The sequence below is a fragment of the Moschus berezovskii genome, chromosome 15, assembly GCF_049115385.1.
Source record: "Moschus berezovskii isolate FMDL1 chromosome 15, NW_MosBer_1.0, whole genome shotgun sequence".
In the NCBI taxonomy this organism is placed as follows: Eukaryota; Metazoa; Chordata; class Mammalia; order Artiodactyla; family Moschidae; genus Moschus; species Moschus berezovskii.
In genome coordinates, this window is record NC_142474.1 from 45,083,788 (window position 1) to 46,237,220 (window position 1,153,433).

Sequence of the window (1,153,433 nt, forward strand, 5' to 3'; positions counted from 1 at the left end):
ACTTTGTGCCCCTTGGCATGTGAGGAAGGAAGCCGAAAAGGATGGAAGAACTCGTGGTCCAGAGCGGCCTGTCCCAGTGATGCCAGCCGTGCATGCGACTGAGAATTTTCTAACATATTTCACAACATAAGAGAAAGGTGGAATTAACGGCATTATTATTTTACCCAGCATATAAACAATAGTTTCACATGTAATCAATTTTAAAAAATTATAATAGAATGTTTTAATTTTTTTTTTAATGACACTAAGCCTTAGAAATCCAGTGTGTATTCTATATTCGCAGCATATTTCAACTCAGGACCTAAATTGTCATAGGCAATTCTTGTCCTGTATTTAGATTTCATAAAATGTATGATTAAAAATTGGATTGATACACCCAAACTGTTCCGACCATGCTACCTTTTCAAGTAGCCTTTTTTTTTTTTTTTCCAATTCTGATATCTTTTATTTCTTTTTCTTGTCCAGTTGCTCTATCTAAAGAAAATTGTGATTCTCAGACAAACATAAAATACACACATAAAAAAAATTTTAACTCATTCATTATGAAAGAATCACTAAGATGTTACCATGGGTTAAAAGAAGAATTTAAACAGCAGAAGGCAATCAGGAAAGCTGAAATGTGTTTATAAATAGATGTCTATTTACTGTATCTCCTGGCCATGTACCATGCATGTGTGTTTCTGTGGACAGGAATCCTTTTTATCACTGTCCATTTTCTGCACCTTACAGAGTTAACCTGGATGCATGTTTTTTTGTGTGTAATTTCCAAATGAACTGAATTAAAACTAAATATTCAGTTCAGTTCAGTCACTCAGTCGTGTCCGACTCTCTGCGACCCCATGAAGCACAGCACGCCAGGCCTCCCTGTCCATCACCAACTCCCGGAGTTCACTCAAACTCATGTCCATCGAGTCGGTGATGCCATCCAGCCATCTCATTCTCTGTCGTCCCCTTCTCCTCCCGCCCCCAACCTTTCCCAGCATCAGAGTCTTTTCCAGTAAGTCAACTCGTCACATGAGGTGGCCAAAGTATTGCAGTTTCAGCTTTCGCATCAGTCCTTCCAATGAACACCCAGGATTGATCTCCTCTAGAATGGACTGGTTGGATCTCCTTGCAGTACAAGGGACTCTCAAGAGTCTTCTCCAGCACCACAGTTCAAAAGCATCAATTCTTTGGCAATCAGCCTTCTTCATAGTCCAACTCTCACATCCATACATGACCACGGGAAAAACCATAGCCTTGACTAGACGGGCCTTGGTTGGCAAAGTAATGTCTCTGCTTTTTAATATACTATCTAGGTTGGTCATAACTTTCCTTCCAAGGAGTAAGCGTCTTTTAATTTCATGGCTGCAATCAGCATCTGCATTGATTTTGGAGCCCAAAAAAATAAAGTCTGACACTGTTTCCACTGTTTTTCCATCTATTTCCCATGAAGTGATGGGACCAGATGCCATGATCTTTGTTTTCTGAATGTTGAGCTTCAAGCCAACCTTTTCACTCTCCTCTTTCACTTTCATCAAGAGGCTTTTGAGTTCCTCTTCACTTTCTGCCATAAGGGTGGTGTCATCTGCATATCTGAGGTTATTGATATTTCTCCCAACAATCTTGATTCCAGCTTGTGCTTCTTCCAGCCCAGCGTTCCTCATGATGTACTCTGCATAGAATTTAAATAAGCAGGGTGACAATATACAACCTTGACGTACTCCTTTTCCTATTTGGAACCAGTCTGTTGTTCCATGTCCAGTTCTGACTGTTGCTTCCTGACCTGCATACAGGTTTCTCAAGAGGCAGGTCAGGTGGTCTGGTATTCCCATCTCTTTCAGAATTTTCCAGTTTATTGTGATTCACACAGTCAAAGGCTTTGGCATAGTCAATGAAGCAGAAATAGATGGTTTTCTGGAACTCTCTCGCTTTCTCCATGATCCAACGGATGTTGGCAATTTGATCTCTGGTGCCTCTGCCTTTTCTAAAACCTGCTTGAACATCTGGGAGTTCACGGTTCACATATTGCTGAAGCCTGGCTTGGAGAATTTTGAGCATGACTTTACTAGCGTGTGAGATGAGTGCAATTGTGCAGTAGTTTGAGCATTCTTTGGCATTCCCTTTCTTTGGGATTGGAATGAAGACTGATCTTTTCCAGTCCTGTGGCCATTGCTGAGTTTTCCAAATTTGCTGGCATATTGAGTGCAGCACTTTCACAGCATCCTCTTTCAAGATTTGAAATAGCTCAACTGGAATTCCATCACCTCCACTAGCTTTGTTCGTAGTGATGCTTTCTAAGGCCCACTTGACTTCACATTCCAAGATGTCTGGCTCTAGGTCATTGATCACGTTATCATGACTATCTTGGTCGTGAACATCTTTTTTGTACAGTTCTTCTGTGTATTCTTGCCACCTCTTCTTAATATCTTCTGCTTCTGTTAGGTCCATACCATTTCTGTCCTTTATCGAGCCCATCTTTGCATGAAATGTTCCCTTGGAATCTCTAATTTTCTTGAAGAGATCTCTTGTTTACTGAGCACCAAAGAAATAAGAGTACCCAAAGATCTCCTTTACACTTAAAATATATATTATATTACATCATATACGGGAAGATCCCTTGGAGGAGGAAATGGCAACCCACTCTAGTATTCTTGCTTGGAAAATTCCGTAAACAGAGAAGCCTGGCAGGCTACAGTCCACGGGGTTGCAAAGAGTTGTAATGGCTGAAGCAACTTAGCACACACACACATCATATATAGTAAATATGTTTTCAACATCTTAATGAAAATCATTGAAAAGTATTTTTTATTATAAGCTTCCATTTAGGGCACTACTGTCTCTTTGTAATGAAAGATATAATGATCTTTGTCATGCTCTTTGCCCCTTCTACCCTAGTCTCCTGATTATGTTGCTTGTAATGTTGTTCCTTTTCCGAACTTTCATATATACAGCTGTGTTACATCTATGCATCTCTCAGCTGCTTGATTTCTTCGGTCTGTAACTGAGTGGATATCATGCTCACTGCCACTTTTTGTCACAATTTCCTCATTCCATTCTTCATTTTGATTCACTTATGGCTTGGCTGGCTTTCATTATAGTATTTCCTTTTCCTTCTTTGCTTTGTTTTCCAGGGGCCCCATGGGGCTGGTCCTCTGTTTCCAGACCTCCTTAGTCTGTGAGATGCCTGATTAGAATATTGGCTGGATATTCATGGATTCCTGTGTTCTCTCCCTGCCAAGAACTTTGTAAACATCATTATTCCGTTGTTTTCCGGTGTTGAAAGTTTCTGGGGGAAAAGAGTAAGGCCAGCAGGATTTCTGTTTTCCCTTTTGCGGGTGACTTAGTTTTTGTACTGGAGTGGGATTAGTCAGGACACTTCCAGAAAGAAAACATTCTTAAAAGTGCATAAATTTTAAACCAACTTAAATATTTGACAATTTCAGCAGTTTAACACACACACACACACACACAAAACAGTAGTCAAAAGTTGAATCACTCCCACATAACCGGAGACAGCCTCTCTGGAAAAGTTTGGTAATTTCTTTAAAAACTATTGAGTTGGCCAAAAAGTTTGTTTGGGTTCTCCTTTAAAATGTTATGAAAAACCCAAAAGGACTTTTCAGTCAACCCAGTAAATATGCAATTACTATTTAGCCCAGCAGTTACACTCCTGGGCATTTATCCCAGAGAAGTGAAAATGTATGTATACACAAAAACCTGTACACAAATACTTAGTTCAGTTCAGTTCAGTCACTCAGTTGTGTCTGACTCTTTGCGATCCCATGGACTGCAGCACGCCAGGCTTCCCTGTCCATCACCATCTCCTGGAGCTTACTCAACCTCATGTCCATTGAGTCAGTGATGTCATCCAAGCATCTCAGCCTCTGTTGTCCCCTTCTCCTCCTGCCTTCAATCTTTCCCAGCATCAGGATCTTTTCAAATGAGTCAGTTCTTCGCATCAGGCAGTCAAAGTATTGGAGTTTCAGCTTCAGCATCAGTCCTTCCAATGAATATTCAGGACTTATTTCATTTAGGATGGACTGGTTGGATCTCCTTGCAGTCCAAGGGAATTGTCATGGTTTGCATCATTACATCATTGCCCCCACCATCACAGTAACTCTATTTAAAAAGTACAAAGTACATTAAATGCCTTGGAGCCCCACACTGACTTAGGCTTCTAGGATGTGCTATTATGGCTTTCCATTTCAGCGCATCCAATCTTATTTTTAACCTGCAGAAAAACACCATTCCTGTCCTGGCTGCACATTTTCCTATGTTACAGATGACTCAGAACTTCTCATTGATCATTTCACACTGTGTACTTCCTTTCTTTGCTTAGTTGGAAAAAAACCAACAAGTTTTTACCACATTTTATCACAAAACATCTTCCTGCTCACTAAGATGAAACACCATGTGCTCTTCTGTAAATAGTGCTGACCCAGGCTCTCATCCACCATGGCAACGCTCCACTGACGTTTAAACAAGCAAACAGCCTGGCGTTTCAGCCACTGTTGCTTTTTTTTTCCTTCAGGTCACGTGGAAAAGACGAAGTGCCCAGGAAATACGTATTTTGAGAAATCCTCGGCAATATATTTGACAATGAAACAGCTTGGTAGTTGCCTTCAGATAAAAAATTTCTTTTTTTTTTTTTTTATAAAATAACTGGGTTGGATAGATGCTTTCACTCCAGCCCTCCATGGAATCAATTACTTTTAGTTTTGCTAACTAGTTTGTACAAAAGCACTGTCCATTCATATGAAAAGCTGACAACAGGTTTCAATAAAACAAGGTGAGCAGCACACATGGGCTCCCTACCAGCGTCTTAAAATGAGAAGAAAAAAGCTTTAAAAAAAAATAAACTTTTAAAAGACATAAATCTATATGAGGGGCTTCCCCGGTGGCTCAGGGGTAAAGATCCACCTGCAGTGCTGGAGACGATGGATATGCGGCTTTCCTCTCTAGGTCTGGGAAGATCCCCTGGAGGAGGAAATGGCCATCCGCTCCAGTATTCTTGTCTAATCCCATGGACAGAGGAGCCCGTGGGGTCACAAAGAGTTGGATACACAGAGCGATTGAGCACCCCCTGCACCAAATCCATAAGAACGAAGAAAATGGAGGAGGAGACAACAGCCAGTGATAACAGGAAGCACAGTTATGGAAGCTGGTAAACTCATTCACCAACCAGAGACAGGCTGAGAGTTTAGCAACTGCTGGACAAAAAGCCAAGAGGCAGGCAGTGGATTCCCAGTGTAGAATCTGCTGAGGCCCAGGATTTGGACAAGGCTGGGTCGCCTGCAAGGAGAGGAATGCAGCTTTATCCCCAGAGCGGCACAGGAGCTGTGTTCCTGAGTTCTCAGCACACAGACAGCACAGGGTGAGGGTTAGACAGGGCTAGTCAAGGCTATGGTTTTTCCCGTGGTCATGTATGGGTGTGAGAGTTGGACTGTGAAGAAAGCTGATCGCCGAAGAATTGATGCTTTTGAACTGTGGTGCTGGAGAAGACTCTTGAGAGTCCCTTGGACTGCAAGGAGATCCAACCAGTCCATTCTAAAAGAGATCAGTCCTGGGTGTTCATTGGAAGGACTGATGCTAAAGCTGAAACTCCAGTACTTTGGCCACCTCATGCGACAAGTTGACTCACTGGAAAAGACTCCGATGCTGGGAGGGATTGGGGGCAGGAGGAGAAGGGGATGACAGAGAATGAGATGGCTGGATGGCATCACCGACTCGATGGACATGAGTTTGAGTGAACTCCGGGAGTTGGTGATGGACAGGGAGGCCTGGTGTGCTGTGATTCATGGGGTCGCAGAGAGTCGGACACGACTGAGCGACTGAACTGAACTGAGCTGAAGGAGGAGCAGTCATCCTGACCCTGCCCTCTGGAGGTCCCGGGGTGCTGGCAAGACTTGATCCCACCCTGCAACCTCCAGTAGGACACTGGAGAACTTGTCCTGGGGAATTTGCCTGACCCAGAAAGAAAAGTCCCACAGCTATTCACATTTTTCATCCCTCCAATGAAATGACCAGGTTGTGACATGGTCATTGGGAGGATCACCAGTTCACACACTGCCCGGTATCTGCAGCTCCCAACAAGCTTTGTGATGCTTTCCAGTTAATTATGAATAGCCAGTCAAAAGCCATGGAACATTTCAGTACAGCCTGTAACCCCAAAAACAATAAAACAGAAAAAGAGAGCTAGAATAAACAGATTAAAAAAAAAAAAAAAGATACTGAGGGCTTCCCTGGGGGCTCAGTGGTAACTAATCTGGCTCCTATGCAGGAGACATGGGTTCAACTCCTGATCCAGGAAGATCCCACATGCCACAGAGCAACTAAGCCTGTGAGCCACAACTACTGAGCCTGTGCTTTTGAGCCTGGAGTCACAACTAGTGAGCCCAGCTACTGAAGCCTGAGTGCCTAGAGCCTGTGCTCTGCAAGGAGAAGCCACCGCAATGAGAAGCCTGCATATAGAAACGAAGAGTAGCCCCTGCTCACCACAACTAGAGATAAGCTGGTGCAGAAACGGAGACCCGGCACAGCCAAAAATAAATAAATCTTTTTTTAAAAAAGAGCTTAAAAAAATAGGTGTGCAGTCTACTAGATCTGTTACAGAGGCAGGTTCATTTCCTCTATATGAAGCAAACCAAATGCTGGGAGATGGAGATTTGTCACAAAGGTTTATTCACAAGGCAGCCCCCATAAAACTCTCCCCCAATTCCCTTCTGGCCCTCTCAACTCCAGCCCCCGGGATTGGGGGAGAGGACTGGAACCACTGCTTCCTTATACAGCTGCAATTATTTGATGTTTTACACAATTCACTTCTTAATCACCAGATATATTTTAATTACATCTATCTTCCCTGTGTTTCAAAACTGAGGAGTAAAATGGACCCGTTGGTAACAGATTCTCGGAGAATGAAATACCTTTAAAAGAAAGTTGGCTATCCTTTCAGAAAACGAAAAAGCCCATAAACTTCCAACATCACGTGCAGACAGCGTGACTAATTATCCAGAGCACGTGATGATGTCCCTGCGCGCGCGTGCGCACATGCACGTGCACGCAGTGAGAGCAGCTGGCCCAGACAGAAAGAGCCTTCTGGCTCAGCGCCTGTTTGCCCTCACACAGTCGAGGTAAAAGACGACGCTGGGCAAAATTATTGAATTTGTCTTTCCCCCTACATTTCAGGTGTTTTTTCTTCCCCTATAAAAGCAGGAAGAATATATAAATAACCAAGAGGGTAATACTCATTTCCTGACATCTGCCTTTTAAGCCTTTTGTGATCATGCAGTTGATGTGAAGTGAGGTTATGCCTTTTTTTTTTTTTTCCCGTAAGCGTCACCAGCTGCTTTCCTCGAGTTTTTTAATAACAAGGCTTTCCAGGTGGCACAGTGATAAAAAATCCGCCTGCCAATGCATGAGATTAGGGTTCAATCCCTGGACTGGGAAGATCCCATGGTGTAAGAAATGGTAACCCACTCCAGTATTCTTGCCTGGAGAATCCCATGGATAGAGGAGCCCGGTGGGCTACAGTGCATGGGGTCGCAGAGTCGGACATGACTGACCAACTGAGCACACACACCAGCCTTTTCCTCCAGACTTGTAACAGCAGCAGCCTACATCTGTTTAATCATATCAGCTGCACAAATGTCCTCAATTCAAATATGCCTTGAACTAATACTTCTCAAACTGTAAAACATGCATTTGGTCATCTGGAATTTTGTTAAAATGTGTGTTCAGTTTCAGTAGGTCTGGGAGGGGCCTGAGACTCTGACCAGCACCTTGGAGATGCTGGGCTTGATCCTTCTATTGCATTTTCTGCAGCAAAAACTTCAATTATCTGTGAAATGAGATTCTGCATTCTGCCAAGTATGGTATTTCCATGTGCTTATAAAAAGCAGATGCTTTCCAATGTCCTAGCAAGTTCACGTGTGTTTATTTTTAATTGCTTAGAGAGACATGGGAAGTTTCTTGTTCTTTGCAATTTTTCATTCTTTCATTTCACTGTTGATGCATTTCTGTTCTGCTCTTAATTGTATGTCAATAGACTAGAGAAGCAGAGCAAAAAAGATAAAATTGACCAGCACTACAATCTGAGTCCACTCTCTCATAATCTGTAGAATTGGCAGCAAGTAGGAAGCAAGGACACTAGAGATAAGGAAAATCACATCAAATGACACCTGATTCTTCTTTCAAAAGCCTAATGTATTTCAGAGTAATCCAGTTAAATAATAGACATGCATATATAAATATCTAAATGAATATAAAAAATACAATTAAAAGAGGAAAAGCTATGGAAATGATCACTGCCAGTAGTTGCACTTTTCCTTATGTCATTCCTTCTGGGAAGCGCTGCTGCAGGCAACCTCAGGGGCAGACCTGGTTCCTCCTGGGAGGTCACTCTGGCTGCCCCTGCAATCTCCCTTCCTCTCTTGGCCCCACCTTGGCAATTGTCACCACTGGCCCTAAGCCCTGCTGATGCTCTTAGCCAGGAGGGAACGCTGGGAAAATCCTTCCAGTTCACACATGTATCCGCCATCACTGCCATCATCACCTCCATCATAAACAACAAGGCTAACGGAAGGCACCCACTTTAATTCTCCCATACTGGGCCTCCCACATACAAGTGCTCAGTGCTCAGTTGTATTCAACTCTCTGTGACCCCATGGACTGGAGCCCATCAGGTTTCTCTGTCCATGAAAGGATTTCCCAGGCAAGATTACTGGAGTTGGTTACCATTTTCTGGGGTTTTCCTGACTCAGGGATTGAACCAGCATCTCTTGTGTCTCTTGCATTGCACGAGGATTCTTTACGCCTGCGTCACCTGGGAACATGAACACTCTCTCTATGTGTGTGTCTATGTGTGTGTATGCTGTGCTTAGTTGCTCAGTCATGTCTGACTCTTTGCGACCCCCTCGACTCCAGCCCACCAGCCTCCTCTGTCCATGGAGACTCTCCAGGCAAGAATACTGGAGTGGGTTGCCATTTCCTTCTCCAGGAGATCTTCCCAACCCAGGGATTGAATCCATGTCTCCTGGGTCTCCTGCACTGAAAGTGGATTCTTTACCATCTGAGCCACCAGGGAAGTGTATACACACACACACATATACACATATATAAATATTAAACCTTTGGTACCTGTTACTGCCTTTCTTTTTTTCAAAAGAAAAATTGCCAGCAGATAGTAACACGGATGAGGAAGTAGAAATAACCAGTGGCAGTGGAAAATTTTCAAAGTTGATTATCTCATGATAATAGTAACTAATATTCACTGTGCTAGTGGAGAGCTGGGTACTAAGACTTCACATGGATTAATTCAGTGCCGTATGGCTCTCACAAGAGTTAAGAGGAAGATGCTGTTAGTTCCTCGGCTGGTAAGAACTGCCTCTTTGACAGTGTGCATGTTTGTGTGTTTTGTGGATAGATGCTCTGGACGTGATTGTATTTTATATGCATCGATAGCTACATTTTTTCAGCTTCTTAAATCATTCATAGTGAATTTGGTAGAACTATGCTTTCCAATGTTGCAGCCACGAGCCAATTTTGGCTCCTAAACATTTGACATCTGGCTAATAAGATGTGACATATGTGCCCAGTACACACAAGATTTTGAAGACAATGAAAAAAATGTAATTACATTACATATTAATGTAAAATATCTCTAAGATTTTAGATTAATTGTTGAACTATTATATTTGGGATATCATGGGTTAAATATAATAGATTACTAAAATAAAATAAATTATAATACTGCAATATAGTGCTATAGATTTCACCCATTTGTTTTTCTTTTGTCTTTAATGTGGCTACTAGAATACTGAAAATCACTTATGTGGCTTGCTTCCTATTTGTATGGAACAGCGCCATGTTACGAGCACATTTCCTATGGTCTTTTATTGAAATCAGGCAGATGAGACGAAGAACTTGTACTTAGGTGTTTGGGGCTGTAGACAAGGTCTTACCTCTCCCAGGTGCATGTCTCTCCTAAGACCTGTGTCTTGCTCTAGCCTGGTATTTCTCAGCCCCAGTGGAATCACCTTGGAAATTTCAGTAAAGGTTGCTGCCTGGATCTAGCGTGCAGAGATTCTGATGATCTGGACAGCTTGGCCATCGGGGTTTTAAAGGCCTGCAGGTGAGCTGAAGAAGCAGTGGAAGCCAGGAACCTGATGGGAAAGAACTGAGTCCTGGGGACAGAGGTGGGGGGAGCAGTGAGGGTGGGTGTTGGCAGAGGGCTTGACTCACTTGGCATCTCTCGTAGAACTAGATAAGCATGGCGTGGAAAGGCCCAGGGGAAAGGTCAGAGCCTGCCCAGCTCATTAGAAACTAAACTCCCCTCCCCTTCAGGGTCCTGGGGTGGGGAGGGGAGGAGTGGAACTCAATTGGGGTGCGGGAGGTGAGAATGCTTTCAGCTGTGTGAGGTGACACTTCCCCAGGGACCCCAGGGAGGGCTGGCTGCAGACATGTATGCCTCTCTCACCTCCAGGGGCCACGGGGGCTGAGAGATGCTACCCTGGAGGAAAGCACAGCACTGAGCTGAGCCTGGCCTTACCCCCCAGCCTTTGTCCACAGGCTCTGAGAATCCTCCTGTTCGCCGAGAGGCAGAGTCCAGGAGACACTGTAGCAAGTCTGTGTTTGGTCGAAGGAAATACTCAGATCCATTTATATGATATTCTAAATGTCTACTACGTACAGAATTTCAGAATTCAGGCAACTTCCAACTCCTGAAGGTTAGATTATTAGCATCGAGACAAGAAACTGCCCTCCCAAACCCCTGCTGACTTCAATCAAAGCTGCCCCGCTCCCCGCCTGCAGACTTGCCTGTTGAGCAGGGGTCTGGCTACCACTTTATTAAACATATTGGCCCAGACCTTTCTGAATAATTTTTTATATAACTTCCCCTTTATACCTTCCTGACAAAGTTACTGTCCCAAGGCGGGAGATGGTGCCACCTGCCACCCATCCTTCCATGCCGGAGCGAGACATCTTTTTCGAATAAGCACATGTTCTCTGAGACCAACCACCAACCACCAGATCTTCCTCCATCTATCTATTTTTCTACGATCTGTTTAGGATTCTGCCATGTTTTGTGAACTTTCCCCTATGTCCAAGTTGACCAGGGCTCATTAAATGAAGAACAACAACTTTTGCTCTCAAATTCACCATCATGAACACAACTTTGAAAATTATTACTTTTTAGGATTTTTACCATCACATACTGCCAGGCAATGAAAATAGCTGTGTCCATGTACGTAACCCTTCCTCTCAGAGGGGAAGTAAGTGGGCATTGCTGAAGACTATTAGAGCACTCTCTCATTTCCAGACTCTTAAAGATGAAGGGAAGAGCTGCCCAGTGGATGCGAAGCCGCATTTATGAATGAACGCATTCATGGCTGGGTTTCCTGCCTTCTGTGTTTCCTTACAGATCTAAAGTTGTAACTTCCACACAGTACTGAACTACATGAACAGCTTCTATTTCTATTCTCTGTCCCGCGAGGAGAGAATACTTGGCAGCACATGTAACCTTAAAAAAAAAAAATTCCTTTCCTCTGGCTGGCATTCAACTTTTATATTTTTAGATTTGGAAATACGTTTTCCTCTCCCTCCACCCAGTATGTATATTTTTATTCTCCTCTGACTCCTTCCAAACTGCAGCAAAATCTGTTTCCTGGCAATTTGAGAAGTGAGAGCTGTCAGAGTTGGGGGAAAAAAGTGAGGAGACATGTGATGCTCTCCTGTTAGCATGGAAACATTGCCCAAGGACAAAACCAGGGGCTGTCTTGTGATGTTTTCTTCTGCTCACACCAGCGTCCTATTTTGATCACACTGAAGTTTACTCCAGCTGTCCCCCATTCAGACATTGTGACCCGCGTGAAATCAGCAGTGTACCGACTTCTGAAGATAAGAAGAGCTGACGCTCTCACAACCATCAGGACCAAACTGTCACTTGGAATTCATTGTAAATATACAAAGCAGGCAGTCCGCTCAGCTATAGCTCTAATCTTAAAGTACCCATCCTACTGCTGGGTTAGAAACTGCATTCCTTCAACAAGGACTTATTGTGCCATTGCTCTCTGCCAGGTTTGGCTCCAAGCAGCAGGAACAGGGCAGCTTCTGCAACGCTGGTTTTGCAACAACCCTAAACTCTCAGCCTAGGCACTTTAGAAGTTACATAAGACCTGGGCGGCAGGGGTGAGGGAGAGAGGGAGCGGAGGGGAGAGAGGAGTGTCTGCAGGGCTCCCAGAAACACCAAATCCTTTCAGGTTAGAAGACCATCTTTTCCTTCTGCTGCTGGATTTTTGCCTCCTATCAGAACACGAGCTGGCTTAAAAAAGAAAACAACAACATAAACTTTTCTGTTTCCTGTCTGAGGATTATCTAACCACAGACACCAGTGTGGATTCCAGTTTTACATAACACTCTGGGGTACATTGTTACACTCCGCTTCTCAAAGAAAAAGAGACAATGTGAGGATATTGCAAGAATTATTTTCACACATGAATTATCGTACAGTATGACAAAGAGTTATGTGCAAAACTCCGTTAAAAATCATTTACAAAAGGAAGTACAACACAGTATGTGTTGAGGGTTCCAGATGTATAGCACAAGCTTGAAAAGGTACAAAGTAGAAAGCCAAACAAATCAGATGACTGGGCATCTTTACACAGTACAGTAACATATTTCCATAACTACCTGCATGACGCGAATACAAGAACTCATTCTCTGGGCAACCCCCCAACCCCCACCCAAACAGGTTTCATAAAACAGAAATTGAACTTCAACACACATTCCTACAACACAGACAGGCTTTTTTGGTGCATTGGCAAACTCCTTTCCAAACGGTATTTATTTAACTCAATGAAACTCACATTATGTGGTTTCTGCCCCCAAAGAATTTGATGCTGTTCGTTTTGATTTATGTGGAAAAGGGGGGAAAAAAAACTGTTGCTCTTAATTTTTTTTTTTCCCTCGTGGGGTTTTCAAAATTGCTTCCAAAAGCAAATAACATGGGACAGATTTTGCAAACCTCACTGCATATTTACAGTATTTTCAGCATAGGTGGTTCCTCCTATCTCCTTTTCCCACTTTCTTTAAGGAGCCTGAACCAGCAGGCTCCACTCCGTAGTCTTCTGTTAAGAGTCTGTATTTCCCTCTCAGTCTCTCTCTCTACATTCATTTCTCTCCTGATCCTCAGCATCACTTGGTGAAAACACAAAACAATGTGATAGCACTGAGCGTGAACAAGGTAACAACAGCACATCAGATTCTCAAAGGCATCCTGTGGCCAGTGTCAGAAATACACCGCTGTGAGAAACCCAGCAGCCTCTCCCCACAAAGTGGCCAGAACATCCAGTTACGGAGGAGAGACTTTTAAAATGCAATACTCTCAAATCCAGCAAGAGATTTCTTTTTTGCATCATTCAATGTTAAAATCACATGCATAATTATAGAATATCTTAAAAGTTACAAAAATATTTTAAAAACCAATCCTGACAGTTTACCTGCAACTGCTATAAAATCTTCTATGGAATATATAAAAACACAAAGGCTCTTTGTAAAAAAAAAAAAAAAAGAAGGAAGGAAGGAAGGGTGGATGAAGGCATCCACAGAACTGAGAGGTCCTTGATGCACTGCATCGGACAGTCTTGTCAAACGCCTGCTATTGAACTCGAGAGAAGAGCTGGTACTTAAATCTTTGTTCAGTACATATACACACACGTGAGCCAACCCAAAACCTGGCTGAGGGGTAGGCAGCAAGCCATCCGGAGACACTTGAACCACTGGATGCAACTCTCCACCTCTGAAGGACAGGTCCTCCTCTTTGCCGAACCTCAGCGAGCTTGCTGGGGAGTCGTGGTTAAAGATGCCCTTGGCCAAGTGGGCCTGTGGATGGCTCGGTCACGGGTATTCAAGGAGGTGACTGCACAAGCCCGTGGACGCCAGACGCCAGGTTCCTAAGTCTCCCTCTTTGGATGCACCACTGGGAAGCCTTGCGAGTCCCCTAGGAGGCACTGAGGTCTTCCTCCCCATTCTGGAAGATGATGCCATAAGGATCCTTCTTGATGCGCTTGTAGACGAAGTGGAAGACGTGGGGCTGTGGCCGGCTGTGCAGCTCGGCCTTGATCTTCTGCGGGTACGTGTCCTCTGCGAGCTGCTGCCACGTTTCGTCCACAAAGAGGAAGAGGCTGTACTCCTGGGGGTCGGCCACCTTGAACTTCTCGGCACAAAGCTGACACACGTCTTCAGTGGTGACGTACGGCCTCACGAGGAGTGTCTTTCCCGTGCAGCCACTGTTGACCTCCTGGAATGCAACCCGGAGGTAATTCTGCAGGGGGGTGGGGGAAGAGATTTGGGGGGACAGAGTCAGAAGAGGAAGAGAGACAGCACAGGTGAACCCTTGGGATGCCAAGGAGAGGTGGCAGGTGAGCCGCACCTGGACGTCCAGTGTCAGGACACGAGGCCTCCCAGGTAGGGAAGGGGGCTGATCCCAATCGGGACAGTGGAGAACACACTGTATGGTCTGGGTTGCTGCACTGCTGTTGTTTAGTCACTCAGTCATGTCCGACTCTTTGCAACCCTACGGACTGTAGCCCGCCAGGCTCCTCTGTCCATGCGATTCTCTAGGGCAGAATACTAGAGTGGGTTGCCATTCCCTTCTCCAGGGATCTTTCCAACCCAGGGATCATACCCATGTTTCCTGCACTGGCAGGCAGGTTCTTTACCAACGAGCCACCAGGGAAGCCCTGTAATTCATCTCAAATGTCAGAAGCAGGACGTCTGTTCAGCCCTGCTCTTTCAATCCCTTTCATAAAGCTGGGCTGAGAAATTCCTGGTAAAGAATGTCAACGTACTGCTACCCTGATCTTGTCCCTCTAGCCTCCAAAACTGTGAGAAATAAATTTCTGTTGTTCACAAGCCAAAAAAAAAAAAAAAAAAGAGTGTTAACTAGAACTGATGCCGGGTTTATTCCCAGCTTGAAAAAGAAACCAAAGGGCAGAAGAGCCTGAACCAGGACAGCAGGGCGAGACACATAACATGAGGACACAAGAGCACAGGCCCTGTTGGCTTTGGACTACCTTTTACAAAGCTTAAGCAGGGGCTGTGGTGTTACTGCGGACGGCTGACCATCCTACCCCTCCCCTAAGGGCAATTTCACACCACTGAAACCAATGCAAGGCTCCAGGTGGCTCTGAGTGCCCTGTGGAAAAGCTGGTGGTGGTAGTGGTGGGGGGAACACGGATTCTCTGGAAAGACTTGGGAGATGCGCTGACTGGGTGCAGGGTGCTGCCATGTGGAAATGGAAGGGGTTGGGCAGAGGGGGTGTTGGCAGGCCCCATGTCATAAGCAGTGCCTGGTGAGCGGCATCACAGGACGGACTAGGGTCCTGACCAGGGCCAGGGTGTCCCAACCTCCTGCCCAGTTCTCCCAGAGTCCGTGGCCCCGAATTATTCTTCAGTTCCACTTCTTCAGGAGCGGGGGTTACCAGGTAAAAGAGGGGAGGCCCTGTTACATCGGATTTTCAGACAGAAAATAAATACATCTTCCTTTTCAAAACATGGCCACCCTACTCAGGCGTGAAGGGGAGTGAAGCCCTTGCCTGCGTCCCATGAGATTCCCCTGAGGGTTTCCTGGGCTGACGGAAAAGAGAGCTCTCTCGGGAAGGACAGTGCGCTCCGCACATGAATGATAAAGTTGAGGCTCTGAACCGGAATGTTTCGGGGCACCTCTGAGTACACACCTCCCTGTTTTACTTACCCCTCCCCGCTCCTCCACCCCCAGCACACGTGGTCCACAGGCCCGCTGTGCACTCACTCACTGACTCCTGAAGAGGACTTTGTGGAGGAGGCCTACACTATCCCCATTTGACCAGGGAAGAAACTGGGGCACAGAGAGGCTAGGTAACTTGCCCCAGGCCACACAGCGGGCGAGTGGCGGGGCCAGCGTTCCAGCCTCTTGCCCATGAGGTGAGGCGCTGCCACTCCAGAGTGAGCAGACGCGTGTGTCTGTGAGCCTGACTTAGGTGTCCCGAGTGCAGCCTCGCTTCCTGGCTTTGCTCCTACAGCCAAGCTGAGTGCCGACAATCCCAGTCTTGGGCCTATTCTAAGAAGATGCCTGTCTGCAAGGTGAGTGAGGCCGGTGGGGAGGGGTGTGTGTAAGACAAGGGCTCCGTGGACTCCAGGGATCTCTGGCTGAGAAGCTCCAGATAGAGATGGGGGACTGGGGGATGGTGGGAATTGGAAGGACATGCATTTTTTCTCCTACCCTCTTTCCATGCTTCTCTTTAGAGGCTGGGTAGCCTCAGGAACCCCCTGCCTGGACGGCTGACAATCACTGCATCCCAAGGGCCCGTGAATGCTAAATCCCTTAAGACCTGGATGTTCTTCAACCATCCCAGGGTGGGTGGTGCACAGGATGCCTTCTTGCCCTTTAGATTTATGTGCTTGGAAAGGAAGTTTCTGGGAAAACGGCTATCCTCAAGAACACCTTGCGGACCCTGCCTTTCCACAACAGGCTCCTTTAAACCAAATGTACCTTTTGGGTGTTTTCAGAGCATTAAAAAGGCAAAAAGGGCAAGGAAAGTGAATTGGGACATGGAGACAAATCTGACCTGCTTGGGAATCCACCACATGGTACGTGAACGCAAAGCACAGTCCGGGTTCACAGATCTGCTGGAAGCTTTTGAAATAGTATTCGAAGACCTGTGCAGACTTGCTCATCATTTTACAGACTGTGAGCCCATGAAGCGATCCTGTGTTGGGTCAAGATTTCTACAGCCTCAACCCGCCTCTCCTCTCCAGGAAGCATGCTCCAAAGGAACCCCACCTTCCCAGCACCAGTTCATGGACAGAGAAAATTCTGGTTGGGGAATTCAGGCAAGATTGGGTTCAGATGCTCATGCTTCAGCTCTGGCCCTACCAGGCTGCCAGAGCTGACACTGTGATGAGACCCTAGGGTCTTCTGTTTTGGGGGGAGGGGGCGGGGAGAGGAAAAAGGAAGGGGGTCACTGCACCCCTCCATCTTCTCAGAGAGGCCAGGTCAAGCGCAGGGCCTTGCAGGGCTGTTTCCATAAGGCAGGTCACCTGTCTGCCACCTGTGCCAAAAGCATCCTTCCTGTAGACTTCCTGAGTGCCCAGTGCTCAGCATCCACGCTGAACCTTCAGGAGGAAATCCTGTCCTCATTTGACTATTTCCTTAAGGGCAGCAAAACTTGGGCCAAATCCACACACACACACACACACACACACACACACACACTCTCTCTCTCTCTAAGGAAAAGAGAGAAGTGAAACAACAAGGTCAGAAGGTGGTTTAAAATATCCCTTTTCCACTGGATGATCGGATGAAGCAGGGGCGGGGGGGCCTGAGCCGCGTGGGCCGTGAGGAAGCAGCTGGGCCCACCCCGGCTGCTGGCCACGCACCTGAAAGTCATCCACCGAGGGGACGGTCCGGTTGGTGGTCCTGCGCTTGTGCCACTGCCTCAGGGTGTCCCTGGCCTCGGAGCTGAGCAGCCGCGCCGCCTGCTCTTCCTGGAAGTTCTTTATCAGGGAGAGGGCCCCATAGGCGCTCGTCAGGTAATAGCCTCCTGGAAAGGGCAGACAGAGTGAGTTCTCCAGGGCTTCACCTCTGGGGACCATAGGAGGGTGACCACAGAGTCGGCGGTCAGGCTCCACCTTGCCCCTTCTCTTCCACATGCATTTTTTTGAGCAAGAGAATCCTCTTCTGTCCATTCCTGCATTCCACCCCATGGATGTGCAGCTAACCCAGGCCTGAGCCACTGCCTGGGGACTGAGGACCAGGTCCTGCTTTCACTGATGGAATTTCAATTCCAAAGCTGAGACTCACAGAATCAACCAAAGTGCAACTGTGAAAATGCTTTGCCAGAAAAGATCAGAGCGCTGGAGCCTGACATATTGAGGGGGAGGGGAGTGGTGGCTTGTGAGGGCGGCAGTGTCCACTGCTGAGGTCAGAACACTTTCTAGTAGGAACAGGAGTCCACACACCTCCCAGCAACACCTGCTTTGAAGCTTCTCATTTAAGAATTCATATGTTCTAAATTTTAAGTGAACTATACACTTTGAAAGAAATACACAATATACAAGTGTGCTTATGGGTTTTTCAAAAAAACCTCTCCCTTATGTTTCCCTTTCTTACCTTACATAGGGACTCACAGAACAGGACATTTAGGAAAAGGTTAATTTACAAGGAAAAGGAAGTAACGCCCCTTTTGCTGGTGCATTTGGGAATGATTTTCTATGTCTGTGCTGTGCTGAGTTGCTCAGTTGTGTCTAACTCTTGTGATCCCATGGGCTGTAGCCCACCAGCTCCTCTGTTCACGAGGATTCTCCAGGCAAGAATATTGGAGTGAGTAGCCTTTCCCTTCTCCAGGGGATCTTCCCAGCCCAGGAATCGAACCTGGGGTCTCCCACATTGCAAGCGGATTCTTTACCAGCTGAGCCACTAGGGAAGCCTCCTTATGTCTGAGGGAGTGTTAAAAACACTTACAATACTCTGAAAGGCACGTAAATGTGTTCACAGTTTGGTCCTAAACTATAGGGTTATCCAATAAGTTCATTCTGGTTTTCCTATAAGATGTTATAGGAAAACCGGAAAGAACTTTTTGGCTAACCCAATACGATGAGGTGCCTTTCTGGAACTTGTAAAGCTCTTCGCTGGAGAAACGCTAGAGGGCGCACTAGATGTTTATCACAAACTCCGCAACTGGACACTGCTCGTTGTGGACTGAGAGACATTCTTCGTCCAAACGCCTGCTGAATCTTCACCTTGAGCCAGGTACAGAGCCGGGCTGCGTTTGTAAAAATAAGAATCTGAGTCCCTGCTCCATAAATACATTAAAAGAAAACGGATATACTGGCGTGTTATTCATGCAGGGACCAGAAGTTAGCTGTGGTTAAATGAACTTTGTCTGCCAAGTGTCACTTCTATCACCAAAGTATTGAGTGTTAACACAAGACCCTAGAGAACTTTCTCTCTGGTCAACGAGTGGCAACACTCAAGACGGCAGGTGATCCACTATCTAGGAAATGAGTTGAACGCCCCCCTAAGTCACACTGGAAATGGAATCTGAGGAACAGTTTTGTGGTTTTCAGGTCACTGGCAGAGATTTGGGGGTCATTTCTTTTTATAAAGATTTTTTGATGTGGACCATTTTAAAAGTCTTTGCTAAGTTTGTTACAATATTGCTTCTGTTTTATGATTTGGTTTTTTGGCAGGGAGGCATGTAGGAGCTTAGCTCCCCGACCAGGGATCAAACTTGCATTCCTTGCATTAGAAGGTGAAGTCCTAACCACTGGACCACGAGGGACATCCCTGGAGGTTATCACTTACTGTAGCATTCTCTCGCCCACTCTGAGCAGCATACCTTTTATGCATCCATCGTAGTCAGCCTTTTGTTCAGAGTCATCTGACTAATTTAGCAGATTTACCACTCAGCTGTAAGCTTCCTAGGGCAGCCCCCACGGCACACAGTAGAGTTTCAAGTGGTTGAGTTTTACTAAATATTTTACCCATGAACAAATCACATGATTGAGTGGGAAACTCAGTAGTATGGAATTTAAATGTGACACAGAGGATTTCAGGAAAAACCAGTGTGGACCTAAGGACTCAAGAGGCTTGTGGAGGTGTCAGAATTGGAGCTTGGACTTGGAGGGACCATGACTGCTGAGTTGGGGAGCGGGGTGGTTTCCTTTGAATGTCAAATTTTTCACTCCATGGCTCAAAGTTCAGGCCACTGAGGAGAAAACTCCAAATGCTGGAAGCACAAAACTGACCACACTTGGAAACATGTGGATGCAATTAAAGTAAGGTTTAAATTTCAGCAAAACTAACCCTGCCACTTGGGCTGTGCGCGTCAAAGGGATTCTATGACGTCTTTTCCGTAAATGAAACTACCTGCTTAAACAGCAGAAAACTGATGTGGGCTGTGCTTTGGGCAGTGGGGCAGGATGCAGGGCAGGACCAGCCGTGCGTCTCCTCCTGGTCTGCCAGCCTGACAGGGCCACCCGGTTCTCCCAGCAAGGAGCCCAAGAAGCAGGACATAGCTGAGTGAAGGCGGCTCCAGTGAAGCCCCGAGTTGACTGACTGCTCTGTGTGTTTTCTAGCTGCGTCCTTGTCTTTCTCTGTGATTCCCGGAGGTGAGGACCTGCCCACCTGTCACTGACACAGTACCCTGGGCAGTGCCTCACTCTGGAAAAATGCTGGGAAAGGTGACAGGAAGTGGCTGTCTCCATCCTCAGGTCACAGGATGTAAGCACGTGTTTGTCCCAAGTACACACTGTCAGCAACAGAATGGTAATTTTCTGAGGGAAGCTGGCATGCCCTTTCCCCAAAGCCCCAAGAGTTCAGCACACTTATTACTAGAATTAAACATGACTGAAGCTCAAAAAAATCCTTGATGCACATACAATTATAATAATAATGCCGTGGAAGAAAGAAAATGTATGTTTCCTCCTGGTCCCTGGACAAAGCCACATGCTTCCTCCCTCCTGGGAATTCGAGGGCAGAGCCGGGGAGGAAGGCTCCAGGCAGGGTCTGGGCAGTTTATCTAGGAGGGTCCAGCCTCAGCATCAGTTTATATTAATGAGGGGAGATAAACTGGGAAGAGGTAAAGGGATGGATGAAAAGATACTCATCTCTGGTCCTGAGTCAGCGGGTCCCTGCAGGGGTGGAGGGGGAACCACAGGGCTCCCTGGAGGTCATACCCTCTGACCCAGAGCCAGGCCCTGGGGACCAAGGGAACTAATGCACACGTTTGGGGGGTGACAGTGCACTGCCGTCTCCTCCAGGAAAAATTCCAGGATGATACATTCCCTGGGGAATCCCATCGGCATGTGAATAGACCTTTTTACTCAAGCCCAGACTAAAACTCACTAGAGGAAAAAATATTAGGTGCCAATTCATCACTCAGAGTCCATGTGGGCTGAGATACATGAAATGAACTGTCAGGACACACAGGCCGAACAAGCTCCGATCTGCTCCCCTTTAAGACAAGCTCATTCAAGAGTCCTCATTATTTCGGGCCTGTGTACCATGGTGACAAACACGCTAATTATTTCCATGATAAAATACCTAACCCATGTGTAAGGAGAGGGATTCCTGTGAAGACGTGTTGGAATGAGGCAGACAGGAGAAGGATGACTGAACTGACAAAGTTGAAAGCAAATCGCCCAGATTTTTTTACTCCACTGTGGTTTTATGTTAATAATGAGCAGGTGCTATCTTTTTTTTTTAAGGAAAGGAAATCACTGATGCTATTTTCATCTTGAAAACCAAATTTAAAAAATAAAGATGAAAACAAAAGATAGGCCTTTGTCTGATTCATGACACAACAGTGGGCAGTTGTGCTGGCAGTGGAAATATTCTGCAGCAAACCTTTACAGCCTCCCTGTGAAATCAAAGAAACCATTTCTTTTAAAAAATGGTCCTGATTCTACTGAATGGTATTATTATTATTTTCTTTTTTACTGCAACTAAGCAATCTTGGTGAAGTGTAATTATGGCAGGGTTGCATTGTTTTGTGTGTTTTTCTGACTTTTCCAAATTTTCTGTGACCAACACTATGACTTCTGTAATCTGGAAAAAAGTCAGTACCTTCTCATAAATGAACAAAACTAAAACGGTCGTTAACCCTGGATATGTCAAGAAGCACCCATGTAAGTGCCAGGTGGATCTGAGGTTTTATTTGGGGGGATGAAAATGTTTTGGAGCTGAAAAGAGTTGAAGGATTGCCCCAAATTGCAACTGGACTAAACGCTACTGAATTGTCCACTTTAAAATAGTTAATTTTGGTTTAACCACGAATGTACTAAAGGCTATTGCACTGCTCATTTTCAAATGGTTATCTCATGTTCTGCGAACTCTGCCTCAATTTACAAAGAAAAGAAAATAAAACTGAAGCAAAGCACCCAGTTCCTCCCACTTCTCCAAAAGTCTGCTACCTTCTCCATGTAGCAGGGACGGATCCAGAAGTTCCATCATGTACTCGACCTCCGTGTCTAGCTCCAGCATGTCACACTGCGCTATGACATAGGTCAGGACTGGCAAAAAGTCATCTGCTCCGTACATCCTCCCTGGAGTAGGAAGAAAGCGGGGGACAGACAGGGTATTTTTAGCTGCATTTCTCCCTTTCATGTCCTACTTGCTGCTTTTATTAGCAAAGAGCCATGCAGGGGAAGTGAGGTGGGTGTTTCTGGAATCCTACAGTGGGGAGGGCTCCTCCCCACTGCCCTCATCAGAGGCCGACCCTAACTCACAATTTCAGGATGAATGTCCGAGTCAATGAACACAGGGGAGACTGTTTTCCCATTTCCATGATTTGCCTCAATGCAAGCAATAGAATGGGGTTTCTTTGGTAGTTCAGCGGTAAAGAACCTGCCTCAATGCAGGAGAGGCAGGTAGACACAGGCTTGATCCCAGGGTCAGGAAGATCCCCTGGATCTACTGGAGTGGGCAACCTACTCCAGCATTCTTGCCAGGGAAATCCCATGGACAAAGGAACCTATTGGGCTACAGTCCATAGGGTCGCAGAGTCGGACGTGACTGAGCACGCACACATGTGCAATAAAAGAGTCCTTTTTTTTTTTTCTTTAAAGGGTTTAACTTTTCAGCAAGTGACAAAATAAAACATTTGCGTAAGTGTCTACTTACTGTGCTTCTCCTTCGTGTCTTCCTTCCTATTGCTTTCTGTGCAAATTAACCAAAACATAGTGACCAAATCCAACTGGAGCAAGGAACACATGTCCTTCTCCGTCTTCAGTGTGACTTACATGTGCTCAATCGCTGTACACTGAATAAATACATCTGATTAACATCTGACCAAAAAAATGATCAGTCTGTACTGTTTTATTATGACAGAGATTCTCAACTAGCGGTGACTCTGTCTCCCAGGGAAGTCTGGCATTGTCTGGAGACATCTTTCATGCTCATGACTGGAGGGTGGGCGTGCAAATAGCATGCATCCGGATGCCGACAAACTTCCTAGAGGAAGTGGGATGTTCCCACAGCAAAGGACTAGCCAGCTCTAATGTTATTAGTGCTGAGGTTGAGAAACTGCCTGAGAACAGAATCCTGTGCAGATATAACGTGGGGTCTTCTTATAAATAATTTGACAGACTATAGAAAATACACTTCTTGGGACTTTCCTGGCCATCCAGGGGTTAAGACTCTGCACTTCCAAGGCAGAGGGCACAAGTTCAATTCCTGATTGGGGAACTAAGACCCCCATGCTGCTTGGCTCAGCCAAAAAATAAAAGAAAATAACATTTCTTGCATGTGAAGTATGCTTCAGAGGCAGTGTTCATCCACCAGCATCACCAGCCCGGGAGCTCACATGTTAACGTTTCTGCTCAACAATCTGCAAAGTGCATGCCCACAGTGACCTCCTCCAGCTGTGAGAAACAGAGCCTCTGTTTTCTCTCTGCTGCCTCTCCATGAAGTGATTTTTATCACTGGAAACACTGATCATCCAGGGAATTAAAAAGGCTCACCCAAGACCTGGGGTACCACAGGGCTCATCACTACCCATAAATCAGGGTCACTCTCGCATCTACATGCAGCAGCCCTGGGGAAACCCGAGGGCCGACACGTGTGAATTCCTATTGCACTGCATCAGCTCAGAACAAAGAAGGGATGGCCGATAAATGACTGTAATGAGAGCTGAACGCTCCAAGTTTCTGACAGATGCCATCACGGACACAGGCTCTCACTGGCCAGAATGCAGTAACAACAGGAATAATTGGAACTACCTCCACCACGCTTGGGGCTGTGCAAACATTGACCTGTCTAATGCCCACCTTAGGAGGAGGGCTAGGATCATATCCAAGACAAGAACAGAACTGCAACTTGGAAGGTTGATTACGGAGACCAAAGCCCCACAGTTAATGAACCCATTCCCAGAGCCAGGGTCTCAACTCAGACCCCAAGACTGAGTCTGTATCCACTGCCCTGGATTAAATCTTTTTTTTTTAGCTTAACATAATTTTTCTAAGGTTTTTTTTTTCTTTTTTGGATATGGACCAATTTTTAAAGTCTTTATTGAATTTGTTACAATATTGCTTCTATTTGTTTTGATGTTTTGGCCACAAGGCATGTGGGATCTTAGATCCCTGACCAGGTATCTAATTCTTGCTCTCTGTGTTGGAAGTGCAGAGTCTTAACCACTGAATTGCCAGGGCAGTTTCTGAACTAAGGCTTTTTATAAACTGGCATTGTAGAAAACTCTTGTTGCCCTGCCCTGGATTTTTGATGCTGTTAGTTTGTTGCATGTGGACTAATTTGCCAGATACCAGAGTAACACCTGCATTTTTGTGAGCCCCTTGGTGAAGTCAAGAAGCTGAAAGGAAGAGCAGTTGGGGATTGGAAAGCCCAACACGTCCCAGCCCATTGGAGGGCCAAGAGCCTGGATGGGGTGGTAGCCTCACCTGAGTTGTTCTCCATGACAGTATAGATGAGCTTGCAGACTCTCAGCAGCAGCATGACCTTCTTTTCTGGGGAATACATCTTCTGCATGGTCATGAACTTGACCTTGATTTTCTCCACATCCACAAAGTCAGGGGTTGGGGCGAAGACGCCCAGCTCCTGGGGATTCCTCTGCCGCACGAGCTGCAGGTTCTCCTTGAGTTGTTTCCATGAGCCATCGGCCACGTGGAAGTGCTTCAGCATAGCCTCGACGTGGCCCTTCAGGGGCTTCAGGATGCACTTGTGCATGGCTTTCTCCAGCACCACATCTGCCAAAGAAAGCGCAGCTACTGTGACCATTGTCTGAAGAAAGGAGAAACGTAAGGCCTGCTTTCTGGAAATGCACACCCGCAGCTCCGTGCATTGGTTATCAGGCAGACATGTCCCAACTGCACAGCCAATCAACCAAAATTTAGCCCCACATCATTTCCACACCGGACTTCCCTGGTGGCTCAGACAGTAAAAAATCCACCTGCAGTGTGGGAGACCTGGGTTCGATCCCTGGGTTGGGAGGATCCCCTGGAGAAGGAAATGGCAACCCACACTTCAGTGTTCTTGCCTGGAGAATCCCTATGGACAGAGGAGCCTGACTGGTTACAGGCCATGGAATTGCAAAGAGTCGGACACTGAGTGACTAAGCACAGCACACATGCATTCGCACACCAAACTTTTTTTTCTTCAGTAAAGCCATGAAGGGTGAATCTTCCCTAACAGTCTTATAGTCTCTCTTGCATGCAATCAATACAACTGAATATATTTGTTTTAACTATTTTTACACCTTCTCACCCAGAAGTACAGGTGAATATTCTAGAAGGTATGCTTTTGACCCAGTCTTTCCACTGAAGAGCCAGTGAACAGCTAAGCAAATGTGTTATGTTAAAAGAAGGATTTGCTAATAGCAAGGGTACCAGCTCCCTCAAAATATTTCCTGAGGGAAAAATTCAACTAAATACACACGGTATCTTGGATTGCATTCTGGACCAAAGAAATCTTTCTGTCATTTACCATAAAGGACATAGTGGGGCATTAGATGAGATCTGAATAAAGTCTGCAGATTAGATAATATCGTTAACAGTGAATCTGGCTTCTTTCACACAGACTGTATCTTGGAGACTCCGCCAGCTGTGTCTGGAGCAACAGTGTGCTCTTTTTCACAGAATGACTCTTCCGTGAAAGTTAATGAAAGTTAATGTTACTGCAGTTTTGTAACACAATGTCCCTATTTTTAGATAAATACCCACTAAGTATTTAGGCCAAAAGGGATACAATGCCTGCAATTAGCTCTCACGGTTTAGATAAAAGGAGGGGATGTGTGCATGTGTGTGTGTGTGTGTGTGTGTGTGCACGCATGGGTATCAACTGAAAAGCACTAACACGGGGAATCCGGGTGAAGGGCAGACATGATTTCTTCATTGACTTTTTGCAACTTTTTTGAATGTCTGAGCTGATTTCGAAATGAAAATTTAAAAATTCTTGAAGTGCGTTTCTGTTCAGAATTAGGTAATACCCTTAGGTGTGGGAGGCATTATTTCCCCCTCTTTCTTTGAATGGCCTGCCCAGTGGAGAAGCCTTCTTGGCTGACGGTACAGTAACCAGGGCCACCAAGCTGGGGCTCTGGTCTGAAGAGGGTCTGTGCCGAGAGAAGCTCTCTGCTTCTTCCACATCAGTTTTTCCATCTCAAATGTTTCATGTTCTCAACAAAGCTGCCTGGGTAGCAAGCACTCCTAGGATATGACAACTTGGGGATACAATTTCATCCTGGAACCCACAGAAATAGCCAAGTTATCTCTCTGGCCCTTGGCATTCCTGACAGACATCAGATGACAAGGACTCTAAATGATCACCTATTATTAGAAGATCAAGGACAAAGAGAAATCTAAGCAGGACATACCTATAGAAACCAAGGTTGAAGCAAAAGAGGTTATACAGTAAGAAGAAAAACAGAACAACATTTCTTCACATCTGGCATTAAAACAAATTACTATTTTAAAACAAATTAAAACCAAGTTTGCATTGGTTATGCTGTGTCAATAAACTAGAAAGTCATATAGCATCTCTGACTTCACTTCCAATGGCTACTAGGATGAAAAGTCAACAACAGTAATTAACATTGAGTGCCCAGTTGGGCTAGGCTTTATTTCATTATCTTGTCTAATTCTACAGTATCTCTATTATTTTTGCACAATATGAATATTAGGGCTTTTTATAGATAAGGAAACAGAGACTTGGAGATGTCTAATGGCTTGCTTGAGCCCATAAAACTGAACACCCTGCTTTTCAAAGTCAATGATTTCTTAGTTCTAAAGTTTATGGTGTTTCATAAACATTCACCACTTACTGCTCTATCCAAAGATACTGTAGCTACATTCCTGGTGACCCCTCCCTCTGCTGGAAGGAGGTCACCAAGCGGGGAGAAAGCCACGTCAATCATTAATTAGGACGCACATGAATGTTGGGAGCAGCGTTACTCATAAGGCCCAACCCAATGGCATGGATGCCAGGAGATATACACACACTGGAATTCAGAAAATGGAATGCAGACAATGGAAGATTCATTCCATGAAAAAGAGCACGCTGCTGCTCCGGACACAACTGGCTGAGTTTCCAAGATACAATCTGTGTGAAAAAAGCCAGAGTTCTCTCCTTTAGCACGATGCTTACACAAAGCTCAAGGACAGGCAAAACCAATCTATGATGACAGGTCAGGATGGCAGTCGCCCTGAGAAATAAACGGGGCTTCGGGGGACACTTCCAGGGGGTGGAGACGGTAGATGCCTATGGTGGCTACATGGACAAAGAATCGTCAAGCTGAGCATTTGAAATTTATACACTTCATGGGTATACGTTAAACCTCAATAGCCATGTGTATAAATCAAACCAACAGAAAGCACCTAGAGACCAGCCTGGGCTTTTCACCTTGAACCCCCAGGGCAACTTTTAAATTCCGAGCAAGTCTGATCATCTCAGGGCCAGAGTGTGCACACAAACCATCTCCAAAGGATCTATGCTGTTCCTGGGGCTGACAGCAGACAGCTCGTCACCAGCCAGCTGAGTGAGTCTCTTGAGCAACTCATCCTTGTCCCCAGGGAAGGGGTGCTGATACTGACCTTTGAGCCACAAACTCCACTCTTAGTAGGAAATGCAACAGGAAGAAATCTGCTAGGAGGGTCGATATCCAGGACCCATTGCCTTAAAATCCCCAAAGAAAGAAATTTTTAGAACATTTTTAAAAGCCTATAATTTAGAAATAAGAAAAACTGGTCTCTCTGCTTTCTTTTTCAGGTCTTCACTCCTAACCACCCCTCCCCATCCTCACAAATCTTTAATAAATACAATGAATAAGAAAAAAAGTCCAAATGACAAGGACCCAGTACCTGAATGAGTCTCTCCAATAGGAAAAGAAGGTCATGCTTATGAAGCAAGAGGGGAAAATGGTGGGAGGACCTCCCCTGGTGGGAGGACCATGATTTCTTTATTTTATAGCTGAGGAAACCCAGAGACATGGATGCCACATAGGTACTAAGGGGAGCCAGCATTCAAGCCCAAGAACTGGTTATGTCAGCTGTGTTTATCTACAAAGAAACTAAAAGATGCAGGAGAACTGTCTGCACTGCAACATTCTGAGTGTTAGAAACCGATTGCTAACTGGATAACCCACTGGAAACACAGTTTCTGAAAATATTCATAGAGATCCTATCAACTGGTTCTAAAGTTCATCCAATCAGGGAAGTAGTCAGGGGCATCCGCCTAGAGCTCCCTGCCTTAGTGAGACCTGCAAATGCAGTGATTTACAGGAAGCGCTAAACATGTCGGCCTCTAGAGCCATGACATGATTGCCCTGTCTTAGGAATGAGGACAGAAGCCTACAGTCTACTTCCCTCTGATCGGACGCATGGATTGCAGAGAAAGTCAGGCATGAGACGGGGACCCATCACAGGACAGGCTCACTCATTAGCTCGTCTGGACACTTTCTGCTCCCCCCCTGCTGCCAAAGAGGAAGCGAAAGTCCAGAAGCTAAGTTCAGCGAAGGCGCGTGTCTTAGAAAGAGTGAGAGGAGGTGGCCTGGCAGCCGGCCCAGTTGTGTCTTTCTAAGTGACTCTGGCCTCATCACCTCACCTCCCTGACTGTCACTGCCTGCAACTTCTGAACTGCCATCTACTCCTCACCCAGGGCAGGGAAGACAGAAGGAGCGCTCTGAACCTGGTTAAAACAAAATAATTCCCGGTATTCTCCAGGAATTCTAACCGAACCCAGAGTCTAAACAACATGATGTCCAAAAGGGGCAGGTTGCAACCTACATGACAAAGATCAAAGATGAAGTGAGGTCATATAGCCTCTTGGCTTATTCAAGTTCTAGCATTCTTTCAAGAAAGTAAAGTAGAAGAGATAGAAGCTAACATTTGATGACAAGAGGCAGACCTTTTTTGTGGGGAACTCAAACTGTGAAGTACAAACATGCACCATGGCGAATACTGATGGGGACATCTGTTTGAGCAATTCCTGGGACAAGGGGCAGTATGGAAGCCTGTGCTCTGTGCCGGCCCTTGCTTAGCCCCGTCACAATGAATGAGGGCCCTCTCCCTGAGGCACAGAGGTTAAATGACTTTCCCTGGATGGTGGAGAACCTGGTTGTTCCTACTGCAAAGAAGCCAGGAGATAGCATAGTGGCCCTCGCTCTGTTCAAGAAGGGCAAAAGGAGCTGGTTCTGTCTTTCGGTGCTAACATGGTCACCTTTGGCTGCACAGCTGCTGGATTAAAGATCAGGGCTGAACTGGATGGGTTACTCAGTGCTTTCCAAGCATTCTAAACACTTTTATGTACTTTACATGTATTTAAACTACCCTTTGACTGACATGAATACATAACTCCTATGTGTTTTCCTTTGGGTCTTCTAGAAGCCCACCCAGAGACAAAAGGATTAGAGTTGAGTGGTTCCCCTGGGAGAGGAGCCCAGGCAGCTCTGGTCCCCAAAGCAGGGAGGCAGCCAATGCCCTGTGTTTTGTTAGCCAGTTACCACTGGGAAGAGAGGTAGCACAGGGGTGCCTCAGTGCTAGCTCCCCCAGGGGAGGCAGCTAGGGCCTCACACACTTGCTCCCTCATTCTCTGCCTGAGGGTGGCTTCCCCAGAATGGGGCAAGCATTAATCCCCTCTCCAACCCCACCCTTTCCATCCAAGCTGGACTGGCTCAGGTGGGACAAGAAAGTGTCAGGAAAATGCCGCAGGTACTGGAAATTCAGGAGGGGAGTGAGTGTCGGTGGAGCAGTCACAGTGGTGTCTGGTAAGCCTGCAGCAGGTGAAGAACGGAGGCACAGAGAGGTTAAGACACATGACCAAGCACACACAGCTCAGCGGCAGCAGAGCTGGGACTTGAATCCACAGTCCAGTCTGAGCTATAGTCAGGAAAAGAGGGGCAGTCTTCTATCTATTTAAACTAATTTTCAAAAATAATATAGACGTGGTTTTCCTAGGCTGCAAGAGGTCGCTCTTTCTCCTGCTCTTTACCTTTTGATAATGTACTAAGAGATCCTCTCCTTTCAGTTGACAAGGACACAAGGACTAGATCAGAAGTCAGAATCAAGGTGGTTTAACTCTTAACTCTGCAACACTATGCCTCTCGGCCTACAACTTGCAGAATGACTCTGTCTAAAACAGTGCAGGTAACACAATAACTCAAGGGATTAAACCAAACTCTGAATTCAAAATTAAAAGCAAATCACACTAGATACTGAAGCTTGAGTTAGACTTACACATGCATGCTCAGGCGTATTCAACTCTTTGAGACCTCATGGACTATATGTAGCCAGCCAGGCTCCTCAGTCCAGAAGATTTCCCAGGCAAGAATATTGGAGTGTGTTGCCATTTCATCCTCCAGGGGATCTTCCCAACCCAAGGGATTGAACCCACTCTCCTGCATTGGCAGGCAAATTCTTTAGGACTGCATCACCTGGGAATCCCCAGGCTTGAATGCTCATTAAAAGAATGATATGAAGCAAGGCAGTTTTAATTGTTTAAAGCTCAAGGAATGACTTCAGACTTCTTTCTTACGCACACTATGCTCTCTGGTGTTTAACCACATTTCAGTATCATTTCTCTATAAAGAAAACAAAATACTCATGTAAGTAAATTGATGTTCTCTCTGAAATATGTGGGAATTGAGTTTCAGGCTACTTTTTCTTCAAATAATGGTAATACTCTTCAGAAAAAATACACATTTTGACAGCCACTAAAGAAAGCAAAACCATATCTTGTTTTTCATTATTGACTTTTAGAAATACAGTTGGCTTATCTATATCTTTGTTGAGTGTTTGTGTGCAATTTGAATGAAATAGAAAGTGGAGGATTACTAACATTTTTGGGAGTTGGAAAAATTTTGTTTTTCTTGAAACAAGACTTGAAAACAGAGGGATTTCCTTAAGATTAATATCAAATCAGAAGTAAAAAAATTCTTTTGCTTTAAGAAAATCAAAACTTAGTTCAGCCACTCAGTCGTGTCCGACTCTCCGTGACCCCATGAATCACAGCACGCCAGGCCTCCCTGTCCATCACCAACTCCCGGAGTACACTCAAACTCATGTCCACAGAGTCGGTGATGCCATCCAGCCATCTCATTCTCTGTCGTCCCCTTCTCCTCCCGCCCCCAACCTTTCCCAGCATCAGAGTCTTTTCCAGTGAGTCAACTCGTCGCATGAGGTGGCCAAAGTATTGCAGTTTCAGCTTTAGCATCAGTCCCTCCAATGAACATCCAGGATTGAACTCCTTTAGAATGGACTGGTTGGATCTCCTTGCAGTATAAGGGACTCTCAAGAGTCTTCTCCAACACCACAGTTCAAAAGCATCGATTCTTCGGCGATCAGCTTTCTTCACAGTCCAACTCTCACATCCATACATGACCACGGGAAAAACCATTGCCTTGACTAGACGGACCTTGGTTGGCAAAGTAATGTCTCTGCTTTTTAATATACTATCAAGGTTGGTCATAACTTTCCTTCCAAGGAGCAAGCGTCTTTTAATTTCATGGCTGCAATCAGCATCTGCATTGATTTTGGAGCCCAAAAAAATAAAGTCTGACACTGTTTCCACTGTTTTTCCATCAAAACAGTATCCACAAAAACGCAACAAGTTCTGCAAAGTGTAGATTTCACTACCAGAAAGTTGGGACTAAGTTCTCTCACTGGTTGAAAGAGATCCACCAATAAGGAGCATGTGTTGGGATAACAAATGATGTCACAGGGTCTATACCTTACTGGGCGGGGCACCCAGGAGTGAGTACACTTCACTCTGTCCATGAAGTTACCGATCCTGGGCTTTTGAGGAGGATGCCAAATGGTATACATGCTTTTGTTAAAGCAGTTGCTTGTCCCTCCACGTACCACTTTTGCAGAGTGGAGGGTAGAGAGCTTGCCACAAGGGAAACATGATATACGGCCCTGGAATCAAGAGGGAGCTGGGTCGAATGGGAACTTATTTCATCCTCCCGTCAGGAGAGCAAAGCTGATGTCAACCAACCAGCATCTGCTCAAGAACCTCTACACGGCAGGGTTTTGTGTGGCAGTGCTTTAAAGAGCAGTCTAAACAGAAGTCAAATTCTCCATGATAGGGCACCACCATTCAGGCTGGCAGTTTTACAGCTTTGAGACTGTTTATCACGTCATTCTCGCCTGGAAAGAGCTGACCTACAGGGCTATGGCAGGAGAACGTGGACAAAGCAGCAGCTGGGTGAGAGCTATTTGGTTTTTCATTGGCTTTTCTCTGTGCAACTGAGGAAGATTAGCACTGTATCCAAACACCAAATGAACATGCACTCACATGGCTCTTTTTCACATATGTGTGATGGAATTCTACGTGGGTTTTAGCACTGAAACACCTCCTTCAACGTCCTTAATTTCAGGATGGAATTCTGTAGATCTAGACTTTACATTCCCACCTCCTCATTCAGCACCCTCTCCACCAGAAGCTATGGGAAAGGAGGACAGGACTAGATTTCTTTTTGAAGAAGAGAAACCCAACTGGTATTCTTGAAAAGTCTTACAAGCATCAGTTGACACCGGTTCTGAAGAAATTTGAGGTTTGGAATCCTGGGGGTGGCATTTAAAGTGAAACCACTCAGAGTGAATTATAACCTCCCAGGAAGTGAAATTGGTGAAAATAAACAGATAAACAAGAGGAGACCATGGCTGAATCCAATCTCCCCGACCCACCAGAAGCATAACCCTCCACAAGTCACTTTATACATCTTGACCTCCGTTCCTGAATTTGCAGAACAAAATCTACACAAAGGTACCAACCGTGAGTTGATAACACAGCTCAAAGGAATCACTGTGTTAACAAGGTCTTAGTAAACTAGTGAGCCCTTCATTTAGGAATATGTAAAACAGATCACTGAGATTCCAATTTCTTGCCAGAGTCCGAATCTAAACTGGCACATTTAAGTAGTGAGCCCTTCAGTTAGGAATATGTAAAACAGATCACTGAGACTCCAATTTCTTGCCAGAGTCCGAATCTAAACTGGCACATTTAAGGGGATTGGTTTTCTAATCATTAGGATCACATCTTTCCTCACAACTGGGCACGTGATGAGTTTCTTAGGTCACCTTCTGCTTTAGCTCGCCTTCCTCTTAATTTCAAAAGCCCAGCACATTCTCTGCACTTTTCAAAACAGAATAATGGTTTCATTGATGAAGCAACAGATATGATGAAGCATCTGCTTTAATGCAAAAACTTAAACAAAACAAACCAATAAAAACTGTGGCAATGTGTTGTCTGGGTACACCCACACATCTGCAGACAGTGGCACTCTGAGCTGCCTCTACCAATGGTGAGCCTACTATTCTAATTCCCTTGAATTTACAAATTAAATGTTTAAGTTAATTTTCATTGAGATATAATTGACAAATATCGTATTCTATTAGGTGTATAACACAATTAAACAATGTTTTCCAATCTCCTTAGTTTCTTATGAGAAAATATGAACATAGGCACCAGCAGGGGAGAGGCTGCTGCTGCTGCTAAGAGGCATCAGTCGTGTCTGACTCTGTGTGACCCCAGAGATGGCAGCCCACCAGGCTCCGCCGTCCCTGGGATTCTCCAGGCAAGAACACTGGAGTGGCTTGCCATGTCCTTCTCCAATGCATGAAAGTGAAAAGTGAAAGTGAAGTCGCTCAGCCGTGTCCGACGCTTCGCGACCCCATGGACGGCAGCCTACTGGGCTCCTCCGTCCATGGGATTTTCCAGGCAAGAGTACTGGAGTGGGGTGCCATCACCTTCTCCAGCAGGGAAGAGGGGTAAGGTTCAAAACACAAGGTTAAAAAAAAATAAATTGGGGTGGGGGGCTTCCTTGGTGGCTCAGTGGTAAAGCATCTGCCTGCCAATGCAGGAGACATGGGTTTGATCCCTGGTCCAGGAAGATCCCACGTGCTGCTGGACAACTAAACCGTGTGCCACAACTACTGAGCCTGCACGCTAGAGCCTGTGCTCTGCAACAAAAGTTGTCACAACGAGAAGCACAACGAGAAGCCATGCACCGAAACTAGAGGGTAACCCCCTGCTTGCCACAACTAGAGAAGAACCTGTGCAGCAACAAAGACCCAGCACAGCCAAATAAACAAAGTAAAAAAATTTTTTTTAATTTATACGATTTTTTTTTAATGTGGACCATTTTTAAAGTCTTTATTGAATTTGTTGCATCTGTTTTATGTTTTGTGTTCCTGGCCACGAGGCACATGAGATCTTAGTTCCCCAACCAAGGGTTAAACTCACCTTCCCCGGTGGTCCAGTGGAAGGCAACCACTGGGCTACCAGGAAAGTCCCCTCAAAAAAACAGGCTCTGAATCCAAAGAAGAAAGTTCAGAAGCTGCACAGGCTAGGTCGGTATAGCCCTGGACACCTGGCTCCAGCTGGCAGAACCCAGCCGTGCTCCAGGGCGCACAGAAGCCTGCTTCACAGGGCTGAGGCCAAGACCTACTGCCATCGCTAGGACAGGCAGGCTGGATGTCAGCTTCCCTCCTCCTCAGGACCTTAGATTTTTAGATGGAAACCTCTATCTTTCCAGAGCAGCAAAGCGTTTGTGTCAAAGACTGCTGGCCACATTCAAATCTGTTTTTGGAAAAGATGAGATCCGGGGCTCCAACCAACAGCAATACCCTATCTAAACTGTCACCTTCCCCTGCCACCCCCCGGAAGGACTGGCAGCTTCGGTCTGTGCTCACAGCATTGGCGGGGAAGGAAGGCAAGGCCTGGATCCCCAGGGAGGAGCCTCATCTCCGTGGGCTGGCTGGCACTGCGGCCACATAGCCCAGCGCTGACATCAGCGCCCGCCTGGCTCTCCCGCCGGTGCGGGGTCTCAGCCGGTCTCCCCTGAGAGGCAGGCTCTGGCGGGGGCGGGGGGGGGGGGGACGGAGAGGGCCCGGGCAGCTCTTCCGTTGTCTCGAAGGCATGCATTTCCATCCCCAAGGCACATCCTGGGGCACATTCCTTTCAGCTTTCTCTCCAGCAGGCCAGCTCTAACCACGCCCCACCCACCCAGGCGCAAGCCACAGGAAAACAAACAAGGCTTTGATTCCTTTGTGAGAAAATCAAAAAGCTGCTGAAACTCACTTCAAGGAGAAGGGGAAAGAGAGAGGCAGGGAGACACCACCGGCAAACCACACGCTGTTTACTACTTTCCACAAACAGACCCAATCAGAAAGAAGCCGATTCCAGCTTTGCTTTATGAACGGCCTAGAAATGTTGGGTAGCTCTTTCTGATTGCTGCTGCCCAGTGAATGAGGTCTCTGAAATTTGTCCTTCAGAGTCAATCTTCTGAAGTTTTAAAAAAAAATCTCTTAAGACTCTAGCCCTGGAAAAAGAGACGTCTTGCCAAATTCAATCTTCCCTTGGCCAAAGTAACTATTAGCAATTCAGCTCTCCAATGAGGTTAGAAAGAAAGTTATTTCCCCTTGACTTTGGAGAAAACACCTTTCATGTGACCTCCAAAATTTGAAACTTATTTTTAAAGATACACAAAACAAACTTGTCCATTTGACTTTTTTGTTTTTTGCTTTTGCTTACTCCCAAACTTATTGAATTCTGCGATTAGGAGCCCTCAGGGCAGTTACCCTTTGGGGAGAAGGGGGACAGGGAGGGGTCCCTGGGGGCTTTGATGCTGTCATGTTCTGTTGCGCTGGTGCTTGCTCCCTATGGCAACTCACCCAGCTGCACACTGAGGGTAAAAGGGCACTTTCCAACCATTACAGCACAAACCCCCATGGCTTGCTGAGACACACCTTCAGGAGACCCTTAATGCCCACACAGGGCACAAAATCAGGCAGCCAACTGTAATGGTCCACCCCTGAAAAGAACCATCTGTGGCTCCCATTAGTCGCTCCCCCAAACGTGTCCGAGCCTGCTGCTCAGCCCCCAAGCCAGGTATGTAACATTAAGTCAACTTCAAGAAGCTGTGTCTCTAGTTCAGATCAGCCCAGGGGTTGGAGTGCGCTGCTGTTTTGAACTCTGGAGAAAACGCCACCCAAGAGAACTAACACAGGATACATTGTCCTGCCAGGCCACAGGCTACAAATATATATATATATTTGTCGTTTTATTGATGTATAGTTGATTTACAAAGTCCTATTAGATTCAGGTGTGTAGGAAACTGATTCAGATATATATACACAAACACATCCTGGAGGAGGAAACAGCAAGCCACTCCAGTATTCTTGCCTGGAGAATCCTATGGACAGAGGAGCCTGGTGAGCTAGTCTGTGGGGTTGCACAGAGTCGGACACAACTGAGCGACTGAGCACATATATACACACATATACAGATACACACATATGCATTCTTTTTCAGACCCCCCCCGTATAGGTTATTACAAACTATTAAGTATATAGGTCCATGTGCTATATAGTAGGTCCCTGTTGCTTACCTCTTTTATCTACACTGGGGTGTATCTGTTAGTCCCCAACTCCTCATCTATCCCTCCCTCCCCTTCCCCCTTTGATAACCATAAGTTTCTTTCTACGGCTGTGAATTTCTGTTTTTAAATCATTCCACTGGTATCTTTTCTCGACAGCACGTATAAGCGATTCTATACACACACACACACATGTATTTTAAAGGCAAGGTGGTGCTCACCTATCTGGTCTTCGGGGATCAGCGATTCGATGGGGGGGTCCAGCTCGGAGCTCTGGGACAGGTAGTTCTTCACCTGGGTCATGAACTGCCGGATGGTCTGCAGGAGGTCGGTGCTGGACACGTGGCACTCCTTGTTCTCCTGCAGGAAGCTCACGTAGTCCTGCACCAGGCAGCCGAAGTAGGTGCGCTTGTCGCGGGCCAGCTCGGCGATTCGGCGCACCATGCGCTTCTCCGGGGTCAGGAACGAGCTGAAGACGCCGCTCATCTTGCGGAGCTGGGACTTGACGAGCTTGGGCAGCACGAAGGAGCTGTTCCGCTTCTTCTTGGACTTGATGGGGGGGGCCATGGTCTCCTGGTCGCTCTCGCCGTCGTAGTCCTCCAGGCTGCTGTTGGTGTCCGCCTCGTAGCCAAAGAGGGGCATGCTGCGGTCCAGGTCCAGCGAGTCGGAGGAGGAAGTGGAAAGGCTCATGTCACTCAGCCGCTGGCGGCCCGCGCGCCACGGGGGCTGGGATGCCGAGGCCGAGGCGGCGGCGCGCCGGGCCCTTGCGCAATCCCCCGAGGCCAGGACCGCCTCCGCCTCCGTCTCCGCCGGGGCAGGGCCCCCCCCTGCGCCGCCCGCCGGGCCCGCCGCGGGCTCCGAGCGGGGCCGGCCGCCGGTCAAGGTCTTGGCGCCGCCCTCCGCCTCGAGGAAAGACGCCTGCTTCTTGAGCCGGGGTGGAGGCACGGGGGTGGGTTTCGCTCCAAGCCGCGCCGCGTCCGCGGGCTGGTGCAGGGCGACGGCTTCCGGCATGCCGGCCGGGGGCGCCACGGGCCCGGCCAGCTGGGGGCCGGCGGGCTGACTCTGAATAGCGGGCGGCGGGGGCCGGGGCGGCGGGGACCGAGGCCTCTCGGTGCCATCCGCGTCGGGAGTCCGGGTGCAGGGCCGCCGGGGGCCCCCGCCGAGGTCCTGGCTGTGCACTTTGAAGAACAGGGGATTAATAAAGCACAGGGCCCCGTTGGTCTGGCTGCACTCCAGTTCCGAGGGCGTCCTGGTTTTTATAGAATGCACTCCATTTATCAGGCAGAGCTGACGCGAGGAGGCCGGACCCACGCCGTCGTCGTCGCCGCCGCCGTCGGAGGAGGAGGGAGGCCTATGGGGAGGTGGAGGGTTTGGGGGTTTGTTGTCAGCTGGAGAGCTCCAAAAATCTGAAAGTCATTATCAGTGAACACAAAAATGTAAATACAGTGCACTCGGCCGGTCCATCACAAACAGCACACTTGCCTCGCAATGCATGGCTTTGGAGGGGAGGTGCTACGCTGGAGTGTGGTGTTCTCCTTTCTCTCTTTTTGCTTTTAACTGCATTCCTTTACTGGAAGGGCTGGAAATGCTGCCAGGCCCAGCTGCGGGCTCCCCGGAAGGCTCGGGAGGCTTTGGGCTTCAAGGCTCTTGAGAAATGGCTTGGCTGTTGCCCACAGAGGGCCCAGCCCTTCCCCAGGTGAGGAAAAAGGAACAGTGGGATCTGGGAGAAGGCTGGGCGGGGGCGCGGGGACCAGGGCGGGGGGTGTACGCGGGGGGATCTCCGGGATGAGGGGGGGGCGGCTTCCCACTTGCTCCACCAAGAGGGAGTTTGCCCGCCCAGTGGCAGCACCCTTTCTGTTGGATCCCCTTATCCTGGGGTGCCCTCCTCCGCCCCCTAGGGCCTGCAGTTCCCCTTTAATGGGCAGCAGGATGAGCAGCTGGGCCTGTGGACATTACACAATCTGCCTGGGGTTTTACACATTCAGCATTAAAACCCAAAAGGAGGAAAAATGCACTCATAGGGCCCATCAGCAAAAAAAAAAACCAAACAGGACAGCTGGGCTCAGGACAAGGATAAGTGCAAGTTCGACCATCTTTGTGGTTTGCTGCCCACTCTTCCCAAATCTTCCAGTCTCCGAGCCGTGGCCACTGCGGCTCAGCACACTCTGGAGTGGGGTACATCACTGTGACTGCAGCCACCCTGCCTGTGCGTCCTTGGACGAACAGGTCGGTCTCCCATGCAAATCGAGGCAGGCTGATAAATACCTGGTGTCATTTCCATCTGGAATAGGTTGCTCTCTCTACAGCTTTGCCTTGCTGTGTTTGCTGAAACTGTGTTTCTTTCCTAAGGGCCCAGAATGGCTGGTCACTGGGATCCTGGAGAGACGGTGAGGCTGGGAGCCCTGGGCCTGCCTTGTTCTTGCCATGCACACCCCTGACCTTGGCTCCTGTTGCCGGCTTTCTGTCGTCCTTCCTTCCTTCCCTCTCAGTTCAGTTCAGTTCAGTCGCTCAGTCGTGTCCGACTCTCCGCGACCCCATGAATCACAGCACGCCAGCCTAGGTCTGTGCTATCCCAACAGGGGAGCCAACAGCCACCTGTGGCCAGTGAGCACTTGAAATCCAGCTTGTGCAATGAGGGACTCAGCTTTCCATCTTATTTCATGCAAACCCATTTAAATGTAAAACTGCACAATTCCATTACTGGGAAACTCAAGTAGGTCTGGAACTGGGGTATGTGAAACTACTTCTTCAGTTGTAAATTTAATGGAATCTAAATACTGATCCATGTATTTTTGCTGAAAATTTAGTGCCTGAATAGAAGTGTGCTGTAAGGATATAATATATACTGGATTTCAAACACTTAGCAAGAAAAAAAGAAGGTGAAATATTTCGTTACTATTTTTAAAAATAGGGATGATATATTGAAATAGCATTTCACATAGTAAATAAATTATAAAAATTAATTGCACCTTTAATTCTCTTTCATGTGGCCACTAGGAAATTTAAAAAGTGCGCACTGGCTGGCCTTACATATTTTTATAGTGGCCAGTATAGGGCTGCTCTAGCTCGAAATTTAACCCTCCTTAAATTCCCACTGTCACCATTGTTAAGATTTTGCAAATATAGAATGTGTAGTTCCTGAGTATGTGTTGTTCCCATACAGACTATAAAGCTGAGGAGTGGGCAAGGGGGAGAGACCCTATGGATCCTTAAACCCTTGCTGTGGCTGCCATATAGCAGATCCTCCAGAAACACTTGTTGGATGAATAAATACATGAGGTACAGGGTTTTAAAAAGGGATGTCTCTTCACAAAATGTGCACAGTAACAATTACATGTTGAATATCTATGGGCTTCTCTGGTGGCTCAGGCGGGAAACAATCTGCCTGCAATGCAGGAGACTTGCGTTTGAGCCCTGGGTCGGGAAAAACCCCAGGAGAAAGGAAAGGCTACCCACTCCAGTATTCTTGACTGAAGACTTCCATGGATAGAGGAGCCCAGGAGCCTGGTGGGCTATAGTCCACAGGGTCACAGGGACTGGGACATGAATGAGCGATTAATACTTTTGCTTTTTAAAAAAATTTGCTTCTGGTGAGTGGCCACCAGAACAGTTTTGTTTTGTTTTTTTTTGCCTCAGCCTGTGCAGGGCGCAAGGGCTGCCCCCAGATACTCTAGTCCTTGAGCCCTGGCATGAAGCACACGTAGCAGGTGGACCACCCACCTAGGAGTCCCGTGGACAGAGGTCACCAGAGGAAACAGAGACCTGGAACACGTCCTCAGCAGGGCTAGAATCTAGGTGGTGATGTGACCTTAAACTCAGGAAATGCTTTGAACTCTCTCCAAGGTGTATAAAGCTCAGTGGCAGAGATGGCATGACTTTTCAGCAGGGACACTTATGTGGCCCTGGTATTTTTACCAGGACTCTGCTTCCTTGTCCTGCAACCCAGCTGCCCATCAGGCAGGCCTTGGACGCATGTGGCAATTCTTCTGAGGCAATCTAGGTTTCAGAGGGGAACATGACTCTTAACTCCAGGCTTCTCTGTGAATTCTGCAGGCTCCCCTGGCAATGGCACCCCCTTCAGAACAAATTCTTTAGAGTAAGGGGAAAACGTGCCCAAGGAAGGACATTTCTTATTTGCTGGGTCAAGTATCACAGTTTCTTAGGTTCTAAGAATCCTGGGACTTGTACTTCTGAATCCCAAACTCTCACTCAAATACCATGGCCTGGTTGTTCATCTATCTGAAGACTGGAGCCCTGAAATCTTAAGAGAATTCCCCTTTCCCATCAAGGAGGAAAACATTTGTGTGTGTGTGTGTGTCTGTGTGTGTGTGTGTGTGTGTGTGAAAGTCACATGCACACAGATTCCCTAGGGCAACAGGACCCAGAACTAACACTGGGGGAGTGGTGTGTCCTGAGCCCCTACCATCCACCGCCCAGCACGGGGCTGGGTTGAGGGGCACGAGGGGAAGTGAACATCTGGCTGGCCAGAGTGGGGATGCACGGCGGGGTGAAGGACGTGGCTGAGAACACCAGGGCCGGAACTGAGACAGATGTTCCCTGTGCAGTCAGATTCCTCAAAGCACAGAAGTGCCATCAACACTGTCTTCTAGAGTAAAACTCAAGCAGGGGAGGTGCCCGTGCTGGACTTCCCTGTCCATCAGGCATGGCCATTCCCCAGCAAGATGCCATAGAAAGGCAGGACCTATGACAGACACCCACCAGACATTTGGGGGAGCTCAAACTCATCAACGGGAGGTGCTGGGGAGAATTGTGGGAGCTCCCCAGGCAAACCCAGCACCTGCCTCTGAGAGATAGTTCAATGCCTGACTTAGAAAAAGACTCTCAAAAGGTGTGACTCAGGGCCTCCTGAAGTTCTGCCATGGAGGTGAGGGTTACATTCTGATGCAACAATGTATCACGGGGCCACTGGCTCTGCTCCGCGCATGCATGACAAGAGACTGGGCAAGGGCACCCACTTACTTAGTCCCAGCTGGGCGAGTTCTTCAAGTTGAGCCTCGGTCTTGGCTGTTGAAATGGCATAAGGCAACTTCAAAGTAAATGGCAGGACGTCCCTGATTTTTCAAAAGAGAGAATACACATGATTACACTCTTGTTTCTGTCTTTTGCTTTTATTTCCATCCTAGAAAGGTTTCTGCTGAAAGTATTTTATTTTCTTATAAGTATCATTGGTTTACACTGTTTCCGATATACAGCAAAGTGATTCAGTTTTATACACATATATAGTCTTTTTCCAGATTCTTTTCCATTATAGGTTATTACAAGATATTGAATACAGTGCCCTGTGCTGTGCAGTAGATCCCTGTTATTTATCTACAGCTTAAACTATTTCAACATCGCATCATATCCAACCGGACTTGTCTTGACTGGTGACCGGACTGGGGGGGTCATGACTCCTGCCCATGTTAACACATGCAGGACAGACTGAGTTCCTGGTTCCAGATCAGCAGTGAAGACTGAATTGCATTCCCGGGCAGCTAAACTGTATCTAGAGTTACTATTGGATTCATTGACTATGATGGTTGATCTGTCATCTAAATAAAACACTAGGTATCAATTTGCTACCTGCTCTGGATGTTGGACCCCGACTCCCTGGGTGGGAATGTGTGATCCTAAACTGAGATGTGTTACCCACTGCCTTTCCCACAGTAGGTTCTCAGTGAATGTCTGTTGATTTCACTTGTGAGGGGTTCCAGCTGGAGCCCAAATACTGTCCTTTGTATGCTGGTGGCAGACCTTCCTCTTGAGTCTTCAGGTAGTGTTTAACACATCTAACTGTGATGTGTGCCTGAATCCCTGGGGGTCTTGTGAGGCTGCGCTCTGGTTCAACAGGTGTGGGGGAGGCTGGAGGTTTGGCATTTCTGCCAAGCTCCCTGCCCCTGGATCACACTTTGAGCAGAAAAGCAAAACTAAAGGACCTCATGAGACAACCCTGCCCCTAAACAGTCTGGCGCCATGTGTGGACCAGGAAACACACGCACTGCAGCACTGTAGACCAGAAGACCCAAGAGGAAGGAGCTGGGCTTGCAAAAGGATCCTGCCATGGCCAGAGCACAGCATCACCACCATGACCTCCTGCTTTCTCCAAAAGGGCAAAGGCAGACGAGAAACATTTGCTCATCTTCAAACACAAGGATCTGGGCTTCCCTGGGGGCTCAGATGGTAAAGACTCCGCCTGCAATACTAGGAGACCTGGGTTCGATCCCTGGGTCAGGAAGATCCCCTGAAGAAGGAAATGGCAATCCACTTGAGTATTCTTGCCTGGAGAATCCCATGGACGGAGAAGCCTGGTGGGCTACAGTCCATGGGGTCACAGAATTGGACATGACTGAGAGACTAACACTTAGACACAAGGATTAGGGTCACGCTGTCAGCACTGGTGAAATCTAAACAGGGCTCAGCACACAACCTGGCCTGATACAGATGGGAGAGAGTGTGCTTCAAATAAATAGATGAATGAATGTGCAATGACAATAATGACTTCTCAGGAAAGGACTTTTTTCCCCCATTGATGGTATTGATCTTACAAAGAAAGAATTCATTCATTCATCCAGCAAAGTCTACGGTCATCCACAATGTGCCAGACACTGTTCTAGGTGCTTCGAACAAAACAAAGTCCACACCTGCATGAAGCGTCACTCCAGTGGATGCCAGCAAACAGAGAACAATAACACAATTCATAGAATCTATGAGAAGCGGATGTGCTCCATGGATAAAAATAAAACACAAAAGCAGAAAAATAAAGAGGGTTCAAGTGTGAGAGTTGGCCTCCCATTCCAGGCAGCGGGAACAGCAGGTGCAAAGGCCCTGGGGTGGGAGAGTGTCTGGCGTGTATGAAGAACAGCAAGGAGACCCCTCCCTACCCATGCCTGCGGTGAAGCGTGTGAGGGCAACGCTTGGAGTGTCTGTCTGGGTTCTGTCTGCCCAAGACGCTTTGGATATTCTACTGAAGAAAGTAACTACACCAAACAACTTGTCGTTTACAGTAAGATTGGGCAACACTCTGGGCTACAGCAGATTAAGTCTGGATGAGCGGAGAATCTTGGAGCCCTTGAGGCTGTTGACAATGAATAACAAATTAGTAAGGTCGACAAAAAGAGCAAAACATGAATAGAGTGTAACAGGGTCATGAGAGCTCAGATAAATATTAGCAGCTGGCAGTCAAGAGGCTCCTCTTTCCAGGGTGTCAAGCCAGGGTCACATCCTGCTTCCAGGAGACCCTTCTGCCCCTAGATGCTGTGATCACCTCCCTCTACTTGTCCCTGTGCATCTGTTCTGGATGAAGCAGGTGGAGTGTCAGGGGACACAGCATTTGTGTAAGAGCTGCTGCCTGACCCAGGAGAGGCCATGGCCCTGATGATGATCTTAAAGGAAGGCTAACGAGAACCAGAACTTTGTAATGCCAAAGCATCATGCAAATATACGTTTCCATGGCTTGCCCACTTCATAAAAACCTACTTTCTTTAGACGATCTGGGTGGAAAACCACGTATTGTCTGACTCAGGCGGGTTCTTTACCACGGAGTCACCTGGGAAACCCCAAACAAAAACCAACCTACGTTTATTTTAAGATTTTACTTTGCCCAGCACAGTACCTAGAGCCTAAAACATCACGTGATTGGTTTTGGTTTTCCTTAATGACAGAGATGGCAGGAAACCACACCTGTCATTCACTCATGGGTGGTTTTCGGCTTTGATCTACTAGAAAATTAGATGTTGTTTGTGCGTCCTCCTCCTCACATACACACACAAAAGAGGGCACCTCCTTCTCACCTGCACCCTGGCTCTAAAACTCTCATGACAGACCAAATAAAGCCACGTTTGTTAAAAATGTTTCATTCAAGAGTGTTAGTACATGCGTACTCATTTTATTTTTTAATTTTGTTTTTACTCCATACGTAGTTTTTCTAAAGAGGTGGAGGAGACTGGCTGTTAATCACAAAATGTCACCGGATGGGTCTGCCTGTGAGCACCTGTCTTGGCATCATGTGTATAGGTCACCAAGGCTTCTATGCACTCTGTTCCCTCCAGTCATCCAGTGGCCCCGGACAGTGGTACCCAGTCTACCAGGACCACTGATGGCAGAGATGATATCCTTCTCAAGCTGCCAAATCCTGTTTTCTGGGTGGGACGATCTTTTTTTTTTTAACTTATTTAGTTTTAATTAAAGAATAATTGCTTTACAGTATTGTGTTGTTTCTGCCATACATCAACATGACTCAGCCATAGGGACATATATGTCCCCTCCCTCTTGGACCTCCTCTTCCCACCTCCTACCCCATCCCACCCCTCTAGGTTGTCACAGAGCCTAGATGGGACTATCTTTCGTAACAACAGCAGGCCCATCAAGATGTGAACTATGACGTGCAAACACCAGTCAGCCTCGCCTCTGGCCTACATGCCAGGTTGACAGATGCTCTCGGGCTCATGCCACAGCAGGTGTGCATGCCTGGGGACGTGGGGGCTTCTGTACTGCCCTCCTCAATTGGGTGGATTCCTTCACACCCGGGCAGGTGGTGGCCCCTGCAGAGTACTCATGGGGTTCTAATCAGTCCCATTCAGGGGCGTAAAAGCCCTGTTTCTTCCCACTCTGAGAGCACCTCCCCCATCAGGCTGCTGACCGCGGCTTCAGCTGGCCTGGTCTGGGGACCTCTGCGAGTGGACAGCTTGGTGCCTCCTCTACCACCCCGCCCCCCAAGGGTCTAGTCCAACAGGTGCAACAAACACCTAACTCAGTTTTTGAGAAACAGCCCACATATTAAATTAACATAAAATAACCTGATGCCAAACAGACTTCTCAGCCACGGGTGGGACAGGGATGAGAAGTATCTTTTGCAAAAAATCCCAGGAACACACGCCCATCTCTGCTCTGTCAGCTGCAACAGATGCACAGAAAAACCCAGGAACCTGCCCCCCCACCCCCCCGGCCAGGCTACCTGAGAGGAAGCAATGTCAGCCTCTGCAGACAATGCGTTTCGATCCTGATTCACAGAAAGAATCCTTGATTTGAGAAACTGGAGTGTCTCACAAGAAAAGAAAGAAAGCAAGCCTTTCCCAATTTGTGCCCTCCTGACACTTGTTAACATCGGGGTTTGGGGCTTAGCTTCACGTAGACTGAAATAGTCCCTTTCGTTACAAAAAAGACAGGGGTACCCAGTGGGCCTAAAGGAGAGGGATGCAAGATTTAGGGGCTGAAGGCACCCACAATTCTAGACGAACTGCATCCACTGGGGAGTTTTCAGAAACATTAGGACCTTGATTTATTTTGAAGTAGAAAAGGATATATTGCTTTGCCAGGCAAAGGGGGACACAGAAGGCCCCTGCCTTGAAAATCTATGTGTTCCAATCCCAGAGGAGTTGTTTTTTTTTTTGGATTGGAGTACAGCCAATTAACAATGTTGTGATAGTTTCAGGTGAACAGTGAAGGGACTCAGCAGTACATACACATATATCCATTCTCACCCAAACTCCCGTCCCATCCAACCTGTCCCAAAACATTGTGCAGAGTTGCCTGTGCTATACAGAAGGTCCTTGTTGATTATCCAGTTTATTCTTTTTTTTTTTTAAATATTATTTATTTGGCTGTACTGGGTCTTTATTGCAGCATGTGGGATCTTGTTCCCCAGCCAGGGATCAAACCCAGGGTCCCTGAATTGGGAGCACAGAGTCTTAGCCCCTGGACCACTAGAGAAGTTCCCTATCCAGTTTAAATATAGCACTGTGTACATGTCCAACCTAAACTCACTAACTATCCCTTCCAGTCCCCCCTCCCCGCAGCAACCATAGGTTCCTTCTCTAAGTCTGTGAGTCTCTTTCTATTTTGTAAGTTCATTTGTATCATTTCTGTTTAGATTCCACATAGAAGGGTTGTCATACCATGTTTCTCCTTCTCTGACTTACTTCACTTACTTCACACTAAGTGTGACACTCTTAGTTCCATCCATGAGGAATATTAGGATCTTTAAACATTACAGGTTTGCATCACAGGTCCCTTTCTACGTGAGCGTGTGATTTTACATTTACAGGGGCCAGGGCAATCATTTTGATCTTAAGCCTGGCACAGGGGGGCCTGGGGACCCTTTTACCTCAGGGGCCAATCCTTCCAGGAACATCCAATAGCTAATAAGCCCTCCAGAGCCCCCTGCCCGGGGTGAATCAAGAAACCTGGGGGCTGGTGACAGTGTAGTCACCAAACAGCGCCTTGACATCAGGAGACAAAGGGAGCCTTACCTGCTGATGCAGTAGAAAGCAATGAGCCGGAATAAATCCGCAAAGCTGATTCCTGAGCCTTCCAGGGAAAAGGCTGGAAAAGAGAGAGTTCGGAAACCAGCTGAGTGTCCCCGAGTGCATCCTGGGAAAGGAAAGGCCCTCGATATTGCTGGCTGGGAGGGCAGGAGCATCTCCGAGCTCCCTGACCGACTCCCGCGTGCCTGATGGGAACCAGCTGCACGGAGGATGCATGGTCGCGGGAGATAGGCCAGGGGAGGGTGGGCGGCCTGCAAGTCCAGCCCTGACTCATTGGAGCACGTGCTCCAGTGCTTGGTAAACAGAGCAGCCCAGACTCAAATTACACAACTATCTTTTTTTTTAAGTTCAGGATACAAAACTGGGCGGAGTCAAGGGGTCAGACGGGCTGGAGCAAGAGGCCAGCAGGAGACAGGGCTTGGGGGGACACTGAGGCCCCCCCAGCCCTTGACCCTCCCAGGCCGGACCTCCTGGATCACAAATGCGCCATCTGTGGTTAAGACAAAAGGCAGAAGGAGGGTGAAGCCTGGAGGATAACACAGGTTCCCATACATCAGCTTGGGTTCAACTCTGCAGGAAAGATGCTAAAACTGATTTACTTCGAGAGCCCCCGCCCCACCCCATTGCCGCCTCTAAGCGTGCAACCTTCCAAGAAAGAAGTATTCTGGCAAGACGGTGTGCCATTTAGTAAATCTTCCAAATGATGGAACAGAGAGAGTGACTTGACTTCAAAAATTCATGTATTTGCCAACCACTCCTTACGCCGTCTTGGCTGAAATACCACCCCGGCAGCCTTCTTCCAGAAATTCTCCAAAGAGCTTCAGTTCTGTGACGATTCCCTAACTTCAGCAGTTTCTCTCCCTTCCACATCTTCATTTATTTTGCTTATTACTTGCTTATGTTGTATTATTTCGCTTACTTACTATTTCTTTAGTACCCCTACACATACACCCTGACTGACAGACACAGAAAGAGAAACACACCCATATATACCATAGTTTTGTGAGTGGAGTAAAAGGGAACGAACTTGGGTAGCTTAACATCTCTGGCCTCGGTTTTCTCATCTGTAAAATGGACAATAATTATATTTCCCTTGTCTCCCAGAAGGAGAGTAGTGGGTAATGCAATTTTTAAAAAATGGAGTAACTTCTGTGAAAACAGTTCTATGCAGATATGAGTTGGTACTTATTATGCAAAACACTGTCCAGATGTTATGATGAAATAGCTATGGGGTTTTGGGTTTTTTGGTTTTGCTTTTTATATTTATTTATTGGGCTGTGCTGGGTCTTAGTTGTGGGCACACAGGAGCTTTAGCTGAGGAATGTGACCTTTCAGTTGTAGCATGTGGGTTCTAGTTCCCTGACCAGGGATCACACCTGGGCCCCCTGCATTGGGAGCATGGAGTCAAAGCCACTAGACTGCCAGCAAAGTCCAAAAATACCTATGTTTTTCAGGCCAGCCCTTCCTTGCAAAGAAGGTAGACCTGCCTGGGAAGGGGTCATCATGGGAGGCCTGTGGTAAACAGTTATAGGCAGGTTAATGTTTTGCTCAGACTAGGCAGACTAGCTCTTTCAGCTACTTTAAAACCAGAGAAGTGATAAAGATTTTTGCAAAACAAGGAGGAAAATCATGCAGCCAGAGAGGGATCTCAGACGAACAACAAGAGAAATTTAAAATACAAAACACTAACTGTACTTATTGTAGGAGGGGAAAGTGGGTGGGATTTGCAAGCTGACTTATCACGGTAATCTGTGGGAATTGTTGTTCATTTGCTAAGTTGTCTGACTCTTTGTGACCCCATGGACTGCAGCACGCCAGGCTTCCATGTCCTTCACTATCCCCTGAAATTTGCTCAAATTTATGTCCACTGAGTTGCTGATGCCATCCAACCATCTTGTCCTTTCACCCTCAATCTTTCCCAGAATCAGGGTCTTTTCCTATGAGTCGGTTCTTTGCATCAGGTGGCCAGAGTATTGAAGCTTCAGCTTCAGCATCAGTGCTTCTAGTGAATATTCAAGGTTGATTTCCTTTAAGATTGATTGGTTGGCTCTCCTTTCAAGTCCAAGGGACTCTCAATAGACTTCTCCAGCACCACAGCTCAAAAGCATCAATTCTTTGGCGCTCAGTTTTCTTTATGGTCCAACTCTCACATCCGCACATGACTACTGGAAAAATCATAACTTTGACTAGACGGACCTTTGTCAGCAAAGTGATGTCTCTGCTTTTTAATACACTGTCTAGGTTTGTAATGGCTTTCCTTCCAAGGAGCAAGAGTTTTTAAATTTCATGGCTGCAATCACCGTCTGCAGTGATTTTGGAGTCCAAGAGAATAAAATCTGTCACTGTTTCCACTTTTTCCCCATCTATTTGCCATGAAGTGATGGGACTGGTTGCCATGATCTTAGTTTTTTGAATGTTGAGTTTTACGCCAGCTTTTTCAACTGTGGATATTAGAAGGGATCTAAAAACCACTTAGATTTATCACCTCTTGACTAGCTGACCTTAAAAAGTCAACTCAGCATTGCCCTTTTTTACTTAATATCTAATTCATTGTCTTTCAAAGGGCGGGTCTGAAATCTACCTTTGGATTCCCTCTTAATGTAAATAAACCGGCAGATCATTAGCCAAGCTTAGTGACTGCTCAGATGACTCTGCACGTGGGAGCTTTTCCCTGACGTCAGTGACCTTGGAAGAGGCCTGGGGATAAACATCATAGGACCCTATCTACAGCTGACCTGAGGCCAGTCGCAGATCACACAGAGGCTGGCAAGTTCCACTGGGGCCAGAAACATCTCCTCCAGGCCCAGTTAATAGATATTTGGCTCAGCAAGACTGAACTCCAGGCTGAGTGGAAGCCTGTATCTGCCCCCAAATCAGTCTCAGGACCTTCGGCTCCTTCAAATACAGGGACAGGGGCTGCTCAGCTTATAATGAGAATCTGGTCTACATGGGCATCCAAACTGGCCTTCACACCTGGGCTCACTCACCTGTGGCTGAGAGAGGCCTCCCCCTTGGGGCTGTAGGTCTGCCTTCTGATTGTCGCTGGGAGGCTCATAAGGCATCAGGATTGTGTGTTCCCCTTTTCCTTGAAAACTTGACCTCCCAAAGACTTCACGTTTCCAGGGACCACAGATCAGCAGAAAGAAATCAACACTTCTGATTCTCTCCTTCCAAAACTTTAGCCAGTCCATTTCTCCAAAGAGCTGGATTCAGCCTATGACCAGTTGCCCATGTAGAAGGATGGCCTAGAGAGGACAATCCCCTCTAGGGCTATTCAAGGGCTGTGCAGACACACACTTTGGCATGAGATCCCCAAAAAAGACTGTTGTGCAGCACGTCTTTCAGCTTAGCCATCAGCAAACCTGGGGACCACACCCGGCGTAACTGGGAAACTAGCCTCTGTGAGGCCCTGTCATGTGCCAGGCAATAGACTGAGAACCTTGCACACAGGCTGTTTAACTGAACTGTCAACAGCTCTCTGAGGTCATCACCATCCCATTATACAGATAAGAAAACCAAGGCTCCTGTGCTCAGTTATCTACAGGGGATAAGTGACAGCTCCGGGACTCAGACCCACGTCTGTCCATCTTCAAGTTGCAGACCCTCTCCCCTTCCACTTACTTAAAGACCTCACTTCACCGGGACCTCACCACCTGATGACCACTTACTGTATGTGCTTTCCTTTATGGCAAATTCCTTGAGTGGGACTTCAAATTCACAGGGCAGGCGAAGGCAGAGGACCTTCTTCTGCATTTTGGTGGATTTACGAACCAGGAAGATCTAGGGGAGGGAAAAGAAATGCAAGCTTAAGAGACATCTAGAAGGCGGGGGCCTGGGTGTGTCATTTCCTACACACGTAGGTTCCATGCATGGAACCCCTCTCGTAGCCAAACTACAGGGCTTCAGGTGCACACTGCTGCCACGGAAACTGATGAGCCAGCAGGCCACGGATGCCTGCCTCTGGTAACCAGTCTTAGGAGGATCCCACTTTCTCTTTGATGGAAACTTCTCCACGAGACTGAGAACCTCCTCAATCTGTGAAACATTTTCAGTTTGGTGACTATTTTACAGCTCATGATACATACTCTCCAGCCTATGTCTGATGAGGCATCCTGGTTGATGAACCCTAAATTCTGGACACAGGTAACAAGGCTCAGCCATTGGTGGAGAATTGGTAGTTCATTGGCTAATCTGGCTCATGCGTGTATTTAAGATAGAAACCTGAATTTGTTGCCAATAGTGTTGAAAAGCACAAGGTCTTTCACTTTACACATGAAAATCTGAGTGGCCAGCATCTCTTGGAAAACGGGATAATAAAGCAGGACCTGGTTTGACCACATCTGCTGGAGCTGAAAATGGGAAGTGCTCTGAGGTTCGTTCCAGCCAACACGCAGGCTGATGGGCCCTTTTTTTATACACTTTGCTTTACAACAACTCCCTCCGGTTCCAAATGGTATCTTTAGATGTATGTTTAAACCAGCCCAACCCCAGTGCTGATCTCGGGAGACCATCTAAGCATATGTTCCTGTAGAGCTGGGTATGCCACATGCAGCTGTGCACTGCAAAGCCTGGGGAGTGTCATCCACCCAGATGACAAAGGAAATGGTACTCCCTGGAGTTTGTGGTGTGGTGGTCGGGCTGCACGCTGTTTCCCCCCCATGACTCACGACCCTTCTCCAAGGAGACCATCCTGTCCTCTTTCTTCATTTCTCTTTCCTCGGTGTTTGGATATCTGCTCCTAGGTTTCTGCAGCCTTTTACTTTTCCACCTAATTGTCATGTCTTTCTTGATGTCCGGTCAATAGCTCCTAAGATACTTTTACAGGGGGAGAAGGAGTAATGGGAACTGGGTCTCTGTGGAAGACAGAAAGGTCATCTTCAGGGCTCTCTTTTTCCCCAGTGACCACAGAGAGATGGCCACAGAATGTGCCAACTGTGGGAGACAATGGTTCTGGGTCACCCTGAAGCAGAAGCAGGTGTTCCCACAATGCTCATGTGATGAGGAAAAGCCTCAAAGTACTGCTGGGAGGCAGCTGCTGGTTGGTGGAAAGAAGTATCTCTCCCTTTGGGAGGTGGAGGTCTCCTTGAGTCTTGAGGCTCAGGGAGGGTACAATCTCTGAGCCTTGTCTCCTGAACATCCAAAACCTTAGGTCAGCAGTTAGCAAAGCATGGCCTACAGACCAAACCCATCCTGCCACTTGCTTTCATAAATAAAGTTTTATTGATACACAGCCTTGCTGCTTGGTCTACATACTTTAACAGCTGCTGCTGCCCTATGATGGCAGAGTTGAGTGACTGTGACAGAGGCTCTATGGCCACAAAGCCCCAGATACTGACACTCTGACTCTTCACAGAAAGAGTTTGCCGATCCTCGTCTTAGTGCTATAGATGAATTACGGATGGTGGCACCCTAAGGACCAGATGCCACTAGGGTTGGTCTTTCAAACCTTTCTCTTTCACACATCTGCTCCTCCTTCTGTTCAGGATCCTTGCTTCTCCTGGTAAACTGTGGTCTCACCCCTCCTCACTCTGCCCTCAGCCCCATCCCATCAGGCAGGTCCTGCCCAGGTGGAGAACCTCCTGCCTGACTTGCTCCCCACCAGTTTCCAGCAGGAATGAACATGCCTGACTCCAGGTGCTGGGTGGGCAGGGAGAGGAAATGTTGCCTAGCAACACAGCAACCTCCCTCCTTAGAATTTTTTTTTTTTTTTTTTTTTGCAGAAACACAGGAGCAGACAACTCAACTTGCAAAAAGTGGGGTCCTCACAGAAAGGGGCCCTGATCATATAGACCAAAACCAGAGGCGACAACCCGGCGCACCGGCCAAGGAATTCTCTGTAAGGATGACCCAATACTGCGCCCGTCCTCCCAAACGTGTTCCAGCAGAGGATTTAGTCCTGTCTGCTTCCGTCAGATGAGGAACAAAGACGCACTTGTGAGTCAAAAAGTGACAACCGACAAGCTCTGGCTGATAGGAAACTGGAAAGTTTATTTTTGTGTCCAGCTGTTACAACATTCCTCAGCCAGCTACTGAAGGAATTTTCTCCCCGCCTCTCCATCTATTTCTTAGTTTCTATCTCTTGTGGTGTGTTGTTTTCAGTCTTATTTTATCTGTGATTTATTGTATCTACCCTTGTTTTAGAAGTGTACATTGTACACAGTCGCTGTCCCCAAGAACTTTCTATAATGGTGGAAATGTTCTATACTTTGCGCTGTCCATTCAATATGGTAGTCACCAGACATTGGGGATAGTGAGATCTTAAAATATGGCTAGTGCCACTGAGGAACCAAATGTTTTATTCTATTTTATTAATGTAATTTAAATAGCTACATGAGGCCAGTGGCCACCATGTCAGATAGCACAGAATATATCTACCTATCACCGAATAACATTTTCTAAGAAACTTCTATAGCATCATGGAGTAGGCTTGAGTTAGATGAGACTAGCCTTGGGTGAAAGTGAAAGTTGCTCAGTAGTGTCCGACTCTTTGCAACTCCATGGATTATACAGTCCATGGAATTCTCTAGGCCAGAATACTGGAGCGGGTAGCCCTTCCCTTCTCCAGGGGATCTTTCCAACCCAGGGATTGAACCCAGGTTTCCCGCACTGCAGGCAGATTCTTTACCAGCTGAGCCACATGGGAAGCCCTTGTGTAGCCTTGGGTAGGGGGGTGCTGAAGAAACCAAACTGGGCTTTGACTTGTTACTGAGACCACACGAGGGAAAGAGGATGACACTGGCAGCCAGAGTAGACAAGACTAGGGACGTGGACTTTTTGAAGGTTGGGTCCTGAATTGGATGGCTGGACCCAGGCCAGGGCTCCCGGGCTCATAATGAAAGGAAAACCACAGACTGAGGACCCCACAACCAGGGTCATCCTCCATGCCACATCTCAAGAAGTCAGGCCTGGGGCCCGAGGCCAGCAGGCCCTCCTCAGTACCCAGGTGCCCTATTATCCCTCAGCGTCTTGAGGTCCCAAGGTCACCGGGCAGATGAAGGGCTGTTTTGAGAGCTGTCTCCATGGTTTCCAGAATTTCTCTGCATTGTAATGAGACACACAAATTGGGAACCATGCTCCCTAGGGGCTGGGAAGAACTCTCTGGAACTTGCCCCTTTCTCTTTAGGGAAGTGATGGCCCTGCCCGCCTCCCCAGTTCCCCACTTAGAGTCTTACCCCCGGAGGCTGCGCCTGCAGGACTCCGGCCGCCTCCTCCTCGCTCAGGCTCAACTGCAGCCATACGGGGTGAGTGTGCAGGAGTCGGTCCAAGATGCTGAGCCTGTTGGAGAGGCTGTCGTAGCCCGAATCCCGGGGGCAGGTCTTGGTATCCGTTTCCTCAGAGTAGTGATCGTCCTTGTGTCTTACCATGCTAGGAGAGAGAATCAGCAGGGGTCAGACGGCTGCAGCGAGGTCTCCCTCATGAGGACAGCACTCTGCGGTCTCCTTGGCTGGCCCTATCCTGGCCGGGGGCCCCGTCCTTCATCACTACCTCTTCTGTCTTCCCCTCCAGACTGAAAGCTTTCCGGGGCAGACACTGGGTTCTATATCACTCTGTATGTCTAACATTGTAGCGAGTCCTCAGCACCCCTCAACACACTCAACCTTCTCCTTCTAACTCAGTTTTCACAGGGTTCTAAATATCCTAAATGCTGTTTACTCTGTTTTCTGCTATTGGGGCATGTCTTCACTTTGAGCAAAAAGAAACTCTAAGTGCTAAATTCCATACAATAACTATGAGGCCAAGAGTATGACTAGGCAAGCTCTGAAAACACAGACGAACATTCCTCAGGCACACTTATTTTATACCCATATGAACTGGATTTCATTTCCTTTCAGGCACTTTCACTATTAATATTATTTCTAATAGAACCCCACAGTGGAATGGTATTCCACTATTCATAAAACCATATGAATGTTATTCATTGTTGCCATAAAGTGTAAACAGTCCAAATCTCCATCAACTAAAGAAAGGATAAATAAAATGTGGTATATCCAGAAAATGGAATTTTATTCAGCCGTCATGGTCATTGATTCTTTTTATGACGGAGACATTGATCCACGCTACAAAATGGAAGCCTTTGAAGACCCCATGGAATGGAATGAAACCTTGAGGTTCCCACACTAAGTGAAAGAAACCAGGCACAATAGCTTACTGATCCCACTTACGCAAAATATCTGGGTTAGATAAAAACATGGAGACAGAAAGATTAGTGATTGCCAAGGACTGGGGAGGGGTTGGGGTAGGTCACGACCACTAAAGGGTTTGGAGGTTCTTTCCAGGTAACAAAAATATTCTGGAATGAGATGAGCTGATGGCTGTGGAATTTTGTGAAATACTGAAAAAAAGCAATGAACTTTATGGTATGTGAATGAAATCTCAGTACAAAAATATCACCTTGATGTATATCATCTCCTCTGCCTCCCAACCCTAACCCTATTTCTGAGTGCTGCTAAGTCGCTTTAGTCGTGTCCGACTCTGTGCAACCCCATAGACGGCAGCCCACCAGGCTCCCCGTCCCTGGGATTCTCCAGGCAAGAACACTGGAGTGGGTTGACATTTCCTTCTGAGTACTTAATCCCAATTTTACAAGTGAGGAAACTGAGGTTCAACAAGCTCCAGAGTAATAAACAGTCATGAAATGGCAAAGCCGGAAATCCCAGAAGTTTGGTGTTTCTCCAGATTTGCAGCTAACAGGTGAGATCACAAACACAATATGGCTGTAGCCAGGTGGTGTCTGCTGCTGCTGCTGCTGCTAAGTCACTTCAGTCGTGTCCGACTCTGTGTGACCCCATAGACGGAAGCCCACCAGGCTCCCCCTTCCCTGGGATTCTCCAGGCAAGAACACTGGAGTGGGTTGCCATTTCCTTCTCCAATGTGTGAAAGTGAAAAGTGAAAGTGAAGTTGCTCAGTCGTGTCTGACCCTTAGCGACCCTACGGACTGCAGCCACTACTGGCCAAACCTTCAGAAATACTCTCTTATCTGCTCCTCACAGTATCCCTGAAAGGAGATGCCAGGATCCTAGCTTTCAAAAAGAGGACCAGGAGGCTCAGGTTGAGGAACAGCGCTCTGCTGAGAGAGGGTGGAGGTCCCCGTCTAAGGCTGCCTAAGCTCTGGGGTGTCTTTCCTCTGCCACATTCAGAGTTCTCCATGCTGGTCATCCCTGTGGTCCCAGAACAGCCAGTGGGACCACCAGGCCTGACCACCCATGTCTGAACAGCTGAGTTCAGGTGGAGTACACACCATCTTCAAATGTCTGCACTCCAAGAGACCCATACATGTGGTTGGAGGAAGCCTTCAACAGTGAGGAAGACAGGTGATGGGGTCTGAATGTAAGGGGAGAGGAGAGAAGAGGTATGCCCTGTGGACCACTCTACTCTAAGAGATCACGTGGGGGCATGCAGACTTAGGAACCACACACCCCCGCCACCCCATGACAGCACATGGGCCACTAGAGACCGTACCCCACCTTCTCCCCTGCCATCTCTAGACCTGCTCCAGATCTAAAGACTCTCCAGATCTAAAGAATCTCGGGCTTCCATTCAATATTTACATTTCATCTGTTTTCAAGTAAGGAGTGTTTTCCTTTACTGCTGCTACAAGTTTCCATATGGGGCCATCTGTGCCCAGAAAGGGTAGTTCCTCATTCTGGAAATGCCATTCCAGAGCCTCCAGGTGTTCTGAAGAGAATCTCTGCAGTGCTCAGAACAAACTATTCACAATGAAGCTGGTGTAAACATTCCTTTCTCATGAGGTAAAGAAGGCAACTTTATAGCACTGGTTTCCACCCTTGGCTGCAAGTGAAAATTGCCTGGGGAGTATAAATTTTTGTGATGGCTAGACTGCATCCCCAGAACAAATAAATCATACACTCTGGGGGCAGAATGCAGACATCAGAATGGTTCAGCTTCCCCAGGTGGCCCCAGCCTGCACCCAAGTTTATAACCATTGCTTTGCATCAGCACTTGAGCCTGGGGGAGCAATCCCCTGGGGTTGTGAAGCCACACGCACTTCCTGGTTTCAGCCCCAGAGGTTTTGATTCTGCAGGTCTAGGGTGGGCCCAGGACTCTGCATTTCTAGCAAGCTCTGGGGGAATTCTGATGCTGCCAGCCCCAGAACTCAAGGAGTACAGGCTTGAGGCCTAAGAGCAAAATATGCACTTGAACTCAGACCCAATTAAGTGGTTGGTGTTTGTGTTTTGTTTGGGGCTGAGAGGATACAGGTAACATGCCATTGAAAGAGCTCTCAGGGGATTTCCCTGGTGGCCCAGTGGCAAAGACTCCATGCTCTCAATTCAGGGGTCCTGGGTTCGATCCCTGGTCAGGGAACTAGTTCCCACATGCCTCAGTTAAGACCCAGCAGAGCCAAATAAATAAATAATAATTCTAGGAAACCAAATAAAGACACATGTCAGCTCTGCCATCTCAAGTTGGAGATATTTTGGAAGTGAGAAAGTGAAAGTGTTAGTTGCTCAGTCGTGTCCGATTCTTTGCGACCCCATGGACTGTAGACCACCAGGCTTCTCAGTCCATGGGGTTCTCCAGGCAAGAATATTGGAATGGATTGCCATGCCCTCCTCCAGGGGTTCTTCTGACCCAGATCCAACCCAGGTCTCCTGCATTGCAGGCAGATTCTTTACCGTCTGAGCCACCAGGGAAGCCAAGAGATATTTTACCAAGACCAAATTCTCCTTCCCCCAACATGGTAGTCGGGACACGTGTACTGAGAGTGAATAGGTTGATACCTCTTCCTTAGAAGGGCCCAGCCTATGCGGTTAAGCAGCCTTGGTTGTTAAGCAGCTACAAAGCCTTTGTTCTGACAACTGATCTCACCTTCAAAAGCCAGGGCCCAGACAGGAAGGCGGTGAATAAGATTCATGGGGCCTCATAAAGGCGCAACCATAAATTAGACCTTGTCTTTGCAAATGACTAAGCTCACGCCTTTATGCAGCCGGCCGCCTGAGGTTTATAGCCTATGATTACAGGACAGATTGGCTTTTATGGGGACAAGCCTCAGGAAAGAACTAATGAGGGAAACACTGAAGCTGTAGTGGATGCTGTTGGCACCTTGCCTGCCAAGATCCCCTCGATCAAACTAGGCACCCGTGCCCTTGTTACTATGAGTGCTGGCTGCCAAAAGCCCACAGCTGCTTCCTTCCCTGGGCAACCCAGGAAGCTATGCCACCCCCACCCCCCGGGAGCAGATGCATGGCTCAGGACTCGGTAACACGGGTGGAGAAGAGGCTTTCTGGTTTCAAGGTGGGACAGGTCCAAGGTGGGTGCCAGTCAAACTTCAGAGCTCCCTGCAGGGTCAGGTGGAGGCTATACCCCAGCTGACCCCACGTCTCTGTCTGGTTTCCTCCCATCACATCCTGTAAGCCCTGTTTCAGGCTCTGCGTCTAGGGAATCCAATCCGAGAAAGAACCCGATGAGATAACACCATGATTTCTAAGACCGATGTAAGGAAGGACAAAGGAGGAGAGGCTTATTAAAGAAAAACCACTGGACAGGAGACACAGGACGTGGTCACAGTGGGGAGGCTGGCACCTGAGATCCGGCCAGCTCCCTTTTTAAGCTTTGTCTGAAAGTGGCAATTAGTATCTCCGCCACCGTGCAGAACTGATGAACGGCAGGCTCATGTATGGATGCTGACACAAGTAGGTGAAAAATCTAGGAAAAAGAACATTTATAGCCTTAAAATACCACCCCAAGTGTTCCTTATTCTGAAGAAGGAAATGTGCCCTGACAAGGGAGAAGCCACTTTGACCGAGTGACCGGGGTTGCCATCTCTACCACCTCACCTGCTGCCTCTGATGTGATGCTCTGAGAAGGTTATAGCATCACCTGGTCTTCCTGCCCCCAAATGCATATAACCTGAATCCCTATGGGAGGAAACAGAAAGACCCACATTCAGGGACTTCTGCAAAGCCACTGGCTGGAACTCTTCAAAAATGTCAGTGTGGTAAAAGATTAAAAACAAAAAAGGGCTTCCCTAGCGGCTCCATGGTAAAGAATCCACCTGTCAGGGCAGGGGACACGAGTTAGATCCCTGATCCGGGAAGATCCCACCTGCCGCAGGGCAATGAAGCCCATGTGTCACAACTACTGAAGCCCATGTGTGCTAGAGCCCACACTCGTAACGAGAGAAACCACCACAATTAGAAGACTGCACACTGAAATTACAGAGCAGGCCTTGCTCACCACAACTGGAAGAGGTCCTTGCACAGCAACGAAGACCCAGTGCAGCCATAAATAAATGAATCAATCTTAAATACACACACACACAAACTGTGATTTATCGTAGAGAAAAGGAGACTAAACAGATGCGATAATCTCACTGAGTGCACAGAACCAATCACATACGGCCTCAGAATAAAATGCAGCTAGAAAGAACACTATCTGAATGAGGAATATATACGAGACACTGCTGTGTTGATCTTTAATCTCCCGACTGTGATGGGAATCCCAGACCGCCTGACCTGCCTCCTGAGAGACCTGTGTGCAGGTCAGGAAGCAACAGTCAGAACTGGACACGGGACAACAGACTGGCTCCAAATAGGAAAAGGAGTGCGTCAAGGCTGTATATTGTCACCCTGCTTATTTAACTTATATGCAGAGTACATCATGAGGAACGCTGGGCTGGAAGAAGCACAAGCTGGAATCAAGATTGCCGGGAGAAATATCAATAACCTCAGATATGCAGATGACACCACCCTTACGGCAGAAAGTGAAGAGGAACTCAAAGCCTCTTGATGAAAGTGAAAGAGGAGAGTGAAAAGGTTGGCTTGAAGCTCAACATTCAGAAAACAAAGATCATGGCATCTGATCCCATCACTTCATGGGAAATAGATGGGGAAACAGTGGAAACAGTGTCAGACTTTATTTTTTTGGGCTCCAAAATCACTGCGGATGCTGATTGCAGCCATGAAATTAAAAGACGCTTACTCCTTGGAAGGAAAGTTATGACCAACTTAGATAGCATATTAAAAAGCAGAGACATTACTTTGCCAATAAAGGTCTGTCTAGTCAAGGCTATGGTTTTTCCCGTGGTCATGTATGGATGTGAGAGTTAGACTGTGAAGAAAGCTGATTGCCGAAGAATTGATGCTTTTGAACTGTGGTGTTGGAGAAGACTCTTGAGAGTCCCTTGGACTGTAAGGAGATCCAACCAGTCCATTCTAAGGGAGATCAATCCTGGGTGTTCATTGGAAGGACTGATGCTAAAGCTGAAACTCCAATACTCTGGTCACCTCACGCGAAGAGTTGACTCACTGGAAAAGACTCTGATGCTGGGAGGGATTGGGGGCGGGAGGAGAAGGGGACGACAGAGAATGAGATGGCTGGATGGCATCACCGACTCGATGCACATGAGTTTGAGTGAACTCTGGGAGTTGGTGATGGACAGGGAGGCTTGGCGTGCTGTGATTCATGGGGTTGCAAAGAGTCGGACACGACTGAGCGACTGAACTGAACTGTGATAATGTTATTACGATTCTGCAGGAAAATGTTCTTGCTCTTAAGAGAAGCATACTCAAAAATTCAGGGGCCAAGTGTGAAAATGTTGGACATTAAGTACCAAGTAGTTAGCCCCTCCTCGCCTCTCACCTCCTCAAAAAAAGTGAAGAATACAGAGGGAAGGAAAAGGAGGCGAAATCCCGACAACTGGTGAGCAGTTATAAATAGTACTCTTCTTGCAACTTTTCTGGAGCTTGAAATTTCTCAAGTATTAGGTTGGGGAAAATGAGATGGGAAAATACATAGCACCTCACTGATTTTTTTTGTTTTGACTGTGCCGCATGGCATGTGGAATCTTAATTCCCATACCCACAGCGTTGGAAGGACAAAGTCTTAATCATTGGATCACCAGGGAAGTCCTTCACTGGGTTTTTATGAGCAGAGGATCCATTCATTTATTCAACTATTAACAGTATTTCCAAATATCTAGGCTGCTTTCAGGGAGGGGGGAGATGAAGCTCAATTATGGATTCAGTGAGCCCCACACCTGCATGTGAAAATCCTGGGCAAATCAAAAATGCCCTACAGCCCTAAGATGGCTCTAGGGGCAGAGAACAAACACTGGAAAACTTGGACCCTGTCTGCTCTCATTCCAACCGGGTTTCAGGGCCCGGCAGCAGATGGCCGATGACCACACCTAGTCTGGGGGGCAGGGCTCTCCAACATTCTGGTCACATTCAATGCCAGGCTCTTCAGAGTGTGGGACAAGAGTGGCCTTTCCACTTGGCTGTATTCCTGTCATTCCTGGGACCAGGCGTTGGTAGCCTAGGCAGGTGCAAGAAGAAGCAATGGCAGGCAGTGCATTCTAATTCAGGACCAAGGCCTGCTTCTTCTATCACACATCACAGAATCAGACTCATCTCAGAGGAACCATGAACTTGCAGCAGTGTTCCCAAAGGATGCTCTCTGATCCTCGTCCAGAACCCCAGAGTACGGCACAATCCATCCAGGCAGCTACTAAGGTCCAGTGTCTAGACCAAGTGTGTTCAGTAAGGCTCCCTTGTCTTTCCAATACATCACTCCCTCCCAAGCTCCTATCCAAAACAACACATTACTTTACACTTCAGTCTTTCTTCAAATTAATGATGGGCAAATAAGCAAGCAACATTAATACACAGGGGCTTCCTTGGTGGTAAAAGGGTTATGAATCCACCTGCCAGTGCAGGGGACACAGGTTCAATACCTGGGCTGAGAAGATCCCACATGCCACAGAGCAACTAAGCCCATGTGCCACAACTACTAAAGTCTGAGTAACTGGAACCTGAGCTTCTCAACAGAAGCCACCGCAATAAGAAGCCCAAGCACTTCAACAAAGAGTAGCCCCCGCTCACTGCGACTAGAGAAAACCCGCACACAGCAATGAGAACACAGCAGAACCAAAAATAAACAAATCTTTTCTATTTTAAAAAGAAAGCAATACATAATAGACATGAAACTTTGATGTGAAGTTGTTTCAGTGCAGGGATACAGTTGGCAACATTCTGTGTAAAAGAATCTTAGTTCAGCTGTTGAGTATCAAAAATGAAGTTTAAAGGAACTACATACAAGCGAATACCAAACTGTTATGCTCAACAAGGGCACACAAGTCCATTTGGCCAATGGGTCTCAGAAAGAGTTCAGTGCTCCAAATGGCTCTGTCCTCAATCAGGACATGGAGACAAAAGTATAAACCTCAAAGAGAAAGTTCTCCACACCTATCCTATGTGCATTAGAAACACATCATTAAGGGACTTCCCTGGTGGTCCCGTCGCTAAGATTCTGTGCTCCCAAAGCAGTGGGCGGGGATTCGATCCCTGGTCAGGGAACAACTAGATACCTCACACGAACTAAAGATCCTGCATGCCACAACTAAGATCAAAGATCCTGAGTGCTGCAACTGAGACCCAGTGCAGCGAAATAAATAAATAAAATGTTAAAACTTCCTTTCCATTAAAAAAAATCATTAGGCCAAACAATTATACTTTTTAAATGGATAATTTATATCAACGCCTATGATAAGCTGTACTTGATTATTGTTCAAGGGCAAACACTCTTTCAACTAAATCGTTTAAATGTGCCAAGACTGCTCCTTTCTAGAGCAGAGTATTAGATCATAGTTCAAAGGAGAAAGGGATTGGTTTAGGTCATTAACAACTTTAGAAAACCTCTCCTAGAATGAATGGCAAGTGCTCTGAAGAATTATATCTGTATAATGATATATATAAGGTGGGTTCTCAAACCAGATTCTACAGCTCCCAGCTCCCTTCTGGGTGTTTGCATGGAGGAGGAACAGGCATCTTTACACAAACCCATCCCATCTGCCTTAGAATTTGGTACCTTTGTGATCCCCTTCACGGAAAAGCCATCCTTACACTTTAACCAAGTTTTTTGTCTTGCCTCTACTCAAAGAACTCTGTGAGTTAAGTCATCTGAGGACACTGGGATGACTGAGTCTGCAGGCATTTGGAGGAAGGGTTATTGCAACTCCCTAAAATGCACCTTGGCTTTTGGCCTTTGTCCCTTTTCTTCCCTACCTCCCAGCTCCCTGGCCCTACACACCACCTTTGGTCTCCTCTATCAGGTAGTTACTTTTCTTCTTCAAAGGGGAGTCTGCCCACTGTACCTGCTCCTTCCTGGCCAATCCTGGGTATGGGCTGTAGGACTGAGTAACTCACAAGGGCACTGGATTTAGGATCTGAACGGGTAAGAGGCAGGCTCCACCCAGGTTTTACCTTCCAGGCCCTCCCTGGATTTCCAGCAAATATAACTCAACTCTCAAGGAAGACTCAGAGTTCTTCCTGCAACGGAAGGGCTGGCCTTCCAGACCCTTAAGAAAACTAAGAGTTTGTCTTTGTTTACACTGTAAAGGCCTATTACACAGACAAAGAATGAATCAAGAGAATTGGATGGGGCTGAAGATTATCACTAAGATGCTAATGTTGACTCGCTGGAAAAGACTCTGATGCTGGGAGGGATTGGGGGCGGGAGGAGACTGGGACGACAGAGAATGAGATGGCTGGATGGCATCACCGACTCGATCGTCATGAGTTTGAGTGAACTCCGGGAGTTGGTGATGGACAGGGAGGCCTGGCGTGCTGTGATTCATGGGGTCGTGGAGAGTCAGACATGACTGAGCGACTGAACTGAACTGAATGCTGTCAATAAAACAAAATAAAAACAAACACACAAAAACAACAAAAGCAGAGCCCCGGGTTTCAAGTTGCTTTTGCTGAGGACTTAATTATGACTTCAGATTCATCTCCTTTTCTCTTTCCCTGACATAAAGAGCTGAGTCTGGCTACAAAACAAAGAACTCAAAACCAAACTCCACCTGGTAGGACAGAATAGATTACTTTTCATATTTTATAACTTTTCAGTGGTTTACTAAAAATTGTCAGCAATTCCCAGAGAGTGCTGGATATACTAAGATAGTATATGGAAGCATGGTTTTCATTTTAATGTCCAGCATTTAATAGCTATATGGATTTAGTGTAACTCCCCATTATGGTGGAGGTATTAATTGACTTTTCCCTCCATTTATTATTGTGGAAAAATACACATAATATAAAACTTACTATCCTCACCATTTTTAAGTGGTGTTGAATACATATGCATATTGTTACACAACCATCACTACTGTTAAAAAAGAAACGACAGGCCCCAAATGGAGTCACTTGGGCTGAGCCCACCAAAACTTCCTAACTAACCTAAGTATGGTTTCAACCTTCCTCAAGAATGTGACCTGTAAGCAGCCAACTTGAAATTTCCTGGTTAATATTAACAAGATGTACAGTCTAATAGGCCCCTGCTTTTCCTTAGGAGCGCGACCTTGCTAAAAACAATGAATTCTTTGCTAATAATTTCATTTTCCCATTTCCTCTCTGCCTTAAAAAGCCTTTCCTTTCCTGCAGCCCAAGGGAGCGCCTTTTTCCTCCCTAGATGGAATGCTGCCTGATTTGTGAAGTATAAATTCGTGAAGCCATTCACATCCAGACCTCTTTTCCTTTTGCAAATCTGAAACTACCTTTTAAACAGTAAATCCCATTCTTCCCTTCCCCCTAGTGTGTGGAAACCACCATCTACTTTCTGTCTCTACGAATCTGACGACTCTGAATCTCTCATTTAAGCAGAGTCATGTAGCATCTGTCTTTTCATGGCTGGCTTATTAAATTTATCTTAAATGTAACATGTAGCCAACTTAAAGAAAAATATCAGGTAAATGAATAGTAAAGATGGCACATGAATAAGTGAAAAACTGGGCGCAACGGATGATGGGCTAAGACAATTCGAGTAAGAAGACTATTTTCCCTGTATTAATCTTCACAAACCCTTCTCTCAGTTTCAGCAGGGAGATCATCCTGAGAAGAGCATCCACTGCCTCTTCTCAGTCCCTCCTTGGCCACGTTCACACTTTCCCCCCACTTCATTTCCTTTTATTTCCGTTTTTTAAAATTGGCATATAATTGCGTAACGATGTTGTGTGAGTTTCTGCTGTACAACAATGTGAATCACCTATACGTATATGTCAAAACTGCTCTTAAGAGTGTCTGTAACTGGCTGCAACCCACCTGTCAAAACCCAATACAGGGTCTTCCCTGGTGGTCCAGTGGCTAAGACTTTGTGCTCCCAATGCAGGGGGCCTGGGTTCCACCCTTGGTCAGGGAACTAGATCCCACATGCTGCCAGTAAGAGTTCACATGCTGCAACTAAGACCCAGAAGCAAAATAAACAATATATATATTTTTAAAAGTCTACCAAAAAGTCCCCACATTGAACTCTCCCCACCCCTATCTCTTGCAGCTGCAGTGAATTCCTTCAGCCACTGTTTATCCACCTCTGAGGCAGTCACCTGTCTTACTCTGCATTCCATGTGGCTCCTTCTAGCCTGGCTTCATCCCTTAGCTACACTCAGGCCTAACCCTGGGCAGATGTGGACATGATGTCTGCTCTGGACATGACAGGGACGATGGATGAGGCTGATTCCCTGTGAGTCAGGAAGGGAAGGAGCTCAGCAGGTGGAGAGAAGTGGGGGCCAGGGTCCCAATAACTTTTGTCTGGGCCCCCATTGCACAGCCTCTGACTCAGGCCTTTCCTTGGCCAGGCCCCAACAACAGAATCCATATGCTCAGTTCTGATCTCAGGAGACAAAGGGCCCTTCTCTCCACGTTTACCAGAAAATGGGTGGGGAGGGGAAGCTGAACATACCACCCTAGAAGATGCCACTTTGGCAAGTGGATTGTTTCAAGTTGAAGACTCGGTCCAAGGACTCAGGGAGACCCTCCTTCCCCTGAACTACCTGGAAGAATTCTGATAGAGGCCTGATCCAGGAAGGGAGCTTATGGCAAACGTGACCTTTCGTAACAGAAGACTTCTGGGCCCTGCAGACACCTGTTCACCAGCATCTGCTCCTCTGTCCTCCTGGTGAACTCTCCTCTCCTCCTGAAGTCCCTGACCCTGACCCCTTTCTTAGCTCAGAATGGCACAAGACTTGATTGCCTGACTGTCCTGGGTTTCATGCCTTTGGGGTCCCTGTATGTACGAAAGTTGGTTTTCTCCTGTTAATCTGTCTTATGTCAATTTAATTACTAGACCAACTAAAGAATTGACACTTTTGAATTGTAGTGCTAGAGAAGACTCTTGAGAGTCCCCTGGACTGCAAGGAGATCAAACCAGTCAATCTTAAAGGAAACCAACCTTGACTATTCAGGAAGGATGGATGCTGAAGCTCCAATACTTTGGCCACCTGACGTGAAGAGTCAAACTTGTTGGACAAAACCCTGATGCTGGGAAATATTGAGGGCAGGAGGAGAAGGGGATGAGAGAGGATGAGATAGTTGGACGGCATCATCGACACAACGGACATGAGTTTGAGCAAACTCTGGGAGAGAATGGAGGACAGACGAGCCTGGCATGCCCAGTCCATGGGGTCAAAAAGACTGAACAACAATAGTAATAATAAGCTTAAGAAGCTAGAAGGGTAGAAAAGAAAAGTTTCCCTCCCTACTGCAGCCAGCAAGAGCTCCCTGGCCTCTGGCCATCTCAGGGCCTGCGTTGAGTAGAGGAAGCAGCCCAGACCCTTCCAGGACAACAAATCCAAACTTAGAGCAGCCCCGATCTCACTGCTCATGAGTTTCCCTCAGGGACACCCTCTCCAGCCTCCCATGGAACAGCAAGGGGTGGGGGGTGGGGGTGGGGAGTGCTTAGGGTAAACATGTCATTGCTGAGTTTTGGTCTAGAACTGTACTTCTATACCCACCAGACAAAGGGCACCAGTGCCAAGCACTCCATTCAAGGTCCCCAAAGACAAAACACTGTCTCCACTGCTGGGACTGAGACTCAGAATTCCAACCAAAGTGGCCGGGTGCGCTCCAGCTGGTAGAATACAGGAGACAGAGAGACCCTCCCGACAGGAAAGCTGTCTTTGGTGGAGGAAGGTCTGGAAAAAACAAGGTGGGAATCTCATGCCCACACCCCCTGTGTGGGGCTCCACTGTTCAGTTATCAATGGATTCTTACTGACCCAGAACCAAACCCACCCACTTCCTGCCCAACATGTGAAAGCATCAATAGCAAGATGCTCTTGTTTATAAGGCATGTGGACCCGGATCCCAGGGTCCCTTGAACCTGACGATCTGGTTTCAGGGGAAGAGCATTCATAGTTAGACTTGAATCAAAGCCCCAGCTGACTCTATAACTGTGAGACTGGGTTCATTACTACGTGCCCTCCAGCCTCAGTTTCCCCATCAAACGAATCCCAAGACAGATTGTTACTGAGAAAAGGAATCTATTTCTAAAACAGACGAAGTCGGGAAAGAACTGAGTAGAAGAGCCGGGACACGTCCTGAGAACTACGAGTAGATTCTGTGCAGGAGTTTCCAGGGTGTCTCTCGGTGTCTTCTAATTTTTAGAAATTCAGAGAAAGAAACAAGGCAATGTTTTTTCATTCTAGACTATTCCAAGGCTATTCTATAAACAAATTCTGGAGTTTGTTTGATCAGCATTTCATGTGAATCTTCTTGGGAAATTCCCTGGCAGTTAGGTAGTTAGCACTCAGAACTTTCATTGCGGGGGACCCGGGGTCCCATTCCTGGTCAGAGAACTAAGATCCCACAAACTGTGCAGTGCAGCCAAAAAAAGTGAATCTTCTGGAGGAGGGCTCCTGGTGGGTACCTCTAGCTGGGGTGTTCTCCATCTGTCCTCAGGGATGAGTCCCAACCTGGACTCTGGTGCCTGCCACCCTCAACCTCCAGATGGAAAAGAGGTAAAGGTGGAAATCTTCTGGTGTCTTTGTGTTGAAATTCCCAGGAGTATCCTGCCTCTCTGGGACCCTCCCTGCCTTAATCTGCCCATGTAGGGCCTTCAGCTGCTCCCCAGCCTAACAAAGCCCCTTTCCCTGATGTTGCCTCAACCAGCTGCAATGGCAAGAAGGATGCAGCCTGCATAGCACTGCCAGAGGGCTCAGCCTCCAGCTATAAGAGGCCAGTGCGGGGCTGTCTTCAGAATTAAGATGCAGATGGAAGTCAGAGCAGCCTTGCTCTTGGAGCAGTAGATCCTGCCTTATGTATCGAAAGGACACCAAACACGTTCCAAGTACTAAACAGTGGCCAAGATGCTAGGATTGGTGGGAGATACATCAAGGGATCAATAGGTTCTGAGAAAAACATTAGTAGAAAAAGCTTCCTGGGACTTGTCCAGTGGTCCAGTGATCAAGAATCCACCTGCCCAGGCAGGGGACGCGGGTTCAATCCCTGGTTAAGGAACTAGATCCCACATGCTGCCACTAAGACACAGAGTGGCCAAATGAACAAACAAATAAATAAATAAACAAACGCTTAATTAAAAAAAAGAAAATGCCTCTTACGTAGAGAGACAGAGAAAAGACCAGCTCATCCCAAAGAGATACATCTAATAAAGATTTCTGGCAAAGAGACAATTCCAAATGTTGCTAAACACACATACACACATAGATATAGCAAACACAAATTTCCCAGAAAACCTTTCATTTCAGAGATACCTGGAAGCTGATGTACGATGATTTCCTAACACTCTCAGTCATGCAAAGACGTCTTTAGAATGTGTGAAGCCGAATAAAACCCACTGTGCAGCATTCCACTCTGGAGAAGGGGGCCCTAGTTCATTCTGGCTGTATGTGGCTCCTTTCTTGGTTTATAACAGAGAACTTGCCAGGTGAGCTGAGAAGACTCTGACCCACCACCATTTCTGATAGAAATGTGATGGGCAGAGACCTGGGAGGTGGCATGTTCTCATTAGGATCATGGCATGTCTACCTTCATTGAAGGGAAATTAGAGGCCATCTAGAGGAAACTACGGAGCAGGCGATGGCGCCCCACTCCAATGCTCTTGCCTGGAAACTCCCAGGGACAGGGAAGCCGGGTGGGCTGCAGTCCGTGGGGTAGCTGAGAGTCGGACACGGATGAGAGACTTCACTTTCACTTTTCACTTTCATGCACTGGAGAAGGAAATGGCAACCCACTCCAGTGCTCTTGCCTGGAGAATCCCAGGGACGGGGGAGCCTGGTTGGCTTCTGTCCATGGGGTCGTACAGAGTCAGACACGACTGAAGCGACTTAGCAGCAGCAGCAGCAGCAGCAGAGGAAACTAGAGGCCATCTCCTTCTTTGAGGTCAAACGCTAGAAACTGGTAGAACTGGGCCCAGTCCTGAATTGTGCAGTTTCCCTACACCACACAAATGGGTATTTTCATTCCCCAAGGCCTTTTTGTCCCCTTGAACTCTGCAAGGACAAAGATGAACAGTTTTGGGATGACGGGCTTTATCCACCCCTAGCCAAGGGTTGCTACTTGCTGGGGGAGGAGGGGAGGCCTTGACTTCCTCAAAAAGATTTATAAAAGCAGTGACAGGAGGAGTTTCACGAAAAGGCTCCATCTACTGAGGACCAGTTGGAGAGAACAGCACAGGAAAGGGAACATCAGGGGATGCAGCCCTGCCACTTGTAGGAGGAGAAGGGTTCGGTGACTTTTTTACTTATGAACTTCCTGCCACTGACTCGCCAGTGAGAGATGGAAAGGGCAGATAGGAGCCTGTGCTGGCAGGGTCTCTCCTCATTCCTGTAAAACTAAGAAAGGAACAAAGGACCTATTGTCCTGGGCACCCTTGAAGCTGAAAACAGGAGCAGGAGCCAGGCGGGCTGTGTCTCACCCGCTGATCCCGGAGCCCAGGCATCGGCCAATGTGAGGCTTCATGGAAAAGCAACTCTCCTTAGGGTCACACCACGGGTGTCTCAGAGCCAGACTCAGTCAGACCCTGCATCTAACCGACCCGATGTTCTGCAGCAAAGTCAACTACCAAACCAGCAGCCAGCCAAGGTCTGTAAAGACCAAGAGAGATCAGGGCCACCAGCCCCCCAACAAAACTGGAATCTACTTCTAGGACACACTATGCCTTTCCAGAATTCTCCAAAAACGTCCTTGTAAGTCAGTGAAAATCATGCATGATCTACCACTCAGATGCACAGGAAACACTGACAGGACGTGTGCCCAGGCAAAGAACGAAAATAACCAACAAGCAATCAGAAGGGACTCTATCTCAGGACGTGGGTTCGCGGTATTACTGATTTTTATTTTTTGCATTGTGCTTTTTCCACAATGTGCAGGTTTGCTTTTGCTGATCAAAAAAGAAATCTTACATGTTCTCTTTAAAAGCCTTCCCCAGGACTTCGCTGGTGGTCCAGTGGCTAAGACTGAGCTCCCAATGCAGGGCGCCTGGGTTCCATCCCAGGTTGAGGAACTGGATCACACATGCTACAGCTAAGACTTGGCACAGCCAAATAAATAAATAAAAATAAATGTTAAAAAAAAAACAACCTTCCCCAATATCACCAGTCAAAATGGGTAAAACTGTTTCGGGAACTGTTGATTTAGAGGTTGTCCTTTCACCTGCTCACCTCATTCTTTAAGGTTGAGTCTCATCTTTGCTGAAACTGCCTCCCACCTGGAATAACCCACATCCTCGCTAAGGTCCCCAGGACATCTGGCACAGTCCACTATTACGTCCTCTTCCCATTATATTTGTTGACAATTCTTTCTTCCTTAGGTTGTGTAACACTTTAGGCTCCTGTCTAGGAATGTTAGCAAATAGCACCCGCTCAAAACATATTTTCTGTAAATTGAACTTAATTGTTGCCGCTTTGGTAACAGTGTGAGAAAAGAGTTGGTCAGTCCACGTAGAATTCCTTGACACCATAATCCAAACACTTGCATAGTGGTTGGAAATCAGGAAACATCTTAAGGAACTGGGAGAAAACTGATCAGGCAAGCCATGGCAGAATATCCTCACGGGCATGATGGGTCACTGTCTTACTGCGAAACTATTTCTGCTTCTGATGAACCGAGCTCTGTCCCCCCAAAAGCACCCCACCATCCCGTTTCCAATGAAGCAAAGAGCAGCTGTGTCTATGGTGTCACTTGAGTGTTTCAGAGAAATGGGTCTTCAACCCAAGTCAAAGAGTTTCTCCATCCTGTTTGCCATCAGATAGTCTTCGAGAAAGAAGGTGTACAGGCGAGGACTGACAAATCAGAATTAGTGGAAATGTGCATGGGGCTTTCCTGGTGGCTCAGTGGTAAACAATCCACCTGCCAATACAGGAGATGTGGGTTCGGTCCCTGGGTTGGGAAGATCCCTGGGAGAAAGAAATGTCAACCCACTCCAGTTTTCTTGTCTAGGAAATCCCATGGACAGAGGAGCCTGGTGGGCTACAGGCCATGGGGGTCTCAAAGAGTCGACACAACTTAGTGACTATAACAACAACAGTTTAATAATTCTTAGACATAGACCATGTGTAAGATGAACACAAACTTTCATAACAGTAAGCATTTTTTTAAAGAAAGAATCTAAGATGCTACAAGATATAGCTAAGATTCTGTATCAAGCAATCATTGTGAGCTTCCTAGGAGGCAAACCAGCTTTTCTGACAGGTGTGGTTGGTTCTGGGCATGGCCTGCTCTCAGATTCTGTGGGACCTAAGGATGAGTCCCAGATCCTGAGGGGCAGACAGGTCTCCAAATATGGAAAAAGAGGAAAATATTGTTTTGCTGACTAACACTGCACATGACACAGACACTATGTAAGGAGACAAAATACAAAGTGATTTTGCATTTGACAACTTGAACTTGTTCCAAAAGACCTCATGAAAAGATCCTCCAAGACCTTCAGAAGACCAAAACTGGCTATAATCAATGGAGAATAGTCACTCTGCATGTGGTATTTCAAGAGGAAAAGATGGAAAGGAATAACACAAAGTGATGTTAAATTCTGTATTTAAAGTCACCGATGTTGAGGACATGTATTTATTAACTATGAGAAACTGTACTGGAGGCTAAAATGTATTCTGAGTTTAAATGAAGAATTTAAGCCCCCCACATAGCCAAAATAGCTCTACCAGATTTGGGTGCATATGTTTCTTAGTTAGGGATTCTCAGGCACTAGTGGTAAAGAACCCAGCTGTCAATGCAGGAGACATAAGAGACGCAGGTTTGATCCCTGGGTCTGGAAGATGCCCTGGAGAAGGGCATGGCAACCCACTCCAGTATTCATGCCTGGAGAATCCCATGGGCAGAGGAGTCTGGTGGGCTACAGTCCATAGGGCCGCAAAGAGTTGGACACAATCTAAGCGATATAGCATGCACGTACTCACTGAACCTTCCCTGGTGGCTCAGGCGGTAAAGCGTCTGCCTACAATACGGGAGACCCAGGTTCGATCCCTGAGTGGGGAAGGTCTCCTGGAGAAAGAAATGGCAACCCTTTCCAGTATTCTTGCCTAGAAAATCCCATGGACGGAGGAGCCTGGTAGGCTGCAGTCCACGGGGTCTCAATTAGTCGGACACGACTGAGCGACTTCACTTTCACTCACTGCAACTAAGAGTGTGCGTGCCACAACTAAAGATCCTGCACAGCCAAATAAATAAGTCAACATTAAAAAAAAAGTAGATGACAGCAAGTGTAGATAAGAACAGAGCATTCAGAGCTCTTCCACACTGTGGGTGGAAGTGCAAACTGGCATGACTTTGGAAAACTGTCGGCACCATTTACTAATGTTGACTATATAAGCATCCTATAACCCATCAGTTCATTCCTATGTCCCTAAATGAAGCTTGTCACATGTGTTCCCTCAAAAGACACCACAAGAATGTTCACAGCAGTGTTATTCAAAATAGCCCCACAGTGGAAACAATGCAAATATCCATCAACAGGAGAATACAACTTGTGCTGCATTCACAGAATGGAATACACACTGTATGATTCCAGTTGTATCAAGTCCCCAAACAGGCAAACCTGACTGATGGCAACAGAAGCCAGGAAAGTGTTTACCCCTGGGGTACGGAGATTGGAAGGGAGTACACTGGGGGGCCCTCCCCTGCTCTGGAGGAAGCTTAAGGCCTATCCCATATCTTCAACATTTTATTTCTTTACACATCAGACTTTTATTTCCTTGGGCTCGAAAATCACTGCAGATGATGACTGCAGCCATGAAATTAAAAGACACTTGCTCCTTGGAAGAAAAGCTATGACCAAACTAGACAGCATATTAAAAAGTAGAGACATTACTTCACCAACAAATGTCCATATAGTCAAAGCTATGATTTTTCCAGTAGTCATGTATGGGTGTGAGAATTGGACCATAAAGAAAGCTGAGTGCCAAAGAATTGATGCTTTTGAACTGTGGTGTTAGAGAAGACTCTTCAGAGTCCCTTGGACAGCAAGGAGATCCAACCGGTCAATTCTAAAGGAAATCAGCCCTGAATATTCATTGGAAGGACTGACGCTGAAGCTGAAATTCCAATACTTTGGCGACCTGATGCAAAGAGCTGACTCATTGGAAAAGACCCTGATGCTGGGAAAGATTGAAGGCAGGAGGAGAAGGGGACGGCAGAGGATGAGATGATTGGATAGCATCACTGACTCGATGGACATGAGTTTGAGCAAGCTCTGGGAGTTGGTGAAGGACAGGGAAGCCTGGCATGCTGCAGTCCATGGGGTCGTGAAGAGTTGGACACAACTGAGCGATTGAACTGAACTGAACTAAGGTCCCCTAATTGCTTTAAGAGCCTGGCATCTTGCTCCTCCAAGAGACTTCTGAAGTTTGAATATGTTCAGAATCGCAAAGGGGCTGGTGACTGTCATTTGTCCATTCATTGAATATTTACTAAGTATATGCTATCTGCCAGACACCATCCCACATATTGAAAAAAAAAACAGCACTGGGCACAGACCAAGTCCCTGTTCTCACACAGAGTACTTTTTAGTGCCGGGGGCAGAAGATATACACATAAGCCAGTGAGTCCATGTCAGGTCTGTACAAGTTCTACAAATTCGAATAAAGCCAGAGACTTCCCTGGTGGTCCAGGGGATAAGAATCTGCTTTGCAACGCAGAGGACACAGGTTCAGTCCCTGTGTTGGGGAACTAAGAGCCCCCACACAACTAGAGAGTCCATGAGCCTCAAATGAAGGTCCCTGCAAGATGTAATGAAGATCCCATATACCGCTGCAATGAAGACCCAATGCAGCCAAAGAAATAGATTAATATTAAAAAAATAATAATAACAGTTAGCTGAGGGGACAGGAGAAAGTAGGGTCCATGGGTGACTGCTTCCTGCAGGAAGGCCACTCCAGGCAGAAGGAATGGTAGGATAAAGTCTGGGAGATGGGAGCTTGCTTGGCCAGGAGCCCAGGGGCTGGAGAAGACAGACGGAGTAGGGGACACTGTCAGAAGAGATTTGGGGGGCGGATGGGGGGGTTGGATCCCCGTAGGACTGAGGGCCAAGGTGAAGATTTTGTTTTTAAATGGAAAACTATTAAAGGACTTTGAACACGAGGGACATGACTTGGATTCAGATGAACAAAGTCAGATCATCCTCTGACTTAGGTAAGAGTTCAGACGGACTTCCCTGGTGGTCCAGTGTTTAAGACTCCACCTTCCAATGCAGGGAGTATGGATTTGATCCCTGGTCTAGGAACTAAGGGCTTCCCTGGTGGCTCAGAGGGTAAAGTGTCTGCCTGCAATGAGGGAGACCTGGGTTCGATCCCTGGGTCGGGAAGATCCCCTGGAGAAGGAAAAGGCAACCCACTCCGGTACTCTTGCCTGGAAAATCCCATGGACAGAGAAGCCTGGTAGGCTACAGTTCATAGGGTCCCAAAGAGTTGGACACGACTGAGCGACTTCACTTTCACTTTCTAGGAACTAAAGTCCCACGTGCCATGGGAGCTGTGCCAAAAATTTAAAACAAAGAACAGTGCAGAGGTGGTAAATCGGTGAAGATAAAGCAGGGGCAGCAGGCAGGGTCTACTGCAGTGGGGTTGAGGAGTGGTCCCACCCTGGATCTATCTTACTGCCAGGAGATAGAGGGGAAGGCGGTTTTGAGATAACAGGTGTCAGGGCTGATGTGAGGTAGGTTTCCTGGGATGGGGACGACCAGGGAGGAAGCATGTTTGTGAAGGGAAACCAAGGGCTCAGTCCTGGTCTTTGTAAGTTTGAAATGCCAAGGGTCAGGCTGTGAACAGCTGGATGCAAACATGTGGCTCCAACAGAGGACCAGCCTAGGGATGGATACAAACTGGGAATGTTCTGAAGGTGGGAAAGCTTGTAACAATGGATGGATGAGATGGAGAGAGGTAAGAGGAAGTGGAACCAAAAAGATTCTATTTAACCTATAGTTGGATCACAAGGCACAAGCCTGGATGGGATCACACAGGAAGTTGCTTTAGAGATGTCTCTGTAAACAAGATACTGTGCTTACCACGTGCTGACACTGGGCCAAGTGCTTCACAGCTATTAACTCAGTCTTCCTAACAACTCAGACGTAAAGCTCCATTATTGTCCCCATTTTACTGATATGGACACTGAGGCTCCTATTCAGAAGGGAAAGGGGATGGTGCAGAGGCCGCTGGGGGCCCCAGGGTCAGGTGGGCAGGGGATGAGGAGGAAGCAGCCAGTGGCAGGCGAGGTGAGAGGAGACCAGGGAGCCTGGTGTCCCCGAAGCCCACGAGTGTCCCTGCAGGGGACAGAAGGTGGGAGCCAACCATGGATATAAAAAGGGACATCTTTACTTCCACTAACCTGCTTCCTTCTGAAATTAACTCCCTCCCAGTTTGAATGCAGGCAACACATCTCAGTAGTGCTCTCAGCCCCTGAGACCCTGTCACCACCAGCAGTCCCAGGCGTTCTCGGTGTCAGTGCAGTCCTGTGCTCCTCTCCGCTTTCAGATGAGCACGGCGCCTCAACCCACAGCCTGACCTGGCCTTTAATGTGTCAGTAAAGGAGCACCTACACTATGAAATCACATGTTAACAATTCTGATCCTCGTACCTCAATTGTTCCCAGCGCGACATATTTTATTTTATGCATTTAAAGTATTATCCAGAGGAGGGGCTCCATGACATCCGAAAAGGCTAAAGACCTCCAGCTCATCTCAATATTAACCACAGAGGAGCGACTGCAGGCAGGGAACCACATCCTAACCTGGGGAGTCAGCGGGTACTTCACCTCGCATCCACCCAGACACTTCCTGGTTACTGCCTGGGGCAGGTGAGGTTAGCCCACAGTGCCCAGGTACCCTTACCATGGGAAGGTGACTGGGATGCCTTCCTGCAGCCACCAGAAGGTGCCCTGCCCAGGTCCTGGGGTGGGGGTAGGGGGTGAGGGTGGGATGAGGTTGGGGTGTGTCTTCTCTCTACAAGGCTCTCATCTGACTGGGTTTTGCTCCCCTCAATCCCACTGCTTCCCAGTCGTCTACCCTTCAGGGCACTCTGTGCCAGGCTGACCCACTGTCTCCCTGTAACCACAGTTCTGCTCTGCCCTCATTTGCAAATAGCTCAGAGTCCTCCTCGCAGTACCTCTCCATCATTTGCCTCTCCTGACTTCTCCACTGGGCAAAATGGAGGGATTAAAACTAAGTCCCTGTTTCATGCTCCAAACAGTCAGTGAGAGATCCCAGCACAGAATCCAGAGGCTTCTCAGGTGGGCTTTTTTCCATGTCACATGGGTCCCAAATCAGCAGAACTAGGGTCACAATAGTTTCCTTCAAGGGTCATTAGGAGATTCAATGAGCTGGCAGCTGTAATGTACTTTCAACAGTGGTCCACATGTGGTAAACACCGTACACATTGTTAAAGATAATCTTGGAAACAGACATTACCATATATAAAATAGATACCCAAGGGGAATTTGCTGTAGGACTCAGGGAACTCAAACCAGGGCTCTGTAACAACCTAGAGGGAGGTGCCACGGCTATTTAAGTGGGAGGGGACATGGGTAAACCTGTGGCTGATTCATGTTGATGTTTGGTAGCAACCAACACAACATTGTAAAACAATTATCCTTCAATTAAAAAACAAATAAAAAAAATAATCTCAATTTTCCTGTTTCCCATTTTAAAAAAGCCTTTAAAATTCATAAATTCAGTATTAACCAGTGTAGCATTCACGAATAACTGACAACTGACACTAACATGAAAAAAAAAGTTTTCATGGAATGTTTATAGTCATTCTTAAATTTAAAAACCTTAAAGGAGATGTTCAAGGTGAAGAGAGAAAACCTGGCTAAAAGTTCCATGGAGTCTAGAACTACACTGAATACGGGGCAGAAAATCTCTGATTAAAAATCACTGTGCATTTGTCTAGTTTCTGGGGGAGGAAAATGAACCCATCAAAATTGTTCATACCAAAGTCAAGGGGAAGTCCCAGAATGCCAAGTGGAGGACCATCTGATCTACCCCCAGCATTTTTCTACAAAAGGAGAGGAAACAGCACAGAGTATTTGCACAGCTAAGCGGGGGATACATTCCTCCAGAGACTCAGGGTGTGGACGCACAGACTCTCAGCTGCAGGGTGGCAGGGTGCCTCCCTGGGTTGGCCAGTTCTCCCTCTTCTACAGCAGGAACAAGTCAGGCTGGTTTGAAACTTGCCCTGACAACCAGATTCACCTGGTTTGCCTGCCTCTGCAGGACTCCTCCTGCCCAGCTCAGGACTCCTCCTGCCCAGCTCAAGCAAAACCAACTCCAAAAATCTCACCCTCGCACTGTACCAGGGAGCCTCAACCCCACTTCCTGAGAAAAAGGGGAAGCTGCTAATGAATCTGGCCTCTGAGGCACCAAGTGTCCAAGGCATTTTCTACTGACTATGCCCTCCTGTCCTTGCAAAGAACTAGAGCTTCCAAGAACTGGAAGAGGTTTGGGGACTCTCCTCCAGCCTGCCTGCTCCCAACCTCTGTATCCTCATTCTGCAGAAAATGCCAGTCCTTAACTACCTACTTAGACCTGTGCGTTATGAACACAACATAACATAGGTAACCAGTGCCTTTCTTCATTGCTTACAACCAGATCCAATTTCCAATATGCTGGGTCACATTTCAGGCTAAGGGCCATGGAAGGTGCTGGGGTTTTTTCTGACCTGAGAATGCAAAACGAGTCCATCCTCTTTAGTGCTCCCTTTAAACCTTCTGGAGACAGACACGGGCTACACTGAATTCTGTTTTGCACACGGAGGCTCCTGCTGCGTTACTGTTTCCATCACTGTGAGAAGGTGGAGGTGGCAGACAGAACTTTAGGTTTCCGGGTTCTGATGCCAAGAGGAATGGAGAAGGTGGAAAGTTCAAGTGCCTTCGGAGGGATTAACGTGAACCCAGACAACTGGTTCCTAGGCCACTCCCACCTCCTACAGAAGATTCTTCTGGAGTGGCCACCACACCCCCAGTTTCCAAACCTGCCAGGCGACCGGAACAGCTATCCCCGTGGCTACCAGGGTCACGTCGCCCCCATCACGTCCCGGATGCCTAATCGCCTCGGTCACCTGTGGGCTTCGGTGGGTCCCAGGCCATTTTCCAGGCTGACATCTGTCTGCACCATCTCCTGTTTCAGTTCGCCGATTTCCGAGGCAATTGTGTCAATGAGCTATTCAAAGACAAAAATAGTATGACGTCAGGAAGTGGAAGAGGCGTGCCCAGAGCTGGGCAGCTTCAGCCACTTCAATAGGAGCACAGAGATGACCACTTTTCTTTTCTTTTTTTAAAAAAAAATCCTGGCTTTGTGAATTTCCTTTACCCAGAGAAGGGGGGAAATAGGGAGGGAGCAGCTTCTGAGAAAGAGGAAGAACTTGGGTTTCGGTATCGCCCTAAAATATGACATAAATAAAACAAAAAATATGACACCCAGTTTGCTTTCTCAACATGAACTACAAAGAGGAATAAACAAATCTTGGCAAAACCAGGCTTCAATATTCATATTGTCAAAGTGAACAGTCAAAATGGATGCCCTGGATTAAACTTTATACCATCCTTATTCTGGTTACAGAAAGATGTCTATTTCAAAGATACATACAGTTGGCAAATCAACTTCCAATGACTTGTTAGGGGAAAGGGAAGAGAGCGGGTAGGAGCGGGTGAGCAGGTAGTCAGGGAGTCACAGGGGAAGAGACGGGGAAACGTGTCTTCTTCTTGGAGAAGACTTCTGTGGTCTTACATGCCTTGCCTACATGCTTGGGAAGAAGCTACATTTGACCCTGAAGTTTGGTCTGAATTCTTGAGCCCCGCTTCCTCCTCACGTCCACTCATTCAAAAGAATCTTCATGATGCTAACCAGGATCTGTGGAACAGCTACTCAAAGTGTCACTGCTCACTCATTTAAAAAAAAATATATAGTAATCTTTTTATATGGGGCTTCCCAGGTGGCTGGTGGTAAAGACTCCACCTGCACTGCAAGAGACACAGGTTCAGTCTTTGAATTGGGAAGATCTCTTGGAAAAGGAAATTGCAACCCACTCCAGTATTCTTGCCTGGGAAGTCCCACGGACAGATGAGCCTGGCAGACTACAGTCCATAGGGTCACAAAAGAGTTGGACACAACTTAGCGGCTAAATTAACAGATGTTTTCATATAAATGTTACTTATGTCAACAAGAAACCAATTAATATCTTAAAATAAACATTTAAACTATTTCTTTCCTAACATAGCAGACATCTGTAGGTGTAACCCACACATCAAGCCCTCCATAATTTTTCACAGTGTAAAGGGGTCCCGGGGATAAAATGCTTGAGAATTGTTCTAGCTTAAAGATGTTGTCATCTTGCCTCAAGCAGCTTTTATCCCACCCAGACTCTGGAAGAAATCTCATTTTGAGTCTATCAGTTCAGTTCAGTTCAGTCGCTCAGTTGTGTCCGACTCTCCGCGACCCCATGAATCACAGCATGCCAGGCCTCCCTGTCCATCACCAACTCCCGGAGTACACTCAAACCCACGTCCACAGAGTCGGTGATGCCATCGAGCCATCTCATTCTCGGTCGTCCCCTTCTCCTCCCGCCCCCAACTGTACCAAAATGTTGACCCTCATCTATTCATCCATTCAGAATTTTATGGCTACTCACTTCATGCTAAGTGACACTTCTCATGGAGATGATACTCTATTTGGGACACAGACCACAGCACTGAGCATCGAGAAGTTACAGAATGAAAAGAGAACTGAGTGATGCTGTAGGCGGCAGCTAAAGGGTCACCCTAGCTATGGTGGGTGGTCAGGACAGGTCTTTGAGGAAGTGATGAAGCCCTGAATGACAGGGGAGCCAAGAAAAGATCAGGGGAGGAGCCCTCCACACAGAGAGTCCCAGAGGTGAGGGAGGTTTGTGGAAAACTGGTCTGCCTGCCACCAGACCTTGTCCACCCTCTAGATTACAGTACCCTTGGATTTGAGCTTTCAACTGAGAACCATTGGAGGGCTTCAGTAGGGGAATGGCCATTTGACTTGTTTTATGTTCTAAAAAGATCCCCTTGGCTGCCGGCTCCATGTGGTTTGTAAGGAGAAGCAGCCAAAGTAGTTAGGAGGCAACTGCAATGGTCCAGGCAAGAGACGACAGTGGTGTGGACCAGAGTGGTATCAGAGAGAAGGGGGGAAATCCAGGAATCACTGGACATGGAAACTGACAGAAGGATTGAATGTGGGTGTGGGGGGAGAGAAGTCTCAAGGCCACTCCTAAGTTGTTGGCTTGAGCAATTAGATAGATGTGCCTTTCACTGAGAAAAAATGGGGAAGGATCAGATTTGAGGAAGAAACCCAGCTGGACACTGCACAGGTTAAGTTTTAACTGAGTTGCGTGTTGGTCATCAATTAAATGTATTAAGTGACTTCTAATACTAAGAGTGGAACAACTTATACATTTGGAAGTCACTGGAACAGGTCACTGTGACAAGGAGAGACTACTACCTATGGGGATGGAGAAGGGGCCCCAGCAAACAGCTGTGGGCACTCTCAGCACTTAGAGGTCAGGGGCCGGCGGGCCGGCCAAGTCCATCCCATCCCCTTTGTGTGTGACTGGGGTACAGGCTGTAGGTGGAGCTTCTGGAAGCACTGGGGCCTTAGAAGAGGAGATAAGGGGATTTCCTTTGAGACACATTCCAGAGGTAAAAATTGAGAGTCTGACAGTGTCAAATCCTTGAGGACGTGGGAAAACAGGACCACTCACATGTTGCTGGAGGCATGTTTGGCGAGCATGCTAGAAAGCGGTGTGTGGCACCCTATAGAGACAGACTCCTGTGTGCACGCTCGAGAGAAGCCCATGCCCCCCAGTGAGATGAGAATGTTGGCCGCACTGCTGTTTGTAAGAAAACCAGATTATAAGCACCTAAATGTCCACCGACTGGAGACATTGGATAAATGGAGGTACAGAATACTTCACAGCAGTCAAAATGAATGAACGAGGACCTCCCTGGTGGTCTAGTGGTTAAGACTCTGCATTTCCACCGCAAAGAGCATAGGTTCAATCTTGGATTAGAGAAATAAAACCCCATAAGCCTGCCCAGCATAGCCGAAAAAAAAAAAAAGAAAGACAAGAACCAGATTACATACATCAACACATAGGCAAAAGCTCAAACAAGTTTTCATAAAAGCAAAAAAAGAAAAGTGAAACAGATTACACTCAGTGTATGAAGTTTAAAACTAAGCAAAATTGTACTGTTGATTGTTTGTGATTACATACATGAAAATAGATGACTCCAAGATGCAGGATAGGGTTAATCACCCTAGTTCTCAGGAAGAGAAGTGGATGGAGGTGTGCACAGGTGGACAGAGGTGTGCACAGGCCGGTGGAGGTACGCACAGGTGGATGGAGGTACGCACAGACAGAGCATCTCAGCCACCTGCAGCACTTCATTTCTTAAAGTGGCAAAATGATGATACTGGATGGAGCTAGTGATGCGTGTAATATCATGTGATTTTCTGTATGTTTAATTGACTTTGTCATCAAACTTATCAGGTATATAAGAAAAAGGGTGAATATGTAGGAAAATGGAAAAAGGAAGGACTAAAAAGGTGCAGCGTCTCTCGCGTCTGCGTGACCTGGGTGTTCATTGGAAGGACTGATGTTAAAGCTGAAGCTCCAATACTTTGGTCAGCTCATGCACCGAGCTGACTCACTGGAAAAGACTGATGCTGGGAAGGATTGGGGGCGGGAGGAGAAGGGGATGACAGAGAATGAGATGGCTGGATGGCATCACCGACTGTATGGACATGAGTTTGAGTGAACTCCGGGAGTTGGTGATGGACAGGGAGGCCTGGAGTGCTGTGATTCATGGGGTTGCAAAGAGTCGGACACAACTGAGCGACTGAACTGAACTGACTGAAAAAGGTGGGAGTGAGTAGGGTGAGCTGGGGGTGTCTGAGTGTCTGTGCAGGGGTCTCCCCTCCCCTTTCTAGGCCAGGAAGGTCACACATGGCCCATGAGGGAGCAAGCAGACCTGCCCTGGGGAGGCCCAACCTAGACCTCCAGTAAATCTCAAAGGAGATTCCCACCCCAGCACGTTCATCCTTTCTGCCCTCAGTCCCCTTCACAGCCATCATCATGAACTGAATGGCTTCCCCCGAGAGAAGCAGCTGACCCCTCCAGCCAGCTTTCTTTGTCCTGAACACACACTACAAACTGTGGTTGCTGTAAGGCCGGACCCTGGTGGCCATCTTGGCTTCTTCTTCTTCTCCTCTTCATTTCCCACCGGCGGGAAAAAGTCCCGACAAACCGCTGAAGAGTCTCTGACGCAACAGCTCTCGACCGAAATCAACCCTCCCTCCTAACCTCCAGAGCGACCAACCCGGTCTCGCCACCTCGACTAGCTGACCTATAAGAGACCGCCACTCCAGACCTCACCTTTTTTGGGAGGAATTACGCTGCTCCTTAGTGAGAGGCTATATAAGTCACTCTCTGCCTTTGTTCGATCGCGGACCTCTCCAACCTCACTCTGTTAGGTCTTGGGGTCCTGCCTGGGGGCGCCTAGTCAGTAAAGCCTGTTACATTATCTATTTGGTGTCTGGGTTCTTTTATTTAACATTATTGGGCCATCTCGACCTTACAGTTGCCACTCAGCAGCACCCAGATGGCAAACCACAGGTGACACCCCTTATCTGTAAAGCAGAAGGGAAGGGCCAGGACCCCAAGACATGAAGGTGGATGACCACAGAGATTGCCCTGGCTGGATGACTCTGGGACGCTCTGGCTGGATTGAGGGCATTTTTACCCCCTCCATTTCCCCTCTCCACCCATTTTGACCCCAACTCATCCATTGGATGGCACAGATTTACTTGATGGATGGACCAGAGGCTAGGGTTCCAGAGTCAGGGCTCCAGCAACAAGAGCCATCCTAAAATGTCTGCTGCTCCCTGAGGTCAGCCCAGAGGTCCCTGATGGGATGTAAGCTGCTCCCCACCACTGTTCCCAGATACAGGTGTGTTTGATTGGTTTTAATTCCAGCAGATGTTTGACCTCACCCCTTATGCTCTCATGTTCTTCCAGATTTCATTCTTTGAGGGCAAACAGGGATAACTCACCACCTACTGAAAGGGGAGCAAGTTTTAGCCTTTTCGACTGTGTTAAAGCCAACAGCAGTCAGGTTCAGTGTAGCTGCTTCATCAAAGTTTCTCCAAATCCACTCACACAACCTGACAGCCCAGCACACCCAGGTCTCTGTTAGAACTCCTCCAGGGGGGAAGGGGCTGCCTACGCATGTGCCAAGCTGGAAGCCAGTGTGGCTTTCCGCAACCCTGTTTGGCTGCCCTGGACGTGTGTGGACGCCCGAGGGGGTGACAACACAGCCAAACGGCTGTTACTCAGTGAATTGGCACCAGAGATGGGCCTCAGGTTTCAGGGCACAGAGAGATAGTAGCTCTTGTTCAAAACACAGTAGCTGTGTTCTCTCCAGAAAACCCCACAAGCAGCAACATGGTCAGGGCACAGAGAGCCTGCCCAGAGAAAGTCAGGGCATGGCCTGTGTTCTGTATACCCCTCTGGGCTGGTGTGCGGAGCAGGGAGATGGCTGCTGGTAGGACCAGTCACTTCTTCATCTGCCACAGGGGAAACAAACCTGGGGCTGGGTCTCTGCGTTCCCTTCCTTATTCTGCTCAAAAAGCCAGTGCCCCCGCCCTGGGCTCCAGAACAAAACATATTTCACTCTACCCTGCAGCCAGGCCAAGGGCAGGAGAATTCGGGAAGCCCCGGGCTCGACCTGGACAACCGTGGAACCTGTGCGGCTCCAGCCGGACCCAGGTGTCTACACTGATGTGGACCAATCTGTAATTATTCTGGGTGGGTCATGTCCCTGTCGGGGTACCCTCACCATTGGGGCCATACTTTCAGCAGCAGTGGGTACATTGTGTGAGGCAACCAGCTTTGCAGCCCCTACCTGACATAGAAATGAAGTGCTTCCTATCACATCAGTAAACAGTGGTGTCACAGTCATCAGGGATTTCAACCCTCCAGGGCACTCAGGAAGGAGGAAAAGTACCTGAGATCTAACACCCATCAGATTGCAACCACTCCCTTCAGTGAGCCCAAGGGAGCTCAGTTCAGTTCAGTCACTCAGTTGTGTCCGACTCTTTGTGACCGCATGGACTGCAGCACGCCAGGACTCCCTGTCCATCACCAACTCCCAGAGTTTATTCAAACTCATGTCCATCGAGTCAGTGATGCCATCCAACTATCTCATCCTCTGTCGTCCCCTTCTCCTGCCTTCAATCTTTCCCAGCATCAGGGTCTTTTCCAGTGAGTCAGTTTTTCGCATCAGGTGGCCAAAGTACTGGAGTTTCAGCTTCAGCATCAGTCCTTCCAATAAACATTCAGGACTGATTACCTTTAGGATGGACTGGTTGGAGCTCAGGATGTGAAAAAAAAAAACAAAAACACTCAGGACACTGGCCCCAGATAGATGAGATGCATATGAAAGGAATGATTTCAGTGAGCCCAGACTCCTGCATCTTCCCACATACAGAAAAGCGCTAAATTTCTTGCGATATCTGGTTCTCTTTAATTCACAAAAATACTTTTGATGTTCAGACTACCTGCCCTTTGTTGCAAAACTTGTATATAACCTGGCTCCTCACGACCCCCTCACCCACCTCCCCTGGAGCAATTCTCTCAAAGCTACTTGAGATGCTGCCTCCTGGGCTTAAGTCCTAAAAATTTCCTTCGAATAAAACATAACTCTTATCTTTTAGGTTGCAACTATTTTTTTTTTTAAGTCAAAAGAAAGGTGGTGAGGACCCCAGCTGTGACTCAGAAAGACCTACCTCCCAATCCTAGCCTGACCTTGTCAGCTGAGTCCTGAATCCCTCCGTACCCACTTATTCCTGAACCCCTGGTGCTAGGGCTGGGGTTTGCATGAGTACATAGGATGATGAGATGAAAACATCTTGGAGCCTGCCCCTAAATGCTCTCACATTTTCTTCCTAGTTCAGTCCTCTTTTTATATGAATGATGACCCACCAGGAAGCAGAGAGCTGATAAAGCTGACACTTAAAACAGACTCATACACCTCCCTGCCTGCAAAGAGGCTGTTTCATCCCCAGTGGATGGACCTACAAAAGACTCATGTTCCTGGACTCCAATCCTCCTTCTGCATGTCTGCCCAAGAGTCTCTAAGCTTGAGATCTGCCCACTAGACAACAATTTTCCCCAATGAACTGATGGACCAGGAGAGAAGTTGTCTGACACCCCTGCTTGCAGGGCAGACTGGAGGGAGGGGAAAAGGAGGGACTTAATCTTGCTTTCTTTATTTTTAGAGTTAGATAAGAGGAGAGAGATTCTTTTGAAGGTCACGTAAAAAAGAAAGTGCTTATAGAGCAAGTTCTGATACAGGAATTCCAGGACTAACTCAGGAATGTTATCAGCGGTTCTTGAAAGGATGTAAAACTGACAGATGAAGACTTGAATCCTAGGGTGTGGGAAAAGTCAAGTGCCTATCTCCCAGCCATGGAATTTCTATTCCCCAAGTGCATCAAGTTGGCCTTGGGATATGATGGGCCTTGACAATATTATCAGCTCTGTGGGCTTAGACCCACCTCCAGGTCACAAACAACCACTGACCCTCACAACTGCCTTTCCTGCCTGTTTCCGATGAGCTGGCGGAGCCTCCCAGGTCTAGTGGGCACACCCCATGCTGGAGTTTTCCTAAAGCAATCTGGAAGATAATTGGCTTCTTACAAATTTTCAGAAGATTTTTGCCCCCAGGAACTGTCACCACGGAAACAAAGAAGTAATGAAGGCTGCTTGCCTTCACTTGTAGAGGAGTGTCTGGGGAAGCATCTTGGAATCTGGCCCTTTTTTTGTTTTGCCTTTATGTGTTAGTCGCTCAGTCATGTCTGACTGTCTGCGACCCTGTGGACTGTAGTCCCCCAGGCTCCTCTGTCCTTGGGATTCTCCAGGCATGAATACTGGAGTGGGTTGCCATTTCTTTCTCCAGGGGATCGTCCTAACCCAATGATTAAACCTGAGTCTCCTGCATTTGCAGGCAGATTCTTAACCATCCTGGAGAAGGAAATGGCAACCCACTCCAGTATTCTTGCCTGGAAAATCCCATGGACCGAGGAGCCTGGTAGGCTACAGTCCACGGGGTCGCAAAGCGTTGGACACGACTGAGCGACTTCACTTCACTTTCTTTACCATCTGAGCTACCAGGTAAGCCCTCTCCCAAGAGTGTTTGCATTGATGTTTGTGAAATTATAATTCTAATTACAGACATAATACAAGAATATATTTCCATGAAATCATGGGTTATTTGTACTTTCCTGGTGGCCCAGTGCTTAAGACTCTGTGCTCCCAGGGCAGGGGTTGGGGATTCCGTGACTGCTCAGAGAACTAAGATCCTGATCCCCAAAGATTGCTGAAGCAGTGGATGAAGAGTGTCACCTGTCATGTCCGTAAATAAAGGCTGTCACGGCCACCAAGCCCTCAGCTACTGTAGCTCCCAGACTGTGCTCCTTGAGGGGATTCAGGGTGGAGAAAAACAGGACACTAAGGTAGACAGACTCTTGAGAGTCCCTTGGACTGCAAGGAGATCCAACCAGTCCATTCTAAAGGAGATCGATCCTGGGTGTTCATTGGAAGGACTGATGCTAAAGCTGAAACTCCAATACTTTGGCCACCTCATGCGACGAGTTGACTCACTGGAAAAGACTCTGATGCTGGGAGTGATTAGGGGTGGGAGGAGACGGGGACGACAGAGAATGAGATGGCTGGATGGCATCACCAACTCGATGGACATGAGTTTGGGTGAACTCCGGGAGTTGGTGATGGACAGGGAGGCCTGGCGTGCTATGATTCATGGGGTCGCAAAGAGTCGGACACGACCGAGCGACTGAACTGAACTGAACTGAAGGTAGACAGAAAGGTGCACACCCAGAAATGATCTCCAGGAGCCCAGACTCTTGCTTCTTTCCCATAGGAAAGTGCTAAATTCATCAACTAGAGATGCCTTTTTCTTTAATTAACAGTAATATTTTGATGTTCCAGCTACTTGTTTTTTGTTGTAAAAACTCCTGTGTATCCTGGCTCCTCCTTTACCTCTTTGGAATAGTCCTTCAGAGCTATCTGAGAGGCCATCTCCTGGGCTTAAGTCCTTGGTATGTCCGCTGAATAAAACATAATTCTCAACTTTTAGGTTGTGCATTTTTTTCAGTTGACGTAGTTAAAACTAATCCCCCTTGACTACTGCCTATAACCCCACCTCCTCAGAGGGAACCACAATGATCAGTTTTGTGTGTATCATTCTTTTTAAAAAATTTAATTAATTTTTGGCTGTGCTAGGTCTTCGTCGCTGAGGGCTTTTCGCTAGCTGTGGTGAGCAGGGGCTACTCTCAGCTGGGTGTACAGGCTTCTTGTTGCGGTGACTTCTCTTGTCTCAGAGTGTGGGCTATAGGGCCCATGGGCTTCAGGAGTTGAAGCTCCCAGGCTCTAGAGCTCAGGCTCAGTAGTTGTGATGCATGGGCCTAGCTGCTCTGCAGCATGTGCAATCTTCCCAGATCAGGGATCGAACCTACGTTTCCTGCACTGGGAGGCAGGGAAGCCCAGTTTTGCGTGTTTCAATCTTGAATGTAATCATTGTGCGCTTTTTCTACACAATGGAATTGTACTGAGGTACTGTCCCATAGCTCGCTCATACTCATTTCACCTAAGAAAATGTTGATACACGAATACTTGGTTAATTCTTTTTATTTTGTTTACTTTTATTTTTTCACCTGTGCCATACAGCATGTAGGCTTTGAGTTCCCCGACCACAGATTGAATCCTCCCTGCTCTGCATTTGAGTCTTAAAATCCAGAGTCTTAACCACTGGACCACTAGGAAAGTCCCACCCTTGGTTAATTCATTTCAAGTGGGAAGGTTTTCCACCAAAGGGATAAACCATGCAGGGATATACCTAGGAATACCCCATGTATCCATTCTATTTTGATAGATGCTTAGGTCGTTTCTAATATGTTGCTGTCACAATCATGACTGTGATGAGCAGCCTTGTGTACCATGTGAAAACGCAAGAGAAAATGCCAAATTGTAGGCACATAGGAGGTTATGAGGGGGTACCGTGGCTCTCCAGGGGTCTGTGCCCAGCTGCAGTGCCTCCACCTTCTTTGAAAACATCCACCTCACTTGTCAGCATTTACTGTGTGTTAGTTGCTCAGTCCTGTCTCTTTGTGATCCCATGGACTATATAGCTCGCCAGTCTTCTCTGTCCACAGGATTCTCCAGGCAAGAATACTGGGGTGGGTTGCCATGCCCTCCTTCAGGGGATCTTCCCAACCCAGGGACTGAACCCGTGTCTCCTGCATTGCAGGTGGATTCTTTACCATCTGAGCCACCAGGGAAGTATCCATTTTTTAAAGCTTTGGCTAATCTGATAAATGGCTTTTTATTATCTTAGTGCTTTGCAAAGATTATTTTTGTTGGGAAGGAAGAAATTTTTCTCTGCCCTTCTACACTCTTCTGGCTGGCCAAAGAATTAAAAAAAAAAAAAAAGGTGCGAACGGCCTTGGATGTCCAGTGGTTAACACTCTGAGCTTCTACTGGAAGGGGCGAGGACTCCATCTCTGTGGGGAACTAAGAGTCCACATGCCTGTATGGCAGGGCCAAAATAACTAAAATAAATTAAATTAGGATGAAACAGGTTAACAGCAGAAAGTCAAACAAAGTGTAATAACATGTACACATAGGGGAGAGCCAAAAGAACCAAAATGGCCAAAACCTTTAAATATCACCTTCAGCTAAAGACAAAAGAGAATGTTGGGACAGTGGTTTTGGGCTTCAAAGGGAAGGTTCTTAGGAGATGGACCAGCAGCTGTTTGGGAAACAAAGGTTTGCTGGGCCCTGCAGAGACAATGGGCCATGACTTCCTGTCCACTGCCTCATGTGAGTTAAGGCTTCTAGGCAATGGCTGCCTTCCTGGTACATGTCCTTTATCTGCATTTTTTTAGGCAGTTTAAGGGGAAGGTCAAAGGTTCTTCCTGAGTCTTCGGAGCTATTGTCTCCAGTTTCAAATAATCTGCATGCCAAAGAGATATTTTGGGGAGGCAAGTTTTTCTTCCCTTCATATTTTGGTCATCTAATTGTATTTCTTCTCAGAGGGATTGTCTGTTCATTTATTTGTTGCTGATTTTTCTTAAGTTGTGAATATGAATCCCTTGTCTCAAATACTGAAGATTTCCCCTCATCCTGTTTCTCTGACTTTTAAATTTCCTTAAATTAGGAAAAATATATCTTATTTATTTTGCCTGTGCTAGGTCTTAGATGCTCTTCATTGTAGCAGGCAAATTCTTAGTTCTGGCATGTGGGATCTAGTTCCCTGACCAGGAGTGGAACCTGGGCCCCCTGCTTTGGGAGCAGGGAGTCTTAACCACTGGACCACCTGGGAAGTCCCAAATTTCCTTAAACTTTGAATGTTGATAGAATCAAAATTTACTTAAGGCTCTTGCTGACTCTCTATTGTCTAGGAAAACACACCTTATCTGGAAGTAAGAGAGTCTTCCTGGTTTTCTCTAAGACACATGTCATTTTGCCTCTTTATGTATGATGTATTTGTTTCTTTGTAGGCCTGTCATCCGTCTGGATTTAATCCTGAGTGTGATGTGAAGTTGGGACAAGGAGGTGAGAGGTGACTGTGATAAGACCAGGGCTAGTTCTCCACTGGCCTAAACCCTGCTCCGAGGTACCTTCTGCAGGCCAAGGAATGTGCCCAGAAGGCTGCCTTTTCCCAGTTTGCCCAAAGGCTGGGGGTGGCTCAGGACATGTGAACTCTGTACTGGATTTTTCATTCCATACTGAGAGCCAGAGACACCAAAGTATTTATGCCAGAATCCCTACTGATCCCAAACAGCCCTTCAGCCACAATCAGAACTTTGAAAGAAAGTGAAAGTGTTAGTCCCTTAGTCATGTCCAACTCTTTGAGATCCCATGGACTGTAGCCCGCCAGGCTCCTCTACCCAAGGAGTTCTCCAGGCAAGAATACTGGAGTGGGTTGTGATTCCCTTCTCCAGGGGATCTTCCTGACCCAAGGATGGAACTCAGGTCTCCTGCATTGCAGGCAGATTCTTTACCATCTTGAGCCACCAGGGAAGCCAATCAGAACCTTCCTAGTTACCAAAAAACAAAACCCACTACCTTCTTATTCCACTTTCTCCTTTGGAGTTAAAAAAATACAGCCCACCTCCAACACACGTAGAGGTAAACTTAATAAGCAACCCACCCCTCTCCATCCTCTGTGTTAAGTCAATGGTTTGCCGTGAGTAATTTTCTGTTTTTAGCACAAAGTAGTAAATAGCAGTATTTAGAAGAAACAAACACGAGTGAATAATTGAATTATTTAAAAGCTGAATTTTGGCTAAAGGCCCGGCTTCAAATTCCTTTGGCTCTGTTGATTCAAGCAGTGCATTCCCTGAGGAAATCATTTGACCCCCTTACATTTTCTCATCCATGAACTGATGATGCGTTGAGGGCTATTTCTCAGGGCCGTTTAAGGGTCCAAGGAGGTGTTGAGGCCATGTCCACAATAGACAGGCCCCTTTATCGTTTGCTGGAGGGTGGGGGGTGGGCACAGTGGGGAGGTGGGTGTGGAGAGAGGGCTTTCAATTGCTACCACCCTCCTCGGAGGACAGCAATATGAGAAGCGTGGTTTAAGGTGTGCCATCAGAAGCTCCAGGTGGGGTTAAGGATGCTGGAAGTGCTGACTGATTGTATATGCTGGGGACGCAAGTCCTGCTGCAATACCCACAAGGGAGAGAGAGACCAGGATGTGCTGTTTCCCCCGAACACTTGAATTCCATGGAGCTAGTTGGGGGCCTGAGAAGCATGGAGATACTCTGAATGGGTCCCTTGGACTACAAGGAGATCAAACCAGTCAATCCTAAAGGAAATCAACCCTGAATATTCATTGGAAGGACTGATGCTGAAGCTGAAACGCCAATACTTTAGCCACCTGATGCGAAGAGCCGATTCATTAGAGAAGATCCTGATGCTGGGAAAGACTGAGGGCAGGAGGAAAAGGGGACGACAGAGGATGAGATGGTTGGATGGCATCACTGACTCCATAGACATGAGTTTGAGCAAGCTCCAGGAGTTGGTGATGGACAGGAATGGTGGTGTGCTGCAGTCCATGGGGTCACAGAGTCGGACGTGACTGAGCGACTGAACAACAACTTAGAATGGGTAGAAATGTTTGAAGGGCAAAAGCCCCATCGGTACTTGGTGTACCTTAGGTGTGATGGCCCCCGCTGCAGGACTCATCCAGGGACCAGGCTTCCGGACTTTTAGCCTCTTGTTGGACCTTCCTGGTATCTGAAAAGCCCTGCAAACGTCAGGTTGCACAGTGGTCTCGCTGACACTAGTGCTTCTGCCAGACATGCTGGGTGCTTCCCCAAGGCCGTCGGGGGACGGGAACCTGGCCTTCCATGGCCAGCCCCAAGTCCCCTGTCAGAGGACAGGAACTGCTTGGTCTTGTGCACAGAGACCCAGAAGGACCCTCAGAGTCAGTTCTGGACCACTGACTGATGGGCGCTGACTGTAAACGCTCCAGCTCCCTCACCTCTGGTCCTTGAAGACAGAGCCAGAGTTACCCTAAGGGACTCCCCTTGAACTTGGACCCTCGCTCACCCTCTCTGCCCCACTCCGCTATGGGTTTTTCTTGGGAGCACTTTCTGATAAGCCACTTTCATGAAAAATTTTAGCTCTGGGCTTGTTTCTGGAGACACTGTCCCAAGGTGCTCCCAACCTCCCCTGCTGCCTCCCTCCCCCCATTCACCACTTGAGGCTGATGGTCCTGTGTCTGGGACTATCGTGAAGCCAGAGGCTCTCCCCAGTGGCCCCCACCTGGACGCAAATTCTGCAGAGCAGGAATGGTGTCCTTGTGCTCTGTGGAGACCTCCAAGCTCAGGACAGTTCGGGGCACTTCCCTCTCCTGCCTTCCTCTTGGTAACTTCCCTATCCATTTCCGTCTAGACCAGGGATAAATCAGGACACGGGGAGGGTGGGGCTCCAGCCTGACCTCAGCTGGACACCACGGGGAAGTGGCTGACACTGTGGCAGCTGCTGCAAAGGCACAGCTCCAGAGTTTTCAGCTGTTCACCAGCGATCACACCAAGGGGGCTGTACATGCAGAATTCAGAGCTCTGAACCACTGTTCAGTTCTCACTGAGCAGAAGCCATTGGTTTGAATCCAAAGCCCCAGACTTCACTGGCAATCCAGTGGTTAAGAATCCGCTTGCCAATACAGGGGACATGGGTTCAATCCCTGATCTGTTCCAGAAGGATCCCACATGCGGAGGAGCAACTAAGTCCGTGCGCCACAATTACTGAGTTTGCACATCTAGAGTCTGTGCTCTGCAACAAGAGAAGTCACTTCAATGAGAAGCCCACGAGCACTGCAACTAGAGATGGCCCTCGAGCAGCAATGAAGACCCAGTGCAGCCAACATAAATAAATACATATGAAAAAATATAATAATGCGAAGAACTGACTCACTGGAAAAGACCCTGATCCTGGGAAAGATTGAGGGCAGGAGGAGAAAGGGGTGACAGAGGATGAGATGGTTGGATGGCATCATTGACTCAATGGACATGAGTTTGAGCAAACTCCAGGAGAGAGTAAAGGACAGGGAAGCCTGGCATGCTGCAGTCCGTGGGTTCGAAAACAGTCGGACTCAACTTAGCAACTGAATAACAACCTCTAATGACTAAACTGTAAGCTGCTTCTATCCAAGAGTAAGAGATCTCCACATTGGCTCTACCCTGCCGGACACTCACCTCCAAATATGGGGAGGTTGTGGAGGGCAGGGAGGCCTCTGCTGTCAAGCACGCCAAAGGCTCAAGTACAATTTGAAAAGGCCCAGTCCAGAGCTATTGGTTTAATTATATTCGATATGATCCTCCACAACAAACACTAATATAACTTTAAACTTAGTGCATCTTTGGGGAAAAATTATTTTTTAATATATTTATTTACTTATTTAAGGGGAAACATTTTTTTCATATAGTTATTTATTTATATTTGGCAGTACCCAGGTCTTCACTGCTGGATGTGGACTTTCTCCAATTGCAGTGAGTAGGGGCTACTCTCTAGGTGTGGTGCCTGGGCTTCTTATTGCAGTGGCATCTCTCGTTGAGGAGGACAGGCTCTAGGCACACAGGTTTCAGTAGTTGTGGCACACGGGCTTAGTTGCTCTATGGAATATGGAATCTTCCTGGACCAGGGATCAAACTCATGTCCCCTGCACTGACAGGCGGATTCGTACCCACTGTACCACCAGGGAAGTCCCGGACAAAAACAATTTTTTTATGATAAACAGAGTGTCTGTAGTTTAATATATAAAATATGGAAGCAGCCAGTGTGATGTGCCTTGAAACAGTCATTCTGCTGAGGTCCTGATTGACTCTGTCAGTTGTCTGAGGTCAACGTTGCGTTAGATTCTTCAATGAGTTCAGAAGTTACAGATACCTCTCTATCACTGCTCGTGGCTTTGAGTTTTAAGGTGAAATAACAAGATAACCGACAAGCACCATGAAGAGCAAAGCTCTTTCTAAGGCTCGGCACTAATGTTTCTACAGCCCTGGTTTTCGCATCTGTGTCTTAAGTTTTAATGTTGTATGTTTTTGAAAGATTTTTAAGAAATGGTTACAGTGGTGATCATTTTGCAATGCAGAGAAATTTTAAGTCACTATATTGTGCACCAGAAATTAACTCAGTCTTACAGACCAATTGTTTTTCCAATAGTCATGTACGGATGTGAGAGTTGGACTATAAAGAAAAGCTGAGCGCAGAAGAATTGATGCTTTTGAAGTGTGGTGTTGGAGAAGACTCTTGAGAGTCCCTTGGACTGCATGGAGATCCAACCAGTCCATCCTAAAGGAAATCAGTCCTGAATATTCATTGGAAGGACTGATGCTGAAGCTGAAACCAAAACTTTGGCCACCTGATACGAAGAACTGACTCACTGGAAAAGACCCTGATGCTGGAAAAGATTGAAGGCGGGAGGAGAAGGGGATGACAGAGGATGAGATGGTTGGATAGCATCACTGACTCAATAGACATGAGTTTGAGCAAGCTCTGGGAGTTGGTGATGGACAGGGAAACCTGGTGTGCTGCAGTCCATGGGGTCGCAGAGAGTCAGACATGACTGAGCGACTGAAATGAACTAAACAGACCAATTATACTTCAAAAACAAACTCATAGAAAAAGAGATCAGATTTGCAGTTATCAGAGGTGGGAGGTGAGGGTGCAGGGGAGGGGAAATTGGAGGAAGGTGGTCAAAATGTACAGACTTGTAGTTATAAAGAAGTACTGGGAATGTAATGTACAACAGGATTAACATAATTAACATTGTATGATATATATGCTAATCGTTAAGAGGGTAAATCCTAAGAGTTCTCATTACAAGGAAAGAAAATCTTTTTTCATTTCCATCAGTTCTGGGTTTTCAAAGCCCAAATGAACTTCTTGGCCAACCCGTTATGTGAAATGATGGATGTTCACTAAACTTACGGTAGGCATCATTTCGTGACGTATGCAAGTCAATTCAGTATGCTGTACATGGCTGCATGTCAATTATATCTCAGTCAAGCTGGGGGAAAATAAGAAAAGAAAAAAGAAGCGTGTACAGAGTACTTGAAAAACCTCAGACTCTAGGTCAACAACAGGAAAGATGCACAACATGCTCCATCAGATTTAAGATACTATCATTAAAAGACATGGTGTTACTTTGTATACCACCAAGAAGAAAAGAAAGCTGCCAGTAATAATTATAACATATCATTGATCATTGTAGTTGTTGTTCGGTCGCTAAGTCATGTCCAGCTCTTTGTGACTCCACGGACTGTGGCACACAGGCTCCTCTGTCTTGCTAACTCCCAGAGTTTGCTCAAATTCATGTCCATTGATTATAGGATACAAATAACTTCAGAGATGGTGGTAACTTTCGAAGCAGTATGTCTTAGAATTGAAATGCACTATCTACGTCTTCATGCAGATCAAGTGGAAGGGCCTGAGGTTGTGTTGGTTGATAGTCAGCGGCTTGTTTTGTTGTTTTGATACCAGCATCCTGGAACTTACAAAACAGTGGTGGGCAGATGACCAGCTGGCCTTCCAGCCTCCTGGGCTCCACCTGGCACTTCCTCCAGGTGTGACAGGCCTCGAGAGGGTGTTCCACCAAGCTGGAGACTGGAAGCCTGGTCAGAACATATTCCTGCACACCGAGCAGACTTCTCTGCCCAGGAACTGCAGTGTGGCTAAGTTCACCACTACAATCAACCTTGTCCACCCATTCATCGGTTCTGTCACAAAAACTGTTCCTAACGAAACTATACAAAAAAGTTCCCTCCAAAGTCAGAGCGGGGCACTGTCTAATAAGCCTGCCTAAGGGTCAGCTGGGATCTCATTTTGTTTGATTCTTTTTTTTTTGGCCACATCGTGAGGCTTTCACGATTTTAGTTCCCCAACCAGGGATTGAACCCAGGCCCCCAGCAGTCAAATCTCTGAGTTCTAACCAAGGCAGGGTCAGGGAAGTTCCCAACTCTTTTCTTTTACAGAAGGCTCAGACTCTGTAAAGTCAGATGCAGAACTTGTGGGAGAGTGATACATCACAAATGATGTTTGTTTGTCAGAACAGATATCTCCAAAGGCTTTCACTTTATTGCCCTGTCCATCTTAAGGCAGTTTTGTGTTAGTCTGCGCTATATAAAACTGCAGTATTAGAAGGTCAAAAAGTGGTTGCATATCAGTATCATCAAGCCCATATCTAACCTTGCAAAGTTAGATTCACAAAGCTGGCTGATGGTCGATGGTAAAGCTGGTTCAAGATAAACTTCTGCCCATTCTTTATTTACTAGCCTCTGCCATCTGTGACTGGCTCCAGTAACCTGCTGATTTTCTCCTTAATGAGTTAAACCAATCTGTGATGCACATTCACTATGCATTTGAGAATTATGTTTCTTACTTCCATTCATTCTAAGAGACTTGACAGAGTATGTATGGGGTGGGGTGGGGGTGAGGACTGTTTAACCTCTCTGGACTTCAGTTTCTTGAAGCATTAAATACATCATTGGACTTCTGACACCTCTTCTGGCTCAGACTCCTGATGACAACCAGCTGCCCTGCTTAGCCTTTCCGGAATGCAATGGCATACGTGTCTGTCACATTCACTTCCCTTTTATCACCTCCAGCTTCCTACCAAGCAGCTGCCTGCACTGGGCTTTCTACCAGCCCTGGTGAAGAAATAATGACTCACCCTTTCTGGAAGTCGATCTGAATGTATATATCCACAGCTCAGTATGCAAACTATCAAATTTGGCATTTCCAATTCTAGGAGATTCAAATAAACACTCAGGTATATGTAAAGAAAGGGTCTTGGGAGCATCATTTACAATAGTAAACAATGGAAAAAGGAGTATCTAATGACAGTGACCTCATTAAAAGTGCGGTACAGCAAGATGCTGGAATATTATACAGCCCTCAAAATGGTGACTCTATGTTTACTGATATGCCAATATATCAGCACAGAGATTTGTTATTCCGTTGAAAAACCTGCATATATTGCCCAAGCCCATTTAGGTAATATATTTATTATGGATTACCATAATGCAGTATAATTATAGACAGAAAGCAAAATTCTGGACTCAGGGACTTCCCTGGTGGTCCAGTGGTTAAGACTGAAGTTTCCAATGCAGGGGGTGCAGATTTGATCCATGGTTAGGAAGCTAAGATCCCACATGCCTTGAGGCCAGTAAAACCAAAACATGAAACAGAACCAATATTGTAACAAATTCAATAAAGACTTTAAAAAATGGTTCACATTTTTAAAAAAATATATAAAAAAAATTCTGGATTCATCAGCATCAAGATTCTCACAGGGCTCATTTCCAGGTAGAGCAATAAAAGATGGTAAAATATAGGTGACATTCTCTTTCTTCTTTACATTAACATTTTTTCTATAATAGCTTTTATTTTTCCCATAGAAAAAATAGCTATTTTCTTTGGGAAAAACAGAAGTAAAAGAATAGTTCAGCAGGTGGAATTCATACAGAGCCTAGAGTTAACATCATAGTTAGACAAATCTTCAGAGCTCCTGGGTTTGGCAATATAATACTCCAGTTTGGGCAATATGTGTGTGTGTGTGTGTGTGCTCAGCTGCTCAGTCACGTTCAACTGTCTGTCACCCCAGGCTCCTGTTTCCATGGAATTTTCCAGGCAATTATACTGGAGCAGGTTGCCATTTCCTACTCCAAGGGATATTCCAGATTCAGGGATCGAACCTGTGTCTCCTGCATTGGCTGGCTGATTCCTTACCATGGTGCTATCTGGTATAGCAGGTGAGTAAACTGTCAAATGGAAGTGCCAGTAATAAACCACTTGGTCAGTGTAGGCCTTGATAAAACTAAAGAAATGGGATGTTCTGCCAATTATCATGGTCTGATCTACTGAATTAAATTCCCTCTCTTGAGGCCAGATTGACACTCAAAAGAGTTATACCTCACCCACCCAGCCTACCTTTTTTTGGACAAATCTACTCAATTACACATCAGGGGTTGACTTCAATATCGAATCAGGGTTGCTTCTCATTCCAAAACATCAGTTACACATAAGGAAGTTTTCTCTTTCTTCTTTTTTCGAGTTACAAAAACCAGGGCAAACTCTAACCTGTACTTTTCCTGTGCCCACTGCCTCTACTCAGCCCCTACTGCCCACCTCCCACAGTGCTACCAGTTTTAAATAGTGACAGAGAATGTGTTTCTAATGGCATTTCCTCAGATGGTTTTCACTCAACACTAGCAGTGTGGGATGTAAACAGGCATGATTTTAAAAAAAAGATTTACTGCTCCAATAACACTGCAAATATCCAAGGAAACCGGGTTAAACATTCAATTAAACAAGGTCACGCGGACTCCTCAAAAGCATTTAAAACGCGGGTGTGAGTGAGGTTTCCAAGAAGAGAATGGAGTGTCCAAGATTCCACTATTCTCCTGATCTGTTTTTTTTGCTTGTTTGGTTGTTTTTTAGCTTTTATTTTATATTGGAGTTGTTGTTTAACCACTAAGTTGTGTCCAACTCTTTGCAACCACAGGGACTGTAGCCTGCCAGGCGCCTCTGTCCATAGGATTTCCCAGGCAAGAACACTGGAGTGGGCGGCCATTTCCTTCTTTAGGGGATCTTTCCTGATCCAGGGATTGAAACCGAGTCTCCTGTATTGCAGGCAGCTTCTTTACTACTTAGCCACCTAGGAAGCCCATATTGGAGTATAGTTGATTAAAAACATTGTGTTAGTTTCAGGTATAGAACAAAGTGATTCAGTAATATATATATACATGTATCCATTTTTTTTCAAACTCTTTTCTCATTTAGGTTATTATAGGATATTGGGCAGAGTTCCCTGAGCTATACAGTAGGTCCTTGTTGGTTGCTGCTGCTGCTAAGTCACTTCAGTCGTGTCCCACTCTGTGTGACCCCATAGACGGAAGCCCACCAGGCTCCCCCGTCCCTGGGATTCTCCAGGCAAGAACACTGGAGTGGGTTGCCATTTCCTTCTCCAATGTTTGAAAGTGAAAAGTGAAGTCGCTCAGTCGTGTCCGACCCCCAGCGACCCCACGGACTGCAGCCCACCAGGCTCCTCCATCCATGGGATTTTCTAGGCAATAGTACTGGAGTGGCTTGCCATTGCCTTCTCTCCTTGTTGGTTATCTATCTATTTTAAATAAAGAAGTGTGTACATGTCGATCCCAAACTCCCAATCTACCCTTCCCCTCCACCCTCTGCCTCAGTAACTATAACTTCATTCTCTAAGCCTAAGAGTCTGTTTCTGTTTTATAAATAAGTTCATATCTTAGTGTTATTGTTGGTTTTTTATATTCTGCATATAAGCCCCCCTCCCCCGATCTTTAAGACTCTGTTGAGGACAATTTTCAGGTTCCACAGAAACTCTTAAGGAAGTGATGACCTAAGGAGATGCTGACATGGTCCCTAGGAATAGCAACTGCATATGTGGAATTTCAATTTCATTTTATTTTTTAAAAAAGAGAAATAAAGGAGTAAGGAGTCAAAGGGAAAGTAACAGAAGAGCCATGAATCTACAACTTGCAACATTAAGTTGAAATTTTTGAAATTAATCATTAAAAATGTTTTTTCTGTAAATTGAGGATGACAACATCCTCTGAGAGCATATACTTAATTTAGGGAAGGAAGAAGGCAGAGGGATTCTGAAAAGGGAATTTGGGCTGTAAGAAAATGTAGAGTCTGGTCATTTTTAGTCTCGTGAAGATGATTAGCAACTTGGAGGTGATGAATCACAGAAGCACTAAAGCATACTAAAATGCAAAGGCTTAGTTCCTCATCAGGAACTAAAGCACCGATGTGGATGTCGGCGAACATCAGATGGGACACAAGCAGCAAGCACAGGCAGCGCCCACCCCTGCCTCCTGGGGTCGCCGCTCCCTCGGGTTCCACTGCAGACATCTGGAACCCCCTGCCTAAGGCTGTGGATGCTCTGAGGACATGTGCAGCGGGGGTGTGGGGGTGTGGTAGGGCTCTATGCACAGGTACCCTAGCTTCCTCCCACCCTGGAGGGACAACTCTGACCAAAAAAACATTTTGGAATGAGAGCCACAGTCAACTTGCATTTACAGAAGACCGGCCACCTTTGGGGCACCAGGCTAAATGGGCATCAGAAGTGTAAGACATTGTCCCCATCTCTAAACCTGTCACTAAAAAGCCTTACAATGTGACTGGAAGGTTAAAACAGAAAAGTAACAAGAAGCACACGCCTGGTGAGTGGCCACAGCCGGTAATAACTGGTACACCTTTGATTTAACCCAAAGTCACAGTCACGCCCCCCCTTGCCCTCACCAGCAGACAACAGGAGCCATGTTTTGCAAGAGACTCAGGCTTAACTTCAGTCCTAGCACACATCCCTCACCCTCTGACACATGCCGTTCTTACTCAGGGCAAGAGAACTATAAGACCTTTAGAAACAGAAGCCACCCCATTTCACAGCAGCATTACTCACGACAGCTAAAAGGCGGAAGCAGCCCAAATGCTCATTATGGATGAATGGATAGACAAGATGTAGATTACACATATAATTAGTATTCCACCTTAAAAAGGAAAGACATTCTGACACACGCTCCATCACGGATGAACCTTCAGGACATCATGCTGAGTGAAATAAGCCCATCACAATCGGACGCTGTATGATTCCACTGATACGAGGTTCCCGGAATGTAGTCAAGTTCATAGAGACCAACAGTAGCATGGTGGCTGTCAGGGGCTGAGGGAGGAAAGACCAGGAAGTCAGTGTTTAATGGGGATGGAGTTTCAGTTGGGGAAGGTATAAGACTTCTGAAATTGGTTGGCAGCAATGGATAACGTGAGCACATGTAATGCCACAGAACCGTACACTTAAAATGGTAAATTCTGTGTATGTTTCATCACAATTAAAACTCCAAATTCATAAAAGTCAGAAAGCAGGGTATCAAAGTTTTTTGTTTTGTCTTTTTTTTTTTTTTACAGATCTGTGCTATAAGGACCATTTTTGGAGGAAATAAGCTACAATAACCCAGTTCCAGCTTCTAAGCCCTGGGTTCCCCTAAGAAGGTAATGGTCATCTGAAGCGAAGCCCCAGAGGCTCCAAGATGTGAAGAGGTGTGACCTCTGGACAGCACATCCACGAATTCCACACCCGTGGACCCAAGGCCAACCCAGCTGGCACTCTGCAGGTGGTGCCTCTTGGCGCCGGGATAAAGTACAGTCCCTGCAGCCAGGGGTCCCCACACCTCTGCAACTTAAACACTCCAGATGGAGAACAGATGGATGCTCCACAACCAAGATAGTCAGGAGTGACCAGTCCAGCCTAGGAGGCCTGGAATCTTCCCAGTGCTGGACAGACTCCTGAAACCAGGGGGCCGAACCAAGATCCTCCAGGAGGGAAGAGCTGGCCTTACGACACGAGCATCCACCAGCAGGCCCGAGGCTGGGGCCAGAGCTGGAGAGCTGGGTACTAGCCCACAGGCCTTCCTTTTGTGCCCACGAAAAATGCCCCAAAGCTCTCACCTGGTCTGGGGTCTGAGCATTTTGGTTTAGATGAGACACCTGCTTATGGCCAGATGATTTCTGTGGGTATACAGAAGTCTCTTGAACTCATCTTGCAACTTTCTGAGGAAATGTGAAATTGTATCATATGAATACGTGATATTATATAACATGCACATATATGTCGCTACACAAGGAATCCTTTGTGCCATTTTTACAACTCTGCTATAAATTTGAAATGGTATCAGTCAAACGCCTCACTCCCGACTCCTGGGTGGGGTTGTAGAGGGGCGGGAAATTAATACAACATATTTAAGAATGAAAACCAGACTGCCAGCAGTCACTTCCCTCTTTCTCCCAGCTCATCTCCAGAGCTTATTTTGCACGTTCTTCTTGTTGGGAAATCTCCGCTTTGGAAAGTTCAGGCCACTCTGTTCCTTGTCCTCAAAATCTTTTTCCAAGCACCCTCGGAACCCAAGTCAGAGGAAGCGTGGCTGACACACCTCTTCCTGAACAGCCGCTGGGCTCCGAGGCCTGGTTGTGCCTTGTTCCCCGGGCACCCCGACCACACCCAGCCCCTGGGGCTAACACTTTGCCCCCTGGGGAGCCAAGGCTCAGGGGTCACCAGGAAGACCTGCCAAGCTCCCTGATAAGCCGCGGAACCACACAGCCCTGGTTGGAAGGCCAGTTTGAACTCCTGCCCCCTGGGTGACCTGTGAGGGAGACCATAAGTTCCCTGAGCCTCAGTCTTCTCATCTATAAAAGGGGCAATAATCACTTAGTCAGGGGGGATGAGTGGGAACTAGCCTAGGGGAGGTGCCCGGCCCCTCTGTGGCCATAAGAGCCCTGGCTAGTTCTGGGTGGGGCTGTGGAGCCCAGCACTCAGTTGTGAAAAGTTTCTAGGAGGGAAGCATTTTAATTTCATCATTAAATTTAATTCCATCATCAATTTAATTTCATCATTCAAAGTTAACTTCTGTGTCACAGAGGAAAAACAAAAAATTATTTTAAATTACGCACAAATGGTGGGGGGGGGGCACAATTCTTCAGGTTTTGCCCGTGTACTGCGACTGCTGAGCCCATGCATTGACAACACTTCAATGAACGGGCGTGGCCATGTCCCCACCACAAACACAGGTGCCAGCCGGCTCTCATTTGAAGGTGACAGCTGGCTAACTGCCCAGAGGGACTGTCCGGGTCCCTGGGTGGCCCCCCTCCAGTCTACTCTGCATATTTCAGGTAGAGGAGCTATTTCAAAGACCCTGGGGCGGGCCTGAGCAACAAATATAAACCAAGACCTTGCAATCTTCCTAAAGCAACAGTGGGCAGCTGGCTTTAGCCCAGCGTTTTCAAGACTGATTCTGAGAAAGTGCACAGGTGGAAAACACAAAGTCCATGGCTCCAGATGGGCTAAGATGATATGCACAACAAAGATGAGAAGGTGGAAGGCAAGACAGAGTGAACCAGAAGTGATGGGAAGACTTGATGGGGTTTTGACAGCAAGGAGAGGGGGCATTTCTGGAGGGGCAGCTGGGCACAGAGACATGGGTAGCTTGACCAGCAAGCTGAGCTGTACGGGGTTGGAGGCCTGTTCTGCATCCTTTGAAGGCCCCATCCTTAGAGTCTGATTCCAGAGATCTGCACTGGAATCCAAGAACCTGCATTTCTAAGATGTCTCCAGGTGAAGCTGAGACCAGAGCCACATTGAGAACCACTGGTCGAGGCTGCCTTGGTAACAAACTCTGGCCTATGAGAACGCTGCCCATCCATCAGAAGGCCACATTTCATGTGTTAATTACTTCCTAACACACAGGTAAATGCAAAGACACAGACTCAGGCATCTCACCTGGAGAGGCCTACCTAGTTCATCAGTGTCTTCTGGCCTCTCCACAAACAAGAATCACCAGGGCCCTTCTTAAGGCAAAGGGTTCCATTTCCTCTCTTGGAGGTTCTGATTTAGTGGATGTGAGAATCTGCATGTTAACAAGTGAAGTTGCTCAGTCATGTCCGACTCTTTGCAACCCCATGGACTGTAGCCTACCAGTCTCCTCTGTCCATGGAATTTTCCAGGCAAGAGTACTGGAGTGGGTTGCCATTAGAACGCACTGGAATTCTTATCTGTGACTGTTCAGGGAAGGAAATCCTCCCTATAGGAGACCTTTACTTAACAGCCAAGAGAATGGAACCAAGAAGGCAACACCTTCCCCCAGGGGGATGTCCTAAGATTCAATTCAGTTCCAACACCACCCAAAGTCAGCACACTTCACCTGCCCAAAGGAGAGGCCAGTCTCTACAAAAAAACCTGTGCCCCAAACAAAGCAGTCAAGTTCACAGCAGGATCCAGGGTGGCCAGGTGTGCAGCCTGGCGCTCAGGGACCCTGCAACCTCTGAACCTTGATGTGTTCCAGGTACATGGGGGTAATATCACTGAATTTGTGTAACAGCAGCCTTAGGAGGGAGGGAGCCTTAATCCTCAGTTTCCAGATGAGGCAACAGGTCCAGAGAATTGAGGGAAGTTGCTCAAAGTCTATGGGAAGTAGGTAACAAAACTGGGATAAGACCAGGTTTGTCTGCCTCCAGAGACCGACTCTCAACACTCCTGTCCAACCTGCACTATTGTGACATCATAAGGATACTATGTGAGGTCACAGTATATGGTGTCAGAATATGTGTCATCATAAGGGATATTTGACTCAGTTGAAAAGACCCTGAAGCTAGGAAAGATTGAAGGTGAAGGAGAAGGGGACAACAGAGGATGAGATGGTTGGATGGTGTCACTGACTCAATGGACATGAGTTTGAGTCAACTCCGGGAGTTGGGGATGGACAGGGAAGCCTGGCGTGCTGCAGTCCATGGGGGTCACAAAGAGTCAGACATGACTGAGCAACTGAACTGAACTGATAAGGAATATTTGGTCTTTGATCCAAACTCTTAGGGTCTCCTGAGAGGTAGAGGGAATCGGAGTGTCTTTAGTTAGTCACTGCAAACCACCTTCTATCGGGCCTGAGTTTAAATCACAGATGCCTGGTGGCTAGAAGCCCCTGGAAGGCTTCAGGATGCAGGCTGGTTGCCAGGGGGACCAGGCATGATTAGAAGGTTGGTATTTTCAGCCCTACTCCCACCCCACCACCAAGAACAGGGGCTGGGGGCTGAGCCAGTCACCAATGGTCAATGATTTAATCAACATGCCAACACAACATGGCTTCCCCGATGGCTCAGTGGGTAAAGAATCTGCCTGCAATATAGGAGACACAGGAGACTCGGGTTCAATCCTTGGGTCAGGAAGATCCTCTGGAGAAGGAAATGACAAACCACTCTGTTGTATTCTTGCCTGAAAAAATCCCATGGATAGAGCAGCCTGGTGGGCTACAGTCTGTGGGGTCGCAGAGAGTCGGATACAACTGAGCGACTAAGCACACACACACACACACACACACAGCACAATGGCCACCGTAAAAGCTCCATGGGGAGGGGTTTGGAGAGCTGCTGGTGGGAGAGGCTGAAGAGGGTGACACACCCAAACTCCCAGGGACAGATGCTCCTGTGCGTAGGTTCCTTCAACAGCTTGCCCTGGCTGTTCAACTGTATCCTTTATAACACACTGCTAACAGTAAATAAAGGAGAAGGACATGGCACCCCACTCCAGTACTCTTGCCTGGAAAATCCCATGGACGGAGGAGCCTGGTAGGCTGCAGTCCATGGGGTCGTTAGGAGTCGGACACGATTGAGCGACTTCACTTTCACTTTTCACTTTCATGCGTTGGAGAAGGAAATGGCAACCCACTCCAGTGTTCTTGCCTGGAGAATCCCAGGGACAGGGGAGTCTGGTGGGCTGCTGTCTATGGAGTCGCACAGAGTTGGACACGACTGAAGCGACTTAGCAGCAGCAGCAGCAACAACAGTAAATAAAGTGTTTCCCAGAGTTCTGTGACCATTGTAGCAAATTATAGGAAGATAAACACTTGCTTTATGGCACTCTGCTCCCCAGATACTGCACATTTTTACAAACTGAAAGTCTGTGGCAAACCCACATCAAGCGAGGCTATGGGCCATTTTTCTAACAGTTGCTCACTTAGCGTCTCTGGGTCACATTTTGATAATTCTCACAAAATTTCATACTTTTTCACTATTATGGTATTTGTGATGGTGATCTGTGATAGGTGATCTTCGGTGTTAGTACAACCAAATGATAATAACTTGCTGAAGGTTCAGATGATAACAAAATTTAGCAATAAAGTATTTTTAAATTAAAATGTGTACATGTTTTTTAGTCATAATGTTATTGCAAACTTAATAGACTATGTTGCTGTTCAGGCACTAAGTGGTGTCTGACTCTTTTGTGACCCCATGGACTGTAGCCCACCAGGCTCCTCTGTCTGTGGGATTTTCCAGACAAGAATATTGGAATAGGTTGCCATTTCCTTCTCCAGGGTATCCTCCCCATCCAGGATCGAACTTGCATCTCCTTCATTGACAGGCAGATTCTTTACCACTGAGCCACCAGGAAAGCCCCTTAATAAGGACTATAGGATATAGTAAACATGGCTTTTATATGCATTGGAAAAGCAAAATATTGGTGTGGTATCTGCTTTACTGTTGTATTCTGGAATGGAACCCACAATATCTATCTCCGAGGTCCCCTGTACTGAACTTAAGTACAAGCTGGAAAGAGTGTGGGTGACCACGAACCCCTACTTGTGATGGCATTTGACGTGGGGGGCAGTCCTGCAGGACTGAGTCTCTAACCTGGGAGGTCTGTGTAATGTTAGACTCTGTGTAGTGTTAGAATTGGAGAAGGAAATGGCAACCCACTCCAGTGTTTTTGCCTGGAGAATCCCAGGGACGGGGGAGCCTGGTGGGCTTCCGTCTATGGGGTCACAAAGAGTCGGACACGACTGAAGTGACTTAGCAGCAGTGTTAGAATTGAGTTGAACTCTAGGACATCTGCTGGTGTTCACAGAGAACTAAAGTGGTCAGTGCAGGAAAAGCCTACACATTTGGTGTCAGAAGAGCTGTGAGGAGCGAAATGGTTTTCTCTGAGCAGTGAAAGAAGATGTGGAACCACACGGCCTCTTCACTGACTACTTCCTGAGGCCCTCCCCACTCTGGGTGGACTGGTGCCCTGCTTGCTTAGCCCACTGACCGTGGGTCCCTGAGTCCTGTCCTCCCCTCAGAGATCCTAAGTTGCCTTTTTCCATCCCTTCTCCTCAACATTCATAAACTCAAGTTTCTTCTCTGGGCTGATCTCAGCTAACAGTTCAGAAAGTCCTCATTTATACTAAGTTGTGAATGACTTATGACATCATTTGACATTCTGTCAGGACGTGCTAAACTCAGGGGAACCTCCCGTCGGCGTTTCAGGAAGGCGGGGGAGGAATTTGGACAGGCCATGCTCCTCTTTCGATGGTAAGGCAAAGGAGAAAGGAGACTCCATCCCACACTAGTTCCTCCCTTGGCAGCTTTCTATCTGGGACAGTGGGCACCTGGTACCCCGAAAGTTAATGGCAAGAAGCTATTGCTAAAATTCTAGTTTATAATTCCTCTGTCATCCAAGGGTTGTTTATTAGAAAGTGTTGAAGTTTCCAGGCGGAAGACTCCTTTGTTTTGAGTACATCCTTTCATTGTCATGTTCTGGCACTGTTTCACTAGGTCACCTAAACACTAGTTATCTAAGGGTTGCATCTGTATTTGACTTTGCTCTGTGCTGTTAATGAAGGGCTCAGGCACTGTGAAGTTACATGTCTGCCTGGACATTTCTGTTCAGAAAAGAGAAAAGATTATCCCAAAGGTTACAGTTGTATTGCCCATGTAGGATTATCACCCATTTTGACTTTAACTTAGCAAACTTGTTACAAAATGACTCTTTTTTTTTTTGGCCATACTAGGTGGCATGTGGGATCTTAGTTCCCCAACCAGGGATCAAACCGGTGCCCCCTGCAGTGGAAGCACAGAGTCCAGGGCACTGAACTGCCAGGGAATTCCCAGAAAGACTTTTTAAGTCAACTACAAATACATCATTTGTCCAGGTATTCTATGAACCAGCTTTATACTGGTCTAGATTCATGCATGGTTTGAATAAAGCTTCAAAAGATGTTCACTTTATAATTGTATAAGATGTTCATTTTATATTGCATGATTTAACTTTTTGAAAATCATACAATGAAACAAGAGTCCTTCAAACCTACACCATCCTCCTGGGTACCCTCCTAGTTATGAAAACTCAGAGTTACAAGTAAGCCTGCAGACATGATGTGGTTGAGGGGGACTGGGAGAATCTTTTTCCTTCCTGATGTTCAAAAGGTGAAGTTCCCTGGAGCAAGTGAGAATGTGCTGAGGCCCAACCAGGCTACATTTAGTACCAGAAAGGGATGGCCAAAGTGTAATGGGAAAGCGATGTTATAAAACCATGAAGTCCACTGCATTTTTAAAACATGAATAGGAAACGCTGTCCAAAATGTTTGGGGCATTCCTAGAAAGTCCTTCCTGGGGAGGGAGAGGATGTTGATCTCTGTCCTGGAGGCATTTGGAGCAGATGGTGAAAGATATACTTGTGTATCCAAAAAAAGGGATAGGTCCTCCAAAGAGAGGACACTGTCCCCACGACCTCTCCAGATGGAGTTTCCTGGGGGAATCTCAGTGGAGAAGGGGGGAAGGGACCAGAGCAGAAGCCTCAGGAGGTATACACAGGTTGGGGGTGGGGCAGGGGGGCACATGAGAAACTCAGGCTGAGCCCCATTCCCACCACTGCTGTGAACCAACAACCAGCCCCTGGGGCTTCAGCCTCCCTGGACCTCAGCTTTCTTCTCTGTGAAAGGAGGAGGTTTACACTAGACAAAATGCAAGCCTTCACTCTCCAATCCTTAGCCACCAGCCACATGGGCTCCACCGCCCTTAAAATGCTGATAGTCTGTATCAAGACACACTCGGTGTAAAATACACACTGGGTTTCAAAGGCATGGTACCAATAAAAATGTAAAATATCTGATTAATAACTTTATCTTGATGACATGCTGACATGACAATATTTTAGATATACTGTTAGATAAAATATTAAAATCAATTTTACTCTTTTTTTAATGTGGCTGCTTGAACATTTAAAATGACATCTGCAGTTTACTATGTATTTCTATGGAGACAACACTGCTCTAAGGTCTCTCCAGATGTGAGCCTCTAGAAGCAAAGAAAAGACACACCGAATACAGATGTCAGGTATGCTTTGCGATATTATGAAGAATAATTAGCCATGTGTCAATTGCTCTGACCGAATCTCTAATCACTATTTTGTTTCCACTGCAAGGCACTTAGTCCTTTCCTGGTCAGAGTCAGTGGACAGAAGTCCACCATCCAGGGGACACATTGGGAGACAAATGCTCATGTCTGTGGCTTTCAAGCACCCACATATTCATGTAGGGATTTGATCCATGAAACTACTGAAATGTGATTTGGTATTCCATCCATTCCTTTTTTTGAAATTTTATTTTTAATTGGAGGATAATTACTTTACAGTATTGTGATGGTTTCTGCCATACATCAACATAAGCCTGTTAAACAAAGGGAATTAAATCTGAAAGGAAAGATAAATATTGTGTATTAATACATATGGGCTTCCCGGGTAGCTCAGCTGGTAAAGAATCTGCCTGCAATGCAAGAGAGCAAGTTCAACTCCTGAGTCAGGGATCTTCCCGAGAAGGGATAGGCTAACCACTTCAGTATTCTCGGGCTTCCCTGGTGGCTCAGATGGTAAAGAATCCACCTGCAATGCGACCCAGGGAGACCGGGGTTTGTTCCCTGGTTTGGGAGGATCCCCTGGAGAAGGGATAGGCTACCCACTCCAGTATTCTTGCCTGGAGAATTCCATGGACAGAGGAGCCTGGAGGGCTACAGTCCATGGGGTTCGCGAAGAGTCGAACATGACTGCGTGACTAACACACACATTAATGCATATATATGGAATCTAGAAAGATGGAACTGATGAATCTATCTACAGGCTATCTATTACTTTTTTTAGTCCAGCCATCTGTGACCACTGTTACACAATACTGACTTCTTGTCCTAGGCAATGCGTTCGGAGACATGACTTTCCACAAAGGATCATCTTAAAACTCAAATACTGGGAATCCCTGAGACCTGAGATGGGCAGGGGTGCCAGTTCTGGATGATTGAAAATGTGTCTGTAAAGTTTTCAAAACAGAGTAACTTTTCAAATGCCAAGGAGAGACCAGTCACTAAGGAAAGTTGGTTGGGTTGATGCAAACCATCACCCCCAGTTTATCTACTTTGCAGTCGGATTTTAGCAATTAGGTTTCTTCAAAGCCAGTCACATCTCTGTTCTTCATGGGGCCAGAGAGCACTTCCAAGCCTTGTCTGAACTCCAACCCCAGGCTTTATGTTTCTGAAAGACAAGCATCATGCACCTGCTATCCCAACTGTAAAATGACCAAAATGGGATTTCTCAAACAGAACCTCTGCTGCTGAACTGGGCCCTCAAACATCCCGATGATTTGTGAGTCCAGGCTCTGGGCATCTCCCTACAGGATGAATGAGGGCTTGGAGGCACAGGAGAGCAGGGGCCCTGTGGTCAAACACATTTTCTTCCCAATCAGTTAAGACCAGCCATTCCCCTGTCCCAGGAGTAAAGGAAGGAGAGGGATCAGCCATGCAGCAACAAAGAACCCTACCAAAATGTGGGCGGCCAAGGGCAGGCAGGCCTGGAAGCAAGTAGAACTGCCCGGCAGCAGTCACACTGGTTCTCTTCCAGCATCTTCACTGCGCTAAGAGGATCCCCCTCAGGGTCAGAAACATGGTAACACAAGACAGAACAAGTCCCTCGTGGCAGAGCTCAAGCTATGAATGGAGGGAGATGTCCTGGCACTAGGCTGGGGCCCAAGGCTGGGTCTATGTGACATTTCTATTACCAGGCAGACACCAGCTCAGCCCCCTGTTGTCAATGGAGAAAGGGGGTGGACGCCGGCCTGGAAGGGCAGCTAGGAACCTGATGGGGAGAAAGCAGAGGGTGGGGAAGAGGAAGGACATGGCAGTTTGGGCTACGGGAGCAGACCCAGGAGGACACAGGGGCAGGATGGGTGAAGGACGAGCTGGGAGGAGGTCTGGGCTACGGGAGCAGACCCAGGAGGACACAGGGGCAGGATGGGAGAAGGACGAGCTGGGCGGAGGTCTGAAAGTCCTCAGATGTCAAGGTGAGGAGTGCAGACCTGGTCCTGGATGTAGCAGAGAGCTGGGGTCTGCAAGCAGGCAACACGGATGGCTGGAATGATTGGGAAGAACCAACCAACCAACCATCTGCATTCAGAGGTGGTGCAGACTGATTCTGAGCATCACCTGTGGTGTCTACAAGGAAAGAACTAGAGCCTAGGTAGGGTGGAGGGTGCAGGGAAGGGGAGGAGGGGTGGAGCTTGAAGACCTGAGGGTGATCTGCCAGCACTGGCTGCCTGGATGGGGAAGGCGGGCGGTGGCTTGGAGAAGCTACGGATCCAGCAAAAGGAAGGATCCAAGATGACGAGGAGCTGCTCAGCCCTGGGCCAGGACCGCCAACAACTCTCCCAGCCCAGATGATGTCTTCCTTATACAGTCTCTTCCACACCACATGGCCTTGCAAGGTGACAGCTATCCGTGTCCACGTTGATGTAGGTGCAAATAGCTTTGCTGCCTCCCCCACGTAAGACCTTTCAGGGCAGGAAGATACTATTCTCACAGGTGGTTGAGGAACATTAGCAATGATGCTGCAAAGGGCTGTGGACCATGTGTTTGTTCAGCACAGGATTTCTGTGGCCAGGATTCCAGGATGAGATTTCACGAGCACCGTAACCCCAGGGTGTTCTCAATTACCCCCAGAATGTTCAGACCATCCACCTTACCCAGGACCTCATGTCCCGCAACTTAGCTGAGTCACTTCCAGGAGCTGGGATGGAGGCAAAGCCACAAATCGAGGCTCGCTGCTAGTGGTTAGCAACTCTAGCTTAAAAGCACAAACTGAGTAGGGAAGATGAGGCTGAAAAAGAGGTCTGGTGATTGCCTTTCAAGGATCCACGCTTTGCACAAAATCAGGCGAGCCCTAATAACCAAGAAAGGGATAATGACTGTGTGGAATTCAGCTGTGAGTCAAGAATGTAACCACGAACTCTCACATTTATGAAGTGGTCCTACCCAGATGTAAGGCAATGCGAGTCTGTGTGGAGGGTGGAAGGACGGTGGCACAAGAAAGTCACTCTGATCCCTAGATTCAACCTCAGCTCTAGGTCAGACACCACTTTCTAGGAAAGACTGTTCTGGGACCCATGTCGAGTTATCTGTCCTCAGAGTCCCTTTTACTTCTCTCACGAAGCACTGTTTTCTCCTATGATTATTATTATGGGTTTATTATTATACTGGATTAATATCCTGTTTTGGTACCAGACTGAAAGCTCCGTGAAGTCTGGGATGGCTTCTGGTTTTTCTCTCCCTGGTGCCTAGGACAGAGCCTGGCTGATCACAGATGCTTGGTCAATGTGAGTCAAAATGAAGCTTGAGAAATAAAGGAAGAGCTAGTGGGTTCTGGGCTGTGCTGAGGGACAGCCAATTTCAGCAGCTGAACACTACCCGGCATTTTCACAACAAACCCCCAAGGGGTCAATACTAAAGGTCCAAAGGGCAGCTGACTCCATCTTTGCAGGTAACCACATGGAAAAATTATGGAATAGTCGGACACGACTGAGCAACTGAACTGAACTGAACTGAATTAATATTACTTATCTAATAAAGAATCTGCCTGCAATGCGGGAGACCTGGGTTCAATCCCTGGGTCAGGAAGATCCCCTGGAGAAGGGAATGGTAATCTACTCCAGTATTCTTGCCTGGAGAATCCCATGGACAGAGGGGCCTGGAGGGCTACAGTCCATGGGGTCGCAAAGAGCTGGACACTACTGACTGACAAACACTTTCACTTTCAATACTATAAAAACAAATGATATTATTATTCCATGATAACTAAGTATGAAATAGCTATAGTAAAGAATAACAATGTCTATAAAAAAGAGGAGAGAAAGAAATATAAGGTAACTATCAACTTGGAGCATCTAACAAACAAACAAAACAATTTTTAAGCTCTGTGGTGGGGAAGAGGAGACAATACCAAGTTACAAAGTTCAGGCTGCTTGTCACATTTTCCTCAAGGGCATTTGACTCAGGAGAGAAAAAGCAGACCTGCCCTCAGTCTCTCACTTCCTATCTGATGGATTCTTTCATAGGATGTAACAAGTTAACTACTTTACCTGTTATTCAACTGAAAACACATTAAAACAAAAAAGATTTTCCCCAGGACTGCAGGAAAAACGGATTATGTTGAACTTAACAGTAGGTAGTATTGCTGCTACTGCTACTGCTACTGCTAAGTCACTTCAGTCGTGTCCGACTCTGTGTGACCCCATAGACGGCAGCCCACCAGGCTCCCCCGTCCCTGGGATTCTCCAGGCAAGAACACTGGAGTGGGTTGCCATTTCCTTCTCCAGGTAGTATTGGGTCCAATAAATTTCTTAGGAATTTTCAAAGGCAATTTGGACCCCATTTTCTCATTTTACCTGGACTTTAACTACTACATGAGATTCAGCTACTCTCTGCTTCCTGAGGCTAGGGTGGTGATCACGGACAAGCCTGAGGCTAGGGTGGTGATCACGGACAAGCCGACATTTAGGCTGATGTAGGCAATGCCTGGTGGCTTAGTGGTTAAAGTGTCTGCCTCCAATGCAGGAGACCCGGGTTCGATCCCTGGGTTGGGAAGATCCCCTGGAGAAGGAAAATGGTAACCCACTCCAGTATTCTTGCCTGGAGAATCCCATGGACGGAGAAGCCTGGTAGGCTACAGTCCACGGGGTCGCAAAGAGTCGGACACGACTGAGCGACTTCACTTACTTACTTACTTACTTAGGCAATGCCTCGGGGAGGGGGGTTTGGGTTCCCCCCTTCCAGCAAGATGAAATGAATATCTCAGCATAAGACAGAATCCAAGAACTGGAGATGGGTCAGGAGCCTAGCGGCTTAGCGCCTGGTCCACGGGACACTTGGGGGCCCCCTCTTGTACCTCTACTGGTGGATTTTACACAGGTTTGATTCAAATCGAGTATATGGTTTGTGGACTAAGACAGCTACATCGACAAAGCTCAACTCTCAGGACTGAGAATCGAGACCATCTGTGTCAACATGACTTGACTAGTTCTTCCAGGAAGTTATTGTAAACCAATAAATAAATCTGCTGTTCATGGCAGGAAATTCCTACAAAACAATCTGTCTTGGCACACTAGTTTGCTCACCTGGGAAAACAGCTTTGCTGATCAATGGTTTACTCTCAAAGACTCCCTTTAAGACTCTTGACATTGTGCATCCACCCATCCTGAACTGAATTATGTACTAAGTGACCACAGACTTTGCTGAAACCCAGTCAATTCTCTGCCTGAAAAAGCACAGCTTAAAGAGTCCGGGCATGGCCTCTAAACCCTGTAAAGACACCTCCTAACCCTCTTTGCCTAGACACTGACAGGTCCAGGCCCTGGCTGTATCTTCTTTTGACAGTCGCTTGAATGAACTTGGCTTTGCTTTACCAACAGGCTTTCCTGATGAAAATTTTGGAGCCCAGAACTGACACAGGAAATCAGGTTTGGTTTTCTTGGAAACAGGAAGCAGCTAAATGTGCATTACTCTATATCTGCAACCCACCACAGTGGGGTAATCAGTAAATATAGTCAGTTTTCCTCCAAAATAAGAAGGCCTCTATTTCATTCCCCCTTTGAGGAAAAGACCTGGTATTTGAACACCTGCTTGTGACACATTGCAAATGCACGTTTTACCTCCATGTCCCTCTGATTTTACATTTTCTGCATTTTCCAAATTTTCTACAATGAGTTTGCATTATTTGGAGGGTGAGTGAGAGGAAGCAAAGCAAACACCATAAAAAGAAAATTAATTCCCTCGTGTACATTAGAAACAATTGTCAGGTCTTAATTTAAAACATACACTCAAGAGTATATAAAATACCCACTTAGAAGCTCATCTCATTAACCCAGCAAGGTCCTCCACTGACATCAACAGGCATGTAGAAAAGTGGTCCAGCTTTCATCATGCTGCCTGGGTTCTGTCTTAAGAGACCTCTGGGGGTGTTTGATAAAATACACCAGCAAAAGCATTCAGTCAGTCTAGGGTAAGGCCCAGGGATCTGTGTGTCCTTCTCTACTTTTAATGAGCACTTAAATGATTCGCAGAATCAAGCCAAGAGTAAAGCACACTCAGATGCCGAGCCCAGAGTCCATCAAAAACCATCCAGATGAAAAAGGAGCAGGTGAGCAGTTGACAAGGGAAGGTTGCCTCACCTGTCTCATATAGGTGGCATTGCCCCGTGCCTGGGTGCTGAGCCTGTCTGGAAGCACGGACTCACGAAAGCCCCTGTCTCCCACCAAAGCCAGGAGGAGCTCGCAGCTGGGCTCAAGCTAGCTCCCCAGCCAGAGCTGGCTCAGGGAGCAGGCTTCCCCTGCCCCTCTCCGCAGTCCTGCAGCTCCCTGTGCAGCCCGGCACCAGGAGCCAGATGCCCGTCAGCAACCCCGATCGAGGCTCCCTTTTACCTTAAAGAAACTTCCTCGCTTGTCCAGACCGCAGGTGCCCATGGTCTGAGCTGACATGGCCCCCCAATGAGGCTCTCCTGCACGCCGGGGACTCCTGAAGGTAGAGACATGTGTGATGGTTAGTCCAGCCTGTAGGAAATTCCTTTCTAAGCCACAGAACACTCACAACAACCCTCCTGCCAAGATCTTTTTCCATCAACAACAAGAGTGCCGTTTTATTTCCCACCAAAGCCCTTCCATCTCCTTTCAGGCTGATTTCCTGCCGCCCATGGCTCAGACTCGGCCCCACCTTCGCCGTCCCCCTCCCGCTCCTCCAGCTGACGGCCGAGGCTCCCGGGGACTGCGGATAGCATAATGATTGCTCTGTGTGTTTGCTTGACCTCATGCTCAAGTCCTAGAGGGACAATGCTAGATGTCACTATAATCTGCTCCAAAGCTCACAGACTTAATGCGGCCGATCACAGAGGCCAGCGGAAGAGTGAGGCCCTGCGTGTCCCAGAAAATCCTGCAGGAATGGGATGAGGTCATTAACAGCTCTGCCAGCCCTCTCCCCCCAGGCAAGGTCAACACAAGGGCACCGGGAAGAAATCCCTCTCTTTTCTCCTAAGAAATCAAAGCTTCAGATGAAATCTTGTGTGCCCGCTGACAGAGATGAGTTTGTGTTAAGAAACAACATGTAAACAGCTCCAGGATAACACGAGGGGAGGCGAGGTGGACACTGGAAAGCAGAGGGGAGCTTAAGGGCATGATTGGGTTCTGAATCATAACTGCAGCTATTTGAGTCTGGAATTGCCCTCACTGGAGCGTCAAAACCCAATAATCTTGTCTCCCGGCTGCAACGCCTTCCACGTCCACTTATAAATAAAACACACATGCACACAGGCAGCTGGCCCCGCCCTGGTCAGTGTACGCTCAGGAAGCATCTCTGATTCGGCCTCCTGCACCAGGTACGATGATCAAACTGCTCTCTGGCTCTCAGAGGTAGCTGACCCTAACCTCGACCAGCCGAGTAGAAGGACCATAAAAGAAACATTAAATGAAAATCTATCTGGGGGATCTTAGAGGGGTTCAGTGGCAGGAGTGCGGTGGGAAGGCCCCAAAGACACAGGAGCTGCTGCCAGTTTTGCTGAGGCTCTTTCATCATGAACTTGGGGGGACAGAGACAGCAGCAACCCATAAACATGTCAACAAGTGGAAAAGTCGCAGAGAACTGCTTGCGTTAGGAAGTGATGACCTTTGGAGACAGGCACGTTTCTGCCCCAAGACCTGCCACTCCTTCACATCTGCAGGGGGCTGCAATGACCCGTGGTTTTCATCTCAGAAAATGAGAACACAGCGTGAACCCGTCCCTTCTTCTGAAGCTGTCACCTATTTTAGTTATGTCTCTGTGGCTCTGTCCCTTTAAAGGTTCAGAGCTGTCTTCCCTCTGATTCTTTCCACTCGGAATCCCTCTGGGATGAAGGTCAACCTTCCAAAAGCATCCTGAGAAGACTGGTGAGCTTTCCAGGGCAATTCTGTTGACTCTGAGATTCACGTTCACGGGCTCAGCTGCTGCAAGGAGCCCCAGTTCCAGGCCCTTTGAAGTTCATCACTTAATTAGCAAAGTAAAGGGACTGGAGTGCCCCCAAAAGGAAAACAGTGCTGTCTTCAGAGCACGGAGCAGAACCACAACCACAGTGGAATCTTGAGGGGCAAATGATTAACTGTTTCAGCCAAGAAGCACACAAATAAAAAAGTACACTTGAATCCAAGCCTAATGCCTGTAATTCTTTTCCTTCCAGATGCTTTCTCGGCAAGGAATTTGACATTGCACAGCAGTGAAGGAATGGCACATTGAGAGCCAAGACTTCATTCCTCATCTAGACCTAAGTCCCTTTGTTCTGTTCAGAAGTTTTCCGTATACAAACCCTTTCTGATGAGCCAGGACAGGCAGGGAATATTGTCTATAACCACTGAGCAGTCTGGATTCCTCAAGTTTACCAGCTTAATTAGCTTCCTGAAAACTGAACGTGAACACGTCCACCTCAAGCAGTCCTCAAGGAAATGACCAGTCTGGATTCTGTGTGGAATTGGCAGATGCATTACATTTCTTCCGGAGGATGCAGGTTCCATCTCCGCTTCTTCAAAAGGCTATGGGAGCAGGTGACAAAGACAGGCTGCCAAGGGCCACAGCATGTCCTTTGCAGAGAATGAAATGCAAGCGGAAAGTATATCCACATTATTCAAATTCTTACAAATAAAGCTCTCAAGGGTCCGGAAGAAGTTTGGGTGTCAGGTCTTTCCTATTGGAGCAGTAGTTTCCTTCCCAAACCATAGCCTCTGACACCCCAACTCAACATGGACAGAAATCTAATACAATTGATAAGGAGACTTTCTTTCCACTTGTGGTTCTCACCTGATTCCCACCTACCGTGGGGATCCCTCACCAACAATCTCATCCTAAAACCACCCCAGTACACAAACAGACTGAACCAACAAACAGAAAAGGCACGGTAGTTAGAGAGGCTGTCAAATTCCTCCAAACTTACACGATGGAAGCTTGCTCCTTTCCTGGTTTCCCTGAACAGTGGAGCAGAGTCTCCAAAAAGGAGCCCAGCGTGTCCAGTGGATCTTTCCAGATGCTAGCTGAACACTAGCAAAAAAGAGAGAGAGAGAAAACCCGAATGGGACCAAAGGACACTGCGAACCCTTTGGAAGGACACGGCCAAGCCCTTTCAATAACAGCACTGAAAGAATGTAAACAGAGCCGGCGCTGTGGTCCAACTACAGGACAAAGGCAGGAAGCGAGTATTCCCAACTCTTCCCCTATGCCAGGCTCGGCCACTTTGGAGGAAGCCTGGCGATGGCTTCCATGTGGCCCCAAGAGCGAGTGCCGAGGTGAAGTCTGTCCTGGGATTTCAGTGTCCAGGACTCACTGCGCCGTCCAATCGGGCTCCAGGTGGTGTGGGCTGTGCTGAGCAGAACCGCTCCCAGCCAGCCTTCCAGCCCCTTCCACTGGGAGCTGCTGGGGACAGTGCCGGGGTACCACCGCCTGACCTTGGGCTGCAGGGCTGTAACACCCGGCACTCGGGCTCCAGTTCACTGAGCCACGGAGCCAAGTCACTGGCAAGTTTCCAGCTATTGCTTAAAATTGCAGCTTGCCAGATCTTGGCAAGAGAGGCTGCATACGATTCGGACCCCAGCCGCCCCCCCTCCCTGATTTATTTAGCCAGCCTCTACCGTTCTAATCCGTTCGCCTCAGGTTCAAGTTTGAACCCCCAAAGCGGCAGCAGTAATACTGACTCTGGCGACCTCTACTCACAAGTCTGGTTTAAAAGACTCAGCTTCTTGGAATTTCTCATCGCCTGCTGCTGTGCAAGTCGGCCCTGAAAGCGTTCTAATCACTCCCGTCTTCCTTCTTCCTTCTAGCAGCTGAATGAAGCGAGGCAAAGTGGACTTTGGCTCTTGGTAAACAAGCTCTCATTATTATAATCATTTTACAGCCACACGAACTGAAGTAGAAGAAAGTGACTCACCCCCCTGGGGACCTGTCAGGTCGAGACCGGTCCTGGGACAGGCATGTCACCTTTCTGCCTGGTTCTTTGAGTGGCTCTGACGATGGCAGGTCCTCCCTCTTTTGAATGTTTTTTGTCTTTACTAAGAGGTAAGAGCCAGTGGGGCGGGTCTGCGTCTGGGTCCAGTGAAGGTCTCTGAATATTTCCGTAATTATCTTTGTATGACCAAGGATTTTACAAGTTGGATAGAAAACTCTCTATTCCAGCCCCTGGCTGGACGATTCAAGTTATTTAAATTTAAAATTTGTTCTTTGAGCATCTTGTCTCCCTGCCCAGCACTGATTTTTTTCTCTTAGTCGTTAAACTCTTTAAAGCATTTTGAAGATCATAAACATCTTTTGTTGAAAAGAAAAACTAATTTACGGGAAGTAAGAAACCAGAAGAGAAGAACTGTATTCCCAGGCTCTTGGTAACTATTTTTAAAGTGAAATAGAAACAATGCTCTGTGTCTTGACTTTCACAAGAGTAACCGAGGAGAATAAAAATAATCTTTTTTTTTTAGGAAGGTGTTCACAGTGAGACTGTACATTTCAGCCACTCACAGGATTGTCCTGTAACCAATTCCAGGGGAGGGCCTTCCCCTTGGAAAACGGGGTCTCACAGAGATGCTGCAGAAGCTTTGCCAATGCCTGCAAAGCAGGCGTGGATGCCTCCACCAAGGGCAGTGAATGTGCCCTGGACACAGGCAGGCAGCTTGGCTGCTACAAGCTCCTCCTCCCCACCGATGGGAAACTGCCCCCTCACCCCCCCCCGCTGCCCTCATCTGACCCCTCGGGCCATCTAAGAGTTACGGCCTGCCTCCTTCTCCCTGTCCCTTCTGAGTGACGCTCCTCGGACCTTGGGGCTGCTGCCTGGAATAGGGCTAAGAAGGGAGAAGGGTAGCCCCCAAGGTCATTCTCAGAAGCATGTGTCTTTTAAGCTCCTCACTTGAAAAGCGCCATGTAGTCGGTGGTCACAGCCAGCGCACGTGTGCAATGACCACACGTAAGTGAAGAAGCCCCGTAAGCCGCATCAGCCCTGAACCCAGAGGACACCATGGAGGGAAGTCACACCCTCCAGGCCTCCCTTGGGCTTACTGTCTACATGTGAGCACCTGTTTAGAGTTCTCCTTCCCTAAGTCCTCTGGCTACAATGGGGTGTGTGTGTGTGTGTGTCTACAATGGTGTGTGTGTATGTGTGTGTGCGTGTGCGCCCAACCATGTCTGACTCTTTGTGACCCCATGGACTGTGGCCCGCCAGTCTCCTCTGTCCTTGGGATTTCCCAGTCGAGAATACTGGAGTGGGTTGCATTTCCTTCTCCAAGGGATCTTCCCGACCCAGGGACAGAAACCGTGTCTCTTGCAGCATCTTCTATACTAGCAGGCGGATTCTTTACCACTTTGCCACCTGGGAAGCCCCAAAAGGGTCTACGCTGCTGGTTCATTTTAACTGAAAGTTTATAACCTGGCAGCACCTGGATGGAGTCCACACTGAAGATACAATAGATGAAGTAACACACTTTTAAAAAAAATTGAGTAAACTGTCTCCAGAGACCCTCAGTTAAGAATTCGTGTCCAAGTGGTTCATTAGAGGTGCCTTCATGAGGCACTGGTCAAGGAGAGGGTGTAACACAGGGGAGGAAGGGCAAAGTGCAGCATCAAGCAAGCAGCCAGGGGCGAGTGGACTGCAGCCCTCCAGGGTTGGGAGCTCTGAAAGCCAGTGTAGACTGGTCTTGGATGCCAACTGAGGGGTTAGGGAGCTGGGATATTTGTTCAACTTCCCCCAGGTAGCAGTGGGAAGCTGCCCCCAAGGGGCCTTGGGTCACCAGCTGCTCCCAAATACCCCTGGTATGGGTAGAGTGGACTTTTGGAACCAAAGAGAGCCCTCGGGCAAAGCTGGTAGTTGGAAATCAGGCCAGTGTGCCTGGAAACACCCAGTACCCAAAGGAGATGGGAAGGACTGAACAGTGTCCCCTACACCTGGTAATTCAAACCAGGACATTTTGCCTTAAGTGTGGGCGTCTTGCTTCTCTGTCGCAGCGAGCTGTCATCCTCCTACACTGCTGGTGGGGGTATAAATTGGTGCAGCCACTGTGGATAACAGTGTGGAGGTACCTTAAAAACTGAAAATACAGTTACCATATGACCCAGTAATCCCACTCCTGGGCATGTATCTGGAAAAGACAAAAACTCTCTAATTTTAAAAAATACATGCACCCCAATGTTCATTGCAGTACTATTTACAAAAGCCAAGACTTGGAAGAAACCTAAATGTTCATCAACAGAGGAATCAATAAGATGTGCTATGGATATTAATACAATGGAATACTACTCAGCCACAAAAAAGAATGAAATAATGCCACTTGCAGTAACATGGATGCTGATCATCTTACATCCTCAGATCATCACACTAAGTGAAGTAAGCCAGAGAAAGACAAATATCATATGATATCCTTTATACATGGAGTCTAAAATATGATACAGTGAACTTCTTTACAAAACAAACAGACTCCTCGCAGACGTAGAAAACAAACTTATGGTTATCAAAGAGGAAGCGGGGGAGGAATAAATTCACAAATTATCTGTGGATTGACAGTTATACCCTGCTATATGTAAAACAGATAACCAATAATAACCAATAAGGAGGACCTACTATTTAGCACAGGGAACTATACTCAGTATATTGTAATGACCTATAATGGAAAAGAATCTGAAGACGAATAAAGCTGAATCACTTTGCTGCACACCTGAAACTAACACAACATTATAAATCAACTATACTTGAGTTAAAAAAAAATAAAGACCTTGGAAAAAAATACATACTGATAAAGAAAAAGCCCCATCAAGCCAGGACAGAACTTGCGGATGTCACCTCTGGTGGGGGTTTCCTAGATGAATATAAGGAGCAGAGGCCTTTAGACCATCTGAAGGAAGATGCTTCAACTGAGGGTTGAGGAAGACAATCCAAAGACACATTTCCACCTCTTCTATCCCCATTCCAAAGGTGCAAGGGGGTCTGCTGCCTGTGCCTTTCCACACTTTCTGCTCCATCATTAGAATATTTATCCTCCCCTTTAATCAGTGATATGCTGGCAAATATTCAACAACTGACTTTCTGGGGATTAAAACCTCCAAGTTTTAGCATTTGCCAACTTTGAAGGGGAAATACTCTATCAGTTCAGTTTAGTCCAACTCCTTGTGACTCTGTGGAGCACAGCACGCCAGGCCATCACCAACTCCTGGAGCTTGCTCAAACTCATGTCCATAGACTTGGTGATGCCATCCAACCATCTCATCCTCTGTCATCACCTTCTCCTCCAGCCTTCAATCTTTCCCAGCATCAGGGTCTTTTTGCAAAAAATTTTGCCTTTTTGCATTTCTTTTTCTTGGGGATGGCCTTGATCCCTGCCTTCTGTACAATGTCACGAACCTCCATCCATAGTTCTTCAGGTACACGTCTATCACATCTAATCCTTTGAATCTATTTCTCACTTCCACTGTATAATCATAAGGAATTTGATTCTCCAAGCCAGACTTCAACAGTACATGAACCGTGAAATTCCAGACGTTCAAGTTGGATTTAGAAAAGGCAGAGGAACCAGAGATCAAATTGCCAACATCTGTTGGATCATTGAAAAAGCAAGAGAGTTCCAGAAAAACATCTAATTCTGCTTTATTGACTATGCCAATGCCTTTGACTGTGTGGATGACAAAAAAACTGTGGAAATTTCTTCAAGAGATGGGAATACCAGACCACCTGACTTGCCTCTTGAGAAACCTGTATGCAGGTCAGGAAGCAACAGTTAGAACTGGACATGGAATAACAGACAGGTTCCAAATCAGGAAAGGAGTATGTCAAGGCTGTATATTGTCACCCTGCTTATTTAACTTATATGCAGAGTACATCATGAGAAATGCTGGACTAGATGAAGCACAAGCTGGAATCAAGATTGCCAGGAGAAATATCAATAACCTCAGATATGCAGATGACATCACCCTTATGGCAGAATGCGAAGAAGAACTAAAGAGTCTCTTGATGAAAGTGAAAGAGGAGAGTGAAAAAGTTGGCTTAAAACTCAACATTCAGAAAACTAAGATCATGGCATCTGGCCCCATCACTTCATGGCCAATAGATGGGGAAACAATGGAAACAGTGGCAGACTTTATTTATTTATTTTTGGCTCCAAAATCATGGCAGATGGTGACTGCAGCCATGAAATTAAGACACTTGCTCCTTGGAAGAAATGTTACAACCAACCTAGACAGCATATTAAAAGGCAGAGACATTACTTTGCCAACAAAGGTCCATCTAGTCAAAGCTATGGTTTTTCCAGTAGTCATGTATGGATGTGAGAGTTGGACTATAAAGAAAGCTAAGTGCGAAGAATTGATGCTTTTGAACTGTGGTGTTGAAGAAGACTCTTGAGAGTCTCTTGGACAGCAAGGAGATCCAACCAGTCCATCCTAAAGGAAATCAGTCCTGAATATTCATTGGAAGGACTGATACTAAAGCTGAAACTCCAATACTTTGGCCACCTAATGCGAAGAACTGACTCATTTGAAAAGACCCTGATGCTGGGAAAGATTGAAGGCAGGAGAAGAAAGATGAGACTGTTGGATGGCATCACCGACTCAATGGACATGTGTTTAAGTAAGCTCTGGGAGTTGGTGATGGACAGGGAAGCCTGGTGTGTTGCAGTCAACGGGGCTGCAAATAGTTGGACATGACTGAGTGACTGAACTTAACTGAACTGAGGTTGGTCAATGTTTTTCTTCCAAGGAGCAAGCATCTTTTAATTTCATGGCTGCAATCACCATCTGCAGTGATTTTGGAGCCCAACAAAATAAAGCCTGTCACTGTTTCCACTGTTTCCCCATCTATTTGCCATGAAGTGAAGGGACTGGATGCCACGATCTTAGTTTTTTGAATGTTGAGTTTTATGTCAACTTTCTCACTCCCCTGTTTTACTTATAGTGGCCAATTTCAAACTACCAACATGCTATCAGTGAGCCTGCAGCATTCATGAAAATTTAAGTCAACTCTAGTGAGCAGAGCAAACTGACTCCAGCTCCCACTGCACCAACCTCACCCTTTCTCCACCACCCCTTCACCATCTGAAGAGGTTACTTTCACTTGATTCTTCACACGCCAAAGTCATACAGGACAGCAAAAGTAAGAAATAAAGTTCCCAGATGGAAACCAGTGCTTTATCCATGAAACCACATTATTTGTTCCTACTAAGACACGACCTATTTCTGGTTATCATCTTCACCAAGTTAAGCGGTAGCATCAAGCACACTGAAAGAGGCCATATGCTCAGTCTGCTGTTTTCAATTCCAAATGTTCCACATCCTTAGAGGTTGGAGAGAAGAAGAAAAAGAGCTTCCTTTACCTATCTGGACACAGGGGATCCACATGCCTTATTCACAGTGGTCTCCCCAGGACCTTTCATGGCGCCTGGCACTTATGTGCTGCATAAATGCATGTGAGACTTTACAGAGACATCATGGAATCTGGAAGCAAGGGTTTTTAGGGAATGACTTCATCCAAGAATAAGAATTCAGGAAGAACACAGCCTCAGAAAGAAGAGAAAGTTCGAATGCCAGGAACATGCACTGTTGACCCATGCATACTGGACAAATGCTCTTTACACCGCCCTGAAACACAAGGCTTTGGTTTATGGAGCCCATGTGTTCTCTGTGGCTGGATCTCTCCTGCAAAGTACATGATCTGAAAGCCTCTCCTTTCTCTATAACACACAGACCTGCTGTTGTCTCCACATCCTCAGCCACTCATACTTCTCAGATCTTTCATTTCTGCACAAATCACAATCCTTGAGAGGCCTCCAGGTATGTGTCCAAGCCAGAACAGCTTCGCTGGAGACCACAAAGCAAAATAAATCCACGAAAGCTGCCAAACACCCAATAAAATAAAACTGACTGAGCAAGTAGGCTTCTCTGGTCTGTGCATGTACCTGGATCATGTGTTACAGGGATTAGACCCTTAAAATTCCCATCCTTGCTCTTAGGAAGTGGGCTAGAGAATAGCTAAGCCTTCTCTGGAAATATCCTCCTGATTCTGCACATTCCATGTGGGGTGCTGAATAGAAGCACACCATCCATTATCAAAGTAATGAAACACTTCTACACAGAGTAAGTGCCCTATGAACAATGTATTTAATTCTATCTCACAGTCAGAATCGGTGTTATCAAAGGAGACACATATACAAATAAACAGTTGCTCTCCAAAATAATTTAATATTTTATGTTGGCTACCAAAGAGTCACAGAAGCCCACAGAGCTCAGTAAGGTTCTCAGTGATGTCTGCTGCCATCATCAAAAAGATGGGTTTTGTTTGAAATTGTGCCTCTGAAATTCAGGCATGTTTAAAAGTCTCTCTCAGCTGGCCAGGCACATCTGCAGTTTTGCTGGGAGAGATAAGCACATACAATTGGGGCTTTTCACAAATCCAGTTTCATATTCAGTATGACTGGGTTTGGCACAGGCTACAACTACCACAGAGTTTCTGCAGGCTCTCTTTGAAGCTTAGCGGTTTCCTCTCAAGGGTCTACCCCTTCCTTTCCTCTTGGGCAGTCTGACTGATGTGAGGGCAGGGAGGCCAAGCAGGCAGGCACAGTGAGTCTGGAGAACAGGGGAACCGGGGGGAGGCATAGCTGGATCACCCTTTTTCATCTGGAGCATTTGTGTGAGAGGACACATGTCAGAGGGAGAGAGCTTTGGGTCATAATGACAGCCTTGGGCTCAGACCTCTGGAAAAAGAAGAGCAAAGGCACTGAGGTCAATGGACCCATGGACGGAGGGTCTGAGTGGACAGTGCAGACAGCATGCCACTGCCCTTGTCTGGGCTCTCATTCCTCCAAGGGGATGCTGGGTGGATGCCAGTCCTTTCAGCACCTGGGATGAGAGGACAAATGGAGACTCATACTTTGTGTCTGAATTTTTTTAAGTTATACATCAAAACGATAAGACAAATTGTAAAACGTGTTCTATTCTCCTACCATGGCAGATGGACCGTGTAAGGACTTGGAAAGCCTGGCTGCGATTTAAAATTTTTCAGACTCTTCAGGGTTCTGTGTTGACTGTGGGGACACGGGGCCATCCTGAACCTACCTCCCCGGCTTGTCACCCTACTTTTCCCTGGGACAGCTCAGTGGACACCCTAGCCTTCCTATCTGAGTCCTGTCCATCTCTCTTTCCCTCCCAAACCCTGCAGCCTATGGAGATGTACTGATGTAGTTGGTGCAACTGAAGTACTAACTATATATCCAGAAGTGGAGCTACCCCTAGCGCAGAGGGACATGGGGGAGCCTGTGCACGAGGGTATGGGGCATGCGGACAGGGATTCTGAGGGCGGAGAATCTGGAGCCAGAGGTGGCGGGGGATGGGGTCTCTGGATAGGCATGCCTTTGGCCCTGCAGACTTCTTCCACAGGAGGGATGAGGTTAGAGGGGTACTAAGGTCACTACTGGAGGGCAGCTGGGTCATCCTAGGACCCCGGAAAGGATGGACATGGACACCGGTTCCACTACTGCTCTGGGGTTCTCCCACCCTCACTCAACCTTTTTTGTTTTGCAGGAGAGTAAGGCTTATCCCAAGTGACCAGGTTATACCCTTTGGAGAAAATGGACAGGCTTGGAGTCAATAGTTCTGAGGCCTCCTAATTCTCTTGAGCTTTTAATTCCAGTTTATGGGGCCAGGCTCGCTCCCTCACAGCAGCCCAGCTATGGCATTCCTTCTCTGCTTTCTCTCCTTCCCCCTCTATCCTGAAACTCTGCTGCCTCTTCACTATGGGTTCCCCCTCCTGAACTCTGCCCCTGATCCCCCAATCCTGCCTTCATCCTACACCAGCTGCCTCTGCCCTCCCAGCATCCTTCACGTGGCGGTCCAGTCAGCACTGACAAACACTCAACCCTGGGTCTGAGATCAAGGTCCCATACGCACTCTTGCTTTGCGGCTGGGGATATTTATGACCCTCGACAATCAGCTTCTATTGACCCCCAGTTACTGCAGATAACAGAACACTGGATAACGTGCCTAAGAATCCACCCAGGCTGGTTATCTTGGTAAGACAAGCCCTCCCTCTCTTTGGATGGTTGTATCAGGTCCCCCAAAAAGGGGAGGATTAGAGGTGAATTCTATTATCCTCCTGAGGACCTCACACTCTTGCTTTTGTCCAGAGAGTGAGAGTGTTTCCATCAAAGCCAGGGACATAGTTTATGTCTGCTTCAAAGCAGGGCCAAACCATCCTCCTCACAGTACCCTTTGTTGTTGTGTAGTTGTTAAGTAATGCTCAACTCTTTGCCACCCCACGGACTATAGCCCGCCAGGCTCCTCTGTCCATGGGGTTCCCCAGGCAAGAATACTGGAGTAGGTTGTCATTTCCTTCTCCAGGGAACCTTCCTGACCCATGTCTCCTGCATTGGCAGGCGGATTCCTTACCACTGAGCCACCAGGGAAGCCTTCACAGTCCCCATTGGCCTAACCCAAATTGGGGCCGGGGGTTTGACTATGACAAAGCTATCGCCCCGCTACTCTCGGAACAGGGCCCTAACCTGTCTGTGCTATTTTAATTGACAAAGGATTCTACCCACATATCCTCATCTCACCTGCCTGCTAGGGCATCAGGGGCTCCTCCACCTATATACACAAGGCTCCCCCGCAGCCCAAAGCTACTAGTTTAACCAAGCCTTCATCGCGGACTCTGTTCTCAGAGCTCGAGTGCTTCCTTTTCCTTCCTGCTCCTTGTCTTTGATTATTTTCAATCCCTCTATGATTCCACTAAGGTGCACAAAAGGAGTGGACAGAAGTCAAATCACTCAGCTGGCAGGCTCGTGTGTGACTTCTGGATCACAGCTCTTTGTTTTCTCTGCTTCCAATTTAGGGGGAACAAAAACAAAGCAAAAGCAAACCACAAAGTGTTTGTGGGGTCCTCTTCCCCTACCTCCCCACTCCGTTTGCCGAACTCGGAAAGATCTGTCTACAAAAAAGTACAAAAGGAAGCACTCTTTTTTGCTTTCTGTCTCTGAAATGCTGACTTTCCACGCAACATTCCTTTCCCCTGAAGTCCAGGCTCCCCTCTCTTAATGACAGCACCAGGCTTGAATCCCCACTTCACTCTACCCATCAATCACGCCCAGTCCTGCAGGGTCTTTCGTCCAAACCTCTGTCATCTCCCCCCACCACCCCCATCCTCCATGTGCACTCAGACCTTGGACCGCAGCACCCTTAATGGTTTCAGCATCTTGCTGCTGTCTGTGGTCCCCACTGTCTGTCTGCTCCTCTCCATTCCCAGAGGGATTGGTCCCTTCCAGCCTCCCGCTTCCTGTTGCTGCGCTGCATGGGGAAAAACCTGCTTTTAGGAGTCTAATGTCCACAGTCCCTGGGTGAGTACTCAGGGCCCTTTTCCCATCTGCTTTCAGTAGTGATGTGTGTGCAGACTGGCCCTGTCCCTTCCGGAATGGAGCTCCCACAATACTGGACACTGAGAACATTCCTGCTCAGCAGCCCCCTCCTCATGGTGTTTTCACACCTGACATTTGCACGCTGTCACTTCCAGCCACACAGCAAACCTGGGCCAGCAAGTTAATGAGTCCGAGGCTGGTAGCCGTGGGCAGGTGAGATGCTGAAGGTACATGACTCCCGGCTCCCTGACCACCCAGGTGGGAAAGCTCTCGGGGGCTGTCCTGTGCTGTCTCCCAGGGTCCCTGTGAGATGAGGCTCCAGTCGCCCCCAGGGAGCTGGTTTGATCACACAGCCTTTTCCCTCCCCCTCCTCATGACGGGCTCAGAGCTGGTGCAGAGATGTTGGCCGGGGTCTGGGTTGCTGCCTAAGCCTCAGCTCTCCCTCCTTGCGTGACCTCCTGGTGACAAGTGACCAAAGGTTCTCTTTGCTGTGAATTTCCACGGCAGCCATGGGAGATCTGAACTTCGGTTTCCTCTGACCAGCTGTAATAAGAATCAACCCAAACTCATGTCTGAGCCTCTCTGACTCTTTCTGGACTTTCCCTGCCCTTCTGCTAGGACGTTTGGCCACTGCCTGTCTCCGCTCTGTTCAATGGCTCCTTATTTGTACTCTGTGACATGCTGCGATATGCTGCTTTTATGTATCCAGAGAGGCCATTGCTGTAACTTCCAGAGTTTTCGATTCTTGCTCTAGTGGCATGGACAGAAGCGTCTATGACACCCACAGTAATGCATTGGGATGTCTCTGAGATATTAAAGTTTGGTCCATAAAAAACTCTCCCGTGCAAACTATCTGCACTTGAATCCTTATCTTGGGGTCTGCTTTTGGGGGCAGCCAAACCAAGACAATCACAGTCACACACATACACACACACACACTTTAATGGCTGCTCCCCTTTCCCTGTGTCCAGCCCCACTTACCTGAGATCACCTCCCAGACAACAACTTCTACAAGAATCCTTGTCTCAGACTCTGGTTCCCTATTTCTTCTAGGAATGCTGCTCACTTGGTACTGAATTCACAATTAATGCAAACACCTTTACCAACATAAAATCCACAAACATATTTTGAATAAACTTTCTCTGACCCTATAAATAACCACTACTCTTTGTGAACATAACTTACACTTTCCAGGTGAAAATGGAAGCAACAGACCCTATCTTGCAAACTGTTGCAAAAATTTGATTTACTTGAAAATGAGTTAAAATGTTACATTACTCAGTGCAACAAATGATCAACCTATTTTGAACTGAGGATGTAATTTTTATGACTAGAGAATCTTTTTTGGGGGGGTCCGTCATTTGCAAAATAAATTCAAAGATTAAGAAGCATCACTGGATGGTAAGTCCTCTCAGGATACCCACATACTGTGGTCCAGCTCTGCTCCCATGTGACCACAATTGGAGCTTTTAAGAAACTCCTCCGATTTTTCTCATTATAATCGCTTGCTTGTTTCCCCCACGGTAATGAGCAATTAATCCCACATTATAAATAGGCCCTTGGCTCAGTGAAGGGCTTTTATGTCGTAAGTAACAGAAAACCCAATTCTAATTGGCTTAAGAAGAAACAGTTATGTCTCCTTATAGATGGCTGATTAATTGCAAGAGGAATGAGGGTAATCTAACAGTGGAAAAACCAGACAATGCCAGGACCAGGTGAGTGAGATTAATACCTCACTGAGGCCAGAGAGACGGCGTGTTCCTCCAGGCCTGAGATGAACACAACATGAGTTACAGTGCATCCCAACAGGAGGCAGGGGACCTGAAACTTGTCATAAGGAAGCCACATATGCTCCACCTAAGGGACATTCGACAAAAAAACTGCCCTGGATTTTGCAAAAATATTGATGTCATGAAAGACAAGGAAGAATAGAAATCGTTCCAGATTAAAAGAGATTAAAGAGACCCAACCCTCCCAAAACTCATGATACTGGACTTAGAGAAAGAAACATGCTATAGAGGGTACTGGGCTTCCTAGGTGACTCAGTGGTAAAAGGATCCAGTCATCAATGCAGGAGACACAGATTTGATTACTGGGTCAGAAAGATCCCCTGGAGGAGGAAATGGCAACCCACTTGAGTATTCTTGCCTGGAAAACCCCATGGACAGACGATCCTGGCAGGCTACAATCATTGTGTCTCAGAGAGTCAGACACAACGGAGCGCGCACGCACACATACACACAGACACTTAATTAGAGGGTGTTACTGGGAAAATTGATTAAAATTGGTATCTGTGGCTTAAACAACTGTATCATACTCCTAAATCAAAGAGGACATTTCTTATATTTGCTCATTCTAGTTTATTTTTATTTAAAATCTTTTAGGTTAACTTTAAGCTTTTTAAAAGTTTTGAACATTGAGACACATTACTAATACTGTAGGAACTGGTGAGGCCTTGTCTTACCACTTTCTTTGTACTGTGATTTCTTTTTGGATGTATTTTGCTAAGTGAAACTTGTTAAAATCTTTTGTTATAGTACGTGTTCAGTCATGTCTGATTCTTTGTGATCCTATGGTCTGTAGTCCACCAGGCTCCTTGGTCCATGGGATTTTCCAGGCAAGAATACTCGAGTGGGTTGCCATTTTCTACTCCAGGGGATCTTACTGATTCAGGGATTGAACTTGTATCTCCTGCTTTGGCAGGTGGATCCTTTACCATGGTACCACCTTTGTTAACTAAGATTTTTTTCTTAAAAAGACTTCCTCACAATGAAAAAAAAAATAAGATTAAGCTGCAGTCCTGGATGACAGGATGTGAGAGAAGGTCCCTGTTCTGAAGAACATTTGGAAAAGCACATGCTCAAGGGGTATGATGTCCACTGCTCTCACTGGGCTCAGAGAGGATCCAACTGCAGGGGACAAAGTGATACAAATTGGCGAATCAGTATAAATGGAAAATAAGGGTTTTCTGAACTACTCTTGGAAACTTTTGGAAGTTTGAAAGTATTTATTTTTTAGGATATGAATTATTTATTTTTTTTTTATTTTATTGGAGGCAAATCCGCCCCAGGTGTACATGTGTTCCCTTTCTTGAACCCCCTTCCCACCTCCCTCTTCCCCATATCCTCCCTCCAAGTCATCCCCATGCACCAGCCCCAAGCATCCTGTATCATTTGTCAAACCTGGACTGATGATTCATTTCACATATGATAATATACATGCTACATTGCCATTCTCCCAAATCATCCCACCTTCACCCTCTCCCACAGAGTCCCAAAGATTGTTCTATATACCTATGTCTCTTTTGCAGCCTCGTATACAGGGTTAAGGTTACCATCTTTCTAAATTCCATATATATGCGTTAGTATACTGTATTGATGTTTTTCTTTCTGGCTTACTTCACTCTGTATAATAGGCACCAATTTCATCCACCTTATTAGAACTGATTCAAATGCATTCTTTTTGATGGCTGAAAAATACTCCATTGGGTATATGTACCAAAGCTTTCTTATCCATTCATCTTCAGATGGACATCTGGAAGTTTGAAAGTATTTTGAAATCAAAACTTAGAAAACAACTGAGCAATGAAAGTGATTAGGTGACCTGGACGGCCAAGCCAGTGGCTCCATGATTTCAGCAGGGCCGTACTTCCCTGGCTTTCTTCTATCTCCTGATTCTACCCTCCCAGGGTCAGTGGACCTGTCCTCAGAGTGACAGCTGGTGGACTGGCTGGGGGACCTCAGGCTTCACACCCTCTCATTAGGGGAAGTGAGGGCCTTCTTTCCCGAAACTCTTCCTTCACATTTGGAAACCTGCTCCATCACAGAGAATCTAATCAGGCCGCGCTGGCACTTAGGACATGAAGTCCCCTTACCCACCCACTAAAGCAGACACCCCAGGTCTCCTCCAGTTTCATGAAAACCTTCATTCCCATTTCCAGCTCCCCCACGAGCCCCCCATCATCTGCCACAACCCTGAATCTCTGCAACAAACCCTCTCTCTAAACTTGCCCCCTTCACCACTTGGTAAACACTTTCTGTTCCTCAAGACTTGACTCTCGATGCACCTCTTTTGTGTGACCTTCCAGGTTCCCCCAATGCAGAGCCTCCTCTTTCCTGGGGGTCTCGACCCTACAACAGCCTCTCGTGACATTATGAGGCCATATTTCTACTTATTGCCCACAGGCCCTGAGCTTCTGAAGGGCAAAGCTGGGCTACGGTCCAAGGTTCAGAAAGTGCCCACACCCCCACCACACGTGGACCTGGCATCACGTCTGCCCTGCCGACACCACGTGCTTCCTGCCCAGTAGAAACCTGTGGAATGAGTTTCATGAGTGAATCTGTGAAACTGCTTACAGCAGGGCTGGACCTGAAATAATTCACTGAAATAAAATGTTCTCCAATAAAATACATCTTAATTAGGTTGGGTATTTTACTCTGGGAAGGAAAATTACCCTGTTATTCAAGCCACATGGAACCACTGAGAAAGGCATCATTTAGCCCATACGTGGCAAGTGCATAAGTTCTAATTTCCTGTTTTTCTCCAAGAGGCTGCCATCCCAGCCTGGGTCGGGCAGTGCTTGATCCTAGCCCAGCCCTGGCTCAGGAGAAAGACTGTCTTCAAAATATGGGGAAAAGGGAATCTCAGAAAAGCCACAAATCACAAATACCACATCATCAAACAGGCGGGACAGCCACGGTCGGCGGCCATCCTGGCAGCCTGGCTGGGGGGTGTCGGCTCTTCACTCCTGGGGTGGGAGGCCATGCCAGACACGTGGATGTGATGGTTTTGCAGCCCCTGCTACCCAGTGGAGACCCTTTCCTGGGGCACAGAAGTGCATCACAGCTGAAAAAGCAGACGGGCTCATCAGCTAGATGACTTTTTCAGAGCGACTAGGGACCCATCCCCCTGAAAAGTCTAAACAATCCGTGTGCTTCATTCATCCTTCATTTTTAGTCAAATCATGGCTCTTAAAAACCTCCCACCGGAGGATATGGCCACAGTCACCCACACATCCCGAGACTGGACACCAAGGAGGACACAGTATCCTTTAGGGGGCCAAGAGCACATGACCCAAATTGCCTTGTCAGGTGCACTGGACACACCAAACTGAGGGGAGCTCTGCAAAAACCAGCCTGAGCCCTTCAGAAATATCAGAGTCTTAAAGACAAAAGCTGTAGACCCATTTCAGGTCGAGGGAGAAAGGACAGATTTAAATGCAACGCATGGTCCCGGACTGGATCTGAATCTAAAGAATAAAAAAGAAAATGGCTCTAAGTGGCATTCCAGAGATAACTGGTGAAACCAGAATATGGGCTAGATGTTAAAGAATTGGATCAACGTTAAGTTTCCTGCATTTGACAACTGTACTGTGGTGACATGAGAATGACCTTGTTCTTAAGAAGTACACACTGACATGTTAAAGTAGCACACTGACTCTCAGCTCACCTAGAAAAAGGACTGCAAGTGTATGTGTGTGTATGTGAGTGTGTGTAAGATAGATGGGATGAAAAACTGATGTGGGAATATGTTAAAAATGCATTAATCTGGGTAAATAAATGGCACTCTAGTATTCTTTCTACTATACCTGCAATGTGTATGAAGTTTGAAATCTTTTTAAAATGTGGAAGTGCATTCCACTGCCTCATTTTATAAAATAAAATAAATGAGATTCTTAGTGACAATGGTTTGAAACAGCTCACCATGAAACACTGGAAAATAGTTTATTAAGCAGAGAGGGTGGGAAACCTTTATTCTATCACTTATACAAAGAGAGAAGGCAATGGCACCCCCACTCCAGTACTCTTGCCTGGAAAATCCCATGGATGGAGGAGCCTGGTGGGCTGCAGTCCATGGGGTCACCACGAGTCGGACATGACTGAGCAACTTCACTTTCACTTTTCACTTCCATGCATTGGAGAAGGACGGCAACCCACTCCAGGGTTCTTCCCTGGAGAATCCCAGGGACAGGGAGCCTGGTGGGCTGCCCTCTATGGGGTCGCACAGAGTTGGACACGACTGAAGCGACTTAGCAGCAGCATACAAAATAACTTAGTCTGGCAGTACAATTTGATTGGTGAGTGACTTACAAAGATTTGACACTTGATGTAAAGTGTATTTGTGGGTGTGTTTTATTATTCATTGTGCAATTTGATTATGCCAAACCCTTTGACTGTGTGGATCACAATAAACTGGAAAATTCTGAAAGAGATGGGAATACTAGACCACCTGACCTGTCTCTTGAGAAACCTATATGCAGGTCAGGAAGCAACAGTTAGAACTGGACATGGAACAACAGACTGGTTTCAAATTGGGAAAGGAGAACATCAAGGCTGTATATTGTCACCCTGCTTATTTAGGCTTTTCAAAGAAGAATCAGGTGTCATTTGATGTGATTTTCCTTATCTCTAGTGTCCTTGCTTCCTGCTGCTGGAAAAACAATTGGTCTGTATGCAGGTCAGGAAGCAACAGTTAGAACTAGACATGGAACAGCAAACTGGTTCCAAATAGGAAAAGGAGTATGTCAAGGCTGTATATTGTCACCCTGCTTATTTAACTTATATGCAGAGTACATCATGAGAAATGCTGGGCTGGAAGAAGCACAAACTGAAATTAAGATTGCTGGAAGAAATATCAATAACCTCAGATACGCAGATGACACCACCCTTATGACAGAAAGTGAACTAAAGAGCCTCTTGATGAAAGTGAAAGAGGAGAGTGGAAAAGTTGGCTTAAAGCTCAACATTCAGAAAACTAAGATCATGGCATCTGGTCCCATCACTTTATGGGAAATAGATGGGGAAACAGTGAAAACAGTGCCTGATTTTATTTTTTTGGGCTCCAAAATCACTGCAAATGCTGATTGCAGCCATGAAATTGAAAGATGCTTATTCCTTGGAAGGAAAGTTATGACCAACCTAGACAGCATATTAAAAAGCAGAGACATTACTTTGCCAACAAAGGTCCATCTAGTCAAGGCTATGGTTTTTCCAGTAGTCATGTATGGATATGAGAGTTGGACTATAAAGAAACCTGAGTGCAGAAGAATTGATGCTTTTGAACTGTGGTGTTGGAGAAGACTCTTGAGAATCCCTTGGACTGCAAGGAGATCCAACCAGTCCATCATAAAGGAGATCAGTCCTGAGTGTTCATTGGAAGGACTGGTGTTGAAGCTGAAACTCCAATACTTTGGCCACCTGATGTTGAAAAGCTGACTCATTTGAAAAGACCCTGATGCCGAGAAAGATTGAAGGCAAGAGGAGAATGGGATTGAGATGGTTGGATGGCATCACCGACTCAATGGACATGAGTTTGGGTAAACTCCAAGAGTTGGTGATGGACAGGGAGGCCTGGCATGCTGCGGTTCATGGGGTCACAAAGAGTTGGACATGACTGAGCAACTGAACTGAACTGAATATTTAAGTGATACTAAAAGCTTTAAGATGGGACCATACACCTCACTGCCCACTAGCATTCCTTCCATCACGTCCTCGTCTCCCTTTCAGAAGTTAACAGAATTCTGCTGTGATTGCATGAGTTTATATCCTCACCAACAGTGTACAAGATGGAGGGTCTTCAAAAAGCTAAAAACAGAACTACCACATGACCCAGCAGTTCCACTCCTGGGTATACACTGCCCGAAATCCTCACTAATTCAAAAATATATATGCACTCCAATGTTCATAGTGGCATTATTTACAGTTGCCAACCAGTGTGTCCATCAACAGATGAATGGATAAAAAAGATATGATACACACACACATAATGGAATATTACTCACTCATTTCAAAAAAGAATGAAAATTTGCCACCTGCACCAACATGGAAAGATGAACACAAATGAACTTGGAGGGCACTGTGCTTAGTGAAATAAGTCAGACAGAGAAAGACAAATACTATATATTACTTATATGTAGAACCTAAAACATACAACAAACTAGTGAATATAACAAAAGAAACAGACTCACGGATATAAAGAATAAGGTAGTGGTTACCAGTGGGGAAAGGGAAGAAGGGGCAACATAGGGATTCAGAGGCACCAACAATTAAGTAGGCGTGCTGTGGTTCATGGGGTCGCAAAGAGTCGGACACGACTGAGCGACTGAACTGAACTGAACTGAAGCTACAAAGATACCTTGCACAACACAGGAAATATAGCCAATATGTCTTAATAACTATAATGGATTAAAGCCTTTAAAACAGCGAATCATTATACTGTACACCTGTGACATAGAATATCGTATCTCAACTGTACTTTCAAAAAAAAAGACAAAATAAAAAAAGAAATTACAAGAATTCTAAACTTAGTGTTCATCAGTCCCCTATATTACTTTACATGTTTGCTACATTTATGTGCATGTGTACATTTTGTCATTTTCTTTTTAAATATAACTTTTAAAAAGAAAGTTGAATTCAGTATGTGGAATCCCTGAGAGACCCTCAAGGAATATTACAGTTTCAGGGATTCTAATCTTAGAACCATTGGATGGGCTAATCTCTCAGGCTCTTCAGAGATAGTTACCTAATGACCACGATTTCACACTCCTGGCAAATAACTTGAACACCATGAAGTAGTCCATAAAACATGTGTCACAGCACACACACAGCAATGTCCTGGAACCAGAAAATACCAGTGAGCAGCAGTGACTTAGAAATCTCTTCCTCCCTTTGTCTTCAGTGCCTGCAACCACACCACATTATTAGGATGAAATTCACCGTGGCTGGAGTTTTATACCACAGACACAGGCAAGAGCTGTAGCAAGGGCTGTTGTAAACACAGCAAACCACTGAAGGCACCCAGTTCTAAGGCACCTTGGATGAAAAGGCGACAGTTTTTCAGCTACCCTTTCAGGTATTCAAAAGGAAAATGAAGAACTAAACTTTGTTAAAGATTAAGATTTCACAGCCCAGACAGACTAGTACAGAAAATGTTAAAGTGAATTCAGATGATAATTTAAGAAAACATTGTGCAAAATATCTGGATATAATCATCCAAAGTAATTTACAAATTACATTTTGTCCAGTAGAGAACAAGATTATCTCTTTAAGAATTCTTGCCCTGAGGAAATAACTCCTCCTATACCTTTAGACCAGAGCTCTCTGGATCACTTATCTAGACCATCTCTAATTCCCGAAACCAAAAAAAAAAAAAGGGAAGGAAGACTTAAAAAAAATTTTTTTTTGCCAACTGTTATTTACAATTACAGTTTTATATTGTGATATCTGACTCATAACTAAGTTTGGAAAACAAAACTATAAGATCTCTTGGGTCTGTATGGATATATGTATGTCCAAATACATACATATTGGGATTAGTTTGTAAATGAGCTCTAATGTAATTGGCCTAAAGGAAAATAAGCACTTACAAATCAAAAAGTTCTAAATACAAGAGAAAGTAACCTAAATGAATTTCAGGTTCACGTGAACTGGGAAATAATCAGTATTAAATACCTGGTTTTAATGTTTGTTTGTTGACCTAACTAATATAGACATGTCTAAGAGTCATTAACATTAAGCATAAATTTCTATTGCCCTAGGTTTAATATAAGTTAAATATTGTTATTTTGGCTTTCCTGGTGTCTTAGACAGGAAGGAATTCACCTGCAATGTGGGAGACCTGGGTTTGATCCTTGGGTTGGGAAGATCTCCTAGAGTAGGGCATGGCAACCCAATCCAGTATTTTTGCCTGGAGAATCTCATGGACAGAGGAGCCTGGTGGGCTACAGTTAATGGGGTCACAAAGAGTCAGACATGACTGAGTGACTAAGCATAGCACACGGCAGAGAACAACTCCAAAGGGTATGGGGTTTGATTGCCCTGCAGGACAGTAACTACTTTGGTCTCTTAAACTGTGAGCGTATTTTAGCAGCTTTGCTTTTAATTGATTATATATACATCAGTCTCCACTTTTTTATAGCTAACAAGTAGATTTATTTAGAGAGAAACTCATTCCACAGACAGAGTGTGGGCCATCTCAAAAGCTAAGAGTGGTGTCCTGTGAATTACCTTGGCCATCTTGCTGATGCTTTCTAAACCAGTGAAGTAAATCTTTAGGTCATGCATCTTCAATGTCTGCAAAAGTGATATATTTTAAAAACTCCTTAACGATCACACTTTGACAAAGGAGATACGGGCTGAAACTAAAGATTTCAGTCATTTTTCCTTCTTGTCAAATTCAGGGCTGTCAACCTAGAGGAGGAGAAACTTTGGACATGTGAGGAAGGAAAGATTCAAAAGGCACCGTGTTGAATGAGCTGGTTGCCTTATTCATCTGAGCCAAGCCTCGGAGTTCTCGAAATGTAACCGAGTCTGGTTAAAATAAGAACCGAAGAAAATCTTAACCACAAACAGATAGATGTTTTGCCAAAAAGCCTGGTGCCTCTCTGGGCAAACTTCACCAAAGAACTTTAGGGAAGTTCAGCTTTTCACTCCCAATTCCAGAAAAGAGGACACGAACCCTGCAAACTAAACAATGCCACCAAGATGGTCCACAGCCAGCGTAATGTCAATAGTAACAGTTCCTGCCTGTTAGAAGCTGGTGGGGTTCTGTTATTGTTGTTATTATCTGGCCCCCTCTTCCAGGAGTCTTTAGATGTTTTCCTATTGACTTCACTAATTTTTTTTTTCCCTTTTCCCCTTTTCTGGCCATACCATATGGCATGCAGGATCTTAGTTCCCAACCCAGGGATGGAACTCATGGCCCCTGCAGTGGAAGCCCGGTGTCCTAACCACTGGACCTCCAAGGAATTCCCTCATTAAATGTTAACACCACAGATAGACGGTATACTTATTTATATGTCAGATGTATTTCTGTGACTTATACACAAAAACAGTAGGATTTTGAGACGTCCCTGGTGGTCCAGTGGTTAAGACCCTACATTTCCAAGGCAGGGAACGTGGGTTTGATACCTGTTCGGGGAACTAGAACCCCACATGGCACACAGTGCAGCCAACAAGAAAAAAATATTTAAAGTAGGATTTTAAAAGTCCCCCCTCTGAATACCCCATTTATTGTGAAATGGGCTTCGTGAATTTGACAACTGCTGAGTTTGAGCTGTCAGTAGGGAAGTTCAGGAGTCAGGTGCCTCCACTGACCTGGCGCTTCATGGGCGGATGCACGTGGCAGTGGTCAGCACATACACGTGCCATGGGTTGAATTTTGCCCCCTGAATCCATATGTTGAAGCCCTAATCCCACGTACATCAGAAGGTGGCTGTATTTGGAGACATTTACAGAGGTAACTGGGCTAAAATGAGGTTGTTAGGTCAGCCCCAAGGCAGTACGTCTGGTGCCATTGTAAGAAGAGAGGGTTAGGATACACAGAGAGAGACACCAGGGATGCACACACAGAAAATAGTGGCAGGAGCGGCAGGAGGAGGGTGGCGTGTACACACACCAAGGAGAGATGTCTTGGAGGAATCCAATCCCACCGGTACCTTGATTCTGAACATCCAGCCCCCAGAACCGCAAGAAAAGGAATGCACGTTGCTTAAACCACTCAGTTCGTCTATGGCAGCCCTCGTCTATATATTATAACCAGACTCGGTTACATTTCGAGAACTCCGAGGCTTGGCTCAGATGAATAAGGCAACCAGCTCATTCAACATGGTGCCTTTTGAATCTTTCCTTCCTCACATGTCCAAAGTTTCTCCTCCTCTAGGTTGACAGCCCTGAATTTGACAAGAAGGAAAAATGACTGAAATCTTTAGTTTCAGCCCATATCTCCTTTGTCAACATGGCAGCTGTTGTCATGGAAATGAGAGATCTACGTGGGAGCCGAGCAATCTCAAGACTTTGGGACTGTTCAATGGAGCCAATGCTGCCAAGTGGGCAGAAAGGACAAGGCCTAGAAGCTTCTTGTTGGGTGTAGCAACAGGAAGGAGGAGCTAAGAAATGGGAGGGAAATGGAAAAGTCAGCCTTTTACACATATTATTCTACTTGACATTCTTGTCCATCTTGGGATGGAGGTACCATCTACAATTAATGACTGGTACAGCTATGACGGCTTCCCAGGTGGCGCTAGTGGTAGAGAACACACCAGCCAATGCAGAAGATGTAAGAGACGCGAGTTCAGCCCCTGGATCAGGAAGATCCCCTGAAGAAGGGCATGGCAATCCACTTTAGTATTCTTGCCTGGAGAATCCCACGGACAGAGGAGCCTGGTGGGCTACTGTCCATAGGGTCTCAAAGAGTTGGACACAACTGAAGCAACTTCGTATGCAAGCACAGAGCTATGATGGAAACCAGGTGTGCTTGACTCCCAAGAGTCCCCTCCTTCTATGGCGCCTTCTATTCTGTTCCTGAGGGTGAAGGCTCAAGGGTGTCAGTGTCTCTGCAGCCTCCGCTAGCTCAGCCCCCTGGAAAGTGAGTGGATACTTCATTTCCTGTTCCTGCCAGTTACTGTCCCCTAGGAGACTCAGCTCTATTTCACTTGTCCCAACATTCTAAGGATGAAACCCCTGGGAGGGCCTGGTGTGTGGCTGGACCACACTGACTCCCTCCTAAGCCCACAGTCGCACCCTCTCCCAGCTCCTGGTGACTGAGTTTCAGCCTCCTCACCAGGAATGCACCCAAGCCAACGGAGCACCCTGTCCACCTGCACCCTTGTGTCCATCTGATATGAAAACTGGAAGAGTGCCTTTTGCTGGACACAGATGGTGAAGGGCCATGAGACACCCGGGTGGCGGAAAACGCCTGGCTGCAGTCGATGTGGACACGCTTCTCACTTGATAGTCAAGATTCAGTTTTCCCCTTTGGCCACTTTGGTCCCACTGTCCCCTTTTGGCTGCCAGGAGGGCAGCTTCGAAGGCCTCCGGAGTACGTGTCCATTCAATCCTGCCTGCCTTTATGTAAGTTCCCCAGGAGAAGTTCCATAACTGCATTTTATGGAGCTGCCTGCTCCACTTCTCAGTCTCAGAAATCCCTCTTAGTTCAGAGTGTATTATTCCACATCTCCACCTCCCAGCACCTGGAGTGGAGGGGTGCTCCCACATCTCCCCAGGGTAGTCCTGCAGCTGCCACAGCCTCCAAGGATCCTCTCCCAGCTCTGGGGTCTGAACTCAGCGGCTTCGACCTGCTCTCGATCCACTTTGAGACACAGAATCGACAGCAGTGGTCCCGCCTTCTTCCTGCATGGCCTGTGGTTCTGCCAGCTTCCTCCTGGTTCTGCCCACAGCCTGGGCAGCTCCACCCCAGTTTTGCCAGAGTCTAATTATGAGAAGCAGACCTAAACATTCATCCTGGTCTGTAGGAAAACAGATGAGATCATGGAACTACTGACATTGATCTTTTTTTTAGGAAAATTTATGAAGAATAGGGAAGGAGTCAGCAGATTAGGATTGGGAAAATGTTATTTCAAGGGGAGATTTTATTTCCCGAATATGGTCAAGAAAGAAATATTAAGCTAGTGGGTTGTGCAGAACAGTGATGCCCAGGACACATGAGCGTGCTGCCCCTAAAACACGAACCTCTTGACGTTTTAGTGTCTCTCAGCAATAGGGCAGGGGCTATGTTTGACTTCATGAAGGAGTTTAACAAGCCTCTCAAAATATTCTAAGAGATACAGTGCGGGTGGGAAGGCAATATAGGCTGCTAACCTAACCACAAAGCCACTAGAATACATCTATTCTTTCAGGTCCTTGGACCAAAACCTAACAGTGTTGGGTCTCTTTCTGCTTCATTTCTGCCAATCAGCTGAATTCATCTTTGCAACTTAACCCCTGGACTACTTCCAGCCTCATGTAGATTCAGCTTGACCCAACTTTCATTCTCCCCTTGGAAGAAAATACATTGACTTCGGCATGCAACTGAATTGTCGAGAGAAATCAGAGAATGGCAATGACAGGCGGGCAGAGATTTTTTAATAGGATATGAAAAGCAAGTGCGTGCAACCATCTCCACAGAACATTTAAAAGGGGGAAACCATTAAAAAAGGGATAAACTAGACTTCATTTAAATGAAAAAATTTGAAAATTAAAAAAAATAAAAATTTGGTCCAATGAAACACATTATTAAAAAGCAAATATACAAAGAACTTATACTCAGAATACATTTTTTAAAAACCCTGAAAACCAGTAAGAAAAAAGACAAAATGAATTTTTTAAAGGAGCAAAAGATTTTAATATAACCCTTCATGAAAGAGACTATGCAAATCTAAAGCACATGAAAAGGTGTTCAATGCTATTACTCCTAAGGAAAATCAGAATTAAAACCATAATAAGATACATCCATGTAAGCAGTCGCATAGATAAAATTTAAAATCATATCAAGTGTTCCAACAATGAGGAGAAACTGGAAGTCTCCTACACTGCTGGAAGGAGTAAAATTTGGTCCAACCATGCTGGGAAACTGGATTATCTACTAATATTTATGCTCACTCTGTAACAAGGAGTTCTAGGTCTAGCTATACCTCTAGGATGGGGCTTCCCAGGTGGCACTAGTGGTAAAGAATCTGCCTGCCAATGCAGGAGACATAGAGCCTCGGGTTCAATCCCTAGGTTGGGAAGATCCCCTGGAGGAGGGCATGGCAACCCACTCCAGTATGGACAGAGGAGTCTGGTGGGCTATGGTCCATAGATCACAAAGAGTCATACAGGACTTAGCACGCGTGCATCTAGGATAAATGAGTGTACATGCCGACAAAAGGACGAGAATATCCATGGCAACCTAATTCACAGCAGTGCAAACTTCTAACAACTTAAATATCTAAGAACAGAAAAATGGATAAACAAATGATGTTCAGCTCAGTTCAGTTCAGTCGCTCAGTCGTGTCCGACTCTCTGCGACCCCATGAATCACAGCACGCCAGGCCTCCCTGTCCATCACCAACTCCCGGAGTTCACTCAAACTCATGTCCATCGAGTCGGTGATGCCATCCAGCCATCTCATTCTCTGTCGTCCCTGTCTCCTCCCACCCCCAATCCTTCCTAGCATCAGATTCTTTTCCAGTGAGTTAATGCGTCGCATGAGGTGGCCAAAGTATTGGAGTTTCAGCTTTAGCATCAGTCCTTCCAATGAACAACGAGGATTGATCTCCTCTAGAATGGATTCCCTTGCAGTCCAAGGGACTCTCAAGAGTCTTCTCCAGCACCACAGTTCAAAAGCACCAATTCTTCGGCGATCAGCTTTCTTCACAGTCCAACTCTCACATCCATACATGACCACGGGAAAAACCATAGCCTTGACTAGACGGACCCTGGTTGGCAAAGTAATGTCTCTGCTTTTTAATATGTTATCTAGGCTGGTCATAACTTTCCTTCCAAGGAGTAAGCGTCTTTTAATATCATGGCTGCAATCAGCATCTGCAGTGATTTTGGAGCCCAAAAAAATAAAGTCTGACACTGTTTCCACTGTTTCCCCATCTATTTCCCATGAAGTGATGGGACCAGATGCCATGATCTTCGTTTTCTGAATGTTGAGCTTCAAGTCAAACTTTTCACTCTTCTCTTTCACTTTCATCAAGAGGCTTTTGAGTTCCTCATCACTTTCTGCCATAAGGGTGGTGTCATCTGCATATCTTAGGTGACTGATATTTCTCCCAGCAATCTTGATTCCAGCTTGTGCTTCTTCCAGCCCAGCATTCCTCATGAAGCACTCTGCATATAAGTTAAATAAGCAAGGTGACAATATACAACCTTGACGTACTCCTTTTCCTATTTGGAACCAGTCTGTTGTTCCATGTCCAGTTCTAACTGTTGCTTCCTGACCTGCATACAGGTTTCTCAAGAGGCAGGTCAGGTCGTCTGGGATTCCCATCTCTTTCAGAATTTTCCATAGTTTATTGTGATCCACACAGTCAAAGGCTTTGGCATAGTCAATGAAGCAGAAATAGATGTTTTTTCTGGAACTCTCTAGCTTTCTCCATGATCCAGCGGATGTTGGCAATTTGATCTCTGGTTCCTCTGCCTTTTCTAAAACCTGCTTGAACATCTGGAAGTTCACGGTTCACATACTGCTGAAGCCTGGCTTGGAGAATTTTGAGCATGACTTTACTAGCATGTGAGATGAGTGCAATTGTGCGGTAGTTTGAGCATTCTTTGACATTCCCTTTCTTTGGGATTGGAACGAAGATTGACCTTTTCCAGTCCTGTGGCCACTGCCGAGTTTTCCAAATTTGCTGGCATATTGAGTGCAGCACTTTCACAGCATCATCTTTCAGGATTTGAAATAGCTCAATTGGAATTCCATCACCTCCACTAGCTTTGTTCGTAGTGATGCTCTCTAAGGCCCACTTGACTTCACATTCCAAGATGTCTGGTTCCAGGTAGTGATCACGCCATCGTGATTATCTTGGTCGTGAAGATCTTTTTTGTACAGTTCTTCTGTGTATTCTTGCCACCTCTTAATATCTTCTGCTTCTGTTAGGTCCATACCATTTCTGTCCTTTATCGAGCCCATCTTTGCATGAAATGTTCCCTTGATATCTCTAATTTTCTTGAAAAGATCTCTTGGTTTTCCTATTCTGTTGTTTTCCTCTATTTCTTTGCATTGATCGCTGAGGAAGGCTTTCTTATCTCTCCTTGCTATTCTTTGGAACTCTGCATTCAGATGCTTATATCTTTCCTTTTCTCCTTTGTTCTTCGCTTCTCTTCTTTTCACAGCTATTTGTAAGCCCTCCTCAGACAGCCATTTTGCTTTTTTGCATTTCTTTTCCATGGGGATGGTCTTGGTCCCTGTCTCCTGTACAATGTCACGAACCTCCGTCCAGAGTTCATCAGGCACTCTATCTATCAGATCTAGACCCTTAAATCTATTTCTTACTTCGACTGTATAATCATAAGGGATTTGATTTAGGTCATATCTGAATGGTCTAGTGGTTTTCCCTACTTTCTTCAATTTAAGTCTGAATTTGGCAATAAGGAGTTCATGATCTGAGCCACAGTCAGCTCCTGGTCTTGTTTTTGCTAACTGTATACAGCTTCTCCATCTTTGGCTGCAAAGAATATAATCAATCTGATTTCGGTGTTGACCATCTGGTGATGTCCATGTGTAGAGTCTTCTCTTGTGTTGTTGGAAGAGGGTGTTTGCTATGACCAGTGCGTGCTCTTGACAAAACTCTATTAGCCTTTGCCCTGCTTCATTCCGTACTCTAAGGCCAAATTTGCCTGTTACTCCAGGTGTTTCTTGACTTCCTACTTTTGCATTCCAGTCCCCTATAATGAAAAGGACATCTTTTTTGGGTGTTAGTTCTAAAAGGTCTTGTAGGTCTTCATAGAACCGTTCAACTTTGGCTTCTTCAGCATTACTGGTTGGGGCATAGACTTGAATTACTATAATATTGAATGGTTTGCCTTGGAAACAAACAGAAATCATTCTGTTGTTTTTAAGATTGCATCCAAGTACTGCATTTCGGACTCAAATTTTGTTGACCATGATGGCTACTCCATTTCTTCTAAGGGATGCGAGAGACGCCGGCCCCGGTGGCGCAGACGCAAGAGACATCGGCTCGGCGCAACCGACCACACGCAGAAGCTGGCCGAGAGGAGCTACCCCACGTCCAAGGTAAGGTACAGCGGCTGCGCTTTGCTGGAGCAGCTGTGAAGAGATATTCCATGACCAAGGTAAGAGAAACCCAAATAAAATGGTAGGTATTGCGAGAGGGCATCAGAGGGCAGACACACTGAAATCATAATCACAGAAAACTAGTTGATCTCATCACATGGACCACAGCCCTGTCTAACTCAATGAAACTAAGCCATGCCGTGTGGGGCCACCCAAGATGGACGGGTCATGGTGGAGAGGTCTGACAGAATGTAGTCCACTGGAGAAGGGAATGGCAAACCACTTCAGTATACTTGCCTTGAGAACCCCATGAACAGTATCAAAAGGCAAAATGATAGGATACTGAATGAGGAATTCCCCAGGTCGGTAGGTGCCCAGTATGCTACTGGAGATCAGTGGAGAAATAACTCCAGAAAGAATGAAGGGATGGAGCCAAAGCGAAACAAATACCCAGTTGTGGATGTGACTGGTGATAGAAGCAAGGTCCGATGCTGTAAAGAGCAATATTGCATAGGAACCTGGAATGTTAGGTCCATGAATCAAGGCAAATTGGAAGTGGCCAAACAGGAGATGATAAGAGTGAACGTCAACATTCTAGGAATCAGTGAACTAAAATGGACTGGAATAGGTGAATTTAACTCAGATGACCATTATATCTACTACTGTGGGCAGGAATCCCTTAGAAGAAATGGAGTAGCCATCATGGTCAACAAATGATGTTATATTCATACTAAGTATTCAGGGATTAAAAGGAACAGATTGCTGATATAGAGCAAAAGAAGCAAGTCACAACGGTGTATATACTTCAAGCCACAAATTAGGCAAAACCAAACTATGGTGACATCTATCAGAGTTTCGGCCACTCTTATTCAGGAATAATATTGACAAAAACCATCTGATATGATGGAGACATAAGAGATGTGGGTTCTCTTACATCTCTTGGTTCTCTTATATCTCTCACGTCTCCACAGCACTTTGTGGACTAAAACATCGAGGCTACAGGTGTGTGATGCGAAAAGTTCACTAAGTTGCATATATAAGATTTTTCTTTTATTGTATGAAAATTATGTCTCAATAAATATACATTTTTTTTTTAAATGAGGGCAGATAGAGGCTAAGATATTCCAGTAAAGGTCTCAAAAATACAAAAAGCAGCCTCTCTTCCTATTTCTTCTTTACTAGCCACCCTGCAGAGTCTAGAATCACTCCATTTGGGGTCCTAGACCCATTTCTTTTCTTTTTTTCTCATATCACCCCAAACTATGAATCTTTTATTCTAGCTCTAATAAATTTCTTGCCACTATACGAAATGTGAAAATACCATGAGTCCACCTTTTTTTCTTCTTACTGAGATTGCCTATATCTTTCAAAAATTTATTTTTAATTTAATATTGGAGTATAGTTGATTTACAATGCTGTGTTAGTTTCAGGTGTGCAGCAAAGCGGTTCAGTTATACATTCTTTCTCATATTACTATATCCATTATTTTTTGTATTCTTTTCTCATTTAGGTTATTACAGAATATCGAGTAGTATTCCCTATTTCTGTTGACCAATAACTGGAATGCTTCAATGGAGAAATACTAAATTTGACAGCCTCTAAGTCACCAGTGATCGCAGAAGGTCGATGGTTTCACACACTACCCAGTACGCTGAACACTGCCAATGAAATCATCACATCACACTTTCTTATCCTTTAGAATTTATTTCAATTTTATTGAAGAAGGTCTCAAGCCAGAAGGCTTATCTAGACATATGGTGCTATTATATATAATTTTTATGCATACATTAAAGAAAATAAGAATATAATTGGTTGATATAGTCCTAAAACTCCTTCATAGACCAAATCTGGTCTTTCAAGAGCATCACTGTGCAGGACCTTTTAAAAGAGTGCTCCCCACTCTAGTCTGTGGGAATCTCTTCCCAGCCTTTGCCACCAACAGCGCACATCCGATACTGGTATTTTCTTTATCTCATAGGAGGAATCAATGAGAGGTTTTCAGATAAAAACCTAGATTCTTATTCCTTCCTTGAATGGTCCTGAAATGCTATGTGGACTGAAATGCTGAGGCTCCAGGAGTCCACTCAGGCCCCCAAGAATAACAAGCAGGTTTGCACACAACCAGGAAAGGACAACCACTCCATGTTCACGTGGCCCTCAGGGACTACAAGATGCCCCCAACCTGTGATACCCACAATTTCAGAGACATAAATGAATATATAAAGTATCTCATCCTAAGTCATGGTCAGTGACTGACTGACTGGAGGGTTTTGCAAACACCTTAAATCTCAACAGGATGATCAGCCTGAGGTCACAGAGGAGTCATTTCACTTATATCTCTAAAACTACCATCCAGTTGTACCTAAAGAAAAAGTGGAGATTCAGAGTGACCTGAGCACAGGTTTCAAAAGGGTAGGACAAAAAATAAGTTGACCACACTACTCCCACCTAAAGGGAGGTGGCCTCCTGGTAGCTGTCATGGGTATTTTCCTGTAGAGGAGGTGGGCACCTTCAGCTACCAGACCTGTATCCTTCAAGTCATTCAGATCATCCCACCGTGCCCCTTGTCCCGTCTCCACGTTCATAAGCACAATTTGAATTATGACCTGGTGCTCTAAGTAGGTTTCCTAGAAGAAAAGGACACACTGAGTGGATGGTGAGAATTACCGATCCACAGCATATTCCTCTTTCTTACTGCAAATCCATCTGCTGGCACCTTGGTTCATGTGACAGCTGTGAGTTAGGTCAGTTAGTGGGAGTCCACGTGAGCTGCAGTCACCACATGTACACGCTGGCAGAAAGCAACAGGATCCAGCTATCCACCCCCCTCCAAGTCTTCATGCCTTTCTTCATCTGCACCCTCTGCGGGTCCCCCCAGGAGAGGCAGAGCATACTTCCCTGCCCCCATGACGCTGGGCTTGGTTGTGTGACATGCTTTGTCCAACAGGATCAGTGACGTGGGCGCCAGCTTCACAAGTACTTGGGCAGCAGGATTTGTGCCCTAATGTCTCTGTCCCCATACAAGGACCCATCTCAGACAGCCCAGGAGGCTGAGACACGTCTGCACCTGAACCAGCCCAGGCCTGGGAGCCACGCACAGACGAGCTCCAGCCAACTCACAGACGTGAGCGTGAGAAGGAAGGGCTTGTGGTCATGAGCCTCGCGTTTGGGGCGCTTTGTTAAGCAGCACCATTGAAGATGACAGCTGACTGACGCACATTTCCAGCCAGTCTCACTGAAGCTGTCACAGTGCCATCAGTGACGTGCAGTTATCCCACCTGGAGCTCTTGGGAGCCCAGGGCTCCCTGTCCCTCTGGGTCTAGGGCAGCTGGGTAGGCCTCCCTGGGGCTGGAACTTCTTCCAACCCTCTTAAGCTTTCCTTGTCTCCAAGTTTCACCTGTGTCTGGGACTCTGAAACTGCACTGAACCTCCCTGGGCCCAGTATCACCTCTCAGTATCTAGACCTCTTCTCCCAAACCCACCCTGTCTGCTTCAAGGGGGCTTTTCTCTCTGCCCCCTTGCTCCGCTGTCTTCTGCCCCTGCCCTGGTCCCCAGCTGGCTTGGAGGTCACTGTCAGAGTGCAGTGCCAATGGGATATACGTATAATGCTGCATAATGGGATATACGGAACCAGGGGCGAGCATTGGGTGAGAAAAGTGCAGGGAGCATCTTTGCTGAATTCAGGTCCCCCCACCCGACCTCCTAGTAGTCTGTGCTGCACTTTTAGCCACATCTAGGACTGTGTTGCTGCAAACAGAAGGCAAGATGACACGGTGGCCAGATGGCCTGTGAGAGCCATAGACTACATCACCCATGACCAGGTATGCTATGTCCCCCGTCCGGAATCCGGCCAGAGTCCACACTAATGAGATGTACAGCATTTCTCGTTACAAACCATCACCCTTAGGAGAAACGACAGCCCCCCCGGAGCCAGACGGACGTTCGGAGACAGTGAACAGCCCCACCTTCCTCAGGGGCCTCACTCGATTCTGTGCTGGGCAAAAGGAGGGCTGTGGGATGGGGCTAGACCTGCTTAGAAAAAGACATGGGGAAGGTCCTCGCAATATTAGCTTATGGGGAAGGTCATTGATGATGTGGGATTAAAGCAAATGTCAACAGCCTCTGTCCTTGGGCTCATTTTCCCAAGGGGCCTGGCTCACAGCTCCCCGGGGACGCCGTGTCCACAGCATGGCCACTTTCAGAGAACACTGAAATTTACTTTAATGAGAACAGTCACTTGTATAAAACCCAACACAGAGGCAGGAGGAGATGAAGGAAAAAGGGACTTGTTCCTTTCCGATAAATCACAAGGAACAAAGAGGGAAAACTTGGATCTCTAAAAAACTGTTTTGTTTTGTTTTTTTCCCCGAGCCTCATAGATGAAACTTCACATTTTCTGGAGGCCGCTGTTTTGCGGCATTAAGAGACTTGTATTTTAATATAAAAACCACACAACCCTTGCCTTTTCTGTGCTGTGCCATTATCTGACTCTTGGCAGACTTCAAATTCTTCCTTTTAAAATGATTTCCTTTTGGAGGTCAGCTGAAAGGCCGACTCAAGCACCACATTGATAGAACTGAGCTCTTAAAAGCAGCCATTATGGGTCCCAGTAGAAAAACACTCTGTGGTGCCAGCCTTCCGAGACATCAGGCCTCAAACGTGGCTTTGTGTCAACGCAGCTGGATCCACAGGCGAAAAGTTAAAAGACTGCTTTAAAAATGTTTCCACTTCTGGAGAGGGAGGCCCCTCTCCCTGCAACTGTGATGCCGAACACAAGAGAGCTGGGCTAGAAGGATGTTCCACCAGGGCAGCCGTGGACCGAACTTCCATGCCCAGAGCTTGACCTGTCTTCAAGGCTCTCTCCTTATATCCTGCTGGGCAGGCGGCACCCACAAGTGCCCTGAGAGCTGGTGAACATCACAGTCCAGAAGGAAAAGTCATACTTTTCTGACTGTTAATATTTCAATGACAAAATCTTAAAACCGTTTATTTATTCTGCAGGCAGGACGAGCTCATCGGGAACCAGAATTTTTTTTTTTAACCGGTAGGCAGCTTTACTACAGTGATTCATGGGGTCGCAAAGAGTCGGACACGACTGAGCGACTGAACTGAACTGAACTGAAGATTTTAATACCTGCTGAATTCTCTTAAAACTCCTCCCAGGAGCTTGACTTTTCTCGCTGCACGGGACTCCCTAAGGTAAGGACCGTTGTACAGAATGAATGGACTAAAGTAAGACAGGAGTCACAGATACTCAGGGCAAAAGCCAAATTATCTGGATGATTTAAATGGCTGACCACTGGTGAAGAACTGAAAAATTGGTTTCACTCTTGTTAATAGAGAAACGGAGGCATATCAACATGAGTAGGAGTTTACTGGAGCAAAAAGAGATTCAAATTGGGCAGCACCTAGTATGAAAGGTAGAAGGAGCTCCCAGGAGCCGTACAAAATGAAAGACTTCCCCAGGGAGAGGGAGTGGGATCCAGGAAGTTATACCAGGTGAAAAGGTGGGATGGTTACGGTAGAGTCATTTCCTTTGGGGGACAGCAGTGGTCTATCAGGCAGGCGACCTCACTACCCCTGATCACCTATTCCTGAGTGTGACTGGTTTAAGATTCCATTTCTGGGAGAGCTGAAACTGTCATGACCTCGGTTTGGTGAAGTGGGGCCTAGCATCAGCAACTGCACTTGGGGGCCGGTTGTCTTATTTTTAATACTCAACATGGGAAGAGGATTGTCACTGATTGGTAGGGACAGACCACACATCTTTGACTCTGTTTAAGTCAGCTCTTTAATATACATATGCAAAAATATGCCAATTATACACAGACAGCCTGATGAATTTCCAGAAAGTTGGCACACCTGTAAGCCAGCACGCAGACCAAGAAACAGAATGCCACCAGTCCCTCAGAGGAATCTTCATCCTCTCCTTCCCCCTGGCTTTTATCTTCTCAGGCAGACATCAGCAAATCCATCCCCAACTGTCTGTGTAAAAAAAAGTTTCACTGGAATACAACCACATCCATTCACTTACATATCATCTATATCACCATGAAAGACATGGTGAGTAGTTGCCAGCAAAATCCTACGGCCTGAGGAGCCTAAAATGTTTACTATCTGGACCTAGAAAAAGTTCAAAGACCATTGTTCTAGGGTGGCACTGTCCAGTAGAATATGTAATTTTAAGTTTTCTAGTAGCCAGATTAAAAAGTAAAAAGTGGCCAGAAGATCTCAGTCAACATTTCTCCAAAGAAGACATACAGATGACCAATGGGCCCATGAAAAGATGATCAACATCACTAATTATTAGAGAAATGCAAATCAAAACTATCAACCAATTAAGGAGGTATCACCTCACACTGGTCAGAATGGTCATCACCAAAAAGTCCACAAATAACAAAAGCTGCAGCACATGTGGAGAAGAGGGAATCCTCCTACACTGTTGGTAGGAATGTACAATGGTGCAGCCATGATGAAGTTTCCTTTTATGTTTGTTTTTGGTCATGCCATGCAGTCTGTGGGATTTTAGCTCACTGAGGAGGGATCAAACCTGGGCCATTGGCAGTGAAAGCACAGAGTTCTAAACGCTGGACCACCAGGGAATTCCCTGGAGGTTCCTTTAGAAAGTAAAAATAGAACTACCATATGATCCAGCAATCCCATTCCTGGCCATCTATCTGGAAAAGATGAAAACTCTAAAAGACATATGCACTTCAGTGTTCAATACCAGCACAAGCACAATTCACAATAGCCAAGACACGGAAGCATCCTAAATGTCCATCAACAGACGGATGGATTAAGAAGATGTGGTAAACATATACAATGGAATATTACTCTGCCATAAAAAAGAATGAAATAATGCCATTTGCAACTACATGGATGGACCTAGAGATTATCATGATGAATGAAGAGATAAGCTAGAGAAAGACAAATATTATATGATACTATTTATATGCAGAGTCTAAAAATGATACAAACACACTTATTTACAAAATAGAAATAGACTCACAGACAGAAACAAACTTAGGATTACCAAAGTGGAAGAGGAGGAATAAATAGGGAGTCTGGGATTAACAGATACACACTACTATATATAAACTAGATAAACCACAAGGATTTACTGTATAATATAGGGAACTATACTCAATATCTTGTAATATCTTATAATGGAAAAGAATCTGAAAAAATGTATAAGTGAATCACTTTGCTTTACCCTTGAAAGGAACACAATATGGTAGATCAACTACAGTTTAATAAAAAAGAAAAAAAGTAAAAAGAAATATGTAAAATTAATCTCCATTTATCCAACATATCTAAAATATTATCATTTTAGCATATAGTCAGTATGAACAACTGAGATATTTTCTCTCTTTCATACTGTTTCCAAGCCTGTGTGTGTTTCACAGATCAATTCACTGCAGCTACACTCAAGTGCTGGACAGTCTTATATGGCCAGGGCCCACTCATGTGGACAGCACAGTTCTGGAACACCTTCTGCTCTCGGAACCAGAACTCCAGGACTTATCCCCCCCCACCCTCTGGCTCAACCCCTGCCAGCCGCGTTCCTCCCCTTCAACTAACTGCATGTGCCATTCTGTATAAGCGTCCCTCATTCTTGAAAATATGAATGGAAAACAAACATTCAAAATCCTACAACTCTTAGTTTTAACACATCCCTAGGGCAAAGAAAGGTGAGAGAACTGCTTACAGCCCTTAGAGAAAGGGCAGAATGAGTTGGTGAGGAGAATCAGACCTCATCAGACCTTGTTGGGGGAAATGAGGCCAATAAACAAGCTAAAACAAACCAACACTAAAGATGGCAGAAGAACAGAAGGAAAAGAGAACCTGATGAGCATCCCTTCAGGTATCTTTTGCAATTCAACCATGTGATTATTCCACTGAGCCATGAAAGAATGTTGACTGCAGGACAAGACACGAATTTAATTTTGGTCTGCCTGATGTTACAGAAGCAAATGAGCAAAAGAAAAACTAACTAGCTGCCAATATTTAGGAATTAAGACATACCACTTACCAATGAATTTCTGGCATCTTTGGAAAAATGACAAGGGCCGGGAACAAAGCTTGGATGACAATAGTTGGCGGGATGGACTGGCAGGTGCCCCCGCCCAGAAGGCACATGTGCTTTCTAACCTGCCACAGTCACCTTCTTCCAAGTCATCAAACAACAGTTATGCACCTGTTTACATGGCTCCCTGGCTTTTAGTTTGTACTTCTGCAGTAGACATAACTTTGAGACATCAAGATAACTTTTTGAAATTATGACACGGTAATACTGAAAGCAATACAGTTACATCTACTGGCAATGGGGAAGTTTTTAGCCAGGGTAAAAACTATTATTTATCAGGTTTATAGTCTAGTGTGGTTTCAATCTGGAGGGGCTTTGATCCTTTAGCTTATATTGGTAGAATAGTTGGTCCCAAATTCAGAGGCTGGTGATTTTTCTTATCCTTTAATTATCTGAGCAGCTCCCAAGAGCACCCAACTGTGATCACAAACTCTTTCCAATCACACCGGCCAAAATGGAAAAACAGTCTGCCGACATCATTTCTAAAGTTATTGCCTCTTAAATTATTATGGCTTTGGAGCTGACACACTCAAGGGTTTAAATATGACAGTCAGGAAATGAACAGTTTCGTCTTTGGCATCCCCACTTCAGCTGCTTGTACCTTGAATTTTGTTCATTGACCTATGTCATGCTGTATTAAGTTACAAAGAGTTTATGAGCCATGGCACTGCATGTTTTATAGCCTATGAAATGTATTCTTTATAAAGTCAACATCTTTTATTTGAAAACATTTTGAGGACCAAAATTTACTTGGTCAGAATAATTTTCTACTTCTAACAAGAAGTTCCTCTCAAAAGAAACTCAAAGAAAGTGACTCTGTTCTTCCATGTGGCTTGCCATTTTGTTTTGGAACATCCTGGTAGCCTAAATCTGTCTTTATCAAGCTGGACAGTTTGCAAAGGAACAGCCTCACTGCTCTGAGCCTCAGTTTCCCTGTATTTAGTGTGGGGTAGAGACTGGCGTGGCCAATGTCAACATTACTTATTTATACCAGAATCCCTTTCTTCAATTTGTTTTTCTACGGCTGCACCACGCACAGCATGTGAGACCTTAGTTCGATCAGGGATTGAACTCCCATCCCCTGCCCTGGAAGCACAAAGTCTTAACCACTGGATCACCAGGGAAGTTCCCCCTTTCTTTGATTCACCAGAGAAGGGCAGAGCTGCCTTGTTGATGGGGGTGGGTGTTAGGGCCTCAACTGGGACACCACCCACTTACCCTCCTCACAGGCAGCCCTGGTTGGTCTGAACACAAATGCCCGAATGACTCGCTCATTCCTCTTCTAGGGTGCAGAGTTTCTGAACTAGTCGTTAAAATGGCCCAGGGCAGCAGGGGAGCCTCACAAAAGATTTCCCATCACCTCTATCAGGTGTCTCAACAACCCTGGACCATCCTGTGATCCACTGTCCCCCATGCCCTTCTGCTCTCTGACCCCCACCCATCTACAAGCCCCACCTCCCTCCAGAAAGCTCTCTCAAACACCTGGGGTGTCCTGCCCCCATCCTGCATGGAGCACTAAGATCACAGACACTAAGATCACAGACACCTCGACAGGACGGCAGCGCAGAGGAGGGGCTTGCCGAGGGCCACGCGGCCCCATACTGGTCCGCTGTTCTCCACGGTGAGTCCAGAGCCTCCCCCGATTTCTGACTGTGGTAGAGTCTCAAAGGCTTTGACCTTTGAGGAGGTCACCTTCATCACACAATACACCCCTTTACAATGACAGTACATCACTGTATTACTGGATCATTTTCCACAATGATAATTTTCAGAATAATTTTCTACTTCTAACAAGACGCACCTCTCGAAAGAAACTTAAAGAAAGTGACTCTATTCTCCCCCTTGGCTTGCCATTTTGTTCTGGAATGTGCTAGTGGGGTGTGGTAGCTGAAATCTGAATGAGAGTAGAGAAAGGAGAGGCCCTGACTCTCTGGGTCAGTTATTCATTACAACAGGGGCCTTTTCATTCCACTGGTTGGCAAACCCTGTGAGGCTGCAATGGTTACTCCCAGCTCTGAGTGAAGTTATAGATTTACTTCACTTCAACTGAACTGAGAGAACAAAGGCCAACCCATGTTCAAGGCAGCAATGCCAAACAATCCTAGTAAAGTCCTTTTTTGAAAAAGTTGTTATGCGGTATATACAAGGGACTGAATACAATCCATATGATCAAATGCACCCCAAAGCACAGACATCTTTTAGGGGATGACAGGAGCCAAAGCAGAAAGGAGAAAGTGGGGTTTAAACCCCATGTTGGAGATGATGGGAACACTCCTGAATCTCATTTATGTTTCAACAAAATACTTGCAGCAAATTTTAAGATTTCTAACCTGTGAGTTCCCAGAAAAATAAGGCGTCTGTTGCTTGACTGCTTTGGGGTAAGTCCAGGCACGAGGAGGTGCCCATGACAGGAGCTCTGGAAATGTGCATGGAGAAGGCCAGTGGAGCTCCAGGATCGTAGGGATTTGAAACTTGGTCCCTCACTGCCCATCCCAGACAAAGATGCTCTTCCAGCAATTCAGGGCTTGACTGGATGTGTAAAGACACCTCTGTAATGATCAGTAGTATTTCTGGGTTGGACTCAAGGGTGTGGAGACTCAGCCTTGAGAGGCCTATGAACAGGCTGTGTCAATGTTTATAAAACATTCCTGAAGACTGTGGGGAGGGGCTCGCTGTGGAAAGCAAATGATGATGAGTGTTTGTATGTTAAAAACAAAACTGCAGTGACCTGAACAGGAAGGAAACCTGAACAAGAGGGGATATATGTATATATATGGCCAATTCGTTTTGCCATATAATAGAAACTCACACAACACTGAAGTCACTATACTCCAATAAAAATTAATTTAAAAACCTAAATAAAATCAACAACTTAAAAACAGGAGTGTCTCCTTATTTTAATTTGTGTCTTTCTAGACGCCACCTGCTTCAAGTCACATAAGGGGAATCCAGGCACCTGATGGAGAACAGAGAAGCAACAACCCCCAAACTCTTGCCTAAGTTAAGTGCTGAGAAGCCTGACAACTCTCTCCCGGGCAGGCGCCAGGGGAGAGCCGTGACACCTGGATTCAGCTGGTTCCATCGTGTGACCTTGGACCAGGTATGTTCTGTATGAGTTTTGGTCTCTTTGTTCATAAAATTTGAGGTTGAAATTTCCAGTCCTGAAAAAACTAGCTTTTAGTACTTTTAACCCCTTGACTATAGGAAAAATACGTGCTCAGTGTAATAATACATGGCCCATTCAGAGGATGAGTGAAAATAGAAGACCCTGGGGAACACATGGCACCAGAGGTGGGGAGGGGCAGGCCCCCGGGGAAGCAGAGGTGCAAGAATGGAGCCCAGGGGAGCAGCCAGGGCCTAGGGGCTTGAAAGGAGCAAAGGGACCAGGGCTTTCTCGCCTCCGACAACACTCATGGCACAGCAGAGGAAAAGCACTGGGCCAGGAGCCAAGGGACATGTCTGGCTCCATCGTGGAACTGGTTTTGTGACTCGGGGTAGGTGACTGAGCCTCCCTGAGTTTCCATTTCCTCATCTGTAAACTGTAGGCAGTGGTTCCTACTTCAAAAGAATTTGCTCATGAAAGCTGCAGGCAAGCATGGAGCCTCTACACAGCAGGTCATTCCCACCCAGACAGAAAGGAGGCCTTTCCCTACCTCAGTCTGCACGGAGCTTGTCTCCCGGGGTCCTGTGTTCCTCCCAGAGGACCCGCGTAGTGGTGGAGCCAAGGTTACATAGAGCAGATCCAGGTGAGAACAAACCCCAGGGCACATCGACGGGGCAGCGAGCAGAGGCCAGCACAGGGTTGGACCCAGGCCCTCCACCCACAGTTCCTGCTGGAATCCTGCTAATAAACAGGTCAGTCCACCCACATACAGACTCAAAAGGACTGCAGAGGCCTGCCGAGCTGAGCGGCTGGCACTGTCAGGCCACCGGCAGGCATTCCAGGGACCAGCGGAGGCTTGAGTGAGGTCCTCAGGGATCCGTGTAAGGAGAGGGGTGGTACCCTGGTGTCACCCTACACCCAGAGCCACTACCCACACTGGAGAAACAGGCGCTGGCCGGTGGGTGTGCCAAGGTCTGCTGCGTCACCCAGTCCACTGTGGCCACAGACAGTCCCACACTTCCTCAACAGGCTCACCCAGGCCTTGGGATCAGATCTGACCACATCTGAGATGCTGATTTCCCCAGACAAGAAAGAGCTGTGAAAGGCCAGCCAGTAGCAAGACCCAAGGTGATGCCCAGTGGGGAAGGGTGTGCCGATAGCCACCATCTGCCCCAGGTGCCCCCTGCAACCACCCAGTGTTCCAAAGGCCCCACTCTATCTTCATCTCCTACCAGGGCTAAATTAAACAAAACCCCTCCACTGCTTATTTATCCAAGTTTTGCTCAAAACATCTTTTTTCTCCTGTTTTAAAAGATAATTGCATAAAATTATAATCATAAAACTGTGTTCACGGCCTTACAGAATATAAAGAGGTAACTGGCATGACAAAATTAGCACAAAGGAGAGGACACAGACGAGACAGAAGGGGGACTTCCCTAGTAGCCCAGCGGCTAAGACTCCATGATCCCAAAGCAGGGGGCATGGGTTCCATCCCTGATCAGGGAACTAGACCCGACATGTTGCAACTAAGACCCGGCACAGCCAAATAAATGAATAAGTATACATATATTTTGAAAAGAGTTACACAGAAGCAAACTTGTTGTTTTTGTTGTGATTTTTTTTTTTGTTTGTTTGTTTTTTTTCTGTCATGCCGCATGGCATGCAGGATCTGAGTTCCCCGACTAGGGATCAAATCCACGCCCCTTGCAGCACGTCATCCTAACTGCTAGACTGCCAGGGAAGTCCCAACATTATAACATGTTACCTAAATAACGCTGGGATTAAGCCAAACTTAACTGTTACAAATTAATATGCTAATTATAATCTTCAGCGCAACACTAAGAAAGTAACTAAAAAAGAAACATGAAAAGGGGATTAAAATGGTACACCAAAAAGTATCTATTTAATATAAAAGAAGTCAACACTGGAGGAACAAAGATGCAAAAAGGCATAAGACATACAGAAAATACACATCAAAGTGGCAGATATAAAGCATATATTACCAGTAATTAAATTAAATGTCAATGGATTAAACACTCCAGTAAAACAGACTTGGGCAGAAGAAAAGAATTTCTGATGATCTAACCATATGCTGTCTGTGATGGTTAATTTTGTAATTTTGTATGTAACTTGACTGGACTAAGGCATGCCCTGAAACCTGGTAAAATATCATTTCTGGGTCTGTCTGTACAGAGGTCTGCAGAAGAGATCAGCATTAGGATCTGTAGACTGAGAAAAGGCTGAGCGCTAAAGAACTGATATTTTCCAACTGTGGGCCTAGAAAAGACTCTTGAGAGTCCCTCGGACAGCAAGGAGATCAAACCAGTCAATCCTAAAGGAAATCAATCCTGACTATTCATTGGAAGGACTGACGCTGAAGCTGATGCTCTAATACTTTGGTCACTTGATGTGAAGAGCAGACTCACTGGAAAAGACCCTGATGCTGGGAGAGATTGAGGGCAGGAGGAGAAGGGGACGAAAGAGGATGAGATGGTTGGATGGCATCACTGACTCAATCGACATGAATCTGAGCAAATTCCGGGAGATAGGGGAGGACTGGGAAGCCTGGCGTGCTGCACCGGTTCATGGGGTTGCAAAGAGTTGGACATGACTTAGCGATTGAACAACAACAGCAGTGTAGACTGAATAAACAGCTTCACATGTGTGAGTAAACACCATCCAATCTGCTAACGTCTTGAACAGAATAAAAAGGTAGAGGAAGGGCAACTTTGGTCTCTCTGTTTGAGTTGAGACACTCATCTTCTGCTCTCAGACACTGCTGCTCCTGGTTCCTGGGACTTCAGACTCACACTAGTACTTCCACCCCCAGTCCCCACAACCTCCTGATACAGGGTCTTTGGATTTGGACTTAACGTCACCAACTCCCCAGATTCTCCGAGTTTTGGATCTGGACTGAACTGAACCCCTTGCTTTCCTGGTTCCCCAGCTTAAACTGCAGATTGTGAGACTTCTTGGTTTCCAAAATCATGTAAGCCAGTTCTTGCAATAAATCTCTTCATATGTCTAGCTCTATATTTATATCTATGTCTTACTGGTTCTGTTTTTCTGGAGATATGCTATCTACAAGAGATTCATTTTTTCTTCAAGGACACACAGATTGAAAATAAAAGAATGGAAAAGGTTATGCAAATAGTAACCAAAAGAGAGCTGATAGGGCTACCCTAATGTCAGACAAAGTGGACTTTAAGACAAGTTACTAGACAAAGAACATTTATCATGATCACAGGACCAATCCATCTAACAACAGAGCCTCCAAATACATGTCGCAAAAACCGACAGAATTAAAGGGAGAAATAGAAATTCAACAAAAACAGTTGCAGATTTCAATGCTCACTTTCAGTAATGAACAGAAGAATTAGAAGATGGACAAGGAAATAGAAGACTGACTGACACTCGGAACCAATAAGACCTGACAGATACCACAGAACACCCCACCCAACAGTCGCAGAAGACATTCTTCTTAAATGCACGTGAATATCTTCTGAGAAAGATCGTATCTTCGGCCATAAAACAAGTCTCAACACATTCAAAAGGATTAAAATCACAACAGCAGATGAAATTAGAAGTCAGCTGTAAGAGAATTAGGAAATTCTATATATGTGGAAATTAAACAATATACTCAAGTAACCAATTAATCAAAGAAGATATTATAAAGGAAATGAGAAAATAGTTCGAGATGAATGAAAACAAAAACACAACATGCCAAAATTTATGGGATGCAGCTAAGGCAGTGCTTAGAGGGAAATTTGTATTTATAAAATGGTTATATTTAAAATACATGAGGTTTCAAATCAAAAGCCTAACCTTTCACCGTAAGAAAGCAAACTAAACCTAAATCAAGCAGAAGAAAGGAAATAATAAAGATCAGAGGGGAAATAAATACATTAAAGAAGAGAAAATTGAGGAAGTTGTTTCTTTGAAAACACTGATAAACCTTTAGTTAGACTGAATTATAAAAAGAAAGGAAGACTCAAATTACTAACATCAGGAATGAAAGAGAAGACATGACTACCCACTTTACATAATTTAAAGAATAAAAAGAACTATGAGAATTTATATCAACAAACTTACTGTTGATATATAAAGAATACTACGAACAACTATATATCAACAAATTAAATAACTTAGATGAAAGGACAAATTCCTAGAAAGACACAAACTACTGAAACTGACTCAAAAAGAAATAGGAAATCTGACTAGATCTATAATGAAAAGGCAGAATTAGTTTTAAAACACCACCCTAAAATTCCTAACATAAGGAGTCCACAACTAGAATGACTTCACTCGTGAATCTCCCCCATTGTTAAAAAATTAACCAATACTTCACAAACTCTTCCAAAACATAGGAGAGATTGCTAGTGGCTGGGAGGAAGGAGGAGTTGGGGTGACTGCTAATGTTTTCTTCCTGGGGTGACAGAAATGTTCTGAAATTAGATGGTGGGTCATGGTTGCAACACTGTATATACTGAAGACCACATATGCTTTGAAAGGGTGAATTTTCAGGCATATGAATCATATCTCAACTTTTAAAAAGTTAAAAAAAAATGTAATGGTCTTATTAAAGTTAGGTACACTATTAAATTTAGTTGATTAAAGGAGTTAGTTAACCACAACATCTAGTCTGTTTGTTCAGAGCAGACCCTCGCTCCTCAAGACACAGAGCAAATGCCAGCTCATCTCACAATGACTAACCCTGTGTCATATGAGAAGACCTGTCTTAGACTAACGGTGCAGAATCTGTTTAAAAATAAGTTAGCGGTAACAACTAAAGTAACTTGATGTTGAAAGAACAAAATAGCCTCTCAAATGAGAAAAGATGTGCTTTTATTTTCAAGCTAAAAATCTCTGAAGACCTTTTGAATAAAAAAGAAAAAAAAGAGCTGATTATGAGAAGGAAATGGCAACCCACTCCAGAATTCTTGCCTGGAGAATCCCATGGACAAAGAAGCCTGGTGGGCTACAGTCCATGGGGTTGCAAAGAGTCGGACATGACTGAGCGACTAACACACACACATTATGAAGTGACTGTGTTACCCAGCTAAGTAAAGTACTTTCTTTTTCTTGTCCCTCAACTCAAAATGCATTTCAGGAGCATTACAGAATTGAAAAAAAATGAGTAATAAGACTAGATGAAAGAATAGGCATTCATCCATTTCATCTCTGGACGGGAAAGGTTATCAGCATATACCCCAATCCAAAAAAAAAAATAAAAAATAATAAAAAAGGAAAAGACTGATAAACTTAATTATATTTAAAAGTAATCGAAGTATTTGTACATTAACCACATCATAAACACAATTAAAAGGCAAAGTAAAAGGGTGGTTTAATATTTGCTAGGAATTTGACAAGAAATAATATAAATACTTATATAATTAATTCAAATAAGTCAATTAAAAAAAAACTACTTAAACTTCCCAATGGTGAAATTAGCAGAAGTTATGAATATAAAAAATAAAAACCCATGACAATACAGGATAGAAAAGATATGTGTTTAATCTGAATATGTTGAAACTTCTTAGGAATAAAAATGCGAATAAAACTGACAATGAAAGGCCATTTCTCACTTGAGGAAACAACCCAAATTATGAAGGAGACAAAGCTCAACAGTGTTGCTTCCTCAAAGCCTTTATTTTCCCTTGAGGTGTTTTCATTTCCTTTGAACAATTCCCCATGCTTATTGAGTTAAATTCAATCCCAATTATCTTCTTTTCTGCTATTAAATGTAAAGGCTTTCGACTCAGCCAGAGCTAGATTAAAAGCCAGCACTGTAACTTGTGGTGTGAACATGTGTGTGTGTTCTCTGTTCTGTGTTACTTCACCTCTCAGACTCAGTTTCCACATCCATAAAATGGGGACAAATAAGGCTTTAAGGGAAGTACCTGTACATGACAGGTGATAAGTGACAGTAATAACAATGGTGAGACAGCCACGCGACCCTGTCTTGAAACCCTCTAGTTCCTCTAAAATGAGCATCTGTTGCTTCCACAATTATGAGTCTGTTTCTATACTGTTGCTTTTGTTTTTATACTGATATGATTTATATACCTTAAAGTTGCACAAAAATCAACAAAAAATTTTTTTGAGGAAAGGGGTTCAGGAAAACTACAGGATCTTACCTATAAATGAAAAATCAATGGCAGTGCTCAATTTTAGTAACAGAAGAGAAACTCACTATCTTCTCCGATCATAATAGCTATAAAAATTAAATAGAAAAGAATCATGTAATTCAGTAAATATAAGAGCCATTTAAAATTAGGTAACCTTAATGGAGAAGGCAATGGCAAGCCACTCCAGTACTATTGCCTAGAAAATCCCATGGATGGAGGAGCCTGGTAGGCTGCAGTCCGTGGGGTCGCTAAGGGTCGGACACGACTGAGCGACTTCACTTTCACTTTTCACTTTCCACTTCCACACATTGGAGAAGGAAATGGCAACCCACTCCAGTGTTCTTGCCTGGAGAATCCCAGGGACGGGGGAGCCTGGTGGGCTTCCGTCTATGGGGTCACACAGAGTCGGACACGACTGAAGTGACTTAGCAGCAGCAGCAACCTTAATGGAAAAAATGAAGATCTAAATAATGGGGAGAGATATCACAGTCTCCTCGCTGGCAGTCTAGAAATACCCCAGATGACAACATTCCTTAATTTAATAGAGATTTAATGTAATTTCAATTAAAATACCAACATAACCCTGAGGAATGAGGCTTAACTAAATCAGCTGTTTTTCTGAAGAACAAGCCGGTGACACACAATGAGAATTACAAATCTCTTCATAGTGCAATTTTTAACTTGCTAATTTGAGTGTTGAGGATAAATCCTGTTAGCTTTGGTGTGATACTATAAGGAAACTGTCAGTCACAAATTCACTCTGATTTTCTTTAACTGAAACTAGAATTTACCTGGAAGAAACGGGGAAGGAGGGGAGGAAATCTATTATGCTCGGCAGTATCATGGTAAGGTATTAAATACGTTTATTCTTTTTTTTTAAATACCTATGGTCGACTTTATTGTGATTTTTAAATTAGGTCTAATTGACATAGGATGATAGTTTTAGTGGCTCAGACAGTAAAGAACCTGCCTGCAATGTAGGAGACCTGGGTTCGATCCCTGGATTGGGAAGATCCCCTGGAGGAAGGCATGGTAACCCACTCCAGTATTCTGGCCTGGAGAATTCCATGGACAGAGGAGCCTGGTGGGCTATAGTCCCTGGGGTCACAAAGAGTCGGACACGACTGAGCAACTAACACTCAAGGATTCACTATTCACTTTATATTGCAAAATGATCACAATAAGTCAACATCCACCACCATATATAGTCACAGAATTATTTCCTTGTAATGAGACCTTTTAAGACCTACTCTCTTAGCATCTTTCAAACCTGCAGTACAGTATTATTAACTACAGTCACTGTGCAATACAACATCCCATAACTTATTTCATAACTGGATGTTCACACCTTTTGACTGTCTTCACCCACTTCCCACACCCCAGACCCCACCTCCAGCCTCTGGGAACCACCCAAAGGTGGCTTCTGAGTTCGGTTTTTGTTTTAATTTCTCTATGTGAGACAGTGTAGCACTTGTCTTTCTCTCTGACTTATTTCACTCAGCACAATATCCTCAAGTTCCATCCATGTGGTTGGGAAGGCATTCGCAGTCACTCTTTAATCCACTTTGCCCAGTAGAGCACAGGACGGAGTGGGAGTTTGCAGAACAATAGCATCATGGAATGACATCACAGGAACAGGGAGTGGCCAAGTTTCAACCCATGGTCTGTCCTGAACATGCTTGGTGCAGAGCTCAGATCTCCCTCTGGGTGTGCAGGGTGAGGGGGCATGTCTGTCAGCCATCCAACACAACCCAGGCCTGCTGGTTCCCAGCACAGTGCTCAAGCAGTGACCAGTGATTGGCAAGGTGAGGACCACATGGTGGTCCAGGCACCAGGCCAGTCAGGAGGCAGGGGGATATGAGAAACCACCATTTCTAGAGTCTTTCCTGTGGTTTCCATGGGGAGATACGGGTGAGGAGGGTAGGTGGGCTGAGAATTGGCTACTTTGAGTAATTTCAGTGGGCTCTGGGAATAGTGGCTGTCCCTGGTGGTCCATCTACTTCCTGGCCCTTGGGTGGTCAGGGCTGGGAGAACAGTGGTCCAGAGTGGGAGAGGCCCATAGAGGAGGTGGTGGGGTTGTGGGCTCTGGATGGGTCAGTCTGCATTTCAAAGATGCTCTCACTGGGTGAGTGGCTTACTGTTTCTAGGATGTTACTCAATTCAGAGTCAGCAGGACTCCAGATGTTAACACATCAGAATGCAGAAAATAATAGGACACGGCTGATGTACAACCAAGCTTGACCATCCACAGCACTCTGAGCAGCCCAGGCAGCTTAATATCAGGAGGGTCCTGATCAATCCCCAGTCATGCCTCTGCTGCCCACCTGCCTTTCCCCACATCCCCGGGGCCCTAGGCACCAGGTTTCTTACCTCCGTTAAGCAGGACTCCCAGGAAAGCCCAGCCGTGCCCTCAAACACGATTCACTACACCGGGATCTTTCCTAAGATCTGGCCCCACCCAAACCAACCACACATCCCCTCCAGCACCGCTCTTCTCCATGCCTTCTGTCTTCAAGGGGCAGGTCCTAAACACCAGAGCTCTCTATAGAAGTGGGGCAGCACAGCAGGTCAAGTATAAGACCTCAAAGGAGAGCCACAGGAGAGGAGCCAGCTCTGCCTTTTAGCAGGTGTGCGCTGTGGGTGGAAGTAATAATACCGACCTACAAGGTGGTTGTGTGAATTAAACTGGATGAAGAGCTCCTGCACCATTGAGTTGTCATCATCAGTTATAAGCCCTAGATGCTGCCTTTCCAACTTATAACATTCAAGACCCAACCAGGAGCATCATCTTCTTAGATATTAGCTGTTGCCAGAGACACTGGTCAGAATTCCAGTTCAGCTCTGTGACCTTTCCAAGTTACAACCCTTGGTTTCCTCATCTGTAAAACGAAGATAAAAACAGTTCTGCTCACAGGACAGAGGTGTTAGTCCAGGTCCTCTGAGATGATATGCACATAGGATCCACTGTGCAAAGACTGTCTTAGAGGGGGAGGGAATGTCTTAGAGGGAGCTTCCTGCTGTGGGGGAGAGGAGGAGGAAGCATGAGGTGGGGAGGGTCATCCAGCCGGGATGCAGGTTTTCTCTGGTGAAGCAGAGAGGGATGGAAGGGAGGAGAGAGGTACACCCTAGGATGCTGTGAAGCCCAAGGAAGGCTGGAGAGGCCCCAAGGGCTGATGGAAGCAGTGATGACCATCACCAGGGGTTCCTTGTCTTTCAGCAATGGGCCTGACTCAGTATCCCTGCTGGGTCAGTCACTGGCTGGGACACTTGGTGACAGATTACAGAGCACACAGTGGTTGGCTCTGCAGTCAATCATGTCCCCTTTAGCTGGAAATCTGCAAGCCACCTTCTTGTGGCTGCACAAGTGTAAGGATGAAATGGATCAAAACAAGATGGAGAGAAGGATAAATATGTGATAAAATAACTATTGTAGAACGTTCATGATAGAATCTGGGCTTCCCAGATGGTGCAGTGCTAAAGAACCTTCTGCCAACGAAGGAGACGCCATAGACATAGGTTCAATCCCTGGGTTGGGAAGATCCCCTGGAGGAGGAAATAGCAAACTGCTCTAGTATTCTTGTGGGCTGGAAAATCCCACGGACAGAGGATCCTGGTGGGCTATAACTGAGCAACTAAGCACATGAACAATAACAGAATCTAGGCAGCGTGTATATGGGGGTTCACTGAAAAATTCTTTCAATATTGTTTTATTTTTTATTATGAAATGGTGGAAAAATAAGTATGCATAACTTTCCTAGGAAGGGCAGACTGGGAACCTTTTATGAATTTATTTCAAAGATAAGGTCAAGCCCAGCTGGTACTGAAGATCATATCAGTATAATTTCTCTGATGCTTTGAATTCGCTATTTATTCAGCAAACATTTATTGAACATGTACTGTGAGTTTGTATATACAGAAGATGTTCCAGGGAGGATAAAGAAATATAAGAGCTTTATCCTGCAGATGTTACAGTAGATAAAACAAATACATAAAGAAAGTTAAATGACAACATTTTATGTCATATTATCCAGGGCATACATTTTTAAACGTGTTTATTCGTTCTACTGTACAAACACCATGTCTGACAGTTGATAATTAATAATAGTAGCAGTCACTTAACACAAAGCTCCCCATATGCCTGGACCTGTTCCAGAGGTTCCAATATCTGAATGTCTGCCTCAAGACTCATGCTGAAAAGTTAATGCCCAAGGTGGTAGAGTTAGGAGGTGGAGCCCTTGGAAGGTGATCAGGTCATAAAAGCAGAGACCCCATGAATGGAATTAGTGCTCTTTGCAAAGAGGCCTCAGAGAGCCCTCTAGTCCCACCACATGAGGACAGGACAGAAATCTGTAACCAGGAAGACCCTCACCCATCCACGCAGCCCTGATCCGAGACTGCCAGCTTCTACAGTTGTGAACAGTAAATTCCTGTTGTTTGTCACCCACCCAGTCCCTGGCGTTTAGATGTGGCAGCTTAAAGGTATTGACATCTCACTACACTCCATCCTTTAAAAAATAAGTCCCCTCCTGAAGTGAACACCTGTCCTCCATGGATGCCCCAGAACTCTAACCATTCTCCTCACATCAATAACAACTTACAGAATAAAGGCAGTTTTTCCAATAGAGAATGAAAAAAATAAAACATCCAAACTCTCATTTCCTGGCTTCTGTGCTGCTGGGCTACAGTCGTGTGACTTGGGCTCTGACAAGCAGACGGGCTCCAGCGAGGCTTTGCTGGGAACAGAGGGATGCGGGGAAAGAGGCAGGATCCAGAACAGGGCAAAGCAGGTGTCGCCTGAGTGTCAGGGGAGAAGGATCCCCTGACTCACCAGCTTCCTGACCCTTGGCGGGCTGATTCTGATGTGTCCTTCAGGGAGTCACCTGGGAAGCCCAACCCACTTCTGAATCCATCCTAGGTTTCCGAGAACTCTGCTCCTCAACATGGCCTCCTGCATCAACCAGCTAGGGGTGATGCAGTGCATGCAGCATCTAAAAACCTGACCGCTACATTTCCTGATGCCCACAACAGTGGAGAGGGAACTGTGACCTCTTTTGGACCCAATCTATTTCGTTCCACCTTGTCTAGCATGCCTTTTGTTCTGCAGTCCTCCCCAACCAATCCCCATCTCATGCCCTACAACTCCGGGTCTCCAGACCTGTTTACCAGCTCTTCCTTCTTCCTAGTGTGTCAGGCATGATGCTGTCTGCCTACGTGCTCTTCCCAACCCTCTCTCCAGCGCTGCTTCTCAACCTCTGATGGGTAATTTCAACAACCCTTAGCGTTCATGGACCTCCCATTTGCAGACGTAACTATTCTGCATTGGAAGGACTAACGCTGAAGCTGAAGCTCCAGTACTTTGGCCATCTGATGCGAAGAGCTGACTCATTGGAAAAGATCCTGATGCTGGGAAAGACTGAAGGCAGCAGGAGAAGGGACGGCAGAGAATGAGATGGTTGGATGGCATCACTGACTGAACAGACATAAGTTTGAGCAAACTCCAGGAGATAATGAAAGACAGGGAAGCCTGGTCTGCTGCAGTCCATGGGGTCACAAAGAGGCTGACATGACTAAGGGACTGAACAACAAACCCAGATAATCTGAAACTTTGCGGAGGCACAAATCTAAATCACCAATGCACCAAGGTTGGTCAATTGCCTTGGTTTTTCTCTTCCTTCCATTCTAATACCCATCAGGGCTCACAATGGCTAAACCCAGCACAGACACAGTTAGCAAAGGGAGCCTGAGGCAATGCAGCTGGTTGGGCCAAGCTAGTTGCCAACCCAGTAGAATTAGGGAAAAGCAAAACCGGATCTGGGGCCATGGAGGATATGACAACTCAGCAAAAGCTCATGGAAGGCAGGGGGACCATAGGAATGAGGCTCTGGTTAGATTTCGACAAAGGGAGATGCCGTGCACCATGGTCTGTTCATAAGGAGTAGGTTTTTGTTTGGTTGGTTTGGAGAGTCAGTAAGCTGTCACCGTAAGTCAATAACAAATAACTCTATATGCATGTCTACCCCAGTTCTCACATGGGGAAAAAAATGGGGATGAACAGAGGAAAGTGATACAGTAATAGCAGGACATCACAGCCACTGCCAAACACCGGAAATGAGTCAGTAATGCTGCTACAGAAATCAGGAAGAAACATCGAAGACACAACTGGTGGGGAGTCAACTGTGCCCACCACAGTGTCACTATGATCAAAACTGCGCATGACACACCCTTGACAGATCCAGGCCTCAGAAGGTTGAGAAAGCAGTGGGAGGGGCTGCTAGTCTTGACTTATTTCCAATCAACGAGGAGGAAGTGCTGCGAGAAGTGGAAGTGATGGGTATTGAGAGAAGATGCCCACGTCATCTATATGCTCACAGCAGCCGGGAATGAGAAACCTAGTCCAGCTGAGAATCTGTAGTTCATGAGCAGAGATCTCAAAATGCTGAAAGGTGAGTTGACATCTAAACAAATATATATTTGTCCTCCTTCTCAATTAAGGTAAGCCATTCTTGAAAACGAGGTCTGACACCACAAACACAACTAAATAATTAGCAGAGATGTAGAAGAATCACAGCAAGCTGATGTGACCCCACAGACAACTCTGAAGTGAACTCAGAGCTAGAAGGGACAAGCTACGAGGAAAGGTTCTAAGTGAGGCAGAGACAGATGTAAGTGAATAACGTCTATAAACCTAAACCCCAAGAAAGGGTGTCTTGCAAATATAGCTAAAGAAAATCATCAAATAATTTTTTAAAGGTTCTTTTTCAAAACTAGAGAAGGCTGACCAGCAGCAGAACAAGAGAAAAACACACCTACTCCCTCCTGTCCAATGGAGTGTTTAATGCCCATGATGTGCATTTAGCTGCTCAGTCGTGTCTGACTCTTTGTGACCCCATAGACTGTAGCCCTCCAGGCACCTCTGTCCATGGGGATTCTCCAGGCAAGAATACTGGGGTGGGTTGCCACACCCTCCTCCAGGGGATCTTCCAAACCCAGGGTCTGAACCCAGGTCTTCTGCACGCAAGAGGATTCTTTAGCAGCTGAGCTGCCAGAGAAACCCTAATACCCATGATACGAACAAATAAAGAAATAAGACTTTGGGACTCAGAGGAGGAGACCAGCATTAACAAGGAGCACAAGGGATCCTCAAGGTCACAGCGCAGCTGTAAGAGGGTATCTGGGTGTTCCACTGGCACTTCCATTTCCCAGCCTGGAGGGAGCAGGTGCCAGGCTGTGATTAAAACTAAAATGCACATGAGATTATTTGTGATCATCGTCCAGCATTCACAGAGAACTGAAGAGGTGCTGGGGCAAGGCTGGTAGATAATGCGGGCCTTGGTTTCAAGACCAGAGAAGGAAGCTGACTCTTTCCTCTAAGATGTGAGCTTGGGGGCCATCTTGTGCATGACTCTAACTGGGATTACTGGCAAAATGGTCTATCTTTGGGCCGAAGTGCTCATCCCCAGGGTCTTTGATTTCCAAAGACAAGGTCTGTCACTCAGCTACACTCACTATGTTTTTGGTAGGGCTATTAGACTAGGAAATTAGTAAAATAAATAAATAAAATAAAAAATGAACCTATTAGCCATGGATCTGAATTTCAAAAAAGGAGCTGACAAATAATGACACCTTTTTAGCAAGATGGAACATTGTGCATAAGAGGATGACAAAACAATAGTTAACATGTCCACACGCCCAGAACCCCGGTTGACAAATCACTATCACACAGGAGCAGGCACCACACTTCTTTCCATGACCATTCTGTTTAGGATATTTACTAAAAAGTTAAACTGGAAAAAGGACTGCATCAAGGTTAAGTTTAAAGTAGAGAGAAGTGGTAAATCTTCTAAGCCAGTGTTTTCTAAATCTGTCTTGAGAGAAATGCCTTCATAATTCTTATCACTGTATACACGGATTTTCTTTGATTCATTTTCAACTTAAATTTATTTTTTTTAAAAAAGCTATGTATTTGATGTGTTAATTATATTTTATACTATAAATTAAGTTCATAAGAATTAAACAATGAAGTAAGTATAAAAATGCTCATCTGAGAACCACTGAAAAATCTTCTGGGCGGTCTCTAGCGGTGTCTGTAATATGCTTTGGAAAAAATGGAACCAGATGACATCACTGAGATACAAAATACAATTCAACTGGCTGAGACCACAGGCTCACAAAATGGTATTTGGGAAAAATCAATGTGAACTTCTGCGAGCAGGGGGAAAAATGCATTACCAGAGAGCATGCTAGAGAAGACAACGGAGGGCACACGTGAAAGGGACTCCGGGTTGAACTGACTCTTTCTGCAAGATGACGCAAGTGCCTGAGTCCCCAGTGCACATAGGCTCATGTCAGCCATTTCTAGGGCTTTCCAGGTGGTGCTGCTGGTAAAGAACATGCCTGCCAGTGCAGGAGACCTAAGAGATATGGGTTTGAACCCTAGGTTGGGAAGACCCTTTGGAGGAAGGCATGGCAACCCATTGTAGTATTCTTGCCTGGAGAATCCCACGGACAGAAGAGTCTGGTGGGTTACAGTCCACGGGGTCGCAAAGAGTCAGATGTGACTTAGCACGTACACACACAGAAGCCATTTCTTTGTTGCAGCAAGTCGTATTCCATGAGTCCCTGGCTCTCACAGAGAACATGGGGCTCAGTTCAGTGGGCACCTATGCGGGGATTCTGCCACATCAGACGAGGTGAGGAGAGAAACCAGGAGGTGAGAGAATAGAAGCCTGGCCACACAACGATCAGCTGACTGCCTGAGAAGGGTTTCCCAGGAAAGACTGGGAGGCGGGGAAGGATGGGGCAGGTGGGCCATCTTACAAATAGGTTCAATCTACTGGGCTCAGCCTAGGAAAGACCATCCGATGATCTGAGCTGTCCTGGAAGACCCAGAGCCAACTGCTAGAAGGTCAAGCACAGGCTGCTCAAACATTTGGAGATGAAAACGGCTTAGTCCTTAACGAGATTCCCCAGAAGTAGAGCCTGGGATGGGGATTCCGGTGCACACGGCTTGCTGGGAGTGTCTTGGGGGCGAGGAAGGCAGAGGGGGAAGGAAAAAGAGCCCAGCAAGCCTGTGCCCGCAGTTAAGTCTGACCTTGGCCTGACCCCACAGGAAGCTCTATAACATGAATGGAACCATATTTATCCCCCTGGAGGCAGGACCTGTCTTCTGTACCCACATCTGCCAGTCGATGACTGGCCTTTCCTGCAGGGTCTCCTAAGTGTCTCCGAGAACAGGTCTCCGGAGAAAGGGGCCACTGAGAGGCCATCAGAACCCGAGGCCCACCCCAGCCTGTGGGGAGACCTTGGTGGTTTAGGAGGATGGTCACTACATGGTTGTTTGCACCTGGAAATGATTGATGGGACCTGGGTTTTTGTAACTGATGTCTGAGTTCATTTTTTAAAAACCATAAAAGGCCATTTTTTCTTCTTCTTGGCTCCTACCGTGTCCCTGACAGCCAGAACTTGCAAAAATCTCTTTTCCTGAGCTCCTAAGAGGCTCCTGTAATTGTTACCAAGTCCATCAGCGACAGATCCAGGTTTTAGGGAGCCTGAGGCTATTCTATTTGGGAAGCCTCTGCTATGGGAAAGAATACAAAATTACTAATGCAGGGAATTCCTGGCAGTCCAGTCTTTAGGACTCAGCATTTTCACTGCCATTGACTGGGGTTCAATCTCTGGTCAGGGAACTAAGATCCTGCAATTCTGAAAATTGGCCCCATAGGGTGGCCAAAAAAAAAAGCTACTTTCTGCCCCCAGACATTCACATGATTACTGTTAAAATTGAGATCTGTGACCAGCACAATGGTGACAGAAGTAAAAGGTATGAAGTCTTCTGAGAAAGACCAGGATGGCTCTACAAAGATGGCAACCTCAGAGTTGAGCCCAGAAGGATGAGTAGACAGTGGAAGGGGTTCCTGTCAGAGAGAAGAGCATGAGAAACACCCTTCAGAAGTGAGGGGTGAGCAAGTGCTTTGGGGAGACCATAAAACCAATTTTTAAAAAAATTGGAATATAGTTGCTTTACAATGTTGTGTTAATTTCTGCCGTACAGCAAAGTGAACCGTTAAACACATACATATATACCATCTTTAGATTCTTCTTTTTCTTTTTTGGCCATGCTATGCAGCATGTGGGATCTTAGTTCTCTAACTGGGGATTGAACCCAGGCCCCCTCCAGGGAATGCAGAGTTTTAACCACTGGACCACCAGGGAAGTCCCTAAAAATTCAATCTATTGCTAGAGCACCTAGGGTTCTATGGAAGGGGTACTGGCTTTGCACAGAACAAACCATCTTGTAGGCCGTGCCAGCTAATGAGGATTTGACCATCTGGGTGATGATGAGACACCACTGAATACCTCTAAGCAGTAGGTGACATTCCCAGGGGGCCACCCAGGGTGGGAGGTGGAAGACTGATCCATGCATACAAAAGGGTGGGGCATTTGTGCTGTACGGCAGAAATTCTATTTAAAGGGTCAAGACTTGATACCTATGGGAGGTGGGAGGAGCAAAGGGAGTCCCAGGTACGTTTCAGGGTTAATGTGTAAGAAACTTGGATAGAAGGTGGTACAACTCACCAATACACAGCATCCAGAAAAACAGCAGGTACAGTGGGAAAAAGGAAACAGATGAATTTTAGCACAGCTAAATTTGAAGAGGCTGACCAAGAGAGGAGTGGAGGTGACCACCAAGGGTGGAGGTGACCAAGAGAGGCGGATGTGAATCTGGAGCTTGGGTGCATGGTCAAGGCTGGAGAGACAGCGTTGGCAGAGGCAGGATGACCAACAGATGGCAAGGATGAACTCTGAAGTTAAGCCTGAGGGTCCCTCTCAGGCATCTGCAGCCACGTTCTGGGACCAGCTCACAGCAGGTCCAATTAGTTCTCTAAATTAAGTCCTGCAAAACAGCTAAAATATGAAATAAAAGGCTAAAGAGAACAAACATTATGGAAATCACATTGACACCAACTGCTCTTTCCTGTACGAAGCACGAGTGATAACCACAGCTGAACATTCATGCCTACACTGTTAGTGGAATTGTAAGTTCACTATGGAGAACAGTATGGGGGTTCCTTAAAACACGAAAAATAGAGCTACCATATGATCCAGCAATTCCATTACTGGGCACATATCTGGAGAAAACTCTAACTTGAAAAGATACTGGTACCTCTATGTTCATAGCAGCCAAGACATGGAAGGAATCTAAGTGTCCATTGACAGAGCAGTGGATAAAGAAGACATGGTACATACATACAATGGAATATTACTCAGCCATAAAAAAGAATGAAATAACACCATTGCAGCAACAAGGATGGACCTAAAGATTATCATACTAAGGGAAGTAAGTCAGACAGAGAAAGATTGAAGAGTCATGGCTAAATCACTTTCTGGCCAGGGCTCAGGCTAGCTAGTGATTTATGATGTTAATAACAAGTAGGGCTTCTAGACTTGTCACAAGTCACACCTGAGGGAGCTGCTGGCCAAGGGGAGCTGAGAGCTTGCTGAACATGTGGATGGCAGGTACTGGGCGCCTCCTCTCTCCCTGACACTGCAGACACTGATACCAGCGGTGGTGCTATTTCCCAGTGGCGTCCCCAGCACCCTCTTCCACACAGCATCCTGCCCACCAGGTAGAGCGGCCCTACTCTGATTCCACCAGTGAAGAAGGTGAGACCCAGAGGCGGCTACCTATCCACCTGCATCAGAGCCAGGGTAGCACATGGCTCTCCTGAATGCCTCACCCACACGCTAACACTTAATTTCTAACTGGGCAGGAGGGTTACCATGTTCTAGATTCCCCAGGCTCCAGATGATCAACAGGACAGACAAAAGCGGAATCTCAGGATGAGAGCTCAGTCATTCCAGGGAAACAGAGCTGGTGATCCTTCTCACTGCGAAGGTTAAGAACTTGTACTTCCTGTACATTCATCTAATATTTGCTCAGGCTTTCTGTTTGTGTGACCCAGTTCTGACCACAGGGCCACCACACCCAGCCCTCTCCTGGGAGCACTGTTAGGGGTTGGTCTTTCTGTCTATTGCCACATATGCTAACAGGATGAAAGAAACAATCAGGTGCAAACACAGTTCCCCAAAGCCACCTGGGACTCAGACCAGAACATGATCTTCTGATACCTTGTTCAGTTTATCAAACTGCTTAACCATGGGTCCCTGCTCTTCAGTTGCTCTAGTCTCTTAAACTTGAAGAGGCTTCACTCAGAACAGGAAAATTAAAGAGTACTCCCAATTGTAGAGGTCACAGCCATGATACCCTTAGGTCAGGCTGTATTAAGTGGGGACTGGTAGTCAAGACTGTCAATCAATGTTGCTAAATGTAAGTTGAAACCCAGCAACAATTACTGATATAATTAAGGCATGACCTTGGGAATGTTTTTATAAGTCTGGCCTAGGAAGAAAAATCCTTGGCCTTGAAATTTTCTGAAATTAGACTCAAGTGAATTTGATAAAAAACATGTTGGACATAAATAAATCTGTTCCAAGTTTTTCAAAATTGCATCCATATATTAAAATTCAGCCCATCCACAAACACTATAAATGTGCCCCAGGGATGGGGCCCTGATCAAATCTGATGTCTGTTTCCTCAGGGCAGAAGGGCGCCTGAAAAGCTTCTGAACCAAATGAGACCTCTGTCTTTCTAACCTGACTGTGTGCTGTATTGTAGAGATGAATCCAAGGAGTGTGACAGGCCACAGAGACCACCCCCCCAAACTGAGGCCTTATTCCTTCCCCAAAGTAAGACGGTGCAGCAGTTTTCATCTGCCTCCTAAACGCATGGCTGTTAGAGCTAATACCGACGCAAGGTGCCTGGCTGGGCTGTGACTAATCCATTTCCCAGAGGACCTGGTGGTGTGCTGAACTCAGGAGGAAGTGGATGGCTATGAATCAGTGTCCAGGAGTGGAAAATACAATGTGATTCACATTAACTAAAGGAAAAGGTTGAGGGAGAAAAAACAACCATAAATTAAAACCACACGCACTCTTATGCATCAGCAAATGCCACACTGAGCATGTCACTGTGACTTCTGCTTTCAAAAGTCCAAGGAAGAAAAAAAAAAGGCAAATTTCAAAACAAAGCCTAATAAAACTAGTTACAGCAAAACTGAACTAGTACAGTACATAATGTGGTGATATAAAAACAAATGAGTTCTTTTTAGTGAAGCTGCTGCTACTGCTAAGTCACGTCAGTCGTGTCCAACTCTGTGCGACCCCATAGACAGCGGCCCACCAGGCTCCCGTCCCTGGGATTCTCCAGGCAAGAATACTAGAGTGGGTTGCCATTGCCTTCTCCAGCATGAAAGTGAAAAGTGAGTGAAGTCGCTCAGTCGTATCCAACTTTTCACGACCCCATGGACTGTAGCCTACCAGGCTCCTCCGTCCATGGGATTACCCAGGCAAGAGTATTGGAGTGGGTTGCCATTGCCTTCTCCGTTAGTGAAGCTGGTACTTGGTGTAAGAAAATAAGAAGCCAATACAATATTTGTCAATCTCAAATAGTCCTTTATATACCTTCATTAACTTTTGTTGAATAGTAGAAAACTTGTAATATTAACTTTCACTCAAAGTGCACTTTTTCTTTGCAGTGAGAATTCTTGCCTCATTTAAGCCTTCTCTCAAGCAGCATTATTTAATTTTCCAATAATGAGGGATCTAGAAATGTAAAACGAAGGAGTGACGGTGGGGCTCCTTAGAATCCAATCAACAAGGAAGTAAAAAACAAACAAACAAGAAACCTCAAAGCCACTGGGATCAATCACACTGAACCAACGGGAATCCCTGGAAACACTGAAATCACTGGTTCTGAAGAGAGACACAGAGCTCAGACTTAAAGGAAGAGCAATTAAGTATCCACACGAGGACTTCCCTGGTGGTCCTGTGGTTAGGACTCTGCACTTCCACTGCAGAGGGCGTGGGTTCAATCCCTGGTCAGGAAACTAAGATCCTGCATGCCGTAAGGGATGGCCAAGGAAAAAAACTCCCAAAACAAAACACTGAAATTGTAAACATAGAATCATAACATGACTAGAAAATACGTATTAAAAATATATTGTATCTAAGAATCTATGTGGGCACAGATTATGAATATATTGTATCTAAGAATCTATGTGGGCACAGATTATGAGTTTCTTTATTGGTGCTACACGGATAATTAAGAATTCAAACCTGGACAAGCTTGTGCGTGTAGGCTCAGTCGTGTTCGACTCTTTGCAACCTCATGGACCCCGCCAGGCTCCTCTGTCCCTGGGGCTCTCCATGCAAGAATGAGAGTGAGTTGCCATGTCCTTTTCCAGTGACCAAGCCTGCAAGCCATCAAATGAAGTTACTATTTGGACAGGATTTGATTTATTCCCAAGTGGATTTTAAAGTCAGGCTAGACCAGAAACGGATTGAATGACTTGACTGTGTGGGGTGGAAGGTTTTGGGGGAATGTTTTGAGTGGGAGTGTTGTGTGACCTAACGAGTTTCTTGAACAACTGAAATAATCAGTGAAGACGTTAGGAAATAAAGTGTCACTGTTTTTGGAAAGTGGCACCAATCAGTGAAATGGCAATGTCAGTTGTGTGGAAGCAGTGGGGAAGAAAAGAGAAGGAGCTAAGGAGAGAGGGCGGCACGGTCACCACCCCACTCCCATCGAACATGTCTGCGTGTTCCAGGGAGCTGAGCCCCAGGCAAAGAGTCTGGCTGAGGGCTGAAATGTTTTATTTTTGTCTAACTTTCCCAAGTCTGGAGTCTTCTTGGGCCGAGCTAACCCAATGACTGAAATCTGCACTGTATGATCTGTTGTGTGAGCTCCTAAACACACATCTGCAGCTCCCTTTGCCAGTGAAAACAAAGCAATATTAGAACCAGCATTTGGGGCTCAGATGGTTCAGTCTCTGCATCTTGCATTTAATGCTACTATTTTCTATCCTGACCAACTTAGCAAAATGTGTAATTTACCAAGACTTGAAGAGATCACTCATCATTCCAGGTTACCCATCAGAAAGGCATTTTATAAACATGTCTGGTTTTCCATAATTTATTGATCATATATTTCCAAACATCAAACTTTCTAAAACATGCAGAACCACATGACGGATAATAAAGACTAGGTATTATTTTCCAGTTGTTTTTGCAGTATTTTTGGTTATAAAATTATGATACAATGAATCATATGGACATTCAAATCTAATGCTTTTGGTAAGTTTGGAATAACTTTTTTTGCCAAAAAGAGCAATACAAATTTGTTATAGAGCAATTACAAAACAAATTACTAAAATAAATTGTTTAAACTATCGTTCTATTCGTTAATGCTCTGTAGTACATCCTTCCAGAAGCTTTATGAATGCGTCTCTACTTCCTTACTGGGTTTTATTTCATTTTGTAATGCTTATTATAACCTGCTATCTACTGTGTATTTATTTGTTCGATTATTTATTGTCTGTTTCTCCCACGTCTATGCATTTGTTCCTTCCTTTTAAGAGAACAGACAACTTCTTGGGGGAAAGCACTTTGCCCCTTTTGTTCACTACTAACCGCTCCCCCACCCCCAGACTCAAACAGTGCTTGATGCCTATTAGGAGTTATAAAGGCTTAGTGAATGAATGAAACAATGAACAGTTGATGCTCACTATTTGGAAAATTGAGAGCTGGTAAGTACAAGCCAACCTGGCCAACATCAAGGAGATGGCAAGTAGGTGAGAAGGTCTTCCTTCTCCTTCTCATCATCCTGATTCCCTCTGCTGTTGGCTAAATCAGACCATTAATTCTTGTTTGAATTCAGTATATGTAGCTACAGGCATGGATTTGGTTCATGTTCACAATGTCAGAAGTTACAGAAAGGAGACGTGAAGCAGAGGCGAGTCTACAATCAAGGTCAGTGTCAGAGGGCAAGAGCAGGGGCCTGCTGGACACAGGTGAGTCTGTGCTCTCAGTTCCAGAAAAGGGACCTCCCAGCCCTCCCAACCCTCTAGATCTGCCATGTGACCGGCCTGCCAGGGGCGGCCTGACGGTACCCAGAGTGGAAGGCTGAGGGGCTGGAGAAGCCTGTGCCTTAACTTAAGGAAGAGAGATACTAATAAGCTCTTTCAAGCTTTTGTTTATGCAACATCTGGACACATTTTAATCACCAATTTTCCATTAACAGAAAAAGCGGTCAAGAAAGTATGCCTTCATTTAATAAAGAGCCACTGTGTCGTGACCAGACGACTTTTTCTGGCAAAAAAATCAAAGTCTGATCTTGCCCTTTCCTTTGATTCTTTTAGCAAGCACGTCCACGCTGTGAGACGATTCCTGGGTGCACCACCCTGATGGGGTGTGGGGGCTAGCCTTTTTTTAACTTTTTATTTGGACATGATTTCAAACTTCCAGAAAACATGGCAGGAGTCCAGAACCCTTGCTAATTAATAAGGAGACAAAAGGACCCAAAATAAACATAAGAAAAGATCGGAAGAGACACACTGCCAAGAAGATAAGCCAATAGCTAATAAGCACATGAAGCCAATAGCTAATAAGCACATGAAAAGATGCTCGACATCCTTAGTTATGAGGAAATGCTAAATCCACAGTAAGATGAGACTACACATCTATCAGAATGGCGAACAACAAAAAAGCTGACCACATCAACAGTGAGAATGGAAATTAGTCTCCCATTGTTGGTGGGAATGCAGTAAAATGGAGCAGCCTCTCTGGAAAACAGGTTTGCAGTTTCTTAAAGAACCAAATACTCGTCCTATGATCTGTAAACTTCACTTGTAAGTACCTACCCAAGGAAAATAAAAATCTATGTCCACACAAAGGCTTAGTATGTGGATGTTCATAGTAGCATTATTCATAAAAATGGAACTGAAACCAATCCAAATGTCTATCAACTGTAGAATGGATAAACAAAACATGATATGTCCAATCAATTAAACACTATTCCACAGTAAAAAGGAAACAAACTATGGGCATGCTACAGTCATGGATGACTGAGTGAGAGCAGCCAGACACCATGATCGATTCCATTTGCGTAACATTTCTAGAAAACTGTCAAAGTTTACTAAAACGCCCATACTTGTACACTTAAAATGGGTTAATTTTATGATACATAAATTAGATCCCAATAACCTAATTTTGGGCTTCTCTGGTGGCTCAGTGGTAAAGAATCTGTCTGCAGTGCAGGAGATGCAGGTTCGATCCCTGGGTAGAGAAGATCCCCTGGAGAAGAAAATGGCAACCCACTCCAGTTTTCTTGCCTGGAGAATTCCATGGACAGAGGAGCCTGGCAGGCTACAGTCCATGAGGCTGCAAACAGTCAGACACAATTGAACGACTAAACAACATCAAAGCTATTTTTGTAAAGGGGAACATATTCTAAAGATTGCTCTGTATTGCGCTTTTTCTCTACTCAGAACTATAACTTGAAGACGGTTTCATATCATCACTGTAGTTCTCCCTTTTTTGAAAAAATGAAAATGTTAGTCACTCAGTCATGTCTGACTCTATGCGATCCCATGGACTGTAGCCCACCAAGCTCCCCTGTCTCTGGAATTCTCCAGGCAAGAATACTGGAGTGGGTAGCCATTCTTCAGGGGATCTTTCAAACCTGGGCCTCTTGCATTGCCGGCAGATTCTTTACTGTTTGAGCCACCAAGGATGCTCTCTGCCTTTATAAATGGTTGTTGGTGATGGACAGGGAGGCCTGGCGTGCTGTGATTCATGGGGTCGCGGAGAGTCGGACACGACTGAGCGACTGAACTGAACTGAACTGAACTGAATGTTTCACTGTATGACTGTGACGAAATTTAAATAAATAAATAGCCATGGACACACATGCGCACAAATGCTCTCCTTTCCGCATTCTGTCCTCAGGTCTCAGAGGGATTTCGCTTCCACTGTGCTCAGATTTAAAAGCTACAGGACCCCCTCCTTCCATTCCCCAAACTGCCCAGCACCCCCATATCAGATGCAAAGGTACCTCACCCATGTCCCCTTATCACTTGCCCTCCCATACATGCCACTTTTTGACTTAAAAAAAAAAATCAACATTACTTTTGTTTTGATTTTCTTTTTTAAATCACAAATTACCTACTCCCAAATATCCATCCTCTGGTACCTGTGGCTCTCTTTGATCTGAGGACAGACAGCAGGAGCATGTCTGGGTAGACCAGAAGGCCACGGAGCTATTGCCTTGCAACAATCCATGGCAATGATGAGTGGGAGTTGGTGGATGAATGCCCCGTGTCCTCACTCCCTGGGAGAAGTAATTCCAAGGGGAGATCAATGCCACTTCCCAGAGCTCCTGGGCAGGCTGGACCCCAGCTGCCCACAGTGGTCAGGTACTTGTGAACACAACTGCTCCCCTGCTGCATCTCACCTCTCCTCTCCCCCTGCATCCTTCCTACCCAGAAGGATGGTAGTGGTACTTTCTGCCTGATCCTTGTGCATTCACGAAGATGGAAATCAGCCATAACGTCCACGGGCACGTCAGCAGCATTCATAATGCGCATGCTGGCATGGATGAGTTAATTAGAAAGCTCTGTTGGGCCAAATAGGGTACCATTACAAAGACCCTAGAGCACAGTCTTGTTTGAAATCGGGTACCGCTGTGAAGACACTAGAGTACGGTCTTACTTGCTTGGCCAACACGCGAACACAGTATAAATAACTTAAGAGTGTTTGGAAACACATTTAATCATTCGAGGCTTAGGTTTCTGCCGCAGACCTCCACTATGGGGCCAAGAACACAACTGTCAAGCCACCCTTAGCAAATGCTTTATGACTTAGAACTCACAAAAAGCATCAGATGGCAAGTCTTTTCCATGCTCACTTGGAAAAAGCCCTGTAAATTTATGGCTGCTAATTCCAGCCAACATAAAAGTGTCGCCTTCTCTCCTTCCAGCTTCAACTGTATTCATGCCAGATGGGAAAGCCAAGGTACCAAGAGGCAAAGAAATGACATTTTCACCGAACTCAGAGCACTCTCCCCAATTTTAGGAAAGTATACACTTCAGTGTAATTGACAATTTAGTCATCCCACTGGCTGCTCTTATTTCATTCTGACGCACTTGAGCAACTGGTATGTGCTGATGCCAAGTAAAACCATTTCAGGCTGCTGCTGGGGAGGTAGTAGTTGTCACTGAGGGAGCCCAACAACCCCAGACGCCTCCTAAGTCCAGGAGGAGCAAAGCTGTGATACCAGAAGGGGCAGTAATTGCCTGCAAAGGGTTGAGCTCCCAGAGGTTTCCAGAACCTGGGGCTGTAGCTTCTAATAACCATATCATATGGCTTCCCTGATGGTTCAGTGGTAAAGAATCCACCTGCCAATACAGAAGATGAAGGTTTGCTCCCTGGGTGGGGAAGATCCCCTGGAGAAGGAAATGGCAACCCACTCCAGAATTCTTGCCTGGAGAATCCCATGGACAGAGGAACCTGGTGGGCTACAATCCATGGGATCACAAAGAGGCAGACACGACTTAGAAACTGAGCATGAGCACACAGAATATCACTGAAGACTTAGGGTTTTGCTCAGAGTTAGAACCAAAAGTGCCACTGGAAAAATCCTTTAAATTTCAGCTTGTCTTTGCCCAATTTGATAGAAGCAGAGGCCGCATAAGAGAGGGACTTCTGGGTTCTGACCAAGGCCAAGGCCAACAGAAGACACCCTGCACCCAGGACAGGTGGAGTTCACCACTCGGCCTCTTGATTCGGGCATGGCCATGTGACTCACGTTACCAATACAGTCACACAGGAGCACCAGTGAAGAAGTCTCTGCATTTCTGCCTGCACCCCGACCTCTCCCATGGTCATGAGAAGAGCTGCTTTTGGGCTGCCACTGCCCTCAAGCCTAGATTTAGAATGCAGTCAGGCGGAACAGGCTTGAGCCCAGACCTGAGCAAGGGGCCTTGCTGGATCAGGTTGGAAGCAGTGGTCCAGTCAAGCCCAGCCTTGATCAGTTATACCCCTCAACCCTCCCCACAAGGTCAGCAGAGTCACCCAGCTGAGTCCACCCTAGATCAGACCAGCTGTGGCCAACCTTTACAGAGTGTGCTGCATAAACACTTATTATGGGCTTCCTTGGTGGCTCAGATAGTAAAGAATCCGCCTGCAATACGGGAGACCTGGGTTCGATCCCTGGGTGGAGAAGATCCCCTGGAGGAGGGCACAGCAACCCACTCCAGTGTTCTTGCCTGAAGAATCCCATGAACAGAGGAGCCTGACAGGCTACAGTCCAGTTCAGTTCAGTTGCTCAGTCGTGTCCGACTCTGCGATCCCATGGACTGTAGCACACCAGGCTTCCCTGTCCATCAGCACTCCCAGAGTCTACTCAAGGGACTACTCGATGAGCCTACTCAAGGGGTTCCAAAGATCAGATACGACTGAACGACTAAGCACACAGCCTTGTTTCCACTGTGTCTGAAGGCAATTTGCTGCACAAGATGAACTAATGCAGAGAACAGAGGGAAGTCTAGGAAGCCAGGAGTCCTGCTTGATACATTCTCCTTCCTCCCTTCCCTGGACAAACGGGGCAACTTACAGGATATAATTGTGATGATCACACTGACTTCAAAAGGTCCCCACAATTTGTCTAGGAACACCCCAACTTCTGTGGCCCTGATTGGGACAATTCCTAGATACTCCCTATATGGTCTGTCACAGGTTCCCAGGGGGACTGAGCCCTGCTTACCCACAGCAGTCCCCTGTTCAGGGTCCCACCTTGAGCAGCCTCCCCACTTCCCCGCCACATCCCTCACTCCCTCACTCTGCCTCCATGCATCACTGCCCATAGGAACACCTGTACTGACTGTTCCGTGGTTAAGACTCCGAGTTCCCAAGGCGGGAGACACGGGTTTGACCCCTGGTCAGGGAACTAGATCCCACATATCGCAACTAAGAGTTCGCATGCTGCAACTAAGATCCAGCACAGCCAAATAAATAAAACAAATGCTTTTAAAAAGATCACTCCTGAAGAACTGAGATTTTGAATTTTCATTTTTTTAATTTATTTTAATTGGAGGCTAATTACTTTACAATATTGTATTGGTTTTGCCATACATTGACATGAATCTGCCCCGGGTGTACATGTGTTCCCCATCTTGAACCCCCCTCCCCCTTCCCTCCAAAAAGAAACGCTTGCACGTGAATGCTCGACTCAAGCTAACACATGACTCACTTTACGAATAACGGGAAGCACTTGGATGTGCCAGGCATCACGACACAGAGGTGACTTCACCTTTCTGTGCCTCAGTTTCCTCATCTGTAAAATGGGGTCAAGCCACTGCCCACCAGGGCTGCTGCGAGAAAAGAATGTGTAACGCGCCTCAAACAAGACCTGGCTCGTGGAAAACCTTCAATAAACGCTACTATTTTGAAGCAAGAATTGCTTCTCCTTGGGCTTTCCTTGTGGCTCAGCTGGTAAAGAATCCGCCTGCAATGCAGGAGACCTGGGTTCGACCCCTGGGTTGGGAAGATCCCTCAGAGAAGGGAAAAGACTACCCACTCCAGTATTCTGGCCTGAACTATACAGTCCATGGGGTTGCAAAGGGTCAGACAGGACTGAGTAACTTTCACTTTGCTTCTCCTTATTACTAATAGGCTGCATCCTCCTATTGGAAGGAATGGGCAGGATGAAGGAAAAGAAAGCCGGAAAAAAGAGGATGAAGAACAAGGAATATCTTCCATCCTCACGAAAGTGAAAACATTAGCTGATCAGTCATGACTGATTCTTTGGGACTGCATGGACTATAGCCCTGCCAGGTTCCTCTGTCCATGGGATTTTCCAGGCAAGAACACTAGAGTGGGTTGCCATTTCCTTCTCCAGAGGATCTTCCTGACCCAGGAATTGAACCCAGGTCTCCTGCATTGCAGGCAGATTCTTTACTGTCTGAGCCACTTAGGGGTTGGATGAGTTCCTCCCCATGAACCCACTTTAAATTCCTCCGCCAGCTGATGGCAGCACTTGCCTTTAACTAAAAGAGAGCAGGGCCAGCAGCAGGCATCCTCCATGGATTGTATTTGGTTCAGGACATTCTGCTTACTGAGAACCAGAGGCCATACAAGAGGGGTGTCCAGGTGAAGATGCAAGGCCACCGATCCCAGGAGCAAAGGCTGACGGAGAGGAGAGCACACACGACAGGTCACATTTCAACATTCAGACCGAAGCCAGTTCTCCAGTGTCGCACATCTGAAAATACTTTCCAGTTGAATAACAACCCACAGAGAAATAGCAACGCAGAGCCCCGCTGGTTCCTGTTATTGTTCAGTTTACTGTTGCATTCTCGTGGAAGCCGTTTATTTATATAAGTGAGACCCAAAGATGCTTCATCTCACAGGAAAAACAAAGGAAGTGACAAAGAAACCTTGACCTCAAAAGACAGCCCCTTAGTGCCAAGATAAGACTTCAGTGTTTATACTTGGAATTTTGCACTTCCTTATGTTACCATCTTCCTTCTCAAGAAAATTCATACTTCCTGCTCTTTGCTGTTGATTTAGTTTACATTTATCCACTGTCTGCTACAGATTAGAGCCTGTGCTAAAAAAAAATGAAGAACAGGAGGCACAGATCAGGCTCTGGCCTCATGGAGCCTGAAGTCAAACACTGGCAACACAGAAACATGAACATCACTCCACGTGCTATGAATCTCATGCAACAGGAGCAGAGACCATGAATCTAAGCTCTTGGGAGGGTGGCGGTGGGGGAAGAAGGCACTCTCATGAGAGGACTGTATGGTTAAGGCAGGACTCCAGGGTCTGGCTAAGGGCTTCCCAGGTGGTGCAGTGGTAAAGAATCTGCCTGTCAGTGCAGGAGATGCAAGAGACTCAGGTTTGATCCCTGGGTGGGGAAGATCTCCCGAAGGAGGAAATGGCAACCCACTCCAGTAGTCTTGCTCGGAAAATGCCATGGACAAAGGAGTCTGGTGGGCTATAGTCCATGGTGTTTCAAAGAGTCAGACACGACTCAGAAATTGAGCATGAGCAACGAGTTTATCTAGGATTCAAATTAAGAAAACAGAGTCACAGCAAACTACGTACATAAATCTAGTTCTCCAAAGCTGTGTTTGCTGGTCTGCTTGCTACAAATGGTCTGCCTTCTCTGAGCAGAGCTGTGTTTGAAGGGCAGCTCCTGGTCCAGAAGGAACGGGCACTGGGGTCAGAGTTCATCTCACAAGCTTGGCATCAGAGAGCCCTGGGTTCCCATCCCAGCTCGTCATCTGGCCTTGGGTGAGTCACTTCATCTGACTCGGCTTCCTTTCTCTTACTTGGAAATCTACGTAATGACATCTGCCTTAAACGATGCTGTGGTGGGTTTAAATGAGATGCTCAAAGCAGTGAGCTTACTCTGTCCCGAATCTGCTGTGGGGTCAGGGATTGGAGGGGACGGTTCACTTTGTCCCAGCTCCACCTGGCAGCTCAAGACTGGAGGCTGGAGCCACCTGAAGTCTCCCTCACATACCAGTGGGGCCTGGGGGGTGGCTATTGACTGGAAACCACCCCCCACAACACACACACACACACACGGGGCCTGGGCCACGTCACAACGTGGCAGCCGGTCTCACCAGCAAGCCTGCCCCGAGCCTGAGAGCCAGCCAGGAGCCACGTTGGTTCTGCTGCTCTCAGCTTCTGAGTCACCCGGTGTCACCTTTGCTGCCTTCTCTGTGAGTCCCCTCCCCACCCCCAGATTCCAGAAAGGAGAAAGCAGACTTCCCAGACTGAGGGGACCCAGGGAAACTGTGATCCCCCACAGTACCTACACAGATGTTCCTCTGATGTTCAGTCCCTTTTGTACAAAGATCTATGATTCCATGAAAAAAAAAAAAAAAAAGATGAAAAGTGGGGATGGGAAGACAAGCAAGTGGGGAATGTGCCTGAAAGAGGAAAAAGGCTTTTACGTTGGGACGGGGCCACCATCAGGATCGTCTGCTCTCAGTAATCAACCAGCTTCGGTGTTCTCATTTCTGAGATGAGAACAAAATGAATTAACCCATTGAAGGGCTGAGTCTGCCACACAGTTGGAGCTCTGTTACTCTGAGCACTTACAGTAAGCTGTCCTGACCTTGGTTTGGCCCTGCTGCTTACTGCATCATGACAGGATCCCTCAGGTACCTGAAAATAGGTAAGCATCATCCCTGACCCTTTCGGAGAGAGGTACCATCCACAGCAGCATACCACACTAGAGCACATAAGGTCCCCACGCACAGAAGAATTTGGAAAAGAGAACCCAGGGCCTCGGGGCACGAGGCTTTAGTTGTCACTTACCGTTCACGCCAGCATCTCTCAGTCCAGCCTCCACCTGCTCACCATCCTGAAAGGGCCTGAACAGGTATCTTCCCCAGCAGAAGGTCAGAAGTCCACAGGTCCTTTCTTCATCTGCAATACACGGAGTTGGCCATTTAATGCCTTGTATGCATTTTTTAAATGCCATGGGGCTTCCCTGGTGGCTCCGTGGTAAAGAATCCGCCTGCCAATGCAGGAGACACGGGTTCAGTTCCTGATCTGGGAAGGTCCCATGTGCTGCCACGCAAATAAGGCCATGTGCCGCAACAATTGAGCCTGTGCTGTCGAGCCCGGGAGCTGCAATTACTGAAGCCCACGAGCCCAAGAGCCCTAGCTCAGCAACAAGAGAAGTCATGGCAATGAGAAGCCTCCATATCGAAACCAGAGAAAAGCCCAAACAGCAACGAAGACCTAGTGGAGCCAAAAACAAACATAAAAAATGTTTCATATGCCACAAAACCACCCAGGGACTTGCCCATCACCTGGCTTGGAGAGGCTGCTGAGAGCCAAGGTACAGTCATCCACAGTGTCTGGGTGGGGGTGGGGGTGGGGTGGATCCAGGACCTGCAGATCCTAAAACCCACAGTGCCTAAGTCCCTTATTAAAAGGGTGCAGTAGTAGGTGCATGAAAGTGGCCCCGTACTGGTGGTTCTGTATCCACAGATCCAACTACCCGTAGACCCAAATTTTGCGAAACTAAATCCAAGGACGCAGAGGGCAGGCTTACAGGATGGAGGGCAGACTGTACGGTTAAGAGCCTTTCCTTCCTGTTTTGATCCCTTTTCCCACCTCCTGGTCAGGTTATGAACAGGGGACTTGCCTTACCAGAATGTTGTTTATATCCCTATGCCGATGCTCAGATTTCTAAAACTCCAAATAGTCTTCTGTGGTAAAAAATAAAAGTAACTATTAACGAGGATTCTGTCTTCTCCATCAATCAAGTGACAATTTGTTCCTTTACCCCTTGCATTGCATCCGTTCCAACGATTTAAAGAGTCCTGCAATCTGCAAGTGTAGGATTTGGAGATGAAACTAAGTGCAATATGAAATTCTCAAACGACCCCGTATCTTTGCTGTCCTGTCAACACCCTAGCCTTTACAGAATTACTCATGAATGCGGTCGTCTTGCTTACAAACAAACAGAAAACAAAACACAGACACTAAATCAAGGCTCAAGTTTCCTTTAGCAATCTAAATACCCACAGACAAACAAATGGATAAAGCAGATGTGGACTGTAGCCCACCAGGCTCCTCTGTCCATGGAATTTTCCAGGCAGGAATACTGGAGTGGGTTGCCACTGCCTTCTCCAAGGGTTCTTCCCGACCCAGAGATCAAACCCTGGTCTCCTGCATTCCAGGCAGATCCTTAACCATCTGAGTTACCAGGGAAGTCAAGGATATGGTACATACAGGCAATGGAATATTCAGTTCAGTTCAGTCGCTCAGTTGTACCTGACTCTCCGTGACCCCATGAATCACAGCACGCCAGGCCTCCCTGTCCATCACCAACTCCCGGAGTACACTCAAACTCATGTCCACAGAGTCGGTGATGCCATCCAGCCATCTCATTCTCCGTCGTCCCCTTCTCCTCCCGCCCCCAACCTTTCCCAGCATCAGAGTCTTTTCCAGTGAGTCAGCTCGTCGCATGACGTGGCCAAAGTATTGCAGTTTCAGCTTCAGCATCAGTCCTTCCAATGAACACCCAGGATCCATCTCCCTTAGAATGGACTGGTTGGATCTCCTTGCAGTCCAAGGGACTCTCAAGAGTCTTCTCCAACACCACAGTTCAAAAGCATCAATTCTTCGACGATCAGCTTTCTTCACAGTCCAACTCTCACATCCATACATGACTACGGGAAAAACCATAGCCTTGACTAGACGGACCTTGGTTGGCAAAGTAATGTCTCTGCTTTTTAATATATTATTAAGGTTGGTCATAACTTTCCTTCCAAGGAGTAAGCGTCTTTTAATTTCATGGCTCCAATCAGCATCTGCAGTGATTTTGGAGCCCAAAAAAATAAAGTCTGACACTGTTTCCACTGTTTCCCCATCTATTTCCCATGAAGTGATGGGACCAGATGCCATGATCTTTGTTTTCTGAATGTTGGGCTTCAAGCCAACCTTTTCACTCTCCTCTTTCACTTTCATCAAGAGGCTTTTGAGTTCCTCTTCACTTTCTGCCATAAGGGTAGTGTCATCTGCATATCTGAGATTATTGATATTTCTCCCAGCAATCTTGATTCCAGCTTGTGCTTCTTCCAGCCCAGCGTTCCTCATGATGTACTCTGCATAGAAGTTAAATAAGCAAGGTGACAATATACAGCCTTGACGTACTCCTTTTCCTATTTGGAACCAGTCTGTTGTTCCATGGCCAGTTCTGACTGTTGCTTCCTGACCTGCATACAGGTTTCTCAAGAGGCAGATCAGGTGGTCTGGGATTCCCATCTCTTTCAGAATGTTCCACAGTTTATTGTGATCCACACAGTCAAAGGCTTTGGCACATAGTCAATGAAGCAGAAATAGATGTTTTTCTGGAACTCTCTTGCTTTCTCCATGATCCAGCGGATGTTGGCAATTTGATCTCTGGTGCCTCTGCCTTTTCTAAAACCTGCTTGAACATCTGGGAGTTCACGGTTCACGTATTGCTGAAGCCTGGCTTGGAGAATTTTGAGCATGACTTTACTAGTGTGTGAGATGAGTGCAATTGTGCGGTACTTTGAGCATTCTTTGGCATTGCCTTTCTTTGGGATTGGAATGAAGACTGACCTTTTCCAGTCAGCCACAAAAAGAATGAATAATCTGCAGCAGCCTGGATGGACCTAGAGATTATTACACTAAGTGAAGTAAGTCAGACAGAAAGCCACCATCTGATACCACTTATATGTGAAGTCTGAAAACATAATATAAGTGAACTCACTCACAAAAGAGAAACAGACTCACAAATATAGAAAACAAACTAATGGTTACCAAAGGGGAAAGGAGGGGAAAGGGATAAAGTAGGAATTTGGGATTAGCAGGTACCCACTACCATATATAAAATAGATAAACCACAAGAACCTACTGCACAGCAGAGGGTATTATATCCAATACCTTGTAATAACCAACACTAGAAACGAATCTGAAAAAGAATATGTACAACTGAATCACTTTGCTGTATACCTGAAACTAACATAACATTGCAAATCACCTACACTTCAATCAAAAAAAAAAAAAAGAGTGTTACTTGAAATCTTAAAAAAAAAAAAAAAACCAGGTTGAAAAGAACAGGCTGCCAATGAATGGTGCCAATAGTAGTTAAGTGTCAAAAGAAAACATTGTTCCATAATCCTAGTAGATTGGGAAATGCGGAGTTACACAGAGTAAAACAGGTTACTTTGTTGCAAGATTTCTAGGGTCTCTCTGAATATGACCTGGAAGAGTTTAAATATGTTCCAGTGCGTCTCTTCCAAATTTTTCTGCCCAAAGAGCTTTTGTTCCTGAATACCTCAGGGTCAAGCCGGCTGTGAAAGATGGTGACCTGGCATATTTTTTCTTTCCTTTCTTCCCCTCCTTTTCTTTAATTGTCTTAGGGAAAGGCATTGCCATATCTCTCTCTAGAGGAAAGGCTAGAGAGGACGCTACAAAACAAACTGTGCTACGGCCATCAGAGTAAGAACCCCGGCGGCTGGGCCATCCAATAGAGCAGCCTCCAGCCCTGTGTGGCTGTGGATCACCCGAGCCGTGCAGAGTCCAAGTTGAGATGTATAGAAAATAGACACCAAGTTTTGAAGACTTAGTACAAAAAAGTAAAATACCTCATTAACAATTTTTTTACACATACCTCATGTTGAAATATTTGATACACTGAATTAATTAAATAAAATATATTATTAAAATTCATTTAACCTGTTTAACATTTTTTTAATATAACAACTAGAAAATTTAGAATGACATGTGGCTCCCACTACATTTCTATTGGACAGCATTTCTCTATGGAATAGCCCTCAAGGCCTTACTGGCTCCTGGTACACCAGAATACGGTTGGTATACTTGCTGTCTTCTGAATACACGCAGACACAAAGACACACATACACATACACATAGACACAGAGACACACACAAAGACACACACATGGAGGATGCTTAGCCTAAAACCCCTTGTTCTTTGATGCCAGCTCCTGCTACAATCCAAGCTTTCCTTTAAGCTCCACCTCAAAACGGAGCAGGTCACAGCTGGCATGTATGAAGAACTGACCACACGCCAGGCACTACACTATGTACTATCCCCCTGACTTTCTTAAGCCATCCCAGCAGCTGCATGAAGAGAGTAGCAACAGATTCTCAATTTACAGCAGGACAAAGCAAAGTGACCTGGTATTGTCGGATTGGGCTTCCCCAATAGCTCAGTTTGTAAAGAATCCACCTGCAATGCAGGAGACCCTGGTTAGATTCCTGGGTTGGGAAGATCTGCTGGAGAAGGGATAGACAACCCACTCTAGTATTCTTGGGCTTCCCTGTGGCTCAGCTGGTAAAGAATCTGCCTGCAAAGCAGGAGACGTAGGTTCGATCCCTGGGTTGGGAAGATTCCCCTGGAGAAGGGAAAGGCTACCCACTCCAGAATTTTGGCCTGGAGAATTCCACGGACTGCAAAATGCATGAGGCCGCAAAGAGTCGGACATGACTGATCAACTTTCACTTTCCTTTTCGCACCCTGAGCTGGTCATGGCAAAACCCAGACTTGTCATCACTGTCCCCACCTTTAGCCGCCTGGTGGTCCCCGCCCCCTCCCCACGTCTGCTCTGGGGTCCCGGGTATCACACTCCCTGACTCCTTTGAAGCATCACTGCACTTGGTTAATACATCTTAGTCTACACACATTTCCACAGTCTGAATTACTACGTTGTACTATTACAATCTCAATTTGGTCTGATCCACACGGATTTCTCTGAAGACCAGGATGAACTCTGCTCTTGCTTGAGTCTTCACAGAAAATGGCACTTTGGGACCTCCGTGACTGTTTGACGAATACACAGCGTATTATATATTATACTTGAATGTCCTCCTCTCACAACCTTTTACAGACTTTTGCTGGTGAAAGGGGAATAAGGGAAATTGATGTGGATGCCCACTGCTGACAAGTAGAATAAAATTAGGCGCAGGGCTTCCCTGGTGGTCCAGTGGTTAAGAATCCACCTGCCAATGCAAGGGACACTTGGGTTCGATCCCTGGTCAGAGACGATTCCATGGGCAGAACAACTAAGCTCACACACCTTGACTACCGAGCCTAAGCAACCTAGAGCTTGTGCTCTGCAACAAGAGAAGCCACTGTGATGAGAAGCCCACACACTGCAACCAGAGAGCAGCCCTTGCTTGCTGCAACCAGAGAAAGCCCATGTGCATCCGTGAAGACCCGGCACAGCCAAAAATAAATAAGAATCACAACCTGAAGTACTTCAAATCACTAAAAACTAGAAAGCAACGGGGGGCCAAAGAGAGCAGCTGGGTGTCTGTGGTTCCCTCTGGCAGGACCACCTCTAAACACCTTCGCAGTTTCTCTCTTTCAGCTCACGCTGTCCTTAACCTTGTCCCCAGAAGGCATCCTGTCCCCCACCTCCCTGACCACAGAAAACTGCCTCAGAAGAAACTGATGGGGGAGGGAAGGGAAAAAATGCAAGGAATTAGGAGAGTAATTACGGGTATTTCCAAAGCAAGAACATTTCTGGTAAGTTTAGAAGACTCTTCTTCCTTTAGCTATTTTGTTGTCAGAAATGGGCACCCCCCAAAAAAGTCAGAATGAAGATCCCCTACAAGTTACAATACCTATGAAAAATAAGGATTCAAATTTGTTATTTATTTTCTATTCCCTTTCCAAAGACTTTTGTGTAATGGAGAAATTTTAGATGTTTCCAATTGCTTTAAAACAGACTTACTGGTTAACTTTCCTTATGAGATGATCTCAGCTTTTCCCTCAGAAGCCAGCTTGCCATGACTTCATGAAATTTTTCTCACTTCTGTGGAAAAACATCCAAAGATGGGGCACACCTTCTCTTCTGTGGATCATTTTATTCTGATATGTATTCTTGCAAAGGATGAGCCAAGAATTCTGTTGCCCTTTGATGATGTAAACCTTCTCACTGTACTAACTCATTAAATTAGATTCTTTGATCTTTGCTTAAATATGTAAGATTAAATTAAATAAGATCAACAAGATTGTTTTGAATAATCTTCTCAAATAGGTTCATTGTTTTGGAAACATTCTCTCATCTTCAGAAATGACCACAGGTCTAGGAATGCTTATATATCCGTGATAATTCTGTAAGCATTTCTATTTCTGTCCTGCCAGTTGAGGAAAGGGGCCAGCAAGAACATTTGTTTACTCATTTTAACAAACATTTGCTGGATTTTGCTCAGGGTCTCAGCTGGACACTGCAGGGATAGCCACAGGGTCCTGTTTTTCAATGTGGGGGTCTCAAAGGGAGGCAGAAGATGAGGGTAGTTTCAATCAGGGGGCAGGAAGAGAGGCATTTTAGAGAAAACCACTTGGTCAAAAGCAGATGTGCCAAGGTCAAAGGATCCTCGTTGGCCCTGGGAGGACTGGGCATGGAAGCAGATAGGCAGCCCAGGAAAGGGCCTGGACCAAAGGGAGCGGGGGTGGAGGGGCTTCCATTGTACAATGTAAACATAGCAGAGCTACTGAAACCTGTTGCAGGGTGGGCTGCTGGAGGCAGAAGGGCCTCTTAAGACAAATAATGAAGACCTGAACTATGGACTACGACCTTGTACTAGACAAGATGGTACCAGACACTGAGAGCTGTTATGGAAGACTGCTGCTGTATATGAGGAAGCTCTAACAGGCCCCCAGAGAGGACAAGGAAGCCTCGAGAAGCAGCTGGTGTGGGCGGGTAGAGGATTAGTACACTTTTAGATAAGCTGAGTCTAAGTTGAAAAGTCCAGCGCTAGTTGAAACATTAAGAGGAGTAAATGTGTATTTCTGTTTCAGGACAGAAAGTCCCCTCTCCCCAAACCCACAGATACACATATCTGTGTATATCTCTACACACAAATAGACAGTGAAGGAAGAGTGGCCACAGCCGCCCTTGTGATCGACAAAGCCAGCGGTCAAGTTTCCTGTGTGGGAAGCAGGCATCCTGACCACTGGCCTTACTAAGACAAGAGGAATTGCCGGTGTGAGTGGGTGTTGGATTTTTTTTTTTAAATATAATTTTTTATTAGAGTATCAGTTCAGTTCAGTCACTCAGTCATGTCCAACTCTTTGCAGCCCCATGGACTGCAGCACACCAGGCCTCCCTGTCCATCACCAACTCCTGGAGTTCACTCAAACTCAAGTCCATTGAGATGGTGATGCCATCCAACCATCTCATTCTCTGTCATCCCCTTCTCCTCCTGCCTTCAATCTTTCCCAGCATCAGGGTCTTTTCAAATGAGTCAGTTCTTCGCACCAGGTGGCCAAAATATTGGAGTTTCAGCTTCAACATCAGTCCTTCCAGTGAATATCCAGGACTTATTTCCTTTCAGATTGACTGGTTTGATCTCCGTGCAGTCCAAAGGACTCTCAACAGTCTTCTCCAACACTATATAGTGGGTTCACAATGTAGTGATAATTTCTGGGTATACATATATCCCCTCTTTTTGGGATTTCCTTACCATTTAGGTCACCACAGAGCACTGAGTAGAGTTCCCTGTGCTATTCAGTTATCATTAGTTATTTATTTTCTGAACTGAATGTATATATGTCACTATCGCTCTTCCAGTTCACCCTGCCACACCCCCCCCACTTACCCCCTGGTATATTTGTTCTATGTCTGTGTCTCTGTTTCTGCTTTGTAAACAAGATTGTCTGTACTTAATTTTTTCAGATTCTATGTAAATGCATTAATATATTTGCTTTTCTCTTTCTGACTTACTTCACTCTGTATGACGGTCTCTAGGTCCATCCACGTCTCTGCAAATAGAACAATTTTGTTCCTTTTTGTGGCTGAGTAATATTCCATTTATATATGTACCACATCTTCTTTATCTATTTGTCTGGTGATGGATATTTAGGCTGTTTCCATGGGTCTGTGATTATTTCACTTTTGGATGATTTGGTCTGAGGTTCTGGAGGGCAAGGGGTGGATTCTAGAGCATGGTGACTGCACCATTAGGAATGAAATCTCACCCCAGCCCTCTCTTTGAAGTCACTTCTCTCTATTGCGACCCAGAATATTAGACAAGTTGTTCACCATGCAGCCAATGCAGGAGTCACCCAATCTTGGGCTTCATCAGAAAGCTGAAGACTGGTACCCATGTTCTCAGTTCCTGCATTTACAAGGGTTATTGCATTCAAGAACAAGGTAAACAATTCTCCCAAGAATTCTCATGTCACTTACTTTTGCAAAAAGCAGTAGATATTTAAAAATCTAAAACTACAAAGAAGAAAACCACCTGAGAATAACTCAGTTCTTTTCCAGTGGAAAGGTTAGCTTACAAGGTACATTTAAAGAGCAACCTAATTCTTCTTAAAAGAGACATGTTCTGGGCTATTAACGTCCTCTTCAAAAATCTTCCAAAACAAAACTACTGAAAAAGGTGCTAGTAGTAAAGAACCCACCTGTCAATGCAGGAGATGTAAGATTCGATCCCAGGGTTGAGAAGATCCCCTGGAGAAGGGAATGACAACCCACTTCAGTATTCTCTCCTGCAAAACTCCATGGACAGAGAAGTCTGGCGGGCTGCAGTCCATAGGATCGCAGAGTCGGATGCGACAGAGCAACAGAGCACGCACACACACACACGCACACACACACGCACACGCACACACACAAGGTATTAGGCTAGTTACTCCTCCTCTAACACAATCCTTTCTTCTGACACTCATTCATTCTGGATAACCATCACTACATAACAAATCACACAAGACTTGGTGGCTGAAACCAACCAGCATTTTATTATCTGGTTTCCGAGGGTCTGGAATTCAGGTAGGGCTTCGCTGAGTGGTTCTGGCTGAGAGTCCTGAATGGGACTGCAGCCAGAGAAGAAAGCAGCTGGAACAAAGCTGGGGTTGGAGGGAGGAATAGCTCGTACTTGTGGAGAGCAGCCAGGCACCTTTCTCTTACTTCCTGTAGGTTCAGATCATGCAGTCTCTTCCCCTGGATAGTTTGGGTTTCCTCACAGCATGGCAGTCTCAGAATATCCCGAGGAACAAGGTGGAGAAAGCACCTTTTCCAACTCATCCCCTAAGGTGTTATTGCTGCCACATTCTACTGGTTACAAGTGAGACTCAAACCTAGCCAGATGCAAAGGGAAGAGAGCAGAGTTCACCCCTGAATGGGGTGGGAGGACAAAGAGAACGGGCACAGTGGTGCTGATGGTGTGTCTGTCTACAGAAATACAGTCTCCCCCAGCCGAGAGTTAGCTTGTACAGCAGATGTCGCACTTAAGGAAGCCATGGACAGTCTCGTTTTCTAGGTATGTAAACCAGACAAAGCACTTCTAAGCTGCTTTTAACACAGAGGAAGGGAAGAAAACAGCAAATCTGTGTTGTTGTTGTTGTTTTTTAGCCCATATGCAACTTTAATTTAAGCTCCAGTACTTTGGTTGCCTGATACAAAGAGCTGACTCATTAGAAAAGACCATTATGCTGGGAAAGATTGAAGGAAGGAGGAGAAGGGGACGACAGAGGATGAGATGCTTGGATGGCATCACCGACTCAATGGACATGAGTTTTAGTAAACTCCTGGAGATGGTGAAGGACAGGGAAGCCTTGATGGCTGCAGTCCGTGAGGTCACAAAGAGTCGGACACAACTGAGCAACTGAACAACAATAGCAAATGCTGTTAAAGAATATAACACTTGGAAACCACTTTGTGAACTGTAAAATACAGCCTAACTTGTGGTCATTCTAAGCAATTTGGAAACGTCTCTGAAGTTCTATATCTCTGAAATTCTGACATATTATCAACGGAGATGACACTCTCCTTGGCAAGTTTTATCTACTTAACAAATACCACTTGAGCCACCCTAGGCAAGTATTTGGGTAATTCTTAGAGTCTTTTTTTAATAGAGAACTTGGAAAGTAAAAACCATCACCAAAACTAGCCTTATAAACTGTTTCTCCTTGGAAGAGGCAGTAAGTACAGCTGTGAGCAAGGAATGTTTGCCTTGGGCTGCGGTTTAGGAAAGAAAGTACAACAAAGTAGGTGCCCGGTGACCGGTCACTCTGCTGTCTCTGGAAGGGATGGTCCCATGGACAACACAAGTCCATTCATGGAAGCTGAAGTTTATTTCTTCTTCTAGAAATCAGCCAACTCTCATTTCACATCTTCCTGGGTTTTGTCCATTTTAGTTCTGATTTTCAAAAATATCTTCGATTCAAGGTTGACATATATAAACATATATGTGACAAATCTATATGTATGACAGCCTTGAATCAAGAATTTATAAAAAGAAAATGTTTATCTCAGGATATTTAATAATGTAGGAATGCTGTTTGCTATTATCTTCTGTTTTGGGGTGTGCAGATGTGTTCATGGAGAAGGAAATGGCAACCCACTCCACTGCCTGGAGAATCCCATGGACAGAGGAGCCTGGCAGGCTACGGTCCATGGGGTCGCAAGAGTCGAACACAACTTGGCGACTAAACCACCACCACCAGATGTGTTTAGAGAGGGGTGAACACTTATCCCCTGAAGTGTGTTGATCCCCAACTGTTTTGTTCTGATCGCAGCTCTGCGCGTGCATTGCCTGCCGCGTTCTATTCTATTTGCAATGGATTTTCTTTCCTGGACCAGCAGTGAGCAGATACAGACAAGGGCCTCCGGTGGCTAACGAGGTTTCTCGAGTCACATGCGCCCTCTGCTGTTGACTTGGAGAAGTGCACTTTCTTTATTGCACAGTTTCTGGGCGAGGGGGATTCTGCTATTACAATACTCTTCTTTTTTTTTTTTAATCTCTGCAGGACTCCTCCAATTTTACCCCATTCGCTGTACTTTCTATACATCATCTACAAGAGGCAATGCCCTTTCAGGGTTCCCTTCCTTCTGTTTTGAAACCTCAGCTCCCACATGCATTCCAATATTTCCACCCAGGAGAGGAATTGTCTTTCTAGGGGTGATGTTGTCTGGTTTGGGTCAGCCCACACTCCCGAGAGTCCTGTCCTTTGCTCCAGATTTTCTCTGCTGTCTCTGCCCAGTGCTCCTGACAGGGATGGGCTCAGAGACGCCTGGCAGGACTTGGGTGTTTATCTCATTACTCACAGGAAGTCCTCCCCCGGTTTTAAACCCCACTTATTAACTCTGTGACTTGGGACAAGCTCACTCAACTTCTCAGAGCCTGTGTTTACTTGCCTGTAAAATGGAATCAAGGCACTCATTTCACAACACTGTTCAGGGACCCTGAATGGAGTGACATCCATAAAGTTTCCAGCACAGTGGAACCTGTTTTTCTTTTAATCACAGTCTTTTCAAAAATTCTCATCAGGAAAGCTCTATTCAACTCAGACTTTTTTTTTTTTTTTTAATCATAACCACTCTTAGAAAAACCAAAAAAACAACAACTAGGAGCAAAACTATTTCTTTTCCTTCCCTGAATCCAGCTCCTCTGGGATCACTGCTTTTCTCAGGCTTTTTAAATGTAACATTGTCCTCTGTGATTTCAAGAGCAAAAGGAACAAGATGATGCTGTTTGGGTTTCTGTGTTTTTTTTTGTTGTTGTTGTTATTTAATTTGAAAAATTAGAAAAAGATCAGATTGAAATTACAGTAGCCAACAGACTAGAAGCAACAAACTTTCAAAACAAAACACCAAATGGCCAAAAATAAGTCAGTCTTAAAAGTACAATTTACAAAATGGCATATCTCATAAAAACAAAAAGACGAAATGCTTTTCCTTCTAGATTAGACTGCTTTCTCTCCAGAAAGAGGAGAAAAAAGCAACAAATGATGTGAGGTTAAAATAAAAAATAACTGTTATCCATCCCAGCAACGGGCTTCCCAGGTGGCTGCCTGCTGATGCAGGAGACTCAAGTTTGATCCCTGGATTGGGAAGATCCCCTGGAGGAGGAAATGGCAACCCACTCTAGTATTCTCCCCTGAGAAATCCTATAGACAGAGGAGCCTGGTCTGTAGTCCACAGAGTCCCAGGGGGTCAGACATCACTGAGCAACTGAGTGCACTCACACGCACCAGAGACATCTGAAGAAGTGTCCACAGGGCGTCACGTGGAGCGTGTGAGTGGTAACAACTTGGGCACATAACTTAACTTTTCCAGGACTCAGTTTCCCCTTCTGAAAGTTAGGTGCTATGAGTCAATAATTTGGGGGTCTTTTGCAATGCCAAAAAATGCTCAAACTACTGCACAATTACACTCATCTCACATGCTAGTAAAGTCATGCTCAAAATTCTCCAAGCCAGGCTTCAGCAATACGTGAACCGTGAACTTCCAGATGTTCAAGCTGGTTTTAGAAAAGGCAGAGGAACCAGAGATCAAATTGCCAACATCCGCTGGATCATGGAAAAAGCAAGAGAGTTCCAGAAAAACATCTATTTCTGCTTCATTGACTATGCCAAAGCCTTTGACTGTGTGGATCACAATAAACTGTGGAACATTCTGAAAGAGATGGGAATACCAGACCACCTGACCTGCCTCTTGAGAAACCTGTATGCAGGTCAGGAAGCAACAGTTAGAACTGGACATGGAACAACAGACTGGTTCCAAATAGGAAAAGGAGTACGTCAAGGCTGTATATTGTCACCCTGCTTATTTAACTTATATGCAGAGTACATCATGAGAAATGCTGGGCTGGAAGAAGCACAAGCTGGAATCAAGATTGCCGAGAGAAATATCAATAACCTCACATATGCAGATGATACCACCCTTATGGCAGAAAGTGAAGAGGAACTAAAGAACCTCTTGATGAAAGTGAAAGAGGAGAGTGAAAAAGTTGGCTTAAAGCTCAACATTTAGAAAACTAAGATCCTGGCATCTGGTCTCATCACTTCATGGGAAATAGATGGGGAAACAGTGGAAACAGTGTCAGACTTTATTTTTCTGGGCTCCAAGATCACTGCAGATGGTGACTGTAGCCACGAAATTAAAAGTCACTTATTCCTTGGAAGGAAAGTTATGACCAACCTAGAGAGCATATTAAAACGCAGAGACATTACTTTGCCAACCAAGGTCCGTCTAGTCAAGGCTATGGTTTTTCCAGTGGTCATGTATGGATGTGAGAGTTGGACAGTGAAGAAAGTTGAGTGCTGAAGAATTGATGCTTTTGAACTGTGGTGTTGGAGAAGACTCTTGCGAATCCCTTGGACTGCAAGGAGGTCCAACCAGTTCATCCTGAAGGAGATTAGTCCTGGGTGTTCATTGGAAGGACTGACTGATGCTAAAGCTGAAACTCCAATACTTTGACCACCTCATGCAAAGAGCCGACTCACTGGAAAAGACCCTAATGCTGGGAGGGATTGGGGGCAGGAGGAGAAGGGGATGACAGAGGATGAGATGGCTGGATGGCATCACCGACTCGATGGACATGAGTTTGAGTAGACTCTGGGAGTTGGTGATGGACAGGGAGGCCTGGTGTGCTGCGATTCATAAGGTCGCAAAGAGTCAGACACGACTGAGTGACTGAACTAAACTGAACTTGTCGGAATACCAATACTGCACCTGTTTTATAACACCTGTCAGGGAAGCGTGTTCATGTAGATAAGTTACAAATTTATAAATGCCCGGGGCAGTAATACTCCTTGCATTTCTAAAGTTGTCTCTTTAGGAGATAAAGTCTCAAAGGAGACTTCATTTTTCCTCCCCCAAAAATAAAAATCTACTCAGCAACACCTCAGAGACACAATTTTTTTCTTTTCATTGAAAATATAGCTTCTATAGTATTATTTGCCTTTCTGGGAATTTCATTCGATTTGGAAGAAAATAATACCCTGTAAGACTGGATTGTAGCACATGTCACTCGTAATCAGAGATTCCAAGCCTCCCAATATTCAATTATGTTTTTGTCTGTTTTTAAGAGTGAAATCTGACTTTCTAAAAAAAGTAAAAGCCTGGGGATGTCACAAAGCAAGGCTTTGCGCTCCTTGAGCATTTTCTTTGTTTATTCACAGTATTCTTAAGTCCATGTGGAATGACAACTGCGCCAGAGCCATGAAAGATTTCATGTGAATAGGAAATCCCCCATCACAAAGAAGGTTGATTCTCAGCTAGACACAAATGCAAAGTTAGAGAAAAATATTGGCAAATGTTCCTGCTGTGAGTCAAAATGTTGCAGTTTCATATCTAGCTGACAATTTATAAAAGCCTCTTTAATCCCTATAGTGTCATTTTAAGGTAACTGGAATGCAGGATTTAAAATTTCGTGTGCAGAAGAAAAAAACCTGTGAAGACAACAGAGCTCAGGTTTCAAACCACCTTTTCCTCGGTGACACTGGGCTACCGCACCCTGGCTCTGCACTGGGGCAGAGACCCAGCAGACAGGTGAGCAGAAAGCCACAGGCAGAAGGGGCCAGGTGAGGTGGGAATGGGGAAGAGCTCCCTGGGCTTAGAAGGGAAGCAGGTACGCAGACCTGGCCACCAGTGTAGGGGTCAGCCCCACTCCTGGAGGTACAGCTCAGTTAAAGCTCCAGCCTCCTCGTCATCAGCGTCCTTCTGTTACCAGCTTCAACAGGACTTCCACAGCCTCTGCCTGCATCCTTAGTCCTTTTATAGGCTCTATGTAAACAGAATAAATAAACAAAAAACCCCAAACCCTCTGCCATTAATGATGGAGAAATGAGGATTAAAAAGCACTCCCTCTTGTTTCTAAGATCAGAATTAAGGGTGCCCGTTTTCACCACTTTTTTTCAACACAGTACTGGAAGCCCTAGTCAAAGCAATCAGGCAAGGAAAAAAAATAAAAGGTATCCACTGGAAAGAAAACCTCTGTTCAGAGATCACAGAATCTTATGTTAGAAAATCCTGAATATTCTGCAAACAATTAGAACTAAGAAAGAATTCAGCAAAGTTGCAGTGTACAAAGTCAACACATTAAAATCAGCTGTGTTTCTATACATTTGAAATGAATATAAAAAGCAAATTAAGAAAATAATCCCACTTACAATCACATTAAAAAGAATATAATACGTATGAAAAAATTTAAATTTTGCCAAGGGGGGCAAAAGACATACTCTAAAAACTAGAAAATGTTGCTGAAAGGAATTAAGACACAAATAAAGGGAAAGACATCCAGTGTTTATGGACTGGGAGATTTCATATTGTTAAGACATTAATACTAACCAGATGAAATGTAATTCCTAAGAAAATACCAATGCCATTTTTTGGCAAAAATAGAAAAATTCATCCTAGAATTCATATAGAATCTCCAGAAACCCTGAATAGCCAAAACAACCTTAAAAAGAAGAACAAAGTTGGAAGACTCGCACTTCCTGATTTCAAAACTTACTATAAAGCTACAGCAATCAAAACAATGTGATACTGGCATAAAGACAGACATGAAGAACAACAGATTAGAGCAGAAAGCCCCAAAATAAACCCATGCATATATGGTGAAATAATTTTCAGTATGGGTGCCAAGATGGTTCAATGAGGAAAGTCCTTACAACAAAGACCTTTGACTTTTAGCACAAAGACTCAGTGCTAGGAAAACTGTATATCCACGTGCAAAAGAATGCAGTTGGCCCCTTAACTTATACTATATACAAAAATTAACTCAAAACAGTCAAAGACTGAAGTGTAAAAGCTACAATTATGAAACTCTTGGCAGAAAATATAGGAGAAAAACTTCAAGATACTGAGTCTGGCAATGATTTCTTGGTATGACACCAGAAGCACAGACAACAGGAAAAAAAAAAAAAGATAAATTGGACTACATCAAAATTAAAAACACGTGTGCCTGAAAGGACACAAGCAATTAAGTGAAAAAGCAACCCACAGAATGGGAGAACATATTTACAAAGCGTGTATCTGATAAAAGGATTAATATCCAGAATACAGAGAGAACTTCTACAACTCAATAACAAAAACAAACAACTAGGCTTAAAAATGGCAAAAGGCTTGAGTAAATATTTCTCCAAAGAAGATATACAAGTGGCTAACAAGCAAATAAAAAGATGCTCTATGTAACTAACCATTCAGTTCAGTCGCTCAGTCATGTCCAACTAACCATTAGACAAAGGCAAATCAAAACCACGAAGAGACACTATGTCATCTATTAGAATGACTATTATCCCCCCTCCCCCAAAAAACCCCACAAAAACAAAGTAACAAGTGTTAGCAAAGATATGGAAAAACTGGAACCCTTGTGAATCTTGGTGGGAATGCAAAATGGTGCAGCTGCTATGGAAAACAGTATGGCAGTTCCTCAAGAAATTAAAGAATTACCATAGAATTACCATATTATCTATGGTAATAGAATTACCATATTATCTAGCAATTCCACTTCTGGGTATACACCCCTGAAAACTGAAGACAAATATCTCTTAAAGAGATATTTGAACATGCATGTTCACCAATGCATTATTTACAATAGTCAAAAGGCAGAAGCAACCCAAGTGTCCAATGATAGATGAATGGATAAACAAAATATGGTATTACATACAATGGACTATTATTCAGCCTTTAAAAAGTAGGAAATTCTGACATATGCTACAATATGGTTGAACTTTGAGGACATCGTGCTAAGTGGAATAAGCCAGGATTTCATGTGGTAAATACACAGTGGTAATTGGCCTGGCGTGCTGTGATTCATGGGGTCGCGGAGAGTCAGACACGACTGAGCGACTGAACCGAACTGAACTGAACTGAATTATGCTACATGAAGTAGGCTGATAAACAGACAAATACTGCAGTATTCTACTCATATGCAGTACCCAGAGTTGTTAAGATCAGAGAAAGCAGAATGGTGAATGCCAGGTGCTGGAGTTATTGTTTATTGGGTATTTCAGTTTAGAAAGATGTGAAGAGTTCTGTGGATGGATGGTGGTGATGGCTGTACGATAATCTGAATGTACTTAATGCCTCTGAACCGTGCCCTTAAAATGGTTAGGATGGTAAATTCTGTTATATATACTGGAGTGGGTAGTTTTTCCCTTCTTCAGGGGATCTTCCCAACCCAGGGATCGAACCCAGGTTTCCTACATTGCAGGCGGATTCTTTACCAGCTGAGCCACCAGGGATACTGGATTGGGTAGCTTATCCCTTCTGCAGCAGATCTTCCTAACCCAGGAATCGAACTGGGGTCTCCTGAATTGAAGGCAGATTCTTTACCAACTGAGCTATAAGGGAAGCCAAAATTCTGTTATATTTCACAACGAAAAGAGAAGGAAAAAGCTATAACCAGTTTGTTAGCTGAAATTCTTTTTGTTAATTAAAGATGAGAATTTGGCAGTCCACCAGCAACCCAGCCTTACAAATAGAGAAGACAGTTAAAGGCAGGGTGGGGCCAGGGTGGGGCCCTCACCCCACGACTGCCTCCCTTTACTCCCTTTCCTGTTTCATCAACTCGCTGCAAAAAATTTAATGGTAGACTTTAGGGCACAGAAAGGATGGAGGCTTGAGGACACCTAGGAAACTGTTTAATGAACTATAAACATCAAAAAAATATGTGTGTATTTCTATTTCAGAGGGAAATTGTGCAACCAGATTTCCTGGGTATTTTTCTACAGCCATGGGGAGGGGGAGGATCAGACAACGGTGGGGGAGTCAGGGGTCAGAGGCTCCTGGAGGCACAGAGTCCCACACCCACCCACACCCTCCGTCATGAGACAGAAAGTTCCTCTGCCTGCTGACTCTTGAGAATCAGGCTCTGTCCATGGATGCACCTGGGGCCATGCTGTCCAGCCCTGATTAGGTTGACCTTGAGCAGGTCAGGTCACTGGTGCGGTCCAAGTCTCCATCTTCCCCATGTCAAACGGGTATAAGAAGACTACCCATCTTTAGGACTGGCAGGAGCAGACCTGATAAGACAGCACATGGGCTGTGCAGACTCAGTGAAGGTCAGTTCTCACCAGGACTCCCAGTATGGTCAGCCCTTAGGATTCTATTGACAGGCTCCTGCCAAAATCAAGTGGTTTCTTCAGTCTCAATGGAGAAGTTTTCAGCCTTTCTCCATCAGACTCAGAAACCCCGAACCCTGTGTTAGAGGGTGCCACATATGAAAGTCCTGAGTCCCAACTACCCAAGGGGCTCTGTCTGCTGGGAAGACAAGCAGCTAAGAGAAATGAACCAGCACCATCCGTTGAGCTGAAACATTTTCAACCTATGCACACGCTCTCATATATTTGTGACTGCACTCTGATGTGGTGCACGGGGGCTTCTGGGATCTTAGTTCCCTGACCAGGCATGAAATCTGCACCCTCTGCATTGGAAGGCAGATTCCCAACCACTGGACCGCCAAGGAAGACCCCCTCTCAGACACTTTCCGTCATCTCCGGATTACTTATGATAGCTAATGTAAGGGAAACAGTTGTAAACACAAGGTAGATGCTACAAAACAGTTGCTGTGTGCTAAGTCACTTCAGTTGTGTCCAACTCTTTACGATCCCATGGACTGTAGCCCACCAGGCTCCTCTGTCCATGGGATTTTCCAGGCAGGAATACTGGAGTGGGCTGCTATTTCCTTCTCCAGGGGATCTCTCCCACCCAGGGATTGAACCCAAACCTCTTACCGTCTTCTGCATTAGCTTGGCAGGCGGGTTCTTTACACTGGCACCACCTGGGAAGCCCAAATAGTTGCTGGTACACAGCAAATTCAAGTTCTTGGTTTGGGGGAGTTTCTGGAATTTTCTTTTTTTAAATGTTTTCGATCCACAGTTGGTTGAATCCACAAATGCAGAACCAGCAGATAGAAGGCAACAATAACATCCTCCTCCTCACAAGATATGAAGAGGACCTGGACTGGGGCAAGGAAGACTCAGAGAAACACAAAATGGGTGCCACACCTGCTCATTTCAGGGCCTGACCCATGGTACTCAACAACACTTTGAAAGAATGCAAGGGTTTCACTCCCTTCTAGCCTCTTTTCTAGGATAGGAATGCTTTTCTCCGGGCACTTCCAATTCCTTCACACACCTCGGTGGCAGCAGACCTAGGGGTGGGGGTCAGGTGGGTAATGGCTTTTTCCGTCTAAATATTCCTCTCCATCTTCTGCAATCTTGGGCTTCTTGATCTTTTCCCCACTCCTCTACTTGAAAAAATATCGCTTTTATCACATGTTGCTCCAAGAAAAATACAATGTGCCCAGAGCACATTCCTGTCTGACTTCCTCTGGAAACACAAGTCAGGGTTGGTTCCACTGACGGCGAGTGTTGTCATCCATCTTCTTGAACAATCCCAAGGCTCTCCCACTTCAGTGCCTGGCTCAGTGGGGCAGGGAAGGGCAAGGGATGCTGGAGTGGGTTCAGATGCAAGCTGAGTTCAGAAACCTGAGTTCTGCCACACCAGTCTTCGGCGGGGGGGGGGGGAAGAGTAGAGATCTGCAGAGATCCCCAACTCCTGCCCCAGCATGACAGCAGTGGTTCCACGGGACAGAACCCCAGGGTTCCAACAAAGGAACCGCCAAGGTCACGGTGTTGGTCAGGGGGAAAGCAAGGGCAGGTCCGTGAGTTTTCTACAAAGCTAAATTTTTATATTTTTAATAGGCTGTGATCAGCATCACTGCGCTATTTAGGATCTGAAAGTTTTACTACTTTCATTTCCCCAGTCAAGTCATTTAGTCTCTACCTATCCTGAATCAGCAGAATGAGAAGCTGGTGGTTCATTAAGGGTCAGCCCCTCCAGGGACCCAGCGCCACAGTGATCACTGAAACCACTGCGGTGGTTTAATGGACAGCACATCTCCAAACCAACAGTCAAGTCAGCAGTCCACGTGTCATTTCTTTAACACTTCGCCTCCCATTCTCAGCTTCCATCCACTGCTGGGAGGGTGCTGAGAACTCCCTGCCCTGAGAACAAGGCAGGAGGGTAGGAGAGAGGCGATTCCTATTGGGCACTTTGACCACAGAGTAACCACTCACCACTGAGACTACTCGTCTCTACTTCTGACCATGTGAGCTGGTCACACTTCCTGCTCATTTGATCAGTTTCCAGCTTTACATCCTGCTGTGGGTTGAATGATACCCCCCCAGAAAGATCAGTGAGAGACCTGATCCCCAACACCACACTGAACGGGCCACTTATTTGGAAATAGGGCCCATGCAGGTTTCATCAGGTTAAGATGAGGTCTTTGGATGGTCCCTAATCCAGTATGACTGGGGTCCTTATAAAAAAGGGAAACGTGAACACACATGCAAACAGAGGACCATGTGCAGACCTGGAGAAAGGACTCTGTGGGAGGATGGGAGCGGAGACTGCAGCCCTTTGTCTGCAGGCTGAGAACTGCCCGAGGCCACCAGAAGGCAGGAGAGGAATTCAGATTGTACCGTCCTTGGTACCTTCGGAGGGAGTCACAGCAGCCCCCAGAAATCTGATATACCTCAGTATTTTCACTAAAAGATGCTCTGGAGACATGATAGGATGCTGCTAAGAGCGTGCTGCTGCTGCTGCTAAGTTGCTTCAGTCGTGTCCGACTTTGTGCGACCCCATAGATGGAAGCCCACCAGGCTCCTCCGTCCCTGGGATTCTCCAGGCAAGAACACTGGAGTGGGTTGCCATTTCCTTCTCCAACGCATGAAAGTGAAAACTGAAAGTGAAGTCGCTCAGTCGTGTCCGACTCTTCGCGACCCCATGGATTGCAGCCCACCAGGCTCCTCCATTCATGGGATTTTCCAGGCAAGAGTACTGGAGTGGGGTGCCATTGCCTTCTCCGTGCTAAGAGCATAGGTCCTGACATTTGACAGACCTGGTTTGTATTTTGGCTTCTCCACTTTAGTGCTGTGTGACCACACACAAGTTACTTAACCTTTCTGTGCCTTGGGTCTATGATCTGAAAAAAGAGGGAAAATAAAACCACTTCCTGTGTCCCACAGGGACAATACATGAAGTAACCATCTCAAAGGCACTCGGTGACCCTGGCTGGTGTGACCGTCAGTTGGGATCTTGAAGCCCTTGTCAGTGGAAGCTCGTATCTCCCATAGCCCATGGCGTGCTCCGCGGTCACATGGCCCTGCATTCAGGAAGGCTCCACTCTTGGTTTAATGCTCTGCTGAAACCTTCTTGAAATTATTAATAATTTTTGACCAGGGGCCCCCATTTTCATTTTGCCTGGAGCCTCGCAAATTTTCTACCACTCCTGCCTGGCCCCTCCAGTCACATATGTGGGCTGAAAGCTTATGGTCCCCAGTGTGTGCAGGAGAGCTTCTTCTTCAGAAGTGAAGTGACTCTTCAGGGTTGGGAGCCTTTATTAGCTTTAAGCATCTTTATCCCTCAGCCCATCGTTCAAGTATTTCTGGAGGCTGCATTCAAATATCCCAATGTCTTTAAGTTCAGTCACTCAGTCATGTCTGATTCTTTGCAGCCCCATGGACTGCAGCATGCCAGGCTTTCCTGTCCATCACCAACTCCTGGAGTTTGCTCAAACTCATGTCCATTGAGTCGGTGATGCCATCCAACCATCTCGTCCTCTGTCATCCCCTTCTCCTCCTGCCTTCAATCTTTCCCAGCATCAGGGTCTTTTCAAATGAGTCAGTTCTTCTCATCAGGTGGCCAAAGTATTGGAGTTTCAGCTTCAGCATCAGTCCTTCCAATGAATATTCAGGACTGATTTCCTTTAGGATGTACTGGTTGGATCTCCTTGCAGTCCAAGGGACTCTCAAGACTCTTCTCCAACACCACAGCTCAAAAGCATCAATTGCTTCAGCCCTCAGCTTTCTTTATAGTCCAACTCTCACATCCATACATGACTACTGGAAAAACCATAGCTTTGACTAGATGGACCTTTGCTGGCAAAGTAATGTTTTTTTAATATGCTGTCTTTTTAATATGCTGTCTAGGTTAGTCATAGCTTTTCTTCCAAGGAGCAAGTGTCTTTTAATTTCATGGCTGCAGTCACCATCTGCAGTGATTTTTGGAGCCCAAGAAAGTCAAGTCTCTCACTGATTCTGTTGTTTCCCCATCTATTTGCCATGAAGTGATGGAACCAGATGTCATGATCTTAGTTTTCTGAATGTTGAGTTTTAAGCCAACTTTTACACTCTCCGCTTTCACTTTCATCAAGAGGCTTTTTAGTTTTTCTTCACTTTCTGCCATAAAGGTGGTGTCATGTGCATTTCTAAAGTTATTGATATTTCTCCCGGCAATCTTGATTCCAGCTTGTGCTTCATCCAGCCCAGCATCTGGCATGATGTACTCTGTATATAAGTTAAATAAGCAGGGTGACAATATACAGCCTTGACGTACTCCTTTTCCTATTTAAACCCAGTCTGTTGTTCCATGTCCAATTCTAACTGTTGCTTCTTGACTTGCATACAGGTTTCTCAGGAGGCAGGTCAGGTGGTCTGGTATTTCCATCTCTTGAAGAATTTCCCACAGTTTGTTGTGATTCACACAGTCAAAGGCTTTGGCGTAGTCAATAAAGCAGAAATAGATGTTTTCTGGAACTCTCTTTTTTGATGATCCAATTACTTAATCTCTATCTTAATTTGAGCATTACATGCACTTAAGAAAAAGAATCTCTCTTGCAGAAACTTGTTCCAGGTTTGAGGAAAAGAATGAAGAGAAAGCACTTTCATGGCTCATGTTCTTCCTGACTTCATGGCCTGAGCCCCAGCGCCCTGGGCTGGTGCTGCTGAGAGAGAGGTGGCTCCGACAGAAGCTGGCAGGCTGCCTCACAACAGGCAAGCTTTTATTTTTAGCTCAAAGGGATATTTGGCCTCTTTAGTCACCGTGCCCAAGCCTTCAAGAATCTCCATGCCTTAACTGTTTAAGTCAACAAAGTTGTATTAAGTACCTGCTAGAGACGAAGTGGAGAAAAGGGAGCCCTCCTATACTGCTGGTGAGAACGTGAATTGGAGAAAGCCCTATGGAGAACAGTTAAGGAGATTTCTCAAAAAACTAAAAATAAGAACTGTTGTATGTCCCACTCCTGGGCACATACTTATAGAAAAAAATGTAATTAAAAAAGACACATGTACCCCAATGTTCTTTGCAGCACTATTTATAACAGCCAGGACATGGAAGCAATCTATATGTCCACCAACAGATGAATGGATAAAGATGTGGCATATACACACAATGGAATATTACTCAGTCATAAAAAGGAATGAAACTGGGTCATCTGTAGAGATGTGGTTGGACCTAGAGTCTATCATACAAAGTAAGTCAGAGGGAGAAAAATAAATATCATATATTAGCGGATATGTCTGGAATCTAGAAAAAAAATGGTACAGTTCAGTTCAGTCGCTCAGTAGTGTCTGACTCTTTGCAACCCCATGAACCACAGCATGCCAGGCCTCCCTGTTCATCACCAACTCCCAGAGTTTACCCAAACTCATGCCCATTAAGTTGGTGATGCCATCCAACCATTTCATCCTCTGTCGTCCCCTTCTCCTCCTGCTTCAATCTTTCCCAGCATCAGGGTCTTTTCAAATGAGTCATCTCTTCACATGAGGTGGCCAAAGTATTGGAGTTTCAGCTTTAGCATCAGTCCTTCCAATGAACACTCAGGACTGATCCCCTTTAGGATGTACTGGTTGAATCTCCTCACAGTCCAAGGGACTCTCAAGTCTTCTCCAACATCACAGTTCAAAAGCATCAATTCTTCTGTGCTTAGCTTTCTTTATAGTCCAACTCTCACATCCGTACATGATTACTAGAAAAACCTTGACTAGACTAGCCTTGACTAGACGGAACTTCGTTGGCAAAGTAATGTCTCTGCTTTTTAATATGCTGTCTAGGTTGGTCATAACTTTCCAACAAGGAGTAAGCGTCTTTTAATTTCATGGCTGCAATCACCATTTGCAGTGATTTTGGAGCCCCCCAAAATAAAGTCAGCCACTGTTTCCTCATCTATTTCCCATGAAGTGATGGGACCAGATGCCATGATCTTCGTTTTCTGAATGTTGAGCTTCAAGCCAACTTTTTCACTCTCCTCTTACACTTTCATCAAGAGGCTCTTTAGTTCTTCTTTGCTTTCTGCTATAAGGGTGGTGTCATCTGCATATCTGAGGTTATTGATATTGCTCCCAGCAATCTTGATTCCAGCTTGTGCTTCTTCCAGCCCAGCATTTCTCACGATGTATTCTGCATATAAGTTAAATAAGTAGGGTGACAAAATATAGCCTCGATGTACTCCTTTTCCTATTTGGAACCAGTCTGATGTTCCATGTCCAGTTCTAACTGTTGCTTCTTGACCTGCATACAGATTTCTCAGGATTCAGGTCATGTGGTCTGGTATTCCAATCTCTGGAAGATTTTTCCACAGTTTGTTGTGATCCACACAGGCATAGTCAATAAAGCAGAAATAGATGTTTCTCTGGAACTCTCTTGCTTTTTCTTTGATCCAACGGATGTTGGCAATTTGATCTCTGTTTCCTCTGCCTTTTCTAAAACCAGCTTGAACATCTGGAAGTTGAGTTCACGTATTGCTGAAGCCTGGCTTGGAGAATTTTGAGCATGACTTTACTAGCGTGTGAGTTGAGTGCAATTGTGCAGTAGTTTGAGCATTCTTTGGCATTGCCTTTCTTTGGGATTGGAATGAAAACTGACCTTTTCCAGTCCTGTGGCCACAGTTGAGTTTTCCAAATTTGCTGGCATATTGAGTGCAGCACTTTCACAGCATCATCTTTTAGGATTTGAAATAGCTCAACTGGAATTCCATCACCTCCACTAGCTTTGTTCATAGTGATGCTTTCTAAGGCCCACTTGACTTCACATTCCAGGCTGGTTGGCTCTAGGTCAGTGATCACACCATCGTGATTATCTGGGTCGTGAAGATCTTTTTTGTACAGTTCTTCTGTGTAGTCTTTCCACCTCTTCTTAATATCTTCTGCTTCTGTTAGGTCCATACCCTTTCTGTCCTTTATTGAGCCCATCTTTGTATGAAATGTTCCCTTGGTATCTCTAATTTTCTTAAAGAGATCTCTAGTCTTTCCCATTCTATTGTTTTCCTTTATTTCTTTGCATTGATCGCTGAGGAAGGCTTTCTTATCTCTCCTTGCTATTCTTTGGAACTCTGCATTCAAATGGGTATATCCTTCCTTTTCTCCTTTGCTTTTTTTTTGCTTCTTTTCACAGCTATTTGTAAGGCCTCCCCAGACAGCCAATTTGCTGTTTTGCATTTCTTTTTCTTGGGGATGGTCTTGATTCCCGTACAATGTCACGAACCTCCATCCATAGTTCATCAGGCACTCTGTCTATCAGATCTAGTCCCTTAAATCTATTTCTCACTTCCACTGTATAATCATAAGGGATTTGATTTAGGTCATATCTGAATGGTCTAGTGGTTTTCCCCACTTTCTTCAATTTAAGTCTGAATTTGGCAATAACGAGTTCATGATCTGAGTCACAGTCAATTCCCGGTCTTGTTTTTGCTAACTGTATACAGCTTCTCCATCTTTGGCTGCAAAGAATATAATCAATCTGATTTCAGTGTTGACCATCTGGTGAAGTTCATGTGTAGAGTCTTCTCTTGTGTTTTTGGAAGAGGGTGTTTGCTATGACCAGTGCGTTCTCTTGGTAAAACTCTACTAGCCTTTGCCCTGCTTCATTCTGTACTCCAAGGCCAAATTTGCCTGTTACTCCAGGTGTTTCTTGACTTCCTACTTTTGCAAAAAATGGTACAGATGGTCTTATTTGCGAAACAGAAATAGAGACACAGACATAGAAAACACACCAAGTAGGAAAGGGGTGGGTGTGGGTGGGATGAATGGAGAGATTGGGATTGACATAGATACACTACTATGCATAAAATAGATGATGAATGAGAAGCTACAGGGTAGCCCAGGGCATGCTACTCAGTGCTCTGTGTTGGTCTAAACGGGAAGCAAATTCAAAAAAGAGGGGATATATAAACATACAGTTGATTCACTCTGAGAACAGCAGAAACTAACACAGCACTGTAAAGCAACTATACTTCAATCATTTCTGTTTAAGTGTCTGCCATAGTTATGCCAGTGCTACTCTGGCAGAAGCCAGACAAGCGCAAAACCTTCCCAGCGCCTCTCAGATGCAGACAGGTGCTGGGAAGAGGGACTGATAAATGGAGCAGGGCCCCTTGAGGTCAACGTCTGCGAACCCTTGACGTGCTTGTGGTTTTCCAGCCTGCCCACCTTCCTGGGGCACACATAGCCCAGGGGATGGGTTCAGACAGGGGAGTGCCCTGAGAGAGATGACAACAGAATTCAGAAGAATTTATGCCAAAGAAGGGCTATCACCCTAGAGCCCGAAACCCAAGCTGGGAAGAAGGCAGGTGAGGATGTGACATGAACAAGGCGCAGGGACCCGGTGGCAGGGCCAGTGGATTGTAGAGCAGGGCAGGGGCTGAGCCAAAGCATCTCTACAGGCAAAACAAGGTTTCACATCTCATCATCGAGACAGAGGACAAGGTGGACTGAGTCCCTTCACCAACGGCCACTGGTAAACTCGTCTGTTGAATGTTAAATTCTTCTGAAAATTCTTTAGCTGTTACAGTGTTTTGCCTCTGCTTCTGTGCTGGATTTTCATACGGTGTGTAAATACGCTTAGATTGTTTCATATCTTGGTCCATTTTCCCAGCACTCACTAAAAAAATGTTTCCTCAAAGGCAGTTTTGTTAAATTGAATAACACACAAGTATACAGCTGTATAAGAAGCTTTAGTTCAGTCAAGCTTCAACAACTACGCTGCTATATTTATTGATTTTTGTCTCTGTTTCTAGAATGATGTTTCATTTATAAAAGCATCAAAATCTCTGAGAACACAGTCTTGGTTCTCAAGTGAGGCTCTTTTTCAATCTCCAGAAGAACTGAGTACAGCTTCCTCTGAAGCATTCCATTTTTTCCTCAATCATTTTCCATGGGGTGCACAGGGAATTCTTCAGTACAGTAAACACCAACTAAGACCCAGATGTTTAAATGAACTTATGGAAAAACAATGGTGAAAAAATGCTACTTTTTCCTACTATTCATTTTCTTTTACCATTAATGTTGATCATTTTTTTTTCTTGCAATTGTTATTTTAATGGTTTCTTGGTGCTGCTACTGCTGCTAAGTCACTTCAGTCGTGTCCGACTCTGTGTGACCCCACAGACGGCAGTCCACCAGGCCCCCCGTCCCTGGGATTCTCCAGGCAAGAACACTGGAGTGGGTTGCCATTTCCTTCTCCAATGTGTGAAAGTGAAGTCGCTCAGTCATGTCTGACTTGTAGCGACTCCATGGACTGCAGCCCATCAGGCTCCTCCGTCCATGGGATTTTCTAGGCAAGAGTACTGGAGTGGCTTGCTATTGCCTTCTCCAATGGTTTCTTGGTACTTAACACTAAATGAAAAAAATACCGTAGGAAAGTAAGTCAGAAATGGAAAAACAAATACCGTATATTAACGCACATATATGGAATCTAGAAGGATGGTACTCATGAATCCATTTGCAGAGCAGCAATGGAGACACAGACGTAAAGAACAGACTTGTGGACACGATTTGGGGAGGAGGAAGGAGAGGGTGGGATGTACCAAGAGAGTAGACGGAAGCATCCATTACCATATGTAAACTAGACGGGAATTTGCTCTATGACACAGGAAACTAAAACCGGGGCTGGGTAACAACCTAGAGGAGTGATGGGGAGGGAAGTGGGAGGGAGGTCCAAGTGAGAGGGGACACGGGTAAACCTATGGCTGATCCATGTTGATGTTTGGTAGAAACCAACACAATTAGTGAACACCGTAAAGCAATTATCCTTCAATTAAAAGTAAATAAATTTTTTAAATACTGTAGGAAAAAACTAAGAAAGAGATTGATTTCCACCTTATATCAACAGTTAAAATTAGATCTGATGATAGATCTCTTGAGATCTTAAGTCATAATGCTTAAAATCTCATCTCAGAAATATCTGTAAATGATGTGACTGAGAAGGCTTTAATCTCCAAAATATACAGACAGCTCATACAACTCAACAACAACAAAAAACAAACCCAATCCAAAAACAGGCGGAAGACTTAAGCAGACATTTCTCCAAAGAAGAAATACAGATGATCAACAGGCACAGGAAAAGGTGCTCAACATCACTAATCATGAGGGAAATGAAAGTCAGAACCACAATGAGGAATCACCTCACACCTGTCAGAATGGCCATCATCAAAAACAAGAGCAGTTACAAGTGTTGTTGCGGATGTGGAGAAAAGAGAACCCCTTCTGCCCTACTGGTGGGAATGTAAACTGGTGCAACCACCACGGAAATCAATGCAGAGATACCTCAAAAAATTTACACTAGAACTGCCACACGGTCTGGAGAAGGAAATGGCAACCCACCTCCAGTACTCTTGCCTGGAAAATCCCATGGATGGAAGAGCCTGGTAGGCTACAGTCCGTGGGGTCGCAAAGAGTCAGACACGACTGAGCGATTTCACCTCACCTCACCACATGGTCAATGCCAATTCTGGATATTTATCCAAAGAAAATGAAAACAGGAACTTGAAAAGATATCTGCACCTCACGTTCACTGTAGCACTATTTACAATAGCCAAGATACAGAAAAAAACCTAGCTGTCCATTGATGGATGAACGGATAAAGATGTGGTTCAGTTCAGTTCAGTCGCTCAGTAGTATCTGACTCTTTGCAACCCCATGAACCACAGCACACCAGGCCTCCCTATCCATCACCAACTTCCAGAGTCTACCCAAATCCATGTCCATTGAGTCGGTGATGCCATCCAACCATCTCATCCTCTGTCATCCCTTCTCCTCCTGCCCTCAATCTTTCCCAGCATCAGAGTCTTTTCCAATGAGTCAATGAGTTGCGTCAGATGGCCAAAGTATTGGAGTGTCAGCTTCAACATCAGTCCTACTAGTGAACACCCAGGACTGATGTCCTTTAGGATGGACTGGTTGGATCTCCTTGCAGTCCAAGGGACTCTCAAGAGTGTGGTACATATATACAATAGAGCATTATCTAGCCACCATAAAGAATGAAATCCTGCCATTTGCAAAAACATGAATGTACCTTGAGGGCATCCTATTATGTGAAATAAGTCAGATAAAGAAAGACAAACACCTTAAAATCTCACTTCTTTGTGGAATCTTTAAAACACACACACACACAGCCAAGTTCATAGATAAAGAAGACAGACTGCTGCTTGCCAGAGTTGCAGGTGCAGGGGGTTGGGACAAGGGATGAAATGGGTGAGGGTGGTCAAAAGGCGCAAACCTCCAGGTATAAAATAGGTAAGTCACAGAATGCAGTGAACGGCATGCTGACTACAGTTAATAATACTGTATTGTATATTTGTAAGTTGCTAAGTGAAAGTTGCTCAGTCGTGTCCAACTCTTTGCAACCCCATGGAATTCTCCAGGCCAGAATACTGAAGAGGGTAGAATTTCCCTTCTCCAGGGGATCTTACCAACCCAGAGATCGAACCCAGGTCTCCCGCATTGCAGGTGGATTCTTTACCAGCTGAGCCACAAGGGAAGCCCAAGAATACTGTAGTGGGTTGCCATTCCCTTCTCCAACGGATCTTCCTGACTCGGGAATCTAACCGGGGTCTCCTGTATTGTTGGTGGATTCTTTACCAATTGAGCTATCAAGGAAGTTGCTAAAATAGATCTTAAAAGTTCTCATCACACACACAAAAATTCTGTAACTGTATAGTGATGGATGTTACCTAGACTTATAGTGATCACTTCACAATATAAATACTGAATCATTAAGCTACATACATGAAACTAATATAACGTTGTTTGTTGGAAAAAAATTCACAAACTGGGGGTAGTCTGGGTCCTGGCCAGTCACAACAAGTTCTGAATTGTCTGACTCACCATCAATGCAAGCTCCTTCTCTTCCCTTCCAGGCCTCTGGACATGGGCCTCTAAGTTCTGCCTTGATCCCATTCTACTTGTCCTGTGGCCTGACCCTGGGTTAGTTCACTGACTGCCCTACTCTGGTCCCCTCAGCATCCCAGAAACTCCCCAACTCTGGCTCTTCATTGACAATTTCTATCGAGGTAACACACAGGACTTTTAAACTCAACAGGTTAGAAGTCACACTCAGTATTTCTTCCCCACTCTCTCCCTTGGCCACACATGCAGAAGGACACACACACGCTCACTCAGGAATATCCACCCCATCTGATAGGCCCATTTTTCTCAAAACATTCCTTTCCTTGACCTCTGTGACACCATCCTATTAAATACAGATCTCTAAAGGAGCTCACATATCTTCCAGTCTTTGGAATAACCTATGAAACAAATCTGCAGACACATTTGCTCAACACTGGAGACCTAGAAATGTCTCCATCCAAATGCAGATGGATGTTAAATTCACCCAGCCTGTCTGATCACAGTATCACCTTTCCCAAGGCTCCTCCTAGCCCACCACTCTCCTCTGAATCTCTGAAATACACACTAGAATCTTCTGTTCAGCTCCTCTCTTAAATGCAATCAAGCCTGAATAGCCAGGGGTACCGAAGGGTGAAAAGTACCTAATAGATTGCAGGCAAGCTCTGATTCAAAAACAACTGCCCACAATGGGTGTGTCTGAATTAGGGGCTTCCGAGGCGCTATCTGGGGAGGCTCGGTGAACTCTGCTGGCTTACCTCAGCCCAGGGAGCCCACTCAATAGGGCCTGTTTGCACTGCTGACCAAAGAACTCCAGGTCCCTCAGACCCGATCACACCCAGGGGCAGGATGGGGGCAGCACTGATTCAAGTTAATCAGATGCATGCATGTGCAAATGCTAAGTTACTTTAGTCGTGTCTGATTCTTTGAGACTCCATGGACTGTAGCCCACCAAGCTCCTCTGTCCACGGAATTTTCCAGGTAAGAATACTGGAGTGGGTTGACATTCCCTCCTCCAGGGGATCCTTCTGACCCCGCAGGGATCAAACCCACGTTTCTGATGTCTCCTGCATTGGCAGGTAGGTTCTTTACCCACTTAGCACCACCTGGGAAGCCTAATCAGATGCATAGAAGCTGGCAAGCCAACAATTCACTCTAAATTTACAAGGGGGGATTACTGTGCCTTTTAAATGTCCAGAACAAATATTTTTACTCTTCTGCACACTAGTGTTCCTTGAACACTGCCTAGACATTAGGAGGTTTTGCATGAGCTAAGCAATTTCCCCAAGTGGACCCTTTAAGAACGCTGGATCGGGAAGACGCTTCCTGGTTCTGGGGCCAAATGAAGTTGGCAAACATTCCATTTTACGGAGTCATCCTAAAGAGTCCTGATGCACATAATAATAATGATAACGGCACTGAAAAGTCCTGCAGTGGAAAATCTGCTTAACCTTCTTATTTCTCTAAAACATCTCACCCCTGTGATCTGTAGTAATTTCTCTGAAAAAGTGCCTCCGAAGACACCACTGTGTAAATTCTGTTCCGGACATACACTTCATGGCGTGTGTGCATCCAAGTCTGGCCACCTCCAGCAAGTCAGCAGTGGTTCAGCTAAATGAATACTGGACCTGGGGCTCTGTTTCCAACTTTGGTGCTTTGACCTGTCCAGGCCTCTGTTTTCCCACCCACTGAACGGAATTATTAGTGTTGTTGTGACAAACAACTGTGATATTGTCTGGAAAAGCATTTTATAAAGCACTATAATAATATGATTATCTAAGGATATACTTATTGCTCTACAACTCCTCCAAATGCTTTTTACAGAAGGATACTTGTCTTCATTCTTTCAACACCCATTCATGAATTGTTAGGCAGTAAGAACTTGGAGCTGGCTTTCACTCTTAGGAAGTTCCAAGACAGGGGTCGAGCAGGGGCCACTGAATACTGCTCAAAAGTTATTGCTTCCCAGGTGACTCTGGTAAAGAATCGGCCTGCCAGTGCAGGAGCCAAAGGATGCACAGAAGACGCAGGTTCAATCCCTGGGTTGGAAAGAGCCCCTCCAGTATTCTTGCCTGGAGAATCTCACGGACAGAGGAGTCTGGTGAGCTACACTCCATGGGGTTACAAAGAGACAGGACTGAGCGAACACGCACACACAATACACACCCAAGGACTTTGGATGCCTGACCAGGGAAAGGTGGCCGGAATTCGCCTGAAACCACTAGGAATCTGGCAGCAGCATCATCAGACCTGGATTGACACAAGGAACAGGACAGAGCCTCCTGGTGGAATGTGGGCAGTGCCTGTGCTAACTGGGCCCAACTGTGGCCGACCTTTCAGGGCTGCATACCCTCAGACACAGGAGAAATGAGTTATCTGTCTCCTCCAAGAGGAGGGGGAGGATTTAGCTCCCCAGAGAGATATTTCTGGAGAAGAAAATTCCTCTTTGTAGTGGGTGGTGGCCCTTGAATTTGGCGAACCGGAGGGGGACCTAGGGCGGGTTTGGGGGAGGGCTGCTTGGACGTTCTCTCTAAACAAGTACATACCTGCAGCCCTAGAGGGAGTCAAGCTGCTTGCATCTATTTCTGCATGGGGGGAGGGGAGGGCTATTTTAGATCTCCTTCTTCCCTTAGAGAACATGTTTGCTGCAGGGAGAGGGTCTCCAGACAAAGGAGGTCACAGTAGCTGGGCTTTCTCCTGTCCCCAGCCTCCAAAGGCTGAGAGCAGAGTCCCCAAACCCCAAAGCTCCTGTCAACCACCAGTGTTCTTTCTGGAGTCCCAAATAGGAGCCCCCCCCCCCCCGCCGCCCCCCTCAATCCAAGGCCACGATGCTGTGGTGGTGCCAAGGCAGGGACAATGCATGTTTGTTCTAGAGACAGAACTGGAACTGGAGGCCAAAAAGGAAATGCCCACCTCTATGTACACTCATAAAAATACTCTCGCATACTTGAACTGGGTAAAATAGTACCAGTTCCACAGTCAAAAACAGAACCTACCAGGGAAAACAATCAGAAAAAGAATGTATCTCTGTGTATAACTGAATCACTTTGCTGTACACTTGAAACTAACACAACAGTGTAAATCAATTATATTTCATGTTTTTTTTAAGAGTCATAGTAAAAACAAAAGAACATGACTATATATTCAGTATAAAGCCGCACTACCTCAACTGCAGCATGCCACTCTGCCAAGGCTCAGAAACCCCCAGGTGGGGTCTAGACAAACAGGGCGATTGGAAACACTGTTTCCACTGCACAGTGACGCAAGGTCATAACCACAACCGGTCTTGATGTAAAACGTTGACATTTTGTTCAGGGGATTTTTCACATGAAATTTGGTGGTTTACAACAGTGCATTAAAATACTATTTTTGTTAATGACCGAGTTCCGCCAGCTGTTTGTTTTTGCTGCAATATTTACAAAGTCCTGTTGGTCAGAAGAGTGCCCTGGGGTTTCCTTACTGATGACAGCACGTTCCTAAGAAACCCCACTGTGCCTGAAACCCTCAGGGCTACAAGAAAATACAGCCCCCCAGCTATCGGGTTTTTGTGGCTTTCTGTCCTGAGTTAGGAAACCCCCCTGCACCACCACCCCCGCCCCACTAGAGAAGCGAGGCGCCGGTGAGGGCCCCAGGGAGGGGCGGGGTCAGTCTCGCCAGTATTTCTTGGCAACACATCACAGGCTTTAAAGCTGAATTCTGCAAACTCTCCGAAGTCCCGCGGCCGTCGGGGGCGAGGGGCGCGGGTGGGTGGACACTGCGCTGGTGGGAGCCGAGTCCAAGGGTGGAGACCGAGCTCGGGGATGGGGGGGCGTGGAAGCCTCAAAGTGTGAGAGTGACCCCCTCCCTTCCCCGCAGGAACCCTGGGCTCCTCCGCCTGCCGCACCGCCATCAATCACGGCCACAGCCCCTTCGCCTCCCGGCCGGCCTCTCCCCCGGGGGAGTGGGTGAGGGGAGGAAATCTCTAGCCCAAGCGTCCGCCCCGCACACTGGCCGAACGCACCGACTCGGTCTGCCCCGGGCTTGCGACCCCCGCTCCAGGTTGCGCGGCGCGGGGCGCACTTGACACGCCGTCTGAATCCCTGCAGGTCCAACTCCATTCAAATGCCCGCTGCCGTCCGCCGTGCGCGCGCGCACCTCGAGCCCCCGCGCCTGCAGCCGCGGTGCCCCCCTCCCCACTACCCTCCGCGCAGAGGCCGCGGGAGGATTCCCGCTGGGAAAGACCACCCTGGCCCAGTCCCCGCGCCCCTACTCCCTGGTGCCCCCATTCCCGTGCGTCCCCACGACCCCACAGCCGCTCGATTGCCAGGCCCCCCAGGTTTCCTCCGGAGGGGAGGAGAGTTGGAGGACTAGCACCCCGCGCCCCGAACCCTGCAGAGCCCCCGCCCGCATGGGCCCGTGGAGGGGGGGTCTCCGGGCGCTTGGGGTGCAGGCTCAGGGGGTGGGGTCTCCGCTGCCGCCGCCCCTTACCTCGCGCAGGCCCTCCCCGCAGGTCTCGGAGAGGGGGGCGACCCGGGCCCCGCGGACCGGCGCCGGGCTGCCTTTCCCCGCCCGGGAGGCGCTGTTGGCGGACGAAGAGGAGGCAGGCGAGGGAAGGGCTTTGTGTCTGCCTCGCGTCCTCCCTCGGCTCCAGCGCGGGCCATCCCCCTCCCCCAGCCGCCCTCCCGAACTCTGGAGCGATGGGGCGGGGGAGCCGAGGGGGCGAGGAAGGCGCCTGCGCGACCCGGGTCCACCCCCGCCCTCTCCCCGCCACCCCGTACCGCCCACCCTGCGCCCCGGGACGCGCAGCGTCTACGCTCACCCCGGCACCCGGCGGCAGGGCGGAGAGCTGCCGTAGAAAGTTGATCTAACCCGGCGCGAACCCCGCTGGCCCGGCTCCCGACCCGCCTCGGCGCCGCCGCCGCGCTTTGCTCGCTCCCCTGGGGAGGGCCAGGCTGTTGTTCTCGGAGACAAGGCCCAGCGTCCCCTTTCGATCTGCTCATCCCCCCCGGCTGCACGAACGCGTGCACCCCCCTGCACGGAACGACCCCCACCGCCCCGCCGCGGACCCCGATCCGCCGCGCGGGCTGGGAGCCCTAGTCCCGGAGGCCCGAGTGGGGCGCCGCGGTTTGTCCCGGGATTGATTGCGCTGGGTGCCTGCCGCGCGGTGTTGTGCTGGTCTTCGCTGGGTAGGGAGCCGCCTGGGTTTGTTTCTGCGTGAGCAGCCCAGCCCCGGCCCGCTGAAGTGCGAGGATGTGGTTTGGCTCCGCGCTGGGAGCCCTTTCTCACCCCTGGTGGGGCGACGCGCACAGGCAGACAGGCGAGGGGCTGCGGGCGGATTCACCGCCCCGAACCAGCAGTGGTATGGCGAGTCCCTATTCTCTCATTTCCCCGCTGGAGAGAAATACTTAAAGGTTACCAAAGTAGTCTCAAAAAAAGAACAACTCAGAGACACCCGTTTTTGACAGAGCAGAAAAAGGAAGCCAACGGACAGAAACCTTATATTTTGTTTCCATTCTGCCCCAGACCAGTAGCCCAAGAGGAGGCCTGCATTTCACCGGTGGTTGTTCTTGTGAATCCTGCCTTCTAAAAATCCCCAAATTTATACTTTGTATTCAGCTAGGCTCTCAGGAAGACAGAACCCACTGTGCTCCTCTTCTGTTCCAAGTCAACCATTCTATGAATAATTGAGCACCTGCTTTTGTGCCAGGCACTGCTGTAATGTTTGGGGATGAGCTAGAGGACAAAAGACCGAAAGATCTTTGTTATTGATTCCAAACAAAGATCTCCCTGCCCTTGGTGGAACTGACCTTCTTGGATGGGGGTGGGGTGGGTGCAGGGGCAGAGGGTGACCCATGCTCATCAGTCAGTTAGTTATCTGGGCTGTAGAGGTCGTCAGCAGTGGGAACTGGAGACAAAGTAAGCAGGCTGGGTAGCCCCTGTGTCTGGGGTGCTCCGAGGAGGCCGGCCTGAGTAGGTGGGATTCGGGCAGGTGAGGAAAGGAATTACCTGCGAGGAGGGCTGGGGTAGAGGCTTTGAGCTGCAGGGGAGTAATCAGGAGAGTCTACGTAGAGGGTAATGTGGGCTGCTGCTGCTGCTGCTGCTGCTGAGTCGCTTCAGTCGTGTCCGACTCTGTGCGACCCCATAGATGGCAGCCCACCAGGCTCCGCCGTCTCTGGGATTCTCCAGGCAAGAACACTGGACTGGGCTGCCATTTCCTTCTCCAATGTGGTCTGGCTGCTGCTGCTGCTAAGTCACTTCAGTCGTGTCTGACTCTGTGCGACCCCATAGACGGAAGCCCACCAGGCTCCCCCGATTGCTGAAAAATGGGTCTGATGTTGTACGGGAGAGTCCATTGCAAGGGGCAAAGGTGGAAACAAGGTAGGAGACTTGAAATGATCTCAGTTTGAGAGAAAGGTGGCCAGAGCAGAGGTGAAGTATGGATTCTTACTGGTTTTGCAGGTAAAAGTGTCAGGAATTCCTCTGTGGTTGGATACACTGGAAGAAGGGAGAAGCAGACAGAGGCAGACCTGGCCCCACATCTCTCCCCCTTCCCTCCCTTCCTCCACCAGGAATGACTGTGTTTTGTAGACAACCCCAGGTAAATACCGAACAGGTATGGCCTCTGCTCCCTTCTTCCTGTTCTTTTCCTTTTCTCCATTTCTAGCACCCTCTTGAAAACTTCATTCATCTTGTGGACACAGGCTCAATGTATCCCAGAACTTGGGACCCATTAGGCCATATTCCCCCCAGGTAAACATTCTGCTGTGGAGATGGCTTTGGGGGTTACTCAACGGAACTGTTTACTGAGTAGCAACTGTGTATGGGCCAAGCACTGTTGTAGGCTTTGGGGCTACAGCAGGGAACCAAACAGACAAAACTTTGTGTTCTCCTGGAACCCTCAGTCTCATGGGGAGAGAGTCAATAAACCAGACAAACAAGGAGGATATGTGACATGGTTGATGAAACGTGCCATGGAGGAAAAATGAACCTGGGGAGGGAAAGAGAGGGTGCTAGGGAGGCTGCGATTTGAGATAGGTGGTCAGAGAAAACTCCAGGAGGGGAAAAAAAAAAAAAAAGAAAACCTTTTTAAAAAACGAACCTTGGACCTTGTCAGGGACATACTCACACTTGGCAGGTTTGGGCTCCCCCGACCCCCGTCCCTGGAGACTGCAGCGTGCACTCCAGTCAGCTGCAGAGATCACAAGTGCTCAGGGGGCACTGCTGTCAGCTGAGGACCAGCCAGCCAAGAAAACGACATTTCTAATGAAGTTATTTCCCTTCCAGAGTAAACCAAGCAGCCCTGGTCTGGAAGCATTGCCCAGAGCTGGCAACTTGGCAATTTGTTTCTTTCCTCTGTTGAGCAGGGCAAATAGAGATGAGTGTCCTGAAAAAAGTGGCTTGGTAATCCAGGATCTGAGCTGTACAATCATCACAACAATAATGATGGCTTCTCTTTATTTATACATCTACAATGGTAAATGGGTAACGTTACCTTGATCAATCCCCAGAGCCACCCTGAAATTATTTGAGGCTTTCTTTGTGACCTAGTATATGATCTATTTTGAAAAAAATTCCATATTTATCAGAAAAGGCTTATTAAATGCCCCCCATAATCTAGTTCATACTTAGCATATAGTAGTTGTTCAAAACTGTTTATTCCTGAACTCAAACACCAACTAATTAAATGTGAATTCATCTTTTGCATTTATTCTAATTGTTTGTGTCATTTACTTTTATAATTTTCTTTGCTAGTCTTCTAATTTATATCCTGCTTTCTCCCCTATCCCATTCCTGAATGAAATGAACATCTTCCATTTCAACTGGAGTTCTGACATTTTTCTTTGCATTTTCTACCTCTTGTATTCTAACATTGTCTTGCTGTTACCCAGTACATAAATATTTATGGGTACTATGCTTTTACAGTGGATGGCAGTTATCAGTATAATAAGCCTCCTTTGCCCCATTAAATGTGTCCTGATTTATTCTGAAATTCATACCATGACCCCCACTTTCTTTGTATTTACATTCAATAGATTTTTTAGTCTTTCCTCTATTTTAAATCTTTTTGCATCTTTTTATTATGATGAGTCTTTTTGAAGTAACATTTATATAATTGAATTTTCTTTTTCAACCCAACTGATGAATTTGTTTCAATTTCTGCCATCTTGTTTTATGGTGTGGGGGTTTTATAATCCCCTGCCACTTCCTGAGTTCTGTGCTTTTTTGGCAAAACTGACTGTACTTTCTCTCTTCATATTTTCTTTGGGCATTTGAAAAGTATAGTTCTTGTTTTAGCCAGAGTGGTTCATTCCATCCTATATTCAGTTATGATTCTGTACTGGGAGGCAGACACTGTTCTCGGCACTCTGGTTATTTGATGAACATATGAAGGGGTTTCCAGGTGGTACTAGTGGTAAAGAACCCGCTTGCCAATGCAGGAGACGTTAGAGATGTGGGTTTGATCCCTGTGTCAGGAAGATTCCCCTGGAGAAGGAAATGGTAAACCCACTCCAGTATCCTTGCCTGGGAAATCCCACGGACAGAGGAGCCTGGCAGGCTACAGTCCACGGGGTGGTACAGAGTCGGACACAACCGACTTAGCACTAACTTAGCACACATGAAGCCAAGAAGAATCTGTACAAACCTGATGAAAAGAACCCTTATCCTCTCTTTGCTTCCTTATAATTTCAGTTATTTTCCCACAGTCACTCTTTGTTCAGTGAAGTATATAAGCACTTAGGCTTAATCACTTTGGTGGTTTTCCTGCAAAGGCTGCTAAGCATGTGTAAAAATAGAATTTGTATGCTTTACTTCTGTCAATCTGTTTTATGGCCACTTAAGTCTTGGGCCCAGCCAGAGATGCTGAGAGAACAGAGGGAAAGTTTGCTTCCCTACACTGTGCAGGTAGAGTCACCAGGGCATGCTTGTTTATATGTCTCTCCTGGGTTATGTTTGGGTGCCATTTAGATTTATTTATTTATAATTGGCCACACTCTGCATGGCATGTAGAATCTTAGTTCCCTGGCCAGGGATTGAGTCTCAACCACGGGATTGCCCAGGACGTCCCTGGATGCAATTTAGATGACATTTTAGTTGAGTTTAGCCATGGTAAATTTATTAAATCTGGCAGGTGCCTTAAAAGTAGCAAATATTTGTTGACATTAACTGAAAAAAAGTCTCTTTTGAGACAGTTGAGTTACAATGAGACGCTCAGGGTGGGATTTTAGAAATTGTGTATGGGTGTGCTTGCCAGTGTGTGTTTATACCCCACACCTGGTCCAGTAGGAGGATGAGTCCTAAGGGCATGCTGAAGAAGCCCTGTGGAGGAGAGGTAGGAAGAAGAATCCCCCCAGCTGCTTAGGTTTCGGGGGGAGCCCTGCAGTGAACAGTGGTGCTGTTTACTGAGGTGGGAGCAGTTTTGGAGGGATGAGAGGTAGAGACTCCTGGCTGTCTTTGGTTTATTTGAAAACTGCCTGCCCTGACTCGTGCACTGCGGGATTTACCGCGCTGTCCTGTTCCCTGCTCACCTCCCAGGCCCCTCATTCTTCCTAGTCTTTGGGCGCTGGACTTCAGAACAGAAACTTTTACATCACTGAAATACTGTTTTTCTTCTGCGTGACTCATCTGTTGAGAATTAATTGTATATCTGTATTTGGCCTAATGTCAGGCTGAAACGGCTTTGTCTTTCACCACTGCCAGGACGTTTCCAATTTCAGATTTACTCCACACAGGCTAATTTCTCTCCCATAAGTAAACCCCGTTTTCTCTTGGCTTCTGTGCCAACAGCATGTCCTCAGGATCTACTCCTCCTCCTCCTCCTCCTTCACTGCCTCCTCCTGCATGACCAGACTCCAGCGAGTGCCCCCCACTTTTGCTTGCCCCCGACCCAGCACCATACCCATTCACACTCTCTGGGTAATTAAACACTTTATCTATACCACTGATCACAGATCTATAATCCCAACTCTAACTTCTGGTGTTTATTGTGATCCACACAGTCAAAGGCTTTGGCATAGTCAATGAAGCAGAAATAGATGCTCTTCTGGAACTCTCTTGCTTTCTCCGTGATCCAGCGGATGTTGGCAATTTGATCTCTGGTGCCTCTGCCTTTTCTAAAACCTGCTTGAACATCTGGCAGTACACGGTTCACATATTGCTGAAGCCTGGCTTGGAGAATTTTGAGCATCACTTTACTAGCGTGTGAGATGAGTGCAATTGTGCAGTAGTTTGAGCACTTTCACAGCATCATCTTTCAAGATTTGAAATAGCTCAACTGGAATTCCATCACCTCCACTAGCTTTGTTCGTAGTGATGCTCTCTAAGGCCCACTTGACTTCACATTCCAAGGTGTCTGGTCAGTGATCACATTATCATGACTATCCTGGTCATGAAGATCTTTTTTGTACAGTTCTTCTGTGTATTCTTGCCACCTCTTCTTAATATCTTCTGCTTCTATTAGGTCCATACCATTTCTGTCCTTTATCGAGCCCATCTTTGCATGAAATGTTCCCTTGAAATCTCTAATTTTCTTGAAGAGATCTCTTGTTTTTCCTATTCTGTTGTTTTCCTCTATTTCTTTGCATTGATCGCTGAGGAAGGCTTTCTTATCTCTCCTTGCTATTCTTTGGAACTCTGCATTCAGATGCTTATATCTTTCCTTTTCTCCTTTGCTTTTCGCCTCTCTTCTTTTCACAGCTATTTGTAAGGCCTCCTCAGACAGCCATTTTGCTTTTTTGCATTTCTTTTCCATGGGGATGGTCTTGGTCCCTGTCTCCTGTACAATGTCACGAACCTCCGTCCACAGTTCATCAGGCACTCTATCTAACAGATCTAGTCCCTTAACTTTCTCACTTCGACTGTATAATCATAAGGGATTTGATTTAGGTCATATCTGAATGGTCTAGTGGTTTTCCCTACTTTCTTCAATTTAAGTCTGAATTTGGCAATAAGGAGTTCATGATCTGAGCCACAGTCAGCTCCTGGTCTTGTTTTTGCTAACTGTATAGCGCTTCTCCATCTTTGGCTGCAAAGAATATAATCAATCTGATTTCGGTGTTGACCATCTGGTGATGTCCGTGTGTAGAGTCTTCTTTTGTGTTGTTGGAAGAGGGTGTTTTCTATGACCAGTGCGTTCTCTTGACAAAACTCTATTAGTCTTTGCCCTGCTTCATTCTGTGCTCCAAGGCCAAATTTGCCTGTTACTCCAGGTGTTTCTTGACTTCCTACTTTTGCAGGTCAGGAAGTAACAGTCAGAACTATACATGGAACAACAGACTGGTTCCAAATAGGAAAAGGAGTGCATCAAGGCTGTATATTGTCACCTTGCTTATTTAACTTCTATGCAGAGTACATCATGAGGAACGCTGGGCTGGAAGAAGCACAAGCTGGAATCAAGATTGCTGGGAGAAATATCAATAATCTCAGATATGCTGATGACACTACCCTTATGGCAGAAAGTGAAGAGGAACTCAAAAGCCTCTTGATGAAAGTGAAAGAGGAGAGTGAAAAGGTTGGCTTGAAGCTCAGCATTCATAAAACAAAGATCATGGCATCTGGTCCCATCACTTCATGGGAAATAGATGGAAAAACAGTGGAAACAGTGTCAGACTTTATTTTTTTGGGCTCCAAAATCACTGCGGATGCTGATTGCAGCCATGAAATTAAAAGACGCTTACTCCTTGGAAGGAAAGTTATGACCAACCTTGATAATATATTAAAAAGCAGAGACATTACTTTGCCAACAAAGGTCCGTCTAGTCAAGGCTATGGTTTTTCCCGTGGTCATGTATGGATGTGAGAGTTGGACTGTGAAGAAAGCTGATTGCCGAAGAATTGATGCTTTTGAACTGTGGTGTTGGAGAAGACTCTTGAGAGTCCCTTGTACTGCAAGGAGATCAAACCAGTCCATTCTAAGGGAGATCAATCCTGGGTGTTCATTGGAAGGACTGATGCTAAAGCTGAAACTGCAATACTTTGGCCACCTCATGCGACGAGTTGACTCACTGGAAAAGACTCTGATGCTGGAAAAGGTTGGGGGCGGGAGGAGAAGGGGACGACGGAGAATGAGATGGCTGGATGGCATCACCGACTCTGTGGACATGAGTTTGAGTGTACTCCGGGAGTTGGTGATGGACAGGGAGGCCTGGCGTGCTGTGATTCATGGGGTCGCGAAGAGTCGGACACGACTGAGCGACTGAACTGAACTGAACTGAACCTCTGGTGTACTTGATAACTCTCTTACATCTTCTACTCCTGGGAGGTAACAGCTACTCAGTGTTTACATACTGAAGTTAGAGCTCCTAATTTGCTCCCCTAAAATTCTCCCCAAACTTCCCTGTGTCTGCCTTATCCTTAGTTTCTTGCTTTCCTCACCTTTTTTTCTTCCAGTTTTATTGAGATATAATTGGCATAGAGCCCTGTATACATTTAAAGTGTACAGTATACAGATCACTTACATACATCATGAATGACCACCAGAGTTTATGAACGTCCAACATCTCTGATAGATATGAGGGGTCTTCCCTGGTGGTCCAGTGGTTAAGACCTGTGCTTCTAATGCATGGGGGCATAAGTTCAATCTCCGGTTGGGGAACTAAGGTCCTGCAGGCCACACAGCCAAAAAAGAGTAAAAATTTAAAAAATCCACCCATGGTGGAGGGAAATAATTTTTTTAAAAAGCCAAAACCTCTTATAAATACGAAATTAAAGAAATAGAAAATATTTTCCTTGTGATGGGAACTCTTGGGATTTACTCTTAACAACTTTAACATATAACGTGCAGCAGTGTTAATTATATTTATCATGTTGTACATTATACCCCTTGTGTTTATTTATTTATCTTATAACCAGAAGTTTGTACCTTCTGATTATTTTCATCCAGTTTCCCTCCTCCTCCTCTCTCCCTCTGGTAACCAAAAATCTGATCTCTTTTTTCCTATGAGTTTGTTTTTGAAGTGTAATTGACTCACAGCACTATGTTAGTTTCTGTTGCCCAACATAGTTGGTATTTCTATACATTCGGTATTTCTATACATTTCAAACTGATCCCTGCAACATGTCTGCTTACAGTCTGAAACCCTACGAAGACAAGACTCTTGCTTTTTCTTTAGTTCCGACTGCGGACACGTCAGTGACACCTTCCTGCTTTCCCCACAACATGTAACCTGAGTCTCTCCCCTTCTCTCCACCTCCCTTCCCACCAGCCTGGGCCGAGCCGCCACTCCACAAGTCAAGGAGGCTTCTCCCTGAAACACTGCATCCAGTCTGGCCCTCTGAGGATCTTTGCACACGCAGCAGGCAGAAAGACATACAGTAAGTCAACCTTCAGGTGGAAAACTTTCAAAGATGTGAACGTGATCCTGTATGTCAGCTATTGCACTGTACTATTATGCTTTTCAAGGTACTGTAAGATTAAAAATGTTTTTTTTTTTAATGTATCATTCATGTTAAAAGTATTATAAACCTATTACAGTACAGTGCTTTATAGCTGATTTGGTACCTGGACTAACTTTGTCAGACTCATGAATACGCTCTGAAAACAGAACTGATTCATGTGTAGGGGACTTGCTGTACTGTAGTCAGAATGGAAGTCAGGTCACATTGCTTTCCTGCTCACCATCTGGCTTCTCATAGTACTTCGGGAAATTCAAAGACCTTCTCGAGGCCAACTCTGGTCCCATGCCCCATCGTGAGGCCCACCCCCCGCCGCTCCCCGTGGTCCCCCAACTCCCCACTCCCTGCCCCTAGACTCCGGTCTTCCCTTTGTTGGACACACTGGGCTTTTTCCAGCCTCAGAGCCTTTGCAGGAGCTGTTTTCTGTGTGGTCCTTTGCATGTTGCCCCTCAGGCACAGAGTGCACTTTTGAAGACTTTATAGACCCAAGGATTTTTTTTTTTATTATGTCCTCAGTGACAGTTTGGTGAGTTATAAAGTTCTAGGTTCAGAGTTATATTTATTCAAAGAACCGAATTCCCCATATGCTGTGGCGAAGCCTGAGGTCAACTGCATTCTTGCTTCATTGTAGGTGGCTGGCTTTTGTCATCTGAAAGCTGGGAAATAGTAGCTCTGTCTTCAGTGTGTTTGAATTCCACTGTGATGGGGTCTGAGAATTTTTCTTCATCCACAGTGAGGTGCCTTCTCCAGCTGTAGACTCTCATCTGTCTTCATTCTGGGTAACTTAAAGACATGCCTCAGGCCCTTCCCTGTCTCCTTCTGGATCTGCATGTCAGCTTCCATCCTCTGAACCTTTTTACTTCTCCATCTTCCATCTCCAGTCTCCTCTGCTGCCTCGTTGGAGAGGTCCTGGGTCACATCTTCCTGCTCATTGATTCTTTGTATCCATTTTTTTTTTTTTTTGGCTTCACCTTGCAGTTTGTAGGATATTCGTTCCCCGACCAGAGATCGCATCTAGACCCTCAGCAGTAGAAGCACAGAGTCCTGACCACTGAACCGACAAGCAATTCCTTGTATCCATCTATTCTTTATTCCGCTTGTCACTTTCTGTATCAAAATGTTCTTTTCATACTTCCACTCCTTTCCCTTTTGTGGGAGGTCTGATTCTTGTATCACATGTCTGACTTCTTAATATTTGTATCATTGCTTGTTGTTGCCGGTTATTCTGCTTCAGGTGTGTTTGTTACATTTGCTGCCCTTCTGGCAGTGGTACCCCCTCAGGCATGATATTTGAGGGCACTGGCTATTCTAATTGGCATAGGTATTAGGAGAGAGTCCAGGCTCGGCTCCAGGCTGTGTCACTTGTGTATAAGGATCTGTGTATTTAGTTTCCTGTGGCTCATGTTACATCACGACACACGTGGCAGCCCAACAAAGCACACGTGTGTGTCATCTCACAGTTTCCCTGGGTCAAGAGTCTGGGTGCAGCTTAGCCAGGTTTCTCATCCTCACGAGGCTTCAGTCCAGGTGTTGGCGGGGGCTACACCCTCATCTGAGACCCCTGCACCCTCTGCTGGGTTCTCTAAGCTGGTACGTTTGCTGGCAGAATTCACTTCCTCGCAGCTGTGTGGCTTAGGCTCTTGGCTCAGTGGCAATAAATGAAGACCAAATGGGAACAGGGAAAGACCATTTATTTAGAGCTTTCAATAGCAAGGGAGTTGGCCACCATTGTTTGCATTTGGCAGAGACTCAAAGGCAGGTAGAGGGGCAGGAAAGTTTGACAGTGGAGAAGAAAGGCAGCTTCAGGTCAGGTGTGCCCAGACTGGGGCCGCTGGACTGGGGAGACTGGATGCAGCTGACCAGCTGTGGCTGGTTCGGGAGCTTGTTGGCCTCTGCGTGGTCCCATGTTGGAAATCAGGACAAAATCAGGAGGCTGTCAGTTATTAATCAAGTTCTGATTGTTCTGTCAAAGGGAGTTTTAACTTTCTCTCCTTTCGTACAACACAAGTTCTGGGCATTTTGGATCAGTGGTTACAGGGGTCGTGATTTTGCTTCTTGGACCAGTGGCTAGAGACAGTGGTCTGATTTCTTACAGGTCTGACATGTACATGGCAGCCGGCTTCCTGGTTGCTATAGGTGGGCTTCCTGGACTGGTTGCTGCAGACTCTGGGTCAGGGTTCTCTTTCTAACTATGGCCTGGCCACTGCCTGTTTGTTCATTTGGTCTTCAGCTCCTGGAGGTAGCCCATGGCCCCCTGGCATGTGGCTGTCTCCTTGGGCTGTTTGCAGCGTGGCAGCTGCTTCTTCATGGCCAGCAGAGAGCATTTCTCACTCTAACGCATTCCACTGTTGATAAGAATTCAATTCACTATCACGAAGAAACAAGAGGGAATTTTATTCGAGCCAAACTGAGGATTATAACCTGGGAAGCAGATTCTAAGAAAGCTTGGAGAACTGTTTCACCTGTTAGAAGTGGAAAACACAGACATAACGCATTTTCAAGACAAAGGATCATATGTCAAAGTGACAGCTTATTTAACGTAAAGTTCACTGGACACACAGTTCTGGTAAGCACCTGCAAAGTAAGCAGAGAGTCTCCATGACTCTCTCCAGAGCCGGGAAAACACACTGTTCTTTTAAGAAATTGCGTTGCTGGCATCAGAGGAAAGAAAAAATTGATCTTCATGGTTGGGCAAGCCTTCTTTGAGGCAGTCAAGGTTTATGTGTAATTCAAATGCACATGGCACATTGGGGAGGAAGAAGGTCCAGACAAAGGCAGAGAGAGAATTTTATGTTGAATTTTTCTTGTCCTGCCTTAAAATATAAATTTTATTTCATCACTAGCAAGACAGAGTTTTTTATATGTCATTATGTATTCATGGGGGTACATGTGCTAAGTTGCTAGGGCTTCCTAGGTGGCGCCAGTGGTAAAGAATCTGCCTGTACAATGCAGAAGACATAAGAGACGAGGGTTCGGTTCCTGGGTGGGGGAAGATCCCCTGGAGGAGGAAATGGCAACCCATTCCAGTATTCTTGCCTGGAGAATCCCATGGACAGAGGAGCCTGTCAGGGCTAACAATCCATGGGGTAGCAGAGTCAGACACGACTGAAGCGACTTAGCACATGTATTCATGGGAGTGACAACCATACCTTTTCCTTGTTCTGTAGGCTGGAAGCAAGTCACAGAAGCAGAGGCTTGTAGGACAGACTCTAGGGTGGGGAGCACAAGGCCCTTTGCCACCTCGTGGGACTCGGCCTACTGCTGAGGGAGATAGGAGGGGCCCATGAGCCCTGGGGAACATCTGTGGTCACACTCATTCCTAGCTTCCACTGGAAACATCCCCACTCTGGGTTTCATTTGGAAACTCCTAGAAGAAGCAGCCGGAGAAGGCAATGGCACCCCACTCCAGTACTCTTGCCTGGAAAATCCCATGGATGGAGGAGCCTGGTAGGCTGCGGTCCATGGGGTTGCTAAGAGTCAGACATGACTGAGCGACTTCACTTTCACTTTTTACTTTCATGCATTGGAGAAGGAAATGGCAACCCACTCCAGTGTTCTTTCCTGGAGAATCCCAGGGGCAGGGGAGCCTGATGGGCTGACGTCTATGGGGTCACACAAAGTCGGACACAACTGAAGTGACTTAGCAGCAGCAGCAGAAGAAAAAGCATCACTGGGAGATAACTCCTTGCCCTAAGCTCTGTCCGCCGCTCCCTGGGGTCCACAGGAAGGGATGCCTAAGAGGCTCAGGTCCTGGAGCCTCTTTCCAGGGACCCCTCACCATGGTGGGTGCTGGGGCTGCCCTGCTGTGCTTTGACACTGCATTTGCATCAGGGATGCTGGCGGCTGCCTAGGGAGAAGGGGCCTACGGCGCTGTTGCAGGGTAGTCAAGGGAGACACGAGGGCAGAAATAAGAAGCTTTCTTCTAATTAAAAGTGGAACTTGATCACCTAACCCACTCTCTAATTCTCTAATGATGTGAGTGAAAAGCTGGATTCCACTAAATACCATCACATGCCCTGTGGCTTGACTTGTCTCTGCTGAGGTTCCTTGCGGCTCCTGGTATGGGGTCTCTCACCCACTCCTACCTGCCCCCGTCAGTGCTCTGTTATATACTGGTCAAGGCCAGTGAGTCTCAACCTTGGTTGTGCATTACATTTGGAGAGTTTGATAAAACCCTGAGGCTCAGGTCACAGCCCTGACCTATTAGCGTCTCAAGGGTGGGGTGCCTGCATCAGCAGCTTTATAGTTCTCGGGTGGTGCTAATATGTAGCCAAAGTCCTAGAAAAGTCTAGAAGCTGCAGCTTATGAATCAGTCCTTAGCCTTGCTGTTCTTTGGGATCACCTGGGAAGCTTTTAAGACACACTGAGGCCCAGGCCTCAGCACCCAAGGTTCTGAGGGAGTTGGTTTGGACGTGGTTGGGATTTTCCAAAGCTCCCCATGTGCTGGCATTCTGCAGCCAAGGGTGGGAACTGCTGAGCCTGCATCCAAGTAGCACGGTGCTCATGGGGAACTGGCTTATCCCTCTGCTCTTCTTGGCAAGAAAAGGGGCATGTGCCTAGTTTAAGTGTGATTCATAATGAGTGTGGCCAGAACAGAAAGGTGTGTGTTGCTTTTGTTCAGCAAGTTGAAATGATCAAGAATAGGTCAGATTCAAGAATGTAGTTGTGTGTTAGTCGCTCAGTTGTGTCCGTTTGTGACCCCATGAGCTATAGCCGGCCAGGCTCCTCTATCCATGGAATTCTCCATGTCCATGGAATTGTCCAGGCAAGAATACTGGAGTGGGTTGCATGCCCTTCTTCAGGGGATCTTCCCAATCCAGGGATTGAACCCCAATATCCTGCATTGCAGGAAAATTCTTTACCATCTGAGCTAACAGGGAAGATTCAAGGATAGATCAGATTCCCTGCTGACATCAGAAAACCTTAGGAGAGTTTTCCGAAGGAGACACTGGAATTTCCCTGTGCTAGCATGTTTGGCTTGTGTTTTTATTTTATAAGGGGGTATTAAGAGACCATTCCTCATCTCCTCCATCAGGTAGTCAGCTGAGGAGCCATTTCCAAATGGGCAGTGAGGCCATCATCCATTGGGGTTGCTGAGGGACACAGGATGGAAGCAGAAGGGTAGATCTGCTCAGCTGAAAGGAGAGAGAGGGAACCACCAGGCCCAGGGTACAGAGCTGCGCCCTGCAAGGTGTGTTGAACAACAGGCAAAAGACCCAGCAGATTTGGGAGAGGAAAGGTCATGTAAAGCAGGGGACCCCAACCTCTGAGATCTAAAGCCTGATGATCTGAGGCAAAGCTGATGTATAATAATAGAAATGAAGTACACAATAAATGTTATGCACTTAAATCATCCTGAAACCATCCCTTCACCTCCTGGTCCGTGGAAAAATTGTCTTCCATGAAACCGATCCCCGGTGCCCAAAACGTTGGGGTTGACTGGGAGGACAAACGTGTGACAGCTTCAGTGACACGATCATTGTCAGCTGCAGGTTTATTTTCAGAGATGCGTCCTGCTCTGAAACCATAAGTCATTTTCCAGACTTTGTGGAGAGGTTGATTCTAAAGACTGAACACAAACCACATTAACACAGTTACAGCAGTGCTCATTTTGCAGCCTCATCACAAGCTAAGATTAATTTTCCTTCTCTGCGAATCCAACACCACTCTTCCCAGGACATTTAAAGAGAAATGTTTCCAGCATCAAACCCAAATGAATTCTCTTCTTATTCTCCTTCAGTTCCTCAAAATCATGAGCATGCTGTGTGTCAACTCACTTCCTGTTGGAAACCTCATTTTTTCTTAAATGTCCCTTCCCTCTGGAGGTTTCTTACTGCCTTTTCCTTCCTCTTCCCTCTCTCCCTTCCCTCCTTCCTTTTAGAACTTTTTAAAATCATTTCTGTTATCAACAGAGGACATTTACCATCCAAGGCCTTCAGAAATATTCAGACTTTCAATTCCACACACTGCTGCAGGAAATCCACTTTCTCTCTAAAAACATGCTTCCGGAGACCTGGACATGGGGGTTTAACACTTGTGTCCCCCACTGTCCCATATGAGGGCGGACAGGCATGCTGGTGTTGTGGGGAGTCACAACATCTGCCAGGCTGTCTTTCTGCTGGTCTGCGAACACAGGGCAGATGCTCGCTGGGGGCGGCATCGCTCTCAGGCTAGCAGCCCCTGGGGGTGGACACTCGGTGCTCAGCACAGGCAGAAGTAGGCCGTGGTTCACCCCGGGCTCCCCGCATGCTCTGTGTCTGCTCACCTTCCAGATGTCCAGAGGCTGGGGCTGTGACCTTCCCATCTCCTAGTGAAGTCTTACTCTCTCAGCCCAGCTCCAGCCTCAGCATCTGCTTCTTCAAGAGCCCTCCCTCTTCCTTCCTGCTGCTGGCTGGGCCCTCAGCCTGCCTACCTGCTTATCAGTGAATGGGAGCAGGACTTGCAGAAGCGTGGATCTCTCTTATGCACCCCAGTCCCATTAGACAGCCCCACCGTGCCCTTAGACTAAGCTTCATCCCACAAGCCCAGGGTCAAGCCCACCCCTGCAGAATGGCAGCGGGGTCTAGTCCCACCTTGGGGGCTGGCAGGGGTGTGTGCGTCCAAGTCAGAGGTCGTGTGGCCCTGGCATCTCCAGGGGCTGCCTGGATGGCTCTCCCACAGAAACACTGCAGCAGAGGTGGCCAGCTTGGCGAGGCCTGGGGTCCCAGCTGGTAAGGAATGTTGAAGGGTTAAAACAGGGTCGTGCCATTTTCCCCATGTTCACCAGTGGTTACAATTCTTTCCTGGAAATGACAGGTAAGGTCACATCAGAGAGACCTTGGTGAACTGACAAACTTGGTTCTATTTCAGTGTCACTCTCTGAAGCATCACAGGACTAGCTTCCTAAAGCTGCCATAGCAAAGTACCACTAAACTGGTGGCTGCAGACAATAGATAAATATATTTTCTCGTAGTTCTGGAGGCCAGAGGTCTGAAATAAAACAGGGTTAGTTCCTTCCTGTGGGGGCCAGGGGGAGTATGTACTGTGTGTTTCCCTGAGTTTCTTGGTGGTTGTGGGCAGTCCTTGGCTTGTGACAGAGCAACTCCAGTCTCTGCCCCCATAGTCATGGGGCATTCTCCCTGTATGTCTTTATCCAGATCTTCCTTTTATAAGGACATTAGTCATTGGAGTAGGGCCCCACCCCCTCAACTCCAGTGTGATCTCATCTTTACTTGATTATATCTGCCAAGGTTATTTCCAAGTAGGGTCACATTTACAGGTTGTAGGGTGTAGGATTTGAACATATTTGTATGTGTGTTTGTATGTGTGTGTGAGAGATACAATTCAATCCATAACAATTATCAAAGTAACTTGAAAGATAATTAAAGTCACAAAATGTGACAAATCTTTTTATTCTTTGAACAATAGTATTGTGAAACTTGCCTAGCTTTACTAACAGCCCTAGCTTTTTCAAATACCTAAAGATTGGCTTATAAATACTTAGATTAATGAAAAATGGAAAAATACACGCTCTCACCTCTATTAAACCCCTAGTTCATGCACACAAATGGAAAAAGAATGATAAACACAAAAAGCCCTCTACCATCAATGGCAAAACAAATACATAGTGTGTTCATCCAAGTATAAAAATGATTGGTGCATTGCAGAGGAAGGAACACTTCCAAACTCATTCTACAAGAACAGCATCACCCTGATACCAAAACCAGACCAGTATCACTGACGAACACAGATGAAATAGTCCTCAACAAATTATTAGCAAACCAAATCCAACAACACATTAAAAGGATCATATACCACAATCAAGTAGGATTTATTAAAAGGATTCAAGGATATTTCAACATCTGCAAATCAATCAATGTGATATGCCACATTAACAAATTGAAGAATAAAACCATGTGACCATCTCAATAGATGCAGAAAAAGCTTTTGACAAAATTCAACATCCATTTAGGATAAAATCAATGGAACTCTTTTAAAAAGGTAACCAAACTTTGTCTCTTGTTTAAGATGAAAATAATATTTGAGAATGAATTTCTTTCATAATTCTTTCTTTTTGTCAAATCCCTCCAAATAGAAATTAACACTTAATCACATGTCTCAAGTTTTCACTGTTTCCTGCATGTATTACACTTAGAGTGAGAAGCACTACAGAACTTTTAATTCTATATTGAGCACTTTTTTCCCACAGTCCCTGTGAATTTACAAATCCCCAGATCCTCAAAATGCACTTGGATGTTAGATGCTCTAAAAATGGTAACCAGGTTTACCATTTCACTGGTTCCTGTTATTGAGTTAACAATTCTTAGATCTATACTTATTTTCTTTTACTTTTACATAAAATATACCAAAAAACTTTTTGATTGTGTGCTTTAACATACTTCTGGACTTTTTCTCTATATCCTTGTTTTGGTGGTAGAATGGAAGAAGTTATGTGTCAAAGCTCAGATGCTGTGCTTTCCTGTGACAGGCCTAATAGGTCCCCAGAGGAGGTGACTAACCAGATCCCCTCACTGCTTTGCTCTTACACGTAGGTGGAATCACATAAAATGCCAGAATTAAACACCAGTTTTGTTTTCATCCTGTGCTTTTTTTGCAAATGATAGTCTATGATTGCTTTAAAAAATTGCTATTATAGAAGAGGAAGAGAGGAGATGAAAGTTGGTGTAAAATCATTGAATCGCTTTCTGGGGGCGGCATTTCTTTTTTTCTTTAACTTTTTATTTTATATTGGAGTATAGCCCATTAACAATGTTGTGATAGTTTCAGGTGGACAGCAAACAGACTCAGCCATATATATGCATGTATCCATTCTACCCCAAACTCCCCTCCCATCCAGGCTGCCCCATAACATTGAGCAGGGTTCCCTGTGCAGTAGGTCCTCATTGGTTACCCATTTTAAATATAGCCATGTGTACAAGTCCATCCCAAACTCCCTAACTGTCCCTTTCCCCCATTCTTCTGGTGGGCGGTATGTCGAATGGCCTGAGCAGCTGTCAAAGAGACCTCTAAAACCAGTTCCCTGTTGTTTTATGTTTGGATTGGGGTGCTAACTGGGAAAAGGAGTTGGGGGACAGGAGAGCCCTAGGGAAGGAAAATTCAGGGGCAGTCTGGGCTAAATGTCCAGAATTCAGCCTGCAGAGAGCTGTGATTGAATTACTCGCGTGAGCTGCCTGAGGACAGGTTCTCCTCTCACTCACAGCAAGATGGCTGCGCCCAGATGACTGCAGGATACCACCAATGTCAGCATGACTGTCGGTGCTCCCCTGCGTGAGGAAATTACCCAGCTACCCATGCCCTGGGGGCTGAATCATCTGCTCCTCCGCTTCCTGGCTGTGTTTGCTTCTGGCTTCAAACCCTGCCACCATCCAGCTGTGTCTCAATTATCCTTTGAGAAATGACAGCCTAAATGTCCTCCTGGGGGGACCTGTCCCCACACTTATTACAAAAAATTGCTGTTGCATAAAAATCACTCCCCTCTTTGTTCTATTTTCCGCCTCCTTCTGCTAAATGCAATGACTTTCTTGGTTGAGCTATTTTTTTTTTTCTCCCCATAGGAAATCTCTCATCTTGCAAATGACACGAAATCTTATGGAACTTTAGAAGGAAAAAAATGTGAAAATCAGTCCTGGATTGATTATGGAAAGAAGACAGGTCTGTTTATCAGTACCACACAGGAATTTCCAGTATTAGCAATATTTCTGACAGCATATCCACGTGAGTCCATGTTTAAAGAGTGGGGTGAATATGAAGATTCACCGTGAGTTAGATTTCGGCCCTTTAATGAAGTTCTCCATAGTTATTCCTTCATCCAATGAAAACAGGCTTATTAGAACTAAAAGATGACTCTCTTGACTTCCAAATTTAGCAGTCGGTTCAGTTGAGTTCAATTGAGTCGCTCAGTCGTGTTCGACTCTTTGCAGCCCCATGGACTGTAGCACGCCAGGCCTCCCTGTCCATTACCAACTCCCGGAGTTTACCCAAACTCATGTCCTTTGAGTCGGTGATGCCATCCAACATCCCCTTCTCCTGCCTTCAATCTTTCCCAGCATCAGGGTCTTTTCAGATGAGTTAGTTCTTCGCATCAGGTGGTCAAAGTATTGGAGTTTCAGCTTCGGCATCAGTCCTTTCAATGAATATTCAGGACTGATTTCCTTTAGGATGGACTGGTTGGATCTCCTTGCAGTCCAAGGGACTCTCAAGAGTCTTCTCCAGCACCAAAGTTCAAAAGCATCAATTCTTCAGTGCTCAGCTTTCTTTAGTCCAACTCACATCCACACATGACCACTGGAAAAAACAATCCATCCCCAATTTCAACTGTGTTGCTCCCCATGACCTATTTGGGAAACCCATTTGGTACTTCCTGTAATATTCTCAGGTGCCAACAGTGCAGAGTGACTTTCTAAAAGAGTATGTGTGTAAATGCTCACCTGTCCCCTGGAGAGCAGAGTGACATTTACTGACATTTACTCTCAAACTCAGATGTTCATATCCATCACCCGGGACCTTGTTAAAATGGAGGTTTTGGGACTTCCCAGATGGTCCAATGACTAAGACTCTGTGCTCCCAATGCAGGGGGCTCTGGTTCAATTCTTGGTCAGGGAACCAGAACCCATGTGCCACAGTTAAGAGTTTGCATATCAGAGCTAAAAGATCCTGCATGCTGCAACTAAAACTCAGTGAAGCCAAATAAATAAAAATTAAAAAAAATTTTTTTTAATGCAGGTTCTTATTCAGGAGGTCTGGGTAGGATCTGAGATTCTGCTTTTCTAACACGCCTCCTGGGTGATGCTGCTGGTCCGAGCACCCTGCACTACTTCCCTGAGGCACCTCCTGTTTCTGGCCAACCAGCCTCAGGACCCCTGGGCATCTTCTCAACACCAAGGAAGAAACTTTACCCTCCTTTTTTCTTTCCTCCCTGGTTGTGCTGTGCAGTATGTGCGATCTAATTCCCTAACCAGGGATAGAACCCATGGCCCCTGCGCTGGAAGCTCAGAGTCTTAACCATTGGACCCCCAGGAAACTTGACCATCTTTGTCGGCCAGGTCTGCCCCTTGATACTCTACTGGCTCTGCAGTCACTCATCACACGTGGCTTTCCTCATGCAAATTCTAATCAATGAAACAAGATTAAAAAGGTTATTCTTAGCTGCCCAAGCCACCTTTCAAGTGCTCAACAGCCATGTGCACCTCATGGCTACCATATCTCACAGCAGAGGTGGAGGACAGTCACGTTCCTGTGGAAAGTTCCAGCGCACAGTGCCGTTCTACAGGGTTCCCCAAGTCTCTCACTCTAGTCAAAGCTGCCCGCTGAAGGCTGACCCACACTTTGAGTAGCAAAGACCCACAGCATTCCTGTGTGGTTCTGCGCAATCACATATCCCAAATGGTCTGATTATACTCCATGAGCTGTGGTTCTGAACCAGGGACACAGGTAGAAACATCCAGGCAGCCCCAAACAAGTAACCAGATCATCCAGTTTAGAATGACGGTGGGGGAGAGGGTGGGTAATCTGAAACACACCCCAGGTGATTCTAATGTGGATCCCAGCCACCACTGCTTTAGGACTGAATTCAGTACCATGACCCGGATGGACACACAGCCAGGAGGCCTTGGAAAAGTCTTCCAGACTTGTCACAATACACAACTGCTCGAGCCACCTGCACACAACACCACTTAAGAGGGTGAGGGAGGCAAAACACCTAAGCCACCCCTCCAACCAAGCTCTGGACACGCCTCTACCCTCACCCCATGTAAGGAACAAGCTTGCCCCCCTCTGGCAGCCAGAAAGGAAACCTGCTGATTGTTCTCAGTTCCCTGTGCGCCAGCCGGCCCAGTAAAGCCTTGCCTAGGGTAAAAAACATACACGACTTTCCAGGGTAGGGGTGGGTCTCTGAAGAGCCAGCGGAAGACTGCTTGGTTTTGGGTACTCACAGCTTTTTTAATGTCTGCATTTTCAGGTGGAGTCTCTGAGACACACGATTGCGACTTGAACAACTATTATTACCTTAAAATTCTAATCAAGACAGAGAACCTGAGGCACCAGTCCTGTGAAGTCTTCATGCAAGACTTTTTTTTTTTTTTTTAAATAATGGTGCCAATTTTAAATACAGTTTTTATTTAAAACATTGCATTCTCCACTTCCAGTCCAGGGTTTGTAAAGTTCATTGTTAACTTCCTTTCCCTGTTACACATTCTATGTTCAAGTATCAAGAATGCCCATTTATTTACTTAAGAAGAGGGATTTTTGCAGACATTGAGGGTTAAACAGAATACCCTTCTGGCATTTCCTGGCTTCAAGAGTCCCCAAATTAAAACCTGCCTCATTTACTGACGTAAACATTTTTATGGTAACACATTTTCCGATGCTCCTAGCCATCAGTATCCCTCTGAAGCTGCTCTGTGTATCTTCTGCCCCATGAATGCCCCTCTCCATGGGAAATAGACACTGTGTGGGCCAAGCAGGCCCATGAAAATCAGGCAAACAGTTACTTTTGTGAGATTTCATCTTTATGGGATCTGTCTCCAACTGCCCTTATGTCCAGACCTTGCTGGCTCCTCTGAATTATGCCTTTAGCAAGAAGAAGGATGCTATTATGGCCACCATGTCATTATCTAGAGCTCAAAAGTTGGGTTAGAATTGTTCCATTTTTATTTCCTGTGTCACCAAACCTGGGTCTCTTGTTAACCCAGCCCCCCCACCCCCCGCCCGTGTCTGTGCTTGCTGTGTGTTGGCATCACTGCTTCGGTAATGAGAATCCTCGAGGAGCCCAGCTCTGCCCACCTTTGGGGAAGAGGAAGGGAGAAATCAGGTCAGGCTGTGACACATGACCAAGTGCCAGGTGGGACCGATCGGGACAGTCGATGGATGTGAAGTGGGGGGAGAAAACAGAGGGACCTGGCAGCGTTTGGGATTGGCCTCCATTGCTTTCCGGACTGCTGACTAACAACCAGGAACTCCCAGGTAAACAGCAATACAGGATGCCATCTTCCCAGGGGGCGTGCAGGGAAACTTACCCCTCACCCTGGAAGGCTGTCTTGTCTCAGATTCACACTCCGTGCAGCTGGCCCACCTAGGTTAAAATACCACAGGGCCAGAACTCCTTCCTGAAACAAATACCAAAACGGAGTTTAAAATTCAGAATTGGATTCAACTCCATTTTTTTTTTTATTGGAGGCTAATTACTTCACATTATTGTATTGGTTTTGCCATACATTGACATGAATCTGCCCCGGGTGTACATGTGTTCACCATCTTGAACCCACCTCCCACCTCCCTCCCCATCCCATCCCTCTGGTTCATCCCAGTGCACCAGCCCCAAGCATCTTGTATCATGTGTCAAGGCTGGACTGGTGATTCGTTTCACATATGATAATATACATGTTTCAATGCCATTCTCCCAAATCATCCCACCCTCACCTTCTCCCACAGAGTCCCAAAGACTGTTCTATACATCTGTGTCTCTTTTGCTGTCTCGTATACAGGGTTAAGGTTACCATCTTTCTAAATTCCATATATATGTGTTAGTATACTGTATTGATGTTTTTCTTTCTGGCTTACTTCACTCTGTATAATAGGCTCCAGTTTCATCCACCTCATTAGAACTGATTCAAATGTATTCTTTTTAATGACTGAATAATACTCCATTGTGTATATGTACCACAGCTTTCTTATCCATTCGTCTGCAGATGGATATCTAGGTTGCTTCCATGTCCTGGCTATTATAAACAGTGCTGCAATGAACATTGGAGTACATGTGTTTCTTTCAATTCTGGTTTCCTCAGTGTGTATGCCCAGGAGCGCAATTGCTGGGTTGTATGGCAGTTCTATTTCCAGGTTTTTAAGGATTCAACTCCTTTTGAGAGTCGTAAGTACAACCCTGTTACCTGGTCATCCAGGGCACTCGAAGCACTGATGCCTCCAATGAATTGATTTGCCTGATGAATAACAAATGAGTGAGTTTTCTTGGCAGGGCTCTCTTTTTTTAGTCTTCAAACATTTTGCTCTTTCTCCTAAGAAGTGCCCTTGGTTAATATCCAGGCGGCAGATTAAATTCTGCCTGGGAGGGTAAAAGACCTGCTTCTGTTACCAAGGGGTCTGGGGAAAAAATGAAGTACCTTGAATACAACACCTTGTATTCAATTAATAGTAACAAGACACATGTGGGCCTGAGTGGGCAATGCTGCCCCAGGAGCACACATGTTACTTGACTGGCTATGCTGTTGCTTCTCGGCGCAGGGAGAGATCTCATCTTTTTTTTTCTGGGGACCACCCCATACAGGCAGAGACCAAGTATAAAATGTTATATTTCTAGAAGGAAGACTTTGCCTTTCCTCCTTGTCCTCCCCCACTCCAACTGTGCAGAGTAATATCTCAGCCCACTTCCTGATTCTTGAGCGCTTTTAGTGGATATAAAAATGTGGCTTTTACCATGTCATCTGGGAGCACAGTGTGTTCCCTGAGGTTCTCGTGGATAAACCAGGAGCCCGAGACCAAGTTAGGGTCTGGCTGCAGGCAGCGCCACTCCTGGACCTGTCTCACCTGGGAGTGGCAGTTGTTTCTAGGTGGAATCTGATTTGGGCGGCCTGGGGATGCTGGTTTCTGAGCCCCAGGCAGGATCTCTAGCTGGGGTGTTTTTTTGTTTGTTTTTGGCTGTGCTGCTTCCAGAATCTTCGTTCCCTGACCAGGGATTGAACCCCGGTCATGGCAGTGAGAGTAAGGTGACTCTAGTGCCAGGCTTTTACTTCTCTCTTAGAGTCATGACATCTGTGTTGGATGGATTTACATCAGTGGAACAGGTTTAGATTAGAAACGTAGCTAGATACAGTTGTAAGGTGCAACTCGGAGTTTGTGTGTTGAAATTTTCTCCTATATTCATTGTTACTTTCTGTTGTTGGGATTTAGAACAAAATCTTTTTCACCTGGGATGAAAATGGTGGTGGCCTGCTCACATCTCTCCCAAGCTAACACTTGCCCAGAATCCTGGCTCTCCTGCTTTATCATCTTAAACCATTTGCTCTGATCTGCTTTAGTTTTGATTTGAAGGCTGTCTTTGACTGTGAGCAGATGCTTTCTGCCAGATAATAGAGAATATGGTTTTGAAGAACTGATCATATTTCTTTTCCTACTTTCAGTCATTCGTACAGCTCAGTGGAAGTAGAAAGAAAAAGGTATTTTGAAAGAATGAAAGGAATAATATATGTCTGTATTGTGTGTTTTTCTGTAGGCTGTACACTACTGATACTGGTAGATGCTACTGTAGGAAAAATATGGCTTTATGGGCAAAACACCTTATTTACACCAGTGATTCTCAAAGTGTGACCCAGACCCAGCAGGGATAGTGGAAATATGAATTTTGGGGCCTATCCTTAGAACTACTGAACCAAAAACTCAGAGGCAGGGACCCCAAATCTGTATTTTAACAAGTCTACAGGTAAGTCTGATGCTTTATTAAATTTGGAAAATGCTGATTTAGACCATAAGATGAGTAAATGCAGGTAAATGCATTTTTTCATATATGAAGTTGAATAATACTGTATTTAACTTCTAAGCAACTGGAGGGAACAATTCAACCTGACATGAATGAATTACTAGATAATATGGAATTAATGTTTTACCTACCTGAAATCACTGGAGATAGATTCTTCTAATAATAAAGCAGCAGGCATCTGGGTTCAAAACCAGATTGGTGGTTGGAGTAAAGGTGTCTGACCAGAGCAGAGGGTTATTATCTAGCATTTGAAGAATGAATCATCTTAATCATGGGTGAAACATTTGACTTATGTGTCAAAAAGAAAGATATGAAACTGAGTGGATACATTTTTTCTGGAAAAATTTTAAAATACTAGTTTTATGTTGAAAGTACTTTTTCACACATATGCAGCTCTTTTTAGCAATGACTTGTAGGCATGGCTCAGAAGTACCCAAAAAACAAACTGCCAGGATCCAGAAATTCCTTGTCACATTTCATTGCGGGCTTTGTATGCAGCTCTCTGGGATCAGTTACTGGATTAATTGTTCCAACAAACCTAAGATGTGATATCACCAAATTCAGCTTTTGATAGACAGGATAAGATGGATGTTGTTTAAAGAAGAAATGTAATTCACATATATTTGAATACACTTATGAAATAACTTCAATTTATGCCTTGAATGGCATAGATGCTGAAATTCTAATCTTACCTCTTCCCCCCTCCTCCCACCCACTGCAAAAAGAAAGACAAAAAGCCAGGGTGAGTATTAACTATGATTATTTATTATATTTAAAACCTCTACAACTTGGCAAGAGTGTGTGCTAAACTGTGGTTCAGTAAAAAGTTAATGGGACGCCTGGGTATACTTTACTAAGGAAATAAACGTCCCAAGTGCAGCAGTAAGCTATCTGAAAGATTTTGGTGAGGTTTATTATCCTGCCTTGTGTTTTGAAATGAACCACAAAGTTCAATGTGAAATCAATCCTGAGGCATGGCATAATTTATCTTGTGCACATTGTTAATCTCTGCTTGTCCACAGGCTTAGTTCCTGACTTTTCCAACATCTCTGCACTGCCTGAAACTCTAGATGATGATGCGATGAACACGCGGCGTTTTATTTATTAGAGAAAACTTGGCTGAATCGACTGGATTCCTGCAGTTGGACTGTAATACACAGCTGGATAATTGGAAAACTTTCAAAGATCCATTGGGTTGTTTCCATACAGAGTTCTGGTGTCAGATAGATGGTGTGTGTGTCTGTGTGTGTGTGCACGCGCACGTGTATGTGTGTTGAGCAGCCACTGCAGAAAATAAAAATAAATGAGACGCATTAATTAGTACAAGATGACACAAAATCCAAGCAGGCAATGTCCCATCTACTTCAAAGTACTTGATCAAAATGGATCAGAAGAATTGGATAATTATCTATTAATGGGATAACCATCCTATTTTGAAAAGATGAAAATAAATCTTGGAAAGAGCAACATTACCATCTCTAATTTCCTATTTCTGTCCCCTTTGCCCCAAATCTGACTATCTTCATGAACAATTAGGTAAAGCTCTAAGGCTACACTTAATTATATTTTTTGCAGGTTGAATGTTATTCCTATTTTATATACTACAACTTGAAACTGTCTGGACATTACAATATGATTACCCTGTCCTCCCTCCTTTTTAAATAAAGACAGTTAGGCTTTTTTTTTTTTAACCTGAGGGCTTAAAATAAGTTCACATTTTCTGTTTGAGATACATAGAGTCTCAAACCCTAGCATGTACATTTAGGACTAAGCTACAAATGTCAGAAGCCACAGATTTAGGAAACCATAATAAGCAGCTCTCCAGGTCTTTTTGGAGGTAAATACAAACCATGTACCTATAAAAGTGCACTCTCCCTTCAAGGGTAGGACCAGCACTTTGCTTTGGGAAGTGGCAAAGCCATCTGGAAATTTCATGGCCTCTCAGTGTATGCAAGGCCACCTAAGGGCATGTGTGGGGACAGTGACTTTGGTAGGCCCTGGCCACATTGGGAACACACTTTCTAGAAAGAGGGTGTATGGCGGTACCCCCTGGGTCACCCAGGCTGTTTAGGAAGAAGTGCAAGCTTCAAGATCCACTTCCCAACCCCTCACCATTCAGGGCCACTGAGGTGTCCCCTTGTGCATGAAATCACAGCCTGGGAGTTTACAGAAATCAACACATCCCAGAAAACTGCTGAGAGGGTTTCTCTGGTGATACTGGCAGGTTTGGGATGCTGCAAGAAGGTTCTTCCCTCTAACTCATGCCAACCTCTCCCAAATAAATAAATCCCAGGACAGGGAAAACAGCTGCATCAGCAGTTGTGCACTGCTGGACAGCCGGCCCAGTCAGAAGCATGTTCTCAGTCAGCAATTTAAGACACAATGTGCGTGGCTGAGACAGGGCAGGAAGATGCCCAGGGCTCATTTCAGAAAGGAACCCTGCCCAGTTCCTAGGTCAGCAATCATGGTGCATGAAACATGGAAACAACCTGTCCCAGAATTTCCTCTCTGAGACATTTAGCCTGGAACTATGCTTTCTCAAGATTTCACAGCAAACATGTAAAAAAAAAAAAATCAGGCTTTGGATCAAATGTCTTTACTTAAGACTAAGACTAATCAAGACCAGTATGACAGAATATTTAACATAAAAGCATTTGATGCTTTGCAAGCACCGATCCACGTTATGGTAATACTCTGTCCATGTCTAGCGTGTATTTATGAAAAGCACCAATATAGGCGTAAAACACTTTTAGACGTAAACACTCAAGACAAAGCTAAGTTCCTAGCTTTGTATTTCCCCACCACCTGGGAAGAGATTTTTAAAAATAAATTTGGAACTGTGAATTACCAGCTATTTTTCTTCTGATTCCTATAAAACAATTATATTGAGGTTCAGGTATGAATTTGGCTTGTTTGCTCCTCTCGGTCTACTTTTAGATCCTGGTAATGATTTTTGTTTGTTTGGCTGCACCTCACGGCATGCAGGATCTTAGTTCCCTAACCAGGGATGGAACCCCCAGCCCCAGCAGTAGAAGCATGAAGTCTTAACCACTGGACTGCCAGGGAAGTCCCCTGATAATGATTTCTTGAGAGTCATGCAGAATATGGCTTATTATGTATTACTTTATTTCTTTCTTAAGGAACCACCTTGGAGAAGTCTTCATTTTCACAACCGAAATCTACTAAAATCAGACAGGAGGGTGACTTGAGCCCTGCTGGACATCACTGTCAGCTCTGGAATGCTCTTCCTGTTATGTACAGCTGAAAGAATTCCTAACACACTGTTGCACGTATTCTACAGAATGACAGGCCTAGAGTCCCTTCAAGATTCAGAGGGGACCCACGATTTGTCACCTCATACCTGCTATCTGCCAGACACTGACCAGGTTCCCAGAGGCGTCAACCGAGAAACAGTAAACATTCAATGACACCGTCTCTTCACCTTCCCTGTGTCCTCCTCACTCCAGGGAGAAACAAAGAGGAAACTGCTCAAGGAAAGATACAGAACAGAGAAGTTTATTTTACACTATCCGTCCAAGAAAACAATCTCCGTAAAACCAGTGCAAAATGTGTAACAGAATCCGTAAGTGTGTCTCAGCTCCGAAAGCCCGAAGTGGTGATTCCCTCTCCTGCTCCTCCGGCCAGCAGGTGCCCCTTGGCCAAGGCTGGCCTCGATGGGCACCGTTGACAGAAACATTCAACCCATTTGTAGCAGGTTATTTTTACAATTCATACCAGAGTGTGTACAGGGGAAGGGGAAAACCATACCGAATGAATAGGTGATCAGTGCTTAAAGTAAATACATGGGGCAGCACGGGGCGAGGATCCACAGTTTCAATAAATACAAGTGAACAAGCATGGGTGGGTCTCAATTCGGTGGAGTTGTCGGCGGAGTAATTCAGCATCGGACAGAACCTAGCAGAGCTGCTGAGCAGCGATTGGCAACAACATCCACAGCAACACGCCCTTGAGCGAGTCTGCATCCAACACATTCTGCGTTTCCAAGGTGTCAGTTCTGTTCCTCCTTCCTGTGTCCCCTCCCCACCCCCCGGGGAAGGGGGGGCGCTGGGGCATCTGGGCGAGGCGACTGGGAGGAAGGGCGCTGGCCCTCGAGCCAGCAGTCAGGGTCCAGTGTACTCAGTACGAGGGGCGGTGTCTGTGCAAAGTGCGCTTCTCCACTTCCCGAGAAACCAGTGTCTGCAACTCCTGCCTCCGGGTCACACTCCCTGCTGCCCAAACACCAAACCAAGAGCAGTCTCAGAGTCTCAGGCGAGAGGCACCTGCCGCGCCGTCTGCCTGGTGCTCAGGATGGAGAGGTTAACGGGGCAGGCAGGCTTCAACTATTGCTTGAGAGGCTAGAAAGAACTGGGGAGAGAGTGATGGTCAGAATGGACAGGCGGGCAGCTGTCTTCTTCCTGGAAAACCCAGGGCCTCAGGGCAGGCCCCCGGGTGTGACGAGAAGGAGTTTGTCCAGGGGCCTCCCCAGCCGCTCCTCTGATGGGCACTAGATCCACACAAGCTCCAACGTGCCTGGGACTCGACCCCAGAGGACGCAGCTGGGACGCCCAGTGGATCAGTGAGGATCCAGAGCCCGGTGAGAGAAGATGTGAGGAAAAAAGTCTCCATCTCTGGAAGGAAAAGAAGAAAAGAGGGGAACCCCCAAAACCAAACAACCCCCAGACTCAGGAACCTAGAAATCAGCCCCAAACATAAGGAAAATCCCAAACGCTCCCTGTCATATGTGGGCCCTCTCCTCTCTCTTCTCCAGTCCCGGCTCATACCTTAGGCCGGTCTTCCATCCAATAACTTAAGAAAGGAGGAGGGATATATACTAAGTTTGCCTGGCTTGGGCCAGTTAGCAGCCAGTTTTTCTAGAATCTCAGTCACTGTTCAAAAATGGGGCTTGAAAATTCACGCGGAGCTCGGGAGTCTTCACGTGGAGGAGGGCAGAGCCGGAGTGGCCTGGGGTCCGGGACTGGCGGGGCGGGTAGGGGCAGGGCCCGGGAGGAGTCGGGGAGCGGAGGCCTCCAGCGCCCGCTGGTATTGCACAGAAGGAGGGGCCGAGCTGGGCGCGGCCGCGGGTCAGTGGTCCCCGCACATGGGCAGGTTCACAAAGGTGAACACGTTGAACTCCGTCATGATGGAGAAGCACAGGAACACGCCGTACAGGAAAAGGCACCCGCACCCCAGCTTCCTGTCCAGCTGCCACTTGTTCAGGTGGACACCAAACACCTGCGAGGCACAGAGCGGGGTCAGAGGGCGTGGGGACCCTCCTGGGTTACGGCCCCTCCTCCACCGCGTCCCAGACACCGCCTGCGCACCTGGTTTCCCTCCCGCCGCTCTGACGGCTCCCTCTGTGTTCCTCTTAAGGCTCTGGCCCCAGCATCCTGACCTCTGACTGTCCGGGGCACCGGGACTCACACTTCAGCCTCTCACTCCCTTGGGGGTCTCATCTGACTCCTTGGCTCTAAACCCGCTCTGTATCCTGGTGTCTCCAGCGTGGGCTTCCTCCTGAACCAGCTGTTCTGACCTTGCCCCTGGGATGTCAATTCCGCACTGAAAACTTCAGATATTGGAACTTGCCTCTCCTCCCAGACCTGCTTCGTTTCAGTCCTTCAACAGCCCTCCAGGGCAGAGGGACAGTGGTGAGACCCTGTCCCAGGAATGCCCGGCCACGGCATCGGGAGACACAGTGCACCTGCAAACCAGTGGGCACTTGGAGGACAGACACAAGGTCCCTACAGGCCTCACTTGTCAGTCTGTATAATGGGGCTGATATCAGCGACTACCTATTGGAGTGTGGTGAGCTCCAGATGGGGAAGTTCCCGCAGTAAGCACCTGTGTGACAGTTACAAGCGTAATAATCCTAAGTCATACCAACCTGAAGAACCTCCTAAAAAGACTGAATAGGTGGGTTTTCACTATTGTGTAAGGCAGTATTTGGTTTGATAAAACCTTGGTGTTGGAGTTGCATGCTGGTCCTGGAAATGACCTTTCCTGCACTTGTGAATTCCCATTTTCTACATATGTATGTTCTCACGTCAGATGTAATTCAACAAATAGTTCCTCAACAATTCAGCAAAAAACACATTGCATTTCCTACTGTGAAAATTCAGTAGCATACGTGTACGCTATCAGACACTTAGGGCAGGTGGGTCAGTCCACATGGTGGTGTGAACTTGCTCCCACCAAAGGTGTCAACTGAGTTGGAATAGTACATTATGCAAGTAGATGGATGGCCAAGGCAGTGCAGTGGCATCAAAGTGCACTCACTGTCCAGCGAGTCTGTCCTCAGTCTTTGAGTGTTGGTCACATCCATGGATTTATGGAGATGTTGAGGAATCTGGAATAGTCAGTTAATTGGAATGTAACCTTCTGTAGCCTCATCTTGCAGAAAAAGTGGAATTCCCCCTATTGCTTTTGATAAATGTTTGTGTTTGACATGAGACAGGCTGTGCTTCTGAGAGGAGGCTGGCTCCTTTCAGAAAGGGAGGCTTTCTCATGGGTTGCCAGGATCCACTTGTGGAGGACACAGCCACGAGATGGGACAACCTCGAGGTTGACTGTCCCTATCCACCGGGAGGCCAAGCCCATCTGGTGTCCAAACAGACTCTGTAGCCAGAGAACCCAAGGGGCTGGGGGGATAGGTGGGGACTGGAGAGCGGAGAGGGCTGCAGACCCACCGTGACAAAGACAGAGGCCAGGAGCAAGCCCACGGAGTAGATCAACCCCCTGCTGTTCAGCCGAATCTGTAAGAGAGCATGACACAGAGTTAGGCTCCCAAAACATCTGCCAAGTGCGGGGCGGTGAATTCTAGTGAGGCCAAGACCCTCCTCCAGGATGGAGGGCAAATGGCAGCTCTGCAGTGGGAATGGCGCTTTCCTTGACACCCAGAGGGCACCCTGGCCTGGTCCAACCTCAGCCCCATCCCTGCCCCCTCCAGCAGCGGTGTTTGCTGACTGCCCCGTGGCCACTTGAATTCTCCCTCTGGCACGGCCTGATTCTTATTTCCTGGGGGACCTGACTTCCAGGGAGCTTCCAATTTCCCGACATACAAGTTTTAGGGTGAATTTAATAACGTGGGTCATGAGAGCAATATTTTGAAAAATATGACAAAACTTTTTAATCTCTTTTGCATTCAAATGTCTGTGACCTTCACCTGAAATTGATGGGAAGTGGTGAGTGAGGGTTGCTATTTTGAACAGGCAAAGAAGAGTTAACATTCAATTTCTGATATTTTGTTTTCCACAGTAACACAGTTGGGCTAACAGGCAGACTTTGAAGATTAAAAAAATACAAACAACAATTTCTGGAATTCTTAGGAGCCCTGTCCAGTGCAGCTTCCCATGAGGCACACAGAGTCTTAGTTCCCCGATCAGAACCTGTGCCTTCAGCAATAGAAGTGCAGAGTGTTAACCACTGGGTCACCAGGGAAGTTCAAGGGCAGTAAGTCTTACCCCCGTAAAAACTAGTTTCTTAGGGTCTTGCTAAGCCAGACAATCTCACCAACCATTCTCACCTCTGGATAAGACTTGGAGACTCAACTGGGCAGTGTGGACCTAAACCAGTATCCCCTGCTCCTGCCTCACAGACGCAAGGCCCAGGAAGTGCAAAGGCAGGCGGTCCCCATGGCGATGCCCTTCTGAGAGCAGGCAACGCACTTGAATTGTTCAGCCTTGACATTTAACGTTTTTATTTCTTGCCGTCAAAACTATGAATTTTCATCCTCCAATTTCCTCTTGGCAGTTGCTGGAGAGGAAGCAGGAGGCTGGCTGGTTCCTGAGTCAACAGGAATTTAGGCTCCATGGATGTGTCTTTTAGTGCAAACGCACACAGAGACTGCGTCACCGCCAATTTCCTGCGTGCATGTGGCTCATAAAACAACCCCCTGAATCCTACACCATTTGTTTAAGGACCTGACCCTCCAGCCTCAAAGACTCTGTCTTCCCCCACATTGCAGTTTAAAATCTCTGTATGTTTTGAGGTCAGCTCCACCCGACCAGCAAATTCTTTTAGGAAAAACAAGAAGCCCCTGGATTTTCACTAATTGGTTTATAACTCGGAACACATGTGGTTGTCACTTTGCATTTTCTAACTTGGGTGGTTTGAACACTTGCTTAGGCTTGGGTTCCAAATGGGACTTTACGTCCAGCTGGGACTTCACGCTATGTAACATCACAGGGTGGGGGGCTTTCCTTGAACAATGACATGAGGTCACAAAGTGAATGAGCCGACTGAAGAGAAGCACTGGAACACAGCTTTCTCCCCAGAGTGCGCACACACACGGGCTGCACTGAGTTCTTGCGGCAGCGCCAAGAGGTGTCCTGAGCTCCCTGTAAAGGTGAGACAGCGGAGGCTCCAGGAAGTGACGCCCTTAGCCCCAGGAAGACTCAGCTCACACTGTGTGTGTGTGTGTGTGTGTGTGTGTGTGTGTGTGTGTGTGTGTGTGTTGGGGGTTTCCCCACTGTGTGTGCATGTAAGACTCAGCTCACACTGTGTATATGTGTGTGTGTGTGTATATATATGTGTTGGGGGTTTCCCCACTGTGTGTGTGTAAGACTCAGCTCACACTGTGTGTGTGTGTGTGTGTGTTGGGGGTCTCTCCACTGTGTGTGCGTGTAAGACTCAGCTCACACTGTGTGTATGTGTGTGTGTGTGTGTGTGTGTGTGTGTGGTGGGGGTTTCCCCACAGTGTGTGTGTGTGTGTGTGTGTGTGTGTATGTGTGTAAGACTCAGCTCACACTGTGTGTATGTGTGTGTGTGTGTGGTGCGAGTTTCCCCACCCATCCAAGCAATTCTGCGACACCAGCTGGGTGTCCTTCATCTGACACTACCTATCTGGAGGCACCATCAGATCCCACAGGCTAGGGCTCAGCCCTGCAAGGCTGTATCCCCCACTCCTACTGGAGATGCAGGTACAAGTCCAGGTTGTCACCTGTGCTTCTGATGAGCAGGTTATGGATCTGAGGTTCACACAGAGGTTCCAAAAAGGACCCCCCTCCTTGGGTTCAGTTGGTTTGCTGGAGGGCTCACAGAGCTCAGAGAAACCCTTTCTTTACTATGTCACTGGGTTATTAAAACATGATGTGACTCAGATGGACGAGACGTGCAGGGCAAGGTGAGGAAAGGCTCAGGGTTCCAGGCCTCTTGGGGCCCACTCTCCATGCATCTCCACGTACTCCCAGAAGGTCTTTGAACCCTGTCATTTTGGGGCTTTTATGGAGGCCTTGTTACAGAGGCACAACTGATTAAATCTACAGCTGCTGCTGACTGAGGGACTTCTAGCCCCTCTTTCTGCCCCAGAGTTCACAGTATTGGGATGCAAAGTTCCAGCCCTCAAATCACAGGGTTTGTTCTCCTGCCAACCAGCTCCATCCTTAGGTGCTATCCTAAAGTCACCTCATTCACATAAAAAGATGATTCTGAGGCTTTTAGGAGCTCTGTGCTAGAAAAAAAGACCAAACATATATTTCTTACTACAAATTGCAGTATTACACAAGGCCATGGAGCTGGTAAGGGGTCATGTCTGCACTTAGAGTCAGGCTTCAGCCTGAAAATTCTAGACTCTTCGATGCACCTTGCAGGGCACAGGAGAAAAGTCAGGGCTTTCTCCACCTGCTAAGAACTCTCTAGGCTGGCATCTGGGCCCCTCTTACCATCTTGGTGGGGTCACCTGACTCCCTGGAGCCCATGCTGGCATCTGTGGTTTGTGTCTGAGGCTCCTTCTTGAGCCCTGGAAGAGCCACCACCCACCTCTGTGGTCACACCTGTCCACCCCCTACTGGGTTCCCCCCACACACCCAGAATAAAGTCCTCACCCCATCCTCATCTTCAGAATAGAGTGGTTTCGGGAAGGATCTAAAACTTCGATGAGACTGAATCTACTTCAGACCTTGGTGACCCAGGAAAGACCCTACCTCCCCCTGAATATCACCTCATTTTCCCAAAAATCTAAAGAGCAAGATTTACCTTAAGGGGATTGGGTGGTGTCATTGCAGCCCCTAGGACCTTGTTAGAACAGCCTTGAGGAGAACCATTCATTGCGAAGCCCCCAGATGATCCCCAGTTACCCCAATAGGACTGTGGGAGCAGCCTGTGGCCAGGCCCTGGCAATGGTTTCTGCATTTTCCTGGTTTCCATCGTGTCAGTCTTCCTGTCAAGGTCAAGTGCAAGCTGTCCACGTGGCCTCACTGAGAATGGAGTGGGGAAGGGCTCGTGCAGCTCTCCCAGAGTTGGGGCAGGGTTTGCAGAAAAAGAAAAACTGACCTGGCAACTGGAACAGAAACTGTATACCAGGAGATCGACTCAAGAATGTTTATCCTCGAGAACATTCTTCCTCGAGAAGGAAGACGTGGTAGCATTGAGAACTGACTGGTAGCTGCTGAGTTGGACACAGCTTTGCTCTTAGAGGGTGAGGGGGGATGACAACCCACCCCCACCATGTGACTGCAGAGGCAGTGGACATGGCTGGGTGGCTTCTTGGAGGAGGTGACAGCTGGCGGACAGCCAGCGTTAGAAGGAGGACCTTGGGAAGAGCCTTCCTCCATGCGGCCAGTCTTTCTGGAAACATTCACCTCATCCTTGCCCTTTCTGGCTGACCACCCCCCAGCCTCCTTCCCTGAATGGTTTTCTCACTACCTGACATTAGGGTATGGTCCTAGTTCTCTTCTCTGTTTACACTTACTCCCTGTATGAGCTTCAGGCTTAAAAACCCATAGCAACACTCTTGACTGTCAGAGGTCTTGCCTCTGAATTTATCTCACTGTCTGCCTGATGTCTCCACTAGAATGACCCTCAGACACATCACACCTTATCTGGTTCTAAGCACAACCCTGGATCCTGTCGCTTAAATATGCACTCCCACCTTGGCTCCCCTGGGGGCTCTCTCCCCCAGGTCACATATTCTGTTTTTCCTACAAGTGCTTCATAACTGGTCTGGCTGCCCTCTGTCTTGTATGGCTCCACGATGGTGTGATCACTCACCTAGAGCCAGACATACTGGAATGCGAGGTCAAGTGGGCCTTAGGAAGCATCACTATGAACAAAGCTAGTGGAAGTGATGGAATTCCAGTTGAGTTATTTCAAATCCTAAAAGATGATGCTGTAAAAGTGCTGTACTCAGTATGTCAGCAAATCTGGAAAACTCAGCAGTGGCCACGGGACTGGAAAAGGTCAGTTTTCATTCCAATCCCAAAGAAAGGCAATGCCAAAGAATGCTCAAACTACCGCACAATTGCACTCATCTCACATGCTAGCCAAGTAATGCTCAAAATCCTCCAAGCACGGCTTCAACAGTATGTGAACTGTGAACTTCCAGATGTTCAAGCTGGATTTAGAAAAGGCAGAGGAACCAGAGATCAAATTGCCAACATCTGTTGGATCATCAAAAAAGCGAGCAAGTTCCAGATGAACATCTATTTCTGCTTTATTGACTATGCCAAAGCTTTTGACTGTGTGGATCACAACAAACTGTGGAAAATTCTTCAAGAGATGGGAATACCAGACCGCCTGACCTGCCTCTTGAGAAATCTGTATGCAGGTCAAGAAGCAACAGTTAGAATTGGACATGGAACAGACTGGTTCCAAATTGGGAAAGGAGTACGTCAAGGCTGTTGGGAAAGGAGTACGTCAAGGCTGTATATTGTCACCCTGATTATTTAACTTATATGCAGAGTCCATCGTGAGAAATGTTGGACTGGAAGAAACACAAGCTGGAATGAAGATTGCTGGGAAAAATATCAATAACCACAGATATGCAGATGACACCACCCTTATGACAGAAAGTGAATAAGAATTAAAGAGCCTCTTGATGAAAGTGTAAGAGGAGAGTGAAAAAGTTGGCGTAAAGCTCAACATTCAGAAAATTAAGATCATAGCATCCGGTCCCATCACTTCATGGCAAATAGATGGGGAAACAGTGGAAACAGCGGCAGACTTTATTTTGGGGGGCTCCAAAATCACTGCAAATGGTGACTGCAGCCATGAAATTAAAAGACACTTGCTCCTTGGAAGAAAAGTTATGACCAACCTAGACAGCATATAAAAATCAGAGACATTACTTTACCAACAAAGATCTGTCTAGTCAAAGTTATGACTATTTTTCCAATAGTCATGTATGGATGTGAGAGTTAGACTATAAAGAAAGCTGAGCAGCAAAAAATGGATGCTTTTGAACTGTGGTGTTGGGGAAGACTCTTGAAAGTCCCTTGGACTGCAAGGAGATCCAACCAGTTCATCCTAAAGGAGATCAGTCCTGGGTGTTCATTGGAAGGACTGATGCTGAAGCTGAAACTCCAATACTGTGGCTACCTGATGTGAAGAACTGACTTATTTGAAAAGACCCTGATGCTGGGAAAGATTAAAGGCAGGAGGAGACGGGGAAGACTGAGGATGAGATCATTGGATGGCATCACCGACTCGATGGACATGAGTTTGAGCAAGCTCAGGGAGTTGGTGATGGACAGGGAAGCCTGGCGTGCTGCAGTCCATGGGGTTGCAAAGAGTCGGACATGACTGAGCGACTGAACTGAACTGAACTGACCCTTTCCCCACACTACAGCTAGAATTCTCTTCCTCAAAGGACAATCACACCACCCTCTTCCTTGTCCCCACGACCATGGCTCTCAGTGTCCTTGCCCACATGGCCTCGCTGGGCTCCAGTTCACTCCTGCCACTCATCCCTGTCCCTCCCACACCCCCCACCTACCCCCAGGCAGCAGAACTGTCCTTGGGTCCTTCAGTGCCTGGAACATTCTCGTGTCTTGGGTCTTCTACTGGCTGTTCTTTCTGATTAGAAAAAGCCTCTCAGTTTTACCTGCTTCGCTTCTGATAATCTCAGTTTCTCAGGGTAAGGGTCATTTCCTCACAAGCATCCAGGTGCCCTGGCCCCTGCCCACACAGCCACATGCTGCCCTGAATGCTGCATGGCCAGCTCTCAGGAGGGCAGGGGTCACACTGTGCGGTTATATTCTCCTGGAGGCTTGGGCTCCAGGAGCACAGGACAGTGTCTGTCTGGCTCACTGAGGCAGCCCCAGCGATGGCTACCAGCTCAGCACAGAGAAGGCAGTCAATTTGTGTCTGAGTAGAAGAACAGCGACCTGGACAGAGGGGTGGGGGGAGAACGCTTCCAATCACTTCTTTTTATCTCCATGGATTCTGGAATAAGGTGGACTCCTGCTTGGAAAGAAAGACAGACTCCCTTGCGGCCCCTGTTCGCTTCTTCTTAGGTTTCTTTGACGTTTCTAAGCCCCAGCTCAGAAATCTAGATTTTGCCCTAGCTGCCTGGAGCCTGCCTGGTGACTTTCTTAGTTTGGTGGGAGCAGGTGGGAGGGACTTAACACCAAAATGGAATAAGAAGTACTCATTTTCCAAACCGACTTTTAGAAATAGCTATTACTGGGGGCACTTAGGTAGCTAGCTGGCTTCTGAGCAAGACACAAGTACTGAGAAATGTCAAAATCTGTGCAACTGCCTTCCTTCCTTGCTGTCAGATGCCTGAACCTAATACTTTGCACAAAACAGCTGCTCAGTGGTAATTATCCAGTAATCATGACCTGGAAATCCATCTAGGCGAGATGGAAAAATGGCTTCAGAACCATAGCAGCTCGCTTGCGAGGGTGGGGAGGCCATTAAACCCACACAGGCTGCTGAGTACTGATGTCAGAGAGACAGGAAGATGTCATGGGGGTCACTGAAATGCTCACAGGTGGAGGCCCCTGACTGTCCTTTCAGAAGGAACATTCTCTCCTGGAAAAAGCTGGAGGCGGAGATGAGGGAAGACTAAACATTCAAGACCAATAAGCCTCTAAATTTGCTTTTCCATGAGCCTGAAATTAGCTTTCCAAGCAACTTCTGCATCCAGGCATGAAGTTACACATGGGTGCCCCTACAGTGTGGCTGGGTGTGGGGGGCTGGCCCAGAGGGCCCGATGGAAGCTGTAGCCAGACCAGGGCTTGGACAAATGGGTCACCCTCACGGAAGGATCCAGAGTGGTTCCTCTGACATGCAGATGGAAACTGAGGTAGACTCACCTCTTACTGTAGCTGCGGGCAGTGGCTGTTTGAGCTGCACCAGTGCCTGTGGGATTCTACTCTTAACTTTCTCTGGATGTCTGAGAATCACCACCATGATTGTAGATTATTTAACTGGGCTGAAATACAGCAACACTCTCAGGAGCTACTGATGTATGAGGAATGCTCATCCTTACAATTGAGGAAATAAAATGTATTCTCTATTTAAACAAGGTAAATGTCCTGCTGCATGGATGGCAAACGCCACGTGGACAAGGTCTCACACTCAGGCTCCAGCAGCAGGGAAACAGTGTGGGTAAACGACCGTCGGACAAAGTAGGGTCTTCACTTGTTCCAACCACATGTCAAGTGCTTGAATGTTTCATGGGACTAGTGGCTGACTGTATTCCGCATTCCATGGCTGGAACATTTTCATCACTGCAGAAAGTTCAACTGATCAGGCTCTGCTCCAGAGTTTTCCCTGATTAGAATTCTCTGGTTAAAGTTTCTCTAATTTTCTATGACTTGGAAGAAAAGCTATGACAAACCTAGACAGCGTATTAAAAAGCAGAGACATCACTTTGCTGACAAAGGTCCATATAGTCAAAGCTATGGTTTTTCCAGTAGTCATGTATGGATGTGAGAGCTGGCTCGGAAAGAAGGCTGAGTGCTGAAGAACTGATGCTTTTGAACCGTGATGTTGGAGAAGACTCTTGAGAGTCCCTTGGACTGCAAGGAGATCAAACCAGTCAATCCTAAAGGAAATCAACCCTGAGTATTCATTGGAAGGATTGATGCTGAAACTCTGGCCACCTGATGTGCAGAGCCGACTCACTGGAAAAGACCCTGCCACTGGGAAAGATTGAAGACAGGAGGAGAAGGGGACGACAGAGGACGAGATGGTTGGATGGCATCACTGACTTAAAGGGCATAAGCTCGAGCTAGCTCAGGGAGATGGTGAAGGACAGGGAGGCCTGGCGAGCTGCAGTCCACGGGGTCGTGAAGAGTCAGACATGACTGCGTGACTGAACAACAACAACAAATTGTCTATGAAGATCGTAAGCTGCTTTTATCATCAGAAAAAAGGTCTAAGAAAGGAGAGTTTAATGTGAGGACTGTTGGAAAAACCCAGGAGATTATTTTGGGAATGGCAAAACAGAATCAAGGTGACTGGTATCGAAAGGAAGTAGCGAGGCTTAAATGGAAAATGCTGTTCTCAGTTGAAGAACAGAGAAGGCTGTGTTGCCCAGAAGGCAGGCAGTCCACACGTGACCCAGGAAAAGGAGCTGAGAGGCTGGGTTAGAGGGAGTGGAGGGGGCAGCTTGGGATGGCAGAGAGACAGACCCTACAATAGCGGGGCACCTGTGGACCGTGGCTGCTCTACAGCCCCAGTAAGAGGTTATCCAGCAGGTCCCTCCTGTCTGGACTCCACTCTCAACCTGGCACCCCAGACCACAGGACTCATTCGTGTCTCCTCCCCTTCGTAGCCAGCTCCATGACCTGGAGCCCCCTTACATGTAGGTGGGAATATGTGATTTATGGGAAAGAATATGAAAAAGAAAATGCGTATAGTTGTATAATGGAATCACTTTGCTATACATCAAAAACTAACACAACACTGTAAATCAACTATAGTCCAATAAAATGAATTTTTAAAAAACCAATATGGGGAAAGATGAAAAAAAAATCAACTCACATACAAAAAACCATTACCCTTTAATGGAGAATTGGGTAAAGGGCATAAAGAGATAATTATCTGAAGGAAGAATCTAAAAGGCCAATCATGTGAAAAAGAATGCTTCGTCTCTCTGGTAATCAAATCTAGATAGACAAAAACACAGTTTAAAAAAAAAAAAAACTCATGGTGCTAAATCTCATAAAAGCCATCAAAAACATCATTTTGTAAATCTATGTATCTCATCAGTTTGAATGTCATCATTTTTGATTAACTGTCTAAGAGCACCCACATGTTCTGCCCTGCATGACATCTAGGCCACATGCCCCAGGCTTGCTCTGCTCCACTTACATGGGGCCCCTTCCTGTTCTCCAACAGGCTGAGTGCATGTCTGCCTCAGGGCCTTCACACAGCTGTTCCTTTTGCCTGGAATGCTTTTGCTCTGCCCTGCCCCAGTTTCTCCGGAGAAGGCAATGGCACCTAATTCCAGTACTCTTGCCTGGAAAATCCCATGGACAGAGGAGCTTGGTAGGCTGCCGTCCATGGGGTCGCGAAGAGTTGGTCACGACTGAGCGACTTCACTTTCACTTTTTACTTTCATGCATTGGAGAAGGAAATGGCAACCCACTCCAGTGTTCTTGCCTGGAGAATCCCAGGGACGGTGGAGCCTGGTGGGCTGACGTCTATGGGGTCTCACAGAGTCGGACACGACTGAAGTGCCTTAGCAGCAGCAGCCCCAGTTTCTCCATGATTGCCTCTTCTCTAGTTATTCAGACTTCAACTCACAGTCACCTCTTGTAAGGAGCTTTCCCAGAGCCCCCTCTGTCACCACCTCATCTCCCAGTTTCACAGACAGCAGAGAAGAGATCTCAGCTCCTTAGGACACATAATGCTTCCTTCCAATGTCTTGTGCTTATCTTAACTCTGTGGTGAAATCTTCCTGCCAACAGGAAGGAAGCATGAACCAAACACGTATGGCCTTTCTCACCATGTGCTTAGAAATTTCATCAATGGACACACTCTCCCTACTTGAAACAGCTGCGAGGGAAGCAACTTGGAAACAACCATCATCTGAAAAATAAGCCACGATAGTTTCTTTGGAAAACACACTTACCTACAACATATTACACAGACAGATTAAAGCATGCTCAATGACATGTTCAGGGAAGCACCAACCCTGGGTTGGGTATGAATACCGCAGAGGCATCATCTGTTTTTTCTCCCTGACACAGAGAGAAACCTCTAACTGCAGTTTCCCCTCCATCTCTGGACAGTGTCTGGGACAGGAGTGCCCCTCAGCAGAGGGGGAACACTTTGGAAGGCTGGGAAAGAGCACTGACATCTAGCTGGAACTCCCAAGTCCCCATCTGCAAATCCACCTGGAGTCAGAGTTGGCTTGGTCTTGAAAAAGAGCATGGGGCCATCGCTGCGGAGTATGACGGTCACCAGATCCCTGGCAGAGGTAGCGTCATGTACTTTGTGTCCCTTCCTTCAGGAATAAAATATTTTGCGTGCAAAACAAATCCACAGAGCAAGGGTTGGAGAAATAGGGCCTGTGGGCCAAACCTGGCTCCTCCGATGTTTTAGCAGAGCCCATGAGTGAAGAAGGGTTTTTACATTTTTCATTGGTTGAAAAGTTTTGAAAAGAATCATGATGTGTCACAACATGTGAAAGTCATATGAAATTCAAATTTCAGTTTCTATACATAAAGTTGGAGTGAAACAGCCACGTTTATTGACCCGCCATCACCTGTTGCTGCCTTCAGGCCAACATGGCAGAGCTGATGACAGCTGTGATGGAGACCATCTAGGCCACAGGGCCTAAAGTATTTACTATCTAACCCTTTCTCGAAGCTTATAACAGCTCCATCTGCTCTCAAGTCCTGAATGTCCCCACGTGGGCCTGACCTTGAGAAGACCTGGCCAGGAGAACTTGTTTCCTCTCAATGCAAGTGTTTCCACACCTCCTCTGCCCTGAGACATAGTCCCAGTGGCCGAGATCACCGGGAGCAGAAAATTCCACTTACGTAGGATCCGTAATCCACAGCCAGAGTCTGCAGTGCCCAGGGGAGACCGAGCCCGATGAGGATGTCAAAAACATTGCTCCCGATGGAGTTGGACACGGCCATGTCCCCCATACCTGTGAGGAAAAGAGGTCACTGGAGTGAGGAGGGTGGTCCCTGGGGCGTGCCCCAGCCCTTGAAGACTCTCTCCAGCCCCTGGTCTGACAGCCAGAGACCTGGCGGGCAGGTGGGCCAGGCCAGGTGCTCAGGTCTGTCCCGGACCATCCATCACTGTAGGATGATTCTGATTATAAAATAGTCATTGAATATGTATTTTCAATAAATAGAATGAAATACACATTCTATTGAACTACTGAGCTTTACTTCAGATATGATCATTGGTTAAATGTAATTCAAAAAACTAAATCTGGTTGCAAAAATTCTGAACCATTCTGTGGAAAGGAATAAACTCAACTGTCTATAAAGGGCTCGTGAGTTCACTGACCCTCACAGTTCAGTGTCATTACCCATCTGCTCCACGCCATATCCAAGTCTTCTTCTAAATAACTGAGCAACATAAAGGAAAATAATGTAACCAAGTAGCATTTTGTGAGGACGAGTGGAGAACACTGCCAAGGGTGGAAGCTACATACTGTTTGCTGAAAACCAATCTCCTCCCACACAAATCAGGTTCATAAACCAGAGTAGGTGCTGGGAGGTACACGGCCACCTGGGGGGCTTCCACCCAGGGGTGGGTAGACTGTAATCTTGGTTTTGAGGGCGGAAGGGTCTGTCACACACTGAAGAGTAACATTTGGCACTTAGGCTATGGGGTCCATCCTCTCTAAGCTCAGTTTCCTCATCCATGAAATGGGTATATGACTGTCCCTAATTCATAGAATTGTTAAATTAAGTAAGATCATGTGTCCAAATTGCTCTATTCAGTGTGGGGCTATCATCAGCAGATGTCAGTTATCACTGTATTTCTTACTATTTTTAATAATAGAAGCAATACAACCCTGGAGGGGACGAGGGGACACCCTAGTGTACTAAAGGGTATTTGGTATACCTACATAGGTATATGGTATATAGTATATATTATACCTAGTATATAGAAAGGGTCTCTGCCTTGCTCGAGGGTGGATCTTCTGGCTTGTTTCCCTGTTATTCTGATGCCAGGAAGCCTTCTGACCAGCCTGGCACTGAGGTGGCTGGCGCTCCTGCACAGCTGGGATGTGGTGCCCTGGTAACTACCATGCAAGCTCCCCCTACCGCCTAAGTAGGGAGGCCTGGCTTCCCTTCCCAGCCCTCCCCATGCGGGCCCCACCTTGTCTGGCCACAATGAGGCTGGCCATGCAGTCGGGCACACTGGTTCCAGCTGCCAGGAAGGTGATCCCCATGATGACGTCAGGAATCCCCAGCGTGTAGCCGATGATCGTGACCTGGGGGTGGGGGGCGGGGGGGGGGGAAGGGAGGCAGGAAGAGGTGGTGAGCGGAGGGTGGATGCCAGCCCTGCCTGCCAGTCGACCCTGTCACCAAAGCTGAAGAGTCTGCAATCTGGGTGGTCTTTCTAGGGGCAGCGTCTGTGTTCCATGTCAAAGACAGAGGGTCAGGAACATCTCAGGGAACAGAGAGGTGGAGCTACAGAGCCCATGCTTTCCAACCAAAGACTGGCCTTTTTCACACGTTCCTTGGGGTGAGGCAGGCGGCCTGAGAGAGGAGAAACAGAGTTGCTGGAAAAAGGCAACAGCGGGACAGTGTGAACTCAGGATATTCCTGGGGACCCAGAATGGATGGCTGCCCTGCTGTGCTAGGAAATCTGCTGTCCAAGTCTCAGGTCGGTTGCATGAAGAGACTTTACAAGAGTTGGGAGGGGGCTGAATAACATCACCCAGTCTAATAAGAAAAGCTGTCAGCTGCCAATTCCTTTCCTCCCTTCCTGGCAGCTTGGGAAAATCATCTCTGCCCACCTGACCCTCTGCTTCACGGTGGCTTACATCTGCCTAGAACTCAGGCACTTCTAGTGTAACTTACTTAACTCTCATTACAACCCCAGGGTATACCTACTGGTGTTATCTCCATACTCCGAGTGGCCTTGGGGCATCCAGGCCCGTGGGCATGGGCAGCACCTCTGTGTACACAGGGGGAGGGGTGAAGTCAACCCAGAGGCAGTACTTCTGTTCTGTAAGTGAGCTCATTCTGGCTCCCAGTTTTCAGATGGGCAAACCGGGAGTTCAGCAGTGGGTGAGACGGAGGGGCAGGTGGCACAAGTGAGTGAGTGGAAAGAGACCCATTCCAGGTACCCTGGCCTCAGGAGAGGACAACATGCAGGAGCTAACCATTAGGTCATTGTGGGATGCGCCCTCACTCACATTCTATACAATAGTAAGAAATGCAGATGGCATGTGGCCAGTATCCCGCTCCTGCCAGCTCCTCCAGGATCCCTGCATGGGAGTCTGGCCTCACTCCCTCCCCTCCAAAGGTTTGGGGGACCTTATTTAAATCTGCTAGGATGCCTGGCTTGGTCTCTTTCAAGCAGAGGCTGTGTGTCTCATTTCCACCCAGTGCTGGACTGGATTTACGCTGGCCTCGGGTTCTCTGCCTTCCATGCTCCAGGGAGGAAAGGGAGGCACAGAAACTCAGAGGTTTCTTGTGGTTGCTCTGGAGCCTCTTGTGCAGTGGAGCTGCAAGCATCCTGCTCACCTGTGTTTTTCTGTTCTCACCCTCAGTGGGGTCCCTGCACAAATTGGTTTGACTCCGTGGGGCTCGAGCTGGGAAGAGGACACGGCCCCCGCTGTCCCTGTGGTTACCACGGTTACAGCTGAGCCTAGAGTGCTGGGAAGCAATTCTCCAGGTGTCTGTCCCAGGTTTTGAGGGTTTCTCCTGGTCTCCCCTTACTCCTGGCCCTTTCTCAGGGCTTCTCCAAACTTCCCCCAGAGTGGAAGGAGGCAAACAGAAAGAGGGTGAGCCTAAGATTTGTCAGCTACTTTGCATGTTAGTGGACTTCAGAGAAAAACCACTGGACACCCAGAGGTCAGGGATACCATGCTATTCCCCAAAGTTGGCACCCAATGAAAAGGTCAAATAAGAATAGTAACGGACACAGCATGAGGGAGAAACCCCTGCCTATGAGATTTGGGTTGAAAAAATATATGTCCATGACGTTGAAGGCAAGGGATAATGATGAGTTAGTTGTGTCAGGTTTACACATTTGTTATTACCTCCAAAATAAGCTTTTCAGAACTTTTTTTAGCTCTTGAGTTTAATTCTCCAGTATTTATATTTCATCTCTGCTGCTGCTGCTAAGTCACTTCAGTCGTGTCTGACTCTGTGCGACCCCATAGACAGAAGTCCACCAGGCTCCCCCGTTCCTGGGATTCTCCAGGCAAGAACACTGGAGTGGGTTGTCATTTCCTTCTCCAATGTGTGAAAGTCAAAAGTGAAAGTGAAGTCGCTCAGTCGTTTCATCTCTACCTGATGCTAAAGCACAGTTAGATGTATATATGTCATGGTTTTTAATTTCTCCCCAATTCCAATTATAATGAATTAGGGCCACTCCCCAGTTAAAAATGAGCATTGTGCATGGGCAATGAGTGCACTCTGGGTTTCCGAGGATGACTTTAGGGCAGAAACGCTTTTGAGCGAAGGTCCCTCAATCAATGACAACTCTTGAATCATTGTTTCAGCTTCAGAAGGGCCCCTTGAGCTTTCACTTGGTTCAGTGACTTCATTTTCTGGTTGAAGAAACTGAGCTGAGAGGGGAGTGACTATGATGGATGGAGTGTCACTTCTCATGCCTCCCACCTTGTCTCCATGCTGGCTGCCTCTGACCCTGCGGGTCTTCCCACCAGAGCGAGTTGGGTGTATGTCCCCCACTCCACAGATACTTGGCAGATGGAGGCTGGGTGGAAATCTCAAGCCAAGGCCTCAGAAGGCCCCCATATTTGCCTTTACCCTCCTGCATTCCAGTGACCCACTGTGAGAAGACATTCCCCAGGTAGCCACTGGTCCAAAGAAAATGGGTAAACATAGAGCAGACGCGAACCCCACCTGCTGCCTGAATCAAAGACAACCACACTGGAGCTGAAAGCAGACTGCTTAGCTGGTGCCCGGTAAGACCAGTCATCCACAGTCTACCTGCCGACACATGAGCAGGAGGATAAGTTCTGATTCTAAGCCGCGGAATCTAGGGCTGGTTGTTACACAGTGTATGGCAGCAACAGCTGACTGATACAGTTACTGGGCTAAAACCTCTGCCTTGGCTCCCCTCTGGTTGAGAGTGTTTCTCTCTGAAGGAATCCAGCACCCTGGGGTCCTGGACTCACCATCCACACCATCATGTAGGAGAAGGCTGCGATCCACAGCGTGGACGAAGCGAAGGTCACCATAAACCACTTCTCCCAGCGGGGCTTGTTGCAGTTGGGGACGGTGAAGTACAAGACGAAGCTCAGGGGCCAGGTGAATGCCCACTTCACTGTTTCCAGTTTGCCAGCTGGGAAAACAACAAAGGCAAAACAAACAAACAAACAAATGAGTGAGGTGCGTTTTCCGGCACCATCCTCCGCATGAGTGTTCCCAGACATTAGCCTGACTGTGGCGCTCCTTACCACAAAGACTCGAGTGCCTTTCCGCCAGCAAGACCAGGAGGAATAGAAAGTGCCCACCTGCTGGCAGGCCTCCGAATGACAGGATGTGTCACTTCTGAGTAATACAGAGCTGGGGGGACGGTTTGGCAAATGGAGCCAGGTGGAAAAGGATGCAGAGGCTTCTCAGGATACAAATGGGGTGCGGGGAAGAGTGTGGGGTCGGGGTGGAGGCAAGGGAGGGGTGGTAAAGACCAAGAGCCCCGTTTCAGTCCTCCCCATGGACAGGCAGCTACATCTTCCCAGAGTCCAAGCGGGGGAGGGGGGGTGCCGCGCGGGGGTCAGCAGACACAGCGCCACCTAGTGGAATTTCTCAACATCGTCCTTCAACTTGAAATTTTGATGGATGATCTGAAAGCTCTCAAGGTTGCCAAAGCATTGCTTGAGTGTTTATATCCCAAGCTGCTATGGATTTGCAAATTCATAATTTCTTCCTGGCTTTATCTGCCTGCTGCTATGGAAAAGATGATGGATCTGTCAGTGATGACCTGTCCTACCATCTCAGATGCTGAGTGCCAGAGATGATGGTGACTATTTTACCACGAGTTCTTGTAGCTTCAGATTTGAAAAACCCATTAGCTCTCCTTTGGCCATGACTACCATCCTTCTTAGTGACTAAACGACAACAACAACAAACCATCCTGCATTAAGTACTAACTCACCTCTGAAAAGAAGTATCAACCAAGATCTGCAGAAAGGTCTCTGGTGCATCCTTTCTGGTCAACTTCCCACCCCCTACCACCATAGAGGAATTCTTTCTGTTCTCCAACTTCAAATAAATAAAACCATACAGTATTTTGTTTGTTTGTTTCTACATTCTTTTATTCAACATACTGCTTTCTGAGTTTCATCCATGGATTGGTATTTCATTCTTAATTGCTATGTAGTGTTCCAGCCTGTGAATACACTGCAGTGTGACTGCCTTCTCCTGTGTCTGGAATTTGGGCTGTTGCCAGTTTTTAGGTATTACAACCAAAGAGGCTGTGAGTTTTTCTGTGTGAATCTTTTTGTGGGCATGTTTTCATTTCTCTTGGGCAAAGACCCAGGAGTAGAAATGCTGAGTCACAGGGTGGGTGTTTTTTTTAAGTTTATGAGAAACTGCTGAAATGTTTTCTAAAAGGATTGTTCCAAATTGTATTCCCACCAGAATTGAGGTATTTTTAAAATTACATTGTGAAAAGTGATGACTAAAACGTTTAACACAATTTATAATGGTATACTAGCATCCAAAAATTGCAACCCACTCCAGTGTTCTTGCCTGGAGAATCCCAGGGACGGCGGAGCCTGGTGGGCTGCCATCTATGGGGTCGCACAGAGTCGGACACAACTGAAGCGATTTAGCAGCAGCAGCAGCATCCAGCACTTATTTCATACATCTTTTGTCAGTCTCCAAATATTTTCTTAAAACTGCAGTTAAGTTACACGACATCACTTTTGACTCCTGGTCTCCCTAGACTGCAAGGTGGTCTCTAGCGGGAGAGAGAGGGGACTTTCTTATCAGTCCCTATTCTGTCTGTTCTGTCTGAATCAAGTGCCTCAGTTATTTAAACTCCCTGAGTCTCAGTTTCCTCATCTGTGGAACGTCGACAGAGCAGCAGTCCATGGGGCCACAGTCAGACACAAGTGAAGTGACTTAGTACTCCCACATACAGACATAGAGATACATACATTATGCGTGTGTGCTGTGCTCAGTCACTTCAGTTGTGTCCGACTCTTTGCCACCCTATGGACTGTAGCCCGCCAGGCTCCTCTGTCTGTGGAATTCTCCAGGCAAGAATACTGGAGTGGGTAAGCCATTCCTTTCTCCAGGGGATCTTCCTGACCCAGGGATTGAACCTGGGTCTCTGGCATTGCAGGAGGATTCTTTACCACCTGAGCCACTGGGTAAGCCCATTATATAATATACAGCATATTAAATATATATAAATATTTGTGTATTAATATGCAACATATCAGGCCTTCCCAGGTGGCTCAGTGGTAAAGAATCCGCCTATTAATGCAGGAGATGTGGGTTTGATTCCTGGGTCGAGAAGATCTCCCGAGGAGGGAATGGCAACCCACTCCAGTATTCTTGTCTGGAGAGTCCCATGGACAGAGAAGCCTGGTGGGCTATAGTTCATGGGTATATGAAAAGAGGTGAACATGACTAAGGATGCACACACAGATGCAGCATATTAAATATATACAGTATATAGAAAGCATGTTACATGCATGCATCAATCATACATGTGCACATGGTATATATGTGCACACACCTATATTCATGTACACACATGTATGTACGCATGTCCTATACTCCTCTACTTGTATACTCCCACACAATTACTTGCTTGTTAATGATACACACTCCAGTTAAGCCTTAGTGGCAGAAACATGCAAATCCAGGTCCCTGCAAGATTCCCGTTGGAGGGAAACAGATCTTTACCCAGTGGCCAAAGTATCTTGGCCTGAGAGGACCCTCGAGTGCCCTCGGCTGGCCTGAGGGCCTCTGCTCCCTCACTGCTGCGAGGAGGCAGCCCTGCCCAGGGGAGGCCCTGGCTGGACACTCAGCCCCCAGTCCCGGCCTTGAATGGTGTTTCTCAGCAGCTGGTGGAGCAAAACAGGGGCCCACACTCAGGCAAGCCCATCCTCACTTCAGAGGCAGAGCCAGGTGCTGACCTTGCTCCCAGGCATGGCAGAGGAACCCTGAAGATGGCTGGGGGACCCCAGGCCTCAAGCCCGTGCCGCCCAGCAGTGGCCCACGGACCAGCAGCATCGGCATCACCTGGGGCCCCACCTGGATCACCCAAGTCAGAGCCCACCCTTGGTCAAGGATGCCCACATGGGAGGGGCTGGTGAGGGAGGACTCAGTACCCCACTGACTGTCTCAGCAGCTCAGGGCACTGGGGTGAAGCCGAGACCCCCAGGGGTGGCAGGACCACACACAGCATCTGTTCTCTTGGGCCTGTGCTTCCAAAGGATGGAGGAGCCTGACGTGGGTGCCTGAGCCCACACCTGCAGCCATGCCTCCTAACGCGTGGGGAGACCCTACAGACTCCGCATGTGCACCCTAATCCTGGGGTGAGGGTGGGGAGCAGGAGTTCAGGATACCCCGAAACCTCACACTTAGGCCTGGATGTACTGCGGCAAGGTGAGAAACAGGGAGCTCGTGACCTGGAGGGGGCCCTTCTGTCCCGCTGAGTGATGTGCTCTCACACCTGTGTCTCTGATGTCTTCCTGGAGGAGTGTGTGTGGGATCCTGGGCCCTGGGGCCAACACAGCACCCAGCCACTTACAAACTCCTTCATCCGGGACGACGTCAGCCAAGTGAGAGCTCCTGAGGTGAGGTTATGGTGCTGGCGGTGAGCTCTGCAAACAAGGGCTGGGCAGGGGGTGGAATTCCAGACACGGCCCCCAAGGTCTGTGCCCCGATTTTCAGAGCCTGTGGGGAGGATGAACCACCAGCCCTGACTGTGCTACGCTGTGAAGCAGAGCTGACCTCCAGACAGGCAGGTCATCACTGGAGCCCTTGGAAGCAGAAGAGGAGGCTAGAGCCATGAGCGGAGTGGGGAGAACCAGACACAACACACACTGTTGGTTTGAAATGAGACGCCATGGGACGAAGAAGATGGGGGCTGTAGGGCGGGGAGCGGCCCCAGCTGACAGCCACGAGGAACCACTGGGAACCGCCCTGCCAGGACCCTGAGTGTGCCGGGGCCTCTGGGGAGGACCGCAGCCCCCTCCTCACTGCCCCGTGAGCCTCGGAACCCCCAGCCAGGCTGTGCCAGACTCTGACCCCCAGAGCCTGAGCTAGCCAACGAGTTTAAGCTGCAAGGCTTGTGCTCATTTGTTACAAAGCAAGGGAAAATGAGCATGAAGCCTTACGAGGGAAAAGTGGGGGACTGGTCATTCCATCCTTAACATGTTTTTGTCCTGGTCGATAGGAAGGTTGACAAGAAATGTCACCAAAGGTGGCAAAATGGATAAAGAACCAGGATACATTTTTACTAACAAGCAATGATTTAACTTTGGGTGATTTGGGGTCTGGAAATCTGGGTGGTATTTTCTAGTTACTTTCGGTTTGCAGTTGACCAGGTTGAAATCTCAGGAGCCCTTCAGGGCCCCTGTCGACCCCTGAGTGTTACTGGCTGGACACAAAGAGAGGCCCGGAAGGACACTGCTTCCGAAAGGAACACTTGACTGTGACACTGCACCCATGCCTCCTTGTTAAACGGTGTTTCAAGTGGATCCAGCACTTCCTCTTCAGAGCTGACGGCCCCCACCACGTTCCAGTGTTACAGAGAAGACACATAGGCTAATTAAGCTTCACATACTTGACAGTGAATATGAACTGGACCAGCAAACACTTTCTTGAAACAGAACCTTCTGGAAGGTCTGGCAAACAGGCAGAATTCTTTGGGTTTGGTCCACCCGTTCCACTGATGGTGGGGCTGGAGGCCAAGGCCGCTGGCTCAGCTGAGTCTTCACTGGAGGCAGCAGTCGGAGGACAAGGATGCTGCCCTTGTGGCCGGGGTCCTGAGAGCCTACCGGCCTCTGCACGCACCCTGACCCGTCAGGAAACCGGGAGACCCCTGCGCCAGCCCCCGAGGTGTGGTTCGGGAGCTCTCTGCCCTGGTCTGCATCTCCTATGGTGCCCACCCTGGAGACAGCAGGTCCTGGGACCTGGGCCCCCAGGGGCTGCCTCGTCAGGACAGTGCCCCCACCAACCACGATGGGGTGGGTTAAGGTGGGAAGCCCCATCCCACAGCACCAAGCCGCCAGGCCGGCAGGGTCACGAACTTTCGTCTTTGGCACCCCAGGGTCCCGAGGAACCACTGACAGGGAGCCTTCCCCTTCCAAAGGCCCGCATCTCACCCAGGCCTGAAGGCCCGTCTTGGTCATCTTGGGACCCGCTGTCAAAGAATCTTACCCACTGTAAAGGTTAACACAACGTAAATATTTCTACGGCCATACAGTCCTTGAATTTAGTATCAGAAAGGTCACCCGGTCAAGGGCATCAAGTCAGTGGCTTCAAAACAGCTCTGGACCCCAGCCCGCCCAGCCCCAGCAGGGGCTCTTACCCGGGGGGTCGAAGGGCGTGTATGGCCCTTCCTCCTCCTCCTCGTCCTCCTCCTCCTCGTCGTTCTCGTTATTCTCGTTGTCCTCATTCTCGTTCTCCGTCTCGTCGCCGGCCTCTGCGACGACCTCGTCCCTCCTTGTCCCGCTCACGCCTCTGTCCGGGGCGCTGCTGGGCCCCATCCCGTTCTCCACCGTGTGCTTAATCGGGATCTTGATGGCCACCTCGGATTCTCCGTTGGCATAAGCCCTGCTGTTTATCAGTCTCTGTCTCTGGAGAAGGAAAGGCACGTTCTAACACAGAACCCTCCCCCCGACCCAGAGGGGCTGCAGATCCTCTCACCCAGGACCCCGGCTGTCGGGATTTTCCCAGGCTGCTGACAAGGAGGTGCTTCCAGAAGACCCTGCAGACAGGTTCTAAGGGACTCCTTAGAGTCACAACCAACTCTGATAAACTTTCTGGGAAGAAGGATCACTCTTTCGTGACCCACTGGAACTTACAAATCCCTTTAGAGGAGAGTCCCCATGTCTCAGATGGGCACTGCTTTTCTACCAGGGTTTGACTGCCTGTGCGCTGGGTTGCTCATGCTCCTCTCCAGATGGTAGCAATTCCCTGGTTCATATGTGAGAAAGCCATAACATGTGTCGGGATTAGGATCAGCAAGGCTGCCATTCCAGAGAAAGGCATCCCCGGGAAAATTTGGGTCAGAGACTCTGCAGTACCCTAAAGTAAGGTAACCTTGATTTAACAACTACTTTCCTGCAAGTTCACATCTGGGGGCTTTATTCAGATGGAAAATAATGAGAAGGTAGGCAGAAGGGACAGAAAAGTTTTTCTATACAGCTGGGAGCTGGACTACATCTGTGGACATGTGGTGGGAAGAGCAAGGACAAGGATGCATCGCTGAGCAAGAATGTTGGGAAACAGCTGAGGGACATTATTGTGTAAAACACTAAGGCAGGTGCTTTTACCTGCAGACTAGGGAATGTCCTCCCTGCCCAGTTCCCCACCCCGGCTGTGGCAGATGGACTTGTTTTCTCAGATACCTCATTGATTAACATGCGACTGGCCATGGAGAGTCGGGTCTTGGGGGGGAAGTGGCTGGTGATCATGATTCGAAGACCAGCCTCAGAGAAAGAAAGCTGATGTGGGTAGGCTGACAGCAGCTCATCTACCATGATCACTGATGCTTTGCGGTGGAAATTGGCTAGGAAAATTAAAAACATAAAATAAAGATAGCGTTGAGGCTAGGAGTAGGAAAGAGATGTTCATTCATCTTCCTTCCCTGCCTTATCTTTCTTGCTCCCTCCCTTTCTCCTTTCTTCCCTCTTTTTCTTCTTTCCATCCATCCATCCGCCAACCCACCGACCCTCCCACCCATCCACTCATCCATCCATCCACCCACCCACCCATCTGTCCCGGAAGGGTTGTGATTAAAATTTGAAGAAGAGTCAAAATCTGCTTTCCATGGGCTTATCAATACTTCCTTTGGAATGACTTGAAACAGTTTGAGTCCTTCTCTGACATAGTAAGAATGAGTGATAACATAAGAGAATTTTCCTTTCTCCTCAAAGGATTCTTTTTCTGCCACTAATATGTGGGGCATAGGAAAGACCCCAATTGTCTTTAGTAACACTTTACGCCCTTTTCAAATGTTAAGAGTGTTCATAGTGGGCTGTTAAAAGCTGCAAGATTGATGCTAGTCCAAGCAGAGGACATGGAAGGGGATGCAGGGCTGATGGGGCCAGGGCGTGCTGGTGAGGGGAGCTGGCCAGCGTATAGAGGCTCAAGTCCAGGGGGTACTTAGGGCAAATCATGTGAAATGATCTGCTAGCAGGCCTGAAGAATACTTCCTCCATGGCCCAAGCTCTTCTGCGTGGATATTGCAATGTGAGGACGCAGCTCATGGGTCACAGCCTCACTCCTGTTCTCCAGGCCACTAAACCATGAAATGATCTCTGGAAACACTGACTAACAGTAGGTAGCCCTCTTTGGTTCTTTAAGAGTATTCTTTTTATTGTTATAAACTACTCTGCAGAGAAGAAACGAAATGAAATCCTTATGTGGGATAGCACTGAATACTCAAAAGTCTTTCATTAAACATGGGAATAATTAGTGAGAAATTAGTATAGTAAAATTAGTTAGAAAACTACAACAAATGATTGATTTTCAAATTCTAATAATTACCCAGATTTCAAACTGAGATATGTACTTGGAAATAACCTACAGATTTTTCTTTTTCTTTTTTCCTTCCCTGAAAAGGTAGGAAATGGGACTGAGAAGAAATAAACCCATAATTTCAATGGGAAAGTTAAAAAAAAAGTTAAATGAAAAATGAAACACATTCTAGGCAAAAGTAAATGATAATTTTCCATGTTCCTCTAAGAAAGAATATTATTAGAGATCACTGTATTATTTCTCTTTGAATAGCAACTGCTTACTAAGCATCTACTGGATATCAGAATTTGGGGGAATGATTGAGTGACTAACACTTTCATACTTTCAGGGCTTCCCTGGTGGCTCAGATGGCAAAGAATCTGCCTGCAATGCAGGAGACCCAGGTTCGATCTCTGGGTCAAGAAGATCCCCTGGAGGAGGGCATGGCAACCCACTCCAGTATCTTTGCCCAGAGAATTCCATGGACAGAGGAGCCTGGCGGGCTACAGTCCATAGGGTGGCAAAGAGTCAGACGTGACTGAGTGACTGACACTTTCACCTTCCTTTCTATGTCATTCTGCAGCTGGGAAACTGAGGTAATATAGCCTGAAAGTGAATTCGGATATAAATATACACTAATAACAACTACCATTAATGGAGTGTTTTATATACTTTATCTCCTTCAGTTCAGTTCAGTTCAGTCGCTCAGTCGTGTCCGACTCTCCGCGACCCCATGAATCACAGCACGCCAGGCCTCCCTGTCCGTCACCATATCTCCTTAACTTGTTACAAAAATTATCCTCATTTTACAGAAGAGAAAGTTGAGGCTCAGAGAGGTTAAGTAACTTGCTCCAAGGTCACAGAGCCAGAGGGAGAGTCAGTCAGCACCTTGACACCCCTGGGGTCTCCTTCACCGTCTGGTGTCTCTGCTATCAACCTCGGCACATTTGGTCCAAGAACTTGCACCGGCTTCCAGAGGCTGCCCATCATCAGGATCAGCCTGTTACTGGCTGCAGCCAATGGGAGGGAGTGGGCAGTGCTGCCCGGGGCAGGCATGCCCTGTGGGGGCCGGTGGCACCCGCTGCAGCCCCGCAGTGGGGCACGGCCCCAGGGTTACCTCTCTTGAGTAGCACCACGGTTGCGTCACAGTTGCCGCTGTCGTCCATTTCGGCGTTGCTGGCCAAGCCGTTGACCATGTTTCCGGCCCCCTTGGTCCTCCTCTCGAAGCACTGGTGTATGCAGGCGTTGTATCTGGACATGGCCGGGAGCAGAAAGAGCCCATCAGCACTGCCGCTCCTCCCTCCTGGGCTCCTGGCTCCCCAAAGCTCCCTCAGCCTGGACACGGGTGAGGGACCCGGTGCCTCAGGTTAATATGGTTATCATTGTATCATCCTGTTTCCCCCAGAATATTCAGCCCATTTCCCCAACTTGAGGATATATGATAAGTGAAAATAAAACCAACATCAGACAGATAAATAGGGACACACTTCTTTCTCTGCAGTATTTCTTGTCAGTGCGGGAGCTCCGGGATCGAGTTCCCTTACTCATGATCTATGTATGGATGTAAGAGTTGGTCCATAAAGAAATCTGAGCACTGAAGAATTGATGCTTTTGAACTGTGGTGTTCGAGAAGACTCTTTAGAGTCCCTTGGACAGCAAGGAGATCCAACCAGTCCATCCAAAAGCAAATCAGTCCTGAATATTCATTGGAAGGACTGAAGCTGAAGCTCCAATACTTTGACCACCTGATGTGAAGATCCGATTCATTGGAAAAGACCCTGATGCTGGAAAAGACTGAAGGTGGGAAGAGAAGGGAATGACAGAGGATGAGATGGTTGGATGGCATCACTGACTCAATGGATGTGAGTTTGAGCAAACTCTGGGAGATGGTGATGGACAGGAAAGCCTGGCGTCCTGCAGTCTATGGGGTCACAGGGTCAGACACGACTGAGCTACTGAACAACAACTCATGGTCTATGCGTGCAAGGGCTGTGATGAGACTCAGAGGGATGAGCAAAGACTCCCTGTTCTGGGCCATGTCCCCAGGGCCTTTGCTGTCAGGACCATGCTGGGTGGAGGAAGGTCAAGGTGTCAAGTCCGTCTGCACCGCTAGCATCACAGTCCACGTGCACAGGTGGGCTGGCTGTGGAGGTCTCTGCCTGCCTTTGGTTTCCTGAGGTCACAAGCTAGGATCCTGGGAAAGTCTGTCACTGCTGTGCCATAATTCCAGGCTCTTGGCTTTATGACAAAATTCTGGGTTATGCTTCTTCAGAGCAACTGAGGGAAATAATCAAAACACTGTGCAGAGTTTCTCCCATGTTTGTGGGAAGGAAGGCAGCTTAGTCAAGTTCCTGGGCTGTTCTGGCAGGTACTGTCCTGGTCCCTTTATCATTGGTATTAGAAGACTCCCATGGAGGAATCCTAGGAAACTCAGGGGCAAAGACAGCCACTGGGCAGAGTCTCCAGGGCACTGTGGCCCCCACTGCTTGTTCCACTAAGAGACTTAAAGGTCTTGATGGCTCACTGACCATGGGACAACCCACTGAGGGGTCCTACCAGCTTGGTCTCTAGGCTCCCGCAGAATGGCAGCCAAGCATTAGACTCTAACTCCACCTCACATGCCACTCAAGCTGTGTTCCCCCTCCTCCTCTCCATCCCTCTTCCTGCTACAGACATGAGGCCCCCTGGGGGTCCCTTCCCACTGCTCCCTGTGTCTGTTCTCAGTGCAGCTCTGGGTGGCTGGCCTGCCATGGAGATACAGGTGGGGGATCCTCTATGGCTGGGCCCCTTCCTGTTCACCCTGGGAGCCTGTGGTGCTTCCTACAGGCCTGAGGGAGAAGGGAAAGCTAGTCTAGAGGGACAGTGGCAGCCATGGGAAGGGCAGTGGGCAGGCCCACTCTCAGGGTTTATAATCTCAGGGCTTGCAAGGAATAGAATGAGAACATGACTATTCTGCAACGTGATGAAATGATGGAGCCAGATATTGAGGATCAGCAGCTGCCAAGATAGCAGAGAGATCCAAGCGTCTGTTGGTGCAACTCTCCACCACTCTGGACACAGTCTAACCTGAATGGGATCAACGACTGACCCGGAGAGGACACAGGGGCTGGAGGAACAGGTCACACTACCCCACAGATGTAATCAACAAAGTCCAAACTGTGGGAAACTCTGCAGAGCCAGCAATCAGATTTCATTCAAGAATAAATTGCAAGGAAAAAAAAAGAGGGGAAATTTATAAACTCAAAGAGATCTAGAATATGGAGAGACCAACAGTGATGAATGGAATTTATTTGGATTCTGCTTTTTAAACTATTCATAACATTTATGAGACCGAGGGAACTGTAAAAAAGGATATTTATGAGACCGTTGAGAATTTGGACATTGGATACTGAATCATATTAAATAATTAGCATTCATTTTAGGTATGATTGTGATAGTGTGGCTGGGTTAGAAATGAGTCCTTTTAGAGGCAAGTACTGACGTTTGGGTAGATGAATTGGTATGATGTCTGGGACTTTACAGGGCTTCCCAGGTGGTGCTGGTGGTAAAGAACCTGCCTACCAATGCAGAAGACATAAGAGACACAAGTTCAATCCCTGGGTTGGGAAGGTCCCCTGGAGGAGGGCCTGGCAATCCGCTCTAATATTCCTGCCTGGAGAACCCATGGACAGAGGAGCCTGGCAGGCTATAGTGCATTGGGTCACGAAGAGTCCCTAACTGCAGGGACTTCGCAGGCAACCACTGGGGTTTCAGATCATGTGGAGGGAGTGACACAGCTGGCAGTGTGGGTGCGAGTCAATAGTGGGGGTACTTGTGGGGAGCACATGGGATGCATCATGCTATTCTGTTGACTGCTATGCAGGTCAACATCCTTCATGGCAAGGTCTCTTCACCCTCTGTCCCACCTCCTGGAGGAGCTCCAGGGAGAGGCACTGTTTCTGTCATCTTGACTTAGAATTCACATTTCCCCCCAGAAATACTGACTCTCCAGGGGGTTTGCTTTAACAGTTCACAACTGTGTGTTGTGTACTTATTTGGATTTGGATAACAGGATACTAATACTATGTATTGCATCGTTATGAGCACTTTCGTGGAACTGGATATCAGCTAATTAAGTTAACTATTCTATCACATCCCATTCTTACAAACAGCCTTTCAGGTAGGCAGCATCATTCTTTCTGTTCCTAGAAGCAAAAACTGAGATTCAAAATGCCAGAACCACCTGGCTCAGTTCTGCAGCCAGGGCTGCAAGGGAGGCACTTGATCTTAACGACAAGCCCACACTGCCTCATCTGGGGATCAAATCCCAGCGAAATGACCCAGAAGGACAGAAATCAATCCTCGCCAAGGTCAGGTATGCTTCAGGCTCCCTTAAGGTTTCTACCTGTTGGGCCAAACCAGAATTGCTTTTTGACCTTCAGACAGAATGTTTAAAAGTAATTTTAAAGCCATCTATCCAGGAGGCAGCTGACAATTCTAATACAGGCTGTTTTCAACGGCTGCTGCTGTTTTATATTTTTAATTGAATGTTTTAAATTTTGTGCTTGCACCCTGAAGCTACTTTATTGTGAAGCATGCAATTTTATAAATCAGATTTTATAAAACCCAATGATTAAAGCCTCTGATTACTGAGGGGGATGGCAAAAGAGCAGAGATTTCAATTTAGAACTTGGGACCAGAATTTATGCAGAAAATTTCATGAGCGCAGTAGCTGCCTTTCCCCACTTTATTTGTATCCTGCTGGTCTGAACAGCTGGGAAGTTGGTAATGCTGACGCATCAGCAGAAACACACCTCATTAGCTTTCACATTGGACTTGGCTTGGGGTAGGGAAATTGTTCAGTGTGTTCTCTTCATGTCCACATGCCCTGCCTGCAACTCACAGACGTTACGATGGCTCAGTAGAGGAGTGCATGCTAGCAAAATTCTTCAATCATCCTTCTTTTTAGATAAAAAGAACTTTCTGAAGCCCTCCTTATTCTGTACAGCCCTTAGTGAATTCAGTATGGGACGTGCTTTCATCTAAATTCAGATTTTAAAACCCAAGATCCATATTGGGCTTATAGCAGACACTCAGTCAGTCCTTCTGGAATAATTGATAAATCCACCTTTTCAAAAGGGGAGATGAGAGCTCTTGACTCACTGGGGTCTCAAAGCATCAAATGTGAAATAAAAAATGCTGAAAGAAGACATGTATTGTTGAGGCTTCCTGATGGTGGCATGGATTCCCTGAGTTTTGCTCTTTGAGAGAAAGAGAAATACGTTGGCTGCTCCTGTCTTTAAAGGCATTTCCTTGGAGTCTAGAAACTATGGAAAGCTTTTGGGCCAACTCGGTTTTTTTAATGTGAGCTGATGTACTGGGGTGTGTGATTTGTGGGAAAAGCACCTGGTTTTGTCATCTTAACTGTGATGTCAGTTACCATCATGGCAATTCCACATCAGGATAACTTTGGGTGAGGTTCTAGTCTCGAAATAGTCTCGTTCAGTCACAAGATCCAGATGCTGGGTCCATGGTGAACATGGACAGTTCCTGAGGTGAAAACTGGCATCATATTAGGTGGAATGGGGGCAGATGGCTCACAGCCTACCCCGGTCATTGGTCAAGCCAGCTCCTGCCTTCACTATTCCTGTGACATTGGCCAATGGTCACACTGATTTCTCCTGACAGGGTTCTCAGCCACCAGAATTAATTTTTGTTAGGCCTCAACAGCAAAGAAAACTTGACGTGTCAGTGGCAGACTGCTACCGGATGCATCCACATCAGCGATTTCTGGCAGTAGTCAGACAAAAGGAACTTTTGCCGACAAAAGTCCATCTAGTGAAAGTTATGTTTTTCCCAGTAGTCATGTATGATGTGAGAGTTGGACTATAAAAGCTGAGCACCAAAGAGTTGATGCTCTTGAACTGTGGTGTTGGAGAAGACTCTTGTGAGTCCCTTGGACAGCAAGGAGATCCAACCAGTCCATTCTAAAGGAGATCAATCCTGGGTGTTCATTGGAAGGACTGATGCTAAAGCTGAAACTCCAATACTCTGGCCACCTGATTCGAAGAACTGACTTATCTGAAAAGACCCTGATGCTGGGAAAGAATGAAGGCAGGAGGAGAAGGGGACGACAGAGGACGAGATGGTTGGATGGCATCACTAACTCGATGGACAAGAATTTGAGCAAAGTCCGGGAGCCGGTGATGGACAGGGAAGCCTGGCGTGCTGCAGTCCATGGGGTCACAGAGTCTGATATGACTGAGCGACTGAACTGAACTGGCAGTGGTCTCCTGTCCTCCCCCTAGAGGAGGCGGTCACTCCTGCAGTCACATGGGCTGGGGGAGAGGATGGGCTAATTTGAAGCAAATGAAATTGCTTCCGTGGGGGCAAGTGGCTGCAGCACAGAGTATCTCTGCACTGTTTACAAGCTACTCATCTCAATGGTCCTTGTCAAAAAAGATGACCCAGCAGGTTTCTGACCACAGTGCTTACATCTTACATTAGAGCGTGGGAAGCATCAGCAACGTAACTCCTGATACAGGTGGTAATCTGCCCAGACTCCATGGGGAAAAAGAATGCATGATCTGGCGGGCTAAGACATGTCCACAGGTAATTGACTCTCCTCTCTTGGAAAGGCAAGGAGTGAAGACCAGACTGACTCTTTTCTAACAAACAGAACATGGCAGAAGGGACGGTGTGTAACTTGTGAGGCTGGATCATAGAAGGTGTTGCTGAGCCCTTCCTGCCCTCTCTTGAATCACCTGCTCTGTGGGAAGCCAGCTCCCAGGTATGGGGACACTGGAACGGTCCTAAGGAGAAGCCTATATGGTAGGTTTTGCCACCTTTCTTATTATGAAAGCGAACAAAGAAACAGCCAAAAACAAGGCTTCCAGGCCCTGAAGAGGGGCAAGGGCAATGCCCCTCTGTCCACATCATCACATAACGCTGAGTGCAGGGGAGAGTTTGGGGAGAGAAACTGAGAAGGGATCTTACTTACTTCATGATGACAATGTAGATGAGATACATCAGCACTAGGACCAAAGACTCCCACCTGTGGACAAACCAAGAATGGTCAGTTAACGGAGTCACCAAGACACGTGCGCCACACCCCAGCCTCCCTTAGACGCTCGTGTGATGTGAACAACAGCTAAACCTGCCAAGCACGGTAAGGATGAGGTAGACATGAAACAGCACACACACAGTTCCTGATCTATACACACGTCCTAGGCAGCACCCAGCGTTTGAGGATTTCTTCCTTCCTCCACTTAAAAGGAGAACGCTTCCTCTTCTCTGTTATTGGCTCACCCAAAGAGTGCTTTGAACACAGCAAGACTTCTGTCATATTGCTGAATATAGGACTCCATGTATTAAATCTGACCACAGCTTAATCATTCACTAAAACAATTCAGATTCAAACGGCAACCTGGAGGAATTGATAGGAGCAACCAAGGGTCTGTTAGCTACATTGGAGTAAGGCCTGTTAGATACATTAGGTACAGCGGGAGATGGAGACAGAGAAGGACAGAGGGGAGGGAGGGAGAAGACCGACAGACAGACACACCTGGGTCAGGGAAGGTGCTGTCAGAAAGGATAAGGATGAATAAGTGGGAGAATGGTCAAGGGAAAAATAATGAAACCTCTGGAATGTACCTTGAACTTCTGATGCTTTGAATACTTCCTCTAGTTTCTTTATTTTAGTAACTTCCAGTTAGAAAACAAGGAACCTGATTTCTAAGTTCCCCTTCAGGTGTAGAATTTAATTAGTTAATTGAGAGCATCATTTTTGCTTCAAGAAAAGGTTCATGAGGGATGGTCTATGGAGAAATTTTAGGTTATGGCTTTCCTGTGCTTTTTTAAGTTCCACGTCTAGAAACTGATCCGGGAGAAATATGTGGTCAGACATGAAAAGGATGCACACAGGTTCCTGCTGCAGTGCTGCTTTATAAAAATGCAGTGTTGGAAAGAAGCAGACAGTCATCCGACGAGGAGATGGGTGTGTGAGTTATGCTGAGTCAGGCCTCGCCATGGGCCACCACCCATGGGTCAAGAACGATTCTGCAGATACTGTATGAGGCTGTTATAAACACTGCTGGTGATGCTACTGAGAGGAGTCGGGGGCCCGAACCACCTAAAGTCTCCTGAAAGAGGCTAAGGACTGACACAGACTTGCCATGAACCTGGTTTCACTTCCTCCTATGTGGTTTTCACGAGCAAGGCCAGGGAGATGAGAGGGGGCTCCTTCTAAGACCAACAGATGGGAAACCACCTGTGAATCTCCTTGCTTCAGGTTTTCTGCACAAATGCAGCAGAAAGATTTCTGAGGTCAACTGTGATCATAACTTGTTGTCCTTATGGCAGCATGGTTAGCAAAAAGCAGCAACACTGAGCAATACTTAGGCACCTGCTGTTTGCTGAGAGAGCGTGCTGGTTGTGTTAATCGTGCCATGAGTTCAAGTGGCAAAGCTTCTAAGTTTTCTTGTGCTGCACTGAATCTCCAAGGACATGAGGGGACAATATCACCACTGCATATGGTAACCAGGTCCAGGTGGATCCCACGAGGAGGTTCTCCCTGGCCTCTTATGGGTCAGTATACAGAGCATGTGTCTTAGAGCAAGCTCTCCCAGCTGTCTCCCCCTTGCCCTCTTGGGCAGAGGAGAGACAGCGACAGAATACCTTAATACCCTGAATAGCATGTAACATTTATGGTCAATGTGATATGTCCCCCGACACCTTGAATTCTGAAATCACAGTGATGACCTAGGAGGCAGAGGTGTCACTCCTGCAAAGGGCTAGCACTCATTTTGCTGAAAATGAAGACAGTTGGGCTCTGTACTTCTTCATTTTTACTTAAAAATGATATAACCTATTATGATTATTTGAAGAGTCGGACACGACTGAGTGACTTCACTTTCACTTTTCACTTTCACGCATTGGAGAAGGAAATGGCAACCCACTCCAGTGTTCTTGCCTGGAGAATCCCAGGGACGGGGAGCCTGGTGGGCTGCCGTCTATGGGGTCGCACAGAGTCAGACACGACTGAAGTGACTTAGCAGCAGCAGCAGCAGCATATTCTTTTCCATGCGGTTTACTACATGATACTGAATATATTAGCTTCCTGTGCTATGGAGTAGGAACCTATTATCTGTACTTTTTTGCTACCTCATTCTTAGCTTTAAATAATACCATGCAAGTTGCCTACCTGCAGCATCACAACTGCCTGTTTCTGAGAAGTTATCTCAGAAAAAGTAGCTGTATTTTCACATCACTCTACTTCCACAGATCAAATATTTGAAAAAGGGAACAAGAATGTGCAACACACCCAATTTCTGTTTCCATTACAAACACAGCTGACATGCTCAGAACTCATCTCAAAAAAGGCAATTTGGACACTGACCCAAATGCAAATGTTCCCACATATTTAATTTGGGCAATATTTTTAATCTATCAGGAAATCACTGATTTTTCAGAGCTCCAAGTTTATCTTGAATGTTAGGCAGAACTTTAATAGGTTAAAGGTCATGGAAGTGCCTCCACCTCTGGCTTCTGTGATATATATGGTATTCGGAATATGGCAATGTGGTCTGAATAACTTTAAAAGGTTCATCAAATCTTGTCCGTGGCCTTGCCCATGGCTGACTACAGAAAAGCACAGTTAAATCACATCGTCTAATCTGGATGAAAGATCTGTCTCCAAAGGAAGTGCACTAGCCCAGCCCAAGGGAAACGGCCTCTGCTCCATTAAAGCTGGTTTGTTTGTTGAAATGGACATACGGTTCCTAAGAAGTACTAGCCGTTCCAAGCTGCCCTGACATTTCCCTTTCTTTCCTAAACCCTGATTCTGGTTTTTAAGATACTATCTCTGCAACACAGCAAGGGGAACTTGGAAGGGGAAGAGGGGTACTTACCAGGAAACTTGTTCATCATAAATGAACTGTGAAAAAGAAGACAAAAAAAGGAAGATTAGACACTCACACACATGCACACATGCCTGATCACTGCACGATATTTGCCCTCGTGGCTGGTTGGTGGGAACCAGGGCTGGGCTGGTTTGGAGTCTGAGGCGTCTGTGGGCACGCCCCTCTGTGCTGCTTGAGTCTCTGGTCAGTGCCAGTGGAGGGAGGTCGGCTGGCAGACTGGGGTGGGCCTGGTTTGGAGGACAGAGCATCAGCTCATTTTCTGTCTGAGGGTGGAGTGAGCAGGAAGCCCAACTTTGTTATTTGTGGAAGTTTGGATCTGGAAGGCAATGCAGAGCTTGGTGGGGGTGTCCAAACATGAGCGACTTGTGGGCCGCCTGGAAGCTGTCTGCATGTCTCTGTGCCTTGTACAGTGCCTTCAAGCTCTTATGTAAGCACCTGGGTGTCTAGGGACTCAATATTTTCCAATCAGCCAACCTACTCTTTCATTTCCTCAAAAGAACTTATTTTCAAAGAAAATTTTGCATCACATCTGGAAGTGGAGACTCAATACCATGTGTAGAGAGAGAATAAAAACGCATGCAGTGGCAACAGTGAAGATCCTGGCTGGATGCTGTTAGCTGCCCATGTCCTGGGCCACGGGCCTGCCGTATGTGAAGGGAGCTTATCAGGGTCAGAAGCAGTGGAGAACACACAGGGCCGCACAGAAAACCTCCTTCATCAGTTAGGACCCAAAGGAAATACACAACAGGACTGAATTTATTTAAGCCCTGGTCCATAAAGTAATCGCATCTAAAATCGCTTCTCATTTTGGGGGGAAAAGTGGTATAATCTTGGCTCATTGATTTATATAGGGAACGGGGCTACAGAGAACATGCACAGTTTCCCTGAGATTGCTCCTAGAACCCAGTCCTGGCTCTTAATTAATTTTGTGTTCCTTCCATGGCACCCTATTTGCCCAGATGGCATGGTGTTGAAATCAAATGAATACCTCTGTTTCATTCCAGCAGGAAGTTCTTTCTTTGCCTACACTCAGGACATGACTGATTTGGGCTCGAGCATCTCTGAGTGGCTTTCCATCGGGCGGGGACCCACTGAAGTCTCTGAGGCAGAAGCGTCCAGTATAGAGGGAGATCATGGCACTGAGATGGTTAACTTGGCTAACAACTGGCATCATTCAGTCGCTGGTGATGATAACCACCACCAGTTGTGAGAGACACAGACAACCTCAAAGCCCAGCAGGTGCAGCTCAAAGGCACAAGAGAGGACCTCCCTCCAATCACCCCGAAGGAGTAGAGAGAAGGACGAGGAGAAAGTGGCCACCTCTCTTGGTAACTCACTGTTCCCAACAAGACATTGAAAAAGACATTGATTCCATCAGGTTTTGTCCTTTTGTCATCTGTCATTATTGCCTCCAACAGGCTGGTGTTTGGGTGAAGATGTCAAACCAGGATGGGAAAAAAGAAAAAAAAGAAGTCAAGGAAACTGCCCTATGACCCAGGTTGAATGGTACAGAATCCATTCCAGTCACTTTTATGTAATCATTAGCTTTCAAAAAAATCCAAGAAATCATGGAACGGAACCAATGATTGAAGTTGGAAATGTTTTCTATTAATTGAAGTTAATTCAATATCAGTCTTGGGCAACAGGATAGAGCAATCAATCTGTAGCTACTCAAGAGAGGACAAGATACTGGTGTAGAGCTGATTAGACGACCAATTTACTGTGTGTCTCCAGGGAGGGCAGCTGACACTCCATAATATGAAAGCAGCTCTAAGGAAGCCTTATTTTGTGACATATGGCAGATGGGGGTAGGGCTCTATATGTTTTTAGCTATATCTTAATGACCACAGCAGTCAGAAAAACCAGAATGGGCTTACTATCTTAATGATCATAGCAGTGAAAAAAACCAGAATGGGCTTAACTGTGCAAAGGATTCCAAAGTGAGAGCAGAATCTACAGGGAACACAATGTTGGGAAAATAGTGGGGCGCCCCACCCTTGGATGCAAACGGTGTGGAGCGAGAGAGAAGCAGAAACTTCCAGACCACAGAGGCAATGGTGCTGCTCCCTGACCCTAAGAGCCCCAAGGACTAAGCCACCCTGTGGCCCACTTGAGAACACGGTCTGGGTTTGATCCCCCTTCTTCAAAAGGATTGGGTGGAAACACAAGGGCCCTCCAAAAAGAACAATACAATGGCTAGAAGGGCCTAGCAATCAGGCCTTTGAGAGCATCTGAATGGAAAGAGGCTTGTTTGTGGAAAGGAAGACCTGCCTGCGGAGTCTGGCGGCGCCTGGAGGAGGCGGGTTGACTGATGGTCGCCCACACAGGACATCTGCCCTGTTCGCGGAAAGGTCCTTCCAGGAAGCACATCTCCAGGGCATCCCGAGGGAGCATGGAGCCAGCCTGTCTCAAAACTTCGGATGCCGGGGTCAGTGTTTCTCACTGGGTGCTGCTGATGGCTGGATGGAGTGGATTTCTTATTCCTTAGAGATTTTATTTCATTTAATTCTTCTAAGACAAGTGTTGCATATCCCTCTATATTTTCACGTCCTCTGTGAGTAAAAGAAGACAAAACGGCTTCCCCCACCTCCGCAGGCGGGGAGACCAGGGAAGAAAACCTGAACTCACTCTCCTCTCCTGAAATGAGAAACGCGCCCCCAGTTCCAGCCGGCTCCCACTAGGTGGCGCTCACGGTCCAGCCCCGCGCCTGGCCGCGCGGCCCCGGAGGGGAGGATGTGATGAAGGAAGACCATTCATTCCCCTTCTGGGCTCCCGGGCTTCTTATGGGCAGAGGGCAAGCGCCTCTGGACAGACAGCCTCCCGCTGGCGCCTGCGGCCAGCCCACCTCGGTCACGGGGCGGGGTCACGTTCGGGAGGCAGCTCCTTCCTCGGGCTGGTCCCTCATTTACACTCACATGCGATCACGGGCCCTACTAAGGTGCGGATGGAGCTGACCTGGAGCTGACCTGCCTTTTTTTTTCTCCAGATGTTGCAGCGGAGCCTTCAGGAAGCAATGACAATTTATTTTCTTGGGCTCCAAAATCACTGCCAACGGTGACTGCAACCATGAAATTAAGACTTACTCCTTGAAAGAAAAGCTGTGACCAACCTAGACAGTGTATTAAAAGCAGAGACATCACTTTGCCGACAAAGGTCCATATGGTCAAAGCTATATTTTTTGCTAGTAATCACGTAGGGATGTGAGAGTTGGACAGTAAGGAAGGCTGAGCGCTGAAGAACTGAAGCTTTCAAATTGTGGTGCTGAGGAAGACTCTTGAGAGTCCCTTGGACTGCACGGAGATCAAACCAGTCAACTCTAAAGAAAATCAACTGAATATTCATTGGAAGGACTGAAGTTGAAGCTCCAATACTTAGGTCACCTGATGTGAAGAGCCAACTCATTGGAAAAGACCCTGATGTTGGAGAAGATTGAAAGCCAGAGGAGAAGGGAGTAGCAGAAGATGAGATGGTTAGACAGCAACACTGACTCAATGGACATGAATCTGAGCAAGCTCCAGGAGATAGTGAAAGACAGGCTGGTGTGCTACAGTCCATGGGATCACATAGAATCTGACATGGCTTAGCAACTGAACAACAACCACTTGGGGAAGTAAGTTCCTGTTCTCTGCTGGTTGTCTGAAACCAGGCCCACGATATCCCCTGTAATACATGTGGCCCCAGATTTGCTGCACAGCTGGTCCTGCCCTCTGACCCACACGTGGTTCCTCCAGATCGACCTCAGGCTTCACCCTAGGCTTTCCAGGTGTTCCGCGGACCAGCAAACGGGAATTCACAGGAGTGAATCTGAAAAAAACACTTTTCCTCCAGGCCTCTGGGAAATAGATGGGCTACCATGGAAACCAGCTTTTCAGTGTTGGCATCTGGTCTAGAATTCTTCCCAGAGACAGGCTTCCATCAGACAGGCAACTCCCTGGATGACAGAACATCCCAGAGACTCGAGATGGGACACCAGGGAATGGACCGCCAGGGGTTGCAGGCCAGTGGGCCGGAGAGAGGCTGGGCTGGCCGCGCACTGTGCAGCAGCCTCGGGTTGGCTGGTGGTAACCATGGCCGGGCGGCTGCCTTGCTGAAGCTGAGACCTTGTAGCTGGACTCGTAATCACTGGCACCATCAGAATTTTAAGCAGTGAAAGTAAGAGGAGAAAATCGACACCATCATTCTCTTTCAAGAGCCTGAAACATTGAACATCCTCCCCGCTTGGAATGGAAACTGCTCCCTGCAGATTCTCCCTCCTCGGCGTACAGGTGCCCTCAGGAGATGTGCCGTCTCGGAGGTCTGCCTTCCCAGGCTCTGGGGTTGCGGGTGTGGGTGGGTGGCTTAGCTGAGGCCATAGCGATTCCCTCTAAGAGGAGTCAGATGGAAAACACTGGAAAACAGCCATGAGGCATGGATATGGTTTCCACTTGAAGGGTAAACAGGAATTCCCACGTGAGGACCTCCAGCGGGCTGACCTGATGGTGCGGGGGCTAAGGGAGGGTGGCAAGGACTGCTGGTGTAAAGGCAGGGCTTGAGCAGAGCCTGGGCAGGGATTAGGGCAAAAGGGAACCCTTTGGTTTGTTTGAGGAAATTGGACATTCTCCACATCCTTCCCTGTGAGAATTTTCTGGCTGCCACAGTCATTCCTGCTTTGCCGGGCCCTGAAATGGAACCGTGAGCATGAGGGTCTCAGGGTCTCCAAACTGGAGTGAGAGGCCAGGGGGGCCAGGCCACGGAGGCCAGGAGCCAGAGGACGGTCATCTCTGTGAGTGTCCAGTGTCCCTCCTCTCACAGACGGGAGAGAGATGATTTCTGGATCACTGAAGATGAGTCATCTTAATGAAAGACTCCCAGGGGAGGGAGGCTGATGTTCAGTCTCCGGGTAAAGAGGTGTTTCGTGTGCTTCTGGAGAGGTAGATGCAAGTTAGGTGCAGTAAAATCAGACTGTATGAGGCAGGTCTTGTTGGATGAAAAGCCCAAATTCTTTGCTGGGCTGATATAGTTGTGCATCTTCTTTTCTTGCTCTGAGAGACCTGAGCGGGGGGTGGCTACCTCACCTCCAGGAAATCCTTGGATTTCTAGAGCCTCGGTGTTACCATCTGTAAAATGGGACTCCTATTACAGCAGCTCGAGAGGTCATGAGTATTGAACTAGGGAACCTTCATTGTCAGGCCCAGTGCTGTACTTAGTCCTGTGAAGAATGGAGCCTGTGCTTGTTAAAAGGGTGAGAATGTGGGTATACTTCCCATGGAAGGGTTTGCTCTCTACATCCATGCTATCCAGATGATAGGCGCTAGCCACATGTGGCCACATGCACTGAAATTAATGAAATAAGGTTCGGTTCCATGGTCTCACTAGCTGGCTTTCAAAAGCTCAATGGCTCAATGGGAAAGGAATTTGAAAAAGAATAGATACATGTATATGTATAACTGAATCACTTTGCTATACACCTGAAACTGACACAACGTTGTAAATCAACTATATCCCAGCATAAAATAAAAATGAAAAAATAAAAAAAGAACTCAAAGGTTCACCTGCCTGGTGGCTACCATATGGGACAGTGCCCTCCAGGCTGTCTTTGGTGCGTGGGTCAGCTGACCTGTCTCTCTTTGTCCCCATGGAATCTTCTTCAGAGTTGGGGGCCGCACTGAGTGGGGGGAGCATTACCTCAGATAAGCTCTTTCTGCTGTGCCAGCACTTAGATTGCCCCTGGGGCCCCCCAACTGCCAATGGCCCATCTGGCCCTTCTCCAGGAGGGCAGCACCCCCCAGGATGGATTTGGGAACCCCGATAAGTTATCTGGAGCCTGTCTCATGGGGCTCGAGACGTTCCGCAGCTACCCCCACCCTAGCCAAGCTTCCCTTCTCCTGATGCTCAAAATCCCTGATCTTGAAGCAGAGATGAAGAGTAAAAATAAAGCATTCCTTTTAGGGCAGCTGTTAGATTGATGATGAAATGAATCATTTGCATTTATGTAAATTGCATGATTATGTAAATTACAGTAACATTTCAATAAAGGAAACTCTCTGGCCTGCTGGAATTTGGAGAAAGCAGACAAGGAGGCCAGAACTCCCACAGTCAGTTGGGGCTGGGTCCCTGGTGTGAGAGAGAGGCAGCCAGAGGGCCTGTGAGGGTCTGCAGACCCTCCTTCAGGTAGATGGGCGTATTATCAGGCATGGGACAGCACCCGGGACTCTTTCAGGACCTAAACAGTGACATTTCTCTTGCAGAGAGAGACTCAAGTCATGGGCCGAGCCTCCTGGGCCACATCTGGCTTCTCCAGGGCTGTGTGTCACTGTATAGTGTCCCTGGGACTAAAGGGGGAGCACCTGATGGGGCAGAAGAAGGGCACTGAGTGACTCACACTATATGCTTTAGAGGAGGGCAGGCTTAAAAGTCAGCAACATATAAACAAACCAGAAAACAGCAGAGAGCAAAGGGTAGGTGCATCCTAGATACCAAATTGAGTCCCTTGTCTCTAAGCTAACTGTTTGAAGCTCTGCTGGTTTCAGAACATCCCTGCTGTGTTTTTGCTTTTGGGGCCGGCCTATGCATCAGCCTCCAGGCCACCTGTCAAGCAGTCCAGGTAGTAGCACCCTATCAGCTCTCCCTGGCCCAGGGGCCCCAAGTCCGTCAGAGAAGTCGACTTTCCCAGTGCTTCAGATCCCCAGCCCTTACGGATTGTCCTCAGGGCTGCTCTGCCTGAGCAAGTGTATTTAGAAGCAGCAGCTGGTCCCTCTTTGTTGGGACTTGCCCTCCAGGTGAATGAGCTCTTCACTGTGGCACCTCGGAGGCCCATCTTCTGAACATTTCAGAACCGTAAAAAGGGGAGAGAGTAAAAAGAACAAACCCAAAGAATTTTATTATTTGGCTTGTTGGTAATTCTTTCTGGGTAGGAGGAGAGCTTCTAAGTACAGGACTTTTCAGTGCCCATTGCAGGGTCCAATGGAAAAGCTTTGTGTTATGCAAGGAACACCGCCCTCCCCTCCCCCCAAAAAAGTGATGATGTCACCATGACACCAGGGGAAACACAGAAGGAGGAGACTAGGAAACCTTGACAAAAAGATACAGCGTGTGGAGCAGAAGCCTGGGGCTGGTGCATGGACGGGGTCTGGGGACACAGAAACCACCTTTGCTAAGTGCTGCTGTTCGGGTATTAGACTGTTTTGCTCCTCATGGTGTAGTCTTGTGTGGAAAGGTCTTCAACAACAAACAGCTGTCAGAAATCCAGATCACCAAGCTGCCATGAAGCCTCCCTTTGGCGGCTCTCCAAGTGTATTGGAGATGACGCCTGCCCCGCAGCAGGTGAACGGCTGAGGAAATAGTATCCAACTGTCTTTGAGACTGAGTTTCTGCAAGTGCAGTGGGCGCTGCTGGCATCAGAATCACGATGGAAGATCCTGGTTGAACTGAAGTTTCCTGGGTCCAACCCCAGGTCCTACCGGATTAAAAACCTCTGGGTTGCATGTTTCCGGGAGGCACCCGGGGCATGTCAGTGCTGTTGAATTTGGAGAGACACCATTAAAGTCCAAAGAAGCAGGACCAAACCCCCAGGACTCAGATGTTCTCTTTTCCATATTTCCTAACAGTGGAGAAATGTAACTTTTCTCAAGATCATAGAAATCTAGGCTCGACGTCGGCTTGGTAAATACCCAGTCCAGGCTCTAGGTAACAGCACAGAATCACTTGCTATTAACTGTTGCCATCGGAGGGAACACAGAGCCGCCGGTTCCCCATGCCCAGCTGGCTCAGCTCTGATTCATCCACAATAGTGACTGCTTTGCTCGAAGACCCTGCTCACGTGAGCGTCACCCGCAGCCCAAGGAAGCAAAATTGCTTCACTTCTTCACATGTCATTAGCGACAATATATTTGTTCTGTCTCAAACACATCCAGATACACTTAACAGAAGACAGGTTATTTCACACACAGTTCTAGGAGGCGTCTATGTGAAAACAGAGTGAAGCTGATATCCGCAAGTCTACTGACAGGCATGGACATCACAGAGTCCTTGCTCCTTGGGTGGGGGTGGGTCTTGGACTTGGCTGTTCTGTCTCATTACCTTGTCTCTAGTGGGGGTGGGTGGGCATCTCTCTAGAATTCAACAAAGTGGAGAACTGCTTTCATTACCATCACCTCCAATACATCTCCTGAAAAAAATGACTTTCACAAATCATCCTAAAATACGTTGACAGCAGAAGAGCTAAGCGCATGTGATCTATCCCAGGTGGGACATTGCAGGACAGAGCTCCTGCAAAGCATGTTTCAGCAGTCTGGGCTGGGTGAACAGAGGCCTCTAGATCTGGGGTGATTTGAGCCTTTTCCACAGGTACAAGGAACGCAGAACTCATGAGTGTCCTCAAGTCTGCTGACTGGGAATTATACAGACGGAGTGTGTGTTCATCCCAATGCAGGCGTCTGAGCCCTACCCCTCCTTGGGGCTGGTCTCCACTCTCCTGATCATCTGTCACCCTTGGAATATGGGGGCTGTGGTTGTAAACCCAAGATCTTTGCTTCAGGATTTGCTATTGACTGAAATACCCACTTGATTCCTTGGGCAAAATCTTGTATTAAATGTCACTTTTGACTTATTTGCATGTGTGTATGTGTTGGTCACTAGTCGTGTCCAACTCTGTGACCCCATGGACTGTAGCCCGCCAGTCTCCTCTGTCTGTGGAATTCTCCAGGCAAGAACACTGGAGTGGGTTGCCATTCCCTTCTCCAGGGGATCTTCCCGACCCAAGGAGTGAAGCCTGGTCTCCTGCATTGCAGGCAGCTTCTTTACTGTCTGAGCCACCAGGGAAGCCCTTATTTGCATACAGATTTACAATGAAATACTATACAGGTAAGTAAATCCTTGAGCGGATCTATTCCTGTCTGGTAGGTGCAAAGGTTAAGACCTGGAGAGACTGATTCCTCTAAGGTCATGAGAGCGAGTGAGAGAAGGACCAGGAGTCAGATCTCCCACCCTCATCGGTGTTCTTTCTGCTTCGCCGCCCTTCTATTCCTGGATGGCTCAGCCTGGGTTTGTCCCCACAGGAGACCTGGAGCCACTGCTCATTTAAACAAAGGACCGGCATTTGCAGGTGTCCTTTGTAGAGACAGCATTTGCACAGCTCTGAGGACTGAGGGAGGTGGTGGGTAAGGGGTGGCTGGCTTGTTACATTACTCTGCAATGAGCTCTGTCAGTTCGGGCCAGAGATACAAAGAGCCTCAAGTAAGATGGGCTACAGGGGGCACACTGTGGAGATCTTTACAAAGTGAAAATCCACAGGGCAATGAAGCCAGTGCATATGGTGGGAACTGGGGGAAGATCTGTTTAATATCCTTCCCAGGCTAAGTGGCTAGGATGGGAGTGGGGGGCTGGAATACAGGAGGAGGTCCAGCCTTGGGGAAATCATTCTAAGTGTAGAGACACTTGGACCTGGGACATGAAGGTGTCTAGTAGAGACACCCACCACTGGGGACACAGTGTGGGGTGTCCCCATGAAGGCGGTAATGGCCACAGGGACTGTGGGACAGGCAGGATGAGGAAGGAAGGTCTATACCCGGGGACACTGAAGTGAGTTACAGCGGAGCCCGCAAGGAAGGTGAGAGCAAAGGGTCATGGGAATCCCAGGAAAGCAGCAGGGGATGCTCATGGAGCCAGGTGAACAGGGCCACCTCCTGTTCTGAGCACCGGAACCATCGGGCTGGGTTCTGGGTGACCAAAGCAGCTGCCTCTATGCACCTGTTCCACCTGGAGGAGTCCCAAGTTGCCCCAAGCTGAGAAGGGTGATCGGGAGAGAAGAGGCGAGGTACCCAGCACACACTTACCACGATGAGCGCGACCACGGACAGCGTGTAGTAAATGGAGTCCCTCAGCAGGCACCAGGAGGAGAGAGCCACGACCTGGGGGGAAGGGGCAGCAGGTGAGAAAAAGGACACGGACCATGCGAGGGACACAGCCTGGCTCCGGTGTTGCAGCCGGCGAAGACCCAGACATGCAACTCAGCGCTTCTCTCTCTGCCCGAGACCTAGTCCACCTGCCAGCCAACAGGAATTCACTGAAGGTCTTCAGGCATAGTAGTCTGGTCTCCTGAAAATCAGGTGCCAAGATGGGTTTGAACCTGCTCGGACTTCATTATGGGGAGATGCCCAGGAGAGAAGACAGGGAGGGAGCTGGGGAAGGGGGAGGGCTGTCCAGCTGTTACTCTGATCTGGCCCCCAAAGGAGAGGCAAGGCTGGGTTAGACAGACTATCTGAGGAAGGTTCTGCAAAACCATGTTGAAGTCTCCCAGGAATCCGCCAGCCTCGGTATCCCTGATGCCAAGGAGAGGGGAGGAGCCTCCTGACTTGCCGTCCCTGCCAACACTCTGCCTAGAGCTGGGCATGCCCTTCTGAAGGCCCCCAGCCTCTTCTGTCATCTTTGTGATATGCCTGGCCTTGTTGGCACTTGACCTCTGGCTTAATCAGAAGTTTTAAAAGATTGATTTGCCTATTGATGTGCAGAAAATGCTATCTTAGAGGTGGTGGCTCTGCTGAGACCAGTGGACATTTTGCTGGAGGCTAAGCAGCCTTGGCTTCCTGTGTGTGGACTTCCTGCAAAGGAGACCCCTGGTGCCCAAGGAGGGGAAGGGACGGGCAGGGCATCATGGGAGGAGGGGCCCTGTTCTGGAGGAGAGTCCTCTCCCCTGAGTAAGTCCTTCAAAGTCTTTCATGGAGGGAAATCTGGTATTTTCCATCTGTTTTGCAAAGTAGGTCCATTTTCGCAGACTTTTCGCAAAAGGAGCCTGAGAGAGTCCCAGGTCGGAGGTGCCTCCTGGGCTGTCATTCTCACTCCCTCCCACCTCCCTAGGAAAGTGTCAGCCACCCCATGGCCACAGGACTCATCTAACTACCTTTGCCTTTGCCTCATAAGTGGAGAAGGACACAGCAAATGCCACTCGGAGCTGCGATAAGAACAGGAACCAAAGACAACTGGAAAAGGGATACCAGGGACACCGCCTTTGGTGTCTCTTCCCTCCTGGATGACTGGGTCCAATTGTAAAGAAAAGATCAGGGCAAAGCCAAACCATAGAGGGTATTCTGGATTCAAATAACATGAAAGATAGGGCTTAAATAGAACTAAAAATGAATAACGAGGCCAGCCTCTTTCTGTTAACACAGTCTTCCACCACTGTAGGGACACTGAGTATTTTCTGTGCTAATTTTGCCTTGCTTGGTTTGGTATTTGCAGATCCAAGTTACAGATGAAGGGTTTGTCAAGAAAAGGACTTGTGCCACAAGAATCACTTTAGAACAAAGAGTCCTCTTCAGCCTTTTATCATCTCTCCTTGGACTGCTTACTCTCAGAGCCTGTGGCCACCACTCACCATCTATGGAAGAGGACAAATTGGACTAGATTGTTCCTGTTCCATCAGGTCATAAAAAAGTGGTGACTATTTTAAAATTTATTATAATTAAGCAAATGGACTTAAAACGCGTGGCAAGTATCAACTCTGAGTTTTCTTAAAAATCACTTGGATTTTTAGTTAAAGATAGGTGGACTGAACATCCCAGTACCACTGCTCTTTCTTGTTACAGGGTTAGCACAAAGGTAATTTTTTTTTTTTTTTTAAAACAAGACATGAACCTGGGAGAGAAAGAGACTGCAAGAATTGATCAGAGCAACACAATTTTGGAGGCTGGAAAGTGGAACAATTGAATAATCAAAGTCTTTCAGCTGGTAGTGCTCCAGGCTCTAGAAGTTTTGGGAAAGGTGGCCTGGAAACGGGATGACTGCAAGACTGTTGAAGAATTTCAGTTCAGTTCAGTTCAGTCACTCAGTCGTGTCTGACTCTTTGCGACCCCATGAATCACAGCACGCCAGGCCTCCCTATCCATCACCTAATACTATTACAACAGTGTTCATCAACTATCCTTCAATATAAAATAAAATTTTTTTTAAACTTCAAACTTCTTCCCTCACTTCAAATAGACCAGTGACTGTACATCCCCCACCTTATCTGAGACAGGAGACCTGGCATTTACAGAAGAGAAGTTTCAGAAACAGAGGAGAAGAAATGATTGAATAAATAATTAAAGAAAAGTTCTCAGAAGTTAAGGAGTTCCATTTTTCTGACACAAAGGACAAAAAGATGCACACCGAGGCATGTCATTGTGAATATTCTGAATACTGGAACCGTAAAAGAGTTCTAGAAGTCACAGGAGAGCGAAAAACAGGATTATATACAAATAATAATATTTTATTTCTCAGCCAGAGAGCTGAAAGCTAGAAGACAATGGAGGAGTGACTTTGAAATTAGAAAGGAAAACGATTTCAACCAGGAATTCTACACCTGACCAAATTGTTCATTAAGTGTGAGAGGAGAATAAAAATAAAAGCTTAATTATCTCAAAAAATTTACTTCCTACGTATCCTTTTCCAAGAAGCTACTAGAAGACTGCTCCACTAAAATCAGAGAGTAAAACGCTTGTTACATAGAATGTTGGCAAAATAAATCCTTACATCAAACAACAAAAATCTATTGTAATAAGAAAAGATCTCCAGAATGGTGGTGAAAGAAGATTCTAGAGAGATGGTAAGAGGAGATTCTAAAAGAAACTTTTGCAGCTGGTCAGAAGACACAGAAGAAATGACACCAGGAGGACAAAATCAATGGAATATCTTATAATTCTGAACCCACAGAAAGGAGAATGGAGAGCCATGGTGACAGAGCATTGAAACCTAAGCAAATGAACAAGAAAGACAATCATAAACCATGGGGAAAACACAGACTTGTGCAGGAAAGGAAGATGAATCATTACCTAGTACTGGCTGAGCTATAAACAGCGGTCACACAGTCATAATAAACGCAGTGTAGACTGCTGCCTAAGTAAATTAATGGTGTGTTTGGTGAGGATGGGGGGCTGGGCATTCCGGGTGAGCAGGGCTGAAAAAGACCTTAACCCTCCTCCTCCACACTGTAAAGCCTTGGAGAACACGTGAGACTGAAAGGGCAGGTCACTGCTATAGAAGCACGTGATCTGAAGGCACGCAGCGAGTATCCGGAACAACTGAACTAGTGGAAAGCAGTTGGCTCTAAAGGGTGGCAGGCTGGCCCCGGCGGGATAGGAGGGTGGCCGTCTTGCATGATAAGCCGCCTGGAACTGGTTGCCTCTCTGAGCTCTGTGTGTATAACTTTAAGGAAAACAAAAACTAAAATAAAAATGAGAACGTGTAATGCAAGTTATCCATTTAGATTTACTGCTCTAAGAAATACACATCCCATTAGGTCTAAATGTCAGATTTGCCTGGATACTGATCTACTGTATCTCTTTATAAACAGAATAGTTTTTAATGTATAGACCATCTCCACATTTCAGCTCTAGATTCAAAGCCTACAATTACCAAAACCAATTTTAAAATTTTATTTATTAAAAAAATGAAATAGCGCTGATTTACAGTGTTTCAGATATACAGTAAAGTGAGTCAGTTTTACATATATATATTCTTTTTCAGATTCCTTTTCGTTACAGGTTATTACAAGATATTGACTATAGTTCCCTGTGCTGCACAGCAGGCCCCTGTTAACCTGTTTCATACAAATAGTGTGTATATGTTAAACTCAAATTCCTAATTTATCCCTCCCCCACACCCTTTCCCCTTTGGTATCCTCAAGTTTGTTTTCTATGTCTGTGAGTCTATTTTGGTAAAACTGTTTTTTTTTTTTGTATAGAAGCAATGAACTGGAGGACAAGAAAGGAGTCAAACCAGAGAAGAATAATTCTCCACACTCTCGAGGGTATTAAGGCATCCTTGATTCTGCAGCATCTACAGTCAAAGCTGTGACCATGACCTGGCATCCTCTACTTTCCCTTTCTGTGACCACTACTCACCACAATAAGAAAGACTTATCTGACACTTCCTGCAAACACGAGGACCTGGAAAGTTTATTCAGTCCTACAGCAACCAGTAAGGTGGACGCTGTCACCCTCACTGGCTAGCAGTGTGGGGAGCAACTAGCAGTGGGATGAGGGCTGGGGTCTGAACCCAAACGCTTGGATCTCATGGTCCTGACCCCACATACTCTGCTACTGTGAGTAAACAGAGGCAGGGTGAAAGCAGACACCCACCTGTGACATCCCCCATGGAGGTCTTCTTTTCTCCATGACTTCAAGCCATTTGGCAGGGGCATTTGGTGAGAGACCAAAAAGCAGTGACCACAGCTTCCCAGGTGGCTCAGATGGTAAAGAATCTGCCCAGAGTGCGGGATACCTGGCTTCAATCCCTGGTCAGGAATATCCCCTAGAGGAAGAAATGGCTACCCACTCTAGTATTCTTGCCTGGAGAATTCCATGGACAGAGAGGGGCCTGGTGGGCTTACAGTACATAGGGGTGCAAAGAGTTGGACATGAATGAGCGTATTTCACACACTCACAGCTCAATATAAAAATACACTGCTTTAAAGAGAGCCCGAGCAAGAAATCAAGGCAGAAGGAATAACCACAGAGGCTGCAGACAGGGATATGGACATACTATGGACACATCCCAGGAGGGAAAGCGAAAACTCGGAAACTCTCCCATTCATGTAGTTTTTGTTTTCCTTCTTTTTTTTTTTTTAACACCAACACAGATCATTGTTTGGTGATGGAAGTGTTAGCTTTTCCATAGACATGGATACACTGATGTTTGGGTCCAAGCCACTCTCTCTGCTTCTCAATGGAGGGGCTTTTATCTCAAGACAGAGGCCAGCAACCATCTGACTTAGGCCCCGAATGCACCTCTGTGGGCACAGAGGGATCTGTCAGCACCTTTGCGTCAACATGGGAGGCTCTTTGGCATCTGCCGGCAGACAGCATCTTCTGGAGCACTCTGCAGAGTGAACACGGGTCCCCAGAGAGAGTCAGGAGTGAGTGATGCTGCCCTTGACCTCATTAATCAATAATACAGACAGCGAGAACTGTAAGAGGTCATCACTGGCAGACTCCTCTGTAAATTAAAGCCAGAGGCTCTGTTCTTCCCCTTTGGCTCTAGGAATCCCTCCCAGCTGGAATTGCATCTTGATATTTCTCTTCTATTTCTGGAGTGCATTTCGCACTTCTTCTATTGAATATGCAGCTTCAGTTTCCTTCTTATAATTTCATTTAATTTCAGAGTGGCATGAGGCGAAAAGAAAAAAAAAAAAACAATAAAACCCACACTTCTAAAACAGAGCAAAACACCTCCTCCTGTATTCAAATGCTGAGTGATCATTTGGAATTCTGATTCCTGCTAGGGAGTTAAAATTAATTGTTTATGACAGAACTATATATTTTCTGTGTATGGATTTGTATTGCAAATATATATATATCTATTGATATATATGGTGATACATGTACATCATACATGTGGATAGATGACATATATAATACAATTTAATATTTTTTCTTTGATGGAGAATGGGATTTGACATCGTGGACACATTTTAAAAAGAATGAATAACCTCAACTCATGAACACTTCGCCTTTTTAAAAACCCGTTTAAGCAGGCAGAATACCATAATAGTTACATGACATAAACATAAAACTGCTATCATTTCAGAGAAATGTTGTTATTTCACACAAATTTCATGGAAAAGGGATTTGAAAATCATGAGTCTTGTTCCAAGCTTTTGGGCTGACACAGTTCCCACAGCCAATTCTTATCTCAGGCAAGACAGCCATGAGATTTGGAGGAAGGCTGGGGTTCGAGGGTGGCCCTCAAACGGTCTGAGGGCATCCAGTGGTGCTGGGGGTCAGAGCAGGTGAGGGACAGGTCTTGACACTACTGTCTGTTCATTATTCAAGTGCCTGTTCAAAATGCTTCAGTCCTGGGAAAAGTCACCAAAATACAAATGGCTCCTGCTTTCTGGAAATTTTCTACTGAGATTGGACAGTCAGAGTCAGGCCATATAAAAAGACAATAATAAACTTCTGCAAAATACAATGAATGTCCTCTTATTAAGCTTTGCAAACAGGAACAGAAAGTGAGTTCATATTCTAAATTTTACATTTTTCTTAAGAAAACCCACTCTGAGTTCTAGTTTCATGTAAGGAAAACAAATGACAAGTGAAGAAGCTGCTCCTGGAGATAAATTTAAATAAAGACAGGCCACGTTGGGACCATGCAGGTATACAGCAATCTCCTGAAGGCTCCGCACTGACTAAACCGAACAACCACCAGGGACACTCTAATGATCCAAAGTGCCCAGGATGCAGAAGCACCTTTTCAGTCGTTTAGAACATTAGGTGCAGGAGCTCTTATGTTGGATGTAAATGTGGCCTGCGAGGCCTTCAAAACTTGGTAGCTCAGAGTGTTCTCGCATACATCAGAATTCTCGGGGAGATGGAGACACCTTAAGGAAGGACTGTGCGGGCTGGTGCTCTTGGAAACGGTGGGGGCGGTCTGTGCTCACTGCCAGGCATTGTCGCGCCAGCACTAGAGACTATGCGTTTGCCTATAAAAGAAGGGCATTTAGGGTAATTTCAAGTCATCAGATGTGTTTTCTTGGATTCACCCAGAATCAGAGCCCAGGGCAGGATTTGAGTGCATATACTTTATTTGGGAAGTGATTCTATGAAACACTGCGGGGAAAGTGAGGCAGGCAATGAAAAAATAAAGACACAGCAGGTGACCGGGGCAAGATCCCGGTGGGGCGAACCCTGGGGCAGGTGCTATCCTGGTCGGGTATGATCCTGGTGGGGCGAACCCTGGGGGCAGGTGCTATCCTGGTGGGGCAAGATCCGGTGGGGCGAACCCTGGGGGCAGGTGCTATCCTGGTGGGGAATGATCCCGGTGGGGTGCTACCCTGGGAGCAGGTGCTATCCTGGTGGGGTATGATCCTGGTGGGGCGCTACCCTGGGGGCAGGTGCTATCCTGGTGGGGCAAGATCCCGGTGGGGCGCTACCCTGGGGGCAGGTGCTATCCTGGTGGGGAATGATCCTGGTGGGGTGCTACCCTGGGAGCAGGTGCTATACTGGTGGGGTATGATCCTGGTGGGGCGCTACCCTGGGGGCAGGTGCTATCCTGGTGGGGCAAGATCCCGGTGGGGCGCTACCCTGGGGGCAGGTGCTAACCTGGTGGGGTATGATCCCGGTGGGGTGCTACCCTGGGGGCAGGTGCTATCCTGGTGGGGTATGATCCTGGTGGGGTGCTACCCTGGGGGCAGGTGCTATCCTGGTGGGGTATGATCCTGGTGGGGTGCTACCCTGGGGGCAGGTGCTAACCTGGTGGGGTATGATCCTGGTGGGGTGCTACCCTGGGGGCAGGTGCTATCCTGGTGGGGTATGATCCTGGTGGGGTGCTACCCTGGGGGCAGGTGCTATCCTGGTGGGGTATGACCCTGGTGGGGCGCTACCCTGGAGGCAGGTGCTATCCTGGTGGGGCAAGATCCCGGTGGGGCGTTACCCTGGGGGCAGGTGCTATCCTGGTGGGGCAAGATCCCGGTGGGGCGCTACCCTGGGGGCAGGTGCTATCCTGGTGGGGCACTACCCTGGGGGCAGGTGCTATCCTGGTGGGGTATGATCCTGGTGGGGCGCTACCCTGGGGGCAGGTGCTATCCTGGTCGGGGTGATCCTGGTGGGGCGCTATCCTGGGGGCAGGTGCTATCCTGGTCGGGTATGATCCTGGTGGGGCGCTACCTTGGGGGCAGGTGCTATCCTGGTGGGGTATGATCCTGGTGGGGCGCTACCCTGGGGGCAGGTGCTATCCTGGTCGGGGTGATCCTGGTGGAGCGCTATCCTGGGGGCAGGTGCTATCCTGGTCGGGTATGATCCTGGTGGGGTGCTCTGAGGGACCCTGGAGAACACGCCTCTTCCCTATCTCCTCCAAGGGGAGAGTGAGCTGGGGTATTTATCCACCTACTTCCACCGGTCACTGCTTGAGGGCTGAAACCAGAATGTTGATTCCCTGGCCAAGAAGAGCCCTCAGAGAGAAGAATGCAGGCTCTGGCACGGGGAAGTCAGGCCAGTGGAAACTCAAAAGGTGAGGATGAGGGGTCGTAGGAGGGGACACCTGCAGTGTCTGCTTTAACCCTACCCATGGATTTGCACAATGATCCGATAATCTGAGTAAGCATTCACACACACACACTTTTGTAAGCTCAAAAATACAACCCATTGTCTATACACATCACACACTTTTTATCCATTCATCTGCCAATTGACACTGAGGTTGCTTCCAAGTCCTGGCTATTGTAAATATTGTTGCAGTGAACATAGGGGTGCATGTGTCTTTTCAAATTATAGTTCTCTCGAGATATATACCCAGGAGTGAAGTATCACATGATATTGCTTATATGTGGAATCTAAAAATGTAACACAAATGAACTGACTTACAAGGCAGACATAGATCCACAGACATGAAAAACTGATTTAGGGTAACCAAAGGGGAAAGGGGAGGGAGGGATAAATTAGGATTTTTGGATTAACAGATACATTAACATATATAAAATAGATAACCAACAAGGACCTACTGTAGAGGACAGGGGACTAAGGTCAATATTCTGTAACAACCTACAAGGGAAAAAAACTTCTGGAAAAGAATAAATAGGTCCACCACTTCTCACCACAGTGAGAAGCCTGCACACCACAGCTAAGAGAAAGACCTTGCAGCAATGAAGCCCCAGCACAGCCAAAAATAAATAGTATAATTTTTAGAAAAGATGCTGGGAAACCACCCTTTTGTACAGTGTAGAACCAGGCCAGAAAATTCCTGCTCCCTTCCATGTTTTCCTACTTGATCTATTGAAAAGACAGTATAAAGAATTCTAAAGTACAGTGAATTTATTTATTTTTAAATTTATATTGTTTGGGTTAGGAGCCAGGTACACATCAGAGGCAAGAATTTCCTCATTTTATTAATTATGAAGCCTAAAAGGACAAAGTCTGGGAGTGAGTGATCATTTGCTCTCTTGCTGTAATGCATCCTCATGGGACTGGGGTCTCCAAAGTGCAGTGGGGCTTCTCTGCATTTGAAGGGTTTATGGCTGTTGCTGCTGCTGCTAAGTCGCTTCAGTCGTGTCTGACTCTGTGTGACCCCATAGACGGCAGCCTAACAGGCTCCTCCGCCCATGGGATTTTCCAGTCAAGAGTACTGGAGTGGGCTGCCATTGCCTTTTCTGGAAGTGTTGATGGAAAAGGAAGTTAATACATATCATGTGAGTTCAGAAATAAGACAGCTAAGATCATGTATGGGCTCAGCTGGTAAAGAATTCACCTGCAATGTGGGAGACCTGGGTTTGATCCCTGGGTTGGGAAGATTCCCTGAAGAGGGGGAAGCTACCCACTCCAGTATTCTGGCCTAGAGAATTCCATGAACTGTATAGTCCATGGGGTTTCCAAGAGTCAGACACGACTGAGTGATTTTCACTTCACTTCAAGACCGTGTATTTGAGTTGAAGCTTCTGGAAGTAAGAACCTGGCTACAGCGCATGATTGCGTTATTAACCATTAGTGTTTCTATTACATGATGCTTTCCATGCTGTCAGAAACCAGTAGTGGAAGCACGGTGGGGAAGATGTCCCATTTCCCTCTGGTCTCTCTGAAAATTAAAATTCTGAAACCAAAGAGGATGGTAAAACAGGAGGGCCGGCTCCTTTTCAGTCCACAGGGTTGGGTACGGACTTGGAAGAGTCTGTTTCACACCTGGAAGGAGCCATGTTTCTCTGCATCATCAAGTTACAGAGGAGAGGAAATGTATACAGTGTACTTCAAAGCGAAGAGGTCTACCCCCTGCTTGAAATGGAATGGGACTTGCATCATATCAGGAACTAACCTGACTTGTGACATCTCCAAAGAGAAGGAAGGTGGGTGGCCGCCCCTCCGTGGTAGGGCCAGATTGGAAAGAAAGCACTTGCCCCTCTAGGTGTGGAAGCAGGGTCACATTGTGATTTCAGGGGTGTGCAGTGACATTTTCATACTAACAAATACTGGCTGCTAGTCTCTGTGGCTCATGAGGCCCCAGTCGATCTGTCAGGCAACGTATTTTAAGTAACTTCTGTGACTCACGGTGGAGAGAACAGGTGACACCCATGAATCAATCCTGCAGCCACGGCAGACTGAACCCAAGAACCATTCTTTAATAGATGCTTAGCAGATCATTTCCCCTGCATTAAAGATCTTGAGGATTAAAATACGGTTTCCCATCTATTTCCCATGAAGTGATGGGACCAGATGCCATGATCTTTGTTTTCTGAATGTTGAGCTTCAAGCCAACCTTTTCACTCTCCTCTTTCACTTTCATCAAGAGGCTTCTGAGTTCCTCTTCACTTTCTGCCATAAGGGTGATGTCATCTGCATATCTGAGGTTATTGATATTTCTCCCAGCAATCTTGATTCTAGCTTGTGCTTCTTCCAGCCCAGCGTTCCTCATGATGTACTCTGCATATAAGTTAAATAAGCAGGGTGACAATATACAACCTTGACGTACTCCTTTTCCTATTTGGAACCAGTCTGTTGAAGCTCAACATTCAGAAAACAAATATCATGGCATCTCGTCCCATCACTTCATGGCAAATAGATGGGAAAACAGTGGAAACAGTGTCAGACTTTATTTTTTGGGGCTCCAAAATCACTGCAGATGCTGATTGCAGCCATGAAATTAAAAGATGCTTACTCCTTGGAAGGAAAGTTATGACCAACCTAGATAGTATATTAAAAAGTAGAGACATTACTTTGCCAACAAAGGTCTGTCTAGTCAAGGCTATTGTTTTTCCAGTGGTCATGTATGGATGTGAGAGTTGGACTGTGAAGAAAGCTGATCGCCGAAGAATTAATGCTTTTGAACTGTGGTGCTGGAGAAGACTCTTGAGAGTCCCTTGGACTGCAAGGAGATCCAACCAGTCCATTCTAAAGGAGATCAATCCTGGGTGTTCATTGGAAGGACTGATGCTAAAGCTGAAACTCCAATACTTTGGCCACCTCATGCGATGAGTTGACTCACTGGAAAAGACTCTGATGCTGGGAGGGATTGGGAGTAGGAGGAGAAGGGAATAACAGAGAATGAGATGGCTGGATGGCATCACCGACTCGATGGACATGAGTTTGAGTGAACTCCGGGAGTTGGTGATGGACAGGGAGGCCTGGCGTGCTGTGATTCATGGGGTCACAGAGTCGGACACAACTGAGCGACTGAACTGAACTGAACACCAAAATATACCCAGTCTTGATTTGCATTTAGCAGTGAAGCAGAGGCTGTGGCAGCCCCAGTCACACCTGCCAGTCAACAAAGCCCCTTCCCCAAAGAACTGGCAGCTTTTAGCCAAAATCGAGGGGAGAGGTTATCTATATATCTGCGTTAATTCCACTTTGTGGATGACCATGTAAAGGGGGAGTGCTTAGTGCCTTAGTGGTTCAGAGGCTCAGATGTGGAATCAAAGTGCAGCGTGGAAGGTATAACAGTAAGGATGTGGTGCTTATCTGGTTTGAAGAAAGCTGAGATGTGGGGAGGGAAGGGTGTGGGGGTCTCACCCCTTCTCCTGTACCTCCTCTCCATCTCCTACTCTGCCCACCCCCTGGCCTGCAGGCCTGAGCGTGGTCTCCCAGTCTCCCAGCCTCATCCTCCATGTGCGGTGTGGGAACAGGGGCCCGTGTTCCTCCAACTTTCAATTCTCCACCTGGAACGATCATTTTTACCTGCATCAGTACCTCAGCAGTGTGTTAAGGATCCACACAAAAACCTCGGAGATGCTAAGACTTTGTGGTGAGAGGAACATTGTGCGTGGAGGCATTAGGAACAGAATGGCTTTACCTGGAGCACCCTGTCTCACCCTCAGGAAAGAAAACGCCCCTCGGAAGATCTGGGGCCTTCAGGGACCCGATATAGTAAGTGTTTTCCAGGAGGTCATGGCCTGAGATGCAGCCCCTTCCTTAGCAGCCAACGTTTAAAAATTGGTTCTTATGAGCCAGATACTACACACCGCACTTCACCTGCCTTTTCCTTTCCAATCGTTTACTCTTCCCATTTTACAGATGAGTCAACTGAGGCTACATAACCTGCCCAAGGTTCACAGTTTGAAAGTGACTGAGCCATATTTTGACCAGGTCTGAATTCAAGAGCCCTCATGGTCACCCCTTTGCCAAGGTTACTCAGCTGATCATAAGAGTGACCTGAATCTGACAATGGATTCCCAAGCCCATATCAGACTTTTTCTTTTTTGCACTACACAGCTTGGGGGATGTTAATTCCCCAACCAGGGATTGAACACGGGCCCTGGCAATGGGGGCTCTAACCACTGGACCACCAGGAAAGCCCCCCCCACCCTTTTTTTTTTTTGCACACCAGACCTTTCGAATCAGAGCTGCACATTGGAATCTCTTGGAAGTGTTAGGAAACACTGATGCCCAGAGATGATGAGTTAGTAGATTCAGGTTCTGGCTGGGACGTTGGGATTTCTCAAAGCTTCCCAGGTGATCGCTAACATCTGGCAGGGTTTGAGACCACTGGCCCAGCCTGCAACCACCTGTTAGTCTGAGGGATGTCCAGATAATCAGAAATTAGAAACTGCCAACCATCCCTTGTCCCCCACAATGCAGAAGGAAACCCTGCTGGTGTGTACGAGATTTTGAGAAATAACAACAGATTTTACGTATTCCTTATGATCATTTCAGAGTCCACACACTAGCAGTGTTGCCATCCACCACTCTGCCTATAAAGTAGTTCTGTTTTAACATCTCTTTTAGATTTATAATAAAAATTTGCTTTGAAAGTCACATCAGCATAAAACAAGAAGTGTGCAATTGCTGGGTGTCACTTTTAGCTAGAGAGACTCAAAGGTGAGGGCTGGAATCCTCGGAAGGTTTGTTCAGTGGTGTGGTTGGTGACTGGTGCTGGCTGTCAGCTGGGTTCCCAGCTGGGGCTACGGGCATAACCTATAAACAGCAGCCTCATCTGTGTTGTGTGTGTCAAGATTCTGTTCCTTTTTATCGCTGATCATTATTCCCTTTGTTTATCCGTTCATCTGCTGAGGGGTGTTTGGGATGTTTTGAGGTCTGGTGACCAAAGCTGCTCTGACCACTTTGGCATGTCTTTTGATCCAGATGAGGATCTGGGAGGGCTGATGGGGTCACCGCTTCTGGCATTCCAAAAGAGCTGACATGGAAGCTGATTGAGAGGGCTGGGCCTGTGTTATCTGCATCCACATTGAAAAGCCCTTCATTTCCTCCTTAGAGGGACAAGGGTCTCCCCAGCAGAATTCTGGTGCAGCCCGGCAGCTGGGATCTGTCAAAGGAAGACTGACTTTCCCCCTTTTCCTACAAACGCCACGACTCTAGATCCCAGGAGTCAGAGGGCACAAGCCAACCAAAGCAAGAGTGGTCTACAGAGACTTCCCTGGTGGTCCAGTGACTGAGACTCAGTGCTCCCAATGCAGGGGGCCTGGGTTTGACCCCTGGCCAGGGAACTAGATCCTGCATGCTGCAACGAAGATCCCATTTGCCACAACTAAGACCAAATAAATAAATAAATACTAAACTAACTAAATAAATAAATGTTAAATTAAAAAACAGTGGTCTATGAAAACCAAAGCCAGGCAGCACTGCTGTACTGAAGAAGGTGAGACAGGCATGCTTGATAACAAGCATTTCAAGGAGATAAGCAGCCTCTTTGTGCAGCAGATAAATTCCACCCATGTGGAGAAAACAACTCAACAGGCATCGCTTTCGACCGGCAACGTCTCAGCACTCAGGCCTGGCCACGCGTCTAAAAGATAATCGCTAACTGGGGAACTCCAAAGGAGCATTTGTTCCTCTTCTAAACATATGAACTATTTCATGGCAGATATAGATAGGGGTAGGAGGGAGTACTGGCTAACTTCCTCAAAAGAGAAGAGCAGCGGCAGTGGCCTTTTATTGAATATTTACATGTGCCAGGCACCAAACAAATGACTTTTCTCTACAGGCTTTAGTTCATTTCATTCCTGCACAGGGTGGATGCTGGGGGCTTGATTATGTCCCTCTCAGATTCATATTTTTTGTAGACCTAACTCCCAGGACCTCAGGACCTGGGGCATTTGAAGAAGTGATTCAGTTAAAAAGAGGTTCCTAGGGTGGGCTGTGGAGAAGGCAGTGGCACCCAACTCCAGTATTCTTGCCTGGAAAATCCCATGGACGGAGGAGCCTGGTGGGCTGCAGTCCCTGGGGTCGCTAAGAGTCGGACACAACTGAGCAACTTCACTTTCACTTTCATGCATTGAAGGAAATGGCAACCCACTCCAGTGTCCTTGCCTGGAGAATCCCAGGGATGGGGGAGCCTGGTGGGCTGCCGTCTATGGGGTTGCACAGAGTTGGACACGACTGAAGTGACTTAGCAGCAACAGCAGCAGCAGCAGGGTGGGCTCTAAGCCAAATTGACTAGAGTCTTATAAGAAGAGGAAGTGAAAGTCGCTTAGTCGTGTCCGACTCTTTTCGACCCTATGAACTTTAGCCTGCCAGGTTCCTCTGTCCATGGGATTCTCCAGGCAAGAATACTGGAGTGGGTTGCCATTTCCTTCTCCAGGGGATCTTCCCAATCTGACCCAGGGATCGAACTCCCGGGTCTCCTGCATTGCAGGCAGATTCTTTACTGGAAGTGGTATCATCTTGACCCAAATTATACAGAGGGAGGAGGACCACGTGAAGACACAGGAGCAAAACGGCCACCAGCAGAGAAGAGAGACCTCAGAATAGACAAATCCTGCCAACACCTGCATCTCAGACTTCTGGTTTCCAGAAGTGTATGAAGATAAATTTCTGTTGTCTAAGCCCTGTCGTGAGTTATGCTCTGTCAAGACAGCCCTGGCTGACTCATGCAGGGCTACGAAAGGTCTCCCTTTTACAGATGTGAAAAACCGAGGGTCTCAGTCACCCGCTAAGCTTGTGTGCCCAGTAGTGGAGCCGGCTGACTGTTTCCAAAGCCCAGGCTTGCAAGCATTATAGAAAAGACCGTTTTGCCTCAAGTGAAAAAATAAGAGGGAAGGCAGGTCCCTACCTTGTGGAGCTTACAATTCACCGTGAAGACAAACTCCTGTGTGGCAGGCAGAGAATCAGAGGGAGGCGTAGGAGACGTGTTGACAGAAACAAGGGGCTGGAGTGACACAAAGAAGGGGCCCTGAGCCAAGGAATGCCAGTGCCTCCAGAAGCCAAACAAGAGGATGAATCGGATTCTATTCTGTAGCTTCCAGAAGAAACACAGCCCTACTGATGCTCTAGCTTTAGACTTCTGACCTCCAGAACTCTCAGAAAATCAACTTGCGCTGTTTGAAGCTGTAAGTTTGTGGAAGTTTTGATAGTGTTGGTAGGAAATGAGTATACCTGTCCTAGTGTGAACCTCAATGGCAACCTCGATGCGCCAGGTGCCCAGAGGGGCTGAAACTCAACCGATTCCATACCCAGCACGTTCAAATCAGAGTGTGGTTCAAATTCTTTTCCTGATATATAAACATTCTGCTTTCCTTAGGTCAGTGGCACCCCACAGCCCTACATCCAAGGCGGTGCCTGCGGAGTGGGTGTCTAATGAACCTGTCTCAGCTTCCATCTCTCCCAACAATCCTGGGCAGGTCGTGGTCCATCCCATTTTACAGAGAGGCAAACAGGGGCTAGAACAGCAGAGGGACTTCCCAAGGCCCACAGCTGGAGGTGGCAGACTCAGGTCCGTTATTTGCCAGAGTCTGAATCCCACATTGCTTGCATTTTTTTATACTCTGTTTTTGGGGTAATATATATGACATAAGACTTACCATCTTCACAGTTTTTAAGTGTATGGTTCAGTGGCATTAGTGAATAATGTGGTCGTTACCAGGATGTTAGTATTGTCATTTGAAGGCTACAAACAATAATTTTGAATCATAGGGCACATTCTTTGAGAATGGCACTTAAAATGATTACTTAGTGTTTGGTTCCACTTGGGTAAGTCAAATCTTTAACACTTTGAATCCTAGCTATTAAACAAATGAATGGAATTAGTGAATTTTGTAAATGAATAGACTCTTTATCAATTTAAAGTTATTGAAATGGTAAAAAAAAAAAATGTTGTTGTGCAACCCTCACCACCATCCATTTTCAGAACTTTTTTCATCTTTGCAAACTTAATCTCTGTATCCATTAAACACTAACTCCTCATTCCCTCCCCCAGTTCCTAGCAATCACCCTTCCACCTTCTCTGCGTGAATCTGACCACTCCGAGTACTTGAGATAAGTGGGATCATCCAAAGTCTACCCCTTTCTGTCTGGCTTATTTCACTGAGCACAAAGTCCTCCAGGCTCAGCCATGTTCACGCTTTTAACTCTTGCATGATTTCCTGTAGATGCACAGAGAATCCTCAACATGGCTGAGGCTGGGGGCTGTGTGGGTCATCTCAGCACCCACAGCCCAGATTTACAGAAACTCGGCACATATTTCTGGTCCTCAAGAATGCTGTACCACTGAATTCTGAGGCCAAAGTGTGGTCACACAGTCCCTGCATTGCCCACAGAGAGGCTTACTAATTATAACAGAATGAAAGATAATTGCAAAATCCTTCTTTAAGCCCATAATTTCAACCTACCCTCCCTCTCCACAAACCCCACTAACGTGAAAGTACACAACATGAAGCTTCTACCACATTTATTTCCTCTGCTCTTCCTGATTATCAAGATGGGGCAGAAGGAGAGGCAAGAGGCCTTCAGTTCAGTTCAGTTCAGTCGCTCAGTCGTGTCCGACTCTCTGCGACCCCATGAATTACAGCACGCCAGGCCTCCCTGTCCATCACCAACTCCCGGAGTACACTCAAACTCATGTCCACAGAGTCGGTGATGCCATCCAGCCATCTCATTCTCCGTCGTCCCCTTCTCCTCCCGCCCCCAACCTTTCCCAGCATCAGAGTCTTTTCCAGTGAGTCAACTCGTCGCATGAGGTGGCCAAAGTATTGGAGTTTCAGCTTTAGCATCAGTCCCTCCAATGAAAATCCACGATTGATCTCCCTTAGAATGGACTGGTTGGATCTCCTTGCAGTATAAGGGACTCTCAAGAGTCTTCTCCAACACCACAGTTCAAAAGCATCGATTCTTCGGCAATCAGCTTTCTTCACAGTCCAACTCTCACATCCATACATGACCACGGGAAAAACCATAGCCTTGACTAGACGGACCTTGGTTGGCAAAGTAATGTCTCTGCTTTTTAATATACTATCAAGGTTGGTCATAACTTTCCTTCCAAGGAGTAAGCGTCTTTTAATTTCCTGGCTGCAATCAGCATCTGCAGTGATTTTGGAGCCCAAAAAATAAAGTCTGACACTGTCTCCACTGTTTTTCCATCTATTTCCCATGAAGTGATGGGACCAGATGCCATGATCTTTGTTTTCTGAATGTTGAGCTTCAAGCCAACCTTTTCAGTCTCCTCTTTCACTTTCATCAAGAGGCTTTTGAGTTCCTCTTCACTTTCTGCCATAAGGGTGGTGTCATCTGCATATCTGAGGTTATTGATATTTCTCCCAGCAGTCTTGATTCCAACTTGTGCTTCTTCCATCCCAGCGTTCCTCATGATGTACTCTTCATGTAAGTTAAATTAGGACTCTATAAAACTGAACTTGCAGTTTAGAAAGAGAAGAGTTGCTGTATCCTGGCTTATTCGAAACATTCCTGCTGTGAATCTTTCCATTCGGTTCCTTTATTCCTCCGCTATAGAATTTCTGTTTGATTCTTTTTAATATTTATCTCTCTTTGTTGATATTCTCCTTTTGTTCATACCATGTTTACTGGATTTCATCTAGCTATCTGTTTTCTCTCTCAGTCCACTCAGCCAGCATCTTCGTGATAGTTATCTGGAATCTTCCATCAGACAGTCCATAGGTCTCCCTTCCTTTAGGGTCATGTTCTGGAGATTTATTTTAGTTCTATGATTTGACCATGTTTCTATGTTTCTGTGTATGCCTTTTGATCTGCTGTTGCGATTTGAGCATCTGAAGAAAAGACACTTTTCTCAGGCTTTACAGATTGTTCTTATACAGGGGATAATGGCGTCCAATCAGCCCAGTTAGCGAGTCTATAGATTTCTCAGACTCTTCCTGGGGTCACGTCTTCTTTAGGCTCCCATGTGTAATAATTTCCCAGCTGAGGAAATGCGCTGTTTCTACTCATGAGCGCCCCTTTGTGTCTCTTTGTGATACTGCTGTCTCAGAGCGCCAGCTCTGGCAAGTCAAGGGGAGGGGGGTTCACCTTCCTTCTCAGTGGCCCCCAGGCACCCAAGGTTGCTACTGCTTTCCCTGCTAGTGATCAGAGTCAGGCAAGACAGAAACCAATCCCCTGCGCAGCACGCCAGGAAACCAGAACGCTGGACAGGCGTTCCATCTTTCTCTTCCCTCCAGGGGGAGAGGCAGCCAGAAGGGGAGTTTTCTCCTGATTAGGTTGCACTCTGCTGGGAGGGGATGGAGCATGACAGGTAAATGCGACGGACTTTCCCACTTGCCCCAGGGCACCATTTTTGGCATTGCACTCACCTAGGATGCTGTGACCTCTCAACTGGAGTTTGAAGTTCTCACACAGGCAATGTATGATTCATACACCTGGTCCATATTATTGTTGTCAAATCGGTGTCTCGGTGGGGCAAGGAGTGCCTGGGGTTTCTATTCCAGCAACTTGCTGCTGTTATTCTGATGGTCTCTCTCTACTCATCAGTGATATGAACATGTTTGTAGCTATTTCCTGAAGGTATCTGTTCAACTTGGCAGCCGATGAAAATTTCCTTTAAAGTTACTTCACATTTGCTTCTACTTGTGTGAATCCACGTCTCCTTATGAAATCCTGTCACTTATCATTACCCAATGTTTATACTTGTTCAGAGAATGTGACAGTTAAATACCTCACAAATCACTCAACTGAACATTCTTCCCACTTGAAGGTACCATGGGGTTCCATTAGCTGCTAATTTAGTGGAACAATTAAAATAATATGGGCCAGGAATGGTTTAGTCTTCTCTTCCTTGCATCTTACAATGTGTCATTCCTTTATCTGTTTTTAAGGAAATTTATTTGGCTCTGCTGGGTGTTAGATGTGGCACGTGGGATCCTCAGTTGTGGCATGTAGGGCCCAGCTCCCTTACCAGCGTAAACAACTTTTTGGGCAACCCCACACATTATTTCCTTTGGAATCAGAACCCAGGAGTATAAGACCAAAAAATAATCACTTCCTCTTGACATAAGTTGCCCTGGTACCCTAAAGATAGATTTGGTTCTGTTCAATTAAACACCCTTTTTTGGGTCACTTGCTATAAACCAAGTACAAAAGTGGATGGTTTTGAGAAAAATATTGCAATTTCTGACTTAAAATCTATGTATAACTCATGTCACAGCTTTGCCATCAGGAAAAGTGATGTAAATAATACTCTTGCTCTTCTTTAATCTCTTCCTAGAACTTAGGAAAGGTGCTTAACTGTTCTGAGCCTCAGTTTCTTCAGCAGAAACTTATTAACAACCCTCCTCTTTAAGGACATGAGGATGAACAGGGTAACATCAAGTCTTACTGCAGTGCTTGGATGTAGCTGGTACTCAAGAAACATGAACTTACCTTTCATTTTGAATTTTGATGGGTTTTTATTGGACTAAGGGGCTTCCCAGGTGGTGTTAGTGGTATAGAACCCACCTGCCGATGCAGGAGACGTAAGAGTTGCAGGTTCAATCCCTGGTTGAGAAAGATCCCCTGGAGGAGGAAATGGTAACCCACACCAGTATTCTTGCCTGGAAAATTCCATGGACAGAGGAGCCTGGAGGGCTACAGTCTGTGGGGTCACACAGAGTCAGACATGACTAAGTGATTAAGCACAAGGGACTAAGTTGAAATACTTTATAAATCCAAGCAGTATTAAAAACTATAACTGTTACTGAAACAAATTCACCAACAGCCTACAAAGCTACGGTAGACCAAAGTGATTGAAAGTGGACAAACTCTCCCCACAGTAACTATCCCCACAGATAAATGAGAAGAAAAATAGAATTCAACAAACATGGAGAAAGGGGAATCCAAAAGAAATTTGAACCAGATGAAGAAATTAAAAATATGTGAAGTAGGAGAGTGTTGTATTAAAACTCAGTGGGATGAAATGGAAAACTGGGACTCCATGGAAAAGATATATATTTTAAGGAGTTACTATTTGTATTCACTTGTGGCCAACTGTTCTTGAACGAATACACTCCTGTGGGAATAAAGGATAAAATATATGTTTGTAGTCACTTTGCCTCCTAGAAAAAATGAAAGTGTAATAACTTGTGGTTTAGTGTTATGGTTACAGCTGCTGTTGACAGCTGTTTTGAACAGCTGCAACTCTATCCCTTAGAAAAGACCTGACAGGTGGTACTGGCTAGGGCTGGACTTTCACAGAGATGGTCTTGGATCAGACCCAGAGAACTGTTGCTGGTGAGATGTTGGCTTAATAATGACTAGCTGCTATTATAGTATATTATATAATGTCAAATGCTTTGGGATTTTTGCTTCTGTCTCACCAAGTAAGACAGGGCATGCAGTGATGCCCCCACTGCCCAGGGAGAAACTACGGAAACAGACACGTCCTCCTCTGAATTCTACTCGCACTAGTACTTCTAGTCCCTCAACTTGACTATATATGGTAAATTTTAGGTGAGGACCAAGCCTTATATTTTAATTTCCCATCATGGGATATATATATATTTTGGGTCTATCTGGTAAACTGCAAACATGACCCAAGATCAAAAAGTTCTTTCCATCAAGAGGTGCAATCTATTCTCTCCTCCACCCCCAACCTGGGCTGACTTGTTTTGGGCCATAGGATGCAGCAGAAGTTCTGGGGTACCAGCTCCAAACCTAGGTGTCCAGAGACCTCGAGCTTAGCTCTCAGTGGGAACCCTTCCACCAGCACGTGATCCAGCCTGCTGGAGAATATGAGATGCAGCCTTCCCAGCCTGAGATACTAAACAAACCCAGCCAAGAGCAGCCCAGACCAGAAGGATCATCTCACTGAGCTGAGCTCTAATCGCTGACCCACAGAATTTTGAGCCATGTACAGTGGTTGTTGTTTCAAGCCATTAACTTTTTGTATAGTTTGTTACACAGCCATCGAGAACAGATACTATCCAGAACTCACCCACTTGAATCAGGATTCAACCTAACGATGACCCTTACTAACCTAACTCAGGATTCAGTGAGTATGTGCTCACTTCCTCTTTCCAAAATCTGGATGGTCTAGCACCATGTCTCAGACTGAATTCTTGGCCCTGATTCTCCATTCTGGACCCACACTCTATTTCACATACCTTTGTAGTTCTTCCTATGAAAGGTAGAATGAACTTTCCAAGTCCTTTGGACACTGGAATGAGAGCAGAAAGTGATGGTTCACCAGTTCTGAGCTTAGAATTCTGGCATATTTTCTTACCCTATTTATTGCACTTCTGCCATCACCATGAGAATACCTTCCTGTGAGTAGCTGCTGCTGCTGTCTCAATCTTGGCCCCAGAATGAACAGATATGTAGGAAATAAATGCCTATTATTGCATACAATTGAGGTTTATGGACTGCTTACTACACAGCAATAGCTGACTCCAACACATAGCTTCACTTTGACAGAGCAAACATATTTGAACTTCCTTCTCAGATAAGTGAGGCAGCATTCGAGGCCTGGATTCCAGGATTCTGGGCCCATGGCCTGCACAGTAATCACCGAGTTTAGAAAAATGGCTCTTCAGCAGCTAAGACAAGATCAAACTGCAGAGTCCTATTAAAGCATCAGAGAGAGAGGATGGGTGGAAAGGCAGATGCCAGATAAAAAAGCCTCAAAACAAGAGGTGGCGGTGTCTAGCCAAGGAAGGTAAATTCCTTCATGGCTATTGAGGGAATGAAGGGGAAAGGGATGGTTCGGGAGTCTGGGATGGACATGTACACATGGCTGTATTTAACATGGATAGCCAACAAGGACCTGCTTAACAGCACAGGGAACTCTGCTCATTGTCATGTGGCAGCCTGGATGGGAGGGGAGTTTGGGGGAGAATGGATACATGTATATGTATGGCTGAGTCCCTTTGCAATCCACCTGAAACTATCACAACATTGTTAATTGGCTACACTCCAATATAAAATGAAAAGCTAAAAAAAATTTCCCTTAAAAAAGTAAGTTCTTGAAGAAAATTAATAGGATATGAGACCCAAACACGATTTCTTGAGGCTTTGCCTCTTTTGAGGGAGGTCTATGTCCCGCCTCCTGACAAGAGAAGGAGTCGTTAGGTTAGTTCAGGAAAAGGGCCTTTTGGGAGGTTGGGATTAGCAGATGCAAGCTATTATACACAGGATGGATAAATAATGAAGTCCTACTGTAAAGCACAGGGGACTGTATTCAGTATCCTGTGATAAACCATAATGGAAAAGACTATAAAAAATGTATATGTGTGTAAACTGAGTCACTTCGTTGTACAACAGAAATTAGCACAGCACTGTAACTCAACTATATTTCAATTAGAAAAATTGAAAAGGGGGGCTTTTATAGAGAATTATGTAAACTCTTCCCTGGTGGCTCAGCTGGTAAAATATCTGCCTGCAATGCAGGAAACCTGGATTCAATTCCTGGGTTGGGAAGATCTCCTGGAGGAGGGCATGACAACCCACTCCAGTATTCTTGCCTGGAGAATTTCATGGACAGAGGAGCCTAGTGGGCTACAGTCCATGAGGTCGCAAAGAGTCGGACATGACTGAGTGACTGTCACTTCACACGTAAACTCAAGCTCCCTTTCTTCCTCCAGAGACATAGGAATGTGACAGGCCAGCAGGGGTCAGCACCTGGCAGGTAGCACAGCCCTCTGGGCTGAATCAGGTGTGGCCTCTCTCCTTAGGCACAGACTCGCTCTTCTTCCCCAGATGTCTGGATCACATTCAAACAGGCCCATTTTCTGTCTAGCACTGGCTATGGAGACAGTATATGTGCTTAAGGCCTACAGCAGCTGTGCAATAGAAATAGTCTAGAATCTTTGCTGTCTGACGTGGTAACTGCTATCCACGTGTAACTGGTGTGGCTGAGGAACTGAATTTTAAATGTAAATTAAGTTAAATTTTAAATGGGAAAGTGAAAAAAAAAGTAGAAGTGTTAGTTGCTCAGTCATGTCCAACTCTTTGCAACCCCGTGGACGGTAGCCCATCAGACTACTCTGCTCATGGGATTCTTCAGGCAAGAATACTCAAGTGGACAGCCATTCCCTTCTCCAAGGGATCTTTCCAATCCAGGGATCGAACCTGGGTCTCCTGTATTGCAGGCAGATTCTTTACTGTCTGAGTCACCAGGGGCTAGTGGCTATTATCCTTGACAGCACAATTCTAGAAGGCAGTGTGACGACCGACTCCAGGTCATCATGAACATTTAATAAATATTACTTGTTAACTATGGGAGCTTATTGAGAGGCCTCCTTTTTCAGGGATGGAGTGAATGAATTACTCATTCCATCTTCTCTGCCCAAATAAGACAGAAGATCTGGTAACATGCTGGCAGGTGGCGTCTTGTCTGCTTTCCCCCATCAATGTGCTGGGTTGGTGGGGGGGGGTGTTCCCAGTGACATTCGACAACAGCTGGGGTAGCCCTGCAGCTGCCTGCCCCCCAGGTGCACCTCAGCCTGTGGTAAGGCTTTAACGTCAGACAGCTAATGTTCTAGCGATGTCAGTTCTTATTCTTCCTGTCTCTTTCTCTCAAGAATGCCTAATCTCACCATCTACAAGGTCTCCCAATACAGAGCACTGCAGAACTTGCTGGTTTTAAAGAGCTTTGAACTTGAGATACTGAAATACAATCGTTATCTTGTCAGGCTTTCTCCCCCAAAGAGGACTGTCAGCACACAGACTGTTAAGACTCCCCAATTCATCCTTTCTTTTATCCCCAAAGGAAAGGAATCACCATTTAATCTTATTTCTAACATGCTGGAAGCTGCCCTGATGATAAAAAGATCTGCTTCAGGAATCAGCGTGACTTTGCAGGATTACAGCCTAGATGGGCTGGGAGACCCTTGGGCAAGGCAGATTTTGGTGGAACTCCCAGTTACTGAGTTGAAGTTGGGGATCGCGGAGTGAGTCAACCAGGGGAAAAGGGTAGGCTAGTTCCTCTGAAAATGCAAAGGAGGGTCTTTTTGTGGATGAGGAGGGGGCATGGCTTTGTGACCTCTTGGTGGGTCCTAAGTGGTTCTTTTCTCCCTGCAGAAAAAAGTGTCCTAAACCCACAGATGTTCTGTGCCTTTGGTCTCTTCCTTCTTGATCAACCTTCCAATCAGTTAAGATTTTCCCTTGCTATCATTTAATTTGTATCCATAATTTAGTATTCACAAGTTATGGTGAGAACTGGTTTTTTAAGACCATAGACTGTCATTGAACAATAAACACAAATTCCTTCAGCCAGTTTTCAATAAACTCAACACAATACAAACATTAACAGCTTGTAGACTCCTTATCATAGATCTATACCCCAATGCTCAAGGGATGGGCCGCAGCTAGGAGAAACACCCCGCAAAGCCTGCTCGAAATGGTTGGATGGAAGGTAAGTTGGGGCTCCAGTGTTGTCAGCTGTGTAACAAGTTACTCCAAAACATGGTGGCATAAACCAGCCATTCCCAGGCTCACATACCCCAAGAGTCCATAGTGCCTGCTCATCTCCGTTCCAGTCAGCATCGGTTGGGGTGGCTTGTGGATCAGGGACTGGAATCATATGAAATAAGATTGCTTATTCTCATATCTGCCTCCTGGGGTGGACACATCCCAACAGCTGGGGCAGAGAGTCTGGGGGACCATGGACATCCCTCTCCAACCTTGGGTCATCTTTCCTGCATGACAGTTCCAGGGTAGCTGGCTTCTTTCACAGTAGCTCAGGACTCCAACGGTCCATGTCCCGAGAAACAGAGGCAGAGCTAAAGGGGAAGCCCTACCGCCTTTGTGGATCCAGTCTGGGAAGTCATGCGGTGTTAACTCCACCTTACTGTGTTTGCTGGAAGGGAAGCCCTAGCGAGCCCATAGTCAAGGAGACAACCACACTCTATTTGTTGATGGCAGGAAAGTAAAAGGATGTGTGGCCAGGGGTTGGGCCGCTGCAGGTGGGCAGGATGGGTGGTGTGGGGAGGTATGTGGTGCCACAAAGAAGAGCTGAGCGGTGGCTGGGAGCCCTAGCCTGCCCCGGGGGTCCACCCTGCCATGGCTTTACACTTCGGTTTAGGGGACCTGGAACTACTGAGCACTCTCAAACAGTAAAAACAACTGACTACAGACCCTTTGTGAATCTGCGGAAGGAGTCAGGCATGGCTCTTCCCAAAGAATCATGGGCGTGAGAAGGCCGTGCATTTAAAATTCGCTCTGCTTCCCTTGGGAATATCAATTCCCAACACTCTTCTAATTCGCACTTAATTCATGAGGAATTAACTCAGCTGATCCTCACAAAGACTCTGTGAGGCTGGCATGAGTACTGTGCCCACTTTTCAGATGAAAAGCAGAAGCACAAGAAGCATAAAAGTTACTTGCTGAAGATCACTTAATTAGTATATGATTGTTATGAGCTGAATTCTGTTCCCCAATTTATGTGTTTTCGCTTTAACCCCCAGGACGTTAGAATGTGACTGTGTTTGGAGATGGGGCCCTTAGGAGGTGATGAAGGTAATGTGAGGTCAGATAGATGAGCCCTAATCCTGATGTCTGTATAAGAAGAGATTAGGACATAGACATGCACAAAGTGGGGACCATGTGAAGACGCAGGAGACAGCCAGCCATCTGCCAGCTGAGGAGGAGGCCTTGAAGAAACTGGCTCTGAGACACCTTGATCTTTGACTTCCAATCTCCCAAACTGTGAGAAAATCACTTTTAGTCGTCTAAGGCCAGCCTGCAGGACTCTGTTGTGTGGGCCCTGGCAAATGAATGCAGTGGTAACACTGGAGTCTGAACCCAGGGAGCCCATTCCCGGGGCTGGAAAGTGGGAAAGCATCCCCTGGGGATCTCCCCCAGTGACCCTCTTCCCAGTCCCCGCCCTGACACACCTCCCCCTACGGCGACCCAGGACAAGGCGTTTTAAGACAGGCTGGGCCTCCTCCCCTGCACATTTCCAGGAGGATGCCCAGTGCAGATGCTAGAAGAAGAAGCCAATTCTAAGTGAGGAAGTAAAAGAGAAACCAAAAAAAAAAAAAAGGCCGGAAAGGAGATCATTTAAACTAGGACGACAGGAGATTTAAAGCTCCCTGGGATCTGGCTTGGAAGTTGGAGATCAAAAAGAAAAATCCCATGGCCCTCAGAGCTTCCCTGCCTTCATTACCCCGCGGTTATGTAACCTGCAGCCTCAGCTGAACCAGGTCCGGAGTTCTCGCTAGGGCATCACCACTCTTTTCATTAAATCTCTCTTTTTACAACATTGCTGTGACACAGGCAGCAAGTGTCTGGGGCGAGCAGTGGGGCTGAGAGTAGGTGGGCATGTGGGTGGTTCGGGAGCCACATGGCTTGCACACCTCGCCCAGGACAGCCCCTAGCTCTGACCTCAGAGGGCACCCTCGAACTGCCCTCCACCATCAGGCGTGGTTAGACTAGCAAGGTTTCCACCCCCATTTGTCCTCTCAGATCTGACTGGAACAAATGTCATGGATGGTATCCATGGTGAGAAGAAAAGACCTCAGGGATGAAGCCAGCCCCACTGGACATCTTGGAGTCCCGAGGCTTTGAGACCAGGGACTGCTTATACTCCTCACTGGCTGGTGGTGAGGGCGGCAGGAAGAAGGACCTGGACGTTTGGCTGCCACAGTCCCAGGGGCTTCTCTGGGAACTCAGAAGTGCCCAGGGTGTGGGTGGCCCAGATGTATGGCACACAGCAAGCCCGGCAGGTGCACTCTGCAACCAATCTAGAGGCCCATGGCTCATCAGCATGTGGAGTCTGGACCAAGTGGCACAAAGGATCAGCTGTAGAGGAGTCTTGTGACATCAGCTTCATTTGGAGCTTTGTCCCCTTTAGATTAAGCTCCCCGGGCTGGGACCACATCCTCCTGACCTGAGTGCTATCCAGAGTAGTGACGGGTGGGTCACATTCCCCCCAGTCAGGCCTGTGAGGTCATGGGCTCCACCGGCATGGTCTGTCCCAAGCAGGTACTCGGTAACTATTGGATGCATGAAAGAGCAGTGATTGGTCCATAGTTCTCCCACCAGTGGGAGGTCTGAAGCACCTGCAGAGGTGGTTAGCTCTCTCCTTCCCCTTTCCTTGAAGACGCCCTGGAGGGAGTGCTAAGCTACAGAAGCAGCACCTGGGACAGAGCCAGGTTTGGGCTCTTGGTTGAAGCCATCTTCAGGAGGATGGTGATATGGAGGGGTGATAGCATCCTTATAGATGTGGCTCAGTGCTGAATGATCAAAACTTCTCAATGGCTCCTAGGCCTTCCAATATCCTCCAAACAATCAGACATTTCCTGGAACCCGTTTTCTTAGGGTGACTTGAACATAGAAGCTTCCTTCCTCGCTCAAATGCCTGCTGGTCAGGTGGTCCCAGCATCAGTGGGCATATCTAGGTCAGCCATCTCAGAATGGACACTGGGCCTGAAAACTGTGGAGACACAGAACTTGCTAGAATGTTTCCGAGAACTCATCTCATGCTGTCCCCTGACCAGAAGCATGTGGATGCTCAGGGGTCCTGGGTGGCTCTGTCCAGAGGACTGGAAGGACCTGCTGCCCAGCTCCAGGGGTGAGGTCATCTGGTGACCTCCAGCTGGCAGTTCCCCAGGCTGATCTGCCTCAGCTGCAGACAGTAGCCTTGTCCGAGGTCATGGCCTTCTTGGGTGGCCTTATCCACTAACTGAAAGATGCAGTGCTGTAGAAAGTGGGCCATATTTTTCCCAGAACTCTCTGCCAGGTCGGCTGAGGCTTTGGAGAGTCTGCTTTGCAGCCTGACTTCATCTCCCTCCCCCTTCCCTTCACAGGTATTGGTCACTAAAAACATCTTGTTCCCAGAACTCTGTCTTGGTGGGTGTCTTCTTGCAAAAAACCCAGCTGGTGACAGCATGTCATTAATTCATTTAAAATGTCTAGACTCTCCCTGATTTGATCTCTCCCTGATAGATTAAAAAAAAATGAGATAAAACCCAAACATAAACCAAACTACAGCAAACAATAATAATAGCAGCTGGAAAAGGAATTAAACCCCCTGGTGGGAAAGATCCTCTATCCCATAGAGGTCTGTTCAAAGATGAAGCTAAAGACCACATAATCTGTGAGATTAAAGCTTAAAAGATTATGTTTTAAAAAGGGGATTATGGCTTGGATGAGGAGCAAACACAGAGAGATTCACTAATCAAAACATATACACACAAACACACACCCCTCAGCAAATTTCAATTTGGGTTGTTGGATGCTAACCCAGGAGATCATTTGATCTTCCTTGAACACTCCTAGGGATTCACCCTCATTCTTCATTATCGGTGTCAGGGTTCTTAGCAGAGAGATCCAAGTCAAGGATTCATCTGTGTCAACAGAAGCCAGGTCACAGGCAGCTGCAGAGTTGGAGGCAGTTTAGTTAGAATCCACACGGCAGCCCGAGGGGCCTCAGAGCCACAGACCGCACTTTCCTGATTCAACAATGTGAGCTGGCCCTTGGTTAACAAGAGCCTGCATGCATCAAGCGCAGGATGGGACCCAGAGGCGGAGGACAACATTGTGCTCCGGGAGCCCACAGCCAGGCTGGGCGACCCAGAGGAGCACAAGCTAGGTGCAAAAGGGAGGGCTTCCTTGGTGACTGCCTGCAGCGCAGGAGACACGGGTTCAGTCCCTGGCCAGGAAGGTCCCACGTGCCATGGAGCAACTGGGTCCGTGCGCAGCAACTACTGAGCTTGTGCTCTGGGGCCTGGGAGCTGCCACTGCTGAGCCCACGTGCCCTAGAACCTGTGCTCCACAAGAGAGGCCACCACAATGAGAAGCCCGCATGATACAACTTGAGACTCGCTCCCACTCGCCACAACTGGAGAAAAGACCCAGCACAGCCAAAAAATAAAAAGCAAAGAAATAAAATTATTAAAAAAAAAAAAGAAGTGCAAAGGGGAAGAAAAGCAGAATGGAATCCAGAGCGAGGTTCTGGGGCGAAGCCCAACGTCTGGTGAAGGAGAGTCAGTGGGTCCTTGGCACGAAGGGACAGCCCCTCAGAGAGGAAGGGCTTGAGCTGGGCTCTGCAGAAAGGGAATTTAGAACAAAGATACTACTGCCTAACCAAGACCATAGAAAGAGGTCTTGAATATTTACTGGTGTCATTCTAAGTGCTTTACACATGCTCATTCCTGTAACTGTCACAGTGACCTCCCAAGTAAAAACTAGAACCCATTTCACAGACAAGGGAACCGAGGCACATATAATTCAAGTAATGTGTTCAATGTCATACAGGTAGCAAATGGATGAGATGGGATTCATTCCCAACGGTGTGACTCTAAATTCTCTTAATTATACTTTAATCTTACGGTTTTCAAGATGCCACTCTCACCAACCCCTACACTTCTGCAGAAACACTGAAGAATAGAAAAGGCAAACAGATGCTTGTTCACTCTGATGGCAAACACTGCAGAGCTCATTACTGTTACCACTTTTGCTAGTTCCCACAAGTACAGAGACCCCTACACTAAATGCTTTTTGATCTTAAAGTTCTTTTTTCAGAGCAAGAAGATTTTCCCATTCTTTAAAAGCATATACCCAGAGAAAACCATAATTCAAAAAGACCCATGCACCCCAATGTTCACTGAACCACTATTTATAATAGCCAGGACACGGAAACATCCCAGATGTCCTTTGACAAAGGAATGGATAAAGAAGATGTGGTACATATATACACTGGGATATTGATAGTGAAATTGAAAGTCGTTCAGTCACGTTCGACTCTTTGCAATCCCATGGACTATACAGTCCATGGATTTCTCCAAGCCAGAATTCTGGAGTGGATAGCCTTTCTTTTCTCCAGGGGATCTTCCCAACCCAGGGATCTAACCCAGGTCTCCCGCACTGCAGGCAGACTCTTTACCAGCTGCACCACCAGGGAAACCCAAGAATACTGGAGTGGGTAGCTTATCCCTTTTCCAGTGGATCTTCCTGACCCAGGAATCAAACTGGGGACTCCTGCATTGCAGGTGGATTCTTTATCAACTGAGCTATCAGGGACTCAGCCATAAAAAGGGACAAAATTGTGTCATTTGCAAGAGATGTGGATGGACTTAGAGATGTAAGTCTATACAGAGGGAAGTAAGTCAGAAAGAGAAAAACAAATATCGTATATTAATGCATATATGGGGGCAGGAGGAGAAGGGGACGACAGAGAATGAGATGGCTGGATGGCATCACCGACTCTGTGGACATGAGTTTGAGTGAACTCTGGGAGTTGGTGATGGACAGGGAGGCCTGGCGTGCTGTGATTCATGGGGTCGCGGAGAGTCAGACACGACTGAACGACTGAACTGAACTGAATGCATATATGTGGAATCTAGAAAAATGGCACAGATGAACCTATTTGCAAAGCAGAAATAGAAACACAGACATAGAGAAAAAATGTATGGATACCAAGCGGGTGATGGGATGAATAGGGAGATTGACATATGTACACTGCTGTGTATAAAATACATATGGTTTCCTTCATAGCTCATTTGGTAAAGAATCTGCCTGCAATGCAGGAAATCCCAGTTACATTCCTGGGTCAGGAAGATCCTCTGGAGAAGGGATAGGCTACTCACTCCAGTATTCTGGCCTGGAGAATTCCATGGACTGTACAGAGTCGCAGAGTCGGACACAACTGAGTGACTTTCACTTTCCACTTTTGTGTATAAAATAGATAACTAACGAGAACCTACTGTATAGCACAGGTAATTACTCAGTGCTCTATGGTTACCTAAATGGGAAGGAAATCCAAAAAAGAGGGGCTATAATGTGTATATATGGTTGATTCACTTTGCTGTGTAACAGAACATAACACAACCTTATAAAGCAATAAAATTTTTTTAAAATAAAATCAAGAAAAAAAGAATCCCATCTTTGGAAATCTGTACTTTGGGGTTAGGAAAAATATAAAAATAAAGACAATAAACATGGGGAGAACTGGCAGAGAAAAAAAGACACCTACATGTAAACTAGTTCAAGTGAGAGTGAGTTGCATAAGTTCAAAAAGCGGGGGTGTTTTTTGTCCTAAAAACTAAAATCTGTGGGCTGAATGTTTCCCTAAAAACGGATGTTCTAAGAGCAATCATGCCCTGCTTGCTGTAATGAATGGGACTGGAATGAAGCGTTGCTTGTCCCTTGGTGTAATTTCTGCATAACATGGAGGAAGGACAGCAGATCACAGTGCACTCCCACCGTCGTGTTTTATTCTCCCTTAGTCACAGAGAGAGTCTGGGGGAACATTCGAGGGTTTCATCAAATCTTCCGAGTCTCTGTCCTAATCCCTTACTCTCTGAATCATTCTTTCGGAAGGATTATAGAGCCCGTGTCATCATCCTTGTCTCACTTTCTCCCTCCACAGGGAGACCCTCATTTATTTTAATGACTTTGTGAGTGAGGTATGAGCAATCCTCCAACATGTCAGCTTCATGAAACCTGCATTTTTATGGGATGTCGGAACATCCAACAAATCCCCATAAACAGGACACAGAGGCTGATGTAATGGGTGGGAAAGGATGCTATTGTTAAGTATGGAAAGGTGCATGGGAAGGGCAGTTTTGTCAAGTGCTTGACTAATTAGTGAATATCGTATGTTTTGGCCACTTTGCTTCCTCGTGCAAACTGCTCACAGAAGGGACTTGGTTAATGAACACCAGAGGCAGACCAGTGAGGACCCCTGGCTCAGCTATACATGGTACACTATTTCTGTGCCTTTAAAGAAAGCATATCCCCACTCTTCTTTCCTGAAGCCTTCTTGTGACATGGTGATTCTACAGAGACAACGGAAGCACACCAGAAACGTGCAGCAAGTGTTGCTAACTTGCAAAAATAAGTTACTGACTTAGTTATGCTTCTTCGGAGAACTGTGTGTGCGGACAGGAGACACAGACACCAAAGAACTGACTTTAACTCATGTCATAGAAAAATACATAGGGATCTTGAAAACTGTACCAGTCATTTGGCAACTAATCGTTGACCAACCTGTAACTTCATGTTGTTTGTTGCCTTAACTTGCATTTAGATTTCATATTGCTAATTAATACTCACTTGTTTATGTATTTTCTCAACACCCTCACCCCCATACCACCATCACCAAAGAAGCTTATACCAGAAGAATCAGCTTGGACAGACAGGTTTAGTAGTCTACTACAGATGATCACTGGCAGGCATGAATAATAAAACTGAAAAGATTGCTATGGGAGTTTGAAGAAGAGATTATGTCTACCTGGTGAAACCATGGAAGGCTTCCTGCAGGAAGTGACATTTAATACATACTTGTAGAATAAAAATGACTATGCTTTCAAAATTGGGAGATGGTGTAGAGTGAACAGAGATAAGGAAGGGCATTCCAGCCAGGAGGAAGAGCACGTGTGTAAGCACTTGAATGAGGTAAAACCCGGCACAGACAATGAGTGGTTGGTTCAGTTCTGCTGTAAGTGTGGTAGGAGTGAAAGCCAGCCAGAAATGGGAAATGACCATGGAAGGTGGGCCTTGCAGGCAAGAGACAAGATCAAGGGGAGGTTCAGGAAGTTTAATCAGTGTGAAAATGGATTTGAGGAAGAGAGGATAAAGTCAGAGGGGAGGGGCCTCTGGTAGTCCAGGTGCCCAAGAATGGAGGTCTGCACTAGATTGGTATCAGTGGACTTGCAAAGGAAAGGACAGATACAAGTCCTGTTGTGATGGAAGACTCAATCAGATTTTACAATGGGCTGGACATGGAGGGTCTCCTGTGAGGCTGAGGCTTAAACTGTGGGTGTCAGTAACCAAGGAATGCACTCAGTGTACTTGGAGAGCTTGAGTGGGAGGGTGTGATGGTTGACTTTATGTGTCAACTAGACTGGGCCACACATATCTAGATATTTGGTTAAACATTATTTCGAGGCACAAATGTGAGAGTGTTTCTGGTTGAGACTGGCTCCCCAGTGTGCGTGGGCCTCCCCCAACCCACTGAAGGCCTGAAGAGAATAAAAGGCTTAAGAAGAAAGGATTCTTTCTCTATGCCTGTGTCTTTGGGCTAGGACACTGGTCTCCTGCCTTCAGACTAGGACTTGAACTGGAACTTAACTAATAGTTCTCAAAGGGTTCTCAGGCATTTGAACTTGGAGTATCCTATGCCATCGGCTCTCCTGGGGCCTCTGGCTTGATGACTTTCCCTGTAGCTCCTAGGACTTGTCAGTCTTCATAACAGTGGGAGCTAATTCCTCATGGCAAATCTCATCTATATATACAATTATGTGTATATATATATATATATATATGATTATATATGATCACACATATATGATAATACGATTTTACATATATAGTATGTATGATTTATATATATATATATATACATACACACACATCTGTTCTCTAAAGAAACCAGACTAATAGTCAATAGGCAGAGTTTAGTTCAAGGTTTAGACTTTGAACTGGAGGCTGTCCCCTGAGACCTGGATTGGAATGGTCCGGCAGCCCATTTGCAAACTAAATCCTGAGGATGCAAGAACAGCTTGGGCCAGGGATGGAGAGTGCGGTGCCTGGAGAGGAGGCTGAAGTCGACATCAGATGAGTCTGTCCCATCCCGCAGCTCAGTTGGGGAGAGATGTCCCCACTGGGGGCATCCAAGAGGAAGAAGGCATTTTGCGAAGCAGGGCAGAAGAGGATGGATGCCCAGTAGGAAAAGCTCAGTGCATTTGCACCCCGAAGTTTGAGGAGCTTGAAGAATTGGTCCCAGCTGGGGTGTGAGGGCAGGGAACAGTCCAAGTCTCATGTCTCAGGTTCTCAGAGAGTATCTCTGAGCTGACTCAGCTTTCTGGTGGCTTCCTTGAAGATAACTATCTGGACGAGGCGACACATCCCTCTCTCCTTCAGGTATATACATCCCTTTGTTCATTTGTGAAGGGTCCTGAGGGGCGGCAGAGGGGCAGGACCGACAGGTGGACTGAGTATAAAGCCCAGTTTGGCCACACACTGCCCACACATGCCATGGAATGGCCGAAGCGGGCTGAGCTTGAAGTGCTGCAGTGAGATTCTGTTCATGGTGGGACAGTCACTAGCACGTATGTGGACGAGTCACCCCACCCCCCGGAGCATCAGTCCACCCGACCGCCCTGGTCATTTTCCTGTGGCTCGTGACCTCCCTGGCTTTCTTCCTCTACACCCTCAGTCCTACATGCTCAACCCCCTTTGATCTCCCTCCCACAAGTGAGGGATGTACATATGTCTTCTATTTATATTCATGGACAGAGAGGAGGTTAGTTAGCATACTTCCTTGGGCTCTAAAGATTGATTCAGCAAAATTCAATGAATACTATTTGCCCAGCAGTCATTCAGATTTAAATTCAATGAGAGGTCTTGGAACTTTATTGGAGCTTGAAATCCCCTACAGTAAATGTGTGTTCTGCATTTCAGCACCAAATAATTTTTAAACACTGAGCTATGGAATAAAAAATAAAATCAATACCAACTGCTATTACTTCTATGGGCAATGCCTGAACCAATCTCCACCAGAATCACCCTTGCTATAAGAAGCTCAGTTGAACAATATAAGTCACCCTCCTCCATGCTGGAGCCCTAAGCCCTTAGCAGGCAGTAAATAGGAGAAGAAAAGTCCACCCACACAGGTGGGCAATGTGTTTATGGGGAACCCAGGTGGGCAGTCACTCTCCCCTGCCCCACTTCATGCTAGCATGTGGTTACCGGCATGATGCCACAGGCTTGCTTTATCTCAGGAAGCTGCCTAGTTTGGCCAACTTTCCTTTGCTGCATTGCTCACCAGGGCCAGATAGCATACTGGGTGTGTGGGTGGGGCATTATAAGGCCTCACCCAAGGGTGATTCCAGGCTTTGGAAAAGACTACTTCCAGTCAAGGGGTGTGAGCTGGGTGTCAGAACTGGCTTCAGAAAGTGGGCACAGCTGTTCAGAACCAAGAGGGCCAGGGAAGGGCAGCCTCTTCCTTCAAGTCCTACTGAACTCCTAGTTGCTGCTTCCAGCCACCACTGGATGGAGAAGCTGGAAAAAAAGCAGCCCCATAGGTAGAATGTCTGTTTTCCTTTCAAAGCTATTAAATTGCATTCATTTTCCTTTGGTTTGGCAAGTTCAACAGACTAATTTGTGGGGAAAATGAAAGCTTTAAACAATTTGGCGGTTTGTCTTTTGCTGGGAAGATGCTAAAAGATCAGGTCACTAGACAGAGGCTCCGCAGGTAGATGTCAGAAAGCCCCTGCTGTAAAGAATGTCTCCTCCAAAGAAGACAGCACCTGTTACACCTCTGGATGAGCAGATCTGCTGATGATGTGAATGGCAGCCTGCGGGGTTGAACCTTCATCTTTTAATGGCAGTGAATATTAATTGCTGCAAATCCCAAGATTGATATGACAGCGGTTTCTGAAACTCATATATGGTTATGAAATTCTATCAGCAAGGGTCCATTTTATAGAAAGAGAGAGAGGGAGGGAAGCAAGGATGGATGGAAGGGGAAGAGAATAGACCTCTTTGTGGAGAAAGCTTAGTAGAAGTCCTGATTGGAAATAGACTGTTTAAGCTGTGGACTTCAGTAATTTTAAAAAATTATAAGAGAAAGAACTAGAAATAAGCAGGGTGAAAAGCCTTTGAACGTCAGCTAGCTGTGGCTGAACTGGGTGAGCACGGCTCAGGCAAACACTTCACACAAATTGTGACCTCGCCCCCTTGCCTCTCTTCGCTCATCCCACACCATCTCCAGGCTCCCCAGGCCGAGGACCACTGCAGGACTGAGATGAGGGCAGTGTGGTCTGTTGCTTTTTCCTGATACAGTTTGTCTGTCAAAAGTCAGATGCCATAGACAGCTGTGTAGAGAGGTAAGAGCGTGGACTTGTCTGTGAAATGGACGGGGCATGATTCCCTGCTGGAATTTGTTGGAAATTTTGCTGGAAACCCCTGATACTTCTGAGCCTGCTTTGTCATCTGTCAGATTTGGAGTAACTTTTACTGCATTAGTTATCCATTGCTGTGTTTAGCAACTTAACGCAATAAACATTATCTCACAGGGTTTGGAATTTGGAAGTGGCTCAGCTGTGTTGTTCTGGCTCAAGGTCTCACTAAATAGGGGCCACAATCCAGGCAATGACTTACAGGAGTCGGAGGAGCTGTGCCTACAGCAGCTCAGTCACATGGCAGGTGACCACATGGACGATGCTTGTTCAGTGTGGGAGGGAGACAGAAAGGCCTGAATACCATGATCCCGGGGTCAATGGGACACTATGTTTGGGGCTGGCTAACACATTTGTCAAATATCTTCATTTTCCAAAACTGTTCTAAATGTTATTACAAGGAATAAATAAGAAAATGCACTGCAGTGCCTTGTTCTCAGTAAAGCCTGCCCCCTTGCACTAGGATTTGGTGCAATTTTAATATGGCAGACACTCAGTTTAGCATCATGGACAGAGTCCCAGAAGTAGAGGAAGCATGGCTTTACTAGAAATCTGACAAATTACAACTCAGAAGAGGTGGCCACTTAACTGTGGAAGGTGGACCAATAAAGTGGCTGCTCTACAGACAGTCTCAGCTTCAAATATTCCAATCTCTATTCCTCATAATAAACCATCTTACTGTTCAACTAAACTGCAATATTTCCACACTCAAAGCGGACTTCCCAATTTACCTCTTGGACCTGGAAACACCATAAACCTTGGTCAGACCAAGCACTCCGATGAGGGTGAAGGTGGGAGGGACGACCGTCCTGGAGTAGGGGAGGCAGATACTAGAGTGAGGACAGCTGATTCAGATGCTAACAGGGAAGAGGGGAATGCTGAGAATATGAAGGGAAAAGGATGAGATTTGCAACAAGACAATGAGGCTAAGGTTAAAGGATCCATCACCTTTCAGGAATGGAACAGAGGCCGAGGGGAAGGGAGGGACACTCAATGGAAATCACAGGGAGGTGGGAGGCAGGATAACAGGGCAGAGTACAATTCCTCAGGACCAGCAACCAGGGATTTTAAGCCAATCCCCCACAGCATTCAGGCTATGGTGGAGACTCATACCTAGATGGTGTTACAGATGTCTGCACATGACATCTAACACCTGGAGAGATCGCAGGTAGCACCGGGCTTTCCGACTCCTTTCCACCCACAGTGATGTCTCCCTAGGGAAAAAGCCCCCAAATATTTCCCTAGAACATGGTCCTGCTTGAAGCAAACCCCTCACCAGGCCTCAGGATCCCATTCCAGATCTGCCTCTATCCCTGGGCTCTCTCTCCAGCAGAGCCCTTCACGGGCATTCTGCCTGGAATGTTCTGGATCGTCACATGGCTCCACCCTCATACCGATCAGGTTTCAGCCTCACTGCAGCCCCTTGTTCCCTGCTGGTCACTGACGATACCCCATTTTACTATCATCAAACTACTTCTGTCTGAAATTACCTTGCTGACTTACTGGGTCCTTATTTATCAGTGGTCTTCCCTCCTCTAGACACAGTCAACAGGTGAACTCAGGGGGCCTGTTTGTCAACATCACCTCCCTGAGCAATGGAACTATCACTTTCGATGTTTGCATTGATGGAGCAAATCTCTAGCCTACAGGGTGCTGCCGGGGCTTGTAGAAGCCTCTGCTGCCCTTTATAGGATAGTGCTTAGCCTCTTAATCATGTCTGACTCTGCAATCCTGTGGACTGTAGTTGGCCAGGTTCCTCTGTCCATGGGGATTCTCTAGGCAAGAATACTGGAGTGGGTTGCCATGCCCTTCTCCAGGGGATCTTCCCAACCCAGGGATCGAACCCAGATCTCCCACATTGTAGGTGTCTTTACTGTCTGAACCACCAAGGAAGCCCTTAGAGGATTCCCTGGAATCCTCTGGAAATCCACTAGAAATCCCTACATGGACCTAGTGGGATGTGGCTCAGGGCAAACCCAGAAATGACAGAGGTGAAGACTGGATGTTTCTCTGTACTGGCTTTGTGAACATGGCAGGGATACAAGCTGTAGCCAGCACCCAGGAAGTCACAGCAGTTTTTTCGGACTGTATGCATACATGGCTCCAAGGTTGGTGCCAGTACACTCGGTTCTGAAATGAACAAGCAACTTAATGAGTAATTAAAAAAGACTGTAAGGGAAAACATGTACCCAAACTCTGCAAGCTCCAGGAAACTTCTTCCTTCTGATGGCAAAAGGATTTCCTGTGTTCAAACACTGGCTAAGTGGTTTGACAACAGCCAGCCAGCTGGGTGGACAGGTGTTCAGACCCCTAAAGGACTTGGTCACAGATATGAAGTCATTCTGGACTATTTATGGAGTCTGTTGATCCCATCTCTGATGGAGCTTGCTTGATAACGTGAGCACTGAAAGCCTGCAAACAACCTCAGAAATATCTACAAAATGGACCCCACTTCCATACTGTTCTTTTCTCTGGAAACAGGGAGACATCAGGGACCCTGAAGCTGGAGAAGTGAAAAGTCTGCACGTACCGTCATCCTGGCTCTGCAGTTGGGGACGGTCCATGGGCAGATGCTGTGCTGTGGCCAGGAGCATGCAGACCAAAACCCACAGAATTTCAACCCCAGCCCTAGCCAAACCAGGGATAGGGACTTCCTTATTCCCAAGGACCTTTTCCTTCTAAATCCCATTTGGGGTCTGTCGAGGTGGAGCTGGCAGGGTCTGGAGACTGGAGCCTGGGGCAAGGAGAGGCAAGTGGATGGGAGGTGACCCACTGCTGGGGTAAAAGTTGCAGAGTTCCTGCCCCCACTCTGGTCCCAGCTTTGTGGGAAAAACATGACTTGAGAGGTCATGCAAGCAAAACCAAGTCAGCCAAAGATTTCAGGATAGAAAGCGAACACTTCACTCGGGACATGCCTCGGCTTTGCTTCCCTTATGTGAATGAGAACTCATCTGGTGGTACCCTCAATCTTTCCTTCTTGTCCCTGAAACAGAGTTAGTTCATCTAAAAAAAGAGACTAGAGAACAACGGCAGAGGGGTTGATAAAGTCCTCAGGGACAGTGCCGCTGACATGGGACAGTGGAAGGGAATCCCTCCCCTCTTGGTGTCAGGGAAGCACATGGGGCCATGCTGTGCTGGCTTTAGAACAGAGGATAGAAAGAGCCTTAGGATCCATTTAGTTCCCCACCACATTCCAGAATACTCCATAATCAGGGCACATAAATACAGAGTTCAGAGAAGGGCCTCAGTTTCCAAAACGAGACATCCTTGTGGTTCTCACTTGGAGATGAGCCCCCAGGTCACCCATCTCAGCATTCTCTATAACTGGTTCTAAAACAAGAGTTTTCAAGGATGCCCTGGACCTGCCCTGTACATCTAGACCAGAGAGAAGAGCTGTCTGACAATCCAGGACAGTCTCTTCCTCCAACTGTGAGACAAGTTCTACAATCCTCCAAGGAGGGCAGGGGCCTCTGCGTGGCTTTGCTCCACTGGTTTACAGAGTCCCACAGAGATTGAGGATGCAAATTCTACAAATCTGGCTGGTTCTGATTCCAACTCTGCTATTCCTAGATGTGTGGTCTGGGGCAAATTTCTCCACCTCCCTCTCTGGGCTCTGTTTTCTCATCTGTAAAATGAACAAAAAGAACATCCACACCGTGGGTTTGACAGAAGGATTAAAAACAAGTTACATATAATTTTGTATTAACTTAGTTGAGATCCCAATGTGTATTAGCTATTAATATATATGCTGTTTTTAATTAAAAATGAAAAATAGTAAAATAAAAAAGGAAGCAGAAGAAAGTTGTGTACTGTTAAAAAAAAAACAAAAAGGGGGGAAAAAACCAAAGATGCCATGGGGATTCTGGGACATGTGTTTTTAGAAGCTTCACATTGCAGGGGCCACAGGTAGAGCAAGATGGGGGAGAAATAAGGTTTACTGTACGCTGACCATGATGAAATCCAAGGCCCTGATGTTATCTGACAGCTGAGCCAGTCAGTGCTTGAGTCTCCCAGCCTCTGGCTACCACATTGAGTAACCTGTTCTAACTTTCCACACCCCAATGGCAGCCACAGTGTGATCTTGGAAGAAGAATCACAAACAAATAAAGCCCATGAAGCTGTTTTCTTTCTCATTTCCTAGGGAATGGCACTCACATATACCCACTTCAGGGAAGGATGAGTTCTCCTTGTTGCCATGGAGACAGCATCCCCTTGGTTGAGTCAAGGGAATCAGAGCCCCAGGCCCACCGCTGTTCCATCTTACTCTCCTTGTCAAAGCCAGGCCTGCAGAACTGAGCTCCCCTGTTGCCCCAGACGGTCCATACACTATCTGAAAAGGTTAATGATGACCGATTCTTGCTTTTAGAGATTCAGGTTCAGGAGGGAATAAATTCTAACTTCACATAAAAAAGTGGAGATGGGTCAGAATAAACAAGAATAGACTAGAAAAGTAATTTTATTATATTAAAAAAAGCCCCAAACCAAAAGAGCAAAATTTACCTTGGTCACCTACCCTGCTTCTCTGAGTCCCTATTGCCTGATGAATCTGAAGGCTCATATGGCTTATCAGGAACTCAGAGATCCTGGACATCCCCATGACACTGTAGCCTAGTATGAGCTGATAAAACAACTCGGCTTCATCTGGACTGAGGGTGGGCAGGGGGAAGGGGTGAGGGAAGGAGATGATGGAGAATGCAATGGGTCAAGCCACACCTGGTTACATGCCATGGATTTCAGTGGTTTTGTTCTGGCTTCACCATATGCAAAATCACCACTTCTGGAGGTCTGTGCAGCTCCTAGGTGCCAGCTGTAAATTCACAGGGGCTGGCTGACACAAGGTGGGCAGTGCTGTCCAGGACTCAGGCACATCCCTGTGTCTGGGAGCCTAGAAAGAGCTAATGAGGGTTTTCCCCACAAGTGACCCAACAGAAGCAGGAGCTCCACGTGCAAGAGCTGGGGGGCTGCTCACTGAGGCTGAGAAGGCATTCCACAACAGAAGCCTCCGGGCCAAGTGGCTGGTGAGTAACAGCCAGCCAACCACACTTTCAATGAAAAACCATCTCACAATGTGTCTCAGTGACCCTACCAAGTTTCTGGATCTGACACTCCGTGGGAGACTTCAGAATGTGTTCGATAACGAGCTGACTGTTCTCTGAAAATTCACTCTCCTAATTTCTCACGACCGAATTGTTCTCATTTGTAGAGCCAGGACTCATGCACATCACTCAGGACAAAAATCCCAGATTCTTCCCTGACTGATCTCATTTGATCCCCCTCCCCAATTTTCAATTTACCAGCAAATTCTCTTGATGTCACCTCCCAAAATATTCTAAATAGAACAACCACATCTTCTTATATTTGGTGCCCAGGATTCAGCTCTCGCTTCATCACTGGTTTCCCCATCACCATCTTGTCACCATCAGGTTCCTTTCTCCAAGGAGTCGTCAGAGCAAACTTTGCCAGAGGATAAATCAGATGTGACTCTATAGATTTGAGCCCTCCCATAGCTTCCCACAGCACCCAGTTCCCACCACAACCCGTCCCTGCCAAGCTCTCTCCCATCTACACCCCTGTCCCTTCCACACTAGGCTCCCAGTTGGCCTTTTCTCTGACCCTCAACAACGCCATGCTTCTTCCTGTCTGAACACCCAACTACTCCTTCCCTGGGATTCCTTTCCCAGGTCTCCATACAGTGCTGCCTTTGTAGTTCGGGGTTCTTTTGTGACACTTTCCCAGACCACTTTCCTCGAGCTGCTCCTCCTCCTCCCCTACAGGTCCCCATCCCACTGCTCATGGCATTTCCTTCGTCTCTTCTTTGTATTATGATTTGACCATTTACTGGCCTCCATGCGCCTTGCCTGTGCCCCCTGCTGGTCTGTGACCTCTAGCGGTGCCAGGACCTTTCCCACCCCGTTCGTCTCTGTGTGTCTTGTGAATGCACATAAAAGGCAGTGAGTGGAGACCCTCAGAACACCAAAGATTTTGTTTCAGGACTGTGTCTCAAGTTCTGTCCAGAGTTCCCACTGTCTCAATCCAGCTTGTCATTGGGGCACCCGATGGCAGGTAGTGACATGCCCACTCATCATCTAATGCCCCAGGCACTGGTCAGCTAGCTCCTGGGCACGTTTGTGTCAGGCTACGGGGCCTTGTGAAAGCTATCTCTGATCCATACATCGATCCTCCCCTTCTCTGTGTCAAGGGTCACTTAGTAAATGCATCAAAGATTGACTGAGTGCCAACCACATGTGGGCAGTCCTCTGGTGCTGTGGACAGAGCGGGAACCAGGGGGAAGGAGGCTGGGCTCTCAGGGACCCACAGCCTGACACCATGATCGTTTCCGGGTGGAAAAGAGTTCCCTCATTTCTACAGCTTCTTCACGCACCCCGTCATCTTCGGGATGAGGGGGGCTGGTCACCGCACACGCCTCTTCCTGCTGCCCTTGGCTCTGTTCTTTCCTTGCGCTAGCCTGTGGGATCAGCCCACCCAACTTTTATAGCGTCCCAAAGGCAACAGCCGTCTATCTGCTTGGCTGGCGTGTTTCCTCTGCTCAGAGAGGAACTCAAATGTCTGAAACAGTGCCTGCAACCAGAGTCTTACCAAAAAAAAAAATTTTTTTTTTTAGTTTTAGTTGGTGCCATTTTCTTTATGGAGTGGGATTTAGTAGTGTTTTCTCACTCCATTAAACTATCAACGCTTGCAGAGGGACCTTCCGTGGAAATGCCTTATAAATCAATATCTCTTTTTCCCACACTCTCTATAATCCTTATTTTGTTTTACTTTTCCACAGCATTGGCCACCCCTGGACACACACGCTCTCTCCTTGTTCACTGTCAGACAATCTTGAACCCTCTCTCTCCTTCAGTCCGTCCATCCATCTATCCATCTATCTACTGATCTTTCATTTCTGTTGGATAATCAATACTCCAACAGATAATGGCCTGCTCCGACTCTATCCTTTCTTCACTGGTGTCTCTCTAGTGCCTACAACACTACCTGGTACGTAGAAGATACTCAGAAACATTTGCTGAATCAATGAATGGACTTACTGCCCAAAGAAGGAATATAGTAAACATTTCCCCCAGAACCCGATCCACAGACTACTACCACAGGTTTGAATTCACAGATGATGATATGAAGAAACAGACACCTCAAGTTTACATTTTTTTGTGCAAAGACAGACTTGTGATTCTAGATCTCCTCAGGCTATGGGGGCTGGCTACGGCTCCCACCATGAACACTTTAACCAGAAGCATGAAGTCTGATCAGTTCGGTCATAGCCCCTGCAGTGCTCTGTGCGTGTGGGGTGACAGGAGGGCAGGTGGGGCGCTCGGGAACACGTGGCTGCGGGAACAGACACAGCGGCCTTCCTGGTACTCTGCACACACACGGTCACCACTTGCTCACATTCTGGACTCCTTCACCTCTCCACTTCTTCACGTCTCCAGTGTGTGGGCCCTGCTCATGGACTAAGGGCTTATGTGCTGGCAAGTGGGTCTCACTGCCCAGACTGAGGGGGCCTGGGGCCACTTGGCAGTTTCAGGGGGCTCAGGAGTGGATGTGAGGGACTCAAGATGCCAGACTCCCCAGAAGGGTGGAAGTTCAGCAGATGCTACCTATGCTAATTTGGGGTAAGGAGGAATTCCCATCTTTCCCTTTTCACTGGATCACACCCTCTGCTTTCTTGTGAGGCAGGTTTTGTGGGAATGAAAAGGCACTGAACTGTGAATGGGAGCATAGCTGTGATGTGGAGGGAGCTTAATGTACCAGGCCTCTGAGCTGGGCTTGAGGGGGAACCTCCCATTGCTGGGCTTTCAGGATCCCTGCAGCCCTAAACTCCTCACATCTCAATGGCTCTGTGACTGACAGGTTACTTGGTCTCTCAGAGCCTTGGTTTCCTCTTTTGTAAAAACACTGTCCTCTTCCGAGGGTTCTTATGAGGATCAGAGGGGTTTCAAGCATGAGAATAGCACCAGGTACAGGCTGACAGCTAAGGATGCTTGTTTAAAGAGGCACGACAAAGCAGGCATCTGCCAGCCAGAGGGCTTCTGTCCCTACTGCATTCACCCATCAACCCAGGTTCAGCTGCTTGTGCGGCGGGGGCCCTGGTTGGACAATAGGCAGCACAAGGGCCGTGGAATCCATTTGGGCGTGATCCTGACCAGAAAGGCACGTGTGTCCAAAGATGGACCTTCTACTTGGGGTGGCTCTGGGATGGCTGTAAGGTTCTGGGCTCCTCGTACATTGAAAGGGAAATGACCTTGCCTTTTTCTCCCACAGGATGAAAGAGTTCTCCAAGGATCTCTCCTACAAACTCAAATGCATCCAACACAAGTGACAAAACAATGCCACAGTCACTTTAAAGCATTTGTAACAGCCCTAGTCTTTACTGATCTGAAGATAAAATAAACTGGACAGAATGTCTCAGAAGGATGGTCAAGCATCATGGTACAGAGACCACTGGACTTTAGAGTAAGAGGGTGAAAACCCCACTTAAAATGGCAAATCTTAAAAAAGGGGGTACATATGAACTTATTTACAAAACTGAAGTAGAGTCATGCATGTAGAAAACATCCCAAGGGAAAAGGGGTGGGGGAGGGATAAATGGGAGATTGGAACTGACTAAATATATATATATATACTATATATAAAATAGATGATTAATAATAAGCTGCTGTAAAGCACAGAGAGCTCTACTCAATATTCTGTACTGGCCAAGATGGGAAAAAGAATCTAGAAAAAAGAGTGGATATATGTATGTGTGTAGATTCACTTTGCTGTATACCTGAAACTAATATAACATTGTAAATCAACTATACTCCAATAATTCTTTTTAAATGGGCAAAGATTTGAACAGACTCTTGCCAAACAAGATGTATGCTTGGCAAGGAAGAAGTGCATGAAAAGATGCTCAACATCATGACTGACCAGGGAAATGCAAGTTAAAACCATAGTGAGGTTCCATGCGTGCTCACTAGAATGGCTAAAAGTAAAACAGAAAAACAATCTGAAAGTACCAAGTGCTGGAGAAGATGCAGAGCGGCTGGAATACACATCTTGTTGGTGGGAATACAAAAGGGTTTCAGCCACTTTGAAAGTCTGTTGGTGGTTTCTCATAAACAGACTCACCATGTGACCCAGCAATCCCACTCCTGCCTTATTTACCCCAAAGAAATGAAATCAGTGTCCACACAAGGACCTGTAATGGATCTGTACACATTTGTCTGTGTCACACTAGCCCAGGGAACATAGCCAGAGAGGCAACATAGGCTACTGCACAGGCTTTGTTCTCTAGTCATTTATCTGCTTTCTGTGATAACCAGGGGCCAATGGCTATGGATGTGGAGTGGAATGGATCACAGTCTTATCTCTGGGGAGAAGGAGGAAAGTGTGGTTGGTTTCTGAGTAATCTAAACCGACTGGGTAATTCTAGTTCCTGTGCCACAGTGATGGTCAGGTGACTTGAGTCCAATCAGATTTTTGTTTGATGATGCCATGAGGATGAAGGGTGGGGAGATATTCTCCTTCTTTCTAGTCAGTGTTAAATGTGTATATGAGACCTGAAACTGCTATAGCCCCCAAGAAAAATAGTTATGTGGAAGGGAACAAAAGAGATTAGTGATAAGAGAATCACAGAAAAAGGGGCTGGAGGCTTGATCAAACCATGCCTGATGGACATGGTTTCATCTTGTTCATGGTTTCGACCTTTTCTTCTGTATTTTTCAGACATTAATAAATTCCCATCTTCTAAGAGACCAAGTTAGAGCTGGGGCTTTTTGTTACCTGAAGCCAAAAACCTCTTACCTAATCTAGACGTGGGTTCTGATCTCCAGGGATCATTTCAAGGAAGTAGAACAATCCAGGAACAAGTGCTGTGAGCCAAAGCTAAAGGGAGAGCAGAGAGCTGGGATGAGGACACAGAGGCCATTGAGGTGGAGCAGCCTAGAGCTGCGTGGGTGACCTTAAAGGAGCCCGGGCCAGGAACAGCAGGGTCCATCAGGGGAAGATCAGGTGTGGGGCTCTGTTGGGATCTGGCCTTGTAGGGGAACGGAGGGGACAACCAAGGAAAAGGTACCAGGGAACATAAGGGAGACAGCCTTGAGCAGACAGATCGTCATAGGACAGGAGCATCCAGAGGGGACCATTTACGCTGCCTGGACCAGCTGCCCAAGGGGGGCTGCCTCTTGCCCAAGGTCAAGCTTGGTCCAAGGACTGAGCAGAGCTGAACCTGCAGATCGGGCTCAAGCAGGTACAGCTGCTCCTCATCCCCTGCTCTGGACGAGGCCAGGGGATCTGCTTTCAACAAGATCTTCCTAAGGCAGGTGGCCTGCAGATGACCCTGGGAGAAACTCTCTTCTACTCGAATGTGGTAGAATATCCAGGGACCACACCAGCTGGACATGACCCAGGCCTGGGTCTACTCCTGCACCACAAATTCTTCCATTACAGCATCCTGCCTCCTGGGCAGGGCCTCCGCCTGCACTTGGCCCCTCCTGGTTTCTCCATGGTCACTCCTTCTATTCCTTGAGCTTCCCCACAACCCCAACTCTAGCAGGGGATGGCAGGCCTACAGTTCCTAATTTTAGGTTTGGCAACTAGTGGTGTGAGATCTTCAGCCTTGCCTGTCCTCAGTTCCCAGCCTCTTGTGGAGACTGGATGCTTCTCTGAACAGGAATTTAATAAGTGGTGTGTTGCTGGGTTTTGTCTGGGGAACAGTAAGCCAAAAACCAAGGTGCACAGGTAACTGAGGTGGCCTGTAGACCTCTCACACTGTATTTATCAGCCTGAATCCCCTGTCTGTTTGGGGGAATTGTAAACCCAGCAGTGGACGATGTCATTTGATTACGAGAGAAGCTCCTAGCTGAGCACCGGTTGGGCCGAGTTCTTCCATCACCCAGCTTGGGTCACCACCATGGTGCTGACATGTCCATTCCATGCTTTGCTTTATTCCATTTCCTGCGTGCCTGAGTGCTAAGTCACTTCAGTTGTGTCCGACTCTTTGCCACGCTATGGACCGTAGCAGGCCAGGCTCCTCTGTCTATGGGACTCTCCAGGCAAAAATACTGGAGTGGGTTGCCACGCCTTCCTCCAGGGGAATCTTCCTGACCCAGAGATTGAACTGACATCTCTTTCATCTCCTGCGTTGGCAGATGGGTTCTTACCACTAGCGCCACCTGGGAAGCCCCTGTTTCGTCTCCTACACTCAACATTTCTAAGGAACACTCAAGAGCTAAGGGATAATTATAAGAACTCAATAATAACATCTGGAATTTTTAAGTCATAAGTTCCCCATGTGAAAAGAGAATGGATTTGACAGTCCGCAGATGTGACTCAAACCCAGGCTTAACTACTTCACGGTTGCTCCCTGCCTTCAGCTACTCATCCCTCTGTCTGTGAATGAGGATGACATTGTCCTAAAAGTCAGGGGGTGCATTTCTACAAATAATTATAAAGTATCTAGTGTGGTGCCTGCACTTTGGTGAAACTCTAATATGGTAACTCCCCTACATATGAACAAGTTCCATTCTGAGAGAGCTCTCCTAAGTCACTTTTGTTCATAAGTCCAACAAAGTTAGCCTGGGTACCCAACTAACAAGGAACGATTGTTACTACTTAGTGCTTCTTGGCAGTACCAGTGACATCACCCCTGCTTTGATGCTTGCTTCTGGACACCCTGAGCTTGAAATAAAGATACGGTACTACCGTGCTCTGTGGAGCACTGTCCAGTAAAGTACAACCACGTGTTGAGGGTGCACTCACATGATGGTGTAGACCAGACCCGTGAACTAACTCATGCGATTACACATGCGAAGGCACATTCACATCTTTAAAAGTTCACAACTTGTAGGCTTATATGCAAGGGACTTACTGTAAATAGCAACTTAAAAAATACATGTGTGTATACATATATATATAGAACATCTATCTGGTTTTTCTTATTCTCTCCATTTCTCTGCTGAAATTACCCACCCTCATTTATTCTTCTTACCTTTCCCTATTTAAGAGAGATGGTTTAAATGTTTTTCCTCTAATTCTTGTATCTGGATCATCTGTGGTTTACTTCTGCAGTCTTTCCTTGGTTATGAGTTCTGTTCCTACCTCTTCACGGGTCCTGTAACTTACTGCTGCATCCTGGAAATTATGTATGGAAGAGTGAGAGCTGAGGAATACTCCTGGTTCTTTTCCCTCTGGAAATCTCCAGTTCTTCTTTTGCCTGTTGGCACAAGGAGGAGGTGATTCTTCAGAAGTCAGCCTGGCTTCATCCGACCAGGACTGAGTGGCAGCCCACTTTGGCTCAGGGCAACACCATCCAGCTTCCCAAGGCAGGACCAATCTCCTAGTTCTTATCAGGGTCTGATCTGGCATTCCAAATTCCCAGTTCCCTTTGCCTCCGTCCATTTTAGGTCTCAGAAGAGTGTGGGAGACAGGGCAGAGGGAATGATTTCCTTCTATTTATCGACCCTGCCTTCATTTCCACTTTTCTCAGCAAATCTGGGGTGAGGGGATCAAATCATTATTGTCCTGGATGGTCTTTCAGACGCCAGTGGATGATGCTAGGTTCACTTGTCTCTATCCAGTGAACTGGATCCTGCTGCTCCCCTGTGTCCAGACCCACCAGGGCTTACAGCTCACGTAGGATGGACTCCTCTCTCTGGAAATCTGTCCCTCAAGCCCTTCTGGTCTCCACTGTCCCTTGACATCCCCGTATATGATTTTTACATTATCCAGATTTCTAATTGCACTTCTAGGGAGCTCAGCCCTTCTGCATCCCAAGTGGAAGCAAAGACTGCCTAGAATGGCAGCTGTTATTTTGAACACAAAGGACATTCCCTGAAAGCAGGCTGTCCTGGCCCTGAGGTCCTATGAGGCAGCCTGGTACTGAGGCTGGTGTCTCCTCCCTGTGAGCTGGAGGTGAGACCTATGGGATGGCTTATGTTTGAAGGCTGATTTGAGTGTGTAGCCACGCTTTATGAACCCCACTCAATCTCCCCACCTTTATTTGCTTAGGGGTTTTCTCTGGACCCCAAAGTCCACCCTGCCTTTGCTCAGTAAATTGGAACATCACAGAATTAATGTCCCTCAAAGGCAATCTTTAAGCAATGACAAGGAAGGCTGGTGGATAAATCCCCTGCTCCTGCCCCTTGGGTGCGAAAACCTGGAGGCTGTGTTCTATGCTATCTTCCTGGCCCCCAGAAGCAGCCATCCCAGCTGCCCACACCAGGGACTTGCTGGGGACACACAGCCCTTGGCTGCTTTCACCTCCCTGTTTCACTCCCCCACTGCCTGGCTGGGATCACCTTTTATTTTATTATTTATTTTTCTTTAAGACTTTTTTTTTAATGTGAATGATTTTTAAAGTTTTTATTGAATTTGTTACAATATTGTTTCCGTTTTGGCATTTTGGCCACAAGACATGTGGGATTCTAGCTCCTTGACCAGGGATCAAACCCTCAGCTCCCGCATTGGAGCACTTAACCACTGAACTGCCAGGGAAGTCTCTGAGATCAACTTTTAGATAAACTAGTGAAGAAGGCTGATCGCCGAAGAATAGATGCTTTTGAACTGTGGTGTTGGAGAAGACTCTTGAGAGTCCCTTATACTGCAAGGAGATCCAACCAGTCCATTCTAAAGGAGATCAAACCTGGATGTTCATTGGAGGGACTGATGCTAAAGCTGAAACTGCAATACTTTGGCCACCTCATGCGACGAGTTGACTCACTGGAAAAGACTCTGATGCTGGGAAAGGTTGGGGGCGGGAGGAGAAGGGGACGACGGAGAATGAGATGGCTGGATGGCATCACCGACTCTGTGGACATGAGTTTGAGTGAACTCCAGGAGTTGGTGATGGACAGGGAGGCCTGGCGTGCTGTGATTCATGGGGTCGCGGAGAGTCGGACACGACTGAGCGACTGAACTGAACTGAACTGAACTTGAATTTGAAATTGCTGTTTAGATTCCTCTGGGGAAACCCAATCGCAGGCAGGCAGGTCTTGATTCAGAGATCCCACCTCTGGGTGCTGTCTGGGACCGTCACGGGCAAAGTGTTCACAGAAGGAAGGCAAACCCAGCCACTAGGAGGTGGATCTCACCAGAGGACATCAGGTACATTTCTAGGATGCCGGGAGAGGAACGAAGGGTTCCTCTGCCAGCCTGTAATAACCGGAATATGAGAGTTCTGCATCTGGGATGCAGTTAGACTGTTTACCGCCTGTCTATGCTTATGTCTTGAAAGCTTAACATAACTCTGAATGGGAGATTTAAATTCATAAGTATGTTGTTTTGCAAAACTGGCAGCAGTTCTTTCAATACAATACATAAGATACATTACTGTGTTGTCTCCAGATCTCGGTGTTCTGTCTTTGTTATTATGTTTTGCTCTTAAATAAAGAAAATCTTTAGGACCACAGTCCTGTACATGTCTTGTGAGGATTCCAAGAACCTTTCCATAAGCTACTTTCCAAGAAGCAATTTCTTTCTCGTCCCATAAAACTCCCCAAAGTACCTTAGGCGAACTCCAAGGCGCTGGGTATGTTCGTAAACTGCAAATGTAGCAGACATTCAATTACATCGAATTCATCAAAACCCTAATTGAGACAGGAACTCAAGCTTTATGGCCAAATTACTTTAATTTCAGATGGGGAGCAGACTCGGTCACTAATGGCCTTTCACGCCAGGACACCATTAGAGAAGCCCACGGGCGCTCACTGGTAATTCGCCCTGCAAATCCAAGTGCGGAGCAATGTAAATGACGCTGCCAAGTAAGCCCCACGTCTGGATTGATGAATCAGCTCAATTCCCAAAGTCTCTCCTGTGCTGCCACATCTCTCTGTCCCAGCTCCACTGCCCAGGAGGGCTTCTCGGTAGATAAGGCAGCACCTGTGTCTCACCGAAGTTGGTTTTCCTCCCAGCGATCAGAAGGCACAGGGACCAGGACCTGACGCCACCTCCTCATCTTTCTTTTTTGGCTGTATCGGGTCTTAGTTGTAGCACACGGGATCAGCACTGTGTCGTGCAGGCCCCTTTGTTGTGGTGCACGGACTCTCGAGTTGTGACACACTGGCGTAGCTGCTCTGCAGCGTGTGGGATCTTAGCTTCCCAACTAGGGATCGAACCCTCATCCCTGCACCACTGGGCCAGCAGGGAATTCCCAATACCTCATCTTGCTTCTCATTTTCTTCCCAACCTTCCCATTCCTCCCCACTGGCATCCTGTGGTTGTTCAACTATTTTTTTAAACAAACTTTTTTAAATTGGAGGCTAATTGCTTTACAAAGTTGTGGTGGTTTCTGCCATACACCAGCAAGAATCAGACATAAGTATATATATGTCCATCCCTCTTAAGCCTGTCTCCCACTCCCACCCCATCCCACCCCTCTAGGTTGTTACAGACTTCTGTGCTGAGTTCCCTGTGTCATACAGCAACTTCCTATTAGCTATCTATTTTACATAGGCTCAGCTGGTAAAGAATCCGCCGGCAATGCAGGAGACCCCAATTTGATTCCTGGGTCGGGAAGATCTCCTGGAGGGCATGACAACCCACTCCAGTATTCTTGCCTGGAAAATCCCCATGAATAGAGGAACCTGGTGGGCTGCAGTCCATGGGGTCGCAAAGAGCTGGACATGATTGAGCAACTAAGCACACAGCACATGTTTCAATGCTACTCTCTCAATTTGTCCCATTTCCTTCCCCTGCTGGGTCCACAAGTCTGTTCTCTATGTTTAGCCTCTATTGCTACCCTGCAAATGGGTTCATCAGTACTATTTTTCTAGATTCCATACGTAAACGTTAATATACGATACTTGTTTTTCTCTTTCTGACTTACTTCACTCTGTATAACAGGCTCTAGGTTCATTCACCTCACTAGAACTGACTCAAATTCATTCCTTTTTATGTATGAGTAATAGTCCATCATATATATGTACCACAACTTCTTTCTCCATTCACCTATCAATGGACATCTAGACTGCTTCCATGTCCTGGCTATTATAAACAGTGCTACAATGAACATTGGGGTAGATGTATCTTTTAGAATTGTGGTTTTCTCAGGGTATAAGCCCAGAAGTGGTATTGCTGGATCATATGGTAGCTTTACTTCTAGTTTTAAAAGAAATCTCCATGGGCTTCCCTACTGTTTCAGCAGTAAATAATCCACCTGCAATGCAGATGTGGATTGGATCTCTGGGTTGAGACAATTCCCTGGAGAAAGGAATGGCAAGTCCAGGATTCCACTCCAGTATTCTTCTTTGGGAAATTCCATGGATAGAGAAGCCTGGTAGGCTACAGTCCACGGGGTCACAAATGAGTTGGACATAACTAAGCGACTAAACAACATATTGTTCTCCATGGTAGCTGTATCAACTTACATTCCCACCAACTGTGCAAGAGGGTTCCCTTCTCTCCACACCCTCTCCACCACTGTTTGTAGATTTTTGAAGATGGCCATTCTGTTCCACTGTATTGTTAATAAGTTCTGTCAATGGGTAGGTCAAATTATTGCAGTGACCAAGGGTGGAATCTGGAGACAGTGACCCCAGGGAACCTTATTCTTCTCAGAGCTGAAAATGGTGTCTGACTAGTGTGTACCATGTGCACCAAGCACTGCTGAATAAGCTCTGTTTCATCCTTACAGTGATACTAAGAGGTAGATGCCCTTGGACCCACTCTCAAGATGAGAACACTGGAGCTTAGAGAGGTGACATAACTTCTCCAATGCTCCATAGCCAGCAAATGGCAGAGCCAGGATTCAAATCCAGGCGTATCTGATCCCCGGGCTCATGTTCTTTCCAAAACATCATTTTTTTCTCCGTCTGCAAAGACTTCCGGGATTTGAAAAAGGTCTGAAAAAGACAGCTGGGTAGCCTTGGAACTCTCCAAGTGGGCACAGGACAAGGAGAGTCAGGAGGGAGGTCAGCCCCAGAATCACCACCTGGCTCCTCTAACACCGTTGTGGTTGGTGCTTCTCCCCCTGATCATGTGAGAGGAGCTTGCCAAGGCCCTTCCAGGGGGGCAAAATGACTGATCCCAGCACTTGCTAAAGTTCAGGAAGCAATTTATCTTTTCTGCAGGTGTTCTAACCAAGCCAGTGATTAACCGTATTGCTAATAAATTATGAAACAGAAGTGCATTCAGCCCACCTCCTATGTAATTAGTTGTGTGGCATTTACTGGGCACTTTTCAGCCATGTGTTTCATCTCTTTACATTATCTCTCCCCCTTTGGGCTTGACTTTGCATCAGGCTTCAGGCACAAATGACGAAAGAGCTAGTGACAACACTGATACCGGCCGAGCTAACGCTCCTGCTGCTAACGGGGATGATGCTCATTGAGAGCGCTGACGGCCACCGGCCCTGCGGAACGTGACTGTTCGTCTCCGGGAGGCAATCAGAGGGCGGCCAGCGTGGGTGGGGGCCAGGGAAGTACAAACGGCCCCAAAGGCGAAGATGGACACTCACTTTTCGGGGGTCCTAACTGCATTTACAAGAGATCTAAACAATGCCATGTCGCGGGTCCATAAAATCTAAGACGAGACAATGGACTGAACGGATGAAGAAGGAAAACATTCAGTCAGCAAGTCAGGTGTAACTTGATCACCACATTTGGACACAGCTGTCCGGCAGCCCCTTCTGGGGGTAAGCATCTAGCTGTGGGCTCTGGAGCCGACCCGATAGGATCAAGGTGTCCCTCTGCCTGTAGCCCAGAAGCAACAAACCAACCAGGTGACCCAGACAAACCACTCGGCATGAAGATGATGGGAATGAAAAGCAGGCAGTAAGAGGGGCAGTGGTGCCAGGGAGCAGCCGGCCTTTGAGTCGGTGGTGCTGGGTGCCCCCAGCCAGGGTCTGGGAAAGGATGTGGGAGAAGGTTTGCAGGAAATTCCTTAGCCCTGCAAACCAACCAGCCATTTCCAGCAGAACCTGCGTCCTTCCTCCATAGCGAGGGGGCTGGTGGGGTCCCCAGGTTCCTCAGTACTGCAAGTGGGAGACCCTCACGGGCTACTGGAAGTTGCTTTTCCTAGAATATATGGAGTCCTGGCTGCTTAGGCAGAGAGCTCAGGACTGTGTTTCTGAATAATCTTCCTATGAAAGAAACTAGGGCATCAGAGCCAGCCGGGAGGGAGGTTGGCTGCAAACCCCCAGCTGCCACTGCAAGGCTGCAGATGCCCGGCAGCCTCACATGGTGGTGACATCAGGTGTCTTCTCCAGATTTTCCAAGACAGACACCAGATGCACATGGGCCCCACGACACCTTCTGGCAGTGGAATAGTCTCTATAGATAAAATGCAGGCATGCAAAGCCTCTCATGACCCCCAAAGTGAGCTCAAGTGGACACAGAAGTCAAATGTTTGATCCTTATAGAAAAAGAGAGAATGCTTCCCAAACTGTGACAAGTGAAGAAAAACAATCTGTCATCTCCTCTCCCTCCACCCCATTAACTCCATTTCCACTCCTAAGGTTGGTTTACATCATTCCAGTTCAGATCAACAACACAGCAAAATGAGGGTGACACCCTCAGATCTGCAGGCTGGTTACCTATTCACGTGGCTCTTGAACTCCACGATCCATCAGCCCAGAGACCAAATCACACTGCTTGGGTTTCCAGTCCTGGCTGGGCCAGCTTCTCAGGGCATGAGACCCCATGTCACCCCACCCAAGACCACTGGCCCTTGGGTGTGCTCAAGGGAGACAGGCCGTGGCCTTACCTCCACAAGGGTCCTACTATGCCATGTTTTGCGTGAGTCTCACCTGCCCCGCGAAGAGCCCACAGACGCCGATGATGCACAGAATGTTGAACACAGCGGAGCCCACGATGGTCCCCACACCCACGTCGCCCTTGGTGATGAAGACTCCTGAAACACAGACCGAGGTTAGCCAGCTGCTGTGGTGGGCTTAATCCAAAGTGGGTGTGGGGTGGTGGGGGGAGATTTTTATTTATCTATTCATTTTCTATCGGAGCATAGTTGCTTTACAATGCTGTGTTGGTTTCTGCTGTAATACAAAGTGAGTCAGCCATATGTATGCATATATCCCCTCCCTCTTGAGTCTCCCGCCCTGCCCCCATCCCAGCCCTCTAGCTCATCACAGAGCATCAAACTGAGCTCCCTCTGCTATACAGCAGCTTCCCACTAGCTTTCTGTTTTACACGTGGTCAAATATGTATACATGTCAATGCTACGCTCTCAGTTCATCCCACCCTCCCCTCCTCCCACCACCACTTGGACACACCTCTGTTCTTGACATTTGCATCTCTATTCCTGCCCTGCAAATATCTTCATCAGCGCCGTTTTTCTAGATTCCATGTATACGCGGGGGAGTTTTTTAAGTGTTAGACTGTTCTCAGGATCTACAGGAAACAGCAGAGGCTTGGAGAGAACTTTCCAATCTCTATTGGAGCCTCTGTCTACAGGACCATTGGAACTGGGTCTGGAACCCATTCATGCAGAGCAAAAACACCACTTTAATTAAGATGAAAACAACCACTCCAGCGGCAGGGAGGCTGGTGCTCTGCCCCTTGGGCTCTCCTGTTTCCAAGAGCCCTCGTTCTTCAGGGAGGACAGAGCTGAGATGTTCCCCAGGGTGGCACCTACCTATGACCGATGTGAACAGCTCCGGGGCTGAACTGCCTGCCGCCATGAATGTAGCTCCCGCCACATCCTCACTGAGGTGCAGGCGCTGCAGGGGAGCAAAAGCATGAGTCAGGTTTCTCTAGAAACAGCGGCGACTGTGACTCCCCCGGTCCCAGCTCAGTCCCTCCTCAGCTTCCCCTTCTCCCTAGCTGGGCCACACCTCCTCTCTGGGCAGTATCAGGGAGGCGGCTACATGTTCCCTCCAAGTAAAGGCTCTGACAAGATCTAGGGATCCCAAGCCAGATGCCCTGGGGGCTGCAGAGATAATGGGGGGAGGGGAGTGGTCTTGTGAGGCAGGGTGGGCCTTCACCTCCTTTTTAAAAGCTCAGTTCCCTCTGTGTTGCCAAATATTCCTATTTATAGAGATGCCCAAATCTACATTTGTATGTAAAAGATTCTGACTTTTTTCACTATCTTGCTGATGTTCTCGGGCTAAATTAGGCTCATGGTAACCAGTTTTTGAGCCCGGAGTCTGGGAGTTTGGGGCTGGGGAGGATCACCCATCCTCAGTGCAGCCTTGAAGCCTGGGGTAGAGGGAATGGGGGGCAGTGAGAATGAGTATAAAGAGATGGTGAGCCCCGCCAAGATGACCCACACAACGAGCTCTCCAGGTTACCTTGCTTGCTGACGCAAGAGGTGATTTGCAAGAAGACACGTGAACTGAGGCTGGGTGGTGTGGGGAAGTGGTGTAGGGAGCCTTTCTGCATTCACTGCTGGCCCAGAAAGGAAGATGCCCGCTGTCAGTAAATAGGCGGCTCCCTTGGGCATCCCAGCTGAAGGGACCCTGGTCCCTCTTCCAGCAGCACCACAGCTGCACTTCCCTGCTCAGCCATTGAGGGGCAGCACGGCCTCGGTGAAGGCCCCTGGCTCCACGGACCATTCTGAAGCTGCCGCGGAGCCCAACTGAACATTTTGACCTGGAAACCTGGGTTCCCTGGATCTTGACTGAACAGTAAACTTTGCAGGTGGTTCTGAGAAGACCCTAAGATGGAGGTGCAGCTGTCTGAAGGTGAAAGGTGTGGCCGTGAGGGTGGCCGGGCATCCCGTCTCCCTGGGCAGGTACCCCAATGGTGCTCAGGGTCCATGGCTCGTTTGCCCAGGCTCGCCAGAAGCTGTGAGCCTCACTCTGCAGTGTCCGCTCCAGCTCGGGCTCCTGCTGGGGTGTTAGCTGTGGAGTCCACCCCCGGGCTCATGCATGTCCTGTTCCTCTCTCTGGAACACATTGCTTCTTCCTCCTGGACCTTCCCTCCCCTTTCACCCCTCATTGATGTCAGCCCTGGCCGCATCTCACTGGCATCACCAGCTGGTTGGGAGAGCACTTCCTGCCTTGGGACCCTTTTCATCTATTAGAACAGTTGTCAAAAGTTTTCCAGCTTCCTCCTGAGAAACTCCTATGTCTGGGCCGGGCATCCTCAGGGCTCCCCACACGCTGAGTCTTGTCCCTGGGTCTCCCAGTTTAGTTCTCCTGCTCAGACTCTTGGCTTACATATCTGTCCTTGTAAGACACTGCCACTGAGACTGCTGCTCCTGTCCTGCCCCTGTACAAGCCCTTCCCTGATTTCAAACTGAGTCAATTCTGTTCCCCTCTGTTCTTCTGTTCCCCTCTTCTCTGCATCTCCAGCTCCAGCACTTCACCTGTCCCCGGGTCTCACTCTGGAGCTGCTCTGAGCCCCAGGCCCCATGATGGCCAGGATCACACCACGTTTCACCTTGATTCCTCCCCAGGGGCTGTGCTCACAGGTGCCATGTGTGTCCCTAGTGGAGGAGAACACATTCTGACAATTGCATGTACATTTCCAGCACCAGGTCTTAACTTGGCTATTAAACACTGTGTGGTAGAGAGAGTGGTTGGCTTTGTATGAGGACTAAACTGCTCCTGGTGGATTGTAGAGACCACAGACGACCCTGATTACTGGCACTTCGGTGCCTCCCCCTCCTCTCCACCAGGTGACCCTGTTCTCAGGTTAAACTGCTTTGGATAAAAGGCTTCCACACTGGCCGGCCATCCATCTCAGAAACCAGCTCTCTCACTTCCCTTCTCCCACCTCCACTGTGCAGAGGAACCCACTCCCGGGGTCTCTCTAGGGTTGCTGAGGGATGATTCTCTTTCTAGTACACAAAACTAACTGATCTCAGGAGGTGGAAGAAACTGCTTAAGCTAGTGGTTCTCAAGTGTGGCTTCCAGACCAGCACAACACCTGGGAACTTATTGGAAATGTAACTTCTGTTCCCCACTGTCCCCCAAGACCCAGTGACTCAGACACGGTGGGAGGGACAGTCCAGGCTGAGGGCAACGTGAAGGAACAGGAGTTCCAGACAGACAGGAGGTGTACCTGGGAGACAGACACTTTCTGAAAAAGGGATTCTGAATTAAAAATAAAACAGAAAGCTTCCAGATAAAGGAAACTACATTTCAAACCAGAAAAAGAGATGAAAGAAGAAAGAGAACTAAAAGAGCTCTGGATATGCTAAATATTTTAAATGAAATGGACGTAATCGGCCCTGGTGTCCCCTGGGCTGACTTCGAAGAGACCCTTTCCTGGTTTCTGCAGCCAGTTCTTTCATTGTCTTGCTTTTGGGGTCCCTGCGTGCAGTATTTCTGCACATGCAGAGAGAGGAAGGGTGGTGGAGGTGTGGCTGAAGACTTCTCACTCTCGAGGACCCCACGAATCATGAAGGAGGGTTATGACGGCAGAATGAAAGGGAGGGGAAGAAGGTGGAGGAAGGAAGGGTGAGACTTAAAAGGAAAAGAAAGTGGGAACAGAACACAAACTGCATTTCGAGTTACGCCAAATGGTGCAGGGAGAGCTGGCTGGAAGGGTTAAATCCCAGCTATGGATCGGCATGGTCTCCTCTGCTAGCTCAGTTGATAAAGAATCTGCCTGCAGTGCAGGAGATCCCAGTTCAATCCCTGGGTCGGGAAGATCCCCTGGAAAAGGGATAGGCTACCCACTCCGGTATTTTTGGGCTTCCCTAGTGGCTCAAATGGTAAAGTATCTGCCTGCAATGTGGGATATCTGGGTTTGATCCCTGGGTTGGGAAGATCCCCTGGAAAAGGGAAAGGCTGCCCATTCCAGTATTCTTGCCTGGAGAATCCCCATGGACAGAGCAGCCTAGTGGGCAACAATCATGGGGTCTCAAAGAGTTGGACACTACTGAGCGACTAAGCACTACCCAGCACAGCATGGATGGGCACACCGAAACTAAGCAGACCACTGAGTTTCTGGGCTTCCACTGCCCACAGCTCTGAAGCACGCTGGCGCCTGGCCTTCCCACCAGCAGCATGCAGGGCTCCTCAGGACCTCAGTGGAGGAGGCTGGAACAGTTCCAGTGCTCAAACATGTACCTCACAGATCTTTTCCAAGGAGGGGACGAAGAAGTCATCACACACAATGGCCAGCGCGTAGAACATGTACATGGCCTGGAAGAGAGGAGAGAAGGGGTTAAAGTCAGAGTCAGGGCAGAGCCCCTGGGGTGAGGGTCAGGCCACCCTCTGCTTCAAGAACACCTTGTCTTCAATAATTCAGCAGCTTATACTATATACCGAGTCTTTGCAATGCCTGTCACCTATCACACGCTCACCTTGTCCACCTCCTAGATCCCCAGGTGTACCATGGATGCTGCCCCAGGGCCTTTGTTATTCCCACTGCCCAGAAGACGTTCCCTCCAGATCACCTTGCCTCAGTCCTCCATGTACTTAGGGCCTCCGGATTAATGTCAATCTAAGAAAAAGGCCCTCCCCATCCCCCATATTCTGCTTTGTTTTTCTTGATCTATTTTATGTATAGCAGGCTAAAAGCCTCAACGCCTATTACAAGTCCCGTAAACTCTCTCTCCAAGACCATGTTCCAATATTATGTATTGATCTTCCTCGAGGTAAGAAGCTTTGTCTAATGCACAACAGTGCCAACACTTGGATTAGGACGAGAAATGAGTAGATTTGCCAGGCTCTCTGTGCTTTCAAAGGTGAAGGCTACTGAAAACCAAGTTAGTTTCACGCCGGAGGCAGCGTGAGGTGGGACACCCACCCACAGATACTCTGTAACAAGGCTCCTCTGGACACCTAGGGGCCTGCCAGGCCATGGGCTTCTTTCCAGCTCAGAGCACTGCCTGGCATCTGAGGGCAGCCTGCCACTTTGCTTACAAGAAACTCTCTTCCAACTCTTTGCTATGTTTCCCACTAGAATTCAGGTTCCCACTGGGAAAACAAACAAAACAGAACAAGATATTGATGGGGTGCTGCGTGTGTCGGGGGACAGGGGGGTGAAGGAACTCTGTACCTTCTGTTCAATTATGCTGTGAACCTAAAACTGCTCTGAAAGGTCTACCATTCATAATAATAATAAAACAACAGCATAAAGGAACAAAACAAATGTACAGAGTCAAACTTGAAGATGCAAAGGACCTACTGAAAGTGGTGACAGGGATGATTCTATCAATCCACTGGTCCAAATACTTTAGAGAATGAGGCATTTGGGAATTAACTTGACCATTCCTATATTTCCAAAGGATAATATGATACCATCACTTACAATGATAACAGTACCACCACCATTAATAATACCTGCCCCTCTTTGTTGGGCCAGGAATTAAGGCATGTTCTGGGAGTCTCAGTTCTCCTAACTCACGTGGGAGGCAGGGGGGTTACTGGCCCATCTCCCGAACACCGCAGAGCACATCTTAACTTCTCCAGGGACCCTCTCCACGCCTGCCCACAGCCATTGTCACCCCACGCGGAGGTCGTTTTTGCTTTCTGCCTCGTCTCTGCTTCCTGTTTCAGCTCACTCACTAATGACTGCCTTCGCCAGCCACACAGAGGGAGGGACAGTTTCAGAATCCTAGTCAGCCACTTTTGGGGGCTGCCCGTCAGAGCCACTGATGTCCTTATTTATTTATATTTGAAAAGGTTCATTTTGATTGCATGTTCACATAAATATACCATTTATACACCAGAATAAACATGATCAGCATGAACATGAGTAAACCCTTGCTACCTCTGTATTTGGAGTGAATCCCTCTTTTCCTCTATAAATGAATGGACCATGAACAGTGTTGCAATAAAAAAAAAATCTTTAAGCATATATCCTTTTGCATTTCTAGGATAAGCTTCCAGATGGGGAGCTGTTGGATAATGGTCATTAATGTTATTAGTTTTACAAGGTGCACGGCAAAATACAAGACAGATTGGAAGTCTCAAAAAGGGTTGAGCCAGCCCAATACCCTGGGACTGCCCACATGGAGCCTAGGCCAGTGGAAACTGTGGCTCAGCTACAGCAACCTAGTCAGGTGAATGTGGGTCATGCTCTAAAGATGATGAGTGAAGATTTCTGGGGGAGGGGGTCGTCTGTGTGAGCTGCAGGTCCAGTATCAGACCACCAGGGCTTTTCTTCCCTGGAATGCATCAGGATATCTCTACTCAGACACTGACCCACATGCTGCCAGGGACCATGGGTCATCTTTCAGGTTTATGTATCTTCAAGAGAAGGGAGGCAGCTATGTCCTTCACATCTTCCTCACTATCCTGTTCCAGGTTTGCCCAGAATGAGGGCCAGGTTTGCCTGGAGTGAATAGGTTTCAAGACGGGAGCGTTCAAATAGTAGCTGGTGTCGCCTTCTGAAGCCGTTCAGGGAAGTGGCCAAGGAGCATGCCTGCACAGCGACCGCTGGAAAAGGCAGCCCGCAGCCTTGGAGGAAGCCCAGGATGGGGTCAAGGACCTCGCACCCAGTCCTGGACTTGACACTTCCAAGCTGTGTGACCTTGAGGGACTATCCTTAGCTTGCTAGCCTTCAGCATGAACCCTGCCATGCTCTCTAGTTAGCTTCTGTGGCTGCTGGAGAGGAGCAAATGGAAAAAAAAAAAAAAAGCCAAGACATGTCCCAGTCATCCCTGCTGTCTCAGCTGAGACTGATCAAGCTCAACCCAGTTCTGCTAAACCCCAAACACCCACAAGCTAAATAAATGTTTATTGTTGTATGTTGTTGAGGTTTTCGGGCCATTTGTTATACAGCACTATTGTGGCAACAGCTTAACAGCTACAGCCAAAGTGATGAAAAGAGCCATAGTGAAAACAATAATAACCAGAAGTAACTTCCAAGAAATTTAAACTTTCCTGTTGTTCTGAATGACTGTATATTAGCTTTTCTAGCTTCCCTGGAACTAGCCATGACCACTCACACAATTTTGGGCAATGGGAATAAAGGGACAGATTCAGGTAAAGTCACCCTTTCTTCTTGCCTTGAACTCAGATGTGATGTCTAGAATGCCAGCAGCTATTATGTGACCATGAGACAATAAACATGACAATACATACCAACATGCTAAAGGTACCAGAGCCCTAAAGAATGCTATTCACCAGCTGATCTAATGCCAGAAACCACCTGCCTCTGTACTTAGTAGGTGATAAAATGAATCTATTTGCCTCAGTCCCCATTAGTTGGGATTTCTATACTTGACGCCATGTGCCTTCCTAACAGATACGAGGCATAAAAGATTCATTCTGCTGGGTGTGGGTGAAGGAGGTCAGAGAAGTCTTCACAAGAAAGTGGCTAATGAACTAGGATTTTGAAAGATAAATTCTGTTTCATCAGGCAATTTTAAAAGTTGATTGGGACTAATAAGCTAGAGAACTTTGGTAAAAATAGTTAAACTGTAAAATATCTAAGGTAACAGGTAGTCATCATGGCCTGGAGCTTTATGGGGGTGAACAGGTTCTAGATGAAATGTTGATACACATAAGGACTTCCGAATCGTGAGGGCAAATATATCCCACCAGCATGACATTAGCCCCACTGTTTTATGTTGGGTCTACAGTCAGCGGTTTTCACAGACAATTTCCTTTTACTGCATTATCTGTACTCGTGTTTCTCTGTCTTTAATTTAAAATGAAGGTGGTGCTGGAGAAGCAATTTCTAGAGAAGACTGTAGAAATCTGGCTTTGGTAGAAATCATTCCAAATCTCCCAGGGAATATGATCAGAATAAACAGCAACAACAACAAAAAGATCTTCCTTTTTTCCGTCTCTGTCTTTTCCATGGTTTCAAGTGATCATATACAATTAAACCTTGAAAAAAGTTTTTTCTTTAAAAATCATTCTCCCCCTTGAAAAGTTTGGTGCCTGGTGGCCCCATGATGCTATGGCAGGACCGACTCACACACCCACTCTCAGGCTCTGCTACCATTGTAGATATCATTCTGCTGGAACAGCTCACTGCCCTGGTGATTAGAGAGAGACACAATCTCAACCAGCCTTGGATTCTGACCAAGAGGATCTGAGATTGGGGAGCTGGCTGCAGGAAAGAGGAACACGGCAGATGGTTAGGGGTGCCCCCTGGTCCTACCATGTTCACCAGGCTTTAGGGAACTCTCCTGCCTTTCTGTGGGCTTCCCAGGTGGTGCTAGTGGTAAAGAACCTGCCAGACAATGCAGGAGACATAAGAGATGTGGGTTCAATCCCTGCGTCTGAAAGATCCCCTGGAGAAGGGCGTGAAAACCCACTCTATTATTCTCGCCTGGAGAATCCCATGGACAGAGAGGAGCCTGGTAGGTTAGAGTCCATGGGATCACAAAGAGTTGGACACCACTAAAGTGACTTTGTGCACACACACACACACACACACACTGCCTTTCAGTAGTCAGAATTTGCTTCAATCTGCTTGAAGATCTGACCAGTGGAAGTTGGTGCATTAGTCCCTGCTCCCTCACTCCCTGAGAGGGTCCCTCCACTTCATCCTCCTGGGTTCCCACAGCTGAATCAAGCTTCAGGAGCCTGTAGTGTCATAAGCTCCATTGCTCACCTTTAATCAGCAATCTCTCCTTCCCCCATCTTACTTCCTACACCTCTAGCAACATTTCCTTCCTTCACAAATGACCCCTGAGTTCTAATCATTGTCTTAAGGTCAGTTCCCAGGAGAGGAGACCCCAAGTTAAAGTAAGAGGGAAGTGGGTTAAGGAAGACTGAAAGGAACTAAATGCAGTATTGAAACCAAGCTGCACCACCAAATGCAGAATGTTTATAATAAGGGAAACTGTGCAAGGGGGAGAGGAGGGATATATGTGATCTATCTGTACTTCCTGCTCATTTTTTTCTGTAAACCTAGAACTATTCTAAATAAATAAATGTATTTTTTGAGGAGTTTGGGATTAACATATATATATATACACTATGAAGAAAGCTGATCGTTGAAGAATTGATACGTTTGAACTGTGGTGCTGGAGAAGATTCTTGAGAGTCCCTTGGACTGCAAGGAGATCCAACCAGTCCATTCTAGAGGAGATCAATCCTGGGTGTTCATTGGAAGGACTGAAGCTAAAGCTGAAACTCCAATACTCTGGTCACCTCATGCGATGAGTTGACTCACTGGAAAAGACTCTGATGCTGGGAAGGATTGGGGGCGGGAGGAGACGGGGACGACAGAGAATGAGATGGCTGGATGGCATCACCGACTCGATGGACATGAGTTTGAGTGAACTCCAGGAGTTGGTGATGGACAGGGAGGCCTGGCGTGCAGTGATTCATGGGGTCGCAAAAAGTCGGACACGACTGAGCGACTGAACTGAACTGAACTGATACACTACAAATAAACAAAAGGGCCTACTGTATAGCATTAGGAACTATATTCAACATCTTTTAATAACCTATAATGGAAAAGAATCCAAAAAACGTGTGTGGATGTATACATACATAGATGAATCACTTTGCTGTATACCCAAAAGTAACATAACATTGTAAGTTAATTACATTTCAGTTTTTTAAATGGCTAAAAAAATAAAATAAACAAAACATTGTATAGAAAAAAAATGAAATCGAGGTGGACCACTCTCAGAAACAATTGTCTTCCTAAAGTCGAGTGGGGACAGTAGTTAAGTGTCTGGCAATGAGCTTTTCTTGTTGTAATGTAAGTGCCTGACATTAGGCTTTTGATCTCCAGGGCATCCATTCCAAAGGCACCCATCTCAATAAACACATAGCCAGCTACACAACTAGATGAGGTGACAGGCTGCCTCACCCAGGAAGTTCCCCTTTCAGAAATCCTGGGTGACCCAAATAAAGTGACCACTGGACTGACCCTGATTTTCCCTACCTGCACCCTAAACTCCTGCTCTTAGTTTTTAAATCTGCCAATAAAGAGTGAACCAGAGAAACCCTAGATACCCTACACTTGCCCTCAATAAAGGCAGGGCCCCAGCTCTGTTCCCCCGTCTCTCTCCCTGCCCTGGCCACCCATTACCTTACCTTGTGGCCCTGGATGTACCCCCCAGTATCTGGGAGTAATAAACTTTGTCCTTTTATAGTTCCCTGGTTTCTGGGGCGTGTCCTGCCATCATGATAGAACCAGGAGGGCCAGTCCAGACTCAACAATGGCTGCTGCTCAGGAGATGCTCATGAGAGTGCACCAGCAGCCCAACCCAGGTGAGTGCACTCCCAGCCAGAGCATTGCTCTCAAAGGCTGAGAGCAACAGAACTCAGGAATGTTCTCTTCACCCCACCCCTAGTCCTTCTGTAGTTGGCATCGGAAGGTCGTTGGAACCACTGCCAACTGAAAAGGATTCTCTCACAGGGACTCAAATGCTAAGGGAGGTTGAAAGTGAAAGTGAAGTCCCTCAGTCGTGTCCGACTCTTTGCAACCCCGTGGACTGTAGCCTACCAGGCTCCTCCGTCCATGGGATTCTCCAGGCAAGAATACTGGAGTGGATTGCCATTTCCTTCTCCAGGGGATCTTCCCGACCCAGGGCTCGAACCTGGGTCTCCCGCATTGTAGACAGACGCTTTACCGTCTGAGCCACCAGGGAAGTCCTATATGTTAATATTCCTGCTCACCAGCATAAACCTTGTCATTGTGTTACTTGATGCCTCTCACGACGACCAGATAAAGCCGACGGTTGATGGTGTTCTCTGAGGTCAGCACACGGGGGTCACTGTCTCAGAGCTGTGGGAATGAGATCTGCCTTCTCTTCCTTTGTTCTCTCGTCTCTTTCTTCCCCACCCCAACGCCTCCCGTACAGGGTCCACTCTGAGAATGGTTCCTGAGTCCCTGAGGACCTCATTTATTTTGCTTGGTTGTCAGTTTCTCAAGGAAGTGGGGCTGGTAATTGCCATCTCCCCATAATATCCACTAAAGGCATGTTCTGGGGACAGGTTTCTGTAGCTGGGCTGATGTCTGTGTGGGCCTTACAGGGGCTCTCTGATGGGGCAGGCACACACATGCTCCACTGACCCTCACAATCATGGCTGAAGGATGGGGTGCTGGTTTAATCCAGCCTCCTCGCAGTGGGGACCAAGTTCATTAACTTGGTTCCGGTCAGCCAGCTAGTGGGTGGCAGAGGCAGGATTTGAGCCCAGGGAACTATCTCCCTACTACATGCCTCTCATCACCACACCACGGCACCGCTCTCTCTCTTTGTACACATATCCGTTCCGTTCCGTCGCTCAGTCGTGTCCGACTCTTTGCGACCCGTGGACTGTAGCCTACCAGGCTTCTCCGTCCATGGGATTCTCCAGGCAAGAATACTGGAGTGGGTTACCATTTCCTTCTCCAGGGGATCTTCCCGACCCAGGGATCGAACCCGGGTCTCCCGCATTGGAGGCAGACGCTTTAACCTCTGAGCCACCAGGGAAGCCCCATATAGATAGATAGATAGATGCAGATTTAAAGATTGGAGAAGGAAATAGAAACCCAATCCAGTATTCTTGCCTGGAAAATTCCATGGGCAGAGGAACCTGGCGAATGACAGTTCATGGGGTTGCAAAGAGTCAGATACGACTGAGCACACATGCACAGATATAAAGATATAGATATGTAATATAAAGAGATACCTATATTATATAAATGTACACACACACACACACATATATAATCCCCTGGAGAAGACCATGGCAACCCACTCCAGTATTCTTGCCTGGGGAATCCCATGGATAGAGGAGCTAGGCAGGCTACAGTCCACAGGGCTGCAGAGTCGGACACAACTGAAGCGATTTAGCACGCAAGCACATATATACATATATTATACATCTCCCCATATTTTTTGACTTTTAAAAACTTCATTTTTTTTATTGTTTTAAATATGCACAACACAAGATTTGCCATTTTGACCATGTTTAAGTGTACAGCTTCATGGCATTAAGCATCACACAGCTGTACCACTATCACCTCCAGATCCTTTTCATCTTTCCAAACTGAAACTGTCCCCACTAAACACTAACTCCCCACTCCCTCTCCTCCTAGTCCCTGGTGACCCCTTTCTAATTCTGTGTCTATGAATGTGACAAATCTAGAGGCCTCATATAAGGGGATCCTACAGTACTTATCCCTTTGTGACTGTCTCATTTCACTCAGCATAATGTCTCCACGGTTCAAACAGGCTGCAGCAGGGGTCAGAATGCCCTACCTTCTCAAGGCTGAGTAATATTCTATTGTAAGGATATGCCACATTCTATTTAATCATTCATCTGTTACTGGACATTTGGGTTGCTTCCATCTTTCAGCTGTAGTCAATAACTTTGCTGTGAACATTGATGTACAAATGTCTGAGTTCCTTCTTGCAATTCTTTGGAGGTAGATACCCAGAGGTGGAATCACTGGATCATATGGTAATTCTGTGTTTCATTTTCTGAGGACCTGCCATACTGCTCTCCATAGGGGCTGCACCATTTTACAATCCTTCCAACAGTTTACAAGCTCCAGTTTCTCCACATCTTCACCAATACTTGTTATTTTCTGTTTTTATTTATTTTTTCGATAGTAGCTATCTTAACAGGTGTGAGATAATGGGATCAAGGCACAGTTTGGGGTTTTGTTAATGAGTTCATTTTTGAAGAAGTAGTTACCAATCCTCCCCCCACCCCCGCCACCATCAAAACCTTACTGTCAGGATAGGAGACAAGTGTGACAGAAATAGGAGCAAGTGTATTCCTGGGCCCCGGCAATCCTCCACCTAAGTATGTGCAAACACTCCAGAAAGCCCATTCATTCTTTCCAAAGGAAGAATCTCCTTTGTAGAATCAAGAATGGAAACTCCCTTCCATTGAAGTAGGCTTCCTTCCCTTTCAGGGCATTGCCCTGCAGGAGTCTTCACTGGACTTACACAAAACGGGCAGAGATCAGGGCTGAGGGAAGGAGGACGGTCAAGGCAGGATGGGAGCAGAGAGTGGTGGCAGCAGGTTTGGGCATGCCTGTCAGAAGCTGCTACTTGGTGCCAGGGCCTCAACTGCCCACAGGGGATAAGGTAGGCTCTGTGGCTCACTGCACAGTGGATGCCCATCTGAAGTGGGCAGCCTGTGCTCTGTCCTAACCAGTGTTGCATGAGAATATGTGCTTAGTGAGGCCAGAGCTTCTGATCTCCCAAGAGAGAAGCTGCGAGTCTGGACTGTTGGGGAGCAACTCTCGATGCTGAGTTAGGGTGCTGCCCCTACTCTCTGCCTTGCTGATTCTGCTGCCTGCACCCAGGTCTCCTGGCTGCTGTCTGAATGAGTCTCGGAAGCTCTGCCTCAGGGCTTTTGCACTGGTTATTCTCTGTGCCAGACTCACTTTCTCCCCAGCCATCCACCTGGCTCTGTGCCTCCCTTCTTTCAGCCTTTGCTCAAACCTCACCTTCAAGGAGCCTCCTTCTCCTGCACCTCTCCTCCTCCTGTTTCTGACCCTGTTCCATTTCCTCTTTTTTCCATTACCAGGATTACCTTCTAGCATACCAAATAATTATCATGATGCTTATTTTATTGTATGTCTCCTTCCTTAGAATGTAAACTCCACACAGACAGGGGTCTTTGCCTAACTCATCCTTTGATGTATCCCCAGTGCCCATAACAGAGCCGGCACATAGCACGTGCTCAATAAATAATTCCTAGATAAATGATTGAACTAAACAATTGTAAAGCACTCAACCAGCCACACAGAACCTACCAATTGCAAGCATTATAAATCCAGTTTGGGTCCAACTTTTCAATTCTTTGATCAGGAAAACGGTACACCATCATGTCTGCTGAACATGTAAGCACAGCATTTGGTATTACAGGTAAACACAGAGCTCTTCACTGGATTTTCTGTGAACTTTAAGGAAGGACACGGGGCCTAGGTTTCAGGGAGTGAAGGGTAGGGTGTAGTAAGACCATCTGGAGGAGCTGATGCTTATATCATGTCTGAGAAGATGAACAGGTATTAGCCAATCAAAGAAACCAGGACAGAGTTGACTAGGCAACTAGAACAGCATGAATAAAAACATGGAGTCATAAATTAACATGGTTTGTGCTGAAAACTACACTATGGCTGGAGTGCAGATTATGAGTGAGCTAGCAGAGACAGATGAGGCTACAGAAACAAGTTAAGGCTAGTTGGGGGAGTTTTTATACTCTAGACGTAGAGATTTGGGTTCACAGGTGCAGAACATCTATGATGATCAGGAATCATTGTTGACTTTACTGGGAAAACCTTATGATGATGGTGATGATGAAAGTGGTTTTGATGGTGCGACGATGGTTGTAATAATGCTGGTGCTGATGGTGATGACAGTGATGGGATGATGACGGGGACAGTGATGAAGATGAAGATGAAGATGGATGGTGGTTGGTGGCGATGACGGGGACAGTGATGAAGATGAAGAGGGTGATGGTGGTTGGTGGTTGGTGGTGATGGTGAAGACGGTGGTGATGGTGGTGGTTGGTGGTGATGGTGAAGATGGTGGTGATGGTGATGATAATGGTGATGACGATGGGGACAATGGTGAAGATGGTGGTGATGGTGATGATAATGGTGATGACCATGGGGACAATGGTGAAGATGGTGGTGGTTGGTGATGATAATGGTGATGACCATGGGGACAATGGTGAAGATGGTGATGGTGAAGATGAAGATGGATGGTGGTTGGTGGCGATGATGGGGACAGTGATGAAGATGAAGAGGGTGATGGTGGTTGGTGGTTGGTGGTGATGGTGAAGACGGTGGTGATGGTGGTGGTTGGTGGTGATGGTGAAGATGGTGGTGATGGTGATGATAATGGTGATGACGATGGGGACAATGGTGAAGATGGTGGTGATGGTGATGATAATGGTGATGACCATGGGGACAATGGTGAAGATGGTGGTGATGGTGATGATAATGGTGATGACGATGGGGACAATGGTGAAGATGGTGGTGGTTGGTGATGATAATGGTGATGACCATGGGGACAATGGTGAAGATGGTGGTGGTGAAGATGAAGATGGATGGTGGTTGGTGGCGATGACGGGGACAGTGATGAAGATGAAGAGGGTGATGGTGGTTGGTGGTTGGTGGTGATGGTGAAGACGGTGGTGATGGTGGTGGTTGGTGGTGATGGTGAAGATGGTGGTGATGGTGATGATAATGGTGATGACGATGGGGACAATGGTGAAGATGGTGGTGATGGTGATGATAATGGTGATGACGATGGGGACAATGGTGAAGATGGTGGTGGTGATGTTGAGAAAGATAATGATGGTGATGATGATGACAGGTAACACTTTTTGAGTATTGACCATTGAGCACACGACCACTGAGCCTACTGGCCGTATGACTAAGCACAGAAATGCGTTACAACTTAATCCTTTCAACTAGCCCATGAGATACTATTGTTATCCCCACTTTTCAGACAAGGAAATTGAGAAAGATAGAATACAAGTCCTAAGTCACAGGACCAGCACAAAACAGAAATTGGACTTCAACCCCATTTGAATGATTACAGCCCAAGCCAGTCATGATTCTAACCTTACTTTCAGCAGAAAGAGAAGAGATGTGGTCTGAATGCTCAGGATGCCCACTGGCTTGAGGGTTTCTCAAGACCTCTTATCTTTCCTTGAGTGATTTCTTCCCTTTCTGCCTTTCTTCTACTTTTCCATGACACTCCCCCTCTCCCATTGCCACTAAACCTGTGTGACATAATCTGGGAGCTCTGAAAACCCCATGTGAGATGGTCTGACAGCAAGTTTGTTAGCTAGCACTGGCCTCTCCTTCAGGCTCATTGAGAAAGTGACAATGACTTCTACCTTGAGGATATATTGTAAATAATAGAGAATTTAACTTTTCTGGGGGACTTTGAAATTCCAGCATATACTCAACTATCTGGAAGAGGATGGAACTCTTCAAGGTTGGTAAGAAACCTGCTTCTTGCCTTTAAGTTTTTATTAGTAACCAGAGCTGAATCTTTCCGAGGCAAGCCACAGTGAAGTAGGAATTTCCATGCAAGATTCAGAGCTAAGCTTATTAAACAACATGGAGCCTTTGAAAGACGCCAGTCTGGTTAAAGTTATCAAGACATTTATATTCTTGCCTTTCTGTCGTTTTCTTGTTATTCTCTGTCCAAACAGTCTTGGGAGCTGGTGGGCACCACTGTTGCCAGATAACATCAAACAGTGGACAGTGGCCCAACCCCGGGCAGGTAACCAAAACTTCCAAAAACAGAGCTGGCCTGAGACATGGGCACTTCAGGCAGGCTCATCATCTGGCGCCTCTTCAAACTCATGCTTTTTAAATATTTATTCAACATTTATTTACTGGAGGATGGAGGCGAAAATTCATCCTCTATTAATTAAAAAGTGTATATAGAAATCAAGCCTCTTACTAATGCATTTCCAGCAATGCAGGCATTAGTCAATATTCTGAAAAATAGACTGCAAAATCTCCCCCATTTTTCTGTAATTGTTATCCTCTTTCATGTTTCTTTTGCAAAAGGGATTACTCTTAAGTAACCAACTTCTCTTTGGTGAATTCAAAGTTTTAATATCTAATATTTAGGTAGTGAAACACTTTATGCACTATTCATTCTAATTTTAAAATTTCAACTGGTGACATTATTCACAATAGTCAAGACTCAGAAACAACCTACATGTCCATCAACAGATGACTGAATAAAGAAGATGTGATATATATATATTGTTTTATATATACATATGTTATATATTATATGAATATAATATATAACAATGGAATATTCAGTTCAGTTCAGTTCAGTCGCTCAGTCGTGTCCGACTCTCCGTGACCCCATGAATCACAGCACGCCAGGCCTCCCTGTCCATCACCAACTCCCGGAGTACACTCAAACTCATGAAGCTATAAAAAAGAATGAAATAATGACATTTGCCGCAACATAGATATCATCTAGAAACGATCATACTAAGCAAAGTAAGTCAGAAAGAGAAAGACAAACACCATATGATATCACCTATATGTGGAATCTAAAATATGATACAAACGAACCTATGTACCAAACAGAAACAGACTCACAGACAGAGAGAGCAGACTTGTGGTTACTAAGCAGGGGTGTGAAAAGAGTGGGAGCTTGGGATTAGCAAAGACAAACTTACGTATAGGATGGATAAACAACAGGGTCCTATTGTATAGCTCAGGGAACTGTATTCAATATCCTGAATTGAATTTCTAGCATAGTAGAAAATATGAAACAGAATGTGTATATATATGTATAACTGAATCACTTTGCTCTACAACAGAGACTAACACAACATTGTAAACCAACTGTGCTGCTGCTGCTGCTGCTGCTAAGTCGCTTCAGTCGTGTCCAACTCTGTGCGACCCCACAGATGGCAGCCGACCAGGCTCCGCCGTCCCTGGGGTTCTCCAGGCAAGAACACTGGAGTGGGTTGCCATTTCCTTCTCCAATGTGTTAAAGTGAAAAGTGGAAGTGAAGTCGCTCAGTCGTGTCCGACTAGTAGCGACCCCATGGACTGCAGCCTACCGGGCTCTTCGGTCCACGCGATTTTCTAGGCAAGAGTACTGGAGTGGCTTGCCATTGCCTTCTCCGGTAAACAAACTATACTTTACTAAAAAAAAAATAAAAATTGAGCTGGTGGGGTGATGTGAGCTCTTACAAAGTACGTGTGATAGAAATCGGCTGACAGTAGCAAAAAGCAGGAGGATCTGTGTTATTCCTATCGTAGGTGGCTGTTTGCTTCAGGCAGAGGGGATCAATTTATTTGTCTTCAGTTGTGTTGTGCAGAAACGTGAGTGAAGAGGCACCATCTTTTCTTGTGTCTCTAAATTTTTTTTTTTAATTTTGTATTGGGGTCTAGCCGATTAACAATGTGATAGTTTTAGGTGAACAGTGAAGGGGCTCAGCCATGCATAAGCATGTAAGCTTTCTCCTCTCTTGTTTCTTATGCAATGTTTTGTGCTCCTGGGTGGTCAGTGACCTGAGAAGGTGCTCAGATGGCCATACCACCTTCTAGTTTGGGTACTCAGTTAAAAGGCGCGGTCTTGAGCCAGGGTGAAACTACTTCCTTGACTGCACACCTTTACTGTGTCCTCCTATCAGAACTGACCCAGGATTGTTTTCTCCTGGAGTGGAAGAAGCTTTCCCATTCATGGTGGAGGGCGACACAGGTCATCCCGCTTGTGATGGGTGTAAAGGGTCAACAGGCTGGATGGCTGTGGGTAGCAGTCCAGCCTGGGGCTGTGTGTCTAAGTAAGCAAAATCAACAGGCTTGTGTGGGGCTTAAACTCTCACCTTCATTTTATTGCTTAAGATCTAGTGCAGTTAATGAAGCCAGACCAAAGCTTTGTATTATAGTACTTCCAACTTCACACTTCAATGACAATCCACTAAAATCACTCCCAGATGAGTACTATGGACTTTTAACTAGGAGGTTCAAAACCTCTCTTGCCAGACAATTAGCTTAGCTGGGCACAGAAGGTCCCTCCCCGGGGCTGACATTCAGGGTATTCCAAGGAATCCTTTGTACCCAGACAACAGCGTGAATGACTGCTGGTCTTGGGTGTCCTTCATGCATTCTGTCCACATTGCGTGCCCTTAGAAAGCAACAGGGCTCAAGACAGATGCTCTCAGACGTTCTACTAAACATCTTTCTGTTGCTGGAGGGACAATGCCTCTGATAATGAGACGGGGACCGACTTCTGCTGCAGTCTGTAGATGATGATACCAACAGGAGGAACTGGAGCTTTAAGGCAGAAGCTAAAATTTAATCATGCTTACACTCACCTCCCGCAGGGCTTAGAAAAAGCAAGCTGCAGAGCTGCAACTCAAAACCCGGGAGATCATCTAAAGGCATAAGGGTAAAGCACGCTGAAGTGTGTGCATGCATGCTAAGTTGCTTTAGTTGTGTCCGACTCTGTGTGACCCTGCCGGGCTCCTCTGTCCAGGGGATTCTCCAGGCAAGAATACGGGAGTGGGTTGCCACACTCTCCTCCAGGAGATTCTTCCGACCCCGGGATTGAATCTGTCTTTTACATCTAACCTGCATTGGTAGGCGGGTTCTTTATCACCAGCACCACCTAGGAAGCCCACATTGAAGTACAAGAGAGACGAATTCCTGGAGATTATAAAGAAACTGGAGAACAGTGACATCTTTGAGTTATCTCAGTTCTTTCCTGGAACCAATAAAGCAGGAATGGAAGAAACCTGCCTGGCTGGTTACTCCTGTGAAAGTGTTAGTTGCTCATTTGTGTCTGACTCTTTGCGACCCCATGGACTGTGGCCTGCCAGGCTCCTCTGTTCATGGAATTCTCCATGCAAGAGTACTGAAGTGGTTTGCGATTTCCTTCTCTGGGGGATCTTCCCAACCCACGTCGCCCACATTGCAGACAGATTCTTTACTAGCTGAGCCACAAGGGGAGCCTTGGTTACTTCTACTCTCCCCGTCAATGTAAAGAAGTTGGTGAAGGCAGTGAAGAACCATGGTTATGAAGCAGGAATCAATAGATTTATTGTTGCTTAGTTGCTAAGTTGTGTCTGACTCCTTGTGACCCCACAGACTGCAGCATGCCAGGCTTCCCTGTACTTCACTATCTCTTGGAATTAGCTCAAAATCATGTCCATTGAGTTGGTGATGCCATCCAACCATCTCATCCTCTGTCGCCCTCTTCTCTTCTTGCCCTCAATCATTCCCAGCATCAGGGTCTTTTCCAATGAGTTGGCTCTTTGCATCAGGTGGCCAAAGTACTGGAGCGTCAACATCAGTCCTTAAATAAATATTCAGGGTTGATCTCCTTTAGGATTGACTGGTTTGATCTCCTTGCAGTCCAAGGGACTCTCAAGAGTCTTTTCCAGCACAATTCAAAAGCATCAATTCTTTGGCATTCAGCCTTCTTTGTGGTCCAACTCTCACAACTGTGCATGACTACTGGAAAAACCATAGCTTTGACTATTTGGATGTCTCTGCTTTTTAATATGCTGTCTATGTTCATCATAGCTTTTCTTTCAAGGAGAAAGCATCTTTTAATTTCGTGACTGAAATCACCATTTGCAGTGATTTTTATTGGAGCCCAAGAAAAAAAATCTGTCACTGTTTCCAATTTTTCCCCATCTATTTGCCATAAAGTGATGGGACCAGATGCCATAATCTTCGTTTTCTGAAAGTTGAGTTTTAAGCCAGCTTTTTCACTCTCCTCTGTTACTCTCATCAAGAGGCTCTTTTAGTTTCTCTTCTCTTTCTGGCATTAAGAGTGGCATCATCAACATTTCTCAGGTTGTTGATATTTTTCCCAGCATTCTTGATTCCAGCTTGGGATTCATACCCTGTCTTTTTACATGATGTACTCTGCATATAAGTTAAATAAGCATAGTGACAATACATAGCATTGATATATTCCTCTCCCAATTTTGAACCAGTCCGTTGTTCCATGTCAGGTTCAAACTGTTGCTTCTGGACCTTTCTGAGGAGGCAGGTAAGGTGGTCTGGTATTTCCATCTCTTCAAAAATTTTCCACATTTTGTTGAGATCCACATAGTCAAAGCCTTTAACATAGTCAATGAAGCAGGAGTAGGTGTTTTTTTGGAATTCCCTTGCTCTTTCTATGATCGCCTGGTCTATATCTCAATAGCGTGACCTGAGGTGAGCATTTCAACTGCATTGAGCTTTCAGTTTTCCTTGTTTCTAAAATGGGGATAACAGTATCTACCTCAAGTGGTTGTTTTGAAACTAGATCATGTAGAATTCTTAGCACCACAGCTGGAATGTTGCAAGTGTTCAATAAATGCCAAATAATATTACTGGGTCATCATTATTTCAATCACCTTGTTAGAAAGAAAAGTGGAACCAACTGAACTGAAATGGACTCAGAATCATTCCTGTTTTTCTTCTCATACACAAACACAAGGCAAGATGAGCAGGCATCTTCCTCTCTCCAACTGCATCTGGGGGCCACTCAACTGGAAGCAGGCACTCAAAAATGGTTTATTTTTCCTTCCTTGTCTCATAAGAGCTGATGCCCATCCAAGGAAACCCAACTCCAGTTTCACATTCCAACAAACACAGGATTTAGGACTCCCCAGCGGTCAATGGGGAAGGCCAACACAATGGTAAAATCCAACCAACCCCTGGATCCGATGTTAATTACAACTGAAAAGCAGATGGTATCTAAATCTAGGCCCATCTGTTCCCTGTCTGTGGGAAGTTTCCCCAGCGGAGAAGACAGAGCCACAGCCAACTTCCTCTTGCCCCAAGGAAGACGGGACTTTTGCATTTAAGAAAACATCTTCTTGTTTGTCATGATAAGATTGTCTCTGATCTACAAAACCACAGAAAATTTAGGTCAGACACCCAACCAGGCAAAGTCAGTGGGACAACCTCAGGAATGTAGACAGCTACCCAAGCTCAAGCTCTCACTACAAGTGAAGCATTTTGGAGATAAGAAAATAATTGAATATGACTAGTGCTTGATTTATTAAATGCCCCCTACACTCCATAAAGAATTCCAATTATGAAGTAGCCTAGATGAGAGAATTATTTGATTGGATTCTATTACTCATATGCTTTTAAACTGTGGTGTTGTAGAAGACTCTTGAGAGTCCCTTGGACTGCAAGGAAATCAAACCAGTCAATCCTAAAGGAAATCAGTCCTAAATATTCATTGGAAGGACTGATGCTGAAGCTGAAAACCCAATAATTTGGCCACCTTATATGAAGAACTGAAAAAGGCCCTGAAAGACTGAAGGCAGGAGGAGAAGGGGACGACAGAGGATGAGATGGTTGGGTGGCATCACCGACTTGATAGACATGAATTTGAGCAAGCTCCAGGAGTTAGTGATGGACAGGGAAGCCTTCCGAGCTTTAGTCCATGGGTCTCAGAGAGTCAAACATGACTGAGCGACTGAAATAAACTATTACTCGTACTTATATCATCTTTTTTTATTGGAATATAATTGTTCTACAATGTTAGTTTCTACTGTGCAATGAAGTGAATCAGCCATATATACACATATATCTCTTCCTTCCTGAGCCTCCCTTCCACCGATTCCCCCATTCCACCCCTCTAGGTCATCATGAGTACCAAGCTGAGCACCCTGTGCTCAGCTGCTTCCCGCTAGCTGATTTACAGAGGATAGTATATATACGTCAATTCTATGATCTCAATTCCTTCCACCCTCTCCTTCCCCCACTGTGTCCACAAGTCCGTTCTCTGTGTCTGTGTTTCTGTTCCTGCGCTGCAAATAAGTCATCAGTACCATCTTTCTAGATTCCATATAAATGTGTTAATATGTGATGTTTGTCTTATTTGAATTAGTTGGTTTTTATTGAGTAATAAAAACTCAATATTCAGCATTGAGTAATACTCAACATTGAGTAATAAAACTCATACTTACATTACCTGTCTTTTAAACAACTGACAAAGAGGTTAACTTCCCATTTTCCATCCTTTAAAGAAAACAAAATTTGCTAATTGAAGAAGAATAAACATCAAGGCTATCTTGGGGAATGCCAGCGTCCCTGGGTCTGGTCAGGTGGGGATGCTGAATCCACAGATATGAACTGATAAAGAGAGCATTACCTTACAGACACTGAAAGCAGCTCTTCTCTACTGCATTTTATCAGCCAGATTGCACTAAACAAGGTGCCTTTGACTGTGAAAGAAGGACCCTAGTAGTTGTTCACTACTGCTAATAAAGAAGCTCGTGGTGCATGGAGTAGATGCTGTGGATGCCCCCTGGACAGCTTAAGAACCTGGCAGTTTGCTTCCCAGGATGGCTTCCCACCTCACCTGGGGCTGGTGCCTCCATGCATTTCTGCCTAAGGCCTCCTCCTGTGCTGGAAAGCTTCCCTCAGCCCATGGGCAGAGCTGCCTGACGGTGCTCAGGATAACATGGGGTCAACTATCAACAAAGGGGACGGGGTAGGAGTCAGTGCACTTCACCCAGCCTACTCAATCCCAACTGGACAATCTTGAGTCATGTCTACATCACCCCTTGAGATCCACAGTGGGGTTCAGTTCAGTTGCTCAGTTGTGTCTGACTCTTTGCGACCCCATGGACTGCAGCACGCCAGGCCTCCCTGTCCATCACCAACTCCCAGAGTTTACTGAAGCTTATGTCCATCGAGTCATTGATGCCATCCAACCATCATATCCTGTCATCCCCTTCTCCTCCCACCTTCAATCTTTCCCAGCATTAGGGTCTTTTCAAATGAGTCAGTTCTTCACATCAGGTTGCCAAAGTATTGGAGTTCCAGCTTCAGCATCAGTCCTTCCAAAGAATATACAGGACTGATTTCCATGAGGATAGACTGCTTGGATCTCTGTGCAGTCTAAGGGACTCTCAAGAGTCCTCCAATACCACAGCTCAAAAGCATCAATTGTTTCGGCCCTCAGCTTTCTTTATAGTCCAACTCTCACATCTATACATGACTACTGAAAAAACCATAGTCTTAACTAGATGGACCTTTGTTGGCAAAGTAAGTCTCTGCTTTTTAATGTGCTATCTAGGTTGGTCATAACTTTTCTTCCAAGGAGAAAGAGTCTTTTAATTTCATGGCTGCAGTCACCATCTGCAGTGATTTTAGAGCCCCCCAAAATAAAGTCTGTCACTGTTTCCACTGTTTCCCCATCTATTTGCCATGAAGTGATGGGACCAGAAGCCATGATCTTAGTTTTCTGAATGTTGAGTTTTAAGCCAACTTTTCCACTCTCCTCTTTCACTTTCATCAAGAGGCTCTTTAGTTCTTCTTTGCTTTCTGCCATAAGGGTGGTTTCATCTGTGTATCTGAGGTTATTGATATTTCTCCCAGTGGGTAGTGGGCTTGAGTCCAGCTATTCATGGCATTAACAGCTCGTTCTTTTTTTTTTCATGGTAAAAGATTTTATTGGACAGTAAAGAGGGAAACAAACTAGGGGATGTAGAAGTTCTGCCTCATTTCTTTTTTTTACTTTACAATATTGTATTGGTTTTGCCATACATTGACATGAATCTGCCCCAGGTGTACATGAGTTCCCCTTCCTGAACCCCAATCCCACCTCCCTCCTCCTCTTATCTTCCCTTTGGGTCATCCCTGTGCACCAGCCCCGAGCATCCTGTATCATGCTTTGAACCTGGACTGGCGATTCATTTCACATATGATGATATACATGTTCCAATGGCACTCTCCCAAATCATGCCACCCTCGCCCTCTCCCACAGAGTCCAAAAGACTGTTCTATACATCTGTGCCTCTTTTGCTGTCTCGTATACAGGGTTGTTACCATCTTTCTAAATTCCATATATATGTGTTAGCATACTGTATTGGCGTTTTTCTTTCTGGCTTACTTCACTCTGTATAATAGGCTCCAGTTTCATCCACCTCATTAGAACTGATTCAAATGTATTCTTTTTAATTGCTGAGTAATACTCCATTGTTTATATGTACCACAGCTTTCTTATCCATTTGTCTGCTGATGGACATCTAGATTGCTTCCATGTCTTGGCTATTATAAACAGTGCTGTGATGAACATTGGAGTACATGTGTCTCTTTCAATTCTGGTTTCCTCAGTGTGTATGCCCAGCAGTGGGATTGCTGGGTCGAATGGCAGCTCTATTTCCAGTTTTTAAAGGAATCTCCACACTGTTCTCCACAGTGGCTGTACTAGTTTGCATTTCCACCAACAGTGTAAGAGGGTTCCCTTTTCTCCACACCCTCCCCAGCATTTATTGCTTGTAGACATTTGGATAGCAGTCATTCTGACTGGTGTGAAATAACAGCTCTTTCTTACTCCCTTGGTTGGCTCCCTCCTTCCCTGTCTTGTCTCCCTGACTACCTATCTCCTGCTTCTTAGGCTTCACTTCAGATACCTGTCCTGTGGCCAGTGGTATGCTGGAGCAGCCCCATGGCAGCTCATAAGGACCAGTTATTAAACTTTCAAGAATGTTCTAAGTCCACTGATGTATTGGTAGCTTAAAATTAGTGATGGTGTAGATAGTTAGAGCTTTTCCCCTCAGGAGAACCAGTTGTTAAATATTTACCAGCACACCACAGTCTTCAGCCTAGTCCTTGCTTCTGGGTTTGTTTCGGGAGCACCGAAACTAAGCGTGAGTAGCAGGTGCCCCACTGAACCGACCCCTGAGCACTTAGGGAACAAAAGAATCACATTTGCCATGGTTATTACAATCGTTTCTTCCCTGGCCAAATGAATGATTCCTCATGAACTTACCTAGAGGAACAGGATTTGCTTCTAAATTAAGAATTAAGGAAGGACGTAGAGAAATTGAAAGGGAAGGAACAAAACAAAACCAGGAGCTCTTGCCACTTGAAATTCATGCCAGAGGAAAATACAGAAGAAAACCTTCATGACTCTGGGTTACACAAAAATTTATTAGATAGGAACACTAAAATTTTACGGAAAACCAGGAAAGAAAAATAAGGATAAAATGGACATCAAAATTAAAAACAAAACTTTTCTCTTTAAAGATACTGTTAAGAAAACGAAGAGGAAGGCCACAGACTAGGTAAAAAGTTGCAGTATATATGCAACTTTATATATATATATGCTTATATGGGCTTATATATATATATATATGCAATGTATATGGGCTTCCCTTGTGGCTCAGCTGGTAAAGAATCCTCCTGCAATGCAGGAGACATGGATTTGCTCCCTGAGTTGGGAAGATCCCCTAAAGAAGGGAAAGGCTACTCACTCCAGTATTCTGGCCTGGAGAATTCCATAGACTGTATAATCCATGGGGTCGCAAAAGTCGAACATATATATATGTATATATAAAACTTGGATTCAACAAAAATAAAGAACACTTACAACTCAAAAATAAGGAGACAAATAAGCCAATTGAAAACATGCAATATTTGAACAGACACTGAAGAATATAAATGAGAAACAAGATTATTAAAAAATGCTCAACATTATTAATCATTAGGAAAATGCAAGTAAAAAACCACAATGAGGTACCTCTACACATGCATTAGAATGGCTGAAAATAAAAAGATCAGCAGTATTGTGTTGGTGAGAAGGTGAAGGTACTAGAACATTCATCACTGGTAGGAATGAACACACTTTCCAACAAGTGTGTTGGAAAAATATTACAAAGTTGAACATACACTTGCAAACCACCCCCAGGTATTTACCCAAGAGAAATGAGACCATCTGTAGACACTAACTCTTGTACATGATGTTCATAGCATCATAATAACCCCAATCTGGAAGCAACTAGATGTGGCTGGATAAAAAACAGTGGTACAGCTGTACGAATGGATTCTGTTATTTTAGTTGCTAAGTTCTGTCCAACTCTTTTGTAAGCCCATGGACTGTAGCCCACCAGGCTCCTCTGTCCATGGGATTTCCCAGGCAAGAATACTGGAGTGTGTTGCCATTTTCTTCTCCAGGGGATCTTCCTGACCTAGGGATTGAACCCATGTCACCTGCACTGGCAGGCAGATTCTTTACCACTGAGCCACAAGGGAGGCCCACAAATGAATTGCATTTGGTAATAAAAGGGGATAAACTCCCTGCATATACAACCCATACACATGACTACATGGATGGATCTCAAAGGCATTATGCTAAGTGATGAAGTTTATATTGCCAGTAATAAGATCACTGTCCAACCTGCCCCCCATGTGACATGCTGAAAAGAGTATCAGGTCACTTTAATATTTCAGCTGAACAGGTGTGACCTAACCAAATCATAAGAAAACTGAACACAAGCCCAAACTGGCCTAGACTCTTTAAAATTAGGAGGATCATGAAAAAGAAAGATTAAGGATTTGTCATGGATTGTAAGCAATTACAGAGACATACAGCTAAATGCAATGTGGGGTCCTAGTTTGGACTAGAAAAAAAAAAACAACCCTGGTAAAATTTGAATAAGTTCTGTAGTCAGTTAATAGTACCATACTAATGTTAGTTATTTCGGAGAAGGCAATGGCAAGCCACTCCAGTACTCTTGCCTAGAAAATCCCATGGATGGAGGAGCCTGGTAGGCTGCAGTCCGTGGGGTCGCTAAGGGTCGGACATGACTGAGCGACTTCACTTTCACTTTTCACTTTCACACATTGGAGAAGGAAATGGCAACCCACTCCAGTGTTCTTGCCTGGAGAATCCCAGGGACGGGGGAGCCTGGTGGGCTTCTGTCTATGGGGTCATACAGAGTCGGACACGACTGAAGTGACCTAGCAGCAGCAGCAGCAGCAATGTTAGTTATTTAGTTTTGATAACTCTATTACAGTTATAGGAGACGTTACCATCAGGGGAAGCTGGGTGAAATGTATGTGGAGAATTTCTGTGTTATAGTGGCAGCTCTTTCTATAAGTTTAAAATTACTTTTAGGGAGTTCCCTGGTGAAGAATCCAACTGCCAGTGCAGGGGACACGGGTTCGATCCCTGGTCTGGGAAGATTCCACATGCCTTGGGGCAAATAAATACAGCTACGGAGCCTGCGTGCCCTAGAGTCCATGCTGCCCAACAAGAGAAGCCACCACAATGAGAAACCCAGGCACCACAACTAGAGAGTAGCCCTCACTCGCTGCAACTAGAGAAAGCCACACACACAGCAACAGGGACCCAGCACAACCCAAAATAAATAGATTAATTAAAGATTATTTTTATATAGGTTTTTTAAAATGGCCATTTTTAGCATGCAAATCGTACCTCAATAAAGGTGATTTAAAAAATAAGCAGTTCCAAGCGAAGGGACTCAGCCATATGTTTGCTTGTATCCATTCTCTCCCAAATCCCCCTCCCATCCAGGCTGGCAAATAACATTGAACAGAGTTCCCTGTGCTATAAAATAGGTCCTTGTTGGTTAAAGACAGTAAAATGCTAAGAATAAAATTAATCTAAGCTAAATAAAAACTGTATATGCAGCCAGATTTCAATTAAGCAACTATATAGGCATAGGAAATGATACTGCCTGGAAATTTATTTCAGAAGATTATACATCTACCTCTAAACTAAACAATATGTTTCAGCAAACCCGAGCTTCCCTGATAGTTCAGTTGGTAAAGAGTCCACCTGCAATGTGGGAGACGCTGGTTCAATTCCTGGGTCGGGAAGATCCTCTGGAGAAGGGAACAGGCTACACACTCCAGTATTCTTGGGCTTCCCTGGTGGCTCAGCTGGTAAAGAATCCACCTACAGTTTCAGTCCCTGGGTTGGGAAGATCCCCTGGAGAAGGGAACAGCTACCCACTCCAGAATTCTGGCCTGGAGAATTCCATGGACTATATAGTCCATGGGGCTGCAAAGAGTCAGACACAACTGAGTGACTCACCTCACTTCACATGGCAAACCTATACAGAAAAGTGAGGGAAAGATTTAAAATTAAGAAGGACAGTGGACAACTTGAGGGTGAGTGGACGTGGCATAGAAGAATGGGGCACACCTGGGGGAAAATGGCCGTGGCTATCTTCTATTTCCTAAGTTGGATGCTGGTTTTTAGATATTTCTTTACTATGTTCCATGGCTTACATAAATGTTTTATATGGTCTTCTAAATGTATCAAATTATTAAAAATGCAAAAAACATAAAAGTAAATTTGTGCAAACATATATATATAAAAGCGGTTCCAATGTAACTCAGAAAATCTGTTGTTACTTCAAGGGGCCTGAAATGAGGACAAAGTGAGCACAGGAATCTGCATCCCCACGTTTCCCCCACCATCCCTGACCTATGTCATGCTTCAATCAAGCATGACCTGTTTTTCCTTGTTTTATATACATGTCTGAATACCTACATACATGCATACATGGAGATATACACATTTATTTTTCTTATGCCTTCATTCAAAAGGGGGCAGGTTACTGCTAAATTTTTTCAATAATAGGATTATATTTTGAAACATTCAAGTCTAACTTTTTTAAAGAAGAAACCCATCTTTAAGAAAAATGGAAGTAGCCAGATAGTTTTAGAGATGGGTGCCGAGTCTGAGGTGTGATGCCAACAGCTGGACACAGAGATGAGCTGGTAGATGTTGAGCAACTGACACTCCGGTTGAGGGGGAAGCCCTGATATGAAGCATTTGCTGATATCTGTGGTGTAAAGACCGCCATCACAGCCAATGTTAGGCCACTACTGTGATGGTGAAGTTGGGAAAAGACGGACGTGCACAGTTGGCTATTGTGAACCAGGTAGAGCCATCGCCAGCACACCCATGGGGCAGATGTGGCTGGGGAAGGGGGTGGGGCTCTGTGTATGGGTGCTTGGGAGAGAGGCCTTCACGTGTGTTTGGAGGTGGAAGGTCCTCTTTATCTGGCTGATAAAAGCCATAGACAAGTCATGTCTCCATCACAGCAGAGCTAAGATGTGAAGAGAAAAGAATCACAGTTTGCCCTCACAAGCATGTGAGCTGCACAATTAGGAGTCACCCAGGGACCTGAGCCCCAAGAGGATGCTATGCTAGAGAAGAGCGTTTTGCCTGCAGACCCCAAAGGGCGGGGCTCTGGACAAGCCCAGAGGCCTGCGCATCTCATTGGCAGGATGTAAGAACCAGTCAGACTGTGGAGAAGGCCCTACATCTCAGGCCACCAGGAATGAAAGGAAGATTTTTTTTTTTTAATGGATTTGGAGAAGTATGGGGAATGTCCACACTTAGTGTTTTCTAGTTGACTTTTTCTATCATTTTGGGTTTTGAGCTCAGTAAAGATGTAGCAGAGGCCTTTATGTGCCTTAAGAGAAAAAATGCTCCACAGAGGAAGAATGACATGAACCTGACCACTCAGGAGTCTTGCAGACAAGCACCCCAATCAGGTGTCACAAACCTGATAGAGAAGTGAGTTACATCTGAGCCATCCAAGCTGCCAAGCTGACACTGTCCTTCCTTCCTCTCTCCTCCCTTTCTTCCTTCCTTCCATCCTCCCTCCATTCCTTACAACGCATGAGTTACTACAGCAATATTTTTCACTCTGGCTAAAACCACTGCGTCCTTCTCAATGTGACATGATTATTTAGGGTTTGCTGGAAGAAAGCCCATACTAATTAAGTGGCTTACCTGGATGGTGAAATTATTCAGTTGCTTTGGAATTCTCTGCCTCTTTGGGTGATGGGGCGGGGGAGACAATTTAATAAGACAAATTTATTATTAACCCCAAGACCAATTTTCCCAAGAGAATACACTACCAGGAAGGAAGGAGTTGTATTTTTGTATTCTCTTTATGCCTAAGGCGAACAGTGGAGAACAGGAACAGTGGCCACTTTTGATGCCCGTGGTGTATTTTTTCTGCATCTTTCTGGTGGTCAGCCTTTCCTTGACTTGGGATGATAAAACATCAAAGTGGTATATTTGCCATAAAGAGGAGAGGGGTCCATGAAAGCTCAGGACGATTCACAATGTCCTCTCGTCATTTGCAGAATGACTTCTGGGACCTTCTTTTCCCCTTAAAATAAGAGACTTGTCTGAGGAGGTCCTTTGATGCACAAATGAGCTTCATTTTATAAATGAGAAACTGAGTTCTACTGAAGAGGCATGGGTGTTTCTGGAGGGGACAGACCAAGTCATGGGTGCCACTGCACTAGAAGCAGGTTTTACGAACTCTTTCCAAACCAGAGGTTTCGGAACATACCTGCAGCAATCTGGTGATCATCTACTGTCCTAAGTTAGGAAGGCACCCATTTTCCTTTCCTCTCATTGAGACTAACGGAAGAAGGCATACTGACTATTCTGGAACTGTGAATTCAACAGGTTGGACCTGAATGATGGACTTATCCATCAGTGTTCCTTAGCTTCAGTTTCCTTTAGTAAAGAGGTGTCCAGTCACCAGCAGCTGCCTTGAGATAATTCAGTTTTGCTGCAGACGAGTCCCTCCAGGATTGTGGGACGTTCTCTGAGAGTTGATGTCTCTTATTTATAAGTAACCAGTATATTTCTCAGGCTTCTCTCCCTGGAAATCTTTGAGCTGAACAATAAGCACAGGTTCTGCTGTCCTTTTCAGGGATGCTAACATCTATCTGGGGGCACAGTAACACTCTAGGTTCCCAGTTCTCCTATTAATGTTCAGTCGTGTCCGACTCTTTGCACCCCTATGGACTATAGCCTGCCAGGCTCCTCTGTCCATGGGATTCTCTAGGCAAGAATCCTGGAGTGGGTTGCCATTTCCTTCTCCAGGGGATCTTTCCAACCCAGGGATCAAACCTGGGACTCCTGCATTGCAGGTAGATTCTTTGCTCTCTGAGCCACCAGGGAAGCCCAAGGTTGCCAAGGCTGTGTCTAACTCAAAGCAGTTTTCCAAAGGTGCAAAGCATTAGAAAACCACACTGCTTTACCTAACAGAAGCAAAAGTATCTGCTTCATCCAAGCATATGAGAGATCAGCCTTTAGCAGCACTGGACAGGGCCCTTCTGAACCCTCCCACTGACTCTCAGGACCCTTTCTCTGTTGCCAGCCCTGCTCCTTCCTATCCAGGTGGATGGTTTTGTCATCATCAATTTAGTTCAGTTCAGTTGCTCAGTTATGTCTCTTTGTGACCCCAAGGACTGCAGCACGCCAGGCCTCCCTATCCATCACCAACTTCTAGAGTTTACTCAAACTCATGTCCATTGAGTCGGTGATTCCATCCAACCATCTCATCCTCTGTCATCCCCTTCTCTTCCTGCCCTCAATCTTTCCCGGAATCAGGGTCTTTTCCAAGGAGTCAGTTCTTTGCATCAGGTGGCCAAAGTATTTGTCATCATGGGCTTGCTCAAGTCTTTTCTCACCTCCATTTTGTTTCTCCACTGGACCTTCCGCTCCTCCCTTCACTTGCCCAATTCACCGCAAACCAGGACATGAAGAAACCTGAGACACATTCAGAATTTGCCAACCTTCATCTCAGCTCCGCCTCACTGCTCCTGGATCCTCTGATGTGTTACTCTGAGGAGGGAAAGGAGGGGAGGAGAGGAACCCCGTGCTACACATACAGTGTCCCTCAAGAGGCTCTGCAGGGTTTCCCACTCAGGTGTAACAACTCCAGGAAACAGACATCATCAGCCAGCACCTGTTACAGGCGAGGCTACCTGAGATGACGTAACTTGCCCAACCACCCCCAGCAGGAAGCTCACCCGAAGCCCAGTGTGACTGCTACCCCAGGATATGCTTTCCCCTCCCCCTCGTCTGTCTCCCTAAAGGCTGCTACAAGTGCATCTGGAGTAGGGTGTGCAAAGAGACATATATGTGAGCCACATACACAATTTACAACATTTCTACTTTTTGAAGTAGTGTTTTTAGTTCAAAAAAAGTAAAATATGATATTGCTTATATGTGGAATCTTAAAAAATGGTACAAATGAACCTATTTACAAAACAGAGTCACAGACGTAGAAAACAACCTTATGGTTACTGGGGGGAAGTAGGGGAGGGATAAATTAGGAGCTTGGGATTAACATACACACACTACTATACATTGGCTTCCTTGGTGGCTCAGTGGTAAATGGTCTGCTAGGCCATATTCAATCCTTGGGTCAGGAAGATCCCCTGGAGAAGAAAATGGCAACCCATTCCAACAACAGTAACAACTGCTACTACTATATATACAACAGAAAACAAACAAGGACCTACTGTATAACATGGGGAACTCAGTATTCTGTAATGGCCTATATGGGAACAGAATCTAAAAAAGAAAGGATATGTGTATACGCGTAACTGATCCAGTTTGCCTGACACCTGAAACTAACACAACACTGTAAATCATCAATACTCAAGTAAAAATAAACTTAAAAAAGTAAAAAGAAACTAGTAACATTTTTTTTAAACGGAATATATCCACATGACAATTACACAATTATATCACATGCAATCGACATTAACCTATTAAGGTGATATTTATATGTTCATTTTCCACACTAGGAGTTTGTGATCGTGTGTGCCACACAACAGCACATCAGAGTTGGGACTCACCACTTTTCACCGGCTCTAGAGACACCTGTGGCTGGTGGCTGCCATGATGGGTATACACAGACAATGCCCCATTTTCCATCTTCGGGTTATTTCTTCTTAAATCACAGTGTTGTCATTGGACCCATTCCTCTGCCTTTGAGATCAACCTTGGATACACTTTCTGCCTTTTCTGAAGCCTCTTTCTCGCTTCTCCACACTCTGCCTCCTAGGGGCACTGCCGGATGTTCTCAGGTGGCCTGCCCACCTGCACAAGTTCCCTACAATGTGACCCAAAGGTGCACTGGCCCCTCTGGCTCTCTGAATGTGCCCTCTTTTTTATATACCAGTGTTCTATATTTCCATGGTGTATGCTCCTGAAAGCATCCCAAAGCAGACCTGTCCACTCAGCACATACCCTCTCCCTCCCACCACCGGTCCTGAGTGTCATCTTCACTTTCACAGGATCATTGAAAAGGCTTGGGATGGCCATCCACAGCTGACTGATGTGAATGGCATCACTGCACATAAATGGCTTCAGCTGTGTTACTTTTACACACCCATCAGTCATTCCATTATTAAATATTTACTGAGTGCCCACAATGTCAGAGACACGTTCTGAGGGGCTGAGGAAGAAGTAGGGATTATTCCCATCTGGACTCTGGCCTTTTGAAGTTTACACAGCTGTGCTTCAGAGAGGCCGTCCTGCCCTGTGTGGAGTGAGAGCTCACATTTTCTGACCGAGTGTGTCCCTCTCACCATAAGAGTCACTTCAGTCTTTTGCAATGCAGTTAGTCACCTTATGGTATCCGTACTCTGCCTACATTCTCCCCACCACCGCCATCCATCACACACAGGTGTGCGCACACAGGTACTCACACACATACATAGGCAGGGGGTAGGCTGCCCGTTTGCTGTAAATTGCATACAGTTTGGCAGAATAACTCTCTGGACATTAAGAGAAAAGGAAGGAAGGAAGGGCAGGAGGGAGAGAGAGGACGAGGCAAGCCCGACTGGGGCCTCTGCAAGCTCCAAGCATTTCACCTTTCGGCACTTGTCCACCAGGCAGACATGACAAAGCCCTGCGGAATGTGGATTCGTGGACTTCGGTGAGTATGTCACCTTCTTTCCGTCAGTGATGCAAGATGACACAGGTGTAGGCTGTCACCCAATCTTGTCTGTTCCTGTTCACAGATGGTGACACCCAAGGTGGTCAGGGAGGGAAACTCCCCAACAGTGAGAACTGTGAACCAATGAGAGTGGAACCAGCCAAGAAAATCCAAACATGGAATTTTAAGAGGAGGCAGAAGGAAGAAAACAAGATCTTTTGAAATGTTCAACCTGGAAGTCAAAAGTGAAAGGAATCAGCTGAAATCAAATGTCATTTCATAATAAAATTATATTGGGCCCCTTTGCTAGCGCCCAGAGATCCAGCGGGTCAACAGTTAAGGAATGAATCCTGTTGAGGCAGAAAATAATGGAGAGAAGTGTCACAACTGGGGTGAAATAGGAAGACACACTGTCTTCCTAAACTTCTAAGGAGACGGCCACGGAAGGAGCAGCTACACTCTAAAGACCTAGGCAGCATGGTGCTGGAATGATGAAAACTTCTGTAGGCTGTATTGGGTGGTCTCCCCCCGAGCTGAGAGGCAGGTGTCTAGACAGCAACGCAACGGGGATGAATTTTACTTTGCAGACACCAAAGCTGTCTGCAGGGACCTGGGGGTGTGGGAGGAGAGCTGTTCCTATCTGCTTTCTCCTCTGCTAAAGGGAGAGACTTAAAGGAATCTTTCTATTCCTGGCTGAAGCCTGAGTCGCAATTTTGTATCTTATGGGAAGAGGACTGTGCCCAGATTGTACTAACAATGAGATACCCAAAGAGAAAAAAGAAGTTTTTCTAAAGATATATCTCTAAGGAAATGGAAATCTTTTAGGTGAGAGGGAGCGAAACTGAAAGTTGTTTCTGAGTCAAGAAGAAGGGCAAGCAATGAGGAGGTGAGTAGCGACACAGTCAGCAAAATCGTCTTTCGAGTTTTGGTTTTATATTTTATGTCTCGGCTTTTGAAATTTTGAGCCCCTCAGGCAGCTGAGATCAGGCTGTTTGCGCCTCTAGGGAGTGAAGGAAAGGAAGAAAGAGGTAATTAAGGGGCCTCCTGAAAGTGATCCTAGGATTCATTAGGAGAAAAGTTGAGTGTGTGTCCCAAGGATAGGTGATCAGCAGGAGACTGGCCTTCTGTTGGACTCCTTTGGTCCCCAGAAGCCAAAGGAGCAGAGTATTCCCAGGCAAAAGGTCACTTGTCCCTCCAATACAGTGCAATGTGTCTCTGGAGGTCTCCAGAGGGGGCTGGGAGGGCGCAGAGCATGAAGAGAAACAAGAGGCTCATGGCAAGTTATGGCAACTCCACCAAGGAATTCAGCTTTCTACACCTATCCCAAGGGCCGGGGAAGATCACATGGCTGTGGAATGGGGTAAGAGGGAGTGATCATTAACTAAAACAATACCACTTCTGTCTGAATTTTTGGAGAGTTCATTATATATATGGACAATCGTCTCAACACCTTGACTCTATTTCTTGAATTCTTCCTGTCCTCAGATACTCACCTCTGGAATCATACCATTGTAGACCCTGTCATTGTTAATATCTACTGACCCTTCCCCATCCTCAAATCTATCCCTTCCACGCTGATGACTTCCTCCACCTTCCCAGAGTAGTCCTCTAACATCCCAACTCCAACGAGCCTTTTCCTAAATAGAACTTCCATCTTGAAGTCACAAGAACCAAAGAGAAGCTTTGCCAGCCAGAAAGATGGGAGGGTCTTGGCACATTAAGGACACTGCAAAGGCATGGTGCTAGCCCTTGGACTGACTACTCTGAAGTTTCTCCCTTGAGAAAAATAGGCACCCATGAGTTTAAGCCACTCTTCATTGAGTTTCCTATTCCTTGCAACTGGACACAAACTCCAAGGATGCAGAACCAACTAGATCCCTGAACCCTGTTCTCCTCCTGTTTCTTCCCCACTCTCATCTGCTCTCAGACCTCACTGCCCACTGGTTCAAATGTACCTAGCACTCTCACCTTTACCCTCTGTTTGCTCTGAATTACTGCCTCTTTTAAGTTTTTTAGTCTAGTTCCTTAACTACTCATGACTTTCAAGGCACTTACTTTCTTAACCAGACTTAGTGGTTGCCATGCTACACAGATACGTGTCTGTCTATCAGACAAAGAGTGAAGGCTCGGGTGACTTCTTGTGTGAAGACCCAATTCCATTTGACATCATGCTGCTAGTCTTTAACTTAAGTTCAAAATAAAAGGTAGAAATGCATTTTCTACATTTCTTGTCCCCACGGACACGTGTATATGTGTACATACACACAACACACCGAGTCCCAAGCTCCTCTAATTGTGATTTTGTGGCTACACATAAATCAAGAAGATAGAATTCTTTCAATTTCCAGTTGGTTGAATTCAGGTAAGTCTTTGAAAATGACAGCCAGCCCCACCCTCTCACTAGGTCTCCCTTTTCCTCTTTCTTTTTTGAGATTTGTTGAATTGTATTACAGGACACAACAGAAATTAGCTCAATGATACCATAGGTATTTTTTTGTGTCCTCAAATGGCATATTCATAAAAGAAATGTTTTTCCTCTAAAATTTATTTTAGCTGTTGCCTTTTTAAAGAACCAGAAAGAAATATGTAAAGTAGAAAAGTTAAGAGTGGGAAAAGAGGAAATTGCTGTAATTATTTAGTTGCATCTAGTATAGCACTGTGAAGTAACTTTCAGAAATTTGTCTAGACTGCTGTTTTGGCAATTCCAAGCCTTTATTTTTATTTCTCCTTAAGTTTTTCCTAATATAGAGGACTGATAATGATTAGGTATGAATCAAACGTAAGATTTTTTTGAGAAAATATTGAGAAATTTTATTTTCTAATTACTGTCACAATTAAAAAATTAATCACCTTGGGAGGTGATATCTTTTTCTCAAGTTTTCTATCTTTCAAAATATATTTGGAATTTAGATGATGAGCATCATATCCTTCAGAAAAAGTCCAGTCATTCAATTCTTTATCATTTGGGAGTATGATTTTCAAACTATCAAAGGCTTTTGAGGTGAAATCTAGTATTAATAAATCAGAGAAATTAAGTTAGGAGTAATATGCAAGTTGATGCTTTTTAAAATGGTATCTGTATTTTGGTCAGAACTGAGATATTGGCTGTATCATGTCAACTTTATATTGTCCTTGGAGGACAATATCCTTCATTTGGATTTATTCATTCTGTAGTGTTCCCCTAAAAATCAGCTGTGGCAGAGGAATGTCTAGCTATCCACCAAAAACTGGTTCTCTCTCAACCAGGCTGTAAAGATGCCACTGGGAAGTGGTACCCAGCTAAAGTCCCAGCGTCTCTTGTGGTTAGGTGCCGTCATGTGACTGAATTCCAGCCAATCAAATGTAAGCAGGCAGAAGTGATGGGCACCACTCTCAGGCCTTTCATATCAAGCTCCTCCATGTCTGACCCATTCTGCTGGCTGCTTTCATGGTCAGGAAGATACTGGAAGCCATGCGCAGAGGACAGCCTATGTGGGTCCAAGCCCTTGACTGCCTCTGGAAATGGGCTAACCTCACTCCTGAAAATGTTGTGTGAGGAAGAATCCTCTCTTGTTCTGCTTGTGTCATGATGCATTTAGGGGTCTGTGGCAGACAGAATTCTAACAGCCCTATGGTGTACATATATTTTCTCAGTTACTCAAGCACAATATAGCTGCTGCTGAAGACAGGATTTGCAAGTATAATTATGGTCTCTAAGCAGGGGACTTTCAGATAGGGAGATTATTCTTTGTGGGTCTATCTTAGGCAGGTGAGCTCTTCCTGGTGAAAGATATTTGAGGAATGAGAGGCACCTGAGGGATATTCTCCACTGACAGCTTGTGAGATGCTGAGAAGAGAACCCAGCCTGGATGTGCCTGGACATCTGACCTACAAATGGCGAGAAAATAAGTAAGTGCTGTCTTAAGCTTCCAGGTCTGTGGCCATTTATTACACAGCAATCGGAAACAACACAGGATCTGTTTGTCACTGTAATTAACCTCCCCTAACTGCCACTTTGGCCTATTTACTTTACATGTGTAGACTCCATGGAATATCTCATTGTTAAATGTTTAGAAAATTAGTGATAAAGAGAACTTCTAATTAATGACACAGATTTTCCAAGGCCATTGCTTAGTGTCAGTGTATGTGAAAACAAACATCTTACATTGTAGGCCAAGCCTTCTTATTTGTGACAAGCATGCTCCTTGAAAGCAGAGGGGTCATTCTAAATATGCAACACCAGGGAAGGACAAACTCAGCATGGCAGAATAGATACAGCCCGATTCACACTGAGAAGGGCCAAATGTCAGCCTGGCTTGTAAGCCAACGACTTTCATGCTAGAGCCACATTCTTCCACATACTGGGCTTGAACTCATCTGCAGGGTGACTGAGAAATCACAGAAATTCAGAGGAGAACAGAATGCAGTCAGAAGAATTCTAATATGCCTAAAATTGGCTGGGCATATTTAATGATCTAGTTGTGGGGGGTGGGAATCCTTGACTGTACCACAGTTCCCAATACTTAGTTATTTTGCTAAACCCTGCAACGATCACTGCAAATACGTCCTGATTTCTGGGCTGTGCCCAAAGGAGATCTCTCTAATTAGAGGACAGAGCTACAACTAGGGCAGCAGCTTATTAGAAATCATGAATCTCCTCTTGCCCTGGCTCTGCGACGCCATCAAAGGAACTGCAGTTTCAGCATCTGCCTCTGAGCTCAGGGCAAAAGGAGGGTGGGAGAGGGAGTTGATTTTGGCCTGGTCACTTACCCAGCTGTGCTGATCAAGCACATCTCTGGGCTGGAAGAAGGTGGGGAGGGAATATGACAGCAGCCATGCCACTGTAGTCACCTGTGAGCTTCTAGTTCATCTCATTTTATTTTGATCATTTGCAAAATAGCTTTATTGAGGTATAATTTACAAACCATAAAATTCACCCATTGTAACTGTACAGTCTGATGATTTTCATCAAATTTTATGTAACTGTACAACCATCACCACGGTCCAGTTTTAGGATACTTCTACCACCCCCAAAGTTTCCCCATGTCCATTTGTAGCCAACCCTTACTTCCACCCCCAATCTGCAGGCAACCAGCGGTCTGCTTTCTGTATCTTCAGTTTGACTTTGCTACAAATTTCACATAACAGATCACAAAGCCTCTAGTCCTTTGTATCAGGCTTCTTTTGCTCAGCTTAATGCCTGTGGGGCATCCGTGAGGTGTCAGACTCGGAGCTAGGCTCTGGGATAGAGTGATGAGTGAAACCAACATGGTCCCTACTTTCATGGAGAACTGGGACCAGCAGGGAGAGAACTGTTAATCAAACAATCCCACAAATAGATGTATAATTACACACTCTGATCACTGCTATCAGAGGAAAGATACAGAGTACTCTTAGCTCACACAGACAGGAGATGTGATCTGATCCGTGAGACTCAAAGGAAGCTACAGAGAGGAGGTGATCACTTAGCTGAGATCTTAGGGATGAGCAGTAGTTAACCTTCCAGAGAGGGAGAACAGACAGGTATCTGAGAACAGACAGACATCTGAAGGAATGGAAGGAGGTCAGAGCTGTAGGAGCACACGGTGGGGGTGCAGCAGACAGGTGGATAAGGAAGAACCTGGGGGGATGCTAGCCTCAGCCTGAGCCCAAGGAGCACCTGGGAGTGTGAATGGCACCAGAGAGCTGTCCCATCCAGAGGCAAGAATCCATGGGTAGTACTGATACAAGTGGAAAGTAGGTAGAATTGGGCACCACTTGCTTCTCACCCTAAAATGTGCATACAAGTCTCCAGAAGATCTTGCTAAAGTGTAGATTCAAATCAGTAGACTTGGAGAGGGCCCAGAGATTCTACATCCTATCCACCACCCAGGTGATCCATTATGGTGGTCCATGGACCACACTTTGAGTAGCCAGGACCAAGAAGGCCAGGTAGTAGATTTAGCAAGGGCGACATCACCAGGTTTCCAGGCTCAGCAATTACAGGAAGTGTAGCTCCAATTTCAGAGCTACACTTTGGCCAGGTTTGGGAGGCAAGGCCAGGATTTATTCCTGTGGTAAGACAGCCTGAGAGTGCTCCTGACTATGCCCCAGAGGACTAGAGAACCTCTGACTAGAGGAGACCTTCAAAATCACTAGTCCATGGGACTTCCCTGGTAGTCCAGTGGCTAAGACTCTGTGCTCCCAGTGCAGGGGGTTGGTGTTCAATCCCTGGTCAGGGAACTAGATCCTACATGCCACAACTGAAAAAATAAAATAAAATCCCCGAATGTCACACCAAAGATCAAAGATCCCACATGCTGCAACTAAGACCCAGTGCCACCAATTAAATAAATGAATATTTTTTAAAAAATCACTAGTCCACTGTTCCTGAAAATGAAGGGAAACCATGCTTCCAATTCTTGGTGTTTCCTGCCTTGTCGGGGGTGGGGGTGGGATCAGGATGGAGGATGAAGAGTAATGGGCTAGGGGGAATAGGACTTTGGCTCTTCCAGCAAAATTCTGGAAAGCAGCTCTGTTTTCTACACTGAAGAGATCTGGTTTACAATCTATTTCTAAAAAAACCCAAAAAGACAAGGGAAGGAATGACAGGATTTGGTATCGTGTGGCACTGAGAGACGGTGGCCTGATTTCTGGCCATCACAGAAGAGTCCATTCAGCTCTGATCATTATTGGCTCCAGATTCTTGCACAAGCTCACGTGGGTGTGGTTATGGATTCCCCACCAGCCACAAAATGCTCCTCACCAGCCACATCCTGGGGAAGGGCTGGGGAGAAAGACTCGGATCAGCACCTTGTTTGGAGGATTTAAGGAATGGTGTTTACTTCTAAGGAAATGGAAGCAACCTACAAATCAATCAATTTGTATCAGTAAAAGGGAAAATGGAACATAAACTGTTGTTTTCCCGGAACCTGGAAAGGTACAAGCCTCCAAACTTCACTTCATCCCTGTGCCCTGGACAAACTTCAGGATGTCCCCAAGTTGGGGCAGGTGGCCTCGGGATACTTGGGGGATTGGGGGAGAGGTGGCCAAATAGTGGGACTCGGACTCTGAACATCCAATCTCATCTCCGAGGAACCCAGCAGTAACATCACTGCATTCCCAGGACTAGCTGACCTAGATGTTTGCTTTTATCTGGTCTTAATTAAACACAATATGCACAGAGGGGAGCCACTCTGAACAAGGGTGGAAGCGAGGCCAGCTGACTGCAGGGGGAGGATCCCTGATGCAGGAGCTCCTACGTGACTGTCACCCATATGGAAGCTGAGAGCTGGGAGTTCTTTCCTCCCAGGGTTACACTTGTCCCCCTTCCTGTCTGAGCTACTCACCAACTCAGACTTGCTCTTAGGGTTCACTAACTATAGGCAGCAGCTGGCTGTCTTTCCACCTGCATCATAAGCATACTGAATGAATAACACTTCTCCTCTTTCCCATATATTTCCTAGGTCCCCATCATCACCCTGAGTCTAACAAGTGAGCTGTCTGGTTCTGCACCCTCACATGACCTCGTTCCTGCCAGGTTTTGTGTTAATGGTGACCATACTCACACAGCCTTACTCTTCCTTAATCCTTGGACCTGGTGCCAGGAGGAAGTGGCATCCTTCCTTCCCGCTTCGATCACTTTGCCTGTTCCTCTTAAGTCTCCTACATGGAGGCTGACCTGAGGTCAGAGCTCAAGTTACTAGAGGGCAGGCTGCTTCACTCAGAATGATCTTGCGAGTGTGCCTGCTCCCTTCCTTTCTGCCCCACATGGGTATCACATCCATCCTGGAGATTGTGCCACCTGGACTGGCGTGTGTACTTCCACCAAACTTCAAGTTTTGATTTTGAAAAGTGGCCCAAACACACCAGAGTTTGGTGTGTGGGTGTCAGATGTTCGCTGAGTTCTTCACTTTGCTATTGTCCCGTGTGAGTTGATGCCCCTAGACAGAGTTGGTGTGGTGATTGACCACATCAACATCACCTCCCCTTGGAGAATTTGGAACAAGAATGATGTCACTCGGGCAGACTTTCCCTCACATATCTATGCACAAGCGCTGAATTTCAGGTGTACTTTTTATGCTTTTTTTTCTTTTAATCTCCCTGGTGACACTCTTGCTGCACCCTTCCTGTCCGGGTGGAAACTCAGGATAAAGATGGGAAATGAGAAACATCCATTCTCCATGCAGTTCTAGCCTCTGCTCTCCAAAGGAAGTTGGTGTGGTCTCACCTGGCTGGGTTTCTATGGAGCCAGGTGCGCACTGCGCAGCTTTCAGGGCTTCTTGGGGGAGGAGCCCGGGATGTCACCACTGTCCTCTGGAATCATTTTCTGATCCTATGATCCTTTCTGACAACTTCAGATGTGGTAGATGAGGTGCTTACTAGGGAGTTTTGATTTTGAAAAGTGGCTCAAACTCTGCAGGCAAAATACAGGAACCCAGACGATGGCTAGGCTACATAATAACACAAGGACTTTGACTTTCTAGAGGGACCTGTGCACCCCTAAACTCTTCCCTGACAAGGAAGGGCTCTGAAAACATCTGGGATAAGGGCAGCTGACAGGAATGAATGTGTGGGCTCCAGGACACTGTTTTGCAGCTCAGATCAGCAAACACATTCTGGAATCTATGTAATGGCAAACCATGCCATTCACACTGGGAACTGTACCCGAGGCAGCACTGGATTCTGAAGCTCAGAGCATTGTTATCCTCTTTGCAGAGACACTACCCTCAGGTGACCAGCTGTTCCTGGAAACCTGGCTTATTTCTCAGTGTAGCCAACATTTGCTGGTTGTGGCCACCTACAAAGTGTGGGGCCGAGCTCTTCTCAGAACACAGGATCCAGGTCTTACTCTATGGTCTCTGAAGACTTCCCATTCCACCCTGGGATCCCTCCCGGGGGCCCCTGCCAGAGCCTCCTTGTCACCTCCCTGTCACTTTGCATCCCCAGCACCAGTAGCTGCTTAGCATGGAACAGGACCTTGATACACACTTGCAGAATGAACGCTGTAGGCAAGGTTCTCCAGAGGACAGCCCAGGATCACCAGCTGTCCCAATACTTTCTAGGACCCAGAACTTCAAAAAAGAGCTCCCTTTCTCTGCAAAAACCCACCCATATCCAGGCTTCCCTTTCCTTGCCATGCCTACCCTCCACTCCAGGGCTAGTGACACCTGCTTGAGAATTAGACACCCCTGGGACCACATCTCCCTTACCATCTCACTAGATGTATGACCTTGAAGATGTGACTTCACACAATAGAGCTTTGATTTTTAATTTATAAAATGGGGAGAGGAAGACATACCCACCTGGCTTATTTGGAGAATAAATGAAATCCTGATAATGGTAATAAATATCCCATTTACTGAGACTTAGGGTGTCTCAGGCATGTGTCTTACATACTTTCTTTTTTTGGTTGTTCTTTTTTTTTAACTTTTTTATTATTTATTTTTTGGCTGTGCTAGGTCTTCATTGCTATGTGGGCTTTTCTCTAGTTGCAGCAAGTGGGGGCTGCTCTCTAGTTGCAGTGCATAGGCTTCTAATTGCAGTGGCTTCTCTTGCTGTGGAGCGTGGGCTCCGGGTGCACAGGGGCTTCAGTAGCTGTGCTCCTGGGCCCCGGAGCACAGCTTAGTAGTGTGGCACGCAGACTTAGTTGCTCCATGGCACGTGGCATCCTCCCAGACAAGGGACTGAGCCCACGTCTCCTGCACTGGCAGGTGGATTCTTCACCACTGAGCCACCAGGGAAGCCCTCATTTGATTCTTTAAGGCCATGTGGCCAGCGTCATTGTTTAACAGACGAGACTGCAGGACATTAGTAACTCTAATGGGTCATTCTGTGACTAGGAGGCGGTCTGGCTTTGACCTTCACTCTCGCTCCACAGACCTTGGCTGAGATACCAGATCAACTGCCCAACTGATGCCGAGTGTTCATGGCTCTTCTCCCCCACAAGTCTGTGACCTCAGGTGCCTTTCACTTCCCTCCTATCCCCCGTTCCCCATTAATCAATAGTCATCCCTTGGGTGGAGTCAGAAGTGGAGAGATGGGGTCAGTGTTGAGAAGCAATGCCCTTCAACATTCTTTCCTCTTTCCTTCTCCCTCAGGCACAGCCTGAGACGGCTCAGTTCTCTAAAACCGGCAGGACCAGAGTGTCCACCACCGCACAGCTACATCCTGAGACTTTTCTATCATTCTCAGTTTGGGATGCTGCCCTGTTTCTGGAGTGACTATCCTGCCATAAACGTGGATGGAAACAGAAGTGGGCCCCCAGACTCAGACTTTCTCCAAACGCTAATGTTCATCTTGCAGTCACATGAAACAGCCACCATGAGACAGCAGGGAAAATCCTATCTTTGCAGCTTCAAAACCAAAACAGGGCAGATTTCCCCTGGCAGCACGGGTCCTGACTTCCAGTCAGTTTACCTGAAGCAGGAAAACCTGCCCTTTAGTTTGCATTCTCAGTAAGAGGAAAACAGGAAGGTTAGTCTGCAAAAACATGCGTGTGTGCTAAGTTGCTTCTGTCGCATCCTATTCTTTGATACCCCATGGACTGTAGCCCGCCAGGCTCCTTTGTCCATGGGGATTCTCCAGGCAAGAATACTGGATTGGGTTACTATGCCTCCTCCAGGGGATATTCCCAACCCAGGGATCAAACCTGAGTCTCTTAGGTAGGCACTGGCAGGTGGGTTCTTTACCACCAGCGCCACCTGGGAAGCCCTGCAAAAACATGACCAGCCCCTTATTCTGATCCCCTGATTCCGAGTAATAAGTGGTTACACATTTACATATATTCAGTACCTGATAAACACATAGACGCACCATCTGCCAGCTTCACGTATTCCAGGGTTTCTATATAGGTGGGAGTGCAATTTCACCTGGGCCTCAGCATTCATTACCCAGCTCAGGCGTATCTGCTCTGGGTGTTGCCTCTCAACACTGACTCTGTCTCTCCCCTTCGGACACCCCCATCCAGCCCAACTATAGGTCCTCCAAATCGGTTGGTTGACTTGATAATGTTTTGACAGGTGGGAACCCTTGGAATCTCATTGGGAGTTGCCATTGGTTTGGATCCCACAGGCTTGCTTGCTAAAGTCCCAACTGGTAAGCACATCCCCCACCCCTTTTATTTTAAAGATGTCATATTTTCTTATATTTCAGGTAAGCTTTTCATATTTTAATAAGGACATTCTGGAAACAATTCTGAGTTCCTTAGAAATGACTTTGATGACGAATGAGACCTTGCATCCTAAGACTGATTCTGACATGCCAGGGGTCTGTGATTCCAGCAAATGGGGAAGGGGCTAGATTTCTGCCTCCTTGGAGTCCACCTCCATATCCTCTTCCTTCAGGATATCCTAACCAGGGATAGCACAAAGTAAACAGTGATACTTGTGAACGAACAGTTTACATTGACTTAGGAAGGAAGCTGGAAAGGAAGGAAGGAAGGACGGAAGACGTCTGGGTGGATAAGGAGCCCCATTCCCGAGAGCACAAAATGTGTGTGGATGGAGCAGGGTCAGGGCAGCCTGAGCACTGTCTAGAGACTTCTCCCAGGGCACTGCCACTGTCATCACTAGCACTACTGTTAAACCTTTCACAAATGTCATTCTGCTCTGTCTGAAAAGTTTCCACCATGGGTTTAGCCTAAAAGGAAGGTTTAAGCAAAATATGTTCATTCTAAAGGGAGATTAAAAGTAAAAAACTGCTTTTAAATCAGAACACAGGAGCTGAATGTATGAGGTTTGTTAAACTAGCCAGCTTTCAAGTCTTCACCAGTTCACATTCTTACTGTGCGTGGTTTTTCAGGGTAATCCTGTAAGAAGCGGGAGAGGGGGATGGGAGAGTACTAAATTATCTGTAGTTTTTAATTACTTCAGTGTTTATACATTTCAATACATGTAAAGTGACATTGCTATTGACATAGATTTTCTCTTTATTAACACCTGTCATTGATCTTTGTGACTGTGACAGGTGAGTTAGGACTACACTGAAGGAAAGGAAGATCGGAGATGTTCTGCTTTTTCCTCTCAGTTTCCTTTCCCACACATTTCTGAAAATAATTTTGGAAATAAAGCAAATCAAATGCAAATGCTCCCCCATTCCTATGGCACAGAATGTCAGGAAATCCGCTTCGCCAGTCTTTGTGCAATATTAACCTCCCACACATAACACATGGGAAGTTTATTCCTCACTGGCACAAGCTTCCTCCCTTCCACACTGTTTGGAATGTACAAATGTGGAGGAGTTGGTGTTACCGGCCTCTGAGAACCTTCTGGTTTCACATTTCTGTAAAGGAACAGCTTTTGTGTTTTCAAGGCAGATTAAAGAATCAATTTGCATTTTAAATGGGCACTGTGGAAGAGAGAATTGTGTGGAGGGCTTCAGGTGGTTTCTGGGTGGCGCAGGTTGTGCCAGGGCAAGACACTCGCTGGGAGCAGCGAGTCCCCCGCGCCCCTCCTCCTGGCAGGAGGGCCCGCCACTTAGAAGGCGGGCTGTGGAGTCTGGGAGACTGGTTTGAATTCTGAACATGTTCCCTGTGACCTTGGATGGGCTACCTGTCCTCCCTGAGCCTTAGTTTCTTCATCTGTAAATTGGAGCAGATTATAGCAAGTAAGTATGTGGTGTTTACTTGTGTCTGTGTTATGAGTACTGATGTCTGTCAACCACCGGAATGGAAAGATCAGTTCAGGGTCTGTACCCACACTGTGACCCTAACAGCTGTGCCCTTGGCAACTTGAAGTCCCGGAGGAAAAGTGTGAGTGGCAGACTTAGCAAGCTCTTGGGCTGTTGGTGTGAAGAGCACATTCACCCAGCAAAGCTCCAGTGTGGGCTTCCACCCCAGGCTGCTGCCCAGGGCTGCAGACGGTGGAACGCAGCCTCTATGCTCAGGCTGCCATCTCACCAGTGATTCAGGGATTCTGATTTATGTTTTCTTTGTTATTGGAATGGACATGTTTTAACTGAACAGCTTGGTTAATTTTGACACCAGAATGTACTTATGGCATCAGTAGAGAACTTGACCAGTACCTCACAAGCCCCCTCAGAGTCACTAAAGCCTAAAATGAACCATTATCCTGACTTGTATCTGTTTTTCTACTTTAATATACGTAGAGTCACACAATCCACACTCTGTGTGTCAGACTCAGTATCCTGTGCGTGAGGGTCAACCACCCTGTTGCACGCAGCTGTAGAGCACTGTAGGTCATTACCCTGGCTGTGAAGTCTTCCACTGTGTGACGTGAGTGCCATTTACTTATTCCTTGAACTACTGCCGGGGCTGTGGCTATTACAAATGGTGCTTCCATGGACATTCTAGTACTTCTGTTTTGTACATAATATACATTTCTGTTGATACCTAGAAGTGGGATTGCTGGGTCACAGAGCAATTCCACGTTGCTGTTCAGCTTCTGTCTTTACTACCAAAAAGCTTTACAAAGTGATTTCATTAATGTATAATTCTACCAATAGCAGATGGGAGTCCCAGTTACTCCACATCTTTGGTAACATTTGGGATTTTCAGTCTCTCACTTTAGCGAGTCTGTGTCTCTCTGAGGTGCATCTAGAAGGATGCCCTGGCAAGAAGCTTCTTTGGGAACCATCTTCAGGGTCTGCTCTCTTTCTGAATAAAGTCTCTATTCCTGGCCCCAACAACTCATCTCGGTATATTAGCATGTTGTGCATACGAGCTTGGTAACCACTGTTAGTCACTCAATCGTGTCCGACTCTTTGCAACCCCATGGACTGTAGCCTACCAGGCTCCTCTGTCCATGAGATTTACCAGTCAAGAATACTGGAGTAGGTTGCCATTTCCTTTCTCTAGGGGAGCTTCATGACCCAGGGATCGAACCCAGGTCTCCTGTATTGCAGGCAGACTCTTTACCATCTGAGCTACCAGGGAATCCCTCTGGTAACCACAGTGCGCATGGAAATACTGTTGACTTTCCACGCTCCACTGATGGAGAGGACCACGTACACAGACAGTCCCGAATGCAGTCAGGCTTGGCTCTTGAAGGGGTCTTGGTACTAGCACAGGAACGCAGGTATCTTCACCTTTCAGGAAATCCAAAGTGCTTGAAAGAAAATGCCGGTCTCACCTGGTCCTCTCCTGTCTGCCCCTGCTCCCTGCCTCCTCTTGAGAAAGGCCGGCATCATCTCTCTCTTAATAGCCAACACTCAGTGAGGACTTGGTGAAGCCGTGACTAGGCAGTGTTTTTATATATATCTTCCATTATCCTCACAGCATCCTCAAGATGTAGGTAATATCACCTTCTTGTCTTCGAGGAGGAAAAACTCACCTCGGGAAGGCCATGTAACAAGTACAGAGCCGTGCCATAGGCCTGGGGGAGGTAGAATTCCAGCACAGGCCTTCTGCTGCCCACCCACCTGGCGCTGTGCAGTCCTGCCCCTGACAACCGACACAAGCGTGTCCTGAAATCAGAGGTCTCGCTGCACTGAAGCGGGTGGTCCACACTGCTCCACTGCAGAACAGGAGAGCGATGCTGACATAGCCCAGCCTTCAGTGGTCGGGCTCCATCAAGTCACCACAAACACCGAGTAGTGAAGACTGACCCCTTCCTCCTGGAGGAGTAGAGGGTCAGGCTCCTGTGAGGCTCAGGGCACAACATTTTCATCAAAGGATCAACCCAGAATCTTGTTTTACGTGCGTTTCTCTTTAAAAACACCTTCCTTAACATATACCCTTGAGTTGTTAGCATTGAACTCATGACCGACACCAGTGTCTCTGGTGCCTGAATGAAGCTCATCTAACACGTGTATTAATATTTTCTCCATCAGGCACACTCCAGGCTTCATGCACAGGAACCCTAGACCACACTTCAGCATTGTGCTCGGAGGCAAATGTAAACAGCAACCTCATCCTCATCCCCTCCCCAAAGCACAAAAATACAGAGTGTGGCACAATGTGGGCTGAATGGGATGCTTGTTGACAGTTGCCTCACTCAGCCTCAGCTGAGAACATGCACGTGCAAATATTGCTTTGGGGGCTGCAAATAAATTTTAGCAAGTAGGCAAATCTGCAAATGCAAAATTTGTGAATAATGAGATCAACTGTGTATTTGTTGGTTGATTGATCTAGGGTAAGAATCTTCTTTATTAAGTGCTATATGCTTGAGCAAACAGTGATCTCAAGTAAAGCACTGAACTAAGCAAAGTGATGGCCATGCCTTCACACTGCTACAGATCACCAAGAGAAAACTTTCTTCCAAAGACCGCAGAGATCACTGGGAATAGCTGTGCAGTGTCTGCACTGCACAATCCTTTCAGCTGAGGGGAGGCAGCCTAGTCTGGGCTGCTCCACCCAGGAAGGGGTACCATTTTGTCATTTATCCAGAAGTACCATGTGTATCAGTGGTAGCCTCTCAAAGTGCTTCCTGAATGATTTTCTACCAACTTCCCTGGAAACCTATGAGGTCAGCAGGGACAGGTAGCCACGTGCTTTCCTGTTGGCAATCAAGTGACTTGTCCTAGGATATTCTAAGAGTCACTCTTCCAATGCATGTGGTCCTTTCAAAGCTGACAAACCAAGGGGTCCTCTGGACGGTGCTCACCAGTGTAGTGTTCCCTGTAGCCAATGGGATGGACCAGTGGAGGGCCAAGGCTGCCTGCCACCTGCCAGCTCAACTATTTGCTCCATTTGGGGGTTCACTCTTGATGCTGCCATGCCTTCCACATGACTGGAGAAGCATAGGGTGGTGACAGCAAATGGCTGAGGCCAGCACATGATAAAGTCTCTAGCTGATCAATTTCCATCCAGGCCTAGGATGACATAAAGATCTGCCCACAGGTGACCAAAGCCCAGTGTTTCCCACAGAGCTCGGTCATTTTTACATAGGTCTACAGATTATATGCAGAGTACATCATGAGGAACGCTGGGCTGGAAGAAGCACAAGCTGGAATCAAGATTGCCAGGAGAAATATCAATAACCTCAGATATGCAGATGACACTACCCTTATGGCAGAAAGTGAAGAGGAACTCAAAAGCCTCTTGATGACAGTGAAAGAGGAGAGTGAAAAGGTTGGCTTGAAGCTCAACATTCAGAAAACAAAGATCATGGCATCTGGTCCCATCACTTCATGGGAAATAGATGGAAAAACAGTGGAAACAGTGTCAGACTTTATATTTTTGGGCTCCAAAATCACTGTGGATGCTGATTGCAGCCATGAAATTAAAAGACGCTTGCTCCTTGGAAGGAAAGTTATGACCAACCTAGACAGCATATTAAAAAGCAGAGACATTACTTTGCCAACCAAGGTCCGTCTAGTCAAGGCAATGGTTTTTCCCGTGGTCATGTATGGATGTGAGAGTTGGACTGTGAAGAAAGCTGATCGCCGAAGAATCGATGCTTTTGAACTGTGGTGTTGGAGAAGACTCTTGAGAGTCCCTTATACTGCAAGGAGATCCAACCAGTCCATTCTAAAGGAGATCAATCCTGGGTGTTCATTGGAGGGACTGATGCTAAAGCTGAAACTGCAATACTTTGGCCACCTCATGCGACGAGTTGACTCACTGGAAAAGACTCTGATGCTGGGAAAGGTTGGGGGCGGGAGGAGAAGGGGACGACAGAGAATGAGATGGCTGGATGGCATCACCGACTCTGTGGACATGAGCTTGAGTGTACTCCGGGAGTTGGTGATGGACAGGGAGGCCTGGCGTGCTGTGATTCATGGGGTCGCGGAGAGTCGGACACAACTGAGTGACTGAACTGAACTGAACTGACAGATTCTGAGCAAAGTGTCTAACAGGACATGGGCAAAGCTGAACCCCAAACTCCAAGTGACCCCCCTATCCTGCCTGCCTGGTGATTGCTGCTCCCTCCTCCCATGATACCAGCATCCCTGCTGACATCCTACTGCTGCCTGCACAGACACCATGGAAATGCGCGGGGAGCGGCCCTGAATAAGGGAAACATAGCTCTGGGAGCTGCCTTATGAATTCAAGGGTCTGTGTACAGACATAGCTCTCTGTCCTGCCACCCCTTGGAATTTAGGTAGTTAAGATAGTTAATCTTTAAGAAGCACCCTTTTGCCTTGAATGCACAAATGACACATATGGGATTTATTATGACTGCCCAGAGGAAAAACAGACCATCTTGGTATGACTCAAAATAACATGTGAAGCCTTGGGATTGATGTACTCTAGACATTATCTCTTACGAGAAAACACCTGTGGCAGTAGAAAGTTTCTTGTAGCATAAGTATAAATATGCCTGTGAGAAATAAAGTGGTATCGCTTGCTTGCTTGTCTCATTGCAGCAGCGATCCTCTCAACCCCATCTTTTGTCTGTCTTTTTTTTTCTTAGCCGTCGTAGCCGCGCTCTGTGCCCAGTTAGCTGTTGCCGGCGGGCCCGGCAGAGATGCATCCACCCCAGGCCTCCTCCTCTTTCTGCCATCCCTTCTCAGAGTCGTGCAGCTCATGTTAACCTCCCCCTTTCAGAGATGCTCCTGAAGCACCTCTGGGTGTGCCCCACCCCATTTTGCTGCAGCAACATAAAGAACTGAACTTTGTCCTGGAGTGACTATGGGAGCATTTCTGGTTGTCTCTGATTCGTGTGCTCTCGTGCCTGAGAATCCTATTTTTTTGGTAGAGAAAAGTTGAGACTCGCCTCTTGTGGGGCATGGAGAAGTGGATTCTAGGGTGGTTTTGGTCGTGTATAATCTCAATTAGCTGGCCCTCCATGTCCTGACACCCCAAACAAACAAGCCATCTAGGTCCAAAACCCTTTTTCTTTGTTCCAAACACACAGATTCAATAAGAATGCCAGCCTTGTTCTCCCAATCAAATCACCTCTCCAAAGACACTCCTGCCTAGAAATGTGGAGCCTCCACTTTCTGGAGCTCATTTCTCCTTGGCTGAGGATCCAGGGGAACTGTTTGGTGAATTGTCTTTACCAACAGGATATGGCAGAGGTGATTCCATGCCAGTGGGGAGCTTAGGGCAGCTTCTATCTCATGGGACACTTCTAGCTGTCATGTGACCCCAGCTGATAGTTAGTCATCTGCCCAAAGACAGGCACCTGGCTGCTGACAACTGATGAGAGACACATAGGGAAGCCTAGCCAAGACTGGAAGATCCACCTGGGTAAGCCCTGCCCAAATTGTTGACCCATAGAACCATAGTTAAATAGGTGATTGCTTGTATAAGTTACTAAAACGGAGGTTCCTCTGTTACACAGCAGAAGGTTACTGATGCAATTTCATTCCTTTAGTGCTAAGATCATTAATGGGCCCTGAAGGTGGTTAGTCATCATTACTCAAAGTAGGACTTTAGCAAACTTTAAAGTACTTGTGAAAGGAGAATTCTGTGATCAGCTCTGAAAAACCATACTATTATACTTCCCATATGTAGATTCACGGCCCAAATTTGCATATTAAAAGTTTGTGAGAAACCCTGAATTTAGCACATAGTCAGACAATAACTTAGCATTTCTGTTCCCGATCAGTAAAAGAACCTTGATTTCCAACCTGAAGACCACAGATCCTCTGAGAAGCCCAAGTGATTGTATTGGAGTCAGGTGTCAACCCGGAGATGGTGGCAGGTGGTCGTGACACCTCTCCAATGGCAACCAGGTGTCCCCATGCTATGGAATAGATGGGGGTATCCCTACTCTTGGCTCCTGACCACCTGGAGGCTTCCTTGTACCTGCTGGGACTGCGGGACAGGCCACCAAGAGGGCACATGAAGCAGACTCCAGAAAGAACTGAAACAAGACAAGTGCTGCCTCCAGAAGGTGGACGAGCTGCCTGGAAGTCGTAGCCAAAATCCTCTGTTTACAGAAAATGGCACTTTGTAAATACCAAGCTGTGCTATTTATGTAGCTGTTTCTCATCAATATATGTGGGAATTTTGTAATTATCACGAGTGCTCTTCAAAGGCTTCCGGAATTGCAGACAAATGAGGGTCACAGATAGAGTCAGCTGAGCCCCGCAAACCCTGTGCCCCTGGCTCCTGCTCTTTCACGTGGCTTGGCTGCTAGTGCAAGAGCAAAGGGCAGGGCAGGGCCAGGCCAGAGCTGTGACCAGGGTCTGGCCAGATGGCCCCTCTCCTTACGGCATGGATGGGGGAGTAATGTGGGCAGAAACAAGGCACTCAGGGATCTGGACATGGAGGGATGTGAAGCCATTCCAACAATGACCAGCCCAGCCTGGTGCTGGACACAAGGCTGGTGACACTGCCCTGCAGCATGGCCACAGTCCCCGAGTCCACCCCACAACCCGGGCGGCCTCTGACAGCTTAAGAACTGGGAGGTTTCTAGAGCTGTGCCCAGAAAAAAGGCTTTGAAAACTATCAAATACTGTGCCTACTGACCATGTCTGGAGTCACTTCCAAAGTCATCACTCACATCGTTGCCATGGAAGGAGACTTCCCTCCCCATCACCCCCCAACTCAAGAGCCCTGCACCTGGTTCCAACCCCAGCTGTCAATCCTGCCCTCTGTGCCCTGGGCAAGTTGCCTGATCTCTTTGTGCCTCAGTTTCCTCACCTGCAAAAAGAGGAAAATAATTCCTGCATCCTAGGTGTTATGTCATGGGACCCTCTCAGAGTCTTAGTGACCCATCTGCAAAGTGGGAACAAGATCGGCTCCCGCAGGAGAAGCCGATGAACACGCAGCTCTGAGTGTCTTATCCTTCATTTCTGTGCCATGTTCTCAGCGCGAGTCTTACATTTGTCAGCCCCCTGGAGGCTCCCACCCTGCATTGCTCACTGACAAATCTCTCCATCAATATGTCTTCATTTGATTGAAGCTGAGGTAATTATGCAACACTGGTCGAAACATGGTGTCAGCAATTTGCTTCTTTGGGCTGTTTGCTCTACCAAACCTCAGTTTGTTCGTTTATCTAAAATGGGAGAATTAAGGTGGAAGGTGAGAGGGAGAGGCTGGCACGCTCCTCCCGCTGTGGGAGACCCACAGGCAATGTCTGTCCCCCACCCCAAGCCTGTACCCTCATGGCCTGGAGTGGACCAGCTGGACGCACAGTTTGTGCAGCATGTGTGCACACAAGCCCTGGTGCTCTCTGCCACTCTCCCTTGTCAGCATCTTAATGGGAGAAAAGAAATTCCTATCTACTTTGTTGGTTGCTTTTCTGAGCTTCTGCGATATTCCGGATGCACTTGGACCAGTGCCAGGTACACTGGTGGCTAAAAAAAATGACACGAGGTATCAGGGGCCTGTTACCCTGTGATTGATCTTCAGCTGAGCAATGAACACTGGGGGACCTTTCTGCTTGGCTCCCACCCTGATGCCCTGGAGTCATGCACAAATGATGGATTATAGCGCATGGACCACTGGCAAACTGAAGCTGGAGTTTTCTAGCATCTGGCCCTTTGCCATGAATATTATTTGGGGGCAGTGGTGGCTCTTGACTCTCTACAGGAGTCCTGTTCCATCTATGGAGCAGCTGCCCACTTTTGTTCTGTCCACACTGGTCATGTGACTTGATCTAACCCTAGGGGACATGGAAAAGAGCCTGTTCTCTTGTGATAAGAAGGCACAGAGCCTCGGAGAGTGCCTGTCTGTACCCAAGCTCAGAGCTCAAGTTCCCAACCCCAACCTGCTGAGTTTCACTTAGGCAATATTGATACTCCTGTGTGTTTCCAGGCAGCACAGGCTCATCAGAAGGGGCTGAGTCCCAGGAAATTGGACAGTGTCATGGCTGACCAGAGACGAGAGTCCTTTTGTCTTTTACTGCACCAATTATGGCTCTTGGAATTGGACTGGACCTTGAGAATTTTTTTTTCATTTAAAGGTGAAGAGGCCAAAATATGAGAAAGGCTAGTGACTTTCTCAAGGTCGTAGAGCTGGACAGTGGTAGTCCTGGGACAGACTGGCCCACCACCACTGAGTCATCCTGTAATCAACACAATAGTGACATCCTCACCAGCCACACTCTTTCTCCTTTGGTGAATAGTGCCATCGCCCATTTGTCCCAAAGACAAACAGAGGGAGACCCTCTGCACTCAGTTGGTTAGAGGACATTCAAAGCAGCACAGCTTTCCTGCCAGTGTTCAGACTCTATCTTGTTATTAGAAAGAACACAACGGGAAACATTCCAGTCTCTGCCACATCTCACAGTGCAGGACACCCCTTCCCCTCCCTTCCCACGCTGTGTCTCCGTGCCAACACCATCACTAACCATACAGAAACGAATACACTCACAGAAGAGCTTTTCCCTTCCTATCAGTTTTTATTTCTTTAAAAACGGCAAGGATCAGCTAACTTTATAAGGGATGACACAGTAAATCATCTCGTTAGTCATCCTGAGTTCTTTCCAGTTTGAACAGACTTCTCTCTGAACTGACTTGTCTATTTACTATAGCAAGGGAGACAAGAGGATTCACTTTTTGCCATTTTTGGTATAGAAAAATCTGGTTCCTTTGCCAGCAAAGAGTGGAGCAAAACGTTCAGGCGGTGGCTAGTTATGGAGTGTTCACACGTGAGAACCAAGGCATGTGTAAAAACTGCACAGGGCAGCGGGACAGAGGGTCGATGTGGAATCAGAGGAAAGGGTGCACCCAGGTACCCCAGGTGGGATGAGCTTGAAATGACTGAGGAACACGAGGAAGGTCTGTGGGGTGGGAGTGTCCTGGGGGTGGGGAGAGTAGGACATGGATGTGGAGAGGTGGGCAGACCCAGAACATGCAGCCCAGTCCCCACATATATCATTAAAGGACTGCCTGGACCGCTGTGTGGGATGTGGACATGATGGGGGATCCTGGTCCAGGGGAGGGGGATGGCAGGCTGGACAATGGCCATGCCGGTGGGGATGGAGAGGAGATGGGGATGAAGACACAGTTTGGAGGTGGAAAGGCCAGGACGAGCTGATGGGGGTGGGGTAGGAGGGAAGGAAGCCAAAGCTGATTCTTAAGATTCCAGCCTGAGCAATTCAATGGACGGTTTCTGAGATGGCCAACATAAGGGGCAAGAGAGTTTGTTGTCTTTTAAAAACCCATGGCTCCATTTCAAATGATATTCCAACTTCATATCAATCTACACTCCCTCTTCAATGGAGTGCTGAGTTGCCAAGGGAGAAATTAAACACACTCACACATACACACACACACACTCCTTTATCCAGAATCCCACTTTAAGTAATTGTGCCAAAGACGGTGAAACATCTTTCCTATTGCCTTTTAAAAGAGGGTTATGGTGTCCATAGATAAGCATCTGTGTGCGTCATGTGCACTCAGATGGGTGTGCGCATGAGCCTGGGGATAACATTGCCCTCTGGGACTCGCCCTCTGCAGAGGAGAGTAATAGGTCTTGCCTCAAGCCAACCCTGTAAAACAGAAAAGCAATGAAGTCAGAAGGAGCTGGGCCTGTCTCCAGGAGAGGATGAGAGGGCCAGCACAAGCCAAAGCTGCTGGTCCCATCACAGTTTCAGATACTGAAAACCACTCTGCTAACTGCGCTCATCCCTCTAGTTCACAGCACTGAAGAAAAGACAGCTTTAACAAGTTCAAGAGGAGAAAAAGTAGATCCTCAGGCTTCTACCTTTGTATGTAAAATGAGACCCATCAAAGCACTAATAATACAGCTGACAAGACAGACTCCATGTTCACCTTTGGAATCCACTCCCAGGCAGGGAGAGGGCCTTGTATTCTGAGAATGCATCACAAGAGTCCATGAAGAGCATCCCCAGCCACGGGCCAAGGATGAGGCCACACGTGGACCTAATTTGCATTCTTGCTTTGTCATTTCCAGGCAAAAAAGCCTTTCATCAAGAAATCTATTTGCAAACAGCTCCTCGTATTCTTGGGAGTAAGATGAAGCAAGCCTTAGGAAACAAGACTTTCTGAGAGGGGGTCACAGGTGTCCCAGGAGTGGAGGACACACCCACTGGATTAGGAGTTGGGTAAATGGGTGCCCTCTTGGTCACCTGGCTGACAGTGAGAGGCAAGTTCAAAAGCTGACAGTTTATTTCAAATATCCCCTAAACCAGCTCTTTGGGATCTGGTTCTAAATTCCCCAATGAAAGAGGGGCCCCTTATTGAAAGGGCAAGTTATCTTTGGGGTTCACTTTCACACATTGGAGAAGGAAATGGCAACCCACTCCAGTGTTCTCGCCTGGAGAATCCCAGGGACGGGGGAGCCTGGTGGGCTGCCGTCTATGGGGTCACACAGAGTCGGACACGACTGAAGTCACTTAGCAGCACTTAGCAGCAGCAAGATTCCTTAAGTGTGAGAATAAGAGAGGAGGAGTGATGGGAACAGTTCTGGAAACTCTTCAGGAGCCTCTGAAGAGGGTGAGAAGCTCTCGGGATCTCAGGGAAGTGGAGGTGGGGGGAGATGTGGCAAAAGAATCCTGGCTCCTTCCTCACTGTGGCCCCCCAGGTTGAATGGGCTTAGCCAAAGCTACACCCCAAAACCCCACCTCTGCCCACTCCTTAACTGAGAACACATTTGGGTGGATTTCATACTCAGGCACCAGCTCCAGCTGCTGAAATAACATCTCAGCAGACAGAGGCCAATGCTTCAGGGAAAGAACACTGTGATTGTCACCAATGACGTGTTTGTTCAGATGCTACATGTTGGAGCACATGTTCAGAAAGGACTCTGAGTCCTTGTGAAATTGGGAAACAGACACAGCTCTGTAGGGGCTACAGACATAGTTCCCTGTGATTGCTCTATGTCTGTAGGGGCTACAGACATAGCTCCCTGGGGCTCTGCAAAGCCCAAGCTACCTAGCAGCACCAACACTGTGGAGACAAGGCGAGTAACTGGAGTCGGTGGTTTCAGAGGAAAGACACTGTAAAATTATAGTCAGTACAGAGTATTGTTCACATTGGGACTGTTGGCAATGTCATCTCAGAGGAACACATAAATTAAGTTTGCCTTGTAGGTAACAAAATAAAGAAAAATAAAATAAAGTGGGGGTGAGTGGACCGATAATAATAAATTACTATCAATAATGACAAACTATTGATAGATAAATAACATGAAGAGAAGCATACAGTAGGCTGCAGGTGTCCGGTCCTGATAGGTAAATATTTGGTATCTAAGCAATGTGCCTGCTCTCTCCCATCACCAGTTGGGGCTTATCATTAGATCAAAGGTAACACTGTCTGCTCCAAGCTCATTCTCTAAGCTTCTCTCTATTGCACTGGGTTCAGGATATGAACCAAAGAGATAGTAGATGAACACATGCAGCGTCTGTCCAGAAGGGGCTGGATTCTCATAATTTTGCATCTTCTATAGCCTCATGGGAGAAGGCAATGGCAAGCTACTCCAGTACTATTGCCTAGAAAATCCCATGAATGGAGGAGCCTAGTGGGCTGCAGTCCGTGGGGTCGCTAAGGGTCGGACACGACTGAGCAACTTCACTTTCACTTTTCACTTTCACACATTGGAGAAGGAAATGGCAACCCACTCCAGTGTTCTTGCCTGGAGAATCCCAGGGACGGGGGAGCCTGGTGGGCTTCCATCATGGGGCCACATAGAGTCGGACACGACTAAAGTGACTTAGCAGCAGCAGCAGCAGCATAGCCTCATGGGTTTTAGAGAGAGAACAGATGTGCATAATAATAATAATGGTTGTTGTTTACTCAGTTTGTGTGTGACTGTTTGTTGACCCCATGGACTATAATCCACCAAGCTCCTCTGTCCATGGGATTCTCCAGGTAAGAATACTGGAGTGGGTTGCCATTTTCACCTCTGGGGATCTTCCTGACTCAGTGATCAAACCTGCATCCCCTGCATTGGCAGGCAGATTCTTCACTGCTGAGCCATGAGGGAACTCCAATAATAATGGTTCCGTTCCGTTCCGTTGCTCAGTCGTGTCCGACTCTTTGCGACCCCGTGGACTGTAGCCTACCAGGCTTCTCCGTCCATGGGATTCTCCAGGCAAGAATACTGGAGTGGGTTACCATTTCCTTCTCCAGGGGATCTTCCCGGCCCAGGGATCGAACTCGGATCTCCGGGTCTCCCGCGTTGGAGGCAGACGCTTTAACCTCTGAGCCACCTGGGAAGCCCAATAATAATGGTAGAGTCCATTCTAAAGGAGATCAATCCTGGGTGTTCATTGGAGGGACTGATGCTAAAGCTGAAACTCCAATACTTTGGCCACCTCATGCGACGAGTTGACTCACTGGAAAAGACTCTGATGCTGGGAAAGGTTGGGGGCGGGAGAAGAAGGGGACGACGGAGAATGAGATGGCTGGATGGCATCACCGACTCTGTGGACATGAGTTTGAGTGTACTCCGGGAGTTGGTGATGGACAGGGAGGCCTGGCGTGCTGTGATTCATGGGGTCGCGGAGAGTCGGACACGACTGAGCGACTGAACTGAACTGAACTGAACTGAATATCTATTCAGGCTTTGCTCTAAAAGCAGAACTAGACTCCAGGATTCTAGTGCAAGTCTTTTAGCTGGGAGGGGCGAGTCTCAGGAAGTGACCCCTCCCATCCAGAAAAGAGCAGGAAAATAGATCAGGAAGATGGGCTGCTGGATGGGCTGCTGATCCAGGTGTGTTATCCATAAGATGCTGAACAGGCACCTGCTGGGGCACCTGAGGGAAACAGGGCTGAATGTGTTTCCATGCGCACATCTGAGGCAGAAGGGAACCAAGGTATTTATCCATCAACCCCTCTCTGACTAAGGGCTACTTCTCGGGGCTGATGATTTCCTGGCACTTCTGGGCTGCCCTGCATTCTGGTAGAATGGGCTCTGGGGATCAGCAAAAGCCTGGGGTCATGGGAGCTGGGAACTGGGGTTCAGGCAGGCACACCAAGCTGTAAATACTAAGTGGGTACAGGGGGGCCTTACCCCAGCAGCACCAGATACTCTACCAAGAACTCTGCCCACATGCCTTCATATGTTCCTGAAAGCAGCCAGATTCACCTCCATAACTGACAGGGAAGCTGAGGCTTGACCAGGCAAAGCAGATCGTCAATGGCTATGCGCCTAATCAATGGAAAAGCCAGGCCCGACACTCAGGTGGGTTTCACTCAGGTGGGTTTCACTCAAAGGGTACGCTCTAAACTACCACCAGGCTTTATATCCAGCTTGAGGTCCTGGGGAACCAGCCACTGGCCAACCTGTGTGTAGCCTGTAGGGCCTGATGGTCAGACTGGCCATCTGAACTGGGTCTCAGGCAAGGAACGGAGTGAGTAACTTAAGATCTTTCGAAACATAATTTACCCTCTTTGTGCTAATCCTCTCTGGACACCAGTTTTAGCTTTGTGTTGACACTGACAAATTAAGGACATGCTCAGCACTTTTGCAAAAGTAAACAGGAAATTCCACAAACTCTTCTAATCATTTTTCTCTTCCAGAGTGAAATCCCTTAACTAAACATGTCTGCCTGGCCAGATAGTTGTTGCCAGGACCTTGCTGACCAGATCCTGTGGGTACCCTTATACGTCGAAACCCCTGTGGCAGTTCCTCTCTAAGGACCCTGGCCTTGGAGCTATAGAAAGGCCTCTGGGCACCCCTGTCCTGGTGTTCATGAGGATGGGGCCGGCTCCCAGTGGGTCTGACTCTGGTCCTTTGTGGTGGGCTAAACACAGGGCTTCCCTGGTGGCTCAGAGGTTAAAGCGTCTGCCTCCAATGAGGGAGACCCGGGTTCGATCCCTGGGTCGGGAAGATCCCCTGGAGAAGGAAACGGTAACCCACTCCAGTATTCTTGCCTGGAGAATCCCATGGACGGAGAAGCCTGGTAGGCTACAGTCCATGGGGTCGCAAAGAGTCGGACACGACTGAGCGACGGAACGGAACGGAAAAGCACAGGTGAGCCACTCTTAGAGAGATGCAGGGTGGGGAGAAGGTGAGGACCAAAACACCTAACATTTCTTGAGCATCTACTCTGCACTCCCACTTTATAGATGTGGAAATTGAGGCCAGGAGTTCTGTGACTTGTTCCAGAGCCCCTAGCACTTTGGTGATACACAAGCTCTCCTACTCCTAATCTGGGTATCCTTCTTTCTCATCAAACATCTCATCTTTGTTTATTGTCTAGCTCAGGGAACTATAGTCAACATCTTATAATAACCTATAAGGGAAAATAATTTGAAAAATAATATATATGTATATGTAAAACTGGATCACTTTGCTGTGCACCTGAAATATTGTAAGTCAACTATACTTCAATAAAAATATATATTAAGAAAAAAATCCCCCCCAAAAAATCCCATCTTGGTAGCCTGGTGGCCTATAAGTGCCTTCTATGCATCCAGTGTGTGAGTTGCTAAACCCAGGCCATCGCTCAGAATGCCAGGGTAAAGGAGTAGCACCTCTTTCCTAGAGACCTTTTTTCCCGGCTGCCTCTGTTTTGTGATTTTGAGTTGACAATGCAAGCAAAAGGAGGGATGATGCTCAATTAGCATCTCTAGGTCTTCTAGGGGAACCCCTTGCCATGCATGGATGCTCAGCCGCTCAGTTGTGTCCAACTCTTTGCAACCCTATATGGACTGTTCCCCTGCCTACGGGATTTTCTAGGCAAGAATTCTAGAGTGGGTTTCCATTTCCTCCCGAGGCTACTTAGATTTATATTAATGAAAATAAAATTTAAAATCAAACTAACCTCTCAGTCAGACTAACCAAGTTTCAAGCTCACATGGCCAGCAGCTCCCTTACAGGACCAAGCAGAGAAGGGAACAACTTCATCAGCATTAGAAGGTTTGATGAGATAGCACTGTTCTATAGACTTAGAGTTCAGTCTCAGAGCAAAAAAGGAAAGGAATGACCTTGGAGAGACAAAAATCACCCCCGGGGCTAAGGTGGTGCTTTGATGTACAAAGCTGCCTCTCCAAGTAGGGGTAGGGGCAAGAAGGTCCCCCTCTTCATCCAACTGGCACCTTGGCCCCTCCGACCACTGAGAACTGGCTTGTGCATCAATTCGTTTATTCTTTGGCTCTTAACAAAAGCACTCTGAGCCCCAGGGAGGGGAGAGGATCCAAGGACACCATTCCTTAAGATATTATAATTAAACAGATGACTGGAAGCAGCCAAGGCCCCAGGGAAAAGATACCCTTCCAGTAAGGCTCCTTCCAGAGCCCCTCCCCCAGGACTGAAAGGGGACTAGAGCCTGGAGGAGGCAAGGAGAGGAGGGGAGTGCTCCCCACCTGGGATGGGCTCTCCCCGTTCTTCAGGAACACGTCAAAATTAGCCTTCACCCTGCTCCACGTGGGGGGTAAAATTGGAGTTGGAATTCAGGCTGCAAAGCCAAGACTTCCTTTGGGATCTGTCCACCTCCTATGTTTCAATCACACCGACTGAAGAAGACCTAACTGAGGGTATCCTGATCAACATTAGAACAGACTGTGAAGCAAGTTCTCAGACAAGTGTTTTTTCCTGGGGATATTCACTGTTGATAGAAGTTTGCAGATGATGGATTTCCACTCTACCAGGAGCTTCCCAGGTGGCTCAGTGGGTAAAGAACCTGCCTGCAATGCAGGAGATATGGGTTCAATTCCTGGGTTGGGTAGATCTCCTGGAGGAGGGCATGGCAATCCACTCCAGTATTCTTGCCCAGACAAGAATCCCATGAACAGAAACACCTGGCAGGCTACAGTTGCAGTCATACATGACTGAGCACAGCACAGCACAAGGAACCCTTAGGTAAAGAAAGTAGGAAGGAATCTTTGTCTAGTGGAATCTCAGGCCTGAAAGTTTCTGACAGCCACAAAACCCGGGAAGAACCAAGGTAAAATTAAAGTCACAGTGTGGGGAAAGTTTTACCAGAAATGGCTGCTTGATTTCCACAAAGCTCACACAAAGGAGGGAAATATAAAAAAAAAAAGAAAGGCAAGCTTGGACAGGGAGTCAGAGCACCTGTGACCACGGGCCAGCACCAGGCCAAGGGCAGGGACTGTGCGGAAAGCCTCCCATGAAAAGCAAACTCATGATGTCTGTGTGCGACGGGGTGTGTGAGCTTAGCTGTGAAGCTTAATTAGGTTTCAGGACATGTGCTAAAAGGCCTGGGTGCTCTGGTGAAGATCCCAAATCACTGCCAGCTGGTCCTTGGGGTCCTTTCTCTGGGGCGGCCTGGGTGACAGGACACAGCTCTGGGACCCTCCCGAAGAGGGCCTGCCACCCCTCACTGGAGGAGGCCAGATGACGTAAACACCCATTTACGATGCCCTGAGGGGTTTTCGTCAGGGTACCTGGGACCCCTAGCCACATGGCCCTGAGCCGTCCTCCGGCCTTCCTGGACCTCTGTGCCCTGGCAGGGGAGAAGAGTGCTCTGGGTTGCCTCTGGCCATGCCTGACCCTATTCCCCAGGCAAGGAGGGACCATTTCCAAGCCAGTGCCTGAGTCACCTCCTGGGGCCTCCCACCCTCCAGACCATAGTTTCCACTCCCTCCAGATCCCGAACTCCAGGGTCTACATCTTCCGTCGCAGGTTTCTGCTTCCTGCCTGGAACCCGCTTCCCTCTTCTTTGGAAAATGCCTGCCCACTCTTCAAACCCACTCCATGGCTGGAGCCGTTATTTCACTCCTCCTGCCCTGGGGGGGACCACGGCCACACTCACATGCAGCGAGAGCCATCCAGGGGGGATCTGCCTCCAATACAGTGGGCTCCTGCAGAACAATACAGTAAGCTGAGACCAGACTGCTGGAAGGGTCCAGCCCGGTGCCACCATCCTTCAGGGGCTCAGAGATGCTTCCCAGGAGGCTGAGAGCAGGACTCTGTATGTAGCTCCTACACCTCTGACTCATGCCTTTAACTGCTTCCCACTGGTTAGCCCTGGCAGACTTTCCTACACCCAACAATGTAATCTGACAATTTTTGAGCTCCAGGTGTGCTGGGTGCCATGGTGAGTGGAGCTTGTCCCAGTGCTGAACAAGTTGGGACTGAGTAGCTTTTGTTTTGTGATGTGCCAGACACTACAAGAGGGTTTCCTGTGAGGCTCATGTGACCCTGCTGTGGGGGGTGGGGTGGGTTATATTTCTGAGGTTGGACAATATAAACTTGTTCCCTGACCCTGAGGAGGCCACCAGCAGGCGCAGCCTGGCTAGATGCAGCAGAGGGGCTCCTCCTCCCCCAAGCCTGGGACCCCTGCCCTGCATCACCTGCCTGCGTGTGGATCTCCCAGGCAGCAGGTTGGGCTTCTCCACTGGGGTCTCCTCCATCTGAGAGGCAGGTTGGGGAGGAAGCCTGAGTGGACCTTGGCCACAGACACGGGCTGTTTGGGTGGAGAATTCTGGAATTCCGAGTGCAGAAGCATGATCTTCAAAGGGTGAACACTGACTTTCGGCCCTAGACTCCTTGCCCTGTGGTTTCCACAATGCAGGGCCCAGGGCAGGGGCAGTGGGATAAGACACCAGTAATGACAAAGTGTGAGGCTGCAGGCTCATACACACTCCTCTAGGCAAATGGGGAAAAAAGTACCTTTAAACAAAGGCTGGAATTATCCTGCTTTGTCTATTTAGCTTTCATGCCTACCTGGGAACTCACTGTCTCAGATGGCAGAGGCCTTACGGGACCCTTGGCTCATGAAGGACAAGGCAACGCACCCTCCTCTGCCTTCAGCTGGGTTCAGAGGATCCCAGGGTGGAGGGAAGTGGAGGAGGGAGGAAGGGCCCTGCCTTGGGCTGCAACAACACCCCTTGGGAGACGGAAGCTTGTGCTGTTTGGACTGAGAGTGGAAACCTCATCTCTCAGCTATCAAGGCATCAGGGCGCTGAGGCAGCCGGGAGTCCCGGGTCTGATGCAGTGCCTGGGTCTTCTCAGCCTAGCAACAGGGAAGACTCTCTGGTGCTGGGGTGGCAGCTGGCATCCATAGTAACTGTTCTGTGCCCATGACTCTCCTGACAGGCAGGAGGGCTGCAGAGGCTGCTTTATCATTTGGGGCCCCTTGAGTCTTTTTTTAAGTGGATAGTTTAGAGGGGTTGGGATAAGTGGGGAAAGACTTGTAGAATTGACAGCTTTCATCAGGAAAGGAGTCATGCTTAGGCAGCTTATGGGGCCAGAGGGTAAATATTTTGCCAGAAGTCACACACAAAGCAAGGACAGCAGAACTGGGCTCTATCCAACATCTGGTCTGACTCCAGAGCCCGTGGGTGTGGATGGAAAAATAAGGTCTCTGTCCCCTCCCCTGAGTTATGGTGGGCTTCTGACTGTAATACTCGTGTGACTTCAGAGGATGTGCCACTCAGGCCATGCGCTTCCTCCTTGTCACCACAACCCTCGCTCTGCAAGCCCTGGGCTGCCACCTGGAGCCATGCTGGAGGGGCCACACAGAGGTGCTCCAGTTGACAGTCCCAGCTGAGCTAGTCCTCCGGGCACTGCAGCCCAGACACCAGACATGGGAGTGGACTAGCCTTCTTCAAGGGGTCCTCCAGCAGCAGTGGCTCCAGTCCCAGCCATCAGCATCACCACCAGCCATCTAAATCTCCCAGCCTGGGCCCTGGATCCTAGGGTGCAGCACCCACCTCTGTGCCCTTTCTGAACTATTGATCCCTGGAACTGGTAAGTGACAGGATGTAGTTACTTGATATGCCACCCAATTCAGAGAATGTTTCAGAGCAATAAATAACCAGAATGGAATCAGGAGTACCCAGGTGGAGCTCGTGCCATGGAGACGGGAAAGAGCACTGATGTGTCTAGTGGAGAATGTGCCCTGAGTCTTACTAGTTCTGCAGCTACTTCTTCAAGACTGTGTCACTCCTGCATCCGCCACCCCCCCGAAACTCTCTGGATGGGGACAAGGAAAATCAAAAGCCTTCCATCCACTGGGGCTGTGGATGAAGTGCTAGGCCAGGGGTGGAGATTAAGAGCCAGAACACATTTTCATGTACCACCTACCATGTGCCAGACACTGTCCCACCACACGACAGGAAGAGGGCTCGGAGGAAGCCACATGCAAAACTACATCCCTGTTCTCATCCCAGCTGTGCATAAAACTATATCCCTGTGGGAGAGAAGGTGACGAGCAAGAAGCAAGAAACGAGATAATATTATATCACAGGGTACTCGGCACTGCAGAGAAAAGTCAAGCCACGTGAAGACAGGCAGTTAACAGAGGCAGGTTGGGGAAGGATGGACTCCCAAGGAAGGTGGCATTTCAGAAGAGAGAGCCCCCACTCTGTTTGACCTCAGAGCCCACGCCCTGGCCATGGGTATCGGGGAAAGAAAGCGTCCATGTAGCCCCTAGCGTACACACCTGTGGCTATTTTGGCCTCTTAAAGACAGTACCTTTGGATATATACTACCACATATAAGACAAATGAGAAGAATTGGCTGTAAAGCACAAGGAACTATACTTGATATCTTGTAATAACAACCTAGAAGGGAAGAGGACCTGAAAAATAATATATATGTACACACACACACACACACACATATAATTGAATCACTTTTCTGTACACCCAAAACATTGTACATCAACTACGCTTTGACAAAAAACACTTTTTACAAAGCACGTTTGTTGATCACCTGTTTGGGGCTCACAGACCCCACATCAGGTGTGTGAACAGGAAGGGAAACCCTTCCCCTCCCTCACCCCACAACCCCCCACTTCCAGGCTCTCTCTCGGGCCCTGCGGCCAGGCCATCAGCAGGGTACTTACACAAAGCACGTGAAGGACCACCGCCCCCTGTCTTCGGTCCTCGTTGGTGAAGATGTCATTGGGGAACTCGTGCAGGGCTGCGGGATGGAGAGAGAAGAACAGCTCAGTACACACAGGTGACAATATTTCAGAACAGGAAGCCTTCAGAGCACTGCCTTACTTAGTCTACCATGAACTTGGATGAAGAAAAATGACATTTGCAAGTTCAAAGTTCACAAATCTGTAACTGGGAACTTGGTGATTCCTCCTGATAAGAATAGAGGCAACAAATCTCAGTCGTGTTAGAAACACACAGGGCTGTGACCCCAGTGGACACGCTCAGGATCCACGGTCCTGCCATCTGCCTGGCTCCAGCTCACCCTCTTCAACATGGGGGTGCCGTGGAGTTCACCACCTGTGACCAAGGTTCATGAAGGCACCTGGGAACCACTACTGTGAAGGTCTGTGTTCTAACACCCTGACAACTTCATTCCAGCGCATCAGTTTCCTTCTGCAGCATCACACATGTCCCTGCAAATACTGAAACGTTTCCCCAAGCAGAGGTCTGCAGACTTCAAGGATTATCTGGGGCCCATGGCACGTGCAGGGTTAAGTCCTTGCTCTGAACTGTCTGTCTGGTCCTCTTTTCCTTGTCCTGCACTTGCCCTGGCCGGGGGCTGCCCGGCCTCTTATACTCCCTCCTCCTGCCTCCTACTTCTATACCACATTGCCCTCTGCTTCCCAGGAAGTCCAATGCAGAGCAGAACACAGAAGAAAGGCTCTTTTCTGCCCACTTTCTAAACCCAGGACACGGATGGCTGCCGTGCGGCAAAGATAAGAAGGAACCCTGCAGGGCAGGCCTGTCTCTCAACCCTCTGGCCCAGGTTTCCCAGCACTGTCTGCCCCCAACCCGGAGGCGCTTGAATCTAGCCAAACCTGCACCCCACTCCATGGTCCTGAAAACAACAGGCATCACCCAGAGCTGCATTGCTCCCTCCTGATGTGCCCTGGGGATGGGCTGGCCATGGTGGGTAGAGACAGAGGTTCTGACGGAAGGACAACTGCACAGGTTTGGGCAGAATTCACAGCAGCATATACAGTGACCTCTGCTCCCAGCCAGCTGGTACCTACCCACCCTGTACTTGATACCCGCTATGCCTCTGACCCTCCCAGAAAGCTGTTGCTTCTGGACTGTAGACGAGGAAGCCAGGGGCAGCAGGACTGGACAGTGTGTGGGAGCATCCACAGCGAGGGCCATGCACCCAGAAGACCAGCCGGTGACGCCCTCACGGCTGTGACCTCTTGGCTCCTAGTACTGCTTGCCATCTTATTTCACCTGGTGACCTCTTCCTTCTGGGGGGCTCCTTTCTAGTAGGGACCTGATCCAACCTAAATTCAGCCCCCACACACCAGAGGAGCAATCTGTGCAGCTGCCATGGGACTTTTCAGTGCTGGGCAGTGCAGCGGTAAATGTGACCAATCCGCTGCTCACTTTCCCCAGAGGTGGAGACAGGCCAGTATGCAGGTTACTGTATCCATCAAGACAGCCTTGGGAAACTGAAGCCAGGGTCTGCCTTGTGATGGGCACCATGTTAAACCGCTATGCATGGGGACCACTTACCACCAACGAGGAGGAGGAGGGATGTGAGGAGCATCAAGGTGCCCGTGGCACTGATACATGGAAGCCAGCCACTGCCTTCCCTCCTACCCCTCCTGTTGAGGGCAGCAGATGGAGGGAATGAAGGCCATGATTCAGGCAACCCTACCAGTCTGCAAGATGCCCACACCATGCCTGCTCCTTCATCCTTGCCTCTCTACCAGAGCCCCCAAGAATAGTTTGATCAAGGGCACCATGTCAATAAGTGACACATTTTTATGTTTTGAATCGAGGCATTTTGAAGGACAATTGCTAATGCTGAAGCTTCAATACCTTGGTCACCTGATGCAAAGAGCCAACTCATCAGAAAAGATCCTGATGCTGGGAAAGACTGAAGGCAAAAGGAGAAGGGGGTGGCAGAGGATGAGATGGTTAGATAGCATCACCAACTCAATGGACATGAATTTAAGCAAACTCCAGGAGATAGTGGAGGACAGAGGAGTCTGATGTGCTGCAGTCTGTGGGATCACAAAGTCGGACATGACTTAGTGACTGAACAGCAACAATTTTTATTTTAAATGCCCTGGGTGCTCAACAGTGAGTGCAGGAGTGGAATGACCAGGACCAGATGGGTGTTCTGGGCTTCGAGTTTGGTAGGGGAGGGTCTCAGTAGAGATCTGGATTCCCAATCAACCCTGGGACCTGGCTGGGGCTCTTGGATAGGCCCAGGCCGAGAGCTGTGCCCTTGGATGGGGAAGGACCCACAGATATCCAGTGCTGGCTCTGGACGGGCAGAGTGAGCACTGTCCAAAGTGCTGGCCCAGGAAGTGTTGGGCGGGGGTTGGGGTAAGAGGGTAGGGCTGGGGACCAGGACACTGTCCTTCAGGCTCCTCCTTCCTCAATGCTCAGGAGAGTGGGAGCTTGGCGGTGTCCCCTTCTTGATCTGTCTTCCTGGCCTGGTGTCTGACTCATCACCAGCTGGAAACTCCCAGTCCTTGGTCAAGGGTGCCTCCTGCTGTCAGAAGCCATGACTGGCCAGGAGAAAATCAATGAAATTCTCCATGAGATGATTCTGTTACCCAAATGCTAGTCCATGTGCCTGACATGAAGTGGGGCCAAATGATACTGAAATGCTGGCGTTCAGAGCAGAGAAAAATTTACTGCAGGACCTAGCAAGATTGAAGCGAGGCTCATGCCTTAAAAACCCCAAACTTCCTGAAAGCTCTCAGCAAAGCCCTTTTCTAGGAAAGAGGAGGAAGAAGCATGGTTGTTGTTGCAAACTTCCTGGTGTCAAGCCCTTTATTCCTGAGGTCAGGTCATGGTCAGGGAATGACGTGCTTGTCAATCTCCACCAAACAGATGTGATTCTCTCTTCTGACAAGAAAGGGCAGGTCCCAAGGCACAACTTCCACCCTGCGAGGTCTAAGGCCTGGTTAAGAGGAGGCGGAGCTCAGTTGTTGGCTCCCTCAGGGCCAAGTCTCCAGACCCTGTCTAGCTGTCACAGCTCAGGGAGCCAGACCCCTAGGACCCAACTGGCCCTCAGGTTCCTCAGGCAGCCTGGACATCAGGGACTGGGTTTGGCAGGACACAGTTCCAGCCTGGTCTCTGGACCCCCCAGCTCACCTGCTGGTCCAAGCCTGGGTGAGCTGGAGGACCCTAGGAGAAGGCCAGGATCCACCACTTACCTCATTCTCCACCTGATGACCACCACTCTGCTGACCATTGGCTGAAATGCCCACGATTGGTGGCTAATTGACAGTTGGTTGCCTGTTCGTGAGACCCACTGAAGTGCTGACCAATGTCCGAGCAGGACCACTAACGGTCACTCACTGACAGTTGGGCACTTGGGGGCAGGGCCCACGGCAGCACCAACCAATGGCCGAGCAGGACCACTAACGGTCACTCACTGACAGTTGGGCACTTGGGGGCAGGGCCCACGGCGGCACCAACCAATGGCCGAGAAGGACCACTAACGGTCACTCACTGACAGTTGGGCACTTGGGGGCAGGGCCCACGGCAGCACCAACCAATGGCCGAGCAGGACAGTTGGGCACTTGGGGGCAGGGCCCACGGTGGCACCAACCAATGGCCGAGAAGGACCACTAACGGTCACTCACTGACAGTTGGGCACTTGGGGGCAGGGCCCACGGCAGCACCAACCAATGGCCGAGCAGGACCACTAACGGTCACTCACTGACAGTTGGGCACTTGGGGGCAGGGCCCACGGCGGCACCAACCAATGGCTGAGAAGGACCACTAACGGTCACTCACTGACAGTTGGGCACTGTAGGGGTGGGGCCCACTGCAGTGTCGACCAATAGTTGAGCAGGACCACTAACAGTCCCGAAAAACCATTGCCTGCTAATGGGGTGCAGAGTGTAATGGCACATAGCAACGGCCTGGCTCTATCACTATCCCACTGCAGAAGCACGAGGCTGTGAGCAGAGCGGCTGGCCCTGCCGGACCTCCTCCCTGAGCTGGAGGCGACTGGACAGTGGCTGAGACAAAGGGTGGGTATGACTAGTCGGGAGGATTGGAAGGCAGAGGACAGTCAGTTAAATGCTTTCCAATTGCTTCCAGAACGACAACATTCTTACTTGGTGGTCCCCAATCATATGGAAAGAATGGCCAGGTAAGAATTCCCCAGAAAGCCTCACCTGATGTGGGTCCCACTTTATGACAGTTCCCCTGAAAACATGTACTGGGCTGCTGACGAAATCATTATGATGATTTCAGAGAGCTAATGCATGACTTGCAAAGAACATTGTAATCATGTTCAATTCCATCATGTTGGAAGCTTGTGTGACTCATTGGCAAAGACCAGTACCTGATGACCCCAGCCACAGGGGACATGACTCAGGAGCAGCCCCATCTCCAGAGACCCAACTGGTGCAGCAGCTTCTTTTGGGGTAAGCCCCCAAAGCTCATCACTTATCTCGTCAGTAACCCTCTACACCCCATGTGCACCCCACACAGTGCCTGCCAGTACAAAGTTATTTCATGAAGTGTTGCTTTGTCCTGGTTCTAAAGCAGTTTGATGTGATGGTGTTTAATCTCCTTAAGGCAAGGGTCAGCTTAGGCCGAGGAAAGAGCCCTCAGTCAGGCGTCTGGAGATGTGGGGCTCATCCCCAGGCCTCTTGTGGTGTGGCTTTTGCCAACATGTCACTTCATCTCTCTGGGCCTGAATCTGCCTGCTGGCCCATTTGAAAAATGGCTGCGATTTCTTGTCACTGCTCCCTCCAGTCCACGAAGAGTAGGGTCAGTGCATACTGCAGGTGCCTAATAAGTGTCGACAGGATGAAGATCTCTGAGGGGAGGAGCTGGGGTCCCTGACTGCAGATAGCATGAGCTGGCCTTGCCCAGCTGGACCCGTGGTTCAAGAGCTGCTGGTGGTGGTTGAGTTAGCTTCTCTGAGGCTGAACAAGCCCCCACGTGAGGCCAGCACAGACTCTGGGCCACAAGCTCAGCCCAAACAGTGCTTTCGGAAGGGCCACATCTGCCTCTGAGAACAGCGTATGGAGATAGAGTGGCCCAACAGCTCTGCCCAACGCTTCTTGGCCTCGGCTTCCTTAACATTTTCCTGTGGCCGTTGGCTAGGCTTTGAGCATGAGCCCACCGTGGGAAATGAGGCCTGGGTTCAGGGCCCACCTCTGTGACTCATGGGTTTTCTTTTCCCCTCTCTGAGTCCACCTCCTCCATCGGTGAGAAGGTGTATGGACGCCATCCGTGTAGTTTCTGGGAAGCGCACACCTCTGCCACGCCATACTTCCTGGGTACCTATCGCTGGTCTTGTTCATTTCAACAGTGACAGGATGCTGGCCCAGCAGGAGGCCGAGGACACATTCCTCACGACATTGGTGTTAAAACCCACCAATCACCAACTCCTGCCTGCCTCACCTGGGTGTCTGTTTATCCGGGATGGTGCTTGGTCTGAAGGAGCCACATGAGTGCCTGAGCCTCTGATAAGTTCTTCTTGTGTACAGGCTGTTGGGAGCCCGAGGTCCTCGTGTCATGCTGGCAACAGCTACACATCCAGCTGAAGTTTCCCCCAAATACCTTCAAAATCCTCAGTCTCTTTCTGTTCCTCTCCTTCTCCCCCTAATTTTCTTTCCAGTACATCTTGCCAGCCTGGGGCAGGCAGCCGGCAGAGGCAAGCAGTGCTGTTCCCATGGAAACCACAGAGCCTGGAGGGAGCGGATTCCCCTTACCAAGGCAACGGCAATCAGCGGCCTGCTTCTCTTTCCTGGCTGCTTTCCTGGGCCTGAGTTTGATGAGTCTAAATGGAAGTCTGAAGGGGATGGAGAGCTTTTTTTTTTTTTTTTTTAAATGCAACAGGGACTTTCATAGCATCTTTAGACATACTAATTGCATACTGATCAAATGAAATGGCTCAAGATGAAAATCAACACACCTAAAAAGGCCCAGCTCCCTGAAAATACCTGAGTGAAAGGAATCTGGGCCTCTGTGACGAAAAGAAAACTCTGCTCTCATCCAGGTGTTTTTTTTTTTTTTAAATCATGAAATACTTAGAGCATCTTGTTTGCCTGCCCCCTTGGGGATTGCACCAAGAACTGAGGTCCTGACACTGCCCAGCTCCTCTCTGTAGCAATGGGTGACTCCAAGCTTTTGTTTTAGACATTCTGATATATCTTGCTGCTCCCTGGGCCCCTGGCAGACACCCGGGGAAGCCAAGTCTGCCAGGTGTGGTGACAGCCCCCACAGAGCCCTCCTGATGCTCTGTTGGTGGTCCTGTTATGCTGTGCTGAAATGTAACTTTCCAATAAACTGCAGTCATGCCTTGCCTAAATAACCCTATGAGCTCCTGGGTGGCAGTACCTCTCTCAGGGCAGCACCCACCAGGCCCAGGGCCACAAAGGAGAATGACACTGGGTGAACGGAACCAGACAGCCTTTCTCCGAGGACACAGCTTCTGTATGCACCCAGGACAGAATTATCAGCTGAAAAATGACAGTGGGAGGCCCAATTCAATAAAACACCCAACAACTGAGTTCCAACCTGAGTGGTCTTTCAGGCTGTGGACAAAAAACCCATTCTTTCCATTCCAAGTTCTGGAAGGAGCACAGGTCTAAGCCTCCTGTGTGGTTAGTGGGGCCATGCAGATGCTTTGGTTAATGAAATGTGAACAGAACGACAGGACGTCTGTTCTCCTGGGTCAACCTCCACAGCTAGGGTCTGACTCAGTATTTTGCGTGCTCTTGGCTACATGTGAGGAATGAATCTTTCATCAACCAGGGTCCCTGAGTCAGATATTAGTAATCCCAACCCCCTGAGGTGCACATTTGGTAGCCTGAGCAATAAACAGCACTTGCAGTCTCCTGAGCCACTGAGATTTGGGGCTGCTTGTTACCCAACATATCCAAGCCCACTCTGAGCAATGCAATACCAAATGTGTCTTTGGCATCCCCACGGCACTTTGCACATGAGGCTCTGCCTTGAGACAATCTTTCATTTCTCCTGTCTTCTCCACTAGACTGTGTGAGGGTAGGAAAGGTGGGAGGAAATTTGTTCTTCTGTGCATCCCCCAGGCACAGCTAACTGCCCGCAGAAGAATAGTTGCTTCATGAGTATTTGCTGATCAGATGAACACATGTGTCATCGTTGAAGTCCCCTGAACAAGATTATCTGTGAAAGAATCTATGAAAGTGGATGTATTCATAACTTGAGAAGTTTCAGGCATTCCAGACTCAGTAAGGTTGAGCAGGACATGGGGATGCGACAGGGAGCATGTTGGCAACAGGCAGGTGCAGGCTGCTGTGAAGTCATCATTCGAACTTGCTCCTCAGTCTAAGGACTGTCAGTAACATGGGAAAATTTATTAACAAATCAAAACCATGCAATGAAATACATACTTATTTAGCTCTTACCATGCTCTCAGTACCTTACTCAGCCCTAGTCCTAGAAACAAGAAGGATACACAGTCCTGACCATTGAGGAGTTAATTAAAGGTTAGGCTGGGAGCAAGGGAACCATCAACTCTGAAGTCACACCAATAACATGTGTCCCAAATTGAAGCAGAAAAGTATTCTTTATGGAGTACTGTAAAGATGTATTTACCACTTTTTCATTGCTTCTATGGGATAGGAATCATTATCTTCAACTTACAGAGGAGGAAACTGAGGCTCAAAGAAATTAAGTAACCAGCCCACAGTCACACCATGTTCTTGGAGGAGCCATCATAATTGGGGTCTGACTTCCTAGTATGTTGATGTCTCTGCAATAGAAAAGGCAGAGTGAATGGAATCAGATAGCCTTTCTCCTAGGACACAGCTTCTGTATGCACCTAAGACAGAATTATTAGCTGAAAAATGACAGTGGGAGGCACAATTCAATTAAACACCCAACAACTGAGTTCCAACCTGAATGGTTGGAATTGTTTTTTTTGTCCCTTTCCTTGTCTTTTTGGGGCACAAGTCCCTCCTTTCAAAAGCCAGAAGCAAAATTCCAGACTCAAATGGGTTGATGTGCGTGTGGAAACAAGACTGTGAAAAGCACCTCTGTGAAGGAGAATGTAACAGGGGTGGTGGTAACCAGGAACCTCAATCCAGGTTCCTCCAACTATTACTACAAAGGTATCGCCAATCCAATTCACTGACAAATGTTGTTTCAGCCAAATGTCTATGTGCTGACGAATGCTCACCATGCAGCCAGGGTTTTCTAAGAGCCTGAATACCTAGATTTGAAGACCTCCTTCACCACTCATGACTTCTGTGGCCTTGCACAAAATTCCAGAGATTTCTCCAGTCTTAATTTCTTAATATGCAAAATGACGGCGAAAACAGTACCAGTTTATGTGATTAGGAGGATTAACTGTGATGATACCTATGAAATACCAAGTACCTACAATCAGGTAAATAATTATCAAAGGGTAGCTCCTTTGATTCAAATAATGAGGAAGGAGAAATACGGACAGGAGGTGTTTCCCAAGGCATCCATGCCCACCTTCCTAGAGTCCCATCAAGTTCATGCTGGGAAACCTCAACTCTTCTGCATCTCTTTGCCTGAGGGCTTTCTCCAAGGCTGACCATGGGTGCTCTGCCTTGATACTGCAGGCTGGAGAAGCTGGAGAATTCCTATGACTCTTGGCCCTGAGAAGGCCAGGAGAAGCCCTCCACCAAAGTCTGATGGGAGGTTGGGTGTATTAGTATTCCAACTCCCTCCCCACATGGGTTGGGTCACAGGGCACATTCTGTGCTGTTTGCTGCTATTCTCAGCAGGACTAAGCTCCAGCTTCTCAGAGTGACAGCTGGCTTCGCAACCTTCCTTTGATTGATTGCCTTTCCTTCCTTGTCTCACTTCCCAACTCCCCTGCCTAAACCATCTCCAAAATAAACTTGTACTTGAGCTTGCCTCAAGGCCTACTTCTGGCAAATCCATATTTATACAGAGGGAACTAGGAATTCTGCAGTCTTGTACCCTCCACTTCAACAAATGCTAGTCTTTCAGCAGAGAATTCATCCATATTCAAGGGAATTTCCCTCCAATCAGTGCCTCATTCCCATGCATTTATAGAGAAGTGATGCATCCTGCCTTGTCAACAGCAGCACAGAACCACCTTCCTCCTGAACGCAGGTTGAGAGACCATCTTTGCCCCCTTTTTTGTGGTGCAGACGTTGATCCAGCACCCAAGACAAGCTCCTTGATTTCCACTCCAGGGCTCTTTTCTCTCATGTCCATGTTGGCAGAAGATTTTAAACAACCATCCCACAAGCTTTTCTTCTGGAAGGGAACTGACATTCTTTGCAACTGAAGAACCCCAGTCATTAGTTACATAGAATTTTGGCCTGGCAGGGCTCTGAAGTGTAATTCGATGAACTAGAAACATATTTCTTTATCAATAATAAAAAGCTGAGGCACCCACGCTGCTCATGTGTCTGAGCCAGCAGCTACTGTAGAAAAATACAGAGATCTCACGAACAACGCTGTGCTCTCAGGCCACAGCCACGGCTGCAGAGAGGGGGAGGCCACTTTGCAGAGGCAATAGCCTGCCACTTGTGTTTGCTGCTCCTGCAGGATCATCATGGCTGTGTCAGTAATGAATTCTTATTAAAGGAAACAAAATATTTATGGTAAATAGGTCTGCAGTGCTCAGAACTTTATGGTCTCCTTAGACTGTTCTGATCCTCAAAACGTCTCTTGGTGCCAACAGCAGAGACAGGATGTTCGGATGGATGAACAGGGGTCTGACCCAGGTACTGCATCCCTCGTGTTCTCATGTCTGCTTATTGATCCAGAGAAACGCAGACCAACAAGCTGACGTGTGCAGAAACCTGCTGCATAGCTCCTCAAGACAACACACGAGGGCTGGAAAGAATGCCCAATGCTTCTCAGCACCCTGGGAGAGGATGAGGTTCTGTGAAAAACTTTCTTAGGAAAAATGTAATTAAATAGTTCTTTCTGAATGTCGCAATTCCCTAAAGGAATCTATGTTGAACACGTTCACTCTTTCAGCATTTATTCTACCGAAGATGAAGTGTGCACGCCAAATGACTGGTAGTTTCAAAATCGGTGATTTTTTAAAACGTTAACTCATCACACTTCAGAGCTAGAAGCAACCTTTAGGGTTCTGTTGGTCTACAGATGGAAAGGTAGTTAGCATAAGGACTTGATGAGAAACGCTGTTGAAGTTCTCTTCTGCTTCCCCTTTTAAAACCTGCTTTCTTTTTTCTCCACGATATTATTCCATGATCACCAATTTCAGGTGTAGACAGTAGAGGTCACTTCACATGTTCATCAGTGGGTTGGTAGTGACTGACTGCTAGGCTGCATCATCTTGGATGGGGTTCGTTGTGGTGAAGCATCGTGATCCACTAACGATGGCTCTGGCATGGCTACGGGAAAGGAAGTGGGGGCATGTGTGCTTCTTATTTCCCTGCACTGGGCTCTGCTGACAAAATCCTAAAACTAAAGCGAACTGTCCCTTCTCACTAATGGTAATAGTCATTACTGTCATTTCTTCTGGTCTTCACCTGCTTTAGAGTGTAATCCCCTGAAAAGCTGGACACAGATGAAAAGTGCTTCAGTGACCAACCACACCTCAATTAAAAACATATTCAGAACTCAAATTGTAAAAAAAAAAAAAAAATGTTTCAATATGATCCCCCAAAGATGCCAAATATATTCAAGCAGATGTATTAGGTAGCTACTCATTTAAAAGTATTAGCTTGAAATCTAGTCTGTAGTAATGAAATAAATAACTAAGAAAACTCACAGCTAGTTGTAGGAAGAGATGTAAATAGACAGACAAACTATTTGGCAAAACACAAGTTGGTATTTGGCAATCTCTGACCACTCCTTGAGGGAAACATGAAGAAGTATTACCTGGAGGAAACCATTTTCCCTTTGTGTTACCATACATTAGCTATCTTTGAAAAAGCCCCAACGAACTTTTTGGCCAACCTAATACAAACTGACGACAAGAAAGATATCCGAAGAAAGCCACCATGCTGTCTTGTATTTAGCAAAGCAAAACTGGTCACAGTTTGGAGCAGTCATATCAAAGCAAGGGCATCTAGAACCCACTTGAGGTATGTTTAGTAATTTTTGATTGTATATTTACTGTACAGATGGTACACTGAAGAGACTCTGGATTCTGTTGTCTTCCTCTGAAGAGTGTTGTGTTTTGTTGGAGCAGAAAGTTAGATTACTGGTGCTCTCTGGTGCTGGTTTTAAGTTTTTTTTTTCTAATAAAGGCCATTTTTTATTATACTCTTACTCCTGGGATATGGCCCTCATAGGTTTCAATGGGAAGTCTGAGCTGTTGAATAAAGTTCTTTAACTTTAGAGACTTGAACTGAAAACTCTTGTCTCCTCAGTGCTGGTAGCAAATGAAATGTCTACTTAGCAGTTCCAGCCTTTCAGCTGCTGTCCCCCCAGGAACTGCCTGGAATGCCACACACCCAAAGCATGCACAATTTCAGGGTGAGTCAAGAATTTGAGGGGAATTTATATGCATGTTTTGTGCTCTCCCTTTGAATTTTTCCTTTCTGGGGTATCCCCCAAACTCAAGCTACTCTGGGAGCACCTCACACTAGTCTCTGATGGATTGCCCCAATAAGATCACTGCTCTTGCTCTGCTAGAGCTCTATCCCCATGCACTGTACGTCATGGGAACTTGCTCTGGGAAAAGACAATGGGTGTGGCCCTCACACAATATAGTTTCCTTCTTTCAAACCTCATATATTCTCTTCTTTGCTTGCTTTATTTATTCACTTTCTGGAGCCTTTAAACAATTGTTTTTTCTTTATTCTATTTAGAGTCTATAACCATTCCAATAGGAGCATTAATCCAATATAAGCTACTCTACTATGATGGGAAGTCTAAAGTCCAGAATATATCCTAGATCATAACCTGCCACAGAAAAATGTCCAGTAAACTAAATGCACATGAATGTTTCCCCAAAATTGCTACTAGTTATATTAAATCCTCCATGGAACTACTATAGTCCCAAATAACTGTGTGGTCCACTGGTAAATAACACCCCAGGGAAAGGGAAGGTGACTAGATAGGCAGGCAAGTTATGATGGAAGGGCTAGGAGGCAACCTAGTTTCATACTAATTCATATGGATAAACCAAGGATTGGACAGAGAGAAATCAGTACAGTGTAAGATTCCAGGAAGAGACGTGGCAGCCTTGCAAAGCCCTCAACTATAAATATTTCAAGGTCAAGGCAATCCAAAGACACATCTGTGGCAGTTCTGACGTCTCTGACAGGGGATGCCCGAAGGCTCAGAGGCAGCAATGTGTGTTAGGAGACAGAGCGTTGTCAGAAACCAGTTACAGCCAAAGAAGTGGAGTCACATCCTGCTCTCCTTCGGAGCCTAGAGGTCCTCTTACATGTTCCCCAGAGTGTCAGATTTTGACATTCCACATGAATTTGGCAGATTGAGGTTCACAGCAATAAAAGGTAGGTGTTTAATAAAGGCTTTTCAAGTCCAGACAAATGTATGAAGCTTTAGAAACAAAGAGAAGTACGCAGCAAACAAGCTTGACTAAATCCGGCCATTACCTAAAGAACATCAAGGTAATCATGTCTATAATTTTTTTTAAAAAGGAAGTAAAGGAAAATTCTGCTCGTTTCCTGAATTAACTGCGACCAAACTTATAAATACGACAACTGGCGTTAACAGTGAGGAGGGAAAGGTTTCTCTTTACTCTGGTGTCAGAACTCCCTCACATTCCCCGTGACAAGTCAGGGACCACTGGGCCCCCTCAGAATCCAGGATTTCTGTGTCATTTCTGGCTAGCTCATGTCTTTCTATGTGCTGATATTTCACTGCAGGGTTGGTTGGAGTTGAAAACACAAAGAAATCCTTAAAGAAATCCACATAATTATTTTGGGACAAAAAGATGCAGAGGCAGCGGCATAAACTTTGTGATGTAATAAACTTGATCACGATGTCATCGAGACCAGAGGCAAACAGACACATTTACTGTCATAAGCCAGGAAAAATCTTGATCCCATTTGAAGCAAAGGCTAATCCAAGACAATGAGCATCCTCTCACCACCCCCACCATCTGAGGACTGGCTTAGCCCAGTCTTAAGGATGTGGACCTGCAGCTCACCTGGCACACTGGACAGATGAATGAGGTGTGATAATTTTGTTGACTTCAAAGGAAAGAAAAGAAATTCATATTACTTCCTCTGATCTTTTCTCATGTAAACACTGAATAAGGGGGGCATTTCATATAGATCTATGGACAAAACCTATTAAAATAATTTTTTAAATAAGTGACCTTTTTAGTGTTCAAGATATGTATTTTTTTTGGGGGGGGGAGGTGGCTGGGAAGAGGTAAAATTATTATTTTAGGAGTGACTCCAATGTTTACATTTTCTTGCATAGCTCAGATAAATATGTCAAACTTACTGCACAAAGATCTCTGATATCCTAGGTAACAATAAGGAGGGCAGATAGGCAAAGCTACTTTTTCCTCTGAAGATGGAAATGACAAACTCCTTCAAGATCCTGGACCAAGAAAATAAGGTCCGGCCTAATCATGAGCTAATCTAAGAGGCCAGTAATCAGATGCCTACAGGTGGGAGGGCTAGCGTGAGCTGCATTATCCAGGACACAGAAGCAAACCAACGGGCTTGTTCTCAGTGATTTTAAGCAAATGGTTCTCTCCAAGGACACAAGGCTCCCTTGAGAATGATTCAAAGACCAAAAAGACTCTGATTTCTTTACAATCACAAATGTATCCTATAATGCTAGCAGGCTTTTCAGAAACAGACATGCACACAAACGTTCCCTATCCACTTAACAATGCATGGTGTAGTTGTTACACCCACCTCACTGGCTTAAATCCGGCAGAGGATAACTAGGGCACAGACTACACAAGCCTGTCCTCCTGGAGTTTGCAGTCAAGTTGCGGAAGCCAGATTTAAGTGTATATGCAAATTGGAGGCCGATAGAAGGCTATATCCCCAAACATACATGTAGGTATATAATTGCATACACACGAGCATGTGTATATGTGTGTATGAAACATATCAACTACTGAATAACTATGCCCAAAGGCAGGGGTTGGCCTAAGACAACCAGAACATCTTATGATTATGACTCACGTCTCTGGGGTTGACTGGCCTCAGGGAGGTGGTCCTCACACTTCACCACTCACGTGACTGCAGTGATCCAGTGACTGGAAACAGGGAGCTCCCTCCTTCACTGCCTTTCTGGCACCTGTGCTGGGGCAGCTCAGACACCCAGGTCTGACACTTCTGGGTCTCCTGGACCCCTCTTTCTTCCTTGAGGTCTCTTCAGAGTGAGGACTTCTCATATGGCCTCGGAGCTACAAAGGCACATGTTTCAAGACAGACATCCAGGAGAATGTCCATAAAGTACGGCCCTTTATGAGGGATCCTGGGAAGTCACACAGAGCGTTTCTACTACTGTCTGTCAGTCAAAGGCCTGACTGCCCTCAGGGCAGGGCAGTGGGGTGGGGGGTACTGTAGATTCTTTGTCTTGACTTTTGGTGGGAGTGGGGGAGGAACCCTATTCTGGAAGCACACGTGGTCCTGGAGTTATTGCCATGGCCATTTGAGAAGATGAACCCAGGCACTGTTTCCCTCTGTCTGAAATGATGCGCTTAGTTGCTCAGTTGTGTCCGACTCTTTGTGACCCCATGGACTGTAGCCTGCCAGGCTCCTCTGTCCATGGAGATTCTCCAAGTAAGAATACTGGAGTGGGTTGCCATGCTCTCTTCCAGGGGATCTCTTCCCAACCCAGGGATCGAACCCAGGTCTCCCACATTGCAGGCGGATTCTTTACCATCTGAGCCACCAGGGAAGCCCTGTCTGAAATGATAACTTTATAGCTATATTTACAATGTATCCATTAATATGGATCAGAGTAGGTGGTATTTAGAGTTAGGAACCGAAGCCCCAGTGTGAGCCAGAGCAGCAGGTAAGGGCCACATGTAGTGAGTCAGTCCTGAGTGGAGCCTTGAAGAAGGGGAAGCTGTGGAGGAGGCTCTTCTGTGACCTTCCCTAATCCTTGCAGCTACCCAGAGAGCTCTACAGAGAGGGAGACTGAGACCAAGCTCACAAAGCGCATGTGCCCTTGGGGCAGACCCTCTAAGGGGGCACCCTTTCTTCTCCTCCACAGTAGCCTCTTCAGAACCCACGAGTCGGGGCTCAGCTCGCATTTCCCCAGGCTCACAGAGATCAAGCACACGCTCATGCGAACCCTCGCTTTGTTTTTTCCAAAAGAAAATACTTCACCCAGAATCTACAAGAGCCTGTGGAATTGCACTGAATTTCATGGTACATTAGAACCCAGAATAGGACCCAAGACGAAAACTGGCCAGGTTTCCTGATTAGCCGTTTACTAAGCCTCAGGCTAAAGAAACAGAACTCTGGACTGTGTTGAGTCTGGGATTCTGCTCCACCGCGTGCCTTGTGGTGAATAGCTTTCTGCATCCAGGGCTTCCTATTCAAACGGAACAATTTTCTAGTCCCTTCCACCCCAAAAGGAGCTGGCTCGGCATTCTCACCTTATGTAAGTGCTACAAATGTCTACCTGCATCTTGACATTTGTCATCAGTGGAGAACAAGCTAGGAGTCGACCCAGATCCTCCTAGGACCTAAGCTCCATCCTGATGGGAAGCGTGTTGGCACTTTTTGCAGGATCTCCATCCCAGGGTGCCATTTTATCCTTTGCACATTTCTGGCAGAGAGATGCTGGCGCCCCAGTATCTCTTTTGGTGTGTTGGGACTCTCAAGAGCAAGGTACAGAGTTGGTATCAGGACTCCGGAAAGATGCCAACTTAGAGCAAGGTTTGACATGGGGGAAGCATTGTCCTGGTGCTACCTCTGCTCCTGAGAACTCCTCTGAAAGTCTCTGGGAAGAGCCTGAACCAGCCCTGCCTGTGCTCTGCTCGCCTCGCCTCAGATCCTGTTTCTTATGCCGACCCCCTGGGGTGTTTGCACTCCCCGAGAGCTGGCACCCAGAGTCCCCTGAGCTAAAGTCTCTGTTTGGCACTGCCCTCTCCCATTCCCTGGTCCCAGCAGTTTTCCAGGGAGCCTTCCCCAAATCGCTCTTATGTGCACGCTCCTGCCAAGCTCTGCTTCTGGGAAGCCAGGCTAACCCAGGAACCGCACGAGCACTGCTTCTCCCACAAACATCCCCTTGATCATCCCGAAGGAATCCTGCACTCAATCGCCACGGGAGTGGGATCCAGATCACGTGAGTGCAGGCAGGGGGTGGGGGTGGGGGTTGGGCCGCTGACTTGTTCCCACGCCCCGGGGTGTGTGCGTGGCAGTCCTATGACAGGACAGGATCCCAAAGGGTCCACATGCCTCGCCTGTCAGCCCATCCATTCCAAATCAGCCTGCTTATGCTCTGTGATGAGCATTTCTTCTGTCGAGACTCCAGCATGCCCATGGGTCCTTGTTGCCTGAAGGTGGGCTGGCTGGGGTTTAAGATGGGACTATGCTGGGTTAGAACTGCTCTAAGACGCGGTCAGGAAGGAGTGGAGCAGCCACGGAAACAGCTGCCCGTGGCTAAAGTTTCTAGGGCTAGTGCCAGCGGATGGAGCCAGGAGCGTCCCAGGGGCATGTCTGACTTGTCTGAGCCATGAGGAGGCATTGGGATCATCTTCTCACTGTGTTTTCACTGGTCTTAAACACTTTCCAGACATTTCTATGTTCACCTATCACATTGTTTAAAATATATATATTTTCACCAGGAAGCTCAGATCTAAATAGCCAAACAGAATAGGATTTCTGGTTATGTCTTGGTCCGTTGGAAGGAGGAATAGGCTCAGGTGGCAACAGAACACCCGGCCCAAATCTGGGTATCAGAACCTCGTGGTGTGAAAGGAAATGGCAACTTGGGTTTGGGAATGGAAATGGTTGTGATTTTGGGTGACCATTTCAAACGACAGAAAAGCAAGTGCTAGAAACAGACCAAATACGCTCAAGCTCTATAGTATCAATAAGCAGGTGTTGGTCAGGGGCAGGACCAGGCATATACAAGGGAGAAAAGTCTTGAAAACATCTTTCACACAAAAGGTATGGACCACATACATCTTGGCCAGCCTTGCTTCTCCTGGGGGAAACTACACGGTGCTATAAAATGAATGAAATCAGCTCTTTTTATGCCCTCATGTTTAACAAGCCTGGATGAATAGCTAGCTGAGTGCTTACATCAGGAGCTGGCGGTCCTGGGTCCAAGGCTGTAATATTTGACCAGCTACATTCTCTTATGTATCCACCTGCTGCCTCATCCCTATTCAAAACATATCTAAGACCTGTTAAGGTATGAAAGGAAAGGAAACCTCTCACAGACAGATACTTGGTGCTTTCTTTTCAAGGTGAGAAGAACTTGCAGTTTTGTCATAACCAGTCCCAGGTGAAGTCAAGCAGGACAACAGGGAACATCTCTGTAGTAGACACTGTTGCTGGCAACTTAGATCCCCTTCTCTGGGCTGGGGCCCCCACCTCCCGCTGCCATGAATGTTGTCTGTTGAGTGCATCCTTCTCCTTGAGAATTGCCCTTCTCCTGAGAAGTGACCGATGTACGACACTTCACCTGAAATGCCTGGAAGATTAAGTGCTTACTTCCAGATCAGCACGTGGTCAACCCCTGCCTCAAGGTGGGACAACTTTTCAGGGCCATGCATGCTCTCTGGTCCCTGCAGGACCAGGCTGAGGCTGGCCTGCAGCTGAGAACACAGCTTGGCTCACTTATCCTGCTGAGCCTGTTTCTCTCAATCCCCTCTGTGTAAGAACTGTCAATCAATAAATCACTATCACAGGGACCCAACCCAAGACAGCCCCTTGAGTTGGCTTTTGCTCTCAACTTGCCAAGGGAATGAGGCCTGTCACTGAAACATAAAATCCACATCCTGGGGAAAGGTGAGAGGGCTTATGTGCTCAGGGATGAACCAGAGCGAGCTGTGCCTCTTTTGATCCCTCCAAATCACCGCAGCTCAGAGCTGGACCAGTGGTTCTGCCTCTGTTCCGAGTGAAGCCCTGGGCCTGAGCAGAGATGCAGTCCGAGCTGAATCCCCTGGAAGTGGGCTGACAGCTGGGGAGGCAGATTTGGATTTGGCACCAGAAACAATCCTGCTTCCTCCCCACCTCCCCAACATCCTTGGAATAATTATAACTGGGTAGGATTTCCTTCTCCCAAATCTCCCTTTGATGTCTGAAGAGGGATGCTGGGGGAGATTCTATATTTTAATATGGAACTTATTCCCCAAATGTTTCCATCACTTGGAAGATAACAAGTTTGGATGAACCCAGCATCCCTGCTGTGATGGCCCAAAGATCAATACGCACAACACTTTTCTTGGTCATTTTCCAACCTCTGGTCCTCCTGGAGTCTTTGTCCCGTGACCACAGGAGCACTTCTCTATCAGAGGGAGACCCTGTTCTCCTTCGTGGTAAGGATTAAAAATGTCTAGAGAGTTCTAATCGCATGACTGACTTGGGGAGGAGGGCCTGTGGGTGGGTCAATCCAGGGTCTAAACATTCAGGTAATGCAGGCAGCGTCTCTACTGGTTCCATGGAGGCCTGGAGGCTCAGAAATGTGGACTGATGTCCCTTCAGAGGCAGGGCAGCAACCACTGACCCTCCCTCCCTCCACACAGATCTACACCCTGGGGAGGCCGCTGGGTCCCGCCTGGAAGAAGCGTGAGCTATTTTAACTTGGAATGCGGCAAGCAAGGCCAAGAAAGAAGGAGCCAAGAGATACAGTGCAAGGCAAGCACGCCCAGGAGAGTATTTTTCCCAACAAATCAGGTCTCTTCCGAGGCCCCAACGAGGCAGGCAGCACTGTGGTCCGCAGGCGGCTCACCCTGGAGAATCAGCTGCATTTCCGCGTGTGGGGGTAGGGAGAGCTGGACCATCTCAGGGGATGAGCAGGGAGGGGGCAGGACAAGTGCACTCCTGACTCTGGACCCCCAACCCTATATCCTGACCCTTGACCCTGACTCCTGACTCCTGTCCCTGATTCCTGAACCCGACTCCTGACCCCTCATCATTCTCATATTCTAACTGGTCTTATTTTCCTAAGAAACTCCAACATCCTCCACCCCTTCACATTCCACAAGCACTTTGCATTTCCACTATATTGCTCTGTGATCCTCAACCTGGTACTAAGAGTGCAGAAAATACTCAGTAAATACTGGTTGCAGTAGAGGCATGACTATTGCATAGAATGGTTTTAGTACTCGGTTTATTCATCTGATGAAAATTCTGGAGTGTCCACTCTGTCCCAGGCACTGTAAGTAAATAGACAATGCTCACCCTGTTTGCTGTAACTAAAGACGCAGAGCAGTCAAAGAAAAGAAAGAAAAGTGGAAAGGAAATAATTATCCATGAAGTATGGAGCCAAATGAAATAAAGAAAGAAAAAAGGGCGAAGGAAATAATTCCCCATGAAGTATGTGGACACGACAAACAAGTGACTAGGTGATGCAGGCAACTAAAGTGCAGGCGCCTTGGCCTCAGGATTAAAAGGTCAAAGGTCCACAGTGAGTGGAGTGAGACGGCAGCACCGACCTCTCAGCTTCATCAGCTCTCAGATGGGAAAGATGAGCAACCACAGACCTCTCACGTATGCATCAGGTATGGTGGGCTGGCCCCTTGTGCCAGGCCATGCACACACTCTGGCAGATGAATGGAACTGGCACCATTGCTCAGATGCGGAGGTTTGACTCAGAAAGACAATACCTTGCTCAAGGCCACACAACTCCTCACAGTCAGGGGCAGACCTAAACGCGGTATCCTTTGTCCGCAGAGTCCACACTTTTAACCACAGTGTTGTCCTGATCACCAGGGAGCAAGCCTCTGGCCCAGAGGTTAAGAAAGACATAGATGACTCTGTCAAGGTCAGAAGGTTTCAGTTTCCTCTCATCTTAGTGGACACTTTCAGACCTGGTACACAGTGGACAACAAGTGTGGACCTGCCCTAACCCCTTTGTTTATGGGTACTTAATCTCCCAATTTAATAATAGCTCTAATTGCATCAATCGCTGAGTCACGACTGTCTTTTGGCAAATGTCCAGATCAGGCTTTTTTATTGGTTCAAATATGCTGTCCTTACCAGAGTTACCTGGCAGCCTGGATGAGAGGGAAATTTGGGGGAGAATAGATACATGTGTACAGACAGCAGATTCCCTTTGTGGTCCACCTGAAATGATCACAACATTCTTAATCAGCTATACTCCAATACAAAATAAAAAGTTTAAAAAATATGCTGCCTTTGGAGCTTTTTAAAGTTTGTTAATTTGGTAAAGGATAACGTGAAGGCACCCAGATATCTCTCTCCCCAGAAAACTAGGTAGATTAGCAACAAAGAAAAGCTAGAGGGACCCTTGTGCTGTGACCCGCCTTTCTCTCGGGCTTAGTGGCTGGAGGAGGACGCAGTGAGAGTCAGGAGGCATCTCCTCTGCTGGCTTTCTCAGGAGTCTGGGAAGACTTTCTTCTGTGGGGAGTCAGCCAGGAGCCACTCTCTCAATTTCCAAAGGGCCATGGTCTGTGCATTAAAGAGGTGCTACCCTGGGCCACCTCATTGCTGTCCTCAGGGGCAGATGGCAGAAACATGGCCCTTGTGCTCAAGAGGACAGCTTGTGTAAACTGGCAACAGTTCATATGGCCAATGGTGAGCAGAAGGCATGGTTTCTGGGATCCCTTTGAAAGGGACCTTTGGAAGTTTACAGATTTAGAGATAGGCAAGCAGTTCAGGATCGCATGCATGCAGTTGATAAGAACTTTCTCTGTTCTCAAAGCTAGCTTTTATTTCCTTCTATCCAAGCTTCCAAGATCTAGTGTTGAATTCAGATAGAAAATAGGGCAAGACCTGATTCCGTTATTTAATATGGTCAAGGAAATGGTGAACTGCAGAGGGAGCCACCGTCAGGATGTTAGCATGCCGGCTGTCAATTAAGAAGACCATGCACCATAAAATACTCCCAGCACTGACATTTTTTTTTGTACATAATTTGATTTTTCTTCCAAGTTCAAAAGACAGTTCAGGACCCACACACCCTAAGGGCCACTATTAAGCTCAACAACAGTTGGTGTCTCTAAATAGTGATTTCTTGGAATACCCTACTTTTATCTTTTCTTCCAAAGGCCCTTGAGTTCATTTGAAAAAATTAGTTAGGAGAAAAGATCCATAAAAGAGCAAAATATGTAAATGTTTATAATAGTATCTCCCAAACTTCAGGCCTTTAATAAATGTTAATCATGAACTGAGAACAAAGGATGTGACCCTTGTTGAAGATATTACTCTGGTGTTTGCTTAAATTTTCTGGAGTCATGGCTGCATTATCTGCCATCATAATTAAAATGAAATAAAATAAAATAAAATGAAACACTTGCCATTAGAACTTTTGATCTTAAGTCAGGATTCTGAAAATAAAAACCTCATGGAGCCAACAGGGCTTCCCTGATGGTTCAGCAGGTAAAGAATCATCCTGCAGTGCAGGAGACACAGGAGATGCAGGTTCAATCCCTGGGTCAGGAAGATCCCCTGGAGGAGGAAAATGGCAACCCACTGCAGTATTCTTGCCTGGAAAATCCCATGGACAGAGGAGCCTGATGGACTACAGTTCAAAGGGTCACAAAGAGTCAGATACAACTGAGTGACTAAGCACAGCACACATGGAGCCAATTCAATCATATCGAGAGGGGTCCTGTGTTTTGATTGTTCCCATTAAATAGTAAATCCCCAGCCCCCGGCACCCACTGTTCTACCATCTGTCTTTCTGAATTTAACGACTGTGGCACCACATACAAATGCAATCGTATAGCATTTGTTTTTTGTATTTAGCTTATTTCACCCACGTTGAACTGTCACAGAAGATCATCCATGTTGTGGCATGTCTTAGAATTTCCTGACTTTTGAAACACCTGGATAAGATTCCATTGTATGTATACTCCCCATTCTGTTTCTTCATTCATCTGCTGGTGGACACTTGAGGTTCTTGCACCTCTTGACTACTGTGAATAATGCTGCAGTGGACAGAGGTCTCTTTGAGACCCTACTTTCAGTTCCTTTGGGTATATACCCAGAAGTGGAATTGCTGGATTTTTTTTTTAATTCTTTCAATGTTTTGATGCTATTTTATTTTCTGCTGACCCCCTTAGCCCCACCCAGGACCTCTGTTCCAAGAACCCTCTCTTCCATCCTCAAGCCCATCCCTGAAGGTGTCTTTAGCTCCCTCTGCTTCCTGTGATGTGCTGAAACTTTGCCTCCAAGAATAAAGCCAGAACCAGCGCTGCAGACCCCAGCTGGCCCCACACTTGCTAAAAGCTGAGCCATGAGCAGAGGCAACCCCTCCCAATGCCCCCGACAAGAGACCCCATCTGCTCAGGCCTCAGGGCGCTTGGCCCAGCCTCCCTGCCATGTAGATCCTCTGGTTTTTATCCTGTGTTCACAGAGGCAGTAACTGATGACCACACCAAGGAAGCAGGTCTTTGGGGGGCATTTGGAGGCAGGTCTTTGGGGGGGCATTTGGAACATCCTTGAACCTCAGAGGCAAGAAAAACAGCTGGTGTGGCTGATATAAATGCCCTCTATCCTTCAGATCTCACCAAATATTTCAAATCCTAAATTTAGGTTTGGTTAAAATGCACACACACACTACTCCACAACCCTGCAAGCCACTGAAATGAGATAGCTAAATTCTGTGTCTAGCGTCCAAGGCTGGCTGCCTCTAGATTTCTTTTCCACTTATTTCAATGGCAAAGAACTCTTTTTCTTTTGGTTCTTCTTCCCACTGCCTTTGAAGCCAAGCTCAGACAAAAGTCTGCCAAAGAGCTACCACTTGTGAACCATCAACCTCTACTGCCTAGGCAGGAGAATTACTGATGACCAACGGCAGGTGTTTTCTGGAGGCTTTGGATCAATGAATCAGATATGATCTGCTCACTGGCTCTAAGCTGCCTGGCCTCAGCAGTCATTAATCACAAGTAAACAACCTAATCATAAGCAGGTAATTCATTGCTGCAGAGCCTTGATGGCTGCAGTGGAGACAGGAGGAGTGCTGACAAGTGAGCTCTGACAGAAGGCCATGCCTCAGAGAGGGAAAGACCAGGGCAACTCCAACCCCGTGGCCCATTCCCATAACCCAGCACACTTCCTGTCTGTTGGGCTGGTCTTCGCCCTGGATCGTGAACCCTGCAGTTTGATTCAGTGCACACAGTGGCAAAGGCTTATTGACTGAGCCACACACTTTGGGTGTCCTCAGACTCTGCCCATAGGTCCCTCCTGAAATCTCTGTGGTCCCACCAAGTTGGTGGCCAGAGGAAACACCTCAGCAGGAGGCTTCTCATTGTTCAGAACATTTCAGCAAGAGAGGGGTTTTGTCCTCGCAGAAGCAAGAACACTTTTCAAATGGGAAAGGAGACTGTCCTGGGCTTGCTCCCTCCATTCACTCACTCACTCACTCACTCATTCATTCCTTCACTAACTTAGGTAATACAAGTTGAGCACCTATTACTTGCTGGCTGTTTGATAAGCACTGGAATCCAAGGAGATCCCTGCCTAGTGGCCGGTCATTTAATTTCACCAAGGAGTATAAGGTTTCAACTGGAATGAGCATGAGGAAGACACTCCCTTGGGCTTGAGGAGCCAGGCGAGGCGGTCCATGACTCCCCCGCCTACAGAGGGAAGAAGAGGAGCAGGGGTGAGGTGGAGGGGAACAGAGGGAAACCTGTCCAGAAGGATGAAGTGGAGCTGGGAGACAGGGAGACCAACATGGTGTTTAGGTGACTAGAGGAGAGTAAGGCTGGAGTGGGGAGAAGTAGGGGATCATGAGAGGTGCGGCAGAGGGGGCAATGCCAGCCCAGAAGAGCCAGGCAGCCCAGGTAGCCTAGGTGGGAAGTGCTGCTTTTTGTGCATTACTTATTTATTTATAAAAATATTCATTTTATTTATTTATTAATATTTAGCTGTGCTGGGTTTTGCACAGCCAAATAAATATTTAGGTGTGGCATGTAGGATCAAACTCAGGCCCCCAGCATTGGGAGCAAGGAGTCTTTAGCCTCTGGACTACCAGGGAAGTCCCATGTGCATTTGGTAGAAGGAGGAGCTTGATTAGATTTCATCTGCAGGAGGATCACACTGGCCGTAAGGAGGGGAGAGTGTGGGAAGGTGGAAAGCATGTGGGCCAGAGCACAGCCCAGGGGAGAGGAAGAAGGCATCCTCCAAGGAGGCGTGGCCAGCAGCGTGCAGTGGGGAGCTGGTGTGGGTGTTAGGGAGAGGCCAGTCTGGGAAGACATCTGGGTTTCTGCCTCCAGCAGCAGGGAGGTGGTTAACTGGGGCACCCAGGATGGGGAGGTAAGAGGGGCACTGGATCTGGAGGGTGGCCAAGGGGTCAGTTTGGACATGTGGAGTGTGAGGACCCCATGGCTCTACAGAAGGAGGTATCAGTTGGGTCTAGAGTTCAAAGGAGAACTTTGAGGGCAGAGGTCAAGTAGGGGAGGCCCTCAAACTCACTGATGAGAAGAGGTCATGTGGGAAGGTCACCCAGTGACCTGGCCTGACTTTTCTGACTCTCCAGGGAACCTCCTCTCCCCTCTGGTCACCCCCATGCAGGCTCACTCTGTCCTCCGTCTCAGAGCCACGCTGGGCTCTCATCCTGCATCCTCTTTATGGACAGGTAGCACTGCCCCTTCCCCAAGCATTCAACTGCAACATCCGAGTCTACCTGAATTTTCCTGACACTTGACGGCTCCAGACATGGATCCCTGAGACCCCTCCCTCTACCCCATCAGACTCTTCTCACCCTGGTTGGTTGAATTTCCAGTAAGGCCTGAAGCCAGGCCTCTCAGATTCTCACTCTGCCTTTGGCTGGGCACTTCTGGGCCTAAGTGTCCTCATGTGAAATTGTGGCCGCCTCCTCTTGGCACTCCTAGAGCTGTGAACAGCTTGGCACGGAGGCACGTCAAGTCCTAAATCTACAGTCTGACACACAGTAATTGCTCTATCAATATCCATCATTATTGTTTTAATTTTTCTTTCAACCCACTTTGCGCACACTGATGGCCAAGATGTAGCAGCACAGCCTCTCTTCTTGACAGCACTGCCTTCAATATCAATTCGTTTCTCTGGACTCCAGCCGCTCGTGGGCAGGGACAGCCTCTTATCTATATTTGCCTCCCCAACTTCCCCAACAACGCCCTGAACGTGCTCGTAAGTGGTCTTCCGCCTGATGCACGTGCAGCCATGAGACATCAGACAAGTCCAGGCAGCTTGTCAGCAGGAGGCAAGACAAGCATTTATAACGTTCCTGCCAAGAACACCGAGGACTTTCAGAGGGTTGTTATTAAACAGGAATCAATATGCATTTATTGAATCCTACTGGGTTTTTCTTACATAACTGAACTCAGTTTTGCTGTTTTGAAGGCTTCCAGGAGGACACCAAGGCCCCGCTGTCAGGAAAGATGGGTCTCCCAGGACCCAGATGTTCCTGAGCCATAAACTCAGCTCTCAGACTGCACCCTTTGCCCCAAGGAACTCACCTAAGTCAACTGTCCCCTGGGGACTCCTCCCTTCTCCAAGATCAGCACATAGAGTCTTCCCCCTGCTGAGTGTGAGGGTGAGGAATACAGGGACTACAGAGGGTCTGGATTCCTCTGAGAGTGGGATCTTTGTTCTCTGACAAAGGCACAGAAGCAAGCCATGAGTGAAGGACCCCACCTCCCATCCGCTAGGCCACCTGCGGGGAAAGTCCCCAGTGAGTTACCGCAAGGGCACTTCAATTTGGTGCCATTTTTTTAAAACCCAAAACTCAGGCGGCTGTGAGTCCAATGGTGTAAGTGTGGTTCTTAGGACTGAGGTTGCTAAGGTATGTAAAAGTGGGAGGCAAAAATGAACAGAATAAAACACAGCTTTCAATAAATATTCATTTCACAGAATCAACAGTTTGAGAGACCCCCAGCCTCCAGGCCAGACTCTCCAAATGAGAAAACAGCCCCAGAGAGATGAAATACATTCTTAGCTCACTTGTCTGAAGGACAGACAGCCAAACCCTCCAGTCTCCTAGTTGTCATTCAGTCGCTCAGTCGTGTCCGACTCTTTGCGACCCCATGGAATGCAGCACTTCAGGCTTCCCTGTCCTCTATCTCCCCGAGCTTGCTCAAACTCACCTCCGTTGAGTCATTGAGGCCAACCAATTCCAAATTATACAGATCACACTGTTTTGAACAAATTTCATGTTAAAACAAGCAACAAAAGACCAGTGTAATGACACCACCATCTGTGGCTAAGACGTCTGTGTGCTTTCTTAGCCAGACCCATGAGAAGTGCTTTCTATGCATTTCCCAGGTTTCACAAGCACTTTATCAGATGCATACATCAGATACATCAGCCGCCATGACTGTTTCACCGAGGGAAGCATTGCATCACATAGACTTTGGGCAGCCAGCCCCAGTCCACTCAGAAACACAAATGGCACCAAACAGCCAGGCTCAATCTTCCTTCAAGGTCCTCAAAATCTGAGTGAGCTGCTAGCGTCCCAGCTCTGTCACCTGAACACTCATGTGAGGGGCAAAGTCCCTCCAACCCAGGGCTTTCTCCCATCCTACAGGTGGAACAGTGGAGTAGATCCAAAGAGATGAGATGGATGCCTCCGGGAGCAATCCTAACCAAAGAGGGATGGGAGCTGGAGATTAAAATTCCCAGCCTCCTCCTCCACTGTGTCCCAGAGATCCCCCGCCAGACATACAGACCCCCATCTGCCCACAAAAGCGACCTGCTCATTAATATGCTTGGTACTAGCTTCCTTCCCTCATCCTTCCCTCACCCCTGGCCCACCAATGCCTCTTGGTATCATCTCCCATGCAAACCTCTTATTTGTATCTTTGCTCAAGGTTGGCTCCTTGGGGAGCAAGGCTAAGACAGCAAGAGGGAAGGGCAGCGCCATCCTCTCTCCACGTCTGTGAGGATGGGGAGCTTCAGAGAGATGTCAGGAAGCCAGTCAGGAGGCGGTAGCTTCCCGCACAAACTCAGAAGAGACGTGATAACAGAGCCAAGAAGAGCTGTGTGCACAGTGGATAAAGCAGGAGACTTGGGCAATAAGTAATTAACCTGTGGACCTGCCCGTGGTCAATGGTTCATGACGAGGGATCTGAAACCAATCAGAGGTTAGCAAGAAAGGAAGCCACAGGTGCCTATGTTAGCTCCAGAAGGCTCAAAGGACCAGGGTGGTGACCCCAGGACCCTGATCTTTGCACACAGGGGTAGTCGGTCAGTGAAACTGGCTTAGGTGTGTCAGAGGCCTTGGTGAATTCTGCAGCCTCCCAGGAACCCACACACAGAGCGGCTGTGTGGAGGAAACAAGAAGTTCTGCTGACTGTGCCTGGGCTATGCCCCCCTTCTCAAAAGTGACTTGGACCAAGTCCGTCTGGTCCCCATTCAGCCCAGGTGCTGATGGTGCCAGGCCCTGGGCTGTGTTTTGGGACAGAGATTAACTTGAGACAGCTCTTATCCTGCAAGTGCTTATGGTTTTTGGTTCCTTGTCCTGTAATATGAATGGCCTGGCAAGCCTGACCTTCATCTCACTGAGTATTAAAGCTCTTTGCGGACAGAGCACCACAGTGGCCCAGGGTCCAGACTCCTGCTGAAGGAAATACTCCCCCTGCCCTCAGGGGGTTCTGAGAAACACTGCTGGTGCCCCAGAGTGCAGTCACACATGGGGTGCACTGTAGCTTTCTGAGCTTGACTTTTCAAACCAAATGGATCAATGGTTGTGATCCTGACACTCCCCTTTTAAAAATCTTTGAGATTCAAGTTCAGGAAAGCTCCCCTCAATGAAGAAGGGGGTGTATCTGAACCCCATGGATATTCTCCATGGAAAATGTAAGGAAGAAAAAAAAATAAAACCATGGCATAAAGGAAGTCAAGAAGAGCAGTAGCAGTACATTCCATCAGCGGATTTATGGACCTGAATTGGGTCGGAAGACCACTTCTGCAATCAAAATAGGATACTAAAGATGCATGCGTTGTCACGGAAAATCAATAAGGCCCCAAGCGGGCACTTCATCTCTCCCTGGGGTGTCAGGGAGGGGTGTGTCATTTATCATTTGCAGGAAGGCTGGGAGGAGACCAGGGCTGCCAGACAAGGTCACTCCCTGGCTCCTGACTCCGGGCAATCTCTGGATTCAGATTACTAAATGAAATGCCTGCTAATAATCTAGATGACAAATAGCAATAAATGAGTATGACTGAGGACTTCTCACTGACACCATGGATGGGATTCCTGAAGGCTGTCCAAGGGCGGGAGAGGATGTCCAGGGACCTGGGCCATCTATTCCTCTGTAGGGTTTTCTATTTCCCTCTGGAGGAGGGGGCTACTTCCCTTGTGAAAATGACAATCACATTATTTCATCCCCTTCCAATACCTTCCCAGCCCAATATTAGTCATGTAATCCCTTCTGGCCTCAAGTCTAAAGGGTTTAATACAGAGAGCATACAGAGTTTACTGTATGGGAGGCTGGCAAATGAGAGAAATTGTCAGAGATGCTAATTGAGTCACTTGCTTTGACAGGGGAGACTGATATTGGGTCTTTAGGCAGGTGGTACTCCCCTGACAGGTGAGGCCAGGGAGAGCTCGTGACCCCTGGCCAGAAAACTCCCCATCCAAGAACTAGGGTAACTGTGATCCTTAACTTCAGGTTAAGCACTGTTCTTTTTCCAGAGTTCTTTCTCACACACATAAAAATTACCTCCAGGTAGCAAATTAATCTGCAATTAAAATCCCTCTTTTTGGTGGACTTAGCTTGCCTTCAGCTAAAATTGGCAATCTGTTCCCTGCAGGTCTCTCTTGCTACAAACACCTGCCTCTTTCTCCTGCCTTCATTATTTCTATAAATAGCAGCAGCCCCTATATAGGGGGCTCCAAGATCTGAAATCATGTACCCTCTGGACGCCAGACCCAGCTCATGTCCAGGGGCTTCCCAATCAAGAGGTTTGTTTCCTCCAACCATCAGCTCGCCTCCAGGGCATGACCACTGGGGGCCAGCCCCTCGGAGGTCCACGCGATTGGGCGTAAGTGACAAGCATGTTTCTCCAGCTCGAATCCTTCCTTTTGCAATCTCTCCTGCTCACTTCTTCCCCCGTGGTGACCCTCTTCCCGCTCAACTGCCAGCTGACTGGGGACCACAGTCCTTACCGTGATGGTCTACACACTGCAGTCCACGCCCCCGCAGATGCCCTGTGGCTCATCCACAGGAAGGGAGTCCTTACCTTACAAGGTTATTTGTGCCTAACGCACAGCTCCCCAAAATCCCATATGTGCCCAGAGGATTCAGCCTTCCCAGGTGGCACTAGTGGTGAAGAACCTGCCAGGCAATGCAGGAGATGCAAGAGATGTGGGCTCGAACCCTGGGTCTGGAAGATCCCCTGCACTAGGGCATGGCAACCCACTCCAGTATTCCTACCCGGAGAATCCTATGGACAGAGGAGCCTGGTGGGCTACAGTCCGTGGGGTCGCATAGAGTCGGACACGACTGAAACAACTCAGTACAAACACATGCCCGGAGGAGTCAGGACAGTGATACGAATAGAGAAAAGGAGGATTAAGAAGCAAGCGCTACTGTCAGCCCTCCTCCAGAGACCCCTCTGGGATTCTCTGTGTTTTGGGAGAGACCCTTCAAGGTTTCCATAATTATAGATGATGACATCCCAGGTCTGCCTTGACAAAAGCCATAAGCTCTCAGCCACAATTCCCCTCTTCTTTGAAGCAACCACCTCCAAGCACTAACCTTGCTCTCTCCAACAACACTGTGTAATTTCACATATTCTGGATACTAGTCCTTTATCAGACCTGTGTTTGGCAAAGATTTTCTCCCAGTCTGGGGTTATCTTTTTATTCTCTGAATAGTAGCTTTCACCAAGTTAAAATTTCCATTTTTTAAACATTGTAGCTGATACACAATGCTGTGAGTTTCAGGTGTACAGCACAGTGAGTCAGTTATACATTTACATACATACGTTCTCTTTTAGACTTCTTTCCCAGAAAACCCAGCTTACCATTTTTATTTTCTGTACAATATGGATTGTGTTTTTGGAATTGCATCTAAAAAGTCATGGTCAAACCCAAGGCCATGTAGATTTTTCTCCCACGTTACATTCTAAGAGCTCCAAATTTTATGTTCAGGCCTCTATTTTATAACTAAGTCAGTGATTCAGTGTTAGTCGTTTAGTTGTGTCCAACTCTTATTGACCCCATGGACTGTAGCTCACCAGGCTCCCCTGTCCATTGGATTTCCCAGGCAAAAGTACTAGAGTGGTTTGCCATTTCCTCCTCCAGAGTATCTTTCTGACACAGGGATCGAACCTGGGTCTCCTGCACTGCAGGAGGATTCTTCATTGCCTGAGCCATCAGGGAAGCCCCATTTTATAACTAAAGTCATTTGCTATGTAGCCAGGACTACCTTTAGCTCTCTGTTAGATCAGGTCCAGTGGCTCAGACGGTAAAGCGTCAGCCTACAATGCAGGAGACCCAGGTTCGATCCCTGGGTCAGGAAGATCTGCTGGAGAAGGAAATGGCAATCCACTCCAGTACTGTTGCCTGGAAAATCCCATGGACAGAGGAGCCTGGTAGGCTACAGTCCATGGGGTTGCAAAGAGTCGGACATGACTGAGCGACTTCACTCACTCACTCAAGCTCAGACTTACCATGACTTAAGCACCAACACCTTGGGTGTATAGCAAGGGCTCATCAACATGGACCTCCGAGAGCATTCATATAACCAGCGGCTAGGTTGGCAGGAATGAGGCTGGCAGGGCATTGGCTCGCACATCCTCATCAGCAAGTTAACTGCTGGGGTCTAACAGAGCAGGGAGAGAGGAAGGCAGGCCTCAGATGTGTGCTCAGGTGTGAAGCTAACTGGAGCAGGGGGAGAGGGGAGAGGGCCTTGGACATGTGCTCAGGGGTGAGGCTAACTGGAGCAGGGGGAGAGGGGAGAGGGCCTTGGACATGTGCTCAGGGGTGAGGCTAACTGGAGCAGGGGGAGAGGGGAGAGGGCCTTGGACGTGTGCTCAGGGGTGAGGCTAACTGCAGTAGGGGGAGAGGGGGGAGGGCTCAGATGTATGGTCAGGGGTTAAAGCTAACTGGAGTCTTTCCAAGTAATTTGCCAACATCTCTTTAAAAATCCTTCCCTCAGCCGTGGTCAAGGCTGTTTCCTCTGTTAGAGATTAGGCTCACGTCCTAACGTCAGTTTCAGGCTATCTCCTGGGTACCACTCAACTGTCTGGTTCAATGCTGTGGCTTTAATAAAATGTAAACTACATTTCCATATAGAGTAGGGAAAAAATGTTCCTTCATTGCTCTTTTTCAAAATATGTTCAGGTCTTCAGGTAAATCCAAACCTAAATCTTACAGATTTTTCAATTAAATTGGAAAGATTATTTAAAAATAAGCTTTCATCTTCTCCCCAAGAACACATATTTATGAAGATATTTTTAATATCTGTTTAGATACAAGTTGACATTTTCTTTATAGAGGTTGTGCACTATTAAAGTCAATCCTAGATGTTACATTACTACTTTTTGGTTAGCATTATCTAAATAAAAGATTTGATGCCTCTTCTAACTGGTCACTATCAATATTTAGGGGAGCTATTGATGTCTGCATATTTATCTAGTATCTGAACATTTAAAGCTTTATTACTAATTTTAAGAGATTACCAATATATTTATATTATTTTTTTGGTATATTATCCATAAATAACATTCATCTCTCTATTGCGAAGAGCTATCTAGCAGCACCTTTGAAGCAAATGTGTTAAATAAACATGATTATAGTGGCCATCTTTATCACAGATATGATTTTTATGGGCCATGTGTATTTTCTGGGCTTCCCAGGTGGCGCTAGTGATAAAGAACCCGCCTGCCAAAGCAGGAGACATCAGAGATGCAGCTTCAATTCCAGGGTCTTGAAGATCTCCTGGAGGAGGAAATGGCAACCAACCCCAGTATTCTTGCCTGAGAAATCCCATGGGCAGAGGAGCCTGGTGGGCCACAGTCCAAAGGGTTACAAAGAGCTGGACATGCCTGAATTGATTTAGTACAGCATGGTGTGTTTTCTGGTTACCTCCACTGATGTATGTTGGTTGGTATACCTCCACTGATGTATGGTTAGGATCAGGGAGACTGAATCTTTTTGACAGGGGGGATATCCTTCCCTTTAACATTAATTTTTTTTTCCATATAATGTTACCCCCCACCCCGTGGAGACCCATCTCAACAAAATAGGACGCTGAGAGATATTCTAGTATAGTAGTGTTAGTTGCTTGGTTGTGTCCATCTTTGCGACCCCGTCGACTGTAGCCCACCAGGCTCCTCTGTCCATGGGATTCTCCAGGCAAGAATACTGGAGTGGGTTGCCATTTCCTCCTCCAGGGGATCTTCCTGAGCCAGGGATCAAATATCGGTCTCCTGCACTGCAAGCAGATTCTTTACCGTCTGAGCTACAGGGAAGCCCAAGAGAGAGATATTCTACTATTAATCAATCTTTGCATCACTAAGTTCAGATCCTACTGGCTCACGAAGGAAACTTCTCTTGATGTCCTGACAAATCTAGTTAAGTGTTTCCTTTGGCAGTTCTGGATTCTTAATTTTCTTTCAGAGTGCTCTCAGTCTAAACCCTGGGTTATGATGAAGTTCTAAGCCATTGAGGATAAACACTGCTCCCTGGCTCCCCCGTCCAGGGGCAGTGGGAGGGTCCTGCGCGGACTTGGGGGCAGGCATCACCTCGTGGTTCTTCGCTTCAGCTCAGTGCCCTGATGCCCACATGGGGAATTTCAGAAGCAGCTGACACCAAAACCACCCCACCTTCAGGAGAAAGGCTGGACCGTGGCTGACAGGCTTTATGAAGCGGGCTCCTGGGCCCGAGCTCAGTGAAACAAGGGAGAAAATTTCCTCAGACAGTTTAATTAAGTTGAGTGACTTTCACTGTCCCGGAAAATAAACTCAACCTTTTTCTCTATTAGCAAAAATGACAACTCAGCACCCAGGCAGATTGCTGAATTAATAAAAATTCATTAAAAAAATCCATCTTTTAATTAGAAGTCTCTGCAGACTTAAGGACTGATCTGCCTGGAGAGAACACGGAGACAGTCTTGATGCCAATGTCTCTGTCAGCCCATCGCCCACCCCTCCTATTTTGCCTGAGGCTCCTTCCCTGGGCTCCTCACACCACCTGTTCTTGCAAAGCAGCTCCCAGGCCCTCGGTGGAAACAGGACAGCTCCCCTGGGGGAGGGTCCTGTGTGGGCTGCAGAGATCCGACTATTGATAGAAGGTGGTCAGTAAGAACAGGGAGAGCTTGTTCAGATTCCAGTTTCCTAGCGCCCTAGCAGCCTGGCCGAGGGTGAGTGACTCACCAGGTGACCCTGGAGAAGGGAATAATGCCAAAGCCTATGGATGGCACAGGTCAGTGCAGGATGAAAGGAGAAAAACCCACGTGAAGGACTGAGCCCAGTTTCAGGTGGTGCCCAAGGGAGATCTGTTGTTGCTCGTATGACGACGAGTGCCAACGCTGCTCAGTTATTATTATTATTATTCCTCCCTGGCAGATGGGGGTGGACCATGTGCTAGGAACCTAGACCTCTGACCTTCACCAACTGCATACGCACTCAGCTTCAGTTCTCTTTCTTTTATAAGCTTCAGTTCAGTTCAGTTCAGTCGCTCAGTCGTGTGGGACTCTTTGCAACCCCATGAATCACAGCATACTAGGCCTCCCTGTCCATCACCAACTCCCGGAGTTCACTCAAACTCATGTCCATCAAGTCGGTGATGCCATCCAGCCATCTCATTCTCTGTTGTCCCCTTCTCCTCCTGCCCCCAATCCCTCCCAGCATCAGAGTCTTTTCCAGTGAGTCAACTCTTCGCTGAGGTGGCCAAAGTATTGGAGCTTCAGCTTCAGCATCAGTCCTTCTAACGAACACCCAGGGCTGATCTCCTTTAGAATGGACTGGTTGGATCTCCTTGCAGTCCAAGGGACGCTCAAGAGTCTTCTCCAATGAATAATATTTATCTAGCTTATTGTACAGAGTTTTAAGGAACACGTGTTGTATAATCCTGAAGACTAAGAAAAGTAAAGAAAGAAATTATCTTATGAATTGTCAAACAAAATTCACGGAGAAAAAACAGTGCCTCTACAGCAACTATACTGAGACCAAAACACTCAAGTTCCTATGAATAGCATTCATTTATACTAACCCTGTGAAGATGTATCATTTTACTCATGATGTTTTTACAGAAAGCCCTGCTTCTGCGGTGCCCAGAGAGGCGCAGAAATATCACCTGCAGGCGATGCAGGGACACACCTGGACAGGTGGAGATGGGCTGTCTGACCACACGGGGGGTTCATGGAGTCGTGAGGTGAGAGCTCATACTCTCAAACCGGCCCCACCCAGGGGGAGCATGAGAGAATTTCACCCACACCAGGAGCAGCCAACATGTTCATCATAAAGTGTTCTGTTCTCTCAGTGAGTTTCCGTGAGAACAACACTGCAGATTGACCATCAGAAATCTCTTGCAGATTGACCCTTGAGAAGTCCACATCCCACCTCTCATCCCAAGGCAAGGACAATGCCTCCAGCAGATAAAGGCACATGGGACACTGATTGACACCCACTTTACACGTGTCTTCAACTCTGGAACGCCTTGTTGGATCCACACACATGACCACACATGCGTTTATGATGTATAGGACATGGGGCCCTGTGGTGGGTGACAGAGTCTGTTACCTTCTAAGTAATAAACATACTGAAGAATCTGCTGAAAACTCCATCTCCATAGAAAAAGCACATGTGGACGAGTGCAAAGCTTCTGCAAGCTCCCTAAACTCTCACCCACCATGCGTCCTTCCAAGGATTCATAGACCCCGAATGAAGAACTGTTGCTTTATACAAGAGAGTATTTTAAGAAACAGTAAGCTAGATATTTGCAAAATTGAATCTTTTTTAAACCCCGAGATTACTTGGTATTTAAAAACTACAAGGTAAATTCCTTTGTAACTCAATAATCTCTGTTATGCAGAGATTTGTAGACTATCTTATATATATATATATATGTATATATGCATTACATATGTTTATATGTCTATAGAATATATATATGGGCTTCCCTGGTGGCTCAGACAGTAAAGCATCTGCCTGCATTGCAGGAGACCCAGATTCAATCCCTGGATTGGAAAGATCTCCTGGAGAAGGGAATGGCTACCCACTGGAGAATTCCATGGACAGAGGAGCCTGGCGGGCTATGGTCCAGGGGGTCACAAAGAGTTGGACACAACTGAGCAATTAACACTTTCAATGCTATAGTATATATATAAAATATGTACATGTAATATATGTGTGTATGTGTATATATACACTCACAGATGGCTGCACTGCAAGGCATGCAGAGTCGTAGTTCCCCGACCAGGGATTGAACCCTCATCCCCTGCAGTGGAAGTGCAGAGCCTTAATCACTGGACTGCCAGAGAATTTCCTATTTTTATATTTAAAATTCTCAAATATGGCTCTATTTTTAAAGGAACAGTTTGAAATTTTTGGATTAGGTTCACAAACTGCCTGCATCCATTTTTTTTTTCTAATTAATAATTTGAAAAAGAGAGGCTGTTGATGGGGAGTGTTGTCAAAGGAAACTTTTTGACCTTTCCTGCTCTTACTTCTGCATCCCCTCCCCCACCCCATGTTACACACTCAGAAAATTCCCCTTGACCTTGGCCGTTGTGGGAGGATCTACGCCAAGGAAATCAGCAAAAGCTACCAAGCATGAATGGGGGCTTTTTGCTTTCTGTAGCCAGTTTACCAGGCAACTTCTGTCTCACTCCCTAGTTATATACATACAGTCAACACCTGGAATGTTCATGGATGTCACACCTGGCTTTCTGGCTTCCAGATCAAAACCAGAAATGCATTAGTAATACAACTCAAGGAAGAAATTAGTGCCAAACTTGATCTTAATGGCATATTAATTAAGGATGAAGTCTGAAAGCAATTTCTGCGAATGTTTCAGGAATGGAGGGACTGAAACAGTCGTTTAAAGATGGGGCAACATTTGGGATCTGCCGGCAGCAAGGCCCTCCTGGCCATGCTGCGCACCCCAGTGCTGTCCACTAGATCGCCACAGCTTGTCAGCATGGAAGCTCTGCTCTTACTCTGCTTCTCCCGCTGCTTCAAAGATGCCTTGACAACAGGCACAGAATCCCTGAAGTGCCCTCAAGCCCTTGACCCTTGCTGCGCTGGGCCCCCACTCCTTCCCAGAAGCTGTCCTGGGAAATCACAGCATCTCCTTGCTTCCTCCCACTGAATTCCCCTTCCTGAAACCTCCTTGAGAAGATGTTTACCCCATTCAAGTGGCAAAATTGCAGCCTGAGGTTAAAGCCAACCCTCCACCTGCTCTGGGCCATACCTGAGCAACTGACATGGCTGGAGAGGAATGATACACCTGGGCTTAGAAGGGCTTTTCCCAAACAGGCCGCTAGAACCCAAAGAGGCACCTGGGGAGTGGGTGATCTGACTACATTTTCTATGTGATTTTCTCCCTGCTCTTTGGAATGATGGCTTCACACTCTCTTCTCTCTCCTCAAATGCATCCTCTTCAACAGCTCATCACTCTGCCTTATATTCAGAAAAATTAGGAGCAATCAGGCTCTCATCTTCTTCTGCCGGAGTCCAGAAGCTCCCCGTATCCACACCCATATCCTCTCTCCCTTGCTGTTAAAGTGCAGCATCCCCGCAGCTTTAGAAGGAGGTCAGGGGTGCCTGTTCTGGGTTACTTCCCCTCCTGGACTGTCCACGACTTTACCTCCTGGTCTCCCCTCTGCTCCTGAAACACGAGTCTCCCTTTACCCTCCATCATTTCAATCAACAAATAGGTTCCAGAGTCCTCCCTCCAAATATATCTCGTCTTAAAGACAAAGCCTTCCCCAGTTCATCATGCTATGTGCCGCTGTCCCATTTCTGTGCTCCTTTTTCAAAGAAAAACTTGCAGAATAGTCAATTCAACTTCCTCACCTGAGTCTTGGACTCAGCAACTCTTTGATCATTTAACGCACTCCCCACCCTCCACCCTCCCTTAAAAACGGCTCTTGCCCAGGTTGCTATTGACTCCAGGCTGCCTGACATTTCAATGAGGGCTTCTCCAACCTTGTTTCCTTGGTGACCATCCTCCCGATCTCTCTAGTATTTGAGGATGCTGTGATCTTTTCTCCTTCTTTCTTACTGGCCACTCCGTTCTGACCTCCTTCACTGGTACCTCTTCTCCTGGATCCAGATGGTGAAGGACCGGAGGGCTCCATCTCCAATGTCCATCCGGGTCAACTCATGGCTCTAAATGCCATCTGTAAGCTCTGTTTCCAGAATGCATATCTCTAGACATGCCAGAACTCCAGGCACATGTATACTTAGGTGACATTCAGACTTAGTTAGATGAAGTCACATTAGACATTTCCCCCCAAATTTGCCCCTTCTGTGCACACTCCTATCTTCCCTGTCTGGGGAAAAATTACAACAATCCCCCCATTTGTTGACCCACATGTTCAGGAGTTTTTCTTCTTTTCCTTCTCCTCTCCCATCCAGACTCTCAGCAAACCCCCTCCACCGTACGTTCACGTACATTACAAGTCTGCCCCTTCTCTCTACCCTGACCACCTTCACCATCTTTTTCCTGAACCACTGCAATGGCCTCTTTCTTGGTGTCTTGGCTTTCACTTGTGTTCCCCTTGTAATCCATCTACCCCACCACCCTCCTCTGACAACCAGAGTGGTCTTTCAAAACACAAATCAGGTCATGTCACTTCTGGGCTTAAAACATTTCACACCAAACTGCTTATTACTTTCACAGCAATGACCACAGCCTGTAATGATCTGATTATTTGTTTCCTTGTCTGCTTTCTGTCTCCTCTCACTAGAATAAAAGCTCAGGGCTCAGGGGTCCTGTCTTATCCACCATGGTAGCCAGCAAGAGGCTGAACACATAGTGGATAGTCACTCTCATATATTTTGGATAAATTAATAAAACTTTTTTTGAAAGGGAGTTCTTTTTATCTAATCTTGAGTCCAGGACAGCTTCCTGTGGTCAGCAGAATCTCTGTGCATTAGGAAGACAAGGTGTGCTTTAAATAGGCCCCAATCCTGGCAGAAGACAGGGCATTCAGAGAACTCCATCCCTGCAGGACGTTTCATCGCCCTCAGACACTGAAAGCTCCTAAATATAGGCCAGCCATGAAAGATTCATGAGCTCCTGCTGCGACGGGTCAGAGCCATGGAAATCAGAGACTTCCATCATGGTGGACACTGTGACATTTATTGCTAATCTGCAAACGCACGTACTTTATTACCTTTTGAGGGAAGAAGGACCAGGGTGATATTCCAGAAGCACAAGAGGCTTCCCTCTGGAGCAAGGATTATACTTTGCTCTTGGATGCAAACACACAGCACCCATGGGCCACTTCCACTGCACGGTGGCTGATAAAAGGGGTGGCCCCAGCTGGACTCCCTTCCCCATGTCACTGCAGGCATCTTAGCTGCTCACTGTCCTCTTTTCTTAGGTGCATTTAACTTAATCCCCGTGTCGGGAGTCTGCAGGCTCTTTCCTGAGACAATGAGACTTTCTGGTCCAAAGGACTATTGGAGGAGTAGCAGCAGGGTATAGGTCTGAAATAATGCCAGCATTTGACATTTATAGTAATTCTGATTTATCATTTGGGATCCTACATTCAAGAAAAGTTAAACTTCTATATATGGTGAAAACATGGTATACTTTCTCTAACGCGTAGGATGAAGGCTTTTATTTAAGGTTTACCAATCTACTTCTAAATAGACCCAGGGCAGCTTACAGTGAAATCAAATACAAAACTAGATGGCTAGGAGAACACAGAAAAGGCCACCAAAAGCTGAGTGCCCCAGCCTGAGGACCCAGCATACGTTCCCCTGTAGCTCCAAAGATGTGAGTTCTTAGGCTGCATCTACAGAGTCTGGTTTAACTGGCCCACAGTGGAGTCTGGGCCTCAGTGGGTTATTTTTAAAGTTCCCTGGTGAGTCTAATGTGCTTTCAGTGGTGGATGGGTCTGCCCAACAGAAGCATAGTTAGAGCCTATGACATCCCAGAGATAAACCACTGAACACGACAGGGCAGTGACTTCGTGTGGCTGTTTTAAGACATCGACAACAAAAGAGAAACACGCTGTGCCATGCCAATTTCATTTTCTGCTGGAGGAGACCGCAAGTTGGTCTGCAGATATATTTCCTACCTTCCTAGAAGACCCCAGAATCGAGCATGAGTTAACCACTTGGATAGAATCAGTAATATCACAGGCACACAATCAGCTCTGGCTTTGATGGGACGAGTCTTAACTAAAGACATGTGTCATTGCCCGCATCAAACAAATATGCATTCTAGCAAACCATATGAGTAAGCATCTTAAATTTCTGAAAAAAAGGAATATGACCAAGTCCCTTATGGGAAAATATGTTCTAAGTGGGAAGTTTCTGTTGGATGACTAGACACTGTGGATGCTTCCAGATTGTCAGTGACCCTGGGTGTCCACAGCTCTCACGGCTCCACCCTCCCGACTTGCTCTCATAAAGGAATCCTGGAAGAAAGGCTGCAGGAGCATGGACCACATTTGATTCATCAAATCTGCCTTCCGAAGTGCTCCTTCCTGTATGTGCTCCAGGCCTGTCCAGCACGGCAGCCACAGGCCACACATGGCTAACTAAACTTAAATAAGTCAAATTTCAGCAACATTGAAACTCCAGGGCTTCCATGATGGCTCAGTGGGTAAAGGAGATGCAGTTTCAATCCCTAAGTCAGGAAGATTCCCCTGGAGAGGACATGGCAACCCACTACAGTATTCTTGCCTGGGAAATTGCACGAACAGAGGAGCCTGGTGGGCTACAGTCCACGGGGTCACAAAGAATCGGACACAACTAAGGGATCAAACAACAACAACATTGAGACTCCAGGCCCTCAGCTGCACCAGCCACGCTTCAAGTGCTCAACAGCCTGGGTGGCAGGTATCGCCGTCTTGGACAGGGCTGGTGCAAGCGATTTCCATCCCACAGAAAGTTCTATGGGGTGATGCTGCTCTGGACTTAACAGGTGCCCGGCCAAAGTCCCTGCAGAAATATTGATGGGGGGCTGAAGAAGTGAAAGAAGATCGGATGTCTAAGCAGCATCGACAATCTCTTTGGGTAAACAGGAAATCATGGTGTGTTCGGGGGCCTTGGTTTCTTAATCTGTAAAATGGGCATGCTCTCTCTTTTCTTCTCTCAGCTTTAATGCACATAAAGCTTGTCCAAAAGGGAGACAACTCCTGAGAAACGTACTGTGTACACAGAATATGCTATTATTGTTCAGTGAAACAATTTTAAGCACTAACAAACAGCCCCCAGAAACCAGCCCCAGGAAGAAAGATGACGGGGAGCCAGTGAGTGAGGAGGGGTCTTTGTCTGGTTTGGGATCAGACAGGTCGCTTCAGGGTCCTTCCTTTCCCAACCGACCTCATCCCTTCCTTTGAGCACACACTCGATGAGCCATACCCACACACACCCTGACTGGCTGTGCACGTACGTGCATGCATGTGTGTGCATGTGTGCAGGTGTACGTACCTGTGTGCACACATGTGTGTGAACTCAGGGCCTCAGGAGCCAGCAGTCAGAGGAGGGTGGGGAGGGATGTCACAGTCATGTCACAGGCCCGCTCTGAGAGGACAGGACAGGAGAGTCCACTTCCACCAGCAGGGTGGTCACAAGGCCAGCAGTCCCGATGGCCTGGGGATGAAGGGCCTTCCACCGCAGTGGTAGTTTTTCACAGGTTCCATGCAGCTTTAAGAAGGTCAACAGAAAGCTATTCATGCCCTGGGAGACTTGGGGACAGTGCACTGTTTCCTTCTCAGCAGCTCAGCGTCCAGGCCTGTGGATGTGTAGTGTGAAGGGCCCTCTTTATCATGAGGCTGGAAAAGTGGGTGGGGAAAGGCACCCCCCACCTCCACCTGGGGTGCCCCTCAGGAACCCTGGGAGAGTCTGGTGGGTGACAAGTGCAGCTTCCTCCCAGGACACCCACCCAGCTAGAAGGAGCCCCCCACCTCCCTTCCCCATGCCCTGCTGAGCTCTCACCCCATCTCTAGGCCACCTCTGCCAGACGGACCTTCTCCTGGACTTCTCAGTCCACACAGGCAGCAGAGAAGAGGGGTCCGTCTGCTCAGTCCAGCTTCCTGGCTGGGCACCCAGCGCTGTAAGGAAGGAAGCCCACCTCGGTGCCCACCATCTGCAATGACCCCTTCTCCATCCCTCTCCTGTCACCACCTCTAATTCATGCTCTGCATTTGCCAGGAAATTGTATCAGAATAAATCATGGAAAAGATGGTAAGAGACTCTCCTGTGTCTTGACATTTGCTGATGGAAAAAGACGACGATGAAGGATAAATACTTTCGTGGAGGGATCCTCCACACAAACATGTACACATACGTCTGTGATGTTATTTCAATGCAACTGAAGTCTTCACTGGTGGAGGGACTTTGTGGGGCATCCTCACCCTGGCAAAGAGGGGAACCAGCCCTCCTGTACACAAACTCACGCAGGAAACAACTGGTATAATCAGACCCAGCAAATACACTTCAGGAATCTGGTGTCAGGAAAGGCAGATGTACAAGGATGCAGTGGTGTTTACGATGTAGAGAAATTGGACATCAACTGAGTGCTTCATGAAAGAAGCCCAGGAGAATAAACACAGAGCATCCTTGTAGGGCAATGGCATGCAGTTATTAAATGCCATGGAATACTTTATGTTGACCAGTCAGTGTTCATAATGTAGCTAATTGAATGAAGACATTCACACGGCCACCACTGGAAAGCTGGAGAGTGGTCCCCTGGGGAGAGTGGTCCCCCGGGGAGGATGTCCCAGTGGTCTCACCATTTAGGATATCTTTAATTCCTCTGATTAAGGACAGAATTCCTTAACCGGAATCCTTACTCCATTAACTGATACTTTCTTTCTTCAAGGCGATCACAAGAGGCAGTTGCTTAAACATCAACAAGAACCAAGGTTTTAGGGAAGATGGACATTGAGAACAGACTTGGCCTGAAAACTTTTCCAAACACACTTCAGAGGATGTGTGGAGTGCTTAGAAGGAGTCTGGACACCGGGAGAGAAAACCCAAACTAAAGCCGTCAGGAGGCAGGTTCCTGGGTGAGAAGCTTGGGAGGAGTAATCAGCAACTTGAATCTGCATGCCAGACAGTGATGGGCCCCCAGGTAACCAGGCAGCATCCCTGGGGTGGGTGAGGCCACAACCCTCTCCTTCACAGGTGCCCAGGGTGGGGCAGCAGGGGGCTGAGCCCCGGGAATCACTCAGAGAGGCTTGGTCTCCATGGGACCCCTATGGGCACCCCCTTGCCGGCAGGAGGACATAAGGAACCACCTTCAGCTCTTACAGCTTTCGAATGGGACAGCACACTTTGCTTCTGCCGTGTTTCATTGGCAGAAAACTCATTGCGTGCCCATATCTGGCTTCAAGGGCTGGGATATGACAGGTAGCAGGGCTGGGACTCTGATGAGCAGTAACAAGACAGCAGAGACATGGGCGAGAGCAGGGACTGTGCGCCACCTGTCAAAAGACACAGGCAACCGGCGGGGGTGGGGTGGGGGTACAAGGGGAGAATCACCAATGTCAAGTACATCCTTAGGGGAGGTGCAAAGCAAGAGGAGTGTTGAGGCAGATGGCCCGGATGTCAGGGTTGGGGGGTGAAGCCACAAGAACCCAGCTAGAATGCCTCCCTCTCCACTAGGTCCCTTGAATATGGGAGAACAAGAATGTGGGGGGCACTGGCACTCAGGATGAAGGCAGCCTGAACTTACCCCCCAGGGAGGGCAAGCCACCCTGAGTGTGCCTGGATAATTCTGAGGGGAGCGTGTCCCTACATCAGGTGCCCTGGATGCTCCTCAAAGACCCCAGCCCTGGCCACGACGCTTCCACACCCCTGTTCCCAGCAGCCTTGCCCTGCACTGGTGGTCCAGGGACCAGCAGCACCCAGGAGCTTGTTACACATGCAGGCCTTCAGCTCCACTCCAGACCTACAGCAGCAGCATCTGCATGTTAATAGGATGCTGGGTGATTCATATGCGCAAAATTTGAGACCTGCCAGGGCCTAGGAACAACATAGAAACTGCAGCTCACCTGGCATGTACCATCTCTCAGCCTTGCTGATGCTGGGGCGGGGGTAGGGGTGGGGCTTGGGGGTGGGGTGATGGGCTGATATTAAGGAGGAAGACACTCCACGGGTGTCCAAGATCTCTCTCAGCCACCCAAAGATCACAAATCCACACTCAGCTCTAGAGAGACAGCATACTAATTCTATTAAAATAAAGAGTCGTTGACCATTTATTAAATATTTCACAAAGCTTACACGTTGCATTTGGATGAAAGAACCACCACTCTCCAAGGTTCCATCTAGTACTCAGAGTCTGTTTAATTTTGCAGGATGTCAATACAGTCTGTGCCATAAAAATCAATCCATGTTTACACGGTGCCTCAAATGCATCCAGAACTTAAGATAATAGCGTGTCAGGCACATGCCTGAGCATCCACTCCTGGCATAAATGAAAGACGTGAAGAGTGGTGATGAGCAGGTTACTAATACAAGGAGGTCTTGTAAGAAACCTGGGTTGACTCCATGGTTTTATTCAACGAGTCTTAGATGTGACAATTTTAGAGGATGCATTGACTGGGAAGAAGATGTTGGTAAGTATAGCAAGACTGGCCGGGATGCTCACGGTTATGCTCAGTATCTTTTAAAATATATCTGGATGTATACACTTTCCATTAAAAGCAACCCAACTCAATAAGCCTTGCCAATCACCCAATTCAAGTCAAGTGAGACTGATCCATCACCCACCACACTTGCAGTCTTCTACAGGCAGGTGCTGGGGCCCAAGTCTTCCAAAATCTATGGACACTCCGAGGACCACCTTTCCCCCCACCCCGCCTGCAGTCCATGCAGGAGGAGAGAAGTGAGTTCTGAGTGAATCTGATAACACTACTGTTTTACCACTCCAATGGGCCAAGGCAAGCGTCTTAACTAGTCCTAAGTTCTCAAGTGCCTACAGACAACAGTTCTTCAGTTCATTGAGGTAAGTGACCTGACAAAGTCCATCTGGTTAACTCAGCCAATTTTACCCCACCGTCTCTGAGATACAGACAGACACACACAGAGACGTGCATGTATATATATGTTTGTATATGTGTCCATGTGATGTGTGTACAAGTATGTACATGTGTGTGAGACAGGCTGGAAACCACTCTTTGCAGGACACAGGACACGTGAGCCCAGAACCCATCCAGACCTATGACCCAATGCAGCTCCCACCCTGCCATGCTGACCCAGGTGTGCAGAAGTCACGTGGAAAAGGTGCTTATGTAACTGTGGAGCACATACAATCTGGACCTTCTGGAGGACGCGGCTGGGAACAGATCCCTCACCGCCCCCCAGATGCTCTGGGATTCCCCTGGGGGCACCTGATCCCAAGACTCTGCCACCTCTGAGCCTCATAGCTGGAGCTGCCACTTTCGATTACCACGGGCTGGAGGTAATGAATTCCTGGAGAAGCCACGTGGGCCTCTGCAGGGGCTGTTCTGCATGCTCACCCAGCTGATTCCTTCTTCCAGATGGGACACAGGGCGGCTGGAGTGATGGCCCAGAGAGTGTCTGTCCTCAGAGGGAGACTGCGTTGGAGCCTTGGGCCTGTGACGGGTGACCCGTGGCTGTTGGTAACCGTGCAACTGCCTGGCCTCACCAGGTGGCCTGGCAAGCCAGGGCAGGGCAGAGCACCAGAAAGCTCCGCTTTTTACAGCACTTCTCTAAGTGCCCAGCCATGAGCATTTCAGGGGTGAAAAGCAGGGCTGACTTTTTCCCTGGTGTTCTTCTATCCCATCAAGGAAGTCATCTAATTAAATACACATTTTCTCAAATGGAATTGAATCAAGCATTTTCATTTTGAGTTAAAAAAAAAAAGGGTAGGCCATAAATAACTTTTATTTCAGTCTGAATGTGTATCATGAAAAACAATGTTGCTTGAAAATGTCCCAGTTTAAGGCCTTCATCTGAAAGTTCAAGCACAAGGTGGTAAACTGACATGCCCCCAGGTCACCCAGCAAATGAAGCCTCAGAGGCCGGTCCTCCTGTACAGTGTTCCTCCAGCATGACCAGAGACTCTGCTCGTAAAATGTGAGGTTCCAGGAAGATCTGGGATCCTGCCACTAGGGTTTCCCTTTACATCCCAAGCCACATGTCGGTAAGTACTGCATTATTCATTTCCTCTTGAGTTCAGACGTTTTTCTGGATGCCCTTTGCAGTGTTTCTTTTTATAGCATCAGAGAGCTCGCGGAGGAGCCATATCTGGCACATGCCTCCCCTTATATTAATCCCAAGAGAAAGCTCGGGATCTAATATTCAAGCTTCCAAGACATTAACAGGGGGCTCTGCCCAGATTCGCAGTTTCATTTCTTGTCTCTGCAGACACAGTGCCTGCACCCCCACCCCGAGTGAATACTGGGAAGTGCTTTATGCCCAAGTCGAAGGCCCCCTGATGGCTGAAGTCACTACCCACAGCCCCCTCTCTTGCCCCTGGTAGCCTGCCTTGCCCGAAGATTGGGGTTTGGGATTCATGGGGGTGACAGGATTTCTGAGCCACTGTGAGCTGCAGACTGGCAGTTTGTGAGAGAAACGTCACTGAAATGCCGGCCATTCTCAAGACAAAGTGGCAGGATGTGGAAAAGGGGACAGATGCTTGCCTGGGGAAGAAATGAACACGTGCTTTCTCTTCCTATGGGCCCTCCTCCCAAGGCTTCCCAACCGTAAGGCCCCAAACAGCAGCACCCCACTAGATCTTTTTCTCATGGGTCTTTCTTTCAAGATTAACAAAAGCTTTATGGATCCAGATGGGGAAGAAGAGAAGAGCACAGGATTCGTGGGGGAGACGGCACTGTCGGTGGCAGAGAAAACCTGTGATATGGGGTGTACCTACTCAGCCTTCCCCAGGACACTATAAGCCAAAAGCTCATTCATTTGTGTAAAACTGTCTAACACGGAGTGCTGGACTTTGCATACAGGAGGTGCCTGATAAATGTCACCTAAGGAACTGATTCTGTATTATGGCAACACCGGTCATTTCAGTCTCCCACAGCAGTTTGAATTATTCAGCCTCTGTCCTCATTCGGGTTCCCCCAGCAGTGGACCCCAAGATAAGTAGTTTATCTGCAGGGGAGAGGGGTTCCCAGGGAGCAGTAAAGGAGTGGGTGAGTGAGGCCAGGGAGGGCAGGAAGCCAGTGTAGGGGGTGTCATGAGCTTGTTACCTCAGTGGGACTCAGGCCCACTAAGGAGGCTCTGAGAGATGGGGTTGAATGGCCTTGGACCAGTTCCACAAAGAGTCAGGGGAGTTGGTGTTACCTCCTAACCCCATACATCATTGGCTGAAGACTGCTCCTGGGACATTAGCTTCCAGGCATTTTCAGCTTACTCTGTGATCAGGCTAAGCAGATGGCCATGGTCGGGAAAAGAATCCGATAGTAAATCAGTCCACCGATGACCCAACCCTGTACCAGGTTCTATGGTAGAGAAAGAAAACCTAGAGAATCAGAAAGTAGCTGACATCTCTGGCTACCTGTTCCACACCCAGCTCTCCCTCCCTCCTCCTCCTCCTGTCTGGATCCCAATTTTGCTCCAGTGATGAGTTCTCTTCACAAGCAGGGATTCAGGAACCAATAGTGGTGGTTCCATTCTATTTGCAAATCCTTGGCCCAGGAATGGGTGTGAGATGTGAGGGAAGAGTCGTCACTGAGAGTCTACTTCTCTGAGAATGAGAGACACACAGCAGGGTGGGGAGGGAAGGAAGAAGACCAGGAAGTCTGAGAGTGATGATACCATGCACCCTCTGTTCCCAGTAACACACATCCTCAGCCACATCTGATCACAGCAACATGAACAAAACCAGGGGACACAGCCCTCTACAGCAACTACTTCTTAGCCCCCGTTCCCCACCCAGCACTTGTATAGCTGATTTTTGGAACAGAGTTGGTGTGGGACTTTGCACATTTCTCGATTAAATTTCATCTCCTCCATCTCCAGGCTGGGGAGACAGTCTCAAACCTTGGTTCTCCCTAACACTTTGTGGTTGTGACTACAATCCTTGGGTCTCTTGCAAATGTGATAATCAAGCCTTTGATGTCTTCAGTGAAATTCTTTATGACCTGACATTTCTCGTTCACTATCATCTGTAAAAATGATGAACTTCTGAGGTCAAGAGGGCCATGAGAGAGAACCCTTCTCCCGCCCAAGGTCATTAATCACAGTTTTGAAGCAGTCTTGTCAACCAGCTGCTAACATACCAGCTGTACCCCATCCATGCCCAGTTATCTGTCTAGCCTCCAATGAAATCATAACAGATTCTGCAAATCGTGTGTTGAAATCAAGACTCCATCTAACTACTTCATAGCTTTGAATTGCTGGCCTGGAAAGCCTATCACAAAACAGGAAATAAACAACAAGCGCAAAAGATGCCTTCAATGAACCTTACATCCATCACGGGTCAGGATGTTACAGGTTGGAGACACACAACGCAGACATGTCTCCCTTCACTGACCTGACAACAACTGGCTCCTTAACTGGTCGAGAAATGAGAAGGGCCAGTGGCCCAGCCTCTCCCCACGCCTTGGGTCCCATAAATACTGTATCCAATCACATGAGACCTGTCTCTAAGTCCCTGGCTTTGAGCATATCTCCTAACCCCCAGCATCTCCACCTTTTGAACTATGAAATGGTCATGTCACCAAGCTGGCCAGATTTCTGCAAGGAATATTCACTAAAATGTAGAGATAGCAATTTGTAAAACTGAAAATGGCTCTGTCTGTGGTGTTGGTGATCTTTTGCCCAAATGCTTGCTATAAATGAAGTCTTTCGGTCTGTTTTTAGTCTTTTTTTTTTTTTTTTTAAGGCAGCCTGAGAACACTCTCAGTCCCCCAAAGCCCTCTCCTGGGTATCTGTTTTGGGTGCCTTCATTGTTCTATCAGTGGGTGCAAGTTGCAGGGAGGGGGAGCAGGCTCAGGAGATGGGTGAGTGCGAACCAGCGTCCTGTATAAGGAAGGGAGGGGCTGGGCGCATGGTGAAGGCAGCACAGGAGATGGTGGGGGGTGGGAAGCAGACGCCATGGAGATGCTCAGTCAGAACCTGGACACTCTCCTAAGGTGATAGAAATAAAAACAATAATTAACAAGTGGGACCTAATCAAACTTATAAGCTTCTGCACAGCAAACGACACAATAAACAAAGTGAAAAGACGACCTACAGAATGGGAGAAAATACTTGCAAATAATGTGACCGACAGCAGCTTAATATTCAAAATATGCAAACAGTTCATACAACTCAATAACAACAACAACAACAAACAACCCAATAAAAAAACGGGTAGAAGACCTAAAGAGACATTTCTCCAAAGAAAAAAAATACAAATGGCCAACAGGCACATGAAAAGATGGTCAACATAGCTAATCATTCAGTTCAGTTCAGTCGCTCAGTCGTGTCCGACTCTTTGCCACCCCATGAATCGCAGCACGCCAGGCCCCCCTGTCCATCACCAACTCCCGGAGTTCACTCAAACTCATGTCCATCGAGTCGGTGATGCCATCCAACCATCTCATTCTATTACGGAAATACAAATCAGAAGTATAATGAGATACCACCTCACACAAGTCAGAATGGCCATCATCAAAAAGTCTACAAATAACAAATGTGGGAAAGGGAGTGGAGAGAAGGGAGCCTTCCTACATTGTTGGTGGGAATGAAAGTTGGTGCAGTCACTATGGAGAACAGTACAGAGGTGCCTCAGAAAACTAAAAATAGAATTACCATATGATAGAGAAATCCCACTTCAGGGCATATCTTTTCAAAACTGTAATTCAGAAAGATACACATACTTCTATGTTCATGGCAGCACTATTCACAATAACTAAAACATGGAGACAAGCTAAATGTCCATCGACTGACGAACAGATACAGACGCAGTACACGTATACAATGTGTCTATGACACAGTGGATACTGCTCAGCCATGAAAAGAACGAATTAATGCCATTTGAAGCAATGTGCACGCAACTAGAGATTATCACACTAAGTGAAGTAAGTCAGAAAGACAACTATCGTATGATATCATTTATATGTGGAATCTAAATGACTCACTGGAAAAGAGTCTGATGCTGGGAGGGATTGGGGGTGGGAGGAGAAGGGGACGACAGAGAATGAGATGGCTGGATGGCATCACCGACTCGATGGACATGAGTTTGAGTGAACTCCGGCAGTTGGTGATGGACAGGGAGGCCTGGCGTGCTGTGGTTCATGGGGTCGCAAAGAGTCGGACACGACTGAGCGACTGAACTGAACTGAAAATATGGTACAAATGAACTTATCTACAAAACAGAAACAGAGTCTCAGACATAGAGAACAGACTTGTGGTTGCCAAGGGGGTGGGAGGTGGGGGACAGATAAATTGGGAGTTTGGGATTAGCAGAGGTAAGCTTCTATATATGCTTCCTAGATGGAGCTAGTGGTAAAGAATCCAGCTACCAACACAGGAGACGCAAGAGACACAGGTTTGATCCCTGTGTTGGGAAGATCCCCTGGAGTAGGAAATGGCAACTCACTCCTGTATTCTTGCCTGGAAAATTCCACGGACAGAGGAATCTGGCAGGCTACAGTCCATGGGGCCGCAGAGTCAGACATGACTGAGCACACATAAACTTTTATTATAAATACAGGAAACCACAATGGAAAAGAACAAAGAAGAGAATGTATATAACTGAATCGCTTTGTTGTATAGCAGTAATTAACACAACATTATAAACTGACTATGCTGTGCTGTGCTTATATCTGACTCATTGTGACCCCATGGACTATAGCCCACCAGGCTCCTCTGTCCATGGAAATTCTCCAAGTAAGAATACTGAAGTGGGTTTCCATGCCCTCCTCCAAGGGATCTTCCCAAACCAGGAATCAAAACCAGGTCTCCCACATTGCAGGCAGATTCTTTACCATCTGAGCCGCCAGGGAAGCCCAAGAATACTGGAGTGGGTAGCCTATCCCTTCTTCAGGGGAACTTCCCAATCCAGGAATTGAACTGGGGTCTCCTGCATTGCAGGCAGATTTTTACCAGCTGAGCTACCAGGGAAGCCTGAAATCAACTATAGTTCAATGAAAAAAAAACAAACCTCAACCCTCACCACTACTGTCCCCAGGCTCCTCCCCTCCAATGTAAACCACCCCAACGACTTCTCATGCCTCCTTGGAATCTTGGCAACTTTTGGTCTGAGACCAGAAGCCAAGGCCCTCCAGAACTTGGTCGGGCTCCTGAAGGACTCTGGTGGTTGACAGTGGACTCTTGTGTCCATCCAGGCACTCTTCTTTCCAAAGGGTGGGATCAGGGTTGAAATTAAACAGATCCCTCACTACCCCTGAAGGATGCTCTGTTGAAGGGTGGAGCCTAACGCTGCCAGCAGGAGGGGCAGCTGTGTTCCTCTGGGCATTTGTCAGCCAAGCACCTCAGGCATCCCCGGTGAGGACCCCAGACCATGCCATCAGTCTCCACATCCTTCCTCCCTAGTAATCCTCTCCCACCAACCCCCTCTCCCCGACACACACACACACACACCCCTCAGGCCCCCACATTAGCCACCTGCTTTCCATTTTTTAAAGCTTTGTCCCTGACGAGTGCTGACAACAGAAAACACAATTAGGACAGAAATTCTCCTGGGAGCCTGATGACCCAATAGTAGGTCTTTGATAAACTGTTAACTCCGCCCTCGGAAAATTCTAACCCTGTTCTTTAAAAAGTACACCATCTCTTCCTCTCGGTGTCTCAGATGTTGGTCTTCAGCTGAAACACAGCAACCGTACTTGCAGGATAAGCCCCCAAGCACCTTATCTTTCACCCGCAATGCCTCTCCAGAGTGGAGCTGGGCTCCTCTGAATCATGTCCTGGCGTTGGGATGAGATGTGGTCTGGGCTCCTGAAAATAGCCACCAAAACAATCCTGTCTTGTAGCATGGGGACAAACCGAGGCACGTCGGGAAGAGCAGATAAGGCTCTGGGTAAATGTTTCCTTCTTTCCCTTTGTTGGGACTGGAAGCCCATTCAAGCATGCCGAGGAAGAAAAAGGAATTATTGGCAAAGTTTGATGTCCCTCTGATAGCCTGAGATCTGAGGGTCTGACGGTATGTTGTCCCCTCTGGAGATGGGGAAGAGAGGCCAGCACCAGAAAGGGATGGCGTAATTAAGCAAACAGTGGAAAGCTATTTATCAACAGCTGAGCACGTAACCCCCTGATGACCTTAAGAACCTCCGGGCCCCATGTCCACTTGCAGCCATCACTCAAAATGTCTTTACTGCAGGGGCTGCTGGCTAGGCTTTCATGTGCTCTTACAAAAGCAGGGGATTAGCCTGAGTGACAAAACTCCTGGGTTTGCACAAGAGACCTCTCCACTGAGCCCCACAGATGAGCTATCAGCAATGCGGGGGACCAAGAGCTGGCTGTGCTCAGAGGGCTAAAGAGACCCAGTATGACTGATGAATAGACCAAGTGGATGCCCATTGATGAGATGACCTGCTGGGGCGGGGCACAGTTATAGCAAGTCCCCCAGAGATATGACATTGAGTAAGGTCAGGGTGGGCCATACACAGCTGTGTAGGATGTGAGGGACACAAGTGGCTGAAGAGGCCGCTGGGTGCCCTTGCTAAGCTAAGCTGGAAGAAGTGGTATTTTAAAATATATTTTCTTATCTCTTTAATATTTTTTGGTAAATGTCATTGAAGTATTATATACACATAAGAAAAGTGCATAAATTGAATGTTCCAGGTTTGCTGAATTTTCACAAATCGAACACACCAAGGTCATTGGCATCCAGGTCTAGAAACAGAACACTAGCAGGACCCCAGAGGTCCCTCTCCAAAGGCACCTTTAAAAAATGTGAACCAAGGTGCCTCCTGTTCCCTATGACCGCATTTCACAAAGCTGTAACCAGCCTAAGGGGCACCTTTTCCAAGTCTGCACAAAAGTCTTCTTCAGGCCAGTGGTGTTCCAAGAAAAGTGGCCACTACCTTCAAGACGTTGCCACACACTCAGGGGGCAGGCAGGTACCAAGATGACAACGTGGGATGCAGGCCAAGGCCAGTGATGCTGTACTGGGGGAGGGGCTGGTGGAGGACTCTCCAGGAGCCATCTCTGTGAGAGACAACTTCCGGGAGCGCAGTGCCCAGTTTGAATGTCGCGGAGCCTCCTCTGCTCCCTCCTGTCTCACGCTCCCAGCCCCTACTCCTACTTCCTGCCATCATCCACTCCCAACCCAGTGACTACTCAAGCCCTTGTCTCCACTCTGCTGCTCCAGGGGGTCCTGAAAGGGCAGGGTCTCTCACAGGGACTGCCGAAGGACCAACCCTAGCTGCACTTCCCCTGCTCAGGGTGTGAGGTTCCCCCCTCCCTATTTAAGAGAAAGAGGAGAAATGACCTCTGCTCTCCCTCTGATACTAATACCTCATGGAGCGTTTACTAGGTGCAAGGACCATGCTAATCTGCTTTGCAGGTTTATCTCGCTGAATCCTGGACCGCGTCCTGCGAGACTGGCTCAAGTTCACCCACACAGCACTGAGGCTTCAGGATGATGTGCTGCCAAGTAGTGGGGCCCAGAGTTGACCTGAAGGTGAAATCCAACCTTACATCCCTGCCCGTGACAAGGGGGAGCCTCATCCAATTAACCACTGGCACCATTGTGGGGATAAAACATGGATGTGGAGAACCATCCAATGCTTCTTTTGTGGAGAAAGGACAGATGGTCACCTGTCTGATGCTACAGTTTCAGGGTTCAGAGAAGTTGTGTGCAACCCACAATGCCCCAAAGTAAGGCAGGACTAGGGTCAGCTATGCAAGCACCTTCTCTGAAACCTAAGATTTTGTTTTCACATCGGAAAATGTGGGTTATAAAGACAATGTTGCACTTATTGCTGAGGTTAAAAGATGGTACAAAGTAAGCATCAGTGACTTGTGCCTAACAAGCACCCATATACGGCAAACGCCAGGACGACCATGGTAACTTGGTGATGCTAAGATACGGTCAGAGCATCGTGTCTGCCGTTGTGCTGAGCTGGGACCATGGGTTTGGAGACCAGGTCCAGCCATCCTGGCCTGGGCAAGACTGGTGGAGACCCAGGATCCTGACTTTTGAAAGGAGGGAGTGGCTGCCACTGTGGGCCTCCACTAGGACTCAGAACCAGCTATGGTGGCAGAAGCTGGACACAACAGCTCCTGAGTCCTCAGTCATTGTATAAAAAGTGCCTACTGAATACTGCCTCGGACCTTGCATATGTGAGGATTAATCTTCTATGGTGTTAAGCTGTTGGAATCTGGGGTCTTATCCAGGCAGCAGCTGGAGCTACCCTACACAATTCAACAAGGTGCTTTCTGCACATCTTTCCACTGTTACAGGATCCACGAGGTGGGTTTGGGTGCTCTCAATGCCCTCATCTGAGTCATGAGGGCCCTGCCGTAAACCTCCAGGCTTGGCCTGGCAGAGCCACTTAATGGTATCCGTGGCCTGAGCTGGTGGCAGATGCTGGCAGTAGCCCCTGAGCCCCATGGGTGCACATGCGGGTCTTTGCATACAGGATCTATGGTCCACACATTTGCCCATCCCCAAGGTGCAGTTAACAGAGCTCAACAGGACCCCACAGAAAATCACTAAATCTAGAGAGTTCTATGGATGTGTCCAAAGCCCAACAGCCAGTTGGTGACAAAACTGAAGTCTGTGAGAAGTTCCCCACCAGAGGCATTCTGGAAGAATGAGTCAAGGTCACATGAAGGGCACTCTCCCTCTCTGTCCTTCGATGCTCCAGGTCACCTGGATGCAGAGAATAAAGGTAACTCCTTCCTTCCCAGAGTGATTCCCTAAAGTCACAAGCCTCTAAGAAAACACCGAAGACTTGGCCTTTGGCAACAGGCTCCGGCCAGCAACCAAGTCCAAGACCTGCCCAGAGGCAAACCTTAGACCCAGAATTCACATCCTCTTCCTTACTACTAGGAAACAGGAACGTGGTAATTATACTACCACCTAATGAGAGGCCTGGGTCTCCAGAGTTTGACACTTTTTTATGTGTAAATATTAGCCTTCCCACTGAAGCAGCTGACTTTATATCTCCTGCGCTTTCCAACGTTTAATTAAAAGGCTCCAGCACTCTCCTCAGCTGCCTCCACAAGTTGGCTCAGAATAAGTTTTCTTTGCCATCACAGCCTTTTCCTTCCAGAATTTTCTCCAGGGTCACTGAGCCACACTCTCTGAGGAGGCGGCTTGAGTCCTGGACTGGTGAGTCAGGGCTAGTGCTGAAGCCCGGCCAGCCTCGCTTTCCACCTCTGGACAATGGGGTAAAGATCACAAAGCTTACCCACAGGGTTCTTACAAGGACACGATGAGATCCCAGGAGCTCACACACAGCACGTGCTCTTTCCCCTCCTTTTTGACATAACTGGACAGCAGTCAGTCAGTCAGTCGTATCCTACTCTTTGCGACCCCATGGGTTGCAGCACACCAGGCTTCCCAGTTCTTCACTATCTCCCGGAGTTTGCTCAAACACAAATTTAGTGAGGCCATCCAACCATCTCATCCTCTGTCACTCCTGTCTCCTCATGCCCTCCATCTTCCCCAGCATCAGGGGCTTTTCCAAAGTATTGGAGCTTCTTGAAACTGCACTCACTAAATAAATGCCCTTTTTTATTATTAATCAGAATATTTTTGTGGTTTTTTGGTGTAGAAACATAAAAAGGATATGAAAAACAAAATGAACTTATTTATAAAACAGAAATAGAGTCACAGACATAGAAAACAAACTTATGCTTACCAAGGGGTTGAAGTGGGGAGGGATAAATTGAGAGACTGGAATTGACATATACACACTTCCCTGGTAGCTCAACTGGTAAAGAATCCGCCTGCAATGTAGGAGATCCTGGTTCAATTCCTGGATTGGGAAGATTCCCCTGGAGAAGGGATAGGCTACCCACTCCAGTATTCTTGGGCTTCCCTGGTGGCTTGGATGGTAAAGAATCTGCCTGTAATGTGGAAGACCTGGGTTTGATCCCTAGGTTGGGAAGATCCCCTGGAGGAGGGCATGGCAATCTACCCCAGTATTCTTGCCTGGAGAATCCCATGGACAGAGGAGCCTGGTGGCCTGCAGTCCATAGGGTTGTAAAGAGTTGGACACAACTGAGGGACTAAGCACAGCACACACACTTCTATAGATAATTAATAACAATCTACTGTATAGCACAGGGAACTCTTCTCAATACTCTGTAATGTTCTATATGGGAAAAGAATCTTCAAAGAGTGGATATATGTATATGTTTGGGCTTCCCTCATAGCTCAGTCAGTAAGTCATCTGCCTGCAAGGCAGGAGACCCGGGTTCGATCCCTGGGTCGGGAAGATCCCCTGGAGAAGGAAATGACAACCCACTCCAGTATTCTTGCCCGGAGAATCCCATGGACAGAGGAGCCTGGAGGGCTACAGTGCATGGGGTTGCAAGAGTCAGACACAACTTAGCGACTAAAACCACCACCACGTTTGTGTCTAACTGATTCACTCTGCGGTACAGAAGAAACTGACACAATGTTGTCAACTAAACTCCAGTAAAAATTAGCTTTGAAAACAAAACAAAAAATACAGTGAACAGTAAAAAACAAACAAACAGACAAAAAACACAGAGAAGAAACAAGTCTACACTCTGTCAGGGCTTTTACAAACTGACCCTCCTGTTGTGTGGACAGGTGGTGTTGGTGGGCCCATGTAACAGAGGAGGAAGTTCCAGTTCTGGAAAGGTAAGAAAGTGGCCCACACATGCCCAGCGGGGACGTGGCTCAGCCAGGATTTACATCTAGACTCGCGCATGGCATGAAAGCCTGTTCTCTCTCCATGACAGACTGTCCCCGGTTCTCCAGGTGGGAATCTCTAGGGGATCTTCCCAACCCAGGAATTGAACCGGGGTCTCCTGCATTGTAGGTGGATTCTTTACCAGCTGAGCTAGCAGGGAAGCCGTCCCAAACAGAGAGGGACAGCAATTCTGGGGTCGTTTCGACAGAATCCAACACCAGGGTAAATGGATCAGTTGATCAAAAAGTACCTGTTGAAAGATGTGCTGAGGACCCCAGAGAGAGTGGCTAAACAAAGCAAAGAGGACCGTTAGCTGTGGCCAAGAGGACTCTGGTGATCATGCAGCTTCTGAAACAAAAATGAAACCCCTGGAAGCTGCCCACATTGGGAGGAGCTACTCCTTTCCACGTGTGCATCACTGTTTCCAATTCCCTGCATACAGGACTCTCTAATTAGGCATGAGACGAGCGTCAGCTTTTTCTAAGAAAAGAGGGAAAAGGTGGGTTCTTAGCTGTAAGACTGTGAAATCCCTTCATTCTGTAATTAGCCAGGAGCAAATAAGCACCAGGAAGCAGCTGTGTAGCCCCCATGAAAGGCATGCAGAGGGGGAGGGTGGGCACAGAGCCCCACGGTAGGAACCATGGACAGCCGCCTTCCCTTTCCTAAGGAAATGGCAAGTTCTCCCAAAAAAGGTCATTCATCCCGAGGCCAGCGTACAGGCTGGAGCTCTACAACCCTCTCCATCTCATGCGGGGATTGAAATGTTCTTCCTGCAGTGGGCTGAACCACCTGCAAAACGTTTCTTGTTTCCCCCTTGGGAAACTGGAGCTCACCCCTGTCCCTCTTCTCTCTCAAAGCTGGCGGAGCATCTCCCCGACCCCCAAGCCTCTCGACTGCACGATCAGCAGGCGCTGACGAACACCAGGTTTGCCGACATCCATGGGAAAATAAAGTTCTGTGACTTCTGGGTTTTAATGTCCGTGAACATTTCCCTTATATGGGGGCTTTCTGGGAACAGAAACGTAGCTCTAAATCCTTACTCCTCTCATTTGATAAACCACTGGAATTTCAGCTTGGAGATGGCCATAAAGCAGGTCTTTTATTTTTTTAATTTTCATGGGCTCCATCTAAGGCTTTGCTGGCCCAGGAGGGAGGGTCTCTCTCAGGGGTCAGCTTATTCCTAGGGCAAACACATGGGTAATAAATAGTAAACATGAGCACACTTTTCAAAACAATCAATCCAGAGCCCTCAGGCCACCCACCTCCTTTGTGGAGCTCTCACCTTCTGGGCCACTCTCCACCTGCCCTTCTGGAAGCCAGGGCCAGGTACCTGTACCCTAGGTAACTGTACAACCAGGACGGTCACTGTACCCCAGAGTCTGCTGAAACTCACCAAACTAGCCAAGCCCAAGGCTGCCCACTCTGCCTCTCCTGATCCTTTCCAAGCAGATCACAATAAAGGCTTTGTCCTCAGACTGTCCCCCCGCCCCCACTCCACCCTCTTACCCCTGACCCACTCTGGTACCGTTCCATGTGATATGACACACCCCCTTCTCTGGGAAGCTGTGTGGAACAAACCGTGTTTTTACATTGCTCCTCTCCTGATCGGTTGGTTTTATCATATCTCAAATTTTCTTATTTTTTAAATGATTTTTTTAATGTGGACTATTTTTTAAACTCTTTATTGAGTTTGTTACAATATTGCTCCTTTTTTTTATATTTTGGGTTTTTTTTTTCTTTTTCCTTTTTTTTAGCCACAAGGCATATGGGATCATAGTTCCCTGACCAGGGATCAAACCTGCACTCCCTGCATTGGAAGGCAAAGTCCCAAACACTGGACCACCAAGGAAGTCCCTCAAATTTTCTGTAAAACACCATCTAGTTGAATACAACAAGTCTCTACTAAGTCACTGTCACCACAGTCCACATCCCCCTCCCACAAGATGGCAGAAAACTTGAGTGGCTTCATCTCCATTGTGCTTTTCAAAGAGAAAAACCAACAGTTATGATGTAAAAAAGAATCCAAGACATGTAGATGCAAGTTCAATACTCTGCATATTGGAGAAAATTTACCTAAAGTGACCTACCTTTGTGACTGCCTGATTCAAAGGCAAAGCCTTAGTGCATTCCCTGTGGAAAATTCATTAAAACCACTGCAGAAGCATGATTTCTGAGGATCTCATTAGTTTGCGTAAGAATGCTCTGGGATTTGACCCAGTTTCCACTCCCAAAATCTGAAAATAAAATAACAGTGTTTTCTGCATAAGGATTTCGTCATGTGTCATTAATCTCCTAATAAAATTGGGGGTGATACTGTCCCACTCAAAACTTAAACTATCTCTAGATAAGACACCACAGAGAAAGCCCACATGCCATTACAACCTGCACTGGGGGACTTCTGATTAGAATCCTGAGATTCTTGCACGGATAAAATGTACGTGCGTGCTAAGTCGCTTCACTCGGGTCTGACTCTTTGCAACCCCGTGGACTGTAGCCTGCCAGGCTCCTCTGTCCATGGGATTCTCCAGGCAAGAGTACTGGAGTGGGTTGCCATACCCTCCTCCAGGGAATCTTTTCGATCCAGGGATCGAACCCGCATCTCTCAAGTCTCCTTCATTGGCAGGTGGGCTCTTCACCACTAGTGCCACCTGGGAAGCCCACTAGATAAAATATGCACATCTTAATGAAGCTACCTGAAGGACAGAGGTTAATTAAGATACAGAAGATTACAACTGCCACCAATCAAAGAAAGTTCATTGAAAGCTTGAAACATCCTCAGGCATTTATACCTCTTGAAATTGACAGCACGAAATCCATGTGTTAAGATGCTCTTGGGAACACAGGTTCAGTAATTCATCTGGCTACTAAGAGCTGGCAAACCATTGCCTCTATCAGCAGAAGCTGCACAGCTGAGTGGGTCTCTGCACTAACATTACACACTCTTTGGCCAGTCAGATGCGAGACCCTGCTCCTGATCAAAGACTTCCTTCCTCCTTGGTCACTAACATTTTTCCTTCACTTATGAACACCCTGGAGCTCGAGATATGCATGCAGTGGTATGCATGGTTCAGCTTGCATTCAGTTGCATTGGTATGCATTCAGACTTCAGACTTCAGCTTGAAATTCTCCAGGGTCTTCACCTCTACCTGAATAACTGTGGGCAGCAGAAAAAACTCAATGGGCAACTGAAAGATGGTCGTGGGAGAAGAGCAACCAAGGACTAAAAAGAATCAGGCACTGTCTCGTCTTCTGTGATTGATGAGTGCTTCTTTTAACTCTGATATCTTCCAGTGTTTATCAGGACGATCTTTAAGATGACCTATAAGCCTGTTTGATTTCCTGAACATGTAGTCAGGTGACCGCGGCTCTTCTCACACCACCTGCTTTGGGGGTTGGAGCTGGCTACGTGCTATTTACATGGATGTCTCCGTGGCCTCAATGGGAAGACCTTGATCTCTGGTCACCCATAGATGCGTTTTGCTGACCCCAGCCCAGTGCAGGTCAGGGAGCACTGAGGTCGTCTGGGAAAAGAAGGGCTCTTCCCTCGGACAGTCATTCCACTGATACGAAACTGACAGGATTCAAACCTGACTTTTAAAGACTCTAAAACAAAATGACTCTACAACCTTGTGCCACGTTTAAAGCAGCCACTATGGAGAACAGTGTGGAGATTCCTGAAAAAACTGGAAATAGAACTGCCATATGACCCAGAAATCCCACTCCTGGGCATAAACACCGAGGAAACCAGAATTGAAAGAGACACATGTACCCCAATGTTCATCACAGCACTGTTTATAATAGCCAGGACATGGAAGCAACCTAGATGTCCATCTGCAGATGAATGGATAAGAAAGCTGTGGTCCATATACACAATGGAATATTACTCAGCCATTAAAAAGAATACATTTGAATCAGTTCTAATGAGGTGGATGAAACTGGAGCCTTATTATACAGAGTGAAGTAAGCCAGAAAGAAAAACACCAATACAGTATACTAATGCATATATATGGAATTTAGAAAGATGGTAATGATAACCCTGTATGCGAGACAACAAAAGAGACACAGGTGTATAGAACAGTCTTTTCGACTCTGTGGGAGAGGGCGAGGGTGGGATGATTTGGGAGAATGGCATTGAAACATGTATATTATCATATGTGAAACGAATCGCCAGTCCAGGTTCGATGCATGAGACAGGGTGCTCGGGGCTGGTGCACGGGGATGACCCAGAGGGATGGGATGGGGAGGGAGGTGGGAGGGGGGTTCAAGATGGGGAACACATGTACACCCGGGGCAGATTCATGTCAATGTATGGCAAACCAATACAACATTGTAAAGTAATTAGCCTCCAATTAAAATTAAAAAAATAAAAATAAATAAACATTTTTTAAAAAAGAATGAAAAAAAAAAGCTTCACTCACCATCCAGAAAGTCTTCCATCCCTCCAAGCCCACCATCCCCTGACTCAGTTTATAATATTGGTGCTTCTCGGTGCTGGGAACAGGGGAGCATGTTGCCTGGCTGGCCACACAGAGAGTTCCCCCAATTCAGACAGAGAAAGTATCTTGTTAGCAAATGATTATTTGACTGACTTTATCATTTTGTCATTATTTGAACCTCTTTCTTGAATTGTTGTTGATTTCTGTTTGGAGTCAGTAGAAAAGATAGCCAGGTCAGTGCTTCTTCCTTGGGGCTGTTTCTATTGACTTCTGTTTGCTCTCGGGCCACACACCCATCTGGCCACTAACCATGGGGTGGCCAGATCCACGGCCATGTTGGCGGGGTCACTAAGGCAGACGCATCTCTGGAAGGACTAGGATGCCCTTGAGAGGCAGCCTTGGCTCTGTGACTCCCTGACAGCCCCAAGGACCCTCTCTCATGGCCTTCCTGGAGGAGGCTCCCAAAGCCTTCCTGCCCTCCCTCCTTCTCATCACCTCTCTGCCTCCCCAGTTCTCCTGCTTACAGGCTTTGCCCTAACAAAGTCCCTGTAGGCTTTCCCCCTACTCAGAGGCCCCCACGATGACCCTGGGATGCCCCACGGGAGCTGAGTCAGGGCAAAATCCAAGGCTTCACCAGACTCGTGTCCACATGAGTCTTTCTGCCAGCCTACCAACCAGTGAAACCTTCACAGGTGGAGAGAGGCTATTCTGTCCTGACTGCAAACCCCGCAGGGTTCCCCGTATCCCAGCAGAGGTCCTGACCAGGTGGGGTCCTGAGGGCAGGACCTTGTGGAGACCCCACCTCTGGGCCAGGGTCAGCGACAAAGGCACAGGCCAAGACTCAAAACAGAAAGGACGGGGCAGGGTATGATCACACGTGTGTATGCACATGTGTGTGTGCCCTGCCTGGGTAAGCCTGTGTGAGTTTGTGCCTGTGCATGTGTGCAAGCCTGTGTATGTGTGGTCATGGGCTGGGGCCTCTCGAGGGAGCACGGCCACTTACCGTGGATCAGCTGCATTTTTCTGCACTATTTTCCCCATTAACGTGCTCCCCTAAGGCTGCGGAAACCCTACAGTCCAGGTTCTGCTTTTAATTTCCACATGAATCAACTGTGAGAGGGGCCTCTCCTCCCCTTCCCCCATCCCTCCCACCCTCCTTCCAGCTCCGTCTCTTCTTCCTCCTTGTCTCCCTATTCCCTTCCTTCTTCTGATTTCTCTCTATGGGCATTGGGTCCCCCTGCTTGGTTGGAGATGGCACCTTCTCGGTGGCGACCCTCTTCAAAAGTTCAGTCCCCTCTGCTCTCATCCTCTGTCCTTCTTTGATGAACCCAGAAATCCTCACAACACCTTTGCCGATCCCCTAGAAAACTGCCCCAGAGTTGAGAACCCCAGGATCCAGACCCAGGAACGGGCTTCACCCCAGCAAGAGTCTAACTGAAACTTAGAGCAAAGAATACTCGGGGTGTTGGGGGATGAAGAGACCAAGCAGAGCCCCTCCCTGGGCCTCAGACCCTGGGCTTCCCTGGGGATGCCTTCCTGCAGCTGGGTTGCACTGTCTTCCTCCCTCTATTTAATCATAGGACCAGGCTGCTTTCTCAAAGCCGTGCAGACAGGCTTCCCTGCCACAGCTCTGGATTAAAAATGAGATGGACTGTGAGGACATTCTCACTGCTTCAGGGTGACTGGACTTCAGATCAGATGACAAGGTTGTCATCAGCACGTAGGAGATGCCTTTTACGGGTCAGTGGGAAATAATAAAGACGGAATGACCGCAGGGCTGCACTCCTGTGAGGACAGATTTATGAGCTTCTATGAGGCACTCTCTGTAAGTTGTGATGTACCGGTCCAAGGCGCTATTTATTTAGCAGATCAGAAGTGCTTCGAAGACAGTGCTCACTGAAACTCACTGTCCAGTAAAGGAAGCAGCGTATCAAAATGACAAAATAAATTCAAGTTCACTTCCCGACTCCCACCTGAACATGTGCCTCTATCCCAGACTGAATCAGACTTGAGAAATAATGGTAACTCCTGGATATGGGGAAGGATTGAGTAGTGAAGATGCTGTGTGTGTGTATTACCTTTGCATTTGTTTACATAGCACTCCCTACATTTGAAAGAAAGAAAGTGTTAGTCGCTCAGTCATGTCCAACTCTTTGCGAGCCTGCCAGGCTCTGCTGTCCACTGGATTCTCCAGGCAAGAACACTGGAGTGGGTTGCCACTTCCTTCTCCAGGGATCTTCCCGACCCAGGGATCGAACCTGGGTCTCCTGCATTGCAGGAAGATTCTTTACTATCTGAGCCACAAGGGAAGACCCTACATTTATTTCCTAGATTTTTCACTGTAAAAATGAGACAGGCAGCATTATCTTGCAATCCTGCTTGAACAGCCCTGAACCATGAAGCTGACTCTTCTGTAAGTCACTAGGTTAAACCACTGGATGTTGGCATTTCTGTGTATTAAAAGGAGTCAAATGTTAGCAGCTTCGGAAGGGTCAGCCTTACAGCCTAGTCCCTGGATTCTTTCCTGGATGATACTAGACATAAAGGTAAGAACCGTGGGGGATGGCAGAGTTGTCTGCTTTTGTCCACGCTGCTCACACCTCTTCCCACATTGGGTAACCTGCTGAGAAGTGAGGCACTGGCGTCTGGAAATTACAGCCCTCTGGCAGGGGGAACCCTATTTCAGATTTTTCAAAACAGCATTATATTTCCTTTTAAAATTCTTTGGGGGTAGAAGGCAGTAAGGTTCTCGTGCTTCCCAGGTGGCACTAGTGGTAAAGAACCTGCCTGCCCATGCAGGAGACATAAGAGATGAGGGTTCAGTCCCTGTGTTTGCAAGATCCCCTGGAGGAGGGCATGGTAACCCACTCCAGTATTCTTGCCTGGAGAATCCCAAGGACAGAGGAACCTGGTGGACTACAGTCCACAGGGTCACAAAGAGTCGGACACAACTGAAGTGACTTAGCCCGCACACACACAGAGAGCGGGTAAAAGAAGCACTGGGGGTGGGGGGTGGGGAGGAGGGGGAACTCGAGGAGAGAAAGGAAACATCTCACACTTGTGGTGGATGAGAAAAATCACAATTGGGAAACTGTACCTTGGCTATTGTATGTGTAAAATAGCCCTGAAGTGCGGATAAGGGTATTTTGTATTTGTAGCTGGATCACTCGGGTTACACTTTTCCATCCTCACCACCTGGGAGAGGCAGGTAACCGAGCTCCATTCAAGGTATGAACTCGAAAGTCATGCTCTTCCCTTCTGCCCCCCAAAGACAGACTGAAGGCTGCCCGTACCACCCCCATCCCCTCAAAGGAGAGAATTGATACCGTGATAAACCAGGAGCTCATATTTGGTCAGTTGTACTGGAGGCTTGATCACTTCCAGGAAAACAAACGCCTGTAGGCAAGCACAAAGGCAGCGCTCCACCATCCAGACGTGAAATCTCCTTCCCATCCTCGCTCTTGGCGAGAATCCCTTGACCCTCGTGTTGCAGGAAGCCCAGTCAGGCACGGATTTCTGAGAAGTCTCTCAGAGCCTCAGGACTCCTCTTCAACACAGAGTATTAACATTACAGAGAGCAGGTGACTGTGTCCACGTCGACCAGCAAACACAAAGCAGAGTGACTAGGTTGTTCATGGGTGAGGGGAGACGTCAACAGCTGGCAGCCAACCCCGAGGACAGCAAACAGGAACCACGACCCTCACATCCAGGCCAGGAGAGAGAATTTTCTGTCAGTTCTACTGAGTTATGAAGAAATGGCTGAGTCATGTGCACTAGGCAGGGTGGGGAAGCCAGAAAGATTGAACAGAGTCTGTGCTGGAATCAGTGGAAAGCCAGAGAAATGATCAGCCAATGTATAGTCATCGAATCTGTACTAAAAGAGTTTTGCAATTATTTGAGTCACTCAGATATGAGGAGCACAGCAGAGCGGATCCTTGATGTGTTCCTGCAGATATGCCAGCTGACGTGTGAGGAGGGCAGAGTTGTTGATAAGCTTCTAAAAGTGGCATTGTGTCCACTGTTATTTATGGTGCTCATGAACACACAGGGCTCCATCTTTAGTCAAACATGAACCACTCTGGACGTGAAGACGCATTTCCTGATGGAAGGCAGGGGCTCCATCCAGGGAGCACATCCCAGAAATGGTCCACATCCACCGCCTCCCAGGGCTCCCAGCCTCTGGCAAACACTTTACCGCCCTTGGGTCGGCCCAGGACAGGCCAGTCAGGGGACAAGGGCAGGTCTCTGGCGGACAGCAGCACCACAGGGACCACCCATGAGGGCCTCAGCCAGCAGCTCGTTTCATAACCAGAGTCATCACGCCTCGTACTGGGGCCGGTGGGTATTGTCCTGCCCCAAGAAGGGTGATGAAAATCACGTGTGGGCTGGGAAACCTCAAGTCCCTTCATTTTTTTGGCAGCAGTTAGCTGGTGGGCTGCCGTCTATAGGGTCGCACAGAGTCGGAAACGACTGAAGCAACTTAGCAGCAGCAGCAGCAGCAGTTACATTTTTGGGTTTCCCTGGTAGCTCAGCTGATAAAGAATCTCACATGCAATGTGGGAGATCCTGGTTCGATTCCTGGGTCGGGAAGATCCCCTGGAGAAGGGATAGACTACCCACTCCAATATTCTTGGGCTTCCCTGGTGGCTCAGACAGTAAAGAATATGCCTGCAATGCGGGATACCTGGGATTGATCCCTGGGTTGGGAAGATCCCTTGGAGTGGGGCACGGTAACCCACCCTAGTATTCTTGCCTAGAGAATCCCATGGACAGAGGAACCTGGTGGGCAACAGTCCATGGGGACGCAAAGAGTCAGGACATGACTGAGCAAAAAGCAGCAGCAGATAGTTACATTTTTGCATCACTTTGTTCACTGTATTTTCCCTCAATCTCCAGATGCCCCTTTGGATGAAGGACCTCTACCTTTAAAGCACATGCACATCCAAGGAAAGGAAAACAAATGTTCCGTTTTCCCCGTGCTTCCAGAGGTTGGGGACACTTGGTGATGCATGGCCTGGTCTCAACCATAATCAAGGTCTTCAGTGCCAGAAGCTCATTGCATCCGGCTGCCCCACATGTGACAGGCTCTGCATGTCTGTGTCCCAAACTCGTGTACATGTGGGTGTACCCACACACACATGCACAGATGCGCGCACACAGACACATACAGGCACACACGCAAGTACACAGAGACAGACCCACACACACGTCTTCTTCTTCCTCCTGTTTCCTGTCTCAGTGTGCCCCCAGCCCAAGCATCTGGGAGTCTTCATTCCTTTGTCCTTCTGTTCTTCTTATTCCATGGCCACGCGCATTCAATCAAAAGCTAAGCCCCTCAGTCAGCCCAAGCCCTGCCTCTTCCCCACTCCTGCAGTTCAGACCCTGAGCCATCACTTACCCAGATACCCACAGGGACCTCTGGTGTCCCATGACACTTCCTCTCAAACCTACTGTGCAATAGAACCTCCTGACAACTCATATGGCGCAGCACAGACGGAAGGGAATGTGGCAATGTCTCACAAAATCACACGTGCCTCTGCCTGGAAGTGCAGCGACCCCATTTACAGGGGTTTACCTGGACAATGCACTTTCACAAGCTGAAATAATTCACCGTGGCTTTATTTGCAAGAGTGACATACTGGAAACAACCAAGTACCCATCCCTCAGAGTCAGGCTACATAAACAATTTTCTAAGTATTGACTACATAAACAATTTTCTAAGTATTGACTCCTGAAATGTAAGTAGTATACATTCCCAAAAAATAAAACTAAAGATGAAATAACAAGCTCTAATTATATACAAGTGAATTGATTTGTATACAATTATAAGTCACATGCAAAAATAATAAATTCAGGTCCTCGAACTAGATACCCTTGGTGGGATATGTACTAAAGAGGAAAATAACTGCAAAGAAATCTCACCTCTCACCGAGTAAATCTGTTGTTGTTGGTGGTGCTGTTGGTATAGCAATCCATGAACAACTTTGTGGATGTTGTAGGATGCAGCAAATAAATTAATGTATTGATATATTTGTCCTGGAGAAGACTCTTGAGAGTCCCTTGGACTGCAAAGAGATCACACCAGTCAATCCTAAAGGAAACCAACCTTGAATATTCATTGGAAGGGCTGATGCTGAAGCTGAAGCTCCAATACTTTGGCCACCTGATATGAAGAGCTGACTCATTGGAAAAGACCCTGATGCTGGGAAAGAGTGAAGGCAAAAGAAGAGAGTGGCAGAGGCTGCTGGTTGGATAGCATCACCGACTCAATGGATATGAACTTAGACAAACTCTGGGAGATAGTGAGGGACAGGGAAGTCTGGTGCGCTGCAGTCCATGGGGTCACAAAGAGTAGGACATGATTTATCCACCGAACAACAACGGATATATTTGGGAACCAAGGGGTAGGGGGTGCGTAATGGCATCAGATCGCGTAGGATATGAATGTGCTTTCCTCCCAGACACCCAAGCTCACGTATTTAGTCATGACATCTGTAACCTGCTTTCAAAGATTCCGAAAAAATAACCCAGAGTGAAGGAGCGCAGGCCAGTGGACAGATGTTAACAACTTGGGAATCCTATGTTTAAGGTGCAACGTTATTTATTGTATTAGTCTTTGAACTCTCCTGCTCGTTTGGAAGTTTCAGGATAAAAAGCTGGAGAGAAAATAAGTCTTACTTGGCCCCAGGCACACACAGAATGAAGTCTAGGCACTGAGCAAAGGGTCCTGGGGGTCTGGTCTCCACTAGGTCTCCTGATTTCTCTCTTAATGCCGCCCCCACCTCCCAATCCCTCGCACTGTGGCTCCATCTACACATGTTGTGGTGCACGTCCTCTGTCACATCCTGCCTTCACCCCACCCCCTGCAAGGGTGGGTCTCTTTCTGCCTATTCACACCATAACTTCTCCTGTAACCTCATCTCAGACAAGACTCCTTGTGGGGCATGATCTTCCTTCACATTCCTCTGCCTTGCTCCAGGCTCGGGTGTTACCTCCATCACATCCTGCATCATGGTACATAGAAATGAACCCATGGACCTGTGTCCCACATTAACCAGTAGGCTCCCCAGACAGAAGCGGCTTCAAATCCTGACGGCATCACGGGGACCCAGCACCCCCAGCAGAACTGGCCAACTCTAGGAGCTGGACAGGGACCTCTCTGAAAATGATGGTCCTGGGTTGGAACAGCACACGGGGTTCTGGAGGCCAAGATGGTTCAGTGCCCACAACCAGACAGAAAGTGACCTCAGGAGCAGAGGAAACAATTCTGCAAACCCTTCTGCTGTTGACACCCAGGAAATCCCTCCCGCCTCCAGGGGCTCCTGCTTTCCTTCTCTTGGGGAACAAAAGCACTCAAAAATGTGTAAATGTCTTCTATTCAGCTGAGCACGGCCATCCTCCTGCTTCAGAATGACTGGAGGTCTTTTACCATGTCGTCCTCTAACTGCTGTTGACTCCTGGTTTCTGTGGTTGGGGCCGAGCAGGTGGAACAGGAAGAGCTGGAGGAAGGGCGGTCTTTGCCCCTGAGTTTGGTTCCTCAAATGTCTTCTTGGCACGGCATCTGGCTGCCCAGCCCCACGGAGAGGAATGAGCATCCCTCTCTCCAGTAACACTGCTCCTTTGTTAACCACCCACGGCCCGTCCTCACACGTGGGATGGGGTTGTCTGCATCTGCCCTGTGCATGCTTGGCACACAGTTCATGTGCATTTTGTCAAACATCATGCACATCTCCATTTTAAAGATGTGTGAACTGAAACTTGGGAATTGGAGAAGTATAGCTGGTAAGGAGGCTTTTACAGTCCAAAGGTGACAGGGCCTCTTGGACAGCTGTGGTTGCTGTTGTTCATTCACTAAGTCAAGTCCGACACTGCAACTGCATGGACTGTGACACGCCAGGCTTCCCTGCCCTTCACTATCTCCCAGAGTTTGCTTAGATTTGTGTCCATCGAATCAGTGATGCTATCTCACAACCTCATCCTCTGCCACCCCCTTCTCCTTTTGTCTTCAATCTTTCCCAGCATCAAGGTCTTTTCCAATAAGTCGGCTCTTCACATCAGGTGGCCAAAGTAGTGAAGCTTCAGCATCAGTCCTTCCAATGAGTATTCAGGGTTGATTTCCTTTAGGATTGACAGGTTTGATCTCCTTACAATCCAAGAGACTCTCAAGAGTCTTCTCTGGCACCATAATTTGAAAGCATCAATTCTTCAGCCCTCAGCCTTCTTTATGGTCCAACTCTCACATCCATACGTGACTACTGGAAAAATCATAGCGTTGACTATAGGCACCTTTGTTGGTAAAGTGATGTCTCTGCTTTTTAATACGCTGTCTAGGTTTGTCATAGCTTTCCTTCCAAGGAGCAAGCATCTTTTAATTTCATTAATTTCCTGAACAGTGAACCTCTCCAAATCACTTGTCAGTTGACCACTAATCAATATAACTTAAGAACTCTCAGAGTCCTGTAGACAAAAGGGACTTGCTCATACACCCTTCTGCTGGGTCTCCTCCTCTCCCCTATTCAGTAGGTGAGGTTTCATAAAGAAGTGAGCAGTTCCTTCCTGATTAATAAAATAATACCCGCTTGCAATAGGGACTTCCTGCTTAAGCTTTTAGAACTTTTTCATAAGCGGTGACTGCTCATTAGAAACCTGGAGGGAATTTCAAACTCCCGGTGCCAGCACTCACCACAGGTCAATTACTTCTGTCACTCTAGCAACCTGACAGCTGCATCTATCTTTTTAAAGGTCTCCAGGTGATAATAATGTGTTGTGAAGGCTGAGAACTACTCGAAGCATTTCACCAAAGTTGCCAAGCAAGGGGGTGAAATTTCCCCATCTAAGGATGACTGCCAAAGATGCCAAACTCAGAAGGACTGCCTGGGTCAGAAGCCAGGTCCTTGTCAGCACATGGAGCACAGGAACATCCCTGATTCTTTCTGGCACATCATGCCAGAGGCACCCACGCACAGCCCTAGCTACTTAAGTGCCTGCTCCCTGGACCCGTGACATCTGCACCATCTTGGGCCAGTCCTGTCACATCAGTCTCTCCTCTCTTCCTGAGCTCCGGGTCTGCACCTTATAAAAGACCCCAAGGCCAATTCAATGCAGTGGTTATAAGCACAGCATGGGAGCCAGAAGTCTGGCTCTGCTGACTCTGACCTGCAGGCAGTTCCCCCCAGGTAGGCTGTGTCCCATGTCCTCCTGTCTGCAACGGTCTCTGGCCAAAGTGTGGGTTCAGTGGGACCAGACAGACTGTCAGGGAGTGAGCACCCCAATGACCCTCAGTCAATGGAGGAAATGATGGGCGGATGAAGATCCCTGCTTCCTCATCCCCTGAAGGGTCATCACCGAGGTCTCTAATGGGGTGAAGCTCCAGCTGCCCGCAGTGACTGGCTCCCGCATGCATCCTGCATGAATGCTCCTGGCTCTCTTCATCCCCCCCTCACCCTGTTTCCTGGGATCACCTCTACAGCCAAGCCTCTGTAGGCTCAGCTGTTGGAGGAACCCAAGGTAAGACATCAGGAAAACTTGAGTTAACTTCTCTGAGCCCAGGCTTCTCTAAAAGCCCATGGACGTGGACAGAAGCACTGTATAAGGAGCTGGCTCACTGCCTCCCAGGGGGCCAGGTAGGCAAGAAGAGAAGCTTTGACCATGCCATCCTGAGGGGACTTGCACGCCTCCCCGTGGGGTTCTGAGTGTCCACAGCACCATCCCACCTGATGGATGAACAGCTGGAAACCTCTGATATCCTTTCTAAGCAGGGGGTTCAGGGACTTTTGCTTGGAGGCATCAGGCTACTCATTTGAATGATTAAATCAATCAAGGCTAAAGTCTTTAAGCTAGATCCCCAGTCCCTGTGCAAACTGGAGTAAACTCAATTTCAGCCTAAAGTTTTCCCTTCTGTCTTAGGGATCTGGGGAAAAAAGACACTGGACTTTTACTGCCTGGTTGGTGTCAACAGGTGATGTGTTCTTCTACTGGGAGGCACAACGTACCTGCTTGTTATTCTTTTTGTGTCATCAATGACAACCACCGATCTTTCAAGGGTCCTGCATCTCACTGGGGAATGCAACAGTAACGGTCTCATTCTTTTGTGTCCTTTTCTGTTTATTAGCTGAAACAGTTTTATAGTAAAACCTTCTCTCATCAACTGTCTTGTTATCCAAGGTACAGTTTTACAAGGAAGGCAAAAATAAATGCTTATTCATTCTTGTTATTTGCTAGTTTTCACAGTAAGGAGTTGGCTCCCTTCTGCTGCTGCTACTAAGTCACTTCAGTCATGTCTGACTCTGTGTGACCCCATAGATGGAAGCCCACCAGGCTCCCCCGTCCCTGGGATTCTCCAGGCAATAACACTGGAGTGGGTTGCCATTTCCTTCTCCAATGTGTGAAAGTGAAAAGTGAAAGTGAAGTCGCTCAGTTGTGTCCAACCCTTAGTGACCCCACGGACTGCAGCCCACCAGGCTCCTCCATCCATGGGATTTTCCAGGCAAGAGTACTGGAGTGGCTTGCCATTGCCTTCTCCGAGTTGGCTCCCTAGCATCTTCCAAAAGTGACCCAAAGAGTTCTCCTTTTCAGTGTCATGATGGACTCATGGTCTGATCTGTGCAGCCCTTATTCTAAGCGAGGCTGAAGCCATCATATCTTTGACCAGTGGAAACATCTCCAAACTGACTACTGAGTCCTACTGACATGACCCAGATTTCAATGACTGCGTTGCTGTCTGGCTTGACCCAAGTTTCATCTTGTACATTTCCTACCCTAGATCTAGAATCAACCACTTCCTCGAGGATCTCTGGTTCTTTAAATGAGGAATGGTATTTAGAGATGAGGGTCTTTTAAAATCCATTATAATGGGCACTCAATTGTGCTATCATGCTCAGTTGATTCAGTCATGTCCAACTCTTTGCGACCAGGCTCCTCTGTCCATGGGATTCTCCAGGCAAGAACACTGGGGTGGGTTCCTGTGCTCTCCTCCAGGGGATCTTCCTGACCTGAGGATCAAACCCATGTCTCTTGAGTCTCCTGCATTGGCAGGTGGTGTCTTTACCACTAGCGCAACCTGGTCACTCAACGGGTCCTTTCAAAGTGGGCAACTCCTATCTGTGAGTTGGACATTTTCTTGTGCTTTTATTTGATCCTCTCTTCTCCTTTTCCATATTCTCTGTTTTTCATTTGTTTCATATTGATCTGGGTTTAGATTTCATAGCCTCACCCTCTGATTTTTTTTTAATTCCTCTCCGTTATTCCATTCCACTTTTGTTTTATTCTGCTTTCTGGGAGATCTCTTCCACTGTATATTACTCCTCCCTTGTTGAACCTTTTGATTTTGTGATTATGTATTTTATTTCCAGGATTTCTTTTATGCCCCTTTTTATAGCCAGCTGCTGTTGCTCCATGGGTGCAATAACTTTCTTATTTTCAAGGCTATCACTCACCATCTTCTGGATGATTCATATGTGCACCACATTCTCTTCGTGTCCATCAAATTTCTTTCTGTCCTACTTTCTGGCTTTGGTTTCTGACTCTCCACTTCGAATGACCCCTTGGTGTTCACTCATATTTGAGTAAAGTTTCTGCAGAGTTGGGAAAGTCTTGTTTCTGGTGAGGAAGAGACTGGTTCCCTCTGGGCTCCAGTGCAGACTGATCAGGCAGGGATTAAGCAATTTCTCAGAGGAACTCCAAAGTCCTTATTAAACTGCAGGTCTTTTCGTTTAGGTGATCGGTTTTCCCAAAGACTCCCCGACTCCAGCTTCCTGCCTGGTGTGAACATGTCTGCCTCCCACTGATGGGTACAAGCAGGGGTCTAGCCATTCAGCATGCAGATTTTCACTGAATCCCCCCATTACATCATGGAGTAACTCCTTCAGCTCAGGTGATACCTGAGTCAGAACTTCTCAGGCTCAACTCAGAGAATATGCCTTCACTTCTCTGCCGGAGGTGTGGTCGGGGCTGGTTTCCTGAGTGTGTCGTGGGAGAAAAGAAGATATCTTTATAAGGTTACGTCATTATTCTAACAAAGAATGAACCAATTCTTCCATCTCCAGTCCTCCCTCAAGTCTGTGCCTTCAGGACTTCCCTGGTGGTCCAGTGGTTACGATTTCAGCTTCAAATGCAAGGGGTACAGTTTCGATGTCTGGTTGGGGAATTAAGATCCCACATGCCTCACGGCCAAAAAACGTAAAATAGAAACAATATTGTTACAAATTTAATAAGGACTTTAAAGATGGCCCACATCAAAAAAATTCTTTAAAAAGGTGCACCTTCACAAGTACCTGGCACCTTGACGACTGAGCCTTTCCAGGGTTCTTTCTGGTTGGCCCCTCCTGTTCCCATCCTGCAGGGACGGAGTTGTCAACTTCATCTGCTATGTCAGTTATTGCTCATCCTTCCACCCAACAGATGGCAGAACTGTGCTGACCAGTCTCTGCTTCCACTCTCTTAGAATTTGTGGGTCCATGCCTTTCTTTTTTTATTGAGGTATATTTGACATATAACCTTATATTATCCTCAATCAATGCCTTTTAAAATTTGTTATTATCAACTTCCAAGGATTTTGTGAAGAAATGGAGTAAAACACATATACAATGTGCCATATTTAGCCAAACATCATCTCCGCTGTAAGAGAGGTGGAGAGAAACTAGACTAGTCAAGACTATTATTTTTGGGTCAAGAATTAAATTTGATCTTAGGTTTTTGATAGGCAAGGCTGAAAGGACAGCATTGTTATGTAATTTATGGGTTAGTTGTCCACAGATGGAAGATGTGCTCTAAGATACATAAAAGGGGTGACTATTATTTTCTTTTTTATTTTTGGCCACACCATGTGCCTTGCAGGATTTTAGTTTCCCGATCAGGGATCAAACCTGGGCAATGCCAGTGATAGCACATAGTCCTAACCAGTGTACTCAGGGAATTCCCAGCTATTTTCTATTTTAAAAGGAATAGACATCCTTTCTGGAAAACCTAGGGGACGCACTTTAAAAGAATATAATAGTTCCCTGTCATGTCATTACCCTAAGAAAACTGATGTGAGCATTTGGTTTTTACTTCCAGTCTCTTTCCATTTTTAAAAATGTAGGTGAAATCACATGTGGAGATAATTTCCTATTTGTTTCTAGTCATGTTCTATCTTAAGAGTCTTCTCATGCTGTGAAAAGCTTTTCACAAGCATCGTGTTTAAGGCTGGATTTTTCATGGAACAGATAAGCCATATTTTTTGAGCCATTCTCATAATTTGGTGCATTTCAACTCTTTCATAATTAGTGTTCTAATAAACCACGTGTCTGTTATGAATGTCTTTGCACACCAAGGAGGGCTCACATATCTGAGGCCCTCTTCAAGATACATTTCTAGAAGCTGACTTTTGGTGTCAAAGAGCATCCACATATTTCAAGGTTCTTGATGTGTTGTGGGCCAACTGTCTTCCAGAAAGTCTGTGCTTTGCTTGAGTTGGACAAAACATGCTATCTGACTGTACCTCTTTCTGGACCATTGTCCTAGCATCTCTGTTACTTTGACAGGGGAGATGATATGCCCTGGCTATTTCTATCTGCATTTTGTTGAAAACCAATGAGGTTGGTCATCTTCGTCATATGTTGATTTGCCACTTGAATTTTTTTGTTTTGTCCTTTACTCGGGTCTATTTTGGGTCTTAATGTTTTTCTTATTGATTTGGTTGAACTCCCTATATATTAGAAATATTAATCTTCTGGTTCTGTCCTATTTGTTTCCAACATTTCCCAGCTTGATGTCTGCTGGTTAATTTTGTTAATGGAATAGCATTACAGAACGAGATTTTATTTTCCTCTTATTTATTTATTTGGCTGCGTTGGGTCCTAGTTGCCTCATGCAGGATCTTTCATCAAGGCGCATGGGCTAGCTTGCTCTAAAACATGTGGGATCTTAGTTCTTAGTTCCCTGACCAGGGATCAAACCCATGCCCCCTGCATTGCAAGGTGGATTCTTAACCCCTGAACCATGAGGAAAGTGCCCAGAAAGAAATTTTAAAATGTTATGAAGACAAACTATGGATTGTCTCCATCTTGCTTTCTTTCAGTGCATTTATATTAAACAGTTTTAGCAGGGAGCTTGACTGAAATATTCCTGTTTGAGGGAGCTATAGGAGAACGGCACAGAGACTTCAGTTTTTTCTGCTGTTCATTTGCTCCAGAAAAGGAAGTTGTAAATCAAAATGTAATCATTAGTCTGTACTGCAGAGAAGGGGCTGAGGGAAGAGTAAAAGGTGATTATTGGGTGTCAGAATCCTTGAGAGAAACCAAAACCAGGAACCAGAGGAGGCAGCCAGTGTAACGGGAACGCCACCGTCAGGAATCTTCCTGGAGAGAACTCTATTAAAAGACTGGGCACATATCCAGACAACTCCAAGGGCCCACCTAAAACCTGGCAATCCTCTTCTTGAAGAGGAGTTGGGAAACTTTTCTAAACCTTTTCTCTAATTCTGCTATACTGTTCTGTTGTCATAAGGACCCAGGAATCTCAGTGTCTGGAGCCACTTATTTATTTATACAGCAAATATTCACTACATCTTAGCTCTGCCCAAGGCACCCCATGAAGCATCACAAACCGATATTCACGTTTTCCCATTGTCTTCTTTTGTTTTTAGAAAAGGGTCTGACTTATAACTACCTTCGGGTCCAGGTCAGTTCCCCAGCCTCAGACCTCTGGGTCTGGCTGTTCTCAGTGGCTCAGGAGGTGGCCAAACTGCAAAAGGGTTGAATGTGCCTTCAGACTGTGGGGGGAGGGACGTCCCAGTTGGCCACGTGTCGACCTCCCTAATTCGAGCCTCATAGCAAGATGGCGCACTCCCATAGCACTGCTCTCTCCCATTTTAGCTACTCTTCCCAGTCCTGGTTATCTTTTATTCTGGTCCTGAAAACACTGCAGTGTCTTCAACAGACACAAGGTGAAGAGAAGGACTCCTACAAAATAACACGAATTGGTCAGTTACTGGGAGAGTTGAGTGGCTAGAAGTCGGTGAGGTAATGATTTGCAAGCTGTCCTGCTGTTACTCCACACCGGGCAAGCACCGGGGACTCGGGCTGTGAGTCAGTGGCCCATTCTTGTAAGATATTAAGCCAAATGGCCATCTCAAATGAGCACCCTCTACTGTGCCATGAGTGATCTTGAAATAATTTCCACTGGTCATGCTGTCCAAGCTTCTGCCTTTGGGTGGTTCTTTCTGCCCCTTCCTTCCCCCACTCTCCCGGCCTTTTATTTTCTAACTTGGCATTTCACCCACGAGGGAAATGCAGCGGTCACAGTCCATTAGTTCCCATTTCTGTCCTACAGGAAGGTCTTCTCCATGAGCTTTCAGCTCTGTCTTGCCATCCCAACCAGCACATTTTTCTTTGTCTGGGTCACTCCCTTTGCCTGAATAATTTCATTAGGGTTTCATTTCATTAGGCGTGAAACAAAGAGGGCTTGGATGAGCTTGAATAAAAATAGCATGAGATGAATTCACAGACCAAATGCTTTAAATTCCTACTTTCTGGGGTTTGAAATCTGCCTAGTGCTATCCTCAACAATTCTGTCAATTAATGCCTTCAAAAGTACACCCCGTTGCTGCAGATGGAGAAACTACAACCTTGCACACACCCACAGCTAAAAACCATGATAAGAACAGGTGTGGGAGCGTGAGGGGCCATAAGATCACCCTGCTGTAGCTCACATTGTACATTTCTTATACCCTGGTAGATCCTGAGATGGACACAAAGGAGGTTTACCAAATACATGAGAAACAAAAGGTGAGTATGCTGGAAGTGTCAAGGGGAAGTCAACATCCCCAGGCCCAAAGCCATGGTGTGCAGCTGCTGGAGAGAGACTGTATCAGAGGCCACTACAGCAGAGCATGTGGGTTTTGACTTCTCAAAACCATCACCCACAACTATCCGAGCTGATGGAAAGACGGCCAGAGCTTAGAGGGAGAAGCAAATTAGATGCTCCCCAGGGACTCCTGCACTGCTCCCCATTTATTTTCCTTAAGTCAGTTCTATCAGACCGGAGGCTTGGACTTTCAAAGCCATCATCAAGCTGCTTGGTGATGGCCAAGGCTGCTAGGTCCAATGATACCTTGACATTTCCCAAACACTGACTTTATTTTCTTGCCAATGAACATAGTACCAAAGGATGCCGAAGACTCATGCTACTGCGTGGTGTCAGTGCGCAGACTCACTGTTCCCCGCCAAAACATTAGACTCTCTGTTGAAAAGGCATTTGTAGAAGGACATTTCCAGGAGCCGGGGTGGGCGGGTGCTACTTGGGAACACTGGGGCAGTTCACCACCTCAGGGACAAGAAGGATTTGGAAACATCCTGATGCAAGAATGTGCTGAGGGGAAGGGTCATGTCACTCACACCATGAGGAGCCTGGGGGCAAGCCGGCTTCCCCAAGCCAGCCAGCAGTGTGCTAAGTCGCTCCAGTCATGTCCAACTCTTTGCGACCCTATGGACTGTGGCCTGCCAGGCCCCTCTGTCCATGGGGTTCTCCAGGCAAGAATCCTGGAGTGGGTTGCCAGGCTCTCCTCCTCCAGGGCATCTTCCCGACCCAGGGATCAACCCCACATCTCTTATATCTCCTGCATGAGCAGGCAGTTTCTTTAGCACTAGTGCCATCTGGGAAGCCCACCAGTCAGCACAGAAGCCACCTTTGCTCTGCCCAGACTCAGTGTCAAGAGATGACCAGACCAGAAGGGATTCAGGATGAAGTCAGTCGAGGTGTGGACGCTGTGAAGTACCAAGGAACCAGGGAGGAACCACATGGCTTCTCCCAGACTCCACCTCAGGACAGAGATGTTTCCAGAAAGAGCACCCAGCTCCACTCCCTTTCACAATCTAATGTGGACACTGACTTGTGTCAAATGTATTATAAGCTCATGTCTATTTTGAAGGTGGTGTCTTGCACAGGAAAACGCTCATTGCATATTTGAAGAAAGAATAAATGAATTTGTTCACAGTGTCACCTCTTAAGGTATTTTCAACTCATGATTCACCGGATTCTTTTATCCCTTTATTTCCAGTATTTCCTGAGCACCTAATTATGTTACAGACAAGGTCTTTGGCGCTGGGACTCCAATGGTGAGCAAGGCGGGACACGGTTCTGCCTTCGTGGAAACCACAGACCCGACAGCAACGCTGACTTATTCTCCAGCCTTGTGGGGGAGGCAGTGGCATGTTCTCTTCAGTTCCACCATTTTATCATTTCATGATCTGATACATCCTCCTCATCTTTCCAGATCAAACACTGTTCCTCTGTCTCCAAATGACCATCACTCTTCCTACAGCACAACCTCCTCATCCCTGGTCCATCGGGGGAACTGCACCAAGTCAGCACCGCAGGACCCACTACCCAGAGGGGACACTGACCACAGGCTTCAAATCAGACCTGGGCAGGCACTGCCTCTCTGCATTCAACCCACTGTTTTCTGTTAGTCACTAAGTCATGTCCAACTCTTTTGTGACACCATGGACTGTAGCCCACTAGGCTCCTTCCATCCATGGGATTTTCCAGGCAAGAATACTGGAGTGGGTGGCCATTTCCTTCTCCAGGGGATCTTCCTGACCCAGGGATTGAACCCAAATCTCCTGCATTGGCAAGTGAGTTCTTTACCACTGAGCCACCAGGGAAGCCCACATTCAGCCCACTGGGCTGTTAAAAATGGCAAGCACATGCATCCTGGGAGGCGGTAATTAAATATTAAAATTTCCCCCCAGCTGCCTCCTCCCCACTCACCTGCCTGCGTTTCTCCTCCTTGGACCCTCCTTCTTGCAGTAAAATGGCCCCAAGTCTCGTTCAGTATCTCAGGACACAGTAGGGCAACTGTGCTGAAATTCACAGCAAGGCAATGCCTTCCTTTTTTCCTTTCATCCTCTTATCTTTTGGGGTCACTACTGCTTAGCAGATCAGTTTCTTCAAGGACATTGTCTAATGCCTTTTGGCAAACGGGGAGTTTAATTTTCCCCCCTCTGGGGACCATATCATTTCGCTTCTTTTTAAGTATTTTTTTCTAGACTTTAATAAGCTTTCTGATAAAGTCTCCCAGCTCCTTGTAAGGCACTTTCTTTGTTCCCTTACCCCTTTCAACATTCTTCTAAGAAGTGCCCCTATTCTCACCACTCTGTCTTGTTCTATAATTGAATATCTGTGTCACGAGTTTCACTGCATTCAAAAAAGTGTCCACATATTTTATTTTTTCATATTAGAGACGTAATGCATGTACATGCAAAAATGATGGAAGATGCAGAAAAGTATGAAATGAAAGATAAACCATAAGCCTACTTTCTGGAGACATCCCCTGTTAACATTCAAGAGCACTCTATTCTGTATATATTTTGTGCATGGATACATTTTTTTACATAATGGTGCTACTATAAAAGAAGTTTTAGCTCTTTTTAAAAACAATTTCTATGGTATCATTTGCATTTTCTTGTGTTATTAAAACTCTTCATAGCCATGATTTAGTGGCACAATATTTTATATTATAATTTATTGCACCATTTTCTTTTTTTTTTTTTTTTTAGAGTTTGACAAATTTATTGGTATTTTAGTAAAGACATTCATCTTAGTTGTTTCTCTCTCCCATCTTGACCGTAGGTTGATATTTGAGTCAAGAAAATGAAATGTAGGAGAGGGATGTTATTTCAACATAAACATTAAAATGAACAAAAATGGAAAGTCTGCCTACATTAAAGCAAGTTAAATTCATGTATCTTGATATAATTAAATCATGTAAGTAAGAACTCATAGTTCTATATACATTTCCATTGTTTTACTTGGGGCTTATTCTAAACTCAAATGCAAGTGAACAAAGTATTAGGAATATATACAGGCTGCTTCTCTGGAGTTATTACTTATTAAAAGAGTTCAGCAAATAGTTATAAAATAGCCCACTTCATTTTAAAGGGTCTTGTCTACCTTCATTAGTCTTCAAAGAACAACCATTTGCTACCAAAGTAAATCGGTATTTTGAATGTGCTTCTCTTGATTTTTGTTATTAGCTAGTTCCTGTAAGCATTTCCACCAGATCTCGAGGCAAATCATAAGGAAGCTGTTTCTTTTAAAATAACAAACCACCACCAAAAATTTAAATGTACATAATAGTTAAATGTTTGGCTGTTTTTATTTTTTAAAGGGTATAAACACCAAAAAAAGGGGGGAGCAACACTGTATGAAGATGGAAGATAAGAAAGATGCACTTTCTGTAACTTTATCAAAGCATTTATGTTACTAACTGGTGAAATCCAATTTGATTTGAACTTATTAACAGGAATTCTTATTTAGCACAAAAATATGCTGTACTTTAAATGTATACTTGCTAACCAGTGGCCTCTCAAAAGCACATTTTAGATACTGAAAATGAAAGAAAATGCATCTTTAAACATATTTTATGGAATCTTCGACCACATATACTTTGTTATTGCACCATTTTCTAACCTGACACTTGGGTTGTTTTCCCCTTGGGACTGTAGTTGTGTAAGGAATTTCTCTCCCTCAATCCCTTCTCCAATCAGACAGCCTCCTCTAACTCAGCGGCTCACCCACAAACGTGCCCTGAGCCTTCTCCCGGTTACAGGTCAGAACGGGCATAGGACATTCTTCTCAGGGCAGCTGTCCTGCTCAAAGCTGCTCAGCCCAGGTTGCACCTGGTGGGTGCACCTTGCCCCCAGACCCCTCAGTGTCAACATCTGCCTTCCTGTTTCTGCTTCCTTCAGCCCACTGAGCTGGCCCCACTGCCCTGGCAAGCCCACCCCTGGCCTCCGGCACTGCACACAGAGGGTCCTGGCCTGCCCGCTGCACTTGCTGCATCTCTTCCTGGAAAAGTCACCTCCCAGGTCTTTAAAAGAGAGATGGGAGGGGGGCTCCAGAGGGAGGGGACATATGTATACTTGTGATTGATTCACGTTGATGTGTGGTGGAGGCCAATACAACACTGTAGAGCAGCTGTCCTCCAATAACTGCATTTTATTCTATACTTCTCAAAATAAAATGGGTCCAAAATATTAACTCACTGAAGGAAAAACAAAAAGCTGTCTTCTTGTAATTCTGGTCTCAACCTCTTGGGATCTACAATCTGAAGAAGCAGTGGACATGTATATGTATGCCTGAGTCCCTTTGCTGTCCACCTGAAACTATAACAACCGTGCTAATTGGCTATACACCAATATAAAATAAAAAGTTAAAAAAAAAAAAAAAGCAGTGGGTTCTCCTCCAGACCAGCCACTTTCAATGACCTGACCCAGCACCACTGGCTCCTTACCCAACTTTCCCGGAAAATGGCAAGTTCTTGAAGGTGTTTCTTGATTATCTTTCCCTTCAGGCCAACTCAGTTTCTCTTGTTCCTTACTATGACCCCTTTGCCCAGAATGGTGAAGGTACACAGCAGGAGCTCAATAAATGTTCCCTTTCTGAATGAATGAAAGCATGAAGGTCAATCTCCCTTCCTTGGAGAACTACTCTACAAATGAGTTGTCACAGTATATAGATAGACTTTATACCCACAGAATTTCTTAAATCTTGAAAATATCCATAAACTTTGGGCCAGTATTTTGGTTCTAGGACTCTCTCCTGCTGACATGGAATGGAAACAACAGTTCTGGCAAAGAACGGTCATCAGAACACTATTTATAGGATTAAAAATGGAAAGCAACTCTAATAAAGAAAAACGGGGAAATTGTTAGGTATGTTAATCACACGTGAATGATGAAATACTATGCAGCTGTCAAAAACTGTGCTTATAAAGAATTTTTAATGACATGAAAATGACAGCAAATGTAATGTTAATGGTATATCTCTGAGTGATAAAATATGGATGATATTTCTCTTTATACTTCAGCATTTTATCAAATTTTCTTCAATGAGAATGTGTTTCTTTTACAGATAAAGCATTTTAAAAAGTCTTCAGTTTCTGAGTTTAAAGGTATTTGGTTTTTTGAGGTCCCTATCTTCTTTTCTTTTCATACGGTAGGAATTTTTTAAGTGTGATGGAAAGAATGGTCAAAGAAGGAACCAGTTTTACAGGTTTAATCCTATGAAACCCAGAGCTTCCCTTGGACCTGTCAGCAGTCCTCACCCTTGCTGTACCACACTCCCCTTGAAGGTGGAAAGAGACACCAGGGCTTACTCTAATCTCACTGACACCTGGGCTTCCTTAGTGGCTCAGGGCTAAAGAATACACCTGTTTGCCAATGCAGGAGACATGGGAGACTCGGGTTTGATCCCTGGGTTAGGAAGATCTCCTGGAGGAGGAAATGACAGTCCACCCCAGTATTCTGACCAGCATAATCCCATGGGCAGAGAAGCCTAGCAGGCTACAGTCCATGGGGTCACAAAGAGTCAGACACGACTGACCATGACACACTGACATCACTCACTGACATCCTCTGGTGAGTTAGTTAGGGTGTAGACACCACAACAAAAACAGAGCATTGTCAACATTTCCTTGCTAAACCATGCAAGATTCAAATATATATACATATACCTGATTCAACATGGTGGAGAAAGAGAAATGCATACCATGGACCACAAGAGGAAACTGACACATCTAAATGATTACTCTCATTATTATTGGTGCTGTTGTTGGTTAGTTTTTTTTTTTTTTTTACTTTTTTTTACTTCCTATGCCTGAGATAAGCACCAGTAACTAGACTCCTAAAATAGACACTTTTGTGACTCAATTCTTCTCCTTGAAGGCCTTTTTCAGCTGCATCCTTCCTGGAGTTCTCTTCTGAAGCCAGGGCGACTCTGCTGGCTTCCCTCTCTGTTTTCCCCTCTCTGTTTCTGACAAGAAAGGCAGCCCCACTTTGCCAGGCAGCAGCCCTGGACAAGGGAAGCAGCTGCACAACACTGTCAGAGCTCATCCCGCCCTTTATTCATTCCCAGGAAGAGGATGGAAAGTGGAACACAGAGAGACTAAAGATGACAAATGCCTGCCATCTGATGGGCTCAGCCCACTGCCCCTAAATCTCCTGGTTCCATCATTTCACAAGATGACCACAGGGACCCATCACTGCTTCCCGGCCTTGAACCTTTCTAGGCAGCCTCTTGGCACCAGTGCCCAAGGCTCTCCGAGGAACAGCCAAGATCTTCTGCCCAAGGACTCATTGAGAAGAACCAGCTCTGGTCTCTGGAAACCTCCACTGTCCCTGGATCAACAAACCAAATCAATCCCTCATTTTTTTTTTACTCAGTTTTCAAACAAACCCTCTGTGTAATCAATAGGTATCTTACAGCAGACAGTGACTACAGTCATGAAGTTAAAAGAGGCTTGGTCCTTGGAAGGAAAACTATGACAAACCTAGACAGTGTATTAAAAAGCAGAGACAACATTTGCCAACAAAGGTCTGTATAGTCAAAGTTATGGTTTTTCCACTTGTCATGTATGGATGTAAGAAATGGGCCATAAAAATGGCTGAGTGCTGAAGAATTGATGCTTTTGAACGGTGGTGTTGGAGAAGACTCTTGAGAGTCCTTGGACAGCAAAGAGATCAAACCAGTCAATCCTAAAGGAAATCGACCCTGAATATTCACTGGAAGGATGGATGCTGAAGCTGAAGCTCTAATACTTTGGCCACCTGATATGGAAAAGACCATGATTCTGGGAAAGACTGAGGACAGGAGGAGAAGGGAATGACAGAAGATAAGATGGTTTGATAGCATCACTGACTCAGTGGACATGTATTTGAGCAAACTCCAGGAGATAATGAAGGATAGGGAAGCCTGGAGTGCTGCAGTCCATGGGGTTGCAAAGAGTCAGACGACTTAGTGACTGAATAGCAACAACAATCTTCCTGGGACCAGCAACACTGATGGGTAGAAACTGCCTAGTTCACCATCTTATCAGAGATCAACAGGAAAGAGTGCCACAACTGACTAGTGACATCTGTCTCTGATGGCTGGGGGGCGCTCAGGAGTACTGCATGTCCCCCAACTGCCACCTCTGACCAGACCTGTCCCTTCACCTCCTCAAGGTTTGTGCTTGTATCTTTGCAATTTCATGCCTTATGAGTGGGGTGGGAGGGTCCTCTCATATACAACAGATAAAGTGTTAATCGCTCCACCATGTCTGCCTCTTTGTGACCCTATGGACTATAGTCCACCAGGAGCCTCTGTCCTTGGGATTCTCCAGGCAAGAATACTGGAGCGGGTTGCCACACACATAAAGCAACTGTCAATAAATAACTTCACCCATGCACCTGGAGGCCAAGGCCACGGTACTGCCCGCCTAAATCAGGGGGACTGCACTGACTCCTGAGGACATGGGGAATGCATGGAACTGTGCTGCAGCCCCATGGTCCCCTTCACACTGCCTTTTGCTCTCCCCGCCACACTCCTGCACTTCGTCCCTCCCTCTCACTGCAGCAATCCCTCCATTCTAATAAATCTGTCATGCGTCTACTTCTCCTTCACGAGACAATAGATTCCTTCATGGCTGGAATCTCACCACATCCTCCTTATGGGCAGAGTGGATGAGCAGAGAATAGCTTCTCAGTAAAGATTTTTTTTTTTTAATGTGGACCAATTTTTAAAGTTGTTATTGAATCTGTTACAATATTGCTTCAGTTATATGTTTTGGTTTTTTGGCCATGAAGCATATGGGATCTTAACTTCCCAAACAGGGATCAAACCTGCAATTCCTGTATCAGAAGGCCAAGCACTGGATGGTCAGGGAAGTCCCTCAATAAACATTTTTGAATGGAATTCGACTGGGTCTCTGGATGAAGATCTAAAAGTAGATTGACATATACACACTATATAAAACAGATAACTAAGAACCTGCTGTATTGCACAAGGAACTATACTCAATACTCTTTAATGGCCTAGATGGGAAAAGAGTCTAAAAAGAATGGATATAAGTATATTCATAACTTATTCCCTTTGCTGTACACTTGCAACTAACACAACATTGTAAATCAACTATACGCCAATAAAAAATAATTTTAAAAAGTCAGTTCTCTTCGTCTCTGTATGGACATGAAGGAAAGAGGTAGAAAAGCTCTAAAACTGAACTCCAGGCCCTTCAGTTTCTAAATCAACTTTGCCAGTCCTCTATCATTTCACAGTTGTTCGCACATATAAATCAACACAAGAAGGTTCTTAGTCGCTTAGTCATATCCCACTCTTTGCGACCCCATGGACAGTAGCCCGCCAGGCTCCTCTGTCGATGGGGATTCTCCAGGCAAGAATACTGGAGTGGGTTGCCATGCCTTCCTCCAGGGGATCTTTCCAACCCAGGGATCGAACCCAGGTCTCCTGTATTATAGGAGGATTTTTTTACCCTCTGAGACACCAGGGAAGCCCAAACACAAGAATACTCCGGTGGACTCTTCCAGATGCAGTATCATTTGGTACCAACATTCAAATACTCTCTCTCACATACACACACACACACACACATCATATATATTTACCGATAAGCACTAAAATACTGAGTCCTTTGGGGGACGTCAGCCTGATATTGTGGAAGGCCACTAAGCCTCTCAGGCTGAACTGTAAGTTTTCCAAAGCAATCAAAGAAGGAAGGATAGGTACAAAATTTCAGGAAGTTCCACAAGGCAATTCAAAATCAGGCTTTCAGAGGTTCTTTTTGTAAATTGCATTTGCTGTCAGAGTATTTATTAAAACACTCCTTCAATGCAGAAAATCATTCACTAAAAAAAATGAATATATCTGCAAATCCATGTGTTAAAAGAACTTCATTATTTCACCTGAATTTCCCTCTACAAAAAGAAAAACACCTAAATTTTATATACTGTCTAGTGTGTACACTCCTATTATCTCAGACAACTGTGCCTTTCGATAATTTTCCTTAGTAGAAAATAATATTTAATTTCTTCATACTTCAAGGTTTGGGATTTTGCTTTAAATCAGTTAGAAATTTTGTTTTAAACCAATGTTGGTGCCAAATATATTACTGGAAGTTAGGTTATTTATGTCAGGGTGATTTTTGACAAAAATGTACAGAAAACAACAATTGTGAAGAAATACGTAGCTGAATTTCTACTTCCATCACTGTGATCAAACCCAAGATGCTATTCTGCCTTTTATGTTTCAGTTACACTTCTATCGATGTGGCCAGGGTACCAATGGCATTGTAGTTTCACCAGTCTGTCCTATCTCAAAGTGAAAAGGAATTTGAGGTAGCTAGGACAGAAGGCTGATAGAAGGCCCACCAAAATTTTGTTTTCTCACAGTGAACTGGTATTCCTAGCTGTAAACTTTACAGAAGAAACGAAAGATGGATTAGAGACTGATGTTCTGGTAGGAGTGGTGGGTCCTGGTTTCTTGAGGATCCTGATGAAAGAAGCACTGAGCTGGGAGCCTGGTTTCAGTTACACCCACAACTAACCCGCATTCCTGCCCCCTACGCTGGAGGGGATGCCAGGAGTGGGCCCTACGGGGGACACAGTGACCAAAGTGATAGAGAAATACACTAGACTTTGGAATTAAGACTCCAGACCCGCTGGGGGAAGAGGTGATTTCTGCCTCTCAGAGGGAGCCACACCCAGCAAGAACATACCCCATGGACAGAGGATGGCCTGGGACATTGTCTAGTAATCCCTGGGTGAGGAGCAGGGTTGGGGGGGGCGTGCTTTGGGTTGTCTTTACCTTCTGCGGTCGCTGTCCTAAAGACCCTGAGAGAGAATGTGGAAGAAAATAGGTGGACTTTTTAAAAATAAGACTGGATTTCCCTACTAGCCCAGCAGTTAAGACTCCAGACTTTCACTTCAGGTTGTGCTGGTTTGATCTCTGGTCAGGGAACTAAGGTCCCACAAGCCATGTGGCATGGCCAAAATGTAATAATAATAAAGTAAAATAAATAAATAAAAATAGGACCATGTCAACCCTGATAGGCTTTGAGGAAACCAGGGGTGGGAAGCCTCCCGGGTGGATGTCAGGGGAAAGAATCACAACTCCATGAGAGGGACAGTCCTTCACCTCCTCAACTTGTCATTGGTCATCACTCCTGTGAGGAGGGGTAGGCCCTGTAAGATGACCGCCTTGTACCTGGAACAGGCCACCCTGACTGTCCACGGTTGCCTAAGCTGACCCGAGGACCCCATCTTGCCACACTGCAACACATCAAAGTCTGCAAGGAACTAGATTAAAACTCATGCCTGACTCTTCACCCTGGGTTGATACACAGGGACGGGTCAATGGAAAGGCAGGGAAAGAACCAGGGTAAACCTGGGACCCCGCAGGCTGCTGGTTCCTGGTAACATGCATCCAAAGTCTCCTTACTCAATCCCTGTACCAGGCCCTCTCTGTGACCACGGACTCCTTCACCAGGGCAAGTGGATAAGGGCATCTTTATCTGCCCACAGTGCTGGGTCACAGGAACCAGAGCATTTCCAACACTATAATGGCCACTGGCTTGTCCATCCCAGTATTTCACTGTCTGAACACAAGCTCAGGGAAATTAGCTCCACAAAGGACTGTGGCCTGTTTTGCTGACTGATCCAGGCATATATAACAGGTGCTCAAAACTCTTGGCTGAATAGAACTGAATTCTGAAAGGAGTGCCAAGGATTCCCTGGTGACAGCTCAGCATGTTATCCTCCTCAGTAAAGCACAAAGAATATGGGCCGGGGGCGGTGGAGGGGGCCAGGGAGACCCCAGTGCTGGTTCTCCTTTGCTGTCCTCAAGCTGAGGAGCCTTAAATCACATACCTGCCTTGAACCTCTATCCTCTCATCTGTGAAAGGAGAGGAGCTGACTCCACAGTGTTTCCACTGCTGTTACCTTGAGCCCTAGAGCTCTGCAGACATGCTTCTGCATAGGAGATGCATGGGGAACTCTGCCTTCATCTTCATCTGTTTTATTATGAGACGTCCCACAAATTTTCATTTGACTAAAGAATTCCACTGCAGACTTCCCCAGCAGTCCAGCAGTTAAGATTCCACCTTGTAATAAAGGGGTGTGCAGAAAACCCTAGTGGAGGAACTAACATCCCGCATGTCCTGTGGTTCGATGAAAAATTAAAAAAAAAAAAAAATTCCACTGCTAAAGATAAAAGGTAAAAAAAAAAATGCTTTTTTTTTTGCTGGTAAGACACTACCACCTGACGATGTTTATAATTCCTTAAGTCTGGCTACACTGGTATTTCATGGATCCTAGAATACTCCTAAAACCCTTCACTCCCCATGACCCCAGATATTCTGTTCCTGCTGCCTGGAATGCCCTTCCCTGGCCTCCCTGTGGCTTCTTCTTTGTTGAACTAATTCCGGCTGAAAGGTCACTTTCTCAGCAAAGCCCTTGCTGTTCTAGATGAATCTGAGTCCCTGTTCTTCATTCTCACAGCATCTGTCCTATTTATTAAGAGTACTTTACGCAGTTAAGATGAACTAAATTGGTACCATCTTGGGTCTAATGTCTGTTCCTCTGGCTAGATGATCATTTCCAAGAGGCTAAGGGCAGAGACTGGGTCTGTTCTGCTCACCAACTTTGTTCTCATACAGAGCTGAACTCAACGTCTTCCCTGAAAACCGCTTCTTAAAGCATAGCAGAGGAGCCTGGAGGGCTATAGCCCATGGGGTCGCAGAGTCGGACATGACTGAGCAACTAAGCACAGCACAGCACAAGACGCTGCATAAAATGCTCAGTGAGAGTTCATTCCTGTGCAGTTACCATCCCACATACTAAAGACCCTGGACAAACCAGGGCCTTCATCCCACTTCCCATACAAAAGTAGAGAAGCCACACCAGCTCTGCCCCAGTCCTCAGGCTCATCCTCTGTCTTGTGTCATGTCTCAAGGTCACAGATCACATCACCCTGGGGGGCACCTTCCAGACCTGGGCTATCTAATGTGGAAGCCACTAGCCACATGAAGTGAAATGAAAAATTCAGTTCCTCAATCACACTGATCATCTTTCAAGGGCTCAACAGCTGCGTGTGGCCAAGGGCTACTGTCCTGGGCAGTATACATGAAGACCGCTTACCACCATCGCAGAACTTTATTTCTAGTATTAATTTTCTTTGGGGTATAGTTGATTTATACTATTGTGTTAGTTTCTGCCGTCCAGCACAGTGAATCAGTTACACATAGACACACGTGCTGTGTTGTGTGCTGTGTTAAGTCGTTTCAGTTGTGACCCCATGGACCATAGCCCACCAGGCTCCTCTATCCATGGGATTCTCCAGGCAAGAATACTGGTGTGGGTTGCCATGCTCTCCTCCAGGGGATCTTCCCAACCCAAGGATCAAACCTGCATCTCTTACATCTCTTGCATTGGCAGGTGGGTTCTTTACCACTAGTGTCACCATCCACCCTTTCCTAGAGTCTTTTCCCATATAGGTCTTTACAGAATATTGAGTAGTTTCCTGTGCTATACAGCAGGTTCTTATCAGTTATCTATTTTATATATAGCAGTGTGTATATCCGTCTAGTCAAGGCTATGGTTTTTCCAGTGGCCATGTATGGCTGTGAGAGTCGGACTATAACGAAAGCTGAGTGCTGAAGAATTGATACTTTTGAACTATGGTGTTGGAGAAGACTCTTGAGAGTCCCTTGGACTGAAAGGAGATCCAACCAGTCCACCTTAAAGGAGATCATCCTGGGTATTCATTGGAAGGACTGATGTTGAAGCTGAAACTCCAATATTTTGGCCACCTCATGCAAAGAGCTAACTCATTGGAAAAGACCCTGATGCTGGGAAAGATTGAAGGTAGGAGGAGAAGGGGACAACGGAGGATGAGATGGTTGGATGGCATCATCGACTCGATGGACATGGGTTTGGGTGGACTCCAGGCGTTCGTGATAGACAGGGAGGCCTGGAGTGTTGCGGTTCATGGGGTCGCAAAGAGTCGGACACGACTGAGTGACTGAACTGAACTGAAATGTGTATATGTAAGTTCAACTGATAGCCACTATTGAGAACAGAATGGAGGTTCCTTAAAAAACTAAAAATAGACCTACCATATGACCTAGCAATCCCACTCCTGGGCACAAAGCCATAGAAAATCAAAATTCAAAAAGATAAATGGACCCCAGTGTTCACAGCAGCACTAATTACAATAGCCAGAACATGGAAGCAACCTAAGTGCCTATCAGCAGAGGAATAGATACACAAAATGTGGAACACTTTCTAGCCAGCACTGTTCTAGTGCCTGCTTAGCCTGACACATGCCACATTTCTGGGTTGTCCTGGCCCACATAGTCCCCTTTCTGAGTGTTGCCTTCCTTCCTAACAACATACCTGGAACTAGCTCACTGCTCATCTTCTCCAAAAGGACAGAGCAATATCCTACAAGCTCTCATCTATCAAAAAAACTAACTTCTCTGATCCTTTAGTCTACCCCACGGTTTTTAAATATTCAGTTTGATTTTTTTCATTATTTTTGTAGTCTTTGCTAACAACTTCCTTCAGACATTGACCATCTCAAAGCTGTCCCCCCACCTCCCCCCATTGCTGGACTGCTCCTGAAGGACCTGGACTCATTCCCTGGGACTCCTAACTCTGGAGTCTGGGGAAAACCCTGGGTTGGTTCCTAATCACTTCTGTCCTTCTGACACTATGGCTCATTTGCTTCTTTTTTAAAAACTTGTATTTATTTATTTTGACTGTGCTGGGTTTGCATTGCTGTGGGGGCTACCCACTAGTTGCGACGTGCAGACTTCTCACTGCAGTGGCTTCTGTTACTGTGGAGCGCGGGCACAGGGCATACAGGGTTCAGTAGTTGTAGGCATGTGGGCTCAGTATTTGTGGCTCCCAGGCTCTGGAGCATAGATTCAGTAGTTGTGGTTCACAGACTTAATTGCTCTGAGGCATGTGGGATCTTTCCTGATAAGGGATCAAACCCATGTCTCCTGCATTGGCAGGTGGATTCTTTTTTTTTTAACCACTGAGATGCCAGGGAAGTCCCTGGCTCATTTGTTTCTAAAGAAAACTTTAGCCTGTTGAATCCCAGCTTCAATATCTGCATTCATCTCTCACTTTTCATATAAGGCTTGAGAAAAAAATTGCTAGAGAGAAAACCTAAGCAAATCTGCTTTTCTGAAATGGACTCTCTTAACTTTGGGCTTATTGCTACTGAGTTCATCATGGATTTGATTATTTTGTGATCATTTCCTCCAAGGCTTCTGTCTAATCTTTAGATTAGAGCTTTAAAGCAGTAATTCTTTCTCTTCTCTTTCATAACATCACATTAAAAAGGGATTTCTTCCTTAGTTGATTCTCTGATGTTTGTCAATTATCCTCATGCAGCCGCTGGCCTGCATCTGGGCTCCTGCAGGAGCAGACACTGAGACAAAGATTTAGGTATCCAAGTTACATCACTGGATCCCAGAATGAGAGAAGCCACTGCAATGAGAAGCCCGAACACTGCAACTAGAGAGTAGCCCCCGCTTGCCAAAACTAAAGGAAAGTCCTAGGGAAATACAAAAATACCTAGCACCAAGCCAGGTAAAATTCACAATGTCTAAATAACCAGAGAAAGATTACCAGTGGTGCAAAAGACTAAGAAAATAGGACCCAAGTTGAAGGGATAAAGCCATCAGTCAATACCAGCCCCAAACTGACACAGATGTTAGGACTGGCAGACAAGGATGTTAAAACAGTTGCTATATCGCATTCCAAAGTTCAAAAAATTATGCAGAGATGAGGAAAATACTAACAAGGGTCAAACTGAGCTTCTCTAGATGAAAATATTTTCTAGATGAAAACATCTGAGGTGAAAATATACTGGGCAGGATTAATGGCAGATGACATTTCAGAAGTTGGAGATCTTAAAGACAACAGTAATAGAAACTATCTTAAATAAAACAGAGGATGAAGATATTGCAACACCCCTCTCTCGATAATTAATACAACAAGAAGACAGAAAGTAAGTCAGGAGATAGGAAACAATCCTACCCACCAACTTGGCCTCATTGACATTTATGGATCATGCTACAAAATAATAGCAGAAAGCATGTTCTCTGTAAGAGCATACAGCGCATTTATCAAAATAAGCCATATTCTGGGCCATAAAACTAGTCTTCATTAATGCAAAATGAATCAAGTCATACAAAGTTTATTTCCCATTCACAATGGAATTAAATTAAAAATCAACCACAGAAAGATATGTAAAAAAAATCACCAATACTTGGAAGCAAAATAATATGTTTCTAAATAAGCCACACGTTAAAGAAGAATGAAAAGAGAAGTCTGGAGGCATTTTGAACCCCAGGAAAATGAAAACACATCAAAGTTTTTGTAATGTCACAAAGAAGAAACTCTAGCACTATGTATCTATGCTGAAAAATGTTTCAGATCAATGACTCTGGGGTCCACCTCTAAAAGATTAGGAAACGAACACAACCTCCATACTATTTTTCACTGTTGTTACATCACATACCATTCCCATCAACAGCGCACAAAGGTTCCCTTTTCTTGACATCTTTGACAGCATTTATTTATTTGTTTATATCACAGCCACCCTAACAGGTGTGAGCTGATACCTCATTATGGTTTTTATTTGCATTTCCCTGATGACTAGTGATGCTCAGCCCCTTTTCATATACCTGCTGGTCATCTGCCTGTCTTTGGAGAAATGTGTATTCTGTTCCCTTGCCTATTTTTTTTTTAGCATTTATTTATTTATAAATGTATTTATTTTTGGCTGTGCTGGGTCTTCATTGCTACATGCAGGCTTTCTCCGGTTGTGGTGAGTGGAGGCTACTCTCGAGTTGTATTGATTGGGCTTCCCTTGTTGTGGAGCACGGCCTCTAGGGCATTTGAGCTTCAGCAGTTGAAGCTCCTGCACTCCAGAGCACAGGCTCAATAGTTGTTGCCCACGGGTTTAGGTGCTCTAAGGTATGCGGGATCTTCCCTGACCACAGATCAAACCCATGTCTCTCCTGTACTGGCAGGTGGATTCTTAACCACTGGCCCACCAGGGAAGTCCCTGGTTATTTTTAAAATGAGGTCATTTGTATAGTTTGTTTTTTGTTTTGTCTTGTTCTTTGGTTGCTATCGCATTTAAGAGTTTCCTTTATATTGTGGATATTAACCTTTTCTCAGATATATAGTCACCAAATATTTTCCCCCATTCCACAGACTGCCTTTCCATTTTGTTGATTTGCTGTGCAGAAGCTTTTTAGTTTGCTGTAATCCCCCAAAAGAACTACATATGATCCAGCAACCCCACTTCTAAGTGCATATTCAAAGGAACTCAAATCAGTATCTTGAAGAAATAGCTGCATTCCCATGTTTATTACCACATTATTCACAATAACCAGGACAAGGAAGCAACCTAAATGTCCACTGAAAGATGAATGGATAAGCAAAATGTGGACATACCATATATGTATGCACACAGTAAATAATTAAATATTATTCAACATTGAAAAAGGAAGGAAATCCCACCATTTGTGGCAACTGAATGATACTAAGTGGAATAAGCCAACCACAGGACAATACCATGTGATACCACTTATATCAAACTCACAGAAGCAGAGAATAGAATCATGGTTTCCCAAGGCTCAGGGAGGAGACAGGGAGGCATTACTCAAAGGGCACAAAGCCTCCATTGTGTAAGATGAATAAGTCCTAGAGATCTACTCTACAGCACAGAGTGTATAGCTAACAGTACTGTACACTAAGAAATTTTCTAAGAGGATAAATCTTACGTTGGGCTCCCTAGTGGTTCAGCTGTAAAGAATCCACCTGCTAATGCAGGAGACTCAGGTTCAATCCCTGGGCTGGGAAGATCCCCTGGAGAAGGAAATGGCAACCCACTTCAGTATTCTTGCCTGGGAGATCCCATGGACAGAGGCTCCTGGCGGACTATAGTCCATTGAGTCACAAAAACAGTCAGACATGACTTAGCAACTAAACAACAACAATAAATCTTATGTTAAGTGTTCTTATCACACAAATAATAACAATAAAATAAATAGGGCAGGTGATGGATGGCCTCATGGCATGGATTGTAATAATGGTTTCACAGATGTACCTTGTTTCCCATGTCATCAAGTTGCGTACATTTGATATACACAGCTTTCTGCATGTCAGTCATACCTCAGGTGCTTAAAATAACACAATTAAGTTCAAAGTAAGTAGAAGTTAGGAATAATACAGTACAGAGTGATAATGAATTAAATAGAAAATAAATACAGAGAAGAGCAATAGAGAAAGTTGTTGAAATGCAAAGTTGTTTCTAGAGATTAGCAATAAAATTTACAGATCAGGAATGAGAGGAGTGTCATCAATACAGGCGGCACAGACGCGAGAGACGCCGGCGCAACCGACCACATGCAGAAGCTGGCCGAGAGGAGCTACCCCACGTTCAAGGTAAGGTACAGTGGCTGCGCTTTGCTGGAGCAGCTGTGAAGAGATATTCCACGACCAAGGTAAGAGAAACCCAAATAAGACGGTAGGTATTGCGAGGGGGCATTTGAGGGCAGACACACTGAAATCATAATCCCATAAAACTAGCTGATCTGATCATATGAACCACAGCCCCGTCTAACTCAATGAAACTAAGCCATGCCGTGTGGGGCCACCCAAGACGGACGGGTCATGGTGGAGAGGTCTGACAGAATGTGGTCCACTGGAGAAGGGAATGGCAAACCACTTCAGTACACTTGCCTTGAGAACCCCATGAACAGTATCAAAAGGCAAAATGATAGGATACTGAATGAGGAATTCCCCAGGTTGGTAGGTGCCCAGTATGCTACTGGAGATCAGTGGAGAAATAACTCTAGAAAGAATGAAGGGATGGAGCCAAAGCGAAACAAATACCCAGTTGTGGATGTGAGTGGTAATAGAAGCAAGGTCCGATGCTGTAAAGAGCAATATTGCATAGGAACCTGGAATGTTAGGTCCATGAATCAAGGCAAATTGGAAGTGGTCAAACAGGAGATGACAAGAGTGAACGTCGACATTCTAGGAATCAGTGAACTAAAATGGACTGGAATGGGTGAATTTAACTCAGATGACCGTTATATCTACTACTGTGGGCAGGAATCCCTTAGAAGAAATGGAGTAGCCATCACGGTCAACAAAAAGAGTCCGAAATGCTGTACTTGGATGCAGTCTTAAAAACGACAGAATGATTTCTGTTCATTTCCAAGGCAAACCATTCAATATTACAGTAATTCAAGTCTATGCCCCAACCAGTAATGCTGAAGAAGCCAAAATTGAATGGTTCTATGAAGACCTACAAGACCTTTTACAACTAACACCCAAAAAAGATGTCCTTTTCATTATAGGGGACTGGAATGCAAAAGTAGGAAGTCAAGAAACACCTGGAGAAACAGGCAAATTTGGCCTTGGAGCACCATATAAAGCAGGGCAAAGGCTAATAGAGTTTTACCAAAAGAACGCACTGGTCATAGCCAACACCCTCTTCCAACAACACAAGAGAAGACTCTACACATGGACATCACCAGATGGTCAACACCGAAATCAGATTGATTATATTCTTTGCAGCCAAAGATGGAGACGCTCCATACAGTTAGCAAAAACAAGACCAGGAGCTGACTGTGGCTCAGATCATGAACTCCTTATTGCCAAATTCAGACTTAAATTGAAGAAAGTAGGGAAAACCACTAGACCATTCAGATATGACCTAAATCAAATCCCTTATGATTATACAGTGGAAATAAGAAATGATTTAAGGGTCCAGATCTGATGGAGTGCCTGATGAACTCTGGACTGAGGTTCGTGACACTGTACAGGAGACAGGGACCAAGACCATCCGCATGGAAAAGAAATGCAAAAAAGCAAAATGGCTGTCTGAGGAGGCCTTACAAATAGCTGTGAAAAGAAGAGAAGCGAAAAGCAAAGGAGAAAAGGAAAGATATAAGCATCTGAATGCAGAGTTCCAAAGAAGAGCAAGGAGAGATAAGAAAGCCTTCCTCAGCGATCAATGCAAAGAAATAGAGAAAAATAACAGAATAGGAAAACCAAGAGATCTTTTCAAGAAAATTAGAGATATCAAGGGAACATTTCATGCAAAGATGGGCTCGATAAAGGACAGAAATGGTATGGAACTAACAGAAGCAGAAGATATTAAGAAGAGGTGGCAAGAATACACAGAAGAACTGTACAAAACAGATCTTCACAATGAAGATAATCACGATGGCGCGATCACTCACCTGGAGCCAGACATCTTGGAATGTGAAGTCAAGTGGGCCTTAGAGAGCATCACTACAAACAAAGCTAGTGGAGGTGATGGAATTCCAGTTGAGCTATTTCAAATCTTGAAAGATGATGCTGTGAAAGTGCTGCACTCAATATGCCAGCAAATTTGGAAAACTCAGCAGTGGCCACAGGACTGGAAAAGGTCAGTCTTCATTCCAATCCCAAAGAAAGGCAATGTCAAAGAATGCTCAAACTACCGCACAATTGCACTCATCTCACACACTAGTAAAGTCATGCTCAAAATTCTCCAAGCCAGGCTTCAGCAATATGTGAACCGTGAACTTCCAGATGTTCAAGCAGGTTTTAGAAAAGGCAGAGGAGGCACCAGAGATCAAATTGCCAACATCCGCTGGATCATGGAGAAAGCAAGAGAGTTCCAGAAAAACATCTATTTCTGCTTCATTGACTATGCCAAAGCCTTTGACTGTGTGGATCACAATAAACTGTGGAACATTCTGAAAGAGATGGGAATACCAGATCACCTGACCTGCCTCTTGAGAAACCTGTATGGAGGTCAGGAAGTAACAGTTAGAACTGGACATGGAACAACAGACTGGTTCCAAATAGGAAAAGGAGTACATCAAGGTTGTATATTGTCACCCTGCTTATTTAACTTACATGCAGAGTACATCATGAGGAATGCTGGGCTGGAAGAAGCACAAGCTGGAATCAAGATTGCTGGGAGAAATATCAATAACCTCAGATATGCAGATGACACCACCTTTATGGCAGAAAGTGAAGAGGAACTCAAAAGCCTCTTGACGAAAGTGAAAGAGGAGAATGAAAAGGTTGGCTTGAAGCTCAACATTCAGGAAACAAAGATCATGGCATCTGGTCCCATCACTTCATGGGAAATAGATGGGGAAGCAGTGGAAACAGTGTCAGACTTTATTTTTTGGGGCTCCAAAATCACTGTGGATGCTGATTGCAGCCATGAAATTAAAAGACGCTTACTCCTTGGAAGGAAAGTTATGACCAACCTAGATAGCATATTAAAAAGCAGAGACATTACTTTGCCAACAAAGGTCCGTCTAGTCGAGGCTATGGTTTTTCCCGTGGTCATGTATGGATGTGAGAGTTGGACTGTGAAGAAAGCTGAGTGCCGAAGAATTGATGCTTTTGAACTGTGGTGCTGGAGAAGACTCTTGAGAGTCACTTGGACTGCAAGGAGATCCAACCAGTCCATTCTAAAGGAGATCAATCCTGGGTATTCGTTGGAAGGACTGATGCTAAAGCTGAAAATCCAATACTTTGGCCACCTCATGCATCGAGTTGACTCACTGGAAAAGAGTCTGATGCTAGGAATGATTGGGGGTGGAGGAGACGGGACGACAGAGAATGACATGGCTGGATGGCATCACCAACTCGATGGACGTGAGTTTGAGTGAACTCCGGGACTGAGTGATGGACAGGGAGGCCTGGTGTGCTGTGATTCATGGGGTCGCAAAGAGTTGGACACAACTGAGCGACTGAACTGAATTGAACTGAACTGAAGTAAAAATTATGAACAACTTGATACCAGTATTTGACAACTTAGATGAAATGAACAAAATCTTTGACAAACAAGCTACTAAAGTTCATTCAAGAAGAAATAGATAACTTGAATAGTTCTCTATGAAATAAATTGAATATTTAGTTAAAAACTTTCATATGTATAAAACTCTAAATCCAGAAGTTTTCACTGGTAAGTTCTACCAAACACTTAGGGAAGAAATAATACAAAGCCTACACAATCTGTTCCAGCTCCCATACAACTTAATTTATGAGGCCATTATTCATCCGTTACCTACCAAAACCAGACATAGACACTATAAGAAAAGATATACTAATGTCCTTCATAAATGTAGGTGCAAAATTATAAATAAAATTTTAGCAAATGGAACCCCAAAATATGTAAAACAGATAAAATATCATGACCAAGTTAGATGTATCTTAGACTCAAGGTTGGTTTGACATTCAAAAATCAATTAATGTTAATTCACTGTATTAACAAATTAAAACAAGAAATCTTATGATCATATCATTAGGTGCATAAAGAGTACTTGACAAAATCTAATATTATTCTTGATTTAAAAAATAACTCTCAAAAAAAAAAAACAGTAGAAATAAGAGAATAAAAAAAAATAACTCTCAGTTAACTAGGAATACAGGGGAACTTCTTCCATTGATAAACACTATATTGAAAAATACTATAGTTTACGTTTAGTAAATGTTGAAAGACTGGAGTGCTTTCCTCTTAATACAGAACAAGACAAGGATGGCCACTCTCTCCATTTCTGTTCAGTGTTACAGAAGCTCTAGCCAGTGCAATAAAGCAAGGGAAAAAAAAATCTGTATTTATTGCAGACAACATGATCCTCTATAAGAAAAACTAAAATAATACAAAAAAAGCAATTAGAATTAATATTTGCTTTAGCAGGCTGAAGGATAATACAAGATCAATATGCAAATATCCATTGAAAGCTTAAATACTAACAAGGAACAATCAAAACTTGAAATTACAATGAGATACCAAAAATTCAAAAGTTTAAAAAGAAACACCATTTACAATAGCATAAAGACATGACAAATCTGGGATTAATCTGACAAATGTTGTGCAAGATCTGTACATTGAAAACGACAAAAGATTGCTGAGAGAAATTAAACACCTAAATAAATATACCATCTTCATTTGTTGGAAGACTCATGATTCTTAAGATGTCAGTTCTCTCCAACTTGACTGTAGATTCAATGCAATCCCAACCAAAATCCCAAAAGGGTTTTGAAGAAGAAGAAAAAAAATTATAGCACTTAAATGTTAAATTCAGTAGTGAATGCATATCAGTTAGGAGTCTTAGAAATTGTATCATAAGCCCAAAGGAAATGATGACCAGTGAGAGAAAAGAAAAGGCTCTAAGTCTTGAAATAAGCAGAAAGGAAAGATTTAAGAGAAAGAAGTATAAAATGCCTTAAGTATTCAGTAAGGTAGGTTACATTCTTCTAAAGCAATGTTATCAGAAAATGGTGTTGATTTCCTCTGTATGTGAGAGAGAAAGAGCCAGGTTTCTCACGAACTATTAGCAACCACTTCCTCCTGCTATCTCACCACCTCCTGTGGACCGAGGTCCTCAGACAGCAAAGCTTCTGAGCTATAATACTCCTCCTTCAAGCTCTCATGAAAGTGCATCAAGAATTAACAGCCTTTTCAGCATCACAAAGATAGTTTCAAATTATGTTCTTTATCTGCAGCTTCCAACTTACATAATAGAAGCAAACAGCCTTATTGGTTTCTCCAACCTCCAACTTGAGAAATTTCATTGTGTTTCCCTTACCTCTTTAACTATCACTTTTTTAAAAAAGCACAATCTTTCCCTTTATAACCACCTACATTTTGAAGAAGGCACATATTTTCAAGGTAAAATGAAATAAGAGATGAAGACAAGGCCAGTCCTTCCTTGGAAGACAATAAATGTTTGTTATCTAGTAAGTTTTTAGGATTCTGCTTTTGTTCAAACTTTGAAAACACTGTGAAACTCCTGGGTTCGGGTCTCTTTTCCTTTCCAAATGCAGTGATTTCCGACTAATTTGTTATCTTCTTTGGAGGACTGAGCCTCAGGATTTGTATCTCAAATGATTATTTCATACCTTTGGCAAGAACATAACTGGTTATGAGGAAAAACAAATCATTTGTATTTTGAGGGGAGAAAAACATATGGCCTGCGGAAGAAATTTTGCTAATGAGAAAAAGATAATGTAGGATTCAAGAGTTCCAAATCTGTATGTTAAAAATATGCAAGAGAGGTAATAAGGGAAATTTGGAAGAGTGCATAGAATGTACTTACCCTGAGAATGAAAGCCTTGAGTCTGTTGAGTTGGGTTGACATGCACACATGACATACAGGGAATATCAAAGTGTATCATGTTGCTACCTCGAATACTGACATTAATGATCACTTTCTCATTTACCCCACAGGCCAAGTTCTCCTCTAAATTCAATCCTATTCCTACTAACACAATCCATGCGGATATATCCTGATGCCGAATTCAGTTCTGTTGACTGGGATGAAAATGCAAAAGAACATCCATATGCAGGGTTGCCAAGGGGAGGTGATGACTCTGCATGCCTACCCCTGGCAAGCTTTCCTTGGCACTAATTACCATGATTTGACATGACTGCATATTTTTTAGACACCATATGATCCTGGCAAACAAATGTGTCAGTGAAAATTATACTCCATCAGCTGAAACATTCCTAAATGCCAGGGAAGTAACGTGATCTGTGCTGTGAGCAATCTCTAAAAAGGGTGCCAATCCTGATCACATTTTATTCCAATCAAAGGGTTAGCAAATGCACTGCACTTACTTATTTCTCCTAAACCACTATGAGTTTTTGACCTGCTCTCCCCAATTGCATGTGGCTCCTGAGTGTTGCCACTGGGGCTGGTGTGTATTTTAAGTGCAGGAGATTTTGAATAAAAAAGAGACTGTAAATCCCTCATTAATGACTTTATATTGATTACATGTGGAAATGATACTATTTCAACAAGCAATAAAGCGGGTTAAATATTAAAGTTGATTTCCTCTATTCTTTTACTTTATTTAATGTAACTATTAGAAATTTTAAAGTACATATGTGTCTTGCATTATGTCTCTATTAGGTAGCACAACTCCAGACAATAAAGGTTATCATATCCTGTAGACTCACTGCGTGGTCTACTTTAAAGTATAGAAGAGGGGATAAATGTATACATGTGACTGATTCATTTTGCTGTACAGTAGAAACTAACATGACATTACAAAGCAACTATATTTCAATAAAAGTTAATTTAAAAATAAAGATTGGGTTCTGTGTATCTACAATAGATAACTAATAAGAATCTACTGTATAGCACAGAGAACTCAATACTCTGAAATGACATACATTAGAACAGAATCTAAAAAAGCATGTGTATATGTACAACTGATTCACTTTATTGTACAGCAGAAACTAATACCACATTGTAAATCAACTGTATGCCAATAAAAGTTAATTTAAAAAATAAAGTATATAGATTTGAAAAGCAGCCCAAAAAGGAGACTATCCTTTCAGTGAACCCACACATATTCAACCCTCTGGGAGCACCAAGAGATGGTAATTTCCTCTTTCAGAGAAGTAGATGGTCACCATCAAGGGCTACTGTACAGCTTCTGTGGTGACGACTGGTTCCTGTTGCTGCCGTTCAGTCACTTAGTTGTGTCCGACTCTTTGTGATCCCATGAACTGCAGCACAGCAGTCTTCTCTGCCCTTCATTATCTCTCGGAATTTGCTCAAACTCATGTCCACTGAGTCAGTGATGCCATCCGACCATCTAATCTTCTGTTGCCCGCTTCTCCTCTTGTCCTCAATCTTTCCCAGCATCAGGGTCTCTTCACATCAGGTGGCCAAAGTATTGGAACTTTAGCTTCAGCATCAGTCCTTCCAATGAATATTCAGGGCTGATTTCCTTTAGGATGGACTGGTTTGATCTCCTTGCTGTCCAAGGGGCTCTCAAGAGTCTTCTTCAGCACCACAGTTTGAAAGCATCAATTCTTCAGTGCTCAGCCTTCTTTATGGTCCAACTCTCACATCCATTTATGACTACTGGAAAAACCACAGCTTTAACTATATGGACCTCTGGTTCCTGGGGATCCTTTTTGTTGCAGTCAATGTCATTTTCATTATTAAAAAAATAATAATAATACCCCTGGGGCACCTCCCTGACAGCTAGAAGACTGAAGCCCCCAAACAGGGCCCATTTCCTTGTCCAGGTTCAGTCCCACCACTGCCTGTCCCATCCCAATACTCCACTGCATCCACAGACCTCTTCACTGCTCCCAAACTTGTCACAGCCTTCTCCTCTTCCTGGAGTGCACTGATCCTTCTTCTATGCCTGTAAAACTCCTACTCATACTTTAAAAACCAACTCAGATGCCCCCTCCTTTGCAAACTCTTCCTGCTCTGACCCCCTGCAGCTCTCCAGTATTCTCAGCATCTAATCCCTAGAGCAAAGTTGGGTTTCCCCATCACGACTCAACTACCTCTCTGTCTGCTCTCCTTCCATCTGTCCCTTTCCATATGCTACAACCCATCCAGGTCAACCCAATGAATGATCTGTATGTGTTCATGTGAGCACATATTTGCATTCGTGCCCATAGGAAAGAAAAATCTATAGACCTAACATAATTACTCACCGAAATCTTGAGAGTGGTCAATTCTATGGGTGACTTTTTAAATTGTGGCACAATGGATGGAGGAGCCTGGTAGGCTGCAGTCCATGGGGTCACTAAGAGTCGGACATGACTGAGCGACTTCACTTTCACTTTTCAATTTTCACTTTCATGCATTGGAGAGGGAAATGGCAACCTACTCCAGTGTTCTTGTCTGAAGAATCCCAGGGACGAGGGAGCCTGGTGGGCTTCTGTCTATGGGGTCGCACAGAGTCGGACACGACTGAAGCGACTTAGCAGCAGCAGCAGTAACACATTACATAAAATGTATGATCTTAACCATTTTTAACTGTACAGTTCAGAAGTGTGAAGTTTATTCCCATTGCTACTCAACAGATCTCTAAGACTGTATTTTACCTTGCAACACTGAAACCCTGACCCTGTCAAAGACCTCCTCCCCGCCAGCCCCTGGCCACTGCCATTCTGCTTTATTTCTATTAGTGTGACTATTTTAGAATACATCATGTAGGGAAAGCATACAGTCTTAATCTCTTTATGACTGTTTGTTTCTCTTAGCATCACGTGGTCAAGGTTCTTCTGTGTGTAGCAAATGTCAGAGCTTCCTTCCTTTTTAAGGCAGAATAATATTCCACTGTACAGATACACTCATTGCATTTCCATTCATTCACAACTGGACATTTCGCTGGCTTCTACCTTTTGGCTATTGTGAATGATGGTGCTATGAACATGCGTGTATAAATATCTTTCTGAGAGCATGCTTTGAATTCTTTTGAATATGTGCCCAGGAGTGGGACTGCTGGATCATATGGTAATTCTATTTTTAATCTGTGAGGAACCTCCAGACTGTTTTCCACAGTGGCTGCACCATTTTTCAAGCCCACCAGCAGCACACAGGGTGCTAATTTTTAAATATCCGCACTAACACTTATGCTCTGCTTTTTTTAACAGCCGGCATCCTAATGGGTAAGAGGATGAATCTCAATGTTGCTTTGATTTGCATTTCCCTAATGATCTGTGATATTGAGCACCTTTCCATATGCTTGTTGGTCATTTGTATACAGTCTCTGGGGAAATGTCTATTTAAGTCCTTTGCTCATTTTTTAATTGGGTGGTTTGATTTCTTACTGTTGATTTGCAGAGGTTCTTTATATATTCTGGATAGTAGTATCCAGATATATAATTTGCAAGTATTTTATTTTGTTCTGTAGGTTGCCTTTTTACATGATTGTGTCCTTATATGCATAGTTTCAATTAATAATTCTATTAATAATTCTATTAATAATTTTACTCTTGTTGCCTCTGCTTTTGGTGTCATCCAAGAAATCAATGTCAAATTGAATGTTGTGAAGATTTTGCCCTATGTTTTCTTCCTGGGGTTTCATAGTTTTAGGTCTTACCTTTAGGTTTTTGATCCATTTTTAGTTCATTTTTGAATATAGTACAGGTCCAAGTTCATTCTTTTGCATGTGAATATCTACTTTTCCCATTTTTTGAAAAGATTTTCCTTTATCCATTGTATAGTCTTGGCACCCTTGTCAAAATCCTTGACAAACCAAAATCAACATACTTTTTTGGTTTTGAGTCTGGTACTATCTATCCTTCACTGATAGTGTATGGTACTGTCCTTCACTTTTTAAAATTTCAAATATATATATATACTCTTTTTCAGATTCTTTTCCATTATAGGTTATTACAAGATACTGAGTATAGTTTCCGGTGCTATACAGCAGGTCCTTGTCATTTATCTATTTTATATATAGTAGTGTACATATGTTAATCCAAAATTCCCAATTTATCCCCCCACCCCAAATCTGTTATCCTGTTTGGAAACTCTAAGTTTGTTTTCTATCTTTGAGAGTAGCGAAGCTATTATATTTTCATTGAACAAAAATGTACTGGTTATCTGCTATATTAGACACAGTCCTAAGCTGGAAATTCAGCAGTAAACAAAATAAATCCCCACTCTCCTAGAGCTTGTACTGGGGACAAGAAAAAAATGAACAAATAAATACCTGATATCAGAGGTTGTGATATATATCATGAGGTGATATAAAGCAGAAGATGCCTGTGATGGTGTGGGCTGCAATCTCGGATCAGGAACAGTCCCCTCTCCCCTCAATAAGGTCAACAGAACCACTGGCCATTTGGGGAAGGACAAACCAAATTAAATCATTTGATTTATGACTGTGTATTAAGCATGCTGTGAGGAATGGGAAAGCAGAGAGATGAATGAGAACACCATCTCAAACTGGGTGAAACCTTGAAGTTTGACCAATCACGAAGGAAAGTGAAGACAAAGCATTGAATGGGTGAAAGTGCTGAGGTCATAGGAAATTAACAAGCAACGCCTAAAGAAAGCTTTCAGCTTAGGGATGGAAGCAGTCAGTGGATAAAACAAGATAGGAGGCAAATGGTTCTCGAAGTTTCTAACTAGGAGTCAGCAGAGGTGATGAGGAGGTCATACAAACACATCAAGTTTCCCCTAACCCAGCAGATCAGACAAAGCAGTAAAATGCAACCAGAAGCTCCGTAGATCCCATGCATAAACACAGGACATCAATACATACATGTGCACTTATCATCATGGGCATGTGATACCCGCATCAAGTGAATTGATGTGAATTGACTATTCCATGTACCATATGTACACAATTAGGTCATTTCACAGGACATTCCATCTTTGTCCAGGTGGAAGTTAAAAAAAAAAAAAAGACCCTCAGCTTCCATAGAGAAATGTTACAGGAGAGTGGGCTCCTCCCATATCTTCTCTGCACCCAGCTGCATTCAAAATACCCACAGATTTCTCTTCCTGAGTACAGGGTTAAACAAAGAACTCAAGACCAGCAATGGAATAGCAGCTGTCTGAAGGGATAATATCTCTGGAAACAGACTGGATTAGCCAAGCAGCATCCAGAGAAATAAGTATCTCATCATGATTACCTCCCATTTATAGCCCAGCCTCCTGGGAGGATGCTGATCAGGGCTGCCAAAGAAGATCAATCAATTCAGCCCGATTGGACTTGGTGACTTTACCACTTGCACTCAGAGAACTGGGCTGGGATCACTTTGAAAAGACATCATCTCTCTTCCCACTCTCTATTTAAACAGAAGCCTCTGTCAGAAACGGATGGAAAATAGGTTTTGGCAGCCGAGTCCGTGGTAATGGTAAGAGCTGAATGCTCACAATTTTGCAGGCTTTGCCACAGAGACGTGGGGCAGCCGCCTGAGTGAATGTATCAGAGCACTGGCTTGATCCTCTTGGGCACAATATGCTGTGCTTGTCCACAGCTTGGTTTCTGGGTGGAAAAAGTCAGAAGAGGTGATGGAGGGGAGCTGTAATTAAACCCCCTCTCTTTCCCCTCTGTATTTGTGTACTTTAGTTATCTTGTCTTAGATAAGATTTCTACATTGCCTGAAAAGGTCAGAGGGAGGGATGCTGCACAGAGTGACCCTGGGGCCCTGGCTGGCTCCTGAGAAGGAAGGACACGTGAGTCCACGTCGCATGGCCACCAGCCGCCAGGCTCCTAGAGCAGAGGTAACAGCCTCTCCAGGTTCTCCCCTAAAAAGATGAGGAAGTTGCTTAACTTTAATCACTATGACGCTCAGCTGTTAAAAAAAAAGAAAAAAAGAACTCACTTTCTTTTCCTTCGAAACCATTTTTTGTCTTCCTCCCACTGGGGTAAATTAGACAAACTCCTACATGACTTTAATTGATCATGTTATCATCACCAACAGTAATCCAGCTTCTGGGACTTTTCAGGGACTCTGATCATTCACTGTGTAACGGACATGCGGGGGAGAAAGTTTTGGTTTCTGCGTTCCCACCCACAGATGAGAAATGGCATTTTCTCCTGCATTTGTGGGCCCTGGCATCCTGATCAATCAGCCAAACCATAGCCTTTATGCACATGGAGTGAATCACACAAATTGCTGACATGTTTACTGAGAGCAGACACGTGAAGAATGCTGCCAGGCCCCCAGCAGAGACCCGGCACTTGGCGGATGTCTGAGGAACTGTCAGATGATTTGCTTGGGACAGGGACATCATCTATCGGAGGCAGAGCAGACACCTCAAATGTCACCTGGATAGTTTCATTGCCTCCAAAGATGTCTTTCCTTCCATTCCTACTTCAGCACATCAAGTCTCATTGCTTCTTTCTCTGTCACGTGTTCAACTGGACACTTGCCTCTCCAGGTCACTAGACAAATGGGGACTTTTGTCGATCTTGAAATTTTCGGAAAGGAGACACGACCATGCTTTGACTTGCTAAAACTCTCAAGAAATTTCTTCTGGGAACTTTCTCCTCGTATAGAAGCTGCTGCTGCTGCTAAGTCACTTCAGTCGTGTCCGACTCTGTGGGACCCCATAGACGGAAGCCCACCAGGCTCCCCCGTCCCTGGGATTCTCCAGGCAATAACACTGGAGTGGGTTGCCATTGCCTTCTCCAATGTGTGAAAGTGAAAAGTGAAAGTGAAGTCGCTCAGTCGGGTCCGACCCTTAGTGACCCCACAGACTGCAGCCTATCACGCTCCTCCATCCATGGGATTTTCTAGGCAATAGCACTGGAGTGGCTTGCCATTGCCTTCTCCGTTGTATAGGAGGAATAGCTGCTAACCTCAGCGGTGGAAACTAGTGGGATGGATGTGGAACCAGAGCCCCAAGGAACAAAGAAAGAAAACAGAGTGGCTGCCAATCTCTCAGGACATCTCACCTCCAGCACCCAGAAAACGGGCTCACTCCTGTGTTAAGCATTTGCGTTTCTACAATAACAGAAGCTTGGCACATAGAGAGCAGAGAGCACTCCCCAAGCCGTGCAAGCCTCCTCCCTCCTTCTCACACTATGGATGAACATTGAGGGCATCATTTAAGTGATGAAACTATCCCCTGCCATAGGACCTTTGCACCTGCTGCTCCAGCTTCCTGGTCATCCACATGGTCTATGCCCTCTGCTCCCATCCTGGCTCAGCAGCGTCTCCTCAGAGATGCCTTCCTGGACTATCTTCCCCACCCCTCTCTCCATCCCCTATTCCTGCTTTATTTTTCTAATTAGCTCTTATTCCCATTTTCCAGACAATGCATTTATTTATTCTTGTTTTTTTACTTAATCACCTCCCTCAGCCAAAATGTAAGCTTTAGGAACATGAGAAGGTAGCTTTGCTCCCTACTACATCTCTAACACCTGTAATAATGTGTATAATATGTGCTCGGGCTTCCCAGCTGGCTCAGTGGATAAAGAACCTGCCTGCAATGCAGGAGACACCAAAGATATAGATTTGATTCCTGGGTTGGGAAGATACCCTGGAGGAGGGCACGGCAACCCACTCCAGTATTCTTGCCTGGAGAATGCCCATAGACAGAAGAGTCTGGCAGGCTACAGCCCCTGGGGTTGCAAAAGAGTCGGACACAACTGAAGCGACTGAGCACAGCACAATACAGCACAGCATAACAGGTTCTCAATAAACATTTGCTGAAAGGATGAACTGAATGAATGAATGGATGGATACAAAGCGTGAGAGAGCAATGCAGCACATTCCTGATGGTAACAGTGGCTCTAACATTAAGAACAGACAACATCTATGAGAGACACTGAGTCAAGCACGCCTATACTTCTCCCCACCCCTACCCCCACTGGGTCTCTTCATCACCCAGATGTGTTAATCTATTGTGATTTTAGCCTGGCTCTTAATTACAAAGAATCAGAAATCATTTCCCAGTGCTCTGTCATTTAAGGTTGGCTGCCAAGGAAAACCTCTTAATGCTTTATTCTGGATGCCAAAGGAAAGACCTGGTTTAAAACAGGAACTTAACCTTCACAGCCAAGATTTGGTTGAGTTCAGTCCAGTTCAGTCACTCAGTCGTGTCTGACTCTTTGAGACCCCATGACTGAAGCATACCAAGCCTCCCTGTCCATCACCAACTCCCAGAGTTTACTCAAACTCATGTCAGTGATGCCATCCAACCATCTCATCCTCTGTTGTCCCCTTCTCCTCCCGCCTTCAATCTTTCCCAGCATCAGGGTCCTTTCCAATGAGTCAGCTCTTTGCATCAGGTGGCCAAAGTATTGGAGTTTCGGCTTCAGCATCAGTCCTTCCAATGGTGGATGGAGTCATTTCAGACTTCGGTTTACCTGTCGGCACCACACTTACCTGTTTTACCCATTAATACTGGTACCTGGTATTCCTACTCGTTGCAGGTCCCAGGGAATACCATTCCAGAATATTCCATCCACCCTTCCTTTAATCAATACCCCGATCCATCCTTCTGCTCAGAGATACCCAGAGGCTGAATCAGCCTAGAGCCCCACCATCCAGAGAAAAAGGGAGAGAAAAAGAACAGACATGCAGAAAATCAGTGTTACTGCTGGGTCTTCCCTACTGGTCCACAGCAGGCATTGGCTGGAGGGATCTGTCCAAATGTGACTCCAAATGTACCTTCTCCAAATGTGAATCCACCTCCAGAAGCACCACTGCAGCTCCTGCTGTTCTTGGACTCCAGTTTGCCTCCTGCACAGGATCTCCAGAGACCTGCATCGCTGGGTCACTATCAAGCCCCCAGCTTTACCTGGAACCCCTCCCCCACCTTTCCACCCTGCAGTCTTTTTTCAAATCCTCCAACACGCTCTGCTCCTTTGGACCCCAGGGCCTTTGCACAACCTCCACCAACCTTTACCTGGTCAATATCCCTTCTGTAGATTCCAACTCCAGGATCACTTTCTTTTCTATGAACCCCTCCTGACACCAAACCCACTGTGTGATCTCATGTCACTTACAATATTGTGCAGTAGTAAACAGGCAAACAGATATTTGAATGTTATTTGATGACCTACTCCCTAGCCCCAAGGATGGCACCTGGCAAATGACAACCTGCCCCATTAAGATGAATTAATGCATATCCAATGCACCCTAGCCAGCGTCTGTATCACAGGGTTACTGTTAGCAATTCTACAAGAACACTAACAAATACTAACAAAAAATAGTTTATGAAAATATGAAAAATCGTATTCTCCCCAAATCCCAAATGTATATCTGAAGCTATAGGAAAAATCTATCAGATTACGGGGTGTGTGTGTGTGTATGTGTGTGTGTGTGTTGTGGCCATTGCTGCTATTGCTGTAGTCAGGTGCAGTGGCCCCAGGGAGGAAAGGAGACTTTCGCAGAGACTTAATTATTTTTGACACTACCATGCAGCAGAAGCAGTGGCTGGCTGAGTTCTGTCGAGCCCCTGATAATCCATGACTATCCTCCAGCTAATAAAGGTAAGTGAGAGGTGTGTGGGTGTGAGCACATACCCCGGAGCCCCTCACTTCTAATGAAGTAAAACACGGTGGCCAACACATAGGAGGCTCTATGTATACACCCTTAACAAAAAGAATGGGGCCCAGGACACGTGATCAAGTCGGTACTGCTCCACTCTGGAGCATGAATCTACCACCCATGACTCATCGGCTTGTCTCTGAAATGCTCTCCATTAGACAGTAATTTTCCAGTTCTAACAATTATGCCTCACCTGCTCACAGTAACCACTGTAACCCTGGGCCATCAAGGGACAGTCTAATGTACCACTAAGGCATTGATATGATTTCTTAAGTCCCCAATTAGGTGGACTCTTGGGGTCTATAATTAGCTCCTCACACACACACACACACACACACACACACTTCTTTCTTAGGGAGAAAAGGGATCTGTTTCTCAAGCTTAGGTGATACTGATCACATTTGGTTGTTCTCATTAAAAAAAAATAATAATAATAACAATTGATCCCTCTTCCCCAAGACCCAACTCTTTCTGGTAACAGCAAAAGAAGGAAACAGGTAGATGGAGGAAGCACAGAATAACTGCAAAATGAAGAAAGACTCTGCTTGGGGCCTCGTGTACCACATTACCAAGCCCCCCAGAGTTCCAACCTGCTCACAAGCATTCTTGGAGAGAAGATAAAGCAGAAAAGGAAGTTTAAACCTTTAGAAACAATCAACAACATAAACAGCATCTTCAGCAAAGTGGTTCATAGAGCCCCAGATCCAAACCTACATTTTGACACCAGCTCATTTGTTCAATTGTGTTCCTTCATTTACTGAACAAACCTTCCCAATCACATTGATCGGGTCTCGCCCAGACCATGTGTACTTTGCTCAGAATCAGTTGCTTGAGTTTTATTTTCCCTGCAGGGATAACTTACAGGCAAAGGCTGTGCTGTAAACTATCGTGTCTGACTCTTAGTGACCCCATGGACTGTAGCCCCCCAGGCTCCTCTGTCCATGGGATTTTTCAGTCAAGTATACTGGAGTGGGTTACCATTTCCTCCTCCAGGGGATCGTCTCTACCCAGGGATAGAACCCGAATCTCCTGCATTGCAGGTGGATTCTTCACCACTGAACCATCCGGGAAGCCCACAGGCAAAGGCAGAGGGTTTGAAATGAGAGTCTTTCTCTGGCTATGGACAGCTTCCAGGCCTTATTTATTTCTCCCTCCTTAACAAAAAAAAAAAACACAGGAAATTTTTTTAAACTTTATATAGGCCAAACTGTACTCCACTGCTGATTGCTGGCACCACGTGTGCCCAGCAAACTCCAGGGGACAAGATACCACTGGTCTAAATGGCGACATCTATACCTGACTCCCCAGCGTTCTCTGTCCCGAACCTCCGCCCACACAGGGATCAAGCAAAGAGTTCCAGAAAGAAAGGATTCTTTAGACTGAGCTGCTGCAAAGCTTTTCTGGAAAGGGACAGAGTTGATATTTCAAGCTTCTAGACCAGGGGTCTCTGCAGCTGATGTGAATGGGTGTGTTCCCATAGGACTGTTTTTATGTACATGGGGGGGTGAATGGATTTGCCCCGGGGGCTTTAGTTTGCCATCCTGTGCTGGACTCTTCTTCCATCTAACAAAAGGCTCTTCTGAATGACTCAGTGAACTGGGGGAGGCTGTGTGGTAAGAACCAGACAAACATGGAATCTGAGAGTGACTGATCAGAGTTCCAAACCCATGACAGGGCACAGCTTTGGAAGGTCTTTTCCAATTTATTTCATTGAGGAGTAACTTACATGCAATGAAATGCACAGATTTTAAGTGCACATCCAATGTATTCTGAAACATGTTTACCTCCACGTAAGACTCTTGAGAGTCCCTTGGATTGCAAGGAGATCCAAGCAGTCCATTCTAAAGGAGATCAGTCCTGGGTGTTCATTGGAAGGACTGATGCTAAAGCTGAAACTCCAATACTTTGGCCACCTCATGCAAAGAGTTGACTCACTGGAAAAGACTCTGATGCTGGGAGGGATTGGGGGCAGGAGGAGAAGGGGATGACAGAGAATGAGATGGCTGGATGGCACCACCGACTCAATGGACGTGAGTTTGAGTGAACTCCGGGAGTTGGTGATGGACAGGGAGGCCTAGCATGCTGTGATTCATGGAGTCGCAAACAGTCGGACACGACTGAGAGACTGAACTGAACTAACCCCCAGTCCAAGAAAGGAACAGAACAATCACGTCACTCTGTAGTTTCCCTGGTGTAGCCCAGACCTGACATCCCTTTTAACTGGATCTAGAACTTGCACCAGAATGGAATCAAGCAGAACGGATCATGAGGTCTAGCTTCTCTCACTCAATATGCAGGGTCTGTCTTTGCTAGTGGCAAAGAACCGCTTGCCAAGGCAGGTGATGTAAGAGACGCAGGTTCAATCCCTGGGTCGGGAAGATCCCCTGGAGGAGGGCACAGCAATCCATTCCAGTTTTCTTGCCTGAAAAATCCCACAGACAGAGGAGCCTGGTAGACTACAGTCTTTAGGGTTGCAAAGAGTCAGACATGACTGAAGTGACTTGGCATGCACGTGCGCACACACACACACACACCGCCACTTCAGTATACACACCCCTTGGTGGCTGTGTCACAGGCCACTGTGAGATGTATCACCTTGCCTATGATTGAGGACACATGGCCCCAGACTCCTATGATCAAACTCATCTCGAATCAGAGTGAATAAGTACTGCCAGAAGTGCCTAAACCAGAAACAACTCACCACCATTCTCCCCTCTACACTCACATTTCTATGCAGACCAAAGCCCTCCTCCCCATCCCATATACCAAAGGACCTCCTTGGCTCAGTGTGAAATAGAAAAAAAAAAAGGCACACACTCCAACTCATACATAATCCCGCTCCACCAGAATCCCAAGTAGGCAGCCCTTGGCAAATTCTCTAGAAACCATGAATGTCTCTCCCCCAAGCCCTTCGAGCTGCCACGTGACAGACAGGCCCCTGGCACTTCCTCCCCTAACTCTGGCCTGTGAAGCTGGGCTGCATAATTAACACCCATGGTTATCTTTCAATGCCTGCACCTGGCGCTCTTAATTTAATTATCTCTCTGCTTGTACAATCCACTGCACACTGGGGCCTGCCCCACCTAGCCAGCCTGGCCCGGCATCTCCACTTGCCGGCGGGACTTCTCATCCAGAAATAATTAAGAACACAGGGTCCTCTGTCTTGTGGCCAAGTCGGCCGTCAACATTACTGGACCTGGAGGGAAGTTTTATCTCAAAGAAATGGAGTCAGTGAGAAGCCCTGGTTCGAGGGACAAGGAGGGACACCCAAGCATTTCTGCTGAGATGGGAGCTACCAGCAAAAAAGTGGCCGTGACCTTTCAGAAAACCTGGAACAGTCTGCTTCTGGGCATATTCTTTCCCTTGGCTTGCTCCTGGAGGAGAGTGTAATAATGAATTGGGAACAGGCTCCCAGCAAGGCTAGGACGACAGGCTGCACGGTTATCCACGTGAGGATACACATACAGAGCAGGGTCACAAACAAGCTGGGGTGATGCTGGCCCCTCCTGTACGATGGTGCCAGTTTATTCTCCCTCCTAGCCCTTCTGTGACTACTGGTCACTAGAAAACCAGCAAGCAGTGATCTCAAACACAGGGAGGCCTCCATGTTTCCTTTCACTTTTTGGTTTCTTGTTGGACATGCGCTTAGCAACCAAAATGTTGTTCCTACCCTGGCAATTCATGAGCAACAAATAAAATTACAAACAAAATAGCATTACAGGAAATATAAATTGGGGTGCACAATGGATTCCATGACAGCACCTTACCTGCCCACTTGTCCTCACCTTCATGTATTTTCTTCCAGTGTCTGTCTTTTGGGCTCATTAGAATGTTTTCACTCTAATGCATTCATGATAAGTCGCTTCAGTTGCATCTGACCCGTTGAGACACTATGGACTGTAGCCTGGCAGGCTTCCCTGTCCGTGGGATTCTCCAGGCAAGAACACTGGCATGGGTTGCCATGAGCTCCACCAAGGGATCTTCCCAACCCTGGGATTGAACCTGCTTCTCTTAGGTATTTTGCCTTGTCAGGCAGGTTCTTTACCACTAATGCCACCTGGGAAGCCCCTCCATTTTAATAATAAGTTTTAAATAAGAAAGCTGGGCTGTACTCAACATCTCTTTATGTCAGTCTGTTTCAAGACACACAAGAGAATCTTCCAACAGCCGTAAGAATTTTGGAGACTTTATTAACAAAAAGGCCGTCTGCATATATGCATTAATATACAATATTTGTTTTTCTCTTTCTGACTTACTTCACTCTGTATGACAGGCTCTAGGTTCATCTACATCTCTCCAAATGACCCGATTCCATTTCTTTCTATGGCTGAGTAATACTCCTCAGCCACAAACAGCCTGAGTACTGCATATATGGACCTTGTCTTCTCCACCCATTCATCTGCTGATGGGCATTCAGGCTGCTTCCACATCTTGGCTATTGTGATTAGTTCCGCTATGAACACAAGGGTATATGTATCTTTAGAATTATGGTTTTCTCAGGGTATATGCCCAGAAGAGTGGGATGGAGGGGGTGTGGGAGGGAGGTCGAAGAGGAAGAGGATATATGTATACATACAGCTGATTCACTTCATTTTACAGCTGCAACTAACGCAACGTTATAAAGCAATTATACCCTTATTTTAAAAAAAGGTAAAAGATAAAAGCAAAAGGCCCTCCCCACTCACATGGCCAATCCTAGTTCATCTTTGCCAAATTCAGAAAAACATTTTTCACATTTTGATGTGTTTTTCCCAGCTTCTCTGATTCTCAAGGGTGTCTGAAGGAAGAGCAGAACCCTCCCACTTCAGTAGCACCTCTCTTCACCAAGGCTCAGCTGAAGGGGGCCCGTGGCCTGGACTCCTACTTGACAGATGGCTGCATCTCCAAGCCCCAACCCAGAGGTAGCCATGGCACACTCCCCGTGATTTACGATGCCTGCTGCCCTTCTTCTCCTCACAAAACATGAGGTCCCGTGCACAGTAAACGCAGTAACTTGGGGACTCTGTCACCTCTCTGGGCCCAATCTGTCTTCCGAAGGCCAGAAGCTCAGACAGTGGGGTTTTATCCTGGGTCTCTGCCTGCCCCTCGCTTCCCTTTCTGGACAAGAGGTAAAGCCAACCCGGGAGGTGGATGGGGGGCGCGTGTGCCAGGGAGTGTGGTCGGTTTCCTTTCTCTTCAGGATAAAAGAAGAAAATACCCCGACCTTAACTACATGTTCTCCACCCCCGGTATTATGAAGACTGCTTGACCTTAGCCTTGGAAGACAGCCTGGCTTCTCTCTAAGGAGCCTGGGGAGACTCTCCACTCAGAAGGTAAAGGGGGAAACACTTCTGCCTAGATGGAAGGAGCCGGGATTTGGTGCCCAGGAATCCGGGTCTCAGTTCAGGGTCTCAGGAGGCCGACTCTGTGACAAGGATGATGATCCAGGTGACTAACTTGCGAGGCGGAAGATGGCCAGCAGGAGGGTGGGGGGACGTGACCCTGGGAAAGGAAGGTGGCCAGTAAAATGTGATCTGGGAAGCCAGTCATCCCTGTGGGCTGCTGGGGCCTGACCCCAACTCCTAGGGAATTCTAGGGAGAATGTGTGAACCATGCACCTCAGGGTTATTCTTACGCAAGGGCGAGGGAAAGTGAAAGTGAAAGTTGCTCAGTCATGTCCAGCTCTTTGTGACTCCATGGACTACAGTCCATGGAATTCTCCAGGCCAGAATACTGGAGTGGGTAGCCTTTCCCTTCTCCAGGGGATCTTCCTAACCCAGGGATCAAACCCAGGTCTCCCACATTGCAGGTGGATTCTCTATCAGCTGAGCCACAAGGGAAGCTCAAGAATACTGGAGTAGGTAGCCTATCTCTTCTCCAGGGGATCTTCCCAACCCAGCAAATTGAACCAGGGTCTCCTGCATTGCAGGCAGACTCTTTACCAACTGAGCTATCAGGGAAGCCCAAGGGAGAGGGAGTTGGGATATTTATTCACCAACTAATGCTCCACCAGGTGCCCCAATCAGAGGGGTGAGGAGCTAGTGTACCAGTGGCTTAAGGCAGGCATGGAATCGATTGACAGGCATTATTCTGAAAGGATCATCTCTTTTTAAAGTTAATTTTTATTGGAGTAAGGTGCTTTACAATGTTGTATAAACTGTATAGCAAAGTGAATCAGCCATATCAGCACATATCGGCTCTTCTTTTGGATTTGCTTCCCATTTAGGTCACCACAGAGCACCGAGTAGAGTTACCTGAGCTATACAGTACAGTCTCATTAGTTATCTATTTTATACATAGTAATGAAGTCATAATCACAGGAAACTAGTTGATCTGATCACAGGGACCACAGGCAAATGTGGTCCACTGGAGAAGGGAATGGCAAACCACTTCAGTATACTTGCCTTGAGAACCCCATGAACAGTATCAAAGGGCAAAATGATAGGATACTGAATGAGGAATTCCCCATGTCGGTAGGTGCCCAGTATGCTACTGGACCTCAGTGGAGAAGTATGGCTGGATGGCATCACCGACTCTGTGGACATGAGTTTGAGTGAACTCCGGGAGTTGGTGATGGACAGGGAGGCCTGGCGTGCTGTGATTCATGGGGTCGCGGAGAGTCGAACATGACTGAGCGACTGAACTGAACTGAACTGAACTGAATGTGTATATGGGGCTTCCCAGGTAGCGCTAGTGGTAAAGAACCCACCTGCCAATGCAGGAGACATGAGAGACGGAGGTGCAATCCCTGGGTTGGGAAGATCAGCAACCCACTCCAGTATTCTTGCCTGGAGAATCCCATGGTCAGAGGAGCCTGGTGGGCTCCAATACATAGGGTCACAAAGAGTGAGATGCTACTGAAGCACGGATGCACGTATGCATGCAATGTGTATATGTCAATCCCAACCTCCCACTTCATCCCACCCCGCCTCCCAAACTCAAGCACATATTACATGAAGAGCAGATTCTACCTATGTCTGCTTTATCCTAAGAAGCAATTGTCTTCCCTCTAACCTTCCAATAAATCAGATCATCCAGAAGGCAGTCTGAGTTTACTGGCTACCCGTGCTCAATGAAGGCCAGGCAGAGAACCCTGGAGGCCAGGGGGCTGAGACGTCCTCATGGCCTCAGTAGTGGTCTTCCGAGGGCCCCCAAGATGTATCCAGCACTCGGGGGAGGTGCAAGGTGGGGGGGGGGTGATAGGGGTTCTGTGCAGTTCAGTGCCCCGCCCCAGACTGGCAGTGCATCAGCCCAGGCCCTCTGCCGAGGGCATACCCCTGGTGGTCCTCCTGTGGTTTAGAGGTCACACTGCACTGTGTTCCTCTTCTTCCAATGAGCAAACGAGGTTCAGATTTTCCCAAGGCAGGTGTGAGCTCAAGGTGAGGGTCAGAGGGTCATGAGTCCCCTCCAGACCTGCCCCGTTGTCTGAGAAACCAAAGTGCTCCCTCTCTCTCAGGCCCAGTCCTCTCCAGTTTTCCAAACTTCTGATGCCATAAACCAATATGGCGCACTGCTCCACCCAGACCCTTAGCCCCCTATTCATTCCCCCACCGGGCTCAGGCCCTGCCTCTACAGAGGAGGGGTGGGGCTGATGCGGGTGGGACCCAGTGGGACCCCTTTGAGAGGCCTCTGTTTCTGGCTGGACTCCCTTTGGCCTTTGCCGAGGGAGAAATTAGCTTGTACAAGTCAGATCCTTTCTCAGGAACTCAATCCCAGCAGCAAACAAAAACCAGACCGGGAACCATCCATTTGAAAAGACAAAGTGGGTTGAGGGCAGGGAGCCAATCCGTAGGCCCCCGACCAGAGCCCAGTGCCAGGGTCTCCCTTTCATGACAAGGGACAAAGAGTCACAAAGCTGAAGAAGTTCTCGCCTTCTCTCTCTCTTTCCTTTTTGGGAATGAAGTCAGGCATGCGCCTTCTCCATGTAATTCATTTCCCTTGTGGTCCCAACCAGCCCTGAGGCCACCACAGGAAATGGTGAAGCAGAAGAACTTTCCATAGACAGGTCCAAATATTTGCCTTCTGATGCCACCTGATTAAGTCTGTGATTCTAGCTGCCACGGAGAAAGGCGGAAATCTGCTGGTTTTTCCCGAGTCCTCTGCTCGGTGGTGGAGGAGAAAGTCCCACATTCGCTGTTTCTCCCCGGGGCCCAACCTCCTGGTCTGAGTGTCACTCGTGTAACCGGGGTCTTGTGGGGCTCAGACTAAGGCCCATTTTCTCCATGAGATTCCACTGCCAGTAAACAGACAGGAAGCTCCTTAGAGGTGGGAGCTTAGGTCTGTCTGCCGACTTGCTGCTTTGTTCCTTTTTGTGTTTTACCATTTTCCTAATAAACACACAAATGTCATAACTGGGTGCGTATGGTCAAGAGGCCAAGGTTAGGACCTTTATTCCCACATGGGCCTTTTTCTTTGATTTTTTGTTTTCAATCAGCTCTGCTTCCTCGAGGAGTATCCCTCGCCCTCAGAGGGCTGCCACGGCCAGGAGCAACATGGCAGTGCCAGGGGTCGCGTACCCGCCTCCTCTGGGGACTCCTGCAGCGAGCTTTCCTCTTAAGAGTCTTCTGTTCCTTCTCCTGCCTGCCCTCAGCTTCTGTCTCTTCACAGAAGCAGACGTCCAGCAAACACAACCACGGCACAGGCGGAATCTAGATGGGGAGTCATGGACTTCTCTCAGTGTCTTGTTGTTGGGGCTCCAGACATTGGGTTAGAACTGTGTCTCGGGTTCCATCTACGAGGGGAAGGAAATCCATCACCTTCAAAAGCAGGGGCAGCCTGTGGAGGGCATGTTATCATGGAGCCTGCCCTCACCTTTGGGTGGGGGTGAGGGTGGTCATCGCCGATGGCTGGAAGCTGGGAGCCCGAGGTTCCTTTTATGGAATTAACCAGAGAACCCAGTTCCTCTCCCTCTTCCCCCGCCTATGCCTTTCTGAGCCACTGCCTGGCCCCTGGCTGCCGGGCAAGAGGGATCTGATTCCAAGATCTGGCATGCAGTCCATAATGCGCTTTTCCTCTCAAAGCTCCTAGAGCCTGTTCCATGTGGTCTGGCCCTGGGCAGACACTGGGGTCCCCCTCAATACACCTCCTCAGTCCCTGACCGCTCAACTTCTACTACCAACATCAGCTTCTCTTTGCCCAGCTGTGTGATGGATAGAATGATACCCACTCCACTCCCCGCAGCCCTCAACCAGTGATTCAGGGGAGTGGATAAGTATGTCCCCTGGCTCCCTCCTGTCCAGGGCTTCCTTCCCTTCCCTGGGTCACCTCCCAAACTAGGACTGCGTTCAAGTCCCAGCTCACGGCTGCTCCTGGGAGCCCACACTAAGATGGGCTGCCTGCTGTACTGGGAAGAACCTCAGAGAAGAGGGAAGAAAGTCCAGATTCCAGTGATTAGGTATCTCTGAGCCTCAGCGCCCCCACCTGCAACAAGGGTTGAAATGCTGCCCAGGGAACCCAAGCGTGTGCTAAAAGAATTGGGACCACCACGTGACCTGCCAGGCTTCAGATGGCCAAGTGCTGGTGGGATGTGGAATTCGAGTTCCTTTTCTGAGCAGCCAGAGCCTCAATGGGGTGAGACTGCCCAGGTGAGACCGGACTCTGCTTCCTCTGCTCCTGGTTCAGCATCCTAACTTCCCATCCCCTTACTGGGCAAGGCTGGCATGACATCTTTACTCCATCTGCCTCGGAGGTGGAGAGATGACACTACCCCCGAAGCTTCCTGGCACAGGAGTGTGATTTTAAAAGCAACAGATACATTCTCCAACCTCTGCCATCAAAGCAGGGAGCTGGCTGGGGTCCCTTAAAAGGAAACTCCAATAAGCAGACTGTCAGGATCCAAACCATACGCCCTGCAGCTGGCCTGGTGGATGGAGGAGAATTTCCTGGGGTGGAAAGTGATTTCACCGAGGTTGTGCGCGCCTGGAAAGTTCTGACCTGGGGTCGCTTTCTGTTCCTCCCCTAGAAACACAAATGTCTTTCCTGTCTGCCAGGTCTTAAAGAGGACGAAGCATCCAAGATGGCAATCATCAAACAACTGGCTGATATTCACTGTGCGCCATAGGATGCTAAATGCTAGGAGGGGAAACAGGATACCACCATGAAGTAGTGAATTAGTTTTAAAAATTAACATGCTTGGATCAGAGACGACTCTAGAATTTCAACGGAGCCATTTTAGAAGGCCTTTCACCCACCTCAATGGCTTTATACACTAAACAATTTTAGAATTGTCTCTCTTTTTTTAAGTGTTTGTTTTTTTCTGATTTAATTTTCCAGCGAGGCATAATGTGCATGTGGAAAAACACACAGAAGTTCAGTGTAGAGTTCAGTAATTTCAACAAATGCAGACGCCCTGGTGACCCACAGCCCAACAAAGGCACAGAGCATTCCACCACCCCAATAGGTCCCTTGTGCCCCTTCCAGTCAAGGGCAGGTATGGTACCCTTTACACCTTCACGGTTCTGTGTACTTCCCAAGAGCAAGGACATACTCTTACACAAGCGTGGCAAAACTGTCAAAACATCGACATCAACAACGCTAACAACAGGATGATCGAATCTACAGACCTGATTCATTCCACTCATTATCTCACTCTCATTTTATTGGAAAAGGACACATTTCTGCACTGGATGCGGTCAAGAATCACACACCACACATACCTGAACTGTCGCCTTAGTCTCCTCCAAACTGGGGACAGCTGCTCTCACTGGGCTTCCACGTCCTTGCAGGCCAGATTGTGTAGGCTGCCCCTCAACTTGGGTTTGCCGGTCAATTCCTCAAGAAATACAGCCCCGGAAGTGACTGTGCCCCTCCCAGCGTATCCCATCAGGAGGCACGATGCCAGCTTGTGACTACACTGGGTTAGGACAGGGTCAGCCAGTTTCCTCACTGTCAAGTTCCTATTTTCTTATCCCACGGGAATATGCTTTAAGATGATGCAAATATCCTGTTTATCAAGCATTTAGTCACTAGTTGAACTGTTATTTATGGTTCCTGCTTGAAATGATTATGAAGGTTGCCATATGGTGATTTTTCTAATTTCATCATCTCTCTGCTCGAAGGAAGAGTGTGGCTCATCCATTCATCCATTCGTTTATTCAAATGTGGACTCACAGATTCTTTTTTTAATTTATTTATTTTAATTGGAGGCTAGTTACTTTACAATATTGTAGTGGTTTTTGCCATACATTGACATGAATTAGCCATGGGTGTACATATGTTCACCATCCTGAACCCCCCTCCCACCTCCCTCCAATTCACAGATTCTTATCTTATTCTATGGATCTTATTCAACTGTTACTGTCAGTAATTATTTTGATCTCAGATGGTCCCAGTTTTGGCCAGTGGCAAAAACTGTCCAACTTCCAAACTGGTTGCTGTGTCCTTGTGCAAAGTCAGGACTGAGAAATTTCCGGACACTGAAAGACCATGGGCCCCATTTTTGTTTCAGAAGAGATTTTGCTTTTATTAAAAGCTCTTCTTTCAATAAAGCATCCTTTGGCTACACTGTTGGGTCCTGGGGCCAATGGTTGTCATGGCTGCTACTTTGGAGACAGGGGTGGAGCAGGGGGCCTGGGACTGCAGAAGGGGTGGGGTGGAACCCACTCAGCACCAGGAGCAGTGCACTGCCCAGCCTCAGCTGGACACAGGGCACACACCGGCCCCACAGCCAAAGCCAAGCTCGAGAGGCTACCAGGGCAGAGAGCAGCCAAAGCCATGTGCCAGAAAGAAGGGTGATGGGAGCCAATGTCAAAGGGAGGGACAGGCAAGTGGGTGCCAGGTTCCCAGGACATCTCTGGGCCCCACTGGCTACTTTTAACTCTATCTGTCCTGTTTTCTCTTTGACTGGACCTTTCCTGTCAGCAGTCATCACCACCAGCTAGAAAACTGTTCTCAGCAGAGACACCAGGCAAGATGGTTCTCAGTTTAAAAGGAATCCAATTTCCCTCCAATTGTTGTCTCACTGACTGCCACCAATGTGCAAGCTAAATGTGCACGGGTACACACACACACACACACACACACACTAACACTCACTCCCATTCTTTACTGAAAAATTGACACTTGATAGTTAACTCTTCCACCTTTTATCCCAAGAGTGCGTGTTTTACTTTTCCTACTCTATGGCGCCATGTGTCATGGTGATAAATACCACTTCTCCTGAATTTCCTTTTTTTTCTGTGTGTAATAAAGTTTTATTAAAGGATAAAGGAGATAGAGAAAGCTTCTGACATAGACATCAGAAGGGGGCAGAAAGATTGCCCCCCTGCTAGTCTTCAGCTGGATGTTATATAGTCACTAGCTGTCTGTTCGGAGAAGGCAATGGCAAGCCACTCCAGTACTCTTGCCTAGAAAATCCCATGGATGGAGGAGCCTGGTAGGCTACAGTCCGTGGGGTCGCTATGGGTCGGACATGACTGAGCGACTTCACTTTCACTTTTCACTTTCACACACTGGAGAAGGAAATGGCAACCCACTCCAGTGTTCTTGCCTGGAGAATCCCAGGGACGGGGGAGCCTGGTGGGCTTCTGTCTATGGGGTCACACAGAGTCGGACACTACTGAAGTGACTTAGCAGTAGCAGCAGCTGTCCGTTAATGAAAGAAAGGAATGTCTTAAGGCTTAGAATGGCACCACACCCCTGACCCATAAGATGCATTTTGGGATAATTTCATAGCATGAAACACGGAGCCTGTTACTCAGCAGATATCCAGGGATGGACACTGGTTAATCATTACAAAACAGAACAGTTTTCTGGGGCAAACATGGGGAATGTACCAATGCCAAGTGGTCAGGCCCTAGGTTACCAAGGAAGTTCCAGCTTTGGGGATGGTTCATATCCTCCCAGCCAGACCCTCTCTGTAACACAGCCACCAAGGGCAAAACCAACTGATGCTGACTCCGGTCTCCTCCTCCCTCCCAGGTAGGGTCCTTTCCCAGGTATGGTAAGGATCGGCAGGTGGGAAAACGGAAGGAAGGGAGACCACAGCCAGTCCAAAGACCTGGGCATCTACTCAGACAATGGTCAGTTCTACTCTTTGCCTAGTCAAAACAAAAGCCCCTGGACACTTCTAGAGTTTTCTGCAATTCATCCCTACTGGATGAAGAAGGGTTAAAAAAGAAAAAAAACAGTAGGCCTTTCTGTTTAGTTCTCTGCTTTCATTCCAAGCCTATTTGTTAATAATGAAGCAAGGCTCTGTTTCACCTCAGTGAAAATTTCAAGCTTCAATTATCTCAATTTCTTTGCAAAAGCCTGATCTTTTCCCTTCTCAGCTTCCAGGTTTTCATAAATGCGGGAGCACCTCCTCTTTAGGGAGCCAGGCTGCCACCTGTGGCCACTTCAATGTAAGTTAAATAGAATTAAATAAAAGTCAAGATTTAGTTCATCAGTTGCACTGGCCACATGTCAAGTGCTCCGGGGCTGCGTGTGGCCAGGACCTTCCATGTGATAAACAATGTAGAGAACACACTGTCCTCCAGGGAGTCCTCCTTGGGGAGGGGGTGGCTGGCCTACGGGCTCCCCCACGTTCAAAGGAGAGGGAGCTGCGTCAGAGCCACGCCAGGACCTCACGAGGTGTCCTCTGCACTCACATCAGTGGATGGTGCACTGGGTGTCGGGGATACACCTGAGCGTGGCGGAGGGTGGGGACGTGGAGGCATTCGACCTTTATTTTTCTCCTACTGACATTTCACCTTCTAAATCCTTCCCACTCATTTCTCAGCAAGTTGTAACATTTGCCCCAAAGTGGAACCCAACCACTGGTCCCTATTTTTTTTCCCTTAAATTTTGATAAAGTAAGTTTGATGATGCCAAAGGTCTCTCTAGGGCTTCCCTGATAGCTCTCAAGGCAGGAGACCCCGGTTCAATTTCTGGGTTGGGAAAATCCCCTGGAGAAGGCTACCTTCTTCAGTATTCTTGGGCTTCCCTGGTGGCTCAGCTGGTAAAGAATCCACCTGCAATGCAGGAGACCTGGGTTCAAAAGCTGGGTTGGGAAGATCCCCTGGAGAAGGGAAAGGCTACCCACTCCAGTATTCTGGCTTGGAGAACTCCATGGACTGTATAGTCCATTGGATAGCAAAGAGTCAGACACAACTCAGCAACTTCCACTTTCACTTTCCAAAGGTCTCTCTGTGACCAAAGATTCTGTCATTATTACTTAGGGTCTCATGAAGAGAGGGGCGTATATAGTTTGGGGACCCCTCCAGAGCAGAAGAGTTGATGACTATATCCTGGTTTTAGGAGAACAGATAAAAGTCTAGTCATTGGGATGAGTGAGGAGGTGGTGGGAGGAGAGACTGAATCCACAATCACAGCCCAAACCCATTACCATGTAGGGACTACAAGAAAAGAAAAATCTCCAGCGATCTCCTTTCAGTATGAAAATAATTCACATTGGAGATAATTATCGGCTTAAATATATGCCACAGGCCTGTGGTATTTATAAGTTGCTATTTAAAACAGTCATAGTAACCTTCATCTCTGGAAGTCCTGGGATAACCTGTAGGAACAATAAGAGGGTCCATGGGGTCACAAAGAATCGGACACAACTGAGCAACTGAATAACAAATAAATAATAAATAATGAATAACAATAAAGGAAGACGAGCCCACAGAAGGCATGACTGTTCACAAAGGGCCATGATGACTGCTTTGCCTTTAAAGAGGTTAACTTTCCACCCCGAATATCAGGACCTTTGGCAATGGAAGGAAAAAACAGTACTCTCCCACTGCTTCCCCACCTCACCACACACACACACACACACACACACACACAAATACAATGACCCTGTCAATGTGTAGTTTGAAAAAGTAAGACCAGATCATGAGGTGAGTTAAGCAGGAGGGTGGGCATGTAGAAAGAGATGGATTTCCTGTTTGAAGAAAGCCTCTGGCAAACCTGGAAGGGGTAAGCAAAGAAAGAGTTATTTTTAAGACTTGCAAAGTTTGAATTGGCTTAAAAGTAGTCCTTGCCTGGAGGCAAGGAGAAAAACCCAGATAATAAATAATACCTGGACCAGCATGTCAGGGAAAAATCAGAAAGAAAAAAAAAAAAAAAAACAAAGGATCTTCATTTTCACAGCGTAGATACTAAACCAGGGAACAGGCAACCTTTGCTATTGGACTGTCCAAACTTTGCTTAAGGAAGGACTCGGGGCAGGGAGTCTTAGCAAGACCCCTCACAGACCAGAGTTACTAAGACTAGCTTTGGAAATGAACCAGTGACATCTCCTCATTCTTATGTAAAGTGTAAACAAAACACCATTAGAAAGACATGACTGCTTTATTGACCTATAACCTAGCACTTGGGTTTCCCTGGTGGCCCAAATAGTAAAAAATCTCCTGGCAATGCAGGAGACCCAAGTTTGACCCCTGGGTCAGGAAAATTCCCTGGAGAAGGGAATGACAACCCACTCCAGTATTCTTGGCTGGAGTATTCCATGTACAGAGAAGCCTGGAGGGCTACATACACTCCATGGCATTGCAAAGAGTCAGACATGACTGACAGACTAACACACACACACACACACACACAACTTATCATTTAGAAAGTAATCTTGTTCATTTCTGGATATCAGCTCAAAAGAAATCACCCAGTACCCCATTCTAGCCATATCCTGCCCCATATGTTGCTAATGGTCCGCCCATTCAGAGACCCACCCTAAAGCCCACAGGGAGAACCTACCATGTGAAAGAGACTTGAAAATGCCAACAGTGGAAGCCCCACACTCTGCAGGGCCTTCCTGGTTCCTCTCCATCCCTAGGTCCAGATGAGGAGTGTACCTGGGCTCACCCAGATGGCATCACTTCAGTTCAGTTCAGGCTCAGTCGTGTCTGACTCTTTGTGACCCCATGGACTGCAGCATGCCAGGCCTCCCTGTTCATCACCAACTCCTGGAGTTGTTCAAACTCATGTCCATCGAGCTGCTGATGCCATCCAACCATCTCATCCTCTGTCAGCCCCTTCTCCTCCCGCCCCCAACCTTTCCCAGCATCAGAGTCTTTTCCAGTGAGTTAACTCGTCGCATGAGGTGGCCAAAGTATTGCAGTTTCAGCTTTAGCATCAGTCCTTCCAATGAACACCCAGGATCGATCTCCCTTAGAATGGACTGGTTGGATCTCCTTGCGGTACAAGGGACTCTCAAGAGTCTTCTCCAACACCACAGTTCAAAAGCATCAATTCTTTGGCGATCAGCTTTCTTCACAGTCCAACTCTCACATCTTCTTCGCTTCCTATCATAAGGGTGGTGTCATCTGCATATCTGAGGTTATTGATATTTCTGCCGGCAATCTTGATTCCAGCTTGTGCTTCTTCCAGCCCAGCATTTCTCATGATGTACTCTGCATATAAGTTAAATAAGCAGGGTGACAATATACAGCCTTGACTACTCTTTTCCTGATTTGGAACCAGACTGTTGTTCCATGTCCAGTTCTAACTGTTGCTTCCTGACCTGCATACAGGTTTCTCAAGAGGCAGGTCAGGTGGTCTGGTAGTCCCATCTCTTGAAGAATTTTCCACAGTTTGTTGTGGTCCACATAGTCAAAGGCTTTGGCATAGGCAATGAAGCAGAAATAGATGTTTTCCTGGAACTCTCTTGCTTTTTCGATGATCCAGCAGATGTTGGCAATTTGATCGCTGGTACCCCTGCCTTTTCTAAATCCAGCTTGAACATCTGGAAGTTCACATTTCATGTATTGCTGAAGCCTGGCCTGGAGAACTTTGAGCATTACTTTGTTAGTTTGTGAGATGAGTGCAATTGTATGGTAGTTTGAACATTCTTTGGCATTGCCTTTCTTTGGGATTGGAATGAAAACTGACCTTTTCCAGTCCTGTGGCCACTGCTGAGTTTTCCAGATTTGCTGGCATATTGAGTGCAGCACTTTCACAGCATCATCTTTTAGGATTTGAAATAGTTCAACTGGAATTCTATCACCTCCACTAGCTTTGTTCATAGTGATGCTTCCTAAGGCCCACTTGACTTCGCATTCCAGGATGTCTGGCTCTAGGTGAGTGATCACACCATCGTGATTATCTGGGTCGTGAAGATCTTTCTGTACAGTTTTTCTCTGTATTCTTGCCACCTCTTCTTACTATCTTCTGCTTCTGTTAGGTCCATACCATTTCTGTCCTTTATTGTGCCCATCTTTGCATGAAATGTCCCTTGGTATCTCTAATTTTCTGGAAGAGCTCTCTAGTCTTTCCCATTCTATTGTTTTCCTCTATTTCTTTGCACTGATCGCTGAGGAAGGCGTTCTTATCTCACCTTGTTATTCTTTGGAACTCTGCATTCAAATAGGTATATCCTTTTCTCCTTTGCTTTTAGTTTCTCTTCTTTTCACAGCTATTTGTAAGGCCTCCTCAGACAGCTGTTTTGCTTTCTTGCATTTCTTTTCTTGGGGATTGTCTTGATCCCTGTCTCCTGTACAATGTCATGAACCTCTGTCGACAGTTTTTCAGGCACTCTATCAGATCTAATCCCTTGAATCTATTTGTCACTTCCACTGTATAATTGGAAGGGATTTGACTTAGGTCATACCTGAATGGTCTAGTGGTTTTCCCTACTTTCTTCAATTTAAGCCTGAATTTGGCAATAAGGAGGGCATAGGGAAACTCAGATTCTGGGGCTCCACCCCAGCGTTCCCGACTCAGGAGGGCTGGGATGGGGCCGGAGAACATGCAATACTCACACACTCCAGAGACCCGCTGGTCCTCAAACTGCATTTTGAGAAACACTTGCTGCTTGAGGGATTCCTGGGGTCCCCCCAGAACTGGTGGAAGGAAAGTCAGATAGACTGAAGAGGCCAGTGGGGAAGCACACTTCTCTTTGGTCCATGGGTGCCAAGTGCAGGGCCTTCCAGGAGAGTACGAGTCAGCACCAGCATAGCCTCGAGCCCTGTGGGGGTGCTGCTCCCAGGAGACCACAAGCAGCTGCTCAAGAGCCCCTCCACGGCCTCCAGGGAGCCCTGGACAGACGGCCACCCGGGCTGTTCTTCTCTTTCCTTCCACTGCTCCTGCTGCTCCTCGTGCCAGCTCCCAGGTAGCCCTGGACTTGGCAGGTTCTCAACCCTGCAGATGACAGCACTGCTCAGAGAACACCAGGGGTCTGGGGTCTACGGTCTGTGGTCTGGGTGGGTCGCTGAGGCACCCTCTTCTTTACAAGTTAACTGCTCCTGAGATGCAGACACCAGGCTCGCCTGGGGCCAGGAGCCCAGCGTGGCGCTTCCTGGTCCTGCTCCCCATTACTTTTTGGACACCAGATACTCTGTGGCCCACGTCCCTCCCGGTCAGTGGTGAAGTCACCACCGCACCCACAGTTCCCACTGAAGACCCGATACTAAACACAGGAGACCTTCCCAGGTCAGCCCATCCCCTGGTGGTTATCTGCATCCCTGCCAGACACATCGCTCAGAAAAAAATGGCTTCCTGGCCCCTGGACCCAAAAGCCCCTCTCAAGTTGCAAACTGACCCTCGAGATGTTTTTTTTTTCTCCAGGAACTATTTTTCCTGGCATACATGTAACATACAACAACAACAAAAAAAATCCTTTGCTTTTTTAAAACATCCAATACAAAATAAGCTATTGTTAAGGCTCCAAGCAGTCTGTCGTAACTCCCCAGTACGCTGTAAAAACAATAAGCCCCTTGAGGGCGTGTGTTCCTTGGCCATCACTCTCTCCCGGGGTTGGTTTGACTGTACTTTGTTCCTTCCATGGCCTCTGTGAATGGGCATCCCCACCAGACACACATGCTAGGCTCTGGACTCTCCTTTCAGCACTGGTGGGGCACCCAAACAGCCGACATTGTTCTCAAGTGGACATTTTTTTTCTTCCTTTATGCTGCAAAGTCAATAGCCAATTCTGGATGATGATGGCAAACCTCCATGGAAACTGAGATGCCTGGCATAAGGCTGTCCAAGATGACCAGGTCTGAGGCAGACGCAATGCCCCAGGGGAATGGTCAAGTACATAACACAGCTATTCTCCAGTTGCTATGTGTGGAAACCCCACAGCTTTGGAAAGGAAGAAAAGAAGAGGGCATCTGGAAAGGATCCAGGGCCCTCGGAAGGCCATGGCTGCACCACTGACCCACAGGCTGAAACAGAAACAGTGGTGGACTCAGGGATGGGAGCTCATGTCCTCCGCTACCCTGGGACACCCACAGGGTCGGGGTCTGCAGATCCCTGAACTTCTCCAAACACCAGTGCCCTCCACCGTGCCCCAGGGTCCTTACCACTGCCTGGTCCTTACCACTGACCATGCAAGTCTGCTGTGTAATTTCAGTCTGTCTTTTAACATTCCTCCCGTGGACATTAACGACTTTCTTTTTTCGTTAGTTTGTTTGTTTTTGTTTGGCTGCACTGTGTGGCATGCAGGATCTTAGTTTCCTGACCAAGGATTGAACCTATGACCCCTGCAGTGGAAGTATGAAGTCCTAACCACTGGACCACCAGGGAATTCCCAGATGTTAACAACCTTCAACAAAATTCTTTTCGACTTTCAACAGATGAGGCAATATCCTTTTTGCCCTGAGACCACAGGAGACGCCAGTTCAGTTCATCCTCACACTCTTCTTCTGCTTCCTTGATCACTCCACTAGATTTGGAGGAAGATTGGTTGAAGTAGAAAGGGCAGTGGACTCAGAGTCAAGGTTTCGAGTCCTCCCTCTATGCTAGGGCCAGCGGTGGGGAGAGGGGAGTTCCTGGGGTGGAGGGACGTCTCCAAACACCAGCTGTCTTCTCTGGGAAACACTTAAGACAGTGTTCACTCTGCATTACAGAAATGCCACACAGACTTTAGGAATGGAACTGAGGTTGACAATTCCACCTGGTGAAGAGCCTACTATGCATCAGACTCTTTAACACGTGTTGCCTGCGTTATTTATGTCTTACAAGAAACCTGTATTTTACTTGTCATCATTCACACTTGTCACATAAAAGCGTCATGATGAAACAGATCAAGAAATGCCTCCATGGTCACACACAGCAGGGGGACAGTTTAGACAGAATACAAGTTTGGGCGACTTTAGTTCCAAAGTCCTTTCCCTAAAACCTTGAGGTGATACTTGTAAAAAAGCCCTGAAAATGCTGATGCCAAGTCAAAGATAAGATGATGTGACTGTCCAGGAACCAGAAATACTAATTAAAACAGCAGCTCACTCATCCTGTATCATCAGGGAAGGAGCGATTTCACTTAAGTGAGGTGTTCCAGGTTTCTAAAGCTTAGCCCTAATTAAGAATCGACCTTGCAGAGGCTTTTAATGGAAAATTTTCAAAAGTAATTACACTCTCTTTTGCTATCTTAAATACACATGAATCTGAATTTCAAGATTTCTAAAAATAATCCAGAACGTTAATGAGTATGAGGCAAGAAAATGAGATACAATTGGAAATGTTCTTAGGGTCTGTGATAGGACTTAAGAGGGACCCGAATGGCTGGACTTTTTCATGTAACAAGCCTACTTTCTCCTAGAATATTTTATTATGGAAATTTTTCAAAAATGCTGAAAAGTTGGGAAAACATTCCCCCCCAACACCTGTACTGTAACATCACGTTATAAAAGGCTTGTTTTATCACACAGGTACCCATCTGTCCACTCCTCTATCCAGCTACCAATATGTCTTTTAAAAACACATTTAAAATTATACTGCAGAGAACTTCCCTGGTGGCACAGTGGATAGGAATCCACCTGTCAATGCAGGGGACGCAAGTTCAATCCCTGGTCTGGGAAGACTCCACCTGTTTCAGAGCAACTGAGCCCATGAGCCACAATTACTGAATCCCACGTGCCTAGAGCCTGTGCTCCACAACAAGAGAATCCAGCAAAAGGAGAAGCATGCGCCACAACAAAGAGTGGCCCCCGCTCGTCGCAACTAGAGAAAGCCTGTACAGCAACTAAGACACAGCGCGACCAATAAATGAATAATTAAAAAAATAAAATCGTATTGCAGAGACCAGCACACTTGTCCCTGAATTCTTCAGCATGCATATCAAATTCATACTTGTTTGTGGAACTTTTCTACTGAGATGCGGTTCAGACACAATAAAATGCACAAATCTTATGTGAACATTCACTGAGCTGTGACAAGTGACACACCCTTGAACCCGAAGTTCTCTCAAGATGCCGACCTTTACTACTGCCCAGAAGGTTCCCTGGCACCCTAATCAACTCCACTCTCACTCCCGAGAGAGTCTACATTCTACAGGGCTTCCTTCTCCTCCCCTTGAGGCCAACTCTACAAGTGCCAGAGGTTCTATATCTAATCTGTGACCTCATTTTATCTGCAAATATCTGGATGGGGTCGTGAGAGTAATTCACAGCCACTTTTAGAAAAGTGCATGGGTCTTAGATTGTCTTGCCATAAGGCCAAGAGGCATTCACCTCAACAAGGGCATAGAAGTATCTGATCTTGCCAGCAGGCTGGTTTCCATATAAATGGCAAGCTACTGGATTGTTACAAAGCTTGACCAAGTGTCTTTCCACCTGTAAGATCCAGTGCTGATTTGTACAAGAAGAGAATTTCCACAGGGGTTAAGATTTCCATGTGACAAAGATTCATCTGGTCAAAGTTATGCTTTTTCCAGGAGTCATGTACAGATGAGAGTTGGACCATAAAGAAGACTGAGCACCAAAGAACTGATACTTTTGAATTAGGGTGCTGGAGAAGACTCTTAAGAGTACCTTAGACAGCAAAGAGTTCAAACCAGTCAACCCTAAAGGAAATCAACCCTGAATATTCATTGGAAGAACTGAAGCTGAAGGTGAAGCTCCAATACTTTGGCCACCTGATGCAAAGAGCCGATTCACTGGAAAAGACCCTGATGCTGGGAAAGATTGAAGGCAAAAAGAGAAAAGGGCAGAAAAGGATGAAATGGTTGGATAGTATCACCAATTCAGTGGACGTGAATTTCAGCAAACTCTGAGAGATAGTGAAGGACAGGGAAGCCCGGCATGCTGCAGTCCATAGGGTTGCAAAGAGTTGGACAGGACTTAGCAACTGAACAACAACAAAAGTATTTCACTAGGGTTCCGAGGGACTCTGTTTAGAAAAATGATAATGGCTCACTTAACTCTTTGGAGCCGTGCTGCCATGACACACACGTGCATGGCAATCATATACTGAGAAGGCAAGACGCTTTCATGTTGAGATGTTGAGACATACACAGGTTCACATGTTGAGACATCACATGTTGGTCTGTTGTGACATTTGCATCTTGAGATGTTGAGACATGAGTGCTTTACAACTACTGAAACATTCACAGGTTGACATTCACATGTTAAGATGTTGAGATGTTCACATGTTGAAATGTTGAGACATTCACACATTGATGTGTCAAGATGTTCAACGTTGAGATAGTCACAGGTTGACACAAGGATACATTCCCAGATCCAGATGTTGAGATTTTCACACACTGATATATAGAGACATTCATGGCACCTGGTGAGACAGTCCCATGTTGAGATGTTGAGACATCCACAGGTTGAGATGTAAAGACCTTCTCATTCATCTCTCTGACTTCGAGCATCAGATGACTTGGGCTAGGCCCAAGATACAGACATGGGCTCCTTCTCACCACCCTCTGATGAACTCTCCTTTTGCATCCTTTCCCTGCTGCAGTGCTGGTCCTGCCCTAGAGGTCTCCACGGACACTTTCCACCCATGCCTATGGCGTCCTGCATCTTCCTGCCTGAAGACGTTATCTGGGCCCAGGTGGGTGTGCAACTCCTACAGAAACACTGTGCATCAACCTATGTGGATAAGATTTGAGGGATGAACACCCCAGTTTCTTCACCTGTCAGTGGCTGGACAGTGTTTTCCTGAGGGTCCATGCTGGAACTGAGCCCCAGGCATCCTCAATGGTAACACCCCCTATTGGTATTTCTTGAGATCACCTCCCAAACAATCTATTTGTACCCAAATCCTTGTTTCTGATTTTGGTGAGAACCCTAACTGAGCCATCTCCAAAGCACCAGTCCTGTCTCCAAGCAGACAGTTGGAAAGCAGGATCAGGACCTCATCCCTGCCAAGAGCAAACATGTCCTCTTCTGCAGGCCACCAGGTTCTCAGGTCACCATCTCCTCATGGCATCTCTGCTGAAGTACGTGGGTGGGACCTGCTCCTTGAGGAACAGGGGCATCAGTGATGGAACTCCACAGAAGTGCCTCACATCCGTGATGTCCTTCTCAATGGGAGACAAGCTCACCTCCCACCGCATCCCAGGGAGGGGCCAGTTCTCGCTCTCTACCTGCAGGTGCCCATGGCGGGCAGTGGTAGCAGGTGCTGACAGCTGTCTTTGGAGTGGGGCTGTGGGGAGGGGGCTCTCAGTATAAGTCCCTCCATGGGGAGAGGAGGTACTGGAGCTCCATGTAGACTGTTCTCTGGGTGAGCAGACATGAAGGACACTCACAAAGACACAGGAATCTTAGAACATGGGCAGCTTGAATGAATAAGAATGTTTGTTTTAATTGGAGAAACAAAGGATGAAAAAAGATACAAACAGCGAAACTTCTGTGGAAAATAGTTTGGTGGTTCTTCAGTAAGTGGACCATAGGGATGTTCAAACAAAAATGTGTACACTAATGTTCAGAGCAGCACTATTTACAGTAGGCTTAAAGTGGAAATACCCAAAAGTCCATTGACAGATGAGAAGAAACAAATGGGATAGAACCTCACAATGGAATACTGTTCAGTTCAGCCATAAAGAGGAGTAAGGACTGGTACATTCTTATATAGATATATACATACACACACATATATAAATATATTGATACATAATAATATATACATTTATTGATATATGATTATATTTATACATATATTGATGCATGATTAGATATAGATAGATAGATTATAGCTTGTAAACATACTGAATGTGAGAACTTATTTGCAAATGACACATTCATAAGGGGTTAATATTCAAAATATGCAAAGAACTCATACAATTCAAAGGCAAAAAAAAACAACAAGTGGATTAAAAAGTGGACAGAAGAACTAAATAGACATTTTCCCAAAAAAGACATAAAGGTGGCCAACAGGAACATGAAAAGATGCTCCACATCATTCGTCATTAGGAAAATGCAAATCAAAACTACAACGAGATATCACCTTACACTTGCCAGGATGGCTATTATCAAAAAGACCAGTGCCACATCAGATATTAAAATGTCTGACAATACCAAATATTTATGGCAGTGGAGAACAATGGGAACTCACACTCGTGCTGGTCAGAGTGTAAATCTATCCTCCATACTAGAGAGCAGTTTAGTGGAATCTACTAAGGAGACACATATCCTGCCATCCAGCACACTGTTTGAGAAATTGATCTTACCAGGAGACACTGACCAGAGTGTTCAATGTGGCACTGCCATGTCAAAAAGCTGGACACCATCCAAATGTCTATCCACAGGAGAACAGCTAACTAAGCATGATGTAGCTAAATGCAGCTTTGAGAGTCAGCAAACTAGAACCTCAGACACCCACATGGACAAATCTCACACACAGAACGTCAAGGGAGAAATGCAGGTTGCTGGAGGACACACATGGTGTAAAACATTTATATCCAGTTCAAAAACAAGAAGCTGATACTTGATACTGTTTCTGGACACACATGCTTGTGTTGAAAGCCTAGAGGTAAATATGGGATCACAAACACTCAGAGGCAGGGAAAGTGAAAGTCACTCAGTCGTGTCCGACTCTGCGACCCCATGGACTATACAGTCCATGGAATTCTCCAGGCCAGAATACTGGAGTGGGTAGCCTTTCCCTTCTCCAGGGGATCTTCCCAACCCAGAGATTGAACCCAGGTCTTCCGCATTACAGGTGGATTCTTTACCAGCTGAGCCACCAGGGAAGCCCAAGAATACTGGAGTGGGTAGTCTATCCCTTCTCCAGTGGATCTTCCCAACCCAGGAATCGAACTGGCGTCTCCTGCATTGCAGGCAGATTCTTTACCTTTGAGGGGAAGCCCTCAAAGGCAGGGAACAGAATTCCAATGTGAACAATGAGAAGTTCAAAGGGGAGTTCAAATGCATTTGCAGTAGTTTACTTCTTAGGTGAGTAATGGCTACGTGGATGTTCATTATATTATTTCCTAGACATCTTCATGTCTGAAATATTTTGTCAGATTTTTTTTTCTTTAGGGTGTGATGTACTCAACTGGCAGGAGAGGTACAAATCAATGGGAAGGTCTGGTGGGGAGGAAAGTTTGGTCCCAATATCAGTGGTTCTTAACCAAGGGGTCTAGGGAGAGAATGTAAGGGACCCTAAACAGGGATGAGGAAATACATCTTTTTTAGTAACTTCTACCTGAAATGCAGCATTTCCCTCAAATATAAATGTGGGCAGAAAACTGCATGGTATATTAGCAATTTCTTAGCCTTTATCACCAATAGCTGTCAAGTATTTTACAGCCCATGACACTGTGCAGGTATCTCAAGATAGCATTTATTCTCATCAACAATTCAAAATTATAGTGGTTATCAGACCCTCCACCAGCTCTTGCTATTGAACATGGAATAAAGAAGCACATAGATTATTACTCCATCCCCAGGTTGTTTATTCACTACACTGATAAATGTATTTCAACAGAGGCAAACTGTCTTCTGTTGCCCTGTTTTTTATCCTATGTTTTCAACACAAGATCCTTCAGCAGACTGTCAATGGGTTTGAGCACCCTTGGAGGAGGAGCAGGATTGGGGTCTCCAAGGAGTCAGGTCAGTGGCTACTAAAGTCCTTGAGGATCCCCACAGTTTCAGGACACAGAAGGTCAGAAATAAAAATCAGATCCTGATTTAAAGAGGAAAAGAAAGTTGCACTTGTTTATCTCAGCAGATTAAAAGATGCAAAGCTGAAGGGTCAGGTGACCTCTTTGCAACTGTGCCACTGTCCTTAACCTGTCTCCTCTCAGTCTCCTTTTATTGGATTTTACCCAGGGCCCGTCTTGTGAATTGTTCTGAACACAGATGGAAATGTAACACGAGAACTGAACGAGTGGGTCCAGTCTCCAAGGGAGCCTCCAAAATGACCTGAAACCCAAGTGAAGGCTCAGTCTGTAATTTGGTGATTAGAACCACACGTGACTTCCTCCCTTCTGGCCGGAAGGATGCCTGGGTGGGGCAGGTGCGTGGGGAGCTGGTGGATTTCCGACTCAGTCTAGCAGAGGTGTGGCCAGGCCTCAGGAAGTCTGAATCCAAGTTACAAGATCCCAAGATGGAAGAGAACACCATTGCTTCCAGCGGGAAGCAGCCTTGTCCACCACAGAGTGGGGTACATGTTTATGCCCCACAGGGAAGACATGGGGGTTTCTGTACCTCAGAACTGGCTACAGAATAGGAAGTGATATATCTTAGGAGTGAGGCTGGTGAGAACCTCGCAGGTGGTAGACTAGAATTTTTCCCTTAAATCTACCATTTATTGAGCATTTGCTACATGCTAGGCATGCTGTTGTGTGCTTTTTAAAAATCAACATTATTGAAGTATAATTGATTTGAAATAAACTGCAGCCTTTTAAAGTGGATGACTCCATTGCCCCCAAATATTCTTTCATGTCCCTTTGTGGTACATCAATCATGGGCCCACCTGGCCCCGATGTAATCACCAATCTGCTTCTTGCCTTAGTAGTTTGCTTTTTCTAGAATTTTATGCAAATGAAATCGCACAGTATGTAATCCTTGGTATCTGGCTTCTTTCATTTATTAGGATGTTTCTGAGATCCATTCAAGTTGTGGTGTGTTTGGTTGTTAATTCCTTTAAGAGCTGAATAGTGGTCCTTTACATGTATGTAACCCTACTGGTTTATCCATTTACTAGTTGATGTATACCTGGGTTTTTCCAGTTTGGGGCCATTATGAACAAAACTGCTATGAATGTTCACATGCATGTCATTTTGTGACCATATATTTTCATTTCTTTGGGGGAAACATCAAGAGCACAATGGCTTGGCCATATGGTAAGTGTATGTTTAACTTATAAGATACTGCACACTGTTCTCTGAGGTGGCTGCACATTTTACATTTCCGTCAGCCACAGATTAGAGTTCCAGTTGTTCCACATCTTTGCTAACACTTGGCATTGTCAGATTTTAAGTGTGAGCCATCCTAGTGAGCGTGCATAGTTACCTCATTGAAGTTTGAATTTTCAATTCCCTGATGACCAATGATGTCGTGTATCCTTTCGTGAGCTTATCAGCTGATATACGCTTATTAGTTGGGTTAATGTGATAAAGGACCTTGCTCAAGGGAGACATGTGCTCGTTTCTTGTTTCCTCTTTAAGCAGTTTTTAAAGCACATATTCTTTTTGGAGAAGGACCATGTCTCAATAATCCTTGTGTCTCTAGCACAACATATGACATATGATAGGTACTAAATTAACTCAAAAAAAATGAGCAAATGAATTCCAGTTAATTCTGGGATGTAATAAAATGACATTCTTAAGGCCAAGTAGAGTGTTCAGCTATAGGTTTTTCTACACTGAATGCCCCAAGACTTAATTTTTTTGATTGCTGTTATTATACTATCTCTCCTTTCATATCAGACCTTCAGCCTCCCCCTGCCTCTAAATAACCCACCTCCAAAACTAGTGATCTGAATCTATCATGGGCTTGTTTAGGATGCAGACAAACAGGTTTGTTTTGACTTCTAAATGTGCAACCATATAAATAAAAGCAAATAAGTATGAAGGAGAGCCTTCAACAGTTTAAAAGATGACTTTGGGGAAAAGTCCCCAGGAGATTCCTAGGTAATGATTTTCCCCATCAAAGGCTGAAAACATGTTGCAACTGAGGTCTCTGGTACAACAGGATTCAGCAGTGAGGTCCAGAGCAGGGAACTGGGCTTGGGGAGAGAAACCCAGAAAGATGAATCTAGTTCAAACCCCAGCTCCTCCAGTCCTAATTTCTCAGACCCTAGAAAGCTCCTGGACCCCACCCAGGGCAACACAATGCAGTGCTTATGAGGCATTTTAAGAATTAAATGAGGGGACGGAAGTAGAATTTCCCCACATGTCACTCACAGCAGCCTTGCAATACTCATCAGTTCCTTTCCTCCAGAGCTCCTGCTGCCATGGGCACTAGTCCAGAGCTCCCCTGGCAGCTGGTACCACAACCCCCTGCTGCCAGGGCTACAGCTTGGACTCTATCCTCAGAACTGCCCCTTGGAAGACTGGGCTCCCCATGCCCCGGGGCGTGTCCAAGGACTGATGGATACAAGCAGCCTCAGGCTCCTCAGTTGAGCAGGGACCATCCTGGGCGTGACCAGAGCGGCAGGAGTGACCCTCCCTCACACTCCATCAGGCCCAGACTGAACCTGGCCTGAGAAAGCATCCCCTTTGGCCTCTTCCCCTGCCTTGTCTGCTTCTCTCCTCCTTTCACAGACTCCACCTGAGAGCTCCCCCGCAACAAAACATGTGCTCATGAATCCCCATCTTCCTGCCTCCAGGAACCTGAGACATCCAGGAACATGTGAGCACCGCTTCCTCCTGATGCATTGATGCCAAGAGTAAGACTATTTGGAGCCACACTCATGGGTCAGCGGAGTGTGAAGGGCCTGGAGAAGTTTTCCATAATTCTTAAAACCCACTGACTCTCTGGGTATCACAGTATTTGGCCCGTCACCCAAACCAGTCACCGGAGGGGAAATCAAGGCAATGGAGCAATCAAATAAGAGACGTGTGCCAGAGCCTCAGGAGGCTCAAAGACAACCTCTGGTAGGGTGCCAGCGGTGTAAAGACCCTAACAAATACCCCAGGAGAGGGATCTGGAGGAGGCTGTAAGGGACCAGCATTAATGCCCATATGAGGGCTGGCAAGAAGCTTAATCACATAACTCAGAGGACATGCCAAACACTGAAGAAGTTCTCCAAGCCGAATCCCAGGCTGGACCAGGAGGACAAACTAGGACAAGAAGCCAGAAATGATGGGGATGGCCAGAAAGTCAGAGGTCTCAGGCCTGGACTCAGAGAATAGTCCTGCAGTGGGGTCCCGCGGGTCGGTCCAGATGCTGTGTAACCCACGATGCAGAGATGAAATAGACAGGGAAAAGCAGGAGTGAGCTGGACTTCTGAAAAGCAGGCCACAATCCCCCCAAGCCTACAAGTATCGGCCACATCTACAGTGGGGCTGGCAGAGCAGCCAAGGCCATTTCTGGGGAAGACCGGTGAAGCACAGACTCTGGGGAAATGTCAAGAAAGACTCTATGGAGGGTGGTCCTGGACCTGAGCCCCTGGGCACCGTCACAGAGATGCCAATGTGAAAGCATCCAAGGGAGATGATGACAGTGATCAAGGGACCTGGAAGCTGGTTTTTGGGAAAAGCTAGTGGCATCAGAATGTACAAAACCACTGAGGAGAGGAACCCCCATTTGTATGTACTGTTAAAGGTCTTCAGTGAGCTGTCACGGGGGCTGAGACAGGTGAGTGAAAACTCAGCGCGTGGTTCTCGTCTTTCCTGGATTTCTCTCAAGGTGATGAACAGGTCAGCGCAGGGCTGCACCCAAGGCTGACTCACAACCACAGAACTCAAGGAGAAGCTGTCCTAGAACCCTCCTCTCTTTTGATGTTCTCCTAACAGAGGAGGATAAGGATATGTGAAACTAACATGCATATCAAGTTTCTGCCTAAACTGGTCTCCCTATTCTAAGCATTTATGTTAAATCAGAAAAATTTCATCTCCTGTGGGAATGCCCATCAACCAGCAATGGCTTCTGTGAGCTCTGGGTTGAGAAGGGTATGTTGATTGATGATTGAAGGCAGGAGGAGAAGGCGACGACAGAGATTGAGACAGTTGGATGGCATCATCACCAACTCGATGGACACGAGTTTGAGCAAGCTCCAGGAGTTGGTGATGGACAGGGAAGCCTAGCGTGATACAGTCCATGGGGTCGTAAAGAGTCAGACATGACTGAGTGACTGAACTGAACTAATGTCTGGCAAGGGCAATGGAGGGGAGATGGCTACATGTGTGCCACAGATGGATCCTTGTTTTGTTTAGAAAGTTCTAACACATTTAAATGCTAAACAGTTAAATCAAGTTATCTGTATGCGTATTTTAAAAAGCAAACAGTTTAACATCGTTTAAATACAGTAGCACACATAACGTGGTAAAAGGAGAGGCAAAGAGAAAGGAAGAAAGAGAATGAACAGAGAACAGAAGGGCACGGACTCAGGAAAGAGAAGTAGAACTAAATTCAGATAAAAATAAGTCTGTCACAGAAATTCTGCAAAGTAACTTTGATGTCTTCCACCAAATTCTATTAATATTTTAATTAAATGTTCTTTTTATGAACTACAGGAAAAAAAAGATATTTAACATTGAAACAGTATTTCACATTTTTCATATATAAACTCCCCAGCCGGGCATTCATTCCTTAGAAGCAGTAGAGCTGGTGACTCTCAATAATCCCTGGCTTAAGGTAGGAGCTAGGGCTGTGAAGAATGGCACCACACCCTCTTCTCTGGAACTCCTGGAGCCCTCCAACCATGCTCACATTCTCAAGACATGTTCTTCATCCTGCTGGGTCCCCGGGTGAACATGTCACTCACAAGGATTAGCTGTACGACATGAATGAAGCAATCAATCCAGTTAAGAGCTTAGACGTATGTCTCACAGGGAGCAAACAGCGTAGACAAAATACCAACCAGAGCTCCTTGAAGGATGTCAAAAATCAAAGAGGCCAGGATGCCAGAAATGAAGGTAACTTGGTGCTGTGCTCAGTCGCTCAATCGTGTCCAACTCTTTGTGACCCCACGGACTGTCTGTCCATGGGGATTCTACAGGCAAGAATACTGGAGTGGGTTTCTATTCCCTCCTCCAGGGTATCTTCCCAACCGAGGGATCGAACTCAGGTCTCTAGCATTACAGGCAGATTCTTTACTGTCTGAGCCACCAGTGAAGGTGACTTTAGAGTCATTCAATCTGAATTTGGGCTCCCCAGAAGCAGAATCTGAGACAAAGATTCAAGGCAGCTCATTTACTGGGAGCGAAAGGGAACTCTGACATGGGGAAGTGGGGCAGGGGAGGAACGCCGACAATGAAGACTTAAGTGATCAAGCCACTCAGGCTGTGGGGCTGGAAGCCAGTGCTCTTGCGGAACCACATGCAGCAGCAGCTCAGAGCTGTCCACACAGCTGGAGAGGGAGCGGGGGGATCTGTACCTCACTGTCCATCACTTCTTGCTTGGGGACTGTTCCCAAGGATGCTCATTTTCTGGAACTTCTGGTCGGCTTTGTAGGGCAGGTAGAGCAGTCTTCTCTGGCTTTGGAGGATATCCAAAACCCCTTAGGAAAAAGACTCCAGTTCAGGCAAGAGAAGATTGGGTGGTACAGAGACATAATCTGGGCATCAGCAGTGTCTGTTACACCAGCTGATCCCTTAGTGAGCAAAAGGAAACACCTGACCGGTGTGGCTAAATGTTGGTCTAGAGAGACAGGGTGAGACAGGAGTCCTATGGCTGTCTCCCTATGTGGGATCTGTGGAAGTATGCTGGCTTGTTTCTATGGTGATTTAGGAAACAGCTTCTTAGAGCAGTGACTCTGGAGATGGTTTTTTTGGCCAGAGGGTCTTGTAAGCAATACAAATATGTATTGCTTGGCAAAGCATGATTCTAGCCAGCACAGATGAAGGCAACAGAGCGCTTGTCCTCAAAAGGGATGTATTTTCCAGGAGGAAGTGAGAACGAGTGATGCAAACAGACAAATTTCCTGAAGCAAGATGAGCTATGCATCTCAAGGGAGGGAAAGGATAAACTGTCAGGGAATTTCGCCAAGAAAGAAGTATCTGGCTGGGTGGGCATGATGCCTATTTTGAGGAGGTAAGATTTGAGAATTATGCCATGGACTGGAGAAGATATTGACAGGAGAGAAGGGAGACCACACCAAGGGTGGAGGGGGATGTCAGACCATGCACAGGGGTGTGGAGGGGAAAGACGAGTGTGCAGGACATCAGGAGTCTTGTGTGCACAGGCCATGCACACAGACGTGTGCTGGGGAGTGGGAAGAGATAGCATGGCACTAGTGAGGTGGGTCCTGGCAGGGTTTGTGTGCCCAGCAGAGACACAGCTTTGTCATCTGAGAAGCAGGAGGTATATAGCATTTTGCCAGACTTGCTAAAGGACATCTGTAGTGATCAGTCAGCACTGAGGGCCAGAACTGGGGTGGTGACCACATGCACAGCGAGAACAGATGCATGCAGGAGATAAAGAGGCAGTTAGTGAGGGAGGCAGAATACTTCTTATCTGTATTGTCTGGCAGAATTTTCTGAGATGACAGAAATAACCCATATCTGCACTGTCCAACCCAGTGACAGCCCAGCCCCACCACAGATGGATCACTCATCCAGATATAGCTGTGTTCGCATGTATGGCAGACTGGACCACTAGTGCTAAAATGAGAGTGGACAGAACCTTCCCACCAGCTGGGAATTCCCAGTTCTCCTTGTGGAAAGCAAATCATCCTCAAAAGGTCCGTCTGAAGTGTGAACCGCCTTTGCCACCCATTAAGAACGTCTGGAGTGCTGCAGCGTGAAACTGAACATGGGGAGCCCATGGCTTCCAGCAGAGCCTGCACAAATGGCTTTGGGGAACAAGGTCCATCTCCACCTTGTGACCTCTAGAGTCACTGTCCATCATCAACTGGCAGCCCAGTCATGGACAAGAAGCCAAAGATGGACAACTCTTGATTGGATCAAAGAGAAATGACTGGATCAAAGTCCGGCACCCTGAGAGATCTGGAGGCAGGGCAAGAGGCCAGGGACTGCGTTCTAGGCGCTACTGTCAACGCGCTTCAGAGACGGCGCCTCCCTTCCCCTTCACAGCCCCACCCTCACCTGGTGGACAAGACATCTGAAGCTGAGTTTTAGCCATCTACAATCTCTGCTTCTAAGGCACAGGCTGCGATGGGGCTCAGCATACGTCACTCCCGAGTCCACGGTCATCTTCTGTACCATGTGTGTCAGCACAGCATTTTTTATTTTGATAACGTCACATTTTCATTTCTATCCTGGAATCATTTTTTATGGGGAAGATCTGGACTCTAACTTATAAGTTAATCACTCACAAATATTTATATTTTTAACACTCCAGTCTATTTAATGTTTCCCTTTTCATTTATTAATAGATTTTTAAGAGAAGCTTTAGGTTTATAGACAAACTGAGTGGAACGTACAATCGCGAGTTCCCCTGTGCCCTCTCATTCCCTCTCAGCCCAGTTCCCCTGTTATGAATATCCTGCATGAGTATGATGTATTTATAACAACTGATGAACCAATACTGATTCATTAGTATTATTTAAATAATACACCAACTGCCACTCTTTGTGTTGTACAGTTCTATGGGTTTTGACAAATGATGAATCCACCATTATAGTATTATACGAAAGAGTTCCACCACTCCAAATATCTCATATAGGTGGTTAATGGTCCATCTACTTACTCTCCCCTTTCTCCATCCCCTGGAACCCAAGGCAATCACGGATATTTTACTATCTCCTTAATTTTGCCTTTTCCAAAAGAGCATATATTTGGAGTTACACAGTATGCAAGCCTTTCAGACTGGCTTCTTTCACTTAGCAATATGCTTTTATTAAGAGGGCTTCCCAAGTGGTGCTAGTGGTAAAGATCCTGCCTGCCAATGCAGGAGACATAAGAGACTTGGGTTCGATCTCTGGGTCAGGAAGAACCCCTGGAGGAGGGCATGGCAACCGAGTCCAGTATTCTTGCCTGGAGAATCCCATGGACAGAGGAACCTGGTGGGTTATAGTTCCACAGGGTTGCAAAGAATTGGACATGACTTAAGCGACATATAGTATGCATGCACAATAGGTTCCTTTATGTTCTCTTGTGGCTTGACAGTTCATTTTCTTCTTATCTATGAATAATATTCTATCATATGGATGTACCACAGTTCGCTTACCCATATGCATATTGAAGGACATTTTGGTTGCCTCCAGTTTGGGGGCTCTTTATTCTGTTCCGTTAATCTACTTGCCTCTTCTTTCACCAGTATTGCAGTGTATTTTTTAAATAAACAACAGAAATTTACTTACATCTTCTTTATTGAGGCATAATTTACGTACAACACTAGTCAGTTTCAGGTGAATATCACACTGCCTTGATTACTGTAGCTTTATACAAAGAGCTGAAGTCAGGGTCAGTCCTCCAACACCACTGTTCTCCTTCAATATCGAGTTGGCTATTCTGGGTCTTCTGCCTCTCTTGATAAGCTTTAGAATCACTTCACTGATATCCACAAAATAACTTGCTGGGACTTTGATAGGAATTGCATTGTATCTAGTCGAGATCAAGTTTGGAGGCACAGACACCTTAATGCTATTGCATCATCCTATCCATAAACATGGGATGTCTCTCCATTTATCTAGTTCTTTGATTTCTTTCATCAGAGTCTTCTAGTTTTCCTCATATAGACCTTGTACATGCTTTGTTAGACTTATACCTAAGTATTTCATTATTTTGCTATTAATGTAAATAGTGTTGTATTTTTTATTTCAAATTCCAAGTACTTGTTATTTGTATCAGTTCAGTTCAGTCGCTCAGTCGTGTACGACTCTCTGCGACCCCATGAATCACAAGAAAGCAACTGACTTTTGAATCCTTGTATCCTGCAACTTTGCTACAATCACTTATTAGTTCCATGAGCTTTTTTTAATTGATTCTTTGGGATTTTCTCATAAGCAATCATGATATCTGTGAACAAAGGTAGTTTTATTTCTTCCTTCTCAATTTCAAAAATAATGAAGGAGCAAAAACTTAAAAACAATAAAATGGCACACAAGATCTTTCCAGTGATACAGCAATGCACTGTATTGTGGTCTGAACATGTTTACTGCTCTCCCCGTCATGGACCAATGTCCTGTTTACTCACTGGAGGGGGTGGTGTCCACAGATAACCAGATAATGGTTTCCCCAACCCAGAAACATTCAATGCTCAAAATTGAAGTCCACCATGAGTCTTTCCAGGCTTAGAACCCAGGGTTTATTTCCATGGTGTGGACTGAGGTCTGAAATACTTCAATATCAGTACTGGCTCCAGGTAAGATCCATGACTCAATGATTTTGGAAAACGTGGCAGGGGCAAGGTACCCTGTTTGCCAGCATTCTTAACAAGCGTGCAACACCTTCTAATCACCTCTCCCTTTATGGTGATTAATCTACCAGCAGCCTGGTAAGACCCTCCACCACTCAGCTTCACTGAACTTATCCAACACTGCTGCCCAACATTTCTGCATCCTTCTCTGTTCCAGCCAGATGTCACTGAAAACCCTAACTGGTTGACCACCTGCATGTGGCCCAGACATTTCTAGAATAGGCCATAGGTCTATTTTCATTTCTCTTTTGTGTCTCCACAAATGTCACTCCCATTCCTCAGGACAGCCTCCTGCCTTTTCAACTCTTATACCTCCATCAAGACCCAATTCAAGTAGTCAGACAGAGAATGACAAATGTGATATCACTTACACATGGAATCTAAAAACAAAAAGGGATATAAATGAAGTCATGCACAAAACAGAAACAGAGTCAAAGATGTAGACAAACTTATGGTTACCAGGGGGTAAGTGGGTGGGGGGAAATAAATTGGGAAATTGGGATGGACATATACACACTACTATATATAAAACAGGTAACTAATAAGGACCTACTATATAGCACAGGGAACTCTACTCAATACTCTGTAATTACCTATATGGGAAAAGGATCTAAAAAAATAAAGTGGATATATATATATGTGTAACTGAATCCCTTTGCTGTATACCTGAAACTAAAACAACATTGTAAATCAACTATACTCCAATAAAAAAATATTTTTAAAGACCCAATTCAAGTGAAGCAACAACCATCTGGCAGAATTAGTATTTCCTTGAAAAATACCAACAGATACAAAGATGCAAAAAGAAATAACTTCTTCCAACCACCAGAAATCCTTTCTTAACATTTGGTATCTATCAGTTCAGTTCAGTTCAGTTCAGTCGCTCAGTCGTGTCCAACTCTCCGCGACCCCATGAATCACAGCACGCCAGGCCTCCCTGTCCATCACCAACTCCCGGAGTTCACTCAAACTCATGTCCACAGAGTCGGTGATGCCATCCAGCCATCTCATTCTCGGTCGTCCCCTTCTCCTCCCGCCCCCAACCCTTCCCAGCATCAGAGTCTTTTCCAGTGAGTCAACTTGTCACATGAGGTGGCCAAAGTATTGCAGTTTCAGGTTCAGCATCAGATCTTCCAATGAACACCCAGGATCGATCTCCCTTAGAATGGACTGGTTGGATCTCCTTGCGGTACAAGGGACTCTCAAGAGTCTTCTCCAACACCACAGTTCAAAAGCATCAATTCTTTGGCAATCAGCTTTCTTCACAGTCCAACTCTCACATCCATACATGACCACGGGAAAAACCATAGCTATAAAATAGTTTAAAAAATAAAAACCAAACCCCAAAAATAGTATAGTATCTATACTATCCAAATTGTAACTTGCTTTTTGCACCTAGAACATTTATCATAAGTATGTTCCCATGTCACCCAATATCCAAAGACCTAGTTTTTAATAATTGACCAAGATTTCAATGTATGTTTGTCCTACAATTGGACATGATCTTATCAGATCATCTGACCTATCCAAAGATTAACACTGCCAACTCAGCAGAAATGTATCACGGTGGGTCCACCTAGAGCAGAGCATAGGTGATGGCTCCATCCCTGCTTCCCATCACTTGGGCAAGACATAAAGGCAGATTAATTAATGAATCAGCTCTGACCAACGGTCCAGTCACCTCTGTCACTGACAATATTTTCTGCCTTAGATTTCAAGCTTCAGGAGAGCAAAGCCAGTCAGCTTAACTTACTGTATACGGCATCATATTTCCACATTATTTGAAAGTTGGCAAAAGAAAACCAAACCCACAAACAGAAATTGGTACTTAACTCTTCTTGAAGGTACAAAGTGAAGTTTGTGCCCCACCCTGAGTTTCCATATCAACCTGATGTAGGCCAACATTCCTAACAATAACAACAGTAATAACTAGTGCTTTATAAAGTTTCAAAGTACTTTTCGATACTTACTATCTCATGTCCTCTTCACAGACACCCCAAAGGTAGATATTATTAGAGATGAGAAAAGGAGCTCCCAGGGAGCCCAACAAGGGCTCTTGCGATTAAGGGTGAAGCTGAGACTTAGACATCGGGGTCCAAGCCCAGGAGCTGTGCTCACTTCCATGACATGGTGTGCTCTCTCTCTAAGGTCTTTTTTCCACCCAGAATAATGACCACCACCAGGACAGAGAGTCCCTGAGGTGTGGGAGATGACACACACAGGTCTCCCGGATGTGGAATTAGGATGATGTGGACAACCTTCCGGAGAAGGCCTTCCACAGAACACCCTGAGCGGAAGGCACGACTCCCTCCACCCTGCCCCATGCAGTGTGGAGCACGCTCTTGTTGAGTCGGGCACACTTCCCGTGTTCCAGCCGAGGTCCTAGCCAGAAACAGCTTCATTTGTCACCAGATCACAGTGACTCTTACAGAAAGGGCCCATCTGGAGCACAGATCTCACAGGGCTGTGGTCAGTGAGCTGCAGCTGGATGGACACAGTGTCAGAAGCAGAGATGATGAGAACATCAGAGTTGGTACCCAGAGGCTCCAAACCGAGACCCGCCTTTTGCAGGGATCAGACGGGTGGCTGCACCCTCCATGGCCTTCAGTTTCTTCATTTGTAGAACAAACAAATCAGCTCAGTGATGTCCAAAAGGCTGCATTCTATGGGTTTATGGAATGGGAAACTGTTTCCATTTCGTGGACTTCCACAAAATGACGTAAAATTCCAAAACAGGGTTCCTGGATGGCCGGGAGTTAGGCCCAGTCACGATGCAAAAGCCTTTACTCCGTCTCGAAGTCTGGGATCCTTTCTGTGGGACACTATAGTATTTACCTTTAGAATCTCTGAAGGGAAAGACAGAACGCTCCCTGGGTCATCAGGTCGGGTGTCACAGCCCAGGCTTTACGGGAAGACAAACAACTCTTCACAGCCTAGAATCCCACTAGAACACACTCTAAAACCCAACCTGTATAACCCTCAAGTGATCTTCAGACCTTTTGTCAAATACAGACACCTGAACTCTACTCCTAGAAACTCTGATCCAGGATGCCTGCTGGGAGGGAAAGGTGTGTGAAAATCTTTCTTCAAGGAAAAATCCCCCAGTGATTCTCACCAGTCTCTCAATAAGCTAACTTAAACATTTCAACCTAAAATAATTTGTTGGTTTGCCTACTGGGTTTCCCTGGTGACTCAGACAGTAAAGAATTTGCCTGCAATGAGTGATATCCAGGTTCAATCCCTGGGTAAAGAAGATCCCCTGGAGTAGGAAATGGAAACCCACTCCAGTATTCATGACTGGGAAACCCCATGGACAGAGAAGCCTGGAGGGCTACAGTCTACGGGTTCCCAAAAGTGTCAGACACAACTTAGGAACTAAACAACAACAGGTACCCAGGGCTTGCCGAAGCATCACCCCCACCTCCCTTCACATGGCATCCCACAGGTCTATGTTCAAATGTCTCCTCTTTTGACTTTTAAATTTTTATTTATTTTTTTATTTACCTGCTTATTTTTACTGAAGTCTAGTTGATTTACAACATTGTGTTAGTTTCTGCTATGCAGCAATGTTAATCATCTCTAAATGCTTCCTTTTGAGGACAAGTCCCGTGCTGGACTAGAGACTAGCCCCATGACCTCATCTTAACTTGATCCCCTCTGCAATGACCCCATCTCCAAATAAGGTCACATTCTGAAATGCTGAGGGTTAGGATGCCAACACAGCTTTGGGGGAGGGACACAATTCAAGCAATAACAGACAGCATCCTAGTTCTAAAGATTGGAGACCACCCCCTGGGTCCTCACGTGCCCCATGTCCCTGGGACAGGAGGTGAGTGCAAAGTGCATGCAGGGGTGAGGGTCCTGGTTAGACTGTCTCTTCATCAAACAACCCTTTTCCACTCTTCTAACTTTATTGAGGCTTTCAATGGCTAAGTCAAAGATCTCTCTTGGTAAATGTCACATTGTGCTTGAAAATATGTGGGCTATTTTCAAATATTTTTTGATATTGATTTCTAACATAATTCCACAGTGATAAGACAATAGACTCTGTATGGTTTCAATACCTTTTGACCATGAACTTTTTGCATATTGTTTTATGTCCCTGGATATGTTCTGGTGTCTCATACTTTATAGTCCATGAGAACATGAATAGAATTTGTACCTTACTGCTGTGTGAAAACTGTATAAATCTAAATTATATTGAATTGGTTCATGGTGTTTTCAAGTCTACTATATCCTTCCACTTTTCTGTATATGCATTCTGTTAATTTTTGAGAGTTTGATATTACAACTCCAACTAAAAATCTTATCTACTTAAAAAATAATTGTAATATAGAGTGGAACTATATGTAACTTTGTTCTGTATTGTCCAAGTCTCCTGTAAATGTGTTACCATACTTTCCTAATTTAAAAAATAAAAAAGAGAAACACATAAACATAAAAACATTCCTTGCTTCACACACTGTCACAAGGACATCCTTTGGGAATTATTAACAATTCACTTTATTTCTATCTCCCTCTACCCAACCTATCATGGGTGACACATGATGGATCAAACAAGGTGTTACTAACTCAGAGCTTCCTTCAGACAACTCAGTTTGTGTTTAGGACCCGACAAAAGCCATCTCCAGCCCAGCCCTGTCCCCACCCTGTCAGTTTCTGGCCCTCGGCCTGCAGGGCTTGGCAAACCTCGCAGCCCTGGGTTAAGAACACAACTCTACCCAGCAGGTAGGACAGGGCGAGGTCTCTCTGAAACACCACGTGGAAGCCAAGTGCAAGAGTGCTTTTTGTTTCTTCTAACTCGACCACCCCTCAGCTTTGGTGCTCTTAACCTGCTCCTTTAAACTTTTCCTTAGAAAATAGGAAGTAAAAGAATTTCTGAACAGCTAGATAAGTGAACTGACATTATGTTCTCCTACAAATCGTTACATGGGTTCAGAGATAGCAGGAATACACATCTCCAGGGATACTCACGATATACATCTCCAGGGATTCTCATGGAGTATACTGAGTTACAAGCTCTCCCCTTCTGCAGACACCCACATGGAGGCTGAACTGAGAGGAAAACAAATCAAAAAGCTACCTGGAGACACAAAATGACTGCCCTGCATGAAGCGTGGCCCTCAAGACTAGAAGGAGGACTGCAGAGAGTTTTACAATCCGTGGTCACAGCCTGGTGAGAGCCCCCCGGGGAGACACCAGGCAGGTCTGATACAATGCTCTGGAAACATTCAAATTAATGACAAACAGGTCCTGGTTTGTTGGGAGCTTCAGGTCCAAGGATGCCTTTCCACGATTCAGAAAGTTTATAGCTCTTTTGGAACTTGGCAGGCGTCTCTTTGCTGAAGAGAAGTCACCCCCTTCTCGATTGGAAAGTCCCTGTGCGATTCAAAAAATAACATCTTCATGGCAACCCCTGGATGTTCCCACTCAAATGGGGCCGCCCAGACCCGGGCTCAAAAAGGCAGCGGAGACCCCTTCAAAGAGGAAAAATCCAGCATACAACTCAGACTTAAAAATTGCCCAGGGGCTCGCTACACTGGAGTCAGACCCATAAAAATAATCTCGATAATAAGAGCTGTCATCGAGTGAGTGCTTATCCCACACAGTGAACTCAGTTGAATCCCAAGCCGCCAGCTCGTGGTGTCTCTGCAGCCCTGTTACTGATCCCATCTTACTAATGTAAGACCCAAAGCCTTCGAGGTCAGCATCTTCCCCAAGGTCATACCTGCAAGGGATGGAGTCAGCTTTCCTTGTTCTGTTGATTCCAGAGGCTAAGCTCTTGAGCCCCTCATGCTTTTAAGAGTTGGTTCAACTCTGAACAACTGGCTAAAACAGAAGAGCCAATAAGATCAAACCAGCACATCATCCAAGGACTGCTTGATCCCAGAGGCCAAGACAGCGCCCCATCCAGCCACAATGTTCATGTCTCAAGTGGCCTTGGTGGCAGTGAGCAGGCACGACACATCCCGAGGGAACCACATGAGTCTGTGAAGTGGGGCTTGAGGGCTCCTTTGCAGATGAATCCGAGGACTGTGGTGCTTGTAAAAATGTCAGAGAAACTCAATATGCAACCAGCCAACAGGCCCTGAGGTTTGCCAACTCTATTACATGACAAACTGTGGGAGGCAGACCCCAAATGAATGTCCTGTCAAAGGATCTGCTGTCCCAAGTCTGGAGAGATGACAAGGCAAGGAAGAACTTGGGTTTGCCAAGTAGAACTTCATTAAAGATTTCATTTCATAGTTTCTTTTCCTTCCATTAAAGGTAGAGATTGTATACTCAGTGTCTTAAGATAAAGCTAACAGTGGCTGCTAAAAATAGTTGGATACTTGAATTAACGATTCATATAGATGAAAGGCACGACATCTGTGATTTCTTGATTGACTTTTTACCATCCTGGTGAAGAAGCCAATGTGATCAATTACAAAATGTCCCTAGCTCTTCATTTATCCCTGTCCATGCCCCTTGCAATTGGATTCTTCAGCTCATTCCATTTCTGGGGACAGCTATTCTTTAAATTTGGGCTGTTCTTGGGATCTGATCTGGCCAAGAGAATGTGGTGGGAATGACATTCAAGACACATGAGACCACCCAATCCAGCCATCCCCCAGCTACAATCAGATGACCACAGGCTCAGGAACCAACTCAGCTGACATCAGGTGAGCCTGACCCAGATCAGCATCACCACCCAGCTGACCCCTAGATTCAGGAGCCACAGTAAATGCTTATTATTTTAAACACTTGAATTTCAGGGTGTCCTGTTACACAGCTATAGCTAACAAACACAACAGGGTTCCCAAAGGATGAAGGAAGACTACTTTCCCAAGACACTCCCATGGCAGATATGAACTTGTTCTGAGCAAGCCATTTCTCCAAGGCCATCGTCTTATTTACTAAATTATGCTGCTTCAAGAAGAACTCCCATTTATGGACTTTTACTATGTGTGAGGCCCTGGGAGTCCATTTTTTAATTTAATCCTCCCTGCAAAATTCTCTGGACTGCCACACACAGGACTGTGATGTAACATTCTCCTGTTCACGAGAACAGAGACTTGGAGGGGCCAGCTGGCCCAAGGCCACACACTAAGTGGCAGATCCAACATGCGACCCCAAGGCCAACTTCTCTCAAGCTCACATGCTTACAGAGTGTGCCTCAGAAGTTCTGTCTCTGTAATTCATTAACGCCGATGTGCTAGAGTTGAAAAGGTTGCAGTGGGACTATGTATCAAGTTCATATATATTTTGCAGATTGGAGGTTTCATCAGCTTCCCCCAGGCCAGGAGGGGGCGGTGGGGGGACAAGCACAGGCTCCTTGAACTGCTCCCCATGCCAACAGGAAGATTTTTCTCTCATTCAAAAAAGTCAAAAGAAGAATGTAAGTCAGGGTCCAGAAAACTCTTCCTATAAAGGGCCAGGCAGTAAATATTTTAGGCTTTGCAGGCCACATGGTCTTGAATGTGTCCTTGAACCAAAAGAGCAGCTATGGAGAACATATACACAACTGTGCATGGCTGCATCTGGTAAAATTTTACTTACAAAAACAGGGGTATTTTGCTGAGCCCAAGCCTTAGGAGTCAGGCTATGGGATCTCCCAAAAGAAAATAATTGCTCTAACTCCATAGTACTTTTTTATTTTTTATTTTACAGTGTTGGTTTTTCTCAGCTTGATGACTCAATCACCAAACCTACCTTTGAATTATTTTAGTTGTTTCCAAAACTCAAACCACCTTCCAAGGACATTTGACTCCACTGAGAAACTGAACACATAAAGTCCCTGGTTCTAAAAACTGTCCCCAGAGTCCAGCTTAAGGATCTTTCAGCCAATATCAAATCTCTACAATAAATGGACTGGATAGCGTGGAAGAGAATCTGTGTGTGTGTTATCTCCTTGACTCTTAAAAATTTAATTTCTTCATGTCAAACATGTCTATTTTTCTTTTGCTGTCTTTTTTTCCCCCCTCACAGCTTTATTCAAATACAGCTCACATCTCATACAATCCATCCATTCAAAATGTGCAAGTCAACCTTTTTAATACAGTTCTGCACTCACAGACTCAATGAACCATGGATCAAAAATATATTTTTTTAATTCCAGAAAGTTCCAAACAGCAAAACTTGAATTTGCCTCATTCTGGCAACTATTTACATAGCACTTACATTGCATTAGACATTATAAGTAATCTAAAGATTATTTCCAGTATAGGGAGGATAGAGAATTCCCTGGCAGTCTAGTGGTTAGGACTCAGCATGCTTGGTGCTGAGGACCTGGGTTCAATTCCTGGTCGGGGAACTAAGATCCCATGAGCCAAACTTTTATTAAATAATTAAAAATTAAAAAATGAAGTATAGGGAGGATGTGCATAGGTTATGTGAGAACACTATAATGTTTTATACGCAGGACGTGAGCATCTACAGATTTTGGTCCCCAAGGCAGGTCAGAGACAACAGTGCATTCACAGGGTTGTGGCAACCATTAATTTTGTTGTCTTCGTTCACCATAAGTGGTAACAGGGAGTGAGATCCCACACGTTATTCCTGCTCGACGGCCTTGTGACTGACTATATCCAAAATCAAAGTCGTGTTCACTGGAGGGTTATTTACTACCCCTGAAGAGGTACAACGAGCAGGCAACAGTTATGCCAGCATTGCTTTCTTCCCTTCCATTTTTCTCAAATTACCACCTTCAATGATCGATTCATCTATTTACAATGCAAAAAATTAAAAATTAGCTAGACCAGACTCAGTAGCATTTTGTTTGCTCAACAAAATGGAAATTCGAATACACAATTTGGCTCTTTTTTTAAAATTCCATTCCTTCCGAGTTCTCTGATTCGTACTGATGCCACAAACCACTCCGGTGGAATCGTTCCTTCTTCTCACTTTGTAACAGGCCAAGTCCCCCACCTCTCCACAGACACACACACAGCATCCATTTGGGGTCCATTCAAGCCCCCACCAGGCTTCCCAGGTGGTTCTAGTGGTAAAGAACCCACCTGCCAAAGCAGGAGATGTAAGAAACATGGTTTCAATCCCTGAATCGGGAAGATCCCCTGGAGAAGGGCATGATAAACCACTCCAGTAAAATTCTTGCCTGGAGAATCCCACGGATAGAAGAACCTGGCGGGCACAGTCCACAGGGTCGCAAAGAATCAGACATGAGTGAAGTAACTGAGCACGCATGCACAAGAGCCCCACCAGAACCTGCTTCACAGACCCTAGTTTGAGTGCCCTGGTTGTGGCGGAGTGGTGCTGCAGAGCAAGAAAACCAGCCCAGACAGAAGATAAAAGGCACCTCTCTCTATGACCATCAAAACACCTGACTAGGACTGTTGACATCACAGATAAAAATATCTTTCCAGAAACATCCAGCATCCTAAGGTGCATCCGCCTACATGCTAGACAAACATACACAGAGGCACACGCTCACCATACACAGACACACTGCTCTACCTGTGAAGGTCAAGAGCCACCCACCCTGAAGAATCACCACTTCTCCAGGCCCCTCATTTCCACTTTCTGGCATGACCGTACCTCAACAAAACAGCCATCTAATAGTCACCAGCACCCAGTCCCTGGGCCCCTCCAGCTGCTAAAGAAAAAACCCAGTTCGTCTGACACAGGGAGCAAAAAAAAATGGGGGGATATTTAGAATGTCCTCCCTAAACTCTCCTGGTTCCCAGACTTCAGGATTCCAGATTCTAGAAGAGGGTGGCTGATGGCATAGGGCAGAAGCCGAGGTGGGAACTCATTCACAAGAAAGACTACAGCCTTTATTTCTTTTAATAAAATATTCCATGAGGCCTCTGGGTGCCTGAGGGACTGACACCCCCTGGCCACTTCCTCCTCCTTTAGAGGCTCCCGTGATCCCTCAGACACTCCTCTGAGATTTTGGGTGGTTTTCTCCCTGTGGAATGGGGCCTCTTTAGCCATGATCTGCGTTTCTATTTATTCTTCCCCCAACACTCAGGCCTGAAAGTAGCTCAAGAGCAAAAAAAAAAAAAAAAAAATTGGAGAGAGATGCATTTTTGTCATTCTTGGCATGTGTCAAAGTCATGTTGGAAAAAGAATTCTGGTCAATTTTTAGAGTTGCTGAGAGGCATTGAGTGAGTGCGCTAAAGATATGTTTTGGTATAAAAGACAAAAAAGAGACAGTGTGCTTATACAGTCACCCTCTATTTCGACAGGCGTTCACACCCATGGGGGCAGGGAGAACCGACAGGAGCTGGGAGCCCGGGCTGCCTCTCCTGGTCCTGGCAGGGGCTACGGAGGTGGCCCCCAAGCCTCTTCTCCTGCTCAGTGTCCCCCTACAGCTCATACCCCAGGAGGTAGCCAGAGCAGATCTTTGGAAACATGAATTCATTAAAGTCATCTCCGTTCTTCCAACCTTCCAACAGCTTCCTCTCCTACTGAGAATAAATTCCTCCAGTGGTTGAGTGCCCCAAGGCTCTGACCCCTCCTATCCCACCCCCAGCCCCAATGTCCTTCTCTGTTTCCCAAGGATCTCTGGCCTACAGTGGGTCTTTTCAGCGGCCAGTCCCTCCATCCAGAAAGTTCTTCCCTGGATGGGGACAGCACCACCTCCTTCCCATAACCAGGTTCCCATTTCCCCCACAACCCTGACCAAATGGGATTCCTCCCATTAACCCCATCACCATCTGATGACCCCACTTCCCTTCTCCTTAGCAACTTTGTTCTTTGTAGATTTCTTTATTCTGTCATGTTCCCCCAGAAACAGACACTTCATGAGAACTTGGGGCTTGTCTGCCTGGCACACTGCATGCAAAATGGGATCTGACTGATGCTCCATAAATCCTGCATAAATCAATCAAACCATCAACAAAAGGGGAGCTTTTTAAACTTTTTTTCAGAAGTAATTTCAAACTTACAGAAAAATTGCAAGAATAGTACATTGAATGCCCATAAACCCTTTATCCAGATTCACTTTGCTGCCCCATTGCTTCATCGTTCTATTTATAGCTATATAATTTCTATTTATAGCCATCTATTTCCATCCATCTATCCACTCCATCCATCTATCCACTCACCCATCCATCCATCCATCCACCCACCATCCATCCATGCATCCACCCATCCATCCATCCATTCACCCACCCACCCACCCATCCATCCTTTCTTCATTATTTCTGAACTGTTCCAGAATAAATAGCACACATCATGTCCCTACACCCTTAAATACTTCAATGCTTATTTTTCAGTAATAAAAACATTCTTTTACATGTAATAAAAAACAGTCTTTTACATGATCCAGGCACACAATTTCAATAATTTTATCACTGATATAATTCTTATATCCAATCTACTGTTCAAATTCAAACTTCGTCAACTGACTTAATAATGTCCCTTAGAGAATTTTTCTTCTAGTACAGGATCCAGTCAAGGTCAGCATGTAGCTGCCCCCTCTGCTATACACCTGAAAAAAACACAACACTGAAAATCAACTATACTTCAATTTAAACACACACACACATATAAATGGGATGATCAGTCATGGAGGCAGAACTGCATGTTCTGTGCAGGCAGCAGATCTTGTGACATCCACTCTTGTGTGTTCCATCCACTGGCCTCCCTACCTGGGGGGGACTCTCCCACAGGGACATGAAAATGGGTTTTTCTCTTGGTGACCCATATACCCTGACCCTGGGGACAATGCCACTGTAGCCGCCTGCCTTTGCACCCCTCTCCAGCCTAGCCACGGAGTTGGAGGACTCAGGGAGGCAAGCAGGAACCCCTCAAAAGCTGAAGAAGGTTACAGCCATCTCCAAGATCCACCATTCCAGTCATCATGGATAGGCAGGGCCTCAGAAACTCTCTTCCCATTGTATTGAATCACAACAGAACAAAAGGATCTGATACTTGGGTATCGTGAAATATTAATAGGATGTTTTTAAAATAAAATTGAAGAAATAAAGAAACATTAATCAAAATAAATGGAAGGAACAGAAAACCTTCATGAAACGGTCAGGCCACCTCTCTCTCCTGGTACAAAGTCCAGTTCTAATGAATCTCTAAACAGAAACGTAATTATTGGCTGGATTTATTTTTCCTGGCTTTCCACAGAATCCATTTCTGTAAAACAAAGGAAACAAGCTTTGTTCTATGCTTTTTGCCTTTAATAAAAAAAAAAACTGAATGTGCTGGAAAGTCTCCCTCTGTTCCTCCTGACCCACCGTTCCCAGACCCCAGCCCCTGCTCTGAGCTCCAGAAGGCCAGACTTGGCTTCTGGGGGGGCCACTGCTGGCTCCCAGGGGGATTTGGCCACTGGCGGGAGCTTACAGAGGGGAGGAGAGAGTCCAGGGCACTTACTGCCTGTTTCTCTCCTGGCCCCGAGCTCCTGTCAAGCTGCCTCTCCATGGCTCGCAGCACCAGGAGCCCCGTCTTCCTCTCCTCCTCCAGCTCAGGGCGGTGATGGCCCCTCATTATAGCAACTCCACAGGCTGCACACCCTGTTCTCTCGGTCCTCTCGCCCTGCCCGCTTCTCACTAAGTAGATCTTTCCCCAAACTACCTCTATTGCTCCTTGCAAGTATCCCATCTGTTGCTTCCCAGATCCTGGCAGAAGGAGGAGCTCCTGTTCCCCGGGAGGACACCACGACCAGAGGGAAAGACCCCCTCACACACAGTCTGGTGGCCAGGCGTCCTCAGCCATAGTGTCAGTCAGTGGGGAGCAGGGCTTAGAGACTGGCTGTGGATGCTGAAAAGGGACTCAGACTTCTGTCCGGCCTCCTCTCTTGATGGGGTGGGACTCTACTTTGACCTCACAGCCAATCTAAGTTATTTTAGGAATTGAAGAGGATGATGCCTTGGGCTATGAATGAGTTGATGTCATCTCAGAAAAAAAAGACCCTCCTTCCATTCACCCCCAGGAGCTGTCAGAAGTGAAAAGCTGTGCTCCTTGGCTGTCAACTGCCAGGGCGAAGACTGAAAAGTGAACATACCAGGAGGATGAACTCATTCATCCAAGGTCTGAGACACTGTCCGGGACAGCATGTGTCACAATATTAATGCAAATATCAGACTGTGTTCAAGAGCTTGCGAAAACAAGATCATTGACTCCCCGTCATGTCCAGCTGCATAACTGGCCTTCTATAGACACAGCCTAAGGGCATCCCTTTAATGAATCCACAGCTTGATTTTCTCTGATTAAATGGATGGGTAGAGACATCAAATCATCGTGGCGTGGAATCTGGAGAGGATGACGGCTAGGGCAGCTGCAACCACAGAGCCCTGCGACCATGAATCTGGGGTTTGGGGGCGGTATCACCGACTTGACAGACGTGAGTTTGAGTGAACTCCGGGAGTTGGTGATGGACAGGGAGGCCTGGCGTGCTGTGATTCATGGGGTCGCAAAGAGTCAGACACAACTGAACAACTGAACTGAACTGAACTGAACACCTCTTGGTGTGAATCAGAAAGAACCCTTTTCTCAAAAGCAGAACTGCTCATCCATCAACTGGAGCAACGAATGCATCCAACGGCTTTGCAGCTACATGGATGGACCTAGAGATGCTCATACTAAGTGAAGTGAGTCAGACCAAGAAAAACAAGTATCATGTGACATCACTTATATGTGGAATCTAAAATATGACACAAATGAATTTATCCATGGAACAGAAACAGACTCACAGACATAGAGAACAGACTTGTGGCTGCCAAGGAGGACGAGGATGGGGAAGTGATGGTGTAAGAGTTTGGGATTAGCAAATGCAAACTATCATGTATATGACGGATAAACAACAAGGTCCTGTTATATAGCACAGGGAACTGCATTCGATATTCTGCAATAAACCATAAGGGAAAAGAATATATATACATATTGTATATGTAACTGAATCTCTTTGCTGTATGCCAGAAACCAACACAACATTGTAAATCAGCTATACTTGAATAAAATAACTTAAAAAAAAAAAGTGCCCCACAGTAAACATTGAAGGGTTTTTAACTTGGATACGATAATATGTTTGTCATCCAATCTCACTGTAGATCTTATCAGCCCTCAAGGAAAACATTACAACTTAAAGACAGTATTGGATGGATCTGAGGAACATCTTAGCACCAAGAAAAGCAGTGTTCTGGCTGGTGTCCCCTCCTCTAACAAGGCGAGAGGGCAGTGAAATTAGCCCTCTGACATCAATTTGTAATTTATCAGCCTCCACCACAGAGAGCCAGCTTTCAAATGACTGAAATGAGAGGAAGCATCCAGTGACTCAGGACAAGCATTTTTTATTATTCTCAAGTGTGCTAAGGTCAGATTGTTGCAGCTACCAAATAAGTTCAGTAATGATAACCGATATTTTCTGAGCTCCGATCCTGCACCAGGCACCGCATGGGGACTTGCTGTGCCTGGTCTCATTTGACATTCAGAGATCTTGTGAGTAAGGTAGTCCTGCCTCTGACATACTCAAAAGCAAGTGGTCTTAGTTTAGTAGACTTTTTTTTCAAGTTTTTTTTTTTGACATGGACCACTTTTTAAATACTTTATTGAATTTGTTACATCACTTCTGCTTTATGTTTTGGTTTTTTTTGGCTACAAGCATATGGAATCTTAGCTCCCCAACCAGGGATCCAACATATATCCCATGCATTGGAAAGTGAAGTCTTTTTTTTTTTTTTAATTTTACAATATTATATTGGTTGGTTTTGCCATACATTGACATGAATCTGCCCCAGGTGTACATGAGTTCCCCTTCCTGAACCCCCCTCCCACCTCCCTCCTCCCCTGATCCTCCCTCTGGGTCATCCCCGCACACCAGCCCCGAGCATCCTGTAACATGCATCGACCCTGACGGCCAGGGAAGTCCCCAAGTAGATGTGTTTGAATGCCAATCACGGTGTTGATGATAATTACATCAATCAAATGGCTGGCCAAGATACAAAAAGTAATTCTGAGAGCAAAGGAACAATTTCCCAGCTAAAGCAAGTCTTCAACCCTCTTGGCAAATGAGGTACTGATTTTAATTCCTCTGGTGGCAAGCGTGGTTTCCAGCACCCCTTTGGTGGAAGGTTCCATAAAATGGGTAAGTGGCTGCAAAAGTTCCCCTTAGGCCTCAGCATCTGGTTATTCTCCTGGTAACCCCTCGGGGTATAGAATGCAGAATGAAAGCACCCACAAAGAAGCCTGAAGATGCTACCGGCCTCATGGTAGGAGGTCACCTGAATATGCCCATCTAGTCCTGCTGGCTTTACAAGGACTAATCCCACTGCTTCTTGAAATGCCCTGACCAAAGAAAGTCTTCGATGTAAAAGAAATAAACAACCTTGCCACAAAAAAAAAAAAAAAAAATCCCACACTAGGTGAAACTTCCAGGTCCTAGAACATTTCTGGGCTGGACCACCCAAAGGCTTCTGTGCTGTTGACCTGCTTACCCTGCTAACCCACCAGTTAGCACAAGTATAGTCAAACATGGCTCCAGGTCATTCTGTTACAAAAAGTCCATTCAAACTGACATATTTGGCTTAAAAAAAAAAAAAAAACAAAACTGGGGCAATGTAAGCATCAGGAAAAAAAAAAGTGATGGCTCATATGGTAGCTCTATTTTTAGTTTTTTAAGGAACCGCCATACTGTTATCCATAAAAGTGAAAGTGTTAGCCATTTAGTCGTGGTCCCACTCTTCGCAACCCCACGGACTGCAGCCCACCAGGCTCCTCTATCCATGGAATTCTCCAGGCAAGAATACTGAAGTGGGTTGCCATTCCCTTCTCCAAGGGATCTTCCCTGGCCCAGGGATTGAACCTGGGTCAGGGAAGCCCATTCTCCATAACAGTTGTACCAATTTACATTCCCACCAATAGTGTAAAAGGGTTCCCTTTTCTCCATGCTGTCACCAACACTTGTTATTTGTGGTCTTTTTGAGACGGCCATTCTGACCAATGTGAGGTGATACCTCCTTGGACTTTTGAGTTGCATTTCTCCAATAATTAGTGATGTTGAGTACATTTTCATGTGCTTCTTGACCATCTGTATGCATTCCTTGGAGAAATGCCCATGAAGATCTTTGGCCCATTTTTTTATTGCATTGTTTGTATTTTTGTTATTGAGCTGCATGAGCTGTTTGTATATTTTGGAGATTAATCCATTGTCGGATGCTTCATTTGAGAATATTTTCTCCCCTTCAGTGGCTTGTCTTAGCTTTGGTTATGGTTTCCTTTGCTGTGCAAAAGCTTTTGAGTTTAATTTCGGTCCCATTTGATTATTTTTGTTTCTATTTTCATTACTCTAGGAGGTGGGTCAAAAAAGATTTTGCTGTAATCAAAGCTATAGTAGGCTATCACCTCACACCAGTTAGAATGGCTATCATAAAAAAATCCACAAACAACTTCTAGAGAAGGTGTGGGGGGAAGGGAACCCACACACACACACACACTGTTGGTGGGAATGTAAATTGGTGCAGCCACTATGGAGAACAGAATGGAGGTTCCTTAAAAAACTAAAAACAGAGCTACCATATGACCCTGCAATCCCACTCCTGGGCATAGATTCAGAGAAAAACATGGTCCGAAAGGATACCTGCATCACAGTGTTCATTGCAGCACTGTTTATAAAAGCCAAGACATGGAAGCAACCTAAATGTCAATCGACAGGGGAATGGATAAAGAAGATGAGGTACATAAAACTCTATAGCATCTTTCCCCCATTGTCCTCTGACACACTTTCAGTTACTTTAAACACATTCAAGTGTAACAAACATCTTAGAGATCCAAGGAACAAGATAATCTTACTCCTTAAGATGACCTGTATTGATTCCGAGACGATCTGACAGCCTGGAAATAGAAATGGCTTTCAATTTTCTAAGACCAAAGTCCTTCAGCATGAGCTTCTTCATTTTTTCTTTTTTGACCTTCACATATTTTCAGTATCTTTATCAGTTCAGGCTTTCCTCTGCCCTCTGCTTCCTTACTTCCAAGCCCAGTGACCTGTGCATACCAGAGACTTGGTAAATACCTGCTCAATAAATTACTAATCATCTTGCAAGCTTCTGAGACTCAGGTTTTAATTTTATTCAAAATTTAATTTGTATTGCTTTCAAAGGTTCTGACGTGGATGTTCTATTTCTTGAGTAGTATTGCATTGATGTATGGGGATATTAGAGACAAAGGATCATGATGTTTGTCTGCAATACTTTTACCTGATCTTCCCAAATGAATATGTTTTATATATATGTATATGGGCTTCCCTGATAGCTCAGTTGGTAAAGAATATGCCTGCAATACAGGAGACCACAGTTCAAATCCTGGGTAGGGAAGATCAAATTAAATCCCAAAGAAAGGCAATGCCAAAGAATGCTCAAACTACCGCACAATTGCACACATCTGACACGCTAGTAAAGTAGTGCTCAAAATTCTCTAAGCCAGGTTTCAGCAATACGTGAACTGTGAACTTCCAGATGTTCAAGTTGGTTTTAGAAAAAGGCAGAGGAACCAGAGATCAAATTGCCAACATTAGCTGGATCATCGAAAAAGCAAGAGAGTTCCAGAAAAACATCTATTTCTGCTTTATTAACTATGCCAAAGCTTTTGACTGTGTGGATCACAATAAACTGTGGAAAATTCTGAAAGAGATGGGAATACCAGACCACCTGACCACCTCTTGAGAAACCTGTATGCAGGTCAGGAAGCAACAGTTAGAACTGGCCATGGAACAACAGACTGGTTCCAAATAGGAAAAGGAGTACATCAAGGTTGTATATTGTCACCCTGCTTATTTAACTTATATGCAGAGTACATCATGAGAAATGCTGGGCTGAAAGAAGCACAGGCTGGAATCAAGATTGTCAGGAGAAATATCAATAACCTCAGATATGCAGATGACACCACCCTTATGGCAGAAAGTGAAGAAGAACTAAAGAGCCTCTTGATGAAAGTGAAAGAGGAGAGGGAAAAAGTTGACTTAAAGCTCAACATTCAGAAAACTAAGATCACGGCATCCGGTCCCATGACTTCATGGCAAATAGATGGGGAAACAGTGGCTGACTTTATTTTTCTGGGCTCCAAAATCACTGCAGATGATGACTGCAGCCATGAAATTAAAAGACGTTTACTCCTTGGAAGGAAAGTTATGACCAACCTAGACAGCATATTGAAAAGTAGAGATATTACTTTGTCAACAAAGGTCTGTCTAGTCAAGGCTATGTTTTTTCTAGTGGTCATGTATGGATATGAGAGCTGGACTATAAAGAAAGCTGAGCACAGAAGAATTGATGCTTTTGAACTGTGGTACTGGAGAAGACTCTTGAGAGTCCCTTGGACTCCAAGGAGATCCAACCAGTCCATCCTAAAGGAAATCAGTCCTGGCTGTTCATTTGAAGAACCGATGTTGAAGCTCAAACTCCAATATTTTGGCCACCTGATGCGAACAGCTGACTCATTTGAAAAGACCCTGATGTTGGGAAAGACTGAAGGCAGGAGAAGAAGGGAACGACAGAGGATGAAATGGTTGGATGGCATCACCAACTCAATGGACATGAGTTTGGGTAAACTCTGGGAGTTGGTGATGGACAGGGAGGCCTGGCGTGCTGTGGTTCATGGGGTTGCAGGGAGTAGCACACGACTGAGTGACTGAACTGAACTGAACTGAACCCATTCCAGTATTCCTGGCCTTCCCTGGTGGCTCAACTGGTTAAGAATCCATCTATAATGCAGGAGACCAGTTTGATCCCTGAGTTGGGAAGATCCGCTGGAGAAAGGAAAGGCTACCCACTCCAGTATTCTGGCCTGGAGAATTCCATGGACAAAAAAGCCTGGCAGGCTACAGGCTGTGGGGCTGCAAAGAGTCAGACACAACTGAGTGGCTAACGCACACACACACACACATATGTGTGTGCAGGTAATAATAATGTATGTTCAACATTTGGTCCTGGACCCTGTACTGGCAAAACGCTCCTAAAACTCTTGGAATTTCCTGAGTGATGGAAGTGGTTTTCTTACTCTTAAGGAGCCACTTTGGAGCTCATGAGGTGATTCAGGTGGGGTTCCCAGAGAGCCTCAGGCTGGTGTTACTCATAAGAAAGACCCAGTGATTAGAGGGCTAGAACTTTTAATTCTACGCACCAACCTCAGGGAAGGGGAGGGCAATGTCTGCAGATTAAGTTCTATCAAAATTCTTGAGCAACTTGAGTTGATGAGCTTCCAGGTTGGTGAACGCATCCATGTGCTGGGCGGGTGGTGCACTCCAGTCCTACGGGGACAGAACTTGTGGGCAAGATCTCCCCCTGTGTACCTCTTCATCTGGATGTGTCTGTATCCTTTTATAATACCCTTTCCCCACTTTTTTTTTTTACTGAGCTATAATTCATGCATATAATAGCCTTTAAAATAAACTGGGAAGCATAAGTAAATGTCTCTTGAGTTTCATAAGCCAAATTATGAAATTAACTGAACCAAGGAGGAGGTTGTGGAAAGTTCCAATTTATAGCCAGTGGGTCAGAAGCACAGGTGACACCCGGGACCTGTGACCTGTGTCCGATGTGGGGGCAGCCTCATGGACTGAGCCCTTGACCTGTGGGCTCTGACGCTGTGTCCAGGTGGACAGTGTGAGGATAGGATCAGATCTGCAAGACACCCAGGCAGTGTCCACTTAGAATTGGAGAACTGCTTGGCAGGGCTGGAAAACACACACACTTGTGTAGAGACACAGAGAGAGATCACACACAAACCCCCAACACAGGATGTGGACACAGAGCCAGAAATGCTCAGCGTCCATAAGAGGAGCTCACTCCAGAGGAAGGGCCACAGTATGAGCCAAATGAGGGACAGCATGCCTCCCAGAAAAATGAGCAGATGTCCCAATCCAGGAGCTTCACAGCAGCAATTCTGTAACAGTCTCTCAAATGAGGTGGAAATAATCTTCGAAGCTCCACACAGGCACCCCTCGTATTAATTTCATAATATGGCCCCTGTGATGTTGGTAAATCACCATGTTTTGACTGGAATGCAAAACACACATATGCAACACCTCTGCAACTTGACCTGCCTATACCGGACAGGACTCAACAAAGGCAGGAACTGGCTGCAACACAAGCTGGGCCGTCGGCAATGCCTGGGCCAGCTTGCCTTTAGACACATTTGGCTCCAGATGCAGCTTTGACATGCCAGCAGGTTTAAGTAAACGTAATTACAGGTGAGCAAGCTGGGTGGACCCTGCTTTTCCAATCTATCTCTGATGCTGCCCAGGAGCGAGGCAGGGCCAGGGGAACGAGCCTACTTGGGAGTCTGTGGGACGAAGCTCTGGGATTCCCCACCGATACACCCTGCCCCAAGCACAGGAGGAGCTGATGGCTTTGGTGAGACTGGTGCACCAATCCTTAAGGTTGGAAGGACCCATAAACCACCATCAAGTGGGCACAGGTGGCTGAACATGCGGTATGAATCCACGTACCTACTGTGAACGGATCAAAACACTCTGTACACCCGGTACATAATTGCTCCCTGAAATCCCTCCAGCACCCCACCCCATGCCTCCCTGAGCCCCCTCAGCACCTCCAGCACCGCATCCCCATGTCTCCATGATCCAAAGGATAAGAACAGGGCTCTGGCTCCATTTGACTCAGCGGCCAGTCCTGACCTGTCAGGGCTGCGCTTTGTCCCTGTTGAGTATTTTAAACTGCACTCTGGCCTCCTAGTTCTTCCAGGGCAAGAATCTACTTTGTTCTGCATCACATCTCAGCACTTCCTACAGTGCATATAGGGCATCCACAGATGCAGGCAAGCACCTGCGATGGGGCAGGTTTGCTGGGGAAGGGTGAGGTGGGGGACCTGCTGAGGCCACACCTGCCTTAGAGACACACCTGTGTCTCAGGAACAGGTTCCAGAAGCAAGTCCCAGGAGGCGCTGAGCCTGAGGCCCTGACTGCCCTGCCAGGTGGTTCTGCTGGGAAATGCTGACTTGAGACATGTTAGCAATACCACACACACACACACACACGTTCTGCTGGGAAATGCTGACTTGAGACACGTTAGCAATACAACACACACACACACACGGAGTGAAGAATGAAGCTATTCTGTCCCTCCCAGTGTCTCCACCATGAGCTTGCAGGACAGTGGAACCCAGGGTCCTTGAGCTGTGTTGTGGTCAAAGCTGAAACCACCTGGTAGGTCTATGCCAGGAAGAGGAAAGAAGACCACCTCAATAGCAAATTGGGAGGGGGGGGCTGGGACATCTGTAAGGACACCCACATCTCCAGAACAGGACTCTGTGTGGCTGTCCCCTGAGGTCTGGACACAGCTGGACACAAAGGCAAGTTCAGTGTGCCAGCACATGGCTGCCTCCAGAAGGGAAAAGAAACCACCTTGAAAGCTTCCCCGGTGACTCAGATGGTAAGGAATCTGCCTGCAATGCAGGAGACTTGGGTTCGATCTGTGGGTTGGGAAGACGCCCTGGAAAACAGAAATGGCAACCCACTCCTGGCCTGGAGAATTCCATGGACAGAGGAGCCTGGTGGGTTACAGTCCATGGGGTCACAAAGAGTCAGACACGACTGGGCAACTAACACTTCTGAGACAGGGTATCCCTCTCCCTTCGTGGTGGGCTCCAACCCTGCGAGTGGCCAGGAAGGGGCCCTACTGGCATGACCGCCCGTCACCCCATGAGCCTAACCACTGGCCTCTCCCCCTAAGGTGGCCAGTAGAGCCATGTCCTTGGCAGGTGAGTCGGTGGGCAGCCCCTGAGGGAGATGCAGCCATGACCCTGGGTGAGGGGTGATCCAGGGTCACAGACTCTGACATTCCAGCCTGTCACTAGGGGAGCAAAGTGGGCTCCGACTCCAGGGAAAGAAGGCAGGAGCGAATAGGTGGGGTGGGGCCAGGTGCCCGGAGTGGATGAGGGACAGAGCCAGAGGCAGGACCCAGGCAACCCCTGTTCCCTGAAGCCCAGAGCAGCTCTGAACACCCCTACCAAGCTGCCTGAAATCACAGGAATGTAAAGAAGAGAGGTGTTCTATAAACACCATGAATGCATGCTAAGTCGCTCAGTCGTGTCCGACTCTGTGCAACCCCATGGACTGCAGTCCGCCAGGCTCCTCTGTCCACGGGATTCTCCAGGCAGGAATACTGGAGTGGGTTGCCATGCCCTCCTACAGGGCATCTTTCTGACCCAGGGATCGAACCTGCTTCTCTTATGTCTCCTGATTTGGCAGGCGGGTTCTTTACCACTAGATCCACCTGAGAAGCTCCTCCTGTAAACACCACACCCCCAGAAAAGAAATCCTATGTCCCTGACAAGAAGGGGAAGGCAAAAAGACCTCCCAAAAAAGGGCATGAACCCATCATGGTGACTCAGGGAGGAGAGGCAGCCCCTTGGCTGCAGGAATGAGGTGCTGCGGGCAGGTCTCAGGTGTGGCTCAAGTAGGGCACCCAGGTCTCTCCTTCCGCTTGGGTCAGGGTAGCGAGGGCAGTGGCCTGGCAGGGCTGATCGGCCCTGAAGATCCATTTTCCCTTTTGCCTCTTTTCTGTAAACATGGCAGGCCAGGGAGGAGACACCGTGGGAGCAAAGGAGAAATGCAAGCATCACTGAGGCAGAACAAGGCAACTCCGTTCCCCATGCAGGAGGCGACCGACCAGCCCTGGAGGATCCAGGAACGTCCACATTTCAAAGCTATGCTAACAGAGTCGGGAGCCCTGACAGCCTGAGGTCATCCCCGCTGCCTCCTCTGCAAGGCCCACGTCAGATGGGGTCACACCCCCTCCTGAGTCGGGGTGACTTCGTTTCTGGCTGATTTACAGCTCCTGGCTGCGTGACTTAATCCCAGAGGTCCTGAATGTCCTGCTGGACATTCTCAAGATTAGATTTTTCATCTGACTGATTTATGAACTATAGCTCAGATGACACAGAGAACCCCTGTCCTGTCAAATGGACCACGGTTCTCACTCGCCAGAGACCAGATGCTCGTGTTGTCCAGTCCCCCGACACCCCCAAGGCAGCTGCAGCCTCCCTTCCTTGGCCTGTGTAATCCCGGGGGACCTGCTTCCCGCCTCTGGTTGCTCCTGAGCCTCTGTCTCACCTCTCCCTCTCCAGCTGCATCGCTAGTGGGCAAAGGCTGCAACCCTGACACCAGTGCCTGCGAGCACAGTGAACACGAGGACTGTGGATTCTGGTTGTGCTGTGATTACCCACTCACCCTCCAGCAGAGCCACTGGGTCCACACAGACATAAACATCACTGGCGTCTGTGTTCTTGACAAAATCGTGAGCACTGAGCCCCTCCCATGAGATCCCGCCGTGATGACAGCCAGGAGGCAGGGGAGGCCTCAGCCCTGCAGGGTCAAGGATCTGGCCCCAGCCATTCAACGAACTACATGGGGGTGGGCCCATGACCCCACCTCTGCGAACCACCATCCACTGCCTCCCACTTGGTGCTGGGTGGAAGGTCCCTCCAACGCACCCTTCCACCGTGCCCCTGAGTGGAGTGTCTGATGCTCATCCTCCTTCCAACAACTGGTCCTCAGAGCATCACCCTCTGGAAAACCAGCACTGGGGCCCCTACCCGGGCTGCCCAGAGCTTGCTTTCCATTTCTCGCTTAAAACATTTTCAGTCTGGTGGAAAAGAGGGGGAAACAGGCCTACTGGACACCAACCTCTCACAAGTGAAAGTACAGGAAACAGATGTGGGTGTGTGGTAAGCAGGTCTGAGCACAGAGACGCAAAGGACCTTATCTTTGCAAAAAGGCAAAAACCACCCCAAGTGCTCTCCTCCAGCCGGGACAGGATGCAGGTACCCCAAATGCAGGTGTCTTGACCGCTAGCCTGCTTGGCCTCATAACCCATAGAATCAAAGCAAATTTCTCCTTCAGCACTTTTTCCCACATCGTTGTTGTTCAGCAGCTAAATCGGCTTTGACTCTTTGCGACCCCATGGACTGCAGCACGCCAGGCTTGCCTGTCTTTCACCATCTCCCGGAGTTTGCTCAAACTCATGTCTACTGAGTCGGTGATGCCATCCAGCCATCTCGTCCTCTGTCGTCCCCTTCTCGTCCTGTCCTCAATCTTTCCCAGCATCAGGGTCTTTTCTAATAAGTCGGCTGTTTGCATCAGGTGGCCAATGTTTTGAAGCTTCAGCTTTATGCCAAAACGCGTGGTTAGTGTTTTAAGAAGTGAATGTCCTTCTGCGCAGGGCAAACACCATGCGTAATTCATGTCTGATGCGGCCTCCTGCCCATGTCCAGACACACCAACAGGCCAGAGCCTGGGAAATGCCGGGTTGTGTTAGGACAAGCCTTGGCTGGCGCTCATCCTGGAGCCTACGGGATGGGCAGCATGCCTGGAGGCGGGAGAACTGGGCAGCCTACTCGGCCAAGAACCCACCACCTCCAACCTGCAGGCAAGGAAGACCTCACTGAGCGAGGACACTCAAGTGTCCAGAACAGCGGGGGGGGGGGGGGGGGGTGCTTTAGGACAGGCCCAGGCTCCCTTCCTGCAGCCTCCTTGGAAAACACTGGCCCCGGAAGGAAGACTGTCTGCAGCCCTGCGACTCTTGATTCTGCAAGAAACCACAGTAAAACTCGGGGCAGAGAGTTTGCAGGTCAAAAACTTCTGTCATCCTTCAGCAGTGCCTGATTTTACTGGGCTGTTCAGAAATTTCATTCAGGCTTTTTTCCATCTTTTTTTAAAAATAATTTTATTTACGTATTTTTTTTGGCTGTACTAGGTCTTGGCTGCTGCACAGGTTTTTCTCTAGTTGCGGTGCGTGGGCTTCTCATTGGGGTGGCTTATCTAGTTACAGAGCATGGGCTCTAGGGCGATTGGGCTTCAGTATCTGCGGCTCGCGGGCTCAGCAGTTGTGGCTCCCCGTCTCTGGAGCATAGGCTCAGTAGTTCTGACTCACGGGCTTATTTAGTTGCCCCGTGCTGTGTGGAATCTTCCCAGACCAGGGATCGAACAGGTGTCTCCTGCATTGGCAGGCAGATTCTTTACCACTGAGCCACCAGGGAAGGCCCTCTGCATAACATCTTACAGAAAAAGCCAAGCAAACTTTTTGGCCAGCCCAATAGAAAGCTGAGCTGGATGATGGATGAATGCACAGGGTGACGGGTTCGTGCCCGTCATCAGGAAGTGCGCACAAGAAGGGCTTTCCTTCCCTTGCACCCCGATACCTGAACTTCTATCCTCGGCCCACATGTCCAGCACCGCCCTCTCTTCTGCTCACCCTCTGCAACACAGACCCTCCCAGCGAGGGGCAGGGAGGTCACCCAGCAAGTTAGTAAAGCCCCAGGGGGATTAAGCTTGTCACTGAGACACCTCCCTGCCACCAGCTGGGAAAGGGCAGAAGGAAAGGTTCACATTCAAGAGCCGCTCGAAACCCCAGGACTGACTCTGAGAGCAGACTGTGCTGCGTGTCCAACCAGACACGGAAGCTGGAACACCACACGCCTCAGACTCTCAGTTCAGTCTCAGCCTCTGACTTGTCAAGTCAACTGAGAAAAGAAAGGCCTCAGAGAGGCAAGTCTGGGCCTCAGAATTGAGACAGGCCCTGACCCAGAACGGGGCTGCATTCCAGACCCGCTCAGGTCCCTGGGGCCCATTCAGTGCCACGCAGGTGCAGAGCCCCAGGGCAGACTAGGGAGGGAGGCAGCAGCCTCCCTCCAGCTCTTCCTGGGGAGGCTCTGACTCCCCTCCTGCTCAGAAGGTGGCCTGTGGGCCTCTGAGATGCTGAGTGATGCTACAAGCCCATGACATCTCCTTATTCACATTAATGGCTGAAATAAAACCACCACCTCGCGTTCCCTATCGGGAAGGGGCCTTCCCTGTATGCCCTTCCCTGTCACACGCAGTCTGGACAAACAGCTGAGCAGAAAATGAAAGAAAACAAAACCCATCGGGGTAGCAGTTCAGCAAATAGCCAAATAAAGTGTAAAACGTGTCCTGCCTTTGCTTTAATCATCTCTCTGTGTGCACTTGTAAATGAACAGAAAGAGATCCTGAAGGACCCACCATGTCACTGTCCTGTTTGCAATGACTGTCTCCCTGGAGCTCACGGGGAGGAGGTAACAGGTGCATGAAAAGGAATTTAACTTTTACTCCACAGGGTTCCATACTGTTTGGACTTTCTAGGCTAAGTGTGTGTTCTTAAATGACTCTTCTAACTTCAAAGAGCCAAAGATAGAAATATAAAGCTATATATACTTGACCTGTCCTAAGCTTCCGTATAACTGGACCTTTGGATGGATTCCTGGAATGCCTTCCTCTCCACCGGTCCACCCGCCAAGAGTCAGCTGACATCCCATGCACAAATCAGGAGGAGGAGGGGAGCCCTTGGCTGAAGGGAAAACGGAGCCCTGAGTCTCAGCCTCCTGAGTACTCCTCCAATACTGCAACTTAACTAAGGCCACCTCCATCACCACTTATAAATAACCTTGTCACCTTTATAAAGTAATCAAGTGCTCTGGTTCGCAGGGCGACTTTCCAGCCTGACAGTACACTACCTTGAATTTACTATTATTAGAGTGTAGGCTCCGGAGAAGACAATGGCACCCCACTCCAGTACTCTTGCCTGGAAAATCCCATGGACAGAGGAACGTGGTGGGCTGCAGTCCATGGGGTCGTTAAGAGTCAGACACGACTGAGCGACTTCACTTTCACTTTTCACTTTCATGCATTGGAGGAGGAAATGGCAACCCACTCCAGTATTCTTGCCTGGAGAATCCCAGGGACAGGGGAGCCTTGTGGGCTGCCGTCTATGGGGTCGCACAGAGTCAGACATGACTGAAGCAACTTAGCAGCAGCAGAGTGTAGGCTCACGTCCATTTGCTATTCCAGTATTTGAAACGTGAATTTGACCATGAGCAGGAAGTGGGTGCAAAAGTACTCATTAATCATGACATATTAAAGAATCAGAGAAAAAAGTCCTTGTGCCACAGACAGGGCCTGGCAACCATGCCCTCAGACGGGCCAAGGGTTACTTACCCTGGGTGACTATAACCGCCTTTCTTTGGAGTCATCTTCCGAAAAGACATCCTGCAAGATGAGTTCTGTGCTGACCAGGGTGGCGAGAAGGGAGCTATGTACTGTCGCTGAAGCAAAAGAGGCCGCTTTAGGCCCCCTGAGCACCTCCAAGGAGGCGTGCCATCATCTTCCCAGGGGTGATGTTTGTTAATTCAGAGATGCCTCCTCCTGGAAGCCTTTCTTCCCCTGACCCTGCCATCATCCTGACCCTCTGCTGAGCCTGCTGGGCAGGCACACGCCTTCAGCCGAGGAGTCATCACTCTGTAGGGAAGAGGTCAGGTGCCCTGCCCCCACCTTCAGGGGGTGAGGCCTGTGGGCCCAAGCCCCCCACCCCCACCAGGAGACCAGCCCTTCTGCCCCAGGATCAGGAAGAAGGGTCTGTGTGTGTCAGCTCCTTATCCTCATTTCCTGTCTGCGGTCCTAGAGGGATTCGCTGCCTGGCAAGAAATCCCTGGTGGACCCTGCAGCCAAAAGCCACCCAACACAAGGCTGGTTCTCCTCCAGCCCTGGGCCCCTGAACTTGGGTTTCGGTTCACGTCCAGAGTCCTCCAGGATCTGAACTCAAATTCACCCAAGCATGTGAGCAACCAAAACCGAGGCTCCAATGGCCCTAAAATGTGCTTCTTGATGAAGAAAAGAAGAAAGGAAAACTAGAAAAAATATTTGAGAGACTCCAGGAAAGCAAATAAACACAACTTAGAATGAGTTTTTAAAAGGCATTTTCCCAGAAGATTTAAAGTCCACTGGCCATCCTGGGAGCTGGCCCTTGCCTTTCCCCGAGAGAAGCTGAATCTGGCTAAAGACACAGGTAGCGCAAGGGGCAGGGAGCAGCCAGCCACACATCTGGAGAGCAGGACTCCAGGGCGGTTATGTAACGTGTAGACTGCGCCATCACGCTCTGTTTACACTCCTGCGGCCCCAAGATTGCAACACAGGCGACAGCTCTGTGCACCAGCCGTGTGGGAGGAACAAGTGACCAGAGTAGCCTGGCTCCTCCCCTGGTGGCCAGGGTCGGTCCTGGAGCAGCCCAGCTGGGACCCAGGAGGGAGGGCGGAGTTGGTGCATGAGATTCTTAGCCCAGAATCTTGCACTTCCTTCCTCAAGCTCTCACAGAGCCTTCGTGGTTTTTATTTGTTACACAATGGTTAACAAAGGAAGGCAGAAAGTCTGCCGAGCAGACACTAGCGGGGTGCACGTGGAACTCTCCTGTGCTCGGGAATCGTCGGGATCGTGTGAGACTCGTTCAGATTCAGCAGGTCCAGGTGGACCTAAGCTCCTGGTGGCCAGTGCTCCAGGTGGACCTAAGCTCCGGGTGGCCCAGCTAGGCCGACACCTCTGTCCTCTGACCATCACATGCAACAGCTGGAATGATGTTAGAAGGGGCAGTGTGAAGGCAAGGGCCCATCTGTTCAAGAAACTGAAAATCATCGATTAGATGCTGAGGCTCCTGGATAAGGTGGCCAGGGGTGGAACCAGCTCCCCAGGACCAAGCAGACCAGGTCCATCCCAGGGGCCACCTCTGGCATTGAACCTGGCTCCGATTCAAGCCATCATGACCTGCTGGGCTCTCCTGCTGTGCAGGGTCAGGGCTCTGGGAGGATGGATGCTGTAGCGGGGAGAGGGTGACACTCCACATCCCCACCCCAACCTGGTGGATGACTGGGATCTTCCCAGAGCACAGGGTGCCCAGGACACAGACGGGAAGCCTAGCTCTCGCTGGGGGAGAGGTGTCCCTGTCCTTATACCCCCAAACGATGACTCTCCATCTGCTTGGGAGCAGCAGGTACATAAACAAGAAAGGGCCATCTCAAGTTAGCCCACCTACATGGAGAAGAATCCAGACCCAGTTTCTACTCTCCTTTGGTGGGCCACTTCTCAGGAGGCTGAGGACCCTGTCCCCTTCCAAAAAGCCCCTTGACTCCCTAAAGTTGGTTCAGTGCTTTCTCTCCCAAGTAGGAGAGGGGAGCCCTGGGCCTGCGCTTCTCAGACTCTGATGCACACAGAATCACCTGGCGACCCTTAGTCAGAGGGCCCAGCTGGGTCTGAGACTCTCTTTCAAACCGACTCCCAGGAGATGCTGAAGCTGCTGCTGATCCTTGGGCTTCATTTTCAGACGAAAAAGGACTAGAGAGTGTGCCAGCCACCTGGTGAGGCTCTTCGTTTGCATTAATATACTAGCAACACCATCATTGGCTTGGACAGGCTCAGACCCTCCACCAGACAGATGAAACAGCCAACAGTCTCTGAGATTAGGAAATCCGATAGAGTTTTAGAGCTAGAAAACGGAGGTGTCTGGATTTTAAGTCACTGGAGGAGAAAAGAGCAAACCACTCCAATATTCTTACCAGGAGAAACCCATGAACAGTATGAATAGGCAAAAAGATACGACAATGGATATAAGCCCCCAGGTTGGAAGGTGTTCAATAAACTACTGGGAAAGAGTGGCAGGCAGTTACTAATAGCTCCACAAAGAATGAAGCAGCTGGGTCAAAGTAGAAATGATACTCAGTGTGGATGTGTTTGGTGGTGAAAGTAAAGTCCAGTGCCCCAAAGAACAATGCTGCATAGGACATGAATTTGAGCAAATTGCAGGAGACAGTGGACAACAGAGGAGCCTGGCATGCTGCAGTCCATGGAGTTGCAAAGAGTTGGACACAACTCAGCGACTGAACAACAAAACCACTGAAGTTTATGTTCTTTCCTCAACAAAAGGAGGGCCCCAGTTTATCAGGAGAAAGTTCAACCTAGGTTCAGTGCATTGGGTCTCTCAGAAGGCAAAAATGCATGGAATTTACTTTAGAAGGATATCAATCAAATGTTTACCACCTTTTTTCAAATGGTCTGTCTGGGGTTTGAGGGAATGTTTCATTTAGTTCATTCACTGTATTTAACAAACATTTGTTGCATTCCTAGATGTTAAAGGCTTGTAAAACTTAGGTCATGACATGGGCACCTTCACAATGAAATCAAGAGTGTATTGTAGCCCAGTTTTGTATTTTTCCACTCCATATTCCAAAAGGCACAAATGATTTCAGACATTTTAATAAAAAAACTAGCTCCACAAAGTTTTTTAGGGTGCATCAAAGGAAAAATCTATACTGACAAGCCCTCAGCCAACTGGGGCTTCAACATCTGCTTTTGGAAGAAACCACAGATGTCACTTCCTCTCGCTGGTAGTCTAGAGACTGCAAAGCTGAACTCCAAGTGCATCTTAAGCCTTCGGCAATTTTGAAACAAAGCCACAGCCCCTCAAAGGAGGAGCTTTCTTTTTACAAGGGTGATTGGGGCAACACTTATAGCCATGGAACTGAAGAAGCAAAAAGTCAAGGATGTGGTAACATCAGGTTGGCCAACATGCCTCAAAGAGACCTTCTCCTTTCGACCTTCTTTATTTGTCCATCAGGAAATCTCACAGTGTGCAAGGAAAATACGCTTAACACACTCCATCCACAATTTAAGCCACGGACAGTTTGAAAGGAAGAGAACTGACCAGGCACTCATCCACTTGGGAAGCCCCCATCTGTTTCCCAAGGTCCCTCTTTTATACCTCTGTGGCGGGAGGTCTACGTCACATAGATATGAGGGGTCAATAATGACAAACAAAAATGATAACATTTCACTTTCAAAATTTGTTTCCATGAAAATCAGGAACAAGAAAAATGCAAATATTCTCATTCTGAATTAGGATAAGTTAACCACATGACTCTACTTTGGCCACCTCATGTGAAGAGTTGACTCACTGGAAAAGACTCTGATGCTGGGAGGGATTGGGGGCAGGAGGAGAAGGGGACGACAGAGAATGAGATGGCTGGATGGCAAAACCGACTCGATGGACATGAGTTTGAGTGAACTCTGGGAGTTGGTGATGGACAGGGAGGCCTGGCGTGCTGTGATTCATGGGGTCACAAAGAGTCGGACACGACTGAGCAACTGAACTGAACTGAACTGAACCACATGACTCAGTAGCAGGCGGGAGCCACAGGAGACATGGGTTCAACCCCTGAGTTGGGAAGATCTCCTGGAGGAGAACATGGCAACCTGCTCCAGCATTCTTGCCTGGAGAATCCCATGGACAGAGAGGAGCCTGGTGGGCTACAGTCCATGGGGGTTCCAAAGAGTCGGACATGACTGAGCATGCATGCACACACACCAAAAGCAACCCAGCATCCACTTGGTCAGAACAGATGTCTATTTGGTTCATAGGATCCCTGGGCACTCAAGACCTGCACCTCTGTCAATTTTAATCAGTTTCCCAGAATGAGACATTTCCAAGGACTACAACCTGACTTTGAAAATAGTTGGAACTATAAGTCTTAAAAGAAAAGCACAATTGGCAACATAATTCACATTCATCTGGATAGGATTTCCCCAGGTTCTTTTTCCCTTGGACTCCTGGACCCCAAGGAAGTTAACCAGAATTACCAGAAAGAGTTTCTGCTGCCCAACTGTTTGGGGAAATGTGGGCTTAAATGAACTCAAGCAGGTTATTTCCTGCAGCTCTCAGAGGTTTTGATGTGAAAGTGTCCAGTATCGCCAAGAACGAGCCTGTTTTCTAAGTTTGGTGGCTCAGGGAAGCCCCTCCCCCAGGTTTGTTTTCCAAACTAGGCCAGATTGCTGGAAAATGGAAATCATTTTTAATATGTTCCAGGCGGTACCTATTTTTCAGACAAGTGTTACTATTTGTTTTATTTTAATTAGCTCTATGAGTCCAGGAGCAGGAGGACACACAGCGGAAGGCCCGCCCTCATCTACAGAGCTGATCCAGCCCATCTGGGAACTGTCATTGACGCAGGGTTCTCATATCCTCCAAACACAGGCATGCTGTCCATCCACCCATCCCCCAAACATCCAACCCAAACCCACTCTGTGCCGAGGCCTGGGGTGGGCCCTGGAAAAGGTGCAGGAACTGCCAGACCAAGGCCTGCCCTCAGGGAGCTTCCTGGGATGACTATTCCACTGCAAGGCTCTTGACAAACAAGTTCTCTTGTTCACTGAGGTTCTATGTTTCCTCATCATTTCAGAATTACACAGAAAGAACAATCATCCTTCACATTTCCTCCTGAAAGAGACATCATTCCGGAGATCCTAAGAAAAAAGGGTGCACTGGGGAGCCCGAGTAACTAACCCTGGTGTGTGGGGAGAGGAGTAGGGATTTATGTTTCTTCCTTCCTTCCCCAGGGATGTGACAGCTCCTGGCAGTGTTGATCCTCCGTTGAGAGCTGCTCTCATCCCACACGGGTCTTCTGTGAACAAATATCGCAAGCAGCCAAAACAGGAAGAGTTAAATTTAGAAACACAACTGTCACACTGCATTCAAGAAGGAAAGAGAAAAATAACTCATCAGGTCTTCAAATTCAGTCCAGGCCCAAAGATCCTGGTCCAAGTTTGCAAGGCGTCAACTCGCTAAGAAGCCAAGGCACTGAGGATGCCCCAGAATCAACTTCTCATAACTCCTGGACCCTCCTCCACAATCCTGTCCTCCCCAAAGAAACTCTTTTTCAGCTTTTGCTGGGTAACTGGCACTCTCTCAGAAACTTTATTTTTTTCCTGTAAAATGTTTTGCCATTAGCTTTTAGTTGAGAGATTTCCAGATTGCGGTCTTTTAAGAGGAGAAAAAAACGAACACAACACTGTAAAGCAATGAGTCTCCAAAAACCCTATGATAAACCATAATGGAAAAGAATATTAAAAAAAAAAAAAGAATGTATACATATGTGTAACTGAATCACTTTGCTGTATAACAAGAGTTAACAGCATGGTGAATCAACCATACTTCTATAAAAATAAGAGAGAGAGAAAGCACAGATGATGGTATTTAGCCTCCCGCTGTCCCTGTTCAGCAGACCTCTTGTCTCCCCCTAGACCCTGCAGGTGAGCCAGGGGATGGGGAAAGAAGAGACTAAACAGGTGGAAACTTAGGAATGGGAGGATTCTCACCTGTTCTATCACAGAGAATCTGCTTTAGTGGCCTGAGAAGGAGGACAGGTACCTCTGATCCTTCCCACATGGTCCTGGAAGATGGAGACCCTAGGAAAGTTGAACTCTGTAGAACTGGAGAACAGAGGAACCAAAGCTGCCACTAATTGAGCCCCTACCTGGGCTCCAGGCATGGGGTTACACTCAGGGCAAATGCTATTCATTAAGTAATTATCCCAACAACAGCTCACAATTTCTATGCACTAATTATGCAACAGCATCTTGACAACAACCTTATGTGCAAGAAGGCGTTTCCAGGGCTTCTGGGGCCAAAGCTTACACAATTTGGGGGCCCTCTTTATAAAAACACGTATCAAATGATGAATAAAAATGGGACAGAAGATCTTGGAGGGGCCCCAGAGAGTGTGAATAGCCCTGAGGCTCACCATTCCCAGTCCACGTGGTCTGGTAGGGAGATGCTTATCAACAGCATCTGCTCTGAAAGACAAGGAAATGGAAACTCCTCTGGGAAGTGACGAAACTGCCCCCAGGGCCTCTCCCAAGCCAGTAACAGAACCAGGTGGCTTCACGGCGGTAATGCCATCCTCCAGGAGGGAAAAGGAGGTCATCATTGCCTCAGAAACTCAACTGTCTTTTGGTAAATTTGTAAAACTTGATGAGTGTTTTCAAAGCCTTCATTTTTAAAGAGAAATGAAGAGAGAAGTAATTAGTTTCTTTCTAAGTTAACTGGTTTCAAAATCTGCTTGATGGTGACTCTATGTTCCATTGAAATGGAAAAACGCATGGGATCACCCAAAACAGAAGTGGTCCAATCCCTCAGGGACCCTCTAAGCTGAGAGATAAAGTCACCAGGGCTTCTTGCCGCTTTTGTGAAACATGGGACAGCTTCAAGGTGGTGATAACACTCATCTTGTCTTGTCTGCCCAGCAAACCACCCTGGAGGGCACAGACAAGACCCTGAGTTGGGGGGCGACCCTCCTACCTCATGGAGGTCTGTTCTCTGCCATGAAACATATGGAATAACCTCAGTGGGCACCAAACATTTACATCCATCTCTAAAAAAGGTCGTTTCTTCCCTGGAGCTTTTCCTCCAATTCCTTCACCTTTATCATGTCCCTTCCTGAAGGGAGACAGCTTCAGGAAGCTATTAGAGGTGTTAGGTGTGAGACAGCCAATGCCTGAGACAGAGGACAAGTATGGTTCATTCTCTGCTTCAAACACCTGTTAAAACTGTGGCGCCTTAGATGGGTCCTCTAACTGCTGGCTCTAAGGTCCCTTACCTGAAAGCTTAGGTGAGAAGAGTAGGAATCATCCCATGGCAGGGAACAGAAAACAGGCACATATGTATTCCTGGGACTGGACAAACAAGTGGCAACAAAGTCATACGATGGAAAACAAGAGAGCAGTTCAAATGAATGATTTTGCACATACCATCACAGAACATCAGTCTAGTAGAATAACGTTTACATAAATATGAAAGCACACCAAAGCATATTACTTATTGCTCATGAATACAAATACAGGAGACAAAAAATTTAAACACAGGTCAACCACCTTGAAAATAAGGCTGATGGTGCTTCTGAACGTGGAAAATCGGAGGAGGTGAATAAAGGGAATCTGCTCTGCAACTGTTATATTTCTAATAACTGAAAAGACATTCAGTTCAGTTCAGTTCAGTCGCTCAGTCGGGCCGACTCTTTGCGACCCCATGAATCACAGCCTGCCAGGCCTCCCTGTCTACGACCAATTCCCGGAGTTCACTCAAACTCATGTCCATCAAGTCGGTGATGCCATCCAGCCATCTCATTCTTTGTCGTCCCCTTCTCCTCCTGCCCCCAACCCCTCCCAGCATCAGAGTCTTTTCCAATAGAAGCAAATAAAGAATGTTATTGTTCAGTCAGGTCTGACTCTTTGCAACGCCATAGACTGCAGCAGGCCAGGTTTCCCTGTCCATCACCAACTCCCAGAGCTTGCTCAAACTCATGCCCATTGAGTTGGTGATGCAATCCAACTATCTCATCCTCTTTCGTCTCCTTCTTTTCCCGCCTTCAATCTTTCCCAGCATCAGGGTCTTTTCCGATGAGTAAGTTCTTCACATTAGGCGGCCAAAGTATTGGAGCTTCAGCTTCAGCATCAGTCCTTCCAGTGAATATTCAGGGTTGATTTCCTTTAGGATGGACTGGTTTGATCTTGCTGTCCAAGGGACTCTCAAGAGTCTTCTCCAGCATCACAGTTCAAAAGCATCAATTCTTCAGCAATCAGCCTTTTTTATTGTCCAGCTCTCACATCCATACATGACCACTGGAAAAACCATAGCTTTGACTACATGGACCTTTGGAGGCAAAATAATGTCTCTGCTTTCTAATAACCTGTCTAGGTTTGTCACTGCTCTTCTTCCAATGTTTCTTCCAACATTTAAAGAATGCTATCATTTATTAATTCCCAGAACAAATACACTGAAATTTGTTGTATTTTCCCTTATAGTTCTGAGGGTTTTGTTCTCTCAAGGTAAAATGTGTAAAACAACCACCGTCAGAGGGAAGTTCCAAGGAGTCATTCATTCAATCGTTCATTTGTTCAGCAAAGAATGAACGTCAACAGATATTTCGGGCATTCAGGGGATAATCCAAACCCTGGGGATACGACTGTGAATTGACGGCCCTGCTCCTGCCCATGCAGGGTTCATCACCCGCAGGCAAAGACCAGCACTGGTGGAAATGATGCGGCAACACTGTGTTCCTGCCTGGAGTCCAGTACAGGGAGGAGCGAGACGCTGGAAGGGGCACCTGGGTGTGGCCAGGCTTTCACTCCAGCTCTGCCACCTCCCCCCACCCCCAGATGCCCCAGGGACGCCTGACTCACAGGCATGGTAGGAAAATTAAGGAGATACTGCAGGTCTCGGTCCAGGCACACTTAGCCCAGCCCTGACTCCAAGGAGACACCCAACAAATGCCTGGTCCCCTAACCTTGTCCCTGAAAAAAATGCCTGGTCTCCTTACCATGTCTCTGGAAAGAACCTGTGGATTTCAGTCCTAACTCAGGAATGCTGGGTTTCTGAAATAGTAATAATCGTATCTAACACCTGAGCATGACTGTATCAAGTCCAACTTCTCCATGTGTCAATCAAGCACCATTTTTAAGAGTTGAGGAGGAATGTTTGGTCCATATAGTAATCAGGAGAGTGAGGGGGGACTCGGGTCATAGAGGGGCCAAGGGCTGGGAGAGGGGCAGCTGAGAAACTGAAGAGAAGGAAACGCAAACAAGGAAGACTGGCAGCTGACCTTACAGGTGCGCCAAGCAGAAGAGGAATAAGATTTATTTTACAGAACTCACAATGACTAAAAGGAAGACGTCCTGGTTCAGCACGAGGAAGACAACTGTTACAAACCTGGAGGCCCAGGGGAAAAAAAGGCCTCTCACAGGATGTGGGGGTGAGCTCCCATCACTGAGGACATCCTGGGACAGGACAGAGGACCACTTTCTGGTGATGCTACAAAGGGAACTCGGGACTTACATGAACTGCTAGGTCAAGCAATTTCTTAAGAGTCTCTGCGTGTTGAGAGTTTGTGACTCTAATTTATGGTTTGCAGAGAAGATAAAACAGCCATGTAAGTATGCTACTCCTGCCCAGCCCAATAACCACTCACTAACCCCTTAATAGAACTTTCTGTCTGTGGAAACACCTAACAGGACATCCACAGTTCTCTCCCATGTGTTTTCACATTTTTCCCCAAGACAGTGAAGACAAGGAGAACCATTCCTTGGCTGGACCAAGAGGGGCACCGGGCAGGAGGGAACGTGAGAGAGAAGCCCCCCGGCTGGGTGCCCAGGGACCTGCCCTATGCAGGCTGGGAGCCTAGGACAGGGCCATGGAGCTGCACTGCTGTGACCCTCCAGCCTGTGATGCCCCAGGCAAAGGCCAGACCGTGGGGTCACCACACAAAAGCCAGTTATGTGTACAGAGCCAGCCCAAGAGCCCAGAGCTCAGGGACAATGAGGAGACCACCACTGTTATCTCGACTGGATAGAGAGAAACAGCTTCTCTACCCTCCACCCCCTCTGCAATCGGACTCAGAAGAGGCCCTCAGCCCCAACCTGCTGGTGTCAGAACAGCTGGAAACCTCACGCCACCTCTAGCTACCACGCTGGATCCAAGAAACATGCCCGTGCTTGTCTGTCCCCACCAAACACCAATGCTGGGGAGCAGCAAGTGAGTCACTGCACCAGACAAAAGAAGGAAGTGATCCGTAGCAGAGATTCTCTCTGGCCCCAGAAGCTGCTGAGCAGAACGACCAAGAGTGTACGCATGTGTCACTACAGCTGCACACAAAGCAGCCAAATGGGCAGCTCCAAACAGCAACAACCGTGTATTATCATGTCTGTCTCCTGGTTCTGGGGTGACTGGACTCAGGCAGCTCTCACTCGGGGCCTCACGTGGTTGCATCTGATGATGGCTGGAGCTGGGGTCATCTAGAGGGTGTCTCTGCTCAGGTATCTGGGTGGTGATGCTAGCTGTCCACGGTCAGCAAGGTCCTTGCCAATGGCCCCTGTGACACCTGTGCTTTCTCCCAGCAAGTCGGCCAGGTTCCCAGAGCCACCATCCCAAGAGGTAGAGCTGGGGGAACCCTACTGCCTTACAGGACTCAGCTTTGGAGATCACAGAGCTTCTGCCACAGTCCATCTGTTAGAAGTGAATCATGAAAGCCAGTCATATTCAAGAGGAGGAGAATGAGAGAAATTTCATGTTGAAAGACAGATCAGAGCACCTGCAGATATGTCTCAAGACACCATAAGGTACCACCCTTCCTCAGGGGCTACAAACAGCATCCCTTAGCCTTCGAGGACCCAAATGTCTCAAATTCCAGGTGAGAGTTACCTCCCATTATGTCAGGCTTTGGGCTGAAGAACATCACTCAGTGGGATGTATTTTTTTTTTTGGAAGTCTCACCTTTGAGGGCTCTAAGAGCTATGAGACCACAGAAGACCTGAATACCAGAGTCACAGGGTTCCCCACTTTAAACACATTGAGCCACCTTGAAAGATGATTTTCTGTAAAATATAGATTCCATTTCACACCAGATAGAGCCCAGTGAGGGATGAACTGGTTACCTGAGGATATGGATACTCTAGCTTGATTCTGAAGCTGGAAAATCCATTGAATGCCCCTGAAATAACACATATCCCAGAAAGCAAAGGACACACATTTCTCAATTCTGATTCAGGGTTCACATTCGATCTTGACCCTGAGTTTACATACATTCTAGACCTCAGGCCCCAGCAATGCTCCTAGAAAGAATTATTTTACCTTAGTTGACTGCAAAGGAGAAGATCTGCCTGGTGGGCAAAGGTTCTGTTTTCTTGCAGAAAAAGCTTAAGCAGGGCTCCCTGGTTTCTCCTTTTCTCAACTTCGACATGTCCTGAGCTTTGCTGAGGTCCCCCGAAGGCCAGCACAGGCACAGAGGCAGTCAGATGAATGAGGACAGGAGGGATGTCTCCTGTCTTCCCAAAAGCCCTCCGCTCTTGGCCCGGCCAGAAGGGCTCCTCTGCTGCAGTCAGGCCAGAAGGGCTCCTCTGCTGGGTCTACCTGAGCTCCCGCTTGTGGCAGGAAGGCCTAGTGAGCGGTCAGCACTTGTGCAAACACACATTCTGATGCAGTAAAAACAAATGGGGTGAATCCAAGGGCTTTGCCTAGCAAGACAAATCCACACACAGACAGAGGAAGTGCCAAGCGATGCTATGTGCTCTTGTTGGGTCGCGATGAGCTTTCCAACCTGTTCAACAACATGAAACCACATCCTTGGGAACAGAGAAGCAGGTATTTAGCAATCGCTGTTGCTGCTCTGCTCACCTTCCCTCTCCTTAGCTCTTGGGTGCTCACTGGCCCAACATCCAACCGCCAGCACCTGCCCCCCAATTCCCCTGGAGCTGTTTCCACCCATAGGTGCTGCTCCACCTGTGCAAGGGGAATCACCACCCCCAGGAACAGCCCTCAACCAGTGAGTGACAGGAGCTGGTGCATCAATATCCCAATTCCCTCACCCCCTTGTGGGAGAACATCCAGGTGTCTTCCATACTCCATCCCAGCACACTAACCTAGTGCCCGCACTATAACTGGTTCAGGACATGCCCTCTCTCCCCTACCTCACTTCTCTCCTCCCTGCTCCCAGGGGTTTCTTGGGCTCATCTCCCAAATAAACTGCATGCATCCAAACCTTTGCCTCAGCATCTCCTTCTAAGGAAGCCAGAACTGAGTCAAGGTGCTTGATGGTCACAGCAAGCAATGGATGATCACCAAGAGTGTGCCGTCACTGGAGAGTCATGTGTGCATCTCGGAGGACCTCCTCCAAGTCAACATGTATGTCAGAAACTGACAAGTAAACAAGGGGCACAAAGAATGAAGATCGGGCCAACAAAGGGTTCTGCTGGGACAGAGCTTACTGTGGACAACGAGGCTCTCATCCTTCCCAAAGACCCTAACACACACACACAGTTCCCACCTTAGTGGGGCTGGTGACCTTCCCCAACCAGGTATCTAGTTCCCAGTGCAGATGTATCATCTCTCTCTGATGCTGTTTGTGACAGGAGTGTGCCCAGCTCCAGTGAAAAAGGATGCCATGCCAGCCCTGGGAAGCAGCTTCCACAGCAGAAGGAGCACGGCCTTTGACTCAATGAATCAGACCATTTTCTGGACCTTCACGGCTCTCCCTCCTCCCACCTCCTGTCGTCACTGAATAACTGAATGTGCAGTGCTGCATCAGAAGTAATAACACCTTAAAGACAAGGGAGATCGCCCCTCCTCTCTGCTCCCCCTTCCCCCTTTCCCTTCTTAAAACCACAAGGTTGCTGAATCCAGTTTGTGGTTCTGTTCCAAGGGAAGTAAGAGGGGTCATTAGGGGCAACTGGCCATCTATGACTAACTTCCTCTGGCCAACCAAAGTGCTTGCTAATTTGACAGACATCACAAAGGTCTCTTTGAAAGTGGACCTAAAATAAGTATCTAAGTGACCAAAATCTACAAGGTACTTCCTAGAGAGAAATATACCCAACATGTTAGCATTTACATGGAAAGCACGTCACATGTGTATGCGTACTCTACATGCATTTGTGTAGGTGTGAGTGAGCATGGAGAGTCAGGATGCATCTACACACAGAAACACGGATGAATCTCAAAAGCAGTGTGCTACAGACTAAGTCTTACATCAAAGAGCATATAGTGTAAGATTCATGTTCAGAAGGTCCTAGAACAAGTACAAACTAATCCATGGTGTTAGAAATCAGAAGAGTAATTGTGTGGGGTGGGCAGGGCTGTGGGTTTACTGAAAAGGAACTTGAGGAAACTTCCTGGAATGATGGTATGTCCCATATCGTGACGGAAGCTGGCCATGGAGTTTCACAGGTCATAGGTACCACTCATGGGTGGCACACTTAAGACTTGTAAACTTCATTGTGCATAAATGTTACCCAACATTTGGATAAACATCTCATTACCCAAGATGGATAAACAGATCATAAAGTCTAGCTAATGACACACATGCTAACCCTATATGAGACAGACTGCATTTATTTCTTCAAATCACTTCCAATTCCACCAAAAAATGACTAAGACAGATTAACGGATAGATACAGGGGTGGAGAGGTGAGTAAAGGTGATAAAGCCAGTAGTGTGAAATGCAAATTAAAGAACTTAGGTGCTGAGTCTGAGGGTGTTTCCTGTAAAATTCACTCAATTTCTCTGCATGTTTGCAAATTTTCATAATAAAATGTAGGAGTAGGAGAAAAGGTACCCAAAGGCAAGAGTCTTAGACTAACTGGGGAGAGAGAAGATACAAAATTGTAACAACAATGACATTGTGGTATTGAAAAGACAACAATTCTAGGTTCATTGCTGTGTGCCCTTGGGAACCACTAAGCAGGTCCACTGGGCACCAAATTCTTTGTCCTGGGTCCCATTAAAGGAAACACCCTTCAGTGAGCTACAAACACACAGTGACTCCTGCAGAGAGGCCAATGTTCTGCATCAACCTTGGGTCAATGATGAAGACACTCACAGAGAGATGGGTATATCTGTGTTCCATCTTCCCTTCCTTTAAACTCAGTATCAAATTATAATTTAACTTAATAGGTCTCCTATGTGTGGTTAAATGGTGCAGATGGTAGGGAAACTTTGTTTCTGGAATATGAAAGGACAGTTGCCCTTGGGATATGGATCACATCTTTTTGGATAAGTTGACCTACTCATCAAAGACTTGTTCAAAGGGCAGACCCACGGTGGTAAAAGGGAGCAGAGAATAAGTCCAGCTTCTTCCCCACTTCTCACCGCACCTGACTTCTCCTTCCTTCATCCACTGACATCCACTCTGCACACCCAACCTTGCCCATGCAAGTGTGAAGACCTAAATCCCTATCGTCAGTGACTTTTCATGGATTTTCCTAGGAGAGTCAATTAAGATTGCAGCATAAGTGAAATTCCCATTTCCCAAGAAAGATCCACTGGGAAGTGGAGGCTGATGCTAACAGGATGTTCATGTGCCCAACATGTATGCTTTGAAAATTAAGAATATTTTTACTTTCCACCTAGCTATTATAATATTAATAGTCAGACTGACTTTACTCTGCTCCTAGATGAGACATCCGCATGCCCAAGCCAGTGCACGAGTGATAACCACATCCTCCTGTGTATAACTGAGGCTTTGGGCACAGGACCCCTGAGCACACGGTGGGTGCTCCAGAAATGGGCATCAAGTCACAGTTGGATATGTGCTTTGTGCTAAGCTTCTTTATTTTAATATTTATTTGTGTATTTCTTTGGCTGTGCCAGGTCACAGCTGCAGTGCACAGGATCTTTCATTGTAGCATGCAGGATCTTATGTTGTGGCGTTCAAAGTCTTAGTTGCAGCATGTGGGGTCTTAGTCCCTGACCAGAGATTGAACCTTGGCCCCCTGCATTGGCAGCATGAAGTCTTAACCACGGGACCACAAGGGAAGTCCCGTGTGCCAAGTTCTTCACACACTTTATCTCATTGACTCTCCACAGCAACCCTTTCTGTTAGTGTCGTGAATTACCCCCACTTTGCAGGGGAGGAAACTGAGGATGTCAAAGCAGGATGCCTCTCCAGGTCTGTGGGACCCTGGACCACATCCCTGACTCCACTCAGAAGTACTTTACAATTATAAAATGTGGACATCCCTTCTCTTCTGGTTCTCGCAATGACTCTGAGGCAGGGTGGGTACTCTAAGTGCCTATTTCGTGACTTGGACCCCAGTTCCATGCACCTGCCAGAGTGGCCTGACCTGCTGGGCTGCAGCCTGTTCTCTTCTGTTCCTCGGCCCAGTGTCCCCAAACCCATCGGTGGAGCCCTGACATCCCATTGTAGACACGGGGCTAGGGAGCAAGGCCTTGGCCGGGATGGACAAGCCACTGAGCTGGGCTCATGTCCACTTCATTCTGAGTCAGCTTCTAAAATAGGCTGCTAATCTTTAATTCAGGGATTTTATTGTTCTATGATAGACATTTCAGTCACACTAATAGTCTCACACTATATCAGGAACCACAGAAGCGCCAGTGTGATAACCCAGACGTGAACTCAGTTAACCTTACTGTCCAAGACAGAAACCTTGTCAGCCCAGGCCAATCCCAGGGGAGGCAAAGTGGAGGGTGGCCATCAGCCCACTGGCCGTGGGGAGCATCCAGGTGGAAGAAGTAACAGGCTCACTGCCCAGATTCTCGAGTGTGCGCTGGTTGGTGGGAGCCACAATAAGCAGGTCAATTCAGATATGCTTTCCCCCAGCCCTCAGCCACACCACTGGCTGTGTCCTGCCTGGGAGCCTGTTTAAAAAGTCTGAGGCCTAGGAGACTCTGGGAAGAGAGGTCAGGCCCTCCCCAGGCCACATCCTACCCCAAAGCTCCCAGAGGCCGTCCCAGGCCTGAGAGCATCCCAGTCAGGGTCAGAGGATGGAAGGGAGAGGCAGTCAGCACCCTGAGATCCTGCCCTCAGCTGCTCTGGGTCAGCCTGGCTGCTGAGGGGGAAGGGATTAGGAGGGCAAGGTCAGAGTCACTGACAGGACACTCTGGAATAAGGGGTTAGTCCAGACCAGAGGGTTTTTGAGCATTTTCATTTTTTATTCATTTTTATGATTTATTTATTGATTTTTTTTCTTTCTGCCCTCACCACGTGGCACGCAGGATCTCAGTACCCCCACCAGGGATCAAGTCCACACCTCTCCCAGTGGAAGCGAGAAGTCTTAATGGTTGGACCACCAAGGAAGTCCCTCAGCATTTTTAGAGACTAAACATTGATTCTTCTCTTAAGATACCTAAGGATCCTTCTAGTGACAAAGATAACATAGTTACCATTTATTGTTGTTCAGTCACTAAACCATGTCCGACTCTGCAACTCCATGGACTGCAACATGCCAGGCTTCCCTTCTTTCTTTATCTCCCGGAACCTGCTCAAACTCATGTCCATTGAGTTGATGATGCCATCCAACCATCCTAAACTCTTGCTGTTTTATGAAGCTTAGTTCACCTCATGATGTGAGCATCTAATTTTACAGATGGCGGAAAAGAGATTCAAAGAATTCAGGAAACTCACCTGGCATCACATAGGTTGAAAGTGACAGAACAGAGACTTAGGATGTACTCTGAAACCCAAGCTCTTTCCACATTTCACCAATGATTTCACACATCCTCAAACATTGGTTATTTTTCCTACACTCCTTGCATTTACAAAGAAAAGATGCAATTTGCAAGCAGACACACCTGGGATAGTTTCTACATGATTTGTGACCCTCTCAAGGTGAAAAGAGAATCGAAGTGTGTCACCTGACCAGGTGAGAACCATGAAGGTTAAACCAAGAGCTAGTGCTGTGTTAGGCGCTCAGGAGGCTCCTTTCGACCCCAAGACTGTAGCCCACCAGGTTCCTCTATCCGTGGAATTCTCTAAGCAAGAATAGTGGAATGGGTAGCCTCTCTTTTCTCCAGGGGATCTTTCTGACCCAGGGATCAAACCTGGGTCTCCTGTATTACAGGCAAATTCTTTACTGGCTAAGCCAGTCTCAGAAGACATAAGTTTAGGTTATGATTTTTGTCTACAGGGAGTATATTGCTTTTGAAATAAGATAAGCATAAAGGAAAATTGAGATATTTGCTTTTTTAATAAGAAACAAGTTTGGGGGGAAAACCTGCTTTCTCTTCTTCCAGGGGAATGGGAGAAGTCTCTCTTGGAGATAGAAGTAGTCTTGCCCGAGCCCTGACCAGCAGAATGTGAGCAGGAGGGAGGGTCTGGTCCATAAAACCCAGCTATGAACAACCCCCCTGTTCTTTTCCCTTCAAGCAGAGAAGCACAGTGACCTCGGAAACCAAGCGTGAGAACAGTGAAGCCTCAAAATGGAAATTTCAGAGTCCACAGACCACCTCTAGCAACAGGGCCACCCACAGACCAGAAGTTCACATGAGAAAGAAACTTCTATTGTGTTAAACCCCCAAGTCTGAAGGACTTACTTGTTACAGCAGCTACTGTTGCCCTAATTCAGTAAAGAACTTGATAAAAACTGAAGAGCAGATCACAAATCGTTTCCAAGATGTTCCACTTAAGAATGTCCACAGCTATTGTTTGAATCATTATGAAAATTACAACTGCAGAGAGAAGTTAGAGAACTGCTGTGTGAGCTAATCCAATGAAATATACATTTTAAGACTCTTTAAAATAATCTTAGTTGTTTCCTGGGTTCAAACTCAGGGATAAAACATTAAGGTGATTGACAACTGTCATTCCTCATATTCTGGAAATATTTGCCTAAAGAAAATATAGTATTAAAATTAACTTCATCTGTTTCCTTTTATGGTTTTAATGTAGCTACTAGGAATCTCAAAATTACATCTGTAGCTTGCATTATATTTCTACAGGATCATGTTCTTCTAAATGATGCAAATGTCAGAGTTTCTAGATAATTATCGATATCCATTGATTATCCATGTGGGATAGTTAGGGGCCCTGCTCTGCTTCTGGAAAAGCCCTGTGACCTCAGGCAGGTCATTCATTTTTTTCTTTATGTAAATGGTGAGAGATTTGGACCTCTCGTGCTTTGTAGATTGGTCATATCCAGTCTCAGTATTCTTGCCTAGAAAATCCCATGGATGCAGGAGCCTGGTACGCTGCAGTCCGTGGGGTCGCTAAGAGTTGGACACAACTGAGCAACTTCACTTTCACCTTTCACTTTCATACACTGGAAAAGGAAATGGCAACCCACTCCAGTGTTCTTGCCTGGAGAATCCCAGGGACAGGGGAGCCTGGTGGGCTTCCATCTATGGGGTCACACAGAGTCAGACACGACTGAAGTGACTTAGCAGCAGCAGCAGCAGTCTCGTGGTATTAAACCAGTTGACCCTGATGTTATGGTTTAAACTCAAAAACAGCAGGATGCCAACCCTCCCTGTGTACATGACCTGCAGCTGAACCAGCCTTCACTTACTTGTGCATCTGAGCCTGGCCCCCAGGTTCTGTTCATGGTCCACACCTACCTTTGGACTTCCCCCTGAACTGTTTCTCCCATCCTGACCTGACTTCCCTCCTCTAGGACAGTTCAGATTTGACTCTTAGACTCTGTGGTTTCTGGCCATTCCAGTAAACAGCCACCTGATCCAGTAACGACTCTTGCACAGCCCCATGGGGTCAGTGCCTGCCGGCCTCTGTCCTGAAGCAAAGGCTCAAGGTGGCTTCCCTGTGCCCAGAGACCTCAGACCCAACAAGTCAGGCAGAGAGGGGGAGTTGAGCCCTTTATCAGAAGAAAATGGAAACATGAACAGACCTTCAGATGTTGAAAGCAAACTTAAGGCTATCAACAGAAAAATACGGGGGAAGGGATAAATCAGGAGCTTGGGATGAACATATCGACCCTTATTATAAGACAGATAACCCACAAGGACCTACTGGACAGCACAGGGAACTCTACTCAATATTGTGTGACAACTACATGAGAAAAGAATCTGAAAAGGGATGTATATGTGTATATGTGTAACTGAACCACTTTGCTTACAGCTGAAACTAACACAACATAGCAAACTGACTATATTCCAATACATTTTTTAAAAAAGGGAAATGCAGTCATCTCAGAGTGATGCCCACACCAAAGGCTTTCATGTTAAATAGCTTCCTTCTTCCCAAATTTCTTTGAAAGAGGCACTTGGAGGAAAAGCTCATTTCCTTAAAATATCAAAGAACTAAAAACCAAAAGATGATAGATATTTTTTTCTGGAGGCAGACTGCAAAGTGTAGAATAAAATTCTGCAAAGTGCACCAACACACATTCCCAAGAATCCCTCTCTGCTACAGTCGTCTACCACCCTCAGTATTACATTTAGCTGACTTAATTTTCCATGGATCGAATTTATTCAAAGTTAAATTTCTCATAATAGTTCTTCTGAGTAAACAGTTTCAAGTGTTATTAGCCAAAAGACAATGTTTCCGGGCTTGAGATGAAATTGGCAATGTCAGGCTAAGAAAACAACCTTAAAAATTCTCAGAGGAATGGAACGATGACAGAAAAATTAGAGCCTGGACCTGTCTTTTTCATACAGATCTGGAGGAAAAAATTACAAATTTTCACCAAAACCAGGTCTTCGAGGGGGCAGGGAAGAATGCCATTTAAAAGAAAAATTTTTTAAAAATCTTAGATGTCTTTTTAATTTAATTTATTTATTTATGACTGCACTGAGTCTTCATTGCCTCATGGGCTTTCTTTAGTTGCAGCAAGTGGGGGCTACTCTGCTGCCATGCTCAGGCTACTCATTGTGGGGGCTTCTTCTGTTCCAGAGCACAGGCTCTAGGCAGGTGGGCTCAGTAGTGGCAGCTCACTGGCTGCTCCATAGCATGTGGGATCTTCCCTGACCAGGGATCAAACCTGGGTCCCCTGCATCGGCAGGTGGAATCTTACCCACTATGCCACCAGGGAAGTCCCTTATATGTCTTTAAAGTGGCAGCTGTCCTGTGAAAAGTGAGCCATATCAAGCTCGCCACACCCACAAAGTTAGCACAGCCACTGTCCAATGGGCCAGGGATCCTGGTTGTCCCCTGGACTGTGCTCTGGCCTCCTGGTTATCAAAGAGAGGGAGAGGAGGGAGGAGGGGAACATGGATGGCAGAGGGATAAAAGGACAGGGAGGGCAGTAGGACACAGAATTCCTGGAACACAAAGCAGAGACTTACTAAGGGGAACTGGACTTGGTGAATTAGGGCTGGAAGAGTTTGTGAGTTCGTATTCTGCACTCATGCAATGGAAGGGAGAGAGGGTTAAACTAGGTCTGCTTCCCGAGTGAGGAAGCAAGCCAGACCCGTCCCCCAACTGTTCCCACAACCAGAACACATGTCAGCCCATCGCCAGCCTCCCAGTCAATTTCATTCCGATGGTGTCTCCAGCCAGGGGTTCCGAGGACACAGCCTGAGAATCCCTGTGACATCAGAGGGCACCAGGCACACTTCACAACAAGAGCCAAGTTAACTCCCGCCTGTGACCCTGATTCTGTGCTTCCCTTGGCCACACCGGCCCCCACACGCTCAGGTCCCCATGTGGACACTCAGCGCTGGGCACAGAGGGAGCCCTGACACCATGCCTGGGAGCCATGAGTGCCCTACTCTGTGACACCTTCGTGACCAGGAAGGAGGCCGGTCCAGAAGGCTGCTTCCCAGCGGCACTGGAGCTGCAGGACGGAGAGCTCTTGTTTGTTGCCACCCCCCCACCACTGGGGCCCCCCGGAGTCTCTCCTCTCTTCCTTGCCCTGTACCCCCACTTTCTTGCCAACACCAACAGGTGCTGGTTTCAGCTCTTTTTAGCTGGACATCTTCTGCTTTGCCTGTGAGCTGAGCCATTCCTGTCTCGCAATGGCATTTCACGTGCCTTATTCTTTTACACCTGTCACTTTGAGAAATGCATTCTTTGAAACAGTCAGCAATGCCACTCACAGCAAGCCAGCACCATCTTCCCCGACACACGGTCCCAACTCCCGGGAACAGAAGCTTCCATCGCTTGGCCCCGCACAGAGCTGGACCCTAGTCCCAGAGCTGGGCTCTGTATTTTGTCTGACGCCATTCTTTCACATCCAAAAATGTGCCCACGGCAAGGCTGGGCTCCTAGAACTGAATCTCCTGTCTCCTGACATCCCAGTCACCGCCTGCATTCTCATTGCAAAAAGATGCTGACATACCTTCGACTGTAAGACCTGATCGGCAAACAGGGTTATCAGCACAGCAGTGACCCAAAGCATCCCTGCCACGCCCCTTGGGCCAAGCCCACGCAGAAGCCCACCTCCCACGAGACATGCAGCTCTGTCCACATGGTAATGGCACTTAAACCTTCAACCCAGCTTTCACTTGTAGCTCATGCAACCCTGACGTGCTTCAGTGAAGGGTATTCTTTCAGAGTGCTGAGTAACAGCCACAGGGACCCTTGAATTCTCCAGCTTAAGGAATATAGATTATGTCAGGTTGTAGGCTGTTTTTTGGCAGGGAAGGATGATCTATTTTTAGTTCTTTCCAGCCGTCGGAAAGGGAACCTCTATCCACCTTCCCAAGAAAAGCACAGACACACAATTTTACCTTCTGTAACCCGAGGGCTAAGGTTCTTTGGGCTGCAATGAAGACTGCATATGTCCATCTAGGCTGATGCTTAAAATGAGGCCAGCGTTTGCGTGTAGGATCACTGGGTGGTTGAGCTCCCAGGCCCTTAAAGGGGGCAAACCTGAGGCCCAAGACTCCACCACGTAAGGAAGGAAGAACCACCCTTGCCCCACCCACAAGAGATCTCCATGTCAGGGCTGACAGTATGGCCACAGGCCCAGTCCATCCCATGACCTAAAATGTTCTTTTTTTTAATTTTTAAAGATCATAAAAATCTTTAAAAATACATTATAGACAGAGCACTGGCTTTGGGTTCCCTGCATCATACAGCAAACTCCCACTGGCTCTCCATTTTACACACAGCAATGTACATGTTCCAGGGCTGCTCTGTGACAATCTAGAGAGGTAGGATGGGGAGGGAGGTTCAAGAGGGAGGGGACACATGTATACCTATGGCCAATTCGTGTTGATGTGTGGCAGAAACCATCATAGTATTGTAAAGTAATTGTCCTCTAATTAAAAATAAAATTAAATAATAAACATGTACTATAGACACAGTATCAAGTCTTCAAAGCCTAACATATTTGCTCTCTGGCCCTTTTCAGACAGGCAGCGACTTGGTCTAAACAAGCAGACTTCACCTGTCCAGAGGCCACCTACCTTGGCCAAAGTCTGGCTGAGCTGAGTTCTGGCCATCCCAAGTCCCTTTGATCCCCTTCTGTTAGTTTTCTCTTGAAAGTTCAAAAACATGAGAGGTAAAATGTTCTGAGGAAAGGCACATTCTATTTGTTATATCAAATATAACTGCTGACAAACGAACATCCGTTTCTTCCAAGAAGCTCAACATCAGAGGTGAGGGTCTGGTTCAACACCTGTGCCTTTACTGTGACAGAAACAAGGTTCTCGGTTAAAAACCAGGCAGAGAGGACTCCGGGCATCAAAGTGAAGATGACCACAGGACATCCTCACCCACCTGCTCCTGGCTTAGTGTCCCCTAGGATGGCACCAGCATCCATATTTTAGACCAGGACTTTGACTCACCTTCTCCCCTACTGCCCAAGGGAACAAACACAGAGGTGGAAACACACCTGAATTGTCCCCCTGGGATCTTGCCTTTGCATTTCTTAGACACCTGCCGCTAAATGTCCTCAGAGTCTCTCTGGATCAGAACTCAGAGGATAACCACAGATCCAGCTCCTCCTCAGCGATGGCCACTGTGAGTAGCCCCGTCCCCAGCATAAAGGCCCCAGTGCAGCCACCATCTTACCTGGTTCAGTGCAGTTCTTGCTGCTCCGCGGTCCTGCATCTTCTGAAGTCAGCGAGTCATTCACCTGCATTAACTTCCTCCCCACGGTCCACTGTGTATCTTGCCCGATGAAGTCCATGAAGTTCAGGTCTGGGGAGAAAGAGACCACAGCCACATATCACAAACAGCTGGTGTGACCCTTGCCCATGCTGGGTGCCCAGCGCCTTCAGCCATCAGCGCTCAGTCCCACTGACAGCCCTGACACTTCTGACCACTACGCTCAGCAGCCTGTCTCTAACTCCAGAGGGGCTTCTCCAGTGCTGGGTCCTGCCAGGCCCCCAGTGGCAGCCCTCAGCCAATGACTGCTAGGGGGCGGTGTATAAAAACACCTCACTGCTCCGGGCGGATGACTGAAGTGTGTGTTCTAATCCAGATTCCAGTCTACTCCACTGGGATGACTCTCCAGATGTCTTCAGGGCAACTTTCCTGATAAAGCAAACCTTATTAGCTGTTGTCCTTCCCTGTCTTCCTGGAGGAGGAAATGACAACCCACTCCAGTGTTCCTGCCTGGAGAATCCCATGGACAAAGGAACCTGGTGGGCTACAGTCCATGGGATTGCAAAGAATCGGACACGACTAAAGCGACTGAGCATGCAGGCATTCCCTGTCTTAATTCTCTGCCCCCAGTGACATGCTGATCAACCAGTTCTCTGTAGGAAAAGTCCTGATTTGTAGCCACTGGTCAATTTCCATGGTTTAAGCTAAATTCTCACCATGTCCGATTCCGAGCTACCAATGTGACCTCACTGAACATGGACTTGGGAAAAGAAAGGGCCCAGTTGGGTCCACTAAGTCAGTTAAACTAGCTCCTGCTCACCAGCATCTGGTCCCCAACCTGTATGTCTTTGAAGGGAATTCCCTGGTGGTCTAGCAGTTAGGATTCTGCACTTTCACTGCTGGGGCCCAGGTTTGATTCCTGGTGGCGGAACTAAGATTAACAAGCCATGTGGTGAGGCCAAAACAAAAAAGATATTTATATTCAGTATTTCTTTGAATCACCTCTCAAATAAAGTACCTGCAATTGAACACCTGCTCAGGATCTGCTTCTTGGATCACCCAGGCTAAGATACCATGTCAACATGCCCAGAGCCTAGGCTAGTGAATCCCACGTAACAAGATTTCCGCAAACATGAGATGAAGAGCGCGAACCACGGGAAAGTTGATCGCTGAATGCATGAGCAGGGCTGAGGTTTCCGGCTGAGACGGCCATGGGGATGGACGTGTCAGGACAAAGAACAGACACGGAGGGGCCCGTTGGGGACAATGTGGTGCCTTCTGCTCAGAATGTGTTGAATCCGAAGTGTCAGTGGACCATCCACAGGGTGGTGTGCTGCCCGGATAATGTGGATGCAGACACTGCAGGGCAACAGTTCAGCTACCTAGAACATCAGGAGAACCATAAACAAGCAGGGAAACATATGGCAAGTGTATGAATGGGGTTTCCTAAAGAGAAGGAAATGGAAGAAGCAACCATGGGAAACTCAGCATTCTTCCAGAGAAAGTACAGTCAAAGCCTTCAGCAAAAGATCGTGAAAAGAAAGAAAAGAGCAAGGGAAGTGGTGTCACAGAAGGTAAGCAAAAAGAGAATTTCAGAACGGACAGAGCTGCCAATGGCCTTGACCTCTATGGACAAATCATGTAAAATAAATTTTTAAAAATCATGTAGGACAATGTAAAACAACAACATAGCAGGACCTCAGAGAGTCCTTGGGTTCTGGAAACAGCACACAAATATCTATCTCTAGTGGTCTGGAAGTCAAGAAAGACGACATTAAGCTTTGGCTACCTCTTGAGTGTCCAGAGTTGCTGTGGGCAGAAAATGGATGTAACAAAAAGACAAGAGTCTAATTCATGGGACCAGTGGCCTTTACGAAAGGCCAGAGGCTGGGCCCCACCCAGCCACACCAACCTTGTGTTCTGAAATGGTCAGTGAAGAGTTGAAGGTCATCATACCCTCTCCTCTATTTCCATGGTAATTCTAGCTTCTCAAATGATGTCACTTTCATTATGTAACTGGAACCTCGTGACACTGCTCTGGAAAGAAAGACGGAGCCTGATCACTGTCCCTGGGTCCACTGCTGTCTCTCTGACACCGAATCACTGCTGGCTCAGAGTAGGTGCTCAGGAAGGTCATGTTGGAGTCACCATTCCCACTGGGTGAATGGATACGGTTTAAGACTCATGGAAGTTTCTGGAAATCACAATGCATGTGGGCATCTCACCTAAGCCAATAGGACACATATAAGCCTGCAGCTCATGCACTGAGGTCCTCCTCAATCAACTGGAACCTGCTCCCACATGTAAACTTATCAAGCAGCTAATTACAACTTTACACGTTAGCCAGAAGAGGCCCTATGTTTATTCTCTCTTTCTCTCTCTCTCTCTCAACTCTGCGTTTCCAAGGCAGGGATCAACCCCTGGTTGGAGAACTAAGATCCCCCACGCTACAAAGAGAAGCAAAAAAAAAAAAAAAAAGAAAAGAAAGTAGCATATGCAGCCCAGCTAGAATAAACCATAACTTAAGACTGAAATACAAAATACCTATATGGTGACCAGATATGTCAGTTTAACCATAATTGTGAAGACAATCCTAAAGATATTTCAAGGCCAAAGCAAGACACTTGTACAGTCTGGTTTACCTGAACGGTTAATTCTTAAGATTAAGAATAGTGACAAGCAGAGAAAAAATATTGCAAAAATTCATAAAAAAGGAATAAGGTCAGTGGCCTCAAAATTCAATAAGCAGACTTAAAATACCATATTATCCTAAACAATCTCAGAGTGTGAAGAAAGACACCTCGTTTGTCTCAGGCTGAGTTTCCACAGAAGCAGCCCCTGAGGACAGAGACTCGAGCACAGGTAGTTTACCTAGGGGCGGTGATCCCAGGAAGCACCCGGGGGACAGGGCAATGGAACAGGGTGGGGAGCCAGCCGCCGGAGATGTGTTTCAAGTCTGAAGCTAAAATGCATGAACTAGAGCTTGACCCCTCTGGAAAGTTCTATGGGACAGTGTAGGTATGCAACTCAGACACCCAGAGGGTGAGGGAGCTGGGGTATTTACCCACCTGCTCTTGGTCTGCCATGGGTTGAATGAAGGCTATTCCCAGGGGACAGTAATTCCCTGGCACTTCCAATCAAGATGGACTGTGGTACCCAGTAAATGGCCTTAGATAATTAGACACAGGTGCTGAAAGTTGTACCGAAGATGTAAGGACAAGTGATGCAGGCAGGACACCAGGGGCATCGTTCCGCCTACATGAGACCAACAGAGTGGCCTCTCTGCTCTCATAATCTGGGTCAAAGAAAAGTGTCCTGCGGGGCTGCAAGCCTAACATTCAGAAAGACTCCAACATTTTGCAAAGAAGCAAGAGCATCCCTTCCAGTGACTTCCAAAGTTCTTTCTCAGGCCAAATTTCCATAGTTCTGTAATTCTGAGAGAAAAGCTGATACCAATTAAGAGATGTAAAAATAAAGCCAGCTATTGTAGCAGAAAATGAGAGGATTTTTTTACACGATGATTCAATAGCTTCAGGAATTAGAGACTATTAAGGCAGTGCCTCTGGATTCCAAAATCTACAAACTTTAATCTCAACAAAAATATATTTGAGCACTGATACACGGATGCAGAGACCAGAGTCTGAGAACACAACAGTGATGAAAAAAAAGCATTGTGTTCACTCACTTCCCACTGAGGACCACATGTGACAACATGACACCCCGTTTTCTCTGTCCTTACAAAATTGCTGGAGAGGTAGGAAGGGGCAGTTGGTTCCCAGGTCAAGCTTCCTCTGGAGTAAATAAGTTAGAGTAGAAGTGATCTGCCTAAACTCAGAGCCAACCCATGGCCACAGCTACCACCAGTTAACAGGCATCACAATAGCCATTTATTGAGGGTCTATTTTGTGCAAAGAACTTTCCATTCTTCGCTATGTTTCATCTCAACAGCCTTCTTTTAGAACTGTTAACCCCAATTTCAAATAAGGAAATCTAAGCACAAAGAGGTTAAAAGACTTGCCCACAGAGCAAGCAAAGAGGAACAAAACAGGGGTCTGAACCCAGGTCTGGGGATCCCCAAAGGCTACCTTCTTGGTAGATTCCTGGAGAGGACGGAATCCATCTGGCCATGTTACTCAGCTACCGCAAGACAGAAGCATGATGTAGCCTGCACCTTATAACAGGTGAGACCATCTCATGGGGTCTCCTTCCCCCAGAAACTCTTGGGCACAGTGATGAGTCAGGAGCATCACTGGAAAGAAAGCATCACACACATAAAAGAAAATGGTCCTGAACCCCACTGGATGTAGGATGCTCAGCTCAGTGTGGATTTCTCAGAGATCGGCCGGTCTCCTGGTCACGACATGGAGGGTTACAGTCTCAGATTCAGGGAGCAGGGGCAGGTGGCCAGTGGGGAAGGCGGAGGGCTTTGGGGAGGTGCCCGCTTCTCTCCCCTCCTCACCCATGGATTCCCTGGACTTCTCCACTCTGCAGGGGCTGCTGCTCCATGAAGCTACGCTTGAGCAACGTCAACAAAACCCCTTGGCCCCCCTCCACCGTGTTCCTGGCTCCTCCTGCCAGGCCCTGGAAGTTACCAGTTGACCTAATTAATCAAGGACGGGTGTGAGGGAGGGTGAAGAGGGAGGCAGCAGGCTCACAGGTCCTGTGTCACCAGCTCGGAGCAGCGGGACAGGATTGGGCCATGGAGGTAGCTCAGCGTACCTGCTGGAGGAAAGGGATTCCTGACCCGAGACTCAAGCACAGGCATTAAAGAAGGAGCGTGGGGCTGGAAGCCACGTTTCCGTCACAGAGCTGTGTGCTCTCGGTCTCTCTCTGTCTTCTCCCCTCCTTCCTCCCCTCTGTGACCAGGGCCTGGAAAGCCCAAGGAGTCCTGACCCCCAAACAATGGGTTTCCTCAGGTGCCCCAGGCCCCCCAGCTTCACCCTAAGACTAAATAAATGCCACACTTTGTCCTCGTCCCAAATAGGGCCCTAAGCCTGGCAGAGAGGTGGGGCTACCGCCACCCCTCCTCCCAGGAAGGGAGGACCCCTTTCAGATGAAGGTTTGCTGCAGCAGCATGAGAACTGCCCCCCAGCCCACGTGCCCAACCGCCATCCTGCCCCTTCTCCCTCCACACTCTCCCGGGGGTCTCACCCCTTTCACTGGTGGGATAAAGCAGCCAGCTGGGACCCCAACCCAGATTCGACTCCAAAGGCCAGGCATGCATGTCCCACCTCAGCCCGGAGCTCAGGAGCCCAGGGGGAGTGGCCTCCAGTGGTCAGTAGGCCCCCTTGATGGGGACCTGCCCCAGAACCAGGACACAGCATTTCTTCTTGAAAACAGGGATGGAAAGAAATACCCAGAAGGCTCTGGACAGCGAGTGGAGACATGGAGTCTTGCAGAGAGCCTCATGCGACCCTGAGGACAGCACGTCCAGGAAACTCGGTGAACAGAACAAGAGACAGAGCCCATGGCCACAGGGCTGGCCCCGCTGAGCTATAAATACCCCACCCTGCGGTTTACACAGCTGTCTCCACTCTGGGCGCCCCGGGTCTTCACCCCGGGGTCAAAGGAGGATTTGCATCAGCCTGCAGCCCCAGGACCGCCTTCTGCAGACTCTCCTGCACCCTCTCCTAGCAGCCCCCTTCCTGCCCCCCACCCACCCGCCATGGTCCTCACCCTCTGTGGTTGAATGGGGAGGGGCAGGGGCAGGGCTGGCCTCTGCATAAGGATCTTCACAGCAACTCTGCAGCCAGAAGACAAGCATGGCTCTGCACGGCTCTTGGTCCTTGAAAAGGAGAACAGACCGTGGAGAGCTAAGAGCCCACCAGGAGAGGAAGAAGCCGGAGGCTTTATGGCCTGTACATTGGTCCCTCCATGGCCTCAAAGCTTCCAGAAAGACAGAGAAGGCCACAACCTCCATTTAAACCTCTCCTCTCTCTGGCGTCTACGTGCCCCGTGTAGTGGGTGCCTATCTCCTGTGCTCTGGTTGCATGATGGTGATCACAAGCCAGGCTGCACTTGTAGTGAATTCCAGTATCAAGGCACCGCACCCTCACTTCAATAGAGAAAGCCCATGGAAAGTTGAGGTTTCTTGGTCCCTTTGACAGGAAAGAAGGCTGAGCACAGAAGAATTGATGCTTTTGAACAGGCATGTTGGAGAAGACTCTTGAGAGTCACTTGGACCACAAGGAAATCAAACCAGTCAATCCTAAAGGAAATCAATCCTGAATATTCATTGGAAGGACTGATGCCGAAACTCCAATACTTTGGCCGTGATGCAAAGAGCTGACTCATTTGAAAAGACCCTGATGCTGGGAAAGACTGAAGGCAGGAGGAAAAGGGAACGACAGGGGATGAGATGGATGGTATCACCGACTCAATGGAGGTGAGTTTGAGCAACCACCAGGAGATGGTGAAGGACAGGGGAGGCTGGCGTGCTGCAGTCCATGGGGTTGCAAAAGTTGGACATGACTGAGCAACTGAGCAACTGACTGGAAGAGGGGACAGCAACCCCTGGCCACCTGCCCCAGGGACGCGGGCCCTTCCACCGATGCCTGTCCTCTGCAGGGCTCCCACACACAGCACTCAGTCAGCATCGGCAACAGCATCTCCTGGGGGCTTACAAGAAACACAGCACTAGACTGGGCAGAACCAGACTCTGCATGGGACACAGAGTGGGCTGAGCTGCTGCTCCCAGGCCCCAGTAAACTGATTCAAGTGTTATTAGCCAAAAGACAATGCTTCCAAACATAAGACGCGGAGGGAGGCTGCAGGGCATGGGCAGAGGGTCCCTGCCCAGTGCTGCTGGGGCAACGATGAAGAACAGGAGTGAGACACCAGAGCTCCGGGTTGGGTAGTCAGACATGTGCTGTCCAGTCGAGTCCTGCATCCAAAGAGGCCGGTCCCGGACCACTCCCCATGCAAATCCACCCACGGGAGGGGAATGGGCAGGTTCAGCCATCTCTCTCCCCAAAGTCCTGATGGCTGCAGTATCTCCCCTTCCCTCCTGACTCCAACCCCTCGCAGCCCAGCCCACACACCCTCCCAACAACCACACTGTCACAGAGTTTCACTCAAACCCCTACCTGGTAGGACTGGGGAGTCATCACAGCATCCCCAGGAAAGATCCCCAGTGATTCTACATCACCCTTTGGGAGTCATGCCCATTGATACAGGGCTAAATTTAAATGACAGACTTGGAAATTTTAGCGGCAAACCTAAAAAAGAATCCATGTGTTTGAGGTTCCTGGACAAAACCCAACGTGTGGTCCCAGAATCACCCACCTCAGCATCCCCTGGGAGCTTGTTAGAGATGTGGAATCAGACCTCCAGGGAGGTTCTGAGTTTAAACAGGTGATTCGTGCGCACACTCGGGTCTGGGTGGCTCTGCAGCCTGGTGCTGGGTTGAGTCCTTCTTTTCCCATTTGTTCATAGGCAGGGACAGTTGAGCACCTTCCAGTTCCCAGGACAGCACTTGGCATGATCTCTCTACCTCTAAGTCCCCAGGGATCGAGACGGACCCCCTCACTGAGCACAAGCCCCTGCAGGAGATGTGCTCTGGCATTCAAGATGATAGCTGGCTGCCCTGAGACACTTCCTCCATGCATGCATGCATGCTAAGTCGCTTCAGTCATGTCCAACTCTTTGCAAACCTATGGACTGTCACCCAGGTTCCTGTGACCCTGGGATTCTCCAAACAAGGATATTGGAGTGGGTAGCCATGCCCTCCTCCAGGGCATCTTCCCAACACTGGGATCCAACCTGCATCTCCCATGTCTCCTGCATTGGCAGGCAGGTTCTTTACCACTAGCACCACCTCAGAAGCCCCACTTCCTCCATACCTACCTGAAAAGGCATAGGAAGATCAGGTCTAGGCAGCTGGGTTTCTTCTTCTCCACTGCCCTACTAACTAAAGTAAACAGGTACATTCCAAGGACCCCTGGGGCTGGACTTCTGGTCACAGGATTCACCTCCTTGGGCATCTGTGGCCAGATCTGTTCCTAGCTGTGGGCTCTTGGAGAAGTGGAATCACTTTAGCTCAGTTGCTGCATCCTTTGAATAATCCCCCCACGAAAGTCCTTGAGCTCAGATTTTTTTAAAATATAGGGTAGAGTTGTATACCCCAGGAGATAGGCTGCATGACTTACTAAAGAGTGGGAAGAAAACATGAGAACTCCCACAACTGTATCACATGCCAATTTAAAAATAAGAAAATGCGTATTTAATATTTATAATGCTGGCTGACAGTAGCACCCTCACTGAGCCCATGTGCCAGTATGTCCCATAATTAACATAATAGAAGGGCACTATCAGCTTCTGCAGGTGGCATGCAAGGGTCTTACTCTCAGAGTATCAAGCAAAGTGCCCTTTACATACACTCAGAGAAGAAGATTTACAGATATTGTTTGAGACAGTAAAACTTTTACACTATTTTGAAACGAGATGGGGCATGATCATGAAATCTTTTTACACCATCTGGATGTTCATTATCATTTGGCAAAGAACTCTTTTAAACTGTTGAACTTAAGATGAATTATGCATTTATCTTACAAAAAGACAACAGCTACAAATATGCCGACCTTTTCTGAGATGATTGTAGCCACCAGCTAAGTATGCACTTGCTAAATATTTTCAGAAAACATACACTCACACCCTTTAAAGGTGACATTTTAACCATCAGGTGAAAAAGTACCTACTTTCCTAGAGAAATCTGCTCTATGGAGAGAGCATTTTGAAAACAAATATCAAGAATCTGTTTTGCCTTTCAGAAATGATAGAAATCAGCAGCATCTAAAACAATCATATTTTCCACCTTAAAACGTGGATGCAGAATTATGTTACCTGATTAAAAACATTCCACACACAAAAAGTTTCAATGAGTTTTGAATCCATTTGTTTAAAATATGTAAATTCAACACCTTCTGAAAAGTAGCATGATTAATTGATTGAAACCAGAAAAAACAGGAAGTTGTGAACAAGAAGTCTTTGCATAATTGGTAGATGAGATGGAAAAATTAATATCTTGATTTAGTAGGTATGGTTTATGACGGTTTTTTTCCCATTTGGATCTGTGTATCTTGGTGAATTATCTATTTCAGTTAGGACAGCCCATAAAGTCAATACTAAACTGAACCTTTAATTAAAATAAACTGACTTTCAATTGGCTGTATCTCAAACTATGAAACTAGTATCTTCAAAAATGATTTTAAAATATTCAATCACGAGGTCCGCAATAAAATAGTTCTCATAGAACATAACAGTATTAATAATCATAATACTTTAGTAAAATTAAAATATTTTGCTCTATTTTATTCTTTATTATTGCTCTATTATTAGATCTTTATTATTGATCTTATTAAATCTTTATGATTGCTCTATTAATAAATCTTTACTTTCCTCCTCAAATTTATGTTTCTTGATACATAAATCCCTTGGACAGCAAGGAGATCCAACCAGTCCATCCTAAAGGAAATCAGTCCTGAATATTCACTGGAAAGACTGATGTTGAAGTTGAAACTCCAAAACTTTGGCCACCTGATGCGAAGAACTGACTCATTGGAAAAGACCCTGATGCTGGGAAAGACTGAAGGCGGGAGAAGGGGACGACAGAGAGTGAGATGGTTGGATGCATCACCGACTCGATGGACATGAGTTTGAGTGAACTCCAGGAGTCGGCGACGGACAGGGAGGCCTGGCGTGCTGCAGTCCATGGGGTCGCAAAGAGTCGTACACAACCGAGTCGACTGAACTGAACATTAAATCTTTATTATTGTTTTTATTAAATCTTTATTATTGCTCTATTACTAAATCATTATTTTCTTTCTCAAATTTATGTTTCTTGATACATAAAAATCAGGGATAGATCCAGCTTTTGTGAGGGCTGAAGTTTATGTAATGTTGAGGTCCCTCTTTTAAACAGAAAAGTTTAGAAACACAAAATTAGATACAAGGCTTAAATGTAAGTATATACAAAATATACATTACTGTATGAGAAAGAGATCTCTTCAAGAGAATTAGAAATACCAACGGAATATTTCATGCAAAGAAGGGCTCAATAAAGGACAGAAATGGTAGGGACCTAACAGAAGCAGAAGATATTAAGAAGAGGTAGCAAGAATACACAGAAGAACTAGACAAAAAAGATCTTCATGACCCAGATAATCGTGATGGTATGATCACTCACCTAGAGCAAGACAGCCTGAAATGCGAAGTCAAGTGGGCCTTAGGAAGCATCACTATGAACAAAGCTAGTGGAGGAGATGGAATTACAGTTGAGCTATTTCAAATCCTAAATGATGATGCTGTGAAAGTGCTGCACTCAATATGCCAGCAAATCTGGAAAACTCAGCAGTGGCCACAGGACTGGAAAAGGTCAGTTTTCATTCCAATCCCAAAGAAAGGCAATGCCAAAGAATGTTCAAACTACCGCACAACTGCACTCATCTCACCCACTAGCAAAGTAATGCTCAAAACTCTCCAAGCCAGGCCACAAAAGTACATGAACTGTGAACTTGCAGATGTTCAAGCAGGTTTTAGAAAAGGCAGAGGAACCAGAGATCAAATTGCCAACATCCATCAGATCATCGAAAAAGCCAGAGAGTTCCAGAAAAACATCTACTTCTGCTTTATTGACACCAAAGCCTTTGACTATGTAGAGCACAACAAACTGTGGAAAATTCTTAAAGAGATGGGAATACCAGATCACCTGACCTGCCTTTGAGAAACCTAAATGCAGGCCAGGAAGCAACAGTTAGAACTGGACATGGAACAACAGACTGGTTCCAGATAGGGAAAGGAGTATGCCAAGGCCGTATATTGTCACTCTGCTTATTTAACATATATGCAGAGTACATCATGAGAAATGCTGGGCTGGATGAAGCATAAGCTGGAATCAAGATTGCCAGGAGAAATATCAATTACCTCATATATGCAGATGACATCACCCTTATGGTAGGAAGCAAAGAAGAACTAAAAAGCCTCTTGATGAAAGTGAAAGAGAGTGAAAAGGTTGGCTTAAAACTCAACATTCAGAAAACTAAGATCATGGTATCTTGTCCCATCACTTCATGGCAAACAGATGGAGAAACAATGGAAACAGTGACAGACTTTGTTTTTTGGGGCTCCAAAATCACTGCAGATGGTGACTGCAGCCATGAAATTAAAAGATACTTGCTCCTTGGAAGAAAAGTTATGACCAACCTAGACAGCAAATTAAAAAGCAGAGACATTACTTTGCCAACAAAGGTCCATCTAGTCAAGGCTATGGTTTTTCCAGTAGTCATGTATGGTTGTGAGAGTTGGACTATAAAGAAAGCTAAGCACCAAAGAATTGATGCTTTTGAACTGTGGTGCTGGAGAAGACTCTTGAGAGTCCCTTGGACTGAAAGGAGATCCAACCAGTCCATCCTAAAGGAAATCAGTCCTGGGTGTTCATTGGAAGGACTGATGTTGAAGCTGAAATTCCAATACTTTGTCCACCTGATGCGAAGAACTCACTCATTTGAAAAGACCCTGATGCTGGGAAAGATTGAAGGCCGGAGGAGAAGGGGCCGACAGGGGATGAGGTGGTTGGATGGCATCACCAACTCAATGGACATGAGTTTGAGTAAACTCCAGGAGTTTGCAATGGACAGGGAGGCCTGGCGTGCTGCAGTCCATGGGGTCGCAAAGAGTCAGACACAACTGAGCGACTAAACTGAAGGTGTCCTGTTTTGCATTTCCTGAGAACCAAGTCTGAGACAAAGACTTAGTGCAAGTAGTTTATTATGACGGGGATCCCAGGACGATGGAGTGAAGGTGCACTGAAAGCATGGAAGGGAAGGGAAATAGGAGCTTTAAGGGGGGTTATACATGGGGGATGATACGGAAGTTGCTGTCATGGTAACAAAGGCAGAGCCCACTGGAAGCTCAGAGATGCACCAGGATTCTTCCCCAAATCATCCTGCAGCAGGATAAGGGCTGTGGCTCCCATTAACCCCTGGCCAAGGGCTGCGCCAGAAGCGTGAACGCCCCCAAATTCTGAGCTGCACTTTCAGGTGGGCCACGCCACCTACCAGACCCACCTCGAGCCAGAGAGACACATGGTCCAGGTTTGAGGTGTGACCATCACCACAGTGGAGTCTGAACCCACGTGGCACTGCCCACAGCAACTGCAGCTCCAACCCAAAGGAGGGCAGAAAAGGTATCTCGAGGGCCACTCAGGTGTGTCAGTACCGAAGGAAACCTGGCCTCATGTTACAAATAGTCTCTCTAAAAGCAAGGGGGAGGCTGTGATTGGTCTGGGGCCACATGTAGATTTTCTAAGAATGTTTTCCTTTTCTCCCCCTTCTCTCACCATGGAACTTGATGCCAGAACTAAAATATCCTCTGGACACTTCACCACGAAAGGACAGGACCAAAGAGGGGAGGGGCTAAAAGAGCTGGAGAGCCACTGAGTTCTCACATTTTCCTACACTTTGGCCCACTGCTCACATCTTTCCAAGCCAGAAACTGATGCTAGCCAGAGGCGAACAGCAAGGCTGAACTGAAATAGAGGGAGCATGCAGGCCCGCAGCGTTCCTTCCCAAGTCAGAGATCTCCCAACAGGACTGGGGAGACAAAGGAGGGAGCCCCCAAATGGCCAGATGGCGACAGGCTGACCCACACCTCCTTCCAGCCTTCCAAGCCACCACTTGCTGCCTGAGCAAGGACACCTTCGCTTCTGTCATTTCAGCCCAATAGCAGCCCCTCCCCAGCTCCCACACAGTGAATTCCTCGCAGTGGGTTTCCACTCATTCGTTCGTGCCCCTCTGGCCACTCCCCCTCCCAAAGCCTGAGAGATGCCACCAGCCAAGGCCAGTGATCCTCTGTCAGGGAGCCCGGAGGAAAACAAAAAAGTCAAAGGCCTCTTCCATTGTTTCTAAAAGTGAAGGCAGGAGGGGACAAGGGAGAGATGGTCAATAAAAGGAAACACACACACAAGCAGACTGAGGCGGGGTGATGAAGCAAGGGATTCTGGGAACCAAGGGCCATGCCCATCTCTCTCTGAATTATGAACTCATATAAGGAAGGGGAAAGGGCAGGGAAGGAAGCTGCCCCCCGCCCCACGCCGCCTGCCCTGATGACATAACCGGTCCATTGATCACACCAGCCTACCTGCAGACACAGCCTCCAAGAAATCCCCCAATGCCTTAGGCATCCTGAATCGTCTTCTGTGTTTTACACACGTGACTGATGTAACAGATTAAACCTTGCGTTCAGATAAAAGAATTGTCCTGAGAAACATCAGACTTTGGTTTAAATTCTGGCTCTACAACTTTCCTGCCCAGGCAGCCTCATAGGCATGAACCTTTTCCTAGAAGCTGGCCTTACACACATGTGATCTGTCCCAAGTACCAGTCTGTGCTGTGCTGTGCTAAGTACTTCAGTTGTGTCCAACTCTGTGTGACCCTATGGACTGTAGCCCGCCAGGCTCCTCTGTCCATGGGATTCTCCAGGCAGGAATACTGGAGTGGGTTGCCATGTCTTCCTCCAGGGGATCTTCCCAACCCAGGGATCAAACCTGCATCTCCTGCAGCTCCTAAAGTGCAGGCAGATTCTTTCCCACTGAGCCATCAGGGAAGCCCCTAAATACCAATCTACCTGGATGCACAAAGCTTTTTAATAAAGGGAGTGAGCCTATGTTACACCCAGTAGTTTGTACCTCCTGCAGTTCAAACCACTGGGTATTAGACAGGCTCAAGGATGGAGAGTACAACATGAGGAATATACCCAAGATTCTATAATAACTACAAATGGAGAGTAACCTTTAAAAATTGTCCAAAATTTTTTTCAATAACAGCGAAAATTCCAGTGTCCCGTCCTCATGGATCCTGGACTCATCAGATCACATCGCCACCTGGCAGCATGAGTGACAGCACCTGGCACGTTCCCACACATTCCCTTGTTCCTGGTCATGGCAGCCTGACAGCCCGCCCGAGCATCCCTCAGCTGCAAACTGAATAGAGAAGGATGGAAAAGGATGAGGAGTTCCAGTCTTAACGCCCATACTTCTGAGAGGCTTCTCCTCAGAAGAGCTGGTTTAGGAGGAGCCGAAGCCCGTGATGAGTCCCGGGGCAGGGGCGGAGTCTCCGAGGAGCTTGGAAAGCCTCTCCTTGCAGCCTCCTCCTCCAGGGCCACCCTGATGGGGTTTTCAAATAGAAACACTGCCTCTCCGACTCGAGGGCATCTCACCCTTTCTGATGACAGGTGTGAGCTGTCACCACTGCCAGACGATCAGCAGCGAGGACTCACTGAGTAAAAGGAGCGTGTCCGTCTGGGCCAGGGCAGTCACCTAACTTGGGCAGGCAGAGCTCTGGCCCCGTGTCCTCCATGGTTAGGGAACCGGGCCTGGATGCCCTCAGCCTCTCTGAAGGGTTCCTCTCCCATCCTTTATGGGAAGCAATAAGCCGAGAAAGTCTCTTCTCCAGAGGTGAAGATGTAATGGCTCTTTCCACAAATGCCTGCCAAGGATGCCCTAGCTGAAACCTGGGACAATTTTAAATCTCTGGTTCATTCTGTCTTTGATTTAGGTTTCCGTACAAAAAAGATCTTCACGACCAAGATAATCACGATAACGTGATCACTGACCTAGAGCCAGACATCTTGGAATGTGAAGTCAAGTGGGCCTTAGAAAGCATCACTACGAACAAAGCTAGTGGAGGTGATGGAATTCCAGTTGAGCTATTTCAAATCTTGAAAGATGATGCTGTGAAAGTGCTGCACTCAATATGCCAGCAAATTTGGAAAACTCGGCAGTGGGCCACAGGACTGGAAAAGGTCAGTCTTCATTCCAATCCCAAAGAAAGGGAATGCCAAAGAATGCTCAAACTACAGCACAATTGCACTCATCTCACATGCTAGTAAAGTCATGCTCAAAATTCTCCAAGCCAGGCTTCAGCAATACATGAACCGTGAACTCCCATATGTTCAAGCAGGTTTTAGAAAAGGCAGAGGCACCAGAGATCAAATTGCCAACATCCGCTGGATCATGGAGAAAGCAAGAGAGTTCCAGAAGAGCATCTATTTCTGCTTCATTGACTATGCCAAAGCCTTTGAATCTGTGGATCACAATAAACTGTGGAAAATTCTGAAAGAGATTGGAATACCAGACCACCTGACCTGCCTCTTGAGAAACCCGTATGCAGGTCAGGTAGCAACAGTAAGAACTGTACATGGAACAATAGACTGGTTCCAAATAGGAAAAGGAGTATGACAAGGTTGTATATTGTCACCCTGCTTATTTAACTTATATGCAGAGTACATCATGAAGAACGCTGGGCTGGAAGAAGCACAAGCTGGAATCAAGATTGCTGGGAGAAATATCAATAACCTCAGATATGCAGATGACACCACCCTTATGGCAGAAAGTTAAGAGGAACTCAAAAGCCTCTTGATGAAAGTGAAAGAGGAGAGTGAAAAGGTTGGCTTGAAGCTCAACATTCAGAAAACAAAGATCATGGCATCTGGTCTCATCACTTCATGGGAAATAGATGGAAAAACAGTGGAAACAGTGTCAGACTTTATTTTTTGGGCTCCAAAATCTCTGCAGATGCTGATTACAGCCATGAAATTAAAAGATGCTTATTCCTTGGAAGGAAAGTTATGACCAACCTAGATAGCATATTAAAAAGCAGAGACATTACTTCGCCAACCAAGATCCTTCTAGTAAAGGCTATGGTTTTTCCCGTGGTCATGTATGGATGTGAGAGTTGGACTGTGAAGAAGGCTGATCGCTGAAGAATTGATGCTTTTGAACTGTGGTGTTGGAGAAAACTCTTGAGAGTCCCTTGGACTGCAAGGAGATCCAACCAGTCCATTCTAAAGGAGATCAATCCTGGGTGTTCATTGGAAGGACTGATGCTAAAGCTGAAACTGCAATACTTTGGCCACCTCATGCGATGAGTTGACTCACTGGAAAAGACTCTGATGCTGGGAAGGATTGGGGGCAGGAGGAGAAGGGGACGACATAAAATGAGATGGCTGGATGGCATCACCGACTCGATGGACATGAGTTTGAGTGAACTCCGGGAGTTGGTGATGGATAGGGAGCCCTGGAGTGCTGTGATTCATGGGGTCGCAAAGAGTCAGACACGACTGAGCGACTGAACTGAACCTTACAATCACTACCGCTCTTGCTACTATTTCTAAACACCACAGAGGTGTAACTTCAGCAGCGTAATGAAGGAACCTCCGTGAGCACTGGGTGCCGGGCTCCAGACAGAGGGGGACACAGACAGGACTCAGGATGCTCACCTCCCTGAGAGGGCCCACCTCCTGCCAGACGCCACTTGCAGCTCTCGCTTCGCATCTCAGCACCTCACTCATCACGCACCCGTGGGAGGTGCGTGTCCTCACTCCTACTTCCCCAGTGAGAAACTCATCACTTGGACCTTAGGCCAGTGCCTTGCCCAAGGGCCCATCCTGAACTCGGCCGCAGGAGGTGCCTGGTACAGGTCTTCAGCACCTGGAGGGCCTGAGGACTTAACTAGCAGGACAAAGATCTGAGATGCTATCTGGCTTTTTAGCAGCAGAACTTGGCCTGGCACCTCCGCCTGGTAGTTTCCATGCCAGGAATCCTTCCTTCACCTTAACCTCCTAAAGCTCAGGAGTCTTGCCTCAGCTTCACTGAGAGGCTGTTTTGTATAAGCTTCCCCTTGATGTTTCCTTCGGAGACACAGGAGGGACAGGGCTGGTTTTATACAAGTAAAATATGATGTGAGAATCATGCTGAAATATTACTGTGTTCAAAAAAAAAATGCTTCAAATACTGTATAGCAAAACATTAAAGGGGGGACTTCCCAGGCAGTCCAGTGGTTAAGACTTCACCCTCCAATGAAGGGAGTGAGGGTTGGATCCCTGATGGAGGAGCTAAGATCCCACATGCCTCACAGCCAAAAGGACAAAAACATAAAATAGAAGCAATATTGTAACAACTTCAATAAAGACTAAAACATGGTCCACATCCAAAAAAAAAAAAAAATCTTAAAAAAAAGTTAATGGGGAAATCTAGGAGATGGGTATCTCAGTGTTCACTGCAATTATTTCCTTGTTTCTGTACGGATGGACGTTTTCATATAAAACATTGAGGGGAAAATAATGTTGCAGAAGGTCCCAAAGGTACATGATTATTCATGGCATCCCCTTTATAACATCTGGGAGTGATAAAAAGAAAGATTATTGCAACATGGCCAAGGTCTATGTGTCCAGGGAACCCCTCCAGAGGAGGCCAGTCTGGGGCCATGTGTGGTCTAACACCTTGCCTGGGTCTTGCCGCTCAGCCGTGCCCTGCTTCCAAGACCACATCTACTGTGCCTAAAAGGCCTCAGGTGGCATGGTACTCTCACCATGGCACCTGCCCATGGCCGAGTACACCATAATCACCATCATTAAGAAGACAGCCTCTGATCAGTGTACCTTCCAGAACCAGGACCTGCAACATCGCGTGTGGGAACAGGTACGTTCAGCACCTCCCAAGTTGCACACTTGTTTCACTTCCTCTTCCAAAACCAGGGTCTGACTTCTGTTCTCATCACAGGGGTCAGGAGGGCTTCCCCTCAGTAACAAAGCTGTATCAGCAAAGTGTGCTCTGGGGGCGGGGTGAGGGTGGGATGGGAGGGTGGAGGGGGAGGGGGTTGGGTGGAGGCAGGAAATCATTTGGCTCAGAGGCCAGTTGTCTCTGAACAGCTCTATTTCCAAGGTCTCCTCTGGATACAACCAGGACAGGAGAACGCACCTGACTCTAATTCAATTACGAAACAGGCCCCATCCCTGCGTTATATTAAATCTAGAGGAACAGCATTTCTTTGGTGAATTACTGCTGGGACGAGACAGGGCCTCCACCTGAGTGTACTGAGGGTCCCACAGCCTATGAATACTTCCTTGCTCCCCGGCTTTATCCCCTGCCCACTCCACCCACCCCACAGCCCCCCGGCCCCAGCCTGAACAAGCTCTGGAGGAGCTGGGGTCTGCTTATTCCTTTGCTGAGCTCTCTGGAAAGCTCAGACTTAGTGGAAAAGCTACAGGAAACTGTTTCCTCTCCTATCTCCCTCATCACGATGGTTTCAATTACTGTTTTCTCTGGGAATTCAATTAATTGGAAAGAAGCACAGAAACTAAAGAAGTTTCCTTTTGCCTTATTCCCTACAGAAATGTTAAAAGGGACTTTTACAGAAGGCCTTCACTCCCCTAGGCCCCTGCCCAGACTCTGAAAGGGGCGGAAGAGCTCAGGGCCCAGGAAGCAGTCCAATAGAGGATCTGCAGTAACAGCTGGTGGGAACAGGGGACCCTGGGGTGCCAGCCTCCAGGAGCTTAAAACTGTGAACAACGGCACCTCTGGTTTAAATGAAAACAGGTGAAAAGACAGGCAAGGTATTTCAGGCATCCCTCCCAACAAGGACCTACACTTATGCAGAGCCTGCAGACAACAGCTGGTGGCCGCAGGGCTCAGAGACTCTGCCAGTATTAAAGGGGTCCCTGAAGGAGCAAAAGGGGAAGACTCAGCCCACAGGGGAAATACCAGGCATGTCCAGGAGCTTTCCTGCCCTGTTACTTCCCAGTTCTGGCAGAAGCCAGGTCTCTCCACCAAAAGCAGTAACTGAGACACCCAACGAAAAGCAGGAGGGAGAAGGCGCCTTCTATGAATTCATTCCTTCAAGGAATCAATCACTACTAAGAGAAAAAGACACTTCCCCAGATGGTCCTCAGCCCTCCCTGGAGGTAAGATTGGAGGCCAAGGTCCAAGCTTTGTCACTGAGTCTTTTACGGGATAGAGGATGCTCTCATGGTCTCCAACTGGGCCATAAGGACTCAAGGAATCCAGGTACACGGGCTCGGCTAGGCAACTCTTCAGCCTGTCTGCCAGCCAGGGATTTACTGCCTGTTCCCTCTGGGCAGCGGTGGTCCTGGAGTCAATTTTCCAAGAGGAGGATCGATTGAGGAAACCACTGTTGAAGCTCAGATTGTAAATTTTTTTAAACAGCCCTGTTCAGGGTTACAGATGGCTCTGGAAGGCTCATGGGGGCAGGAGAAAGTGTCAGCCCAGCTCTCTGGCTCACCTTATGTGACTCTCTGTCTCCTTCCAGGATTTCTCTCTAAAAACCTATTTTTGCAAATCGTTTAAAAAAAGACCCAAGTTGGGTTTGAGCCATGGTACTAGATGAGTCATCAGAAGTCCAAACCGGGGAGGGTTTCATGGAAGAATATAATTTTGGAACTAGGAAGGTCCTTTGAGAATGTGAGCGCAGTGCAGTCCAGCAGAAATACACTGCGGGCCACGTATGCAATTTCACATTTTCTTGCAGACATATTAAAACAGTAAAGCACGGCAGGTGGAATTCATTTTAATCATGCTTTATTTAACCTGATATATCCAAAATATTATCATTTCACCATGCAATAAGTATAGAAACTATTTCATCACCTTTTTTGAGATAACAACTTATCTACCATAAAATTCAACCATTTAAAGTGTACAATTCAATGGTTTTTCATATGTTTACAGAGTTGCGCAACCATCATGATCTAATTTTTGAATCTTTTCATCACCCCAAAAAGACAACCATTAGCAGGCACTCTCCACCCGCCCCTTGCCCACTAGGCAGCCACTCATCTTCCTTCTGTCCTCATGGATTTGCCTCTTCTGGACATTTCATATCATTGGAGTCACACGCCATGTGGTCTTTGGGGACTGGCTTCTTTGACTTAATGTTTTCAAGGTTCATCCATGTTGAATCAGCATCAGTACTTCATTCATTTGGCTGTTTCAGGTCTTAGTTGAGGCACATGGGATCTTTAGTCAGGGCATGCAAGATCTTGTTCCCTGACCAGGGATGGAACCCAGGCCCCCTGCAACAGGAGCTCAGAGTTTTAGCCACTCGGCCACCAGAGAAGTCTCAGTACTTCAATCCTTTTAATGCCTGAACAGTAAGGATAAAAATTATCAGTGAACTATTTTACACTCTCTTTCCGTACTTAGGGCTTTTCTGGTGACTCAGACCATGAAGAATCTGCCTGCAATGCAGGAGATCCAGGTTCAATCCCTGCTTCAGGAAGATCCCCTGGAGAAGGGAATGGCTACCTATGCCAGTATGTTTGCTTGAAGAATTCCTTGAACAGAGGAACCTGGTGGGAAACAGTCCATGGGGTCACAAAGAGTCGGACACGACTGAACAACTAACACTTTCATTTTCACTCTTGTACTTAGCCTTCAAAACCTGTTGTGTCTTGTGCATGTGGTGTACATCTTAGTTGGACGAGTCACATTTCAAGTGCTCTGTAGCCACGTGAGGCTCATGGCTCCAATATTACTGCAGATCCCATCATCTTTAGAAAATAAATAAAACCCTGGAAGGAGAATTACTTTCCCAACGCCACAGGCTGGTTAATGGAGACATCTCAGCATGAACCCATTTGATGGTACCAAGCTTTTCCTCCTCACCTACGCTTTGGGCCATGTGAAGAGGATACAGATGAAAAGGAACAGGCTAGACAGATATCAATGGAGGTCCACAGCTCCACTCTCCCTCCTCAACAACACTCCCAATGTGGTTGGCCATCATTCTGTTTCCACCTGGGCATAGGCCCTAGAGGAAAAGGGCAGGGCACCCAGCCACTGTCACCCTAAAGAAAGCACCTCCCCACCATCCAGATGAGCTGGTTCCAACAGCAGTAGCTGCTAAAAGACAACAACGGTTAAACTGATGGGTCACCAGGAATAACCCACTCACCTTCCCTGAGACCCCTCAAGGGAGGGAAGAAACAGACATCACCTACTCTATGGGGTGCCCATGAGAGGAGCTACAGACACACCAGGGAGGAGAGCTTGTTGGGTTAAGGAGAGCTGGTGAACTTCTACCCCTTAGAAATGATGTTACCCATGGATTCCCACCCCATGAATCAAAGGCATTTACTACTTATGGGAAAGAGTAGATGCATCTTTCTTCTGTAGATGCTACAGTTTAATAACTAATACCAAATACTTCTATGGCAGTTATCATGCACCAGATAGTCCTCGAAGCAATCTACACACAGCAACTTTCATTCTCACAAACCTTTGCAGGAGTATTTTTAAGTATTGTAGAGTTGACTCACAATATTAGTTTTGGATGTACGCCAGTGATTCAATATTTTTTATAGATTATAAAATCCATTCAAAGTTATTATAAAATATTGGCTAAGTTCCCTGTGCAGTACAATATAGTCTTGTAGCTTACTTATGTAATATACAGTTTGTGCCTCTTAATCCCATACCCCTACCTGTTTCCTCCCCTGCTTGCCCCACTGGTAACCACTAATTTGTTTTCTGTATCTGTGAATCTGTTTCTGCTTTGTTAAATTCATTCAGTCATTTTATTTTTGTATTCCACATATAAGAGATATATAGCTATTTGTCTTTCCCTGTCTCATTTCACTGAGCATCAGTTCAGTTCAGTTCAGTTCAGTCGCTCAGTCGTGTCTGACTCCTTGAGACCCCATGAATCACAGCACGCCAGGCCTCCCTGTCCATCACCAACTCCCGGAGTTCACCCAAACTCATGTCCATCAAGTCGGTGATGCCATCCAGCCATCTCATTCTCTGTCGTCCCCTTCTCCTCCCACCCTCAATCCCTCCCAGCATCAGACTCTCCTCCAGTGAGTCAACTTGTTGCATGAGGTGGCCAAAGTATTGGGGTTTCAGCTTTAGCATCAGTCCTTCCAATGAACACCCAGGATTGATCTCCTTTAGAATGGATTGGTTGGATCTCCTTGCAGTCCAAGGGACTCGCAAGGGTCTTCTCCAGCACCACAGTTCAAAAGCATCAATTCCTCGGCGATCAGCTTTCTTCACAGTCCAACTCTCACATCCATACACGACCATGGGAAAAACCATAGCCTTATCTAGACAGACCTTGGTTGGCAAAGTAATGTCTCTGCTTTTTAATATGCTATCTAGGTTGGTCGTAACTTTCCTTCCAAGGAGTAAGAGTCTTTTAATTTCCTGGCTGCAAACAGCTGTACCCTCCAAATCCATCCACATTGCTACAAATGGAAGAATTTCATTCTTTTCTATGGCTGAGAACTACTCCATCGCATATATAGACCATGTCTTCTTTAACCATTCATCTGTTGATAGACACTTAGGTTGCATCCATATTTTGGCAACTGTAAATAATGCTGTTATGAACATTGGGGTGTGTGTATCTTTTTGAATTAGTGTTTTCTTTGGATAAATAGCCAGAAACAGAATTTCTGGTATCACACTCCTTGACTTCATATTATACTACAAAGCTATAGTCATCAAAACAGCATGGTCCTGGCACAAAAACAAACACAAAGGTCAGTAGAACAGAATAAAGAGCCCAGAAATAAATTCACACACTTATAGTCAATTAATCTATAGCAAAGGAAGAACTAATATGTAGTGGGGAAAAGACAGTCTCTTCAATAAGTGGTGCTGGGAAAACTGGACAGCTACATTTAAAAGAATGAAATTAGAACAGTCTCTAATACCATATACAAAAATAAACTCAAAATGGATTAAAGACCTAAATATAAGACCAGAAACTATTAAAATCCTAAATGAAAACATGGGAAGACCACTCTTTGACATAAAATGTAGCAGTATTTTCTTGGATCTGTCTTCTAAGGCAAAAGAAACAAAAGCAAAATAAACAAGTGGGACCTAACTAAACTTTAAAGCTTCAGAATAGCAAGGGAAACCATCCACAAAGCAGAAGACAATCTACTGAACAGGAAAAAATATTTGCAAATGGTATGGCTGACAAGGGGTTAATATCCAAATTATCATACAACTCAATATCAAAAAAACAAACAACCTGATTTTTAAAAATGGGCAGAAGACCTGAATAGATATGTTTCCAAAGACATACAGATGGCCAACAGGTACATGAAAAGATGTTCAACATTGCTAATCATCAGAGAAATGTAAATCAAACTACAGTGAGATATCACCTCCCACCTGTCAGGATGACTGTCATCAACACTTAAATGGGTGGGGGTGGGGGCTGGGAGAGAGGTCCAAAAGGGAGGAGCTATATGTATACATAGAGCTGATTCACTTCATTTTACAGCAGAAACTAAAACAACGTTGTAAGGCAATTATATGCCAATAAAAAATAAAAAGAAAAAAAGTCTACAAATAAAAAATGCTGACAAGGGTGTGGAGAAAAAGGAATCTTTATACACAGTAGGTAGGAATGTAAATGGGTATAGCCACTAAGGAAAACAATATGGAGGTTCTTCAACTGAAAAAAGAGACAGAGATTTTTAAAAATTATTATTATTTGCATTTGAAGATGCAGAGAGCATGGTACAGAGAAGTAAAGCAAGTTGCCCAAGATCACAGAGCTAGTAAGCAGCATGGCAGGCATCTGAACCCAGGCCGTGGGCTCCAGAATCCAATTTCCTGCCACAGAACTGCCCTGGAGAAACCTGGGACACTCAGGGAGCCCAGGTCTCTCCCTGTGAAGTCTCCTCCTCTTTGCTGGACCCCCGCCAACCTCCCCGCCCACACAGCATGGCCTCTGGAATCATGCCTTCCAGCTCCAGAGAACATTCGCCTGTGGCCACCCTGCCTAGACTTCCCTTGCTAAAGGCATGAGTCAGGAAGAGAAAAAAAAAAAGCTCCTTATGAGTTATTATTACTTGTCATCACGCTTGTTGTACAAGCCACAAGGGTCCAGATTTATTACATTGGAAGGAGAGCTGTTGAGTTTGTTACTGAGGAATGACAGACTCCACAACACTTGGATTCACTGCTTTTGTCCCCAGAAACATGCTCCCCACCCTCACCCAACTGCCTGAAATCCTAGCCCAAGACAGCAAGCAGCCCTGTGAGGGCAGGAAAGGCAGCTTCCCTGCCAGTGAACCCAGCCTTCACTCACTGAGGATGGAGTGGGGTCCCCAAGACCTAATCCCCCAGGGCATCTGGGGTGACCATTCAAAGGCATCAGGGTGCCTGGTGTCCACTTAAGAGTAGATGGCTATCAGTCTGCCCCAGTAATGTCACCCTGTAGGAGGACACACTGGGATGGCAAAGGCCAAAGGTCACAATCCAGCTGGACACTGGCAGATGTGTTTAGTTTCGGTCATACAGTGTTGTGAAAGTTCCCCAATTTCATACAAAAAGCCAGATTTCCAGTTTCTTTTGCAAAACCAGAAGACATGGCAAGACAGGCCTGAGTCCCTGCCACAAAGGCACTTAGGGGGCACCTATTCCCCTGTGAACGAGGAAGCCCCCTTACCCACACCCCAGTCCCCACCACTCCCTACTGCCTTTCACCAGCTCCTCAAGCAAAGATGCAGAGCATGCACCCTGGATCTGGCCGGGAGGATGAGGGTGAGGCCTGGGCTTATCAAGCAGCCCCAGCTTACCTTTCCCTTTAAGCCACACTCACACACACCTGGAGTCGTGTCAGCCAACATCGCTCCTGTTCTGTGATGACACCTGCCTCTCTGCACCCGAGTCCCTCTCCTTCTTTGTCCTTCCACTTCCTGGCTGTTCTTGCACCCACTGAACTCTGAAACAAACTCAGAGCTTGTGTTCCCCTGACATGTGAAGGCCTTGTCTCCCCATCCATTCCAGAAGCTCTTAGAGAAAAGGAACATTTCATATATTTCTCCTAGCTCCTCTTCCTGCCAAAGTGGGTTGGATCCACGGTGGGCACTTAACAAGAGCGATGTGCATGAGGAGAAGAATCTGATGGGGAATTGGAGGAGGACTGGGGCAGAGGCCAGGACTTTGGCAGCTTCTTACCACTGGAACCTGTACTGAGACCTTGGAAGGCCATGGAGGATAGGGCTATAGGATACAGACAAGGTTCCCATCAGTAAAGATGCTGATGACTCAAAATTAACAACCACGAGACAATGAAAGAAGTAAATGCCAGCTGACATGGTTCAAGGGTCTGAGAAGCCCAGAGAACTGCAACCCAACTGTTCAGAAGAGCTCGGGCTCCGCGGGCAGTGCTGGGGCTGTGCCAGGTGACGCGTGGCACGGGACTCATCCGTGTGTGTCACACACACCTGCATCAGATTCTGGAGTCTGAAATAATTTCATGCCTCTCATGTAGTAAGAGACTTCCCTGGTGGCTCAGAGGTTAAAGCGTCTGCCTCCAATGCGGGAGACCCAGGTTCGATCCCTGGGTCAGGAAGATCCCTGGAGAAGGAAACGGTAACCCACTCCAGTATTCTTGCCTGGAGAATCCCATGGACGGAGAAACCTGGTAGGCTACAGTCCACGGGGTCGCAAAGAGTCGGACACGACTGAGTGACTGAACCGATGTAGTAAGAATGTCTTAAAAAACGACTGACTTCTCAAACCAACAGAGGTGGATCATTTAACACTCAACACGTGGGGTCACTGGATGAAATTCCCAGGACATGACCTGGTCCCTGGGATGCCCAGGTGTACGTCCAGAGGATGGCAAGCTTCAGGTCTGTCCCCCTCCTGCACACACTCCTATAGGAAAGGGCAGATGAACCCATGGACCACAAGGGGAAACACTGGGATGCCATCCATAAATGATAACATTCTGTACATTGCCAGGGGACCTATTGGACCAGTGCTATTGCCTAATCCCATGGGGAGACCAAGCATCCAGAAACTGCTTCAGAAGTTTCCACATGACCATGCTGCACCCTGAGAGGCAAAGGAGCCATTGCATAATTCTATAAATCCAAATGCACACACATCTTCATGAGACTGTGAAACCACGTACCACCTCTTCATGTATCTCTTTAGAATATAACACGGAGCCACCAACACAGGAGAATTCTAAATATGAATGTGGACCCTCCCCCATATTGGAAGCCTTACTGGAAGATTAAGAAAAGTTTATCGTGGGAGTCATGAAAAGAACTGTTGAGTAAGAAATGTGGACTTGCTGTCTAGTTCTTGTGATCCAGCAGGACAAAGCCACATAGAGAAAAATGTACCAAGACAACCCAAGGGAAACTGTAAGGGGATTCTGGAAAATAATGCACCCCATTCTAATTTTAGGCTTTTTTTAAACTAAGAAGAGAGGTAGGAAGGGAAAAGAGAGCAGATTCTGAGTATCTTTCTGAGTATTGGAAAAGATGAATGCCAACCACACTGTCAGCTCACTGATTTCAACAGATGACGGCAATGATTAAAATCAGCCATCTGGGTTAATTAGCGCCTCTTACCACAAATACATCGTCACCCTGTCACCACCACTGCTTTTTCTTCTTGCTCAAAGTTTTGGTGGCAAAGATTGTGTTACCCACAATCAGGGTCTCTTCAACGTGAAGGTCATCTGAGTGCACCCTGCCTTGGACCTGCCCCTTCCACTGGTGAAAGACCATTTGGCTCCATTCCAAAGCTAGTTATGTTGGCCCCAAAACTCTTTAGCCCCCAATTCATGGTTGTCTGGGGGAACATTCGCTCTGGCTGACATGGTGTTGAGAGGAACAATGCTCACCCGAGATGGCTGTAAAAGGTAACGAGGAATTTATTAGGAGCGCTCCGTGTTGTCTTTGATGGAATCAGCCATCACCATAAACTTCCAGTCCACTCTGCTAGACTGCAGAATGCACTAAGAATGCAGCCTGACCACAGAGAAAGCCCACTTGGGGTCTGTACCTCCCATGGCATTAGAAGTTCAAAACAAAGAATCTGGGTGACTTTCCAAAGCAAGGGAGGTGGACCAGCAAGGGAAAGGATCAGCTTACCTTGCTGCCAACTATCTGGGAAACCTGCCCAAGAGAAGCCAGCTACAGCAGACTGGGAAAGTCTGCCCCAGGCCCCTGTGGCCCCGGAGCAAGTATCCCTGATGCAGGGCTTCTTGACTTCCCCCACCCATCACCTGAAGCTGCTCACTTCTCCACCTGAGGGCTTCCTCCAGCACCACAGGAGGCTGATCAGCACAGAAGTAGCTGAGAAGTAGTCAGCCCTCCATATCGCACATCCCCACATCCCCAGATGCATCAGCTGTGTATCTGAGGCTGGCTGAGGCTGTGGGTCCTGCATCCATGGATACAGAGGGCTGACTCTGCTCCACCATTTCATATAAGAGACTTGAGCATCCATGGATTTGGTATCAGGGGTCGTGGAACAACTTGCCCTCAGATACTGAGGGATGAGTGTCAGAAGATTTAATTCTGGGGGAGGGGAGGAATGTGAGCAGTGCATCCCCCTGCCCCAAGCCTACCAGCAGGAGGGATCTAGTGGCTAAACAACCAGCTTCCTGCCCCTGAGGCATGTTCCACACAGCCTATGAGACATCTCAGGTTGACCAGTTGTCCACAGCAGCATTTGGTACCTTTTACTGGTGTGTCTCTGCCACTTTGTCTCACTTTCTTCCTTCCTTCTCTTGGAGGAAGTCCTGATTTACCTCCTGTGTCAAGTCCTTGCTTGAGGGTCTGCTGTTAGGAAAACTCCAACCAAGACACAGGCTCAATGGATAGGATTTTAATTCATAATTGTTTTTCTTCCTATCTGTGGCTTATTCCACAGGGAGCACTTTAGCTCTCCCTTAAGTTTCCCAAATACAGAAACAGGGGGCAAAGGGAAAACACAAGAAGCAAGGAGGGACACCTTTGTCCCAGCAGTAGGGAGAGGCCCAACTGGTCTGAAAGTTGCCTACCAGCAGCAGTTACCAGTGCCTCCCTAGTCTGGAGTCCCTAAAATCTCTCTGCTCACAGGACCCTGCAGTTAGGGGCGGAGATGGGTTTTCATTTCTGAGCACAATTCAGCATCTTCATGGGCAGCAGTATAGCTGAATGAAAGTGAAAGTGTTAGTCCCTCAGTCGTGTCCACTCCTGTGCAACCCCATGGAATTGAGCCCCCCAGGTGCCTGTGTCCATGGGATTCCCCAGGCAAAAATACTGGAGTGGGTAGCCATTCCCTTCTTCAGGGGATCTTTCCCACGCAGGGATGCAACCCGGGTCTCCTGCATTGCAGGCAGATTCTTTATTGTCTGAGCCACCAGGGAAGCCCTGTAGCATAAGTCAGGGAGAATAAATCGATTCTCAATTAGTGACGTCTGAAATGGGACCAGGAGGAGAGGATGGTGGCCAGTACACCAGGCATTTACAATCATTTCTATAAAGACTCTGGAATGAGACAAACTCAAAACTCAAAAATTCAACTTTAACACTGAAGATTGCAGGCATCTTAATCTTCCTATCCTGGTCTCAAGTTCCTCAACTGTGTAAGTAGCAGATAATGGGTACTATTCTAGAAAACTCTTACAGGGATTGCACGTGATGGTATGTAAAATCTCCTGACACACTTCTAGCTCAATAAGCGTTTGGTTTCCTTCACCATTGGGAGCCAGAGAACTATTTAATAAAACGTGTTTAGGATTTCTTAAGCAAATATGTTATTTGCCAAAACTACTTAATATAGTTAATGGCGAAAAATCTCGAAAGGATTAAAACATTATTTTTAAAGCTCTACAATCATAAACCTCTCTCCCTCTGGCCACACCTCTCCTCTAGTTGAAGAAGTTTTTCCATGGAATTTAACCCTCCAGGCAAAGACATTTGATTCTAAACAAACCGTCATACACCCTTTGGAGTGCGGTAGCCCTAATTCCCAGCTCCATTAAAAACACAAAAAAGAAGATGCTAAGAAATGTGCTTGGATGACACATGCTTTAAATAATTAACCATCAACTACGCAAGTTGAGACTGCGTCTATTAGTCAATTGCTAGATTTAGAAGGGGGATGGTCCCATATGGCAGGCAGAGACCATACCCTCATCTCAGGAATGCGATGCTCCCTCAGTGTATTCCTGCATGAAGACAGTGGGAAGCCGGGCCAGGAAGAAGTCACTTTAAAACCTAGTGCAAATGGTATAAGTGGTGGTTTGGAAAATATGCTAGGAAGTTAGCTGCCAAAAACCAAAAATGAGAGCAATTTAAGGCACTTTCCATTGCCAGCAAACATGCCAGCGCCTGACACGATGCCCAGCACAGGCAGACACAGAGAACATAGTTGTCAAATGACTTAATGATCTCCAACCCTTGTACATCCCCCCTGCACACCTGGCATCTCCACAAGTTAAGGTCTGAGAACTATAAATAGGAAAGGCAGCCTTTCAGATCAGACAAGGGACAAGAGGCAAGGATCAAGGGCACAGTATGTTTCTCCCCCGAGGAATAACCTTCCGAGCATGCCAGGAACAGAGAGTCCTCGCTCTGCACGGTTCTCAGGCATGAATTCTAGGTGTCACGGTTTCGCTGAATAATGCTTGTTAACAGGAACACGGTTCAGGTTTTTGTTATGAAGATATGTATTAGCTGTGCAAGACTATACGGCATTGTTGCTTTTATTAAGTCACTAAGTCAAGTCTCTTCTGTGATCCCATAGACTGTAGCTCACCAGGCTCCTCTGTTCATGGGATTTCCCAGGCAAGGATATTCGAATAGGTTGCCATTCACTTCTCCAGGGGATCTTAGTGATTGATCACACTGGCATCTCCCACATTGGTGGGCGGATTCTTAACCACTGACCTACCAGGGCAGCCCAATACACATTAACCGTGAAAGTGAAAAAATCACTCTGTCATATCCGACTCTTTGCAACCCCACGGACTATAGCCTGCCAGGCTCCTCTGTCCATGGAATTCTCCAGGCAATAATACTGGAGTGGGTAGCTGTTCCCTTCTCCAGAGGATCTTCCCAACCCAGGGATGGAACCCAGGTCTCCTGCATTGCAGGCAGATACTTTAACGTCTGAGCCACCAGGGAAGCCCTTATTAGTCATGAGGAGTTGCTAAAAGCAAAAACTTACTGCTAACTCTTCAGTCCACAATCAGTAGATAAATAACACACATGCGGTGACTGGAGGCCAGCACATCAGGATTTTCAGAGCTCACCACCACCAGGCCATCAGTGACTCGGCCACCAGCAGACCAGCAACTGTGCAGCGGTGCTGCTCCTTGTCCTCCAGTGAGAAACCCATGTGACGCTCTACAAGATGAGGAACCAAAAGAAGGACCCGGCCAGCAAGACGAAAGTGCAGCAAAGAAATGGCAAGCGGTAATTCTGGAAGGGAGATGAGACCCCTGGAGAGATGGAGCTGAAGCAGACACGACCAGCAGAGTGAAGAGATGCTGATACTCGTGAGGCTGGAGGGACTCGATGGATGCAGCCAGAGGAAGCACGGAAGGCAAACTTAGGAGCATAAATGAACAGAGTGGTCATGACAAAAAGGATGGAGGCATCCTGGAGGCGGTGAGGCCAGCTCAAAGCTTTACATGAAAGGGACTCCTAGAGATTCCATGAGACACTGAACACAAAGAAGATAAAATGTTAGGGGCCAACCCAAACTCACAAAGTGGTGGGACAGTTCACCAAGACACGTAAAAGATGCTCAGCCTGCACTGTAAACGCTATTTCAAATACTCCCCATAAGTTTCTTTGTAAAGTACAAAGAAACCCTTTAATTCTTGGTATTTCTAAGATTTTCAGTTAGTAAATATTTTTAGTTAGGTACAATGAATAAATACTAGTTTTACCATTCATTTCACTATCCACTTAAAAAGTAAGCTAGATTTTCATGATGTGACAAAAAACTTCAAAGATCACAAAACCACCATCATTTTTCCTATCGAGTATAAACATTGCTTGGCATGGTTCCAGCTTGTGTGGTCATTTTTACCAACAGGGTCTGTACAACCCTGGTGGGTTAAAAAGATGCCAGGCACACCAAATTCTCTCTAAAAGTAGCTCGTAAAAAAGAGAAATAGGGAAACTTGGCCAAGAGACTGGTCCTGATCCCTGCCTCTGATAAACAGGCAAAATGCCAGCTATGTGGTCAGTTTTCTCCAGGACTTCTTTTCTCCCCCTCATTCATCTGGCCTATGTTGTGTTCCGGAACAAAAAGAAGAAACAAAACCATTTGGTGCAAGGATAAACCTTTACCATTTATCAAGTACTCATTTGGAAAATGGGTTTCCCCCACTGAATGTTCTCAACTGTCTAAGGTACAGGAGACACTCATCATCCCTATTTTAAAAAGAGAGAAAAAAAAGCCAGAGAGAAAAGAAAGCACTACCCCTAAACCACACAAGCAGGAAGACTCAGAAACCTAGAACAGTGCTGACCAAACCAACAGAAAAAAACAAATGAATGCAAGCCACACATGCAACAAATTTTCTAGAATCCACATCAAGAAAAAAAGAAAAGGGAAATTAACCTTAGTAATTCATTTTAAGTAACCCAGCATATCAGAAGTATTACCATTACAACACATTAGTCAATGCAAAATTATTAGGAAGATATTCTCACTCCTTTGAATGAAGTCTTTAAAATCTGGTGGCCATTTTCTACTGATGGACACTTCAGTCCACATGCAAGGGCTTGACTGGCTGCCTGTGGCCCTTGGCTACCGTGCTGGACAGGACTGGGAATTGTCTTGTCTCCAAGAATGAACATTTCTGTGGCTATGGGCTTCATATTTTCATCCACAAAATTACTGCCTTGGCTCTTATAGTCTTGCCTCCTAAAGAGTGTACTGGGAAAGTCATAGATCTCTAGAAAGAGCTGAAGACATTGCAGAAATTGGATTTAAATTTTTTCTTTTTAATTTTCATTTAGTCAGAAAACTACGAAGCCAAGTGACTGAGATAGGGACTCTGGTGAGGATGGACATCAAGGTGTGCAAGGATCAATTACTGCACCTGGGCAGGAAGGTGCCTCATCACAGAAGGCCCCACAGAGAGAGTCAGTACCCCAGTGGGGTCATTGACTCTGCTTTCTAAGTGGTATGCATTGTTCTATTTATATTAACATGTGGCTGATGAATAAATAGGAAATTGGCTTTTGTATACTGATCTTCTATCCAGCAATCTGGAAGAGCTTCCTCATTAATTCTAATAATTTTTTAATTAGAAAATCACAATGTTTACAACTAAGTTTATTTCTTTTTTTAAGTGATCTGCAAGTTAACCTCACTTAATTTTTTTTTAATTGAAGTAGAGCTGGGGCTTCCCTGGTAGCTAGGCTGGTAAAGAATATGCCTGCAATGCAGACCCTGGTTTGATTCCTGGGTCAGGAAGTTCTCCTAGAGAAGGAACAAGCTACCCACTCCAGTACTCGTGGGCTTCACTGGTGGTTCAGATGGTAAAGAATCTGCCTCCAACAAGGGTCACCTGGTTCGACCCTTGGATTGGGAAGCTCCCCTGGAGGAGGGCATGGCAACCCATCCCAGCGTTCTTGCCTGGAGAATCCCCATGTACAGAGGAGCCTGGCAGGCTACCAGTCCATGTGGTTGCAAAGAGTCGGGCATGACTGAGTCTCAACTAAGCATACACAGCACAGAGTTGATTTACAATGTTTCAAATGCACAGCAAACTGATTCAGTTATACATACTAGATATATTTATTGTGTTGTTTCAGTCACTAAATTGAATCCAACTCTTTTGCAACCCCATAGACTGGAGCCTGCCAGGCTCCTCTGTCCATGGGATTTCCCAGGCAATAACATTGGAATGGGTTGCCATTTCCTTCTCCAGGGATCCTCCCCACTCAGGGGTTGAACCTGCGTCTCCTGCATTGACAGGCGAATCCTTTACCACTGAGCCACCTGGAAGTAAACATACATACATACATATAAACACACACATATATATATATGTGTGTATATACATACATACACCACATACACAGTCTTAGAGTCTTTTTCCTCATACATTATTGCAAGATATTATATATAGTTCCCTGTGCTGTGCAGTAGGTCCTTGTTGGTTATCTATTTTATATACAGTATTGTGTATCTGTCAATCCCAAATTTCTAATTTATCCCTGCCCCTTTCCCCTCTGCTGCTGCTGCTAAGTCACTTCAGTCGTGTCCGACTCTGTGTGACCCCACAGATGGAAGCCCACCAGGCTCCCCTGTCCCTGGGATTCTCCAGGCAAGAACACTAGAGTGGGTTGCCATTTCCTTCTCCAATGTGTGAAAGTGAAAAATGAAAGTGAAGTCGCTCAGTCGTGTCCAACCCTTAGCAACCCCACGGACTGCAGCCTACCAGGCTCCTCCATCCATGGGATTTTCTAGGCAAGAGTACTGGAGTGGCTTGCCATTGCCTTCTCCGCTTTCTCCTCTGGTAACCATAAATTTTGTAACTAACTTTATTTCTGGCAAGGAGATCCAACCAGTCCACCCTAAAGGAAATCAGTCCTATACATTCATTGGAAGGACTGATGCTGAAGCTGAAACTCCAATACTTTGGCCACCTGATGCGAAGAGCTGACTCATTTGAAAAGACACTGATGCTGAGAAAGACTGAAGGTGGGAGGAGAAGGGGATGACAGAGGATGAGATGGCTGGATGGTACCACTGATTCAATGGACATGAGTTTGAGTAAACTCCAGGAGTTGGCCACGGACAGGGAGGCATGGCGTGCTGCAGTCTATGGGGTTGCAAACAGTCAGACACAACTGAGCGACTGAACTGAACTGAACTGATTTCTTGCACTGGAAAGCCTTCACCTTTGACCTGTCTTCCCAATTCATTACATTTGCTACAACTTCTGATAAAACATTGATCAGAAGAGATAAAACTCTGGCCTATTCTTAATTTTGAAGGAAGAGCTTTTAATATTTCTTAATTAATGATTACATATTTATTTCCAGGTTTTGATACTCTTTACCTGGCCGTTAGTCCTGGTTTGCAGAACTGAAGACAGAAATCAAGATAGAAAAAGACAACAGGTTTGAATTCTTAAATACTTTTATGCATCTGTTGAGATGATCACATTTCTCTTCATTTATCTGTCCATGAGGAAAACTATATTCAGTTCATTTCAGTCGCTCAGTCACGTCCAATTCTTTGTGACTCCATGAACCACAGCACACCAGGCTTCCCTGTCCATCACCAACTCCCAGGGTTTACCCAAACCCATGTCCATTGAGTCGGTGATGCCATCCAACCATCTCATCCTCTGTTGTCCCCTTTTCCTCCTGCCCTCAATCTTTCCCAGCATCAGGGTCTTTTCCAATGAGTCAGTTCTTCGCATCAGGTGGCCAAATTATTGGAGTTTCAGCTTCAACATCAATCCTTCCAATGAACACTCAGGACTGATCTCTTTTAGGATGGACTGGTTGGATCTCCTTGCAGTCCAACGGACTCTCAAGAGTCTTCTCCAACACCATAGTTCAAAAGAATGTATTAATGCATTTCAATAGATGAATAAACATATTTTAAACTACTGAATAAAAATTTTAATATTATACAATTCTTGAGGTTTTCAATCTCTTCTTCAGTCATATTTTTAAGTAATATCTATCTTGAAAAATGCTAATTTTACTTGAGATTCCTAGTATCTTGAGAGGGAAGAAAAAGAGACTTTATCATTTTAATCTCTGCTGCAGCTGTATCTATGAACCCCTTTTCATGCCTAATATTATTTATTTGTGCTGGTCAGGCTTGTCAATAAATCTGTGTATTTTATTGTTCTTTATGAAGAACCAAACTTTGGTTTTGGTAATTCTACTGATTATAACTTGGTCTACTATTTCATTGATTCTATTCTTATTTTTTATTATTTCTTTCCTTCTAATTTCTGGGGGTTTATTTTTCTTTCCTCTAACTTCCTAAACTGAAAATTAACTCATTTATTGCCAATCTTCCTTTATTCAGATATAACAAAATACACCCTATTTTTTAGTTAATTTTTCATTTTTAGTTGGGGGCTAATTACTTTACAATATTGTAGTGGTTTTTGCCATACATATACATTGATATGAATCAGCCATGGGTGTACATGTGTCCCCCATCCTGAACACCCCTCCCACCTCCCTTCCCATCCCATCCCTCAGGGTTGCCTCAGTGCACTGGCTTTAAGTGCCCTGTTTCATGCATCAAACTTGGACTGGTGATCTGTTTCACATATGGTAAATACATGTTTCAATGCTATTCTCTCAAATCATCTCACCCTGAACTTCTCCCACAGAGTCCAAAAGCCTGTTCTTTATACCTGTGTCTCTTCTGCTATCTCGCATATAGGGTCATTGTTACCATCTTTCTAAATTCCATATATATGTGTTAATATACTTTATTGGTGTTTTTCTTTCTGATTTACTTCACTCTGTCTAATAGGCTCCAGTTTCATCCACCTCATTAGAACTGATTCAAATGCATTCTTTTTAATAGCTGAGTAATATTCCATTGTGTATATGTACCACAGCTTTCTTATCCATTCATCTGCCAATGGACATCTAGGTTGCTTCCATGTCACAGCTATTGTAAACAGTGCTGCAATGAACATTGGGGTATACATGTGTCTCTTTTAATTCTGGTTTCCTCGAAAATACACCCTATTATATAATGTAACATGCTGTATATAACAAGGTTATATGAGTGTCTGTGATCAAAGAATTTAATCTACATGATGCCAACTCTGATCTTTATTATGGCCTGGTACAAGGTAAATTTTTATATATGTTCTATTTTATATATGTTGAAAATAATGTGTTATATATTTTTAGAATAGTGCTCTATATATGTCCATCAGATCAAACCTTTGTTCAAATCCTCCCTATCCTTAATGATTCTTTTTATAATCTGATCAATGAGTTACTTTAAAAAATGTATTAATATCTCTCAATATGATTATGAATTCATTAGAGTCTTCAGTTTCTTCTTGAAAACCATCAGTTTTTGCCTTGTTATTATGAGACGATGTTATTACGTACATGTGTGCGAAGTAGATTCAGTCACGTCTGACACTTTGCAACCCTATGGACCATAGCTCATCAGGCGCCTCTGTCCATGGGATTGTCCAGGGCAGAATACTGGAGTGGGTTGCCATGCCCTCCTCCAGGGGATCTTCCCGACCCAGGGCTAGAACCTACGTCTCTTACATCTACCTGCATCAGCAGACAGGTTCTTTACTACTAGCGCCACCTGGGAAGCTCCATCAAGAAATTAGAAATTTAGAATTATTACATTTTTCCCAGTTAATTGTATAACTTACCATTAAACACTGACTCTTTATCCCAAAGAGGAATCTTAGCCTTAAAATCTATTTTAATGAATAATAATATCTAATCTTATCCAATCCAATAGTGCCTTTGGGTAGTATGTGCCTACATCTATTGGTTTGGAAATCCTATATCCTCCTCTTAGAATTTTAGTAATCCCCATTTTAACATGCACATTTAACTTAATAAACTAATAACACTGTAATCAATCAATATAGCCACCCTTCTGGGCAAAAATACAAAGATTTAAAATGTTTTTCTGATTACTGGCTCAAATTGATCATTCTTACAGGATTGCTATATACAATCTAAAATATTTTCAAATTCTTTATATATATATATATATATTTATACATATACACATGCACATATATATACTATCTTATGACATTCTTCAGGGTTTAACTCCACCTAGAATTTCAGAGAAAACTGTCATGCTTCTCCTAGGAATCCTAGGGTGATCACCAGTGTGAGACAGACTGTTTTGTTCATCTCTTGTGATGGGATTCCAGGTCAGGTAAAGTAGGGTTCCCAAATCACCTTGGGGCATTTCCATGGCCAGATGTTCTTGGAGAAGACTTGTTCCAGCCCCATCCAAAGCCCAGGTCAAAATAGTAAAGCTTCTGAGCATTTTCTTTGGTGGGGAGGTTTAACATACAGTCCCCTTTGTACTGATCACAGGGTTTCTCTTTCATGTCAGAGTCTCAGAAAACTTCCCCAATCCACTTTCACCCCCAGCCTTGCCTTCCCCCTTGTTTACTGGGATGGGACAATGCCAGCAGAGAAGATGAAGCTGTCAGGGACAGCACGCTCCCTGGCTATTCATCAGTCTCTCTATGGACACCTCCAGAGACATCTCTTACTTCCTAGTAAGTTCAGCTGTGCTATGATACAATCCAGCTCTTCCCGCTGTTTTGGACCAGGAGGATTATCAGGTGATCTTGTCTTCTGCATATCACACAACAGTCACAGTGACCTTCTGAAAGGGCTCATCTGGGTATGTCACTTGCTTTCTGCTTTAAACCCTTCAAAGATTCCCCCTTGTTGGGCCTCCCATCTCTTGAGGGGGGAATGTTAGGTAGTTAGAAAAGAAAAAAGGAGTCCAAAATGGTGGTGGCTAAAAGACAAAGAAAGGGAAAAGCCCACAAAAACAGAACAAAAGAAAATCCATGGACCAGGGTGAGAACCTCAGGTGAAACAAACACACCTCCTTCCTGGCTAGTCCTAATTTGCACAGGGCAGGCTCAGGGTTTTCAAATCGTAAAAGATCATGCTGTTAAAGTGCTGCACTCAATATGCCAGCAAATTTGGAAAACTCAGCAGTGGCCACAGGACTGGAAAAGGTCAATTTTCATTCCAATCTCAAAGAAAGGCTATGCCAAAGAATGTTCAAACTACAGCACAATTGCACTCATCTCACACACTAGCAAAGTAATGCTCAAAACTCTCCAAGCCAGGTTTCAACAGCATGTGAACCATGAACTTCCAGATGTTCAAGCTGGCTTTAGAAAAGGCAGGGGAACCAGAGATCAAATTGCCAACATCCGTCAGATCAGCGAAAAAGCGAGTGAGTTCCAGAAAAACATCTACTTCAGCTTTATTGACTACGCCAAAGCCTTTGACTGTGTGGATCACAACAAACTGTGGAAAATTCTGAAAGAGATGGGAATACCAGACCACTTTACCTGCCTCCTGAGAAGTCTGTATGCAGGTCAAAAAGCAACAGTTAGAACTGGACATGGAACAACAGACTGGTTCCAACAGGGAAGGGAGTACGTCAAGGTTGCCCTGCTTATTTAACTTGTATGCAGAGTACATCATGAGAAATGCTGGGCTAGATGAAGCACAAGCTGGAATCAAGACTGCCAGGAGAAATACCAATTACCTCAGATATGCCGATGACATCACCCTTATGGTAGGAAGCGAAGAAGAGCTAAAGAGCCTCCTGATGAAAGTGAAAGAGGAGAGTGAAAAAGTTGGCTTAAAACTCAACATTCAGAAAACTAAGATCATGGCATCTGGTCCCATCACTTCATGGCAAATAGATGGGGAAACAATGGAAACAGTGACAGATTTTATTTTGGTGGGGGTTCCAAAATCACAGAAGATGGTGACTGCAGCCATGGAATTAAAAGATGCTTGCCCTTTGACTGTGTGGATCACAATAAACTGTGGAAAATTCTGAAAGAGATGGGAATACCAGACCACCTGACCTGCCTCTTGAGAAATCTGTATGCAGGTCAGGAAGCAACAGTAAGAACTGTACATGGAACAACAGACTGGTTCCAAATAGGAAAAGGAGTGCGTCAAGGCTGTATATTGTCACCTTGCTTATTTAACTTATATGCAGAGTACATCATGAGGAACGCTGGACTGGAAGAAGCACAAGCTGGAATCAAGATTGCTGGGAGAAATATCAATAACCTCAGATATGCAGATGACACTACCATTATGGCAGAAAGTGAAGAGGAACTCAAAAGCCTCTTGATGAAAGAGGAGAATGAAAAGGTTGGCTTGAAGCTCAACATTCAGAAAACAAAGATCATGGCATCTGGTCCCATCACTTCATGGGAAATAGATGGAAAAACCGTGGAAACAGTGTCAGACTTTATTTTTGGGGGCTCCAAAATCACTGCAGATGCTGACTGCAGACAGGAAATTAAAAGACGCTTACTCCTTGGAAGGAAAGTTATGACCAACCTAGATAGCATATTAAAAAGCAGAGACATTACTTTGCCAACCAAGGTCCGTCTAGTAAAGGCTATGGTTTTTCCCGTGGTCATGTATGGATGTGAGAGTTGGACTGTGAAGAAAGCTGATCGCCAAAGAATCGATGCTTTTGAACTGTGGTGTTGGAGAAGACTCTTGAGAGTCCCTTGTACCGCAAGGAGATCCAACCAGTCCATTCTGAGGGAGATCGATCCTGGGTGTTCATTGGAAGGACTGATGCTAAAGCTGAAACTGCAATACTTTGGCCACCTCATGCGACGAGTTGATTCACTGGAAAAGACTCTGATGCTGGGAAAGGTTGGGGGCGGGAGGAGAAGGGGATGACCGAGAGTGAGATGGCTGGATGGCATCACCGACTCTGTGGACATGAGTCTGAGTGAACTCCGGGATTTGGTGATGAACAGGGAGGCCTGGCGTGCTGTGATTCATGGGGTCGCGGAGAGTCGGACACGACTGAGCGACTGAACTGAACTGAACTGAACTGCTCCTTGGAAGAAAAGCTTTGACCAACCTAGACAGCATATTGAAAAGCAGTGACATTACTTTGCCAACAAAGGTCCATCCAGTCAAAGCTATGGTTTTTCCAGTAGTCATGTATGGATGTGAGAGTTGGACTATAAAGAAAGCTGAGTGCCAAAGAATTGATGCTTTTGAACTGTGGTGTTGGAGAAGACTCTTGAGAGTCCCTTGGACTGCAAGGAGATCCAACCAGTCAATACTAAAGGAAATCAGTCCTGAATATTCATTGGAAGGATTGATGCTGAAGCTGAAACTCCAATACTTTGGGCACCTCATGTGAAGAACTGACTCATCTGAAAAGACCGTGATGCTGGGAAAGATTGAAGGCAGGAGGAGAAGGAGACGACAAAGGATGAAAAGGTTGGATGGCATCACTGACTCGATGGACATGAGTTTGAGCAAGCTCTGGGAGTTGATGATGGACAGGGAAGCCTGGCATGCTGTAGTCCATGGGGTCACAAAGAGTTAGACCCTAATGAGCGACTGAACTGAAGCTCAGGAGAGAGGAGACAAAGGTTATAAAAAGAGACAGCCAAGACGGACTGAGCCCTCTCCTTTAGGGTCAGCCCGCCCTCCTGCCACGAGGGTGTACTATCCTTTGTTTGCCAAATAAAACTCTTGAGCTGTAACTAAAAAAAAAGAAAAACTCCCCCTTGCTCTGAGGACAGACACCTGAATTCTTTTCCCCCCACTTTATTGATATATAATGGACATGTAACACTGTGTACCTCTAAGGGGCACAGCAGGATGGCTGGATACACATACATGCTGTGAAATGATTATCACAATCAGGCTGGTTAACACCTCCATCACCTCACATAGATGTGTGTGTGTACAGTGAGAGAATTCTCTTAGCAACTTTCAAGCACGTAATATGATATCATTAATTAAAATCACCATGCTATCCATTAGATCCCCGAAATGTTTTCACCTTACAACTAAAAGTCTGTATCCTCTGATCAGCATCTCCCCATTTCCTCGAGGCTCCTCCTACCCCTGGTGAACACCATTACGTTCTCTATTTCTTTGAGTTCAGTTTTTTTTTTAAATTTCTATTTATTTTATTATTACCTTCCCTGGTAGCTCAGGCAGTAAAGAATCTACCTGCAATGCAGGAGACCTGGGTTTGATTCCCGGGTGGGGAAGATTGCCCTGGAGAAGGAAATGGCAACCTACTCCAGTATTCTTGCCTGGAGAATTTCATATATAGAGGAGCCTGGTGGGCTACAGTCCGTGGAGTCACAGAGTCAAACACAAGTGAGTGACTGACACTTTCACTTTCATTTTATTACTGTTTTTTGTGGCATGTGGCACCTTAGTTCCCCAACCTGGGATGGAACCCATGCCCCCTGCATCAGAATCAACAGGATCTTAACTGCTTGACCACCAGGGAAGTCCTGACATTTTTAGATTTCACATATACGTGATCATACAGCCTGCATCTTTCTGTCTCGTTTCACTTAGTAAAACGCCTTCAAGGCCCATCTGTGTAGACTCCTGAATTCTTACTGCAACACAGCACAAGCCTGCCCACCTTCTCTCACACTCCTCTGCCCTGACTCCCTTCACTGCAGCAAGTGGGTCTTTCACACTCAATCTCCATCCACCTCCAGGCCATGGGAGACACTGGGCTCCCCGCCTTCAGGCACTCAGTGCCAACTTGTTTCTCAGATGCTCCCTAGATGCTCACATCCTCAGAGAAGCTTTGTCTGACCTCCAGGCTAATCCAGGCTTTCCCACTACATGCTCTTGCAGCACTTTCCTTTGTGAAATAAAATTCATGTCTTATGGCAAGATAAGAAAAATCCAAACATAACAAATTCTCTGTCCTTTGCCTTCCCCTTCTCTGCACTGTGCACTGTGTATTTGCATTATTCATGGACCAGACCTCCCCATTGGCAGGAAGACCTGCTCAACCATAAACAGCAACATTCTCCCAGCACCCACAAGACGACTCCCTCCTTAAAAGATAACATTCCTTCTTGATCTTGTACGGGCTCACATGACCCACCACACTGATGCTTAGGTCTGGGTTATGTAAACTGTCAATAATATGTTTTTTGATGTACAGCCCTCCGTCTTAAAAAACTTACATAACTGTGTCTTGATTTCTAACAGGCACAACAGTTCTCAGAGCTTTCTGAGATGCTGGGTTCCTGGGTTAAAATCCTCAAATTTGGCTCAAATAAAATTTTCCATTTCTTTCTTAGATTGACTGACTAATCTTTTGTCAACACCTTCTAGATTTTATCTCACCTCCTGACGACACACTTAGTTGTGTCTTTCTGGTGTCTGTCTTCTCAGCATTGGGACCCTCACAGCTGTGTCAGGGCCTGGCTCAGGGTGTCCACTCACTGGACATTAAAGGAGGACTGACTGATGATCAACGCAGAAGTCAGCATCTCGTTGTGGAAGGGAGGAAGGCCTGGATGATGGCTCAACGATGGAAGGAAACGAAGAGTCAAATGGGAGAGGCACTGGGAAGAAAGAATTGACGGTGTTTGGTAAGTGGGTGGAAGGATATTTTGAAAAAGCTACATATATTCTTTGAAGAAACTGGATTGTCTGTATTTTAGATGTCTGGAGTATGAAAGGTAGGAATGTTCAGGTGTAGACGTCCAGTGGCAGCTGGAAATGTTGGCGTGGGGTCCCAGAGGAGAAATGAAGATTGTGACCATGTGAACTGGGTGGGGGGCGGTTCACTGGAAGAAGGCGTAGTGTCCGGGAGGGGGTGGGAGAGTGGAGGGCGACCCCCGGCAGCATCCTGGGAGCCCATGGAAAGAGGGAAGAAGGGAGCCGGTGAAAGACACAGAGAAGAGCCCTGAGAGGAAAAACAGGAACCAGAGAGGGCCAAGAAAAGAAGGTTTGGGTTTCCAGCAGGAGATGTCAAGGGCTGCAGTGGAGGATCAAGAAGAAACACTTTCACAATAAGTTTGAAGAGGCTCTGCAAGTTAAATCCTGCCATGAATGCCCTGGTCCTCTCATTTTTCATAACATTGCACATCTTTGCAGGATAAACTTCAGGAAGGCAGACAAATCTTCTGATTTGTCTGGGATTCCAGCATCTAGGATTCCAGGTCCTTCTGAACTGTGAAAAGTGTTAGCTTCAATTAGAGTATGTTTAAAGCTTTCAGAGACTAAAAATAAAAGCATGAAGAAATTCCCAACTCTTTGCAGGGGGGAACTGTGTTCTGGAATTACATAGATTGCTTCCCACCTACCATTCCCCCACTCTACAAGAGCTATGATTCAGAACCTTCTTTGTTATTTGAGCCAATTTATTTCTGGTTCACGGAAATGACATTCCAATGTTATTTATATACTCAACATCTCATACATCATATATGTAAACTTATAAATCATACTTCCTACTCATTAATACAGGTCCTAGGAAACTACACAGGGTAAGTTTAGTAATTCTCTTCCAAAATAACACTTCAAGTTATTTGGAGAGTAAAAACCTTGCTTTAGTCCCATGGACGGAGGAGCCTAGTAGGCTGCCGTCCATGGGGTTGCTACAAGTCAGACATGACTGAGCGACTTCACTTTCACTTTTCACTTTCACACATTGGAGAATGAAATGGCAACCCACTCCAGTGTTCTTGCCTGGAGAATCCCAGGGACGGGGGAGCCTGGTGGGTTGCCGTCTATGGGGTCACACAGAGTCGGACACGACTGGAGTGACTTAGCAGAAGCAGCAACAATATCATAAAAACAAGATATTGAGCATCCCCAAATGAAAAACAAAACAAAAAAATTATTATTGCTACTTATACATTAAAAAGAAACAAGAAAGGCACTTTTTGAACAAGTTTAATGCTTAAAATACTGGACTTTACTAAGAAGGGCATACGGAAAAATGTGAACTTCAAGAGAAAACTAAGCATTGTCTAGAACACATCCTTCCAGGCTGTCTGATTCTACTTTTTCTTTGCCCTTGAGCTATTAATTAATTCAATTCTGTAAACTGATAGTAATGCAAAGTAAGTATTGTCTACAAATGTGAATGTGTTCAATGGATTCAACTGACTTCTCCCCACAACCGAGAAGGAGTCCAGCTTTGCACATTCATTCCAGTATTCCTGATCCATCCGTATGTCTGCTCTGTGGATTCTCCTCTGAAACACCTATAACATCTTACCGGATTCCTCATCCATAATGATGAGTTCAATAAAATCTTTAACAGATGGTAACTTTAAATCTGTATGAGAGCTAAGGTTTACCATCTCTGAAAAATTATTATAAGGATGGGTTTAAAGCCAACCTAACCTTCCTGACGGAGAAGGCAATGGCACCCCAATCCAGTACTCTTGCCTGGAAAATCCCATGGACAGAGGAGCCTGGTAGGCTGCAGTACGTGGGGTCGCTATGAGTCGGACACGACTGAGCAACTTCACTTTCACTTTTCACTTTCATGCATTGGAGAAGGAAATGGCAGCCCACTCCAGTGTTCTTGCCTGGAGAATCCCAGGGATGGGGGAGCCTGGTGGGCTGCCCTTTATGGGGTTGCACAGAGTCAGACACGACTGAAGTGACTTAGCAGCAGCAGCAGCAACCTTCCTGAACACCAGACTGTGTCGAAAACGTCAGCTGCAAACCCAACTGCTGGCATCAGAGCCCTGGGAAAGACTGAGTCCTGCCCACAGCCCAGGCCTCTGTCGGCTGAACCCCAATCTGTTGGGGCACCTCAAACCCAACACCAGCAAAACTGACCTCATCCCACACCTGTCTGTTGACTCAATGGATGAGTATATGGATGAATGACGTGGAACACCTACAAAAACCAGGGTTTTTATTTACTCCAACAGGGCTCACGCATACTTCCTCCAGACTAAGCCGTCCCCCCACTCCCCATCTCTGGGTTGTAAACTAATCTTCCTCTAGGATCTGAGACTCCAGGACACCCATTCCCAATCCCACACCTCACCTCCCTCCCTCCACCTTTTCCAGGAAATCCTTTGAGTTTTAATTCTCAACTCCCAGTTGAGATGAAAGTCTGCAGTGGAGATCCGAGAGCATCACAACCCCCAGGGAGATGCTGGGGCCAAACACTTTTTCCAAAGCACTGGTCTCGGGACCTTGACAGTATAACTGGGTCAATCAAAGACAGCCTTTCAGACCTCACTGCCTGGTGGGATCAAGTTCACTTATTATTCAGCATTTCTACAGCCTGGAACATTCATTTCTCGGCACGGTTTTGCCAGCGAGACAAAGGGCAGCCATTCTGCAGTAAGATGAGCCCTACAGTTGGGCAGGCTGATTCACTGCTCATCACGATTGCCTTCAATGAGAGCTAAATGTGTCCTGAATTCACAGCCGCCAGGTGAGTCTGGAAGGAGCATCTTAGCCATAAGGGACGGAGCTGTTAGTCGCTCATCAGTGCTGCCCTGGGGCAAACCCACCTGCCAGCACTTTTCCAGGCTTTGGATTCAGACCTGCCTTGACTGTCCTAACCTGAGTGAGACCAGGAGGGATTTTCCTGACCACCAGCCCCACCTTAGTCCAAGAAGGACGAATGACGTGAAGGGGAGCCAGGCTGTCCTAAGAGAGGATCCCCAGCCTGAGCAGGGATGGCACGGATGTTGTTGGGGGGGGTGGCGGGGGAGGTGGGAGTTGGGGCAGAACAGAACTGTTTCCTGGTGATACCTGAGGGGTCTACACAGACCATGGTGACTCAGAGCCCATGGACTAGGTGAGAACACACAGCTGTCAGCTTTGACAGGCCCCACACCGTATCCCTCCTCACAGCCATATGGCTGAAGCCTGGCTTGGCCCTCGTGTATGGGCTTCTCAGATCCAAGTGGTTTGCTTTCCCAAAGCCTCTTACAAGATTCTGGCAGGCTCACGGAGACCTGTCCATGTGACATGACCCACACTGGTGGGTCCAGAGGGGTCCTGTTTACAGGCACGGAGCAGGGAGAGGTGGTGGCCATCACTGGTCAGGTCCACGGGTGGTGCAGTCTCACTTCTGATACCTGCCCAGACCCTCTGCATCTCGCGGACACCACCCTGTTGCCGTGAGTCTTGGCTGTGAATGGCTCCCACCTGCCCCCTTCCCCAGAGCAGCCGCCTCACCTGGCAGGTAACCCTGCCCCCAAGCCAGGGGCCAGTGAGTGGCTGGCTAAGTGTGTAAAAACAGCCCCTCTGCCCCTCCCCAGACAGGATGAACTCTGGGATACAGCTTGCTCAGTACCTCCCTAAGGGATGCCCTGCCCCCAGCTCAGGCTGCATCCCCCACCCACCCTGCCTCACCTGCTTCCTCCCCCCCATAACACTCACCCACCCCGGGAAAGCAGGCTGTGCCAACCAGGGAGACTGGACACCCTGTAACTCATCCGCTCACTCCCGAAGAGGACAAGTTGCTGTAGGCAGCATCCAGACAGGTTTCCCTGGTCGCCAGGAGCCTGGGTTCATGGCTGCACACATGCAGCTTAGACCACCACCATCCCTGGAGCTCCTGGCTCCCGAGAAGCAGAAGAGCCCTGGAAAGCTCCACGTGTACACGTTTCAGAGCCAGCCCTCACCAAGCAGAGGGACAATGCTATTTCAGAATTTCAGAAGCTGCAGATCTGCTCCAATTAGGGCCGTGATGGCTGGTGGAAATGCCACCAGCCCCTGAGTTCAGTTACATAAACTCAGGGGCAGCACCAATTATCACAGGGTGACCCAAAGCCCCAAAAGGCATCAAAGCGCCTTTGTCGATTTTCAGTGGGGGGAAATGAACAGATTCATGCTTTATTAACACACATTTAGGGGTCAACAGAATCTTCTAAGACATCAGATGGTGGAAAAACATAAAACAGTGCATTAAAGTGTCTCTCTCAGGTGTTGGGAGGTGCAGAGAGGAGATGGACGAGGTGCATGGATGAGGGCCCCACCCTGGGGACCGAGATGCTCCCTGGCATCCAAGGGATGGCTTCCAGTCCCTCGCTCTGCAGTGGTCAAGGACAGAGAACTGGGGCCTGCTCACCCCAACCGGACTGCCCCCCAGGACAGCCTGTATGCAGTCCTGGGCCAGGGCCACCCGGATGCACAGCACTATAACCGAGGTCCCAGAGATTGAGCTGGCCTCTGCAGAAGTCCCTAGGCAGCAGCCCACACATGGGGACAGTCACCTGCCAGAGGTACTGCCTCCACTCCCAGAGAAACACCCCCAAACAGGTGCCACTGGGGCTGGAGATGCAGTCAAGGTGTCCTGATTCCTGGGCCTCCTCCCCACCCTGGGACTTGGGAACCCCGGGCAGAGACACAGGGGTCAGGATCCACAAGGGAGGAGGTGCCTCCATCACCTCCCAAGGGTCCCCAGACATTTCCTGTCAGATGCCGTGGCTCTGGGAAGACCTGTTCTCTCTGTTCCTCTTCTTAAATAAGGCTTTTCTCTGAAGAGCTCCAGTGATGATGGGTATACCGGTTCCCATATAATTAACACTCTGCTCCATGCTGTGAGGCTGCATGCTGGCCTCGGGAGCTGGCCTCGCACACGGATGGGGGCGGGAAGACAATTCCTTTCTGGAGATGCTGTGAGATGAGAGAAAGCAAAGTCCACAGAGAAGAGGAGGAGGAGGAAGGATGGGGCAGTGGAAGAGGAGGGAGGGAGGAGTAGGGAAGAATCCATGACAACAGTAGCATCTGTCGTGGTGGTCGCTTCAATCTAGGGAAGGCCAGGAGTGTGCCTTGGTGTGTGTCTCACCTGGCCAGTCCCCTGCCTCCACACCCAACAAGGGTGAGGATGCCACGGCACCTGAGACTCCTCCATCCCTCAATTCCACCCCCTCTTGGCTCTGCTTTGCCCACGAAGCCTTTCAGTCCAACAGATGCGATCACAGAGTTCAAGCTCAATTGTCCACTTTGCTTTAAAATCCAGGGTACACTTTACAAAGGCACATCCACGGTGGAAAACTACTTGTGAAGATCTACAAAAACCAAATATAGGCACGTCCCCCCAAGACCCCATGATTCCACAATGGGGGGCTCAGACGTCATCAACACACACTCGGTGACCACAGAAAGGCACGAACGACTCACAGCAAATACCGGAAACGACTCAAATGCCCATCAGTTCTTACCAACACTAAGTGGCCATGATAATGGATCCCCTCCAACCCGTTGAAACAGTGTAGCTGGATCTCCCAAGAATAATATTCAGTCGAAGAATATACACACAGGCTACAGTGAAATGACACAGAAACAGGCAAAACTGTGCTGTTAGAAGTTGGCTCAGTGGTGACTCCTGGGGTAACTAGATGGATCCACAAGGGGGTTTCGGGAGTGCAGCTGCTGTTTCCTTTCTGAAAATTCATCAAGCTCTACACTTATGGTAACTATATTTTTCTGTGTGTATTTTGAAAGTTTAATATATGTATGTATATGTGTGTGTGTATATACATATACACTTTGTATATATATATACTTTTTTAAAGGTTTCAAAGTAACAAAATGAATCACACTCTCTCTGTACGGAACTCATCCTTGTCATTTCCAACTTGAGTTGAACATGGAAGGCGGCAAAAAAAATGTGAGAGGGCCTTAGACTCTGGAAGTGAAGTCAAGGTAAGCAAGGCTTCATCCGGCCTTCAACCAGAGACTCAGAAGAGGTGAGGCTGGAAGGGGAAGCAGGTGGGGTGGGGAAACCCACCGTGAAAAGGAGACGGAATCAGAGCCCCACATGACAGCTGGGGGATTCACATCTCTCTGCTCTGCCCAGAGTCGCTCACGGAGGCAGATCTCAGTCCAGCTGATTTCAGCCACACATGGACCCTCCCACCATCAGCTTCTCATGCAAATGACCCTGCATGTGTACTGAGGTGACGCAGGACCAAAGGCAGGGTACCACACGAGGAGGATGTGTGGGGCCAAACAGGTACCCCAAATTCCATCCTGGCCCGGTCAGTTTTCAGATGCCTCAGAGACACTGAGAAGCTGAGCTCACATAGGGCTTGAGCAGATGCTGACCCCAAGAGCACAGATTCCTATGGTTTTGTTTGTATTTCTGTAAGATGACAAATGTTTTAAAATTAGTATTTATTGGCGTATACTTGCTTTACAATATGGTGTTAGTTTCTGCTGTACAGCAAAGTGAATCAGCCATACATACACATATATTCCCTCCTTTCTGGATTTCCTTCCCATTAGGCCACCACAGAGCACTGAGTAGAATTTCCATGTCTTTAAAGGGACCCCACGCCAGACCTCCTTCTAAGGTAATTCTTGCAGAATCCCTTTGCAGGAAGACTTACAGATGGCCAAGCAGACGAAGGCAGGCAGCCAAGCTAGGAGATGAGCAGACGGTGTCACGGGCTGACCAAACCCTGACCAAACACCGACACCCCACCCGCCACCCAGCCCAACTCACCCCTGCCTGGCCAGCAACAGTGGACACCACAATTCCCACACCCTCCCCTTCCACTGCAGAAAGAACTCCACTTTACAATGAAAAAGAATGAACACCTGCAGCTCTGGAGACCTGGAGGGTCTCTAAACCCCAAATTTAAAGAATGTTCCCCCAAAGGGACCCAGTGTGATCGCTGCAGTAGGTGAGGGTTGAACCCATCCAGTGTGAGTTGCGTTGCTATAAGTTCTTATTATCATCATTTCAGGGCAAGCACCACATAATACAATGAATATTTCTTGTTAAAGTTAATTGTATGGTTTGGAAGTATCTGGGCAGTTCCTTGGGGAAAGGAGGAAACTCTACTGCCTCAACTCTTCTCTAAGCAGTGAGGATGATCGATCTGCAGACACTTAAGTTACAGAACCAACCATCCCTCCCTCCCTTTCATCACCTGCCTCCCTGGCAATGGGTCTTCTGTCACATTTGTTGGCCTTTCAATTGCTCTCTGTAAGCTTGTTTCTTATCTAAAAATATTGTGGGGGTGAAGAGAGAAGCTTACCGTGAAATACAGGCCAGCCTATGGCCTCTTTAGGGATGGGTGGAGACCCCCCAACACCCCCAGGAGCTGCCTGCTTCCCCCGAATTGTTTTTTGGTCTTAACTCACATCACTCACTATCAACACCACACACCCCACTTCAAAGTTATAAAATTCTCCCAAATCACAATAGACACCTCATTTCCTAAGCTCTGATGCTTGCTCCTTGGAAGGAAAGCTTTGACAAAACTAGACAGCATATTAAAAAGTTGCAGCCCTCTTTTTACATCACACCATGGCCCACAGAAGTGGAAGCAGTGACAGATTTTATTTTCTTGGGCTCCAAAATCACTGTGGACATTGACTGCAGCCACGAAATTAAAAGATGCTTGCTCCTTGAAAGAAAAGCTATGACAAACCTATAAAGCATATTAAAAAGCAGAGACATCACCTTGCTGACAAAGGTCCATCTAGTCAAAGCTATGGCTTTACTTGCAGTCGAGTATGGATGTGACAGTTGAACCAGAAAGAAGGCTGAGCGCCAAAGAACTGATGATTTTGAACTGTGGTGTTGGAAAAGACTCTTGAGTCCCTTGGACTGCAAGGAGATCAAACCAGTCCATCCTAAAGGAAATCAACCCTGAATCTTCATTAGAAGGGCTGATTCTGAAGCTCCAATCTTTGGCCACCTGATGCGAGAGCATTGGAAAAGACCCTGATGCTGGGAAAGATTGAGAGGAGGCAGAGAAAAGGGTGACAGAGGATGAGATGGTTGGATGGCATCATCAACTCAATGGACATGAATTTGAGCAAACTCAAGGAGATGGTGAAGGGCAGGGAAGCCTGGCATGCTGCAATACATGGGGTCACAAAGAGTTGGACATGACTGAGTGACTGAAAAACAACAAAACTATATGTAAAACTAGATAGCCAGTGAAAATTTTCTGTATGATACAAGGAGCTCAAATCTAGTGCTACACGACAACTTAGAGGGTGGGATGCGGTGGGAGGTGGGAGGGAGGTTCAAGAGGGAGGGGACATCACATACTTATAGCTGATTCGTGTTGATATATGGAGAAACCAACACAATATTGTAAAGCAATTATCCTCCAATTAAAAATGAATGTAAATAAAAGAATAAAAGAGACTCCATGGAGCTCCCTCACCCCTTCTACCATACGGAGACATGGAAAGAAGTCGGCGATCCATGTACCAGGAAGAGGGCCCTCACCATATATAGAATCTGCCACTGCCTTGACCTTGGACTGCCCAGCCTCCAGAACCACAAGAAGTAAATGTTGTTTCAATGATGCCCACCCCTTCTTCCAAAGCATATGTGCTGCAGCAACCCGAGCTAAGACCCACCCCCTGCCCCTAGAAGGAGTGAGGAGTCAGGAAACACGAACAGACATTCACCAGGGGATGCACCTGTCACCAGCCCTGCAGGGCTTCAGGAAGCTTGACTCAGTGCCCTGTGCTGGAAGGAGCAATGGTTAGAGAGGGTGGGGGGCAAGAGGCCAGAAGGGCAGGTACAAGGTGACAAGAACCTGGACCTGAAAGGGGACGGAGAGCAAAAATGAGGGAGGAACTGAAGGAAAAAGATGTAGAACTCCAGCTCAGAAGGTGTAGTGAAGACATGGGAACCCGGGGTGCTCAGGTATCACACTTGGGTACCCAAGTGGGAAGGGATCCTAGTGGAGGAGGTAAGTCCATGAGTTTTATTTTTAGCAATATTCATACTTGAAGATGAAGACAGGCATCTTAGTGAAAATTAAATGTTACCCTGGGGTGACAGGAGGCCATCCCATAAGGAAAGGAAGCCCAACTTCCCTTCCACCCCAAAGAAGTCTGCATTTCCCTCCCAACAGCCTCAGGCCCTTGACAGAGCAGCAGAGCTTAAGAAACAAGAAAGTTCTCTATCTTGACCTGTCAGAAGTACAGTCACTCAAGGCGCAACCTGTATGCTTGGGGTTTGTTCCTGTGCAGAGGGAGAAACCCCATTGTCTGTCTGCTCCATGGTTTGTGGCAGTGCTTCTCAAACTTCCATCACACGCAGTAGGAGACCTTGTTGGAACCAAGTTTCCTGGCTCCCATCCCCAAAGATTCCAATTTGGCAGGCTGGGGTTGAACCTCTGACCTGGCACGTCCAACAAGCTCACAGGGATGGCCAGGTGATACAGATGCTACTGATCCAAGGATCTGGCTTTGAACGTTGCCAACTTCTAGGAGCAAAAATTTATGACATGCAGAAGAAATGTATCGAGCTGTGCAATCTCGATGGCTCTGTGAAACCAACGGGGAAGCACATTTATAAGAGTAATTCTCATGAAATAAAAATGACTAATGATTCGGGGCTGGCTCAGCAGCAAACCTACATAGGTGCAACTGTAAATGAGCCTTTGAAGGAAGCATATTTCCAGTATTTTCCAGGAGGCTAGTGATTTTAAATTAATGATAGAATTGGAGAGTTTTAGTGTTACCCGTGTAAAGACAGTTTACATGGACAAATTCACAGCTTGGCATACATGCTCCCATTTTACAGATGAAGAAACAGAGAACAAAGGTGAGTCATAGTTACAGGAGTGGAACCAGAACCCATGTTTCCAGATTCACTGTCCAGCACACCTGTTATAAATAAGAAGAGCCAACTTTCTTATCCATGGACGTTTTCACAGCAGAAAATATAAAGATGCAGGAGGATCGTGAACTTTACTGTCCTTTGTGGTGGAACAGGACAGATGAGTCCTGCACAATATCAACATAAAAGATTTCATTCCTGGTGTCTCCTAAAATAAACCTTCAATCGGCACTGACACTCAGAATGTTTGTCTGAGGAGTGCTCCCAGGCAGGCACACCTCTCACCTCCCCTTCCTCCTCCTTTCCTTCTCACTCCACCTCTCAAAGCACTCAAAAACATTTATAACACAAACATCAAAGTGAAAGAGTCATCAAGGGACACTATGGGACCCCAGAAGCCCTGGAGCATCCCTTCCCAGGCTGGACAAGATGTGTCCATTTATGGCTTTCTTGGCTCAAAACTGAAAGATGATGTTGTTCTGGCCATCTTAGGCAAAACAACTGTCCAGATCTGCCTCCAAGGAGACATCCTTCTCCTCCCAGGCTTAGAGCTGTTGTTTGCAATTCTGCACACACTGCTGGCTTGGCGGACCAGAGGGAGCCTGGGGAGATCCCCTCCCCCAACCCCAGACCATTTACCACTCTTGCGAAATTGAGTCAACGGATAAAATTTTGTTTTTCCTTCTTATTTTGTTATCAGAGAAGCACTCAGCGTGTAGGAAAACCAAAGCAACTGTCAAGAAGGGAAGATAAGAAAAACAAAATGTCTATTTAAAAAAGTGAAGGTCATCGTGTAACATGTTTTCAGGCGATGACTTCGTCTGATACTCATGACCCTCTCGATGTGTTTTCCAAGTGGGTGTTTCTTCTTTGCTATCACTGTCCCGTGAACACTCTGCTTTTGCCTCCAGTTCTTGTAGCGGTTCTGGGGATTTCTGATGAGGAACAATTTTCAGTAGAAGGACAATATGAGGTGGACATAGGTGGGGACACTTGATGCCAGGCAGAGAATGCCTTATGAATAAATTAAACAAAAATTCAAGAGCTATTCAAAACACTCTAAGACAGGGACTCTGGTGGACAGAGCTCTACACAGAAACACATGGAAGCCCTGTAACTCCACAAGAATTGTCTGCAGGTCTACCAGTTAACCCCGAACCCACCAGATGACTGAAACCACAGTAAAACTAGAGATTGTAACAGACTCATGCACAATGGTGTTTCACAGTAATCAAATATTTTAAAAAACCTAAGATATTTTCAGTAACCAACAATAATTAATTATATACATGCATATTCAATATATTCTATAGGCTTATCCTACATACTCATTGGAATGTGAACTGGCCCGCGAAATGGTAATTATAAAACACTGATGGTTCTCTTTATTTGAAATATGTTAAGTCCCCAAAATGCAACACAAAACACATCTATAAGTCAAAATCCCAACATAAAACACTGTATTTATTTTATGATGACCACCTAGCTTCTATGAGAGGACCATTCAGTGTATGAAGAATATTTACTAAATATATAAAAATGTTTATGCATATGAGCAAATACTAGAAGGAGCACTGGAAATTAACATTTGATCTTGGATAATTTTAACTCACCCTAGAGAAGGAAATGGCAACCCACTCCAGTATTGTTGCCTGGGAAATCCCATGAACAGAGGAGACTGGCGGGAGTCACAAGAGTCAGACATGACTGAACAGCTAAACCACAACCACCACCACCACAGCTTTACTTCAATTTCTTTTTTCTTTTTATTTTCATTTATGTTTATTTTTATTACTTATATAGCAGGCCTTATTTCATCTGGGATGCAAAGCAGGTTTCATTTAGTTGGTACAATGTCATTCGACCAAAAAGAAATAATCCAACAAATAACTACTGAGCTTCTCCTCCATCCCAGGCTCTTCCTGCTCCCAGGAATTGGATGTTCCCAGTGCAGGAGGGGGCAGCAACGCAACGAGAAAACACCTACACAGCATATCCAATGAGGACCAGCACCTGCTCAGGTAAATGCCTGTGTGAGGGGTATCCAGAGTCAACCACTCTGGCACTCCCTGTTCACTTTCCAGAAAGTCAGACCATGGCCAATATTGACATGCTGAGTGTATCAGTTTCCTATTGCTGCAGCAATAAATTCCCACAAGCTTAGTGGCTTGAGACAGACCAAAAGCTTGCATTTCTGGGGGTCAGAAGTCCAAGAGGAGTCTCACGGGCTAAATTCAAAGTGCCGGCGGGGACAGGCTCCATCTGGAGGCTACAGGAGAGAAGCCCTCACCTGCCTTTCCCAGATCCTAGGTGGCCCACTGTCCTTGGCTCCTCGCCCTCTTCCATCCTCAAGCCAGTAACAGTACCACCTTTCCTGACTTCTGCCTCCTCCTTTCATGGGTTAGGACCCTTGTGACGATCAGTGTGCCCACCAGGATAACTCAGTATCATCTCCCAGCTCAAGGTCAGCTGATTAATAACCCTAACAACACCTGCCACCTTAATCCCCCCACCTCCACCACCCTACCCCCACAGAATGGAACACATTCATGGGCTCCGGAGCTTGAAATACTTTACAGTTTCTTAATCTTATTCTTTATACTTTATTCTTAAATGTTCGGCTATGTAAATAATAATAAAAATAATCATTTGCTACCATTGGAAATGTTTTGAGATTCATGCTATGGTTGAATAGTTTTTTGGTGTTAGCTGTTGGTCATGGACGTCTTTGAGAGAAAGGGAGAGTTTTACTGCACACCACCCTGGGGCAGCTTATGGTTGAAATCCCCAATAGGAAATCTTTAAGAATATCTTTCTTCAGAGATGTTTGTTGTTTTTCAGTCACTAAGTCATGTCTGACTCTTTGCAACCCCTTTGTAGCCCGCCAGGGTCCTCTATCCATGGGATTTCCCAGGCAAGAATACTGGAGTGGGTTGCCGTCCCTTTCTCCAGGGGATCTTCCTCACCCAGGGATCAAACCCACATCTCCTGCATTGGCAGGCAGGTTCTTTACCATTGAGCCACCAGAGAAGCCCTTCAGGGATGTTTATCACAATGGAAACTACCTCTGCCTACATGTGAGACTTTGAACATGTCACCGTAACTCAAACGAGGGTATTGGTACCTAATCCATGGTTTTGTGAAAATAATTAAGGGAGGTAACATACGTGACAGAGGGTGGTGAATATGATATCAACCTACCTGCTGCCGGATCCCTCTACCCGTGATAACTTCATTGCAACAAACTAGAAATTTAAAGCTAAAATCTGAACAGTCATTCTGGGATATTATGGTAATTAGCATATGTCGTGTGATTCACCCTTTCCTGAGGTCTCACTGAAAAAAAAAAAAAAAAACCAGGAAGACACAAAAGATGCTGAGTGTGGATGAGCCCCTAAAACACCTAATGGGATGTGACAGGCGGACCACCAGACAGGAACCCTCTCCCAGAAACAAGCTGCTGAAAGAAACCACTTGCAACAGGACCCCCCACCCATGAATATGTCTTTTTATATCCAACCACTGAGATCCCCAATTTCTGGAAATACAAGTCAACCAGCAAAAGGGGTACGGATGAGGGTATATAGCCTCCTGGAGAACAAGAGAAGAGAGGACAGAGAGAAAGAACCGCGGGGAGGATAGCAACTAGGGTTGCAGGTTTTCATGCACCTGGGAAGACCTATCAACTAATCAAAATTATACGAATAAAGAGCCATCTAAATATTCAAACTACCAGGCAGCAGAGGGTCATATTCCAATCAAAGGTCTTATTCTCTGAACAAAATGAAAGAAAATCAGAAATTGGTATTTTAAAATATATACATATAAGCACCCAGACAACTTAGAAATTAAAAATCACTCTCCTAAATAACCAATTGCAAAAAAAAAAAAAGAAAGAAACTACAAGACTATCTGAAAAGTACAAGAATGGCCGCAAGACATTTTAAAACTTCTAAGGTGACTCTAAAGCTAAAGCTGCTCTCAGAGACAAATGTGTCACTGAGCTAAATGGCTCAGCCGTGTCTGTCTCTTTGGAACCCTACCAGGCTCCTCTGTCCATAGAAATTTCCAGACAAGAACTCTAGAGTGGGTTGCCATGCCCTCCTCCAGGGGATCTTCCTGACCCAGGGCTCAAACCCACACCTCTTACATTTTCTACATTAGCAGGCGGGTTCTTAACCCCTAGCGCCACCTGAGAAGCCCCAAAAGCATCATTAGCAACAAAGAATAAAAACATATAAATAAAGCACGTAAGTCAAGAAATTAGAAAAGAAACCAAAAGAATTAACGAGATTTTAAAGAACTATTAAAGCTGTAATCAATGACTCATAAAATAGGAGAAAAAGCAAAACTGCAAAGATACACATGAGATGGGTCATCCAAAAATAATAAAACAAACTAAATACAGTCAGATTTGATCAAGGAGAAAAGAAAGAGAAACATGTAAGTCAGAAATGAGAAAATGTTACATAATCAGCATTACAGAACAAGTTAAAATGCAATGCATAATTTTGTTCATTTACAAAATCTTAAAGAGACCAGCGCTTCTCTGGGAAAACAAATTACCTACACAGAAAAGCAGCAACGGAAAAAATTGAAAAGTTTGTCCAAAATTACCCTCAAGAAACTCTAGGCCAGGCAGTGCTACAAAGTGTTCTTTCAAATTCTAAAGTTGTATATTATTCCCATGCTTCATAAAATATTGTAGAATGTAGAAAAACATGAGAATCATTAATTTGCTTTGTAAAGCAAGTGTAGTGATAACACCAAATCCTGGCAAAGAAGTTGTATAAAAACAAAAATTTCTATATAAAATATGAACCAATCAAATCTAACATCATTTTTTTAAGTAATTAATTTATTTTTTATTGGAGGCAAATTATTTTACAATATTATATTGGTTGGTTTTGCCATACATTGACATGAATTCGCCCCGGGTTTAGCTGCTGCTACTGCTGCTGCTAAGTCACATCAGTCGTGTCCGACTCTGTGTGACCCCATAGACAGCAGCCCACCAGGCTCCCCCGTCCCTGGGATTCTCCAGGCAAGAACACTTACCTAAGATTTACTTCAGGAGCAATTTAATATGGATATTTACTGACATTATGTTACATTAAACACTTCAATAAATGTTAACAAGGCATTTGACTGCAAACAACATTCATGGCTGTTTTTTAAAAACACTCTTACAAAACTAGAAATAAAAGTTCCATTGCATAATGAAAAATAACTAGATTAACCGACAACTGACATTAAAAAACTATTCAAATATAGAATGAGTCTTAAAAATCCCCTATAATAGCAAATTATTGTTCTTTACATAATAAAATATAAAGAATAAAATTAAGAAATTATAAAGAAAAAACATATCAAAAATATATAAAAACAAAACAATAGTGACAATAAATAATAACAGAAGAACTTTCACAAATAAACGTAAGAAAAATATAGGAAAATAATCATGAATCTTGACAGATTTTTTAAGAAGCACACTATGAGATGAATCAATGCTGTAAAATGTTGCATTTTCACAATTACTTTTTATAAATTTGTCAAAACCTACAGGCATTTTAACAAAATTTAACAGAAATTCTAAAGTTCACCCAGAAGGATAAATGAATATTAGCAAGTGATTTTTCCCCCCAAACAAGAGGTGGGGAGTTTTGTCCCATCAGATAATTCACATGTGAACAAACTACAATGATTAATTAATGGGAAAGTAGAACTAAGTAGATATCACAAAGAACGGCTTCTGGTACACAAGAAAATAAGCATGGAATACAGGTGACACTACAAATGTGAGGGTAAAGGAAATATTAGTCAATAAACAATGTGACTGTGTGAAACCTGTTAATCTGTTTAAATGTCATCTCCTGCTAAGATAAATTTCAAATGAAGTAAAGGGTTAATTTTTAAAAACATTAAACCATAAAAATGGGGGGGAGACCAAAGGATTATATTATATAAATATACAATTGAGATCCTGGATCTGAGAATAAACAATGAAAAAAAAATAAAAGGGAAAAGAGAATTCTAACTAGATAAAAATAATTTTTTCTGTATGCCAAAAATCCAGGCAAAACTTACAAAACAGGATAAAAGATTTATACACAGGATATATAAAGAACTCTTCCAGATCACTGAGAAAAACACTATTATCCCATTGGGGAAAAAACAAAGGAGAACTGACATGAACAAATTTTTCTCACAAGCAAAAAAATACAAATGACCAATAAGAATCTTTAAAAATAATTACAGAATAAAATATTTTCATGTTCAGTTCAGTTCAATTCAAAACACAGAAATATACGGGAGCCACTTAATTTATTCAATGAGAAAATTATGAATACAAGCCTTAAGCATGATAAAGATATAAAACTCAGGTTATCTATGTATTAATACTGATAAATATACCAAGCAGAGAAATATAGAAACAAACATTTTAAATTTTAAAAAGTTAGATTCAATTTGTTTAACATGTATTTGACGACACTAATTAACTGTTTGAAAATGAGTATCTCTAGCAGTGGGTATTGGTAACTGGTCACCTGAGGAATTTCTGCAAATTATTTTTGAGTCTTTCTTCTTTGCTTTTAAATGATGGCAGCTTTTAATTTTGTTTTGTTGGGTTCAAAATGTATTTCACTCTTGTTAGCAATCAATTTCTTAAAATAAAAAACAATTCAGTTTTACTAGCAAAGAAGGAAGGCAAACTAAAGCAATGAGATACTCTGTCTGCCATCAAATTGAATTTAAAATATGTAAAATTATCACAATCCTCAATTCTGGCAGGGAACACTGAATTGAACACTCCCAAACAGTGCTGTTGGAATTTCTAATTCATTCAGATTCCTGGAAAGTCAGACAGCAGTGTGTGGTAGCCTTTACAATGGGCCCACACTCTGACAGTGAAACAGTATTTCCAGGGATCCAGCCTAAAGAGGCTATCAAAGACCTCAGCATAAGAACAATCATCACAGTGAAGACATGGAAAATACCTCCCTATCTCACATGGAGGCCTAAATAAACAAATTCTGGCATAATCAGAGGATACAATGTCACAGTTAAAACCATGAGATGTGGAATCAAACAGCCTGAGCCCACAGCTCCAGCAACTGACTTAAACTAATTGTACCTATTCCATTGGTACAGGGAAAGCACTTGGAACAGTGCCCCCAAACATGCCAAGGGTTCAATATATTTCACTTAACATGTAAGAAGTATTATATGTATGTGTGTGTGTGTGTATGTGTGTTCTTGTGCAGGCTAAGTCACTTCAGATGTGTCCGATTCTTTGCAACCCTACAGACAGCAGCCTGCCAGGTTCCTCTGTCCATGTGATTCTCCAGCCAAGAATACTGGAGTGGGTTGCCATACCCTCCTTCAAGGGATCCTCCTGACCCAGGGATCATACCTGCATCTCCTGCGACTCCTGCACTGCAGGCAGATTCTTTATTGCCTGAAAATATATATGGGAAGCCCCCATATATATTTATATATTGTGAATATATAATAATGTCACACAATACTAAGAAATACTGTGATTTTAATATTATTATTATGCAGACATTAAAATTATCTTTAGGTTTCATGCCATGGAGAAATGTTTATAACAAGTTTAAAAGCAGATTCCACCAACACTACACAATCTCTTCCAGAAAACAGAAGGAAATACCTCCTGTTTCATTGTGTGGACCCAACAAAACCAGACAAAGATAATACTAGAAAAGAAACCTAGGGAAGGATCCTGGGTGAGCATAGATATAAAAGTCCTCAAGAAAATATGATCAATTCAAATCCAGAAAAATACACCATGAAAAAACACCCTTGTCAAGTAGGGCTTATCTGTGGTATGCAAGGCTGATTCTATATTCAAAAATCAATCCATGCAATCCACCCCATTAACTGTCAAAAGAAGAAAAACCACAGGATTGAATCATTTAATGCAGGCAAATCATGTGATGAAGTTCAATATCCACCTCTAATAAAAACTCTCAACAAAGGAAGATTCTAGTGTCAAAAGATTACCTACTGTAGAATTTCATCTGTATGACATTCATAAAGGATGAAAGTACACGGTGGCAGAGTACAGGGGGTTGGGGTGGGTACGGTGTGATAACAGATAGTTTAAGGGGGATTTTGAGGGGTGACAGTTGTGTTCTGTATCCTGACCATCAGTCAGTTCCACTGTGCATTAGTTGCTTTTAATTTTAAAAGCAGGATTCAAGACCCCATACATAGTATTACAGCAGTTTTATAATATGTATGGGAGGAAACATATCAACATCACAACCCTGGAAAATACTGAAACCAATCTGTTTTCATGCCCAGATTTATTGAAAGTAGGTTCAGTGAGTTTTCTTTCTGTATGTATCCCAACAAACATTTGTGATGTCAAAAGAACAAACTGTAACAACGCAGAAGGTCATTAACTTTCAAAGCTGGAGTTATTAAGATCCTACGAAACTTCGGAAGTCATGTTCAGATCACAGACTAGAATTACAACATGAGGGGTGAAAACAGTTGAAATCTTATAAACTCTAAGACCCCTAACAAGAAAAATTAATGGACACTAATTTTAAAAATGACCAATCATTCTCATGGCTATATGAAGTGATTACCCAGGTAAAAGGTAAGCCAAGGTAAGCCAAAATTTTACCTTTCTCCTGAAGCAAGCTAAAAATGTTCCATGGACCAGGATTTCTGAATAAACAAATCGATATGCTACAGGAAGTAACTCACTCTAAAAATCCCTAATTTTTCCCATTTAATGATCACACCACAGGGTATATAATTCCCAGCAAGACACCAGCACTTCAGAAGCATTTCAGAATTTGAAATAATTTCTCCCAGTCCATATGTATCTAATATATTTCTAATCTGAACTTTCTGCTATTTTTGTCTTAAGCATTTACTAAGCAATAAGTCAGAAAACCAGGATTCTGGCTCGAGTTTAAATTCTCTTTCATATCAGTTTCCTCAAACATAAGATCAGATGTTAAAATACTAAGGTGCCCACGATCTCCATCTCCAGTATTCTCCAGCAGTCAATAAACAGTAGTGAATAATGGTGAAAGCAATGTCTCAAAGGGCATGCCTAAACTTCCTGAAGGAAGCAAGTGTTTGAGTGAATTATTTTCATGGAGCATTTATTCAGAAATACTGTGCAAATGACAGACAAAAATTACTCATCAAAGAAAACTGTTAACTAGCCATGCATGGCCTTTATCTGGCACTTAGCTCAGGTTACTGTACCTGAAAGTGATCAAACTGCAGGGATCGAGACCTCCTCCTCCCCGACGTCCACCCTAACTTCACCGAGACAGACTGACCTTCTTCACACTTTTCCCCCTGCCCCTCAACTTACAAGCAATCTTTGGAGTAGAGCAACATTATTGGTAGTGAAATTGTCCTTAATTCTTCAAGTTATTAATTTCTTTCCTTTTTTAAGGATAAGTCAGGTGTAATAATACCAAGAATAGAATGTTTGTATGACATATAATTTTCTCATAAGCTTAATTTTTGGAATAGGTGATAGGAGTTACTTAACATGACTGTTCATTTTGTACAAAAAGGTACCTGGAGTGTGTATGGTTACAGAGGATCAACATAAGTCATCCTTGTGATGTTGGATCAGTTCAATATTTTGACTGGGTTGGTACATATACAATATAAATGAATAAAGTTGGTAGGCTGCATCAACGTCCCTACTCTGGTTATGAAATTATACTTCACTCAAGTTTTGCAACAGTTTACCATCAGAGGAAATGGCGTTATTTCTTGCCACTGCCTGTGACTCTACAATTATCTCAATAACATTTTCCAATGAATAAGAAAGGATATGGTAAAATCTATGCCTTCCCCCAACCCCAACCATCAGCCCTCCTAAAAGGCAACAACCCTTACCAGTTTCATGTGCAGAGGAGTTTAAAGGGGCTTCCCAGTTGGCACTAGTGGTAAAGAATCCGCCTGCCAATGCAGGAGACAGAGGTTGAATCCCTAGGTCGGGAGGATCCTCTGGAGGAGGAGATCAACCCACTCCAGTATTCCTGCCTGGAAAATGCCATGGACAGAGGAGCCTCAGGGCTACAGTCCATGGGGCCGCAGAGTCGGACACGAGTGAGCCACTGAGCACACACACTGGAGAGAAAAGGGGAAAGGCAGGAAGGGAGCAGGGGAAGGAGGGAGGAGACACAGCAGCTTCGGGGGCCCTGCAGTGTATCAGAATAAGTTGTCAGCTCTTCCGCACAACTGCCCTTGAGTATAGCAGTGTTTCTGCTGAACAGCCCCCCTACGCACACAGCCGCCACCTCCTCCCCCACTGGATTCCTGGGAGTAACCAGGTTTTTGTCCTTAGGACACGACACCAGGGGACTCTCCTCTGGGAAATCTGACCGCCCCCTGATAAAGATCGAAAACTAAGAGCACTGTCCAGGGACACAGCCAGTCAGGTCACCTTACACAGGCACCATCAGCAGACCCTCCCCACCATGCGCACGGTTCCCAGCCTTCTTGTTAATGGGGCTCACTTAAATATGAGCAGAGGCCACAGATCCCTTGACATAAGAATAAAGCACATAATAGGGAAATCAACAACAGACAAGAGCCAACTTGGAGAAAGAGAATTCATTCAAAGAAAAGAAAACCACAGACTACTATTAATATACTTAGGGATCATAACAGATGATATTGTATTGATGAAGCAGAACAGGATGGTACTAAAAATAACATGCAGAGGAAAAGAGAGCTCTTCGAAGGTAAAAATATGACAGCAGAGATAAAAAGCCTGGCATAAGAATTAAAGGGGAAAAAAAAAAAGAATTAGAGGGTATGGTTAAGCAAACCTACAGGAATTAGAACAGAAGGATGAGAAAAAAATAGAAGAGGTAAGAAAATCAGAAGATCAATGCAGGGAGTCAAACACCCAAATAATACATAATCCGGAAAGAGTAAGCAGAGAACTTAGGGTTGTTGTTGTTCAATCGCTCAGTCGTGTCCGACTCTTTGCGACCCCATGAACTGTAGCACACCAGGCTTCCCTGTCCATGATGAACTCTTGGAGCTTACTCAAACTCATCTCCATAGTCAGTGATGCCACCCAGCCATCTCATCCTCTGTCGTCCCCTTCTCCTGCCTTCAATCTTTCCCAGCATCAGGGTCTTTTCCAATGCGTCAGTTCTTTGCATCAGGTGGCCGAAGTATTAGCATTTCAGCCCCAGCATCAGTCCTTCCAATGAATATTCAGGACTGATTTCCTTTAGTATTGACTTGTTTGATCTCCGTGCAGTCCAAGGGACTCTCAAGAGTCTCCTCCAGCATCACGATCTGAAAGCATCAATTCTTCGGCACTCAGTCTTCTTTATGGTCCAACTCTCACGTCCATACATGACTACTGGAAAAACCATAGCTTTGACTAGACAGACCTTTGTCAGCAAAGTGATGTCTCTGCTTTTTAATACACCCTCTAGGTTTATCATAGCTTTCCTTTTAAGGAGCGTCTTTTAATTTCATGGCTGCAGTCACCATCCTCAGTGATTTTAGAACCCAAGGAAGTTAGGGTAGAGGAAATGACAAAGACAAGTCCCCAGACCTAATGGACATTAGCTTCCAGGATAAAAGAACCAGGTGAATATACCCAAGAAAATACATGAACTGCAACAGCCAAACAACTGCGATACAACTGCACATCAAGAACAAAGCAGTGAGCACACATGCTTTTAGAGGGGGAGCAAACAATTAAAACAATTAAAAACTAAGACAGCATCAAACTTCTCAGGGGCAACACTGGAGGCTGGAAGAGCTAAGCCTACAAAATTCCAAAGAAAACATGCTCCAACCTAAACCATGATCCAGTGTAACAATCTTCTAAGTGTGGGGGTAGAATTAACATATTGTCAAGCCTACAACATCTCAAACCTTTGTTTTGATTCCCACACCCCCGTCTTAGTGTGGGATCCCAAAAATGCATACCCAAAATGAAGAAATAAACCAAGAAAGATACCTATGTCTGTTCCAGGAAAAAGGGTTTTCAACATAAGGAAAGCTGGAGAAAACACACACACACACACACACACGGAGGATGAAGCTGAAGAAAGATGTCAAGATGACAGCTGGGCAGTAGATTTAACAAGCCACCTGTCCAGATTAGAACAGGCCAGAACAATCTGGAAAAGACTTCTTCCCAAAGAGAGCTGGACAGAATATCTGCACATGAGGGCTTTCCCAGTGGCTCAGATGGTAAAGAATCTGCCTGCAATGCAGGAGCCCTAGGTTCAATCCCTGGGTCAGGAAGATCCCCCGAAGAAGAGAATGGCTACCGACTCCAGTATTCTTGCCTGGAGAATTCATGGACAGGGGAGCCTGGCAGGCTACAGTCCATGAGGTCACAAAGAGTCAGACACAACTGGGCAACTAACACTTTCATACTCTGGGCACATGAGGAGGAAATGAAGGCAACCAGAGGAAAGTCTGGGCTTCAGTTAATGGTGAAGGCTTAGAATACCAAGCCACCAAATATTAAGTCATGTTCAGAACAGAAAAATTAAGTCCAGTGTATCTCACAGCTTAGCCACCAAGAGCATTGAGGGGTTGCAACAAGAAACCGACCACTGATTGCAGCCAGTGGTGCCCAGTGTTGGCTGCAAGGTAGACCCATCTGCCTCCCTTCAGAAAAATCCCAATGCCCAAGCTACACCCTAGGGCATTATATCACAATCCCCAGCCAGTAGGACCCAGATGCAAGGTTTAAAGTTCTCTGGTGATTACAACATGCGCAGAAGACTTAGACACACACAACTCACCAAAGGTGCAATTCCAACCCTCATGCAAACCCTCATAGACCTTTACCTGAAGCAGCTACTTATAATCTTGACTTTCAATCACCCACTATATATCCACCTAGGTGTCCTACCAGTAATCAAAATGTCCCAAAATGAGCATTTCATGTTCTTTCTTAAAAATGACACTGTGTGTGTGTGTGTGTGTGTGTGTGTGTTCAGTCACTCAGTCATGTCTGACTCTTTGTGACCCCATGGACTATATCCTGCTAGACTACTCTGTCCGTGGGATTTCCTAAGCAAGAATATTGGAGTGGGTTGCCATTTCCTCCTCCAGGGGATCTTCCCAACCCAGGGATCGAACTGGCATCTCCTGCATTGCAGGGAGATTCTTTCCCAGTGAGCCACTGAGGAAACCTGATTAAAATGACACTAGTAGTAACTTAAAATAGAGTTACCATATGACCCAGCAATCCCACTCCTGGGCATGTATCTGGAGAAAACTTTGATCTGAAAAGATACATGTACTCTAATGTCCATAGGAGCACTAGTTAACAATAGTCAAGCATGGAAACAACCTAAATGACCATCAAGAGATGAACGGATAAGGAAGGTGTGGTACATACACACAATGGAATAAAAAAGAATGAAAATCATCCATATAAAAGAATGAAATCATGCCATTTCCAGCAACATGGATGGACCTAGAGATTGTCATAATAAGTCAGACAGATAAAGACAAATAGCATATGATATCACTTAAATGTGGAATCTAAAAAAGTGATAACAAACTTACTTACAAAACAGAAACAGATTCACAGACATAAAAAACAATTTATGGTTACCAAAGGGGAGGATAAATTAGGAGTATGGGATTATCATACATACATATAAAATAAACAGCAAGGACCTACTGTTTAGCATGGGGAACTATATTCATTATCTTATAATAAATTATAACGGAAAAGAATCTGAGGAAGAATACAGAGACTAGTGTTAGTGACTCCCTGATGTCCGGTGGGGCACCCCATCTCCTGGTCCCCCATGCTCATCCCCATGCCCTTTGTTCTTATGTTAAAATCCTGCTCAAGAAACCCACTTGCTACTTCCTGTCCTTCCCAAATTCAGATTCCAATGCATGTCACGAATGTGAAAATGACTTCTGCCAAGGCCAAACAACACAGAAGCACACAGGGAAAAAGGAAAAGGAAAATACAAAGTTGCGACATGAAATTCCCTGTAAGTAGGTCGGTGATGAGCTTACTTTATTTGTTCACCCTCTCTCAGAAAAGAAGAGTGACTGACAAGCAAGAATGCTGGCTGGATCTCATGATTTAAATCCACAGGTTGTAGGGGCTTCCCTGGCAACTCAGTGGTAAAGAATTAACCTGCCAATGCAGGAGACACAGGTTCCAGCCCCAGTCCGGGAAGATCCCACATGCCATGGAGCAACTAACCCCATGTGCCACAACTACTGAACCTCTGGCTCTAGAGCCCAGGAGCCACAACTGCTGAGCCCATGTGACACAACTACTGAAGCCCTCGAGTCCTAGAGCCCGTGCACTGCAACTAGAGAGTAGCCCCCAACCACCGCAATGAGAGAAAAGCCTGCACAGTGATGAAGAACCAGCACAACCAAAAATAAATAAATAAAATAAATTTAAAGTGGCAACCTGGATGGGTTTGGGCATGCTCCAGAAGGGACAGGGGCCTCTCCCCTGTTCCCCTGAACTCTCACCTGATCCCTACACTCTGGATTTCCCAGGGTCAGGACCAACCTGTTCCGTGGTCACAGATGGGTCCAGACAAGTTGCGTTTCTATCCGCGTCTCAAATACTTTGCACTGCCTTTCTCATCCAACCTCCCCACTTTCCGCACATCGATCTCATTGAAAGGCAGAGGCTTCACAGGAGGTCTATGCCTAGCACCTTATCAGTCTACTGCAGTCTCCCCCCCATCCTGGGCACCATGGCACATTCTCACTTGCCATAAACGAGAGAAGCTGTCTCTCAGCAACACTGTGTTTTCATTTTTGCTGATCTGATACTATAAAATGGTAACCCGTCATTTTACAATTTAGGTTTTCCGGTTACTATCAAGGCTGAGGATTTTTACTTGTGTCAACTGGCCATTTGCAAATATTTTTGCTTGCTTGTTTTATGAACTACCTTCCCATTATTTTTATCCATTTTTCTGTACATTTGTGTTTTTGTCCTTTCTTCACCAACCTAACTCCTTTATTTTCCAGGTTCCAGCATCTCCCACCCTGGACCAAGACCTCCTCCACATCATGCTGTATTTCTCATTTGTCCCTCAAAATTCTTGAAAATCAGTTGTTCAGTGCGTCTCTTCCCACAAAAGTCAGAGCATCATGAGGATACCGTGGGTATCCATCTCAGACACTGCTGTCACCGCAGCAGCAACGAGCAAAAGCCTGCCACATGTTTCCAGAAAGAAGGAACAAAGATCCCTGTGTCTTACACCAGTTGAGTCCAGGCAGAAACTCACTCAAGGGATATTGTTGAAGGGAGTTTCATAAGGGACCATTTACAGAGGTGATGGCAAGGTTGGGAAGACCAGGGATGAGAGTGAACTCCCTAGGACCTGCAACAATGAAAAGCATCACCCAGCCCAGGGATGAGGATGAAGCAAGAACAGGTGTAGACAGAGACCTCACAGCAGGAGGGAGACTGGGAGATGCCATCCAAACCTGACACATCACAGCTCCAGGATTCGAACTGCCCGAATGGCGCCCATCACCACTTCACGCATAGAAAACCTCCTTCCACTGAATCCTCAATACTTAATTCTCAGATCGCACAAGATGGGACCACACGTAACGCCACTGCAAATGAGAAAATAAACCATTGCCAAATAAGCTACAGAAACTGAACACTGGAAGAGGCCAGGAAAACTCGAATTCCCTTCCTGGCAGGACTACCCATTTGCTCTGTGACTTCAGGGACATCTTCTGAACCCTCCCAGACCCCGGTTCCTCCAGGATAAACGTCTGTGTCCTTTTATCCCCCCCCCAAACTATTCTGCTCAAGAAAGAGAAATCTTCTGAAGGAAAAAGAGAGTTGCCAAAAGCCTAGCCTATCAGCCAACTTCCACCAGGCCTTGGAATCCTCCACAAATGGCTGGTTTTGCAATTCTCTAGGCTTTGCCAACCCTCCAGGGTAAAAAAAAAAAAATCTTCCCACAAGGATTCAAGACTCACAAGGGGAGGAAATCTTTGAGAAAAATCTGGGTTGATGAGCAGCTAAGAAAAGCCAGGAGGAAGGAGACACATCTATATATGTTTAGGCAGAAAATAGAAAAGGTTGAAAAAGAATGTTTTTCTAAAATACTGCTTCTATGAAAGCAACCTTCTGTTACTCCTTCACTCCCCAGTCGACTGGAAAAGACAGAGTAGCTCCTGCTTTCCATTCGCGTCCTCTGAGGCCGGGGCTACACAGCTCTGATGTGGGCGGCTTGAGTTCAAGTCCTGCCACTGAATGAAGTGCTTCTGATGGAGGCACCCACCTTTCTCAGGTCAGGGTGAGTCCATGCAAAATAGGTAGCAACATCAAATTTGCTGGGTTGAAGGCAGAATTAGAAATCATGAAAACTAGTGTGTGCCTGTAAGCTAGGCTCTGACATACAGTCTCGGTTTCATCACAGGCACTGTCGCTCAGACATCGAAATAGCCTCCACACCGAACAAATGCCTTGTGAGCATCTACTCTGGGTAGGGTGATGGGATGACAAAGGTGAGCAAAGTTCACAGGGTCCCTGACCTCCTGGGAGCTTAGACTTTGGTGAAAAGGAGATGTCACAACGAATACATAATCAAGTCATAACGAAATACATAATTGCCAACTGCAAAAACTGCTACAAAGGGAAGGCAGAGTGTGTTCAGAGAGCAAACTGGGGATCCGCTCTGGCCAGGAAGGTCTTGGTCCCAGAAGTGAAGGGTGAAGGATAAACTGTAGCATGGTGACAATGTGACCTGCACGTGCTATGGGTCTGGGGTCGGGTCTACGGAGCAGAAGAAAGCCCTGAGCAGTGATGCCCGGGCAGGGGAGAGGGAAGATACAGTTTGATGAGAGTCCAGCCAGCCTCCACCCCTGGGAATCTACAGGAGGGACTGAAAGGTCACGATCAGGGCCCTCCGAGGGATGGGAAACCACAAAACTCTGCCACTGAAATGCAGCTCAAGTCCCACTGTGGCCACTCTTCACATACCACCTCTGGACCCCCAACCAGGAAGATGAGCAGCGGTGTTTCCGTGATTGGGTGATCTATCAATAGAAATTGTAAACACACTGGTACAAATACACACACACATATGCACACATATATACATCCATACACACATACACACATATGCACACACACATAACATACACACATATATACACACTTGTGCATATATGCATACACCCATATATACACATTTATACATATACACATGCACACACACACATACGTGCACACCTATACGTACATATACACACATATACATGGGCTTCCCAGGTGGAGCTAGTGGTAAAGAACCCACCTGCCAATATAGGAAACATAAGAGATGTGGGTTTGATCCCTGGATCAGGAAAATCCCCTGGAGGAGGGCATGGCAACCCACTCCAGTATTCTTGCCTGGAGAATCCCAAGAAGAGAGGAGCCTGGCAGGCTATAGTCCAGAAGGTTGCAGAGTCAGACACAACTAAAGCGAATCAGCATGCATGCACACGCACATAAATACATACACACATACTCATATAAACACACACACACACTCATGCACATACATACACACATAAATACATGTACACACATATACATACGTACTACACACACATACACCACACTATACGTATATACATAATCACACATGTACATACACACACATGTATGTGTGCATGTGTGTACATGTACACATGTATAGATTACCTGCCTTTACCATCTTGGGAAATATATAAAATCACTCCTAAGTCATCATCCCTTTGGATCCTGATTTTTCCCAAAGACAACCACAACAGCTGCTCCCCTCACACATGCCCACCTTTCTATGTGTCCTGACACTCCTCCGTTGAGTAAGTGGTTGCATCTATGTCCCCGTTGTGACCATGGGTTGGCATCTGTCACTTCCCTGATCAACAGAAAGCAGTGGCAGTGGTACACACAACACCTGAGGCTGACACATAAAAAGGCCAGGCACATCCACCTTGTTCTCCTGGAACTCAGCTGCCATGTTCTGGGGAAGCTCAAACAAAGGCACGTGGAGAGGCCACATGTAGATGTCCTGGGTGAAAGCCCAGCTGAGGGCCCAGCCAACAGCTGGCATCAACACCACACATGGGAGTAATCTGCCTCCAGACGACTTAGGCCCAGCTGTCAAGTCACCCAGTCCTTGAATGTCTCCACCTGAGACCCCGACACAGCCGAGCAGAGGCCAGCCCTCCCCACCAGGCCCTGGCTAAATCCCTGCCACAAAGAATCCTTGAGTAAGCACATAAAGGAGTCATTTCACACCACTATTTTGGAGTAATCTCTTACGCGGCAACAGTAACCGAGCCAAAGAGTAGCTCCAAGTCTATACGTATATATAGTTTTCCTTAATCACCATTCACCACCCTACGAATCTCAGAGAGTGGATGTCTTCAACCACTCCCTCCAAAGGACCTCTGGACTTTGTCCACACCACTTCTGGAAAAGGAGGACCAGGTTCCTGACTTCAAATAAAAATTAAACACTTTAAAATCACTCAAAACATACAAAGTAATCCATTCAGACTGCAAAAAAAAAAAATAGAAAAAGAAAATCCACCTTAGCAAGTTGGAGCCCTTAATTCAATTGGCTGTGAAAACATCAAAATGAGATCTTCATTGGCTACAAGTAAACAGGACACCTTGGGCTTTCCTTCTGCACCGACCACTAGAGGCTCAAGCATCTGCAAAGAGCATGCACAACTTGAATGACGCAACGCATAGAAAGGGTACTCGGCCCGGGGCCTGGCACTGGAGAACGTGCCAAATTCCAGTTAACATTATTACTGCTTTTGTTGTTGTGAGAATTAACATTTCCCTTTATTCCAGTGTTAATTCTTCCTGACTTAAGCCTAACAACGCTCCTGTCCCATCTGAGGAGAGAATCTATACTGAGTTTGGTCAGGGGTTCCTAAAAGGGATCTCTGATTCCATACATCAGAGATGTTATACAAGATTATATAATACACCTGCTGCACACCTCTATTTTGGTTTGGTAAAAGAACTGTCCTTTTTATTGAAAAAAAGAAAAATCAACATGTGTTAGAAAACAGGCTTCTGAGAAGTTACACTTAATCACCGCATGGTTTTCAAGGTGAATAAATAGAAGTATCACCTTTGATCACTATGAAGGTACCACTCCGCATGTGGTTATATGAATATTACAAAGCTACACCCAGAGAGTGGCACAAATACGGGGGGACAGAGATGGGATCAAAGAGCCAGGTCACCTCAGGTTCGTCTCTTCCTCTGTTCCTCAATTGCTGTGTGACTGTAAGTGAATCGCTAGGCTTCTCCAAGTCAGAGTGTCTTCAAAACAAGGTTACGTTCCAAACTTTCTATTCATACTGAAACGACCCTCAAGCAGAGGAGCTCCTAAGTTAGTAAAAGTCACTATTCAGATGGTTAGGTATGCTGAATGGCAATCCCTTAAGCAAAATAATCACTTGCAGATTCACACATGTTAATTAGTATCTTAAAAATTATTTCAAAAAACCTGGGCCTTGTACAATCTTGCTGTGCATCATATAATGAAATTATCAATATCTAGTGGAAGAAAAGGTGATTTGAGACAGAATTACAACTCGCATGCCATCCAGGGGGCTCAATGGCACACGCTCCGCTCCCACTGACATGTCACTGTTATCTTAAGTTGCTGAGGTGGGGGTCTTCTCAAGCCCCACATTTATGGGAGGGGGTGTAGAGGAGGTGAAAAGGCAGAAGGAAAGAGACCAGTGAGGGGAAGGACGGAGGATAGGGCTGTACACTGGACCCAAACCTGAGTCCCTAGCAGGGACACTTCTGTCCATCCCCAGATGATGTCTAGTCACCTAGCTTCAAGTCTGCAGAGTGTCTGACACCCGCTTCCTCTGAACATCCCAGCTTTACCCGGGCCCAGGAAGCTCCCTGCCACTGATGGACTTAACCATCTGGGTCACATTCCCCATCCAGAAAAAAAATGTCTTTTGTAGCCTGGAAAGTGGTAGGAAGTCTATGGCCTGAGAGCCCTGACCTGTAGGAAGATGGCCGGTGTGTAACTGACTTGAAACGGCCCTTTCCATCGTATAGATTGGCTTTATACTTGTCAAAGCTGAGATGATGAAAAGCGGGTTAATGAAAACCCTCTTCCTGAGACAGGGCCAGGAACTGCTTCTGGCAGGTCAGACTCTGCCCTTGGAGAGAGGGCCAGACTCCCTCATTGGGCAAGGTTCACTTTCCGATGTCAGTCCCCATGGCCAGACAGTCTGGGATCCTGGAGAAACGCAGAGAACCAGGAGTCTGGAGGGCTCCACTGAGGACCTGGACGGGCTCTCTCCTATTACCATATATGCTGAAGTCTGCAAAGACCTAATCCAAGACCCACCATCCACTTTCCCCACCAGGCAGGAGCACAATCAATTGGGGGAGGTCCCTTTTTTAACTGACTGTACTGTTAAGTATATTTGAGCATCACTATCCAAATGTCTTCCTTCTGTACTTCATAATCCCTTGTATTGGAGCTCTGTGGATCTTAACACCAAAGCATGTATCTGTCACTGTTTTCCCTCCCGAGCATTTCCGTGTCTGTTTTCCCACCAAGCGTGCCACTGGAGGAGACGGGATAGAAAACCGCTTTACAAGAGCTATTCTTCCAAGCCTTTCCTCCGTTTCTCTGACAGCTGCACACCCAGGGTCCAAACTCTTTCCTGTGAACAACTGTGCTGAGCACATTTCTTCAGCAGGTCTATTTCAGCTCAAGAAAGGCCGAGGGCAAAAATAAGACAGAAGTTGTGTGCCGGGAGGGCGCACCGCAAGGCACCCTGAAAGTAAGGTACAGACCATCCGCGTTCCCGTCTAACGGCTTCATCCCGTATTGCAAGTCTGCAAAAGGGATCCGTGTTCCCAGCGAGGGGCCAGTGGAGGAGAACCAGTCGCAAAATCTAGCCGGGGGGCCAGCACTTTTTTCCCATCATTAGTTCCCGGGCACCTGTTCTAGAAAGAGGGGGATGGAGCTTCCGAGGAAACAGGCGGTCCATCCCGCCTGTTCGGTTCAGAGCACTAACTGTGTCCCGGGGTCAACCAGCCCTCTCCCTGCCCTCCCTCCACAGGCCAAGGAGTTGCACAGGTGGTCACGCGCGCAGGGGCCGAAGCTCACCAGGACAACTTCATTACTGCCCACGGGAGACCTGTTTAGGGGAAGAGTCCCCACTGCTGCCTCCCTCAGTCCCTCCAGCTCGTGGCAGGAAGCCGGGAGGCACAGGTGACGGTTCCCAGGGCAGCCAGGCGCCCAGCGTGCCGGCCACGGTCCTACCCCCGCCCCGCGCCCGCGCGCACGGTCCTCGCCTCCCCGGCCCCTCCGCCGGGGCAGGGGGCGTCCCCGGGCCTGGACGCCCCGCGCCGCCGCCGGAGCCGCAGCGCCCACTCGGGGCGGGCGGCGAGCACTCACCGTCGTGGTCCCGCATGCTCGACAGCGACCAGAGCAGCAGCGCCACCAGGGCCAGGAAGCAGACCTGGCTCAGAAGAAGGTCCCTCCGGCAGCTCCGGCGGCGCTCACGCTCCTCCAGTTCGGGCGACGGCATCCTCTCCGCGCGGCTGGGCAGCGGACCCGGCGGGGTCCCCGGCGGGCGGCGGCCGCTCGGATCGCCGGCGGCCGCGGCGCGGCTGGTGGCGGGAGGCAGCTCCGCGCGCGGCGGCGGCGCGTCCTCGCTGCGCTCCCGCCCGGCGGCCGCCGCCGCCGCCTCTCCTTCCTCCTGACGGCCGCCGCGGTTCTCCCGATCTCCGTCCTCGTCGTCGCTCAGTCCCTCCTCCTCCTCCTCCTCCTCGTCGTCGTCGTCGTCGCCGCCGGCCCGCGCCGCCGCCTCCCGGCGCTCGGGGTCCCCGTCCTCCTCGCGCGCCATGGCTCCCACGCTCGGCGTTCGCGCTCGGCCTCGGGCGGCGGCGCGGCGGGGGCGGCGGGGGCGGCCGGGAGGCGGGGGCGGCGGCGGCCGAGGAGGAGGAGCGGGGAGGACCGGCGGGAGGAGGGCCCGCCGCGGGCCAACTCGGCCGGCGGGCGAGGCCACCCGGGGCTGCTCCGGCCTCGCGGGCGGCGGGAGCGCGTCGCGGGGCGGCCCGCCTACTCCATGGTCCGCGCGCGGGGCCGGGGCCGAGCCGGGGCCGGGCCGAGCGCGCCGGGAGCTCTGGGCGAGGCGGGAGGCGGCGGCCGGCGGCGGCGCGGCGGCTCGGGCGCGGGCGCGGGCTGGGGGCAGCGGCGGGGACGCGGCGGCGCTGGCCAGCCCGGCGGAGAGGGGGCGCGTGGGGAGGAGACTGAGCCGGGGAGGGAGCCCCGCGCGCGGTCCTGCGCTCGTGCCGGCGCGGGAGGGACCCTCTCGGGACACACGCGCCGCCAAAAGGCTGATCTCCGGGGGGAAAAGGGTTCGTCCGAAACTTTTTGAGGAGCGGAGGGTCTCTCCCGCCCCCTCCCCGCTCTGTGCCCGGAGAGGGGCCGCCGCAAGTGCGCTTGGCTGCGCGCGCCGGGCCGCCGGGCTCGCTTCCTCCCGCGGGCCTCCTGGGTTTCCCTCCGCCCTCTTGTGGGGATCCCCGTGCGCGCCCGGCTCGGGACCTGAAACAGGACTCCCCGAGGCTCTTTGGCTCGCTGGGGGTGTCCTGGCTCCCCCCTCTGGCCCGGGCTCACACTTCACTCGGGATAGCCCTGTACCAAGCCTCCAGGGCTGTGGCCGAGAGAAGAGGGTAAGGGCGGCGCGAGGGCCCCGAGCCAACCCCGGGGACGAGGCTCCTGGCCTTCCTGTCGCCTAGAGCAGTGAGGCTGCCCCCAATCCTGAGGTTAGAGCCCTAATCCTCGCACTCCCCAGCCTCCATTTGAGCTCCAGCCTTCACCTGCAGCCTTGCAGAAAATGCCCTTTAGAGAGGACATCTGGTGGTCTCAGGTACACCCACCCTCCCTCCTGGGGTTTCCAGATTCCCCAGTGCCTGGTGCCTCCCTTGGGCTGAGGCTAGGATGGCGGCAGATCTAGCCCCAGAAGGAGATACCTCTATGGTGGGGCTGAAAATAGAAGTGAAGTGAAGTGAAAGTCGCTCAGTCGTGTCCGACTCTTTGCGACTCCATGGACAATGCAATCCGTGGAATTCTCCTGGCCAGTATACTGGAGTGGGTAGCATTTCGCTTCTCCAGAGGATCTTCCCAACCCAGGAATTGAGCCCAGGTCTCCTGCATTGCAGACGGATTCTTTACCAGCTGAGCCACAAGGGAAAACAAAAGGGCTAGTTCAAAAAAGGATCACTGGAACCCAGGTGTTGGTCTGGGTGACTGTCTCCACAGAGTCCGGTCATTTCAGGGAATCCAGCTGCAGACGGCTATGGAGGTGAGGAGGAAGGAAAGACCTCTGTATGGGTTTCTCCCCTCCTAGGTCTGGGAGGACCCACAGAGTCCAAGGGTGACCCCACCTATGGGTGACCTCCTAGCCCAAGCTCCCCAGATGACCCCCTGCCCTCAGCATCGGGGAACAGTGGGTCATGGCCAAGGACAAAACAGACCTTCCTAGGTGGCTTCCTCACCACAGAGAGGTCATCTCACCCAGCATGCATGAAAGCTCTTGCTTCCTGGGCATTCCTTTAGTCCTTTCTCAGCCTGGCATCCCCCCAGAAGCACCTCCCCTACCCTGCCCTTGTTGAACCTTTTGCTTGTTACCAGGTACCAACCCTGATAGGAGGATTTAAACCCTGGAAGTCCCTGGGGAAGGGGAGGCACTCCAGTCTCATCACCTTGATCAACATTCAGAAGAAAGTTTAGGAGCTCAGAAGCCTGTCCTTTATTCAACTAACCAGGAAAGACACTCGCTTTTTCTCATGTAAATAGGAAAAATAAAAGTGAGAGAGGGAATCTGGAACTAATTGGGTTAGGGAATGAGCCACAGGCATAAGGAATTGTGTAACATGGGGGTGGGAGAGGTGTCAGGAAGAGAGCAGAAGGGCAGAGGGGAGGAACCAGGAGTTGGCAATGCCCTGGAAGTGCCCTGGGCACCTGCAGGGAATGAAAGAGCGGAAGCCAGGTGGGGAAAGAGGTGGGAGGGAGACAGAGGAGAATCCTTCCTGGGCAAGCTGAAGTGATTGTTTTTAGTTCATCTTCATTTCAACAGATTTCACAGCAAAGTGGGTATAGCAGAGACAAAGACCCCTGAGAAGCCCACCACCCAAAGAAGAGGGATGGGTGCTTCCAGTCCCCAGCCTGATAGCACCTGCAGTCATGGGCCCCCATCCCAAGCAGGGGTGGCTCCTCGGCCAGAAGAAAGGTTCCTTCTAGGGTCAGGAAAGCCTCTTACCCTCCCTCCAGCGGGCACCCTTTGGGACTGGGAGTTGGGGTGGGAGAGCAGGTTCTCACATCCTCTGCCAACCCTGGAGGAAGGAGACAGACCCCGGTGGGCTCTTCCCACCTGTGTTTGTCCTACCTGCCTTCTCCCAGTCTTCGGAAGCTCCCCGCAAGAAACTGGATTTTGGAAGGAGCTGGAGCTGAGATAACTCATGTGCTATTTATCTTTCACCATCAGGATCCTCGTCAATCCTAAGGCCGCTTTTGCCTTTTATTTCTTAATCTATTTGCATTTGATCTCACATTTTGTGCAAAGAGCCTCAGGGAGAAAATTCCAGGCCCTGATACAGTCGTCTGAGAATTTGCCTACTTGGAAAGAGAAGCACCACCCCAAGATGTGCCAGGGCCTGCACCCTTCCAGGAGCAAGACAGGCGTGGGTACGAGGCCCCTCCACAGCCTGGCAGCCTGGGCTGGGTGCTGGTGTCACCGTCCATGCCCTCTTTTTAACCTCCAGAAAACATTCCATGCAAAGACTTAGGACTGGATATGAGGGCGTAGAAGTAGTTCATCTTTCTCATAGGTCTGCCTCGATCACAAAGGACCATGTGCACAGACATCAGCCCAGAAGCGAGGCCCGGGCCACCAGGGTCTTCTGTGCCCACTGGCCTCACTCCCAGGCTCCAGGCTCTCTGTAGCCCACAGTGCCCACACCTGATAGACCTGTTTCCACAACAAAGCAGGGTTGTGTCTCCATAACACCAGACAGTGCCAGTTGTCAGACAAGCCACCAGCGAGAGGTGGGAGGAAGGGAGAGGAGAAAATCAGAGGAGTCACTTGCTGGGTGAGGTGACAAGTCAGCCTCCTGGCCATGGCTGGCTCTCACCCAGGGACGCGAGGCCTGAGCAAAGAGAAGGAAGACGCTGAGTGTTCACAGAACACCTTCAACACTCCAAGGCCACGTGCTGGTGGATGGCGGGGAGTAGGGGAGCGATTTGTGCATCGGTGAGTCTGGGACAGCCCTTGGACATGACACTTGTACACACCAGGCTAGACACAGACTCCCAGGCCTCCTGTCTCGGAGGTCTGGTCAACCGTGACCCTGGCCGAACAGACCAGCTGCACTTCACCTCTAGGCATGCCACCTGCACATTGGGCACTTAGAGACCAACAAAACCCCAGCTTCTCCAAGGAAGGTCTGACTGCTGATCCCCTCCTCGTTCTTGTCCAACGCCTTCATCCAAAGGCTGGTAAACCTGTTCCTTTAGATGCTTCCTGGGCTGTCAGCATTTCAAAGAGCACAGAATCATCACTCCTGGACAAGTGTGAGTCCACGCTGCAGGTCAGGAGGCTGTGGGAAGGCCCTGGCCACAATCTGGGGCTCACGGGACTTGAAGCATTCAGTTAGAAATGAACTTAAAAGAAGCTGCTTGTTTTATTTTTTTTTTCTTTTCTTAAAATTTTTATGGGGGTATCATTGATTAACGTGTCGTGTTAGTTTCAGGTGTGCAGCAATCAGTTATTTTACAATTGTTTCCCATCGTTATACTCTTTCAGGCCAACGGTCAGTGTTTGTTGGGTGCTTTTGACTCACTTCATGGATGTGACTATAGTTTTGTTTTGTTTTTTTCCCCCTGTGGACCAGAGCATTATCATAGGTGCCCATCACCTTTTTTTAAAATTTACTAAGGATTATTTACATATAGTGGAGAAGGCAATGGCAAGCCACTCCAGTACTACTGCCTAGAAAATCCCATGGATGGAGGAGCCTGGTAGGCTGCAGTCCGTGGGGTCGCTAAGGGTCGGACACGACTGAGCGACTTCACTTTCACTTTTCACTTTCACACATTGGAGAAGGCAATGGCAACCCACTCCAGTGTTCTTGCCTGGAGAATCCCAGGGACAGGGGAGCCTGGTGGGCTGCTGTCTATGGGGTCACACAGAGTCGGACACGACCGAAGTGACTTAGCAGCATTTACATATAGTAACATGTACACGGCTTTAGCATTTAGCTCAATGACTTTACCTATTCATGGACAACCAGATCTCTGGCCCCTTTGTGCCAACCCCTCACTGGAAAATAACCCCCTGCTCACTCTCCTGGGTTATGGGTGCCTGTCCTTGAACTTCAGGTGAACAGAAGCTCCTTTCGCTCAGCCTTGTTCCCATGGGATCTGTCCACGTGGGTGTGTAGGGCTGCGATGGTTTCTTTTCGTGCTGCGTATGTGTACATTGTTTTTTACCTGATGCTTCAGCTCCCTTCCAAGTTTAGTGTAAGCCAAGAATAACCACACCACTGCCTCTGGATCTGAGACAAGTGACCTCCCAGATTGGCTCGTTTTAGAAGGAACTTCAGCTGAAACTGAAACAGTCATGGGCTGCCTTTCAAACTGGTTACACGACCTAAGGGTAATTGCAGGACAGCAGATCAGCTGGCCAGCTTGGGGGTCAGGCTTTTAAAGACATGCCTAGAAGAGCTGCTATGATGTGCATAAAATTTGGAGGCTGCTTTTCATGGAAAAAGCACAACCCATTTCTTGTACATTCTTTCCATCCCCTTTTTCTTCTAAATGAGAGGAAAGTAGAATTAAGGCACCATCAGAAAAGATGCCCCACCCCCCACTCCGAGGCAGGGCCATGGAGGGTCCTTTCAATCCAGCATTAGTGGATATAAACAGTACAAGGGATATTGTTGGAAATGTTCACTCCCAGCCCATCCTGAGGAAAAGGATTCAGGAGGCCTGGAAATCTACATCATTCAGACATTTCCAGCGACCCGTCTGTGTTAAAGTTTGAGATCTGTTCTAGAGGAAAGGACACTGTAGCACGTCTTTTTGGTGGATCCTGGAGGAAAAAAAAAAAAAAAAATCTGAAAAGGGAAACTATGTTACCCAGTCCCTTTTTGTCAAGATTTGTAATTGACTTGTTTTGGATATTTGGAAGAAATAGAGAAAAGAGAGAGGACACAAGCATACCCTGTAGCCAAGGCTATATATTAATATCTCTCCTGTTTCACAAGTAAAAAAATCCTATAAAAATAATCCCGGGAAAATAATAAAGAGGTTATAATTTTAAATCCTCAGAAGACAAAAAATAAGCAATCACAGTTTGAGCAATTTTCTCATTCTATGAGAATCATTCAGAAAGAAAACATGTAAACCCCACTCATTTTCTTTTGGCACTATAACCCAGGACAGGTAGGATGCTGAGTGTGGTAAGGGGCACTAAGAAGGGACCTGGGGGCCTATTTTTGTAAAAATATAAACGTTAGGCTTAGAAATCCTGTTCTGAATGACGAAGACAGATCTGTAAAGTGTTTCGTCATTCTAGGTTTCAAAACCTCATCCTGATCAACTACCGTGATATACATCTTAAGTGGCAAAAGCAAGATGCCTTATGAACTGTACACTGTCAGTGCTGCAAAATTAAGCAAAATCACTTGCATGTCGCCCTATATATATACTTTAATATAAATATATTTATATATATATATATGTAATATATGTACATATGTATGTGCTCAGTCACTCAGTGGTGTCTTACTCTTTGCAACCCCATGGACTATAGCCTGTCAGGCTCCTCTATCCACGGGACATTTCAGGCAAGGATACTGGAGTGGACTGCCATTTCTTCCTTCAGGGGATCTTCCTGACCCAGGGATTGAACCAATGTTTCCTGAGTCTCCTACTTTGGCAGGTGGACTCTCTACCACTGAGCCACCTGGGAAGCCCTGTATATACCAACATACATATGGTCAGCTGAATGTGGGATTTCTGGATTTGGGGCAGAAGTTAGTGACCTAGGAGGGACTTTCACTTTGTATTTTATATTGGTTTTTATTTTTAGAATTGTTTTTCTGGCAGTAGCCTGCCCTATTTTTCTAATCAAAAAAAATAAAGAACAATTAAAAGAATCTGCTCACGTTTAAGTAGTTAGGATAGTGAAAGAAAGTGAAGTCGCTCAATCGTGTCCGACTCTTTGCGACCCCACAGGCTTCTCCGTCCATGGGATTTTCCAGGCAAGAACACTGGCTTGCCATTTCCTTCTCCAGGAGATCTTGCCGACCCAGGGATTGAACCCGGGTCTCCCGTATTACAGGTAGACGCTTTACCGTCTGAGCCACCAGGGAAGTCAAACTGACTTAAACTGAGGGAATTGACGTGGCCTGATTCTGGCCTTGCCCCCTATGAGTCCTGTGCTGGCTGCTTGATGCCCAAGGTCCCGGGTCGGGTGGGGAGTTCTGTATGAAGCAGATCGTGCACCGAATTGGGCTGCAGATCCACCAGCCAGCCATCTCTCCGCTCGCTGACGATATGAAAGACGATTGACAAGCCTTCCTCCAAAGGATGTTGGCCGCAGGGAGCCCTCCTGAGGATACATAACATTCAAAAGAGACCCAAGTCAGTCGCTCCTTGCACTTAAACAACCTGTGGTATCCACGTGAGGGTCCTCACAGCAAACCCTGCCTCCCCCGCACCTGGAATTGAACCACAGATTGGAACGCGCTTCCATTAGAGCCCAGCTCAACTGCCAGTGTAACACTCCGATTTGTTAACACATGGCCCATCCCCGAGTCCCTGTCACGGGAAAAACCCGAGGTCAGGGTCTGAGACAAGGGGATTTCCCACTCCCCACCCTCCCTTCCCCAACGGTGCTGTATGGGTTTCATTATCTCCTTGGATCCGCCTGCCACCCAGGGTGAGGCTGACAGGCCACACCGCCGACCTGGAAAAACTGTGGCGCCGCGCCCCCTGGTGGCAGAGGCCGACATGCTCCCGGGGTTGTGTTAACGGGCCGGGTCATGAACTGGTCGAGCATCATCTCGGACTGGATCCATAGTCTTTCTTTTCCGAGTTTCTGCTGAGACAAATCTGACATTGGGAGTGACCGGGGCGTCACAGGCATCACTCCCGTCCTCCAGAGTTTGTTTCATGAGCGAGATTTCCTTACATTTTTACTATCAGCTGTACTGCCTGAAGGTACTCAAATATTTCACTTGTTTAAAAGTAAATCCCCTTTGGAAATGTACACCTGAGGGAAAAAGGCCTCCTAGGTAGCTTGTCCTTTCCAGTCACTTAGGGTCCTTGACACTTACAATGTTGACCATGGATCAGGAGCATCTCCTGGGAGATGCAGAATCTTGGAGGCCCATCCCTCCCCGCCCTCCTACGTGGGCTGGCTGCCTGAGAATCTGAATTTTAACAAAACCCACAGATTTCTGTGTGTATTAAAGACAGAGAAACATGGGCGCAGTTAGTATTTCCTCTTAAATGAGATGACTAGGACTTCATAACTTCCCCTATTTGTGGCTCGGTTCAGTTCAGTCGCTCAGTCGTGTCCGACTCTTTGCCACCCCATGAATCACAGCACGCCAGGCCTCCCTGTCTATCACCAACTCCCGGAGTTCACTCAAACTCATGTCCATCGAGTCGGTGATGCCATCCAGCCATCTCATTCTCTGTCGTCCCCTTCTCCTCCCGCCCCCAATCCTTCCCAGCATCAGAGTCTTTTCCAGTGAGTCAACTTGTCGCATTGTGGCTAACTAACAAATTATAACACTCAAGATTACATGCACCATTTTATTCTGTTCAACTTGCTGTGTCTCATTTGCTTTTAAACACTTCTTAAATATGGAAAACAAACAAAGCCAAACTTTTAAGGTTTAAGCATTCAAATCAGTCTACAAGCAATAGATTCTGAGGTCCCTGAGGTATAAAAATTCCAGCTACACCATTAAACGTTTAGCTGTGAATAGCAAGTTCCTCCAATCTGGAAAATATTCAGAAGAGGAATTTATAAGTTAAATCTCAGGCCGGTCATAAACTGTGTTAGTTCACACCACCACCAGCGTACGATGCACAAAACCCAGTCTAAATTGAACTTTGAAAAAGCAGTGTGAGAACTTGAGACTACAACCTTATGTTGATATCATACTTTCTTTTCTTTCAGTGCTTCTCTGCATAGTCTGCATAAGTCATATTCTCATTAGACTATGATGTCCAAAAATACCAAGTTTTCAAGTCAGATGATAAAAATGATCAAAGGAATGAAAAAAATAGTCCTTTGACAAGTTAAAAATTGAGTGTAATGATCTCTTTTAACTTTTTGCATGCTTGCGTGCTAAGTCGCTTCAGTCATGTCCAACTGTTTGCAACCCTATGGACCATAGCCCGCCAGGCTCTTCTGTCCATGGGATTCTCCAGGCAAGAATACTGGAGTGGGTTGCAGTGCACTCCTCCAGGGAATCTTCCTGATCCAGGGATTGAACCCAAATCTTTTATGCCTGCTGCATTGGCAGCAGGTTCTTTACCATTAGCACCACCTGGGAAGCCCTTTAAACTTTTTATTTTGAACTAATTTTAAACTTACAGAAGGTTGCAAAATAGTTCCTCTCATGAACTTCCCCTAAGGTTATCACATTGGGTATCTACTGCACAATAATCAAATCTATAAAACTCACACGGGGACTTCCCTGTCTTAGGACTTTGCTTTCCAAGGCAGGGGGTGCAGATTTCAATCCCTGGCTAAGGAGCTAAAATCCCACATGCCTGAGAGCCAAAAAGCCAAAACATAAAGCAGAAGCAATATTGTAACAAATTCAATAAAGACTTTTAAAATGGACTGCAAAAAAAAATCTTAAAAAAGATTAAATTACCACAGTTATACTATTGCTAACAAAATGCAGACCGTATTCAAATGTCATCACCTTTTCTTCTAATATCCCCTTTCTGCTCAAGATAGAATTCTCTGGTCTGCCACACTGCGTTCAGTTATTTTCTTTTCCATTAATCTCTGATAATTCTTTTTCCTTATCTTTCATGATCTTGACACTTTTGAGGAGTATTGGTGGTTTATTTTGTAGAATGTCTCTCAATTTAGGTTTCTCTAGTGTCTTCTCAGGACTTCCCTGGTGGCTCAGAGGTTAAAGCGTCTGCCTCCAATGCGGGAGACCCAGGTTCGATCCCTGGGTCAGGAAGATCCCTGGAGAAGGAAACGGTAACCCACTCCAGTATTCTTGCCTGGAGAATCCCATGGACGGAGAAACCTGGTAGGCTACAGTCCACGGGGTCGCAAAGAGTCGGACACGACTGAGTGACTGAACCGAACCGAATGTCTTCTCAAGATTTGCATGAGGTTGTCCATTTTGGGCAATGAAATGACACTGAGTTCTCATCTCATTGTATCAAGAGGTTTGTAATGTCCATATGTCTTATTACTGGTGACGTTAACCTGGATCACTTGGAGTTAATACCTTGGGAGGTGATACCTTGGAAACAGGTCAACTTGTTTCCCTTCAAAATTTCACCGGTTAGTTTTAGCATCCATCGATGGATCTTGTCCCCAATAATGATTATTGTGGTATTCAACCATTTTATTAAAAGGTACTTACCATTTCCCGGAGGTATTTAATAAACACTAGCAGAGACTGAGTGTGTGTGAGTAGGCTGGGAATTTGAGAAGGGAGAGGAGGTATGTTCAAATAATAAATGAGAGGTGGGGACAGGAAAGCAGAAAGAAAAGAAAGTGAAGTCACTCAGTCGTGTCTGACTCCATGGACTGTAGCCTGGCAGGCTCCTCTGTTCATGGAATTTTCCAGGCAGGAATAATGGAGTGGGTTGCCATTTCCTTCTCCAGGGGATCTTCCCAACCCAGGAATCGAATTCCCAGGAGCTACCAGGGAAGCCCTGGAAAGCAGAAGGGCTCCTCTAAATGTGGTATTGTTAGCATGTCTTGAAATTCCAGGAAGCTGTAACTGTAGCACCTGATTTCAAGACCTCCTAGATGAGATTTCACAGCCTCTCCATCCATATGAATCTACCAGTCAAGGAATCAAGGCTTGTAAGACTTTGAATTATGCCTGTAAAGGACAAGAAAGCTGTTCAGAGTGGGAAAACCTAATAACTAACCACCTCCATGATCCCACACTTAGTGTTAGTAAAATGCATAAATAAGTCGAGGTAATTATTTACAGTGAAATAGTTGGCATTTTTTATTTTTAAGTCATCCATTCTATATTAGTATTAACAAATTCTTTTGACAGAACCGTTTTTGTCTTTGATTCCTGGAAATGGTTTTCATAAAGAAGTCTTTGGCCAGACTTACTGGGTATTGAGCTTTTGGTTACCAATTTTTAAAATGTCATGATTCAAAGGTGTTTTGTTTTGTTCTTAAAATGTGTATTCTTCTCTCTTTAAGAGAAACTTCAGAGGCCCTGAAGTTACAACATGGGCCCCTTGCTCCGCATGCCAATCACTTTTGTTCCTTCCTAAGCAACAATCTCTGGTTCCAGAACTGTGAGTGAATATTTTGCCAAAAGCAGGGCTGGAAGGAACCAGGAGGTATTTCCAGGTTTTCCTTAAATAAGGAAACAGTAAAAAAAGAAGGAACCAGGACTTTAGCTTAACTGACTTAAAAAAAAAAAGGAACCAGGGCTTTAGCTTAACTGACCAAAATACTCAAAAAGAGAGGACTCAAATTACTAATATAAGGAACAAAAGAGGCTATAAGCATCACAGAAATATGAATTAGAAGGAAGTACTATGAACTATGAATAATTGTATACCAAGAAATTAGATAACCTTGATGAAATACACAAATTCTTAGAAAGTCACAAACTACCCAAACTGACTCAAGAATAAATAAAATATCTGAATAGACCTATAACAAGAGATAAAATTAGTAATCAAGAAACCTCACAAAGTGCAGGACCAGATGGCTTCACAGATGAGTTATACCACATGTTTAAGGAAGAATTTAAATGAATGCTTTACAAACTCTTACAAAAATAGAAGAGGGAACATTTTACAACTCATTCTATGAGGCCAGTATTTTTCTGATGCCAAAACCAGTCAATGACATCACAATGGGAAAAAGAAACTTATGAATATAGATGACAAAATCCTCAACAAAATAGTAAAAATCTGAATCCAGTGACATACACAAAGGGTTATACACCATGAGCAAGTATAAATTAACCCAGGAAAGCAAGATTGGTTTGGTATATAAGAATCAACAAATAATACCGCATTTCAGTAAAATAAAGGGCAAAAATTGCATGATCATCTCTATTGATACCAAAAAAAAAAAATTGACAAAACTCAACATCCCTTTGTGATTAAAAAAAAATACTCAACAGACTACACAGAGAAGAGAAGTTCCTCAGAATGTCAAAGGGCATCTGTGAAGAAGCCTATGAAACATCATAATAGCAAAATACAAAGCTTTTGCTCTAAGATTGGAAGCATGAAAAGGTTATCTGCTCCCAAAACTTGTATTCAATATGGTATGAGAGATTCTAGCCAGGGCAATCAGGCAAGAAAAAAGTAATAAAAGGCACCATACTGATAAAGGACAAAATAAACCTATTTCTATTTGCAAGAATCTAAACAAAAGGTATTAAAGCTAATGAATGCCTTTAGCAAAAATGCAGGATACAAAATCAACATACAAAAATCAATTGGATTTCCATACCATAATAGTAAATTTGACAATAAAATTTTAAAACAAATCCATTTACAATAATTTCAAAAAGAATGAAGCACCCGGAATAAATTTGGCAAGACAAGTCATTAGAAACCTACAAAATATCATAGAAAGAAACAAGAGACCTAAACGAAATGGAAAGACAGCTTGTGTTCAAGGACTGGAATACTTAATATTGTTTAGATGGCAGTATTCTTTCAATTGATCTACAGATTTAATGCAATACTTCTTAAAATTCCTGCTGCCCTTTTGCAGAAATTAACAAGTTGATTTTGAAATCTATGAGGATACAGGCTTTCAGTTTCCAGTACAACATATAAGGAGATTAGAAGTTGTTGCTCTTCCTTAACAATTTGACTTGTGTTTATTAACATAATTAAAAAGCTGAACAAGCTGGAAAAATCAGCAACTCTTTTAAGAACCACTGAGAGAAGTGAGGTCACAGCAAACTGTTGCCCTCAAAATTAAAGAGACAGACATGAAAATATTAATACAGAAAATCACAAATTACCAGAGCAGAAACCCTAGGCACAAACCTCCCAGGGACTCAGTGCCAAGGTTAGAAAAACATAAACTATAATTGATGAGTTACTGGAGGCTCAGGGTGGGCGAGTCTGGGAGGTAGAACTCCAGGGACTGAAGCAGTCATAAGAGGGATCTTACCCTTTCATGATTTTTACTTCCCGGGACTTGATCAGATCTTCACAGTGATACTGACAAAAATCCCCTCATGCTTCCAGCATGGAGAGGAGAAAAGGAACCGTTTGAAATATGACAGAGCATTCTGTCCTTCTTCATCAGGCTTGTCCTCAAGAGAAACTCTCTTATCAGACCCTAAACTCTAGGGGACTTATCAGAACCTAAACAACCCAGGAAATACGCAGTTCCAGCCCACTCTAGCCATCTGTCCCACCTAAGCGGGTAGGGGAGACTAAGAAGCACTTAGGAACATCACAGGTCAGAGGTACAGGGTCACTGAAAGACTGAAGTTGCATCAACAGCACTGTGGACCGCTCCCCTCCCCCTACACCTCATCATCACTTTACTAAAGGCCTCCTGTGGCAGTTCCATTTACTCAGTATGTCACATCTGACTATCAGGAAAAAATCACAAGACATACTGAAAGGCAAGAAACACAGTTTGAAGAGACAGAGCAAGCATCAAAATCAAACTGAGATATGACAAAAGATGTTGGAATTATCAGACTAAGAAGTGAAAGTGATCATGATTAATACAGTAATGTTTCTAATGTGTAAAGTAGAAACCGCATAAGAACAGATGGGCAATGGAGCACAGAGATGGAAATTCTAAGGAAGTATCTAAAAGAAATGGAAGGGATTGAAAACATTATGAAGGAAGTGAAGAACGCTTTTGATGAGCTCACTAGTACACTGGATACAGCTGAGGAGACTGAATTTGAGGATATATCAGTAGAAACTTCCAAAATGAAAAAGCAGAGAGAAAAAAAAACTGGAAAAAAATCACAGAACCAAATATCCAAGAATTCTGGGATTACTGAAAAATGGTATAACATCCATATAATAGGAATACCAGAAAAAGAAGAAAGGAAGGAACAGGAATATTTGAAGCAATGATGACTGATAACTTCCTCCAAATTAATGTTGGACATCAAGTCACAGGTCCAGGAAACTCAGAGAACACCAAACAAGATAAATGAAAAAAAAAAAATCTAGGGCATATCATATTTAAACCTTCCGTTCCGTTCCGTTCCGTTCGGTCGCTCAGTCATGTCCGACTTTATGCGACCCCATGGACTGTAGCCTACCAGGCTTCTCCGTCCATGGGATTCTCCGGGTAAGAATACTGGAGTGGGTTACCGTTTTTTAAACCTTAGAAAATCAAAAATCAAGAAAAAGCTTGAAAGAAGTCAGATTTTAAAAAAAAAAAAAAAACCCTTACCTGTAGCAGAGCATGGATAAGAATTGCATTTAATTTCTCTTCAGAAACCATGTAAGCAACACAAGACTGGTGTGATGTATTTAAAGTATTGAAAGAGAAATACTCCAAGCTGGAATTTTGAACACTACAGAATTATCCTTCAGCAGTGTAGGAGAAGGATTTTCAGACAAATAAAACTTGAGGGAATTTGTTCCCAGTAGATAAGCCCTGAAAGAAATGTTAAAAGAAGTTCTTCAGGGAGAAGGGAAATGATAGAGGTCAGAAACCCGGATTTACATAAAGACAGGGGGAGCACCAGACAAGGGATACACTTGTGTCCAGTCATGTCTGACTCTTTGCGATCCATGGACTGTAGCCCAGCAGGCTCCTCTGTCCATGGGATTTTCCAGACAAGAATATTGGAGTGGGTTGTCATTTCCTTCTCCAGGGGATCTTCCTCACCCAGGGATCGAACGAGCATTTCTTACGTCTCCTGCACTGGCAGGTGAGTTCTTTACCACTAGCACCATCTGGGAAGCCTCATAGAGAAGGGATAAGTGAAGGTAAAATAAAAGTTTTTATTTTTCTTATTCTTAATTGAGCTAGCATACAGAAGTTCTTTACAATAATAATAGCAATAATGTACTTGACTGTGAGATACATAGTTTTGAAAGACAGCAATGATACAAAAGATGAAGGGGAAGATTAGGATTATTTTGTTACTGAACTTGTTACTATAAGGTATTTGCACCAACTGTGAAGGAGTGTAGCATAATTTGAAAGTGAACTTGGCTTCATTGTAAATGTATATTACACACTCTACAGTAATCACCAAAAGAAGTACAACTGATATGCCAAGAAAGGGAAAAGAATTGAATCGCATAAAATGCTAACTAAAACCCACAAATATCAGAAACAGAGAGGAGAACAAAAATAGGGTCAAAAATTTAGAGCAATGAATAGAGAACAACAGCAAATATGGTAGATCTAAATCCAACTGTATCAATAATTACATTAAATAGCTATAATGGAAAATAATTTCAAAAATATATATGTGTATATGTATAACTGAATCACCTTGCTGTGTACTTGAAGCACTGTAAGTCAAATATACTTCAATAAAATATATACATTAAAAAAAATAATCACTTTAACAAGCACTCCCAAGCCTCTATCCACTCGGAATCCCGCTCTCATTGGGTGTATATTTATTCTGAATAGGAGACGTTATATTAAAAGTGTAAAAAATAAAATCACTTTAAACACCAATGGTTTAAAATATAGCAAATAAAAGGCAGAGATTGTCAGGGTGGATCAAAAAGCAAGACTCAACTACATATCGTCTCTAAGAAACACACTTAAAACTTGAAGTTACACATCGATTAACAATAAAGAGATGGAGAAAGACGTTATCATAGTTATACTAAGAAGAAAGTGGAGTAGCTGTATTCATTTCAGACAGGTCAGACTTCAGAGCAAGGAAAGTTATCAGGGATAAAAAGGGATATTACATAATGATGAAGTGGTCAGTTCTCCAGGAATATATAACAAGCCTTAATGAGTTTATTTGTGTCTAACAACAGAGTGTCAGATTATGCGGGTCAAAAACTGATGGAGCTGTAAGGAGAAAGAGATGAATTCATTATTATGAATGGAGACTTCCACACCCTCCTCTCAAATGGACAGGTTCAACAGACAGAAAATCAGTAAGGACACAGTTGAGCTCAACAGCGCCATCAATCAACTGGGTACAACTGACAGCTATTGATTACTTCATCCAGCAAGGGCAAAATACACATTCTTCTGAAGCTCACATGAACATTCACTAAGACAGATCACATTCTGGGCCATAAAAAACACCTTAACAAATTCAAAAGAACAGAAACCACAGAAAGTAAGTGCTCAGGCCACAGCTGAATTAAACTAGGAATCAATAACAGAAAGCTGGAAAGTCCCCCAAATATCTGGAGATTAAACAATACATTTGCAAATGATACTCGAGTCAAGACGAACTCTCAAGAAAAAAATTAAAATGCTTTGCAGTAAATGAAAATTAAACTGCAACTTATTAAAATTGGTGGGATACAATAAAAGCAGTGCTTACAGGGAAATTTATACCACTGAATGCTTATATTAAAAAAAAATAAGAAAAATCTAAAACCAACGATCTAAAAGCCTTACATGTTAGGAAAATAGAAAACGAAAATGATTTGGATTTTACTTAAATCCAAAGTAAGCAGAAGGAAAGAAATAAAATGTCAGCAGAAATCAATGAAATTGGAAGCATGAAAACAATAAATACTATCAGCAAAATCAAACTAGTTCTTCAAAAAGATCAATGACCTCAATAAGTATCTAGCCAGGTTGATTAAGTAAAAAGGAAGCAGAAAAATTATTAATATAGAAATATAAGAGGGGTCATCACTGCTGATCCCAGGATATTAATTGGATAATAAAGTAATATTATAAACAACTGTATACCCACAAATTTGATAACCTATATGAAATGGACGCATTCCTTGAAATGTGCCAAAATTTATACAATTTGAATATTAATCTGAATATGTATAGAAAAGATAGTATGGTTTTATATATATATATATATATAAGAAATTGAATCAATAATTAATAACTTTCCAAAACAGAGAGTACCAGACCTGTATCAATTCACTGGTGAATTCTATGAAACATGTAAGGAAAAATTTATACTAATTCTCTACAATCCCTTCTAGAAGGTAATAGATACAAAAAGAGGCCTTTCTAACTCATTTTATAAAGCCAGCATTACCGTGATATCAAAACCAGTTCATAATGTTAATTTCAGTTAATGCTATGGATGCTGGTACAACAGTTTATTATTAATATTTCCCTTACATTATATTATTATTATTGACTGAATTGGGTCCCTCCAAATTCACATGCTGAAGCTTTAATCCCCAATATAGCTGTACATGAAGACAGGAATAAACAACTGAGGTTAAATGAGGTCAGAAGAGTAGGGCCCTAATCCAATAGGATCCTTATAAAAAGAAGAGAAACCAGGAGCCCACACACAGCAGAAAGGCCGTGTGAGGACTCAGTGAGAAGGAGGCCACCTATAAGCAGGGAAGAGAACTGAAGTCGGTCCTTCTGGCACCTTGGTCTTGGACTTTCAGCCTCCAGAACTCGAGAAAAATAAATTTCCATTGTTTAAGCCACCCGGTCTTTAGTATCCTGTTCAGTTTAGTCGCTCAGTCGTGTCTGACTCTTTGCGACCCCATGAACCACAGCACGCCAGGCCTCCCTGTCCATCACCAACTCCCGGAGTTCACCCAAACCCATGTCCATAGAGTCAGTGATGCCATCCAACCATCTCATCCTCTGTCGTCCCCTTCTCCTCCTGCCCTCAAATCTTTCCCAGCATCAGGGACTTTTCAAATGTGTCAGCTCTTGGCATCAGGTGACCAAAGTATTGGAGTTTCAGCTTCAACATCAGTCCTTCCAATGAACACCCTGGACTGATCTCCTTTAGAATGGACTGGTTGAACCTCCTTGCAGTCCAAGGGACCCTCCAGAGTCTTCTCCAACACCCCAGTTCAAAAGCATCAATTCTCCAGTGATCAGCTTTCTTCACAGTCCAACTCTCACATCCATACATGACTACTGGAAAAACCATAGCCTTGACTAGACAGACCTTGGTTGGCAAAGTAATGTCTCTGCTTTTTAATATGCTATCTAGGTTGGTCATAACTTTCCTTCCAAGGAGTAAGCGTCTTTTAATTTCATGGCTGCAGTCACCATCTGCAGTGATTTTGGAGCCCAGAAAAATAAAGTCTGACACTGTTTCCACTGTTTCCCCATCTATTTCCCATGAAGTGATGGGACCAGATGCCTTGATCTTAGTTTTCTGAATGTTGAGCTTTAAGCCAACTTTTTCACTCTCCTCTTTCACTTTCATCAAGAGGCTCTTTAGCTCTGCTCCACTTTCTGCCATAGGGTGGTGTCATCTGCATATCTGAGGTTACTGACATTTCTCCTGGCAATCTTGATTCCAGCTTGTGCTTCCTCCAGCCCAGCGTGTCTCATTATGTACTCTGCATATAAGTTAAATAAGCAGGGTGACAATATACAGCCTTGACGTACTCCTTTTCCTGTTTGGAACTAGTCTGTTGTTCCATGTCCAGTTCTAACTGTTGCTTCCTGACCTACATGCAGGTTTCTCAAGAGTCAGGTCAGGTGGTCTGATATTCCCATATCTTTCAGAATTTTCCACAGTTTATTGTGATCCACACAGTCAAAGGCTTTGGCATAGTCAATAAATCAGAAATAGATGTTTTTTTCTGGAACTCTCTTGCTTTTTCGATGATCCAGCAGATCTCTGGTTCCTCTGCCTTTTCTAAAACCAGCTTGAACATCTGGAAGTTCATGGTTCACATGTTGCTGATGCCTAGCTTGGAGAATTTTAAGCATTACAGCAGCTCAAACAGACTAATACAATTATTATTCAAATTTTTATAAACATTTGCTCAGAAAGGATAAAATGGTTGATCGTAATAGAGGTGGCTTCCCAGGTAGTTCACTGGTAAAGAATCTGCCTGCCAATGCAGGAGACTTCAGGAGACGAGGGTTCAATCCTTAGGTGATAAAAATGAAAAGATTATTGTTAAAGAAAACCAGATATCTCAAGTTAAGGAATTTAGTGCTTTTCTAAATTGGGAAATGGGAGGATGCAAGAGTCTGGGCACCCCAAAATCATTCCTTTGACCAACACTCAGCTATCTGGGGCCAGTATCCTGTGTCTTTACATTGTGAGTTTCCTCAAGTTTCACCCTTGGGGTGGCTGCAGGTTGATGACTGCAAGGTGGCGGGCATTCTTTGTTTCCTTTCTAAGTTCCTTCAGGGCTCACCATGAGTAGGGGGCTGCAGGGGTTAATGATGACATCTTTTGTTTACTGATACGGCAGGCAATATTTTATTTCTCTTCTTTATGTGCTAAGTCGCTTCAGTCATGTCCAACCCTATACGACCCTATGGACTGTAGCCTGCCAGGTTCCTCTGTCCAAGGGGATTCTCTAGGCAAGAATACTGAAGTGGGTTGCCATGCCCTCCTCCAGGGGATCTTCCCAACCCAGGGACTAAACCCAGGTATCACGCCTTGCAGGCGGATTCTTTACCATCTGAGCCACCAGGGAAACTCTCTTGTTTATACTTTCTTATAAATAATTTATTTATACTTCAACAGAATTTCAAAATTTGTAGACTATTCACTCTTAAGCTGTGTCTGAAATGCTATTGTATATCTGAAAATAAATATTCCAATATGCAAGATAAATCTAAAGACGTCTTATTCCAACCAGCATTGGACAAGTGGCATCGTTACTGACCGCATATGTCTTCTCTGTACAGTCACATGATCATCGACCAGACACAAGGTAGGGCGGTGAAATAGGGGAATTAGGCTAGTAAGACTTCCGAAGATTAGGACCAGGAAAAGTCAAAGAACAAATCAGAGCCCAATATTGAGGTCAGAGCTAAACTCTGATGCATCCTTTCACCGTGTGTCAGCATTTCCTGTGAAACCCAATTGAACTCAACTTGCCAAAGTGAACTCTAGCAGACCAGAGTCTCAAGTCTTTGAGAAATGCAGTATCACTTTTAGAATATTTTAAATTTGCAATCTAAAAAGTTTTACCACTTTGTTAAGGTGTCTGTAATAAAAACCAGGCAGCATTTTGACATTCTGTATGGAACAAGCTCTCCAAAGGCTCTGAAGCTTTCAATCACGGTATGCCTGACCTCGAAGCTGGTCTGCATGCCCTAGCCACCTTGGAGGGGAGCCAGTCATTTCTGTGTTAGTCAGATCCTTCCAAGGGGATTAGATGACAACTTTATGGAGGAAGTCCCCTTATTCCTGGAAGAGCACAGCCAGCTCTGGGAGTCTAGCATGATGGATGTGCCAGTGAGATGTATTTTTGATAAGTTGTACTTTCTTTTTCATTTAGTTCAAAATAGCTGTAAATTTCTCTTGAGACTTCTTCTTTGACCCATATGTTATTCAGAAGTGTCTTTTTTTTTTTTAATTTCCAACTATTACAGGATTTTTGGACTATCTTTCTGTTACTGATTTCCAGTTTAATTCCATTGTGGCCTGATAACGTATTTTGTACAATCTCTATTCTTTTAAGTGTGTTAAGGTGTGATTTATGACAAAGGACGTGGTCAGTCTTCGAGTAGGAACCACATGGGCTTGAGAAGATCGTGTGTTCTATTGTTGGAAGAAATATTCTATAAATGTCAGGGTGACTGATGGTGGTGTTCAGATTAACTATATCCTTACAGGTTTTCTACTTGCTTCATCTATCAGTTATTGAAAGAAGGGTGTGGAAGTCATCAACTGTAATAGTGGATTTGTCTATTTCTCCTTGAAATTCAATTAATTTTTACCTCAAATATTTTGATACTAGATGCTTTCACACTTAGAATCGTAATGCTTTCTTGGGAAATTTACCCCTTTATTGTTTTGTAATGCTCTTATTTAATCTGACATTTTTTTCTTGCGTTGAGACGGGGATGACAGAGAATAAGATGGCTGGATGGCATCACTGACTCGATGGACATGAGTTTGAGAGGAGTTGGTGATGGACAGGGAGGCCTGGCGTGCTGTGATTCATGGGGTCGCAAAGAGTCGGACACGACTGAGCAACTGAACTGAACTGAACTGAACGTGATTAACTCCAGTTTTCTTTTGATTCATGTTAACATGATATATCTTTCTCTATCCCTTTATTTTCAGTATATATGAACCTTTAGATTTAAAGAGAATTTCTGGTGGACAAAGCATATTTGAACCTTTTTTTCCCCTTCACTCTGACAATGTTTGTCTTCTAATTCTGGTATTTAGAACATTCACATATATTGACTTCTGATATAGTTAGATTAATATCTACCACGTTTAAAACTGTTTTCTATTCATCACACTTGTTTGTATTTCTTCTTTCCTACCATCTCTGGTTTTAATTGAACATTTTATACTATTCCATTTTCTCTCCTTTCTTAGCATGCAGATTGTTATATTAACAAATTTAGTGGTTGCTCTAGAGTTTATAGTACCCATCTCTGGGACTTCCCTGGTGGTCCAGTAGTTAAGACTGCGTTTTTCAATTCAAGGGGCATGGGTTCAATCCCTGGTTGGGGAGCTAAGATCCCACATGTCTTAGGGCCAAAAAACCAGAACATAAAACTAAAGTAATATTGTAACAAATTCAATAAAGACTTTAAAAATAGTCTGCATCAAAAACAATAACAACAACAACCTGACTCAGATATTTTTTTAAAATACCAATATACATTTGCAAATAATCTAAGCTAACCTTCCCATTCCAGTGTTCTTGCCTGGAGAATCCCAGGGACGGGGGAGCCTGATGGGCTGCCGTCTATGGGGTCACACAGAGTCGGACACGACTGAAGTGACGCAGCAGCAGCAGCAGCAGCAACCTTCAAATAACACTATATCATCTCACATGTATTGTTGCCACTTTATAATAGAATATTCTCAATTCTTCCTTCTCATCCTTTATGACTTTGCTGTCCTTCGTTTCATATATACATATGCTTTAGTCACCCAATACATTATTGCTATTATAAAAACAGTTATACTTCAATATCAGTTAAGAGTAAGAAAAAATAGGTACTACATAAAACTGGGCTTCCCTGGTAGCTCAGCTGGTAAAGAATCCACCTGCAATGCAGGAGACCTGGCTTTGATCCCTGGATTGGGAAGATACCCTGGAGAAGGGAATGGCTACCCACTTCAGTATTCTGGTCTGGAAAATTCCATGGACTGTTACAGTCCATGGGGTTGCAGAGTCAGACACAACTGAGCGACTTTCACTTTACTTGTGGGGAAGGAAATGGCAACCCACTCCATTTATTCTTGCTTAGAGAATCCCATGGACAGAGGAGCCTGGCATGCTACAGTCCATGTGGTCACAAGTCAAACACGACTTAGCAACTAAACCACATAAAACTAAAAAGCCTCTGCACACCAAAAAGTAAACAGCAACAAAATGAAAAAGCAAGTTACAGAGTGGGAGAAAATATTTGCAATTTATATATCTGATATGGCATTCATATCCAAAATATATAAAGAACTCATACAACTCAATAGGAAAAAACCTAATAATCTGATTTTAAAATGGGGAGAGGAACTGAATAAACATTTTTCCAAAGTCATACAAGTGGCCAACAAGTGCCTGAAAAGGTGCTCAACATGGCTACTAGTCAGGGAAAGGCAAATTAAAATCACAATTAAATAGTTATCATCAAAAACATGAGAAACATGGAAATTCCTTGCCAGTCCAGAGGTTAGGACTTGGAGCTTCCACTGCCAGGGCCCAGATTCAATCCCTGGTCCGAGAACTAAGATCCCACAGACAGAGCAACACTAGAGGTTCGGGGAACCATGAGCAACAACAAGTGCTGGCAAAGATGTGGAGAAAAGGGAACCCTTACGCACCATTAGTGAGAATGTAAACTGGGGAAGTCGCTATGGAAAAAAGTGTGAAGGTTTCTAAAAAAATAAAATAAAAATAGAGCTACCACATCATCTAGTAATGGCACTTCTGGATATTTATCTGAAGGAAACAAGATCACTATCTTGAAAAGATATTTGGGTTCCCATGTTCATTGCAGTATTATTTACAATAGGCAAGACATGGAAATAAACTAAGTGCCCATTGATGAATGAGTGGATTAAAAAAAAAGAAAAGGCAGCCATTAAAAGGAAAGAAATCCTGCCATTTGAGAAACAAAGATGGACCTTGAGGGTGTTATGTGAAGTGAAATAAGTCAGATAAACATACGGTTTTATTTCACTTATATGTGAAATCTAAAACAAATCAAATGTATCCACACAGAAAACAGATTGGTGATTGCCAGAGGCTGTTGGGAGTAGGCAATTGGGTGAAAGTGGGGGAAAAAGAGTAAGAATAATGAAAATGTTTATTTTTACCTTTTAAAAATTCCCTTCTCTAATGCTTTTCCTTTTTTTAATGTAGATCCAAGTTTCTTACTTATGTAAATTTTTTCTTCATGAAGAACTTCCTACACATTTGTTTCTGGACAGGTATGCTGGCAATGAATTTCCTCCTTTTTTGTTTAACTGAGAAAATATTTCTCCTTCACTTTTGAAAGATAATTTTGCTTGATATAGAATTCTTAATTTTTTCTTTCAACATTTTAAATATTTCACTTCACTCTCTGCTTGCCTCCACAGTTTCTGATGAGAAATCCTCCATAATTCTTATCCTTATTTCTCTATAGATAAGACCCCTCCCCCTGACTGTCTTCTTTCAAGTCTTTGTCATTAGTTTCCCGTAATTTAAATACGATATATCTAAGTGTAGTTTTTTTTATATATATATTTGTCTTGGTTTTCTTTGACCTTCCTGTTTCTGTGGTTTGTGTCTATCATTAATTTTTGAAAATTCTCTGTCATTATTACTTCAAATATGTCATCTTTGTCTTTTTTTTTTCCGTTTGGAATTCCAACTGGGTTTATGCTATAACTTTTGGCATTTCCCTACTGTTCTAGAATATTCTGTTCTGCCTTCTCTTGTTGGTGTTGTTCTTTTTCTCCTTATTTTAGTTTGGGAACTTTCTATTGGCATATCTTTAACCTCTCTGATTCTTTCCTTGGCTCCACTGAGTATACTGACGAGCCCCTTAAAGGTTTGCTCCATTTCTATTACAGTGCTTTTTGAGTTGTAGGATTTCCTTTTGATTATTTGTTACAGTTTCCATCTCTCTGCTTACATTATCCATCTGTTCTTGCGTGTTGTCTAGTTTTTCCATTACAGTCTGTAACATATTAATCATAGTTATTTTTAATTCCCTGTCTAACCAGTTCAGAATCTGTGTCCTAGCTGAATCTGTTTCTAATGTGTCCTTTTTTCTCTACAGGCTCTGATTTTCCTTGCCTTTTAGCATGCCTTGTAATATTTTATTAAACGTTGAACATGATGTATTGGGTAATAAGAACTGAGGTAAAGCCTTTAGTATAAGATCCTGTGTTCATCTGTCTGAGAGTTGGTCTGTGTTTAATCTTTGCTGTAACTGTAGATGTCAGAGGCTTCAAATTTGTCTAACACCTTTGTTTTTACCTTTCCTGTTGTCTTTGGGCTCCTTAAATAGAGTTTGTGCCTTGCAGCTCTGTTAGCTGTAATCCAGCGTTATCAGTTCAGTCACTCAGTCATGTCCGACTCTTTGTCACCCCATGGACTGCAGCACACCAGGCTTCCCTATCCATCACCAACTCCAGGATCTTGCTCAAACTCATGTCCATCGAGTCACTGATGCCATCCAACCACCTCGTCCTCTGCCGTCCCCTTCTCCTGCCCTCAATCTTTCCCAGCATCAGAGTCTTTTCCAATGAGTCAGTTCTTCACATCAGGTGGCCAAAGTATTAGCATTTCAGCTTCAGCATCAGTCCTTCCAATGAATATTCAGGACTGACTTCCTTTAGGATTGACTGGTTGGATCTCCTTACAACGAGTCCAGGGGACTCTCAAGAGTCTTCTCCAACACCACAGTTCAAAAGCATCAAATCTTCAGTGCTCAGCTTTCTTTGTGGTCCAGCTCTCACATCCATACATGACTACTGGAAAAGCCATAGCTTTGACTAGACAGACCTTTGTTGGTAAAGTAATGTCTCTGCTTTTTAATATTCTGTCTAGTTTTATCATAGCTTTTCTTCAAAGGAGCAAGTGTCTTTTAAGTTCATGGCTGCAGTCTCCCTCTACAGTGATTTTGGAGCCCAAGAAAATAAAGTCTCTCACTGTTTCCATTGTTTCTGATCTATTTACCATGAAATGATGGGACCAGATGACATGATCTTGGTTCTTTGAATATTGAGTTATACTTCAGCCTTACTGATGTGGTGGTAAGCTGATGGAGAGAGGAAGCATTCTATAATCATTTGACTAAATCTCAGTCTTTTTAACAGGCCCATATTCCTGGGTTGTGACTTTCACAAGAGCCCCTTAGCTTTTTTCCCTTTCCCTTCAGTTCAGTTCAGTTCAGTTGCTCAGTCGTGTCCGACTCCCTGCGACCCCATGAATCACAGCACACCAGGCCTCCCTGTCCATCACCAACTCCCAGAGTTTACTCAAACTCATGTCCATCGAGTTGGTGATGCCATTCAGCCACCTCATTCTCTGTCGTCCACGTCTCCTCCCACCCCCAATCCCTCCCAGCATCAGACTCTTTTCCAGCGAGTCAACTCATCGCATGAGGTGGCCAAAGTATTGGAGTTTCAGCTTTAGCATCAGTCCTTCCAATGTACACCCAGGATTGATCTCCTGTAGAATGGACTGGTTGGATCTCCTTGCAGTCCAAGGGACTCTCAAGAGTCTTCTCCAGTTCAAAAGCATCAATTCTTCGTTAAGTTCTGGTAAAAATTTTTCCCCTGGAGAGTGAGCATCTGCTTTGGAGAACTCTCTGGGCATGTCTCACAATGATTTCCCCTCCTCTTGTCAGAGCCACAAAAGGATCTTTCTTTCTTTTTCAGATTCTGTTGATGTGGACCATTCTTAAAGTTTTTATTGAATTTGTTACAATATTGCTTCTGTTTTATGTTTTGGTTTGAGGCGCCTATGTGGGATCTTAAATCCTGGACAAAGGATTGAACTTGCATGGCCTGTATCAGAAGGCAAAGTCTTAACCATTGGACCATTAGGGAAGTCCCTGAGGGGATCTTTCTTGGCTTCATGATAAGAACCTGGTGGGGTTCCTGAAAATAGGTCCTGAAAAGCACTGGGCTCCCTAAGATTTCAGACTCCAGGGATTTCACACTCTCAAACTATTCTACACTCGTCCAAATACTCCTATAGGTGTTCCTACCTATCTGTGGCTCCAGAGCCTTCTGCTCCAGGTAAGCAGACTCTGTGTTCACTTACCATCTCTCCAGACTGGAGGTGATGGTTTACCCTCTGATTTCAAATCCTTGATGGGTCGAAGGAAATCTGTTTATTTTCAGTTCGCTCAGAAATTTTCCTGTTGTAAGAACAGGAATGATCATTGCCAAGCTCTTTACATTTGGAGCTGAAACCAGAAGTTCTGAGTCTGTCTTTTTGAAGTAATGGAAAATCTAAACCACCTGGGAGTAAATTAACAGTGTTGTTTCTTGCTCGGGTAACTGGAGATTTTAGAGGTCATTCAAGACTTATGTTTGGTTTGATCTCCCAGCTCAGCAACACTGATAAGAACACTTATTCCTTTCGTTTTTCTCTTCTGATTCCTCAGTGTCATCTATAACCTGGTTTCCAGCTGGCTGCCAAAAATCTCCATGCTATACACCCACTCTGAGAAAGAGTAACTCTCCCCAACACTGGGAAAAAACTCTTGGGCTTCCATCTTAATGGAACAACCCCAGGTGACATGTTCCTTATATACGTTAGCTGTTGCTGTGAAACACTGTGTAATAACCACACAGTCTTGGTGCCATTTCACCGTGAGTGTTACTCACATGGCTGACAGTCATCTGAAAGGAGATCTGCTTGTGTCATCTGGGCTCCCCCACACATTGCAGCTTGGTGGGGTGTGCTTATGTAGGCTGGGTGACCAGATGGCTCTACTTTCAGCCAGGGAGGCTCTGCTCCACCTCCCTCCCTCTCCTGGGCTCTGAGGCTGAGTCATATCATTGTCACAGAAATGACAGGGGTACAAGAGGGGAAGTGGAGACACAGGAAGCTTCTTATGCATGAAACTGGCACAGTGTCCTTTCCGCCAGTCAGAGTAAGACCCACAGCTGTGGCCAAAGTCAAAGGACAGGACAGGATACACTGCTCAAGATGAAGCCATGGTGAGGGCATAAGTGCAGGTGAGGATTATGGTTAAATACTCCATCTGCTGCTCTCACGAGTCAGCCAACACCCTCTCCACAGGAATTCCAGTGCCTCGATTGACAAGGACCAGTCAGAAATCAGACCATAGAATGGCTGATTGATTTCTACTGTATTCATTTGCTAGGACTGCCCGAACAAAGACTTAACAGAAATCAGCTAACATTTAATAAGCATTTCCTACATCCCAGGATCTATGTTAATAGCGTCTTGGGTTTATTTCCCTTAATCTTTACCACCCAAAAAGAGCAAAAAGAAATCAAAATAAAGCAAAAGCAAACAAAACCTGGGAAATGAGGGCTAGTGTTAGAGGGAAGTTCCTGGTGGTTCATCAATTAGGACGCTGCTCTTTCACTGTCAAGGACATAGGTTCAATCCCTGGTCAGGGAACCAAGATCCCGCAAACCACATGGCACAGCCAAAAAGAAAAAAAAAAAAAAAGAACTAGTGTTAGAGATGTGGAACTAAGGTTCAGAGGGATGGGATAACTTGTCACAGTCCCACAGCCAGTGAGGGATGTGGTCCAGGGACCCAGAGCCAGACCTGCCTGACTTTAGAGGCCAGGTGTCTAACCACCAGGCAGTACTGCCTCCAGGTGGGTTTGGTTCTGTCCTCCATATGGTGTGTCTTGTATGACAAGCATCCCAAAACTGTCTTGACTGAGTGGCTCTTTAGAATAAAATACTTCCAGCTGTTCTGAAATGTTGAAGCAGCTCTAATTAGTGTAGGCATACCTCTGAGATCTGGGTTAAACCCAGGAAGTCTGCTGCCAGGATGTGTGTATGTGATGAGCCACTTGAAATGAGCTGCCCCTGGGAATAAAAAGAAAGGAGGAGACATGCTTCCCACCTTCGAAAGATCATGGTCACAGCGAACAGTTGGAACATTCAGACGGAACAACGGATTCTGCTTGCATAGGGCAACTCATGAAAACACGCAAATGAAAATAAATAGTCCATGTACAGTGCAAGGTAGAGGGGGAAAGATGGATTTCGCAAAAGCCTACCAGACTTAGGCTTTGAAATAATTTCTACCACAACTACCGTTCCCAAAACTCGGAGAACATTTCTTAACCTTTCTGAACTTTGATTTTTCTCAACTATCCAATGAATATAATGAATGTCTGCTTCCTAAGACCCAAGTGAAAAAATGCATGAAAAGGATCTGTGACAGTGGGAAGTGAATAAATATATGTTCTCTGGCTTTTATGTGTGTGTGCGCTAAACCGCTTCAGTCATGTCCAACGCTTTGCAAACCAGTGATCTGTAGCCTGCAGTCTCCTCTGTCCATAGAATTCTCCAGGTAATAATACTGGAGTGGGTAGCCATTCCCTTCTCCAGAAGATCTTCCCGACCCAGGGATCAAAGTCTCCAGCATTGCAGGTGCATAGACAAGAACTATAATTTGGGGTTTACAGTTTGTGATGGAAAATGCATGACTTTCATTTTGTTGGACATATCAGATCTCCTGATCCTAGAAAGTTACATAACCCCTCTGAACATCAATGTTTCTTTTTCTGTTGGACAAATCCTGATTGAGCATCTACAATGTTTGAGGCACTGGACTAGGCCAGCAGAGGCATGATGAGCACAGTCCCTCACCTCCAGGGACCCACAGTACTTGTCTGCAGTAGGTATCTTTGTCCTGCCCTGGTAGTGCTGAAGGACAAGAGATGCTGTGTGTCTAATGCCACTGGGCACATAGCGGTTTAGTCTGTGTCAAACAAAATTCATCCATGAAGAACAGAAGAATGCCAAAGAGAAGGGTAGGGGGTATGTACTGGTTTTTTGTGGCTGTCACAAATGACCATAGATTTAGTGTTTAAACAACACAATATTACCATCTTACAGTTCTGAGGGTCAGAATGCTGACATGGATCTCACTGGGCTAAAATATAGGCCATGAGTAATGTTGCATTCCTTTCTGGAGACTCTAGGGGGAGAGCTAAGGACTGAATTGTGTTCACCCCAAATTTATATGTTGAAGCCCTAACATCTCATGCAAGTGTCCTTGGAGCTAAAGCTTTTAGGAAGTTATTAAAGTTAGGTAAGGTCATAAGGAAGATCCCCTGGAGCAAGAAATGGCAACGCACTCCAGTATTCTTGCCTAGAGAATTCCATGGACAGAGTAGCCTGGCAGGCTACAGTCCATGGGGTCGCATGAGTCAGACATGACTTAGCACTTTCTTTCCTTCATAAGGTCATAAGTCTTCCCAGGTGGCGCTAGTGGTAAAGAACACACCTGCCAATGCAGGAGACACAAGAGATGTGGGTTCAATCCCTGGGTCGGGAAGATCCTCTGGAGGAGAACATAGCAACCCATTCCAGTAATCTTGCCTGGAGAATCCCATGGACAGAGGAGCCAGGCACGCTATGGTCTATAGGGTCGCAAAGAGTCGGACATGACTGAAGTGACTTAGCATGCGCACACAAGGTCATAAGGATGGAGTCCTAATCCAACAGGACTGGGGATTGGTGGCCTTATTACGAGAGGAAGAGAGAGAGAGATGGCTCACCCTGTGTGCAGGTACCAAGAAAAGACACCAACCACAAGCCAGGAAGAGAACTTGATCTTGACCTCCAGCCTCCAGAACCATGAGAAATCAATTTCTGTCACTTAATCCACGCAGGCTATTTTATAATGGCAGCCTGAACAGCCTAATACAAGAATGCTTTTTTTCCATTTTTCCAGAGTCTGAAGTCTCCTCCATCCTCTGGTTCGTGGCTCTCCTCCTCCATCCTCCAAGCCAGCAATGTCACTTCTCTGAATACAGCTGGGAAGGGTTCCCTGCTTTTCACGACTCACATGATTCGACTGGACCCACTTGGATAATCCAGGAGACTCTTCCCCATGTCAGGGTCCTCAGCCCTAATCACATCTGCAAAATGTCTTCTGCCTTTTAAGATAATACCCACAGGCTCCAGGGACGACGATGTCTTTGGGGAACCATTATTCTGCCTACCGCAGGCCCCAGGGAGGTCTGTTTGGAGTCCAGGCACAGATTCTGGAAGAACATCTAAGTGCACAGAAAGAGAGATGAGAAAGTCACGCTTTGTATTTCCAGGGCCCAGCATCTCTGCCACAAAGAATACATTCTGCCAAACAGCGAATGTAAGTGGTCTCGTCAGACATTCCCCAGTAGACATGGTCCCCAAATACCAAGAGTTAGGAGGCCTGGTTTGCTGGCGTCTTTTCTATAGCATATGCTTGATTCTGATCATTGATAAAAGATCCCCCAGCAGGGGGCCTCCAAGAACAAGTACTCTAGGAACCCCCACCACTGCGTTCTGAAGACAAGAGAAGCACTTCCCTGGGGCCGTTTCCAGGAAGAGAAGGGGAAGGGGCAGAATTTGAAAGCCCCAAGCATTTACCTGAAAGAGACTACTTTTAAAAATTTTAATTTTATTTTTAATTGGAGGATAATTACTTTACAATATTGTGATGGTTTCTGCTATACATTGACACACATATACTTTATCACATGTAAAATAGTCAGTGGGAATTTGCTGTATGATGGAGGGAGCCCAAAGCAGGGGCTCTGTGAAAGAGACTATCATACACTGGAATGAATGAATGAACGTCACTCAGTCGTGTCCGACTCTGCCATCCCATGGACTGCAGCCCACCAGGCTCCTCTGTCTGTGGAATTCTCCATGCAAGAATACTGGAGTGAATTGCCATTCCCTTCCCCAAGGGGATCTTCCCAACCCAGGGATTGAACCAGTGTCTCCTGCATTGCAGGTGGATCGTTTACTGTCTGAGTCACCAGGGAAGCCCTTTATAACTGAAAGGAGCCAGCTAAAGCCCAAAGAGAGAATTATTGTTCATCATCAAGGCTGGTTCCCAGTTACCCTGAAGGGTGGGGCAGGGGTGCTCCTAGGGAGATTGATCCTTTTATTGTTAATAAGAAAGTCACAATTTCTTTCCCCACCTGAGGTTGGCATGTGTTCCTATTTGGCCTCACACAATGTTTTATGTAGCTACACTTACGATGCAATCCAAGAAATGAGTTTCACATTTCCTCCTGACTGGCCTCAATTATATGCCCACTGGGCTGCTCCCCTTTAAGGTTCTTCCTGGAGCCTGGAGCCCTAGCATGGGACACCGGGGGACAGGACACCCTTGACCCGAACTTTGCCAAGAATCACAGCTTAAGCTCTGCCTAGAGGCAGGAGGGAGGACCAGATGATTCTAGTTTAGTGAGTCTGTGGTGGGTAATGCAGGGTGACTGTAACAAAAAATTGACTGTCAATATTCATTTAGCTGTTGCAAGCTGAAAAGTCTGCTTGCCAGAAGGTCAAAGCCTCCTTCCCAAGAGGGCGCCTCCACCTCCCCCTCACCTGGCTATTTTGCAGAATGGTTGCTATAACACAGAGGGATACAAATAAAAATCTTATTGGTTTTTCTTACTTTCAAAACATTCCCCTCCCACTAGCATCAGTGACTCTGAAGCTTGAACCAAAGATCCTGATTATTTTACCTGTAAGAATGATTTATTCCCCCCAATGATTTTATCCTGATAAATATATTCTTTCTTAGCATGCCACACAGATGCACACTCACCTCCAACATAGTCAGCGACCCTTCAACCAGACAGGGAGCTGTGAGTGTGCAGCTGATCCAGGTGGTCTGCCATCCACCTGCTGGGCTGTCTTCACCTGCACGCACGTCCTCAGGGGCTCCCCACTTCACCTGCCTCAGGACATCGGCACAAAGCCTGGTGATAGGCAGGTACCAGGTAGTCAGGGAGTCGGTTTTCCCAGCACGATGGCTAATTTCCACATTGGCGTAAGAGTCTGCAGAAGAGTATATCTTTAAGTTTAAGAACAATTTCCAGGTGTTTCTGAAGCATGGAGCATCCAGTTTCTAAAGATCAGCTGTCTGTGGATACAATTAAATCAGTCTGATGCTCAGTTGTACCATTTTTTGGTCACTTGGCGGCACAGAAAAGGACTGTCAGTCAGTCAGTCAGTTCACCCTGCAGTAATTCTGAGCTCCCAGCTTTCTATTTATTCCATTTCCCAGGCAACACATTTTGGGAAGGTATTTTTCACAAGAGTAGAGCTGAATGATTTTCCTCCCTTTTTCTACTAACTGCTTCCTGTGCATGGAGGCATTCACAGGTCACTGATCTATGTCAGGAGTCCACCTGTTGCTCACTCACCTTGAGAAACATTGCCCCTTTGCGGCTCCAGGTTCATCTGTTTGTTCTCCAGGTTCATCTGAATTTCACACAGGCCACTTGTGCCTCAAGCATGCCTGTCTTTTAGTTACACATAAAAGACACTAAGTCAAAGATCTGAACTCCATCCTTTTTCCTTCCTAATTACAAGGTGTCCATAACTTATTATCTAAGATGCCAGGTCAGGGAGAGTGTGAACTTTGGGGAGAAACAGACCTGAGTTTCAATTCTGTCTTTGCTATTTATTAGTTATGTGACCTTGGGCAAGTTGCTAAATCTCTCTCAGCCTTAACAGAATGCTTCTGTCTGCCAGAGGGAGAGAAGCTCACTGAGGCTGAAGTTGCAAATCCCATTTGGATAAGGGAGGACCACTGTGGCTGTCCACTGGACATGTGAGCCCAGCATCCCAGGTGACGTTAGTGGTAAAGAACCCATCTGCCAATGCAGGAGATGTAAGAGACCCGGGTTTGATCCCTGGGTCAGGAAGATCCCCTGCAAGAGGGAATGGTAACCCACTCCAGTATTCTTGCCTGGAGGATCCCATGGCCAGAGGAGCCTGGTGGCTACAGTCCACAGGGTCGCAAAAAGTCAGACATAACTGCACACAGGCTTAATTTAACTGAACTTTCTGTTTGTAACCAAGACTCTGCACCAATTCATTTCTGGGCCCGTGGCCCATTGAGTCCTGTCTGCCTCCTCTGGGGTCCATTGACCCCTGCATCTCTCCTTTTTTTTTTTTTTTAATTTTTTTTTAAATTTATTTTATTCTCCAATACCTTACAAATTACCTTACATTAATATATTGGTTGGTTTTGCCATACATTGACATGAATCCGCCCCGGGTGTACATGTGCTCTCCCTCCCAAACCCCCCTCCCACCTCCCTCCTCCCCATATCCTCCCTCCATGTCATTCCCGTGCACCAGCCCCAGGCATCCTGCATCATGCGTCGAACCTGGACTGGTCATTTATGATAATATACATGCTACAATGCCGTTCTCCCCAATCATCCCACCTTCACCCTCTCCCACAGAGTCCCAAAGACTGTTCTATATGTCTATGTCTCTTTTGCAGTCTCGTACACAGGTTTCAGGTTTCCATCTTTCTAAATTCCATATATATGCGTCAGTATACTGTATTGATGTTCTTCTTTCTGGCTTACTTCACTCTGTATATTGGCTCCAGTTTCATCCACCTCATTAAAACTGATTCAAATGCATTCTTCTTGATGGCTGAAAAATACTCCATTGTGTATATGTACCAAAGCTTTCTTATCCATTCATCTGCAGATGGACATCTAGGTTGCTTCCATGTCCTGGCTATTATAAACAGTGCTGCAATCCTGATCACCCATCAGAGCGAATCTTCCAGAGTGCATGCAGAGGAAGGCCTGTCTCCTCAGATGTTTCAGCATGCTACTTGGTAAGGGCACAGACTTTGAAAAATTAAAAGGTGCATGTACACTAGATGTGCAGGAAATTGATGAAGAGACCCTGGGGGTTGTGGGTGAAGCTCTGACTGCAGCATCTGCTGCAGTTTGTCCCTACCATATCACTGGCCACCACTGCCCACCCTGAAGGCTGCGAGGATTCCGAGGAGTAAAGGAAAGTGTCTGAGGGTGACAGTCCTACTGTCCATGAACATAGCTTCTTCTCAGAGTCAGGTTGTCGGAAGCCCACCTGAAACCCTTAGGGAGCAACAAAGGGGACAAGGCAGAGATGAGAGGGGGAAAAAGGGGACAGAAACCTAGCAAGAAGTCCCCAAACATGAAAGACAAAGCAACCACACCAGTCACCAGTGCTGAGTGTAGACATCCTGGGGCATAGATTCTCGTTGCCTCTGCACAAGCCTCCACTGAAACACAAACACGTTTGGGAAACGAGTGCCACAAGCATGTGCACACATGTGAATGCACGCGGACACACACATGTGTGTGCGCACATACTCTCATTCATCCCGCAGCCCGGTGGAAACCCAGCTCAGCCTGGCCGAGCCTTCCCCGGTGACTGTCTCTCAAGCTCAGCTCCAGGTGACACCTTCCTGCACACGCAGCACAGTGGGGTGGGGTGGGAGGACACCCTGGGGTGAGAGGCATCCCTCTTTGATTGGACAAGTTCTGTTCTCAGAAGGAGCCAGTTGAAGACTATTACATATTTCAGATCATGAGGGTTTCCCCGTGCACCCGCAGAGACCAGGCTCTGGTGTTTGCCTGATGTAAGCAGTTAGCCATTCTAAGTTAGGGAACTACTACTGACGATCGCCAAGTTGGGTGGGGGTGTGGGCAGGTGGGCCCCCTTGTTGGCAGAACTTTAAGAAAATAGGGCTTGTTAATGCCTCTGGAGTCTTACCAGGAGGCGCAGTGGTAAAGAATCTGCCTGCCAATGCAGGAGATGCAGTTAGATCCTTGGGTTGCAAAGATCCCCTGGAGAAGGAAATGACAACCCACTCCAGTATTCTTGCCTGGAGAATTTCATGGACAGAGGAGCCTGGCGGGCTACAGCCTATGGAGGCGCAAAGAGGCGAACAAAACTGAGCGCACACACATACACAATGCCTCTGGCAGATTAAAGAGTTTCAGTGTGATTAGGGAGAGGAAAAGATATTAGACAACCTCCTGACTCTTTTTCCGGCATCTGAACAAAAGCCCTGAGCTTGTCTGGTCCCATAAAGCCCTGCAGATAAGCCTAAGGTTTGATTTTCTATGAAGCTGTTTTCATGTCTTAGAATCACACAGTTTTAAGAATCTCCTATTTTGCAGGCCTGCCTTCACCCACTTCCATGAAGATCTCTGCTCCTAGCCCCTGGTGTGGGGCAGCAGACTCCTGTCCCCACCCCAGCTAAGAAATAGACCAGCCTGAACGCAAGTGCTCAGGGTCCTAACCGTCTCTTTTCTCTCTTTCGCCGACCCCAGCACTCCAGGCTATTACAGAAGGGGGACTTCCCTGGTGACAAGCTGTTAAGACTTCACCTCCCAAGGCAGAGGGAGCAGGTTCAATTCCTGATAGGGGAGCTAAGATCCCACACGCCTTGTGGTCAAAAAATCAAAACATAAAATAGAAACAATATTGTAACAAATTCAATAAAGGCTTTAAAAATGGTCCAGGCCAAAAAAAAAAAATTTTTTTAAGAAATTACAGAAGGAACCCAGGATGACTTGTTCTAGCCGATTGACAACATCCTTAAGCGATCACACAGTTTTTCCTGAAGGAGAGAAAGAAGGTGAATCTAAGAAAGTAAAACACTCAGGAAAGCCGCACAGGGTGACGTCACTGCCAGAGCACTCTGTGGCCAAGGAGACGGAGATTCCGTCAAAGTCCATGCCAGGAGGTGATTGGACAACTTAGATGAATCATGGAATTAGAGCATTGGTGTCATTTACCAACCAACCAGCACAAGCCACCAACCAGCCCTGGTGCACAGGCTACTTCCCAGGAAGAGGTGCTGAAGTTTCACACCAATTCCCCCCTCACACCTGCTGGGTGACTTTGGACTTGAGTTTCCTGGACCATAAAATGAAGAGTGTGTGATTCTAGTTCTACAAGCTCGTGTTATTCCTGGAGTTTCTAAGGCCCAGAACTCTGTCTCTACTCACATGGCCCAGTAAATAAATATTTCTTCTTCCTGGTGCACAGATGTTGTCAGCAAGCATGCTCACGGGTCTCCAATAAGTTAGCAACTCTATTTTTGGAAGGACAATCCCCAGCTGGGGTGTCCAAAAAAAGGACAAATCATCAACAAATAACTCAGCCTTCGGTATTTCAAACACATCATAAAACGAATGGCGAGGGATTTAATAGACTTGGGTTGATGGAATCTGCCTTATACGCAGAAGAGTCCAAACACATCATAAAAAAATTAAAAAGACCTTGCCAAACTCATAAATAAACATCTCCAAGTCCTGATATCACGTTTTCCTGGTGCATTCCTCAATTTCACTGGCTATAATGGGTTCCTGTTGAAACCTGGATTTCACAACTTTTGTTTTGAATATTCCCGGCAGCACCAGGGAGGATCAGCTTTTAAAAAGAACATTAGGCCTTTGGTGGGGGACAGGGTAGCAATAGGCGTGGTCATAGGATTTTCCCTGTAGACCTTCTTCATCTTAACCTTCTTGCTCCCTCCTGCCCCAGTGCCAGGCCCACCAGCACAGAAATTCAAGAAAGATCCGGCGGGACAGAGCTGTTAAAGGGAGAGAATGCCTTTGCATGGATGCTGTTGGTACCCAGCCCACACTCCTTGGACTCGTACCATTCTTGTGTATGTCAACTTAGCACCTTCCAATTGTAAGAGGCTATGCTGAACCAAGAACCTTTTCTTGTCGCTGGAGTCCTCTCTGCCTGGGCACTGGAGGCTGGAAGTGCCCAAAGAAATGCTCACTGGGAGCAATCTTAACCCGCTAGCAGATGGGAGCGGTGGACCAGTGCCCCACCACCCCCGCGCCTCGGGAAGGACAGCTCTAAGCAAGCTTCTCCTTGTCCTGGATCTCCAGTGGCTGGACCCTCGGGTGCTCAGAAAGACACCAGCTGAGGCTTCTCCCCCTTCTCTGCCTCACTTCTCTGCTCTCCTATCAGTGCCTCCTGGGATCACCTCCCAGATAAATTGCTGACTCCTTGGAGCTCAACCTGAGAAAGCCATTCAGTGTAATTAGACAAGTAATCAGATTTTTACATGCATACACTTTTAGTTGTAGACAAGGATATATAGACAACCTTTCCAGATATGATTTAAGGGATCTCCAAACTATTTATTGCAGTGGGATCTAAAAAACAGCCTCTTGTTAAGGGAATGATAGCCTTGCATTACACTCCCTGGTGGCTCAGCCAGTAAAGAATCTGCCTGCAGAGCAGGAGACTCAGGTTTGATCCCTAGGTCAGAAAGATCCCCTGGAGAAGGGAACAGCTACCCACTCCAGTATTCTTGCCTGGAGAATTCCATGGACAGAGGAGCCTGGCAGACTATAGTCCATGGGCTCGCAAAGATTCAGACACAACTGAGCAACTAACCCTTTCCATTTATCCTTTTATTTCTTTCTCTTATTGCAAAGTGATAAATGCTTATTGCAGAAAAAAAATTTTAAATATAACTAAGCAAATAGGATAAAATTTATATCATCCATAATCTTATCACCCAGGTTGTATTATTGTTGATATTTTGGTGAGCACCTGTTCAAGTGCAAGAATGAATGTGTGTGTGTGTACACACACTCACAAACAGAATCACGCTATTTACACTGTTTGGGATTAATTTGCTTCCATTTAACAATGTCTTAAACATCTTTCATATAAATATTCTTCTGCTACTGTATTTTAATAGCAGAAGAGTTTTCTGTTGTGCCGTTCCATCCCGTCGCTCCGTCGTGTCCGACTCTATGCGACACCATGGACTGTAGCCTACCAGGCTTCTCCATCCATGGGATTCTCCAGGCAAGAATACTGGAGTGGGTTACCATTTCCTTCTCCAGGGGATCTTCCCGACCCAGGGATCGAACCCAGGTTTCCCGCATTGGAGGCAGACGCTTTAACCTCTGAACCATTCATTTAATCAATTGCTCTTCATTAGATATTCAGACTGACATTTCATATTTAAAACAGACATTAGCTCTGTTGATCCTCTCCACAACATGGGAGAATTTGGGTCAAACGGAACAGGGATTGTTTGGCCAATGAGCCAGCAGGGCCCATCTCATAAAGGAGACAGGAATAAGGTATTGAAGTGTCACAAGGACGATTAAATGCTAGGCTCTGTGGAACTGACCTGAAGTCGCCTTAAAGATGCCAATTAATTCTCTACCCTGCACATGCCCCTTTAGTGAGACCTCTATTCATGGACCCCCAGATTAACGGGTATTGTGCCATGTCACCCTAATCTCTGGGACCACCATTTATTGAGCGAGGATGGATAGCTGACCCACAGGGGGCTAATCCACTGGCTGGCCAGACTTATGGCTTCTGTGCTCTGGTTCAAAATAATGAACCAAATCAACCATAGTCTTCTCTTCCCTGGAATTGGAGCTAAGAGATAGAGGGGAAGGTTTCTGGTCATCTGTAGGCACCAGTAAGCATGAGTTTCGGGCCGGGGGGACCGTGTGTGGGGCCATTTGCACATCAAAGCCATGAGACTGTATTGCTCAGAGGAAGGCTGGGAAGTAAAGATTGAGTAAAAATAACAGGGAGAAGCAAATAAGGAGGGAGCAGAGGGTGGAATTAGAGATTCAGGCACTGCCAGCTCCATTCTCAGTTCCCACCCAGCCTGAAGCCCGTTCATGTCTATTCCTTGCTATATTCTTGAATTGCTTTCCCAGATACAACCTTTCTTTTGTTATTTCTTAACTTGAACTCATCTGAGTCAGTCTATTCTCCATTAATGAAAGATTTCTTAACTTGGATATAAAGCCTACAGACCTGCATACAAGGAGGAAGTCAGCAACTGCTGGAATTGCTGGGGGAATACTCAGGGCGGAAGTGAGATGTATACTGGCCTTAGGAGGTGAGTGGGAATGGGATGGCAGCGATGAGCCGGAAGACAGGCTGAGATGAAGGGACAAGCTCGGCAGGTCTAAGGGAGGGTCCTTGCAAGTGCATTGGGTCTTTTCGGAAGAAGGAGGGTAATGGGCAGGAGGCGAGGAGGAGCCCCAGTGAAGATCAAGAGAGACCTCGGTTTCGTGGCAGAATGCCTGGACAGTGTGAAGAAACTAAATGCCCAAGAAGGAGCCCACCAGCATCACCTGGTGGCTAAAACCTGGAGGGTGCTGTTCGCTCGGTCATAGCTTAGGAATCAAGGTGGTGGGAGAGAGGGGTAGAACGATGTTTCCTGGACACCTGAGCCTCCCCCACTGCCTCGGCTTCCCCACCCTTAGGACAGAGATGGTGTCCTTCTCTTCAACCATCCACAGCTCACCTGGAATTCCTCCACAAATTACACATCAGCCCTGCTACAACCTCGCCCTGGAGCCGGGAAAAGACTGCCCAGGACTGAGGCAGAGACAGCACAGCTTTGTCCTTGAAAGCATTGGAAAGCTGAGGACTCAAACGTTTCTGGGTGGAAACAATGTCTCAGTGGAACATTTCTAGCAGGCAGCCAAGGAAGTTCATAACGTGTATGAGCAGGTATTGGTGGCAAGAGATAGAATGAGCATGTGAGAATTACTAACAATGTGATTATTACTAACAATTCAGGAACGCAAGGCATTGCTCCCCCAGGGAAACTGGAAACAGGTGGCGTCATGCACTGCCAATCAATCATCCATCAACCAAAACTTAAAACTTGGTTTCTGGTCCCAGGTTTGCCATCATGAGTGGAGGTAAATCATTCCCCTGTCAGAATGGAGGTGGGAGCAGGTAATGGTGAAGCTGTCACCAGGGCAACGCCTTGCCTGCTTCTCCTAGTCACCCCTGAGCGCTGGGTGGGGCGCTGGTGCAAAGCAGAAGAAGTGAATTTAAGTTGCTGCCAGAAACCTCGTCTCTCCCTCTCCATCCCTGCACCGCCCTGAGAGTCCTGGTGCTCACCTGCCCACAGCAGGCAGCATGCAGCTTCCCAGCCCCCTCCCCTCTGCCCCTCGATCCAGCTCCACCAGGAAGGAGGCTGAACCTCTATTTGGTCCCTCCACTGCGTCCCATCCAAACTCCTCACTATGGGCCAGAAGGCTCCGAATGACATCTAGGACCTGTCCTGTTAGGCAGACTCCCTGGGGCAGCCATTCTACTGACAGGCTGCTCTGGGTCAGACCCTTCTCCTTGCTCCAATCAGCTGAGGCCAAAGTAGCTGAATCTCCTGTGAGAGGACATGCGGGGCTGCTCCCCAAGCCCATCATCCAGGACCCAGAGATTGAGGTGAACCGTTTCCCAGGAAACGTTCCAGGAAAAACACCCGGTCGCGGAATGGAAAGGGGGACCAGTGTGCAGCACTCAGCCCAGTTCCATGGAGGGGCTCTGACTCCACTGGGGGCTCTGGGGAGGTATCAGAGTTGCCTGAATTGTGGGTGTGGGGTGGACAGGGCAGGGTGTCAAGACCCCACACCCATCAGTCGGTCCACACTTCTGGGTCTCCATGTGCCCTGGACCCGAGGGAAGGTAGTCAGTCTACCAGGAGAGAGGCATCAATGCCGGATGCCGGCGGGTGTGAGCAGACCGCCGCGTGGTGTGCAGCCCTGGGTCCCTCTGAACTGGAGCCGGTCACAAAGGCCACGGTGGGGTTCTTCCTTCTTCCTTTGCGGCGAGACTCTAGAAGCTCCCTGAGCTCGTGTTGTGGTCTGGGAGCTTGTTACATCTAATCTGTGGTGGAGCACCACTGGGGACACCAATAGTGGCTCTCAGAGGAAACAACCACACGGCTGTCTCACCCCTGCTGGGATGGAAACAGATCCTCCAGCTCCAGGCGACTCTGCTCCTTCCTCACCAGAGCATGTGCAAGGACCACACTTCCATCCCTCCCCCCAAACCCTCCTCCGCAACCTCTGCTTCTGTTGGAACATCATTCCCAACAGCCAGGTGGGTGTTCATTGAACATTTTCTTCCATTTTCTTTTGTATGAACAGATAATTATGCACATCAAGTTGCCATGCTGGGTAAATATTGTAATTTGGCTTCAGGGATATTAGGCATAACGTGGTTTTTGTTTCCTCTGCCTCGCCAGCTAAATAGAGAGCATGGCATCTCCTCCTGGAGGGGCTTGGACTACAAATAAGGCTTTTAATATTAAAAAAAAAATCTTTTCTGAGCCCTGCAGTGCATCCTTCATCTTCTGAATAGCAGCATCATTTGTGACATCCAGTGGCGGGCAATTCAGCCGGTGAGTCATGCACCAGCAAGACATACGCTCCAATACCATCACGCGATGACAGGCAGCCCGCAATCAAGTGATCAAATGTGGGACTTTTATTAGCAGATTAAACAGGAAGCTTTCTCCAGAGGCTTCTAAATCAACAGAGCCCATGGTTATTGCCCACTCACATTTATACTCAAAGAATGCCAGGCATCATTTACATGTGAATCCTCACATTGCTGCTCCAGGAGGGGAGAAAGCAGGTCCCAGCAGGCTGACTTCTCTCCCTAGGCTGGAGGAGAGCATTCTAACCTAGCAAACAAATTGAGGTTGCCTGATTAAAAAGCAGAGATATTACTTTGCCAACAAAGGGCTGTCTAGCCAAGGCTATGGTTTTTCCAGTGGTCATGTATGGATGTGAGAGTTGGACTGTGAAGAAAGCTGATCGCCGAAGAATTGATGCTTTTGAACTGTGGTGCTGGAGAAGACACTTGAGAGTCCCTTGGACTGCAAGGACATCCAACCAGTCCATCTTAAAGGAGATCAATCCTGGGTGTTCATTGGAACTAATGCTAAAGCTGAAGCTCCAATACTTTGGCCACCTCACACGAAGAGTTGACTCATTGGAAAAGACTCTGATGCTGGGAGGGATTGGGGGCAGGAGGAGAAGGGGACGACAGAGGATGAGATGGCTGGATGGCATCACCAACTCAATGCACATGAGTTTGGGTGAACTCCAGGAGTTGGTGATGGACAGGGAGGCCTGGCGTGCTGTGATTCTTGGGGCCACAAAGAGTCAGACACGACTGAGGGACTGAACTGAACTGAACTGATGAAACAGGGCCACCAAGTGAGTGGGACTGGACTCCAGTGCAGGGCTGGTCCTGTGCCTCATGGACATCTCCTCGGGATCTATCTTGAGATGTCTATGAATTCGTGTGGAGCTTGGGTACCAAAGGAGCTCCTGGTTCTGGCTCTGGAAGATGGCATGGGCTTCTCCCCAATGGATGCTCTGAAGGTCACCTCTATCAGAACCCTAAAACTGAGAATAAATAAAAAGTGAACTTCTATTCCCTCCAAACCTGCCAGAAAACTGGGCAAGGGTGATTGAGCAGCCTGGGGCCATGAATGGCTTTTATAATATTTGCTCAGAATAACCTTACAGGGTGCCCCGGAGCTGTGCATGCACATGGTTCATCCACTGTGAGGTGGCTGGAAATGGGAAACAAGAAGGGTGTCCTGGGACTTCCCTGGTGGTCCAGTGGTTGTGACTCCTGCTGGTAATGCAGGGGGCATGGGTTCGATCCCTGGCCAGGGAACTAAGAGCTCACATGTTGCACAGGGCAGCCAAAAAAGAAAGAAAAAAGTGTTGCTCTTCCTCTCTGCATTGAAGGCTAACTTCTGGTAGGACAGCAGTGAGGGGATTTCCACTGAGGATGTCAGTTTAAGTATGTCTTTCCTGGTGCCCAGCTGTGTGCCTGGACCAATGACCTCACGTTCAGTTTCCCAAGTCTTGAAGCCAAGAGTGCTTTTCTCTAGTAACTGGCTTGCAGAGAGCAGAGAACGTTTACACTAAGGTTTAAGGGATGCTGTGATTTAAAAAGAAAAATTAAGGCGCCTGGGAGGAAAAGTAAACACATTATTTTAAAGCTAATTAAGCAGGTTTTATGTAGTACCTGCCAGGTGCGATGGATTGAAGGGAACATACAGTTTAATAAATCTCCAATTTCAGAGGGTTTCTGATCCCAGAGGGTAAAGTAGTTTGGAGTGAGATGATGAAAGGCAGAATGTGGGAGGCGAGAGGCGCCTGACCACAGACTCAGGTGCATGGTCCCAGGGCGCTGGGCGCCGTCCCCGCGCAGTGGCTGACAACAGCCTCTGACAGAGCCTCTGTCGGAGCAAATGCTTCTGCACGCTTCCTGTGGTCCCAGCACCACCACTAGGACCTCAGTTCTGCTCACCTGTGAAATCTTCACATCCGTGCCATGAAGAGGTGCCACCATCATTCCCACCTCACAGGTGACCAAAGTGAAGCACAAAGGGAAAGTAGAACCCCCCCATCCTACCAGGACCACCTTCTCTCTAGGACTTCTTGGCCCACTTTTGTCTTGTTACTTCTCTTGCCGCTGTGGCACTCAATTATAACAGCTTGGGCTGCACACAGCAATTCAACTCAACAAATCTGTATCAGATGTCAAGGCTGTATCAGATTTCAGGGCAGTGTGGCATCAGGAAGGACCAAGGCAGGGGCCCCACCCTCAAGGAATCTATAATCCAGCAACAAAGGTGACCTTGGATATAGACTCAAATCAGATTCACAGTGGAATGCCCCATGTGCTGAGGAAAGCGAAGGACCATTTATTGTTAAGGATGGATTTGAAATGATAACCAGATATGGTATGTCTTTTTAAACAACTCATGTTGGGTTTTTTTCATGATCATGGAAGTAGGAACTCATTGGAAAATATAGGGAGGATAAAGAAGAAAATTAAAATTATTCACAATCTCGCCAACCAGAGGAAAACAGTATTATATGTTGATGTATCTCATTCCAATCTCTTCAATCTGCAAATTAAGGCTTGTTAGAAAAAATAGCAATAGAATAATACTGTTTATGTAATTTTGTATCAACATTTTATCGTGAGCATTTTCCATTGTCACTAAAAGTTGTTTGACATATAATTTTTAAAGGCTATATGACACATAATTTTTAAAGTTTACATAACACATGCATGGACATGCCATAATTCACCAGTCCATTTTACTGTTGCTGGCTGTTTACATTTTTGCCAGGTTTTGCTAAAAACAATGCTGCAGTATCTACTGTGGATGTTATTTTTCTCAAATCTTGCGTGGAATCTGCCTTCTGTAAAAATGGTTAAACATTTGTAAGAAATTACAAAATGTCCAATGAAACCTTATTTGTTCTGTTATTGACATTGTTGCTCTAAGAAAGCCAGGTGTCCTAGACCATGGAGGAACCAACCCAGTCTCGTGCGTTGAGGAGTATCTGCCTTCTCAGGCCTCATGCCATCTTATTGGGTCCACTGGCCAGCCAGTAGATGCAGGGCCACCCTCCTGTCACCACCATCTTGCCATATCGTAGCCAAGTGGCCCCCAGCATCTCCACTTCTATCCCAAATATCAACGGTCAAGTAAAAAATGTTTCCTTTGGCCAATACTCTCCCAATTCCTTAGAAATGAGTCTTGGTCCACTCTGTGTTACAAGTCCAGCGTATATTGTTTGATAGTCATGAAGGTCAAGGAGATGAACATTCTGGCTGGGCAGACCTGTGTCTTAAAGAGTCTCCAGCTATGCCACTTTTATGTAAACAAATAGTAAAATGGGCTAGCCTAGAGCAGATCCAACCACCAGTCTCTTGGGATAACCCTGACCACAGCTTAAATTCAATATGCCCCAAATACATCTGTCATCTCTGCCAAAGCACATGCTTTCTCCTGTGTCCCTTTGTCCCTGGAAGTCATCATTACATGTGGGAGACCTTGGGCATCAGCTCACCTGGATCCTATTTATATCCCACCCCCCACCTCATAGTGCAGTGGTAAGGAATCCACCCGCCAATGCAAGAAACGGGAGAGACACAGGTTCAATCCCTGAGTCAGGAAGATCCCCTGGAGTAGGAAATGGTCCCCTGCTCCAGTATTCCTGTCTGGAAAATTCTATGGACAGAGGAGCCTGGTGACCGTCAGTCCACAGGGTTGCAAAGAGTCGGACACAACTGAGCACACATATACACTCCTTTGCTTGCCTCTACATCAGAGTCTATGAAAGCTAAAAACTTAATCTCCAGTGACTCTCACTGCTGTGTGTAGTCATGCAAACATTACTGGCCGATAATATATAAGCAAGTGTTGCTTGGAGCTATTGCAGCCATCCTATCACTATAAGGACCAGAGTCATACACTAAGAAAGGAAAAGCATAGAGAAGGACCCTGGGTCACAAAAGATGTCTCAGTATGCTAAACTAGTCTGAACTGCCCACCTCTAGGTTTCCTCACATGAGAAAGCTAAACCTCTACTTTTTAAAGTCATTATTATTTGCAGTCAAATGTAATTCCTAAGAGATACACCCTCTTCCCAGTCACTCAGTTCAGTTCAGTTCAGTCTCTCAGTCGTGTCCGACTCTTTGCAACCCCATGAATCACAGCACGCCAGACCTCCCTGTCTATCACCAACTCCCGGAGTTCACTCAAACTCATGTCCATCGAGTCGGTGATGCCATCCAGCCATCTCATTCTCTGTCGTCCCCTTCTCCTCCTGCCCCCAATCCCTCCCAGCATCAGAGTCTTTTCCAATGAGTCAACTCTCCGCATGAGGTGGCCAAAGTATTGGCGTTTCAGCTTTAGCATCAGTCCTTCCAATGAACACCCAGGACTGATCTCCTTTAGGATGGACTGGTTGGATGTCCTTGCAGTACAAGGGACTCTCAAGAGTCTTCTCCAACACCACAGTTCAAAAGCATCAATTCTTTGGCGCTCAGCTTCCTTCACAGTCCAACTCTCACATCCATACATGACCACTGGAAAAACCATAGCCTTGGCTAGACGGACCTTTGTTGGCAAAGTAATGTCTCTGCTTTTTAATATGCTATCTAGGTTGGTCATAACTTTCCTTCCAAGGAGAAAGCGTCTTTTAGAGAACCTCAGAGTTTCTTCATTACTTCCCACAGTTGCTCCTCATCACTACTCAATCACCTAGCACTATCGATTTTACTTTTCTGGGGAAAAAACTAAAAGCCACAATAAACCAGTTGTGTGTCAGCTATGCACGGTGATACTTTATGGTATTAGTTGATCAAATATGGACTTGGTGGGAGGTTGTAAAAAAACAGACTCAAGTTGTAAACGAGTAATTAGCTACAGTTATTTTGCTAGAAAGTGTTAAGGTCCTTTCCATGTTTGGAATGTTAAAATGATTCAATTATTGCGTTTGTTCAGTCACTCAATCGTGTCCAACTCTTTGTGACTCCATGGACAGCAGGTCATCCTTGGTCGTCCCCTTCTCCTCTTGCCTTCAATCTTTCAAACTTTATTTCAATAAAAATTTTTAAAATATTATTGAATAATAATAGCATCTCTAGCCATGTAAAACAGAACAAAATATGACATAACTCAAACTGCCTTTTAAAGAGAATGGATCCTGTTAGGAGAAGCTCTTTGTCCGCCATGAATGTAGAAATGCTTTGTGATCCTCTTTTAGGAGCTTAAGCTGCAGGCAGCTGAGTGACCTTGCTTAGTGGAGGGGAAACTGGGGGAAAGGGAGGACAAGGGGAGGACTCCGTGATGCTGTGGGAAGGGCAGGTCATGGAGGAGCCCCAGGCAGCTGAGTGTTTGGAAAGGACTTTGAAGAAAAAGAACGAAGACATGGAGGATTAAATTGTTTGTGGTGTGACCCATTAGGCAATGTCTCCCCAGCTGTTTAGGATTTCGCTGGTGGCTCAGACGGTAAAGTGAGTGCCTACAATGTGGGAGACCTGGGTTCAATCCCTGGGTTAGGAGGATCCCCTGGAGAAGGAAATGGCAACCCACTCCAGGACTCTTGCCTGGAAAATCCCATGGATGGAGGATCCTGGTAGGCTGCAGTCCATAGGGTCGCAAAGAGTCGGACACAACTGAGTGACTTCACTTTTCTTTTCCCAGCTTTTTAGTAACAACCTCCAAGGTTTTGTGTGAGTGACTCAGATGGTAAAGAATTTGCTCACTGTGCAGGAGACCCGAGTTCGATCTCTGGGTCAGGAAGGTCCCCTGGAGGAGGAAATGGCAACCCACTCTAGTATTCTTGCCTGGAGAATCCCATGGACAGAGGAGTCTGGCAGGCTGCAGTCCATGGGGTCGCAAAGAGTCGGACATGACTGAGCGACTGACACTTCCACTTTTAAAAAATTTATTTATTTTTAATTGGAGGATAATTACAATTTTGTGTTGATTTCTGCCATACAGCAATATGAATCGGCCATAGGTATACATATGTCCCCTTCCTCTTGAACCTCCCTCCCACCTCCCATCCCATCCCACCCCTCTTGGTTGCCACAGAGTACCATTTTGAGCTCTGAGTCATACAGCAAATTCCCACTAGCTATGTAATGTACATGTTTCCATGCTACTCTCTCAATTTGTCCCACCCTCTCCTTCCCCCACTGTGTCCGCGAGTCTGTTCTCTGTGTCTAGTCTCCACTGCTGCCCTGCAAATAGGTTCATCAGTACCATCTTTCCAGATTCCATATATATGCGTTAATATACAATATTTGTTTTTGTCTGTCTTACTTCACTCTGTATAATAGGCTCTAGGAGAAGGCCACTTTTAAACTGAAGAAGGGATTATTTCTCCCCTGGACAAGCACAAGGAGGAAAACACTTGATGCAACAAGGCAATGGCCCCAGTGAAAGAAGGTCACCAGAATTTGAGCATACCTGGAACTCACAGGCATCTTGGGGTGGTCTTAGGATTGCAACAAGCCATGGGTTTGGGGTCCAAGACAATTTTGAATAAATTTCAAGTTCTGAGAAGCTCCAGCTGATATAAAGTCTTTATGTGATAAAGAGATGACTGTTTTCTTGAATAACACGCACGCTGCAAAAGATATATGTGAGCAGATAAGCCATGTAGCAAACCAGTAAATGTTTTTATTTGCTATCTTTCTTCTTTACCAAATTCTCAGTAGCCAAAACACACAGATGAAAGACAACGAGATGAAAAATATAAGAACTTGAATCGAGTGCCCTGTAGGGAAAATGGAGGAGGAATTCTGATAGGAAGTCCAGAGGGATGGATCAGAGAAGATGGCAAGGAATAAATAATCAAAGAAATGTGAATAGAAAATTCATCTGTACTGAAAAACAGCATTCATCTTGAGTTTTTAAAAAAATGCTAAGCACGATAACTTCATAAGCATGATAACTTTAAAATCACATCTAGACCTATACTGGTAATTTTCTAGCCAATAAGGATGAAGAGGAAGATTCTAAAAGCTCCCAAGAGAAAAACATCTATTTAAAAAACAAGAATATAAGGGCCATAAAGATCTTATGCCAGACATAATCTCCAGTGCCATGAAGAAAATTATATATCTGACTATATAAAGACTACAGAGTCCTGCCTTTTGCTATTTACTGAAATCTAAAATAAAACAAAACTTTATATCTATTTGAGACACATATATGTAACTAGATAAAAAGTCTTGAAAAGGATACCAAGCAAACTTAACTGGGTGTACCTCTGGAGGAAGGAGAGGGGATGGCATGGAAAGAATTTTCACTGTTTTTATTGTGTATTCATCTCCATTTCAATTATTAAAAAGCTGCCCTACGACTTGAAGCTTTTTAAAATATATGAAACTCATAAAAATAGAATTCCATTTGCAGAATAACAGATGAGGAACTGCTTACTTAATAATTTCATCATTGATTCATTTATTCTGCACATGTTGACTGGCCACCTACTATGTGCCAGGCATTATTTTAGGCACTAAGAATACAGTTGTGAACAAAACAGACAAACGCTCCTGCTGTTGTGGTGTTTTATACTCTAATGAGTAGAGATATTGGCTTCCCAGGTGGCCTTAGTGGTAAAGAACTTGCCTGCCAATGCAGGAGACATAAGAGACGCAGGTTTGATCCCTGGGTCAGGATGATCCCCTGGAGAAGGGCATAGCAACCCACTCCAGTCTTCTCACCTGGAGAATTCCATGGGCAGAGGAGCCTGGCAAGCTACAGTCTATGGGGTAGCAAAGAGTCAGACACAACTAAAGCAACTTAGTACACACGTACGCCAGAAGAGACTCCCCAAGCCTCATTCTTTCTCTCTCTGCCTTGCGGGGGCTCAGCAAGAGGCAGCTGTCGGCAACCCAAGGGTGAGCTCTCACCAGCCACAGACCCTGCTGGCATCTTGATCTTGGACCGCCAGTCTCTAGAACTTCGAGAAAAATATTTCTGTTGTTTAAGCCACTCGGTCTGCGGCTTTTGTTATTTTGCTGTGGTATTTGCAAGCTGACTGGCACAAACGACAGTATGCAGAGTTTTACAGAGCAATATATCCTAGATGCACGTTAGGCATTTTATGTCTGTTATATCTCAACAGAAAATGTAAAGGATAAAAGAAAAGAATCCCTCCAGCATCACCAAGGAGAAACACCTGAACCAGGTAAACAGCTGACATTTCTGGATCCTCTCTTGGATCTGGACACTGGGTCCCAGCTGAGCCGCTGCCAGAAAACAGGGTGCTGGGCCAGCCTGAACTCCCAGAAGAATGCTGGGTTGGAGCAGAATGGTGAACAGGGCGGGTCCTGCTACTGAGAGTCAGCCAGGCCTTCTTTTTCCCTCCGACGATGGAGGATGGAGGAGGTGGCCCAGCTAGGAGGGCAGAACAGGGCAGGAGATGACCTCTGCACCCTGCCCAGGCCAGTTGTCGTGGTCAAACCCTGGTGACCCCGCCTTCTGTCCCCACAGTGCTCGGTCTACCAAGTGCCGCATGACTCTGAAGGCAGAGCTGTTGGTGGACAGAGAGACCCACCCAGATGCTCGTGAGCTGGGCACATGCGAGGTGGACAAGAGATGCAGTGTGACGCAGAGTTAGCCCCAAGAGTGGAAAGATTCCAGTGGACATTCATCCCCTGGCCTGTGGCTTGAGAGAAAAACGCTCCCCTTTCCTGTTTTGCTTTCAGAACCTTGGTATATTTCATTTTCCGGCCCCAACCTGACCACATAACAGAACTTTTGACTTGAAACTGCTTTCCAGGAGAACTTCTTGAGCAATCCTGAGACAGGTTGGGACCTGAGACCCTTTGCTTGCACTTGGACACACCTCTCCTCCAGCAACAAAATGCAAAGAAATTGTATGGGACTGAAAATAACTGTGTGCATGCACAGTTGGGGCTAATTCTGGACCCAAAAGATAAAAAGAGATGGGGAAAAAAACTCAACTGCAACTTCTGAAGAGCCTGGATCAAAAACAAGGTGTCAAAAGCAAAAGCAGAGTGCTATGCATGCCCTTTGCACACAATACCACCAAAGGGGTGGGCAAACCACTGAAGCTGTCCCTCCAGCCACCTCTGGACACACCCCTACCTCACCCCAAATAAGGAATCAACTTGCCCCACCTCTCGGAGTGAGCAAAGGAACCTGTTAACTTCTCACTCCCCTCTCCCCACCCTGGCTGCAGCAGGGCCCCCAATAAAGCCTTGCCTGAATTTCTTGTCTATTTCTATTGATTGGGGAAGGCCAAGAAATTGGGTCAGTAACAATCCTAATAAAACTTTATATCTATGCTTTTCATATGTACTCTCACTTCTAAAAATGTGAAATGACTTCCAACCAAGAAACACATTTCTGACAGCAGGCACAAGCTTAGATTTTGCACTAATATCCCCCATATTGGGTGTATACTATGCTAAGAAAAATTAAAGAAAAAAATTCACTTTCTCATTTAGAAAATATTTATTGAATGTTGATAATTGGAAAGGCTCTGTATCCAAATCTAGATATCTAGAAACAGTGATCATTTGCTTAAAGATTCACGGCCAAGTTTCTCTTTGCCTTTAGGAGTTTACTGATTATTAGCTAACTCAGTGAAATATGAAGGAGATTTAAGATGGAAAAAGTAAATTAATACCAGATTGGGATGAACTGAGATGAAAACATTACTGATCATGTAAACCAATGAGAAAACGAGACACTATTTTCAATAGGTTCATTAAACATTTTTTCAGAATACATTTTGTGAAAAGTGAGGTATAACTGTGTACAAACGATCCCTTCCCATCAAGTGAACAGTCCTTGATAGTCTTATGTTAAAAGGAAAATAGTTTCACTTTATTAATGTAACTGAATTTAGTTTCATTATTTCCTATGAATCATCATCAGGAGGCAGCAGTATGAAGCTACGAAAATCACCTGAAGTATTCTCCTTATGTTCCCAACAACGGGTGTAGACCTCCTGTTACAGTCTAGCTCCACCTGATGCTGTGAAAGTCAGAGGTTGTGCAAATAAGGATAAATACTCTATTTTCGTCATTTCCCTAAATTTGTTCCTACTGGTGTTAGTGAACAGAAGAAAAAGATGTACCGAGGGTTAAATACTTCTGGTGAAACCAAGTTAGAGGCTGTTTTATTGTAGGGGGAGTCAAAGGCCAGATGCACCGGGGTGCACGCTGAGTCTTACAATGGGAATGCCTTGTGTGGTGTAGCCCCAGCTAACCTGCTCCGAGGGCAACCTTCATGGAGCACCTTGCAGACTAGTGGTCTATCAGAACACATCCCAAAAAAACACTCTTCTGCCTGAAAACATCAGGAAAGACTGTTGTTATAAGACAATGCCCTTCACCTTGGGCTCACTCTGCTGTGCGTGGCCACCATGCTTCCTGACATTACAGAACTGAGTGCAAGACTATCTTTTCTGGGACACCCTGGTTTCCAGTTCAGAGGCTGTGAGGCACGAAGCGGGATGTGTCTACTTGTGTTCTCCGTAACATCACCTAACTCTGACCTGTATCCTCTAAGTTTCATATCCGACTTGCAGGGTGTCTCTGCAGGGGTTACAGGGTACTGCTACGGTTGGCAAGAGACTCGGGCTACACACAGAGGGGAGAGATGGGGGTAAGGGCGGGGCCAGAGGTCCATCCTGCCCTTAGAGGTTGGCTGAGGGCACTAGGTGGGCAGGGATCCAGGCACCAGGGAAACCTGGAAGAGGAGGGCTCAGCAGACCTGCAGGGACAGGGGACAGGAGATGGTTATGACATGTTAGCTTCAGCTACGGTTCTGCAGGGATAACAAAGCTGAAGTCTCCCTGTTTTAGCACAACCACGGTTTTACCTCTCACTCATCCCACAGCATGAGATGAGCCAGTGGCTTCATGAACAGCTCTTCTCCACGCGGTGACTCCAGAGCCCAAATCCTTCACCTTAGGATGCTGTCATCTTAGCCACGTGGTTTCCATGGTTACTGAGGAGGAGGGAAGGAGACACAAACCACCTAACACCATGAGCTGGAAACTTAGGAATGAAAATCCACAACCATAACTCCACGGCCCCATCCATTTAGCCAGTCTGCACTTTCCCAGGATCTAGACATTGACCAGCACTTAGGAAATGCGCGATAAAGTCTTGTTGACTGAACAGTGCAGGGTTGCTGGTTTTCAACTAAATGTATTGATTTTCCTATTTCCCTCAAACACGGAGGATATAATTCCAAAATAAAGCAGCGGACCCTCCGAGCAGGCGATTTCATGGGAAGTTCAAACAGGCACACTAATTGTGGGGCCTCCCATGAAGAAGACCTACTGGGGTGTTAGCTCTTTCTCTGACTCTTCAAAGCTTGTACAGAGAGGCCCACTTACCCATCCTGAACACCAGCAAGTCCCCTGCACCCTGCATGTGCTCCAGAATCTCTGCCAGCTGGTCCTCGGTGGCATACGTGAGCTCATCCCCACCACCACCACTAATGGGAATAACTTACAGCAACCAACAAGGGAAAACAGAGATTCGAGAGTTTCCTATTCAATACGCAACCACGCTTAGAAGATAATAAATGTAAAAGGTTGAGAAAGTTGAGCATGAGATTAAGGAATGTGACTGCTTCTCAAAACCCAGAGTATGATGAGCTTGTCCACTACAACTGCCCAAGGACTGAGAAACTGGTACGACTTGAAGCTCTGGCTCATACATTGAGCAGATTTCCCCCACCATCCCCATGACCCAGGGAAAACTCAATCATATCATAATTACTCTTGACCAAGGTGAATGGGAGCGGGTATGGAGAAGAACCAGAAAAGCACCCACAGTAAAGAACTGTTTTCTCGGGAGCCCCCTGGGGCTTTTTTATCCTAACAAATGCTGTTCATCATTGTACTAATCTAAGAAGGCATTTTTCAGTTTTAAAGGCAGGGTTCCCCAGAGCACAAGCTCTGCAGTAATTTGGTGGAGGTCTCACGCTGTCATAATTAGCATGACCGAGTGACTTTCCAATTTTCAGAATGCCTTGGCAAGAAGAAAAGAATAAAACCCATGCCCAAGCTTATGGCTAAGAAGTAATCACAAGGAGAGCTATTCCCATCACTGCCTCCCTCTTAGTCTTAGGTGGTCTGCAGAGCCTGGTCTCTGAGACTCCAGGCAATGTCTCAGGGTGATCCAGGCTCTGCAAAAGGGCTTCCTCTCCTGCCCCCTCCTGGTTGAGATATATCAGCACAGACACCCCTGAGTGTACCCCCCGGGGTTTCCCTTAGTTTGCAGGGACTCACTCAGCCTCCTTGAGCAGATATTCATTGCTGAAGCTCCAGTGCCTGGCATGGTGGCTGGGGCACAGTATGGACTCAACCAATATTTGCTGAATTAAACAATTGAGTGTTTGATGCCCCCCACAGAGGGTAATAGGGCTTCACTTGTAGCTCAGCTGGTAAAGAATCTGCCTGCAATGTGGGAGATCTGGGTTTGATCCCTTGGTTGGGAAGATCCCCTGGAGAAGAGAAAGGCTACACTCCAGTATTCTGGCCTGGAGAATTCCATGGACTGTCCATGGGGTCGCAAAGAGTCAGACATGACTGAGCGACTTTCACTTCACTTTCACTCAGGGTAATCAGAGAAACATGGCTAACGATTCCTGCCTTCCAGGCTCTTACAAACTCACTGGAGAGAAGGACAAACACAGGGCATCTACCGTTTCCCCAAACCATACCAGGTAGCGGTTGTTCCAGGGCTGAAGACCTGCGTGATGAAACAGTCGCTTTCATGACCTTCAGCAGCAAACCACTGAAACTGGTCCACGTTCCCCCTTTGACTTCAAAGATGGCCAAGCCCAGCCTCCTGGGGACAGGAGACGCCTCCCCTCTCTCACCACTCATTCTGCAGTCCCCAGCCCCACCCCCACTGTGCTGAAACCCCTGTCCTCCAGACCTCAGCCACTGCAGTGGTCACCAAGGATGCCCCCTCCCCTGTGACTCCTTCCACGGTCAGACCTAGTCCCGGGAAGCCTTGGGGATCAGAGTCTTACACAGCCCTTAGCCAAGCTAACTGTTCTGCCACTGGATTGGGTTATTTTAGTTTATTCCAGTTCCTCTTTTACTCTCAAAACATGGTGTACATCCCCTTTGTTTTTAATTATTTTTTAATTGAAGGATAATTGCTTTACAGAATTGTGTTGCTTTCTGTCAAGCATCAACATGAATCAGCCATAGGTATACATATGTCCCCTCCCTCCCCTTTGTTTTGACAGAAAACAAGTTTGCATCCCTCTCAAGACCCACCCCTCCCTCTCCATATAGTCAAGGCTATGGTTTTTCCAGTGGTCATGTATGGATGTGAGAGCTGGACTACAAAAAAAGCTGAGTGCTAAAGAATTGATGTTTTTGAACTGTGGTGTTGGAGAAGACTCTTGAGAGTCCCTTGGACAGCAAGGAGATCCAACCTGTCCATTCTAAAGGAAATCAGTCCTGAATATTCATTGGAAGAATTGATGCTGAAGCTGAAGCTCCAATACTTTGGCCACCTGATTCGAAGAACTGACTCCTTGGAAAAGACCTGATGCTGGGAAAGATTGAAGGCAGGAGAAGAAGGGGACAACAGAGGATGAGATGGTTAGATGGCATCACCTACTTAATGGACATGAGTTTGAGTAAGCTCCGGGAGTTGGTGAAAGACAGGGAAATCTGGCGTGCTGCAGTCTATGGGGTCTCAAAGAGTCAGACATGACTGGGCGACTGAACTCCCTCTCTGCCAACCTGTAAGCCCTAGGCTAAGTGTAAGCGTTTCAATGTCTCTTTGGAGACATTGAATATCAACCCCTGGCCACAAAGCCCATATCTTTGCTGAAAACCCTGAGCACAGGTGTTGGGGATCATTCAGCAGCTTAGGGGCACCCCCTCTGTGGTTCTGTCTTCTCCGGGTCCCAGGGGACCAGCCACAGCCTCAGCATCACATCCTCATTCAGCTGTTCTTAAGGGCAGAAGGTACAGACCCTTCTGCCCACACAGCTCTCTCTTACTGGGGAAGCGGGCTATCCTCCAGCCCTCTGGAAGGCCTCCCTCCACCAAAAGAAATAAAATGGTGATTCTGTTGGCAAGGAATGTGGTTGAACGTGACTCAACAACAGCATCTGCCACCATCAGCCAGGGTGTCTGTGGCCACAGGTGAGGACCGGCTTTTCAGTAGTACTTTTTTTTTTTTTTTGGTGGGAGGGGGGAGCTCTTTTGTTGTTAATATAAACTGTGACACTTTTGTTTTTATAAAATGATTACGCTGATGTCTTTTAAAAAATATTACATTGGCTGAAACAGTGTTTATTTTATTGTAAAACAAGACTGGTTCTTCGGGCTTTGTTAACCAAGAGAAGGGGGAATTGGGGTAGGAAACTAGTGATATTGGATGGATGGCTGCCTCACCAGGAGTTTCTAGAGGGAAGAGGAGGACTAACAGAGTGGCAGGTGGCGGGGGAACTTGGATATCCCTTAAAGACACTGAATTTTACCATGGCATTGGAACACTCGGCAAAGAAAAGCAGGAACAGGTTTTCTGCTACCAATGATTTATTATTTCCCAAGGCCAACTGGGAAGTCATTTCAGCTGCCCAGCCAGCTCAAAAACTCCATTTCTTACTACACCAACTTCCTAACTTGAGAAACCTCGGGAACTCAGGGTGGGCAGATGGGGAACCGTGTCAGAACCTGCGTGAGAGGGACCATTTTACACAGATGTCCTCAACTTTGCCACAGATTGTCCCTGATTCTATAGAGGGGGTCAGGAGACACGGGGTCTGCTTGGAAAAGAGAGCCACCAGATTCTGTCACACGCCTCAAGTCGACGGCATCATCACAGGGCTCCTCAGGTCTGGGGCCAGATTGGAAAAACTGAGAACCTGGTATGGAGGAAGGGAGACCAATGGGGAGTCCCCCGTGGAGGCCTGGAAAATGAACAGATAGACTGTGCCTGGTAATTTTGCTCTGAAGTGAGGCCTGCGTGGGTGTGCGTGCTGAGGACTGGCCTCAGGCCTGTGCTGGGAAGACCCCACCTTCTGCACAGCAGTGCTTCTCACGCTTCGGCAGCTCCAGAATTGCCTCGAGCTCCTGCTGTGACTCACGTGGCTGGACCCCAGCTCCAAGGCTTCTGATTCCATGGTTCTGGGGTGCGGCCTGAGAATTGGCATTTCTAACAAGTTCCCCAGGGGACGCTGTTGCTGCTGGTCTGGGGACCACACTTTGAGAACCACTCTCCACAGCCTCCTTCTGGCAGTCCTTTCCAGTGGGGACCAGGCTTCCTTGCTCGTGGGTCTGAAATGACAGCCAGTCACAACCTTGCTTCACCTTATTCAAAAATCCAAGGGACAAATTTCTCCCTAACTCTTTGGTCAGAACTCTTCTCGAGGCCCCCTGGCTTCTTACTCACATTTGCATTCACTGAGGATGGTGCCCTCTCCCTGCAGCACATGGTGAAGAGAGTCTAGCCTCACCCTGGGTGGTCTCCCTTCAATGTCCAACAGAGACCAATGAGGCAAAACTCTCTGGGTCATGGGACTTTGCTGCCCCTGCCAGCAGCTTCCAGTCTCTATCTCAGAGATACATGTGTGCCCATTTCTACTCCCTGGCACCGTCTTACCATTTTTCACATGCCCCTTATCTCTTACAATAGATCAATCAATATATCACAGGCCTTATTATCCCATTTTACAGATGAGAAAATGAAACAAGTGAAGAAATTCACCTAAACGATTAGAACCCCAGGTCTATTCCTTGAGGAGAGCCCCAGCATCAGGACTAATTTACTAGCACCTTCCTCTAGTACAGACCTAAAACACAGATTACAAATGTCTGGGGAGAAGCTGGACTTCAAGAACTCAAAAAGCACATAGAGAAGGAGAAATAAATTGAAAATGTTGAGGCAAGATGGTAAACCAGAATTCCTCGAGAGACAGAAGTAAGAGCCCTGTTTGGAGAGGGAGAGTCTCAACATGATTTGCCATATTGGCCAGAGTGATGTTGAACTGGTCACTTCACTCTTCCAAGACTGCAGATGAAAAGATGAGGCAAGACCCCAGGTGTTCTGATCTCAGGTCCTTAGAGCCCCCAAATGGACCTGAACATCAGGCCCTAGATGGCCCCATAGGAGGAGTTGAGTAGGCTCTGGGAGACCCTGTCTCTGCTGCCCCACAACCCTGCCCTCAACTGTCTCTAGAGTTTGTGCTTCTAATTTATGCAGCATTTGAAGGACAATGGCAGGTTTTGTTTGTTTGTTTGTTTGTTTTTGAAAAAAGCAGTCTGAAAAATCACCACATAGATAGATCTCTGGTGTCCACAGTTTATGTCAAGAAAAAAATGGAATACAATAATTAAACACAAACGTTGGCTCCGTTCTTCAAGACTTCAAGGTCTACTGTCTGATGACCTCTCCTGAAGCAGTGCTGGCGGCTGGTTCCCTGGCTCACAGGAGCCGTGAGGAGAGTCTGACTAGTACAGCTCAGTTCAGTTCAGTCTCTCAGTCGTGTCTGACTCTTTGGGACCCCATGGACTGCAGCACGCCAGGCTTCCCTGTCTTTCACCAACTCTCAGAGTTTACTCAAACTCATGTCCACTGAGTCAGTGATCCCATCCAACCATCTCATCCTCTGTCGTCCCCTTCTCCTCCTGCTTTCAGTCTTTCCCAGCATCAGGGTCTTTTCCAATGAGTTAGTTCTTCACATCACGTGGCCAAAGTATTAGAGCTTCAGCTTCAGCATCAGTCCTTCCAATAAATATTCAGGACTGATTTCCTTTAGGATGGACTGGTTGGATCTCCTTGTAGTCCAAGGAACTCTCAAGAGTCTTCTCCAACACCACAGTTCAAAAGCATCAATTCTTTGACACTCAGCCTTCTTTATAGTCCAACTGTCACATCCATACATGACCACTGGAAAAACCATAGTCTTGACTGGATGGACCTTTGCTGACAAAGTAATGTCTCTGCTTTTTAATATGTTGTCTAGGTTGGTCATAGTTTTTCTTCCAAGGAGCAAGCGTCTTTTAATTTCAAGGCTGCAGTCACCATCTGCAGTGATTTTGGAGCCGAAGAAAATAAAGTCTGTCACTGTTTCCATTGTTTCCCCATCTATTTGCCATGAAGTGATGGGACTGGATGCCATGATTTTAGTTTTCTGAATGTTGAGCTTCAAGCCAACCTTTTTACTCTCCTCTTTCACTTTCATCAAGAGGCTCTTTAGCTCTTCTTCACTTCCTGCCATAAGGGTGGTGTCATCTGCATATCTGAGGTTATTGATATTTCTCCCGGCAATCTTGATTCCAGCTTGTGCTTCCTCCAGCCCAGCATTCTGCATGATGTACTCTGCATATAAGTTAAATAAGCAGGGTGACAATATACAGCCTTGATGTACTCCTTTCCAAATTTGGAACCAGTCTGTTGTTCCATGTCCAGTTCTAACTGTTGCTTCTTGAGCTGCATACAGATTTCTCAGGAGGCAGGTCAGGTGGTATGGTATTCCCATCTCTTGAAGAATTTTCCACAGTTTGTGATGATCCACACAGTCAAAGGCTTTGGCGTAGTCAATAAAGCAAAAGTAGATGTTTTTCTGGAACTCTCTTGTGTTATCAATGATCCAGCGGATGTTGGCAATTTTATCTCTGGTTCGTCTGCCTTTTCTAAATCCAGCTTGAACATCTGGAGGTTCACAGTTCACGTACTGTTGTTGCCTGGCTTGGAGAATTTTGAGCACTACTTTGCTAGTGTGTGAGATGAGCACAATTGTGTGGTAGTTTGAACATTCTTTGGCATTGCCTTTCTTTGGGATTGGAATGAAAACTGACCTTTTCCAGTCCTGTGGCCACTGCTGAGTTTTCCAGATTTGCTGGCATATTGAGTGCAGCACTTTCACAGCAACATCTTTTAGGATTTGAAATAGCTCAACTGGAATTCATCACCTCCACTAGCTTTGTTCATAGTGATGCTTCCTAAGGCCCACTTGGCTTCACATTCCAGGAAGTCTGGCTCTAGGTGAGTGATCACACCATCGTGATTATCTGGGTCATGAAGTTTTTTGTGTGTAGTTCTGGGGATTCTTGCCACCTCTTCTTAATATCTTCTGCTTCTGTTAGGTCCATACCATTTCTGTCCTTTATTGTGCTCATCTTTGCATGAAATATTCCCTTGGTATCTCTAATTTTCTTGAAGAGATTTCTAGTGGATTACAAACATGCATGGGTATGCTGTATCCACTCTAACACTTGAGTAGGAACGTTCAACACCACTGTCCAAAAGAGTTGGGTAATCCGGTGATTTCAGATGCCACAGGGACATGTAGAGACCTAAAGAGCTGTGGTTTTTCTTCAAGGCCCATAACACACACTAGAGGCTACAAGGACAACCCTACCAAGGCTCAGATTGCAAGCCAGCATTTACATCCATAGAGACTCAGTGTTAGGGATCTTGGCAGACGGGAAAGTTCAAGGTAGGCTGCCTTAATGCCTGCGATGTGGGATTAGAGAGACAGGGGGATGGTGACTTTGGGCCTGAGGATGAGAAAATGAGGTGAGACCTACAGGTTAGAGAAGGCTGCTAAACTCAGTGGGCAGTGGGTGCCTGGCAATAACTCCTCTCTCTGCCCACAGCCAAGGTACGGGGGGACAAAACACATAAGCAAGCTCTTTGATCTTTATATTTTTATTTTTCATATTTTTAAAATATTATTGAAGCCCACCAGGCTCCTCTGTCCATGGAATTCTCTAGGCAAGAATACTGGAGCGGGTTGCCATTCCTTTCTCCAGAGGATCTTCCTGACCCAGGGATCGAACCCAGGTCCTCTGCACTGCAGGCAGATTGTTTACCATCTGAGCCACGAGGGAAGCCATATATATGTAAACTACATCTAATAAAGATGTGACTTCAACCAGCAGTGCCTGAGAGACCATAGGCATTTTTGTTTTTAACCAAAACTCACTGAAAATGGAGGAGGAGAGAGAAAAAAGCAGGGGAAGGGAGAGTAGGGAAGGAGGAGGGAGGGAGGAGGAGGGAGAGAGGAAGGGGGAGGGGGAGAGGAACTAGCCACGCCACCTTGTAAAACATAAGAATGGCCCACCTGCCATCTTCAGATCACTGGAGTACATGAGGGAAGATAGCACAAATGTTACCTTTTCTTGAAAACTATGAGAAAAAAGCAAATGCACAGGTTCTTGCTACAGGAGCCTGGTTTCTGGGCCGTAGGGATGGACGGTAAATATTGAATTACCTGATAATTACTGAATTACCTGACCCTCCTAGGGACATTCGACTCCTGCAAGTGACACCACCCCTGGGCCCAGGACTTATGCCCTCAGGATTTCCCATGGTTTAGGCAGAAGCCCCAGTGAATAGGGACGTGGTTCACAGCCTGAGAAGGGATGGGTTTGCCAGGGATCGACCCTCCTGCCATCAAGTCACTCTGGGGACCAATAGGAGCTGGCGGTCACCAAAGCTTTGTTTCAAAGGCCCCAAAAGGCCAGCAGAGGAGGGAAGACACCAACAGAGAACAAGGCTTTCCATTTCTTCTCCCTGTAAATTGGTCATTAAATAGCGACCCCAGTGGGGTTGGCAAATGAGATTGCACCAGTAGCCCTGCGAGCGATGACCTGGTGGCTTGGTTAGGCCCAGAGTCTGTGGAGCAGGAAAACCTTAGCAGTTATTCCCATCGACAGGACTCAGATGATGACGGAGATTCATAGCTAAGTCTCAGCAGCTGCTACCATGCATTGGGGCTGTGCAAGCCAGAGCCGAGGTACAACATTGCAGTGTGCCGTGTGTGTACACATTCTATTTCCTTCTCAAGATTAAACATGCTCTCGCCCTGCACGCCTCTGCTCACAGCCTTCTGGGTGTAAATGTATGAAATGTGTGCATCCGATGTCTGTTTCAAGTTGAAAGGAGAGCAAAAATAAGATGATATTTTTAGACGCTGGGAGAGACAGACTGGATGGGGTTGAGAATGAAAGCAAATTCCAGAGACCAAGTGAGCAGATGATTTTCTTAAATGTAAATAGTCCGACAAATCACTGGGAAGTGATGTGCTGTCTGAGGATGGACTGCCACAACACATTAAGTCCCTTCCAGTCTTTTTCTTCATATTCCTGCGCAAACTCAGGAAAGTCCGTGAGAATCTTAAATCCATTATTTAAATTAAACTTGGTCTTCCATCTGGTCAGAGTGGAGTCCAGCCTGGTGTCAAGAGAACAGCTTTGGTGAGCACGGCAAGAATTCTTGTTTCAAAACACCCAAACCCTAAATGACAAGAGGAAGAATGTTAATCTCTGAGTTCGATCATCTACCTTGTCATCTACATTTTCGGATTCTTGTTTATAGATCTAAACAATCTAATTTTTAAAAATACTTACTGAATTTCTTCTATACACAGATGCTATACCAAAGTAAACATTTTCAATTAATGGAAGAATCAAAGCTGAATAAGAGAGATGGCCCTCTCAAAGAAAACTGGTGTCCAGTGGAGGAGACAGCCATACAACCCCTGACAACACCAGGTGGTAAGGAGGAAACGACATGGGCAGTTGTGGGATATGATGCCAAGAATGTGGGTTTTGGAGCATCTATCCTGTCTTTTTTTTTATCCTTAACTGCACCCTTCAGTGTGTGAGATCTTAGTTCTCCAGCCAGGGATGGAACCTGTGCCCCTGCAGTGGAAGCACAGAATCCTAATCAATTTATCTACTTTTACTAATAATAGGCCTAACAGACTTCCCCAGTAGCTCAGACGGTAAAGAGTCTGCCTGCAATGTGGGAGACCTGGGTTGGGAAGATCTCCTGGAGCAGAGAATGGCAACCCACTCCAGTATGCTTGCCTGGAGAATTCCATGGACAGAGGAACCTGGCAAACTATAGTCCGTGGGGTCGCAAAGAGACACGACTGGGCAACTGACACTTTCTAAGTTATATTTTGTCTGAAGACTTTTTGAGTCCTTCTCAACCGGAGTTCCAGGAAATTAAGTTCTAATGCCCTAAAGCATCAACTAAATGTAGTGGATTGCATTCTCCCTAGGTGTCTAGAATGGTACTGGCTACTGTTGCTTTTTTCCTTAGTGGAATTCAGAAAAATTTCTCCAAGCATTATCTGTGAGACTTACTTAAATTGAGAATGGCTGAGTGAAGCCATCCTGTTTAGAAAGACATTTTCACAGTAGGTTCTTATCACAAGGAACTCTGCTCAATACTCTGTAAATGGCCTATATGGGAAAAGAATCTAAATAGAGCAGATATGTGTATGTGTATAACAGATTCACTTTGCTGTATACCCAAAACTAACAAAACACTGTGAATCAACTATAGCCTAATAAATTTTTTTAAAAAGAAAGACACTTTTAAAGCATCAGAAATAAGAAGACAAAGCCTGATGTTTTTCATGGGTATTTAAAGTCTCTGTCAGGTACTCAACAAAGTTTCAAGAATCTTGTTAGCAATGGACAGAAAATCACTTAGCTTTGGCCCAACACTTGTCCTCCAACAACAATAAAAAATGACTAAAATCATGCACTGAGAACAATACAGTCACAAATGAAAACGCATTCCTTTGTTAGCAGACACTCAGGGAATGCACCACTGAAGAAATAAGCATTTGAACGAGCCTGGCAGTGCGGGAGGTTATAAACAGATCAAGCACAGATGTTGCTAACAAGCTTCAGTGTCTGGGGTTGACAGATTGGTTTCAGTAATGAAATCCACAAGAGGTACTTTCGGAACGCAACTTCAGTAAAGATGTGCAAGGAAAGATACAATCTCAACTGAGTTTTTGTTATTAAATACAAGGTCTTATGAGATTAAAAGAGAACTCTGGGGTGAGGCTGTCAAGATAATACTACGTGGAAGGCACACTCATTCCTCATTCACAGGCAAAGTCCTACAGTAAGCTTTTTGCAGCCAAAAGTGTGCCAAGGACTACAGGATATCAGCAGTATGGGCAGATATTTAAGATTAAGACCTTTAAGATGAAGTAGAATTTTTGTGTGTCTTTTTCAGGGGGTCTGCACCTCGCAGCTTGCAGGATCTTTGTTCCCCAACCAGAAATTGAACCTCGGGCTACAGCAATAAAAATGCTCAGTCCTAACCACTGGACTGCCAGCGATGTCCCTGAAGTAGAATTTTTATAATACTTTATCAAAGAAGGAGACTGTGATGAACTTAGGCTTGTGGTTCCCAAAATTCATATGTTGAAGTTCTAACCCCCAATGGATGATATTTGAAGGCAGGACTTGGGAGACCATCAGGTTTAGGTGAGGTCATGGACATGAACTTCCGTTGATGGATTTTGTGCCTTTATCAGAAGAGCAAGATACACGAGAACGCGCTGTCTCCACGACCATCAACCACCGGAAGTGCAGAAGCACACAGCCAGAGGGCAGCCATCCACAAGCCATCACACAGATCCTCAACAGACACCACAAATTTGCCCATACATTGATCTTGGACTTCCCAACTGCCAGGACAGTAAGACATAAATTCCCAGTGCTTAAGCCACCCAGTCTGTGGAACTTTGTTACAGCAGCCTTTGCAGACTAAGGGACCCACTTTGAAGCTTGCTTGTGTCCCATCCAGATTTGTATGTTATTTCACAGCAAAGGGCTTAAAAGATGTGACAGACTTAAGGATAGTTTCTACATTTCTCTTGTAAAAGACAAGTGCTTCAGGTTTGCTGACCTTTCCTGAGATGACAAGTGGCTGTCACTATTCTGCTATCTAACAAATATTTCTATTTAAAAGATGTTCCACACATGTCCAATCAAGGTGAGGATGACATTTAAGCAAAGTGAAAAGAAACTGTTTCTTAAAAGAGACGTGTGCTTCTGAAGGCAGCATTTTCATCGAAGATATTGGGGGTATGTTCCCAACCCTGTGTGATTTTTTTTTAATCATGTGTGTTGCTGTAAAAACTCTGCTCCCTCCACACTCTGAAAACTTGGAACAGCTTCTGATAACATTTTAAACAACCTTCCAAACAGAGAATGTCACCAGTTTAGAAACGATCTGTTCAAGATACACAAACACAAGACCCTCTGATGAGTTTGCAGGAACAAGCAAACTTGTTTTTTTTGTCATCAAGGTCATCAAGGAGGAATCCAATTTGCCAGAAACATTTCAACAGGAATCTTTGCAAAGTTGGTGGACAGACTGAAAGTTGTGTATTGTGATTTGGTAGGTTTAGCCCACACTGCATTTATTCTATTTAATTCAACTTAGTATGAAATTGCTATTGTGAAGCCAGTTTGGACAAATAAAATTGGAAATTTCATATGATTTGAATAAATATATATATTTGTGTGGCATCTAGTGGCCTAGAGTCCTGTAGCTTTCCTGAGACAGGGACTTGAACCTCACAACCCATCCATCTCCACTTAGGTGGATTAGGAGCTGAGGACCTCAACCAGGACCACAAAGAGCCAAAGATCTTGTGTCTCAGTCCCTGATGGACCGGGGAACTGCATGGCTTATTAAATGCCTCCAGGGCCTAAGACAAAGAAGAGGCTGTGATGGTGTTTGGAGGTGAGGTCTTTGGGAGGTCACTGGTGTAGATGAGGTCATGCAAGTGGGGCCATATCATGGATTAGGAAGAGGAAGAGACACGCTAGCTCTTGAGCATCTAAGTAGCAGGTCAAGAGAAGCTCAGAGACCCCTTACATAGTAAAACCAAGAAGTTCTGTGTGATGGTGAGAGAGAGAGAGATGCATCCAACAGTTGAAGGGGGACACAGTGATGGAGCTGGAGGTCAGTGACCTGCAGGAGTCAGTGGACAAGAGCCACATGGGATGAAATACATGATAGAGAAATAAGACCAGAGAATGGAATGTGTCTCTAAGAAGGAAAACTCAGCTTTCCACCTATGGAGGGAAAAACCCAGCTCTTCCTTATAACATCTTTCTTTCCTGTGGTCTATTTTACACACAAGCCACTTCACTCTGGTCACCAGATGTGTCCAGGTTTTGCCCCACCCTAAGCAATTCTCTGTGACACCAGCTAGGTGTCCTACAATTTGACCCAATTCTAGTACCATCTGCCTGGAAATACTTTCAGATCCCACAAGTTAAAGGCTCAGTCCCAAGAGACTGCTCCCACCCCACCTCGGAGACCAATCTCAGGCAGGAGGTCCCCAGGTGACCCACAACTTCCATCCAATCTGGCTACAAATCAGAGGGTCCAACAACCTCCTCCTCCGGTTCAATCAACTTGTTCAAGGAGTTCAAAGAACTTATGTTTGCCAGTTTATTAAAGTGTATGATAAAAGATGTGGATGAAGAGCTGAATGAAGAGAAATTCGGGTGAGATCTGGGAAGGTCCTGAGCACAGGAAAGCCTCCTTCCCTGTGGAGTTGGGGTGCATCACCCACCATGTGGATGTAAGCCGGAAGCTCTCCAACCCCATTTTGGGGATTTTATGGCGGCTTCATCCTTTAATATGATGGATCACTGACTCCATTGTCGGTCCTTCCCCCTTATCTGGAAGGTGGAGGATGAACTGACAATTCCAAACTTCCAATCATGGCTTGTTCTTCCTAGTGACCAGCCCTGCTCCAGGAGCTCACCCAGTCACCTCATTTAAACAAAAGATGCTCCTATGAATCAGGAAATTACAAGGGTTTCAGGAGTCCTGTAGCAGGAACCAGGGTCAAAGACCAATATACATATTTCATATTACAAATCAAAAGTGCATGGCCTCCTTTGATCCCTCATCTCCAGATACCTTGGCCCTCTGTAGTTTCCTAGAACTGAGACGAAATCCTGAAGTAAAATGAAGAGAAACTCTGAAATGACCAAGCACAAGTTCCCACAGCCCAGCTAAACAGAAAAGAGAAACTGACTCAGTTAAAGACAAGTTAGAGGAAGTGGCATTTCTCGCTCACCTGAATTGTTTGGCTTGAGATCGCAGCCCTTCGGTGGACTTCAGCCCTTGGGGGAGGCAGAGCCCCTTCTCCCAAGGGAAGTGTTCCCTCTTCCATCCTGAACAAGAATTCCTTGGGAGCGGAGATTAAGAGGACAATGGAGCACCTCTCAGCTACACTAAGAGCTTTCAGAAGATGCCTTTGGTGTGGAATCTGAAGGGAAAGATGTGATTCTGTAGCAGAGGCTGGTGAATGGGTTTTTCAGGTAGCACAGCTTATATAGCAAATGCCTCCAAGTTATCATGTCCCTTCTGTGAGCCCTAGCCTGCCTTCAAATTCTTCAAAATAAATGCAGCATTTGATGAGAACAGACAACTTTGGCAGAGATAAAAAATCAGGGTTGTGGGCCTTCCATAGATCTTCCTATCTTTCCTGGCTATGTTTCCACTGGGGACAGATGAGCACAAAAGCAGAAGTATTGATTCTAGTGCCGAAAGCATTTTTCATCCATCTCCGAAATTATATTATCAAGCAAGGAAAGCAAATAGAACAAGCTTTCTTGGTGATTGCAACTATAAAAACGGATGTGGTGTTATGGACCATAGATTTTCAGGGAACTCACTTCTATCTTCTTAAAATATCTTCCTCTAGGTGGCCCCTCTCAGGCCAAACACTCATGGCTGATTTGTGAGCTCCCCAGCCAAGACACGTGTGCTCCAGTGCAAAGATTTAGTAATTTCTGGGACATTTTTTGATTTTTTTTTAAAGGGCTTCCTGGAAGATTGCTGGAAACACAGTTCACAACAATAGGTATATGTGTTAGGTGGTAGCTACCTTGCCTTTAGTAAGTTGTAGGCGACTCAGTACCTAGAATTGAGTGAGGTGATAGGGCACATGATAAATGAGATGAAATCCAAGCTTTCGTTGACTTAGAGTCTCTCAGGCAATGCAGACACAGAGACAAGCTCCTGACACACCACAGAAGGAACTTTGGGAGAGCAGAAAGCATTAGATATTAGAGTACCACAAGGAGGAAACTTGCAGACCTGGAAGGCTTCCCAGAAGAGGAAGAATCTAACCCAAGTCATAAAAGTTAAATGGGAATTCCTTAGCAAGACACATAGAACGGATGAAGGTTGAAAGGTTTGTGAGGTTTGGGGGGATTTGCAAAAAATCTCAATACAGTGTAGGAGGTACATGAAGTTTTTCTCCAGGAATGTTTATGGAGGTGTAATTTACACGCAATAATATGTATCATTTTTTTAATAATAATCAGCTACAAAAAAAGAACAAAAGGATGCCATTTTCAGAAAGGATGCCATTTTCTAGAGATTATCATACTAAGTGAAGTCAGTCAGAAAGAGAAAGACAAATACCAAATGATACCAATTATATGTGGAATCTAAAATATGACACAAATGAAACTATATGAAAAAGAAAACAGACTCACAGCACAGAGAATAGACTTGTGGCTGCCAAGGGGGAGTGGACAGGGAGAGGGGTGGACCAGGAGTTTGGATTTACAGACGCAAACTATTATATTTATAATGGATAAACGAGGTCCTTCTGTAGAACACAGGGAACTATATTCAATATCCTGTGATAAACCATAATGGAAAAGGATTTTAAAAAGAGTGTATATATGGGCATAACTGAATCATTTTGCTATACAGCAGAGATTGCCACAACACTATAAATCAACTATACTTCAATTTTTTTAAAAAGTACAATTTTTAGTGCATAGTTCTATGAGTTTTGACATATACATATTATGATGTTACCACCACAGTCAAAACGTAGAATAGCTCCATCACCTCTAATTTCCCTCCAGTGCCCCTCTGTAGCCAGCACCCTCCCCTGACTCTCTACCCTGGCAGCCACTGATTGGTTTTCTATCCCAGTAGTTTGTCTTTTTCAGAATGTCTTATAGATGGAATTATACCATGTGCAGTCTTGTAAGTCTGTCTCCTTTCACTGAGCATAATGTGTATGAGATTCATCCATGTTGTTTTGTACATATACATGGCTGTTTTTAGAAACTCAAGGCTACAGATATTTGACATTTACACTAATCATCTGATCCTAAAAATCTAAATTGTGATAAAGTTTTAATTACCAAGAAGATTCTCAGAGGGGATTCTGCAAGTGTGGCTGCTTACATGCATGGATATTCACCTCCATTCCCATCTTCTCATCTTCCCATCTGGAATAACATGACTCACCGAATACAACCAAAGGTCACATTAAAAGAAAAGGTCTTTGCCTGGCCCAATTTACCCTCAGAAAGCCTGCCTACTCCACAGACTCATGTGAATCCAGAGGGGAAATTCACGTGGAAATGCAATGACACAGTCCCCGTGGATTGGTGGGGGTGGGCGGTGAGGGGGGAGTACTATGACTTGTCCCCAAAGAGATCCAGGGACAGAGAGGTTTCTGCCATTTTCCAGTAGAGTGAGCACTTTTCCAGGTTTTTCACCCCTACCTCATTAGAGGAAAATAGCCAGTTGAAACACCAGAGTTATAACCTCTATGAATTCTAAAGGATACCGACCCAGAGATGAGTGAGAACCATTTAAGAGGAGATATTTACACTTGGGGAAAAGTTGGAACCCCTTGGGGAGGCTTAAAAGTTACTGATGCTTGAATTCTACCCCTAGAGATTCTTCATTAATTGGTTTCACTGTGTCCTGGGCTTGGGGATTTTTAAAACCTCCTGGAGTAATTCTCATGTGTGGCCAAGGTTGAGAACTGCCAAATTAAGGAAATACAGCAACCTAAGGGAGAAGACTAAATTTAACAAGTAGAAGAGATGAATACTGTCAAAAGAGAGCTAATGGAAGAGAAAGATGAACTTAAACCAAAAGCAAGGGACAGCTCCCAAGAGCATTCAAGTTCACACAACCAAAAACATTTTCTAGAACTAGAATGCTTATTTCTGAAATTACAGGTGCAGTAGACAAATGGAGAAGAAATAGTCTCTGTAAAGAACCAAATTGCTGTTCTGGAAGGTCAAGTGGAAGAAGCATTTGATAAATGATGTGGAATTCATAAGGAACTAAGCAGAGACTTGGAGGACAGGTCAGGATATGTGAATGTGAAAAATAAAAGATTACTAGAAGGGGAAGGGGACAAATAAGGAAGCATTTAAAAAGGAAGGAGGTCATAAAAGAAAATCTCTCTGGGAAGAAAAATGTTTTGAGTCTTCAGGTTATAATGTTATAGGAGTGACAGGTTTATAGGAGTGACGGAACCCCAAATAAACTTAATCATAATTTTTTTTCAAAAAACTCAACCTCCCATTTATATGTCCTGATGAGATTCTTGAATTCCAATTATGGAAAAGAAAATACTACATGCTTATAGAAAGAAATGACTACTTACTTCCAATGGAAGAAAAGATTGGCTGGCATTAGCCATCTTGCCTGCAATACTGGAGGTAAGATTGTGAGAAGATGTTTAAGGGTAACTGCAAGAGGGCAGAATCTCAAGAATCCTACACCCGGACAAAAAACCAACCACCTGTCAAGGGAAGATATTTTGTATATGAAGAGACTCAGAAAGTCTATGGGAAAAAGGTGTAATTCTCCCATCAAACTATTCCAGATCATAGAAAAAGATGGAAAATATTCCAAATCCATTCAATGACGCTACCTTAGTCATACTAGCAAAATCTTTATGTGGATGTCCAAAAACAGAAACAAAACAAAACGCTATCTAGGTTGACTTTGTTTACAAATACACAGGCAAAAAAAAGTTATCAGTGAACTATTCAAAGTTGAATCTATCAGTATATTAAAGGAGTGATAAACCATGACTCCAGAGGATTTATTCCAGGGCTAAAAAAGTTATTTATTTCCCAGATGAACATATTATTTTTTTAGTGGATAAGTTAGTTTCATTTGGAATTTAGGCAATATAAATCACAATCCCAGCAGAATTTTTGTAGCTATCAATGAGTTGATTCTAAAATATGTATAGAAAGGCTAAGGAACTAGAATGGCCAAGTCATTTTTAAAAAGAATAAATTAGAGGAATCACGCTGCCTGGTGGGACACCTACTTTTAGTAAAACTATGGTAATTAAGACAGTAAAACCAGAGGCCAAAAAGGGACCCACACAAAAAGATCAAGTGATTCTTGAGAGACTTTAGAGTAAAATTAAAAGGCAAAAGCAAACTTTTGAACCTTTAAAAAATGTAATATCTCAAGGATATTCAATTTAACATAATAATTATTGAACTACATTTTAAATTATGATACATAAATATTACGCTATGCTATAGAGTCATTTTAAAGATGTACCTATCATAAATTAGATGTTAGAGAGATCTATATAGTAGTAAGAATTCCTACATTGTATTCAAAATACTGATTCTAAGTAAAATGAAAAATTAAGTATGTATATTGTAATCCCCAGAGCAGCCTCTAAATTATCTAAGAATGAGTCAACATACACAAATTAAAATGGAATGTTTTTAAATGTTCCAATAACACAAAAGAAGACAAGAAATGAAGATCAGAGAATTGAAAAAAAAAAAATAGAGGGAACAAAGAGGAAAAAATAACAAAATGAAAGTCCTAAATCCAACACTGCAAAAATGACATTGAAGATAAACAGTCTAAATATATCAAGTAAAAGTGAAAAATATTGTCAGAATAAACAGGAAAAGAAACAAACAAATATATGACACAGTGTAAGCTGCCTGCAAGAAACTCACTTCAAATACAATGACACAGTTAAAAATAAGATATTCTATGCAAATATTAAAAGAAAGGTAGAATAGCTCTATTAATATAAAACAAGTAGACTTTAGAGCATTATTAAGGGTAAAAAGAGGTATAATATAGTGATAAAATGTTGATTCAAGAGGAACACATAATGATCCTAAGTGTATACACATCAAATCAATAAGCATCAAAATAGCTGTTGGCAAAAGCTGAGACCAGAAAGAACAGTAGACAAATGCACAGTTACAGTTGGAAACTCCCGCATTCCTCCCAGAGTTACTGATAAATCAGTAGAATGAAAATCACCAAGAGGCAGAAGAAATGAAAGACACCATTGAATAACTGGATCCAATAAATATTTATAAAGCATTCCCACACGACATTTTTTTCCAGTGCTCAAGGAACATTCATAAAAGTACACCAAATCCAGGGTTATAAAAAAAGATTAACAAATGTAAAAAGAAGAACTGAAATCTTACAAAACTACTGTCATTCCAGGAAGACTGCGGGCTTACCCAAGGATATGCTCCCAGGAAACACCATAGGAAGCTTCACCTTCTAGAAGGAGGGAGGGTAAGAGGGAAACAGACCTCACTAAACTCATCCAGCCAGTCATGACCCAAGGGAACAAGCAAGTGAAAACAGTGAGTCGCAGGGACGGGAGAGCGGTATCCAGAGCTGCTACAATATGTTGTCTAAAATCTCCAGTTTCCAACAAAAAAATTATAAGACATTCAAAGAAACAAGAAAGTATAACTCATATACCAGGAAGAAAAAAAAACAGGCAACAGAAATTGCCTGAGAGAGAAAGTCAAATCTAACAGAAAACAACTTCAAATTAGCCATTATAAATATGTTCAAGAACTGAAAGGAGATATGATTAAAGAAGTAAAGGAATACGTGATGCCAATGCTGCATTATATAGATTATATCAATAAAAAGACAGAAATAATATACCAGAACCCAGTGGTCATTCGGGAATTGAAAGGAATAATAACTGAAATGAAAACTCACTAGACAGACTGGAGGGTACATTTGAACTGGTGGAAGAAAGAATCATCAAGCTTGAAGTTAGGTTGATAGAGATGATGCAACCTAAAGAGCAGAGAGAAAAAAGAATGAAGAAAAATGAACATCTCAGAAATGTTTGGGATGCCACTAAGCCAACAGATGCATAATGAAGTGCCGGAAGGAAACTGGAGAAAGGAGTAGAAAAAATATTCAAAGAAATAATTTTGAAAAACTTCCCAAATTTATTGATGAAAATAATAATCTATACATTAAGGATGTTCAACAAACTCCAAATACAATAAATACAAGGAGATTCACAAAGAGACAAATCACAGTAAAAATGTTGAGATATGAAGACAAGGAGAAACTCTTGAAAGCAGTGCTAAAAAAAGACACATCACTTACCACGGAACACCAATAAGAAAAATAATTAACTTCTCCTTAGAAACAATGGAAGTCAAATGCAATGGGATAACATGTTCAAGATGCTCAAAGAAAAATAGTCCACCTAGCATCCTAAGTTGGCAGAATTTTCTTTCAAAAATAAAAGCTCTGTCAGATCAAAAACAGAAATGTGTTAGCAGAGCTGCCTTACAAAAATACTAATAAAAGTTCTTCAGGTTGAACACAAGTGACTATGGTATATATTATCCAAACAAACAAAAAGCACCAGAACAGGTTAGTATGCAATTATCAAAGATAATATAACTGAACAAAAAAGAAGACCTAAATAAATGGAAAGAAAGCCTGTGTTCACAGATGGAAGATTTAATACTGTTAAGATCACAATATTTCCCAAAGTAATCTACATATTCATTGCCATTCTTAACAAAACTCCAAGGAGTGTTTTTGCAGAAATGAAGTTTTTTGTCTTAAAATTCATATGGAATTGCAAGGGACCCAGAATAGCCAACACAGTCAAAAAATAAAAATAAATTTTGAGTATTCTCACTTTCTGATTTAAAAATTTACTGCAAATCAATAGTAATCAAAGCAGTATATGGTACTGGCATAAGGATGAAAGTGAAAGTCAGTCGCTCAGTCGTGTCCAACTCTTTCTGACCCCATGTACTATACAGTCCATGTCTCCAGGCCAGAATATTGGAGTGGGTAGCCTTTCCCTTCTCCAGGGGATCTTCCCAACCCAGGGATTGAACCCAGGTCTCCTGCATTGCAGGCAGATTCTTTACCAGAGTTCTTGCAGGTGGATTATCTACCAGAATCTTAGACCACAAGGGAAGCCTAAGAATACTGGAGTGGGTAGCCTATCCCTACACCAGCAGATCTTCCCAACCCAGGAATCAAACCAGGGTCTTCTGCATTGCAGGTGGATTCTTTTCCAAATGAACTATCAGCGAAGTCCAGCATAAGGATAGATGTGTTAATCAATAGAATAGAATTAGGAGTCCAGAAATGCACTCATATACCTATAATCAACTGATGTTCAACAAAAATGCCATGACCATTGAGTGGGGAAAAAAAACTGTTTCCAAAAAATAGCTTTGGGACAACTGAATATCCACATCCAAAAGAATGAAGTTGGACCCTTCACACAATAGATGAAAATTAATTCAAAAATAGATTAAAGACCTAAGTTTAAGAGCTAAAACTATAAAATTTTTAGAAGAGAACATGGGGGCAAATCTGCATGACCTTAGATTTGGCAAGGATTTCTTAAACATGATGCCAAAATAACAAGTAACACAAGAAAGGACAGATAAACTGGATTTCATCAAAGTTTAAGTTTTATACATCAAAGGTCATTTTCAAGACTGAAAAGATAACCCACAGAATGGGAGAAAATATTTTCAAATCATATATCTGATGAAAGACTTGTATCCAGAACATGTAAAGAATGTGCACAATTCAACAACCTAATAGTAAAAATAAGTAAAGAACTTGAACAGATGTTTCTCCCAAGAAGACATACAAATAGTCAGCAAGCACATGAAAATATACTCAACATCATTAGTCATTAGGAAAATTCACACCAAGAACCACAATGAGACACCACTTCCCACTCAGAATGATTAAATAAAAGAGTCAAATAATGACAAGTACTGATGAGGATGGTGGAGAATTGTAATCTTCATTTACTGCTGAGAATATAAAATAGTGCAGCCACTTTGAAAAACATTCTTTAAAAAAAAAATTTATTCGTTTAGCTGTGCCAGGTCTTAGTTGCCATGTGTGGGAGCTTTCATTGCAGCACGTGGGATCTAGTTCCCCAACCAAGGACTGAACCTGTGCCCCTGCATTGGGAGCATGGAGTCGTAACCACTGGACTACCAGGGAAGTCCCGGAAAAACATTCTGGCAGTTCCTCAAAGGACTGAAAATAGAGTACCAGGCTACCAAGGAAGCCTGGTACTTGGCTCAGTGGTAAAGAATCTGCCTGCCAATGAAGGAGACATGAGTTCAATTCCTGACCCAGGAAGCAACTAAGCCCATGTGCCACAACTACTGAGCCTGTGTTCTAGAGCCCAGGAGCTGCAACTACTGAGCCCCTGTGCCCTAAAGCCTAAGCTCCGCAACAAGAGACACCATCGCAATGAGAAGCCTACGCGCCGCAACTAGAGAGTAGCCCCATTCACTGCAACCAGAGAAAAGTCTGCACAGCAACAAAGACCCAGCACAGCCAAAAATAAATAAAATAGTTTAAAAATCACTGAGTCTGAGGCTACAATTACAAAAACAAAATAAGAGTTACCATATGAACCGACAACCCCACTCCTAGGTATATATCCAAGAGAACTGAAAACATACATCCACAAAAACACTTGTACACAAATGTTCACCGAAAGATTATCACAATTGCAAAAATTTGGATAGAACCCTGCTGTCAATCCTCTTCATTATAGGGGACTGGAACTCAAAAGTAGGAAGTCAAGAGCCACCTGGAGTAACAGGCAGATTTGGCCTTGGAGTACAAAACAAAGCAGGGCAAAGGCTAACAGAGTTTTGCCAAGAGAAAGCACTGGTCATAGCAAACACCCTCTTCCAACAACACAAGAGAAGACTCTACACATAGACATCACCAGATGATCAATACAAAAATCAGATTGATTATATTCTTTGCAGTCAAAGATGGAGAAGTTCTATACCCGTCAGCAAAAATAAGACCAGGAGCTGACTGTGGCTCAGACCATGAACTCCTTATTGCCTGATTCAGACTTAAATTGAATAAAGTAGGGAAAACCACTAGACTATTCAGGTAAGACTTAAATCAAATCCTTTACAATTATACAGTGGAAGTGACAAATAGATTCAAGGGATTAGATCTGATAGATAGAGTGCCTGAAGAACTATGGACGGAGGTTCATGGCGTTGTACAGGAGACAGGAATCAAGACCACCCCCAAGAAAAAGAAAGCAAAAAAGCAAAATGGTTGTCTGAGGAGGCCTTACAAATAGCTGTGAAAAGAAGAGAAACGAAAAGCAAAGGAGAAAAGGAAAGATATACCCATTTGAATACAGAGTTCCAAAGAATAACAATGAGAGATAAGAAAGCCTTCCTCAATGATCAGTGCAAAGAAACAGAGGAAAACAACAGAATGGGAAAGACTAGAGATCTCTTCAAGAAAATTAGAGATACCAAGGGAATATTTCATGCAAAGATGAGCTCAATAAAAGACAGAAATGGTATGGACCTAACAGAAGCAGAAGATATTAAGAAGAGGTGGCAAGAATACACAGAAGAATTATACAAAAATATCTTCATGACCCAGATAATCACGATGGCGTGATCACTCACCTGGAGCCAAACATCCTGGAATGCGAAGTCAAGTGGGCCTTAGGAAGCATCATTACGAACAAAGCTAGTGGAGGTGATGGAATTCCAGTTGAGCTATTTCAGATCCTAAAAGATGATGCTGTGAAAGTGCTGCACTCAATATCCCAGCAAATTTGGAAAACTCAGCAGTGGCCACGGGACTGGAAAAGGTCAGTTTTCACTCCAATCCTAAAGAAAGGCAATGCCAAAGAATGTTCAAACTATCACACAATTGCACTCATCTCACACACTAGCAAAGTAGTGCTCAAAATTCTCCAAGCCAGGCCACAACAGTATGTGAATCATGAACTTCCAGATATTCAAGCTGGTTTTAGAAAAGGCAGAGGAACCAGAGATCAACATCTGCTGGATCATGGAAAAAGCAAGAGAGTTCCAGAAAAACATCTACTTCTGCTTTATTGACTATGCCAAAGCCTTTGACTGTGTGGATCACAACAAACTGGAAAATTCTTGAACAGATGGGTATACCCACCTGACCTGCCTCCTGAGAAACCTGTATGCAGGTCAGGAAGCAACAGTTAGAACTGGACATGAAACAACAGACTGGTTCTAAATCAGGAAAGGAGTATGTCAAGGCTGTATATTGTCACCCTGCTTATTTAACTTATATGCAGAGTACATCATGTGAAATGCCGGGCTAGATGAAGCACAAGCTGGAATCAAGATTGCCGGGAGAAATATCAATAACCTCAGATATGCAGATGACACCACCCTTATGGCAGAAACCAAAGAAGAGCTAAAGAACTTCTTGATAAAAGTGAAACAGGAGATCATGGCATCTGGTCCCATCACTTCATGGGAAATAGATGGGGAAACAATGGAAACAGTGACAGACTTTATTTTCCTGGGCTCTAAAATCACTGCAGATGGTGACTGCAGCCATGAAATTAAAAGATGCTTGCTCCTTGGAAGAAAAACTATAACCAACTTAGACAGCATATTAAAAAGCAGAGACATTACTTTACCAACAAAGATCTATCTAGTCAATGCTATGGTTTTTCCAGTAGTCATGTATGGATGTGAGAGTTGGACTATAAAGAAAGCTGAGCACCGAAGAATTGATGCTTTTGAACTGTGGCGTTGGATAAGACTCTTGAGAGTCCCTTGGACTACAAGGAGATCCAACCAGTTCATCCCAAAGGAAATCAGTCCTGAATATTCATTGAAAGGATTGATGCTAAAGCTGAAACTCCAATAATTTGGCCACCTGATGTGAAGAACTGACTCATTGGAAAAGATCCTGATGCTGGGAAGGATTGAAGGTGGGAGGAGAATGGGACAACAGGATGAGATGGTTGGATGGCATCACCAATGTGATGGACATGAGTCTGAGTAGGCTCCAGGAGTTGGTGATAGACAGGGAAGCCTGGCGTGCTGCAGCCCATGGGGTTGCAAAGAGTTGGATATGACTGAGCGACTGAACTGAACAGAACTGCTGTCAGTCAATCAAGGACGAGTAGACAAAACATAGTATTTCTATATCATGGGATATAATTTGGCTGTAAAATACAACTAAATATTGACAATAGAATGAAGTATTGACACATTCTGCAACATGAATGAACCTTGAAAACTGTGTGCTAAATGAAAGGAAACATCACATTTTCTATTCCATTTATAGGAAATGTCCATAATAGGCAAATCTATGGAAATATAAAGTAGATTGGTGGTGCTTAGGCTGGGGGTGAAAGGGAGGAAGTGAAGGGAATGGGAGGTCATAGATCAAGAGTTCATGGATACAAGATTTTTAAAAAATTTTTTTTCTAAATGTTTGTTTGCACTTCACAGCATGTGGCACCTTGGTTCCCTGACCAGGAATTGAACCCTCACCCTCTGCATTGGAAGGTGGAGTCTTAACCCCTGGACCACTTGGGAAGACCTCAAGATTTATTTCTGAGGTGAAGAAAAATGTTCTAAAACTGACTGTGGTGATGGTTGCAAGTATCTGCAAATGTAATAAAACCCATCTGTTCGCTTTGAACAGTGAATTGTATGGTATGTGAGTTACACCTCAATAAAGCTGATGATATCAAACGCTGGCAAGAATCTGCACCATGATTACAAAGAGAAATACAGAATGGTTCAGTCACTCTGGGAAACAGTTTGGCAGGTTCTTACGAAGCTAAACATGTACCCAGTTAAACATGACACATCTCTTAGCATTTACCCTAGAGAAATGAACATTTATGTTCACTAAAAAGCTGTACACAAATGTTTACAGCAGTCCGATTCATAATCCCCCAAAGTGGAAGCAATTCAGTTCAGTGGATGAGTAGATAAACAAACTGGTATGTTTATACAGTGGAACCCTACTCATCAGTAAAAATAATAATAAGAAGAAACTATTGATTCTTGCATCAACTTGGATGGACCTCAGGGCCATTATGTTGAATAAAAGAAGCCAGTCTTAAAAAGTCACATAAAGTAAGATTGCATTTTTTTTGACAGTCTCAAGAAATGCAAAGCTAGTGATGCAGAACAGATCAGTGGTTGCCAGGGGTTCAGTGAAGAAGGACGAGACTATAAAATGGTAGCATGAGGGAGTTTTAGGGGGTGATGGAACTATTTTTTATCCTTATCATGGCAGTAGTTACAGGAATCTATAGACATGTTAACATTCATAGAATGACATGCCCCAAAAGTCAAATTCTGTGCTCCCAAGAGTTCATTTACTGTATTGTAACTTAAAAATTAAAACTAAAAAAAAATCTTAATCAATACATAAAAGCAAAATAAAATTACAAAAAAATAAAGACCCAGGAGAGAAAGGGAAGGTAGGAGAATTCACCTAACAGCTCCAAGGCCAGCAAAGGAGACTTGTGAGGAAAAGGTACACAGATACACAGAGGTATACCTAATAGGATTTATATAATGTGCTACCAAGCAGCCATGTGGCAGGCTATGTGATGGACAGGATGCCGGGTACGTGGCTGGACATCATTCAGTAAGATCACGTGACCAGGAGTTGGAGGGAAGTTGGGGCCATGACTATGGCTGCATCCTTGACCAAGTTCCAGGTAGGAGGGGACCTGATGTGGTTCATGGTTCTCTCTCTGGTGCCTGCAGCATGTCAGGGCGAGAACAGAAGGAAGGGGCCTCTTGTCCTCATGTGTGTAACACACAGAGTGAAAGGTGGCAGACAGTGAGCCACACCAAGAGCTCCTCAGCCACTGTGACCCCAGACACACACCCCCATAAGAAACCCTCCACCAGGACCCTGCCAGTCCCCCAAGAACTGGCCCAAAGACTGAGTTTTGGGTGGTTTGTTACTCAGCAGTAGCTAACAGATACATGTGGGGAGGTGCCAGGCCACAGAGGAGAGGGCGTGGACCTGCCTTCCAGCATATCTCTTCTCTGCTGAGACAGAGGAGAAGCACAGAAAAGGGACCCGGCTCCTAACTCCACAACCCTCACTCACCCTGCCACCCTCCTCGTGATATTTAGTCACTCCTGGGCATATGGGGCCAGCTTCCCCCACCTGCCTTCCCCTGGCAGACACTTTCACACGTTTAGTTTACAGAGGAAACCTTCATAGAGAGGCAATCTGCTAATAAGGAGACATGGGTTTGATCCTGAGTGGGGAAGATCTCTTGAAGAAAGAAACGGCCACCTGCACCAGTGTTCTTGCCTGGAGAATCCCATGGACAAAGAAGTCTGGTGGGCTGCAGTCCAGGGGGTCGAAAGAGTCGGACACGACTGAGTGATTAAACCACCAACCACATGAGGGGTCAGCACCGTGAAAGGCAGGCGGAAGAAGTAGGCCTGGACGGCAGAAATGTCAACCCGTGAGGCAGGCCCCGCCCGCAGGGAGCTGCCCCAGGTCCACTCCCCACCTCACTCAGCCACTGGACCCCAGACGTAGGTCATCCTGGGGGTGTGACCCAGGGGGAGCTGATAGCTGAGAGTCACCCGCTGACCGCACTCCCTGGAGAGGGAAGCATGTCCTTCCTGGAGGGAGACCTGGGCCATGTCCTGGAATCCACCATGGATAAAATCAGAGTCCAGCGGTCACCGTGGGTGTTTAATATCCTTAAAACAAAAATGGTATAAAATCACCTAACACATGTGTGATCTCACTCAACCTCAGACCCAGGGGCACAGGCTCCTCCCCTTGAAGAAACAACTGTGTAGAAGTCGGGTGATTGCGGGGGGTGGTCAGAGTGTACAGTCCAGCAGCCCCGACTCAGACTGAGCCTCCAGCTAGAAACCATGAGCACCATCTACTCATAAATCCAACTAATTGGATCACCTGCCCCAGGTTCCATGCATGGTGTATAGACAAGGAATTTTTTTTCTTTTTGAGATAGTCTCCATTTTATTTGTAGGACAGAAATTCAAAACCACTGGGGCAAGAATGACTGGAGTATTTGCATTTTGCAAGATGCACTTTTGGTTCTTTGCACTTGAAATCACTTTAAAAAAATTTTTTTGTGTGTTAGTCACTCAGTCATGTCCAGCTCTTTGTGACCCCCATGGACTGTAGCCCACCAGGTTCCTCTGTCCATGGAATTCTCTAGGCAAGAGTACTGGAGTGGGTTGCCATTTCCTTCTCCAGGGGATCTTCCCGACCTAGGGTTCAAACTGAAGCCTCCTGCATTGCAGGAAGATTCTTTACTGTCTGAGCCACCAGGGAAACCCCTAATTGAAGGATAATTACTTTATAATAATTATAAAGTAATTATCCTGGAGACGGGGCCGTTGTCAGGGGCAGAAGACCTACTGGCTGAAACACTGCTCCTCAAGTGGCCAAACCTCGCACAGAAAAGCTGCCAACAGCCGCCCTCGTTTGTGAAAGTAAAGATGCATTCTGAAACATGATAGTCTAACATTTTGACAGGCTCGTGTTGGGATAAGTTCCCAGGGCAATGTCTATGGGCTTACCAAAAAAAAAAAAAAAAAAGCCCTACAATCAGAAGAATTAGCCAATGTGATTTGCCCAGGAGCTTTTTGACCGGAGATGATCTCTGGGAGTTTGTGTGGCAGTGACTGAGTTAGGAACAGCACGAGGCCATCTTCTCAGGATTATCCCTTCCATGTGTATCCGTGACACAGTGACATCCAAGGAATACTCTTCCCCAGATGACCTCTCACCTTTGCAACACTCTGCTCTCTACCCTTTGGGTGGAGTTTTCAGAAACCCTGGAAAGTGGAGACGCCTAGCGGGTGATGAGTTCCCAGAGACCTCCAGAGGCTCAGAAGCGGTGCATGTGAAACTTCAGATCCGGAACGCAGGCACCAGTACAGTCTTGTCAGGTAGTCACGAGATTGGACCCCACTCCTCCCAGTGGGGGTGAGGAAGCTTAGTCTACCTCAAATACCAGGATCAACTCAGTCATGGCAGGTTTAGTCTTTCTCCCTACCTTCCTTTTCCCTGGAAAGCTCAGATAAACCTGGTGGCAGAGAAACAAGGAGGTGGGCACACGGCCATCCAGGAGTGGGCAGAAGCTCTGTGGACTGTGGTTGTACCTACCCAGCCAGGGGTTCCAATCAGGTGCCCATCCTGCCTGCTTCTGGGCTGCAGCCCTGTTCCCAGCAGGTTTGGGTTCCCACAGGTTCCATGTCCTCCCCACTGTGCTGTGCTTAGTCACTTGGTCGTGTCTGACTCTTTGTCACCCCATGGACTGTAGCCCACCAGGCTCCTCTGTCCATGGGGATTCTCCAGGTGAGAATACTGGAGTGGGTTGTCATGCCCTCCTCCAGCGGATCTTCCCAACCGAGGGATCAAGCCCAGGTCTCCTGCATTGCAGGTGGATTCTTTACCAACTGAGTATTAGGTCCTCCCCACTGCAGACCATCAGATCTGCCTGCATCTCAGGGGCCCAGAAAGGTCCCAGGGAACTTGGAGGAACACATGAGGACACTTCCCTGTGTCTACCTGGCCCTGCAGAGGCTGGCTGGTGCACAGAGCGGCTGCCCCACCTGGGTGGCCTGCTCAAGGATGCCCTGCCATTGGACCCCAACCTCTGCATGGGGTCTCAGGAGCATGTGGAGAAGCTCAGAGCCTGAGCACCAATGGCCACCATTGTCCTTCCCTGCTGGGTGAGAGAGAGAGAGAGTGTGGGTGTGTGGATGTGTGCATGCGCGAACACATGCATGTGCGTCCATGTGCCAGGAAGGGGCGCACCCTCTTGACCCCCAAAGTCCACACCCGTCCTCAGACCCAAATTCTCTGTCTCCAAGGAGGTTCCTAAGCTCAAGAAGTCCTTGTCATGAACAAAATGCTATTTATGCAGCCCTTTGCCCACTGGTGAGATGAATTCTCTCCACATGCTGGTTCCTTTAGTCTTCACAACAACATGTGTGCTCGTGGGGTGTCCGTGTCACAGTCAAGGAGACTGAGTCACAGGGAGCCAGTGAGGCCCCCACGGCTGCCAGGTCTTGAGGCTGATTCAAGCCCAGCTGCTTTCAGGCCTGGTGAACAGCCCCACTAGCTTTGCTGCTTCACAGAACACGGCCCTCCCACCCAAGGACCCCTCTTGCCTGGTGTGTGGCTGCAATGGGTGCCGAGGGCCCGCGTGGACCCCTCCACCAGGCCAAGGTCCGATTCTCCCATAAGTCATGTGAAACATGTGGGCAGACTGGGAGGACAAAACCCAGCCCTGGGCTTCATCCAGTCCAGGTCACTGACCCCTGCCCACCCCATGCCAGTGAGTTAGAAACAGCACAGGGCCATCATCTCAGGATTACCCTGAGACCATCATGTCCACCACAACTAGGGCAGCTATAACCTGGCCCTAACCAGAGCCTTGAACATTCAGGGATGTTGAACATGGACTAGAACACACAAGAATCATCCAGGTAGCTGTGAAATATCTCCTCTGCCCAGACCACAGCCAGGATTCCATCAGAAGCTCTGGGATAGGGCCCAGGTGGTCAGGACTTCAAACTCTCCAGGTGATTCCAGTTGGAACCAGGAATCCCCATGGTCACCTTCAGTATCCCCTCTCCTGACCTCTCCTCCTACAGCCTTCAGCAGTCCCCTGCCTGACCCTCCTGCATCTCTGTCACTAATGCAGACATTGGATTCTCCTGATGAAAAGATACTGTGAGCTCAAACATCCCTATGTTCCCTCCTTGCTCCAGAGCGAACAGTATTCTGCACACACAGCAAATCCAGTTATCTTTGCTGAGCTTGCCAAACTGTGAGAGAGCTACAAGCCTCACATTGTTTTAGCCTTGTCTTAATTTTTCAGCAGAACACTCATAAGTTCAAGCAGCTGCTGTCAGAGCATGGCTGTGACACCAACAGAGGCCGCCAGGTTGGTAAGACCCCAGGGACGGCGGCCAGAACACATTTCTCCCGCTCCAGCCCATATTCAGAGGTGGCATGCCATGCATCCTGGCTGTCAGGGCAAAAACTCACTTTTACATTGCCTCTTGCATTCTTCTAGAAGTCACTAAGATGAAAGGTTTGAAGGGAATTGTTTGGTTTCGACACACTTTATATTTCAAATGTCCTTGGACCTTGCCAACTAGTTTTGTGCAGTGAGCAAGGCACATCTTTTATGATTCCCATCTGTTGTGAGCTGAATGGTGGCCCCAAAGAGAACGACCAACTCCTAACCCCTGGACATGACCTCCCATGGCAAGTGGGGTGATTAAATTAAGGATCCTGAGAGGAGTGGCTTTTTCTGGATTATCCTGAGCATCCCTTTAGTTCTTCCAGCTCAGAGGCCACCAGCTCTCCCCAGCTGAGCAAGGGGGTTTCGGGTGGTCTTGCCTTAGGACCTGCACCTACTCTTCCCTTCCAAGGAGGGAGAGGCAAGGACATGGAGTCAGGCCCCAAGGAAGTGGAGACCTCAGTGCGGAGGCCAGCCATTTCCCCATGTCTGTTCCATGCCATCTCCTGACAAGTCACAGCAATTAGTCGGTGTTGAGGACGGGAAGGCTGCCAGCTCTCGTGTGTTCTCCCCAGCCTCTCTCTTGCTCGCTGAGCAGGCAATCGGCAAACAGGACAGAGCTCCAAGACCCAGAGCCACATGGAGGTCACCCCCCGAGACCTGGACGCTGAGGGGCAGGAGGGCGTGCCTTCTAACCTCTTTATCTGAATTCCCAGCACCATCAGGACGGGCGGTCCCACTCTTCAGTCCCCTGCGGGTTGTGCCACGACACCACCTAAAGACCGAGGGCCCACGGGAAGTTCTAGAAAGATGGCGACCCTGTCTCTTCCTGGGAGAAGTGCCAGAGCTTGTTGTTGTTCAGTCACTCAGTCATGTCCAATTCTTTGTGACCCCGTGGGCTGCAGCACGTCAGGCTTCCCTGTCCATCACCAACTCCTGGAGCTTGTTCAAACTCATGTCCATTGAGTTGGTGATGCCATCCAACCACCTCATCCTCTGTCGTCCCCTTCTCCTCCCGCCTTCAATCTTTCCCAGCATCAGGGTCTTTTCTAATGAGTCAGTTCTTCCCATCAGGTGGGCAAAGTATTGGGGCTTCAGCTTCAGCATCAGTCCTTCCAACAAATATTCAGGATTGATTTCATTTATGATGGACTGGTTTGATCTCCTTGCCCAGAGCTGCCTCCATGCTGTCTGCAGTGGGTGATGACAACACAAAGGTCAGATTTCGCTGTCCAAACCGCCAAACAAAGCAAATCATCTCTTTTGGGGGCAGTCCCTCAACTTTTTGTTTGTAATATTTTTTTTCACAGATTGATTGATGGCTACACAGGCTGCAGCTTGTGAAACTTCCCAAACCAGGGATTGAACCCAAATCCCCCAACCCCCAAGTGGAAGTGTGGAGTCTTAATCACTAGCCCACCAGGAAAGTCATTTTTGTTTGTACATTTAAAAGACCTGACAGTCCCCAAAAGGCCACAGACTCAGGGTTTGGAAAGCCATGGGGGTGGTAAAATTCATGAAGAGAAGATTCTGAAGGGGACTGATTTTTCACTCCTAGTAGAAGTGATTCCTGTAGGTGTGGGAGGGGGGTAGAAAGAGAATTTTCACCCCAAAACTTCCTTTGTCTGCTCCTTCTGCTCCTCAGTTTGCCCAGCAGTGTAATGAGTATGGCCATTGTGATGAAACTTCAGGAGGTCAGGTCTGTCAGTGGCTAGTCTGTTCAGCCCCATCTCAACTCTGGGCAGGGGCTATGGAAGGTACAGAAGATGGAGAAGATGTAGAAACCCGTGTCTCAGCCCTGCTCTGCTTGTCTATGGCATATCATTGGTCCCAAGGACTCTGTGTCTCCACCTGAGAGCAGATGGAGCCCTGAGGGTACCTGTCCTCTTGTGCCCAGAAGCACCTGAGGGACCCCAACCCTCCTCCTGCCGACTTGAGGACGGCCACAAGTTCACCTCGGGAAGAGAGGAGAGGGACGGCCATCCACAGAGCAGAGTTTAGACACAGCTGGGTCTACACGTGGGCTTGTCACTCACAGCCAAGAGTACGTGGTGGAATTGACAGTGGGTGATTTCAAGGTCGGTTCAGAAAAGCCAATACAGCGTCCATCTTATGTGCAGGAGCCCTTGATTTTGAGGGCCTGAGCCTTTATGTAAGGAACCCAGCCACCCCAGGCCACACGGAGAGGGTGTGCATAGTCCTGGTCGATAGCCCTGCCCAGGTCCAGCTGACAGCCACTTCAGCCACCATGTGGGAAGGGCAGGTCCTCCAGGTGATCCAGCCTCCAGCCATGGAGTCTTCCGCAGACTGGATTCTCCTTCCTTCCAGAAAAATGGGAGAAGTTAAGGCCTCAAATGTCAGAAAGCAGACACAAGCCATCCTCACCAGGTCCTGTCTGGAATCCCGAGCCCTAGCATCTGCACATCATAAAGTGGCCATCCAAGGCTGCTAGACTTTGTGACACAGAGGTAGAGCCCAGGTCATCTTTCATTTGCCAATGGTTTATCACGCTCATACACTGTGGCGTTGTTCAATCACTATTTGCAACCCCATGGACTGAAGCACTCCTGGCTTCCTTGTCCTTCCCCATCTCCTGGAGCTTGCTTAAACTCATGTCCACAGAGTCAGTGATGCCCTCCAACCATCTCATCTTCTGTTGCCCCCTTTTCTTCCTGCTCTTAATCTTTCCCAGCATCAGGGTCTTTTCCAATGAGTTGGCTCTTCACATCAGGTGCCGAAATATTAGAGTCTCAGTATCAGTCCTTCCAATGAATATTCAGGGTTGATTTCCTTTAGGATTGACTGGTTTGATACAGTGTGCCTGGCTCTATTCTGGGCACAAGGGACACAAAGATGAAGAAAACCAAGCCTGTCTTTAAGGACAAAGTCTTGTATGGGAGCAGATGTGTAGCACACAAGATAGTTAAATGGTGCTGTGTGTGCAGCAACCAGTCCAGAAACCTACAGGAGCTGATTCTGATGTGGAATCTAGAGGGGTTTCCTGGAAGAGGCATCCAGAAGTACAGAAAGGTGGATATTGCCCTGTTTTCTCCACAGAGAAACAGAAGCTGCATAGCACAGTTAAGAAGTTATTGGAATACAAGTTGCAGCAGTGGCTGGTGAGCCCATAAAATCCTACTAAGGAATGTCTGTGCTAGAGGCCCCCCACCACGCTTCTCGACAACATCTGCCTCCCCCACAAGCCTTTGCTCAATTCCAGAAACACGCCAAACTCCTATCACCTTCTCAAACGCCCTTCCCACTGGCTAGAACACTGTTCCCACCACTATTCTTCAAACTCAGCTGTACTTTCCCCTGGGTTGCCTCAGAAATCACCCCCATATATAGCCCCCCTCCTTCTCGCTCACACCCACCACACCTGCAAGCTTGGATCTGTCCACTTGTTCACCTGTAGCCTCCCCGCATAGACTGCACACTCCATGAGGGTAAGAATAGGACTGTTTGGTTGACCTTTACACTCTCAGCACCTAGCATATTACTGACCACCCAGCCGGCCCTCTATAAATGGTGCTGAAAGAACGAGTCCAAAGATGAATGAATGACCCCAGCCTTGGGCTTCAGATCTGTCCTCATCTCTGATTTGCTGATTAGCTTTTTCCTGGCTTCAAAAGTCACCCCCAGTCATGAGACTACTGGAACCCATCCCGCTCAGGGACATCTCTCTGCCACCTCGTACTGGCCTTAGGAGCTCCCCCATCTATAAACACAGCCCTTCTAGACTACAGCTTCCATCATCCACCTGGAATCACCCTGCAAACCTCTCCCCACAGGGGGCCAGGACCACCAGCTAGCAATCAGGTCAGCCCCGATACAGGGCTGTGTCATAGCAAAGGGGACAGTGAAGGAAGGGCTTCTCAGAGCCAGGACAAAGGAGAAAAGTCCCACAAGCCACAGAGCATCTCCAAGTGCCAGAGAGCCTCATCCTCCAGCCTGGAGGAGATCACATACACCAACGTACTCACACTTAGACAAGAAAGGATTTCATCAGATTTGATAAGGTCACGTGATGTCATTCCATGGAAGTCTTTCCAGAGATGACAAACTCAAAGAGCATCCAGAGAGACTGGCTTCCCTGGAGACGCCAGGATGGAAGAGGGCATGCAAAGAATAGTGAACTGGTCTTTCCTTGCTTCTCAGGCCAAAGAAGTGACTGCGCGGGGGTCCGTGACTTTCCCTTGAAATGGTTTTCCTTATGCATTAACTGTGCCTACTTTTTACCGGGAAGACCTGCAGCTGTGGAGGCGAGCTGTGGCTTCTCTCAGCACTGGCCCTGAAATCAACATAAGACCCAGGATGCCTGACATCTGGGAGGAGAGACTGTGGATGCCAGGCTCCGCCTGCTGGGGTGGCCTCAGTGACACTACCCCCTTGAGTCGTGCCACCATCTTAATAAACACAAAGCCCAAGTGTCACATCTACATACAGCCAGGAGGGTTTTACATGGAATCACTCAACAGGAATGCAGATGGCTGCCACTCATCACAGCTCAGCTGGGCATGATTTCACAAGTAAACTAGGACCATCTCTCACATCCAAGGGCCCTATATTGATTTCAAGGCCAGTGCTGAAAAAGAACACAGCTCAACTCCACAGCCATCATCCTGCAGGTCTTCCAGGTAAAAAGAAGGCAAAGTTAATGCATAAGGAAAACCATTTCAAGGGGAAACTACAGACCCCCAGCCAGTCGCTTCTGTGGCCTGAGAAGCAAGGGAAGGCCAAATCACTATTCTTCACTTGCCCTCTTAGATGCTGGCATTGACTGAGTTGCTGATCTACAAGAGTATATCAGGGAGACCTAGGATCCAGCCCTGGCTCTGCCCCTCACTAGCTGTGTGACTGTGAACAAGTGACTTCCCCTCTCTGTGCCTCCATTTATCTTCTGTAAGATGAGGATAATAATAGTAGCTTTTTCAAAGGGTAGTGAGAAGAGTAAATGCAATAGAACTCAATCCCCACACAAGAAGCACTCACTGAGTACCTACTAGATTCCATACACCATTCTAGGTGCTCAGGGAAGAAACACATCAGGGAAGAAAACAGACACAGAACCCTGCCCTCCCTCATGGAGCCTGTATTCGGGTTTGGATAGATTAATAATAAGCAGCGAGCCTAATACATGAGTATCAATACACTTTGTAGACGGTGATGACTGCTGCAGAAAAGAGAATGTAAGGTGAGCCAGGTGGAGGAAACACGGCCACTTCGTCCTTCTTACAGAAGTTTCCAGCAGCCTGAATCAGTTCTTCCCTTGCATGACCGAGGGAATACGGCAGAGTGGTGTTCTGCAGATTCCAGGGCAAGCTCAGAAGAGTGGCAGCTGCCTTCTGGCTCCTAGAACATCCCCTCGGGGTCCCCATTGACAGGCTGGAGAGGCCACATGTAGGTGTTCCAGTCAACCGCCCAACTGGGCCCTGCTTCCAGCCACTCCCGCCAAGACACCAGCCACAAGAAGAAGCCACCCTCCAAACCGGCCCATCCACCAGCTGAGTACAACCAAATGACCTCAATGGATGGGCACGAGGCAGGATTGCCCAGCTGAGCCTGGCCTGAATTTCTGACCCACAAAACCATGAGATACCATAAAATGATTGTTGTTTTAAGTCACCAGGCTTGGGAATGGCTGGTTACATAACAACATAACCAGAACTGAACAGGGATAGGGGGCTTGGGTATAAAGCATATAAACTCCTAGTCCAGCTGCCACAAAGTGCGATTAGACTGTATCATCCCTGCTATTATCCCACCTGGACCCAAGAGCACAGCATGCTCGGCTTCGGCGCCTGTGGGATCCAGGAGGAGACTCGAGTCCGCTCGCCTCCCCTCCTCCGTTCCTTACACCCCTGTCCTGGCCTGGCCTTTCCCACTTCCCTCTACATTTCATTCTGTCTCCACTTCATCCTCTCCACACCCTTCTTTTCTCGTCACAGTCCTCTCCTCCCTCCCCTCTGCCTCCCCAGCACCTCACACCCTGGAGCCTCACCCCCACTTGGAGCCAAGCCTTCCTCCATTCGTCTATGTTTCTATTTTCTCCAGGATGAAACAGGACCAAGTGCAGACGTGTCCTTGAAGATCCCACCAGGGAGGAGGGATGACACATGCTTTACAGAAGAAAGGAGAGCAGGCCGCCTTGATTACTCCCCTGAGAAACTTCAGAACTTGGGACATTTCAAATTGACATGAAAGAGCCACAGGCAAGGTCACTGGCAGCTATTTCCATCCAATCTGGGCTTTAACCAGTACTTCTGGCCCCGTCACAGGACACTCCTCTAGGAGAACTCTGGCCTTTTCCCTGAATTGCAAGAACAAGTGTTGCTGGTCCCCCAGGCACAGGGGGATGAAGGAGGCACCACAGGTGGTTGCCCTCCCCCACCTCCATGAGGCCAGAACTGGCCACAGTGACCCCTGCTGTGAATGACCTTCAAGTGAGAGCAATGTGCCCTAACATGGCAAAGATTCCTCGCCTGGCTGTTCATTAAAAGAATCTAAAGTGAAAAAGACCCTGAGGGAAAGACGGAAGGCAGGAGGAGAAGGGGGAGGCAGAGGATGAGACGGGGATGGCATCACTGACTCAATGGACACAAGTTTAAGCAAGCTCCAGGAGATGGCAAAGGACAGGGAAGCCTGACATGCTGCAGTCCATGGGGTTACAAAGAGTCGGACACGACTGAGGGACCGAACTGAACTGAAAGTGAAAAATGAAACAGTTAGTCACTCAGTCATGTCCGACTCTTTGGGACCCTATGGACCATAGCCCTCCAGGCTCTTCTGTCCATGGGATTCTCCAGGCAAGAACACTAGAGTGGGTAGCCATTTCCTTCTCCAGGGGATCCTCCTGACCCAGGAATTGAACCCAGGTCTCCTGCATTACAAGCAGAGTCTTTACTATCTGTGCCACCAAAAGAATCTAGGGAGTAGGTAACAAACATCCAGATGCCAGAACCCACCCTGGACACACTGAATCAGTCTCTCCAGGGGTGGACTCCAGGTGACCAACCCAGTACCTTCCTGCTGTTCTCTGAGAACCAGGAATTTTGCATCTAGAAACGACAAAGCACCAATCCCTCCCTGCTTCACAAACCAGACTGTTCCACCCAGTTTAAGCAGCAGGGTACCTCTCAGTGGCTCCTATACCTCTTCCTGTTGTCCCTGCTGGCTGCTCCCCTCTGGCTTCAGATGACCAGGAAGGCTGTGCAGAGAGCACCATGTGACTTTCCTTCGCCCAACAGCTGGCTGAGCAGGTGGCCGTTGTCAGGATGGGAGCTTTCTCTTCCACTGCATCAGAGAAAATGGAGGATGTCTTGAAGCTAAGGCTCGACTCCCATCTGCTCCCCACGGTCAGTGCAGCCTGCTTTCTCTGGCCAAGAGTTGAACAACTGGCGAGGAGAGTCTGGCTCACACCTGCTTTGTGGGAAAGCTTTCACCCGGGCTAGGTCGGGTTTAGACCCCAATCCCATGGTTTTGGAAACCTTTCTAGCAGCAGAATCAGGGTTTTACTTGGGAATCCCACACCCCAGACAGTTAACAAAGAACTACCCTGATTGACGCTCCAGGTCTTCCTTGCGGCCACTCTTCTTCCGTCCACGCATCAGCAGCTCCTGGGCCGCCTGGTGCTCACAGCTTCCATGAAACCTGGTTCTGTGCTGCCTCATTCACTTGGTGATTTGCGTGAGAGTCAGAATATGTCTGGAACTCTTAAGACGGCCCAGCAGAATGGAGGATTGTGGCCATTCACCATCTACGGTTACCCAGGAGAGACCAGAAAGCCGAGCTTGGTGCACTCGTATGCATACACACATACACTGTGGGGAGAGAGCAAATTAGAAAAGATGGTGTGTTCAAGCTCTCTGGCCCCACATTTTGCAAACAATGTGTAACAGGAGAGCATATTTATAGCACTGAGCATGCGGGTCACCAGGAACTTGCTGGGCTGTGGGCTACTTGGTGCAGTCCGCCTATATCAGCTCCACCTGGAAAAGCCCAGAAGGGTTGTGTGTGGTGATGTTCTGTCTGCTGCTATGGCTGCTGTGCCAGCCAAGGGAGAATAAATGTGTCTGCAGTTCCTACGGATCCTCGAAATTTCTTCTAGCCTCTAGCTCACGCCTTGCCTACCCAGGGTTCATCGAACAGCACAGACAGTGTGAACAGCGAGAAGACTGGCATCGTAAACAGGATCAGCAATACACATACGCACAGCTGCCCCCTGAAGATGCCCCTTGAAGCTTGGACAGACTGTCCCCTCCCCCGCCCCCCCATCCCCCGCCAGTGGCAACTAAAATTTAGACATGGACCTACTGGTGTTCTTGGGGATGTCTTTTAAGGATAAGATGCCCACCCTCTTAAAAATCACATCAGTCCAGTTCAGTTCAGTTCAGTCGCTCAGTCGTGTCCGACTCTGTGACCCCATGAATCACAGCACGCCAGGCCTCCCTGTCCATCACCAACTTCCAGAGTTCACTCAAACTCATGTCCATCGAGTCGGTGATGCCATCCAGCCATCTTAATCTTTGTCGTCCCCGTCTCCTCCTGCCCCCAATCTTTCCCAGCATCAGAGTCTTTTCCAGTGAGTCAACTTGTTGCATGAGGTGGCCAAAGTATTGGGGTTTCATACTTCGTTTCAAAAAACTGCATAGGAAATGGAGCAGAGACTCTCTGGGCACTTCATACAGAAAGACTTATTCCTGTGGATATGCTTTTGACGTCCTCGGAGGCTGCCCCATGCCCACTGCAGCCTCTCTGTGCCATGATTCAGGCATCAGCACCGAGGACCCCCCTCCTCCTCCAGCGCTTCCAGGATCCACTGGAGGCTGGAGCTGCCCCCGGTACAGACAGTGCTCCATTCCTAGGCAGGTGGCAGATGAAGTCCCAGGCCCTGGCTGTCCTCAAGGGTGTAGCTCAGCTTGTTGGCAGTGAAATGAGAGCTCATCACAGCCGCGAGAAGCTGGGCTGTGTCTCACCTTCACTTCTGAGCTCAGGTCAGTATAAGCAAGTGAAGGCAAGCCCAGCTTTTCCAGCTGAGACCCTCAGATTCACTTTCCAGCACTTCTTTGACTTAGTCCAGAGAAAGGAAAAAAAAACCAAAAACGCTTTTTCCCATTACCAGTGCCCTCAAGCAAGATTTGACTTTCCAGATCTGGTCTGCACAGGGGCTCAGAGAACGCCAGCACTGGGTAATGTATGCAGCTTGATAGAGCGTCTTCTAAAAATGGAAAAGAGGGAATCACGAGATGCCAAATGATCAAAGGTTCGTGCTTGACTAAGGCCAAGCTGCTGGACCAGCAGCAGCATCCTCTGGGAAAGTATTAGAAGTGTAAATTCTCAGCTGAGTTCCCACCCTGCGTGCGTGCATGCTCAGTCACTTCAGTCGTGTCCGACTCTCTGTGACCCCATGGACTGTAGCCCACCAGGCTCCTCTGTCCATGGGATTCTCCAGGCGAGAATACTGGAGTGGGTTGCCACTCCAGGGCATCTTCCCAACCCAGGGATCGAACCCACATCTCTTTCATCTAGTCTGCATTGGTTGGCGGGTTCTTGACCACCAGTATCACCTGGGAAGCCCGCTCCTGTCAGTACCTGGTAGCAAACACCTCCTCTGCACCTCCACACTGTTAGTGGAAAGGAACGTGATGTCCCAGATGGTACAGAGTTTTGATCACTAGGAGTAGCAAAGCTGTGAGTCAGATATGGGGATTTTCCTAAGCAGACATTCCATTAAGAACCTTATGGCCCTCTCCCGCGCCCCCTCCAAAGTCACATTTCATTTATGTTCATATATGGTGTTGTTTTTAATCCTCTACCAAGTTCCTCTCAGAGCTCCCCACTTTGCAGTGCATTAGTTACCATGGGAACAGTGAGGCCCCAGTGGAACAGGCGTAACTTAATTGATGGATGGAGAAAGTAGTTTTGTGCAGTGTTGGATAATTTTATATATATATATTCCTATAGTGTATATGATATAATAATAATTATAAATATACATATGTATAATTATGAAATTTAGAACTTTAGGGAAATTCTGACAACTCAAGGAACCTACTAAAAGAAACAGTCCACACAATGAAGGTAAAAGGCTAGCAATGTGGAAGGTAAAAGGCTAGCTCACTACCTAGGCCTTACATTGTAATCTGGCAAAAAAAAAAAAAGAGAATATTGGGTGAGGGACCAGAAGGTAGAATGGGAAGAACAATGGCATGGCAGATGGCACAGCTGGATTCTAACCCCAGGCATATCCCTCAGTCGGCACATCGCTGCCTGGGTGACATAAACCAAGTCACTTCACCTCTCCAAGGCTATTTCCTCATCAACTGAGAGAACCGATCAAAGTGTTCTCATCCCCCTTTCTCTGTGCACATCCTAAGATCCCAACCTTGCTTAGTCAACAGCCTCATAGAAGACTAGCATCTTGTGGCAAGGGTGAATTTAGTCATCCATTCATTTATCCATCCAAAAGTAATTTCTTAAGTATTCGTGTTCAGCCAGACTCTAAGGCTGGATGAATTCTGTAGAAAGCTGAAGTGTTAAGACCGCTGTTGAACAACATTTTTTGCATACAGAGGTCTCATAGCATGGAAATATACTGGAACATGTGCAAACATGTTTCTCACTGGTCAACTCTCTTATATCTTGAGTGCAAGAGTGCTAAGTCACTTCAGTCATGTCCCACTCCTTGCAATCCTATGAACCATAGCCCACCAGGTTCCTCTATCCGTGGGATTCTCTAGAATACTAGAGTGAATACCAGTGTGGGTTGCATGCCCTCCTGCAGGGGATCTTCCCAACCCAGGGATGGAACACACATCTCTCACATCTCCTGCATTGTCATCCAGGTTCTTTACCACTAGCACCACCTGGGAAGCCCTCATGTCTTTGTCATAAGCAAACACAAAATGAACCCCAAAGGACAGCTCTACAACCTCATCAACCAGGCACGGATACTCAGTTCCCTGTGGCCACTTCAACAGGCCCATTGAAGCGATGGAGTTTATCTTCCTAAACTATGTATGTTTACCTCGACAACTCAAATATCTTTGCTTAAGAGACAGTGTATCCTGCATGGTTATTGCAAAGCTCAGGATTAAAGATACTCATTTGGTCTAGAAATTTCTCTGGGTGTTTGTTTGTTCTTTTTCATCCCTACCTTATCCTCTCTCCAAGATCAAAAATGAGGGACTTCCCTGGTGGTCCAGTCATTGAGATGCCATGCTTCCACTCCAGGGGCAAGAGTTCAATCCCTGGTTGGGGAACTAAGATCCTGCATGCCACACACAGCCAAAAAATAGAAAAGAAAAGACCAGAAGGTGATGTTAAAATGATAGTCCAGATTCAAAGGTTATTTCCTGGCAGTAAATATTCTCCTATTTTCCAAGAAGGACGTCCCAGGGTCCGCTCTCTTTCTTTCTCCTTTTTCCCAAGGACTTTAGCCCAGAGGCCCCTATAAAAACCAGGTTGCCTCAACCAAGCATCGCCTGCCCCACTCTGTTCTAAATAAAGATGAAGCCAGGAGTAGTCCCTGTTTATTAAGGGGGCTGTTTATGAGTTGTTGGGGGTCGTCCATATCAGCCTGCCCCACCATCCTGCCAGATGGGAGATTTTATTTTTTCCCACATTTTGGGTGATGCTCAAAGACAGAGAGAGTAATAAGTGTCTTATCACAGAGCTTGTGTGAATGAGGCGAGTCCATGAGATTTCAGAGCACAGGGCAGCGTGGACCACAATGTATGAGTCCATACCAATGCTCTATAACAAAACACCCGCAAATGCAGTAGGTTAAAATGATAATTATTAAAATATATATTGATGTAAGTATGACTGCTCCCGAGTCTGTGGGTCATCCAAGTCATTCTGCCAACCTTGGTTGTGTCTGCTCACGCATCTGGCCAGCTGTGGGTGGGCTGATTACTCTCAGCTGGACTCCCTTGGTTGTCATGATGGCCTTGGCTGGGATGAGGGAAGATGGGACTATATATCAGGTCTAATACTTCCTAAGCAGGTCAGGTATACTTTCATGGTTATTGCAGGAGGGCAAGCCTCAATGCATAAGCATTTTCCCAGCCCCTGCTGTGTCACTCATCACATGTGCTAACATCCCACTGGTCAAATCAAGTCACATGGCATTGAGGACGGGACAGAGGGCCCTGCCCACAATGAGAAGAGTGAAAAATTGCATCACCATTGCAAGTGCATCTCACATCCCCAGCACCTTTTCCACCTCCGTGGATGAAGGCAACATTGACAATGGGACTTTTTTAATTCAGTTTCTTTTTTTCAAAGAAATATTTAACATTATGGCTTTCATCTTTGAATAGCATTGAAAATAAGCCTATATTCTAAAACAAAGGTGGAAAATGAAAATTTCTTGGTTAAGGTATAGATGAAAGATCTAAACAGGATTTGGCTTTTCAAAAACTATATGATTTTGAAAACAAATAATTTATTTTTCTTTGTCTCTAGTGCAAATCCAGAATTTCCTTTGGACCCTCTAGTTGGGTCTAAACAAGGAGCCAGTATCCAAATGCGAATCCTTATAAATCAGACATTTATACAGTTTCTAAGATTCCCATTCAACCACTGCAAATGAACTACTTCCAAAGCAACTTTCTTTATAAACTTTGGAGTAAGGATAAACTATAAAGCTTTCTTAGGGAGAACAGAAATGAGTAAACCACAAGGTCTGGGTTATTTCTCCTGGATACCTGATTAAAACCAACCATCCCAACAGCCAGGCCAGTTGTGACTTTATGATACTCACATGCTCGCATGGCACCTCGCCCTCTGAGCACCAAACATCTGAATGTTCTGAGAGTTTTATAGACCAAACATTTGGATGCTAGAACACATTTTTCCATTTTCCATCTGGGAAAGAATGAACACAGTCTGAGGTTTGTCTCTCAGACTTCCTAAAAAGATGACCTTGGATGCCTCAGGAAAGGCAGCAAGGCAAGTCCGAGCAGCCCACATTTCCAGGACCTTCCTTACAATTCATCACCTGAAAGATGTCCATGTCAGGTACTCCAGAGCATTGGAAAGGAAATTAGTGTCTAAGAAATAAGGATGGTATTGAGAATTCAGCATGTGCCCATTAAGTGCTGGGCACTTTTACAACTCTGGTCCTAACCTACGACATCACTGGCTCCCACTTTCCATGTCAGGAAAACGAAGCTCCTGCAGGTCACGACTCACTCAGACTCACACTGCAGCCTCAGCTGTTGCACAGATGCCATCCGTCAAGGACTTAATTATATGCACACAGAAACCAGGTGGGAAGAGTTGAACATGGGATCAAAAGAGAGCAAGTCCCAACGTACAAGCGTGAACTGCTATTTTGGGTATATGTGTGGCCGCGGCACCTCTACCTACAGCGTGGCTCTGCTCTGTACCATCCTCCAGACAAGTTACGATACCAGAACAACCTCCCCCGGAGCAACCATGATCCGAGAGTTGACAGAAAAAAACCAAACCTCTCCCCCACTAACCCCGACCGCCGTCCTGCAACCCTCACGCCAGAGCAGCTACAGCTGTTGTTTAGACTCTGAGATCTGGTTCACAACAAAGTTCCCAAGAGCAAAAACTCACACATTCAAAGGGGAAAACCACTCCACTTGAGCTAATTCCCTTTTCCATTGCCACCAGCCTCACTGGGAGAATACGGAAGAGGATCAAAGCGCTGGGGTTTCAGAGGACAGGATAATTGCCTTGCAGCCCAGGACTCCCTCCTTCCTTCAGCTCAGAAGCTGACTAAGAAGCACGTGAAAATGGGCAAGAAAAAGTGCCAGGTCCACACTTGGAATCAACCAACAGAAAGAACCTGTTCCCTCCTGTCTAATTTCATTTTCAACATGAGCGTGTGTGTTTGTTTTGCTTCTGCTGAAGAATTGATCCTTTGAACTGTGGTGTTGGAGAAGACTCTTGAGAGTCCCTTGGACTGCAAGGAGATCCAAGCAGTCTATCCTAAAGGAAATCAGTCCTGAATATTCATTGGAAGGATTGATGCTGAAACTCCAATATTTTGGCCACCTGATGCGAAGAACTGACTCATTTGAAAAGACCCTGATGCTGGGAAAGATTGAAGGCAGGAGGAGAAGGGGACGACAGAGGATGAGATGGTTGGATGGCATCACTGATGTGATGGACTTGAGTTTGAGTAAACTCTGGGAGTTGGCGATGGACAGGGAGGCCTGGTGTGCTGCAGTCCATGGGGTCGCAAAGAGTTGGACACGACTGAGCGACTGAACTGAACTGAACTGACATGACAAACCCTTGATCCCTGTCCTTTGCTTTCAGGAACTGCTCCTAATGTTGGGAGGGAGCATTTGTAGGAGATGACCTCTGTCTTCTAGACGGTGTCTGGCCTGAGCCATCTCAACTCCTCTGGCTGACCTCCTGGACTTTCTTAAATGGAGTTAGCCTCTGCCTGCCTCATTGTCAGAGACCATGACCATGTGAAGTTGTTCAGTCGTGTCTGACTCTTTGCAACTCCATGGACTGTAACCTACCAGGCTCCTCTGTCCATGGAATTTTATAGACAAGAGTACTGGAGTGGGTTGCTATTTCCTTCTCCAGGGCATCTTACCAAGCCAGGGATCGAACCTGGGTCTCCCGCATTGCAGGCAGAGGCTTTACTGTCTGAGCATTAGGGAAGCCTCATTGTCAGAGAAGTGAAGTGAAGTGAAGTCGCTCAGTCATGTCCGACTCTTTGCAACCCCATGGGCTATAGCCCACCAGCCTCCTCCATCCATGGAATTTTCCAGGCAACAGTACTGGAGTGGGTTGCCGTTTCCTTCTCCAGGGGATCTTCCTGGCCCAGGGATCGAACCCGGGTCTCCCGCATTGCAGGAAGACACTTTACCATCTGAGCCACCAAAGAGAGGCTGTGATCAAAAGAGCCCCCAACATCCTCAGGAATGTTACAAGCACCCAAGCACCCCTCGGGCCCCCAAGACCCCAGCAGCCCTGTCCTCTGTCTGCTGACTGATTACAGGGGCATCTGTGCTCAGGGAGGTTGGCTGTGACAAACACTGACACTGCACCCATCTCTGTTGAAGTCAGATCGATACTAGTCATTCTGAGAAACCAGGAAGGTCATGTTGCTTTTCCAAACTCCTATTTCCTGAGCTGCAAAATGGAAATAAATAAATAAAAACCTCATGGCAGCATGGAGAGGATTCAACTAAAAAATTAGCAAAATATTATTTCCTTTCTTCTTGAGTAGATGAGACCAAGGTGACACTGAAGAGTGATGTTGATGGTCTGATCACAGTAACAGCCACCACGTGGGAGCCAGCCCTGTGCCGGGCACTGTGCTGGGTGCTTCCATCCCTCCCTCCATCTCCACAACACAGCATCTTAAAGGAATGTACGAAGCCTGGTTTGATCTGTTCTTGAAAGAAGATAATGCTTTACTCATATTAGGTCACCCCAGGGGCAACTTCCCAAAAGAGGTCACTGGGCAGATGATGCAGTAAATATGAGGACCCAATCCTTCCAGGAGTTTAACTCCTTCTTGGGACCATAGACTCCTTCTGGATTCAGAGTCAAGTGAACAATCTGCTTTCTTAGAATGGGCAGAATGTCTGACTCCCAGTGGAAATATGTTTGGACTGAGACCAACTTCCTTAGGGGATTTGGTGTCAGGTACCTACCTTGCCTTTGGCAGCCTGTCAGTCATGAGAGGGCTCTAGAGAAGTAGACACCTGACCTTGAGGAGTCTAGATCCATCCATCCACCCAACCAATCACTCATCCATCCCAACATGTTTATTCAGTTTCCTTTATGTGTTTAGACCAATGCTGCTGCTGCTGCTAGGTCACTTCAGTCGTGTCCAACTCTTTGCGACCCCATAGATGGCAGCCCACCAGGCTCCGCCATCCCTGGGATTCTCCAGGCAAGAACACTGGAGTGGGTTGCCATTTCCTTCTCCAATGTGTGAAAGTGAAAAGTGAAAGTGAAGTCGCTCAGTCATGTCCGACTAGTAGCAACCCCATGGACTGTAGCCCACCAGGATCCTCTGTCCATGGGATTTTCTAGGCAAGAGTACTGGAGTGGCTTGCCATTGCCTTCTCTGAGACCAATGCTACCTAGAGTCAGAACGGGCTCTGCCTTCCTGGAACTTACATTCTAGTTGAATTAACCTCAGAATATATTTACAGAACAAGGGAAGAAAGTTTAGAATCAATAGATTGGAATTCCCTAGTGGTGCAGTGGTTAGGACTCAGCATTTTCAACACCAACGCCTTGAGGACAAGTTCAATCCCTGGTGGGGGAATTAAGATTCTTCAAGTCACATAGTCCAAAAAGGGAAAAAAAAAAAAATAGATTGAGCACTAGTCTCCCAATAGAAGAATAATTAGTCAGTCTTTCTGTAAGACAGTCCAGTAATGGGTAATGAAGCCTAGAATATTTTATTTTCCCATTGATCCAGCAAAGCTACTTCAAGAAATACATCCTAAGGAAATCATCATGTATGCACATAAAGGCTTGCTAATATTCTTTGCAATATTGCTTAGAATAGTTTTAAAAATTGGAAACAACTTGCTCATGAGAGATGAGTTAGATAAATTATGGTACATTCCAACACTGGAGTACTGTGTGATCATCAAAGATTATGTTCTATTTATATATTGTTAAGTGAAAAGGGCAGATTATAAAATAATGTGTAGAATAAAAATTTACTTTGATTTTTAAAAATAATATGGGATTATATAGATGGATATAAATATACCAAATAAAACTGGATCAGCTTAAGTCTTCATTATCAAGCTGGAATCAAAGAGCAATGTCTTTACTGAAGGTTTCTGGTGATGATGATAAAACACAGTATTTTTAAATACTTCTTTTGCCAGCCTTTCCTTTCCTCAAACTTTTGTCCCACACGACAGACAATGCTTTCCGCCCCTTTCTCTTTTGGACCTTGCTCGGGCCTCCCCCTGGACTCCCAGCCTTTGAGCCTCATCACTCACCTCTCTTCTCTGTCATCGCTGTCCAGTTGCTAAGTCACGTCCGACTCTTTGTGGCCCCATGGATGCCTGGCTTCCCCGTTTTCTCTCCTCCTCACTCACATTCTAATACCCTCCGCCCTGCCCCCTCCTCCTTCTCTTCCCCATCCACCTTCTTCCTCCTCACCTTCTTATTCTCCTTCTCTGTCTCCCTCTCCCCCTTCTCTGTCTGCCTGTCTCTCTGTCTCCTCCAAATTCCTTCCCATCTTAGAGCATCTCCAAGCCTTCACAGAGAGAGACCAACTTGACCCTCTCAGCTTGTCCAAATTTCTTTCCCACCAACCTCCCCACCCAGCATAATAAAGACCTCTTGTCTCAGAAAAGGAGGGGAGAGATCCAAATACTCAATGCCTTTCATAGGTATGTTATTAATATTGGGTGTATCTGAGCATTAAGATTTAGGGTGATTTTGTTTTATTTACCTGTTCAATGTTTTCAGATTTTCAAAAAGTAAACATGTTTTACTAAATAAAGAGGGAAAAAAAGCTTTTCTTAAGTGATAAAATGTAGTGGACACTGTAGCAGTTAGAATTCTGATCATTTTCCCCGAAGGAATTACAAAGTCCCCTGTGAATGTCATTAGAAACCCATCCCTGAAAGGGGAGCCCCTCTGGGACTGGTCCAGACTGCTGTGATGGCCCCAGGAGGCCTCTGAGAGCACCACCTTCCCATCACTTTCCTGGCACGAGTCGTGACGATTCCAGCCCTGGCCTCTGATATCCTCTAGCTGACACCACGGGAGCAGAGATGGGCTCCCCCCAAGCCCTGCCAGAGCTGCAGATCTGTGAACAAAATAAATATTGTTGTTGTCTCAAGCCCCTGAGTTTGAGGGGGTTTGTTCAACAGCCATAGTTTGCAGCGCAATTGGCAAAGCCTGGGCTCTCAAATTCCATGACCCCCTGAGAACCTGAGTATACTTTTTCTCCCACTGGATGATGGAAGGTGAATCATTCACTCCAGGATTGTCCGAGGGCAGGAGGGAGCAGGGCAGAGAGAGACCACAAGGTTCCCCAACAGGACTCCTTTCTTGGCCCCCATGGTGTATCTTTTTCATGTTTCTGAGACCCACAGACACTCCCCCACGTAGAAGCCACAAACAGCAATCTCTGAGAGAGTGGGACTCCACACCGAGTTTCAGGTCACAGTGCAGACAGGGTCTCGCCCTGGGGACAGCCTCCCCGAGAGCTTCCACACCAGACACGCTTGACCCCAGACGCTGGCCCTGAGATGAAGATTTGAGAGCAAGTGATTTATTCAGAAAGTGATCCCAGAAGACACGTAGGAAGTCAGGGAAGTGAGACCAGGGAGGAACAGCAGCAAATAACACGTGTCACCAGGTCAGTTACCCTGGTGAGCCACCGGCACCCAGTCCTGCCGGGGTCACAGGAGACCACCCGGAATCTGCCTCTAAGTCGTCCCATCCAGAGGACAAGCAAGCTGGGGTACCCTCCAAAGCCCACCTGTCCTGTCCCACGCAAGCCTTGAGCAGGCACACAGAACAAACAGCAGACGCCTCATATAGAACAGCAGGTACCCCAGTAGGAAGCCACCAACCCATGTGAGAAAGGTGAGTGTTGAGGGGATACGGGCGGGCATGAGTGTCTGCCGAGCTGCTGTGAGGCTGGTCAAGGCCCCAGCGTGTCCACCAGAGCAGAGCTGGCAGAGCATCACCTGCTCTCCTGGCTGGAAGGGCACAGGAAGCACAGAGGTCCTGAAGCAGGAACTTGGTGAGCAGGATGGGGAGGTCAGACGGGGAGGCCGAAGCACACAGGACCACAGTCAGGGTTTACTCTGGATTTTATGCTGAGTAAAAGGAAAAGCCAGGCTTCCCTGGTGGCTCAGACCGTAAAGAATCGGCCTTCAATGCCAAAGGCACAGGTTCAATCCCTAGATTAGGAAGATCACTTGGAGGAGGAAATGGCAACCCATGCCAGTATTCTTGCCTGGGAAATCCCATGGACAAAGAAGCCCAACAGGCTATACAGTCTGTAGGGCTGCACAGGGTCAGACACGACCGAAGTGACTGAGCTGCTGCTGCCGCCAAGTCACTTCAGTTGTGTCCGACTCTGTGAGACCCCATAGACGGCACCCCACCAGGCTCCCCCATCCCTGGGATTCTCAAGGCAAGAACACTGGAGTGGGTTGCCATTTCCTTCTCCAATGAAGCAACTGAGCACGCATGCACAAAAGGAAAAACCATGATGGTTTGGAAAGGAGCAGCACAGTCTGACCTGTGTTCTTGAGAGAATCATTCCAGCTACAAAGCTGAGCAAAGACAGTAGGAGTTGATGACCAGTTAGTAGATGGTAACAACACTGCAGGCAAGCCACTGTCACCATGGCTCCCACCAGCATGGAGGCCTCGGAGGCTACAAGAAATGGGCCAACTCTAGCAAGCTTTGCAGGTCCGGGCACCCGGGCGAGGGAATCAGCTGATGAGTCAAGGGCACCTGGAAGCTGTTTTGCCCAAGCCCACGGGCGAGGGATTCACCATTGTCAAGATGGGAGGGCTAGAAGCCTCTTGGGTGACTGGCAGGTTGGGAACGGGTTGGGCGCCTGTCAAACATCTGAGAAGAGGTGCCACGTGGCAGCTGCCCAGACATACCTGAGGTTCAGGGCTGAGTCTGGGTTAGACACATAAATCTGCGGGTGAAAATGGATAATAATCCCGTTAAGCTAGCAGATTCCTCTGCCTCCCTTGGTAATCACCACTGGGCTCAGACAGTCGACAATGAACCCTACTTTGGTAATCACCACTGGGCTCAGACAGTTGACAATGAACCCTACTGGCAGCCCCGAAGGATTCCTTTAGTAGGGAACAGTTCCACGTCTGCTCAGCTACAATTCTCAGGCATGGGGCTGAGCTTTCACCCTCATCACTGTTTCTCCTTTGTTCCCCCCCATTAACTGCTTGTCCCCAGTCTTGTCTCTTAGAAGCTCCCCCAGGATAGCTGACACCTCTGAGAGGCACCAGTGAGGGCCCCCTGTCCTCCCTGCTGGCGCCCTGAAGAATCAACATCCCATTGACTCAGGCACCAGCGTTTCCATGTGGAAGCCAAGGATCCTGGGGTGGCAGCGAGGTGGGTTGGACAAACACTGTGCTTGTGCATCCCACTCGATGGGATTGCATTTTGGGATGCTCCAGCAGGGCTGGACCAGCCTCCCCTCCTGCCAAGCCCTGGGGTGGGGGAGAGGGAGGGGGGAAGGATGAGACCTGGTGTTCCACAAATGAAGCAGAGAGCATCTTCTCTGAACAAGTGTCGTTTGGATCCAGCCCCGGTCACTGACACCACCCACCCCATCTGGAGCGACCTCAGGGAACCCTGAAAGCCCGCTCCTGGCATTGGAAGGAACGTGCAAGGAGTCTGGACACCCTGTGGGGCATATCAGGAAAGACCTGGGTCTGCAACTCCTCTGTTCTTGGATCTGATGAATTCTCATGTTTTATGGGAGATTTTCTTGTCCAAAAAGCCCCACGTTTCCGAGCAGGAACGCAATGCATCTGCCTCGAACATTTGGCCTTTGGAAACAGCCCCGTGTCCAACCTGCAAACCATGATGTAAAACAGCCTGGGCAGCTGTCCCCTGCCTCCAGCGAGATGGAGAACAAGCAGCTGGACGATACTGCCTGAAGGAGAACAGAGAGCCAGGGAAGAGCTAGGAACATCTCCCCTACTCCCTGTGTGATCTCCCCCCAGCCTCCCACCTCCTCTGGAGAGGACCAGTGTCGCCACGAGTCCCCTGCCCTCCTAGGTCTACCCCCTCTCTCAAGAGTCCGTGTCTGGGCTTCTGGTTCCTTCTTGAACAGTTTGAACTCTGGCCTCCCAGGAATTATTGTTTATCTTTGCAAAAAGCTTTAATCCTTCCCTCCTTTTCTAAAAGCATTTTAGGGCCCATGGGTACTGTTTACTTCAGGGAGGTCAAGTCAGGATTTGGCATGGTGAGGAAATCCCGACTCGCTCATCTCTTTAGAGTGAGAGGGGACAGGACGGTGTGGGAATTCATCGCTCTGAGAAGTGGGGAGTAGGAAAGTCTCGAATTGGTTCTGGAGCCCTGGACTTAGGCCCAACATTTCTGAAACTCTGCTTCCTCCCCTGTAAGATGCAGGAGAGCAAATGGAACTGCTCCCCCAGGTAGGCAAGGGCCCCCAACATGTGCTGAGGTGTATGCCCTGTGCCAGCTGCACAGACACCCCTTCCCTCCCCGTCCCCAGGCTATCTCCCAGCTGGGGCCCTTCCGGTCCTAAACGCTGCCTGGTGTAGCACCATTCGCAACAGCCCAGACCTGGAAACAGCCTACATGCACCAGCAGATGAGCAGAGAAGAAATGGCGCATATGCACATTCAAATACTATTCAACCGCGAGAAGCAAGGCAGTTCTGCCACTGGCAACAACATGGATGCAGCTTGAGGGCATTAGGCTGAAACAAGCCAGACAGCAAGACAAACACTGCACGGACCACTTACATGCGGAATCTTTTTTTTTTTAAGTCAGATTCATTGAAACAGAGAGTAAAAGAAGTGGTTGCCAGGGGCTGAGGGGTGGGGGAAATAGGAAAAGTTGGTAAAAGGGTATAAACATCCAGCTATAAGATAAAGAAGGTGAGGCTCTGATATGAACTATAATGATAGAGCTGATAACGTTGTGTCCTATCTTTGAAATTTGCTCAGAGAGTAGAACTTCAGTGTCCTCACACACCCAAACACTAATTACTAGTAATTGCTGCTAAGTGGAGGAGTTCCCAAGCAAAGTTCTCCAAACAGGTAAGGATGCCCCCAGGTCCTGCATTCCCTGCCCTGGGAGGGGACCGTTCCATCCACATGACTTCAGTCCACAGAGCAGACAAGGAGAGAGAACGCTCCGGGCCAGGTTGGCGCCATTCCGAAGACAGAGAATCAATCGAAAGGAAAACAATAGCGAAGGGGCTCCATTCATGGAAGGAAGAGTCATTAAGTGCCCACCGAGTGCCAAGCCCCAAGGGTCCAGGAGTAGACACAACAGGGCTGGAGTCCTGGGAGCTCCTGTTCTCATGGGAGAGAGGCGGGTGGGCGGTAAGCAGTCAACAGAGAAACATGTGTCACATGGTGAGAAGTGATGGGGCCTGGGGGACAAAGCAGTGGGCGGCCTGGGAAGATTTCAGCAGGAACAGGAGTTTCAGTCCAAGCCAGGAAGGAAGGGGGTCCTGCCCCAGATGGCCAGGCGACCTGGACAAAAGCCAGGGTCTCTGTGGGGTGATGTGAGGCCCCATGACCTCAGGGCCACCTGTCTTTCTAACATCTGGGCAATTGTCATCATAAAACTGAGGGACACTGGCTCACAGTGTTAGAGTCCAGAGTCGCCCTTCCCTCAGAGGAACAGAGGACACTCACGATAATGCAAGACACACAGCGAGGTTTATTTCCAGCTAGCTGGGGTCCAAGTGTCTGCCCGACGCAGCGGGTTTCAACAAGGACCCCGAGCACTCAGAGCCAAGGGGTTATATAGCATTTTCAAATCATGATATTTCTAAATTACCTAACTCACAGTAATTTTCCACACACACACACACACACACACACAGCTGTGCATATCTCTATCCTGGTGTCTTAACGAGATAAACTTATCAGACCTGTTTACCTAATTTTCAGTGTCGCAGCCGCCCACATTCTTGGTACTTAAGATTAACTTGTCTCCCAGGTTTTATCCAGTTCTTCTTCCCTCAAGTCACATACTCAGTAAAAATGGTTTTTCCGGCCTCTAAGATGGCCGTTCTTATGCTAACCCATTCTTACAACAGCTGTGTGCCACTTGGACAGGAGTGGTCTGGCCTGGTCTGTACCTTAAGAATTCCTTCCATTGGCTGCCTTTCCTGCATCAGCTGCGTGGGAATTATCCAAGGACAGGTTAAAACTAGGGGTTCCTGAGGCCCCCCCAGACTCTGGCTCGGTGGATCAGGACTGAGAATCTCCCTCTCACTGCCAGTCCCTGCTTAGATGTTGTGAGCAGCAGACATTTGAGGGCAAGGCTGCCTCTGTCTTCCTCCGAGTTCTTGCACAAGGTCCAGCCCTGGGTCCCATTGAGAAGCTCTTCCTAATAGCCATCGTGAAGGTGAAAATGTTAGTTGCTCAGTTCTGTCTAACTCTTTGTGACCCCGTGGACTGTAGCCTACCAGGCTTCTCTGTCCATGGGATCTCCAGGCAATACTACTGAGGTGGGTTGCCATTTCCTATTCCAGGGGATCTTCCCGAACCAGGGATCGAACCCAGGTCTCCTGCATTGCAGACGGATTCTTTACCGTTGAGCCACCAGGGAAACCTTAATAGCCACAGAATTCTAGCCAATAATTGGCCTTTTCTCATAAACTAAGTACTGCATAACAATTCTATGAGATGTGCCCCCCGGCTACACACACACACACATACACACATAAAATTCATCTAGGAAAATACAACCCAGAAAATGGGCTACATCAGCAAAATGATTTTAGAAAACGCCCTTCCATCGGCAGGAGTGGTGTGTGGAGGAGGAGTGGGCACATCTCTGGGTGGGGGGCTCCCGACTCAGTTATGGGACCTTGAAGTGGGCAACACTCCCCTCACTGTAAAATGAGGGCTGGGCTGCAGGAGACCCAGAGTCGGGTCCACCACTGCTTCTCAACATGTAGGGGTCTTACAATGAGCTCAGCCCAGCACGACCAGCCCCGGATTTGGGCCAAGCTGCCCACTCACAATAATAGGTCAGGTGCAGGTAAGTGTCCCACGTGGCACTGATGCCAAAGAACAGAGACTCGAGAGAAATGGGGTCATTGGACTCACATTTTCCTCTTCTGCACAAAGGAGCTGCCCCTAGCCTGTGCCGCCAGGGGTAATAGTGACTTGCTGGGGTCAAGGCTGTAATCATGGGTGCACAGGGCCTGGCGGGTGGCTGTTTAGTATCCAAGGCTGCTCATGGGGGCTTAGGAGAGACCAGTCCCCCCAGGGATCTCTGATCCCTGACAGGGGGCTCAGGGCCCTTGGATGAGCTGTGGGTCCTGTCTTCTCTCTGACACTTCCAAGCTGGACTTCAGTTCTATTCAGTCAAAAGCCCTCAAAGGTCTTCTACAAGGGAACGCAGAAGAATCAAGGCATGGTCTCTGCGCAGGTGTCTCAATCCAGCAGGAATGCCCGCTGAAGTCCCCACAGTCAGTTCATCAGGGTGAGAAGTGTGCCAGCAGCCAGGCTCACGTGTACCCGTGGGCACACTGAGGGCAGCTGCCCACGCAGGCGTGCAGTCTGATACTCCAGGGTGGGGTCTGCACGCTGAAGCCGCTGGCGCCCCTAGCCCTCAGGCCCCATCGAGATTCAGCAGGCACCTTGTCTGACACTCAAGTCACCGCACCACCCTCGATGGAGAGGAAGTCACTGTCCTGGGACCTCAGTTCTCAGCCATCATGGGCAGGACGTGGCACCAGACATGTGTGCAGGGGGCTCCGAGGCAAGGAGGAGCTCTGGGCACCCCCCAGGCACCCTGGCTCATCCACTGGTGACGCTGGGCTGCCCCTCCCCCACCTCCTTCCATTGCTTCCCACCACCTTCCAAATGAGTCACTCGCCCTGGAATCCTTGCCTGGGGTCTGATTCTAGGGGATCTGCCTAATTAAAGCCTGGCTGTTGTTTTTCTCCAGCATTCCTCAGACCCTGGAGTCCATGATTCTCTCCTCCCCACCCCCAATGCTCCTTCTCCATGGCAGTGCACCCCAGTCCTGGATCCAACCTCACTGGGAGGTGAACTGCCCATTTGACCAGCATCTCCCAGTCTGCCTCACCTGCCTGAGCTGCAGGAATGTCCAAATCCAAGCCACTCCTGGGTTTGCTCCATCCTTTGGACCTGCCCTGGAGTTGGTATCCAGCAGATGGAGCTTCTAGAACCAGCTCAGGGTCATGCCTGCCCAGCTGAGCCTCTGCAAGGGTCCACCACCTTGAAACCCCTGCCTGACCTCCTTGTCTTCAGCCAGCAGCCGGGGAACATGTCCAGGCGACACGGCATGGTTCCTGGTCAGTGTCCAGCCCTGGAGAACTCACCCCTAAGCCTGATCCTCACGTCCTCAACTCCCAGCCTCCCACCTCTCCTCACTGGCCATGATTGAGCCCCCTGGTTTGAGGGTTTTTCTGACCTTGATGCTCTGGGGGACTCTTCTCTTTGCATCTGGTCCCAGGAGAGCATCAGGCTGTGGGAACAGCAGTGAAGAAGCCGTTTCTCACCTGGTAGAGGGTTTGGGTAAGTGCACGAGCAATAACAGCCACTGTGACAAGTTCCTAGGTGGGGAGGTCAGTGCCATGGGAGTCCGGGAGTGTACCGAAGGTGAGGCCAGTACCATGACTAAGAGTTCTCCAGGGCAAGAGTGGGAGGGAGACATGAGTGTGGGTCCGGAGCGGCAGCTACAAAGGCCAGAGGGAATAAAAGACTCTGACGACCCCCTGCTACTGAGCGGGGAGCCTGGAATAACACTGGAGCCTTGACAATAAGTAATAACACCTCCTCCCTCCATTAAAATGAGAATTTAAATATTTAAACTTGTGGGTGGTCAGTTCACTAGGGAGCTTTGTTTTCTCACAGAATCCCACCTCTGAGTTCCTCCCTCTGCGTCATTCCATCTCTGCAGGGGACAAGCACCATTATCCACAGAACCATTAAGAAGATGACAGCCAAGGTGCAAACAGCCTAATTTAGCCCTCTGTGTGGGCTGCAGCGAAACTAAGCTCTGGGGAGTTAGGTCCATGGCTGAGCTGTGTGCTCTAGGTAAAAGGCAGGAGATGGTAAAAGCAACTGATAGAAGCCTCCACTGACCATCCCTGCCAACTCCCCACCCCAGGCAAAGATGGAAAATTCCAGAAGAGAAAACAAGGTCCTTCACCGGCTCTAGGTGCTCCAGCTCACCCCTCCATGGGGCGCCCTTGTCAGGGAGGAGACTCAGGTGGATTTATCCCCTCCAGACACTGAGTCTTGAGAACGTGCATTGATTGGCTTCTTGATTATCATGGCTTCTCTGATGGTCATCAACCCAGTGGGGCTGGGTTGGGAGTGGGGAGGGTGTTTGCTGGCAGGGAATACAAGGAGGGGTCTCCGAACCTGCAGAGGTGGACAGGAAGGTGCAGGAGGATGGCGGGCGGGGCCGGCTGGCATGGGGGTGAGTCACCCCAGGGGGACTGACATTATCCGAGATGCACTGAGGTCTGGAAGGCTGCTCTTCTGTGTGAGTTGACACTTGGAAAAGGGCAGGTTTCCCTACACATCCCACCCTGACACACGCACACTCGTGCACACGCACACGCATTCCCCCTGCGGCCCTCCCCACGACCCTCCTTCACAGGATGGCTGTCCTCACACAAGTGAGGAATCTTGCACAGTCCCCCAGGCTGGTCACCTCCCCAAGGGCAGCTTCCGAGTCACTGGAGAAGGAGGTTATGGAGACACCTTGCTCAAAAACGGGAAAGAGCAGACGGGGTGTCAGAGTCCCGGTGACTCTGGGTGCAGTCCCACAGGAAGGATGGCCCAGCACAGGACCAGGGTTTTATTTAAATAAAAAAAATAAAAAGCTTTAGTCCAAAGCTCTTTAATTATCATCTGTTCTCTGTTCCACTAACCCCCGGTCCTCTAGTTGTCTTGGGGAGCTATGTGGGTGGGTAGTTGTCCACGTATCCCACCCCTGCCCCATCTTTAGAAAGATGAAGTCAAGCCACTCAGCACTGCCTAACGTCTGTGCTTTCCAAAACGCCGCCCATCTCCACATTCTCCCTCCAAGCACCCCACGGCTACCCATCCTCATGAGGGGGTCACAGGGTGAGGGGGAGCCTGGGCCTCGTGTGTCAGAAGCTACGAACAGCATGCAGAGGCTGGCATCCCTGCTGTGTTTGTGCTATGGAGGGCAGGGCCCAGGCCAGCCAAGTGGACTCAGGAGCAGGTGGTGCTGGGAAGGAACCTAGAGCCACACTCAGGCCAGCTGCTCATGCAAAACAAGGGCAAAAGCAACTTTTAAGGAAATGGGCTGGCATTTCTGCCTGGGCTTCCCTCAGTTGGAAGTGTGTGTGTGCTGGCCACCTAACCCCTAACACTAAGCCTTCACGTGTGCGTGTGTATGTGGACACGTGTATTAATCTATCTATTCATAAATTCACACTAGAACTAGAAGATTGTCTAGAACTGCAAAGGTCTAGAGCAGGGCACAGTGAATACCAGTGCAGGCACCAAATCCAGCCAGCCGTTGCTTTCCTATAGTCTACAAGCCAAGAATGGTTTTTACATCTTTTAATGGTTACATTTTATATAAACACCTACATTGTAGTCTCAGTTTTCTGCATTGGCTGGCAAAGCCTGAAGTATATACTCTCTGACCATTGATGAAGGCATACGTGGATCCCTCTTCTCAAACAGTGACTCTCGAGGAGCCAGAGTAATAGACACAGGATCGTCAGGATCTCGGGGTGGACTCAGGGTGCCCTGCGCAGTCGGAAGAGTTTGTTCTAGTCCCTGATCAAGGACCTCCAGCTACAGGTGTAACCTGGAGAAACCCTTGGCGTGTAAAAGCAAGATCATAACCACATTGTTCCTGACAATAATGAATAAACGGGAATTGAGAAGTATATGATGGTGCATTCAAAACAAGCTGCACAACAGGAAGAAAAATGACCTAAACCTGGATACTTGTCATTATGAGCAGACCTCAGAAACAGTGGGAACTGAAAAAACCAAGTTGCAGCATGATCTGAACATTTTGAAACCAATTGTTTAAGTTTACAAGTAAAAGTTCAAAATAATACTATGTGTTGTTCTTGGGGACATCTGTGTGTATATGCTTATATATGAGAAGATGTCCAGGATGGACTATAGGTAGGCATACTGAACTTTCACATTATTGCCCACAGGAAGGCAGGGAAGGAAAACAGGGAGGCAGGTGAGAAGTGAGATGAAACAGTGGAGCCAAAGGAGTTCAACAGCTCCAATAGTATATAATCTTACACACACATACTCACACTCACTCACACACACACACACACATACACACACACACAGTGAAGGCAAATGGATAAAATGCAAGTACAAACTGAGAGGTGGGAAGCCAGGTACCTGTCTTATTATTCTTATCTCTGAATTCACAGAGTAGATTCTAAAACTACCATTGTTTTCTATTTGTTCTTTCCCACTACAGTTTATTTTGAAATTCAAAGTAACTAAAGATCAGTGTGAAGTTTTTAGTCTAACTGGAAGCAACATGGATATTTAAAAATTTGAGAAACACTAAACACTGAAGCAGTGGCTTTCAATTTTTAAATCAACTTCATCAAAATATAATTTACACACAACAAGGTTGCATTTCACCCTTTTAACATACAATTCTGAAAACAAAAACACTAATTCCCAAAGATATGAGCACCCCAATGTTCATAGCAGCACCATTCACATTAGTCAAGATATGGAAACAACCCAAGTCTCCACCAACAAATGAATGGATAAATAAGACGTGGTGTATATATATAATGGAATATTACTCAGTCATAAAAAGAATGAAATTTTGCCATTTATCGCAGCATGGATGAAATTGGAGGGCATTATGCTCAGTGTAATAAGTCAGACAGAGGAAGACAAATACTGTATGAGAACACTCGTGGAATCTAAAAAATGTAGCAAACTACTGAATATAACAAAACAGAAGTCGACTCATGGATATGGAGAACAAACTAGCAGTCACCAGTTGTAGGAGGAGGGAATATATAGGGGTGATGGAGGGAGTGAGTGTAAGACAAGCTCCAGGATGCATTGTACAACGTGGGGAATATGCCAGCATTTGGTAATAACTATAAATGGAAAGTTACCTTTCAAAATTGTATAAAAAATTTAGAATTAAAAAGCAAGCCAAATTGTATAGAGATGGTATGAAAACCACTTACTGTGCAACAAAATATTATGCTAACCAAAATAAAGTTATGTAATTGCCTTGAAACGTAAACTCTTCATCTCAAAATTATATATACATTTCCATGAGTTTCACCAAACAGACACAGCACACCCATGAAACAATCACCACAATCCAGACATTGAACACTTCTGTCTCCCAAACCTCTTACCTCTTCCAACTGACCTCTCCCTGCCAGCCCCTTCCCCTGGTAGATACTAGAGTGGGTTGTCATTTCCTTCTCCAGGGGATCTTCCTGATCCAGGGAGCGAACCCAAGTGTCCTGCATTGTAGGCAGATTCTTTACCATCTGAGCCACTAGGGAAGCCTTCTAATTTCTGAGTGGGTTTCATTTTTTTTTTTTTTCCACAAAACTCTTCCTTCAAGCAGACACGTGGGGGAAGCCCAGGAAGTGAGCCCTATGAGATCTGAGCTGTGCTGGATGAAATGGGGGAGCAGGAATGCTGACTCTGGAAACCGCAAGAGCTCAGCTGTGGTTTCTTCCTTTTTGAACGTCCTTCTTGAACGCAAGCAGTGCTTTTAACGCAGAGTGTTTCTCCTACTGCACATGAGAGCAGCTGCCTTTTTATTATGTCTTGAATGAGAAAACACCTGTGTGCTGAGAGATTTGCTGGCCCATCACTGTCTGGAGGGCATCCATTCTAAGAGAATTTAGTCCCACGTCTAATTTTAGAGATGAGCATTCTGGGACCCAGAATTGAGGAGAAAGTGAAACTGTTATCGCTCAGTCATGTCCCACTCTGTGTGACCCCACAGACTGTAGCCTGCCAGGCTTCTCTGTCCATGGAATTCTCCAGGTAAGAATACTGGAGTGGGTAGCCATACCCTTCTCCAGGGGATCTTCCCACACAGGGATCGAATCCTGGTCTCCTGCACTGCTGGTGGATTCTTTACTGTTTGAGTCACCAAGGAAGTTGAGGAGGCTTTTGGTTAAACTCACATGGCTGGAGAGTGTGAACCAGCATGAGGGAAGGGATGTCTGGTCAATCCCATTATGGAGTCAGAGGTTCTGACTACATGCCTGATCCCCTCTGACTGCATCGCTCTGCCCCAGGATGTCCAGATAGATGTGTCCTCTGCCCCTCCCAGGCAAGTGGTACCCAGAACGCCAGGGGAAGAACTGGGATGGGCTTCATCAGCCCAAAGACTGTGGAGGAATCCAGGACATCGCTCTTGCACACGCCCAAAAAGGGGCCAAAGAGGTTTCCACCTTTCAGGCTCACTGGTCAAACGGGATGAGTCACAGTGCAAAGCCAATAAATACAAAATGGTCCAGCATCCTGTGCATAATAAACATTCAAATAACAGCTGTTCCGCTCGCACAGAGGACGTAGAAATTCACAGAGGACATTTCTTCCCACTCTAATGACAAGGAAAGGCCAGGAAACCCACAAAAACATAAGTTTTTAGTCCATCAGAGTTGACTGCAACCAAGTGAACTAAATACCCAAAGATGGACTCCCCTGAAGGGGACATGCGACACAACCTGTCTCACCTTCCTCAGCACATAGCAATCCCGACAGAGGTGGCCTCCCCAGAAGCAGGTGAGCAGAAATCACCTAAAATTCTAATGACTTCTAGAAGTCAAGTGCAGACTAGCATGTCCAGCTTAGAATCTCTGGGACTTCCGGACACTAGAGTTCACAGTCACTCATATATTCTTTGCCGCAGGCTTCCACCCAGAAGGCATGGGCAAGATGGTTACAATGAGTGTCCCAAGGTGGTACAGGGGTGCAGGTGGTGACCTGCTGCACTGCAGTCCAGGCCCCGAACCCAGCCCTCCTCCCACACCCTCCTTCAGACGAAACAACGACCTGAAACTGCTGGAGCAGGAGAGCAAAAGCATCTGAGTCAGACCCTTACCCTGACAGAGCAGAGGTCTGCTGCTGGGACTGGGGGTTAGGGGGAGAAGGGAAGCGACAGGGAAGTCCCTCCCATCTCAACACAGAGAAACCCTGCAGAGCTTGGTTTCCAAGGGCGGTAGGTGATATGCTGAAAAATTCCTCTTCCCGAAAGGCAAGATCACATCTCAAATGATTAGAAGAGTTCTATCCTAACAAGAATTTCCTTCAGGCCACTTTATTGTCATCCCTTCCTCCACTCCAAGCTCCTGGCAACCACTGACATAGTTTCTTAACTTAAACTTCTCCCTTTTCCAGAGTTTCCTAAACCGGAAGTTAAAATGTATACAGAATTATGACTCTGACTTCTTTCATTTAGCAGAGCACATTTAGGATCCACCCATGTAGCTGTGTGTATCTATTTATTCCTTTTTATTGCCGCGTAGAATCCCATGCGTGGGCCCACCGAAGTTTGTTGATCCGCTCCCCCAGTGAGGAACCGCGACCATTGACACTTCTGTGACGTTACAAATAGAACTGCCACAAACACTCGCTTGCAAATCAATCCATCCGTCTCTGCCTCCGAGACTCACAGCCCTGACCTAAGCCCGAGGCTGAACCAGGAGACGTGACACACCTTTCACCCCCTGCCCTCATCATGAGCACCAGGTGACAAGCACCCAGGCTACCACTGGAGGGTGTCAAGGCCATGGAGAATCGACTACACAGGTGCTCCTGAAAGCTGACTGCAGAACAGGAACCCCCCCAGTCCTCCAGTCGCTACACTAAGCATAAGATAACGGCACCCACTGACGGAGGAGCCTGAAGGAAACAAACTCAAAACCTAAGGAAACTGACTCAGCCATCCGTGCTAACTGCCTGGTGGGAGAGCCGTGCCCTTTTCTGAGTATAAACACTGCTTACTTCAGTCTCTGCGATCTTTCCACAACCAACATCTGGCAAGCACTCAAAAATGCTGAGATGCACAGAAAAGCAAGCAAGAACAACCCACTGTAGAGAGACAAAACAACCACTAGAATCAGACTCAGATGACTCAGAGGTGGGAAGTGTCAGACATGGACTTTAAAATAACTATGATGACTACGTTGAAAAAATCTCATGGGAAAATTGTACAGGCATCTAATAAATCAAACAAGGAGATGAACTAACAGGGAACTTCAGCAGAGAGTCAAAAAGGGTCAAATGGGAATATTATAAACATAGAATGTAATTCCAGAGATTAATTCTTTTTCTGGCCTTATCAGTGGGTTGCATAAAACTGAGAAAGGAATCAATGAACTTGAAGATAAGTCAATAGAATTATACATACTGAAATCTAAAAAGAAAAAGAAGAGTGAAAAAATTAGAACAAACTTGCAGAAGTTGAAGGAAAACAATAAGAGGTCTAACATACATGTCATTAAAGAGGAGAAGAGAGAGAATGTAAGAGAAGAAATTCTCTTTTATTCTTCTTTATTATTAGGTTGGTGCAAAAATAATTGCAGTTTCAGACAGTAAAACCTAAATCTTTATAACTAGGCTCAAACACATCTTTATTAATCAAAATAGGAACCATTACAATCAAGACATTTTTGCCAATGAGAAATAAATCTGTTTATTCCTGCAGTGTAAAAATCCATGCCTCAGATTTGACAAACTCTTGGAAAGCATTTTCTGCATTGTGCTAGTTGTGGAGACATTTTCCCTGCAAAAAGTTGTTGAGATGCTTGAAGAAGTGGTAGTCAGTTGGCAAGAGGTCAGGTGAATATGGTGGATGAGGCAAAACTTCGTAGCCCAATTAATTTGACTTTTGAAGCATTGGTTGTGCAATGTGTGGTTGGGCATTGTTGTGGAGAAGAATTTGGCCCATTCTGTTGACCAATACCAGCTGAAGGCATTGCAGTTATCAGTGCATCTCATTGATTTGCTGAGCGTACTTCTCAGATGCAATGGTTTCACCAGGATTCAGAAAGTCACAGTGGATCAGACCGGCAGCAGACCACCAAACAGTGACCATGACCTTTCTTGGTGCAAGTTTGGCTTTGGGAAGTGCTTTGGAGCTTCTTCTCAGTCCAACCACTGAGCTGGTCATTGCTGCTTGTCATGTAAAATCCACTTTTCATCGCATGTCACAATCTGCTCAAGAAATAGTTGCTGTTGCATATGATATGAGAAGACAACACTTCAAAGTGACATTTTTTTTTGGTTTTTGCAATCAGTTCATGAGGCACACATTTACTGAGCTTTTTCACCTTTCCAATTTGCTTCAAATGCCAAATGACTATACAGTGGTTGACATTGAGTTCTTCAGCAACTTTTCTCATAGTTGTAAGAGAATCAGCTTCAATGATGGCTCTCAATTGGTTGTTGTCAACTTCCAATGGCCAGACACTGCACTCCCCATCTTCAAGGTTCTTGTCTTCTTTTCAAAACTTCTTGAACCACCACTGTCAGGTAGGTTCGGCAGTGGTTCATGGGCTAAATGCATTGGTGATGTTATGAGCTGTCTCTGCTGCTTTACAACCCATTTTAAACTCAAATAAGAAAATAACTCAAATTTGCTTTTTGTCAAATATAATTTCCATAGTCTCAGTTCAGTTCAGTCACTCAGTTGTGTCCAACTCTTTTGTGTCTGACCCCATGGACTGTAGCACTACAGGCCTCCCTGTCTATCACCAACTCTTGGAGTTTACCCAAACTCATGTCCATTGAGTCAGTGATGCCGTCCAACCATCTCACCCTCTGTCATCCCCTTCTCCCGCCTTCAATCTTTCCCAGCATCAGGGTCTTTTTAAATGAGTCAGTTCTTTGCATCAGGAGGCCAAAGTATTGGAGTTTCAGCTTCAACATCAGTCCTTCCAAAGAACACTCAGGACTGATCTCCTTTAGGATGCACGGTTGGATCTCCTTGCAGTCCAAGGGACTCCCAAGAGTCTTCTCCAACACCACAGTTCAAAAGCATCAATTCTTCGGCACTCAGGTTTCTTTATAGTCCAACTCTCACAACCATACATGACTACTGGAAAAACCATAGCCTTGACTAGACAGACATTTGTTGGCAAAGTAATGTCTCTGCTTTTTAATATGCTGTCTTGGTTGGTCATAATTTTCCTTCCAAGGAATAAGCGTCTTTTAATTTCTTGGCTGCAGTCACCATCTGCAGTGATTTTAGAGCCCAAAAAAATAAAGTCTGACACTGTTTCCACTGTTTCCCCATCTCTTTCCCATGAAATGATGGGACTGGATGCCATGATCTTAGTTTTTGGAATGTTGAGTTTTAAGCCAACTTTTTCACTCTCCTCTTTCACTTTCATCAACAGGCTCTTTAGTTCCTCTTCAGTTTCTGCCATAAGGGTGGAGTCATCTGCATATCTGAGGTAATTGATATTTCTCCCAGCAATCTTGATTCCAGCTTGTGCTTCATCCAGCCCGGCATTTCACATGACGTAATCTGCATATAAGTTAAATAAGCAGGGTGACAATATACAGCCTTAACGTACTCCTTTTCCTATTTGGAACCAGTCTGTTGTTCTATGTCCAGTTCTAACTGTTGCTTCCTGACCTGCATACAGATTTCTCAAGAAGCAGGTCAGGTGAGGTATTCCTATCTCTTTCAGAATGTTCCATAGTTTATCGTGATCCACACAGTCAAAGGCTTTGGCATAGTCAAAGCAGAAATAGATGTTTTTCTGGAACGCTCTTGCTTTTGCGATGATCCAACAGATGCTGGCAATTTGATCTCTGGTTCCTCTGCCTTTTCTAAAGCCAACTTGAACACCTGGAAGTTCATGGTTCACATACTGCTGAAGCCTGGCTTGGAGAATTTTGAGCATGACTTTCCTAGTGTGTGAGATGAGTGCATGTGCAGTAGTTTGAGCATTCTTTGGCATTGCTTTTCTTTGGGATTGGAATGAAGACTGACCTTTTCCAGTCCTGTGGTCATTGCTGAGTTTTCCAAATTTGCTGGCATATTGAGTGCAGCACTTTCACAGCAACATTTTTTAGGATTTGAAATAGCTTAACTGGAATTCCATCACCTCCACTAGCTTTGCTCGTAGCAATGCTCTCTAAGGCCCACTTGACTTCACATTCCAGGATGTCTGGCTCTAGGTGAGTGATCACACCATTGTGATCATCTAGATCGTGAAGATCTTTTTTGTACAGTTCTTCTGTGTATTCTTGCCACCTCTTCTTAATATCTTCTGCTTCTGTTAGGTCCATATCATTTCTCTCCTTTATTGAGCCCATCTTTGCATGAAATGTTCCCTTGGCATCTCCAATTTTCTTGAAGAGATCTCTAGCCTTTCCCATTCTATTGTTTTCCTCTATTTCTTTGTACTGATCATTGAGGAAGGCTTTCTTATATCTCTGTGTTATTCTTTGGAACTCTGCATTCAAATGGGTATATCTTTCCTTTTCTCCTTTGCTTTTTGCTTCTCTTCTTTTCACAGCTATTTGTAAGAACTCCTCAGAGAGCCATTTTGCTTTTTTGTATTTCTTTTTCTTGGGGATGGTCTTGATCCCTGTCTCCTGTACAATGTCATGAACCTCCGTCGAGAGTTCATCAGGCACTCTGTCTATCAGATCTAGTCCTTTAAATCTATTTCCCACTTCCACTGTATAATTTAAAATAAACAGCAAGTAATAAGTCATCAGCAAAAAACATAAAGTGAGAAATCTGCCTTAGAATAATGGTTAACATAATCACATTTATTTAGAATGTATTCCAATATCATATGGCAAATTTCAACAAACTGCTATTATTTCTGCATCAACCTAACAATTTTTTTCTCTGCCTTCAAATTTCTATGTTTAGATTTCAGCAATTTGACTATGGAGTGTGTGTGTGTGTGTGTGTGTGTGTGTGTGTGTTATTTTTCCTGATCTGGTTACACCAAGCCTCTTGCTTGTGAGCTTTCATTAATTTTAGACAATTCTTGGTCATTATCTTTACAAATATTTCAAGTATTTGGATTTGCTTAAAGAAATGAAGAGTGAAAAATCTTAAAACTAAAGACAAATATGAAGCACATTTTTTGTAGAATATTTTTAGTCTCAGATGAGAAAATATCTTACGTTGGTAAAAGTAGTGCTAGGAGTAAACAATAGTGATGGGTCTTCTAACTAGTTAATTCTTTTCTAGACATCCCAGAAATAGTCCAGTCCATCACCTAACCCACTGCTCCTATTTCTTCTCAATAAGTCCAAGGCCCCACTACTCCTTAGGGTTCAAAATATCATCAGAGGTTGTCCCTGTTGAAAAGTAGAGGAAGCCCCCCACCATGTCTGCTCAGCCCACCCCTGGTTCTAACCTGCTAGATGGGCAACTCCTTGAGAGCACAGACTCGTCTCCCATGGACAGCATTGCTCCTCAAGCCCATCCCACCTGTGTACCCACTCTTCCCCTCTGGAACCTTCGATGACACTTCAAGACCCTCCTAGGCTGGCACAAGGGCAGCCAGGATGGCAGTGAAGTCCACACCCCAGGAACTGCCCACAACCATGGGGGCATGAGAGACCGGTGGTGAGTCCCCTGACCTCCATCCTTCAGGGGAACATTCTCCGTGCTTCTCACACATCTTAGCAAAATCAAGCTCTGCTTCTCACAGTAACACACTCTCATTTTTTGTTTTCTGTTTTTAATGCACTCTCATTTTGATTCTTTCTCCTCCCCTGTCTCACCCTCCTGCCTCCTGGGATGACCTTGCGGAAAATCACCTGCATCCAGCTGTGGTCTCAGGCTCTGCTCCAGCCAAAACAGACTCCATATTGATGACTCAGGACCTCAGCGTCTTCTGGCTTCATCAGTCCAGAAAGAGCGCTTGTCCTTGCCCCAGTCTCACCAGGGAACAGCCGCATGCACCAGCAAGAACCACTCGACTAGCTCATCTGAAGAAACGAGCCAATTGCTCATTCCAGGGAGAAGGGGGGTGGCAGGGTGAGTGCTGCCCTCCCGGGGACCAGTTATTGCTCCGCATTCCTTCCACTGACATTAATGCCCAGAGGAGCCAAGAACATGTGGTTGAGGAGCCAACTGTCCTAAGTTATCTTCCGCACACAAATACACAGTGCAGCGCCTAAAAAGGGGAAATCAAATCGTGACAAATTTATGGCAGGTTTCGGACCTGGACTGTCCTCAGCCTATCTTTCTGTGCTTCTCAGAGTGGAGAGTCTGGGCCAGTGCCCCAGAAGCCAGTGACCCTGTGACTGAAAGCAGGCAAGGACCATGACAAGCCTGGCAGCTCCCCGGACAGCATGGCCAGCCGACACCTCCTCCCTCTCGATGCACTCTGACCCCTGCAGTGAGTCACCTCTCCTCGGGAGCCTGACCACCAATCCATCAAAGAAAACAAGACAGCCTTCTCCCTTTTAAGAACAAAACATCTTCTCAAAGCACTGGACTCAGGGCTGTTCAGAGACTCATGGGGGATTCCCAAGGACACCATGGGACAGCTTAGAGCTTTGCAACTCCTGCAACCCCAGGCTAAACCCCACTGAGAGCCGCCTATGTGCAAGTAAGGCACCAAGTGAAATTTGGAGGTGAGGAAACCCACGTCCTACTCTCAGTGAGAGTTCAGCCTAATGGGACAAAAGACAGCTAAGAGCACAGGAAGGTGATGCCCTCAGGCATTTCCAAAAAGGACTCAACTCCCTTTAAAGTTCACGCAACAGCAAAGGATTGAATTGTGACACGTGCATAACTGTGGAGCCAGATTTCAAGTGGAAAACCGAGTTAACAGTGCCTCACATCCAGAAAGAGCAAAATTAAAAATCACTAAATTTAGAAACAGTACCTAGTTAGAGGGCTTCCCAGGCAGCACTAGTAGTAAAGAATCTACCGACCAATGCAGGAGCCACAAGAGACTCAGGTTTGATCCCTGTGTTAGGAAGATCCCCTGGAGGAAGAAATGGCAACCTGCTCTAGTATTCTTGCCTGGAAAATTCCATGGACAGAGGAACCTGGCGGGCTACAGTCCACAGAGTCGCAAAGTGTCAGACACAACTGAACACACACAGACACACGCACACACACACACACCCCTAGTTAGAGCTTCTTATATCTGTAGGAAGTTTGCAAACTGGGAGATTTCAGATTTAAAGCTGATACGATGCTCAGGGATGTGAGGCTACAGCATGGTTTATAAAGTGAAAATAAGGTGAATATTTATACCCCTTTACAAAGATGGGTGATGACAGCGGGGACTTCCGAATGGCAGGGGATTGGTTTAAAGTGATTCTCTCATACCCTTTTAGGAAGGTGACTGGGGTTTCTTTTACGATTATCAGAGACGTTTACAAGAAATAACCCAAGTATAAGCTAGATTCAGTTCTGCTTATGTGGCTCATGGGAATTCTCAAGTCTGGTCTCCTTTTAGTGTTTCATTTTGGCAATGGATACTGACACTAGAGACATGTAGACCAGGGAGAAATGTAATGAAGGTCCAAAGTGTGTTTTTCTTATGGGAAGAGAAGCGTTGTCTCTGAGTTCTGCCCAGGCTCCTGGGAAGCCTCCATCTAAGAAAGCACCTCCTTCTATAGAGTGGAGCCATGACGAGAATCTGTCTTCTGCTGCAGGCCCTGGACCAGCCTCCAGCATCCAGGGGAGCAACTCACTCAGTATAGCTTAGGGACCAACACAGAACCCCAGACATGACATTACCTTTAAAAGCCATGAAACTCCTTAAAAAAAAATGTGAATCTGAACCCCAGAGACATGCTGTGATTAAAGACAGGATGAGAGTTGACTCTCCTAAAACCCTCTTGGCCTTGTGGAAAGCTTCTCCAAGGCACCCTGACATGTTCAGCTACATCACCTGGGCTTCTCCAGTCTTGAAATATGTCCCAGCCCCATGATCCTTCTCTCAGCAGTTCCCAGGATAAGTTGAAGATGAGGCAAATTCCTCAAAGCTTCTGCCTGGAGAGGTGAGGACTGACATTAGTGACTGGCTGTCCAAAAGAATAGGGCAAAAATGATGTTCTAACGATTCTGAGCCTAAGACATCTTGCCAGAGAAAGGCAAATATCTTATTTGCTTATATGCGAATCTTTTAAAAAAATAATACAAATGAACTTATTTACAAAACAGAAACAGACTCACAGATTTAAGAGAATGAACTTATGGTTACCAGTGGGGAAGAGAAGGGGGTTAGGGAGTTTGGGATGGACATGTACACACTTCTATATTTAAAATGGATGACCAAGAAGGACCTACTGTACAGCATAGGGATCTCTGCTCAATGTCATGTAGCAGCCTGGATGGGAGGAGAGTTTGGGGGAGAATGGATACATGTATATGTACGGCCGAGTCCCTTTGCTGTCCACCTGAAAATAGCACAACATTGCTAACCAACTATACTCCAATATAAAATAAAAACTTAAAAAAAAGAAGTCCTGCAACTTCTGTCTGGGACTCTCACGGGAGCTCTCATTCTACGGTCACTCCCACTCAGAGCCCAGCCTCCATGCTGTGAAAGGCCAAAGCCACGTGGAGGCCACACATTCATGCCCCAGTGACAGTCTCTGCCCTGCCAGCCATGTGGGCAGGGCATCTTGAATGTCCCACCCCATCAAGTTCGCAAGTAACTGCAGCCCAGCCTCCTCTGACAGCAACTACACAAGAACAGACCCGCCAGGATAAGCCCAACCAACCTGCAAAGCACGAGAAATAATATCAAATAATACCAAATTCACTTCGTGAAGCCATGAAGTTTGGTGTCATTTTTAACCAGCAAACAGATAACAAGAGTCCAGGTATAGGGGACATTGCTAAGAACCAAGTTCCCTGCCCACAATAAGGGCTGGTCCCCTCATCCAACTGCCCCATCCTTCACAGTTCTGCATGCCTTCTGGGCACCTGGGAAATACGGCAGGGACTCCTTGCTTCCACACTCCTGCAGAATGCAACAAGTGCACAGCAAAGTCGGGAGTGCCTGGGGAGACTCTCAAGTTCAAGGGCCTCGCTGTTCAAAGAACGTGAAGCTCAGAGAGATAAGGGATAAGCTGGTGACAAGGCCAGGGCTGCAGGCTGGCGCACCTGACTCCTGCCCTGTGCTTCTGATGAAGCTCCCTGCTGCCTCCTCACCCATCCTGGAGCGAAGCAGACAGAGTCTTGAACACAGACTCTGCCACGCAGAACTTTCCTGGCAGAGTTACTCTGAGAACCGCAGGAATGCTGTTTGCAGGAGACCTCAGATTAATCTGCTCACCACAAGCTCATCGCACTGCCTAGAAGGGGCAGTCTGCCAAGTGAAAGTGAAAGTCGCTTAGTCATGTCCAATTCTTTGCGACCCCATGGACTATACAGTCCATGGAATTCTCCAGGCCAGACTACTGGAGTGGGTAGCCTTTCCCTTCTGCAGGATATCTTCCCAACCCAAGGATTGAACCCAGGTGTCCCACATTGGAGGCGGATGCTTTACTGGTTGAGCCATAAGGGAAGCCCAGTCTGCCAAATGATGCCCCTTAAAATAGACTCATTACACCTGCCTTGAGCATCTATCATGTCCCAGGACATGAGTTAGGCACAGACATAAGTTACTCGAGTGTAAATAAAGGAATCACTTCTGGAAAGCTATCAGCTGAGGCCAGGTCGCAGACAAAGTCTGCTTGCGTGCCTTGAGTCCTCCAGCAGCACTGTCCGTCCATGACAGGCCACGGACTCATCAAGGGGCCACTTCTGGGAAGCAACACAAGGCTTCCCAAAGGGTGGTATTTGAGCTCGCTTTGAAAAATAAGCAGGAATTGACAACACAGGTTCAGAATGAGGGTACAGGCCAAAAGAAAGAGAAGACAAAGGTGTGAAGGTATTAATAATATCCAGATCCATCCCTTATAGATGCTGTTTTCCACACAACTATAAGACAAAACTCAGCTAAGTTTTCTGCCACTGTGTAACAAGGCTCTCCTTTCCTCCCTATCCCATCACACACTACTCGTTTCCTTCTGAGTCCCTTCCTCACCAGAAGGACTTTGAATATTCATTTTCCCACCAATGTTCTCAGCTTTCCCAATGTCTCAGCGGTAAAGAACCCGCCTGCCAATGCAGGAGATGCGGGTTCAATCCCTGGATCAGGAAGATCCCCTGGAGAAGCAAATGGCAACCCAGTCCGGCATTCTTGCCTGGAAAATTCCATGGACAGAGAAGCCTGGCAGGTTACAATCCATGGGGTCATAAAAGACTTGGACATGACTTAGCGACTAAACAATGGTAACAACAACTGATGTTCTGTTTGTGACAATGGGGGTATTTTTCAGGGCCACACAGGCTTTCTTCATCACACTCCTTGCTTCCTCCTGAGTCACCCCATCCATGTTGCTAACAATAGTCTTGACCTTGTCTATCATGGTCCTTTCAGCTTTTACCCATCACCCCATTCCACAGCCACTTCCACATTTTTAGGTATTTGTTACAGCAGCACTCCACTTGCAGGCACCAAAATCTGTATTACTTTCCCATTGCTGCTGCAATGAATTGCCACAAACTTTGTGGTTTAAAACAACAACAAATTTCCTCTCTTACCGTTCTGGTGGTGAGAAGTCTACAATCCACAAACTGTATTCCTTCTGGAGGCTTTAGGGTATTATCCATTACTTGTCTTTTCCAGTTTCTAGAGGCTGACTAAATTCCTAGGACCATGGCCTCCTTCATTCCAACCTCTTGCTTCCATCTCCAACTGTGAACTCTGTCTCCCATTCAGAGGGACGCTTGTGATTATACTGGGCTCATCCAGATAACCCAGAAGAATCTCCCCATCTCTAGAGCAACAAGTTAATCACATGTGCAAAGGTCCTCTTACCACATAAAGTGATATAGTCCCAAGTTCCAAGGATGAGGATGTGGACATGTTTGTTCATTGTTCAGTCACTAAGTCTGACTCTGCGGCCCTGCGGTCTGTAGTGTGCCAGGCTTCACTATCCTTCACTATCTCCCAGAGTTTGCTCAAATTCATGTCCATTGAGTCAGTGATACCATCCATCACATCCTTGGGGGTCCATTATCTACTTAACCGACAGTGTAATGGTGAGTATGTGGCTATGCATTTGCCAAACTTTACAGTGCAGGATTATGAGGGAAAAATGCAGACAAATCCCAATAGAGGGGTATCTTTCAAAAATACCTTGTCAGCCTTCCCCAAGACTGTCAAGGGACTTCCCTGGCAGTCCAGTGGTTAAGAATCCGCCTTGGAATGCAGGCGATGCAGGTTCCATCCCTGGCCAGGGAATTAAGATCCCACATGCTGAGGAGAAACTAAGCCCACATGACACAACTAGAGAGTCCGTGCTCCTTGATGAAGATCCCGGGTGCCACAACCAAGACCCAACACAGACAAATCAATAAATATTTTTTAAAAAAAGACTGTCAAGATCATCAAAAACAGGAAAGCCTGAGAAACTGCTGCAGCCAAGAGAAGCCCAAGGAAACACGATGAATGTATTGTGGTACCTGGATGGGCTCCCAGAATAGATGAAGGATAATAGGTTAAAACTAAGTAAATCCGAATAAAGTATGAGGCTTAGTTAATAACAATGTATATGTATTGGTTCATTGTCATGACAAATACACTATGTTAGTAGTAAAAAATATGAAAGGAAACTTGGTTTGGAGTACTTGGGAATTTTGTACTACCTTTGCAATTTCCCTGTAAATTTAAAACTGCTATAAAATTTAAAAGGTTGTCTTAGAAAAAATAATAGGTGGTTATTCAAGTGTTTCAATTGGGAAAAGTACCATGACAACCCTAGGGTTTGGGAAAACAGTCCTGTTGGATTGGGAGAGGGAGGGCTGGCATCCAAGGGGTCACCTGGATCCACTGTGGTTGGCAATGATGGCCTTGACCAGAGTCTGATCTTACCCCCAGCACCATCGAGAATCATGATGAACTAAGTACAAGGGACCACACCTCATTTTGGGTACCAGACTCCTTGGTTAGATAGGTTGAAACGGCGGTGTGTTTTGAATTCAAAACAAATACCAAGGTGAACAGACATCAAAAGCCCAGCTCTAGTTGTTCAGAAGTCTACAGTTCAATGAACCTAGAAATGGGGTCTCAACAGGTGCTCCTGAAAGAGGCCCATGGGTCTTCTTGAATAGCTGAACACTAGGGACAGATAACCCACATTTTCTTCTACCCCTAAACCCTCTTTACCATGACTCTGGCTTGTACCATTGTTGTTGAATGATATCCTTCAGTCCTCATCATAGACTGTCCCAGGCTTGCTTCAGAGAGAGACTGAAAACCCCAGAAAGTAAGTTTTGGTCAAATCCATTCAGCTTTAGTGTTCAGTTCCCCACAGAAATGCAGGTCAGTCAATCAGGATGCAATGTGTTGAAAGCCTGCCTTTTAGACAGAAGCATCAGCTAACAAAGGAGGAGAAAGAAGCACAGGCACGATAGCGGTGCCTTGCATTTGCAAAATAGAGCCATCAGCCACTTGGCTAAGGTGAGGTGTTTTGAAGTAAACATATGAAATTGAGCAGTTTCCTGGTTTCTGTCAGCTGACAATTAGAAGGCAGAAGTTAAAAGCAGTCATTTTCCCCTTCACAAATGACACACAGTGCTCAGAGAGCTCTTTGTAAAGCTTCACAGGATGGTGGTTATTTACAGTGTTCTTTGCACCTAGAAAACAGAAGGATCCTCTAGCCGTATTACCTGTGCATAAAGCAGGGGTCATGTCCTGTTCAGGCACCCATAAGCCCCCTCCCCACAATATGCTAACATTATTGGGGGGAGGGAGGAAGGCAAGGTGGTATGGTGGCTGTTGGAGTTTGGTTGCTTTGTTGTTCTATTTTGGTTTTGTCTTGTTTAATGTCCATCCTAAAGGAAATCAGTCCTGAATATTCATTGGAAGGACTGATGCTGAAGCTGAAACTCCAATACTTTGGCCACCTGATGAGAAGAACTGACTCATTTGAAAAGACCCTGATGCTGGGAAAGATTGAAGGCAGGAGAAGAAGGGGACAACAGAGGATGAGATGGTTGGATGGCATCACCGACTCAATAGACATGAGTTTGAGTCAACTACGGGACTTGGCAATGGACAGGAAGGCCTGGTGTGCTGCAGTCCATGGGGTCGCAAAGAGTCAGATACGATTGAGCGAATGAACTGAACTGAACTGAATGTTTAGGCCTTCCTCTTGTTGCTGTAACCGGCTCATCAACAGCTCTCCATAAACCAGGGTCAGTAATGGCCCAGAAGATTCAATTCTATGCTTTACGGGACTCAAAGACTTCACCAACAGCCTCCCCTGCAGGACAGGTGGGGTGCCCGTCCCTGAAATTTGGGGGAAGAAAACAAGCAATAGAACGTCTTCAGATCATGGATTCCTCCTCAAGTAAGAGCCAACAGCCCAGGGCAGCCCTGTTCCTCCCTGCCCACCCCTCTCCCCAAACAGGGTACCGCCTTTGCTGGAGCCCAGATGTCCCATTCTGTTTAATCCACACCCGCCTCAGGGGCTCACGTAGCCAATTACCACCACCAACTGAGGATGGGGTCAAAACTGTGCCAGTTTGATGCAACCCAGACAGTGAGAATCTTTGACCTTTCTCTTTGCTGCTGCTAAGTCACTTCAGTCGTGTCCGACTCTGTGCGACCCCATAGACAGCAGCCGACCAGGCTCCGCCGTCCCTGGGATTTTCCAGGCAAGAACACTGGAGTGGGTTGCCATTTCCTTCTCCAATGCGTGAGAGTGAAAAGAGAAAGTGAAGTCGCTCAGTCGTGTCCGACCCTGAGCGACCCCACGGACTGCAGCCTACCAGGCTCCTCCGTCCATGGGATTTTCTAGGCAAGAGTACTGGAGTGGCTTGCCATTGCCTTCTCCGGACCTTTCTCTTTAGAAAAACAAATATTACTTACTCCTGTGTACGTAGGTATGCGTGCATGCATGCTAAGTCAAACCCGTGTCTCTTGAGTCACAGACACAGAAAACAAGCTTATAGTTATCAAAGGGGCAAGGTGGGAAGGGGGAGGGATAAATTACTGGGATTAACAGATGTACACTCCTATTATAAAGTAGATAACAACAAGGACCTACCATAAAGCACAGGGAAGTATATTCAATATCTTGTAATAAACCCTAATAGAAATGAATATGAAAAATAAGTATGTACATGTGTATATCTTTCCAAACCAACAAACCCTCATTTATAACATGTTTTCAATAATTGTAAATCCCCCCATTGTGTATGAAAATACACATTTATTGAATCCATTTTTTGCCACATTTTTTATTATTTCCTATATTTATAAAAGACATTTTAGTGACCATCCTTAGAACTAAAACTGTGAACAAATCTTTAGTGGTTTCCTTGGGATAAATTTCAGGACAAATAAAGGTTAGGAAACAGTGTTTTGAAACTCTTAAAGCTTTTGCTATTCACTGCCTCACTGAGCTTCAAAAATGAATATACCATTTTCATCCGAGTGGGGCTGCATTCCCACTGACATAGGAGATTATTCAAGTATATTTCTGAAATGACTTCCCTCTGTTAAATGCTTTTATTTTAAAACCTGGGTTCCACATACTATTCATTGCAATTGTGAGTGAACTCATTTTTCATAGTTTATAACTATAACTTGTATGTAGGAGAATTACAGATTTCTTACCCCTATATTAGAACCCCAGTCATATTTCTGCAGTCTCTTACAATAGCTTTCTGGTTGAACATTTTAAGTTTCCCAAATAGAAAATGACACAACTGGTAAATGATAATAATGTCCTCTGTAAATCTTCCCTTCCAGAACTTATTCCTCATTATCTGTCGCACTTCTTTGGTTAATGCTGCGTAAAACAATATTGAATTATGGTTGGGACCATGGCAATCTTTTCTTGTTTCTGACTTTAATGAGACTGTCTCCAATGTTCCTCAATTAAATGTGATGCTTGCTCTTAATTTAAGATTGATGTTTTAATCAGTAAGCAATCGTTCAGCTGTTTTCAGTAACAGAAAACTAAACTTCAACTGGCTGATACAGTAAATTAGAAGCCCCCCATCCCCCGACCCTCTCCCACCCCCGCAAGCTCAGACAAGCCTCGATCTAGTCAATCACCTTCTCCTCATTTTAGGTCCAAGTCTTCTTCCTCTCCTGCCCATCGCAGCAGTCAGAGGCCTCCCAGGGCTGCAGTTTTCTTGTTCACATAAAACAGAAAGAGAACATCTCTATAGGTAGCTGCTTTCCCAGGAGCCAGAAGAAATATCCTCATGTCACACTGGCCCCATGGATAGTCACTTATTTATTCCTAAACAGGGGCTGTGGCCAAGTGGACAGGTTATGTTAATTGCTTAAGTCAATTATAAAATGGTCATGGAATGACCCCAAAACAGTACATATCCCTACGATCATCTTTATCAAAATTAAGGACCCACGTGTCTCTTCCCAGTTCAAGGAGTTTTATCAGAAACAGATTGGCGTTCATCTAATGCCTCTTCAGCATCTATGCTCTCTTTTCTGGCATCTTTCTTCAGTTAATTATAATTGTTTCTACACTTCAAGATCCTCCAAAGTGATTCTTCTTAGAATTTCTTGCAATACCTTGTAGAGCTCTTTTACCCAGGAGGCATTCAATAAATACCTCAAAAATTTCAAAAAAAAAAAAAAATCCAGCTGGGATCTGGCCTCCTGGGAACCTGGGAACTAACAGGGTCCCCAGTAGCCCAAAAGCTTTAAATCTCTGGGACAACACGTTAGCTTTAAAAACATTCATGTTGACTATATATATATGCTTAATGTTGTCCTAGCCTGTGATGCCAAAAATTTTACGAGCTCTAAGTTGATAGGACAACACCTTAGCTTTTAAAAGGTTCGTGTTGAATATATATATACTTAATGTTGTCCTAGCCTGTGACACCAAAAACATTAGGAATCCAAGCTACCCCTTCAACTGGTTTATATCCAAGCTGAGCCTGGTTGCCTGTGCCATGTCCTGCAGAAACTCGGGTGGTGTCCACCAGTGCATCAAGGCTCCTGCTCCCCAAATGCCCCTTCCCATGTCACCACATGTCCTGTTTATTTATAAACTTGTCTCCCCTTTAAGCTCATTTAGGACAGGCTTTCTGTATCTGATTTGCATTTGTATCAAGCTGAGCAGAATACTTGTGTTTGAAGACAATATTTACTGGAAATTATTTTACTCAGAAACATTTTGAAATATCACCTTTCCAGCCATGAATTTCTAGGTCACTGGCTGGGCCTAAGCAAAACATTCAATACATGAGGGAGAAAATGATTTGAGTTTTATTTTCACTTGGATGTCATTGTATCCTCAGACAATACTCGGCTCTCCTGGTCCCCCCAGGAAATACTTAAAAATGATGCCTTCTGTTGGTTCAAAGTTTTAATGGGGTCACTGTAAGTTTCATCTATCAAAAACATTTCCAAAACTCAAACCTCAGTTTGCTGGTAGCTGTTGTAGGTAGAGACATTCAGCTTTTACTGTATCATCACTGGGCCAAGATTGCTTCAGGTTTGACCAACAACAAATCATCAGCTGAGAAATGGGAGAAGCAGACATGTCATTGGCAGAAATTCGTGGAAGTTGCTTAAGCTGCTGACCAGTGTCTGTAGGTAGAGATCACTCTGCATGTCCATTATTCCTTGTGTAAAGTTGTTTAGAAACATAGTATTTCCCTGGGTTGGGACCTTGTGCATATCTTTGCATCTGACATTGTGTGACTCGGAATCCTTGGAAATGTGAGCCTAAAATATATTCCACAGACATCTAATGTGTAACTGTCATTTCAGATCACAGTGGTGATAAAGGAGCATGTGCAGTGGGGTAAATGGATGGAGGTAAATGTGAAAATGTGACCCTAATCGGCGAACGTGATTGTACCTCTTCTCATTTCTAGAGATCAGCCATGTTTGCTTGCCTTGATGGAGCCAAAGACAGTTGGGGAATTGTGCAATCATTGGGTATATTTTGGACTGTCTATTTGAACATCCCAGATGGTGAAATAAGACGTTCAACCTCTGCCTGAATCTGTTTTAGTTCAACCTCAACCCTCACTCTTTTTGCCCACATTTAAGGCCATGTGTTCCCTCCCAGGATTTTTCAGAATCACTGAAATTTGTACAGTCAATAGATCCATAGAAATCAGAGGTGCACTGGACCTCAGAGAGCCTCATTCCACAGAAATGAACCCAAGTGAGCATCCAGACAGACCAGGTAATTTACAAAGTTTACACACCTGGTTAGCACCCAAGGCAGCACCATTAGTCTAGTCTCCCCATCCCAAGAGGAGAATTCTTTCCACAGAGACTCAAAACTGTTATTTCAGTTTGCAAGAACCCCCATCAATCACTAATAACTTTTGGTCACATAAGAATCAGTGATTTTGCCATTGATCTCCTACCAGCCCAACATGGATTCTTTGGAAAAGTGTCCATGTGGTTTTGCCAGTTACACATGAAGCCACATCTGCTGATGGATGACAAGTCACCCATCAGAAGAATTAAACTAACATGTCATTTTATATTCACAGCCCTTCCTGGGATTACACGTGGTATTGTTTCCACATTAATAACTGTTCTCACCTTCTTAGAACATAACAGTTAAAGTTCTCCCCACTGGGTTCTCTAAAAACAAAATCTGCTAAACATTCCCCAAACCCAAATCAATTGAAGTCCAGGAAGAAAAAATGTGAAGGCTTTAAACAAAGTCTTTCCTGTTTTTATGCCAGAAAACAAGGATCTTTGGTTTGTAGGGGACCTTGTCAAGGGCCAGGCAGAGGTTGGCTCTAGAATAAACATGATCCCAAATGTTGGTGAACCAATTCTATGGAAGTTGTGTTCAGAATTGGTTATTGGTAGGGTTTGGCCCCCGTCAAAAAAATGGTTGTTCTTGGGGTCAGTCATCCAGGAAGGAAACTGGAGAGAGGATCCATAGGACTCTTGCTTTTCATCTCTTGGCTTTGAGGAGCTGAGATATCCAAGTGTGTGGGACTCACTTATAGGAGCTAAGGTTGTACCTACCACTTGGGGATACAAATGCATCTTTGAGAACCTCATAAAAGCTGTAGACTCCATTCCCAGGAAAATGCACAGATGCATGTTCAATTTCAATTTTTAGGGCATCAGTGGACCTTGCTGAAGTTCAACCATGGATCTCCCAATGTCCATCCAGGATCTGATATAACAGCAAGCTGCATCTTCTGCAGAGCACCCCAAGAATAAACGAAAACAAGACAAAGCCAAAAGGAAACTATACATCATGGCCAGATTATCTAGGGTCCTTTCAGCATCTATTTCCATCTTACTATCCAAAAGACTTCAGGAAAGTTTCACTGAGTGTCAGACTTTTTCAAATATACAATTAAGGAGAAGGGCTATGTCCCTGCTCAAGCCAGAACATGGGTGAGAAATCCTCAAGAAGGTTCCTCTTGGGAGGACAAGATCTGGGCTGTGTGGTCCAGTTATCCCCCACAACAGGAAATACACTCCTTGGACAACCCAGGTTTATTTTTCCATTTAGGAAGAGGCACATGTTTCACCACTGACTGTGAAATCTCTCCACATCAGTGAGGATGCTTCAACACATCCTCAGCAAACGGGTCCTCTAACTTGAGCTGATTCTTCATAGAGGTTCAGGCTGCAGCTAAAACTGGATCCCTGATTTCAGGTCTTCTTAATCTTATTTACAAAAGATATAATGGATGTTACAAAAAATTTTTTTTGATTATGCTTTCTGACCTTGGCCTGAAGGTGGGAATTTAACATGAAGAGCACTTACCTCTCAGTTCCTTTGAAGATTCCACTTGGCAGATGAAGGCTTTGGTGAGTGGGTGACTCCAGTTTGTACATGTTGTTGGACTGAATTTCACCTAGTGCTTATGGCTTATGTTGCTGGACAAAATCTTGGCTTTCTTTGCCCACTGAAGTTGAATAAAAAGTATGAAGACAGAGTTTGGAGGAAATAGAAAGGTAACTTTAATTTTTAGCAGGCAGAGAGGGGAATACAGTAGGTTCATGCCTCAAGAACTGTGCCCACCCATATGAGGAACCTAGGGGCTTATATAAGACGAGGGAGCTCGCAGTCAGGAGCCAGTGATAAGGAACAAAGGTGATAGGATCTTGATTTCTTTCTCTTGCATGGTTTCAAAGACATCCATAATCTGATGTCAGTAACTCAGCAATTGAGTCTGGCAGTTCAGTGGCTCTGCAGCCTTCTTTCTGATATGTAACTACAAGGTGTTGTAAGGGTAAAGACCAGATACAGGATGTATTTAGCAGAGAGTCAAAGAAAAAATAGGTGTGAAGTGTATAGCTCCTGCAGAGTTAGAAGGCAGGAAAGCAAACTTAGTTATAGACATGTAGGGTCAGGCCTGCTCGTCTTCTATCTTCTTTGTTCTCAGGAAAGAGAAAGAGAAAAACTCATTCCTCTCTTTTCCTTTCACTGCAACACGTACAGCATGAAACTGTAAACAAGTGAGACAAAGCTGAACTAGGGAGCATCAGGGTGAGAGGAAATTTGCAGAGCTTTGGGATTTTCATTCAGGGACTTCGCTGAATGAAAGGGGTTAAGTCTCTGTGCTTTCATTTCCGGGTCCCTGGTTGGAGGACTAAGATTCCACATGCTGCACAGCCAACAAATTTTAAAGATTAAAAATAAAAAAAAGACTGACATTTTTGTTCAGTATTTTACTTCATTTTTTCTAATCTTGTGCCATGTACAAACTTTTAAAAGTATTATGGAAAAGCGAGTATGGTAGTCAGGATGGGGTAGGAAAGGCAAAATAAGTCTACCATCCATCATAATACTACCATTCAGACACAATACAGTTCCTTTGGGCCTGTTTCTTTCCTGTGATTTTTCTAGGCGTTTTGAGTACAGTTGAGATAAAACCCTACAAAGCAATAACCATCCAATGAATATTTATGTAATAACTTCCGATACCATTAAAAGTATAACATAAAATATTATTCTTAGGAATCACATGATATTCTTCTGCCTGAATGCTCCATGATTTACTCAACCATTACTTTAATGACAGGTATTTACGTTTTCAACTTCTCACTTTTTATAAATAAAACTTCAGCGGCCACCTTTGCATTTTGGCCATAAATCTGGGCCATGTTTAGGATTATATCTTCAGGAAATATTCTTAGAAAGAAATTTACAGGGTCAAAGGAAATGGACATTTTGAAGACTCCAGACACACGCTGTGAAATTGCTGAGCTGCTTGTTTTGGAAACAGACGGACAGAGAAGACTGCCTTGATGTTAACAGGCTGGCTCAGTCATGGGTGATGGAAGCAGGAGGGCTGGGTTCACTCCCTGTCCCAGGAGGGAAGACTGAACCCACTGGAGACAGAAATCATTCAGTAAACAGAAACTATAATTAGACTTTCCTGTATTTTCCCAAGTTTTCTACAGAAAATCTATCATCAGAAAAATGATTGCGATTAAATGAGCTTATTTACAAAATAGAAACAGACTCACAGACTTAGAGAATGAGTTTAAGGTTGCTGGGAAGAAGGATGGGGAGAAGGGATAGTTGGGGAGTTTGGGATGGACATGTACACACAGTTATATTTAAAATGGATAATCAACAAAGTCCTACTGTATAGCACAGGGAACTCTGCTCAATGTTATGTGGCAACCTGAATGGGAGGGGGAGTTTAGGGGAGAATGGATAGATCTATATATATGGCTAAGTCCCTTCACTGTCCACCTGAAACTATCATAACATTGCTAATCTAATTGGCTATACTTCAGTACAAAAGAAAACATTTTTTTTTAAAAGGCTTAAAAATTAAATACATTTTAACATGTAATTAAAAGAATTAAGGGAAATATTTCTAAATTGTGAATGAGGTTATATTCTATAGTGAAATTTAGTATGTTTATTAATCAACCACTTATTAAAGAATAAGAAAGTTAATTTTGTGTAAAAATTTTAGTTCTATGTAGGTGTCTATTTAGTTGTAGATATAGGTCTATTTATAAGATCACTATCTTATAAATAATGATCTATTTATAAGTTAAACAATGGTTTATGAAAACTTATGATTTTGAATTTCTACCGTACAAAAATTGACTAATAATTTTAATCCAACTTCAGGAAGTTGTAAGATTTAAATTAATATCTAACATGGATTTTTCTTTTCTTTAAGAAGAGTAAAAGATAAGAAAGATTTAACTTGTGCCAACTCAACGCATTCTTCCTCATCCTATCTTTTTCCCACCACTGTTCAAATAAACAGCATCCTTTATAAAGAAAATAAAAAGTCATTGTGATTATTTGGAGCTGCAAAATAAGGACACTGCCCTTGCTTCTTAAGCAATAAATAGCAGGAGACGAAATCCTGCCCGCCTGACCTAGTACAGCTGACATGGTTTATAAACCTCCCTCCCTCCCAAAGCACTTCCTTCAGGGATCCTCCCCACTACTGCTCAGCAGCTCAGGTATCATTATGCCTGTCATCCAGATGGGAAGACTGGGCGTCCCCAGATGGAAGCATCTTACTTAATAAATGGATGAGAAAGCCTTGTGGACAACCAGGCTCCTAAAGAACTGACATTCTTTGTTTTCAGCTCCTTTAACTTAATCTTTTTCTTGTTTATATGAAGTCTACATGCTGCTAGGGAAGCAGAGGCTTCCCTTGTAGCTCTGTCGGTAAAGAATCTGCCTGCAGTGCAGGAGACCTTGGTTCGATCCCTGGGTCAAGAAGATCCCCTGGAGAAGGAAATGGCAACCCATTCCAGTATCGTCGCCTGGAAAAGCTCATGGTCAAAAGAGCCTGGTGGGCTGCAATCCATGGGGTCACAAAGAGTCAGGCATGACTGGGCGACTAACACTTACTTACTTATGGACACAGAGCCCTGGTAGCCCCCAGCGTTGTATGAAGCTGAAGACAGAAAGAACAAGTACATCTCTCCTTCATTCCTGCCTTGAGCATTGCCCGGTGAGGGACCAGCTGTGTTCCGGACACCCTTTTCTTTGACTTTGAACAGCATGGCAGTGGGCTATGGGTGGGCTGCTCTTTGTAACATATTCTTCTTCCCCCTGGGAAGAAGTGATTGTCGGTATTAGGATTAGATATGGTTAGATATAGAATAGCCCCAGGGAGGGACAACAGCTTATCACAGCCCTGTGTCCATGGGGACCCCAGAATGATGTTGATAAGTGTCCATCAACTCAAGTACCTTTCTCTGATAGGAAACACCATGATCCCTAAATTTGTATGAACCTGTCAACTCCTTTAGAGACAAGACTGCTTCATACATTTTGAGCTTGTGAGGTCTGTATTGTGACCATCTTCATCTCCAGAGGGGACATGGAGGCCACGTGTGGCAGCTGGCTGGCTGCTCTCCCTGAGCAGCTGGCTGGCTGCTCTCCCTGAGTGCTCAAGGAGACAAACTCTCCCAGACTCCTCTGCAGTTAGGAAGGGGCAGCTGCTTGGACAGAAGGATTGTGGGCAGAAAGGATAGAGCCTCATTATCTCCGGTACCATCCTCCAGGTCCTCTAGTCAAATGAAGACGATGTGATCAAGGATTCCAAGGAGGCTCCAGAAGATGGAAGCTAACTGGATCCCTGAGTCATGACGTGGAAGAGGGCCACGTGCTGTTCACTGGACTATAACATGAGTGAACAATGAACACCGGGGACAGGAAGTTGTAAGAAGCCTTGTCTGTTTTTGCAGCATTACCTGGCCTAGCATAACACGTACAAAGTGACTGGCTCAAGATCACCTGCAGAGGACACTCAGTTTAAACCATTCTCTTGCAACTCCTCCTGTGGAGCTTTTAAAGAGGATTAGGAAGTTTTGTCTCCAATCTCTTTGCAGCCGTCTCTGCTCGTGCTGGAGTAGCTGGAGGCTGGAAGCTGGAATCATCTGACTCTGACTCCCAGACATGTCTGGAGGTTGAGGTTGGCTGTTGGTGAGGACTTCAACTATGGCTGCTAGCCAAAATAAACTAAACACGGCTTCTCTACGTGGTCCCTCTATGTCCCACAACGTGGTGACTGAGTTCCATATGCGAGCATCCCAGGAGGACCAGATTCAAGCTGCATCATTTTTTATGATCTAGCCTCAAAAGTTACATGGTGTCAGGGACTCCGATGCAGAGGACACAGGTGATCTCCCGGTCAGGGAACCAAGATCCCATGGAGAAATTAAGCTCCTTTGACACAACTAGAGAAACCTCAGTACATCAATGAAGAGTCCATGTGTTGCAGCAACAACAACAAAACCAGCACAGCCAAAATTTAAAAAAAAGGTCACATGGTGTCACTCCCAACAGTCACAAGCCCATCCAGATTCCAAGGAAAGGAGCAAAATCCCCACCTCTCAATCCCAGGCATTTCAGTGTTGCAGCCATCTCTGGAAATACAGCCAGTCAGCCATTGCTAACAAGACACACAGCAACCTGGGACAAGAGCTTTGGTCACATTTCCCCTTTTAACAAGAAAAAAAAAATGTGTGTGTGTTTAAAAATGTCCTGTAAATGTTCACCAGAAACAGTTGACAATCATTTCCTCCAAGGAATGAGACTGGAAATCCAGGGTGGAGTAAAAAAACTACATTTCCATCACAGACCTTTTTATGATATGAATTGTTTCTCTCACATTTGGGTTATTTTCCTAACACTAATAGAATTTTAAAGTGACAAATGGGGATATTTTGAGTTGATTATACACATCTTCCTTTTTTTCCTGTTGAAATCATTAGATTCTTTTGGAGGCCAACCAAATGATGCAAAGGAGGAAAAAAAGAGAACTTTTTTGATTTTCAATCAAGACATCAATTTTCATTTTGTGCTCACTAGATGACAATTGGGCAAAATCAGAATCACATTCACACATGCAGGAAATTCTTAATTTCTCTACAGCAGCGGGTACCCGACAGGATGCATATTCTAGGCACCTGGAGAGCCATACAGAACAAGATTCTTCGGGTTCCACAGCTGACCTCCTGCATTCCAGCCAAGAATCTGCACCTGAAAGCTTATGCCTGTGATTCGCTACCACCAGCCCAGCCCTGGGTTTTTAAACTTGGCTTTGGAAAGAGCACAGATGGTGGCCCTGCCTCTAGGTTGTGATCCACATGGACTCCAGGGGGCCACCTGACCTTATTAGGGATGCTGTCTCAGGTCCCATCCAAAGCCACCAAATTAGAATCTACATTTTAGAGAGATTCCATCAGTAATTCTCAGGCATCGAGTGCGAGAAACACTTATGCAAAGTACATAATGCAAAGAATAGAGGACAAAGCAGACAAAAAGTCCCACTTTAAGCATGCTAAGTTGCTTCAGTCGTGTCTCTCTCTTTGCAACGCCATGGACCACAGCCCACCAGTTTCCTCTGTCCATGGGATTATTCAGGCAAGAACACTGAAGTGGATTGCCATGCCCTCCTCCGGGGGATCTTCCCAACCCAGGGATCAAGCCTGCGTCTCTTGTGTCTCCTGCATTGGCAGGTGGGTTCTTTACCACCAGTGCCACCTGGGAAGCCCCATCTTCATGAAGCTTATTTCACTTGGGGGAGATTAACAGTAAATGGTTGAAATGAACTTATTTACAAAACAGAAACACTAGCAGATTTCGAGAACAAACTTATGGTTAAGGGGATTGGAGGGGACGGATAGTTAGGGAGTTTGGGATTAACAATTTACATTGCTGTATTGAAAATGGATAACCAACAAGGACCTATGGAATAGCATAGGAAACTCTATTCAATATTCAATACTCTATTCAATATTAGGTAACAACCTAATTGGGAAAAGAATTTGAAAAAAGAACAGATACATATATAGGTATAACACAACATTGTTAATATACCCCAATACAAATTAAAAAGTTTAAAAAATTTAAAATTAAAGTTCAAATAATAGTGATAAGTATTACATATGATATATATAAAGACATAGCTATAATGTATTTATACGTTATATGTAAATCGGGCTTCCCAGGTGGTGTTAGTGGTAAAGAACCCACCTGCTAATGCAGGAGCCATGAGAGGCGCAGTTTCAATCCCTGGGTTGGGAAGATCTCCTAGAAGAGGGCATGGCAACGCACTCCAGTATCCTTGCCAGGAGAATCCCTGGGACAGAGGAGCCTGGCAGGCTACAATCCATAGGGTCACACAGACTCAGATACAACGGGAGTGACAGGATGGCAAAGATTCAGACACCCCTGAAGTGACTTAGCACGGCAAGGCAGGGTGAGGTGAAGGCACCTGGGGCAGAGGGAGGGGTGGCTTTGAAGTGATGTGATGTGATCTCATGATGTTGTCAAAGTGTCCCTCTGGCTGCTGTGGGTGGGCTGTAGACACAGGCACCCAGGCCCAAAGCTGCTGCAATAACCCAGGGGAGGCAGTGTGGGCCAGAGCAGGGGGAGTGTGGGGCTGTGAGAACTGGCCAGACGCCCCCTCCTGCTCCACACGGGCGGTGGGTGACAGCCCCTCTCCCACCCCCAGGAGTGAAGGACAGAGCCTGCCTTGTCTGTCACCCTCCAAAGTGTCGCACGGGCCACGGGGGCTGGGGGGCAGGGAGCCATGCAAAGCTGAGGTCATGAGTCACGAGAGCTAAGGTTGTGTCTCCTTTTCCCGAGTTTCCACAGCATGCTGCTTACGATGGCACCACTGTCTGACTGTGTCATTAGCAGAGGTTAATGCGCCCTGTGGTTTTACTCTTCTCTATAAAGCACCATAATGGTGGCCAGAGAGAAGCACAGTTTAGTTTCCAGGAAGGTTTGGAAGACGACCCTGGGAGACTCACATGCAATTTCTCCTTTCACTCGTATGGGAGCTGAGTGACTACCATTAATCTCTATCAGCAAAGATAATTAAGTAGCACAGTTTTGGCAGGGAGATGCCTGGAGGAACAGGCAGAGAAAACAGGAAGCAGGAAGCATCTCCATTCAGTTGTACCTACCCTCCCATGGACAGTCTTCCTGCCCACACGTTCATCACTATATTCTTTCCCTCGGGTTCACCCTGGTCCGAGCCTGCCCTCTCCCCACCACCAGGGGGCATCCTTGTGCTTACCCTCCTCTGTCTCATGCCCTGAAGTTGATGCCATGAGTCAACTGGACGAACCCTTCCAGAGAGACAGTAGGAACAGACAGATGCCAGAGAGCTGTCGCCATGGGGAAGGAAGGGGGAGCACCACACGAGGGCTGACGTGAAGTGCATGAGGCTGTCCGGGGACGGGAGGAGAGCACAGACCCACAGACACAGGGACCCATGCCGCTGCCTGGTCTCACCACTAGAAGGAAAGCGAAGCCTGGGAAAGCAGACTGACTTGATCAAGGCGACACAAGGGGCTGCTGCCCAAACTGGAGGTTAAACACTGAACCCCTCCCTCAAGATACCGCGTTGATTGTGTATTTGAATGATGTGGGGCTGTTCTCCTCGGGGGACAATCAGGAGCTGCATCCTCTATGATGTGTCAAAATTAGCACTTCTCTGGGGACCCTAAAGTCTAACCCCAATATCTGACATCACCACCTCGCCTCATTTTCCATGAAGAGGTATTAGGAGAAAATGCTACTTCCATCCAGGGTCCAGGTTCCCATGTCTTTCCTCTGACCCACCCCAACCCCTTAGGGTCAGCCGGGTTTTTCTGCTGCTCAGTTTTTATTTTCTTGGGCTCCAAAATCACTGCGGATAGTGACTGCAGCCGTGAAATTAAAAGATGCTTGCTCCTTGGAAGAAAAGCTATGACAAACTTAGACAGCATTTTCAAAAACAGAGACATTACTTTGCCGACAAAGGTCCATCTAGTCAAAGCTATGGTTTTTCCAGTAGTCATGTATGGATGTGAGAGTTGGACCATAAAGAAGGCTGAGAACTGAAGAATTGATGCTTTCAATTGTGGTGCTGTAGAAGACTCTTGAGAGTCCCTTGGACAGCAAGATCAAAGCACTCAATCCTAAAGGAAATCAACCTTGAGTATTCACTGGAAGGAATGATGCTGAAGCTGAAGCTCCAATAATTTGGTCACCTGATGTGAAGTGTTGACTCATTGGAAAAGCCCCTGATGCTGGGAAAGATTGAGGGTGGGAGGAGAAGCAGGTAACAGATAATCAGATGGCTGGATGGCATCACTGACTCAATGACATGAATTTGAGCAAATTCTGGGAGACAGTGAAGGACAGTAAAGCCTGGAGTGCTGCAGTCCATGGGGTCACAAAGAGTCAGACATGACTTATAGACTGAACAATAGCTGCCTCCGCCTTCCCAAGATCACAGGTTGACTTGGATTCTATTATCCTTGCTCTCGTTCTCTCTGCTTCCAAGTTCTGCTAGGGAGGGCTGGTGTGGAGAGGGGGGAGGTGAGGCCATGACCTTTCTTACTCCTCAGCATACCAGATTCCTCCATGACTTGTCTCTTCAAAAACCCCAGAATCAAAAGACTCGTACCTGTTTCCTCCAGTTCTCATTTCCTTATGGAGGGTCCCATGTCATATGACATGTATTTTAAATACCTAGAGCCAGACATCTTGGAATGTGAAGTCAAGTGGGCCTTAGAAAGCATCACTACTAACAAAGCTAGTGGAGGTGATGGAATTCCAGTTGAGCTATTTCAAGTCTTGAAAGATGATGCTGTGAAAGTGTTGCACTCAATATGCCAGCAGATTTGGAAAACTCAGCAGTGGCCACAGGACTGGAAGAGGTCAGTCTTCATTCCAATCCCAAAGAAAGGGAATGCCAAAGAATGCTCAAACTACCGCACAATTGCACTCATCTCACACGCTAGTAAAGTCATGCTCAAAATTCTCCAAGCCAGGCTTCAGCAGTATGTAAACCGTGAACTCCCAGATGTTCAAGCAGGTTTTAGAAAAGGCAGAGGCACCAGAGATCAAATTGCCAACATCCGCTGGATCATGGAGAAAGCAAGAGAGTTTCAGAAAAACATCTATTTCTGCTTCATTGACTATGCCAAAGCCTTTGACTGTGTTGATCACAATAAACTGTGGAACATTCTGAAAGAGATGGGAATCCCAGACCACCTGACCTGCCTCTTGAGAAACCTGTATGCAGGTCAGGAAGCAACAGTTAGAACTGGACATGGAACAACAGACTGGTTCCAAATAGGAAAAGGGGTACATCAAGGTTGTATATTGTCACCTTGCTTATTTAACTTATATGCAGAGTACATCATGAGGAACGCTGGGCTGGAAGAAGCACAAGCTGGAATCAAGATTGCCAGGAGAAATATCAATAACCTCAGATATGCAGATGACACTACCCTTATGGCAGAAAGTGAAGAGGAACTCAAAAGCCTCTTGATGAAAGTGAAAGAGGAGAGTGAAAAGGTTAGCTTGAAGCTCAACATTCAGAAAACAAAGATCATGGCATCTGGTCCCATCACTTCATGGGAAATAGATGGAAAAACAGTGGAAACAGTGTCAGACTTTATTTTTTGGGGGCTCCAAAATCACTGCAGATGCTGATTGCAGCCATGAAATTAAAAGACGCTTGCTCCTTGGAAGGAAAGTTATGACCAACCTTGATAGTATATTAAAAAGCAGAGACATTACTTTGCCAACCAAGGTCCGTCTAGTCAAGGCAATGGTTTTTCCCGTGGTCATGTATGGATGTGAGAGTTGGACTGTGAAGAAAGCTGATCACCGAAGAAGCGATGCTTTTGAACTGTGGTGTTGGAGAAGACTCTTGAGAGCCCCTTATACTGCAAGGAGATCCAACCAGTCCATTCTAAAGGAGATCAATCCTGGGTGTTCATTGGAGGGACTGATGCTAAAGCTGAAACTGCAATACTTTGGCCACCTCATGGGAAGAGTTGACTCACTGGAAAAGACTCTGATGCTGGGAAAGGTTGGGGGCGGGAGGAGAAGGGGACGAAGGAGAATGAGATGGCTGGATGGCGTCACCAATTCTGTGGACATGAGTTTGAGTGTACTCCGGAAGTTGGTGATGGACAGGGAGGCCTGGCGTGCTGTGATTCATGGGGTCGCAGAGAGTCGGACACGACTGAGCGACTGAACTGAACTGAAATGCCTCTGCCCTCTTAAGCCTTGTCTGTTTAATTTTCAGATCCAGCCCAGGACCCTAAGAGGGTCGGTCAAAGAAAACCTTTTCCTCCCCTCTGCTCCCTTATACTAATTACCGTCTAAAATACTAGAGAATTAACATAGTCCTTATATTAACTTCCTCCTGTCTGTCTACTCCCCTGAGATCCTTGAGGGCAGGGATCTTTGCCTGTTTGTTCACTGATTTCTCACAAGCTTTTCTGAGCTTGGCACACAGTATGTGTTAACTCAAGTCCCAAAGCACAGTGTGGCCAAATAAACTGAACTGTTGGAATTTGGAGCAGAGAAAGGTTTACTGCAGGGCCATTTTTCATGCCTAAAAAGCCCTGACCTCTCTGAAGGGGTTTGGGCAAAGCATTTTTAAAATCCAAGTGAGGAAGGAGATTGGCAGAGCCTATGATCAGCTTGCACACAGTGCTCTGATTGACTGATGGTGAGGCAGCAGTGTGGGGCCACGGGATTAACAGCATCAGTCCTCAGGCTCCAGGAGGCCTGGGACTATGTACTCTTGGTCAAGTAGTTAACATCATCTATGCTGGGGAAAGGGAAGGATTTTTCCATCTTCAAAACAACTCAGGAAGTTTGCACCAAATACTGTTATCTGGGTACTTCAGAGAGGAACTAAAGCAGAGGACATAGGTAGAGGCCGGTCACCAGAAAGCCCCATAGGGTCTTGCTCAGCATAGAGGAGGCACTTTATGAATAGTTGATACATGAATTAATGATGCTTTCATGGTCGGTCGTTTGCATGTCTGTGGATATTTCTTTAGGAGATAAGTGAGCTGGCTAGGCCAAAGAAGGGTGCATGTAAAATTTCAATCAACACAATCAACTTATACTCAAGAAAACGTGTCCAGTTTACACTTCCAGCATCAGAGCATGGCGTCTTTGCTTCCTCACCCTAGATAGTAACTCATAAAAATTCTTACCTTGTTTCAGTATGGGTTTCCCATGCCTACACTGGTGAGATTGAATATTTAGTCTTATATTGATTAGCCATTTATATTTCCTCTTTGAACTTATTATATTTCAGTATTTTAATAGGTAAAACATTTGGGGAAGAATATTATAATTGTTCAGGGAAAAAATTGCCCCAGATTTGAGAACAAGCAAAAGTGATCCCTGGGTCTCCCTTCTTTGGCATCTGGATGTTGCCTAGGGGATCTTCCAGGGATGATCAGATTCTGTAGAGGTGTGCGCCTTTAATTGACTCTCCATTGATGAGGCTATTTTATATACCTGTAGGGCCAGCAGTTAAATTAAAGACAGCTGGCAGCACTGTTCTTGGTTCCTATCCACAGCAATGCAAATAGATTTTGCCCCACAGAGAATATAACTCTGTAACTCACATTCTGACTTGAATCTAACAACTGACTGACTCCTTCAGTAATTAATGAGCTAAATAAAATCTGGGACGTGCATTCATTTTGTATTTGTACGCCATGTTTATAACGTCTTGAAAATGATACCTTAGCCAACTTTCCCTAGTCAGCAGAAGGAACTCAGCTGCCGTTGGGGCTGGGGACTAGGGAGGGGTTTTAGGATTATCACTTCATGGGAAATAGATGGGGAAACAGTGGAAATAGTGTCACACTTTATTTTGGGGGGCTCTAAAATCACTGTGGATGCTGATTGCAGCCATGAAATTAAAAGACGCTTACTCCTTGGAAGGAAAGTTATGACCAACTTTGATAGTATATTAGAAAGCAGAGACATTATTTTGCCAACAAAGGTCTGTCTAGTCAAGGCTATGGTTTTTCCAGTGGTCATGTATGGATGTGAGAGTTGGACTGTGAAGAAAGCTGATCACCGAAGAATTAATGCTTTTGGACTGTGGTGCTGGAGAAGACTCTTGAGAGTCCCTTGGACTGCAAGGAGATCCAACCAGTCCATCCTAAAGAAGATCAATCCTGGGTGTTCTTTGAAAGGACTGATGCTAAAGCTGAAACTCCAATACTTTGGCCACCTCATGAGAAGAGTTGACTCACTGGAAAAGACTCTGATGCTGGGAAGGATTGGGGGCGGGAGGAGAAGGGGATGACAGAGAATGAGATGGCTGGATGGCATCACTGACTCAATGGACATGAGTTTGAGTGAACTCCGGGAGTTGGTGATGGACAGGAAGGCCTGGCTTGCTGTGATTCATGGGGTCGCAAAGAGTCAGACACGACTGAGTGACTGAACTGAACTAAACAGTGGTAATACCAAGAATTAATGCTCAGAGTCTGACCTTTTCACTGTGTTTCCTGATTTCAGCTCAGAGTTTGGGGGTAGGGATGGGGAAGGAAGGGTTTTATTTTGCTTAAATCATTATTTTTGCTCATTGCATTTTAAAAAATATTTATTAAAATACCTATCTATTTATTTATTTAGTTGTGTTGGGTCTTAGTTTCAGCATATGGGATCTAGTTCCCTGACCAGGAATTGAACCCGGGCCCCCTGCATTGTGATCGCAGAGCCCCAGTCACTGGACCACCAGAGAAGAGCCACTCATTGCATTTCGATCAAACTTGCAGCATTCCCTTTGTGACAAAGTTCTAATCTCACAGGCAATTTTTCCTTTATCTTTAGAGAAGGCTGTTATATGATGTTTGAGTTATGACAACATGAGGGAGTGTACGTCCTAAGGCACTCAGTCGTGTCCAACTCTTTGCCACCCCATGGACTGTAGCCCAACAGGCTCCTCTTGTCCATGGGATTCTCCAGGTAAGAATACTGGAGTGGGTTGCCATTTCCATCTCCAGGGAATCTTCCTGACCCAGGGACTGAACCCATGTCTCTTACATCTCCTGCATTGGCAGGCAGGTTCTTTATCACTAGCGCCACTTGGGAAGCCCAAAGTTACTACAAAATAATGAGCTCCAAAGCCAGGCTTCATGCAGAGGAAAGGTGATTTTTCTCAATTCCTTCATCTCCCTCCCTCATGTGTCTGGAGGATCTAAGAGAAGATCTTGGAGATGGGGAAGAAAAGGCAGGACAGCCCCAGCGGAGAAAGACGTGTTTTTAGTTCAAGTGCTTTGAGTTGAAGGAGTGGAGGCTATATGTGTATAAACTGCAGGGAAAGCCAAAGATAGCAGAACCTCAACCTCGCTTCCCTCACAGATTGTGGAAGGAGCCGGCCCCATGCTTACCCTCGGTCTCAACAGGGGTGGGCATGGCGAAATCTACCCAGAGTTCAAGGTGGCCAAGTGCCAGGCAGAAGAAGAGCACTAGAGTTAAAATCTCCCAAGAGAACCTGGACTCCCACATGGCCAGTCCCACACACTCAGGAAACAAAACTACAGGCTGTCCAGTTACATCTGAATTTCAGATAAACAATGAATAATTTTTAGTGTACCTATGAAATATACAATTTTTTTCTAAAAGATAAGAACATTTAATAAACATAAGCACACTACCACGACCTTGTCAAAAAACTATTAATAACAATGATTTTATAGTAGCAAATATCCAGTGTTCTTCAATCATTTCACAAGTTTAAATATTTATTGACTTAAAAAAAACAAATTCCAAATAAATTATACACATTATGATTGGCTGATATATCTAGTTATTCTCTTTTAGGGTATAGGTTTCTTGTGATTTAGAAATGAAACTCAGTTGTTTGTCTTGTAGCATTTCCCACTGCTGGATTTTGCTAAACAAATCCTTATGGTGAAATTTAACATTCACAGGATTCTGAAATTTGGCTGTAGACTTCACTATAAAATTTTTGAGATATGAAATACTTGAGACATACTTATACTAAAAAAAAGTATTATTCGTTCTTTATCTGGAACTTGAATTTAACCAGCATCCTGCATTTTATCCAGCAACTCCACACGTGGCAGGGATGGAGCCCAGAGTTCCCTGCAGCCTCTCCAGGTGGTGATGGAGAGTGTGCCAGAGGGTGAGGAAGACAGGTAATGAGCTCTTCCTTGTGGGCGAGAGTTACTGGATGGGCATGTGGCTTGAGAACATAGGGAGACCTCAGGGCAAGGGGACATAGCAAGGACAGCAGTGGGGCCTGGTTAGTCAGAAAGGAGCCCAGGTGTTGACCAAGCTGAGAGACACAGATGCAGACCCAAGCTCAGAGGCCAATGGAAATGGAATCCTTGGGCACTGGCCTCATGGCATGAGAGAGGCATCAGTACAAGGATGAAGGCAACATCACGGAGGATCCAGAAGTCAACAGGGAGACCTCTGTGCAACCTCATCATCACAAGGTCACACAGGACACTCTTTCATCCACACTCTCAGCTGCACCTTAGGGAGGAAGGAGGCAGGGATGGAGGAAAGTCTAGGCATCTTACCCAAAAGAGCCTGGCATCCACCTAAAGAAACTGCCTAACGTACTCATTCATCAAGCCTTTTAGGGACCCAACTGGATACAGAAGACCAGGCATAGAGAAATAAAGTGGAATGTACTAATATTTGTCCACACTTCCAAATATGCGGCAATTGTGTGATACACTCATTTTTACATAACACTGTTTTATCTTCATGATTGCATTGTGGAGCTCTTTACATGGTATTAATCATTTAACTGCCCCATGTTACAGCTATTTTCTGGTCATTCAGTACAGTTCAGTTCAGTTCAGTCGCTCAGTCATGTCCGACTCTTTGCAACCCCATGAATCACAGCACGCCAGGCCTCCCTGTCCATCACCAATTCCCTGAGTTCACTCAAACTCATGTCCGTCGAGTCGGTGATGCCATCCAGCCATCTCATCCTCTGTCGTCACCGTCTCTTCCCGCCCCCAATCCCTCCCAGCATCAGAGTCTTTTCCAGTGAGTCAACTCTTCTCATGAGGTGGCCAAAGTATTGGAGTTTCAGCTTTAGCATCAGTTGTTGTAATTCAATGGTTTTGTGCTACCACCTCTACTGCAGTTTTAATTTTCATGTCATCTATCAAGATACATCAGTTATTCCTTACCCATTTTGTCTTGCTTAAGAAAATTTTCCTATCTCAAGATTATTAACAAATGTTCCTATATTTTCCCCTAATGCTTTTATACTTACTTGTACATTTGGCTTCTAAATTATTGTATATAATACATATGATACATTTCATGATTTATCAATATTTTATACCTGATAATTCAAGAACCCTATAATACACTTCATCATGTGCTTTTTTAAAATCCTGTATGTATTTATAGATTAATTTAGTGAGAATAGAAAAATAGTATAAAAACAGTAGGGTCTTCACTTACTCAAATCTCTACTGATGACATTTATTGACAATTTGTAATTTTTTCATGTAGATCTTGAATGTTTCTTGTTACATTTATTACTAGATATTTTTTAGTTTTATGGCTATGGAATCTTATTTAGTATTACATTTTCTAATTTATTGTTCCTAATGTTAAAGACATCTTTTGATTTCTTTATGTTGCTCTGATACCAGACCACTTTATGGACATCTGTTGTTGTTTAGTCGCTAAGTTGCATCACCAGGCTCCTCTATCCATGGGATTTTCCAGGGAAGAATACCGGAGTGGGTTGTCAGTTCCTTCTCCAGGGGATGTTCCCGACCCAGGGAGGGAACCCACATCTCCTGCTTGACATGCAGTTTCTTTGTCACTGAGCCATCAGGGAAGCCCAATATAGAAATCTACCTACTTCTAATAATTTGTCACTTGATTTTCTTTGATTTTTCTGGGTAATCATATCATCTCCAAATATCTCATTTTTCCCTCTCTTATTACATTGACCTCTAGTATAATGTTTAATAGTAGTACCAATTTTGCTACCTTTGTCTTGTTTCCAGCTTTGCTGGGAACGCTACAGGTGTTCAGTAAAATCAAGATAGTATGTCAGCTGTGTCAGTGGTTCATCAAACCATAATATCAGCAGCTACCTGGTACCCCACCCTCTTTCCTGAGTCCACACTCTCTGCTCCCACCTGCCTGCTATGCTTGGCTGCTTTGGCAATATGCTATCAATCACCTTGACAGGTGACCTCAAGAATCCCTCTCCCCCGGCCTCCTCAGCCTTAAGCTTGGAGCTCTCCTGGAGCCCTCCTGCAGCACCCCTGAGCTGCCCTACCATTTAAAGAATCTCTCCTGCATGGGGTTTGGTTACTGAACTCCACTATCAATCTGATTTCATTTCCCTTCTGACTTTCATGCATTCCTCATAATTTCAGGTCCGTGAAAGGTAATACATGCAATTTTACAGATTTGTAATGGATATGTTTTATGTCTTTTCTGTAATTTCTAGAGATCTAGTGCAAAAGGGGTCCTGGTTTACAGATATACTCATTCTGGTACTTTTATCCAGTCCCCTCTTTCCCCTCTTCTCCTGAGACAGGCTGGGAGCTGGGACCTGAGACCCTTTGCTGCTGTGCTTGCAGGACAAACATCCCCTTGAGCAACAAAATACAAAGAAACTATGAGGGACTAAAATAACTGCAGGCGTATTGTAGTTGGACTGCAAGGAGATCAAACCAGTCCATCCTAAAGGAAATCAGTCCTGAATATTCATTGAAAGGACTGATGCTGAAGCCGAAACTTCAATACTTTGGCCACCTGATGCAACAAGTTGACTCATTAGGAAAGACCCTGTTGCTGGGAAAGATTGAAGGCAGGAGGAGAAGGGGATGACAGAAGGCAAGATGGTAGGATGGCAACACTGACTCAATAGACATGAGTTTGAGCAAGTTCCAGGAGTTGGCAAAGGACAGGGAAGCCTGGCATGCTGCAGTTCACAGGGTTGCAAAGAGTCGAACACGACTGAGCAACTGAACAACAGCAATATTGCATTTGAGGCAAATTAAGAACAACAAAATATGAAATGACCCAAAAAACCCCAGTTGCCACTTCTGAAGAGCCTGGAGAAAAAGCAAGGTATTGTGCATGACCCTTGAACACAACACCACTAAGGGGGTGGGCAAACCACCTAAGCCACCTGTCTGGCCCAACCCCTGGATAAACCCCTACCTTCACTCTATATAAGGAACCAACTTGCCACCCTGGCTCAGGGAGTGAGCAAGGGAAACTGTTAACCTGTTAAACTGTTAACCTGTTTACTGCAGCAAGGGCCCAGTAAATCTTTGCTGAATTTTTTGTCTGGCCTCTTATCAATTTCCATTGATTAGGAAAGAACCCTTGGTAACACTCCCCCAGAAGTCATTTTCACCCTTCATCAAAGACCTTTACCACTTCTCAGCATGTTATCATGAACTTCTGGTACTGGATACATTTTCTGACTCTACTGGAGTCTCTGGAATGAAAAAGGCTGCCCGAGCCCCCCTGATCCATTATGAAAGCTATTTAGAGACGGGCTGGATATTTGCGTCACTGCTGTAAGTTCTGTCCTCAAAGTTACCTTCTCAATCAACATTGGTCCAGAGAGAATATAAAAGAGATAAGATTTCATGCTGGTGGCTGAGGTTATAAAAGTCTGTTTTAGAAGCTCAGAGAAGTTGATACGAGCTCAACTAGGATCTCACAGAGAAGTTTTAAATATCATTGGAATATTACTCACCCATTACCATTTTCAGCAACACAATTGGACCTAGTAGAGATTGTCATATTGAGTAAAGTAAGCAAGAGGAGAAATAGCCTATGGCATTCTTTATATGGTAAATCTAAAAAGAAATGATACAAATGAACTTATTTACAAAACAGAAATAGACTCACAGATTTAGAGAATGAACCTAAGGTTGCGGCAGGGTGAGGGAAGGTAAGGATGGGGGGAAGGGATAGTTAGGGAGTTTGTGATGGTCAGGTACACACTGCTATATTTAAAATGGATAACCAACAAGGACCTACGGTACAGCATAGGAAACTCTGCTCAGTGGTATGTGGCAGCCTGGCTGGGAGGGAAGTTCAGGGGAGAGGGTATACATGTATACATTTGGCTGAGTCCCTTTGCTGTCCACCTGAAACTATCACAACATTGTTAATCTAATTGGCTATACTCCAATATAAAATTAAAAATTTTTTTTAAAAATCCGTTCCGTTCAGTCGCTCAGTCGTGTCCGACTCTTTGCGACCCCGTGGACTGTAGCCTACAAGGCTTCTCCGTCCATGGGATTCTCCAGGAAAGAATACTGGAGTGGGTTACCATTTCCTTCTCCAGGGGATCTTCCCGACCCAGGGATCGAACCCGGGTCTCCCGCATTGGAGGCAGACGCTTTAACCTCTGAGCCAAAATCACTGGGATAAAAAAAAAAATCACTGGGATAAAAAACTGTCCAAGAAAAATGTCCTTGTAGGTCTTTTGTCAATCGACTGTGCTACACACCTGACAATATTACTTCTGGCTATTTAGAATCACTTTTGATCTTAAAAATTCATAATTATATATTGCCTGGCTTTTTTGATGCACATCTGCTGTTTACTAGGTCCATCTCCTGGCTTGGACTGAGTTGTCTACTTGGGTATCAGTTAGCAGGAACGATTCCATCCCATTGACTCCTCTCTCTGAGGAGTTGTAGAAGAGTCAGGCTCAGAAAGAGAAACTAAGAAGAAACAAGGGAGCTAACACATTACTTTTACTCACAGGCACCAAAAAGTGTCGGTCTCGTGCGCAGACAAGTCTTACAAGGATTTGTAAGACTGAAGAGTCCTCCCTTATTTGCTTTGACTGGAATCATCCCATGGCTGGCTTTAAATTTTCAAACTTGACAGTGGAAACAGTTCAGAAGCCACATGGCTATGGAGACTGCTGGGTTCAGGGAGGGGGATGTTAGCTTTTTGAAGACTGAGTCATGGCTAGAAAAAGACTTTCAAACCCCCAGCACAGTGAGCCTGAAATTTATCTCTAACACAGTAAGGAAAAGAGGATACATTCCAACAGACATGACCAAGGTTTTGCTGCCACCTACATTCCATCCCTAGATCAGGCCTGACCTCCAAACGTCACACGGCAGCCAGCACCCTCTTCAATCCACATTGCTGCTCAGAGTGAAGGTAGTGGCCGGGAGCAGGCAAGAAACTTGGGGGGCATCCCATAGCAAGCCACCTGGTGCACTCAGCCACACCTGGACAAGCGATCCAGAGTGGACTCAACTTCAAGAGCAGGCTCCCCATGTGCCTGATGTAAGAGGAGAATGTAGACCTGCAGGATATTAGGGTGTCTGGTTTTGATTCATTCGTCTTCAGCTGGGATCCCCTAGAAACTGACCCTGAAATGAAAATTTGAGTGTAAGTAGTTTATTTGGAAGGTGGTCCCACTACAGGAAGGGGGCTAGCAGGCCAGGAAGGGAAGCACCCAGTAAAAAAGCTGAGATGAATCAGGGCATCCCGTGGGCAACTAATGGTCAATCACATCAAGCAGTCAGGGAGACACAGTACAACAGGGCACAGAGCTGTCCAGTCTTTGGGACAAGAGAGAGGACGTGAGGTGTGTATCCATCACACACCATCATCCAGGGGACACTAACTTCCACTTGCCCACCTTAACCAAGCACACCAAAGAGCGCCCTCTGGTGGAGAGCTGCCAGTACTTGCAGGAGGCAGCCCCCAGGACACCCAGAACGGTGACAGGGAGGGCAGATGGACAGGGTACTGACCCCTCCTGCGGCACCGTGAGATGTGCAAGCTTCAACAGCTGCGTTTTCCAAGTCCTCTGAGTAATACGTCTACTCTTGTCTCCCCCGTGGGCGGATGCAGCCCAGCACCATTTTTCGGACACCGTAGTGGCCTGGGTCAGGCCATTCACGTGCTCTTCCGCAGCCTCCCAGGTCATGGCTGTGGTCACTGGGGCCTCCTGGGTCATGCCTGTGGTCACTGGGGTTTCTGCAAATGAACTGGAGTCCGTAAGGAAGGAAAACATTTTCCTCAACTCTCATAGGGTCCCTGGCTGGGTCCAAAAGTCAAACTGACAAAGACAAGTTATCAGGAGAAAAGCAGGCCCATTTAAACACATTTTTTGAATGTTCACATGTACATGGGAGCTTTCACAAAAGAATGAAGACCTGAAGAAGTGACCAGAGCAGGAGAGCAGACAGCTTTCACGCCTTGTAGAAGAAAAGTCAACACATCAGTGAAGAATCAACCAGACCAAGAGGTTTGGGCTGGGACAGCAGGCGGTGAAGAAGCAAGTGGCAAGATGAGAGTGAGCTCAACGAGGTTTGTTTGCACTGATTTCTTGACTCCCAGTTTCCTTTCTCTGGTGCTAAAAATGTCTGCCTTCCTCCTGGCAGAATGTGGGCATCTCTCACATGGGAGTTTTCTGACCTGTTTCAGGGAAGAAGGGAAGGTGGGTGGGGTGAAAGGGTCAGAGCACACTGCCTGCTTCTGCCGTTTCTCTAACTCCTCCAGCTTGGGAGGGCCCATATGCCAGGGTGCAGTCTTTCGGGGGAGCGTGTCCTGAACCCCATCACACCAAATAGTAAAGTCAGCCTCCCAGAAGAAAACTGTGACTGTGCCCTGCAGACCCAGGGGGAGAGGTCATTTCAGACTCTCAACCACAGCTTTCATCATTACATCACTTACAGAGGGTTCTACCCCTCAGGAAAGTACCAGGGTTTCTCATCCGGCTAGGGCATCCAGCCTCGACATGGCTCTGGCTGTGATGTCAGCTCCTGGTGGGCTTAACATTACGGAGCCCAGTTTCCTATGTGCCACTCTTGATTCTGAAATTTGTCATGGCTTCTCATTCCCTAAAGAGTAAGGTCCAGCCCCTGAGCCACCACAATCCACACCCAACCTGGTTTCCCAGGCAAGGAGGCGGTCAAGCAAGCTGCTGAAACATGGACAGACTAGGTCCTCTTCAACACCCACTCCTTGGAATACCCTCCCTCCATCTCTCTGCCCAACAAAAATCTCTCATTTAAGGGACAAGTCAAAACTCACCTCCTCCAGGAAGCCTTCCCAGATCACCCCAAGCCCACAGGGAGCCCCAGAGATAGGTCTCATCTGCACCACCCATGTGAATTTGGAACATGTTTTTGTGCTGCAGCTTATTACTATTTTATGTACATTTTCATGGCCCGTTGGGATGATGAAGTCCTGGAAGGGGTGAGCAGTGTCTCACACTTTCTCCTGCTTCTCTGAGTTCCTAGCAAGAGCCAGTGGGCGCATGCATTTCTGTTGACATTGCTGGTGGAAGAAGAGACTCCACCAGCCTTCTGTCTGACCTGGGCTCCTAGGACGGAGCAGGAAGCCGATCACTGCTTGCTTGAGGAATGAATTAGTTTGTCAGTCAACCTCTGTCCTTGGCATTGATGGAATCTGAAATAAAAGCATTACTTGGTCCTCATCCAATCAGCTCAGAGTCTTATTCACATTTTGTGTTTTTATTTGAACCTCTCCACCCACTCTAAATGTCACTATGCCCACAAAGGTACCTTGCAAAGAGAATTCTGTGACTTCGTTTTTATTTTCCCTCAATAGAACATAACCTTTGAACGGAGAAAGCAAATTTAGGTGGCTTTTTTTATTTTCTCCTTTGGAACTAAAAGCATGGAAATTCGGTACATGCGGGACCTGGCATTCATTGTTGCCATGGCACCCTGCCCTTTGAGGGGTTGGAGGATCTTCCCACAATGCAGCTCTCTACAGACTCACTGGGACTGGGCAGATGGAGCACAGAGCCAGACCCTGTGCTGCTCATCTCTGTTTGACTGAACCTAGCCAGGGGCTCAGCAAACACGAGCAAGTTGGTCCCAGATGATGGCTTGTGGCCCATTTTACATCACAAACCAAGGAAAGCAGTTCTGTGCCTGACAATGTGGCGGAAAATGACAGAAGTGGAATCCAGCATCAGTAACACAGGAGGCTCAGCATCAGGTTCCAGGGAGTCCTGAGCAATGGCGGCCAGGCTGGGAAGGGCTGGGCTGGAGCCCTGGAGACCTAGGCAGGATTCCTCCTCACTCTTAGCCCCTGCTTCTCTTTCTGTGTGTGTGGCTCATCTTCTCTGTGAGCCATCGGACCTCCCCCACCCCCCCCCCACCCTCAGAGACAGACACTCACACAGTCTGGGCTCGGCATCCCTGCCCCAAACTCACACACCCCAATCAGATCCACCAGCCCTGAGAGGTGGGGTCATAGTGGACAGATACCGCTGATATAAGTTACCTCTGGGGTGTGGGAGGGGGTCTAACGAATTCACTGTGCCCTGGAAACACACCCCCAACACGCATCAACAACACACGCCCTGCAGAGGAATGAATACCCAAGGGGCGGCTTCATGGCCAGGAACGCCAGGATGCAGGAAAACATGGTCCCCATCCATGAAAGCTGGCAGAAGAGCCTCACGACCCAGGCCCAGTTATAAAAGACCTAGAGCCCATCTAAGTTGTTTGCTCCTCAAGGGGACACTGGAGGAGGTGGGATCTCCTCTGAGAGCAGAGTGTTGTTTTTGTGACAAATGTGTTTTCCACCAGCCTTTGAGCATTGCTCCAAGGGAGAAAGAGCCCGTGGGAGAAGCAGGTAGGAATGGCAAAAGGTGGGTGAGTCATCTCCAGGTGAACCCTCCTCACCCAGCGGCTACAGGAGAGGTTTGTGCTCTGTCTCTGACATCCCAGGCCACGGGAGCAGCGGGGAGCCTTGTCAGGGGAACCCAGCCCCAGAAAGAGGTTCTCTCAGTATAAATCTCCGGTTATCTGTTGTTTCTCAGCAAAACAGTGACTTAAAACAACCAGTCAGGGGCATTCTCTGGTCATTTGGTGGTTAGAAGGGGTTGAAGGGGTTGCGGGTTTGATCCATGGTTGCAGAACTATGATCCCACATGCCTTGGGGCCAAAAAATCAAAACATAAAACAGAAGCCATGTTGTAACAAATTCAATAAAGAATTTTAAAATGGTCGACATTATACACACACACACACACACATATATATATATATATGTGTGAAAGCGAAAGTCATTCAGTCATGTCCGACCCTTTGCAACCCCATGGACTATACAGTCCTTTGAATTCTCCAGGCCAGAATACTGGAGTGGGTAGCCTATCCCTTCTCCAGCGGATCTTCCCAACCCAGGGATCGAACCGGGGTCTCCTGTATTGCAGGCGGATTCTTTACCAGCCAAGCTACCAGGGAAGCCCATATATATATAAACCACCAGCCAACTGTGTTGCTCACAAACCTGCAGTCTGGACAGGGTGCAACAGGACAGCTTGTCTCTGCTCCATGCAGGGATGGGGATGGGGATGGGGCTCCCCCTATTATACAACTCACTCCCACGGTTCCCAGGCAGGGCTTCTGCCAGTTGGGAGCTCAGCCAGGAGCGGTCAGTGGCCTTGGTTCCTCTCCCCCAGTCGCCCCCAGGCCACCGAGCTTCCTCACAGCACGGCAGCTCAGTTCCCACAGCAGCACCCCAAGAGGTGGGGAGAAGTGCGCCCCCACCTCGGCCTCACCCCAGGGACTCTGGTCGACCAGAAGTCTTGGACAGACAGGCAGACGGATGGCAGCAGAGATGCCGAGTCGCTTCCAGGCCAGGTGGGGAAAGTCCTGCATCTCTTCTGGGTCCTCATGGGATGCTGGCCCTGGGGAAAGCAGGCAGGATTGGGGGGCGGGTGGCAGGGGACAGCTGTCATTTAAAACATCTGCCGCCCTGAGACCACCAAGCTGAAGAGGTTACCAACACAGCTCAGCTCCCAGCTAGCACCCGGGTGAGAAAGCATCTTGGACTTGGCTGAGAGAAGCCCCCAAGTGGACCAAGAGGTGGGCTGACAGGACATGGCTGAGGCGCCAGCAGCCTCTAAAAGCCTCTGAGAGGAGGTGTTAGGAGCGGACATTGTCCAGCCACGAGAAGAGAAGACAGAGAGGTGAGATCTAGAGTCGGGACTTTCAACTCGAGTTCTTGCTGAGCATCCTGACCTGGACAAATCACTTCATTTCTCCAAGCATCAGTGTCGGCATCTGAAAAGTGTGGGTTGAAAATAACCCTTTCAGGGGGAAGCCTGAGGAATGGAGAGTGTTTGTCTGGTCTCAAAGCATATCCCCACGAGACACATGTGAATAGCAAGAGGGAAATAGCCACTTTATAGTGAAGAAGCCTGGCACACAGCACCGTACCAGGGTGATCAAAGTCAACAACTTCTCGTAAAGAGACAGATCGACGTCGCTGCTTCCCAGTGTCGCACCCTGAGAAAACACACCCGCAAGTCTGCAAGTTCCTGCCAAGAACGCACAACCCGAGTCTCATCTCGGAGGAAACATCAGAGATACCCAGAATGAGAAACATCCTACAACATAATTGGCCTTCACTCTTCCGAAACGTCAAGGTGATGAAAGACAAGACTTCTGAAGTCTGTTCCCAACTGCAAGAGGTTTAAGGGACTGACAACAGATTACAGTGTCTGAGCCAGGATTCTTTTTTTCTACTACAAAGGACAGAAATGCAATGATGCTTATATACATTCTAGTATTTTATAAATGTATAATTTCTCAACTTTTGTAATGGGGTAGTGATTCTATATTTTTGTTTTGGAGAAAGTGAAAGTCGCTCAGTTGTGTCAGACTCTTTGCGACACCATGGACTGTATAACACAGTCCATGGAATTCTCTAAGCCAGAATACTGGAGTAGGTAGCTTTTCCCTTCTCCAGGAGATCTTCCCAACCCAGGGATTGAACCCAGGTCTCCTGCTGTTTTGGAGAAATATACCCTAAACCTTAGGGTCTAAAGAAAAGAGGGGCAGAGGGATATCCTGTCTGTAACATGCTCAACTAGTCGGGAAGAACATTCTTACACCTTTTCTATAGATCTGAGGTTGTGTCAAAAGTTTCTAGTCAAAAGAAAAAACAGGAACCACCTCTCGGCATTGCTGTGGTTCATTTTATTTTACTTACTTATTTTTGGCTGCCCTGGGTCTTTGTTGCTGTGCAGGCTTTCTCTAGTTGCCATGAGCAGGGACTACTCTCTAGCTGTGGTGTGTGGGCTTCTCATTCCAGTGGCTTCTCTTGTTGCAGGGCCCGGACTCAAAGCACACAGGCTTCTGGAGTTGCAGCTCAAGAGCGCAGGAGTCATGGTGCACAGGCTGAGTTGCTCTGTGGCATGTGGAATCTTCCCAGACCAGGGATCAAACTGGTATCCCCTATATTGACAGGCAGGTTCTTAACTGCTGGACCACCAGGGAAGTCCCTTGCTGTTGTTTTTAAAGGGTGAAGCCATTGCAACACCTCCATCTCCAGAGCTCCCCTCCCCACCGAGACGGCTGCGTCCTCTCCTGTCATCCCACCCCAGGGCTCCAGGACCTTCTTGGCCCCGTCTTCCTGGCCACTCTGCCTCTGGGTCCTTCCCATGCTCCATCTCCACTGGCCAAAAAGATTCTAAAAGGCAAATCTGACCCTAAAGGCACTGTGGTCTGAGACTGCACACTGTGTGATTTCTAGTCTTTACATTTGTTAACGGGTGTTTTACGCCCCAGAGTGTGGTCTTTGCTGATGAGTGTTCCACAAGAACTTGAGAAGAACGCGTGTTCTGCTGATGCACAGAGGGCATATCCAGCTCACTGATGCTGCTGTTGAGTTCTAACCATGCCCTGATTTTCTGCCTTAGAGATCTGTCCATTTCTGAAGGAGGGTGTTAAACTCTCCTTGTAACGGTGGATTCATCTAGTTCTCCTTGCAGTTCTATCAGCTATTGCTTCATGTAGTTTGATACTATCTTTTTATACATGGCTTGCCTGGTGGCTCAGACAGTAAAGTGTCTGCCTGCAATGCGGGAGACCCAGGTTCAATCCCTGCCTGGGTCAGTCAGATCCCCTGGAAAGGGCATGGCAACCCACTCCAGTACTCTTGCCTGGAAAATCCCATGGACAGAGGAGCCTGGTAGGTTACATTCCCCGGGGTTGCAAAGAGCAGGACACGACTGAGCAACTTAACCCGACCCAAACATTAAACGCTGCTGTGTCTTCTTGGAGAACTGACTACTTCTTTATTATGGAAACTTCTTTATCCCTGATGATTTTCCATGCTCTGAAGTCTGTGTGTGCTGTGTGCTAAGTGGTTTCAGTCGTGTCCGACTCCTTGGGAGCCTATGGACCGCAGCCCACCAGGCTCCTCTGCCCATGGGATTCTCCAGGCAAGAATACTGGAGTGGGTTGCCATGTCTTCCTCCAGGGGATCTTCCCAGCCCAGGGATCAAACCCACATCTTTTATGTCTCCTGCATTGGCAGGTGGGTTCTTTGCCACTAGAAGCTCTGAAGTCTACTCTGTCTGAAGTTAATGGAGCTACTCCCACTTTTCTTTGATCAATACTGGCATGGTATATCTTTCTCCATCTTTTTACTTTCAGTCTTTATACATCTTTATATTTAAAGTGAACTTCTTATAGACAACATATAGTTGGGTCTTGTTTTTTGATCCACTGAAAATCTTGCCCTATCAATTGGTATATCTAGATCTTTGACTCACAAAAGAATTCAAGAAAACACCCATACTGTAAATCCTGAAATGAATGGTCAAAGAGGCACAAAACTGGCCAATGCCCACTGAGCAATAATTAATTACACCCCCATCAGACACAATTTATTTATATTTCTGTGGACAAGAATCATTTGGATTACTATAGTTTGGCTTAACTTATAGAACTGCAAGATAGCTCTAAGACAATAAAAGGCAGAGATAGTCAGGAAGGGTGGCCCCAGACAGGATATTCAGTGATCTTTCTCACCAATTCCAAAGCTTTCCCAATTTTCCCTGGCACAATTGAACAGATGATAACTGTTTCTACTTTTCTATGACTTGCTTTAATTTCTGCTTTAAGTCCCCATTCAGCCTAGATAGCAAAAACATTACCTCAGTCAATTTGGGGTCATTTCCTCATATGTAAGTTTCGGAGGTTAAAGCAGTGCCATTACTGGGGAAGGGGCTATCTGGTCTTTGGTGTCATCTCTCCAACTTGCAGGACACTCAGGTAAACATCAAACTGTGCATGTTGTCATGGAGACGTTCCTTACCCCCATCAGCTGCTCCTTTGTATCTACAAGTTCTTGATGTTATTTCAGATGCCCTTTTTAGGTATATATAAAAGTTCACCCTCTGAAACTGTGTGTAGGAAAGTCCATTAGGGTCTCCAAAGCCTGGTGTGCCCAAATGTTCGTGGGGCCATTTCTACCCTGGGGATTTTCTGGGCCTCTTCCTAGAAGCAGGCTCCAAGACCACCCTGTTCTCACATTCCACACAGCCATCCAGAGGCTCCATCACCTCCTAGGACATGACCCAGGAGGCAGGGCCAAGAAATCTCACCATCTGTGATCCACCCCTCTCCCTCCCTCCTCTTCTGAAAATCCATGTCTAAGGGAAGAATGGAAGGCACTTCTCCTCCTATGAAGTGTTTTCCTAAATCTTTTATCCATGTTGGATGTCCTCCCCATCCCCCAAAGTATCTAAGCCCCCAAAACTCATGAGCCAATAAGAGATTCTTCTTTCCTATTTTCTGCTGCCCAGGTCCTTCTCAGAGTACAAAGGGCTGGCTCAGAAGGGAAGATAAATACCCTGGGGAGAGACACTAGTTATTATTTCAAACATTTTATCCCACCTCCCCACCATGTATGTCCCAAGTACAGGGACTGTCAGGCACCTCTGATTCCCACAGCACTTGGCACAGGGCCTACACATAGTATGAGTTCAGTATGGGCCAATACACGTGGCATTTAGCACAGCGACATTTAATTAATGTCAGATTCCCAAAAGGAAATCAAAGGACATTATGGTTTCAAGTAACAGCTCTGAGTTGCATAAAAGGGGGTTCAAATCTTAATCCTTCCATTTTCTAGTTTTGAGACTGTGGGCAAATAATATGCCCTTGCTAAATCTCAGCTTCCTTACCTTAAAATGAAGGAAAGAGTCCCAAGTTCACAATGTTATTATGAAAATTCAATAAGATGTTATATGTAATGTACTCAGCATGATGCTTGGCATACAATAGGTGCTCAATGAAAGTTGGTTACTGTTACTGTTATCACCACTGTGAAAGTGAAAGTGTTAGTTGCTCAGTCATATCCAACTCTTTATGACACCATGGACTGTAGCCCAACAGGCTCCTCTGTCCATGGGATTCTCCAGGCAAGAATCCTGATGGGTAGCCATTCCCTCCTCCAGTGATCTTCCCAACCCAGGGATTGAACCTAGGTTTCCCGCATTGCAGGTGGATTCTTCACCATTACTCAGACTCTAATTATGCTACCCAGGACGTAAGATCCCTAGATCTTCTGTAACAGTGGGTTCCTATAGTAAAGTGGCGGCTGCCACCGGGGAAAGAGACCTGGCCTGGCATCATCATATTACCTGTCTCCTCATCCAGGTAAGGTAAGCCTCTGGTGGACTCCCAGAGGTAAGAAAGCCCACCCACTACTGTGCTGTGACCACAATGAAGAAAAGTGTGCACCCCAGTCTCATCACAGGGCACCAATGTAGGCAGCCTTGCCAGCTGTGTGGTCAGAGGTCCAGGCAGCAGCAAACTGCAAAGGGCACAGTCTCCAGAAACCAGGCCTGTGCACCTTGAAGCAGAAGCCTGTGTCTAGAAAGAAGGTCCGTTCTTGAGACTCTAAAGTCAGGGCTCTGTCCAACATGAAACAGAGGAACATAGGTAATGAGTCATTCAGTTCCAAATTGAGACACAAGTTGGGCTTAGATCTCAGATATTTCTTGCTAGTAAAACCCAACCACTGAGATAGGAGTGGAGTAGAAGTAATCCTTTCCTAGATCAACTAGATAAGACAGGAAGCTGACACTAGAGCAATGATTGTTAAGCTTTAGTCTGCATCAGAATCACCTGGAAGGCTCCTTGAAACACACTTCTGGGTCCCAAGCCTAGAGTTTCAGATTCTTAATCCCAAATAGCACATGAGACATACTTAGGCTAAAATAATCACTCTTGTTTATCTGAAGTTCTCATTTAATTTCATTATTATTCCAATGAGTCAACTCATTGGGAAAGACCCTGATACTGGGAAAGACTGAAGGCAGAAGAAGCGGGGAGCAGAGGATGAGATGGTTGAATGGCATCACTAACTTGGTGCCCCTGAGTTTGTGCAAACTCTGAGAGGTGGTGATGGACAGGGAAGCCTGGTGTGCTGCAGCCCATGGGGTCACAAAGAGTCGGACACGACTGAGCGACTGAAAAAATGAACAACAACTCAATTAACTGGGGCATCCTGAAGGTTATCTGGCAGCCCTACTTGGGCGGGGCCGGAACATTGTGTCTAACAAGTTCCCTGGTGATGCTGTTGCTATGGTCTGAGAACCACTGAATAACTCAGACACGCCCTTTGGCAATTTCCAGTTCAACTCTGAATACTACCGGCTGGAGCTTCCTGCCCCGGAGGCAAGTACACAGGAATCACAGACACCTTCACATATCCAGGTATTTGCCTCCAGGGTGGGAAGCTGGTGACAGAGGCCCAGGTAGAGTAAGTGCCTTCGGCAGCTCTTGACTATCCTGGTCACTGAGAGGTGGGTTTCAGAGACTCACCATTTAACCCGAAGGATTATCATAATTTCAACACCAGAGCTAATCCTCTATGGACAGGGCACACTTGATCTTCTTGGCTAAATCTGTGCAGACTACCTTGAGAGGAGGAGACACAGGTTTCCCCGTGACAAGGAGCTGCTTCTCTGCATTTGGAAATCAATCCTCCCCTTGGTTTCCTGCAGCAGCGCCATTCAGAGCGCTATGATTCCCCTGCCTTTGCTCAAGATCACAGGTGCTGAGAGATTCAAGGCAGCCCCTAGGTCCTTCTTTATCTGTGTTGACCAAGCGCCTGTTTGCTTCCATCCTCACACCCAGGCCCTAGATGGCACGAGAGCTGCAGATTGCTGGGGCAGGGGGTGATTCTTGTCATCTGCCTTCCAGGTAAGCAACTCTTGTTTCCCATTGACTCTGTGTTTACATGCACAGAGCATGTATATATAAAGACAAAGAGTAAAGTACTGAATGAAAAGAACACAAAAGAAACAATTTAGATGAAGTGAGCCACTACTCACAGCTCTCACGTGAACCTGGGACTGTCCTGCCGCCCCTCCTTGTGCTTTTATCGGTGACAATGGACACTGGCTTTTAAGTCCACCGTCACTGGGTATCCCGGCCAGGGAGGCTCATTTATTTGGTCTGGCTATAGACTGAGCAAAGGGAGTTTTAATGCATATAGATGGGATCTAGAAAAATGGTACTGATGAACCTATTTGCAGGGCAGGAACAGAGATGCAGATGTAGAGAACGGACATGTGGACACAGCGGGGATGGGGAAGGTGGGGTGAACGGGGAGATTAGCGTTGACATATATACACTATCAGGTTTCCCAGGTGGCGCTAGTGGTAAAGAACCCACCTGCCAATGCAGGAGACATAAGAGATGTGGGTTCAATCCCTGGGTCGGGAAGATCCCCTGGAGAAGGGCATGCAACCCATTCCAGTATTCTTGCCTGGACAACAAGTCAAACGCAACTGAAGCGACTTAGCATGTACGCACGCATATATCATGTGTAAAACAGAGAGCAGGTGGGAAGCTGCTGTAGAGCACAGAGAGCTCAGTTCAGGGCTCTGTGATGACCGAGGGGGTGGGATGGTGGGGGATGGGAAGGGAAGGTCAAGAGGGAGGGGAAATATGTATATGTATAGCTGATTCACTTCATTGTACAGTAGAAAATAACACAACACTGTAAAACAATTATACTCCAATAATAAAAAAATTTTTAATTAAAAAAATAAAACTCCCCTGGTGGTATAATTAATATAGCAAAATGTTGAAGTTGAACTGTCATCCTGTGAGGTCATGACAAACACTGACATCATGAATCCTGCATCCCTGCTCTGGGGGAAAAATACACGCTTAGGTTCCCACGAGCCTCTGGTCCCGACAATGCCACCAGCCAATCAACACATAACCTGGTGCTGTGTGTGTTTCTATCTCAGGACACCTTATCTGATACATACAGTTGACTCATTAGCCTTGAACTCACAGCCCACAGCGTGATCACTCACGCCCCAGTGAAGCTCATCTGACACACGTGTTTTCTCCACAAGACACAGCACAGCCTCCTGAGCTTAGGAAGACAGACAGCACTTCAGCCCAAGGCCCTGAAACTACCAACAAAATGCATGAGGTACGGCACTGAACACAGTGCCAAGGGCAGTGTTTACAGTCTAAGAGCTGAAACAAGCAGGCAGGGCGTTGCCTCGTCCGCCCTCAGCCAGCAGGGGCTGCTCCACACATGCCCTCGAATGACCACAAATGTGGGGGAGTACTGACTTCTGGGACCACAAACCTACTGTAGCAAACAGGCAAATTCGAGGTACAGAATGCTCGGATAATTAGGACAGACTGGACATCTATCGTCAGCCCCAGAGATCATTCCACTGCGAGACTGGAGAGTACAGGTCCCCCAAAAGGTAAGTGAAGAATGCCCACCACAGCATCCTCAAAACAGCACAAACACAAGGAGACATGAGGAACTGAGGAAAAAATTGTAGTCGTAGGACCTCAATTTGGGCACAGTGTCCTCTAGACTGTGAATGGTGTTGAGCTATTCACCAAACCCTAGTCTGGTTTTCCAGTTGCTAAGTGGGTTTTAGCAACCCACTTAGTGAGACACTTTATTTTTGGGGGCTCCAAAATCACTGCAGATGGTGACTGCAGCCATGAAATTAAAAGATGCTTGCCCCTTAGAAGAAAAGCTATGACCAACCTAGACAGCATATTAAAAAGCAGAGACATTACTTGGCCAACAAAGGTCTGTCTAGTCAAAGCTATGGCTTTTCCAGTAGTCATGTATGGATATGAGAGTTGGACTATAATGAAAGCTAAGCACTGAAGAATTGATGCTTTTGAACTGTGGTGTTGGAGAAGACTCTTGAGAGTCCCTTGAACTGCAAGGACATCCAACCAGTCAATCCTAAAGGAAATCCAATACTTTGTCCACCTCATGAGACGAGTTGACTCACTGGAAAAGACTCTGATGCTGGGAAGGATTGGGGGCAGGAGGAGAAGGGGACGACAGAGAATGAGAAGGCTGGATGGCATCACCGACTCGATGGACATGAGTTTGAGTGAACTCCGGGAGTTAGTGATGGACAGGGAGGCCTGGCGTGCGGTGATTCATGGGGTCGCAAAGAGTCGGACACGACTGAGCAACTGAACTGAACTGAACTGAAGAAATCAGTCCTGAATATTCATTGGAAGGACTGGTGCTAAAGCTAAAACTCCAATACTTTGGCCACATGATGCAAAGAACTGACTCATCTGATGCTGGGAAGGATTGAAGGCAGGAGGAGAAGAGGACAACAGGATGGGACGGTTGGATGGCATCACCGACTCGATGGATATGACTTTAAGCAAGCTCCCGGAGATGGTGAAGGACAGGGAAGCCTGGTGTGCTGCAGCCCATGGGGTCGCAAAGAATTGCACATGACTGAGCGACTGAACTGAACTGAACTGAATTGGGTTTTACATGAGTCCCCCCTCATAAGATCATTACGGGAGGGATTGAATGAAATGTGACATTACTTCATGTGGCAGAGCTACACTCATAGACATAAGATTCCAAAGTCGAGGCATTAGGTCAAAATATGGAGGGTCATAACTGGCTAAGGCTGATGTGTTACTGTTTGCAAAGTCCTTCAAGACTCGTCTTGCTTGTCCACCATGCTGGCTGGTCCCTGCTTCCCAGATAGTCCAATGACAGCCAGACTGAGGTTCAAAGCCATGTGGGTTCAATCACCCCTGAGTCCCCATAGCCTGAACATTCTGGCTGGGAGAAAAACGTACTTTGGAGAAGTAGTTTTGGATCTTTAATCACTGGGACAGCTTTCAAAGACTCATGTCTGGGACTTCCCTGGTGGTCCAGTGATTGGGACTCCATGCTTCCATTGCAGGGGCACTGGTTTGGTCCCTGGTCAGGGAACTAAGATCTCATATGCTGCACAGTATGGCCAAACAATAAAAATAAATAAATACATAGTTGTGAAAGTGTTAGTCACCCAGGCATCTCCGACTCTTCACAAACCATGTACTGTAGCCTGCCCAGCTCCTCTGTCCATGGGGTTCTCCAGGCAAGAATACTGGAGTGGGTTGCTGTTCCCTTTTCCAGGGGATCTTCCCAACCCAGAGATCGAACCCTGGTGTCTGGCATTGCAGGCGATTCTTTACCATCTGAGCCACTAGGGAAGCCATTTATAAAAGTTAAAAAAACAAAAAAGAATGTTTGTAGGGGTCCTGTGGGGTGGGCTGAGAGCATACAGACAGGCTCCCTACCGTGTCCACTCACAGGACCCCACCTAACTGCTGCCCTCTGTGCAGAGCCTCCTCCATCCGGCCATCCATCACCCAAAGTGTTGTCAGGCACAACACACATCAGCAGAAGGCTGAGCTGACATCAATGTTCTCCTGAAAAACAAAGACTCGGGGCTATGCAGTGAAGAATCAGAGAGCCCCAGATAATAGAGGGAATGTTTTCAGGGTGAAGTTGGCCAGGCACAGTCTTGGACATTCTGGCCAGGATCACTGGAATAAAGGTGTTCCACAGGGGACAAAGTTATTCTGACAGAAGACACCAGGTTCACTGCTTAAAGACAGGAGCTAGGATGGGGCTTCCCTGCAGGCTCCCTGAAAAGAAAGTGCCTCCAGCTGCCTAGGATTATGGCTTTTAGGGCCAATGAATGTAGAAAGACTTCAACCAGTTTGATTCCAGGAGCTGAATCAAGCTACCTCCTCCCTTAAAAGCAGACAGTTCACCAAAGAGGACGTACAGATGGAACCAAGTTTTGAAAGCACATGATGAAGAGATGCCCCACATCTTAGCCAACAGGGAAGTGAAGTGAAGTGAATTTGCTCAATTGTGTCCGACTCTTTGCGACCCCATGGACTGTAGCCTACCAAGCTCCTCCCTCCATGGGATTCTCCAGGCAAGAGTACTGGAGTGGGTTGCCATTTCCTTCTCCAAGACAAGAGGGAAGGTGAATCAAAACCACAGTAGCTACCACTGCAAAACTATCAGAATAGTGAAAATAAAAGAGTGACAACATAAAATGCTGGCAATGACATGGAGAAACTGGATCACCCACACATTGCTGGTAGGAATGTGAAATGATACATCCAAACTGGCAAACAGTTTGATAGCTTCTTATAAAACCAAACACAATGATCCACAAGCCAATGATCCAAAAAGTGTACTCTCAGGCATTTATCCCAGAGACATGAAAATTTACGTTCATACAAAACTCTGGGTGTGAATATTCATAAGAGCCAAAATTTAGAAATATCTCAGGTGTCCTTCCACAGGTGTGCAAACTGTGGTATATTCACACCATGGAACATGCTCACAATAAAAAAGAATAAATTATTGATACACACACCAATTTGGACAAATCTCCAGAAAATTATACTGAGTGAAAAAAAAGTCAGACCCAAAGGTTACATCCTGTGCAATTTCATTATAATAGTGGAGACCAGACTAGTGTTTACCAAGAGTTAAGGATTTGTGGGTGATGGGAGGTAAGGGCATAGGGGAGCAGTGGGAATTTCTGTAACAGAGAAACACAAGAGGTCTTTGTGGCAGTGGAACTGCCCTGTATCATAAGTGGGCTGGTGGGTTCACAAGTCTATACATGTGATAAAATTGCACAGAACTAAATATACACAGAATTGAGGACAAGAAAAACTGGGAAATCTAAACCAGAGGGGTGGGTGGGTTCCACTGATATCAGTATCCTGATTGTAATATTGGACCATAATTTTGCAAGATGTTCTCATGGGGGGAAGTCAGACAAAGGGCACATGAGCTTTCTCTGTGTTATTTCTTAAAACTGCATGTGAATCTATAATTACCACAAAATTAACATTTTAATTTTTTAATGATACAAAAAAGAACAAATGCACATTAAAAAGACTGATTCAAAATCCTGAAAACAAAAAACTATAGCCCTGGGAGAAGAAGGATAGCTAGGACAACCTCGACTGGACAGAGTCAAGGGAATAAGCGAAACTGAACCATCAGTTGGTCAGTCGCTTGGTCGTGTCCAACTCTTTGCGACCCCATGGATTGCAGCACGCCAGGCTTCCCTGTCCTTCACCATCTCCCAGAGTTTGCTCAACTCACGTCCATCGAGTCGGTGATGCCACCCAACCTGTCTGTCATCCACTCAACCCACCACCCACCCAACTCTGTCATTCCCTTCTCCTCCTGCCTCCAATCCCTGAAACATCAGGGACCAGGAAGACTGCCTGGTCCAGGAGGTGAAGACTCAGGTCTCAGAGTGAGGGAGGTGGGATGACAAGGGACCACAGAAAATGGAGAGGGCATCCTTTCTAAAGAGGCAGCCACTGCTTACCTCCAAGACGTTTTTGCCAAGTGAGAAAGCAGACCTGGTATCACCAGGTTTTTCAAATTTTGGGGGAATAGTAAAATCTGAATTTTAATAAGAAATCTTCCCATTTTTAAATGTTAGCAGCTAATTTGAAAAATTCCAAAATACTATGCAGGTCAAAGGAAATTAACTGTAACTTGTATTCATACTCCAAGCAGCCAGCTTTTGATCCTCCATCTACTCACCCTCCAGGGCTGAGTGAAGGGTTTATCTCCTCCTTGACCCTTCTCTGAGTCCCAGGTGGAGCTCAATGCCTTTCTCTGTACCTCCCCAACCCACTCCACCTCCTCAGCAGTCTCTGTCTTCCAAGGATTCATCCCACTGTGTTGAAATGTCTGCTTGCCTGAGAGCTCTGAGCAGCTGACTCTGGCCACAACAATGCTGTGAACCAAACAGGTCAGCTGGGAACAGGCTGGTCTGGGCTGGAGGTTCTGCTGACATTGGCTTGGTTGGCGTCTGTGTCTGAGTTAACCGGGGGTCGGCTGGTCTGGGTGAGCCGTAGCAGTCACGGTTCTGCTCCGTGCATCTCATCTTCCTCCTGGAATCAGAGGGTGTGCCCTTTCATGACAGTATCAGAGGGCAGGAAGGAAACGTGCCAGGGCACGCTCAGAATTGGCTCCCTGTCATTTCCACCACGTTCTATGTGATGATTCTATCGCAGATTGGGAAAATAGACTCTTTCCTCACCTCGTTAGTGAGAGGGGCTGTGAGATCAAATGCCATGGGGGTGAATTAGACATTGAGCAGGATGAGGAGCTGCGGTAGTGATGCAGCCTGCACACACTCCTGAAATTCACAGCCCTGACTTACTTGTCTCTAGTCTCTGGAGCCTATCCGTGGGCCAGGTGCACAGCAAGTGCTTAATAGTTTTTTTTTTGAGGGGTTCAGGAGAGAAGGAATGAGCCAATAAGTAACCTGTTGTGGATGAGGGAACATTTCCAGGGGGATGCAGTGACTTGCCCAAAGTCACACAGTTCATGGAAGATTCAGGAATAGAATTCATGTCTTCTGTCTCTTTCTGCCATCAAGAGATGCTTAGAAATGAAACCCCCTTGGCCTGGCACTCACCCCTCTGCACCACGGATCTGCCGAGGCTGCTATCTGGGGTGGACACCCACAGGCCAGCGCAGAGCCCCTAAACAGCAGGGCCCTGGGATGTGAATTCCCCCAGATTTGGGCCTGGCTGTTCCCTGCTCGCACAAAAGGGGAAGGAGAGACTCTGTTCTGCCAGCAGAAGGGGCACAGGGCATCACTGACTTCCCCACTCCTTACACGCCGATCTCCCATCAGGGGGTCGGAGGAGGCTGCTATTTTAGTGCAGTTTCCCACAGTCTGATGCTTGTGTTTCTAATCACTGTTGCCACTTGCTAGCATCCCCTTTGGTATAGGAGCAGTTTAAGCCACGTGCATTTCCTGTGCATACACATCCTGTGGAGGCTGCTTAAGGTGGAATATGGAATTTTATTTGCCTGGAAAACTCAAGCCCCTTTCTCCTCTCCAAAGGAACTGGTGGCTGTGGCCTCACCAGCAGCGGGGGTGGGGGATGGGGGTGGGGAAAGGTGGGAGCCTGAAACATTGTGCAACCCCTGCTGCAAAAGAGAGGGCAGTCAGCTGGGGTCTCTCAATGCCCCTACCTGAGGGATAAGGGGGAGCAACCAGGGCCCAAGCTCTGTGCAACTCCATCTTTCCTGGCTGCAGGTTAAGAAAATCGGGTTCTAGCCCCAGGCTGTGTGGCCTTAGAGAAGCTACCGGACTTCCCTGCACCTGAGTCTGTAAAACAAAGGTGGCGACTAGAAGTGTGTTTCTGAGAAACAGTCTCAGATCCCCCACAGGTTCACCTCTGAGCAACTGGCTGTGGAGGGTGGGAGTGGTGGTGGTGGTGGAGGAAGGGGGGATGGGAGAACTTCAGGGAAAAATCACAAGCCCACTGGTGGTCAGTGGGCTGCTTCAAGCCACACCTTGAAAATTCATATGTTGAAATCCTAATCCCTGACCTGATGGTATTTGGAGACAGGAGGTCATCAGGTCATGAGGGTGGGGCCCTCACAGTGGGATTAGAGCCCTTGTTAGAAGAGATGCCAGAGAGGCTGCTCTCTGTCTCTCTCTGTGTGTCTCTGTCTCTCTGCCAGGTTGAGGACACAGTAAGAGGACAGTTGTTCACAAGCCAGGAAGAGGCCTCTCACCAAAACCTGACCAGGCTGTACCCCATCTCAGGTTTCCAGCTTCCAGAACTGTGAGAAATTTCTGCCATTGAAGTCCCCAGTCCACTGTCTTTTTACATACATGGCAGCCCACAGCCTGCAGGAGGGCCAGCCATGAGGACTCTCTGAGAAGGTGAGGGTGGGGTGGAGATCCATGCGGCAGCCAGAGCGAACGATGGTCTCATCTCTCCTGCAGCGGGCATTGGCCTGCTTCTCTCAGTTCCTTCCTCTACAAGTTGAAGAAAACAGCACTTCTGGGAACAACATGTGCCTCTTCTCTAGCCATGTTCCATCAGAAGTGCCAGTTCCTAAGTTCGTCCTGAATGAGGGCGTGTACTTTAGAGCCGGGGACAGAGCGATCTATTCCTGTGACTTGCAGCAGACATGGGGAGAACTGCTCAGATCCCCTTCAAGAAAGGACACATGCAGGAGTGAGCAGTGTAGTCGGCTGAGCCAGGACTGTCTTCACGGCCATGTGACCCACTCTGTGGTTCAGCCCATTCTCAGAAGTCCCCACACTTGGCCAAATACCCTGCTGTCACCCTGCTCTAATTTCTTAGTAATTTTGAACCAAGAGGCCCCCATTTCATCTAGCCCTGGGTCCTGCTTACAGCCTCCAGCTTTGATTCCTCAGGGTCAAGCTGAGTTCACAGCCAAGAATGGAGTAAGGCTGGGCCTAGACGTTTCTCCTCGGATGGTCAGAGGGGTTGGTTCAGACCTTGCCAGGTCTGCACCTACTTCCTGGAGAACACAATGGTTCTGCCTAGTAAGATCCGCCCCCCTCACCCAGCTGGGTCCATATTCATATACTTTTTGTTTATTTTTAATTATTTTATTTTTTCTTCTTTTAAAACTTTTTATTTTATATTGGCACACAGTTGATTAACAATGTTGTGATAGTTTCAGGTGGACAGCAAAGGGACTCAGCCATACATACACATGTATGCATTCTCTCCCAAACTCCTCTCCCATCCAGGTTGCATAAAGTTGAGCAGAGTTCTCCGTGCTACACAGTAGGTCCTTGTTGGCTAACCATTTTAAATATAGCAATGTATACCTGTCCATCCTAAACTCTTTAACTATCCTTTCCCTTCCTTTTCAATGACTGAGTAATATTCAACTGCATATATGTACCACATCTTCTTTATCCATTCTTCTGTCCTTGGACATTTAGGTTGCTTCCACGTCCTGGCTATTGTAAATAGTACTGTAATGAACATTGGGCTGTATGTATCCTTTCAGACCATGGTTTTCTCTGGATATATGCCCAGGAGATGGATTGCAGGGTCATCAGTTCAGTTCAGTTCAGTTGCTCAGTCGTGTCCGACTCTTTGCAATCCCATGAATTGCAGCATGCCAGGACTCCCTGTCCATTACCAACTCCTGGAGTTCACCCAAACTCATGTCCATTGAGTCAGTGATGCCATCCAACCATCTCATCCTCTGTCATCCCCTTCTCCTCCTGCCTTCAATCTTTCCCAGCATCAGGGTCTTTTCAAATGAGTTAGCTCTTCACATCAGGTGGCCAAAGTATTGGAGTTTCAGCTTCAACATCAGTCCTTCCAATGAACACTCAGCACTGATCCTCTTTAGGATGGACTGGTTGGATCTCCTTGCTGTCCAAGGGACTCTCAAGAGTCTTCTCCAGCACCACAGTTCAAAAGCATCAATTCTTAGGCACTCAGCTTTCTTTATAGTCCAACTCTCACATCCATACATGACTACTGGAAAAACCATAGCTTTGACTAGATGGACCTTTGTTGGCAAAGTAATGTCTCAGCTTTTTAATATGCTGTCTAGGTGGGTAACTTTCCTGCCAAGGAGTAAGCATCTTTTAATTTCACAGCTGCAATCACCATCTGCAGTGATCTTGGAGCCCCAAAATATAGTGAGCCACTGTTTCCACTGTTTCCCCTTCTATTTGCCATGAAATGATGGGACCGGATGTCATGATCTTAGTTTTCTGAATATTAAGTTTTAAGCCAACCTTTTCACTCTCCTCTTTCACTTTCATCAACAGGCTCTTTAGTTCTTCTTCACTTTCTGCCATAAGGGTGGTGTCATCTGCATATCTCGATATTTCTCCCAGCAATCTTGATTTCAGCTTGATCAGCTTGCAGGGTCATATGGTAACTCTATTTTTTGTTTCTTAAGGAACCTCCATACTGTTCTCCATAGTGGCTGCACCATTTACATTCCCACCAACAGTGTAGGAGGGGTCCCTTCTCTGCACATCCTCTCCAGCATTTATCATTTGTGGATTTTTTGTGACAGCCATTTTGACTGGTGCGAGTCAATATCTCGTTGTACTTTTGATTTGCATTTTTCTAATAATTAGCGATGTTGAACATCTTTTCATGTGCCTCTTGGCTATCTATCTGTATGTCTTCTTTGGAGAAATATCTGTTTAGGTCTACTGTCCATTTTTTTTATTGGATCATTTGTTTTGAAGCTATTAAGCTAAATTTTGGAGACTAATCCCTTGTTGGTCACATAACTTGCAAATATTTTCTCCCAATCTGTGGCACATTCATTCATTTTTAAAAGCTTCCACTAATCTCTGTTTTTTTAAAACTGCAGGATTTTCATCCACAACCTACTGGAACTTTTAGTTTTCCATAAATGATGGGTTTTATTGTAAATTTTTATAACCTCTATTAAACAATTAATCATATGGTCCCATCTACCCCTGTCATTAGAATTTACCTGGTAATTTCATTGCAGATCTGTCTTGGGGACAGCGTTGTTCCCCACCTGGTATACTGTATGGTCCTCATGGGCCTGAGGACCCATTACCAGCTCGAGGTCAGCAAGGGCTCTGACGGCCAGTGTTATATGCTGTTCTTTCTCAGGGGTGCAGCAAGATCAGTAAACTATCCCCACCCTCCAAGGTGAGATCAAAAGATCTCATCAACCAGTAAACATCTTTGTGAAAAATTCAGGGTCCTCAGAAAAACTTCCCAACTCACCCTCTGCCAGACTTAGATCAGAAAAAAAGCACATGAACTCTTACTGGTTTTTTATTACCAGAAATTTCTCTTGGAGGCAGAATCATAGGAGTGGTTGGTGGTAATTTGTGACACTGAAGATGCTAGTGAGGTTGAAAACGGGCCCTTGGTAACTTGAGATACAGAGAAGGAGCTCCTGGATGTGGTGAGGACCTTTGATGAATGGGTGTGCTGTGCTGTGCTCAGATGAATGGATACATGTTTAAAACAGGCATCCCTCTTCCTCATGCAAAGAGTGGGATTCCAAAGGAAAGGGTAGTCAGGGGAGAGGGGCTGTCCCTGGACTGCCTTCCTAACTCCAAACTCCTCCTCAAAGTCCCCCAGAATCCCACCCCACAACATGCCCGTGCTTCAGACCCACTTCCAAAGAGACACCCATGTTTGAAGAGAGTCCTCAGGCTTCCCTGTTAGCTCAGATGGTAAAGAATCTGCCTGCAATGCAGGAGACCTGGGTTCAATCCCTGGGTTGGGAAGATCCCTGGAGAAGGGAATGGCAACCCACTCCAGTATTCTGGCCTGGAGAATCCCATGGACAGAGGAGCCCGGTAGGCTACAGTCCATGGGGTCTCAAAGGGTCAGACATAACTGAGTGACTGACGCTTTCCCTCAGGCTGCACAGGAGTTTTGAGCTCACAGCCTCTACCAGGCTTTGATCCTGTTGTGGAAGCCTCTGGGGATGAAAATAAACTTGCTCAGCTTAAAAGCTAGGGGACTCTTTTGTAAAAAAAAAAAAAAAGTCTTCAGCCACACTCTTTATTGGTGAAAAGAAAGAGAAAAAACGCAGCCCCTCCCCTCACTGGCTAAAATCTTGATTAATATATCTCGTTCCCTGGAAACAAGCATGAACGTCTCCAGGAAACATCAACCATTAATAGCACTTAACCTCCTCAGGCCACAAAAGAGCCAGAAGAGCCACTTAGGGGCAAAGCACCTTCTGATTAGTTCTTTAAGGGAAAATCTCTCCTCAGTAGGAAATGGTCCAGGGGTTGCCAGATGGAAACGTGGAAATACCCACCATCCGACAGTCCAGCAGACCAAGCGGCCGCTCATCCCAGCATCTTCCCCGACTCCTCCCTAGCTGCATCACTGTAGCCCCTCCATGCCCCACCCTCACCAAAAGCCAGGGTCCCCTGCCCACCCGGCTTCACGGGCACCTGCAAAACCCATCCTGGGATTGGGGAGCCTACAGCTGTACTTGAGAGGTAACCAAACATCCATTTAATTACACTGCAGGCTGTATAAATATTGTGTTCCACAAAACGGCACGAAGCAGATATTTTTAGGAGGTCACAGATGTTTCATGGGATTATCCAAATCACAGGTCTGGAAGAATTTTTCCTCCAAAGAAAAGGAAAAGCACATCTCCAACATCTGCTGTGGGGACTCTCAAGGGACTTGATTCCTTCCCATCATCAGTTTCCTTCTGAAACCCAGCAGGTGGGCTACAAGCAAATGGAGCAGATCCAACACCAGGCTAACCAGACCCCTGACCCCAACACGGGCTGCATCCCCACCCTGGACCTGCCTGGCCTCCCGATTCATGTTTCACCCTGCAAACACTCCTTGCTAAGCACCTACTGGGTGCCAGATGCCACGCCATGGCTGTCACTGCAAATGTGGGCGAGACGCTAACACACACTAAGTGGTGGAAAGGGACTTCTGGTCACACAGATGTACAAGGTTCACAGCATCCCTGGTGGAAACTGCCCTCAACTGGAAACAACTCGAATACCACGGACACTGCTCAGCAGGAATGCGCATGAACCACATCGTCCCACAAGGATGCCTGAGGCTCAGACACAGGAGGAAAAGGAAGATGCTGGGGTGAAAAAGCCGTTTACCGGAAAATACGCAAGCAGGCACCAGCATGATGTCAGAAGTCAGAACAGCGGGCACCCTCAAGGAGGGAGGAACAGAAGGGGCCTGAGGGGGGCTCCCGAGGTACTGACACTTCCTGTTTCTCAAGTCAAGTACTGGCTACAAAGGTTTGTTCCATTTGAGAAAATTTGTGGAGCTGCACACTTACGGTTTGCAGATTTCTCCAGTAAAAGGTGTATTTTAAAATAATAAAGAACAGTGATGTGCTGTCCCACAGTCAGGAAATGGCCAGAGCAAGACCCAGCCCCAGGTGTCCCGGCCCCAGGGTCCAAGCTCTCACCCTTGGGTCCTGCTGCCCCCAAGAATCAGAGCCCCCAGGCGGGGTGCCTAGGAGTCAGCCCCCACTGTGCTCTGATCTCTGGGTCTCACATGACTGCCTCCCCCACCTTCTCTAGCTGACTATAGCCACCTGAGGGCTTCCTTGGGTGTCTGCAACCCACTGTGCCTGGAAGTCAGCACCACTGTCCCAGAAGCAACCCCATTGCAGCCCCTGACCTTGGTGAGACGCCCTCAAGCTGTGTCCCTGGCATCTCCCTGAATTCGTCTTGGGTTGAGCTCAGAGGCGACCTGCTCAGATGCAAACCCTGCACCTCTTGCTGTCCTTCCCGGGCTCACATCCCAACGCCCCGACTGGTGGGACCATAACAGGACCCCTCACACTTGAGGGGCAGTAAATCCCATCAAGGCTTTTGTTGTTCAGTCGCTTAGTCATATCTGACTCTTTGAGACACCATGGACTGCAAAATGCCAGGCTTCCCTATCCTTCACCATCTCCTGAAGCTTTCTCAAACTCGTGTCCATCGAGTCGGTGATGCCATCCAGCCATCTCATCCTCTGCCGTTCCCTTCTCCTCCTGCCCTCAATCTTTCCCAGCATCAGGGTCTTTTCCAATGAGTCAGCTCATCACATCAGGGGGCCAAAGTATTGATCTTCAGCATCGGTCCTTCCAGTGAATACTCAGGGTTGATTTTCTTTAACATTGACTGGTTTCAAGTTAGAGGGGTCCATTTCACCTCCTTCACTTGTAAAGCAGTCCATCGTCAGGTCCTCCCTAAAGGACACAGGCAACTATGAGAGAAGTTTCAGCTGGGTAGGTCAAGTATAACCTTTGACCTTTCAGGAGGGCATTCTTTGGAGAAGAGATCAATGTGAGACCTTACAGAATAAGTTCAAACAGAAGGTGGAAAAGAGCATCTGAGATTGGCAATCATTCCTGCAGAAATAAGGAGGTGAGAAGTGGACTATGCCCACTGGGGTGTGTGCCCATCTGGAAGAACACACAGAAGCTGGTAACTGCGGGGGCCTCTGGGTATAAAAACAGGAGAAGGGGGCCAGGAGAGAGATGGAGAACTGAATTTCCTCCATGCTCCTCTGTACTATTTGGATTTTTTTTTCTTATGTACGTGTTTTCCAAAAATAAATATTAAGGAGTTTATTTATTCATTCAACAAGCAATTTTGGTATGTACAATGGGTACTGGGCACTAAGAAAATGAGATAAAGTGACAGCAGGGAGGCCCTGATTCCCACCTTCGGGGGCAGACTGGTGCTGGGGGGCTGTGCAGCTGAGCCCTGTTACCTGTCATCCAGGCTGAGGTCTCTGACCGAGGGGGTACCACAAACTGAACATCGAGATAGCAGCGTGGAAGTGAGACCCAGACAGAATAACGCCCACCCACAGCCAGAACACAGGGCTGGAAAAAAAGGGAAGCTGAATGGGGGCAGCTTCTTGGAGGAGGAGTTGAGGATAGGACTTAGATGATGGGTTCGGGGGCAGGCAGAACTCTGGTCTCCAAGAAGATGCTACTCCCCATACCCCAGAACCATGGCTCTGATGATACATCACACCCATGAGTACCCAGCCTGTCTCAGCTGGGGCTGCTGCAACAAAGCACCGTAGACGGAGTGTCCTAACGGCAGACACTTATTCCTCCAGTTCTCGAGGCTGGATGGCTGAGGTCAGGTGCCACACAGTCAGGTTCTGCTTAGAACGCTCTTCCTGGCTTGAAGGTGGCACCTTCCTGCTGTGTCCTCACATGGAGGAGAAAGAGACAGCGCATGTGAATCCGGGTGGAATGGGTCTAAGGGTCCAGTCCACAGGCATTACCTTACACAGCCAAAGGGACTTCGCAGATGTCATTAAGGTTACCGATGGGTTGACATTAAGAGAGAAGATTCTCCTGGGTTACCTGGGTGGTAATCACCCAATCCTTTCAACCCAGAGGCAGAGGTGAAGGCAGAAGGGCTCAGCGAGCACACTGAAGCCTGAGAAGGCCTCCTCGTACTGCCGCAGGCTTTGCAGAGGGAGGGGCCTGATGACCAGGAAGGTGGCTGGCTTCCAGGAGCTGAGAGAGCTGGCCTGGCTGACAACCAGTGAGGGTATGGGGACCTCGGTGCTACCACCATGAGGAATTGAACTGACCCTTTCCCGGGTCCCCAGATGAGAGCCCAGTCTGGCCAACACCCTCACTTCAGGCCTGTGAGATGGAAGCGGGGAACCCAGTGAGGCCTGCCCCCACTTCTGACCTGCAGATGCTGTGAGAGTGTGAATGGTGCTTTGGGCAGCTGCTGAGTTTGTGGTGAGCTGAGCACGCCTGTGAGTCTACACAGGGACACTCCACTGAGGTGACCAATGCCGCGGGGAGCTGAGGCCTGAAGGCAGGTACCCACGGGCCCCAGCAAAGCAGGCCCCCCTGGAGAAAATGACCACCTAGGCTCGACAGCAGGGGGGCCACCAACACAGCCCGAAAGTCCAGGAGGCAGAGCACAGGGTGGGGCCCAGCCTGCCTGGAAGGCCCAACGAGGGCCCCGTCCCCCCAGCCTGGCAGGAACAGGGCCCAGTGTGACTAAATGACCCAACTCTTTGAGAGAATCCAGAAACTCAATTTTTACATGAAATATTCTCATTCCGATTTTAAAAACACTGTGCTGGCCAACCTTGAGCAGAGCAAGCAAATGAGAGGTGTCTTGAGCCAGAGGCGAGCTTCTGGGGCATCCACCGAGTGTGAGAGGTCAGCAGAAGAGCACCCAAGTGGGGACCCAGTCCTCCCTACCATGCAGAAGAGGAGGGACTCACACTCGCAGAAGACCTCAGCCCCAGTGCCCTGTGGGTGATCCACTCCCAGCCCCCGACAACCAGACATCTTAAGGGCAATGGGCCTTTTTCCAGAGGCCACCACTGAGGCCAGAACGGGACCCTCCAGACATGAGCTGGTGACTCTGTCTCAAAACTACACTTCCAGTTCCAAAATCTGAGTCTGTCCAGCCACTCCACCTGGCCTCTTGGCATCACAAGACTGCTCTTTTGATGGCACAGGGGTTTGCTGTGTGTTCCCAAGGCCTGGACTCCTCCCCCCTAGCTAGTGAACCAGCCCCCTCCTCACTCAAGGCTTGGCTGTCCTGTCTAGTGCTCACCATGGCAGCCACCCTTCTGGCAGCCCAGCCTTTTGGATTCCGTTCCCTCACCCCTGGTTGCTCAGGGTCTCAGCTTCCCAGCCCCGAATTCCTGAGAAAGTACTCTACCTGGTTTGAATCATGTTTCTGCCCCAAGTGATGCTGGGTCAGAGGTCTCTAGCCAATCCATGGGGTGGGCTTCCCTGCAGTCAGATGTCAGTTCAGGCAGGACCCCTCTGTAACCCTTCCCTCCCTCCCTCACACCCCTCCAGACTACCTACCCCATTTCTAAGCAAACTCATCTCAGAGCCAATTCCCAGAAGGTATGAGCAGGACCATCAGGGGACAGGCTCGGGCCAGTTGTGTCCCTGACAGCAACCCCCAAACTCCTGACTCTCGTAAATTCAGCTCAAACAGCAGTGCCTGGACTAGGCACGGTAAGTGCTGGTATCAGTGGTCTCTCATACCATCCAAAGACTCTGAGATGCCCACTGTGACCCCAGGCAGGGGCATTGGCAGCAACACCACACCATTTACCTCCTCATCCGCTGAGTGACCCAGGTGAACCAGGAAGCGCCATGCCCCACTCCCAAACCATCAGCGATTCCTGACCACAGAGCTGAGAGTCAACTCAGCCAAGGGCCTCTTCACTTCCCTCTGAGAAGGTGAGATTTTGACAGCAATGAGCTCCTTCTCTGCCTCGTTTCGACATGGAGAACTTCGGAAACCTGTGCAGGGGCAACAGGTCAGTGAGGAAAACAGACACATGATGAGGTCGGAGGATGATTCGTGCCCAGGGGAGGCTTGAGTTTTAAATTCTCTTTATAAAAACTTCATTTTGTGAAGCAATTATCCTTCAATAAAAAAAAAAAAAAACACTTCATTTTGAATGGAGGGCAGCAGGCTATTAAGACAGTGCTATTGAGTTTAAAGGGCTTCCCTGGTGGCTCAGAAGGTAATGAGTCTGCCTGCAGTGCGGGAGACCTGGGTTCAATCCCTGGGTGAGGAAGGTCTCCTGGAGAAGGAAATGGCAACCCACTCCAGTATTCTTGCCTAGAGAATCCCATGGATGGAGGAACCTGGCGGGCTACAGACCACTGAGTTTTACTGACGCACAGTAAACTGCCTATGTGTATGTAAGTACACAATCTGATCTATGAAAAACATACAGTGACTGTGAAACCGTCACCACCCTCAGGACAGTCAATGTATCCACCACCCCAAGCTTCCTTCCCACTCCCCACCCATCCCCATCTCCTGGCAACCACTGACCTTTCTGCCACTACAGTTTCCATTTCTACTGTGTTACATGAGTAGACCATAGGTACAGACTTGGTTTTCTCTGGCCTTGCTCACTCTGCACAGTTCTAATATTCATCTTGTGGTTGTGCCCGCACTGAAAATTCAACCCCATTTATTGCTGAGTAGTATTCCAGGGTAGAACATCCCGCGATCTGTCAATTGTTGATGGACATTCAGTTTATTTATAGTCTGGGACAACACAAATACACTGCCATGAACATTCACGTACAAACTTTTATACTTGCGTGTACACTTTTCTCTTGGGAAAATACCTAGGGAAGGACTAGCTGGATTGTTTGGCAGGCAGGTGTTTAAGGATGGCCATTTCCACAAAGCTCCTGGGTGGCTTTCTTAGGGTCCACACTGTGTGTATTTAACCTACAAGATAAGATGCACACTGGTCACGAGGAACTAACGACCCACACACTCACCCACAGGGAGGCCTCATCAGGCTGCAGCTGCTTCATTCCATGTGGGGAGTGGGTTCCCAGAAGGGAATATCTCCCGGCATCACCTGATTTTGTGAAATGCCCATCGTACAAGCTCCTGACGCCAGAAATGGCCCACAAGAGGGCTGTGTAATCTGTCTGCGGGAGACCCTCGACATGCTGGAGCATCTCACGGGTCTAGAGCAGATCAGTTGTAATCAACACTGAAAGCTGTGCATGGACCACAGCAGGGGTTCTGCAAGGGCGGTCCCACCAGCATCACCTGGGAGCTGGGCTAGAAACGCACATGCCCCGTCCAGACCTACAGAGTCGAAACTCTGAGTGGAGCCCAGCCATGTGGGCTTCCAGGTAATCAGATACACATTTCAATTTAAGAACCAGCAGCCTTTAAGAACCATCTTTTAAGCCCTTCAACTCTACTGGAATTAAATCCATCAGAAGTCGTGTTACATCAGGGGCACACCCCCTCCGTGGCCTCATTCCAGCCCCACAGCTGTGGAAAGAAAGTGAAAGTGTGAGTCGTACCCGACTCTCTACTGCCCCGTGGACTGTAGCCCACCAGGCTCCTCTGTCCACGGGATTCTCCAGGCAAGAATACTGGAGTGGGTTGCCATGCCCTTCTCCAGGGATCTTCCCAACCCAGGGATCAAACTCGGGATTCCTGCACTGCAGGCAGATTCTTTACCGTCTGAGTCACCAGGAGCTCACCCTTTTAGAACACTGCAACCCTGTGTTAGAGTCTCCTCAAAGAGCCAGGCTGCCAACTGGAATGCAGAAATGCAAAGTGAGGGTCATCACTTCTTTCCCAAAGACCAGACTCCAAGCAAAACGAAAGTTCCAGGAACTCAAACACTGAAGCATTTAAACCCAGCTGTCAAAACCACCTTTGGGTCTACCTGGGGCTTTCACCCTAGCGTGTTATGACATAAATAAACCTAAGGAAAGAAAAAGACAAAGATTTTAGGTGATACACTAAATTCTCTTTACTGCTCTAGAACCCTTGCTCCAAATTAACACATCAGCAGGAACATTAATCAAACTTGAATAGGAAGAATTTGAGTAAAAATAGTGAATATTTTTTGTTTTAATCTTCAGCTTAAGCATGATTGCTGCTTGACATTATAATTGGAGAGAAGGTCTGCTCATTTTCCTGATATTTCAGCAGGCTTACCACTTAGCCCAGTCCTTGAAAACTCTCTCCAGCTTCTGGCCAAGCAGAACTTTGCCGCTCACTTTGAACTTGCCGGCAAGGAAAGCCTTCTGAGGGTTCATTTTGCCCAAAATCAACTCCATGAAGACAGGCTCGGGGATTGTGAAGACGGTGTCCGCTGGGAGCCTGGCAGGTCCTAGATATGTGTCCCCACAGCCATTCTTCAGATCAATGGTCCACTGGTGGACAGTCTTCCCATCTTTGGTTATGTCCAGCTGGAAGATGGCATTGACTTTCTTCACCAGCTGGTCCCCCATTTCTTTGACGTGCTGGCTGATGTCCTCAAACACTGGGACAGTCTGGAATTCCGAGAGCGAGAGAGGGTGTGGCACGGCAGGTTCCCGACTGGGACCCAGTTCCTTGAACTGGCCTGCCTGAGGCCCGTCCCCTGCCTTGATCTTGAGCTGATGGTCGATTCTCTTCCACATCCTACTGCACTGGTCCTCCTGACCTTGCCGACTGTTGTGTGAGCAGCTGCGGCCAGGTTAATATCCACAAGGTCAGATTGTGACATCAAAGGCAAGGCCAAGCGGGGACTCAGACTGCGTGTGTGTGTGCCACAGTCTCATTGGCCAAATGGGTGCTAAACATGTGACATGGGGTGAGGGCTCGGCCAGGTCATTGTGACACAGAGCCACACCACCACTCCCCTAAACCACAAGGTCCCACAACCCAGCCCAGAAAGGTCTGGACCCCGGGCTGCGAACAAAGGAAACTGGCCCGCAGAAGATTCTCTGGTGGCATGAGCTCTGTCTTTTCAACAGCCCTAACTGAGAGAGCACTCATTCTGATTCTTTCAAAAGTAGATGATCCTTAAGGTCCAGATCCTGGGGCTTCACCTGCCTACTGGGGAGTAGGAAAAACTGTTAGAAAAAAGCAGCTGGTGGAGGAGGGCTCAGCACCAGGGCCTGCACTGGAAGCTTCCAGAAGCTGAGTGAGAGGAGAAAAAAGAAAGAAACAAATATCCCTGAGATCGGCAGAAGACGCTGCTGGTCTCACAGGATAACTGCAGACACTATCACAGCCCTCACTCCGAGCCACAACACCGCTGTAGGCACTGCACATGTATTTTATCAACACACTTAACTCTCCATATAACTGTTTGAGGCGGGTACTGGTACAATCCTCATTTTACAGATGAGGAAGCTGTGGCAAGGAGAAGTGAAGTGACTTTCCAAAGCCACTCAGTGAGTCGTAGGGCAGCCAGGTTTAAACAGAGGGAGAAAGACTTCAGAGCCCACTTTGGGTCTGCCTGATGCTTTCTCATGATGAGGTTGAGGGCTTGGGCAGGAATGCCACCACAGAGATCTTGTGCCTTCACCGTACATCCTATCAGGGGGTCTATGGTGCCAGGATGTCCCACCACGGTAATGCGGACCTTGATTCCTTGGTTAAGGTGGCGTCACCGGGTGATGGGCAGCTCCCTGCAGAGTTACTGCTTCTCCCTTTGTAATGAATAAGTGTCTTGTGGAAGATGATACTTTGAGACTCTGCAAATACCCTGTTTCGTGTCACACTCCAGTCCACTCCTGTCTGCCCCCATCCCTGGCCCACCGGTGTGATGTATGTTAAATGCCCATCACTCCTTTTAGGTTTAACGACTGGAATTCTGCTGGAAGGATGAGCTTTCCCCCATTTTTTTTTTACCTGTACAATCATTTATTTATCCCAATATGGACTCATGGATATCGTTTTATTCTTATCATCTGTTATGATGATTATTTTCTCACTCAACTTGTCCCAGATTGGGTCATTGGGAGCTCTGGCCAGGTGGGCACTTGTGTCCTTTCCCCACCATGGTATTCTTAAATGTAAGTGAAGCTGGTAGGGAGTTGCTGGCAGCTCTTTTCTCTCTGGGAGGAATTCAGAAAGTACAAAAGTTTCAGTACATTTTCTTTGGTACCTGATGGATCAGCTGGTATTGTTAACATGGAGCTGGTATTGTTAACATGGAGCAGTTAAACAAAATCCAATGGGCTCCAAAACCAAGTCTTTCCCCTGAGGCCACCAAGTATGCAACTAATACATTAAGAGTTTAACATGAAGAGGATGGACTGCCCCAGTAAGTTCTCTGGGAAGCCAGTGGACAACTGAGCCCCAAGCCTACCATGCCTGATTTTCCTCAAGGGTGGGTTGACCCTTCTGAACTGTTCAGATGGGTCCCCAACAGGGCTGCCATTCCTGCCTCAGCATGTCAGAGGAGAATACAATTTCACAGCCCATGTATAACCCTCCATGAGTTCCTATCTTTTAGAGAAGGATATTTCTACTATCGGGCTTCCCGGGTGGCTCAGTGGTAAAGAATCCACCTGACAAGCAGGAGACTTGAGTTCAATCCCTGAGTCAGGAAGATCCCCTGAAGAAGGACGTGACAACCCACTCTAGTATTCTTGCCTGGGAGATCCCATGAACAGAGGAGCCTGGCGGGCTACAGTCTATGGGGTCACAAAAGAGTCGGACACGACTTAGGGACTAAACAACAACAGTAATAAGTACTGGCAAAGGTGTGGGGAAAAAGAAGCCCCCTATACTGTTGGTGGGAATGTAAACTGGTGCAGCCACTGTAGAAAACAGTATAGTTTCCCTAAAAAACTAAAAATAGATCTACCATATAATCCAGCAATCTCACTCTTCGGCAAATATCCAGAAAAGATGAAACCTCTAATTGAAAAGCTATATTCACCCAATGTACCCTGCAGCACTGTTAACAATAGCCAAGACATGTGTTAAGTTGCTTCAGTCGCGTCCGACTCTGTGCGACCCCATGGACTGTAACCGGCCAGGCTCCTCTGTCCATGGGCTTCTCCAGGCAAGAATAGTGGGGTGCCATGCTTCCCTGGTGGCTCAGATGGTAAAGAATCTCCCTGCAATACAGGAGACCAGGGTTCAATCCCTGGTTGTATGAAGACATGGAAGTAACCTGAATATCCACTGACAGATGAATGCAAAGCTCCAAATTCACATGCTGAAACACTCACCCCACCATGTGATTCTCTAGGAAGTGAGAGGTGATTAGGACTAGATGAGGTCATAAGGGAGAAGCCCTCAAGAGTGTGGTTAATGCCCTAATAAGAGTCACAGGAGAACTTGCGTCCCCTCTCTCCTCCCTAACTTGAGGATACAGTGAGAAGTCCACAATCTGTAACCTGGAACAGAGCTCTCCCAAGAGGCTGGCACCTTGATCTGGGACTCCAGCCTCCAGAACCATGAGAAATAAATTTCTGTTGTTTATAAGCCACACAGTTCATGGTATTTTTATGAGAGCAGCCCAAGCTAAGACATGTGTACACACAGAAAAGGGCGAAGATCAATAATGATATTAACCCACCACACCCATGGGAAGACAGTGCCAAGCCCTGAAAGCCTTTCTCACTGGAAAAAGAGTTACTGCACTATACCAAACACATGTACAAATATATTTGTAAAGTCCCAGTAACTTAGATTTTATATATAGAGAACAGACGTCATCCCTCCCAAAAGGCATCACTGGCCAGTGTAAGGGCATTCCTATTTCAAGACTTTAACTATTTGCTGAAGACAGGCAAATAGTTAAAGTAAAACAGTTATACTTATCTTTCCATATGTCATATGCATGCCCAAGTGGTAACTTTTTAAATTAGATAAAATGTGTAAGATATGCCTGCCCATAAATTAATAAAACTGATTGTGAATAAAATAACAGATAAAGTTTCTAAGAAAAGTGATGCATTTTTCTGATGTTCCTAACATCATTCAAAATATTTTTCAGAGCACCTCTTTTATGACCACTGTCATAAACCAAGGCTCAGCTGGTAAAGAATCCACCTGCAATGTGAGAGACCTGGGTTTGATCCCTGGATTGGGAAGATCCCCTGGAGAAGGGAATGGCTACCCACTCCAGTATTCTGGCCTGGAGAATTCCATGGACTGTATAGTCCACAGGGTCACAAAGAGTCCGACACAACTGAGCGACTTTCACTTTCAGTTTTCACTTCACTTTCATAAACAAAAGACGAGTTCTTTTACTGCCTCATATCATTCAGGATGCTTTCAGCTATGAGCACCAAGAACAGCCACAACTCTACAGGCTTCAACCCTTCAACTTGACAGTCTGCCTTCCCGTGAAGAGAACTGTGGTCTCCCATTAAAGAAGTCCTGAGGTGGGGCTAAAGGGACCAACCACGGGGCACAGCTCTGGACTGGAGTTTTCCATGACCAAGGGGTTTCCCAGAAGATAGGACCTTCAGTGCTAAAGCCAGCAAGTCCCAGACAAGCAGGAGGAGCTGGTCACTCCAGGGTTGGTTCCTCAAGCAGCTCAGTGAGTCTTCAAGGACCCAAGGTCCCTCCTTTCATTATCCTGCTAGACGTTCTTCTAAGGCCAGTGACCCTTGTGGAGGTAACACTTTGGGGCATCATTCAGTAGAACAACAAAATAAGCCACCTTCCCCTACATGTACTCTTTACCAGAAGGGCCTGTTCTCCCCAGGTCTTCGGCAACTTCATGCCTGTCTCATGGCCAGGACCATGCTCATCACCCTTGGCAGGATCAGCTTCTGTCTGTGGCTGAAAATGTCACCTGCCAGATCAGTAAACCTAAGGTATCGTGACCATCAAGCCCTCAGCCACTCCTCAGTGTGTGCCCTGAGGGGATTCAGGATGGAGAAAGACAGGATACTGGCCCTAGATAGCTGGGGTACAGACCAAAGCAATGATTTTGGCGAGCCCAGACTCTCCCATCTTCCCAAACACAGAAAGACAGCTAAAGTCATTAACTTAAGGTGTCATGTTTTCTTAATGAACAGTAACATTCTGATGTTCCACTACTGGGTTTTGTTTTTGTTTCTTTCCTGGTGGCTCAGCCAGAGAATCTGCCTGCCATGCAGGAGACCCAGGTTCGATCCCTATGTTGGGAAGATCCCCCTGGAGAAGAGAATGGCTACATGCTCCAGTATTCTTGCCTGAAGCATTCCAGGGACAGAGGAGCCTGGTGGGCCCCAGTCCATGGGGTCACAAAGAGTTGGACACGACTAAGCGACTAACTGTTTTGGACTTCCCTGATAGCTCAGATGGTAAAGAATCTGCCTGCAATGCGGGAGACCTGGGTTCGATCTCTGGGTCAGGAAGATCTCCTGAAGAAGGGAGTGGCTCTGCACTCCAGTATTCTTGCCTGGAGAATCCTATGGACAGAGGAGCCTGGAGGGCTATAGTTGGGCTGCAAAGAGTCGAACACGACTGAGCACACACACAGAACTCCTATATATCCTGGATCCTCTTCAAAGCTGTCCCTCAGAGCCATCTGAGAGACTGTCTTCCCAGCTTATGGGTCTCAATTTTTAGGTTGTGCTTTTCTCTTTTTTTCAGTCCAGAGGTTCACAGAGTCACCTTTGAGGCCAGACTCAGCCACCTTTCCCTAACTTCAGGGTTGCCTGGAGGAGTGTGGAACCCAACAGAGGTGCTAGAGAAGCCAAAGGAGAAACTAAGAGTGAACGGCGCTCATCCTTTGAGGTAGGCGTCCACTCAGGAGTCCACTGAGAGGCAGGGCTAAGACCCTTCCTCATGTGGGGGAAAGGAGCTGGCTACAGTTTCCCTGCAGCCACTGCTTGTGCCCAGGCAGGGCCTGAGGGTAGCTGAGCGGCAGCCGAGCCCAGAGGTCAGGGAAGCAGTGGGCAGATGAGGAAGTCCGCGAAGTGACCGACCAGGCAAGACAGCGGACCCCAGATGCTCCCTACAGGTCTACAGCGCCTGGGTAGCAACACCCACCTTTTCCCCCCAGTAGAAAGACTCCGTGTTGTGTCATTTCTGCCTCCCAAGGCTCAGGGGAGGTCAGTACCCCTTGCTCACCCTTGGAAGTCTGCAGGGATCGGAATTCTGGAAAACATAGTTCCAGCTCCACTAAGTAGTTCGGGAGCAAAGCTGGAGCCACATCAAGTGCTTTGGTTTTTAGAAACAAAACTCATATACACACTGCTATATTTACAGGGGATATCCAACAAGGCCCTATTGTATAGCACAGGGAACTCTGATCAATGTTACATGCCAGCCTGGATGGGAATGGGGGTTTGGGGGAGAACAGATATGCGTACATGGATGGCTGAGTCCCTTCCCTGTTTACCTGGAACTATCACAACATTGTTATTTGGCTATACCCCAATACAAAATAAAAGGTTTAAAGTCTGAAAAACAAAAAACCTCAAACTAACTCTAAGGATAAAATGGCCCAACAGGCTGACCACTGGCATTTAGCTACAGTGGAGGAAGTGTCATTTTAGTCTCATTTTCTTTCCTTCTTTCCCCCTCACTGCTGTGGACTCCAGTCACCCCCACCAGAGCAGAACAAAGCAAAGTAAGAAGGACAACTTGCCATGTCCCTAGCCACTGCCTCTGACACATGGTTTGGAAACCCTGACGACCCCCCTGGAGAAAAGTCTGATGCAGTCAATAGCAAGAGCTGGGTCAGCCCCTAGGTCTTACTGAACTCAGTACATCAAGACACTGTGCCTATGGAACAAATCCTGATAAGTTCCCCTGGCTGTTTTGAAAGATTCATCAACTCTGAGCCAGGAGAGGGCCGAGGGTGCAAACCAAAGAACAAGATCTCTGCCAGACAAGCAGGAGCTGCGCCTATCTCAGAAGGATGTTTTTGGTACAGTGTGTTATTTAACTGTGGTCACTGTAACTGTGGACACATCACAGAAGCCTGAATGCTGATGGTAAAGAGAGTCTGTAAAGATCTTGTAATTATCCATTTAAAAATGAGGACCTTTACTGACAGACACAACAGGAATGAATATCAAAAATGTTATGCCAAAAGACTGCATAATATATAATTCCCTTTAGGAGAAGTGGGTGGCAGAGGACGAGATGATTAGATAGAATCACTGACTCAATGGACATGAGTTTGAGACAACTCTGGGAGGTAGTGAAGGACAGAGAAGCCTGGCGTGCTGCAGTCCATGGGGTCGCAAAGAGTCGGACAGGACTTAGTGACTGAACAACAACAAACATGAAGTTCTAAAACTGGCAAAAGTAATCTACAATGGAAAAAAAATCAAAAGTCTTTACTCCGAGGTATGAGGGTGAGATTAATTGGGAAGTGGGATGAAGAAATTCAGGGGTGATGGGTATATGCATCTGTCAAAATTCTCCATGGAGTGATGCGTACTCATGCTTGCAACTTGTTTTGAAATGCACTATTGATGCTTTTGAACTGTGGTGTTGGAGAAGACTCTTAAGTGTACCTTGGACTGCAAGGAGATCCAACCAGTCCATTCTAAAGGAGATCAGTCCTGGTGTTCATTGGAAGGACTGATGCTAAAGCTGAAACTCCAATACTTTGGCCACCTCATGCAAAGAGTTGACTCACTGGAAAAGACTCTGATGCTGGGAGGGATTGGGGGCAGGAGGAGAGGGGACGACAGAGAATGAGATGGCTGGATGGCATCACTGACTCTATGGACGTGCGTTTGAGTGAACTCCGGGAGTTGGTGATGGACAGGGAGGCCTGGCGTGCTGTGATCCATGGGGTCGCAAAGAGTCGGACACGACTGAGCGACTGAAATGAACTGAACTGAAAAGATAAGAGGATTGATGGATGGATAGACAGACATGTAACAAAACAAATACAGCAGTATGTTCACTGTAGAGTCTAGGTGGGGGTATATGAGTGTCCATGAATCAGTACTGAATTATAGGTAGATGTCAACAAACTGACTGGTGAAAAGATGGGGAGAAGGCTATTAGAAAAGGATTCATAAAAGTTAGTTATTTAGAAGGCAGGCGGGACATTCAGAACACATAGTATGGTTCACACCATTCTGTTTAAACACATGAAATACAATCACCCTGTTGAACTCAGTTCCTCTCAGTTACTAAGCACTGGTTATATGACGATTCCAAGTTGAACACATGCAAATTTTGTCCATAGCACATGAAGAATCTCTCTTTACTTATTCTCTACTCGGCAGCCTTGTTATCAGTCATCTGTAACATAAAGTGCTGCATAACAAACCATCACATCTCAGAGGCTCACAATAACAAGCAATTATTTCTTGCTTACATGGCTTCAGAGAGGTTAGGGATTGGCCACTCTGGTGGGGGTCCACTGGCCTAGGCTCCAGGCCCTGTGTCTCTCATTCTGCTTGATCAGCAGGCTCCCAGGGGCAGGTTCTTCTCACTATGAAGACAACAATACAAGAAGGCAAGACCTCCTGCACAAGTACGTGCCAAGACTTTCTGTTAAAATTCCACTAGCCAAAGGAAGTAACACAGCTAAGCCAAATAATCACAGCCCCTCATTCACCTAGCTCTGGAAATGGAGAACTCACCTCTTTATTTATCACTGCAAGAGATTCTAGGGCAGCTTCAATTCGGAGTCTAGTGATGTGGAGCCTCTGTCTGCTTGAATGGCTCCCTCCCCAGCTTCCACTGCACAGGAGAAACAAATCTCAAGTGTGTAACCACACCAATTCCAGTGAACTGTTCTATTTGCCTCTTCAGCTCCCCTCAAGGTAGAACCCCGAGGGGACAATTACAACATCGGGCCAAGAGATAGAACACAGGGCACTTCTTTTTCTGCCACAGGAGAAGTCAATTAGAGTTTCAATTTCCACTGTTAAATGTCACCTTTTTACAACATTCTGGAGGAGAGCTGGCAGCCCTGTTCTTGGGAGGGGGGGGAACTCTTTCAAGGAAAGGCTTATTGTCTAAAAAGACACAGAAGGATCCAGAGATTAAAGGGCCCACTCAGGCTGTCTGGATTTCCCGGAGCTCTTGGTTTCTATTTCCAGCTGAACATCTGGCTCCCTGGTAGCCCCCAGTGAGTCTTTTGAGCCTCCCTGCCTCACTTTTCTACTGGCTGCAAAAAGATAATAAACCCTGCTGCCACGCAATGCATATAATGCACTTCCCCAAGGAGTGCGGAAGGGAGGCAGACTTCTCGAAGGAGAGAGCTGTCAGCATGTTTTCTCCTGATCTTCAGGTATCCCCAGTGTCTGGAACCCCTCATTAGAGCATGTGGTCCTTCCCCTGAGAAGTCAGATGAGAGCCAGAATCAATGGAGCCAAGAGACTCCCTTCTCTCGTCTCTGCTGCAAAGGAGATGAGTGAAATCGCATGATGACTGGTCATTCTTCACTCACTAACACGCTGCACCCTGTTTTCAAAAGAAGGAGCATGTTGTTGGTATGGCTGAAAAGTTAAACACTCCCGCTCCATCGCTACAGCCAGTAGTGGGTTTTATCACAGTTTCTGTGCAGGAACTTTTTGTCCGCAAAAACCCTTCCTCCACTCAGATGGGTGAGACTTTGAGAGTATCTCCAGTTTCTAAAGTTAGGTCATAAATTGCTCTCCTGCTTGCAGGGTGGTCTTTCCCCTGAAAAGACCCCATCTGTTCACAGTCTGCAACTTAATTTGAAATGCATTCAAAAATTAAGAAGGGCTCATGCACTTTTCGGAGAATGCAATGGCAAGCCACTCCAGTACTCTTGCCTGGAAAATCCCATGGATGGAGGAGCCTGGTGGGCTGCAGTCCGTGGGGTCGCTAAGGGTTGGACATGACTGAGCAACTTCACTTTCACTTTTCACTTTCACTCATTGGAGACGGAAATGGCAACCCACTCGTGTTCTTGCCTGGAGAATCCCAGGGATGGGGGAGCCTGGTGGGCTTCCGTCTATGGGGTCACACAGAGTCGGACACGACTGAAGTGACTTAGCAGCAGCAGCAGCAGCATGCACTTTTAATTTTTTTAAATTATTTAAAACTTTTTTTCTGTTTTCAATTATAGGGGAACTCATTTTCCTACCTCTCTGGGTATTTCACCCTCATCTATAGAACAGGAACATTGGCCTTTTCCAAAGTATTAGGAGGAAGGACAAAGGCAGCTGGAACTCTCATAATGCTGCCAACAAGAATGCCAAAGAATTCCACTCTGGGAAGGAGGTTTCAGTATCTAAAATGGGAAGGTTGTTTTTGTTTTTTTGGATATATCTGTACAAGTGGAATTGCTGGGCCCCAGACAATATTTCCAGGGATATACAAAACAAAAATATCTACATTTTTTCTTAAAAGACATATATTAGAATGACTTTAATCAGCCAAATGTGGTAACCACCCATATGCCCATCAACAGTAGAATGGATAAATTACAGAAAACTAAAGAACAGTGAGAATTAACAATATACATCTATACACAACATAGTGAAATTCACAGTCATCGTTTTGAACAAAAGAAGCCAGACCCTCCCCCTCCTGCTGCCAAAAGGAGTTCACACAGCTTCTAGAGAGCTGGTAATTTTCTAATTCATGATCTGAGTGTTTTTAATTTGGGAAAATGTATTGAACCATACATTTATGATGTGTGCTTTTCTCTAGAGGTATATTACACTTCAATGAGAGGTTTTAAATACATATGCACACAGAAAAAACACAAATCAGAACAGAAAGTATTGGAGGAAAGCATCCACCCGACCTTCCACTCTCTCCCTCCCTACTCCTCCCCAGGGGAAAGCCATGGCTGACTGGTGTTGAAGGGGAAGCTGGAATCGCAACCACACAGAGCCTGGGTGACCCCTCCTCCCCAGGCTCCCAGGCCCTGCTTTGATCCCCTTGTCTTGACTGCCATGACCTGAAACCTGAGAGGCAATGATTCTCCTTTTGTCTGGCCAAGCCAGTGGACCTGCTCTGCAGACCCAAGTACCACTGCTCATGGACACCGCAAGTCCAGGGGGAAGAAGCAGGGAGCCCTGCTGACTGTAGCATAAACCATGTTTTCTGGTCCAGGGCTGCCAGCAACAGAGGTGCTACTCTGACCTCCAATTCCATTGGCTTACATCTATTTCTCAACTGGTTCCAAAGATGGAAGAGGAAGACACACGATTAATAATCACCCCTTAAACCTCAACAACATCTTCCTCTGCAGTTAAGAAGGTGAAGACAAGAATAAATGTATTGTTCTTCTTTTACGAAGCATTAAGACCAGAGGCTGTGAGTTTCTAATGGATCTGAGGAGATGGTGATGCCCCTTTGGAACAAAACCAACTGGGTAATTAGAAAAGAAGAATGCGATTATCTAATCTCCTTCCTGTAAGATTTCCCTGCATTAACAAGAAATCGCTTTTCTGGGTGACTTCTAAATTGGAGATTTAGAGGTTTTGAATGTAATATCAGAGGTTATCCTGTTGCTGAGTTAGATGTCCCAGTCACTGGTTGCCACAGATGGCAGAAATGGGGTGGGGGTGGTCACGATATTTTTCAGCTCCTTCAATCAAGAAGTGAAGTCCATCTCTCCATCCCTTTGGTCTGGGTCTGTCGAAGTGACTTGCTTTAGACAGTGGGATGCAGCAAACTTAAGACAAGCAGAAGCTTAAAAAGTGCTGCACCATCAGCCATGCCCTCTGGTTACTGGACATATTCCACCACTGTCTGAAGAAGACTCCTGGATGATGAGAGGCCACATGGACCAAGGCCCCAGAAATAAAAGTGAGATGCCTAGATCCCCCAGCCCCAGCCAAGAAACCCATGTGAGAAGAACCACCTAAACAATCCACAGAACCTTGAGAAATCAAAAATGTGTGTTACCAGTATACAAGCGAATAGAACAGCCAAAATCCACAACACTGACAACACCTAATGCTGGAGAGGACATGGAGCAACAGGCACTCTCATCCCCTGGTGGGGGGATGCAAAGTGGTGCAGCCACTTTGAAAGACAGTTTGGCAGTTTCTTACAAAACTGAACACACGCTTACCATAGGATCCAGCTATTGTGCTCCTTGGTATTTACTCGAACTGAAAACTATATCCACACAAAAACCCACGCAAGGATATTGATAGCAGTGTTATACATGATTGCCAAGACTTGTAGCAACCAAGATGTACCTCAGTGGGTTAAAAATGAACTATGGTACATTCACACAATGGAATACTATTAAGCACTAAAAAGAACTATCAAGCCATGAAAAGACACGGGGAAATGTCAAAGCATATTACTAAGAAGCCAATCTGAAAAAGCTACATACTGTATGAGCCCAACTATATGACATTCTAGAAAAGGCAAAATTATGGACACAGAGAAAAAGATCAGTGGCTGTCAGGGGTTTGGGGGCAGGGAGGAGTGAACAGGTGGAGCACGGAGGATTTGGGGGCAGTATGACGATTCTGTATGATACCGTACCAGTGCATAGTCGTCGTAGCAGTGTGGTGTTAGTCACTCAGTCGTGTTTGACTCTGCGATCCCATGGACTGCAGCCCAGCAGGCTCCTCTGTCTACAGAATTCTCCAGGCAAGACTACAGGCATGGGTAGCCATTCCCTTCTCCAGGGGGTCTCCCTGACCCAAGGATTGAACCTGGGTCCCCTGTATTGCAGGCAGATTCTTTACCATCTGAGCTACGAAGGAAGCCCCGTATCGATGGATGATGATGATGGTTTAGTTGCTCAGTCGTGTCCGACTCTTGTGACTCCATGGACTGTAGCCCACCAGGCTCCTCTGTCCATGGAATTCTTACAGGTCCTCACTTGTCAAAACCCACTGGATGTACAACACCAAGAGTCAGTCCTTATGAAAACTGTAGCTTTTGGGTGATAATGATGTCTCAACATACGCTGATTTTAACAAATGTCCCACCTTGATGGGGTACATTGATGGTATTGGAGCCTATGCATATGTAAGGCCAGGAGAATATGGGAACTCTCTGCACTTTCTACTCAATTTTGCTATGGACCTAAAACTGCTGTAAAAAAATACAGTCAATTAAAGATAACGTGTTATTCTAAGCCACACAGTTTTTAGATGGCCTGTTTCACAGCAAAAGTTAATTGATATACTGAGTCAACTGTTGAATGGGGAGGAGAATCAAGGGGAACTGAATCTGCCACATTAGAATCGCAGACACAAATGAGAAAACACAGGACAACACAGCCGCCATGGAAGCCAGGAGTGAGTATAGTCATGCCTGTAGTTGGGCAAGTTAGGTAGAACCTGATGAAAATAAGTTAAACCCAGATGACAGGCTGGGTCTGACATTTTACAAGGACACACTTTTTAGGCCCCATTATGTGCTGTTTTGTTTTTTCCTTACTATTAGGAGAACAGACTCCCTCCACTGAGGTTTGACAGTAAAATTCCTATTTCTGGAAGCTTCAAAAGTGGGGCACAAGGTAATGAATGCAATTCCTATGTCGACAACTAAAGAGGCAGAGCATGAGCTGCTTGGACCTGAGTGGACCAGCAGTGCCTGTCTGCTCCGGTCACCGGATCCCAAAGGGTCAGCACCAAGGAGGGGAGAAAAGGCAACAGGAAACGTTGAACACGATGGACTACCCGGAGGTAATTCAATTGGTTCTCTGGAATGAGTGATTCACCACCCCTCTACCTCCCTCACCACCCAACCTGTCTTCAATCTCCCCTGTCCCCGCCACACACACACCCACACATGCATACACACCAGCAAACAATACAACATTGGGCCCAAGTCTCTTTATTAAAAACCCTGACATCAAAAACCAAGGATTTCTCAGGGCATTTGGTATCATGTGCTGAGAATGTGGCCATGGATGGTGAAACAAGAAAAGTCCCTGTGGATGAAAAGCTGAACCCAGTACTGAGGTCAGATTCTAGCCTCAGCAGCTGTGACTCCTCTGTCTCAGACTCAGGGAGTCAGGGAGAATACTGCAGCGGGGTGGAGGGAACAGTACAGCTCGTTAACAGAGGGAGCTGGCCATGGTTTCAACTTAACACCATTTCCTGAACTGATCAGAATTCTACCAAGGCTGTTACCTGGCTGCTGACCATATGCCTCTCGTTTCTGAATGTGCTTCCCGATTCAACATGGAAATGACAACTGAGTTACACATCGGTCATGCTTGACCTGCCATACCTGAGCCCTCGATTCACAGTCTCCTCCCACATTTGTAGGACTATTGGGGACAAGAAGAAAATGTCCTGGATGGGTGATGAGACGGCTCTTCCTCTTCAAAGAGAAGACAGGAACAACCAGGGAGCTATGCCCAAATTTGGAGAGGTTTCTCTAGCTCAAATCAAACAATACCTTGAAGATTTCCCTAAATTCTTAATCTGTGACCAAACAGGTTCAAAAATTGAGGCGCTAGGGAGAGACAAATCGGGAGATCGGGGTTGACATATGTAAACTACTATATATAAAATAGGTAATTAATAAGGACCTACCATGTAGCACAGGGAACTCTACTCAATACCCTGCAGTGGTCTATATGGGAAAAGACTCTAAAAAAGAGTGGACATATGTCTGATTCACTGTGCTATTCACCTGAAGTGACGTGAGTGAAGTAAAATTTGCTCAGTCGTGTCCGACCAACTCTTTGCGACCCCATGGACTGCAGCCTGCCAGGCTCCTCTGTCCATGGAATTCTCTAGGCAAGAATACTGGAGTGGGTTGCCACGTCCTCTTCCACACCTGAAACTAATATTGTAAATCAACTATACTCCAATAAAAAAATTTTTTAAAATAAGGAGTTGGACTCCAAAGACCTAAGAAACAACTTTTTAAAAACTGCAATGCCGAGGTTTATAATAACGTGTGTGTATGTGTTAATATCCTGTCCCCACCCAAAGTCATGTTATGATAGTGGACTGTTTGAAAACTATATCCCTTCTTTTACCAACCTCAATAAAGTGCTGACAAAACTAGGTACCAGTAGGAAGACAAAGCAGCTGGAATTCTCATACACTGCTGCTGGAAGTACAAAATATCAGGCTTTTTTGCTGCTGCTGGGAACAGTCTGTTGTTCAACATTTACACTACAGTACTGGGGCTTCCCTCATAGCTCAGTTGGTAAAGAATGCACCTGCAATGCAGGTGACCCTGGTTCGATTCCTGGGTCAGGAAGGTCCACTGGAGAAGGGATAGGCTACCTACTCCAGTATTCTTGGGCTTCCCTTGTGGTTTAGATGGTAAAGAATCTGCCTGCATTGCAGGAGACCTGGGTTCAATCCCTGGGTTGGGAAGATCCCCTGGAGAAGGGAAAGGCTACCCACTCCAGTATTCTGGTCTGGAGAATTCCATGGACTGTATAGTTCATGGGGTTGCAAAGAGTCGGACACAACTGAGTGACTTTCACAACAGCTACTGGGGGAGCTAGTGAGAGTTTATATCACGCAGGGTTCTTACTTGCAGACAAGAGAATCCACTGCAACAAGTTTAAGCAGACAAAGTTTATTCTATTAGCTGTCTCACAGAACATCTAAGGGGGCAGGAAGCTCGGGTGCTTACATGGCCAGGAGTGATGCAGCCGGAGACATGTCCCACCTCCCCACAGGAATGTTCCAACAGAAACCCTACTGCTGTCACCATACAGTCTGTGATTTTGGAGGTCTGGACAGTGGAAGATCCCATGCTGCCCCGGAAGCAGCATCCATGCGCAGTCTTGTCTCACGTGGACGGGTCTGCTTGGAGGAATTCAGCCAAGCGTGGCTCCCCAGCTGCATGGGAGTCTGAGAAAAGGCCCTTTCAGCTTCCCACCAATCTACAGCACAGGAAGACAAGAACCAGGGGATTGACGGTGATGGTGAGTGTGTGTATCTGAGGGTGGTACCTGCTACAGTGTATTTGGGGAGGGAGAGCGGATTGAATCCACGGGATCTGGGTAGAAGATTCGCAAGGAAGGCTGGAAACGGTCAGTGCCCAGTAGAGGAGTCACCTGCGGGCAGGTGAGAACTGATGTCAGGACAGGGGCTAAATGTCTCAGAGAGGATGCTGAGAACAAACCGAGTGAGTGAGAAGACCTCTGGGAACACTTCCATTTACAAAGTTAGGTCCAGTGAGACACAGGTTAAACTAAAGTTGCATTTTGCACGAAGAAGAGGAAAAAGGCTTTTTAATGATTGTTTTCGCTTGTGGGGGTAGGGGGAAGCAGAGGCAGTGAGATAAAATAAAAAATTGATGATGTTCTGACATAAGTCACTATCATGCTCAAAGGGTCATCAGAAGTCAGTAGGCACCTCCCTGGTGTTCACACAGCACCCCACTTTTCCTGAGGGACACTCTACCACACCCACTCCACGAGGTCCCATCAGTAAAAGTGCCCTGCTCACCCTTATGAACCTGAGCAGTGGGAAGACGTCCCAAGTCAGCTCCCCAAGGAACAGGAATTATTTTGAATGAGACAGAGTTAACATACAATATAAAATTGGTTTCAGATGTCCTACGTTAAGACTTGACACATCCATATACCATGAAGTGATCACCACATCAAGTTTATTAACCACCTGCCCTCACAAAGTTACTGCAGTGTTATTGACCATATTGCTTATGCTGTGTCACACTCTCAAGGAATCTGAATTGTGAGCCAAATGACACAAAGACTCCCTCCCACCCTACTCCCAAATCAGACGAAGTTATCCCAGAGGCCGTTCCCTACAGAGGTTCCTTCAGGGATCCTCAGGGCTGCCCTCCATCACTTTTTTCTTTTCTTTTAGGTTGTGCTGGATCTCTGTTGCTGTGTGCAGGGCCTCCTCTAGTTGCGGCAGGAGGGGGCTACTCTTCGCTGTGGTGTGGGCTTCTCACTGCAGTGGCTTCTCTTGTTGCAGAACTCAGGCTGCAGGCACATGGGCCTCAGCAGCTGCAGCAGGGGGTTCCGTAACCCTGGCTCACGGGCTCGGGAGCACTGGCTCAGCGCCTGTGGTGCATAGGGCTTACGTGCTCTGCAGCATGTGGGACCCTTCCTGACCTGGGATTGAACCCACGGCCCCTGCATTGGCAGGCCGACTCTCAACCCCTAGACCACCAGGGAAGCCCCTTCCTACCACTTTTGAGGTCTCAGTGAAAAATGCTTCCATCAAGTCTGTGAGCTTCCTGATGCCCTTCTAACGTCTGTTAGGTTTAAGTTAACTAGTGTCTGTTTTTGTTGTTCATGCTGCAGAAGAAAGAGCCCCAGTTTTCTCCTGGTGAGGCATGTGCTTGTTGACCCACACTCAGCAGGTCGTGGCGTTTGGCAGGTCACTGTGATTCTGGCCTCCAGTGAACACGTGTCCCTTTGCGATGGGACACTGCTGCCCCTCCCATCAAGACTCCATCCTTGAAGTCTATGTCTCCACACCACCTGGATCTGGGCTGGCCTTCTGACTGACTTTGACCATTAGAATATGGTGGGCGTGATGGTGTGTGATTTCTGAGTCTACACCATAAGGGGCCCGGGAACCTCCTGGAACCCTGAGGCTGCTACACTGTGAGGAAACCCAAGCTCACTGGAGGAGGTGAGCCAGAGAAACAGGCAGCCTGTTGAAGCGGTCATCCAGGTGGGACCAGTTTGGCAGTGACAGCAGACGGAGGCAGTGAACAGGGAAGAGGCAAAGCTACTGGCCAACTGGGCATTTGCCAAAGGTCCCAGGAAGCAGTGAAAGTGAAGTGAAAAGTGAATGTCACCCAGTCGTGTCCAACTCTTTGCAACCCTATGGACTATACAGTCCATGGAATTCTCCAGGCCAGAATACTGGAGTGGGTAGCCTTTCCCTTCTCCAGGGGATCTTCCCAACCCAGGGATCGAACCCAGGTCTCCTGCATTGCAGGCGGATTCTTTACCATCTGAGTCACTAGGAAACCCAAGAATACTGGAGTAGGTAGACTATCCCTTCTCCAGTGGATCTTCCCAAACCAGGAATTGAATCAGGTTCTCCTGCAATGCAGACAGATTCTTTACCAGCTGAGCTACCAGGAAGCGGGGAGCCCACAAATGAGAAGAAACAGCCTTGGTGCCAATGGGGAAAAAGTCAAAGTGGTCTGGACAGAAGGTCCAATCAGCCAGAACACTGCCTCAAGGCAAAGCCTCCTCAAGAGCCAGGCCCTGCCTCTCTTCCATTCTGGGAAGACTACGAGAGGTGAGGAAGCTGCAGAAGAAATGAAGAAATGTGTGAGGCTAGCAGAGATGGGTTCATGAGATTTAAGGAATGAAGCCGTCTCCATGAGAGAAGTACAAGGCAGAGCAGCAAGTGCTGATGAAGAAGCTGCAGCAAGTCACACAGAAGTCAGCTGAGGTAATGACTGAAGGTGGCTACACTAAACAGTAGGTTGTCAATGAGATGAAACAACCTTGTGTTAGAAGATGCCATCCAGGACTTTAATATCTAGAGAGAAGAAATTCATGGAATGTTTTAAGCTCACTAGTGAGAGCTACTGCTCAGAAAAAAAGATTCCTTTCAAAATGTTACTGTTCATTCACAATGTACCTGGTCACCAAGAGCTCTGATGGAGATGGACATGATGCATGTTGCAGTCACGCTTGCAAACACCGACCGTATCCATTCTGTAGCCCATGGAGCAAGGTGTCATTTCTAGTTTCAAGTGTTATTTTTTTGAACAAATACATTCCATAGGCCATAGCTGCCACATAGAGTGTGTCTCTAATAGATCTGGACAAAGTCAATTGAAAACCTTCTAGAAAGGATTCATCACTCAAGATCCATTGAGGAATTCATGACTCAGGGGAAGAGGTCAAAATACGAACATTAACAGGAGTTTGTAAGAAGTTAATTCCAACACTTATGGATGACTTTGAAGGTTTCAAGACTTCAGAGGAAAACACCTCAGTAGATGATGTGATCTTATATACAGAAAACTCTGAATACCACACACAAAAAAACTGTTAGAACTAATAAACAAATCCAGTAAAGTTTTAGAATAAAAAGTCTATATACAAAAATCAGTTGCCTTTCTATACACTTAAACTATCAGAAAGAAAAATCAAGAAAACAACCTCATATACAATGACATCAAAACAATAAACACCTAGGAATAAATTTAACAAAAGTAGGTAAAAGACCTATACATTGAAAACTATAAGACACAATGAAAGAAATTAAGGAAGACACAAATAATTGGATGAAAAGCCCGTGTTCATGGACTAAAAGAATTCATATTCTTAAAATGTCCATACTACCCAAAACCATCCATATATTAAATGCAAAATTCCATTGGCATTTTTCACAGAAATAGGAAAAACAATCCTAAAATTGATAGGAACCACAAAAGACCCCAAACAGTCAAAGCAATCTTCAGAAAGAACAAAGCTGGAAGCTTCATTCTTCCTGATTTCAAACTATATTATAAAGTAATCAGAATGGTATGATACTGGCATAAAAACAGACACAGAGACCAATGGAAGAGAATTGAGAGCCCAGAAATAAACCTAATTTATGTCTGTGCTTATAAAATATGTTCCACTAATATTTGACACGGAAGCCAAGAATATGCAATGGGAGGACAGCCTCTTCAGCAAACGGTGTGGGGAAAACTGGATAAACACATGCAGAAAAAAGACATCGGACCCCTATTCTACACCACTCACAAAAACTAACTCAAGATGGATTAAAGACTTAAATATAACAGCTGATATCATAATATTCCTAGAAGAAAATGTAGGTAAGAAACTCCATAGCATTGTTCTTTGCAGTGATTTCTTGGATATGACAGCAAAAGTACAGGCAACAAAAACACAAACAAGAGGAGCTAAAAAACTAGAAAGCTTCTGCAGAGCAAAGGAAACAATCTGCAGAATGAAAAGGAAAGCCATGTAATAAAAGGGAATACTTGCAAACCATAGACCTGGTAAGGGACTAATATTCAAAATATGTAAGGAACCTATACAACTCAATAGCAAACAATAAATAAGGAACTTGATTTACACATGGGCAAAGAAACTGAATAGACAAATTTTTCCAAGGAAGATATACAGAAGGTCTACATACATGAAAAAGTGTCCAACACCACTAATCTTCAAGGAAATCAGAACCACGAGATTTCACTTCACATCTGTTAGGATGGCTGTTCTTAAAAAGGAAAGAGATTTCCAGTTTTGTGAAGGTACGAAGAAATGGGAACCCTAGTACATCATTGATGGGAACATAAATTCGTAGAGCCACTGTGGAAAACAGCCCGGGGGTGCCTCAAAAAATTTAAAAATAGAGGTACCACATGACCCAGCAATTCCACTCCTGGGCATATATCTGAAGGAAACAAAACCAGTATCTGGAAGATAAACTCACACGCCCATATCCACTGCAGCCTTATTCACAACAGCCAAGATATGGAAAGAATGTAAGTGCCTGTCAATGGATGAATGGATGAAGAAGATGCAGTCAGTACACACAACGAAATATTATTCAGCCAAGAGACAGGAGGAGATCCCATCATTAGCAACAACACAGATGAAACTGGAGAGGGTTATGAGTGAAATAAATAAGGATAAATACTGTATCATCTGAAAACATTCTAGAGCCGATGATGAAGAAGTTAGGTTGGGGGCCTGTGGAACAGCACAGCGCTGGTCGGAAGTCAGCATGGGTTCACAAGTAACACGGTTGTTGTTCAGTTGCTTTGTGACTTCATGGATGGCGGCCTGCCAGGCCTCCCTGACAATCACCATCTCCTGGAGTTTGCCCAAGTTCATGTCCATTGAATCAGTGATGCTGTAACACAGTGGTGCTGCACTGTTTGACAGAATCAAGGGATTAATCACCAAATTACTCTGAAAACAGGGTTGCTTGACTTTGGCAAGAGTGGTGACACGGGGAGAGGGAAAGTGGGGTGAGTGAGAACATGAGGGATGCATCTATTGACCTGTTAAGAAGATCCTTAACCGGGTGCTGACTCTGCACTGTGCAGCATGTTTAGCCAGGACCTGGATAAAGACAGAAAAACTCATCTGAGGATAACACAGAGCTGGAGGAAGAGCCAGGATGACACAGAAGCCCAAGAGGCCTGTGCCTAACAGAAACATGATTAAGTTCTTCACTGGGTACCTTCCACTGGCCAGACCCTGGTCACATGGGACACACGTGGGGCTTTAGTTGCCTGCAGGCTGGTGCGAGCCACAGAAGAGATGTGGCCACTGCAGGAAAGTAGCTTCCAATGCGTCGGGTGCCTACTGAGAACGAGTGCAGCTCTGCCCACAGGAGAGACCAAGGCATCTGGGCAGGGATGGCCTGATCTCAACAGACTTGGGGTGACCTGCTGCGTGACCTTGGCGTGGCTTCTCTGCTCTCTCATGCTTGGCGCCCACCTCCACTCAGGAAGTGTATTTGGTCTGTGCTTTGTGTCACCAGAAGAGGTCTGTCTCCTATAAAGTAAACCACGGAAGGCAAGATTAAACGGCCCCTGCTACCCGGTGGCACCAGGCAGCGCTCTGTTTAAAGTCCCAGGTCCACAGTCTGCCAAGACCTCTCAGGAAAGCCGTACATGGTACAATCTTCTCCCATCCTCAGTCGAACCATGCTTTAGTGGACAATAAACAGCAAGTTTGATAAATAAGCAGCGAGGAGGAGTCGGGCAGCTTGGGAGGAATGTGAAGACTGGGTTTTAGGCTCTGTAAACAGAGCTGCCCCCAGAATCTAATTTTAGCCACTGTCTCACGTAAGAGTTGTAAATGACCTTCAGCAGGAGAGTAGGAGCCTGGGGAAGGCAGGGATGAACGGCCTCTCTGAGGCAGTTAAGGATGTCGTGGGGTTTCTTACTGAGCTTTCATGTTTCCTTCCTAACCTTGCCTTGCAGTCAGACCTGACCCTCCAGCTGGCCGTTAAGTGTGTACACGCGCCTCTGCTGCTGCCTGGAGTTGAAAGTGACCTTCAAGATGATGGAAAGCACTCTTCCACCCGATGCTACAAAAGCAGCCAACATTTTCTGACATCTTCCCTGCACACTGTGAGGGAGGGGAGATGTTTAAAAACACGGCTGGCTCTCCATATCTGAGGATGACCACTGCGCAGAGGACTGACTGTCCCACATCATCTTACATAAGGGACTGTAGCACGTACTCTGGTCCTGGACTGTGATGAAAATAAACAAAGCTCTTCCCCAACACAAGCAGGCTCAGAACTTCTGCTCTAGCGCTCTCAACATCGCCACCCCCTGTCGCATGGTGTGGTTGCATCCATCATGGCAGCATCTGTGTTAATGACACTTAAACCCATTGCTCCACTTTTGTTTCTGACCCAGCGTCTCTTTCACGTCCTTCAGATATTCAGAGTCTTGGTTTTTGCCCTTTCAGCTCATCTCCCTTTATGGTTTTCAGACCCTTCATCGAGTTGACCACATGCTACTGCTCACACTCAGGTCTGTCTGGGTTCCTCTGAGGTGGGATCCGGGAATCGGGTTGTGAGTGATGAGCCTCGTGTTTCATCACCGTCCAAATGTCAGGCACACAGGCTCTTCTGTCTGTACAGACAGGCTGCAGCTCTTCACTCAGCATGAGCTGCTGGAGATCAAATGCTGTGGCAGGAAACCCCTAACAGATCTGTTCAGCAAGTCCACTGCCCTACAACCAAGTCTACAAAACTGGAGATTCACTCTGTAAAAGCGGACTTAGACAAGGGAAACAGGACAGCTTCCTGGACCTCAATGCCTGTGGGCTGGAGGAATGACCACAAACTGCATCTGGGTCACCACGATTTCAAACCAAGAGGTTTACACCATTGCCGATTCGAATGGGCCATCTGGATACTGAACAATCGGCACTGGGTCCGAATAAAGCAATTCAGCAAGCCCCTTTCCAACTCTGTGTTCCAAGCACTTGCATGTACAGAGGAGATGTGATTCGAGCTTCTTTCCCCTTCATATTTTCTAGCTATGTTCTTATTTGAAGCAGACAACTGGATCAGAGTACAGGGGCTGAGAAATTATTATAAAGTCACAGAGTGTCAGCATTACCCATCTATGGCCTGATCATCCCAAACGTGACTCATCCCATCTGATCCCAGAAGCGAAGCAGAGTGGGGCTTGGTTAGGAGTTGGATGGGAGATTGCCTGGGAATACCAGGTGCCATGAGCTTTTAGAAAAGTTTCAGCATCACCAAAATGCCAAATAAGGATATCTCTTCTATACTTAGGCAAGAAGTATTTCAAGAGAGGATAACTATATAAGCATTAGTATATTACAGATATGCTGCATAAATGTATATTATGTATGGTTATATATTATTATTATTATTGACATCATTAACGTCTAAAAATGATCACTATTGTTGTACCACTAGATCAAATTTAACTCAGAAACCCTTTACCAGACATGGTTCTTCCTTCACGTTGCTATGGGGACTTGGGACACCCAGACAACCATGAGGCTCCTGGGAAAAGGTCATCCGTGTGGTCTGGCATGGTGGGGCATCCCCCTGCTATGTCCCAGAGGTGGATAAACCAGATACAGAGCTGCATGCATGTGGTGTCGGTTACCTGGTCTTTCTGAAGAGGATTTCCTTCACAGGCACATTCCCCTTTCCTGCTACTTATTGTCCAAGGAAAATGGCACCAACGATAAATCACCATGGACAGGCTCTCACCATAGAAGCAGAAGCCTGTGTGGACCCTGAGGGAAGGCCCCCTGCAAAAGGGTTATCTGAAAAGACGTGCATGTATATGGAGAAGGGTCAGACACGTCGTATTTCCATAGACACAATCCTTAAGAAGAAACATAGCAGAATTTGGCTAAGAATAAAGTGGTTTGTTGAGCTTTGGAGTTTATTTCTTTTTAGAAAAAAAGAGAAAATTTATAAGATGCAAAGGTCTCACATAATGTATCATCATGGACGACTGTTCTCTTTACACCCTAACATGAGCCCTGGCCTAGCCAGTGTTGGGAAAAACATGGACAGTGTGACTGCATTTGGGACCCATCATGGACACTCAGAAATACACCACAGGGTGAAAGCAGGACTCGATGACAAGTGACATTGGGCCAGCCTGTTCCAAAAGCAAGCCAAGAATCAGAGGAACCAACGTGGCCTTCCTGAGGGGACCCTTGGGTGTGATCCTTGCTGCTCTGTGCATGGGGCACCTTCCCCACCTTGGCAGTACACATCTCCTCTATTAAGCCACAGCAGCAACAAAAAACGGTAACGCTCCTTTGGTGGGTTTTTTTGTGTGTTTTTGTAGGTTCCCAGTTTCTTATTTCCATCTTCCTTTTCAGGATTCAGGTCCAAGTCTTTAAAGTAGTATAGGTGCCTAGCATCTTTCATGAATTTTTCAGGATCCAGTTCTGCCCAATGATAATGCACTAAAAAGAACAAAGATAAGACATATTACTCAGAAGGGTCCAAAAATTTGCTTTGAAATCATATTTAAATACATGACCAAGCATAACAAAACAGCTGGAGATATCCTTTCAAGTTCATACAACAAGAGAATGACAGTGTTTTTTTTCACCTTACTGTGAGAAATGTGCCGTGTTGTCATGTATCAATCCTAATACCTCTCACCAAAGAGATGCCAATTTATCAGAACTTCACTTAAAGCTCAAAAAGATACCAACCAAATATCTGGGAATTACACAACATACTTCTGAATGGTCTTTGTATCCAAGAGAAGTCACATGGCAAATCAAAAAACATTTTAAAATGAGTGAAAATACAATAATCAAAATTTGTGATATTCATCTATAGCAGTGATTAGAGGAAAATTCATAGTATCAAATGCTTATTACATTAAAAAATAAGAAAGCTTTCAAGTCAATAATTGGAGTTTCCATCTTAAGGAATTAAAAGAATAAAAGCAAAGTAAACTCAAAACAAGCAGGAGAGGGGGAATAACAAGAGCAGGAAGTAATGAAATTTCAAACAGAAAAACAAAAGAGAAAATTTTTTAAAAAGATGAATAAAACTAATATACTTCTTGCTGGACTGATCATGAAAAAAAGAGAAGAAACAAGTTATGAGTGTCAGGAATCAAAGAGGCAACAGCAGAATATTTTACAGACATTAAAAGAATAAAAAGGATATATTACAACTTTATGCCCACAAATTAGACATGGATAAAATGGACAAATCTCTTGAAAAAAATACAAGGCTCATTCCCAAATCCTTTTAACAATGAGGGAGGCAGAGGTATTGGGAGCCTAAAGAAAGCATAGGAACAGGGTACAAACTAAATTCTTGTTCTTGGGATATTTTTTATATTGCTCAAAAGAGGGTAGGTTCTTCAGTATAGAATGCCCAAGTGTCTTCCTTGGCAATTCGCAGAATTTCCTTTTGCAATTCTGAGCCTACAACAAAAGCCAGATGGTCATGCCAAGACTGATACAGCAAGCATTTGTCATCTAGTTTAGTTCAGTTCAGTCGCTCAGTCGTGCCCGACTCTTTGCGACCCCATGGACTGCAGCACGCCAGGCCTCCCTGTCCAGCACCAACTCCTGGAGCTTGCTCAAACTCATGTCCATTGAGTTGGTGATGCCATGCAACATCTCATCCTCTGTCGTCCCCTTCTCCTCCTGCCTTCACCGTTTCCCAGCATCAGGGTCTTCTCCAGTGAGTCAGTTCTTCGCATCAGGTGGCCAAAGTATTGGAGTTTCAGCTTCGGCATCAATCCTTCCAGTGAATAGTCAGGGCTGATTTCCTTTAGGATTGACTGGCTGGATCTCCTTGCAGTCCGAGTGACTCTCAAGAGTCTTCTCCAACACCACAGTTCAAAAGCATCAATTCTTCAGCGCTCAGTTTTCTTTATAGTCCAACTCTCACATCCATCCATGACTACTGGAAAAACCATGGCTTTGACTAGATGGACCTTTGTTGGCAAAGTAATGTCTCTGCTTTTTAATATGCTGCTTTCAGTTCAGTTCAGTCGCTCAGTCGTGTCTGACTCTTTGCGACCCCATGAATCACAGCACGCCAGGCCTCCCTGTCCATCACCAACTCCCGGAGTACACTCAAACTCATGTCCATCAAGTCGGTGATGCCATCCAGCCATCTCATTCTCTGTCGTCCCCTTCTCCTCCCGCCCCCAATTCTTCCCAGCGTCAGACTCTTTTCCAGTGAGTCAACTCGTCGCATGAGGTGGCCAAAGTATTGCAGTTTCAGCGTTAGCATCAGTCCTTCCAATGAACACCCAGGATTGATCTCCTTTAGAATGGACTGGTTGGATCTCCTTGCAGTCCAGGGGACTCTCAAGAGTCTTATCCAGCACCACAGTTCAAAAGCATCAATTCTTCAACAATCAGCTTTCTTCACAGTCCAATATGCTGTTTAGGTTGGTCATAGCTTTTCTTCCAAACAGCAAGTGTCTTTTAATTTCATGGCTGCAGTCACCATCTGCAGTGATTTTGGAGCTCAAAAAAAGAAAGTCTCTCACTGTTTCCATTGTTTTCCCATCTATTTGCCATGAAGTGATGGGACTGGATGCCATGATCTCAGTTTTCTGAATGTTGAGTTTTAAGCCAACTTTTTCACTCTTTTGCTTTCATCGAGGCTCTTTAGTTCTTCACTTTCTGCCATAAGGGTGGTGTCATCTGCGTATCTGAGGTTATTGATATTTCTCCCAGCAATCTTGATTCCAGCTTGTGCTTCATCCAGCCTGGCATTTCTCACGATGTATTCTGCATATAAGTTAAATAAGCAGGGTGACAATATAAAGCCTTGACGTACTCCTTTCCCGATTTGGAACTAGTCTGTTGTTCCATGTCCAGTTCTAACTGTTGCTTCTTGATTTGTCATCCAAGTTTAACTAAATCCCAGACTTAACAGAGCAGTTTCTATCCCCTCAGATCTAAATTAATTGGATGAACTTCAGTAAGAGCAAAAGTACAGTAGTTTATACATGGAGATGTCACATCTGTGAACATACTTCCAGCAGATGTACTCAACACAGGTCACACTCTTAGGAAAGGGTCATATTATGAGCAGATGTCTCAATGGAATTATCAGCCTTCCATTCCAGAGCCCAGCCTGACACTGAAGTTCACAGGCCTACACAGGAAAGGCTTGTTTGAACTGCAGCTTGTCCAAGTTCTTTAGGTCTATCTGGACACACACGAGGAATCAAAATTTCCTCCAGGTCTACCCTCATGCTCTGAAACCCATCTGCCACAGTTCTGCACATTGTAACTGATATCTGAAAAACCCCAAAGGTAATACATAACTTAATTCCCAGAGGCCATAATACGTCCATTTTACAGTCAAGAAAAGTAACACACTTGCTCCTATGTTTCAATCAAGATAGTAACCCAAACTTAAGAGACTGGGCCTTTCAATACCTCTTTTCTCACCTGCAATCCTAGTAACTAAAATCCTGAAACTAGTTTCCACGTCCCATTTCTGGGGAACTCCACCTTCTTGGCATAGATTGAAACCTTTGTTTTTGAACCTAAAATGAGCTTTGGGATCCTGTTTGAACACATTATTCTTTTACATTTACTACCATTAAATATTCTACATTTTAATGAACTGTGATAATAAATTTATGCTTCAAGCATCCAATGTGCAGATGAAAATGGTATACTACACAAGAATAAATGATCCAGAAAGTGCTCATGATATTCTGCTTGATGGTAAACACAGGTCACATTATACCTTTAGTATGTCTCCAACTCTAACTTAGAAAGCCATAGAATTATCTGCTTAGAGAAAACATAAAAGCATTATGAAGTATCTAATAACTTGGCACCACTATTTCAAGACCTTATGAAAGAAGCTGCTGGGGTGGGTTCTCCTTCACTGCCTTCAAACGCCGGTGGGGTGGGAGAGAGGCTAGGGTAAGGAGCAAGGGCTCCTTCAACAGCCTGTATAAACCCTGAGTCTCTCAAAAATGCTGACTTCCAGCTGATCTGTTTCTGGTTTTAAGCCTTTTGAGCAACCAGAAGATGTGAGTGTCAGAGTCAGAACATACATACCACAGACCTGCTCTCCAAACCACTGTCAAAAGAACCTAGTTTCATTTATTTTTATTTAGTTCTGGTCACGGCTGGAAACTAACATGAGTTCACTGACATACAAAAAGAAGGCTGTTCCATGAAAAACATAAGCTACTAGGAGGTCAGTGTTATCGATGAAGGATTCATGCTGCCCATCTAGCATGTTAGGGACCCCAGTAAGGCCTGTGGCACACTCTCAGAGCAGACACTCTTCCTGTGCATGAGTCCTGTGGGTCCTGGCTTGGCATTGAGCACATAGGGACGATGGTGTAATTTCTAACTGAGAAAGGAAAGCTTGGTATGAACTAATATGACAAGCAGGGGAAAAAATAAAACTGATGTCATTTGATCACGGAAAGAATAAACTCTGACAGCAGTTAGTTTTTATTTTTTGCCTTAAATTCTACCCCACATATTTCTAATGCATACTTGTTCATATTTAACCACACCTACAGTGGCTCAGATGACGGTCTCAAAAACCTTACTTTGATCCCTCTAAGCTGCTGCTGCTGCTGCTAAGTCACTTCAGTCGTGTCCGACTCTGTGTGACCCCATAGACGGAAGCCCACCAGGCTCCCCCATCCCTGGGATTCTCCAGGCAAGAACACTGGAGTGGGTTGCCATTTCCTTCTCCAATGTGTGAAAGTGAAAAGTGAAAGTGAAGTCACTCAGTTGTGTCCGACCCTTAGCGACCCCACGGACTGCAGCCTACCAGACTCCTCCATCCATGGGATTTTCTAGGCAATATTACTGGAGTGGCTTGCCACTGCCTTCTCCGCCCTCTAAGCTAGTGCCACCCAAAGGGACTTTGTGCAGTGACAGACTGTTGTCTATCAGCTCCGTGCAGCGTGGCAGCCACCAGCTGCTTGTAGCCACTGAGCACTTGAAATGTGGCTACTGTGACTAAGGAAATTAAACTTACATTTAATTTTAATTAATTTGCATTTAAATATCCACAGGCAAGTAGTGTCTACTGTATTTGCACAATCCAGGTTATCAGCAAGTTTAGCTCTGCACTTGAGCAATAAGCAGAATCAATTATTATGGTCAGAGTCTTGCCGATTTGTTTCTAATAAATAAGGCAACTAAGGTGGAAGCCTGGGCAGGAAGTAAATCCAAACCCCCTGCCAGTAAAGTGACATAATATGCCTGCTCCTGTATAATATCTGCATCCTGTATAACAAAAGCCAGAACAACACTTGTGGTTTGGGACCAATAACCTCCTCCCAGGAAGAGGAGAGAAAACAGGGCAGAAAATAACATTGGAAGAAACACTCCTTAAAATTTCCCAGATGTACTGAAAGACATGCATCTATAGATTCCAGAAGTTCAGGAAACCCAAAGCAATCATCAGAATGAGGCTTAGATATTTAAAACAAGATGCTGGAATTGTCAGATAAGGAAAAGTAGCTACGATTAATATGCTAAGGGCTCTACTGGGAAGAGTAGACAACACTTGAGAAAAGACAGGTAATGTATTCAGAGAGACAGAAGCTCCAGAAAGGATCGAAAGGAAAGGGAGAGAGCTTCCTGTGGGCTCATCAGTCCCAGAAGTCAGTGGGCTTGAAGAAGGTCAACACAGACTTCCAAACTGAACTGCCAAGAGAGAGAGAAAGGAGTAGGGGGAAAGGAACTGACTGTCCAAGAACCTTGGGGAAACTGAACAAGGGGTAACATACACAAAACCAGATTCCAGGAGGAGAAGGCAGAAAGAGCAGAGAAGTAATGATGTCCAAGAACAGCCCAGACAGCAAATCACAGACCCCAGGAAGCTCAGAGCATACCCATCAAGAATCACACTGGGGCAGACCATAAGCAAACTGCAAAAAATGAAGAGAAAATCTTGAAAGAGGCTGTGGCGGAGTGGGAGGAGAGGCACACGTTACCTGCAGCAGACTAAGACTGTGAGTTACACAGGACTTTTCAGGAGAGACTATGCTAGCAAGGAGACAGTGGAATGAAATATCTAAAATGTTCAAGCAACAAAACCACCACCAATCTAGAATTTTATACCAACAAAACTATCCTTCAAAAGTGAAAGGGAAACGGAAGCTTGGTTTGATCCACAAGAAATGCTCAAGGAAGTTCTTAGGCAGAAGAAACACAACACAGGTCAGAAACTTGGATTCACATAATGAAAGGCAGCGTATCCCCTGACCAGGGATGGAGCCCACACCCCCTGCAGTGGAAGCACGAGCCCTACCCAGTGGGCTACCAAAGAAGTCCCCAGATCTGTTCTTTTTCTTATTCTTGGTCCATCTAAAAAAAAACAGTATTTGTAAGATAATAATAGGTAACAATGCGCTGGGCTGTGGAACACATGGAGGGTGACATGAGCGACACAGCATCGCCAGGGTCTGGGAGCCGCTGCCGTGAGGCACCTGTGCAAATAAGGTGGCCAGGTTGTCTGAGCATGGGCTCAGATTGGGGGAAAATGTATACTGCAAACTCTAGGGAAACCACTGGAAAAAGGTTGTTTACAGTAAAAAAAATAAAATAAAAAAACTGTCGCAGGCACAGAGTGTCTTATACCATGAAACACCAGCACAAGATGGAAAAAGTGACAAGAATGCTGACACAGGGAAGCAAAGTAAAGTTCAGGAATGAGAGATCCCACCTTCACCAGGGAAACAGCAGCAAAAAGTGACAAGATAGTCTTCGACAGAGCACACACACAAACACACACACACACACACACCTGCTCTAGCGCCTTAGAGAGAAAAGTGCTCTGCCAGGACTCGTCTCACTATGCAGACAAAGGTTAAGCTGGAAAAGCACACGGATGGCAGCATCCAAACACTCCTTGTTTGGTTTTGAGGGCTGAAACCTCAGGACAGAAATGCGGGTGCTGGTCAGGAGTGCCTCTCTCACCCTCCCAGTGGCAGCTGGGTCGATGCTCAAACGAGGGAACACTGCAGCCTGTGGTCCCAAGTGGAAACCACACTCTTTTCATGAGCAGCAGCCCTGATGCCTTTAGCCATGGGCCAGAAAGAGGGTAACTGAGCCGTGGCCTCACAGGAAAACCTGGATCCTCCTAGAACAGTGAGGAGCCTGAAGAAAAGGACAGAGGACAAAAGAGGAGCTGATTTTAGCAGTTTCAAGTCCATTAGGTGAGATAAGGAATGTCTCCTGTATAACAGTGAGACGGTGACACCCTGGGAATGTCCTCTGAACCAAGGGGGTTTGCGCCTATTTTCAAAGAAACACTTGCCCGAGATCCTGCAGCCTCTCACTCCATCTTCTCTTGCCTTTTCTTTCTCTCTCAAGTGTCAGAAATTCAGAGCTGCTCCCCTTCAGGCCTGTGATGCTCCTGAGGGCACTTGCTTTTAAAGAAAAGTAAATGAAGCCCACAGCAAATGAAAACCACAGCTCCCCTCATTGTGGGGAGGTAGGGGGACTGTTTTCCTGGAGAGCAAGGTAAATGGCAAAGTCACCTTCCATCTGTCACCACCTGTCAGCTCTTACAGACTTCTGGACACTGGGTGGTAGTTCTGGGAGGAGTGGCTGGGATGACACATTTCAGGAGAAGGGGCAGCACAGGCCCACAGGTAGCAAACCCCCAATACACCTGTGGAGACCCCTGTAGGGTCTACAAATCTGGAAGCAACCCCTGGTCTTCGCCTGGTGTGGGTGTCTCAGAGGACTCCCCCTCAATTCACACCTGCACCAGCCACAGGGTCTCTGCCACCATCTCTGGTGTGAATAACTGCAGCTGGACCCCCATCTTAAACGGTCAGGAAAGGAGGTTTCACTTCATGCTCCTGGTCCAAAACCCAGCAGCTGCAGTTACATTCATATAAATGTGGCTTTGACATCTTCATGGACCCGTCTACACTGCCTCAAGAGCCTCCATGCCACGAGCAGCAGCGGCTGGATCCTAAAGGCTCAGTGAGTCTGTCTCCTACAGTGCCAGCACCTGGGCCCCACACGCGGTCCCAAGGGACCCTGGTCAACTTGGCCACACCTAGGTCTCTAGCACCACAGATCCCTCAAGGCTCACCCAGACACCTGACGGAAGTCACAGCCAAGACCTGCAAGGCCTGTCAGTGCTCGTCAAGGGCTGAGGCCATGAGACACCTTGCTGCCTGGACGCAGCTGACCACTCAGCTTCTGGGGCTCACCTCCCCTCCACTGAGACCCACAATTGGCCCAAGGGACCCAATGGAGCTCCTTCACACCTTCCCAGGGCAGGCGAGACCACCCCTCAGTGGCTCTGCCACATCTTGGTGGCCACGTCTTACTGAGGGGACCTGGAGGCACCCTGCACAGCAGTCTCACCCACACGGGGTCCCCATCCACTGGGCGTGGTGGCTCATGTCTGACCACCTTTTCCACCATCGCTGAACTCACTTAGTTCATAGAAGAAAAACCAAGTAAGCAGAAATGACATAACTTACTCACTGTCACACAGAAACTGGTAGGATGCGGGTAAGAACCTGATGAAGTTCTGAGTCACGACTGTACCCACTTAATTAGCATAATCAGAAAACTAACTTCAAGAGCTGCCCTGCACACTGCCTTTATGTGGCCTGTCACCACTGGATTTAGGATTTCTGGACAGACTGTAAGTCAGAGGTGGTAGCGGTATTTCTGACAACAAAACTGACCATATCAATGATGATCAAGTCCTCATCGGGTCTTGGAAGAGGTGGAAATGGAAGTTTTACACATATATGCCACATAAAAGGTTACTGTGTGTTCATGAATACCGAACATTACTTATACTCCAAATTTCAAATTTCAGGTTCAGAAGACTCCCTTCTGAGCACAGTGAAAAAGCTGGCTTAAAACTCAGCATTCAAAAAACAAAGATCATAGCATCCGGTCCCATCACTTCATGGCAAATAGAAGGGGAAAAAGTGGACGCAGTGTCTAGATTTTATTTTCCTGCGCTTCAAAATCACTGCAGATGGTGACTGCAGCCATGAAATTAAAAAACACTTGCCCTGTGCTATGTGTTTTTTAAAGAAGAAAAGCTGTGACAAACCTAAACAGCATATTAAAAAGCAGAGACATTACTTTGCCAACAAAGGTCTGCATAGTCAAAGCTACGGTTTTTCCAGTGGTCATGTACGGATATGAGAGTATCATAAAGAAAACAGCGCTGAAGAACTAATGCTTTTGAACTGTGGTGTTGGAGAAGACTCTTGAGAGTCCCTTGGACTGCAGGAGCTCAAACCAATCAATCCTAAAGGAAATCAACTCTGAATATTCATTGGAAGGACTGATGCCGAAGCTGAAGCTCCAATACTCTGGCCACCTGATGTGAAGAACTGACTCACTGGAGAAGACCCTGATGCTGGGAAACAGTGAAGGCAGGAGGAGAAGGGGATGACAGAGGGTGAGATGGTTGAATGGCATCACCAACTCAATGGACATGAGTTTGAGCAAGTTCCAGGAGATAGTGAAGGACAGGGAAGCGTGGCATGCTGCAGGCCATAGGGGTTGCAAAGAGTTGGACACGAGTGAGTGACTGAACAACAACAAAACTCATACCAATGTTTCAGTTCATGAATAAAAAACAATGGCTTTAGGTCAGAGCATCAAGATCCAGAACAAGGTGGGGTTTGTGATGATGATAAATGAGGCCGAGCATGAAGAGACTCCCTTCCAACTTTGGCTTCATGTTCACGTGAGCGTGTGACACACGTGAGCCCAGATCAGTAGACATGGCTGTCACCTCCCCATAGTGACGCTCTGACAAAACACAGAGCCTGGGCCAAGTCAACAGGACCTACCGGACTGACCGTCCCGCATGGCCCCCTCACAACATGGCTTAGCAACCCCACCTCTTCCGAGATCCCCGTCCTGCCTGTCTGCGAGCCGGCTCCACAGTGCCTGGCCATGCCTGTGGGTTCAGGTCACTCTCTCCCAATGCTGTCAGCGGGCATCCTAACAGACATTCCACAGGCAGACCCCAGGCACCCCACTCCAGAGGCAGAAGCCATGTCCCAGGTGTTCTCTATGTGGTATCTCCAGGGTGAACCCACAGGCAGACTTGATCTGAACCACAGTTTACAGGCCAAAGGCTCCGAACCGCACACCCAGCCCTTGATCCCGTGCAGTCTGCAGCTGCCTCACCACTGGCCTGTCACCTTCAGCCTGCTCTCTAGGGCTGTTGGGGTCACCTTTCTAAAATGGAACCTGACTGTGTCACTTGTGCACCTGCTGGCTCTCAGAGCTTCCCTGGGACCCCAGGACAAAACCCAGGTGGCTCAGAACTGTCCACTAGACTCACCACAGCCTGGACTGTTCTGGGCTGCCTCAGACAAGCATCCGGATAGCAGCCTATGTGCCCATTCTCCAGCCTCTGCCTGCGCCCACATGTTCAGGCCGCCCCAACACGCACACCTGCTCTCTTCTCAGCTGGGCAGCTCCGTGCCCTTGCCCCCTTTGCCCTGTTTCCACCGGCCCCTCAAGGTCCTGTCCCTCAACCCCTTATTCCCTGGAGTCTCACCTGTGTCCCCCCACACCCCCACGCCAGTACACTGGCTGACATGTGGCCAGACAGTTCCCATGCTTCTCCCTGCACCAGTGAATGCTGGCAAGTGACGTGTTCACAGGGAATCAAGCTGAGTCAAGGGCCATCAGGCAGCAGGGACAACAAGCCCATGACCTTTAGGCAGGGAGTTGGACTCAAAGCTACAGGGAACCCCCTGGAACATGAGCAGGCAGCGCCAGGGGAGTGCAGTGAAGGATGACAGGTGAGAGGCTGCACAGGGTGCCGGCTATAACTCCCCCACACACAGCTCCCAACAGGAAAGTGTGGAAGTGGGAGCTCAACTCTGGGACACTCTAGTAGCATTAAGAACCACAGCGGTCAGTTGATGTGGGTGTATCTCAGCTCTTCTTTCCATCCTGAAGGGCAGCAGGATTTAAGGCGTCCACAAGTGAATGTCCGTAAAGCCAACTGCCCCAAGCCGTCCCATCCTCCATCCCTGACTGGTGCCCCCACATAAGAAGACCACTCAGCCCAAGGAGGCCACCCTACCTGTGTCCAGCCCACCTACGGCTCCCGCTCTGAGGACACGTCCCCCTCGGCCCCACTGCTGGCGCTTCGGTCTTCCTTGCGGGGAGCGCTTCTCTCCTTGCTTGACTCGGAAGGTCCTTTGGCTCTGGTTTTTTCTTTCCTCTGCTGCTGCTTTTCAAGCTTTGACAGCTGGTTATTAAAAAAAAGAAAGAAAGAATTATTTTACAAATGTAAATTCATGCCTGTGCATCCAAAACACCAATGACCTCACAGGCAGCAACCACGGACAACGATTTCTGTCTGATAATGTGGGGTATCGCATTGGCTCTGACACACCAGATCCCATACCTGGTGTCCATCCATCCGACACCAGATGCATCAGACGTCTGATCTCCGTCAGACCCTCCCCACAGCTCAGCCTGTCCCGGGGTGTGCGGGAAGGGTCCACTCATAGGCTGCTCTGACAGGCTGAGCAGAAAAGGCTTTTAGTCTATAGTTTAGCTATTTTTTTCTTTCATGGCTCTATAGCTTTTCCTCACGGGCAGACTGTCTTCCTGTTCACTGTTTTCTAAAGAGTGATAAGCTCTTTAGATAAGCTCACTCTCCTATTTGCTGAAGGTAAGAGAAGCTGTGACACAAAGCATGTAGACATCCCCTTGGCTCTCAGTTTGTCCTGAGACTCATCCGTGGCCTAGGCCCTGGAGTTTGCAGTGGGCTGCATGGCAGCTACCTGGAGATGCTGCCACAGGGCCCTTGCACATGTCCCCCAGGCCACCTGAGGCCACCCGAGGCCCGTTCTGCCCTTCTGGGTGCCTCCCCTGCTTGTTCGGAGACCACAACCAGATGGTGGGAAGACAGATCCGCTAAAACTCTTGAGCAACGCCCAGCACTCCAGAAAGGCGTGCTGAGAAACTCATCTGAGGAGATGGACCAAGCTGTGGCCAGAGGATTTTCTTGGACCAGAAGAGCCATCTGTGACAAAGCCTGACAGACGGCAACACCCAGGTTCATGGGCCTCCCAGGCCAAGTCTGCAAACATTTTCCTGTTCACGTGGAAAAGGGGGAACCTGAAGGGCTGGCTGCTCCCCACTGGTCTCTGCCCCAAGCTCAGAGACATGAAGAAAATTCACTGTAAGCAACCTGCCAGATCCTTGTTTTACTATTCTTAGACTCTGAGCTAAACCTTTAGACAGATCAACAATCAGCAACTTTCAATTTGGTCCAGAAAATCAAATTTATTACTGGTTGACTTAATATTCTCTGTCCCCCTACTCCCACTCCAGGTGCCTGAACAAAGGCAGTAAATAGCAGGGTTGGTTAAGCAGGGAATTCAGTTTTGTGAACAAAGCCTTTTCTTCCCCTTTGACCTGCTGACTCTCTTCCCAGAAAGCTCCCTGGGACAAACTCCCTCTTGTGCATGCAGGAAAGGCTCCCTGGCGTGGGCACTGTGGTGTTAACCTATCAGCAAGAATCTAGAAACAACCCAGATGTCCACCGATAGGAGGACAGACAACTAGAACATAGCACAGTCACACAGAGTGATCCTCTACAGCAGATGGACACGGATCAACGTGGATAAGTCTTGAAACCCAGTTTATAGTCAATACAAACCAATGTCAGTTTCAGAAGCCTTAACGGCAGGATTTCAGCAGATGTAAAAGGGGCTTAGAGAGTATAAACCAAAGTCAGTTCACTAGTTAACTTCGAGGAGAAAGAGTAGATAGAACATGGTATCACAGTAGAATGAATACATACAGGCTCCAACTGTAACCGTTGGCTTAACTTCTACAAAAACAAAACCAGCTCTAGAACAGGGCTGCTGACCACTGCCAGACATGAAATGCTTGCTACTGGCACTCAGACCAACAATGATAAGACTCGTGCCAGGACATAAATGAACACATGGCTTCCTTCATCAGCAAAGTCTGACTGTGAAGAAATACCACTGCTGAACTGTGTGCTTAGAAGCCACGCTGAGCTCCTCCAGCCCGAGCTCCATGACCTGCCGTGGCCTGGTAACAAACAGCTCAAGGACAGATGCTGTGAGCAGAATGGTTTTAGGCAGAGAAGACACAAGCAAGTTTTTTTTTTTTTAATTAAGATATAATTGGCAGGCAACATTATATTAGTTTTAGGTGTAATGGCGAAACAAGAAGGCTAGCATTTTACACATCTGAGTAAACGCTACACAGAGCTCCCTGCCCTCTGTCCCTCTGCACTATTATGTTTCCATAAATGATTACTTTCTTCTCTGTGCTTTTCTACCACAGATGCGGAAGGAACATCCTTCATCAAGATGCCAGTTGGGCTTCCCCAGAGGCTCAACGAGTAAAGACTCTGCCTGCCAATGAAGGAGACATAGGTTTGATCCCTTGGAGAAGGAAAAGGCAACCCATTCCAGTATTCTTGCCTGGAAAATTCCATGGACAGAGGGAGCCTGGTGGGCTACAGCCCAGAGGGTCAGAAGAAGTCAAACACAACTGACTGACTAGGTGTGTGCACACACGCATACACACACAAGATGCCAGCCTTCCTTCCTTGCTTCCCTTTTGGCGCTCTTTCCTCTATGAAATGTTCAGGACAGGAAATGGGGCCCATCTGTTTAGCTCTTTTTCTTGTAAAATGATCTTGGATGCACAACATGAATGTATATAACCACACTGAACTATACACTTTAAAATGGGCAGGATGTTAAATTTTATGTTGTGTATCTTACAACTAAAATAATTTTTACTGAGACATAAATGACATATAACATTATATCAGTTTCAGGTGTTCAACGTGATTCTGTATTTGTATATAGTGCAAAATGATCATCACAGTAAGTCTAGTTAGCATCCACCACCAAAAAAAATGTTTAACGACCTTAGAAAACATGATGTTGGCAATCCATAAGGGACCCCCTTCCTTATTTTTCATGTCCTTAGGTTATGGAATCCAAACATCTAGAAATCAGCATTCGGCAGTGAGCTGTGATAAGCTGCTGCCAGCAGTTTATACTCACATCAGTGTCTGTGTGCACGCTGACACACGTGTGTTCTACATATACATGTCCGCAGGCAGATGGATACTCACACATACTTGCATAACCGTGACTCCGTTCCAAGCCAGCCTCTGAGAAAGCATGATTTTTATTCCCCAAAGAGGACCTCTTGGGTTTGGTTCCCCTCTTTAAAGGTAAGTATAAAACAACGTGGCCATCTCCAGCGACACAAGCAGACCAAGGCTCTGAGACGCTGAGAGTCCATTATACACAAAGGCTTGTTTGTGATCCTGTCATCTGCCTCCCACTCTTTACCACTGTGGAGAAACCAGATCCTGGCCAGATGACAGGAAACACTTTCCAGTAGAAGCGGGCTTCCTAAGGGTCCTCAGGTCCCCACATCGCCCATCCAACTCTGCACTGACACAGGGGTGCCAGCGACGCCGAGCGAAACTGCAGGAGCATCCGTGTGACCTTCCACCCCTGCCCTGTGCCCGCCGCCCTGGACCAAGCTTGTGGATCACGTGTGACAATTACTGAAGCAACAGGCACAGCCTGACTTTGTGTAAAGGATGTCATGCTGACTCTTTCATTATTTATCTTAAAACAACCCCGACCACACATGGCTCCATGCCTCAGAGTAAACGTTCTCTGCGAGAACATTGTGAACTAACCTAATAAATTTAAGCCTTTTCTCGGAAAAACTTGGAATCCAATGCAGCCAGAATGTGGAATTTACATCTCAAGGCAAGAAAGCGGTGGACTCTTTTTTTGAGGAAACAAATAAGAAAGAAAAAGAAGAAGAAAGGGGTGCTGTATACAGACTCCTGTAGCACGCCGTGGCTTTCAAGTTAATCAGGACACAAACGTCAAGGAAAATATAAACCACGACAGGCCTGTGGGGACACAACCTACAATGCCGCGATGGAGGACTTTTGCTTTTTGTTTCTTTGTTTTTTCATTTTTAAAGATTTTTTATTTTATTTTTGGCTGCGCTGGATCTTCGTTTCTGTTGTGGGCTTTCTCTGGCTGAGGGGAGGGGGCAGTCTTGGCTGTGTACAGTGGCTTCTCCTGCTGCAGAGCACAGGCTCCAGGCACACACGCGTCAGCAGTTGCAGCTCCTGGGCTCAGTAGTTGCGGTGCATTGGCTTAGTTGCCCCATGGCATGTGGGATCTTTTCAGACCAGGGATGAAAGCTGTGTCCCTTGCATTGGCAGGTGGATTCTTAACCACTGGACCATCAGGGAAGCCCTGTTTGCTTGTTTTTTTTTTTAATCATCTGAGAAGGTCCATATTGCAAAGCAGTTTGCAAACTATATAGGCTCTAGTGTCTCAAAGTGAAATCCAAACCTTCCAAAGGCAGTTCCAGGCCAAGACACCCCCAGGGGCCAGGTAACCGTCCCGAGGTTAGCCCATTCCTCTCACGCCGCATCTCTGAAGGTGGCGGGGTGGCGGTTGGTAGCAAAGAATAGAGGACTGGACTTTCTAGACCCAAACCTCCCTGACTCACGCTTAAATCCACGGAGAGAAGAAAGAGCTTTCTTTTTAATCAAGATGATCATGCTCTAAGTGCCTGACATACAAATAAGCTGGTTGAATACAAAGGTCACAATGCTCCATCACAAGGCCTGCAAATGAGATCATGACCTGAGGCACCAGGCAAGAGAATGAGTGAAGTGACCACATATGAGACATCAGGGCAGGGTGGAGACTGCGGCCACAGCACAGAGGACAAGCTCCCTAAGCTCTACCGGGGCAGTCACATTCTGTTTTCAAGCATGCATCTGGGCAAAGGTAAAGTCACTGGGGTAGATACAGCCCCCTAGTAGGCTCCTGGCTTTGGACCTCTGCCCAACTGATCCCAATTGCTCTGAACAGCCCACTAACAGGTGTGTCCTTATCAGCATCCCCCGGAGAAACCACACTGGTGGCCTGAGCTACAGTCACCATCCAATCCCTCCTCTTCCCTCTACTCAGAAGTGGCCCTGAGCCCGCTGTCACATGGGCCTGAGCCACAGTCACGAGGACCTAAGGGAGCTCCAGGGGACTTCAGAGGACCATTTTGCTCCCAAATAAACATAAGTGCATGAGACTTCTCAGAATGGAGGCAGTTCTCAGAATGAGGAGGGGGCATCTGGGGGACACAGAAGCCCTGAGGAGGGGCAAGGGCAGGGCCAAGCCAGAGGAATCAGCCGTCCTCTTGGAGGGGGGCAGGGATCACTAAGTTCCTCACTGTTTCAGCTACATGTGGGCACATCTGGAGCACGATCAGCTGACAGCAAAGCATCTCATCACACACCTGTCAAAGTGAAGGAGAATGGACCATCAGGAGGTGAGGCTTTCTCAGGGGTCATCGACAGGATCCAAGAGGCAGACACGGGACCACACCCCAGGCCTCTAGACATCAAACTCCACATTCTCTCCAGGGAGTCACGTGGCCTTCTTGCTTAATCTGTAAGCTTCAGTTCAGAAATTTATGAGCAATGGCTACAAGTCATGCCCTGTCCAAGGTGTCAGGAACACAGGGGAGAATCAGACATAACCCTGGCTTTCTGGGCTGAATGTCCACCACACAAATAACTGGTGATCCCCACTCCAGCCTGGTCCTATTCTCAGCCCTGGGTGTGCATGAAAGGAACTATCACCACCCCATTTTGAAGTAGAGAAGCTTACAACACTGGCAACCCCAGCATCCTGCCCGAAGCTCATGGTAGGCCAAGTGGCTGCCCTCCTTTGCACTCAGCCTCGCAGATGGAGACACACAGGGACCTTGGGGCCATTTCCTTTTGACAGATGAAAACAAAACCAGCCCTGACCCAGATCCTGCTCCTAAGTGGTTTAGCAAAAAGCCACTGCAGGACCTCAGTGTGACTGAATGTTTCTACCTGTGGCTGAAGAATCGGAAGGACCAACCTAAGGTGAGTGAACTAGATACTCGGCTAAGAGGAAGCCTCCAGAGCAATGAGGACCTGGAGGAGCGCTTCGAGGTCACTGGTACTTACCACGGGAGAGGCCTACAGGCCCATCAGCGGCAGCAGGAGAGGTGGGCCAGGGTGAGGGAGGCAAGTGTGGCTCCAGCCTGTCCACTGATAAAAGGGGCGGCCACGAGCAAGGGGCAGCCCCAGAGGCAGTCAGCACCAGGGAATATGGGGTGGCCAGTGTGTGGTGGGCTGGTGGGGTACAGGCCCTCAATTTTGGGGAAGGTTGAAAGGAAGCAGAGCTGAGGGTGGGGCGGGAGTCTCTGGTGGAGGGAGGGGAAGGTGTGCCCACTCTGGGCAGCACTGCCTCTGTATTCATCTTCACTACAGGACACTCACAGGGGAGGGTGCAGGCGGTGCAGGCCCCCCTGGCATGAGGCAACTGAACCAGAAGGTCAAGGGCTGCGGAGGACGAGGCTGAGGAGAGAGAGGCCAAGGGAAGTCAGGGCTGAGCCAGGGGAAGCAGAGAGAGGGAGGGCAAGGTATGGTCAGGACTCAGGACATCTCCCAGCTGGGATCAGAGGTGGGACAAGGAGCTGCTGGGGTAACCATCACCCAAGACAGAGGTGGAGACCTCTGCTAGCTGGCTGGGGAGCAGGGACATATGGGAGCCCTGAGTCACCAGAGATGGAGATGGCCATGGTGGTGGGCAGTCCACCACTCGCTGCTGGAACACCTTTAAAGCCGGATCCCTTCTGCCTGTGGAACCATCCAGTGGACGGTGACATAAAACACAAAATGAAGGAGCCCCTCCAGGCTGCCGCAGACACCAGCCGCTCCCAGACTCGCACCGTGGTCCACGCAGTCAGAATTCCAGCCGCCTTGAGATTCTGTTCTTTCCGGAGAAGCTCAGCAGAGGGTGTAGCTCTGCGGCTGGGGATACCCGTCCCGGCTGGGAGGGTGTGAAGGGGGAGACACAGAGAGGTGTGTTTGCTATTGCCACCACCCGCCTGCCCCTCTCGGGAACGTCCAACCACCCAGCTGGCAGGCGGGAGCAGCCGTCCTGGAGGGACCAAGAAAAGTGATTTCTTTACATTTCTGAATATAACAGGTACCCAGGAACCCCTGATGGAAGGGTCCCTCCTGGAGCAAGTCGGTGCCTCAGACTTGCTCCCAACACGATTTCACAAAAAGGTGTGAATAATTACAACTTCTAAGCGTTTCTGTATGTTCTCACAAATCTCACAAAAACCATTTCAGAACTTTTCTTCACTTTTAGACGACAGCCGACTAAAAGGAGCACCTCCTTCCTCAAAGGGCCCACGAATGTAACCTGAAATGTTAATTTCCTCCCTTAAAAGTCTGTCTTCACACCAGGGAAACAAATGGCCCCTTAGATGGTGACAACCAATTTGTCACCTTGAGCATTCTGAGAAGTCAAGAGCAGGTCATCTTATTCCCAGATTGATTTTGAGGGGTGGAGTCAGTTGAGAGACCAAGCTCAAGGCCACGGCCAGACTGGGGAAAGCACCAGGCCTCCAGACTCCCAGCCGAACTTCCTGTCGACCTGGCTCCTTAGGAGCCAAAGCTCACCTGGACAGGGGCTTCTGAGGTCAACCCTAGCACTGGGGCAAACCAACCCTGTGCCATCCTTACAAGGGTGGTTCCAGGTACAGTCTTGTCCTTGAGATATTTTAATGCTGATTATTTCCTGTCAGACTGTTCTGTCCTGCACATGAGCAAAATCTAATCAGAGAGTGAAGGAAATAACAAAAGAAAAGCTCAAGCCCCATGAAGTCAGTTACTAGGATTTTTATCGACCGTGGTGTTGATGGAAAAGCTCTGTTCCAACTCACCCCTTGCAAAGATTCCAAGAAAGTCTTATGATGCAAGTCATCGAGATCAAATGTCTCCTCTGCAATTATGTTTTAAAACACCACGAGGTAACAACGGCTCCACAGACGCTGGTCCACACCTGCTGACGTCAGGAGGCACAAGCGGGCAACTCGAGGAAGCTGCTGAGCAGGGGACATGGCTGGCATGTCCCCTCAGAAGTAAGGACAGGAGCTAAGAGACAAAATGCCCCACACCCAGCAGCCCATGAATCCTTCTCAACAGCTCTAGAACCTTCCCTCCACAAGCTCGCTGTCCTTCCTGGGTCCACCAACTCCTGCCGCCAGGAAAGATGCCCTGATCATGCCAACTCACTGAAACCAGTCTGCTGACCACTCTCTCACCCTGCAGATCCACCAAATGCACTGACACCAGACGACTGTTTTGCTGGCTAATTAACACACCCAAGACAGTAAGGAAGACGCGCTGTGGAGCAGAGCAATGCTCCACCGACGGCGAGCCTCCTGGGGTCAGGTGCAGTCACACACACACACAGGAGGCAGACATCCAGCCCCACCATGGAGGTGCAGGAAAGCCACGGGTCCCTGCACAGTGACCAGAGAAGCCTGCAGCCCCTCCACCATGGGCAGGGATCCATTGAGAAATGACACAGGCTGGTGCTGGAAACCTGGGAGAGGGCGCCCACTTCAGCGCGAAGCCCCTGAGACAGCCCACGGAAACCTCAGGGGCAGGGCACTGCTGAGGTCCTGAAAAAAAAAAGAAGAGTAGGCCAAACCCCAGTAGCCTAGAGAAACTCAAGGAAGACAGAAGTGTGAGTCTACAGTGGGATTTTAAACAATCTGCAGAAACCGACTTCCGCGGACTAGTTCTAACTGACCGAGCCATCTTTAAAAATTGGAATTTGCGTTGGGCAATTTGCTTTATCGAACTGTAACTTGATATAATTTCCTATTATGTGATAATTCTGAAAGCCTCTTTTTTTTAATGTGTCCTTGTGTAATGGAAAATCTGACAACATTCAAAGAGGATGTTGCCATACACGCCAAGGCGTCTGCCATTATGTCAGCTGTCGTGTTGTGTTATTTTTAAATCAACTGGCTGCTTAGTAAAAACATAACAAAGTAAAGTACGCACATGGTACCTAATTTTCATACATTATTAACTCTGCTTGAGGTTTTCGTGGGAATTTAAAAAAGCGCGGGGGGGAGAAGTCAGGCAAGGAGGCATCCGTTCCCATCTGAAATCATGCAAGCTAATTTTATTTTCTAATTTCCCCCTTGTTTACAAAAACCCTCCTTAGGCATGCAGAATGGTGGGTGAGGGTGGGGTGTTTGCTGTCTCTGCCTTAGTCCTACTCAGCTGCCTGTCCCCCAATCCACCCAGCCTTCCCTGCGGGCAATGTGACACACTGGGTGGTTTGCTTTGGGACATAGTGGGATGGAGGCCAGCCCAGGCATGGGCTTCTCTATCGTCACAGCGGAGGCTGTTGGGGTCACTGCAGGGTTAGGACAGCCGACCGCCAGCCCATGACTTCTGACCTCCTGCCGGAGCATCTGCACCTTCATCCTGAAGACGCCGCAGGCCTGGCTGGAGCACAGGTGGCAGCTGGTCCCAAGGAGAGCACCTCTGGAGGTGACCTTGGTCCCCCAGGGGGTGCCCAGGGGTCACACGCTGGCTCCCCCTTCCCACCTGGTTTCCACCCTCCCTGAGCGCCCTGGGAAGACTATCCACATTAACTACCTGAACCGAAGCCTCTCACTTCGGGGGCACCAAGACCAGAGCGCTTCAGATGCTCGGGGATGAGCCAGGTTCTCATGCGCACACTCCCGGTGTCACTGGCCAGTGTTATCCCGCATTCTCCGCCAGTCGGCACCTGAGATACTGGAGGGCCACGGTGGAGACAAGGGTCCCCCCATTCAAGGGGCTGAGGGATGCAGTTTACAGTCCTGTGACATCTCATCATACAGGTGAATGCTCTGAAGACTGGTTGCCCACATACATGGCAAACGATGAGTTTCAGCGTCTGAGAGTTTTGTTATATTGACCACCCCTTCCCTACCCCACTGGGAAAAAGGACCCAACAGCCCTCCTCATGCCTGTACCCTGGGCCCTTCCTTCACTGGAAAATCTCCAGAGTGACGGGAGACAGCTAACCTCTCTGGGCCACTGCTGTTCGGAGGCAGAAATAACAGGGGCCTAGTTTAATCAACATCCATCTCGAACTGAAGTTGATACTGAGCTCACTGTCAGCACGTGTCTGGTTAATCATCAGGGAGCAAAGTTTAAGGAGACACTAAAACCATTTCAGCTTTGGTATTCCAGTGCATAATTGGTAACAGAAAACTCTTCATGAGCATTTGAAACTAACAGTGCTCTTTAAATGATTCAAAATGTTTCTTCAATTTGCAAGAGTCTTAAAAAAGGGGAGGGGGGAACCTTTCCTCTGCCCCACTTGGTCTCACATGTTGCACAAATGCCAACAGAGCAGATCTGGAACAACATAATAATCCAGAAAAAAGGAAGACATGGGCCCCAGAAACACAGGGCACACTACCCAGAGAGGTCAAAGCCAGGGTGCTCAGCCGCCAGGGGTTTACCTGCCCACATTGGGGGTGGGGGGGTGTGGCGAGGGCTCCAGAGGGGCTCCCAGAAAGGGCCTAGAGAGAGATAATGCTTAGAAACAGAGGTCTGGGAGCAGGAGGAGAAAACAGTGTTTTCAGCAGGAACTCAAGAAGAAAAGATAAGTACACACTCCCAGAAAAGCAAAAGACTGAAAAGAGAAAAAAAACATAGGTTATAACTTGGGCCCTGGGGTGACCACAGTCACGGGGTCACAGCAACATAAAACCATTTACTGATTCAATTAAAATGATATCACAACACTAGAAAGATGGGGGATGTGAACAGCGCAGATTCCTCCTCTACAGTAATGTGAGATAAATAATGCCAGAACTTAATACATCAAGAAGTGGTAAAAGTTTGTTATTTAGGGATAAAGAGGGAAAGGACCCAAAGAAACAGCTTAAAGTATGTTAGAGGTACTTGCTTGTGGGGAAGAGAATAAGGACGAGAGAAAACAGGTCAAAAAAGGGTATTTTTATTACAAACCTTTATGTGTTAAATATTTTCAATTATGCACATAATTATTTGAATAGGCAATTTAAAATTTAAGAAAGAAAACTCATACACTGGATATAGTTAACCACAGATCCAATATTATGGAAAGAAATTAATGACTCAGGAAAATCAATTCATGTAATCCTAATACACAGAGGAAAAGATGATAAGCAAAGACAGCAGAAACTTGGAAGTCACGTGTAAGAAGGGAGAAAAGGCGAGATCAGAGCAGATACTGAGAAAGCAATAAGTAAAGACACTACAGAAGGACATCCCACGGGCTCAAGTGTATCCTGGAAGGACCAGCTGTCAGGGAAATTTAGAGAAATCCACACAGAGAGCATCATCTTCTCTTCCACATGACTAAATGCCAGCAGAGAGGCAGCAGTAAAGCACTGGTGACCTGGGTATCCCATGAATGAAAGGATGACCGCATGATGACAGACAGACAGGTGGGTAAGGGAGGAAGGAGGCCAACCAGCCACTGGGATGACACCTATAGAACCTGAAGGCAACAGATGACGACCCAAACATTCCCAGTCAACCAGGGTGTCCCCAAACTTGCAAGTCTTCAGAATGTATCATGGCCATTCCCAACCTTAAAAAAACAAATGCATAAATAACTTACTCATAGAATTCCATCCTCTTGAGAGACGAATAAAGGAAACTGTATTAAGTAATGTAGCCAATAAAATTGAGTTATGCAAGTCCCAAAACTAATCAGTGAAGAAGAAAATAGAAATGTAAACAAGAAATGAATCAATCAGGATCTGAAATTCATGTTCATAGGCAATTTTTTACATAGGAAGAAATGCCAATGCCTAATAAGCTTATGAGAAAGAGCTCAACTTTACCAGCAATTAAACTGACGCAAACAGAACAATCAGATGCAATTTAGAATCCACCAAGTTGACAAGGATTAAACAATGATAATACTCAGCCTTCATGAAGGTTTAAGAAAAGGAACATTACATGATGCTGATGGAGAGTTAGTTTGGACCTTAGGGGTGCAATCTGGCAACCCACAATAAGTGTCTGCACATTTTGACCCAATAATTTCACCTCTTAAAATTTACCTTGTGGAAAATAAGTGGCTTAGTGCACAAAGATACATACAAAAGGGTGTTCAGTGAATCGGTTTTTTACAGCAATAAAAACTGTGGAGCAATCTAAATGTCCACAAAAAAAGAGGCTTTCAATCCATTACAAGACTTTCTGTACAGACTGACTGACTCTGAGGCATTGCTATGGAATATTTATGGCTGCGCAAGTCAAAACCTATTTAATAGAATTCCCATCTCTTCACCAATTAAAAGAGCTTCCCAGGTGATGCTAGTGGTAAAGAACCCGCCTGCCAATGCAGGAGACGCAAGAAACGTGGGTTCAACCCCTGGATTGGGAAAATCCCCTGAAGGAGGGCATGGCAACCAGCTCTGCCCAGTATTCTTGCCTGGAGAACTCCATGGACAGAAGAGCCTGGCGGGCTTCAGTCCACGGGGTCGCCAAGAGTCAGACACAACTGAGTGACTAGCACTAACTAGCAATAACCCTTTGTTGTGTGGTGTGCTCTGTGGGTCTCAGGGTGTTGAGCCACATCCCGGGCCACTACTCACTAGAAGCCAGCAACACTTTCTCCCTCCCCCACCACCTGTTAAAACCAAAATGGTCTCCAGACACTGCAAGATGCCCTTGGTGTGAGAAATGGTTGAGAAATAAAAATAACTTTTTTAAAAACAAATACAAACAAACAACAAAAATACCGTTCTTAGAATTGCTGTGAAATCTCGGTTTATGTTACAGGAGACACTCTCTCCAATTTGCCCTTTGGTTAAGTACCCTTTCCCACTTCTTGCTCAGATCTTTTCAAAACTTGGGTCGATGAGGGATCCTGCACTGTTTTCCTGAGGTTCCTGCTCACATATGTGCATAGGCTGTGTGCCCCACTGGCCTCCGATCCAGGGAACAGAAGCACTGGAGACCAAACAGACCTACCTGTAAACTAACTACCCACCAACCAACCACCTAATTGACTTGGGTCAGCATCCCTAGGTACAGACGACAGCCAAGAGCATCCAGACACTTGGGGGAGCACCCACAGCTCAAGAGAGAAGGATCAGAACAGCTGACTCTGAGCAGAGATAATTCTGTGAACAGAAATGAACGTTTAAAAATCCAATCAATATTTTCAGAGGGCATTAAAAAGACAATACTACTCAACCCTCTACCCCTCTCCGTGATTCAAAACCACAAGGAGATACCACTTCACACCTGTCAGAATGGCTGTCATCAAAAAGAACAGAGATAACAAGTGCTGGCAAGGATGTGGAAAAACGAAAAACTTCTTACACTGTTGGTGGGAATGTAAATTGGTGCAGTCACTATGGAAAACAGTATGAAGAGTCCTCGAAAAACTAAAAATAGAATTACCATATGATCTAGAAATTCTACTCCTGGGTATTTATCTGAAGAAAACAAAAAAGCTTATTCAGCTCAGTTCAGTTCAGTCACTCAGTCGTGTCCGACTCTTTGAGACCCCATGAATCACAGCACGCCAGGCCTCCCTGTCCATCACCAACTCCCGGAGTTCACTCAAACTCATGTCCATCAAGTCGGTGATGCCACCCAGCCATCTCATTCTCTGCCGTCCCCTTCTCCTCCCGCCCCCAATCCTTCCCAGCATCAGAGTCTTTTCCAGTGAGTCAACTCGTCACTGGAAAAACCATAGCCTTGACTAGATGGATCTTTGTTGGCAAAGTAATGTCTCTGCTTTTTAATATACTATCTAGGTTGGTCATGATCTAGAAATTCTACTCCTGGGTATTTATCTGAAGAAAACAAAAAAGCTTATTAGGAAAAATATATGCACCCCTATATCCATTGCAGCATTATTTACAATAGCCAAGATTCAAAAATAACCTAGGTATCCACTCATAGATGAATGGATAAAGAAAATGTGATATATATACACATATACAACATTTTCATTGTGTGTATATATGTGTGCATGTATACATATATTATATGTATATATAATTAAATATTATTCAGCCCTAAAAAAGGATGAAATCTTGCAACAACATGGATGAGCCTATAAGGAATTAGGCTAAGTGAAATAAATCAGACAGAGAAAGGCATAATCTGTTTGATTTCAACTGTATGTGGAACCTTAAAAAACCATAAATGAATAAAAATTACAAAACAGAGTTATGAATAGAGAGAACAAACAGGTGGTTGCCAGAGGGTTGGGGGAGGAAAGAAATCGGTCAGGAGGATTAAAAGGCACAGTCCCCAGCTACAAAATACATGAGTTATGAGGGAGAATATAGTCAAGAATCATGTAATACCCTGCGTGGTGACCAATGGTAACTAAATATGATAACTTTGAAACATATAGAAATATCTAATCATTCTGTTGTGTAACAGGAACTAACATTGTGCATGTGTGCTCAGTCACTTCAGTTGTGTCCCATTCTTTGTGATCCATGGAATTCTCCAGGGAAGAACACTGGAGTGGGTTGCAATGCCCTCCTCCAGGGGATATTCCTGTCTCAGGGATCAAACCCATGTCTCTTGTGTCTCCAGCACTGCAGGCAGATTCTTTACCACTGAGCCACCTGGGAAGCCCCAACTAACATTGCACTATAGGTGAAATTATACTGCAAAAGCAAACTCAAAGAAAAAGGGATCAGATCTGTGGTCACCACAGGGGAAAAGGATTTGGGGGGACTGCATGAAGGCAGCCAAATGGCACACACCTCTAGTTATAGGATGAATAAGCAACAGGACATAATGTACAACATGAATACAATTAACACTGCTGTATGTTGTATATGAAAGCTGTTCAGAGAGTTAAATCTAAGAGTTCTCGTCACCAGGAAAAAAATTTTTTCTATTGATTTAATTTTGCATCTATATGAGATGACAGATGCTTCCTAAACTTAACGTGGTCATCATTTCATGATGTATGTAAGTCAGATCATTATGGTATACACCTTAAACTTATACAATATTGTATGTTAACTGCATCTCAACAAAACTGAAAAAAAGAAAAGAAGACACAATACCCCTAAAAACAAAGTTAGAAAACAAAACAAAAACACTAGCTGGGATCAAAAAGCAGCAATCAGAACAACAACAAACAGAGTTCGTGGATACTTAAAACATGACTATCAGAACTTAAAATTCAGTATAAGGGCCGGAAGATAAAGTTCAGTCATTGTCCCAGGGAGAAAAATGACAGAAAAGACACAGAAAACAATGGAAAAGTTTAAGACAGAGCAACAACCTATAATAACTATAAAGTGACCTCCAGGGTTTCCAGAAAGAGAGAACAGAAAAATAAACAGGGGTGAAAGTCAACAACAACAATAACAACAGGAGGAAGAAACTTCCCAGAGCTAAAAGCAAGCTAGAGAATTGAGATTTATGAAATCCTGGATTACTAATAAACAAGATGAAAACTGGACACATCTTAATGGAATTTCAGGACACCAAAGAGAAAGGTCCCCACAGGATCCCCGGAATAAAAAAGAAAGCTACCACCCAGCCGAGGGATGAAAATGGGACCAATCTGCAAGCGTCCCCAGAGGCAGGAGAAAACCCTAGGGAATCCTGAAGGAATTTGAACCTACACGTCTGTGTTCATCCAAACCAACCGTCAACTGTAAGGACAAGATGTACAGTTCAGATTTCTAAGAACGTTTACTTTCCAAACGTTCTTCTTAGGGAAAAAAAAAAAGATGACTTGAAGATGGACATCAGAGCAAATAAAAAAGAAACCCAAGAGGCATGAAGGGTGGGGTTGGGGTGGATCCAGGAAGGGGCCTCTAGATCACAGTGGGCAGCTGAGGCCAAGCCTGCTCCAGGCTGGGGCCACGTCCTCGAGCTCGGGGACAAAAACTAGTAGCGGGAACAGGAACCAGCAGTGACAGGGAGGAAAACCTTAGGGACACGGCAAAGACATGTGCTGATGGGGACATCAGTTTGCCAGTTCTTTAAAGCATTTTACTGACAATTTCCTCTCCTGACTTATTCCAGACCCCATCTGTCCTCCAGCAGAAATAGTGACAGCTTTGCCTCTGATCCCCATCTTCAGAACAGTGCAATTCCCTTCAGCACTCCCCAATGCAGAGACATCTAAGACCTTCCTGCTGCCAGTCACTGGTGGCTGGGGGGCCCGGAGGACTCAGCGTGGCCCGCGGTAGCCGCCGGCTCTACGACCTCAGTATCGACACTAGTTTGGCTCCTCCAGTAGGCCTCGGGTCTTCATCCAAATCTGCTAAATGAGCCAACTTCCCTAATTCACTCAGGATTCAACATCTGCCTCATCTGGAAAGCGGGGAAAGGGGAATTTATAACAGGAGATAGGTAATGGCATCCATGTGAGGGGCTGAATTGCCAAGAAAATTAAAATTAAGGAAGGGGAGCTTGTTATGGGGGTGAGGGGGGGACGTTCTACACAGATGGGGAGACTCAGAGGCCCCAGAATGGAGACTAGGCCTTTCTTCTGTGAAAAGATGGTCAGCCCTTCCCTCTGTCTTGGCTCAAAAGACCAATGAAAGGGTCTCTTCTCTGAGCACTTCTGCTTCACCTCTGTGCTGTTTTTGAAGAACATACAAGTACTTATTCTAAAAACCGTTTGGCACAGAAGTTGAAGAAGAGGTTCTCGAAACATTTATTATGCAACAGATTAAAATGATTATAGAGAAATGCCTCCTATAGCAATGATAAGGTTACATAACGGGGCTTTAAAATGGACCTCAGGCGTCATACTGCATTCAGTTCAGTTCAGTCGTTCAGTCGTGTCTGACTCTCCACGACCCCATGAATCACAGCATGCCAGGCCTCCCTGTCCATCACCAACTCCCGGAGTTCACTCAAACTCATGTCCATCGAGTCAGTGATGCCATCCAGCCATCTCATTCTCTGTTGTCCCCGTCTCCTCCCACCCCTAATCCCTCCTAGCATCAGACTCTTTTCCAGTGAGTCAACTCGTCGCATGAGGTGGCCAAAGTATTGGAGTTTCAGCTTCAACATCAGTCCTTCCAATGAACACCCAGGATTGATCTCCTTTAGAATGGACTGATTGGATCTCCTTGCAGTCCAAGGGACTCTCAAGAGTCTTCTCCAGCACCACAGTTCAAAAGCACCAATTCTTCGGCGATCAGCTTTCTTCACAGTCCAACTCTCACATCCATACATGACCACGGGAAAAACCATAGCCTTGACTAGACGGACCTTGAGTGGTACGCAAAACAAATGACTCTAAAAGGTCCTTTAAATTGACCATGGAGTAGGTTTTGTTCCTTCTTGGAATCATCCACGCACTCGATGCATTTCATCTGATAGACTCACAAATCAGCAATCTGCAGGACTTACAGATGATTACTTAGGAGCTGAGACCAAAACAAGTGCAAAGAACATCACCCACTCGGCAGATGTTACCAAAGAAAACCAGACTGCTGCATCTCGGGCGCTGAGGTTGAGCAAGTGCTAACTCCTAAGTGACCTGTGTGCTGGCCTGTGTCCCAAGGGGTGCCATCCTGGTGGCTCCCCAGGACCCTCCACGCTAGAAGGCCTTCCTGAGAGCACTCAGCTCACACGGGCAGCCCCCGGCTCTTTTGTTCCAACCTTCCACTGACCACACGTGACAAAGGAGAAGCCTAAAGTCTTAAGAGCAAAAACTCTATCACTGTAAAAGCCTAATAAGCTCAAAGAACATCGCCAGGATCTAGCAAAGACAGGATGAATTATCAAGGACTAACCTACTAAGGGAAGCCATTCGCACTGTTTTTAAATGCTGTGCACTCCCGATCAGGGGATTTCTCACTGATTCATTAGGCCAAGCTTGTGGGTGACATGGTCCCCTCTGGCCACAGGCAGACACTGAGTGCTGTCTTGTGCGTGAGGCATCAGGCAGGGGACAGCCCCCTGCACACCCCTGGGACAGTAACTCTCTGGGGCTCACAGTCCCTGATGAGAAAACCTGGTACCCTGTGCGTCACTGAGTTAACAAATGAAACAGCCAATAGGTTCTTTACTGATGTACTGACCTCTGTCAGCAACATTCCATAACACACTACGGGAGGGCTTTCCCTGCTGGCTCAGTGGTAAAGAACCTGCCTACCAGTGCAGGCCACGAGGGTTCGATCCCTGATCCAGGAATATCCCACAGACTGTGCAGCTACTAAGTCCGTGGGCCACAACTACCGAACTTGTGCTCTAGAGCCCGGGAGCCCCAGACACCAAGCCCATGCGCAGCAACTACTGAAGCCCACGTGCCCTAGAGCCTTTGCTTCCCAGTAAGAGAAGCCACTGCGAATGGGAAGGCTATGCATTGCAACTAGAGAGTAGTCCCCTGTTTCTGAAACTAGAGAAGAGTCAGCACAGCAACAAAGACCCAGCACAGTCAAAAACAAATAAATTTTTAAAAAAATTATAGGAAAGCAGAAGCAGCTTTTTCACTACCACAGCATGAGGAACTTTGTTCATGGCACCTGTCACCAGGTACTCTCTTCCTAGGATGTCACGCTGAACTGTGTAATTATTGTTAAAAACAAATACATGAGCAAATCCTAGAAAAGCCGAACAGAACAGTAAAATTCCATGTGTGCTCTGATGAAGTTTTACTGACTTGCTTATACATATGAGCCATAAATGTGTTCATACTCATTTCTTACAATTTCTCTTATATAAAAAAGCATTATTAGAAAAAAGATGTTCACTTTGGATTACTTACAACTGTGAAAAAATGTAAGATAATCTAGATGTCCAACCATAAAGGAGAGTTAGTAACTTAGAGTAGTGTGATTTAACAACTAGTATATAAACACAAAATTGATAAACATAAAAACGAACCGTCCTCAATGAAGATATTTAAGAAGAGTTTTAATCAGAAGTATGTGGTGGTTACGCCAAAATAAAGGTTATGTAGATATCTGGAAAAGACTATAAATAAGAAATTAAAATCGTTCCATTAAGAGGAGTAAAATAGTTTTCTGTATTCAATGTTTCAATGTAATGTTTAATCATTTTTTAAAGATTTGCTCTATTTTGGTTAAAAGATTTTCCTCTAGTTTCTCAGGTATTTTTTTTTTAATGAAAAGCAAGCAAAAAGCACAGCTACCTGGGAGCACAGTCAGTAACTCTTTTCTAGACTGCTGGAACAGGCTGTTCACGCTTACAAATGTCCTCAGTGACCTGCATTTCAATCAACCACACGGGACCCTCCCATCAAGGGCTGGCCCCTGGGGTCAGCATGACCAGAATGGTGGGGAAGACCAGAGGAGATCTGCGACAAACACGTAGAGACCACAGGTGTCATCTGGCCATCCTGTCTGACCTGGCAAGAGGCTGTCGTCCCCTTCCCCCAAGACGGGGCTGTTCCAGCAGGTGACCCAACTCGCTCAAACACTCGTAGTCCTGAGCTGGGGAAAAGGCACTGCGGGGGCCGGACCTGACACCCACCACAGTTCACCTGGAGAATTCTAAGAAAGGCTCATGAGTGGAGGTGTGCTATTTACACAGAGGCCAACAGAGCCTGGGTATACACCACATTCATAAAAGCACAGGCAGAACAGGTCTGCTGAGCACTCCCTGTATACCAGGGGCACGCTGGGAGCATCCTCTGGGCTCTGCGGCATCCCTCGTGGGTGCTGGGTTGGAGGGAGGCCACTGCTCCTGTTCCCGGAAGAGGCCTCCCTCCTGCTGCCTCCAGCTGAAGTTGCTTTTCAAGCATCCAAACCATCTCTATAATGGAAGAGACGAGAGTAATAGAGTCTCCATCTAACGCTGAGTGCTGAGCTGTACAAGCACCTCTTGTCTCTGCACCCTCACTGCTGCTCCGCGGGTTGGGGACTAAAAGCCTCTCTGCTCAAATGGAAGAAAATGCGGCTCAGAGAGCTCAAAAGACTGATGACAGGATGTGCGGGGCTGAGCGGCTCTGCACTGACCGCGCTCCCCTTCTGTAAAACACGCTGCTTAATTATCTCCCTTCCTGCTGACCTGAGGGACGGACCTGTGGCCCCCAGTAGCAGTGGGCAGAGAAGGCCTGACATGTGTCACATGGGGATTCCTGTCTCAGCTTCTCGTGCCACGTCCCCACCGTGACGGCAGTTCCATGAGTGCCAGGCCTTCCCTGCTCCCTGCAGTGTCCCTGCGGTCAGAACAGCCTGACAAGGGGATACTCCGCAATACCTGCCGGCTGGACAAATCAAGCTCATCACCAAACTGTCCTGCCCGGCCGTGTCCACTAGGACTTGCTCTGTGACAGAGATGTCCTGGTCTGCACTGACAACGGCAGCCAGGAGACACACGTGGCCACTGAGTATCTGAAATGTGGCCGGTAGGGCTAGCTAAAGAAAAAATATGTTTTTGCACTATCATCTTCATTTATTTTTTTTACTTGAAAGAACATTGGTTTATAACTTTGTATGTTTCATGTATACAAAATTTTAGTTATATTTCTACTTCTCCACACCTTACAGCATACTCACCATCACCAGGAAAACAGTTAAGCAGGTATCTCAAAAAATTAAGAATAGAACTAACGTATCACCCAGCCATCATCCCACTTCTGATTATTTGCCCAACGAATCTGTATGTGCTTAGTCGCTCAGTTGTGTATGACTCCTTGTGACCCCATGGAATGCAGCCCGCCAGGCTCCTAAATCCATGGGGATTCTCCAGGCAAGAATACTGGAGTGGGTTGCTATGCCCTCCGCCGGGGATCTTCCCAACCCAGGGATCAAACCCAGGTCTCCCGCACTGCAGGCGGATTCTTTACATTCTGAGCCACCAGGGAAGTCCTTGACCAAAGAATACGAAAAACTAACTCAAAAAGAGACCTGCGACCCCACACCTCACTGTTCATCATGGCATCATTAACAACTGCCAAGATATGGAAACAATCCAAGTGCCTGTCATCAGATGAATGGATAAGGAAGATGTGGTGTGTATATATTAATAATACAGTGAAATACTTCTCAGTCATAAAGAAGGAACATGTTTTTATTTTATTTAATCTTCATGAATGTAAAGTTCCATGGCTAGGTATGGCTGGCGCCTGCCTGCTGGTCAGCTAGTCTACCCCATCCTGTAATAACACAGCCCTGTGCCTTCCTGACCATGCCCCACACCTCTGCTCCCAGACCACCCTGTACCTGCCTGCTCCCCATGTGGACACTATGCTGACTAAGCATGCGGTGGCTGTGAAGATGGTACCTTCAGGCGCTTAGTTCAGGAGCAAGAGGAGAAGCTAAATGATTCAAATAAGCACAACTAGTGATGAAGACACAGTTTGGGGACAAAAGCTGATAGAAAACATTCTTCACTGATCACTTTCTCTTCATTGATGTAAGTGAGTCTTGGGAACAAATAGTCCCTCCCTTCCTACCCCTTCAACCACCCCAAGGAAGAGGCACAGAAAGTCAAAAACAAACGCAAAAAAAAAACAGCAAAGAATAATTCTGTTACCAAATTTACCAATTATCAACAATTGGAGTCATGGTTACTCAGGTACCAATTAAAAGCAGAAAAGCTGACTCTACATCCCTGTCACATTTCCAGAAAACGTTCAAATGTAAAAGCAGCAAATGTCAAATTAAGCGAGTTCCAAATATAAGGTATTTTAAGGAGGAATGCTGATTAATTCATGTGCGGCTCCATACTGTTTGGCAGGAAGACCAGGCAGGTTTTATTAAAGGAAGCGGAACTCCTGGCCTGGTGTATCAGCTGCTACGACCCCAGTTTCGAGTCACAGTTCTCTTCCGGCCTGATGGCCCTGCTTCCAGGATGTCCTTTAGGCCCCTGGCATCAAGGACAACCAGATCAATGGCTGTCAGAGCACCAGCCCTTCTCCCTAAGTGATCCTATCTACCAGTATTCTTGCCTGGAGAATCCCATGGACAGAGGAGCCTGGTGGGCTACAGTCCATGGGGTCGCAAAGGGTCGGACAGGACTGAGTGACTAACACTTTCACAAGTCGGGCTAGTCCTCGCCCTGGCGAAACCAGTCAGCTCTGTGATATAGGCAGAGGAGGAGACCCCTTCTTCCTCCACGAGCCCTCGACGCCCCAAGTTTCCCAGACACATGGCACTCCCACTAGAAACGGCCAGAGGAAGCAAAGATGCAGAGAGTGGCTGATACAAATATCAATACACCACAGGCCAGAGACTTGCCCCTCAGAGGGCAGAAACCACTTTGCTACCTCCAATCTGCAAATACCAACCCTCTGTCGTGGCATCATGTCCCTTCGTAATCACACATGGAAGAGGGGATCTCCGTTCAGCCCTGGCGCTGGCCAACATGCACCCCAAGTGAGGAATAAACCCAGGAAAGAGGCACAGCTGGGATACGGTGCATACATCTTTGGTATACAGTAGGCATCCAGGAAGAGTACGCTCTTTCATACGCTTGGCACTGCACCTTACGCTGCCAGCGAGGTGCTCACATTTGTCACGGCACTTCATCTGGCTTCTACCTCTAGTCGTGGTGCCAACACTGAAAGGTGAGGGGCAGCCTGAGAGCTGGCTAGCATGAGGGTCTCCAGGCAGCGGGGCTGAGGGTTCAGGCAACAGGCGGCCTCGCCCACCCTGCACTATCCAAGACGGTGACCACCAGCCACATGGGGCTGTTTTTTTTTCCCCTTAATTCATTTTCTTTTAAATTGAAGGATAACTGCTTTACAGAATTTTGTTGGTTTCTGTCAAACATCAACATGAATCAGCCATAGGTACACGTGTCCCCTTCCTCTTGAACCTCCCTCCCATCTCACCCTTCTAAGTTGTTATAGAGCCCCTGTTTTGAGATCCCTTTAAATCTAAACTTAGTGAAATTAAACGTCAAGTTCCACACTCACGCTGACCACATCTGAGGCGCTCACAGCCACAGTGGCTGTCGGATACAATGTGGATGCCACACGCTTCCAACATCACAGAAGATTCTACTGGACGGTGTGGGTCCAGATGCTTGAAAACAATAATAAAATGGACAAGACACCCGGGCTTTTACTGTCAAAGTGCATGGTAGTTCTAAACAATATAGGGATAAAAGATGCCTCCCTGTCCCCCCCTACCCCCTGTTGTCCAAATGAATCTCCCTGGTGATACAGGGTAACTCAACCACAAACTGACGACCATCTCAGCTGCATCACTGCTCACATTGCTAAAAAAGGGAGGGGGGATGATGTGAGTTCTACTCCCTTTCTCTGTCTGTAACAGAACCACCTTAAAGAAAGCCTACAGCTAATTCTACAAAAAAATCTAGGAAGAAAACTGCAAAAGAATCTATAATTACCAAATGGCATAGAGCCCCTGAAAATGGCATGTATACAAGGGGGCAGGGATAACCCAGGGCACTTTTCTTGTATCAAATGCACCTGTTCACAGGGCAGAGAAAAGGCAAGGACCTCAGGGCTCTCGTTCCACAGCACGATCAGGTCCCAAAGATGGTTCTAAAATAGAACTTCTTCCTCCAGATCAGACTGGAAGCCACAGAGAACTGCTCAGCTCTCTATGATGATCTGTGCATTAAACATTGATGGGCTATGGACCTTTTCCTAGAAGGATATTAAAAATGCACACACTGCTTCTAATTTCAAATCCCGAGACGGGTCTGTAAAGCTTTCAGACAGTTCTGTGTTTCTGATCTCTCATGCAGTCCTCCCCTCCCAGCCACTGCTGCTCTGTCTCCCTGCCCCACAGGAGGAGGTGAACACTCTCCAAGATTGCGTGCTCACTCTCTCAGCAGATCAACCACACTTCTTTTCCATGACGGCCCTAGAGCTTACAGCATGCACTTTGTAACTAACTTAAGTCCCTCTTCAAACAACACCGCAGTGTCAACACCTGGGGTGCAGGTTCCGTGAAGGGCATCCCAATTCCTCCCTCCCATCCCTGGTGACTCGGCTGCCCTTCAGCTCCCCCTTCCCCAAGCCAGCCTCACCCAGGGCAGCATGACTGTGATAGACTGAAACACACAGTTAACTTTCAGATGAAAAATTTTTTAAAAATTAAAACTGTATCCCGTCTTGATATATTCCTTCTCTCATACTCTTCTTTATGGAGATCCAAGTTTCTGACCTGCATCATTTTCCTTCTGCCCTGAGGAACTTATTTCAACGTTCCCTGCTGGAGATGAAGCCTCTTTTTGTTGGTCTGAGAAAGTCTCTATTTCTCCTGCGCCTTTGCCGGGTAACTTCATTGAACACAGTATTCTCGACCGGTGGGGGTCTTCTTCACCTGAAATGCCATCCTCTACTCTCTTCCTGTGTGTGGCTTCTGACAAGAAGCCCTGCTGACTCCTGTCCCTATTCCTCTCTAGGGAGTGATGCTTCATTGCTAAATTGAAAAACTTCCCAGTAAAACACCTTCCTCTTAAAACAGATACCCTCTATGGAACTCATAAAATTCTCAGTGGGGTAAACCTGAACAACACATGCAATATGAGCCAATTAATGAGGCTCAGGTAGATGGCACGGGTCACAAAAGCATCTGTGAAGGGTCTTGCCTGACTGCTGCATTGCAATGCTTAAAATAATTCCACGGCTTGCAAGAAAACCGGGTTGTAAATGAATCTGATTGCTGATAAGATGACCCAAACTGACAGACAGCTCAGCATGTCCAGCTGGTATCTGACCCAGGGATAACCAACTCCCATCCCCCTCAGGAGGTTTCTCTGTCAGGTGTGCGGGTCAGTACTCAGAACCACTTAACCGCTAAACATTTGCCAGACAAACCCAAAAAAAAAAACAACAACACTGAGATAAAGAGTTTAAAGCTTACTGCTTGCTGCTGGCCATTTGTCAGCTTCACAGAAAGAATGGTTAAAAACTATTATAAACCCAATAAAACAGAAGCTTATCTATGGTGGTTTTAGGGATAATGAACCAACTGGGAAACTTTCATAGTACAGAAAATTGTCCTTGCAGTCAACTCATTGATTCAGGGACCAAATATTTTAAGACGACGCTGCTGGGAATTCTCTGGAGGGCCAATGGTTTCATTGCCAGGGCCCAGAACTGATCCCTGGTCAAGGAACTAAGAGTCCACAAGCCACACAGCACAAGCCAAAAAAAAAAAATGATGCCTCCTAAATTTATCCATCATCCACTCTGAACTGGATTCACTCTGCACTTGACCCCTCAAAGGATGGGCTTCCACCTGCTGCAGGTGGCCTAGTGAAAGATCCTTGTCTCTGGTGCAGAAAGTAGCTGCCAGTGGCTCTGCTGTCTCCTCAAGCCCTGAGGCCTTGGTCACATGGTCTGTCAGAAATTGACAGTGCAGGGGGGGTGGCAGGCGTTCTAAGCAGGACTCCCGCTCAGAGGCAGGGTGCCAGGGGCTTCATTAACCACACCCTGGCAACGGGGGCAAGTCAGTGATTTGTTCATCCGCATCATGGCTCTCACTAGTGACACGAGTGGCCTTCATGAAATGTGGAGTGGCCACTGTACTAGAAACATAAACAGAATGTAAAAGTCCACCTGCTGCACAGCTTCCATGCCTGGGAACCTGCCCCAGGTTCCTGCGCCGATGGGCAAGGCTGTGTACTCTGGTAGGACACAGACTCTACAGGTAACAGTTCCTCATGTCTGCTTGTTACCAGGTCTCTCTATAATCAATCCCGTGGAGCCTCTAGTCTGATGGCTATTCCCATCTAACCTTGCAGAGGGGTTACAGGGTGGAATAACTAACGCTCACTCACCTCAAACATCCTAGAGCTGATTATCACCCGCCAGAAAGAATCTGAGTATTGTCACGGTCAGGTTGATTAGGTCAATTCCCGGCAGTGGTTTATTCACCTTCCCTCCTATCCATCAGATGGTCGGTGTCACATATAAATCAGAGAGTAATCATTTAAAATTTCATATTTAATATCTGTTCTTTTTTAAAAAATAAAAGGGGGGGCTTCGAGTTTCAGACTCCCTAGAAAATTACAGACTGGAGAGGCCAATTACAATCATTGCCTCAGCTGGGATGTACGTCACGTGGCTCCAGAGCATCACTGGAGAGCGGAGAACAGGCGGGGTGACTCACTGTCACGCGCTGTGTAATGGAGCCTGTTCCACACGGGGGACAAAGCAGCACCTGCCCAGCAGCATTAACCACAAGTACCATCGCCATAGCAACTGTTGTCAGGCCAACAGGCCTTTTCAAAGCAATCAAAGAAAATGTAAATCAAGGAAGCTTTCTGGACTCAAAAGTGGAGGAATAGGGCCCCCGGCTCACTCCTGGATTGACTTCATAAGGGAGTACTCATTATGGGTTTAACTCGTAAGAGAGAGCCAACTGGACATTTCTTTAACATTGAAGGAGCGCCCGTGACATAAAGCCTGGGGTCTTGCCAGCTTTCCCCCCATCCTTCATAGGCCATCCTAACAGATGGTAGAGCTGAACACAGAGAAAGGAGCAGTCCTAAGAAGTCAAAGGACAGGGAGGCAAGGAGAAGATCTGTGTCTGGAAGAGCTTACTGACTCCAAGTGCAAAGCACACTAAAAAGAAATGAAATCAGCTCTCTATGGGGCCCCCTGGAGTGAGCAGGGGAGAGGAGGGATGACAAGATGGAGGGGCAGGACACAGGGAGGTCAAGACGGAAAATGAGTATGACACCGAAAAGGTAAAATGCTGTCTCCACATCAAGGATAAAGATAACATTCACTGCAAATTCTGAGAGCTTATTTCTCACATACTTTTCAGATCTCCTTTCACAGCAGATCACAGGTACAATATGGCCTCAGCTGTAATCAAGTCTCAAAATATAAATTCCTTGAAGAGAGTGTGCAGAAAACAGCAAGCATTAGAACTCCAAGGATACCTCATCTCTGGTGAGACGCAGTCACAAGCAGGCAGTGGGTTCACCTAGAAGAATCATGTTCCAAACAAAGAGCAATTTCTGGGCAGTAAAGTTAGAGATGAGTGGAAGTGTTAACAGCCCACCCCGCACCTGGAAACCTCTTATAGACAGCTCTATCTCCTGCCGTCAAGTGACTGGGCTTGATGCACCTGGGGATGCCAGCCAAGATGGGGCTCCAGGCCATTCCTGGACCCCTCCCACCTGCAGCTGCAGACACCAGAGTCCTCCACCATCGACAGGCCGTCTCTCACCACTGCCTTCTCTGCCGTCCCATCTTGATCGCACTGACATCTGGGTTCACAGTACCTCTTGGTTTCAAAATCTTTTCTGTGCCTTTCTTTCCACTTGAAAGGCTCTCATAACATTTCAAAATCTGGGGAAAACCTGTACTCATCACTTACAACCCATGAGACGGGAACATCAGGATGCAGGGTTGTAGAACCCACCCCTCCTTCCTCCTCACCAAGGACACTGTAGGAGAAGCTCACACTCGCGCATCCTGTATGGAGAGCAGAGGTTTAATTTTTAAAAAGAAGCAATTTTAATTCTCAAATCAATGCTGAAGACTTTGGCAGAGTAGACACTCCTGAGCTGTGCCGTTGTCTGTGGATGGATTTGGATAACAGCCTAGCAAAGCCAAGGAAAGAGGAAAATAAGAGGGTGTTCGGGATCTGCTCCTCTACCAGACTCAGCCCCCAGTTTTCCACCCTACCCTCAGGTTTCTCTGAGACAGGTGTCTGTGGGAGGTTCTGATACTTAGTATAACGTCTTCATTAAGTGGTGCTGGAGGAACATCTGGTGCACAGGGCACCCCACCCCCCTCTCAGCAGCATCACCTTGGGTGGGTCCTCCCAGGTGACACCAGAGCACTAGGGGGACAATGGGGACCCTTAGCCAGTCTCAGCTACCCTCCCCCAATCCCATGTCCAGTGTCCTGGATGACAGAAAACAGTCTACAGAGAAAAACAAAACCCAAAAGTAAAATAAACCAGGAACCACTCATCACTGAAATGTTCCCTAAGTCATCGGCGCTGCAGAGACAACATGGGCTCTTCAGCAACAGGTTTGGAAGTCAGGGCTCTGTTCACAAATAAGGCAGCCCCTTTCCCTCTTGGGAAAAGAGCTGTGCATGTTTTCTTTCAGTTCACAGAATAGCACATCGAAGCCTCCAACATTTAAGTGTGCAAGGGCTGGGAAGGGCTGTAAGAGTCTTGAACTCAGGCAAAGAAAGCAGAAGCTCCCAAGAAGAAAATAGTTATGTGACCATAAAGGTCACCTGCCCAATTTCTTAGGGCAATTAGGAATTAATTGACTTTGTTTTTCAGTGAGGCGTACTCCAAATAAACAAAAGTTCTGTCTTCTTCCACTCTTTAATCTATTGAATTGGCAAAACTCCACACTGATATGCAGAGCCAATGCTAGAGAAACAGCAGCTGCTAATGACCTGAGGAGGAGCCTCTTGATAGAAGCAGCATACCCTGACCGTGTGTCCAGAGGCTACAAGTATGGGAACTTACGCCGAGAATCAATCCAGGTACAGAGCACGACTGAGGACACGATGCACCTCCCCAGCACTGCCCCTGAGAGGAGAGGCTAGGATGTAACTGAAATGCCCAGCAAGAGGCAGTTAGCTAAAAAGACTTGGCTACCTCTCATGGTGAAAACAGGAGGCACCGTTAAAACTGAGGTTGAAAAGATGACTTGAAGATATGCAAAAATGTCCATATCACTAGGAAAAATTAGGTTATGAAACAGTGCAGTGTGATCCTATTTGGTAAATTTATATGCATATAAAGAGGGGGTGTACATGCCCTACAGAGGAATGAGGGGGAAGTATGACCCAGAGAACAGACTGACAGTACTTCTGTGCTATGAAGTGAGTGTAGTAAAAGTCGCTCAGTCGTGTCCCCCTCTTTGCAACACCATGGACTGTAGCCTGCCAGGCTCCTATGTCCATGGAATTCTTTAGTCAAGAATACTGGAGTGGGTTGCCATTTCCGGATCTTCCCAACCCAGGGATCGAACCCAGGTGTCCTGCACTGTAGGTGGATTCTTTACCATCTGAGCAACAATGCCAGGTTCCCATGGAGGGGAGAATTAAAAGGTGATTTTTATTTTCTTCTTTGAAAAGATAAGACTGAGTATCATCACTGATTTCAAAAGAAGAGTGTTTGAATAAAATGCTCCCACCATGCACTCAGCAAGGACAAATCTGTCCTCTGTTACATCTGAGCAGCCGCCCTGCAAGCCCCCAGGACATGATTCACTGTGGTACCCACACTAGGAAGCATCCTGTTTAAGCTCATGATGGGAAGACAAGATGGATCTTACCGAGCGGAAGGGACACTTGGGATGGTGGGAAGGCCAGCCTTCAAGATTCCCTAGGACCTTGTGACCTTGTGCAGCCACAGTGGCTAACTAGTGTAACCACAGGACACCACAGAGATGACAGCGTGTGACTTCAAAGGCCAGGGCTCTGAGGAAGCCAGCTGTCATGTTGGGAGGACATCTGAGCAGCCCTGTCCATGTGGCAAAAAAACTGAGGCCTCTGGCTAACAGCCAGCACCAGCCTGCCAACCCCGAGGGCTATGCAGGAGACAGGCCCTGCCGACACAGTGACTGCAACCTAACCAGAGTTCCCTCCCTGGCAAAACCATCCAGCTCCACAGTCCGAATTCCTGACCCACAGAAATGGTGTGAAAAATGTTTATTGTTGTGTCAAGCCGCTGAGTTTGGGGTAGTTCTCTGCACAGCACTAGATAACGAACACAGATGGTCTGGCTCAAAGCATGACCCCCATGATCCAGGCAGGCTTCACTTCGCAGGGGCAGTGGGGCCATCACCCACGTGGCTGCAAGGAGTGTCCCTGGGAACAGGGGTGGGGACTTTTTTCTGCCACCAGTGTCCAGAGCACCGCCAGTGACCTGGAAAGCCAGCCAGCTTCCAACAGCGCTTGGCGAACACTCTAAATGGGACAGTGGAGGAGGGGACACCAACCCCACCCCCCAAGGAGACAGCATCTGAGCTTGTCAACAAAGAGAGCTCTGAATCAATCAAGATCACACATGTGGCCCCAACTGCAGGCCCAGCCCCCAGCAGCACTGATTAGCTTCCACAATGTAACACTCAAAATCGTGCCTGCCACCCAACAACTCCTCATGTGAACTGTTCACTCATCTGGACTTTTTGATTTCTGCTCCAACTTCTTCTACAAGTAAGATTATTTTTAACTCTCAATGTTATGACCATTTTTTAAGTGACTTGGGTTAACTGCCCTCTCTATGTAAATGCTACAAGCACAAGCAGTTTGTAATTTAAACAGCATTTTTTCCACTCCCTGCCCTACTCTTTCGTTTTTTTTTTTTTTTCTTTCTATCATAAACTTTTGGTAAGGATCTCAGGGTTGTCAGTTACTTTAAACACTGCAATGCAAACAACCACTGGAAGTCAAGACAACTCAGGCTTCCAAGTCAATAAAATTATTATTGCTCAGAATAGTGCAACAGTTTCCATGTATATCATCAAATCAGTAAACTGGCAAAAAGAGAAAAAAGAAATCACCAAAGTAGGAAAGAAGTACCTTTGATGTAAATCCATGGAGAAAAAAAGAAATTGAGCAATGCAAATACAGGAAAAAAGCAAACCTGAGAAATTTAATTTGGTGACTTAGGAAGAGAAACTAAAGGGACTTCCCTGGTGGTCCAGTGGCTAAGACTCCAAGCTCCAGTGCAGGGGGCATGGATTCAATTCCTGGTCAGGGATATAGATTCCACATGCTGAAGTTAAGACCTGGTGCTGCCAAATAAATATTAAAAAAAAAAAAAAGAACATAAAGAAAGCGATTCATTTTTTAAAAAAAGAAGAGAAACTAGGCATCTTCTCCCCTTTACTACCAATATTTTTGAAAAAGGGACTCTGTAATGGTTAGTATCAGAATAGAATATAGCAAAATGTTTTCACTGTGAAGTCTAAACAGAAAAATATCTCCACGTAGGGTTTTATTTCATCTTGGATAGATTTTTTTTTTTTTAATGGAGAAAAATGATCAGATAAGTGTTGCCAGGCAGTTTAGCAGGACCCTTGGCTGAAAAACACTCTAGTCCACTCAGTCATCAAAGCCTCCTGTACTGACCTTCCTGGATGCAAGCTGGAAATGCTGCTTCTCCTGCCCTGAGAAGTGAGGCTTCTAAGGGTCAATTTAGACGTGGCCCGGATTTTAAAGAGCTAAAGTTCTGAGACAGAGGAATGATGGCATTTCAGAGGAACTGTACTCTCACCCTCCTCAACTGGGACAGACGTTATTCTACAAAGAGTTAGACTTAGAAACTTGACAAGAAGTTAAGACCTCTAGATCCTTCCCTTTTTATTACATAAGAGTCGGAACCTGCAAAGAATTAAGTTCCTCCCACTCCTTCCCCCAATAACATGTGAAAATGAGTAACAAGCACAAAATAAAATATGACTCACAGACATTTTCTACCACATAGCATTGATTTGTAGCATTCTTCACACCAGAAAAGGTTTGACATTTTACTAACTATAAGGTGCTTGCTGCTGCTGCTAAGTCACTTCAGTCATCTCCGACTCTGTGCAACCCCATAGACGGCAGCCCACCAGGCTCCCCCGTCCCTGGGATTCTCCAGGCAAGAACACTGGAGTGGGTTGCCATTTCCTTCTCCAATGCATGCAAGTGAAAAGTGAAAGTGAAGTTGCTCAGTCATGTCCGACTCTTCACGACCCCATGGACTGCAGCCTACCAGGCTCCTCCATCCATGGGATTTTCCAGGCAAGAGTACTGGAGTGGTGCTTAGGTGAATACAAAAAAAAAAAAAAAAAGTTGATCCATTGACCTCAAATGGTTTAAAACATCACATAAAAACAAAAATCACACTAACATTCGAGAAAACCTCAGAATTCCAATTTAGGACTTGACTATCCTGGACAGGTTAATCTGTGTGGTGGCTATCGTATCGGTTAACATTCACAGGTGATGACAGCACCGCAGACACCAGGTGGCACTCCCTGCAGACACATGACATCTGGTGACTTGTACGCTCTGTCGAGTCGCTCATCAAACAAGCAGCTGCTGAGCACCTTCTACACACCCGGCAAGCATCATGCTTCGTGCCCGCAATAGTGAGAAGCTGCAGACAGGACCCGCTGGTGGCAGAAGACACTCACCTCTTGGCTCAAAAGCAAGAAGCGTCTATACCGAGGAACCCTGAGGATGGGCTGAGCAGCACCTGCCTGTCCTCTCACAACAGGTGTTTTCTGTATGATTGTAATGACACACCCCAGTCAGCCCACATATCAATTAACCAGAAGGACTACAGACTACAGGATTCACCACGACCACTTCTGTTGACAATGTGATGCTTAAATATTAAGTTTAACCAACGGAGCTCCCCCACCAACCCAAAAGTTTTTAAGGACAGGGAAGATTACTCATATGGTCTAAAAGAATAATGAACCTTTAAAAGAATCTTTGTATCCTCAGAGGCTATTTCTGAACCTAAAATTCTTTACAATACAGAGTTACAATATTATTTTACAAACACTGCTATCAAATAGCAATTTAGGAAGCTTATTTTGGCCCAAACAGAAGCAAATCTTTTTTTTTTTTTCAAAGTTAGTATTGGTAAGCTTTTCTATGAACGCCCAAATTCAAAGAACCACAAATGATCACTGATTATTTTAGCTGTAGCACGTGAACCAAGCTCACGCCCAAGTCTGAAGTCAGGACTTTATACAAAGGTACCGAAGTTGCAAAAGCATAACTGGCTCATACACTTCTAAATAGGGTGACTATTTTCTAATTTTGCCGATGTTAAAACAGTGGTAACTTGAAGCCATCCTGCAAGGTGGTCTGACATTGGGAAAGCTCTGGAGTATCCTGCTGACTGTAAGTTGAAAGGTTCATGCCTACTGGTGAAGTTCTTCAAGTTCACGTTTCCTCCAGGCAAACCTCCTCCTCAGCAAAGCCTACTTGGCAACCTTGTTACTCTCGAGGACCAGGTCTGGTAAGGGCCAATGGGCTGCTCTGCTCCCATTGCCCCCTATTTTTTTAATGTAGAAACAAATGCCCTGCAAGTCACCAGAAATTAAATAAGCAAATGTAGTCATGCTAAAATCTTCCTACTAAAACATCTGTTCTAACAACAACCAATTAAAGTGATGACAGAGTCGATAAAAAATAGAACAGATGACCACGCTGGTGCTGTTTTTAATGCTTTGTGCAATGAACAGCTCAGGAGTGAGGGGTTCAGCTTCCTCGGGCCTCAGCCTCTCAGATGCAGTCAAGGCTTTGAGAGGAGCATAACTCGGAGTGCGATCAGCCAAAAACATGATGCTATTCCACACTGATCAAGACAGGCAAAGGCCTTGGGAAATGATGGAAGGGAGGCCATCGACAGGGTAATCTTCGTTCATCACAAGGATCAATTAAAACCTCTCCATGACCCTAGATTCCTTACAACTGCTATGGTTTAAACGTTTTTCATCAAATGTTCTCAATTAAATAGGCCATGAAAGTAAATATGAGAATAACATTTAAACTGCAGAGACCAAGGTCTCAGAATGAAACACTCGAGCAGAAAGGAGCCCCAGCCCAAGGACGTCTGTAAGGGGCAGCCTCCCCGTCCCGCCTCCCTTCCTCCCACCAAGGAAAGAGCGCCCGGGCTCTGCGGCTTCCAGTGTGTCTACGCCGTGCAGATGTCTGGAAGAAGGCTAACAATGGAGAGACAAGGATCTCTGGTCTCCACGTTCGTGAGGCTGTCATCACATCCAGCCCAGACTCTGCAGCGCTGGGCCCCGTCACAAACATCATCGAGAGCACATGGACACCCCCAGGCTCATGGTGGCCGTGAGCAGACAACAGGGAGAATGGGCCACCCGGGCGAGGGGGAGTGTGCTCACACGCTGGCCACTCGTGCTGTTTCATTACAACCGAGATGCTGGGGAACGGGCCCTGGTTACCCGTGAGAAGCAGGAGGCCGAGGAAGGCAGTCAGGTCCCCAGGGCCCAGTCTGTGACAGATGCTGACCATGACCAGGAAAAGGACTGCAGCCAGAGACACCAGAGCTTCTGAGCAAGACCGTCTGGCCTCTGTGAAGCCTGGGCTCAGAGGTCAGAGGGAGCCGCCGGTCTGCAAGGGGCGGCAGCACCATGGACAGACTCTGCGGGGCGCGGCGACCCCACCCACTGACACCTGAGTCCAGAGCTTCCAGCCGAGGGCTCCTTGGAGGTGGTCTCGGGCACAGTCCTCCCCACCACTTCTTGCAGATATAGCGCTAAGCTCCCCCCAAAAGATTTCCCCCTGCCTGGTCCCTACACCACACAGTGGCCCATCTGGGTGTCAGATGGCCTTGGGGATGCAATCATATGCCTACCAAGGGGTCCCCCACTAAGTCTACAATCGAGCAGTCCACGGTGTCCCCTTCCCTGACGGTAGAGAGGCTAGAGCCGAGACATGGGGGGTTGCACGCTGCAGAGACCCCTCTCCTAGGGAGACCCTGGCCACCTCTGAGAGGTTTGTCAGCCAGAAAAAGGGAAACAAACATCCAAGAGCTGCAGCTGCAAAAACGGTCAATTCAATCACAGTAAAGCTGAAAAGAAAATCTTTTGGTGACCTCATATTCAACTATCAAACAGAGAGCCAGAAAATTCCAGGAAAGGGCAAGTGAAAGAAGCTATTTAAGTTTCCTCCTAAAAGAGCAGTGAGTGGCTCAGAAGACCTCGTGGTCCGCATGAAAATGAGAACTCTGCAGCTCGCTCCGCTCAGCAGCTCCAGACCCAGAAGTGCACCCACCCAGAGTCACAGCTCATAACGATCAGGGGAGGGCTCGGCTTCTGCGACACTGACCAGGACAGCCGGAGCAGGGGCTGCCGCCACCAGCTCTCTGCTGGGCCACACACAGGGCAGGCCCTGCGACAGGTAAGGGTCACGGTGACCCAACAACGGGGCCCCTGGCATCCCCCACCTCCAAACAACGCAGAGTGTGGCCGTCACGCTTCGGGGCTGACATGCTCACCCCAAAGTCCTCGAAGAAAAGACAACTGCCTGCTCTTCCTCAGAGCTGTTACGAACTGACCTCACTGTTTACCATTTGTGTATTTAACATGCTGGCATCTCATAAACAGAAACTCAAGAAAATCCGAGACTCGGAACAGCTTGCCAGACAGCGCATACAGTCAGGTAGCATGGAACGCTCCTTGCTACAGCAAGATCCCAAAATGTGCTTTTTACGTTTCAAAACATAATTCAAAAATAGATAATAAAATCTTGTCCTACAGACATCTGTTATCTGAGAAAACGTAAACACATGGACAAACATATGTTGTTCGATTCAACAGGATTACAAGAGCCAAACACAGGCAAGTGTAACATCTTCAAGGAGCTATGTGGAACACAATGCTTCTTGTTTCTTTATGAAACAAGAACTGGCTGGGACTGCCCAGGTGGTCCAGTGGCTAAGACTCTGCACTCCCAACGCAGGGGGCCCAGGCTCGATTCCTGGTCAGGGAATTAGATCCCACATGCTGCAACTAAATATCCCGCATACCACAACGAAGATCGAAGATCCCAAGTGCCACAACTAAGACCTGGTGCAGCCAAATAAATAAATATTAAAAAAAAAAACTGGCAGCCTCAGACTAAAGGTCACATTGTGCAGTATTCTAATAAGCTGCCCTGGGCAGTTTTGCACCTGTGAGGACATCTTACTCAGGACGTGCAAGCAATCCCAGCCTGCCAAGGGTAGGTCAGTGACTGTGCGGGTGCCAGAGATGAGGCGGCAAGGAGACCCCTTCAGAAGCAGAGGCACAGGCAGCCCCTACCTTGTGGGGAAAGGAAAGGGAGCTTGGGTCAAAGGGCACCAGAGCCCCAGGACTACTGGAGGCTTTCTGTGGAAACCTGGCAGAGTCAGACCCCATCGGGCAGGAAAACTGATTCGAAGCAAAGACAACCAGCTGGCGTTACGAACACAGAAGACAGGTCAGTGCAGGGACAAACGATGGATCTCTGTCACAATTATTGAGGATGAGCCGAACACCTGGCAGGGCAAACAGTGATGCCCTTATTCCACGGACAAATGTTTACTAAAGCTCCTACTACGTGCCGGGGAGTCGTTCACCTTAAAGGGGCACCTGTATCCTTTCACGTGCATTCTTTCCAATGACCTAGGAAGGCAACTGCCGCAGGTGAGGGCCACACCCTGCTCACTGAGCCCAGCACATCCCCTCTGCCTGCCCCCCATGGACCTCGCTCTGGGGAGGCCCTCCCGGGCCCCTGGACCACCTTTGAGCATCATAGTTCCCGCTGTGTCTGGGAACACTTGCTGCTGACAAGAAGCCAGTCCTGACTTTCTGGGTACCAGCTGCAGAGAACAAAACGCAGAGGCACAACACCAGCTGGTGGGCAAGGTGACTTCCAGGAAACCAGAGATCTGTTCTTCTTTTCATGGTAAAACTACCCAGATGTCTTGGGAATCCCCACTGCCCTAGGCCTCTTCATGTCCACATCCTCTTGATGAGCGCTCCCTCACACCTACCGCAGGTCAGGAGTTGAGGCCACCACACCCACCTCATCTGGTCAAGGCCAGTGGGATTCATGGGCCTGCTGCTGCTGCCCTGCCCCACCCACGATCCACACCTGCAAACTCAGCACAAAGTTCCTTTCCCTCAGCTCTGGGTTTCATTTATAGGGGCTGGAAACTATCGTGCTTTCTGGCTCATGTAATGAGAAAAATGGGCTTCCCTCGTGTCTCAGCAGTAAAGAATCCACCCTGCAATGCAGGAGACGCAGGAGACCTGGGTTGTATCCCTGGGTCGGGAAGATTCCCTGGAGGAGAGCATAGCAACCCACTCCAGTATTCTTGCTGGAAAAATCCCATGGGCAGAGGAGCATGGTGGGGTCATAGACAGTCGGACACGACTAAAGCGACTGAGCATGCACACAATGAGAAAAATCCTTTGATTAAACATACACATATACACACTCATGCTTATTCATCTTCTCAAGCAAACAAAACTATCTTTTAAAAAAAATTAAGTAGACAAATTGTAATCTCACTGAAATACATCAAACTGTGCTAAGTTCAGTTCAGTTCAGTCACTCAGTCATGTCTGACTCTTTGCGACCCCATGAATCACAGCATGCCAGGTCTCCCTGTCCATCACCAACTCCCGGAGTTCACTCAAACTTATGTCCATCGAGTCGGTGATGCCATCCAGCCATCTCATTCTCTGTCGTTCCCGTCTCCTCCCATCCCCAATCCCTCCCAGCATCAGACTCTTTTCCAGTGAGTCAACTCGTCGCATGAGGTGGCCAAAGTATTGGAGTTTCAGCTTTAGCATCAGTCCTTCCAATGAACACCCAGGATTGATCTCCTTTAGAATGGACTGGTTGGATCTCCTTGCAGTATAAGAGACTCTCAAGAGTCTTCTCCAGCACCACAGTTCAAAAGCATCAATTCTTCGGCGATCAGCTTTCTTCACAGTCCAACTCTCACATCCATACATGACCACGGGAAAAACCATTGCCTTGACTAGACGGACCTTGGTTGGCAAAGTAATGTCTCTGCTTTTTCATATGCTATCTAGGTTGGTCATAACTTTCCTTCCAAAGAGTAAACGTCTTTTAATTTCCTGGCTGCAATCAGCATCTGCAGTGGTTTTGGAGCCCAAAAAAATAAAGTCTGACACTGTTTCCACTGTTTCCCCATCTATTTCCCATGAAGTGATGGGACCAGATGCCATGATCTTCGTTTTCTGAATGTTGAGCTTCAAGCCAATTTTTTCACTATCCTCTTTCACTTTCATCAAGAGGCCTTTGAGCTCCTCTTCACTTTGTGCCATAAGGGTGGTGTCATCTGCATATCTGAGGTTACTGATATTTCTCCCAGCAATCTTGATTCCAGCTTGTGCTTCTTCCAGCCCAGCGTTCCTCATGATGTACTCTGCATATAAATTAAATAAGCAGGGTGACAATATACAACCTTGACGTACTCCTTTTCCTATTTGGAACCAGCCTGTTGCTCCATGTACAGTTCTAACTGTTGCTTCCTGACCTGCATACAGGTTTCTCAAGAGGCAGGTCAGGTGGTCTGGGATTCCCATCTCTTTCAGAATGTTCCACAGTTTATTGTGATCCACACAGTCAAAGGCTTTGGCAGAGTCAATGAAGCAGAAATAGATGCTCTTCTGGAACTCTCTTGCTTTCTCCATGATCCAAGGGATGTTGGCAATTTGATCTCTGGTGCCTCTGCCTTTCCTAAAGCCTGCTTGAACATCTGGAAGTTCACGGTTCACATATTGCTGAAGCCTGGCTTGGAGAATTTTGAGCATGACTTTACTAGCGTGTGAGATGAGTGCAATTGTGCGGTAGTTTGAGCATTCTTTGGCATTCCCTTTCTTTGGGATTGGAATGAAGACTGACCTTTTCTAGTCCTGTGGCCACTGCTGAGTTTTCCAAATTTGCTGGCATATTGAGTGCAGCACTTTCACAGCATCATCTTTCAGGATCTGAAATAGCTCAATTGGAATTCCATCACCTCCACTAGCTTTGTTCATCATGATGCTCTCTAAGGGCCACTTGACTTCACATTCCAAGATGTCTGGCTCCAGGTGAGTGATCACGCCATCGTGATTATCTTCATCGTGAAGATCTTTTTTGTACAGTTCTTCTGTGTATTCTTGCCACCTCTTCTTAATATCTTCTGCTTCTGTTAGGTCCATACCATTTCCGTCCTTTAAATCGAGCCCAGCTTTGCATGAAATGTTCCCTTGATATCTCTAATTTTCTTGAAAAGATCTCTTGTTTTTCCTATTCTGTTGTTTTCCTCTATTTCTTTGCACTGATTGCTGAGGAAGGCATTCTTATCTCTCCTTGCCATTCTTTGGAACTCTGCATTCAGATGCTTATATCTTTCCTTTTCCCCTTTGCTTTTCACTTCTCTTCTTTTCACAGCTATTTGTAAGGCCTCCTCAGACAGCCATTTTGCTTTTTTGCATTTCTTTTCCATGGGGATGGTCTTGGTTCCTGTCTCCTATACAATGTCATGAACCTCCGTCCAGAGTTCATCAGGCACTCTATCTATCACAATGTGGGAAGAAAAGGATACTAGGAGGATGGTAGAGACGAACTAAAATCAGATGTAGGGAAGAAGAGACCAATTTTTCTTACAGAAGAATTCCAAATTATTAGGGTTGCCATACTTAATAAAGTACAGGACACCCAGTTAAATATGAAGTTCAGATATCTATCACAAGGCACATACTGACATCACAAAACTACTCATTGTTTATCTAAAAATCAAAGTCATCTGGGGTGTCCTGCATCCCTACAAAGAATCCATGTAGATGTTTCTGCTCTAGGAGATGGAGTTTACTCTTCCCTGAAGCTCTTCAAGGTGGGCTGTGCTTAGGGGTTCACTTCTAAGAACGGAGTAGGGAAAATCAGTGACCCTGCAGCAGAGAGATCCAGCCAGACATCACCAGCCAGGGGACCACGGCTCATGTCCTGTAGATGTCACACGTCCCCCTACGCGACGAGATACGAAGGGCCCTCCACCCTGTGTGCTCATTTTAAAAGCCCATGCGTGCATGTTAAGTTACTTCAGTCATGTCCAACTCTTTGTGACCCATGGACTATAGCCTGCCAGGCTCCTCTGCCCATGGGATTTTCCAGGCTAGAATACTGGAGTGTGCGTTGGCATTTCCTTCTCCAGGGGGATCTTAGCGACCCAGGGATCCAACACAGGTCTCCTGTGGCTCCTGCATTACAGGTAGATTCACCACTGAGTCACCTGGGAAGCCCCTACAAAGATCATAATTCCGGTCTAATTGCAAGACACATAGTGGGACAAACCCAGGCGTGGGGACGTTCTGCAGGGTACCTCAGGACTGTCAGGTCAGGATCATGGAATTGCTGCTGTTCCCCTTTGTTAAAAATGAGAAGGATGGAGAAACTGTCCCAGACAAGGAAAGGCAATGGGGATCCTGAATGGGATCCTGGGATGGAGAAAGGGGTGAATGGAAACAGGTAGATCCAAACAAAGCCTGGAGTCTGGTCCACAGTCAGGCTCGCATGTCAGTTTCTAGTTCTGACAGATGAGCTATGGAAATGCAGGAGGGTGAACGATGAGACAGGTAGGTAGGAGGTATCCAGGAACTCTCTCCTTGGAGTGAATACTACCCCAAAACAAAAGTTTTACTTAAAAAAATAAAAAATCAGATGTAGCAGAATGGAAGGACCTGCAACATTAACCATGGGATGGTCCTAGCAAACTTGAAAGGACAAACCTGAGGCAGACAGTGGTGGGGCTGGTGTGACCCAACAGCCCTGGAGTCAAGTTTCTGGTCATCGTCTTCTGCCATTGGCTCATGTCCCTTTTTAAAGAAATTCTTGAGACATAGATGTATAGAACAGTCTTTTGGACGCTGTGGGAGAGGGTGAGGGTGGGATGATTTGGGAGAATGGCACTGAAACATGTATATTATCATATGTGAAACGAATCGCCAGTTCAGGTTCAATGCATGACACAGGATGCTCGGGGCTGGTGTACTAGGATGACCCAGAGGGATGGGATGGGGAGGGAGGTGGGAGGGGGGTTCAAGACGGGGAACACATGTACACCCAGGATGGATTCATGTCAATGTATGGCAAAACCAATATAATATTGTAAAGTAATTAGCCTCCAATTAAAATAAATAAATTTTTTAAAAATAAAATAAAATAAATTCTTATTTTAAACAAAACTTTTAAAAATTAAGATTATTGGCACTTCATGAGTCTTGTCAATTTCCTCCCTGTGTTTTGCTGGAGAATTTTGAAGACTTTCTGCCTCGGGCACATCCTTCGAGGTTTGCGGGGACCATCTCAGGATTAATGCTGCGGATCCTATAACTCAGAGAAGCCTCCATGCTGGGCAAGCCCTGGCCTCTTGATGTCTGACTCTCTGCGTGTGTGAGGCTGTGTATCCATCTCATAAGCACATGCACACACATGCACATACATACTGCGATGCATGACTTGAATACACAAAAAGCTGGGCACACCTCCAGAGTCCAGGAAGCTCCCTTTTTCTTTTTTATTGTTATTGGAGAACAGTTGCTTTGCAATGTTATACTGGTTTCCGCTGTCCAGCAGTGAACCAGCTGTATACATACACGTATCCCCTCTGCTTTGGATTCCCGCCCCATTCCCACCGCCACAGAGCAGAGCCCCTGGGCTACAGAGCGGGTCTCACTAGCTAACTACTTCACACACAGTATCGGTAGTGTAGCTGCTATCTCAGCCTCCCTGTCCACCCCTCCCTTCCCCCCGGCGTCCATACCTGTTCTCTGCATCTGTGTCTCTACTCTTGCTTTGCAGATAAGCCCATCCATACTGCTCTCTGGGCTTCCCAGATGGTGCTGGTGGTAAAGAATCCTCCTGACAACACAGGAGACGTGAGAGACACAGTGCGTTTGATCCCTGAGTCGGAACGATCCCCTTGAGAAAGGAATGGCTACCCACTTCATTATTCTTGTCGGAGAATCCCATGGACAGAGGAACCTGGCGGGCTACCATCCATGGGGTCGGACATGACTGAAGTGACTTAGCATGCACATACCATTTTTCTAGATTCCACATACAGGCGTTAATATGTGATATCCATTTTTCTCTTTCTGACTTCAGGTAACTCACTTTTACAGAAAATTCTAGACTTAACACTGCCCTCCCTCCTCTCTGCCACCCACCCACCACCAGCACAGATTTGTACCCAACAGTGAGCCCAGTGTGTAAATACAGTGCACCTTTGTGCACACTCTCCACAGCCTCATTCCGAGAGCACCAGAGCCCCAGGGAAGACCACACTAGAAGCAGTCCACTACCCGGAGGAAGTAGGTTTCCTGGGCACAAGCCTCAGAAGTGAGATCGGGGCTTTTTCGGGTTTGGCCTGGATCGACCTGAGCACGAATGTCCAGAGGAGAAGCAGGCCGGCCCCTCAAACAAAATATGTTCAAAGAATTTCTACCAACTCAGAGATATACATTTTCAAAAATACAACATGAACATATAAATACAAATATGACTGTGGCCGTGTCCAGACTGGAGGAAACCAAAGAGACATGACAGATGAGACCTGGATCTCAGAGAAGACCCCAGCACAGAAAAGTGGGAAAACTAGAGAAATTCACTTTAGGGTTCAAGATTAGTTCATCATATTGTACCCAAGTTAATTCCTTACTTTTGATAACTGTGCTGTGTTCACGTAACATCTGAATACAGGAGAGGCTAGAGAAAGAAACTTATTACCATTGTGGTAACTTCTTTCCAAGTTCTAAGATCACTTCAAAATAAAAAGTCTGAACAGATACATTTTTGCAAGGAACATGTAAGAGACTATAAAAAGAAACCCTATAGATCACATGTATTCTTTTGTAAAGATATTTCAAAGTTATTGAAAAGAGTATGAAAATTCACTTTTATTTCATTTTTAGATTTCAGACTACAAAGTAACCTTTGCAAAGGAAGGCAGCAAAGGTTGAGCCTTACTGTTTGTACCTTGTAAATGCTAAGGTGGATGGGTGGGTGAATGGATAGATGGGTGAATGGATGGACAGACATAAGGACAGGTGGAGGAGGGGTGGCAAAGCAGGTGGGGGAAAGGGACCAGATCTAGACCCTGCACTGCCTCACTGGCTTACCAAGTGCCAGCATCACCACAGCCTTCACAAAAGAGGGGGAAGATCACCATGTAAACCTCACATGCATGCCCACTAAGTCAATTCACTCATGTCCAACTCTTTGCTACCCCATGGAGTATAGCCCACCAGGCTCCTCTCTCAATGGGAGTCTCCAGACAAGAATACTGGAGTGGGTTGCCATGCCCTTCTCCAGGGGATCTTCCCAACCCAGGGACTGAACCCGCGTATCTTAAGTCTCCTGCATTGGCAGGAGAGTTCTTTACCAAAAGCGCCACCTGGGAAGCCCCCATAAACCTTGTGTTAAATACTAACACTGATCTACAGAGAAATAGCAAGAAGTCATTTTCTGAGTCTGCTCCCCTGGCACTGCATCACTGCAGACTTGAGCTGGGCTGGTGGGTTTTCCCTCGAGGGGGCAGTAGGAGAAGCAGCAGGTAGCTGGGCCCAGATACCCATATTCAATCAGAAGACGCTGGCACGAGGGGCTTTAAGATGGTCAGTCCCCACTCTTCACTGGAACATCTGCAAGAGTCTCCAAGTAAGGAGAATGCTTTCTTATGCTGGGAAGTGGATGTACCAGTGTCTCCTGTCTCACTCCTCTTATTTGTCTTAAATAACTCACAGTAAAGTATTTTTAATTGGAAAAGAACAAACAGAAAATGAGCTCAGATCACAGAAGCAATGCTGTTCTGAAATGTTTTTTAAAAAAATAAATATTTTGATTTACTGAATTATATGCACAATCCATTTTGAAAGGAGCATAGTTCAAGGTACTTAGTCAATTACTGTCAAACAATTTTTGGGAAACTTTTCTCCAAAATTGGATCATGAAAACAAGACATCTTCGGGACGCCAGCCCTATTAAGACCTTGTCAAAGGAAAAGCCAATTCTCAGAGGGGTTAACACTGCCCTTCTGACCCAAGCAGGATGACAAAGGGCCAGGGAACTGGGAGGACCAGACCACTGGGTAAAGCCAGAGACATTGTTCCTACCAAGGCAGGACCCCTCCCCCTAGCCCTGGACCTTTATTCCCCATTCCCGGCACATACTGAAAGCAATAAAAATGATTTTGAAATAAAAGCCATAAAAAGAAAGTTAATTTATCAGTAATTTAGCCTCCCTGAGCCAGTGTAGAATCTGAAGCAGCTGTATCAGTTCAGCCATGTGACAAGAAAGTAGTGACCAGACAGTTGTTTTATATCTGTTTAAAGGGAAAGTAGAACCAAAAAAGGGCATGAGTCACAGGCTGGAATCAAGATTGCTCAGAGAAATATCAACAATCTCAGATATGCCGATGATACCACTCGAACGGCAGAAAGCGAAGAGGAACTAAAGAGCTTCTTGATGAGGGTGAAAAACAAGAGTGAAAAAGTTGGCTTAAAACTCGACCTTCAAAAAACTAATATGATGGCATCTCGTCCCGTCACTTCATGGCAAATAGATGGGAAAAAATGGAAGCAGTGGCTAGATTTTATTTTCTTGGAGCTCCAAAATCACTGCCAACAGTGACTGGAACCATGAAATTAAAAGATACTTGCTCCTTGGAAGAAAAGCTATGACCAACCAGACAGCATATTAAAAGGCAGAGACATCAATTTGCTGACAAAGGTCCGTCTAGTCAAAGCCATGGTTCTTCCAGTAGTTGGATGCATTACTGTACAGATGTGAGACTTGGACCATAAAGAAGGCTGAGCATCGAAGAACTGATGCTTTTGAACTGCAGTCCTGGGGAAAACTTTTGAGAGTCCCTTTGAAGGAGATCAAACCAGTCAATCCTAAAGAAAATCAACCCTGAATATTCATTGGAAGGACTGATGCCAAAGCTGAAGCTCCAATATTTTGTCCACCTGATGCAAAGAGTCAACTCATTGGGAAAGACCCTGATGCTGGGAAAGACTGAAGGCAGGAGGAGAAGGGAGCAACAGAGGATGATATGGTTGGATGGCATCACTGACCCAACGGACCTGAGTTTGAGCAAACTCTGTGAGATAGTGAGGGACAAGGAAACCTGGTGTGCTGCAGTCCATGGGGTCACAAAGAGTTGGCCAAGACTTAGTGAGCGAACAACAACAAGAACCAAAAAAGGGGGCGGGGAACAACTGTACCGCTATTCCTATCTAATCTGAGGTGTCGTTGCATACAGGTACACAAAGACATACGGCACGACACGCATTTCATTATTAGAAATTCAGTATAAATAGCAATGGAATACTACTCAGCCATGAAAAAGAATGAAATAATGCCATTTGCAGCAATATGGATAGACCTAGAGATGATAATACCAAGTGGATTAAGCCAGACAAAGAAAGACAAATATCATATATGACTTACATGCGGAATCTAAAATAGGATACAAATGAACTTATCTACAAAACAGACTCCCAGACACAGAATAGACTTATGGCTGCCAAGGGAGAGAAGGGTAAGAGAGGATGGAGTGGGAGTTTGGGATTAGCTAATGTAAACTATTATATACAGAATTGATGGACAACAAGTTTCTGCTGTATAGCAGAAATCAAAACGACACTATAAGTCAACTATACTTCAATTAAAAAAATATTTTGTTTAATTATCTCTCTTTCCATAGGACCCAGCTTGAAGGGCCAAAGTTAAGGAGGGACCTGAGACACTAGGAGAGTCTAGGCTTGATTTCAAACCTCCTTTCCCTTAAGTGCAGGGGTTGGTGGTAAAGACTTTAAGTGTTTGGATGGCAAACATGGAGCTGGAGCTTAAGGGTGGTCAAATATACAAAGACCCCTTCTTTGAGGGCTGGAAGACAGGCACAGTTATGGTGGTCACCCAACATCCGAGCACACGCCCACGAAGTGATTGGTCCCAAGAGACACGTGAGCAGAGGTGACCAGCAACTGCTGATAAAGGGTCTCCATCCCTCTCCCCTCCTGCCCAGGAGGCGGTGTTACAAGCTGGGGGAGCCTGGGTCCCTGAGTCAGGAAATGGAGTACACCCCTACCAACCTAGTCTGTGCTTTGGTGCCAGTAACTTTTATTGTGTGAAGCCACAGAGATTTCTGAGTGTCTCCTGTGGCAGACAGCATTTCTTTTATTTATTTATTTGGCTGGGTCTTAGTTACCGTATGCAGGCTCTTTAGTTGCAACATGTGCGATCTAGTTGTCTGACCAGAAATCGAACCTGGGCCTCCTGCATAAGGAGCACAGAGTCACAGCCACCATGGAGTCATGGACCACCCTGGAAGTCCCTAGCATTTCTCAAGACAGTCCCAATAAAGATACTTCCATTCAGAGAATAATTAACCTAGAACTTCAAAGAAAAGAGCAAGTAAGTTCTAAAATGCAGCAGGTTGTGATATGTTTATGGGGAGGATGAAAGTATGCAAAGCTGCTCTCATACGTACATGCTTCCTCCATCGTCCTACAGAAACTCACACAAGCAGGAAAAGATTTACATACGCGCGTGTACACTAACACACTGCCCATTTGTGTTAGGACAAAAAAAAAAAATTTAAACTAAATACCCTTCAAACAAGGAAAGAATACAACCACTCAATGACCTGTTCTCTGTGGTCCCCACCCTCTCCCCCCAGATGTGTGCTCTGCCCACATGGCTCTCCAGCTGGACCTTCAATCAGCACTGCCCATAGCTAGCCACACACAGGGACACCCGTAAGGTGTGAATTCTCTGTGATGGGTGATAGCCACTGATGCAGGATGCCAAGTACATGAGGATTTGTCACACTATCCTATTTATGTGAGCTCAAAGTTTTCTATGCCATAAAATTTTTTAAAATGTAAGTTTCAGAAAAATTGCCATAATTAAAAGTGACTAACCTTTGCAATAAACAGAAAAGACTATGCTCATTGAAAGAGGCAAGACCACTAACCCAGGCAGTTAAAGCAACTTCTCAAGCATTTGTATCAGTGGCTGGAATGGGCTGCAATTAATTCATTAGTTCACTAAAGCACTCATGTCAATTCAATGGTGATGGAAGCAGTCTGGATCGAGATTAACTAGACAGTGCATGACCTGGCTTGAAAAAACAAAATATTGAGAAGGAAGCATTCCCAATGAATCCACATTTTCTAGACTATGCTGTAGACCCTAAGACTCAGTTCCTGTTCTGTTGTTAATGAAATTAAATTTAAGGGGAATATCAAAATATGGTGAAGCAAATTAATTACCAAAAACATGCTTTGAAATAACTTTAAATTACAAATTAAGTCAAAATATGGAAGTATGGTCCATAAACATTTATTCATATCCCAACTCATAATTAAAGTAGTAATGTAGCTTTTAAACTAGGAATGTGCCAAAGCTAGTTATCTGCTTTTTGATGACAGCCATTCTGACAGGTGTGAGGTGATGTCTCACTGTGGTTATAATTTGCATTTCCCTGATGACTAGTGGTGTGGAGCATCTTTTACGATGTCTATTGGCCATCTGGATACCTTCTCTGGAGAAGTGTCAGTTTAGGTCCTCTGCCCACTTTTTAATCAACTGTTTCATAGATATTGAATTGCATAATTTCTATATAGAATCTGGATATTAACCTCTTATCAGATACGTCATTTGCAAATTCTTCTCCTGTTCAGCAGGTGGCCTTTTCATTTTGCTGACAGTTTCCTTCACCATGCAAAAGCTTTCAAGTTTAATACAGTCCAATTTGCTTATTTTTGCTTCTGTTGCACTTGCCTGGGGAGACAGATCCAAAAATATATTGCTAAAATCAACATCAATGTATGTTCTGCCTATTTTCTTCTACTTTTATGGTTTGTGATTTTTTAACCCATTTGAGTTTATTTTTATATAAAAAAATAATATTTTTGTATAAGAAAATGTGCTAGTTTCATTCTTTCATGTGTAGCTGTCCAGTCTTCCTAACATCATTTACTGAAGAGACATTTCCCACTTTATATTCCTGCTTCCTTTGTCAGAGATGAACTGACCACGTAAGTGTGGCCAAAAGGGAGCCCTCAGGCACTGTTGGTGGGGATGTAAATTGGTGCGGTCACTATGGAAAATAGTTTGGAGATGTCTCAAAAAATTAACAGAACTACCATAAGATCCAGCAATTTCACTTCAGGGTATATAACCAAAGAAAACAAAACACTAATTGAAAGAGATACATGCACCTCTTTGTTCACTGCAGCATCATTTACAACAGGCAAGATATGGAAGCAACCCAAGTGCCCATCAATATATGAATGGATAAAGACCATGTGTTTATAAATACACAGTGGGATGTTAATCAGCCACAAAAAAAGAATGAAATCTTGCCATTTGCAACAACATGAATGGATCTAGATGTTATCACGCTAAGTGAAATAAGTCAGGCAGAGAAAGACAAATACCACATGATTTAACTTATATGTGGAATCTAAAAAACAAACAAAGCAAAACAGATGGTAGATACAGAGAACAAACTGGTAGTTGCCAGAAAGGGAGGGAGGTGGGAAAAGGAAGTGAAGAAGACCAAAGAACAAATTCCCAGTTATAAAATAACTAAGTCACAGGAACATAATATACAGAGTAAGGAATATAGTCAATAATACTGTAATTTTGTATGGTAACAGATGGTTACTAGAATTATCACGGTGATCATTCAGTAATGTATTTAAATGTTGAATTGCTATGTTGTGTACCTGAAACTACTAACATCATGTATCAATTATACCCCTATCAATAAAATAGATAAATAGATAATGTAACCTTAACAAAAAGACACTGTTAATATCAATTAATGGTCAAAAAGGAGGTTAACATTGTAAGACACTTTTATTTCCATGTCTCCTTTATGAATCTAACCTTTTACTCAACAAAATTGTTTCCCACCTGTCAAACACAGACCATGTTTCTGACTGACACAAAAGGCTCTGGAGACAGGCCAGTGATTCCCAGAACCTGGAGAAATACAACAGGATGAGTAAGCCCTGAAGGATGGCTTTGCAAGTCTGTACCAAGGGATTCTGGTCAACACCATCCAACGTTCAGGGAAAACAAGAACACACAGACCTGTAAACCTCAGGGCAACTCCAAGTGAACTGAAGGTCAATGGCAAGGACACGAACCCATTTCTAGATCAGCTGACTCCTGGAGGACCAAGTTCCACCTACTGATCTGAGAGGTGTTGAGGCTTCATTTCTTTGAACAGATCATGTTATAGATCAGAAAGATGGTAGTTAAGGAAGTTGCATCAGAAGAAACCTGAGACAGGATGACCTGAAAGACTGTCTTCTGTTGGAACCCAGTTCGCTTACTTAGTAGCCACGTCCCATGACCTTGAACAAGTCAGTCAAGGAGAGAATAGAGCTTCCCCCGTCTTGTGGTCCTTGAGGGTCACAAGCATGGCTACAAAGCTCAGAAACTGTTAGTTCTCAACTGTGTTTCTATTAACAATGATAGTCTGCTATATACTATAATCCTCCTTCAGGTGAAATAATTTCATTTTCCAAAAGTGAGGTTTACTTTTAGATTATACATTTCTAAAAAAAAAATGAAAAGCAACATTCTCAACGCTTTTTTTCGTCCAATTTTTATTGGTATATAGTTGATTTACCAAGTTGTGCTACTTTCAAGTGTACATCAAAGTACACATACACATATACCCACTCTTTCTTTTTTTAGATTCTTTTCCCATCTAGGCCATTATAGAGTATTGAGTAGAGTATCCTGTGCTATACAGCAGTTTCTCATTAGTTGTCTTATTTTATATATAGTTCAACACTTCCTTTAAAGAAAAAACAAAAGAAACATCTAGAAAGAAGAGCAGAGCTACTAGGCACAGAGAGAAGGCACAATAAAAGCTTATGAATCCAGGTCTGGCCAACTTGTAAACAAGCAGACTATTTGGCTACTGAGTTGATTATCTCTCACATTATTAGAAGCCCCTTATAAGTTAAACTGATCTTCCCAGGTGGTGAAGAATGTGCCAATGCAGGAGACACAAGAGACATGGGTTTAATCCCTGTCAGGAAGATCCCCTGGAGGAGGGCATGGCAACCCACTCCAGTATTCTTGCCTGGAGAACCCATGGAAAGAGAAGCCTGGAGGGCTACGGTTCACAGGGTCTCAAAGAACTGGACACAACTGAAGCAACTTAGCATGCACTTGTTCCATGGCATGTGGGATCTTGGTTCCCCGACCAGGGATCAAACCCACGTCCCCTGCATCACAAAGTGGATTCTTAACCCCTGGACCAGCAGAGAAGTCCCTCAATTTTTTAAAAACAGATAAATCTTCTCTGTACCAGAATGTATTAGAGACAGTAGATCCAGAGAGTGGGAGACAGATAGATGAGTTACATACCAACCGACAGTCTTAAGTTTATATAACTGGAATCACACTGCATGTATTCTTTGGAGATGTGTGTGTTTCATATAATAGCACAGCTGCTATGTTTTCCACATAAGTTCACAGATCTCCGCTGTGTTCAATCTTTAAAACTAACCCAGACAGTTCTCATAACACCTTTGATGAGAACCCACTTCCTGACCTGATCTGAAACACCATCTTTATTACAAACCAAACTTCTCATCAACAATCAGGCTCCCTTTCAGGCCTCTCATCTCCTCGGTGATCGGTTTCTCTCTTGCCCGGCCAGCACCATCTGTTTTCATTACTGTGACACTGTAATATTACATTTTATATCTAGGAAGGCCAAGTATGCTCCATGAGACAACAGACACATGAAAAGATGCTCAGCATCGCTAATTATTAGAGAATTGTAAATGAAAAGTCCAGTGAGGTATCACCTCACACCAATGAGAATGGCCATCTCAAAAAATCTCCAACAATAAATGCTGGAGAGGGTGTGGAAAATAGGGAATCCTCCTACACTGTTGTTGGGAATATAAGTTGGTACAGCCACTATGGAGAATAGTGTGAAGGTTCCTCAGAAAACAAAAAATAGAGTTACCACACAATCCATCAGCCTTACTCTGGGGCATGCATCTGGAAAAAACTGTAATTCAAAAAGATACATTCACCCCAAAGCTCACAGCAGCACTGAATATTCACAACAGCCAAGACCTGGAAGCAACCTAAATGTCCATTGACAGAGGAATGGATAAAGAAGAACTGGTGTGTATTTTGTTCCAGGGTCATATTGTATTTGTATTTTAAACCATTTTCAGATAACTGTATTTATATCTTCGGGAGGGAGCAGGTGGGGCAGGCGCCAGGCAGTGAGGAGACGTGGGGTGGGTGTGCAGTGTCTCATTTTTTTGGAGACGGGCTGTGCTTGAGGCTGCCGTCGGCAGAGATTGGCAGTGGTTCTATCTTTTTTTTTCTTTTTTTTCACATGAAGGCTTTACTGTGACTTAAAGGGCGCAAACCGTGGCAGGAGACCACGTTTATACAGGAGATCACATATATATATATACATATACACACACACACACAGACATATATACACACACACACACACATATATATATACATAGACATATAATGGAGTATTACTCAGCCATAAAAAAGAATGAAATCATGTCATCTGCAGCAACATGAATGGACCTGGAGATTATCATACTAAGTGAAATAAGTCAGAGAGAGAAAGACAAATACCATATAATATCCCTTACATGTGGAATCTAAAATATGGCACAAATGAACTTACCTATGGAACAGACAGACTCACAGAGATAACAGACGTGTGGTGGCCAAGGGAGAGGGAAGTGGAGGAGGGGTGGAGGAGGGGTCTGGGGTCAGCAGAGGCAAACTATTACATACCGAATGAGTAAACAACAAGGTCTGCTGTACAGCACAGGAACGATACTCAGTATCCTATGACAAACCATAATGGAAAAGAGAATGGAAAACAATATATATACGTAAAGTTGAGTCACTATGCCATACAGCGGAAATTAACTATACTTGGGAATCAACTGTACTTTGACAAAATATTTTTTTTAATGGTTTGGACAGTATAAAGAGAAATGATAAATTCATGTCAATAATATAAATTTTTAATGTCTTTGATTAAAATGGTGTTAAATAGCAAATAAAAAGCATGATTGGTCAGAGACCATGGATGAAAGCAAAAAGCTTTATACTGTAGTAACTTTCAGTTCAGTTCAGTTGCTCAGTCATGTCCGACTCTTTGCGACCCCACGGACTATAGCACGCCGGGCTTCCCTGGCCATCACCAACTCCCAAAGCTTACTCAAACTCATGTCCATTGAGTTGGTGATGCCATCCAACCATCTCAGGCTCTGTCATCCCCTTCTCCCGCCTTCAATCTTTCCCAGCATCAGGGCCTTTTCCAATGAGTCAGTTCTTCGCATCAGGTGGCCAAAGTATTGGAGCTTCAGCTTCAACATCAGTCCTTCCAATGAATATTCAGGACTGATTTCCTTTAGGATGGACTGGTTGGATCTCCTTGAAGTCCAAGGAACTCTCAAGAGTCTTCTCCAACACCACAGTTCAAAATCATCAGTTCTTTGGTGCTCAGCTTTCTTTATGATCCAACTCTCACATCCATACTTGGACCTTTGTAGTAACTTTACAGGCACTTTTTCCTGCTTTGAGCAAGGAGTCTGGTATTTTGTCTGCAGGTGATCTGGCTAGCCCTTATATGTCCGAGGTAACAGACCCCATCAAGGCACAGGCCAGGGCACAGGTCCCTTCCTCTGCAGCTCAGACTCATGGTTCCAGTCATGGCTGCAGACCAGAACCTCCTCTGACCCCACCCCAGAGAATCTGTGTCATTGGTCTGGGTGCAGCCAGGCAGTGGGAATGTTGATTTCTCCCATTACTCTGCTGTATGTCAGAGACTGAAAACCAGCATCTTGGATTAAGGCTAGCAGGTACCAAGCATACCTGCCCACTGAAAATCAATAATGAGAACGAAAGGCTCTGTTCCCCTTAGAAATGGTGACTCTGAACAGGGCACCGAGCTTCAGGTTTATACAATGCTCCCCCCAGCCCCCACAGCCTTCTCTTCATGGCGTCCTAGAAGCGGGGGAGGAAAATGGAACTGCCTCCTGAGCTCTCACGCCTCCTGCCCACCTGTCTCTCAAAGGTCACTAAGTGGCTGTGTTAATCACAGCCTTCAGAAGCACTAACCACCTACCAGAAGCCCACAGCACACAAGGGTTAGCACAGATTTCCTTTTACTGTTTGAATTAAATTTTTTCTGAAGGCTGACAGAGTTGGCAGCAAATCCGGGTCAGATGTTGCTTTACGAAACAGGATTTGGAAAGAACCTCCAGTAGCACATGTACCCACACCTGGGATAAACCCACTCCACATACATTCCACACTCGGGCACAGGGGCCGCGGACAAGGGGAGCTATGCCGCTCTGCTGCTGCCACCCAGTGGCCAGTGGGTGCCACAGCACCACCCAGGAGCTGCCTGGAGGAGGAACTGGGCAGTGCCATGGATTCTGAGTCAGGAGATGGCCAGGCCAGAGCATAGAGGAGATGCAGGACAATAGGTGTGTTCTTGGGAATGGATATAGGAAAATAAAACCCTAGGTTCCTGCAATGAAGAGTTGTCTCCATCCCAGACTGAGACAAGCTCCAGGAACTAAGTCAAAGCCAGAAGGTGTCCCTGGCTCCCAGGAGACTGACCAGCCCGATTCTGGGCTTACCTGCTTCGGGTCGGAGGCAGCAGCACCAGGGGCTGGAGATTCCAGTTCTATGGTCACAGGTCCGTCATTCTGAATGTGAACTTGCATGTAGGCGCCGAACTTGCCATCTGTAAGAGCAATGGCAGCCATCACGAGAGGTGGAGACCTCAGGTTAAAGCTCTCTGTGATCAGTGCAATCGGAAACCTGGGAGCAGGACCGGCCAACCCCGTAATAAGAGAAACACAAGACCACACACAGCAGAGGGGCCCTGAATGCCCCGCAGCCCTGGCAAGCGGGAGGGCCAGGGAAATCATGGGTTAACAGGACTGTGAAGCCATGAGGACATGAAGTGTATAAACACTTTGGGGGGCAAAGAATTTGGTAAAGTTGAAGTTGAACCAACACCACAACTCTGGAATTCCACTTTGGGGCAGATAGCCCAGGGCTTATGACCTGGGGTCTCGTGAGGGACAGATGGGCACAGGATGCTGATGACACAGCACTATTTGACCTTGAGAATCCTGACCCTGGAGGCCAAAGAAGGGTGAGAGGTCCCCAGCCCCTCCTTAGAGGATGGAGAGGGAGTGAGAGGGACTCCCTGGAGGAGGCTCCGCAGGGCACAGGACTTGAAGGGCCACGGGATTCAGGGCCCCAGCCAGCTCTGAGGCCTCCGCGTCCCTCCTGCAAAACAGGGAGACCAGCGAGAGGACCGAGGTTGAGATGCAAGTTCGAGGAGCAGGGGAGTGCTCCTGTGTGCAGAGTCAGGGCCTGCTCTCCACATCACGGTCTGAGGGACCATGACTGCCCCTCCCTGGGGGTCACGGTGCACTGCAGCTCAGACGGGCTCTCAAGACATGGAGGAGGGACACCTGCTTGGTTCTTCACTCCGGTGGTCCCCACAGTCCCCTGGAGAGGAGCCCTCGCTTCACAGGGAGCACCCTTCAAAGGACGGACAACCTCTGGGGGACAGGCCAAGGAGAAGGGTGGCCCAGGAGCCCCTTGGGGCTCCCCCCTCCAGAGTGGCTCAGCCCTGAGGCCCCTGGACACCAGAGCCACCACAGCAGCAAGGGGCCCCTCCAGTGATCCGTGACCTCACGGAGGGTCCCAGCAAAACAGGCTTGGGCAGTGGCACAGGCAACTAAGAGAAGCCAAGCTGTTCGCCATTTTTAGAGGCGACAAGGATCTAGTTCCCGCTGGGCAGCCAGTCGTGCTCGGATGACAGTGGCTTCCTGTGGCCTCCACTTAGATTAAAGTGGCCGTTCAGATCCACAGAGCTTTTGTGCTACCCCTGTCAGGAGAGCTAAAAAGACATCAGCTGGGGAGGAAATCATGTGTTTAATTGCAGGCTAAAAATTATGGCTACAATTAGGAGCAACTTTCAGCCGCTGCTCTCCTCAGGGAAGCTGAAGGCAGGCTCAGGAGGAAAGGAATTATTTCCGACCTTGAATTTCTGTTGCCAGGATATACAGCATATGCTTCACCCCGTTTATCATTCTAAGTAGCAAGAAATTTATTTTCTTTGCCTGTTTTTCTTCAGTTAAGAACAGAACTATTGTGTGCCTTTCCACTTGTACGGACAATAAATCCAAAGACATGTTTCAAGAAGTCTTAAAATGGTAATATATTTTACCCAGTCCAGCTCACAGAGTAAAGCCCCCAAGAAAAATTACAATGGTTAGGAGAAATAAAAACATTAAAAAAATAATAATAATGTCAAAAGGCGGGAACTTATCTACAAAACTACATCTAGGCTCCAGTGGTGATATAATCAGGTTGCTCTGAAATATAAGTCCCACATGTTTCCAGCAGGAACACTCCCCACCGGGGCCAATCCCGCAGGGTCCAAGGGCCCTACCGGCCCCAAACCACAGCGCTCCATGTACCAACAAAGGCTGATGTCCACGTCCCTGATGTCAACGCCTGACAGCCTGCCCACCTATAAGCCACGCCTTGCCTCTCTGTGGCCTGGTCTTTCAGGATGACCAGCCACCACGAGGAGCGTGCATGTGAGTACAGGCAAGGGCACTGGCCCAGAGCCCGGCAAATCAGCATGCAGGAAAACTGGTCACTCTTTTTTTTAATATATCTATGTGTGTATGTATGTATTCATTTGGCTGCACCAGGTCTTAGTTAGAGCACGCAGGATCTTTGATCTTCCTCGCATCATACAAGATCTTTAGTAGCAGCATATGAACTCTCAGTGGCGGCACATGAGATCTAGTTCCCTGACCCAGGATCGAACTCGGGCCCCCTGCATTGGGAGCGCAGAGTCTTAGCCATTTGACCACCAGGGAAGTCCCTAAAGGCAATTTTTAAAAAATAAGATACAGGTACAGGTGGAAAGAAGCTCCTTTCACCCTTATCACCATCCAAAGACAGGAAATGACTCAGCATGAAAGGAAAAGTTTGAATCTTTCAGCAGGGGAAGGAGGAAGAGTTTAAAAAACTTCATGGACTTGGGGGGGTCTATAGATTCAGATCTCAACAAAGATGTGATTCCCCCATCAAGAATTCCTAGATTTACATGAACAGTAATGCCTCTGGCATCGTAGCACTGGCCAAAGTATGTAACATAGGATTCCACTGAAAGTTCACTCATGTGGTAAAAATGTTTTAAGTATTAATAGTAAAAAGAGAAGAAAATTAGGCAAACCCATAAAAAATTAAACCCTAACCATGAAGGAAAGACTCGAAGTGGTCTTCCTCCTTTGGGTACTTTCTCGGCAAGATGAACCTGTCAGGGCTGGGACATGCCCAGATGGAATAGGGGTCAGGGTCGGGGGTGGAGGGCAATCAGAAGTCTCCTACACTCCTTCAACAACCTTCCACATTCCTCAAGCTCTCTGCCACCCACCACGGATCAGACCTGCAGGGAATACACAGGCAGCTCTTTTTAATCCTATGGAGGCTTCTGATTTGCTGAACAAAGCTGACAGTTTAGTGCTTTCCTGGACTGAGCACAAAACTAAGAGTGGGAACAAGATGCTGGAGAGTAGAGATCCCTCTTTTCAACTGTTCCATTTTGGTATTACATTTATTTTTGTTTCCTAACTATAAAAGCAACACATGCTCAGAACTCAACTCAGAATGGTTAAGGACACCCGCTAAGCGGTACTTTTAGCGTTCGTTCATCTGAAGGATGGAGGCTCCTGGGTGGGCGGTGGGGTGGGAATGCAGGGGGCCACATGAGAACTCAGCATCCTGAAGCCCACTCAGGTTGGGAGTGTCCGCGAAGCGCCCTCAGCCTCAGGCTCGTTCTGCAAGAGAGGCGAGGACTGAGGATCTGTGCACTGGGTTTCTCCCCCAAAGCAAGTATTTGAAGGAAGGCAGAGGATGAGGAAAACCCTCTGAGAACAACAGAGGTGTGAACTGCAGAGGATGAAAGATAGTCACAAACTCTGACGTTTCTTCCACTGCAGGCGGGTCTCCACTATTCCCCCAGAATCTGGGCGCCTGAGTAACTGCCCTGACCAACAGCACGTGGGGCATGACACAGGCCACTTTCCAGGCCTGTCTGTGGGGCTGGCGCTTCCACTTCCTGCTCCCTGAAGCGTCCCCTTCTGGTCGGGGAAGCCAGGCACCATTGTAGAAATGCAGCTACTCCAATACGGCTGGGCTGGGAGAAACCAAGCAACGTGGGGAGCCCCGGGGAATCAGATGAGGCGGGGCACAGAAACAAGATGCACAGAGGCCGTCCCAGAAGCAGACCTCCAGCCCTAGCCAACACTGTGGCCGCCACCTGGCAGCATCGACCCCGCCACGGGTTTCCACCATGAAGGCAGGGCAGCCCCTGTGTTAGCTGCCAGGTCATGTCTGACTCTTTGTGACCCCCTGGACTGCAGCCCGCCTAGCTCCTCTGTCCATGGGATTTTCCAGGCAAGAATACTGGAGTAGGTTGCCAGGCCCTCCTCCAGAGCATCTTCCCAACCCAGGGATCGAACCCGGGTCTCCTGCCTTGCAGGAGGATTCTTTATCGTCTGAGTCAAGAAATCCCTTGGGCTAATCTGGGTCTGGGAAAAGTGCCCAGCCAAGCCCTTCCAAGATTTCTGACCTGCAAAATCGTGATGAAGACAGTCTTTTTTTGTTTGTTTTTACTTGAAAATATTGGATTTAGTAGAAAATATCACATTGTAAACAAGTCCATTGATCCATTAGCTTAAAACAGAATGACAGCACAATCACGCCTAAAAGCTAAAGATGAAACACTGGTACCAAACACAGCACTTAAAGAGAGGCCTGAGCTAGGTAGGCTCTGAAAGATCTTTCCCAGAAACAGAGGTGGCAGCAGCTTCCAACTGGCACAAGAACAGGGAGGAGTAGGACACATCCAAACCATCAAGGCAGAGCGGTAAGAGGAAATCAGAGCACTACACTCATCTCGTGAAAGAGTGAAGGAGAGAGGGGCAAAAGCACCGTGTCCCCTGGTGTGCTGGGAACCTGAGGCCATGCACATGAAGCCAGGAGCGTTAGAAGGGCAGGATGTTTTACGTGGGGAAAGGATATTAGGCAACTTAGAAGAAGACGGTGTGTTTGGGGCACTTAGCTCTTAGGGATGTAGACACGTAAGCTGGGAGGTGATGGATGTTAACTTATTGTGGTCATTTCACAGTACATACATATGTCAAGTCACTAAACCTAACACAGTGCTACAGGTCAATTACATCTCAAAAGAACTGGAAATTTCTTTTTAATTTCTTGGGGTCAGGGTTAAATTTTTTAATTTTCGAATTAAACTACATTGTGTTAAAGTCACTGAAGAGACCCTGAAAATCTTTCAAGAAAGAAAATGTATTCAGGAGTTCATGTTCCTTCAGCTCACAGAGGACTTTCCACATTGGAGGTGAAAGCCAGAATCTCAAAATTAACCCAACAGTAAGCGTGTAAAACATGCTCCCTGCACTTTCTTCCACTACAGAAGAGCAAGCAAGGCACAGGAGACCACCGTAGGGCCTCTGAAAGCCCAAAGGAGCTGAAAATAAATTCTGATTAAAACCCCTGGCATCATCCATGTTGGCTTTTCATCAAAATGATCTGATGTATCATATCCCAAGAGCTTAAATTCTGATCCATTACAAAATTATAGTGTTTACAGTACACTGCTTCAGGCACTTCACATAATGACCTGGACAAAATACACATCTTTTCAAAAAATAAGAGCTGTTTTTAGGAACACAAAGCACTTAACAGTACATCGAACACTCATGTTGAAGGGCTTAGATGAAAGTGGCCTTGTTTTCCCCCGCACGTTTCCTGACAACCATCACTCATGTTCCACAGAAAGGGCTCTCTCTCGTGCTTCTGTGATATTCCTGGTGCTCATCCTTCTAAGGAACTTGGTGCAGCCTCAAACACATGTGAGGTTACTCAGAAATGGGATGATTCTACACAGAAGGCAGAAGACACAATACTGGCAGCAGTTAATCCCTGGCTCAGCAAAGAAACATCATTATTCAAAGCACTGAACTGCTAATTGGGGGAAGAACCTTGTTTGTAGCAAAGCTGTGTCAGACAGAGGACCCCAGTGGACGTCCATGACCAGACTTGTCCATGGAATTCTAAACTGGGACGTTCCCAGACGAGGTACGTGTATTCCTTGTCTACCAGGACCCAAGTAAAGGGTGGGACTTGACTTAAGGTGGGAGGGTCCTGATCACATGGAACCCATTTGTCCTTTTGGCAAATGGACACTTCACATAAGAGGAAAATTTAAATTAAAGGAAACACCAGCGGGACAAAACTCCTCTGAACACGACCGATCTGAGGAGCTGATGGCCTGTGAGGTAGGGTTCTGCTACAGAACTCCAGAGTCAGGTCATGACTTTTATCACTTATGGTTGAAAATAAGCCCAATAAAAAAGGGACCTGGGTTTGTTCAACCCAGCGAGAGAAAGTTAAAGAACAGGAAAAACTACAGAATTAACTGTTAACAACAACTAATGTCTCCAGGAGGCTGACAGCAGCAGCAGACACAGCTGTGGCTGATCAGACACAGAAGTGGTCATCCTACGTCTCACCCTTCATCAGCAAAGGAGGCTAACCACGCTTTCCCAGCAACTGAAGCAAAAGGCACACTAGGACGGTCTATATCAACTCGTCCCCTGAAACACAAAACAGACTAGAGGTGAACGGCCCTCAGAAGAAAATTCATAATGTTGGACTCACAGTTCTCCTACAATCCAGGCCCACTCTTCTCAGGCATTTTCCAGGCTCCCTCTTAAGTCGATGAAGCTTGGCTGGCATCTCCCACGACCGGCAGTTAAGTCTACACTGTTCACACAAGAGCAGAGAGCCACGCGTGGCCAGCAGGTGCTGGAAACAGGGTGGCCCTGGACTGAGGTGCACAGTGCGCAGGAAAGCTTCAGTACGAGGCGGGGAAGGGAGAACTCTCATGGGGGACTCTTTACACTGACCGCGGGGTCAAATCAGAACCCTGGGGGTGTCCTGCGCCACGTGAAATAGCTGTCCCATTAGTTTCACTTGTTGCTTTTTCCTTTTTTTAATATGGCTCCTAGAAATTTAAGAGGACATGTGACTCCCCTCTGTGGCCGGCAGTTGTATTCCTCTTGTCAGGCAGGGTGAACAACCAAAACAAAACACCCTGCATCCTGTGCGCTGCTGCGCTGCGACACACTTCAAACGTGGACAGAAGCACGGAGAAGGGTGAACGGTACCACGTGGCCTTCATACGACACACATGGCAGCGGCAGGGGTAGCGGCTCCAATGTAGTTTTAACGAAATAATAAGCTATTCTACAGCACAAGGGAGCTCAGCTCAGTGTTCTGTGATGACCTAGATGGTAGGGATGGGGGCAGGGTGGGAGGGAGGTCGAAGAGGGAGGGGATATACGTATGTGTGCATGCTCAGTCGCTTTAGTCAGGTCTGACCGTGCAATCCCATGGACTGAACCCCACCAGGCTCCTCTGTCCACAGGATTCTCTAGTCAAGAATACTGCAGTGGGTTGCCATTTCCTCCTCCAGAGGATCTTCCCTACCTAGGGATCGAACCTGCATCTCTTACGTCTCCTGCACTGGCAGGTAGGTTCTTTAACCAATGAACCACCTGGGAAGCCCACATATATATACATACAGCTGATTCACTGCTGTTGTACAGCAGAAACTAACACAACATTATAAAGTAATTATACCCCAATTAAAAAAAAAAAGTAAGTATAAACAGCGAACTTTCTGGAAAGGAAATGTTCCATCTGCAGACTGTTGCTCCCCTGCTGGAAAATGTCCTGGGGACACTGCTCCCCCCACCCTGTCCCCTGGGGGATCCCACCTACCTTTGATGAGCTCCGGCCTGTAGGCCTTGCGCAGCTGCTCCAGGAAGCCCTTGTAGAAGGATTCAGCCTGCTCTGAAGGCATGGCCAGGTGGAAGTCGGGCTTGTTCCCCTTGAGGACACACTGCAGGGTGAACTGGCTGACGCACAGCACCTCATACTGCTTGTCCATCACACTCTTCGACCAGTGTTTCCCACTTTCATCCTCAAACACACGCAGGTTTAAGATCTTCCGGACCCTGGGGGAAAACCCAGGTGAGAGCTACCTAGAGAACCGCAAGACCCCAGACACACTCATGCCCCTAAAATGCCACCAGTGCCCTGCAGACGGGGGACACTGTGCTGGCTCCATAGCCTACAGAAGGGATGACCTTGGGCAAGTTCCTTTCCTCCCTGCGCCTCATCAGTAAAAAGTGAACGTGGTAGTCACTAAGTTGTGTCAGACTCTTCTGGACCCCATGGACTGTAGCCCGCCAGGCTCCTCTGTCCATGGGATTTCCCAGGCAAGAACAACGGAGTGGGTTGTCATTTCCTTCTCCAGGGGTTCTTCCCCACCCAAGAATTGAACCTGGGCCTCCCGCATTGTAGGCAAACTCTTTACTGTCTGAGCCCTTCAGTAATGGGATAGTAACAGTCCTTTATTTTCTTTAATCAGCCCCTCTAATTCACAGCAGCTTCCAGTGGGAACCGGAGCTGAGATGACGAGCCCTTCTTCACTATCCGCTCCTTCAAGCCGGGGTTGTATCAAAATATGAGCTCAGTTCTATTTTCCAGAGAATTCAATCTTTACACAGGGGTGAATGATGACCCTTTTTAACAATTCAGCAAATACCCTGGAGAAAACTCATGGTCAGTGCAGAAATGCAGGAAGATCTGGGGAGAGACATTTTGACAACCATGTCACAGGCTTCTTACAGCCAGAGGGGCTTTCCCTGTATGTGGGGATGACAAAGGATACCCACCTCAGCAAGGAAGAGGACTGGCTAACATCTGTAAGGTCAGACTTGAGACAAATAACTAACAACTACTTCCATGAAAGCTGCAATTCCACCCTCTGAAGCCACCTGTGTGGATGATGCTGAAGACATGTTCAGAGCCTCTACAAATACTTGCTCGCCACCACTTTTGTAGGTACCCTCTGCAGGGGACGTGTCCATGGCCCCTTCTCCATGGCCAAGGCCCACCTTTGTTGAGTCTTCTCTCTGAATCACCAAGTTACGTACTAGCTCTCCATTTTGTCAGAGCCACACAGAGACTCAGACCCGGGCCCCAGCTTTTAACCACTAAACCACGCCCAGCCTCCTGTGTATCTAAGGGACAGCTATGGAAACACCAACATTCGTGAAGCGGTACTGAATGGTCCTTGCCAGTCAGTAACACCTTAGTGGGAATTCAGTTCCAAGTCTGGTTTTCAACCTAACACAAAAGGGACTACTGGGCGCTGCTGCACCTTTGCTCTGGGCACCAAAGGGCAGAGAGAAAACAGATCCAAGCTTCGGAAGAAAGTGTGCCAGGTAGTGCTGGGGAGAGGAAACGTGAGGAGAGGCCAGTCAGGCAACAACAGTGACGAAGCTCCCACCTTAGAGCACCGACTTCCAGGTCGGGCAGCCCAGGTTCTAGTCTGGAGTCAGGCTTTGTGCTACACACACGTGCACGACCGTCAGCAGGTAACGTAACCTCACTGACCTGCAGATCCTCATGTGTCCAGTGAACAACTGAGCATTTCTGACATGTGTAGCAGGGCCCAGACAGTGCAGCTCAAACTGGAAACATAAACTATTCATATGAAAAGAGGCTCAGTGTCTGCATTAGGAGAACAGCGCGAGGCTGCAAGAGCACACAGGGACAGAGGCTGAGCTATGCTCCAGCCCTCCACGGACATCACCCGCCAGGTGACGGCTCTCCCCTGCCCTCCTCGTCCGTGACAGAGAGGTGGCCAAACTGCATCAAAAGGACACAGATCAAAGTGACAGAGGCTCACTTTGCGGGAGCAAAACACTACGGAAGTTCCGTCTGTGTGTGTGTGTATCTTTTTTTAAAGTACTGTTATATATTTATTTGACTGCACTGGGTTTTAGTAGCAGCACACAGGATCTTCAATCTTCTTTTTGGCATGCAAGATCTTCAGTTGCAGCATGTGAGATCTAGTTCCCTGACCAGGGATTGAACCTGGGGCCTCCTGCATGGAGAGCATGGAGTCTCAGCCACTGGACCACCAGGGAAGTGCCTATATATGCATACATGTATATGTCTGTGTGTATATATTATATAAAGAGCTAGCCAACTAGCTGGACAACCAGCACATGTCCCACCAGAACAGCAGTGATGTGGAATGTAAGATAAGATGCCTCTTACATGTGCTCAAGTTCCTTCTGCGTATCTTCCAAGGAAATACCCAGCAACACGCAGATGCCCCGTCCGATGGCGCTTATCTGCTCTCCTCCAACTGGGAAGGCAACAAGAGAGAAAGAGACTCAGAACCAGGCAGGGGCCATGAAGCATGTTTGAGTACCCACAGGAAAACTTAAACACTGCACTTGTAACCTCTTTGGCAAAGGCCATAGGTACTGAAAGATGAAAGAGCTTCTATCAGTTCAGTATGATGATCGCAGCTGCCCATTCTGATTTTGCGTCTGGAATGAATGAGTTGTGAAGTGAACAACCGTGACACAGGATTTTCAGGCCTCATGTTCATTTGTGTTACCGTGAGTGAGACACCTGAAATTTTCTATGAGTCTGCCCGTCTGTAACAACAGCGCTTTCCTCCCAGAGAAGCTAGCTTAGCTCTGCTAGTTCTCAGAAAGGAAATACTTGCTTTTCTTGAAAATCAGCAAACTGGGTAACACAACACAGAACGCAAAAACATTTATGTCATAGAAAATAAATGATTTTTCTACTAACTGCAGAAAAGAGAAACATACATTAAAAATACAGCTTAAAAGTTAAGCTTCAAGTCAGTAAACTTCTATTATTTCCCAGTTTATTACTAATGTTGCATTATAAGCCAATGACCTCCAAATCTTTTTGAATGATGTACCCCACCCATAAAAAAGAAAATTCTCTGAACACAGATTTCTATTTCAAATATCTGTGTGTATTTAGAGTCAACTGTACACTGGGCTTCCCTGGTGGCTCAGTGGTAAAGAATCCACCTGCCAATGTAGGAGATGTAGGTTCCTGGGCTAGGAAGATCCCCAGGAGAAGGAAATGGCAACCACCTCCAGTGTTTTTCCCTGGGAAATCCCATGGACAGAGAAGCTGGGTAGACTACAGTCTATGGGGGTCACAAAAGAGTCAGATACAACTTAGGGACTAAACAACAAGTACACTATACTACCATTTTATCAATGGTGGCACACTATTTAGGCAAGAAACATTATTACGGGGTCAAACTAAAGCCATATTTCAAATGTTTATCTTCATAATTTTCAATTTTAGGGCCAATTTGTTACTGAAGCTCATTAGATTATTGATGTTTGGTTAGTTTATTCTGTACTGACCTAATGTTCCAATCCAGAGAAGGATCAACTCTGCCATTTTTTTGCTGTCTCCTTCTGCTGGATAATAATATCCATAAATATTCCTGACAAGGCATCAGAGACTGTGCCATGTCCCACATCCTGTGAGTTCAGGAAAGAATGAGAAACCCCCATTCCTGCAGGCATCTGACAAGGGACCAACTGACAGTCAGAAACCAGGAAAGTACATGCCTCAACTTATTCCTGAAATAACTCTTTTTACATCTTATTTTTATGCTTTAAAAAAATTTTTAATATTTTCTTCTGTGCTTTTTTAATAATGGACTATGAGTGACAAACCACTGACTCAAAATATGAAACCAAAACCATCTATCCTGACATAAGCAGTAAACGCTCAGGGTTGTTTGCCTGTTTGTATAGCTTTAGAAAACTTCAGCTCTATTTGTTCTTTAATTAAATCCGCATTATTTTCTTACAATATCAATATTTTAAAAACTTTCCCAGAGTATATTTTAAAAACTGAAAAAATGATTGCTGAACTATGTCCACCATTAAAGTAACACCATTATAGATATTTTTTAAAAAAACAGGAAAGGAGAAAAGAACACAGAACACCCAAAGACAAGCACTTTAGTATGTTACTGATTGATCTCCTTTTGAGATTTCCTCTACTCACAGATTTTACTCCATATTTGTTCTCAACTACCAAATAATATTGTATATAAATTTTTGTGTCTCATCTTTTAACAGCACATGGGCATGTTTTCACGTTATGAGCTTTTCCTAAACATCTTTTAGTTGCAGCCCATCCAGTGAAACAGCTTCATTCTATCCATGGACAGACTAACCATCCTATTTGGCCAAATAAATGGCTTGCTTTCAAATTCTCACTTCAATAAATAACACCATGGTGAAAATCTCTGGACGCTAAAGTCCTTTTTTTTTTTTTTTTAAACAGACTTTCCTGTCTAGCATAGTTTTAGGTTCATAGCAAAATTGAACAGAAAGTACAGAGGCTTCCCATATACCCTGCCCCCAGACAGTCCCCCCACCACCAACGTCCCTCATCAGATGGTACATTTGTTCCAAACAATGAACCTCCATGGACACATCATCATTCAAAGTCCACAGTTTACATCAAGGGTCATCCTTGGTGCTGTGCAGTCTATGGGTTTGAACAAATGTATGGCATGTATCCACCATGACACTATCATTCAGAGCAGTGTCACTGCCCTAAGAAATCTCTGGGCTCTGCTGGTTCAGCCCTCTAAAGCTTTTTCTATAATTAGGATTAACTTCTTACATAGATAGATCCTCAGAAGTAGAATCACTATTCGAAGTGTTTCAAATCACTATGTGAAGAGTTTCAATATTTTCATAATGTGGTATTGTCCTAATAAACAAATTATGCACCAAAGCCTTGAAATGACACTTTCCTTTTGGAGAAGTTATGCCCCTCCCTAGGGATGTTTTATTATAGACAAAAGGATTTCTAAGGGAAAAAACACAGGGCTAGGAAAAACCTGAGATATTTAGTCAATATAAGTTTATTTGATGCCATGTATGTTGGCACCATCCAAGACCTCTTCTTTGAGAAGAATTCACCACCTAATTAACCCAGTCAAACCCAACCAATCTCTTTCCAACATTCTATGAATTTATTCAGATTTCAGCTCATAAAGCTGAGTGACGAATCTAAAAAAGAAGTTCATATGTATATGTGTAAATGATTCACTTTGCTATGCACCTGAAACACCGCATTGTAAATCAACTATACTCCAATAAAAATTAAAGAAAAAGCTGAGTGATAGACATGGGAGTTACTGTACTGTTCCATCCACATAACCATATGAATATGTCTGAAATGTTCTGTCATTTTAAAGCTTTTAAAATTAGATGATCACAATAACCATGCTAAGGCATCAATGTGCCCGACCATGTTCATAAAGAAGGCTACTACATAATGTGACTCCTAATATTCTACTCTCTCACTCATAAAATCAGAAGTGACATTTTAGAACCTTTGAAATAAAATGCCACTCACGAAAGGCCACATGGCAGTGGAGCCACTCACATTCTAAAGGAATCAGAAAATCTCTGTTGTATTTCAAGAAGAAGGCCTGGCTAACCAAAGGCTCCTCCAGCACTGTGAGAGAATTCCATCTTATTAACTCCTAACCACAGTTATCACTCTTGCGTGTTTTTTTTTTTTTTAACATGCAGGATGATTTCTATGCTGTTTTTAACTAAAAGCATATAATTTAAATAGTAAACTAAAATCATTCAAACTATGCAGCTAATCTCACAGAATCATGTTTTTAATCAGATTGGCAGAATGGACAGTTGTCGGCTAGGACCAAAACTTAACATTCTGCAAAGTTTGCTGCTGCTCGTGACGACCACATTGAGCAGACTGCAAAATTCTTCTCAAAAAAAAAAAAGCGATAAACCCGTGTTATACTATCCCCCGTGACTCCAGGACCATATAGCAAACCAGCTACCAGAACACCTTAGAAATCATGTTGCAGGACTGAAAAGTAGAATCTCAGATCTAAATATATGGTTTTACCGAGTTTGACGGTTTCTTTAGGGGAGTTTGCTGTTTTGTTCTTAGAGCTATACTTTCTTGGACACAAAAATACGCGTTTGGAATATACTGGCTTGAGGTAAGGGTTATCTACAAGTGCCTGAAGGGAAACAATACTAGAATTCTGCCAATAAGAATAGGAAAGGCTAGAAAACGTAAAGTTAGTCATTCCAAAAAAAAAAAAATGTCAACATCTTTATGATCTTGTCTGAGTTTCTGAAACGATTCCCTTGTACCCACTAATCATCTGGACCCCTGATGTCCACATTAGACCACAAGTGACCAGGAGACAGGCTGAGGGCTGCATGGTTCGGTCCATGAGACTGGGGGAAAGAAACACCTCCCGATGCTTCAGGGTCTTCCCTGGGAGAGACACGCTTCAGGGCGCACACGCTCAGAACCAGCCCCTGCGAACACCTGTCCGGAGCGCGCACCTCGCGGGGCGTCCAGCTCCAGGGAGACCGGGACTCGGAGAAAACCCGGGGGGGTGGCGGGGGTGGGGAGAGAAAGGCACAAACGCCGAGCAGAGCGGCTGGGGAGGAGCTGCGCGCTCCGGGGACGCCCCCCCACGCGCAGTCCAGCAACACCCCGCGGAAGGGCGGGCCGGGGGACGCCCGGGGGCGCGGCCGTCCGCGCTCCGAACAAAAGCAAGCGCCGCTGAAGATGACGGTCACCGCGCCCCTCAGCGGAGACCCGGCGGCCCCTCGAGAGCGCCGGGGCCGGGGGACGGAGGGGCGGTGGGGGACTCGGGGCCGCGGGGCTGGGATCGCCCGGGGGCGGCGCCCGGGAGAACCCTTGGCAGGGGCGGCCGGGCGCGGGGTCAGGGCGGCTGCTCCCGGCCCCGCCCGACTGACCTGTGACGCTGGCCCGGGTGACGCGCTGCACCACGGCCTTCATGGCGGCGGCTGCGGCGAGCGGGGCGGCGCCGGGCGGCTTCCGGCCTCGGGGACTCCGCGGGCGGCGCGGCGGCCGGCGCCCTCTGCCGGGGACACCCGGAAGCGCGCCCCGGCGCGGCCCCGCCGGACTCGCCCACCGCAGGTTGGTCCCGCCCGCCGTGTGGCCCCGCCCCGCGGTGGGCCCCGCCCACTCCCCGTTCCTGCACACCCAGCGCTGAGCCCCGCCCAGACTCAACCCCTTTCCCGGCCCCCACTCCTAGGCAGACTCACAGGTGCTAAGTTTCTGCTCACATCCCGCCAGTCATCCCTGTATCCCAGCTTTGTCCTGATTCCTAATCCTAGCCGTGTTCCTCCTGCCGTTTCCCCACCCCACTGACCCCAGATCCTCCAGAATTCCTTTTCCCTTGTCTTCCTGCCTCTGCAGCTCCTCAGAAACCAGACAGAAGATCTGCTGCCTAAAACAGCCATCTAACTGTTTAGGTCAATGCTAAAGGAAATCAACCCTGAACATTCATTAGAAGGACGGATGCTGAAGCTCCAATACTTTGCCACCTGATGCGAAGAGCCAACTCCTTAGAAAAGACCCTGATGCTGGGCAATATTGAAGGCAGGAGGAAAAGGGAGCAACAGAGGATATGGTTGGATGGCATCACGGACTCAATGGACATGAGTTTGAATAAGCTCTGGGAGATGGTGAAGGACGGAAGCCTGGTGTGCTGCAGTCCGTGAGATCGTAGAGTCAGACACAGTTGAGCAATTGAACAACAACAAACTGTTTAAGTACACATTTGACCTACCTGTGTCATGTTTCCTGCAGAGACACATGATTCTGTAATTCTAATTCCTACTCTAATCCTGATATTTGGCCTCTGTCACAGGATTATTAGAAGGTTTGAATAAAATACACTGTGTAACAGTGCTTGGAAAGCTGCAAAGGACTGTACAAATATTACCCTAACAATCATTGTCACAGATTAAAAAAAAAACCTCCTCTGAGTGTATCTTCTTCAGTCTGATAGTGCTGGTGGGTACAGAGGAATGGGGTTCCTGATATTCCTGAACAAAACTCAGGTCTGCCCTGCCCTGCTTTTGTGCTGAGCACCTCAGAAATGGCAGCTGGTTTATGGTCTTTTTGTACCTTAGTTTTCATAATTGTGGGCTTCCCAGGTGGCTCAGTCGGAGAAGGCAATGGCAAGCCACTCCAGTACTATTGCCTAGAAAATCCCATGGATGGAGGAGCCTGGTAGGCTGCAGTCCGTGGGGTCGCTAAGGGTCAGACACGACTGAGTGACTTCACTTTCACTTTTCACTTTCACACGTTGGAGAAGGAAATGGCAACCCACTCCAGTGTTCTTGCCTGGAGAATCCCAGGGACGGGGGAGCCTGGTGGGCTTCCATCTATGGGGTCACAGAGAGTCGGACACGACTGAAGTGACTTAGCAGCAGCAGCAGGTGGCTCAGTGGTAAAGAACTCAGCTGCCAATGCAGGAAACTCGGGTTCCATCCCTGGGTCAGGGAAAATCCCCTGGAGGACATGGCACCAACTCCAGTATGCTGCTGCTGCTGGTAAGTCACTTCAATCATGTCCTACTCTGTGCGAGCCCATAGATGGCAGCCCACCAGGCTCTGCTGTCCCTAGGATTCTCCAGGCAAGAACACTGGAGTGGGTTGCCATTGCCTTCTCTGAACTCCAGTATACTTACCTGGGAAATTCTATGGACAGAGAAGCCTGTCAGACTACAGTCCATGGGGATCCCAATAGTCAGACACGACTTGGCTACTGAGCACACATCCACCTTCATTAATTGCCCCACTGTGGCTGTGCATGGGTGCCATTATTTGTGGTCCCTTATAGTTTCTTTGTATCCTGTTGCTGGAGTTGACATCTGTCCAGCTGCAAGCACTCGGGTCGAAGGTCCCAGGTTTCAGTCTGTGTCACCCCAACCCTTCTCTCCTGAAACAGGTCACAAACTCTCATGTGACAGATGCCCCCTCTATACCAGGAGGAAAAGAGCAGTCTTATTTCCAAAGACAAAAGCTCACCAAGAAGAATCTGAACCAAGCTTTGCAAGTTTACTTGCCTACCTCATATTCCTTAACCTGTCATGTTCCTCCATGATTCTTCATGCTTCATCAAACCTAATGACAAACACACACACACAAAAAAAAATAAAACACAGTCCTGCTTCTTTAGGTCTTCATCTCCTTATCAAGACTCTCATGTCATGTAAGTGAAGTGAAAGTCGCTCAGTCATCTGACTCTTTGCAACCCCATGGACTGTAGCATGCCAGCCTCCTCTGTCCATGGAATTCTCCAGGCAAGAGTACTGGAGTGGGTAGCTGAAAACTTTATATAAATTTGTATGCTTTTCTCCTGTTCATTTGTCTATCACTTTACTTTTTCAGACCTGAGGAGAATGAGGAAAACTTTTTCCTCCCCTACAAGAGAAAGTTTCAAGTGGAGAACAAGGAACAGCCATTTGGCCAGAAAAGACTACAAAATAGTATGCTGGAATGTTAAATACTACACACTAAGTTGCCAAAAATAGTATCACCGGTAGTGAGACAAACATCATATACTTCTGATACTGCACTGAGGAAAGACATGGTATCACTTTTGTGGTATTGTCTGCCAAAAACATAATGTGAATCCAATCATAAAGGAAAATCCTAAATTAAGGAGTATTCTATAGAACGCAGACTGAAGGCAGGAAAAAGGGACGACAGAGAATGAGACGGCTGGAGGGCATTACTGACTCAGCGGACATGAGTTTGAGCAAGCTCCGGGAGACGGTGAAGGACTGGGAAGCCTGGCATGCTATCCTCCATGGGGTCAGAGTCTGACACGACTGAGTGACTGAACAAAAACAACTACAGAGTAACTGGAAGAATCCTTCAAAAATGTCAAGGAAAAGAAAGTCTGAGATATTTTTCCAAGTTAAATGGAGCTTTTCTTTTCCATTTTTGGCACCACACAGAAGGCAGGATCTTAGTTCCCCAACCAACAACAGAACCTGGACCCCCAGCAGTGGAAGTTCCAAGTCCTAACCATTGGACTGCCGGGGAATTCCATATCCATACACGTATTTCATATACATCTCCTTCTGATTTAGGTGCATTTACGTGGGTTTGTCACTTGCAACCAATGGACACCAGTGGAGAGAACCCCGCAGCACTAGAGGGCAGGGACCCTGATGTCCTTACTTTGTACCCCCATCTCTAGAATACTAGTAGCCACTGTTGGGATTTAATCCACATCAGCTGAAAGGATGAGGGTATCTGTGCTGCTCCTAAAGAACAGATGGAGTCTATTGAATCCAGAAGTTACGACCCAATTCATAATACACTTACCAAGCATCCACATTGTGCACGAGGGCTGCTCCAAGTCCCAAACTAAACATGGAGGTTTCCCAAACCTAATCTTAAAGGGACCACAAAATCTGTTTGACAGCAACATGAAAAAAGTATAAAGTTACATCAGCTAATTTCAGAAAACCAAATTTACAAATTTCAATACAATATTTCACTTCAATCTTTCACTCCTGTGAATACAGGACATCCGCTGAATACGCAATTTACTTTTCTTCAAGGGGATATTTATTTATTGCCTATTTTATTTTACAGCAAACTTAAATGTATTCACTTTTCACAAATGGAAAGTGGAAATCAAGGTATCTCTCAAATGTATATGCTGAACCAAACTTCTGTTTTCAGAGTTCAGCAGTCAGTCATGATTTTGGTCCAGGGCCACTAGTCCATGATTTCAAATAGTTGATGATCCTGGCAGTAACTGGAACAAAATCTTCTCTATATGTGACAATCGTTTCCACATAAAAGCCTTTTGGGGGCTCAGATAGTTCGTTTCTTGAGGCATCCTTTTGTTCTCCTTTATCACCTTAAAAAAGAAAAAACAGGAACATCTGCATCATTAACTTTTATCTTTTTTTATTAAAATATAGTTGATCACTAACTTCTAACTATACAGCAGCCATTAGAATTATTAGTAGAGTCTTGAAAATTAAATAAACTAAGGGAAGAATTACCCCACCCCATCAGATTCCTGGCACCATTTTCTGTCAAAAAATTCTTTTAAAAAATGACCACTACAGGGGACTTCCCTGGTAGTCCAGACGCTAAGACTCTGAGTTCCCAATGCAGGGGTCCCATTTCAATCCCTAATCAGGGAACTAGATCCCACATGCCACAACCAAGACACCTGAAGTCAATAAACAAATGTGTTGGTTTGTTTTTTTTCAAATGACCACTACAGAGATAAATGTTTTAAAACGCTCAATACTGGATATGTGTGCTTTCAGGCCACTGGTAATTTTCAACACCAAATGAAATCATCAGCACAGTTTTTACATAAAAAGCTTTACTGAAATATATTTTCCATATACACATTTAACTCACTTAAAATATATAGTTCAGTAGTTTTAATCTTTTCAGATCTGTGCAACCAGCACCAAATAAAGTTTAGAATACCAGACACAAAAAAGAAAACCCTGACTTTCTTAGCAGTCGCTCCCCACCAACTCTCACCTTCAGCCCCAGGCAACCCCTACTCTGGAGGAAACTAGATTTACAGCCCATTTCTGAAAGCTGGACAATTTCCTCTTTGGTAGGTAATCTATTGGGAAGATTTCAATACTCCAGCAGGTCCAAGTCCTGAAATCTGAAAAAATTTGCTCGCTGAATGGGAGGACTGATGCTATAGGGGTATCGCCTCTTTAAACTACCCTCTAGTGTCTTAGCAGCAGCAGTGTCTTTTGACATTTCACCGGGAACCTCGCAGATTCCTCAAATTCTGAGGACAGGGACGGCCTCATTCATTAAGTCAGCAAGGTCGAGGGAAAAGGCTCTAAAAGGCCTTTCCCGCCTGGTTCCATGATAACGAGCGGCTCGAAGCAGTCGCCCCCGCGCACCGTAGAATAAACCTGGGAAAGTGGCACCGCGGAGCCACTTCCGCTAACCGCCCGGACACGGCCCACGCAAGGCCGCGGGTCTGCGGAGGTCCCGCCCGAGAGCCGTACCTGGCGGCTTGCTCTTTTTCTGACTCATAAAAATCAAGGAGCCCAGCAGGGTCCAGGCGCCCAGTCCGTAAACGACTGACATCCTCCGGTACCAACTAAGGGCTTGCGCCGGCCGCATGACGCCGCCGCGTACACCCCACTCCTCCGAGTCTCTGGTGAAGGCTGGCCTTCCGGTCTGCGCGTCACCGCCGGGGCCTCCAATGAAGAGCCGCTCTGGGCAGGGGCTGCCGACGCGGGCCCCCGGTGCACCCTGGGGCGTGTAGTACGGACGTCCCGCCCGGAAAGAACTCAGGAGGTGTGGGGCTGGACTCGGGGGCTTCCGTCTTTTGCCTGGAACCCACGACCTTGCCTTCCACGTGACGGCACTCTATGACAGCTTCTCTCAAGCAGACCTCTCAGTTTAGTTGCTCAGTCGTATCCGACTCTGCGACCCCATGGACAGCATCACGCCAGGCTTCCCTGTCCATCACCAACTTCCGGACCTTGCTCAGACTCATGTCCATCCACTTGGTGATGCCATCCAACCATCTCATCCTCTGTCGTCCCCTTCTCCTCCTGCCTTCAATCCTTCCCAGCATCAGGGTCTTTTCCAATGAGTCAGTTCTTTGCATCAGGTGGCCAAAGTATTGGAGCTTTCATAATTGTAACGGCATGCCTTACAAAGACTTCAGGTGGCACTTGTTTTGGGGTTTCCCCCCTTTTTTTTTTGACCCCTTAGGTTGTGGGATCTTAGTTTCCTGACCAGGGATGAACCCAAGACCCCTGCACTGGAAGCAGAGCCTTAATTACTGGACTGCCAAGGAAATCCCCTGGCACTTATTTTTATCGGAATATAGTTGATTTATAGTGCTGTTAAGTTTCAGGTGTAGAGCAAAATGAATCTGTTTACATATACATAGATTCCCTCTTTTTTAGATTCTTTCCCATATAGGTCATTCCACAGTATTGAGTAGAGTTTCCTATGCTATAGATTAGGTCGTTATTACTCCTGGAAACTAACAGAGTCCAACAAAAGAAATTCCTAGATGATAGTTGTCATAGCAATTGTGTGTTAGTTGCTCAGTCATCTCCGACCCTTTGCAACGTTATGGACTGTGTAGCCCTCCAGGCTCTTCTGTCCATGGGATTCTCCAGGCAAGAATACTGGAGTGGGTTGCCATGCCCTCCTCAAGGGGATCTTCTGGACCCAGGGATCAAACCCAGGTCTTCTGCATCCCAAGCAGATTCTTTACCATCTTAGCCATCGGGAGGCCTATGTAAAAGGGGACATAACCTCAAAACAAGAATGAACTCCACTGGGTAGAATAGCTGGAATTTTTATAATTGAGGTAACATTGGTTTATAACATTTTTCACATGTACATTATAATTCAAGTTCTGTATGCAATGCAGTGACCTCACTACCACAATCCCTAGTTTCCCTCCATCACGGTAAATAGACCCCCCCTTAATCCATTTCACCCTTCCCCATCCCTCCTCCACTGATAACCACCAATGTGTTCTCTATATCTCAGGTGAGGGAGGGACAGTGCCACTCCAGCCCATTTGGCCTCAACAGCTGCACATATTTCTTACATTTCCTTATCTGTTAATATTTGGACAGTAAATGAAGATTAAGTTCAGGAATTACTTATTGGAGAATTTACATAAAACATACTCAAGACTTACACAGAGACTTCAGAAATCAAATATGTATTAGCATTATTTTAACCAGGGCTTTCTTCATCCAGATTTATTTCTTTTCTGATCATTATGATTTTCATGTAAGCAAGTTGCCAAAATACATTACCTCTGATTTTATACAGACTCTAAAAGTCAGAATACAAAAAGCATATAAACATCTACCAATACCAAAATGTTTATGACCTTATAATTTTATGGAGTAAGAACAGGGCACAGATAAGGAATACAAATAAATTAAAATCTAAAGAGTTACTAACAATTCCTTTGATTATTTATTAAAATCCACTGGCAAAGTAAAAGGAATGTTAAGCCTTTATAAACAACTGTGAACACAAAGTGACAGTGTTTTCTTTATTTCCTGCCTATATCCTTAGCTCAACAAGCACTGGAGACAGCCAGCTTCTTCAGATGGTCCATGAACACCTGCAGGCTAACATCATCAGTGAGGATGGGTGCTCCCGTTTCCTGAAATAAAATGACAAGGGTTTATTGGCAGGTATCTTAAAAGATGGTTAGAATTCATGAATTAGGGACTTTCCCCTCAGGAAACTAGAAGTGCTGTCCCTCTGCCAAGAATACTCCTGCCACCAATCCCTATCCCTTACCGAGCTAATTTTTTCAAGTGAAGCACAGCTTCCTCACAAAACCCTCCCTGATCCACTAAGATCTGACCATCCCTGCCACTACACAGTTCTGAGCACATGCTCTCTTACTTCATCCTCTGTGTAATTCTCAGGACTCCTCCATGGCTGGCTCCCACATGACAGAATTCAAAAAAGCAACAAACTCACCATTAGGAGTAAGAAACATTAACATCCCCTCTCAAAAACAGAGAATTATACAGATAATCAGCAGGGGTATATAAGACTTCAACATCACCATCAACTAACAGGACCTAGCTGACATTAGAATGATCTATAAATCTATCCAACAGCAGAATACCCAATCAAGTGACCACAGAACATACAGGCCAAACAGACCATATCCTGAGCCATAAAACAAACCATCAAATTTTTTAAAAACTGAAATAATGCAAGGTATATTGTTTAACCATAATGGAATCAAAATAAAATCAATAACTAAAGACAAAAAGAAAATCTCCAGAAACGAAACAACACTTATAATCCAAAAGTCAAAAAAGAACTCTCAAAGGAAATTTTAAAAAATGTATCAAACTGAATAAAAACAAGAAAACAACAATCAAAACTTGTGGGACACAGCAAAAGTGGTGCTGCAAAGGGATTTAGAAGCACTGAATGCAAACAGTGGTCATGTATGGACGTGAGAGTTGGACTGGGAAGAAAGCTGATCGCCGAAGAATTGATGCTTTTGAACTGTGGTGCTGGAGAAGACTCTTTGAGAGTCCCTTGGACAGCAAGGAGATCCAACCAGTCCATTCTAAGGGAGATCAATCCTGGGTGTTCATTGGAAGGACTGATGCTAAAGCTGAAACTCCAATACTTTGGCCACCTCATGAGAAGAGTTGACTCACTGGAAAAGACTCTGATGCTGGGAGGGATTGGGGACAGGAGAAGAAGGGGACGACAGAGAATGAGATGGCTGGATGGCATCATCGACTCTGTGGACATGAGTTTGAGTGAACTCCGGGAGTTGGTGATGGACAGGGGGGCCTGGTGTGCTGTGATTCATGGGATCGCAAAGAGTCGGACATGACTGAGCGACTGAACTGAACTGAAATGCAAACAGTGAAGAAGTGAAAAGTCTCAGATCAATAATCTAAACTCCTACCTCAAGAACCTAGAAAATGAAAGATATAAACCCACAGCAAGCAGAAGAAAATAAAGATTAGAGCAGAAATCAATGACCCAGAAAATAGATAAGAGCACAAGAAAAGGAAATAACAGGTATTCAGATTGGAATGGAAGAAATAAACTGCTCCTACTTGCAGAAGTCTGTAAAAAATCCCAAGGAATCTACCAGAAAACTCTCAAAGGTAGTAAGTGACTCAGGATGGTCACAGGACACAAGTCTACAAAAATAACTTTACGTTACGGTTGCTGACTTATGATTCTTTGACTTTTGACGGCGTAAAAGCAATACTCATACAGTAGAAATCATACACCACATTTTACATCTTGAGTTTTGGTCTCTTTCCAGGCTAGTGATACACAGCCCCAGTCTCCTGTAATGCTGGGCAGCTCCCAGTCAGCCACACTAATCACATGGGCGAACAACCAAGACACTTACAACCATTCTAACCCAGACAACTGCTCTGCTTTTCACTTTCAGTTCAGTATTTAATAAGTTACATGAGATACTCAATACGTTTTGTGTTATTATAAAATATGTTTTGTGTTAGACGGTTTTGCCTCACTATAGGCTGATATAAGTGCTCTGAGATATTTAAGGTAGGGCAGGCTAAGCTACGATGTTTGGCAGGTTAGGTATATTAAATGCATTTTCAACTTATGATGTGTTTATTCAGATGTAATCCAACTGTAAGTTACAGACCTGTACTAGCAATGAACAACTGGACACTGAAATTAAAAATACAGTATCACTGAGAGTCACTCAAAAAAAAAAAAACTGATAAAAGAAATTAAAACAGACTTAATAAATGGAGAGACGTACTGAGTTCACAGGCAGGAAAGCTCAATAAAGGTGCCAACTCTCCCCAAATTGACAGTTTCAATGCAATTCTTACCAAACTTCCAGCAAGATTTTTAAAAGACAGATACAAGATTATTGTACAACTCATATGGAAATTCAAAGAAATCAGAATAGTTAAGGTAGTTTCGAAAAAAAGTGACAGAAACCAGTCTACCTGATTTCAAAACTTAACTATGCAGCTACAATAACCAAGACTGTATGGTGTTAGTAGAGAAACAGAAACATAGGTCAACAGGACAGAACAGAAGCCCCAGAAGTGGACTGACACAAATATGCCCAAATAATCTCTGACAAAGATGCAAAAGCAATCAATGGAAGAAAGGTAGCCTTTTCAAGTAATGGTACTGGAGCAATCAGACACCCATAAACAAAAAATAAACCTAAGCCTCACATCTCATACAAAAATTAACTCAAAATGGATCACAGACTGAAATGAAAATTTAAAGTAAAAAAGTCACAGGAGATATTTGGAATCTAGGGTAAGACAAAGATTTCTTGACAGCAAAAACACAATCCATTAAAAAAAAAAGTGCACTTCATAGAAATAACTTTTGCTATGAAAAGACCCTGTGAAGAGAATGTATACACAAACCAGAAGTGAGAGAAAACATATGCAAACCATGAATCTGACAGAAGATTAGCATCAAGAATATATAACTAACTCTCAAAACTCAATCGTTTTTAAAAAATCCAGTTAAAACATAGACAAAAGACACAGACTTCACCGAAGAAGAAACACAGGTGAGAAAGCACCAAAAAAGATGTTCAACATCACTAGCTACGAGGAAAATGTAAATCAAAACCACAATGTTATACACTCACATCTGTCAGAACAGCTAAAGTAAGAATAATGACAACATCATATGCAGACAAGGATAGAGAAACGACGTTTCATACATTGCAGCTGGGGATATAAAAGGAGACAGTCACTCTGAAAAAGAGTATGGCAGTTTCTTTAAAAACTGCGTAACTATCAGCCAACTCAACTAATGAACTCCTAGGCATTTATCACAGAGAAATGAAGACTAATGTTCAAGAAACTTGTACAAGAATATTTACAGCAGCTTTATTCCTAATGGCCAGAAACTGTGAATACCACAGCTGTCCTTCATGGGTGAATGACAAACTGCAGTATGTCTATACCATGGAACACTACTCAACCAATAAAGGAGCAAATTATCCACACATCCAACAACCTGGATCTCCAGATAAGCACGCTGAGGGGAGAAAGGCCAATCCCCCAAGATTATGTGCCATGGGGTTTCATATATGTTCACTGATTCGCAAAAGTTTCTGCTATACAGCAAAATGATTCAGCTACATATACATGTGTAAATATATTATTTTTCACACTCTTTTCCATCACAGTTTATTACAGAATGTTGATTATAGTTCCCTGTGGAACCTTCTTCATGAGAAAATTATAGAAATGGAAACCAGGAAATAAGCTGCCAGGTATTAGGGAAAGGGTGGAGGCAGGAGGGATGTGAGTGTCACTATAAAAGGCAACACAAGAGACCCTTGTGGAGATGGAAATGCGTATCTTGACCTCATCAATGTCCATGTCCTGGTTATGATATTGTTATAGCTCTGCAAGATGTTACCACTGCGCGAACTGGGTTAAGGTATAGGGGATCTCTCTGTGTTATTTCTTACAACTGCATATAAATTTTTAAAATTACCACCCCCAAGAATGCTCTAAGAATGTACAATGAAAAAGAAGACTCATTTGAGGGAGACACAAATGCTGGGAATAATCAGATGAAGAAGGAAGCCGGAGCTGAGAAGTGAAGAGGAGGGAGGAGGAGTGGTGAGCAGGAGCAGAGGGGAGACAAAGCAGGAAGCGGAGGGCTTGGGGAGACGCTGCGTGTCTCTGAGGGGAGCAAACGGAAGTCACAGTTCAGCATCCGGTCCTTTGGCCTGAACCCATCGAACTCCACTGTGCACTGCTCAAGGGGATCCACACGTCTCCCCGCCCCCAGCCTACACAGTAGACTCAAGTCGCCCCCTTTCCACGGTGGACAGGTTCCAAGACTCCAGTGCCTGAAACCACACACGAGTAGAATGGAACCCTGCATATACTAAGGTTTTCTATACAGGTGTTTCCTATACTGCCTGTTTTCTATACAGGCAGGTGGTGCAGACAGCATGAGTAGGTACACCAGACAAAGAGAACACATGTGAGAGGGACAGGAAGGTGTGAGGCTTCATCAGGCTACTCAGAATGGTGTGTAATCAAAAGTCAAGAATTATTATTTCTGACCACTTTCTCAGGTAACTGAAACCTTATTAGCTGAAAATGTTGGTAACAGAAAATTTCTATATTATTCTAAGTTTTCTTTCCAGCAAAACACCCAAATTACTAACTCTGGGCCAAAAAGGATTCAATTTGTAGCATTCATTTATTTTCTCACTTTGGGTTTTTTTTTTTTTTGGTCACACCATGTGGCTTGCAGGATCTTAGTTCTAGGGCAGGGCTCGAACCCTGGGCCCTGGCAGTGAAAGCACCGAGTCCTAACCACTGTACTGCTAGGGAACACTCCAATTTGTAGAATTTAAAAGCAACATTTTAAAAAAGTAGCCTGGCCCCTCCTCAAATTCCTGACAGTTACTCACCTGTCCCCAAGCATACAGGTTATTGTGTGTCTGAGATGGATTCACTTTGGACAAAAGAAATCGAGCCTTAAAAAAAAAAAAGTAGATTTAAAGATTAAAAATGGCATTAATATTAGTTTAACAGGGAAAAAAAGGTCTTTACTTTTTTTTTGGTTAAATTAGAAGTTATTTTACCACATGGGAACCCGTTTGTTCAGTTTATGGCCGAAGGCTCTCCATTCACTGGGCTCCTGAAACACGGGGTGTATTTTACTCTGGTAATCCTCTCCATTTCACACCAGCATATTCTAACCACTCATTTAGAAAGAAGTCGTATTTGGAAGCCGACCTGCCTGCTGATTTCGATCACCACATGAAATACTGACCAGGCTGTGTGGATTTAGAGCCTTCAGGAAGCATCATGCACAAGGCCAGCAGAGCAGCAGGCCGAGCTGGCTCACCTGGCTGCCCCCATGCTCCGTGTGGATATACCGCGGCATCGGGAAACGCGCCTGCAGGATCTCCTGTGCATCGTCCAGGGGCGCCTGCAGGAGGTGCTTGAAGTTTTCATACTCGGGCATGTCCTGGTAGCCTGCCTTCCGCCACTGGGCTATGGTCTGCAGCAAACAGACAAATCACAACTTGTTGAAATGCTGTAATGACAGTCTTGGGACGGCACTGACATTCTAATGCTCCACCTGGGACCTGTTTCTAGTGACAAGGTCTTAAGTCAGGAAAGACGAGTTGCAGAGGGGAGCCAAGTGGATCTGATCAGGATACCCCCATCTGAAAAAAGTCTCAGGTTATAAAACGCCTGTTAATATTAGAAAACAATTTCTTCCTTGCAGGACATTTGAAATCACTTCTAATGTACAGACACCAGAGAGTCAAGTCAGTTGTTAAAAAGAAATTAACTGAAGGTAAAGAATGTATCAATATATAATAGAAAAAAAGAAAACATCCTTGAACATAGAGGATTTTCTTTTGAGGAATCCCTCCTTTCCTTAGGGCACAAACCTCTCTGAGAAAGAAATGAACACCATCCACAGCCATCCTTGGGAACCACAGACCTGGCATAAGGGCTCACTGGGCCATGTTATCTCAGATAAACACTCTAGTCCCAAACTTAGCGGTGTTTACTAGTGACTCTAATGCAACTCCGAAAGGGCAGTGTGAATATAAAAAGTTCACTGAGAAAAAGTAAACTGATTCTGCCTGACAACTCAGAAAGCAATACATAACAGTGATTTAAAAGGACGACCTAAAAAAAAGTATGGAGGTTTCTCAGAAAACTAAAGACAGAACTATCATATATGACCACTTCTGGGCATATATCTGAAAGAACAAAAACACTAATTCAAAAACATATGTGCACCCCAATGTTCATAGCACACTTCTTACAACTGCCCGGATATGGAAGCAACCTAAGTGTCCATCAACAGATGAATGGATAAAGAAAATGCGGGATATATACACAACAGAATACTACTCAGCACTAAAAAAAACAACAAAATGTTGTCATTTCCAACAACATGGATAGACTTGGAGGGCGTTATGCTAGTGAAATAAGTCAGACAGAGAAAGCTAAATACTGGATCAGCTCACTTATATGTGGAATCTGAAAAATCAACAAATTAGTGAATATAATGAAAGAGAAACAGACACAAAGATCTAGGGAACAAGCCAGTGGTTACCAGTGGGAGGGGGAAGGGGCAGGACAGAGCTCAAGGATGTACTTAACAACGTGAGAAAAGTAACCTTTAAAAATTGTGTAAAATATTTTAAAAATGTAAAAGGACCACCTGAGATTTATTTATAGCAAGTAATATTGAAATTACTAAGTATCAGTCAGTTCAGTTCAGTTCAGTCGCTCAGTCGTGTTCAACTCTTTGCGACCCCATGAATCACAGCACGCCAGGCCTCTCTGTCCATCACCAACTCCTGGAGTTTACTCAAACTCACGTCCATCGAGTCGGTGATGCCATCCAGCCATCTCATCCTCTGTCGTCCCCTTCTCCTCGGGCCCCTAATCCCTCCCAGCATCAGAGTCTTTCCCAGTGAGTCAACTCATCATATGAGGTGGCCAAAGTACTGGAGTTTCAGCTTTAGCATCAGTCCTTCCAATGAACACCCAGGACTGATCTCCTTTAGAATGGACTGGTAACCAAGGTCTTACCTCACCAAGATAAATGACAATTTGGAAGAAAGTGTCCATGAGCAGAATTCTGTCAGCAAGAATGCTGCTGCTGTCCAGGAGCACAGGCTGCAACACAGGGAGAGAATGGCATGGGTCTTCCCTGGTGCCCACATGGCCACCTGCCAGCCCCCTGCCCAGGGCCAGCCCCCACCCAGAGCCAACCACCCCTCTTCCCTCCAGGAAGCTGCAGGGCCAAATATACACTGCAGGGAGGTTCACCCCTCTTCGTGCCAAGTTCCCCCTTTCTGCTGACTGGGCAGCTCTAGGTTTCAACTTTGTACAGGAAAGAGATTTAAACAATCTCTCATCAACTGGGAAGCAAGATAAATGTTATCTTCTGCTCTAGGAACCAGAAATAATTGCAAATTTTGTTTTGTGCTAGAAATAAACTCTATCAGAGACAAATTTCTCGCAAATCTACTGTGGTAGATGACAGAGAACTACAATGCACACGTGAAAAAAAACATCCTTTAATACCAGTTTTAAAGTTCATTTAAAAAAAATTTGGTTGTGACTTTTATTTCAATAATAAAAGTATACTTAAACTCATTAAGGAAAATCTGAAAATTTCTACTAAAGAGCAACAAATATTGACATTGTGGTTTATTTTTTTATAGGTTTTCATTCCTGGTGGCTTTTTAAAAATCATCTTTAATCTAACATAAGGATTTACTTTATTCCGTTACATAAACTTTGTGAATATTTCTGATTACTTAACTTCTCTACTATTGAACATTTAGACTGCTTTCTAATTTTATGCATCTTGTGACTTTTTCCTACGCACTTTTTTTTTTTTAACACTCAGAAATGCTACTAAATTACTATGAAGACTCAAAGATTTCTCTCTTACAGTTTTGCTCTAAGAGTGAACTTGCTAGACTAAAGGCACTCCATATCAGGTGATTCCTAGTGCCCAGGGCCCTTACCTCTGGGGGCCCATGGAAGGAGTAGGAATACAGGATGGGCTGGATCATGATGAGGGACTGGGTGAGGTCCTGCCGGGCAAAGTGGTGCCGATAATACGAAGACTCGTCAGGGCTGTTGTTGAAGACTTGAAGGAATGGAGACCTTCTAAGATGGAACATGAACTGCATTTACAAAGAAAAAAGAACAAAGCACACAACTGTCACCTTCCTAGACCCCCAGAGAGCAGAACTGCCGCCGCCCGGAGGCAGGAGAACCAGCCCTCAGGACCAAGGCCTCCAGGCACAGTGAGCTGAGGCTGGGATGGCAGCCCATGGCTGGGGAACAGGGAGGGGAGAGCTGAAAGATGACCGTTCTTTCCTGAGGTGAAAGTGGCCGAGATTTACTGCTCAACAATCGAACATACTCAACACTACCAAACTGTACACTTAAAAATGGGTGAGAGGGTCAATCGTATGCTGTGGGGTTTTCACTACAATTAGAAATAAACATTTCTAAAAAAGAAGGGGTTCTCTGGGGAAGTCAAAGTTTCCACATGGAAGGGCCAAGGCGGAGGAGCCTGTCTTCTTGTGGGCCTCCTTCTAGCCTCGATGGCTCGCACACAGGCCAGACGGACACATGTCAGAACCGCCCAGCCAGCCCATCCAGTGAGCTGGGCTCTCGAGCCTCCCTACAGTCCTAGATTCCAAGCTACACAAGCTAAAGACTGAAATCTAGGTCAATTCACCAAATCGAGTATCTGATAAGGTAATACCTGTTTGTGTACTAAAGTCCTAACAAGTTCCCTTAAAAATGAAAGTCTGCTTCTTCCTACTTATTCGTTACTAAGGCATCCCTGAGGGAAGGAGGAAAACACTGAGTTTGCCTCCTGTTCTGGGGAAGCTGCATCTGTGAGGGGCCCAACCTACACACCCCAGGCCCGGCTACAGGGCTGGCTCCCAGCCACCAAGTGAAACAGGCGCCTAACTCTCAGCAGACGGCAAATCAGAGATCATGCCATGGCCTCACAGCAATGGGCCTGTTCTGCCTCTCCCCAAAGTCTGTGCACCTGCTCTCTGGGTGTCCCCTGTGTCTCCCAAGGGGCTCAGACACCATCTGACCTTGACCTGAACGATTTTCATCACCTACAGATGAAGTCTCCAAACACATCGAGTCTTCACTTTACCCTGAGAGCAGTGAGCTTTATTTATATGACTTTTTTCTTCTTTTGTTATTTTAACAACATGTATTACTTACCTGAGGATATAGAGAGAAGGAATCTGATAACCTAAATGACATGGGGTCTTCTTTGTTATACTGTCCAAACTTCTGACACTGGTGAGAGAAAACAGGAAAAACAACAACAACAAACTGAGCATTACCTGAAAACTCCTGGGAAGAGGGCCACGCCCCTCCCTCACCTCCACCCCTTCCTGCTCAGCCCAGTGCTGCACCCAGCACCCAACACTTGTGTGTGGGGAGTGGGGAGATCTGGGAGGAGCTGGAGCCCCGCATCCTAACAGCTCCCATGCAGTGCCGGCTGGAAGGGGCTACAAGAGGCATCCCAGGCAACTCTTCCATAGGAAAACCTCCAGGACCGGGATAACCTAACATCCCAGCTCTCTACCATTCCGCTGTCCTCTCACAGGCAAATTTATGAATGTTTTCTCTTCCTGCTCTATTTCCTCTTCATTTCACACACCCTCTGATCACCAGAGGATCCGACTGCCCACCGTTTGGAGAAAGCTCATCTCTGGCAACAAGCCTCTCTGCATCACATTCTTGCAGAGACCTCACCATCATAAATCCTCTCCTGCTGTGAGCCAGGGGACCCCCAGCCTCTTCAATTTCTCCTGTCAGCCAGCCACTAGAGCAGCAATTTCCTGAACCCCATCATCGAGTGACTGATCCTCCTCTGCCTGGTCCGACGGCCCGGACCCCACCCTCCCCGACTGCGGCGGGCTCCTCCATCCACTTCCTCACCTCCTTGTCTACAAACCGCTTGACGGCCAGTGAGTATCACCAATGTCCCTCCCCCAGATGCAGTGCTGACCTCTGACCTGAGCTCCTTCAGGACCTCTCCTGACTACAGGGGAGCACTTTCCTTGGACATGCTTTGCAAGTTCACACTCAAAATAAACTATTTAAAAAAAAAAAAAAGGGAGATTCCTTTCCTCCACCTTCAAGCTGCTCTCCTTTCCCCTTTTCCAGAGCTCCATCATTCCTGCAATTACCCACACTTAAAACCTGACTCTGCATTGATTATTTTCTTTTTTGAGTCCACAGACAGTTTGACCAGGTTCAATCAATCCTCCTCTCAGCATACATCCTGATTCCAAACTCCCTCTCCCCTCCAACCATACCACCACCACCCTGGCCTCTGCCACCTGGAGCCAGAAAAATCCTCCATGGGCCTCCCCAACAGCAGCCCTTTCACCCTCCAATGGATCTTACATGGTGACAAGTGGTGTGAACACAAGCATCACGCTGCTGACACACCTCCGCTTAAAAACCACACTTGCCCCTTCCCCTCTCTGACTCCACAAACAGGGCACCGCGCGAACAACCTGCATGGCTGCTATCCCACTGCACACTCAGGCACCTGTGACTGCAGCCTCTGCAGGTCCCCACACACACTGACCGCGCACTGTGCCCACAGGCTGGCAGTGCTGCACCCCACCTTCCCCCCAAACCATTCAAGATCTAGAGGGAAAATGCAGAAGCCCAGCATTCACAGGGACTCCTGAGTCAACCCTCAACACATTCAGGTCTACACCATCATCTAAACAGCCTGTGTGTGGAGCCTCTTCCCACTTGTAAGGTAAGCCCTGGAGAAAATGAGTATTTGACACTTCGTTTACACCCTTCTCAGAATCACCAGTGCTTGATGTGAGGTAAGCAACTGATAAAACTCTTGTTTATGGAAAATATAAAATAATAGGTTTGAAAGACAGTTTTCTTTTCTCAAAAGTAGAACTGAGACCAAGACCAAACTCGGTGCCACTGCCCCCAACTCACCAGCCGGATAAGCTGTCGGTCCAGCCACCGGAGCACGTCCGGCCCCTCCTCCGACTCAGTTCGGAACACCCCCAGCCTCGCCATCAGCACCGCCGCCGCCTCCTGGTCAAATGCCGCTTCGATGTGCTTCAGCTGGCTCTGCACGTCTGCCCAACTGACCAGACATCCCAGGGTGAGGGCCAGCTCTCACACTCACACACGCACCTCTTCTTAATCTCTGTTTTTACACACACACACAGGCTCTCATGCTCACACACACACCTCTTCTTAATCTCTGTGTTTTTACACACACACACACAAATACTACTCAGCCACAAAAAAGGGAATTCTATTCCACCATTTCCGACAACATGAATGGACCTAGAGGGTGCTATGCTTACTGAGACAAGTCAGACAAAGAAAGACAAATACTAAATACTCTACGCTTTCACTTACATGTGGAATCTAAAAAATGAAACAAATGAATATAACAAAATAGAAACAGATTCACAAATAGAGAACAAGCTAGCCATTGCCAGTCAGGAAAGGGAAGAAGGGAGGAGCATAAGAGGTTAAAATCTACTGTGTATAAAATAAACTGGTTACAAGGACATACTGTACAGCACAGGGACTAGAGCCAACATTTTATAATAACTTTAAACGGAGTTACAACCTATTAAAGCATGATATCACTCTTTTGTACACCTGAATCTAATGTGTGCTTGGTTGTTCAGTATGTCTGACTCTTTGCAAACCCATGGACTGCAGCCCACCAGGCTCTTCTGTCCACGGGATTTTCCAGGCAAGAATACCAGAGTGGGTTGCCATGCCCTCCTCCAGGGGATCTTCCTAACACAGGGATTGAACCCAGGTCTCTTGCACTGCAGGCAGATTCTTTACCAACTACTTCAAAAAAGTTTTTTTTTTTTTTCAAAACAAAACAAATGAGGTTGAGGCCTTTATGTACTGACAAGAAAGGTGTCCTTGACACATTAATGAGAGAAGCTTATGCGCATCAACACAAAAGCCATCGCGTATATAATGCACACACGTGGTACATGACTGCCCAGAAATGGGATTATGGACAGTGAAGCCAGCATGGTAATTGTACTTCACCTCAGGGGAGGCAGGGAGACCCACTCTTTACATAACTACGTGCTGTTTGAATCTTTTCCAAGGACGGTATGCTTATGGGTCACTTATTTGATAAATAAAATAATGAAAAATCATTTTTAAAGAACTTATCCCTACTAAAGGAGCATCTTCTAAGCTGAGTGAGCTGTGATGCTGCCTCCTCCCCTGCCCCCTCCCCTACTCCTGTCTCCACCCTGCTCTGATCAAATGAGCCAGCAAGGGCTGGTGGATCGCAGAGATGAACAACTAGATACTAGAGTCCTTCCACAGCCAAGACCAGGGGCTCAGCAGAGAGGAAGCTGGGGTGCTCACTTGCGGGCAACGGTGGTCACACGGATGCGCCGCTGGGTGCTGGAGTGCTGGTAGTGCGTGACGACCTGGATGGCGCCTCGGCCTCCTTGCGGGATCGGGGCGTTGTGCTGCAGGGCAAGAGGCCAGCACCCTGTTACTGTCAGTGCAGGACCCCACACAAGCAGTCACAGAGGCTGCAGGTGTGTCCTAAGACGACCAACACCATGGTGACAGCAAGGTTCTCAAGGCGTGTTGAATGTGACACTTAAGATCAGGGCTTTTCACTGTTTATAATTCTTATCTCAAAAACAGAACCAGCTGGGGCTCAGTGACAACTTACAGGGGTGGGATGTCGGGGGAGGTGGGAGGGATGTTCAAGTGGGAGGGGACATGGGTAAACCTATGGCTGATTCATGTTGATGTATGGTAGAAACCAATACTGTAAAGCAATCATCTTTCAATTACAAATGAATAAACTTTTTTAAAAAATTAACTAAAGATAAAAATTAAAAGAACACTGGAGTGGGTTGCCATTCCCTCCTCCAGGGTATCTTCCCGACCCAGGGATCAAAAAAAAAAAAACCTAACAAGAGAACCATATTCAAATAAACACTGAACACAACTTAACGATATACATGCTGAGCGGTTCAGGGAGGAAAGACACTGCATGACTGCAACTTGCTTCAAAGGCCAGCCATTGAAGAAATTGAGGGAAGGCTGGACATGTTAATTACAGAACCTCTGTGGTGGCTTTGGGCTATTCACCATATAATTCTACTCATTCTTCTGCATGTCTGAGTATAAAACAATAAAATCCTGGAGAAAAACTGACACACTCATAAATTCACCAACATTATGATGGCTGATAAAAGCCATTCCTCTTCTGATGACCTTATCAGTTCAATAAAGTGACAAGGGCAATCTCCTGTCTGACTCTGACCAAACCCAGAAAGAATAAAAAAAAATGATGCCAGAATGGTATCAGGCCCAACACAAGCCCAAAGTAGCATCAGCTTCTGGAAAGAGAAACCAAAGGCCACCGGTCTGTAATAAACCAGAAAACACAACGCGGAAATATGACTATTCACGAAGAAATCCAGCCCACCTGGTTGACGACTTCAAAGTAGATGCCGAGCGTCGTCGTGGGATCCAGGCCACAGATTTTCCACTGGCTCGTGCCACCGACACCAAGCTCCTAGGGGTGGGAAGAGGAATTAGAAAGAATTAAGACAAAAAAGAGACTCCAGCGATTAACTTCTAATGACAAGTACTGACTCTGAGAAGGGCAGGCCCCTAAGACTATCTCACTCCAAACGAAAGCCTGAATTTCAGGCATTCCCTGGCAGTCTAGTGGCTAGGACTCTGAGCTTCCATTGCAGGGGGGCACAAGTTCGAATCCCAGGTCAAGGAACTAAGATCCCACATCTGCGTAGCACAGCCAAAAAATAAAATCTAAATTTCACTAAAAAAGTAAAATTACAAGCCAGAACAAAGTTTAACACTTATTACAATGCTTTAAAATCAGGCTTTTCAAATGGGCACTCTGATCATTTTTCATTACATCTCTGAGATGTATCTCTACACAGACACACATAGTGCAGAACACTGACGTCAACTGAGAGGATCAAGTCAGGGACAGGGAAGAAGTAAATACTAGAAGAGAAAAGAACCACCTGCTTAGCTTGAAAGATCTGTGTTTCCCCCATTGTTACTAGACTAAGAAATAATTACAGACCTTGAGCTGTCAAATATTAATTCTTCATCCAATTCCTTTATGCAAAAGCTACGTATAAATTCTTGGTAAGAGAACTGAGATTTTAGCTGTGTGAAGGCTGTGTCCCCAGGGAACTTTATGTTGAACAGCTGAACAGCTCCCCAGTGATAAGAAGTTCACTAAAGTCTGAAGGGTATCACAGCTTTAACCGTAACATCAAGAAGAAAAGCTATAGGTATCATACACCTAGAACCATGAACCAGGGTCTGAGACATACATTCAACACCTCACTAGAATACGGAAAAGCATCCTTGGAGAGCAACACGACTGTGCGTTGAGAGTCATGACACCTCTCATAGATTTCTTTGAATCCACCCGCAGTGTATAGTGTCAGCTGAGGACAGCTGACATCAGTCCGGTCACTATAGAGCCAGGCCAGGAGCCTGTGTCCCCAGGGAACCGAACCAGCATCTGAGGAAGGTGATGCTCAGGCAGAAGAGGGAAGAGTCACAGTGAAATCAGGTCATAGCTCCCTGTGCTTCATGAGACTTTCCTGAGAAGATCGTGAGATGGATGGAGGTCTGGGTGTTCACCCTCCCTTTAACTCCTGCTGGGCAGTGAGGCCACCCCCAGGAACGAGGGCGAGGAAGTAACAAGGGCCTGCCCGCCTCCCTTTCTGGCCTTGTTAGCCCTTCTCTCCAATCTCTCCCCACACTGTCCAACTCCATTTTTAATACATGAAACTCATTCAAATTTCAGATCCACACGGTTCAGAGTACTGTCACCCAAATCATGCCACACTAGCCTAAGCATTATTTTAAATTGAAGGTCATTTTTTAAAAGCAGACATAAAAAAACTCTCCATCCTCCTCCTGCCAAGAAGGCAGAAGCTTCTGAAGTAACCACCAAGGACACGCTAGGTGCTGATTAGCCCAGAGGTGGCGTGGAAGAATGTGTAATGACTTGTGCTTAAAAAACCCTCCTTTTTCATGAGCTTCCCCGTCTATCTACGTTTCCTCCATCTGCCACTCCTCAGACTCCAAAGTCCCTTTCCTCTGTGTTGTCCCTCTTTTACAGATTTATTGCTCTTCTGTTAAGAAGCAACTTACTCCCAAGTTATAAGCACCCCTTGCAGTTACTCATCACTAGGCATGTACATGCTGTGTATATGTGCAATGCACACATTAACAAACTTGCTTGTTTGCCTCTTGTTAAGCTGTGTTTAGTCAGGTCCCGAACAATGAAACTGACACGGGCAGAGGAAAAAGGACAATTTTTGTTCCTCCCCTACAGCACCAGCCGCCAAGTGTGGTCACAAACTATCCAGAGCCCCACAAGGACTTCTCACTAATACACAAACTCCTTAAGTAAGCATTTATCCTGCCCTGATCAGAAGAAAATGGAAAGATGGAACTAGGAGATCACCATTTTATTGAGATGCAAATACACTGAAATGCAGGGTTATGGAAGGATAACCTAATGCCATCAGGGGAAAGTCTGCTGGCAAACAAGATACTCGTGTTGTGCTATCATCTCATTCAACAGGTTTCCTGCTGAGGCAAAAAGGAAACAGCCTCTGTACCTGAAGGATGAGCAGTATCAACTCCCCACAAGCCCGGCTGGAGGCACACAGATCACTCAGGAAGTGTGAGCCCAAAAGGGTTTCACTTGCATCTAATCATCCGACCAGCCTCCACTTCAAAGCAAATATATGACAGAAAACAAGTCAAATGAAAAAACAGACACACGGAAACCTCCTGACACTCAAGGATAGAAGATGCTGGCACTTGGATCTGTCTCAACAGACGTCATCAAACAAAACAAGCCAGAAAGCATAAACAAAATGACAGGAAGTCCACTCTAGATCTGAGAAGACTGAGGATACATAATCCCAGATGCAATGCTGGTTAGAGGGAAAAACAGCTGCAAGGGCACTTGGAGAGAAAGCAGGGAGAGAACGTGACCATGTGTTAGATGGTATTAGGAAACTGCTTTCCTAGTGTTGAGAATAGCCTTGTCTTCAGAAGCTGCACACTGAAACACGGACTCAAGACATCTGCAATGTGTTTTCAAAAGCAAAATAAGATAGCGAATATGGCAAATAGAGGATATCAGATAGGTAACTCAAATGTGGCCAACAAGAGGACAGAGCGATAATCCTGACAAAATGTCCAGGATTGATGACCCTAACCGGTGGGGAAATAAGATTCATTATGCTCTTCTCAAACTTTCCAGTGTGTCTGAAAACTGTACTTCCCTTGCCGTTGCCTCCTCCATCCCCATCCAGAAGTGTCATGGCTGATCCCTGCTGGACCCCAGAGCAGCTCAACAGTCTGAACTAATCGACAACACCTTCTGAGGCAGATTCTAAGTCTACGGGGAATATTTAGGAACAAGGAAGCCTCCCTAGGCCCCACTGAGAAACAGGAGTACAAGTCCCTTAGTACTTGGGGATGATGAGGGACTCATCAGAGGGGCTTGGGGCAGCAACCTACCTCACCCAGAGGGTTACAGGAAAATTCTCGCAAATTACCTTGCCTCTGGCAACTTCAAATGTGCTCTAGGTAGTCACTAGTGAAACATTCACTGCTGAGGACAGAACTCTGATGTGAAGGGTGAAATCTACATGGGCATCCCTGGTGCTTCCCCTGGGCTGCTCGCTGAATCCTCCCGATAGTGCTATACAGTAGGTCCCATCATTCCCTGTATTTCCCAACAGAGACGCTGAGTCTGGGATCTGTGAAGTACCTCGTCCTGATCACCCTCCCCCTGAGTCCACATCCAGCCCTCCTGTCCACCCTCAAGTTGAACATGACCGTGGGGAAGGACATAAACAACATCACCCTGCCCAGAGCCAGCCTGGACAGGCCTCGCTGGACCACTGGTGCACCCTTGGTAGCTGAAGTGTGAGAAGAGGAAGCGGGCCACCAGCAAGGCCATCTCCCCATCTGGTAAGGGCTGAACCGTGTTTCCGCGCACTCAAGGAACACCAACGTCTGCACGCAAACAGCGTCACCCACCACCCAGCCAACTCAAATGGTCTCTGAGAAGTGAACAAAGGCAGTCCTTCCAAGGGCAATAAGCACATGAGTTTATCTCTGACGGGTTATGCTCCATGGAATGGAACACCTGGTGGTTCTCTGGTGCAACCACCCAAGCAGGAATAGCAGGTCGGGGGGACCTGGGCCTGGCTCCTCCGTGTCAGCTCTGACCCTTAGCAGGACACCGAACCTCTGCGAGCCTCAGCTTCCTCCTCTCTGACCATTTAGATGGATGGATGGAAAGACAGAGATGACACAACCCCTCCTCCCCTCTGCACAGACACAAACCAACAGGTGACACAACAAAAGGTCATCCAGCTTCAACCCATCTAAGCGGTCAAATCTGGGACACAGGAGGGAAAGGTGAAGTTTTTCTTACGTTTTCTGACACACACGGTCCTTTCACATTCAGAGACACACAGGGTCCGATGGCTCCCGCAACCTTCAGCTCCCTTGAGGTCTGAGACAGAATTATACAAGAGCACACAGTTAACAACCACTAAGAACCACCCTCTTACACAGGACACAACTAAAACTAGAGGAAGAAACAGCAGGGTTATCACTTCACCCAGAGAAAACCCTACAGGGATTCTAAGACACAAAAGCTTACACAGTTCTCCATGGCTCCTGTGAACCGATCAGAACTTTAATAAAACCCTCCTTGAGAAGCAGCATATCTTTGTTCCAAAGATAATGCCACATGTCCTGCTTTCTCAAAGTCGAAATGACTGTGCATACAGAGGACAGCAATTCCACCAATACTATGTTCTTCTCCAATGCCACGAACCTGCTGTAATTAGTTACAGCAAACTTGCTGTCTTTATCTTTAAAAATACTTAATCAGGGACTCTGACATAATGAAAAGGCCAACATACTCGGATTTTTAAATCTGAATTCATTTCAGCAAAGTCCATTCTTCATCTATTTAAATAAACCTCAAACATTTGATGATGTCTTGTGAAGTTTAACCCAGATGATTTACTCATTATCGCCAATTCGCAAAGTAATATTTACCATCGTATTTTCTAACGGTCATTTTGACTGTTTTCTCAGTGACTCAGGATCAAGGGGACAGGTCTACAGTCCCTGAGTGGAAAATAAAAAAGCCATACTCATGATGCCGCTCTATTTAAGAGCACTCTGGTTGGTCTGCACGCAGGTGTTATGCACGAATCAGTGGCTGAGTGGGTGCTCAGCCTACCACCCATAATCTAAGGCCTGAACCTGCGGGGAGAGCAGACAACTCTGTGTTTCAAACACTGATAAATGCACAGGTCATTCTTGAGAAGAAAAGCGACCAGGGATGGTGGGATTATTTTGCTGGGAACTTCTTATCTTTAAGTGCCCATGTCCTGCGGGGTGAAGTTTCCCCAAAGCCAACTACTAAATAAGCAGGAACACTATTCTTCCCTTAAATCTTTAGAAATCTATTGTACCTTTACTTCCAAAGTAGCACCAAATGCCATTCGGAAATTGCCATTAAAATCTTTACTAAAAATTCTTTGGAATGTCTGCTTGAAGAGAGAAGTGTTGAAAGAATCTCCCATCACCATGTAGCCTCTAGAAAGAAAAAAGGAAAAAGAAAGTGAACCTTTAGGATGACTGAAAGCCACTCAGAGGCTTCCTGAGTATTGACAAACAATTAATTTAGAGAAGAAAGTAAAAAACAAGCATGTCTATAAAGGTGCCATTGAGAATATACCGCTTCCTAATGGTAACAGCCAGTTCAAGCTGTACTCAGGAAAGACACTATTTTTAAAACATGAAACAGAATTCTTTAGAACAGAGCTTGTATCTTGATCACTACAGCAGTTATATAAACCTACAAATACCTCACAGAACTAGACATACACAGAGATTTTGAAAATGAGTGCATGTAAACACTGGTGAGAGCCAAGTCCAGTCCATAATGGAGTTAACTGTATAGACTAAGTCAAGTTTCCTGGTTGTGACATTGTGCTGTATTTATGTAAGATGCCACCACTGGGCTCCAAAATCACTGTAGATGGTGACTGCAGCCATGAAATTAAAAGACGTTTACTCCTTGTAAGGAAAGTTATAACCAACCTAGACAGCATATTAAAAAGCAGAGACATTACTTTGCCAACAAAGGTCCGTCTACTCAAGGCTACGGCTTTTCCAGTAGTCATGTATGGATATGAGATTTGGACTACAAAGAAAGCTGAGTGCCAAAGAATTGATGCTTTTGAACTGTGGAGTTGGAGAAGACTTTTGAGAGTCCCCTGGACTACAAGGAGATCCAACCAGTCCATCCTAAAGGAGATCAGTCCTGAGTGTTCATTGGAAGGACTGATATTGAAGCTGAAACTCCAACACTTTGGCCACCTGATGCAAAGAACTGACTCATTTGAAAAGACCCTGATGCTGGGAAAGATTGAAGGAGGGAGAAGGGGATGACAGACAATGAGATGGTTGGATGGATGGCATCACCGACTCAATGGACATGAGTTTAGGTGAACTCCAGGAGTTGGTGATGGAAGGAAGGCCTGGCGTGCTACAGGCCATGGGGTCGCAAAGAGTGGACATGACTGAGCAACTGAACTGAACCATTGGGAATTGCTGGATGAAAAGTACAGACAGATCTCTTTGTACTATGCGTGCAATTCCTTGCGAATCTTAATTACTTCAATTAAAAAGTTAAAACAAAAATGATACAGTCATCAGCTGCGTGTGCTCAGCCACACCTGGAACATGCAGGGGTTCTCAAACCCTGCACATCAGAAACACTCAGCAACTTTAAATATGCTGACGCCCAGGCCATGCCCTGTACTAAATCCGACTTTAGGAACAGGACTCAAATCAAGAGTAGCTTTTAATGTTTGCAGGTGATTCTGACGTGCAGCAGCTTCAGATCAGCACTGCACGTCTGCAGATCTCACCAAAATCCCGAGTGTTCGTTAAAACCGACCGCCAGGCTGGAGCCTCAGCCTCTGATTCAGGAAGTCTGGGGTGAGGCCCAAGTGTGCACATTTCTAATCAGGCCCCATGGAGCCCTGAGGCGGCTGGTTGGGCCTCATTCTGCTTTGAGGACCATGCCTCCACAGTGCCATCCACCCGAGGTGAGGACTTGTGCTCTCAATCCACCCCTCACTGCACCCTCCAGCCAGAAGTGTGGCTCCTAAGCCAGGGGAGGGGCTCCTAGCTTCTCCGGCATTCAGACCTAATCCCTACCCTTCTCACAAGGAAGTGCCAAAGGCCACACTTTTCATGCTTGCTATCTTGCCTGGGTATCTGAACAACTCAAAGAAATGAAGTTCCTCTGAAACGACAGGTTCCTAGGGAAGCCTGACCTCCTCCTGATCATAGCTTCTTCCTCTAAGATGTGCACCACCCTCCCCAGTCCAGAAACCGCAGCCCGGAGCCAAACGAATGCTCCTGTGAGCCAGCCTGGGCCCTCCCCACGGTTCCACCCCTCATTTCTCTTCCTTAGAACCACCTCTCTCACTTTACTCTGGGGCTCGCTGTCCACATACCCAGTAAGATTTGGGCAACACTTCATCTCCAGGAGTCCAGTCTGATCAAGGGCACAGGCGTAAATATCAATGCAGTGACCGTTTGCAGCAGTGCGGTTCGCAAGCATCTCATAGTGCTGTGGAGAGAAAAACCATCTTCATGGAACAGGGACATCACCCATTAGGTATCCTCAAAGTATTTCCAGATTGGAAGCTACACTTTTTTTATATGGATGTCATAAACGAAACTGTCCCCATGTCCCCTGTTTGATCACATCCACTCTAACCAAGTTCTCAGAACTGGGGCAGATATTTAATGTTAGCGAGATCTGGCAGGTCATCTCAGCAAAAGCAGCCCACCTGCCACACAGCATGGCCTGAGCCAAGCAGAAGTCGCTCCTGAGCAGCCAAAGCCCTACCCTGGGTGACTACACTTACAGCCCGTGGCCAGGAGCACCTACCTTGGTTGCCTTTTTCATGAAGCGAGTATTGTCTTTCTCAATGTCATGCCAGGAACGAATAGGAACCTTTAATTCATCTCCAACCACCATGCCAGGTCCCTGGGTGGGGGGTCCCCCAGTGAACAGCATGATCCTGGCTCCCGTGTTTGGAAAAGTGCCCTGTGACAGTGAGTGGCAGCATGTTAGAGACACACAGTCTGCCCCAACCATAATTCCCACAGAGATGCCGCAAACACACGCTCCCTCGGCTGTCATGAACACTGAGGACACTGCAGCCAAGAGCAAATGACACTATGGACAAGCAGCTTCTCACTTCCAGCCTGAGGCTCTGGAGAGCTTTTTAATTTACTGTGATCCCACTGCCCTAATGTCTTATGTTTCTCAAGAAAACTTTCTATAATTTTCAAAACACTGAGGGCTCCTTCAGTGTGGACAATAATAATCACTGAAGTACGTTCTGATAAACTTGACACAGCCAGCTGACTGGGGTCACAGCTGATTTTTCAGACAAGGCCAAGGAACACACCTTCTGCCAGCAAGCTTGCAAGGTCTGGGGGCGGGGCAGTAAATTCTGAGTTACCTCCAACAGGCCCACAGCAATGGACAAGGCAACACCAGTGGACCGCAAAGGCCTCTTCCCCTGCGGCACGGGCCACGGGTCCCTCTGTAGCTCCCCAAGGAGATCAGTGAGGTTCATGTCAATCTTGTGAATGGGCTGCAGAAACCTGCATGATTTCGAATGGACACATCAACTCTGATTTAATAAAGTACTCTGGTCCTCGGCCCACGTAACATATAGCTGCTGCTGCTGCTACTGCTCTTCAAAACGTGTATCAAGAGTAGAATAAACTTGCAGTTTTTTTTCTTCAAAGTTGTCTCTAACTACAAACACAAAAAACTCAAAGCAATTTTATACAGGACAATCTCTTAAAGCCTAACATATAATAATTTGCACATGTAGTGTGAAAAGAAAATCAATTTCAAACAGGAGCAAATCAGTTTAATTAAAGTTTCATTTCAGTTCAGTTCAGTCGCTCAGTCGTGTCCGACTCTCCGCGACCCCATGAATCACAGCACGCCAGGCCTCCCTGTCCATCACCAACTCCCAGAGTTCACTCAAACTCATGTCCATCGAGTCGGTGATGCCATCCAGCCATCTCATTCTCTGTCGTCCCTGTCTCCTCCCACCCCCAATCCCGCCCAGCATCAGAGTCTTTTCCAGTGAGTCAACTCTTCGCATGAGGTGGCCAAAGTATTGGAGCTTCAGCTTTAGCATCAGTCCCTCCAATGAACACCCAGGATTGATCTCCCTTAGAATGGACTGGTTGGATCTCCTTGCAGTCCAAGGGACTCTCAAGAATCTTCTCCAGCACCAAAGTTCAAAAGCATCAAAATTAAAGTTTAAGTGGCCAAAAAAAAAAAAAAAAACAACAACAATCCTAAAGACAGGCCTAACAGGAACTCAGTTCACGTAAGGTTCACAAGCACGGACAACCTTCATCGATTGTTCTGAAGACTCTCTCCATGCCCTTGGAGTCATCAGGGAAACACCAGTTTCTTAGAGAAGAGGCTGTAATCATCACCTTATGTTAGCCAACTGTTAACCCAGCCCTTGGCCGTTCCAGGAGTGCAGCAGGCCACGTGAACCAAGTGCCCAGTCTCAGGTTTGTCTCAGGACACTCAACAGAAGCCTTTTCAGTGTCCCCAGCTTTACAAAATGGGGGGAGTTCCCTAGTGGCCCAGTGGTTAGGATTATGGGCTTTCACTGGTGCGGCCTGGGTTCAATTCCTGGTTGGGGAACTGAAGTCCCGAAAGCTGCAGTGCTGCCAAAATTAAAAAAAGAAAAAGACAACAGCCACGTGTCTAAGAAGAGCAGAATGACTGTGTGCAGTGCTCTCAAAACCTCTATGGTGATACAACTCTAAAAGGAAAAGCATCCTGAGCAAAACTGCCCCAGGATATATGTGTACATATATATTTACATAAATTATCTATAAATTTTAAACATACAACTTACGTATTATGCTTATTATTAAACATTAAATATTGATTAGGCTTAATCTTTTTTTCCCCTTTAAAAATCAAATACAAAGCCCTCTCGCCGCACGCCCCCCACCTCCCACCCATGAGGCCAGGCTCACCTGCTGGACACGGACGGGCGCTCCTGTGGCTGAGCCGGGCGCACTGGCTGCATGGGCATCGCAGGTTTGGTCAGGCCCAGCATGTCCTACACAAACCAAAAAGATGCATTTCTCATAACACTACAAGAAAATGGCTCCTAATTTTTTTCCTTTTTCTTAATGAAACTTTAAGAACTATCCCTGCTCCTGCCTTTGGACAAGCCGCACACTGACCTGGATCTGCTTGGCAGTAAGGTCCTTCGTACCCCGGAAGACGTAACTCTTGGAGATCCCCTCGCAGCTGAGTTCGTGAACCTGTACCATCCTCCCAAACGTGATCAAACCCACCAGCGCGTCTGGAGGGAGGAGGCTCAGGGACATCTGGAGGGACTCCTTGAGCGCTTGGAGGTCATCTTCCTCCAGACACGTGTCCACCACATACAGGAAGATCAGGGGGGATGGGGCGCCTCGCTGTATGCGGAGAAAAGTGGCATAACAGTCAGCGTACAGACAGATGTAACCTGCTCTTTTTAAACAAAACAGGAATGTATTAATAACAACTCTTTATTTACACTTGTCAGGGATAACAACATCAAAACAAACCTCTACTTACCTCACTAAAAGGCAGGTTTTATCAAAACCAAATGGACGCAGACTATTTGTATCCAACAATTTTTCCACATTTTGAATGCCAGGTCTTGCTCTAGGTTCTGCCCTACGTGAGCAGAACAAAAGGCCAGAGATCCCTATCTGCCTGAGGAGCTAACTTTCGGGAACAGACAAGAGGGGCAGGACTGTGCAGGTGGGGCAGGGTGGGGTCGGAGCTCCACCAGTAACTGGGAGGCTGCTGCTGCTACTGCTAAGTCACTTCAGTTGTGTCTGACTCTGTGTAACCCCACAGACGGCAGCCCACCAGGCTCTGCCATCCCTGGGATTCTCCAGGCAAGAACACTGGAGTGGGTTGCCATTTCCTTCTCCAACAACTGGGAGGCTTCAGTTCAGTTCAGTTCAGTCGCTCAGTCGTGTCCGACTCTCCGCGACCCCATGAATCACAGCACGCCAGGCCTCCCTGTCCATCACCAACTCCCGGAGTACACTCAAACTCATGTCCACAGAGTCGGTGATGCCATCCAGCCATCTCATTCTCCGTCGTCCCCTTCTCCTCCCGCCCCCAACCTTTCCCAGCATCAGAGTCTTTTCCAGTGAGTCAACTCGTCTCATGAGGTGGCCAAAGTATTGGAGTTTCAGCTTTAGCATCAGTCCCTCCAATGAACATCCAGGATTGATCTCCTTTAGAATGGACTGGTTGGATCTCCTTGCAGTATAAGGGACTCTCAAGAGTCTTCTCCAACACCACAGTTCAAAAGCATCGATTCTTCGGCGATCAGCTTTCGTCACAGTCCAACTCTCACATCCATACATGACCACGGGAAAAACCATTGCCTTGACTAGACGGACCTTGGTCGGCAAAGTAATGTCTCTGCTTTTTAATATACTATCAAGGTTGGTCATCACTTTCCTTCCAAGGAGCAAGCGTCTTTTAATTTCATGGCTGCAATCAGCATCTGCAGTGATTTTGGAGCCCAAAAAAACAAAGTCTGACACTGTTTCCACTGTTTTTCCATCTATTTCCCATGAAGTGATGGCACCAGATGCCATGATCTTTGTTTTCTGAATGTTGAGCTTCAAGCCAACCTTTTCACTCTCCTCTTTCACTTTCATCAAGAGGCTTTTGAGTTCCTCTTCACTTTCTGCCATAAGGGTAGTGTCATCTGCATATCTGAGGTTATTGATATTTCTCCCAGCAATCTTGATTCCAGCTTGTGCTTCTTCCAGCCCAGCGTTCCTCATGATGTACTCTGCATATAAGTTAAATAAGCAAGGTGACAATATACAACCTTGACGCACTCCTTTTCCTATTTGGAACCAGTCTGTTGTTCCATGACCGGTTCTAACTGTTGCTTCCTGACCTGCATACAGGTTTCTCAAGAGGCAGGTCAGGTGGTCTGGGATTCCCATCTCTTTCAGAATGTTCCACAGTTTATTGTGATCCACACAGTCAAAGGCTTTGGCATAGTCAATGAAGCAGAAATAGATGTTTTTCTGAAACTCTCTTGCTTTCTCCATGATCCAGCGGATGTTGGCAATTTGATCTCTGGTGCCTCTGCCTTTTCTAAAACCTGCTTGAACATCTGGGAGTTCACGGTTTACATACTGCTGAAGCCTGGCTTGGAGAATTTTGAGCATGACTTTACTAGCGTGTGAGATGAGTGCAATTGTGCGGTAGTTTGAGCATTCTTTGGCATTGCCTTTCTTTGGGATTGGAATGAAGACTGACCTCTTCCAGTCCTGTGGCCACTGCTGAGTTTTCCAAATCTGCTGGCATATTGAGTGCAGCACTTTCACAGCATCATCTTTCAAGACTTGAAATAGCTCAACTGGAATTCCATCACCACCACTAGCTTTGTTCGTAGTGATGCTTTCTAAGGCCCACTTGACTTCACATTCCAAGATGTCTGGCTCTAGGTCAGTGATCACATTATCGTGACTATCTTCGTCGTGAAGATCTTTTTTGTACAGTTCTTCTGTGTATTCCTGCCACCTCTTCTTAATATCTTCTGCTTCTGTTAGGTCCATACCATTTCTGTCCTTTATCGAGCCCATCTTTGCATGAAAAGTTCCCTTGGAATCTCTAATTTTCTTGAAGAGGTCTCTTGTTTTTCCTATTCTGTTGTTTTCCTCTATTTCTTTGCATTGATCACTGAGGAAGGCTTTCTTATCTCTCCTTGCTATTCTTTGGAACTCTGCATTCAGATGCTTATATCTTTCCTTTTCTCCTTTGCTTTTCGCCTCTCTTCTTTTTACAGCTATTTGTAAGGCCTCCTCAGACAGCCATTTCGCTCTTTTGCATTTCTTTTCCATGGGGATGGTCTTGGTCCCTGTCTCCTGTACAATGTCACGAACTAGGGCAACCTTATTAAGAAAGTAACAGTTTGGATTAAAAAAAAAAAGAAGTAACATGTGAGCAAAAAGCTGGAGGGGAGTGAGGGACCAATGCAGATACAGGGCGAGAGCTCCAGCCTGAGGAAAAGCCAGAACCAAGGCCCAGGAACACATCTGTGCCCACACACTGAGCAGTCAAGGATCCTGCGGGCCTTGCAGCTGTAAATCGTCCATATGGGTAAGAGACACAGAAGACAGACTATTTCAGAAGAAACTCAACACTTAACACGGCTCCTTAAACACATAACAATTACCTGTATCACGTACTCAATTGTAGAAAACTGGGGCATCAGTTCAGCAGGCTGGTTCACCTCAGATATGCCTGCGTAAGCTGGAGGAAACTGGAGAGAACAAGACAGAACAATGCTTCATGAGGGCTGAAAGTTACACTATGTCCCTTATCTTCCATTTACAAAAATAGTAATAGTTTAATGACCACGTATTTATTCTGAAAATACAAAACGTAGAACATGTTACTAAAATACAAAAATCTATTAACACTGCCTTATATCTATATCACACTGGAACTTTTTTTTAAATGCAGTTTTTGGATACGGTGTTAACTTCTAAATGATTAAAACACACACTATTAAAAACCATTTCCTAATTGTTGCCTATAAATGAAGGGCTGAGATTTTAGCTGTCTTATCAATTATCTATGTGGAATCTAGGGCTTTTATTTAGGTTTATTATTCTAGCTGTGATCAATAAAGTAATACATGTTCATTGTAGAAAACCTGGCAAGTACAAGAAATTTCATGGACAGAGGAGCCTGGCAGGCTACAGCCCACGGGGTTGCAAAAGTCATACATGACTGAGCGACTGAACAAGAAAAATATAAGAGAAAAGAAACAATCACACACACCCCCACACACACTCCCACCACCCGGAGGCAGCCTCTGTCAACATCTCGGCTTCCACATTTGTTCTTCTTAAGCACAGCTGAGATCATCCTGTACGCAGTTTTGCAACCTGCCTTTTGGTGCTTAACATAATGCCAAAGGTGTCTTCTTTTTTCTCTGCAAACATTTTAGATTTGTAGCTTGTATGTTGCTTTTCCTTTCCCCCAAGTTAAAAATTGAGGTATGATGCCACATATACCAATTTTACCATCTTTTTGAGTGTCCAGTTCAGAGGTCTTAAACACACTTAAAACGTTACGCAACCACCTCCAACATCCATCCCCAGAACTTTTCTCATCTTGCAAAACTGAAACTCTGAACCTGTTAAACAATCTCCGCTTCATCCCCATCCAGCCCCTGGCACCCACTTCTCTACTTTCTGTCTCTATGAATCTGATTACTCCAAGTACCTCATTTAAGAGGGATCATATATGTCTGTCTTTTTCAGTTCAGTTCAGTTCAGTCGCTCAGTCGTGTCCGACTCTCTGCGACCCCATGAATCACAGCACGCCAGGCCTCCCTGTCCATCACCAACTCCCGGAGTTCACTCAAACTCATGTCCACAGAGTCGGTGATGCCATCCAGCCATCTCTTTTTAGGACTGGCTTATTTCACTCAGAAATATCGGTAAAGCTCAACTACATTGTAGCGTTAAGTCAGAACATCCTTTCATCTTAAGGCTGATCACTATTTCACTGAATACAGGACACTTGCTTACCCATTCATCTGGCAGCAGATACTGAAGTCTGGTGAAATGTTTAGCTACTGTGAATAATACTGCTATGAATAGGAGTGTATAGCTACAAGATCCTGTTTTCAATTCTTTCGAGGATATATCCAGAGGTGGGAATGCTACATCATTTGGTAAACATCACTAATGATTAGTGATGATGAGCACCTTTTTATGTGCTTATTCGCCATCCATCTATCATCTTTGGAGAAATTATCTCTTGAAGTCCTTTGGACATTTCTGAACTGGGCTTCCCTGTTGTTAACTATTGCTGCTGCTGCTAAGTCACTTCAGTCGTGTCTGACTCCGTGCAACCCCATAGACAGCAGCCCACCAGGCTTGTCCATCATGGGATTTTCCAGGCAAGAGTACTGGACTGGGGTGCCACTGCCTTCTCCATTGTTGACTATTCAGTTCAGTTCAGTCGCTCAGTCGTGTCCGACTCTCCGCGACCCCATGAATCACAGCACGCCAGGCCTCCCTGTCCATCACCAACTCCCGGAGTACACTCAAACTCATGTCCACAGAGTCAGTGATGCCATCCAGCCATCTCATTCTCCATCGTCCCCTTCTCCTCCCGCCCCCAACCTTTTCCAGCATCAGAGTCTTTTCCAGTGAGTCAACTCGTCGCATGAGGTGGCCAAAGTATTGGAGTTTCAGCTTTAGCATCAGTCCCTCCAATGAACATCCAGGATTGATCTCCTTTAGAATGGACTGGTTGGATCTCCTTGCAGTATAAGGGACTCTCAAGAGTTTTCTCCAACACCACAGTTCAAAAGCATCGATTCTTCGGTGATCAGCCTTCTTCGCAGTCCAACTCTCACATCCATACACGACCACGGGAAAAACCATTGCCTTGACTAGACGGACCTTGGTTGGCAAAGTAATGTCTCTGCTTTTTAATATACTATCAAGGTTGGTCATAACTTTCCTTCCAAGGAGTAAGTGTCTTTTAATTTCATGGCTGCAATCAGCATCTGCAATGATTTTGGAGCCCAAAAAAATAAAGTCTGACACTGTTTCCACTGTTTTTCCATCTATTTCCCATGAAGTGATGGGACCAGATGCCATGATCTTTGTTTTCTGAATGTTGAGCTTCAAGCCAACCTTTTCACTCTCCTCTTTCACTTTCATCAAGACTATTAATTACGAGTTCTTAAATAGTCTACATATTAATCCCTTAGACATATGATTTGCAAATACTTTCACCCACTGTATGAGCTGGCTTTTACTCTCTTGAAACCGTCTTTTTGATCCAGTAGAATTTTCACAATTAATAAAATTAAATGGACATCAATTCTGAGTGTAATAGGGTGTAGGAATGTTTTTAACACTTGCATATACTTATGAATCACCCATGGAGCCTTGAATGGTGGGACTTCCCTAGTGATCCAGTGGCTAAGACTCCATGTTCCCAATGCAGGAGGCCTGGGTTCGATCCCTGGTCAGGGAACTAGATCCCACATGCTGCAACTTAAGATTCTGAATGTTGCAATGAAGATCTCATGTGCCTCAGCTAAGACCCGGCATGGCCAAAATAAATGAATATATAAAAAAAAAATCTCGAATGGTACCTGCTGCTAATTCCCAAGCTTATACTCAGTTATCAACTGCAGGCTGGTCCTTTATCACTGGACTCAGTGTGCACTGAGCATGAGACTCATAATTATGATCAAATTAAGAATAAGTAGATTATAGTATCTTAAGATCTACTAGAACAGTATATATTACGATGAGCATAATTAATTATTTGCTAACTGCTTTACCAAGGTATAGTTTATACACCATAAAATTCACCCATTTTAAATGCACAATTCAGTGATTTTTAGTAAATGCACATAGAACTGTGCAATAATCACCATAATCCACTTTTAGAACATTTTCTTTATAGGCACAGTTCATGTCAAAGAGAAGTCTCTCTCATCATTTGGGAGCTCTTAGCTTAAGAGCTTAAAAATTCTTAAAACAAGATAAATACTGATATTTGACCCTAAAAGTTAGAAGGATCAGAAAATGAAAATCCAGTATCCACTTAAAATAAAGTCAAATGTAATATAAACACCTTATCTGTTTTCTAGGGTAACATAATCAGTGCTTACAAAGAGCATACTTAGAAAAAAAAAAAAGAAAGGAATTCTATGTCCTCTCCACAGCAAACGATAAAGACTCAAATAAAGAAATGGAATGACCATTTCAAAGAAAAATCAAGATGTTCAATGTACAATATCACCAGGGGAGACCCAAATTCACCTCAATTTTTTCAGCATAGGACAATGAACTAAAACACAGGGAATACTTTTAAAATAATTAATTATATCCACATACCTGATTTCTCTGAAAACAGAAATTACAGGCCCAAAGCTTTGCTCGATAATCAACCTGACTGTGAGAAAGATAAAATATTACATCCAGGTACTATTTTCATTTTTAACACAGTACTGAGCGGGGGATTTTTGTAGAAACGAACACCTCTGGCATTAATACGTCTCTGGTCAATAACATTTAAGCTAGAAAACATTTACGTGTAAACTTCAAGTTCAGTTAATCTCAGAGATGTGTGTTCCTATGTGGGTGCATCAATGGATGAACGCAACACCTTCTCTGCAGCTTGAGTTCTGGCTCCTAAGGACACAGAAGAGCTCCCTCAAGCAGCAACAATGAATGGCTACTAAACCCTTTTTTCTCTTTTCTGACTTCCTAGATAATATTTAGAAGTTCATGAGCTATAAAATTTATTCGTTACTTCCTATGGCCCCGTTATCTAAACAGTCTTTATGATTTTCCTAACATCTTTACTGTTAGGATATGTGAAACTACTAAATTACTAAAAAGTACATTTCACACAGGAAAAACTCCTCAGATTCGAACCACACTTAGTTCACTTGAAGAAGTTGGGTAGGAATGCTTCTGGGTTGATACACTACCTAAAACTTGTTGCTTTCCCCCTGCTTTCTACATTTAGAAAATTAACATCAGGGGCTATTATTTTAAAAGAGCAGCAGCATCTTATACATGTGCACATCAGGTAAAAGCCAAGAAGAATGAAGTAAGAATATTTATGACACTCTTCATTTGTTTACAAATTCTTTCAAAAAGTGCCCACATTTAAGAGAGCGATCACAGGTCATTATTCCAGGCACACAAAAAAAGTTACACTTAACAATAAAATCTTTCAAGAGCTCAAATTTCTTCTGCCTATTACTTCTTCCTGCCGTACGGGATCACCATGCCAGGTAGGTGCGACAAAACTGTCTAAAGCATTTGGATTTTTCTGGAAAAAGCTTTAAAGACACCAATAAAATGAACGGTTAAACCAAAAATAAACTACAAACCAGAAGGGAAAAACAACTACCAATCCTTTCCCTCCACCTCACCCCGTAAGTTCTAATTCTATCTGGAGTTATCAGGCCAGAGGGAGTGCCAAAAGAACTCATTACCTAAGTATCTCACTATTCACTACTCATCTCAGATCTGACATCTTGCCCAAATGAATCATTTTTATGAGAATCACGTAAATGCCGGAACTTATTGTAGTCATCCTTTTTACTGGTTTTTAAGAGTTCATACCAAAGTGGATTGAGAACGGCTTTGCAAGTTGGCCTGCTGCAGAGCACCGGTTCATACTGTACGGGAGGCAGGTCTGGACGTTCTTTTAAAGGAGTGAGAAGACAAGCCAGGGGAACAACCATTCTTGTAGCCTCGAGTCTGCTGGAAGGCCACACATTCCAACTAAAACGCACGCCATCGCGTTCTTCATTCTGCTGAATGAATTCCAGGTATGTGGCCATTGTCTAAAAAAAAAAAAAAACTACAGATAAACCCTTAATTGTATTTTAAATTCCCAACTGAACTTCAAAAAAAAGATGATCACCTAACACAACATTCTTTAAACACTTAAGTCTAGAAGAACTTGTCACTGGAGGATGCCAACATCTCACTTCTCTCTGACACCCAAAGGTCAGGTAACTTTACGGCTACCTTTCCTGTTCCTTTCTCAAATCCCCGTTTCTAGCACTTAAAAAAAGTAAAAGGGGTGGGAGGTTTACAATCACTTGGGCATCTCTAAGCTGCATGCAGTTGAGTAAGAGCCATTTAAATCTCCTCAAACAGCGCATTATCACTTCAGCCAAGCAGATTTCAATCCCTGTTTCAGAAGCTGGCTACCTTCCTCCCTGAGGGCCTTTCCTCCTGATTCTATTTGAGTAAAACACTGTATTAAAATTTACATTCCAAGTGATCTTGGTTTTGTGCCCTTTTCCCTCTTTCCATTGTTAACTACAGAGAAAAGACTTAGATACGATGCTCAAACGCTATTCACGGAGTGAACAGCCCCCAGTTCTTACCCAAATTACTTCTCGGGATCACCGGAATTAAAGGCCAGCGGACTACGACATTACATACACACCTCACCAGCAACTATCCTCTCACCACAGACAATTATGCTCATGCCTTGAAAGATTCCAATTTTAACAGCCATTCAGATTAAGTACATTACCGAAACCCAGATAAGGCCAATTCTCCTGAGTGCTCTATATATCCTGTTTACATACTAAAATCTAGACTAACATACAGTTCAGCTAGTAGGTAGGATTCAAGGGAACAAAAAGCTTAACAATGGGAAAAAAGGCAAATTAAGGTATCTATTATATAAGTGGCCTCTAGTGCTCACTTATGCAATGCTAAATAATGACTGTCTCCAATTATTTTAAGATGTACCATATTGTTAATAATTCGGACAAAGAGAATAATATACAGCTTATAAATGTGAATGAATCGATTACTCTGCTACACACAACACAGACCATAGAAGTTCCAAATGTCTGTTCCAATTAAACACCTAAGGCATATGTTATTTCTGGCAAAAGTGGGAAACTGAGGCACTGCACACACAGAAACACTTCCACAGCTTCCTGAGCAGCAAAAGGTAATTTAGGTGAGAATGAAAGCACTCTCAGCATGCACCTCAGCAGGCTTCATTAAGTGACCATTTTCCTTCTCAAAACATTTCATTACTAACAGGTACTATATCTCCATCCTATGTCCCCAGGCATCTACATATTAAAACCTGCACTGTCCATTTCCCACTGCCTTTCTTCACCCTCACTCTTTCAAGAGCATGGATTCTTAACTCTGGGCTCACAGCCAAAAAAGGAACTTCACCAGGTCAATAAATCCTCTGAAACTACCTGCAAAACTGTGTGCATGAGCCAAGAGTGCGTTTTTCTAGACACGAGTCGACAACTAACATCGTATTTTCAACCGGGAAAAGTTTCAGAATGGGTTAATACCTGAATGGATGAATTATGAACAAATAAACTGTAAAGATCCTGTATACGTATCTGCCCCCCCCCAAAAAAAATACCACTCATTCCACCTTAAGGGCATGACTTTTCAGGACGCAGCTAAGCAAGGAGTCCGAAGACCTGGGTTCTTAGCTCCGGCTCCGTTACGAAGCGTAAATCATTTAACCTAATTCTCGAGTTCCTCAACTTTAAAATGGACGTTGGATCCTTCCGGGTCCCCCTCTCCCGAGTCCGAGGGATTCTGCGCCAAAAGCCGGCCCGCCGCCCCAGCTGGCGGGGATCGCGCCACTCTCAACAAACCCTTGGGTCACCGATCACCTCAGTTACTCCGCCTGCAAAAAGGCCTGGCGTCAGGAGCAACCCACCCGCCCTCAGCAGAGACTCTTGCCCGAGCCCTGGGCCTCTCATCACCTGTGCTGCCCGCTCACCTGGCCAGGGGAGTTCACCTGGTCGCAGCCTTCCGCAACCACAGCTGCTAAAAGCCGGGCTCCGGGTCCCACTACCAAGTCCACCTCAGCTCTAAGCCGACTGGTCAGCACCCTTGTGCGTCAATTCACGGCGCCATCCGCTAGCCAATCAAACAGGGCCTGGGGGCGGGAGAGAGGAAGGAAGACACTCAGACAGGCTGCGTCGCCATATTGAAACAGGGCAAGCCAGACGCGCTTCGCGCCTCAGAAATCCCAATTTCTCGGAATACACGTTTTTCCACGTTCACCTCTAAACCCTTCTGCCGCACGGAACACAGGGGCCTACAGAACTGTTTTCTAGGAGGAACCAGGGCGCCTCAGGAGCTCGCCGCCGTCCAATAAGACGTCCGCTCCCTTCAGTGGGAAGTCCCCCTCATCACCTTAGTTACCGGGAAGCGAGAACGGTGACGTCTGGTCCCGGAAGAGGGCGGGGCTCCTCGCAGAGGAAACCGAAGTTGGACGGAAGGAAGTGTCGGCACGCATGAGGGGGCGGAGCTAGGGGAGCGTGGGGTGCGTACGCGCAGGAATCCCGTCAGTGAACAGGTGTATAGTTACGGGTGTTCCTTGTCCTGTGGGTGTTCCAGTCCTGGTTTGCGCAGGTGCATTGAGGCTCTCTGCGGGGCCTGGCATTAGTAAACAGTTCTCTATCCCTGTCATCCTTCCATGAGAAGGTGAATAATTGGGAGCGGTCGTAGTCAAGCATTTTAAGAGATTATCGAAACTCCTAACGGTTAGGACGCAGCTTTCTACAACCACCACTACCGTTTTACCTCCTCTGAGTGGGAAAACGGAGCGCGTTTGTTAATCTAATTCAGAGATACCGCCTCTGTGTAGCATAAAAGAAGAAGCAAAATTATATAAATTTACAACTATTCTTAGATCATAGCAAGGCGTCCAAGAGTTAATTAGCTCAAGTTAGTTCGGTTCAGTCGCTCAGTCATGTCCGACTCTTTGCGACCCCATGGACTGCAGCACACCAGGCCTCCCTGTCCGTCACGAACTCCCAGAGTTTACCCAAACTAATGTCCATTGAATCAGTGATGCCATCCAACCATCTCATCCTCTGTCGTCCCCTTCTCCCGCCTTCAATCTTTCCCAACGTCAGAGTCTTTTCAAATGAGTCAGTTCTTCGCATCAGGGGACCAAAGTATTGGAGTTTCAGCTTCAACATAGTCCTTCCAATGAACACTCAGGACTGATCTCCTTTAGGATGGACTGGTTGGATCTCCTTGCAGTCCAAGGGACTCTCAAGAGTCTTCTCCAACCCCAAGTTAATATTAGTGAAAAGTTTTAAATGACCAACAGATCATAGAAATAAGTTTCAAGTTGATATACTGTGAAGTTACTGTTAATATGGAAATTTTTCAGGAATTCCCTCACCATTTAATGCTTAGGACTCCCATGATCTCACTGCAGAGGGCCTGGATTCAGTCGCTGGTAGGGGAACTTAGTTCCCACAAGATATGCAAATTCTATTCCCTCTACGTAAGCCAATGAGAACAAAGCTCCTTAAAGAGATGTAGTAATCTAACTTATTAGAACTCTCTAAAGTTAGTTGCAGAAAAAAAAAGTTGAATAATGGTTCAGTTTTATTGAACAAATTTACAATTTTCATGTTTCTAAACCATTATGTAAGAGTAATGTTAGGGTTTTTCTTTAAGTAATTAAATTGGTGTAACTTTAGGACGTTCAAATCAATTATTCTTTGAGTAAGGAGACACAATTAAGGTAATACACATTTGTGTTATATTTCACAGTGCAAAAATTTTACCATGTCCAAGCTCATGCTGCTTGCCCACACAGCAGGCTAGAAAATTGGGAGACCACTTGTTGGGGCAAGGAATAGCAACTTTATTCTGAGAGCCAGCAGACCAAGAAGACTAGTTGCAACCAGGTTCAGGAGGGGATATGTTGATTTCTTCTTTCCTGCACCCATTCACAGGTGGGTCTGGTCAGGATGTTTCTTGTGAACTAAAGAAAGGTATCTTAGCTTAACACGCAGGCAGGGGAGGCAGAGTTCCTAAACTGGGCCATTATGGATACTTTAAGGTTATAGACGACTTCCCTTTAGTGATTAACTTGAAGCAAAAGCAGTAGAATACAAAGTTTAAAACAAAAAAAACAAATCCAGTATCAAGTCAGGTTTATTCTCTTTTACAGAAAGATATAGCTGGGTTTTTTTTTAAACAAACATTGGAAGACTATCATTGGCCAAAAATTTTCTTGAGTTATTTGAACCTGGATTCCTAGTACTAGAAATTTCCGTAAGAAGGATTTTTTTCAATCTATCATATTTAAAGTATTAGAAATTTATTTATTTTAGGAATCTCCTTACTTTAGGAATAGTGAATTTTAGGAATAGTTGATTTATGTGACTGTGTAGTTATCTTGATAAGTGTGGGAAGGAAGAAAATTTACTCTGTTCTAGGTTCTTCCAACTGGCTGAAAAATTAAATCAACATAAGACATTAGCAGGAGAAAATGAAACAAAATTTTAATAACGTATACGGGGAAAGACCAAGTTAACTAAGTAACTTATGAAAATGTTTGAAACCCTCACCTTAAAAACAATCCTCAGTTCAGTTCAGTCACTCAGTTGTGTCCGACTCTTGGCAACCCCAGGAACCACAGCACGCCAGGCCTCCCTGTCCATTACCAACACCCAGAGTTCACCCAAACCCATGTCTATTGAGTTGGTGATGCCATCCAGCCATCTCATCCTCCATCGTCCCCTTCTGCTGCCCTCAGTCTTTTCCATCATCAGGGTCTTTTCAAATGAGTCAGCTGTTCGAATCAGGTGGCCAAAGTATTGGAGTTTCAGATTCAACATCAGTCCTGCCAATGAATACCCAGGACTGATCTCCCCCAGGATGGACTGGTGGCATCTCCTTGCAGTCCAAGGGACTCTCAGAGTCTTCTCCAGCACCACAGTTCAAAAGCATCAATTCTTCGGCGCTCAGCTTTCTTCACAGTCCAACTCTCACATCCATACATGACCACTGGAAAAACTATATCCTTGGATAGATGGACTTTTGTTGACAGAGTAATGTCTCTACTTTCTAATACGCTATCTAGGTTGCTCATAACTTTCCTTACAAGGAGTAAGTGTCTTTTAATTTCATGGCTGCAATCACCATCTGCAGTGCTTTTGGAGCCCAGAAAAATAAAGTCAGCCACTGTTTCCACTATTTACCCATCTATTTGCCATGAAGTGATGGGACTGGATGCCATGATCTTACTTTTCTGAATGTTGAGCTTTTTTTTTTTTTTTAATGTTGAGCTTTAAGCCAGCTTTTTCACTATCCTCTTTCACTTTCATCAAGAGGCTCTTTAGTTCTTCTTCACTTTCTGTCATAAGGGTGGTGTCATCTGCATATCTGAGGTTATTGATATTTCTCCCGGCAACCTTGATTTCAGCTTGTGCTTCCTCCAGCCCACCATTTCTCATGATGTATTCTGCGTATAAGTTAAATAAGCAGGGTGACAATATACAGCCTTGACATACTCCTTTTTCTATTTGGAACCAGTCTGTTGTTCCATGTCCAGTTCTAACTGTTGCTTCCTGACCTGCATACAGGTTTCTCAAGAGGCAGGTCAGGTGGTCTGGTATTCCCATCTCTTTCAGAATTTTCCACAGTTTATTGTGATCCACACAGTCGAAGGCTTTGGCATAGTCAATAAAGCAGAAATAGATGTTTTTCTGGAACTCTCAACTAAAGACTAAACAGGATATTGAGGGTGGGGAGTGAGTTATCAGATGTCACACAGTAAATAAGGACAATGTGGTTGGGCAGATTAAACTCACTGCCTTCTTCATTCGTAACTTTCTAGAGATGTAGTCATCCTCTTCCTAAAATAAGGAGGGAGACAACCTACAAATGGAGATTCTTCTTACAAATATAACTGTTTCTTACAAAAGGATAATTCCTACTGGCTGAGTTTCTTCCAAGTCTGCTGTTTGTATAAAATAACCAGCTTAAAATAATTAATACACCAAGAGACATATCTGGGGGAGGCAAATTCTGCTCCTCTATGTATGGAGAAGGCAATGGCAGCCCACTCCAGTACTCTTGCCTGGAAAATCCCATGGATGGTGGAGCCTGGTGGGCTTCCACCTGTGGGGTCGCACAGAGTCGGACACAACTGAAGTGACTTAGCAGTAGCAGCATGTAAGCCAATGAGAACAAAGCTCCTTGAAGAAATGTAGTAAGCTAATTTGTCATAGCAAAGACCCTCTTCCAACAACACAAGAGAAGATTCTACACATGGTCAACATCAAAATCAGATTGATTATATTCTTTGCAGCCAAAGATGGAGAAGCTCTATAGTCAGCAAAAACAAGACCGAGAGCTGACAGTGGCTCAGATCATGAGCTCCTTATTGCCAAATTCAGACTTAAATTGAAGAAAGTAGGGAAATCCACTAGACCATTCAGGTATGACCTAAATCAAATCCCTTATGATTATACAGTGGACATGAGAAATAGATTTAAGGAAATAGATCTGATAGAGTACCTGATGAACTGTGGACAGAGGTTCGTGACATTGTACAGGAGACAGGGATCAAGACCATCACCATGGAAAAGAAATGCAAAAAGCAAAATGGCTGTCTGAGGAGTCCTTACAAATAGCTGTGAAAAGAAGAGAAGCGAAAAGCAAAGGAGAAAAGGAAAGATATAAGCATCTGAATGCAGAGTTCCAAAGAATGGCAAGGAGAGATAAGAAAGCCTTCCTCAGCGATAAATGCAAAGAAATAGAGGAAAACAACAGAATGGGAAAGACTAGAGATCTCTTCAAGAAAATTAGAGATACCAAGGGAACATTTCATGCAAAGATGGGCTCGATAAAGGACAGAAATGGTATGGATCTAACAGAAGCAGAAGATATTAAGAAGAGGTGGCAAGGATACACAGAAGAACTGTACAAAAAAGATCTTCACAACCCAGATAATCACAATGGTGTGATCACTGACCTAGAGCCAGACATCCTGGAATGTGAAGTCAAGTGGGCCTTAGAAAACATCACTACGAACAAAGCTAGTGGAGGTGATGGAATTCCAGTGGAGCTATTTCAAATCCTGAAAGATGATGCTGTGAAAGTGCTGCACTCAAGATGCCAGCAAATTTGGAAAACTCAGCAATGGCCACAGGACTGGAAAAGGTCAGTTTTCATTCCAATCCCAAAGAAAGGCAATGCTAAAGAATGCTCAAACTACCGCACAATTGCACTCATCTCACACGCTAGTAAAGTCATGTTCAAAATTCTTCAAGCCAGGCTTTAGCAATACGTGAACCGTGAACTTGAACCGTGTTCGAGTTGGTTTTGGAAAAGGCAGAGGAACCAGAGATCAAATTATCAACATCTTCTGGATCATGGAAAAAGCAAGAGAGTTCCAGAAAAATATCTATTTCTGCCTTATTGATTATGCCAAAGCCTTTGGCTGTGTGGATCACAATAAACTGGAAAATTTTGAAAGAGATGGGAATCCCAGACCACCTGACCTGCCTCTTGAGAAACCTGTATGCAGGTCAGGAAGCAACAGTTAGAACTGGACATGGAACAACAGACTGGTTCCAAATAGGAAAAGGAGTACATCAAGGTTGTATACTGTCACCCTGCTTATTTAACTTATATGCAGAGTACATCATGAGGAACGCTGGGCTGGAAGAAGCATAAGCTGGAATCAAGATTGCTGGGAGAAATATCAGTAACCTCAGATATGCAGATGACACCACCCTTATGGCATAAAGTGAAGAGAAACTAAAGAGCCTCTTGATGAAAGTGAAAGAGGATAGTGAAAAAATTGGCTTGAAGCTCAACATTCAGAAAAGTAAGATCATGGCATCTGGTCCCATTGCTTCATGGGAAATAGATGGGGAAACAGTGGAAACAGTGTCAGAGTTTATTTTTTGGGGCTCCAAAATCACTGCAGATGGTGATTGCAGCCATGAAATTAAAAGACACTTACTCCTTGGAAGGAAAGTTATGACCAACCTAGATAGCATATTAAAAAGCAGAGACATTACTTTGCCAACCAAGGTCCGTCTAGTCAAGGCTATGTTTTTTTCAGTGGTAATGTATGGATGTGAGAGTTGGACTGTGAAGAAAGCTGATCGCCGAAGAATTGATGCTTTTGAACTGTGGTGTTGGAGAAGACTCTTGAGAGTCCCTTGGACTGCAAGGAGATCCAACCAGTCCATCCTAAAGGAGATCAATCCTGGGTGTTCATTGAAAGGACTGATGCTAAAGCTGAAACTCCAATACTTTGGCCACCTCATGGGAAGAGTTGACTCACTGGAAAAGACCCTGATGCTGGGAGGGATTGGGGGCAGGAGGAGAAAGGGACGACAGACAATGAGATGGCTGGATGGCATCACCGACTCGATGCACATGAGTTTGAGTGAACTCCGGGAGTTGTTGATGGACAGGGAGGCCTGGTGTGCTGCGATTCATGGGGTCGCAAAGAGTCAGACACGACTGAGTGACTGAACTGAACTGAACTGAATTTGTCTCTAAAGTTAGTAAACCATTTCACTCACAACAAAAGGTGAAGACCTTTCTTTTTCAAAATATTTATTTCTTTATTTTTGGTTGCGCTAGGTCTTCATGCAGGAGTAGGCAATGGCAAGCCACTCCAGTACTCTTGCCTAGAAAATCCCATGGACGGAGGAGCCTGGTAGGCTGCAGTCCATGGGGTCGCTACAAGTCAGATATGACTGAGCGACTTCACTTTCCCTTTTCACTTTCACACATTGGAGAAGGAAATGGCAACCCACTCCAGTGTTCTTGCCTGGAGAATCCCAGGGACGGGGGAGCCTGGTGGGCTGCCGTCTATGGGGTCACACAGAGTCGGACACGACTGAAGTGACTTAGCAGCTTAGCAGGTCTTCATGCTGTGCCTGGGCTTTCTCTAGTTGCAATGAATGTGGGCTATTCTCTAGTGTGGGGCACAGGCTTCTCAGTTGCAGTGGCTTCCTTTGTTGCAGAGCACAGGTGCATGGGCTTCAGTAGTTGAGGCTGGCGGACTCTAGAGCACAGACTCAGTAGTTGTGGTGCACTGGCTCAGTTGCTCCACGCCACGTGGAATCTTCTTGCTTCAGGGATTGAGCCCATGTCCTGTGCATTGGAAGGTGGGCTGTTATCCACTGAAACACCAGGGAAGTCCCAAGACCTTTCTTGGTTACAGCCATGAAGACATAGAGATGAAAAGAATGTAAAACAAAGAATGTTGTCTGCCATCCATTTCTACAGGGATCAGTCATGAGCCACTGCAGCCTCTGACCTACAATACACCCTGAGAAGAATTCAGTACAAAACCCAGGATGAAACATTAAGTGTTTTGGATATATCGGCCTCTAGACAGGCTAGTGAACACAAGTTAATGTGCTTGATATACAGTTAGGCTAAACAATACTGAAACATCAGAGTCTGCAGTAAAGAAAGGTTTATTGAAGGCCATACAAGGTAATGAGTGGCTCATGCCCCCCTCAAAACCCAGAACTCCCCAAAGGGTTTCAGCAAAGCATTTTTTTTTAAATAACTAGGATTTTGAGTCCTAATTCTTTTTTTTTTCCCCCATGCCCCTGCTGCTATTGATTGTTATTGGCTGATATTGACTATTCTACTAAGAACCATTTTGAAATCAGGAATCCTCAACTAATAAAACGGGTTGTGTTGTGCTTTTAGGAAATGAAAACACATTTTCTATAGAAATATTAGTAATTTTAGGGAGGAGATACCACATTGTCGGCATCAGTTCAGTTCAGTTCAGTTCAGTCACTCAGTCGTGTCCGACTCTCCGCGACCCCATGAATCACAGCACGCCAGGCCTCCCTGTCCATCACCAACTCCCGGAGTACACTCAAACTCATGTCCACAGAGTCGGTGATGCCATCCAGCCATCTCATTCTCCGTCGTCCCCTTCTCCTCCCGCCCCCAACCTTTCCCAGCATCAGAGTCTTTTCCAGTGAGTCAACTTGTCGCATGAGGTGGCCAAAGTATTGCAGCTTCAGCTTTAGCATCAGTCCCTCCAATGAACATCCAGGATTGATCTCCTCTAGAATGGACTGGTTGGATCTCCTTGCAGTATAAGGGACTCTCAAGAGTCTTCTCCAACACCACAGTTTAAAAGCATCGATTCTTCGGCGATCAGCTTTCTTCACAGTCCAACTCTCACATCCATACATGACCACGGGAAAAACCATTGCCTTGACTAGACGGACCTTGGTTGGCAAAGTAATGTCTCTGCTTTTTAATATACTATCTAGGTTGGTCATAACTTTCCTTCCAAGGAGCAAGTGTCTTTTAATTTCATGGCTGCAATCAGCATCTGCAGTGATTTTGGAGCCCAAAAACATAAAGTCTGACACTGTCTCCACTGTTTTTCCATCTATTTCCCATGAAGTGATGGGACCAGATGCCATGATCTTTGTTTTCTGAATGTTGAGCTTCAAGCCAACCTTTTCACTCTCCTCTTTCACTTTCATCAAGAGGCTTTTGAGTTCCTCTTCACTTTCTGCCATAAGGGTAGTGTCATCTGCATATCTGAGGTTATTGATATTTCTCCTGGCAATCTTGATTCCAGCTTGTGCTTCTTCCAGCCCAGCGTTCCTCATGATGTACTCTGCATATAAGTTAAATAAGCAAGGTGACAATATACAACCTTGACGTACACCTTTTCCTATTTGGAACCAGTCTGTTGTTCCATGTCCAGTTCTAACTGTTGCTTCCTGACCTGCATACAGGTTTCTCAAGAGGCAGGTCAGGTGGTCTGGGATTCCCATCTCTTTCAGAATGTTCCACAGTTTATTGTGATCGACACAGTCAAAGGCTTTGGCATAGTCAATGAAGCAGAAATAGATGTTTTTCTGGAACTCTCTTGCTTTCTCCATGATCCAGCGGATGTTGGCAATTTGATCTCTGGTGCCTCTGCCTTTTCTAAAACCTGCTTGAACATCTGGGAGTTCACGGTTTACATACATTGTCGGCATACCACACTCTATTCCAAATAAGGGGGGTTGGGGAGATGAGAGCGCTAGTGGTTTACATCTGCTGGAACCCCGCAAGGTTTGCCCACGCTTCCAGTGGCGCAGGCGGACCAACGGCTCCCAGGGATACGCGCTTGTCACCCCGGAACTACAATTCCCAGAATGCCACGGAGCAGGCTCCCGGGTTGATCAGGCTCCCCGGAGCACCACAGGTCTGCTGCACACATGGCTGTTCCCTGTAAGGCGGTGATCATCCCAGGGAATCGGGGCGAGGATGTGGCCACCCACGGGTGGTACAGCTGGGTGAAGAGGGAGCTGGAGCAGGTAGGAGACGCGCCGAGCTGCGCTGAGGGTCGGCCTGGCGCCGCAGGGCGCCCCGCTCCCACCCCTTCGTGCAAAGCCCTGCCACCCTGTCTTAGAATCTGCAAGGAGGTCTGGAAATTGGGCCGGTGAAGCAGGCTGGAGGGCTTCTCTGAGGCCAGAGTCCTAGCTTCACCTCTAGAAACTAGAGAACGCCCGATCCCCGTATCTCCTGCAGGTTCAGATAATTTTACCTGTCTCCTCTGCTCTCTACTTCAGACTTTTAAATATTTTAATTCATAATGTTGATATATACAAAGGATGTGTGTAACACATGTGTTCATCATGAAGCACAATGTAATCAATACCTGAGAGTCCTGTCACCAAGCTGAAATCTAGAACCTTCCCAATACCTTCAGAGCCACCTGTATGTCCCCCATCCCATTTCCCTGCCCTCTGAGCCAGTGAACCAGTGAAGTTTCTCAGTCGTGTCCAACTCTTTGCAATCCCATGGACTTTAGTCCACCAGGCTCCTCCATCCTTGGAATATTCCAGGCAAGCGTACTGGAGTGAGTTGCCATTTCCTTCTCCAGGGGATCTTCCCGAACCAGGGAGAGAACCCAGGTCTCCAACATTGCAGGCTGACGCTTTACCATCTGGGCCACCAGGGAAGCCTATCTGTTTTTAAACTTACTCCACTTGGAAAAAAATTTGCTTTTCAAGCTCCGTATGTAAGCTTTAAACAATACCTTGCTAAATTTGGCTTCTTTGTGAGTTTTATAACAATGGCATCTGTGTGTTTTCTTCTGCAGATTGAATTGTTGTTTTTAAACCCTCTTCCATAATTAGGCAATGACTGTTTCCTGAGTTGCCAACCCCTAGATCAGGTCTAGAATAAAATTCCAGGCTTATGGCTGAGAGCCACGATGGAGATAGAAAAGCTGTCCAGGAGGATGGGATCTCCCACTCTCTATACCAACTTTGTGTGCCACATCTTACCTATTCCCTAGGGCTTAGTCGGATTGGCTCCAGTTGAGTTTGTCTGGAGACCTCTGTCTACTTATACACCGGTGGTGATAAATGGAGATTTGTAGATGCACATATAGAGATCTGCAGAGTTGGCTGGATAGAGAACTACTGCAGGTGGCAGTTCATGAGGAGGGACTGTTCATATTTAATCCTATAGCACTTAACCCACTTCATTTCATAATAGAAGCAAATACTTATTGAACTGATAAAGCTCATATCAGGTGTCTCATTTCTTGTTAGCCATTAATAGTTGTAATTAAGTTCCTTATAATAGTTTTTTCTTTCCCCCTCATATTGTAGATACCTGGTTTCCAGTGTCTGTCTAAAAATATGCCTGACCCAAGTAAGTTTTTTAAATGTATCTTTAAAAAGCCTCCTCTTGTTGGGTTTTGATCTTGTCATTTTCTGGTAGACAAGCCGAAGGGAATACATACCTCAGGATGAATGATGGCAAGTATTTGGGGGGAGGAGGCTACAAACCAAAAGACGTGATAAAAAGTTCCAGGAAGAGCAAGAAGAGCACCCAGGGTTGGTAAAATTTTATTTTCAACTTTGTAAGCAACTTGATTTTCCCTTCTATAAGTCAAATATTTTCAGGCAGAATTCATGGGTTTTTCATTTGAGGCAGAGATGTGACAAAAGTTATAGCATATCTATGAGATCCTAATATTAGAAAATGTAACCTTGCCACTTTTGCTCTGAGCATGTCTGTGACTTGTCTCAGGAATTTCCTTCTTGGAAAGAAAGAATATATGTGGACGTCAACTTGAGAGACAATATTGTCAAGAGGATTTCTGTTTTTCAGTTAGAAAGTTTACATTAAAAAACTTCAGAGTTGTATTTTATTTTTTCTTTAGTATTTCCTTACAATAACATGGTAAAAAAATAAAAACAAAATTGTTTACCCAAACTACAGATTTGATTCTTTTCAACAGCAACACAGAAAACTTTGGCTCTGTGAAAACAGCCCCATCCCCTGTTGGGGTCCTGCAGTTTACTGAGCAGTCCTGTGTTAGAAAGGTGGGCGGGACTGAACTAAGACTGCCCCTGTTGAGTGACAGACTCTTCCTTTCCCCTGAACCTCAGTCACAGCACGAGAGAGCATCTGGCTGCCCTTCATGGAGACGGAGCTGCACTGTGACGAGGAGACCATCATCATTGGCCACAGCTCTGGGGCCATCGCGGCCATGAGGTTCGGTCCTTGTTGAATGTCACCCCCTTCCCCCACCCCCGCCATGGGCTCCAGCCATGCTTGCCTGGGAAATAGCTGGTGCATGTCTTAAGTTTCCACTGCAGAGGAAACAGTGCTGCCCTCAGAAGTGGTAACATGATCTGTCCTAATTCCTTCCTGGTTTGGTTAGTGGATTAAAAAGAAATTTAATCCACTCAGACATGGATACAGTGATCCTTTTAAAACACGAGTGCCTCCAAACCCCAGCGGCTCCTGACCCCCCCAGAAGAACGTCTCAGCCTTCAACACCACCACCACCCATGTCATCTCTGCCATCTCCCCCAGCTGCCCTCAGGCTGGCTTATAGACCTCATTGCAGTCCTTAAACACTCTGAGCACACACGTTCCTTAGGCCCATGCTGGCCATCGTCCTACCTGGACTTAGTCCCGAGACAACCTGTGTGGCCTTTTCCTCTCTTAAGTCTCTGCTCCACATCACCTTCCTGTGAGGCCTTCTGAAATCACTCCCTGTGAAACAGCAACCTCACCTCACTGAATCTTACCCCCTTTATATCTGTGGTGCCCCTTATTATCTATAGCACTTTTAATCATCTGACATCCTATTCATTTCTTGTCTGTCTCCTGCCACTCAAATGTAAACTCCAGGAGGTAGGACTTTGTTATTCTGACACCGAAACCCCAGTGCCTGGAGGAGTATCTGGCATATGATAGTTCAGTTCAGTTCAGTTCAGTCGCTCAGTCGTGTGCGACTCTTTGCGACCCCATGAATCACAGCACACCAGGCCTCCCTGTCCATCATCAACTCCCGGAGTTCACCCAAACTCACGTCCATCGAGTCGGTGATGCCATCTAGCCATCTCATTCTCTGTCGTCCCCTTCTCCTCCTGCCCCCAATCCCTCCCAGCATCAGGGTCTTTTCCAATGAGTCAACTCTTCCCATGAGGTGGCCAAAGTATTGGAGTTTCAGCCTCAGCATCAGTCCTTCCAGTGAACACCCAGGACTGGTCTCCTTTAGAATGGATTGGTTGGATCTCCTTGCAGTCCAAGGGACTCTCAAGAGTCTTCTCCAACACCACAGTTAAAAGCATCAATTCTTCGGCACTCAGCTTTTTTCACAGTCCAACTCTCACATCCATACATGACCACTGGAAAAACCATAGCCTTGACTATCTGGTCCCATCACTTCATGGGAAATAGATGGGGAAACAGTGGAAATAGTGTCAGACTTTATTTTTTTTGGCTCCAAAATCACTGCAGATGCTGATTGCATCCATGAAATTAAAAGATGCTTACTTGTTGGAAGAAAAGTTATGACCAACATAGATAGCATGTTAAAAAGCAGAGACATTACTTTGCCAACAAAGGTCTGTCTAGTCAAGGCATATGATAGGTGCTCAATAAATCCCTGTGGAAGGGTGGAGGCTGTTAACCACCCCCAGCCCCCGTCCTCAGGGTTCACGGGCACATCCCTGCTGCTCCCTATCAGAACGTCACCCTGCAGGCTTCTAAGGCCTATAGTAAGGACAGAGCTGGCTGAACAACCTGTTAGGGTTGGGTTTCCTCCTTATTTGTGAGGCTGGATGACAAAGGATTATTGTTTTGTGTGGCCTTTTGTCCCACTCAGTCTCTCAGGATGTCACATGAATTGTTTGTCAGAGAAATCTTGCCAGGTTCCATAACCTGTAAGCCACACCTGTTGAAGCTACAGGAAGAATGCTTTCTGATGTGGACCTGCAGAATCATGGTACAGTCATAGTGTTCACAAGCTGCAAGGGGTTGTCTGGAAAATGAAGAAATCACTCTACGCCAAAATCTGTACCAACTGAAGGCCAGCTGAATTTTTCTCAGGCCGCTAATAACCGTGTGCCTTCTTTTAAAGGCAGGAGCCCCTTCCCGAGCCCAGTCTCTGCTCAGTGAGGGAACTATCTACACAGTCAGCTGAGTGTCTGCTTGCCGGGCACTGTTCGAGGGAACAGGGTCAGAAACAGCAAGAAGGCCCAGACCTGCAGGGGGAGAAACAGATGTGACAGAATGCAAACAAGTAACAGCACAGTGTGGAGCATCGTGTGAGAGGCAAGGTTCTGCAGTAGGACACAGACCACCCGCACCCGTCACCTGGGCTGGGGAGGTGTCTTGCCTTAGCGAGCTGATTCCTGGGCCTCGCTCTCAGTCCTCTGAATCAGATGCTCTGGGGCCGAGCCAAGGAACCTGTGTGTTAACCAACCAGGTAAAGCCAGTGTGGGCTGAAGGTGGATGCACCCACACATCAAGATGAATGATTACACTCGTTATGCTTATTCCAGGCGAGGCCTGCACTACTTTGAGAACCGAGTAGAAGCTTGGGTAGCCCAGGTGAGGCAATTGTCTGCTGGGCTCCTAGTTCTTCTGCAGTTTGCTTGCTCTTTTTCATACCAAGCTCAGCAGCCTGCACCACGTGCTTTCTGTAAGCTGAGTCAAGTGACTTTGGCTGGCTTACTGCCTTTCTGGGAATTACATTTAACACTAGACGTAAGCTACGTCATTCCTGTCTCTCCAGGTACGCTGAGACCCACCGGGTGTATGCTATCGTGTTAGTGGCTGCGTACACATCTGACCTGGGGGATGCGAACGAGCGTGCAAGCGGTAAGTCTGAAGGCAGAGACCCTGGGGAGAGCCCCTCCTGTAGTCAAGGGGCTGCATGATAAAACAGCACTGTCTTCTGACAGGCTAATAAGACGTCTAATCGCACATGAGATTCACTCACCACCCATATTTAGATGTAAGGTAGGCACTTAGAGCGGTGGACCAGCTTGTAATCCACAATCTAGAACTGAGCCCCTGAACCACACCCTCCCTCTTCACCAGTAGCCATGGTGTCAAGCCCTACAGATCGGCAAACTCACAGTGGGGTTCGGATTCTTCATGTCCCTGCTGTGGTCTTCACTAGAACAGCTAGAATGGCAATGGTCCACGGCACTGAGCGGCTCGGTGTTTTTCTCACAGGCTACTTCAGCCGGCCCTGGCAGTGGGAGAAGATCAAAGCCAACTGCCCTCACATTGTGCAGTTTGGCTCCACCGATGACCCTTTCCTTCCTTGGAAGGAACAACAAGAAGTGGCCGAAAGGCTGGAAGCCAAATTGTACAAATTCACTGACCGCGGCCATTTCCAGAACACGCAGTTTCATGAACTGGTTAGTGTAGTCGGGTCCATGCTCAAAGTACCAGCATAGACAGGATGGTTCCTGCTATCTGCATAACAACATGGGAGGAGGGCAACTATCAGATTACTAACAGTCGACAACCTCTATTATCAGGTGAATACTGACACATAAAACAGATCCAATTAAGACCCCAAATGCCTAAAAAAACACCTTTCAATTTTCAAACAGCATTTTTGTTCTCAACAGAATCTACATCTCCTCAAATTGCTATGACCTAAAATATTCTTTTTCCCACTTGGTAAGGGACAGAGGACAGCTTAACCACCCTTACCTGTCCAAAGTGAGTAAGACAAAAACAAAACCTAGGTTTTCTGACCCCCAGTTCAGATTAAAACAGGTTTCATGTTACGTTGAAGGAGCTGCACTGCTCTCTGACGTAAAACTTTTCTGTTTTCGGGAAAAGAAAACATGACTAAAGGTCCAAAGTGTTGGTGAAGAGCTCTGAACGCTCTTCAGTTGGGAGCAGACCCCAGATGTTAACCCAGACCAAGTCCTTCCCCTTTGACACCTGACCCCTCATCCTCAAACATGTTGAGAGTGACACACAAGGAGGTGGAGGCAGGGGTGTGCAGGGGCAGGTGGTGAACATGAGAAGAGCCGACTGGATCGGAGAGGATCAGGCCAGACCGCTGAGGGCAACAGGGCAATGAACAGGGAGAACTCCCGGGCCCTGTCGCCATGTGGGAATTTGCCAAGATATTGCCAATCTTTCTGATTTTTCAAGAAAAACAAATTTATACAGTGGGTTTTAAATTTACGGACTATTGACTGTGTATATATATATATATATAATCCATATGTACATGAATTATGTTCAGCCCACAGACATATGGGTTATGTTAGTTGGCAACTCAGTGTAAATAAATTTACAACACTATGAGACACAAAGTCCAAGCCATCCCTGTGTGACCTCTGCCTTAGCTATTCACTTAGCCAGGTGCCGTAAATGGTTCTCTGTAAAGCCTGAGAAAAGCCTGAGAAACAGACATCATGTCAAAGGACAGTCATGGGAACAATTTGGATTCTGTTACAAAGTCTTAAATATTTTAAAAAATGACCTTTCCATGCCTCAAGTTTTGTTCTGTAAAGTGCTCCACCTTTCAGTTTCCATGGGCCTTGAGATCTCTTTTAGCATCATTCCATGATTTTTCTTCTAATCACACTCCCTCAGAAAACCCTTTCTCATTTTCCAATGTTTTTTGGCTGTGATGATCCCTAAGTATTGCCTCACTTTCCAGTAAGAATACACCTGACATTTGCTTCAGTAATGTGAATTCCCACTGTTTACACCTCATGAAGATTCAAAGCTGTCATCTGAAGCTGATGAGTCTTGATTTCTAAATGTGCTTTAAAGAAGTCAGGAGACAATCTCTAAGCTGCTGCTGCTGCTAAGTCGCTTCAGTCATGTCCGACTCTGTGCGACCCCATAGACGGCAGCCAACCAGGCTCCGCCGTCCCTGGGATTCTCCAGGCAAGAACTGGAGTGGGTTGCCATTTCCTTCTCCAATGTGTGAAAGTGAAAAGTGAAAGTGAAGTCACTCAGTCGTGTCCGACTCAGCGACCCCATGGACTGCAGCCCACCAGGCTCCCCCGTCCATGCGATTTTCTAGGCAAGAGTACTGGAGTGGCTTGCCATTGCCTTCTCCGAATCTCTAAGCTTTCAGCAGTAAATACCTTAGGGGGCTGGTAGGTATGGTGTAGTGGACGTCTCTTGTTTACTTTCTAAAGCTGGGGATGTTCTGAGTTTGCTGGGCTCAATGTGTCTTTTACAACTGAAAATAAATCTGATGAGTTAGTGAAAAGCAAAATAGATAAATCAGTTGAATAATTTTCTTAAGAGAGGTTATTTAGCACTGATATGACCAAGCCTGTAATCAAAGTTTGATTCTGTTTGAATTATTTAGCAGTAGTAATTATTCTATATATGTTCTGCCTTGTTTTCTGCAGTCCTTTCTTAAAAGTAAAAACTTATACAAATAACAGTCCATAATACTTTGTTGTACTCTCTGTAGAAAAAAACAAATATATACAATTGAGAAATAATTAACTTCGATATTCTTCATTCCTATAAAAGTAACTTGAGTTTGGAGCCATATGGCAGTCCAGTTGTGCTACTCAGCATGGCAGCCAGTAGCCACAGGGAGCCAGCAAGACAACGTGCAGTTCTTCATTCATGGAAGCCACAGTGCAGGTGCTCTGCCATCATGGGTGACTAGTGGCTGCCTTGCTGGACAGATACAGAGCATTTCCATCCTGAGAGAAGGTTCTCCTGGACAGCACTGTGCTAGAGCACATGATACATTCTTCCCTCACCCACCACCACAGTCAAAGTGACTCCACTGAGTTACTTTTGACTGGTTTGCTTAGTTGATCACGATAAAAATTACCGCCCCATAAAACTTATTCATCACCAAACTGAGATCAGAGAAGTTACATGACAGAATCCCACATGAATTATTCATTAAAACTATCAGATCATGGCCTTTCATGATTTTCTGTTTGTACGTACAGATCAGTATAAAGCAGAGATGGGCCTTGACAGACTCCAGGGATATCTGTTTTCAGGTGAGCAAAATGCCATACACTAAACGGAGATCAGCTGTGAGGAGTAGGACTTCACGCCCAGTTGGACTTTGTGGTGTCGTTGTGAGCCTAGAGCCCCACACTTTGTTCTGGTCAGAACTTATTCCTGTAAATATCAATGTAACCAACATCAGAGGTGCTGTATTTTTAAATCACCTCTTTCCTTTTTAATATTCAGAATGAAAAACAGGCTAAAGGGAAAAAGTTTAAAGGGACTCTTTAGTCTGGTAGGCAAGGACTACTTCTGGTTTAGCCACAGATTGTCAACTTTAAACAATCTCTGGCCCTCAAGATACAGTACAAAATCTGTATATTTTTTTTTTAATTTGTATTTAAAACGCAAACTGGTTCCTTCTTTCCACTTCTGAATGACAGGCCAGGTCCCAGGAAGGCAGATACTCATCTTACAAGTCCACTCTCAGGGGAACAGAAGCCCTCTGTAGTTTCGGGTTCCCAGACCCTTCTGGATCTTACACATACCCAATAATTGAAATGATCTTTGTTTCAAACACCAGTGTCATTAAATGCTAATTCTATAGAGCTTACCACAGCATTTATATGGTTCTTACAAATTGGTTACTGAGCTGAATTTTATTTTACTATTTATCTCAAAATAATCCTTGTGATGGTTCTCCAAACTGGGATTTGAACCCAGGCCCCAGTAGTAACTTTCCTTTCCATTGGCCCCTGGCTTTTGGCCTGGACACAGAAACCTTTAAGTGGCACTACAAAGTGAAAGTATGACAGCTGAGATCCTAAAAAGCCCTACAGCTGAATTCTGTGCAACAAAACATCAAGTGACATTGTTTTCTATTCAGCTGAGGATTGGGACTAAAAGTGCTGTTGGAACTGAGGACAGTTATAACAGCTTCTTGCTTAGTTTAGACCTGTTATACCATGATATTTAAGACAATATGGAAAGAAATTGAAGATAGGATAAGAAAAGAAGAATGACACTCCCTCCCCCACAAAAGGAATGGAAGGCAATGGATTATTTTTAGTTTTAATTTTAGTTAAATAAGAATCTAGGGGAAAATTCTAGCAAATAATACAACTGAGCCACAGACAACTGAGCCACAGACTTTAACAACAAAGAGTCAGGGAAGATAAACCCTTTAGGATGAGAACAATGAACATTTATGCACTGAAAACGTGTCCTTGACAACAGTCACCGTTTGGGTTTGAGGTAAGTACACCAATGTAATCCTTGGAAAGAATATTTCTGACATAAAAAGGCATCAGTAGTGTGTGGAAAGGGATGCTCTACTGTCTCCCACCTCATGCTCCAAGTCTGCGTCCTCCCCTGCTATTCCTGCCTTCCCCATTTTTCGTTTCCTCTCAATGAAACCATGGAGAAAACAGAAATGGTGACACTGAGCCATATGTAAAAAATTCCCAATGAAGACCTTGATAATACCTTTAAAACAGGCATTTAAAAATTCTGGCCATTATCACAGTCCTTGGCGAATACTGACTTGCTGGCTTCCTTTCCTGTGAATCATCAGAAATCTCGAAAGTTCCAACAGGTGGTCTTCCAGAGGTTCTAAGTATTTTACTTACTGAAGAATGGATTTCTCCACTAACCTTATTTGTTTCATACCCTGCTGACTACACTATCAATATATAGTCTTCATAGATCAAAAAAAATATTTTTCTGTAGCAGCAAGTCTGTACCTTGAATGCTTTCAAGGGAGTATGACGTTCCATCATGAATTAAATTATTTGCTCCCGAAGTAACTTCATTTGTAAAACGTTAGCAAAGTTCATAGCTCTCTATTAAAATTCGAGCCACTCTGTCATGTAAATACAGTTAGATGGTGAAATCTCACCACCTTCATGGCAGTCGTCAAAAACCTTTGGAAAAGAAAAAAGGTTACAATCAAACTCAAGTTTTAAAATTAGTATATTATAGGTAATGTCTTAAATATCAACTACAACTAAAAATTCTAACAAAATATCCAATATTTCAAGCATTTATTTAAAGCAATATTAAAAACAAAACTTTCAAAGTGAAAGGTTAGACCTGTATCTAAGAATGTCCTGGAAGAGGACCTGCTCTGATCATGGAGTGAGACGGATACTGTTTGCCACAGTACTAAGCTGACTAGTCTACCTGCCCACTGGGCAGAAGGCAGGCAATGGTCCAGGATCGGAGATCTGTACACACGAATGACTTAGTCTTGACTAATCAAGTGTTTCATATTTAGTCACCTTCCTTTTTGTGAAAGTGCTAAATAGAATTCCCAACAGAGTAGCCTTTTTTCTGGGAGTTGAAACCAGGGCGTGAGAGCTGTAGACAAAAGAAAGCAGACAGGCAGTCCGAGAATATACACACCACAAGAGCAGGGACAGAGCCTGCAGCACAGGTGGGAACAAACAAATGATGAGTGTGGGCGTGCTACAAGGGAGAACACGTCATCTCCGGGTATGAGGCCTGGTTGCCAAGTCTCAGCTGAATGCTCTCAATCTTCCTTGCCCTAAGTCCCCTCACATTAACTAATACTACTAGCTCCAAGGGATGCAGGAGGATTATGAAACCACAGACATTTTCAAAAACGTGTCTGGCCCACAGCAGGTTCTCACCAAACCCCATTACCCCCCCTACTTAGGTGAAATGGTTAGCCCTCGACAAAAACTGCATTTTGCAGGGAACTTTCAATGTATGCTCAATGTATGTGGCAGCCTGGATGGGAGGGGAGTTTGGGGGAGAATAGATACATGTATAAGTATGGCTGAATCGCTCTGCTGTGCATCTAAAACTATCAAATGGTTAGGCTATACCCCAATAAAAAATAAACGGTTAAAAAAAGAATTGTGCATTTGGGGATTAAGAGCAGAAAACCAATTTCCTTAAGGTGGTTATTATAGGAAAGAATGTAAGGTGATGACATGCTCACTAAAGGTCTGTCATCAAGGTTACGTGGTGGTTTCAGCAGCTCTTGCTGGTATGTTAAGTAAGGTGGCATCTGCAGTCGCAGGCAGTCAAGTAAAGAGAAGCCATTTTAACTCACTGGGCAGAGTCCGCAGGGCGCCCGGACCAAGCCTGTGGGTGGGATGATGGGACTGACCGCCCGGTAGAGTTTCATGTGTCCGTCCACACTGCCAACGGTGCCCTCTTTGGCAGCAATGATCGTCATCTCTACTTTCCCATCATAAATGAGTGTATTCAAGATGGTCTCTATGTCCTCCATGGACAGCTCCACCTACAAAAGCAGTATGTTAGAAAGGACTCAAAACAAGGAGTTATCCTTCTGGAGGGTGCTGATAACAGTAAAAGATCACAATTCTTGACCAAGTGGGGAAGGATTATGCTACAGGAACTGAAAGCACAAAGAAGTTGAACAATGGCCGGAGTGAGAGTGGACCACTCAGATCCCAGGGATACAGCTCTGAGCTCACTGCTGAGCTTGACACCTGCGGATGTCTTCACCCTCCTAAGGAGGATCTAGACTTGTCACATTTCTTTACCAAGAATCTGATGGAGATTTATAAAAATGCTTAAGCAGAAAGGTACTTTAGACAGCAAATAGTCCAAATTCCTGTGTTATTTTTTTTTTAAATAAAAGAGAACTGGAGAGCAGAAATGAAAATGACTTGTCCAAGCAGCCACTTCAGCATCTTCTCTGATGGTGAGGGGCAATCAAGCACAGTGTCTGTATGTACAGATCTTCGAAAGAATGTGCTGACAGTGCCATTTACATCTCATAAATAGGAAACTACCAATAAATGACAACCGATACTAATGACAGATGTTTGGCATATATGTTGAAATGTCCCCAGGAGAGTCAAGAACTTGTCAGAAAAGACTTTTGCATCTGGTAGTGAAATGCACGGAGAAGGCAATGGCAAGCCACTCCAATACTATTGCCTAGAAAATCCCATGGATGGAGGAGCCTGGTAGGCTGCAGTCCGTGGGGTCGCTAGGGGTCGGACACGACTGAGCGACTTCACTTTTCACTTTCACACATTGGAGAAGGAAATGGCAACCCACTCCAGTGTTCTTGCCTGGAGAATCCCAGGGACGGGGGAGCCTGGTGGGCTTCCGTCTATGGGGTCACACAGAGTCGGACACGACTGAAGTGACTTAGCAGCAGCAGCAGCAGTGAAATGCATGGCCAGGCTTCCACCCTGCTGCTCTGGAGCCCAAGCTCAAGGACATACAGCTCAGAAAGTGCCTGACGGCAAGGATTGCCTTTGCCCGCCCGGCTTAAGACAGTGGGTTCTACATTTTGCGGGTTCTGTAGAATGTACACAGGTCTCACCTGAGCAGAGGGTCTGGGCCAGATGTGTTTAGAATACACTGTAAATCATATCCCTACGATGAAGCAAAAGTTTTTAAAAATAAGATGAAAATTAGAGACTGGGCTCTGACCTTGCTGATTCCCAATTCGCAGATATACTTCCACACTTCATGTGATGAAGCAAATGAACTATTTCTTTGTATCATTGGATTCTGTTTGCTTTCTCGTGCGGTTTCTGCCTATAAGGGTAGAAATATAAATTTCATGAAGAATACCAGTACCTTCTGAACACAATTTCTATAGAGGATAATCAACAACAAGACCTATTTTGTTTAGGAAAAAGGACCAATTTCAGTATTTTCAATTCCTGTAAGATACGCTATGTATGATTAAACATTCCTTATGAAAAAAACTTAAAAAAAAAAAAAAGAAAAACTACTTGGAGGGATGTTTCCTCAGTTATGCCTCACCTTGGTTTGTAGGAATTTAAAACACTGTTGGTTAAGCACCTCCACAAATTCAGATTCAAAATCCTGATCACTGTACCAGGCCCCACCTGTCACAGAGCGGTCTGGCTGCAGGTTATAGAGCATATACACCTTCTTTTTTGAGGCCTAGGGAAAAAAATCACACACACAGCAGATGGTTAAAAGGTAACAAAGCAGTCTTCCAAAACTAAGACTTAAAAACCCCAAAGCTTTATATTTCACACCAGTGTGGGATTTACAGAATTACTGTGACTACAGGACAGCATACCAAGTCGCCTTGTGCTTGGCTTCCCCTGTTAATACCTGACATTATCAGAGTACATGTGTTGCAGCTAATGGACTAAAGCAGCATCTCCAAATCATCCAATATGAGCTACAATTTTAAAAATGTTTTTTGATCAGTTGTTTTAAGTCATGACATAGCCAAAAGAATGATAAACACCTGAAATATCCTTGGAGCAATATACGTACAGTGAACATTCAAGAGAAGAAAAGAGACTGTTACTCACTGCCACAGACTTAACGGCTTTGATAAGCTTTTTACTTTCCAAATTCTTTAGAATTTTGTTAATTTCTGTTAATGGCAAGTTGCTTTTGTATCGGATATCTCTGCTCCATATTCCTGTAAGAAAGAAAAGTAAAATAAGTTTAACACTATAGGATTTATGTTTCTTTTCCCATTGCTTATATCTCATTGTAAATTTAGCAAAATATGTATATAATCCTGGAGCATTGCTTTAGGAAAAATGACGCACAGGTAAGAATCTCAGATAAAGTAACAAAAATATGCAAAAAAGTTGTATGTTCCATTTTCTAACTGGAAATTTCTTGGAATGCTAGCATGGCATCTTTTAAAATCATATGATAAGGGACATTTTTATAAAGGAAGAAAAATCTTTATGTCATTGAATTAACATACGTTGGCCTTTCCATGCCCTCCTACATTCCAGCCTCTTTTTTCTATAAATTTCACTTCAGATCAAATACTGTGAAAAACAAACTTAAGTTTGGGTCAGGGTCAGCTGCCATCCTCAATGGAGAGCAATTAAAAAAACACCTTTATGAGAGCATCTATGTGTATGTATGTCCACTATACTTGGAAAACACAAAGATTATAGTTCTTACAGTCACTAAGAACCTGTGCAGAAAGCTACGATTTTTCTTTCAAAGAAGGAAATAAGTATTATATGTATAAAGGGAATTTATGTAAAAATATTTTGCTGTATTTACTTCCCAACAAAAAGGCATAATAAGATAGGAAGATTTTGTTTTAAATAGAGAATGCTGTCTTCATATTTATTTTTAAAATGTAATTTAACTTCCTAACACATATAAAAATTGTATAATTTTAGGTTACATCATAATTGCTGAAGCTAATATCAATGACTCAAACAGGTCTTAAATTGTAATAACAGCAATTTAGATCCCGTTCTTTTAGGGCGACAGGAGAGGAACTAAACAGCTGTGGAAGGAGCTACATCAGACACTGCCATGCTGCACTAGGTGTCCCATGGTTTCCTACAAAAACCAAAGAGATGTTATGATCCACAATTTACAGATAAGAGGAAGAAATGAGGCTTCCAAAATTTAGAAAGTGAGGATAAAAAAAACCCTCGAGTTTTAATTTATTTGCTTCAGATAATACATGTTACATGGTTCAGAATTCAGAAGTTTCTTTCCATCTCTGCCCATGGCCATCTAGTTCCTGCCTCCCTTGAGGCAACAACAGCATCACTCTTGGGTATCCTTCAAACATATGTACATTATAAATATGTATATGTGTGTGTGTGAGTATGTGTGTTGTATTTTCTTCTCCTCTGAACACAAAGGGCAGCAGACTCAACTGACTGCTCTACGCCCTGGGAAGCCAGGATCTCCGTCCCTAATATCTGGTCCTAGAGACAATGTTTTTTCTGTTTGTTCCTCTAAACCTTACCTTTATTTCCTGCATCCTCTATGATCTGATACACTAGTTTTTCTTGGTTATCTGATCCTTTCATTTTACTGCAGGGGAATAAAGCAGAATTAAAAAGGCAAAGAGGTACAGGCTAATCTAATCATCTACACGACCACTTAAATGAATGAGTAGACAAGTCATCACATTGACTTATTTACCAAAAGAAGGGCTTACCTTAAAAAGAATGAGACAGGGCTGTATGTACCAGAATGAAAAGATGTCCAAGATACAGTAAGTGAAAAAAAACAAGTTGCAAAACAGTATGGATAGCATGATCCAAATTTGTTAAAAAAAAAAAAAAAGAAAAGAGATTATATATAAATATATGGTATATAAATATATAATCATCTATATATATTTATATATACCTATAAGGAAGGATATATACCAAATTATTTAGAGTCACTATCTCTGGGAAATGGAACTCCTGTGGGAGGTGAGATGATTTGCAGGACCAGGTTTACATGATGCAATTCTGTACTGGCCTTTCCCACCCAAACATATATTACTTTTACAATATTAAAAATAAAAAATCAGGTGCTTACCCAGCATTCTGAGAATCCTTTATTCTATACAGAAGTCCTGTATTGCTCCGTAAGAGATCCAATTGACCCTGAAGTTTTGTTTTTTTTAAATAAAGAAAATAGCAGTGAACTATTTTGGAGACATATCAAATCCAATGGCAAGCATTAATGCACTCTTCAATATTTTACACAGACTAAAATAGCCTACCTTGTATAATTGTCAGTTCCTCCCTTGAGTACTTAAGATTTTCCCTACATATCACATGTGATATGTATATTTTTTAAACTTAGCTCTTTATATCACCATTTCCTCAAATATTAATGCATAAAAATTTCCTACATGTTAGATCCTAGACTGGTTATATGATCAATGCATAAAGAATTTTAAACAAGTAGCTTTAGAATAATAAAAATTCATATTCAAGTAAACTGAATAAACATATATAAATAAACATAATAAAATACAACATCTTTAAAAAGTTCAGATAAAGGCTATTCATGCAAAAATATTTTGACACAATGATTAAAAAAATTTACAAAGTTAATAGTAACATTTACTGATATGGGTGATTTCTCTAGTGTTAACATGAAAATTAGGCAGAAAGATCAACCAATGAATAAAAAGCCTGTAGAAGTTTTGTTTTTACACAAGTCAAACATAAAATTAAGCATGTCTGCCATGCTCTTGCATTTCCTTGAGTCTGAGCTTGTGAGAACGCCGATGGCTGTACCACCGGTCGCCTGGCAGTTCTGGGAAGCATGACTGAGAGAGGTCCCCATGAGTCAAGGCTGGGCAGACCCGTAACGTGGAATCAGGTTGGTATATGGGTGAACAGCAGTCCTTTCCCTCCCTCCCCCAGCCCCCTAAGTGGAAAAAATTGAACCACAAAGCCCAATTTGGAAGTTTCGTTCAGTTGTTTAATTTAGTCTGTGAACATTTAATGAACACCTGTCCTGGGAACATGTTTGGGGTCGGGAGGACAGACATGAATTCCAAGAGAGAACTCCATAGCTGACTTCAATACCATCGGGGTGGTGTGAGGGCAGAGCCAAGTGAAGGGCGGGTTGGGCTCCCAGGGAAGCCACTTTGGCCCAGCCTGTGGGGTTCAGGGGCGCTGCCTGGAGTTGAGTCTTAGGATGAGGAGTCAGTGTGTAAGGAAAGGAGGAAGGGCCTTCTAAGCAGGGAAGACAGCATGAGCAAAGGCCTGAGACACAAAACAGCGTGACAGGCCAGGGAACTGAGAAACAAGCTGTTCCCTGTGAAAACTAACTTGTGAGGCAGCGGGTGCAGGGAGATGAGGTCGGTGGTGAAGGCAGGGGCTCAGAGTGGTAAACCCTGGAGTCTGGACTTGAATCTCCAGAGCTGAGAGAAGGGTTTCTGGTGGGAGAGTAACTTGGTCAGAACTGCCTTTAAGACAGAGCAGGTTGCTCTGAGGTACACGCAGCGAGGAAGGCCATTAAGATGCACCTAACAGTTCAAATAGAAGCCAAGAGCCTGAACACATGCAGGGGTGGGAGGAGTGAAAACAGGGGAACGAATTTGAGGATAGTTTAAGAGCTAAAATCAGCAACACTAGTGATTTATTAACAATTACTCCCTTGCTTAAAATTCTTGAGTAGCTTCACCACTGCCTACTGCAGGACTGGCAACAGGTGACTGCTGAGGGTAATTTTCAGACAGAAAGAAAAAGGCTGAAAGTGGAGTCTGAGGACAAAAACATTTATCACCACACTTCCCAGCATCCCTTGCTCTATGCTTCCAGAAGCTGAAGACCTGCACCACAGTGAAGTGACTAGAAATCACAACACTCCTCTTTTGGTTAGAACAGGGTTCGGCAATCTGGTGCACTGTTTGTTTTTTTTTTTTGATTGAAGTAATGTTATATTAGTTTCAGGTGTACAACATAGTGATCTCAAGTTTTTATAGACTGTACTCCACTTAAAGTTAGTATAACATGTTGGCTATATTCCCTGTGTTGTACAATACATCCTGTTTCACCTCTTATGCCCCTCCCCACTTCCCTCTCCCAACTAGTAACCACTAATTTCTTCTCTGTATCTGTGAGGCTGTTTTGTTATTAACATATTCATTTATTTTTTAGATCCCACACATAAATGATAACATATAGTATTTGTCTTTCTGACTTATTTCACTTATACCCTCCTCCAGGTCCATCAATGCTATTGCAAATGGCATATTTCATTCTTTTTTTACAATTGAGTAGTATTTCATTGTATGTATACGTGTGTGTGTGTTTATCTCTATCTATATATATATATGCCATATCTTTATCCACTCATCTGTTGATGGGACAGTTAGGTTGCTTCCACATTTGGTTATTGTAAATAATGTTTCTATGAACACTTGAGAAGTAAAGTTGCTCAGTTGTATGCAACTCTTTGCAATCCCATGGACTGTAGCCTACCAGGCTCCTCCGTCCATGAAATTTTCCAGGCAAGAGTACTGGAGTGGGTTTCCATTTCCTTCTCCAGCGGAACTTCCCGACCTGGGGATCTAACCCGGGTCTCCCACATGGCAGACAGACACTTTACCCACTATGCCACCAGGGAACATTTGGGTGCATATACCTTTCTGAATTAGTCTTTTTGTTTTCTCTGATATATATACCCAGGAGCAGAACTGCTGGATTGTATGGTAGTTCCATTTTTAGTATTTTTGAGGAAACTCCATACTGCTTTCCATAGTGGTGGCACCAATTTACATCCCACCACCTACAGTGTACAAGGATTCCCTTTACTCCACATTGCCACCAACATTTGTTGTCTGTGGTCTTCTTCATGATAGCCACTGACAGGTGTCAGATTATACCTTATTGTTTTGATTTGTATTTCTCTAAAGATGCTGCTACAGTTTCTGTCAGAGCGTATTCTGCCTATGTTTTCTTCTAGTTTTACAGTTTCTGATCTCACTGTTAGGCCTTTAATCCATCTTGGAGTTTGTTTTTATATATGGTGTGAGAAAATGTCCTAATTTCATTTTTTTACATGTGGTTATCCATTTTGCACTGCTTATTGAAGAGACTCTTTTCCCTATTATGAATTGATTCCTCCTTTGTCTTATATTAATTGACCATAAGTGGATGGGTTTATATCTGGGCTTTCTATTCTGTTCCACTGATCTGTGTGTCTCTTTTTATGCCAGAACCATACTGTAGTACAGTCTGAAGTCAGGGAGCATGATACCTCCGGCTTTGTTCTTTTTCTCAAGATTGTTGTCGCTATCTGCACTCTTTTCTGTTTCACATGCATTTTCATATTATTTGTTCTAGGTCAGTAAAAAAGTGTCCTGGGCATTTTGATAGGGATTGCATTAGATCTGTAGGTTGCTTTGGGTCATATGGACATTTTAACAATATTAAATCCTCCAGTCCATGACCATTGGATATCTATTACTTTGTAATATTTTCAATTTCCTTCATCAGCGTTTCATAATTTTCAGTTAGGTCTTTCACCAGTTTGTCCCTAGCTGTTTTACTCCTTTTATGTTACTTTTAAAAGAGACTTTTCTAGCTTCCTCTTTCTGATAGTTCATTATTAGTGTATAGGAAAGCAACAGATTTCTGTATATTAATCTTGATCCTGCAACTTTACTGAATTCACTTATTAGTTCTAATAGCTTTTTTGATTGAGACTTTAGCATTTTCTTTCTATAGTATGACGCCATCTACAAGTAAGGACAGTTTCACTTCTTCCCATTTGTATGCTTTCTTTTTCATATCTGACTGCAGTGGCTAGGACTTCCAATACTATGCTAAATAGAAGTGGTGAAAGTGGGCCTCCTTGTCTTCCTCCTGATTTTAATTTTTTCTTTCTCTTTGGCTGTGCCTCACAGCTTGTGGGCTCTTAGTTCTCTAACCAGGGACTGAACCTGGCTCCTGGCAGTGAAAGTGCCAAGTCCTGACTACTGAACTACCAGGGAATTCCTGTCTTCCTGATTTTAGAGGAAAGGTTTTCATCTTTTCACCCCTGAAGATGATTTTCTCTGTGGGTTTGTCAGAAACGGTCTTTATTATGTTGAAGTATGTTCTCTCTATACCAACTCTGATGAGTTTTTATCATGAATGGATGTTGAATTTTGTCAAATGCCTTTTCTGCATCTGTTGAGATGATCATGTGACTTTTAAGCTTCTTTTTAATGTGCTGTATTATACTGACTGATTTGTGCATACTGAACCATTTTTGCATTCTTATAATAAATTCCATTTGATCATGGTGTATGATTCTTTTTGTATATCATTGAATGTGGTTCGCTAATATTTTGTTGAGGATATCTACATGTGTATTCATCAGAGACACTGGCTTCTAATTTTCTTTTTTTACTAGTATCTTTGTCTGGTTTTGGTATCAGAGTAATGATGGCCTTGTAGAATGAATTTGGGAGTGTTTCTTCCGTTTCAATTTTTTGGAATGGTTTGACAAGGACGGGTATTTGCTCTTCTTTATATATTTGGTAGAACTACCCTGTGAAGCTGTCCAGTCTTGGACTTTTCTTTGCTTGGAGGCTTTGATTAATAATTCAATTTTACTACTAAAATTGAATTAGTACTCAAATTGAATTAGTAATCAGACAATCACAATCTGGTCTGCAGAAATTGTCTATTTCTTCCTGATCATCACATGTTTATCCCTTAGCTGTTATTGTGGTTATAGTTGATTTTTTCATTTTTGTCTTTTAATCTTCATACAAGTTTATGTATTTGATCCAAAGCCTTTACTATATATTTGCCTTTACGAGCAGCAAGAAGCAAACAAAAGGTGGGAACAGACTATGCCTACATGCACAGGGTGCCAGTATGTACCTTAGTGACAAATTACTAAATATAACAGTTAAAATACAATTATTTCATTTGGCTTGTAAAAATGCATATTACTTCTTTCTTTAGTTTAGGCAGTCTGAGCTGTTTCCTGGTTTGAAGTCTTATCAGTCACAACCTAACACACTTTTGAGAATGGTTTCATTCTACATAACAGAAAGTAAAGTAATGACAATCACAACATATAAATAATTACATCAACTAGTTGGATTCACCTTACCATGGACAACAGTCTATTGATGGCCACTGCCCGCTGTTGGGCTTCTATATGCGGCATTTCATTCTGAATTACTTGGTCTGTGATTCCATGAGGGAACTGGTGACATAATTCTATAATCCTAGAAACAAAAGAATTAATGATATTCATGTTTTTACCTAGTTCAAGAGGCAGTAGGGGAAAAATACAGGCAGAACAGTTTAGAATTGTGCCTTTTTTTCACATATGACAGGAAATCTGGGTTTCTACAATGGTTCTGGGTGAAAGCACGTTAAAAATGAGGAAGATGCTTTTGAAGTACACGTTTGCATTTTTATTGTATTTAAGAGAAGCATTTATTCATATGAACTTTAAATTGGGACAAAAGTCAAATGAAAACACAGAAAAACACATTAAAGCTGAGGCTTCAATTTTCTCAGATGCAACAAGTATGACAAGGTGAAGAGATAATGCCTTGGGTAGCCATAAGTCTGTAAGCAGGAGACAGAAGTCAAAGTTTTTTTAGGACAATTCACCACAACAGGGACCTTTTTTTGGAATTATCCCTAACAAACAAAAATAAACCTCAAGTTTCACCTTGTCACAGGATCATCATATGTGTTATTAATAACAGTTTAAGAAAGCTGGGGTCTTTATAAATTCTGTGGTAACCTAAACACTGCAGTGCACGGTAGAGAAAATAAAATTGTAAGATGCTTCAGTTCAGTTCAGCCGCTCAGTCCTGTCCGACCCTTTGCTACCCCATGGACTGCAGCACGCCAGGCCTCCCTGTCCATCACCAACTCCCGAAGTTTACTCAAAAGAATGTCCATTATTAAGTCGGTGACGCCATCCAACCATCTCATCCTCGTCGTCCCCTTCTCATCTCGCCCTCAGTCTTTCCCAGCTTCAGGGTCTTTTCAAGAGAGTCCGTTCTTCGCATTAGGTGGCCAAAGTATTGGAGATGCTTTGGGTAAGCCTAAGATGCTTTGGGTGCCCTAAAAACTTCACTTAAATATCGCGCTCAAACCGTTTGGTGTCTGTTGCTTCATAATCGAAAACTGCACCCTAAGTCTGATTAAACCTTCCGTCACGGGAGTTCCTTGGTAACAAGGGCACGTGTTTACACCAGTACCCCATGGGGTCGCAAGGAGTCTGACACGACCAAGCGACTAACACTTTCCCGGGGGAAAACGCCGAGTCTTCACTCTGGGCGTGGATCACCTTAAGGAAAGGTGCGCCTGAGTAGACAGCTTCCCTGACAGACCCAGGGATAGGCCAGCCACACAATCTCGTCAACTGTCCGACTGCTCTGAACTTCTTCAGAGTGCCATCTTCCGAAGACGGGAGAAGTGTCCGGGAGAAAGGGGGCCTCCAAGAAAGGGGAACGAGCCTCACTCCCCGATTTACCTGTTTTCGATTTCCACCGGATCCGCGTCGGGAGGCTGCACCTTCACCTTCACCTCGGCCATCAGGGCACAGGTGCCGGGCCCTTGGGGGAAGAGACCCCTCCGGGCAGCCGCACTGTGAGCCAAGGGAAGCCGGACACGGGTGAAGACAGCGCCCGGCCGGCGCAAGGGGCTTTCTTCTTCAGGTCGCAGGCGGTCCTTCAGTGCCGGTCGCCTAGAGGTGGCCAAGTCGCGCCTGCGCCGCTTCACGCTTGCGCGCGCCGTTCTGGTATTTTCATCCTGGTATTTCGTTCTGGTATTTCCAGAAAATCAGCGACTGTCGCACGAACGAGACTGTTCCTCATTTTGAGTTGGGAGGCCACCTTGTAGCGCTTTCCAACCTCTGTGAAGGCAAGTTCTCGGACGCCCACGATTAGGCCTGAAGAAAGGATCCCTCTGCGGCCGCCTGTCTCCGGGCCAACCGCAGGGGCGGAGCTAGTTGCTAGGAAGCGGGTTCCTGCCAATCACCTGCCCAGCTCCCGGTGGGCGGGGCGCGGCTCGCAGCGTCTTGGTAACCCGTACCGCCGCAGTGAAGGAGAGGACCAAGGGCGGTGAGCGGTGGGCTGCCTCGTTGGGGGCTGCGGAGGTACCCAGGGGGTCCCGATCGGGTCCTGGTGGCTGGGGGAGGGGGCGGAGGAGAAGGGCATCCTTCGTTCAGCCGAGTCGTGGCGGTGTCCTTGGCTGCACCTGAAGGACGGAGACGGGGACCAGACGGGGTTCCGGAACCGGGCGGTGAGGGCCAGTCTGGATGGAGGGATGGCGGGGTGGGGGATGCTGTTGACGCAGTCGGGCCTAGCGGATCGGCCTACGGATGGATCCTCTTCGCTCGGGGCTCACTGGCCTACGCACTGTCAGCCTTTCAAGGACATCGCCTAGTCGCCGCAGGAATTATTGCCCCCCACCCCCCGCCCCCCCCAAGACGTTTTTATTTTGAACTAATTTTTAACCATTTTTAAATTTTAACTGCCTCTCACGTAAATGAAAATGTGAGGATGGGCACGCTCCAGAGCCCTTCTGCAGGGGCTGTCGCGCTATCCGTATATGTATCTGCAATTTAATTTCTTAGCCTCCGACCTGGAACTATCCAGCCAGGCCTTAAATTCACCCCTTAAATTTAGCCATAAACCTCAAACCACAGAGACGTTCGGGGCAGTTTTATTAATTTATTTAAAAAAAAATTTTTGGCGTCATGTCATGCGTGGCTTGCAGTATCTTGGTACCCCCACCAGGGATTGAACTAGAGCCCCTGCAGTGAAAGCATCAAATCCTAACCACTGCACCGTCAGGGAATTTCCAAGGCAGCGTTGTTTAGAATAACAAAACCCAAAACTGAAAAGAAAATAATAAATGCCCAATCACAAAGTGATAAATAAGATTATGTAAGTATTTGGAAAATTGTAAATAATAGGGGAGGGAACAAGAAGTACTCTATAAAAATTGAGTTTCAATGTAGATTTTAACTGAGTAAAACCTATGCATCCATTATCATTGAAATTTGAATAGACCATCCGAGATGTAAATGGGTTTTAAGGTGTGGGATTTTCCCCCTAAATCCTTTATGTATTAATAATTATGAACACTCCCACACCCAAGAAAAAAATCACTAAGACCTCCATACTTGTGCTTAATTACTTATAAATACAGTAGATGGAGTGGGAGACTGTTTTAAGGTGTGGGTTTTCCCCCCGAATCCTTGGTGTATTAATAATTATGAACCCTCCCATCCCCAAGAAAAAGATCACTAAGACCTCCATACTTGTACTTGATTACTTATAAATACAGTAGATGGAGTGAAAGACTTTTGTGTTCGTTCCTCACTGTTTATATCCATGCCAGCTTTCTTCTGGCTGAGGCGTGACCCTCTGTCATTTTCTAAGGTTTCTTTTGCAGCTTTCACAGGCATGAACCAATTGATGACAACTGCAGGACTTTGAACATGGAGCTTTCCCAAGGGAGCTGGCTCTAAATGACCATTTCATGCTGCATACAAAGTTACTTCTGTTCCTCTTGTGTGCTGTCTTGCCTGAGGCCAAGAGAAGTGATGTACTAAAAAGAGGCCGGACAGACCGGTAATGATCCAGGGGTTGCTTAGGTCTGGTCATCAGTGATGATCTCTGCTCTGACATGTGTATTTAATGTGCTCACTTAAAAGAATTTTGTTACCCCATCCCATACACTCCTGCTTTTTCCCCCCAAAGTGATGTAAATACTCAGGTAACCAAAAGCCCACACAAGATCTCAACAGCAAAAATACAGCAGAGACAATAATTATTTCCATTAAAAATTGTATTTGGGGACTTCCCTGGTGGTCTATTGGTTAAGACTTTGCCTTCCAATGCAGAGAGTGCCAGCTCATTCCCTGGTCAGGGAGCTAAGATCCCACATGCCTTACAGCCAAAAAACATAAAATAGAAGCAATGTTGTAACAAATTCAATAAAGACTTTTAAAAATGGTCCACATCAAAAAATTTTTAATTTATATTACACACGACATTGTATATCAACTATACTTCAATTAGAAAAAAGACAAAAGAACCGAAATGAGTCTCCCAAAAAAGAAAAAAGAAAAATGATATTTGTAGATGATAGAGGAGCAACATTCTCTTTAGTTTTTACTAGTCTTACTGTATTTGAATGAGATACTTCTCTCCAGTGTCTGTTCACATATAGGTGTCCATTGGAATTTATTTTCATCCACTTTTTTTTTTAATGTGAGGAGGGAAAATGACAGCTGGTTCAGTGTGTGTCCCTCAAATCATACCCCTGCGGGTGCCTCAGCCTGGAAAAGCCAACCATGAAATTGATAACAATACGCTTTTGGAAATGAAATCAGGTAAGAATCAAATGTACTGAAATTGTTTAAAATAACCCTGCCATGTTCTCTATATTCATCTGGTTGTTGATTTACCCTCTTTACATCCTTTCTATAATCAGGATCTTGGGATGATTGTAAAAGTTTCAAAATTTGAAACAATGTTGGTTTGTAGAGTGGTATTTATATAGGCTACAACAGCTGGCTCTTGCCAGCCTTCCATTTGTGTTGGAAAGAGTTGCAGCAACGCCATGACTTACTTTAACCAGGTTAGGATGTCCCATTGCTTCCTCAGACTTTCCCAGGATTCTCAGTGTTTTTCTGGGATATCAGTTTGACCTGCTAACACGGGCTTCCCAGTCAGACAGGTTGGAGAGTGAAGAATCCTGGCTTTGAAAACATTTAGTGATCTTCAGTACATTCCTCGTTCTTTACTAGTCTCAGCCTCTAGACTGGAAGAGAGTGATAATGTTATCTATAGTTTAGGGTCACCATGAGGATTAATGAATTGATATGTGATGTGAGGCATACAGGTTCTGGCACATGGTGATGCCAAAAGACATCATAGCTATTTCTGCTGAAATAAAGCAGTGAATGTGTTTCTTTTTCATGCCAGGAACACACACACACACTTATTTACATATGTAATAAACATAAAGAGAAGGAAAAGTTTTATAGGTAGAACGTATGAACAATTACTTGTTTAAAACAGACTCTTGATTTGCAGCCACATGGCTGGACCTAAGATATGATCATATTAAGTGAAGTAAGTCAGAAAAAGACAAATATCATATGATATCACATATTTTGAATCTATAAAAAATGGTACAAATGATCTTACTTACAAAACAGACTTACAGACATGGAAAACAAACTTATGGTTACCAAAGAGGGTGAGAGGAGATAAATTCAGAGTTTGGGATTAACGGGTACACAGTACTATATATAAAACATATAAATAACAAGAACCTATTATATAACATAGGGAACTATATTCAATATCCTGTAATAGTCTATAATGGAAAAGAATCTGAGAAACAAAAAACTATATACATATGTATAGCTGAATCACTTTGCTGTACGCTTGAAAGTAGTACAATATTATAGAAAAATAGATTTCTTTTTTTTTTTTTTTTGCTTGTTGGTTTTCGTTTTTATTTTTATTTTTTATTATTTTTTTTTATTATTTTTTTTATTTCTAAAAAAGAATTTTATTAAAAAAGCACAAATGCAAAGAAATGAACAGAGGAAAATTTATGCGTCAAACCTGGACTGGTCACTTATGATAATATACATGCTACAATTCCATTCTCTCCAATCATTCCACCTTCACCCTCTCCCACAGAGTCCCAAAGACTGTTCTAAATGCCTATGTCTCTTTTGCAGTCTCTTATACAGGGTTTAGGTTACCATTTTTCTAAATTCCATATATATGCGTTAATATACGGTATTGATGTTCTTCTTTCTGGCTTACTTCACTCTGTATAATTGGCTCCAATTTCATCCACCTCATAAAAACTGATTCAAATGCATTCTTTTTGATGGCTGAGAAATACTCCATTGTGTATATGTACCAAAGCTTTCTTATCCATTCATCTGCAGATGGACATCTAGGTTGCTTCCATGTCCTGGCTATTATAAACAGTGCTGCAATGAACATTGGAGTACATGTGTCTCTTTCAATTCTGGTTTCCTCGGTGTGTATGCCCAGGAGTGCGATCGCTGGATCATATGGCAGTTCTATTTCCAGTTTTCTGAGGAATCTCCACACTGTTCTCCATAGTGGCTGTACTAGTTTGCATTCCCACCAACAGTGTAAGAGGGTTCCCTTCTCTCCACACCCTCTCCAGCACTTATTGCATGTAGACTTTTGGATAGCAGCCATTCTGACTGGTGTGAAATGGTATCTCATTGTGGTTTTGATTTGCATTTCTCTGATGATGAGGGATGTTGAGCATTTTTTCATGTGTTTATTAGCCATCTTTATGTCTTCTTTGGAGAAATGTCTGTTTAGTTCTTTGGCCCATTTTTTGATTGGGTCACTTAGTTTTCTGGAATTAAGCTGCAGGAGCTGCTTGTATAATTTGGAGATTAATCCTTTATCAGTTGCTTCATTTGCTATTATTGTCTCCCAAGATTTCAATTATTTTAAAATAGAAATTAAAATAGAAAATTAAAAAATTAAATTTTAATTTAAATTATTTTTTAAATATTAAATATTTTTTAATATTAAAAATTATTTTTTTAATTTTTCAATTAAAAAATAGACTCTGAGACTCCAGTTACATATTTGAATAGCTAATGTACATGCAAACTGTATGTACTGATGATGTGACACCTGGGCTTCCTAGACTGAGAGGTGCAACTAAGAATATATATATTATACTGTGGCTCCCTTTATCTTAAAAGCTAATATTATTTTAAAAATTCCTCAAACCAAAATTCAAGTCTTAATATATGTGCTCGTAACCCTCAGGAGAAGTTGGGTGATGATTAATAAATGATGACAGGGTATCCAATTTCTCTAATATCCGAAATGTCTAATAAATAAAAGATTCTACAATTCAGTGCCAAAAGTAATAATATCCCAATAGGAAAAATGGACAAAGGATGTGAAAATACATTTTATAGGAAAGGAAATATGTGTGTTTCAAACATATGAGAATGTGCTCCTATTCACCCTTCACTTGCTTGCTGGGCAGAGCTTATCCTCTGCTTTATTTACTCCCTTGCACTTAATCATCACTTAACAAATTCTGTGTAGTCATTTCCTGTTTGTGTGGTTTTTTTTTTAAATGGAAGCTCTATGAGCTTCCACTGATGTATTCGCAGCATCTGAAACAGTGTTCTGGCATGTAATAGGCATTTGGTAAATACTTGTTGAATGAGTGAGTGAATCTTACTCAAAATATAAGAAATGTAAGTTAACGCTATAAGCTACTTTTTTTTAAACCTGGGAAATAGAAAAGAAATATAAGCAAAATAAAAGAAAAAATGATCACACACGATATGGTTGAGATGGTAGGTTAACATGCACTTCCATTCCCTGCTGGTAGCAGGGTGAATTGTTTCAATGTCCATGGAGGGAAGTTTGGCAGCATTAACCAGAATTACAAACTGGCATAGCTTTTGACTCAACAACAGTACTAGTTCTACATATTTTGCAGATATAAAAAGAACTCTTTGCAGGGTTATTCATTACAATGTTTGCAATAGCAAAAGTTAAAAAGAAAGAAAAGGAAAAGAAGACAGTTTATATGTTCATCTGTAGGGATTGGCTGTAGGCCAGTGATTCATCCATTGGAAGAGAATGCAGTGCAGCCATAAAGAAGAATGGGGTGCTTTTTAATGGAGCAGTATAGGACAGTATACAAGATATATGTTAAATGAAGAGAAAAAGGGTGTGAAACAAGACATGATATGCCACCATTTGTATGTACAAAGAGGGGGAGATAAAAAAAATATGTATGTATATGCTTGTGTGGATGTAAACTACATACATTGGAAGGACAGCTGATATTATTGGTTGCCTTTGGGCAGCTGATGAGGGTGGGGAGCTTAGAGGGGGAGTTTTCATTGTGTATCCTTGTTTGACCTTTTGAATCTTGGATCATCTGAATTTATTACCTTTACCTTTATTACCTTATTACCATTATTACCTTATTACCTTTATTAATTTTCCCAAGAAGTACAAGAATCATTTACCAAGTCCAAATAAAATACAACAAAACCATTTTTTAAGCAATGCTCAAAAATGAAAAATTGGCTTCTGCTTTCTAAGTAGACATTGTGATTTTAAAATTCACCCCTGCTTGGTTTGTATCAGTGCTCTGTCAGAGGGGTGAAATGCCATAGTTGTTCAAGAGCATGGCCTGTGAGCAGCTAAGATCCAACACAGTCAAATGAATAAAAAAATTTTTTTTAATCCCTCCTGTTTTAAAAAGAAATGAGCCTGGTCAACAGATCCAACTTCCCAGAAGTCAGATCAAAATTCTGCTGTCATTTACCAGATTTTTTAACCTATCTGGGACTCAGTTCCCTCATCTATAATGTGGGTATAAAATAGGACCTATCTCATAAGGTTGTACTGATAAAATTAGTTAATTCGCATAAAGCACAGTGCCTGGCACAAAGAACTCTATTATTGTTAGTTATTGTTATTCACTTCTATAGTATATATATATATATATTTAAATCTCATTAAATAACTGTCCCTAGGCATTATTCAGGGACTTGCTACTTTAGTGTTAATTCTAGATATCTTGTTTTGGGTTTTTCAGACACCCCGGATGTCAACATATATTATACCCTGGATGGCAGCAAACCTGAATTCCAAAAGAAAATTGGTTATGGTGAAAACACTACCTTTAAGTATACGAAGCCTATTACCCTGCCTGATGGAAAAATACAAGTTAAAGCTATCGCAGTCACTAAGTAAGTCAACAGCATACTGACGGGGATGATTTATCTTTGTTATGTTTTAACTTTACTCATTTCAATGAGAATCGGTGCTGGATTATAAAGACACTAAAGCAAAAGTTATCTTAATTTCAGGATATGTCTGTAACCTCTGTGTTTTGTCTTTTATTGAGTTATACTGTAAAATACACATATTTACATATATAATTAACATGAGGGAAAGTTTTATAGATAGAACATATAAACAATTCCTTGTTTAAAACAGATTCTTGATTTGCAGCCACATGGATGGACCTAGAGATGATCATATGGGTAAAAGGGTATAGTTCAGGGAAGTGCTGTGTATATTAATACTGTTTTTAGTCTGAAATCCACACTGGGATTTTGGGAAAGTGAAAGAAAGTGAAATCGCTCAGTCATGTCCAACTCTTTGTTTGCCACCCCATGGACTGTAGCCTGCCAGGCTCCTCCATCTATGGGATTTTTCAGGCAAGAGAACTGGAGTGGGTTGCCATTTCCTTCTCCAAAGGAAGAGCCTTTTCAGGCTTTGGGACCTCTGAAGAGATTTGTCTTGACGAAAATGCTGCTTTTAGTGGATGGTTCTTTTATTCCCTAGGACATGGCCTACAACCACCATGGTTCTCCATCTGATTTTGTACTGACTTTATTGCCCTTCAAAGCTACCATCATTTTGATTTGTTGGCGTTAGCTACTTCATTCTTTTCTTTGCCCTTTCTTTCCTAGTCAACAATTTTTTTCAGTTTCAAGTATAGAAACACCACTTAATTTGGTAAACTTCACCGTGGGTTGTAGAGAAAAAAGATCCTCAAATGCTTTGCAGATTAGTCTGTCTGTGAGAGAGGAATTATTTTGTGCCGCAAAACAGGTTTGGCCACGTTTCTGGAAGACTAAATACCAGGGGTGGCCCAGGTAATTTAAATGAGACTCCAGGCTCCCCCTGCTGGCTAAACTACTGCATGGCCTTTTAGGTACAAATTCTACAGTGAAGAAGATTGCTTGGCATTAAAAAAAAATTTTTTTTTAATAATAAAATGAAAACAGAACAACCCCCTATACATGATTATTCCTTATTAAAAATTGGGATCCATGGCTTTTGCCACTTGCCAACCCATTTCTACTGAAACAAGTCATCTCAGTTATTAAAAACTAAATAAGCTGATTACTCTGGTGCATCATGCTGCAAGGCAGGCCCCTTTATAAGCGGCAGGTGACAATAAAATGAAGTCGTAATCAATGACTTTGTAATTCAAAGGAGTTAATAGAGCTTCCATCAGAGTCTGAAGAATAAGGACATTGTTTATGAATCTCACCATCTTGTTCTGTGCCCACTAAGTGTCTGCTCTGAAATGCTGTTAGTATTTCAGATGTGCTCAGCTTAGGAAAAGTACCTATACAAAAAAATTTTGAAAGTTAGTGCTTGTATCTAATTGTGATAAAATAGTTTTTTATGGAAATCATGCAGCTTTATTCAAGCCTCTGTCTCTAGGTTTTTCAGGCCGTTTCTTAATAAGGAGAAAAAGACCTTTAGATAAAACTGTTAACAATGAAAGGTCTTTAACATATTAAGAGGAAAACCTGTGGTCATGAAGTTTTGAATGATATAGGAAAATATTTGTGATACAGTCAGTGAAAAAAATTAGGATGTAAGATGACACACTAGTATTTTGACACTTGCAAAAATACACAGAGGACTTCCCTGGTGATCCAGGGGTTAAGAATCCTCCTGCCAATACAGGGGACACAGGTTTGATCCCTGGTCCAAGAACCTTTAGAGATGCTGCAGAGTTACTAAGCCTGTGCTCCACAATAAGAGAAGCCACTGCAATAAGAAGCCCATCCACCACAATGATGAGTAGCTCCCACTTGCCACAACTAGAGAAACCCTGCACGCAGCAACAAAGACCCTACATAGCCAAAAATGAATAAATAGTTTTTCAAAATACACAGAGATAGAAAAGGGCAGTGATCCGCAAGTGACTGGGAACCAGGCTTCTGCTCAGAGCCAGCCAGGCCGTAATCCTGACCATTCCTCAGGATTCAAATGGTCCCTGGATGGAGATGTTTGTGATGTGAGGAATTATCTTATTAGGAGGACACTGTATCTTGGTTAACAGGCCATGAGCCAAGGATGAGCATCCAGATGAGATGGATGCTGAGGTGAATGAGTTAAACAAGCAGTTCATCTAAAAGACTTTCTATATATGCATCCAGATACCTGTATCTGTAAATTTGGTCTGTTATTAAGAACAACAAAACACATGCTTCCGCAAAGGTTAGCCGCCCATAAGTCTCTCCAACCAGTGAACAGGCGAGTACCTACTGATCATGTTATTTCTTAAATACTGTCACTCACTGATAGGTAGTGGCTGTTTAGACCAGTTGTATATTTCTGAGAATTGTTTTCTCCTTCTAAAAATGTGGCTTAAGACTTTGACATGGCTTAATGATAAACATTTCTCAGGGCTTCCCTGGTGGCTCAGACAGGAAAGAATCTGCCTGCAATGCAGCAGACCTGGGTTCGATCTCTGGGTTGGGAAGATCCCCTGGAGGAGGGCATGGTGACCCACTCCAGTAGTCTTGCCTAGAGAATCCCATGGACAGAGGAGCCTGGTGGGCTACAGTCCATGGGGTCACAAAGAGTCAGACACAACTAAGCAACTGAGCACAGCACAGCAAACATTTCTCAACTGTTTTGGAACTGATGTGTATTCATTTCTGAATGTTTACTTAACCAAAGAATTTTAAATGTTTTGGGACACTTAAAGTTTCAAGAATTTTAAGAAATGTAAAAAAATCAACATGTAAGAAATCTGAGAAATTGCAAAAGAAATGATAATGAAACATAAAAAACACATCAAAGGCCAATATGAAAATCAACGAGCAAAGCAGACATCAACTTGAGATATAACAGTATTAAGTTCCTGGGCAGTTCAAGCAGAATCCCCTGTGTTCTAGCTGTGAGCTTTCAGTGCCAATTAGTGAGAGTGAGAGTTAAACATACCAGACAAACCAAAGTGTGGTCACGAGGATGTGGCAGAGGCTACAGGCTGCTCCCAAATCTGTGTTGCCTTCAAGAACCATCGAGGCTTCCCTGGTGGCTCAGTGGTAGAGAATTCGCCTACCAGTGCAGGAGACACGGGTTCTATCCCTGGTCCAGGAATCCAGGAAGATTCCACGTGCTGCGGAGCAACTAAGCCCATGTGCTGCAACTGTGGAGCCTGTGCTCTAGAGCCCGGGAACCACAACTGCTAAGCCCACACGCAACAAGAGAAGCCACCGAAATGAGAAGCCCGCTCACTGCAACTAGAGAGTAGCCCCCGCTCGCCACAACCAGAGGAAGCCTGCAAAGCAGCCAAGACCCAGCAGAATGAAAACAAAACAAAATTATTTTAAAAATAAAATAAGTAAAGTTTCTTTAAAAAAAAAAAATAGAGCCTGGGATTTTTAGCAGGACACGCGTGCGTTTCCAGTTCTCAAGCTAGTCCTGAAGCTAGCAAGAGCCCCGTCACCTGGTGTGGCCAGCGAATGCACATGGAAGTGACGTGGCAGTTTCTAGATTGTTCCCTGTAGGAGGAGGCAGGCCATGGCTCCTGCCAGCTGGAATGTGTCTGTGGTGGTCAGCCACGTTGGGTCACGAGGACATGTGCCATAGATATGATGGGGAAGCAGGGTAGAAAGTCAGCCCTAGGCCCCGGGCACCGTGGCTCCCCTGCACAGCTCTGGGTGGGTCATAGCCCATTGCTACTCTGTTTAAGCCACTGTTGTTTTGATTCTGCATTACAACAATCAAGCCTGTATCCCAATATACCAGGGACACATCTCAAGCAAATACCTACAGAGAACATATTCAAGGGTACAGGTAATCAAAACAGGCCAACAGTGTCAAGCGTCAGCGAGTGTGTGGAGAAACTGGAACCCTCAAATGATGCTGGTGGGGATGTAAATGGAACAACCATGGGTCGCTGTTTCTAAAAAGTTAAGCTCACTGACCATCTGAGCCAGTGGTTCTGGTCCAGTGTATCTGTCTACATATGTGGCTGGACCAGCCCTTGTTGTTCTTATTACGATTCCAAGAGGCCCTCAGCAGTTATCATCAGGGAACTTGGAAAGAGAAGTTTATTACCTACAAGTCCTGGGGATTATGTGGCACCCAGCGAGGTCATAAGTACAAAGAGACGGGGGTTGGGGGGAGAGGAGAAGAGACAAATCACAGGCCAAGGGTCTGCTTTTATTAGGGTTGAGGGTGGGGGGCTGAGGGGTTCCATGGGCTCAGTCTTCATTGGTGAATTTTAGATGTATGAGCAAGAATTTACAGTGGAAAGAGAAAAAATTGCCCAATTGGTCAGTCATGGAAACCAACCAAGATCTCCAAAATAAAGGGGCTTCCATTCAGGGGCAGTGGCTGGATCTTCATCTGGTCCTGTGGCTGGTGATGTGTTTACTCAAGAGCACCATCTTTGAAGTGGATGCCTCAGCAAAGCCTAAGTCAGGTGCCTCGTTACAAACAAGAGAAAACCCAAACTCAGGGGCTCATACTATAAAGACTCATACGTGAACATTCATAACAGTATTAAGTATTGTAACCTCCAAACTGGCAAAATCCAAATGACTGTACACTGGGGAATGGATAAACAAACTATGATACATTCATAAAATGGAATGCTACTCAAGAATAAAGATGAATGAATTGCTGACATATGCAACTATGTGGGTGAACTCAGAAGAAAAAAAAAAAAGGACAAGTAAAGGCAGTCAGACTTGTGAGACTGTATTTGTAGGATTACATTTATCAGCATGGCAACCCACTCCAGTTGTTCTTGCCTGGAGAATCCCATGGATAGAGGAGCCTGAAGGGCTACAGTCCATGGGGTCGCAAAGCGTCGGACACGACTGAGCAACTAAGCACAGCACAGCACAGAAAAGGCAAAACTATGAAATGAAGACAGGAAGCAGATCAGTGGTTGCCCGGCATAGGAGGTGGAAGTGAGGAGTAACTCGAAACAGGTTGTTGTAACACTGGACTGTGTAGTTGCACAGTTGTATAAATGTATGGAGTATCATCAAATTATATACTAAGAGCAAGTGCATTTTATGTCATGTACATTATACCTCAGTAAAACTGTTTAGAAAAATAAAGAGTATAGATGAGCTGCTGGTGCTGAGGGGAAATCACCTCCAGAATTTACTTCTGGCCACCTCTCTGTTGGTTTCTCATGGGACTTCTATTGCATCATGGAGGAACAAGATTAATTGTGAAATATTATGAATAAATTGAAAACTGGCTAGTATTTGAGGAATAACAGTTAAAATCTCCCAGGGCAGTGTATATTATGCTTGTATTTATATCCCAACCCACAGTTGGGATAAGGAAAATTCCCGTAACTTACGTGGAATGAATGATATATAGGTAACCTCATTCTTTGCTTCAGAATAGTTTCAGGATTAAGGTGTGACATCTTCATGGTGAATGTGGTAGATAGTCCTCCAAATGGCCCCCAGTGAGCCATGCCTCCCACAGTATCCCCTCCTTCTGAATCTGGGCTGGCCCTACGACTTACTTTTGACCAAGAGAATGCTCCAGATGTGATGCTAAGGCCAGACCACAAGAAGCCTTGCAGTATCTGCTCTGGTCTCTTGGAACATAAACGCTGAGAGAAACCAGCCACCTTGTAGGAAGTCTCTGACTTACCTGAGACCTGCTACTGTGAGGAACCCCAAGTTCACCACCTGGAAAGGGAGATAGAAAGGGAAGGAGAGAGATGACTGGCAAGTCCCCAGTTCTAAGTCTGTCCCAGGCCAGACTTAGAACCTGAGGGGAGAAGCCATTTTGGACTTTTTACTGAGTTGTACTTTCACTTGACTCCGGCCCAAGCTGACACCTGACTGCAACCACACGAGAGGTGGCAGACCCACGCCTTTTTGTTCTAAGACATAATGTTTTGCAGTGGCTTGTTACATAGCAAGAGATAACTGAATAAGAATAAGGTTAAGACCATAGAAATGGTAATATTTTGGTCTCTCCAATTTAAAATATTAATATAATACATTCATTCTAGAGTCATCTTAATTGCTGGACACCTTGTCTTTGAACCTTTGTGTGACACACAGTCTTTTCCTGTTTGGAATAATTTTCAGAGACTGCAGAGAGAGTGCCATTGTCACAAAGGTGTTTCAGGTGGACTCGGTTCCAGCAGATCCAGTCTCTCCAGAAGACACGGTGGAAAATGCTCTCAAGGACCCTCCAAAGCAGGCAAGTACTGACACTGATGCATTTGGATCATCACCACGTCCTTGGTCCCTTTCCTCAGTGGTCACATCTTCCCCTTCATTTACCCCCAGAGTCAGCCTGTCATCCATTTTCAGGTCCTTATCGTTGGGGTCCCTGTCAGCCACTGCACAGTGTCTCTGCTGGTTTCCCCCCTTTTGGTCAGGCCTCCACCCTGCCCGTTGGAGACTCCTCACCGGCATCTCTATCTAGGCATATCTGTGTCTTCTCCTCTTACCCTATGGAAGAAAGCAGAAACCCTCAGCCTGGCCTCTCAGAGCCAGTTTCTGTCCTCAGTCATCCTTTCCTGCTTTGTGACTCCCCTGTTTCTGTTCCAACTCAAACTCGATTGTGCATGCTGTGTTCTGTCTCTGCTCCCCTGGCTCCCAGGCCTTCTTTCATCAAGTGCTTTGATCACGTGATTACTCTGCCCCTTGTCTGTCTCCCCCATGTACTGTAAGCTCCCAGGCAGCAGAGAGCAATTCTGCCATGCTCCATGTCCTGCATGGGGACAGGTAGGAGAGGGTGGAGGTATTTGTTGAATAGAAGTATCAGGCTAGTAGGAGCCCTCAATGGCCGTGGCCTTCAGTTATGTTGAAAGCTCCATCTCCAGATACAAAGCCTCACCTCTTTAGAGAATGAACTACACCTGTCTAGAAAGGACATTTGAAACTCTAGTCCTTGGCTTCTGGGTATCAGTGGGATGGATCCCAGGGTCAGAGGGTGGGCCAGCCCACGGTGAGGCAATTAAACAGAAAGTCTCAGACTCTCGTTGGGGTGTTGGGAAGTTTTGGGGGGGAGTCCCTTCAGCCTAACAATTAACCAGAGGGCAGCAAAGGGGCCGTGGGACCAGAGCAGTGGATGCAAGCATGGTGTGGGGCCCACTTGTGACCAGGGGTCTACACTGGCGGGGGGCAGCCAGCAGGGGCTGAGCCAGCATGTACCAGCACGTGCTCAGGCTTCAGCCAAGCATGAGGGACTGACCCTGAGGAGAAGAAAGCTAGAGAGAAGCAAGTCTGTGTTTCAGGGCCGTGTGTGGGAGGACAGTGGATGGAAGATCTGTCTGGGTCTGATCCCACCCTGTCTTTGCCCCCAGAGTCCAGTGGTCCCTCTATTGTCACTCTGTCTCCCGAATGTGACACCCTACCTGTGTGTGCTGTCACCTGCCTCCAGTCTTGGCCACTTGACACGGAAGGGGCTTCCCAAGCAGGTGTGCTGCCACGCAAGCAGCCCAGAGTCAAAGCTGTGTGTGTGTCCAGAGACAGTGAGACAAAGGTCACTTGGTGAAAACGACTCTGACCCCTTTCTAGTAAAGAAGTGCAGGCTGTGTCACCGTCTCTACCATGGAACTTTTAATTTTCATATCTAAACGGGCAGAGTCAAGTGATTGATACACAGTCTCTTCCCTCCTAGGAACTGAAAAATGGATTTGTTGAATCAAAAGGAAGGAAGAAATATAAGAATCCTGAAAGTAAACTGGGTTGGAATGTTAACCTTGGAAAGTTTCCAGGTATGAAGTAACAGGACGAAGATACGAGTTAGTATTTTAAACCACCAAACAGGTTCAGGGCTTGTGTTCTTGTCTTCCAAGGGGTTGACTAAGAAACACCGGGACAGTACAGTAAGATCTCATTTGACTTTTAACGCCATCCTGGCTACAAGAGGGAGAGTCAAGCTGTCCGGCAGAGTCAGATTTATCTATTCATTGCAACATGGGAGACCACATGGTAGAGGAACCGTGGCGATCTCATCAACTAAAGTACAGACAACAGTTGCTGGGGGAAGGTGGGGTTTGGATGAAATTTAAATGAAAGAAGAGTTCTGATAGGCAGGCGAAGCAGAGATCAGTGGGAAATAGTCACCATGAGATACGGACCCCAGAAGGGGACCAGGGTTCTGTTTCCTTGGAAACAACAAAGATACATGTGAAAGGTGGTGCCCAGAGACCTTTCTCTGAAGCTCTGAACCAGGGTTGGACACTGAGGCTGCTTATATGTGGTTGGATGGCATCACCAACTCAATAGACATGAGTCTGAGCAAACTCTGGGAGACAGTGAAAGACAGGGGAGCCTGGTGTGCTGCTGTCCATGGGGTCACAAAGAGTCAGGCATGACTGAGTGACTGAACATCAACTCTATGTCACAGTGACCTGGGTCTTCCAGGCAAGAGTTGGATGTTTCATTCTTACTGATTATGATTTCGAACAGCAAAGTTTTCTGATAATCTGATTTTAGAGAGCAGGGTTTCTTGGTCAGTAAGAAGCAGTGGTCACTCAGAGTGGGAACTGTTAGCATATGTGACAGCTGCAGTGTGTCCTTGGGGGACATAATGTTTCCTGCTGACCTTGCAACTGGGTTTATCCATTCTCCCAGCCTGGTGCAGAATTCTGAGCAATGTGGCAGGGCAGATTTTCATTTTCTCAGTCTGAGCCCACTTTTTTCTTTATTGCTATGAATTCAACTGAGTGGGAGCTTCTCTGCATAGTTACTACATTAGATAAAGGATGTGACCAAAGTGGCCCCTTATTAAAAGGTTTCTAACTATGAAGACACATTTGCATGAATGCACATATGATTTCAGATATTCACAGAGTGATGCTTTTGATGTAATTGTAGATATGGGTGAAAGAAGTGACCCTAAAACACTGAAAGATCTTCGCTTCTCAGAGAGTCCGCGGGAAGCCCCAACTTTCCGTGATGAATTGGGCTCTAGACCAGCCCCCCAGCAGCCACAGGTAACTGCTAAAGAAACTCTTTTGGGTACTAAAGATTTCCTTTGTTTTTACTGCTTCCTGCAACATATTTTAAGGAAATGTCCCTGCCCTTTCACCCCGGGTCAAGCACTGTCCCAGAGCCGAGTTACCTAGTTGAACAAAAAAGGCCCCTGTACTCATGGTGCTCGCACTTTATTGGGGATGGGGGCAGGCAGATATGAACGTGTGAATAATGGGAAAAATAATTAAGAATAGTGATTTGTCATGAAAAAGATAGACCTGGGTAATGGAATAGAGCCGTGATTTTCCAAGTGTGGTCCCCAGACCAGTAGCATCAGCATCACCTGGGAACTCATCAGAAATGCAGACACCCCCCTCCCGCACCACCCCCCCCAGACCTGCAGCCTCAGGGCCTCTAGAGTGGGCCCCATCCTCTGTTCTAATAGGCCTTTCTTCTGACAAACACCCAAACTTGAGAACTCCTGGGATAGAGAATGACCAGGTAGGAAGAACAGTGTCCTAATTCAGGGGGATAAGAGAAGGCCCCTTTAACAAGTTGACATTTTAATTGAACTTTCAAGATGAACAGAAACCAGCCCTGCAAAGATCTTGGTCAAGTAACTTCAAGTTCAGCAACGTGAGTATCATCAGGAGGCTGGTGTGGCTGGCGCATGGTGGCAACAATGATGGCTGCTGGATATGGTGGGACAAAGCACTGAGATGAACTCTGTGTAATTTACCGTACCAGATCTTTTACCGTGATTTTATATATGTTCTTCGTTTCAGTTCCCTGGGTTTGCACACATAACTGGCCAGAAGAGCTTGACAAGCACAGAGATCATGAGGATTCACAGGGAGACGGACTTTCTCAAGTATGTGTTGCTTTCTCTGTACTCTCTAAGTACTGCTAAGACACAACATGGTCAAAAATAATTTGAGGATGGGGCATAGCAATGGTATTTGCCCAACTGTTTTTTGTTTGTTTGTTTGTTTTTTACAAAATTTAAAGGCACAAATGACATACAGTAAGTGACACTTAAAGAGTACAGTTGATATATACATATACTCTCAAGACTATCATCCCGATCAAGAAAATGAACAAATCCACCACCTCCAAGAGTTTCCTACTTTGCACCCTTTTAAAATCCTCCCCTGTGAACTGCCCCATTCCCAGGCACCTGTTGGTCTGCTTGTTGTCACTGCAGCACAGCTTGCATTTGATCCCATATATGTATATATGAAACAATTCAGTATTTGCTCATTGGCCAGGCTTCTTTCACTCCACTTGATGACTTGGAGGCTCACCTATGTTGTACGCATGCATTGGACGTTTCTTTTTAACGCTGAGCAGTGTTCCATCATATGGATACATCACAGTTTGTTTATCCTGTTTCCTATGGGATGTACATCCAGATTGTTTTTAGGTTTTGGCTGTCGCAGATAAAGCTGCTATGAACATTTGTATACATGTCAGCCTGTGCATATATACTTTAATTCCTCTTAGCTAACTAACTAGGAGTGGGGTAGCTGGCTCATATGGTAGGCATATGTTTAGCTTTCTAAGAAAATTGTCCATATGTTTACCATTTTATACTCCCACCAGTAGTAGATGATGGATGGGAGTTCCAGTTTCCCTACATCTTCACCAACACTGTTATTTTTATTTTTGGCTATTCTGGTAAGGTGGTGGTAGTGGTTTTAATTTGCATTTCCCCTGGGGTTGGTAGAGTGGGTGACCTGGATAAAGGTGGTCAAAAGATACAAACTTTCACTCGTAAAATGAATAAGTCCTGGGGATGTAAGTGATGAAGATAGATAATGACGCTGTACTGCATACTGAAAGTTGCTAAGAGAGTAAACGGAAGAAGTTCTCAACATAAGGGAAAAAATTCTGTAACTGTGTGGTGACCGATGCTAACACTGTGGTGATTATTTTGCAGTATCCACCATTTTTGATTATTATGTTGTATACTTGAAACTAATACAATGCTGCAGTGTCTTCTCTGTCTTTATTGTTTTTGTCTGTGGTTTTATCAATTATTGAGAAAGTTATACTGAAATCTATGACTATAATTATAAGTTTGTCTAACTTGTCCTTGTATTGCTATCAGTTCTTTGCTTCATGTACTTTGAAGCTCTGTTGTTCAATATATAAACCTTTGGAGTCCTATGTTCTGTTGCTGAATTGACCCCTTTATCCTTACAAAATAAGCTTTTTTAAAAAAATTACTTTTTATTGGAGTATGATTGATTCACAGCATTGTGTTACTTTCAGGCGTACAGCAAGGTGAACCAGCTATACACATACGTGTGTCCACGCTTTTTTAGATTCTGTTCCCATATGGGTCATTATAGAGTACTGAGTAGAGTTCCCTGCGCTGTCCAACAGGTTCTTATTGGTTACCTATTTTTAAATATAGTAGTGCGTATGTGTCAATCTCAATCTCCCAGTTTATCCCTCCTCCTGTGAAATAACCTTTTATTAACCCTGGTAATAGTCTTTGCTTAGAAATCATATTTGTTTGGTATTAATATCGGCATTACTGCTTTCTTTTGATTAGTATTTGCATGGTGCATCTTTTTTTCGTCCTTTTCTTTTTAACCTATTTGTGTTTCACTAGTTAAAGAAGGTTTCTTTTAAACAGCATGTAGTTAGGTCTTGCTTTTAGAAAATAGAACAATCTGCGTGTGGTGCTGAGCGTATTTATATTTATTCTGATTATCGGTATGTTTGCATTTCAGTCAGCTGTCATGCTATCTGTTTTCTGTTTGCCTTACCTATTTTTGTCACCCCCCCTTTTTTGGCTTGCTTTTGGATTAATTGGGTATGTTTTATGATTTAATTTTATTTTGTATCCTTTGTTGGCTTATTAGCTATAAGTTTTCTTTTAGTGGTTGCCTTAGGGTTTATACTACATATTTTTAACTTATCACAGTCTGTCTTCAAGTGATGTTAGACCATTTCATATGTAGTCTAAGAACTTCCAGTAACTGGATAACTACAGCCTTTGTGCTATCATGGTCATGTATTTTACTCCTTCAAATATTATGAACCTCATAATACATTATTACTTTTATTCAATATCAATTTTTTATAGTCCTTTATACTTCTACTGTGGTAAAAATACTGGAAAATTTACCATTTTAACAATTTCTAAGTGTTCAATTCAATGGCATTAAGTACATTCATAGTGTTGGGCCACCGTCAGCACCATCCCATTTGCCAAACTTATGCATCATCCCAAAAAGAACCCGGTTTGCCCAGCGCCGTTGGTGAAAAGACCAGCATTTCCCCAAGTGAACACAACTACAAAGGCTTGTGACTGTTGAGAGGCCCTGGTAGAGACTGGTGCACAGCATGCAGACACCATAGACGCTGCGCGGTTCAGCTAGGTCACAGGATCGGGGCTCGACCTGCCTGGAAATGCTTGGTGGCAACAGGGTGACTGACAGGGGAGCCAGTTCCAGGAATCCTTTCACAACCAGGTAGGTGGGTGAGGCTGAAGGGTGACGCAGCCACCTGGACGTGAGCAGGCGGTGTTGGGGCAGAACCTCGGACTCCACGCAGGTGAGTGAATGTGTAGGCAGGGCTTACCTGACAGGGACTCTCCAGAGCCAGGTAAGAGTCAGAAAAGTGTACTGTGGACATTCCTGGAATTCGCAGGGCTCACCCTCACTCATGTCAAAGCCCTGGTGCCAGGAGGAGCCAGGGCCGCACTCGGAAGTGGGGTCGAGGCTGCTGATAAAACTGCTGCTGTGCCCGGAAGCAAGAGGTGCCTGGCCTCCAGGTGAGGGGCACTGTGGTCCCAGCCGTGTGGGACTTTGTGATAAAATTGCTTAGAGAAGCACCTCCCATCTTAAACTTGTTCCATTGCCTTTGAGAGCCTTCTGCTTCCTGTTTTATTTTTTAAGAGTGTTCAGTCGCTTGTCGATGTCATGCACTGCTCAGCATAGGGCCGCTCAGGGACCTCTTGTGTCATAGGTGTGCCCGCTGCCTGGTGGCCCGCCCATCGGACCCCTTTGCTCGCTACTGTCTGGAATGTGGCTCCTCTGTGCCGCCCATCTTTGGCTGCCGTCTGCCGCCCCCAGAAGGAGCTCAGGTGAGTAGCAGAATCCTTGAAGCTTCTTCCATTGGTCGATCTGGTCTGTATTTGCAGCAGGAGCATAGCACCTGGCACACGGGAACCACAGATAGTTGTTGAAAAAATTACTGGCAAATGAATCTTGTTCTATCCAGACTCTTATTTAGGAATCAAACACGTTTGCAGTGCCATTTCCTTTTGTGTGGCCTCGAAGAAGCATAGGCTCAGAAAAAGACTGACATCTTTTGATTTCAGTGGTTCACTTATGGATAAATACATGTTTCCTACTCATATGATATTTCTGTTCATAACCGGGGGACAATATGGAAATATAGTCTACAAATAAATGACCACAAGTACTGATTACAGGTCTGTATATCTGTAAAATACACCATTCTGTCCAAAGAAGCTGTTTATGTTGGCTATAGATCGATCAGTATGTCTACATTTAAAAGTTTTAGCTGACCATAGATGATAACTGATATTATCCTACCATTAAGTGTGTAGTTAGTGAGGGAATTCCCTGGAAGTCCAGTGGTTGGGACCGGCTGTGTTTACCTCCTGAGCCCAGATTTGATGCCTGGTCGGGAAACTAAGATCCTGCAAGCTGCACAGCTCAGCCAAAAAAAAAAGGTTTGTAGTTAGTTATAAAACATACTTGACTTACTGAAAATCAAAACCTTCACCTAAATATGTTCATCTCTTATGCACTTTGGGGTTCTTTTGGATTCAGGTTTATAAAATGATGCAGAAGGATCTGGGAAGTTTACTGAAAAATGACCATTTAAAAAAGATAGTCACAGGGTGGGAGGTGGGAAGGAGGTTCAAGACGGAGGGGGCATGAGTATACCTGTGACCGATTCACGTTGATGTATGCCAGAAACCGATGCAATATTGTAAAGCCATTATCCTACAGTTAAAAACAAATTTAAGCATTTGGTAGAATTCACCAAAAATAAAAAGATAGTCACTAGGAAAAAGTCATTATTCAATGAATTCAAAGTTCAGAGTTTTAGAATTGAGTTATGCCTTCAAGCAAGAGGCTAGGTACTAAAGGGAGATGCTGTAGAAGTTAGTTTAATTTATTCTACTCCCGTGATATATTTTGAACTCCTTGAAGAAGGTGGTACAGCAAATAAAACATGACAGGTCTCATTGGTTTGAATTTTGCCTGCTTATATATTTGTTGGTACAAGGTCAAAGTTGTTTTTTTACTGGTCTGAAAGCAAATTTTTCAAGACTTTCTTTGTTGTTACAGGGAGAAAAGGTTATCAGGGATTATAAATATTCAAAATGATGAGTTTCGGAACATATAAACTGCCTGTAAATGGTATTTATTAACATGCCCTAATGTATAAACAGCTTTGTAATCTGAACTAGTGAGTTCTTACTGTGTCCTGCTCTCAGCTGGGCTTCAGGGACTTAAAGGGGTGGCTCCTGCTTCTAGGGTCCCAGACCTAAGACACTCAGGGTCTCATTAGAGACGTGCAGAGGGGTTCCTCTCAGCTCCAGAGCCACTCTGCATCATCCTGCTGAAAGCATACACAGAATTGAGTTGTATTTGTTGGTGAGTTACAGCATCAACTGAATTCACCTTATCACCACATTTCTTTGTGAAAGTTGGGGATTGCAGTGGTACAGAAAGGATCCTGAGACTTGGAATGGAGGTTCTGGCTTGGACCCAGATCAAAATGCATGACCTTGATTCCCTGAATTTCTCTGAGCTTCGTGCTGGTGGACAAGCTGGCCCTTCTGTCTGAGGAGGCTGGCCCTCCTTTCCTTGAAGTATATAATACCTTACCTGGGGCAGTGGCCTTGAAGGGGGACTCTTCTCAGGATTCACCACCACCTTTTTAATTCCTATGTTTCCTGTGTTGAAATTTTTTTTCTATTTAAAAAAGTTGAGTTTTTAAAGTTATTTTCTAATAGAGCCTGGTGGGCTGCAGTCCATGGGGTCGCAAAGAGTCAGGCACGACTGAGCGACTAACACTTACTTAATAGAGCTCTAGGGAATACAGCAGACTCCTTAACTTCTCACAGTCTATTTCAGAATAGTTTAACTTAAATCTAGCAATACACAGAAGTTTCCCTCCTTCTAGAACTGCCTGTTAAGTCCCTGATTACTTGCTGGTTCATCAGTCGCTCAAAACAGGACCACGATCTCAGGTTGGTGCAGCCATGGTCCTCCCTGTTGGCTGGCCACTGAGCACGTCATCTTGACCGAGCTCCAGATCCTGTAAGCCCTGGCCACCAGCAGCCACAAAGCTACTGGTGTTCACAGCCCACCCTGCTCTGATGGAGCTGGAGGAGGACAGGGAGCAGCCCAAATAAGACCCAGCAGACATGTGGGGTCCTCACCCAAGGTTCATTGTTTTTCAGTTCATCCTCTATCTTTGGTCAGAATCTGAAATGGTTATTTTTTTTAACAGTTTTATCCAACTTTATAATTGCCTTTTAATATAGAAAAGATTTGTCAATTTCCTTACTCCACTATAAGCTATTTTTCTCTTTTCTTTGCACCTCTCTTTTCTGCAGTAGATATCTTTTTACCTTAATAAGAAATAAAAGTGGCAATTATTTAAAAGAAATTTTTTACAAAAGTAGATTAAACCTTACATTCTAAGATCGATTTGTGCCTTCATGTTTTGCATCTAAAGACCAACCTGGCCTCCTTCTTCATGCAGATGGGCTTATGCACAGAGTGTGAGAACGTGGTGCCCCTGAACACACCCATCTGTGTGGTCTGTGAGGCTCCCCTGGCACCACAGCTGCAGCCACAGGCCAGCTTCCGCCTGAAGGTAATGAAATGTGAATCTGTGACAGAATCCATAGAAATCAATGTTGGAGCAGTTAAACGTCTTTCTTCAGCTGATGGCATTGGCTGACAGTTGATGAGCTAATTAATACCCATGAACAAAACCCACTCTTGTTTTTGGAAGGGCATCTGCCCAAGAGTTGATCTTGCCAACAGGATCTAAACATCAGGAGAGATCCATAGAAATGTGTTCCCCCAGACATGGGTTTGGAGGACAAATTGCACTGAAGCTCACACAGGTTTTTACTCCATATATTTTTAAATTGAACATTGTCGTTCATGTTGACTTGTAATCTTGTCCTTAAAGTCACTTGGTGTTTGTGTTTGCTTTGTTTATGGGTCTCTATCACCTAGAAAAGGAGGATTACAACCTGTCACAAAGGTGAAAAAGTGAAGTATCATGTCGAACTTCAAAAACATCTTGTTAGACAAATGGCATCATGCCAGGAATATTTTGGGGGTAGAATCACTGAACCTACAACCATATCTTTTCTCCATTTTTGAATTTACGGCCCCAGTCACCTCCTTTTTACTTGACCTCAAGTAAAGTTCACTAGAGGATGAAATAGGTTTAATATAGATAACTTTGGGGATAAAAGAACAAAAATTTTCAGCAATAAGGGAAATGCGTGAACTTAATGTACAGTGAGAACTGTAACACCTCGGGGACTTCCCTAGTGGTCCAGCTGTTAAAACTCCGAGCTTCCACTGCAGGGGGCACAGGTTCAATCCCTGGTGGGGAAACTAAGACACTACTTGCCGTGGGGCATGACCGCACTACCTAGGCTATGTTAACCATCTTTTCTGTTTTCGTGTGTGTGTGTGTGTGTGTGTGTGTGTGACAACTTATCTCCAGCTTCCTGACTCAGAAGGTTGAACTTACCACTCATTTTCTAAGGCAGTCTTTTCACTTTTCCAATTCTAAGTGAGAAACTACAGAGCAAATCCAAATTCATATTGAACTAGATTACTTGTAAACATACAATCTTTTGCTTGTCTTGGGTCTTCCTGTATATTGTTGAAGCCAGAGATGGAGAGCCTACCCAGTAGTGCAGTTTCAACACTAAAAAAAAACAAAACAACTCACACAGAAGCAATGTGAAAAAGTCAGTTTACCTTCCTAAGGCCAGATGAATACTCTTCTTCAGGTTCTTTTGTTTTTCATTTCAGGGTTTGTTTCTTTTAAATCTATGTTCATTTGTTGGGCACTATTTCTGTTGTAACAATTTCTAAACCAATCCAGTTTCAGGTCTGGTGTTAGTGTAGGGTCTCTAGCTGGCTCTTGCCTAGAAAATCCCATGGATGGAGGAGCCTGGTAGGCTGCAGTCCGTGGGGTCACTAAGGGTCGGACACAACTGAGCGATTTCACTTTCACTTTTCACTTTCACGCATTGGAGAAGGAAATGGCAACCCACTCCAGTGTTCTTGCCTGGAGAATCCCAGGGACGGGGGACCCTGGTGGGCTTCTGTCTATGGGGTCACACAGAGTCGGACACGACTGAAGTGACGCAGCAGCAGCAGCAGCAGCAGCTGGCTGATGAACTGGAAAGACTGCTTGGTGATTTCTTTGCACAGCTGTTTTCTCATAGCAACACTTTTTTCTTTTTTAGTGGCGGGGGGAAGTACTTTGATTTATTGGACTTAAAGTACTGAATAAGAGAAAGGGATTTTAAAAAAAAGCATGATTAAGTAGATATGAAAATTCTCAATCCTGGCTTTCAAAGTGTCATGCCTCGAAATATAACCTAAAACTTGAATCAACCTACAGATGCCACTTTAAATTAACACAGCATATGGCTTCCTGTTTTTGCATGGTGTGTGTGTGTGTATTCAAACTTGTGTTCCATGTAAGTTAATTCAAAAGATAAGTTTTAGATGTTGAAATCATCAGGATATCTGCTTCACGGTGGTAGATGCCTCTTATATTATTCCACGTTATTAACACCCTTTTTGTCCTGGCATTACTATGCTACTCAGATGAATGGGAGGAAAAATGAACGTGTTTCTTTGAAGAGATTAGAGAAGCACCGTGGAAACACACAGGTCTCTTTCCCTGTTTTCAAGGAGAGAGTGATTTGCCGCGACTGCGGCACCGGGAACCCGGCTCAGCTAAGATACTGCGTCTCCTGCGAGGGGACCCTGCCGTCCTCGCCGCAAGAGGTGGGTTGACCGCACGTACCCGTCCTGTATCTCAGTAGTCAATAAACGTTCATTGTTGATGATGAGAAATACAGTCTGCAGAGATGGGGGAGGAAGTTTGTTGGGGAGGAGATGGGAGAGACCACAACAAGTGACTCATGGTACGCTGAAAGCAGCACTTCTGTGTGTGGAGAGGACACTGCACGCTCACCAACACACAACTGTCTTCACAGTCTTCAGGAGGGTTCTATCAAGTCAGCAGTTTCTTAGAATTTCATTTGGTGACTTTGTGTGGAAGCTGGCGCAGCCGGTGGGGCCCCAATGGCCAGAAGTCATTCATGTGTCACTCACAGGCAGGCATGTCTGTTTTGGTTTTTGTTTAAAATTAATTTCTTTAAGAGAAAGTCTAAGCTTTATTTTAGTAAAACACTTCAGATTCCCTTAAACTGTATCCTATCAGTAAGCAAAATGTGTATAAACTGGTTTTGTACTATGTTGCCAAGTTCCAAATTTCTTGTCCTAGGAAAGCAAGCTGAAAAGCACAAGTGCTGGCAATGACTATGTTATTTTAAGCAAAAATAAGTGCATTTTCAGCACTTCAGTGAAGTGAGGCTTTAATCCAAAAAAGACTCAGTTCCACTGTGTGCCTGCTCTTTTTTGAAGTTTAGCAAGTACCATAGCTTGCGTTTCCTGCCAGCCTGTCTTGAGTGTTTAAAATGAAGGAATTGAAGTCCAATTCAAGTCCAGTGATTAGGTTCTGTGTAGATGATCTATTTCATGTGTATGAAATTATGACTTCCAGGTAACTCACCCTGGCCTCATAATCCCACAAAGAAGTCAGTATTTTCTGGCCAATTTAGAATAAAATTCCTGCTTCCTTGGGGCCATTGCAAAATACAGCTCTCTGACTGTTTTGGGGGGCTGTTCTCATCTCACTGACTTTCCGTAAAGGAATGTGTGTGTGCTCTTTGTTCTAATTTATTCATTGGTGAGGCTATCATACTTTTACTTGAGCAGAAATACCTTGTTTCCAGGGTTTGCTGTGGTTCAGGGCTCTCTTCCCTTCTGGATTCGGGAGGACACTGTGTAGACCTGCCTATGTGGGTCCGTGTCCACCTGTCCATGAGTGAACAGAGGAGGCTTGCCTGGTGATTGGTGTGGAGCCATTGTGGGAGTGTTTAAAACAGCTTCTCTCAGCCACTCCAGGCCAGGTGCCGCCTCCTCCACACCCAGGCAGAAATCACTTCTTAGGACTTGGGTCCCAGCCACTGCTTAGCTGGGCTTCCCTCGTGGCTCAGTGGTAAAGAATCTGCCTGTCAAGCAGGAGATGTGGGTTTGATCCCTGGGTCAGGAAGATTCCCTGGAGAAGGAAATGACGACCCACTCCAGTATTCTTGCCTGGGAAGTCCTGTGAACAGAGAAGCCTGAGAGGCTACAGTCTATGGGGTCCCAAAAGAGTCAGCACGACTTAGCAACTCAACAACAACCTGCTTCCTTAAGAGTCTGGAGACAGAGACCATTAGTTCTCTCAAACTGAGATGGTCTCTCATTGCTATATTCATTTGCATTTCTTTGAGGTTAAACCTTTTCACTCATGTATTGACTCTTGGTGTTTCTTTTTCTATGAATTATCTGCTTACCTTTTTAATAAAACACTCAGAATTATTTGTGGGAGTGTCCCATGTAAATAGTGTAGGAAGTTTCGTGTGAAGGGCTAGTCTCTCCTCATCCTAGTCCCTTGGCTCCTACCCGAGAAGTCATCACTGGCACTCAGCTTCTGAGGTCTGCTTTCAGCCATCGAAGGCATAACTAATTAACTGTAGTTTAATATGAACACTGACCCAGTGCTTTGCGCCTGGCAATGTATCCTGTTAGTAACCTTCTTATTTTCTCCATGACTTCATAACATTACACTGTCTCTGTGTACTGTGATAGGTTCAGGCCATCCCCTGGTGCTGCACGTTTAAGCTGTTTCCAGTTATTTCCTCTGAATCCACAATCCTGCAGGGAATGGTCTTGAATATAGTTCTTAATGTATTTGTTCATCTGCAGGATAAATTCTAGAAGGTAGAACTGCAGGGTCAAGAGAGTATCAGCCTTTCTTCTTTTGAGGGCTGCAGTTGTATGGGTTGGGCGTAAGCTGTATGGGAAGACTGTGTCTCTAATATTCATGAAAATTTGAAAGTATTTTCTGTCCTCTAGCCTAGTGTTCCGACTTGCTACTCAGTTTGCTTTAAATGTGGGGCCAGCAATCACCCATCTGCTCGCTTCTGTGGCTCCTGTGGCCTTTATGTGAGGTCCTTGGCACGACCCTACGTGGAGAGCAGCCTGGCTCCAGCTGCTGGAGAACTTGGCCTGTTTGCTGAGGTGAGGCCTCCACGCTAGTAAGACCTGGTCCCGGGACGGGGTTTTGACTCTGAATTTGTGTGCCCGACCCTGTGAGCCAGCCCAGGGGATGAGAGCCAAAACACTTAGACCCTTCTCATGGACTTTAACTAGGTGTCCAAATAAGTTCAACCAGTTTATGTTTTCTTCACATTGATTGCTTTGGGATTCAAAGATATGCATTTATAGATATTCATATCTATATGAATAGATGTGATATTCATAGATATTCATATCAGGCAGATATTCATAGATATGTATTTATCTACACTAAATTGAGGCCTAACCACATATGCAAGGCAATAGATGTCATTGCATGCATGCTCAATCACTTCATGTCCAACTCTTGGTGACCCTATGGACTGTAGCGCTCCAGGCTCCTCTGTCCATGGGATTCTCCAGGCAAGAATAATGAAATGGGTTGCCATGCCCTCCTCCAGGGGATCTTCCTGACCCATGGATCAAACCCACATCTCTCATGTCTCCTGCATTAGCAGGTGGGTTCTTTACCACTAGCACCACTTGGGAACCCCTAATAGATGTCATTAGGGACATTTAAAATACATGGGATAAAATATTTTTTTTTCTCTTGTATTTCTTATGTAGCACACCAAGAAATTTCCCCCTGCCCTTTTATATTTTAGAAAACTTACACTGGGGTACATAAAATTGCTTTTGCCACTTATAACAACTGGGCATATTTGAGGAAAATCTCCCAAGAGTATTTTAGAAGGACTCAATCTCTAACCAGCTTCATGTTAGCCATTTATGGATTTGTCTAAGCTACAGAAAGATTTTTCAGGTCTGTTCTCTTTAGAGTCTTCTTTTCATCAGAAGAATTTGTGAAGATCGATCACTTGTAGAGAGAATGCACATGCACTCAGCAACTTTGCATCCATTTTTAGGGAGTTCATGCCTTTTTAAGTCTGAGTCCTAAGCGTTAGTCTCTTCAGTCATGTCCAACTCTTTGCGACCCCACTGTAGCCCACCAGGCTTCTCTGTCCATAGACTTCGCCAAGCAAGAATACTGGAGTGGGTGGTCATGCCCTTCTCCAGGAGATCTTCCTGACCCAGGGATTGAACCCGAGTCTCTTACGTCTCCTGCACTGCAGGCAGATTCTTTTCCTGTCTGAGCCACCATGACTTCTTAACCCAGATTAAAACACAGATCCCACGACTGCCAATAACCCAGGTGGCATGTTTGTGCAAATGTTGTTTTTTCCTTAAGACACTTGACTGCCATCTGTTGGAAATTGATTGTAATTTACTAATTTTGTTGGACATTTTCTTCCATCTTCCAGAAAAATTGTCCTAATATGCAAACATACAGCATCCACCACGTGAATATCACCCCTTTAGATGCAGTGCTCTTGTTCAGTGTGCAACATATACAACATTACGTGGTGGTCCTCTCAGTCCCCCAGGCCCAGAGAACAAAGAGTATCTCAGAGAAAATGCTGGTGCCCAGTAGCTGAGTGTCGATGGTCCACTGGATTGTAGAGTTGAGAGGATGGATTTCTTCCAGGCCTCAGGCAGTAGGACAGTCAGTGGCCAGGGGGTGGGGCTGGCTTCATAGATCAGGCTGGGCATTGCTGGGAAAAACAAGCAAGGAAGATGAGGCAAGACCTGGAAACATATTTTTTAGTTCAAAGTAGGGTTTTGGAGTTATTTTTGCTTCTGATTAGGACTGTTTTCTGTGAGTAAAATGGAAAATGAATTAATTTATGTTATATATTTTTTAATATTTCCTATCTTGCTCACGTAGCCTCGACCTGTCTGGCAGCCCCTAAATGTTCCTCTGCCCAGGCCTGACGCTGGGCCTAAGAGGGATGTGGGCACACAGACCACCGGCCTGTTCTACCCATCGGGGACCCTCCTGGCGAAAAAGGAGCTGGAGGTGGCTTCCCAGAAGCAGAGGCAGGAGAAGACAAGTGACCACAAGCCTCTCCTCACAGCCGTCAGCCCGGGGAGAGGTGAGACAAACACTTCTCTGCAGGGCACCCACACTCCCAGCGAAAGAGACTTTCCTTTTCTTCCCTTCGATTCATTTTTTATATACAGGAAGTGCCTTTATTTTTCTGTTTCCAAGTAATTTTGGTCTGAATGAATGATAACACTTCCTTAAACATTTAGCGTGTTTTGACCCCTAACCCCCTTATCTAGTTTGTCAATGAAATAGCACATAAGACTTTGTATACTAGCGTACAGATGTTGGTACTCTGCATCACTGTTGCTGTCTGCCATCAGCTCTTTTAAGTGTGGTAAAGTTCACCTGACATGAATGTCGCCATCTTCCCCATTTTAGAGGGTACAATTCGGTAATATTTAGTACACGAGCAGTATTGTATGACCATCAGCGCTCTTCGTCTCCTTTTCCAGAACATTTTCATCTCCTCAAGGGCAAACCCCGCATCCTGTGAGCACCACCCTCTACACCACCACCCGCGAGGGTGTAGCCACCACTCATCTGTTTCTCTCTTTTGGATTTGCTTATTCTGGGTTTATAAATGGAAGCATACGATGTCTTTTGTGGCTAGCTTCTTTCACTTGGTTGTCATTGTTCAGTCACCCAGTCATGTCTCTTTGCGACCCCGTGGACTGCAGCACGCCAGGCTTCCCTGTCCTTCACCATCTCCCCAAGCTTGCTCAAACTCATGTCCATCGAGTCGGTGATACCATCCTACTGTCTCATCCTCTGTCGCCCCCTCCTCATCCTGCCTTCAAGTCTTTCCCGGCATCAGGGTCTTTTCTAATGAGTCGGCTCTTCGCATCAGGTGGCCACAGTGTTAGAGCTGCAGCTTCAGCATCAGTCTTTCACTTAGCATAATGTTTCCAAGTTTGTCCATGTAGCATGTTTCAATACTTCATCCTCTTTGTATAGCTGAGTGATATTCTGTTGTGTTTGTTCATCAATAGTGGACATTTGAGTTGCGTGGCTTTGGTAAGGTCTCTTTCCCTGACCACCGCCAGGCTTTAAGTTCCATGTCCTGCTGGCCGATTGCTTTATTACTTTCTACAATGCTCTAGGGGTGTAAACTGCTCTACAGATTGATCCAGCTAAATGTGAGGTGTTTTGTTTTTTTTTTACATGGATAGTTTTTGAGGTCAGTGTTTGAGATATTTTTCAGACTTCAAGAGAGCTTGTCTCGCTTAGCTGTTTATTTCTGTGCTTCTCTTTGGTAAGATGGCCAGCCTGTGGTTTAACTCCTGTCTCTAGGCTCCTCTTACTTGCTTTCTACCACATCATTCACTGTTATCCTTAGGCCTTAAAATCCCCTCCTGGGGGGCTGTGGCCAGCTAGAGAGCCCTGCCCCGTCCAGAGCAGGCGGCCCAGGCAGCTGAGCCAATGCAGAAAGGCAGGCCTAGTGCTGCCATGTGTTGCCCACCTGCGGACGAGAGAACAGACACGTGAACTCTCTCAAGTCTTAAGTGGTGGCAATGAATTAGAATTATTGTAAACCCTGTGCTGACTGGAAAGAGGCAAAAGAAAGCTTTCCAGAAGCATTCTGCATATCAACGGGGCATATATACTTGCCAAGACTCAGACTGTACCTTTAAAATAGGTGTATTTTAAAGGTGTATTTTTAATAATAAGCTGTTTCTCAATATGCTTAATTTTAAAAGAATAAAAGAAAAGACTCCCTTGGGATTTTCCTGGTGGTCCAGTGGCTAAGACTCCACACTCTCAATGCAGGGGCCACAGGTTTGATTCCTGGTCAGAGAACTGAGGTTCCCCATGCCTCACGGCACAGCCAAAAAATAAAATAAAAAGATCCCAGATATGGCTATCAAATTTTTCCATTGGAATTCTATAGTATTCCATGATTGTTCTTAGTTGCCTATCGTGTCTGACTCTTTGCAACCCCATGAACTATAGCCTGCCAGGCTTCTCTGCCCATGGGATTCTCCAAGCAAGAATACTGGAGTGGGTAGCCATTCCCTTCTCCAGGGTATCTTCCCGACCCAGGGATCAAACCCAGTTCTCCTACATTGCAGGCAAATTCTTTTACCGCCTAAGCCACCAGGGAAGCCCATTCTATGATTAATCATGTGCAAAAAAAAAAAAAAAATTAACCAGGAACGAAAAAAATGGAACTTACTCTAGTACATAGTCGAAGTTGAGTAAGTAAAAACCGTCACAGAGTTTGGCCAAATGAAACCAGCTCTCTGAGAGCATGTGACGGGCTGGTCCTTCTCTGCCTTCACCTCGGAGGAGTCATCCATGTGCTCAGCCTTCTCTCCTCCTCAGGATACTGGAGAAAGCAGGTGGACCACATCTCCGCTCACCTCCGGTCTTATGCTCAGAACAACCCCGAATTCCGAGCTTTGATTGCAGAACCCAGGATGGGAAAGGTGGGTAGACTCTGAGCAGAACTTCTGCACAGACCGTCCCGCGGGCTCGGGCTGAGGTTGCCCCCACTGACTGTCCTGAAACTGCACTTGGCTTGCTCTTTTTCCTTCTCCTTCCCTGCCTTCCATGCCTCCTCACTGTCCTCCCCACAGCTCTGCCTCCCTCAATCACTTGCCACCTGAGTCTTGTCCCAGGGTCTGGGCACCTGACTCAAAACGGTACATTGTGAACGTCTCATGCTTCTAGATGCCAAAGGCTGTGGGATCCTGAGTCAGAACCATTACACCTAACTGTAGGATTGTGTGTGGGACTTCCCTCGTACCTCAGATGGTAAAGAATCTGCCCACAGTGCAGGAGACCCAGGTTCGATCCCTGGGTCAGGAAGATCCCCTAGAGAAGGGAATGGAGGGTTAGACTGTAATGAAAGAAGAGTGTAGCATAGCCACATTGGCACTAAATCCCACCCCTTTTCACTCGCCCTTGTGGCCATAAGAGTTACCAGGTAAATTGCGCTCAGTACCTGCATCAGGTCCTCCGTCTCGTCCTCTCAACATACCTACAGTGGGTAGCCTCACCTTGTGGCAGTTTTGAAAACATGCCCACAGATTCTTTGAGAGTCTGCCCTTCAGAGGATGGAGTCTGTGTCCTCTCACCTTGAATCTGGGTGGGCTTGTGATTGTCTGACTAACAGACTGTGGTGGAAGTGATGCCTGGGCCTCCCAAGGTGTGGTCATGCAAGCCTTCCCCTGCTTGGCACACTCACCACCAGCACTCTCTCATGGAGCCCAGCCACCCCACTGTGAGAAGCCCAAGCCACGCCGAGTGGCTGCACATAGGGGCTCTGTCTGCAGCCCCAGCTGAAGTGAGTCCTTGAGTGGTCCTGCCTCATGTGGAGCCAGGCAGATGACTGACCCTGGTCATCCCAGCCCCTGAGCATGGAGCCACCTCTTGCCACTTGAGTCCTTCCAGCCAAGACCTCAGGCATGGAGCAAGACAAGGTGTCCATGCCATGTCCTTTGGAATCCATGAACCTGATAAAATGGTGGTTATTGAATGCCACTAAATATGGGGTTTTTTATGCTGCCATAGATAATCAGAACAAGTCTTATTTGACATCCAGGAAAACTGACTCAGGGAGCTTTGGTAACCTTCCCAGGACTACACTCTGGGTTTCAGGGATCAGGATTTGAAGCAGGTCAGTCAGATCTCAAGGGTACTGCTGTTATAAAGACACATCTGTGAGAAGACCTTTTCCTCCATCATGAGGTCAAAAGAACCTTTAAAAGTTAGACCACCCACTCCTCTGCCACCAGGTTAGGCCAACATTGAAACTGTGTCATTGTCAAGTATTGCTAAATTTCTTTTTATAATCCATTCTGGTGGTTTGTTAATTCTTAGGCCCAGCCTAGGGGTCTGCAGGCTATGACCTGTGGGGTGAATCTGGCTTGTTACCAGTTTTGTAAATCAAGTTTTATTGGATCACAGCTGCACTCATTCATTTACTTATTGTCTGTAGCTGCTTTTGTGCTACAATGGCAAGGACCCTATGGCCCACAAAACCTACAATATTCAGTGTCTGATCCTTAAAGCATTTGATGAGCCCCATTGATCTAAATTCCTTCTGGCACTTACAGAGACAGCAGCTTACCTGAATATCTGGTCCTTGATTGCCAAGGACCTGTCTCACCCCAACCCCCACCCCAGGTTACTTTTTCCTAGTTGATGACTTGCAGCCATGTGACTTAATTAAGGTATGTCTCCTGAAGAGAGTATAAATTTGAGTCTTGCTTTCTTAACCAAATCTGGCAGTCTTGACTCTTTTTGAGTATTTAGTTCATTTATGATTAATGGAATTATAGATAAGTATGCATTTGTGTCTGCCATTTGCTCTTTGTGTTCTGTTTCATCTGGTTTTTTGTTTGTCTTTTCCTGCCTCCTTTTGTTAATCAAATATTAATGAAATATTTGATTACATGTACAGTTTGGCATCTCAGAGTTTCTTGGCCTCAGGGCCTTGAGTCCCACACTCCTGGTTGTGAATTCTCTCTCTTACTTTTTTACAAGCTCATCTCTGCTACTGTTCATGAGGATGGCTATGAAGTCAGCATCAGGTTGAATTATATTCAAGTCTCAAACAAGGTGAGTAAAACTCAAAAGTTATTCATTTGAGAACTGACTGACCTAGAAAAGGGTAGCTTATAATTTATTGAAATGCTTCTACATAATCCACAGAAAGGAAGAGTTTCCAATAACTGTAGGCTAGCAATTTCATAGAATTAGATAAGTAACTGAGCTAAACCTCAGAGAATCCAGCTTTCAGGCACATAAAGATGTCATGAGAACAGGCGTTATCACCCTATTGGTCCTTTAGTTCTCCGGTTACTTACTCTCACTGAAGTCTAGGTGAAAAGCTGACACAAGTGTTTGCTGTACTTTGACCTCTTTGCCTATAAAAATAAGCCAAACTTTGTGGCCATATACCCCTTGACCTGTCCTCTTATGTGGTAACTGGAACATTGTCACAGAGCCTGTGTGTGACCAACACTAATTGACGGATTCGGCAGCTTTAGTTTCATTTGACAAGAAGTCACAGTATACAAAAAGAACAGTGAATGGATTGAGAAGGTGAGTGAAGAAGGCAAGGAAAAGAAGGGGGAACTTGCCCATGGCTGTGACCTGGCAAGATAGATGCCTAGGCCATGCCTAAGTCACAGGGAGGCTGGGAGTGGGATCCCATGGGAAAATGCACATGAACGTGCTCTGAAACCAAGGAAAGTGCTAAATGCTGTGATTTCTGTTGTGTGGCTGCAGCAGAACTTAGGCTGGGAGGTGCTTCAGGAGAATGGGACTGAGGGATGCAGGCGATAGGGTTGTGGCGTGGGGGGTGGTGGGAGGCTGAATGACAAGGGCTCTAGCCTGATCCACCAGGAGCTCTGGCATGTGAATCACACCACCTTTGTCCCCAGTTGAGGTGGGGGGAGGGGCATAACCACTCGGGCAAGTCAGCACCCACTTACTGAGGGCAGCTGGGGACAGGGGTCAGCCATGAGTTGTTAGCAGCCAGCGTAGTAGCTGGGATGGTAGCTGACGGGTTTAGGGGAACTGGGCTGCCACCAAGAGCATCTGCAATGTGTTGTCCATCATGTAGGAGTGGGAGAAGTGTCCCCAGGTTCACAGTATGTTTCTTCTTAGCCTGTGTGTTCTGTGCTTAGGAAGTAGTGGGTGGCCCCATGGTGGGGCGGGCAGAATGCCACGCTGTGCAAGTGGTCCAGGTGGATTGGAATTCCAGGTCTGGCCTTTGTCCCGCCCATCCTCATTTTATAGACATCCATATAACCTCATTTTACCTTCTGGTCATAATATTTCCACTTTACAGATGAGGAAACTGAGGCTCAAGGTTCCTAAGGTAGTAAGTGACAGCACCAGGATTCAAGCTCTGCAGCCCGAGCCTGCCCATCAGGCCGACCTAATTCCAAGACTTGGGAGGGCACAGTTACATACACGTTGTATAGAGGGGCTGGGGCAGCTGCAGGAAGGTGGGCTGGCAGGAACCCATGTGGAGGCTGTTGCCATGTTCCTGGTGAGAGAGGAGGGTCCAGATCGAGGCGTCATTTAAGAGGCAGAATGGACAAAGCAACATGGTGAGGTCAGGGAGATGTCCAAAAGGATTGCCAGGCTTCAGGCTTGACCATCCGTCATTAACAGAGAGAGGGGCAGGTGAGCAGGGAGACCGGTCTTTCTACTGGGATGTGGCATCGTTCACTGTGCGTGAATTTTTTCATTGGCCAGAACTTTTACCTGAACAAGGCGATGAATTTCAGCGACCACTTCCTGAGCAGCATCACTGAGGGTGGGAACGGGCTATTCGGCAGCGGGTCCAGCTTGGGTGAGTTGTCCCCTCGCTGGGAACTTTAAAACATTGATCCATTATATATGGACATTGTTAAGAGAACATGTCCTATGAGTTGTCATCACGAGGAACAGTATTTTTTCCTACTCTTTAGTTTTGTTTCTGTACGAGATGACACTGTTCACCAAGCTTCTTGTGATCGCTATTTCATGGCATAAGTCATCATGCTGCACACCTGAAAGTTAGGCAGTGCTGTATGTCAATTACATCTCAACAAAACTGGAAGAAAAGTAATAATTAAAGAAAGAAAAACCAGGAGACTTCCCTAGTGGTCCCGGTGGTTAAGACTTCTTCCAGTGCAGGCGGTACGGGTTCGATCCCTGGTCGAGAAGCTAAGATCCTATGTGCCTCGAAGCCAGAAAACCAAAGCATAGAACAGAGGCAACAGTGTTGTAACAAATTCAACAAAGACTTTAAAAATGGTGCCCATCAAAAAAAATTTTTTTAATAAAAATGAAAAAGGACGGTGGACCAAAAACAACACAATGACTCAGCAACGACGGCAGAGAAGGGCTTACCATTTGCTGGCCAGCCACACCTGGCCAGCACTTTCACCTTCACGCTGTTACCTTCTCTGGCCTCCCGGAAGTCAAGTGTGAGACCTTTGCAGATAGATTGGGGCAGGGGGTACTGTTTGGGGTCTGAACACTGTAGCTTCTGTTTTTCCCCTCCTTCTCATCCATCCTCTAGTTCTGGACTGGGAGGGCCAGCCCCAAGAGTCCTTTCTGCCAGGTTTCATCAAATAGAAATTCCTATAAAAGCCTTTTCCTCCTCCTGACTTTGGGATGGGCATGCAGGGAGGGGGAGTGGCTCTTACACGAGGGGAGTGGCAGGGGGCGTCACTCAGTGCTGGACCTCCGTCATTGCAGTGAGCGACTACAGCCAGGGCGCTCCGGACACCGAGGAGAAACTCACCAGGACCAAGAATTTCAAGACCAAACCCTTTCAGGAGAAGAAGCAGCAGCTCTCGGTACGTGTGCCTCTTGATGCTTCAGCCTGTGCGTCTAGTGTTTGAGATTTTTACAGATTTATTCGTTTTTAATTGGAGGATAGTTGCTTTCCCGTGTTGTGGTGGTTTCTGCCGTACATCAACATGAATCAGCCATAGGTATACACATGTCACCTCCCACCTCCCACCCCGTTTTGAGATGTTTTTAAATGGAAGAATACTTTTTCATTTTCTATTTGCTTTTTTTTTTTACACTATGTTTCCACCTTATGGGGGTAAAACTCTATCAAATCTCTCAAGATTATTCACTGAAATTATTTTACAGTTCTCTCCAGTCTCCTGAACCACCTCTGTTTTATCTCTAGAGTCAATTCCATCTGCTCATCTTTCTCTCTCTCTCTTTTTTTTTGGTTTGTCTTAATCACATGCTGACCCTTGGTGGTCAGGTCATGTTGACAAATGAAGGGCTGGTTTGATCAGCACAGGAGCCCAGCCTGGGTGCCTGGCTAGGTGTGGGCCCGAGGTCCCTGTCAGCAGAGGGTTCCTGAAGTGGCTGGCGTGGCAAGGCTTCTCCCCTGATGGGCAGTGTGGTGGTGTGAGTGCTGTGGTGTTTTCCATTCCTTCCTTGCCCTCCAACCCCTTCCTGTGTCCATCATAGAGGCCTGGGCTCTGCACTTCACTTTCTTGGGCCCCATGTTCCCAGTAGAAGCCTCTGTTAGGCAAATCATGAACCATCTGAAAAACAGCATCGGATTTAAGCAGCAGCAGAAACCTCCACCCTTCTGCTCTGGAGAGAGGGGGGCACTAGCATCCCCGCATTCACACTGAAGCCCTTTAATAACCACTGTGGATTCAGCCACACCCAGTGCCCACCCTCCTCTGGGCTCCCTGGGGAGAACCCACTCACACTCCTGGGGTCCACACTTGCTTTTCTTCTTGGCTTCGATTCCCGATCCATCTGATTCCATCTGTTTTCTCCCTCTGGAATTCCTCACCATTTCTGATCCACGGATGGTACCTTTTCCAGGTTTCCCACAGCTGTTCGAGTATACTTTTTCACAAATATGGGCCCTGAATAGTTTTAAGGGGAGCTTTAGGGAGAGAAAGAGACATGGGTGCCCTTGCTCACCCACCATCCTGCCCTTTGGCTGGACGTCTTTGGCTGTGGCAAGGGGAACAGAGGGGCTTAGCCATGAGCCCAGAGCCAGGGCCTCCGCCTAAGATGCAGGTGGATACGGACAGTGTCAGTTCTGCCTCCATCCTCAGTCACATCAAGCCCCGGACCTCTCCGGCTCACACACCAGCACCCAGCCTGCAGCAGGGGTTCTCCGCAGGTGGGTGCTCACATTCAGGCTGATTTCAAACACCTTATAAAGTATAAGCTCACATGGTAAAGAATCTGCCTGCAATGTAGGAGACCCGGGTTCGATCCCCTGGAGAAGGAAATGGCAACCCACTCCAGCATTCTTACCTGGGGAATCCCACGGACAGAGCAGCCTGGTGGGCTACAGTCCATGGAGTAGCAAAGAGTCAGACCCAACTGAGCAACGGACACTACATAAACCATGCAGGGTCAATTTCAGGGTTTCATCTGGTTGCTTTTCCTAGAAACACTGATAATAAAACTAGTGTGGGGTTTCTGGGGGTTTTTGTGAGGTTTCTTATTGCACCCCTGTCCTTAGTAGCACAAAGAAGCGTCTGTGTGGAGTCCTTCCCCCAGGCAAGACATCAGAGATCGGCCAGGCTTACTTTAGATGTGTTTACTTGTGCTGCTGGCTGTTGAGGATCATACATACCACACATGCTCACCTCCTACACACCACATACACACCACACACACATGCCTGCATATGCACGCACACACACATCCTCACGCTTACCTGTCTTTGGGGCCCAGAATGTAACCCAGAGAGGAGACATTTGACCTGAGGGTTGAGCTGGGCCAGTGGGACTTGCCAGTAAAAATACTCTGTGGCCACACAAATGACCAGCTTCTGTGCTCTTGCAGCCTGAAGACAGGCTTCTGCTGAAGGAGGTCGGACCCGCAGGGGAGGGAAGAGCATCTGTGATGGAGCAGCTGCTGGATGAGGTGAGGACAGCCGGCCTTCCGCCCCATCTTGGGCACTCACAGAGCCGATTAATCAGAAACTGTCCAGGCAGCGGGCCCAGCGGCTAATCAAAACTGGCACAGTAGGGACTTCCCCGGTGGTCCAGTGGTTAAGACTTCACGTTCCAGTGCAGGGGGTGCAGGTTCCATCCCTGGTGGGGGAGCTAAGATCCCACGTGCCTTGTGACCCCAAATCCAAAACGTAAAACAGAAGCAATATTGTAATGAATTCAATAAAGTCTTTAAAGAAATGATCCACATTAAAAAAAAAATCCACACTGTTACCTGTTGCTAATTTTTATAGCAAAAAAAATAGGCAGAAAAGTGCACATAACCCAAATAACTTGCAGGCCGGGGGACAGAACCCATGGTCTGTGACCCTGTGTGAGCTTCCTGTCTTCTGAAGAAGCAGAGTGGTCCCTCTGGGGGCCTCCTGCAGGGTGGGGGGCTGGGGGGGACAGGAACTCGAGTCCATCACCCTTGTGACACAACAGCTCTGTCTTCAGAGCTGGTCCTGGGCTGCCTGCTTCTCCTGTCTCCTGAGTTAAGCAGTTTACTTCCGCCAGTGACTTGCTACTAGGAGGGCGAGCGGGTGCCATGGAACGCAGGCTCTTGTGCGAGTTTGTCCCTTTCCCCACGCGGCAGGGAGCCGACCCCAACTGCAGTGACAACCAAGATCGGCCTGTCCTGAGCCTGGCGGCCATGAACCAACACCACGAAGCCATCCCGGTTCTCGTGCAGAGAGGAGCAGACGTGGACCAGCAGTGGGGCCCGTAAGTGAGATGCGAGGAGGGGAGAGTGCTGGGTGAGGTCGCAGCCAGCCAGGGCCTGGCGGCGCTCCACTGTCAGTCTACACGCCCACCCCCTTCAACCTGAATCACTTAAGGACCATTTCAACCCATTCTGGCCTGAATGAGAAACTTGACTGTTGTCTGTTTTCCAAATCTGGGTAAAACGAAGGTTTTTAAACAGATCATTGGATCATCTTTTAGTGGCTTTTATAAATGATGATCCAGTTTGTTAGCTCATGAATTTATTTATATCTGTGGGGCCACAAACCCTTAGTCCTTGGGTGCTAAGCCCTGTTTTCGTCATGATCTGAAATGGTAAGAGTGTTCCCCGTGGAAATGTACCCGTGAAGTTACCGCAGAAAGAAAACCTTGTCCTGGTATCTCCGGGTACTAACAGCACTGAGAGGAAGCTGAGTTGACCACCTCATCTCCTGGTGCCTCGGTGTTCCCAGCCAAGAAGCAGGACAGAGAGACATCCGGAGACTGGGATGGTTACTCACCTGCCTCTCAAGCCTCCCAGCCCGGTGACTCTGTTGTTCTCTTGCGAATCGCTTTGGAAACTGGGGTGGATGGCGTTTTGAGTCCAGGGCCTCGCTGTTAACAGCTCATATCCCACGGCCCTGATCACAGGTCAGCCGCTCGGCCTCCCTCGCTATTGCTGAGACCAGGTCGGGTCCCTCTATGAACTGTGCCTCTGAGGATGGCAAGGAGCACAGGGGATGAAAATTCAATAGCTTCACTTCTGTCTTCCTCTGTTTCAAAATGTCCTCTAGCGTTTTTATTCAAAATCCCTCAATTTTTCTATGTATGTTTTCAAAGGTTTCTGGCCCAGTAGGACCCCATGTCAACAGACAGGACCCCTTTTTAGTTTCACTTTATAGCAGAATGTTTGGGATGTGGGTGAATGCATCTGATGCCTGGAATTTACTTTCTCAGGTTTTCTTACTGCTCTCATGCATCATACCTTGTAAGTTTTGTCATTTACCTACACTTACATTATCATTATTAATAGAAATAATGCCACCTTGTTTTATGTTAAGATGTACCTTATATTTGTATAATTCCGACAAGGACTTTTTTGGGGGGTTGCAGTGAGTCTTTGTTGCTGTGCCGGCTTTCTGTAGTTGTGGCGAGTGGGAGTCACTCTTCATTGCAGTGTGTGGTCTCCTCACGTGGCGGCCTCTCTTGTTGGGGAGCACAGGCTCTAGGCACGGGCGCTCAGTAGTTGTGGCACACTGGCTTAGTTGCCCAGCGGCATGTGGGACCTTCTCCAGCCTTTGTCCCCTACATTGGCAGGCAGATTCTTATCCACTGTACCACCACAGTAGTCCAAGACAAGGATTTTTAAATTGCATCTGAGAATAATGTTTGTGGTTTGAGAGATTTACAAAAATCTCTCAAGCATGTTTTGAATCTATGCTTACATGTGATGAGTCCTGGCTGTATGAAGAGTCCAGCTAAGAGGATGAAACTACGCTGGACATGGAACAGATGACCTGTTTCTCTTTGGTGTCCTCAGTTCCCATTCTTGCTTTATTGTCATTCTGTAAACTGACATCTTACCCATGGGTGATCTCCTTGTGTTTCTACTAAGTTTAGCTCGTGGCTGTATGGTCTGGCTGAGTGTGTGTAACAGCCCTTTTTCACTTCCCCCTGCGTTGTCTTGGTTACTGTTAACAGTTTATGGGTCATGTAGGATGGAGTTTGGAAAGCAGAGAGCCAATTCTACTAAGACTGGCTAGTATTTGCTCGTTTGAAGTGTTTGGGCCTGAGTCCTCCTGGCCTCTGTCTCTCAGCTGGATCCAGGACACGAGCTCAAGGCTCCGCTGAGATCTTCAGGCACAAGCCCCTCGGAGATCTGACTTTCTTATAGAAGAGGCCCTTTGCAAACAAGGACTCACATGCTCTTTCCCACCCCGAGCTGGTTGAGCTGATGGAGAGAGGTCGCCCAGGTGGTCTCTATAGAAATAACCTCTGTCAAGCAGCCTGGCAGGCAGTAGAAAGCCCCTCCCTAGGATTTCTGGCTCCCCAGTTTGTGTCCTTCTTACCAGAATAAACTCATACTCAGCAGAAAGGGGATCTTGTTGTTCAGTCACTCAGTCATGTCCGACTTTTTGCGACCCCGTGGACTGCAGCACACCAGGCTTCCCTATCCTTCACTATTTCCTGGAGAGAAAGTGGATGGCCAAGGAGTAATACACATCCTCTGCCAAAGCTGATAACTCTTACGAGCAAACTTCAGACGCACAGATGGAAGGCCTCGTGAGGAGAGGGACATGGAGACGCTGTTTGCTTTTGGGCGCCAGCTGGGCTTCTTCACAGTTGTGAACAGTTTTAAACTTCGCACCTCTGAACTCTGCCTCAGGAGGCAGGTGAGGCAAATGCAGTTATCAATGTAGTTAGAGGTTCACCGTGGAGATATATTGTTAGATAATTCAGGATTTACGCACAGAGAGTGTACCTTGATTCACCGATATACCTAGATTGGGGTAAACAGTTTGCATTGCTGTGCACTGGTAGAAAAGTGTCTTTATGATACAAATTCACAGAGTACCGTGGTGTACTTGCTGTGCAGAACCGTGTTCTGGAAGGTCTGATATGACGACGACTAGCTACTCGGAGCGGAGAAGGCAATGGCAAGCCACTCCAGTTCTCTTGCCTAGAAAATCCCATGGATGGAGGAACCTGATAGGCTGCAGTCCGTGGGGTCACTAAGGGTCAGACACGACTGAGCGACTTAACTTTCACTTTTCACTTTCACACATTGGAGAAGGAAATGGCAACCCACTCCAGTGTTCTTGCCTGGAGAATCCCAGGGACGGGGGAGCCTGGTGGGCTTCCATCTATGGGGTCACACAGAGTTGGACACGACTGAAGTGACTTAGCAGCAGCAGCAGCTACTCGGAGGAACAAACTTACAGCTTGATGTTCTGACACGAGGGTGTGTTTCATCTCATGCCTTGGCCGTGTTGGAGTCAGTCTGAGGAGCAGAGTATACAATGAAGATTTATCATTTTCCCAAATGAACTGTGGTTACGCAGGAAATATCAATTACTAACCTGGAAAATGTAGCCATCAGCAACCCGGCCCCCCTCACCCCCACACTGCCTTCATTCAGTAAACTGAACACCCTCTGCTCTCAGTCTGGGGACAGCTCTGAAGGCAGGAGGTCAGGAGTCTACTTCGGAGATGCTGTGACCCTGTGACTAAATAAGTTCAAATGGGAAATGCGTGATGAAGCCCCCCAGAACCCAAGGGTGTGAAGTGACGGGTAAGCCTTCTACCACCAGGGAGGCAGGAAAGATGAAGGACAAGACCACCGAGACCTCTGTGGTCAGGCTTCCAGCATGCTGTACACCCCTCACCCTGAATTTGTAACTGGTGTCAGCTCGCCGAGAGAGGAACAAGCACTCTGTCACATGTGACCTGGTGGCCCTGGCACTGTTAAGGGCACCAGGAGGCACCCACACGTGTGCGGAGTAGACAAACACATAATTCAAGTGTCTTAGAGCCCAGGAGATGTGACCTGAAAGACCTCATGAGAAACGTACACTTTGAAGGGGACCCCTGGGAATTTTGCTAGCGGTGGGGGGAAGGGGAAGAGGTAGCCTTCTGTGGTGACGGAACAGTTTGGAGGCAGGAGAGAGCAAAATGTGGAGAAAAGGAGCATACTCTTCTCATCTGTCAAATGGGGGTGATTGTGCTCACGTCATAGAGTTAGTGGAGGATGAAATGAGTGTTTTGAGGTGCCCGTGAGGAGCCTTACGATTGAACTCTAGTGGTAGCAGTCACGATGCTGTGGTAATGAAAAGGTGGGTTGTCAGGATTTGAGTGGAAAGTGTCAGCTGCTCAGTGATGGACAGTGCATAAGATGGGGATGAGAGGGGCCAGGGAGAATAGCCCAGAAAGGTATTAGGACTGGGTTTAAGTTCTGAATTCTTCTGTTGCTGTTAAGAGATGTCGCCAAGCCCTCCCAGCTCCACATTTTCACATTAAGGAAAGGGCATGTGTATTTTTTTAATGCCCCAAGCTCTAAGAAGATGAACTTCATAAGTGCTTCTCATACTGTAACATGTATATGAATCCACCCAAGGACCTTGTTAAAATGCACATTCGGTAGGTCTGGGTGTGGCCAGGGCTGAGATCCTGCATCTCTGCCAAGCTCTCAGGAGAGGCCAGTGGTCCAGGTGCCACCATCTGAGTAGCAGGGATCAAAGCCCGTTCTTATAAACACCGAGATGTTAAAAGATGGCCCAGCGTGGCCCTCAGTAAGGAGATGGTCTCACAGTGCTATTGGACATGGGATTTTCCCCATGCCTCACAGGTCAGTGATGTTGATCTGCTCAAACGAATAATAATATCACCACCACCACCAACAGCAATATGAAGGCTGATCCCCAAATCTTAGTTGCCAGGAGCAACTGTATGCCTCAAACCAAAGGCAGATCTTTGGAAAGCCATGGAAATTCAGGTGTAAGGCACACAGCCATTAACTAGCCAATCACACCACCCAGATTTACTCAGGACCAGGGTCCTTGGCCAGGTAAGCTGGCAGAATGGAACATACATGAATGCTAAGATCTAAAATTAGATGAGACCTGAAACCACTGGGGTGGCTTGGTGCTGAGAGTTCTGCTGCAGCAAAAACCAGTTGAAAGTGCTAAGTTTCTCACTTTCTGGAAAATGGAAAGTCTTATCACCTGGACAGTTCTGACTCTGGAGCCAGAATCAGGCAGGGGCTTCCCGACACCCACCGTTAGAGGCAGAGGTTCATAGACATGTTTACCTGCAATTCTTACAAATCATGTGGGTCTCAGTCTAGGAGGCAACACTCCTTCATCAAGTTTGTATGTCTGTTCATTCTCTTCATTGGTGTGTGCATTTCACTAGTGGTTTCTGAGCACCTACTGTGTGCTGGTCAGCATGCTAGGCAGTGGACATACAGCAGTGATGGAGACAGACCCCTCCATCATGGAGCTCAGACTGTAGTGGAGGAGACAGACAGTAAACAAGTAAGCAGATGAATGAGTCATTTCAGAGAATGCTAAGTGCTGCAAGGAAAATAGAGAGTAAGAGAGTTGAGCATGGTGTGGTCAGGAGAGGGCCCCCTCCATTCCCCGTCTGGGAGCAGAGGCTCCCAGAGTTAGTCTGGGACAGGCTTGCTTCAGGTACAGAGCGGCGTGGGAGGTTTGTTTACCAGTTTCATCATTTCTGGACCGGTCCTAGTGACATTGTCTTATTTATGACTGGGCTGGCAGAAAGATTTCTTAAACTGTGTATGATTACTGAAATCAATCCATACACACCAAGTAACTTTTCAGTTGTATCAGAATAAGATGTGGACATGACTGAAGAAAACCACATCCTGTGAAAGAGCTTGGCAGGTCTCCGTTACCTTCACCTCTTCATCCGCAGTTCTGTCTTCAAGGACAACTAGTGTAAATATTTTAAAGTTCTCCCGGGAGTCAGCTATATCTCTGTCACTAAACAGTACACTTAAATGGGTCATTCCTGATCTAGCATGCGCAGATAGCATCTGTTGATTCCTGCTGTGATAAATGGTGATTACACTTGCTGACCCCACCATCACGTTTTGATCATGCTGTTACTGTCTTTGGTTGTTTACTAATTACTGTGAAAATAACAGTGATAGTCCTGAACTCTACACTGATTATCATCTCTCAATGATGCCGCTTGACTGGCCCGTGTGTACTGAGACGTGTGTACCGAGTATGTATCAGTGCTCTATACCTTCACCTCTGTCTTTCCTTCCCCTTCCACCTCACAACTTCTGTTAGTCAATGATTACTTTTTACAACACGAGTCACAGTTGCATTTACTTGTGTTAACATAATAAAAGACGTCCATTCTTCATCCATTGGTTGATTCCAATGGTTGAAAAGTATGAAGAGTGATTGCATTATCATAGCTACATAAACATCATTCATTGCTATATTCTGATTACATTTTATTGTTTGTTGGTTCAAGAAAACAACAACACTTAGGCCAGTGAAAATAAAATTTTCTTACCAGAAATGTCAAATGGATTCTCCTTACACACACCATAAATTATTCAAAATCAGGCCACATTTCTTTTTTTTTTTTTTCACAATCCATGACTAACTTGTTCATGTTTTGTGTATCTTTGATTTCCCTGGACTTTCTGATTGCCTTTGTTTTTTCTGATTTGAAAGAGAACACACATTCACTGCATCTCTAGTCTTATCTTGTTCCTTACTTTTTCAGTGCTTTTCTTCTTAGAGGCCTTCTTCTTAGAGTATACTTATTAGTCAGATTTTGCCTGACAGCTCTCTCGCCCTGTTGCACAGTGGTCATCATGGCATTTCTTTTCGCTGGAATCCACCTGTAGTTACTCTTCACTCTTTCCTATTTCTTGCTTTTGACCCTTGTCAGGCTGGAGTGTGGGCTTAGGTAACCTCTTCAGAAAGGGTATGTAGAAAAAAATGTTTGAGTCCTTGAATGTCAAGAATGACTTTCTTTTGTCTTCACTCTTGACTAATATCTTGATATTAATTTCTGTATTCAAAATGATTTTTCCTCAAGTCTTAGCAAGCCTTGTTCTGATGATTTCTAGCATCCAGCATAGCCCATGCAAATGCTACAGCAAATTCTTCCTTATTTGTGACCTGTTTGTTCATCCTGGAAGCATTTATCACTGATGTTCTGAGATTTCACATGGGTATTTTTTTGATGTACTGTTGTTCATTATCCGGGTGGCCCTTTCAGTCTGAAAAGTCATGTGTCTTTTCAGGGGGAGTTTCTTCTATTTTCTCTAATCTCTCTGTCTAAAATCTTATGAGTTAATGGTAGGCCTCTTGAATTGAACCCCTCTATCTGTCTTTTTAAATTTCTTTCCCCATATTTTTCATCTCCCTTTTTCTGTTTAAAGAGGTTTTCTTGGCTCTCTTGCTCCGTTCCGTTCCGTCGCTCAGTCGTGTCCGACTCTTTGCGACCCCGTGGACTGTAGCCTACCAGGCTTCTCCGTCCATGGGATTCTCCAGGCAAGAATACTGGAGTGGGTTACCGTTTCCTTCTCCAGGGGATCTTCCCGACCCAGGGATCGAACCCGGGTCTCCCGCATTGGAGGCAGACGCTTTAACCTCTGAGCCACCAGGGAAGCTCTCTTGCTAACTACTCTTTATTTCAACAGTCAGCTTTTTTACTTTCTCAATTCAGTTCAGTTCATTTGCTCAGTTGTGTCTAATTCTTTGTGATCCCATGGACTGCAGCATGCCAGGCCTCCCTGTCCATCACCAACTCCCGGAGCTTGCTTAAACTCATGTCCATCTAGTCAGTGATGCCATCCAATCATCTCATCCTCTGGCATCCCTATCTTTTCCTGCCTTCAATCTTTCCCAGCATCACGGTCTTTTCTAATGAGTCAGTTCTTCACATCAGGTGGCCAAAGTATTGGAGTTTCAGCTTCAGCATCAGTCCTTCTAATGAATATTCAGGACTGATTTCCTTTAGGATTGATTGGTTGGCTCTCCATGCAGTCCAAGGGACTCTCAAGAGTCTTCTTCAACACCATAGTTCAAAAGTATCAATTCTTTGGCAGTCAGCTTTCTTTATGGTCCAACTCTTACATCCATACATGACTACTGGAAAAACCATAGCCTTGACTAAATGAACCTTTGTTGGCAAAGCAATGTCTCTGCTTTTTAATATGCTGTCTAGGTTGGTCATAGCTTTTCTTCCAAGGAGCAAGTGTCTTTTAATTTCATGGCTGCAGTCACTGTCTGCAGTATTTTGGAGCTCAAGAAAATAAAGTCTGTCACTGTTTCCATTGTTTCCCATCTATTTGCCATAAAGTGATGGGACCGGATGCCATGATCTTAGTTTTCTGAATGTTGAGTTTTAATATTTTCACTTTTTAACATGTTCACTCTCCTCTTTCACTTTCATCAGGAGGCTCTTTAGTTCTTTGTTTTCTGCCATAAGGGTGGTGTCATCTGCATATGAGGTTACTGATATTTCTCTCAGCAATCTTGATTCCAGCTTGTGCTTCATCCAGCCCAGCATTTTGCATGATATACTCTGCATATAAGTTAAATAAGCAGGGTGACAGTATACAACCCTGACGTACTCCTTTCCCTATTTGGAACCAGTCTGTTGTTTCAGGAGAAGGCAATGGCACCCCACTCCAGTACTCTTGCCTAGAAAATCCCATGGACGGAGGAGCCTGGTGGGCTGCAGTCCATGGGGTCACTAAGAGTTGGACACAACTGAGTGACTTCACTTTCACTTTTCACTTTCATGCATTGGAGAAGGAAATGGCAACCCACTCCATTGTTCTTGCCTGGAGAATCCCAGGGACAGGGGAGCCTGGTGGGCTGCCGTCTATGGGGTCTCACAGAGTCGAACACAACTGAAGTGACTTAGCAGCTGTTGTTCCATGTCCAGTTCTAACTGTTGCTTCTTGATCTGCATACAGATTTCTCAGGAGGCAGGTAAGGTGGTCTGGTATTCCCATCTCTTTAAGAATTTTCCAAAATTTGTTGTGATCCACGTAGTCAAAGGCTTTGGCATAGTCAATAGAGCAGAAGTAGATGCCTTTCTGGAACTCTCTTGCTTTTTCAGTGATCCAGCGGGTGTTGGCAATTTGATCTCTGGTTCCTCTGCCTTTTCTAAATCCAGTTTGAATATCTGGAAGTTCCCAGTTCACATACTTTTGAAGCCTGGCTTGGAGAATTTTGAGCATTACTCTGCTAGAGTATGAGATGAGAGCAATTGTGCAATCATTTGAACATTCTTTGGCATTGCCTTTCTTTGGGATTGGAATGAAAACTGACCTTTTCTTCTTGACCTGTATACAGATTTCTCAGGAGGCAGGTTAGGTCGTCTGGTATTCCCATCTCTTTAAGAATTTTCCAGTTTGTTGTGATCCACACAGTCAAAGGCTTTGGCATAGTCAATAGAGCAGAAGTAGATGTTTTTCTGGAACTCTCTTGCTTTTTCTATGATCCAACAGATGTTGGCAATTTGATCTCTTGTTCCTCTGCCTTTTCTAAATCCAACTTGAACATCTGGAAGTTTACTTTCTAAGAGTGCCTTTTGGTTCTGATTGCTTCTTCTTCACAGCCTCTCTTTTTGTCTTATGTTGTCTTCAGTCATTTTAAATTTCTTATGTTTGTGTGTCTTGGTTTTTTTCTCTTTGATGCTGCCAGTTTTTCTCAGATGTGCAGAATCCTTTATCATCCATTCAGGTTTGCGAATGCGAAGTGGGCTAGGTGGGTGGGAATTCTGTGTATATAGCAGGAGCTTATCAAATGAGGGGGAGCTTGGCGAGTCTGTGAAGCTACTCTCAGGCTGGGACAAGTGGAAGGCTTCCCTCTGGGCATGGGAGTTGCTGACCTGGTTCTCACCAGAGGCTCCATGTACCATCTTCAGAAAAGAGGCCACCACACTTTTTCTCCACGGGATATGTTTATGGCTGCAGATACTTCTGCACATGCAGGGGACAGGGTGGTGGTGTCGAGGGAAGGACCAGGGGCCAGGAGAATGCAGACCTTCAGCTGCTCATCTCATTTCTGTCTCCAGCCATGACTCCCACCTTCCATCACTCCTGCCACCTCTGATCAGGAGCCTTTCGTGAGTTCTGGAATGCAGGTACCACCCCTTCCTCCACTGTGACAGCCACTGCTCCCTCACTGGGCCAAGCTGACCAGGCAACGTGGAGAGTCTGGCACATAGCAAAATATGCTGTCTGACCTCTCAGGCCTGCCCTCGGGGCTCTAAGACTGGTGTTTGTTTTCATATCACACAAGCCACACTCACTGAAGCCAAAGTCATTGTCCCCACACAAGAATAGGAGCCTCAGCCCTGAAAGGTTATTGTCATAGGACAGCCGCCAGGATTCAAGCCAAGGGTAAGACCATGTCCCACACATTCCATGAACTCTTGCAGGAAATATACTAACATAGTGTTTATTAGTATAAATTGACTACAAACCAGATCTATGTGGGATTTCTCACTTTAAAACTTTCTCTCTGATATCAAAGCTTACCCTGCTAATCTTCCAAGGAAAGGAGCAGAAAGGGGAGAGTCAAGAGATTTTCCTGGGTTAGTTAAGTATGTCATGGGTGAAACCAAGGCCCCGTTGGTTGCCTGCTCCCTCTCCAGTCTCTCGAGGATACTAACCAAGGATTTAGCCAGGGATTTTTTCCCACCCAAACAGGCTCCAAAATACAGCTCTTCATGAAGCAACTCTGCTTGGCCGGGCAGGAAGGGAGTGCATCGCTGCCTTACTGGGGTACGTTCCTTGGCCTCTGGGGGACACTCCAACTGCCACAGTGATCCCCCTGTTGGTCTGTGAGGATTTCAGGGGGTCCTGGCGCCCAAACAGCTGACCCAGTGAATGGGGGCCACCATCCCACCACGGCTCCCAAGGCACTAACGGCTTTTCAAAACACAATGAAAATGCTGCCCCCCTTAAATCCACCTGGTTGTGGGTTGTGGAGGCTATGGGAACCCTCTGTTGGAACTGGCATTGGACATGTGAGATTGCAGAGCCCGTCAGAAGGGCTCAGGGTATTGCCACCCTTGAGGGCTGGGTCATGGTGGCCTCTAGGGGGAAGTTTGGGATGGGGGCCCAGGAGCCCCAGCAGCAGGGAGGAGTCAGGCCCTGAGGCTCAGGGACTGGAATCCATCAGCTCACCCCCATTTTCCTTCGCAGATGCAACGCCGGCGTCCAGAAGAAGAACGCGAGAGGCCAGACGGCATACGACCTGGCCCTGGAAACTGGGGATGAGCCCATCACCTCGCTCTTTGCTGCTAAGCTTGGCCTGGATGAACGCTAAGCCCAAGGGCCCATGGGCATCATTCAGAGAAGTCACCCAGCTCCGGCTGTGCTGTGTTCGCTTCCTCCCAAATGCATATTCAAGGTTTGGAAATCGAGCTTGAGAGCCACTCATAAGATTTAAAAAAATTATGTGACAGTGTAAGCCACCCATGCCCACACTCCCTGAGTATTTCCCCAAACGCCCTGGATCCTGATGAACGTAGTGTACACTAGTGGTGTGTTGCTGCTTGTCTTTGAACTTGCTCTTGAATCTTAATTTATTTCTCAGTAGACAGTAATTGCATACTGTTGTTGTTCAGTCTTCAAGTTGTGTCCAACTCTTTGTGACCCAGTGGACTGTAGCATGCCAGGTTCCTCCATCCTTCACTCTCTCCCGGAGTTTACTCAAATTCACGTCCCTTGAGTTGGTGATGCTGTCTCACCATCTCATCCTCTGCCACCCCCTTCTCCTTTTGCCTTCAGTCTTTCCCAATAATTGCATATGGTTCTAAGCAAAGAAGTGTGAAATCTCGTGAAGTCTCCCTCCCATCCCCCCCCACAACCACTCACGCCCCTCCTCAGACCACCAGTGACCTCCATGTCAGTTGTATGTTTCCAGAAGTAGCGTAGGATTATATAAGCAAGTGTATGTCGTGTGTGTATGTGTTCGTGTAGAGTACACGTGAACGTTAAGTGAAAGTAACACACCTGTATTCTGTCCCCTCTTCTAAGACAAATAGTGGGAAACCACATACTGCTCTGCATGTTATTTGCTTAACATATCTAGTAAACTGGTTCCAAATTAGTGCATAAAGATTGAGGTTATTAGAATCTTTCCCTTTGAAGTTGAACTCTTCAATATTCGTATTGTTATGGCTTGTTCTCTGGTTGACAGGTAAGCTTCAAATAAACCAGTTACAGGAATGTGAAACTTTGATTCATTCCTTTTTTTCAGATTATCATCTCAATCTTCGTGCTAATGTGCTAACGTTGCCATCACGGAGTCTCAGAATTGTTTCTGTTAACCTCTGAAAATAGGATATTCGTTAACTTAGAATAATTAATTCATGATCATAAGTGATAGACCCTGTCAGGGTGACTGCTGGCATCGCCGCCTGCACTTCCTTTCCCAGGGGGGACACCTGTCCACAGGGGGACAGGTGCAGAGTCAGACGGGAGCCCCAGTGGGGTTGTGGGCTTGAATGGCGGCGACCCTGGCTCCCAGGTCAGAGGCCCAGTGGCCACATAAAGGGCGCAGGGGACAGAGGAGTTAAGTGAACCCCCGACCTGTCTCCCTCCCCTTCACATCTTTCAGGAGAGCAGGACCCATCACAGTGGAGCCTTTTCGGGGCAGGGCCCTCTAGAAGTGGGTACTGAGACACTTTGGGGCAGAAGAGGGTGGGTGTTCACTGGGGACCAGCCCCTGTGAGAGGAGGAGGTGGGGTGGGGCAGGGGGCGCTGCCGGTGGCCATGCGCACACACACACCCACCCAACCGCCCCCCAGCCACCACCTCCCGGGCTGTTCTAGTGGCCTCCCCACAAGGCAGGCGGCCCACAGCTTCCCCTCAAGGGAAGGTCCCAGAGGGTGAATTCGGGTCCAGCTATTGATTTAATCACCTGTCCCAGGAGCACCCACCACCATTCCCATGGCTCCCATTGTGCTCGGCTCCCCAGGGTGCGAGAGGCAGGGCCATCAAGAGAGGTGGGAGGTTGGTTCAGGATGGGAGACACATGTACACCCATGGCTGATTCATGTCAACGTATGGCAAAAACCACTACACTATTGTAAAGTAATTAGCCTCCAATTAAATTAATTTTTAAAAAAAGAGGTAAGGACCTTGAGGGGCCACGTTGGGAGTAGGTACACAGAATGAATCCAGGTGAGTCAGTGAGAGGCTGTCTGAAGAAGGAGGCTCTGTCCTCAGTCAGCCAGCTCCAAAAAACACTTTCCTTCCTTTTCCACCACGTTGCCTAAAACGGACGGTTACTGTGAAGATTAATATAAAAAGCATATGGCAGCAAAGTATTCAGAGTTAGCTGTTAGCTCTTTCCCTGGCTATTTTCTTAGCTCTTTTAAGTGGACATTTATACAGCAAACAGATCCAGATTTGGCTCCTCATGTTGAAGAAATTAAATTTACTACCCGCTCGTCCTCCAGTGCCCTCAGGCCTTGGACAACTTCCTCATCATGGGACAGGGGACCCCAGGCTTCTTTCCAAGCCCTACCACCTCCCTGCCTCCCTAGCCTCCTAGATGCTCCCACTTGTCCCTGCTCCTGCCGTGATGACATCACACGTGTGGACGGGGTCGGGGCTGGACAACCAGGTGGAGGAGGGGAGCACTCACGCCCCCCTGCCTGGCTCCAGAGCTGGGACCCCTTATCCCGCCCTCAGACTGGGCTGACACCACCCAGGCCGAACTCCTGGTTCTCCGGCCTCTGCACTTACACTGGAACCAGGTGGCCAGCTTCCCTGAGTCTCAGCTGCGGACATCAGGAGGTGAGGATTCTCGGCCTTCACGAGGATCACTAGCCAGCTCCTGGAATAAATCTCTCCCTATTACAGTGAACGTCTATCCCATTGGCTCTGTTCCTCTGGAGAACTCAACTCATGCACCACTTTAGTCTACTGTCCTTGTCCTTTTTCTTTGATATTCAGCCCCGTTTTCACTCTTTTTCTTTCTCAAATGGGGGTACAACATGCCAGGGACCAGACGAGACAGGCTGGTCTGAGGTGATGCCCAGTGAGTCACGTGTTTGGGAATACCAAGGGGTGTTGCTCCTGAGACTGGATTATGTTATGTGGCAGAGGTGACAAGAGCCTGTGATGTCATTTAAAAACAACAATAGCAATTAATTGATTTAATCAAAAGGGGGGTTTTCCCAGGTGGGCCTAACCTAATCAGTGGAGCCCTTTAAAACAGTGTTTCGAGGTCAGAGACCCAAAACAGCTGAGTCTCTTGTGGTTTTGAAGAAGCAAACTGCAGGTGGTGGGGCTGATGGTGGCCTCCTGGAGCTAAACGCCTCACCGCTGGGAACTGAACTTGGCCAGTGACCAGTGACCGGGCTTTCTGTCAATCAGCACTTGGTTCCAGATCTGAAAGGTGAGGCCCACGACTCTGAGCACAGAGCCTAAGGCCTAGCACATGCTGTCACCCAAAAGCCAGCGAGGGCAGGGCCTGTAGCGGGCCTATCTCCCCTCGGGCCCTCCCACCCAACGGGCCTGGAGAGCGAGGTAATGGGCTCATCCCCAGGTTCCTCCTGCCTGAGGGTTGCCAGCAGCCCAGCAGGGTCGGGGTCTCCTCCTGCAGCCTCTCTGGCCACCCCCAGCTGCAGGGAGACCCCAGGAGTCCCTACCTCTGTCAGGGTGTCCTCAGGCCGCAGTCTTGTGACCAGGGTGGCCGCACTTGCTGCTCTGTGCAGACACTGGCGCTCGGTCTCTGTCCCCTGGGGGAGCTGAGGACCAGTCCTTGAATCTGCTCTTTTCACTCCTGTCTTTTCCCTTTTCTGGGGCCTTTGGCTTCAGCGCTGATGGGCTTCCAAGTCACTTTGCTTAGCTCTCTGTCACCGTTCTCCAGGGCTACCCCAGTACATACCCTGTGGGCCCCCCACTGCCCCTGTGCCCAGGTCACCCACACCCACAGGCTGGCATGATGCCTGCCCTGGGGTCCCAAACCTGCTACCCAACTCCTGGCCCTGCCCTTGCTCAGGCCTGGCCTCCCCCACAACCCTGGTCCCTCTGCCTCCTTCCGGAATCCCATCTTGCCTGTGTCCTGCCCATCACAGGCACCTACAATTGTCCTTGTGAGAAACCCAAACGCCCTTCCTGAGTTGCCCGGGTCTCCTGGACCAGCAGCCTTAGCCATCACCACAGCCTCTTCTCTGGTTCTGCTCTGAGATCCCACCCAGGCCCCAGAGCGTTACCTGACTCCTCAGCTCCAGGCTGGGAGGCTCCTACCCCAGCCCCTCTGCCTCTCCCTCTACAGAGATGACCTGTCCAGCCAGTTCTCCCTACTCACATGCCCGTCTCCCCAGAGACCAAACATCTGCAGGCATGGGATTCTGGTACCTCCTTCCAGTCCCCGGCATGAGGCAGTGACACCATGGGCGATGAGTCAAATTGACCTCACCTGCCAGCACTAATCAAGGTTGTTTTAAGATCTGCTTGTCCTCCAAGCGGCTCAGAGCCTAGACAAGATGCTGGCCCGAGCTGTTTTCCAGGGACTTGGAGTCAGCCGCATCTGTCTGCGCTCAGCCAGCTAAGCTGGGTGGGCGCCAGCATCCCCGGGGTGACCTAAGGGAAGTGGGAATCTGTAGCCTGGTTCCACCTGTGCAGAATGAGGCTCGTTATACCTTTCCGCAATCACCACTCCCTGTGCTTCAGGCCGCCCTGCTGCCTGACTGGTTATCCTGTAAATACTCAAGTCCCTTGCCTTTGTGGAGGCAGGTTTGAGGTTTGTTCTCCCATCTCCCTGCTCGGTGGCTCTGCAAATAAACCCTCTCTGCTGCAGACTTTGCTTTGGTTTCCTGCAAGTCTAGCAAGATGAACACGGTGGGATAGGTTCTTAGCAAAGAGCTGTTGAGAAAATTCACCGTATCTTTGAGTTCAGGCAAAAGAATCTTGTAGACAAACCGCAGGCTTTGCAGCAGGGGGTATCCTAGCTGTGGAGTTTGAAAAACACATTTGTTGTTGTTTTTTAATCAGATCTGATATAAGGTTGTTAAGAAAAATAAAAGTATGTGTGTCAGTAGACTAGAAAATATTTGGATATCAAATCTCATCATCTGAAAATCTTCAGAACATTTTACATTTCAAATAATATCCTGGTTATGTGAGTTTTTAGTTGTTATAAAACAGGTAACAGTGTGTTTTATCTCTTAAGACACATTTACAACCAAGGTGCATATTTAGGCTTCATCAAATTGTGACAGACTGAAGTGAAGAAAAAGTGAAAGTCACTCAATCGTGTCCGACTCTTTGGGAACCCAGGGACTATGACAGTCCATGGGATTCTCTAGACTAGAATGCTAGAGTGGGTAGCCTTTCCCTTCTCCAGGGGATCTTCCCAACCCAGGGATGGAACCCAGGTCTCCCGCATTGTGGGCAGATTCTTTACCAGCTGAGCCATAAGGGAAGCCCAAGAATACTGGAGAGGGTAGCCTATCCCTTCTCCAGTAGATCTTCCTGACCTAGGAATAGAATCAGGGTTTCCTACATTGCAGGGAGATTCTTTACCAACTGAGTTATCAGGGAAGCCCGATTTACTAATTCTCTTACTGGAGATGATTTATTGTTTCTGCAAACCATTACATACTTATTGTAAGAAACTAAAACAGTGCAGAAATCTCAAGTGAAGGAGGGCGTACCATTCAAAGCGTTTTCTAGATGTCTCTGTGGGTAGACTATTTTACATAAATATCTTTGTTCACTAATAATGTTGAAATCTATTTCCTTGTTTAAAAAAAATAATTAGTTGCAAAGTCATGTCCAGCTCTTTTGCAACCCCATGGACTGTGGCCCACCAGGCTCCTCTGTCCATGGGGATTCTCCAAGCAAGAATACTGGAGTGGGTTGCTATTTCCTCCTCTAGGGACTCTTTCAGAACCAGGGATTGAACCCACGTCTTCTGCATTGGCAGGCAGATTCCATACCACTGAGTAACCAGGGAACCTCCCTGCCCAAAGACCAACATCCTGATTTTTTTACTCCAGGTACCAAGAAATCTGTTCCCTCTTGGGGAAATATCCCTCACTTCTCCTACTCTCTCCTTCAAATTCCTTAAAATCGGGATCAACTTCTACAGGGAAAGCCAAATTATCCAATCAAAGGTGTTGAGGGAGCATTTAGTGTGTGCCCACCCTATGGGGTAGAAAACTTCAGAATATTTCAGACATAAAGAGTGACCCGGTGTGTGAGGACCTGCCGTGATGTTTAGAGAGAGGATGCCAGATGCAGAGAATTTAAGGCTCCCACATGTTAGCAGGTTCGTCCCCTACGCAGTGGCTTGGGAGGTGCCCGGGGAAGGTCGCCAATTAAAACTGCAGCCAGGTCCAGTCATCTGCGTCCAGTCACCCTGTCCTGTCAGCCTCTCAGTGCCACAAAAGGCTTTAACCCTCTGCCTTCATTTGAATCCCACGACATGTCCTCTCTCTGGTAGGATGTGGGCAAGGGTGTGTCCAGCCTTGAGACTTACCTGGTTGCTGAGACTTGACACAGCTACTTACCATGTTTCCTACTCGTCACGATTCAAAGTTCTGCATGCTGGCCTCACACTTGGTAGAAGTGCAGTGTTTACACAGAGCTTGTCTGTACGTTCGTGCCCTCCTGACGACCTGATCAGACGTCCAACCTTGTTCCCACATCTTCCCATCTTCCAGGGAATGAAAAAACAGCATCTCAGAATCTTACTGTTTTGCTGTTCTTATAGTTTCGTTTACACACCCCACCCCCAGATGGTCGCAAGGGCTTCCCAGGTGACACACTGCTAAGGAATCCACCTGCCAGCAGGAGATGCAGGAGATGTGCATTCGACCCCTGGGTCGGGAAGATCCCCTGGAAAAGGAAATGGCAACCCACTCCAGTATCCTTGCCTAGAGAATTCCATGGACAGAGGAGCCCAGCGGGCTACAGTCCATGGGTTGCAAAGAGCCAGACATGACTGAGCACATAGGCCTGTAGCTATAGCTGTGTACAAGCAAGTGAAAAAAGGCCTAATTAATAGTGACAATGGTAGGGCAACTACAATACTTGTCTAACTATGGATTTTCAGTGATAAGCTTACCTATATATTCTTTAGTCTTTTTTGTTGGTGGTGGTGAGTTGTGTTTTTTTTTTTTTGCCACACCTTGAGGCTTGTAGGATCTTAGTTCCCAGACCAGGGACCAAACCCAGCCCCCCACAGTGGGAGTGCACAGTCCTAAACACTGGACCGCCAGGGAATCCTCATTATTCTTTAATACATAACTCCAGATGTGATTTATTAACCAATAGGCCATGAGAAATTGCCATTGAATTGGAGTTTAGATAGATTCTGAATTTGCTGCTATTTTCTCAGGAAATACAGCTGAAAGAGTTTGAGAGAATCTGAAGCAGAGACATAGGTGATTAATTCTCTTCTTGGGTACAGAAGCAGCAGGCAGGGAAGCTTGGTATTTATGCTGACTCAAATACAGGCAGCTTCACCACTGTTTTTATAACATCTAGATTCAAATCACGAGGAATAAAGAATGCCATTAGTCAGGACCTCAGACTGAGTCAGTTGGCAAGATTCTCTCTTTAAAAGAACACAGAATCTTCCTGCAAGGCAAGAGATTGCCTGTGATGCAGGAGATGTGGGTTTGATCCCCCAGCCAGGAAGATCTGGAGCAGGAAATGGCAACCCACTCCAGTGTTCTTGTCTGGGACATACCATAAACAGAGGAGCCTGGCTACAGTCCATGGCATCTTAAGAGTCGGACACAACTTAGTGATTAAACCACCACCACAATGTGAAGGGAATGGCTGAAAAGGCTCCTTCAACTCCACTAGACAACATGAAAATTTACCAACTAAGACCTAATCATCCCTTGGTTCCCACACCACATTCTCAGGGCAGTGGGCAGCAGGGTGCATTTTTTCAGAATGGAAACCACCATTGTTTACTCAGCAATCGGAGCCCTGGTAGGAATCTCTGCAGTTGGATGCACGAAGGAGAGTGGAGATATGCTCTAAAAGAAAAAAAAAAAAAGAGCTACAGATGTAGCTGGAAGCATATGGTGGCCTTCGGGTTTGAGATAAAATAGCAAAAGTAGAAACATGTGCTAGCTTTCAGTTCAGTTCAGTTCAGTCGCTCAGTCGTGTCCGACTCTCCGCGACCCCATGAATCACAGCACGCCAGGCCTCCCTGTCCATCACCAACTCCCGGAGTTCACTCAAACTCATGTCCATCGAGTCGGTGATGCCATCCAGCCATCTCATTCTCCGTCGTCCCCTTCTCCTCCCGCCCCCAAACTTTCCCAGCATCAGAGTCTATTTAATGGTTGACTTGAAACAGGCCAGGCATCTTACCTTTTCTCTCTTACCATCTACATCCAAACTTGAGTAACAGTTATTGTCAGGCTGTTTTTTTGTTTGTTTGTTTGTTTTAAAACCCTTTCACCAAGTTTCTCCTGTTGTTTAAATGCCTCAGTTTAAATGCCTTTCCTTTATAATTCCAATTCTAGATTTCTCAAGCTGGTTTTTGCAGCCCTCCAGGATTTGACCTGACCATTATTAACAATTTATCTTACTTCCCTAATACACCTCCTAAAGTCCAGGCACAGGAGTCTCTCTCTGTGGAATCTATAGCTGTTGTTTTCATACCTAAAAATTCTCCCTCTGATTTTTCCTGGGTTCGGTTTTCTCTCCTCTGACTTTCCAGGTCCTTGTTATCATTCCTTGATCTTACAGGCAGTTCCCCACCTTTGATGAGAACATCCCTAGCTACACCTCTCCTCTGTGCAGGCAGCCCCCTCTGGCTGACTGGGAGCACACACTGAAAGACAGGGGCACAGACGCGGCCTTTCGCTGTGGACTGTCCTGGTATTCTGTTAAGGACTGAGTTGTTCTTCTTGGTAATACTGTATGCAGCTCGAGAGCAGAGATCAGAACACTACATTTTGCTCTCTTTCTTCTCCCAAGAAAAACTCTCCCCAAACTGACATTATAGAGCCAGGCACTCAGTCTGGCTGGCCAGAAGGGTGGCTACACCTGCTTCTGAAGTGTTTGCTTCCACACTTAACAGATTAATAAATAGACATTCAGAGGAGTTAGCAATCCCAAACAATCAGTTCTGATCTAAAAATAAAGCAAAGCCTCTGGTTTCTCAGAACCCTTTCTCTCATTCATTCGAGTTGCTTCCAAGTATGACAAAGAATTTGCTTTGGAAAACTTAATTTTTTTTTTTAACAATTGAAATGCTGTCGCTGCCAGATTAGGGTTTTTACCCGAGTGTCTGTTGTGCTTTATCTTATGTCGGCAATTCTAGGTCCCAGATATTTCTGTGGCACCAGGTTTGGCCCAGGTTTTTATTTTTCCTCCAGTGACAAGATTTGGGAGGGTAAGTTTTAAAATTTTTAATTGAGGTAAGATTCAGGTAATATAAAGTTTACCATTTTGACCATTTCTAAAGTATACAGTTCAATGGTTTTTAACATCTCCAGTGTTCTACAGCCATCATTACCATCGAGTTCCAGAACATTTTTATTACCCCCAAAGGCAGTCCTTTATTGTTAATGGGGAACAGTCATCCCCATTTCCTCTTCTCTTAGTCTCTGGAAGCCACTATCGTGCCTTCTGTCTCTTTGCTTTGGCTTATCCTGGATATTTCATATAAATGGAATGTGTTTGCTTTTTTCCCCCCTTTATTCTATTAACATGATGTATTGATTTTTTTTTTTTCCCTATGTTGAGCCAGGAAACCACTCAGTCACAGTGTGAAAATCCTTTTCATATGCTGCTGGATTTGGTTGCTAATACTGTGTCGAGGGTTTCTCCCTCCATATCCATAAGGGTTAGGGGTCTGTAGTTTCCTTGTGTTGTCTTTGTCAGGTTTTGCTAATAGGGTAATACTGGCCTCACAGAATGATTTAGGAAGTCTTTTTTGGTAAGATTTTGAGAATGGGTGTTAATCCTTTAAATGCTGGAAGTCGCCAATAAGGCCATCTGATTTCAGGCTTTTTTGGAAGGTTTTTGATTACTAACCCAATCTCCTTATTCATGTTGGTCTGTTCAGATTTCCTACTTATACATGATTAAGTGTTTGGATGTTTGTTCATTTCCTCTAGGTTAACCAGCTGACACACAATTATTCGTGTTGTGTTTATCCTAACTCTAAGCAGTAGCAGTGGTCCTAACCGCTGATTTGATTCAGCAAAGGCAGAAGTGGAGACGTCTTGAGAGCGAGGAGGAGACAAGCCAGTAAGGGGGCTGCCACAGGAGCTGGGGGAGAATGGGGAGGGGGCTGCAGGTGAGAGTGAGCAGCTTAGGGGAGATCGTGTTTCCTGGAAGACCCCTCCCTCGCCCGAATCCCCTGAACACAGTTCCGGGATCCTCTCCCTCTACAAAGGACCAGACTGTCCAAGAATCACAGATTGACTCAGTTCTTATGTCGTCCAAAGGACTGAATTACTGTGGAACCATGGCCTCAGAAGCTCGAGATTTCTGTACCACCCCTGATTCCCTACCTTTATAGGTGGGTGAATGAGAGCCACAGTTGAGACCACAGATTTGTAAAGCAGCAGAGTTTTATTAGAACAAAAGGCCTCAAACACAACAACTTGGGGTAGAGGAAGTAAACTGAGTTCAAATGTCTTTTTGACCGCTTAGGGAATGTGTTTCAAGAAGAGCGTAAAATGTTTTGATTTAGTCTGCGCTCTTGGAGCAGGTGAGGGGGTCAGGAGGATGCTCAGGCGGGGCCTCGGGGTCAAACTGAAACGGTGGTCTGTGGTGGGCACACATTCCTCCTGTGTCTGCTGAGGTGGCACTTCTGGCTGAAGCCTTGCCCGCATGCCTTGCACACGTGCGGCGTCCTCCCCTGGTGTGTCATCTGGTGGAGGATGAGGTGTGACTTGTGGGGAAAGCCTTGGCCGCACTCTGTGCACAGACAGGAGTTCTCTTCCAAGTGTGACCACTTGTGCATGAGCAGGGCGGACTTGTTGCCGAAGCCCCGCCCGCACCGCCGGCAGTTGTAGGGCTGCTCCCTTGTGTGTGTGCGGCGGTGCCGGATGAGGCCCGACTGGTGGCGGAAGCCCCGCCCACACTCCTTACACACGTACGGCTTCTCCCCGGAGTGCGTCCTCTGGTGTGCCACGAGGTTCGACTTCTGGCTGAAGCCTCGCCCGCACTCCGCACACACCAGGGGCTTCTCCCCCGAGTGCGTCCTCTGGTGTCGGATGAGGTTGGACTGCTGGCTGAAGACGCGCCCGCAGTCCTTGCACACGATGGGCTTGTGCCCGGAGTGCGTGTTCTGGTGCCTGTTGAGATGGGACTTGAGACTGAAGCCCCGCCCGCACACCCCACACACGTAAGGCTTCTCCCCGGTGTGTGTGCGCCTGTGCGAGATGAGGGTTGAATTCTGGCTGAATCTGTGTCCGCACACGCCACACACGTAAGGCTTCTCCTTCGAGTGTGTCCTCTGGTGGTTCACGAGCGTGGACCGCTGCCGGAAGCAGCGCCCACACTCCTTGCAGGCATACGGCTTCTCCCCTGAGTGTGTCCTCTGGTGCGAGATGAGGTTCGACCTGTCGCTGAAGCCCAGCCCGCAGTCGCCGCACACGATGGTCTTCTCCTCCAGGTGTGTCCTCCGGTGCCTGACGACGGCTGACTTCTGGCTGAAGCCTTTCCCGCACTCCTGGCACACGTAGGGCTTCTCCCCAGAGTGTGTCCTCTGGTGGATGATGAGGTTCGACTTCTGGCTGAAGCCTCGCCCACACTCACCGCACATGTACGGCTTCTCGCCCGAGTGTGTCCTCTCGTGTATGATGAGCGTCGACTTGCGGTTAAAGCCCCGCCCACACTCCCCGCACACGAGGGGCTTCTCCCCCGAGTGCGCCTTCTGGTGTCTGGCCAGGCTCTTCTTTAGACTGAAGCCCTTCCCACACACCCCACACACGTAGGGCTTCTCCCCACAGTGGATCCTCTGGTGACTGAGCAGGTTCGTCATCTTGCTAAAGCCCAGTCCACACTCTCCACAGTTGACAGTCCCAAACCCCAGGACTTCGATCCTCTTCAACAGCCTGTCTGTTTCCTCAGGGGTCCCCATTTGTGCCGGGCCGGCCTCTATCTCCAAACCTGGGACCCCACCCCCAGAGATGACCGACTGCCTCGGGGGTAGCCTGGGGAATGCTTCTACAGTACTTTTCTCTGTCTTTCCAAACAAAGGCAGGGCACCTTCTCTCTCCTGCCCTTCCACTTCCTCGAGCCAGGCACTACCACCAGCGGCCTGCTGCTGCTGGTCCTCCAGGCACAGGTCTCCTGGCTGGACGGGATCTTCGGCATACAGGCACGTGAAGATCCAGGGTGGGGGACTACACAGCACCTGCTGCATGTGGAATTTCTGACTGCAGAGATCCGGAGGGCAGAAAGGACAGAGGTGGAGTTCTGGCTTCAGTTCTGTGGCAGAGAGAAGAGTCTGAGTCAGAACTGAGACATGGAGCCGCCAAAGCAGTTCTGCCTCGTCTGATGGTTAAGACTCCATTCCCTGTTCTTCCTGGAGGAAGAAATGGCAACCCATCTAGTATTCTTGTCTGGAGAATTTCCATGGACAGAGGAACCTGGCAGGCTATAGTCCATGGGGCCGCAAAAGAGTTGGACACAACTGAGTGACTAACACTTTCTTTCACTTTCACTTTCAGGAGGCTTTCAGCAGTAGACAACACACACACAGTCTAGGCCCCCCAATGACTGGTGCCCAGATCAGTTTGAGTCTTGTTAATTTCCATAATTAACCTAAATAAAAATGGCACCAGGAATCAATATAAAAGTTTTCTTATAGTACCTCTCATAAGGAGATGTCAACACTGAACACCTTGCTTCAGCACCACTGGTTCTGACGGGAATACAGGATCACAAAGTCTGAGGAACCAGGTCCAGACCTCACTGCATCTGCCTGAACACTTGCCTTCATTGATGAACTGAACTTTTGAAAGCCAACTGTGTATACATCTACATTCTAAAATTATTCCATCAGTATAGATTGCTACTGTATTCGGAGACAGGGCCTTTAAAGAGATAATTAAGGCTAAAGAAGTCATAAGGCTCTAATCGATATGTCTGGTGACCTCCCTGTAGGAGGAAAGCCAGGATGTGCAATCTCAGAAAGGCCGGGTGAGGACAGAGTGAGGAGGTGGCCATTTGAAGTCCAGAAGGGAGGCCTCCTGTGTAAATTGCCAACACCTCCACCAGCCAAGAACTGCGAGCCTCCAGAAACACAGTAAAACCTTTTGCTTCTGCCGCGAACTCTGGTGCTGTGTTTCAGCAGCCTGAGCTAAGAGAGATGCTTCTTCTTCTACCCTGAGCTCTTCCCTAAGTGCCTCTGTACCTGCCCTACAGTCTGCCCCTAAGTAAGTCCCATGAAATCCATCAGCTGATCCAGTAAATGTGAAAGGGCCAAAGTCCCTATTCAAGGGTAACAGTTGGTTTGGCAGAAAATGCAAAAGCAGCTACATGACACCCCAAATCACATTAAATACCATACCAAAACTCTCTAAAAAACAAAAAGCCACAACAAAGCAGGTGCTAAGACTAATAAGAAATAATAGGACCGATATGTACACACCACTATATTTAAAATGGATAACTGACAAGGACCTACTCTACAGGACAGGGAACACTGTTCATGTTATGTGATAGCCTGGATGGAACGGGAGTTTGGGAGAGAATGGATACATGTATATGTATGGCTGGGTCCCTTCACTGTCCACCTGAAACTATCACAACATTGTTAATCAGCTATACTTCAATATAAAATAAAGTTTTTTCAGAAAAAAAAGTTTAAGGAATATGAAACAAAAGAATTTTAACGTTAAAAACTTCATTAATGAATGAGATAAAAAATTGTCATGAACCTTTACAAGCCTAACAGTACACTGAAGTGAAATATATAGCAAAAACTTAGAAATAAATGGAGGATTTGATATAAATTACAATGACATTGGTGAGTAATCTGCTATGACTCTTAGCAGACAAAAAACAAGGCTATAAACAACTTGAAAAATATAAATGATTTCTATTATATATGCTATTCCCCTTGATTCTAAGACAAAATTAAGCTTTCAAATTTGATAAAACTGAGAAATAGAAAATCTCTTACAGAAAAGGAAAACATATACTTCTCTTTATTATGAAATTGTCAACAGTATTTTAAAAGCTAAAAAACACACAATTCCCTACAGTTATCTATTCCTCTATCATGTAAAAAGAATGCCAAGTCAAAAAACTTCCCAGAAACTCCACTCTTTCCAATTCTATACCCACCAAGCTAACCACTGACCATGGTCAATAATAATGCAGATGTCTACGTTCACATACACATGTTGATACAGACTTTCACACAAACCCAACTATGTAACAAACACTGTTTTGCAATTTTTCACTTAAAAATGTATCTTCTAAGTATCTGGTTTTCTGTTAAAGAAGGTAAAGGAAAATCTGCTCTTCATTAATGAACAATTAGGAAGCATCATCAGAAAAGTGGAAAGTTATTAAAAAAAAAAATACAGACAGACTCAGTAAACTGTGGGACAATGAAAAAAGGACTAATGCACATGTAACTATCATTCCAAAAAGAAGGAAACAGAAGGGAACAAAAGAATCATGAAAGAATAAGGTCCAAAAATCTCTCCAATTTGGCTGTAGCCGTAAATTTATAGATTCAAAAATCTGAGCACACGCTATGACAGGAAAAATGCAAAGAAAAGCAGCTCACTTCCTCAGTGACATTGCAGTCAAACAGCTGAACACCAAACATACAGAAAACTGAAAGTAGCCAGAGGTTTAAAAAGTAACAAAAATAAAACAAATAACTGTGGAAATGACAGCTGATTTCTTATCAGAAACAATGGGAGGCCTGAACAGGGAACAGTATCTTTAAAGTGGTGAAAAAATAAGTCAATCTAAAATTCTATATCCAGGGAAAATATCCTTCAAGAATAAAGGTGAAATAAAGACACGTTCAGAAAAACTAAATGAACACACTGCCTGCCCACTGCCCCACCACAGAAATGCGAGACCACAGAAATACTATCAGGTGGAAACACACATCCTCAGGAAAATAAGGCAAAGTATGCTGCTACTAAGCTGCTAAGTCACTTCAGTCGTGTCCGACTCTGTGCGACCCCATAGCATAGAAAATGATAAATTATCTTGGTAATTAAAAATTTTTTACTTTGATTAAAAATACATGTGTGTGTTTAAAACAAAAATTTTAACATGGTATTATGGAATTTAGAGAGTCTGAGGTGCAGTACAAATGACAACTATAGACTAAAGCACACTGGGGAAAGGCTGTAACTGCAAGCACGTGACTGTACTGCCCGGACACTCTACGTAACGTGGGATCCAGAACAAGTAGGAAAGGAGAAGTGAAGGCCGTGTACTGTGATCCCTCTGCGCAGGAGTCAGCAAACTTCTTAAATGGCCAAATAGTGACCAGTTTATGCTTTGAGGGCTAAGCGGCAAAATGAGGGATTATATATGTAATTACATAATCATTTAGAAAATCTCACCCTCCTGGATGAACTCCATTCTGACAATATTTTTAGAATTCAATTTCCCAATCGGCTGTTTACCGACTGCTTTCCTTCCATGGGGCCTGCCTTTTTTCTTCAGCTCCCTTAGTTTTACTTCCATGTTCTTGCTTCATCTTTTAAAAATATAGTAACAAGAGCCACCAGACTATGTGGGAGAGAACTAAGTGAGGCAGAGACAGCAAATCCAGTGTAGGAAGAAGACAAGACACCAGGAAGCTCGAGTGCAGCTGCAGGTCTGGAAGGAGGCCAGGGGGGCAGTGCACACTGTGAGCGGCCAGGGGGCCAGAGGAAAGACCTCCCACCCCCAGCCCTCTGAACCACCCAGTGTCCCCACTCACCCAGACAGCTGACAGGCGAGCATTTTCTCTCTTCTCTCCAGGTCTCCTTCCCTTGCTCCAGCTGGGTAATGAGTTCTGGTTTAGAAAACGGAATGCCTGCTCAGAGAAAAAGAGAACAAGATGGTCGCAGGTTATCCTGCACTCAGAGCCACACCAGGGGGGCGATTTCTAAAGGTGGTGGGGAAGATCTGAGAGTGGTGAGCTCCCCGCCAGGGAAGGGAAGCCAGGATGGGAGTTCACTGACCCAACTTCATGCTGTGAGAGAACACCTCCCTCCTTTACAAGAAGATACTGACTAGGAAGAGATGCCATGCTTACCAGAGAGCCTGTGGGAAAAGGCTAGAAATGCGGAGTATCACACACATATATACACACCGGTACACGTTTATAGAGTGTCTCTGCTTTTGAGTCCAACCCAAAGGTAAGGCCAGAAAGCAAGAGGGCTGCTCCAAGGTGCCAGCAGCCAGGACCCAGGTCCTGAGAGATGCAGGCTTACCCAGTGAGACCAGGTTGCTGTAGTTCTCCAGCATCACCTCCCGGTACAGGGACCTCTGAGCAGGGCTCAGCAGCACCCACTCATCCTCAGTGAAATCCACAGCCACATCTCTGAATGCCATGTGTGCCTATAACACAAAACAGCCCTGTTCACCTAGGAGCCAGCCCCACCCAGGCCTCAGGGTAAGAGGCAAGGGGGAGGCTGCCCGGGGGAGGCACGTGAGAGATCTAGATCCTGCCTTTGATCCTGGTGCTCTGTATTCCAAGATCTTTAAAGCCCTGTCACCATCTGCGCAGCGGCACTTGTCAACACATTCAAGGTCCTTAGTGGGCTGATTTGGAGAATACATACAAAAATAGGAGTCTGTAACTTTCAGGAACTTTAACTCTATGTTGAGGGAAAGTGCAAACAACATAAAAACAACAGTAAAGCAACAGACTTTTGAGTTTTAAGAATTTAAAAGACTAGTCTGAACCCTGGTATTAGTGTTGAAGCATCCGAATGACTGAGGTTCACACAATTCAGTTATGGCAAAGACCAAACACAACTCAGTCCCTCCCTCAATCCCACAGCCCCTCTAGCCCTCCTTTCCTGAAAGGCATCAACCAGCAGGAAATGGTGAAGAGCACGAATTTGAACCCTACTGTCCTGGAGAAGGCAATGGCAACCCACTCCAGTACTCTTGCCTGGAGAATCCCAGGGATGGGGAAGCCTGGTGGGCTGCCATCTATGGGGTTGCACAGAGTTGGACACGACTGAAGCGACTTAGCAGCAGCAGCAGCAGCCCTGGTTTGGAGCCCATCCCAGCCATCAACTAGCATCTCCGCTTTTTCAACTGTGGGTAACAGTCCACTAAACGTTCTGTGCCACACTGTGCTGCTCAGGGTGGACGTCCCTGCCATTCAGTCCACGAATTCATCTCACATGCCATTCTCACACCCTGCCCAACTTTACTGCCTTTATCGCAACACTGTTTCAAAGTGGAAAGCACCCTGGAACACCAATATACAGAGAGGTATTCACAAGAGGCCCAGGAACTTGGTCTTGAAGGAAGCACAGGAGTCTAGGGAAGAGAAACGTGCCAGGTGTTCCCGATGAGGTGTATGGGGAGCAGAGAAGAGGCCTCCTGAGCCAAGGAGGAGAGGAAGCCTGAATCCTGGGACGTAGGACCACCTGGGAGGAATAAAAGGCACTAAGTGGTAGAAATGCAGAACAGGTCGAGCGTAGGAGCAGCCTGTGGGTTTAAAATGATTGTAAAATATACATAGGCATTTTACCATGCTCGCACTTAATGTCATACATCCCCAGAACTGGTTCATCATCTCACGCTGAAACTCTGTGACCATTAACCATAATTCCCTTTCTCACAAACCCTTGTAACCAACCATCATTTTACTTTCTGTCTCCATGCATTTGGCTATTCTAGGTATCACAAACGTGAAATCATACGGTGTCTGTCCTTCTGTGTCTAGCTTATTTCATTCAGCGTAATGTCTTCAAGTTTCAGCCATATACTCCAAAGAAGACGTACAGATGGTCAAGAGACACATGAAGAGAGGCTCAACATCGCTAATTGTTAGAGAAATGCAAATCAAAAGTACCACTCACACCAGTCAGAATGGCCATCCTCAAAAAGTCCACAGACAATAAATACGGGAGAGGATGTAGAGAAAAGGGACCCCTCCCACACTGTTGGTGGGAATGTAAAATTGGTAACAGACCCTCTAGAGAACAGAATGGAGGTTCTTTAAAAACTAAAAATAGAACTACCACATGATCCAGCAGTCCCACTCCTGGGCACAATGTACAATGGACTATTAGCCATAAAAAGAATGAAATAATGTCATTTCCAGCAACATGGATGGACTTTACTAAGTAAAGTAAGTCAAACAAAGACAAATATATCACTCATACGTGGAACTTAAGTTTTTTAAATAATATAAATGAACTTATTTATAAAACAGAAACAGACTCACACACTTAAAAAACAAAACATATGGTTACCAAAGGGGAAATGTGTGTGTATGGTGGGGGGGAGGAATAAATTAGGAGTTTGGGATTAACATACACACACTACAACATACAATATATAAAGTATATAGACAGGTAACCAACTAGACCCTACTATATAGGACAGCGAATCATACTGAATATTCTGTAATAACCTATATGAAACCTATATAATAACCTATTTTCATTCTGAAAAGGAATGAACATATGTATATGTATAACTAAATTACTTTTCTGTACACCTGAAATTAACACAATATTGTAAATCAACTGTACTACAGTAAAAATTGGGGGAAAAAAAGATAACCTGAATCAAAATATGAAGGGCCTACAAAGTACCAGGGAGAAGCTGACACACAGCCAACAACTTCAAGGTATCTATCTACTGGAAAAACTACTAGGCTCTCAAGAATAACAAGAAAACTCCTAAGTGACTCTAGACAAAAAACATACCAGACTTCCATGAGACTTTTAATCACTCATATGCACAGCAGGTGGGAATGTACAATGGTGCAAGCACTATGGAAAAAAGCACAGCAGTTCCTTAAAAATTTAAAACTACACATTATCATATGATCTACCAATTCCACTTCTGGGTATTTCCCCAAAAGAATTGGAAGCAGGGACTTGAATAGATATGTGTACACTTGTGTGAGCGATATTATCCACAACAGCCAAAATGTAGACGTTATCCAAGAGTCTGTCAAAAGACAAATGGATAAACAAAGAGTGGTGTGTGTGTGTGTGTGTGTGTGTGTGTATATATGATGGAATATTATTAAGCCTTAGAAAGGAAATTCTGACACATGTTACAACATGGATGAACATTAAAGATACTATGCTAAGTGAAACAAACCAGATACAAAAGGACAAATACATAATTCCACTTATATGAGGAACCTAGAGTAATCCATATAGACAAAGTAGAACAGTGGTTGACAGGAGCTAGGAGGAAGGGAAAATTGAGTTATTGTTTAATGGGGATAGAGTTTCATTCTGAAAAGTTCTGGAAATGGTGAGTGTGAATGGTTGCACAACAATATGAATGTACTTAACGATACTGAACTATATACTTAAAACAGTTAAGATGGTAAGTCTTATACATATTTTATCACTTTAAATGCATGGCAAAAAGAATATCATTCAAAGCAATAAGAAAATATTTCTGGGACTTCCCTGGTGGCCAGATGTCTAAGACTTCACACTCCCAGTGCAGGGGGCCTGGGTTCGATCCCTGGTCAGAGAACTAGACCCCACATGCCACAACTAAGACCCAGCGGAGCCAAATAAATAAATAAATATTTTTAAAAAAACTTTCACCAAGACAAAGTGCCCAGAAATGTAAGACTGGTTGAATATGAGGAAATTCATTACTGTAATATACTATATTAATGGATTGGACCAAGGACAAAAAACATGATTACATTTATACATGCTGAAGTATTCTTTAACAGAACTCATCCAACATCCAATTCTCTGTAAGACTGATGAATCCATAGAACTTTTCATTTTGAATTTTAGACTTAGAAGTTGCAAAAATATCAATTCCCATGTAACCTTAATCCAGTTTTCTCTAACGTTAACATCTGAGAAAACTATACTACAATGATCAAAACCAGATTAACATGGGTTATTATTACTATATCTAAACTACAGCTCATAACCACATTTCAACAGGTTTTTCTACTAACGTCCTTCTTCTGGTCCAGGATTCAGCTGAGGTTCTCGCACCGCACTTAGCTGTCATATATCTTTAATTTCCTCCAACCTGTGACAGTTCTTTCTTTCATGAATGACATTTTTGAAGAACAGCCCTCAATCGTGGTTTATCAAATTTAAGAAGAAAATGATTAGAATGACCCTAGCTCACTTTTGGCTAGACTGTCTTAGAAGTCACGTGTCCTTTTCACACCCCTTGATAGGAGTTCATGATATTGGTATGTTTCACTACTGATGATGTTAACCTTGATCTTGATCACTTCGTTAAGGCAGTGTCTGCTGGGTTTCTTCATTACAAAGTCACTCATTTTGCTTTATATTTAATACACATCTTGGAAGAGATACTTTGATATTATACAAATATCCTGTTTCTCGTCAACCTTTTACCAAATAATTTTAGCATAATCTTGTGGGACTTACCTGCAACCATTATTACTGCAATGTTGACCAAATGACAAAGTTCTACCTCCTTCTTTCCTTCGAAATTCATTAGCTGGAATTCTGTAAGCAAGAGTTGTCCCTTCTCTTTTTTTAAAATTAATTTATTTATTGTTGGCTGTGGTGGGTCTTTGTTGCTGCATGCAGGCTTTCTCCGGTTGTGGCAAGTGGGGACAACTCTTGGTTGCAGTGTACAGGCTTCTCACTGCGGTGCTTCAGTGGTCATGGAGCACAGGCTCAGTTGTTCCATGGCATGTGGAATCTTCCTAGACCAGGGATTGAACCCATGACCCCTTCACTGGCAGACAGATTCTTATGCACTGTATCACCAGGGAAGTCCAAGAGTTGTCCCTTCTTATTTACTTCAGTGTGGATTCATAGCTTATCCTAGGGGTTACATTAGAATATTATCACTGTTTTGCTGCTGAAATTATTTTGTCAAACACTGGATGCTCCTTTAGGCTGACCTCATCCCTGCTTTCACCCACAGATGTGGGACAAGTGATGCTGTGCCAGTCACAGGCTTAAGTGTGTATGCTTTTGGAAGGCCCAAGGCACCAGGTTAAGAATGTCAGCACCCCTGCTAGAGGGACCAAACAGAAGCAGAGGCCCAATACCACGTGGAGAGGGTGTGGGGCCTAGCAAAGACAATGCTGGTGTCTTTACCTGCTTAGGCTAACCCAGTGACAGGAACTGTATCAATGGCTCAAGAGGAGAAAATAAGGTACCCTACCCTCTAACAACCACCTCCTGGTCCAGTGGGAGGGTCAGACAGTCATGACACAGCCTAAGCCCTGAAGTCCTGAGCCCCAGGGTCCCACCATCAACAGGGAGCCTGGGAACACTGCCGGGGATGTGCAGGGTGCTCTGCAGGGGGAGAGCATCCCAGCTCATCACCAGTTGACAGAGAAACAGAGATGCTCGGGGAAACACCAGCAGACAACAGAATATGCTTCTATGCAGCTGTAAAGCAGGGTCTGACCAGGTAGGGAGTCAGAGAGGAGACTGAGGAGGAGACTTGGAGAAGCTGGAGGCATTAAAAGTAATTCTAACAATTACTTAGCCTTTATGTGCCAGGCATTGTAACTGCATTGCTAGGGTTATCTCCTCCAACATCCCCGGGAGGTGGACACCATTCTGATGATTCCCATCTGGCAGATGAGGGAAAGAAGGCTCAGAGAGGGGAAGTAACAAGCTCAGGGCCACACAGCTAGACATGGTAAAACTTAGATTTGAACCCAAGCATCCTGACTTTGGAGTTGAAACAGAAGCAAACAATTAGGAAGGTCTCTTTCTAGCATGCTGAGTGGCAAGTTCAGTATGTGGACCTCAGGTGCCCAATTCAAGAGGCAGGTGGGGAGAGGGACACGAAGGTGGAGAAGAGACAAGAGTGAGGGCAGAGCAGGAGTGGAGACCAGAAGGAGAGGGGTCCAGGGCACAGCGCAGGGGCTGCTGAAAGAACAGGGCAGGTGAGCCTGGAAAGAACAAAGAGGCCCAGCTGTGGGTGTTCACCAAGCTCTGCGAGGTCAGAAATGGGGGGAAGGCCAGAGACAGGGACACTGTCCCCTGGAATTCCTCCCCAGCCACACACCTCTCCTCTCCTGCCCCTGAACAGAGCTGCTCTGGCTGCAACAACTATTAACTCTCTCGAGTGCAGTGATGACACTGTGGTCATTTTACAGGAAGCTCTAGTGTTGGAGCTGCCTCCTGAGGTGAGATGACAAGACGGGGACAGAGGCAGTGAGGGCCTCGCGGATGGAACCAAAACAGAAGGCCGAGGCCTTCACAACAGACAAGCCTGAGAGTGCGCAGGCCTGAACAAACCACAAGGATGGAGGGGTGGTCAAGGAGGACACAGGGCCTGAACAAGAGTCCCTGTGACAGCAGCCACCCCTACCACAGACCGTGTTCCCTGGGGAAACCAGCTGGGCTCTGATCCCCGGGTGGGGCGTGCTGGGCACAAGATGTCAAGGCTGAGCGAAGGAAACCCACCTTTGGTTCAGCACACGGAAGGCGAGCAGTCCCCACGTGAGTCCGGGCTGTCAGGAGCCCTCCCCTCGCCCACCAGGCTTCCTCTCCGGGCAGCACAAGAGCAGAAAGGTTCGGAGGAGTCACTGGGAAGTCACGCCCTTAGGCTTTCCTCTTCCTTAAAGGCATCAGGAATGGACCTGTCACAGAAGAAAAGGCTGCGGGCAGCTCACTGAGAACACAGCCTGCCCCAATAATGCTGCCGACACCAGGCCTGAGCCGACCCACTCCTGCCTCTGACCTTCCTAAGCAAAGTTGGTACTCACTGGGCACTTAGGACTGTACACATCAGAGACGGTTCCAGGCACAGAACCGTCTTATTTCATTTTAGCCTCACAACCCAATCAAGTACGATTTATTATTATCTTCATTTTACAGATGAGAAAACTGAAGCACAGTGAAGTCAGTCCCTTATCCAAGGTGACACCATTACAAAGTCACAGAGTCTGGATGAAAGCTGGCAGCCGAGGCTAGGCTCTTCAAGTAGGGCAGGGACAGTGAACCTCTGTGGGTTGTAAGGCTTCTCAGTGTGTCATTTTGAGATGAATCAAGATTGCTCCCCAGGTGACAAGGGTTAAATCTTCATGGTGGGTCTGTAGAGTTCTATTTATTTCTGTCTAAAATCTCTCCCTACTAAAACTTTAAAATGGAACTCAAAATCCCCAAGTCCGGAAACACCAGAGCCATGCACATCCGTGACTGCTGTGGTCAACGCAGGTTTCCAGGACCTTCGAGAAACTTGCCCAGCGGGCCTCAGACAACCTCTTCCTCCAAGGCCTGAATCCGGGGGCGACCGGCCAAAAACACACCCAAGATCGCTGCTGAAGTGGCCCGTTCCACACCCAGCCCATCCCAGGCATATGCTGCCCACGGCAAACCACCCACCAAAACTGCTGGCGGCGGGCTGGCCCTCATCCCAGCACCTGGGAAACATCAGGGCCCCCATGCCAACTTAATCAACCCTCTGGCCCCCAGGGACTTGGGGGTAAGACGACCCCTCCTCTCCCATCATCATCGTTCTTTCGGCCAAGGCCTAACGTGTCCTCACCCACAGGAGCCCCGGGACGTGGCTGGATTCCGGCATCCGCCACCACTGGCTATCGCGGCTGAGCTTCGCCCACGTCCATCGGAGATGCGCGCTCACATCCCAAATATGACATCCGGGAGGGCACGGCCTGAACCGCGACAGCGCGTCCCGCCGCAGCTTCCTCTCCCCGGCATCCGCACCGTCCCCAGTCTCAGGCCCAGCCAACAGCCCAGACTTTCAGGACCTACCTTTCCGCGCAGGGAATGGCACGGCTGCAGCTTAGAGCCCCACGGGCGCCACATTCACCAGCGAGGAACAAGGGGTCACTCCAGCCACCAGCTGGACAAGGACGCCAGGACTACACTACCCAGAATCCTCGGCCCAGCGCCGGGACTACATTTCCCAGGATGCTCGGCGCACCCAGAGGCCTCTGAGGGAGCTGTTTCTCGGTAACACGCCCACGGGAGAACGGCCACTGTGGCGCCTAGATTTCCGCCGCGCCCCGTCTTTTACAGAGGACCCCGGGTGAAACGTCTCTCCTTCCCGTGACCCCTTCGCTAACGCCTCCGCCTTAAAGACTACACTCCCCAGTGACCCCAGCAGTGACTCCCGCCTCCGGTGCCGGGCCCACCCCCCGGCTGGCGGAAGTGATGTGCCCGGGGAGTCTCCGTTTAGTTTCTGGGGTGCGCGGCGGAGGGGACAACGGTTTCCGGGCCACGCTTGCTTGCAAGGCTGTGTCGGGGCGGGTGGGAAGGGGTCCGTGAGCCGCGCAGGCGTGATGTAGACCAGCTCCCTTTAATTCACTTCAACCCACGGTGGGGACTGAGACTGAGAAGGCGAGGCATCTTCCCGCGATCTTACTGTCAAAGGAGGCAGACCTGGGTTCCGAGCCCATGTCCCCAACTAGCGCACCCGCGCCGCTCTCCCTAGATCCTGTCCCTCCGTCGCAGTCAGCCGTTTATGGGCAATCTCATCCATCTTCTGGGGGATAGGAGCCTCATCGTTAGACCATAGCTTGGGGCTCAGCCCCTCGTAGTGTCCATTGAAAAAGCAAAATATCAAGAATGACAATCTAAAAGTTTAGAATTATGTTTTATTTGGTGGCCTTATACCTAGGAGACAGCCTCGCAGCTCTGAGGAACTGTTTCAAAGAGTTATGGGAGGAGCCAGGATATGTAGGAGTTTTTGCGGAGAAAACAGGGTTGTTGAACATCGAAAGGTTACTGCTGATCACAAAGGAACAGACAGCTTTATGAATTTAGAACTTTTCTACTATGGGAAGATGAAAGAATCTGGGCTCTCTTAAATCATTCCTTTGAGATGCATCTTAAGTATCTAGGGCCAGCATACTGTTTTTCTCCATCCTTAGTTTCCCTAAATGTGCACCCTCAGAGTGCCTGCAGAGGTTGATGGCTTCACGGCAGGCAGCATTCCGTTGTTTACTAAAACAGCAGTTGGTAGCATCTTTTTCTTTTTGGTCTACAGCTCTCTGAGTCTTTGTTCAGGGTCCTGATTGAGGTCAGGGAGGTACTGATGCCATCTGGGACACACCCACTGGGGAGCTGAGAAGCACACCCCTCTTCACTGTGGAGGGTGTTCCCACCAAGGCACCCTCTCAGTTTTCCTGACTTCCCCTGGATTTGCTTTCTGAAGTTTTGTCATCTAGAGGACCAAGAAAATGTTCACATGGCCCGGAAGGCCAAGGAGAGACAAGCATTTCCTAAAATTCATTCTCAGCTCCCTGACAGTGAATTCCTTCCCTTCTCTTGCCTGGAGGCTACCTCATTCACAGTGGATTCAGTTCAGCCCCTGCCCTAAGGGAAGTCCCTAGTCTGGCTTGGACACTCGCTCCACATCCCTTTCTGCTCTACACTAGGACTAGTAGTTCACCAAGAAATTAGAGTCCACTAAAAAATAAAAATATATATATATGCACAACGTAAAAACTGGGAATTCTATTAGGCAGATTTTTAGACTACTTCAAGCCTAGGAAGCAGCCTCTCAGTTAGCTCTGAAGGACTGCTTTGAAGGGCAGGGGAGCCAGGATATATTGGAGTTTTACAAAACAGATAATCAGAACATCAAAAACTTACTATTAATTAAGGAAAACCAGACATCAAGTTAATAAATTTAGTGCTTTTCTATGAAGGAGAAGATGCCAGTCCGGGTACACTGAAAGCATTCTTTTGACAAGCACCTTAGCTATCTAGGGCCAGCATCCTGTTCTTTCCCATTCTAGTCCCCTGAAGTACACGGGGATGGGCCTGGTGGCTTGAGATCAAGTGTTCTCTTTCCATCCTGAAGTCCCTAAGGGCTCACCATGGGGAAGGGAGCCTATAATGCGATGGCTTAATGGCCCACATCCTTTGTGTAACCATTCTTTGACCTCACCAGCAATGAACAAAGAAAGTCAAGAATGTCACCTACCAAATCAGTAGACAAAGGATGCTGTGGCTACTACAGTCACCCCCAGCTATGCACCCTGAGGGGATTCAAGATAGAGAAAAAAAGAGTGCTGGTCCTAGAATGTGAATGTGAAAGTTGCTCAGTTGTGTCTGACTCTTTGCCATCCCATACAATCCATGGAATTCTCCAGGCCGAATACTGGAGTGGGTAGCCTTTCCCTTCTTCAGAGGATCTTCCCAACCCAGGGATTGAACCTAGGTCTCCCACATTGCAGGCAGATTCTTTACCAGCTGAGCTACAAGGGAAGCCCAAGAATACTGGAGTGGGTAGCCTATCCCTTCTCCAGCGGATCTTCCTGACCCAGGAATCAAACTGGGGTCTCCTGCATTGCAGGCAGATTCTTTACCAACTAAACATTGGGTGTATATCAAAGAAATGATTTCAAAGAACCTAGACTCTTGGATTTTCCCATACCTAGAAAAGTGCTAAGTTCATGAACTTGAGATGTCCAGTTTTTCTTTAGGTGCGTGCTCAGTCGTTTCAGTCGTGTCAGACTTTGTGACCCTATCAACTAGCACTCCAGGCTCCTCTGTGCTTGGGATTTTCCAGGCAAGAATACCGGAGTGGGTTGCCATGCCCTCCTCCAGGGGATCCTCCGGACCCAGGACTTGAACTTGAGTCTCCTGCAGTTCCTGCTTTACAGGCAGATTATTTATTGCTGAGCCACCCAGGAAGTCCCCTGGTTTTTCTTTAAATAACAGTAATACTTTGATGTTTTGACTACCTGTTTTTTTTTTTTTTTTCCTTTCAAAAACCCCTGTATCTCTTGGTTCCTCCCTTACCTCTTCTGAACAGTCACTCAGAGCCATCTGGGAGACTGTCTCTCGGGCTTAAATCCTCAGTATGTCTGCCAACTAAAACACAATTCTCACAATTTATCACATCTGTAAACAGTAGGATTTTTGTTTCAGCCCCAATCTCCAGTTCCTTACAACTTTTTGTTCTCTCATATTGGCTCGAACCACAGTTATTGTTTAGTTGCAAAGTCATGCCCAACTCTTTGCAACGCCATGGACTATAGCACGCCAGGCTCATATGTCCATGGATTTTCCCAGGCAAGAATACTGAAGTGGGTTTAGGTTGTACATATTTTTTAAGTGGACAACACCAATACTGTATTTATCAGACTCACTGATAATTAGTGTTTTGCTCCAGGGTCTCCCTTATGTGTCCAAGTGAGCAAGCTCTTCGTTCTCTCCTTTGAACCACGTGTAATTGCACACACTGTAGACCCTTAGCTATGTTGGCATGTGTTTCCTAAGAACAAAGACATTCTCTTATGTGACCACAGTAGTTACTGGGTTCAGTAAATTTAACATTCGGTTCAGTTCTGTGGCTCAGTTGTGTCCAACTCTTTGCAGCCCCATGGACTGCAGCATGCCAGGCTTCCCTGTCCATCAACAACTCCTGGAACTTGCTCAGACTAATTCCCATTGAGTTGGTGATGCCATCCAACTATCTCATCCTCTGTCGTCCCCTTCTCCTTCCGCCTTCAATCTTTCCCAGCATCAGGGTCTTTTCCAATGAATCAGTTCTTCACATCAGGTGGCCAAAGTATTGAAGCTTCAGCTTTAGCATCAGTCCTTACAAATTTAACACTAGGGCAATGTTTTACATTAGCCTACCATCCACATTCTGGTTTGACAACTGACCCGAGTGTTTTTTATAATATGTACCCCTCCCCAGCACAGGATCCAGTCTAGGATTTGAGTTTTAATTGCGGTGTCCCTAATTTCCTTTAATCTGGAATATTCCACAGTTGTGTTTTTGTCTTTTATGACAACAGCATTTTTGAAGATTTCGGGCTTCTTTTTTGGAACCTGTGGTTCTTACTAGGGTCTCCCTGGGGCTCCCGTATGGTTGGGCCCAGGTTTTGAGGTCCTGGTCCGAGCACTGACTGGAGTGGGACTGTGTCCTTCATGAGGCATCACATTCAGTGCTGCTCAGTTTCTGCCTTGTACTGAAGACCATCTCTGGGTAGACCCTTTAGGACCTTATACCCATTTTTCTATTTTTAAAGCTCTTCTCAGGAGCCGGGAGCTTCCCTGGTGGCTCAGATGGTAAAGAATCTGCCTGCAATGCAGGAGACCCAGGTTTCATCCCTATGTCGGGAATATCCCCTGGAGAAGGGAACAGCAACCCACTGTGGTATTCTTGCCTGGAGAATTCCATGGACACACGAGCCTGGCACACTACAGTCCATTGGGTTGCAAAGAGCTGGACATGTCTGAGTGACTAACACTACTACTACTACTCAGGAGCCAGATACTCTTGTTTTACCTACATCACCTTCTTGAACCCTCAAAACAGCCAAATGGAAATCATTCCCTTTTGTGCATGAGGACACAGAAGCTCAGAGCTGGCAGCAGCCAGTAAGCTGCAGAATCCACATCTGAGCCCCCAGTCTTGCTCTTACCACACATGCATTAAGTGCCCACCACACACCACTCCCAGGGCTTGTTAGGTGAATGTGTTATACTCCAAGCCCTCCAGCAGCACAGACTATAGGAAAGAAGGATATGTCTGCAAGTAATAACCAGCCAGCCATGTTACTAGAGACAAACATCACCAAGGTACCAGCTTTCCACTCTGAAGACTTCTTCGGTTAGAACTGTATAAATGTCCTTTTCTAAAGTAGAATCTTGAAAGTTGACTAAGCTATAGTAACATTATGTTTAAGGTAGTACATGATTGAATCTTAATTCTTTTCCTCTCATTTTATTAAGAAAATTTCCTGACACAAAAAATTGGGAGATCGGAATGTCCAGATGTCCATCACAGTTAATATTTTATCATATATATATATATATATTTGTTACACACCTCTCTTTCTGCCCATCCATTAGTTCATCTAATTTGGGATGCACTGCAAGGTCACAGATATCAGTTCACCCCTAAGCACTTCAGCATGCAAGTCATTTGCTAAAGTTCAGTATTTGTTCACAGCTCATTTTGAAAGTAAAATGTACTTACAGTTAAGTCTGTGAAACTAGCGAGTACCATTTAATGAAGTGTGACAGATGCAGACACCCATAAAACCCCAATCCTTCTCCAGTTACAGAACGTTCCCATCACTCCAGGAAGTTCCCTCAGGCCTCTTCCAGCTACATCCTCATCCTCGTGGCCTTAAGGGCAATTGCTAGATTAGTGATTCTCATCCTAGAACTTCATATCAATGGAATTAGCTTTTTCTCTTTTCTTGAGAATCCTGTGGCTTTAGCAATCAGTTGCATATGTTCAACACAACTTTACTAGTCTCCAGATACATTTATATCTGTAAAAGGGTTAGTTTAGGAACTTCCCTGGCTGTCCAATGGTTAGGACTCCATGCTTTCACTGCAGGGTCATAGGTTCCATCCCTGGTCGGGGAACTAAGATCCGGGCAAGCCAAAAAGGTGGTGCAGCCAAAAAAAAAAAAAAATTTAGTTTACAGGAAACATTTGCTTTAGTTGAGTGGTCAGGTTTGGAGGGTTGTACCAGCAAGCCCTCATATCAAGGTAGATGCTTCAACAGACTAAATCAAGGCACATCCCAGTCCCATGTGAGAATAAAGTGGTCCCCGGGGCGGGAGAATCAGTGACTCACAGAGTCATCCCCAGCCTAGGGCTTCTGGGCCCTTGGACATCCTCAGATACGTGTGTCCATACCACAATCAAAGATACCAGGTTCCTTTGAACTCTTAAGATTCTTTTTAGTATTTCAAAACACCAGATAGAAGAGATACTAAGCTTCCACAGAGCACCAGAGATTAACAAAAATTCCTTTTGCCCCTTGGCTTTGGCTGTTAAGATACAATCCTAATAGCTAATATTTCCGGAAAGCCCAAACTGTCACTGGCATGGGGTAGAGTGTTCCACACATCCAGTTTCATTTAGTGATATCAGTTAGAACTATAGTCTGTGCGTCTTAGAGTGAACATGTTTCCTCTAAATATGTGCTTTGTTTGGTAGATTTTTAAAAACCTTCAAAACATCAGGCCTCTGGAGAAAGACAATGAACGAAACGGCTGGGCTAATAAGAGGCAGGCCCCTCTTCCATTGGTTCTTAAGGAAATCCCTTCCTGGGGAGCATCGGGGGTCCAAGTATAATAAATGAGTTTTAAAACCACTCGATTGTTTTAAATCGTGTCTTGAAAATGTGAATAGTTCACATTATAGAAAACTGAAAGTAAATTTGTGATGAATTGTTCTCTTTTTAAAAAGGCGGAAGACACTCGAGTTGTGAGTTTGGTGTCTCCTTGATGCAAGGCAGGGGTCAGGAAAGCCAGCTTTAACTGTGACCACGGACGAGACATTTGACCTCTTTGGGCCTCAGTTTCTCTATCTGAAGTACGTGGGTTTGAACTGATCACCTTGAAGGTCCTTTCCAGTGAAGTCCAGAGGGCTCTGACCTTTGACCTGAGACCCTCCTCCCCTGGAAGCCTCACCTCTGATCTCCTCGTGGCCTCAGTGCCACTGAACAGCAGGGGGCACCCTCTACACAGGGAGCCCTCCCCTCCCCATAGGCCGCTGGCCGTCCAGGTGGAGACTGGGCACAGGCCAGCCACTCAGAAGTCAGGGCTCAGCTGTCTAGAGCCAGCCTTTCCCAGGAACAACAGGGATGACCACAGCCTCAGAGGAAACCACCCATCTTGTATCTTTTCAAATATTTATGAGATTGAAATATTTAAATGTATTTTAAGCATAGATACCATTGAAGATAATAGAAATCATGATGCATATTCTTATAATCGGGCTTCCCTGGTGGCTCAGAGGTAAAGAATCCGCCTGCAGTGCAGGAGACCAGGGTTTGATCCCTGGCTGGGTAAGATCCCCTGGAGAAGGAAGTGGCAATGCACTCCAGGATTCTTGCCTGGAGAATCCCCATGAACAGAGGAGCCTGGAGGGCTACAGTCCATGAGGTCACAAAGAGTCAGACATGACTGAACGACTAAGCACAGCACAGCATGTACCTGGCATTATTCTAGGCACTAAGGCTTTGACAATAAACAAGACAGAGCTTCTGTCTTCTCAGGAGCTTACAATTGCCAGGAAGATGCCAGGCAATAAATACTTTAAAAAGTAAACAAATAAATGAAGGTGTAATTTCTTTGGAATTAATTTTAGCAACACTGAAATATTATTTGTGGTGTTCTTGGTGTTACATTACTATAGACTGAAAGTGTGTGTCCCTCCAGTATTCATATGTTGAAATCTCAGCTCCAGTGTGACAGTATTTGGAGGTGGAGCCTTTGCAAGCTGATTCAGTCATGAGGACAGAGGTCATTCTTATGAATGGGATTAGTGCCCTTAAAACAAAGACCCTGAAAACTTCCCTCAGTCCTTCCACCATAGAAAAGTTTGCTGTCCATGAGACAGCTGAACCTGAAGCAGATTCTAACAAGACACCATATCTGCCAGGGCCTTGATCTTGCACTTTCCAGCCTATGGAACTGTCGGAAATAAATAATTTGTTTAAGCCACGCAGTACTTTTGTCTTGGCAATATGAAGGGACCAAGACATGTGTTCATGTAAGAAAACACCTTGCAGTTAAGGAACCGATACAAGAATCCTGGCAAAGAACTCCAGTCAGGGAGCTGCCGACTTCCTTCTATACTTCAAGAAGATGTGGGCAGAAGTTGAGAGGCTGTGGGTTCTCTTCTGATAAAAGAACATTGCATTTGACTGTAACAAGATTTGAAGCCTGATTATGCCTTAAATTGTGTTTGTTCTGGCTAAAGACTGAATTCCAGGTTGATATCTATAGTAGGATTCCAGCAACTAGAGAATGAATGGATTGTGTTTCCTTTAAGCCTTCTGATGTCTGGGTGAAAGGAATATATTCATATGTACTGTTCTTACATGTCTCACCAGTGAACCACCTTCAACAGGAAAAGACAGCTTCTGCTAGTCTTGATAGCATTCTTGTGCAAATTAGAAAAGGATGTCTTCTTCCTTAAGGCATTTTGTTTTTCTTGAAATTTTTCCTGATAGACATTCATTTCTACAAGGTCTCAGATATGAACTGCACTCCTTAGTTTTGTTCAACTCACACCCCGTACAGCAACCTCAAACTGCTCTCCTGACAGGTTCAACCAACACAGAAGCAGCAACTTATTCATAACCTATTTTGTAACTGCTTTCTTTCTACTTGTTCCCTTGTCATCAGCTTTTCTCACCTAGGGGCAAACATAAAATCTCAAGCCAATGATTCAGAAGTCTAGCAATTAATTCATTACATTCTCAGGAGAAGACATTCAGCTAATCTCTAGATGACCACAGCAAGCAAGCAAATAAAACTGTGCACGCAACCCCTCAAACGAAACAAAACAAATTTTGGAAAAAAAAAAACAAAAAAAATTCAGTCTGGTCTGGCATGGAGTGGGGTGAGGGAGGCAGTTTAACATTCACGCTTTTCTTGCATCCTCTGAACGTGTGTTGCTCCACTGTTTTGGAATCACAGTGGTCCATGAGCTCTTGAATTAAAACCAGGCTTTATCTATGTATGTAGAAGAATGCAAGATCCATCCCAGGGGAGTTTTTTTGAGCTCTGACTGAGCCTCCAATGCCAGTGGATGTCAGGCACCCCAGCTAGCTTGTGCTTGTCCTTCCCAATCCATCTTCTTTCTCTTCCTCAGTCTTCAGACCTCCATCCCCTGCTCTCAATTTCAATGATCACCCACCTTCCTAGAGTCTTTCCCAGCATCTCCCTTTCTGCCCCCCCATCACATCAGTTACCAAACTGCCCTTGCAGCTCAGGATTCTTAAATCTGTGTTGTTTGGCCGCAGCCTCGGGTGTAGCCTCGGGCCCTTTGTTCTCTTTCTGGGAGAAACACACCAGCTGCTCAGGCAGTGTCCTGGCATTCGGAAAGCTCCTTGCCGCCTTTTAATCTTCTCTTCTGTTATCTAAATGGAGCTCTAACCATTTACCCAAACTGCTCAGAAACCTCCATGGGCGCCTTGCTGCCTACAGGATAAAATCTCAACTCTGTTCCAGTCTTACTTGGATTCAACCCTACTGTTAACCTTTAGTGTCCTGCTCTCTGTTTCCCCTCCACACTGCAGGCATTCCCGGCCACTTCAAACAGCTTGGAATTTTCTCAAAACATTGAGCTTCTAAGCCCCCATCTCCCAGTACCCTGTGAGCCGAATATCATGCCTCCTTCCTCCAGCAAACTCTTATTTATCCTTCGAAACCCAGCTCAAGTGTTGCCTTTTCTCCAAATTTCCTTACGCTGTCCTGATTTGACTTTTGTAGTGTGTTTTAGAAACCTCTGCCTTAATATTTTTTATCACAGTCTGTTGCAACATGTTTCTCATTAGGAATGAGCTCCCCAAAAGGCAGGTTTCATTTTACTGCCTGTCGCTTTCAGAGTTGGTGCTCCAGAAAGTACTCAAGGGTTGGCTGAACCCTTGAAATGGAAAGACAAGATCAACAGGGTGACTCCGTGGAACTGAACAAATTCTTTTTTTTTTTTGATGGCACTGCAAGGCTTGTGGGATCTTAGTTGCCATCTGGAGATGGAACCCAGGCCCTCAGCAGTAAGACTGTGGGGTCCTAACCTCCAGACCACCAGGGAAGTCCCTGAACAACTTCTAAAGAGCTTCCAGGGTGGAAGCAAGGTGGCTGCTGTGGCATTGGCGGGGCCACTGTTGTTCAGACATTGAGAACACTCAGGTTGTATAAAATCAGAGCTTTCCAGAATGTTCTCCTGTCCACTTGAATTCTGGAGTTCGATGGGACTGGGGCTTTACAAAATGAAATAAAATGATTTTTGCTGTTGAATATAGAGTGATCGTCTTTAGAAAGACAAATACAAGAAGAAAAAAAATCACAGTATCAGTGAATTGCAAATTCAGAGTTTTAGGATTGATTTATGGACTCCAGCAAGGTAGTCAGACAGGGAGTAGACAGGGGGTCAGACATTAAGCAGTGATCTTGTTTATCTTCTTATTCACTACTGGAATTCCAATTCACAAAAGCAAAATCAGTCTTGCTTATGCACTTTAAATTCCTTAAGAGTTCAAGATTCCACTGAGAAAATATGAATGGGTCTCATTATCCTGCCTGCTAAATTCACTGATTTTCTTTCTGCCTGAAAACAGACTTTTTCAGAATTCTTTTTTTTAAGAAATAAAAAGATCATGTTAAATTATAAATATTGAAGCAGATTCACTTAAAAAACAAATACATATCTCCCACAAATTTATTTATGTTAGTTTGAAATACAAGTTTATGTCTCTATTGGTTTGATAATATGCTGTAACACACACGGCTAAAACCACGCATTGGGTCCTTACTGGGCTGCTGTGATTCAAAGTGGGAGGGTCTTTCTCCTGAACCCAGGACACTCACAATCTCACCAGGGAGATGATAAAGTCAAGAACTATGTCCATGCAGTGGATGTAGAAAGGTCTTTAATGCCTTGTTCCATCAGATAGTCCTGTGGCAATGCTGGGATCCACATCAAAGGGTAACACGAGCTGACTCCAGCTGCGGGCAGAAACGCACACAGTCTAGTCAGGCAGATTCACGTGTAAGCAGGTAGGAGCTCAAGAGGCAGGCTTCTGAAGTCTTCGGGTTTGGGTCTGTTTCTTCACAGGGGAGGTCCCACGCGTCAGACCCTGGTCTGTGCAAGGTCACTGCACAGTGCCAGGTCTCTGAACCAAGCCTCATCCCACTTCATGGCGGCTCTAAGTCTGGCAGGTGTGCTGAAAATGCTTGGTGTCCCTGCACCAGGTAGAAGCGAAGCTCTAAACTCAGTGCGTTAGAGAGGTGATTTCAGCATTTTAAACACCATGTTCTATTATAGTTTTAGTTAAGTAACATTTTTGGTAATTATTTTCATTATTCATCTATTAAGTTAGCTTATTCACACAGTGGGCTTAAACAGTACCCGAAACTATTATTTTGTTTAGTCGCTCAGTCGTGTCCAACTCTTTTGCAACCCCATGGACTGTAGCCCACCAGGCTCCTCTGTCCATGGGATTTTCTAGGCAAGAGCACGCAGTGGTGTGGCTCTTGAGCTCAGTCGCCCCGCGGCATGTGGGAACTTGGTTCACCAACCAGAGATCAAACCCATTGCCTCGCAGGACAGATTCTTAACCTCTGGATCACCAGGGAAGTCTCTACTTAAGTAACTTTTCTAAGTTAGGAAATCAGCTTCCTGTTAACCATAAGCTGGGACACTTTCAACACAAGAGCAGACATTTATGTCAACCATGTGGGTCATGAATACAGCCTGTGTGTGGGGGACATGGGCATCAACTGGGACCCCAAGACCTTTTAGATTCTTGGTTGTCACTGAGCGATACACCAGTTGGGAAAAGACAGCAATGAATTCGGGGCAGAATTAGGTGTCTTAAAACAGCAGATGATGTCAATGTAGTTCCCTTCTCTTTGATTCCCTCTCACGTGTGAGTATTGCAACAGGCTTTCTAGGAGGAGGAATCTTTTTCTCCTTTATTTGCACTATTTTGTTAAAGGAATGTTTCTTGTGACTTCCCTGGTGGTCCTGTGGTTGGGACTTCCAATGCAGGTGGCATGGGTTCGATCCCTTGTTGGGGAACTAGATTCCCCAAGTCACATGGGGTGGCTAAAAAAGAAAAAGAAAAAAATTGAAATGAAAAGGGAATATTTCTTGATTCCATCTCGTTATCCTTTATTTGTATTTCTTTTCTTTTTTGCCTTTTATTTCATGGTGTGACACTAGGAAGACCCAAGTACTTTTGGCATGTGTTGTTAGCCAGAGATGTTCTACAGTTTCTATTGCTGATGTGTTGGAATCTTATTGGTTTCCTGTTTTGGAGAGTGTTTCAAACACCAAATGTTTGATATTGCTGTTTGCACTCTGGATAGCAAGATGCTTATGTATTTTCCCAAGTGTCTTTCATGCCTTGAAGCCAGTGGCAACAAGCTCTGACAGGTCCAGAATGAAAGTGAAAATTGCAGGACAGAGTTTCCAGTCTCAACTTTACGGCCAATTTTCCAGGTGGTGTTGAGACAGTCCTAACTGCCTAAGGCATAATTGGGATGATGATACCCACCTATGAATAAGTTTGTCGTATAGATACATGAAGTCACGTCTGCAGAAGATTCTCAGCTCCTCAGAAGAGGCGGTTTTACAGAACCACGGTGATGACAGCAGCCGAGAGTCAAATTGTTTTTAGTGAGATCAGCTCTAGCGTACTTGTCTGGTTTCATTATAGCCAGCAAATTTCTCAACAGGTCCCAGTGGGGTGTACAGTGAAGACACAGAAGGATAAGGAAATTAGGAATGCCAGTCAACATGTAGGAGGGTGTGTTAAAGGCTACATGTTCCTTGCCACTGTCTTTAATACCCGGTACTCGAAGAGTACTCTTCCCTGCATCAGGGAAGATCCCCTGGAGAAGGGAATGGCAACCCACTCCAATATTCTTGCCTGGAGAATCCCATGGACAGAGGAGCCTGGCAGGTTACAGTCCACGGGGTCACAGAGAGTCGGACACGACTGAGCAACTAACACTCACTTTCTTTCTTCACTCTTCCAGAGGCACTGGCGTGTCCCACTGTCATTATTCTGGACTCAGCAGCTACTTCAGGGAGTCTTCACCACCTTGTCTGGGCATATTTCCAACATCTTGGGAAGCACAGACAGAATAAGTAATCACGGGCCAAAGAGGCCAGGCTACCATTCCTGCCCCAGGAGACTCTGACCTTCTGAGTCTGCATTGATGAGGTGGGAATTCCCACCAGGCTTCTGGACTATGTGATGGGAGGGGCTCAGATGAAAGCTTCCTGCCTTTGAAAGTCCTTGTTGTGGCTAATAGGCTGCTTCTCTCTGGAAGCCCATAAAATCTTACCAGTTGCTTAAAGGGTCTGTGGGGGAGTCAAGGTCAATGTCACAGAGGAGATTTTGTTAAAACCTTCCTAACACTGTGGGACTCTATGGTCAGAGGTACTAATGACTCTCTGTGACACTTAATTTTTTTTTTAAGGAGAGATACTCATTTATTCTTTCAACTCACACATACACATTGAATGCCAAGTAAGTTATCATGTGCTCGAGATAGAAAGATAACACAACCATCATGATCTCTGCCATTCCAGAGTTTAAAATCAGATGGCCATAGTGGTAAGAAAGTAGAATTATGGTCAGCTTGATTTGAGTTCGAAACAATTAATATTAAGAATATTCCTTTCACTGTCTGTAAATGAAATTCATGGTTAGTAAGCATATATAATTAAATATTACATATATATTATATACCATATATATGATAAATATGTATGTTTTATTTGATGTGTATATATAAGGTATATTCCAAATCATAATATAAAGAACTAGAAGAAAATTCATTTGTGAAGAAATAATATGTAATACCTATTCCAAAATGTAGGTGCTCCAGCACAACTACACTAGAAAATGTAATAAAAGAGCAAATATTCACGCTTCTTTGCAGAAGTTGGTTATAATTAATACATTTAGATTTAAAAGTAAGTGAGGACTTCCCTGGTGATGCAGTGTTTAAGAATCCACCTGCCAGTCCAGGGGACACAGGTTCCATCCCTGATCCAGGAAGATCCCATATGCCACAGGGCAACTAAGCCCATGTGCCACAACTACTGAATCCTGTGCACCTAGATTTTGTGCTGCAACAAGAGAAGCCACCGCAATGAGAAGCCCACGCACCACAACTAGACAGTAGCTTCCACTCGCCTTAACTAGAGAAAGCCCACGTGTGGCAACGAAGACCCAGTGCAGCCAAAATTTTAAAACACATTTTCTTAAAGTAAATGAGAAGCTCAGAATTACATTCCAGAAGAGAAGTACAGAAAAATAGAAGAGTTAAGGGTGGGGGATAGAATAAAAACTAGTGTTCAGAGAAGACAGACCAGACTCACTTGAAGATCATCAGGGTAACCATCTTACCATAAGCAGGGATAACACTTCTAAAGAGGGCAAACGGAGAGCGCACAAGATACCAGCAGGTGCCTCAGCAAGAAACAGACTGCTTGGAGGAGGAAGTAAGGAAAGTCCAGGAAGGTAAAGGCAGGCTCTGGCAGCCATCAGGGATGGCTGAGGCTCTGGAGGGGTGAGCGAAGGAGTTTCAGAGCAGAAGCAGCAGTTGACTGAACGCAGTCAGTCTTGGAGCCTCGGGCAGGAGAACTTGGCCACGACTGACCCTTTGCTGGGCGGGAATATACCAAAAGCGAGTACCCTCACCTTGCCTCCACCCTCCACAGTTCTCTCAGGGCTTCCTTTGCTAGATCCAGCAGAAGCCTGGGGCAAGGCATGTTTGGAAGCCCTGTAGGATGTGAACTGCTTCTTGAGTTTGCAGGGCTGCAGGGCCCTCTGTTGTACGTGTAGACCGCCTGCCTACACCCCAGTCACACTTCTACCAACTTCCAAAACACCTTTGGGGAATGGTACCCTGCTGAGAATCACTGCTTTACCTCCTCAATCTGAAACATGCTCTTCTGGTCCAGACCCCCGAGAGCCTTTGGAAGCACACGGGTGATGGTTACTTACCTGCAGCCTGTGTCTAAGCATCAGTGGGCAGGTCTGATCGTGGCTTTGCTTTAAGATGCTCAACTTGTCCCAACAAACTGGTTATACTGTCACCTATTCCCATGGAACCAATCACACCAAACCTTGGTGGCTTAAAGGAACAGGCATCATTTCTCAGCCCACAGCCAGCATCAACTGTCGGGGAAGCCACCAGTACACTGTAAATGCTATGTGAATACAACATAAAATCTATGTAAATAGTTGCCAGTGCCCAGAAAATTCAAGTTTTGCTTTCTGGAACTTTCTGGAACTTGGAGGGGAATGGATATTTTTGACCCACTGTTGGTTGCATCCTCAGATGTGGAACCCGGGGACACAGAGGGCTGACTGCAAACTTCTCTCACAAAAATCAAGGTACTGTCCGGGGAAAGCTGAGACTCCTCCTGTTTGGGGGCAGAAGTCACTTCACTTAAGAGCATTGCAGACTGTACCCTCTGGAGGAAAGGACTTCCCTGGTGGCTCAGACAGTAAAGAATCTGCCTGCAGTGTGGGAGACCTGGGTTTAATCCCTGGCTTGGGAAGATCCCCTGGCGAAGGGAATGGCGACCCACTTCAGTATTCTTGCCTGGAAAATCCCATGGACAGAGGAACCTGGGGGGCTACAGTCCATGGGGAAATAAAGAGTCGGACACGACTGAGTGACTAACACACACAGGGAACCCTGGACTTAAGTGAAAAGCAGGCAGCACTCCTTCCAGCCATTCACAGGAAACAGGCTTTCATGCACAGCAGCAGAGGAAACCCAGACCAGCCACAGAATCCTTTACATCAGTGGACAGAGAAAAGCTGAGGGTGCCAGCTTAGTAGCAGGAACTGAGCCTGGATTCAAACACCAGTCTCTGTGTAAAAGTCACTCTTGTAACTGCACCCAGTTGCTTCCCCAAGAAAAGGCCAAGATGAGAATGAAATCTTAAATCTGAAGTTTGAAACCTAATTATCTGAGTATTTTATATCTTGCAGTTTCGTCTATCTTTTGTTTATCTTTTATCATGCCCTGAGGAAGATATTCTGCCTAAATGGTGATTATACAGAAAGAGGAACTAAGGGGTAAGTAACATAATTACGTTAATGTTTTTAATTAAGCCTTTTATAGACACTTTAAAATAGGCACTAAAAGTACTAACACAGCACAGTGAAGTCATTTTTCCTAATTCACTGCAGGTCAAGGACCAAACTTGCGTGAGGATTTAGGCTTTTTGCGGCTTGCATCATCTCTTTTTCTCTCTTCTGCTGCTTCTGCTGCTAAGTCACTTCAGTCATGTCTGACTCTGTGTGATCCCATAGACAGCAGCCAACCAGGGTCCCCCGTCCCTGGGATTCTCCAGGCAGGAACACTGGAGTGGGTTGCCATTTCCTTCTCCATTTCTCTATTCTACTTGTCTGTAATAATATATAATAAGTATGTCAATGTATGTTGAATGAAAATTTTTATCTGAAATTAAATCCCTGCTTTTGCAATTTATTAAGTGAAAAAAATCAGTAGTTAGATCTGTTCTTTAAAAGTATAAGGGGCATCTGTGGTCCCAGTGGCGGAGAAGGCCACTCCAGTACTCTTGCCTAGAAAATCCCATGGATGGAGGAGCCTGGTAGGCTGCAGTCCGTGGGGTCGCTAAGGGTCGGACACGACTGAGCGACTTCACTTTCACTTTTCACTTTCACACATTGGAGAAGGAAATGGCAACCCACTCCAGTGTTCTTGCCTGGAGAATCCCAGGGACGGGGGAGCCTGGTGGGCTTCCGTCTGTGGGGTCGCACAGAGTCAGACACGACTGAAGTGACTTAGCAGCAGCAGTGGTCCCAGTGGAACTGACCACTACTTCTGTGACTTGCAGCCTTTGTTACAGCTTGCCTGTACAGACGCTTATGCGACCAACCTATTCCTGGTGTCCAACAGCAGGGCCATCTGTACAGTGAGTTTTGTCATGCTGATGTTCTCCTATGCTATCATCTTGCATTCTCTGAGAAACCAGTGCTGAGGGGAGGAGAAAAGCCCTCTCCACCTGTATCTCCCATATTATGGTGGTCATCTTTTTCTTTGGCCCTTGCATATTTATATACACACACTCTGCCACCACTTTCTCCACAGATAAGATGATAGCTGTGGTTTATACAATTGGAACATCTTTGTTCAACCCTCTGATTTATAGCCTGAGGAATGCAGAAATGAAAAATGCCATGAGGATGCTATGGAGCAAGAAGTTAATTTCAGATGACAAAAGATGAGTAGAAATTTCAAAATTTATTCATTGTTTGAACTGACCTAGAAAAAGTCCATAGAGACCATTCTCTTCTAATTGTGAAGTTAGTATAATTCTATCTTAGGGTGTGACAGCCACTGCCCTTACAATTGAAAAGCAGTGTGCACACATATACTTGTTAGTGTTGAGTCATTCTTACATAGAGGAAGAGAGGACACTAGGTATAAGCAGGCTTTAAAGCCCAGTAGCTTAGATGCTGTGTCTCTATATCTCTCACTTGCCTGGTATTAGTATCTCTATGGCTTTCACCTAATGTGTTCCCCACCCTTCTTCACCTTGCTGTCTATTGTTTTGCTCCTGTGTATGGACATGAGTTTGAGTGAACTCCGGGAGTTGGTGTTGGACAGGGAGGCCTGGCGTGCTGTGATTCATGGGGTCGCAGAGAGTCGGACACGACTGAGCGACTGAACTGAACTGAAACTTGCCCTATATTCTTATAAACACAACTTAGTAACTTTTTTGTTTTCTCAACATTTTATTAAAAGTTTCTGTTTCATCATAAATTTAAAAAAAAAGTATAAGGGCTTCCCTGGTGGCTCAGACTGTAAAGACTCTGCCTGCAATGCGGGAGACCCAAGCTTGATCCCTGGGTTGGGAAGATCCCCGGAAGAAGGGAATGGCAACCCACTCTAGTGTTCTTGCCTGGAGAATCCCATGGACAGAGGAGCCTGGCGAGCTACAGTTCATGGGGTTGCAAAGAGTTGGACACGACTTAGCGACTGAACTGAACGGAAGGGACCCCAACCTCCATTCCCTGACAGATAAGCAATTAGACAGCTATCTAGGAATGAAAACAGCTCTAGGAGAGTTCAGGAGTCCACCTGAAAGCTTCAGCAACAGTTCAGTTCAGTTTAGTTCAGCTCAGTCACTCAGTCGTGTCGGACTCTCCGCGACCCCATGAATCACAGCACGCCAGGCCTCCCTGTCCATCACCAACTCCCGGAGTTCACTCAAACTCATGTCCACAGAGTCGGTGATGCCATCCAGCCATCTCATTCTCGGTCGTCCCCTTCTCCTCCCGCCCCCAACCTTTCCCAGCATCAGAGTCTTTTCCAGTGAGTCAACTCGTCGCATGAGGTGGCCAAAGTATTGGAGTTTCAGCTTTAGCATCAATCCTTCCAATGAACACCCAGGATCGATCTCCCTTAGAATGGACTGGTTGGATCTCCTTGCGGTACAAGGGACTCTTAAGAGTCTTCTCCAACACCACAGTTCAAAAGCATCAATTCTTCGGCGATCAGCTTTCTTCACAGTCCAACTCTCACATCCATACATGACCACGGGAAAAACCATAGCCTTGACTAGACGGACCTTTGTTGGCAAAGTAATGTCTCTGCTTTTCAATATATTATCAAGGTTGGTCATAACTTTCCTTCCAAGGAGTAAGCATCTTTTAATTTCATGGCTGCAATCAGCATCTGCAGTGATTTTGGAGCCCAAAAAAATAAAGTCTGACACTGTTTCCACTGTTTTTCCATCTATTTCCCATGAAGTGATGGGACCAGATGCCATGATCTTTGTTTTCTGAATGTTGAGCTTCAAGCCAACCTTTTCACTCTCCTCTTTCACTTTCATCAAGAGGCTTTTGAGTTCCTCTTCACTTTCTACCATAAGGGTAGTGTCATCTGCATATCTGAGATTATTGATATTTCTCCCAGCAATCTTGATTCCAGCTTGTGCTTCTTCCAGCCCAGCGTTCCTCACGATGTACTCTGCATATAAGTTAAATAAGCAAGGTGACAATATACAGCCTTGACACACTCTTTTTCCTATTTGGAACCAGTCAGTTGTTCCATGTACAGTTCTGACTGTTGCTTCCTAACCTGCATACAATTTTCTCAAGAGGCAGGTCAGGTGGTCTGGGATTCCCATGTCTTTCAGAATGTTCCACAGTTTATTGTGATCCACACAGTCAAAGGCTTTGGCATAGTCAATGAAGCAGAACTAGATGGTTTTCTGGAACTCTCTTGCTTTCTCCATGATCCAGCGGATGTTGGCAATTTGATCTCTGGTTCCTCTGCCTTTTCTAAAACCTGCTTGAACATCTGGGAGTTCACGGTTCACATATTGCTGAAGCCTGGCTTGGAGAATTTTGAGCATGACTTTACTAGCGTGTGAGATGAGTGGAATTGTGCAGTAGTTTGAACATTCTTTGGCATTCCCTTTCTTTGGGATTGGAATGAAGACTGACCTTTTCCAGTCCTGTGGCCACTGCTGAGTTTTCCAAATTTGCTGGCATATTGAGTGCAGCACTTTCACAGCATCATCTTTCAAGATTTGAAATAGCTCAACTGGAATTCCATCACCTCCACTAGCTTTGTTCGTAGTGATGCTTTCTAAGGCCCACTTGACTTCACATTCCAAGATGTCTGGCTCTAGGTCAGTGATCACATTATCGTGACTATCTTGGTCGTGAAGATCTTTTTTGTACAGTTCTTCTGTGTATTCTTGACACCTCTTCTTGACATCTTCTGCTTCTGTTAGGTCCATACCATTTCTGTCCTTTATTGAGCCCATCTTTGCATGAAATGTTCCCTTGGAATCTCTAATTTTCTTGAAGAGATCTCTTGTTTTTCCTATTCTGTTGTTTTCCTCTATTTCTTCGCATTGATCAAGGTGCCCAGTATGCTACTGGAGCTCAGTGGAGAAGTAACTCTAGAAGGAATAAAGAGATGGAGCAAAAGCAAAACCAATACCCAGTTGTGGATGTGACAATGACAGAAGCAAGGTCTGATGCTGTAAAGAGCAATATTGCATAGGAACCTGGAATGTTAGGTCCATGAATCAAGGCAAATTGGAAGTGGTCAAACAGGAGATGGCAAGAGTGAACATAGACATTCTAGGAATCAGTGAATTAAAATGGACTGGAATGGGTGAATTTAACTCAGATGACCATTATATCTACTACTGTGGGCAGGAATCCCTTAGAAGAAATGGAGTAGCCATCATGGTCAACAAAAGAGTCCAAAATGCAGTACTTGGATGCAATCTTAAAAATGACAGAATGATTTCTGTTCGTTTCCAAGGCAAACCATTCAATATTACAGTAATCCAGGCCTATGCCCCAACAAGTAATGCTGAAGAAGCCGAAGTTGAATGGTTCTATGAAGACCTACAAGACCTTTTAGAACTAACACCCAAAAAAGATGTCCTTTTCATTATAGGGGACTGGAATGCAAAAGTAGGAAGTCAAGAAACACCTGGAGTAACTGGCAAATTTGGCCTTGGAGCACGGAATGAAGCAGGGCAAAGGCTAATAGAGTTTTGTCAAGAGAACGCACTGGTCATAGCAAACACCCTCTTCCAACAACACAAGAGAAGACTCTACACATGGACATCACCAGATGGTCAACACCGAAATCAGATTGATTATATTCTTTGCAGCCAAAGATGGAGAAGCTGTATACAGTTAGCACAAACAAGACCAGGAGCTGACTGTGGCTCAGATCATGAACTCCTTATTGCCAAATTCAGACTTAAATTGAAGAAAGTAGGGAAAACCACTAGACCATTCAGATATGACCTAAATCAAATCCCTTATGATTATACAGTGGAAGTGAGAAATAGATTTAAGGGACTAGATCTGATAGATAGAGTGCCTGATGAACTGTGGACGGAGGTTCGTGACATTGTACAGGAGACAGGGACCAAGACCATCCCCATGGAAAAGAAATGCAAAAGAGCGAAATGGCTGTCTGAGGAGGCCTTACAAATAGCTGTGAAAAGAAGAGAAGCAAAAAGCAAAGGAGAAAAGGAAAGATATAAGCATCTGAATGCAGAGTTCCAAAGAATAGCAAGGAGAGATAAGAAAGTCTTCCTCAGTGATCAATGCAAAGAAATAGAGGAAAACAACAGAATAGGAAAGGCAAGAGATCTCTTCAAGAAACTTAGAGATTCCAAGGGAACATTTCATGCAAAGATGGGCTCGATAAAGGACAGAAATGGTATGGACCTAACAGAAGCAGAAGATGTCAAGAAGAGGTGTCAAGAATACACAGAAGAACTGTACAAAAAAGATCTTCACGACCAAGATAGTCACGATAATGTGATCACTGACCTAGAGCCAGACATCTTGGAATGTGAAGTCAAGTGGGCCTTAGAAAGCATCACTACGAACAAAGCTAGTGGAGGTGATGGAATTCCAGTTGAGCTATTTCAAATCTTGAAAGATGATGCTGTGAAAGTGCTGCACTCAATATGCCAGCAAATTTGGAAAACTCAGCAGTGGCCACAGGACTGGAAAAGGTCAGTCTTCATTCCAATCCCAAAGAAAGGGAATGCCAAAGAATGCTCAAACTACCGGACAATTGCACTCATCTCACACACTAGTAAAGTCATGCTCAAAATTCTCCAAGCCAGGCTTCAGCAATATTTGAACCGTGAACTCCCAGAGTGGAATAAAAAACCTGTGAAGAACTGCGTAAAAAGAGTAATTCACAAATAATAAAAATTGCGTGGTGTGTGAGGCAACATAAGACATAGAGTGTAATACTTAGGACAATATCATAAGGAATGGGAGGAAACGGATCCATATTGAGGTAAACTGACATATTTTATCAGAATTAAGTCAGTATTAACTTGAAATGAGTTATTATAGATAAGTTTAAAATGTTGATTAAAATACCTACAGTAACCGGTCGGGAAAAACTTTCAAAAAATTATAAAAGCAACAAAAGTAATTAAAATGACATCTTAAATATCTGTTCAACACAGAATAAGTGGTAATGAAGGAAGAGAGGAACAAAAAGGAGGTGACACACACGCAGAAAACAAAAAGCAAACTGGCGGTTGTAAACGCAGAATCAGTTCAGTTCAGTTAAGTTGCTCAGTCGTGTCCAACTCTCCGCGACCCCATGAATCACAGCACGCCAGGCCTCCCTGTCCATCACCAACTCCCGGAGTTCACTCAAACTCATGTCCACAGAGTCGGTGATGCCATCCAGCCATCTCATTCTCCATCGTCCCCGTCTCCTCCTGCCCCCAACCTTTCCCAGCATCAGAGTCTTTTCCAGTGAGTCAACTCGTCCCATGAGGTGGCCGAAGTATTGCAATTTCAGCTTTAGCATCAGTCCTTCCAATGGACACCCAGGATTGATCTCCTTTAGGATGGACTGGTTGGATCTCCTTGCAGTCCAAGGGACTCTCAAGAGTTTTCTCCAGCACCACAGTTCAAAAGCATGAATTCTTCGGCGATCAGCTTTCTGTACCACCATGTAAATGAATGTGTTGTTCTGGAATTTAAGCATGTATGAGGAGGGGAAGGAGACTTTTCTATGCTTTTGAAAGTCTTTGGCAGAGTTTCATGTTGCTGTGAGTGTCGTGTGTGGGGTGTGGTACCTCTCAATAATTACACTGATGGGAAAACTGAGAAGAAACTGCTCAGAGCCACAGGGAGAATCAGTAGCTGAACCCAGGAGCACACGAAAAGCAGGTTTCTCCAGAGTCCACCACACCTTTTGGGGGACTTATTAGGGAGGAAAAAAAAATCCTCTGAGTCCTTGTAAACCTTGACTTATGGTTTACTCTGGGGCAGGGAGAAGGTGAAACAAAAATTGTCATCAAAATATAAGACATCCACCTAACCTTCACCACTTTTGGGTACTGCTTCTAGTTTGTTTAATTCTCTAGTGGCTCACCAAACCCAGCTAACACACTGGATAACAACCAGCCCTCCAAAGTGCTTCATAATGTGCTTAAGCTTGAACAATAAGGTGGAAACTTCTTGAATGTTTTCTTTTGCCAACTTGAAGATTTCGCCTAGTTAAATCTTTTTTTAAAACAGAATTTTATAATTTTTAAAAGATTTTCTTGATTTGGACCATTTTCAAAGTCTTTATTGAATACATTACAATATCATTCCTGTTTTATGTTGTGATTTTTTTTGCCACGAGGCATGTGGATGTCAGTCCCCCGACCTGATTGAACCTGCAGCCCCTGCATTGGAAGGCAAAGTCTCAACCATTGGACCACCAGGGAAGTCCCTCACATGCTTAAATCTTAAATTCTTGGTCTGAGAACCATTTAACGAATAAGGGTTTTGAGCACTGGTTTAGTATGATATGCGCGTGAAATGAAGTCATGAAAACTAGTGATTGTGGAAGTCCTTTAATATAACATGTTGTCTGCTAGACTCATGACGGTATTTTCTCTTTCACCAGTTCCTGGGCTAACAACCTGGCAGGCACCCCTTCTACAAATCTTTCTGGGGGTGGTAACATAAATACAGATGCCAGGGCTCTGTTCCTCTAGCTGTATCACAATCTCTGGGTAAGGACCTGGGTTTAACTATTTTTACGTATCTCCCCAGATATTTCTACTGCAGCCAGGGTTGAGAACCACAACCATCCAGCTCTTTAGTATTTCATTCACTGAGTTTCTCATCTTCCTAAGTTTTCTCTTGAAGTCATAGTCCAAAGGACCATGGAAACATTCCCTAAACTTGGGGGAAAAAAAAAACACCTAAATTTGGATCCGTTGGTTAATTCATACTTGAGTCAACATGCTGAAGGTTAAACATACCCAAAGGGAAGAAATGAGAGTTTTTTTTCTTCCAACTCCTATCTCACATGGGGAAATGGAGAGAGACACGGTGTTTGCATTTTCAGAATTCTGCATGCCTAGCGTGAGTCAGCGCTTGAGCAGGAGATCACGTCATCTTTTGGGGTTATGTTCAAAACCGTCACCTAGGGGCCATATCTTCGTCTCAGCTCTCCTGGTGACTCCTACAAATTTCCCTGCTATGGTGGGCCAGTGAAGGGCAAGGTGGGCCCCTGGCTCATCCTCAAGCCAGCCACCCCGGGGAAGAGCTGAGCTGCACAGTCTCTGTGGTCCTGCTGGGAAGCCCTTGAACACCCACTCACTAGTGGATTCGACACACACCTGCTGCCTTTGGATCAGGTGAGGAAACTGACTACATTTCCTGCATCATAAACCCTTCCCAAGGGCCCCTCTCCCCCCACACCCCAGTCCTGGTGGAGGTTCTCATTCTCTTACCTGTATGTCCAGAGTGGCTCCCTAATCAGACTTGCTTGACCTCAAGCCTCAGCCCCTCCGAACCCAGCCCACACGCTGCCCAGAGTCATCCGTTTACCACTCAGATAGGGTCAATCCTCCTCTCTGCTAGGCAAGCTCCAGTAGCACCTGCCACTAAGGTCTGCATGACCTGGTTAAAGGCACCAGAACGGTCATAAACTGGCCTCTGTCCACTTCCTGAGCAGCTATGCACTGCTCCTGCTTCATGGAATCCCCCAACAACTGTCATCTACAGCCCTCCATACACATCGTTCTGGGTATTGCTTAACTGCCTCTTCATCCTGCTGGTGAGGAAGGGATTCCTGTCCTAGGTAATGGGGATGGCCGAGGACACTGACACTTGATGGATGGGTGAGACCCTCACCTGTGCTCACAGCTGGGGGAGGACCCCAGGGGGACTGCACCGGAGGCAGAGCGAACAGCCTGTTTCAATGTTTTATTTATTTATGGCTGCACTGAGTCTTTGCTGCTGAGAGAAGGGGCTACTCTCTAGGTGTGGTGCACAAGCTTCTCATCGCGGAGGCTTCTCTTGTCATGGAGCACAGGTTCCTGGGCATACGGACTTCGGTAGTGGTGGCACGTGGTCTCGGAAGTTGTGGCTCCCAGGCCCTAGAGCACAGGCTCAGTGGTTGTGGTGCGTGGGCTGTGCTGCTCCACAGTATGTGAGATCTTCCCGGATCAGGGATTGAACCCATGTCTCCCGCACTGGAAGGCGGATTCTTCACCACTGAGTCACCAGGGAGGCCCAAACAGCCTATTGCTTGTGGAGGTGGGCTTGGTGGTATTGAGGGGCAGGGTGACCTCTGGCTCATGCGGGAGGATGTGGCTGGCTCGTCTGAACAATGCCACAGGCTGACACCCGCTTCTCAGAAATAAGCAGGATCCTTGCTGGTCCCTCTTGACAAGGAGCGTTGTTTGGGTGGGGGACTTGCTCCTGGGGAGCAGGGTGGGTAGGAAAGGCTGTGGCCCAGGCATTTGAGGCTCTGCGGGCTTCACTGTATGTGCACTTAACACCGGGCCCTAATCTGAGGTTTTCCATCACAGGCCTGAAAACCGTCTCTGTGTTTCTCCCTTCTCTCCCCCTGACTCTCTGGCCTAGTCCTGGTCCCTGGGACTGTCAGCTTGGGTTCCCGTCCACCAGGACATGTCCCCTGACCTCTCCCTGCCAGCCAGTCATTCACCGACCCCTAGTACCCCCTTGCCCAGAAGCTATGAAAGTAATTTTCTGTCTCTTCTCCGGAATGTAAGCTCCTTGAGGACAGGGCCCTGCACAACTTACTTGTTTTCAAATCCTCGGTAAATGTCCAAGAAAAGACAGCATAATTCAAGAATATAACTCATACATTTACTTTTATCAAAAACGTTCTAATTTACTTTTACTAAATTTTATGCTGTCAGGAAAGACAAGTCCACTGGAATTCCTCAAAGAAAACAGGCAATAATAAAACTTCCAAATTCTACAGGAAAACTGTGAGGGGAAATTATATAAAAATTGTTTTGCTAATGCAACCTCCCTGCTTTCTTCAGCAGGTTCAGCTCGACCCACATGCACAGCTGCCCTCCCCTTAAACTGTTAAGCACAGATTCCAAGAGAGCCTGGGATTCTAAAACACCATTTGAGGTCAGCATGCAGGTACCAGTTCACGTGGACAGGAGCCGGACTCACCTGTGCCATCACCCAGGTTTCCTGGGCTGAGGCATGTGAGGTCAGAACCTCCAGGCACCTTCAGGTAGGAGACAAACACAGAGCAAAGCTGCTTCTGCAATCCTTGACCCCTACTCAGAAGTCTCCAGCATCTCACGACTGTGAGAAGCAGAGCCAGGATTCAAATCCAGGTGCGCCCAGACAGGAGACAGCACATAGATGGGCCAGGAGGAGAGTGGACTTGGTGCCCAGGCTGCAGTGGGAGCTCGTCACCCACACCAGAGGGGACAAGCCAGCAGCCTTGGGCTTCAGTGGTCCAAAGACAAGTTTTCCTTGGTGTGTGCTATACTTAAAGTGTATTTCCAATTTGCTTTTTATTGTGGGAAAATACACATAAAATTTACCTTCTTAACTACTTTTAAGTGTGCAGTTCAATGGCATTAAGTACACTCACACTGTTGTGCAGCCATCTCCACTATCTGTCTCCCAAACTCTTTTCCTCTTACAAAACCCTGTCCCCATTAAACACTAACTCCCCATTCCCCACTCCCCCAGCCCCTGGCAACCACAGTTCTACTCTCTACTGAATTTCTATGAATTTTATGATTTTAAGTACCTTATCTAAATGGAGTGATTTGTGGGCTTCCTTGTTGACTCAGTGGTAAAGAATCCACCTGCCAATGCAGGAGATGTAGGTTGGATCCCTGGGTTGTGAAGATCCCCTGGAGGAGGAAATAGCAACCCACTTCAGTATTCTTGCCTGAGAAATCCCACGGACAGAGGAGACTGGTGGGCAACAGTCCACAGGGTCACAAAAGAGTCGGATATGACTTGGCGACTAAACAATAACAATGCTATTTGTCTGGTTTTGACTGGCTTATTTCCCGTATCATAATGTCAGTGATGTTCAATGTCAGGTCCATGTTGTAGTACATTGTCAGAATATTCTACCTTTTTAAGGTTGAATAGATTTCCATCATGTGAATATACCACACTTTATTCATTCATTCATCCATCAATGGACAGCGGGGGTACTTCCACATTTTAGCTATTGTGAATAATTCTGCTATGAACATGAGTGTACAAACACCTCTTTGAGACCCTGTTTCGAATCATACATTCAGAAATGGAACTGTTGTATCATAGGGTAATTCTATCCTTAATTTTTTGATGAATAGCCATCCTATTTTCCTTAGCAGCTGTACCTTACAGCATTCCCATCAACAGTGTGCAAGGGTTCCAGCCTGTCTACATTTTCGCCAAGACTTATTTTTTTTTCTGTTTTATTATCTTTTAAATAATAACCCATCCTAATGGGGATGAAGTGGTATCTCACTGTCATTTGATTTTCATTTCCCTAATGATGACTGATGTTGAATGTCTTTTCAATTAAAAAGAAAAAAAAGTGTCCAACATGAAAAATCTGGAAACTTCACAACTCCAAATTCCTGGCCTCTTTTGACAAATCAAAAGCTGGTATTCGTTCCCACAAGGCAAGTGGGCCTGGGGTGAGGTGGGGGCTCCCTCTGGAAGGGGCAAGGCTCTCCTGGTCACCCTGGTCTCCGCCACTACTCCCTCCCTGCTGCCTGACCTGGGGGCATGGGTGTCTGAGACTCCCTGAGGGGTGGTCTGCGTTGCTTTCAATGAGTGCAGACCTTTAGGCAAACGTCTCACCCTAGTCCAATCCCGCGTTTTTCCCACCTGGCCCCTGGAACCTCTGGAATACTGGGGGTCAGCTCTGGAGACCACGTGTGACTGGATTTCTTCTCCATGTGCTTCTTAGGATCATCTCCCAACAGGAGGATTTGCTAAGCAAATAACAGAGAAAAACTTTCTCCCATGAAACTTAATAAATCCATCAAGAATCTGGGCATGACCAGGGAGGGACATCCTGAGCCCAGATGATCTCGGGAGGGGCCGCCCGAGGCCTTTTGAAATCAAAAGCAGGCCGAGCCCTGGTCACAGCAGCGTTTGGTTTCGCTGCTTTGGAGTAAATGGAACAGCTTGATGAGACTTTCTTGAGATAATAGTGACAATACTAAAGAAGTTGCTGGGGCGAAACGTGTCTACTGCTACACCTATTAAACAAATGCGCGGAGGGTGTTCTTGGTGACGAATGCCCGCCCTGGGCCCCGTGGGGAGAAGGCGGGGATGGCGGGAATCCACTCTCCCACAGTCCACAGCCTGTACCCGGGATCTGTGGCAGAGACCAAGACGTAGAGAAGAAAATCTGCGATCTTGTGCGTCTGAGAAGATGGGCGGGACCCTTCGCGCCTGCTCCCAGACCGAACCTGGTGAATCGCCTGGCATCTCGTGGTAAGGAAGTCAGGAGCAGGAGAGTCTGGGGCAAACCAAGAGAGGAGAGGAATCACCTGGGGCCATCTTCCTGGGACCTCTAAGTCTTACCCTTATGCAAGGATCTATTCCTATTAATCACAGGCTTCTCCTTCCTAGCACCTGGAGGATGTGCACCCATTTCACAGGAGAGCAAATGGAGGTTTGTGTCACAGTGGCACGTGACCCTGGATGTGATCTATAAAAGTGTTATTAAAGGTCTGTTTGGCTATTTAAAAACTCCGAGTGCCTACCTAAGTTGATTAGGTGCAGCCTGAATCAATGAAAGCTTTAGCAAAAAGATGCTCAAGCTACCCATAGTGGAGTCTGGTCATTCTGCAGATGTGGGCTGGCCCCAGAAATCCTTAAGGGGCCATGGCACATCAGAACAAAAGTGAAAGTGAGAGTCGCTCAGTCATGTCTGACTCTTTGCGACCCCATGGACTGTACGTCCGTGGAATTCTCCAGGCCAGAATACTGGAGTGGGTAGCCTTTCCCTTCTCCAGGGATCTTCCCAACCCAGGGATTGAACCCTGATCTCCCGCATTGCAGGCAGATTCTTTACCAGGTGATCACAAGGGAAGCCCATATCAGAACAAAGGGGCAGCTCTATTATGATTGTAATAACAAAAAATAGGTTCATTGAGCACCAGCATTAAGCATCCTTCAGGCCAAGTAGGCTGCTAAACCTCCCCACATACTCTGTTCCCCTGGTCTTCGAGGTCATACTGAATTCAGGAATTCGAGGCATAGACAGACAGGTCTCCAGGCTTTGGCTCCAGGGGTTGTGCTGCCAGTCATCATGTGAAACTAATCTTCCAACCACTCCGACCTCAGGGCTGTATGTGCTTCTCTAAATGAACTGTCATCTGCTTGCCCTGCCTACTCAGAGCATCATTCCAAAAGCAAATCTGCCCCCCTACACTCCATGGCTTTTGGTTTCCTGCAAGAAGTGAGAGCATCTGTGTCCGCGATTCTCATTCCTCACCACACACGCTGGTCTAGAACCAGAAGAGGTGAGCAGTGTGGGCACAGGTGAGTGGCAGAGGCACGGCGCCCTGTCCCTCTGCCCTAGAGCTTGGGTCCCTGCGGTCCACCCACAGTGAGTGAATAAGCATGGCCAGTTCTTCCAGGCTGTCCAATTCAGGTCACAGATGATGCCACCCCACTCCTTCATACAGCAAAAACTTCTTAAATAATATTTTGTGTTAACGTTTTTGTAAAATGCTTTACTGTTTTCCTTCCATTTTTTTCTTCTTCAACTGTCAGACTTAATTTTAGCAATTTTGATGGAAAATTTTATAAATGGCTTTACATGTTTCTTTACCTTTTTCTTTCGGGGCAGCCAAAAAAACCCCACAACTTTATTATGGAGAATTTTTAAGATACACAAAAGTAGTTCATAGTAGAAACCTGCAATGTGCCCTCTGTCAGGTCTGGCCTCTGGGCTCACATCACATCTGTGGAACCAATCACGCTTTGAATGTAGCAGAAAGATGGTCATTATCACAGTGAATGTCTCTGCCAGGCATTTTCATTGCTAAGAAAGATTATGTTGAGTGAATAGATCACAGTTTATCTGTCCTGATGATGGACATTTGAGTTGGTTTTGATTGGAAGATGGAAGCAGAAATACTGAAAATGTTCCTGCCTGTGACACCGGAAACTCTATACGCTCACTTCTCGCTCTTCTTACTTTTTATTTAAGTATAGTAGATTTATAACTGGGTTAATTTCTGCTGTACAGCAAAGTGATTCAGTTACATGCATATGTGCATTGTTTTTAATATTCTTTTCCATTATGGTTTGTTACACAATATTGAATTTATTTCTATGTGCTATATAGTAGGACCTTATTGTTTATCCATTCTGTATATAATAGTTTGTATCTGCTAATCCCAAACTCCCAACGCATCTGTTCCCCACCATCCCTCCCCTTGGCAAACACAAGTCTGTTCTCTATGTCAGTGGGTCTGTTTCTATTTCTTGGATATGTTCATTTGTGTCATATTTTAGATTCCACATATAAGTGATTGTATTTGTCTTTCTCTGACTTACTTTACTCAGTATGATAATCGCTTGGTCCATCCATGTTATTTTAAATGGCATCTCATTTTTTATGGCTGAGTAGTATTCCACTATGTATATGTACCACATCTTTTTCCATTCATCTGTCGATGGACGTTCATGTTGCTTCCATGTCTTGTCTATTGTGAATAGTGCTGCTATGAACATTGGGATGCATGTATTTTTTTTTAATTACAGTTTTCTCTGGATATATGCTCAGGAGTGGGATTGCTGGGTCATAAGGTAGTTCTATTTTTAGTTTTCTGAGTAACCTCTATACTGTTCTCCATAGTGGCTGCACAAATTTACATTCTCACCATCAGTGTAGGAGGGTTCCCTTTTCTCCACACCCTCTCCAGTGTTAATTACTTGCAGAATGTTTAATGATGGCCATTCTGACCAGTGTGAGGTGATACCTCATTGTGGTTTTGATTTTCATTTCTCCAATAATTAGTGACGCTGAGCATCTTTTCACTTGCTTGTTGACTTTCTGTATTTCTTCTTTGGAGAATTGCCTATTTAGGTCTTCTGCCCATTTTTCGATTGGGTTGTTTGCTTTTTTTTTTGCTGGATTGTATGAGCTGTTTGTATATTTTGGAGATTAAGTCCTTGTTGATCACATTGTTTGCAAAGATTTTCTCCCATTCTGTAGGTTGTCTTTTCCTTTTGTTTATTATTTCCTTTGCTGTGCAGAAGACTGTAAGTCTGATTAGGTCCCATTTGTTTATTTTTGTTTTTATTCCTGTTGCCTTGGGAGATTGACCTAAGAAGACACTGGTGCGATTTATGTCAGAGGGCATTTTGCCTATGATCTCTTCTAGGAGTTTTATGATGTTGTGTCTTATATTTAAGTCTTTAAGTCACTTGGAATTTATTTTTGTATATGGTGTGAGTGGGTTCTAATGTCACTGATTTACATGAGGCTGTCCAGCTTTCCCAGCTTTGCTGAACAGACTGTATTTTCTCTATTGTATATCCTTTCCTCCTTTGTCATAGATTAATTGACTCTAGGTGTGAGCATTTCATTTCTCTTGAGCATAAAAACTTAGGCGTGAAATTGCTGGATCAGAGGCTAGAGGTGAGTGAAGACTTAGGAAATGATGCCAAACAGGTTTCCAAGGTAATTGTGCCAGTTTACTCCTGCCTGGGATTAGTAGCTTTAAGAGCCGGGAACATGCCTTCAATATTGAAAGAATTTCAGTACTTGAATCACTCAGTTGAGACCTGGTATGACTTGAGTGATCTGAACCATCTTCATTTCAACAGAGATATGGAAAATGTCGCTCAAGGGTTGAGAGGAAGGTCATTTTGGGAGATGCCCAGTGTTTTTCTCACCTCCAGGTATGACCCTCTGCTTAGAGCTCCTCTCTGTTAAGTTTTATGCTCAGGGGGACTCCTCCACAGGCTCCCAGGGTGGAAAGCAGAGTACCTGGACCCTGCCTGTCCCAGCTGTAGACTCAGCCTTCAAAGACAACAAATTGGAAAATCCTTGCATGGCCCTGTAATGAAATCTTACAGTAAAAGTGAATGTGTAAGTTAAATTTTAGGTGAAAGAATCGCTACTTGTGGGTGATACGATTGTGTATCTGGGAGATTCAACTGAAAAATGAATAGAAATAATAAGAAAATTCAGTAATATGACTAATTACAAATTTAACATTCAATAAGCAATGGCTTTCTGATGTGCAAGGAACCTGTTAGAAAATAAAACAGAAGGAAAATTCACTTGCAATGCCCACAAAAGACAGAATATCTAGGAATAAACTCAATTAAGATGAATTTAAATGAACCAAAACTTTATAGCTCCAGGAAAACTTTAAAAATATTGAGCAAATAGCAAAATACACCCTATTTTTTAATAACAAGAACTGACATTATGCTTTTTCCTCCCTATGCTCAGTCACTTCAGTCATGTCCAACTCTTTGTGGCCCTATGGACTGTAGCCCATCCTCTGTCCATGGGATTCTCCAGGCAAGAATCCTGGAGTGTGTTGCCATACTTATCTAAAAATTTAATGCAATCTCAATAAAAAATATCTATTTCTTAATTAGATAAGCTGATTCTAAAGTTCATATAAGAACTTCCCTGGTGGTAGAGTTGTTAAAAATCCACCTGCCTATGCAGGGGACATGAGTTCAGTCCCTGGTCCAGGAAGATCCCACATGCTGCAGAGCATCCAAGCCCATGTGCCGCAACTACTGAAGCCTGTGTGCATAAAACCTGTGCTCTGCAACAAAAGAAGCCACCTCAGTGAGAAGCCAGCACACTGTAGCTAGAGCAGCCCCACTCACCACAATTGGAGAAAGCTTGCACAAAGCAAAGAAGACCCAGCGCGGCCAAAAATAAATAAGTAGAAGATTTACACAAAGAAAATATGAAAAAATTTAGACATTAAAAAAATAAAGTTCATATCATGCAAAACTAGCCAAGAAAACTCTATAAGAGAAGGCTAATAGGTGAGACTGCCGTTCTAAATAATAATAACTAGGACTTCCCTGGTAGCTCAGCTGGTAAAGAATCTGCCTGAAATGCAGGAGACCCCAGTTTGATTCCTGGGTCGGGAAGATCCCCTGGAAAAGGGATAGGCTACTCATTCCAGTATTCTTGGGCTTCCCTGGTGGCTCAGTTGGTAAAGAATCCGCCTGCAATGCCGGAGACTTGGGTTTGATGACCTGGAAGAGAGCATGGCAAACCACTCCAGTATTCTTGCCTGGAGAATCCCATGGATAGAGGAGCCTGGCGGGCTACAGTCCATGGGGTCATAAAGAGTCCATGACTGAGTGACTAAGCACAAATAAAACTATACTTAAAGGTGCTTGAAACAGCATATGAATGTACAGTGAGATCAACAGGACAAACAAGAGAGCCCAGAAATAGACCCCAACACATATGGAAAGATGACATTTCAAAGCAATGAAAAAAAGATAGATTATTCAATAAATGACTCTAGGACAGCTGAGTGCCAGCTGGATCCATAGCTTGCTCCTTACACTGAAGAAAATTCCAGATGGAGAAAAGTACTTTAAAAACATAAAAACACAGAAAGAAGCTTGAGGGTTGTTTTGTTTTTTTTTAAATCATCTCAAAATAGAGAAGATTTTTCTAAATAAGACATAAAACCCAGAAGCCATAAAGGAAAAGACTGTTACGTTTTCATACCCATAAAGTTTTTATAGACAATTAAGAGGTACAAACTATTATGTATAAAATAAGCTATAAGAATATATTGTACAGTATGCAGACTACAGCCAATATTTTATAATACCTATAAATGGAGTATAACCTTGAAAAATTGTGATTCACTATATTGTGTACCTGTAACTTATATAATGCTGTATATCAACTATATTTTTTACAGTAGATTAATTTTCTAAGGAAAAAAGTTTATTTAGGGAAAAATAGTTATTTCTAAGTTTTTTGAAATGACAGACTTGGAAAAAACATTCGCTACTAAAACAACAAAGGTCTAACTGCTTTAATACTGAAAGAACAACTGTTATTTAAAAAACAGAAAGAGCTGGTTAATATCCGTAATCCAACATCCAAAAGAAAAGTGAACAAAAGACAAGAGCAGGTAATTTATATACGAAAAATTGCTCAACCCAATTCACAATAAAAGCAATGGAAATTCCAACCAGACAATAAAAATGGAAATGACAGATAATCCACGTTGGACACAGAGACGGTGCTGGTGGGAGGCCAAGGACTCTGTTCTCCAGGGCCCTTTGGTGTTCAGTGTCAAAATCTGGACGCATGTACCTCTGCATCCGGCACTTCTTCCTCTACAGATTCTGAGGGCAGAACTCCATAACCGAAAATTGTTTATAATAGCACTAAACTGGAAATCATTCAAATGGCCTTTCAGTAAGAACCTGGCCAAGTGTGCTCTAGAATGGGAACTAACAAGCTGTTTCTTAAAGGGCCAGATAGTATTTTAGATTTCTGGGGCCAAGAAGCAGCACAGAGTTGTTTATTATCTAGGCACTTAAAACTATTCTCAGTCAAATATGAAAACAGATGTTTTTGGTCTCAGGTCTAGGATATCCATCACCGACTCGATGGACATGGGTTTGGGTGGACTCCGGGAGTTGGTGATGGACAGGGAGGCCTGGAGTGCTGTGGTTCATGGGGTGGCAAAGAGTTGGACACGGCTGAGCGACTGAACTGAACTGAACTAGGATATCCACACAATGAAATGCTATCTGGAGTATGATGAAAGTGAAAGTGAACTCGCTCAGTCATGTCCGACTCTTTGCGACCCTGTGGACTGTAGCCTACCAGGCTCCTCCATCCGTGAGATTATCCAGGCAAGAGTAGTGGAGTGGGTTGCCATTTCCTTCTCCAGGGATCTTCTCAACCCAGGGATCGAACCCAGGTCTCCCGCATTGGAGGCAGACGCTTTAACCTCTGAGCCACCAGGAAAGCAGGCATGTCCAGATATTTATTGTATGAAAAAGCCCCAAGGCATACGTTTTAAAAAGTAAGAGGTAGTCAGTTCAGTTAAGTCACTTGGTCGTGTCAGACTCCTTGTGACCCCATGGACTGCAGGATACACAATCAACACACAAATATCAGTTGTGTTTCTATACACTAACAATGAACAGTGTGAAAAGGAAATTAAGAAAATAATCTCATTTACAGTAGCACAAAAAGAATGGAATACTTAGGAATTAATTTAACCGAGGAGGTGAAAGACTTACACACTGAAAAGTATAAAACATTGCTAAAAGAAATTAAAGACACAAATAAATGCAAGGCATTTTGTGTTCATGGATTGGAAGACTTAACATCATCAAGATGTTACTATTACCCAAACCGATCTATACAGTCAAATATAATCCCTATCAAAACTTCAAAGATATTTTTGCAGAAATAGAAAATTCATTCTTAAATTCATATCGACTCTCAAGAGACTGCAAATAGCTAAAACAATCTTAAAAAAAAGAGTTGGAGGACTCGTACTTTCAGTATGGTACTGGCATAAAGACAGACATACAGACCACTGGAACAGAATAGAAAGCTTGGAAATAAACCTCACATACAGGGTCAAATGATTTTTGACGAGGGTACTAACACTGTTGATGGGGAAAGAACAGTTTTTTCAACAGATGGTGCAGGGAAAACATTCAACTATATACAATGACCAATAAACACATGAAACAATGCTCAAATGTCACTCATCATTAAGGAAATGCAAATCAAAACTACAGTGATATACAACCTTACAGCAATAAGGATGGCTATTATAAAAAACCCAGAAAAGAGCAAGTGTTGGCAAGGATGTGGAGAGATTGGAACACCTATTCACTGTTGGTGAGAATGTAAAATGGTGCAGCTGTTCTGGAAAACAGCTTGGTGATTCCTTGAAAACTAAAAAATAACATTACTATGTGATCCAACAATTCCACTTTTGGGTTTATATGTAGGGTCTATAAACAAGCAGGGTTTCCTGGAGAGAGATTTGCACACCCATGTTTGTAGCAGTAATATCCACAGTAGCCAAAAAGGCTGAAGCAACCCATGTATCCATTGACAGATGAATGGATAAACAAGATATGAGATACACTCACTCACATACACACACACTGAATTATTATTCAGCCTGAAAAAGAAATGACATTCTAATATACACTACCACATAGATGACATTATTTGAATGGAACTTGAAGAAATTATTTGAAGTGAAATAAGAAAGATATAAAAGGACAAATATTGTACGATTTCACTTACACGAGGTATCTGAAATAGTCAAATTCATAGAGACAGAAAGTAGAATGGCAACCACCATGGGCTGGGGGCAGGGAGGTATAGGGAGTTATTGTTTACTGGGAATAGATTTCAGTTTGGGGTGATGAAAGAATTCTGAACATAAAACGTAGTTATGGCTGTACAATAACATGAATACACTTAAGGTCATTGAATTGTACACTCAAAAATGGTTAATATGGCAAATTTTATATTATATATATTTTATCAGATTAATAAAAGAATATTATTTAACATTTTTAGAAAGCAAAGGATGTAATAATAAGCTGCCAATTATACAAATTTATGTGCATACATATGTGTATATAGGAAATTTCTGAATGACATGTGAGAAATATGGTGGATTTCTGGGATGGCAGAGAGCCTTGTTGTTTAGTCACTAAGTCATGTCTCAACTCTCTTGTGATTCTATGGACTAGCCCACCAGGCACTTCCATCCATGGGATTTCCCAGACAAGAATACTAGAGTGGGTTGCCATTTTCTTCTCCAGGGGAATCTTCCTGACCCAGGGAATGAACCTGTGTTTTCTGCATTGGCAGGCAAGTTCTTTACCACTGAGTCACTAAAGAAGCCCAACAGAGAGCCTTACTCTTTCAATAAAAACTCTGGATTTAGAAAGAAATATTTGCCATAAAATAGTAAACTGTTTTCAACGGTCATAGACCATCAAAATCCCTTCTGCCACACCAAACTTATAATTCCCAGTCTACTTCCCACACTGGTCACACCACACCTACTGCTAAAGTCAACATCAGCCTACTCAGCACTTTTGTGTAATTAGAATAAGGCAACCACTCCTCCGGGTGGATATGACTCTCAGTCATGCAGCCTGGAGGGCAGAAAGAAGGATGGGTTTCAGGCCCACTAGCCCTTCATTGGGTTGCCATTTTTGCAGTGCACAACATGTACAACTGTTCATGGTGTTTCTGCCTGGGGCCAATTTTTCCCTACTTGACCAATGTTATTTTTCATAAACCAAGAAAGAATACATAGCACCTTTGTTAAAAATACAATTTCCTTAAAAACATAAACGTTTCTTTGAAAAGCTTACAAAAGATAAGGGGAGTAGTCCACTCTTTTCAGTTGATAAGTACAAAAGGCACCATACAAATTTTCTGTTAATTGTTGATTACAGTGATATTCATAACCACATGACCTGTGAAACTTTCTGTTTACTTGAAATTTGAATTTTCCTCTCAGAAAGTCCTAATTGTTTAATTACTAGGGAAAACTTCCTTGTTCTCTATTTTTCTTTCTATCAGTTGGGTCCCTGTAACCAGCTGTGTTGAGGGATGTGGTCTATCTGGATGTGGTCTGAGGACTTTGACGCACCACTATGAGGCCAGAAGTTATAGGGTCAATGTGATGTCTGATTTCAGATAAACAAAATGCACACCAAGTGGTTTCTATATTGCCTTTTTTTAAAAAAAGAATAATGTTTGGTACAAGCCATATGACCCCATGCAAAGAACCGTGATTTTTTTGTCATACATATGCGCCACAGATTCATTACAAATCTGGAAAATGAAAATAACCTGGAAATACTAAGTCAGCAGCCATGAAATTAAAAGACTCTTACTCTTTGGAAGGAAAGTTATGACCAACCTAGACAGCATATTAAAAAGCAGAGACATTACTTTGCCAACAAAGGTCCATCTAGTCAAGGCTATGGTTTTTCCAGTGGTCACGTATGGATGTGAGAATTGGACTATAAAGAAAGCTGAGTGCGGAAGAATTGATGCTTTTGAACTGTAGTGTTGGAGAAGACTCTTGAGAGTCCCTTGGACTGCAAGGAGATCCAACCAGTCCATCCTAAAGGAAATCAGTCCTGGGTGTTCATCGGAAGGACTGATGTTGAAGCTGAAACTTCAATACTTTGGCCACCTGATGCGAAGAGCTGACTCATTGGAAAAGACCCTGATGCTGGGAAAGATTGAGGGCAGGAGGAGAAGGGAACGACAGAGGATGAGATGGTAGGATGGCATCACTGACTCAATGGACATGGCTTTGGGTGGACTCTGGGAGTTGGTGATGGACAGGGAGGCATGGTGTGCTGCGGTCCATGGGGTCACAAAGGGCCGTGGGCATTATTGAAAAGCACTGGCCACTCATTTGGCAGGACATAGTCCACCTGGCTGGCCTCACTTCATGCGCCCTACCAGGGGAGCAGCATGCTGACGTCTCTTTACAGGGGCAATGCCTCTGACCACTTGTCTTTGCTTCTATCTCCTGACCACAAGATTACTGTTTTCCTCTCTGTAATTAATAAATATCTGGGTGGGGATACTTGAGACTGCAAATTTCTTGTTTTTCCACAAACTTTTGCTGACAACTTGAACACTCATTTGTGGATCCAAAAACTATTAGATTGATTTTCTCCAGGAGATTTTCTGTTCCCTTCTTTCTTTCTACATTTATTAATTAGAAATCTTTTATAAGGAAGATCTGGCCTTTCTCCCTTATTTACTTGTTGATTTTGAAAACTTTATTTACTTATATCAATATGTGCTTATGGATATTTATTTTATTCTATGGGCTATAATTCAACATTGTTATTTATTTTATTGCTTCCATTGCTCCAGCTTTGGCCATTAGAAGCTCTGACATGTTCCTGAACCATCTGCCACATCACCATTCTTTTCAAGTACTTCCTTGCTTACTGGTCTGACAAGATGCTTCAGGCTCTTCATAGCAGCACTATTTACAATAGCCAAGATATAGAAGCCACCTAAGTGACCATGAACAGAGGAGTGGATAAAGAAGATGTGGCACATGTACACAATGGAATATTATTCAGACTTAAAAAGAGTGACATTTTGCCATTTGCAGCAATATGGTTGAACTTTCAGGGTATTATGCTTAGTGAAATAAGAGAAAGAAATACTACATGATATCACTTAAATGTTGAATCTAGGGGACTTCACTGGTGGCCCAGTGGCTAAGACCCTGTCTTTCCAATGCAGGGGGGCCAGGGTTTGACCCCTGGTTGAGGAACTAAACCTGCCGACAACTAAGAGTTCGAAGGCCTCAATTTAAAGGTCTCACACACCACAACTGTGTGCAGCCAAATAAAGAGATAAGATCTGGTGCAGCCAAATAAATACTTTTAAAATGTGGAATCTAAAAAATAAAACAAGCTAGTGAATATAACAAAAAAGAAACAGACTCACAGACATAGAGAATAAATTAGTGGTTACTGGAGGGGGAAAGGAAGGAGGTAACGGCAAAATAGGGATAAGGGATTAAAAGATACAAATTACTATATATTAAATAAAGGCTACATTGTACAGCACAGAGACTACAGCCAATATTTTATAATAACTGTGAATGGAGTCTAACCTTTAAAAACTGTGAATCACTATGTTGTATACCTGAAACGTACAAAATATTGTAAATTGAGTATACCCCAGTTTAAAAAAAATGTATGCTTCAGGCTCACCTTGTATTTTCCCCATCTCACTGCAAGAAAAGAAGCACAAGTGATATTGCTATCTAATTAATCATGAATAAAAGTAAGTACAAAGATTGACCGTGGCATGATAGGACTAAAATAATACCCTAGACCTCCATATCACCTCCGTTCAGAGGCTCTGCAACTAGCTTAAGTTCCATGGTTTCATTCATTGTAGGTTATTTCTAGAACAGTGCAGGACACACGTGTGCTGCATGCTCAGTCGCTAAGTTGTGTCCAACTCTCTGTGACCCCATGGACTGTAGCCCACCAGGCTCCTCAGTCCATGGGATTCTCCAGGCAAGAATACTGGAGTGGGTTGCCGTGCTCCCCTCCAGGGGGTCTTCCCAACCCAGGGATTTAACCCAGGTCTCTCACATTGCAGGCGTATTCTTTACCCTCTGAGTCACAGGGGAAGACCACAGGACACATAGTAGGTCATAATATAACATCTCTGAGAATACGTGTTCCACACAGGCATTTTTCTTTCTTAGCTTCAGAAAAATTACCCTCTTGGCTAAATTCAGGTTTCTCTTCCTTAGGACACCAGAGAAAATGGATACATCACATCTCTGTTTACCGCATGCTCAGAGCAGCCCTCAATTCTGGACCTTAATTCCAGAGCCCATGATGGGAAAGGTAAGGGAAAAGACAGTGGGACACAGCAGGGATTCAATTGAAAGTCAAAAAGTCACTACCTCCGGAGGGCTTCTGAGCCTGTCTCCCCAGTCAACAGGGCTCCCCAGCTCATTTTCCAGGTTGTTATTGTTGTTATTGCTGTTTTCCCCTAAATCTGCTCATTGTCAGGTTTGGCACTGTTTAAATCTTGATGAGAAAGAGCAAGAAAGCAAAGTAAGCAAACATAATGACTTTTCTCTGCAAATGTTGCCTGGGTTTGTTGGCTCTGGCCTCCAGCCAAGTAAAACATAGATGATCCAAGAATCACCACCCTCCACTGGGACCTGCCACCCTTCAGCCCAGAGGTTTTATTTTGCAGGCAACGGTAAAGAAGCAAGAGTCTGGTTTAACCCCAGTCCTGAGGCCCCTTGGCTGGCAGCTCTGTCTTACACGTGTCAACTTGTCCCAAGCATGAGACAGGGTACCACTAGGCACTCTTTTCCATGGGATCCAGCAGAAAAGCCAGGTGGTGTTTAAGAAAAAGAAAAGTGAATTAAAAAAGAGAAGACTGAAGTTCAAGAACCCTGTCATCAGTCAGCCTTGGGCTCAGAGAAGGAATAAAACCAGGCTGATGCAAAGATACCAACTACATTCTAGGTTCTTGAAAATGATTTTTTTTTTTTTTGGTCCTGTTGACTGATAGCAAGTCCTGTAGCAATAATAGGAATTCCTAGGATCAGGCCAGGCTTAGAGTTGACCAAAAGCCCCAGGTTTTAAAGCTACATGAAGTCTTATCAGAGCTATAAGAACTGACTAGATGGGACATTCAAATCATTCACTATGTAACAGCGGTAATAATCATACCAGAGACCACACATTCATGTGTCTAATATCTGAAGGATGTTCAACTCCAGTCCTAACCACCAGCCCATACAATAGGTAGTTTTACCTTTTGTGGCAGTTTATTTTTTAATGGCCACCAAAGCTGAAACTGCAATACTTTGGCCACCTCATGCGACGAGTTGACTCACTGGAAAAGACTCTGATGCTAGGAAAGGTTGGGGGCGGGAGGAGAAGGGGATGACTGAGAATGAGATGGCTGGATGGCATCACCGACTCTGTGGACATGAGTTTGAGTGAACTCCGGGAGTTGGTGATGGACAGGGAGGCCTGGCGTGCTGTGATTCATGGGGTCGCAGAGAGTCAGACACGACTGAGCGACTGAACTGAACTGAATCTTTGACTATTAAGATCTTTGTCTCTCGCCTTGAATCCTGCTTCTTCTAGAGAAACCTGCTCCATCTTGACAACTTGGTCTTCAGTTGCCAAGACCCAGCCACCCTAGGTTGTTCTTTCCCAGGTGAGGACATCCAGCCACTCAGGCTGATTAAACTTCAATTGTCGGGGACTTCCCTGGTGGTCCAGTGATTAAGAATCCGCTTTGCAATGCAGGGGACACAGGTTCAATCTCTAGTCAGGGAATTAAGATCTTACATGCCAAGGAGCAACTAAGCCCATGGACCACAACTACTGAGCCATGCGCTCTGGAGCCTGTGAGCCACAAGAGAGTCCCTGTCCTGCAGCGAAAGAGCCCACATGATGCAACAAAGATCTTGTTATGTTACAACTAAGACCTAACGTATACATAAATATTGAAATTTAAAAATAAAAAATAAAGGCCTGACACATAAATAAATATTAAAATAAAATAAATAAATTTAAAAAAAAACCCCAAAACTCCAATAGTCTCTCCAGTAGACAGCAGACTTATATTGC

The 1,153,433-nt window shown here is 46.1% G+C and overlaps 10 protein-coding genes, 3 long non-coding RNA genes and 1 pseudogene across 31 annotated transcripts; 3 read left to right on the top strand and 11 right to left on the bottom strand.

Moving 5' to 3' along the window:
- Positions 1-12,444: 12,444 nt before the first annotated feature.
- Positions 12,445-221,230, bottom strand: RIN2 (Ras and Rab interactor 2). 11 transcript variants are annotated; one of them, XM_055430541.2, is made up of 14 exons: positions 220,883-221,093; positions 186,520-186,630; positions 176,467-176,603; positions 114,522-114,615; positions 77,911-78,011; positions 53,775-53,967; positions 50,271-50,382; positions 46,588-46,708; positions 41,321-41,412; positions 36,562-37,746; positions 24,414-24,719; positions 21,933-22,064; positions 17,397-17,560; positions 12,445-14,302 (listed from the first exon to the last, which is right to left on the bottom strand). In XM_055430541.2, exons 4-14 carry the CDS (start codon positions 114,576-114,578, stop codon positions 13,979-13,981), a joined length of 2,787 nt encoding a protein of 928 aa, XP_055286516.1. In that variant the 5' UTR covers positions 114,579-114,615; positions 176,467-176,603; positions 186,520-186,630; positions 220,883-221,093; the 3' UTR covers positions 12,445-13,978. The 11 variants fall into 11 exon arrangements, with proteins under 11 accessions (XP_055286516.1, XP_088700154.1, XP_055286507.1 ...); XM_088844028.1 differs by lacking the exons at positions 176,467-176,603; positions 220,883-221,093 and adding an exon at positions 221,214-221,230; XM_055430532.2 differs by lacking the exon at positions 176,467-176,603.
- Positions 221,231-222,453: 1,223 nt separating this feature from the next.
- LOC129555363 (uncharacterized) lies at positions 222,454-227,953 on the top strand. The gene is made up of 3 exons (XR_008685746.2): positions 222,454-222,772; positions 222,854-222,992; positions 227,629-227,953. It is a non-coding gene; the product is annotated as an uncharacterized LOC129555363 (long non-coding RNA).
- A 3,208-nt stretch (positions 227,954-231,161) lies between these two features.
- On the bottom strand, positions 231,162-236,275 carry LOC148775431 (uncharacterized). The gene is made up of 3 exons (XR_016039236.1): positions 236,051-236,275; positions 235,159-235,354; positions 231,162-232,247 (listed from the first exon to the last, which is right to left on the bottom strand). It is a non-coding gene; the product is annotated as an uncharacterized LOC148775431 (long non-coding RNA).
- LOC129535352 (U6atac minor spliceosomal RNA) lies at positions 231,705-231,790 on the bottom strand (annotated as a pseudogene).
- A 12,497-nt stretch (positions 236,276-248,772) lies between the features above and the next one.
- Positions 248,773-683,977, bottom strand: SLC24A3 (solute carrier family 24 member 3). The gene is made up of 17 exons (XM_055430518.2): positions 682,949-683,977; positions 609,801-609,929; positions 415,884-415,960; positions 353,630-353,704; positions 350,245-350,329; positions 349,403-349,506; positions 294,527-294,601; positions 284,703-284,728; positions 281,795-281,848; positions 275,933-276,066; positions 273,705-273,865; positions 272,663-272,930; positions 267,285-267,451; positions 264,287-264,401; positions 262,984-263,096; positions 251,956-252,021; positions 248,773-250,504 (listed from the first exon to the last, which is right to left on the bottom strand). Exons 1-17 carry the CDS (start codon positions 683,397-683,399, stop codon positions 250,355-250,357), a joined length of 2,250 nt encoding a protein of 749 aa, XP_055286493.2. The 5' UTR covers positions 683,400-683,977; the 3' UTR covers positions 248,773-250,354.
- Positions 683,978-864,103: 180,126 nt separating this feature from the next.
- On the bottom strand, positions 864,104-866,230 carry SCP2D1 (SCP2 sterol binding domain containing 1). Its single transcript, XM_088844414.1, has one exon. The coding sequence runs from the start codon at positions 864,589-864,591 to the stop codon at positions 864,121-864,123; it is 471 nt and encodes a 156-aa protein (XP_088700540.1). The 5' UTR covers positions 864,592-866,230; the 3' UTR covers positions 864,104-864,120.
- Positions 866,231-879,311: 13,081 nt separating this feature from the next.
- Positions 879,312-966,079, bottom strand: DTD1 (D-aminoacyl-tRNA deacylase 1). Of its 4 annotated transcripts, none has more exons than XM_088844032.1 (7): positions 965,908-966,079; positions 961,343-961,433; positions 958,991-959,226; positions 951,724-951,830; positions 949,862-949,915; positions 898,768-898,935; positions 879,312-879,638 (listed from the first exon to the last, which is right to left on the bottom strand). In XM_088844032.1, the coding sequence occupies exons 1-6, from the start codon at positions 965,948-965,950 to the stop codon at positions 898,783-898,785; spliced, it is 684 nt and encodes a 227-aa protein (XP_088700158.1). In that variant the 5' UTR covers positions 965,951-966,079; the 3' UTR covers positions 879,312-879,638; positions 898,768-898,782. The 4 variants fall into 4 exon arrangements, with proteins under 4 accessions (XP_088700158.1, XP_088700157.1, XP_055286473.1 ...); XM_088844031.1 differs by lacking the exon at positions 879,312-879,638 and adding an exon at positions 887,586-888,152 and having other exon boundaries at positions 965,908-966,075; XM_055430498.2 differs by lacking the exons at positions 879,312-879,638; positions 949,862-949,915 and adding an exon at positions 887,586-888,152 and having other exon boundaries at positions 965,908-966,066.
- Positions 966,080-969,510: 3,431 nt separating this feature from the next.
- On the bottom strand, positions 969,511-971,170 carry SMIM26 (small integral membrane protein 26). Its single transcript, XM_055430483.2, has 2 exons — positions 970,983-971,170; positions 969,511-969,844 (listed from the first exon to the last, which is right to left on the bottom strand). The coding sequence occupies exons 1-2, from the start codon at positions 971,098-971,100 to the stop codon at positions 969,678-969,680; spliced, it is 285 nt and encodes a 94-aa protein (XP_055286458.1). The 5' UTR covers positions 971,101-971,170; the 3' UTR covers positions 969,511-969,677.
- A 1,487-nt stretch (positions 971,171-972,657) lies between these two features.
- Positions 972,658-1,007,019, bottom strand: SEC23B (SEC23 homolog B, COPII component). 2 transcript variants are annotated; one of them, XM_055430471.2, is made up of 21 exons: positions 1,006,875-1,007,019; positions 1,006,571-1,006,746; positions 1,004,424-1,004,647; positions 1,003,182-1,003,239; positions 999,479-999,565; positions 996,456-996,692; positions 996,243-996,328; positions 994,682-994,826; positions 994,102-994,260; positions 993,662-993,777; positions 991,604-991,727; positions 990,547-990,627; positions 986,518-986,607; positions 985,434-985,540; positions 984,009-984,162; positions 982,248-982,325; positions 981,014-981,175; positions 980,067-980,153; positions 978,352-978,507; positions 977,912-977,977; positions 972,658-973,129 (listed from the first exon to the last, which is right to left on the bottom strand). In XM_055430471.2, exons 3-21 carry the CDS (start codon positions 1,004,642-1,004,644, stop codon positions 973,040-973,042), a joined length of 2,304 nt encoding a protein of 767 aa, XP_055286446.2. In that variant the 5' UTR covers positions 1,004,645-1,004,647; positions 1,006,571-1,006,746; positions 1,006,875-1,007,019; the 3' UTR covers positions 972,658-973,039. The 2 variants fall into 2 exon arrangements, with proteins under 2 accessions (XP_055286446.2, XP_055286438.2); XM_055430463.2 differs by having other exon boundaries at positions 1,006,588-1,006,746; positions 1,006,875-1,007,018.
- Positions 1,007,020-1,015,795: 8,776 nt separating this feature from the next.
- Positions 1,015,796-1,024,988, top strand: RBBP9 (RB binding protein 9, serine hydrolase). 2 transcript variants are annotated; one of them, XM_088844034.1, is made up of 6 exons: positions 1,015,796-1,015,936; positions 1,017,242-1,017,284; positions 1,018,028-1,018,133; positions 1,020,670-1,020,755; positions 1,023,845-1,023,898; positions 1,024,292-1,024,988. In XM_088844034.1, exons 1-6 carry the CDS (start codon positions 1,015,838-1,015,840, stop codon positions 1,024,357-1,024,359), a joined length of 456 nt encoding a protein of 151 aa, XP_088700160.1. In that variant the 5' UTR covers positions 1,015,796-1,015,837; the 3' UTR covers positions 1,024,360-1,024,988. The 2 variants fall into 2 exon arrangements, with proteins under 2 accessions (XP_088700160.1, XP_055286428.2); XM_055430453.2 differs by lacking the exons at positions 1,023,845-1,023,898; positions 1,024,292-1,024,988 and adding an exon at positions 1,021,116-1,022,125.
- On the bottom strand, positions 1,018,126-1,021,150 carry LOC148775432 (uncharacterized). The gene is made up of 3 exons (XR_016039173.1): positions 1,021,016-1,021,150; positions 1,020,271-1,020,341; positions 1,018,126-1,020,136 (listed from the first exon to the last, which is right to left on the bottom strand). It is a non-coding gene; the product is annotated as an uncharacterized LOC148775432 (long non-coding RNA).
- Positions 1,024,989-1,025,630: 642 nt separating the features above from the next.
- POLR3F (RNA polymerase III subunit F) lies at positions 1,025,631-1,038,010 on the bottom strand. 2 transcript variants are annotated; one of them, XM_055430427.2, is made up of 10 exons: positions 1,037,568-1,038,010; positions 1,036,182-1,036,299; positions 1,031,148-1,031,215; positions 1,030,777-1,030,797; positions 1,030,582-1,030,649; positions 1,029,155-1,029,267; positions 1,028,628-1,028,771; positions 1,028,289-1,028,396; positions 1,026,928-1,027,119; positions 1,025,631-1,025,770 (listed from the first exon to the last, which is right to left on the bottom strand). In XM_055430427.2, the coding sequence occupies exons 1-10, from the start codon at positions 1,037,627-1,037,629 to the stop codon at positions 1,025,693-1,025,695; spliced, it is 972 nt and encodes a 323-aa protein (XP_055286402.2). In that variant the 5' UTR covers positions 1,037,630-1,038,010; the 3' UTR covers positions 1,025,631-1,025,692. The 2 variants fall into 2 exon arrangements, with proteins under 2 accessions (XP_055286402.2, XP_055286415.1); XM_055430440.2 differs by lacking the exon at positions 1,030,777-1,030,797 and having other exon boundaries at positions 1,037,568-1,038,008.
- A 102-nt stretch (positions 1,038,011-1,038,112) lies between these two features.
- DZANK1 (double zinc ribbon and ankyrin repeat domains 1) lies at positions 1,038,113-1,089,062 on the top strand. Of its 3 annotated transcripts, XM_055430409.2 has the most exons (21): positions 1,038,113-1,038,191; positions 1,040,322-1,040,438; positions 1,044,698-1,044,851; positions 1,050,993-1,051,107; positions 1,052,536-1,052,632; positions 1,053,738-1,053,856; positions 1,054,622-1,054,707; positions 1,057,818-1,057,935; positions 1,060,602-1,060,715; positions 1,062,797-1,062,892; positions 1,065,074-1,065,238; positions 1,067,022-1,067,229; positions 1,069,506-1,069,609; positions 1,071,672-1,071,746; positions 1,073,397-1,073,493; positions 1,074,387-1,074,487; positions 1,076,475-1,076,555; positions 1,077,219-1,077,346; positions 1,086,926-1,086,976; positions 1,087,563-1,087,637; positions 1,088,061-1,089,062. In XM_055430409.2, the coding sequence occupies exons 2-21, from the start codon at positions 1,040,330-1,040,332 to the stop codon at positions 1,088,182-1,088,184; spliced, it is 2,217 nt and encodes a 738-aa protein (XP_055286384.2). In that variant the 5' UTR covers positions 1,038,113-1,038,191; positions 1,040,322-1,040,329; the 3' UTR covers positions 1,088,185-1,089,062. The 3 variants fall into 3 exon arrangements, with proteins under 3 accessions (XP_055286384.2, XP_088700161.1, XP_088700162.1); XM_088844035.1 differs by lacking the exon at positions 1,086,926-1,086,976; XM_088844036.1 differs by lacking the exons at positions 1,062,797-1,062,892; positions 1,065,074-1,065,238.
- Positions 1,089,063-1,098,409: 9,347 nt separating this feature from the next.
- On the bottom strand, positions 1,098,410-1,111,963 carry ZNF133 (zinc finger protein 133). The gene is made up of 4 exons (XM_055430364.2): positions 1,110,425-1,111,963; positions 1,104,266-1,104,392; positions 1,103,770-1,103,865; positions 1,098,410-1,100,294 (listed from the first exon to the last, which is right to left on the bottom strand). Exons 2-4 carry the CDS (start codon positions 1,104,384-1,104,386, stop codon positions 1,098,607-1,098,609), a joined length of 1,905 nt encoding a protein of 634 aa, XP_055286339.2. The 5' UTR covers positions 1,104,387-1,104,392; positions 1,110,425-1,111,963; the 3' UTR covers positions 1,098,410-1,098,606.
- Positions 1,111,964-1,153,433: the final 41,470 nt, after the last annotated feature.

Coding starts and splice junctions, on each gene's coding strand:
- SCP2D1 (XM_088844414.1), bottom strand. CDS start 864,591: ATGTGGAAGAGAATCGACCATCAGCTCAAGATCAAGGCAGGGGACGGG.
- DZANK1 (XM_055430409.2), top strand. CDS start 1,040,330: ATGACAGCTGGTTCAGTGTGTGTCCCTCAAATCATACCCCTGCGGGTG. Junction 1,057,936..1,060,601: donor CGCCCCCAGAAGGAGCTCAG/GTGAGTAGCAGA, acceptor TTCTTCATGCAG/ATGGGCTTATGCACAGAGTG. Junction 1,065,239..1,067,021: donor AACTTGGCCTGTTTGCTGAG/GTGAGGCCTCCA, acceptor TTGCTCACGTAG/CCTCGACCTGTCTGGCAGCC.
- SLC24A3 (XM_055430518.2), bottom strand. CDS start 683,399: ATGGCGCGCGAGGAGGACGGGGACCCCGAGCGCCGGGAGGCGGCGGCG. Junction 609,930..682,948: donor GAGCATGCGGGACCACGACG/GTGAGTGCTCGC, acceptor CTTTCTCCCCAG/ACCTGAACTTCATGGACTTC. Junction 349,507..350,244: donor GCTGTTCACATCGGTCATAG/GTAGGTGCCACC, acceptor TCTGTGTTTCAG/GAGTCTTCATCACCAAGGGC.
- DTD1 (XM_088844032.1), bottom strand. CDS start 965,950: ATGAAGGCCGTGGTGCAGCGCGTCACCCGGGCCAGCGTCACAG. Junction 951,831..958,990: donor CAGGCCGGAGCTCATCAAAG/GTAGGTGGGATC, acceptor TTGCTCTTACAG/ATGGCAAGTTCGGCGCCTAC. Junction 898,936..949,861: donor CCTTGTTGTTTACTCATTCG/GTATGTAATAGT, acceptor TTTAATAACCAG/CTGTCAAAGCTTGAAAAGCA.
- SEC23B (XM_055430471.2), bottom strand. CDS start 1,004,644: ATGGCCACATACCTGGAATTCATTCAGCAGAATGAAGAACGCGATGGC. Junction 993,778..994,101: donor TCATGAAAAAGGCAACCAAG/GTAGGTGCTCCT, acceptor TTCTCTCCACAG/CACTATGAGATGCTTGCGAA. Junction 981,176..982,247: donor CCTTCTCTCTATATCCTCAG/GTAAGTAATACA, acceptor TTGTAAATGCAG/TTCATGTTCCATCTTAGAAG.
- ZNF133 (XM_055430364.2), bottom strand. CDS start 1,104,386: ATGGCATTCAGAGATGTGGCTGTGGATTTCACTGAGGATGAGTGGGTG. Junction 1,103,866..1,104,265: donor CAGCAACCTGGTCTCACTGG/GTAAGCCTGCAT, acceptor TTCTCTGAGCAG/GCATTCCGTTTTCTAAACCA. Junction 1,100,295..1,103,769: donor CTCGCCTGTCAGCTGTCTGG/GTGAGTGGGGAC, acceptor TCTCTGCCACAG/AACTGAAGCCAGAACTCCAC.
- RIN2 (XM_088844028.1), bottom strand. CDS start 114,578: ATGTCAGCTCAGACCATGGGCACCTGCGGTCTGGACAAGCGAGGAAGT. Junction 41,413..46,587: donor GCTTTCTACTGCATCAGCAG/GTAAGGCTCCCT, acceptor TTGAAAAATCAG/GGACGTCCTGCCATTTACTT. Junction 14,303..17,396: donor CCTCGGTGGATGACTTTCAG/GTGCGTGGCCAG, acceptor ACCCCCCTGCAG/AATTACCTCCGGGTTGCATT.
- SMIM26 (XM_055430483.2), bottom strand. CDS start 971,100: ATGCGGCCGGCGCAAGCCCTTAGTTGGTACCGGAGGATGTCAGTCGTT. Junction 969,845..970,982: donor GAAAAAGAGCAAGCCGCCAG/GTACGGCTCTCG, acceptor TTCTTTTTTAAG/GTGATAAAGGAGAACAAAAG.
- POLR3F (XM_055430427.2), bottom strand. CDS start 1,037,629: ATGGCCGAGGTGAAGGTGAAGGTGCAGCCTCCCGACGCGGATCCGGTG. Junction 1,030,650..1,030,776: donor CCTGTCTCATTCTTTTTAAG/GTAAGCCCTTCT, acceptor ATTCCCCTGCAG/TAAAATGAAAGGATCAGATA. Junction 1,029,268..1,030,581: donor AGAGGATGCAGGAAATAAAG/GTAAGGTTTAGA, acceptor TCTTTCTTACAG/GAATATGGAGCAGAGATATC.
- RBBP9 (XM_055430453.2), top strand. CDS start 1,015,838: ATGGCTGTTCCCTGTAAGGCGGTGATCATCCCAGGGAATCGGGGCGAG. Junction 1,018,134..1,020,669: donor GGGGCCATCGCGGCCATGAG/GTTCGGTCCTTG, acceptor CTGTCTCTCCAG/GTACGCTGAGACCCACCGGG. Junction 1,020,756..1,021,115: donor TGCGAACGAGCGTGCAAGCG/GTAAGTCTGAAG, acceptor TTTTTCTCACAG/GCTACTTCAGCCGGCCCTGG.